Source organism: Pseudophryne corroboree, chromosome 7, assembly GCF_028390025.1.
Source record: "Pseudophryne corroboree isolate aPseCor3 chromosome 7, aPseCor3.hap2, whole genome shotgun sequence".
Classification (NCBI taxonomy): Eukaryota; Metazoa; Chordata; class Amphibia; order Anura; family Myobatrachidae; genus Pseudophryne; species Pseudophryne corroboree.
This window is the reverse complement of record NC_086450.1, coordinates 172,152,959-173,128,124: the sequence shown is the minus strand read 5'-3', so window position 1 is coordinate 173,128,124 and position 975,166 is coordinate 172,152,959. Positions and strand designations below refer to the sequence as shown.

Below are 975,166 nucleotides of genomic sequence, written 5' to 3'. Positions count from 1 at the left end.
GGACAAGGGATCACATGGTGCTTGGCCAGGAATATGATAGATCCGCCGCTCTTGGATGGGGGGGGGGGGCAGCCTCGGGCTTCACCCCTGGCCCTTGGGTGGCTGGAGGGGGACCCCTTGATTGAAGGGGTCCCCACTCCTCCAGGGTACCCCGGCCAGGTGTGACTAGTTGGGGTTTTAATGGCACGGCCGCAGGGACCGATATCAAAGTGTCCCCCGGCTGTGGCATTATCTCCCCAGCTAGTGGAGCCCGGTGCTGGTTTCAAAAATACGGGGGACCCCTACGCTTTTTGTCCCCCGTATTTTTGGAACCAGGACCAGGCGCAGAGCCCGGTGCTGGTTGATTAAATATGGGGGAACCCCTGTCATTTTTCCCCCCATATTTTTTCTACCAGGACCGGCTCAAAGAGCCCGAGGCTGGTTGTGCTTAGGAGGGGGGAACCCCACGCAATTTTTTTCAGAATTTTTTAGACTTTAAACAACTTTTTAAGGTACACAATTAAGCCCTGCACGGATCTTACAGATCCAGCCGGGATTCCTTGTGTTTTGTCAGGCAGTGTTTTACTCATCACTCCCGTAAAACACTGCCTGATATTACGATTCACACCGACATCGGAAAAAACGATTGTGCAAAACTCGGCAGCTTAGTGAATGATCGTATCAGGATTCAAAAAGTTGCAGTAAAATGCACCCGATACCATTCGAGTTCAAACACCCTTCAAAACGGCCAAAACACGAATCTTTGTAAATATACCCCAAGGTTTTTATTCCAACCTGTTTCTAGTCCAGAAGCCAAATGGGTCGTTCCAGCCCATACTCAGTCTCAAAGTGCTAAACAAGTTCATTTGGGTGCCACGGTTTCATATGGCGACTTTACGTTCCATTATTTTGGCCATGGAGCCGGAGGATTTTATGGTATCCCTGGATAACCAGGACTTTTACCTTCATGTTCCTATAGTACTGTCCCATCAGCGCTATCTCAGGTTTACTATCCTCCAGCAACATTTACAGTTTCAGGCCCTACCATTTGGACTGGCCACAGCTCCCAGAGTGTTCACCAAAAATATGGTGGTATTGGCATCTTATCTCCATCATCAGGGGCTAAGGATTTTTCCATACCTCGACGATTTATTAATCCTTGCACAATCTCAGGAATTGCTTCAATGTCATCTGCGACAGACAATAGCCTGTTTACAGAGACACAGTTGGCTCATAAATTGGGCAAAGTCGTCCCTGGTTCCGTCACAACGGATGACTCACTTGGGGACTGTGTTGGATTTGAGTCGTCAGAGAGTAATTCTACCTCTGAACAAAATACCCCAAATTCAGTTAAGGATTCAGGAGCTGCTACACAGTCAAAAGGTATCCATTCACGTAGCAATGCGTATGATGGGGTTGATGGTGTCGACATTCGACATGGAGTATGCTCAATTCCACTCAAGGCCTCTACAATGTCTGATCCTTTCCAAATGGAATTGTTTTCATCAGACAATAAAAACGCAGACTATGGTCCTTCCTCTGGAAGTGAGGAGGTCATTAGCCTGGTGGCCACAGACATCCCATCTGGACAAGGGGAGGCCCTTTTAGATATCAGATTGAGAAATTCTGACAACAGATGGCAACCTTCAGGGCTGAGGAGTAGTGTCAGGAAGGAGTTGCTTCCAGGGGCACTGGACCAATGAAGAAAGTTGCCTGCCAATAAATATATTGGAACTTTGGGCCATTTATATGGCACTTATTCAGGCAAAGGACATCCTTCAGGGGAAACCAGTCCAAATCCACTCGGACAATGCAACGGCAGTAGCGTACCTCAACCATCAGGGAGGAACTCACAGTTAAAACGCAATGAAGGAGGTAAGTCACACGTTAAAGTGGGCAGAACTTCATCATCCAGCCTTGTCCGCAGTGTTCATTCCGGGAGTCCTAAACTGGGAAGCAGATTTTCTCAGTCGACACGCCATTCATGCAAACGAATGGGCTTTACACCCCGAGGTTCTCCACATTCTGGTAGACAAGTGGGGGTTACCGGAGATAGATCTCATGGCATCCCGTCAGAACAACAAAGTTCCCACATACGGGTCAAGAACAAAGGATCCCAAAGCGATCTTTGTGGATGCCCTGTCATTGAGATGGGACTTTCGTTTGGGCTATGTGTTTCCACCAATTGCACTGTTGCCCAGGGTGATGTGAAAGGCAAAACAAGGAAGGGGCGCTGTGACACTAATAGATTTGGCTTGGCCCAGAAGACATTGGTACACAGATCTGCAGAGGATGTCGATGGATGTTTCATTCTACTCCCTCAACGTCCAGATCTACTGTCTCAGGGTCCTTGCTATCACAAGCACCTGGATAGACTGTCTTTGACGGTGTGGCTCTTGAGACTTACATCCTGAAAGCAACAGTATTCTCACAACAGGTAATTCAAACAATGCTCAGAGCAAGGAAACCTTCCTCAGCTCGCATTTATCACCGAATATGGCAAGCCTATATTCAACAGTGCAGTGACCGGAAATTTGATCCTAGGTCTTTCAGAGTTTCCAGAGTCCTAGCATTCCATCAGGCAGGAATGGACAAAGGTCTAAGGGTGGCTTCCTTGAGAGTGCAAGTGTCAGCATTGACTGTATGGTTCCAGAAGAAAATTGCTAACCTACAGGATGTGCGCACTTTCTTTCCCAGGGAATGCTGCACATTCAACCTCCTTTTGTTCCTCCTACAGTGCCTTGGAACTTAAGTTTAGTTCTAAAGGCCCTTCAAGTTGCCCCATTTGAACCACTAAAACGAGTGGATCTTAAATGGTTGATAGCTAAAGTTCCCTTTCTACTGGCTATTGCTTCAGCTAGAAAAGTTTCAGATTTAGGGGCATTGTTATGTCTCCCACCTTTCCTGATTTTTTATTCAGATAGAGTGGTTCTCAGGACCAAATCTGGGTATCTTCCTAAGGTGGTGTCTAAATTCCACCTTAACGAAGAAATTGTAGTCCCAGCCTTCCAAGGGCCAGACCTTTCTGCGGGAGATTCATCGTTGGACGATTTCAGAAGCATATTCTCGAGCTGATCTCCCTGTTCTGGCTAATGTCTCTCCTCACTCTACTCGTAAGGTAGGTCCGTCATGGGCAGCACAACTTGGTGCTTCAGCAGAACAGATATGTAAGGCAGCCACATGGTCTTCCATTAACGCATTCATTAGACATTATGCCTTTGATACCTTTCCCTCTCAGGACACTGAATTCAGGTGAAGTATTCTCCTGTCCAATCAGGAGCGTCCCCACCACTAAATTGTTTTAGGACATCCCAGTGTTATCCCGTGGATAACCTGTGGACCCTGCAGGAGAAATAATCGTTATGGTAGACTTACCGTTGATAACTCTCTTTCTCCTAAGTCCACAGGATCCACCCTGACGGACCTGATTTGAGGATCCTTTCACTCACTAACCTCTTCCTTCTTGTACGGAAGGGTGTGCATGTGTGTTCTTCTCACCTGATTAGGACTCTCTGTGATGCTCCTGCCTTGAGCTTTGGAAAACAACTGAATTGCCTGAGCCAGGAGACGGGGATACAGGGACGGGCCCGTTGCATTCTGGGAGGCCGAAAGCTTTGATCATTTGGTGCCAATCCGCTGTCGCTACCTCATATCCCAATGTTATCCTGTGGACTTCAGAGAACTAGAGTTATCAACGGTAAGTCTACCATAACGATTATTTTCTCCCTCCTGCTAAAGAACTGTGCCCTGACTAACTGTGCACCCGTCATATGCCGCACCATAAATAATTGCCACGGCCGCTGTCACAGTAGTAGTTGTGATAAGTAAATGACTAGCAAAGCATGTAGACCGGCCTAGATTTGACTGCAGGATAAAATATGTGCAGTTACTGTATCAATATTTTGAATGTCGACATTTTGACATGGTCAAAATATCAGCATAGAAAACATAGATATCTAAGTGCAATATGTTTAGATGGTTCTCACTGGCACTTCCTAACTTCAATAGTATCTTGACATAAACAAAATGGGTTGCACATGAGGCGACATTCACAATGTCAGCATCAGAATTGCCAACATTCTGAGAATGTGTACATTAGGGTTTGGCCCTAGGTGGGGGGTATACAGGAATGCTGGTGAATCAGATGACTCCACCGGGAACTGGAAGATGCAGTTGGAGACCCTGCCTCCACAGGGACCAGCTAAGTTACTGCTGGGCCCCTAGGGACGGTTTGTCGACATTCCATCATGTCAATATGCTGCATGTTGACATTCTAAATATCCACCTACTATACCACACCCTAACTTAATATAGGTCTATTCAGAATGCTTTTGTTTAACATTTTCAGGTAATAATGAAGTCATTGTATGTTTTGGGGGTTTTTTTGTTGTGAAAAAATGCGTATTATTCTGTGACTAAAATGTAATAATCAGTATAGTCCCAGCATGCCCTTCAACACTTTTGCTATTAGGAAATGCTAATACTGTGGCAGAGCATGCTAGGATATGTAGTTTTACAACAGCTGAAGTGCCACATGTTGGCCTTGCTTAGTATAGGACTTATGCCATATTTAAAATGCTATTGTTATCTTACATACACTATATGGACAAAAGTGTTTGTACGCCTGACCATTACACCAATGGGGACTGTAATAACATTGTATTTAAATACATATATTTTAATATGGAGTTGGTCCTCCTTTTGCAGCTATAACACCTTCCATTCTTCTTGGAAGGCTTTCCACAAGAGTGTTTCTGTGGGAATTCACGCCCATTCATTCTGTAGAGCATTTATGGGGTCAGGCACTGATGTTGGACGAGTAGGCCTGGCTCACAATCTCTGTTCTGGTTCATCCCGAAGGTGCTCAATGGGGTTGAAGTCAGGGCTCTGTGCGGGCAAGTTAAGTGCCTCCACACTGAAGTCATCAAACAGTTATACTCCTTGCTTTCTGCACTGGGGCAGTCATGTTGAAATAGAAAAGGTCCTTCCCCAAATTGTTGCCACAAAGTTGGAATCATAGCATTGTCCAGAATGCCTTGGCATTAAGATTCACTGGAGATAAGAGGCCTAACCTAAACCCTGAAAAACAGCCCCATACCATTATTCCTCCTCCACCAAACTTCACAGTTGGCATAATGCAGTCAGGTAGGTACTGTTCTCCCAACATCCACCAAACCCAGACTCACCCATCTGACTGCCAAACAGAGAAGCATGATTCGCCACTCAATAGTCCAGTGTCGGTGTGCTTTACACCACTCCATCCGACGATTGGCATTGGACTTGGTGATGTGAGGCTTTTTTTGCAGCTGCTTGGCTATGGAAACCCATTCCATTAAGCTCCCACTGCATCTGTACTTGCATTAATGCTAGTGGAAGTTCGGAACTCTTCAGCTATAGAATAAGCAGAGCGTTGGCGACTATTATGCACCATGCACCTTAGCAGTTGTTGATCCCGCTCTGTGATTTTACGTGGTCTTCCGCTTCATGGCTGAGTTGCTGTTGTTCTTAAACGCTTCCACTTTCTAATATTACTTACAGCTGACCATAGAATATCCAGCAGGGATGAGATTTCACAAACCATCTTATTGAAAGTGTGGGATCCTCTCACAGTACCACATTTGTATCACAAATGTTTGCAAATGCAGACTGCATGGCTAGGTGCTTGATTTTATACACCTGTGGCAACGGGTCTGATAGAAACACATTGATTCAATACGGTTATCCATATAGTGTAATTGAATTAATAACATATATATATATATATATATATATATATAAAATAAGATTTTACTCACCGGTAAATCTATTTCTCGTAGTCCGTAGTGGATGCTGGGTACTCCGTAAGGACCATGGGGAACAGCGGCTCCGTAGGAGACTGGGCACAACTAAAGAAAGCTTTAGGACTACCTGGTGTGCACTGGCTCCTCCCTCTATGACCCTCCTCCAGACCTCAGTTAGGATACTGTGCCCGGAAGAGCTGACACAATAAGGAAGGATTTTGAATCCCGGGTAAGACTCATACCAGCCACACCAATCACACCGTATAACTCGTGATACTATACCCAGTTAACAGTATGAAATATAACTGAGCCTCTCAACAGATGGCTCAACAATAACCCTTTAGTTAAACAATAACTATATACAAGTATTGCAGACAATCCGCACTTGGGATGGGCGCCCAGCATCCACTACGGACTACGAGAAATAGATTTACCGGTGAGTAAAATCTTATTTTCTCTGACGTCCTAAGTGGATGCTGGGACTCCGTAAGGACCATGGGGATTATACCAAAGCTCCCAAACGGGCGGGAGAGTGCGGATGACTCTGCAGCACCGAATGAGCAAACTCTAGGTCCTCCTCAGCCAGGGTATCAAACTTGTAGACTCTTGCAAAAGTGTTTGAACCCGACCAAGTAACAGCTCGGCAAAGATGTAAAGTCGAGACCCCTCGGGCAGCCGCCCAAGAAGAGCCCCTTTCCTCGTGGAATGGGCTTTTACAGATTTAGGGTGCGGCAGTCCAGCCGCAGAATGTGCAAGTTGAATCGTGCTACAGATCCAGCGAGCAAAAGTCTGCTTAGAAGCAGGAGCACCCAGCTTGTTGGGTGCATACAGGATAAATAGCGAGTCAGTTTTCCTGACTCCAGCCGTCCTGGAAACATATATTTTCACGGCCCTGACTACGTCCAGTAACTTGGAGTCCTCCAAGTCCCAAGTAGCTGCAGGCACCACAATAGGTTGGTTCACATGAAAAGCTGATACCACCTTAGGAAGGAATTGGGAACGAGTCCTCAATTCCGCCCTATCCATATAAAAAAATTAGATAAGGGCTTTTGCATGACAAAGCCGCCAATTCTGACACACGCCTGGCCGACGCCAAGGCCAACAGCATGACCACTTTCCACGTGAGGTATTTTAGCTCCACGGATTTAAGTGGCTCAACCCAATGCGACTTCAGGAAATCCAACACCACGTTGAGATCCCACGGTGCCCTTTGAGGCACAAACGGGGGCTGACTATGCAGCACTCCCTTAACAAAAGTCTGAACTTCAGGCAGTGAAGCCAGTTCTACTTTGGAAGAAAATCGATACAGCCGAAATCTGGACCTTAATGGAACCCAATTTTAGGCCCATAGTCACCCCTGACTGTAGGAAGTGCAGAAATCGACCTAGCTGAAATTCCTCCGTTGGGGCCTTCCTGGCCTCGCACCACGCAACATATTTCCGCCATATGCGGTGATAATGGTTTGCGGTCACTTCTTTCCTAGCTTTAATTAGCGTAGGGATAACTTCCTCCGGAATGCCCTTTTCCTTCAGGATCCGGCGTTCAACCGCCATGCCGTCAAACGCAGCCGCGGTACGTCTTGGAACAGACAGGCCCCCTGCTGCAGCAGGTCCTGTCTGAGCGGCAGAGGCCATGGGTCCTCTGAGATCATTTCTTGAAGTTCTGGGTACCAAGCTCATCTTGGCCAATCCGGAACAATGAGTATAGTTCTTACTCCTCTCCTTCTTATTATCCTCATTACCCTGGGTATGAGAGGCAGAGGAGGGAACACATACACCGACTGGTACACCCACGGTGTTACCAGAGCGTCCACAGCTATCGCCTGAGGGTCCCTTGACCTGGCGCAATATCTTTTTAGCTTTTTGTTGAGGCGGGATGCCATCATGTCCACCTGTGGCCTTTCCCAACGGTGTACAATCATTTGGAAGACTTCTGGATGAAGTCCCCACTCTCCCGGGTGGAGGTCGTGTCTGCTGAGAAAGTCTGCTTCCCAGTTGTCCACTCCGGGAATGAACACTGCTGACAGTGCTAACACATGATTTTCCGCCCATCGGAGAATCCTTGTGGCTTCTGCCATCGCCATCCTGCTTCTTGTTCCGCCCTGTTGGTTTACATGAGCGACCGCCGTGATGTTGTCTGACTGGATCAGCACCGGCCGGTGTTGAAGCAGGGGTCTAGCCTGACTTAGGGCATTGTAAATGGCCCTTAGTTCCAGAATATTTATGTGTAGGGAAGTCTCCTGACTTGTCCATAGTCCTTGGAAGTTTCTTCCCTGTGTGACTGCCCCCCAGCCTCGAAGGCTGGCATCCGTGGTCACCAGGACTCAGTCCTGTATGCCGAATCTGCGGCCCTCTAGAAGATGAGCACTCTGCAGCCACCACAACAGCGACACCCTGGCCCTTGGAGACAGGGTTATCCGCCGATGCATCTGAAGATGCGACCCGGACCACTTGTCCAACAGATCCCACTGGAAGATCCTTGCATGGAACCTGCCGAATGGAATTTCTTCGTAAGAAGCTACCATCTTTCCCAGGGCTCGCGTGCATTGATGCACCGACACCTGTATTTGTATTAGGAGGTCTCTGTCTAGAGACGACAACTCCTTGGACTTCTCCTCCGGGAGAAACCCTTTTTTCTTGTTCTGTGTCCAGAACCATACCCAGGAACAGTAGACGCGTCGTAGGAACCAGCTGCGACTTTGGAATATTCAGAATCCAGCCGTGCTGTTGTAGCACTTCCCGAGATAGTGCTACTCCGACGAACAACTGCTCCCTGGACCTCGTCTTTATAAGGAGATCGTCCAAGTACGGGATAATTATTTCGGCCATTACCTTGGTAAATACCCTCGGTGCCGGGGACAGACCAACGGCAACGTCTGGAATTGGTAATGACAATCCTGTACCACAATTTTGAGGTACTCCTGGTGAGGAGGGTAAATAGGGACATGCAGGTAAGCATCCTTGATGTCCAGTGATACCATGTAATTCCCTTCGTCCAGGCTTGCAATAATCGCCCTGAGCGATTCCATTTTGAACTTGAACCTTCGTATATAAGTGTTCAAGGATTTCAATTTTAGAATGGGTCTCACCGAACCGTCTGGTTTCGGTACCACAAACATTGCGGAATAGTAACCCCGGCCTTGTTGAAGGAGGGGTACCTTGATTTCACCTGCTGGAAGTACAGCTTGTGAATTGCCGCCAGTACTACCTCCCTTTCTCCGAGGGCAGCAGGCAAGGCTGATGTGAGGTAACGGCGAGGGGGAGTCGCCTCGAACTCCAGCTTGTATCCCTGTGATACTACTTGCAGAACCTAGGGATCCACTGGTCCCTGAGGTTCCCGAGACGCGCCCCCACCGCACCTGTCTCCACCTGTGGAGTCCCAGCGTCATGCGGTGGACTCAGAGGAAGCGGGGGAAGATTTTTGATCCTGGGAACTGGCTGTCTGGTGCAGCTTTTTCCTTCTTCCCTTGTCTCTGTGCAGAAAGGAAGCGCCTTTGACCTGCTTGCTTTTCTGAAGCCGAAAGGACTGTACCTGAAAATACGGTGCTTTCTTAGGCTGTGAGGAAACCTGAGGTAAGATTTTTTCTTCCAAGCTGTTGCTGTGGATACGAGGTCCCAGAGACCATCCCCAAACAATTCCTCACCCTTATAAGGCAGAATCTCCATGTGCCTTTTAAAGTCAGCATCACCTGTCCACTGCCGGGTCTCTAATACCCTCCTGGCAGAATGGACATTGCATTAATTCTGGATGCCAGCCGGCAAATATCCCTCTGTGCATCCCTCATATATAAGACGACGTCTTTAATATGCTCTATGTTAGCAAAATATTATCCCTGTCTAGGGTATTAATATTATCTGACAGGGTATCAGACCACGCTGCAGCAGCACTATTCATGCTGAGGCAATTGCAGGTCTCAGTATAGTACCTGAGTGTGTATATACAGACTTCAGGATAGCCTCCTGCTTTTTATCAGCAGGCTCCTTCAAAGTGGCCGTATCCTAAGACGGCAGTGCCACCTTTTTTGACAAACGTGTGAGCGCCTTATCCACCCTAGGGGATATCTCCCAACGTGACCTATCCTCTGGCGGGAAAGGGTACGCCATCAGTAACTTTTTAGAAATTACCAGTTTCTTATCGGGGGAACCCACGCTTCTTTACACACTTCATTCACTCATCTGATGGGGGAACAAAACACTGGCTGCTTTCTCTAACGTCCTAAGTGGATGCTGGGGACTCCGTAAGGACCATGGGGAATAGCGGCTCCGCAGGAGACTGGGCACATCTAAAGAAAGCTTTAGGGCTATCTGGTGTGCACTGGCTCCTCCCCCTATGACCCTCCTCCAAGCCTCAGTTAGATCTCTGTGCCCGAACGAGAAGGGTGCACACTAGGGGCTCTCCTGAGCTTCTTAGTGAAAGTTTTAGTTTAGGTTTTTTATTTTCAGTGAGACCTGCTGGCAACAGGCTCACTGCATCGAGGGACTAAGGGGAGAAGAAGCGAACTCACCTGCGTGCAGAGTGGATTGGGCTTCTTAGGCTACTGGACATTAGCTCCAGAGGGACGATCACAGGCCCAGCTTGGATGGGTCCCAGAGCCGCGCCGCCGGCCCCCTTACAGAGCCAGAAGGCAGAAGAGGTCCGGAAAATCGGCGGCAGAAGACGTCCTGTCTTCAACAAGGTAGCGCACAGCACTGCAGCTGTGCGCCATTGCTCTCAGCACACTTCACACTTCGGTCACTGAGGGTGCAGGGCGCTGGGGGGGCGCGCCCTGAGACGCAATAAAAACACCTTGGATGGCAAAAAATGCATCACATATAGCTCCTGGGCTATATGGATGCATTTAACCCCTGCCAGAATACATAGAAAAACGGGAGATAAGGCCGCCGATAAGGGGGCGGAGCCTATCTCCTCAGCACACTGGCGCTATTTTCCCTCACAGCTCCGTTGGAGGGAAGCTCCCTGGCTCTCCCCTGCAGTCACTACACTACAGAAAGGGTTAAAAAAGAGAGGGGGGCACTAATTAGGCGCAGTATTAACTATACAGCAGCTATAAAGGGAAAAACACTTATATAAGGTTATCCCTGTATATATATAGCGCTCTGGTGTGTGCTGGCAAACTCTCCCTCTGTCTCCCCAAAGGGCTAGTGGGGTCCTGTCCTCTATCAGAGCATTCCCTGTGTGTGTGTGCTGTATGTCGGTACTTTTGTGTCGACATGTATGAGGATAAAAATGATGTGGAGACGGCGCAGATTGCCTGTAATAGTGATGTCACCCCCTAGGGGGTCGACACCTGAGTGGATGAACTGTTGGAAGGAATTACGTGACAGTGTCAGCTCTGTATAAAAGACAGTGGTTGACATGAGACAGCCGGCTACTCAGCTTGTGCCTGTCCAGACGTCTCATAGGCCGTCAGGGGCTCTAAAGCGCCCGTTACCTCAGATGGCAGATATAGACGCCGACACGGATACTGACTCTAGTGTCGACGGTGAAGAGACGAATGTGACTTCCAGTAGGGCCACACGTTACATGATTGAGGCAATGAAAAATGTTTTACACATTTCTGATAATACGAGTACCACCAAAAAGGGGTATTATGTTCGGTGAGGAAAAACTACCTGTAGTTTTCCTGAACATGAGAAATTAAATGAGGTGTGTGATGATGCGTGGGTTTCCCCCGATAACAACTGATAATTTCTAAAATGTTATTGGCATTATATCCTTTCCCGCCAGAGGTTAGGGTGCGTTGGGAAACACCCCCTAGGGTGGATAAAGCGCTCACACGCTTGTAAGGGCTCTACCTTCGCCTGAGATGGCCGCCCTTAAGGATCCTGCTGATAGAAAGCAGGAGGGTATCCTAAAAGGTATTTACACACATACTGGTGTTATACTGCGACCAGCAATCGCCTCAGCCTGGATGTGCAGTGCTGGGTTGGCGTGGTCGGATTCCCTGACTGAAAATATTGATACCCTAGATAGGGACAGTATATTTTTGCCTATAGAGCATTTAAAAGATGCATTTCTATATATGCGTGATGCACAGCGGAATATTGCCGACTGGCATCAAGTCTAAGCGCGTTGTCCATTTCTACCAGTAGAGGGTTATGGACACGTCAGTGGTCAGGTGATGCGTATTCCAAACGGCATTTGGAAGTATTGCTTTATTAAGGGGAGGAGTTATTTGGGGTCGGTCTTTCAGACCTGGTGGCCACGGCAACAGCTGGGAATTCCACGTTTGTACCCCAGGTCGCCTCTCAACATGAGAAGACGCCGTATTATCAGGCGCAGTCTTTTCGTGGACAAGCGGGCAAAAGGTTCCTCATTTCTGCCCCGTGACAGAGGGAGAGGAAAAAGGCTGCAGAAATCAGCCAGTTCCCAGGAACAGAAACCCTCTCCCGCCTCTGCCAAGCCCTCAGTATACGCTGGGGCTTTACAAGCAGAATCAGGCACGGTGGGGGGCCCATCTCAATGAATTTCAGCGCGCAGTGGGCTCACTCGCAAGTAGACCCCTGGATCCTTCAGGTGATATCTCAGGGGTACAAATTAGAATTCGAGACGTCTCCCCCTCGCCGTTTCCTAAAGTCGGCTTTACCGATGTCTCCTTCTGACAGGGAGACAGTTTTGGAAGCCATTCACAAGCTGTATTCCCAGCAGGTGATAATCAAGATACCCCTCCTGCAACAGGGAACGGGGTATTACTCCACACTGTTGTGGTACCGAAGCCGGACGGCTCGGTGAGACCGATTCTAAATCTAAAATCTTTGAACACTTACATACAGAGGTTCAAATTCAAGATTGAGTCACTCAGAGCAGTGATTGCGAACCTGGAAGAAGGGGACTACATGATGTCTCGGGACATCAAGGATGCTTACCTTCATGTCAAAATTTACCCTTCTCACCAAGGGTACCTCAGGTTTATGGTACAGAACTGTCACTATCAGTTCAGACGCTGCCGTATGGATGGTCCACGGCACCCCGGGTCTTTACCAAGGTAATGGCCGAAATGATGATATTCCTTCGAAGGAAGTGAATTTTAGTTATCCCTTACTTGGACAATTCCCTGATAAGGGTAAGATCCAGGGAACAGTTGGAGGTCGGTGTAGCACTATCTCAGGTAGTGTTGCAGCAGCACGATTGGATTCTCAATATTCCAAAATCGCACCTGGTTCCGACGACGTGTCTTCTGTTCCTAGGGATGATCCTGGACACAGTCCAGAAAAAGGTGTTTCTCCCAGAGGAGAAAGCCAGGGAGTTATCCGAGCTAGTCAGGAACCTCCTAAAACCGAGCCAAGTCTCAGTGCATCAATGCACAAGGGTTCTGGGTAAAATGGTGGCTTCCTACGAAGCAATCCCATTCGGCAGATTCCACGCAAGAACTTTCCAGTGGGACCTGCTGGACAAATGGTCCGGGTCGCATCTTCAGATGCATCAGCGGATAACCCTGTCACCAAGGACAAGGGTGTCCCTCCTGTGGTGGTTGCAGAGTGCTCATCTTCTAGAGGGCCGCAGATTAGGCATTCAGGACTGGGTCCTGGTTACCACGGATGCCAGCCTGCGAGGCTGGGGAGCAGTCACACAGGGAAGGAATATCCAGGGCTTATGGTCAAGCCTGGAGACATCACTTCACATAAATATCCTGAAGCTAAGGGACATTTACAATGCTCTAAGCTTAGCAAGACCTCTGCTTCAAGGTCAGCCGGTGTTGATCCAGTCGGACAACATCACGGCAGTCACCCACGTAAACAGACAGGGTGGCACAAGAAGCAGGAGGGCAATGGCAGAAGCTGCAAGGATTCTTCGCTGGGCGGAAAATCATGTGATAGCACTGTCAGCAGTATTCATTCCGGGAGTGGACAGCTGGGAAGCAGACTTCCTCAGCACGACCTCCACCCGGGAGAGTGGGGACTTCACCCAGAAGTCTTCCACATGATTAAAAACTCGACAGGTATTGCGCCAGGTCCAGGGACCCTCAGGCAATAAGCTGTAGACGCTCTGGTAACACCGTGGGTGTACCAGTCAGGGTATGTGTTCCCTCCTCTGCCTCTCATACCCAAGGTACTGAGATTGATAAGATGGAGAGGAGTAAGCACTATATTCGTGGTTCCGGATTGGCCAAGAAGGACTTGGTAACCGGAACTTCAAGAGATGCTCACGGAGGATCCGTGGCCTCTACCTCTAAGATGGGACCTGCTCCAGCAAGGACCCTGTCTGTTCCAAGACTTACCGCGGCTGCGTTTGACGGCATGGCGGTTGAACGCCGGATCCTGAAGGAAAAAAGGCATTCCGGATGAAGTCATCCCTATCCTGATCAAAGCCAGGAAGGATGTAACCGCAAAAACATTATCACCGCAATTGGCGAAAATATGTTGCGTGGTGCGAGGCCAGTAAGGCCCGACGGAGGAAATTCAACTGGGTCGATTCCTACATTTCCTGTAAACAGGAGTGTCTATGGGCCTGAAATTGGGGTCCATTAAGGTTCAAATTTCGGCCCTGTCAATTTTCTTCCAAAAAGAACTAGCTTCAGTCCCTGAAGTTCAGACGTTTGTAAAAGGGGTACTGCATATACAGCCTCCTTTTGTGCCTCCAGTGGCACTTTGGGATCTCAATGTAGTTTTGGGTTCCAAAAAGTCACATTGGTTTGAACCACTTAAATCTGTGGAGTTAAAATATCTCACATGAAAAGTGGTCATGCTGTTGGCCCTGGCCTGGGCCAGGCGCGTGTCAGAATTGGCGGCTTTATCCTGAAAAAGCCCTTATCTGATTTTCCATTCGGACAGGGCGGAATTGAGGACTCGTCCTCAGTTTCTCCCCAAGGTGGTTTCAGCGTTTCACCTGAACTAACCTTTTGGTGGTGCCTGCGGCTACTAGGGACTTGGAGGCCTCCAAGTTGCTAGACGTGGTCAGTGCCCTGAAAATATATGTTTCCAGGACGGCTGGAGTCAGGAAATCTGACTCGCTGTTTATCCTGTATGCACCCAACAAGCTGGGTGCTCCTGCTTCTAAGCAGACTTTTGCTCGTTGGATTTGTAGTACAATTCAGCTTGCACATTCTGTGGCAGGCCTGCCACAGCCAAAAATCTGTAAATGCCCACTCCACAAGGAAGGTGGGCTCATCTTGGGCGGCTGCCCGAGGGGTCTCGGCTTTACAACTTTGCCGAGCAGCTACTTGGTCAGGAGCAAATACGTTTGTAAAATTCTACAAAATTGATATCCTGGCTGAGGAGGACCTGGAGTTCTCTCATTTGGTGCTGCAGAGTCATCCGCACTCTCCCGCCCGTTTGGGAGCTTTGGTATAATCCCCATGGTCCTTACGGAGTCCCCAGCATCCACTTAGGACGTTAGAGAAAATAAGAATTTACTTACCGATAATTCTATTTCTCATAGTCCGTAGTGGATGCTGGGCGCCCATCCCAAGTGCGGATTGTCTGCAATACTTGTACATAGTTATTGTTACAAAAATCGGGTTATTATTGTTGTGAGCCATCTTTCAGAGGCTCCTCTGTTATCATGCTGTTAACTGGGTTCAGATCACAAGTTGTACGGTGTGATTGGTGTGGCTGGTATGAGTCTTACCCGGGATTCAAAATCCTTCCTTATTGTGTACGCTCGTCCGGGCACAGTATCCTAACTGAGGCTTGGAGGAGGGTCATAGGGGGAGGAGCCAGTGCACACCAGATAGCCCTAAAGCTTTCTTTAGATGTGCCCAGTCTCCTGCGGAGCCGCTATTCCCCATGGTCCTTACGGAGTCCCCAGCATCCACTACGGACTATGAGAAATAGAATTATCGGTAAGTAAATTCTTATTTTTTCTCCCCAAACATAAAACCCCTTTTATGTGGTACTTGGGTTAATGTCAGAAATGTGTAACACATTTTTCATTGCCGAGATCATGCAACGGATGTGCCTAGTGGATTGTGTATATGTCTCAACCTCGTCGACACTGGAGTCAGACTCCGTGTCGACATCTGTGTCTGCCATCTGAGGTAACGGGCGTTTTTTGAGCCCCTGATGGCCTTTGAGACGCCTGGGCAGGCGCGGGCTGAGAAGCCGGCTGTCCCACAGCTGTTACGTCATCCAGCCTTTTATGTAAGGAGTTGACATGGTCGGTTAATACCTTCCACCTATCCATCAACTCTGGTGTCAGCCCCACAGGGGGCGACATCACATTTATCGGCCTCTGCTCCGCCTCCACGTAACCTTCCTCATCCAACATGTCGACACAGCCGTACCAACACACCGCACACACACAGGGAATGCTCTGACTGAGGACAGGACCCCACAAAGTCCTTTGGGGAGACAGAGAGAGAGTATGCCAGCACACACCAGAGCGCTATATAATGCAGGGATTAACACTATAACTGAGTGATTTTTCCCCCAATAGCTGCTTGTATACACATATTGCGCCTAAATTTAGTGCCCCCCCTCTCTTTTTAACCCTTTGAGCCTGAAAACTACAGGGCAGAGCCTGGGGAGCTGTCTTCCAGCTGCACTGTGAAGAAAAAATGGCGCCAGTGTGCTGAGGGAGATAGCCCCGCCCCTTTTTCGGCTGACTTTTCTCCCGCTTTTTTTTAATGGATTCTGGCAGGGGTATTTATCACATATATAGCCTCTGGGACTATATATTGTGATTTTTTGCCAGCCAAGGTATTCATATTGCTGCTCAGGGTGCCCCCCCCCCCAGCGCCCTGCACCCATCAGTGACCGGAGTGTGAGGTGTGCATGAGGAGCAATGGCGCACAGCTGCAGTGCTGTGCGCTACCTTGTTGAAGACCGAAGTCTTCTGCCGCCGATTTCCAGGACCATCTTCATGCTTCTGGCTCTGTAAGGGGGACGGCGGCGCGGCTCCGGGACCGAACGATCGAGGTCGGGTCCTGTGTTCGATCCCTCTGGAGCTAATGGTGTCCAGTAGCCTAAGAAGCCCAAACTATCTCCAGTCAGGTAGGTTCGCTTCTTCTCCCCTTAGTCCCTCGTAGCAGTGAGTCTGTTGCCAGCAGATCTCACTGAAAATAAAAAACCTAAAATATACTTTATTTTCTAGGAGCTCAGGAGAGCCCCTAGTGTGCATCCAGCTCAGCCGGGCACAAGATTCTAACTGAGGTCTAGAGGAGGGTCATAGAGGGAGGAGCCAGTGCACACCAGGTAGTCCTAAAGCTTTCTTTAGTTGTGCCCAGTCTCCTGCGGAGCCGCTATTCCCCATGGTCCTTACGGAGTCCCAGCATCCACTTAGGACGTCAGAGAAATATATATATATATATATATTCACACACATATATATATATATATGTTACCTTGCTGCTAAACTACCTGTGCTGCATATTTGCATTTGAAATTTTGCACTTTATTAAAACACAGAAAGATATTCATCTGTTCAAACAGTGTGCTGGTTTATCCTGAGCTGGGCTTCCTAGTGTATGGACAAATGCTATGCTATTTATCTGACCTGGCACCTATCTATTGACCTGGAAGTGTGTTGCGACTCCATTTGTGGAAATTTACACACACACACACACACACACACACACACACACACACACACACACACACACACACACACACACACACACACACACACACACAAATTAACCATTCATTTATTTTTATTACCAACATGATACATAACAGTGCATTTCTCCAAAGTTCACCCTCTCCATTACAACTGGAAATATACACCATCAGGACAACTTTTACTATGTGTCTGCCAGTAACATATACATCTTTACATGAGTATGACATCTTGATGACATGCATTGATAGTGATACTTATTACTATTAATAATAGATATTCTTTCAAATTAATTACTGTAGGACAATCAAGTATCATATGAATTGCTTACATAATGTTAGAAAGTTGCGGTGCAACATGAAATACATTCTCACTTTATTTGATAAGAATACAATAAATGGACAACAGCATTACACATATGGCATAAATCCTATTATTACATTTTAGTTACAAAATAATGGTTAATGTCTTTTCCCGCAACTCATTATGTGTGTAAACACAAAAAATGCCATTGAAAGATATGTTATTAAGTTAACGTCGTTAGTATTGAAGCTTGAAGGTGCCAATAAGAACCATGTTGACATATTGCACCTAGAAGTCTATGTCGGCATTCTGACATATACTGCACAGACAGATGAGACACTGTTCATCTTTGCTGCTAGCCACGGCAAACATGACCTGTGTGCAGCGACTAGCGTACCAGGGGTCTGCACGTGCACTGCAGGATCGCATGGGTGCGTATGCTCCCATGAATGGGTTGTATGTGGGCAAGTCGCAATGCAATGCGGCTGTACGTGCGGCCCGTTTGCGGCAATGACCAGCGCGGACGCAGTTAAAATATCGGCACGTCTACATTTTGACTGTTGACATTCTGGCCATACCAAAATGATGACATGGTAACATTCAAAATATAAACCTGACTATGTATTGTCTATGGAGGGAATTCAATTAGATGCAATAAAGCAGAGGTTCTCACACGCTGTCCTCAAGGCACCCAACGGTCCAAGTTTCAGGTGTATCCATGGCTCAGCACAGATGGTTAAATCAAATTGACTGAGGTGCTAATTAAGTTACCTGTGGCCAAGCATGGATAAACTTAAAACCCGGACCGTTGGGGTGCCATAAGGACCGCATTTGAGAACCTCTGTAATAAAGTGTTAAGCTTCAAGTATTACCAGACCTAGCGCCCAATAAATTCACTCATTGCCTGTTAGTGGGTGTTAACTTAGCGTGTAATCCAATTAGAAAATGGGTTTTAAGTGTTTTACTCGATAATTCATGCTGCTTTTTCAAGTATTAAGTATAGGTGAAAATGGGGAAATGTGTCTGTACCCCCCAAAATGACAAACTAATATTGGACAACAGTATAGAAGTCTATTAGTGGCCATCATAAAAGTATTTGGGGTTCTTAAATTGTGTCAAATGGCTGTTATATGCATTTTTCTAAAACAGTATAACAAATAATACAAAGCAAGTGTTTTTCTGCAAAATAAAGGCTCTACTTAAATTAGGGGTGCATATAAATGTCTATAAGTATGTATTTGTGTCATTTTAAAGACACTTTACTTTTTTTTTTTTTTTCCAAAAAACACCTCTAACAGCCAATCTTACAAACACCTGTCCCATTCATACAGTTCCCCATATACCTGTCCCATATCAACTAACCCATATTCCTGCATTTTCACCCCAACAACGATATTTCATTGGCAAATTAAGATACAGGTTGAGTATCCCTTATCCAAAATGCTTGGGACCAGAGGTATTTTGGATATCGGATTTTTCCGTATTTTGGAATAATTGCATACCATAATGAGATATCATGGTGATGGGACCTAAATCTAAGCACAGAATGCATTGGTGTTTCATATACACCTTATAAACACAGCCTGAAGTCAATTTTAGCCAATACTTTTTATAACTTTGTGCATTAAACAAAGTGTGTCTACATTAACACAATTTATTTATGTTTCATATACACCTTATACACACAGCCTGAAGGTCATTTAATACAATATTTTTAATAACTTTGTGTATGAAACAAAGTTTGTGTACATTGAGCCATCAAAAAACAAAGGTTTCACTATTTCACTCTCACTCAAAAAAGTCCGTATTGCGGAATATTCCGTATTTCGGAATATTTGGATATGGGATACTCAACCTGTAATAACAAAATTCTAAGTGGATAATTATTCATTAGGAATGGTGGTTCTGAACCAAGTCCTGACATTTTTACCTTAAAATAAGGATTTTCTCCAACTTTTCACATGCTCAGGTGGTGTTTTTTTTTTTTTTTTATGGTAAATCATACGGAGAATTATCGCGTTAACTTCACCTGCAGTTCAATTGGGGCGATAACCACTTTTCACAAAATGTTAAACATTTCCCCCTATACTTTCCCGTATTATGTCCCTGTCGATATTTTGACTGTCTACCTATTAATGGTTGACATATAGTTCATGTAAACATTTTGTTTAATTTAAATAAAGCACCTGTCGGCAGTATGGTGTCCATATGGTCTATGTTCTCAGTGTTGACATAATATACCCCCAGGAAGTTGTCCTGCTCCATGCTGTTGAAGGTATATCTCAGCAAATCCATGTTGAACTTGTTTACTGTAACTTCAGCATTTAAGGATCATTAAAAATGGGCTGAAATTGACTAAATAAAAATATTTAGTCAATTTGAACATCAACAATGACACCTGAAATTGCCAGGAAAGATGTCCAAGTACAACTGAAATGATGGTTTCATGTTAATGAATGTAATCTTATTATGGGGAAATGACACCACATGGTGGCAGATGATAGACCAGCCTTTTTCAACTGGTGTGCTGTGGCATAGACCAGTTGCTAGGTGTGCCGCCGTTCGCCGCACATACCCGCTGCCGCCAGCCAGCAAGACATGCCACCGCCGCCCGCCCGACAACTCCGCAGCATCTGCCCAGCAGGCTGTTCACATCCAGCGCTGCATTTTCGTTCCTACAGCCGGCCCATGACCTATGGCGAGTCATAGGTCACGCACCGCATGTCGCCCGCCCACACGCCCAGTGCTGTGCTGCCTGGTGAGGTGAGGTCCCTGCGCTCCTCACTGATATTTAGTTATTATAGCATGACAACTTATTATGGGTGCTGGGGGCAGGTGTGTGGAATTACTAAGGGAGGAGCTGGTGTGTGGAATTACTAGGGGGGGAGCTGGTGTGTGGAATTACTAAAGGGGGAGCTGGTGTGTGGAATTACTAAGGGGGGGGAGCTGGTGTGTGGAATTAATAAGGGGGGGGGGCTGGTGTGGAATTACTAAAGGGGGAGCTGGTGTGTGGAATTACTAAGGGGGGGAGCTGGTGTGTGGAATTACTAAGGGGGGGAGCTGGTGTGTGGAATTACTAAGGGGGGAGCTGGTGTGGGGAATTACTAAGGGGGGGGGAGCTGGTATGTGGAATTACTAAGGGGGGGGGAGCTGGTGTGTGGAATTACTAAGGGGGGAGCTGGTGTGTGGAATTACTAGGGGGGGAGCTGGTGTGTGGTATTACTAAAGGGGGAGCTGGTGTTTGGAATTACTAAGGGGGGGGGGGAAGCTGGTGTGTGGAATTAATAAGGGGGGGAGCTGCTGTGTGGAATTACTAAAGGGGGAGCTGGTGTGTGGAATTACTAAGGGGGGGAGCTGGTGTGGAATTACTAAAGGGGGGGGGGCTGGTATGTGGAATTACTAAAGGGGGAGGAGCTGGTGTGTGGAATTACTAAGGGGGGGGGAGCTGGTGTGTGGAATTACTAAAGGGGGAGCTGGTGTGTGGAATTACTAAAGGGGGAGCTGGTGTGTGGAATTACTAAGGGGGGGAGCTGGTGTGGAATTACTAAAGGGGGGGGGGGGCTGGTATGTGGAATTACTAAAGGGGGAGGAGCTGGTGTGTGGAATTACTAAGGGGGGGGGAGCTGGTGTGTGGAATTACTAAAGGGGGAGCTGGTGTGTGGAATTACTAAGGGGGGGGAGCTGGTGTGTGGAATTACTAAGGGGGGAGCTGGTGTGTGGAATTACTAAGGGGGGGAGCTGGTGTGTGGAATTACTAAGGGGGGGAGCTGGTGTGTGGAATTACTAAGGGGGGGGGAGCTGCTGTGTGGAATTACTAAAGGGGGAGCTGGTGTGTGGAATTACTAAGGGGGGGAGCTGGTGTGGAATTACTAAGGGGGGGGGAGCTGGTATGTGGAATTACTAAAGGGGGAGGAGCTGGTGTGTGGAATTACTAAGGGGGGGGGAGCTGGTGTGTGGAATTACTAAAGGGGGAGCTGGTGTGTGGAATTACTAAGGGGGGGGAGCTGGTGTGGAATTACTAAGGGGGGGGGGGAGCTGGTATGTGGAATTACTAAAGGGGGAGGAGCTGGTGTGTGGAATTACTAAGGGGGGGGGGGGAAGCTGGTGTGTGGAATTCCTAAAGGGGGAGCTGGTGTGTGGAATTACTAAGGGGGGGGGGAGCTGGTGTGTGGAATTACTAAGGGGGGGAGCTGGTGTGTGGAATTACTAAGGGGGGGGGGGGGAGCTGGTGTGTGGAATTACTAAGGGGGGAGCTGGTGTGTGGAATTAATAAGGGGGGGAGCTGGTGTGTGGAATTACTAAGGGGGGGAGCTGGTGTGTGGAATTACTAAGGGGGGGGGAGCTGGTGTGTGGAATTACTAAAGGGGGAGCTGGTGTGTGGAATTACTAGGGGGGGAGCTGGTGTGTGGTATTACTAAAGGGGGAGCTGGTGTTTGGAATTACTAAGGGGGGGGGGGAAGCTGGTGTGTGGAATTAATAAGGGGGGGAGCTGCTGTGTGGAATTACTAAAGGGGGAGCTGGTGTGTGGAATTACTAAGGGGGGGAGCTGGTGTGGAATTACTAAAGGGGGGGGGGGCTGGTATGTGGAATTACTAAAGGGGGAGGAGCTGGTGTGTGGAATTACTAAGGGGGGGGGAGCTGGTGTGTGGAATTACTAAAGGGGGAGCTGGTGTGTGGAATTACTAAAGGGGGAGCTGGTGTGTGGAATTACTAAGGGGGGGAGCTGGTGTGGAATTACTAAAGGGGGGGGGGGGCTGGTATGTGGAATTACTAAAGGGGGAGGAGCTGGTGTGTGGAATTACTAAGGGGGGGGGAGCTGGTGTGTGGAATTACTAAAGGGGGAGCTGGTGTGTGGAATTACTAAGGGGGGGGAGCTGGTGTGTGGAATTACTAAGGGGGGAGCTGGTGTGTGGAATTACTAAGGGGGGGAGCTGGTGTGTGGAATTACTAAGGGGGGGAGCTGGTGTGTGGAATTACTAAGGGGGGGGGAGCTGCTGTGTGGAATTACTAAAGGGGGAGCTGGTGTGTGGAATTACTAAGGGGGGGAGCTGGTGTGGAATTACTAAGGGGGGGGGAGCTGGTATGTGGAATTACTAAAGGGGGAGGAGCTGGTGTGTGGAATTACTAAGGGGGGGGGGAGCTGGTGTGTGGAATTACTAAAGGGGGAGCTGGTGTGTGGAATTACTAAGGGGGGGGAGCTGGTGTGGAATTACTAAGGGGGGGGGGGAGCTGGTATGTGGAATTACTAAAGGGGGAGGAGCTGGTGTGTGGAATTACTAAGGGGGGGGGGGGGAGCTGGTGTGTGGAATTCCTAAAGGGGGAGCTGGTGTGTGGAATTACTAAGGGGGGGGGGAGCTGGTGTGTGGAATTAATAAGGGGGGGAGCTGGTGTGTGGAATTACTAAAGGGGGAGCTGGTGTGTGGAATTACTAAGGGGGGAGCTGGTGTGGAATTACTAAGGGGGGGGGAGCTGGTGTGTGGAATTACTAAGGGGGGGAGCTGGTGTGTGGAATTACTAAGGGGGGGGGGGGAGCTGGTGTGTGGAATTACTAAGGGGGGAGCTGGTGTGTGGAATTAATAAGGGGGGGAGCTGGTGTGTGGAATTACTAAGGGGGGGAGCTGGTGTGTGGAATTACTAAGGGGGGGGGAGCTGGTGTGTGGAATTACTAAAGGGGGAGCTGGTGTGTGGAATTACTAAGGGGGGGGGAGCCGGTGTGTGGAATTACTAAGGGGGGGGAGCTGGTGTGTGGAATTACTAAGGGGGGAGCTGGTGTGTGGAATTACTAGGGGGGGAGCTGGTGTGTGGAATTACTAAGAGGGGGAGCTGGTGTGTGGAATTACTAAGGGGGGAGCTGATGTGGAATTACTAAGGGGGGGGGAGCTGGTATGTGGAATTACTAAGGGGGGGGAGCTGGTGTGTGGAATTACTAAGGGGGGGGAGCTGGTGTGTGGAATTACTAAGGGGGGAGCTGGTGTGTGGAATTACTAGGGGGGGGAGCTGGTGTGTGGAATTACTAAAGGGGGAGCTGGTGTGTGGAATTACTAAGGGGGGGGGGAGCTGGTGTGTGGAATTAATAAGGGGGGGAGCTGGTGTGTGGAATTACTAAAGGGGGAGCTGGTGTGTGGAATTACTAAGGGGGGAGCTGGTGTGGAATTACTAAGGGGGGGGGAGCTGGTATGTGGAATTACTAAAGGGGGAGGAGCTGGTGTGTGGAATTACTAAGGGGGGGGGGAGCTGGTGTGTGGAATTACTAAAGGGGGAGCTGGTGTGTGGAATTACTAAGGGGGGGAGCTGGTGTGGAATTACTAAGGGGGGGGGGAGCTGGTATGTGGAATTACTAAAGGGGGAGGAGCTGGTGTGTGGAATTACTAAGGGGGGGGGGGAGCTGGTGTGTGGAATTACTAAGGGGGGGAGCTGGTGTGTGGAATTACTAAGGGGGGAGCTGGTGTGTGGAATTAATAAGGGGGGGAGCTGGTGTGTGGAATTACTAAGGGGGGGAGCTGGTGTGTGGAATTACTAAGGGGGGGGAGCTGGTGTGTGGAATTACTAAAGGGGGAGCTGGTGTGTGGAATTACTAAGGGGGGGGAGCCGGTGTGTGGAATTACTAAGGGGGGGGAGCTGGTGTGTGGAATTACTAAGGGGGGAGCTGGTGTGTGGAATTACTAGGGGGGGAGCTGGTGTGTGGAATTACTAAGGGGGGGGGGAGCTGGTGTGTGGAATTACTAAAGGGGGAGCTGGTGTGTGGAATTACTAAGGGGGGGAGCTGGTGTGGAATTACTAAGGGGGGGGGGGGAGCTGGTATGTGGAATTACTAAGGGGGGGAGCTGGTGTGTGGAATTACTAAGGGGGGGGGGAGCTGGTGTGTGGAATTACTAAAGGGGGAGCTGGTGTGTGGAATTACTAAGGGGGGGGGGGAGCTGGTGTGTGGAATTAATAAGGGGGGAGCTGGTGTGTGGAATTACTAAAGGGGGAGCTGGTGTGTGGAATTACTAAGGGGGGAGCTGGTGTGGAATTACTAAGGGGGGGGGGGGAGCTGGTGTGTGGAATTACTAAGGGGGGGGGGAGCTGGTGTGTGGAATTACTAAGGGGGGGAGCTGGTGTGTGGAATTACTAAGGGGGGGGGAGCTGGTGTGTGGAATTACTAAGGGGGGAGCTGGTGTGTGGAATTAATAAGGGGGGGAGCTGGTGTGTGGAATTACTAAGGGGGGGAGCTGGTGTGTGGAATTACTAAGGGGGGGGAGCTGGTGTGTGGAATTACTAAAGGGGGAGCTGGTGTGTGGAATTACTAAGGGGGGGGAGCCGGTGTGTGGAATTACTAAGGGGGGGGAGCTGGTGTGTGGAATTACTAAGGGGGGAGCTGGTGTGTGGAATTACTAGGGGGGGAGCTGGTGTGTGGAATTACTAAGAGGGGGAGCTGGTGTGTGGAATTACTAAGGGGGGAGCTGGTGTGGAATTACTAAGGGGGGGGAGCTGGTATGTGGAATTACTAAGGGGGGGGAGCTGGTGTGTGGAATTACTAAGGGGGGAGCTGGTGTGTGGAATTACTAGGGGGGGAGCTGGTGTGTGGAATTACTAAAGGGGGAGCTGGTGTGTGGAATTACTAAGGGGGGGGAGCTGGTGTGTGGAATTACTAAGGGGGGAGCTGGTGTGTGGAATTAATAAGGGGGGGAGCTGGTGTGTGGAATTACTAAGGGGGGAGCTGGTGTGGAATTACTAAGGGGGGGGGGAGCTGGTATGTGGAATTACTAAAGGGGGAGGAGCTGGTGTGTGGAATTACTAAGGGGGGGGGGGAGCTGGTGTGTGGAATTACTAAAGGGGGAGCTGGTGTGTGGAATTACTAAGGGGGGGAGCTGGTGTGGAATTACTAAGGGGGGGGGGAGCTGGTATGTGGAATTACTAAGGGGGGGAGCTGGTGTGTGGAATTACTAAGGGGGGGGGAGCTGGTGTGTGGAATTACTAAAGGGGGAGCTGGTGTGTGGAATTACTAAGGGGGGGGGAGCTGGTGTGTGGAATTACTAAAGGGGGGAGCTGGTGTGTGGAATTACTAAGGGGGGAGCTGGTGTGGAATTACTAAGGGGGGGGGGGAGCTGGTGTGTGGAATTACTAAGGGGGGGGAGCTGGTGTGTGGAATTACTAAGGGGGGGAGCTGGTGTTTGGAATTACTAAGGGGGGGAGCTGGTGTGTGGAATTACTAAGGGGGGAGCTGGTGTGTGGAATTAATAAGGGGGGGAGCTGGTGTGTGGAATTACTAAGGGGGGGAGCTGGTGTGTGGAATTACTAAGGGGGGGGGAGCTGGTGTGTGGAATTACTAAGGGGGGAGCTGGTGTGTGGAATTAATAAGGGGGGGAGCTGGTGTGTGGAATTACTAAGGGGGGGAGCTGGTGTGTGGAATTACTAAGGGGGGGGAGCTGGTGTGTGGAATTACTAAAGGGGGAGCTGGTGTGTGGAATTACTAAGGGGGGGGAGCCGGTGTGTGGAATTACTAAGGGGGGGGAGCTGGTGTGTGGAATTACTAAGGGGGGAGCTGGTGTGTGGAATTACTAGGGGGGGAGCTGGTGTGTGGAATTACTAAGGGGGGGGGGAGCTGGTGTGTGGAATTACTAAAGGGGGAGCTGGTGTGTGGAATTACTAAGGGGGGGAGCTGGTGTGGAATTACTAAGGGGGGGGGGGAGCTGGTATGTGGAATTACTAAGGGGGGGAGCTGGTGTGTGGAATTACTAAGGGGGGGGGAGCTGGTGTGTGGAATTACTAAAGGGGGAGCTGGTGTGTGGAATTACTAAGGGGGGGGGGAGCTGGTGTGTGGAATTAATAAGGGGGGGAGCTGGTGTGTGGAATTACTAAGGGGGGGAGCTGGTGTGTGGAATTACTAAAGGGGGAGCTGGTGTGTGGAATTACTAAGGGGGGGGAGCCGGTGTGTGGAATTACTAAGGGGGGGGAGCTGGTGTGTGGAATTACTAAGGGGGGAGCTGGTGTGTGGAATTACTAGGGGGGGAGCTGGTGTGTGGAATTACTAAGAGGGGGAGCTGGTGTGTGGAATTACTAAGGGGGGAGCTGGTGTGGAATTACTAAGGGGGGGGAGCTGGTATGTGGAATTACTAAGGGGGGGGAGCTGGTGTGTGGAATTACTAAGGGGGGAGCTGGTGTGTGGAATTACTAGGGGGGGAGCTGGTGTGTGGAATTACTAAAGGGGGAGCTGGTGTGTGGAATTACTAAGGGGGGGGAGCTGGTGTGTGGAATTAATAAGGGGGGGGGCTGGTGTGGAATTACTAAAGGGGGAGCTGGTGTGTGGAATTACTAAGGGGGGAGCTGGTGTGGAATTACTAAGGGGGGGGGGAGCTGGTGTGTGGAATTACTAGGGGGGGAGCTGGTGTGTGGAATTAATAAGGGGGGGAGCTGGTGTGTGGAATTACTAAAGGGGGAGCTGGTGTGTGGAATTACTAAGGGGGGGAGCTGGTGTGTGGAATTACTAAGGGGGGGGGAGCTGGTGTGTGGAATTACTAAGGGGGGAGCTGGTGTGTGGAATTAATAAGGGGGGGAGCTGGTGTGTGGAATTACTAAGGGGGGAGCTGGTGTGGAATTACTAAGGGGGGGGGGAGCTGGTATGTGGAATTACTAAAGGGGGAGGAGCTGGTGTGTGGAATTACTAAGGGGGGGGGGAGCTGGTGTGTGGAATTACTAAAGGGGGAGCTGGTGTGTGGAATTACTAAGGGGGGGAGCTGGTGTGGAATTACTAAGGGGGGGGGGAGCTGGTATGTGGAATTACTAAGGGGGGGAGCTGGTGTGTGGAATTACTAAGGGGGGGGGAGCTGGTGTGTGGAATTACTAAAGGGGGAGCTGGTGTGTGGAATTACTAAGGGGGGGGGAGCTGGTGTGTGGAATTACTAAAGGGGGAGCTGGTGTGTGGAATTACTAAGGGGGGAGCTGGTGTGGAATTACTAAGGGGGGGGGGGAGCTGGTGTGTGGAATTACTAAGGGGGGGGAGCTGGTGTGTGGAATTACTAAGGGGGGGAGCTGGTGTGTGGAATTACTAAGGGGGGGAGCTGGTGTGTGGAATTACTAAGGGGGGAGCTGGTGTGTGGAATTAATAAGGGGGGGAGCTGGTGTGTGGAATTACTAAGGGGGGGAGCTGGTGTGTGGAATTACTAAGGGGGGGGAGCTGGTGTGTGGAATTACTAAAGGGGGAGCTGGTGTGTGGAATTACTAAGGGGGGGGAGCCGGTGTGTGGAATTACTAAGGGGGGGGAGCTGGTGTGTGGAATTACTAAGGGGGGAGCTGGTGTGTGGAATTACTAGGGGGGAGCTGGTGTGTGGAATTACTAAGAGGGGGAGCTGGTGTGTGGAATTACTAAGGGGGGAGCTGGTGTGGAATTACTAAGGGGGGGGAGCTGGTGTGTGGAATTACTAAGGGGGGAGCTGGTGTGTGGAATTACTAGGGGGGGAGCTGGTGTGTGGAATTACTAAAGGGGGAGCTGGTGTGTGGAATTACTAAGGGGGGGGGGAGCTGGTGTGTGGAATTAATAAGGGGGGGAGCTGGTGTGTGGAATTACTAAAGGGGGAGCTGGTGTGTGGAATTACTAAGGGGGGAGCTGGTGTGGAATTACTAAGGGGGGGGGGGGAGCTGGTATGTGGAATTACTAAAGGGGGAGGAGCTGGTGTGTGGAATTACTAAGGGGGGGGGGAACTGGTGTGTGGAATTACTAAGGGGGGGAGCTGGTGTGTGGAATTACTAAGGGGGGGGGAGCTGGTGTGTGGAATTACTAAGGGGGGAGCTGGTGTGTGGAATTAATAAGGGGGGGAGCTGGTGTGTGGAATTACTAAGGGGGGGAGCTGGTGTGTGGAATTACTAAGGGGGGGGGGGAGCTGGTGTGTGGAATTACTAAAGGGGGAGCTGGTGTGTGGAATTACTAAGGGGGGGGGGGAGCTGGTGTGTGGAATTAATAAGGGGGGGGGGGCTGGTGTGGAATTACTAAAGGGGGAGCTGGTGTGTGGAATTACTAAGGGGGGAGCTGGTGTGGAATTACTAAGGGGGGGGGGGGAGCTGGTATGTGGAATTACTAAAGGGTGAGGAGCTAGTGTGTGGAATTACTAAGGGGGGGGAGCTGGTGTGTGGAATTACTAAGGGGGGGGAGCTGGTGTGTGGAATTACTAAGGGGGGGAGCTGGTGTGTGGAATTACTAAGGGGGGGGGAGCTGGTGTGTGGAATTACTAAGGGGGGAGCTGGTGTGTGGAATTAATAAGGGGGGGAGCTGGTGTGTGGAATTACTAAGGGGGGGAGCTGGTGTGTGGAATTACTAAGGGGGGGGAGCTGGTGTGTGGAATTACTAAGGGGGGAGCTGGTGTGTGGAATTACTAGGGGGGGAGCTGGTGTGTGGAATTAATAAGGGGGGGAGCTGGTGTGTGGAATTACTAAAGGGGGAGCTGGTGTGTGGAATTACTAAGGGGGGGGGGAGCTGGTGTGTGGAATTACTAAGGGGGGGAGCTGGTGTGTGGAATTACTAAGGGGGGAGCTGGTGTGTGGAATTAATAAGGGGGGGAGCTGGTGTGTGGAATTACTAAAGGGGGAGCTGGTGTGTGGAACTACTAAGGGGGGAGCTGGTGTGTGGAATTACTAAGGGGGGGAGCTGGTGTGTGGAATTACTAAGGGGGGAGCTGGTGTGTGGAATTACTAGGGGGGAGCTGGTGTGTGGAATTAATAAGGGGGGGAGCTGGTGTGTGGAATTACTAAAGGGGGAGCTGGTGTGTGGAATTACTAAGGGGGTGGGGAGCTGGTGTGTGGAATTACTAAGGGGGGGGGGAGCTGGTGTGTGGAATTACTAAGGGGGGAGCAGGTGTGTGGAATTAATAAGGGGGGGGGAGCAGGTGTGTGGAATTAATAAGGGGGGGAGCTGGTGTGTGGAATTACTAAGGGGGGGAGCTGGTGTGTGGAATTACTAAGGGGGGGAGCTGGTGTGTGGAATTACTAAGGGGGGGAGCTGGTGTGTGGAATTACTAAGGGGGGGAGCTGGTGTGTGGAATTACTAAGGGGGGAGCTGGTGTGTGGAATTACTAGGGGGGGAGCTGGTGTGTGGAATTACTAAGGGGGGGGGGAGCTGGTGTGTGGAATTACTAAGGGGGGGGAGCTGGTGTGTGGAATTACTAAGGGGGGAGCTGGTGTGTGGAATTAATAAGGGGGGGAGCTGGTGTGTGGAATTACTAAAGGGGGAGCTGGTGTGTGGAATTACTAGAGGGGGAGCTGGTGTGTGGAATTACTAGGGGGGGAGCTGGTGTGTGGAATTACTAAGGGGGGGAGCTGGTGTGTGGAATTACTAAGGGGGGGAGCTGGTGTGTGGAATTACTAAGGGGGGAGCTGGTGTGTGGAATTACTAGGGGGGGAGCTGGTGTGTGGAATTACTAAGGGGGGGGGAGCTGGTGTGTGGAATTACTAAGGGGGGGGAGCTGGTGTGTGGAATTAATAAGGGGGGGAGCTGGTGTGTGGAATTACTAAGGGGGGGGGGGAGCTGGTGTGTGGAATTACTAAGGGGGGGGAGCTGGTGTGTGGAATTAATAAGGGGGGGAGCTGGTGTGTGGAATTACTAAAGGGGGAGCTGGTGTGTGGAATTACTAGAGGGGGAGCTGGTGTGTGGAATTACTAGGGGGGGAGCTGGTGTGTGGAATTAATAAGGGGGGGAGCTGGTGTGTGGAATTACTAAGGGGGGAGCTGGTGTGTGGAATTACTAAGGGGGGAGCTGGTGTGTGGAATTAATAAGGGGGGGAGCTGGTGTGTGGAATTACTAAGGGGGGGGGGAGCTGGTGTGTGGAATTACTAAGGGGGGAGCTGGTGTGTGGAATTAATAAGGGGGGAGCTGGTGTGTGGAATTACTAAAGGGGGAGCTGGTGTGTGGAATTACTAAGGGGGGGGGAGCTGGTGTGTGGAATTACTAAGGGGTGGGAGCTGGTGTGTGGAATTACTAAGGGGGGAGCTGGTGTGTGGAATTACTAAGGGGGGGGGGAGCAGCTGGTGTGTGGAATTACTAGGGGGGGGGGAGCTGGTGTGTGGAATTACTAAGGGGGGGGGAGCTGGTGTGTGGAATTACTAGGGAGGGGGGCAGGTGTGTGGAAATATGAGGGGCAGAAATTTGATTAAAAAAACTGGTGGTGTGCCTTGGCAATTTTAAAATCTTGTTTAGTGTGCCACAAGTTTAAAAAGGTTGAAAGTCTCTGCTGCAGACCTTAATATCAGCAACTTCATTCCTGAATAGTTGTAAAATACACTATATAAAAGATAATTTCATTAAATCAAATTGAGTTACACGCATGTTATCGGACCTGAGGGCATTAGAGAAGAGGACGTTTAGCAATGCTGAGTAACAAATCTAACTTCTAATTAGTTCTCTTAGGGGCTGATACAGAGATTGAACTAAAATGAGTGTACAACTGAAAGAAGTGTACAAAAAATGGAACTGTCACATTGCAGAGCTGTACACATCTCCAGATGCTCATGCCTCTTCATCAGCAGTACTGTATATGGATCTGGTATACTACTAATCACCAGCACCATCAGATAAAAATCTACACCTCCTAACAGGCACACATACACTTGTGCACTGGTTTGCATTTATGTGAGCATGTCTTTACTGAAGACTCCCAACATGAGAACGTCTCTTAGATGGCGTGTTCCACCTTTCTGGCCATTATAAGTGCCGAACGCTTTTGACTCTGCATTCTCTCATTTGCATGTGTTCATTGTCTCAGCATACGCAGTGTGAAATCATGCAAGCTCTGCCACACAAATGGGTGTAGGCTCAACACTGTGTCAGCTCCGTAGTGAGCTGTTAATAGCAATGAGGTAGAATTAGGTCCAGGGTTCCCGTTTGAACCAGCATTCAAGACAATAAAGAGCCAGTTTCCAGGCGATGTCCGTAGTTCTTGCAAACTTGCGCCACAACTTAACCACCGTTTTCCCTGTATTGATAAGATATAGTATAGGGAATATCGGAAACACATTACGAATTACGAATTCTGCATTATGGGGACTAGTGGTATTTTTATGCTTTGCGATTAACTTTTTTTTTGGTCTTTTTCCCTTTCTTTTTCCCCCGACTGGTGATATTTTCCCGGCTCCGCTTATGGCTATTGATAGATTTAACTGTACAGTGTATGCTGCCATGGAAACTAGTGGAAATATCTATTTTAAGGCTAGAATTGGTACCGAGAATCACGCAGCTGAAATAATTTACTCTTTAACCCCTTATCTTCCAGATGGACCAGCAATCTTGCCATCTGCTTCATGATGCCTAGAAAATTTTTTTTGTATAACACAAAAGAATATATATAAGTATCAGCATGAAGGTGCTAATAAACTTTTAAATGCTGTTGGTAAAAGTGGTAAATATATCAAGATAAGCTGATAAAATGGTGTTGAATTCCGGTTCAGGAACCTTTAGCACCCTGTACATGGAATTTGAAATCCTGAGAAGGAGAAAAAGAAGCCAGAAATAGACCATTGCTTTCCAGGGGTGCTAAGTGTTGCGTGCAATTTATAGAGAGTTGTCAGCTCTAATTGGGAGTTCTAATTTATCTTGGCAAGGAAACGTGCCCCATTTCATTCAATTAATTATTCTACAAGCACCAAACTCAAACTTTGGGGCATTTCTGTTGATGTATTATGAGATTAATTCCAGTTAGGTACCACTTGTAATATTCATGTTTCACCTACAAAGGTATCACTGGGAATTATTATTTTTTCATTTTTTATAAAGGACATGATACTGCAGACTTAGGTACCCTGTGCATCACGCCATCTGTTGTAGAACCAGAAGACTCAGCACGTCCAGCACAACCGATTGCCTTGTTTGTGATAAAATGTATAGGGAACCACACTCAACAAAGTGGGCTAACAATTAGTTGTTTACAGTCAAGAACAAAAAATGTGTCGTCTAAATGTCGTATATTCTATAAAGCAATAGAGACATAATGAAAGGCCATTCGCATCTCTGGTCTAGCATTTTAATTACCTGACCTTTAATCCCTGTTCCACACAAAGATCGTACTTTAATACTAATAATTTAAAGAATGAAAGTTTTTTTCTTCTTCTTTAAATTGTGTAGGTTACTTACCCCATTGTACAGAATGTGACCCCTCATTGTCAGTACCCACCAATGGAACAGAAGGCAGGAAATGTGTTGCAGGTACATGTCTAGGGCAGCACTCCATACATACAAACCCGCTACTGCAGTGCTATTTAAAGATAAGTGATCGGAAATTGAAGGCAAATATGCAGAATACATTTCCAATGCTACTGCCACAAAAAACAAACAAACAACCAAACAGTTCAATGCTATATAAATGTACATTTTTTGCATTTTCTTTCGCTATGGACAGTGCCACACTTTGCTGCTGCTGTGAAAGCTGGAATGCATGATACAGCATAGGGCTTGATGATTCCCAGCCTGCTGTGTTACACAAGGCAATACAGATGGTGTAATGGGTAACATTACTGCCCCACAACGCTGAGGTCATGGGTAAAATTCCCACCATAGTCCTAAACGTATGGAGTTTATATATTCTCTCCGTGCCTGCGTGGGTTTCCTTCCACAATCCAGGTTAGTTGGCTCCCAAAAAAAAAAAAAAACCAATAACCATATATTGTGTGTGTGTGTGTGTGTGTGTGTGTGTGTTTAGGACAGACTAGCGGGCCAAGTGGTTCTTATCTGCCATCAAATTTGATGTTTTTAGACTGCATTATACCCAGCATTCAATGTGTGTGTTGCATAAACTGGGTGAATGAGCCCTGGCTCTCTTTGTCAGTCATCTCTCCCTTCTGCTCTTTCCTAGGGAGGTTTTCAAGAAACGTCAGGATAAAATAGTGTAGATTAAACCTGGAAACCAGTGGTAAAAATTACTTTATTTTAAAAACAAATGTAAAAATCATTTAGAAATACTTTCATATTTACAAATCGTTTTACAATAGGTTTTTACTGTAACTCTGAATTCTAATAACACACTACAGATGCCTACTTCTCCTTATTATGTGTGCCACTGATATTGCTCTTCAATGAAAACTGACTTTAATTAAGTAATCATTTTTTATAATGATAATTGCAGAACATTTAGCCTAACTCCACATTTGCTGAATTAGACTATGTTATACAACTAAATCACAGTGACATTGTTTTTCAGTTTTTTCCCCCTAAACTACCAAATTGAGGACATGTGAATCAAGTTAATACTTTATTAAGCAGCAGAGGTACCGTTCTGGGACCCCAATGCAGACAGTTACCTATATGTATGGAATAGCTGACAACTGCGACCCCACTATCAGATTCAGAATTCTCCAGTCCTTTGTTAATGGGGTTCTTACCACACAGCCCAACCTCCACATTAACACACAGACACACACACATATATTATCCTTATTCAGAGATGCATGCAGTGGCCAGGTTCTTAAGCTGCGCAATCCTTCCCGGTTGCGATCGCACATGGTGATTGACGACAGGCGTCCATGGGTGGCGACACGGCATTGGGGGGAAGGGGGGAGAGATCGGGCCGTTTTTGGGGCTGGTCGATGACATTTGCGGCGAGATCCCGGGGAAGGGGGGGGGGGGGGGAATAGGGTGTCAACCTCACAAAATCTGTGACCAACTCTGAATAGCCCCCATAATACAGTTTAAAGCCTACGCCCTGGGGCAGTGCTGCCTTTTCAACATACACAATAGGACCACTGGTTGACTCAACCGGCAAACATGAGAGAGGATGGAGAATGCATTCCCCCTGTCAAGGTGCTGTATGTGTCAGTCCAGCAGATGTATTGCAGGCTTTTGTGGTCCCATCTTATATTAAGGATTGTGGAAATGACAATGTATATACAGGCACACATGTATGTGTGGCAGCTTATATTTATGTGGACAATTTTATTTGAAGGGGGCCTGTAAGTGCTCATCTAGTAGGAAATATGTGATACTGCACATAACATCAGAAAAATTATGTCTTGGATGGGGATTGTCCTAAATCATCATTGCATACCTAGTAGAAATATGTATTACAGCTTTACTGTGCACTTGACAACACAACATGTCTTCTCTAACAGACACTTGTGCTTATTAAGCGTTCAGAGCGGAGATGCATGATATCTTATATTCCATATTACACTCTTCTCCAGACCTATCACTGATTAGTGTTTGGACTAATAAGGCGCCTGTAGGCAGATGGTACTCGCAAAACTAAATTCTTTATTTTTTTCACAAATTAGAGTGTGCTAAAACATCAATACTCACAGACATTACACAGTAACTGGTATGGCAATGCGATGAAACATTAGACCTTGGAAAAGAACTTGGTGATATCCGAACCGTACTTGGAGGCCACAGAGAGTTTCTTTGTCCGACTCCTCTCTTTCGCCTGCTGAGCTGTTCTCTGGAAAGTGCGAAAAAAAACACAGATTGTTAATTGTAACCCCTCACTCACGTAGTGTGGAGGCGGCCATTTTGTAGGCTGAATCGATATTTGGGAGAATTAAGACTCCCTAGGAACTAGTGATGCCAGTGAAGAAGCTTTGCGCCTCAATGATGTTTCTATCTCCTAGCAATGTGACAAGCTAAATTGTGGCTCCGCACACAGAATAGCTGCCCCCACAGTCCTAGCGAAGTGACCAGCTGAAAATTGGCTCTGGCCACATAATAGCTGCCCCCGAACATTGACTCTGCCCACAGAATAGCTGCCCCCACAGTCCTAGCGAAGTGACCAGCTGAATATTGGCTCTGGCCACATAATAGCTGCCTCCGAACATTGGCTCTGCTCACAGAATAGCTGCCCCCACAGTCCTAGCGAAGTGACCAGCTGAATATTGGCTCTGGCCACATAATAGCTGCCTCCGAACATTGGCTCTGCCCACAGAATAGCTGCCCCCATAGTGAACAGGTCCTAATACAAGGAAAACAATGACCTGAGTTACAAGATAGCATTCAGTGTTACAATCAGCTGCAGGTAACAAGCTATAGGTACCAGTAAAGGCCCCCTTCCACTAGTCCGACTTTATCCAGGCTTGATGTCGCATACGATTTCCCTTGAAATGTCCGGCAGCTTCCCGGGAGTCCTGCACGTAAAATTTTGTGCTTGAGTGTCCAGTGAAATGCCAGTCAAGTGACCAACACATTGCATGCTATATATTGCAGGTAGTAAAAACACTCCAATGTGCATTGTTTCGCCTGCGATTCCGATAAATCCTTGTGGCAGCCGTGACGATCTCCGGGTCCAATCCAATGCTCCCGGGACCGCACATTGAATCGTAAGGAAAACACATACGATGTGACACTTTTCATGCAATTTCTTGGTCCGATGCGTCTAAATTGAGTGAAAAGGGCCCAAATCGCACTAGTGGATGGGCACCTTAAGAGTTTGCCGTTTACATCCAACCTTATATTATAGTGTTATAGGAAAGTCTAGCACAAACAAAGTAAAATATACGTGTTTATAAAGGAACTTCTTTCAACAATCAAGTTAAAGGGAAGGTCATTAACCACTAAGGAAAAACCTGTTCCTACACACTTGGTAAAGTGCTAAATTATGCTATATTCTTGGTGTCAAGTGACCTATGTCACTAAAGTTATATACTTTGATATTATTAGCACTAATAGAAAACAAGTATAGTCTGCATTAAAATCACTAATTAATAGGCACAATAAAAATCAATATAATGTAAAATAAAAATAGAAAAGAATGCCAAAACACAAAGAAGGCAGAATCCAGTAATTGCTTTTACTAAAAATAAGGATGAGCCAATAGCTTTTGGCACAACACCCGTTGAGTGTCTCATCTCCAGCCACTTGGAGCTGTAGATGAGAGCTGAAGTTGTCACCAGGCAGTTATCTTATCGGACAGTCTGCTCCCGCTCAGTCAAACCACCTCATTAGTGGCAGAGAATTTCCAGAAATTAGAAAATGCAGATAACGAGGCAGTTCCATTTTATCTCGTCTGCACTTTAGAAACACAGGCCATAAAAATTGCCCCAATTAATGAGCAGAGACTCCACTCCAGCACAGATCTGGGCGAGAAAGTCACCTTCCACTTCTCAGGAATAAATCAAAACAATGAATATATGAAATAGCTAGTTGTAATATGACTGAAAAAAGCACGTTGTTGTTTATGTCCTGATTGAAGCTTTTTCTTCCTTTCTAGGCTTGGCAATAATTATCACTAATTGCTGTGTAGCTGATCATTTTCTGTGTGCTTGGTTTTGCCTCATGATTAGAAAAGATATGTGCAACTTTATGCCGTAAAATGAGTCTTGTTTTCTTTCTTAAAGTAATGGTAATTTAGTGGCAGACATACAGTCAGATCATTTTCTACTGCAACATTTAACATTAAGGAAGGAAATTGATCTGCTACTGTAGCAAGTCGGCTACACATGTAAGGCCTGAGTTACATGCAAAAGCAAATGCAGCAACGTCTATTGGCATTCGCCTGTCCGCAAGCTAATGCAAATGGCCTACTAACTCCTGCAGCCGAATGTGCAAGGACTGAGACAGCCGGGTGTACTATGTTTAGTCGGTGCTTGGCATCCTGGAGCCGGGATCCCGACCGCCGGAATGCCGGCAAGGGGGTGAGCGCAAAAGAGCCCCTTACGGGTACAGTGGCGCAGTATGCTATTTGTTCTCCCTCCAGGGGTGTCGTGGACACCCCACGAGGGAGAACAGTTGTCAGTATACTGGTTGTCGGGATCTCGACAGCCGGTATATCGAGTGCCTCCCGAGACAGCCGCTTTCAGCGCCTATACCGTTTGGTATGTTCTTACACTCTATGCCACCATCGGTTGCTCCATCGAAACTTGCACCAGCCCTATGGTAATTGATGTTTCTCAATCTAACCATGGAATCCTATGCTTGCATCTGTGCGTATGTGAACGCAGACGCTTGCATTGACACGCCTGTGGCACTCCCATAATACACCCACTGAATGGAACATCTTTACATGCGCTAGTAACCACTTCCCAGGAACGGGCATCAATTTTCTGCCACCTTTCTGATACTGTCTGGATCGATCACAACTGCACCTTCGTGTGTGCACTCAGGGTAACGCATGCAGCTGCAAATAATCACACAACATGGGCTCGGAATCAGGCCTATAGTGTGCAGTGCATACCACATTAACAAATGTTTAAACCCTTTTATTTGTGCAATGCTACATAACAAGCAGGAGCAGCTACAGTAGGGTGACCATCATTACATGCTGTTTCGCCTTATCTGGGGACTGAAATGGTTTTCCTGAAGCAAATACCTGTACTCCTACATTTATGAGATATTAGAGACCATGATTTAAAGAAGAATTTACCAAGATAAGTGGACACACAGTTTTCCTAAACTTTGGTTCTACGTTCCCGGATATGACAGGCTGGAATGGATGGGTCCTATGTTTTTTTTTTTTGCTGCTGTAGTACCTTGTGGTGGAGCGGTACAGACAACACAACAGTGTGATAACGGCTCATTCTGTCAGGAGAGAGCAGGGCCGGATTTAGGGGGGGCGAAGGGGGCGTCCGCCCCCCCCTAACACAGTCATAGCCACGCCCACTTTTGAGCAGAAAGCTCTTCAGGGAGAGCCTGAGGCAGAACGCTGTGCTGCAGCCTATACCACAGCAGCACAGAGGAGCCAGGAGAGCAAGGGTTACAGAGCATTTGCCCCTCCTTTGTAGGTGTGCGGGTACTAGGGCTAAAAAATACAGTTACCCCACAGCACAGTCACATGTACAGAGAACAATCACTAAGCACTATCTCAGTCTCACTCAAAAAGTTCAGTTTTTCAGGTATTGAGAGAGGAGCAGTTAGGATTGCAGATGGGAGGAGTTGGGACTGGAGAGAGGAGGAGTCAAGATTAAACAGTAAACCGCCCCCCCATAAAAGAAAAGTCTAGATCCGTCCCTGGGAGAGAGTGCCACAGTCTTTAGGGAGACCTGTTTGCCAGCCTGAAGTTAAGTGAAACCTGCATTTTTACTGTGTGGGGATAAGGTAAAAAAACCCACTATAAACTATTGCTCTAAGTTACTGGTAATTTAATAGCTGAAACTATATGTAATGTATTTTGCATACACAAATGGTGCAAAACAGCAATAAATTCACCTCTGCAAGCAACAGTGAAGATACACTTCTAGCAACCATACCTCTCTATGACACACAGTACACAGGGTCTGAAGATTATCCAACAAGCATTGGCCTCCCCCACCATACACTGGGCGGATGTGGTCCACTTGCCAGAACAGGCCTTCTGTGGGGTTCCGTATGAGCTCATTTAGCTGCGAGAAAGAATAACACATGCTTGGTTGATCTGTCTAGTTACACAGCTGAAGACATGGCACATAAGAGGGAAAGAAGTATCCCACATTCCCCTTATTGTCCTCATTCTAGATGAATAGCTGTCAGACTCTGGTTTATTGGTGCCCACACAGCAACATGAGACTATAGCAGAGTGGACACCATTAAAACCAGTGCTGACAGCGATTGTCATGAGAATACATGTTATCACACAGGAACATTGCATGCACTGCAAGTACTACTTCTTTCAATTACCAGCATAATAAGTAACAAAACAGCAACACATCCAGGGGGGAACACACAGCATGCGTATATCAAATAGCGTACCGCGGTGATAAATAAATATGTCAAATGTCTGTATTTTAAGCATGCACTTTTTGGATGATATGCTATAACAAAGGGAAAAATATACTGCAATTTCTTCTGGTTATCAGAAATGGGTTTTTTTTAGGGTTTTTTATAACATTTAGGCAGCACTCGCTAACTCCGCTGAGTGCTGCCATAAAGGGTATGGGTCATTAGGTCGACAGTCATTTGGTTGACCAGTATTGGTCGACATGCACTAGGTCGACTTGGTCATTAGGTCGACATAAGTTTTTGCCTTTTTTGGGTGCACCGTGTCCCCTCGCATGGCTCGCAAGCTTCGGGCAAGGTGCCTTGCTCTACTACCGCTGCGCTCAGCACAGGTTACCATTCCCAACTGTAGTCCATGTGGATCCTAAAGTATGAAAGTTAGAAAAAATAAGATTTTACTCACCGGTAAATCTATTTCTCGTAGTTCGTAGTGGATGCTGGGAACTCCGAAAGGACCATGGGGAATAGCGGCTCCGCAGGAGACTGGGCACAACTAAAGAAAGCTTTTAGGTCACCTGGTGTGCACTGGCTCCTCCCACTATGACCCTCCTCCAAGCCTCAGTTAGGACACTGTGCCCGGACGAGCTGACATAATAAGGAAGGATTTTGAATCCCGGGTAAGACTCCTACCAGCCACACCAATCACACCGTATAACTCGTGATACTATACCCAGTTTAACAGTATGAAAACAACTGAGCCTCTCAACAGATGGCTCAACAATAACCCTTTAGTTAGGCAATAACTATGTACAAGTATTGCAGACAATCCGCACTTGGGATGGGCGCCCAGCATCCACTACGGACTACGAGAAATAGATTTACCGGTGAGTAAAATCTTATTTTCTCTGACGTCCTAGTGGATGCTGGGAACTCCGAAAGGACCATGGGGATTATACCAAAGCTTCCAAACGGGCGGGAGAGTGCGGATGACTGCAGCACCGAATGAGAGAACTCAAGGTCCTCCTCAGTCAGGGTATCAAATTTGTAGAATTTTGCAAACGTGTTTGCCCCTGACCAAGTAGCAGCTCGGCAAAGTTGTAAAGCCGAGACCCCTCGGGCAGCCGCCCAAGATGAGCCCACCTTCCTTGTGGAATGGGCTTTTACTGATTTAGGATGCGGCAGTCCAGCCGCAGAATGCGCCAGCTGAATTGTGCTACAAATCCAGCGAGCAACAGTCTGCTTAGAAGCAGGAGCACCCAGTATGTTAGGTGCATACAGGATAAATAGCGAGTCAGTTTTCCCGACTCTAGCCGTCCTGGAAACATAAAGTTTCAAGGCCCTGACTACGTCCAGTAACTTGGAATCCTCCAAGTCCCTAGTAGCCGCAGGCACCACAATAGGTTGGTTCAAGTGAAAAGCTGATACCACCTTAGGGAGAAACTGGGGATGAGTCCTCAATTCCGCCCTATCCATATGGAAAATCAGATAAGGGCTTTTACATGACAAAGCTGCCAATTCTGACACACGCCTGGCTGAAGCCAAGGCCAATAACATGACCACTTTCCACGTGAGATATTTTAGATCCACGGTTTTAAGTGGCTCAAACCAATGTGATTTTAAGAAACTCAACACCATGTTGAGGTCCCAAGGTGCCACTGGAGGCACAAACAGGGGCTGAATATGCAGCACTCCTTTCACAAACGTCTGAACTTCAGGTAGTGAAGCTAGTTCTTTCTGGAAGAAAATCAACAGAGCCGAGATCTGTGCCTTAATGGAGCCTAATTTCAGGCCCATAGTCACTCCTGCTTGTAGGAAATGCAGAAATCGACCTAGTTGAAATTCCTCTGTTGGGGCCTTTTTGGCCTCACACCAAGCAACATATTTCCGCCATATGCGGTGATAATGCTTTGCAGTTACATCTTTCCTGGCTTTAATCAGCGTAGGAATGACTTCCTCCGGAATGCCCTTTTCCTTCAGGATCCGGCGTTCAACCGCCATGCCGTCAAACGCAGCCGCGGTAAGTCTTGGAACAGACAGGGTCCCTGCTGCAGCAGGTCCTGTCTGAGCGGCAGAGGCCATGGGTCCTCTGAGATCATCTCTTGAAGTTCCGGGTACCACGCTCGTCTTGGCCAATCCGGAACCACGAGTATTGTTCTTACTCCTCGTTTTCTTATTATTCTCAGTACCCTTGGTATGAGAGGCAGAGGAGGGAACACATAAACTGACTGGTACACCCACGGTGTCACTAGAGCGTCCACAGCTATCGCCTGAGGGTCCCTTGACCTGGCGCAATATCTCTCTAGTTTTTTGTTTAGGCGGGACGCCATCATGTCCACCTGTGGCCGTTCCCATCGATTTACAATCAGCGTGAAGACTTCTGGATGAAGTCCCCACTCTCCCGGGTGGAGGTCGTGCCTGCTGAGAAAGTCTGCTTCCCAGTTGTCCACTCCCGGAATGAACACTGCTGACAGTGCTAGTACGTGATTTTCCGCCCATCGGAGAATCCTTGTGGCTTCTGCCATTGCCATCCTGCTTCTTGTGCCGCCCTGTCGATTTACATGGGCGACTGCCGTGATGTTGTCTGACTGGATCAGTACCGGCTGGTGTAGAAGCAGGGATTTTGCCTGACTTAGGGCATTGTAAATGGCCCTTAGTTCCAGAATATTTATGTGTAGGGAAGTCTCCTGACTCGACCATAGTCCTTGAAAGTTTCTTCCCTGTGTGACTGCCCCCCAGCCTCGAAGGCTGGCATCCGTGGTCACCAGGACCCAGTCCTGTATGCCGAATCTGCGGCCCTCTAGAAGATGAGCACTCTGCAGCCACCACAGCAGAGACACCCTGGTTCTTGGAGACAGGTTTATTAGGCGATGCATCTGAAGATGCGATCCGGACCATTGGTCCAACAGGTCCCACTGAAAGATTCTGGCATGGAACCTGCCGAAAGGAATTGCTTCGTAAGAAGCCACCATCTTTCTCAGGACCCGCGTGCAGTGATGCACCGATACCTGTTTTGGTTTCAGGAGGTCTCTGACTAGAGATGACAGCTCCTTGGCTTTCTCCTCCGGGAGAAACACTTTTTTCTGGACTGTATCCAGAATCATACCCAGGAACAGTAGACGTGTCGTCGGAACCAGCTGTGATTTTGGAATATTCAGAATCCAACCGTGCTGGTGTAGCACCTCCTGAGATAGTGCTACTCCCACCAACAACTGCTCCTTGGACCTCGCCTTTATTAGGAGATCGTCCAAGTACGGGATAATTAAAACTCCCTTTCTTCGAAGGAGTATCATCATTTCCGCCATTACCTTGGTAAACACCCTCGGTGCCGTGGAGAGTCCAAACGGCAGCGTCTGGAATTGGTAATGGCAATCCTGTACCACAAATCTGAGGTACTCCTGGTGAGGATAGTAAATGGGGACATGCAGGTAAGCATCCTTGATGTCCAGGGATACCATGTAATCCCCCTCGTCCAGGCTTGCAATAACCGCCCTGAGCGATTCCATCTTGAACTTGAATTTTTTTATGTATGTGTTCAAGGATTTCAAATTTAAAATGGGTCTCACCGAACCGTCCGGTTTCGGTACCACAAACAGTGTGGAATAGTAACCCCGTCCTTGTTGAAGTAGGGGCACCTTGATTATCACCTGCTGGGAATACAGCTTGTGAATTGCCGCTAGCACAGCCTCCCTGTCTGAAGGAGTAATCGGCAAGGCAGATTTTAGGAACCGGTGGGGTGGAGACGCCTCGAATTCCAGTTTGTACCCTTGAGATACTATTTGCAGGATCCAGGGATCCACCTGTGAGCGAGCCCACTGATCGCTGAAATTTTTGAGGCGGCCCCCCACCGTACCTGGCTCCGCCTGTGGAGCCCCACCGTCATGCGGCGGACTTGGAAGAAGCGGGGGAGGACTTTTGCTCCTGGGAACCTGCTGTTTGTTGCAGCCTTTTTCCCCTACCTCTGCCTCTGGACAGAAAGGACCCGCCTTTTCCACGCCTGTTTTTCTGAGTCCGAAAGGACTGTACCTGATAAAACGGCACCTTTTTAGGCTGTGAGGGAACATGGGGTAAAAATGCTGACTTCCCAGCAGTTGCTGTGGAAACTAGGTCCGAGAGACCATCCCCAAATAACTCCTCACCCTTATAAGGCAAAACTTCCATGTGCCTTTTTGAATCTGCACCCCCTGTCCACTGGCGAGTCCATAAGCCTCTCCTAGCAGAAATGGACAATGCACTTATTTTAGATGCCAGCCGGCAGATCTCCCTCTGTGCATCTCTCATGTATAAGACTGAGTCCTTTATATGCTCTATGGTTAGCAGAATAGTGTCCCTGTCTAGGGTGTCAATATTTTCTGACAGGGAATCTGACCACGCAGCGGCAGCACTGCACATCCATGCTGACGCAATAGCTGGTCTAAGTATAATGCCTGAGTGTGTATATACAGACTTCAGGATCGCCTCCTGCTTTCTATCAGCAGGTTCCTTGAGGGCGGCCGTATCCGGAGACGGTAGTGCCACCTTTTTAGACAAACGTGTGAGCGCTTTATCCACCCTAGGGGGTGTCTCCCAACGTGACCTATCCTCTGGCGGGAAAGGGAACGCCATTAGTAACTTCTTAGAGATTACCAATCTTTTATCAGGGAAAGCCCACGCTTCTTCACACACTTCATTTAATTCTTCTGATGGGGGAAAAACTACGGGTAGTTTTTTCTCCCCAAACATAATACCCTTTTTAGTGGTACCTGGGTTTATATCAGAAATTTGTAACACCTCAATCATGCAACGAATGGCCTTAGTGGACATTAGACTAGACTCATCGTCGTCGACACTGGTGTCAGTATCCGTGTCGACATCCGCGTCTGCCATCTGAGGTAGCGGGCGTTTTAGAGCCCCCGATGGCCTTTGAGACGCCTGGACAGGCACGAGCTGAGAAGCCGGCTGTCCCGCATTTGGCATGTCGTCACATTTTTTGTGTAAGGAGTCGACACGTGCACGCAATTCCTTCCATAAGTCCATCCACTCAGGTGTCTGCCCCGCAGGGGGTGACATCCCTTCTATAGGCATCTGCTCCGCCTCCACATCATTATCCTCATCAAACATGTCGACACAGCCGTACCGACACACCGCACACACACAGGGAATGCTCTAACAGAGGACAGGACCCACAAAAGCCCTTTGGGGAGACAGAGTGAGAGTATGCCAGCACACACCAGAGCGCTATATAATGCAGGGACTAACTGAATTATGTCCCCTATAGCTGCTGTTATATATACTGCGCCTAAATTTAGTGCCCCCCCTCTCTTTTTTACCCTTTTCTGTAGTGTAGACTGCAGGGGAGAGCCAGGGAGCTTCCTTCCAGCGGAGCTGTGAGGGAGAAATGGCGCCAGTGTGCTGAAGGAGATAGCTCCGCCCCTTTTCGCGGACTTTTCTCCCGCTTTTTTATGGATTCTGGCAGGGGTAATTATCACATATATAGCCTCTGGGGCTATATATTGTGGTATTTTTGCCAGCCAAGGTGTTTTTATTGCTGCTCAGGGCGCCCCCCCCTAGCGCCCTGCACCCTCAGTGACCGGAGTGTGAAGTGTGTATGAGGAGCAATGGCGCACAGCTGCAGTGCTGTGCGCTACCTTGGTGAAGACTGATGTCTTCTGCCGCCGATTTTCCGGACCTCTTCTTGCTTCTGGCTCTGTAAGGGGGACGGCGGCGCGGCTCCGGGACCGAACACCAAGGCCAGTTCCATGCAGTCGATCCCTCTGGAGCTAATGGTGTCCAGTAGCCTAAGAAGCCCAAGCTAGCTGCAAGCAGGTAGGTTCGCTTCTTCTCCCCTTAGTCCCTCGCTGCAGTGAGCCTGTTGCCAGCAGGTCTCACTGTAAAATAAAAAACCTAATTATATACTTTCTTTTTAGAAGCTCAGGAGAGCCCCTAGTGTGCATCCAACCTCGGCCGGGCACAAAATCTAACTGAGGCTTGGAGGAGGGTCATAGTGGGAGGAGCCAGTGCACACCAGGTGACCTAAAAGCTTTCTTTAGTTGTGCCCAGTCTCCTGCGGAGCCGCTATTCCCCATGGTCCTTTCGGAGTTCCCAGCATCCACTAGGACGTCAGAGAAATTAAAAGAAAAAAAAGTGAAAAACCCATGTCGACCTTTTTCCATGTCGACCTAATGACTGTCGACCTACGTCTTGTCGACCTAATGACCATAAGCCGCCATAAACGTCTCTTATACTGTAACTGCCCAGGACACTTTCTGACCAAGAACCTGGTTCAGTATCAATTGCAGTTTTGCTAAATTAGCAAAACTGCAACTGGCTAGAATGGCATGCTGGGGGCTGCCCAACACAGGGGAATGTCGCCAACATGCTAACTGCTGCCAGTGAAGCGTGTGCAATTCAATTGTGACTGCATTGATGACCCCACAAAATAAGTGTAGCCCCTTTGCCTGTGCAGCTTAGTGCGTGAAGGCAGGCGCACCACCGCCATGTTTTGCTTCACAGTGGCCGCATATGGGGGGTAATTCCAAGTTGATCGCAGCAGGATTTTTGATAGCAATTGGGCAAAACCATGCTGCACTGCAGGGGGGGCAGATATAACATATGCAGAAAGTTAGATTTGGGTGGGGTATATTGTTTCTGTGCAGGGTAAATACTGGCTGCTTTATTTTTACACTGCAAATTAGATTGCAGATTGAACACACCACACCCAAATCTATCTTTCTCTGCACATGTTATATCTGCCTCCCCTGCAGTGCACATGGTTTTGCCCAGTTGCTATCAGAAATCCTGCTGCGATCAACTTGGAATTACCCCCATGATGTCATGCCCTGAAAATGGCCCGGACCTGCCCCCGTATTTTACCAATATGCCCCCACAACGCTGCATCGCCACTCCGCGATCGCCTATGCCTGTCAATCAGGCAGAGGCATTCGTATTACTGGGATGCAATTGCATCTCCCTGCGTGCGTACTGGGTCAATATTTGGGAGTTTGCAATCACATTTATACCCCTCTTCCACCACTAAGCACGGGTCGCAGCCGGGAGCCTGACACGGGTGCTACCCGGCTGCGACCCGTGCTCAGCCCCCTTTCCCACTGCGCTCACCAAACCGGGATATTGCCGCGGCAGGGGCGGCGCTGGGAGATCACATGATCTCCCAGCACCGCCCTTCCATAGACTGTGAACGGGATGCGACGTGGCTTCCGTTTACACTACACAGCTTACCGGGTTGAACTCGTGTTCAACCCGGTAAGCTACCCGGGTAGTATTCTCGGATCACTTGATCCGGCTTTACCCTTTTCCACTAGCAAAAAACACGGGTAAATGCGCGCCCCCGTGCATTGACCAGTGTTTTTTGAGCTAGTGGAAAAGGGGTATAAGATGCGACTCATACTGAATAAGACCCCAAATACCCAGCACAAGAACCTCAGCAAACTCAGCTACTCTATCCTATACTGAAATATATGTTCAACTAAAGTTCCGCTGACGTGGATGTGGCAGCTGCCGTATAAACCAGACCACAGTGCACAGATTCTCATGGCAGACAACACTCAGCGCAAAACGATCATGGAAGAAGCTTTCATTTCAAGGCATGAAGTCTTGCAGCTAGTTATCCCAAAAGTACTTGGGTATATTCCTTTAAATACTTTACATCCATTAAATTATTGCGTCAGAGCAGAAGGTAATTGGTGCAAGAAAAATGACTTCCTTTCCATAGCACATGCACAGGATGAATGATACAAACCTATATACACTACAACCTTCATATTATATTTAAGGGTCGGGTACGGGATCTATGGGTGTCGTGGACCCCCAGGAGTGGGAATAGCTGTGGCAACACTGCCGGCATTCTGGTGGTCAGGATTCCGGAATCGGTATTCTGACCGCCCGGATCCTGAATACATTCCATATATAGCTATAGATTATTCTGTGGGGTCGTTTACAAACTGTAAAAAACATAAGTGGCCACATAGTATTTCTTTAACAAGTAATTTTATGTGCTGTACCTACACAGATGGGGTTCAGTATTATGTCAGCTGACGGGATGCCGGCGGCCAGAATATCAACACCGGCATCCTGACAGTGCAAATGCTGAAAGGTGGGTTGGTAAGAGTGTCCCCCCCCTCTCCCATACCCCCTAACCCTCCCTTTACGCAGCCTAATACTAACCACCCCTGAACACACAATCTCCCCCACACGCTCACCTTAGCCTAACACTAACCCCCTCAGGTGGTGCCAGAACCCGCCACCTCTACTTGTGGTTGGAATGCCGGCTGTCGGTATTCCGAAGTCGGTCCCCTTACCCTGTCTGAATTATGGCGTTGGCATTATGACAGCTGTTGGGATTCCAGCATCGGCATTCCGAGTGCCGGGATCCCGTCAGTCGGCATCTTGACCGCATCCCGACAGATGCATGCCTCATTTGCATTATCATGGTGTTCCATTAACAGTCCAGGAATTCTGAAGACTGTGTAATATCCGCAAAGTTACAAAATATCTGTAGCTATCTGATGAATCAAGAACCCAAATATGCTAAATTTCCATCACTTGAAGTTCTTTAAAATGTAGGGGAGATGTACAAAGTCGTGAAGCGAGAAAGTGGAGAAGTTGCTCGTAGGAACTGTTCAGCTTCTGCCATTTTTCTAGCACAGCCAGTAATTGGTAGTTAGGAGCTGATTGGATGGTACTTTATCTCTCTCCACTTATCTCGCTCCAAGATTTGATAAGTCTTACCCTTAGTGCCCTTAAAATAAACTTGTGTGTTTTCTGTTATGTGTATTATTGTAGCTTGTATGGAAAGCCCTCTCTAGCCACGTCTACCCGTTATACTGCTGATTTACATAATGTGGTTGCGCATCCCACACAAATACAGGCACAGGAAAAAGAGTGCATAAAGACTAAAAGCAAATTCTCACACTGTGTAAAGCTTTTAGAACATGGATGTTACTGCCTTACCTGGTCTAGTGGAAGCTGTGCCATCCATGTACTCTCCAGCAGAGTCTTCCTCTGACCTTTGGGGGCATCCCGCACACTCAGGTACAGTTCGTGTGCATTTAAACAGCACTGCTGGCAAACACCAAGCTCCGCTTCAAACACTTTTGCCCTCATGTAGCTTTGATTAGAGCGAATCAAGAAGTCATCTTGGCATTTCCGGGAGCAGAAGCGGGTATCCCAGGCCGCTGTAGGGCACTGTGCTATAGGTTGGGAACATGGCTCCTGACAGTAGACACACAGTGGGTTCCCTGCACTATCCATTGCTTGTAAATACCCTTTACATGCAGAACCTTCTGCCTCCGGTTCAGATGGGGTTCCAGCAGATCTCTGAACATTCCCATTTTCAAATCTAATAATGGAAACATTATGGGAGTAAAATGAGTGATCACAGGAATGATGTAAACGCTGTGGCTCAAAACAGCCTGCATAATAATCACTGTCTTATTACGGCGCCACACTGTGAAACTAATAAGAGGCATAAAGTCATCCAGGAAGTGAGATTAGAAATGAACTGTTAATTTTCTGATATTGTGCATATCACCCATTGTGCTCCTTACATTAAAGTTGCCATCTATTTTGTCTTAAACACAGTCTCACTGGGAGCCCCCCGCTCCTCTGCTTAATGGGCAGATATTGCATAGTTTGTAAGCTATATTTACACTCGTAAAACAAGAATGCTGCTGAATTATTTATTCTCACTTTGTAAACCATAACACAAGACGGACAGACATGAATTTTTCAGGTGTTACCCGTATCTTTCCTTTACTGGCAAAACAACAACAAATGGATACTGGCCGAACTTTTACAGCAAAATGCAGAGAATTTGCATGTTCTATGCAAATCTCTATTTGTACATACCTGCATGTATTAATTAAGGGTCAAGCACAGGGCAAAATGGTGCATAGTTTAGGCACAGTAAGAGACACAATGGAGGCATTTTCTGGATTGAATCAATATTATTTAGCCTGCAGCCTATCCATTCCGTAGATGCTAATAGCATCACTGAGACCTAAAGCACACTTAGAGGAGTGGGAATTGTATTATCGGAAGATTTTTTTTTTTTTTTACTTGGAAAAGTTAGTCATTGCATGGTGCTGTGTCTTTGCGAAAGTCTACTCCATATACCAAGTCACTATTAGCTTAATCAGTTAATAAAGTACAAAAGAGGTTACTGCGCATTTTTGTTCTAGCTCTCTCTATGTTTATACTCTGTATCACTCTTAAAATGAGACAATGGGAATATTTAAGACTAAGCACAGGAAATCATTTCTTCAGTCATGTTATCTTACAGAAGATAGAATAAAATCCATTTTGTTTTCAACTATTCAGTCAGGTTACATACCGACCGATGCTTCCTACACAGCCATTCCCAGCATTAGTCTGCAGTCTTTTGCGACCAGCAGCTGATTCCAGATTTCTTTTGACATTACCTTGTCCAGTTGTCCTGGATATTACACCTAAATTTCAGGGCTCTTTCAGGTCAGTCCTCTGCCTGGCCAATTGTTAATAATATGAAGAGCAAACTTCATTACACGGAGGACTGAACAATTAAAACAATACCTGTATAATCACAGCTTGTTCCCACAACACACCACAGCAACTCGAAATAGATCAGTTTTCTCCAGAGACACGAACATAACAAGTTCACACTTTGGTTCTTCCTGGCTCTGGGATCATTCTCACTAATGTATGCTAATTCATTCACTCCTTCTGAAGGAGCTGAGAGCTTATCTATCCTACATCCAGTGTGAGAGTTTTCACACATCTCCTCACAGTAACACCCACCATACACACTGCACACACATACACTCCAATATATACCAAACTAGAAAAAAAATACATATAATTTACACACACACACACACACACACACACACACACACACACACACACACACACACACGCACGCACGCACATATCTAATATATAAAAATGAAAATCTCTCCTTCCTTCTGTCTTTCTATACAAATCCACAGTTTACAAGCAAAGATCGTGAAATTTCACATACAAGCGTATTAAAACATGGCGGAGGCAACTAAATCAATCAGAAATCCCTAGCACCCCTAGGGGGGCAGACAGCAGCACAGATTATATCAGGAGACAGCATAACTCCGGAATTGCTGAAGCAATGTACTCAAAAATTGGTACACATATGCCTTACAATCTGGCAACAAACACTGTGGGGGGAAGACACCCCTAGCACCCATAGGGGTGAGGCCACAGCACAGAGTTTTTCAGCAGACAGCATAACTCTGGAATACCTGCAGCAATTTACAACAAACTGGGTACACATATGACTTACACTCTGGAAACAATCACTATGGGGGTCAGACACCCCGAGCACCCCTAGGGGTGGGACAGCAGCACAGAGTATGTCAGCAGCCAGCAAAACTGTGGCAGGCATGGAGCAATTTACACCAAACTTGGTACACATCTGACTTAAAATCTTGGAACTAACTCTGTTGGGGTTGCACACCCCTAGCACCCCGAGGGGTGGGACAGCAGCACAGAGTATTTCAGGAGACAGCAAAACTATGGAAGGCCTGGAGCTATTTACATCATGATTGGTACACATCTCACTTACAATCTGGGAACAAACTCTGTGGGGGTGGGACAGCGGCACAGAGTATTTCAGGAGACAGCATAAATCCCGAATGGCTAGACCAATTTACAACAAACTGGGTACACATATGACTTACACTGGGGAAACAATGTGGGGGTCAGACACCCCTAGGGGTGGGACAGCAGCACAGAGTATGTCAGCCGACAGCAGAACTGTGGAAGGTCTGGAGCAATTTTACACCCTAACTTGGTACACATCCGATTTACAATCTCGAAAACACCCCTAGGGGTGGGACAGTGGCACAGAGTATTTCAGGAAACAGCATAACTCCCGAATGGTCAGACCAATTTACAACCAACTGGGTGCACATATGACTTACAATCTGGGTACAAACTCTGTGGGGGTTAGACACCCCTAGCATCCCTATGTGTGTGACATGAGCACAGAGTATTTCAGGAGACAACATAACTCCAGAATGCCTAGACAAAATTACAACAAACTTAGTACACATATGACTTACAAGCTGGGAACAAACACTGTGGGGGTAAGACACCCCTACGGTTGAGGCAGCAGCACAGAGTATTTCAGCAGACAGCATAACTCTGGAATGCCTGGAGCAATTTACACCAAACTTGCTACACATATTACTTACACTCTGGGAACAAACTGTGGGGGTAACACACCACTAGCACCCCTAGGGGTGGGCCAGCAGCACAGACTATATCAGGACATGCATGATATGTCAGTGATGACAGGGCTGCATGTGACAGGGGCAGTGACATGATATGAGGAGGGGAATGGAGGTAGCACAAACCCACACACTGAGAGTTATATAGTGGAAGTAGCATGGTCCGCCAGCAGCACATTGGGTTTTAATTTTATTGATGTGTATAACATTTTACATGCTTTTTTTATACTATGTTATTTATACTGTGTGTGTAATATTTAAATACATTTTTGTAAACAAACATTCTTAAAATCCCGGGCAACGCCAGGTACTTCAGCTAGTATATATATATATATATATATATATATATATACCCATCAAAAAAATCAGAGGCGGCACTCAGAGACTTGGAAAACAGTGAAAAGCTGTATTAGTGACCTCACTAATACAGCTTTTCACTGTTTTCCAAGTCTCTGAGTGCCGCCTCTGATTTTTTTGATGGGTACATGTCAGGGATAGGATCCCTGAGGAAGGCACCGGAGCGAGGTACACCCTGAGGGGGAGGACTGGAGTGCCGGAGTTTCTTGTGTAGCTGTGGAGTGAATCTTGAGGCATTACTAAGGTCATTGTCACAGCATTTATACTTTTTATTGCATATTGGTGAACTATATGTGATGTGCACGAATATTGTAATATTCTACCTTTGAGAATATTGTTCATGCCCACGGCATTGGCAGGATGGGATTTTGAAATTTTCAAATATTGACTTGTTGATCACGACCCCTGATGAAGTCCTATATGGACGAAACGCGTTGGGTTTTTACGTGTTTGTGAATTTGAATATACATCTAAACTCTCTGGTGGAAAAATTGATATCTTATAAGTGCGGATACCATCAAACCAAATTCGCCAGATGATTACAAATCAGTATTGTTCACTTAATGCATATGATTTTTTCATTTGTTTTATTGATGTTTTTATGTAATATTGCAGTATTTACTGTTATATTTTATGAATAAATATATTTGTATGTGATATCTGAGGTGGTTCAGCTCCCATGAGAATTCTTTTTTTCCATAATTCCCTTTCTGTGCCTTATCTGACAGGAGGCATTTCTTAGTGGTGTGAGCTATATTGTACATTAGCGCAAAAAAAGGGTTCTTTATTCTTTGTATATATATATATATATATATATATATATATATATTTATGTGTGTGTGTGTGTATAAAATCTCGCATACTACCAAATTGTAGCAAGTACATCGCTCGGTCACAGTAACAGATTTAGGGGTATATTCAATTGAAGTCGAAAGGTGCCGTCTGTCGAAAAGACAGCAGTTTTCGACTTTTTTTTTAGGTCGGAAGGGGTTTCGACCTATTAAATATAACCCAAAATTATCCGACAAGTCGAGGAATTCGACTTGTCGGAAAGCACGTGGATCGGTGAAATAGCTGCCGTTCCGTGTGCATCTGTCGGATTTGGCCCCCTTTCTGATCATCTCAATCAGACTTTAAAAACAGCCGGATTGAGATGAGGGAGCCGAGAGGAGGAGGAGGGGGGGGGGGGGGACCAGCGAGGAGACGGGGGAGAGCAGCATAGCAGGAGGTTGTGTCACAGCCGCCACTCACAGCAGCGTCCACCCGGCCCCAGCAAGCGAAACCTCGCTTGCTGGAGCCGGGAGGACGCTGCCGTGAGCGGCGGCTGTGACACATCTTTCTGCTACGCTGCTGTAGCTGCTGTTGTAGCGCTGCTCTCCCCCGTCTGCCCGCGGTTAGCCCCTGTCTCAGCTCCCGCATCTCAATTCAACTTTTTTTAAAGTCATATTGAGATGGCATTGAACAGCCCTTGTTGGATCCATTCCGACAAATGAATGTCGGAATGGATCAGACTTCAATTGAATATACCCCTTAGTGGCCTCTTCAACTTTGCCAGGGACTCATGAAAATAGACCAACACACCATGAATAGCCAAACATGTATTCATGCATTTAATAAATATGTAAATAATATCCATCCTCTTAACAGTAAGCCAGTATACTTATCATGATGGTCAAAAAAACAGGAGGGATGGCAAAAAGTAAAAGTCCCAGCCCGAACGGTAGATATATTACCCAATGTGTACCCAGCTTTAGGCTTAATAAATTGGGGAGGTTGTCCACCCAGATCAGACTGGCTTTAGACAGGTAAGCCCAGCACTGAAACTCTTAGGAGATTGTATACTGTCCTGCAACTGGCTGAGTGTGGATGCTGTCAGGGCCTTTGATTCAGTGGAGTGGCCGTACCTCAGGAAGGTTTTCTTTAAATTTGGGATGGGCTGTAAGATAATAGCCCGGGCTAAATTGTTGTATCAGTCCTCTGGGACGGGTCTGCATTAATAGCTTTCTCACCTCCTTTTGCATCTCTCGGGGGTACAAGACAGGACTGCCCTCTTTCTCTGAGCTTATTTGCTCTTCCTACTGAGCTTCTGGGTTGTATTACTCGGAAGCATCCAGGGAATATGGGGAAGGGGGTTGTCCAGATTCTGCAGCCAGTTGACAGGATTACTCATCACGCAGAAGATATGGTTATATTTTTATCTGATGTGTTAAAGTGTTTGGAATTGGTCAATCGGGGTTTTCAACATGCTAAATTTCAGAAATCAATTGGGGCTGTAGCTTGCATGTGTATGGTAACAATCAGCAGATTTGCAGACCATTACTGGTAAAAGGATGTATTGACAGATCTGTATTTGCTGAAAATGATCTGCAAATCACTGAAAAATATCTATTGTACAGGCAATTATAGCAGTTCAGTTATTTGCTTCCCGGTTATTGTTCTGTGTTCAAATCCACTAATCTGCACAGAATATTACGTTACCTAGAAGACTGCGAACACTGTCACTGAAAGATTCTGCACTATCAAAAAAAGCACAACCCATCTAAAAAAACGTTTCTGTTTTTTTTAAGATGTGAGCAAAGAGATTGTACAGATAACTAAAGCAGATATTTCACACATTATTTTGCTTAATAATAATAAGAATTTACTTACCGATAATTCTATTTCTCGGAGTCCGTAGTGGATGCTGGGGTTCCTGAAAGGACCATGGGGAATAGCGGCTCCGCAGGAGACAGGGCACAAAAAGTAAAGCTTTAGGATCAGGTGGTGTGCACTGGCTCCTCCCCCTATGACCCTCCTCCAAGCCTCAGTTAGGATACTGTGCCCGGACGAGCGTACACAATAAGGAAGGATTTTGAATCCCGGGTAAGACTCATACCAGCCACACCAATCACACTGTACAACCTGTGATCTGAACCCAGTTAACAGTATGATAACAGCGGAGCCTCTGAAAAGATGGCTCACAACAATAATAACCCGATTTTTGTAACTATGTACAAGTATTGCAGATAATCCGCACTTGGGATGGGCGCCCAGCATCCACTACGGACTCCGAGAAATAGAATTATCGGTAAGTAAATTCTTATTTTCTCTATCGTCCTAGTGGATGCTGGGGTTCCTGAAAGGACCATGGGGATTATACCAAAGCTCCCAAACGGGCGGGAGAGTGCGGATGACTCTGCAGCACCGAATGAGAGAACTCCAGGTCCTCCTTAGCCAGGGTATCAAATTTGTAGAATTTAGCAAACGTGTTTGCCCCTGACCAAGTAGCTGCTCGGCAAAGTTGTAAAGCCGAGACCCCTCGGGCAGCCGCCCAAGATGAGCCCACCTTCCTTGTGGAATGGGCATTTACAGATTTTGGCTGTGGCAGGCCTGCCACAGAATGTGCAAGCTGAATTGTACTACAAATCCAACGAGCAATAGTCTGCTTAGAAGCAGGAGCACCCAGCTTTTTGGGTGCCTACAATATAAACAGCAAGTCAGACTTTCTGACTCCAGCCGTCCTGGAATTATATATATATATATATATATATTTTCAGGGCCCTGACAACGTCTAGCAACTTGGAGTCCTCCAAGTCCCTAGTAGCCGCAGGCACCACAATAGGTTGTTTCAGGTGAAACGCTGACACCACCTTAGGAAGAAACTGGGGACGAGTCCGCAGTTCTGCCCTGTCCGAATGGAAAATCAAATATGGGCTTTTGTAAGACAAAACCGCCAATTTTGACAATCGCCTGGCCGAGGCCAGGGCCAACAGCATGGTCACTTTCCATGTGAGATATTTCAAATCCACAGATTTGAGTGGTTCAAACCAATATGATTTGAGGAATCCCAACACTACGTTGAGATCCCACGGTGCCACTGGAGGCACGCAAGGGCTGTATATGCAATACTCCCTTGACAAACGTCTGGACTTCAGGAACTGAAGTCAATTCTTTCTGGAAGAAAATCTATAGGGCCGAAACTTGAACCTTAATGGACCCCAATTTGAGGCTCATAGACACTCCTGTTTGCAGGAAGTGCAGAAATCGACCTAGTTGAAATTTTTTCGTGGGGCCCTCCTGGCCTCACCCACGCAACATATTTTTACCACATGTGGTGATAACGTTGTGCGGTCACCTCCTTCCTGGCTTTGACCAGGGTAGGTATGACCTCTTCCGGAATGCCTTTTCCCTTAGGATCCGGCGTTCAAACCGCCATGCCGTCAAACGCAGTCGCGGTAAGTCTTGGAACAGACAAGGTCCCTGCTGGAGCAGGTCCTTTCTTAAAGGCCGATGCCACGGTTCCTCTTGGAACAGACATGGTACTTGCTGAAAGCAAATCCCTTCTTAGCTCCCGAGGCCATTAGTCCTCTGTGAGCATCTCTTGAAGTTCCGGTTACCAAGTCCCTCTTGGCCAATCCGGAGCCACGAGTATAGTTCTTACTCCTCTATGTCTTATAATTCTCAATACCTTGGTTATGAGAAGCAGAGAAGGGAACACATACACCGACTGTTACACCCACGGTGTTACCAGGACGTCCACAGCTATCGCTTGAAGGTCTCGTGACCTGGCGCAATACCTGTCCCATTTTTTTGTTCGGGCGGGACGCCATCATGTCCACCTTTGGTCTTTCCCAACGGTTCACAATCATGCGGAAAACTTCCCGATGAAGTTCCCACTCTCCCGGGTGGAGGTCGTGCCTGCTGAGGAAGTCTGCTTCCCAGTCGTCCACTCCCGGAATGAACACTGCTGACAGTGCTATCACATGATTTTCCGCCTAGCGAAAAATCCTTGCAGTTTTGTCACTGCCCTCCTGCTTCTTGTGCCGCCCTTTCTGTTTACGTGGGCGACTGCCGTGATGTTATCCCACTGGATCAATACCGGCTGACCTTGAAGCAGAGGTCTTGCTAAGCTTAGAGCATTATAAATTTGTTCTTAGCTCCAGTATATTTATGTGGAGAGAATTCTCCAGACTTGATCACACTCCTTGTGTGACTGCTCCCCAGCCTCTCAGGCTGGCCTCCGTGGTCACGAGCATCCAATCCTGAATGCCGAATCTGCGGCCCTCTAGAAGATGAGCACTCTGTAATCACCACAGGAGAGACACCCTTGTCCTTGGATATAGGGTTATCCGCTGATGCATCTGAAGATGCGATCCGGACCATTTGTCCAGCAGATCCCACTGAAGAGTTCTTGCGTGAAATCTGCCGAATGGAAGCGCTTCGTAATAAGCCACCATTTTTACCAGGACTCTTGTGCAATGATGCACTGACACTTTTCCTGGTTTTAGGAGGATCCCGATTAGCTCGGATAACTCCCTGGCTTTCTCCTCTGGGAGAAACACCTTTTCCTGGACTGTGTCCAGAATCATCCCTAGGACCAGCAGACGTGTCGTCGGAACAACTGCGGTTTTGGAATATTTAGAATCCACCCGTGCTGTCGTAGAACTACTTGAGATAGTGCTACTCCGACCTCCAACTGTTCTCTGGACCTTGTTCTTATCAGGAGGTCGTCCATTTTCTTTGAAGACGAATCCTCCTTTCGGTCATTACCTTGGTAAGGACCCGGGGTGCCTTGGACAATCCAACGGCATCGTTTCTGTACCACGAACCTGAGGTACCCTTGGTGAGAAAAGGCAAATTTTGGGACATGGAGGTAAGCATCCCTGATGTCCCGGGACACCATATAGTCCCCTTGTTCTTTGCTATCACTGCTCTGAGTGACTCCATCTGGATTTGAACCCTTGTAAGTGTTCAAATTTTTCAGATTTAGAATAGGTCTCACCTAGCCTTCAGTACCACCATATAGTGTGGAGTAATACCCCTTTCCTTGTTGTCGGAGGGGTAAATTTATTATCACCTGCTGGGAATACAGCTTGTGAATTGTTTTCAATACTGCCTCCCTGTCGGAGGGAGACATTTGTACAGCAGACGACAGGAACCTGCGAGGGGGGAAACCACTCGACATTCCAATCTGTACCCCTTGGATACTACTTGTAGGATCCAGGGGTCCTGTACGGTCCCAGCGTCATGCTGAGAACTTGGTAGAAGCGGTGGAGGGCTTCTGTTCCTGGGAATGGGCTGCCTGCTGCAGTCTTCTTCCCTTTCCTCTATCCCTGGGCAGATATGACTCTTATAGGGACGAAAGGACTGAGGCTGAAAAGACGGTGTCTTTTTCTGCAGAGATGTGACTTAGGGTAAAAAACGGTGGATTTTCCAGCAGTTGCCCTGGCCACCAGGTCCCATGGACCGACCCCAAATAACTCCTCCCCTTTATACGGCAATACATCTTTGTGCCGTTTGGAATCTGCATCACCTGACCACTGTCGTGTCCATAAACATCTTCTTGCAGATATGGACATCGCATTTACTCTTGATGCCAGAGTGCAAATATCCCTCTGCGCATCTCGCATATATAGAAATGCATCCTTTAAATGCTCTATAGTCAATAAAATACTGTCCCTGTCAAAGGTATCAATATTTTTAGTCAGGGAATCCGACCAAGCCACCTCAGCTCTGCACATCCAGGCTGAGGCGATCGCTGGTCGCAGTATAACACCAGCATGTGTGTGTATACTTTTTAGGATATTTTTCAGCCTCCTATCAGCTGGCTCCTTAAGTACGGCCCTATCCGTAGATGGTACCGCCACTTGTTCTGATAAGCGTGTGAGCGCCTTATCCACCCTGAGGGGTGTTTCCCACCGCGCCTTAACTTCTGGCGGGAAAGGGTATACCGCCAATAATTTTCTATCGGGGGAAACCCACGCATCATCACACACTTCATTTAATTTATCTGATTCAGGAAAAACTACAGGTAGTTTTTTCACCTCACACATAATACCCTTTTTTGTGGTACTTGGAGTATCAGAAATATGTAACACCTCCTTCATTGCCCTTAACGTGTGTGTGTCTGGGTCTGTGTCGACCGACTGAGGTAAATGGGCATTTTACAGCCCCTGACGGTGTTTGAGACGCCTGGACAGATACTAATTTGTTCGCCGGCCCTCTCATGTCGTCAACCGGCTTGCAGCGTGTTGACATTGTCACGTAATTTCCATAAATAAGCCATCCATTCCGGTGTCGACTCCCTAGAGAGTGACATCACCATTACAGGCAATTTGCTCCGCCTCCTCACCAACATCGTCCTCATACATGTCGACACACACGTACCAACATATAGCACACACACACAGGGAATGCTCTGATAGAGGACAGGACCCCACTAGCCCCTTGGGGAGACAGAGGGACAGAGGGAGAGTTTGCCAGCACACACCAAAGCGCTATATTTTACAGGGATAGCCTTATAATAAGTGCTCCCTTATAGCTGCTTTTATAAAATCACAATTTCGCCAAATTTTGCCCCCCCTCTCTTGATTTAACCCTGTTTCTGTAGTGCAGTGCAGGGGAGAGCCTGGGAGCCTTCCTGACCAGCGGAACTGTGTGAGGAAATGGTGCTGTGTGCTGAGGAGATAGGCCCCGCCCCCTTTTCGGCGGGCTCGTCTCCCGCTTAAAAATGGATTCTGGCAGGGGTTAAATATCTCCATATAGCCCCGGAGGCTATATGTGAGGTATTTTTTGCCAAAAAAAGGATTTTCATTGCTGCCCAGGGCGCCCCCCCCCAGCGCCCTGCACCCTCAGTGACTGCCGTGTGAAGTGTGCTGAGAGCAATGGCGCACAGCTGCAGTGCTGTGCGCTACCTTAAGAAGACTGAGGAGTCTTCTGCCGCCGATTCTGGACCTTCTTCTCTTTTCAGCATCTGCAAGGGGGCCGGCGGCGAGGCTCCGGTGACCATCCAGGCTGTACCTGTGATCGTCCCTCTGGAGCTAATGTCCAGTAGCCAAAGAAGCCAATCCATCCTGCACGCAGGTGAGTTCACTTCTTCTCCCCTAAGTCCCTCGATGCAGTGATCCTGTTGCCAGCAGGACTCACTGTAAAATAAAAAACCTAAGCTAAACTTTTCTAAGCAGCTCTTTAGGAGAGCCACCTAGATTGCACCCTTCTCGGCCGGGCACAAAAACCTAACTGAGGCTTGGAGGAGGGTCATAGGGGGAGGAGCCAGTGCACACCACCTGATCCTAAAGCTTTACTTTTTGTGCCCTGTCTCCTGCGGAGCCGCTATTCCCCATGGTCCTTTCAGGAACCCCAGCATCCACTAGGACGATAGAGAAATACTGTATAAAGGTTGCTAGAAATTATTAAATATCCAAGAAGATTTTACTACTACATATTGGGCTGCTTTTACGTCTAATATTCTGACTTTGAATTAACAAGGAACTAGTGATATCAATGAGGCATAAGGGAGGGGTGTATGTCTTCATATCACTAATGCCTAGTGAGTTGACAGGCTACCTGAATAGGAGCCGAGTACATACTCTGTGAGTAGGTGACAGGTACACTATAAATTTGGAGCATTACTATGAACATACATAAACAAAAATATGATTCCAGAAATACATTTAAAACAATAAGACAGATAAACACCTCCACTGAAAACCTAACAATTAAAATAGATCAGTTGTGCTGAAAAAAAAACCAATGTGAGGTTTGGTGCTTCTTTTCCTGGGAAAAACTTGCTTTCAACCTTTACAAAGTTTCAGCAACTGAAAAAGAAAAGTCAGAGTAATAATATAACATACTTTCAGTTTTTAAAGCAGCTGTCAACGTATACAGCACTTACGGTGTGGGGGGTCCTGCGGCTGAACCTATGGACACTTTTGCTTTGACTGACGATGTGCATTCCCTGCTGACAAGCCTCACTCTCCCCCCGCTGTTCTGAACTCTGCTTAATGAGGCAGCTGCAACGTCTTCTTTGGTCAGGTACCTAAGAAGCAAACACGATCAAACAAAAAAATACGTGTGTCTGACACACCATTAAACTGAGTAATGTTTTGTGTGCGATACCATACTTGCACTTTATCATTGTTGCATTATAGAGCCTGTGTGTGTGTGTGTGTAGAGGTATTTCTATATTTAAATATTACTTTTGCCTTTTAGAATTGTGTCTATACTTGGTTTGTAAAATATCAGCTTACATTTTTAATTAGGTAGAGAAAAGGGATATTAGAGATTCTTCCAAACTGGGACCTACACATTTCCATTGTGCTTAATGTTTTGTAGTAGTGGAGAATTGTGCGTCATTCAAAGTACATCTGAAATGTCACACCCTCACCAACTGTGTCACACAACTAATGTAAACATTCACAAGGTGAATTGTCCACCTTCCAAAGTGTTGTCAAAGTCAGAAAAATATCCCCATGCACGTTGCCATATTTGCACCGCACACTGGTCCGTGCTGCGCATGCGTACGCTCTCCCGTGAAGGCGCATACCCGCAATAGCGTGCACTCGCAGGCGCGGTATGCGTATTTACGGTAGAGTTTATGTAGTCGTAGCGTGCGACTCATTCGTTACATATTTTCACAATTAATGTAGTTTATAGATCATGATCCCTTTGATAGTTTCTGAAAGTTTGGTTAATACAGAAGGTCCCTGTTTAAAGTAATCCCTCTTTGTATTGTACGAAGGGTCTAACAGGAATCATACAGCAGTGTTTGGTACCCATCGGAAGAGTATTTAATTAGCAATATTCCGGTGTTGGTTTGGAGCGTATTAATCGCTCGTGCGAATAGTTATGGACATAAGAAGTTTATGTCCATTTCTATTATTTACTCATACTCAGGTATGCGGCGGGAAACCTAGTTTCCCACCCACCTGAGCTGTTGGAAATCGTCACAGCCCACCTGTATGAATCAACCTATGACCTTTTGTTGTGATACAGGGTCGAATTCCTTCATCCAATGGACAATGGGATTGTAGGGACTATGAGATTGCATTGTGTGTGGGGCATAAATAGGCAGGCCGACCACATCCAGCTCTCACTCTTCAACGGTTCTCATTGCTGAAAATCGGGTGCTGGATGTCCAGGCGCATGCGATCGTTTACCCTGTGCGTAAGTTTCTCTCCGTAATCATTGTCTTTCTGTGAGCCAATTTCTCTCATCTCTCTCCGTCTCTCTCTCTCTTTCCCTTCTCTTTCTCTCGTATCTCCCCTAGACTAGTATTGTATTGTATTAGATAGTATTGTATTTTGGTTAGGAAGTCTCTGTTATATTGTAGTGTATCATTTGTACTGTTATCCCCTTTTACAAATACATTAGATATAATACAGTTAATAGGCTTTGGACCCTAAACCAGTATCTGTGTATTTCCTATAGTGTTAAGTGTTCACTTGAGCGTCGGTGACGCTCAAGCAGCTTTGTAGTTAGTCAGGTTACACAAGGTTGCACTTACACCCTGTACTCACATTAAGGTATTCTGTGAATTTTATTGGTATAAGGTTTAGACATAAAGGTATAGCGTTGTGAGCGTCTGCACCGCTGGTGATCTCCTCGTGGTCTCGAGCGTCCGCTACGCCATAGCGAATCATTACTCTAGTCGTAGCCAATAACGTGTCCTGTGATCGCTGGGCCGTGAGCGAACGTGACGCTTGAGCGTCTCGCCTACGGCTGAGCGATCGTTACGCAACTAGCGTACCATTACGGTACTTCTTAAGTAAACAGCGTACAGTGTTCTTAGACTTCATAAAGGGTTGTTTATACGACAAGGGAATTTAGCATTGTCAATTGGGGACTCGTCCTATCCTTCTCATATCTGCACTAGGTAGATCAGCAGACATTATCCCCCCAGCAAAGGGTGGGAGGTTGTCTCGCTGTGCTGACGGGATAAGCGCCTGCTTCGCTTAGATAAAGAGTGCTGAAGGAATCCGGGAACCGGAAGTAAGAACAAAACGCTTGTGTCTTTTAAAAAAACTGTTTTATTTCTCTTCTGTCTTGCGTATACACGCACGCATACATTTATCTGCATTTCTTTTTCAAATTTCGTATATCACTATTCCTGTTTGCCAAGTTTTATAGTTGATAGAAAGTGCTAAAAGAGATTTGCTGTTATTTCATAGTAGAGGTAATAGTTAAAGTATAGACCAACACACGGCTTGTCTGGGAGATAAGGCAGTCAGTGTGGTGTGCGGTAGATGATCAGGGATCATCTACATTGATAAAGGTAGAAATTGTGTTACGGTGGATCTTTGTTTTGCGTACACGTGTCCCTAACAAAAGACTTGCGTACGCAATCCAAACGGCAGACGCACGCAGCGTACATTACGCAACGTAGCGTCTGGTTACGCAACGTAGCTCAAGTCACGAAAAGTTGAATTAGCGCAAAGCGATAATTAGCGCAAAGGCGATAAGTAACGCACAGCGGTAAATAACGCGACGCGGTAAATAACGCAAATCTATTTTTGGAAAAATCTGAAATTTAGTTTAACAGATCCTGCTCCTAATTGGTAACACAGTTGGACTGAAGACAATTTCTGCGCAGAAATAGATATAGAAACAAAGTGTACATGTGTTGAGTGAGTGTGTTTTTATCACATAAGTTTATATAACTTAGAGGTTGAACCAAAAGGAAAGTCGGGTACTCGTCAAGGGACACACGTGTAAGTGACATATACGGTGGCTAGGGAGGCATCCTTGGTTAAATAATATTTGAGCATTAGAGTATAGCGGACCATAAGGTAACAGACCAGGAGGTCATTAACAGACGGTAACAGACCAGGAGGTCATAAGGTAACAGGTAAAATAGACAAAGAGGTCCGCTATAAAGGTACAAGAGGCACAACGCCTGGGGTGTTGGTGCAGAACCCATATAGGCCATAAGCTCTTGCTGAAGGAATCGCGGCCGGAAACATCGATTCCATTGATCTTTCAGTACATGACAAGTAGTGCTTATGTACTGAACGATTGGACCGCACGTAATTGTGTGCAGTAGTTAGTAATCTGACCTAATACCATTAGAGTAAAGTGGTCACAAACGCTATCTGTACATTCTGACGTGATTTGTGTAATTTTTTATTTTTAAAGGGAAGTTCGCTGGTCACTCAGGAACTATCTAACAACCCCACCTTTACTGGAAAGAGTAAGTGTCCTGCGGGTAACCCTCATATGTTCCAGTAAACCGAAGGTTCTTTTGGTAGGGCCCTGTATCGAGTACGCCAGCACCACGTCGGTGTGATCAGGTCGTATTGGTCGAGGTGGGCGAGTGAGTGGGGTACTCGGTAAACCGCCACCGCCGGCCTATTTTTGAATAATTTGGTTTGCTGTAAGGGTTCGCTGAAAACCTTGATATAAAGATCCAAGGAGGAATAAGCAACACCTGCAGAATTATGGGGGCCAGTTGTTCAGGTAGGGGGCGATCAACCTCGGTTCGGGTTGATTCAGAGAACCGACCCGTTGGGTCGGCAAGGTACATCATGTGTGAAAAATACGGAAGTCACACAGAATCTTTATGTGATGAATGGGAGAGAATGACTGTACAAGACAGGGACAAATTCCCAAGAATAGGTAGCTTCAGTCCAGAAGTGTTACAAAATTTAAGGAGGAGGATATGTCTCGTAAAATCAACAAAGAGACGAATTCAACATCATGATTATTTACAGTTATGGCACCAGGAAGGTGAGATACAGAGAGGTTTGGCTCTGGCGGCAGGATCTGGGGCAGTCAGGAAGCTGATAGCCACAGCTCCTCCTCCACCATACATTGCAGGAGGGAGGTTGATTGCGGAGAGAAACGCACTGGGTTGTAAAACACAAACACTTAGTAACCCTGTAAATGTAAATGATGTTAACCAAGTAACTCATGCTATTATTAACCCGTGCAAGTTGTACCCTGTTTTGAACCTTCCTCAGGAGTGTGATCAAGAAGAAGATTCGGCAACAATTTCAGCTCTCTCTCTTGCGGCCACCATAGCAGAGACCACAGTAGGCACAGCGACACCCACGAGATTAGTGAAAGCCCCTAGCGGAGGGATAGGTGAGGTCGTGTCAACGGGTAAGTACGGCACCATGCACTACACTGAAACAATTGTACCACAAGTTGTAGAATCTACGCAGAATGAGGCTGTTAGAATTGCTCCTGTAAGGGTAATAGCAGTTCCCAATGGAAAAACAGATGTGTCTGGAGCCACTCCCATAAGGAACATTGCCATGTACACTCCATTTTCCCGAATGGAATTAAGAACAATAGTGTCCGAATTTCCTGACCCCAGGAAAGACTTAGTTGCTAGCCAAAAATACATCAGGGATCTAGGTAACACTGTAGAACCCAACAACAAGGATTGGCAGATACTGCTAAGAGCTTGTTTACCTTCCAATGTCGACGCAACTCAATTCTTAGTTGACTGCGCCTTGGATAAAGATGTACCGCTTACAGACGTGTACAACAAGGATAATGTAAAAAGGATAAATTTACAGCTAAAGGAGTATTTCCCAGCCGTTGTTAAATGGAACAAGATATTCTCCATTAAGCAAAAGGAGTCCGAAACGGCAACAGAATATTTTCACCGGGCACTATTAGAAATGGCAAAGTACACTGGTATAGAAGACATTAAGACCAACCCAAACCATCGAGAAGTAGCAGTATCTGTACTGATGGATGGTTTGAAAGAAACATTAAAAGCTAGGGTACAGACCACACAACCATGTTGGCGAGGTCTGTCAGTGTCCACATTGAGAGAGGCTGCTATTGATCACGACAGAAACATCACTAGGCACAGGGAGTCGCAAAGTGATAAGTTGATGTCCGTAAGTATACAGGCGCTGACCACAAGGCAGCCTGCGTATGTACCACCGAATCCTGTGGGTAAGGCAAGTGTAATGACATGTTTTTCTTGTAACAGACCGGGACACTATGCACGAGACTGTAGAACAAAGAGTGTACAAAGATCTTTTCAACCCCCTAGACAACGACACGACACACGACATTGGGAGCAGGGTCCACAGAGGCGGAGTTTTGAGCCACATACAGGGGAAACAAAAAGATATCCCCCGAACAGAGATTGGCATGCCTCTGGTAGTTCCCAGCTAACCCCCTCACATGTAGTCGCTGCCAGCGGGATTCAGGGAGGTCAGCATACCCACTAGGGGTGTGGCCATACCTGTAATCTGCAGCCAGTTAAGTTGATTGCCAGTCTTGGAAGTGAACCAGAGATTGCAATCAATGTAGCTGGTAAAACTTTAAACTTTCTTGTAGACACAGGGGCGGCCAAGTCAGTGATAAATTCGACAGTGGGCATGAGAACCACTGGTAGGACAATTCCAGCCATGGGAGTAACAGGAGTAGTCCAGCACTACCCTGTTAGCAAACCAGCCGAGATTACAATAGGGCCTTTGCATACCAAGCATTCCTTTTTGCTGGCTGCATCAGCACCAACTAATCTCCTGGGTAGAGACTTACTATGTAAAATGGGTTGCGTCATTTATTGTACTCCTGAAGGTGTATTCTTGGACATTCCTGAGAATCACGCTCAGGAGGTACGAGACATGTTAGACTCCCCATCAAAATTAATGTCACATTCCATTATGACAAATAGGAATCCATCCCAAGTAGAAGAGATGATATCTCAGATACCAGAGTCACTTTGGACAAAAGATGGACAGGACACTGGATTAATGGCAAACGTAGCTCCAGTAATTGTACAAGTAAAAGATGGTAGGATAGCTCCAAAAATCCCACAGTATCCTCTGAAGCCAGAGGTGGAGTTAGGAGTTTTTCCCGTAATAGAGCGCTTGCTACAACAGGGCATTCTAGTAAGAACGTCCAGCACAGCAAATAGTCCCATCTTCCCTGTTAAAAAGAGTGGGGGGAGGGGTTACAGGCTAGTGCAGGATCTAAGGGGGATTAACAAAATAGTTGAAAGTCAGTTCCCCGTAGTGCCTAATCCAGCTGTCATCCTAATGCAAATTCCTCCCACTGCCAAATTTTTCACTGTTATTGACCTCTGCTCCGCTTTCTTTTCGGTACCTCTGCACCCTGACAGCCAATATTTGTTTGCATTCACATACAGAGGAGTCCAATACACGTGGACTCGGTTACCCCAAGGTTTCATAGATAGTCCAAGTATATTTTCTCAGGCTTTGCATGATTGTTTACAGTCTTTCCAACCAGACAGTGGATCAGTATTGATACAGTATGTGGACGATTTATTACTGTGTTCAGATTCACTGGAAGCATCTCTGAAGGATACGAAACAGCTCCTGTTTCATCTTTCAGACACAGGTCACAAGGTTTCCAAAGACAAGTTACAATTATGCCAAACTAAGGTAAAATATTTGGGACACTGTCTAACACAAGGACTGAGACACCTGACCGCTGATAGAATCCAAGCCATTAGAGACATGACACTGCCACAAACCCAGCAACAGATCAGGACGTTTTTAGGAATGTGTGGGTATTGCCGTAATTGGATCCCAGGGTTTTCCATATTGGCGTTACCTTTGCAGGAAATGGTCTCTTCAAACAAACCTGATCGGATTTCGCATACAGACGAATCCGAAACAGCATTTGAGAGACTCAAACAGTGCCTAACGCAGGCACCAGCACTAGGTATGCCAGACTATGGGAAACCCTTTGAACTATACGGAACAGAAAGTGCTGGGTGCGCAGCAGGTGTACTAACCCAAAAACACGGTGACGCCAGCAGGCCAGTCGCATACTACAGCGCCCAGCTAGACACGGTAGCGCGATCCCTCCCCACATGCTTGCGTAGCGTTGCGGCGATAGCATTGCTAGTGACAAAAAGCGAAGATGTCGTGCTAGGCCACAACCTCACAATCCATACACCACATGCGGTATCTGCCTTATTGAATTCTGCCCAAACCAGACACGTCTCATCTGCAAGGTTTACAAGATGGGAATTGGCATTAATGGCCCCAGTAAACATCACCATAAGGAGATGCAGCGCATTAAATCCTGCAACTTTTCTCCCAGGTGTGCCTGGTCAGGCACAAAGGGTGGAAGGTGAGAGTGATGGGGAAGGAGGATTTAATGCAAAGGAAGATACACATGATTGTATGGAATATTTGACCCAAAATTTCACCGCAAGGCCTGACATCAGTGACAATCCACTGGAAGATGCAGAACTCACGTTCTACACTGACGGTAGTTGTCATAGACAGTCAGACTCGGGAGACTTGTGTACTGGATACGCAGTCGTAGATGACCAAGACACCATAGAAGCGGAACCGCTAGGCCCACCTCACTCAGCCCAGGTTGCTGAACTGGTCGCCCTAACCAGAGCATGTGAATTGGCTAAGGGTAAGTCAGCCAATATCTACACCGACTCTAGATACGCCTTCGGGGTAGTACATGATTTCGGAGCCCTATGGCGCCTCAGAAATTTCATGACGGCAGCTGGTACACCGATAGCGCATGCAGCATATATAAAAAGGCTTCTAACAGCGATACAGGAACCCGACAGAGTGGCTGTTATCAAATGTAAAGCACATACATATAGCCAAGACCCAGTATCCCTTGGTAACAGCCGAGCAGACGAAGCCGCAAAGCTTGCAGCTGCTACCCCCATACAGACAGACACCACACAACTGATGGTATTTAATACCATCAACACACAAAAGTTGTGTGAGATGCAGAATTTGTGTTCCACACAGGAAAGAGCAGTCTGGAAGGCAAAGGGATATGGCCAGGAGTCCTCAGGGCTCTGGACGGATGGACATGGTAAACCAGTGGCCCCCAGGGCATACCTTCCATGTCTGGCTGAAGCAGCTCACGGGCTGACTCATCTAGGCAAGGAGGGGATGTGCAAATTGGTAAGAGCATACTGGTGCGCCCCAGGATTCTCCTCTCATGCGAGTAAAAGAGCAATGTCATGCCTTACCTGTCTGAGAAAGAATATTGGAAAGGCAATACCTACAGAACCATCCCATATCCCACCTGCCGGCGGCCCTTTCCAGGTAATACAAATCGACTTCATTCAATTACCCCCATGTCGAAATTTGAAATATGTACTTGTTTGTATAGATGTTTTCTCGAATTGGGTCGAAGCTTTCCCAGCAGCTACAAATACCGCTATGTTTACAGCTAAGAAAATTGTGCAGGAATTTGTATGTAGATATGGTATCCCTAGAATCATTGAAAGTGATAGGGGTACCCATTTTACAGGTGATGTCTTTCAAGGAATGTGTAAGTTGATGGGAATTGATAGCAAGCTGCACACTCCGTACCGTCCACAGGCGAGCGCGAAGGTCGAAAGAGTGAACAGCACTATTAAAAATAAATTGAGTAAAGTAATGGCAGAGACAGGATTGACGTGGCCAGAAGCTTTACCCATTGTTTTGTATAGCATCAGAACCACTCCCAGGTCCCCTCTTAATCTGTCTCCTTTTGAAATCTTGTTTGGTCGACAACCGCATGTCATGATTAACCCTCAGGATGATTTGAAATGTAACAATGAAGTAACTGTAAAGTACTTGATTAACATGAGTAAGCAGTTGAGGAATCAAAATGATAATCTGAAGTTGGTGATTCCTGATTTACCAGATAGTAATTGTCATGACATTGAACCTGGGGATTATGTAATGATACGAAATTTTCTACGCTCAGGTTGTCTTATTGATAGATGGGAAGGACCATACCAGGTCTTATTGACTAGCACCACAGCATTGAAGGTGGCTGAGAGAGAGACTTGGGTCCATTCATCCCACTGCAAAAAGGTTGCTGATCCAGAGAAGTCCCGTGATAAGGAACAGACGGTAGAGGTTGTATCACTGGAGTGTCTGTTCCAGGAGGACTGAGGCGGCACCTGAGCCTTGAAGACCGAAAGCAGTTGTCGACTCCCCTCTCCCTTTTATTGTTTTTCTCCACTTCCCATCCCCTCTTCCTTGAAATTTCTTTTTTCCCCCTTCTCATTCTTCTCTATTTCCTCCTCAAAGATGGACTTGCCCCAAGAGACTGTGATCCGGATTTTGATGTTAACCGTGATGTTGACCAGAGCAGTCTGTTCCGGCGAGAGTACCATAGAGGTCGAGAGAGGATCTGGAATGGGTTCCGATTATGATGATGGAGGCGTAGTTTTCCAAGATCAACCAAACCAACAAGCAAAGGCGAGTATCAGAAAACGATCCGATAGAAGAAATTGTGATGGATTGTTAGCTGAAGAAAATTGTATCTGTAGGCTCTGTGATAATCTGGTTGAAGATGGATGCATAAAGAAATGCCAATCCAGTTTTAATATCCATATGGACCGGCATCCATTGAGTGACTATCACTCTTTAGTGGGTAATGTGTTAAACAAAACAGATTGTTGGGTATGCTCTCAAGTACCTCAGGGTCATAGCAAATCAGGGCTAGTACCATTTCCTTTAACGTTAGGGGAGGTACTTGAGCTAAGTGGTGGGAGACCGGTGGACCGGAGATTTAACATCTCCAGCCCTCCTAGTTTGAAGCTCCACCAATACCATGTGGATAGGTCCCTCTTATGTTTTAATATCTCCAACCCCCGTAAGCCGGGAAATTGGGAAGTGTCATGGAGCAACCTTACCATGACCTTTTCACACAGAGCAGATAGAATGCCTACAGATACAGAGCTTGTACGCCACATAGCCAGTAGAGGAAAATCTCTCCGGTATCGATATACCTTAGGAAATAGGATTACTAGAGTTGGAGAGGTATCACCAGGATACTGTGCACATATCGTACAAACTGATACGTGCATTAAGCAGATGGAAGAATTAGGGTCAGGAGATTTCACCTGGAAGGTTTGTAACATGGTCATGTCCTTCTCCGTCCCATATGTTCTCCCCGATGACGCATATTTCATATGCGGGAGAAAGGCGTACAAGTGGCTTGCCCCAAACTCTGAAGGATTGTGTTATATTGGAAAAGTATTGCCTGAAGTGATGACTGTTACACATGACAAAATGAAGGACATACACCGTGGTGCCCAAGCTCCTTATACTCACACTCATTACGAGCACCGAGTTAAAAGACAACTGTCAGAAAGGTTAGAGCATCCGGCCTCTGATCTTATCCATGAATCCACCGGGATTCAGGTCCTGGTAGCGTTAGATTTCACTCGCACCGCTCGAGGAGTGATGAATTATAGATACATTTCCGCACTCGCCAATTTGTTAGATAATATCACTGAAATGTATGATGACACGTTTAGATACACTGGAAGAGAACTTCAAGCTTACAAAACGGAACTAGTTCAGCATAGGATGGTTCTTAATTATCTTACAGCAGTAACAGGCGGATATTGTGTTACATTGGCAACACAGTACGGCATAAAGTGTTGCACTTATATCACGAATAGCACCGAGGATCCGGTAGAGGTCATAGACCAAAAGATGGACGATATTCTGCAATTAAAGTGGGAATTTCGTCGAAAACACAATCTCACCCTTGCTGCTGTAGGTAATGAGCTGACTGGTTGGGTGTCATGGTTGAACCCGCGAAATTGGTTCTCCGGTTTAGGAGACTGGGCTCAAGGAGTCATAATGGATGTTGGAAAGTTTCTACTATGTATCTTGGGTGTCGTTATATCGATTGGATTGATATTTAGATGCGGGCAGGCTTTAATGAGGTGCAAACAAAGTACAAAAGTGATGAGCGTGAGGAGTGAGGAAACTGTAATTAACCTGGATTTGATTTATGACCCAATAATAGAAACCAGAATGTGATGAAAATGCGATTATACGGTCCGTTTCTTTCACCTGTTTTTCTGCTTTTCTCCAAGATACAAAGACCCCCTTGGACGAGGAAGTTGACGAGACGCTATACAGACAACAGACAAGCACCAAAGATGAAGTTTTGACCACTTGAGAAATGGACATTTGATGAACTTTGCCATGGATCCCCAGTTTCCCTAGTACTTTTAAACTCACGCTAGCCCAACATTTTTTTGTAAATCCGATGGCTCTGACAAAGCTATTTGCTCATGCCCAAGGAGCAATACAGCGCAAAGAAGACGACTCTCAACAGATACCGAACACAACTTCGACGACAGATGTACATTTCCCTGACATAGAATATCATTGCATTTTCCATAAGTGTTCTTTATCTTCATCTCTACAACCCTCAGGTAATGACACACATAGACGATAGGGAATACAGGCACAGATATCAGCAACCACATACCTCCCCCATTCATGTATCATCAACTAAAATGTGCTCCCCATTTTGTTCAAAATCCGAAAAGAGCTCGGTAAAGTTTGACAGCCCATCCACAGACCTGTACCACAGGATAAGAAGGAATTCAAATGTATACTTCGCAATACCTCGAAGCTTGATTTACAACACGTACGGCACGATGATACATGACCCTCCAAACATGGACTCATACACACATGCTTCTGCTATCACACTAGGTCATACCCTCTTCACACCTACTCCTCTCTCCTCCCTCACCCAACCATGGAAATGAATTAACCCCTGACATATATTTTTCTCCTTTTGAAATGTTTTAGAAGGTGGCAGTTATTATTGACTGCCAAAGGGTGGACTGTCAAAGTCAGAAAAATATCCCCATGCACGTTGCCATATTTGCACCGCACACTGGTCCGTGCTGCGCATGCGTACGCTCTCCCGTGAAGGCGCATACCCGCAATAGCGTGCACTCGCAGGCGCAGTATGCGTATTTACGGTAGAGTTTATGTAGTCGTAGCGTGCGACTCATTCGTTACATATTTTCACAATTAATGTAGTTTATAGATCATGATCCCTTTGATAGTTTCTGAAAGTTTGGTTAATACAGAAGGTCCCTGTTTAAAGTAATCCCTCTTTGTATTGTACGAAGGGTCTAACAGGAATCATACAGCAGTGTTTGGTACCCATCGGAAGAGTATTTAATTAGCAATATTCCGGTGTTGGTTTGGAGCGTATTAATCGCTCGTGCGAATAGTTATGGACATAAGAAGTTTATGTCCATTTCTATTATTTACTCATACTCAGGTATGCGGCGGGAAACCTAGTTTCCCACCCACCTGAGCTGTTGGAAATCGTCACAGCCCACCTGTATGAATCAACCTATGACCTTTTGTTGTGATACAGGGTCGAATTCCTTCATCCAATGGACAATGGGATTGTAGGGACTATGAGATTGCATTGTGTGTGGGGCATAAATAGGCAGGCCGACCACATCCAGCTCTCACTCTTCAACGGTTCTCATTGCTGAAAATCGGGTGCTGGATGTCCAGGCGCATGCGATCGTTTACCCTGTGCGTAAGTTTCTCTCCGTAATCATTGTCTTTCTGTGAGCCAATTTCTCTCATCTCTCTCCGTCTCTCTCTCTCTTTCCCTTCTCTTTCTCTCGTATCTCCCCTAGACTAGTATTGTATTGTATTAGATAGTATTGTATTTTGGTTAGGAAGTCTCTGTTATATTGTAGTGTATCATTTGTACTGTTATCCCCTTTTACAAATACATTAGATAGAATACAGTTAATAGGCTTTGGACCCTAAACCAGTATCTGTGTATTTCCTATAGTGTTAAGTGTTCACTTGAGCGTCGGTGACGCTCAAGCAGCTTTGTAGTTAGTCAGGTTACACAAGGTTGCACTTACACCCTGTACTCACATTAAGGTATTCTGTGAATTTTATTGGTATAAGGTTTAGACATAAAGGTATAGTGTTGTGAGCGTCTGCACCGCTGGTGATCTCCTCGTGGTCTCGAGCGTCCGCTACGCCATAGCGAATCATTACTCTAGTCGTAGCCAATAACGTGTCCTGTGATCGCTGGGCCGTGAGCGAACGTGACGCTTGAGCGTCTCGCCTACGGCTGAGCGATCGTTACGCAACTAGCGTACCATTACGGTACTTCTTAAGTAAACAGCGTACAGTGTTCTTAGACTTCATAAAGGGTTGTTTATACGACAAGGGAATTTAGCATTGTCAGTGTTGTGTACTGATCAGCCTGACAGTCCTGCATTAAGATACATTAGCTGAACATGGCATTGTGTCAGATGGGAGTAGTGGTCACGTGGTTGAGGTCATTGCTATAGAATTTTATTCGACTTACAGTACATACAAATAAAACCCTAAATTCTCATTCCCAGTCCCTCTTTTCCCATTCAGATTACATATGAAATGCCTACATAAAAACAAGAACAACTGCAGCATTTTGGTGCACATACAATGCAGATTTATCCAGAGAAAATAAATGAAATCTGCATTTTCAATACATAATGCATCACTCATTTGAACAAGCCGGAGGGATTAAGTTGTGTTGAATCTATAAATTGTAAATTGTTTATCATATTACAGCATCCAACTAACTTTTAAAGGAGATATGCTTTCAAAATAAATATTTAATATTAAATCCAGTCCCTGCTTTCCCACAGCCAGCATCATGCACAGAACCCATAAAGCTCAGAGACTACCTCTGTAGTGATCATTTCCTGTCCCGGGATATTGGAAGCCACATCTTATGCTGAGATACTGACTGTACCCATGGACCTCATAACAGCATTACAGGCCCTGGGCAAAGCAATGCACTGGCCACTACCTGCCCATTCACAGGAAGAAATGTAAAAAATCCTTCTGCGTCCTGCGCGGTCTCTCCACATGCCTCCATACAATGAATGGATGTCAGTACTATGACTGGTGGATATACCAGCTATCTCCCAATCATCAATACGACAGCCATTTACTGTCTGGCAGCAGGCTGGGCGGCAGGTGGCTGCTCTCTGACTGTGTAGAATTTAATATCAGAGCTCATTCTCTATCATTCTCTACCTGCCTCACAAGAAGCTCCGGAGGCACCAGCCCAGGGAAGGGCGGAAGTCTCCTGGCCCAAGCTGCCCCTGCTCAAAGGCCCCTAGAAGCATGGGGCCCTGGGCGGCTGCCCAGTGTGCATATATAGTTAATGTGGCCCGCACATACCTTCCTGTCACAACTCATTTTAGTTAAAGCCCCATCCACCCAGGAATTGGAAATGGGTCCTTCCCAGGTGGGACCCGGCATTGGAGCCTCAGCGCTGGCTTCGGTTGCCATAGCAGAGGTGGGCGGAGCCGGCAGCGGAGGTGGAGGCAGCGCTGGGAGATAAGCTCATCTCCGCGCCGCCTCTCCCTATGTAGTAAACGGGTCCCGGGTCGCATCGACCAGGGATCCCGTTTACACTGCCACTGACCCGGTATTCAACCCAGGAATAACCCTTCTTATAACCCAGGTTGAATTACCAGGTCAGGCGACCCGGGAATTCTCCAAGGCCCCTTTCACATCGCACACTGAGCCGCGTGGCAGTGTTATATAACCCGGGTTATTTTTGCGATGTGAAAGGGGTATTACTGGCAGAGCTGCGTGCCTGTATAGGAACCTCCAAACCTGACATATTGTACAAAGTATAAAGCTGTTTAATGGGCAATTTGGAGCACGTATATCCCTGCCTTGTGTGTATCATAGCACTGAAGGCCTCTCACACTAAAGGCCAGACTACAGAGGGAAGATATGCAAAGTACAGCTGTATTTAGAGAATGAGAGTAGACTGTTCCTAATGTGAAGGCAGATGAGTGCTGGGCATCTGGATCAACCTCACATTTGTGGCTCAACCTCAGATGGCGTCTGGTATACGTGGGGGCTGTTAGCATGATCAGAACCTGAGCAATCACATAAGCAGATAGCAGTCATCCTCCAACAGGATATGATTGAGTTTGGTCAGATGATCACTGAACGCAGCAATTGTTTTGAGGCTAACAGCTCAATAGCACAGTGGTCATTGAAGTTTTCGTGATCATCATAATCCTAGCAAGACCATCTGCAGACATCCAGCACACCAGTAGGTGGATATACTGTATGTGAAGGTATAGTAGTTATTATTCTTATTAATGCTGCATCATAGCACTGGAGCCAACAGTTCTGTTCTGACCGGTGCGCTGTGTGTAGTTTGTATGTTTTCTTTGTGATGAGGAAACTAGAGCACAGTCTTAAGAAATACTGATAGGTAATTAGCTTGTGACCAAATAGCCCTGGTGTGTGAATGTGTGTAAGCCCGTCGCCTCGCCAGTAAGGCCACATACAGTACATGCGGTGACTTACACAGGTTACATCTGTGGCAGAGGAGGTGTGACATGTCACGGCGACAGTTCTCATGTCTACACAGATGACATGTCGACATGATAGAATGTCAACCTAATGTTCCAGGTGGCAAAGTGGTCACTTACCTGGCATCTCCAACAGGATCTTACAGGTCCTGTTGGTCATACGAGCAGGAGTTTTAGCACGGTGGCATTCTGGCGAGTATTTCCCCCCTAACTCTATTCCCTACCCATATACCCTCCCCTAGTGTCTCCCATAACCCTCCCGACGGTGCCTAACCCTAACCTTTGTCATTCTGAAAATGCTGACATTTCAGATGTTGACATTGTGAAGATGTCAAACCATGTCCACATTCTAGTGTCGACATTATCAAAGGCGATATGTTAACTGTCGACCATCTGACTGGCAGTGTTATATAACTTTATATTCCAAAGCATTACAAATACACAAATGCAATATTAAAGGGAGTTGTGTACAATTCCCAGTTAAACTATAGGCATGCAGTGGGTTGGGATGTAACCATGTGGGGTTTTTAGTATTTTTCTTACTAATATTCTTAGTATTTTTCCCTCCATCACAAGTCTCTTGTTGCTTGGCAACATGTAGATTTAATAAAAGTGTAAAGAGTGAGACACACAGCCAGACTGAAAAGCAACATTTGTATCCTCCACAATTCTCGCTCCATACAACAAAACTACGTTTCTTTGTTAAACAGCGGAAATGCCTCTTACTTCTCTTCCCTAGAAGAAGCCACAGTAGTTTACCTGACTTTATTTTCTAGAGATCCTCAGTAATAGGGCCTACGTCAGACTGCACAGCAGAATTCTTTGCGCTGTTGCTGATAAGTGTTTGATGAGTGTTTCTCCAGCCATCAGAAAGGAGAACTTCAACTACGGTACTCCAATGGAAGAGTTCCCCCCAGTGGTTAAATGTTTGTGAAAAATACCTTATTGCTTTTATTGCATCTGTGAGACGTGCTAGTACTTGCTAATATCAATAAAAGAGCTTTATGTAATTATAGTTTTTTTTTTATATGTTATGCAATTCTAGTCTGCAGGACTCAGCGCTAAGCCTACAGCTGAATTATGACTGGAAAACCACATATAACCTTTTATACTTGGATAAAATGACCTGTCTTTGCCTAGGTAATTAGTTCTACACCAACTGACTTGTACTGCCCAAACAACAGGGGGTAGTTTTTACCTCTGAGTGTCTTACAAAGCGCATACTCCCATCTACTGGCCAACTGGCACTAGGTAACCATGTTCGTACCTCTTGGTGCTACTGTGCGTTGACTGTTGTTTCGAGAGGTTTACCATAGCCTGTACTGGGCTTCTGAAGACCAGACCACTCTTCCGGATTATCCTCTGCTTCATGGCTGTCAAGCTGTCCCATTCTCTGATAAATCTCACAATCTGTAGAAGAGAAGTGAGAAGAGACAGTGTGGGCATTTTATACACAGCACCATATACTGTACATCAAAGGCTCAAGGTCAGGCTGGCAACTATGAAGACCATAGGCACACAACCTATGGCACCATAAACTCTGGCCAAACCTTTTTTTTACCTCTTTAGCCTTATCAGTCATGTTGGAGATCAAAATGTAATGAAGCTACTATCTACATTCATCTAAAGGTAAGTCATCTGCCAAACTTGTTTTTCTCATTTCTTCAATTAATATTTCTTCTGAATGGACACAAAATATAATTGATATATGTGCAGTGCAAGTACTAAGAGCCGCCTTTCCCCTCTGCGGCCCCTGGGCACGGGTTTTATGTCAATAAAGATAAATCTGACCCTGTATAGACTGCTGCATTTTAAGGACAGTAAAGGGGAAAAGGCTGATGTGTGGACACAAAGTTGTGTTGAGCAAACCAGTCTATAATCCCATCCCTGTTTGTGGAGTTGAAAATACAGTACATACACACTGTATAGCAAATCAATGAATTACTGTGGTGCAGTGGCTGCTATGCAGGAAATACTGTACAGAAACCAGGGGGGAAATCTGTGAGGAGCCTGAACCCTCAATGTGGGCTTCACACTCAAAAGACATACAGGTACATTAATAATCTTCTAACTATATGGTCCGCGTGGGGCATGTGTGTGTGTGTGTCTCTGTGGTAGAAAAAAATAGAGTATAAGCTCCAATGTGGCAGACTGATGTGTCTGAATATCGTTCTCCGCATAAAGCTGTGAAGTTTAGATATAAAGCACCACTGTGTGCACTGCACTTTACAAACCTTCACAGCACAAGCAACAATATATTTATAGGGGCATAAAAAAGTGCATTGACCGCCTAATCCAAAGAGCTTGCAGTTTAATTAGGTTTATAGCAAAACAAACAAAAGCTGCAGTTGACAACTTAGTGCATACTATATATTGATCTAGAGCATGAGGGTCACAGATCAGAAATCGTAGACTCTTGATTGCTTCGCTCAGCAAGTGGGGCTTGAGGAGGTCTTTGAATGGAAAATGGGTGGTGGTTATTGATGTGCAAAGACCCAGTTACAACCCAGAAAAGTGGTTGCAAAGTAACAAGGGCATAACCTTGTGAGCTCATTAACGGTGATCCACACTTCACCCGTCAGTGATGGATCATTACTGGGCATGCCCATCATGTAGGATAGCACATGCGATGTTAAGCAAGTGTCTCAGTACTGTCAAGGCTTTAACATTTGAGAGCGTGCAATAGGCAAAGTTTATATACTGCTCATTGTAAGTGAATAATATCATGGTTCTAGCCATATGATCCTTAGACATAGTGCAATTGCTGCAAGACTGCTGACTATGCTTTCAACCTGCTTAGAATGCTACCATCAGGGGAATACAGGGACATTTATATCCTTCTATATAATAGAATAGTGGAACCAGAGAACAGTGGCATATACAATTTTAAAAAGTCATTATTGTAAGATGATCGTTTTCGTTTCAAAATCTGAGCCTCAGGCAGAAATTGAGGAGTCTACGATATTAACTCTTTCTTTGAGATGAAAAAAAAAAAAGCGCAGGGCAGCAAAGTGTTAGCCATTACCTGCTCCACTAGACAGGTAAATCATTACAATACTATCTAGTAGTACATGGGGTAGTTAGCTGGAACACTCAAAGCAGTTTCCTACATTGCTTTATAGGGAGGGGGCACTGGAGTAAAACTTTCATAACTGTGTCTGTCTATCCGGAAGCAAAAGTGTTAAAGCACAAGGACATGAATATTGATGAATTATCACAGTTGGTAATTCTGCAAATGAGAAGGAAAAAAACTGAGTTTCCTTGGCGTTTGCATCCACAGAAACATGTAGGTGTTAGAATTTGCTAAAGGAGCAGAACACAAGTTTATTTTCAGCATCAGCAGACGTTAACACCACTTGTCTGAATCTGCTGCAAAAACACACACACACACGCACACACACACACACACACACACACACGTGTGTGTGTGTGTATGACTAATAGAGGTGGATATTATTTGTTTTTAGCAAAGTGAAACTCCCCCCCCCCCCAAAAAAAAAAAAAAAAAAAAGAGGGTCAGCCTGCAATATATTTTGTTTTGTTCGCCATTCAATAAAATCAGCAATTAGATGTCTCCGGCACAAATGCTGGATCTCTGAACCATTGTCCATGGCGAGGTCCGTCGGGACAGGCTTCATTTATAAAGGAATTGTGTGAGACGCTACCTTTGCATAGAAGTCTGGTCTGGCTCCTGCTCACTGCCATTTACTACTTCAAAAATATCACAGTTTGATTTGACCAAACAAGGAGAGAAAAAATTGCTGTGGATAAATACATTATTAAAGTAGCAATCCTGTGCAAAGATTAAATTATAATAAAGTATTTTGCTAAACATTTTTAAATGGCAACCCGGCGGCGGGGGCAAGGTGACGGGGAAAGTGAAGTTTCTTCACTCCCCCCGCCGCCATAGCACTGCATGCTAATATGGACGAGATTGTCCATATTGGCTTGCATGCATAAGAGACCTGGCACCAACGATGAACGAGCGCGGGGCAGCGCATCGTTCATCGTTGGTGCCTACACACTGAACAATATGAACGAGAACGTTCATATCGTTCACTGAAATCTTTACGTGCGTAGGGGCTCATAAGAGTCTTGCAATGTAAGTCACAATAAAGAAATGTCTAACTACTGTTTAACGTATTTTGTTATATTTCCGAGTGTATTAATTATACGTAAATGGGGGAAGGGATGGGAGGGTTGGTTGCAGGCAACATTGCATTTCGAATAACAGATGAAAAAAGGGGGAATGTAACACGAGCCTCAGTCTGCAGAAATAACGCAAAGTAAAATTCCATGGGAGAACTCATCCTGTACCTGGTAAAGGTTGATTGTATTAAACTAGGTACCTCATGATACCTAGCGACTTTATAGGGGGAGGTGCTCTAGACTGCACATCCTATCTGCTTGTAATGAGAGGCGCTGCCTTGCAGACATTTATAGTACTAAACATAGAAAAAAAGGATGCAGGTGCACTGTGCAAACATTACTGCTTAAAATGGAAATAAATATTGCAATATAATATCATATAAGGGATTTATTAGCATAAATTTGGCCAAAGTTATGGGCCTGCCCACCATCGTCCAGGTCACCTCAGCGGGCAAGTCCCTAACATTCTAGGGGTTCACATTTGGAGTGCAGGGCACCGACAAACCAGCCCAGACAAAGCCATCCTCTTTATATTTATATAGTCATGTTTTGTGGTGAGCAAAGGGGTGTGGGACCGCCTGGGCTGCTCTGGGCCACTTCAGGGCATCACCACTTAGCACTTATATTAACATTTTCTATCACTTTCTTTGGTTTTTTTTATCTATGTATATTTTTTCTGAACAATGGTGGTCAGGTCCATTACATTTGCCATATTTATGCTAACAAACCTCTTATATGATATTTAATTGTAATATATATTCACATTTTGAGCAGTGATGTTTGCATAGCGCACCTGCATCCTTTTTTTCTATGTGTAGAACTTAATGACTTAGGGCCTAATTCAGACCTGATCGCAGCAGCACATTTGTCAGAAGTTCGGCAAAACCATGTGCACTGCAGGGGAGGGCAGATATAACATGTGCAGAGAGAGTTAGATTTGGGTGGGTTATTTTGTTTCTGTTCAGGGTAAATACTGGCTGCTTTATTTTTACACTGCAATTTAGATTTCAATTTGAACACACCCCACCCAAATCTAACTCTCTCTGCACGTTATATCTACCCCCGCTGCAGTGCACATGGTTTTGCCGATTAGCTAACAAATTTGCTGCTGCGACAGGTCTGAATTGGGCTCTTTGTCTTGAAGGAAGGCGCATTGGCGTATCTATAATGGGTGTAGTGTGTTCAGGGGTGCCCATTTTCCATTCTTTCTTTCTGCTGCTGAGTCCTCTCCCTATGCAACCAAGCATCTGACTAGACTTCTTGGTTGCTTTGTTGCATTGCTTATCTGCCTTTAAGTCACCTGAAATAGTGACTCCTAGATCCCTTCTATCCTCAGTAGTTTCCAGTATAGTGCCATTAATACTATATTTAGCCTCTGGAGTTTTGAGACTCAAGTGTATGATTTCGCGTTTATTGGCATTAAACTGTAATTGCCACACTCTTGACCATTCCTCTAGTCTACCTAGATCCTTAGTCATTTGTTTTACTCCTTGACTGCAAGCACATATAGGTAGGGACCTCATGGTATCATGAAGCAGTAAAAAAACCTCTGATAACATGTGGTACAGATGTGGCCTCAATATGCCATGCAGTGCAAGATGCCTGCCATGAGTGTGCCCACAGGTCCCATGCAAATCTCTTAGCGTTGTTTTTTGTTTGTTTTTTTGCTGAAAATGCGACGCACCAGGAGACTGTGCTGATAAATCTAATATGCGGCACTTGTATATCTGTGTGCGACTGAGTCTGTATGCAAAGCACAACGGACCTTGGCATTGAAAAAAGCCGCTGTATCATAGCACTCTATATGCAGATTCAGAGACTCAGTCGTACACAGATATACAAGTGTCGCACAACAAAGCATTCAACAGTCTCTTGGTGCATCATAGTCGCACTGCATTGTGACAGAGACGCATTTTCTGCAAAAAAAGACGTAATAAAGGCATCTGATTCTAGCGGAGTCTCACAGGACATGGCACACTGACAGGGCTGTTTGGTAATGATGTATGAGGACACATCTGTAGCAATAGTCCCTAATAGAGACATAGTAGTACTGTACATAACATGCTTTACTTTATATATTTACATTAGAAACTGGAGAAATGTTGACGATCTCAATTAGAAGTCATTATACACAGTGTAATGAAAAGTGTTACTAAAACCAATAAGAAAAAAACTGTAATGCTATTCACATACTGCCGTGAGGTTTCAGCATAGTCTAAAAACAATCCCACGATTCACATTTATACGATGGGATCATAATCAGACATGTTGGTAAATGTGGTCAGGAGAAGCAAGCAGATTTCAGCCTGTGTGTGTGTGTGTTTGGCCTTAGTGACTATGAAAAGGATCTGGCTCCTCACATCAAGACATGAACACCTGGACTCAGCCAAATAAGCGCAGGTTATTAAGTGAAAGGTAGAGCGTGTGGGCAGTTTATCATCAGCTATGAATACACATACTAGTGATTTATTAAGCATGTTCTGAGCTTTCATATACAGGTTCCATGGAAACAGAATATTGATCCATCTAGTCTGCATATTTCACTTATTATTTTTCAGCTATGTCTGATGCACATTTATTACAAGTACCTACTGTTCTTTCAGTAAAAGCAGTATTGTACTAACCATTAATCCATTTTAATTGTGTAGTTCATTGGGGAACACAAAAATGGTGGATACAGACCCTGCTGTTTCTATGAGGTTGGACCCCAGGGGTTTGATTCAATTAGTAGTGAGCCCTGTGATGTGCCATTACAACGGCATGGAAACGTAAGCACTGGCATATCAACTTGCCCCCGTTACACCATGAAAATGCAGATTTTTGAACGCAGACCCTATCTGTGATCTCAGGGCTAGCATTAGAGAGGCACTCAGGCTAACTGAATCAACCCATAAGTCAGAACAAGATGACTACTTTTTATGCAGACCAAACTCCCAATGCAGACTCTGGAGAAGATTAATAACCACACGCAAAAGGTAGCATCTTAAACATCCAAACAACAAAGTAGTTAGAAAAGGAAATGAAATACTGTACACAGAGTCAAAATTCAGTAAATAAAAAAAATAAAATAACAAAAAAAAGCTATTACAAATATGTCCTTATACACCTACGTAAGTATTCGTTATATGTGTGGCGCAAGTGAGCTACGTAGGGCAGTGTAACATCTTTTTCCTTTAATGTGTATCTTAAAGCGACAAATCTGCTTCACAAGACTGCGCTCGTTAATGTGACATGCAACACTTGTATATCTGTGTGCGTCTGACTCTGCATCTATATACGAAGCGCAACTCAACCTGGCATGAAAAAAAAGCAGTGGCAGATGCGATGAGTTAAGACTCTGTGACCTGTAGCACTTATACTTGTTGACAATTGTTGTCTTGCACAGATGTATTAAAGAAACTTGATTTAGAAAAACTCAGATCAAAACCTGGGATCTACCCACCGTTTGGGCAAAATTAATCTCAATAAAAAGCTGCTAGCCATTTTATTGCCTGCCGTACTGCCATAAGGTCCTGGGGAAATGGGAATACATAAGGCAGTGTTTGAAGAAGTTGCTGAAGGTACTTCCTGAGGGTGTGACAGAAGGACTATGTCCTGATTCAGGTGGCAAGACATTTGGTAATCAGCCATAGTACAGTCAAGTCTGGGTGGAAACATAATAAACAATATGCAAGGGAAGGCCACAAGCAGGGGTTACATCTTGGCTGAGGTGATGGTCATGAGGAGGGTTACCCATTATGTCAGTGGCTCTAGGGTAATATTTGAGGAGTGTAAATAGCCTATCCTGTAACTATACGAAGTCAAGGTTCTGGTGCCTGGGTTACTGGAAAACATAAGGGTAAAGCAACATAAACTTCACCCTGACTACTGTAAATGAGAAATGCAAGCAACAGCAGTGTTGGACCGGGGCATGAAAGGTCCAGCAGGAGAATGCAGTGACGTGAGGCCTGCCCCCACAGAGGCTTGGGCAGACCATGTAACTGACCCTCTAATAGAGTAACAATTTATAATTTGAGTGCCGTCTGGAACCTGACATTAGAAAAACGGTTGGGGCTCTCAGGCAGTGGCGTCCACCAGTGATTACCTCTGTAACTTTATTGGCCAGTACGACCCTGAGTAGTAGGGTGATGTGCAAAGACCTGAATTTAAGGCTCAGTACCAAATCACGTTCTAACTGCAAGAATACCAAAAGGCTCTGGGTGGGGGTATGGGTCATTAGGTCAATAGTCATTAGGTCGACCTAATGAAAACCCAATTAGTGCACCGTATCCCCTTGGATGGCGAGCAAAGGCAAGGTGCCTTCCTCTGCTACCGCTGCGCTCGGCACAGGTTACCGTTCCCAATCGTAGTCCACGTGGATCGTAAAGTATGAAAAAGTAAAAAAAAAAATAAGAATTTACTTACCGATAATTCTATTTCTCGTAGTCCGTAGTGGATGCTGGGGACTCCGTCAGGACCATGGGGAATAGCGGCTCCGCAGGAGACAGGGCACAAAAATAAAGCTTTAGGATTAGGTGGTGTGTACTGGCTCCTCCCCCTATGACCCTCCTCCAAGCCTCAGTTAGGATACTGTGCCCGGACGAGCGTACACAATAAGGAAGGATATTGAATCCCGGGTAAGACTCATACCAGCCACACCAATCACACCGTATAACTTGTGATCTGAACCCAGTTAACAGTATGACAAACGTAGGAGCCTCTGAACAGACGGCTCACAACAATAACAACCCGAATTTGTTTGTAACAATAACTATGTACAAGTATTGCAGACAATCCGCACTTGGGATGGGCGCCCAGCATCCACTACGGACTACGAGAAATAGAATTATCGGTAAGTAAATTCTTATTTTCTCTGACGTCCTAGTGGATGCTGGGAACTCCGTAAGGACCATGGGGATTATACCAAAGCTCCCAAACGGGCGGGAGAGTGCGGATGACTCTGCAGCACCGAATGAGAGAACTCAAGGTCCTCCTCAGCCAGGGTATCAAATTTGTAGAATTTTGCAAACGTGTTTGCCCCTGACCAAGTAGCAGCTCGGCAGAGTTGTAATGCCGAGACCCCCCGGGCAGCCGCCCAGGATGAGCCCACTTTCCTTGTGGAATGGGCCTTGACAGATTTAGGTTGTGGCAAGCCTGCCACAGAATGTGCAAGTTGAATTGTGCTACAAATCCAACGAGCAATGGTCTGCTTAGAAGCAGGAGCACCCATCTTGTTGGGTGCATACAATATAAACAGTGAGTCAGACTTTCTGACTCCCGCCGTTCTTGAAATATATATTTTCAATGCCCGGACCACGTCCAACAACTTGGAATCCTCCAAATCGTTAGTAGCCGCAGGCACCACAATAGGCTGGTTCAGGTGAAACGCTGACACCACCTTAGGCAGAAAATGAGGACGCGTCCGCAGTTCTGCCCTGTCCGTATGGAAAATCAGATATGGGCTCTTATATGATAAAGCCGCCAATTCTGATACTCTCCTGGCTGAAGCCAGGGCCAGTAGCATGGTTACTTTCCATGTAAGATACTTCAACTCCACCGATTTGAGCGGCTCAAACCAATGGGATTTGAGAAAATCCAAGACTACATTAAGATCCCACGGTGCCACTGGGGGCACAACCGGGGGCTGTATATGTAGTACTCCTGTTACAAAAGTCTGGACTTCAGGAACTGAAGCCAATTCTTTCTGGAAGAAAATCGACAGGGCCGAAATTTGAACCTTAATGGACCCCAATTTGAGGCCCATAGACAATCCTGTTTGCAGGAAATGTAGGAATCGACCCAGTTGAAATTCCTCCGTGGGGGCCTTCCTGGCCTCACACCACGCAACATATTTCCTCCAAATGCGGTGATAATGTTGTGCAGTCACCTCCTTCCTGGCTTTTACCAGTGTAGGAATGACCTCTTCCGGAATGCCTTTTTCCCTTAGAATTCGGCGTTCAACCGCCATGCCGTCAAACGCAGCCGCGGTAAGTCTTGGAATAGACACGGTCCCTGCTGAAGCAGGTCCCGTCTTAGAGGTAGAGGCCACGGATCCTCCGTGAGCATCTCTTGAAGTTCCGGGTACCAAGTTCTTCTTGGCCAATCCGGAGCCACTAGTATCGTTCTTACTCCCTTTTGCCGTATAATTCTCAGTACTTTTGGTATGAGAGGCAGAGGAGGGAACACATACACTGACTGGAACACCCACGGTGTTACCAGAGCGTCCACAGCTATTGCCTGAGGGTCTCTTGACCTGGCGCAATACCTGTCCAGTTTTTTGTTGAGGCGGGACGCCATCATATCCACCATTGGTTTTTCCCAACGGTTCACAATCATGTGGAAGACTTCTGGATGAAGTCCCCACTCTCCCGGGTGTAGATCGTGTCTGCTGAGGAAGTCTGCTTCCCAGTTGTCCACTCCCGGAATGAATACTGCTGACAGTGCTATCACATGATCTTCCGCCCAGCGAAGAATCCTTGCAGCTTCTGCCATTGCTGTCCTGCTTCTTGTGCCGCCCTGTCTGTTTACGTGGGCGACTGCCGTGATGTTGTCCGACTGGATCAACACCGGCTGACCCTGAAGCAGGGGTTTTGCCAGACTTAGAGCATTGTAAATCGCTCTTAGCTCCAGTATATTTATGTGAAGAGACATCTCCAGGCTTGACCATACTCCCTGGAAGTTTCTTCCCTGTGTGACCGCTCCCCAGCCTCTCAGACTGGCATCCGTGGTCACCAGGACCCAGTCCTGTATGCCGAATCTGCGGCCCTCTAACAGATGAGCACTCTGCAACCACCACAGAAGAGACACCCTTGTCCGTGGCGATAAGGTTATCCGCTGATGCATCTGCAGATGTGATCCGGACCATTTGTCCAGCAGATCCCACTGAAAAGTTTGTGCGTGGAATCTGCCGAATGGAATCGCTTCGTAAGAAGCCACCATCTTTCCCAGGACTCTTGTGCATTGATGCACAGACACTTTCCCTGCTTTTAGGAGGTTCCTGACAAGTTCGGATAACTCCCTGGCTTTCTCCTCCGGAAGAAACACCTTTTTCTGAACCGTGTCCAGAATTATTCCCAGGAACAGCAGACGTGTCGTCGGGGTCAACTGAGATTTTGGAAAATTCTGAATCCACCCGTGTTGTTGCAGCACTAGTCGGGTTAGTGCTACTCCGTCCTCCAGCTGTTCTCTGGACCTTGCCCTTATCAGGAGATCGTCCAAGTAAGGGATAATTAATACGCCTCTTCTTCGCAGAAGAATCATCATTTCGGCCATTACCTTGGTAAAGACCCGAGGTGCCGTGGACAATCCAAACGGCAGCGTCTGAAACTGATAATGACAGTTTTGCACCACGAACCTGAGGTACCCTTGATGTGAAGGGCAAATTGGGACATGCAGGTAAGCATCCTTTATGTCCAGGGACACCATAAAGTCCCCTTCTTCCAGATTCGCTATCACTGCTCTGAGTGACTCCATCTTGAACTTGAATTTTTGTATGTACAGGTTCAAAGATTTCAGATTTAGAATAGGTCTTACCGAGCCGTCCGGCTTCGGTACCACAAATAGCGTGGAGTAATACCCCTTTCCCTGTTGTAGGAGGGGTACCTTGACTATCACCTGACCACTGTCGCGTCCATAAGCTCCTTCTGGCAGATATGGACATCGCATTTACTCTCGATGCCAGAGTGCAAATATCTCTCTGAGCATCTCGCATATAAAGGAAAGCATCCTTTAATTGCTCTATAGTCAATAAAATACTGTCCCTATCCAGGGTATCAATATTTTCAGTCAGGGAATCCAACCAGACGACCCCAGCACTGCACATCCAGGCTGAGGCGATGGCTGGTCGCAGTATAACACCAGTATGTGTGTATATACTTTTTAGGGTAGTTTCCAGTCTCCTATCAGCTGGATCCCTGAGGGCGGCCGTATCAGGAGACGGTAACGCCACTTGTTTTGATAAGCGTGTGAGCGCCTTATCCACCCTAGGGGGTGTTTCCCAGCGCGCCCTAACCTCTGGCGGGAAAGGGTATAATGCTAATAACTTTTTTGAAATTAGCACTTTTCTATCTGGGTTAACCCACGCTTCATCACATACATCATTTAATTCCTCTGATTCAGGAAAAACTACAGGTAGTTTTTTAACCCCCCACATAATACCCCTTTTTGTGGTACTTGCAGTATCAGAGATATGCAAAGCCTCCTTCATTGCCGTGATCATATAACGTGTGGCCCTACTTGAAAATACGTTTGTTTCATCACCGTCGACACTAGATTCAGTGTCTGTGTCTGGGTCTGTGTCGACCGACTGAGGTAAAGGGCGCTTTACAGCCCCTGACGGTGTCTGAGACGCCTGGGCAGGTACTAACTGGTTTGCCGGCCGTCTCATGTCGTCAACTGATTTTTGTAATGTGCTGACATTATCACGTAATTCCATAAACAAAGCCATCCATTCCGGTGTCGACTCCCTGGGGGGTGACATCACCATTATCGGCAATTGCTCTGCCTCCACACCAACATCGTCCTCATACATGTCGACACACACGTACCGACACACAGCAGACACACAGGGAATGCTCTTATCGAAGACAGGACCCCACTAGCCCTTTGGGGAGACAGAGGGAGAGTTTGCCAGCACACAACCAAGCGCTATAATATATATGGGAACAACCTTATATAAGTGTTGTTCCTTATAGCAGCTTAAATATATCAAAATATCGCCAAAAAATGCCCCCCCTCTCTGTTTTACCCTGTTTCTGTAGTGCAGTGCAGGGGAGAGTCCTGGGAGCCTTCCTCACAGCGGAGCTGAGCAGGAAAATGGCGCTGTGTGCTGAGGAGAATAAGCCCCGCCCCCTATTTCGGCTGGCTTTTCTCCCGGAGATTTAGATATCTGGCATGGGTTAAATACATACATATAGCCTCAATGGCTATATGTGATGTATTCTTTTGCCATAAAGGTATTAAATATTGCTGCCCAGGGCGCCCCCAGCAGCGCCCTGCACCCTCCGTGACCGCTTGGTGTGAAGTGTGTGACAACAATGGCGCACAGCTGCAGTGCTGTGCGCTACCTTCATGAAGACTGAAGAGCCTTCTGCCGCCTGTTTCCGGACCTTCAATCTTCAGCATCTGTAAGGGGGGTCGGCGGCGCGGCTCCGGGACGAACCCCAGGGTGAGACCTGTGTTCCGACTCCCTCTGGAGCTAATGGTGTCCAGTAGCCTAAGAATCCAATCCATCCTGCACGCAAGTGAGTTGAAATTCTCTCCCCTAAGTCCCTTGATGCAGTGAGCCTGTTGCCAGCAGGACTCACTGAAAATAAAAAACCTAAAAACTTTTTCTAAGCAGCTCTTTAGGAGAGCCACCTAGATTGCACCCTGCTCGGACGGGCACAAAAACCTAACTGAGGCTTGGAGGAGGGTCATAGGGGGAGGAGCCAGTACACACCACCTAATCCTAAAGCTTTATTTTTGTGCCCTGTCTCCTGCGGAGCCGCTATTCCCCATGGTCCTGACGGAGTCCCCAGCATCCACTTAGGACGTTAGAGAAAAAAGGAATGTGAAAAACTCATGTCGACCTAATGACCATGTCGCCCTAGTGCATGTCGACCAATAGTGGTCCACTTAATGACTGTCAACCTAAGTCTTGTTGACCTAATGACTGTAAGCCCTGGGTGGGTAGGAATCTTGGGGGTAATTCCAAGTTGATCGCAGCAGGAATTCTGTTAGCAATTGGGCAAAACCATGTGCACTGCAGGGGAGGCAGATATAACATGTGCAGAAAGAGTTAGATTTGGGTGTGGTGTGTTCAATCTGCAATCTAATTTGCAGTGTAAAAATAAAGCAGCCAGTATTTACCCTGCACAGAAATAAAATAACCTACCCAAATCTAACTCTCTCTGCACATGTTATATCTGCCTCCCCTGCAGTGCACATGGTTTTGCCCAACTGCTAAAAAATTTCCTGCTGCGATCAACTTGGAATTACCCCCCTTGTTGGTACTGTGGAAAGTAAAAATCCAGGATAGAGCTATTAAGCAATGTAAGGGTCCAAGTGGGGAGCAACAACACATTTCCTAAAGAGTTTAACCCTTAGTTGACACATAGACGCAGGAGGTTTGATCATGATCATACTGTGAATTTACATCATTAAGCCCCACACCTTTCAACTAAAACACTGTATAACTTTTTACAAACCAGGATAATCAGGGAGAAAGCATGAAAAGGGCTTAATTTTCTCCATCTTGGCAACCGCAAACTCAGGGTTATCCTTCTTAGAAACAGGGTTGAGACACATGAAATGCTTTTGTCTGGTGATCATGTGTGACCACCAGGGAAAACCCCTGCAGAAATAATTATGTCGTCCAGGGATGAGGGAATATTACTGGTTAATGCCTGGTGATCACCTTCAATATCAATGTGATGAAATAAGGATCCTAAAGTCTGTTATTAACTCTGTATCTCATCTCGTCCCAGGGTAGTATTTTGCAACCTTCAACTACCTCTGTGATCTTCCCTTTCTGTCCGCTATTAAAAAGTAAAACTGAAATCCTCTGCAACACCTGATTCCATTTGCTTGTCTACAAAATGTGTACATGATCATTGAGAGTTATAGCCTCACCCCATGCGACCACCAGCTACAGCAAGTTGGTCTACTCTTGGCTCTGTCCTAAGCCCTCCATGTCCATGGTATTATTGTAATGTTTTGTTTTCTTGCTATGAATTTATGCTATGTAACTGGGTTTAATGTCTATTGTGTATAGAGCACTGTGTACACTTTGTGGTGCCAATAACTATGTAATAATAATGACATTAAAAATAGTATCTTTAACTGTATAGTTTGAGCTTTCATAGGTTTTGATCAGAGTCAGAACCCAGATATGTAGGGAGTCCCTCAGAGTCAAATTCTAAGCCTGAAAGGAAAAGGGGCATTATCAGCCCACTGACAAGAGAGAGCTCCTGCTGACAAGTGATCCGACACTATTGAATCAATAGGACAGCTTGAAAAGACTGCCCAGGCACTTTGCAAAGGCTTTTGCCATTTGTGGTTCAGCCAATCTAGCAGAAATAAAATCAGAGCTAGCAGAAGGCAACATAGAGTGGCCCCTTCTATCTTAGGGTAACTAAAGAAGACTAGCCTCCATGACAGCAGGTTGAGCATTGTTCCAGGGCAGATCTTCCCTGGGACAGTTATGATGCCAAATCTAGAAAATCAGAATAGGGCATACAATAAATCCTGCCCCAGACAAAGTGATCAAGATCTACAACACACTTATACATGGTACTAGATGAGTAACTGGAGAAAAGTGTCAAATAGAGGCTGAATAAGGAGGCAAACTGTCCTGGATTAGAATGCCAAGACCCATATCTGTGTCAGCAACAGTGACCATCTGTGCCAACACAGGGAGGCAGCAGGGGCACTGCATAATGGCCCTCATTCCGAGTTGTTCGCTCGCAAGCTGCTTTTAGCAGCATTGCACACGCTAAGCCGCCGCCTACTGGGAATGAATCTTAGCTAATCAAAATTGCGAACGAAAGGTTCTCAAAATTGCGAATAGAAATTTCTTTGCAGTTTCTGAGTAGCTCGAGACTTACTCTTCCAGTGCGATCAGTTCAGTGCTTGTCGTTCCTGGTTTGACGTCACAAACACACCCAGCGTTCGCCCAGACACTCCTCCGTTTCTCCAGCCACTCCCGCGTTTTTCCCAGAAACGGTAGCGTTTTTTCACACACTCCCATAAAACGGCCAGTTTCCGCCCAGAAACACCCACTTCCTGTCAATCACACTCCGATCTCCAGAACGAAGAAAAAACCTTGTAATCCCGTGAGTAAAATACCTAACTGCATAGCAAATTTACTTGGCGCAGTCGCAGTGCGAACATTGCGCATGCGCAGTTAGCGGAAAATCGCTGCGATGCAAAGAAAATTACCGAGCGAACAACTCGGAATGACCACCAATGATCAGGTTGTATTAGAAATGCAAGAAGAAAATGTTAGTTTTTAGTTACAATGAATTAAGAAAGAAAACTTTGGAATTTTTTATTTCACCGTACAAAATATCAGGGGTAAATACATTATTTTTTGGCAGGTTATTTGTTTCATATAATTATGGGTCAGCACTTCAACTGTCAGAACTGTAGTCTAGTCTAGGGTTTGTCTTGTCTGGTCTTTTGTCTCCCATTTCATCTTACAACTACACAATAACAGAGCAAGTGTAAAGGGGCAGACACACCGTGCAATGTAACCTTACGATTTGGACTATATAGTCAAAATCGTAAAGGAAAATTAGTGCAAATCGCACCATGTGTACACAGCTTGCGATACCGATACGCAGCCACGCGGGATCGGTATCACAAGAAAAAATAGACTGCACATGCATGTCAATCTTGACTATCTAGTTCAAAGTATGCCATAGTCAAAATCGCACATAGCCAATATCGCACCGTGTGTATAGACAATATCGATGCTTCTGGGCTCTGTGGGAGTTCAAGGGAAATTGCATAGTCAAAATCGGGCATAGACCATATCTCACCGTGTGTATGCACCTTAAGAGTACAACTAAACAAGCACCCAATGCCTAATGAATATTAAGACACTAGTGCATAGGATTTGAAGAAAGGTTACAAGAAAAAGACATGTAGTTGAGCTTGGCAGGAATCCCCCCCTTGAGTGGGCCTCTCTAAGTCATATTCTATAGCACTGGAAAAGGAGATCTATGGTAGACTTACCTTTGTTAAATCTCTTTCTGCGAGGTACACTGGGTTCCACAGGGAAACATTGGGGAGTAGAGATGGATCTTGATCCGAGGCACCAACAGGCTAAAGTTTTCGGACTGTCCCAGGATACATTGCGGGGCCTGATCTATATAACCCTGCCTCTAGGCACTGGAGCTCAGTTTTAGTTAACCAGTCCAATGCAACAGCAGGTATCTAGACATTGCACGTTAGCCACACAGAACCACATTCTCACGACACGTGTAGTGACTGGCAGTTAATGCTATACCAACCCAAAGAAGCTAAGTGCATCAGGGTGGGCGACCAGTGTACCTCGCAGAAAGAGATTTAACAATGGTAAGTCTACCATAAATCTGCTTTTCTGCAGTGGGGAACACTGTGTTCCACAGGGAAACATCGGGGATGTCCTAAAGCAGTTCCACAAGGGAGGGGACGCATCTTAGCGGGTATAAGAACCCGGCGTCCAAAGGAAGCATCCTGAGAGGCGGAAGTATCAAAGGCATAAAACCTGATGAACGTTTTCACTGAGGACCACGTAGCCGCCTTGCACAATTGTTCTGCGGACGCGCCACGGCGGGCCGCCCAAGAAGGTCCAACCGACAGAGTAGAATGGGCTTTCATAGCAGCAGGAGCTGGGAGACCAGCCTGCGCATAGGCTTGTGCAATCACCATTCTAATCCATCTGGCCAAGGTTTGCTTATTCACAGGCCAGTCATGTTTGTGAAAACAAAACAGTACAAACAGGGTATCTGACCTCCTGATAGCGGCAGTTCTATCTACATAGATACGGAGAGCCCGTACCACATCAAAAGACTTTTCTTTGGAGGACAAACCAGAAGAGTTTGAAGGCCGGTACCACAATCTCTTGGTTAAGGTGGAAAGATGACACCACCTTAGGTAAATAACCAGGGTGAGTTCGAAGAACAGCCCTGTCAGGATGAAAAATCAGAAAAGGTGGACGACAGGACAAAGCGCCTAAGTCCGATACCCTTCTAGCAGATAGCCAGCAGAAATAGGACCTTGGCTGTGAGCCACTTAAGGTCCACTGACTCAAGAGGTTAAAATGGGGACTCTTGCAGGGCATTCAGGACAACAGACAAATCCCATGGAGCCACAGGAGGGACATAGGGAGGCTGAATCCTCAACACACCATCAGTGAATGTATGAACGTCAGATATAGACGCGATTTTCTTCTGAAACCACACCGACAAGGCAGATATAGGAACCTTGATGGAGGCCAAGTCTAGGCTTTGTTGCAAAAACTGAAGAAGCTTCGCAGTACTGAATTTGCAAGCATCATACTTCTTAGCAGCACACCATGTGAAGTAAGAATTCCAAGCTCTATAATAAATCCGCGCAGAAGCCGGTTTATGGGCCTTTATCATGGTTTGGATGACCGCCTCAGAGAACCCCTTGGCTCTCAGGAGCAAAGCTTCAAGAGCCATGCTGTCAAAGCCAGTCTGGCCAGTTCTGGGTAGACATAGGGGCCCTGAACGAGAAGGTCTTGTCGTTGAGGAAGTAGAAGAGGACGCTCTGTCGAGAGACCCTGCAGGTCTGAGAACCAGTGCCGTCTGGGCCAATCTGGAGCGACTAGAATTAGCATTCCTCCTTCTTGCTTGAACTTCCGAAGTACCCTGGGAAGGAGTGACACTTGAGGGAACATGTAGGTCAGCCGAAAGTTCCATGGAATTGCCAGTGCGTCCACAAACACTACTTGAGGGTCCCTTGTTCTTGATCCGAAGACCGGAACCTTGTGATTGTGTCGAGATGCCATCAGGTCTACATCTGGTAGACACCACTTGTCCACTAGGAGTTGAAAGACTTCCTGATGAAGGCTCCACTCTCCGGCATGCACGTCCTGACGACTGAGGAAGTCAACTTCCCAGTTGAGGACTCCCAGAATGAACACTGCCGATATTGTTGGCAGGTGGCGTTCCGCCCATCAAAGTATTTTTGACACTTCAAACATTGCCATGCAGCTTCGAGTGCCGCATTGATGGTTTATGTATGCCACCGTGGTGGTGTTGTCTGATCACACTTGAACAGGCCTGTTCTGTATCAGAGGCAGGGCATGAGTCAAAGTGACCATCTGAGACCTGATCCAATGAAGCAGGCCGTCCCACTTGTGAAAAATCAACTTCTGTAAGGGGTGGCAATGAAATTGAGCGTACTCTACCATGTCAAAAGCCGACAACATGAGGCCTAGTACTTGCATCGCCGAGTGTATCGACACCCTTGGGCGAGAGAGGACGTATCTGATCCTGTCCTGAAGTTTCAAGAATGTCTCTGGGGACAGAAACAACCTTTGACGGTGTATGTCCAGTAGTGCCCCTAGATGCACCATGCTCTGAGTGTGCTTGTAGGAAGGTTTTTGTCAATTGAAGATGACTGAGGAGGACATCGTGGGAATTTGCCAGAATCAGCAAACCGACCAGATACGGTAAGATCCTGACTCCCTGACAGCGTAGATGTCATTATGGCCATAACTTTGGTGAAAATCCGTGGAGCTGTGGCCAGTCCAAATGGTAGGGCCTGGAATTGATAGTGAAGGTTGCCAATAGCAAATCGCAGATATTGCTTATGTGATAAAGCAATAAGGATATGCAGATAAGCATCCTGTATATCCAGGGATACCATGAAGTCTCCGGGATCCATGGCCAGTACAATGGAGCGCAGTGTTTCCATCATGAACTTGGACACTCTCACAAATTTGTTCAGTGACTTGAGGTTGAGTATTGGCCGAAAGGACCCATTCAGTTTCGGAACAAGAAACAGGGTCGAATAGTAATCTCCGCCCCGTTGGGATTGAGGTACTGGCACTATCACTCCTGTCTCTGGGAGTGAGCGTACAACCAGGTGTAGAGCCTGCACTTTTAACGGGTCTGAAGGAATTACCGTTGTGCAGAACTGGTGAGGAGGACGTCTCTTGAACGAGACTGCATACCCATGAGAGACAACTTTTCGTACCCAGGCATTTGAAGTGGTCTGTAACCACACTTGGGTGAACTGAAGAAGTCGGCCAACCACCCTGAGGTCCCCCAGGGGGAGGCCCGTCCCGTCATGCAGCAGGTTTGTCTTGCTTGGAAGCAGGTTGACAGGCAGCGCAGGATAGTTTTGGTTTGGGCTTGGTGGTTTTGGAGGTTCGAGAATGTCTCGAGAATACCTGACCCGTTGCCTTTCCTTGAGGACGAAAGTAACGAAAAGTGGTACCTTTTGCCTTCTGTGTACAAGGAGCAGTGGCAGGGAGAAATGCAGTCTTAGCAGTGGCTAATTCAGTCAATATGGCATTAAGACCATCTACAAATAGAATGTCTCCCTTAAAAGGAAGTACCTCCAAAGTCTTTTTGGAGTACAGGTCCACTTTCCAGGACCTCAACCACAGAATACGGCGTGCCAGAATGGATGTAATCGATGCTTTGGCCACCATTATACCTGCCTCTGTGGACGCTTCCAGAATATACTGAGAAGCTGCAGTAATATGAGACAGATATTGTCTGACTGTGTCAAAAATATCACTCTAATGCCTGAACCCATTGCTCAATTCCTTTGGCAGCCCAGGAGGCTGCAATAGTGGGTCTATGTATAGCACCAATGAGTTGATAAATAGACTTCAGGCATCCCTCCACACGCTTATCCATCGGTTCCTTCAGAGAGGTGACAGTGGTGACAGGAAGAGTAGATGACACCACTAGACGTGTGACATGGGAATCCACCAGAGGAGAAGTTTCCCATTTGATACACAGCTCGGTAGGGATAGGGAAGCAAGCTAACATTTTTCTGGATAGAGAGAATTTCTTTCCAGGGGATGACCAGGGTTCCTGACGTACGTCTACCAAAAAGCCAGAATGCGGAAAAGCTACTTTAGCTACCTTCTGTCTTTTAAACGTATCAGGTTTCTTAGATGCAGCAGTGGGTTCTTCTGCATCATCTAGCTGTAGAATCAGCTTAATTGCGTCTACTAGTTCAGCAACATAAACTTGCGGTGTAGATTCCTCGTCAGAAGCGACTGTATCAGTGTCTGACGGGTCAGTATACTCCCAAACCTCATCAGAGGTATCCTCTGAGACGTTAGTGGATTGGGAGGAGGAAGTGGCCCGTTTAAAAAAAAAAACTTGACACCAGATGGACGTGGGGTAGATTTTTGACTAACCAAAGACTGGTTTAATTGTTGTATCTGGGTAGACAGAGCATCCGCCCAGGGAGGATTAACCACCGGGACGATCTGTGGCTGAAAAGCCACCGGAGGACCAATAGGGGGAGGGAGACGTGTCATAAGCGAATTAAGCATCTATGAGAACGTCGCCCAGAGAAACTCTTGATTGCCCCAAAGGGCTGCGGGCTGGTTAGGAGCTGCCTGTGATGTATTAGGCATGAGCACATGTGAAGCTTCTCCCTAAGGTAAATCCGCGGCGCATGCGCTGCCTTGTGCAGGAGCGTCCGCGGATTTCCTGCCCTGAATGTCAGACATTATAAATAATGTAAACTCAGAGCTTAGCAGTACGACAGAGCCAGACACCAAAAATTACATGCAAATAAATTCCCTATTTATAGGACAGTAAAATCAATAACTTAAACAGAGAATAAATGCAGTATGAGGTGACTGAACAACACAGTACAGTACTCGAGCTGTAAATACTGTGTACTTATATATATGGTACCCTGACTCACCAAGTCCCTAGGGTATGTGTTAGATGGAGCCCAAAGTCTCAGTCAGGGAGTGAAGGGGAGTGTGAGGCAGCTCCAGGGTGGGAATACTTGTAGTAGATGGCGCCTGGAGCTGGGGGAGGGGCTACAGGTCAGCGCCTTATCCCCTATGCTGGTCCTCACCACCGGGTACTATGGAGCCTGTTAAACTGGATATACTAATATCCTGACCTGTGCTCCGCTGCCCTAGTGGATATAGTGGGGTCCCTGCATGGCCACAGTGTCCACGCCAGCGTCGCAGTCCATCTCCTGAGACCACGACCAGAACGCGAATTAATGGTGGGTTACCTTTTCCCTGTGTTGCTCCAACACTGAGCGGCCTTGCAATCCAGGAGAGCGCTGCGGTGGTGTGCCTGTGAACCGGAGCACCTCCGCCGCAAGTACCCAGGAACCAGGCCAGCGGGAATATGCAACGCCGCTGGGGAGGTGATGGAGCCACAGCACAGTTTGTCAGAATGACATATGAAGTGCTGCGGCCCTTGAAGTCTTCTAATTAGCCTTTTTTCACAGCACCCGTGTTCAGTGACCTGCCTGATGCAGGCACCAACTCTAGAACTGAGCTCCAGTGCCTGGAGGCCATAGATGAGGCCCCGCAATGCATCCTGGGACAGTCTGAAAGCTTTAACCTGTTGGTGCCTCAGATCAAGATCCATCTCTACACCCCAATGTTTCCCTGTGGAACACAGTGTACCCCGCGGCAGAAATAATTTCTATTACATCTTATTTGAATTCTGCTCTAGAACTTGTAAAATGTATTTTGGTATGGTATTTATATAGCTCGGAGATCCGGTACAACAGTCAAAGGCTTATAAAAACTATTAAAACAGAGTTGGAGCACACAACTTCTGAGCAATTCTAACCCCATTGAAATAACCTCCCTGTCTTCTTGCATAGAATTTAAGAATCATTCCAACACAGTACATGAAAGTATCACTAATTAACCCACTTTACAAATGAGTTATCTTACCAAAGATTTGTTTGGTCTTTGCTGCATTGCTTCGGGTAAATCATCCCAGTTTTCCAATTTAATATCCAAAGGAATGAAATTATAGTTCAATGGTTCTCCATCCTAATGAGATAAACACAGGTTTACGAGTTTAATAAAGCAGTACAGAGATGTGATTTCTTGATAATTAAGATGCGTGTGAGTGCTTCTCAGATGCTACAGCAGTGAACAATGTGACGAATACTGTATATCTAGAAATCTTTGTCCTATTCACACAAATCAGAATATAATCTAAATTTATGAAAACTATTTAAAAAAAGAAAATTCTGATTAGGGATGTCCTGATTCTGTATACAGGATTCTTCTGAAGACTAAGTTTTAATATTAGGAACATTCTGTTTTTGCTGGCGGTGTTGGTGAGTAGAATGAAGAGTAATCACTTCCAGAAGCCATATTCACCTATATAATAGCCCAGATCTGTGACTCTGTGTCTGTGTGTCTAACGCTGGGCGTGGCTAGGAGCTCTCATTGAATTAGTGGCAGGTCTATCACAACCAGTCCACAGCTTATTGGGTGAGAAACGCCCTCCCACACAGGTTACATCCAATGGGAGGCTCTGCCGTTTGGATGCTGCGTGTTCCCAGAGCAGGGTTAACAATGGGGCTTATGGAGCAGCACCTCCAGGCCCACACCCCAAAATAGGCCCACTGCATCTGCAGCAACATAGCCTCCAACAATTTACACATAAAATCGCTACAAAATCGAAAAGGGGACGTGGCCACGCCCATTTCCTATACTTTCAATGGAGGTTTGGAGAGCCATAAATCGGTACAGACCATAAAAAAAAAGGTATTGTACCTGCCAAAAAGGTACAGTTGGAGGGTATGCCACTGCATTTGCAGCAAGTCTCTGCGCTGTAGATAGGGGGGAAAAAATAAGATTTTAAACCTACCGGTAAATCTTTTTCTCCTAGTCCGTAGAGGATGCTGGGGACTCCGTAAGGACCATGGGGTATAGACGGGCTCAGCAGGAGACATGGGCACTATAAAGAACTTTAGAATGGGTGTGCACTGGCTCCTCCCTCTATGCCCCTCCTCCAGACCTCAGTTAGAGAAACTGTGCCCAGAGGAGATGGACAATACGAGGAAAGAATTTTGTTAATCTAAGGGCAAGATTCATACCGGCCCACACCATCCACACCGTATAACCTGGAATATACGCAACCAGTTAACAGTATGAACAAAAACAGTATCAGCTAAAGACTGATCTCAACTGTAACATAACCCTTATGTAAGCAACAACTATAAACAAGCCTTGCAGATTTTGTCCGCACTGGGACGGGCGTCCAGCATCCTCTACGGACTAGGAGAAAAAGATTTACCGGTAGGTTTAAAATCTTATTTTCTCTTACGTCCTAGAGGATGCTGGGGACTCTGTAAGGACCATGGGGTTTATACCAAAGCTCCAGACCGGGCGGGAGAGTGCGGACAACTCTGCAGCACCGACTGAGCAAACGCAAGATCCTCATCAGCCAGGGTATCAAACTTATAAAACTTGCAAAAGTGTTTGAACCTGACCAGGTACTGTAGCTGCTCGGCAAAGCTGTAAAGCCGAGACAAATCGGGCAGCCGCCCAAGAAGAGGCCACCTTCCTAGTGGAATGGGCCTTTACCGAATTTGTTAACGGCAATCATGCCGTAGAATGAGCCTGCTGAATCGTGTTACAGATCCAGCGAGCAATAGTCTGCTTCGAAGCAGGAGCGCCAACTTTGTTGGCTGCATACAGGACAAACAGTGCTTCTGTTTTCCTAACCCGAGCCGTCCTGGCTACATAGATCTTTAAGGCCCTGACTACATCCAGGGACTTGGAATCCTCCAAGTCACCCGTAGCCACAGGCACCACAATAGGTTGGTTCATATGAAATGAAGAATCCACCTTAGGCAAAAATTGAGGACGAGTCCTCAACTCTGCTCTATCCACATGGAAGGTCAAATATGGGCTCTTGTGAGACAAGGCAGATGCCAAGGCCAACAACATGACCACCTTCCAAGTGAGAAACTTCAATTCAACCGTTTGAAGAGGTTCAAACCAGTGAGACTTCAGGAACCGTAACACCACGTTAAGGTCCCAAGGTGCCACTGGGGGCACAAAAGGAGGCTGGATGTGCAGCACTCCCTTTACAAAAGTCTGGACTTCTGGGAGAGAAGCCAATTCCTTCTGAAAGAAAATAGACAGGGACGAAATCTGTACCTTAATGGAGCCTAATTTTAGGCCCATATCCACTCCTGTCTGTAGAAAGTGGAGAAAACGGCCCAGATGGAAATCTTCCGTAGGAGCATTCTTGGCTTCACACCAAGAAACATATTTCTTCCAGATACAGTGATAATGTTTTGCCGTCACCTCCTTCCTAGCCTTTATCAGAGTAGGGATGACTTCCTCCGGAATACCTTTCCCAGCTAGGATTCGGTGTTCAACCGCCATGCCGTCAAACGTAACCGCGGTAAGTCTTGGAACACACAGGGCCCCTGTTGTAACAGGTCCTCCCTGAGAGGAAGAGGCCATGGATCTTCTGTGAGCATCTCCTGAAGATCTGAATACCAGGCCCTTCGAGGCCAATCTGGAACAATGAGGATTGTTTTCACTCTTTTTCGTCTTATGATTCTCAATATTTTTGATATGAGAGGAAGAGGGGGGAACACATACACCGACTGAAACACCCAAGGTGTCACCAGGGCGTCCACCGCTACTGCCTGAGGGTCCCTTGACCTGGCACAATACATCCGAAGCTTCTTGTTAAGGCGTGACGCCATCATGTCTATGTGAGGAATTCCCCAAAGACTTGTTATCTCTGTAAAACGTCTTGATGAAGTCCCCACTCTCCTGGATGGAGATCGTGTCTGCTGAGGAAGTCTGCTTCCCAGTTGTCCACTCCCGGAATGAAGACCGCTGACAGAGCGCTTACGTGATTTTCCGCCCAGCGAAGAATCCTGGTGGCTTCCGCCATTGCCACTCTGCTCCTTGTCCCGCCTTGGCGGTTTACATGAGCCACGGCTGTGACGTTGTCTGATTGAATCAGTACCGGTAGGTCGCAAAGAAGATTTTCCGCTTGTCGTAGGCCGTTGTATATGGCCCTCAATTCCAGTACGTTGATGTGAAGACAAGCCTCCTGGCTTGACCGTAGCCCCTGAAAATTTCTTCATTGTGTGACTGCTCCCCATCCTCGGAGGCTCGCGTCCGTGGTCACCAGAACCCAGTCTTGAATGCCGAACCTGCGACCCTCTAGAAGGTGAGCACTTTGCAGCCACCACAGAAGAGACACCCTGGTCTGGGGGGACAGGCTTATCTTCTGATGTATTAGTAGATGGAACCCGGACCACTTGTCCAGGAGGTCCCACTGAAACGTCCTTGCATGAAACCTGCAGAAGGGGATGGCCTCGTAGGCTGCCACCATTTTCCCCAGAACTCGAGTGCATTGATGAACAGACACTCTTTTTGGTTTCAGCAAGTCTCTGACCATGTTCTGGAGGTCCTGGGCTTTTTCCATCGGGGGAAAAACCCTCTTCTGTTCCGTGTCCAGAATCATGCCTAGGAATGATAATCGAGTCGTTGGAATCAATTGTGACTTTGGCAGAATGAGAATCCAACCGTGTTGTTGTAGCACTCTCAGGGAGAGCGACACGCTCTTCTGCAATTGATCTCTCGATCTCGCTTTTATCAGATCATCGTCCAAGTATAGGATAATTGTGACTCCCTGCCTGCGCAGGAGCACCATCATCTCCGCCATCACCTTGGTGAAAATCCTCGGGGCCGTGGAAAGCCCAAACGGTAACGTCTGAAACTGGTAATGACAGTCCTGTACAGCGAATCTCAGGTACGCCTGATGAGGAGGATATATGGGGACATGAAGGTATGCATCCTTTATGTCGAGTGACACTATAAAATCCCCCCCTTCCAGACTGGAGATCACAGCCCAGAGCGATTCCATCTTGAATTTGAACTTTTTCAAGTAGAGGTTTAGGGATTTTAGATTTAAAATGGGTCTGACCGAACCATCCGGCTTCGGGACCACGAACAGGGTCGAATAGTACCCTTTCCCCTGTTGGACTAGGGGAACCTTGACAATTACTTGCTGTTGACACAGCTTTTGAATTGCAGCTAACACTACTTCCCTCTCTGGGGAAGAAGCTGGCAAGGCCGACTCGAAAAATCGGCGAGGGGGCACATCTTCGAATTCCAGTTTGTAGCCTTGGGATACAATATCCATCGCCCAAGGATCCACGTTTGACAGAACCCAGACCTGGCTGAAGAGTCGAAGACGTGCCCCCACCGGTGCGGACTTCCTCAGTAGAGCCCCAGCGTCATGCGGTGGATTTAGTAGAAGCCGGGGAGGAATTCTGCTCCTGGGAACCAGCCGGAGAAGGTGCTCTCTTCCCTCTACCCTTACCTCTGGCGAGGAAAGATGAGCCCCGACCTCTTCTGGACTTATGCGACCGAAAGGACTGCATCTGATATTGTGGAGTTTTCTTTTGCTGTGGGGGAACAAAAGGCAAAAAGGTAGATTTACCCGCGGTAGCTGTGGCAACCAGGTCCGCGAGACCTTTCCTAAATAAAACTTCACCTTTGTATGGCAAAACCTCCATATGCTTCTTTGAGTCGGCATCACCCGTCCATTGGCGGGTCCACAGGGCTCGCCTAGCAGAAATCGCCATGGCGTTGGCTCTCGAACCTAGTAGCCCAACGTCTCTTTGAGCGTCCCTCATATACAAGACTGCGTCTTTAATGTGACCTAAGGTCAATAAAACGGTATCCCTGTCTAGGGTATCAAGCTTGGGTGTAACCTCGCATGATCGTAGTCGACACTGGAGTCAGAATCCGTGTCGGTATCAGTGTCTGCTATTTGGCATAGGGGACGTTTTTGAGACCCAGAAGGGCCCAGTGACCCAGTCGAAGCCGTGGATTGACTCCCTGCTTTTTCCCTGGACTCTGCTTTGTCCAGTCTCTTATGTAATAAGGTCACTTTTGCATTCAAAACATTCCCCATGTCCATCCAATCATGAGTCGGCATTGCAGACGGAGACACCACAATCATCTGCTCCACATCCTCCTTAGCTGAGCCATCCGCATCAGACATGCCGACACACTCGTACCGACACCCCCACACACACAGGGATATAGTTATAAGGGGACAGTTCCCCAATAAGTCCCTTTGGAGAGACAGAGAGAGAGAGTATGCCAAGCACACACCCAGCGCCAACTGACACTGGAAAATAATGTCCCAGATAATAGCGCTTTTATATTAAATTACTGTGTAATACACTCACTGCGCCTTACAAGTGCCCCCCCTCCTCTTTTCAGCCCTGTGTCACCGTGTTCAGCAGGGGAGAGACCGGGGAGCCAGCTTCTCTGCAGATCTCTGTGGAGAAAGTGGCGCTGGTTAGTGCTGAGGGACCAAGCTCCGCCCCCTCCAGCGGCGGGCTTCGGTCCCGCTCAAAGTATCACTAAACTGGCGGGGGATTTATAGAATTACTGCCTCCGCAGCCTCTAATCTCATAAATGCCAGATTTAGAGGTGGTTATTGCTGGCCAGGGTGCCCCCCCTGCGCCCTGCACCCATCAGTGCTCGCTAGTGTGTGTAGTGTGTGGGAGCAATGGCGCGCAGCGTTACCACTGCGCGCTTACCTCAGGGAAGATCTGATGTCTTCTGCCGCCTATGAAGTCTTCTTTTCTTCTTATACTCACCCGGCTTCTATCTTCCGGCTCTGCGAGGAGGACGGCGTCGCGGCTCTGGGACGAACAGCGAGGGGAGACCTGCGTTCCGACTCCCTCTGGAGCTAATGGTGTCCAGTAGCCTAAGAAGCAGAGCCTATTTCTTAAGTAGGTCTGCTTCTCTCTCCTCAGTCCCACGATGCAGGGAGCCTGTGGCCAGCAGTGCTCCCTGAAAATAAAAAACCTAACAAAATTATTTTTCAGAGAAACTCAGGAGAGCTCCCCTGTAATGCACCCAATCTCCTCTGGGCACAGGATCAAACTGAGGTCTGGAGGAGGGGCATAGAGGGAGGAGCCAGTGCACACCCATACCTAAAGTTCATTTTTAGTGCCCATGTCTCCTGCGGAGCCCGTCTATCCCATGGTCCTTACGGAGTCCCCAGCATCCTCTAGGACGTAAGAGAAAAATGGCGCTGAAAGTGTTGTGAGGGCTAAGCTTCAGCTCGGCGCGCTTCAGCCCGCTAGTAATAGCGTTTTTTTATTTCTGCGGGGGTCCCTATACAGTGTCCACACACTGTATATAGCGTAGCCACCCTTAAGAAAAGCTATATACTGCTGCCCAGGGCGCAGCAACCCTGTAAGCCGTCGGCGCGGGAGCAATGGCGCGCTGCTTTATACTGGCGCGGGTATGGGACACGGTGCCCAGGCACTGAATATGCTCTTTATGCCAGTCCTTTTTTAGAAGACCAGTAACTTGCTGCCCAGGGCGCTCCCCCCAGCGCCCTGCACCCAGTGAGTGCCGTTGGTGTGTGGGAGCATGGAGCAAAGCGCTACCGCTGCGCTTACCTCCATTACCGAAGTCTTCTGCCGTCACTGAAGTCTTCTGTTCTTCACATACTCACCCGGCTTCTTTCTTCTGGCTTCTGTGAGGGGGGTGACGGCGCGGCTCCGGGAACAAGCAGCTAGGCGAACCAAGTGATCGAACCCTCTGGAGCTAATGGTGTCCAGTAGCCTAAGAAGCAGAGCCCTTGAACTAAGAAGAAGTAGTTCTGACTTCTCTCCCCTCAGTCCCTCGATGCAGGGAGCCTGTAGCCAGCAGGTCTCCCTGAAAATAAAAAACCTAACATAAAGTCTTTCAGAGAAACTCAGTAGAGCTCCCCTAGTGTGTGTCCAGTCACTCCTGGGCACAAAGTCTAACTGAGGTCTGGAGGAGGGGCATAGAGGGAGGAGCCAGTTCACACCAAGTCAAAGTCTTTTTAGTGTGCCCATGTCTCCTGCGGATCCAGTCTATACCCCATGGTCCTTACGGAGTCCCCAGCATCCTCTAGGACGTATGAGAAATAAGGCCTTACCTTTATATAGTAGAGACTCCATACTTTTCTTGGAATCAGCATCAGCATTCCATTGGTGAATCCACAACGCTCATCTAGCTGAGACAGCCATGGCATTGGCCTTTGATCCCAAAAGGCCAATATCCCTCACAGCTTCTTTCAGGTAAACTGCTGCGTCCTTGATATAACCCAGCGTCAAGAGGATGTTATCACTATCCAGGGTATCTATGTCAGATGACAAGTTATCTGCCCACTTTTCAATAGCACTACTCACCCACACCGAGGCAATGACCGGTCTGAGTAGTGTCCCTGTGGTCGTATAAATGGATTTTAACGTAGCTTCCTGCTTACGATCTGCAGGGTCTTTCAGGGCTGCCGTGTCAGGTGACAGAAGAGCCACCTTTTTAGACAACCGCGATAGGGCCTCATCCACAATGGGTGGTGACTCCCACTTTTCCCTATCCCCCGTGGGAAACGGATAAGCTACCGGAATCCTTTTGGGAATCTGAAATCTTCTGTCAGGAAATCTTCCCAAATAAAGTATTCAGTTCATGAGAGGGAGGAAACGTTAAATAAGGTTTCTTTTCCTTAAACATACAGACCCTTTTATCCGGAACAGCAGGGTCCTCAGTAATATGCAATACCTCTTTAATAGCCACAATCATGTACTAAATGCTCTTTGCCAATTTTGGATCTAATCTGGAATCAATATAGTCGACACTGGAATCAGTGTCCGTGTCGGAATCAGTGTCTGCCAACTGGGTAAACGTACGTTTCTGTGACCCCGAGGGGACCTGAAATTGTAACAACATCTCTTCCACGGATTTCTTCCAAGCTTAGGTCTGAGACTCAGACTTGTCCAATCTTTTACTAATACGAGCTACATTAGCATTCAATACATTTACCCAATCAGGAGTCGGCGGTGCCGACACGGTCACCCCCACCGCCTTTTGCGTCTCTAATACAGTCTCCTCTTGTGAAGAGCACTCAGTTTCAGACATGCCGACACACGTGTAATAAACACTCACAGACACACTGGGCATATAGGGGACAGACCCACAGAGAAGCCTGTCAGATAAAGAGGTCATTTGCCAGCTCACACCCAGCGCCAAATCAATGGGTCACCAGCGTTAACTGAAATGCCCCAGACCTGTAGTGCTTTTATATTATATAATATTGCACCAAATAACCTGTTCAGCCCTTTGTCCGGCTTTTTGCCATCCAGGAGAAACCGGCAGAGTCGCTCACACAGGACGGCTTTGAGCCGTGTGTGATGCTGTGCGCATGTGCAGCATCAGACACGGCTTCAGAAAAAAACGTTGTGTGTGAAAGCTCCCCTTCACACACATGGTTTACTGGCTCCAAAGACGGCCCGGCGGCCGCCCGGCCGCCGGACCTTCCAGTGGTGAGACCCGGCTGCAACCCGGCAGCCGGGCCGGGGCCGTGCAGTGTGAAGGGACCCTAGCCCTCACACTGTTAACTACAATGCCGGCACGGGAAAAAGCCGTCCGGCTTTTTCCCGGCCGGCAAAAGCCGGGTAGTGTGTTTCAGCACTGATACTTGTTCAGCAGTGTGAGGGACCAGCGTCTCTGCAGCCAGCGGAGAGGAAATGGCGCCGAGTGAGCTGTGGGGACGAAGCTCTGCCCCCTTAATGGCGTGCTTCCGTCCCGCTCTTTTATAATACAGAATATACTGGCGGGGGTTAAGACAGTATCTAGCACTAATGTTCCCTTGCCAGACTTTTGCTGAGGTATCTTAAGCTGCCCGCGCCGTGGCGCGGCCCCCCCCCCCCTCGCGCCCTGCACCCAGTAGTGCTGTGCATGTGAGCGGGAGCTTAGCATCCATACACTGCGCGGTACCTCAGGGAAATGCCATCACTGAAGTCTTCTTTCTTCTTTTACTCACCTGACTTCTGGCTCTGTAAGGGGGGTGACGGCCGGTTGTGGGAGCGAGCATCTGAGTGTACCCAGTGATCAAACCCTCAGGAGCTAATGGTGCCCTGTAGCCAGAAGCAGAGCCCTTGAACTCACTAGAAGAGGGTCATACTTCCCTCCCCTTAATCCCACGAAGCAGGGAGGTTGTTGCCAGCAGCCTTCCTGAACATAAAAAACCTAACAAAAAAGTATTTTCAGAGAAACTCAGTAGAGCTCCCTGTAGGGCGTCCAGTCTCACTGGGCACAATTCTAAAACTGGAGTCTGGAGGAGGGGCATAGAGGGAGGAGCCAGTGCACATCCCTTTTTCAAAGTCTTAAAGTGCCCATGTCTCCTGCGGATCCCGTCTATACCCCCCATGGTTCTTTTGGTGTCCCCAGCATCCTCTAGGACGTATGAGAAACAAACTTTACATGCTTTGCAGACACCATAATCAATGGGGCTATGGCTAGAATGAGGCCACATCGCAGTCCTCTCCATGCTGACACGTGAATGGGAAGATCACAGAAGAGAAGTATTAACACTCTGTTATGGTAAGCATAGAGTGGAGTGTGGCATGGGGCCGTTATAGTCAATGAATCTGGCAGACTTTAAGAACATATATATATTTTAACATTTTAATCTTCAACCAGAACCTTGTTGTGTTAATTATCTCTGTTTTAGTAGGGTGTGGTTCATCAAATCGACAGTGTCTAGGTCGACAATGTTTAGGTCGACCACTATAGGTCGACAGTCACTAGGTCGACATGGATGGAAGGTCGACAGGGTTTCTAGGTCGACATGTGCTAGGTCGACAGGTCTAAAGGTCGACATGAGGATTTTTTATTTTTTTTTGGTGTCGTTTTCTTCGTAGAGTGACCGGGATCCCAAATTAGTGCACCGCGTCCCCTCGCATGGCTCCCGAGCTTCGGGCATGGTGCCTTCGCTCCGCTACCGGTTCGCTCGGCACACTTTACCGTTCCAATCGTAGTTTACGTGGATCGTTAAGTATGAAAAAATTCAAAAAAAGAAAAAAAAATAAGATTTTACTTACCGATAAATCTATTTCTCGTAGTCCGTAGTGGATGCTGGGACTCCGTCAGGACCATGGGGATTAGCGGCTCCGCAGGAGACAGGGCACAAAAATAAAAGCTTTAGGACTAGGTGGTGTGCACTGGCTCCTCCCCCTATGACCCTCCTCCAAGCCTCAGTTAGGATACTGTGCCCGGACGAGCGTACACAATAAGGAAGGATTTTGAATCCCGGGTAAGACTCATACCAGCCACACCAATCACACCGTACAACTTGTGATCTGAACCCAGTTAACAGTATGACAAACGTAGGAGCCTCTGAACAGACGGCTCACAACAATAACAACCCGATTTTTTTGTAACAATAACTATGTACAAGTATTGCAGACAATCCGCACTTGGGATGGGCGCCCAGCATCCACTACGGACTACGAGAAATAGATTTATCGGTAAGTAAAATCTTATTTTCTCTGACGTCCTAGTGGATGCTGGGACTCCGTCAGGACCATGGGGATTATACCAAAGCTCCCAAACGGGCGGGAGAGTGCGGATGACTCTGCAGCACCGAATGAGAGAACTCCAGGTCCTCTTTAGCCAGGGTATCAAATTTGTAGAATTTTACAAACGTGTTCTCCCCCGACCACGTAGCTGCTCGGCAGAGTTGTGATGCCGAGACCCCTCGGGCAGCCGCCCAAGATGAGCCCACCTTCCTTGTGGAATGGGCCTTGATAGATTTAGGCTGTGGCAGGCCTGCCACAGAATGTGCAAGTTGAATTGTGCTACAAATCCAACGAGCAATCGTCTGCTTAGAAGCAGGAGCACCCAGCTTGTTGGGTGCATACAGTATAAACAGCGAGTCAGATTTTCTGACTCCAGCCGTCCTTGAAATATATATTTTCAATGCCCTGACAACGTCCAGCAACTTGGAATCCTCCAAATCGCTAGTAGCCGCAGGCACCACAATAGGCTGGTTCAGGTGAAACGCTGAAACCACCTTAGGCAGAAACTGAGGACGCGTCCGCAGTTCTGCCCTGTCCGAATGGAAAATCAGATATGGGCTTTTATACGATAAAGCCGCCAATTCTGACACTCTCCTGGCTGAAGCCAGGGCCAGTAGCATGGTTACTTTCCATGTAAGATATTTCAAATCCACCGATTTGAGTGGCTCAAACCAATGGGATTTGAGAAAATCCAAAACTACATTAAGATCCCACGGAGCCACTGGGGGCACAACCGGGGGCTGTATATGTAGTACTCCTTTTACAAAAGTCTGGACTTCAGGAACTGAAGCCAATTCTTTCTGGAAGAAAATCGACAGGGCCGAAATTTGAACCTTAATGGACCCTAATTTGAGGCCCATAGACAATCCTGTTTGCAGGAAATGTAGGAATCGACCCAGTTGAAATTCCTCCGTCGGGGCCTTCCTGGCCTCACACCACGCAACATATTTTCTCCAAATGCGGTGATAATGTTGTGCAGTCACCTCCTTCCTGGCTTTTACCAGGGTAGGGATGACCTCTTCCGGAATGCCTTTTTCCCTTAGAATTCGACGTTCAACCGCCATGCCGTCAAACGCAGCCGCGGTAAGTCTTGGAATAGACACGGTCCCTGCTGAAGCAGGTCCCGTCTTAGAGGTAGAGGCCACGGATCTTCCGTGAGCATCTCCTGAAGTTCCGGGTACCAAGTTCTTCTTGGCCAATCCGGAGCCACGAGTATCGTTCTTACTCCCCTTTGCCGTATAATTCTCAGTACTTTTGGTATGAGAGGCAGAGGAGGAAACACATACACTGACTGGAACACCCACGGTGTTACCAGAGCGTCCACAGCTATTGCCTGAGGGTCTCTTGACCTGGCGCAATACCTGTCCAGTTTTTTGTTGAGGCGGGACGCCATCATATCCACCTTTGGTTTTTCCCAACGGTTCACAATCATGTGGAAGACTTCTGGATGAAGTCCCCACTCTCCCGGGTGTAGATCGTGTCTGCTGAGGAAGTCCGCTTCCCAGTTGTCCACTCCCGGAATGAACACTGCTGACAGTGCTATCACATGATCTTCCGCCCAGCGAAGAATCCTTGCAGCTTCTGCCATTGCCCTCCTGCTTCTTGTGCCGCCCTGTCTGTTTACGTGGGCGACTGCCGTGATGTTGTCCGACTGGATCAACACCGGCTGACCCTGAAGCAGGGGTTTTGCCAGGCTTAGAGCATTGTAAATCGCTCTTAGCTCCAGTATATTTATGTGAAGAGACATCTCCAGGCTTGACCACACTCCCTGGAAGTTTCTTCCCTGTGTGACCGCTCCCCAGCCTCTCAGACTGGCATCCGTGGTCACCAGGACCCAGTCCTGTATGCCGAATCTGCGGCCCTCTAACAGATGAGCACTCTGCAACCACCACAGAAGAGACACCCTTGTCCGTGGAGACAAAGTTATCCGCTGATGCATCTGCAGATGCGATCCGGACCATTTGTCCAGCAGATCCCACTGAAAAGTTCGTGCGTGGAATCTGCCGAATGGAATCGCTTCGTAAGAAGCCACCATTTTTCCCAGGACTCTTGTGCATTGATGCACAGACACTTTTCCTGGTTTTAGGAGGTTCCTGACAAGTTCGGATAACTCCCGGGCTTTCTCCTCCGGAAGAAACACCTTTTTCTGAACCGTGTCCAGAATCATTCCCAGGAACAGCAGACGTGTCGTCGGGGTCAATTGAGATTTTGGAAAATTCAGAATCCACCCGTGCTGTTGCAGCACTACTTGGGTTAGTGCTACTACGTCCCCCAGCTGTTCTCTGGACCTTGCCCTTATCAGGAGATCGTCCAAGTAAGGGATAATTAATACGCCTTTTCTTCGCAGAAGAAACATCATTTCGGCCATTACCTTGGTAAAGACCCGAGGTGCCGTGGACAATCCAAACGGCAGCGTCTGAAACTGATAATGACAGTTTTGCACCACGAACCTGAGGTACCCTTGATGTGAAGGGCAAATTGGGACATGCAGGTAAGCATCCTTGATGTCCAGGGACACCATAAAGTCCCCTTCTTCCAGATTCGCTATCACTGCTCTGAGTGACTCCATCTTGAACTTGAATTTTTGTATGTACAGGTTCAAAGATTTCAGATTTAGAATAGGTCTTACCGAGCCGTCCGGCTTCGGTACCACAATAGTGTGGAATAATACCCCTTTCCCTGTTGTAGGAGGGGTACCTTGACTATCACCTGCTGAGAATACAGCTTGTGAATGGCTTCCAATACCGTCGCCCTGTCTGAGGGAGACGTTGGCAGAGCAGACTTTAGGAACCGGCGAGGGGGAGACTTCTCGAATTCCAACCTGTAACCCTGAGATACTACCTGCAGGATCCAGGGGTCCACCTGTGAGTGAGCCCACTGTGTGCTGAAATTCTTGAGTCGACCCCCCACCGCCCCTGAGTCCGCTTGTAAAGCCCCAACGTCATGCTGAGGGCTTTGTAGAAGCCGGGGAGGGCGTCTGCTCCTGGGAGGGAGCTGCTTGGTGCACTCTCTTACCCTTTTCCTTTGCCTCGGGGCAGATATGAGTGTCCTTTTGCCCGCTTGTTCTTATAGGAACGAAAGGACTGCGGCTGAAAAGATGGTGTCTTTTTCTGTTGGGAGGGGACCTGAGGTAAAAAGGTGGATTTCCCGGCTGTTGCCGTGGCCACCAAATCCGATAGACCGACCCCAAATAATTCCTCCCCTTTATACGGCAATACTTCCATATGCCGTTTGGAATCCGCATCACCTGACCACTGTCGCGTCCATAAACTTCTTCTGGCAGATATGGACATCGCACTTACTCTCGATGCCAGAATGCAAATATCCCTCTGAGCATCTCGCATATAAAGAAAAGCATCCTTTAATTGCTCTATAGTCAATAAAATACTGTCCCTATCCAGGGTATCAATATTTTCAGTCAGGGAATCCGACCAAACCACCCCAGCACTGCACATCCATGCAGAGGCGATGGCTGGTCGCAGTATAACACCAGTATGAGTGTATATACTTTTCAGGGTAGTTTCCAGCCTCCTATCAGCTGGATCCTTGAGGGCGGCCGTTTCAGGAGACGGTAACGCCACTTGTTTTGATAAGCGTGTGAGTGCCTTATCCACCCTAGGGGGTGTTTCCCAGCGCGCCCTAACCTCTGGCGGGAAAGGATATAATGCCAATAACTTCTTTGAAATTAGCAGTTTTCTATCGGGGTTAACCCACGCTTCATCACACACTTCATTCAATTCCTCTGATTCAGGAAAAACTACAGGAAGTTTTTTCAGACCCCACATAATACCCCTTTTTGTGGTACTTGCAGTATCAGAGATATGCAAAGCCTCCTTCATTGCCGTGATCATATAACGTGTGGCCCTACTGGAAAATACGTTTGTTTCTTCACCGTCGACACTAGATTCGGTGTCCGTGTCTGGGTCTGTGTCGACCGACTGAGGTAAAGGGCGTTTTACAGCCCCTGACGGTGTCTGAGACGCCTGGACAGGTACTAACTGGTTTGCCGGCCGTCTCATGTCGTCAACTGATTTTTGTAACGTGCTGACATTATCACGTACTTCCATAAACAAAGCCATCCATTCCGGTGTCGACTCCCTAGTGGGTGACATCACCATTGCCGGCAATTGCTCCGCCTTCACACCAACATCGTCCTCATACATGTCGACACACACGTACCGACACACAGCAGACACACAGGGAATGCTCTTATCGAAGACAGGACCCCACTAGCCCTTTGGGGAGACAGAGGGAGAGTTTGCCAGCACACACCCAAGCGCTATAAATATATAGGAACAACCCTACAGAAGTGTTGTTTCCTTTATAGCAGCTTAATATATCAATATCGCCAAAAAAGTGCCCCCCCTCTCTGTTTTTTTACCCTGTTTCTGTAGTGCAGTGCAGGGGAGAGTCCTGGGAGCCTTCCTCGCAGCGGAGCTGTGCAGGAAAATGGCGCTGTGTGCTGAGGAGATAGGCCCCGCCCCCTATTTCGGCGGGCTCTTCTCCCGGTGTTTGTGAGACCTGGCAGGGGTTAAATACATCCATATAGCCCCAGGGGCTATATGTGATGTATTTTTAGCCAGAACAAGGTATTATCATTGCTGCCCAGGGCGCCCCCCCCCAGCGCCCTGCACCCTCAGTGACCGCTGGTGTGAAGTGTGCTGACAACAATGGCGCACAGCTGCAGTGCTGTGCGCTACCTCATGAAGACTGAAAAGTCTTCTGCCGCCGGTTTCTGGACCTCTTCACTTTTCGGCATCTGCAAGGGGGTCGGCGGCGCGGCTCCGGGACCGGACTCCATGGCTGGGCCTGTGTTCGATCCCTCTGGAGCTAATGGTGTCCAGTAGCCTAAGAAGCCAATCCATCCTGCACGCAGGTGAGTTCACTTCTTCTCCCCTAAGTCCCTCGTTGCAGTGAGCCTGTTGCCAGCAGGACTCACTGAAAATAAAAAACCTAATAACTTTTTCTAAGCAGCTCTTTAGGAGAGCCACCTAGATTGCACCCTGCTCGGACGGGCACAAAAACCTAACTGAGGCTTGGAGGAGGGTCATAGGGGGAGGAGCCAGTGCACACCACCTAGTCCTAAAGCTTTTATTTTTGTGCCCTGTCTCCTGCGGAGCCGCTAATCCCCATGGTCCTGACGGAGTCCCAGCATCCACTAGGACGTCAGAGAAATGTGAAAAACTCATGTCGACCTTTAGACCTGTCGACCTAGCACATGTCGACCTAGAAACCCTGTCGACCTTCCATCCATGTCGACCTAGTGACTGTCGACCTATAGTGGTCGACCTAAACATTGTCGACCTAGACACTGTCGATCTTCAGACCGGATCCCGTTTTAGTAAGCTGTAATGAATTGTGAGTTGTATAGTCTAATTTTCCTTGGTTTTCAGTACAGTTCAGTCCATGTATTGACTAATGAGATGAAGTACCAACTAACTGCCATGTTACAGGTTGTGTCTGACAAAATGTCAGTTATAGCCCTTTCACACAAAGCAGATAACTCGGGTTGTTGCCGGGGAAAGCCGGCCCGACTTGGGTTCAGGCTCGGTGTGAAAGGGCCATGTGAACGTGAGTAAGTATATCTGTGAAGCCCCGAATCCAACCCATATTCAGTATCAGTAATGGTGTAAAAGGGGTAAGTATATCTGAATCCCCAGATACAAACGCTATTCAGTATCCCTGGTCGGACACGGGGCTTCAGGAGCTGATTGGCTAGTGCTTTTTCTCTCTCCAAGCTTTGATACGTACAGTATGCCCCTAAGTATTTTTCAGCAGTCTTAATTCAGAATAATGTACTTTAAAGTTAAGAGTGGTCCCTTATGGGACCCACACACGGTGCTATTTGTGCTAGGTGCGATTTGAGCCTATACAATGTGTGCTATGCGATTTGAACTAAGTGGAGTGTGCTATCTGAACTACTGTACATGCTATTTGAAATACATCCGATTTTGAATACACTACAATGTACTATTAGAACTCTCAATATATTGTTCAGAGTTAAATTAAGAAGCAGTGAGCAATTGTTTTCAGTGTCAAAGTGCATTTAATAGACCCTAAGAATGCACTGTCAATCAACTGATCTATGTCCATATGTACAAACTTCATCCTTGTCATTTTCAGTCATGAGTAGCTTTCTATTAGCCATCCCAACGTTGAAGGGGCAGCTTCATTTCTTGATTATTTTTGGAGCTGCCATGCAGTTTCTGTTATATTAAATGCTATCAATAGAACAGTGCCCCTAGTGGGCAAGCACTTGCTTTGTAAAGAGAAATATTTCATTAGAATGTCTCTATAAGAAATTGCGGTGATTTATATGAGAAAAAGAGCAAGCTTTCATTTAAAAATACTTTGCTATAATGAGAGACTTTCAATGACTGCCTGAGAATAAATGGTATGCAGAGACCCAGATGCGCTTGTGAGATCTTTGTGGAATTGTGAACTTGGTTTTAAAGTGCTGTGGAAAGATGGCTGAGAGATTCTCACAGCTCGCCCATTAATCTCCTCTCTGGCAGAGGAGACAATACGGCTTTTTAATTCAATAAACTGCAATCCCAGCTGGCACTGGAGATGTTCAAATATCAGCGAGATAATAAGCAGCTCTCCTCTCAATGTCTTATTTCCTTATAATCTGCTAGTCTTTTACACCCAGGCTGTGTACATACCTTGCTATATAAATAGATGCGATCCGTATGCCTGCTGGCACAGAACATTAATCCATCATACACTGGAAAACAAGTGGAATTGTGACAAAGCTCTGCAATGAAGCACAATATGTAGGGCAGTGAGTATGGATGCAGGATGCTGTATACAGAGTGAGTTTCCACAAGGGAAAAGAGTTTACTGGGGGGGATACAAGAGGTGGGGAGATAGATGAGAATGTGGGGGAGGTGGAGAGAGAGCTCATAAAAATATGAGGGTGTGAAGAGAGGAAGATGAAATTATGAGTGGGGGGTGAAGTGAGATGAGGGAAGAGGGCAAATGAAGTGAGGAGAGAGAATGTGAGGAGGAAAAGCAATCCAAGAACAAACGCAGAAGGAAAATGAGAAATGAGGTGAGAGAGCAGCAACGGAGGACAGCGTGAGAGCGTGGGAAAAAAGAGCAAGACAGCAAAAAAAGAGTGTGATATAAGAGAACACTGAAAAGAGGAGTAATAGCATAAGGCGGGGAAAAGAGATTGGAACTAAAAGAGAGAGGGGAAAGGTAGAAAGAAGAGCAATGTGAATAAGAGAGGATAAACATGAGAGTGCAGAGGAAAGACTCATAACTGCAGGAATGACATTGGGGAATAAATATGTGCCATGGAGTGAGACACAAGAGTGAATGATGATTAGCAGCAGAGGAAACACAGAGTGCAGGCCAGGGAGAGGAAAGAGCAGCATGGGCTGATTATTTATTTTTATTTATTTATTACCAGTTATTTATATAGCGCACACTTTTTTAAAAGAGACGTTAGGAGAGACAAGCGCAAAGGGGATAGGAGAGGCGACAGCGTGGGGTCTGGTAGGAGAGGCGATAGCACAGGGTCTGGTATGAGAGGCTAGAGCGCAAGGTGTTGTAGGAAAGGCGAGAGTGCAGGGTCTAAGAGGAGAGGCGAGAGCACAGGGTATGGGAAGAAAGGCGAGTGTGGGGTGTCTGGTAGGAGAGGTGAGAGTGCAGTGTCTGGTAGGAGAGGTGAGAGTGCAGTGTCGGTAGGAGAGGTGAGAGTGCAGTGTCGGTAGGAGAGGTGAGAGTGCAGTGTCGGTAGGAGAGGTGAGAGTGCAGTGTCGGTAGGAGGTGAGAGTGCAGTATCGGTAGGAGAGGTGAGAGTGCAATGTCTGGTAGGAGAGGTGAAAGCGAGGAGAGGTGGTAGGAGAGTCAAGAGTGTGATTCTCGTAAGAAAGGTAAAAGTGAGGTATCTTGAAAGAGAAGCAAAAGCACAGTGACTGACCGAAGAGACTACAGCACAGGGGCTGGAAGGGGGAATGAGCGAGTGCGGTATGGTAGGAGAGATGAGAGTGCAGGATTTGGTAGGAGAGATGAAATTGTGGGGACTGGTAGGAGAGACAAGAGAGTGGGGTGTGCTAGGGGAGACAAGAGCGTAGGATCTGGTTGGAGAGACAAGAGTGTGGGTCTGGTAGGAGAGACTACAGTGCAAATTTTGGTTGGAAAGAAAAGAGTCTGGGTCTGGTAGGAGAGACTAGAGTGCAGGATCTGACTGGAGAGACTAGAGCGGAGGATCTGGTTTGAGAGACAAGAGTGTGGGGCCTGGTATGAAAGATTAGAGTGTCGGGGCTAGCAGAGACGAGCACAAGGGTAAAAGTGAGAACAGGTACAAACAAGGTCACATGGCAAAGTAAGAAATTCACTGTTTTCCTGCTCAGACCCAAAGACAGATTAATACAAAGTGTCATTCTGGAATCAATTATCTGATGGGAAGGAAAGCCATGGCCTCATGTGGAGACAAAAACATGTTATAAAAAGGTTCATTAAACTGACAGAAGAAAACTGCAACACAATTCCCCACCCTGAGAGAAATCCATCGCTATCCAATAGTAAGTTGCTGTATAGATTAAACAGTCACATTGGCCATGGAGACAGTGCTCATTGCACATTACCTGGTTCAGTGGCTGCTGATGTCTCCCTGGGGTGGGCTTCTGAGTTGTTGTTTTGGATGCTTAGTATATGATCCCCCTGTAAGTCACTCTGAGGAGCAGGGGGCACCGCCTGCTGAGTGCAGTCGACAAGCTCATTATCCCCATCACTCTGACTTTGATTTTCTTTCTCTTCCTGAATGCAGGATACGCTCGCTGCTGGGGTCTGTTTCACAGAACCTGTACTCAGAACAATATGCTGTCAGTCTGATATAAAGTAATACAGAAAGCCAAAATATGAACCGTGACGATGCCACTGTTCATTCACACATCTGTTTTATTAATACTTTTCACATATTAATAAATGAATTGAAAGAGCACATTAAACTGGACAAAGGTCAATGTCACTGTTTCGATCATTGCGTTCTGATATCTTAACAGTACGTTTAAAATGTCAGACGCGTCAAATGCTGTATCTGAGGCATTAATACGCAGATGATACTGGTAAAATCACATCACATGTACCACTAAAATATGCCTGATGATTTGTCTGAGGATTTGTTTTAGTGTACATGTAAGAAAAAGCACTAATCTAGAGTACTGTACAAATCAGTATTACATTTTAAATACTTTACTACAAAATGTCAAAATGTACATAAGAAGAATCTTTGGAACACATATCAAGCATAACACCACTGTGCCCACCATATCCAAACTCATGCTCAGTCTGCATCAGTCACTTCCCAATATACAGGCTAATCTTTGAAACTGACGATTGCTGGGATGAAATTAGCCGGTCTTGTTATTATCTTACCAAGAATCGCAAAAGACAACTTTTTATCTGGATTCAGCCAATTAATCTGTACTTATGACAGATATTAAATGCTTGATAAATCTGGAAGGTGCCATTCTAGATACTAAGGCCTTTTATTTTTGTAAAGCAAAATGAAGCGTATCATGTGAATAGAGACTGAACTACACGCACTTAATGTTACGATGCAGATGGCTGTAAAATCCCCTAGAAACTGTGTCAGCACTAAGTGAATTGCAGAACACAGGGGCAATCTTTGGAACCTGTAGTGGGTGGCGAGTTCAGGGCTAGTATTAAAAAATATTATTTGATCAAAAGAGTAGTAGTATCACTAAAAAAAGTCCCCATAAATGTAACAAGGTAAAAGAATAATGGATTAAATTCTCATAGAATACATTATATATCTGACATCAACATGATGACCTTTTAACTTCCACAAATGAATGGCATCAAACAACTCTATCCAACATCTAAAGTATATTTAAATAGGACTTTAGACAGCTGGACACTTGTAAAGAATGGTAATCTCAAAGACAAGTTAAGGCACCAGTTCAATACCTCCTCCTAGTAGATTACTCCATTAGAACTATAGGAAGACAGATGGGGACATTTAGGAGGGTAGCAGGACCAACAGACAGATAATTGAGTAAATAAGTCAGACTACCCAACCAACATACAGTAGTAGTGAGATGCCTCATTTCCTTCAGCAAGACATCCTTATAGAAATAGTGTGCGGTCCTATAGAAATAATAAAAGATATCTAACTGATTGCAGGTAAAACGCAATAAATGGAGTAGACTGATATTCTAAGATTATGTACATGAGAAAATCAAACACTATTCTTCTCTCCTGCCTTTTATCCTTATTAGTTTCTGTAGGGGTTCTAATCCCTTATAATTCATGAACTGTTAGTGTGTTATTAATATCAGATACTAATCATAACTACTGTTCTGGTTGTCACTAATCATTTTCTATTCACTACCATCAGCACTCATCCTTTGTAACTGGTGACATCACCACTCACTGTTACCTGGTATATAAATGACTGCAGATAATCTCATAATCTATAGAACTAATCACTGCTCGTTTACTTCAGTTTGGTATACTCATTTTGGAAGCATAAAAATGACATGTTAATCTATATCACACAGCTCAGAGGGGAACTAGAATAGTTCCGGTTTTATGAAATCCCAATATTTGGTGAATATGCCAGCCATTTATGATATTGCTACATTTTTAAGGGCAAAGGTTTCCTGGTGTTTTTAAACAATCCATAAAATAAAATATATGAAATAATATTTTTTTTTGCATGCACTCAGTGCCAGACTACCAGCTGGGCAGTAACCCTGTGGCCCCTACCCACTCGGGGCGAGGTGTCTGTAGGGGAGTCCCCATAAACTTTAATGCATTCATGCTCTGTATCTCTCTCTCTCTCTGGGGTATATTTATTAAAGTGCCAAATTTTAGAAGTGTAGATGTCGCCGATAGCAACTAATCAGATTCTAGCTATTATGTTCTAGAAGGGGTATTCGTTTGGATGGTCGACAGTCATTAGGGTCGACCACTATTGGTTGACATTTGACATGGACGACATGAACACATGGTCGACACATGAAAACACATGACATTTTATTTTTAAATATTTCATACTTTACCAGTCACGTGGACTACGATTGGGAATAGTAACCTGTGCCGGGCGCAGCAGTAGCGGAGGCACCTTGCCCGCAGCACACTAATTGGAGTTCCTGGTCATGTTATGGAAAAAGATGAAACCAACAACAGTTCAAAAATCCATGTCGACCTTTTCATGTGTCCATGTCAATGTCGAACAACACTGGTCGACCATTCATACCGGAACCCTAGAAGGTGCTAGATAATAAGATTTTAAACCTACCGGTAAATCTTTTTCTCCTAGTCCGTAGAGGATGCTGGGGACTCCGTAAGGACCATGGGGTATAGACGGGCTCCGCAGGACACATGGGCACTCTAAAGACTTTAGATGGGTGTGCACTGGCTCCTCCCTCTATGCCCCTTATCCAGACCTCAGTTAGAGAACTGTGCCCAGAGGAGACGGACAGTACGAGGAAAGGATTTTTGTTAATCTAAGGGCAAGATACATACCAGCCACACCATCCACACCGTACAACTTGGAACAAACGAACCAGTCAACAGTATGAAACAAAACAGCATCAGCCAGAGAATGATTAAACTGTAACATAACCCTTATGCAAGCAATAACTATACACAAGTCTTGCAGAATTTAGTCCGCACTGGGACGGGTGCCAAGCATCCTCTACGGACTAGGAGAAAAAGATTTACCGGTAGGTTTAAAATCTTATTTTTTCTTACGTCCTAGAGGATGCTGGGGACTCCGTAAGGACAATGGGGATTATACCAAAGCTCCAGACCGGGCGGGAGAGTGCGGATGACTCTGCAGCAATGATTGAGCAAACATGAGGTCCTCCTCAGCCAAGGTATCAAACTTGTAGAATTTAGCAAAAGTGTTTGAACCCGACCAAGTAGCCGCTCGGCAAAGTTGCAATGTCGAGACAACTCAGGCAGCCGCCCAAGAAGAGCCCACCTTCCTAGTGTAATGGGCCTTTACTGAATTTGGTACCGGCAATCCAGCCGTAGAATGAGCCTGCTGGATCGTGTTACAGATCCAGCAAGCAATAGTCTGCTTCGAAGCAGGAGCGCCAACTTTGTTGGCCGCATACAGAACAAATAGTGCCTCTGTTTTCCGAACTCGAGCCGTCCTGGCTACATACATTTTTAAGGCCCTGACTACATCAAGGGACTTGGAATCTTCTAAGTCCCCCGTAGCCACAGGCACCACAATAGGTTGGTTCATATGAAATTATGAAACCACCTTAGGCAGAAATTGAAGACGAGTTCTCAACTCTGCTCGATCCACATGGAAAATCAGATAGGGGCTCTTGTGAGATAAAGCCGCCAATTCGGACACCCGCCTTGCAGATGCCAAGGCCAGCAACATGACCACTTTCCAAGTGAGAAATTTTAATTCAACCGTTTGAAGAGGTTCAAACCAGTGTGATTTTAGGAACTGTAACACCACGTTAAGGTCCCATGGTGCCACTCGGGGCACAAAAGGAGGCTGGATGTGCAGTACTCCCTTTACAAAAGTTTGGACTTCCGGGAGAGAAGCCAATTCCTTCTGAAAGAATATTGATAGGGCCGAAATCTTTAGGCCCATATCCACTCCTGTTTGTAGAAAGTGGAGAAAACGGCCCAGGTGGAAATCTTCCGTAGGAACATTCTTGGCTTCACACCAAGATACATACTTCCTCCAGATACGGTGATAGTGTTTCGCCGTCACCTCCTTCCTAGCCTTTATCAGAGTAGGGATGACTTCCTCTGGAATACCTTTCCCAGCTAGGATTCGGTGTTCAACCGCCATGCCGTCAAACGTAACCGCGGTAAGTCTTGGAACACTCAGGGCCCCTGCTGCACCAGGTCCTCCCTGAGAGGAAGAGGCCATGGATCTTCTGTGAGCATGTCCTGAAGATATGAATACCAAGCCCTTCGAGGCCAATCTGGAACAATGAGTATTGTCTGCACTCTTTTTCGTCTTATGATTCTCAATATTTTTGAGATGAGTGGAAGAGGAGGGAACACATAGACCGACTGGAACACCCATGGTGTCACCAGGGCGTCTACCGCTACTGCCTGAGGGTCCCTTGACCTGGCACAATATCTCCGAAGCTTCTTGTTAAGGCGTGACGCCATCATGTCTATTTGAGGAAGTCCCCAACGACTTGTTATCTCTGCAAAAACTTCTTGATGAAGTCACCACTCTCCTGGATGGAGATCGTGTCTGCTGAGGAAGTCTGCTTCCCAGTTGTCCACTCCCGGAATTAAGACTGCTGACAGAGCGCTTACGTGATTTTCCGCCCAGTGAAGAATCCTGGTGGCTTCCGCCATTGCCACTCTGCTCCTTGTCCCGCCTTGGCGGTTTACATGAGCCACGGCTGTGACGTTGTCTGATTGAAAAAGCACCGGTAGGCCGCGAAGTAGATTCACCGCTTGTCGTAGGCCGTTGTATATGGCCCTTAATTCCAGTACGTTGATGTGTAGACAAGCCTCCAGGCTTGACCATAGTCCCTGAAAATTTCTTCCTTGTGTGGCTGCTCCCCATCCTCGGAGGCTCGCGTCCGTGGTCACCAGAACCCAGTTTTGAATGCCGAACCTGCGACCCTCGAGAAGGTGAGTTTCCGATGTATTTGTAGATGGGACCCCGACCACTTATCCAGAATGTCCCACTGAAACTTCCTCGCATGGAACCTGCCGAAGGGGATGGCCTCGTAGGTCGCCACCATTTTTCCCAGTACTCGAGTGCATTGATGGACTGACACTCTTTTTGGTTTTAGCAGGTCCCTGACCATGTTCTGGAGTTCCTGGGCTTTTTCCATTGGGAGAAAAACCCTCTTCTGTTCCGTGTCCAGAATCATGCCTAAGAAAGATAGCCGAGTCATTGGAATCAACTGCGACTTTGGTAGATTTAGAATCCAGCCATGCTGCTGCAGCACTCTCAGGGAGAGCGACACGCTTTTCAGCATTTGATCCCTCGATTTCGCTTTTATCAGGAGATTGTCCAAGTACGGGATAATTGTGACTCCCTGCCTGTGCAGGAGCACCATCATTTCCGCCATTACCTTGGGGCCGTGGAAAGCCCTAACGGCAACGTCTGAAACTGGTAATGACAGTCCTGTACAGCGAATCTCAGGTACGCCTGATGAGGGGGATATATGGGGACATGAAGGTATGCATCCTTTATGTCTAGAGACACCATAAAATCCCCCCTTCCAGGCTGGATATAACTGCCCGGAGCGATTCCATCATGAATTTGAACTTTTTCAAGTACAGGTTTAGGGATTTTAGATTCAGAATGGGTCTGACCGAGCCATCCGGTTTCGGGACCACAAACAGAGTTGAATAGTACCCCTTCCCCTGTTGGACTAGGGGAACCTTGATAATCACTTGCTGTTGACACAGTTTTTGAATTGCAGCTAAAACTATTTCCCTCTCTGGGGGAGAAGTTGGTAAAGACAATTTGAAAAATCGTCGAGGAGGCACCACTTCGAATTCCAGCTTGTAGCCTTGGGATACAATATCCATCGCCCAAGGATCCACGTCTGACTGAACCCAGACCTGGCTGAAGAGTCGAAGACGTGCCCCCACCGGCGCGGACTCCCGCAGCGGAGCCCCAGCGTCATGCGGTGGATTTAGTAGAAGCCGGGGAGGACTTGTGCTCCTGGGAACTAGCCGTAGCAGGCATTCTTTTCCCTCTACATTTACCTCTGGCGAGGAAGGAAGAGCCCCGACCTCTTCTGGACTTATGCGACCGAAAGGACTGCATCTGATATTGTGGTGTTTTCTTTTGCTGTGGGGGAACATAAGGTAAAAAAGTAGATTTACCCGCGGTAGCTGTGGAAACCAGGTCCGCGACACCCTCCCCAAATAAAACCTCACCCTTGTAAGGCAAAACTTCCATATGTCTCCTTGAGTCGGCATCACCCGTCCATTGGCGGGTCCACAGGGCTCGCCTAGCAGAAATTGCTATGGCGTTGGCTCTTGAACCTAACAGCCCAACGTCTCTCGCAGCATCTCTCATATATAAGGCTGCGTCTTTAATGTGACCCAAGTCACCTTTTTGGACAAGCGCGTCAAAGCCTTGTCCACCCTGGGCGAGGATTCCCACCGTAACCTGTCCTGTGCGGGGAAAGGATACGCCATAAGAATTCTCTTTGGAATCTGCAGTTTTTTGCATGGAGTTTCCCAAGCCTTTTCAAATAACGCGTTCAGCTCATGAGATGGGGGAAACGTTACCTCAGGTTTCTTTTCCTTAAACATGCATACCCCCGTGTCAGGGATAGAGGGGTCATCTGTGATATGCAAAACATCTTTTATTGCAATAATCATATAATGAATACTTTTGGCCACCCTTGGGTGTAACCTCGCATCATCGTAGTCGACACTGGAGTCTGAATCCGTGTCGGTATCAGTGTCTGCTACTTGGGACAGGGGACGTTTCTGAGACCCTGGAGGGCCCTGTGATACAGCCAAAGCCATGGATTGACTCCCTGTTTTTTCTCTGGACTCTGCTTTGTCCATTCTCTTATATAATAAAGACACATTGCATTTAAGACATTCCACATATCCAACCAATCAGGTGTCGGCGTTGCCGACGGAGACACCACAATCATCTGCTCTACCTCCTCCTTAGATGAGCCTTCCGCTTCAGACATGCCGACACACACGTACCGACACCCCCACACACTCAGGGATAGAGATATATATATATATATATATATATGGAGACAGTCCCCCAATAAGGCCCTTTGGAGAGACAGAGAGAGAGTATGCCAGCACAGACCCAGCGCCACCGGACACTGGAATAAAATCTTAGTCAGTACAGCGCTTTTATATAAATATACTCACTGCGCCAAATAAATGTGCCCCCCCCCCCCCCCTCTTTTTACCCTCTGTACATGTGTTCAGCAGGGGAGAGTCCGGGGAGCCAGCTTCTCTGCAGCGTGCTGTGGAGAAAGTGGCGCTGGTTAGTGCTGAGGGATCAAGCTCCGCCCCCTCAACGGCGGGCTTTGGTCCCGCTCAAATCCTTATACTGGCAATATACAGCCTCCGCAGTATATATCTATACCAGTGTCCCCAGAGGTTTCAGAATTGCTGCCCAGGGCGCCCGCCCTGCACCCATACAGTGCCACCAGTGTGTGTGTAAATGCGTGAGCAATGGGATGCGCGGTACCTCATTGAAGATCTGAAGTCTTCTGCCGCCTTTGAAGTCTTCTTTCTTCTCATACTCACCCGGCTTCTATCTTCCGGCTCTGTGAGGAGGACGGCGGCGCGGCTCCGGGACGAACGGCGAGGGTGAAACCTGCGTTCCGACCCTCTGGAGCTAATGGTGTCCAGTAGCCTAAGAAGCAGAGCCTATCATTTAAGTAGGTCTGCTTCTCTCTCCTCAGTCCCACGATGCAGGGAGCCTGTTGCCAGCAGTGCTCCCTGAAAATAAAAAACCTAACAAAAGTCTTTTACAGAGAAACTCAGTAGAGCTCCCCTGCAGTGCACCCAGTCTCCTCTGGGCACAGGATCTAACTGAGGTCTGGAGGAGGGGCATAGAGGGAGGAGCCAGTGCACACCCATCTAAAGTCTTTAGAGTGCCCATGTCTCCTGCGGAGCCCGTCTATACCCCAAGGTCCTTACGGAGTCCCCAGCATCCTCTAGGACGTAAGAGAAAAATAAGAATTTACTTACCGATAATTCTATTTCTCGTAGTCCGTAGTGGATGCTGGGACTTCCGTAAGGACCATGGGGAATAGCGGCTCCGCAGGAGACTGGGCACAAAAGTAAAAGCTTTAGACTAGCTGGTGTGCACTGGCTCCTCCCCCTATGAGCCTCCTCCAAGCCTCAGTTAGGATACTGTGCCCGGACGAGCGTACATAATAAGGAAGGATTTTGAATCCCGGGTAAGACTCATACCAGCCACACCAATCACACCGTACAACCTGTGATCTGAACCCAGTTAACAGTATGATAAACACAGGAGCCTCTGAAAAGATGGCTCACAACAATAAACAACCCGATTTTTTTGTAACAATAACTATATACAAGTATTGCAGACAATCCGCACTTGGGATGGGCGCCCAGCATCCACTACGGACTACGAGAAATAGAATTATCGGTAAGTAAATTCTTATTTTCTCTGACGTCCTAGTGGATGCTGGGACTTCCGTAAGGACCATGGGGATTATACCAAAGCTCCCAAACGGGCGGGAGAGTGCGGATGACTCTGCAGCACCGAATGAGAAAACTCCAGGTCCTCCTCAGCCAGGGTATCGAATTTGTAAAATTTAGCAAACGTGTTTGCCCCTGACCAAGTAGCTGCTCGGCAAAGTTGTAAAGCCGAGACCCCTCGGGCAGCCGCCCAAGATGAGCCCACTTTCCTTGTGGAATGGGCTTTTACAGATTTTGGCTGTGGCAGGCCTGCCACAGAATGTGCAAGCTGAATTGTACTACAAATCCAACGAGCAATCGTCTGCTTAGAAGCAGGAGCACCCAGCTTGTTGGGTGCATACAGGATAAACAGCGAGTCAGATTTTCTGACTCCAGCCGTCCTGGAAACATATATTTTCAGGGCCCTGACTACGTCCAGCAACTTGGAGTCCTCCAAGTCCCTAGTCACCGCAGGTACCACAATAGGCTGGTTCATGTGAAACGCTGAAACCACCTTAGGGAGAAATTGAGGGCGAGTCCTCAATTCTGCCCTGTCTGAATGAAAAATTAGGTAAGGGCTTTTATATGATAAAGCCGCCAATTCAGAGACACGCCTGGCTGAAGCCAGGGCTAACAGCATGACCACTTTCCATGTGAGATATTTCAATTCCACAGTGGTGAGTGGTTCAAACCAATGTGATTTTAGGAGACTCAACACTACATTGAGATCCCAAGGTGCCACTGGAGGCACAAAAGGAGGCTGTATATGCAGTACCCCTTTGACAAACATCTGAACTTCAGGCACTGAAGCCAGTTCTTTTTGGAAGAAGATTGACAGGGCCGAAATTTGAACCTTAATGGACCCTAATTTTAGGCCCATAGATAGTCCTGTTTGCAGGAAATGCAGGAAACGACCCAGTGGAAATTCCTCTGTAGGGGCCTTCTTGGCCTCACACCACGCAACATATTTCCGCCAAATGCGGTGATAATGTTTTGCGGTTACATCCTTTCTGGCCTTGACCAGGGTAGGGATGACTTCATCTGGAATGCCTTTTTCCTTCAGGATCCGGCGTTCAACCTCCATGCCGTCAAACGCAGCCGCGGTAAGTCTTGAAACAGACAAGGTCCCTGCTGGAGCAGGTCCTTTCTGAGAGGTAGAGGCCACGGGTCCTCCGTGAGCATCTCTTGCAGTCCCGGGTACCAAGTTCTTCTTGGCCAATCCGGAGCCACGAGTATAGTTCTTACTCCTCTCCTTCTTATGATTCTCAGTACTTTGGGTATGAGAGGCAGAGGAGGGAACACATACACCGACTGGTACACCCACGGTGTTACCAGAGCGTCCACCGCTATTGCCTGAGGGTCCCTTGACCTGGCGCAATATCTGTCCAGTTTTTTGTTGAGACGGGACGCCATCATGTCCACCTTTGGTTTTTCCCAACGGTTTACAATCACTTGGAAGACTTCTGGGTGAAGTCCCCACTCCCCCGGGTGGAGGTCGTGTCTGCTGAGGAAGTCTGCTTCCCAGTTGTCCACTCCCGGAATGAACACTGCTGACAGTGCTACCACATGATTTTCCGCCCAGCGGAGAATCCTTGCAGCTTCTGCCATTGCCCTCCTGCTTCTTGTGCCGCCCTGTCTGTTGACGTGGGCGACTGCCGTGATGTTGTCCGATTGGATCAATACCGACTGACCCTGAAGCAGAGGCCTTGCTTGACTTAGGGCATTGCAAATGGCCCTTAGTTCCAGGATATTTATGTGAAGAGACGTTTCCATGCTTGACCACAAGCCCTGGAAATTTCTTCCCTGTGTGACTGCTCCCCAGCCTCTCAGACTGGCATCCGTGGTCACCAGCATCCAATCCTGAATGCCGAATCTGCGGCCCTCTAGAAGATGAGCACTCTGTAACCACCACAGGAGAGACACCCTTGTCCTTGGAGATATGGTTATCCGCTGATGCATCTGAAGATGCGATCCGGACCATTTGTCCAGCAGATCCCACTGAAAAGTTCTTGCATGGAATCTTCCGAATGGAATTGCTTCGTAAGAAGCCACCATTTTTCCCAGGACTCTCGAGCATTGATGCACTGACACTACCTGAGACAGTGCTACTCCGAACTCTAACTGTTCCCTGGATCTTGCCCTTATCAGGAGATCGTCCAAGTAAGGGATAATTAAGACGCCTTCTCTTCGAAGAAGAATCATCATTTCGGCCATTACCTTGGTAAAGACCCGGGGTGCCGTGGACAATCCAAACGGCAGCGTCTGAAACTGATAATGACAGTTTTGAACCACAAACCTGAGGTACCCCTGGTGAGAAGGGAAGATTGGGACATGGAGATAAGCATCTTTGATGTCCAGAGATACCATATAGTCCCCTTCTTCCAGGTTCGCTATCACTGCTCTGAGTGATTCCATCTTGAATTTGAACCTTTTTATGTAAGTGTTCAAGGATTTCAGATTTAAAATTGGCTTCGGTACCGGCTTCGGTACCACAAACAGCGTGGAATAATACCCCTTTCCCTGTTGTAGGAGGGGTACCTTGATTATCACCTGCTGGGAATACAGCTTGTGAATAGCTTCCAATACTGCCTCCCTGTCGGAGGGAGACGTTGGAAGAGCAGACTTCAGGAATCGGCGAGGGGGAGACGTCTCGAATTCCAATTTGTACCCCTGTGATACTACCTGCAGGATCCAGGGGTCCACTTGCGAGTGAGCCCACTGCGCGTTGAAATTTTTGAGACGGGCCCCCACCGTGCCTGTCGTTTGGAATCTGCATCACCTGACCACTGTCGCGTCCATAACGCCCTTCTGGCAGAAATGGACATCGCACTCACTCTTGATGCCAGGGTGCAAATATCCCTCTGTGCATCACGCCTATATAGTAATGCATCCTTTAAATGCTCTATAGTTAATAAAATACTGTCCCTATCCAGGGTATCAATATTTTCAGTCAGGGAATCCGACCAAGCCACTCCAGCGCTGCACATCCAGGCTGAGGCGATTGCTGGTCGCAGTATAACACCAGTATGTGTGTATATACCTTTTAGGATATTTTCCAGCCTTCTATCAGCTGGTTCCTTGAGGGCGGCCGTATCAGGAGACGGTAACGCCACTTGTTTTGATAAGCGTGTGAGCGCCTTATCTACCCTAGCGGGTGTTTCCCAACGTGCCCTAACCTCTGGCGGGAAAGGGTATAGTGCCAATAATTTGTTAGAAATCAGCAGTTTTTTATCGGGGGAAACCCACGCTTTATCACACACCTCATTTAATTCCTCTGATTCAGGAAAAACTACTGGTAGTTTTTTCACACCCCACATAATACCCTTTTTTGTGGTACTTGTAGTGTCAGAAATGTTCAATGCCTCCTTCATTGCCGTGATCATGTAACGTGTGGCCCTACTGGACATTACGTTTGTCTCCTCACCGTCGACACTGGATTCAGTATCCGTGTCTGGGTCTGTGTCGACCATCTGAGGTAACGGGCGTTTTAGCGCCCCTGACGGTGTCTGAGACGCCTGAACAGGCACTAACTGATTTGCCGGCTGTCTCATGTCGTCAACAGTTTTTTGCAAAGTGCTGACATTGTCACGTAATTCTTTAAATACGACCATCCAGTCAGGTGTCGACTCCCTAGGGGGTGACATCACTAACACAGGCAATTGCTCTGCTTCCACATCATTTTCCTCCTCATACATGTCGACACAATCGTACCGACACCCAGCACACACACAGGGAATACTCTGATAGAGGACAGGACCCCACTAGCCCTTTGGGGAGACAGAGGGAGAGTTTGCCAGCACACACCAGAGCGCTATATGTATGCAGGGATAACCTTATATAAGTGTTACTCCCTGTTATAGCTGCTGTATTATATATTAGCTGCCAATAGTGCTCCCCCTCTCTTGTTTTACCCTGATTCTTGTAGCAGGACTGCAGGGGAGAGTCAGGGAGCAGTCCTTCCAGCGGAGCTGTGAGGGAAAATGGCGCTTGTGTGCTGAGGAGATAGGCTCCGCCCCCTTCTCGGCGGCCTTTTCTCCCGCTTTTTTCAGGAAAACTGGCAGGGGTTAAATGCATCCATATAGCCTAGGAGCTATATGTGATGCATTTCTTTAGCCATATAAGGTTTTTATAGTGTTTTATTGCATCTCAGGGCGCTCCCCCCCAGCGCCCTGCACCCTCAGTGACCGGAGTGTGAAGTGTGCTGAGAGCAATGGCGCACAGCTGCAGTGCTGTGCGCTACCTTATTTGAAGACAGGAACGTCTTCTGCCGCCGCTTTCTCCGGACCTCTTCGCTCTTCTGGCTCTGTAAGGGGGCCGGCGGCGCGGCTCCGGGACCCATCCAGGCTGAACCTGTGATCGTCCCTCTGGAGCTAATGTCCAGTAGCCAAGAAGCCCAATCCACTCTGCACGCAGGTGAGTTCGCTTCTTCTCCCCTTAGTCCCACGATGCAGTGAGCCTGTTGCCAGCAGTACTCACTGAAAATAAAAAACCTATTTAAACTTTTACTTCTAAGCAGCTCAGGAGAGCCACCTAGCATGCACCCTTCTCGTTCGGGCACAAAAATCTAACTGAGGCTTGGAGGAGGGTCATAGGGGGAGGAGCCAGTGCACACCAGCTAGTCTAAAGCTTTTACTTTTGTGCCCAGTCTCCTGCGGAGCCGCTATTCCCCATGGTCCTTACGGAAGTCCCAGCATCCACTAGGACGTCAGAGAAAATAGAATCGGATTGGTTGCTATGGGTAACAACTCCACTTCTAAAAACCAGCACCTTAGTAAATATACCCGTCTATGTACAGTAATAGTGCCCTGGTCAGAATCTCCAGTATATTATATAACACTGTCCCTTAGACATATCGTGCCCAAACCCACTGATCTGGGCCATCTTTGCTACTACTGAAAGAATATTCTGTTGGTTTGGGTACATTATAATTTAGCTATTTGGAGTCTTAAAGGTCATGTACACTTATCACTCATCTGGCCTCTGCAGCAGGAGCAGAACTGTTTAGTAGTTGAAAGTACAGTAGTTAGTCTAAAACCTATTCCAGTAAGTGGGGGACTAATTCCAAAAGGATGGAGAATCAGATATGATCCCATAAAAGAACATTTTTTATTTTAAATAATAAAATACTTTCTTTTACTACACTAAAAGCATTTTGTCCTATTTTCTGCTTTTCAAAGATGCACTTAGATTTAACAGGCATTTACTGTACATATTACATCAGTCAAAGGGACAACACTATGAACTCACAGCTACAGTAAGAACACTATACAGTAAGCAGGACTATCATCGCTGAGGTGCTATCACCACTTAGCCTCAACTGTGTGCATTATCACTGTTTGTGGTCCCTTTGGGGGTCATTCCGAGTTGATCGCTCGCTGCCTTTTTTCGCAGCGCAACGAACAGGTTACTACCGCGCATGCACCGCAATGCACACGTGCGTTGTACGGGTACAAAGCGGATCGTTACTGGGCGATGGATTTAACGAAGAATCCATTCGCATAGCATATCGCAAGAGATTGACAGGAAGAAGGCGTTTATGGGTGTCAACTGACTGTTTTCTGGGAGTGTTTGAAAAAACGCAGGCGCGTCCAAGCGTTTGCAGGGCGGGTGTCTGACGTCAATTCCGGGACCAGACAGGCTGAAGTGATCGCAAGGGCTGAGTACTGTAAGTCCAGAGATACTCAGAAACTGAAAAAAACTTTTTCGTACCGCTCGGCTGCACACGCGTTCACACACTTGCAAAGCAAAAATACACTCCCCCATGCGTGGCGACTATGCGTTTGCACGGCTGCTAAAAGTAGCTAGCGAGCGATCAACTCGGAATGACCCCCTATGTTAGGTTTGTGGGCCTAATTCAGACCTGATCGCAGCAGCAAAATTTTTACCTCTAATGGGCAAAACCATGTGCACTGCAGGAGGGGGGGGCAGATATAACATGTGCAGAGAGAGTTCGATTTGGGTGGGGTGAGTTCAAACAAATATAAATTGCAGTGTACAAATAAAGCAGCCAGTATTTACCCTGCACAGAAACAATATAACCTACCCAAATCTAACTCTCTCTGCACATGTTATATCTGAACACCCCCCCCCCCCCCCCCCCCCCCTCCTTGCAGGGCACATTGTTTTGCCCATTAGCTAACAAACTTGCTGCTGGGATCAGATCTGAATTAGGCCCTAGGCTCTATATACAGTGTTCACTAGGGTGATTCTGTTTTGCTTCCTGGCCATATTGCACCTGGTTGCTCGGACCCTGCCAGCTGTGGCCATCACTGGGGGGAAAAGGTTTAGCCAGTTCTAGTTGCCTACTTTATTGCAACTTCTTGTATGGAAATATAGTTTGTACTATGTATATTTGATTTGTATGAACTTTGTATGGTCCTGTGGAGCCCTATAAAGGAAAGATAATAAGAATTTACTTACCGATAATTCTATTTCTCGGAGTCCGTAGTGGATGCTGGGGTTCCTGAAAGGACCATGGGGAATAGCGGCTCCGCAGGAGACAGGGCACAAAAAGTAAAGCTTTAGGATCAGGTGGTGTGCACTGGCTCCTCCCCCTATGACCCTCCTCCAAGCCTCAGTTAGGATACTGTGCCCGGACGAGCGTACACAATAAGGAAGGATTTTGAATCCCGGGTAAGACTCATACCAGCCACACCAATCACACTGTACAACCTGTGATCTGAACCCAGTTAACAGTATGATAACAGCGGAGCCTCTGAAAAGATGGCTCACAACAATAATAACCCGATTTTTGTAACTATGTACAAGTATTGCAGATAATCCGCACTTGGGATGGGCGCCCAGCATCCACTACGGACTCCGAGAAATAGAATTATCGGTAAGTAAATTCTTATTTTCTCTATCGTCCTAGTGGATGCTGGGGTTCCTGAAAGGACCATGGGGATTATACCAAAGCTCCCAAACGGGCGGGAGAGTGCGGATGACTCTGCAGCACCGAATGAGAGAACTCCAGGTCCTCCTTAGCCAGGGTATCAAATTTGTAGGATTTTACAAACGTGTTTGCCCCTGACTAAGTAGCCGCTCGGCAAAGTTGTAAAGCCGAGACCCCTCGGGCAGCCGCCCAAGATGAGCCCACCTTCCTTGTGGAATGGGCATTTATATATTTTGGCTGTGGCAGGCCTGCCACAGAATGTGCAAGCTGAATTGTATTACACATCCAACTAGCAATAGTCTGCTTAGAAGCAAGAGCACCCAGTTTGTTGGGTGCATACAGGATAACAGCAAGTCAGTTTTCCTGACTCCAGCCGTCCTGGAACCTATATTTTCAGGGCCCTGACAACATCTAGCAACTTGGAGTCCTCCAAGTCCTTAGTAGGCGCAAGGCACCACAATAAGCTGGTTCAGGTGAAACACTGACACCACCTTAGGGAGAGAACTGGGGACGAGTCCGCAGCTCTGCCCTGTCCGAATGGACAAACAGATATGGGCTTTTTTGATAAAAAAACCACCAATTTGACACTCGCCTGGCCCAGGCCAGGGCCAAGAGCATGGTCACTTTTCATGTGAGATGCTTCAAATCCACAGATTTGACTGGTTTTAAACCAATGTGATTTTAGGAATCCCAGAACTACGTTGAGATCCCACAGTGCCACTGGAGGCACAAAAGGGGGTTGTATATGCAATACTCCCTTGACAAACTTCAGGACTTCAGGAACTGAAGCCAATTCTTTCTGGAAGAAAATCGACAGGGCCGAAATTTGAACCTTAATGGACCCCAATTTGAGGCCCATAGACACTCCTGTTTGCAGGAAATGCAGGAATCGACCGAGTTGAAATTTCTTCGTGGGGCCTTCCTGGCCTCACACCACGCAACATATTTTCGCCCCATGTGGTGATAATGTTGTGCGGTCACCTCCTTCCTGGCTTTGACCAGGGTAGGAATGACCTCTTCCGGAATGCCTTTTTCCCTTAGGATCCGGCGTTCCACCGCCATGCCGTCAAACGCAGCTGCGGTAAATCTTGGAACAGACATGGTACTTGCTGAAGCAAGTCCCTTCTTAGCGGCAGAAGCCATAAGTCCTCTGTGAGCATCTCTTGAAGTTCCGGGTACCAAGTCCTTCTTGGCCAATCCGGAGCCATGAGTATAGTTCTTACTCCTCTACGTCTTATAATTCTCAGTACCTTAGGTATGAGAAGCAGAGGAGGGAACACATACACCGACTGGTACACCCACGGTGTTACCAGAACGTCCACAGCTATTGCCTGAGGGTCTCTTGACCTGGCGCAATACCTGTCCCGTTTTTTGTTCAGACGGGACGCCATCATGTCCACCTTTGGTATTTCCCAACGGTTCACAATCATGTGGAAAACTTCCCGATGAAGTTTCCACTCTCCCGGGTGGAGGTCGTGCCTGCTGAGGAAGTCTGCTTCCCAGTTTCCATTCCCGGAATGAAACACTGCTGACAGTGCTATCACATGATTTTCCGCCCAGCGAAAAGTCCTTGCAGTTTTTGCCATTGCCCTCCTGCTTCTTGTGCCGCCCTGTCTGTTTACGTGGGCGACTGCCGTGATGTTTTTCCCACTGGATCAATACCGGCTGACCTTGAAGCAGAGGTCTTGCTAAGCTTAGAGCATTATAAAATTACCCTTAGCTCCAGTATATTTATGTGGAGAAAAATCTCCAGACTTGATCACATTCCCTGGAAATTTTTTCCTTGTGTGACAGCTCCCCAGCCTCTCGGGCTGGCCTCCGTGGTCACCAGCATCCAATCCTGAATGCCGAATCTGCGGCCCTCTAGAAGATGAGCACTCTGTAACCACCACAGGAGAGACACCCTTGTCCTTGGATATAGGGTTATCCGCTGATGCATCTGAAGATGCGATCCGGACCATTTGTCCAGCAGATCCCACTGAAAAGTTCTTGCGTGAAATCTGCCGAATGGAATTGCTTCGTAGGAAGCCTCTTTTCCTGGTTTTAGGAGGTTCCTGACTAGCTCGGATAACTCCCTGGCTTTCTCTTCCGGGAGAAACACCTTTTTCTGGACTGTGTCCAGAATCATCCCTAGGCACAGCAGACGTGTCGTCGGGAACAGCTGCGATTTTGGAATATTTAGAATCCACCCGTGCTGTTGTAGCAGTATCCGAGATAGTGCTACTCCGACCTCCAACTGTTCCCTGGACTTTGCCCTTATCAGGAGATCGTCCAAGTAAGGGATAATTAAGACGCCTTTTCTTTGAAGAAGAATCATCATTTCGGCCATTACCTTGGTAAAGACCCGGGGTGCCGTGGACAATCCAAATGGCAGCGTCTGAAACTGATAGTGACAGTTCTGTACCACGAACCTGAAGTACCCTTAGTGAGAAGGGCAAATTTGGGACATGGAGGTAAGCATCCCTGATGTCCCGGGACACTATATAGTCCCCTTCTTCCTGGTTCGTTATCACTGCTCTGAGTGACTCCATCTTGATTTGAACCTTTGTAAGTGTTCAAATTTTTTTAGATTTAGAATAGGTCTCACCTAGCCTTCTGTCTTCAGTACCACAATATAGTGTGGAATAATACCCCTTTCCTTGTTGTAGGAGGGGTAATTTGATTATCACCTGCTGGGAATACAGCTTGTGAATTGTTTCCCATACTTCCTCCTTGTCGGAGGGAGACCTTGGTAAAGCAGACTTCAGGAGCCTGCGAGGGGGAAACGTCTCGACATTCCAATCTGTACCCCTGGGATACTACTTGTAGGATCCAGGGGTCCTGTACGGTCCCAGCGTCATGCTGAGAGCTTGGCAGAAGCGGTGGAAGGCTTCTGTTCCTGGGAATGGGCTGCCTGCTGCAGTCTTCTTCCCTTTCCTCTATCCCTGGGCAGATATGACTCTTATAGGGACGAAAGGACTGAGGCTGAAAAGACGGTGTCTTTTTCTGCAGAGATGTGACTTAGGGTAAAAACGGTGGATTTTCCAGCAGTTGCCGTGGCCACCAGGTCCGATGGACCGACCCCAAATAACTCCTCTTCCTTTATACGGCAATACACCTTTGTGCCGTTTGGAATCTGCATCACCTGACCACTGTCGTGTCCATAAACATCTTGTGGCAGATATGGACATCGCACTTACTCTTGATGCCAGAGTGCAAATATCCCTCTGTGCATCTCGTATATATAGAAATGCATCCTTTAAATGCTCTATAGTCAATAAAATACTGTCCCTGTCAAGGGTATCAATATTTTTAGTCAGGGAATCCGACCAAGCCACCCCAGCTCTGCACATCCAGGCTGAGGCGATCGCTGGTCGCAGTATAACACCAGTATGTGTGTATATACTTTTTATGATATTTTCCAGCCTCCTGTCAGCTGGCTCCTTGAGGACGGCCCTATCTATAGACGGTACCGCCACTTGTTTTGATAAGCGTGTGAGCGCCTTATCCACCCTAAGGGGTGTTTCCCAACGCGCCCTAACTTCTGGCGGGAAAGGGTATACCGCCAATAATTTTCTATCGGGGGGAACCCACGCATCATCACACACTTCCTTTAATTTATCTGATTCAGGAAAAACTACAGGTAGTTTTTTCACATCCCACATAATACCCTCTTTTGTGGTACTTGTAGTATCAGAAATATGTAACACCTCCTTCATTGCCCTTAACATGTAACGTGTGGCCCTAAAGGGAAATACGTTTGTTTCTTCACCGTCGACACTGAAATCAGTGTCCGTGTCTGTGTCTGTCGACCGACTGAGGTAAAAGGACGTTTTAACTAGTGATGAGCGGATTCGGTTTTACTCGGTTTTACTCGGTTCTCAAAACGGCATCTTATTGGCTCAGGGATGTCACGTGTTTTGGATAGCCAATAAGATGCCGTTTTGAGAACCGAGTAAAACCGAGTAAAACCGAACCTCGCTCATCACTAGTTTTAACGCCCCTGACGGTGTTTGAGACGCCTGGACAGTTACTAATTTGTTTGCCAGCCGTCTCATGTCGCCAACCGACCTTGCAGCGTGTTGACATTATCACGTAATTCCATAAATAAGCCATCCATTCCGGTGTCGACTCCCTAGAGAGTGACATCACCATTACAGGCAATTTGCTCCGCCTCCTCACCAACATCGTCCTCATACATGTCGACACACACGTACCGACATATAGCACACACACACAGGGAATGCTCTGATAGAGGACAGGACCCCACTAGCCCCTTGGGGAGACAGAGGGAGAGTTTGCTAGCACACACCAAAGCGCTATATTTTACAGGGATAGCCTTATAATAAGTGCTCCCTTATAGCTGCTTTTATAAAATCACAATTTCGCCAAATTTTGCCCCCCCTCTCTTGATTTAACCCTGTTTCTGTAGTGCAGTGCAGGGGAGAGCCTGGGAGCCTTCCTGACCAGCGGAACTGTGTGAGGAAATGGCGCTGTGTGCTGAGGAGATAGGCCCCGCCCCTTTTTCGGCGGGCTCGTCTCCCGCTCTTTAACGGATTCTGGCAGGGGTTAAATATCTCCATATAGCCCCCGGAGGCTATATGTGAGGTATTTTATGCCAAAAAATAGGTTTACATTGCTTCCCAGGGCGCCCCCCCCCAGCGCCCTGCACCCTCAGTGACTGCCGTGTGAAGTGTGCTGAGAGCAATGGCGCACAGCTGCAGTGCTGTGCGCTACCTTAAGAAGACTGAGGAGTCTTCTGCCGCCGATTCTGGACCTTCTTCTCTTTTCAGCATCTGCAAGGGGGCCGGCGGCGAGGCTCCGGTGACCATCCAGGCTGTACCTGTGATCGTCCCTCTGGAGCTAATGTCCAGTAGCCAAAGAAGCCAATCCATCCTGCACGCAGGTGAGTTCACTTCTTCTCCCCTAAGTCCCTCGATGCAGTGATCCTGTTGCCAGCAGGACTCACTGTAAAATAAAAAACCTAAGCTAAACTTTTCTAAGCAGCTCTTTAGGAGAGCCACCTAGATTGCACCCTTCTCGGCCGGGCACAAAAACCTAACTGAGGCTTGGAGGAGGGTCATAGGGGGAGGAGCCAGTGCACACCACCTGATCCTAAAGCTTTACTTTTTGTGCCCTGTCTCCTGCGGAGCCGCTATTCCCCATGGTCCTTTCAGGAACCCCAGCATCCACTAGGACGATAGAGAAAATAATAATATTAGAAAAAAATGGTAATCTTTAAAAAGATAATTGGTGTGACTCCTGCCTGCAAAGAAACCACTGGTGTAAATCATTGTCCAAAACAATATTGTCACCAATGATAGATGAGCACTATTCATTATTTGCCAACTACCATACATACAGTGGGCATTACTGGTATTCTCTGTTTTACAGTTATACACAGATATGTAACGGAACTTCGCAACGTCACCTTATATGTGACTGAAACATGTGTCGGAATAAGATACCACTGAATGCATTCCTGCATCCCAGCTGCAAGAAACGTTGAAACTTTTGGTGGAATTCAGAAAACTTTATCTCATGGTCTCTGGCACATTGCAGAGTGTTACAATGTAATGCAAACGCAGCATCATTAGTCTGTGAAAGAACTAAAAATCTATAATTTCATTGCCCTTTTGATCATAAATCTCCAGACGGGGAAAGAAAACAGCAGGGCGATGAATGTTAGGCTTATTTGCTGCCATGGAAACGGGACCTCCGCTCCTGCCCATTGAATTCACATCCCGCTGACATTAATCAGAAATGTCCATTTGTGCCAGCTTAATGCCATGCCATAGCAGCTCTCAACATACGTTCTTGACAGAAATTGGCACCTTTCACTTTGTGAGGAGACACATTCACAGATTGATGCTCAGGTGGGAATTTTGTCCCCTGTGCAGACATCTGAAATATGCATAACCTCATTTGCCTCCTTGATTTATCTTGGTTCTAAAGATGAAATCGTCATTAAGCACATTATATTATAACAGCTATAATATTATATACAAGCTGCTGATCACTGTACAGTGGAAATTGTATTGCCCACTGAGTCTGTTTTATTAGTGGACTTAATGCACACAAAGTAAGACCAAGCAAAACTGAAAGCTCCAGAAAATGAACCTGTCGCCCACACATCCACATCGCAGAGGAAGACGTTTTCTTTTTTTATTGGGACGCATCAGAATTCATGGGAATGTAGCCTATGCACTCATTATAAATTAGTGACATCACTCAGGCATATTCAAGTCAAGTGGTTTCCAGCTGTGCAGTACAATAAATATATTATGCAAGAATCTATCATTTACATATACCAGGCATGTCCAAACTGCGGCCCTTCAGCTGTTTAGTAACTACACATCCCAGCATGCCCTGACACAGCTTTAGCATTCTCTGACAGCAAAACTGTGTCAGGGCATGCTGGGATATGTAGTTTCACAACAGCTGGAGGGCCGCAGTTTGGACATGCCTGACATATACCCTTGTAACCTGCGAACTGTGATTCATGCAGAAACTAGTTGCATTCTGCCTGTATAACGCAGTATATCAAACACCTCTGGATCCTGTTTCTAACGTGTCGCAAACCCTACATAAACTAGTTACTTGTATACAAAGTATCTTTTCCTTGATGGTGTTAACATCTGCGTAAGTAGTTACGATAGTTATTCCAATCACTTTTTGGCATACAGTCAAAATGTCATCACTTTACAATTGCTGACAAAGCAAAGTACCAGTTTTTTGTTTGTTTGTTTTTAGACAAGTAGAACTGTCAACTTTGTAAAGATGACAGAACAGCACTTTTTAGAAAAAAATGCCCATTAGATGCCCATGACATTATCAGTCAGGTTTAAGGTGAAAATAGTGATTACGAAGTGTCCAGGCAACTTCCTACTAGAAAATCATGGCTGACTGAGAATGACTACTACAGACGGGATCCAGACTATAGGTCGACAGTACCAGACCACGGGTCAACAGTCATTAGGTCGACCCCATATGGTAAACAGGCACAAGGTCGACATGGACAAACTGTCACCATATAAAAGGTTGACACTAAAAATGTTGACATGTTCTACTGTATGTAGATCTTTTGTATCACACTCACTGCAGACAGAAGTTATATTTGAAAACTTATAGGCGCAGGTTCTATTAGCCATCTGCTCTGAACTAATCAATCAATGCCACTGCCCTGCCCGTCAAGACCAGAGGGTGCTTCCCTACGGCTGTGCAATATTTTACAAATCAGAATCAGTACAAATAAAAATACAAATGCAGCAAGAGGCGCTTGTAGGAGATCAGGTGCCTCCTGAATGCATCTGAGGACGCAGCATCCGATCACCATGGGCACGACTCGCAGTGGTAGCAGCTCTCAGTCAGTCTGTGTAAGCCGAGGCTTACTCAGACTAACAGATGGATCTGGTCAGGAAGTCAGCGCATGATGAGGCAGACCATGGGCACAACACAACTTCAAAACGGGGAGCGGCACCGCCATTTTGTAAAACAGACCTTCATGCCGCCACTCCACCCCCAAACGCTGCAGCAGGTCAAGTATGCTGCGACTAAGGAAGGGCTGCGAGCTACATCGCAGGCACCATTTTGTACATGCGCAGACCCCCAAACATTGGATTTATACGTAAAACATCGGGTTTGCGTACAAATCCGAATTAGGCCCTTAATGCAGATTTTTCCTATCAGCCTCAGGAGCTGCAAGGAAAAATCTGTGTTTAACGCACCCTCTTGGGTTTACTGCACAGGGTAATCCATAGGTTCTGGGCATTTATGATCTTCTTCAGCTTCAAGCACAAAATTGCTAAAACGCAGACTGACTGCGCATGTGTTGCGACCGCATAGAGCATGCGTGGACTTTCACAATGAGATCACATCCCAGCATGATGCGATCGCATAGTGATTGATAGCCAGCGGGCGTTCGGGGGCGGTGACGTGGCGTTGGTGGGGAGTGGTGCAGGAAACCAGGAGTGTCATAGCCGTCTTTGGGGCAGGCAGGTGACGTCAGCTGCAAGTCCTGCGATTGAAAACATGGCGCAAGCTGCAACTGCATTCTCATTATTCTGAGTAGCCCTGGGTCATCCACAACTGTCGATTGTACTCAATTATGTGTATGCATCGCAGTTATGCGAAAACATAAGCAATTTTGCGATTGCATCGGCCGGACTCTTTTACCTTTCTAGGCGGCTTTTCACATGCCATTTTTAGCAGAAGCAGGATTGAGAAAATCGCTATTTCTGTCTCAATAGCAATCCAAGCTGAATAAGGGGGGTCATTCCGAGTTGATTGCTTGCTAGATGTTTTTAGCAGCCGTGCAAACGCATAGTTGCCGTCCACAGGGGAGTGTATTTCTGCTTTGCAAGTGTGCGAACGCCTGTGCAGCCGAGCTCTGCAAAAACATTTTGTGCTGTAGATCTGAACTTACTCAGCGCTTGCGATCACTTCAGCCTATCGGGTCCCGGAATTGACGTCAGACATCCACCCTGCAAACGCTTGGACACACCTGCATTTTTCCAAACACTCCCAGAAAACGGTCAGTTGACATCCATAAATGCCTTCTTCCTGTCAATCTCCTTGCGATCAGCTGTGCGAATGGATTCTTCATTAAATCCATCGTCCAGCAACGATCGCTTTGTACCCATACGACGCACCTGCACATTGCGGTGCATATGCATGCGCAGTAGTGACCTGATTGCTGCGCTGCGAAAAACGGCAGCGTGCGATCAGTTCGGAATGACCCCTATGGTCCTTAACCCAGAATCTATGGTTTAACATACATTAGCCGCGATTTACCGTTAGGGAACATTGGCTAATGATTCAATAGTTTCGGGCATTAAACATGGAGCTTTAGTATTGCAGCTACTTGAATCTGACCCATAGTGGTTAAGTTTCCTCATACTGTACTTACTTTTTCTGTTCCTTGGACTCTCACAGATTTCGCAGTAAGGCAACAAAGAATTATTGCTGTAAGTACAAGCCGGGCAGTTCCAGCACTTCTCAGACAGTGGAGGCCTTGGAGGTGTAAGCAGGGTGCCTTCGGAGAAACCACGAGTATTTGGCGAGGAGGTTAAGGAAGAGGATTTGCCACTCCAAGACTTTCTTTTACTGCTGGTGCTTTTGGGGGAAGATTTAGGGGTCTGGGTGCCTGAAAGGCAAAATCGTTTGGCTTGTTGTTCAAAGTCATCATCTGGAAAAAGTGCATCAACATCTACAACGTCACTGCTGTCCACTGATACTTTGGTTTCTGTAGCGAACACCTCCTGTGCAGAGTCATCTTCCTGTCCCCCGCTTAGATACGCAGGCTCTGGTTCTCCATCCATTCTTTTGCGCTTTTTCTCTGCATCAGGTTTGGCTAAGAAGAAGGACCGGATGTCATGCTGCTTGTCCTTCTCAAACTAGGGGAGAAAAAGATTAACAAATTTATACAGTCCAGCAGTTATTATACATTATGAAAAGTTCAGATGTGTGTACTGCTTTGTACAATGCATTGGTTTTTTTTTTTTTAAATCAATTACTGCTTATTTTTATTATTTTCATTTTTTTTTTACAGTTGCCTTGCTTATCAATGTTTTACTAATATTATTATTATTATTATTATTATTATTAAAATGTATTTGTAGACATTTACTATGTATTAGGAACAGTATATTTTTGATCATTGATAGCAAGTAATATAGGGACGCAATGTTAAAATTGTGCAAAATGTCTAAGTCTAAAGACAGATTTTAAAGGGATATCGGCTTAAAGACATACTGGGGCATTCAATTAGCTCTTTTAGTGAAAAGGCATTGGCGAAAAATGCATCAAAATCGTCAAAAAAGGCCTGCATTTTTGCCGGCGCAAGTGCGAAAACAATTCACGTACTGTACATCGCACTAACAAACCTCCTAGGTATTGTCAAAGTCGAAAAATATTGTTATACATATCCATTGTACTAACCCCTCATGCACATGCACGCTGCTCGTGTACCCGGTCCCCCGTGCGTACACATACCCGCAAGTTGCGTAAGAGACGCTCTGGCGACTCGTGCGCATGATATGTGTATTTACGGCGGAGTTTGTGAGCGTGTAGCGTGCGACTCGAACGTAGCATATTTAACCCAAATAGTGCATTTTGTAGATATAGTTCCCTTAGATCATGTCAGCGAGTAATGTTAGTTTAAACAGTTCCTGGACAGAGAGATTAGTCTTTGCATGATAGGAAGGGTCAGATAAAGGTTGGTAGGTGATGTCTAGTATCCAGCTGTAGGGTATTTTAAGGGTAACATTCCGGTGTGTTAGGAAAAGATCGCTTGCTCCTGCGAATAGTTATGTACAGAAGTAGGTTATGAACATTAACTGTATTTGCTGTAAATTACACATGCGGCGGGAATCCAGAGGATACCTCCCACCAGAGCAGTTGGGAAAGGACATCGCCTACCTGTTCAAATCCACCTATGACCTTTGCTGTAATGTAGAGACACATCCCTGTGTCCAATGAACAATGAGATTACAGTGACCATTGTATTGTGAATGTATGTTGTGTATAAAAAGACCACTGTTGCCTGGCCGGACACAAGACTCTGAAGGCTTTCTCCCTGATAGCTGAGGACTGGTCCAGGACGCGCTTGCAAACGATTCCCCACGTATGTATATTCTCTGTAGCCATTATTCTCTATTATTCTGTTTAGATTTCTTTGTTAGCCTGTAGTGTATAACTTGTATCTGTTTACCCCTTTTCTCTGAATAATCCGCTGCGGTGTTAAAGCCCAGTGGTTTACCACAAACCGGTGTTGTGTTTTCACTTTCCTGCAAAGGGCTTTCTTAGCGTCTCAATCGCTATAAGGTGTATAAACATTGTTAAGGTTTTAAGGTATCACATCGTTGCAGTACTAGGCTGCTAAGGTTTAAAGTATAAGCACACCCTTACACTGTTTCATTACTTAAGGTTTACTGTATATCACTCTGTGTGCGTCCGCGCCGCGTGTACGTTGTACCCACGGCACGGCGTCTGATATGCTAATAGCGTATCAGTACGGTGCTCAGTACGCTAACAGCGTGCTTAGTACGAAGCGTGAATCCGTGTGCGTACGTGCCGCTCGTGCGTCGCGCCCACGGCATAGCGTCGGATACGCTAAGTGCGTATCCATACGGTACTCAGTACGCACATAGCGTACTTAGTCCGTAGTGTGTGCAATAAGTCTAACGGCCATAGCGGCTCTACGGTAATAGTGTATAGCTTTATGTTTTAAGGTAATATTTGACATTATCAATTGGGGGCATCGTCCGGTCCTCCTCATATCCGCAGCCTAGCAGGACAAGGCAGACGTTATCTATCAGCAAAGGGCGGGAAGGTAGTATCCCCTGTTAGCCTTTTCTTGATCGGGGATCCACTGGTGCTGATTAGATAAGCGTCTGCTCCGCATGGTTTGTAGGGATGCTGGTGGGATCCGAAAGGTAAGAACGTAAAGCTATTATTGTTTTTTTTAAATCTGTTAAATTTCTGTTTGGTGCCAACTGCGCACGCAACACACGTAACACACGCACACACCTGTATTTTATTTGTGTATTCTGCATATCTACTCGCTTGTTGCCATTAGCATTGATTATTTGATACATTTTGACCCGTGCTGAGAAATTTGTTGCTATTTAGTTAAAAATATAGAGTAATATTTAAGGGAGTACATGTAAAACACACACGCAGCCTGGCCTAGTTATAAAGGTTTATACAGGAGATACTGTGTGGTGTTTGGTAAGCGATTATAGTTAAATATCGTTTACATTTATAGAAGTCTGGTATTTGCATTACTGCGGATGTGTACGGCCATTGTACACGTGTCTCGGACAGCGTGCGAGACTGCGTACGCAACGCAAAGGCCTACACACGTGGCGTATTTTATGCAACGTGCGTACAGATACGCCCACTTAATACAAATAGCGCGACAGCATTGTTTTAGTTTAGGCGAGACGGCAGCCACGCGATAATAGCACAAATTGATCAGTGTCCAATATTTAGTTTAAAATTTTTATTTTTTCTGTATTACCTCTGGGGAAAGCTATCAGTTAACAGGAAAGGATTTTTCTGATCAGAAAACTATAGAATGTTAGTGTGGGCTGAATAGGGTGTGAATATATTGAACCCCGCTTGGTGGTCTTGGTGAAGCACGGTCTAGGTGAAAACGTGGTGAGCACGGTCCAGGTGTACACGTGCAACGGAGTGTGATAGAGTTTTCGTGGTATTACGCTCCGGCTGTTTTGGAGCACAGTAGGGAGACTCCAGTGATCCTACCACTTAGAGATAGCAAGTGTCTATAAGTGGTACGATTGGACCGCACGGTTGTATGGGCAACAAGTGACGCAACGTGATACGAGGTTTTGCATATTTGTGCGTAAATCTTGTCATCATACGCGTTGTAGGAAGCACATGCAAGCGTGATTTGTGTAAAGTAAAGGTTTAGGGAATTTTCGCTGGTCTCTCAGGAAAATCTCTAGAGGTAGGGCCTGCAACGGCTACACGTGTCTGCTAAAGAAGGCGGATCCGTGGTACTCGGAGCAGAAGAAGTTCAGTGGAAGAGCTTTAAGGATTTCCACCGTAGACTACTGTGTTTGGTGCATTTTAGGAAGTTTTCCCGTGTTAAAAAGGTCCACAATGGAAGCCAAGTGCATAACACAGGGACGTTCAGCAGTCAGGGTTCAGACTGCAGATTTCAGACCCCGGGGGTCAGCTCGGTTAGTAATGTGGGGGAAGTATGGTCCCCACACTGAGACCTTTTGTGATTAATGGACACGAATGACTGTGGGGGATAAAGCACCATTTCCTGGGATAGGTAGTTTTGACTCAGAGGTATTGCATAATCTAAGGCTTAGGATCTGTCTGATAAAATCCCAAAAACAGAGGATCAGACACACAAACTGTTTACATTTATGGCAACGAGAGAGTGATATGCAGAGGGAACTAGCTTACAGAGCTGGTTCTAACCCTAGCAGGAAACTGATAGCAACCGCACCACCACCGTACATTACAGGAGAGATAATGGCTACAGAGAATGGAATACTGATATATGATAAGAGTGCACTTAATAAATGACGATAAGAGTAAACGTAATAAATGTATTGACGATAAGAGTAAAACTGATAAATGTATAAATTCTAACCCGTGCAAGTTGCACCCCATTTTAAACTCCCCTCAGGATTACAATCAAGAAAGTGAGCCCAGCACGATGTCGGCACTTTCTCTAGCAGCCACCATACAGGACACCCAGGTGGGCACGGCCCAATCGGTAAGAGCAGTAGTAAAACCCCCTAGCGGAGGGTCAGGTGAGGTCGTGTCCACAGGTAAGTACGGTATTGTACATTATGCACAGACAATTGCACCTCACATTGTAGAGTCAGCACAAGATGGTGAAATTGAACTAAATCCTGTCAGGGTGATCGCAGTCCCCAATGGGAGGACTGACGCTCAGGGAGTCACTCCCGTCAAGGACATTGCTATGCATTGTCCCTGGTCCCGGGCAGAATTGAGGACAATTATGTCTGAATTTCCTGATCCCAGAAAAGATCTAGTCGGATGCCAGAGGTTTATTAAAGAATTAGGTAATGCCAACGAAACCCACAAACAAAGATTGGCGAACAGTGCTACGAGTATGTCTACCCTCCAATATTGACCCTGCAAAATTTATTAATGATTGTAAATTAGACGCAGAAGTACCTCTCACTGAGGAGTACAATCAGGAGAACGTAAAACAGATCAATCTGCAGTTAGGAGTATATTTCCCTGTTGTCAAGTGGAATTACATTTTCTCCATTAGACAAAAAGAAGGTGAAACTGCTTCTGACTATTTCCATCGAGCACTGCAGGTGATGGCTAGATTTACTGGGATAAAAGACATTAAGGATAATGTGCATCATAGAGAGGTAGCTGTGTCCGTGTTAATGGACGGGTTAAAGGAAGCGTTGAGAACCAGGGTACAAACCACTCAACCTAACTGGAGAGGTACCTCGGTGGCTGCCTTAAGAGAGTCCGCTGTTAAGCACGATCGGAACATCAGTAAACACAGGGAGTCACAGGGGGATAAGCTGATGACAGTAAGTATAAAAGTCCTGACAACGAAGCCACATCAGCCTAAACCCCAGACCCCTGATGGTAAGTCGTATGTGGTAAAATGTTATAACTGCCAGAGGGAAGGACATTACGCACGGAACTGTAATTTTAGAGACCCACATAAGGTATATCGACCTCCTAGACCAGAACATGACACACTGTATGACGCACGAAATTGGAATCAGGGATCATATAGAAAAACTTTTGGGCCGCACCTTTAGTCTGCAGCCAGTGAAATTGATTGATAGCCTTGGAAGTGAACCTGAGGTTAGAGTGAATATAGTTGGTAGATCATACCTTGTAGATACAGGGGCGGCCAGGTAAACTCTGTGATTTATCTTTAAATGTTTCCTCTTCATCTCTGACGTTCACCGACAGAACTACAGCTCAAACGTCACATGTCTACTCGGTCTTTTCAGAGGTCTGCCCAACCCCAGTATATCTCACCAGCATCATTGTGCATGGCCATGCACAGAGGGTGGAGAGTGGAAATACTGGTGGGGGAAGACTGTGCAGAGATACTGATGGACATGGTGGTGTGACAGCCTGATGGTGAACGGAAATCTGACAATTTTTTCTTTTTATTATTCTCTCTTTTTGTTTTTTCATGTTCTACGGATTGTATGTCACACAACAGTTAAACAAATGGTAATGCAAGATTTATGCTCCCTACAGAAAAGTCGCTGACTCGGAAAGAATATCGTATCACTGGAGTGTCCGTTTCGGGAAGACTGAGAGGCAGCACTGTTGAGACGGCACCTGAGCACAGAGAACTACAAGACCAGAGGCGGTTGTCGCACCAGTTTCTTTCCCTTCTATTATTTTCTTTACCTCCCATTACCACTCTTTCTTTCTCCTCCTGCAAGATGGACTTACCCCAAGAGACTGCGTTCCGGGTTTTCCTGTTGACCCTGTTGTTGACCAGAACAGTCTATTTCGGTGAGAGTACCAGAGAGGTCGAGAAAGGATCTGGAATAGGTTCTGATGACAAGGACGGATTAGTAGAATTCCAAGAGCAACACAGTCACCGAGCAAAGGCGAGTATCAGAAAACGATCTAGTAGTCATGACACTAGGAGACATTGTGAAGGATTGTTAGCTGAGGAGAATTGTATCTGTAGAAATTGTGAAAACATAGTTGAGGACGGGTGCATCCAGAGATGTCAGTCCAGCCTTAATATCAACATGGACCGTCATCCATTGAGTAATTATCACTCATTAGTGGGTAAGGTTTTAAACCAAACGGAATGCTGGGTGTGCTCACAAGTACCTCAAGGTCAGAGCAAGTCAGGATTAGTACCGTACCCTTTAAAACTAGATGAGGTACTTGAATTAAGGGGTGGGAGACCGGTGGACAAGAAATTTAATATTTCTAGGCCTCCTAGTCTGAAGCTCCACCAATATCATGTGGATAGGTCCTTAATATGTTTCAACATTTCCAATCCCCGAAAGCCGGGAAATTGGGAAGTGACATGGAATAACCAAACCATGGCATTTTCACACAGAGCCGATAGAATGCCCGTAGACCCAGAACTTATACGCCAAATAGACGACGGTGGGAGATATTTTCGGTACAGGTATACTCTAGGAAGTAGGACCATGCGGGTTGGAGAAGTATCACCAGGATACTGTGCGCATATCATACAGCCTGATACGTGTACTGAACAAATGAGAGAGTTAGGGATAGGATTTTTCACCTGGAAGGTTTGCAATATGGTTATGTCATATTCTGTCCCATATGTTCTCCCCGATGATGCATATTTCATATGCGGGAGGAAGGCGTATAAGTGGCTTGCCCCAAATTCTGAGGGATTGTGTTACATTGGAAGAGTGTTGCCAGAAGTAATGACCATTACCCATAATAAGATGAAAGACGTTCACCGCAATGCTCAAGCTCCTTACACTCACACTCATTACGAACACATTGTTAAGAGACACCTTATAGATAGGACAGAGCACGCAGCCTCTGATTTGATCCACGAATCCACCGGGATTCAATTCCTACTCGCGCTAGATATCACCCGTACCGCCAGAGGAATTATACATTTTAGGTATATTCATGCACTAGCGAACCTGATAGACAATATCACCGAGATGTATGATGACACCTTCAGGTATACTGGGAGGGAATTGCAAGCTTACAAAACGGAACTGATCCAGCACAGGATGGTTCTCAATTACATCACAGCGGTGACAGGCGGGTATTGTGTCACCCTAGCAAATCAGTATGGTGTGAAGTGCTGCACGTACACTACAAACAACACTGATGACCCCACCGAGGTCATAGATCAAAAGATGGACGATATCTTGCAGTTGAAATGGGAGTTCCGAAGGAGACACAACCTTACCCTTGCTGCTGTGAGTAATGAACTTGACCGGCTGGGTTTCATGGTTGAACCCACGCAATTGGTTCTCAGGTTTAGGAGAATGGGCTCAAAATGTTATCGTGAATGTAGGAAAGTTTCTCTTTTGTATCCTGGGAGTTGTCATAATGATTGGTTTGATATTTAGATGTGTTCGGATTTTAATGCGGTGCAAGCGCAGTACCAAAGTGATGAGTTTGAGGAGCGAGGGCATTGTTACAACAACTGGTTTAATTTATGACCCATCAATTGAGACAATGTTGTGATAAGACGTGATTCCACGGTCCGTTTCTTTCACCCGTTTCTCCTTTGTTTTTCTCCCAAGCGAAAAGACATCCATTCGGAAGAAGACTAAAGACTTTGATGGAGAAGACTACAGACATTTGATGGACATTTCTACCGACTTTGAGAGACACTTAGAGACTTTAAAGACTTTTTATGGACACTTGAAAGACTTTGATTATCACCCACAGCAAAGATACACCTATCCGGACAAGACTTCAACAGACACCCAAGGACAATTGCACACATTATCATATGAATGTATTTGTGACATGTTTCTTATCTTCATTTCTACAATCTTCAGGTAGTGACACACATAGTCGACAAGTGATATAGATACATATACTAGCACTCACATGTTTTTCCCCCCTCCATGTATCATCAACTAAATGTGCACCCCATTTGTTGGAACAAGAAGCCGAAAAGAGCTCGGTAGTGTTTGTTGGCCCACTTACAGACCCTTAATACGGGATAAGAAGGATTTAATGTATACTTCGCAATACCTCGAAGCTTATCTAGAACATGTACGGCACGATGATACATGCCCCCCAGACATGAAGTTCATACATACATGCTTTTACTATCTCACTAGGCCATACATTTCCCGCCTACTCCTCTCCTCCCTCCACCCAATCATATATAGGTATTTCATATGTATTGTATATTTTTCTGCTTAAATGTTTAGATTGTGGCAGTTATTGTTGACTGCCAAAGGGTCGTCTGTCAAAGTCGAAAATATTGTTATACATATCCATTGTACTAACCCCTCATGCACATGCTCGCTGCTCGTGCACCCGGTCCCCCGTGCGTACACATACCCACAAGTTGCGTAAGAGACGCTCTGGCGACTCGTGCGCATGATATGTGTATTTACGGCGGAGTTTGTGAGCGTGTAGCGTGCGACTCGAACGTAGCATATTTAACCCAAATAGTGCATTTTGTAGATATAGTTCCCTTAGATCATGTCAGCGAGTAATGTTAGTTTAAACAGTTCCTGGACAGAGAGATTCGTCTTTGCATGATAGGAAGGGTCAGATAAAGGTTGGTAGGTGATGTCTAGCTGTAGGGTATTTTAAAGGTAACATTCCGGTGTTAGTTAGGAAAAGATCGCTTGCTCCTGCGTATAGTTATGTACAGAAGTAGGTTATGAACATTAACTGTATTTGCTGTAAATTACACATGCGGCGGGAATCCAGAGGATACCTCCCACCAGAGCAGTTGGGAAAGGACATCGCCTACCTGTTCAAATCCACCTATGACCTTTGCTGTAATGTAGAGACACATCCCTGTGTCCAATGAACAATGAGATTACAGTGACCATTGTATTGTGAATGTATGTTGTGTATAAAAAGACCACTGTTGCCTGGCCGGACACAAGACTCTGAAGGCTTTCTCCCTGATAGCTGAGGACTGGTCCAGGACGCGCTTGCAAACGATTCCCCACGTATGTATATTCTCTGTAGCCATTATTCTCTATTATTCTGTTTAGATTTCTTTGTTAGCCTGTAGTGTATAACTTGTATCTGTTTACCTTACCCCTTTTCTCTGAATAATCCGCTGCGGTGTTAGAGCCCAGTGGTTTACCACAAACCGGTGTTGTGTTTTCACTTTCCTGCAAAGGGCTTTCTTAGCGTCTCAATCGCTATAAGGTGTATAAACATTGTTAAGGTTTTAAGGTATCACATCGTTGCAGTACTAGGCTGCTAAGGTTTAAAGTATAAGCACACCCTTACACTGTTTCATTACTTAAGGTCTACTGTATATCACTCTGTGTGCGTCCGCGCCGCGTGTACGTTGTACCCACGGCACGGCGTCTGATACGCTAATAGCGTATCAGTACGGTACTCAGTACGCTAACAGCGTGCTTAGTACGAAGCATGAATCCGTGTGCGTACGTGCCGCTCGTGCGTCGCGCCCACGGCATAGCGTCGGATACGCTAAGTGCGTATCCATACGGTACTCAGTACGCAAATAGCGTACTTAGTCCGTAGTGTGTGCAATAAGTCTAACGGCCATAGCGGCTCCACAGTAATAGTGTATAGCTTTATGTTTTAAGGTAATATTTGACATTATCAGTATACAGAATACTGAAGATTTAGATACACAATTACACGGGTGTGGTGTGAAAGGTCGACAGTGTCTAGGTCGTTACAGTAACTAGGTCGACAGTGTTTCTAGGTCGACCAGTCGACATAAGGTTTTTTTGGTGTCGTTTTCTCCGTACAGTAATCGGGAACCCTAATTAGTGCACCGTGTCTGCTCGCCATGCTTCAGGCAAGGTGCCTCGCTCCGCTAACACTGCGCTCGGCACAGGTTACTATTCCCAATCGTAGTCCACGTGGATTGTTAAGTATGAAAAAGTAAAAAAAAAAGAAAAAAAAGTGAAAAACAAATGTCGACCTTTTGACCTAGAACATGTCACCCTAGAGACCCTGTCGACCTAGTTACTGTCGACTTAGAGACCGGATACCCAATTACACTCTCCCCTACTGAACCATGTAAAAATACATGGTTCAGTAGGGAAGATCGTAATTGGGTACCATTGGATGTCAAGGTGTACAAGCCACCACTCACAATTACCAAACCTGCTACAAGTACAATGTTGCACTAACAGCATTCCTAACCTTAATCACTTAACATGTTGATCACAAAAGTATGGATAGTAGTCATAAGCATTCTTAGATTAATAAAACCGTATGATAACCTAACTTAATTTCTTAGGACAGCGTGCACTATAATATTGCAATTAACAAATGCAAAATAAAGAGAAAATACAATTTATTCATTATACACACAGGCTCCGTGTCACAAGAGACACATTTATGAAGTTGCTAGAATGCACTGTACTACACGCATTGCTATGTTCTGCCTTACCCAGTTATAATTAATAAGGGAAATGGGACTGCTACCTCTAGTGTTCTAGATTATAGTAGGGATACACTGCCTAGCGGTCAGTGTCATTCTATCTCAGATCTGACTGCAAAGTGCAAACAGAAGGTTACATAGTCCACGGTTAAGGGGAAAAAAACACAAAAAAACATTATTGTTTAAACCGTTTTTTTGTTTTTGTTTAAACCATTTTTTATTGCATGAATGTTTTAATGACAAAAAAAAAAAGATTTTAAACCTACCGGTAAATCTTTTTCTCGTAGTCCGTAGAGGATGCTGGGGACTCCGTAAGGACCATGTGATAGACGGGCTCTGCAGGAGACATGGGCACTTTAAGAAAGACTTTAGATCTGGTGTGCACTGGCTCCTCCCTCTATGCCCCTCCTCCAGACCTCAGTTAGAGAAACTGTGCCCAGAGGAGACGGACAGTACGAGGAAAGGATTTTTGTTAATCCAAGGGCAAGATTCATACTAGCCACACCAATCACACCGTATAACATGTGATATACTATCCAGTTAACAGTATGAAACCAACATAGCATCAGTCCAAGACCGATGAAAACTATAACATAACCCTTATGTAAGCAAAACTATATACAAGTCTTGCAGAAGTAGTCCGCACTTAGGACGGGCGCCCAGCATCCTCTATGGACTACGAGAAAAAGATTTACCGGTAGGTATAAAATCTTATTTTCTCTTACGTCCTAGAGGATGCTGCGGACTCCGTAAGGACCATGGGGATTATACCAAAGCTCCCAAACGGGCAGGAGAGTGCGGATGACTCTGCAGCACCAATTGAGCAAACAGGAGGTCCTCCTCAGCCAGGGTATCAAACTTATAGAACTTTGCAAAGGAGTTTGAACCCGACCAAGTAGTAGCTCGGCACAGCTGTAGCGCCGAGACCCCTCTGGCAGCCGCCCAAGAAGAGCCCACCTTCCTAGTGGAATGGGCCTTGACCGATTTAGGTAACGGCAATCCCGCCGTAGAATGCGCCTGCTGAATCGTGTTACAGATCCAGCGAGCAATAGTCTACTTTGAAGCAGGGGCACCAATCTTGTTGGTTGCATACATGACAAACAGTGCTTCTGTTTTTCTGACTGTAGCCGATCTGGCCACGTTAATTTTCAAAGCCCTGACCACATCAAGGGACTCGGGATCCTCCAAGTCACGCGTAGCCACAGGCACCACAATAGTTCATATAAAAGGATGAAACCACTTTTGGCAGGAATTGAGGACGGGTCCGGAATTCCGCTCTATCCATATGGAAAACCAGATAGGGGCTTTTATGTGATAAAGCTGCTAATTCCAACACTCGCCTAGCCGAAGTCAAGGCTAATAACATGACCACCTTCCAAGTGAGATTTTTCAACTCCACCGTTTTAAGTGGTTCAAACCAGTGTGACTTAATGAAACTTAACACCACGTTAAGGTCCCAAGGCATCACCGGAGGTACAAAAGGAGGCTGAATATGCAGTACTCCCTTCAAAAAAGTTTGTACTTCAGGGAGAGAGGCCAATTCCTTTTGAAAGAAAATGGATTAGGCCGAAATCTGAACCTTAATAGATCCTAATTTTAGGCCGAAATTCACTCCAGTTTGCAGGAAGTGAAGGAAACGGCCCAGATGCAATTCTTCCGTAGGAGCATTCCTGGCCTCACACCAAGAAACATATTTTCGCCATATACGGTGATAATGTTTAGATGTCATGTCCTTCCTAGCCTTTATTAGCGTAGGAATGACCTCATCCGGAATACCCTTATCCGCTAGGATCCGGCGTTCAACCGCCATGCCGTCCAATGCAGCCGCGGTAAGTCTTGGAATAAACATGGCCCCTGTTACAACCGGTCCTGTCTTAGAGGAAGAGGCCACGGATCTTCTGTGAGCATTTCCTGCAGATCCGGATACCAGGTCCTCCGTGGCCAATCTGGAACAATGAGGATTGTTCTCATTCCTCTCCCTCCTACCATTCTCAACACCTAGGGTATGAGAGGAAGAGGGGGAAATACATAGACCGACTGGAACACCACGGTGTCACTAGGGCATCTACAGCTACTGCCTGAGGGTCTCTTGACCTGGTGCAATACCTCTGTAGCTTCTTGTTGAGGCGGGACGCCATCATGTCTATCTGTGGCAGTTCCCACTGACTTGCAATCTGTGCGAAGGCTTCCTAAAGAAGCCCTCTCTTGGATGCAGGTCGTGTTTGCTGAGGAAGTCTGCTTCTCAGTTGTCCACTCCCGGAATGAACTGCTGAAAATGCGCTTACATGATTTTCCGCCCAGCAGAGAATCCTGGTGGCTTCTGCCATTTCCACTCTACTCTTTGTGCCGCCTTGGCGGTTTACATGAGCCACTGCGGTGATGTTGTCGGATCAGAACCGGTAGGTCGCGAAGCAATATTTCCGCTTGCTGAAGGGCGTTGTATATAGCCCTCAGCTCCAGGATGTTGATTTGAATACAAGTTTTTTGACTTGACCCAAAGACCGTTTCTTCCCTGTGTAACTGCTCCCCCACCTCGGAGGCTCGCGTCCGTGGCTACCAGAATCCAGTCCTGGATGGCGAACCTGCGACCCTGCAGAAGGTGAGCACTCTGCAGCCACCATAGGAGAGACACCCTGGCCCTAGGGGACAGGGTGAATAACTGATGCATCTGTAGATGTGATCCGGACCACTTGTTCCGTAGATCCCATTGGAAAGTCCTCGCATGGAACCTGCCGAAGGGAATGGCCCCGTAAGATGCCACCATCTTTCCCAGGACCTGAGTGCAGTGATGCACTGACACCTGTTTTGGCTTTAATAGGTTTTTTACCAGAGTCATTAGTTCCTGGGCCTTCTCTATCGGAAGATAAACCCATTTTTGGTCCGTATTCAGAATCATACCCAAGAAGGGTAGACGAGTCATAGGAACCAACTGTGACTTCGGGATATTGAAAATCTAGCCGAGTTGCTATGACACCTTCAGCGAAAGTGACACGCTGTTCAACAACTGCTCTTTTGATCTCGCCCTTATTAGGAGATCGTCCAAGTATGGGATAATTGTGACTCCTTGCTTGCGTAGGAGCACCATCATTTCCGCCAATTAGCCTGAAATTGGTAATGACAATACTGTACCGTAATTCTCAGGTACGCCTGATGGGGTGGATAAATGGGAACATGAAGGTATGCAGGCTTTATGTCTAGATACACCATAAAATCCCCCCCTTCCAGGCTGGCGATGATCGCTCTGAGCGATTCCACCTTGAATTTGAACCTTTTCAAGTATAGGTTCAGAGATTTTAATTTTAAAATAGGTCTGACCGAACCGTCCGGTTTCGGGACTACAGCCCAGGTTGAGTAATATCCCCTTCCTTGTTGAAGGAGGGGAACCTTGAGCACCACCTGTTGGAGATACAATGTGTGAATTGTATTTAATATTATCTCCCTTTCTGGGGGAGAAGCCGGTAGGGCCGATAAGGAAAACCGGCGAGGAGGCACCTCTTCGAATTCCAGCTTGTAACCCTGAGAAACAATTTCTATTGCCCAGGGATCCACCTGTGAGTGAACTCAGATGTGGCAGAAGAGTCGAAGACGTGCTCCCACTGGGGTGGACTCCCTTAGCGGAGCCCCAGCGTCATGCGGTGGATTTAGTAGAGGCCGGGGAGGACTTCTGTTCCTGGGAACTAGCTGTGCCCTGCGCCCTTACCTCTGGTAAGAAAGGACGCTCCTCGTACTTTCTTGTTTTTCTGCGACCGAAAGGACTGCATTTGATAATGTCGTGCATTCTTAGGCTGTGAGGGAATATAAGGCAAAAGATCAGATTTACCAGCTATAGCTGTGGAGACCAGGTCCGAGAGCCCTTCTCCACACAATTCCTCACCCTTGTAAGGTAAAACCTCCATATGCCTCTTTTAGTCGGCATCACCTGTCCATTGCATGTTCCACAGGACACGTCTAACAGAAATCGACATAGCGTTGACTCTAGAACCCAGTAGACCAATGTCTCTTTGAGCATGTCTTATATATAAGACAGCATCTTTTATATATCCTAGGGTCAATAACATGGTATCCTTATCTAGGAATTCAATCTCCGCTAAGGTATCTGTCCACGCTGCTACAGCACTATAAACCCCTGCCGACACAATCGCCGGTCTGAGTAGTGTACCAGAATGTGTGTAAATGGACTTCAAAGTACTTTTCTGCATGCTATCTGCAGGATCCCTGAGGGTAGCTGTATCTTGGTATGTCAGCGCTACCTTTTGGGTAAACGTGTCAACGCCTTGTCCACCCTAGGGGAGGATTCCCATCGTATCCTGGCCCTAGCAGGGAAAGGATACGCCATGAGAATTCTTTTGGGAAACTGCAGTTTCTTGTCTGGAGATTCCCGCTCTTTTTCACACAATTCATTTGGTTCATGAGAGGGGGGAAATGTTATCTCAGCTTTCTTCACCTTAAACATGTGTACCCTCGTGTCAGGGACAGATGGGTCATCAGTGATATGCAAAACATCTTTTATTACAATAATCATATATTGAATACTTTTCTACCAGTTTTGGCTGTAACTTTGCATCATCGTAGTCGACACTGGAGTCAGACTCCGTGTCGGTATCAGTGTCTATTATTTTGTATAGTGGGTGTTTTGAGACTCTGAAGGTCCCTGCGACATAGGGACAGACAAGGGTAGATTCCCTGTCTGTTCTCTCATCTTTTGTGCAATAAATTTACCTCAGCACTTAATTCCACATATCCAGTCAGGTGTCGGCGTTGTCGACGGAGACACCACACACACATTTGCTCCATCTCCTCCTTAGAAGAGCTTTTTACCTCAGACATATCGACACACACGTACCGACACACCACACACTTAGGGAATCCTCTTATCTGAAGACAGTTCCCCCACAAGGCCCTTTGGAGAGACAGAGAGAGAGTATGCCAGCACACACCCAGCGCTAATACCCCAGGAAAAACACACAATGTGTTTACCCAGTAGCGCTGTAATACTATTATTTGCTGCCAATTATGTGTCCCCCCCTCTTCTCTGAAACCCCCTTTCACCGTGGATAAGCAGGGGAGAGTCCGGGGAACTTCCTCTCAGCTGTGCTGTGGAGAAAATGGCGCTGGTGAGTGCTGAGGGAGAAGCCCCGCCCCCTCGGCGGCGGGCTTCGGTCCCGCTTAAATATAATAAAAACTGTCGGGGGCTCTTTATATATACAGTGCCTAGCTGTATATATATATATCTCTCTTTTGCCAGAAATTAGGTTTATATTGCTGCCCAGGGCGCCCCCCCCTGCGCCCTGCACCCTTACAGTGACTGCCGTGTGTGAGGTGTGTGGGAGCAATGGCGCACAGCTGCACTGCTGTGCGTTACCTCAGTGAAGATCATGAAGTCTTCTGCCGCCTCTGAAGTCTTCTTTTCTTCTCATACTCACCTGGCTTCTATCTTCCGGCTCTGTGAGGAGGACGGCGGCGCGGCTCCGGGACGAACTCCAGGGTGAGACCTGTGTTCCGACTCCCTCTGGAGCTAATGGTGTCCAGTAGCCTAAGAAGCAGAGCCTTGAAACTCACAGAGTAGGTCTGCTTCTCTCCCCTCAGTCCCTCGATGCAGGGAGCCTGTTGCCAGCAGGCTCCCTGAAAATAAAAAACCTAACAAATATACTTTCTGTCAGAAAGCTCAGGAGAGCTCTCTGAAAAGCACCCAGTCTCCACTGGGCATAGTATCAAAATGAGGTCTGGAGGAGGGGCATAGAGGGAGGAGCCATTGCACACCAGATCTAAAGTCTTTCTTAAAGTGCCCATGTCTCCTGCGGAGCCCGTCTAACCCATGGTCCTTACGGAGTCCCCAGCATCCTCTAGGATGTAAGAGAAATGAATCCTGCTTATTATATTAATGCTGTGAAACACTGCTGTGTATTAAAAACCTTCTTTTAATGCTTTCTAACATTAACAACCCAAAGTTATTAGTCTTTGATATGAATGATTTTACATCTTTCAATAACATTTTTTTTACTGTTCATCATTCCTATTACATTTGAATATGCCCCAGCAACAACAAAGAGAAAGGAGGACTCTGGTGCTGGGGCATATTCAGATGTAATAGGAATGATGAGCAGTAAAATATTGGCCTCATTAAAAGATGTAAAATAAATGAATACATGTTTGACAAGCAGAGGCGCTCGCTGGGAGGGACAGGGATGGCCGGGCTTGGGGAAAATGGGGGCGTGTTGCCCCTCTTTTTCAGGATTGGTGAGTCCAAGGACTGTAATGCCGTTGTGCCCCCCCCCCCCCCCTTCTGCATTTGCAGTGCTAAGGATCGTAATGCAAAACTGCTGAGAGCAGCTTTGCAATTATGATTCAACCTGAATAAAGCCCAAGGTCTCACCAGGCTGTGCTGATTAATTTGATATGCCACATTTGTACAAATATTTATGTGCGACTGAGTCTCTGAACTACAGTACATATGAAGTGCTACAATGCAGCAGCCGTGGCTTTTTTCATGCCAAGTTCCGTTGTGCTTTATATACAGACTCAATCACACAAAATATACAAGTGCCATTAATCAACTTAATCAGCAGAGTCTCCTGATGCATCCTAGTTGCATTGTGTTGCGTCTAGGACGCATTTTGGCAAAAAAAGCCCAAAGTTAGTGGAGTTGCATGGACTTGTCAACTCACTCGCACAAGGCATCTCCTGCTACATGGCGTATTGAAGCTACTGTAGATGTATAACGACATATCTGTAGCACCCTAAACTGTAAATAAAGGTGACTGCAGAATCTATAATTGCCTCCTAGAGGTCAAGTTCTGGATGTCATCTGTTCACAGAAGAAAGGTCTTCAGAAGTACACAAATGGAGAACCCATCTGTACGGTCAATGTAAACTAATCTGGGGATATACTAGAGGATACACCCTAACCCTCGGGTTCTTTCTGCATCCAATAGTATCCTAATGTTTCAGGTGTTTGTACTTCAATAAGATGTTGCATTTATGACCAAGATGCCTTTTGTTGATCTGTTAATGAGTCTGTGTGTATCTGAAGGAATTTTTCCAGATCTGTCAGTACCCACAAAGCTGCCACTATATCCATTAACGTATTTTATATGTGCCACCTATTTACATATCTCTTTTCTGGTCAAAAGTTGATACATTTGAATGATGCTAGGTCTTCTGGGGTGATAATTAGAGACCAACTCCTTAACTTGCATCTACGTAGAGATGCTTCTCTAGAAGGAATTTAGATGGAATCTCAGGAGGCCTCAATGTAAGCGAAACGATGTTGGGAGAAAACGTAATTCAGTATTATAGATACACATGATGTTTAGGGTTTTGATTGGGACCGCTTTAGCTTGACTTCGATCAGTGATACATGGCTGCAAAATTTTTGAAGGTCAGTTGAGAAGCTCAGTACTCAACATGTCATTTAGCACAAACCCAAGCCCCAAACCACACAAAGAACTTCAACTGGTGCTTAAAGCAGTTTAGTTTGTATCAGTATGTTCTGATTTCACAATAGATAAAACCTATCTATTTACCAGGCAAAGTCATTTTATGGAAGAATTAATTTTTTCTTTTATTTATGTATCATTCAGCCCTAAATCCATTACTGGCAGCCCCTATTCTAGTGTTAATGGAATATATTTTCAAATAGGGAGACAAATTCATATGTCTTTTCAGAGGTTGTTTTTAATAAAATATAATTTTATTAAAAAAGTATGTTTTGAAAAGAAAAAGTATGTTTTGAAAAGAAAAAGTATGTTTTGAAAAGAAAAAGTATGTTTTGAGTGGAATTAAGATACAATGCAAAATCGTATTTACTTGCTGATGAGTAGCTACATTAACAACATAATTGACTGATTTAAGCAAGACGTAGCAGTAGAGAGGATGACCTGAGCTGGACAGTTACAGAGATGTGGAGATAGTAAATGAACAAATACAAATACAAAATTGTTTAGTTATAGATATAACAACCAATTAATAACTAATATGACAGATGAAGCATGACCATTCTCACCCACTTTAGACTCATTAACAGTTAGCCACACATACAGCAAGATGGGTGACTGCCCTCTAAAGCAGCAAAGGTCAGCCCCAGTTCTACTAGCGCCCTGTGTAAGAAATTTTGGAGGCCCCCCATCTACAGATATATCCAGGAAGAAAACAAACACAGTGGCTCTCATAGAATAAAAAAACAAAACACACGGACCCCACAGGAAAAAATACAAAAACATTGGCCCTCACAAGGAAATAAACACACACACACATTGTTCCTAATAGGAAACAAATAAAACACATTGGGGTAGATGTATTAAGCCTGGAGAAGTGAAAAAACAGTGATAAGTGAAAAGGTTATAACGCACCAGCCAATCATTACGGATTTGAAAAATTACCAGAGCTAATTGGCTGGTGCGTTATCACCTTCCACTTATCACTGCTTTATCACTTCTCCAGGCTTAATACATTTGCCCCAGTGTCCCCCATGGGAAAAAAACACACACACGTGCCCCACAGGAAAAAATAATAATCCGCAATGACCTCTGACAGGAAAAACAAACACATTGGCCCCTACAGGAAAATAAATAAAACAGTGCTCACAGGGAGAAAATACACACAAACATACACACACTGATCAGCCACAGGCCAAAAAGAACAGCAAAACACTGGCACTGACGGGAAAAAAACAGACTGACCTAACAGTAGCAAAGAGGAATAAGAGAGAGGAGCTCCCAGTTTCTCTTTTGCCCTCAGCCAAGGGAGCTCCAGCACCCGCTGGAGCGCGAGTGACTAAGGGGTCTATTTATTAACATTATTTTGACAAAAACAATGTAAAAAAGTGTGTTCTCACACCCTTTTCACATTATTTTAATATCACTTAAATGTATTAAAGGGCTTTTGGAGCAGTTTTCATAAAAAACTGCTCCAAACCCTTTAATTCACTTTTTTTTATGTAATCTAGGCAGAATTTACTTTAAAAAAAAAAAAAGGATGTAAACCCCCCCCCCCCCCCCCCCACCCACAATGAGCTATGTGATAATTACGCCAGCTTCAGCTTCTAGCCTACAGATAGATCATGTGGTCTATTCATAAAGAAAATGAAAAACGAATGGTTACTGATCACTAAACATCACATCGGTTTGATGCGATGTATATCTGGGATAAATAGCAATTCACGTATACTAATCTCACCGGCAAAGCGCTGCGGTGTCCAGGACTCCAGCGACGCTGTCCCATCCTGCAATGTCCAGAGTCAGCCGGGGTGTCTCTCTGCGCATGGGCCGTCTCTTAACCACTGTGCATGGGACAGCTCTTGACCAAGCTTTCCGCTCCTTCATGAATCGCACTCATGAAACTAAAGTATGGTGATGTGATTCAGGCACGGAGCGGGGGTGCTGCTAGAGAAGTCAGGGACTTCGACATGGTAACCCGCTCTGTGAATTGCGGTAAGCAGAGAAAAGCACTGTTTAACGCAAAACAGGGCTTTTCTCTGCTTGATGAATAAACCACCATATGTTGATAATGTTGACATATTGGTAGATGTGTGACTACTTCTGTGGTTTAGTCCTGCCCACACCCAAAAGGATAAAAAATAGGATTTTGGTTACCTACCGGTAAATCATTTTCTCGTAATCCATAGAGGATGCTGGGGTCCACATTAGTACCATGGGGTATAGACGGGTCCACCAGGAGCCACTGGCACTTTAAAAGTTTGAGAGTGTGGGCTGGCTCCTCCCTCTATGCCCCTCCTACCAGACTCAGTCTAGAAACTGTGCCCCATGAGACGGACATCTTCGAGAGAAGGATTTACCACAGATAGTGGCGAGATTCATTCCAGCTCACACATACAAGGCACATCAAGCTAACTTAGCTTGTAAACTCAGCAACCGCTGAAAACATTACTTACCAAGTAACAATGTAGTACTTTACTAAAACAAAGTTGTACTGTACCAGAAAAACCCAGCATCCTCTACGGATTACGAGAAAAGGATTTACCGGTTGGTAACCAAAATCCTATTTTCTCTTACGTCCTAGAGGATGCTGGGGTCCACATTAGTACCATGGCGATGTACCAAAGTTCCCAGAATGGGAGGGAGAGTGCGGAGACTTCTGCAGAACAGATTGACTGAACTTCAGATCATCAGAGGCCAAAGTATCGAACTTGTAGAACTTAGCAAACGTGTTCGACCCAGACCAAGTTGCAGCTCGGCAAAGTTGTAACGCCGATACAACCCGGGCAGCCGCCCAGGAAGAGCCCACCTGACGAGTAGAGTGGGCCTTGATAGACGTAGGACATGGCAAGCCTGCCGTAGAATACGCATGCTGTATAGTGAACCTGATCCAGCGAGATACACCCAATTTTCTCGGGATCATACAGGACAAACAGAGTCCGATTTTCTGTGACGAGCAGTCCTCTTCACATATATTTTCAGAGCCCTTACAACATCCAAGGACTTTGATGAAATTGAGGAGTCAAGTAGCCACTGGCACCACAATAGGTTGTTGATATGAAATGCCGACACAACCTTCAGAAGAAACTGCTGACGTGTCCTGAGCGCAGCTCTATCTTCATGGAAGATCAAGTATGGGCTTTTACAGGACAAAGCCCCCAACTCCGACACACGTCTAGCAGAAGCTAAAGCCAAGTGACAGCTTTCCACGTAAGAAACTTGACCTCAACATCCTGTAGAGGCTCAAACCAGTCCGACTGTAGGAACTGCAACACCACGTTAAGGTCCCAAGGCGCCGTAGGCAGTACAAAGGGAGGTTGGATGTGCAGAACTCCCTTCAAAAAGGTCTGAACCTCAGGGAGGGCAGCCAATTATTCTTGGAAGAAAATGGATAGGGCTGAAATCTGGACTCACACCAAGAAACATACTTTTTCCAAATACGATGGTAGTGTTTAGACGTTTCTCCTTTCCTAGCCTGTATCAGGGTAGGAATAACCTTGTTCGGAATGCCCTTCCGAGCTAGTATCAGACGTTCAACCTCCATGCCATAAAACGTAGCCGCAGTAAGTCTTGATAGGCGAACAGCCCCTGCTGCAGCAGGTCCTCCCGAAGAGGAAGAGGCTTCGGCTCTTCTTGCAGTAGATCCAGAAGATCTGCATACCAAGCCCTTCTTGGCCAGTCTGGAGCAATGAGGATCGCTTGAACCTTTGTACTCCTTATGAGTTTTAGGACTCTTGGGATGAGTGGAAGTGGAGGAACCACGTACACCGACTGGAACACCCACGGAGTGACTAGGGCGTCTACCGCCACTGCTTGCGGGTCCCTCGACCTGGAACAATACCGCTGAAGCTTCTTGTTGAGACAAAAGGCCATCATGTCGATCTGGGGTACGCCCCAAAGATTTGTCACCTCCGTGAACACCTCCGGATGGAGACCCCACTCCCCTGGATGGAGATCGTGTCTGCTGAGGAAGTCCGCTTCCCAGTTGTCTACTCCTGGAATGAAGATTACTGACAGCGCCAACGCGTGCTTTTCTGCCCAGAGGATGATTCTTGTTACCTCTGCCATTGCAGCTCTGCTCTTCGTTCCGCCCTTTTGGTTTATGTAAGCCACTGTTGTCCCATTGTCCGACTGCACTTGAATTGCCCGATTCCTCAGAAGATGGGCCGCTTGGAGAAGACCGTTGTAGACGGCTCTTAGTTCCAGAATGTTTATCGGCAGGCCGGCTTCCATACTTGACCACCTTCCTTGGAAGGTTTCCCCTTGAGTGACTGCGCCCCAGCACCGGAGACTTGCATCCGTGGTTAGAAGGATCCAGTCCTGAATCCCGAACCTGCGGCCTTCCAGAAGGTGAGGTAATTGCAGCCACCAGAGGAGAGAAATCCTGGACTTTGGCGACAGACGTATTCTCTAGTGCATGTGTAGATGGGATCCCGACCACTTGTCCAGGAGATCCAGTTGGAAGGACCGAGCGTGAAACCTCCCGTACTGTATGTCACGATCCGGGTATCTGGACGCCATTTCTTACCCATCAGATGCCTCCTAAGGCTGGCTCAGCGCTCCAGGACCGGATCCCATCTGTTATCCTAATGTTCACATTCCTGCATCCTCTCCTGTCTCTCTGAGACGCTGTCACAGTAACGCCTTATTACATCTGGCATGGCGTCTCCCGCGGCCTCCGCCGCCGTCCCTGAGCTTCTGCATGCAGAGTGTCAGAGTGGCGATTACGTCAGCCGCGGCCTCCGCTGTGTCCGCGTGGTTGGATGTGCACTTGTCAGCCTGGCGTCTCCTGTCTCCAGTGGCCGGCGCCGCCATTACTGTTTTCATTACCACATGGATTACAAACCAAACTTCCCTCCAAGTGTCTGCATGGGCGCAGCCATCTTGGATTCTGTCAGCTGATCATTTCCTCCAATCTGTTGTCAGTATTGTTAATCTGCATAATTGCCTAGCCAATCCCTTCCTTGCTGCAGGTATAAATACACTGTGCCTGAGCAAGGAAGGCGTCAGTGCTTTGGTTGTCAAACCTAGTTCCTGTTTGTCTCTCTCCTGTGATTGTCTTCCAGGTTCCAGCTCCTGTCTCAAGACTTCCACCATAGAGACCCGCACCAGCATTCCACCTGCGGTGTAGCCTGACTCTCCAATCCATTGTGGATTCATCTGTTTCCAGCTACAACATTACCTGCTTCCAGCTCAGCTTCCAGCAGAGTACAGCTTCCCTTAAAGGGCCGGTGTCCTTTCTACACTTTACCACTCTCCACCGGTATTATTATTTCTCCGCTCTCAAGTTCTACATTTCAGTTCATATTTCATCGCTCCCAAGTTCATTTATTATTTAACTGGTTCCAGCCAGTATCCACTCCGTGCTAACAACAGTCTGGTTCCAGCCAGTATCCACAGCAGCTGTTTTATCTTCAGCAACCCAGCTTTTCCTGGAACACCAGCTGGCACAATCCTGGGTTATCTCCATTGCTACAGTCGGGCCTGGTAAGGACTTTCCATCTAGAAGATCATAAGAACTATCTCACACTACCAGCGCCCTGTGGCTCCTGCCATCCTGTAGTACCCAGGAACTGTATTTATTCTTTGCTGACTTTTACGTTTTCTTTTACTGCTGCTGTGTTGCGGAGTTGTCATAATAAACATCATTGACTTTTATCCAAGTTGTCGTGGTCACGCCTTCGGGCAGTTATTATTCATGTTACTTACATGTCCAGGGGTCTGATACAACCTCCCAGGTTCCGGTACATCTCAGCCCCTACAACTGAGGCTGCCTCCCGTCAGCTCAGGCCCTCAGTTGTGACAGTAAGCACTGACCTAATGAATCCAGCCGGAGACCAGGATCAAGCGGCCAGGCCGATGCAAGAACTGGCAGCCCGACTAGAACATCAGGAGGCTGCACAGGGCCACATCATCCGCTGTCTCCAGGATCTCTCTACTCGGCTGGATGGGATTCAGACAACTCTCCGTGGATCAGGCGCGTCTGGTGCGTCAACCACAGTGACTCCAGCTATAACCCCACCCACCTTACCCATTTCTGCTCCACGTCTTCATCTTCCAACGCCAGCAAAATTTGACGGATCTCCAAGATTCTGCAGGGGATTTCTCAACCAGTGTGAGATTCAGTTTGAGCTACAACCTGGCAATTTTCCCAGTGACCGTACAAAAATTGCCTACATTATTTCTCTTCTCAGTGGCTCAGCCCTTGATTGGGCATCACCGTTATGGGAGAGGTCCGACACCCTGCTATCTTCCTACACTGCCTTCGTGTCAACATTCAGGCGCATCTTCGACGAGCCAGGCCGGGTAACCTCAGCTTCATCCGAGATTCTCCGTTTACGCCAGGGGTCACGTACTGTAGGACAATATCTGATACAGTTCCAGATCCTGGCATCCGAACTGGCATGGAACGACGAGGCCCTGTATGCTGCATTCTGGCATGGCTTATCTGAGCGTATTAAAGATGAGTTAGCTACCAGAGACTTACCTTCTAAGTTAGATGAGCTAATCTCACTCTGCACGAAAGTTGATTTACGTTTCAGAGAGAGAGCAACTGAGCGTGGAAGATCATCTGCTCCAAAATCTTCTGCTCCTCCTCCTCGTCAACTGTCACCATCTAAAGATGAGCCCATGCAACTTGGCCGTTCCCGTTTAACTCCTGCTGAGCGCCGAAGACGTCTCTCCGAGTTTCTCTGTCTCTATTGTGCAGCTCCGTCTCACACCATTAATGCCTGTCCCAAACGTCCGGGAAACTCCAAATCCTAGCTCGCCAAGGAGAGGGCCGGCTAGGAGTAATGATCTCCTCTCCATCTCCTCAAGATTGTAATCTCCCAGTCTCGCTTCAAGTTGCTCAACGTTATCGGAACGTCATTGCCCTCCTTGATTCCGGAGCAGCTGGGAACTTTATTACCGAAGCCTATGTTAAACGGTGGTCCCTACCCACCGAGAGACTTCCTTCGTCCATTTCTTTAACTGCCGTGGATGGCAGCAAAATTTTTGATGCAGTCATTTCTTTAAGGACTCTACCAGTTCGTCTGAGAGTGGGAGTTCTTCATTCCGAACTTATTTCTTTTTTAGTGATTCCAAGAGCCACACATCCTGTGGTCCTGGGCCTTCCATGGCTCCGTCTTCACAATCCTACAATTGATTGGACGACTACGCAAATCCTGGCATGGGGTTCCTCCTGTGCTGAGACATGTTTGTTTAAAGTATTGCCTGTCTGTTCTTCCTCCCCCAGGTCGTCTGATGTTCCACCTCCTCCATATCAAGATTTCACGGATGTGTTCAGTAAAGCTTCTGCTGATATCCTTCCTCCTCATAGAGAATGGGACTGTCCGATTGATCTCGTTCCAGGGAAGGTTCCACCTCGAGGCCGAACTTATCCGTTGTCTCTGCCTGAGACGCATTCTATGGAGGAATATATTAAAGAGAACCTAGCAAAGGGGTTCATTCGACCTTCTTCTTCTCCAGCCGGCGCAGGCTTCTTTTTTGTAAAAAAGAAAGATGGTGGTCTGCGGCCGTGCATCGACTACAGAGGTTTGAACGACATTACCATCAAGAACCGTTATCCTTTACCCCTGATTACTGAGCTCTTTGACAGAGTTAGCGGAGCTACCATCTTTACAAAGCTGGACTTGCGAGGTGCATACAATCTCATCCGGATCCGTGAGGGTGACGAGTGGAAGACCGCCTTTAACACCCGTGACGGACATTATGAGTACCTCGTCATGCCCTTCGGATTGAGCAATGCTCCAGCTGTCTTCCAGCATTTTGTCAATGAGATCTTCAGAGACATTCTATACCGTCATGTCGTGGTCTATCTAGACCAGTGGTTCTCAAACTCGGTCCTCAGGACCCCACACAGTGCATGTTTTGCAGGTAACCCAGCAGGTGCACAGGTGTATTAATTACTCACTGACACATTTTAAAAGGTCCACAGGTGGAGCTAATTATGTCACTTGTGATTCTGTGAGAAGACCTGCAAAACATGCACTGTGTGGGGTCCTGAGGACCGAGTTTGAGAACCTGTGATCTAGACGATATCCTCATTTTTGCCAACGATTTAGAGGAACATCGTTTTTGGGTTAAAGAGGTTCTGTCCCGTCTCCGTGTCAATCATCTCTATTGCAAATTAGAAAAATGCGTCTTTGAAGTCAAGTCCATTCCGTTTCTAGGGTACATTGTGTCCGGTTCCGGACTAGAGATGGATCCTGAGAAACTACAAGCAATCCAAAATTGGCCGGTACCCTTAACCCTCAAAGGGGTCCAGAGGTTCTTAGGGTTCGCCAACTATTACCGAAAGTTTATACGAGACTTTTCCACCATTGTGGCGCCTATTACTGCTTTCACTAAGAAGGGTGCTAACCCGTCCAAGTGGTCTGAAGAAGCCATGCAAGCATTTCATCTTTTAAAACAAAGGTTCATCTCTGCGCCTGTTCTGAAACAGCCTGACATCGACTCTCCTTTCATCTTAGAGGTGGATGCCTCCTCCGTTGGAGTAGGAGCGGTGTTATCTCAGAGGGCTAAAGATGGCCATTTACACCCTTGCAGTTTCTTCTCCCGGAAGTTCTCCCCAGCTGAGCGCAACTATGCCATTGGCGACCAGGAGTTGCTAGCCATCAAGCTCGCTCTAGAAGAGTGGAGGTATCTGTTGGAGGGAGCTTCTCATTCAATCACCATACTTACAGACCACAAGAACCTTTTATACCTGAAGGGCGCACAATGTCTCAACCCTCGTCAGGCCAGATGGGCACTTTTCTTTTCCAGGTTCGACTTTAAACTCCAGTTCTGTCCGGGCTCTCAGAATCGCAAGGCCGATGCCCTTTCCCGCTCATGGGAGCAAGAAAATGAGTCAGAGTCTTCAGACAAGCATCCTATTATAAATCCGTTGGCATTCTCCACGGTAGGGATGGACTCTACGCCCCCATCAGGGAAAAGTTTTGTGAAGCCGATGCTAAGGAAGAAGCTCATGCATTGGGCCCATGCTTCCCGTTTTGCCGGACATACAGGTATCCAAAAAACCCTGGAGTTTATCTCTAGGTCCTATTGGTGGCCAACTCTGAAAAAGGACGTCTTGGAGTTTATTGCATCTTGCCCAAAGTGTGCCCAACATAAAGTATCCCGCCAGTCGCCTGCGGGGCAACTGGTTCCACTATCCGTTCCCCGTCGACCATGGACCCACTTGTCGATGGATTTCATTACAGACTTACCCATGTGCAACAAGTTCAATACCATCTGGGTGGTAGTTGACCGGTTCACCAAGATGGCACACTTCATTCCTCTCACCGGTCTTCCGTCAGCTTCCAAGTTGGCTCAAGTATTCATACAAGAGATCTTCCGACTCCACGGTCTTCCTGAAGAAATTATCTCAGATCGAGGAGTTCAATTCACAGCCAAATTCTGGCGAAGTTTATGTCAAGTCCTCCAAGTCAAGCTAAAGTTTTCCACGGCTTACCATCCTCAGACCAATGGTCAAACCGAGAGGGTGAATCAGGACTTGGAGGCCTTCCTCCGCATCTATGTGTCCTCCTCTCAAGATGACTGGGTTCAATTACTTCCCTGGGCCGAGTTCTGTCATAACAACCAGTATCATTCTTCATCTGCTTCAACACCATTCTTCACTAACTTTGGATTCCACCCTAAAGTTCCTGAGTTCCAACCGCTTCCAGCAACTTCTGTTCCCGCAGTGGATATCACCTTGCATCAGTTTGCCAATATCTGGAAGAGCGTACGATCAGCTCTGCTCAAGGCATCGTTCAGGTACAAGAAGTTTGCGGATAAGAAGCGTCGAGCAGTTCCTGCTCTCAAGGTGGGTGATCGGGTATGGTTATCCACGAAGAATTTGAGGTTAAGAGTTCCCAGTATGAAGTTTGCACCTCGCTATATCGGTCCTTTCAAGATTGAGCAAGTCATCAATCCTGTTGCTTACAGACTCCAGTTGCCTCCCTTCTTAAAAATACCCAGGACATTCCATGTTTCCCTGTTGAAACCGCTGATCTTGAATCGGTTTCATTCCTCACTTCCTCCAACTCCGAAAGTCCAAACTCAACGAGGCGTTGAGTATGAAGTGGCCAAGATCCTGGACTCACGTCACCGTTACGGTCAACTACAGTATCTTATTGACTGGAAGGGTTACGGCCCTGAGGAACGTTCATGGACCAATGCTTCTGATGTCCATGCTCCTGCCTTGGTCCGGAGATTCCATTCCAAGTTTCCTCAAAAGCCAAAGAAGTGTCCTGGGGCCACTCCTAAAGGGGGGGGGTGCTGTCACGATCCGGGTATCTGGACGCCATTTCTTACCCATCAGATGCCTCCTAAGGCTGGCTCAGCGCTCCAGGACCGGATCCCATCTGTTATCCTAATGTTCACATTCCTGCATCCTCTCCTGTCTCTCTGAGACGCTGTCACAGTAACGCCTTATTACATCTGGCATGGCGTCTCCCGCGGCCTCCGCCGCCGTCCCTGAGCTTCTGCATGCAGAGTGTCAGAGTGGCGATTACGTCAGCCGCGGCCTCCGCTGTGTCCGCGTGGTTGGATGTGCACTTGTCAGCCTGGCGTCTCCTGTCTCCAGTGGCCGGCGCCGCCATTACTGTTTTCATTACCACATGGATTACAAACCAAACTTCCCTCCAAGTGTCTGCATGGGCGCAGCCATCTTGGATTCTGTCAGCTGATCATTTCCTCCAATCTGTTGTCAGTATTGTTAATCTGCATAATTGCCTAGCCAATCCCTTCCTTGCTGCAGGTATAAATACACTGTGCCTGAGCAAGGAAGGCGTCAGTGCTTTGGTTGTCAAACCTAGTTCCTGTTTGTCTCTCTCCTGTGATTGTCTTCCAGGTTCCAGCTCCTGTCTCAAGACTTCCACCATAGAGACCCGCACCAGCATTCCACCTGCGGTGTAGCCTGACTCTCCAATCCATTGTGGATTCATCTGTTTCCAGCTACAACATTACCTGCTTCCAGCTCAGCTTCCAGCAGAGTACAGCTTCCCTTAAAGGGCCGGTGTCCTTTCTACACTTTACCACTCTCCACCGGTATTATTATTTCTCCGCTCTCAAGTTCTACATTTCAGTTCATATTTCATCGCTCCCAAGTTCATTTATTATTTAACTGGTTCCAGCCAGTATCCACTCCGTGCTAACAACAGTCTGGTTCCAGCCAGTATCCACAGCAGCTGTTTTATCTTCAACAACCCAGCTTTTCCTGGAACACCAGCTGGCACAATCCTGGGTTATCTCCATTGCTACAGTCGGGCCTGGTAAGGACTTTCCATCTAGAAGATCATAAGAACTATCTCACACTACCAGCGCCCTGTGGCTCCTGCCATCCTGTAGTACCCAGGAACTGTATTTATTCTTTGCTGACTTTTACGTTTTCTTTTACTGCTGCTGTGTTGCGGAGTTGTCATAATAAACATCATTGACTTTTATCCAAGTTGTCGTGGTCACGCCTTCGGGCAGCTATTATTCATGTTACTTACATGTCCAGGGGTCTGATACAACCTCCCAGGTTCCGGTACATCTCAGCCCCTACAACTGAGGCTGCCTCCCGTCAGCTCAGGCCCTCAGTTGTGACACTGTAGAGCCTCGTAAGAGGCCACCATCTTCCCTAGAAGGCGAATGCACTGATGAACTGACACCCGAGGTGGCTTCAGGACATCCTGGACCATCGTTTGAATCACCAACGCTTTTTCTCTGGGAGAAACACCCTCTGCACCTCCGTGTTGAGGATCATTCCCAGAAAAGACAACCTCCTGGTTGGTTCCAATTGTGATTTTGGAAGATTCAGGATCCAACCATGTTCCCTGAGAAGCTGGGTCGTGAGTGTTATGGACCGTAACAGCTTCTCCTTGGACGATGCCTTCATCAGCAGATCGGCCAGATACGGAATTATGTTCACCCCCTGTCTGCGGAGGAGAATCATCATTTCCGCCATCACCTTGGTGAATACCAATGGTGCTGTGGAGAGCCCGAAAGGGAGGGCCTGGAACTGAAAGTGACAGACCAACAATGTAAATCGAAGATAAGCTTGATGCGACAGCCAAATCGGAATGTGGAGGTACGCATCCTTGATATCCAGAGATACTAGGAATTCCCCCTCCTCCAGACCTGATATCACTGCCTTTAGAGGCTTCATTTTGAACTTGTACTCCCTCAGAAAGGGGTTTAGAGATTTTAAGTTCAGAATGGGCCTGAATGAACCATCCAGTTTCAGTACCATGAAAATGTTCGAATAATAACCTTTGTTTTGCATATGGGCCCTCATTCCGAGTTGTTCGCTCGCTAGCTGCTTTTAGCAGCATTGCAAACGCTAGGCCGCCGCCCTCTGGGAGTGTATCTTAGTTTAGCAGAATAGCGAACGAAAGATTAGCAAAACTGCTACTAAATAATTTTTGCAGTTTCAAAGTAGCTCCAGACCTACTCCTAGATTGCGATCACCTCGGTCCGTTTAGTTCCTGGTTTAACATTACAAACACGCCCTGCGTTCGGCCAGCCACTCCCCCGTTTCTCCAGCCACTCCTGCGTTTTTACCTGGCACACCTGCGTTTTTTAGCACACTCCCTGAAAACGCCATGTTGCCGCCCAGAAACACCCACTTCCTGTCAATCACACTACGATAACTCGAGCGTAGAAAAAACGTCGCTTGAGTTTGTGTAAATCTACTAAGTTTTGTGTTAAATAACTAAGAGCATGCGCGCTGCGTACCATGCGCATTTTCTACCTAATCGCTCCGTTGCGAAAAACAGCAACGAGCGAACAACTCGGAATGACCACCAAGAGGTGGTACTGGCACAATAACTTGTGCCTCCACCAACTTCTGGATGGCTTCTTGCAGGACAGTCCTGTCTGCCAGCAGAGCTGGCAAGCCTGATCTGAAAAATCGGTGAGGAGGGAGATTTTGAAATTTCAGCCTGTACCCCTGGGATATCTTGCACCCAGGGGTCCAGGCCGGAGGACACCCAGACATGACTGAAATGTCTGAGTCTCGCACCCACCGACCGCACCTCCGGGGCGTGCAGTCCACCGTCATGCGGAGGACTTTGGTGTACATGAAGCAGGTTTCTGTTCCTGGGAACCTGCAGCCGCAGGTTTCTTGAATTTGGGCCGACCTCCCCGAAAGAAGGTGTTGGATGGCTTGACTTTTCTGGGCTTGTTAGACCGAAAGGGCTGTGATGTCACTGAAGAAAAAGGTTTCTTCGGAGCAGGTGTAGCTGAGGGAAGAAAGGGTGACTAACCAGCCGTAGCCGTGGAGATCCACGCATCTAACGCTTCCCCAAAGAGAGCCTGACCTATGTAGGGTAGGGTCGGCACACTTCTCCTGGATTCCGCGTCGGCAGATCACTGGCGCAACCACAGTCCCCGACGAGCTGATACTGACATGGAGGAAATCCCCGCAGTCATGGAACCCAGGTCTTTCATGGATTCTACCAGAAATCCTGCCGAATCCTGAATGTTATGTAAAAACAATTCGACATCACATTTTTCCACAGTATCCAAGTCCTCAAGTAACGTGCCTGACCACTTTACTATAGCTTTGGCAATCCAAGCCCTGGCAATAGAAGCCGTGTACATGGATTTAAGCGTATTATCAATTTTACGATCAGCCGGCTCTTTCAAGGCGGTAGATCCTGGAACAGGTAAAACCACCTTTTTTGAGAGTCTGGATACTGACGCGTCAACAATAGGCGGGTTTTCCCATTTTTTCCTATCCTCTACCGGGAAAGGAAACGCTACCAGAAACCTTTTAGTTATCTGGAATTTTTTATCCAGGTTTTCCCAAGCCTTTTCAAATATAGCATTTAATTCCTTTGACTCAGGGAAGGTTAGCGAGGCTTACTTATTTTCAGTAAAGTAAGCCTCCTCAACCTGCTCGGATGTTTTATTAGCAATATTCAACACATCCCTAATAGCCTCTATTATCAACTGCACCCCTTTTGCAAGAGATGCAGCCCCCCGCAACACATCCCATCACCGGCTGCAGTATCAGAATCGGTATCATCCTGCATGATCTGAGCAAGAGCACGTTTATGTGAACATACAGCGGGGAGCCCCAATGTACCAGAACTGGGCCAGACTGCCAGAGAGATCTGTAAAGCCTGAGTTGCAGATTAATTTTGTGCAACCCTAGTAGAAATCTGAGAAATCATAGATTTGATAGAGGATAACCACTCAGGCTCCCTTGCTGGAATCTGTGCTAAACCAGTGCAATCCTGATTACATGGAATGGGATCATCCTGAGAGGACATATCCTCTGCAGCATATGACAGAGTCCCTGGACATTGATTAATGGAGACCACAGACACTCCACACACACACAGGGGAGGACAGACAGAGTTTCACCCCCAAGAATGGCAAGAGAGACACAGAGATTGGAGCCGACCCACACACATTGCTTTAAATATAAAGGGAGACCCCCTATCAGCGCTGACTGTGCACCTTAATAGGTTACAGTCATTTTGAAGCCCCCCCCCCCCCCCTTCTACAACCCCCTGGTACCGTGATAGATAGCTGGAGGTGATGTGGAGGGACTTGCTCTTCACTGACAGCATTGTGCAGGCAGGAAAATGGCGCTGAACGCTGCTGGGTCCGCTCTGAGGAGAAGCTCTGCCCCCAAAATGGCGCGGTCTTCCCACTCTTCATAGTGTATACTGGCCTGAGGATTGATGCTGGCTGAGATCAGAGGACCTCGACAGGCTGTGTGACCAGTGTAGGGTGTAGGCGCTGGCTCGGGGCGCCCCTCACAGCGCCGCACTATGTACCGATGAGCCTCCGGAGTGCAGTTAATACTGCGCTCCTACCCTGATGCCGCCATCTTCATACCGGCCCCCCGCTTGCTAGGGGGGTCGGTGACTCACTCGCCACAAATCTTCAGCTCTGTAAGGGGTGGTAGCATGCTGCTCGGGTGAGCGATCCCCTGTGGCGGGGAACGATCTATCCCCTCAGGAGCTCAGTGTCCTGTCAGCGGAGATAGTGGCTCAGACCCCGCAGGGCGGACACTATTCCCCCCCTTAGTCCCACAAAGCAGTCCCTGTAAAATAATAAACTCTACCAGAGAAACTCTGTAGAGCTCCCCTAGAGGGAGTAGCCAGCCCACACTCTCAAACTCTTAAAGTGTTAATGGCTCTTGGTGGACCCGTCTATACCCCATGGTACTAATGTGGGCCCCAGCATCCTCTAGGACGTAAGATAAATATCACACACACACACACACACAATATAATACAGACCCTGGACCAATGGGAGAAGATCTTACATTCCCCATTGTACTGTTTTTGGAACATTGTATAAAATGACACGCACCTGGCCCAGGTTTCAGTCACCTTTCTCAGAGGTCATCTTGCTAGATGACTGAGGCCTGGATCCAGGAGCAATTGTGTATGTATATATTGGCTGTAGCTTTCATTGTATTGTTTTACCTTTGCTTGAATTAGTATACAAACTGTTGAAGCGTTGGACCACAACATTAATAACTACAATTGGTGTCGCATTCACTTTCTATTGGGTTTTAGCGTACTGAACCACACGTGGCGTCCTCTGTGCGTCCATTGTGCTGGCTAAGACGTAGCATGCGGCCGAAGCGGCCATTGTTTCACTTTTCATCCGTAGCGGACATCTTGTTTTAGCGCAACTAGGAATATGAACTTAACATAGGTTATCAGGCAAATGTGCCTAATGACCTAATTAATATTAAGGTAGAAATTAATAGATAGTGCATCTGTGGCATACGGTAGTAAAGATGAAGTTTTTGTTAAGCAAGATAGTGGTAGCCATGCTCGTCATCACGTCCTGTTTGCAGAACAATAGACCACACATACTGTACCCCCATACTATAAATATGGCCTGAGACGGTGTTCATTCTAGCATACTGCACCGAATAACTGCTTTATATGTGATGCCATACTATATATAGCTACTGTAGCAATACATTACGTCTGAAGTTTTGCCCCTCAAAATTAAAATATGCCCTTCTCACTGATTAGATGCAGGATGCTAGAATGAATACTATGAGGCACACACTCAATACTCATACAATGGGACACAAACACATTGCACAATAAGCAATAGTGTGAACAAAGAACTCACATACTGGACCGCACATACAAATAACCAGTTAAAACAGGGATCCAGCCAGCTTACCAGCGTTCGTGATGCTGACAGTCGGTATACCAACACCAGAATCCTGACACTGGTCAGAACACCAACACCGGGATCCTGACATGGATCAGAATGCCGCGCCGGAATCCCGACTGCCGGCATCCTGGCCATATGTATGACGGGGAGGGTAAGAGTTATGCTGCGGGTGGGGGTTGTGTTTAGGCTGCGGGGGGACGGTCAGGCTTAGGCTGCGGCAAAGAAGGGTTAGGTTGCAAGGAGGGAGAGTTAGGGGGGTAGATGGGAAAGGCTAGACTACTTATCTAGCAGGTGTCGGGATTATTTGCTTCGGGATGCCGTTGTCGGCACTCTGCCCGCCGGTATCCCAAGCGCAAGGATCCCGATACCATCCCCTATTACGTATAACACCCACCCAGTAGGATATTACTATTTATATTTCAAGTTACTGTTGTATATATTATATGTTAGTGACTGGTATCCCTGTTAATGAGAATCCAAACATAAGGAACTAAATTTCATGTTATTTGTATTGCAAGTCTCTAATTATATGAATATTATGACTGGAGTTGGAAAAAAATATTACTTGGGTTAAAGTGCATTTTACATTTGTGAGTAGTCAAGTACAAATGTTTATACATGATGAAATTGTCATTAGTAGATTTATACCCTTTTCAGACATAAAAGTCGTAAAGTCCCTGCAATTACCTGGCATTTCAGAGCCGTGTCGTTTTGCCGGGACCTGCCTGACCCGCTCTTTCACACAGACATGCAAATTACCGGGTCGAGAATTCAAACACGGGTATTTTGTCTGCGTGAAAGGGTCAACCCGTGTCATAATTCCTGTCTCTCCAACCCTGGTAAATTCCAGGGTCAAAGTCCCTGGAATTACAACACGGGTTGACCCTTTCACACAGAAAAAGGACCCGTGTGTTTCATGAAATTACCGGGTGGAACTGCTTCACCTGGTAATTTAATTTTCTGTCTGCAAGGGGTATTAGGGGTTTATTCAGAGTTGTTAGCAAACCAAAAAAGTTAGCAATTGGGCAAAACCATGTGCACTTCAGGTGTAGCAGATGTAACATGTGCAGAGAGATTTAGATTTGAGTGGGTTATTTGGTTTCTGTGCAGGGTAAATACTGGCTGCTTAATGTTTACACTGCAATTTAGATTTCAGTTTGAATACACCTCACCCAAATCTCTCTCTGCACATGTTATATCTGCCCCACCTGCAGTGCACATGGTTTTGCCAAATTGCTAACAACTCTGAATAACCCCCTTACTTCATTATTACATACCGTAGTGATAAATCAGAAATAAATAGCATGCTCTTACAATAATCAAAATATCTTTAGCTTTTGGTAAAAGGATGACAAACAAAATCAAGTAATATCTTGATTTTAAATCACAGTCAGTAGGATCTCTCAAACTAAGTTAAGTTTGCTCCTGAGAGTACCTCAGTCTGTTAAACTGAGCCCAAAAATATGTTATGCATTATTAAAAGTAAGCAAAAATATGAGAGAGGGTATTTAACATTTGCAGACATGACAATTGCTTTATTTGCAGCATAAGGAAGCCAATACAGTTTTATGTATGGATGACAGGTTCATTTTAATGGAGTCATATCGGTTGTAGATCACATGAATGACTAGTTGACAGAACATGAAATATTTACAGCTATCCCAGATTGATATCAGCTGTTTGACGTGGGATTTTTCCATTACAGTCTATTCACTACTAGATAAGCATTTCTAGTCTTTGTGCTATTCTGTAGCCATAGAGGATGCCTCTAGCAGGAACCGCAGGAGGATATACATTTATACATTAAGCCTTTGTACACAATGTGGCATAGTGTGTATCTGCAGCACTTATTTTATTGCTGTAACACTTGGCACATACAGACGCTGTGTTTGTGGTTTCAGTCAATTAACATCACCCTGAATAAAATATGTAGCATAGATTTTCTTAATCACCAGTGAGCTGGCTATTAAAGGACTCTACAGGAGCGCGCTGGTGGCAGTTGCTGGCATTGCTTTTTCTTTCTTTGCTACAAGCGACAATGCTGCTGTGTGTCTTGGCTACAGAACCATGGACAGCAAATCACACTCAACAGTGGCAGTCTCATACTGCGCTGTGCTCTCAGGGGGTAATTCCAAGTTGATCGCAGAAGGATTTTTTTTTAGCAGTTGGGCAAAACCATGTGCACTGCAGGGGAGGCAAATATAACATGTGCAGAGAGAGTTAGATTTGGGTGGGTTATTTTATTTCTGTGCAGGGTAAATACTGGCTGCTTTATTTTAACACTGCAAATTAGATTGCAGATTGAACACACCCCACCCAAATCTAACTCTCTCTGCACATGTTATATCTGCCCCCCCCCCCCCCCTGCAGTGCACATGGTTTTGCCCAACTGCTAAAAAAAATCCCTGCTGCGATCAACTTGGAATTGCCCCCTCAGTTCCTGCAGAGAACAGCAGACTTTTGTTTTTTTATATATAGGGGTACAGAAGAGGAGCCCAGCCTCTAAATGTGTCACAACTTAAATGTGCTTCAACTAGAGTCATTCTGTACACAAAGCATTGCTCTGTTGTAGGGCTAAACTGCGCTCTTTAAATAATACAGTTCCCGGGAACAGAAATAGCTACCATTTTAATTGGGTCTTCTACGAAAGTCATTCACACCCAGAGTACTGTAGCCTGGGGCATTTCAGCTGAGCTGCTAATTATAGCCAGCTATCATACAATGTCCTGCTAGCACCGATGGGTGGGAAGAGGGGAAGGGGGGGGGGGTCAGTGACTACTGCAAGCACCGAGCGGGGTGGTAGGTACAGTAAATGGCTGCATATAGTTTAGTGTTGTCGACATGCACTTTATCCCTTATGATAACAGATGTGAAACTTGCAAACTCAGTTTACAGACTGAAATTTGAAATAGGTTCTAAAATTTTATGCGATTGATGAACAAAAAAAATACTGCAGCGTATTAAAACACATCTGTACCCATGGTTAAACAGGTCTTAGTGAAGAGAAATTTTTGCTTTATTTTTTAAGCATTTTTCTTAGCCATTCTGATGCTATCTGAGAACTGGAATTATTATTTAATATGCTAGCGGTCACACTGGGTTATTTATTAACAATTCATAAAAGTGCAGCAGTGCAATTAGGAGATTGCAAACAATTACCTTTGATTGGCCTAATGCAAATGAGCGATTTGTGGTTGCTATGGGTTATATTACATCTACACTTTCTTAGTGATCACCACCACTAATTATCTCCAAATAATATATTGTCAAGCGGCTAAAATTGTGAGAGAGATTACTGTTAAAATTTTTCTGCACTGAATTGTTTAAGATATTACAGCGAACAGGTATAAAATCTAAGTAAATAGCGTATTGCACAACAGCACAAATATGAAATAACATCTTTTTTAAAACAACTAGAAATAGATAACACAGTAAATGACTACACAGTAGAGTTTTACTATAACAGATAGATAACATTACAAATATAGGGTTTGATATGCTATTTATTTCAAAAACAAGTTTAATTTTTAAAAATTTTCTTATGTGGATATACGGTACAATGAAAGGCCATAACCCGGTAATTTTAAAGAATGAAATATTAATTTGTGTTCTCATAATAATGGAGGTTACAAGTCAAATGCTAACAACAATACATAAAGGACAATTGCCAGTCTTAGTATAAGCATTGCAGCTTTGAGTCCTGCCTAGCATGAGGAGCTGGGCTGGTACCGTATTGGCAACTATGGGAGAAGAGCCTTACTTATCTTTAAAGTCTGTTGGTGATCTGCATTATATAAATGTAAGCATTGTTTATTTTGATATTTCACACCATGTGACACTATGGGGGTGATTCAGACCTGATCATAGATGTACTAAATTTAGCACATCTACGACCAGTTTCTCTGACATGCGGAGGGATGCCCAGCACAGGGGTAGTCTGCCCTTACTGGGTGCGCACGCGCAGTACGCCCGCTGTGCGTGTGCACTCCCCAAAGGGCTTCAGACTGCAATCTCTGCAGTTGCAGCGATCGGGTCTGATTTAGGCCCTATGTTCAGACATTCATGGCACTGGAGATGGGCGATATGCTGCAAGGTAACCCTGTAGAACACTGACTTGATGAGAGAGTATTTACCAATTAACTCCGGACATACATTCGGCCTTTTGGTGCGGGTAAATAGCTTGTGGGTTCTCTGATATCGTGACACAGTATATTTAGGTAGGAAAAGCTGAAACCCAGCTTCTAACCCCAAGCGACTAGTTCATACATTTATTTCACTTCTTACCCCTCTCTCAAACACAACCCACCAGCTACTATCAGTGCACAAGATCTTGCCTCCTATTTCAAGGACAAGATTGATAACATCCGAAATGAAATGGTATGCTCTTCCTCTGCCAGTGACCTGCTCAATTCCTTTCCTCAATCCTCTGGCTCCTTCTCTTCCTTTGAGCCCACAAACTTAATAACCCGGGAGCTCACAGACTTACAGAATTGTATATTAAGCACTCTCAGCCAGTCTGCAGTGAACTGGCAGGGCTCCAGCTACGCTGTGTGACAACGGCCAGTAAGTCAGACCCACAACATTCAGTCATCTGCAGCATGCAGAATCAGCATTCACCAATGGGTCCCAGCTCACAGTCCAGCAGCGGAATGTGCACCATCGCTTGCTGCAGAGCAGGCTGAGCTGTACAAGGCGGAAACTGTGCTGTCCGCTATTGCAGGTGATATCAGGGCTCTTAGCACAGAGCCGATTAACTCTGCAGCGGGTGCGCTGCGGAGATCCGTTGGAAGAGCAGCGGTCACACTTGGATCCCGCTATGAAGCACACAAGTGCAGCTGTACGTGCAGGTGTCACTTCAGAGCTTGAAGCTCGGAGGCAGGTGTCTCCATCGCCTCTGGGAGTTCCAACCCTGCTTCGCATCTTGTTACTCTACCACCTCTCCTTTTGATTCTATAACCTCACAAATCAGTAGAGCTGTCTCCCGTGCTCATCCCAACCTTACCTAAAATCTCTCTCTCTCTACTGTTATCTTTCCATCACTATCCAAGCATGCAGTGATTACTCTTACTTAAAAACAAAAAAACAGATTATACAATTCTGACTAACTTTTTCTCAAATTACCGTCCCATCTCTCAGTTCCCATGAAACTCCAAGATACTTGAGAGACTTACACACACACACCTCACACACTGCGATCAAATTATGGTAATTTAGATTTCTTCAGAGGATTGCCTCAAAACCTTGCAGATGTATGGGGTTTACCAATTGGCAACTTTTTCTACATGTTTAATTTCAGTGATTAATCGGCGCTTAAGATTTGTAATGTATGGTGCTGACTGGCTGACCGTTTTGCATAGAACAATTGAGAGACTGCTGTCAATTGTTATGGGCGGGGCTTACTGAGCATCTCCTGTGGTGGCGGGGATGGATATGGATGGATCCCAATAGAGTCAGCTGATGTGGGAGGACCCAGTGGTTATTGCTTGTATGGTGATGGGCCTGGATACTGGAGGACCACTTTCCATTAGCCAATACTACGGAGTTTGGCAGCAATGGTGGGTTTCCAACCCTCTACTACATGTACAACGGCAACGCAGTCCATTTAAAGAATGGCAAGGTGGCCCATTTTAAAAAAACTGGTGCCATGAGCCATGAATGGGTTGCTGCACCATTTTTAAAATGCAAGATGGTCACTGCATCATTTTTCCTGGCCGCGTGGGCTGGCTTATATGTGCCAGTGCAATGTAGTGAATAGCAGTCTGACGGCAGGGATGGAGCAGCCAAGAGCTTATGAAGAAAGAAGATGCCGGAAGTCCAGGGCAGTGGCAGCCATAAAAAAGAGCTTAAAGGTCTGTAGGCCTCCAGGTGCAAATGCAGAAGTCCTGGGGGGCAGCGGCCATTCAAAAGAACTGTGTGTCCCCCTGCTATAACATTTTCCTACCAGCTGGTACAGCCTGGTGCTGGTTAAAGGATAATACGTGAAACCTCACACCACTATTTCCAAAACCAGAACAGGCTCAGAGGTCCAGAACTGGTTATGTATTTGAAAAGACCCCCACGCTTTTTTTTTTTTAATTAATTTTTTCTTTAGCCCCCACAGCTCATACTATGCAGTGTGGCTCTGACCATTATTATGGGGGTCATTTTGACCCGATCGCTCGCTGCAGTTTATCGCAGTGCAGCGATCGGGTCGGAATTGCGCATGCCGGACGGCCTAAGGCCTTCGTTCAGTAGCGAGAGGGCCGGAACCACAAGTGGTTGATTGATGTGAAAATCGGACACCACCTTCGGTAGAAAAGACATGCAAGTACGGAGCTCGGCCCTACCAGCATGATACACCAGATAAGGAGGTCGACAAGAGAGAGACCCAAGTTCCGACACCCGTCTGGCCGAAGCCAGGACCACCTTCCAGGTGAGATATTTAATCTCCACCGACTCCAGAGGCTCAAACAACGAAAGCAAAAAAGAGAGGACCAGATTGAAGTCCCATGGTGCCGTCGGAGGGCGAAAGGGAGGCTGTATCCGTAGAACCCCCTGAAAGAAAGTCTGAACCTCCGGCAGCAAGGCTAATTTCTTCTGGAAGAAAACCGAAAGAGCAGAGACCTGCACCTTTAGTGAACCCAGTCGTAGCCCTGCCGAGAAACCCGCCTGCAAAAAACTGAGAAGGCGGGCCAAGCGAAAAACTGAAGGAGAAAACTCTCGACGATCACACCAGGCTACATAAGCCTTCCAAATGCGGTAGTAGTGAGACGATGTGACTGACTTTCTAGCCTGGAGCATAGTTGGTATAACCATACGAGGAATCCCCTTCCTCTTCAAGATGGCCTTCTCAACAGCCATGCCGTCAAACGTAGCCTGCATAAGTCTGGGTAAGGAAAAGGACCCTGTTGTAGCAGATCGTCCCGTAGTGGCAGGGGCCAAGGCTCCTCTGCTGACAAAAGGTGTAGGGCAGAGTACCAAGCCCTGCGCGGCCAATCTGGAGCCACCAGAAGGGCCAGCGCGTCTTCTCTCCTGATGCATTGCAGAACCCGAGGCAACAACGGGAAAGGAGGAAAGAGGTAAACGAACCGGAAATTCCAAGGAGCCGTGAGGGCACCCACGCCTGTCGCCACCGGGTCCCTCGTCCGAGAGTAATACAGCGGCAGCTGATGGTTCAGGCGGGATGCCATTAGGTCGATCTGTGGTTTTCCCCACCGGCAGACCAGCTGACAAAACACCTGGGGGTGGAGTGACCACTCTCCCGGGTTAATGTCCTGTCGCTGAGATAATCGGCTTCCCAATTGTCCACTCCTGGAATAAATATTGCCAACAAGGACAGAGCATACTCCTCCGCCCAGAGGAGGATGTTGGTGACCTCCCTCATTGCCGCACGGCTGAGAGTGCCACCCTGGCGGTTTATGTACGCTACCGTCGTGGCATTGTCAGACTGAACTCTGACTGCTCGACCGTGCAGCACGTGATGTGCCTGAAGTAGGGCGTTGTATACTGCCCGTAGTTCAAGAATGTTTATGGGGAGAGCGGACTCGTGAATCGACCAGCGCCCATGAAACCAATGTTCGAGGGTCACTGCCCCCCAGCCTCGTAGACTTGCGTCCGTGGTGAGGAGAGTTCAATCCCAAATGCCGAACCGCCTTCCTTCCAACAGATGCGTCGACTGGAGCCACCAGAGAAGCGACGACCGTGCTTTTGGAGATGAATGCACAGATACACTGATACCCGACGGTGTCAAAGTAGCGACCTAACCAGCGACTGCAGAGAGAGGATCTTGTCCTGAGGAAGGAAAACCTTCTGACAGACCGTGTCGAGAATCATCCCCAAAAATAGCAACTGTTGTGAGGGGCATAAGTGAGACTTCGGGAAGTTCAGGATCCACCCGTGCCGAATCAGAAGGTCCTGTGTTATCCGGATATTCTGAAGTAACAGGTCTGCAGAGTGCGCCTTTATTAGCAGATCATCCAGATAGAGGACAATCGTCACACCCTGCTTTCGAAGTAGGGTAATCATGACTGCCATGACATATGTTAACACTCTGGGAGCAGAAGGGAAACCGAACGGAAGGGCCTGGAACTGGAAATGAGCGTCCTGTATCGCGAACCGGAGAAAAGCCTGATGAGGAGGCAAAATGCATCCTTGATGTCTAAGGATGTCAGAAACTCGTTTTGCTCCAACCCCGCAATAACAGACTGAAGGGACTCCATTTTGAACTTGAATACCCTCAAAAACGGATTGAGATCCTTCAAGATCAGGATTGGCCTGACCAAGCCGTCCGGCTTTGGTACGAGAAACAGGCTTGAGTAATAGCCCTGTTTCCGATGATGAGAGGGAACAGGGATCAATACCTTTGCGGATAGAAGCTTCTGGACAGCTGCCTGTAAGGCAACTCTTCTGTCGTCGGAAACTGGTAAACCCGTGGTGAAGAAACGCTAAGGCGGTCGGGTTTGAAAATCGAGCTTGTAACCGCAAATTATGAGATCCCTGACCCAAGTATCTGGACAGGATTGTACCCAGGCCTCCCTGAAATCCCACAGGCGAGCTCCCACCCTGTGGTCTCCCAGGTGGGAGGGAAGCCCGTCATGCGGTGGTAGCGGTGGAGGACTTAACCTCTGACTGGGTTGAGGTTGTGGAACCTCTGCCTCTATGGCCAAGGGAGACGGAAGCTCCTCCCCTGGCCTGGCCTCAAAACCTGGAAGGGGCACGAAAGGATCGAAAGGAGGGACCCCGATAGGGCCTGCGAGAGGCCGGAGCAGCAGAAGGAAGATAAGTCGACTTACCTCCAGTGGCCTGAGAAATCCAGGCATCCAGATCCTTTCCAAACAGGACCTCTCCCGTAAAGGGCAACGCATCTGCTGCCCTTTTGGACTCCGTAGTCGCCTGCCACTGCCGTAGCCAGAGAGCTCTGCAAGCCGAAATTGCTAAAATCCTAGCTACGAGGATACAGATGTCCTTGGAAGCCTTGCAAAGATAGATGGCTGATTCGCGGATGTGTTCTGCCAACTGTATCAGTTGATCTGCAGGCAAATCATCTAGAATTCCAGAGGACAACCTACCTGCGCCGGGCGATGTAACACCCTCGCCGCCGAGTAAATAGTCTTCAAGGTAGTTTCCAACTTCCTATCCGACGCTTCCTTCAGCGAAGTCACTCCAGGAACCGGCAGAACAGTCTTCTTGGACAGATGAGACACCGAAGGTTCCACAATCGGAGAGGTCTCATAACGCTTCCTGTTATCTGCGGGAAAAGGATAGGAAGACAAAATTTTCTTTGATACCTGAAATTTTGCATCCGGATGTTTCCAAGTCGCCGTTATGAGGGCATCCAGCTCCTCCGAAACTGGAAAGGTCACCGGCAGGCCTTGGTTGGTGTCAAACCTTGAAGGGCGTAAGGTGTCCTGCTCCGTCTCTTCCACCTGTAATACTGAGCGAATAGCTGTAATAAGTGCCTCAATACCATGAGCTACTGGTTCAGGGTCCTCATACACCTGATCGTCATCAGTATCCTGTATATCTACCACCGCCTAATCTAATAGAGGCATATCGTCAGATTCATGTAATACAGAGGCTAGCAATCTCTTTTTTGAAGCCTGTGGAGGAGGACTAAAGGACGGGGCTTGGGAAGGGATTACAGCCCTAGAGAGCCCTTCAACTGATTTTGCCAGGGAACGAGCCCATGCTGGTTCAGGCTCCGGTATCGGGACAAGCTGTCGGAACTGTGCCGCCTCTCTATCTTCCCGAGAAGCCTTCAGTTCCCCAGTCAACAGAGACATAACCTCTGTGAGCTGTGTTGTCCAAACAGGGGTGCTCTAGGGTTCTGATGAGGGTTGAGCAGAAGGCTCTGACCCACAATCCTCATATAAAAGGGAATTATCAGACTGGCCCTGGGTGAATTTTGCAGAACACTTCTGACATTGAAAAATCTTCTGTGCTGCCTTTGAGCCCTTTCCAGCCATGGCAGCACCTGTCACACTCCCCCACACAACCACAGCAATAGGCAGAAGGGGGGGAGCAGGGAGAAGTGCAGCCACAGCAGCCCTCTGAAACTTGCACGCAACTGTGCTGAGTCAGGCCTACTAATAAAGTTTAGGTGCTTCACCGATCCCTAGTGCCCACTGTCCCAACTGAAACTGCACACTATGCTGGGAAGAAGCCTCTGAGTCTCCCCTCTCCGCGGTGCAGCGTTGAGAAATGGCCGCCCGCGCTGAGCCCGGCTGTGTAGAACGGGACGGGATTAAGCTCCCCCCTCCCCATCAAGGTGCCAGATTCAAAACTGCAAAGACGCCTCTGAAGTATCTCCGTGCCGGCTCTGTGAGCCGCTGTGAGCGGGAAGACTGTGAGCGGCGGCGGGTAGCAGAGCGGAGAGCGGGAGGAGGGAGATTTGTACTCACCGCTGCTGCTGCTGTTCTGATGGATTGGCCCCGACACGCGCCGCACGCAGCGGCGTCCGGCCACTATACTTATAGCTGCCAAGCTGACCGGATCTTCTGCTGACGGAGCGGCCCCGACACTTACCGCTGCCAAGCTGACCGGGATCTTCTGCTGACGGAGCGGCCCCGACACGCGCCGCACGCAGCGGAGTCCGGCCGGTCTCCGGAGAGCTCAGTGTCCCCTTCAGCCGGGGACCATCCCAAGCCGCACGCAGCTGCGATGGAACCCCGCCGGCAGCTCTCGCGGTGCAGACTGGCAGTGGCAGAACTGCCAGTTTGTGAAGAAAGAAGAAAAAATTTTTTTTAAAGCGAAAACCCAAGAGTGAACAGCTCCCTTAGGCACTAAAAAAGACTGCCTTGGAGGGGGGACATAGTAGGGGAGGAGCTAGCCACAGTGTTAGAGTTTTAAAGTGCCAGCTCCCAGTTACTGCCTACTATTTCCCCATTGTAACTGCTCTCCAGTGTCCCCTAGTGGATGAAGGCGAAAATAATAGTAGTGTCAGACCAAAGCATGTATGTAAAAATCTATCATATATGGATATTCCAGTAGAGGTGTATGGTGAAAACCAACTGAGAATCTATAATCAGCAGAAAGATCATAGTGAGATGCCTAACCGAGAGCTGGGCACTCAGGACTCTCAAGTGAGGTCATTTTCCGTGTGCTGCCTGCCCATTAGGATTTGAGCCACAGAACAAGACACGTTCTTGATTCCTGTTCCTTATTTAATTTGTGACAGGTTCACTTTAATACTGATGCATATATGGGGGCGAGTTATACTAAGCCAACCCACACAGTGCAATGATGTTAGGTCTTGCAGGAAGCCTAAGGGGACATCTATAGAAGTAAAGGTATTATATTATAAACATACTGTAGAGCCTCACTAAAATCGAGCAGGAAATAATACTGCTTTTATACTGTAACAAGCACTGTACAATTTGTGTGTCTAATGGAAAGATGTAGGGTGAATTATTACTTTCTGTAAGAGAAATAACAGTACAATTATATGGCACTCCATGGGAGGTTGAGCAAATACATTATAATTCATCTTAATAGAATGTTCTTGCCAGCCTTAAGTCTTTATGAACATGTGCTTATTGTATCATTGTACGATAGAGGCCCTCTTCTACTTGCACCTGAATACTATTTAACGCTTTCTATAGGTAGCACATTTTTTACATTTAATGAAGCCAATTAGTAGTTTTTGAAACAATATTTTCCTGTAAAAAGGAGATTTATGGTAAGACTTACCATTGTTAAATCTCCTTCTGCGAGGCACACTGGATTCCACAGGGAATAACATCGGGGGTGTAGAGTTGGATCTTGATCCGAGGCACCAACAGGCTAAAGCTTTGACTGTTCCCAGGATGCACTGCACCGCCTCCTCTATAGCCCCGCCTCCAGGCACTGGAGCTCAGTTTTGTTAACCAGTCCACTACAGTAGCAGGTAAGAGAGGCAGAAGATGTTAGTCACATAGAACCACATTCTCACGACAGGAGAAGGTACTAGCGGCTAATGCCATACAAACCCAAAGAAGCTAAGTGTGTCAGGGTCGGCGCCCTGCGGAATCCAGTGTACCTCGCAGAAAGAGATTTAACAATGGTAAGTCTACCATAAATCTCTTTTTCTACAGCGGGGTACACTGGTATTCCACAGGGAATAACATCGGGGATGTCCTAAAGCAGTTCCTCATGGGATGGGACGCACTGTAGCGGGCACAAGAACCCGACGTCCAAAGGAAGCATCCTGGGAGGTGGAAGTATAAAAGGCATAGAACCTGATGAACATGTTCACTGAGGACCACGTAGCCGCCTTGCACAATTGTTCTAGGGATGCGCCACGGTGGGCCGCCCAAGAAGGTCCAACAGACCGAGTAGAATGGGCCTTGATAGTAGCAGGAGCTGGAAGTCCAGCGCGTACATAAGCTAGTGTAATCACCATTCTAATCCATCTGGCCAATGTCTGCTTATTTGCAGGCCAGCCACGTTTGTGAAAACCAAAAAGGACAAAGAGAGAATCAGGTCTCCTAAGACAGGCGGTTCTCTTCACATATATACAGAGAGCCCGTACCACATCCAAAGACCGTTCTTTGGAGGACAAACCAGGAGAGATAAAGGGCGGAACCACAATCTCTTGGTTAAGGTGGAAAGACGACACCACCTTAGGCAGATAACCAGGGCGAGTTCTAAGAACCGCACGGTCACAGTGAAAAATCGTCAAGGGTGACCGACAGGAAAAAGGCACCCAAGTCTGAAACCCTTCTAGCAGAGGCAATAGCCAGCAAAAATTAAACCTTAAGTGTAAGCCATTTAAGGTCCACATACTCAAGAGGTACAAACGGAGACTCTTGTAGGGCATCCAGAACAACTGACAAATCCCAAGGAGCCACAGGAGGAACATAGGGAGGTTGAATCCGTAAAACACCGTGAGTGATAGTATGAACGTCAGGCAAAGTCGTAATTTTTCTCTGAAACCATACCGACAAGGCTGAAATATGAACCTTGAGGGAGGCCAGACGAAGGCCCAAGTCCAGGCCCTGTTGAAGAAAAGCCAAGAGTTTGGCAGTACTGAACTTGTATGCATCATAATTCTTAGCCACACAGCAGGGGAAGTAATTAATTCCAGACCATATAATAAATCCAAACCGAAGGCGGTTTACGGAGTTTCAACAAAGTTTGAATGACCGCCTCAGAAAATCCTTTGGCTCTCAGAACTGAAGCTTCAAGAGCCACGCCGTCAAAGCCAGTCGGGCCAGATCCTGGTAGACACAAGGGCCTTGAACGAGGAGGTCTGGGCATTGTGGAAGTAGAAGAGGATGCTCTATTGAGAAACCCTGCAGGAACCAATGCCGTCTGGGTCACGCTGAAGCGATTAGAAGTAGTAATCCTCCTTCTTGCTTGAACTTCCTTATTACCCTGGGCAGGACGAATGCTGCTTGAGGATCCCTTCTCCTTGCTCCGAAGACCGTACTTGAACAGGCCTGTTCTGTACCAAAAGCAGGGCCAATGTCAGAGCATTGAACACTGCCCGCAACTCCAGAATGTTTATCGGAAGGAGATATTCCTCCCTGGTCCACCAACCCTGAAGAGAGTGTTGCACCAACATCGTGCCCTCGTTAGGAGGACCCAGTTGGAGATCCAGAAGGGACGTCCCCTGCTCAATCGTTGGTCCTGGAGCCACCAGCTCAGAGACAGATAAACTTCCGGAGTCAACAAAATCATGCAAGACCTGATCCGGTGAGGCAGGCCGTCTCACTTGGAAAGGATTAACCTCTGCAGAGGGCGAGAATGAAATTGAGCATACTCTACCATGTCGAAAGCTGACACCATGAGGCCTAGTACTTGCACTGCCAAGTGTATCGATACACAAGGATGAGAGAGGAAGCATTGTATCCTGTCTTGAAGTTTCAGGACCTTCTCTGGAGACAAGAACAACCGTTGGTTGTGTGTGTCCAGTAATGGCCAAAGGTGTACCATGCTCTGAGCAGGAACCAGCGAGGATTTCTTCCAGTTGATGAGCCACCCGTGGGCTTGCAGGAATTGGACATAAGCTCCAGATGACGGAGGAGAACCTCTGGGGAGTTCGCCAGGATCAACAAGTCGTCCAGATACGGCAGGATCCTGATACCCTGACGGTGTAGAAGGGCCGCTATGACAGCCATGACCTTGGTGAAGATTCGCGGAGCCGTGGTCAGTCCAAAAGGCAAGGCCTGGAATTGATAATGTAGGTTGCCAATAGCAAACCGCAGATATTGCTGATGCGACATGGCAATAGGTATATGTAGGTAAGCATCCTGAATGTCCAGGGATACCATAGAGTGCCTGGGCTCCAAGGCCAGAACAATAGAGCGAAGATTTTCCATACAGAATTTGGAAACCCTTCACAAATTTGTTCAAAGACTTGAGGTTGAGAATGGGCCGTGAGGTTCCATTCGGTTTCGGAACTAGGAACAGCGTTGAATAGTACACCCTGCCTCTCTGAGCCACAGGCACCGGCACTATCACTCCTGTTTCCAGGAGGGATTGTACCACCAAATGTAGAGTTTTTGCTTTTAACGGATCTGAAGTGATATCTGTCAAGCAAAACTGGCGAGGGGGACGTTTCATGAAAGATTCCCTTACCCAGGCATCTGAAGTGGTCTGTAACCATACCTGGGCTAACCGCAGAAGTTGGCCTCCCACCCTGGAGTCCCCCAGGGGGAGGCCTGCCCCGTTATGCAGCAGGCTTGTCAGGTTTGGAAGCAGACTGACAGGCAGCCCAGGAAAGTTTAGGTTTGGGCTTAGAGGTTTTGGAAGTGCGAGCCTGTTTCGGGTATGCCTGATCCTTTGCTTTACTTGGAGGTCGAAAGGAACGAAAGGTGGTACTTTTAGCCTTCGGAGCCGAAGGATTACTACTCGGCAGACATGCAGCCTTAGCAGACGCTAAGTCAGCAACAATCTTGTTCAGATCTTCCCCAAAAAGGATGTTTTCCTTAAAAGGGATCACCTCCAAGGTCTTTTTAGAGTCCAGATCCACAGACCAGGACCGCAACCATAGAATCCGACGAGCCAGAATGAACGTAGTAGACGCTTTGGCTGCCAGCACACCGGCATCAGAGGCCGCCTCCTGTATGTAATGAGAGGCTGTGGTAATATATGAAAGACACTGTCTGGAATTATCAGAAAAATTAGAAGGTAGCTCCGCTTCAACTTCTTGAACCCAGGCTTCAATAGCTTTTGCAGCCCAAGAAGCCGCTATAGTAGGTATATGCCCAGCATCCGCAAGAGTGTAAATAGACTTCAAGCAACCCTCCAAATGCTTATCCGTCGGTTCCTTCAGAGAGGTGACGGTAGTGACAGGCAGAGTAGAAGACACCACCAGACGTGCAACATGTGAGTCCACCGGAGGTGGGGTTTCCCAATTTTTACTGAACTCTGCAGCGAGGGGATAATGAGCTAGCATCTTTTTAAACAGGGAGAATTTCTTTTCTGGAGACTCCCAGGATTCCTGATGTATGTCAACTAAATGGTCAGAATGTGTCAAAACTAATTTAGTAATCTTCTGTTGTTTGAACTTATCAGGTTTCTTAGACTTATCTGGAGGTTCAGTTTCATCATCGATCTGAAGAATCAGTTTGATAGCCTCCAAGAGGTCAGGAACATCCACCAGTGTTGTAGATTCCCCATCAAAAGCATCTGCATCAGTGTCTGATGGGTCAGTATATACGCCATCTTCATCGGATGAAGTATCCGAAACATGCGTTGATTGTGATGAACAAATGGCCCGCTTAGATGACCCTTTGATCCTAGGGGAAACAAAGACTGATTTAACTGCTGTAACTGAGTCGACAGAGAATCCACCCATGGTGGATTTACAACAGGGACAATATGTGATTGTGCAGGCACAGGAGGTCCCACAGGGGGCGCAAGTCTTGTTACTAGCGTAGTCAGTAAATTAGAAAAAGCAGACCAAGGTGGGTCTTGGTGTGCCACCGATGCTGCTGGCTGACAGAGGGGTACAGAACTCCCAATACCTGGACCCTCAGCTGGAATATTCTCCTCAGATAAATCCGCGGCGTCAGCACTGCATGATGCAGTATCAGTCACGGATCTCCCGCCCTGTGATGCAGACATTATTGGAGAATGTAGCTCTAGGGCGCAACGGTACAATATAGTCAGACACAGTACCTGACTAAAAACACCTGTGGAGTGTGATTGCAATGCAGATCACAGAGGATTTAAGTGGTATATGGTGACTGAAATACACAGAGAAAAATACCAAACTGTATATCCTGTGAAACACTTTATATATATATATATATATATATATATATATAAAGACCCTGATGCACTTAGCCCTCATCAGGGTACAGAATATAGGGATAGCACTATGTGTGAGATACATGGAAAAGGACCCACACAGCAGCTATTGGCACACACAGTCACATAAACAATGCAGAAATTATTACAAACAACAATAAAACTGCACTGGACTAGCAATACTAAGTAAAGCTATGTATGTATACAGATATAGCAATGCACAGTAAATACTGGATGTATATCACAGGATACTTGTACTAAATATCCTTATAGTTATGCACTTGTTTTTAACTAACGCTGTCTAAACGACATGTAGAATACTTAAGTGTCCTGTAAATGCACAGCGCTGATGAGGCAGGCGGCTTTACAGAGGACAGTGCCCAGCAGTCCCAGAATCAGCGCAGCTCTGTGTAAAGGCGCCAAAACGCTGACAGAGAGTGAGGGAGAAAGAGAGATGCATCTCCAGGGCGGGAACATCTGCTTATCCCCTCTGCTGGACTTCACCACCGGGTACTATGGAGCCTATACTAAATGGATTTTAGTAAATCCGACCTGTGCTCCTTGCCTTGGTGGATATAGTGGGGTCCCTGCACGGCCACAGTGTCCACACCAGCGGCGCGGTCCATCTCCGGAGACCGCGACAGGATCGCAATATTGGCGGGTCCCGTCCGGGGGACCCTCTTATCTCCTCACTATCGTGCGGCCACGTGAACCTGGATAGCAGCGGTGGTATGTGTGCCTGATGAGACCGGAGCACCTCCGCTGTACTGTAAGTACCCGGCAACCAGGGCGAGGGAGTACACAGCGCCGCTGGGGGATGCGTGTGATCCACAGCACTTTATGTCAGTATGACATATAGCACCAAGTGCCTATGATGCGGCCCTTAAAGTCTACCCCGCTGCAGAAATAAAAATTTTCCTTTATTTTATTATTCTTCAGTGAGCTTCGCATGGCGATCCCCTCTCCTTTGACGATCCTCAGGGAGTCTGGATTTCTTACAAATTTTACGAAAACTGAAGCTCTCGCGGTTCACATTGACGCCAAGACTGGGAGGGGTGATAACTGTACATTCAGATGAGCCCAGGGATATCGATCCTAGCTCGGTTTAAAAATTCCACCATCTGCCTCTGACCTATACGCTTCCAATTTTCCATACTTTATTGACCAAATGTTGACAGATTTTATGAGGTGGAAACACCTTCCAGTTTCTTATCTAGGGAGCTATCAATTATTTAAAATTATTTCCTTTCCATTATTATTATTAAATTTATTATGCTTCCATATGTACTCGCCAAACGTGATTATAAAACTATTGATGCTGCACTCGGCAAGTTTATATGGGCTGACAAGCACTCTTACATATCGTTATTTAAATTACAACAGACGTTGACTCTTGGTGGAGTTAATTTTCCTTGTATTCAGGATTACGCTTTAGTAGCTAATTATAGGTATGCTTTGGACTGGATGGTACTAGGCAACAATTATGATTATATGGCATTCGATCAAGCTTTTGGTTCCCGATTGGATATAGTTAGTACATGTAATACGTCCCCAATCATCTCCCTTCAGATTTACTTAGTAACCCCCTTTATATTTAATGCCTTGCTATACCTGGCGTACACTCTGGAAACGACTTGGTCTGCTTTCATCTCTTTCGTTGTTTTTGCCTTTAATATTTCATTCAGACTTCCAGACCTGTGAGGCTAATGTGAATGTTCGGTCATGGCATCTCTGGGGACTATGGTTGAAATCTCCATATTTAAAAAATGATATTCTGAAATTTATGACCTTGGTATAGCTAGTATGCTCTACTGTGCCTTTTCTTTTTTTTTTTGCATATGACTCTAATTCCTGCTTCTACTGCATACTGACGTACAATACGAACCTCAATAAAATATATATTGAAAAAATATATATATATATTTCTCCTTTGTTCTCACCCTGTCACAACTTAAAGATAAGTATCCTACTCTGGATTTCCCCTTCTTACTTTCAGATCCGTAGTTATATAAAACATTTGTTATCTTGTTTAAAGCCTTTAGAGCAGTGATTTTCAACCTTTTTTTACTCGCGGCACACCGAACAATGTTTTAAAATTGCCAAGGCACACCATCCGTTCCCCACAGAAAACCCCCCAAAAACACACACATTGGCCCTCACAGTAATAAAAAATCCACACATACATATATGTTGCTCACACATAAATCAATCACATTTCTCCCCACATAAATCCTATTGCTCCCCACATGAATTATTCACATTGTTCCCCCCATAAATACATAAATCCTATTGCTCCCCACAGGAGAAATAACATAACAAATATTAGCCCCTACCGGTCAGCTGTCCTCCTCCCTGTCCCTCAGTGGCAGGGGTTGTTCATAGTGGATTACTGCGAATACTGAGCAGCGGGCGGTGTGGATGTGGGTGGGCAAGGAAAGCTGTGAATGTAGGTGTAAATTGGAAGATGTGTATGCAGGTGGGTTGGCTGGCTGGGTGGTGAGATGCGGCGTCCGTGACCTATGATATCACACCGCCACCTAATCAAGGCACAGGTCACAGCCAGAGCAGGAATGATCCTCTAAGAAGAGCCCGGGCCAACAGTTCACTTTGAAGGTGCAGGAAGCTGCTCTGGCTCTGCGGCACACCTTGCAACTGGTCGCGGCACACTAGTGTGCCACGGCACACTGGTTGAAAAAGCCTGCTTTAGAGTGACTGAGACCTTGAAGCCCTTATCCTACTATACTTTGTTCATTTATATCCATAGTAGATGGAAGCTGGGCCTCACCAAATTAACCACGGGGATGGCTAAATGGGAGAACACTTTAACAGGGACTGATTTGAAAACTGTAATTGGGCTATGTGTTAAATTAAAAAAGCAACTGCCTTACTCCTCTTATGCAGAAATGCATTATAAACTACTTCATGGGTCATATTAAAAACCGAAACTGTGGCTTCTGAAAGGAGCTTCCAATAACTCGGATTGTTTTAAATGTTCCACTACTAATGCAGATCTCCTACATTGCATGTAAGCATATCTGATGGTACAAGCTTTCTGGACAGATGTTCAAACTTCTATAAAACAATGATCTTGGTACAGCCATTTAAGGTCCATATATTCTGGGCCTTTTGGGATCTTTATTCCCCTGCAGCTCCATGTATTCATTCGAAGGGTGTTCAACTACTTTTGCCTTCAAAAGAAAACCATTTTGGCCCAATGTATACATAAAGAACCTCTCTCTCTTTCCTTTATGTTGCTCCATTTTGGCATACCTATACCGAATGTATTGGGTGGAATGCTCATTTGATGTAGAATCTCTGTTTCATTTTTTTCCACAATTTGGCTCTTATATTTTGCTACATTGCCGCTGTCTGCCAATGATTATATAAAGAAAGTGGTCAGAATGACAACCTGGTACAACATGGAGGAGGTAGTCAGAGAGTCTCCCTCATTCTACGTTTGCACACTTATGTCTGAACATGCTGATTTATATATTTTAATCTTTGTGATGAATCCCATACGTACCCCCTCTTCAGGGTTCTCTTCGCAGACCTAAACATTTTCATTAGATGGGCTCTATGTCCCTCTTCACTTTGGCATTGCTCCTTTTTGAATGGGGTCTATTTTGTCTACTTACATATTACACCCTGATTGGAGTATACATTTTGCTTCCTAATTTCTGTACTTATTTTCTGCCATGTTATGTCATTGTGTAATGTTGTGTGTATCCGTTCAATAAAAACCATTAAAAAAAATCCCTTAAAAATAAATATATAATAAGGATTATTTGTCAGGAGAAGGAATAGTCCTTTATCCATTCAGCTACATATTGATGCTAACTTTTCAGCTGCTAGATGAGCACTGAAGTTGTTTCCAGACAGATTTCAGGTATCACAAATCAATACATTTGAAAATATAAAAATAGGATTTTAATTACCTAATCCTTTTCTCGTAGTCCGTAGAGGATGCTGGGGTCCACATTAGTACCATGGGGTATAGACGGGTCCACTGGGAGCCTATGGTACTTTAAGAGTTGGAGTGTGGGGGCTGGCGGCTCTCTCTATAGCCCTCCTACCAGACTCAGTTTAGAAAATGTGTCCGAGGAGACAGACAACTTCGAGAGAAGGATATTACACAGATAGTGGCGAGATTAACACCAGCTCACACATACAAGGCAAACCAAGCTAACCAGCTTGAAAACTCAGCAACGACTGAACAAGATTACTTAACCAAGTAACAAAACCGTACTTAACCAAGAACTAAGCAGTACTGAACTGAGTAACCACTGCATGATCACGAGGCGCTGGGCGGGCGCCCAGCATCCTCTACGGACTACAAGAAAAAGATTTACCGGTAGGTAATTAAAATCCAGTTTTCTCTTACGTCCTAGAGCAGGGGTGGGCAATTATTTCAGCTGGGGGGCCGCTTAACACTTCCAGCGAATATTCGAGGGCCACATACAAAATATCTTGTATATACAATATCTATCACAAAAATGCTGTTAGATTTTGATTACAAAATATTTTATTATACGAAGTAAACAGAATAAGAAAATGAACACTGATACAATATAGAACACAGTAAATGTCTAGGTAGGAGTAAAAGGAACAGAAATGGAGGAAGAGGAGGAGAAGACAGAAAGAAGATAGAAAACAAGAGAGAGAAAAAATAACAAACACTCAAGCCTTCGTACAAGCAAGTGGAGTGTTCGTTTAAAAAAAAAAAAAAACTAACAATCAAAGGTGGAATTAACAATTACATAAAAGAGTCAGTGAGATGATTGAAACCTCTGATGCGCATTAACCAGAGAAGCGAAGTCAGGCATCATCTCTGTTGTCGCAATCCGAAGCACAGATGCAAGGTGCTCATCATTCATGGAAGATCTGTGTTTTGACTTGTTAAATTTCATCACAGAAAATGCCTGCTCGCATATGTAGGTTGAACCAAATAGCACAAGCATCTTCCGCGCATGAGCCTTAATCTTTGGAAAGTTTTGACCATTGAGAGAGGCATAAAACCGTGGAAGAGGTTCTGATTTGAATTGCTCTTTAAGCAAAGCATCACACTGCAGGTCAATAAGCTCAAGTTGAAGATCACAAGGAGCATTGTCGACATCAAATGTGAAAGGTGAGGAGACCAAAGATAAATCTTTTTCTATTGTTTTGAAATCATTGAATCTCCGTGAAAACTCCCCATGTAAATCGAGTACTGATGATGCATATTTTTCCAGATTTTCATCTGAAACAGCAACTTGATGCAAAGTGCAGAAATGAGTGAACTGCTTGTTCCTTAAATGACGGGAGAAAAGCAGCAATTTGGTCATAAATGACTTCACGCTGAAATGCAGATCATGAGCAAAAAGCCCCTTCCCTTGCAATCTTAGATTTAATTCATTCATGTGGCCCATAACATCAACAGCAAATGCGAAATCAGATAGCCAATCCTTATTTTTCAGCTGGGGAAAATCGGGTTCTTTTCCTTTCATGTTTAGAAACACCCCAATCTGCTCTCTCAGCTCCCACACTCTTTTCAAAACATTCCCCAAGCTAAGCCATCTCACATTGGTATGATACAGGATATCTGTGTGCTCAGCTTCAGTCTCCTCTAGCAGAGCTACAAATTGTCTGTGATTTAATCCTCTTGCGCGAATGTAGTTGACCACTTTTGTAACTGTGTCCACAACGTTGCTTAATTTTAAAACACTTTTACAAAGGACCTCTTGATGTATGATGCAATGTAGAAAGACAATTTTGAGTTCTGGATTCTTTTCACTGACTTGGTCTTGAATTCTTTTTAGCAATCCAATATTTTTTCCTGTTAGATTGGGGCTTCCGTCAGTTGTCACACCAGCCAATTTTTCCCACTCCACTCCAAGTTTGGATACACACTGATTTACAGCCTCCAATAAATCCTTTCCAGTTGTTGTATCTTTCATGGACTGCATTGATGCCAGTTCTTCTGTAATATCAAAATTTTCATTGATACCTCGAATGAAAATCATCAACTGGGCTGTGTCTTTGACATCACAACTTTCATCCAGTGCTAACGCAAAATATGACATATTGTTGACTTTCTTTTTTAATTGCAGTTCCATATTCTTGGATATGTCCTCGATGCGCCTCACAACAGTTCGCCGTGACAAGCTAATATTTTCAAACATTTTTTTCTTGTCTGGGCACAATATTGCAGCAGAGTCAACCATACATTCCTTTATAAATTCTCCTTCGGTGAACGGCTTACTGTTCTTGGCGATTTTGTGTGCTATTAAATAGCTCACCTTTGTAATTCCATCCTGTGCAGATGACAATTTTGTGAAAAATGTTTGCTCTTTTTGGATTCGAGCAACCATCTCATTGGCTTTCTCCAATTTGTCTTCAGCAGATAAATTTTTATACTTCAAAGCATGCTTTGTCTCGAAATGGCGATTTAAATTATATTCTTTGAATACTGCCACGGATTCCTTACAAACTAAGCACACTGCTTTTTCACCAACAAGGAAAAAAAAATATTTAGGAGTCCATTCTTTGTTGAATTTTCTGCATTCACCGTCTATCTTTCTTTTCTTTGTGAAACTCATTTCTTAGTCTGTTGATTTTAAATCAAAATCAAAATTTAGGCAATAAATATAAACAAGACTCACACAGTGGTGCGCATTACTGACATCTGTATGATGTTTTTATGTTCTCCGATGTTTGTATGGCTTTCCTCCCACACCACAAAAATATACTGGGAGGTGTTGCGGAATTCATACTGTAAGCGTCAAAAGGGAGGGGACTGATATGAATGACAAATATTTGTAGGAGTAAGTCCTGGGCTGCGCAGAGACTGCACAAAGTAGATTTTTGTAGCTCTTCGTACACATACGATCGCACACTTACATAGGCGAATTTACACTCCCCCTGGGGGCGGCGACTACACGAACGCAGGACAGCAAAATTAGCAGCACAGTGATCAGGTCTGAATCAGCCCCTTAGTCAGCAGTTGCAGCAAAATACATATGCAACCAACTCAAAATAAGACCCGTTATAGGGCCCAAGTCAGACACAATCACTGCTGTGCATTTTTGCACAGCAGATGATCGGCTTTGAACTGTGCATACACTGCAATGTGCAGGCACGTCAGTCTGCAGCGCCGAGATGGTGCGAACAAAGCGATCGCACAGGCGATCGCAAACCGATTGACAGGAAGAGGACGTTTGTGGATGGCAATTGACTGTTTTAGAGGAGTGTCCGGAAAAACGAAGGCGTTTGGAGGGAGGGTTTCTGACGTCAGCTCCGGCCCCGATCATCGCAGCGGCTGAGTAAGTCCTGGGCTGCGCAGAGACCGCACAAAGTAGATTTTTGTAGCTCTTCGTACACATACGATCGCACACTTACATAGGCGAATTTACACTCCCCCTGGGGGCGGCGACTACCCGAACGCAGGACAGCAAAATTAGCAGCACAGTGATCAGGTCTGAATCAGCCCCTTAGTCAGCAGTTGCAGCAAAATACATATGCAACCAACTCAAAATAAGACCCGTTATAGGGCCCAAGTCAGACACAATCACTGCTGTGCATTTTTGCACAGCAGATGATCGGCTTTGAACTGTGCATACACTGCAATGTGCAGGCACGTCAGTCTGCAGCGCCGAGATGGTGCGAACAAAGCGATCGCACAGGCGATCGCAAACCGATTGACAGGAAGAGGACGTTTGTGGATGGCAATTGACTGTTTTAGAGGAGTGTCCGGAAAAACGAAGGCGTTTGGAGGGAGGGTTTCTGACGTCAGCTCCAGCCCCGATCATCGCAGCGGCTGAGTAAGTCCTGGGCTGCGCAGAGACTGCACAAATTTCTGTTTGTGCAGCTCTCTTGCACATGCGATCGCAACCCCGGCACAGCGATTACCCCCTCCCCCTGTAGGCGGCGACTACCTGATCGCAGCAGTGCAAAAATCGCCTGCTAGCGATCAGGTCTGAATAAGGCCCATAGTTATGTATATAACTATAAAAACATAGTACACATAACTATAAAAACACACACACCACAATACAATATACAATACATACATAGTACATACATACATAGTAGAATACATCGTTTTTTTTTACAGGCACAATAAGTCCAATAAACACCGTAATCCAGTAATAAAAAAAAAACAAAGCACGGGGCTGAAAACAAACAGCACCCTGTGTAATGCTGCAGCCTCAAACCCCCCCCCCCTGGACCCATATAGCAGTCTATCTTCCCCTCTCTCCTAAACCTATATGGCAGTCCCTACCCCCCTTTCCCCACCCTCCCCTAAACCTATATAGCAGTACTTACCCTCCCCCCCCCACTCCCCTAAACCCATACAACCATTTTTAACTCCCCTCCCCATAACTTATAGGGCAGCTTTATCCAGGGGGTTTACCTATTTGTCAGTGACTGTCAGTGATGATCCGCGCTGCTGATCGTACTTCCCCGCTGGCCGCCGCCGCCGTTTCTTCTCCCCACTGGCCGCTTCGTTCAGCTCTGCAGTGCCTGCCCAGCGTCGCCCCCCGTGACGCCCAGCGCATGAGATAGAGGAAATCCCGGTCAGCTGACCATGTGACGTGACCGGGATTTCCTCAGCGGCGCCGCGTCTGCGAGCAGTGCAATGACAAGTGGCCTGTCGGGCCGCTTGTCATTGCACTCTGGTGGGGCACAGCGGGCCAGGCAGGATCGGTCCGCGGGCCGCATCCGGCCCGCGGGCCGCATGTTGCCCACCCCTATCCTAGAGGATGCTGGGGTCCACATTAGTACCATGGGGATGTACTAAAGCTCCCAGAACCGGAGGGAGAGCGCGGAGGCTCCTGCAGAACTGACTGACCAAACCTCAGGTCCTCAGAGGCCAAAGTATCGAACTTGTAGAACTTAGCAAATGTGTTCGACCCAGACCAAGCAGCCGCTCGGCAAAGCTGTAAAGCCGAGACACCCCGGGCAGCCGCCCAGGAAGAACCCACCTTACGAGTAGAGTGGGCCTTAACAGATGTAGAACACAGCAATCCTGCTGTAGAATACGCATACTGAATAGTGAACCTGATCCAGTGAGAGATTGTCTGCTTAGAAGCAGGACACCCAATTTTCTTGGAATCATACAGGACAGAGTTCGATTTCCTGTGACGAGCAGTTCTCTTCACATAGATTTTCAGAGCCCTTACAACATCCAAGGACTTTGATGAAATTGAGGAGTCAGTAGCAACTGGCACCACAATAGGTTGGTTGATATGAAATGCCGACACAACCTTTGGAAAGAACTGCTGACGTGTCCGGAGCTCAGCTCTATCTTCATGGAAGACCAAGTAGGGGCTCTTACAAGACAAAGCTCCCAACTCCGACACACGTCTAGCAGAAGCCAAGGCCAACAAAGTGACAGCCTTCCACGTGAGAAACTTGACCTCAACCTCCGGTAGAGGTTCGAACCAATCCGACTGGAGGAACTGCAACTCCACGTTAAGATCCCAGGGCGCTGTAGGCGGCACAAAGGGAGGCTGGATGTGCAGAACCCCTTTCAAAAAAGTCTGAACCTCAGGGAGGGCAGCCAATTGTTTCTGGAAGAAAATGGATAGGGATGAAATCTGGACCTTTACGGATCCCAACCGCAGGCCCATATCCACACCTGCTTGCAGGAAGAGGAGAAAACGTCCGAGTTGAAACTCTACCGTAGGAAACTTCTTGGACTCACACCAAGATACATACTTTTTCCAAATGCGATGGTAATGTTTAGACGTTACTCCTTTCCTAGCCCTTATCAGGGTAGGAATAACCTTGTTCGGAATGCCCTTCTGAGCTAAGATCTGGCGTTCAACCTCCATGCCGTCAAACGTAGCCGCGGTAAGTCTTGATAAGTGAACGGCCCCTGTCGCAGCAGGTCCTCCTGAAGAGGAAGAGGCCTCGGCTTTTCCAGCAGTAGATCCAGAAGATCCGCGTACCAAGCCCTTCTTGGCCAGTCCGGGGCAATAAGGATTGCCTGAACTCTTGTTCTCCTTATCAGCTTTAGAATCCTTGGAATTAGTGGAAGTGGAGGAAACACGTACACCGACTGGAACACCCACGGAGTTACCAGGGCGTCCACCGCCGCTGCTTGTGGGTCTCTTGACCTTCAGCAATACCTCCAAAGTTTTTTTGTTGAGGCGGGAGGCCATTATGTTGATATTGTCACCTCTGTGAACACCTCTGGATGGAGGCCCCACTCTCCTGGATGGAGATCGTGTCTGCTGAGGAAGTCTGCTTCCCAGTTGTCCACTCCAGGAATGAAAATTGCTGACAGTGCTAACGCGTGCTTTTCCGCCCAGAGGATGATTCTTGTCACCTCTGACATTGCAGCTCTGCTCTTCGTTCCGCCTTGTCGGTTTAAGTAGGCCACTGTCGTTACATTGTCCGACTGCACTTGAATGGGTCGATCTCGCATGAAGGTGAGTCGCTTGGGGAAGACAGTTTTACGGCTCTTAGTTCCAGAATGTTTATTGGAAGACTGGATTCCACACTTGACCACCTTCCACGGAAGGTTTCCCCTTGAGTGACTGCGCCCCAGCCTTGGAGACTTGCATCCATGGTTAGAAGGATCCAGTCCTGAATCCCGTACCTGCAGCACTCCAGAAGGTGAGGCATTTGTAGCCACCAGAGGAGTGAAATCCTTGCTTTCGGCGACAGACGTATCCTCAGGTGCATATGTAGATGAGAACTCAACCACTTGTCTAGGAGATCCAATTAGAAGGATCGAGCATGAAATCTTCCATATTATAGATCCTCGTAGGAGGCAACCATCTTCCCCAGAAGGTGAATGCACTGATGAACCGAAACCCGGGCTGGCTTCAGGACATCCAGGACCATTGTTTGTGTCACCAACGCTTTCTCCTCCGGTAGAAACACCCTCTGCACTTCCGAGTCGAGGATCATCCCCAGGAAAGACAATCTCCTTGTCGGCTATAAATGTGACTTTGGATGGTTCAGTATCCGACCATGGACCCTGAGCAGATGAGTCGTGAGAGTAATGGACTGCAACAGCTTCTCTCTGGACGACGCCTTTATCAGCAGATCGTCCAGGTATGAATTACTGTATGTATACTCCCCGTCTGTGGAGAAGAACGATCATCTCTGCAATCACCTTGGTGAACACCCTCGCTGCCGTGGAGAGACCGAATGGAAGTGCCTGAAACAGATAGTGACCATCTAACAGTGCAAATCTGAGATAAGCCTGGTGCGGAGGCCAAATCGGAATGTGGGGATACGCATCCTTGATATCTAGGGATACTAGAAACTCCCCCTCCTCCAGACCTGAGATCACCGCTATCAGAGACTCCATTTTTAATTTGAACTCCCTTAGATAAGGGTTTAATGATTTCAAGTTCAAAATTGGTCTGACCGAACCATCCGGTTTCGGTACAACAAAAAGGTTTGAATAGTAACCCACGTTGTGCATATGAAGTAGAACTGGCACACTGACCTCCGACTTTTCCAATTTCCGGATAGCTTCCTGTAGGACAGTTCTGTCTGTCAGTAAAGCTGGCAAGCCTGATTTGAAGAATTGGTGGTGGGGTTTCTTTAAACTCCAGTCTGTACCCCTGGGACACAATATCCAGTACCCAGGGATCCAGGCCGGACGACACCCAGACGTGGCTGAAACGTCTGAGTCTCGCCCTCACCAGCCCGTCCTCCAGGCTGTGTGGTCCACCGTCATGCTGAGGATTTTGAGGTATCAGAAGCAGGTTTCTGGTCCTGGGAGCCTGCAGGAGCAGGCTTCTTGGATTTTGCTCGACCACCTCTAAAGAAGGTGGTAGGAGGCTTGGACTTTTTCGTCTTAGCGGTCCGAAAGGACTGTGATGCAGATGAAGAAAAGGGTTTCTTCGTAGAGGGCATAGCTGAGGGAAGAAAAGATGACTTACCCGCGGTTGCCGTGGAAATCCACGCATCCAATACTTCCCCAAATAGAGCCTGACCTGTGTAGGGTAGGTTCTCCACGCTTCTCCTGGATTCCGCATCTGCAAACCATTGGCGTAGCTAGAGTCCCCTGCGAGCTGAGACAGACATGGAAGATATCCTTGCAGTCAGCGTACCCAAGTCCTTCATGGATTCCACCATGAACCCCGCAGAATCCTGTATGTTACGTAGAAATAATTCAATGTCACTTCTATCCATTAAATCCAAATCCTCTAGTAACGTGCCTGACCACGTTACTATAGCTTTAGAGATCCATGCACAGGCAATAGTAGGCCTAAGCGCCACCCGTGAAGCAGTGTATATGGATTTGAGCGTAGTGTCAATCTTACGGTCAAACGGTTCTTTTAACGCGGTAGATCCAAGGACAGGTAAAACCACCTTTTTCGACAGTCTGGAAACAGATGCGGCAACTATGGGTGGATTTTCCCATTTTTTCCTATCTTCCTCAGGGAAGGGAAAAGCAAAAAAGCAATCAGAATTCTTTTTGGAATCTGGAATTTTTTCTCCGGGTTTCCCAGGATTTTTCAAATAAAGCGTTTAATTCTTTAGACGCAGGGAAGGTTAGCGAGGCTTTCTTATTGTCTGTGAAGTAAGCCTCCTCAACCTACTCAGGTGTTGTGTCAGTAATATTTAACACATCTCTAATGGCCTCAATCATTAGCTGCACCACTTTTGCAATGGAAGCTGCCCCCCTCAGCACATCCCCATCACCGTCTGCCGTGTCAGAATCGGTATCCGTGTCATCTTGCATAATCTGGGCAAGTGCACGTTTCTGTGGGTATATGCCAGGGGTTTTTGAAGGAATAGGAACAGAACCTGACCAAGCTGCCATAGACTTCTTTAAAACCGGAGTTTCAGTCTCAGTATGCACTACCCTAGTAGAGATTTGAGAGATCATACCCTTAATAGAGGTTAACCACTCAGGCTCACTAATAGGGATCTGAGATAAGACATTACATTCAAGTGTACATGGAATGGATTCCTCCTGAGAGGAAATGTCCTCTGCAGCATAAGACACAGACTCCCTAGACATGGCTATGTGAGACAACAAACACCCACACACACAGGAAAATGTCAGACACAGTCCCCCCCCCCCCCCCCCCAAGTATGCCACAGAGAAACACAGAGATTGGAGCCAACCCACACACAGCGCTTCCCTAGGTAGATATAACACAACTACCTGGTGCTTTGCCTGGTGCTTACTGTGTACCTTAATAGACTACACAGTGTTTACACAGCCCCTCCTTCCTTTCTACAACCCCCTGGTACCGCACAGGATAGCTGGAGTTGCTTGGAGTGACAGCTCTCCTTGTCAGCATCTCTGTACAGGATCTGTAGGCAGGAAAATGGCGCTGAACGCTGCTGGATCCGCTCTGAGAAGCTCCGCCCCCTGAACATGGTGCTTCTTCCCGCTCTCCAGTTATTTATACTGGCCTGAGCAATTTGTACTGGCAGCATTACCTAGGTCCCTGACAGCCTTGGTACCAGTGTAGGGTATAGGCGCTGGCTCGGGGCGCCCCTCACAGCGCCGCACTATGTACCGCTGAGCCTCCGGAGCGCAGTTAATACTGCGCTCCCACCCTGTTGCTGCCATCTTCACACCGGCTCCCCGCTTGCTATGGGGGCCGGTGACTCACTCGCCACCAGAATCTTCTGGCTCTGTTAGCGGGTGGCGGCAGTGCTGCAGGAGAGAGCGGTCGCCTAGAGCAGCTAACGATCATCACCCTCGGGAGCTCAGTGTACTGTCAGCGGAGATAGTGGCTCGAACCCCACAGGGCGGACACTACTCCCCCCCTAAGTTCCACGAAGCAGGGAGGCTGTAGCCAGCAGCCTCCCTGTGCCTAATCTACTCTTAGAAAAAAATAAAACTAAAGAAGCTCTAGGAGGCTCCCATAGCTGTGACCGGCTCCTCCGGGCACATTTTCTAAGCTGAGTCTAGTAGGAGGGGCATAGAGGGAGGAGCCAGCCCACACTCTCAAACTCTTAACGTGCCAATGGCTCCTGGTGGACCCGTCTATATTCCATGGTACTAATGTGGACCCCAGCATCCTCTAGGACGTTAGAGAAAGTCTGTTCTCTTGTATTCCCCCAACCTCCTTTATTCATTACAATATAGTTTGGCCAATAAACCAAACCCTATTGCCCTTTTGCCTATGCCATTTCTTTTGGAAGAATCACAGTACCAACAGATATTGTGCTGGGATGTTCCAAATCAATGAACGTATGAAACATTGTTGCAAGCTCTGCAACTGGGCCTCATATTTGGAGTTTTTGTTCTCTAGTCTTTCCAGTATAACAAGAGGAACCCTTAAATGGAAGTGCAGGGCATACATGCCCAGATCACATGACCTCTAAATGTTGATTTTTATTTAAGAAAAAAGTTCAAAAGATTAGAAATATTTACAGGGAAATATTTAATTTAAAACAAGCAAATTTGAGTGGACATCACCTTTAATGTTTCATAGTAGTTCCTTACAGAAATGTTCCTCTGGCACTTGAAGAACTTCACATGCGGAAATAAAAGATTTCCCTAAGTAAGCGATGCCTTCATTAGTTATAACTTAAAGATCATCTACTGCAGGCCTGGTCATTTTATCACATAGGGGTATATTCAATTAGGGTCAAAAACTGCCGTCTGTCGAAAAGATGTCAGTTTTCGACTTTTTAAGGTCGAATAGTGATTCGACCTATTCAGTCCCATCAGTTTTTATTCGACAAGTCGTGGAATTCGACTTGTCGAATAGTACGTGAATCGGCGGTATAGCTGCCGATTCATGTACTTTTGAGTAAACGAAGCCAAATTCGACAGGATTTGGCCCCGTTTCCGACCATCTCAGTCTGACATAAAAAAATGTCGGACTGAGATGTGGGACCCAGAGGAGGAAAGGGGGAGGAGCCGCGGGGGTACGGGGGACAGCCGCAGGGCATACAGGGGAGAGCAGCGCTACATCACAGCGCTGCAGCAGGATGTTTCACAGCCGCGCCACTCACGGCAGCGTACACCCAGCTCCAGCAAGTGAGGTCACGCTTGCTGGAGCCGGGTGGATACTGCCGTGAGGTCGGGCGCCTGTGAGACGTCCTTATGCAGCGCTACTGTAATGCTGCTCTCCTCCGTCTGCCCGCGGCTGTCCCCGCTGTTCTCCCCGCGGCTCTACCCCCTCTCCTCCTCTGGGTCCCTCATCTCAATTCGACTTTTTAAAAGTCGAATGGAGATGGGATTGAATCGGGTTGTTGGGTCCATTCCGACAAATCCATGTCGGAATGGATCCGACCCTAATTGAATATACCCCATAATCTACAGCAGCTTTGCCTTTCTATTCCCATCTTGAGAAGGACATTAAAAAATCCAGTCTTCCTTTTCTAGTAACGGCAAATTTTAGGTTTACCTTTTAGTGTTGATTTTATAAACCCCTTTGTCTAGTAATTTGGCATCTGTAAGTTATATGCACTGCATGCTACTGGCCATGTAAATGTCGTGTGTGACCTTTTTATGTATAATGTGAAAATCTGGCTTCAAATTGTCAAACCCAAATATGTAGGGATGTCCAATTAAGAAAAAAGAAATACAAAGTAAAGAGAAATGAATCTTGAAGGGTTATGACCTGGTCTCATCTTTCTATGTCAAAACTGATGCATCTGCTAGACGTCTGGTTATCACCCTGTATCAGCAAACCGTCAGTTCTAAATAAATTCATTTCAAATACGTTACATAAACAGTTGTGTTGCATACCAAAGCGGATCCACAGAAAACTATCCAGCCTGTGCTAACATGAGAGAAAAGAATGAATGAATCAATGCTGGATGTCTGGAAAGAAAAGAAAAATGACCTTCAAAAACAAAGGCATTTTCTCTATTTGAAAAAGTGAGGTCTAGCATGAGCCAGAGTCAAACGATTATAAAATATTCAGTTTTTAAAATAGTCTATTTCCACACTCCAAGAAATGTGCTTTGCCATGGCAGTTACAATGCACAACAATGCATACAGTACATCCTGTGTTATAAATGTGTTGCCCAAACAAAGGATTATTATAGCTCAATGTGTGAAATACCAATCTATAAATTTATTTGTTTGAAATTAATAACTGAACACTGAGCTCGGCATCAGCGGCGGTTGCTGGGAAATCTAATATATGCCGCAAAGTGTGACTCGTAAGTCAGACACATTCTTCGGAAAGCTTGCACTGACTAAGACAGCACTAATCGTTTTTTTCGCACCGAAATAAAGATAAGAATTCTAGTGGCTCTCCAGATAACACCCATTGGATGTTATCAGTACAAAACTCCAACTGCAACCTCAAAAGACATGTAAAGGGGTGTACACATTGTCGAAGTCAGAAAAATGTCTCAATGCACACTGCCATATTTGCACCGCACACTGGTCCGTGCTGCGCGTGCGTACGCTCTCCCGTGGAGGCGCATACCCGCAATAGCGTGCACACGCAGGCGCGGTATGCGCATTTACGGTAGAGTTTATGTGATCGTAGCGTGCGACTCATTCGTTACAAATGTTCACAATTAATGTAGTTTATAGATTATGGTCCCTTTGATAGATTCTGAAAGTTTGGTTAATATAGAATGTCCCTGAACGGAGGAATCCCTCTTTGTATTGTGCGAAGGGTCTAACAGGAGTCAGACAGTGGTGTTTGGTACCTATCGGAAGAGTATTTAAATAGCAATATTCCGGTGTTGGTTTGGAGCAGATTAATTGCTCGTGCGAATAGTTATGGACATAAGAAGTTATGTCCATTTATTTATTTGTCCTTACTTAGTCATGCATCTGAACAGTTGGAGACAGGCATCAGTAGGTCTCAAATGTCTCTTTGACCTCAGAGATCCCCCAAACAATAGTTTGCATGTTAAGAGGGCCTCATACCTACACATGCATAAGGTAAACACAGGAATAGTAATTGAAGATCAATTGTACTCCAAATCAGTATCTTTCCCGCAGACGGAGTACAATAGTCTTTAATTACACTGAGCTTTTGAGACTCAATGAGGAAGGCCAACACCTGTGTTTACAAATGGGGCTGGATTTGTATACAGGAGAATGAGGGCTGAGATGTCATTGTCTCAACTGAAAGTGGACATCATGAATATAGAACAAAACCCAGACAGGATTCTGTTTTGTATTCGCCAAACAATACCCCCTCCAGAAGACAGGAATGTGTTAGTTATCACCCATTGTTTTGCATAACCAGGGCCACTGATATGAATCAACTTGTGACCTTTGTTATAATGCGAAGCCGAGTTCCTGAGTCCAATGGACAGTGAGACTGTAGGGACCAATAGATTGCATTGTGTGAGTAGCATAAAAGACGGGTCTGTGACATCCAGCCTTCACTTCTCTTCAAACTGTTATCATTGCTGATAATCGGGAAGCTGGCTGTCCAGAGGCGCTTGCGATCGTTACCCTTTGTGCGTAAGTTTCTCTCCGTAATCATTGTCTTTCTGTGAGCCAATTTCTCTCATCTCTCTCCGTCTCTCTCTCTCTCTCTCTCTCTCCCTCTCTCTCTCTTCTTTTCTCTTATATCTCTCATAGTATTATAGTATTGTATTGTATTGCATTTAGGTCAGTGTAGTATTGTCTTTTTGTATTTATTGTTTAGTTCTGTGGTTAGGAAGTCTTTGTTATATTGTAGTGTATCATATGTACTGTTATCCCCTTTTACAAGTATATTAGATATAATACAGTTAATAGGCCTTGGAACCTAAACCAGTATCTGTGTATTTTCTATAGTGTTAAGTGTTCACTTGAGCGTCGGTGACGCACAAGCAGCTTTGTAGATAGTCAGGTTACACAAGGTTGCACTTACACCCTGTACTCACATTAAGGTATTCAGTGTATTTCATTGGTATAAGGTTTTATCATAAAGGTATAGTGTTGTGAGCGTCTGCATCGCTGGTGACCTCCTCGTGGTCTCGAGCGTAAGCTACGCCATAGCGAATCATTACCCTAGACATAACCAATAACGTGTCCTGTGATCACTGGGCCGTGAGCGAACGTGACGCTTGAGCGTCTCGCCTACGGCTGAGCGATCGCTACGCCAATAGCGTACCATTACGGTACTTCTTGAGCAAACAGCGTACAGTGTTCTTAGCTTCATAAAGGGTTGTTTATACGACAAAGGAATTTAGCATTGTCAACATGGACAGGGCCGGATTAAGCCTTGGGGGTGCCCAGGGCACTTAAGACAGGGGGGCCCTGATGGAAGGTGGGGGGTGTATATTAAATTGTGCATACCGGGGGCGTGGCCTGGCTAGCAGAGTGAGAAGAAGCAACTCTGTGCTGCTCCAGTGGGCACTATTTAACATTTAATCCCACGGATTCTCATCCCTTCCCTGAGAGCCCAGGAACCCCTCTATCACTCCTTTATACCCCACTGCAACCACTGAGGGGGACCCGCGGAATCGGGGAGCGCTTTTTAGCCCTCCTGCGGGTTGCGGCCTTCCCCTTGGTGTGGTGCCGGGACCTCAATTTTGAACCGTGGCCGGGCGGGACATCCAGACCCACGCGCACCTGTCTTCCCGAGGCCCCCCCTGGACCCCTGAAGGAATCCGGACGGCTACCCTGTCCGCCCCTACAGTACTCCACCTGACGACCCGGGTCCTCGAGCTGCGGAACACGGAGCGGGTGAAGCGGCCTGCCGAGACGAGGACGGGGCGGCGGCCGTCTTGCCTCTGATCACGGAGTTCGGGAGGGGACGGGAGCCCGGCCGGGTAAGCAAATACCACCCTCCTCTCTACCGCTACTCCCGTTGCCGCTGTGAGGACCAGGTCCCGCCGCTACTAGGCTGCTCACCATCACCGCCGCCGCCGATCAGTGATCCTGACGCCAGCCGCTGCCTGCCGCCTCCGGCCTGATGAGATGTGAAAACGGAGGAAGCCCTCCTACCGCCTGACCTTCACCAGGTTGCTGGGACACATACCATATTCCCCACTGTAACTAGGCCGCCCCTGCTTAAGGGCCCTGCACCCGGCGCGGTGCCACCGAGACGGCCCGTTACGCCTTGCGTCCCGCTGTAACCGGCCCGGTGACACTAACTCGCCCTGGGTCCCCTGATTTTACTTCCGAGGCCTGCTAACCTCTCCTCCTCACCAAGGTCCACGGGGTACACGCTGGGCATCTAAGCCGCGTTCAGCTGGGCCCCCGCACATGCTGGTCTATCGTCTCTCTCCTCTATATTGGCAGTGCACCTCTACATATCAGCCCTCCATGATACTGGTGGCCGAGGGAATGGCTTGCTGAGTGCCTGGGGGTACGACCCTGGGGGTCTTACTATGTTTATTCTCTATACTCAATTCATAATGGATCACTAACTACTTACATTATGGCTCTGCTCTGACCTATGACCTTCTCTATCTTCGGGACTGTCGCACACCATGCCTAAATCTAAATCCAAGTCTAAGAAAGCCACAGCAGCATCGGCGGAAATATCGTCCTTTATCTCCAAAATGAAGTCTAGTACAGCCAAACTACCTGCCGCCCCGCCTCCTGACTTGGTTTCGGAGTCGGAGGAAGACTCGGCGGTCCCAGACCCCTCCATGAAAGATTGCTTTTCCTCAATTCTAACGGAAATGAAGTCGCTAAAACAGGCCTTCCATTCCGAGATCCACAAAGCCATTTCCGGTCTCAAGGCGGAGATATCTGATCTCGGGGCCCGCACTAATGATGTTGAACAGAAAATCGATGAAGTCATCACTTTCCAGCAGGAGCTAGAACATTCTGTTCAAGTCATGCAAGAGGATATATACTTACTCCAGGACCAACAGGAGGACGCTGATAACCGCGCACGACGTAATAACCTGCGCATTAAATATATCCCGGAATCGGTGGAACCACCACAACTGGAGGATTTCCTTCTCCGGTTCTTTCAACACCTCCTGCCGGACATCCCACGTGAACAGTTCCTCCTGGATAGGGCTCACCGTTCCCTTCGCCAAAAACCCTCAACCTCGTCCCCTCCTCGCGACGTAGTTTTACGCTGCCATTACTTCAAAACTAAAGATAAAATCCTAATAGCTGCCCGGAACAAGGACGTCTGTCTGTTCGAATCTCACAAGCTCTTGGTGTTCCAGGACTTATCCCCTACTACTCTTAAGAAGCGCTTCGACCTGAAGGAATATACCCAAATCCTCAGGGATAATCACATCCGCTATAGATGGGGTTTTCCCTTCGCCCTAATTGTACAGCTTGATGGGAAGAGAATGCTGGCACGGTCCAAGGAGGAGGCACACAGGCTTCTATTAAGACTGAACTTACCCCCTCCGGAGCCCAATAAATCATCCTCCCCGCGAGATGCACCAGAGCTCCGACATTCACCGAACTCTCCCCTCCCACAACGAGCACCTCGACGCCTTTGGTCGACAGTCCCGGAGAAAATCTCTACAACTCAGGACCCTCCATGAAAGCTCCTTTCACAGATGCTCTGTTGGGTTATTATATGATCATTGATAATGTTATGCAATCTGATTTGGAGGTTTAATAGTTCCTCCCTGAGCTGAGCTTATATAATTTAGCTTATGTTTATTTTGTTTATTGGTTCTTAACGGTGGTTCATTATGGTTAGATGTTATTCCGACCCCCTTGGCCGCCCTCCCCAGATTTAGTTGGTGGGCCCCTCGGTGGTCGGAGCTGCGTCCCCCCGCCGAGCTACTATAGTCAAGTTTGAGCATAGGGGAGATGGAATCTCCCTTAGATTCCCCATACGGGTGCTCAAACATTCGGACCCGTACGTCGTGTACAATGGGTCGTTGGCTCGGTCAAATTTACATGTTTATTTTACAGTCTTCTAGTTGTTTCTTTTTTTCTCTCCTGTCTCTTTCCCCTCTTTTTTCACCTCCTACTCTTCCTCTCCCCCTTGTCCCCCTTGTCTCCCCGGGAGATCATCCTTGGGCCATCAGGTTTAATTATGATAAGCTCACACTGGTAATAACATGTCTATTAATGTAATATCCTATAATGTAAAGGGTCTCAATAGTCCCCAAAAGAGGACCAAATTATTTCTTTTTCTGAAGCAGGTGAGGGGAGATCTGGTATTCCTTCAGGAGACGCATTTTAGAGGTGTCTCCCATCCTGAACTGCGCTCTAGACGCCATCCTGTCGCCATCCACGCCTGCGACCACACCCAAAAGAAAAGGGGGGTCGCCATTCTGATCCCCGCTCATTTACATTTGGAAACAGACCGAATCATTAAAGACAAACGCGGTAGGTTCCTTATTATAGTAGGCAAACTCAATAATGCTCCCATTACTATGGTCAATATTTACGCTCCCAACGTTAATCAGGCCTCGTTCTTTGCTTCCTTAGACTCTAAAATTGCCCAATGTAGGAAAGGTGACCTCTTAATGGCAGGAGACTTTAACACTATACTACACCATAATCTTGATCGTTCCCACCCCCTCCCACCATCCCAGTCACACTTAAGCGCCCGTAACTCCAAAGCCTTGCACTCGCTACTTAAGAACCATCTACTGTTTGACTCCTGGAGGGTTGCCGACCCCTTAGTTAAAGATTATACGTTTTTCTCCCCAGTCCACAACCTATATACTAGAATTGACATGATAATGGTCGGAAGAGACCTGACCTCTAAAATTCAGAATTGCTGTATTTATCCAATAACGTGGTCCGACCACGCCCCTATATCTTTGACTCTGTCTGGGTTAGCTCGTACTCCCTCCCCCCCCTCTTGGTCCCTTAACGATGCCCTCCTTCAACAGCCTGAAGTGCTACAACAAACCACTCAGGCATTGACCGATTATTTCACCGAAAACCAAACACCCGGCATATCTGACATGACTCTGTGGGAGGCACATAAAGCGGTCCTCCGGGGCCACTTCATCCAGACCGCGGCCAGACTCCATAAACAGCGTTCTCAAAAAATTTTAGAGCTATCCAATCAACTCCATCAGTTGGAGGAAGTCCATAAGGCCTCTCTAAACTCTGCTGATTTAGAAAAGGTACTTAAAGTCAGGGGCGAACTCAATATGCTTTTATCGCACAAAACTGAACAGTGCCTTAGACGTCTTAATCAGATATATTATGAAAAAGGAGATAAAGCTGACAAACTCCTAGCCAGAAAGCTGAGGGCTCAGATTTCTTCCAAAAATATTTTATCCATTCGTACCAAACAAGGAGCTCTGACTCATGATCCTTACCGCATTTTGGATGAATTCGAAGGGTTCTATAAATCACTGTATAACTCGGAAGTGACCCCCTCCTCGTCACAGAGATTTGATGAGGGGATCGACTCCCTCCTAGATAAATGTAATCTACCATCCTTGAGTAACTCGACAATTTCCCAGTTAAGCTCAGAGATTACTGTCGAGGAATTAGAGAATGCTCTTAAAACTCAGAAACCAGGTAAGGCCCCTGGACCTGATGGGATCTCAATTATGTACTATAAGAAATTTAAGGGGACTTTATTGCCCCACCTTTGTAGGCTTTTCAATGGTTTTCTAAACGGTAACCCCCTCTCTCCCCGTGCATTGGAAGCACGAATAGTTTTGATCCATAAGCCTGGGAAAGATCCTAACTCCTGTGCTAGCTACCGCCCCATTTCCTTATTAAATAACGATATTAAACTATTTGCTAAAATTCTAGCCCTAAGATTAAACCCAATTCTCCCGCACTTAATACACGCTGACCAGGTGGGCTTCATCCCAGGCCGACAAGCTAGAGACAATACACGGAGAACTATTAATCTGGTCCATCTTATTAACAAAACCAGACTGCCCTCCATCCTTCTCTCGCTTGACGCAGAGAAGGCTTTTGATAAAATACTATGGCCTTTCATGTTCGCCACCCTACGCAGGTTCGGCCTGGGAGGAAACCTACTTCAGGGTATTCAGGCACTCTACTCCAACCCCTCTGCTAGAGTCCGGGTTAATGGCAAAGACTCTCACCTTTTTCACATCAGCAACGGTACACGCCAGGGGTGCCCCCTGTCACCGCTAATTTTTGCTATGACGATCGAACCCCTGGCGTGTATGGTTAGGTCCAACCCCGACATCAGAGGAATCTCTGTTGGTGGGGAGGAATTCAAATTGTCATTATTCGCTGACGACGTTCTTTTAACCCTCTCCTCTCCTAATATCTCTATCCCTAATCTATTTAAAACCCTATCATTATATTCTCACTATTCGGGATATCGCATTAATTACTCTAAATCGGAAGCCCTCCCTCTGCATCTTGACGGGAATACCAGATCTCTCCTAGCTGCTAACTTTAATTTCTCCTGGCGCACCAAGAAAATTAAGTATCTAGGCGTGTATATCACTAATTCATACGACTCTCTATACTCGGAGAACTTCCCAGCTCTTTTTAAGTGTATAGAGTCAGACCTTCGAGCTTGGGATAAACAGATCATAGCCTGGTTCGGACGGATAGTCTCAGTAAAGATGAACATCCTCCCCAGGATTCTGTATCTGATGCAAACAATTCCCGTAAATATCCCCGCGGAGGCCTTACGTCGAATGCAGAAACTCTTCGTAAAATTTATATGGTCTAATAAGCCCCCTAGAATCAGGACCTCCATCCTAGTACGCGACCCATTAACGGGAGGTAGGGGATTGCCGGATATCCGTAAATACTATCATGCAACCCACCTGAGTCAGGCCTTAGCATGGTTCTCCCCAACCCCCCACCTACCCTGGATCCAAATTGAACTTCTTGCGGCCGGGGTCTCCACTTTGGTTTCCCTCCTTACGCCTACTAAGCCACTACGGTCTATGCAAACTTGTATCCCTTCAACAAAACTCACATGCTCCCTGTGGCTTTTCTGCATTCGACATTACGGCCTGTCCACTTTCCCTTCACCCATCACGTCCATTTGGGATAACCGGGATTTCCCCCCAGGCTCTACATTGCGGTCCCACTCGTGGCTCCGTTTGGACCCGCGCCCGTGTCTGGTGTTTGATTTTATAGATGGGTCCTCATGGCGTTCTCTTCAATCGCTAAGTGACAGATATAATATTTCCCAACCTGTAGTATATGAATACTTACAACTCCGCTCCTTTTTAAGCTCCCTTCCCAAATCCCAGGTTATCCGCCAGCCTACCCCCTTGGAGCGTGTTTGCATTTACTCTCCCATGCGGCAGGGTATTATCTCCATACTCTACGGTTTGTTACGTTCCCTGAAGGCAGTAAATCTACTTCCCCATGAAAGTAAGTGGGAACAGGACCTAGGCCCACCCCCCGACGAAGACTCCTGGGAAACCATTAGACAAAAAGTAGCCCAGTCTTCAATTTCCTCCTTGGTAAAGGAAAATTCTTATAAAGTTTATACGAGATGGTATCGGGTCCCTGCGACCTTGCATAGGATTTTTCCAGGGTCCTCTCCACTATGTTGGCGTGGATGCGGCCAAACCGGAGATTTCAAACACATATGGTGGTCGTGCCCAAAAATACACATGTTCTGGACTCAGGTGGAAGCCCTTATTAATTCTATCTTCTGTTCACAAATAACCCTGGGCCCATGGTCTGCCCTGCTGGGCCTTCCCTTACCCAATCTGGATAGTCATGCAAACAGCCTAGTACTCCAAATCTTACATGCAGCCCGCTGTGTTATAGCTAAGAATTGGAAAAAAACCAATACCCCCCCTAGGAGCATGCTAATAGCTAAAATTTGGTATATCTCCACAATGGAGAAAATCACAGCATCCTTACATGACAGATCGGACAAATTTAGGAGGATATGGGAACCATGGTTCACCTTTACTACACCCTCCACCTCAGGGGTGTGATGTTATGTGATGCGGTATGTTGTATTAACCTATACCAAAAAATAAGAATTTACTTACCGATAATTCTATTTCTCGGAGTCCGTAGTGGATGCTGGGGTTCCTGAAAGGACCATGGGGAATAGCGGCTCCGCAGGAGACAGGGCACAAAAAGTAAAGCTTTAGGATCAGGTGGTGTGCACTGGCTCCTCCCCCTATGACCCTCCTCCAAGCCAGTTAGATACTGTGCCCGGACGAGCGTACATAATAAGGAAGGATTTTGAATCCCGGGTAAGACTCATACCAGCCACACCAATCACACTGTACAACCTGTGATCTGAACCCAGTTAACAGTATGATAACAGCGGAGCCTCTGAAAAGATGGCTCACAACAATAATAACCCGATTTTTGTAACTATGTACAAGTATTGCAGATAATCCGCACTTGGGATGGGCGCCCAGCATCCACTACGGACTCCGAGAAATAGAATTATCGGTAAGTAAATTCTTATTTTCTCTATCGTCCTAGTGGATGCTGGGGTTCCTGAAAGGACCATGGGGATAATACCAAAGCTCCCAAACGGGCGGGAGAGTGCGGATGACTCTGCAGCACCGAATGAGAGAACTCCAGGTCCTCCTTAGTCAGGGTATCAAATTTGTAGGATTTTACAAACGTGTTTGCCCCTGACTAAATAACCGCTCGGCAAAGTTGTAAAAGCCGAGACCCCTCGGGCAGCCGCCCAAGATGAGCCCACCTTCCTTGTGGAATGGGCATTTACATATTTTGGCTGTGGCAGGCCTGCCACAGAATGTGCAAGCTGAATTGTATTACACATCCAACTAGCAATAGTCTGCTTAGAAGCAAAAAACACCCAGTTTGTTGGGTGCATACAGGATAACAGCAAGTCAGTTTTCCTGACTCCAGCCGTCCTGGAACATATTTTCAGGGCCCTGACAACATCTAGCAACTTGGAGTCCTCCAAGTCCCTAGTAGGTGCAAGGCACCACAATAAGCTGGTTCAGGTGAAACACTGACACCACCTTAGGGAGAGAACTGGGGACGAGTCCGCAGCTCTGCCCTGTCCGAATGGACAAACAGATATGGGCTTTTTTGAGAAAAAACCACTAATTTGACACTCGCCTGGTCCAGGCCAGGGCCAAGATCATGGTCACTTTTCATGTGAGATGCTTCAAATCCATAGATTTGACTGGTTTTAAACCAATGTGATTTGAGGAATCCCAGAACTACGTTGAGATCCCACAGTGCCACTGGAGGCACAAAAGGGGGTTGTATATGCAATACTCCCTTGACAAACTTCTGGACTTCAGGAACTGAAGCCAATTCTTTCTGGAAGAAAATCGACAGGGCCGAAATTTGAACCTTAATGGACCCCAATTTGAGGCCCATAGACACTCCTGTTTGCAGGAAATGCAGGAAACGACCGAGTTGAAATTTCTTTGTGGGGCCTTCCTGGCCTCACACCACGCAACATATTTTCGCCACATGTGGTGATAATGTTGTGCGGTCACCTCCTTTCTGGCTTTGACCAGGGTAGGAATGACCTCTTCCGGAATGCCTTTTTCCCTTAGGATCCGGCGTTCCACCGCCATGCCGACAAACGCAGCTGCGGTAAGTCTTGGAACAGACATGGTACTTGCTGAAGCAAGTCCCTTCTTAGCGGCAGAGGCCATAAAACCTCTGTAAGCATCTCTTGAAGTTCCGGGTACCAAGTCCTTCTTGGCCAATCCGGAGCCATGAGTATAGTTCTTACTCCTCTACGTCTTATAATTCTCAGCACCTTAGGTATGAGAAGCAGAGGAGGGAACACATACACCGACTGGTACACCCACGGTGTTACCAGAACGTCCACAGCTATTGCCTGAGGGTCTCTTGACCTGGCGCAATACCTGTCCCGTTTTTTGTTCAGACGGGACGCCATCATGTCCACCTTTGGTATTTCCCAACGGTTTACAATCATGTGGAAAAAAACTTCCCGATGAAGTTTCCACTCTCCCGGGTGGAGGTCGTGCCTGCTGAGGAAGTCTGCTTCCCAGTTTCCATTCCCGGGATGAAACACTGCTGACAGTGCTATCACATGATTTTCCGCCCAGCGAAAAGTCCTTGCAGTTTTTGCCATTGCCCTCCTGCTTCTTGTGTCGCCCTGTCTGTTTACGTGGGCGACTGCCGTGATGTTTTTCCCACTGGATCAATACCGGCTGACCTTGAAGCAGAGGTCTTGCTAAGCTTAGAGCATTATAAATTTACCCTTAGCTCCAGTATATTTATGTGGAGAAAAGTCTCCAGACTTGATCACACTCCCTGGAAATTTTTTCCTTGTGTGACTGCTCCCCAGCCTCTCGGGCTGGGCTCCGTGGTCACCAGCATCCAATCCTGAATGCCAAATCTGCGGCCCTCTAGAAGATGAGCACTCTATAACCACCACAGGAGAGACACCCTTGTCCTTGGATATAGGGTTATCCGCTGATGCATCTGAAGATGCGATCCGGACCATTTGTCCAGCAGATCCCACTGAAAAGTTCTTGCGTGAAATCTGCCGAATGGAATTGCTTCGTAGGAAGCCACCATTTTTACCAGGACCCTTGTGCAATGATGCACTGTTTTTAGGAGGTTCCTGACTAGCTCGGATAACTCCCTGGCTTTCTCTTCCGGGAGAAACACCTTTTTCTGGACTGTGTCCAGAATCATCCCTAGGCACAGCAGACGTGTCGTCGGGATCAGCTGTGATTTTGGAATATTTAGAATCCACCCGTGCTGTTGTAGCAGTATCCGAGATAGTGCTACTCCGACCTCCAACTGTTCCCTGGACTATGCCCTTATCAGGAGATCGTCCAAGTAAGGGATAATTTAGACGCCTTTTCTTCGAAGAAGAATCATCATTTCGGCCATTACCTTGGTAAAGACCCGGGGTGCCGTGGACAATCCAAACGGCAGCGTCTAAAACTGATAGTGACAGTTCTGCACCACGAACCTGAGGTACCCTTAGTGAGAAGGGCAAATTTGGGACATAGAGGTAAGCATCCCTGATGTCCCCGGACACTATATAGTCCCCTTCTTCCTGGTTCGTTATCACTGCTCTGAGTGACTTCACCTAGCCTTCTGGCTTCAGTACCACAATATAGTGTGGAATAATACCCCTTTTCTTGTAGTAGGAGGGGTAATTTAATTATCACCTGCTGGGAATACAGCTTGTGAATTTTTTCCCATACTGCCTCCTTGTCGGAGGGAGACCTTGGTAAAGCAGACTTCAGGAGCCTGCGAAGAGGAAACGTCTCTACATTCCAATCTGTACCCCTGGGATACTACTTGTAGGATCCAGGGGTCCTGTACGGTCTCAGCGCCATGCTGAGAACTTGTCAGAAGCGGTGGAACGCTTCTGTTCCTGGGAATGGGCTGCCTGCTGCAGTCTTCTTCCCTTTCCTCTATCCCTGGGCAGATATGATCTTATAGGGACGAAAGGACTGAGGCTGAAAAGACGGTGTCTTTTTCTGCAGAGATGTGACTTAGGGTAAAAACGGTGGATTTTCCAGCAGTTGCCGTGGCCACCAGGTCCGATGGACCGACCCCAAAAAACTCCTCTTCCTTTATACGGCAATACACCTTTTTGCCGTTTGGAATCTGCATCACCTGACCACTGTCGTGTCCATAACATCTTCTGGCAGATATGGACATCGCATTTACTCTTGATGCCAGAGTGCAAATATCCCTCTGTGCATCTCGCATATATAGAAATGCATCCTTTAAATGCTCTATAGTCAATAAAATACTGTCCCTGTCAAGGGTATCAATATTTTTAGTCAGGGAATCCGACCAAGCCACCCCAGCTCTGCACATCCAGGCTGAGGCGATCGCTGGTCGCAGTATAACACCAGTATGTGTGTATATACTTTTTATGATATTTTCCAGCCTCCTGTCAGCTGGTCCTTGAGGACGGCCCTATCTATAGACGGTACCGCCACTTGTTTTGATAAGCGTGTGAGCGCCTTATCCACCCTAAGGGGTGTTTCCCAACGCTCCCTAACTTCTGGCGGGAAAGGGTATACCGCCCATAATTTTCTATCGGGGGGAACCCACGCATCATCACACACTTTATTTAATTTATCTGATTCAGGAAAAACTACTGTAGTTTTTTCACATCCCACATAATACCCTCTTTTGTGGTACTTGTAGTATCAGAAATATGTAACACCTCCTTCATTGCCTTTAACGTGTGGCCCTAATAAGGAATACGTTTGTTTATTCACCGTCGACACTGGATTCAGTGTCCCTGTCTGTGTCGACCGACTAAAGTAAACGGGCGTTTTAAAACCCCTGACGGTGTTTTTGAGACGTCTGGACCGGTACTAATTGTTTGTCGGCCGTCTCATGTCGTCAACCGACCTTGCAGCGTGTTGACATTATCACGTAATTCCCTAAATAAGCCATCCATTCCGGTGTCGACTCCCTAGAGAGTGACATCACCATTACAGGCAATTTGCTCCGCCTCCTCACCAACATCGTCCTCATACATGTCGACACACACGTACCGACACACAGCACACACACAGGGAATGCTCTGATAGAGGACAGGACCCACTAGCCCTTTGGAGAGACAGAGGGAGAGTTTGCCAGCACACACCAAAAACGCTATAATTATATAGGGACAACCTTATATAAGTGTTTTCCCTTATAGCATCTTTTTTATATATTTCTAACGCCAAATTAGTGCCCCCCCTCTCTGTTTTAACCCTGTTTCTGTAGTGCAGTGCAGGGGAGAGCCTGGGAGCCTTCCCTCCAGCCTTTCTGTGAGGGAAAATGGCGCTGTGTGCTGAGGAGATAGGCCCCGCCCCTTTTTCGGCGGCCTCGTCTCCCGCTTTTAACGGATTCTGGCAGGGGTTAAATATCTCCATATAGCCTCCGGAGGCTATATGTGAGGTATTTTTAGCCAAAATAGGTTTTCATTTGCCTCCCAGGGCGCCCCCCTCCCAGCGCCCTGCACCCTCAGTGACTGCCGTGTGAAGTGTGCTGAGAGGAAAATGGCGCACAGCTGCAGTGCTGTGCGCTACCTTTAGAAGACTGAGGAGTCTTCTGCCGCCGATTCTGGACCTCTTCTAACTTCAGCATCTGCAAGGGGGCCGGCGGCAAGGCTCCGGTGACCATCCAGGCTGTACCTGTGATCGTCCCTCTGTAGCTGATGTCCAGTAGCCAAGAAGCCAATCCATCCTGCACGCAGGTGAGTTCACTTCTTCTCCCCTAAGTCCCTCGTTGCAGTGATCCTGTTGCCAGCAGGACTCACTGTAAAATAAAAAACCTAAGCTAAACTTTTCTAAGCAGCTCTTTAGGAGAGCCACCTAGATTGCACCCTTCTCGGCCGGGCACAAAAATCTAACTTGCTTGGAGGAGGGTCATAGGGGGAGGAGCCAGTGCACACCACCTGATCCTAAAGCTTTACTTTTTGTGCCCTGTCTCCTGCGGAGCCGCTATTCCCCATGGTCCTTTCAGGAACCCCAGCATCCACTAGGACGATAGAGAAAGGTCATAATAGATATAAGAGATGCTTTGCCGTCCTTGGCTGGACAGCTGACATGGTTTGCACCAGGGAGGTAATGCCCTTCCAGGCACATCCCCACCCTGCTAGCTCCTCTGACGACCCACCACTCTCCCATTCCCTTGCCCTTTCCCTCTCTTTCTCCCACTCTATCTGTCCCCTCCTCAGATTCTTCTCTCTTTTTACTACTTTTCCTCTTTATGTTTATCATTGTTTAAACACAGAAAAATTGTAGTCGATACATACATCTGGCATTATTGACGTACTCCCTTGTTCTTGTTATATTGGGTTACCCCTCCACGGGATAACATGTATGTGATTCAATATTTACTCGGAGTTGTCATCTCCTATCTGTATTGTAACAATTCACTCGACTTAATAAAAATATTAAATAAAAAAATAAATAAAAAAAATTGTGCATACCTCCCAACATGTCCCATTCCAGGAGAGACAAAACGCTCTCTACCTGGACTTCCAACTTAATATATGATTGGTGTCACCTGTGTTGAACTATTTAATTGATAAGAAAGGTTCTTCACCACAGGTGATTGCAATCATAAATTAAGAGGGAAGACCAGGTAGAGAGCAATTTGTCCCTTCTGGAATGGGTCATGGTGGGAGGTATATAGTGTGTGTATATTAAATTAATCCAATGGTGTATATTAGTTTTAACTAACAGTTTACTCATGCCTGGGTACTGTTTACAGCTCCACCTAACTGAAAGACAACTATTTTATAAACTTTTCTTGTGGAAAAAAAGACAATGTAACCTTAAAATACACATAGAAAAATAAAATAATTTATCTTGTCACATGCAAGAATAGCAGCAGCCTCTGTACTACATACACACTGGGATAGGACTCAGGAGGACTCTGCGTGTCTCTATCTCTAGACCCAAATGGTTTAGTTGCATAACAGTTTACAGAGGACCCAGGCACCCAGGCAGGGAGGAGGATAAGCTGGGATCCCTGTGTCACTTACAGTTCTCTCCACCCTCCTATCTCTCCTCTGGTCAGAAAGCTCTATCGGTAACTCATGAAACATGATACTCCTGTGTCTCTGCCTTCACTGAATACTGTCCTGCTCACATTCTGGCTGCTGGTTCTGCTGCTGCTTAAGAGGGAAAGCTAGTGATGTCAGTGTGCTCTGGCCGGGGGACCCCCTGACAAAGGGGGACCCGGGGTACAGTATGCCTTGGATCCCCCCCTTAAGATGGCTATGCACATGGAGAGTTCTGTGCTTAAATGCTAAGCAATCTGACTAGACCCATTCACACAGCATTAACACGGATTCAGCCTATACAATAGTAAAAGTGCTTGTTCTGGTCTTTGATTGAGCTTTCTGGATCTGTCACTCCTGTAGGTGTATGCTTACACTTTCTCAAGAAATCCAAATGTCAATGCTAGCAATACTTAAAATCCTCATGTATGCATGTTCAGATATTGCCACTTCCTGGACAATAGGACAAGAGTGGACAAACCGTTACTCTCTGTATGCAACCTGCATTAAGGTGGGCTACCAATGGCTTACTCTTGCTAAGAGTGGGCTTGAGGGTACTTCTAGTTTTACACTCTTTTTAATTAATAATCAGCAACTCATTAGATACTGCTCACCTCCAGTGATATCAACCAGCTTAGCAATGAAAACAGACTTATACCACCTTCATGGTGTAGTTGACAACGAGAACGGGGACATTGTTAGATAGAACCCGACATACCGACATGCTAATAATCTGTGGCTTCAAGCATTTTAAAAGTATCGGCTTTACAACTTGAAACATGGGACCTGATTCAGATGTGGTTGGAGGTGGTAACATATAAGTGCGATGGCACTAATATATGTTAATGCAGCAGGAAGCATCTGATGTAAGTAAACGCTTGCATTAGTGATCTGTGCTGTGTCTGATGATGAAGCATCGGATTACCTGCGACACCATCAGCTGGCTGCGTAACCCATGGGGCCAGCCACTGCAGATCCAACTAAGAGTAGATAAGTATCCTGGATTCGTCACTCCCCAAAAATGGAGGTGATCTATTTTAGAAAAATGGCGGCTGTCGCCTCCCCTCCCCTCCCCGCACAGCAGATCTGCTTCCATCCTCAAAGACCCGTAACTGCACATGTGCAGTATGGGGCTGGAGTATATGCAAAGTACCAGACATCTGTACGACAGTTGGGACCTGAATCAGACCCATGATGCGTTACCCTCATGCTGGAAGTTGTAAAGCTGTCACTATTAAAATGCTTAAAATTGCATGATTAGCATGCCAGGTTTGGCATAAAATCGGCATGCCAGGTCCACCAAGAATGAAGTGAGACACCCTCCCCACCCCGGCTGCCTCACAGGTTACAGCAATTACGCAGTGGTGGTCGCAGATCCTTCAATAATCAGCTCTATGAGTGACCCTATGGTTTCGGGAACTGAGACGCTGGCGACATGTTTCTGCATATGGGATTGCAATTGCAGGCTGAGACAAACACCATAATGATCGTGGCACACCTGCATTTTTACCGCCAGTCCCTGTTGCCTCCCCCAACGGACACTCACTTTGCGCATATATAGTCACTGTGAGCGACGTCACTGGGGTACATTGGCGCGTGCGCAGGGCGACCATGATGCATGTGCTGATAATCACTCATTTCTGTTACTATGGGCACTGTGTACACCTCTGAGTCAGGCAGACTGTCCACAACGTTCAGAACTAGTCTCCTATATACTTTCACTCTAATGACAAGGTCTCCGTCTATCAGAATAAAGTATAATCATCTCTACTTATCTGAATTGTCTCTATTATTATACCTGCTAGACAGGACAAGTGGAGGTGTTGCCCACAGCAACCATGCCTTTTTTAGCTCTTTTTTTAAAGAATGTGCTAGATAAATGATAGCTAGAATCTGATTACTTGCCATGGGCAAAACATCTACTTGTCCTATTTCAAAGGTTTGATAAATCTCATGTTTCCTTCCAGTTGATGCTGCAGATGCTACCCACTCCACATGGCAACCTCAGATTCAATATTCTCCACCACTGATGGAGGCAATGTGATGGTGATGCTGGCAGGGGCGTAGCCAGAACTTTGTGGGCCCCATAGCAACATTTTGAAGGAACCCCTGTCCCAATGCTTCTAGAGACACCTCTTTGCAGCAATTGTTAATTGTGTGCCCCATAATAGTGCCCTAGTTAATTTTCTAAATCATAGTAGTGGCTACGTTAATGTTATACCCCATAGTAATGCCCTAGTTTATTTTATGAACCATAGTAGGGCCCTAGGTCATGTTATGTCACATTGTACACATTATGCTACACGGTACCCCCAATTCAAATTATGACATTGTGTCCCCAGTTCATATTATGCCACATTACAGTGCCCCCAGTTCATAATATGCTAAACTATAAGTGAATCCACTTTATATTGTACCAAATTACATTGTCACTGTTCATATTAAGTAACATTATAATCCCTTCCAGTTCATTTTACACCACATTACAATGAGAAGGTCAAGGGGCACCTCTAGATATTTTGCAGGCCCTAAGGCAAACGTTTGTAAGGGCCCCTATGTACCACCCATTGGTGAAAAATGTATATAACACGTCACTTTGGTTAGTAAGGTGGGCCCCTCTCACTCAGGTCCCCATAGCAGCTGCACTCCCTGCACCTATGGTAGATACGCCCTTGGATGTTGGTCAATGTGAGCAAACAATCCCCACTAACCAATCCCATTCACTCTGAGAGACATGACACAATCTATTTCTAGCTCTAATTCCAGAATGCTGTGTCAGGAACCCCCTGGGTGCAGCTGCACAAGTGGCCACAGAGAATGGCAATATATTCACATGAGGATATTTATTATGGGAACTACTGTAGTATACACACAAGGGCATCCAGAATAAACACAAAATGGAGAGAAAACTGCTGCAAATAAAGACCTAGATAAATAATAAGCAAGCAGTAGCTCACAGTGAAAACAGTGGCAGAAAGTAATAAAGTCCTGGATAATAAATGATACAAAGAATGGAAACCAGGTAGGTAGTCAGAGGTTTCTTTGCTTGCAGACACACAAGGTGATATTCAATTAGCCGCTGGGTTTAACCCGCAGCTAACTGCTGACTAAAATCCCCTGTGGCGTGCCTCTTTCTTGCGCCTAAAATAGGAATTTCAGGTGCAGAAACCCATTCATACCATGTAAACTGCGGAATCAGTGGGTTTTCCCTGCACGCGAATCCCGATTTTGCAGTTTTCTCGTGAACTTCACATTGCAATTCAATTGCTACAGCACGGCAATTAAATTGAATTTCTTCCTAGTGTATCCATGCTGGTGATAAAGGCAGTACCTAACATTTATACAAAATAATTTGATTTTCAACTGATGGAGGCTCATGAGAATAGACAGATAATATTGTACAAAACAGGAGCAAAATGGGGGGAAATAAACAAGAAGAAATGAGAATAAGTCATAGTGCAAACACTAAAACAATTACGCTCTCTGACATGGATATGTATTCATTCTCATGTCTTCCTGTTTAGAGTAGAATGAGCAGGGACTGTATCTGGGACAAGGAGGTCAGCCAGCGTGTAAGCTGTGAGATAGTCATGATGCCATCTGGCCAGAGTCTGTTAATCAGCTGCTCAGTCCCTTTCAGAGAATCAGTAGAGGACAAAGAGGGAATCCGTTTTCCGAATGGAAGTGGTATGATCAACGTAGATCCTCAGGGCACGGACAACACCCAAGGAGGCCTACCCACCGAGAGCTTAAGAGAGTGGAAGGCAGGTACAACAAGTTCTTCTTTAAGGTGGAAATGTGAAACCACCTTTGGAAGGAATCCAGGATGAGTTAGAAGAAAAACATCAAAAAAGGGGGAGCGATAGGAGAGCGCCCAAAAATCTGACACCCTTCATGTCAATGCAATAGCCAAAAAAAAGATAGTCTTTGCCATTAGCCATTTGAGGTCCACTGATTACAGGGGTCAAACATACGCTCCTGAAGTGCTTGGAGAACCACTGACAAATCCTATGGAGCCACTGGAGGGACAAAGGGAGGTTGAATACGGAGGACACCCTGCAGAAAGGTGCGAACATCCGACAGTGGAGCGGTCCTGAGCTGGAACCAGATGGACAGAGCAGAAACATGCACTTTCAGAGAGGCCAGGTGCAGTCTGAGCTCCAATCCAGCTTGAAGAAAAGCCAGGATGTATGCCACACTCCGTAATAGATATGGGCTGAAGCAGTCTTCCGCGCTCTGAGCATGGTCCAGACCACTGAGCGAGAGAAACCTTTGGACCTTAGGAGTCTGAGGGGCAAATCCTGTTAAACAGGACTTGCATGAGACCAGCACAGCACAGAAACAGCCTCCTTGTGAGCCTTGCCTTTGCTAGACATAGCCGCAAGAATGGTATAACACACAATATGGCACTAGGCAGTGTGCAACAATGACAGTACTGTGACAACCTTCACAAACAGTTAGCCGTGAAGTATGAAAAACCCTTAAACACCTGCTCTTAGGGTTTTACAGAAGCAGAAAAGGAAAGGTATAAACAGACAGAAGAAATATATCAGACAGCAGTACTAGTACAAGTCACAGACAATGTAGAATACATTAGAAATAACTGCAATGGGCACTAAATAAACTAAATATACCAAAGTGGCTGGTAGGATAATGGCGCTGTATAACCTGGCTCCTAGGAGAGGTACATGTCCGAAAAAATAAGAATTTACTTACCGATAATTCTATTTCTCATAGTCCGTAGTGGATGCTGGGACTCCGTCAGGACCATGGGGATTAGCGGGCTCCGCAGGAGACAGGGCACATCTAAAAAAGCTTTTAGGTCACATGGTGCGTACTGGCTCCTCCCCCTATGACCCTCCTCCAAGCCTCAGTTAGGTACTGTGCCCGGACGAGCGTACACAATAAGGAAGGATCTTGAATCCCGGGTAAGACTCATACCAGCCACACCAATCACACCGTACAACTTGTGATCTGAACCCAGTTAACAGTATGATAACACAAACGAAGTAGCCTCTGAACAGATGGCTCACAACAGTAATAACCCGATTTTTGTAACAATGACTATGTACAAGCATTGCAGACAATCCGCACTTGGGATGGGCGCCCAGCATCCACTACGGACTATGAGAAATAGAATTATCGGTAAGTAAATTCTTATTTTCTCTAACGTCCTAGTGGATGCTGGGACTCCGTCAGGACCATGGGGATTATACCAAAGCTCCCAAACGGGCGGGAGAGTGCGGATGACTCTGCAGCACCGAATGAGAGAACTCCAGGTCCTCTTTAGCCAGAGTATCAAATTTGTAAAATTTTACAAACGTGTTCTCCCCTGACCACGTAGCTGCTCGGCAAAGTTGTAATGCCGAGACTCCTCGGGCAGCCGCCCAGGATGAGCCCACTTTCCTTGTGGAATGGGCCTTTACAGATTTAGGCTGTGGCAGGCCTGCCACAGAATGTGCAAGTTGGATTGTACTACATATCCAACGTGCAATCGTCTGTTTAGACGCAGGAGCACCCAACTTGTTGGGTGCATACAATGTAAACAACGAGTCAGATTTTCTGACTCCAGCTGTCCTTGAAATATATATTTTTAATGCTCTGACAACGTCCAGTAACTTGGAGTCCTCCAAGTCGCTAGTAGCCGCAGGCACCACAATAGGCTGGTTCAAGTGAAATGCCGAAACCACCTTAGGGAGAAATTGAGGACGTGTCCTCAATTCTGCCCTGTCCGAATGGAATATCAGATATGGGCTTTTGTATGACAAAGCTGCCAACTCCGAAACTCTCCTGGCTGAAGCCAGGGCCAACAGCATGGTTACCTTCCATGTAAGGTATTTTAAATCTACCGATTTTAAAGGCTCAAACCAATGAGATTTGAGAAAATTTAGAACCACGTTCAAATCCCACGGTGCCACTGGAGGCACTATTGGGGGTTGTATATGTAGTACACCTTTGACAAAAGTTTGTACTTCAGGCACTGACGCCAATTCCTTCTGGAAGAAAATTGATAAGGCCGAAATTTGAACTTTAATGGACCCCAATTTGAGGCCCATAGACAATCCTGCTTGCAGGAAATGTAAGAATCGACCCAATTGAAATTCTTCCGTTGGAGCCTTCTTGGCCTCACACCACGCAACATATTTTCTCCAAATGCGGTGATAATGTTGTGCGGTCACTTCTTTCCTGGCTTTAATTAAAGTAGGAATAACTTCCTCAGGAATGCCCTTCTCTTTTAGAATCCGGCGTTCAACCGCCATGCCGTCAAACGCAGCCACGGTAAGTCTTGGAACATACAAGGTCCCTGCTGAAGCAGATCCCTTCTGAGAGGTAGAGGCCACGGATCCTCCGTGAGCATCTCTTGAAGTTCCGGATACCAAGTTCTTCTTGGCCAGTCCGGAGCTACCAGTATTGTTCTTACTCCTCTTTTCCGTATAATTCTCAGTACCTTTGGTATGAGAGGCAGAGGAGGGAACACATACACTGACTGGTACACCCACGGTGTTACCAGAGCGTCCACAGCTATTGCCTGAGGGTCTCTTGACCTGGCGCAATACCTGTCCAATTTTTTGTTGAGGCGAGACGCCATCATGTCCACCTTTGGTTTTTCCCAACGGTTCACAATCATGTGGAAAACTTCTGGATGAAGTCCCCACTCTCCCGAGTGAAGGTCGTGTCTGCTGAGGAAATCTGCTTCCCAGTTGTCCACTCCCGGGATGAACACTGCTGACAGTGCTACGACATGATTCTCCGCCCAGCGCAGAATCCTTGCAGCTTCTGCCATTGCACTCCTGCTTCTCGTGCCGCCTTGTCGGTTTACGTGGGCGACTGCCGTGATGTTGTCGGACTGGATCAACACCGGCTGACCCTGAAGCAGCGATTTTGCCAGGCTTAGAGCATTGTAGATCGCTCTTAGCTCCAGTATATTTATGTGAAGAGACGTCTCCAGGTTTGACCACACGCCCTGGAAGTTTCTTCCCTTTGTGACTGCTCCCCAACCTCGTAGGCTGGCATCCGTAGTCACCAGGACCCAGTCCTGTATGCCGAATCTGCGGCCCACTAACAGATGGGCAGTCTGCAACCACCACAGGAGAGACAACCTTGTTCTCGGTGACAGTGTTATCCGCTGATGCATGTGCAGATGCGATCCGGACCATTTGTCCAGCAGATCCCACTGAAATGTTCGTGCATGGAATCTGCCGAATGGAATCGCTTCGTACGAAGCCACCATCTTTCCCAGGACTCTTGTGTATTGATGTACTGACACAGTTCCTGGTTTTAGGAGGTTCTTGACAAGTTCGGATAACTCCCTTGCTTTCTCTTCCGGGAGAAATACCTTTTTCTGAACCGTGTCCAGAATCATGCCCAGGAACAGCAGATGTGTTGTCGGGGTCAATTGAGATTTTGGAAGATTTAGAATCCACCCGTGTTGCTGAAGCACTACTTGTGTTAGCGCTACACCGACTTCCAGCTGTTCTCTGGACTTTGCCCTTATCAGGAGATCGTCCAAGTAAGGGATAATTAATACGCCTTTTCTTCGTAGAAGAACCATCATTTCGGTCATTACCTTGGTAAAGACCCGAGGGGCCGTGGACAACCCAAACGGCAGCGTTTGAAACTGATAATGACAGTCTTGTATCACGAACCTGAGATACCCTTGGTGTGAGGGGTAAATCGGGACATGTAGATAAGCATCTTTTATGTCCAAGGACACCATGAAGTCTCCTTCTTCCAGATTCGCTATCACTGCTCTGAGTGACTCCATCTTGAACTTGAATTTCTTTATGTACAGGTTCAAGGATTTCAGATTTAGAATAGGCCTTACCGAACCGTCCGGTTTCGGTACCACAAATAGTGTGGAATAATACCCCTTTCCCTGTTGTAGGAGGGGTACCTTGACTATCACCTGCTGAGAATACAGCTTGTGAATGGCTTCCAAAACCGACGTCCTTTCTGAGGGAGACGTTGGTAAAGCAGACTTTAGGAACCGGCGAGGGGGAGACCTTTCGAACTCCAGCATGTAACCCTGAGATACTATCTGCAGGACCCACGGGTCCAATTGTGAGTGAACCCATTGATTGCTGAAAATCTTGAGTCGACCCCCCACCGTTCCTGAGTCCGCTTGTAAAGCCCCAGCGTCATGCTGATGGCTTTGTAGAAGCCGGGGCGGGCTTCTGTTCCTGGGCAGGGGCTGCTTGCTGCCCTTTCTTACCCTTTCCTCTGCCTCGCGGCAGATAAGACTGTCCTTTTGGTCGCTTTTTATAGGAGCGAAAGGACTGCGGCTGAAAAGACGGTGTCTTTTTCTGTTGGGAGGGGGTCTGAGGTAAAAAAGTGGATTTGCCGGCAGTTGCCGTGGCCACCAGGTCCGAAAGACCGACCCCAAACAATTCCTCTCCTTTATATGGCAATACTTCCATATGCCTCTTGGAATCCGCATCACCTGACCACTGTCGCGTCCATAAACTTCTTCTGGCAGATATGGACATCGCGCTTACTCTTGATGCTAGAGTACAAACATCCCTCTGAGCATCTCGCATATAAAGGAAAGCATCCTTTAATTGCTCTAGAGTCAATAAAATACTGTCCCTATCCAGGGTATCAATATTTTCAGTCAGAGAATCCAACCACACTACCCCAGCACTGCACATCCAGGCTGAGGCTATTGCCGGTCGCAGTATAACACCAGTATGTGTGTATATACTCTTCAGTGTAGTTTCCAGCCTCCTATCTGCTGGATCCTTGAGGGCGGCCGTATCAGGAGACGGCAACGCCACTTGCTTTGATAAACGTGTGAGCGCCTTATCCACCCTAGGGGGTGATTCCCAGCGCGCCCTAACCTCTGGTGGGAAAGGGTATAATGCCAATAACTTCTTGGAAATTAGCAGTTTTCTATCGGGGTTAACCCACGCTTCATCACACACGTCATTCAATTCCTCTGATTCTGGAAAAAATACAGGTAGTTTTTTCACCCCCCACATAATACCCCTTTTTGAGGTACCAGCAGTATCAGAGATCTGCAAAGCCTCCTTCATTGCCGTGATCATATAACGTGTGGCCATATTGGAAAATACGTTTGTTTCTTCACCGTCGACACTAGATTCATCTGTGTCGGTACCCGTGTCGACTGACTGAGGTAAAGGACGTTTTACAGCCCCTGACGGTGTCTGAGACGCCTGAACCGGTACTAACTGGTTTGCCGGGCGTCTTATTTCGTCAACTGACTTTTGTAATGTGCTGACATTATCACGTAATTCCATAACTAAAGCCATCCATTCCGGTGTCGACTCCCTAGGGGGTGACATTACCATCATCGGCAATTGCTCTGCCTCCACACCAACATCGTCCTCATACATGTCGACACACACGTACCGACACACAGCAGCCACACAGGGAATGCTCTAATCGAAGACAGGACCCCCTAGCCCTTTGGGGAGACAGAGGGAGAGTTTGCCAGCACACACCAAAAGCGCTATAAATGTATATAAACAACCCTAGAAGGTGTTGTTTACTATATATGCGCTCTTAATATATAAATATCGCCAATTTATGCCCCCCTTCTCTTTGTTACCCTGTTTCTGTAGTGCAGTGCAGGGGAGAGACCTGGGAGCCTTCCTCACCAGCGGAGCTGAGCAGGAAAATGGCGCTGAGTGCTGAGGAGAATAAGCTCCGCCCCTTTTTCGGCGGGCTTTTCCCCGGTTTTTAAGAAACTGGCCTGGGTTAAAATACATACATATAGCCTTAATGGCTATATGTGATGTATTTATTTTGCCACTAAAGGTAATTATATTGCTGCCCAGGGCGCCCCCAGCAGCGCCCTGCACCCTCCGTGACTGCGTCAGTGAGCCGTGTGACAACAATGGCGCACAGCTGCCGTGCTGTGCGCTACCTTCAAGAAGACTGAGGAGTCTTCTGCCGCCTGCTTTCCGGACCTCCGTTCTGCCGTCTCTTCAGCGTCTGTAAGGGGGATCGGCGGCGCGGCTCCGGGACGAACCCCAGGCTGACCTGTGTTCCGACTCCCTCTGGAGCTAAGTGTCCAGTAGCCTAAGACTCCAATCCATCCTGCACGCAGGTGAGTTGGAAATCTCTCCCCTAAGTCCCTCGATGCAGTGATCCTGTTGCCAGCAGGAATCACTGAGATTGAAACCTAAAAAAAAAAACTTTTCTAAACAGCTCTTTAGGAGAGCCACCTAGATTGCACCCTCTCGGACGGGCACAAAAACCTAACTGAGGCTTGGAGGAGGGTCATAGGGGGAGGAGCCAGTACGCACCATGTGACCTAAAAGCTTTTTTAGATGTGCCCTGTCTCCTGCGGAGCCCGCTAATCCCCATGGTCCTGACGGAGTCCCAGCATCCACTAGGACGTTAGAGAAATGTGATGATTAGTGGGCTGCATCTAGCAGTGAACGCACCTCCACGGCCAATTGCCCGACATTTATCCAGTTCTTTCACAGGGGAGTAATGGGAAAAAAGTTTCCTCCTCTGTGAAGTAACGCAGATATCACGGTCATACACTGTGAAATATCATACAGGGTATGGCCACGATATTTGATGGTTTCAGCTTGTCCCATAAAATGTTTGTTGGTCTGACAGTGTATTCCCAGCATTACACAATATATTGTCTTACGTGAGAGATGAGAGACAACAGTGACAAAACTCTCAGCGTACTGATTTAGGACCAACATTTAAGTCGCAGACATCATCAACTCTTGGAAATTTTGGACCAAAGTGATTATTCCTTGACCTTCAGAAAGAGAAGCAGGCTGTTCTGTACTTTCAAATATTAGACCAGATCATGCACGTCATATAGTAGTAGGTCTCGAACTTCATAGCACTAACATACTTTACATTGGCATCCTATATGTTGCGGTTTGTAGTTACCAGCAGTTACTGAGAATGTATCTCTTCTCCGGACATAACCATCAAGAACTATCTTTATGCAGACCTTCAGTTTTGAACTGAAATATTTCTATAACAGATGGAATTTCACACATTAAAAGTAACTCAGCACTATTCTCAAAAGCTTTCAGTCTAATTCTAGAGCAAACAGCCAAAGAGGAGGCTAGTAATTAGCCCATATTTATGTCATAGGTAGAAAAAAAAACTTTTGGATTAACAGATGATAATATGGAATTTCGGCTTCTTACATGAGTGAATAGCAGTTGGTCTTTCATGTCATCGAGATCTTCATTAGGGGTCCAAGATTCAGCAAAGCTCAAGAAATCCCATTTTTCCTTATCATCTTCTTCAGCCTGGATTTTTTCCTTCTTGCCGTTGAGCGTGCTACCTGTTACATTAGCCTGATGGCAGAGGAACATACATTAGAAAGACACCGAGTTTTATCGACCCTTGGCAACTTTTATTAAATATATCGTTTTTTTTTAATTTCTAAATTCACTTTGTGCAATGCTTCACCAAGCATTAAAACCATCAACTACACAGTCATTTTCAGCTGTTGTCCAAAACAGTCCTGATTCCAAATAACATCTTTGCACTGTATCCAGAGCTGAAATAAAGGAGGGGCACAGTGGGCAGGCCCCCCTCTCTTAAGGCCCCCCATACTTTAGTCAAAGCTGCTCTGCAAGCTGGAGAAGAGAGAGGTGGATTCCAAGCAGGAGGTGAAACTACATGGCACTGTGCTAGGAGAAGCATAGGGGGGTGGAAGTTGCTGCAGAAGCAGGTCCCCGAGTGATGAGCGCTGTCCAGAAGCCAGCCTACAGGGTAAGAGGGACTCATGGAGTTGGCGCTGTCCATATGTATATATGTGCATATATGTGTAACTATGTATTTGTGTGTATCTGCATGTAAGTATGTATAGTGCATAAATGTGTGACTATGTATGTGTATACATGTGTGACTGCTTATATATGTATGTGTATACCTTAGTGACTTTATGTGGGTGGGTGAGTGTGTGTGTGTGTGTGTGTGTGTGTGTGTGTGTGTATCACTGTATATATGTATGTGTATGACTGTGTGTGTGAAACTGTATGTATGTATGCATGCATGTGTATAAGTATGTAACTGTATATGGGGTATATTCAATTGCAGTCAAAAGTTACCGTCTGTCGGAAAGACGGCAGTTTTCTACTTCTTTAGGTCGGAAGGAGTTCCGACCTATTCAATATACCCCAAAATTATCCGATAAGTCGGGAATTCCGACTTGACGGAAAGTACGTGGATCGGCGGGATAGTCGCCGATCCACGTGCTTCTGTCGGAAATGGGGCCAAATCTGACAGGTTTTGGCCCCCTTTCCGACCATATCAATCTGACTTTAAAAAAAGTCAGATTGAGATAAGGGAGCTGAGAGGAGGAGACAGGGACAGCAGCGGCTACAGCAGCGTTAGCAGGAGGATCGGGCACCGCCGCCACTCACGGCAGTGTCCAATTGGCTCCAGCAGGCGAGGTCCCACTTGCTGGAGATGGGTGGACGTTGCCACATCCTCCTGCTACAGCGTCACACTGCTGTAGCCGCTGCTCTCCCCGTCTCCTCCTCCTCAGCTCCCTCATCTCAATACGACTTTTTTAAAGTCGGATTGAGATGGTCAGGAACGGCCTAATCTGGCCTGTCATTAAATAGCCTTTGTCGGATCCATTCCGACAAATGCATGAATGAATATACCCCCATATGTGTATATGTGTGGGTTGCAGTGTCCTGCAAGGAGGAATGTTATGGGAGGGACCCTCTTACTTGCTATGGCGCGATGCAGGGAGCAGCTCAGCAGCTGTGGAAGTGACGTACACACACCCTGCTTGACATGAAATGGAAGGGAAGGGGGGGGGGAGAGATGTGTGACCATGCCCCTTTTATGTACACATCAAAGGACTGCCCACAACAACCCAAACTCAGTGTCCCAAAAGTTACTTTTAAGGACCCTCTAGTCTTAACAGCCCCAGCCACCCTCCAAGCCTTAATCCAGCGTAGATAGATAGATAGAGCAAAAGTAAAGGGATTATGTATAAAAAGGAGAATTATGGTAAGAACTTACCTTTGTAAAATCTTTTTCTGCGAGGTACACTAGGTTCCACAGTGATAACATCAGGGGGGGTAGAGTTGGATCTTGATCCAAGGCACCAACAGGCTAAAAGCTTTGACTGTTCCCAAGATGCACAGTGCCGCCTCCTCTATAACCCCGCCTCCGTGCACAGGAGCTCCGTTTTGTTAACCAGTCCAATGCAGTAGCAGGTAAAAGAAACGACAACTGTTAGTAGCCACTTACACCACATTCTCACGACAGGAGAAGGTATCAGCGGCTAATGCCATACAAACCCAAAGACGCTAAGTGCGTCAGAGTGGGCGCCCTGTGGAACCAAGTGTACCTCACAGAAAGAGATTTAACAATGGTAAGTTCTTACTATAAATCTCCTTTTCTGCAGCGGGGTACACTGGGGTTCCACAGGGATAACATCAGGGATGTCCTAAAGCAGTTCCTCATGGGAGGGGACGCACTGTAGCGGGCACAAAAACCCGGCGTCCAAAGGAGGCATCCTGGGAGGCAGAAGTATCGAAGGCATAGAACCTTATGAACGTGTTCACTGAGGACCACGTAGCCGCCTTGCATAATTGTTCAAGGGTTGCACCACGGCGGGCCGCTCAAGAAGGTCCAACAGACCGAGTAGAATGGGCATTGATGGCAGCAGGAGCTGTAAGGCCAGCTTGTACATAAGCATGTGCAATCACCATTCTAATCCATCTGGCCAAGGTCTGCTTGGTAGCAGGCCAGCCACGTTTGTAAAAACCAAAAAGGACAAAGAGAGAATCAGATCTCCGAAGAGAAGCTGTCCTCTTAACATAAATACGGAGAACACGTACCACATCCAAAGAACACTCTTTGGAGGATGAACCTGGAGAGGTAAAGGCCGGAACCATAATCTCTTGGTTAAGGTGGAAAGATAACACCACCTTAGGGAGATAACCAGGGTGAGTTCTAAGAACCGCACAGTCACGGTGAAATCAGAAAGGGTGACTGACAGGACAAGGCACCCAAGTCTGAAACCCGTCTAGCAGATGCAATAGCCAGCAGAAACAAGACCTTAAGAGTAAGCCATTTAAGGTCTACAGACTGAAGAGGCTCAAACGGAGACTCTTGTAAGGCATCCAGAACAACCGACAAATCCCAAGGAGCCACAGACGGGACATAGGGAGGTTGAATCCGTAAAACACCCTGAGTGAAGGTATGAACATCAGGCAGAGTCGCAATTTTTCTCTGAAACCATATCGACAAGGCAGAAATATGAACCTCGAGGGAGGCCAGACGAAGGCCTAAGTCCAGGACCTGTTGCAGAAAAGCCAAGAGTTTGGCTGTACTGAACTTGTATGCATCATAATTATTAGTTGCACACCAAGCAAAATAAGAATCCTGGTAGACACAAGGGCCCTGAACGAGTAGGTCTGGGCGCTGCGGAAGCAGAAGAGGACGCTCTATTGATAGACCGTGCATGTCTGAGAACCAATGCCGTCTGGGCCACGCTGGAGCGATTAGAAGTAGTATTCCTCCTTCTTGCTTGAATTTCCTTATCACCCTGCGCAGAAGTGACACCGGAGGGAACACGTACGGCAGCCGAAAGTTCCATGGAATTGTCGCGTCGAGATGCCATCAGGTCTACATCTGGTAGACCCCACTGTTCCACGAGGAGCTGAAAGACCTCCCGATGAAGGCTTCACTCTCCGGCGTGTACGTCCTGACGACTGAGGAAGTCCGCTTCCCAGTTTAGGACCCCCGGAATGAACGCTGCCGATATGGCAGGCAGATGGCGTTCCGCCCATTGAAGAAGCTTTGACACTTCCATCAGTGCTTTGCGGCTTCGGATGCCGCCTTGTTGATTTATATACGCCACCGTGGTGGTGTTGTCTGACTGTACCTGAACAGGCATGTTATGTACTAGAAGCAGGGCTAGTGTCAACGCATTGAACACTGCCCGCAATTCCAGAATGTTTATCGGAAGGAGAGATACCTACCTGGTCCACCGACCTTGAAGAGAGTGTTGCTGCAACCCCGCAGACTGGCATCCGTTGTCAGAAGGACCCAGTTGGAGATCCAGAATGGACACCCCTGCTCAGTTGATGGTCCTGCAGCCACCAAGTCAGTGACAGACGGACCTCCGGAGTCAAGGATATCATGTGAGACATGATCCGGTGAGGCAGGCCGTCCCACTCGGGGAGAATTTACCTCTGCAGAGGGTGGGAATGAAATTGAGCGTACTCCACCATGTCGAAAGCTGACACCATGAGGCCTAGTATTTGCATCGCCGAATGAATTGACACACGTGGGCGAGAGAGGAAGCATCTTATCTCATCCTGAAGATTCAAGACCTTCTCCTGTGACAAAAACAACCGCTGGTTGTGGGTGTTCAATAGTGCTCCCAGGTGCACCATGCTCTGAGCAGGAACCAGGGAAGACTGCTTCCAGTTGATGAGCCACCCGTGGGCTTGTAGGAATTGGACCATCAGTTCCAGGTGACGAAGGAGAACCTCTGGGGAGATAGCCAGGATCAACAAGTCGTCCAGATACGGCAGGATCCTGATACCCCGACAGCGGAGAAGGGCCGTCATGACCTTGGTGAAAACTCGAGCCGAGATCCGACCAAAAGGCAAGGCCTGGAATTGAAAATGTTGATTGCCAACAGCAAACCGCAGGTGTTGCTGATGCGACACTGCAATAGGTATATGCAGGTAAGCATCCTGTATATCCAGGGATACCATGTAGTACTTGGGCTCCAGGGCAAGAACAATAAAGCGAAGAGTTTCCATACGAAATTTTAAAACTTTCACAAATTTGTTCAGAGATTTGAGGTTGAGAATGGGCCGAGAAGATCCATTCGGTTTCGGAAATGGGAATAGCGTTGAATAGTACCCCCTGCCTCTCTGAGCCAGAAGCACCGGCACTACCGCTCCCGTATCCAGGAGGGATTGTACCACAAGATGGAGAGTTTTTGCTTTTACCGGATACGAAGGGATGTTTGTTGAGCAAAACTGGCGAGGTGGACGTTTCTTGAAAGAGATGGCGTATCCGTGAATGATGACTTCCCTTACCCAGGCGTCCGAAGTGGTCTGTAACCATATCTGAGAAAACTGTAGAAGTCGGCCTCCCACCCTGGGATCCCCCAGAGGGAGGCCCGCCCCATCATGCAGCAGGCTTGTCTGTTTTGGCAGCAGGCTGACAGGCAGCCCAGGCACATTTAGGTTTGGGCTTAGTGGATTTAGAAGTGCGAGTCTGTTTTGGGTACGCCTGACCCTTTGCTTTACCGGTAGGTCAAAAGGAATGAAAGAAAGTACTCTTAGCCTTTGGGCCCGAAGGAGAAGTACTGGGCAGACATGCAGTCTTAGCAGACGCTAAGTCAGCGACAATCTTGTTGAGATCTTCCCCAAAAAGAATGTTTCCATTAAAAGGGATGACCTCCAAGGTCTTTTTCGAGTCCAGATCTACCGACCAGGACCGCAACCAGAGGATCCGGCGAGCCAGAATAGACGTGGTAGGCGCTTTGACCGCTAGGATACCTGCATCCGATGTCGCCTCTTGAATATAATGAGAGGCTGTAACAATGTATGAAAGACACTGTTTTGCATTATCAGGAAAAATAGACGGTAGTTCCGCTTCTACTTCCTGAACCCAGGCCTCTATAGCTTTAGCAGCCCAAGAGGCCGCAATAGTAGGCCTATGCACAGCTCCAGCCAGAGTGTAAATGGACTTCAAGCAACCCTCCACACGCTTATCCGTCGGTTCCTTCAGAGAGGTGACGGTAGTGACAGGCAGAGCAGATGATAAAACCAGACGTGCGACCTGCGAGTCCACCGGCAGCGGTGTTTCCCAATTTTTACTTAACCCTGCAGCGAGGGGATAACGAGCCAGCATCTTCTTAGACAGAGAGAATGTCTTACCTGGATATTCCCAGGATTCCTGACATATGTCAACTAAATGGTCAGAATGTGGTAAAACTAACTTAGTAACCTTCTGACGTTTAAACTTATCTGGTTTCTTAGAGGGAGCCGGTGGTTCTTCGTCATCATCAATTTGAAGAATCAGCCTTATAGCTTCTAAGAGGTCAGGAACATCCACTTGGGTCACGGATTCCCCATCAGAATCATCTGCATCAGTGTCTGAGGGATCAGTATATGCGCCATCTTCATCAGATGAAGTATCTGTAACATGAGTGGATTGTGAGGACGTAAGGGCCCGCTTAGATGACCCTTTTGTCCTAGGCGGGCGAGGGTTAGGATTTTGCTTGGCCATAGACTGATTTAATTGCTGTAACTGAGAGGACAGAGTATCTGCCCATGGCAGATTAACAGCAGGGACGATATGTGGCTGAAATGGCACAAGAAGTCACATAGGGGGCGCAAGTCTAGTTACCATTGTAGTCAGTAAATTAGTAAACGTAGCCCACGGTGGGTCAGTAGTTGCCCTCGTTGTAGTAGACTGACTGAGGGGTACAAAGCCCCCAGGCACCTGAACCCTCAAGCTGCAATATTTTCCTCAGAGACATCCGTGGCAAGAGCACTGCAGGACGCAGGGTCAGCAACAGAACCCTCACCCTGATGAGCTGACATTGGGGGTCATTCAGAGTTGATCGCTCGCTGCAAATTTTCGAGCGATCAGGTAAAAAAGGGTAAAACTGCGCATGCGTATGCACCGCAATGCGCAGGCACGTCGTACGGATACAAAGAGGATTGGTGCTGGGTGATGGATTTAGCGAAGATTCCATTCACACAGCCGAACGCAAGATGATTGACAGAAATAGGGCGTTTATGGGTGTCAACTGACCGTTTTCTGGGAGTGTTTGGGAAAACTCAGGCGTGTCCAGGCGTTTGCAGGACGGGTGTCTGACGTCAATTTCGGCACCAAAAAGACTGAAGAGATCGCAATGGCTGAGAATGTCCAGAGCTACTCTGAAACTGCACAAAATGTTTTTGCTGCGCTCGGCTGCAAAGGCGTTCGCACATATGAAAAGCGAAAATACACTCCCCCGTTGGCGGCGACTATGCGTTTACATGGTTGCTAAAAGTAGCTAGCAAGCGATCAACTCGGAATGACCCCCATTATAGGAAAGCTTTACCTTAGGATGGAATAGTACAGTATAAGCAGACGGAATACCTAACAAAAAGCCCCACGGATCGTGAGACTACAGGCAGAGCGCACACAGAGGATTTAAGAGGTATATGGTGACTGTAATACACAGAGAAAATACCAACAGAGTATATCCTGTGATAAACACTATATTATATGAACACCCTGACGCACTTAGACTTCCCCCTCAGGGTACAGAATATAGGGATAGCAGTATATGTGAGATACACGGAATGGAAATTACACAGCAGCTATTGGCACACACACAGTCACATGAACAATGCAGAAATGATCACAAATAACAATAAAACTGCACTGCACTAGCAACAATTTAGTAAACACACTACTAAGTAAAGCTAATTAGGTATATAGATATATCAATGCACAGTAAAGACTGGATTATATCACAGAGTACTTGTACTAAATATCCCTATAGTTATGCACTTGTTCTTAACTAACACTGTCTAAAGGGGTGGTCTTCTGTATGCCGGCGGTCGGGCTCCCGGCGCTCAGTATACCGGCGCCGGGAGCCCGATAGCCGGCATACCGACACTTATTTTCCCTCGTGGGGGTCCACGACCCCCATAGAGGGAGAATAAAATAGTGTGGCGTGCTTAGCGCGCCACCGTGCCCGTAGCGTGGCGAGCCCGCAAGGGGCTCATTTGCGCTCGCCACGCTGACTGTAAGCCGGCGGTCGGGCTCCCGGCGCCGGGAGCCCGACCGCCGGCCAGCCGTAGTGAACCCGTCTAAAGATATGTAGAATACTTAAGTGTCCTGTAAATGCACAACACTGATGATGCAGGTGGCTTTACAGAGGAGGCATTGCCCAGCAGTCCCAGATCAGCGCAGCTGTGCGTAATGGCGCCCAAACGCTGACAGGGAAAGAGAGAGAGATGCAGCCCAAGGGCGGGAACATTAGCAGTAAATGGTGCCCTGGGGCTGGGGGAGGGGCTACAGGTCAGAGCCAGATCCCCTTGCTGGACTTCACCACCAGGTACTGCAGGCCTTATGGAAACGGATTAATGCTACAATCCGACCTGTACCCTTGCCCTGGTGGTCTAGTGGGGTCCCTGCACGGCCACAGTGTCCACGCCAGCGCGCGATCTGCCTCTCATAGACCGCGCCGGATCGCGGTTTGCAGCAGGTCCCGCCGGAGGACCCTCTTACCTCCTCCTTGCAGCGGCCATGCGATCCAGGAGAGCAGCGGCTGTGTGTGTGTGCGCCCTATATAAGAACCGGAGCCCTCCGCTGTAATTACCTGGCAACCAGGGCGCGGGAGTGTACAGCGCCGCTGGGAGGTGAGGGAGCTGCAGCATGATGTGTCAGAATGACAGATAGCACTTTTAAGTGCCTATGTTGCGACTCTTGAAGTCTTCTTTCTTCAAATGAAAGCTCTTTTCAGGGCTGTCCATCACAGCCCTCCCTGTTGTCAGCTTGCACTGCAGGCACTGACTTACAAACTGAGCTCCTGTGCATGGCGGCGGGGTTATAGAGGAGGCGGTGCTGTGCATCTTGGGAACAGTGAAAGCTTTTAGCCTGTTGGTGCCTCGGATCAAGATCCAACTCTACACCCCCTGATGTTATCCCTGTGGAACCCCAGTGTACCCCGCTGCAGAAGCACAATTATAGTAACCAGAATGTAGAACGTTTCCCTGCCTTCACTCTTTCACTTGGCAAAGGAAGCATAACAGAAACTACCAGTGACATTATTTAATAAAAACATAGAAAAATTTGAGATCGACTGAAGAATGAGTTTTGTCTTAATGTTCTCCCTGTAACATTGAAATAAACTTTACATACCAAGAGTACTTGCCATGACTACTTAAAGCGTGATACGCAAATCGCTAAAAGCTGTGCCATTGCATATGTTGCTGCTATCAGGGCAGTTCATTTATTTATTGATCATAGTCAGTGACATGGGATGGGAAATGGGCTTTCACACAAAGAAAAAAATAATTATATATATATATATATTTGTTTTTGTTTTTATTTTGTAGAACCAGATTTCTCTGATATTCAAGGAAAGATAAAACAGAAAAGCTTGAACCCCTATAAAAAGCAGAGCACAGACCAGTACAGAAATGTGTGCTATATAAGAATGTAATGTATTGGAAATGAGCTGAGAGAATAGAAAGATTTTCCGTTTGTACAGAGAGCAAACCCAGTTATTGCTACATTCATGTCATCAATGTTAGATAACACGTTGTGGGAAATTTCTAGCTTCCTGAGTAAAAAAAATAAAACACCTGACACCTGTTAGAGTGTTTTGCTTTTTTTTTTTTTTTTTTTAACATGTGCAGGAATGTAACTCTGGTATATTGGGCCTCCCTTCTGCAAGTGCGCCCCTCCGCCCCATTGTCTTGCTTTTGTTGAATGACAGAGCCACCAAATTAATTGAAGCAGCCAGAGGAGCCGGAGTGGGTGTGAAGCTAGGAGAAGATGACAACTTGTGTGTGACTCAGTCTTCATTAAAACTGAGGGATTTTCAGAATGTTATTTTCTTTTTATTTTTAAGATTAATCAATCTAAGGGGAGTGTGCAAGATGAAAACCATGATATTTTTTTTTAGATTTTGACCTTGCAACACAGATAGAAAGAAAAGCTGAGCTTAAGCAGTTTTATTCTGTGGGAAGGTAATGAAAATACACACAATTGTACACGTCTCCTACCTTTCTGTTCAGCATCCCCCACATCAGCGTATCCAGGGTGCCTTTGGCGATCAGGTAATGAATGTGCACAGAACTGCTTTGTCCAATACGATGGGCTCGATCCTCTGCTTGCTTTATATGTCCGGGGTCCCAGTACAGCTCAGCAAACACAACATGTGTGGCAGCTGTGAGTGTCAGCCCCTAAACCAAGGAAATAAACAAACAAATAAATAATTAGGGTAATCTCAGATAGACTACACAGGGCTGATAAGTAAAACTTTGAGGCTAGATATATGCATTAATTAAAAAAATAAGCAATGCCACTATGTGACATTAATGTACATCAAATGTTATCTATAACTAAGAAAACTAATATAAATGAAATAATCGAACAGCTTATGCTCAATATTTCATCATGCTTTCTTGCAACCCTCTACAGCAAGCGGTCATGTCAGGAGGGAGGTACTTCTCAGAGCAGACACAGAATGACTGACAGCTTGACTGACTTGCTTTGCAAAAAAATAAGATTTTAAACCTACCGGTAAATCTTTTTATCTTAGTCCGTAGAGGATGCTGGGACTCCGTAAGGACCATGGGGATAGACGGGCTCCGCAGGAGACATGGGCACTTTAAGAAAGACTTTGGATCTGGGTGTGCACTGGCTCCTCCCTCTATGCCCCTCCTCCAGACCTCAGGTAGAGAAACTGTGCCCAGAGGAGACGGACAGTACGAGGAAAGGATTTTTGTTAATCCAAGGGCAAGATTCATACCAGCCACACCAATCACACCATATAACTTGTGATATACTAACCAGTTAATAGTATGAAAACAACATAGCATCAGTCCAAGACCGATGAAACTATAACATAACCCTTATGTAAGCAAAACTATATACAAGTCTTGCAGAAGAAGTCCGCACTTGGGACGGGCGCCCAGCATCCTCTACGGACTACGAGAAAAAGATTTACCGGTAGGTTTAAAATCTTATTTTCTCTAACGTCCTAGAGGATGCTGGGACTCCGTAAGGACCATGGGGTTTATACCAAAGCTCCCAAACGGGCGAGAGAGTGTGGATGACTCTGCAGCACCGATTGAGTAAACAGGAGGTCCTCCTCAGCCAGGGTATCACACTTATAGAACTTTGCAAAGGCGTTTGACCCCGACCAAGTAGCAGCTCGGCACAGCTGTAGTGCTGAGACCCATCAGGCAGCCGCCCAAGATGAGCCCACCTTCCTAGTGGAATGGGCCTTAATCGATTTTGGTAACGGCAATCCTGCCGTAGAATGCGCCTGCTGAATCGTGTTACAGATCCAGCGAGCAATAGTCTGCTTTGAAGCAGGGCCGCCAACGTTGTTGGCTGCATACAGGACAAACATTGCTTCTGTTTTTCTGATCCTAGCCGTTCTGGCCACGTCAATTTTCAAAGCCCTGACCACATCAAGGGACTCGGAATCCTCCAAGTCACGTGTAGCCACAGGTACGACAATAGGTTGGTTCATATGAAAGGATGAGACCACCTTAGGTAGGAATTGAGGACGGGTCCGCAATTCCGCTCTATCCATATGGAAAACCAGATAGGGGCTTTTATGTGACAAAGCCGCTATTTCCGAAACTCACCTAGCCGAAGCCAAGGCTAACAACATGACCACCTTCCAAGTGAGATATTTCAACTCCACTGTTCTAAGTGGTTCAAACCAATGTGACTTAAGGAAACTTAACACCACTTTAAGGTCCCAAGGCGCCACCGGAGGTACAAAAGGAGGCTGAATATGCAGTACTCCCTTCACAAAAGTCTGTACTTCTGCTCCCCCACCTCAGAGGTTCGCGTCCGTGGTCACTAGGATCCGATCCTGAATGCCGAAACTGCGGCCCTCTAGCAGGTGAGCACTCTGCAGCCACCACAGGAGAGATACCCTGGCCCTGGGGGACAGGGTGATCCGCTGATGCATTTGCAGATGTGACCCGGACCATTTGTCCAATAGGTCCCATTGGAAAGTCCTTGCATGGAACCTGCCGAAGGGAATGGCTTCGTACGTCGCCACCATTTTTTCCAGGACTTGAGTGCAATGATGCACTGACACTTGTTTTGGCTTCAACAGGTTCTTGACTAGAGTCATGAGTTCCTGAGCTTTTTCTATCGGAAGAAAAACCCTTTTCTGGTCTGTATCCAGAATCATGCCCAAGAAGGTCAGACGAGTCGTAGGAACCAACTGTGACATCGGGATATTGAGAATCCAGCCGTGTTTCTGTAACACCTTCAGTGAAAGTGACACGCTGTTCAACAACTGCTCTTTTGATCTCGCCCTTATTAGGAGATCGTCCAAGTATGGGATAATTGTGACTCCTTGCTTGCGTAGGAGCACCATCATTTCCGCCAATTACCCTGAAATTGGTAATGACAATACTGTACCGTAATTCTCAGGTACGCCTGATGGGGTGGATAAATGGGAACATGAAGGTATGCAGCCTTTATGTCTAGATACACCATAAAATCCCCCCGTTCCAGGCTGGCGATGATCGCTCTGAGCGATTTCACCTTGAATTTGAACCTTTTCAAGTATAGGTTCAGAGATTTTAATTTTAAAATAGGTCTGACCGAACCGTCCGGTTTCGGGACTACAGCCAAGGTTGAGTAATATCCCCTTCCTTGTTGAAGGAGGGGAACCTTGAGCACCACCTGTTGGAGATACAATGTGTGAATTGTATTTAATATTATCTCCCTTTCTGGGGGAGAAGCCGGTAGGGCCGATAAGGAAAACCGGAGAGGAGGCACCTTGTCGAATTCCAGCTTGTAACCCTGAGAAACAATTTCTATTGCCCAGGGATCCACCTGTGAGTGAACTCAGATGTGGCTGAAGAGTCGAAGACGTGCTCCCACTGGGGCGGACTCCCTTAGCGGAGCCCCAGCGTCATGCGGTGGATTTAGTAGAGGCCGGGGAGGTCTTCTGTTCCTGGGAACTAGCTGTGCCCTGTGCCCTTACCTCTGGTAAGAAAGGACGCTCCTCGGACTTTCTTGTTTTTCTGCGAACCGAAAGGACTGCATTTGATAATGTCGTGCTTTCTTAGGCTGTGAGGGAATATAAGGTAAAAGTTCAGATTTACCAGTTATAGCTGTGGAGACCAGGTCCGAGAGCCTTCTCCACCCAATTCCTCACCCTTGTAAGGTAAAACCTCCATATGCCTCTTTTAGTCGGCATCACCTGTCCATTGCATGTTCCACAGGACATGTCTAGCAGAAATCGACATAGCGTTGACTCTTGAACCCAGTAGACCAATGTCTCTTTGATCATGTCTTATATATAAGACAGCATCTTTTATATATCCTAGGGTCAATAACATGGTATCCTTATCTAGGGTTTCAATCTCCGCTGATAAGGTATCTGTCCACGCTGCTACAGCGCTATAAACCCCTGCCGACACAATCGCCGGTCTAAGTAGTGTACCAGAATGTGTGTAAATGGACTTCAAAGTACTTTTCTGCATGCTATCTGCAGGATCCCTGAGGGTAGCTGTATCTTGGTATGTCAGCGCTACCTTTTGGGTAAACGTGTCAACGCCTTGTCCACCTTAGGGGAGGATTCCCATCGTATCCTGGCCCTAGCAGGGAAAGGATACGCCATGAGAATTCTTTTGGGAAACTGCAGTTTCTTGTCTGGAGATTCCCGCTCTTTTTCACACAATTCATTTGGTTCATGAGAGGGGGGAAATGTTATGTCATCTTTCTTCCCCTTAAACATGTGTACCCTCGTGTCAGGGACAGATGGGTCATCAATGATATGCAAAACATCTTTTATTACAATAATCATATATTGAATACTTTTCTGCCAGTTTTGGCTGTAACTTTGCATCATCGTAGTCGACACTGGAGTCAGACTCCGTGTCGGTATCAGTGTCTATTATTTTGGATAGTGGGCGTTTTGAGACTCTGAAGGTCCCTGCGACATAGGGACAGGCATGGGTAGATTCCCTGTCTATTCTCTAATCTTTTGTGCAATAAATTTACCTCAGCACTTAATTCCACATACCCAGTCAGGTGTCGGCGTTGTCGACGGAGACACCACACACACACACATTTGCTCCATCTCCTCCTTAGAAGAGCCTTTTACCTCAGACATGTCGACACACACGTACCGACACACCACACACTCAGGGAAAACTCTTATCTGAAGACAGTTCCCCCACAAGGCCCTTTGGAGAGACAGAGAGAGAGAGTATGCCAGCACACACCCAGCGCTAATACCCCAGGAAAAACACACAATGTGTTTACCCAGTAGCGCTGTAATACTATTATTTGCTGCCAATTATGTGCCCCCCCTCCTCTCTGAAACCCCCTTTCACTGTGGATAAGCAGGGGAGAGTCCGGGGAGCTTCCTCTCAGCTGTGCTGTGGAGAAAATGGCGCTGGTGAGTGCTGAGGGAGAAGCCCTGCCCCCTCGGCGGCGGGCTTCTGTCCCGCTTAAATATAATAAAAACTGGCGGGGGCTCTTTATATATACAGTGCCTAGCTGTATATATATATCTTTTGCCAGAAATTAGGTTTATATTGCTGCCCAGGGCGCCCCCCCTGCGCCCTGCACCCTTACAGTGACTGCCGTGTGTGAGGTGTGTGGGAGCAATGGCGCACAGCTGCACTGCTGTGCGTTACCTCAGTGAAGATCATGAAGTCTTCTGCCGCCTCTGAAGTCTTCTTTTTCTTCTCATACTCACCCGGCTTCTATCTTCCGGCTCTGTGAGGAGGACGGCGGCGTGGCTCCGGGACGAACTCCAGGGTGAGACCTGTGTTCTGACTCCCTCTGAAGCTAATGGTGTCCAGTAGCCTAAGAAGCAGAGCCTTGAAACTCACAGAAGTAGGTCTGCTTCTCTCCCCTCAGTCCCTCGATGCAGGGAGTCTGTTTTAGTTATTTATATAAAAACTTAGCAGATTTGCTGTGGATCCTGCAGCGCTTTTCAGTCGCTCTGCTGATCGACAAGAAAGGGGCGTATCTGGGTGTTAACGGAGCGTTTTCCGGGAGTGTGCTAAAAAACGCAGGCGTGTCAGGGAAAAACGCAGTAGTGTCTGGAGAAACGGGGGAGCGGCTGGCTGAACGCAGGGCGTGTTTGTGACATCAAACCAGGAACTAAATGGACTGAGCTGATCGCAATCTGTGAGTAGGTCTGGAGCTACTCAGAAACTGCAAAGAATTATTTAGTAGCAGCTCTGCTAATCCTTCGTTCGCTATTCTGCTAAACTAAGATACTCTCCCAGAGGGCGGCGGCCTAGCGTGTGCAATGCTGCTAAAAGCAGCTAGCGAGCGAACAACTCGGAATGAGGGCCATTGTCCTAAAGATGTGGGAGGCATGGAATGGAATGGCGTGAACCATGTACGTATATTACCTTCATGGTTCATGCTTGTATGACCAACAAATTACTTTTTTTTAAGTCACTTACAATTGCAGCCTACAATATTTTGAAAATGGTGAATCAAAGGCATAATCTCCTATCAAAGAATGCAAATGCTGAAAAGTCAAAAACTAGATTTATTTATTTTTTTTGTTGCATTTTTGCTTACCTGGCCAGCAGCCTGGATGCTAAGAACAGCCACACGGGTGTCAGGGTCACTCTGAAACTGATGGACAAGGTGAATTCGCTCTGCAGATGGAACGCTACCGTCTATCCGGATGTAACGGGCCTGTAATCAGATTGTGATCAGCATCAGATTATGCAAATCTTTTCATATAGCATACTCTGTTTAAATAATCTGCATATGGAGTGATTTAGCTACAGATAAAAACATATAGGTAACTTAAAAGTTACAGAAATTGTGCTGTGCCGTTATCTGTATGAATTATACTGGTAGCATGCAGTGTGCACAACTTTTCGCAGAGGAAGCAGATCAATACATATAATAAGGTTAAACACAAAGAAGTTACACACTGAAGATACGTTAGAAGACACGTTAAAGAAAAAGCTACCTGTCATGCAGAGCTTACAATTTAAGGTGGTTATTAATTAAACTGTCACTAGTATTTTATTGACTGCCGCTCTCTGACACGGTGCAGCACTGAGCTATTAATGGGCTAAAATCACCTCCAATTAAGGATTCAGCATCTCCCCTGAGGACATCTCTCACAGTTTTTAGTACATATAAATGCAGAGAAAGCTGCCCTGCATAATTAAAGTGCCCCTGCAGACATTAGCATCAGCCATCTTGTGTGCTGAACAAGTATTCATAAGAATGCAGCCATTTTAATAGCAAGGATTAAAATACAAAAAGAGAAAGCATTCTACAGCTCTGAAACCTTCATGAAGGACTTTCCAGATGTATGTTATATTTTATAAATAAATAAAATATAATTTATATATATATATCTCCTATATAATAGCCCAGATATATGACTCTGTGTCTGTGTGCCTAACGCTGGGCGTGGCTAGGAGCTCTCATTGGGTTAGCAGCAGGTCTTTCACAACCAGTCCACAGCTGATTGGGTGAGAAACGCCCTCCCACACAGGTTACATCCAATGGAAGGATCTGCTCTTTGGCTGCTGTGTGTTCCCAGACCAGGATTAACACACCCAAAAATAGCCCCACTGCATCTGCAGCAGCATACCCGCCAACAATTTACACCAAAAAATCAGTACAAATTCGAAAAGGGTGCGTGGCAACGGGTAAAGTGCTGTGGCCAAGCCCCTTTTCCAGTACTTTCAATGGGAGTTTGGAGAGCCAAAAATCGGTACAGACCATAAAAAAAAAGGCACTGTACCTGGCAAAAAGGTACAGCTGGAGGGTATGCAACTGCATCTGCAGCAAGTCTCTGTGCTGTAGATAGGGAACAACAAAAATACTTATACTGGAGCGTCCTATGTGGGTCATTCCGACCAGTTTGCACGCTGCACTTTTTCGCAGCCGTGCAAACGGGTCAGAACTGCGCTTGAGCGGTAATGCGCAGGTGCGTCGCTGCCAAGTGACGAGAATAACAAATAATAACAAATAAAGCGTTTGCAGTGGCAAACGCAAGAAGATTGACAGGAAGAGGCCGGCCGGAGGCGTCAACTGACCGTTTTCAGGGAGTGTCCTTCCGAACGCAAGCGTGCCCAGCCGTTTCCAGGGAGGAATCCTGACGTCAGCTCCCTCCTGGATGATCGCAGTAGGTAACTCCTGAGCTGTGCAGAGACTGCAAAAACTTTTGTTTGTGCAGCTCTCTGCACAAGCATTTGCAGCCCTGCACAGCGATTAGCCCCTCCCCTGTAGGCGGCGGCTACCTGATCACAGCAGTGCTAAAAGTAGCCTGCTAGCGATCAGGTCGGAATGACCCCCTATGTCCTGCTGCCAGTCCACCTGCCCCCTCCGGCATCAATAATCCCCACTACCTAGCTGCGGCGCAGGTGGAACAAAAGCTGCTGCGGACACCGGCACAGATGTGTACGAAAGCGGCGCAGCGGAAGGCTTTCAGAGCCCTTCCTGCACCACATACTCTCTGAGCCCCGGAGCCTCCTCTGTGCATGATGTCACAAAAGTGCCTCCCAGCCACAGCCGCGCCCAAATCCCCAGAGGCTCTGACTCCGCAACACAGCACCTGGGTTGTCGACCTGGAAGCCCTGAGATGGCTAATGTAATAGATAGAGTGGGTGATATCGCGGAGGGTAATGTCTGGACGCTGAATCAATGTAAAATGAGACAGTGCTGTGCAGTGCAGTGTCACTGACACTGCACAGCACTCACCTTTTACATTGATTCGGCGAGTCAGTCAGTTCTGCCAGCCAGTCACTATTGTTAGCACCAGTGTCCCAACGCGCTGCATTACCGGGAAGTAGAAGCACTAAATAAACTACAGCTCCCAGCAGCCCTTAGCGCCGAAGCATTCCGGCGCCAAGGGCTGCTGGGAGCTGTAGTTTATTGAGTGCATCTTCTTCCCTGTAATGCGGCGCGTTGGAACACCAGTGCTAACTATAGTGACTGGCTGCTTGGCTGCTGTGCGAGTCTCCGGGAGAGCCACTGCCAAAGGGAGGATAGCAGCTTAGCTGCTTCCAGGAGAAGCAGGAGAAGCTTACCCGCCCCTCCTGCACTTGTAGTACCTCCAGGCCCCATCCACGGCACCCCTGCACACACCCCTCCACCAACCGCGGTGGCTCCGGACCGCCTCCCCCACTGGCAGCACCCCTGCATCCGCCCCTCCCCCACCCGTGACACCCCCGCAACCGCTCCTTCCCCACCAGCGTTGGCTCCGGACCCCCTCCACCACCCACCTGCGTCACCACCACACCAGCCCCACCCGCGGCACCACCGCAACCGCCCCTCCCCCATCTGCGCCTCCCCTGCACCCAACACTCCCCCAACCACAGCACCAACTAGGTGATTCATCAGGCCCTGCGTGCGCTGTTCACACCGTTGCAAGGGGCTACGACCCCTTAACCATCGCAAGCCCTTTGTCCATGCAATATTTAACCACACAATTATGATAGGAGGTAAAACTCCATATAATACAAATATTGCATGCCACAAGGGCGTGCAGGGGTTAAGGGGGCGCAGCCCCTTACGACGATATGAAGAGCACCCATAGGGCACGATGATTCACCTAGTATATGTATATACAGTCCGTTCAGGTCGGGCACCGGAGCAAAGTGCTATTTACAGTTTATGGGAGTGCCGAACACGTTCCTTTCTCTCTCTCTCTCTCTATATATATATATATATATATATATATATATATATATATATATATATATATATATATATATATATATATATATATAGTTATTTACACAAAGAGGACATATTTTAGTAAAAATATCACATCAAAATCCTGTGCTTGCCTCTGTGTGGGTTGAACCAGTATTCCTAAAAACAGAGACCACCTGTACATTACTCACCAGTTGCACTGAACTGAGTGGTGTCAGCCTTTTCCTAGACTGAACCATTTTGCCATCATGGGTTCGGCCCACAAAAGGCTACCCCACCCTGCCCCTATACACAGCCGAGTCATCCACTTTGTGGGCTGAACCCACAGAAGACCAAATGGTTCAACCAACAAAATGGATACCCCCTTTGTGATACATAGGAACGGTACAATAACCAAATAATTATCAGCAATAGAATAATAAGATTTTACTTACCGATAAATCTATTTCTCGTAGTCCGTAGTGGATGCTGGGACTCCGTAAGGACCATGGGGAACAGCGGCTCCGCAGGAGACAGGGCACAAAATAAAAGCTTAAGGATCAGGTGGTGTGCACTGGCTCCTCCCCCTATGACCCTCCTCCAAGCCTCAGTTAGGATACTGTGCCCGGACGAGCGTACATAATAAGGAAGGATATTGAATCCCGGGTAAGACTCATACCAGCCACACCAATCACACCGTACAACTTGTGATCTGAACCCAGTTAACAGTATGATAAACGCAAAGGAGCCTCTGAAAAGATGGCTCACAACAATAATAACCCGAATTTTTGTAACAATAACTATATACAAGTATTGCAGACAATCCGCACTAGGGATGGGCGCCCAGCATCCACTACGGACTACGAGAAATAGATTTATCGGTAAGTAAAATCTTATTTTCTCTGACGTCCTAGTGGATGCTGGGACTCCGTAAGGACCATGGGGATTATACCAAAGCTCCCAAACGGGCGGGAGAGTGCGGATGACTCTGCAGCACCGAATGAGAGAACTCCAGGTCCTCCTCAGCCAGGGTATCAAATTTGTAGAATTTAGCAAACGTGTTTGCCCCTGACCAAGTAGCTGCTCGGCAAAGTTGTAAAGCCGAGACCCCTCGGGCAGCCGCCCAAGATGAGCCCACTTTCCTTGTGGAATGGGCTTTTACTGATTTTGGCTGTGGCAATCCTGCCACAGAATGTGCAAGCTGAATTGTACTACAAATCCAACGAGCAATCGTCTGCTTAGAAGCAGGAGCACCCAGCTTGTTGGGTGCATACAGGATAAACAGCGAGTCAGATTTTCTGACTCCAGCCGTCCTGGAAACATATATTTTCAAGGCCCTGACAACGTCAAGCAACTTAGAGTCCTCTAAGTCCCTGGTAGCCGCAGGTACCACAATAGGTTGGTTCATGTGAAATGCAGAAACCACCTTAGGTAGAAATTGAGGACGAGTCCTCAATTCCGCCCTGTCAGAATGAAAAATTAAGTAAGGGCTTTTATATGATAAAGCCGCTAATTCTGACACACGCCTGGCTGAAGCCAAGGCTAACAGCATCGATACCTTCCATGTGAGATATTTTAAGTCCACAGTGGAAAGTGGTTCAAACCAATGTGACTTTAGAAAACTCAACACCACATTGAGATCCCAAGGTGCCACTGGAGGCACAAAAGGAGGCTGTATGTGCAGCACCCCTTTTACAAATGTCTGAACTTCAGGTACTGAAGCCAGTTCTTTCTGGAAGAAAATCGACAGGGCCGAAATTTAAACCTTAATGGACCCTAATTTTAGGCCCATAGACAGTCCTGTTTGCAGGAAATGAAGGAAACGACCCAGTTGAAATTCCTCTGTAGGGGCCTTCTTGGCCTCACACCACGCAACATATTTACGCCAAATGCGGTGATAATGTTTTGCGGTTACGTCCTTCCTGGCTTTGACCAGAGTAGGGATGACTTCTTCTGGAATGCCTTTTTCCCTCAGGATCCGGCGTTCAACCGCCATGCCGTCAAACGCAGCCGCGGTAAGTCTTGGAACAGACAAGGCCCCTGCAGTAGCAGGTCCTTTCTTAGAGGTAGAGGCCACGGTTCGTCCGTGAGCATCTCTTGAAGTTCCGGGTACCAAGTCCTTCTTGGCCAATCCGGAACCACGAGTATAGTTCTTACTCCTCTCCTTCTTATGATTCTCAGTACTTTTGGTATGAGAGGCAGAGGAGGGAACACATACACTGACTGGTACACCCACGGCGTTACCAGAGCGTCCACTGCTATTGCCTGAGGGTCCCTTGACCTGGCGCAATATCTGTCCAGTTTTTTGTTTAGACGTGACGCCATCATGTCCACCTTTGGTTTTTCCCAACGGTTTACAATCAGGTGGAAGACTTCTGGGTGAAGTCCCCACTCTCCCGGGTGAAGGTCGTGTCTGCTGAGGAAGTCTGCTTCCCAGTTGTCCACTCCCGGAATGAACACTGCTGACAGTGCTATCACATGATTTTCCGCCCAGCGAAGAATCCTTGCAGCTTCTGCCATTGCCCTCCTGCTTCTCGTGCCGCCCTGTCTGTTTACGTGGGCGACTGACGTGATGTTGTCCGATTGGATCAACACCGCCTGACCCTGAAGCAGAGGTTTTGTTTGACTTAGGGCATTGTAAATGGCCCTTAGTTCCAGAATGTTTATATGAAGAGATGTTTCCATGCTTGACCACAAGCCCTGGAAATTCCTTCCCTGTGTGACCGCTCCCCAGCCTCTCAGGCTGGCATCCGTGGTTACCAGGATCCAATCCTGAATGCCAAATCTGCGGCCCTCTAGTAGATGAGCACTCTGCAGCCACCACAGGAGAGACACCCTTGTCCTTGGCGACAGGGTTATCCGCTGATGCATCTGCAGATGCGATCCGGACCATTTGTCCAGTAGATCCCACTGAAACGTTCTTGCATGGAATCTTCCGAATGGAATCGCTTCGTAAGAAGCCACCATTTTTCCCAGGACCCTCGTGCACTGATGCACTGAGACCTGGCCTGGTTTTAGGAGGTTCCTGACTAGCTCGGATAACTCCCTGGCCTTCTCCTCCGGGAGAAACACCTTCTTCTGGACTGTGTCCAGAATCATTCCTAGGAACAGTAGACGTGTCGTTGGAATCAGCTGCGATTTTGGAATATTTAGAATCCACCCGTGCTGACGTAACACTACTTGAGATAGTGCTACTCCGACTTCTAACTGTTCCCTGGATCTTGCCCTTATCAGGAGATAGTCCAAGTAAGGGATAATTAAAATGCCTTTTCTTCGTAGAAGAATCATCATTTCGGCCATTACCTTGGTAAAGACCCGAGGTGCCGTGGACAATCCAAACGGCAGCGTCTGAAACTGATAATGACAGTTTTGTACTACAAACCTGAGGTACCCTTGGTGAGAAGGGTATATTGGGACGTGGAGATAAGCATCTTTGATGTCCAGAGACACCATATAGTCCCCTTCTTCCAGGTTCGCTATCACTGCTCTGAGTGACTCCATCTTGAATTTGAACCTTTTTATGTAAGTGTTCAAGGATTTCAGATTTAAAATTGGTCTCACCGAGCCGTCCGGCTTCGGTACCACAAACAGCGTGGAATAATACCCCTTTCCTTGTTGCAGGAGGGGTACCTTGATTATCACCTGCTGGGAATACAGCTTGTGAATGGCTTCCAAAACTGCCTCCCTGTCGGAGGGAGACTTTGGTAAAGCAGACTTCAGGAACCGACGAGGGGGAAACGCCTCGAATTCCAGTTTGTACCCCTGCGATACTACCTGTAGAATCCAGGGATCCACTTGCGAGTGAGCCCACTGCGCGTTGAAATTCTTGAGACGGGCCCCCACCATATCTGAGACTGCTTGTAAAGCCCCAGCGTCATGCTGAAGACTTGGCAGAAGCAGGGGAGGGCTTCTGCTCCTGGGAAGCGGCTGCATGGTGCAGTCTTTTTCCTCTTCCTCTGCCCCGGGGCAGAAAGGAGTGGCCTTTTGCTCGCTTGTACTTATGGGAACGAAAGGACTGAGTTTGAAAAGACGGTGTCTTTTTCTGCTGATGTGAAGTGACCTGGGGTAAAAAGGTGGATTTTCCAGCCGTTGCCGTGGCCACCAGGTCCGATAGACCAGCCCCAAATAACTCCTCCCCTTTATACGGCAATACTTCCATGTGCCGTTTGGAATCCGCATCCCCTGACCACTGTCGCGTCCATAACGCTCTTCTGGCAGAGATGGACATAGCACTTACTCTTGATGCCAGGGTGCAAATATCCCTCTGTGCATCACGCATATATAGTAATGCATCCTTTAAATGTTCTATAGTTAACAAAATATTGTCCCTATCCAGGGTATCAATATTCTCAGTCAGGGAATCCGACCATGCGACTCCAGCACTGCACATCCAGGCTGAGGCGATTGCTGGTCGCAGTATAACACCAGTATGTGTGTATATACTTTTTAGGATATTTTCCAGCCTTCTATCAGCTGGTTCTTTGAGGGTGGCCGTATCAGGAGACGGTAACGCTACTTGTTTAGATAAACGTGTGAGCGCCTTATCTACCCTAGGAGGTGTTTCCCAACGCGCCCTAACCTCTGGCGGGAAGGGATATAATGCTAATAATTTTTTAGAAATTAGCTGTTTTTTATCGGGGGAAACCCACGCTTTATCACACACCTCATTTATTTCCTCTGACTCAGGAAAAACTATTGGTAGTTTTTTCACACCCCACATAATACCCTTCTTTGTGGTACTTGTAGTGTCAGAAAGGTTCAATGCCTCTTTCATTGCCGTGATCATGTAACGTGTGGCCCTACTGGACATTACGTTTGTCTCGTCACCGTCGACACTAGACTCAGTATCTGTGTCAGGGTCTGTGTCGACCCACTGAGGTAACGGGCGTTTTAGCGCCCCTGACGGTGTCTGAGACGCCTGGACAGGCACTAATTGATTTGCCGGCTGTCTCATGTCGTCAACAGTTTTTTGCAAATTGCTGACATTATCACTTAATTGTTTAAATACAATCATCCAGTCAGGTGTCGACTCCCTAGGGGGTGACATCACCAACACAGGCAACTGCTCCGCCTCCACATCATTTTCCTCCTCATACATGTCGACACACGCGTACCGACACACAGCACACACACCGGGAATGCTCTGATAGAGGACAGGACCCCACTTAGCCCTTTGGAGAGACAGAGGGAGAGTCTGCCAGCACACACCCAGCGCTATATATATATATACAGGGATAACCTTATATAAGTGTTATTCCCTTATAGCTGCTGTTATTATCGTTATTTGCTGCCAAAAATGCCCCCCCTTCTCTTTTTTACCCTGATTCTGAAGCAGGACTGCAGGGGAGAGTCAGGGAGCCGTCCTTCCAGCGGAGCTGTGAGGGAAAATGGCGCTTGTGTGCTGAGGAGATAGGCTCCGCCCCTTCACGACGTCCTTATCTCCCGCTTTTTTGTGTAAAAATGGCAGGGGTTAAAATACATCCATATAGCCCAGGAGCTATATGTGATGTATTCTTTTTGCCACCTAAGGTATATACTGTTATATTGCGTCTCAGGGCGCTCCCCCCCAGCGCCCTGCACCCTCAGTGACCGGAGTGTGAAGTGTGCTGAGAGCAATGGCGCACAGCTGCGGTGCTGTGCGCTACCTTAGTCTGAAGACAGGATGTCTTCTGCCGCCGATTTCACCGGACCTCTTCGTCTCTTCTGGCTCTGTAAGGGGGACGGCGGCGCGGCACCGGTGACCCATCCAGGCTGAACCTGTGATCGTCCCTCTGGAGCTAATGTCCAGTAGCCTAAGAAACCCGATCCACTCTGCACTCAGGTGAGTCCGTTTCTTCTCCCCTTAGTCCCACGATGCAGTGAGCCTGTTGCCAGCAGGACTCACTGAAAATAAAAAAAAACCTAAACTAAACTTTTATTCTAAGCAGCTCAGGAGAGCCACCTAGATTGCACCCTTCTCGGCCGGGCACAAAAATCTAACTGAGGCTTGGAGGAGGGTCATAGGGGGAGGAGCCAGTGCACACCACATGATCCTTAAGCTTTTATTTTGTGCCCTGTCTCCTGCGGAGCCGCTGTTCCCCATGGTCCTTACGGAGTCCCAGCATCCACTAGGACGTCAGAGAAAAACTCTTTTTTGTTTTTATAACCTTTAACCCCTTTCCGGCTTGAATCTGCAAGGGACCTCCAAATCTGCTTTGCAGCTTGATAAATAGTGTTGACCAGTGGTGGGATTCAGCCAGTTCGCACTGTTTTCGCAGAAGCGAAGTGGGTGCGGACGTCATGACGCTATGCGCACGCAGTGCACGGACCTCACCCTGCCACCTCCCACAACGCCGCCTGCCCCTCCGGTCATTGCCGCCTGCCACCAGCCTTGTACAGCTGCTTATAGCGGACCCGCGCGACGCTAATACATGCTGTTGCAGGCCGCGCCACCGCCGGCACTGCACTGTCTGTGACTCTCCCTGTTGTCCAGTAAGTACAATCATCATCCTCCTCGCAGCGCGCGCCCGCCCCTGGCTGTTCTGTTATGTGCTGCGCCAGAGAGGAGGAGCAGTGCTGCTCTTCATAGTTCCTGTGTGACTGACTGATGACTGTCTGTGACATACTTACCTACTCTCCCAGAAGCTGCGGGAGGCTCCCGTTTTTTGGGTTAGCCCCCCGCACCCCCGGAAGAGTGGGCAGGTCTCCCGCATCCTGCTCGCACCCTAGTGAAGCGAGCAGGATGGAGAGATAACCTCCCGCATTCGCGGGTCCGTCGGGTGGAGAAGGGGTTAAAATGACGTAAATCGTGTCATTTTAGCAACACCCCTTCCCGCGGACCCGCGAATCGCGGCATTTCCTGATGCGGGGCTTAGTAATGTCACAGTCCGGCCCCGCCCCCCGAAGACACCTGCAGCGTCTCCTTTCCGAGCTTCTCCCGGAGAGGAGAAATACAATGTAGGTAAGTATGGTCTGTGACCACCTAGACCTAGTCATAAATTATGCTGTAATATGAGTAAAAACACACTTACTAAACAGCAGCAGCCTCGGCCATGTAATATTCTGGGCCTGAGCTGAGGGCAACAAGCAAACAATATTGTATAAAGTGCAGCAGCAGCTGCAGGACCCTCATGTTGCAGACTTAAGTTAAGGGTGTAGTTTGGAATTGTAATGTGTCAGGTGTTATTTAATATTTTAAAACTCTTTCTTATAACATAATCTAGTTTTGTGTATCTCTTTTATTCTTCTTATTTGAGTATTAAATTCATGAATTATTAAACTATCCTTTCGGTTTATCTTTTAGTATACTTAAAATGGCCGTTAGGACACAGGGGGTAATTCCAAGTTGATCGCAGCAGGAATTTTGTTAGCAGTTGGGCAAAACCATGTGCACTGGAGGGGGGGCAGATATAACATGTGCAGAAAGAGTTAGATTTGGGTGGGTTATTTTATTTCTGTACAGGGTAAATACTGGCTGCTTTATTTTTACACTGCAAATTAGATTGCAGATTGAACACACCACAACCAAATCTAAAGGGCCCTACACACTGGCCGATCCGCCGCCGAGCTGCCCGACGGCGGATACGGTCGCCGAGCGACCCGGCGGCGGGGGGGGCAGTGACGGGGGGAGTGAAGTTTCTTCACTGCCCCCGTCACCCGGCTGCATTGAAGGGCAGGCAAATATGGACAAGATCGTCCATATTGGCCTGCATGTACAGCCGACGGGGAACCAGCGATGAACGAGCGCGGGGCCGCGCATCGTTCATCGCTGGAGCCTCCACACTGAAAGATATGAACGAGTTCTCGTTCATTTATGAACGAGATCGTTCATATCTTTCAAACAAATCGGCATGTGTGTAGGGCCTATAACTCTCTCTGCACATGTTAAATCTGCCTCCCCTGCAGTGCACATGGTTTTGCCCAACTGCTAACATAATTCCTGCTGCGATCAACTTGGAATTACCTCCACAGAACCAGTTGTTAATTTATTTGAATCTCACCACTGGTGTTGACACTGAAACACTGTTACACTTTTATGTAGGACAGACTCATCTTCAACTTATATACACATGCCCACCTGTATGGAGCTATCGCTTAACTTACTGTACTGTACCTTGCTTTCAATGGCAGCCTCTGTACATGCCTGTAGCATAGAAAGGTGGTGTGCGAACACCAAGAACTTCAGCTTGTCATTTTCTAACATCATTTTAATGTAGTCTTTCACAGCTCCAGCCTGAGAAAAACAAGTATTTATCATTCTGACACTTTACAATAAAACTGAGAGAAGCTGACTGCTCAAGAAAAAACTTGGACCAGAAATTACAATCAGGTGCTAAAACTTGAGTGCTGCAGTTTCTTACAAGTTTGACTAGTTTCTGTAATTAAAACACAAACTTGATATATATATATATATATATATATATATATATATATATATATTCAGACGCCATCCTACACATCAAACGGGTGCAAGAAAAAAAACGGGTGTTGTATATCATGGTATGATATCCTCTGATATTTTCAAAGTTTGGTTTAGTTCTTAGTAACCAGCTAAAATACAGACACTAAGATAATCTAACTAGTTGATGTATAAGTTAATAAACCATCTCACTCTCTGCCTGCGTCTCCCTTGCAGGTACTGTACGTAACTAATACACAGCAGCGCATGATTTGTGTGGGGAAGCAACACAGCAAGGCAGGAAGCGTCCGACTGCACAGCAGGAGACGAGCAGTCACATTGCCGTACATAAACAAAAACATGCTACTTAAAAACAACAACTTTGTGTCCACAAGTAAATAATTCAAATACTGTGTTTAGCTGTGATGCATACAAAACACAAGCAAATAATAAAATAGTACAACCTAGTGAAGCCTAAATAAAAAAGGATGGTCTTTTTCTTCATTTGATTGCATTGGTAAAGGAAAATTAATATAATTCTATTTTGTTCAGTCTGTTTTTAGGTATATATGTCCTCATATACGCCAGTGTAATACAGGTATCAATGGTGTCATGGATTTTAATTAGTAATGAATAATTTACTGCTTACCACTGTAACCCACACAACCCTGGAGACGGCCTAAGCTGTAAATTGATGGGATAAGCTATTATTGTGCATTAACCCCTTTTCTGCTTGTTAACAGGCATGTGCAGCAATGTACAGCAAAAGCACTGCATTCCCCTGCGGCTGCTAAGAGGTTAAGGCTGCAGTCTATGAGAATCTCCATGAAGGAGATAGGATGAACAAATGCATTAATAAAATATTCAGTATAATGCGCTCATTAAACCGCGTACTTGAAATATACCATACTTCAGCCGCTGTCCCTTCTCTAACTCTTCAGACTATTTATGAATTCTGCCTGTTCCTAATGATAATTTTATCTGGCAATAACAATGTGCCACTTATAAATAATACAGAACAGTAAAAAAAAAAAAGTACACAAAAAAAAATTGGTGTTTTCATCAATTATTCATGTTGTTAAAGTCTATAAGATGAGCATTTGAAACAATCAAATAACAGTTTAGGGAGAATTTCACATGAACTGGGTCACGTCGGCCAATTGGGATTCATGCTCAACACGGCTCTTATAAGAGAAATGTTTATATAACGTTCTCATTTACATATCTTTTTTAAGAATGATTTCATTGATGGTAAAAGGCTTTAATATGATAACACAGTGTCACGCTCTTAGAGTCTCACCGCTCTGCCCTTTAAAGAGGTGACATTTGTCTGATCCTATATTCATTAATTCATTGTGATATGTAATCTTAAAAATATCAACTTCCTGCAAATCAGCTACACATCTGAATTTTGTATGGCCGCACAAACTATGTGCCGCAGAAAATCTTTTTCTTTTAAATGTATAGTTATTATTGTTACATATTAGCCATAGAGTGTAAGTGTATATTATTTTGAATGGGGGTACTCTGAAGTAAAGCTATTTCTATATGAACTTCTGTAGTCTAATGCATGAAGAAGTGAGCCAGTGGAGAAGTTGCCCATGACAACCAATCAGTGTTGAGGTAACATTTATAAAGTGTATTGTATTAAATTATACGTAGCTGCTCATTGGTTGCCATGGGCAACTTCTCCACAGGCTCCCTTCTCCGCACTTTTCCCTGCTTTATGAATAAGCCCCAAGGTAATGTATGTTATAGAAACCTCATGACTTAACTTTGTGAACATTTTATGTATCCTTTTAGTAAATCTGATTCTGGTATAGTTTGAAAGCTTCTACAATACTTCTACCAACAGATGTTCACATTATAAAAATAATTCCACTGTTCAACTGACACTTTTACGTTTAACAAAATCCAAATACAGACTTTGCCTAGTCCCTCAGTGATGTTATTCGTTCCTAGTATTATGCCAAGCTAAATGATTACTGATAAAATGCTTTCCTGCACTAGAGGTTATTTCTGAAGCACAAACCAAGCGAAGTACTACACAAAAGAAAAAGATTTTGCCTCGCAGTGTGCCTAGATTTACAGAGCGACCAGATTGCCACCAGAGCATGGGAATTGCTGAGCAATATGTGGAGGAGCCATAGTTGGCATAGGCAGGGTAAGGGCAATTCTTGTGCAGTAGCTGCATGCCTAGTTTGGCAGAGCAGTACTGAAAATAGATTTCAATTTGCAGAGCAAATGACTGAAATGAATTACTGTGTATATGGGTATATCCAAGGCAGAAACACTTTATAGATCTTGTACCAGGTATGGATCACCGGATCTACATAACAAAGGTCTACAGTCATTAGGTCAATAGGGTCAAAAAGTCAACAAATGAAATAGTTGACATAACAAAAAATAGGATTTTGGTACTTACCGATAAATCCTTTTCTCCTAGTCCGTAGAGGATGCTGGGGACTCCAAAAGGACCATGGGGTATAGACGGGATCCGCAGGAGCTTGGGCACACTGAAAAGACTTAAACTGGGTGTGAACTGGCTCCTCCCTCTATGCCCCTCCTCCAGACCTCAGTTATAGGAACTGTGCCCAGGAGAGACGGACATTTCGAGGAAAGGATCTTTGTGTAAACTGAGGGCTACAAACATACCAGCCCACACCACAAACATACCGTACAACCGGAGGAACAGTAAACCAGATAACAGTATGAATTAACAACAGCAACAAGCTGAAAACCAGAAATACACAACCCGTGTATAAACCAAGTTAACCATCAAGAATACATTGCCAGTAACAGTCCGCACTGGGATGGGCGCCCAGCATCCTCTACGGACTAGGAGAAAAGGATTTATCGGTAAGTACCAAAATCCTATTTTCTCTTACGTCCTAGAGGATGCTGGGGACTCCAAAAGGACCATGGGGTTTATACCAAAGCACCAGATCGGGCGGGAGAGTGCGGACGACTCTGCAGCACCGACTGAGCAAACGCAAGGTCCTCATCAGCCAGGGTATCAAACTTATAGAACTTATCAAAAGTGTTTGCACCTGACCAGGTGGCCGCTCGGCAAAGCTGTAAAGCCGGGAAGCCTCGGGCAGCCGCCCAAGACGAGCCCACTTTTCTGGTAGCATGGGCTTTTACTGACTTCGGCACGGGTAGCCCGGCCGAAGAATGAGCCTGCTGAATCGTACTACAAATCCAGCGTGCAATAGTCTGTTTTGAAGCTGGATGACCAATCTTGTTAGAAGCATACAGGACAAACAGCGCCTCAGTTTTCCTGGCAACAGCCGTTCTGGTGACGTAGATCTTCAAAGCTCTCACTACATCCAGAGACTTTGGAACCGCCACAGCATCCGTAGCCACCGGCACCACAATAGGTTGATTAATGTGAAACGAAGACACCACCTTCGGCAAAAATTGTTGACGAGTCCGCAATTCTGCCCTATCTGAATGAAAAATCAAGTACGGGCTCTTATGAGATAAGGCCGCCAACTCAGACACCCGCCTGGCAGACGCCAGCGCCAACAGCATAACCACCTTTCAAGTGAGAAACTTCAACTCAACCTTACGCAAAGGTTCAAACCAGGAAGACATGAGAAACTGTAAGACCACCTCAAGATCCCATGGAGCCACAAACGGAGGATTGATATGCATTACTCCTTTCACAAAAGTCTGAACCTCTGGGAGGACAGCTAATTCCTTTTGAAAGAAAATAGACAAAGCCGAAATCTGCACTTTGATGGAGCCTAATTTCAGGCCTGCATCTACACCTGACTGCAAAAAGCGGAGAAAACGACCCAAGTGAAAATCTTCCGCAGGAGCAATTTTAGTCTCACACCACGAAACATACTTTCTCCAAATACGGTGATAATGTTTTGCCGTAACCTCCTTCCTAGCCTTAATGAGAGTGGGAATGACCTCCCCGGGAATACCCTTATGAGCTAAGATCTGGCGCTCAACTTCCATACCGTCAAACGCAGCCGCGGTAAGTCTGGAAACACGCATGGACCCTGCAACAACAGGTCCTCTCTTAGAGGAAGCGGCCAAGGATCTTCCACCAGTAACTGCTGAAGATCCGGGTACCAGGCCCTTCATGGCCAATCTGGGACGACGAGAATCGCCTGAACCCTTGCTCGTCGAATGATCCCCAGTACCTTTGGAATGAGAGGAATTGGAGGGAACACATACACCGACTGGAACACCCACGGAGACACCAGGGCGTCCACTGCACTGGCTTGGGGGTTCCTTGACCTGGAACAATACCTCGGGAGCTTCTTGTTGAGACGAGACGCCATCATGTAGATCAACGGAATTCCCCAACGCTTTGTCACCTCTGCAAATACCTCTTGGTGAAGAGCCCACTCTCCCGGATGGAGATCGTGTCTGCTGAGGAAATCTGCTTCCCAGTTGTCCACTCCCGGTAGGAAGACTGCTGACAGGGCGCTCACGTGTTGTTCCGCCCAGCGAAGGATTCTTGTGGCCTCCGCCATTGCCGCTCTGCTCCTTGTTCCGCCTTGACAGTTTATATGTGCCACCGCTGTGATGTTGTCTGACTGTACCAGGACAGGTCGACCCTGAAGAAGGCTTCTTGCTTGTAGCAGGCCGTTGTAAATGGCTCTTAACTCGAGAACATTTATGTGGAGACACGCTTCCTGGAGCGACCATCTTCCCTGGAAGTTTCTTCCTTGGGTGACTGCACCCCAACCCCGGAGACTTGCATCTGTTGTCAGAAGTACCCAGTCCAGGATACCGAACCGGCGACCTTCTAGGAGGTGAGAACTTTGCAGCCACCACAGGAGAGAAATTCTGGCTCTGGGAGATAGACTTATATTCCGGAGCATGTGCAGGTGAGACCCGGACCATTTGCTCAGCAAATCCCACTGAAACACCCGGGCATGAAACCTGCCAAACGGAATGGCTTCGTACGCCGCTACCATTTTCCCCAGAACCCGAGTACAGTGATGGATGGACACACTCTTCGGCCGCAGAAGTTCCCTGACCATCGACTGCAGTTCTAGAGCTTTTTATTCTGGAAGAAATACTCTTCGTAACTCCGTGTTCAGAATCATGCCCAGAAAAGACAGCCGAGTGGCCGGAATCAACTGAGATTTCGGCAAATTTAGCACCCAACCGTGCTGCCGGAGCACCAACAATACCAAATTCACACTCCTCAGCAAGCGTTCCTTGGACCTCGCCTTTATCAGGAGATCGTCCAAGTACGGGATAATTGTAACCCCTTGCCTGCGAAGGAGAACCATCATTTCTGCCATGACCTTGGTGAAAATCCTCGGGGCCGTGGAAAGCCCAAACGGCAACGTCTGAAACTGGTAATGAGAATTCTGTACCGCAAACCTTAGGAAAGCTTGATGCGGAGGATATATCGGGACGTGTAAGTAGGCATCCTTTATGTCGACTGACGCTATAAAGTCCCCCCCTTCTAGGCTGGCAATCACCGCTCGAAGAAATTCCATCTTGAACTTGAAAACCTTCAGGTGTGGATTGAGGGACTTTAGGTTCAGAATCAGTCTGACCGAACCGTCCGGTTTCGGCACCACAAAAAGGCTCGAGTAGAACCCCTCCCCCCGTTGAGACGGGGGAACGGGAACAATGACCCTCTGGATACACAACTTTTGAATTGCTGCCAGCACGACCTCCCTGTCCGGAAGAGACACTGGCAGGGTCGACATGAAAAACCGGTGAGGGGGCGTCTCCTGAAACTCCAGCCTGTAGCCCTGAGATACAATCTCTAGAACCCACGGATCTTAGTCCGATTGGAACCAGACCCGACTGAAGAACTGCAGACGGCCCCCCACCGGTACGGACTCCCCCAGGGAAGCCCCAGCGTCATGCGGTGGACTTGGTAGCGGCAGGGGCGGACTTCTGGTCCTGGGCGCCTGACACTGCAGGCGGCTTCTATCCCCTTCATCTACCTTTTGAAGCGAGAAAGGACGAACCTTTTCCTCGCCTGTATTTATTTGGACGAAAGGACTGCATCTGCTGATGTGGTGGCTTTTTGTGTTGTGTGGGAACATAGGGAAGAAAAGACGACTTACCCGCCGTCGCGGTAGAAACCATGTCCGCCAAGCCTTCCCCAAACAGGACATTACCTTTGAAGGGTAACGCTTCCATAGCTCTCTTTGAATCGGCATCAGCATTCCATTGATGGATCCACAGCGCCCTCCTGGCCGAAATCGACATGGCATTGGCTCTTGACCCCAAGAGACCAACATCCCTCGCCGCATCCTTCAGGTAATCTGCAGCGTCCTTGATATAACCAAGAGTCAAAAGAACAGTATCTTTATCAAGGGTATCCATATCAGCAGCTAAATTCTCAGCCCATTTAGCAATAGCACTACTCACCCATACCAACGCCACAGCAGGTCTGAGCAATGCACCCGTATTAGTGAAAATGGACTTCAGAGACATCTCCAGCTTGCGATCCGCCGGATCCTTGAGAGCTGCTGTGTCAGGAGACGGAAGCGCCATCTTCTTAGACAAACGAGATAAAGCTTTATCAACATTAGGAGACGCCTCCCATTTTCCCCTATCAATAGATGGAAAAGGATACGCCATGTAAATCCTCTTGGGAATCTGCCACCTCTTGTCCGGCGACTCCCAAGCCTTTTCACAAAGAGTATTCATCTCATGAGAGGGGGGAAACTGCACCTCAGGTTTTTTCTCTTTAAACAAGCAAATCCTTGTTTCCTGTACGGCAGGTTCCTCAGAAATGCGTAACACATCTTTTATAGCCACAATCATGTACTGAATACTCTTAACTAATCTTGGATGTAAAGGAGCCTCAGTGAAGTCGACATCGGACTCAGAATCCGTGTCGGTATCAGTAACTACCACGTGAGTAAACGGCCGCTTTATCGACCCCGAAGGGGTCTGTACCTGCGACAAAGCATTCTCCATGGATTTTTTTCCACACCTGTGTCTGTGATTCAGATTTATCTAATCTCTTTGATAAAGAAGTCACATTAGAATTAATCGTATTCAACAGTGCAAGTAAGTCAGGTGTCGGCTGCGTCGACAGAGCCAACTCCAGACCCGCATCTGCCCCCCCAATAACCTCCTCCGGTGAATAACATTCAGCCTCAGACATGTCGACACCTAGTATCGACCCACCGAACACACATACAATGCCTCAGCCAGGGGACAGGCCCACAAGGAAGCCTGGATAGAGAAACACAGAGGGAGTATGCCAGCTCACACCCCAGCGCCCATATATCGCACCAACGAAAATATATGTACCAGCGCTGCCCAATAATACCAATTATGCACCAGCTACTGTGTCCCCCCCCCCCCCCCCCCCCCCCGATAAGCTCCCCGTTACTTTAATGGAGCTTGTGGAGGTCCCGGACCAGCGTCTCCTGCATGCATGTGAGGAGAAAATGGCGCCCCCCCCCCCCCCCCCCCCCAGCACCCTGTGAGTGCTGGAGGAAGTGTGTGTGTGGGAGCATGGAGCTGATCACTGAAGTCTTCAGCCGTCACTGAAGTCTTCTGTTCTTCTCATACTCACCCGACTTCTGTCTTCTGGCTTCTGTGAGGGGGGTGACGGTGTGGCTCCGGGAACGAGCAGCTAGGCGCACCAAGTGATCAAACCCTCTGGAGCTAATGGTGTCCAGTAGCCGAGAAGCAGAGCCCTTAAACTAAGAAGAAGTAGGTCTGCTTCTCTCCCCTCAGTCCCACGATGCAGGGAGCCTGTAGCCAGCAGGTCTCCCTGAAAATAAAAAACCTAACAAAGTATTTTCCAGAGAAACTCAGGAGAGCTCCCCTAGTGAGTGTCCAGTCAGTCCTGGGCACAAAGTCTAACTGAGGTCTGGAGGAGGGGCATAGAGGGAGGAGCCAGTTCACCCCCAGTTTAAGTCTTTTCAGTGTGCCCAAGCTCCTGCGGATCCCGTCTATACCCCATGGTCCTTTTGGAGTCCCCAGCATCCTCTAGGACGTAAGAGAAAGGTAAAACACAAAAAAGTTGACACAACATTCGTACTTTTTTGTGTGTGACTTTTTTGTCGTCAAAGCATGTGGAACACCAATTAGTGTAGCGATTCACTCGCCATGCTTCGGGCGAGGTTACTATTGCCAATCGTAGTACACGTGGATGGTAAAGTATAAAAAAGCTGTGTTGACCATGTGTGTGTCTACCATTTGCACCTGCTGACCATAAGAAGGGTCAACCATTTATATGTCGGCCTATTGTCCATGTCGATCTACTGCAGGTGGACCATAAGTGGTCGACCTAATGACTGTCAACCTTTACATGGTCGACCTAGAGCCCGGATACCCTTGTACCATACTTTTAATAAGCCACATTTTGTTCCTTCCAGTTGCACATCGGCACCACTCCATTGTAGTGAAGGCAATCCCTAATGTCGCCTCACTCGAAATTAAAATAACAGAAATGAGGCTAAAGAAAGTGGCATTTTAGCAGATAGGACACCAAGTTAGAAAAAATGTCACTAACTTAGGGGACAATTAAATTCTGAATACTGTGTGCCTGCGCACATCACTTGGAATTACAGTAGAGCAAGATCACTAACTTCACTGCGCTTCACTATGGGATAGATCTCTAGCTTCATTCTAAACTGAATGACACCCTTACATTTTAGAAAACTGCACCTCTGCAGGTTCTAAGAAAGGCACCTGTAGGTGTACTTCTAGTTTGCAGAGGCTTCTCCAGACAGCAGAAAAGATGCATAAAGCTTGCTGTGTGTTGGATCTCATACACAACTCTCTGCAGTAAGTAGCAGCACAGCACCAACTTCTCTTATTCTGTGCTCCACGTCGGCAGCTATACTTATTCTGCATAGTATATTTTGTTGATGGTTAGGATGTCAGCATGATCTATGTCTACATAATCAGCATGTCTGTCTCCTAAAAACAGACATTAGTACAGTGAATGATTTTTTTTAAAAAGTATATTTTCATTGACACGCCAATTTGTATACAAGCATACTTATCATTAACATTAGCCACACGTAAAGTCTGAGGTAACCTGATAAAAGCAATAGCACAAAACCGAGTGTGGAAACTCCAACAGGTTACTTCTATGCCCTTACAGTGCCCTCCTCCCTACATGATACAGCAGTCACCAGTGCCTTGGCGGAAATCAGCGTGCAGAGGAAACATAGCTGGCTTTGCACTGCAGAAGGGATATTTTGTACTTTGGAAATGTCATCTATCATGTGTAAGTGAAGAGTCTACATAAAGCTAAAGAAAAAAAAAAAAAACAACCCAAAGAAACAAGGCCCTAACACCAATTTTAATTTCACCGCAGCAGCTACACAAACATTGCTGGATCTTACAAATAAGAGAACTGCATTGACGTTATATATTTTCTAATTTGCTCAGTTTTAATACTCTGTTTGTATGAAGTCGCATTAAAGTAGGCTGCCAATAATATCTAGCTAAAGATACTGATATAATCAATTTACACTTATGTTCTACAGTGCTAAGTGTATTAATAGTAAATGTGATCGTTAAGAATGATTTGTCTGCAGGTAATGTGGAGAGGTAACTCCCTATGGTGCCAGTGCGGTGACATCTTTTCATATAGATACATTGTTGTCTGCTAATCTAAAACTCGCTGTTATTAGAAGCAGCACAGTTTCCATGGCAACAGTGAGTCATAAACCTTTGGTGGGTGTTTGGGTCTTTTTGCCTCAAGAAACAGCATCTGGCTTGGCAAAAAGCTGTTGTTTTGAGTAAAAAAAAAAAACACCACACAGGAGCAAGTGTAGAACACATGCAATACACTTTATATTTTTTCTCAGTATGTTAACAAAATATATATTTTAACGTTTATTGTATTTATAAGTTAATGTTTTTTTAAAAGTGTTACCGTTAAAGTAAACGGAACTTATAGAGCTGTGGTATGGATCACAATTTTATTCCTTCATTATGTTAATTAGAGTACACAGTATTCAGCAAAAGCATTTCAGTAGGCTCATATTAAAGGAAAAAATAAAGGTCCTTACAAACTTTACTCTATTCCACACCACTTAGCGCCTCTTAATGGATTCTCCTCGACATGCGTAACTACATTATTGTTCCTCCTCATTATGTCAACCTCATCTTTTTCCCTCATAACCATGTAATTGCCTTCGTTAACCATGATCTTCATTACTATGTGGATTCCCAACCACTATACACTTCTTTCTCCACCATTTTACACATCTGTCCTATCCTTATCTCCTCCATTGTAAATCACTGTCTTATCCTTATCTCCTCCACTATAAATCAGTGTCCTATCTCCCCACTATGCACACTGTCCTATCCTTATCTCTTCCACTGTACACCACTGTCCTATCTCCCCACTATGCACACTGTCCTATCCTTCTCTTCCACTGTACACCACTGTTCTATCTCACCACTATGTACACTGTCCTATCCTTATCTCTTCCACTGTACACCACTGTTCTATCTCACCACTATGCACACTGTCCTATCCTTATCTCTTCCACTGTACACCACTGTCCTATCTCCCCACTATGCACACTGTCCTATCCTTATCTCTTCCACTGTACACCACTGTCCTATCTCCCCACTATGTACACTGTCCTATCCTTATCTCTTCCACTGTACACCACTGTCCTATCTCCCCACTATGCACACTGTCCTATCCTTCTCTTCCACTGTACACCACTGTTCTATCTCACCACTATGTACACTGTCCTATCCTTCTCTTCCACTGTACACCACTGTCCTATCTCACCACTATGCACACTGTCCTATCCTTATCTCTCTTCCACTGTACACCACTGTTCTATCTCACCACTATCCACACTGTCCTATCCTTCTCTTCCACTGTACACCACTGTCCTATCTCACCACTATGCACACTGTCCTATCCTTATCTCTTCCACTGTACACCACTGTTCTATCTCAGCACTATGCACACTGTCCTATCCTCATCTCCTCAGCTGTAAATCACTGTCCTATGCTTATTTCCTCCACTGTAAATCACTGTATTATCCTTTTCTTCTCCACTGTCCTATCACCTCAATATGCACTGTTTTATCCTTATCTCCTCCACTGTAAATCACTGTCCTATCTCCCCACTATGCACACTGTCCTATCCTTATCTCCTCCACTGTAAATCACTGTCCTATCTCCCCACTATGCACACTGTCCTATCCTTATCTCTTCCACTGTACACCACTGTTCTATCTCACCACTATGCACACTGTCCTATCCTTATCTCTTCCACTGTACACCACTGTTCTATCTCAGCACTATGCACACTGTCCTATCCTCATCTCCTCAGCTGTAAATCACTGTCCTATGCTTATTTCCTCCACTGTAAATCACTGTCCTATCCTTTTCTTCTCCACTGTCCTATCTCCTCAATATGCACTGTATTATCCTCATCTCCTCCACTGTAAATCACTGTCCTATCTTCCCACTATGTACACTGTCCAATCCTTATCTCCTCCACTGTAAATCACTGTCCTATCTCCCCACTATGTACACTGTCCAATCCTTATCTCCTCCACTGTAAATCACTGTCCTATCTCCCCACTATGCACTGTCCTATCCTTATCTCTTCCACTGTACACCACTGTTCTATCTCAGCACTATGCACACTGTCCTATCCTTATCTCTTCCACTGTACACCACTGTTCTATCTCAGCACTATGCACACTGTCCTATCCTCATCTCCTCAGCTGTAAATCACTGTCCTATGCTTATTTCCTCCACTGTAAATCACTGTCCTATCCTTTTCTTCTCCACTGTCCTATCTCCTCAATATGCACTGTATTATCCTTATCTCCTCCACTGTAAATCACTGTCCTATCTTCCCACTATGTACACTGTCCAATCCTTATCTCCTCCACTGTAAATCACTGTCCTATCTCCCCGCTATGCACACTGTCCTATCCTTATCTCTTCCATTGTACACCACTGTTCTATCTCACCACTATGCACACTGTCCTATCCTTATCTCTTCCACTGTACACCACTGTTCTATCTCAGCACTATGCACACTGTCCTATCCTCATCTCCTCAGCTGTAAATCACTGTCCTATGCTTATTTCCTCCACTGTAAATCACTGTATTATCCTTTTCTTCTCCACTGTCCTATCACCTCAATATGCACTGTATTATCCTTATCTCCTCCACTGTAAATCACTGTCCTATCTCCCCACTATGCACACTGTCCTATCCTTATCTCCTCCACTATAAATCAGTGTCCTATCTCCCCACTATGCACACTGTCCTATCCTTATCTCTTCCACTGTATACCACTGTTCTATCTCACCACTATGCACACTGTCCTATCCTCATCTCCTCAGCTGTAAATCACTGTCCTATGCTTATTTCCTCCACTTTAAATCACTGTCCTATCCTTTTCTTCTCCACTGTCCTATCTCCTCAATATGCACTGTATTATCCTTATCTTCTCCACTGTAAATCGCTGTCCCATCCTCATCTCCTCCACTGTAAATCACTGTCATAGCTCCCCACTATGTACACTGTCCAATCCTTATCTCCTCCACTGTAAATCACTGTCCTATCTCCCCACTATGCACACTGTCCTATCCTTATCTCCTCCACTGTAAATCACTGTCCTATCTTCTCACTAAGCATACTGTCTTATCTTTATCTCCTCCACTGTAAATTACTGTCCTATCCTTATCTCTCCACTATGCACACTGTCATATCCTTAACTTCTCCACTGTAAACCACTGTCCTATATCCCCACTGTCCTAGCCTTATCTCCTCCACTGTAAATCACTGTCCTATCCTTTTCTTCTCCACTGTCCTATCTCCTCAATATGCACACTGTCATATCCTTATCTCCTCTACTGTAAATCACTGTACTATCCTTTTCTTCTCCACTGTCCTATCCTTATCTCCTCCACTATAAATTACTGTTCTATCTCCTCACTATGCATAATGTGCTATCCTTATCTCCTCCACTGTAAACTACTGTCCTATATCCCCACTGTCCTATCCTTATCTCCTCCACTGTGAATCACTGTCCTAGCCTTTTCTTCTCTACTCTCCTATCTCCTCAATATGCACACTGTCATATCCTTATCTCCTCTACTATAAATCACTGTCCTATCCTTATCTCCTCTACTGTAAATCACTGTACTATCCTTTTCTTCTCCACTGTCCTATCCTGATCTCCTCCACTATAAATCACTGTTCTATCTCCTCACTATGCATAATGTCCTATCCTTATCTCCTCCACTGTAAACTGCTGTCCTATATCCCCACTGTCCTATCCTTATCTCCTCCACTGTGAATCACTGTCCTAGCCTTTTCTTCTCTACTCTCCTATCTCCTCAATATGCACACTGTCATATCTTTATCTCCTCTACTATAAATCACTGTCCTATCCTTATCTCCTCTACTGTAAATCACTGTCCTATCCTTTTCTTCTCCACTGTCCTAACGCCGCAATATGCACACTGCCATATCCTTATCTCCTCTACTGTAAATCACTGTCCTATCCTTTTCTTCTCCACTGTCCTGACGCCGCAATATGCACACTGCCATATCCTTATCTTCTCCACTGTAAACCACTGTCCTATCTCCACCCTAAACATGCTGTCCTATCCTTATCTCCTACACTGTAAATCACTGTCCTATCACCCCACTATGCACACTGTCCTATCCTTATCTTCTCCACTGTAAACCACTGTCCTATCTCCCCACTATGTACACTGGGCCTAATTCAGCCCTGATAGCTCGCTAGGTTTTTTTTGGACTGCAGCGAGCAGATAGTCGCCGCCCATAGGGGAGTGTATTTTTGCTTTGCAAGTGTGTGATCGCATGTGCAGTCAAGCGGTACAAAAAAGTTTTGTGCAATTTCTGAGTTGCCCAGTACTTACTCAGCCGCTGCGATCACTTCAGCCTGTCCGGGCCCGGAATTGACGTCAGACACCCGCCCTACAAATGCTTGGACATGCCTGTGTTTTTCCAACCACTCCCAGAAAACGGTCAGTTGACACCCACAAACGCCTTCTTCCTGTCAATCTCCTTGCGAGGGCTGTGAGAATGGATTCTTCGTACAATCCATCGCACAGCAACAATCCGCTTTGTACCTGTGTGACGCGCCTGCGCACTGCGGTGCATACACATGCGTAGTTGTGACCTGATCGCAGCGAAAAAATCTAGCATGCGATCAGGTCTGAATGACCCCCACTGTCCTGTTTGCTCAGTCATGCTCACAGTCACTAATCTTCATTATTCTCTCTCCTCCACTGTAAACCACTGTCCTCTGTCATCTCTCAACTGTATCACTCATACGTTCTATTTCCAATTGTAAATCAATGTTATACTTTATGTCCTTTCTCTGCCACTGACCTATATTCTCTCCTCTGCTCACCTTTGTCCCTTCTTGCAAACTAACAAACCAGCGTCCTGTTGTTTCTCATCCACTAGACAGCACATATCTTCTAATTATTATCTCTCCTCAACTGTGTAAACAATTACCATATTTTCCCTCTAATATGCTCTAATCACTGTCCTATGCCCTCTCTCCTCCATTGTAAACCACTGTCATCTCTCTTACACGGACAATGGGGGTCATTCCGAGTTGTTCGCTCGCTAGCAGATTTTAGCAGCATTGCACACGCTAGGCCGCCGCCCTCTGGGAGTGTATCTTAGCTTAGCAGAATTGTGGACGAATGAGTAGCAGAATTGCGAATAGAAAATTCTTAGCAGTTTCTGAGTAGCTCGAGACTTACTCCTACACTGCGATTAGCTCAGCCCGTTTCGTTCCTGGTTTGACGTCACAAACACGCCCTGCGTTCGGCCAGCCACTCCCCCGTTTTATCCTGGCACGCCTGCGTTTTTCCGCACACTCCCAGAAAACAGTCAGTTTACACCCAGAAACACCCACTTCCTGTCAATAACACTCCGATCACTTCAACGATGAAAATTCTTCGTTCGGACGTGAGTAAATCTACTAAGTTTTGTGCTAAAATACTTAGCGCATGCGCACTGCGTACCATGCGCATTTTTTCCTTAATCGCTCCGTTGCGAAAATCGGCAACGAGCGAACAACTCGGAATGACCACCAATATGCAAGAAAGTAAAAATCGGATAACTCAAAAACTGCACAAAAACACTCAGACAGCCCTTTGGTATATATACCATATATACTTTTTTTGTCATTCCACTGCTGCAACCATGAGTTGTTTCTCTGGTTTCAACAACAGAAATAATAGAAGGCAATCTTACTTATCTAATTGGGATAAACCACAAGAAAATGCACCTGAATCAGATTTTACTGATATGTATAAAGATTTGCACAAACTTGAGGTTTTACTAAAGTCGGAGTCCAGACACTGGTTAGATAGCACCAACCTTCAACATTATATGGATAAGAAATTGATACCAAGAGGCCTCCGCCTTTTTAAACCCTCAATATTCCAGAACGAGGATGAATATCAGAAAGAACGGGAACAAATTTTAGACAACTGTTCGCTCACTCTTATGTGTTTGATTGTGAAATACAGAACATCTAAAGTCTATTCTTTAGAGAAGGAAGTGGAAACATTGAAAAAAATCAATGGAGAAATATAGTTTTAGACCAGATTACAAGGCGAAAAATAGAATGATCACTGAAAGAGTGGTTAGGTTTGAAAAGTCTATGATAGAATCAAACAGAAAAAGATGCAGAGATTTATTTCATTATTAAAATAGTGTTAAAATAGAGATCCTACAAACAAAAAGATAGGTCCACTCATCGGGAGGGAAAAAAATAAGAATTTACTTACCGATAATTCTATTTCTCGTAGTCCGTAGTGGATGCTGGGGACTCCGTCAGGACCATGGGGAATAGCGGCTCCGCAGGAGACAGGGCACAAAAGTAAAAGCTTTAGGATCAGGTGGTGTGCACTGGCTCCTCCCCCTATGACCCTCCTCCAAGCCTCAGTTAGGATACTGTGCCCGGACGAGCGTACACAATAAGGAAGGATTTTGAATCCCGGGTAAGACTCATACCAGCCACACCAATCACACTGTACAACCTGTGATCTGAACCCAGTTAACAGCATGATAACAGCGGAGCCTCTGAAAAGATGGCTCACAACAATAATAACCCGATTTTTGTAACAATAACTATGTACAAGTATTGCAGACAATCCGCACTTGGGATGGGCGCCCAGCATCCACTACGGACTACGAGAAATAGAATTATCGGTAAGTAAATTCTTATTTTCTCTGACGTCCTAAGTGGATGCTGGGGACTCCGTCAGGACCATGGGGATTATACCAAAGCTCCCAAACGGGCGGGAGAGTGCGGATGACTCTGCAGCACCGAGTGAGAGAACTCCAGGTCCTCCTCAGCCAGGGTGTGCCCCTGACCAAGTAGCAGCTCGGCAAAGTTGTAAAGCCGAGACCCCTCGGGCAGCCGCCCAAGATGAGCCCACCTTCCTTGTGGAATGGGCATTTACATATTTTGGCTGTGGCAGGCCTGCCACAGAATGTGCAAGCTGAATTGTACTACACATCCAACTAGCAATCGTCTGCTTAGAAGCAAGAGCACCCAGTTTTTTGGGTGCATACAGGATAACAGCAAGTCAGTTTTCCTGACTCCAGCCGTCCTGGAAACCTATATTTTCAGGGCCCTGACAACATCTAGCAACTTGGAGTCCTCCAAGTCCCTAGTAGCCGCAGGTACCACAATAAGCTGGTTCAGGTGAAACGCTGACACCACCTTAGGGAGAAACTGGGGACGAGTCCGCAGCTCTGCCCTGTCCGAATGGACAATCAGATATGGGCTTTTGTGAGACAAAGCCGCCAATTCTGACACTCGCCTGGCCGAGGCCAGGGCCAACATCATGGTCACTTTCCATGTGAGATATTTCAAATCCACAGATTTGAGCGGTTTAAACCAATGTGATTTGAGGAATCCCAGAACTACGTTGAGATCCCACAGTGCCACTGGAGGCACAAAAGGGGGTTGTATATGCAGTACTCCCTTGACAAACTTCTGGACTTCAGGAACTGAAGCCAATTCTTTCTGGAAGAAAATCGACAGGGCCGAAATTTGAACCTTAATGGACCCCAATTTGAGGCCCATAGACAGTCCTGTTTGCAGGAAATGCAGGAATCGACCGAGTTGAAATTTCTTCGTGGGGCCTTCCTGGCCTCACACCACGCAACATATTTTCGCCACCTGTGGTGATAATGTTGTGCGGTCACCTCCTTCCTGGCTTTGACCAGGGTAGGAATGACCTCTTCCGGAATGCCTTTTTCCCTTAGGATCCGGCGTTCAACCGCCATGCCGTCAAACGCAGCCGCGGTAAGTCTTGGAACAGACATGGTACTTGCTGAAGCAAGTCCCTTCTTAGCGGCAGAGGCCATGAGTCCTCTGTGAGCATCTCTTGAAGTTCCGGGTACCAAGTCCTTCTTGGCCAATCCGGAGCCACGAGTATAGTTCTTACTCCTCTACGTCTTATAATTCTCAGTACCTTAGGTATGAGAAGCAGAGGAGGGAACACATACACCGACTGGTACACCCACGGTGTTACCAGAATGTCCACAGCTATTGCCTGAGGGTCTCTTGACCTGGCGCAATACCTGTCCAGTTTTTTGTTCAGGCGGGACGCCATCATGTCCACCTTTGGTCTTTCCCAACGGTTAACAATCATGTGGAAGACTTCCCGATGAAGTCCCCACTCTCCCGGGTGGAGGTCGTGCTGAGGAAGTCTGCTTCCCAGTTGTCCACTCCCGGAATGAACACTGCTGACAGTGCTATCACATGATTTTCCGCCCAGCGAAGAATCCTTGCAGTTTCTGCCATTGTCCTCCTGCTTCTTGTGCCGCCCTGTCTGTTTACGTGGGCGACTGCCGTGATGTTGTCCCACTGGATCAATACCGGCTGACCTTGAAGCAGAGGTCTTGCTAAGCTTAGAGCATTGTAAATTGCTCTTAGCTCCAGTATATTTATGTGGAGAGAAGTCTCCAGACTTGATCACACTCCCTGGAAATTTTTTCCTTGTGCGACTGCTCCCCAGCCTTTCAGGCTGGCATCCGTGGTCACCAGGACCCAGTCCTGAATGCCGAATCTGTGGCCCTTTAGTAGATGAGCACTCTGCAGCCACCACAGAAGAGACACCCTTGTCCTTGGAGACAGGGTTATCCGCTGATGCATCTGAAGATGCGATCCGGACCATTTTTCCAGCAGATCCCACTGAAAAGTTCTTGCGTGAAATCTGTCGAATGGAATCGCTTCGTAAGAAGCCACCATTTTTCCCAGGACCCTTGTGCAATGATGCACTGACACTTTTCCTGGTTTTAGGAGGTTCCTGACTAGCTCGGATAACTCCCTGGCTTTCTCCTCCGGGAGAAACACCTTTTTCTGGACTGTGTCCAGAATCATCCCTAGGAACAGCAGACGTGTCGTCGGAGACAGCTGCGATTTTGGAATATTTAGAATCCACCCGTGCTGTCGTAGAACTACTTGAGATAGTGCTACTCCGACCTCCAACTGTTCTCTGGACCTTGCCCTTATCAGGAGATCGTCCAAGTAAGGGATAATTAAGACGCCTTTTCTTTGAAGAAGAATCATCATTTCGGCCATTACCTTGGTAAAGACCCGGGGTGCCGTGGACAATCCAAACGGCAGCGTCTGAAACTGATAGTGACAGTTTTGTACCACGAACCTGAGGTACCCTTGGTGAGAAGGGCAAATTGGGACATGGAGGTAAGCATCCTTGATGTCCAGGGACACCATATAGTCCCCTTCTTCCTGGTTCGCTATCACTGCTCTGAGTGACTCCATCTTGATTTGAACCTTTGTATGTAAGTGTTCAAATATTTCAGATTTAGAATAGGTCTCACCGAGCCGTCTGGCTTCAGTACCACAATATAGTGTAGAATAATACCCCTTTCCTTGTTGTAGGAGGGGTACTTTGATTATCACCTGCTGGGAATACAGCTTGTGAATTGTTTCCAATACTGCCTCCCTGTCGGAGGGAGACGTTGGTAAAGCAAACTTCAGGAACCTGCGAGGGGGAGACGTCTCGAATTTCCAATCTGTACCCCTGGGATACTACTTGTAGGATCCAGGGGTCCACTTGCGAGTGAGCCCACTGCGTGCTGAAACTCTTGAGACGACCCCCCACCGCACCTGTTTGTACGGCCCCAGCGTCATGCTGAGGACTTGGCAGAAGCGATGGAAGGCTTCTGTTCCTGGGAATGGGCTGCCTGCTGCAGTCTTCTTCCCTTACCTCTATCCCTGGGCAGATATGACTGGCCTTTTGCCCGCTTGCCCTTATGGGGACGAAAGGACTGAGGCTGAAAAGACGATGTCTTTTTCTGCTGAGATGTGACTTGGGGTAAAAAAGGTGGATTTTCCAGCTGTTGCCGTGGCCACCAGGTCCGATGGACCGACCCCAAATAACTCCTCCCCTTTATACGGCAATACTTCCATGTGCCGTTTGGAATCTGCATCACCTGACCACTGTCGTGTCCATAAACATCTTCTGGCAGATATGGACATCGCACTTACTCTTGATGCCAGAGTGCAAATATCCCTCTGTGCATCTCGCAAATATAGAAATGCATCCTTTAAATGCTCTATAGTCAATAAAATACTGTCCCTGTCAAGGGTATCAATATTTCCAGTCAGGGAATCCGACCAAGCCACCCCAGCGCTACCCATCCAGGCTGAGGCGATCGCTGGTCGCAGTATAACACCAGTATGTGTGTATATACTTTTTAGGATATTTTCCAGCCTCCTATCAGTTGGCTCCTTGAGGGCGGCCGTATCTGGAGACGGTAACGCCACTTGTTTTGATAAGCGTGTGAGCGCCTTATCCACCCTAAGGGGTGTTTCCCAACGCGCCATAACTTCTGGCGGGAAAGGGTATACCGCCAATAATTTTCTATCGGGGGAAACCCACGCATCATCACACACTTCATTTAATTTATCTGATTCAGGAAAAACCACATGTAGTTTTTTCACACTCCACATAATACCCTTTTTTGTGGTACTTGTAGTATCAGAAATATGTAACATCTCCTTCATTGCCCTTAACAAGTAACATGTGGCCCTAAAGGAAAATACGTTTGTTTCTTCACCGTCGACACTGGAGTCAGTGTCCGTGTCTGTGTCGACCGACTGAGGTAAAAGGACGTTTTAACGCCCCTGACGGTGTTTGAAACGCCTGGACAGGTACTAATTGGTTTGCCGGCCGTCTCATGTCGTCAACCGACCTTGCAGCGCGTTGACATTATCACGTAATTCCTTAAATAAGCCATCCATTCCGGTGTCGACTCCCTAGAGAGTGACATCACCATTACAGGCAATTGCTCCGCCTCCTCACCAACATCGTCCTCATACATGTCGACACACACGTACCGACACACAGCACACACACAGGGAATGCTCTGATAGAGGACAGGACCCCACTAGCCCTTTGGGGAGACAGAGGGAGAGTTTGCCAGCACACACCAAAAACGCTATAATTATACAGGGACAACCTTTATATAAGTGTTTTTCCCTTATAGCATTTTAATATATATATATATATATACATATCGCCAAATAAGTGCCCCCCCCCTCTCTGTTTTAACCCTGTTTCTGTAGTGCAGTGCAGGGGAGAGCCTGGGAGCCTTCCCACCAGCATTTCTGTGAGGGAAAATGGCGCTGTGTGCTGAGGAGAATAGGCCCCGCCCCCTTTTCGGCGGGCTTCTTCTCCCGTTTTTCTGAGACCTGGCAGGGGTTAAATACATCCATATAGCCCCCAGGGGCTATATGTGATGTATTTTTAGCCAGAATAAGGTACTATCATTGCTGCCCAGGGCGCCCCCCCCCAGCGCCCTGCACCCTCAGTGACCGCTGCTATGAAGTGTGCTGACAACAATGGCGCACAGCTGCAGTGCTGTGCGCTACCTTATGAAGACTGAAAAGTCTTCTGCCGCCGGTTTCTGGACCTCTTCACTTTTCGGCATCTGCAAGGGTGTCGGCGGCGCGGCTCCGGGACGAACCCCAGGGTGAGACCTGTGTTCCGACTCCCTCTGGAGCTAATGGTGTCCAGTAGCCTAAGAAGCCAATCCATCCTGCACGCAAGTGAGTTCACTTCTCTCCCCTAAGTCCCTCGATGCAGTGAGCCTGTTTTACTCTAAGCAGCTCTTTAGGAGAGCCACCTAGATTGCACCCTTCTCGGCCGGGCACAAAAATCTAACTGAGGCTTGGAGGAGGGTCATAGGGGGAGGAGCCAGTGCACACCACCTGATCCTAAAGCTTTTACTTTTGTGCCCTGTCTCCTGCGGAGCCGCTATTCCCCATGGTCCTGACGGAGTCCCCAGCATCCACTTAGGACGTCAGAGAAATAAAAAATATACACAATTGTTTAGCAAAGGAGGAAGGTATAATAAACATAGTTCAAATTATTTTAGACACCAGGGAAATTATTTTTCCCACCCTAACAGATACGCACCTCTAGGGGAAAATCACACTCCACATTTGGATAGATTTGCCCAAAAGAAAAGTAGTAGGAGAAAGCTCTTCTTATGGAATCCCCAAAGAACAGTTAGATAGAGAATTTAACAGGGAGCGTACATCTAGGAGCAATATTTTAGGGGCTCGCATAAGACAACAGCTGGGGAAATCCAAATCAACCAAACGGGGACCACATCAAAAAGACAAAGAGACACAAGCGTTAGAGGAGGGAGAAAGGAAAAACCCAAGAAGAGTCTGAAAACTAAGATATGTTAGAAACCATTGGATACATTCAATCTATCGAGTAAAACATTGGATGAGAGCCAACTTTCTTTGCTCAGTTTTGCCTAAAGTTTTCTCCAACTAGCGAGCCTAACAGCTTTGATTTGTACGTTTATCTAAATAGGTACATACAGTACGTACTATGTGCCGTAAGCAATATTTTGCTAAAAAAACGCTTCACAGAACAAAATGATGACTCTATTCCAATAGTATTAGATAGTACTTACCACACTCTTTTGTTAACATTGGAGCAACTCTGGTAGGAAAACCATGTTAATATGGATAATATATCCCCCCCCCAAGAAAGTCTATAATGTTAATAATCAAGGACAGTTTAAACTAAAATCAGACTTTTTTCCAATATGTGCCAAAAGCAGCAGTATTGAGACTTTTTACAGAGTGACTCTTGAAGATTTCAAATATCTTTGTACACAGGATAAAAAAATGAAGTACAATTCTATCTAAAAAAGAAAAAAGAGCACTTCATATGTTGACAAAAGATATGTCAATAATAATCAAAGAGGCTGACAAAGGCAGTGGGTTGGTCATATTAAATCGTGTTGACTATATAAATGAATCTTCCAGACCACTTAAATACTAATATCTATCAAATACTACCTTCAGACCCCACTGGGGACTTCTTATTAGAACTACACACACTTTTAAACTCAGCGGAAATCTCGGGGGTCATATCCAGGGAAGAACTACGTTTTTTTTACTTCTTTCTTTTCCCACTACCCCCATATTTTATTATTTGCCCAAAATTCACAAATCTCCCATCACTCCCCCTCGGCGCCCTATTATTTCTGGTATTAATTCACTTACTTCTAATTTGTCCTTTTATATTGATTCATTTCCTCGTTCAGGTCTCATCTAAAGGATACTACTAATTTTCTAAATCAAATTAAAAACATCCAGTGGAAGGATAGCTATGCTTTCTTGACACTAGACGTTAATTCATTATACACGAACATACCACATTCTGTAGGTCATGAAGTCATTTCAAGGAGACGATTATTTGATAGGGACCTCAGCGGGGAACACTGCTCTTTTCTTTTGGATTGTATTGGCTTTATGCTGTCTCACAATTATTTTTTATTTCAAGACACTTGAGGTAATGGGAACGGCCATGGGGACCAAATTCGCACCCAGTTATGCAAACCTATACATGGGGGAGCTCAAGCAAACCCATGTATGGGAGAGCCCCTGGGTGCAGAATCTGGTCTTCTATGGCCGTTACATTGATGATCTGTTTATCATTTGGGATGGAGATCTTTCACTAGCTAATTCTTTTGTTTCTCATCTTAATTCTAATTCTTATAATTTATCTTTCACCTCACAGTTTAACACTTCTTGGGTCGATTTCCTGGATGTGACCCTCGAGATTATTAATAATCAGATCATTACTTCTAATTTTACTAAAAGTGTCAACACAAATGCATATCTAAATTTTCAGAGTGCCCACTACAAACCTTGGAAAGATAACATTCCTAAAGGCCAACTCACGCGTCTAAGACGAAATTGCACACATTTAGAAACTTTCAAAGAACAATCATCGGTTATGCTAGATTCATTCAGGATTTGTGGGTATCCAGAGGATCTATTACAAAAAGCACTTACAGAGGTATTAATTATAGATAGACAGAAGAAAAACACCCATACAAGACAAACAAATCCGGATATAAAAGAGGAGAATAGACATTTGGCTTTCACTTGTAAATTTAATAATAGGTCAGTGGACATTAGGAACATAATTTCTCACAACTACGGAATACTTAGGCAGGACAACATACTGGGGGACATCCTACCCGAAAAACCACAGCTAAATTTTAGGAAAAATAAATCACTTAAAAATATCTTGGCACCTAGTCATCTACAGAAAATAAAAAACCCAAGCGATTCACATCAGTCAGAATGGTTGATACAGAGACCACATTTTTTTAAATGTGGAAAAGTGAGATGTAACATGTGCACACATATGAATAGAAGGACTTTATTTGTCAACATACCACGTCAAAAAGATCCATAGTATTTGAAACCTTTTATAAATTGTGATACCATTTATGTAATATATGTACTTCCCTGTGGCTGTGGCCTACATTATGTAGGTAGGACAACAAGGTCTTTGAGAACAAGATTTATGTAACACAGACGCAATTTCTCTGACGTCCTAAGTGGATGCTGGGACTCCGTAAGGACCATGGGGAATAGCGGCTCCGCAGGAGACTGGGCACAGCGAAGAAAGATTTAGGACTACCTGGTGTGCACTGGCTCCTCCCACCATGACCCTCCTCCAGACCTCAGTTAGAATCCTGTGACCGGCTGAGCTGGATGCACACTAGGGGCTCTCCTGAGCTCCTAGAGAGAAAGTATATTTTAGGTTTTTTATTTTCAGTGAGATCTGCTGGCAACAGACTCACTGCAGCGAGGGACTAAGGGGAGAAGAAGCGAACCTACCTAACTGGTGGTAGCTTGGGCTTCTTAGGCTACTGGACACCATTAGCTCCAGAGGGATCGACCGCATGGAACCGGCCATTGATGTTCGGTCCCAGAGCCGCGCCGCCGGCCCCCTTACAGAGCCAGAAGCAAGAAGAGTCCGGAAAATCGGCGGCAGAAGACATCAGTCTTCACCAAGGTAGCGCACAGCACTGCAGCTGTGCGCCATTGCTCCTCATACACACTTCACACTCCGGTCACTGAGGGTGCAGGGCGCTGGGGGGGGGGGCGCCCTGAGCAGCAATAAAAACACCTTGGCTGGCAAATATATCACAATATATAGCCCCAGAGGCTATATATGTGATAAATACCCCTGCCAGAATCCATAAAAAAGCGGGAGAAAAGTCCGCGAAAAAGGGGCGGAGCTATCTCCCTCAGCACACTGGCGCCATTTTCTCTTCACAGTGCAGCTGGAAGACAGCTCCCCAGGCTCTCCCCTGTAGTTTTCAGGCTCATAGGGTTAAAAAGAGAGGGGGGCACTAAATTTAGGCGCAATATTGTTTATACAAGCAGCTATTGGGGGGAAAATCACTCAGTTATAGTGTTAATCCCTGCATTATATAGCGCTCTGGTGTGTGCTGGCATACTCTCTCTCTGTCTCCCCAAAGGACTTTGTTGGGTCCTGTCCTCAGTCAGAGCATTCCGTGTGTGTGTGCTGTGTGTCGGTACGGCTGTGTCGACATGTGGGATGAGGAAGGTTACGTGGGGATGGAGCAGAGGCCGATAAATGGGATGTCGACCCCTGTGGGGCCGACACCAGAGTGGATGGATAGGTGGAAGGTATTAATCAACAATGTCAACTCCTTACATAGAAGGCTGGATGACGTAAAACAGCTGTGGGACAGCCGGCTTCTCAGCCCGCGCCTGCCCAGGCGTCTCAAAGGCCATCAGGGGCTCAAAAAAGCGCCCGTTACCTCAGATGGCAGACACAGATGTCGACACGGAGTCTGACTCCAGTGTCGACGAGGTTGAGACATATACACAATCCACTAGGAACATCCGTTACATGATCTCGGCAATGAAAAATGTGTTACGCATTTCTGACATGAACCCAAGTACCACATAAAAGGGGTTTTATTTTTGGGGAGAAAAAGCAGCCAGTGTTTTGTTCCCCCATCAGATGAATGAATGAAGTGTGTAAAGTAGCGTGGGTTCCACCTATAAGAACTGGTAATTTCTAAAAAGTTACTGATGGCGTACCCTTTCCCGCCAGAGGATAGGTCACGTTGGGAGATATCCCTTAGGGTGGATAAGGCGCTCACACGTTTGTCAAAAAAGGTGGCACTGCCGTCTTAGGATACGGCCACCTTGAAGGAGCCTGCTGATAAAAAGCAGGAGGCTATCCTGAAGTCTGTATATACACACTCAGGTTATATACTGAGACCTGCAATTGCCTCAGCATAAATAGTGCTGCTGCAGCGTGGTCTGATACCCTGTTAGATAATATTAATAAAGACAGGGATAATAGTTTGCTAACATAGAGCATATTAAAGACGTCGTCTTATATATAAAGGATGCACAGAGGGATATTTGCCGGCTGGCATCCAGAATTAATGCAATGTCCATTCTGCCAGGAGGGTATTAGAAACCCGGCAGTGGACCGGTGATGCTGCCTATAAAAGGCACATGGAGATTCTGCCTTATAAGGGTGAGGAATTGTTTGGGGATGGTCTCTGGGACCTCGTATCCACAGCAACAGCTGGGAAGAAAAATTTTTACCTCAGGTTTCCTCACAGCCTAAGAAAGAACCGTATTTTCAGGTACAGTCCTTTCGGCTTCAGAAAAGCAAGCGGGTCAAAGGCGCTTCCTTCCTGTACAGAGACAAGGGAAGAAGGAAAAAGCTGCACCAGCAGCCAGTTCCCAGGATCAAAAATCTTCCCCCGCTTCCTCTGAGTCCGCCGCATGACGTTGGTGCTCCACAGGTGGAGACAGGTGCGGTAGGGGCGCGTCTCGGGAACTTCAGGGACCAGTGGGTTTGCCCACAGGTGGATCCCTAGGCTCTGCAAATAGTATCACAGGGATACAGGCTGGAGTTCGAGGCGACTCCCCCTCGCCGTTACCTCACATCAGCCTTGCCTGCTGCCCTCGGAGAAAGGTAGTACTGGCGGCAATTCACAAGCTGTACTTCCAGCAGGTGAAATCAAGGTACCCCTCCTTCAACAAGGCCGGGGTTACTATTCCAAAATGTTGTGGTACCGAAACCAGACGGTTCGGTGAGACCCATTCTAAAATTAAAAGCCTTGAACACTTATATACGAAGGTTCAAGTTCAAAATGGAATCGCTCAGGGCGATTATTGCAAGCCTGGAGAATTTCATGGTATCACTGTACATCAAGGATGCTTACCTGCATGTCCCTATTTACCCTCTTCACCAGGAGTACCTCAAAATTGTGGCACAGGATTGTCATTACCAATTCCAGACGTTGCCGTTGGTCTGTCCCCGGCACCGAGGTATTTACCAAGGTAATGGCCGAAATAATTATCCCGTACTTGGACGATCTCCTTATAAAGGCGAGGTCCAGGGAGCAGTTGTTGGTCGGAATAGCACTATCTCGGGAAGTGCTACTACAGCACGGCTGGATTCTGAATATCCAAAGTCGCAGCTGGTTCCTACGACGCGTCTACTGTTCCTGAGTATGGTTCTGGACACAGAACAGGAAAAAAAGAGTTTCTCCCGGAGGAGAAGTCCAAGGAGTTGTCGTCTCTAGACCGAGACCTCCTAATACGTATACAGGTGTCGGTGCATCAATGCACGCGAGCCCTGGGAAAGATGGTAGCTTCTTACGAAGAAATTCCATTCGCCAGGTCCCATGCAAGGATTTTCCAGTGGGATCTGTTGGACATGTGGTCCGGGTCGCATCTTCAGATGCATCGGCGGATAACCCTGTCTCCAAGGGCCAGGGTGTCGCTGTTGTGGTGGCTGCAGAGTGCTCATCTTCTAGGGGGCCGCAGATTCGGCATACAGGACTGGGTCCTGGTGACCACGGATGCCAGCCTTCGAGGCTGGGGGGCAGTCACACAGGGAAGAAACTTCCAAGGCTATGGAAAAGTCAGGAGACTTCCCTACACTTAAATATTTTGGAACTAAGGGCCATTTACAATGCCCTAAGTCAGGCTAGACCCCTGCTTCAACACCGGCCGGTGCTGATCCAGTCAGACAACATCACGGCGGTCGCTCATGTAAACGACAGGGCGGCACAAGAAGCAGGATAGCGATGGCAGAAGCCACAAGGATTCTCCGATGGGCGGAAAATCATGTGTTAGCACTGTCAGCAGTGTTCATTCCCGGAGTGGACAACTGAGAAACAGACTTTCTCAGAAGACACGACCTCCACCCGGGAGAGTGGGGACTTCATCCAGAAGTCTTCCAAATAATTGTACACCGTTGTGAAAGGCCACAGGTGGACATGATGGCGTCTCGCCTCAACTAATAGTTACAAAGATATTGCGCCAGGTCAAGGACCCTCAGGCGATAGCTGTGGACGCTCTGGTAACACCGTGGGTGATACCAGTCGGTGTATGTGTTCCCTTCTCTGCCTCTCTTACCCAGGGTAATGAGAATAATAAGACGAAGAGGAGTAAGAACTATACTCATTGTTCCGGGTTGGCCAAGAAGAGCTTGGTAACCAGAACTCCAAGAAATTATCTCAGAGGACCCATGGCCTCTGCCACTCAGACAGGACCTGCTGCAGCAGGGGGCCTGTCTGTTCCAAGACGTACCGCGGCTGCGTTGGACGGCATGGCGGTTGAACGCCGGATCCTGAAGGAAAAGGGAATTCCGGAGGAAGTTATCCCTACGCTATTTAAAGCTAGGAAAGAAGTGAACGCTAACCATTATCACCGCATATGGCGGAAATATGTTGCGTACTGTGAGGCCAGGAAGGCCCCAAAGGAGAATTTTCAGCTAGGTCGATTTCTGCACTTCCGACAGTCAGAGGTGACTATGGGCCTAAAATTGGGTTCCATTAAGGTCCAGATTTCGGCTTTATCGATTTTCTTCCAAAATGGAACTGGCTTCACTGCCTGAAGTTCAGACTTTTGTTAAGGGAGTGCTGCATAGTCAGCCCCCGTTTGTGCCTCCAGTGGCACCGTGGGATCTCAACGTGGTGTTGGATTTCCTGAAGTCGCATTGGGTTGAGCCACTTAAATCCGTGAAGCTATAATACCTCACGTGGAAAGTGGTCATTCTGTGGGCCTTGGCGTCGGCCAGGCGTGTATCAGAATTGGCGGTTTTGTCATACAAAAGCCCTTATCTGTATTTTATATGGGAAAGGCGGAATTGAGGACTCGTTCCCAATTCCTTCCTAAGGTGGTATCAGTTTTTCATGTGAACCAACCTATTGTGGTGCCTGCGGCTACTTGCGACTTGGAGGATTCCAAGTTACTGGAGGTAGTCAGGGCCCTGAAAAATATATGTTTCCAGGACGGCTGGAGTCAGGAAAACTGACTCGCTATTTATCCTGTATGCACCCAACAAGCTGGGTGCTCCTGCTTCTAAGCAGACTATTGCTCGCTGGATCTGTAGCACGATTCAACTTGCACATGCTGCGGCTGGACTGCCGCACCCTAAATCTGTAAAAGCCCATTCCACGAGGAAAGTGGGCTCTTCTTGGGCGGCTGCCCGAGGGGTCTCGGCTTTACAACTTTGCCGAGCTGTTACTTGGTCGGGTTCAAACATTTTTGCAACAGTCTACAAGTTTGATACCCTGGCTGAGGAGGACCTAAAGTTGCTCATTCGGTGCTGCAGAGTCATCCGCACTCTCCCGCCCGTTTGGGAGCTTTGGTATAATCCCCATGGTCCTTACGGAGTCCCAGCATCCACTTAGGACGTCAGAGAAAATAAGATTTTACTCACCGGTAAATCTATTTCTCGTAGTCCGTAGTGGATGCTGGGCGCCCATCCCAAGTGCGGATTGTCTGCAATACTTGTTATAGTTATTGCCTAACTAAAGGGTTATTGTTGAGCCATCTGTTGAGAGGCTCAGTTATATTTCATACTGTTAACTGGGTATAGTATCACGAGTTATACGGTGTGATTGGTGTGGCTGGTATGAGTCTTACCCGAGATTCAAAATCCTTCCTTATTGTGTCAGCTCTTCCGGGCACAGTATCCTAACTGAGGTCTGGAGGAGGGTCATGGTGGGAGGAGCCAGTGCACACCAGGTAGTCCTAAATCTTTCTTAGCTGTGCCCAGTCTCCTGCGGAGCCGCTATTCCCCATGGTCCTTACGGAGTCCCAGCATCCACTACGGACTACGAGAAATAGATTTACCGGTGAGTAAAATCTTATTATAATCAATTGGAATACTAAACAGAGTGTCCCTCATTATTTCAATGTGTTCCATAATGGTAACCCCACAAATGTATCTATCATTGGCCTAGAATCAATACCTCGGACCAATAGAGGAGGCGATAGATACAATACTCTATGTTGCAGAGAAGTCTACTGGACGCTACAATTTAAAAGTCTATACCCTGTGGGACTGATTTAAACTACTGAGTTAAATTCAGTACTATAGGTGTTTAATTTGCATTACACCAAATCGCTTGGGAGAAATCTTTCTCTTCTCTATCTGTAGAACCTCCTAGGTCAGGTATATCCAAACTGCGGCCCCACAGCTGTTGAGGAACTACACATCCCAGCATACCCTGACACAGCTTTAGCATTCTCTGACAGCAAAACTGTGTCAGGGCATGCTGGGATTTGTAGTTTCACAACAGCTGGGGGGCTGCAGTTTGGACATGCCTGTCCTAGGTTGAATCAGAATTTTCTGATCTGCATCTTTATATTTTATTAATACTATTTGATGTACATTTATTTATTTTTTTGTCTTTCTAATGCATATTATAATGTGAATTTTCCTATGAGAACTATGTAATTCAATAGAAGGTGGGGGAGAGGGGGTGGAACCTCCCCATTTATATAACTTTGTAATCCTCTGTGTCCATTATCTATAAGCCAGAAGCAGCAGAAAAAAATCTCTCTCTATAGCTATGGTGATGATTTCTAAAGAACCGAATATATGTAACCGAAAACTCTATGTAACTTTTTTTTTATTTTAAATTTGGTTACCATGACAATACTTTTTGTTTTGACTAAACAGTAATTTACTGTATTATTAAGCCTATGCTGCTATGAGCTTATAGTGCTCATAAGTTTGCTATTTTGGTTAAAAAACATCTAAAAAAAGGTTTAATAATAAATTCCGACTCACAGTTGTAATGACAACCACCTTTACTAACTCTATTCATGTGACCAAGGAGACCAATCGGGGCCGCAGATATACAGAACATATTTCCCGAAGGTGGAGCACAAGTCTATGGCGTGGTCATGTGACTATGTGCGGTCAGGTGACCGAGAATTGTGATTTCTATGTATTCACTACAAAGACTGCAGTGTTTTGGTCCGGTCACGTTACCGGGACCATGATCGCAATTCTGGGTCTGCAATTCGCTCCTTAGGGACACTTGATCGGATAGTAATCATGTGACCAACAAATGGCTTCCTGATTCTGATAAAGTTTTATAACGATAAATGTTATAATACTCGTTTTTTTAATATCTCAAGATGTTCATTTGGTGAGTAAGACTGCCTTCTTAACTTTGTACTTATATAACTGACAACGGAAGGGATAATTATTATACACACACATGCAAGTGTGTCTCAATCAAAGGGGTATTTCTCTCTGCCCGGAGAAACGTGTCAAGCTGCTCCACATTGTCTCCAGTCACCACCTACAGCGATTTCTTTGGACTTATTGGATCCATTTGGACTGAGCTCAATTCCCTCTGAAAATAGGATTTTGGTACTTACCAGGTAAATCCTTTTCTTTGAATCCATAGGGGGCACTGGAGTACTCTAGGGATATGGACGGTTCCACAGGAACTAGGCACTGAATAATTAAAATTTGAGACTACATCCCCCCTCCATATCCCAGAGAACCTCAGTGTTTTTTTACTGAGCCGAACAGGAGCTATAGAGGTTAATGGAGAATTACATATAACAAACGGACAACAATAAAGTTGACACATAACGTTACTGACAACTATCAGTTGACACCAACCCTATAAACTTGCTAATTTGAACCAGTCGGTGAGAGTGTGTTACCATAAGATCCCCTGAACTTACCACAAACCAGGTAAAACTGCTCTGGGTGGGCGTCCAGTGCCCTATATGGATTCAAAGAAAAGGATTTACCTGATAAGTACCAAAATCCTATTTTCTTTTTCATCCAATAGGGGTCACTGGAGTACTCTAGGGACGTACCAAAGTTTCCCCCCGTGGGCGGGAGAGCTGTTTGGCACCTGTAACACTAGACGGCCAAAGCTAGATGCTGATGCCGCAAAAGTATCAAACTTATAAAAGCGCACAAACATGTGCACTGAAGACCATGTAGCCGCACTGCAAAGCTGTGTCGTAGAACTCCACGACCAGCTGCCCATGACATTCCCGGAGAACGTGTGGAATGAGCTGTTACTGATGTAGGCGGCTGTAACCTAGCATGAAGGTAAGCCTGACGTATGGTTCGTTTTATCCATCTGGATACGGTCTGCTTAGAAGGTGGCCAACCCATCCTGGCCGCATCATAGAGGATAACAACGTATCCGTCTTAGGAACTGTAGACGTTCGGAATACATAAACGCATAATGCGCGTACCACAACCAAAATTCCAGAATCTCCTGTTAACACAGGAACTACTATTGGATGATTGATGTGAAAAGAGGACCCTACTTTTGATAGGAAAGCGGGATTCGTCCAAAGTTCCGCTCTGTCATTATGAAAAACTAAATACGGTGGCTTGCATGACAAGGCACCCAAATCTGAAACCCGCCCTGCCGAAGCTAAGGCTAGGACAGAAATGGTTTCCCAAGTGAGAAACTTAATATCCACTTTTGTAAGGGTCCGAAATAAAAAGACTATAAGAAATCTAAACCAGATTCATGTCCCATGGCGCAGTAAGTGGAGTGAAATGGAGGCTGTACTTTGAGGACACCCTGCATAAAGGTGTGCACCGACGGCAATAGAGCCAATCTTTTTTTTAAATAAATTGACAACACAGATATCTGCACCTTTAGTGTGGATAAACGCCGACCTCCATCTAACCCCATCTGTAGACATAACAAAAGACGGGATAACTTGAAAGATGATGTCGGAAACTTCCGAACTTCACACCAACCTATATAGGCACACCAAATTCTGTAATAATGAGCTGCCGTAACCGGCTTCCTAGCTCGTAACATGGTTGGTATAACCTATTCTGGAATGCCATCTCTTTTTAAGAGGGCTGTCTCAACAGCCACTCCGTCAAACGCAGCCGCACTAAATCGGAGAAAAAGAACGGACCCTGTTGTAACAGGTCCTGACGCAGTGGGAGCGGCCAAGGAACGTCCGCGAGTAGACCGCGGAGATCCGAAAACCAAGCTCTCCGAGGCCAATGAGGCGCCACTAGTATGACTGTGACGGATTCTCTTTTGATCCGTTTTAGCAACAGAGGGAGCAGCGGAAAACGGTGGAACAGATACACGAGACTGTATGGCCACGTGATTGTGAGAGCATCCACCGCCACTGCCTTTGGATCTCTCGTTCTGGACACGAACTGGGGCGTTTGATAATTGTGGCGAGATGCCATCAGGTCCACTTGCGGGTAACCCTACTTCTGGACCAGCGTGTGAAACACTTCTGGATTTAATGCACATCCTGGATAAAAATCCCAACAGCTGAGATAATCCGCCTCCCAGTTGTCCACTCCCGGAATGAATACTACCGACAAAATCACCTCGGCCCAATTGAGGACTCGAGCTATTTCCCGCATTGCCATGCGGCTTTTCGTTCCTCCTTGTTTGTTGATGTATGCGACCACCGTCGCATTGTCTGACTGCACCTTAACAGCCTGAGCCTGCAGCATGTGCACTGCTTGTCGTAGCGCATTGTAAATTGCCCGGAGTTCCAGGACATGTATAGACAGCAATCTTTCGTGATCCGCCCAGAGACCCTGGAGCTGAAAATTTTGAACTACAGCTCCCCAACCTCTGAGACTCGCGTCCGCCATAAGAATTAACCAATTCCAGGCGCCGAACCGATCCCCTGCGGTTAGATTCTATACTTTGAGCCACCAGAGTAGAGACACCCTGGCCCTTGGAGACCACCTCACCCTGCGGTGAATCTGCAGAAGCGAGCCCGACCATTGTGCGAGCACATCCAGTTAAAAAGGACGTGAGTGAAGTCTTCCGAACTGAAGCGCTTCGAAAGCCGCCACCTTTGTGTCTAATAGGCGAATGCACAAATGAACCGAGACTGTGCGTGGCTTGAGCACTAATTGTACCAGATGACAAATGACCTGTACTTCTGTTCGGGTAGGTAAATTCTATGATTTACCGTATCGAGAATCATACCTAGGAATTGAAGTCGTTGAGACGGAATCATTCAGGAAATCGCGCAGACAATGGTAGGAAATCAGATCCCCCCCCCCCCACTTGGTCTGCGATCTATTCTCGTTTGGAACGTAGCCAAAGTGGACGTTGTGCGCCACTAGCGAAGCTGAAACGCAAGAACCAATCTGCCAACGTCACAGAAGCTGTAGGCAACAAGAAGTGTAAGGTGGTCTTTATTTAGGGCAAACCTGAACTGGAGTGCCCTGGCACTACAGCCTTGTTACCTCAAACCCTTACCAAAGCAGGGCGAAGCAACAGCCCTACTGCTGTGTAGGGTACACTCCGATAGGTAGTTAAAATAAGATTTTACTCACCGGTAAATCTATTTCTCGTAGTCCGTAGTGGATGCTGGGAACTCCGAAAGGACCATGGGGAATAGCGGGCTCCGAAGGAGGCTGGGCACTCTAGAAAGATTTATGACTACCTGGTGTGCACTGGCTCCTCCCACCATGACCCTCCTCCAAGCCTCAGTTAGGACACTGTGCCCGGACGAGCTGACATAATAAGGAAGGATTTTGAATCCCGGGTAAGACTCATACCAGCCACACCAATCACACCGTACAACTCGTGATACTATATCCAGTTTGACAGTATGAAAACAACTGAGCCTCTCAACAGATGGCTCAACAATAACCCTTTAGTTAGCAATAACTATTTACAAGTATTGCAGACAATCCGCACTTGGGATGGGCGCCCAGCATCCACTACGGACTACGAGAAATAGATTTACCGGTGAGTAAAATCTTATTTTCTCTGACGTCCTAGTGGATGCTGGGAACTCCGAAAGGACCATGGGGATTATACCAAAGTTCCCAAACGGGCGGGAGAGTGCGGATGACTCTGCAGCACCGAATGAGAGAACTCAAGGTCCTCCTCAGCCAGGGTATCAAATTTGTAGAATTTTGCAAACGTGTTTGCCCCTGACCAAGTAACAGCTCGGCAAAGTTGTAAAGCCGAGACCCCTCGGGCATCCGCCCAAGATGAGCCCACCTTCCCTGTGGAATGGGCTTTCACTGATTTAGGATGCGGCAATCCAGCCGCAGAATGCGCCTGCTGAATCGTGTCACAGATCCAGCGAGCGATAGTCTGCTTAGAAGCAGGAGCACCCAGCCTGTTGGGTGCATACAGGATAAATAGCGAGTCAATTTTCCTGACTCTAGCCGTCCTGGAAACATCATTTTTCAAGGCCCTGACTACGTCCAGTAACTTGGAATCCTCCAAGTCCCTAGTAGCCGCAGGCACCACAATAGGTTGGTTTAAGTGAAAAGCTGATACCACCTTAGGGAGAAACTGGGGACGAGTCCTCAATTCTGCCCTATCCATATGGAAAATCAGATAAGGACTTTTATATGACAAAGCCGCCAATTCTGATACACGCCTGGCCGAAACCAAGGCCAATAACATGACCACTTTCAACGTGAGATATTTTAGATCCACGGTTTTTAGTGGTTCAAACCAATGTGATTTTAAGAAACTCAACACCACGTTGAGATCCCAAGGTGCCACTGGAGGCACAACCGGGGGCTGAATATGCAGCACTCCTTTTACAATGTCTGAACTTCAGGTACTGAAGCTAATTCTTTCTGGAAGAAAATCGACAGAGCCGAGATCTGTATCTCAATGGAGCCTAATTTTAGGCCCATAGACACTCCTGCTTGTAGGAAATGCAGAAATCGACCTAGTTGAAATTCCTCTGTTGGGCCTTTTTTGGCCTCACACCAAGCAACATATTTCCGCCATATGCGGTGATAATGTTTTGCAGTTACATCTTTCCTGGCTTGAATCAGCGTAGGAATGACTTCCTCCGGAATGCCCTTTTCCTTTAGGATCCGGCGTTCAACCGCCATGCCATCAAAACGGTAAGCCGCGGTAAGTCTTGGAACAGACAGGGCCCCTGCTGCAGCAGGTCCTGTCTGAGCGGCAGAGGCCATGGGTCCTCGGATATATTTTCTTGAAGTTCTGGGTACCAGGCTCTTCTTGGCCAATCCGGAACCACGAGTATCGTTCTTACTCCTCGCCTTCTTATTATTCTCAGTACCTTTGCTATGAGAGGCAGAGGGGGAAACACATAAAACGACTGGTACACCCACGGTGTTACCAGAGCGTCCACAGCTATCGCCTGAAGGTCCCTTGAACTGGCGCAATATCTTTTATAGCTTTTTGTTGAGGCGGGACGCCTTCATGTCCACCTGTGGCCTTTCCCAATGGTGTACAATCCTTTGGAAGACTTCTGGATGAAGTCCCCACACTCTCGGGTGGAAGTCGTGTCTGCTGAGAAGATCTGCTTCCCAGTTGTCCACTCCGGGAATGAACACTGCTGACAGTGCTAACACATGATTTTCCGCCCATCGGAGAATCCTTGTGGCTTCTGCCATCGCCATCCTGCTTCTTGTGCCGCCCTGTTGGTTTACATGGGCGACTGCCGTGATGTTGCCTGATTGGATCAGGACCGGCTGGTTTTGAAGCAGAGGCCTTGCCTGACTCAGGGCATTGTAAATGGCCCTCAGTTCCAGAATATTTATGTAGGGAAGTCACCTGACTTGACCAAAGTCCCTGGAAGTTTCTTCCCTGTGTGACTGCCCCCCAGCCTCAAAGGCTGGCATCCATGGTCACTAGGACCTAGTCCTGTATGTCGAACCTGCGGCCCTCTTGAAGATGGGCACTCTGCAGCCACTACAGTAGAGATACCCTGGTCCTTGGAGACAGGGTTATCAGCCTAATGCATCTGAAGATGCGACCCGGACCACTTGTCTAACAGGTCCCCCTGAAAAGTTCTTGCATGGAACCTGCCGAATGGGATTGCTTCGTAGGAAGCTATCATTTTTCCCAGGATTCGCGTGCAATGATGCACCGATAACTGTTTTGGCTTCAGGAGGTCTCTGACTAGAGATGACAGCTCCTTGGCTTTCTCCTCCGGGAGAAACACTTATTTCTGGTCTGTGTCCAGAACCATCCCCAGGAACAGTAGACGTGTCGTAGGAACCAGCTGTGACTCTGGACTGTTTAGAATCCAACCGTGCTGTTGTAGCACTTTCCAAAATAGTGCTACCCCGACTAGCAACTGCTCCTTGGACCTCGCCCTTATAAGGAGATTGTCCAAGTACGGGATAATTAAAACTCCCCTTTTTCGAAGGAGTATCATCATTACGGCCATTACCTTGGTAACACCCTCGGTGCCATGTACAGTCCAAACGGCAGAGTCTGGACTTGGTAATGGTAATCCTGTACCACAAATCTGAGGTACTCCTGGCGAGGATAGTAAATAGGGACATGCAGGTAAGCATCCTTGATGTCCCGGGATACCATGTAATCCCCCTCGTCCAGGCTTGCAATAACCGCCCTGAGCGATTCCATCTTGAACTTGAATTTTTTATGCATGTGTTCAAGGATTTTAAATATAAAGAAGGGTCACACCTAACCATGCGGTTTCGGTACCCCAAACCGTGTGGAATAGTAACCCCGTCCTTGTTGAAGTAGGGGCACCTTAAGTATTACCTGCTGGGAATACAGCTTATTAATTGCCTCTAGCACAGCCTCCCTGCCTGAGGGAGTTGTCGGCAAGGCATATTTGAGGAAACGGCGGGGGGAAGACATCTCGAATTCCAGCTTGTACCCCTGAAATACTACTTGAATGAAACAGGGATCCACCTGTGAGCGAGCCCACTGATCGCTGAAATTTTTGAGACGGCCCCCCACCGTACCTGGCTACACCTGTGGAGCCTCCGCGTCATGCTGTGGACTCAGAGGAAGCGAGAGAAGAATTATGATTCTGGGAACAGGCTGACTGGTGCAGCTTTTTCCCTCTTCCCTTGTCTCTGTACAGAAAGGAAGCGCCTTTGACCCGCTTGCTTTTCTGAAGCCGAAAGGACTGTACCTGATAATACAGTGCTTTCTTAGTCTGTGAGGAAAACCGAGGTAAAAATATTTCTTCCCAGCTGTTGCTGCGGATACGAGGTCCCAGAGACCATCCCCAAATAATTCCTCACCCTTATAAGGCAGAATCTCTATGCGCCTTTTAAGGTCAGCATCACCTGTCCAGTGACAGGTCTCTAATACCCTCCTGACAGAATGGACATTACATTCATTTTGGATGCCAGCCGGCAAAATATCCTTCTGTGCATCCCTCATATATAAGACGACGTCTTTAATATGTTCTCATGTTAGCAAACTAGTATGTTTGACAGGGTCACCGACCACGCTGCAGCAGCACTATCTGCAGGTTTCAGTCTAGTACCTGAGTGTGTAAATACAGACTTCAGGATAGCCTCCTGCTTTTTATCAACAGGTACCTTCAAAGTGGCCGTTCCTAAAACGGCAGTGCCACCTATTTTGACAACCGTGTGAGCGCCTTATCCACCCTAGGGGATATCTCCCAGCGTAACTTATCCTCTGGCGGGAAAAGGTACGCCATCAGTAACTTTTTAGAAATTACCAGTTTCTTATCAGGGGGAACCCACGCTTTTCACACACTTCATTCATTCATCTGATGGGGGAACAAAACACTGCCTGCTTTTTCTCCCCAAACATAAAAACCCATTTTTAGAGGTTAATGTCAGAAATGTGTAACACATTTTTTATTGCCGGGATCAAGTCACGGATGTTCCTAGTGGATTGTGTATATGTCTCAACCTTGTCGACACTGGAGTCAGACTCCGTGTCGACATCTGTGTCTGCCATCTGAATGAGCGGGCGTTTTTGAGCCCCTGATGGCCTTTGAGACGCCTGGGCAGGCACGGGCTGAGAAGCCGGCTGTCCCACAGCTGTTACGTCATCCACCCTTTTATGTAAGGAGTTGACACTGTCGGTTAATACCTTTTACCTAACCATCCACTCTGGTGTCGGCCCCACAGGGGGCGACATCACATTTATCGGCATCTGCTCCGTCACTATATAAGCCTCCTCCTCAAACATGTCGACACAGCTGTACCGACACACCGCACACACACAGGGAATGCTCTGACTGAGGACAGGACCCACAAAGCCCTTTGGGGAGACAGAGAGAGAGTATGCCAGCACACACCAGAGCGCTATATAATGTGGGGATTAACACTATAACTGAGTGAATTTTCCCCCATAGCTGCTTGTATATACAATATTGCGCCTAAATTTAGTGCCCCCCCTCTCTTTTTAACCCTTTGAGCCTGAAAACTACAGGGGAGAGCCTGGGGAGCTGTCTTCCAGCTGCACTGTGAAGAGAAAATGGCGCCAGTGTGTCTGAGGGAGATAGCTCCGCCCCTTTTTTTCCACGGCCAATTCTCCCGCTTTTTTCTGGATTCTGGCAGGGGTATTGACCACATATATAGACTCTGGGGCTATATATTGTGGTATTTTTGCCAGCCAAGGTGTTTTTATTGCTGCTCAGGGCGCCCCCCCCAAGCGCCCTGCACCCTCAGTGACCGGAGTGTGAAGTGTGTATGAGGAGCAATGGCGCACAGCTGCAGTGCTGTGCGCTACCTTGGTGAAGACTGATGTCTTCTGCCGCCGTTTTTCCGGACCTCTTCTTGCTTCTGGCTCTGTAAGGGGGACGGCGGCGCGGCTCCGGGACCGAACACCAAGGACTGGGCCTGCGGTCGATCCCTCTGGAGCTAATGGTGTCCAGTAGCCTAAGAAGCCCAATCCGGCTGCAAGCAGGCGAGTTCGCTTCTTCTCCCCTTAGTCCCTCGCTGCAGTGAGCCTGTTGCCAGCAGGTCTCACTGAAAATAAAAAACCTAAATCTATACTTTCTTTCTAAGGGCTCAGGAGAGCCCCTAGTGTGCATCCAACCTCGGCCGGGCACAAGATCTAACTGAGGCTTGGAGGAGGGTCATGGTGGGAGGAGCCAGTGCACACCAGGTAGTCATAAATCTTTCTAGAGTGCCCAGCCTCCTTCGGAGCCCGCTATTCCCCATGGTCCTTTCGGAGTTCCCAGCATCCACTAGGACGTCAGAGAAACGCCCAATAATTGCAATTGTCTCTCATTGGAAATTGTTCAGCCTTTGCTGAGAAACTGACGTACTGGCCTGGTGCTATGAGGGCTGGCGGAGAATCGACCGCAACAATCTAGCTGAAACAGTAAAAAAAAAAATTATTATTATTTTTTTTTCTTCCCCAGGCAGTACATGCGCCCGCATTCCCCCCAAAGAGGACCGGTAAGGGTCTGTCTGTGCAGTCGTATTTGTCCGACACGCTGTGTGACCGACTCTGCAGCGAAGCTGCTTGTTTGATTATGCATTAGACTTAGTGATCATGTACCCCGACCAGTAAGTACACCACGGAAGTAATCTGTGAACCTGTGTATAAACCTGCATTACCGTGCATGTGGTTACCAGCAATAGTGAATCTTCCTTTAGAGACACACTGTCAAAAACAATTAATAAATTAAATTCCTAACAACCCTCTCGCTCCCCCAGAGGCTGAGTGTTGTAGGGCAGCAACCTCTGGCAAAGAACCAGAAAATAACGTTAAAAATGGTGTCCTACCATGTTTTTATTTATTTATTTATTTTTTATATTACACCTGTTAAACCAGGATCTGAACCAGTGTCCATGCAATCACAATGTTCACTGTGGGCGGGAAGCCTAACCACTTGGCTACAGAGCCACCTGTAAAAATAATAAGCAAAGCTGCTGTTTAAACATCAACTCTGGTGATGAAATGGTTGCTGTAGTGACTTGCAATCCAGATGGTACCTGAACCCACAATCCCTGGTTTAGGAGGGCAGTGTCCTATCCATTAGGCCACTGGGGATCTGGGGAGGTGAGGCCTGAACTCACAATGTTTGCAGTGCTCAACATATACTGTTTAATAAGCACTGTGTGCCGACCAACTGCACCACTGTAGTCTTGCTTATTGCAAAATAGATTTTTAATGTCAGTATATATATATATATATATATATATATATATATATACATACATACATATACAACAATGTATATTCACACATACTCAGACCTTATAAATATATATATATTTCATATATGCATACATACACATATATATTATATACCCATATACATATATCCAGATATATCCTGATTCAGAGGTATAATAATTCTTAGTCTGAAACTAAATGTGACCACTCACAGGCTTAAAAACCTGAGATGTCTGCTGCTTAACCGCAGCTTAGTTAATGGGTCTCGTATCCAGTGTGGTGTGGCTGTAGATTTAAAAATACCTACAGCACCTTGTATTCCCAGGTGGCTAACCAGGCCCAACACTGCTTAGCTTCCAAAATCAGATGGGATCGGGCGTATCCAATTGTGGTGTGGCTAAGTGAATTAAGCAAAGCTGCTGCAGGTGAGCCGGAACTCACAATGCTTGCAGAGCTCCACAGATACTGTTTTATAATCACCATGTGCTGACCAATTGTATAACACATCTTACTTTACAACAGTGAACAAAGCCAGTATTTGGCTGACCACAGCCATGATTCAGATTTGCAGTCTTTGGGATAATATCATTATAAACAGTTATGATAAAAATAATAGTAAGAGAAGTGAGTGTAGATCCATGAATACACTGTTACAGACATGGTAGAGAAACTGCTTTTTTAGTCTTTGCTGGTGTCTTACTCATTATGCAGACAGACAATACAAAAAATACAACTTGCGCGACCCAGTAAATAGCACTAAGGTGTCTCTATAAATATATATCTGGCCAAGTGCAGTGCACGCCAGCAATATGCCTGATCCCAAAATCCCCTTAACACCCCTGTGCCTTCAATGGAGGAGAGATGTAATACAGGGAATTCTGGAAATACAACAGGAAAAACAACAGGAAGCATGGTTAAATATGGCCTCATGCTCACAGTATAACACAAAGTGCAGACTTATAATTATGTAAGCAGATTTAATAAACATACTATGTTGCATTCAAACCTGCACATATAACATGTATCCTGTTTAACAAAGACTTAATAGCCTATAGTAATACATAAGCAGCGTTGCTGTATTCTAGTAAACATACTTTCTTCTATCAACAAGAGTTGAACATGAGATTTTATCCAGTGACCCTGACATTTCTGTGTGCAGGGAACATCACTGTGGCAGCAAAGTTACTCACTAGGCTATGGAGCCTGTGTCGCCCCCCCCCCCCCCGTGCTCCGTGTACCGTTCTCTATACACGGAGCCGGGCTATGGTGGAGAGGGAGCCGGAAGCGGCATCGAGGGCCGGGGAGCGCGCTGCAAAGAGCCGTGGAGCGGCCTATGCATAAATCCACGTGGCCGGCGCGGCTAAGAGCGGCGGGGGACACAGCATAAACAGCGGCGCTGGAAGCGGCGGCGGGCGGCTGAAGGCAGCGGCTGGCGGCCACACACACACAGTATCCCACACAGCGGGGCGGCAGCGTGAGCTGACCGCCCCGTTCAACATACCTGGACCCTGTGGTGAGGGCTATGACGGGGCTTCTCTATAAGTTCCGTCCAGCCTTTACTGCAGGTTTTAGTCCTGCACGTGGTAGTGAGGGAGCTCTTTCAGAGAGGACCGACACCCACAGCTGCTTCAGCAGCTTACACTATCCCGGACCCTCGCCTTTCTGGAAGGGGGGAAGGGATGTGGAACATTGAAAAAAATAAAAAATAAATCCAATAATTGTGGACAAACTCCACAGGCCTAGTTGCTCGGTGAGCACCGAAAAAACGCTGAGGTACTCTGGGATATGGAGGGGGGATGTAGTCTCAAATTTTAATTATTCAGTGCCTAGTTCCTGTGGAACCGTCCATATCCCTAGAGTACTCCAGTGACCCCTAGTGGATGAAAAAGAAACACCATTACATGGACACCTACAGGATTTAAAAGTGTTACCCCTACAATCTGGCAAATTGCAATATCTGCCATGGGATCGCCATGAATTATCCTTGTGTTGGTAATATCGCATTGAATCAATTGGTGTAAAAACTGTTGGGGAATACAAGAAGTCCTATTGCATGTTACATCATTACCGATGTGTTGATTTCTTCTCTATTAAAATGTCTTCAATTGGAACTGATATTTATTAATGGAAGAAGTTTTAATATAAAAGATTTTATTACGTGCAATGTTAAGAATGTTGTTTATTTTATTGAATGCATTTGTAATCTCTTTTATATAGGTAGGACAACCAGGGCCCTTAAAATTCGTATATGTGAGCACTGCCGTAATATTAAAAAAGGTTTGGAGACATACGCACTTTCAAATAATTTTAAAATACATCATGGGTGCTCCACCATTGCTATTAAACGGTTTGCAGGGATTAAATTAGTCAAGTGTAATAATCGTCAGAGAGATATTACCACTGCATTAGCCAAAAGTGAGATGCAGTGTATTTATGATTTTAAAACATTGCATCCACACGGTTTAAACAATGATTTTGAACTTAAGTGGTTTTTATAAAAATATTTTAATCTGTATCTGCTTGGTTTTATGCGATTGCTATCTACCTTGTTCTTATATTTTTCTATATAAGATCTTATTATTTTAGGTGTAACTATTTCTTATGCTTATAATCACAGACATTACGACAATTGAGGACCTTGTACTTGGAATTTGTACTATATACTGTCCCTGTCACTGCAAGACTTGTTTGAGTGGAAGGATGCAGGAGCGGAGGTGTCTGGTTGTCATGGCGACCGTTTGAGAATGTGAACATGAGCCGCTTATACAGAGAGAGTGACGTTACGTGTCCCAGTCTATGGTGTAGCACCATCGCCATGGCTACCAAAGGAGGGGCCATGGCGCCAGTGTGCTACGAGCTGCACAGAGATCGGACATCCGGAACCTGGAAGGACTGCTTTATGGAGACGGACCTGGAAGAAGTGACGTCAGGTACCCTGACCTATACAGCATTGCGGTTGCCATGACTACCGGGGGGAGTATTATGTTTATAACAAGCTGCAGATAAGTATGGAATGATCTAGTTGGATGGAGGGGATATTTAAACCTCCCTGAGGACTCTGATCATTATATTGCCTTGATAAAGACCTAAAGAACAGGGCTTAAATGCGTTGGTATAAATTGGACCCCCACAGTACTTGTGGACTGATCCTGCTGACCTCTTGCCAGTGAAAGAGATCCGAGATTGCCTGTCTGGGAGAACTGGTGATATAAAAACTTGATTAAGAACTGACCGCTGCCAGTTATTAGTCCCTCTGGTAATTGTTTTGTACTTCAGTATTTACAGGATTGAGGGGGAACATCACTCTCTTACTTTTATGTGTCGTCACAATTTTTAACCATTTTTTTTTACCATTTGTGACATGTATATATTGTGCTATTAAAATGATGTTTCTACACATGAAATGTTTTTTTTGTCCTTCCCCTCATGTGCCGATTTTTTTGTCCTTCCCCTCATGTGCTGATTTATGTGCATTGATGAATCATCATCTGAGGAAGAATCGACCTTAAAGGACGTATTGTATACTCTTTCTATATATTATCATGATATTGTGGTGATTTGGCGCCCAGCCGTACATATACCCCATACCTTCTATTTCATTGTCTCTTTCACGGACAACTGTCCTATGTCCTCTCCCATCGTATGTAACCATTGTCCTGTATCCTCCCCCATCAACTTTAAACTGCTGTCCTATTACCTTCTTACTCCATCATATATTTAGGTCCTCTCTCCTCATTATTCTCTCAACGGCAAACTGCTGTCCAATTTCCTCTCTTTTTCACAGTAAACCATTGTTAATCTTAATCCTATCACCTCATTCTTCTCCCTTCTCCACTGTAAACTGATCCCATTTGCTGCCTATCTGGTATCACCATTCTCCCTTGCAGTGCAGGAATAGCGGGTGGTCCTGTTCTGATGTCATCTAGCTGAGGAAGCTTTAATACAAACACACAGAAAAGTATACTGTACGTGTGGGACCTTCACTTCCAGTCTATTCTGACTACTCCCCATTTCCAAACTAAATGACCAATCCAATTTCTTCTCCAAAACATTGTGATCCAATATCATGTCACCCTGCCTCCTTTTGTTTCTCACATTCTTTCCCCAATCAGAAGACTTTGCCGACTCACACTTACAGCTAGCTGAGGCCCTTTGAACTCACATAGCTAGCCTAGTTATGTTAAAGGAGAAGACAAAACAAGAACATGTATTTTGAAAAATAATCCCAACACAAAGCCAATTTCGATACAAACAATGATATGTAATTTGTACTCATATTATACTAGTGCAATGTATTATACTGGTACTGTAGGTCACATCATGGTTAAGGTGTAACTGTCATGTGGTACGCATGATGTTTAATTTAAAGTTGTTGACGGTGGATGACATTTATAAAGCCTGGACGAAGAACAGAATACTGCCTTCCTATTCCACTGTTTTCATGAATGCTCTCTGTCCCCTTAAGGGAATGGCCGTACCATATTTACAATACTGTTCATACGAGAACACCATCTTTCTTACCGCGACCATATAGTGCCCATTCTTTGCTGGTTGTTTAATATAGGTCCATTACACAGATAGAAAAATGCAGAGGTATTTATCCCTAAAAGTGAACTGTTCTACTTAAATACCTAAAAATGAACTGTTCTGATTCCAGTCTTCTTACAATGAACAGTGGCAGCTCCCTCTACTCACTATCCTACAGCATCTAATTTCCTTTGCATATAGAAGTCAAGGCATCCATATACCTCTCAACTAGTGTTAGTACTGCTAAGACTTGCCAGCTCAAGACAGGCACAAAACTCCAATTCCAGGCTATCAAGGAAACCATGCTGCTCCAGCACTGCTTACTTTAGTAAGAAAATGTATTTGATTTCAGGTTTAGGGTCCAATTTCAATAAATGTAGCTAGTTTGATGGAAACATCTAACCAATGTCTACTGGACTTGAAGATCAGATTTAATTTCAACATTTTAAATTAACCTAAAGAGGATCGAAGCTGAGAGCCAATACAAGCCTCAAGAGCACTTCTCCATTCCAATTTTAGGTCTGATTTACTTACCGGTAAATCTATTTCTCGTAGTCCGTAGTGGATGCTGGGGACTCCGTAAGGACCATGGGGATAGACGGGCTCCGCAGGAGACATGGGCACTTTAAGAAAGAATTTAGGTTCTGGTGTGCTCTGGCTCCTCCCTCTATGCCCCTCCTCCAGACCTCAGTTAGAGAAACTGTGCCCAGATGAGCTGACAGTACAAGGAAAGGATTTTGGTAATCCAGGGCAAGATTCATACCAGCCACACCAATCACACCGTATAACATGAGTTTATAACAACCAGTCAACAGTATGACAACAACAGAGCATCAGGTCCAACCCTGATGCAACCATAACATAACCCTTATTGAAGCAATAACTATATACAGGTTGAGTATCCCATATCCAAATATTCCGAAATACGGAATATTCCGAAATACGGACTTTTTTGAGTGAGAGTGAGATAGTGAAACCTTTGTTTTTTGATGGCTCAATGTACACAAACTTTGTTTAATACACAGAATTATTAAACATATTGTATTAAATGACCTTCAGGCTGTGTGTATAAGGTGTATATGAAACATAAATGAATTGTGTGAATGTAGACACACTTTGTTTAATGCACAAAGTTATAAAAAATGTTGGTTGAAATGACCTTCAGGCTGTGTGTATAAGGTGTATATGTAACATAAATGCATTCTGTGCTTAGATTTAGGTCCCATCGCCATGATATCTCATTATGGTATACAGTTATTCCAAAATACGAAAAAATCCCATATCCAAAATACCTCTGGTCCCAAGCATTTTGGATAAGGGAGACTCAACCTGTACAAGCATTGCAGAAGAAGTCCGCACTTGGGACGGGCGCCCAGCATCCACTACGGACTACGAGAAATAGATTTACCGGTAAGTAAAATCTTATTTTCTCTAACGTCCTAGTGGATGCTGGGGACTCCGTAAGCACCATGGGGATTATACCAAAGCTCCCAAACGGGCGGGAAAGTGCGGATGACTCTGCAGCACCGATTGAGCAAACACAAGGTCCTCCTCAGCCAGGGTATCAAACTTGTAGAACTTTGCAAAAGTGTTTGAACCTGACCAAGTAGCCGCTCGGCAAAGCTGTAATGCCGAGACCCCTCGGGCAGCCGCCCAAGAACAGCCCACCTTCCTAGTGGAATGGGCCTTAACTGATTTTGGCAGCGGCAATCCAGCCGCAGAATGAGCCTGCTGAATCGTGTTACAGATCCAGCGAGCAATAGTTTGCTTTGAAGCAGGAGCCCCAAGCTTGTTGGAAGCATACAGGAGAAACAAAGACTCTGTTTTCCTGACCCTAGCCGTTCTGGCTACATAAACCTTCAAAGCCCTGATCACATCAAGCAACTCGGAATCCTCCAAGTCAGTAGTAGCCACAGGCACCACAATAGGTTGGTTAATATGAAAACATGAAACCACTTTCGGCAGAAATTATGGACGGGTCCGCAATTCTGCTCTATCCGCATGGAAAAACCAGATAGGGGCTTTTATGCCGCCAACTCTGACACACGCCTAGCCGAAGCCAAGGCTAATAGCATGACCACCTTCCACGTGAGATATTTAAACTCCACTGTTTCGAGTGGTCCAAACCAGGGGGATTTCAGGAAACTCAACACCACGTTAAGATCCCAAGGTGCCACTGGAGGCACAAAAGGGGGCTAAATATGCAGCACTCCCTTTACAAACGTCTGAACTTCAGGTAGAGAAGTCAACTCTTTTTGAAAGAAAATGGATAGGGCCGAAAACTGGACCTTAATGGAACCCAATTTTAGGCCCAAATTCACTCCTGACTGTAGGAAGTGAAGGAACGGCCCAGCTGGAATTCCTCCGTAGGGGCATTCCTGGCCTCACACCAAGCAACATATTTTCGCCATATACGGTGATAATGTTGAGCTGTTACGTCCTTCCTAGCCTTTATCAGCGTAGGAATGACCTCATCCGGAATGCCTTTCTCTGCTAGGATCCGGCGTTCAACCACCATGCCGTCAAACGCAGCCGCGGCAAGTCTTGGAACAGACAGGGCCCCTGTTGCAACAAGTCCTGTCTTAGAGGAAGAGGCCAAGGGTCCTCTGTGAGCATTTCTTGCAGATCTGGATACCAAGTCCTTCGTGGCCAATCTGTAACAATGAGTATTGTTCTCACTACTCTTTTCCTTATTATCCTCAGCACCTTGGGTATGAGAGGAAGAGGAGGGAATACATAGACCGACTGGAACACCCACGGTGTCACCAGGGCGTCTACAGCTATCGCCTGAGGGTCTCTTGACCTGGCGCAATACCTCTGTAGCTTTTTGTTGAAGCGGTATGCCATCATGTCCACCTGTGGCAGTCCCCACCGACTTGTAATCTGTGCGAAGACTTCCTGATGAAGTCCCCACTCTCCCGGGTGGAGGTCGTGTCTGCTGAGGAAGTATGCTTCCCAGTTGTCCACTCCCGGGATGAACACTGCTGACAGTGCGCTTACGTGATTCTCTGCCCAGCGAAGAATTCTAGTGGCTTCCGCCATCGCCACTCTGCTCCTTGTGCCACCTTGTCGGTTTACATGAGCCACTGCGGTGATGTTGTCTGACTGAATCAGAACCGGTTGGTCGCGAAGCAAGTTCTCCGCTTGACGCAGGGCGTTGTATACGGCCCTTAGATCCAGGATGTTGATGTGAAGGCAAGTCTCTTGACTTGACCACAGACCTTTGAAATCTCTTCCCTGTGTGACTGCAGACTACACCTGCCAGTCCTTAGGACACACCAGTGCACCTCACCTGGCAGTACTAACAGACCCCTGTGTGCAGACATAAAACACAGTACAGCAGCATAAGGTGCTGTTCCATGACTGTGTTCTTGCGGCGGAAGTAATTGTTAGACAGAGCCGTGGAGAAGGAGAGGAAGCAGAGAACGAGCGAGGGGACAGCATACCGAGAGAGCCGCTGCTGTGGTCACGTGACCGGACCGACCTAGAAAGGAAGAGAGGTTACCAAGGAGAAGCGAGACGCTGCGGGCAAGAAGAGGAAAGACGGAGCTGAGGGAACGAGGTAAGGGACCCCGTAGGAGAGGAGAAGGCAAGGCGGACAGCCGAACAGGGCTGGAAGCATTTCCCTTCTCTCTCTCTCCAAGACGGTGACTGCATCCCAGCTGCCCTGAGAACCACGGTGCGCTTTTCAGAGCGACACCGCGGCTGATCGGGGCGCAAGGGATAACGGTGCGTCCGGAGTCCTAATTACCACAGTACCAGCCCCAATCTTATCCTAGATTGCCAGCAGGTCACCAGGTGTACCCCATATTCTGCAACCTCAAAAGGACACTTGTACACACTACCTCATCGGCACTGAGCTCACAAGACATCCAGAAGGACATTAGTACTACAGAGGTGGGACGCCACTGATCTGAGTGCATCACAGACTGATCACTGCAGTGTTTATAATTTTCCCAAACAAATCATAACATCTAGATTTTTCTCCCCCTGAACACTGCAGCAATTGTTTTCATCCTCTCATTTATTCTTTTCCCGTGTTAGTCTCCCTCCTCCATTCCCCCCCCCCTTTCCTCTCTCTTATACTTTGCATCATACCTCTATATGTATGCATTAACCAAAAAGATTTTAATACATAATTTTTCTGATTTAAATCCCCAAAAAGAACACATTGTGTAAGATATCATTTTCATTGACAATTGGGCTATATACTAACTATTCGGAATTGACAATATATTTATGACAAGTATTTGGGTATGCATCTCGTAACTTAATCAGGCGCGGTTGTTTATTCCTATTATGTATACCCTTAGAGGTGTGGGTTTACCTCTATCACAACCTTGCTGCCATAAAAGATATCCAGACAGGCAGGGCGCTAGATACAAACTTCACTGATATTCTGTCCCGCTTAAATATACATTTTCTTGGCGGGGGCTCATACATATATACAGTGCCCAACTGTATATATGTTTACTTTTGCCAAAAAGAGGTCCAAATGCTGCCCAGGGCGCGCCCCCCCCCTCCCCTGCGCAGTGACCGGAGTATGTGAGGTGTGTGGGAGCAATGGCGCACAGCTGCAGTGCTGTGCGTTACCTCAGTGAAGATTGGAGTCTTCTGCCGCCAATTTCGAAGTCTTCTTGCTTCTCATACTCACCCGGCTTCTGTCTTCCGGCTCTGCGAGGGGGACGGCGGCGCGGCTCTGGGATCGGACGGCGAGGGTGAGATCCTGCGTACGATCCCTCTGGAGCTAATGGTGTCCAGTAGCCTAAGAAGCAGGACCTAGCTTCAGAGAGTAGGGCTGCTTCTCTCCCCTCAGTCCCACGATGCAGGGAGTCTGTTGCCAGCAGAGCTCCCTGAAAATAAAAAACCTAACAAAATACTTTCTCTCAGCAAACTCAGGAGAGCTCACTGAAAAGCACCCAGCTCGCTCTGGGCACAGTATCAAACTGAGGTCTGAAGGAGGGGCATAGAGGGAGGAGCCAGAGCACACCAGAACCTAAATTCTTTCTTAAAGTGCCCATGTCTCCTGCGGAGCCCGTCTATCCCCATGGTCCTTACGGAGTCCCCAGCATCCACTAGGACGTTAGAGAAAAAAAATTATATCTCATCCTGTATTTCACAGAAAAGTCCTCATTCTCCTTCACCGACACAGTCAGACCTGATGGCCGCCAGGGTGGAGGCGTGGGCATCCTTCTCTCCCCTAACTGCACCTTTCGTGTCATACCACCTGAGCCTTCCCTCACCTTCTCCACCTTCAAGGTCCACACTATCCGCCTATTCTACCCCATTCACCTCCTTGTGGCAGTGATCTACCGCCCCCTGGCCACTGTTTACCTTTCCTTGACAACTTTGCTGCCTGACTTCCCCACTTTCTCTCCTCCGACCTCCCCTCTGTCATCCTCGGTGACTTTAACATCCCTATTGACATCACTAATGCTGCTTCCACTAATCTTCTCGCCCTTTCCACCTCCTTTGGACTTTCTCAATGGACCTCCACCCGTACTCACAATCTCGGCCACTCCCTCGACCTTGTCTTCACCCACCGATGTGATCTCTCCGATTTCTCAAACTCTTCCTTCCCTCTCTCTGACCACCATCTGCTTTCTTTCACCCTCTCATCCTCCTTCCTCCTCTCCACGCCCAGACCCACCACCACCAGACGCAATCTCGGGTCTCTCAACCCCACTTTCATGTCCTCCCTCGAAACTTTCCTCTCTCCTCTTTCCACTATGACTTGTCCCAACCAGGCAGCCTACTTCTATAACTCTTCCCTAACCGCTGCTCTCGACTCTGTGGCCCCCCTCTCCTCTGTCCCCCTCCGCCGCTCCAAACCCCAACCCTGGCACACCAAACTAACACGTTTCTTGCAAAAATGCTCACGCTCCGCTGAACGCTCCTGGAGGAAATCTCACTCTCTTCCTCCATTTCAAGTTTATTCTCTCCTCCTACAGCTCTGCTCTTTCCCTCGCCAATCTATCCTTTTTTCAAGCACTCATCTCTTCTCAGTCCTCCATTCCACACCAGCTCTTTGAAACTTTCAACACTCTCCATCGCCCCCCTCCTCCTCCCCTCCCATCTTCCCTCACTGCCACTGACTTTGCCTCCTTCTTCATCTCCAAAATTGAGGACATCCAACAGGACATCTCCCGCCGTCACCACTCCGCTACCCCCCTGCCCCCTTTATCCCTCCCCTCCATCTATCCCACCCTGTTCTCCTTCCGTCCCACTTCAGAAAAGGAAGTCCACTCCCTCATCTTATCCCCCCCCCCTTCACCTGCCCCCTGGACTCCTTTCCCTCCCGTCTTCTCTGCTCCCTCTCCCCCACTGCCTGCTCCCATCTTGCTCACCTCTTTAACCTGTCCCTCTCTACCGGCATCTTCCCCTCACCATTCAAACATGCTCTGGTCTCACCTATTCTCAAAAAACCCAACCTCGACCCCTCATCACCCACTAACTACCGCTCCATCTCTCTTCTCCCTTTCGCCTCCAAATGACTTGATCGACTGGTCTACAGCCGTCTCACAAGCTACCTCTCTGACAACTCCATCCTCGATCCACTACAATCTGGCTTTCGCCTACTCCACTCAAATGAGACTGCCCTGGTGAAAGTCACCAATGACCTGCTTTCGGCCAAATCCAGGGGCCACTTCTCTCTGCTCATCCTTCTGCACCTCTCTGGTGCCTTTGACACCGTAGATCATCCTCTCCTCCTCCGCACACTCCAAAACGCTGGCATCTCTAGCACTGTCCTTGACTGGTTTTCTTCTTACCTCACTAACCGCTCCTTCTGCGTGTCTGCCTCCAGCACCACCTCACACCCTTCCAGTTGGTGTCTCTCAGGGTTCTGTCCTTGGACCATTTCTGTTCTCCCTGTACGCTCATTAACTCCTTTGGCCTTCAATGCCACCTCTATGCTGATGACACACAACTCTACCTTTCCTCTCCTGATCTGTCCCCCTCTGTCTTCTCTCAGGTTTCCAGCTGCCTCTCCGCAATCTCCTCCTGGATGTCTGAGTGCTCTCTGACGCTCAACATGGACAAAACTAAACTCATCATCTTCCCCCCATCCAGAGCAACACCCCCGACCAATATCGCTATCATTGTTGACAACACCACCATCTCCCCCGTTCCCCAACTCCGCTGCTTGGGCGTCAGTCTTGACTCCTCCCTCTCCTTTGCACCCCATATCCAAGCTCTGGCACAATCCTGTCGTTTCCAACTATGCAACATTGCTCGTATCAGGCCATATCTCTCCCAGAGTGCAACTAAACTCATCATCCACTCACTGGTCATCTCACGCCTTGACTACTACAATGTTCTCCTCACTGGCCTCGCTTGCTCCCATCTTGCTCCCCTCCAATCTGTCCTGAACTCCGCAGCTAGGATTATCTTCCTCTCCCGCCGCACCACATCTGCCACTCTCCTTCGACAAAATCTACACTGGCTCCCATTCCCCTATAGAATCCTCTTCAAACTCCTCACCCTCACATACAAGGCTCTCTCTAATTCCACTGCTCCCTACATCTCCAACCTCCTCTCCCTTCATACTCCCTCCCGCCCCCTACGGTCGACCAATGACAGTCACCTCTCCACCGCCCTGGTCACTGCTTCCCATGCTCGTGTTCAAGACTATGCCCGTGCTGCACCCCTTCAGTGGAACGCTCCATTAGACTCTCCCCGACCTTGCAAATCTTCGAACAGGCACTAAAAACCCACCTATTCATCAAAGCATACCCTCTCGATGCATAACCCGTCCTGAAGCCGCGCCTCCACCCCCCTGCCTCATGCCGTGAACATCTCAGCTTTGCTTGCATACTGCCATCAGGCTACCTCCCGCTTGCCTGCACCTCTTGTCATCTGTCTGTCGCCCCTCCCCACTAGATTGTTAGCTCTTCAGGGCAGGGCCCTCTTTCCTCTTGTGATCTAAGCCCTCGTCTCAACACATTTCACCCGCAGCTCTCCCCTACTCAACGACCATCTTTACCCTGCTAGTAAAGGCTCATCTCCATCTATGGCCACCAGCCTCCAGTAGTACGATGATCACTCCCTCAATACTTACATCTTAGCTGTATTATGTCTTGAGAACGTGTGGTGCTCTATGTTACCTGTACTCTATTTCTGTTATTTATTTACTGTAATGCTATGCTTTGTCTCCCTGTACTGTCCTTTGTACGGTGCTGCGAAACACATGTGGCGCCTTATAAATAAAATTAGGCCTGAAGTATGATGCCGTTGGAAAGTAGGAATGTAATCCAATCATGAAAGGGAGAAAACATCTATATGAGACCTAGCCATAACCAAAATAGTATTTGGAACCAACAGTAAATATGAAATAGTCATACTTCCCAACAAGTCCCATTTTTAGTGGTACAATCCCTGGACCAGAAAAGAGGCCACATTTTGCCCAAAAATGGGTATTTCAGGGCAAATAAATTTAGAACGGAACAGGGCAGTTATTCACACACAATACAGAATGAGTAAACCTTACTTGATTGCGTAAGCTGTACCTGTACTTGATAGTTTTGTAAGGTAATTTGTTAACCCCCCCCCCCACACACACACACAAAAAAGATAAAACGTTAGAGCAGAGTTCGGGTCAATGCAAATAAATAAATAAATAAATAAATAAATAAATGTATTAAATATACCTTAGCCAGGGCAGTTTGCTTATACATGCGAGTGATCTGTCCCATGACCTGAATAAATGGACTGCTGGAATCCGAAGTCAAGGAATCTGGATATCTCATCAATTTTTCCCACTCTTCAAAGCTGGCATTCATTTCCTATATGACCGGAAAGACCTCCGTTTAGAGTAATATAGAAAAGATAATGGATGCAGAGTGCCCATATACACTCTTCAGTACTGTCAAACAGCAATAGCACAGGCAGAGAAAATTCCCCAGGCTCATGTGACTGCACGCGGGACGCTGAGGTGGGTCAGTCACATGATCTCACCAAATATAGATGACTGACAACAGGGAATAAAGGAAGAAATAGGATGCTTTCTTGCCAACCTAATAAATCAATAGGGAGAAAATGAGTCTCAGAGCAAATCTTATTACTTAAAAGGGATTATACAGCATAGAGTAAATTTAAAACAGGCTCATTTTTAAACGTCTGCACAGGGTTTTCTGGGAATTTTAATTTAATCTAAATAGGGATACAAGCTGTGATTCTCTATTTAACTTGCTCTGTACCCAAGGGGCAAAGGAGCTAGTAAAAACACACCCATGTATCATTCTGACAGCCCTTTTTATCATTTCTACAGTAATTCATTTTTCTATATTATGACAATATGAAGATCTCCACTTAAACCATATTTTGCAAAGCAAAGTAGAACAATTTCTGGTACTTTTGTACAGACAAACTGAGACCCCTTTAATTTGAGATATTCTTTTTATCAATAACATTGCGGGGCTGGAAGTATTGCCAAATGCTTAGGTCCCTATTTGGTGAGAGATAGGTCAACGTGACTCTGATGAACCTGCAATCTGGCTATAATTTCTGAATTAAAAAAAATAAAAAAAAAATAGCAACCTGCAACAAAACATTATTGCTGCAGAGAACATCCATCTTGGAATGAAAATGCGTGTTTACATTCTGTAGGTAGGTATTATGGGGGTCATTCCGAGTTGTTCGCTCGGTAAATTTCTTTGCATCGCAGCGATTTTCCGCTTAGTGCGCATGCGCAATGTCCGCACTGCGACTGCGCCAAGTAAATTTGCTATGCAGTTAGGAATTTTACTCACGTTTTTTTCCTCGTTCTGGTGATCGTAATGTGATTGACAGGAAGTGGGTGTTTCTGGGCGGAAACTGGCCGTTTTATGGGTGTGTGTGAAAAAACGCTACCGTTTCTGGGAAAAACGCGGGAGTGGCTGGAGAAACGGAGGAGTGTCTGGGCGAACGCTGGGTGTGTTTGTGACGTCAAACCAGGAACGACAAGCACTGAACTGATTGCAGAAGCCGAGTAAGTCTCGAGCTACTCAGAAACTGCAGAGATGTCTTTTCGCTATATTGCGAATCTTTCGTTCGCAATTTTAAGAAGCTAAGATTCACTCCCAGTAGGCGGCGGCTTAGCGTGTGCAAAGCTGCTAAAAGCAGCTTGCGAGCGAACAACTCGGAATGACCCCCTATATCTTATGGCTAGTATTCTGCAGAGTTAATGGAGCATAAGCGGTGTTTAAATACCGTGCTAAATGCATAACCTATCAATAAAGATTTAGAGAGACTGAGCATGAATGCTGCGTGTAATATAGCCATGTTTTCTGCTCTCCCTCGTCCTTGTTCATGCACTCCACTGTCTGAGGACGGAAAGGAGCAGAGTTTACCCCTGAGAAATAACAGCCACCAGCATTAGCAGTGCAAAGGATCAATTTGTTCTTGCAATGCTATAGGACTGTACTCTGCTCAACAACACTGCAGAATGCAAATCTAGCAGATGCAGATACTTACTGTACACTACCATCAGACACACATCTGTACAGTACTGGTGAGCTAGACACAGTCACACACAATACTGTATTAATGAAGTGGATACTTTCATTGTCCCAGCAGTGAGACTCAAATACTGTACAGACATACTCATCAGACACAGTCCAAATACACACACTGATGGGGGAAAAATCCCTCAATAGCAGTGGTATAACAGATAAACTGACAGACACATTATTGATGTTTCAGATACAGGTACACATTAAACAATGTGTACCCAGCACGATCTCGTTAGCGACGGGACATGGCAGCGGGGTTGGCATCAGCAAATTGCAGATGCCGGCAGCGATGAACTACAGTAAGGCGGGGAGCCATGCTGCATTTGCCATGGAGGATGCCACTGATGACGCGCGGGAGTGTGCATGGTCAGCGACATAGTGCATATACACTAGACAATATCGTGAACAATGTATCAGATTCAGACACTTCGTCCACGATATAGTCTAGTGTGTACCCGGCTTTAGTGTGCATTGTCAGCGACATAGTTCATACACACTAGACAATATCGTGAACAATGTATCGGATTCAGACACATCGTCCACGATATAGCCTAGTGTGTACCCGGCATTATTACAGTCAACCATACACCAATGCAGTGATATAACAGATACACTACAGTATGGTACAGAAAACTCCAATACAGGTTGAGTATCCCTTATCCAAAATGCTTGGGACCAGAGGTATTTTGGATATCGGATTTTTTCGTATTTTGGAATAATTGCATACCATAATGAGATATCATGGCAATGGGACCTAAAGCTAAGCACAGAATGCATTTATGTTACATATACACCTTATACACACAGCCTGAAGGTAATTTTAGCCAATATTTTTTATAACTTTGTGCATTAAACAAAGTGTGTGTAGATTCACACAATTCATTTATGTTTCATATACACCTTATATACACAGTCTGAAGGTCATTTAATACAATATTTTTAATAACTGTGTGTATTAAACAAAGTTTGTGTACATTGAGCCATCAAAAAACAAAAGTTTCACTATCTCACTCTCGCTCAAAAAAGTCCGTATTTCGGAATATTCCGTATTTCAGATATTTGGATATGGGATACTCAACCTGTATTGTTGTAACATATACACAGGCAGTCACACACATAGCAGCTACACTCAAATACAAACTCCAGTATTGATGTAATCAGACATGCACTCCAGTACTGATGTAAAAATAGAGAGTCAGATAACCCTCCAATATTGATGTGACATATACACTCACAGTCAGACAAGTCACACACGGGCAGTGTTGATGTAACCAACACACAGACAAACACACACACCAGCACTGATGTAACAAATACATTCAATATCTAGAAACACTTAAAGTCACTAAATCTCACAGAACAGCATATTCAATACACATAGGAGTAAAAAAACAAGTTTGACTATAAGCCAGGAATAGATAATCATGGAAATGATGGACCTGTACGCTATATTTGAACTCAATCGACCACTAGTACATATTTTATATAAAGCACACTGCATTGCAGCCTTTGTGGTTCAGTGGCTTATTACCTTGATTTCATACTGTATACAGTATGTAATGTGAGGGTTCAACAAAAAAGATGACTGGCATAGACCGCCTACCTTAGCCACATCTTTCGGCAGATCAAATGGGATACGCTGTCTGATTTTAGGTGGAAGTTCAGTTAAAACCTCATTCTTTAATCGTCTGATCATGATGCTGCTTAATCGCTGGTGTAAATCATCTAAATTAGAGGCTCCTCTGTAATCCCACTGAGTTCTTTTGCCAAAGTACCTTGGAGAAAAGTTTAAAACACTTGAAAACAGTGTTACTCTCAAAACAAGATGAAAACTCCAGCTGCTGTAGGCCCTGATATGTATTACAGTGGGATTGATCCAGCTCTCATTGTCATCAGAGGACTTAGCATTAGTGATCTTAGAAAGTCAGGACACCTGTTATAGTACATTGCATAAACACCATCCATATTTGTGTTGTTCACCATAAGATTAACTTCACATAGGCCACTTTGATCTCTTGCTGCAAAGCTCAGTACAGACCACTATCACCAGCAGTCGGTGGAATTCAATTACATTTTTGTAGCGCTTTTAGAAAAGTTAGAGCAAGTGTATTGAATACTCCACACAATGCATTTCTATCTAACGCAGAGACCCAGTTACATACATTAATAGGAGCTGCAGAGACATGTCCTTAGGCAGCTTTTTCATTGTTCTAAATATGTGCAGGGGAAAGATCCATAAATCTAAACAAAATAGAAGCAGAAACTCTGAAACTTAATAACTATAGTTTTTTTTTCCTTAACGATAAACACCTGGGACTGAAAATATGTTATTAAAAGTCTGAAATTATTTTGGGAACTGAGAGAGTTAAGAAAATAAAGATGCATGCTTATTAATATAGATACAACATAATACAGGGAGCTCAGATGATTAATTTACGAAACAGACCTTTCTACATTTTCCTATATTCAATAATAACCTGCATAGATGATAAGTAGAAGTTAGAAAATGAAGGAATACCTGACATGTGCATTACAGTATTTCTTGGCATATTCTGTCCAAGTTCCAAATCGCCTGGGGAACAGAGCATCGATCTGCATGTAAAGCTGGAAAGGGGGGAAGAGGGGGGGGGGGGGGGGGGGGGCAACAGCTATTTAAAAACAGTTATTTTGCTTAATAGTGCAGTAAAAGAATTGTGTCAATTTGTGTTGCACACACTGCTACAAATTCAATTACCTCCTCGGGTCTTCCAAGAGCCGGTGTCCCGGTGAGTAGAAGGGCTCTTGTCGCTTTCTGAACGATTGGCAGCAGAAGTTGGCTCCGGGAAGCGTTTCTAGATTTCATGTAGTGAGACTCGTCTACTAAAACCACTCTGAAGTGCTGTTTGTACAGAGCATTCATCAGCGTCTTGGCATCCGAAGTTAACAGGCCATACCCCAAAACTGTCACTTTACAAGCTGAAATTCTCCTGAAGACAGAACAGAGAGGATGTTTCACTTTCCAGACTTTTATTATTACGGTCACTGCTGTGAGGTGGATGGGGATCACAGCAGAGTAGCTAAAATAGCAGTCCAAGTGATAAGAGACATAGAAGTTTCCAAAATAAAATACCCTTTCTATGAGCGTCATTCATTCTCAAACAAAGCAAGGCATTAGGAAAAAAGTGATAATGCACAGGGAGCTTAATTTCTGTCCATATGTGTGTCCATTATGATAAATAGTAGCCATGTGTTTTAGGGGAAGAAATCTACGCAAACACACACGACGTGAGATGCCTGGCGCAAGTGAGATTCCAGATCCCGTGCAACTCTGCTAGCTCCGGGCATCATTTTCGGCCAAAAATGTGTCTTCGTCACAATAGGACACAACAGGAGACTGTGCTAATTAATTTGATATGAGACACTTTTATATGTGTGTGTGTGTGACGGAGTCTTTATACGAAGCACAACAAAACTTGGCATTGAAGAAGTTGCAGATGCTGCATCATAGTGCTTCATATACAGATTCAGATTCAGACACACACAGATGTACAAGTGTCAGATATTAAATTAATCAGCAGTCTCCTGTTGTTCCCTAGTTACACTGGGGTATATTCAATTAGGGTCGGATCCATTCCGACATGCATTTGTCGGAATGGATCCGACAACCCCTATTCAATCTCATCTCAATTCGACTTTTAAAAAGTCGAATTGAGATGAGGGATCCAGAGGAGGAGAGGGGGGATCTGCGGGGAGACCAGCGGGGACAGCCACGGACAGACAGAGGAGAGCAGCGCTACAGTAGCGCTGCAGGAAGTTGTCTCACAGCCACCCGACCTCACGGCAGTGTCCACCCGGCTCCAGCAAGCGTGACCTCACTTGCTGGAGCCGGGTGGACGCTGCCGTGAGCGGCGCGGCTGTGAGACATCCTGCTGCAGCGCTGTGCTGTAGCGCTGCTCTCCCCTGTATGCCTGCGGCTGTCCCCCGTCTCCCTGCGGCTCCCCTCCCCCTCTGGGTCCCACATCTCAGTCCGTCAATTTTTTTATGTCGGGCTGAGATGGTCGGAAACGGGGCCAAATCCGGTCGAATTTGGCCCCGTTTCACTCAAAAGTACGTGAATCTGCAGCTATACCGCCAATTCACGTACTATTCGACAAGTCGAATTCCACGACTTGTCGAATAAAAACTGCTGGGACTGAATAGGTCAAATCACAATTCGACCTTAAAAAGTTGAAAGCTGCCGTCTTTTCGACAGATAGCAGTTTTCGGCACCAATTGAATATACCCCACTGTATTGTGATGATGTATTTTGAGGTAAAAAGCAAATACAGCACTAGACTTGGTGCACTGATTAGAGAGTCATACTAATGTACTATTATTATTAATTTTATTTATAGGGTGCCACAAGCATTTCGCAACGCCGTACATACGGCAGACATTAGAACAATACAGGTTACACAGAATTTAAGAGTACAGTAACAGAAAAACAAAAACAGAGCACAATTAACGACACAGTTCTCAGTACACACTACAGCCAAGATGAAAGGAGTAGTCGTCATACTACTGGGGGCAGGCAGCCAATGGAAGAGATAAACAGTAATGAGCGAGAGGAGATGCAGGTACATATATTTGCTACATAGGCTGTAATTGAAGTGTGAGAGAAAAGGGTTGTGAGAACAGGAGGGAAGGGGCCCTGCTCCAAGGAGCTCACAATCTAGGGGTTGGGGGGGGGGAGACAGACAAGTGACATGAGCTGAGAGCAAGCAAAAGGCGGCCAGATGGTATAAAGTAAGCGGGGCAAAGATGGCCAATGCATTAGGTAGTGGCTTGGGAGTGGTCTTGAAACTAAGTTATGCGGAAGGGTACGTTTTGATGAACAAGTGGGTTTCGGTGCCGTTTGAAGCTTTGCAAGGTCGGGGAGAGACTAATAGAGCGAGGGAGCTCATTCCAGTGAAGGTGGTGGGGGGGTGGGGGTAGCACAGGTAAAATCTTGGATTCGCGCATGGGATGCACTGACCAGGGTAGAGTAGAGGCAACAGTCATTTGACAACCAGAAAGGGCGGGAGGGAGTATGTGGGGAGGTTGGAGATGTAGGGAGCACTGGAGTTAGAAAGGGCCTTGTACGTAAGGGTGAGGAGTTTGAAGGGGATTAAGTAGGGAAATGGGAACCAGTGCAATTTTTGGCGAAGAGGATTGGCAGATGTAGAGCAGCGGGAGAGGAAGCTGAGAACAGATCAGAGTGGAGCGAGATGGGAGTATGGAAGGCCAGTGAGGAGAATGTTGCAATGATGGAGCCGTGAGATTACCAGTGACTAGATAATAAGTTTAGTCGCACTCTGGGAGAGTAACGGCCTGATACGATGTTGCATAGCTGGAACCGCCAGGATTGAGATAGAAACTGAAAGTGAGGGATGAAGGAGAAGGAGAAGTCACGAGTGACGCCCAAGCAGCGAAGTTGGGTAACAAGGAGGATGATGGTGTTGTCAATGGTGACACAGATATTAGGGAGAGTGGAAAGACGATTAGTTCGGTTTTGTCCACGTTGAGCTTCAGGGAGCGCTCAGACTTCCAGGAGGAGATGGCGGAGAGGCAGCTGGAAACCTGAGAGAGTACAGAATGGGAGAGGTCAGGAAAGGATAGACATAGTTGCGTATCGTCGACAGGAATTAAAAGCCAAAGGAGATTATGAGCGCACTCAGGGAAGAGGTGTACAGGGAGAAGAGAAGGGGGCCCAGGACAGAGCACTGTGGGACACCGACAGGGAAGATGGAAGGGGGCGAGTTGGTGCCGGAGGAAAACACAGAGAAGGAGCGGTTAGTGAGGTAAAAGGTGAACCATGCAAGGACAGTGCTATACATGCAAATGGTCTGGAGGGTGTGGAGGAGGAGAGGATGATCTACAGTGTCAAAGGCAGCAGAGAAGTCCAGGAGGATGAGCAGAGAGAAAATACCCCTGGATTTTGCCAAATGCAGGTCTTTGGTGACTGACAAGGGCTGTTTCAGTAAAATGTAGGGGGCGAAATCCAGATTGAAAAAGATAAAGTATGGCGATGTCAGAGAGGTAGCTGTTGATTCGGCTGTAAACCAGCCTCTCAAGTAATTTGGAGGCAAATTGGAGAAAAGAGATGGTGAGGTAGCTAGCAGGTGAGGAAGGGTCAAAGTTGGGTTTTTTATTTTAAGAATAAGTGAGACAACAGCATGTTTGAATGGCGAAGGAAAAATGCCGGTAGAGAGTGATATGTTGAACAGATGAGCAAGGTGGGAGCAGGCGGTGGGGGGAAGGGAGTGGAGGAGGCGGGAAGGGAGGAGGTCCAGGGGACAGGTGGAGATGATAAAATGTCGGAGTGGCCTTCCTTGTCTGCAGTAGAGCAGAAGAAAACAAGATTTATGGTAAGTACTTACGGTTGTTAAATCTCTTTCTGCGAGGTACACTGGGCTCCACAAGGATAAAAATCGGGGTGTAGAGAAGGATCTTGATCCGAGGCACCAACAGGCTCAAACCTTTGACCTTCTTCCCAAGATGCATGGCGCCGCCTCCTATAGCACCCCTCCTCCCTGCACAGGAGCTCAGTTTGTAGTTGGTGCCTGCAGTAGCAGGTCACTTAACAGCGGGCTGCCTCAGGCAGCCTATACTTAGCTTTAAATTTGACAGAAAAGAAGATTTTTTTACAAGAATCTACAATGGCTGCAGCAGGCTATGTCTAACAGGCATCGCTGCAGCTCCAACACCCCAGCGGCACTGCATACTCCCGTGCCCTGGTTGCAGGGTTACTGCAGCAGAGGCTCCGGTTTTCTTCTAAAGGATCACGAGGTCGCTGACAAGGGGGAGGTAAGGGGCTTCTGTGCCCGCACTTTTCCGCGAACCAGCGCGGCCGTAGGAGGCGGGCCGCGCGTGCGCTGGCGTGGACACTGATTACTAGGCAGCCGCTCCACTAGCTACCAGGGACAGATAAGGGGCACAGGTCTGGGGGGTTTTCTACTACATTAACCCCACTTTTTACTGCCTGCAGCGCCCGGTGGGGATGCCAGCAGTGGGAGCAGGTCGGACCTGAGGCCCCTCCCCCCAGTCCCAGGGCGCCATTTCAGCAATGTTCCCGCCCTGGAGTTGCATATCTCATTCACTCCTGACCAGCGGCCATCATAGATTGAGCTGTGCTGTTTCTAGGACTGCTGGGGCAAATCCTCCTCTCAAGACCTGGCACAACATCCATCTAAGTTGTCTGCTCTGTGTACGTACGTCTGAGTAACAAAAAGTAAATTTTCACAAATACTAAATGAATTCGCAAAAAGGCTGCAATCACAAAGTTTTATTCACTACACAATGTACTAGTTAATTTGGCTATTCAGTGTTTCTAAGCAATTTATTTCACTGTTTTAGACTTTAAGAAACAACCAATAAATTGTAATAGAGGTCCACATAGACCAAATTTGTTGTATTTTATTCAGTTGTCTTTGGTGTTTCATTGGGAAAACTTTTCATCCTGGCAGACAAAAAGACTGGCCCTAAAAATTCTGATATAAATCCAGGATTATTCACACCAATATCCGATTGTTTAGGGTCTTCTCAAGTTTATAACAGCCTACACAAAGTGCATAATTGATGTAACCAGTTCTTAATTAATGAATAGACTTGTAGCCTCGTGACTGTTGGCTCGGCTCACAAAACAGCTTCATTCGTGAAGTTAAGCAATATCGTTAAATGTTGAAATTATAGTTTACATTCTCAGAAACATTTGCTGATCTGACTAAACAACTGCCTCCATTGTGTGTAGACAACAGGTGTATGTTAAAAATAGGATTTTAATTAACTACCGGTAAATCCTTTTCTCGTAGTCCGTAGAGGATACTGGGGTCCATTTAGTACCATGGGAGTATAGACGGGTCCACTAGGAGCCATGGGCACTTTAAGAATTTGATAGTGTGGGCTGGCTCCTCCCTCTATGACCCTCCTACCAGACTCAGTTTAGGAAACTGTGCCCGAGGAGACGGACATACTTTGAGAGAAAAAAAAAAAGAGGAAAGTCAAGCTAACCAAACTTGAAACAGGAACAGCAACGGCTGAACCAACATTACTTAACAAAGTATGAGTGCAGGAAGACCGAAGCACTGGGCGGGCGCCCAGTATCCTCTACGGACTACGAGAAAAGGATTTACCGGTAGGTAATTAAAAACCTATTTTCTCTTACGTCCTAGAGGATACTGGTGTCCATTTAGTACCATGGGGATGTACCAAAGCTCCCAAACCAGAGAGTGTTGAGGTTCCTGCAGAACTGATTGACCAAACTGAAGGTCCTCAGAGGCCAAAGTATCAAACTTGTAGAACTTAGCAAACCTGTTCGAACTTGACTAAGTAGCTGCTCGGCAGAGCTGTAAAGCCGATATACCCCAGGCAGCCGCCCAGGAAGAACCCACCGACCTAGTAGAGTGGGCCTGTACAAATTTTGGACACGGCAAACTTGTTGTGGAATAAGCATGTTGGATAGTAAGTCTAATCCAGCGTGCAATTGTCTGCTTTGAAGTAGGACACCGAATCTATTTGGGATCATGAAGAACAAACAGCGAGTCCTCATTTCTGTGACGAGCTGTTCTTTTCACATATACCTTTAAAGCCCTCACAACATCCAAAGACTTTGAAGTAGCAGAGGTCTCGGTGACAACTGGAATAGGTTGGTTGATGTGAAATGCAGACACCACTTTAGGAAGAAATTGCTGACGAGTTCTGAGATCAGCTATGTCCTCATGGAAAATTAAATAGGGACTTTGTGAGACAAAAACCCCAGCTCCGACACAAGTCTTGCTGAAGCCAAGGCTAACACTGTGACGGTCTTCCACGTAAGATATTTTATGCCCACCTCCTGTAACGGTACAAACCAGTCCAATTGGAGGAACTGCAGCACCACATTGAGATCCCAAGGTGCCGTGGGAGGCACAAAGGGAGGTTGGATGTGCATAACACCTTTCAAGGACGTCTAGACCTCAGGGAGAAAAGCCAATTGTTTCTGAAAGAAACAAGGCCGAAATCTAGAATTTTATGGAGCTCAGAAGCAGGCCCACATCCACGCCTGCCTGCAGAAAAAGCAGGAAACGTCCCAGATGAAATTCCACCACAGAATAATTTCTGCTCTCACACCAAGAAACATATTTCTTCCAAACACGATGGTAATGCTTAGACGTTACCCCCTTTATGGCTTGGATCATAGTCAGGATAACCTTCTTAGGGATCCCTCTCCTAGCTAGAATCAACCGTTCAACTTCCATGCAGTCAAACGTAGCCGCGGTAAGTCCTGAAAGACGAATGGGCCCTGTTGCATAAGATCCTCGAAAAGAGGTAGAGGCCACGTAACGAGGAGCATCTCCAGAAGGTCCGCGTACCAGGCCTTTCTTGGACAGTCTGGAGCAAAGAGTATTGCTTGAACCTTTTTCCTTTTTATTTGTTTTAGAATTCTTGGGATCAGAGGAAGTGGAGGAAACACGTACACCATCTGATAGACCCATGGAGTTGTCAGGGTGTCTATCGCCACCGCCTGTGGGTCTCTTGACCTGGAACAATACCACATGAGCTTCTTGTTGAGACGAGAGGCCATCATGTCGATCTGTGGATATCTCCATCGACTTGGCAAGCACCTGAACACTTCCGGGTGAAGGCCCTACTCCCTCGGGTGCAGGTCATGTCTACAGAGGAAGTCTTCTCCCCAGTTGTCTACTCCCGGAATGAAGACCGCTGAAAACGCCACAGCGTTTCTTTCTGCCCAGAGGAGAATTCTTGACACCTCTGACATTGGTGCTCTGCTTTTCGTTCCGCCCTGTGTGTTTATGTACGTTACTGCCGTCACATTGTCCGACTGGACTTGAATTGCCCAATCTTGAAGATATGAGGCTAGCAGAAGGGCGTTGTATATGGCCCTGAGGTCCAGAATGTTGATTGGAAAGATGAGTTCCTGACTTGACCATCTTCCCTGAAACTGCACTCCCTGAGTGACTGCTCCCCAACCTCTGAGGCTTGCGTCTGTGGTTAACAGAATCCAGTTCTGAATTCCGAACCTCCGTCCTGCGACGCGGTGAAAAGTCTGTAGCCACCACAGAAGGGAGATCCTGGCCTTTGGCGACAGACGGATCCTCTGGTGCATGTGAAGATGCGATCCGGACCATTTGTCCAACAGATCGAGCTGGAAGGGTCTTGCGTGAAACCTTCCATATTGAAGTGCCTCGTAAGAGGCCACTGTTTTCCCCAGAAGGCGAATGCACAGATGCACCGACACCCGAGTTGGCTTCAGGACATCCCAAACCATCAACTGGATTACCAATGTCTTATCCAATGGAAGGAACACCTTTTGTGTTGATCTCGGAAGGTTCAGAATCCATCTGTGATCCTGGAGGAGTTTGGTTGCCAGAGCAATGCTGTCCAGCAACCTTTCCCTGTACGGCGCTTTTATCAGGAGATCGTCCAGGTACGGAATTATGCTCACTCCCGGCTTGCGGAGTAGAAACATCATCACTGCCACCACCTTGGTGAACACCCTCGGTGCCGTGGAGAGACCAAATGGCAGGTTCTGGAACTGGCAGTGACAGTCCTCCAGTGCAAATCGGAGATAGGCCTGATGAGGCGGCCAGATCAGAATATGAAGATACGCATCCTTGATATTCAGAGACACTAGGAATTCCCCCTCCTCCAGATATGATATCACCGCTCTCAGAGACTCCATCTTGAATTTGAACACTCGTAAGTACGGGTTCAAAGGCTTGAGGTTCAGAACTGGTCTTACCGAACCGTTCGACTTCGGTACTACGAACAAGTTGGAATAGTACCCCTTGTTGAGTAGATGAGGTGGAACTGGAACAATGACCTGAGTCTGTACCAGTTTTTGGATGGCATGCTGTAAAGTTATACTTGCCTCTTGTGAAACTGGCAAGCCTGATTTTAAGAATCTGTGAGGTGGGAGCTTTTGGAAATCCAGTCTGTAGCCCTAGGAAATAAGATTGAAAAAGGAGCAGGAGAGCTCCGAAACGCGTCTTTGTGTGCCGTTCACCTGCCAGCAGACCAGACGTCCACTTGGGATCTTGGAGAGGAAGTTGAAAGTGGGGCCATCACCGCTGCAGAGGTTTTCCTCGACATTTACCTTCCTGATAGAACCTGCTTTTTGTGAGACTCTGAATTCACATACTGGTGTATGCATGTTTTTTAAAATTGTTCCCTGTAATACTGTTGGAGGTATCAGGGTTTTTTAAATAAAACTTTTTTTAATTACCATCGTATTCAAACGGATGTCCTTTACCTAAAAGGAGGAGAATGAAACCTTTGTGTGCACGCGAGAGTGAAATATAATGTAAGTGTACCTTTGACTTTTAAAAGAAACCATTACGTGAACGCGGGACAGAACTGATATGTAAGTTCGTCTCCATAGTTTGCTGTGTACCAAATCCACACTTACTAAATTGGTGTGTGATATTACTAAGAAATTTCCCAGGAGCGCAAAAGGCTGGTCACCATTTTTTTATTTTATACTGCTTGTTGGGAGACAGGTGCTCCATCTGTGATTTAGCCACCTGCTTGAACCTGGGGAGAGCAATTTACATTTTCTTTTTGAACTCTCAGCGGTGTTTTAAGAGAGTAGGGTACCCGGGTGCAGCCTCCGTTGTGGGCCCTCTCCTCTCCAACAGCTAGGTCTCCAGGAACATGGCGCCTGTGGTGGTGGAGGCGGCTATTCTCTAAGTAATTATTGCCCGCAATGCAGGACCGCCGCCGTGGGACTCCAGATGGGTAAGTATACTATATGGGTGCAGTGTGTGAGGTGTGGGCCAGCCTGGGTCTAGGTGCCCGTGTGCACCCATATTAGGAATATTGCTAAATGCTCTAACAGCCTTCATAAATGCAAAAAGTATTTAGGCTGCACAGCACCACAAAATACACGACTGAATCTCGCCCAATTTTGGGTTCTTTGTGCAATTACCGTATCTTAAGAATAATGTCATAGAATCCAGGGACCTTGAACCGGGGTGCAGTCAATTTACCGACGGTCGAAATCCCGACAGCAATTGACCAACGGTCAAAATCCCGACAAGGTCAAAATCCCGACATTTAAAATACAGGCAAGGTCAAAATACAGACATGTAAAATGCTGACAGGTCAAAATGCCAACATGAGTTTTTCATGATTTTTTAATTAAAACAGACTTGATCATACTTTACCATCCCAGTGGACCTGGAGGGGGAATATAATAGTGTGCAAAGCGCAGTAAGGCACCGTGCCCGAAGTGCGCTCACCATGCGAGGGGAAGCACTACACGTATATGGTGTCCATGTCGACATACACACAAAAAACAATGAAAACCGCATATTGGTATTTTGACCTGTCTGCATTTTACAAGTCGGTATTTTGACCTTGTCGGTATTTTAAATGTCGGTATTTTGTCCACGTCGGGATTTCGACCGTCAGGATTTTGATTGGAGGTATTTCATAGCGATCCCCTTGAACCAACCTGTAAAGAACAGAATAAGAAATACATCCTTCAAAAAATCTTAGACCCATGTAGTTCCACAGAAACTTAGCTCTCCTGATGTTAACTGTCACATGCCCAAAGTGCACATCCTGGAGAAGAGCGAATATTACATTCCATGCAATGTGGCAATAAAGCTTTATAGGTAAATTGCATTGAGTAGTTTATTCACTGAAACATCTCCAGTGCGTCTACAATGAATGAGTGACATTTGTCCGTGAACATTTGTTGAGAAAAATGGAAGCAAGCTGTAAAATTACATATTTGGCCGGGCATCTTCTTCAAAATATAGATTCGTAATTTAAACAATGTATACCACAGACCCTACTTACCCAACGTCTGTCTTGTTCTCAATGACTGTTATGTCCTCAGGTCCTAGTCCTGGAATCCACTTCTCCATTTCCTCAATCCATGGGTACTTCAGTGAGGAGGGAACAACAATCAAAAGAGGCCACTCATCACGGTAGAAATAAGCCACTGCAATCGCTTGTATCGTTTTCCCGAGGCCCATCTGTAGAAAAAGATTCAGAATCACAGTAGAAAATGTTAAAGGCAGAAAACTATTCAGGAAAGATTATAAAGAGAAGGTAATGAGTGTTTGGGATCTGAGGTAATCTTTTCCATTCGTGTATTTAACAAACTTCTTGGAATGTCATAAATCAAAATGTGACACAAATGAAAGCAGCCAGCTTCAGGAATCTATACTGATTGTGAGCGTCATTATTATGCTGATATATGCTGTAATGCTGACCCTGCTGACTGGACTATACATTCCTTGACAAAGGTCCCGCTGAGGACCGAAACGTTGGATATCGTTTTTGAAACCACTTTGGAACTGTGAGATTACCCTTACATTAAAAATTATTATTTTGATTGATTGGATGCTAAGTCTGGAAAGTGCTATCTTTTTCCACTAGTGTGGGATAACCTGTATTATATATAAAATAAGAATTTACTTACCGATAATTCTATTTCTCATAGTCCGTAGTGGATGCTGGGGACTCCGAAAGGACCATGGGGAATAGCGGCTCCGCAGGAGACTGGGCACAAAAGTAAAAGCTTTAGGACTAGCTGGTGTGCACTGGCTCCTCCCCCTATGACCCTCCTCCAAGCCTCAGTTAGGATACTGTGCCCGGACGAGCGTACACAATAAGGAAGGATTTTGAATCCCGGGTAAGACTCATACCAGCCACACCAATCACACCGTACAACTTGTGATTTGAACCCAGTTAACAGCATGATAACAGAGGAGCCTCTGAAAAGATGGCTCACAACAATAATAACCCGATTTTTGTAACAATAACTATGTACAAGTATTGCAGACAATCCGCACTTGGGATGGGCGCCCAGCATCCACTACGGACTATGAGAAATAGAATTATCGGTAAGTAAATTCTTATTTTCTCTGACGTCCTAGTGGATGCTGGGGACTCCGAAAGGACCATGGGGATTATACCAAAGCTCCCAAACGGGCGGGAGAGTGCGGATGACTCTGCAGCACCGAATGAGAGAACTCCAGGTCCTCCTCAGCCAGGGTATCAAATTTGTAGAATTTAGCAAACGTGTTTGCCCCTGACCAAGTAGCTGCTCGGCAAAGTTGTAAAGCCGAGACCCCTCGGGCAGCCGCCCAAGATGAGCCCACTTTCCGTGTGGAATGGGCTTTTACAGATTTTGGCTGTGGCAGGCCTGCCACAGAATGTGCAAGCTGAATTGTACTACAAATCCAACGAGCAATCGTCTGCTTAGAAGCAGGAGCACCCAGCTTGTTGGGTGCATACAGGATAAACAGCGAGTCAGATTTTCTGACTCCAGCCGTCCTGGAAACATATATTTTCAGGGCCCTGACTACGTCCAGCAACTTGGAATCCTCCAAGTCCCTAGTAGCCGCAGGCACCACAATAGGCTGGTTTAAGTGAAATGCTGAAACCACCTTAGGGAGAAATTGAGGACGAGTCCTCAATTCTGCCCTATCCGTATGAAAAATTAGGTAAGGGCTTTTATAGGATAAAGCCGCCAATTCTGATACACGCCTGGCTGAAGCCAGGGCTAACAGCATTACCACTTTCCATGTGAGATATTTTAAGTCCACAGTGGTGAGTGGTTCAAACCAATGTGATTTTAGAAACCCCAAAACTACATTGAGATCCCAAGGTGCCACTGGAGGCACAAAAGGAGGCTGTATATGCAGTACTCCCTTGACAAACGTCTGAACTTCAGGAACTGAAGCTAGTTCTTTCTGGAAGAATATTGACAGGGCCGAAATTTGAACCTTAATGGACCCTAATTTTAGGCCCATAGACAGTCCTGTTTGCAGGAAATGCAGGAAACGACCCAGTTGAAATTCCTCTGTAGGGACCTTCCTGGCCTCACACCACGCAACATATTTACGCCAAATACGGTGATAATGTTGCACAGTTACATCCTTCCTGGCTTTGATCAGGGTAGGGATGACTTCATCCGGAATGCCTTTTTCCTTCAGGATCCGGCGTTCAACCGCCATGCCGTCAAACGCAGCCGCGGTAAGTCTTGGAACAGACATGGTCCCTGCTGGAGCAGGTCCTTTCTTAGAGGTAGAGGCCACGGGTCTTCCGTGAGCATCTCTTGAAGTTCCGGGTACCAAGTCCTTCTTGGCCAATCCGGAGCCACGAGTATAGTCTTTACTCCTCTCCTTCTTATGATTCTCAGTACCTTGGGTATGAGAGGCAGAGGAGGGAACACATACACTGACTGGTACACCCACGGTGTTACCAGAGCGTCCACAGCTATTGCCTGAGGGTCCCTTGACCTGGCGCAATATCTGTCCAGTTTTTTGTTGAGGCGGGATGCCATCATGTCCACCTTTGGTTTTTCCCAACGGTTCACAATCATGTGGAAGACTTCTGGGTGAAGTCCCCACTCCCCCGGGTGGAGATCGTGTCTGCTGAGGAAGTCTGCTTCCCAGTTGTCCACTCCCGGAATGAACACTGCTGACAGTGCTATCACATGATTTTCCGCCCAGCGAAGAATCCTTGCAACTTCCGTCATTGCCCTCCTGCTTCTTGTGCCGCCCTGTCTGTTTACGTGGGCGACTGCCGTGATGTTGTCCGACTGGATCAACACCGGCTGACCCTGAAGCAGAGGCCTTGCCTGACTTAGGGCATTGTAAATGGCCCTTAGTTTCAGGATATTTATGTGAAGTGACGTTTCCATGCTTGACCACAAGCCCTGGAAATTTTTTCCCTGTGTGACTGCTCCCCAGCCTCTCAGGCTGGCATCCGTGGTCACCAGGACCCAATCCTGAATGCCGAATCTGCGGCCCTCTAGGAGATGAGCACTCTGTAACCACCACAGGAGAGACACCCTTGTCCTTGGAGACAGGGTTATCCGTTGATGCATTTGAAGATGCGATCCGGACCATTTGTCCAGCAGATCCCACTGAAAAGTTCTTGCGTGGAATCTGCCGAATGGAATCGCTTCGTAAGAAGCCACCATCTTTCCCAGGACCCTTGTGCATTGATGCACTGACACTTGGCCTGGTCTCAGGAGGTTCCTGACTAGGTCGGATAACTCCCTGGCTTTCTCCTCCGGGAGAAACACCTTTTTCTGTACTGTGTCCAGAATCATCCCTAGGAACAGCAGATGTGTCGTCGGAATCAGCTGCGATTTTGGAATATTTAGAATCCATCCGTGCTGTCGTAGTACTACTTGAGATAGTGCTACTCCGACCTCTAACTGTTCTCTGGACCTTGCCCTTATCAGGAGATCGTCCAAGTAAGGGATAATTAAGACGCCTTTTCATCGAAGAAGAATCATCATTTCGGCCATTACCTTGGTGAAGACCCGAGGTGCCGTGGACAATCCAAACGGCAGCGTCTGAAACTGATAGTGACAGTTCTGTACCACAAACCTGAGGTACCCTTGGTGAGAAGGGCAAATTGGGACATGGAGGTAAGCATCCTTGATGTCCAGAGACACCATATAGTCCCCTTCTTCCAGGTTCGCTATCACTGCTCTGAGTGACTCCATCTTAAACTTGAACCTTTTTATGTAAGTGTTCAAGGATTTCAGATTTAAAATAGGTCTCACCGAGCCGTCCGGCTTCGGTACCACAAACAGCGTGGAATAATACCCCTTTCCCTGTTGTAGGAGGGGTACCTTGATTATCACCTGCTGGGAATACAGCTTGTGAATGGCTTCCAATACCGCCTCCCTGTCGGGGGGAGACGTTGGTAAAGCAGACTTCAGGAACCGGCGAGGGGGAGACGTCTCGAATTCCAATTTGTACCCCTGAGATACTACCTGCAGGATCCAGGGGTCCACTTGCGAGTGAGTCCACTGCGCGCTGAAATTCTTGAGACGGGCCCCCACCGTGCCTGAGTCCGCTTGTAAGGCCCCAGCGTCATGCTGAGGACTTGGCAGAAGCGGGGGAGGGCTTCTGTTCGTGGGAAGAGGCTGTCTGCTGCAGTCTTTTTCCCCTTCCTCTGCCCCGGGGCAGATATGAGTGGCCTTTTGCCCGCTTGCCCTTATGGGGACGAAAGGACTGAGCCTGAAAAGACGGTATCTTTTTCTGCTGAGAGGTGACCTGGGGTAAAAAGGTGGATTTCCCAGCCGTTGCCGTGGCCACCAGGTCCGATAGACCGACCCCAAATAACTCCTCCCCTTTATACGGCAATACTTCCATATGCCGTTTGGAATCCGCATCACCTGACCACTGTCGCGTCCATAACCCTCTTCTGACAGAAATGGACATCGCACTTACTCTTGATGCCAGAGTGCAAATATCCCTCTGTGCATCTCGCATATATAGAAATGCATCCTTTAAATGCTCTATAGTCAATAATATATTGTCCCTGTCCAGGGTATCAATATTTTCAGTCAGGGAATCCGACCAAGCCACCCCAGCACTGCACATCCAGGCTGAGGCGATTGCTGGTCGCAGTATAATACCAGTATGTGTGTATATACTTTTTAGGATATTTTCCAGCTTCCTATCAGCTGGTTCCTTGAGGGCGGCCGTATCAGGAGACGGTAACGCCACTTGTTTTGATAAGCGTGTGAGCGCCTTATCTACCCTAGGGGGTGTTTCCCAACGCGCCCTAACCTCTGGCGGGAAAGGGTATAATGCCAATAATTTTTTAGAAATTAGCAGTTTTTTTATCGGGGGAAACCCACGCTTCATCACACACCTCATTTAATTCATCTGATTCAGGAAAAACTACTGGTAGTTTTTTCACACCCCACATAATACCCTTTTTTGTGGTACTTGTAGTATCAGAAATGTTCAAAACCTCCTTCATTGCCGTGATCATGTAACGTGTGGCCCTACTGGAAAATACGTTTGTTTCCTCACCGTCTACACTGGAGTCAGTGTCCGTGTCTGTGTCGACCAGAGGTAACGGGCGCTTTAGAGCCCCTGACGGTGTTTGAGACGCCTGTACAGGTATTAACTGATTTGCCGGCTGTCTCATGTCGTCAACAGTCTTTTGTAAAGTGCTGACATTATCACGTAATTCTTTCCATAAGACCATCCAGTCAGGTGTCGACTCCCTAGGGGGTGACATCACTAACACAGGCAATTGCTCCGCCTCCACACCATTTTCCTCCTCATACATGTCGACACAACGTACCGACACACAGCACACACACAGGGAATGCTCTGATAGAGGACAGGACCCCACTAGCCCTTTGGGGAGACAGAGGGAGAGTTTGCCAGCACACACCAGAGCGCTATATATATATAGGGATAACCTTATATAAGTGTTTTTCCCTGATATAGCTGCTGTATATATTTATCTGCCAAATTAGTGCCCCCCCTCTCTTGTTTTACCCTGTTTCTGTAGTGCAGGACTGCAGGGGAGAGTCAGGGAGCTTTCCTCCAACGGAGCTGTGAGGAAAAAATGGCGCCAGTGTGCTGAGGAGATAGGCTCCGCCCCCTTCTCGGCGGCCTTTCTCCCGCTTTTTTAAGGAAAAATTGGCAGGGGTTAAATGCATCCATATAGCCCAGGAGCTATATGTTCTGTATTTTTTGCCAAATAAGGTGTTTCTATTGCGTCTCAGGGCGCCCCCCCCAGCGCCCTGCACCCTCAGTGACCGGAGTGTGAAGTGTGCTGAGAGCAATGGCGCACAGCAGCGGTGCTGTGCGCTACCTTATTGAAGACAGGACGTCTTCTGCCGCCGATTTTCCGGACCTCTTCAGTCTTCTGGCTCTGTAAGGGGGCCGGCGGCGCGGCTCCGGGACCCATCCATGGCTGGGCCTGTGATCGTCCCTCTGGAGCTAATGTCCAGTAGCCTAAGAAGCCCAATCCACTCTGCACGCAGGTGAGTTCGCTTCTTCTCCCCCCCTTAGTCCCTCGGTGCAGTGAGCCTGTTGCCAGCAGGTCTCACTGAAAATAAAAAACCTACTTTAAACTTTTACTCTAAGCAGCTCAGGAGAGCCCCTTAGTATGCACCCTTCTCGTTCGGGCACAAAAATCTAACTGAGGCTTGGAGGAGGGTCATAGGGGGAGGAGCCAGTGCACACCAGCTAGTCCTAAAGCTTTTACTTTTGTGCCCAGTCTCCTGCGGAGCCGCTATTCCCCATGGTCCTTTCGGAGTCCCCAGCATCCACTAGGACGTCAGAGAAAAAGATTTTACTTACCGGTAAATCTATTTCTTGTAGTCCGTAGTGGATGCTGCGGACTCCGTAAGGACCATGGGGAATAGACGGGCTCCGCAGGAGACATGGGCACTTTAAGAAAGAATTTACATTCTGGTGTGCTCTGGCTCCTCCCTCTATGTCCGTCCTCCAGACCTCAGTTAGAGAAACTGTGCCCGGAAGAGCTGACAGTACAAGGAAAGGATTTTGATAATCCAGGGCAAGATACATACCAGCCACACCAATCACACCGTATAACTTGTGATAACCTTACCTAGTTAACAGTATGAACAACAACAGAGCATCAGTCCAACCCTGATGTAACTATAATATAACCCTTATTTAAGCAATAACTATATACAAGCATTGCAGAAGAAGTCCGCACTTGGGACGGGCGCCCAGCATCCACTACGGACTACGAGAAATAGATTTACCGGTAAGTAAAATCTTATTTTCTCTAACGTCCTAGTGGATGCTGGGGACTCCGTATGGACCATGGGGATTATACCAAAGCTCCCAACCGGGCGGGAGAGTGCGGATGACTCTGCAGCACCGACTGAGCAAACACAAGGTCCTCCTCAGCCAGGGTATCAAACTTGTAGAACTTTGCAAAAGTGTTTGAACCTGACCAAGTAGCCGCTCGGCAAAGCTGTAATGCCGAGACCCCTCGGGCAGCCGCCCAAGAAGAGCCTACCTTCCTTGTGGAATGGGCCTTAACCGATTTAGGCAGCGGCAATCCAGCCGCAGAATGAGCCTGCTGAATCGTGTTACAGATCCAGCGAGCAATAGTTTGCTTTGAAGCAGGCGCCCCAAGCTTGTTGGAAGCATACAGGATAAACAAAGATTCTGTTTTCCTGACCCTAGCCGTTCTGGCTACATAAACCTTCAAAGCCCTGACCACATCCAGTGACTCGGAATCCTCCAAGTCAGTAGTAGCCACAGGCACCACAATAGGTTGGTTTATATGAAAGGATGAAACCACTTTCGGCAGAAATTGTGGGCGGGTCCGCAATTCTGCTCTATCTGCATGGAAAACCAGATAGGGGCTTTTATGTGACAAAGCCGCCAATTCTGACACACGCCTAGCCGAAGCCAAGGCTAGTAACATGACCACCTTCCACGTGAGATATTTCAATTCCACCATTTTGAGTGGTTCAAACCAGTGTGACTTAAGGAAACTCAAGACCACGTTAAGATCCCAAGGTGCCACTGGAAGCACAAAAGGGGGCTGAATATGCAGCACTCCCTTTACAAACGTCTGAACTTCAGGTAGAGAAGCCAGTTCTTTTTAAAAGAAAATGGATAGGGCCAAAATCTGGACCTTAATGGACCCCAATTTTAGGCCCAAAGTCACTCCCGACTGTAGGAAGTGAAGGAAACGGCCCAGCTGGAATTCCTCCGTAGGAGCATTCCTGGCCTCACACCAAGCAAGATATTTTCGCCATATACGGTGATAATGTTGAACCGTCACGTCCTTCCTAGCCTTTATCAGCGTAGGAATGACCTCATCCGGAATGCCTTTTTCTGCTAGGATCCGGCGTTCAACCGCCATGCCGTCAAACGCAGCCGCGGTAAGTCTTGGAACAGACAGGGCCCCTTAGGCAACAAGTCCTGCCTTAGAGGCAGAGGCCACGGGTCCTCTGTGAGCATTTCTTGCAGATCTGGATACCAAGTCCTTCTTGGCCAATCCGGAACAATGAGTATTGTTCTCACTCCTCTTTTTGTTATGATTCTCAGTACCTTGGGTATGAGAGGAAGAGGAGGAAATACATAGACCGACTGGAACACCCACGGTGTCACCAGTGCGTCCACAGCTATCGCCTGAGGGTCTCTTGACCTGGCGCAATACTTCTGTAGCTTTTTGTTGAGGCGGGATGCCATCATGTCCACCTGTGGCAGTTCCCACCGACTTGCAATCTGCGTGAAGACTTCTTGATGAAGTCCCCACTCTCCCGGGTGGAGGTCGTGCCTGCTGAGGAAGTCTGCTTCCCAGTTGTCCACTCCCGGAATGAACACTGCTGACAGTGCGCTTACGTGATTCTCTGCCCAGCGAAGAATTCTGGTGGACTCCACCATCGCCACCCTGCTCCTTGTGCCGCCTTGGCGGTTCACATGAGCCACTGCGGTAATGTTGTCTGACTGAATCAGAACCGGTTGGTCGCGAAGCAGAGACTCCGCTTGACGTAGGGCGTTGTATATGGCCCTTAGTTCCAGGACGTTGATGTGAAGGCAAGTCTCCTGACTTGACCACAGACCCTGGAAATTTTTTCCCTGTGTGACTGCCCCCCACCCTCGGAGGCTTGCATCCGTGGTCACCAGGACCCAGTCCTGAATGCCGAATCTGCGGCCCTCGAGAAGGTGAGCACTCTGCAGCCACCACAGGAGAGACACCCTGGTCCTGGGGGATAGGGTGATTAACCGATGCATCTGAAGATGTGATCCGGACCACTTGTCCAGTAAATCCCATTGAAAGGTCCTCGCATGGAACCTGCCGAAGGGAATGGCCTCGTATGATGCCACCATCTTTCCCAGGACTCGCGTGCAGTGATGCCCCGACACCTGTTTTGGTTTTAATAGGTTTCTGACCAGTGTCATGAGTTCCTGAGCCTTCTCTATCAGGAGATAAACCCTTTTCTGGTCTGTGTCCAGAATCATGCCCAGGAAAGGCAGACGAGTCGTAGGAATCAACTGCGACTTTGGAATATTTAGAATCCAGCCGTGTTGGCGTAACACTTCCAGAGAGCGTGCTACACTGATCAGCAACTGCTCTCTTGACCTCGCTTTTATGAGGAGATCGTCCAAGTATGGAATAATTGTGACCCCTTGCTTCCGCAGGAGTACCATCATTTCCGCCATTACCTTGGTAAATATTCTCGGTGCCGTGGAGAGACCAAACGGCAACGTCTGAAATTGGTAATGACAATCCTGTACCACAAATCTGAGGTACGCCTGATGAGGTGGATAAATGGGGACATGAAGGTAAGCATCCTTTATGTCCAGAGACACCATAAAATCCCCCCCTTCCAGGCTTGCGATGACCGCTCTGAGCGATTCCATCTTGAACTTGAACCTTTTCAGGTATATGTTCAGGGATTTTAAATTCAATATGGGTCTGACCGAACCGTCCGGTTTCGGTACTACAAACATGGTCGAATAATAACCCCTTCCTTGTTGAAGGAGGGGAACCTTGACCACAACCTGTTGAAGATACAATTTGTGAATTGCAGCTAACACAATTTCCCTCTCGAGGGGGGAAGCTGGCAGGGCCGATTTGAGGTATCGGTGAGGGGGCATCTCTTCGAATTCCAGCTTGTATCCCTGAGACACAATATCTATTGCCCAGGGATCCAACTGGGAGTGAACCCACTTGTGGCTGAAATTTCGGAGACGCGCCCCCACCGGGCCTAGCTCCGCCTGTGGAGCCCCAGCGTCATGCGGTGGATTTAGTGGAAGCCGGGGAGGACTTCTGTTCCTGGGAACTAGCTGCGTTGTGCAGCTTCCTTCCTCTGCCCCTGGCAAGAAAGGACGCACCTCGGACTTTCTTGCCTTTTTGTGATCGAAAGGACTGCATTTGGTAATACGGTGCTTTCTTAGGTTGTGAGGAAACATATGGCAAAAAATTTGACTTTCCAGCAGTAGCTGTGGAGACCAGGTCCGAGAGACCCTCCCCAAACAATTCCTCACCCTTGTAAGGTAAAACCTCCATGTGCCTTTTTGAGTCGGCATCACCTGTCCATTGCCGAGTCCACAGGACCCTTCTGGCAGAAATCGACATAGCATTTATTCTAGAACCCAGTAGACTAATGTCTCTTTGAGCATCTCTCATATATAGGACAGCGCCTTTTATATGCCCCAGGGTCATTAATATAGTATCCTTGTCTAAGGTATCAAGTTCCTCAGACAGGGTGTCCGTCCATGCTGCTACAGCACTACACACCCAGGCCGACGCGATCGCTGGCCTCAGTAAGGTACCTGAATGTGTATAAATGGACTTCAGGGTACCCTCTTACTTTCTATCCGCAGCATCTTTGAGGGTGGCCGTATCCTGTGACGGCAGGGCTACCCTCTTGGATAAGCGTGTTAAAGCTTTCTCCACCCTAGGGGAGGATTCCCAGCGTTACCTGTCCGTTGGCGGTTAAGGATACGCCATAAGCATCCGTTTGGAAATCTGCAGTTTTTTATCCGGAGATTCCCAAGCCTTTTCACATAACTCATTTAGCTCGTGTGAAGGGGGAAAGGTCACCACCTGCCTTTTTTCCCCATACATATGAATCCTCTTGTCAGGGACTGGGGTTTCCTCTGTGATGTGCAACACATCCTTAATTGCTATAATCATATAACGGATGGATTTAGCCAATTTTGGCTGTAACTTTGCATCATCGTAATCGACACTGGAGTCAGAATCCACGTCGGTATCTGTGTCAACAATTTGGGATAGTGGGCGCTTCTGAGACCCTGACAGCCTCTGCGACATAGGATCAGGCACGGGCTGAGAACCTGACTGTCCTAAGGCTTCAGCTTTATCTAACCTTTCATGCAAGGAATTAACATTATCATTTAAAACCTTCCACATATCCATCCAATCAGGTGTCGGCGCCGTCGGCGGAGACACCACATTCATTTGCTCCCGCTCTGTTTCCACATAGCCTTCCTCGACAAACATGTCGACACAAGCGTACCGACACACCACACACACAGGGAATGCTCTTTTTGAAGACAGTTCCCCCACAAGGCCCTTTGGAGAGACAGAGAGAGAGTATGCCAGCACACACCCCAGCGCTATATAACCCAGGAATAACACAGTAACTTAATGTTAACCCAGTAGCCGCTGTTTGTATTGATTTTTGCGCCTAATTATGTGACCCCCCCTCTCTTTTTCACCCTTGTCTACCGTGTATCTGCAGGGGAGAGCCTTGGGAGCTTCCTCTCAGCGGAGCTGTGGAGAAAAAATGGTGCTGGTGAGTGCTGAGGAAGAAGCCCCGCCCCATCAGCGGCGGGCTTCTGTCCCACTTCAATGTACAATTTTTGGCGGGGGCTCATACATATATACAGTGCCCAACTGTATATATGCTAAGTTTTGCCAAAGAGGTCCAAATTGCTGCCCAGGGCGCCCCCGCCGCCCCCCCCCCCCCCTTCGCCCTGCACCCTTACAGTGACCGGAGTATGTGAGGTGTGTGTGGGAGCAATGGCGCACAGCTGCAGTGCTGTGCACTACTTCAGTGAAGACTGGAGTCTTCTGCTGCCGATTTCGAAGTCTTCTTGCTTCTTATGCTCACCCGGCTTCTGTCTTCCGGCTCTGCGAGGGGGACGGCGGCGCAGCTCTGGGATCGGACGACGAGGGTGAGATCCTGTGTACGATCCCTCTAGAGCTAATGGTGTCCAGTAGCCTAAGAAGCAGGACCTATCTTCAAAGAGTAGGGCTGCTTCTCTCCCCTCTGTCCCACGATGCAGGGAGTCTGTTGTCAGCAGAGCTCCCTGAAAATAAAAAAAACTAACAAAATACTTTTACAGCAAGCTCAGGAGAGCTCAATGAACAGCACCCAGCTCGTCCGGGCACAGATTCAAACTGAGGTCTGGAGGAGGGACATAGAGGGAGGAGCCAGAGCACACCAGAATGTAAATTCTTTCTTAAAGTGCCCATGTCTCCTGCGGAGCCCGTCTATTCCCCATGGTCCTTACGGAGTCCCCAGCATCCACTGGGACGTTAGAGAATATATATATATATATATATATATATATATATATATATATACACACACACACACACACCAACAAATAGAAAACCACAGCACTCGCCACCCCAGAAGCGGGGTGCAGTATCCGCACTCGCCACTAATAGGGTGGGGTGCATGTAGCCCATGGCCACCTACTCAAAAATATAGAAACAAAGTTCAGCACTCACCAAAATAAGCTCACTTATCCTCACAACATCAATAAATAAATGATGGGGGTTTAGTTAGTGAATTGGCCAATGCACGGAAGCCTGCAAACCGCTCGCCAAGGTACCCCACCTTCATGCAGGTCCTACACTATCACAAAATCATAAAAATTAAAACCTGGCAACTGTATCACATAATATAACTGCAAATATGCCCACTTGGTGTAAGGTGTACCTGCCATGAACTGCATGGCTTTTAAAAGGTACACTAGTCACCTGACACTGGCTGATAAATTACTGAAGGGCAGCCGACACAGGTTTAAGATAATAGGGGTGCATGAACAAAGCTTGTGGCCACAGCTTGGCGAGCGGTTTGCAGGCTTCCGTGCATTGGCCAATTCACTAACTAAACCCCCATAATTTATTCATTGATGTTGTGAGGATAAGCGAGTTTATTTTGGTGAGTGCTGAACTTTCTGTTTCTATATATATATATATATATATACATACACATATATATATATATATATATATATATACATACACATATATATATATTATATATATATACATACACACACACACACGTATGTGTGTATATATATATATATATATATATATATATATATATATATAAACAGAAAACCCAGCACTCACCATAGCAAGCTCACTTATTCTCAACACATCAATAAATAAATTATGTGGGTTTAGTTAGTGAATTGGCCAATGCTCGCCAAGGTACCCCACCTTCATGCAGGTCCTACACTATCACAGAGTCTTAAAACCTGGCAACTGTTTCACACATAATATAACTGCAAATATGCCTACTTGGTTTAACAAAAAATAATAACAATGGTGGTGTTACAGAGAGGGACCAATATAAAGGGAGGCATTTTCTGCCGTAGGCTGATCCTACGGATTCAGTATGATTTACCAGCGGCCGGGATGCCGGCTATCGATATACTGACAGCAGCATACCGGTTGCCAGTATGCTGGTAGCGGGGCGAGCGCATAGAGTCCCCTTGTAGGCTCGCAATGCTCGCCACGCTGCGGGCTAGGTGGCTCGCTGTGCTTGCCACAGGATCTATTCCCACGCTATGGATGTCATGGACACCAACAAGTGGGAATAGTCATGTAGCGCCGGTATTTTCGTCTGGGGTCATTCCGGCATCTGTATTCTGACCGCTGGGATCATGACAGCCGGCAAATTAAACGAATCCCGATTCTACAACTCAGGTAGAGTAAGTACTAACTTGTATGGGATAAATGGGCACCTGTTATGGCAGTCAAAGGTTTCCTGGGGCTCCCTAGGCCCCGATTTCTAAACAATTTGTTAATTACAGCAACAGCTAAATTCTGTAATAAGACACATCAAAGAGCCTCTCAGATCACAATATCAATAGTATCATGGCCTTTTACATATCTGGAACGCCAAATAATTTTTCAATTAATCTTTATAAACTAAAAATAAATAAATGATAAATAAGGCAGGATCAATACAGTTTGCACAAACATTTACAGTAGTTAACATATGAAATATATATAAACCACATTAACAAGAGTAGAATATGTGAGCTTTATAAGTTCAATGTCCTCAGACTTAGCAAAACCTGAAAGATGTACTATGATCAATGCTAAACAGAAATATCACAAAATTGATCATTTAAAGGACTTATACAAACATGGATCTACACCTGGATATAATAAGTAGTCTAAGCCCCAAATTAATGCTGTAAAACAGGTAGGCAGCAGATTCAGCTTCCTGTACCATACACAAAATAACACGCTTTCAGGTGTCATTCTTTTTAGTACCATAAACACATTTTATGTTGTAAGTGTGTTCGCACTAGAACAGATGTTACCAGGCGACAATGCTAGGATATAAATAACACAAATACAGGTACAGTATGAACAATGTCAGACACCTTTGCAGTTGCACCTGCCATGGTAGGAAAACATTTACATTTAGAATTGTGTATGTTACAAGATGCTTTTTGTTGTTGCACCAGTTTATATCATTTAAGCTCAGCGGCTCTTTAGCGCTACTGCATTGAGGAATAACGGAAAATAAAATAAAAAATAGCTAATAAGTGTGCAGAACATAGAACTGACATTGCTTTCCCTCCTACACAAACTATAAATATATTAAGTAATTAATAATTCATGCAGTAAATGCTGCAATATGTCTAACAGTAATAGAGTGAAGAGATTAGACCCCTCCACCGATCTCCACAGTGATCGATAAAATATTATGCGGCTCAATGGATAAAGTAATTAGCTATTAAACAAAATAAAACAATGTATACTGTAGATGCAGTCTAGATTAACTTTAGGCTGCATTGTATTTCCAAGTTAGAGAAATACAAAACAGTGCACATATTCTGCACTACAATTATTGCAGTACTAGAAACTTCAGGGCTCTGAACCTACTTGTGATTAAGCCCTCTGTGTATAAAATCACAATGTCTGCTCCATCCCCATCAGTATTCAATAGAGCAGAGTGCCTGGATACGGGACGCAGTTAGCATCCCGGCAGTCGGGATGAAGGCTGTCATGTGACCAATGCCAGAATCCCGACACCACTCGGAATCCCGGCGTCGAAACATCGAACGGCGATATCCCACAGGCAGGGCTATTTTTCGTCTGGAATGACGTTCCTGAAGGTGTTCTTCAAAATGAAGTCACATGGAACAGCGTTCCAGAATGTCCTGGCCACTGCCCCCATTAAAGTTTGGGAGGGTGGGTGTGGGCATCAGTATATTGCTAGTCCCCCTGCAGCCCCCAGAGTGGATTGAGACATTCTTAGGGCTGCGGAAGCGCTTCAGTCTATATCAGCGTAAAAAAAAATCCCACCAAAAATGGCCACTGCCAAGGAGGAGACAGACGCTAGAGGTCACATTTGACCTCTAGCACCTGTCTCCTCGGCTGCGAGCATTTTAAGAGTTTTTTTTTTTTTTTACAGTGCTACAGATGGAAGCTCTTCCGCAGCCCCCAGCACATCTCAATCCACTGTGGGGGCTATGGGGAACTAGCAATATACTTACTGATGCCCGCACCCACCCTCCCAAACTTTAATGGGGCAGCGGCCAGGGCTACAATCACAGCCCACACCCGCCCTCACCCCTGACAACGAGCACGAAACCCCTTGCAATGCACATAAAACCCCTGGCAATGCGCAAGAAACCACTGGCAAGGCACAAGAAACACCTGACTGGCAACGAGCATGGAACCCAGAGCATGAAATCCCTGACAACGTGCATGAAACCCTTGGCATCGAGCATGAGACCCCTGACAACATGCAGGTAATTTAAAAGTAATTAAAAAACTTACTGTGTGGCATAATTTGTAAAGTGCATTATTGTGTGTTGGGCATAAAATGGTGTCAGGGACATAAATGTGTGGCATAACGCATAATGGGTGATACAGTGTGCAGCATAACGTGTAAAAGCCATTACGGTGTGTGGCATATTGTGTAATAGACATTACAGTGTGTGGCATAACATGTAATAGGCATTACACTGTGTGGCATATTGTGTAATAGACATTACAGTGTGTGGCATAATGTGTAATAGACATTACGGTGTGTGGCATAATGTGTAACCATCATTACGGTGTGTGGCATATCATATAATGGCCATTATGGTGTGTGGAATAATGTGTAATGGGCATTACGGCATGTGGCATATTGTGTAATAGACATTACGGTGTGTGGCATATTGTGTAATGGACATTACGGTGTGTGGCATATTGTGTAATGGACATTCCGGTGTCTGGCAAAATGTGTAATGGGCATTATGGTGTGTGGCATATTGTGTAATGGGCATTCCGGTGTCTGGCATAATGTGTAATGGGCATTATGGTGTGTGGCATGTGTACTGGGCATTACAGTGTGTGGCATAATGTGTACTGGGCATTACGGTGTGTGGCATATTATGTAATGGGCATAACGGTGTGTGGCATATTGTGTAATAGGCATTACGGTGTGTGGCATAATGTATAATGGGCATTACGGTGTGTGGCATAAAGTGTAATGGGCATTACGGTGTGTGGTATATTGTGTAATTGGCATTACGGTGTGTGGCATATTGTGTAATAGGCATTATGGTGTGTGGCATATTGTGTAATGGGCATTATGGTGAGTGGCATATTATGTAATGGGCATTATGGTGTGTGGCATATTGTGTAATGGGCATTACGGTGTGTGGCATAATGTGTAACGGGCATTACGGTGTGTGGCATATTGTGTAATGGGCATTACGGTGTGTGGCATTTTGTGTAATAGGCATTACGGTGAGTGGCATATTGTGTAATAGCCATTACGGTGAGTGTCATATTGTGTAATAAGCATTACAGTATGCAGCATAATGGGCATTACTATAAAGAGGAAAAATGACAAATAATGAAAGGGGCATGAATCAGGATTTTTTTTTCCTGTGGTAGGCAATGTCTGGGCGTGTGGGTTGCAAAACTGGGGTATAAGATAGTCTTTTCCTGCAAGGCCATGTCCCTTGCAGCAAGGCCACACCCCTTTTTGCGGCAGTGTGCAAATTCTTTATTCTTGCCGCTCACCCCACTGTAGTTCCTCTCACATTACCCACACCTCCGCCCACTACTGCCAGCCCACGGGAGGTCCTGAACCTATTTTTCTACAAAAATAGCACTGCCCACAGGTAAGTATTGGGGTCACTGTTAGGGTTAGGGCCCAGGAATGCACTGGAAGGGGGAACCCACCACCCATGAGTTTAGCCCTAGTCACTCCCCTACACACACATAGCCGTAGTCTTAGAACTAGTCGCCACCCCTCGAATCTTAGCCCTAACCACCACCCCAGGCAGGTTAGTGTTAGGGGTAAAGGGATCCAGTCAGGATCCCGGCTGTTAAGGAATCTCCCAGGGAGGGATAGGCTGTGGGGGGAGGGGGGAGGGGTAGGTTTAATCTACGGAAAGGGGGCAGAGTTAGTAGGTGCCACCGGGGAGGGATAGTGTTAGTCTGCAGGAAGGGAGGGTTAGGTTTAGGCGGCCAGGTGGGGGAAGGTAAGTATACTTACCTTGCCCTGTCAGGATTCTAATCATAGGGCTGCCGCGGTCAGTATTCTGACTGCCGTCATATTATGCCCAACACCAAATAATTATCCCATCTCCTGTCGGCATCCTCATTGTCGAGATGCCGGTGATGGTGATGCGACCGCCGGCATTCCGACAGCCGGGATCACATACCCAACCCCTGGAGCTATTTATGATGACACAATAAGTTTGAACTTTTTTTAAGAGCTTGATAATTTGATTTAATTAAGTGTTGTTATTATGGATGTTAGGGACCCATCTGATGGGGTTCACCTTAACTTGGTGGATATGCCCACAACTGTAGACAAACATGTGCTAAGAACCACATTTTTACTGCATGTTATTTTGCAGACTTACTACAATTATTATGACTATAGGTATTCTTAGTGCTTATGGTGTGCACCTGCATTTTCTTTTTCCTGCAAGGCTGATTATTCACCTTCATTATTTTACTTGTCCCTGAAAGTATTAACACTATTTTTGTTCCATTTTTCTGTATTTGAGGAATATTTGGAGGATGATGCTACATTAGAAAACCCTTGAATTCATCTGTGAACTTATTTGGTTCATGTTTCAAAATAATTATTTCATATATCTTGACCAGCTTTTTTGCTTTTTGACAAGTGTGCGGGAAATTGATGGAAACAGCTTTTGCACCAAGTTTTGCAAATTTGGTTATGGGAGATTGGGAGGAGCAATATATATCAAAACGTAACATATGGAGAATGTATTGTGATATATAAGGACTACATTGAGAATATTATTGTGGTATGGAAGGGATCAAAACTAAAACAGCATTTTTGTAGAAAGTCTGAATAAATAAACAATTTCAATTAAAATATTCAAGAAAGAAATACTGAATTTTTAGATGTAAACAGTTATACAGTACCTCTTTTACAATGTCCAAATAACCCAGGTCGCACCTCAGTGTAAAAGGGTCACCAATAAAAAAAAAAACAACAACAACAAAAAAACAGGTTGACTGACCCGGCAACCCAACCCCAGCAGCGAGCAGAGTAGGACACGGATAACGGGGCAATGTAAATTAGTTATCTGGGTCATCCAACCCGGGTCCAATTAAAAGCCGGCTCAGTGGCGTTTGAAGCTGATGTCATCTTCAAACGACAGCAGAGAGAAGTTCTGACAATAACCAAGATCCAGCCTGCGGTGTAATGACACGGCTTGAACCCCATGTTCAGTAACCGTGAGTACACCTGGGTTGGCAGTGCAAATGGGGTAATGTTTAAATTGGTGTTTCTAAAACTTTTTAAAATCATGGCGCCCTAGAGTATCAGAATTTTCTTCACAGCACCCCTAGGCCAAAAGTTTCTTATTGAGAAATTTAGAAAGAAATATTAAATTAAGTAAATTGTGTTTATATGTCATCCTTAGGTTTAATTGTGAGGTGAGGAACAGGATTTGCTTGTTTGCTCACATATTTTATGTTTGACAGCCACCAACACTGGTTTTGCTTATTACATTGACCATAAATAATTTGAATTGGTCCTGTTCCACCAAACCAGGGCACCACTGCTAGTGTCCCGAGGCACCCCAGGGTGCCATGGCACACAGTTTGAGAACCACTGGTTTAAACTATGATAGTTACATAGATGCATATTCTCAGCTTGTCCACACAAAAATAAACTGTACTAGTGAAAAAGACTGTAAAGAACAAACAGGTATATTTAAATAAAGATTCCAGTTGAGAAACTATCCAGAATCACTGAAAAATCAAGTAAATGAAAAATTGGAGAAGGTTAAAAGAAAACAACTTATAAAATAGAAAGAACAAAGATTGGATAAAGAGTTTGTTTAATTTATAACTCAATATAATGCCAACAATAAATTGATACACAAAACAAAGAATGTATTATTATTAGATCCTGTATTAGTGAAGCTAGAAGCATAAAAGATAACTTGGTACCCAGTTTATTAAAAACGGAAATAGATTTAAATAATTATCAGGCGCAAACATAAATGTTTTTTTTTTCAGTTGCAATCACATTTCTATGCACAAACAAATACATAACCATACAAAACACTCTGATGGAGCTAAAGAATTAAAAATTAGAACCACTATAAACGGGAGCCGGTCTTTAAGTCGACAGTAAGTAGGTCGACACTATCTAGGTCGACCACTATTGGTCGACAGTAAATAGGTTGACATGGTTTCTAGGTCGACAGGGACTCTAGGTTGACATGTTCTGGGTCGACATGACAAAAGGTCGACATGAGATTTTCACTTTTTAATTTTTTTTTCCACACTTTACGATCCAAGTGGACAACTGTACAATTGGGAACGGTAATCTGTGCTGAGCGCAGCGAGGCAGCTTGTCCGAGGGGACACAGTCCACTAATTGGCGTTCCCGGTCACTGTACGGAGAATAAGACACCAAAAAAAGTAAAACAAAACTTATGTCGACCTAGTACATGTCGACCTAGAGTCCCTGTTGACCTGCAAAACATGTCGACCTACTTACCTACTTACTGTCGACCAATAGTGGTCGACCTAAGTCTAATCTACCTAATAAACCACACCACTATAAACTGTCGGGTGTGGTTCATTAGGTCGACATACATTGGGTCGACCACTGAAGGTTAACATGCATTAGGTCGACATGAACAAGGTCGACATGAGTTTTTTGACTGTTTTTGGTGTCGTTTTCTTCGTAAAGTGACGGGGAACCCCAATTAGTGCACTGCATCCCCTCACATGGCTCGCTTAGCTCATCATGCTTCGTGGAAGGTGCCTCGCTCAGCTACCGCTGCACTCGGCACAGGTTACCGTTCCCCACTGTAGTCCACGTGGATCGTTAAGTATGAAAAAGGTAAAAAAAATTATTAAAAAATGTGAAAAACTCATGTCAACCTTTCTGCATGTTGACCTAGTACATATTGACCTAGTGACCATGTTTACCTATTGCATGTCAACCTTCAGTGGTCAACCCAATGTATGTCAACCTAACGACCGCCTCCCAAACTGTCACACTGGCAAATGTTATATACTTAATAAAATGCCCATGTAGGCTTTTATATTAAAATACCACTTAAGTTGAGAAGTCTAGTACACATATGCTATTAAAAATTATTAGATAATGACAGGGGTGTATTCAATTATAGTCGGGAACTGCCATCATGTCAGAAAGACTGCAGTTTCCGACTGGAATAGGTCGGAAGGAGTTCCGACCTATTCAATCTGGGCACAGTTTTTTCAGACAAGTCGGGAAATCCATTGGCACTTTAAGAGTGTGGGCTGGCTCCTCCCTCTATGCCCCTCCTACCAGATTCAGTCTGGAAACTGTGCCCGAGGAGACAGACATCTTTGAGAGAAGGATTTAACACAGATAGTGGCGAGATTCATACCAGCTCACACATACAAGGCACATCAAGCTTACTAGCTTGAAAAACTCAGCAACTGCTGAAACATTACTTACCAAGTAACAATGCAGTAAATAACTAAACAAAGTTGTACTGAACCAGATAACGGTTGCAGGAAAACGAAGCGCTGGGCTGGCGCCCAGCATCCTCTACGGACTACGAGAAAAGGATTTACCGGTAGGTAACCAAAATCCTATTTTCTCTTACGTCCTAGAGGATTCTGGTGTCCACATTAGTACCATGGGGATGTACCAAAGCTCCCAGAACGGGAGGGAGAGTGCAGAGGCTCCTGCAGAACTGATTGACTGAAATTCAGATCATCAGAGACCAAAGTATCGAACTTGTAGAACTTAGCAAATGTGTTCGACCCAGACCAAGTTGCCGCTCAGCAAAGTTATAACGCCGAGAAACCCTGGGCAGCCGCCCAGGAAGATCCCACCTTACGAGTAGAGTGGGCTTGAACAGATTTTGGACACCGCAATCCTGCCATAGAATAAGCATGCTGGATAGTGAACCTAATCCAGTGAGATATAGTCTGCTTTGAAGCAGGACACCCAATTTTCTTGGGATCATACAGGACAAACAAAGAGTCCGATTTCCTGTGACGAGCAGTCCTCTTCACATAGATTTTCAAAGCCCTCACAACATCCAAGGACTTTGACAAAATTGAGGAGTCAGTAGCCACTGGCACCACAATAGGTTGGTTGATATGAAATGCCGACACAACCTTTGAAAGAAACTGCTGATGTGCCACCTGAAGAAGACCGTTGTAGACGGCTCTTAGTTCCAGGATGTTGATCGGCATTCCAGACTTGACCATCTTCCTTGGAAGGTTTCCCCTTGAGTGACTGCGCCCCAGCTCCGGAGGCTCGCATCCTTGGTTAGAAGGAACCAGTCCTGAATCCCGAACCTGCGGCCCTCCAGACGGTGAGGCAATTGGAGCCACCAGAGGAGTGAAATCCTGGCCTTTGGCGACAGACGAATTCTCTGGTGCATGTGTAGATGAGATCCTGACCATTTGTCCAGGAGATCCAGTTGGAAGGCCCGAGCATGGAACCTCCCCGTACTGGAGAGCCTCGTAAGAGGCCACCATCTTCCCCAAAAGGCGAATGCGCTGATGAACCGACACCCGGGCTGGCTTCAGGACATCCCGGATCATTGTTTGTATCACCAACGCCTTTTCCTTCGGAAGAAACACTCTCTGCACTTCCATGTCGAGGATCATCCAAAGAAAAGACAACCTCCGGGTTGGTTCCAAATGAGATTTTGGAAGGTACAGAATCCAACTTTGGACTCTGAGTAGGCAGGTTGTGAGAACAATGGACTGCAACAGCACAGCCTTGGACGATGCCTTTATCAGTAGATCGTCCAGATATGGAATGATGTTCACCCCCTGTTTTCAGAGTAGAACCATCATCTCCGCCATCACCTTGGTTAACACCCTTGGTGCTGTAGAGAGGCCGAATGGCAGGGCCTGGAACTAGAAATGACAGTCCAGTAATGCAAAACGGAGATAAGCCTGATGCGGTAGCCAAATCGGAATGCGGAGGTACACATCCTTGATATCCAGGGATACTAGGAATTCCCCCTCTTCCAGACCTGATATCACCGCCCTGAGAGACTCCATTTTGAACTTTGAACTCTATCAGAAAAGGGTTCAGTGATTTTAGGTTCAGAATTGTCCTGACCGAACCATCCGGTTTCAGTACCACGAAAAGGTTTGAATAGTAACCCGTGGCTTGCAAATGAGGAGGTACTGGCACAATGACCTGTGCCTCCACCAACTTCTGTACCGCTGCTTGTAGGACAGTCCTGTCCGCAAGCAGAACTGGCAAGCCTGATTTGAAAAATCGGTGAGGAGGGAGATTTTGAAATTCCAACCTGTATCCCTGAGACACTATATCTGTAACCCAGGGATCCAAGCCAGACGATACCCAAACGTGACTGAAGTGTCTGAGCCTCGCTCCCACTGGCCCCACCTCCAGGCCGCGCGGTCCACCGTCATGCGGAGGACTTCGGCGTACTGGAAGCAGGCTTAGTTTCCTGGAAACCCGCCGCAGCAGGTTTCTTGGATTTAGCTCGACCACCCCTAAAGAAGGTATTCGACGGTTTGGCCTTTCTACGCCTGTTAGATCGAAAGGACTGTGATGCTGATGAAGAGAAGAATTTCTTCGGAGCAGGTGCAGCTGTGGGAAGGAATGGAGACTTACACGCTGTAGCCGTGGATATCCACGCAACCAAAGCTTCCCCAAAGAGAGCCTGACCTGTGTAGGGTAGGAACTCCACACTTATTCCTGGATTCCGCGTCGGTCGACCACTAGTGCAGCCACAGTCCCCGACGAGCTGAAACAGACATGGAAGAGATCCCCGCAGCCATGGAACCAAGGTCTTTCATGGATTCTACCATAAAACCTGTTGAATCGTGAATGTTCCGCAAAAACAATTCAACATCACCCTTATCCATTGTATCCAAATCCTCAAGTAAGGTGCGTGACCATTTTACTATAGCTTTTGAAATCCATGCACTAGCAATAGTGGGACGTAATATGGCCCCCGAAGCGGTGTACATTGATTTAAGTGTATTAACAATTTTTCGATCAGCCGGCTCCGTTAAGGAAGTAGATCCCGGAACAGGTAAAACCACCTTTTTGGAGAGTCTGGACACGCCACCTGTACCCTTTTAGGGATCTGGAATTTTTTCTCAGGGTTTTCCCAAGCTTTCTCAAATATAGCATTTAATTCCTTTGACGCAGGAAAGGTTAGCGAGGCTTTCTTATTTTCAGTGAAAAAAGCCTCCTCAACCTGCTCAGGTGTTGTATCATTAATATTCAATACAACCCCGATAGCCTCTATCATCAATTGCACCCCCTTTGCAAGAGAGGCAGACCACCGCAACACATCCCCAATACTGTCTGTGATATCAGAATCGGTATCCGTGTCATCTTGCATGACATGAACAAGCGCACGTTTGTGGGGGTATATAGCGGGGCGTCCTGAGGTACCAGAATCGGGCCATACTGCCATAAAGTTCGGTAATACCTGTGTTGCGGATTCATTACTTGCAACCCTATCTGAAATCTGAGAAATCCAAGATTTGATAGAGGAAAACCACTCAGGTTCCCTTGCTGGAATCTGTGCTAAACCAGTGCTATCCTGATTACATGGAATGGGATCATCCTGGGAGGACATATCCTCCGCAGCATATGACACAGTGTCCCTCGACATAGCTAAAGGAGACCACAAAACACCCCACACACACACAGGGGAGGGCAGACAGAGTTTCACCCCCAAGAATGGCAAGAGAGACACAGAGATTGGAGCCAACCCAAACACAGCGCTTTTAACCAAAGGGAGACCCCTTGTTAGCGCTGACTGTGCACCTTAATAGGATACACAGTCGTATAGCAGCCTCCCCCCCTCCCCTTCTACAACCCCCAGGTACCATGAGAGATAGCTGGAGTTGCTGTGGAGGGACCTTCTTTCTCCTAAACAGCGCTGTGCAGGCAGGAAAAATAAGAATTTACTTACCGATAATTCTATTTCTCGGAGTCCGTAGTGGATGCTGGGGTTCCTGAAAGGACCATGGGGAATAGCGGCTCCGCAGGAGACAGGGCACAAAAGTAAAGCTTTCCGATCAGGTGGTGTGCACTGGCTCCTCCCCCTATGACCCTCCTCCAAGCCAGTTAGGTACTGTGCCCGGACGAGCGTACACAATAAGGGAGGAATTTTGAATCCCGGGTAAGACTCATACCAGCCACACCAATCACACCGTACAACTTGTGATCTAAACCCAGTTAACAGTATGATAACAGCGGAGCCTCTGAAAAGATGGCTCACAACAATAATAACCCGATTTTTGTAACTATGTACAAGTATTGCAGATAATCCGCACTTGGGATGGGCGCCCAGCATCCACTACGGACTCCGAGAAATAGAATTATCGGTAAGTAAATTCTTATTTTCTCTATCGTCCTAGTGGATGCTGGGGTTCCTGAAAGGACCATGGGGATTATACCAAAGCTCCCAAACGGGCGGGAGAGTGCGGATGACTCTGCAGCACCGAATGAGAGAACTCCAGGTCCTCCTTAGCCAGGGTATCAAATTTGTAGAATTTAGCAAACGTGTTTGCCCCTGACCAAGTAGCTGCTCGGCAAAGTTGTAAAGCCGAGACCCCTCGGGCAGCCGCCCAAGATGAGCCCACCTTCCTTGTGGAATGGGCATTTACATATTTTGGCTGTGGCAGGCCTGCCACAGAATGTGCAAGCTGAATTGTATTACACAACCAACTAGCAATAGTCTGCTTAGAAGCAAGAGCACCCAGTTTGTTGGGTGCATACAGGATAACAGCAAGTCAGTTTTCCTGACTCCAGCCGTCCTGGAACATATTTTCAGGGCCCTGACAACATCTAGCAACTTGGAGTCCTCCAAGTCCCTAGTAGGTGCAAGGCACCACAATAAGCTGGTTCAGGTGAAACACTGACACCACCTTAGGGAGAGAACTGGGGACGAGTCCGCAGCTCTGCCCTGTCCGAATGGACAAACAGATATGGGCTTTTTTGAGAAAAAACCACCAATTTGACACTCGCCTGGTCCAGGCCAGGGCCAAGAGCATGGTCACTTTTCATGTGAGATGCTTCAAATCCACAGATTTGACTGGTTTTAAACCAATGTGATTTGAGGAATCCCAGAACTACGTTGAGATCCCACAGTGCCACTGGAGGCACAAAAGGGGGTTGTATATGCAATACTCCCTTGACAAACTTCTGGACTTCAGGAACTGAAGCCAATTCTTTCTGGAAGAAAATCGACAGGGCCGAAATTTGAACCTTAATGGACCCCAATTTGAGGCCCATAGACACTCCTGTTTGCAGGAAATGCAGGAAACGACCGAGTTGAAATTTCTTTGTGGGGCCTTCCTGGCCTCACACCACGCAACATATTTTCGCCACATGTGGTGATAATGTTGTGCGGTCACCTCCTTTCTGGCTTTGACCAGGGTAGGAATGACCTCTTCCGGAATGCCTTTTTCCCTTAGGATCCGGCTTTCCACCGCCATGCCGACAAACGCAGCTGCGGTAAGTCTTGGAACAGACATGGTACTTGCTGAAGCAAGTCCCTTCTTAGCGGCAGAGGCCATAAGACCTCTGTAAGCATCTCTTGAAGTTCCGGGTACCAAGTCCTTCTTGGCCAATCCGGAGCCATGAGTATAGTTCTTACTCCTCTACGTCTTATAATTCTCAGCACCTTAGGTATGAGAAGCAGAGGAGGGAACACATACACCGACTGGTACACCCACGGTGTTACCAGAACGTCCACAGCTATTGCCTGAGGGTCTCTTGACCTGGCGCAATACCTGTCCCGTTTTTTGTTCAGACGGGACGCCATCATGTCCACCTTTGGTATTTCCCAACGGTTTACAATCATGTGGAAAAAACTTCCCGATGAAGTTTCCACTCTCCCGGGTGGAGGTCGTGCCTGCTGAGGAAGTCTGCTTCCCAGTTTCCATTCCCGGGATGAAACACTGCTGACAGTGCTATCACATGATTTTCCGCCCAGCGAAAAGTCCTTGCAGTTTTTGCCATTGCCCTCCTGCTTCTTGTGTCGCCCTGTCTGTTTACGTGGGCGACTGCCGTGATGTTTTTCCCACTGGATCAATACCGGCTGACCTTGAAGCAGAGGTCTTGCTAAGCTTAGAGCATTATAAATTTACCCTTAGCTCCAGTATATTTATGTGGAGAAAAGTCTCCAGACTTGATCACACTCCCTGGAAATTTTTTCCTTGTGTGACTGCTCCCCAGCCTCTCGGGCTGGGCTCCGTGGTCACCAGCATCCAATCCTGAATGCCGAATCTGCGGCCCTCTAGAAGATGAGCACTCTATAACCACCACAGGAGAGACACCCTTGTCCTTGGATATAGGGTTATCCGCTGATGCATCTGAAGATGCGATCCGGACCATTTGTCCAGCAGATCCCACTGAAAAGTTCTTGCGTGAAATCTGCCGAATGGAATTGCTTCGTAGGAAGCCACCATTTTTACCAGGACCCTTGTGCAATGATGCACTGTTTTTAGGAGGTTCCTGACTAGCTCGGATAACTCCCTGGCTTTCTCTTCCGGGAGAAACACCTTTTTCTGGACTGTGTCCAGAATCATCCCTAGGCACAGCAGACGTGTCGTCGGGATCAGCTGCGATTTTGGAATATTTAGAATCCACCCGTGCTGTTGTAGCAGTATCCGAGATAGTGCTACTCCGACCTCCAACTGTTCCCTGGACTATGCCCTTATCAGGAGATCGTCCAAGTAAGGGATAATTAAGACGCCTTTTCTTCGAAGAAGAATCATCATTTCGGCCATTACCTTGGTAAAGACCCGGGGTGCCGTGGACAATCCAAACGGCAGCGTCTGAAACTGATAGTGACAGTTCTGCACCACGAACCTGAGGTACCCTTAGTGAGAAGGGCAAATTTGGGACATAGAGGTAAGCATCCCTGATGTCCCGGGACACTATATAGTCCCCTTCTTCCTGGTTCGTTATCACTGCTCTGAGTGACTCCATCTTGATTTGAACCTTTGTAAGTGTTCAAAAATTTTTTTAGAATAAGTCTCACCTAGCCTTCTGGCTTCAGTACCACAATATAGTGTGGAATAATACCCCTTTTCTTGTAGTAGGAGGGGTAATTTAATTATCACCTGCTGGGAATACAGCTTGTGAATTTTTTCCCATACTGCCTCCTTGTCGGAGGGAGACCTTGGTAAAGCAGACTTCAGGAGCCTGCGAAGGGGAAACGTCTCGACATTCCAATCTGTACCCCTGGGATACTACTTGTAGGATCCAGGGGTCCTGTACGGTCTCAGCGCCATGCTGAGAACTTGTCAGAAGCGGTGGAACGCTTCTGTTCCTGGGAATGGGCTGCCTGCTGCAGTCTTCTTCCCTTTCCTCTATCCCTGGGCAGATATGATCTTATAGGGACGAAAGGACTGAGGCTGAAAAGACGGTGTCTTTTTCTGCAGAGATGTGACTTAGGGTAAAAACGGCGGATTTTCCAGCAGTTGCCGTGGCCACCAGGTCCGATGGACCGACCCCAAATAACTCCTCTTCCTTTATACGGCAATACACCTTTGTGCCGTTTGGAATCTGCATCACCTGACCACTGTCGTGTCCATAACATCTTCTGGCAGATATGGACATCGCATTTACTCTTGATGCCAGAGTGCAAATATCCCTCTGTGCATCTCGCATATATAGAAATGCATCCTTTAAATGCTCTATAGTCAATAAAATACTGTCCCTGTCAAGGGTATCAATATTTTTAGTCAGGGAATCCGACCAAGCCACCCCAGCTCTGCACATCCAGGCTGAGGCGATCGCTGGTCGCAGTATAACACCAGTATGTGTGTATATACTTTTTATGATATTTTCCAGCCTCCTGTCAGCTGGTCCTTGAGGACGGCCCTATCTATAGACGGTACCGCCACTTGTTTTGATAAGCGTGTGAGCGCCTTATCCACCCTAAGGGGTGTTTCCCAACGCGCCCTAACTTCTGGCGGGAAAGGGTATACCGCCCATAATTTTCTATCGGGGGGAACCCACGCATCATCACACACTTTATTTAATTTATCTGATTCAGGAAAAACTACGGTAGTTTTTTCACATCCCACATAATACCCTCTTTTGTGGTACTTGTAGTATCAGAAATATGAAAAACCTCCTTCATTGCCTTTAACGTGTGGCCCTAATAAGGAATACGTTTGTTTATTCACCGTCGACACTGGATTCAGTGTCCCTGTCTGTGTCTGTGTCGACCGACTAAAGTAAACGGGCGTTTTAAAAACCCCTGACGGTGTTTTTGAGACGTCTGGACCGGTACTAATTGTTTGTCGGCCGTCTCATGTCGTCAACCGACCTTGCAGCGTGTTGACATTATCACGTAATTCCCTAAATAAGCCATCCATTCCGGTGTCGACTCCCTAGAGAGTGACATCACCATTACAGGCAATTGCTCCGCCTCCTCACCAACATCGTCCTCATACATGTCGACACACACGTACCGACACACAGCACACACACAGGGAATGCTCTGATAGAGGACAGGACCCACTAGCCCTTTGGAGAGACAGAGGGAGAGTTTACCAGCACACACCAAAAACGCTATAATTATATAGGGACAACCTTATATAAGTGTTTTCCCTTATAGCATCTTTTTTATATATTTCTAACGCCAAATTAGTGCCCCCCCTCTCTGTTTTAACCCTGTTTCTGTAGTGCAGTGCAGGGGAGAGCCTGGGAGCCTTCCCTCCAGCCTTTCTGTGAGGGAAAATGGCGCTGTGTGCTGAGGAGATAGGCCCCGCCCCTTTTTCGGCGGCCTCGTCTCCCGCTCTTAACGGATTCTGGCAGGGGTTAAATATCTCCATATAGCCTCCGGAGGCTATATGTGAGGTATTTTTAGCCAAAATAGGTATTCATTTGCCTCCCAGGGCGCCCCCCTCCCAGCGCCCTGCACCCTCAGTGACTGCCGTGTGAAGTGTGCTGAGAGGAAAATGGCGCACAGCTGCAGTGCTGTGCGCTACCTTTAGAAGACTGAGGAGTCTTCTGCCGCCGATTCTGGACCTCTTCTTACTTCAGCATCTGCAAGGGGGCCGGCGGCAAGGCTCCGGTGACCATCCAGGCTGTACCTGTGATCGTCCCTCTGGAGCTGATGTCCAGTAGCCAAGAAGCCAATCCATCCTGCACGCAGGTGAGTTCACTTCTTCTCCCCTAAGTCCCTCGTTGCAGTGATCCTGTTGCCAGCAGGACTCACTGTAAAATAAAAAACCTAAGCTAAACTTTTCTAAGCAGCTCTTTAGGAGAGCCACCTAGATTGCACCCTTCTCGGCCGGGCACAAAAATCTAACTGGCTTGGAGGAGGGTCATAGGGGGAGGAGCCAGTGCACACCACCTGATCGGAAAGCTTTACTTTTGTGCCCTGTCTCCTGCGGAGCCGCTATTCCCCATGGTCCTTTCCGGAACCCCAGCATCCACTAGGACGATAGAGAAATGGCGCTGAACGCTGCTGGGTCTGCTCTGAGGTGAAGCTCCGCCCCCAAAATGGCGCTGTCTTCCCGCTCTTCATCTGATTATACTGGCCGGAGGATTGATGGTGGCTGAGATCCTGGAACCCCGACAGGCTTTGTGACCAGTGTAGGGTGTAAGCGCTGGCCCAGGGCGCCCCTCAATGTGCCATACTATGTAGCGCTGAGCCATCCCAGAGCGCAGCTAATACTGCGCTCCTACCCTGCTGCCGCCATCTTCACACTGGACCCCCGCTTGCAAGGGTCGTGTCTTACTCGCCACAATCTTCAGCTCTGTAAGTAGGTGGCGGCATGCTGCTGGGGTGAGCGATCCTCTGTGGCGGGGAGTGATCTATCCCCTCAGGAGCTCAGTGTCCTGTCAGTGGAGATAGTGGCTCCGACTCCACAGGGCGGACACTACTCCCCCCTTTAGTCCCACGCTGCAGAGATGCTGTTGCCAGCAGCCTCCCTGTAAAATAAAAAACTCTAAAATAAAATTTTTCTAGAAAAGCTCTGAAGAGCTCCCCTAGCTGTGACCGGCTCCTCCGGGCACATTTTCTAAACTGAATCTGGTAGGAGGGGCATAGAGGGAGGAGCCAGTCCACACTCTCAAACTCTTAAAGTGCCAATGGCTCGTGGTGGACCCGCCTACACCCCATGGTACTAATGTGGACCCCAGCATCCTCTAGGACGTAAGAGAAACTGGACTGTTGGAGTGACTTGAGGAACGGGTTGGAAACCACTGCATTAGACCCATTTGGATTTTACAAAACCAATTTATATACGAGGGTGGTTCAATAAGTAAGGTAACAAGACCTCTCATGTGTTTAATGTTCTCTATTTCATTCTAATCTCCAACCAGGCCAAAGAAGGTAGACCACTGCTTCCCTCAAAGCTAACAAACTGACCAATATCAATCATACTGTCCCAACATCAGTTGTACGATGGCTGAAAAATGGCGAAACTGTGTGATCAGATTTCCTTGTCTAAAGGGCACATCAGCAGCTGAAATTCATCGCCAACCTGTCGTGGTGTACAGTGATAACGTCATGTCACAGTAACAGACATTCAATATGATCAGCAGATACCATTGGAAGGTACTGGACCATCCTCCCTACAGCCTGGCACAGAGTGATATCAGTCTCTTTGACCATCAAAGAAGTACCTGGGTGGAAGTTTATTTTGTGGTGAAGTTCAGCAAGACGTCATGTCCTGGCTTCAGGCGCTTCACACTGATTTCTTCTATGCCGATATAGATGTGTTGGTGTGCCGTTGGAACAAATGCTTAGACAAATATGAGGACTATGTGAAAAAAAAAATTTGTACCAAGGCCATACTATTGATTATATGAGTTTAATTAATTTACGCAGAGAGGTCTCGTTACCTTATTTATTGACCCTCCCTCCTAGAAGGACTCCAAAATAAGGAGACTAAATCCTTCTTGTAGTATTAATTATATTTACTTTTTTAGTTACAATTTTAGTATATATTTTTACACATGTATGAATTTATTATATCATTTATTTTTATTGATATATGTTTTAATGTCCGCTTATTTATATTATTTATGTATTTTTGTCACCTACAGTACTGTATATGGAAGACGCCATTTTCTTGGTGATATAGTGGCTTTAAATTGAGACACTGAGCATCAGAAGTACACTATAAAATGGCACCTTATAGAACATGGATGAAAATAGTTCTAAGGACATAAATAAATAAAAAAAAATTATCTTTATTTTAGCAGACGTTTACAGATGCCTTTATATGTTTATATCTTGGTTTAATGTTGGAGAATTGTATTTTATTACAAATATATATATGTATTGAAGCCTGTTATCTGTTTATTGAAAAATATATATTGCATCAAAACGCATGTAAATGTTAACGTGACCTTCCGATGTGAACCATCAGAAGTTTTATCTTCAGAGTAGAGTGACAGAACACGGCAGTGAAGCCCAGGCTGAACCAAGCTTGCATTTGTTTTTGTTCTATAATGTGATATTTCTGAAAGACGACCAAGGGGCAGCTGTACTAAGCCTTGGAGAAAGATAACGTGGAGAGAGGTAAGCTACCAAACAATCATTTCCTGTCATTTTTTAAACACAGCCAGTACCAAGGTAGTTAGCAGCTGATTAGTTAGTACTTTCTCTCTCTCCACGGCTTAGTACATTTCCCCAAAAACCACCACCTTTCATTGTGATATGCTGTTTTCATATTCTATACTGTATATGTTTATAAGCGCAAAACATTAAAAACACAGTTTCTTTTTTATATACAATGTTGCACTAGCTGTTTTTTAGGCTTCCTTTTATTACCTAACCTAATTATGTATACTGGACCAATTTGTCTGGGAGAAAGAACATCCATTTATATTCTACATAAACGCTTCTTGACGTATTAAATCCCCACTGCGTCCTGCATCCTAGTATATGTCTTGTACTGACATACAGATCTGCGTCAGATCTGATGTATATGACTTTCATTTTAATATACTGTAGCCTTTCATGAGGTACCCCACACAGACATACGAGGAATATTTAGACTTAAATAATCCTTTTAAAAAAATGTAAACAATGTACATGCTTTACATTTTCCTTTTCTTCTCATTGTTTTCCATTGCTTACTGCAACTTCTTTTGTAAAACTTATATGGTGCAACAGAGATGATATTAAGGTTTTAATTATCCAGCAGTGAGCACAACGAATTAAGTTACATCGGTATCTGTGTGTATAGTTATCCTATGCAGCTTTAAGGTAGTGTTACATGTTACAGATATCCTTTGTGTGGTGTTAAATTACAGGAGAATCCAAGTTGTTGCAGAGTAATACCTGAAGCCAGGCTGCCAGCAACATGATGAGTCACAGTGCTGTCACCACAGTGTAACGTTCCAGTATGGAGCTCATTCTGCTATTAAACATTGCACACACACACACACACATATAATAAGAATTTACTTACCGATAATTCTATTTCTCGTAGTCCGTAGTGGATGCTGGGGACTCCGTAAAGACCATGGGGAATAGCGGCTCCGCAGGAGACTGGGCACAAAAGTAAAGCTTTAGAACTACCTGGTGTGCACTGGCTCCTCCCCCTATGACCCTCCTCCAAGCCTCAGTTAGGATACTGTGCCCGGACGAGCGTACACAATAAGGAAGGATTTTGAATCCCGGGTAAGACTCATACCAGCCACACCAATCACACCATATAACTTGTGATCTAAACCCAGTTAACAGCATGATAACAGAGGAGCCTCTAGAAAAGATGGCTCACTACAGCAATAACCCGATTTTTTTGGTAACAATAACTATGTACCAGTATTGCAGACAATCCGCACTTGGGATGGGCGCCCAGCATCCACTACGGACTACGAGAAATAGAATTATCGGTAAGTAAATTCTTATTTTCTCTGACGTCCTAGTGGATGCTGGGGACTCCGTAAGGACCATGGGGATTATACCAAAGCTCCCAAACGGGCGGGAGAGTGCGGATGACTCTGCAGCACCGAATGAAAGAACTCCAGGTCCTCCTCAGCCAGGGTATCAAATTTGTAGAATTTTACAAACGTATTTGCTCCTGACCAAGTAGCTGCTCGGCAAAGTTGTAAAGCCGAGACCTCTCGGGCAGCCGCCCAAGATGAGCCCACCTTCCTTGTGGAATGAGCTTTTACAGATTTTGTCTGTGGCAGGCCTGCCACAGAATGTGCAAGCTGAATTGTACTACAAATCCAACGAGCAATAGTCTGCTTAGAAGCAGGAGCACCCAGCTTGTTGGGTGCATACAGAATAAACAACGAGTCAGATTTTCTGACTCCAGCCGTCCTGGAAACCTATATTTCCAGGGCCCTGACAACGTCTAGCAACTTGGAGTCCTCCAAGTCCCTAGTAGCCGCAGGCACCACAATAGGTTGATTCAGGTGAAACGCTGAAAACCACCTTAGGGAGAAACTGAGGACAAGTCCTCAATTCCGCCCTGTCCGAATGGAAAATCAGATGAGGGCTTTTACAGGATAAAGCCGCCAATTCTGACACGCACCTGGCCCCAGCCAGGGCCAACAGCATGACCACTTTCCATGTGAGATATTTTAACTCCACATATTTAAGTGGTTCAAACCAATGTGACTTTTGGAACCCAAAAACTACATTTAGATCCCAAGGTGCCACTGGAGGCACAAAAGGAGGCTGTATATACAGTACCCTTTTCACAAACGTCTGAACTTCAGGGACTGAAGCTAGTTCTTTTTGGAAGAAAATTGACAGGGCCGAAATTTGAACCTTAATGGACCCCCATTTCAGGCCCATAGACACTCCTGTTTGCAGGAAATGTAGGAATCGACCCAGTTGAAAATTCCTCCGTCGGGGCCTTACTGGCCTCGCACCACGCAACATATTTTCGCCAAATGCGGTGATAATGTTTTGCGGTTATATCTTTCCTGGCTTTGATCAGGATAGGAATGACTTCATCCGGAATGCCTTTCTCCTTCAGGATCCGGCGTTCAACCGCCATGCCGTCAAACGCAGTCGCGGTAAGTCTTGGAACAGACAGGGTCCTTGCTGGAGCAGGTCCCTTCTTAGAGGTAGAGGCCACGGATCCTCAGTGAGCATCTCTTGAAGTTCCGGTTACCAAGTCCTTCTTGGCCAATCCGGAGCCCGAATATAGTGCTTACTCCTCTCCATCTTATAATTCTCAGTACCTTGGGTATGAGAGGCAGAGGAGGGAACACATACACTGACTGGTACACCCACTGTGTTACCAGAGCGTCTACAGCTATTGCCGGAGGGTCCCTTGACCCGGCGCAATACTTGTCGAGTTTTATAAACATGTGGAAGACTTCTGGGTGAAGTCCCCACTTGCTGACAGTGCTATCACATGATTTTCCGCCCAGCGAAGAATCCTTGCAGCTTCTGCCATTGCCCTCCTGCTTCTTGTGTCACCCTGTCTGTTTACGTGGGTGACTGCAGTGATGTTGTCCGAATGGATCAACTCCGGGTGACCTTGAAGCAGAGGTCTTGCTGAGCTTAGAGCATTGTAAATGGCCCTTAGCTTCAGGATATTTATGTGAAGTGATGTCTCCAGGCTTGACCATAAGCTCTGGAAATTCCTTCCCTGTGTGTCTGCTCCCCAGCCTCGCAGGCTGGCATCCGTGGTCACCAGGACCCAGTCCTGAATGTCGAATCTGCGACCCTCTAGAAGATGAGCACTCTGCAACCACCACAGGAGAGACACCCTTGTGCTTGGTGACAGGGTTATCCGCTGATGCATCTGAAGATGCGACCCGGACCATTTGTCCAGCAGGTCCCACTGGAAAGTTCTTGCGTGGAATCTGCCGAATGGGATTGCTTCGTAGGAAGCCACCATTTTTCCCAGAACCCTTTCATTGATGTACTCAGACTTGGCTCGGTTATAGGAGGTTCCCGACTAGCTCGGATAACTCCCTGACTTTCTCCTCCGGGAGAAAAACCTTTTTCTGGACTGTGTCCAGGATCATCCCTAGGAACAGACGACGAGTCGTCGGAATCAGCTGCGATTTTGGAATATTGAGAATCCAATCGTGCTGCCGCAACACTACCTGAGATAGTGCTACACCGACCTCCAACTGTTCCCTGGATCTTACCCTTATCAGGGAATCGTCCAAGTAAGGGATAACTAAAATTCCCTTCCTTCGAAGGAGTATCATCATTTCGGCCATTACCTTGGTAAAGACCTGGGGTGCCGTGGACCATCCATACGGCAGCGTCTGAAACTGATAGTGACAGTTCTGTACCATAAACCTGAGGTACCCTTGGTGAGAAGGGTAAATTGGGACATGAAGGTAAGCATCCTTGATGTCCCGAGACATCATGTAGTCCCCTTCTTCCAGGTTCGCAATCACTGCTCTGAGTGACTCAATCTTGAATTTGAACCTCCGTATGTAAGTGTTCAAGATTTTAGATTTAGAATCGGTCTCACCGAGCCGTCCGGCTTCGGTACCACAACAGTGTGGAATAATACCCCGTTCCCTGTTGCAGGAGGGGTACCTTGATTATCACCTGCTGGGAATACAGCTTGTGAATGGCTTCCAAAACTGCCTCCCTGTCAGAAGAAGACATCGGTAAAGCCGACTTTAGGAAACGGCGAGGGGGAGACGTCTCGAATTCCAATTTGTACCCCTGAGATATCACCTGAAGGATCCAGGGGTCTACTTGCGAGTGAGCCCACTGCGCGCTGAAATTCATTGAGACGGGCCCCCACCGTGCCTGATTCTGCTTGTAAAGCCCCAGCGTCATACTGAGGGCTTGGCAGAGGCGGGAGAGGGCTTCTGTTCCTGGGAACTGGCTGATTTCTGCAGCCTTTTTCCTCTCCCTCTGTCACGGGGCAGAAATGAGGAACCTTTTGCCCGCTTGCCCACGAAAAGACTGCGCCTGATAATACGGCGTCTTCTTATGTTGAGAGGCGACCTGGGGTACAAACGTGGATTTCCCAGCTGTTGCCGTGGCCACCAGGTCTGAAAGACCGACCCCAAATAACTCCTCCCCTTAATAAGGCAATACTTCCAAATGCCGTTTGGAATCCGCATCACCTGACCACTGTCGTGTCCATAACCTTCTACTGGCAGAAATGGACAACGCACTTAGACTTGATGCCAGTCTGCAAATATTCCGCTGTGCATCACGCATATATAGAAATGCATCTTTTAAATGCTCTATAGGCAATAATATACTGTCCCTATCTAGGGTATCAATATTTTCAGTCAGGGAATCCGACCACGCCAACCCAGCACTGCACATCCAGGCTGAGGCGATTGCTGGTCGCAGTATAACACCAGTATGTGTGTAAATACATTTTAGGATACCCTCCTGCTTTCTATCAGCAGGATCCTTAAGGGTGGCCATCTCAGGAGAGGGTAGAGCCCTTGTTCTTACAAGCGTGTGAGCGCTTTATCCACCCTAGGGGGTGTTTCCCAACGCACCCTAACCTCTGGCGGGAAAGGATATAATGCCAATAACATTTTAGAAATTATCAGTTGTTATCGGGGGAAACCCACGCATCATCACACACCTCATTTAATTTCTCAGATTCAGGAAAACTACAGGTAGTTTTTCCTCACCGAACATAATACCCCTTTTTGGTGGTACTCGTATTATCAGAAATGTGTAAAACATTTTTCATTGCCTCAATCATGTAACGTGTGGCCCTACTGGAAGTCACATTTTTCTCTTCACCGTCGACACTGGAGTCAGTATCCGTGTCGGCGTCTATATCTGCCATCTGAGGTAACGGGCGCTTTAGAGCCCCTGACGGCCTATGAGACGTCTGGACAGGCACAAGCTGAGTAGCCGGCTGTCTCATGTCAACCACTGTCTTTTATACAGAGCTGACACTGTCACGTAATTCCTTCCAACAGTTCATCCACTCAGGTGTCGACCCCCTAGGGGGTGACATCACTATTACAGGCAATCTGCTCCGTCTCCACATCATTTTTCTCCTCATACATGTCGACACAAACGTACCGACACACAGCACACACACAGGGAATGCTCTGATAGAGGACAGGACCCCACTAGCCCTTTGGGGAGACAGAGGGAGAGTTTGCCAGCACACACCAGAGCGCTATATATATACAGGGATAACCTTATATAAGTGTTTTTCCCCTTATAGCTGCTGTATTTTTAATACTGCGCGTAATTAGTGCCCCCCTCTCTTTTTTAACCCTTTCTGTAGTGTAGTGACTGCAGGGGAGAGCCAGGGAGCTTCCCTCCAACGGAGCTGTGAGGGAAAATGGCGCCAGTGTGCTGAGGAGATAGGCTCCGCCCCCTTCTCGGCGGCCTTATCTCCCGTTTTTCTGTGTATTCTGGCAGGGGTTAAATTCATCCATATAGCCCAGGAGCTATATGTGATGCATTTTTTTTGCCATCCAAGGTGTTTTTATTGCGTCTCAGGGCGCCCCCCCCCCCCCAGCGCCCTGCACCCTCAGTGACCGGAGTGTGAAGTGTGCTGAGAGCAATGGCGCACAGCTGCAGTGCTGTGCGCTACCTTGTTGAAGATAGGACGTCTTCTGCCGCCGATTTTCCGGACCTCTTCTGTCTTCTGGCTCTGTAAGGGGGCCGGCGGCGCGGCTCTGGGACCTATCCATGGCTGGGCCTGTGATCGGTCCCTCTGGAGCTAATGTCCAGTAGCCTAAGAAGCCCAATCCACTCTGCACGCAGGTGAGTTCGCTTCTTCTCCCCTTAGTCCCTCGATGCAGTGAGCCTGTTGCCAGCAGGTCTCACTGAACATAAAAAACCTAAAACTAAACTTTTCACTAAGCAGCTCAGGAGAGCCACCTAGTGTGCACCCTTCTCGTTCGGGCACAAAAATCTAACTGAGGCTAGGAGGAGGGTCATAGGGGGAGGAGCCAGTGCACACCAGGTAGTTCTAAAGCTTTACTTTTGTGCCCAGTCTCCTGCGGAGCCGCTATTCCCCATGGTCCTTACGGAGTCCCCAGCATCCACTAGGACGTCAGAGAAATATATTTAAATAATACACACACCATAACATTAAAACCACCTGCCTAATATTTTGTAGGTGCCCACCCATAAAGGCATGGACTACACAAGACCTCTTTAGGTGTTCTGTGGTATCTGGGACCAGGACGTTGCAGCAGACTGGTTAAGACCTGTAATGCTGTATATACATTATAGCAGAAAGCTAGGCGCTTTAGTACAAAAGTGTAGTGATGGGGTAATATTAAATAACACTCTGTAACCCCCTTTAAGGGTAGCAGCTCATAATACAAAATATTGTGTATGGTGTACACATAGACAAAAAATAGTAGTAGAGAAAATAAGCGCTTCTGAGTGTGATAATAAATTATACAGAAAATGGCCAGGTGGGTGAAATTATAACCAAGAACACTTATCTGGTTGTAACAGAACTTCCAACGAGTGTTCCTCAATTTCGGATTAGCATGTAGAGAGAAAAACACGATAGAACATAGTGTGTATCGTTCTCACAATCAAATAAGATCATTTGCATATGAAGGGCAGTAAATTAGGGAACATGCTTATTCCCAATTAAACCTCATTAGTAGCCCGGACATTAAAAATAGTAACAATTTAATATACAAGGACATACAATGGCTAGACAACACACGTACAAGATCAAAAGTTTAAAGAAGCTTATCTGTCCATCTAAAAAGGGACACCGCGGCAGACAGTCCCAATGGATATAAAATAGCCAAAAGACATGCGTACAGGAAATTAAAAGTTCAAACGCTTATCTGTCCATTAGAGGAGTTCAGCAGCAAAACAGTCCCTGCTTTCTCATCCCATGACTATCAGTGGCATTCTGCAATGCTTATGGGAACAGAACACTACCCCATTTAGGGACAGTAGAAGTACCCAGCTATTCTTTATTTCTGAGCCATTGTCTGTTTCTGATCACTCTCTCATTCTGTCATTCGATGTTGAGACAGATGATCGAACAGCAGAAGTGTTAGGAAATTTAGACCTGGCTGTTAGGCGCCGGGGTCCGCTCGTCGGTGCGGCCCGGCGCCTAGCAACCAGGGACGCCGTGCGCGTACAGCCGCCGGCTCTCTGGCAACGCTAGACGCCGGGCGCACGGAGCCGCACGGACCCTAGCAACGGGGACGCCACTGACGGACCGCGTTCCCCGTTGCTGGGTCCATTTTAATTAATAGGACACCTGTTTCCTGGCCATGCAGCTAGGCAGCTGTATGGCATCTAATCCAATCAGCCTCTAAACAGCTGATTGGAGGACTCCCTGTTAAATACACTTCCTGGGCTTCTCACAGACGCCGGTAATAGCTTCTTGCATGCTGTATCTGTTTGCTGAGAGTGTTTCCAGTCCTGCTGTATCCGGTCGTTCCTGTTCTCAGTTGTCCTGTACTCGGAAGTCGTCATCTGTTCCTGGAGTCCTGACTGAGCACCTTTGAACATCCAGTGGTGTTCGTGAGTCACGGCGTAGCCGTGTGTTGCGGCTTGGCCGCTTTATCATTTATTATTTATTATTTGTGTTTCGGAGCTTTTGCGGAGGATTCCGCTCCCACAGATCCACTCTGGTATCCAGCGGTGCTGGGTAGGAGTAACGGACTAGTGGATTTTGGTTGTCCTTTTCCCTGGCGGGTTTCCGCACATACCTCAGCTTTTGTCAGTTAGCTTGTAGCCCCTGGCCTGGTTGTTTAGTCAGAGGGCCCCTTGTTATCACCCTGTCTCGGATTTCCCTTTGTCTCCCATTAAGACCTGAGGGGGCATCGGAGTTGGGCAGACATAATCCGCCCTTCAAACGCGGCTGCCATGGGCTCAAGCAACCATAGTCTCGCAGGGGATTTCTGACAGCACGGGCGAGACAACGGAGTTAGGGCGCCAGGGGCTACTTTCTATTCCCGCTTCCTTCCCCAGCATTACGTTCCAGTGCTCCGGTCCTTGCAATAGGACCTCCTCAGACCAGAGTGCTGGAATCATAACATTATTACCGGCCACACCCAAACTTAAAATTAAACAGGGTTTGATTTTTTCCTTATTCAGTTTTGTAAGATTTATCGGCCTCATGAATCCCACTGGTTTAGGGCCAAATCCTGGCCAGCTCCTAGTTAGCCAGATTCAAGAACTTACTCAGATGGTTCAGGATCTTTCCCTTCGGGTGAAGTCGCAGGAAGATCTTTTATGAACTTCCCCGAGGGTAGTCCCTGAACCAAAAATGCACTTGCCTGACCGCTTTTCTGGTGATAGGAAGGAGTTTTTTAATTTTAAAGAGTCCTGTAAACTTTATTTTCGTTTAAGACCAATCTCCTCAGGTACTGAATCTCAGCGGGTCGGAATTATTATTTCTTTGCTCCAGGGGGATCCTCAGACCTGGGCTTTTGGTTTAAAAGCAGAGGATCCGGCATTGTTGTCAGTAGACGCCTTTCTGGGGTCTTTAGGGCTTTTGTATGATGACCCTGATAGAGAGGCATCCGCTGAGAGTCAGTTACGCGCTCTCAGACAGGGTAGAAATCCTGCAGAGGTTTATTCTACGGAGTTTCGCCGTTGGTCGAACGACTGTGGCTGGAATGACCCAGCCCTGCGCAGTCAGTTTCGCCTCGGCTTATCCGAGTCTATAAAAGACAGTCTCCTTCAGTATCCCGCTCCTGAGACTCTCGATAAACTCATGGAGCTTTCTATTAAGATTGATCGTCGTCTCAGAGAACGGAGGGCTGAAAAAGGAGCACCTGTCAGGTCTACTCCATGTGTATTTTCCATTCCTGAGGACATAGAGGAGCCCATGCAGATGGGTCTCTCCCGGCTGTCTCCAGAAGAAAGAGCCAGAAGGCAAAACTCTGGTCTTTGTATGTACTGTGGGGGTAAGGGACATTTTGCCCGTAATTGTCCGAATAAGTCGGGAAACACCTCGACCAAGTGAATTGTGAGGGGGTTCACTTTGGTCTGCAGCTTATCTCCTCGAATAACTCCCTTTTAGTCCCAGCTAAAGTTTCCTTTGGCAGCCTCAGTTCTTCCGTGTCGGCTTTTGTTGACAGTGGAGCTGCAGGGAACTTTATGGACTTAACGTGGGCCAAGGCCTTGGGTATTCCTCAGTTAGCTTTGGGTAGGTGTATCACCATGCATGGTTTAGATGGGAGTCCCTTGTCCAATGGGGTTATTTCCCTCTGTACACCCCCTGTACTACTTACGGTAGGAGCTCTTCATTCCGAAAAAATTGAGTTTTTCCTTACCCATTGCCCAGCAGTTCCAGTGGTTCTGGGTCACCCTTGGCTGGCCTTTCATAATCCCATCATTGATTGGCAGTCGGGGGAGATCTCACAATGGGGTACCATCTGTAATAAGGAATGTATTACATTTCCCGTCAGAATAGCTGCTGCCATTCCCGAACCCATTCCCGTGGAATACCAGGACTTTGTTGATGTATTTTCCAAGGGCAATGCGGACATTCTGCCTCCCCATCGGCCTTATGATTGTGCTATTGAGCTAATTCCTGGTGCCACATTGCCAAAGGGAAGGTTATATGCATTGTCCGGGCCAGAAACTGCGGCCATGAATGAGTATGTTAAGGAGAGCCTAGGGAAAGGATTTATCAGGCCATCTAAATCCCCTTTAAGTGCAGGCTTCTTCTTTGTGGAGAAGAAAGATGGATCACTCAGACCTTGCATTGACTTTAGAGCCCTGAATAAGATCTCAGTTAAAAATACTTACCCTCTGCCGCTGATTTCTGTCCTCTTTGATCAGCTGCGTTCGGCTGTGATTTTTTTCTAAAATTGACCTGAGGGGAGCGTATAACCTCATCCGAATCAAGTCGGGAGATGAATGGAAGACGGCGTTCAGTACTCAGTCGGGTCACTACGAGTATCTGGTGATGCCGTTCGGCTTGTCTAACGCTCCGGCAGTTTTCCAGGATCTCATTAACGATGTGCTCCGTGATTTTCTAGGAAGATTCGTGGTCGTTTACTTAGACGACATCCTGATCTATTCTGACTCTATTGAACAACATGTTACCCAGGTGCGTCAGGTTCTTCAAAAATTACGTGAAAATCACCTATATGCCAAGCTGGAGAAGTGTGAGTTTCAGGTCACGGAGGTATCCTTTTTAGGGTACATTATTTCCCCTCTGGGATTCTGTATGGAACCTAAGAAGCTCCAAGCCATCCTTAGTTGGGCGCAACCCACCAACTTAAAAGCAATTCAGCGCTTTTTAGGGTTTGCGAATTATTATAGAAGATTTATTCATGCTTTTTCCGACCTGGTTGCTCCCATTGTGGCACTGACTAAGAAGGGAGCGGATCCTACCAACTGGTCACGTGAAGCTGAGTTATCCTTTCAGGCCTTGAAACAAGCTTTTGTCTCAGCCCCAGTCCTCAGACATCCCAACCCTGAATTGCCCTTCATTGTTGAGGTTGATGCCTCGGAGGTTGGAGTGGGGGCTATCCTATCTCAGAAGGATCCGGACTCTCTAGAACTACATCCTTGTGCCTTTATGTCCAGGAAATTCTCATCCGCTGAATCCAACTACGATGTTGGTAACCGGGAGTTACTGGCTATTAAATGGGCTTTCGAGGAGTGGAGGCATTGGCTTGAGGGAGCAACACATACCATTTCAGTATTGACTGACCACAAAAATCTTCAGTACATCGAATCAGCTAAGCGGCTGAATGCCCGGCAGGCTCGTTGGGCTTTATTTTTTACTCGTTTCAAGTTTATTATCACCTTTAGGCCAGGTTCCAAGAATACCAAGGCGGATGCCCTGTCACGCAGTTTTCTTCCAGTTCATAATAACAGTCCTGTTACTCCCATACTTCCGTCTTCAGTCATTTGGGCAGGCCTCACACAAGATTTATTTACCCAGTTAAAGCAGCTTCAACATCAAGCTCCTGGAAATACTCCTGCTGGTCGTCTTTACGTCCCTGAGTTTTTGAGAGCTACTGTTTTGACTGAGTTTCATGATAGCAAAGTTGCCGGGCATCCGGGGATCTCTAAGACTTTGGAATTAGTCTCCCGCTCAGTATGGTGGCCTGGTCTTTCTAAAGACATTAAGGAGTTTGTTTTTTCTTGTCAGGTCTGTGCACAGCATAAGGTTCCCCGTTCCTTGCCTATTGGGCAACTTATGCCCTTAAATGTTCCTCTCAGGCCATGGTCTCATATTTCCATGGATTTTGTGGTAGACCTCCCTCTGTCAGCCGGATTCCGAGTCATATGGGTGGTAGTGGACCGTTTTAGCAAGATGGCCCATTTCATTGCTCTTTCCCGACTGCCATCTGCCCAGGGATTGGCAGTTTTGTTTCTCCGCCATGTTTTCAGACTTCATGGGTTGCCCACTGATATTGTTTCTGATCGGGGTCCACAATTCATTGCACAATTCTGGAAGTCTTTTTGTGCCTCATTAAAGATGAAATTGTCTTTAACATCCGGCTACCATCCCCAATCCAACGGGCAGACCGAGCGAGTTAATCAATCATTAAAACAGTATTTGCGTTTGTACTCAGCCAAACTCCAGAATGATTGGTCCGAGTTTCTTCCTTTGGCGGAGTTTGCTTACAATAATTCTTGTCATTCCTCCACTAATGTGTCTCCATTCTTTTCAGTTTTTGGTTTTCACCCCAGAGCTAATTCTTTTTTTCAACATTCCTCTGTTTCCTCGCTAACCTTAACCTCTCATCTCAGAGTCATTTGGAAAAAAGTGCACCTTGCTCTCAGAAAAGCGGCATTTCGAGAGAAAAAATTTTCTGACAGGCTCCGGCGTCCTTGCACTTTTAAGGTGGGAGATAGGGTATGGTTGTCGACTCGTAACATTAAACTTCGACAAACCTCAGCTAGATTGGGCCCCAAATTTATTGGACCATTTCATATTATTAAAAAAATCAATCCCGTTGCTTTCCGGTTACGTTTACCAAGAGCTCTCCGGATCGGAAATACGTTCCATTGCTCCCTGTTGAAACCATACGTTTCTTCCAGTAGATTTCCTCGGAAGATCTCTCAGGGGAAATCACCAGGAGATGTACAGGGTCATCAGGAGTTCTTGGTGGAGAAGGTTCTCGATTCCAAATTGTCCCGGGGTCGGCTTTATTTTCTGGTGCACTGGAGAGGCTATGGTCCAGAGGAAAGGTCTTGGGTCCTGGATAAGGATCTCCATGCCCCGAGGCTCAAGAGGGCATTTTTTCAGGAGTTTCCTCGGAAACCTGGCTTTAGGGGTTCCTTGACCCCTCCTCAAGGGGGGGGTACTGTTAGGCGCCGGGGTCCGCTCGTCGGTGCGGCCCGGCGCCTAGCAACCAGGGACGCCGTGCGCGTACAGCCGCCGGCTCCCTGGCAACGCTAGACGCCGGGCGCATGGAGCCGCACGGACCCTAGCAACGGGGACGCCACTGACGGACCGCGTTCCCCGTTGCTGGGTCCATTTTAATTAATAGGACACCTGTTTCCTGGCCATGCAGCTAGGCAGCTGTATGGCATCTAATCCAATCAGCCTCTAAACAGCTGATTGGAGGACTCCCTGTTAAATACACTTCCTGGGCTTCTCACAGACGCCGGTAATAGCTTCTTGCATGCTGTATCTGTTTGCTGAGAGTGTTTCCAGTCCTGCTGTATCCGGTCGTTCCTGTTCTCAGTTGTCCTGTACTCGGAAGTCGTCATCTGTTCCTGGAGTCCTGACTGAGCACCTTTGAACATCCAGTGGTGTTCGTGAGTCACGGCGTAGCCGTGTGTTGCGGCTTGGCCGCTTTATCATTTATTATTTATTATTTGTGTTTCGGAGCTTTTGCGGAGGATTCCGCTCCCACAGATCCACTCTGGTATCCAGCGGTGCTGGGTAGGAGTAACGGACTAGTGGATTTTGGTTGTCCTTTTCCCTGGCGGGTTTCCGCACATACCTCAGCTTTTGTCAGTTAGCTTGTAGCCCCTGGCCTGGTTGTTTAGTCAGAGGGCCCCTTGTTATCACCCTGTCTCGGATTTCCCTTTGTCTCCCATTAAGACCTGAGGGGGCATCGGAGTTGGGCAGACATAATCCGCCCTTCAAACGCGGCTGCCATGGGCTCAAGCAACCATAGTCTCGCAGGGGATTTCTGACAGCACGGGCGAGACAACGGAGTTAGGGCGTCAGGGGCTACTTTCTATTCCCGCTTCCTTCCCCAGCATTACGTTCCAGTGCTCCGGTCCTTGCAATAGGACCTCCTCAGACCAGAGTGCTGGAATCATAACACTGGCTCTTGTTTTCACAACTTTTGTACACCCCTATCAAAAAACACGCTCCAAGACATATGCCATCTTGCAACATCTTTTATTACATTTGTCATCTAATTGGATTACATTACAGCACATGAGAAAAAAATAGGATTTTAATTACCTACCAATAAATCCTTTTCTCGTAGTCCGTAGAGGATGCTGGGGTCCACAATAGTACCACGGGGTATTGACAGGTCCTGTCACACGCCAGAGGCGGCGTTCGCCGCGCTTACCCCTGCGTGTCTGCTGGTCTGTGTTGCGGCCTCTGCCCTCGGTGGGCCACGGGCTCCGGCGTCTGGCTGGAGCGGCTCCCGGCGGTTCTCCAGGGCATAGGCGCTGCCATGACACACGGCATCACGTGGACGGGGGGCAGGTGACGTCATCAGACTGCTCCGCCAATCCAGCGGTGGCGGGGAATTCAAAGTCAGACACCGGACAGAGCATCAGCGCCTGAGTATCGTCTTTCCCTGACGTGGATGCCAGCGCTCTTGTTCCCGGCAAGGATCTCTGAAGTTGTACTCCAGTGTCTCCGGCATTTCCAGGTGCCAGTTCGCTGCACCGGTTCCGGTGTATTCAACGGCCGGTATATCTCTCTGCGGTCCAGTCACCAGTGCTCCTAGGAATCAGCGTGGACTGCGGGCCTAAATCACCGTTCTCAAGTTCTACAAATCAATAGCGTCTTAAACCCCTGCACTTCAGTTCTTCTCATCATCAGCGTCTCAGTCACCGTTCTCAAGTTCTATGAATCACCAGCGTCTTAAACCACTGCACTTCAGTTCTTCACATCATCAGCGTCTCAGTCACCGTTCTCAAATTCTACAAATCAATAGCGTCTTAAACCACTGCACTTCAGTTCTTCACTTCATCAGCTTCACAGTCACCGTTCTTACTTCTACAAATCATCAGCGTCCTAAACCTCTGCACTTTAGTTCACCATTTGTGAGTTCTTCAAGTTATCAGTGACTTTTAACATCACCCACAGTTTCTTCAGTTATCAGCATCTCTAATATAGCTCACAAAACCCTTAATGGGTCTGGACATTCCTACATAAATCCCTTTTAACATTTGACTTTAAGTTGTTCTTTTCCTGCAATAAAGCTCTTCAATATTTCACCAAACTTCACTGTTCAGTTGTGGTTCCTCTTCCCAACCATCGGAAGACTCCCCGAGTTCACAACACCCTCAGTCTAGGCCAGTGACAGGTCCCTTGGGAGCCATGGGTACTTTAAGAGTTTAATAGTGTGGGCTGGCTCCTCCCTCTATGTCCCTCCTACCAGACTCAGTCTAGAAACTGTGCCCGAGTAGACCGACATACTACGAGAAGGAAATACACAGATAGTGGTGAGATTCACACCAGCTCACACATAACAAGGCAAACCAAGCTAATTAGCTTAAACAATTCAGCAACAGCTGAACAACAGTACTTAACCAAGTAACAATGCAGTACTTAAACCAAATAACAAGGTAGTACCGAACCAAGTAACAACTGCAGGAGAGAGGATGCTGGGTTCCACATTAGTACCATGGGGATGTACCAAAGCTCCCAGTACGGGAGGGAGAGCGCGGAGGCTCCTGCCGAACAGATTGACCAAACTTTAGGTTCTCAGAGGCCAAAGTATCGAACTTGTAAAACTTAGCACATGTTCGACCCTGACCAAGTAGCCGCTCAGCAAAGCTGTAGAGCCGAGACCCCCCGGGCAGCTGCCTAGGAAGAACCCACCTTACGAGTAGAACAGATTTTGGACACGGCAATCCTGACGTAGAATAAGCATGCTGGATAGTGAACCTGATTCAACGAGAAGTCGTCTGCTTAGAAGCAGGACACCCAATCTTGTTGGGATCATAAAGGACTAACAGAGAGTCTGACTTCCTGTGACGTGAAGTCCTCTTCACATAGATCTTCAAAGCCCTCACAACATCCAAGGACTTTGAGGTAATTGAGGAGTCAGTCGTCACTGGCACTACAACAGGTTGGTTGATATGAAAAGCCGACACTACCTTTGGAAGAAACTGCTGACGCGTCCTGAGCTCAGCTCTATCTTCATGGAAAATCATGGAGGGGCTCTTGCAGGACAATGCCCCCAATTTTGCCACATGCCTAGCCGAAGCTAATGCCAACAGTGTGACCGCCTTCCAAGTGAGAAACTTGACCTCAACCTCCTGTAGAGGCTCGAACCAATCCGATAGCAGGAACTGGAACACCTCGTTAAGATCCCAAGGTGCTGTAGGAGGCACAAAGGGAGGCTGGGTGTGCAACACCCCTTTCAAGAAAGTCTGAACCTCAGGGAGGGAAGCCAATTGTTTCTGGAAGAAAATGGACAAGGCTGAAATTTGGACTTTTATGGAGCCCAAACGTAGGCCCACATCCACACCTGCCTGCAGGAAGAGGAGAAACCGCCCAAGGTGAAACTCCACTGTAGGAAACTTCTTGGATTCACACCAAGACACATACTTTTTCCAAATGTGATGGTAATGTTTAGACGTTACTCCTTTCCTAGCCTGTATCAGGGTAGGAATAAATTTGGTCGGAATGCCTTTCCGAGCTAAGATCTAGCATTCAACCTCCATGCCGTCAAACGTAGCCATGATAAGTCTTGATAAGAGAATGGCCCCTGTTGCAGAAGGTCCTCTCGAAGAGGAAGAGGCCTCAGATCTTCCAGCAGTAACTCTATAAGATCTGCATACCAAGCTCGTCTTGGCCAGTCTGGAGCAATGAGGATTTCCTGAACTCTTGTTCTTTTTTATAAGTTTTAGAATCCCTGGGATGAGTGGAAGAGGAGGAAACACATACACCGATTGGAAGATCCACGGAGTTACCAGTGCGTCCACCGCCACTGCTTGTGGGTCTCTCGACCTGGAACAGTACCTGCGAAGCTTCTTGTTGAGGTGGGAGGCTATCATGTCTATTTGAGGTACGCCCCAAAGACTTGTCACCTCTGTGAACACCTCGGTGTGGAGTCCCTACTCTCCTGGATGGAGGTCGTGTCTCCTGAGAAAGTCCGCTTCCCAGTTGTCACACCCGGAATGAAGATTGCTGATAACGCCATTGCGTGCTTTTCTGCCCGGAGGAGAATCTTTGTTACCTCTGCCATTGCAGCTCTGCTTTTCGTTCCGCCCTGTCGGTTTATGTATGCCATAGTCGTTACATTGTCCGACTGCACCTGAATGGCCTGATCTTTTAGAAGATGTGCTGCTTGTAGAAGACTGTTGTACATGGCTCTTAGTTCCAGAATGTTTATTGGAAGGATGGATTCCAGACTTGACCACCTTCCTTGGAAATTTTCCCCCTGGGTGACTGCATCCCAACCTCTGAGACTTACATCCGTGGTAAGAAGGATCCAATTCTGAATCCTGAACCTGCGGCCCGCCAGAAGGTGAGGCATTTGTAGCCACTATAGGAGCGAAATCCTGACTTTCGGCGACAGACGTATCCTCTGGTGCATGTGCAGGTGAGATCCGGACCACTTGTCCAGGAGATCCAGTTGGAAGGACCGTGCATGAAATCTTCCGTACTGTAGAGCCTCGTAGGAGTCAACCATCTTCCCCAGAAGGCGAATGCAATGATAAACCGATATCCAGGTAGGCTTCAAGACATTTCGAACTATTGTTTGTATCACCAACGCTTTCTCCACCGGTAGAAATACCCTCTGCACTTCGGTGTCGAGGATCATCCCTAGGAAAGACAAGCTCCTTGTCAACTCCAAATGTGACTTCAGGAGATTTAGGATCCATCCACGGTCACTGAGCAGTCGAGTTGTGAGAACAATGGACTGCAACAACTTCTCCCTGGACGATGCTTTTATCAGCAGGTCGTCCAGATATGGAATTATATTCACTCCCTGTTTGCGGAGCAGGAGCATCATCGCTGCTATTACCTTGGTGAACACCCTCGGTGCCGTGGATAGGCCGAATGGCAGCGCCAGGAACTGATAGTGACAGTCCAACAGTGCAAATCTGAGATAAGCCTGGTGCGGCGGCCAAATTGGAATGTGAGGGAATTCCCCCTCCTCCAGACCTGAGATCACCGCTCTCAGAGATTCCATATTGAACTTGAATTCCCTCAAATATGGATTTAACGATTTGAGGTTCAATATTGGTCTGACCGAACCGTCCAGTTTTGGCACCACAAATAGGTTTGAGTAGTAACTCTTGTTTACCACATAAGGCGGAACTGGAACAATGACATTTGCCTTTTCCAATTTTTGAATGGCTTCCTGCAGGATAGCCATTTCTGTCACCAAAGCTGGTAAGCCTAATTTGAAGAATCTGTGAGGTGAAAGTTCTTAAAACTCCAGTCTGTACCCCTAGGATACAATTTCTTGCACAAAGGAGTCCAGGCCTGAGGACACCCAGACCTGGCTGAAATTCTGTAGACGAGCTCCCACCTGCCCAATCTCCAGGCTGGGAGGTCCACCGTCATGCTGAGGATTTTGAGGAAACAGAACCCGGCTTCTGTTCCTGGGAACCTGTCGGTGCAGGTTTTCTGGATTTTCCCCGACCACCTCTGAAGAAGGTGGAAGAGGCTTTGGACTTCTTAACCTTTGCGGTCCGAAAGGACTGCATTGTAGACGTAGAAAAAGACTTCTTCTGCGTCTGGGTGGCTGAGGGAAGAAAAGTTGACTTACCCGCAGATGCCGTGGAAATCCACGCATCCAAAGCTTCCCCAAATAGAGTCTGACCTGTGAAGGGTAGGTTCTCCACACTCTTCTTGGATTCCACGTCCACAGACCACTGGCGCAGCCAGAGTCCCCTGTGTGCCGCAACAGCCATGTAAGACGTCCGTGCACTCAGATGACCAAGGTCCTTCGTGGCCTCCACCATGAAACCTGCAGAATCCTGTATGTGACGTAAAAACATTTCAATGTCACTTCTATCCATAGTATCTAAATCCTCTAGTAATGTGCCTGACCACTTTACTATGGCTTTAGAAATCCATGCACAAGCGATAGTGGGCCTTAGCGCCATGCCTGAAGCAGTGTATATGGATTTGAATGTAGTCTCAATCTTGCGGTCTACTGGCACTTTCAAAGCGGTAGACCCAGGGACAGGTAACACCACCTTTTTAGACAATCTAGATACAGAAGTGTCTACAATAGGGGGGTTTTCCCACTTTTTACTATCCTTTTCTGGAAATGGAAAAGCAACAAGAACTCTCTCTGGGATCTGGAATTTTTTCTCCGGGTTTTCCCAGGACTTTTCAAATAATGAGTTTAATTCCTTAGACGCTGGGAAGGTAAGGGAGGCTTTCTTATTGTCTGTAAAGTAAGCCTCCTCTTCCTGCTCAGGTACTTTCTCAGTAATGTGTAAAAACGTCCCGAATGGCCTCAATCATGAGCTGCACCCCCTTTGCAAGGGATGCCTCCCCCCTCAGTATATCTCCATCACCGTCTCCTGTGTCAGAGTCGGTATCAGTGTCCCCCTGCATTATCTGGGCAAGAGCAGGCTTTTGTGGGCATATACTAGGGGATTTTGATGAGGTAGTGGGAGCAGAACACAACACCTCTACAGATTTTTTCAAAACCTGTATTTCAGTCTCATAATGAGCTATCCTAGATGAAATCTGGGTTATGTTTCCCTTAATAGAAGCCACGCACTGGGCTTCGGATTCAGAAGGCTGAGACAGTATATTGCATTCCTGAGTACATGGAATAGACTCCTCTGGGGAAGATACTAGATATGGTAATGTGAGATATATGACATACACACACACGCAGGAATATGTCAGACAAAGTTTCCCCCAAGAACCTTCAGAGAGACACAGAGTTCAGGAGCCAGCACACACAGCGTCCCAGTAGGCAGTTATATAATAAAAGCCTGGCGCTGACTGATTAACCTTAATAGACTACCCAGTTTATAATGTGATTAAAAACACTCTCCCCACCTTCTCAAACCCCCTGGTACTGCACAGGATAGCTGGAGTTATGTGGAGGGTCAGCGCTCCCTGTCAGCATCTCTGTGTGTCATCTGCAGGGAGAAAATGGCGCTGGGGAGTGCTGGATCCGCTCTGAGGAGAAGCTCCGCCCCCTGTAATGGCGAGTCTTTCCGCTCTGTTGAGATTATACTGGCCTGAGGTAAAATACTTGCTAGCAGCAGTACACAGTCCCTGATAGCTAAATTGACCCGATTTTAGTGTATTTCGCTGGCCAGGGCACCACCCTCACAGCGCCGCACATCTGTACCTCTGTGCCCTTCGGAGCGCAGCTTCAGCGCTGAGCTCCCACCCTTACACCACCATTCTCGCCTGCTCCCCCTTATCAGGGCGCCGGCGTCATACTCACCACCGCGATCTTCTGGCTCTGTTAGGGGGTGGTGGCATGCTGCAGGAGTGAGCGGTTGCCTCGGAGGCTTGCGATCATCACCCTCAGCAGCTCAGTGTCCTGTCAGCAGAGATAGTGACCATTAACCTCAAGGGTTGGATACTACTCCCCCCTTAAGTCCCTAAAAGCAGGAAGGTTGTTGCCAGCAGCCTCCCTGTGCCTAACATCTTAAAATAAAATAATAAAACTAGAAAAGCTCTAGGAGCTCCCCTAGCTGTGACCAGCTCCACCAGGCACATTTTCTAAACTGAGTCTGGTAGGAGTAGCATAGAGGGAGGAGACAGCCCACACTATTAAACTGTTAAAGTGCCCATGGCTCCCAAGGGACCCGTCTATACCCAATGGTACTAATGTGGACCCCAGCATCCTCTAGGACGTAAGAGAAATTATTATTTTTACATACAAGTCGTGCAGGTGCCAGTGTGCTTGGATTGATTGTGCGTGTTGGAGACTCATTTACTTACGGTCAGACCACCCTGGGTATGCCCACCCTCGCCTGATCTTGGAAGCTACTGTAAGCACTGCAGGGCCTGGTCAGTACCTGGATGGGAGACCAGCAGGGAATACTAGGTATGTAGGTATTTTACTCTCTCACACCAATTGAAATTTGCGACTCATGGACAAAGCATAGACCTTAGACATTGTACCAAATTCCACACAAAACAAACAGTGCACTTTATGTACATTAGCACAATTGAAATCCACACGTAAACTTTGTATGTGGCAGCGGTTTCAGATTACTGGTGTGTATTAGAACCCATTTAGCTACGGTCAGACCGCACTGTGTATGCCCAGCCACACCTGATCTTCGAAATTATGCACTGCAGGGCCTGGTCAGTACCTGGATGGGTAACCACCAGGAAATACTAGGTACCGTAGGTATTTTGTTCTCTCACACAAAATGGTATTCTGCGACCCTCAGACATGGTATAGATTACAGACCAAATTGGATTATTAGATTACACTGAGCCCATTGGAGTGACTTTCTCCCTGCAATGGGAAATATTCATGGGAATAAATAGGCATTTTTGCTAAAGAAGGGAATACATATTTTCGCCCACCTATGCAATTTTTTCGCCTACAATTATAGCATTAGTGCATTTATTAACACATAAGCAACACCTGCTCCCCCCTTTCTTAAGTATATCCTAATAACAGCTAAATTTTAATATACTGACCAACAGAATAACAGGTGGCGCTTGACAGTCAGATGAATTTAAAAAACATTTATTTATATACAATAATTAAAGTTACAACACACTCCCGGGAGAAATGAAATAATAAGACAATTTCACAATAATAAAAACTTCACAATAGTAAAAAACTGTGCACTGTAAAGAAGCTTCTTGTTCAATTCCTCAGGGAGCTATTTATGATCTATGAACTTAAATGCATGTGTTTATAAAAATATATAACTGTACCTGAAGGATTAACACTATGTTTGATACACTGTAATACAAAACACATTTAAAGTATGGAATATATCTGTGAATGATATGTGTATTAATATGGTATCATATCATAAGTCACTCACGTCTTGGTGTGCCATAAGGTGCTGAATACGTCACAGATCCATAAAAAATGGATAATTTCTTATGAAGGTGAATAGGTATGTTTCCTCCGCTGGGCAGGAGCCTGTGATTTCCTTGCTCCCTGGTGTCGTCCCGCTGTACTGACAGAGACCCACACCAGTGCCACAGCGTGTGAGGTGATGCTGCGCCGTTGAGTGTGCCTGGACAGGCCGTGCAGGTAGATCTGTAAACCTCCGGTACCTCCGCCCTTGCAGACAGGAGGCTGTGGTTCTGGTTTTTCCGGAGTGCACCGGTCTGCACTGGGCAGGAGCCTGTGTTGACCTTGTTCCCTGGTGTCGTCTCGCTGTTCTATTAGAGACGCGTGCCAGAGCCTAAGCAGGTGTGATGATGCTGCACCGTGGTGTGTGCCTGAAATGGCCGTGCAGGTGGATTGTACTGCCTCCGATACCTCCGCACTTGCAGATAGGAGGCTGTGTAAGCTGGTTTTCCGGAGGTCACCGGTCTGCGCCGGACTGCAAGGGAACAACACCCGTCAATACTTCTTCCCCAGATGGCGTGGTCAGCCGTGGCAACGGGGATTTGAGAAGGGGTGCAGATGCAAATGCTCCCGATAATGGCACTGTGAATGTGAGCTTCTCTGCACAAGTGTTGCGTGGGTGCAGCAGCTGATGAAGATGTGGGTCCTTGTAAGAACAACCTGTATCCTAGGATACAGGTTGTTCTTACAAGGACCCACATCTTCATCAGCTGCTGCACCCACGCAACACTTGTGCAGAGAAGCTCACATTCACAGTGCCATTATCGGGAGCATTTGCATCTGCACCCCTTCTCAAATCCCCGTTGCCACGGCTGACCACGCCATCTGGGGAAGAAGTATTGACGGGTGTTGTTCCCTTGCAGTCCGGCGCAGACCGGTGACCTCCGGAAAACCAGCTTACACAGCCTCCTATCTGCAAGTGCGGAGGTATCGGAGGCAGTACAATCCACCTGCACGGCCATTTCAGGCACACACCACGGTGCAGCATCATCACACCTGCTTAGGCTCTGGCACGCGTCTCTAATAGAACAGCGAGACGACACCAGGGAACAAGGTCAACACAGGCTCCTGCCCAGTGCAGACCGGTGCACTCCGGAAAAACCAGAACCACAGCCTCCTGTCTGCAAGGGCGGAGGTACCGGAGGTTTACAGATCTACCTGCACGGCCTGTCCAGGCACACTCAACGGCGCAGCATCACCTCACACGCTGTGGCACTGGTGTGGGTCTCTGTCAGTACAGCGGGACGACACCAGGGAGCAAGGAAATCACAGGCTCCTGCCCAGCGGAGGAAACATACCTATTCACCTTCATAAGAAATTATCCATTTTTTATGGATCTGTGACGTATTCAGCACCTTATGGCACACCAAGACGTGAGTGACTTATGATATGATACCATATTAATACACATATCATTCACAGATATATTCCATACTTTAAATGTGTTTTGTATTACAGTGTATCAAACATAGTGTTAATCCTTCAGGTACAGTTATATATTTTTATAAACACATGCATTTAAGTTCATAGATCATAAATAGCTCCCTGAGGAATTGAACAAGAAGCTTCTTTACAGTGCACAGTTTTTTACTATTGTGAAGTTTTTATTATTGTGAAATTGTCTTATTATTTCATTTCTCCCGGGAGTGTGTTGTAACTTTAATTATTGTATATAAATAAATGTTTTTTAAATTCATCTGACTGTCAAGCGCCACCTGTTATTCTGTTGGTCAGTGGTTAATGCAAGGGATTGGCAATTCCCTTTATCAGGAGGCTGCTGACAATCTCAGTGCAGTGTTTTTCACCCAAGCGCTTAGGTTTTTTTCTTAAATTTTAATATACTCACAATTTAATTTTTCATAAGCGTGCCCTGGAAAAGACACATAGTTTCTCTTGTCTTTTGTCCTCTCAAAAGACCCCACTTCTTTTTTTGTTGTTTGCACATAGTCTAATGTGTACCCAGCACAAGTTGTGAGGTGGGGCCTCCATGGCTCAAATTTATTTTTCAAGCACATCCCACAAATGTTCGATTGAGATCTGGGGAACTTTTAGGCAAAGTCAACATTCTGAACTGTTTATGATGTTCCTCAATCCATTTCTCAAAAATGTTTGTAATGTAGCAGGGCATATTATCCTGCGGCAAGAGGCTACCGCTATTGGGGTATAATGTTGCCATGAAGGTGCGTACTTGGTCTGCAACAATGTTTATGTAGGTGGTAAGTGTCAAAGTAACATCCACATGAATGGCAGGACCCAAGGATTCCCAGCAGGACACTGCCCAGTCTATCACACTGCCTCCTTCATCTTGCCTGGCTGGTCTAGGACTAGACAGACTACCCTTCGCTCCCCATGCGTATCCAAGAGCCTTGGGCACTCATGACATGGTCACCGGTTGTGCTACCTTGGGTCAATTTTGATAGGTACTAACCACTGCATACTGGGAACACCACACGAGACCTGTCATTTTAGAGATGCTCTGACCAAGTAGTCTAGCCATCACAATTTGGCCCTTGTCAAAGTCACTCAGATCCTTCAGTTTACCCATTTTTCCTGCTTTGAACACATCCTAAGTTAAAGACAGAAACACCTGCCAAGAACAATTTCTCCTATTCCGGCCCCTGCATGTGGACATATTTTTTTTTCTACAGGTGCCCTAGTTAAGCTGATGAGGACTACTTAGAGACAAGACCACATAAGTATGAAAGAAGGCTGAAAACAAATTGTCAACAGACCATATATTTACTAAGTAAAAAACAATGTTAGGGCTACTATGAAAAGAGTGCTCAATAGATCATAGTATATACTGTGAAGGAGTACTGTGAGCCCCTATAAAATTCTCCAACTGGCACTACGGAGTGCTCGCTGGTACATTTCCGTCCAGCATTCGGCCATGACCAGAACTTCTGGTTTGCATTCCACCGCGACCGGACTGCTAGTGGTGCATTCCACCCATATGCCAGCCATATACTTAATATACAGGGGGATGGGGGGGGGGGGGGGAAATCATACCTTGGCTCATGTATTAACCTGTCAAACCTGTATGTTGCTATAATATTAATATTCAACAGCCCTGCACTGCTTGTACCATATGAAAAAATCACCAGAGCATCAGTGGAACACAAACAGGAAATGTCCTGTGATTACTAATCAATGGAGATTGAAAATAGATCATTGCTCACAACAAAAAGTTAAGGGTCACACTAAATTAAACAAAAATTGTATACCACACTTAGGGGTATATTCAACTGAAGTCGAAAACTGCCATCTGTCGAAAAACCGGCAGTTTTCGACTTTTTAAGGTTGAATCGTGATTCGACCTACTAAATATTTTCGACAAGTCGATGAATTCGACTTGTTGAAAAGCACGTGGATCGGCGGAATAGCTGCCGATCCACGTGCTTGTGTCGAAAAAGGGGCCAAAACCGGCAGGTTTTGGCCCCCTTTTCGACCATCTCAGTCCGACATCAAAAGATGTCGGACTGAGATGCGGACCCAAAGGAGGAGAGGGGGGAGAGCAGCAGGGAGATGGGGGACTGCCGCGGGCAGCCAGAGGAGATCAGCGCTACAGCACAGCGCTGCAGCAGGATATTACACAGCCGCGCCGCTCACGCTTGCTGGAGCCGGGTGGACACTGACGTGAGGTCGGGCTGCTGTGTGACATCCTTCTGCAGTGCTACTGTAGCGCTGATCTCCTCTGGCTGCCGGTAGCTGTCCCGCGCTGGTCTCCCCGTGGCTCCCCCTCCCCCTCCTCTGGGTCACTCATCTCAATTCGACTTGAAAAAGTCGAATTGAGATGAGATTTGAATAGGAGTTGTCGGATCCATTCCGACAAATGCATGTCGGAATGGATCCGACTTCAATTGAATATACCCCTTAATGTGCAATCAGATGTAGAGAGACAGCAGCGATTTTTGTCTCACGTTTGATATGAAATTAACTTCTACACTTCAGAAGGCACCAAGTACTGTGTCTTTGAAAAAGACATATCACCAACAGAAGATACAGTGCAAAACAGTTAGAAAGATAACGGTGCATCAAAAATTTATAGAAATCCATATCAATAAAAAACAAATCCATGAAAAAACTAAATAAAAACCAAGGCACCACTGGGCAAAAAAATAGAATAATGTACAACTGTCAGAAAATATGAATCTGTAATAAAAATTAAAAAAAAATGTTGAAAAATAAAAAATAGTGAAAATATTTGAACAAAGTTTTTCATTTCATTGGAAAAACAGACTTGTCCAGTTCCAACTGTAATTAGTAATTTGGTAACCTCCAATATAATCTCCAAACTCTCTCATGCACACATACCACAGGAATATGTTAAAATGATTGTATTCGTTGAGGCCACTAGGGGTCACTATCCAATCTATGAATGCATCTGGCTCCCCTTTTGAGGAGCAAAAGACCCCAAACTCCTCCGCTCCTTAGGGGCGGAGGGGTATCCAATCAATCATCACATATTTCAAACCTGACATATGGTGGCCCAACTGTAAGAGCTGTGCTGACACCGGTTTGTTTATATTGCCCCTCTCGAATGCTAACCATATGTCAGAGAACTGTTGCTTCATCCTTTCACAGAAGGTTCTTGTGGCTTTACGTCAAGGAGACTGAAGTTAGTAAACATACTCCATTTGTCAGGTTATTAGGTAAAGTACACTGTGTGGATGTGAAAAGGATTGTTCAACTATCAATGCTTGACATGTGGCATTATTCAAGCAACGATAGCAGCCATTACGAGTAGAAAGCCAATTGGTGGTTCGAGAATATGCATGGCTCTAATGAGGTCTATACAGCAGATCCTTCAAATTGGGTGCTAGACGAATACTGAACATAGGCGGTTTTGTCTCCATCTTGTGTCCAATCTCATTATTCTGTCTTTGATGACATTTCTACTGATTGGTAACGCAGAAATTCGCTTAATAATAGTATGTTTATTTTGCATATCATGAAATAAAACTGGTGCACATCTTAGAAGAGTGTCTTTAATAAATTCTCCATCACTGAGGGCTTTTCCATGCTGAGCTATGGAGTGAGCAATGCATAAACTTGCTGATGTTAAATGTGTAGAGCCTTTTACAAATTTAAGGAGGGATTTTGATTGGCTCTTATAGAGGTGTAACTGCCTAGAAATGTATTCCTTCCTTTCATCCAGACTTTTTTCTAAGAGCTGGCGATGATTAGTTTCAAAATGTCTATTTATGTTCCACGTTCTGCTTACTACTGTCTCATTACATAGTATGCACAATGATCTGTTTTTCCTGTCTATAATGCCATACATCTCTGTCCATGTGTCTTGAAAGGGTCTGCTACTGCCACTCCCTTTATCATTCAATCTTGCTTTTTTATGTTTTGGATTATCCATCTCAGGGCTGCAAAAATACATAAATAAAAATCATGGCATCATAAGGTAAATTCAGAAATTAACTTATATTACTTTGTACCAGGAGTCAGTCCAACAATACTGTTACAGAGGTAATTAAAAACCTATTAAATTAAATGCTTTATTACCTCTGTAACGGTGTTGTTGGACAGACTCCTGGTACAAAATAATTTAAAGCACTACACTACGTAATGATTGCACTTACAGGAGAGCCACGCAATGCTGCTTATCACAAGTCCTCCTGCGCTGCTTATGACGTACTGGGCTGGGGTGATCACACAGGGCTGTGAAACTCGTCTCCCGGGTCTCAGGCCTGCAGGTGCAGGATGTGGGGATCGGAAGGCCACCTTACTTGGCTGTCTACAGGGCTGTGAACCTCGCCGATCTCCTTTCCTCCTGTAGCGTTCTTCCGACCAGTTCTCTGCAGAGCGCTCGCGCCAGCGTCAGCGGTGACACCATGCCTCCATGCAACAAGCACGCAACAAGCAGGGATTGGAGCAGAACGGCACATGGCGCAACAAGCAGGGATTGGAGCAGAGCGGCACATGTAACCAAAGGGCAGCACCAACAGGCGTGTCAGTCAAAGTGCCTCTGCGTGTCACGAGTGACACACGTGTCATAGGTTAGCCATCACGGGCCTAGGACCTACAGGGCCTCTCTTGGCTGTGCATCTACTGACAGTTATTTATGAGACTTTATTGATTTTACTGTCTTGGAAGAATATCTTTATAATTGCAAAAAATATCCAACACTAAATATGCAGTTACTGTTTTTAGTGTTAGCTTTTTTTTTTTTTTTTTTTTCTTTTCTTCAAAAAAAACACTAAAATAAAATAAAAATGCTGGGAAAGAGGCACCCTGGCCAACTGAATTGTTTTATTGTGTTTTTTTAACTTTTTGTTTCCTGATTGTTTTTTTTTTTTTACCCCATGCGTTATGACTTGGTTCTCCTCCTCTTATGATATCCACACAGTGTTTTCTTAGTGAGACCCTCCGTACTGAGGCAGAAAACGCTCAAATTAGTCTAACGGATGATGACGCAGAATGGGTGCTGTTTGAACAGATTGAATTTGGTTCTCTACCAATCAGACTCTCTCGAATTTATACAGCAAGTTGAGTAGACTTAAACATAGTGAGATTGATTTGGTACTCCACGGCAAATTCTTTTTGGAATATTATAGGACAAAACACATTCCACAGGATTTCTGTATAGAAACTATAGGTAGAAGAAACCCTAGTTTTTGCAGTCTTTGGTGTGGAAATACTGAATAAGTGTTCCCTAGACCTGAGGAAATTACAGACTTCAACAGGGATTTTACACCATCCTTGGCTGTTGATAAGACAGAATCCTGGTTGGGTAAACTCCAGACACAGGTGGACAAATATAGATCTTAGATTATCACCTTCAAAATGAAGAAGTTTGAATCAGTTGAGCAGGACTATAAAAATAATTCTGTTTATCGCTGGCTATCAGGTGATGGTAGCACACAACACACTATATCTGGTGCACGATTTAGAAGACAACAGAGAGTACCTTTATATGATAAATACACCTCCCAGTCTACTTCTGAATCCAAAAATATGTATACTTGACCACATACAGGTGCTTTTTAAGGGTGACCACACGCTCAAGAGCTAGATATTCCCCTAGAGATACAGGTTGCCACAAGAGGTCACTCAAGAATTAGGAGAGTGAAGAATGAATCTTTAACCGCTCAAAACATCGATTGACACTGGCAGAAAGTTACCGTATATACTCGAGTATAAGTCGACCCGAATATAAGCCGAGGCACCTAATTCTACCACAAAAACCTGGGAAAACTTATTGACTCGAGTATAAGCCTAGGGTGGGAAATGCAGCTCTAGCCGTACACAGCCCTCAGTGCCAGATATGCCCCCACAGTGCTGCCAGATATGCCCCCACAGTGCTGCCAGATATGCCCCCACAGTGCTGCCAGATATGCCCCCACAGTGCTGCCAGATATGCCCCCACAGTGCTGCCAGATATGCCCCCACAGTGCTGCCAGATATGCCCCCACAGTGCTGCCAGATATGCCCCCACAGTGCTGCCAGTTATGCCCCCACAGTGCTGCCAGATATGCCCCCACAGTGCTGCCAGATATGCCCCCACAGTGCTGCCAGTTATGCCCCCACAGTGCTGCCAGTTATGCCCCCACAGTGCTGCCAGATATGCCCCCACAGTGCTGCCAGATATGCCCCCACAGTGCTGCCAGATATGCCCCCACAGTGCTGCCAGATATGCCCCCACAGTGCTGCCAGATATGCCCCCACAGTGCTGCCAGATATGCCCCCACAGTGCTGCCAGATATGCCCCCACAGTGCTGCCAGATATGCCCCCACAGTGCTGCCAGTTATGCCCCCACAGTGCTGCCAGTTATGCCCCCACAGTGCTGCCAGATATGCCCCCACAGTGCTGCCAGATATGCCCCCACAGTGCTGCCAGTTATGCCCCCACAGTGCTGCCAGTTATGCCCCCACAGTGCTGCCAGATATGCCCCCACAGTGCTGCCAGATATGCCCCCACAGTGCTGCCAGATACGTTCCCTCCCCAAGTGCCAGGTATGCCCCACAGTGCTGTTACTTACCCCTCCGTCGATCCCGCGCTGTCTTCTGGAGGGACACGAAGCGCACAGCGCGCGGCGCTCCTGTGTCCCTCCTGCATCTTCGGCGGCCGCGGCGGGTCTATTATAGGAAGTGCCGGTTCGTGATCAGAGGTCACGAACGGGTATTTCCTGTAATAGAACCGCCGCTGCTGCCGCCGGAGATGCAGGAGGGACACAGGAGCGCCGCGCGCTGTGCGCTCCATGTCCCTCCTTCACACTGCTCTGCCTCTGCCTGCACTGACTCGAGTATAAGCCGAGGTGGCTTTTTCAGCACAAAAAAAAGTGCTGAAAAAGTCGGCTTATACTCGAGTATATACGGTATTTATTATCATTGGGTTTGAGTTGCCAATTTAATACTTTTGATAAGTCTGTTGACCACTTCAAGATGGGGAGAAAACTCAGAATCCGTGAATTTTTCAAGGACAAGGATAATTATGCAAGTCAAGCTGATGAGATTTTTTTTTTAAAACAGGTCATTTGGGCCCCCATCGATTAATCCATGCCTTAAAACTTAGGGTCATAGATGAGGAGGTGAAATTGCGGCTGCTAATCAAAAGTGCAAGTTTGATAATCTTAGTGTGGAGGAGAGAAAAGCCCTTAAGTAACTACGTAAGGACAGTTCTATTGTGTTTAGAATGGCAGAAAAAGGGGGTGCTGTTGTCCTTCAGGACTTAGTGGTCTGTTTTCTAAGCCTTGGATAGTGGTAAAGTGGTCAGAGATAAAGTACCAGCCAGTTGGGGTGTCCTGAGGAAGAGGCGTCAGCCTCGAAACATGTTGACTGTTTGAAATACTGCCATTAAAATTTTGGTGTAACGAGTCCCTGCGAGTGCCGTGCGGTTTTGGAGGTATATATATATATATATATATATATATATATATATATATATATATATAGTGCTTAATATATGAATCCATAGTGCACTAAAACACTGTGCCCCCCTCTGTTTCACACTGGTAGTTGTTCCACGGTGTTTTGGCAGGGTCAGCGTCTCTGTGAGGAGAAAATGGCGCTGCATAGGGTTGTGAGGGCTAAGCCACGCCCCCTTCTCGGCGCGCTTCAGTCCCGCTAATTTTTTACTTTTGTATACTGGTCGGGGGTCAGTATACAGTGTCTTTGCTCTGTATACCTCTTTGCCAGGCATGTATATGAGGTATTTTTGCTGCCAGGGGCGCGCCCCCCTCCCCCTGCGCCCTTATGGTGCCGCTTGTGTGTGGGAGCAATGGCGCGCAGTGCGGCACCTCAGAGACCCTGAAGTCTTCTGCCGTCACTGAAGTCTTCTGTTCTTCCTTTAAATCACCCGGCTTCTTTCTTCTGGCTCTGTGAGGGGGGTGACGGCGCAGCTCCGGGAACGAGCAGCTAGGCGAACCAAATGATCAGACCCTCTGGAGCTAATGGTGTCCAGTAGCCTAAGAAGCAGAGCCCTTGAACTCAGAAGAAGTAGCCTGTAGCCAACAGGTCTCCCTGAAAATAATAAACCTAACAAAGTCTTTTCAGAGAAACTCAGGAGAGCTCCCCTAGTGTGTGTCCAGTCTCTCTGGGCACAGAGTCTAACTGGAGTCTGGCGGAGGGGCAAAGAGGGAGGAGCCAGTTCACACTCATTCAAAGTCTTATAGTGTGCCCATGTCTCCTGCGGATCCCGTCTATACCCCATGGTCCTTTTGGAGTCCCCAGCATCCTCTAGGACGTATGAGAAAAAGATACGGAACCTGCGTACGGTGTTCCTCAAAGAACACAAAAAAAATAAGAATTTACTTACCGATAATTCTATTTCTCGTAGTCCGTAGTGGATGCTGGGAACTCCGTAAGGACCATGGGGAACAGCGGCTCCGCAGGAGACTGGGCACAAAAGAAAAGCTTTAGGACTACCTGGTGTGCACTGGCTCCTCCCCCTATGACCCTCCTCCAAGCCTCAGTTAGGATACTGTGCCCGGACGAGCGTACACAATAAGGAAGGATTTTGAATCCTGGGTAAGACTCATACCAGCCACACCAATCACACCGTACAACTTGTGATATGAACCCAGTTAACAGCATGATAACAGAGGAGCCTCTGGATAGATGGCTCACAACAACAATAACCCGATTTGTTAACCATAACTATGTACAAGTATTGCAGATAATCCGCACTTGGGATGGGCGCCCAGCATCCACTACGGACTACGAGAAATAGAATTATCGGTAAGTAAATTCTTATTTTCTCTGACGTCCTAGTGGATGCTGGGAACTCCGTAAGGACCATGGGGATTATACCAAAGCTCCCAAACGGGCGGGAGAGTGCGGATGACTCTGCAGCACCGAGTGAGAAAACTCCAGGTCCTCCTCAGCCAGAGTGTCAAATTTGTAAAATTTCACAAAAGTATTTGACCCTGACCAAGTAGCAGCTCGGCAAAGTTGTAAAGCCGAGACCCCTCGGGCAGCCGCCCAAGATGAGCCCACCTTCCTTGTGGAGTGGGCTTTTACAGATTTTGGCTGTGGCAGGCCTGCCACAGAATGCGCAAGCTGAATTGTACTACAAATCCAGCGAGCAATAGTCTGCTTAGAAGCAGGAGCACCCAGCTTGTTGGGTGCGTACAGGATAAATAGCGAGTCAGATTTTCTGACTCCAGCCGTCCTGGAAACATATTTTCAGGGCCCTGACAACGTCCAGCAACTTGGAGTCCTCCAAGTCCTTAGTAGCCGCAGGTACCACAATAGGCTGGTTCAGATGAAACGCTGAAACCACCTTTGGGAGAAATTGAGGACGAGTCCTCAATTCTGCCCTGTCCGTATGAAAAATCAGGTAAGGGCTTTTACAGGATAAAGCCGCCAATTCTGACACACGCCTGGCTGAAGCCAGGGCCAACAGCATGACCACTTTCCATGTGAGATATTTTAAGTCCACAGTGTTGAGTGGTTCAAACCAATGTGATTTTAGGAAACCCAAAACAACATTCAGATCCCAGGGTGCCACTGGAGGCACAAAAGGAGGCTGTATATGTAGCACTCCCTTAACAAACGTCTGGACTTCAGGCACTGAAGCCAGTTCTCTCTGAAAGAAAATCGACAGGGCCGAAATCTGGACCTTAATGGATCCTAATTTTAGGCCCATAGACACTCCTGCTTGCAGGAAATGCAGGAATCGACCCAGTTGAAATTCCTCCGTCTGGGCCTTTTTGGCCTCGCACCACGCAACATATTTCCGCCAGATGCGGTGATAATGCTTTGCGGTTACATCCTTTCTGGCTTTTATCAAGTAGGGATGACTTCGTCTGGAATGCCTTTTTCCTTTAGGATCCGGCCTTCAACCGCCATGCCGTCAAACGCAGCCGCGGTAAGTCTTGGAACAGACAGGGTCCCTGCTGGAGCAGGTCCCTTCTCAGAGGTAGAGGCCACGGGTCCTCTGTGAGCATTTCTTGAAGTTCCGGGTACCAAGTCCTTCTTGGCCAATCCGGAGCCACGAGAATAGTTCTTACTCCTCCCCGCCGTATAATCCTCAGCACCTTGGGTATGAGAGGCAGAGGAGGGAACACATACACTGACTGGTACACCCACGGTGTTACCAGAGCGTCCACAGCTATTGCTTGAGGGTCCCTTGACCTGGCGCAATACCTGTCCAGTTTTTTGTTGAGGCGGGACGCCATCATGTCCACCTTTGGTTTTTCCCAACGGTTTACAATCATGTGGAAGACTTCTGGGTGAAGTCCCCACTCTCCCGGGTGGAGGTCGTGCCTGCTGAGGAAGTCTGCTTCCCAGTTGTCCACTCCCGGAATGAACACTGCTGACAGTGCTATCACATGATTTTCCGCCCAGCGAAGAATCCTTGCAGCTTCTGCCATTGCCCTTCTGCTTCTTGTGCCGCCCTGTCTGTTTACGTGGGCGACTGCCGTGATGTTGCCCGACTGGATCAGCACCGGCTGACCTTGAAGCAGAGGTCTTGCTTGGCTCAGAGCATTGTAAATGGCTCTTAACTCCAGGATATTTATGTGAAGTGATGTCTCCAGGCTTGACCACAAGCCCTGGAAGTTTCTTCCCTGTGTGACTGCTCCCCAGCCTCGCAGGCTGGCATCTGTGGTCACCAGGACAAAGTCCTGAATGCCGAATCTGCGGCCCTCTAGAAGATGAGCACTCTGCAACCACCACAGGAGAGACACCCTTGTCCTTGGGGACAGGGTTATCCGCCGATGCATCTGAAGATGCGATCCGGACCATTTGTCCAGCAGGTCCCACTGGAATGTTCTTGCGTGGAATCTGCCGAATGGGATTGCTTCGTAGGAAGCCACCATTTTTCCCAGGACCCCTTGTGCATTGATGCACTGATACTTGGCCTGGTTTTAGGAGGTTTCTGACTAGCTCGGATAACTCTCTGGCTTTCTCTTCCGGGAGAAACACCTTTTTCTGGACTGTGTCCAGGATCATCCCTAGGAATAGAAGACGTGTCGTCGGGATCAGCTGCGATTTTGGGATATTGAGAATCCGACCGTGCTGCCGCAGCACTACTTGAGATAGTGCTACTCCGACTACCAACTGTTCCTCGGATCTTGCCCTTATCAGGAGATCGTCCAAGTAAGGGATAATTAAAACTCCTTTCCTTCGAAGGAGTATCATAATTTCGGCCATTACTTTGGTAAAGACCCGGGGCGCCGTGGACAATCCAAACGGCAGCGTCTGAAACTGATAGTGGCAGTTCTGTACCACAAACCTGAGGTACCCTTGGTGAGAAGGGTAAATTGGGACATGGAGGTAAGCATCCTTGATGTCCAGAGACACCATATAATCCCCTTCTTCCAGGTTCGCGATCACCGCTCTGAGTGACTCCATCTTGAATTTGAACCTCTGTATGTAAGTGTTCAAAGATTTTAGATTTAAAATAGGTCTCACCGAGCCATCCGGCTTCGGTACCACAAACAGCGTGGAATAATACCCCTTTCCCTGTTGCAGGAGGGGTACCTTGATTATCACCTGCTGAGAATACAGCTTGTGAATGGCTTCCAATACCGCCTCCCTGTCGGAGGGAGACGTCGGTAAGGCAGACTTTAGGAAACGGCGGGGGGGGGGGACGGGGACGTCTCGAATTCCAATTTGTACCCCTGAGATACCACCTGAAGGATCCAGGGGTCCACTTGTGAGTGAGCCCACTGCGCGCTGAAATTCTTGAGACGGGCCCCCACCGTGCCTGAGTCCGCTTGTAGAGCCCCAGCGTCATGCTGAGGACTTGGCAGAAGCGGGAGAGGGCTTCTGTTCCTGGGAACTGGCTGTTTGCTGCAGCCTTTTTCCTCTCCCTCTGCCACGGGGCAGAAATGAGGAGCCTTTTGCCCGCTTGCCCTTATGGGGCCGAAAGGACTGCGCCTGATAATACGGCGTCTTCTTATGTTGAGAGGCTACCTGGGGTAAAAATGTGGATTTCCCAGCAGTTGCCGTGGACACTAGGTCCGATAGACCTACCCCAAATAACTCCTCCCCTTTATAAGGCAATACTTCCATATGCCTTTTGGAATCAGCATCACCTGACCACTGCCGCGTCCATAACCCTCTTCTGGCAGATATGGACAGCGCACTTACTCTTGAAGCCAGTCGGCAAATATCCCTCTGTGCATCACGCATATATAAAAATGCATCTTTTAAATGCTCTATAGTCAGTAATATACTGTCCCTATCCAGGGTATCAATATTTTCAGTCAGGGAATCCGACCAAGCCACCCCAGCACTGCACATCCAGGCTGAGGCGATTGCTGGTCGCAGTATAACACCCGTGTGAGTGTATATACATTTTAGGATATTCTCCTGCTTTCTGTCAGCAGGTTCCTTAAGGGCGGCCGTATCAGGAGACGGTAGTGCCACCTGTTTAGACAAGCGTGTGAGCGCTTTATCCACCCTAGGGGGTGTTTCCCAACGTGCCCTATCCTCTGGCGGGAAGGGGTATGATGCCAATGACCTTTTAGGAATTATCAGTTTTTTATCGGGAGAAACCCACGCTTCATCACACACTTCATTTAATTCCTCAGATGCAGGAAAAACTACAGGTAGTTTTTTCTCACCAAACATAATACCCTTTTTAGTGGTACTTGTACTATCAGAAATGTGTAAAACATTTTTCATTGCCTCAATCATGTAACGTGTGGCCCTACTGGAAGTCACATTCGTCTCTTCGTCGTCGACACTGGAGTCAGTATCCGTGTCGGCGTCTGTATCTGCCATCTGAGGTAGCGGGCGTTTTAGAGCCCCTGATGGTCTTTGAGACGCCTGGACAGGCACAAGCTGAGTAGCCGGCTGTCTCATGTCATCAACCGTCTTTTGTAAAGAGCTGACACTTTCACGTAATTCCTTCCATAAGCCCATCCACTCAGGTGTCGACTCCCTAGGGGGTGACATCTCCATTATAGGCAATTGCTCCGCCTCCACATCATTTTCCTCCTCATACATGTCGACACAGTCGTACCGACACACAGCACACACACAGGGAATGCTCTGATAGAGGACAGGACCCCACTAGCCCTTTGGGGAGACAGAGGGAGAGTATGCCAGCACACACCAGAGCGCTATATATATGTTGGGATAACACTATACAGAGTGTTTTTCCCCTTATAGCTGCTGTTTATATTATACTGCGCCTAATTAGTGCCCCCCCCTCTTGTTTTACCCTTTTCTGTAGTGCAGGACTGCAGGGGAGAGTCAGGGAGACGTCCTTCCAGCGGAGCTGTGAGGGAAAATGGCGCCAGTGTGCTGAGGAGATAGGCTCCGCCCCCTTCTCGGCAGACTTTTCTCCCGCTTTTTTCAGGAATCTGGCAGGGGTTAATATACATCCATATAGCCCTGGGGGTTATATGTGATGTATTCTAGCCAGCCAAGGTGTTCATATTGCTGCTCAGGGCGCCCCCCCCCCCAGCGCCCTGCACCCATCAGTGACCGGAGCGTGTGGTGTGCATGAGGAGCAATGGCGCACAGCTGCAGTGCTGTGCGCTACCTTGGTGAAGACTGATGTCTTCTGCCGCCGATTTTCCGGACCTCTTCTTGCTTCTGGCTCTGTAAAGGGGCCGGCGGAGCGGCTCTGGGACCGGACTCCGAGGCTGGGCCTGTGTTCGGTCCCTCTGGAGCTAATGGTGTCCAGTAGCCTAAGAAGCCCAAGCTGGCTGCAAGCAGGCAGGTTCGCTTCTTCTCCCCTTAGTCCCTCGATGCAGTGAGCCTGTTGCCAGCAGGTCTCACTGAAAATAAAAAACCTAAAACTAACTTTTTCTAAGAAGCTCAGGAGAGCCCCCTAGATTGCACCCAGCTCGGTCGGGCACAAAAATCTAACTGAGGCTTGGAGGAGGGTCATAGGGGGAGGAGCCAGTGCACACCAGGTAGTCCTAAAGCTTTTCTTTTGTGCCCAGTCTCCTGCGGAGCCGCTATTCCCCATGGTCCTTACGGAGTTCCCAGCATCCACTAGGACGTCAGAGAAAAAAAGGAACAGTCCAAAAGATCTGGAGCAGGTTCCTCCCAGGTTTACAAGGCCTCGCTCCGGTACTACCACATGCTGGAGTTTGTCCTGGACCAGGAGGCTACCCGGACAAGTTTCACCTCCCTCCCTTGGACTGCCACACCAGAGCCTGAAGAGGGTGAACTATCTTTGTCTGTATCTGTAAGTGTGTGTGTGTGTGTACATATATATATATATAATTTTTTTTTTTTAAGTTTTTACATTTTTTGCAAGTTCCATCATCATTTCAACACAGTACACTTAAATGTGGTCCTCCTGCCAATCGACTGCACCCACCCCGTTAAAATAGGCCAGGTACTCGTCCCTGACCTGTTTTGCGTAGACTCGCCCTAGAAAGGAGTGGAGGTGGATCCACAGAGGGAAATGGTGAAGTCTCCTCTGGGTGCTCTGGGTCTGGGTCTCCTGGCGCTGCTCTGGGCAGTGTCCTATGCTGGGTGGTTTTTCTGCACAAATAATTATGCAGGACACAGAACGCAGTCACCACCCAATCTATCTTCTCCACCTGCAAATTGATAGCCGTTAGTAATATCCGGAAGTGGCTAGACAGGATGCCAAAAGTGTTCTCTACAATTCGTTGGGCCCGGGATAGCCTATAATTGTAGATGCGCTTCTCCCTTGTGAGGTGCCTTTGGGGGTACGGCATCATAATGTTCTCGTGGAGTGTGAATGCCTCATCAGCCATGAAAACAAAATTGAGCCCGTGTTTGGTTTGCTCCCTAGATGGCAAGTTCAGGGTCTTTGTGGTGAGCTGCTCATAGAAGGTGGTATTCTTCAGCGAGTGACCGTCTGATGCACGTCCATTTTTGCCAACACCAATGAAAATGAATTCATAGCTGGCATTCACCACTGCCATCAACAAGATGCTGAAATACCCTTTATAATTAAAATAAAGGGATCCATTGTTTGCAGGAGGGTTGATGCGGACATGTTTGCAGACTTATCGCTCTCCCACAGTTAGGGAATTGCCAGGTGGTGGCAAACTCCTCTGCCACCGCTTGTCATTCAGATGTACTTGCAGTAGCCATAAAAAAAATAGAAATAAATATGAAAACATGTATTTAAACAAGAAATAGAAAAAGTGGGCGCTATTTAGTAAAAACCTCTAACTTAATAGAGTTAGGTTTCAATAAATACCTTTCTAACAGCCCACAAATGGAGGATCTGGGCATCCACCAATAATAACTGCACAGCAATAAAAAAGAAAGTATTGTATTGTGGGCGCTCTGAAAAATAATTAATCTCAGCTGCTGGTTTTGTAAACACAATAATTTATTTATACAATGTAAAAAAATTATTATAGCTGTAAATTTTTCACAACACAACATAAAAACAATTAGAGTAATACTATGGACACGTGTCCTATAACTCGAGACCTGCTACTTAGTAGCACAAGTTGCTGGTTAGTAATATAAATGTTTGCATGCATATATTAAGGATTAGTAGCCACTGATTAGTAGTAGTCCATTAAACTCAATGGGATATTAGATGGTAGCAGAAGCAGTTCTTAGCTTTAGAAAACTTGTCAATACTTCATCAGTATATAGCAGTTTTAAGCATGTCCAGCTGTGTTTTGCACAACTAGAATCTTATAAACGGATGTTTCCACGTCAGATTTACCTTCCCATGAGCATGGGGATAGTTCACTAACTGGCCAGTGTTGAATAGCGGCCGCTCTGCCGCGGCTTCTTGATGCGGAGGTCCTGGGACTCGTCGGCTAAGCCGTTGGGTCATGTCCGCCTCGTCTGGCCGCAAAAACACCCGGACTGAGTGGCAGGCCTGGAGCTGCAGGGGACGCTCACACGCCGCGATACGCGGCTTCCGGGTTCGGTGCTCTGGCGAGCACATGGAGGACTGTGCGGCTCCCCGAAGAAATGCCACCCCACACCATTACTGACCCACTGCCAAACCGGTCATGCTGGAGGATGTTGCAGGCAGCAGAACGTTCTCCTTGGCGTCTCCAGACTCTGTCACGTCTGTCACATGTGCTCAGTGAGAACCTGCTTTCATCTGTGAAGAGCACAGGGCGCCGGCGGCGAAGTTGTCAATCTTGGTGTTCTCTGGCAAATGCCAAACGTCCTGCACGGTGTTGGGCTGTAAGCACAACCCCCACCTGTGGACGTCGGGCCCTCATACCACCCTCATGGAGTCTGTTTCTGATCGTTTGAGTAGACACATGCACATTTGTGGCTTGCTGGAGGTCATTTTGCAGGGCTCTGGCAGTGCTCCTCCTGTTCCTCCTTGCACAAAGGCGGAGGTAGTGGTCCTGCTGCTGGGTTGTTGCCCTCCTACGGCCTCCTCCACGTCTCCTGATGTACTGGCCTGTCTCCTGGTAGCGCCTCCATGCTCTGGACACTATGCTGACAGACACAGCAAACCTTCTTGTCACAGCTTGCATTGATGTGCCATCCTAGATGAGCTGCACTACCTGAGCCACTTGTGTGGGTTGTAGACTCCGTCTCATGCTACCACTAGAGTGAAAGCACCGCCAGCTTTCAAAAGTGACCAAAACATCAGCCAGAAAGCATAGGAGCTGAGAAGTGGTCTGTGGTCACCACCTGCAGAACAACTCCTTTACTCCATTGCTAATTGCCTATAATTTCCACCTGTTGTCTATTCCATTTGCACAACATGTGAAATTGATTGTCAATCAGTGTTGCTTCCTAAGTGGACAGTTTGATTTCACAGAAGTGTGATTGACTTGGAGTTGCATTAAGTTGTTTAAGTGTTTGCTTTATTTTTTTGAGCAGTATATATATATACACACACACACACACACACACACACACACACACACACACAGTTGTGCTCATAAGTTTACATACCCTAACAGAATTTGTGATTTTCTGCCCATTTGTCAGAGAATATGAATGATAACTCACAAACTTTTCTTTCACTCATGGTTAGTGGTTGGGTGAAGCCATTTATTGTCAAACAACTGTGTTTACTCTTTTTAAATCATAATGACAACAGAAACTACCTAAATGACCCTGATCAAAAGTTTACATACCCCAGTTCCTAATACCGTGTATTGCCCCCTTTAACATCAATGACAGCTTGAAGTCTTTTGTGGTAGTTGTGGATGAGGCTCTTTATTTTCTCAGATGGTAAAGCTGCCCATTCTTCTTGGCAAAAAGCCTCTAGTTCCTGTAAATTCTTGGGCTGTCTTGCGTGAACTGAACGTTTGAGATCTCCCCAGAGTGGCTCAATGATATTGAGGTCAGGAGACTGAGATGGCCACTCCAGAACCTTCACTTTATTCTGCTGTAGCCAATGACAGGTCGACTTGGACTTGTGTTTTGGATCATTGTCATGTTGGAACGTCCAAGTACGTCCCATGCGCAGCTTCCGGGCTGATGAGTGCAAATTTTCCTCCAGTATTGTCATCCATTCGCAGGTAGTTGCGATAATCTTCAGGGTTATTATCCTTAATCTTGGTCAGGAGCGGCATGTGAGAGAGAGTCCCCCTCTTCAGCAGCCACTCCTTGCTCCAAACAGATCTCACACTCTTCTGTTTCAGATCCCTGTCATGTTTCAGCTTCACATAGCCATAGGCTAACAGAAGTTGATACCTGTAGGAATCCATCACAGAATAGGGTATAGCACTTTGCTGAAACAAGCCAAACAAAGCAGGTAGCACGGTAGCAATGTGGAACGCTCAGAAGGTATAAACCAGCCTCATTAATCATAGAGCAGCAGTGTGCACATGGCTAAAATGGCTGCTGCTATTTATATGCCCATTTGGCCCAGCCCCCCTAGCACCCTAATCCAGCCCATCAGATATATCTTATGGTTTATGTAAATGCAGTGTGATAAATCGCATGCGATATGTCGCCGCATGACATATCGCATGTGATAGATCGCATGCAAAAAAAAAGTCACATGTACCAAATCGTATGGAATCGTATGGAACCACTCCCGGGAAGCTCCTGGGAGAGTTCAAGAGAAATCGCTTTACAGTGTATGTTCTGTTCTTCTTAAAATCTATCCTCTACATTACAGTTCCCAAAAGCTAATGTTTCTACACACACACCCTCCCCACCCAAAAAATCAAGGACAACTAAATCTAAAAGTGGTCCTTACATCAGACTTTTCCTCTACAATCATTTTTTCCCTGTGAATCCCTGTATTTATTCACAAAGTGATTGGTTGCTATGGGTGCTATTTCCCCCCATAATGTAATAAGTCTTTTCATAGCTTCTTTTATGTGTAAATTAACATATATAGCGTGGTGCAGAGCAATAAGTTCGCTGAAAGCATGGAGACAGTCTGTGAATAAGCTATCATGCATGTCTATAGTTTTCTTAACTGCTGGGAAATAAAAAATCAAAAGAAATGAAAAGTCTCTTCTCAGACTAAATATACTATTGTACAGCTTAGGTCACCCCCCTGACATTTGTTTAGATAATACCACTCTAGAATATAGTGTATGAGAAAGGTCCATTCCTGCATATATTTTTAATATGTCAATATCATTGAATGTTTGGTAGGAACCTTATTATGGAACGAAGGCCATATCAAAATGTATGAATCGTATAAAGTGCTTCAAATATATTCCGCTGTTTAGCATAATTCAGCTAAATTATACTTCTGCAATCTACATGCATGTATTTTTCCTCTGAGAATCTGCACAGAAAACCTCCTTATGTCACTCAAATACCTACATTTAGCACCTAAACCTGGCGGAAACTGTGTCAGCAACAACTGGATTCCAATAATTATCTTTCCATCTGAAGTGACAGGATGAGTCCAAATATAGCTAACGCAGCACAAAATATTCCTGCAAAACGGCCAATCAGACACTTCTCAGTTATTTCATATTCATGTCTTGCGGCTTAACAGTCACCTCTCTACTAGCAGCAAAGAGGGGAGGATGGAAAACGAAAATAAGTTGTAAAGACTTAAAACCGATCACCTTTTTCATGAAAAATTATGTATTATTATTTATTTATATATTTATTACCAGTTATTTATATAGTGCACACATATTCCGCAGTGCTTTACAGAGAATATTTGCCCATATACATCAGTCCCTGCACAGAGGAGCTTACAATCTATATTCCCTATCACATGTACACGCAGACACATTCACGTTAGGGTTAATTTTGTTGGGAGCCAATTAACCAACCAGTATATTTTTGGATTGTGGGAGGAAACCCACGCAAGTACGGGGAGAATATACAAACTGCACACAGTTAGGGCATGGTGGGAATCGAACCCATGACCTCAGTGCTGTGAGGCAGTAATGCTAACCATTACTCCATCCGTACTACCTGAGATTGTACTTAAAGTACACCAGTTTGCCTACAAACATGCCCCATGCTCCTGTGAAATTATAGGTTGCATTACCAGTGATATCACTGATTCCTAGTGAATGGTTAGGCTGCATTTTCAATTATGTCACTTGCTCATAGTTAATGGATAAGCTTTTGGGACACAAGTCTTTTTTTTTTTTTTTTTTTTTTATTTAATCAGGGCCAAGATACGGTCCAATAATTGCTTTTTGGACACAGATTTAGAATGCAGCACAGCCATTCACTAGGGACTAGTGCCATCACAGAGAAAGCATTTTAACCACCTACTAGGAACCAGTGACATCACTAAGAATGCATTTACAAGGAAGCAGTGACGTCACTGAAAATTCAGCTTATCCATTTACTAGGAATCAGTAACATCACTGAAAATGTAGCCTATTCATTCACAAGGAACCAGTGACATCACTGAAAATGCAACTTATCCATTTACTAGGAATTAGTGACATCACTGAGAATATATTCACAATGAACCTGGGGCATCACTGAGAATACATTCACAAGGAACCAGTGACATCACTGAGAATGCATTTTAACCATTTACTAGGAACCAGTGACATCACTGAGAATGCATTTTAACCATTTACTAGGAACCAGTGACATCACTAAGAATACATTCACAAGGAAGCAGTGGCATCACTGAGAATGCAGCCTATTCATTCACAAGGCATCAGTGACATCACTGGGAATGCAGCCTATTTATTCACTAGGAACCAGTTACATCACTGAGAATACATTTACAAGGAACCAGTGACCTCACTGAAAATGCACACTATTTATTAACTAGGCACCAGTGACGTTACTGAGAATGCATCCTAACCATTCGCTAGGAACCTGTGAAATCACTGAGAATGTGGACTATCCATTCACTAGTAAACTGACATAATTTAGACTGCAGCCAAGCCATTCACTAGGGATTAGTGCCATTACTGAGAATGCATTTTAATCATTCACTAGAACCAGTGACAATCCCTGAGATTGTATTTAAAGTGCACCTGTTTGACTACACACATGCCCCATCCCCCTGTGAATTTATAAATTGGATTACCAGTGATGTCACTGGTTCCTAGTGAACGGTTAAGGCTGCATTCTCAATTATGTTACTTACAGTTAATGAATAAGCTACATTCACAGTAGAGTCATTCATTTATGAATGGTTAGGTTGCATTGTTCTCCAAAGAAAATGTTTTTCTTCTTAGATGCCCAGTGGTTTGCAGCTTTTTCATAATCAATGACTATAGGATCTGGTCTTTCTAGTGAACTCATCATCAGATTATTTAAAGTGCTCTGCTTCATGAGATTCCTTAGACAGGTTTTAATTTGTTTTAGAGTAGAAAATCCTCTTTCACATTCAACTGTGTTTACAGTCGGTCCAGTAGTAGCCAGTTTTGCTAAATTTTTCTTTGAGCTCAGTTGTTGAAAATGTATGGATTATTTGTTCGGAAAATATAGATTTTTGTAGGATGCTAGTCCAAACTAATACTGATGCAAATGCCCATTCTAGTTTAGCATTTTGATAGTTTAAGACTGCAGTATTTCCATTCTCTTCCTCATTATGGATAATAGATGGTTGAACATATATATCATTTTTTAAGAGTAGCCCTGATATTGTACACAATATGGGACATAAGAACTTTTTTTTTTTTTAAACAGGGCCAAGATACTGTCCAATAATTGCTTTTTGGACACAAATAATTTAGAATACAGCACACCCATTCACTAGGGACTAATGCCATCACAGGAATGCATTTTAACCATTTACTAAGATCAAGTGATATCACTAAGAATGCCTTCACAATGAATCAGTGACATCACTGAGAATGTAGCAGATTCATTCACTAGAAGTCAGTGTGATTACAGGGTATGAAGCCTGTCCATTTACTAGGAACCAGTGACATCAATGAGAATGTAGCCTAGTCATTCACTAGATGCCTTTAGGAACCATGGACATCACTTAGAATGCATACTGACCATTCACTAGGGATCAGTGACATCTCTGAGAATGCAGCCTACCCATTCAATGAGACAATGTTACCTCTGATATTCCAACCCAGTGCTATCCCTACACTTTGTCATGTGCCTAGGTCCTACCCACGGGTATTTCTAGATTTATTTACTTTTAACAGCACCCAGATACAGCCCCACTTGCTGGCTAAACAAGACCCCAGTAAAACAGATGTGGCCCTTAAACACAAAGAGTGAACACAGAGAACCACTTACAGTACCTCTCCTGTTCACTCTGGAGGAGGCGACTGTTTCCACTGGCAACCTCACCCTTCCTTTTATACACTCTGGCACCGACATCAGTGCAGCGTGAGTTTTGGTAGTGTCACATTGCCATACAACAAGGGTTAGTGCAGCTCGACTTTTGGCTGTGTCAAAGTCCTGGGAACATGCTTAGCAGGTACCAGTCAGCAGGGAATTTTTTCTGAGCGGAACACCCATAACATAAGTCATGGGGAGAACACTTCTTGAAAAAGCCACACTGCTAGCAGAGAAACGCATCGAAGATATGGAGCCATTGTTCATCTTTCAGCTGCACTGTGTAAAGTGCTAGTGCTGGTACAATCCCAGTAATTGCTACATTACTATATTGAGGTCTCACGGGAGATTGCTGCACATAGTGGTGGGACATTTAGCACGGAACATGCAGCTGCATTTGGATCTTTGCCCACCTGTCATTCTATACACTGCCTGGGAAATGGAACACTGTTCTTGGTGTCTGCAGTGGCTTTGTCCTGACTGCACTGCTAGCTCTGGTGGGCAAATCCTGGGCATACCACAGGACACTTACCACTGGTAATATTGTGGTAAGGGCCATCGCTACCACATTTGTTCCTCTGGTGCTATTCTTTATATTTCCCAGCTGGATTTCCCTTGACCCATGCTAATTGCGTAGAGACTGACTGAATAGGATCAAAAGTTTCCGCAACCTGGTTTGTATGTGGGTATCCAAATTATGTTGTGACACTTAATTAACCCACTCCTTGGAGTTACATTTGTTACTTGTGTTTCAATTGACATATTAAGCAATGATTAATCCCATTCTGAAAAAAAAAAAAAGCCTGACCCAAACTCTCTAACTACCATTCCATCTCTCAACTCCCATGCCCCTCCAAGCTACTTAAGAGACTTGCCTACACTTGTCTCACAGACTTTCTTAACTCCCACAACTTATTGGACCCACCTCAGTCAGGCTTTCGTTCCCAACACTCCACCACTGACTAAAGTAGTGACTGGTGTGGTCACTGCTAGATCAATAGGCCATTAATCACTTCTTATTCTTCTAGATCTCTCTGCTGCTTCTGACACTGTTGACCACTCTTTGCTCATACAAACACTACAAATCCTAGGACTTCAGGACACAGCCCATTCTTGGTTCTCATCCTACCTATCTATCCGCTCTTTCAATGGTCGCTTCTCTGATTCCACCTCTTCTTCGCTACCTCTATCAGTTGGAGTACTGCAAGGCTCAGTCTTAGGTCCTCTGCTTTTGTCAAACTATACGTGATCTGTTGGTAAACTGATCAGCTTCTTCGGATTTCAGTATCATTTGTACGCTGATGATACTCAAATCTTCCTATCTTCCCCAGATTTGTCACCATTTGTATTGGTCCGTGTCACTGAATGCCTTTCTGCCATTTCATCTTGGAAGTCACATCGCCACTTCAAACTCAACATTTCTAAAATAGAATTAAATTCCCTAGCCAAGAACAGTTACCAGCCTGATATCTCCATAACTTTGACAACTCAACAATCTACCCTACACCACAAACTCACTACCTAGGTGTCATCCTTGACTCTGAACTGTCATTTGTGCCACACATTCAATCAGTTTCTAAATCATGTTACAAGCATCTAAAAACCATACCCAAAATATGACCATATCATACACAAGACACTGCAAAAACTCTAATCCGTGCTCTCACTATCTCCCACATTGATTATTGCAATAATCTCCTTACTGGTATTCCCAAGAAACGGCTCTCACCACTACAATCCATTTTGAATGCAGCTGCAAGGCTAATCTTCCTAGCAAGACATTCATCATCTGCGGATCCACTCTGTCAGTCCCTCCCATTGGTTGCCCATATTCAATTTAAAATACTTCTACTCACATATAAAGCTATTAACCAAACTACAACAACATATATCTCTTTGCTTATCTCAAAATACCTCCCAACTCAACTCTCCGTTCTGCATCTCTCATCTGCATGGATCACTCGCTCCCATTCACAATTGCAGGACTTTCTTTGGGCAGCACCCACCCTATCGAATGCCCACCCACGCACAATAATACTCTCTTCTAGCCTCCAAATTTTCAAGCGTTCCCTGAAAACTCACCTCTTCAGGCAAGTCCACCAAATTCCTGAACCGCAAACATGACCTTTAGAAGCATTCATATCTAATTACATCCCATCAGGATTGTCTTTGCAAACTGGTGGGACTGCTAAGCTACAGATAGTGCCTATCCTTATGTATCCTTCCTAATTCCCTATAGATTGTAAGCTTGCGAGCAGGGCCTTCCTACACCTATGTCTGTCTGTTAACTTATCACTGTTGCTTCCAATTGTAAAGGGGAACGAAATATGATGCACTATATAAGAAACTGTAAATAAATAAATTAAATGAATAACATTTAACATTGTGTATCAGTGTGTGATTGAGCACTGCCTAGATCTCTGTTTTCAGTCGGGAAGAACACTGGGTTGGAATATACGTAGTTATGGTAGACTTACCATCGATAACTCTATTTCTCCTAAGTCCACAATATCCACAGGATAAACATTGGAATATGAGCTACCTCATATCAGCCTCCACGAATGCAACGGGCCAGTCCCCTATAGCCCCACCTCCTGGCTCAGGCAATTCAGGTGTTTTCCAAAGCTCAAGGCAGAAGCATCAGAGAGCCCTAATCAGGTGAGAAGAACACACATGCACACAATTCCGTACAAAAAGGAAGAGGTTAGTAGGTGTAAGGATCCTCAAATCAGGTGCATCATGGTGGGATCACTGTGGATTTAGAGAAATACAGTTATCGACGGTAAGTCTACCATAACAACGTATTTCTCCAGCAGGGTCCACAGATTATCCACAGGATAAACATTGGTATGTCCCAAAGCAATTTTAGTGGAGGGGATGCTCCTGATTGGACAGGAGAATCCTTTGCCCGAATTCAGCGTCCTGAGAGGCAAAAGGTATCAAAGGCATAATGTCTAATGAATGTGTTAATGGAAGACCATGTGGCTGCCTTACATGTCTGATCAGCTGAAGCACCACGTTGTGCTGCCCATGAGGGACCTACCTTACGAGTAGAGTGAGCAGAGACATTAGCCGGAACAGGGAGATCAGCCCTAGAATATGCATCTGAAATAGTCATCTGAAGCTATCTCACCAGTGTCTGCTTGTCAACGGGCCATCCTCTCCTGTGAAATCCGTAGAGAATGAAGAGAGTTCCTGTCTTTCTGATGGCACTGGCACGATCCACGTAGATCCTTAAAGCATGGACTACTTCCAAAGATGCATCTCCCGCAGAAAGATCAGGCCCTTGAAAAGCCGGTACTACAATATCATTGTTAAGGTGGAATTTATGTCATCCTCCTTTTCTGGATGAAAAATCTGAGAATGAAGATGACATAATAATGCCCCTAAGTCTGAAACTCTTCTAGCTGAAGCCATAGCCAGTAGAAAGATAACTTTAGCTGTCAACCATTTAAGATCCACTTGCTTCAGTGGATCAAATGGGGCAACTTGAAGCACCTTTAGGACTAAGCTTAGATCCCAAGGAGCTGTAGAGGGAACAAAAGGAGGTTGGATGTGAAGCATTCTTTGGATAAAAGTGCGAACATCCTGTAGGTTAGTAATTTTCTTTTGAAACCATACAGTCAATGCTAACACCTGAACTCTCAAGGAAGCCACCTGTAGACCTTTGTCCATTTCTGCCTGAAGGAATACTAGGAATTTGGAAACTCTGAAAGACCTAGGGTCAAATCTCCTGTCACTGAACCATTGAATATAGGCTTGCCATAATTGGTAATTAATGCGAGCTGAGGATGGTTTCCTTGCTCTGAGCACAGTTTTAATTACCGGTTGTGAGAATCCACTTGCTTTAAGGATGGAAGTCTCAAGAGCCACACCGTCAAAGAGCACCAATCCAGGTACACGTAATAGCAAGGACCCTGAGCCAGTAGATCTGGACGTTGAGGGAGTAGGAACGGAGTATCCATCGACAGCCTCTGCAGATCTGTGTACAAATGTCTTCTGGGCCAAGCCGGGGCAATTAGTATCACGACGCCCTTTCCCTGTTTTACCTCTCGCATCACCCTGGGTAACAGTGCGATTGGTGGAAAGACATAAGCAAGACGAAATTCACATCTTACTGACAGGGCATCCACAAAGAACACTTTGGGATCCTTTGTCCTTGACCCGTATGTGGGAAATTTGTTGTTGCGACAGGAAGCCATGAGATCGACCTCCGGTATCCCCTCACTTTTTTACCAGAGTCTGAAAGACCTCAGGGTGTAAAGCTCATTCGTTTGCATGAATGGCGTGTCGGCTGAGAATATCTGCTTCCCAGTTTAGGACTCCCGGAATGAAATCTGCGGACAAGGCTGGATGATGAAGTTCTGAACTCCTTAATGTGCAGCTTACCTCCTTCATCGCTTTTTGGTTTGCGAGTTCCTCCCTGATGATTGAGGTATGCTACTGCCTATGCTACTGTCGTTGCATTGTCAGAGCAAATTTGAAATGGTTTACCCTGAAGAATGTCCTTTGCCTGAATAAGTGCCATATATATGGCCCGAAGTTCCAATAAATGTATTGGCAGGCAACTTTCTTCCTTGGTCCACTGCCCTTGGAAGCAACTTCTTTCTGACACTGCTCCCCAGCACTTAAGACTCGAATCCACTGTCAGAACCTCCCAATCTGAGATTCAAAAGGGTCTCCCTTTGTCCATATGGAATGTCTGTAGCCACCAGGCTAATGACCTCCTTACTTCCAGAGGAAGGACCATAGTCATGTCGAATGTTGACACCATAGATCCCAGCACACGCATCACTGCGTGAAAAGACACCTTTTGACTGTGTAGCAGCTCCTGAATCACCGACTGTATTGTGGATACTCTGTTCAGAGGTAAAATTACTCTAGGAAGGCCAGAATTCAATACAGCCCCCACGTGCGTCATCCTTTGTGATAGAAACATGGACAACTTTGCCCAATGTATGAGTCAACCGTGTCTCTGCAAACAAACTGTCTGTTGCAGATGACACTGAAGCAATTTCTGAGACTGCGCCAGGATTAATAATTTGTCGAGGTATGGAAAAATCCCTATCCCCTGTCGATGGAGATAAGCCGCCATTACCACCATAATTTTGGTGAACACTCTTGGAGCTGTGGTCAGTCCAAATGGTAGAGCCTGAAATTGGAAGTGTTGCTGGAGGATACCAAACCTGAGGTAGCATTGATGGGACTGTGCTATAGGAACATGCAGGTAAGCATCCTGGATATCCAGGGATACCATAAAATGCTCCGGCTCCATGGCCAAAATAATGGAACGTAAAGTCTCCATATGAAAACAAGGTACCCAAATGTACCTGTTCAGCACTTTGAGATTGAGTATGGGCCGAAACGACCCAATTGGCTTTTGAACTAGAAACAGGTTGGAATAGAAAAATTGTCCTCGTTGTGCAGGAGGAACTGGAATTATCACTACTGATTGAATCAACTTCTGAACTGCCTCTTGCAAGGCCCTGGCCTTCGTTTCCACTGCAGATGGGCTGGTACAAAAGAACCTTTGTGGAGACTGTTTCTTGAAGGCAAACGCATAACCGTGAGATACCGCTTCTTGCACCCAGGCACCTGTGGTGGACTGCTGCCAGATTTGTACAAAATGAAGAAGTTGGTCTCCCACCCTGGGATTCCCCAGGTGGAGGCCTGCATCATCAGGCTGATGTCTTATCTTCTCGCTTGGAAGCAGGCCACCTGGTAGCACAATGCTTTTTAGTCTTACCAGACTAGTCAGATTGAGACTGTTTGCCATAACCCTTTCCTTTTGCTTTTCCCTGGGTCCGAAAAGCTGTAAATATAGGTTTGGATTTGTGTGTTGAAGGAAACTTCACTTTCTTGGAGTCTGCTTCTGACTCCAATATACTGTTTAATTGTTTACCAAAAAGAATATCTGCGGTAAAAGGCAAAGACTCTAGAACCTTCTTGGACTCTGAGTCAGCCTTCCTTGAATGTAGCCAAACAGCTCTGCGAGCTGCTACTGCTGAGGCTGATGCTTGAGAGACAATAGTACCCACATCCAAGGCTGATTCCTCCATAAAAATAGTCGCCTGTTTAATGTGTGCAATATGGGATTTTTGATTTCTAGAAGCCAATGAAAGATCATCCTCCAATGCATCAGCCTAGGCTGCCACTGCTTTTGCCATTCAGGCTGAAGCCGTGGCTGGTCTTACAATTGCCCCAGACAAGGAGAAAATGGCCTCTTGCATAATCTCTGTAAGCTGTTCTGACCCAGGAAATTCAGTCCTGCCTGTTTTGGGACATTTAAACACAGACGCCTTGGATTTTATCAAAGGCTTTGCTGCCTCATCTACGGATAGAATGGCTTTCATAGCACTAATTATCTCAGGTATAACCACTGAGCTGAGACTTTCATTCTCATCTCTGTATGCAGACCCAGAACGCAATGAATCCTCATCCTTAGAAGAGTCCCCATATGAAACATGTGTAGACTGTGAAGATGTTTCATGTCTGTGTGATTTACTTTTCACATGCGTTTCAGCCTGTTTTTGTTGAAAGGCTGCAGATTCCTGGACTGGATGTAATAAACCCCAGGGGGAATGTTGCATGTAAGGGTTAACAGGATAACCTATCCCTGGTATAGGAGCTGGCATTATCTGCTCAGCTATACTGGATAATGTCTGTGCAAAAGAAGCCCATGGGGGTTCAACTTGAACTTGTGCTTCCCTTGGATTATTCATGAGGCTTTGGTGAAAACTAAAACAATTTGCACATAATCCATTTTGAACCAGATCCTGAGAGGTAAACCCAGATTTGCAAGACAAACATGAAATCAGTGTTGATGCTGCTGTGGAGAGTGTATCCTCCTCACCCTTGCCTCTCTTAGACATGATAAACAAATCACACACCTCTACAGTGTTAACTACACAATTTGTAACTGAAATCACTTTAAAACTTGTTAAAGTGATATACAATACAATTCGTCTCTGCTTTGCACCAGCATTGAGGATCGGTATATACACAGAAACTGACAGAAATAGTAAAGTCAGCAATCACACTAGTAATCAGTCACAGATTATACATTAGTATAAGCAATATGAGCACATAATCAACTACAGATACATTTCAAGTATGTAGGAGAAACATTACTGCATTACCTTATATAGAACTTTAAACGTAATCAGTTGCACAACGAAAGAATCCGCAGCTATAGTTTACAGACTCATATGCATCAGGCACTTCTCGTACTTAATGGTAGGTAGAGACTTGGAGACTAATTCAGAGTTGATCACAGCAGAAAATTTGTTAGCAGTTGGGCAAAACCATGTGCACTGCAGGCAGACATAACATGTGCAGAGAGAGTTAGATTTGGGTGGGGGGGTGTTCAAACTGAAATCTAAATTGCAGTGTAAAAATAAAGCCGTCAGTATTTACCCTGCACAGAAACAAAATAACCCACCCATATCTAACTCTCTGTACAAATGTTATATCTGCAACACCTGCAGAGCACATGGTTTTGCCCAAATGCTAACAAATTTTATGCTGCGATCAACTCTGAATTACCCCCTTAGTGCTGTATCACCCGGCTCAGGAGAGTGGGATACAGGGAGACGTCACCCCGCTTCCAGGATCGATCAATACGTTAGAAAATGCTGAGTGGATCCAGACGCCCAAGTGAACATCGACGCACCAGTCACACAGCCGCCTATGCTGCAACTGGATCTTTTAGATACACAGCGTCTCAGACGGAAGCAGGAAATCAGTTCATGGCGGGAAACTCGGAGGAAACTGGTCATGACAAGGGGGGAGGGGCGACCAGGGGAGTATCTTACTCCCCACTGCTGACATCAACCCTAGGGATCGCTGACTCACACTAATCCCTGGAGCCTATGATCCCTGGGGCCTAGCGCTGATGTACCCGAAGTGGCAGACGCATCAGCGGCTGTTCGGTAGTCTCCTTCCCAAAACAGTGCTGCTGTGTCCTGCTTCTCCACCGCTAGGCGGAACGGACGCCTCCCCGTGCTCCGGCCACAGCCTGGTAACATCAGCTGGACTTGCTAGTACATCCTACACAAACGCCCGCCGATCTGGCAGCAGTCCACCACAGCACTGTACATGTGGGTAAGCGCTGTCGCGACATGGCGGGAGAGTTGTTGGAGCGACTCTTTCTAAACTGTAAGACACTTTTTTTAAAAACTCGCTAAAAAAACGTAAGACTATAAAAATCAATTAAAAAAACAAGCTTATGGCAGCCAAAATCAGCAGCCTAAAGATCGTAGTCCGGCTCCTGCCCACCAAAAAAAAGTAAAATATGATTTTAATACCTACCGGTAAATCCTTTTCTCTTAGTCCGTAGAGGATGCTGGGGAAGCTTCAAGAACCATGGGGTATAGATGGGATCCGCAGGAGACATGGGCACTCTATAAGATTTTAAATGGGTGTGAACTGGCTCCTCCCTCTATGACCCTCCCCCAGACTCCAGTTATAGGAACTGTGCCCAGGGAGACGGACATTAGGAGGAAAAGGATTTATTTAATTATTTTAAACTAAGGTGAAATACATACCAGTTCACACCACTAACACGCCGTACAACATGGCATTCAACAACAACAACGCATGCAACGGCATGACCAACAACAGTCACAGAATGACTGAACTCAACGTAACCTGAGCGTAACTATGACCAAACTGCAGGTACAGCCCACACTAGGACGGGCGCCCAGCATCCTCTATGGACTAAGAGAAAAGGATTTACCGGTAGGTATTAAAATCCTATTTTCTCATACGTCCTAGAGGATGCTGGGGAAGCTTCAAGAACTATGGGGTTTATACCAAAGCTCTAGAACCGGTAAGTAAAATCTTATTTTCTCTAACGTCCTAGTGGATGCTGGGGACTCCGTAAGGACCATGGGGATTATACCAAAGCTCCCAAACGGGCGGGAGAGTGCGGATGACTCTGCAGCACCGATTGACCAAACAAGAGGTCCTCCTCAGCCAGGGTATCAAACTTGTAAAACTTCGCAAAGGTGTTTGAACCCGGCCAAGTAGCGGCTCGGCAAAGTTGTAACGCCGAGACACCCCGGGCAGCCGCCCATGATGAGCCCACCTTTCTGGTAGAATGGGCTTTTACCGATTTCGGAATGAGCCTGCTGAATCGTACTACAAATCCAGTGCGCAATAGTCTGCTTAGAAGCAGGAGCCCCAATCTTGTTGGGAGCCCACAGGACAAACAGAGCCTCTGTTTTTCTAATCTGCACCGTTCTGGCGACATAGATCTTCAAAGCTCTGACCACATCAAGAGATTTTGACTCCGCCAATGCGTCAGTAGCCACTGGCACCACAATCGGCTGGTTAACATGAAATGAAGAAACCACTTTTGGCAGAAATTGCTGACGAGTTCTCAACTCTGCTCTATCAGCATGGAAAATCAAATAGGGGCTTTTGGGGGTCATTCCGAGTTGTTCGCTCACAAGCTGCTTTTAGCAGCTTTGCACACGCTAAGCCGCCGCCTACTGGGAGTGAATCTTAGCTTATCAAAATTGCGAACGAAAGATTCGCAATATTGCGATAAGACATCTCTGTGCAGTTTCTGAGTAACTCGAGACTTACTCGGCATCTGCGATCAGTTCAGTGCTTGTCGTTCCTGGTTTGACGTCACAAACACACCCAGCGTTCGCCCAGACACTCCTCCGTTTCTCCAGCCACTCCCGCGTTTTTCCCAGAAACGGTAGCGTTTTTTCACACACACCCATAAAACGGCCAGTTTCCGCCCAGAAACACCCACTTCCTGTCAATCACATTACGATCACCAGAACGAGGAAAAAACCGTGAGTAAAATTCCTAACTGCATAGCAAATTTACTTGGCGCAGTCGCAGTGCGGACATTGCGCATGCGCACTAAGCGGAAAATCGCTGCGATGCGAAGAAATTTACAGAGCGAACAACTCGGAATGACCACCTTTGTGAGACAAACCCGCCAACTCAGACACTCACCTTGCAGACGCCAAGGCGAACAACATGACCACTTTCCAAGTAAGGAATTTTAACTCAATCTTGCGTAAAGGTTCAAACCAATGTGATTGCAAGAATTGCAACACCCCATTAATATCCCACGGTGCCACTGGGGGCACAAAGGGAGGTTGGATGTGCGGTACGCCTTTTACGAAGGTCTGAACTTCTGGAAAAGAGGCCAATTCTATTTGAAAAAAGATCGACAAGGCTGAAATCTGTACTTTAATAGAGCCTAACTTTAGGCCCGCATCCAGACCTGCTTGTAGGAAATGGAGCAAACGCCCCAGGTGGAATTCTTCCGTGCCTTCACATCAAGACACATATTTCCTCCAAATACGGTGGTAATGCTTTGCCGTTAATTCTTTTCTAGCCTGAAGAAGTGTAGGAATGACTTCACTGGGAATACCCTTTCGGGCTAGGATTGTGCGTTCAACCGCCACGCCGTCAAACGCAGCCGCGGTAAGTCCTGATACACGCACGGCCCCTGTTGTAACAGGTCTTCCCAAAGAGGAAGAGGTCCAGGGAACTTCTATGAGCAACTCCCGAAGATCTGGAAACCAGGCCCCTTTTGGCCAATCCGGAACAATGAGGATCGCCTGAACTCTTGTTCTCCGTATAATTTTTATCACCTTCGGAATGAGTGGAAGTGGAGGGAACACATAGACTGACTAAAACACCCACGGTTTCACTAGGGCGTCCACCGCTATCGCTTGAGGGTCTCTTGACATGGAACAATGGAGATCGTGTCTGCTGAGGAAGTCTGCTTCCCAGTTGTCCCCTCCTGGAATGAAGACCGCTGACAGAGCGCTGGCATGTTTTTCCACCCAGCGAAGAATCTTCGTGGCCTCGGCCATCGCCGCTCTGCTTTTTGTTCCGCCTTGGCGGTTTATGTACGCCACTGCTGTCACATTGTCTGACTGAATCAAGACCGGCAGACCTCGGAGAAGATGTTCTGCTTGCAGTATGCCATTGTAGATGGCTCTTAATTCCAGAATGTTTATGTGTAGACAAGCTTCCTGGCTTGACCACTTTCCCTGAAAGTTTCTTCCCTGTGTGACTGCACCCCAGCCTCGAAGGCTTGCATCCGTGGTCACCAGGATCCAATCCTGAATCCCGAACCTGCGTCCCTCCAGAAGGTGAGAACTGTGCAGCCACCACAGAAGGGAAATCCTGATCCTGGGAGATAGAATAATTTCCCGGTGCATGTCCAGGTGGACCCGGACCACTGGTCCAGCAGGTTCCACTGAAACACCCTGGCACGGAACCTGCCATACGGAATGGCCTCGTAGGCCGCCACCATCTACCCCAGCAACCGCGTGCAGTGAAGAACTGACACCCTTGCCGGTTTCAGAATCTGTTTTACCATGTTCTGTAATTCCAAAGCTTTTTCCACTGGAAGAAAAACTCTTTGTAATTCTGTATCCAGAATCATACCCAGAAGCGACAGCCGTGTCGTTGGATTGTGATTGTGATTTTGGCAAATTTAGGAGCCAACCTTGTTGTTGCAGAATAGTCAGTGAAAGGGCAACATTTTTCAACAATTGCTCCTTGGACCTCGCCTTTATGAGGAGATCGTCCAAGTACGGGATAATTGTGATTCCCTGCTTGTGCAGGAGAACCATCATCTCTGCCAATACTTTGGTGAAAATCCTCGGAGCCGTGGACAGACCAAATGGCAACGTCTGAAATTGGTAATGACAATCCTGCACAGCAAATCTCAGGTAAGCCTGATACGGAGGATATATGGGGACATGTAAGTAGGCATCTTTTATGTCGACCGACACCATAAAATCCCCCTCCTTCAGACTGGAGATCACTGCTCGTAAGACATTGAGGGATTTCAGGTTTAGAATCGGTCTGACTGAGCCATCCGGCTTCGGGACCAAGAACAGGCTCGAATAAAACCCTTCCCCCTGTTGAGACGGGGGCACCGTGACAATCACTTGATTTTGACACAACTTTAGTATCGCAGCGCTTACTATCTCCCTTTCTGGAAGAGAAGCTGGCAAGGCAGATTTGAAAAATCGGTGAGGGGGCACGTCTTGAAACTCTAACTTGTGCCCCTGGGTTACTAAGTCTACTATCCAAGGATCCAGGTCCGAGTGCACCCAGACCTGACTGAAGAGTTTGAGACGAGCCTCCACTGGTGCCGACTCCCGCAACGGAGCCCCAGCGTCATGCAGTGGATTTGGTAGAAGCCGGAGAGGACTTCTGCTCTTGGGAACTTGCCACCGCCTGCGACCTCTTTTCCCCTTCCTCTCGCAGTAAGGAAGGAGGACCCTCGTCCTTTTTTGAATTTATTGGGCCGAAAGGACTGCATCCGATAGTGGGGCGTTTTCTTCTGATGTGCTGGAACAGAAGGTAAAAATGACGACTTACCCGCGGTAGCCATAGACACCAGGTCAGTGAGGCCGTCGACAAACAATACCCTACCGTTAAACGGTAGAGACTCCATCGCCTTCTTAGAGTCAGCGTCAGCATTCCATTGATGAATCCACAACGCTCTTCTGGCCGAGACCGCCATGGCATTGGCCCTTGATCCCAAAAGGCCAATATCCCTTACAGCTTCTTTTAAAAATGCTGCAGCGTCCCTGATGTGACCCAGAGTCAAAAGCACGCTATCTCTGTCTAGGGAATCTACCTCAGATGATAACTTATCTGCCCACCGTTCAATAGCGCTACTCACCCATGGTGCAGCAACGGCAGGCCTGAGTAGTGACATAACTAGATTTCAGTGTATTTTCCTGCTTACAATCCGCAGGATCCTTAAGGGCTGCCGTGTCAGGGGACGGGACCGCCACTTTTTTGGATAGACGCGACAAAACCTTGTCTACCGTGGGGATTGACTCCCACCTTTCCCTGTCACCAGAAGGGAACGGATATGCCACTGGAATTCTTTTGGGAACATGTATCCTTTTGTCAGGATTTTCCCAAGATTTTTCAAAAAGTGCGTTCAGTCCATGAGAGGGAGGAAACGTTACCTCAGGTTTCTTTCCTTTATACATACAGACCCTAGTATCAGGAACAGCGGGGTCCTCAGTGATATGCAAACATCTTTTATTGCCACAATCATGTACTGAATACTCTTAGCCAGTTTTGGATGTAATCTGGCATCACTATAGTCGACACTGGAATCAGAGTCCGTGTCGGTATCTGTATCTGCTATCTGGGTAAATGGCCGTTTCTGTGACCCCGAAGGAGCCTGGGCCTGTGACAAAGCATCTTCCATGGATTTCCTCCATGTCTGGTTCTTAGACTCAGATTTATCAAATTTCTTAGCTAACAGTCACATTTGCGTTTAAAACACTTAACATATTCACCCAATCATCTGTCGGCGTTGCCGACAATGCCACTCTCACAGAATTGTCTGTCCCAACTCCAGCCTCCTCCTGGGAAGAGCATTCAGCCTGAGACATGTCGACACACACACGTACCGACACAACCACACTGGGGCTATAGGAGACACAGAGAGAGTTCTGCCAGCTCACACCCAGCGCCTATCCCGGTACTGAGGCCAGTAATAAGACTGCCCAGACCTGCTAGCGCTTTTTTCATATAAAATAAATCACCAAATTTCCAGCGCCCCCCCATATCCCCCCCCCCACTCCCGTTTTGCACCCTGTTACTTGCACAGTGTGGAGGTCAGGGCCAGCATCTCTGCAGCCTTCTGAGAAGAGAAAAAATGGCGCTGGTCATAGCTGTGCGGGCTAAGCCCCGCCCACTCCATGGCGCGCTTCCGTCCTGCTCAAAATCTTTATACTGGCGGGGGTCCCTTAACTAGTGCCTGGGCACTGTTAACTTCTATGCCAGTGCTGTCTGAGGTCCCCCCATGCTGCCCAGGGCGCCCCCCCTGCGCCCTGCAGTGCCGTGATCTGTGTGGGAGCACGCCCGCTGCGCGGTACCTCAGACGCGTCTTCTACCGTCACTGAAGTCTTCTGTTCTATCCTACACTATTGAAAGGGTCCTGGCTGAGATTAAAGTCACTAATAGAGGCAGCTTGTTTACAGAGCTCTTAGTACTGTTGCAGTTCCGGCTCTCAGTCCTGTCCTAAAGTCTTGCCTCAGTCTCTGCTGCCCTGGCGTAAGCCTCTGCTAAAACACCTGTCAGATAAGAGTGTTTCTCGTGTCCTCCGTAGGGGATTGGCGTCTGGGTCCACCAACCGGTCCGCTTCCGTTCCAGAGTCAGTGCACCTGTTACTCTAGGCGTCTGCTATACATCCCAGCAAATCCTACGTAGCCGGTACTGCTTTGAAAACTGGCAATCCCGCAAAGCTGGATCTGCCCCATATCCCAGTAGATCCTAAGTAGCAATTACTGCTCCGCAGCCTTACTCCCATGAGAAGGAACTAGATCCATCCTCCTCGTTTAGCGCCTCCTGTAGCATCAGTCTCTTCTACACCTGAAACCTTGTCAGACCTAACCTCTGAGCCAGTCATGACAATAAGCTTCATTCTCAGTAATCTCACTGCTCCTAGCAAATTAATAGGCTACATTTGCAGTGATGTCACTGGTTCCTTGTAAATAAATAGGCTACTTTCTGTCACGATCCGGGTATCTGGACGCCATTTCTTACCCATCAGATGCCTCCTAAGGCTGGCTCAGCGCTCCAGGACCGGATCCCATCTGTTATCCTGATATGTACATTCCTGTATCCTCTCCTGTCACTCTGGGACGCTGTCACAGTAAACGCCATATTACACCTGGCATGGCGTCTCCCGCGGCCTCCGCCGCCGTCCCTGAACTTCTGCATGCAGAGTGTCTGAGTGGCGATTACGTCAGCCGCGGCCTCCGCTGTGTCCGCGTGGTTGGATGTGCATCTGTCAGCCTGGCGCCTCCTGTCTTCGGTGGCCGGCGCCGCCATTACTGTTTTCATTACCACATGGATTACAAACCAAACTTCCCTCCAAGTGTCTGCATGGGCGCAGCCATCTTGGATTCTGTCAGCTGATCATTTCCACCAATCTGTTCTCAGTATTGATAATCTGCATAATTGCCTAGCCAATCCCTTCCTTGCTGCAGGTATAAATAAATACACTGTGCCTGAGCAAGGAAGGCGTCAGTGCTTTGGTTGTCAAACCTAGTTCCTGTTTGTCTCTCTCCTGTGATTGTCTTCCAGGTTCCAGATCCTGTCTCAAGACTTCCACCATAGAGACCCGCACCAGCATTCCACCTGCGGTGTAGCCTGACTCTCCAATCCATTGTGGATTCATCTGATTCCAGCTACATTACCTGCTTCCAGCTCAGCTTCCAGCAGGGTACAGCTTCCCTTAAAGGGCCGGTGTCCTTTCTACACTTTACCACTCTCCACCGGTATTATTGTTTCTCCGCTCTCAAGTTCTACATTTCAGTTCATATTTCATCGCTCCCAAGTTCATTTATTATTTAACTGGTTCCAGCCAGTATCCACTCCGTGCTAACAACAGTCTGGTTCCAGCCAGTATCCACAGCAGCTGTTTTATCTTCAGCAACCCAGCTTTTCCTGGAACACCAGCTGGCACAATCCTGGGTTATCTCCATTGCTACAGTCGGGCCTGGTAAGGACTTTCCATCTAGAAGATCATAAGAACTATCTCACACTACCAGTGCCCTGTGGCTCCTGCCATCCTGTAGTACCCAGGAACTGTATTTATTCTTTGCTGACTTTTATGTTTTCTTTTACTGCTGCTGTGTTGCGGAGTTGTCATAATAAACATCATTGACTTTTATCCAAGTTGTCGTGGTCACGCCTTCGGGCAGTTATTATTCATGTTACTTACATGTCCAGGGGTCTGATACAACCTCCCAGGTTCCGGTACATCTCAGCCCCTACAACTGAGGCTGCCTCCCGTCAGCTCAGGCCCTCAGTTGTGACAGTAAGCACTGACCTAATGAATCCAGCCGTAGACCAGGATCAAGTGGCCAGGCCGATGCAAGAACTGGCAGCCCGACTAGAACATCAGGAGGCTGCACAGGGCCACATCATCCGCTGTCTCCAGGATCTCTCTACTCGGCTGGATGGGATTCAGACAACTCTCCGTGGATCAGGCGCGTCTGGTGCGTCAACCACAGTGACTCCAGCTATAACCCCACCCACCTTACCCATTTCTGCTCCACGTCTTCATCTTCCAACGCCAGCAAAATTTGACGGATCTCCAAGATTCTGCAGGGGATTTCTCAACCAGTGTGAGATTCAGTTTGAGCTACAACCTGGCAATTTTCCCAGTGACCGTACAAAAATTGCCTACATTATTTCTCTTCTCAGTGGCTCAGCCCTTGATTGGGCATCACCGTTATGGGAGAGGTCCGACACCCTGCTATCTTCCTACACTGCCTTCGTGTCAACATTCAGGCGCATCTTCGACGAGCCAGGCCGGGTAACCTCAGCTTCATCCGAGATTCTCCGTTTACGCCAGGGGTCACGTACTGTAGGACAATATCCGATACAGTTCCAGATCCTGGCATCCGAACTGGCATGGAACGACAAGGCCCTGTATGCTGCATTCTGGCATGGCTTATCTGAGCGTATTAAAGATGAGTTAGCTACCAGAGACTTACCTTCTAAGTTAGATGAGCTAATCTCACTCTGCACGAAAGTTGATTTACGTTTCAGAGAGAGAGCAACTGAGCGTGGAAGATCATCTGCTCCAAAATCTTCTGCTCCTCCTCCTCGTCAACTGTCACCATCTAAAGATGAGCCCATGCAACTTGGCCGTTCCCGTTTAACTCCTGCTGAGCGCCGAAGACGTCTCTCCGAGTTTCTCTGTCTCTATTGTGCAGCTCCGTCTCACACCATTAATGCCTGTCCCAAACGTCCGGGAAACTCCAAATCCTAGCTCGCCAAGGAGAGGGCCGGCTAGGAGTAATGATCTCCTCTCCATCTCCTCAAGATTGTAATCTCCCAGTCTCGCTTCAAGTTGCTCAACGTTATCGGAACGTCATTGCCCTCCTTGATTCCGGAGCAGCTGGGAACTTTATTACCGAAGCCTATGTTAAACGGTGGTCCCTACCCACCGAGAGACTTCCTTCGTCCATTTCTTTAACTGCCGTGGATGGCAGCAAAGTTTTTGATGCAGTTATTTCTTTAAGGACTCTACCAGTTCGTCTGAGAGTGGGAGTTCTTCATTCCGAACTTATTTCTTTTTTAGTGATTCCAAGAGCCACACATCCTGTGGTCCTGGGCCTTCCATGGCTCCGTCTTCACAATCCTACAATTGATTGGACGACTACGCAAATCCTGGCATGGGGTTCCTCCTGTGCTGAGACATGTTTGTTTAAAGTATTGCCTGTCTGTTCTTCCTCCCCCAGGTCGTCTGATGTTCCACCTCCTCCATATCAAGATTTCACGGATGTGTTCAGTAAAGCTTCTGCTGATATCCTTCCTCCTCATAGAGAATGGGACTGTCCGATTGATCTCGTTCCAGGGAAGGTTCCACCTCGAGGCCGAACTTATCCGTTGTCTCTGCCTGAGACGCATTCTATGGAGGAATATATTAAAGAGAACCTAGCAAAGGGGTTCATTCGACCTTCTTCTTCTCCAGCCGGCGCAGGCTTCTTTTTTGTAAAAAAGAAAGATGGTGGTCTGCGGCCGTGCATCGACTACAGAGGTTTGAACGACATTACCATCAAGAACCGTTATCCTTTACCCCTGATTACTGAGCTCTTTGACAGAGTTAGCGGAGCTACCATCTTTACAAAGCTGGACTTGCGAGGTGCATACAATCTCATCCGGATCCGTGAGGGTGACGAGTGGAAGACCGCCTTTAACACCCGTGACGGACATTATGAGTACCTCGTCATGCCCTTCGGATTGAGCAATGCTCCAGCTGTCTTCCAGCATTTTGTCAATGAGATCTTCAGAGACATTCTATACCGTCATGTCGTGGTCTATCTAGACGATATCCTCATTTTTGCCAACGATTTAGAGGAACATCATTTTTGGGTTAAAGAGGTTCTGTCCCGTCTCCGTGTCAATCATCTCTATTGCAAATTAGAAAAATGCGTCTTTGAAGTCAAGTCCATTCCGTTTCTAGGGTACATTGTGTCCGGTTCCGGACTAGAGATGGATCCTGAGAAACTACAAGCAATCCAAAATTGGCCGGTACCCTTAACCCTCAAAGGGGTCCAGAGGTTCTTAGGGTTTGCCAACTATTACCGAAAGTTTATACGAGACTTTTCCACCATTGTGGCGCCTATTACTGCTTTCACTAAGAAGGGTGCTAACCCGTCCAAATGGTCTGAAGAAGCCATGCAAGCATTTCATCTTTTAAAACAAAGGTTCATCTCTGCGCCTGTTCTGAAACAGCCTGACATCGACTCTCCTTTCATCTTAGAGGTGGATGCCTCCTCCGTTGGAGTAGGAGCGGTGTTATCTCAGAGGGCTAAAGATGGCCATTTACACCCTTGCAGTTTCTTCTCCCGGAAGTTCTCCCCAGCTGAGCGCAACTATGCCATTGGCGACCAGGAGTTGCTAGCCATCAAGCTCGCTCTAGAAGAGTGGAGGTATCTGTTGGAGGGAGCTTCTCATTCAATCACCATACTTACAGACCACAAGAACCTTTTATACCTGAAGGGCGCACAATGTCTCAACCCTCGTCAGGCCAGATGGGCACTTTTCTTTTCCAGGTTCGACTTTAAACTCCAGTTCTGTCCGGGCTCTCAGAATCGCAAGGCCGATGCCCTTTCCCGCTCATGGGAGCAAGAAAATGAGTCAGAGTCTTCAGACAAGCATCCTATTATAAATCCGTTGGCATTCTCCACGGTAGGGATGGACTCTACGCCCCCATCAGGGAAAAGTTTTGTGAAGCCGATGCTAAGGAAGAAGCTCATGCATTGGGCCCATGCTTCCCGTTTTGCCGGACATACAGGTATCCAAAAAACCCTGGAGTTTATCTCTAGGTCCTATTGGTGGCCAACTCTGAAAAAGGACGTCTTGGAGTTTATTGCATCTTGCCCAAAGTGTGCCCAACATAAAGTATCCCGCCAGTCGCCTGCGGGGCAACTGGTTCCACTATCCGTTCCCCGTCGACCATGGACCCACTTGTCGATGGATTTCATTACAGACTTACCCATGTGTAACAAGTTCAATACCATCTGGGTGGTAGTTGACCGGTTCACCAAGATGGCACACTTCATTCCTCTCACCGGTCTTCCGTCAGCTTCTAAGTTGGCTCAAGTATTCATACAAGAGATCTTCCGACTCCACGGTCTTCCTGAAGAAATTATCTCAGATCGAGGAGTTCAATTCACAGCCAAATTCTGGCGAAGTTTATGTCAAGTCCTCCAAGTCAAGCTAAAGTTTTCCACGGCTTACCATCCTCAGACCAATGGTCAAACCGAGAGGGTGAATCAGGACTTGGAGGCCTTCCTCCGCATCTATGTGTCCTCCTCTCAAGATGACTGGGTTCAATTACTTCCCTGGGCCGAGTTCTGTCATAACAACCAGTATCATTCTTCATCTGCTTCAACACCATTCTTCACTAACTTTGGATTCCACCCTAAAGTCCCTGAGTTCCAACCGCTTCCAGCAACTTCTGTTCCCGCAGTGGATATCACCTTGCATCAGTTTGCCAATATCTGGAAGAGCGTACGATCAGCTCTGCTCAAGGCATCGTTCAGGTACAAGAAGTTTGCGGATAAGAAGCGTCGAGCAGTTCCTGCTCTCAAGGTGGGTGATCGGGTATGGTTATCCACGAAGAATTTGAGGTTAAGAGTTCCCAGTATGAAGTTTGCACCTCGCTATATCGGTCCTTTCAAGATTGAACAAGTTATCAATCCTGTTGCTTACAGACTCCAGTTGCCTCCCTTCTTAAAAATACCCAGGACATTCCATGTTTCCCTGTTGAAACCGCTGATCTTGAATCGGTTTCATTCCTCACTTCCTCCAACTCCGAAAGTCCAAACTCAACGAGGCGTTGAGTATGAAGTGGCCAAGATCCTGGACTCACGTCACCGTTACGGTCAACTACAATATCTTATTGACTGGAAGGGTTATGGTCCTGAGGAACGTTCATGGACCAATGCTTCTGATGTCCATGCTCCTGCCTTGGTCCGGAGATTCCATTCCAAGTTTCCTCAAAAGCCAAAGAAGTGTCCTGGGGCCACTCCTAAAGGGGGGGGTGCTGTCACGATCCGGGTATCTGGACGCCATTTCTTACCCATCAGATGCCTCCTAAGGCTGGCTCAGCGCTCCAGGACCGGATCCCATCTGTTATCCTGATGTGTACATTCCTGTATCCTCTCCTGTCACTCTGGGACGCTGTCACAGTAAACGCCATATTACACCTGGCATGGCGTCTCCCGCGGCCTCCGCCGCCGTCCCTGAACTTCTGCATGCAGAGTGTCTGAGTGGCGATTACGTCAGCCGCGGCCTCCGCTGTGTCCGCGTGGTTGGATGTGCATCTGTCAGCCTGGCGCCTCCTGTCTTCGGTGGCCGGCGCCGCCATTACTGTTTTCATTACCACATGGATTACAAACCAAACTTCCCTCCAAGTGTCTGCATGGGCGCAGCCATCTTGGATTCTGTCAGCTGATCATTTCCACCAATCTGTTCTCAGTATTGATAATCTGCATAATTGCCTAGCCAATCCCTTCCTTGCTGCAGGTATAAATACACTGTGCCTGAGCAAGGAAGGCGTCAGTGCTTTGGTTGTCAAACCTAGTTCCTGTTTGTCTCTCTCCTGTGATTGTCTTCCAGGTTCCAGATCCTGTCTCAAGACTTCCACCATAGAGACCCGCACCAGCATTCCACCTGCGGTGTAGCCTGACTCTCCAATCCATTGTGGATTCATCTGTTTCCAGCTACAACATTACCTGCTTCCAGCTCAGCTTCCAGCAGAGTACAGCTTCCCTTAAAGGGCCGGTGTCCTTTCTACACTTTACCACTCTCCACCGGTATTATTGTTTCTCCGCTCTCAAGTTCTACATTTCAGTTCATATTTCATCGCTCCCAAGTTCATTTATTATTTAACTGGTTCCAGCCAGTATCCACTCCGTGCTAACAACAGTCTGGTTCCAGCCAGTATCCACAGCAGCTGTTTTATCTTCAGCAACCCAGCTTTTCCTGGAACACCAGCTGGCACAATCCTGGGTTATCTCCATTGCTACAGTCGGGCCTGGTAAGGACTTTCCATCTAGAAGATCATAAGAACTATCTCACACTACCAGTGCCCTGTGGCTCCTGCCATCCTGTAGTACCCAGGAACTGTATTTATTCTTTGCTGACTTTTATGTTTTCTTTTACTGCTGCTGTGTTGCGGAGTTGTCATAATAAACATCATTGACTTTTATCCAAGTTGTCGTGGTCACGCCTTCGGGCAGTTATTATTCATGTTACTTACATGTCCAGGGGTCTGATACAACCTCCCAGGTTCCGGTACATCTCAGCCCCTACAACTGAGGCTGCCTCCCGTCAGCTCAGGCCCTCAGTTGTGACACTTTCTCAGTGATGTCACCAGTTCCTAGTAAATTGACAATCTTCCTTCTCAGTGATATCACTGGTCTCTTGTGAATAAATAAGTAACACTCACAGTGATCTTGATGGTTCTAAATGAAATGATACACTGCTTTTTCCATGATGTCACTGGTTCCTAAAGAATTGATAGGTTGCATTTTCAGTGATGTCACTGGTTTCATAGCAGAATCTGCACAGAAATTAAATCAGTCCACAAAATAGATGACTTCAATGTACAATAATACTATATGAAATACATGTCACAATATTTTAATGTTACAAATGAAGTTTCATAGGAGTATGTCAATTTGGCATGATGGCATTTCTAGTGGAGAAGACAGTAAAAGAATATTTAATTCACACAAGACTGTGAAATCTAAAAATGGGAGATGCACTCAGTTCTCACCAATAAGCTATACAAAATGATGTATTAGCTTTCTGTAGCAGCGCTGGCAAAAAATAAAATAAAATGTCAATTTACGTTTGCATTTGGCATTTGCGTTCCCTTTTTATTTCTAGCAAAACATAAAAGTGGGCTGTCTTTGGTAAAGTCACTGCTTAATGGGGCAATTAGCGCTATGCTTTATGTCATTTTCCAAGTATAAATCTATTTTCCTAGGTACTGTGCTACAGGCCCAGCTGTTATTTTTTGACCTTACAACAACTCTGGAAAAAGGGCACCAAATGTGCTGGAGACCTCAACTAACACATAACTTACAACCCCGGCATCTTGTGCAAAATGAGGATCCAATTAGTTATTTAACCCCTTAAACAAGCAAGAACAGTCATCCATGCTGGATAAATTATTTGTTTTGAATATACACATGACCTCAATGTTATATTTTGCCATTGCCATGGCCCAGGGTAAAGCTCCCAAGAACCAGTCTCCTTTCTCACCTACTCGGGCCCTGGTCAGACGCTGGCGTGCTGTAACAGCGAGAAGGTGCAGAATTTGTGTGGAGGTGACCAGGGCCGCCATCAAGAGGGTGCCCTGTGTACAGTTGTCCCGGGCCCGGCCACTCTGACAGAGTGGAGGGCCCGGGCTGCACACACCGCCAGCCGTGGCTATTCCCGGGCGCCGGTGACACTGACCGCGGCTGGCCGGCTGCCCCTTCATATCCCATAGCCCACCGCCGATCACAGCAAGGGTTCTTTTTAATAAAGTTTATTTTATTCGGATGCGACGCAGCGTGACGTCATGACGTCACACCGCGTCGGGTGAAGAGGAGTCGCGGAGCTAGGGACAGGAGTAGGCCGGCAGCAGCAGACAGCGTGGGAGAGAGAGCAGAGAGGACGGATTTGTAAAGGTAAGTATGTTGTATGTCTGTCTGTCTGTGACTGTGTGTTTTGTGAGAAGGGCTGTGAGGACGTGTGTACCTGGCACTGGGGGCATATCTGGCAGGCACTGAGGGGGCATTTCTGTATCTGGAAATGGGGGCATATCTGGCACTGGGGGGCATATCTGGCAGGCACTGTGCGGGCATATCTGGCACTGGGGACATATCTGTATCTGGCACTGGGGGCATATCTGAAAGGCACTGTGGGGGCATTTCTGTATCTGGTACTGGGGGCATATCTGGCAGGCACTGTAGAGGCATTTCTTTATCTAGCACTGGGGGCATATCTGGCACTGGGATCTGGGGGCGTATCTGGCATGCACTGTGGAGGCATTTCTGTATCTGGCAATGGGGGCATATCTGGCAGGCACTGTGGGGGCATTTCTGTATGTGGGGCACTGGGGGCATATCTGGCAGGCACTTTGGGGGCATGTCTAGAACTGAGGGCATATCTGGCAGGCACGTGGGGATATATGTATCTGGCACTGGGGGCATATCTGGCAGGCACTTTGGGGGCACTTCTGTATCTGACACTGGGTCATATCTGGCAGGCACTGTGGGGGCATTTCTGTATGTGGCACTGGAGGCATATCTGGTAGGCACTGTGGGAGCATGTCTGGCACTGGGGGCATATATGTATCTGGCACTGGGGGCATATCTGACACTGGGGGCATATCTGGCAGGCACTGTGGGGGCATTTCTGTATGTGGCACAGGGGGCATATCTGGCACTAGGGTTTAATCAATGAGGGTGGTTAGGTACCTGCCCAAAGAGTCTACCTTGACCTGGTGGCAGGCCTGATAATTTTTGGCCAAAATATCTGCCTAAAATATTTTTTGTAAAGAGGGGGGGGGGGGGGGGGGGGCTGCCTATTTTGTCAGTCCCAGGCCCCACAATTTCTGGTGGCAGCCCTGGCGGTGACCACTTCTGCGACCAAGTCTGGGAGTGCTGTGGATGACACACTGGAGTGCATAGCGGAGGATTCCAGGATTGCCTTGCATGGCGCAAATGTGTGTGTGGAATGGGGTTCTGTGTGTTACATGATCTAATTTAAGCCAGACCAGCAGCATGGACGTTGCCATCTTGCTCAGGTGATAAGTCTCTGACCAATACTGTCCAGTCTGTCATCCAGCTGACGCTTTCAGCCAATACTGAACAACCTTTGGGTATATAACTTCCTTCGTTGCGGGACCAAGGTTGTCAGTGCCATAAGTCACACAGCTCTGAATGTGAGTAATGTCTTTGTACTCCCCAGCTAACTAAGTATCTTCAGTGTATTGTGCATAGTGGCGAAGTCCACTACCATCGGTGCAAGCCCTATATTCTAAACCATCGGTGCAAGCCCTATATTCTAAACCATCGGTGCAAGCCCGATATTCTCAACCATCGGTGCAAGCCCGATATTCTCAACCATCGGTGCAAGCCCGATATTCTCAACCATCGGTGCAAGCCCGATACTCACAACCATCGGTGCAAGCCCGATACTCACAACCATCGGTGCAAGCCCGATATTCACAACCATCGGTGCAAGCCCGATATTCACAACTATCGGTGCAAGCCCAATATTCTCAACCATCGGTGCAAGCCAGATATTCTCAACCATCAGTGCAAGCCAGATATTCTCAACCATCGGTGCAAGCCAGATATTCTCAACCATCAGTGCAAGCCAGATATTCTCAACCACCGATACAAGCCCGATATTCTCAACCACCGGTGTAAGTCCGATATTCTCAACCATCAGTGCAAGTCAGATATTCTCAACCATCGGTGCAAGCCCAATATTCACAACCATCGGTGCAAGGCCGATATTATCAACTATCGGTGCAAATCAAATATTCTCAACCATCAGTGCAAGTTCAATATTCTCTACCATCTGAGCAAGACCATTATTCCTATACCATTCTTCTATAGTGCTAACCCAGGTGACCCAGACAGGGGGTCGCGACCAGTCCGTTGGGCTCAGCTAAGCCCAAATTCCCTTGTGGGAGTCCCTGGTGAATACCACCGATGGGGTAAGATTCCGCTACCCTGTTCTGGGTCTTAGTCAACTACCTGGTGCTAGTTTATGTCCTCCGTCTACTACTACAGTCTCTCATATGAAGGAACTATGTTAAGTCTCCTAACTTCACTCCACACTCAAACCCAACATCACACGGCCCGACCACAAGGTAATATACAACATCCACCCTTGGCAAATCCTGACAGCTATATGGCAAGAAAGTGATTGCCAGTGTATCTCGTTGTACAATTCACGCAGCCATCACTTAGTACACCAGGAGGATTTTTTAGATCAGAGGTACAGTATGCAACCTGTGGTTCTACATATCCCAGTATGCCACTGTCGGCCAAAGATGGCCAGGATGTGATGGAACTTGAAGTTCCACAGACACTGAGCATCACATCAGGACTGCCCAAAAATCATATAATGGTTCAAGTTCAGAACATGAGATCCCCTGGGTTAGCATTACTAAATAGCTTCCGAACATCCTTAAACTTGTTAAGAACGTTAAAATATGTACCCTTGCAGGCTCACTTTGCCTGCCACGATTCAGGTACGGTGGCTCACTTCGCTCACAACAGGTTCCTATTCCCAATAGATGCCCACGTGGATAGTGTTCTGAGGCAGTTTAATTATGCTATCCCAGGAAGTCCCATGTTCTGAATTTGAGCCACACATAGCGGGATAAATACGATATCCCGGCATCCCGAAGAAGAGAATCCCGACAGGAGTCTGGTATGTATGTATACCCTCCCCCCTACCCCTAAGCCACCCTTCCCGCAGCCTAACCTCCCCTCCACCTCGAAGCCTAACCCTAACCCAACCCGCAGCCTAAAACCTCATCTCCCAAACCCCCGGCCTTACCAATTAGGAGTCCCAGAAAACCTTGGCTGGGATCCTGGCGCCAGCATTACGATCCATGTTGGGATGCCTACGCCGGTCAGTGTCAGGATTCCGCCATCGGCATTACGACGGAACAGCAGAACAGAGATTAAGTGTAATCCAAAAATAGGCAAATTGGAAAAATAATACATGTATCATTTATTTTCCTATTCGTCAATCAATTTGTTTTAATAACAGCATTCTTTTCTAGGGTAGCAGGGCCAATCACAATGTGCATTTCAAATTGCGAGGGGACCCCCCCTGGGGAAGCAACACAGCTGCAGAGAGTCTCTCACAACTGATCTTATATAAGTAACAAGTCAAATGGGGCTATTCAATTAGTGCCGTTGTTTTCGGCTAGATGAAAAAACGGCACTAATTTGACCATGTATATTCAATAGTGGGTTTTCCATTTTTTTATAAATTTTTTAAAACACATGGATCGACAGCGAATTTGCCAATCCACGTGGTTTTCACCTGTGCCAGTCAAAAAAAGGCATGGGCATTGAATAGGTTGAATGTAAATTCGACCTTAAAACGGGCGAAAAGTGCACTTTTTTCGACTGGTCAAAAAAACTGCACTAATTGAATATCCCCCATAATCTTTAAAAATCCTTAATGTTAACCCAAATTGTCAGTGCGCACATTATTCAATCTTATAACTTCCTGCAAACAACCTAACCCATAGAGCTGAATCAAACATGTAAAAGAAGGCACTATAGTATTTAAAAGTAAAACATTTTATTTTTGGGAATATTCAAAATCTATGTTAAACGTACAACTTGCAATTAAACAGACCAAGACTGGCATACTCCTCAACAAAAAAATGGCAAATTAGCAATTAACATTTTTAGATATTAGATATTAATTAATAAGAGTGACAATTAGGGCTCATACTTTATGCTCACAACTAACAGAAACTAGAGATGTGCGTGTTCAGATTTATCGGTTCTTAACAAAAAATTAGTGCAAGTTCGGATTTATGTGCATTTTTCTTATTGGCTATCCAAAACACTTGACAGCTAAATAGCCAATAAGATGCCGTTTTGAAATCTGAGTAAATCTGGGTAAATTCAAACCCAAACAAATCTAACAGGAACAAAAAAACAATAGTGTTCTCAAATCTTCCTGGCAGCACACTGTACTACAGTACAATAAATAATGAGAGCTCCCACTGACCTTGTATTCTAGCATGCATTAACTCTTCTAAGATGTTGCAGGTAATATTGTAAGAAAGTGTGGCCCTCATTCCGAGTTGATCGCTCGTTATTTTTTTTTCGCAATGGAGCGATTAGTCGCTAATGCGCATGCGCAATGTCCGAAGTGCGACTGCGCCAAGTAAATTTGCTATGCAGTTAGGTATTTTACTCACGGCATTACAAGGTTTTTTCTTCGTTCTGGTGATTGTAATGTGATTGACAGGAAGTGGGTGTTTCTGGGCAGAAACTGGCCGTTTTATGGGTGTGTGTGAAAAAACGCTGCCGTTTCTGGGAAAAACGCGGGTGTGTCTGAAGAAACGGGGGAGTGTCTGGGCGAACGCTGGGAGTGTTTGTGACGTCAAACCAGGAACGAAACTGACTGAACTGATCGCAGTTGCCAAGTCTGGAGCTACTCAGAAACTGCTAAGTAGTGTCTATTCGCAATTCTGCTAATCTTTCGTTCGCAATTTTACTATGCTAAGATTCACTCCCAGTAGGCGGCGGCTTAGCGTGTGCAAAGCTGCTAAAAGCAGCTTGCGAGCGAACAACTCGGAATGACCACCTGTGTGTGGCCATTTGAGGTATTACCATAAACCAAACTCCTTACAACAGGGCTCGACAAATCCCGGGGGCAAGGTCACATGGCCCCTAGGTTTTGCCACCTTGCTACCAGATTATGCAGGGAGGGAGGAAGAAAGTATATCCTTGTCAGCCCAAGTGGAGATTTGTGGGCGCGCCTGTTTTGCGGTGGCCATTTCATGCACAGTTGTGCATGTTCTGAATGTCCGTCCCGGCCTGCGCTGTCTACTCCTGTCCATCCTAGCCTGTGCTGTGTGCTGTCTCCAAACTCCGGCTGCATAGGGGATACCTCCTCAGTTGTGTGGCTGTGGGGGATTGATTGGCCATGGGGGTGTTAGGCGATAGTTGTTTGGCCAGGGAATAGCTGCCCAGCAATGTGGCTGCGGAGGGCTGGTTTGCCTGGAGGTATCCCCTCAGATATTTGTCCGTGGGGATTGATGATTCCGGGTTTCTTTGTGTTTTTTTTGGGGGGGTTGGGGTTGGGACGGTGATGTGGCTCCTACACTTTCATCCTGGCTCCTACAGATGACGCTCCGTTATCTTTGCTGGCTGAGGCGTTAGTTGCAATCAGGCATACGCAGCATGCCTGGGCGCAAGGAGGCTTGCCTAGTCATAGTGAGGCGCACAGAGCATTTGGCGTTACCTTTGAGTGTAATACCTGCGATCATCCACTAGATGTCGCTTTTTTAAAACACCACTGCGCATGCGTGTGGTCTCCATTAAAATACAATACTGAACTACAGCGTAGGAACGACTTTACTGGTGCGTCTCATTACGCTACAATATGCTACAGTATGTCATACAGTATATACAGTACAGATACAAATAGCACAGCACACACAGATGCAAACGAACGTGGTACAGGCACATTATGGTCTATTCATGTTAGGGATATGTGAGCGTCCAAATCCTGTAGTATTAAGTATAATGGGGAGAGATAAAAGCTCCTCCCTAAGTTCCTGGATGCCAAATCACCGTGCTTAGCATCTCTGTACAGTATTTTGCATTTGAGTACTAAATAGCACAAACAGCTTGTAACGTACTCTGCACTAAAGGCTACAGCGGCAAGTGTTATCTTTCTAAGTATAATGGAGAGAGATAAAACCTCCTCCCTAAGATCCTGGATGTCAAATCACGGTCCTTAGTATCTCTGTACAGTATTTTCTTTTTGAGTACTAAATAGCATGAACAGCTTGTAATGTACTCTGCTGTAATGGCTAGAAGTGTGCACACTTCTATTGAATGTGAAGGTATATTACAATAGATTTTAAAAAATAATAATTCATAAAGGGAGTGTCAGGGAAAAAAAATACACTCGCACTTTGGGAATCAAACCCAGGACTCTCAGCATGGGAGGTTGAAGACTCCACCGCTTGCCCACACCGCTTCATGGAAGATACACAAGCTCATGTATAAAAGTACTGTAAGCAGCGATTCTTCCCATTGGTGTTTGTTTATGCCGTTAAGGGTCTTGGACGCTCATATTGTACAAAACATACAGTATACTGTACATACTTAAACGTCAATGAACTACATTATTGCTTTCACACATCAGTTGCGTCTGCATACACTATATTAATTTTTACTCTATTGCTTTGTCTACGGGACTTGGACGCTCACATGCAGTAACACGGCAACTGAGAAGTGTTTTAATACATTCATTTGCGTCTGTATAAACTATATATATATTTTTTTTTAATTGACCCTCTCCGTCTGACCATTGGTCTGTGTGTATATTAACATTACAGTCATCACTGACCATTTGCCAGCGATTGTACTGTAGATGATTCCGCAGCTATTCGCTCTAAAGTACTGGATTAGTGGAGCATTAGCCACCCAGTGGTGGAGATCTGTATTGCATGCTGATTATGCAGTCGTGCCTCAACGCGCCTATTGCTAAACTCAGCAACCTAAGCTATTGCCTAGGTGCAACTACACCTCATGTGGCAGGAGAGGTACTTTGCTACCTGTAAGCTACACACAGGGTCCTGGGGGTAGATGGGAAGTGTGTATGGACCGGGTTCCCATCCATTGGGCCCAGACCGGGTCTTATAGTCTTCTTAGCCCAAGAAGCTGCTTCATCAGCCAGCACCTGGCTGCTGGGTTTAAAGCAGAATATCTCCCATGAGTCAGGGCTCCTGACGGCAGTTAGTGCCCAGGTGATAGGTCTGCTAGGGACAGAGGGATCCGGAAGACTGGGGCACTAGTGTCCGGATGCCGGGGCCTGAAGGGTTCCTTATTAAGTAAAAGGGAGTGAGCAGGGCCTATCCTCCCTGGTTGTTTATACTAGATACAGTGATCTTTGTTTTATGTGTATCTTTGGTTTTGAGCAACCTGAATAAAAGGAATTTGTTGTTTTTGCACAAGCTTGGAGTCGGTCGCTGGTGGAATTTTTGTAGCAGAGCACATTTTAGCAAGACTCCTGTTACACTCAGTTTAGGCGGAGAAACAGGCAAGATAATGGAGGCTCCATCTGTAGACTTTAGAAAAATTTGTCAAGCCCTGCCTTACAAAATAACGTGATCCCAGACCATGTTCTCCTAACCACTCACCTCTCTCACTGCGCTTTGCCTGATTTCAGTTTTATATCTGATTACAAAGTGAACAAAAGATCAGTCATTTCCCTTCAACAACATATGAAAAAACTTCAACTTAAAATGTTTACTGGAAAGTGGATTCCATACATTTTCTTTGTGATAACATTATTAAATCCTATGATTAATTACAAAAAGCCAATTGCCCACCCTTACACAATAAGATCTTATTAGGATTGTGCACACTGGAGAAAACACTACATATAATGGACAGATTTAATCAATGTAATACAAATGGATGTGCACCTTTATATGTTCCAGAACATAAAATTTAGGGTGCTAAGTGAAATATTAATAACTTGCAGGGAATGCAATAAATGTATCTGGAACCATTAAAAAATAAAAAACTCTCATCCTAGACTAAAGTTTACCAGGGTGCCTACTGTGTTGGTTCTGCAGTTGTTTTCATTCCACAGATACTATGAATTCATTTTGTGCTTTGTTTGTACAATCACCTGGCCTGACACAGTAGACAACTGGTCAAACGCTGAGTGGACATAGAAAATTATTTGGTCAAGTATCAAAATTATTTCATGCCTTGATAAAGCTGAGATCATACCAGACTTTATCAGACAGCCTGTCCTCATCTATCACATCCATTTTACAAACTCTGAGTTCCTTCTACTTAGTATCGGAAGATGAGGTCATGGCCTAATACAGACCTTGTCCCCATCCATCTCCCCCATTGAACCTATCATCCCCTCCCGCATCCTGCACTCTCTCCCATGCCTGTTCTGTTACCTACTTGCCCATCTTTTCAGTCTTCCCACTTATGCTGTTGACACTCAGATCTACCTCCCCTCCCCACTTTTTTCCCTTTCTCTCCACACTTGTAATCGCCAGCTGACTCTGCAATTTCATACTGGATGTGCCAGTGCTTTCTTAAACTTAACATGTCTAAGAATTAGCTAATAGTCTTCCTACCCTCCTGCATAACATCAGCTCCCACTTTCTGTATCTAGCGAAAGCACCAGCCATCTATTCTAGCATGCAAGTGCATTTTCTTGGAGATATCCTCGACTCCACCATCTGCTTCAAGCCAAATAATAAGTAACTTTCCTAGTACTGCCAATTCCATTTCAGAAACATCACAATGACTCTATTGTCAACTCTAGAATGGATCACTGTAACCTATTTTTAGTTGGCCTCCCAGTCTCCTAGCTTTCTCTAATACAATCTGCCCTCAACGCTGCAGTCCAGTTCATCTTTCTCTCCAAATATATTGCCTCTGACCTGACTCACTTGTCCTACAGGCCCTAGACTTGCTCCTCCTCTTCTACATTAACCAGTTCAAACTTTTCACACTCGCATATAAATTCCTCACCCAATCCTCTCCTATTTTCATCTCCCTTCACACTCTAGCAAACGCACTTCGCACCATCATCAAATGTCACCTCTCCTCCTGATTACTTCCTACTACTCCAGCTCTAAGATTTTGCCTGTGATGTTCCCCACTACTGGAACATTCTCCCTATCAGTCTCTACACCTCTCTTCAAAGCTTCACATGGTCTCTAAATACTCACTTCTCTGTTAAAGCCTTCCAGCTCTCATCCTAACCCACTCCTCTAAACCCCTCACACCCCTTTATGTCACCCCTTTTTGTCTGCCACTCCCCATTAGATTGCACTCTCATGAGCAAGGCCTCCTTCCATCGTGTGCTTTTCCTTCCCTCACTTACACCATTCTCTCCTCCCCACTGCCAACAATGGCACCAAACCTTGGTTCATGCCGCTGATTTGGCTATTACTGCTGATGCAGCAATGTTTAGTACGATAAGTGTTTTTTTTTCTTGTTTTGTTTATACTGTTTCTGTATGCTGTGAGGCGTTGCAGACAATTTGTGGCACAATATAAATAATGGGTAATAATACTATAACTACAGCATAAGTGAGACTGCCAACCTGCAGCAGAATTATTTTCCACTGTCAACTGCTTTAAATTTTGTCATACTTGTATACATTTTTTTTTGTGTTTTATTTGCACATAACAGCCACTAGCTAAAGAACGCCAAACTTGAAGCTTTTGAATGTGAAGGATTTAAGACGACAATGTTAGTGCACAATTAATAAAACAAAGGAAATACCCCACTAGAACACACCCACTTGAGTCAGCATTAGGCATGAGATCATTTGCATTACATGTGTAAAGCATCAGTCTGAACTGTTAAGGTTGCTCTAGGGATCAGAGAAATGTAAACCCTTCTGTAAAGACCTAAATAATTTTTTTAATGCGTTAACCCTTCGTAAGTGTACAGGCCTAACATAAGATAAAAGGGAGAGTGCAGAATTTGTAATACAAAGAGTTAGATTTCACCCTGGTATCTTTAGCCCAGGCCAGGAGTAACAGAGGTGTTGTCAGGTCGGGGAAGACGGGGACAGCTGTGTGCGCTGAATACCATATACCTGGACAGAAAACGATAAACATCTGCATACATTAGGAATGTATACTGTGGTGGCTGCAAGCCTGGATGCCAGCAGTCAGCCATTTTTCCCTGACTTTAATAAATGCTCAGTCAGAGAATCCCTTTGTCACGTTTTCTTGTAAAGCATTTTATCACCCAGGATATGATATTCGTGGAAGAGCTATGATTTATTTAAGCCTTCCTTTATTGCTTCTTATCCGGCCTTGACCTTCATTTTGGATGCACACCAAGAGCTTGTGTTTCAGTGATTGTCTGCAGTGTAAGGAGAGACTACAGAGGTGCCATCTTCTGCTTGTGTTATGACTTGAAAGAGACCCCAAGGGGGGTTAAATGGGTCACTGCAGAAGCACGGTACGCTAGTCTGGGATAGAAACACATTTAAAATCAGCATGAGAGGAATGCGACGCAGGGAGGGAGTGATAAAAGAAAAGGCGGCAAGCCACACAGCGGCACTTCATCTCTCCGCAATCTGCCACCTCATTGATTTCCCTTAAAGAGAGAAAGAACCTTGGCTTACATATGGGTAACCTACATTATATTTTGTTTTCCCCAGCAATTTGGCATAGCGGTGTACAAAGATACCTAATATAACTGGAATTTTAATTAAAACATACAGAAATAGATACTTGAATGTTAAAGTCATTGTATCACTGTGGCATTTAATGCTTTTTTTCTGTAATTCTAATTAAAAAAACAAAAATCGGAAAACATATCATGGCATTCAGGAGGGGTTTATTGAGAGCGGAAAGAGGATGCACCTGTGCCTGCCACTAAAACGTGCCGTTTTCTCAAACCACAAACGCTGCAGTTCTGTTTTATGTGCAGCAACGGACAACAAATCAACCAAAGGACAATTCTCACAGAGACGCAAATCTGGAAAAAAAAATTATAATAATTAGCAAATTGGCACATTATCATAAAAACCTGGGGGAAAGTGTAGCCTCCTTTTCTAACAAAACCCAGAGTACTCTGTACTATAAATAACTAACTAGGGCCAGTCACACTTCACAGACTAAAAGATTAACAGCTTTATAAGCACCCTCTACAATTTTCACATTACACAAGTGAGAAACAGCTTAATAGCCCATGACAATTAGGGCGAGTGTTATATGGAAGCTATACAATACACTCTATGGGATTTACATCTATTGGGGGAGTGTTGTATAGAAGATCTCCTGTAATTAGACAGGTAGTAATTAGGTCGACAGGGTCAAAAGGTAGTCAGTAGAAAAGGTTGACAGGTATAAAAGGTCGACATGGAAATAGTCGACACAAGTAAGGTTAAGGTCTTTATGTTTTTGGGGTGTAAATTTCTGTTTCATCATGTGACCATAATTATTGTAAACGTATGCTCGCCATGCTTTGAGCAAGGATATTATTCCCAATCGTAGTCCACAAGAATGGTGAATCAGACATAAGTTGAAATATATGTGAAAACCACAAAAAAACTTGTGTCGACCATATGTGTGTCAACTCCTTCAACCCGTCAACCGTTTGTACCTGTCAACATTACGCACTGTCTACCTTTTACCTGTCAACCTTAAGCGCTGTCTACCTTTTACCTGTCAACCTTAAGCGCTGTCTACCTTTTACCTGTCTACCTTAAGCACTGTCTACCTTTTACCTGTCTACCTTAAGCACTGTCTACCTTTTACCTTTTGACCCTATTGATTTAATGCATGTAGACCATATAGTGTCAACCTACTGACTGTCACTATGGTACTTTCTTTCTATACATTGATCCCCATTTGGGGTGACCCGACTACCCAGCTAAAACAGCGTTGACCACCACTGACCTAGGATATCAGCTTGACAAGCTGACTCATGTCTTTCGTTTACATGGAAAATCTCATATGCTTCATGTACAGTACAGTATGTGTCACAGAGAATAGCTGTAAGCACATGGTCAAATGTGCTGAGGACACCAGCACATCAGTCACTGAATAAATGACTCATTCAAATTAATGCAGCATGGAATTATTATTATTATCCTTTATTTATATGGCGCCACAAGGGTTCCGCAGCGCCCAACTACAAAGTACATAAACAAATAATCAAACAGGAAAACAGCAACTTACAGTTGACGACAATATAGGACAAGTACAGGGTAAATAAACATAGCTACATCAGCAGATGACACTGGTATAAGTATGAGGTGGCAGAAGACTGCTGGATTTGGTGCAGTTGAAGATTATTAAAGTAAGAAAAGGATAAGCACATGAGGGAAGAGGGCCCTACTCATGAGAGCTTAGAATCCAAAACGGGAGGGGTAGACAGACAGGGGTGACACAGATGGGGTACATAGAGAACGTGGAACAGAAGGTTAGGATGAGATTTGGTTGGGTTTGGTAAAGAAATGGGTCTTGAGAGCCCGTATGAAGTTTTGTAGAGAGGTGGAGAGTCTGAGGGAGAGAGGTAGGGAATTCCAGAGAAGTGGTGCAGCACGTGAAAAATCTTGGAGATAGGAGTGGGAGGAAGTAATCCGTAGGCAGGAGAGTCGGCGTGCATTAGCAAAGAAAAGAGGACGGGTGGGAGTGTAAAGGGATATAAGGTAGCCTGGATTGTCAAGGCATTGTCCATGGGCAGGAACAACTTCTGAGATACCGTGTCCAGTATCATTCCCAGGAACTGAATTCTCTGAGACGGTTCCAGGTGAGACTTTTGGAAATTCAGGATCCAACCATGATCTGTAAGGAGAGTAGCCAAGTAGATGCTCTGAAGCAGACATTCCCTGGACACCGCCTTTATCAGGAGATCGTCCAAGTAGGGAACTATGGTGACTCCCAGTTTGCATAATTGCTGCATCATCTCCGCCATTACCTTCGTGAATACCCTTGGAGCTGTGGAGAGACCAAAGGGTAACGCCTGAAATTGGAAGTAGCGGTCCAGTATAGCGAACCGTAGGTAAGCCTGTTGAGGAGGCATGCAGTAGAGACATTATCTCTGCCTGGGGTAGTGTTTCAAATCCCTCTATTATATTATCAGACCATTTTACCATGGCCCTTGTAATCCAACAGCAAGCAATAGTGGGCCTTTGAGCTGCGCCCACCACCATAAAAATTGATTTGAGTGTAGTCTCAATTTTGCGGTCAGCTGGGTCTTTGAGGGAGATAACCCCAGGTATAGGCAGCATAATTTTACTTGACAGCTTGGACACTGAAGTATCCACGCACAGGTGATTTTCCCATACTTTTCTGGGAAGGGAAAAGAGTTTAGTAATCGTTTGGGAGTTTGGAATTTTTTGTCAGGATTGACCCACTCCTCGCTAAAGAGGGAGTTTAATTCCTTGGAGACGGAAGGTTGCAGAGGATTTTGGTTTCACATTAAAAAACAATTCCTCTTCGGGATCTGTCTCCTTATCCGCTATGTTGAGGACTTCTTTAATAGAATAAATCAGAGCCTCAACACCCTGAGACAGAGTATTGTCACCTTCCACATCCACCTCCCCTTCATCCAGATCTGGCAAATCAGTATCAGTCAGATGTAAGCACCTGTGGTAGCGTGAGTTTGTGAGAGACCAACAGGGGGGGCTGCGGAGCCTGTCTGTGGTTAGCAGCCTTGAACAAAAAAAATCATCCACAGACTTTTTAAGGGTCTGCCTTTCCTGCTAGCAGTAGCCAACTCTGTATTTATATTAGTAATCATGCCTTCGAATGATTCTAACCACTCTGGTTCCTGAACACTGCTACCCTGTGAGGGTAGAGAACACTGGGTACATAGAAGGGAATCCGCCAGTGAAGGTGAGAACTTTGTGTTCAATGAGGGACACCGCCTTTTTCCCAGACATTCTGTATTACAGAAACACACACATGGGAGTTCAGTGAAATAACACAGTGCAGTGCTAAACACAGAAAGAGAAATCACACAATATCCCCACACACTCTATGGAGTGACACTGAGAGAATTGGGACCAGCACACAATACCTCAGGCAAAGCAGTACTCTGAGCCTTATTAAGGCAGCTTGTTTAATACAGCCTATATGCTCCCCCACCCCCATCTGTATAAAACCCACTGGTACCAGTACAAGTGGTGATACAGTGGAGTTTGTGGAGGAGCAGCTCTTGCATGCGCACTGGCAGTCAGCAGCAGTAAATGGCACCTTTCAGCCTCTGGTCCCGCTCTCCAGGAAGCCCCGGCCCCCTCAATGGCATGTGGTCTCTCTGATTATATACTGGCTTTATAGCAGGTTTTTGTGAAAAAAGGCGCTTAAAAAACCCTTTACATTAGCGCCAGTGTGCGTATCCGCAGCAGGCACCGCAGCCCGCATCCAGGTGACCGCCGCACCCCTATGCCGCCATTGTCACCGGGGACCCACTAACCGGGACCCCGGTGTCTATACTCACCGCACTGCATCTTCTGCATCTGTTAGGGGAGGCGGCATGCTGCCGGTGTGCACAAATCCTGGGGGTAGTTGAAACAGCGCCTCAGGAGCTTAATGTCCTGTCAGCGGGGATATGAACCATTCATTCGTATCCCCGCTGACAGGACATTAATTGCTTCATTAACTCTATAGGAAGTTGGTTCTGACCCCCCCCCCCCCCACCACCACCAAGTCCCACGATGCAGGCACACTGGTTGCCAACTAGTGCTGCATGAAAATAATAAACTAACACATTTCTGAAGAAAACTCTCTGAGCTCCACAGAATGAATCTGGTGGAGGGGCATAGAGGGGAGGAGCCAGCACACACTAATGATTTCTTAAAGTGCCAGGCTCCAATGGACCCGAACTATACCCCATGGTACTAATGACACCCAATTATCCACTAGGACCTTAAAGAAATGTATATTTTAAAAAATACGGAGAGTGCCTTTCTTCCACAAATAGTAGACTGAAACATATATCTATGGGACAGCCCACCCCCTGGTAATCCCTAAAGAAGCACTCCAGTGATTCACCCATTACATGATGTGAGTGCCGGACTTAGTATATTTTATTTTTATATATATATATATATATATATATATATATACTGAACAAAGAAAACTGCGGCACTCGAGGACTGATGAAAAGTCACTGTATTAAATGCAATACATCATTCATCGACGTTTCGGGGAATTTAACCCTTTCTCAAGATGTGAAAGAGACGAGAAGATAAAGAAAAACCCACTCCCCTTTATAGAAGGAAGAAGAACCCGCCACAGCACCCGTGCGTGCAGACCCGGAACTCCGTGTCCGGCATGTGGGAGGCGCCTGGAGATGACGTGCCATGACTTCCGTGTTGAGCGCGGACGTCCGTTGCCTAGCAGCAGCAGACGCTAAACCCGCAGGCCGGAGGCTGGAGAACGGGGGGAGAGAAGGGACATAAAGTAAAGCGCAATGCACAAAAAGCATAGTGTCTACATACAAACACCAAGCTACAACAGAGTGAATCTATTTGTTATGAATAAGGACGGGCTTTAGGCTAAACAAGACTAAGGGGTGTGTTGACACCCTTGGACTGGACCTCTTTTATTGTATCACCACTACTACTAACCATAGTGACTTTAATATCATTGAAGAGGGGATTATGGGGACCCTCTCTTTGTTATCACAATACCTAGGCGTTATTATCGTGGGTCTATTCATATATGCATCTGGTCTATTTATGCTTTCTCTGCAAACTTTGCATGCTGGGCACTCTATTTTAAGCATTTGTCTGGGATGCTTCAGCGGACTTGGATGCATAGATGGTGCTGGGTTGGTATCTCTATTTCACTCTGTTGTAACTTGGTGTTTGTATGTAGACACTATGCTTTTTGTGCATTGTGCTTTGCTTTATGTCCCTTCTCTCTCCCCGTTCTCCAGCCTCCGGCCTGCGGGTATAGCGTCTGCTGCTGCTAGGCAACGGACGTCCGCGCTCAACACGGACGTCATGGCACGTCATCTCCAGGAGCCTCCCACACGCCGGACACGGAGTTCCGGGTCTGCACGCACGGGTGCTGTGGTGGGTTCTTCTTCCTTCTATAAAGGTGAATGGGGTTTTCTTTTTCTTCTGGTCTCTTTCACATCTTGAGAAAGGGGTTAAATTCCCCAAAACGTCGATGAATGATGTATTGCATTTAATACAGTGACTTTTCAGCAGTCCTCGAGTGCCGCAGTTTTCTTTGTTCAGTGTTACATTTACTCTGAGGGCACCGGGGCATTTTATTATTCAAGAGAGTGCCGGGCTGTTGATACAACTATATATATATATATATATATATATATATACAAAACAATGTATCAGATGGCGCTAATAATCACTTCTTTGCTTAACCAGCCAAACAATTGACCACATCAATGAATAAATAATAACAATTTATTAAAAGCACATATTGCTAAAAGAGATGACCCTTTCACAAACACGTAACATTGATGAGTGTCAGATGATAAAGTGATGGGGATATATATTCTCGCTTCCACCCTGACGCGTTTTGTCCTTAGCAGACTTCTTCAGAGGGGTGATCAATACAGCCATATACTCCAAAATGACAATCACATAAATCTTCAGGTCCTTAGACCATTTACCAGTACAGGTTTGTATGACAATTTTAAAAGTTTGAAAGACTTCTGTCTTAATTCGTGAGGGTCAATTTATTGAAATCTGAAAAATAGCCCCACTCAGGGAGAAGCTCAAAAAATAATTTGCATATATCCCCAAAAGGACCACAGATTCCAGTGTGCTCCTGTGTGCTCTCCCAAAGTGCATATATATATATATATATATATATATATGTACATACACACACACGGTGATTGAAAAGTCGCAGGACACCCTTTTGTTTCCAAAACTGTGAAGAAAATGATGGGTAAACTGAATACTCTGGTACGGCATGGGTGAGGTGGGCTATCTTTTAGGGTGTGTACCGAACATGGGTGCCATCTTGAAATCGGCCATCTTGAATCTAAGGCCGTTTTTTGTTTTTTTCAAATGGAAAGGGGGTCATGTAACATGTCAAACAACATTACAATTTGTTGAAATGTTTATTGCTGCAAAGAGATTTGAAATAGCAGTTATGTTTCAAACGTTACAACACTTTTTGTTGCAGGTAACTGAAGATGGCTTTGACAAAAGAGGAGAGAATTGAGAACCCCTTTCCATTTGAAAAAACTGACTTAGATTCAAGATGGCCGATTTCAAGATGGCACCCATGTTCAGTACATAGCCCACCTCAACCATACCTTAAAGGAGTATTCAGTTTTCCCATTTCCTGCACAGTTTTTGAAACAAAAGGGTGTACTGCGACTTTTGAATCACCCTGTATATATACGTATATAAGCATTTTCTTTATTTTCCCTAAACTATACCAAGTTACATCTAAACATTATCCCAGTGGTTCTCAAACTTTTCTGAATCACGGCACCTTATCAGAATATCAGAGTATCAGAATATTTTTCACGGCACCCTAGGCCAAAAGTTTCTTATTTAGAAATCTAAAAATAAATATTATATTAAGTACATTGTTTTTATATATCATCATTAGGTTCAGTTGTGTGCTGAGGGTCAAGATTTGCTTTTATTTATCCACATATTTTATGATTGACAGCCACAAGCGCTGGTTTTTCCCGTTACATTGACCATAAAAAATTTGAATTGGTCCTGGACCACCAATCCAAGGCACCCTTGCTAGTGTCCAGAGGCACCACAGGGTACCACGGTACACAGTTTGAGAACCACTTCTATTTATCACCATTTTCACTGCATTATTTTACTGCTATATTTCATCCAACACCATTATGTTGGTTTATTCTGTGTGAATATTACAAATCCAAGCAATTGTGGCATTTTTCTTTTCATAACTCATGGTGTAGTCCTAGAGAGATTATGTTCATAGTACTGTACATTAGTTGAAGACATTTAAAACTAGATTTTTCAAGATATTGGTTATTGCCATGACACAACATCATAATGAAAACATTTTGGAAGTCCAGTTCATGGAACCAAAAACGAATAACAAGCTAACAATGGAACAGAGTTCTGGCATCTTTATAGCACTGTGAATCTGAGTTACTTTGAAAGCTTTATTAAAACTCCCAGTAAAAGTGATGCCGACATTGACTTCAAACAAGACACAAGAAGAGTAGGTTTTTTCAAAAGAGAAATTGAGCGTTTCATTTTTACAAAAACAGTCCATTAGAACAAGCTAATAAGGCCCAGATTTATCAAGCCTTGGAGAGTGATAAATTGCGTGGAGATAAAAGTACCAACTAACCAGCTCCTAACTGCCATGTTTCAGGCTGTGATTGAAAAAATAGGATTTTAATTACCTACCGGTAAATCCTTTTCTCGTAGTCTGTAGAGGATGCTGGGGTCCACATTAGTACCATGGGGTATAAACGAGTCCACTAGGAGCCATTGGCACTTTAAGAGTTTGAGAGTGTGGGCTGGCTCCTCCCTCTATGCCCCTCCAACCAGACCCAGTCTAAAACTGTGCCCGTGGAGACGGACATCTTTGAGAGAAGGATTACACAGATAGTGGCACCAGCTCACACACAAGGCAATCCAAGTTAACTAGCTTGAAACATCAGTAACGGCTGAACAAGATTACTTACCAAGTAACAAGACAGTATTTACCCAGAACTAAGCAGTACTGAACTAAATAACCACTGCAGGATAACGAAGCGCTGGGCGGGCACCCAGCATCCTCTACGGACTACGAGAAAAGGATTTACCGGTAGGTAACCAAAATCCTATTTTCTCTGACGTCCTAGAGGATGCTGGGGTCTACATTAGTACTATGGGGATGTACCAAAGCTCCCAGAACGGGAGGTAGAGTGCGGAGGCTCCTGCAGAACCATTTGACCAAACTTAAGGTCCTCAGAGGCCAAAGTATCGAACTTGTAGAACTTTGCGAACGTGTTCGACCCAGACCAAGTAGCTGCTCGGCTGAGTTGCAACGCCGAGACACCCCGGGCAGCCGCCCAGGAAAGAATCCAACTTACGAGTAGAGTGGGCCTTAACAGACGTAGGAAACGGCAAGCCTGCCGTAGAATACGCATGCAGGATAGTGAACCTGATCCAGCGAGAGATCGTCTGCTTAGAAGCAGGACACCCAATTTTCTTGGGCTCATACAGGACAAACAGAGAGTCTGATTTTCTGTGACGAGCAGTCATCCTCACATAGATTTTTAGAGCCCTTACAACATCTAAGGACTTTGATGAAATTGAGGAGTCCGTCGCAACTGGCAACACAATAGGTTGGTTGATATGAAATGCCGACACAACCTTCGGTAGAAACTGCTGACGTGTCCGCAGCTCAGCTCTATCTTCATGGAAAATCAAGTATGGGCTTTAACATGACAAAGCCCCCAACTCCGACACACGTCTAGCAAAAGCTAAGGCCAACAAAGTGACATCCTTCCAAGTGAGAAACTTGACCTCAACCTCCTGTAGAGGTTCAAACCAGTCCGACTGGAGGAACTGCAACACCACGTTAAGATCCCAGGGTGCCGTAGGTGGTACAAAGGGAGGTTGGATGTGCAGAACTCCCTTCAAAAAAGTCTGAACCTCAGGGAGGGCAGCCAACTGTTTCTGGAAGAAAATGGATAGAGCCGAAATCTGGACCTTTATGGATCCTAACCTCAGGCCCATATCCACACCTGCTTGCAGGAAGAGGAGAAAACGTCCCAGATGAAACTCCACCGTAGGAAACTTCTTGGACTCACACCAAGACACATTTTTTCCAAATACGATGGTAATGTTTAGACGTTACTCCTTTCCTAGCCTGTATCAGGGTAGGAATAGCCTTGTTCGGAATGCCATACCGAGCTAGTATCTGGCGTTCAACCTCCATGCCATCAAACGTAGCAGTGGTAAGTCTTTATAGGCAAATGGCCCCTGCTGCAGCAGGTCCTCCCAAAGAGGAAGAGGCCTCGGCTCTTCTAGCCATAGATCCAGAAGATCCGCGTACCAAGCCCTTCTTGGCCAGTCCGGAGCAATGAGGATTGCCTGAACTCCTGTTCTCTTTATGGATTTAAGAACCCTTGGAATGAGTGTAAGTGGAGGAAACGCGTACACCGACTGGACTACCCACGAAGTCACTAGGGTGTCCACCGCCACTGCTTGCGGGTCCCTCGATCTGGAACAATACCGCCAAAGCTTCTTGTTGAGACAAGAGGCCATCATGTCGATTTGGGGTACGGCCCAAAAATCGGTTACCTTCTTGAACACCTCCGGATAGAGACCCCACTCCCCTGGATGGAGATCATGTCTGCTGATGAAGTCCGCTTCCCAGTTGTCTACTCCCGGAATGAAGATTGCGGACAGCGCCAACGCATGTTTTTCTGCCCAGAGGATGATTCTTGTTACCACTGACATTGCAGCTCTGCTCTTCGTTCCGCCTTGTCGGTTTATGTAAGCCACTGTCGTTACGTTGTCCGACTGTACTTGAACGGCCCGTATTTCCCAAAAGATGGGCCACTTGGAGAAGACCGTTGTATACGGCTCTTAGTTCCAGAATGTTGATCGGCAGGCCGGCTTCCAGACTTGACCGCCTTCCTTGGAAGCTTTCCCCTTGAGTCACTGCGCCCCAGCCCGGGAGACTTGCATCCGTGTTTAGAAGGATCCAGTCCTGAATCCCGAACCTGCGGCCCTCCAGAACGTGAGGTAATTGCAGCCACCAGATAAGTGAAATCCTTGCCTTTGGCGACAGACGTATTCTCTGGTGCATGTGTAGATGGGATCCCAACCACTTGTCCAGGAGATCCAGTTGGAAGGACCAAGCGTGAAACCTCCCATACTGCAGAGCGTTGTAAGAGGCGACCATCTTTTCCAGAAGGCGAATGCACTGATGAACAGACACCCGGGCTGGCTTCAGGACATCCCGGACCATTGTTTGTATCACCAACTCCTTTTCCTTCGAAGAAACACTCTCTGCAATTCCATGTCGAGGATCATCCCCAGAAAAGACAACCTCCGGGTTGGTACCAAATGAGATTTTGGAAGGTTCAGAATCCAACTTTGGACTCTGAGTAGGCAGGTTGTGAGAACAATGGACTGCAACAGCACAGCCTTGGACGATGCCTTTATCAGTAGATCGTCCAGATATGGAATGATGTTCACCCCCTGTTTTCAGAGTAGAACCATCATCTCCGCCATCACCTTGGTTAACACCCTTGGTGCTGTAGAGAGGCCGAATGGCAGGGCCTGGAACTAGAAATGACAGTCCAGTAATGCAAAACGGAGATAAGCCTGATGCGGTAGCCAAATCGGAATGCGGAGGTACACATCCTTGATATCCAGGGATACTAGGAATTCCCCCTCTTCCAGACCTGATATCACCGCCCTGAGAGACTCCATTTTGAACTTTGAACTCCATCAGAAAAGGATTCAGTGATTTTAGGTTCAGAATGGGCCTGACCGAACCATCCGGTTTCGGTACCACGAAAAGGTTTGAATAGTAACCCGTGGCTTGCAAATGAGGAGGTACTGGCACAATAACCTGTGCCTCCACCAACTTCTGTACCGCTGCTTGCAGGACAGTCCTGTCCGCAAGCAGAACTGGCAGGCCTGATTTGAAAAATCGGTGAGGAGGGAGATTTTGAAATTCCAACCTGTAGCCCTGGGACACAATATCTGTAACCCAGGGATCCAAGCAAGACGATACCCAAACGTGACTGAAGTGTCTGAGCCTCGCTCCCACTGGCCCCACCATCACCATCACCAACGCTTTTTTCTCTGGAATTAACACCCTCTGCACCTCCGTGTCGAGGATCATTCCCAGAAAGGATAACCTCCTGGTTGGTTCCAAATGTGATTTTGTTATATTCAGGATCCAACCATGTTCCTTGAGAAGCAGGGTCGTGAGAGCTATTGAATGAAACAGCTTCTCCTTGGACGATCCCTTTATCAGCAGATCGTCCAGATACGGAATTATGTTCACCCCCTGTCTGCGGAGGAGAACAATCATTTCTGCCATCACCTTGGTGAAAACCCTTGGTGCTGTGGAGAGGCCGAATGGCAGGGCCTGGAATTAAAGAGGACAGTCCAACAGAGCGAATCGAAGATAAGCTTGATGCGGCAGCCAAAACGGAATGTGGAGGTACGCATCCTTGATATCCAGGGATACCAGGAATTCCCCCTCTTTCAAACCTGATATCACTGCCCTTAGAGATCCTTTTTGAACTTGGACTCCCTCAGAAAGGGGTTTAGTGATTTTAATTTCAGAATGGGCCTGACCAAACCATCCGGTATTGGTACCACGAAAAGGTTCGAATAATAACCTGTGTTCTGCATTTGAGGAGGGACTGGTACAATGACCTGTGCCTCCCCCAACTTCTGGACGGCTCCCTGTAGGGTAGCCCTGTCTGCCGGCAAAGCTGGCAAGCCTGATGTGAAGAACCGATGAGGAGGGAGATCTTGAAATTCCAGCCGGTACCCAAGGGACACAATATCTAATACCCAGGGGTCCAGGCCGGACGACACCCACACCTGACTGAAATGTCTGAGTTTCACCCCCACCGGCCCTACCTCCAGGCTGCGCTGTCCACCGTCATGCGAAGGACTTTGGCGCACCTGTGTTATGATTCCAGCACTCCTGACCGGAGGAGATTTTATGACAAGGACCAGAGCGCTGGAATGGAATGCAGGTAACGGGAGCAGGGAAGACTAGTTGCCCCTGGCGCCCTAACTCTATTGTCTCACCCGTGCTATCGGAAATCCCCTGCGAGACTATGGTTTCTTGAGCCCCTGGCAGCCACGTTTGAAGGGCGGATTATGTCTGCCCAACTCCGGTGCCCCCCGGTCTTAGTGAGAGACAAAGGGAAATCCGAGGCAGGATGATAACAAGAGGACCTCTGACTGACAACAGGCCAGGGGCAACAAGCTAACTAACAAAAACAGAAGTATGTGCGGAAACCCGCCAGGTAAAAGGACAACCAAAATCCACTTGTCCAATACTCCTAGCCAGCACCGCCGGATACCAGAGTGGACCAGTGGAAGCGGAACCCTCCGCAGAATGCTCCAAAACACAAATAATAAATAATAAAGCGGACAAGCCGCAACACACGGCAAGGCCGCGACTCACGAACACCACTGGATGTTATATGGTGATTAGTCAGGACTCCAGGAATAAGATGACAAACTTCCGAGTTCAGGACTTCCGAATACTGGAATGACCGGATACAGCAAGACTGGAACAGACTCTCAGCAAACAGAAACAGCATGCAAGAAGCTATTACCGGCGTCTGTGAGAAGCCCTGGGAGTGTATTTAACAAGGAGTCCTCCAATCAGCTGCCAAAAGGCCGATTAGAATAAATGCCGTGCAGCTGCCTTGCTGCATGGCCAGAGAGCAGGAGAATACATTAACTCTTAAAACCTAGCAACGGGGAACACGGTCCGCCAGTGGCGTCCCCGTTGCTAGGGTCCGTGCGGCTCAGCGCGCCCGGCGTCCAGCGTTGCCAGGGAGCCGGCGGCTGTCCGCGTACGGCGTCCCTGGTTGCTAGGCGCCGGGCCGCACCGACGAGCGGACCCCGGCGCCTAACAGTACCCCCCCCTTGAGGAGGGGTCAAGGAACCCCTAAAGCCAGGCTTCCAAGGAAACTCCCGAAAAAATGCCCTCTTGAGCCTTGGGGCATGAAGATCCTTATCCAGGACCTAGGACCTTTCCTCTGGACCATAACCTTTCCAGTGAACCAAAAAATAAAGCCGGCCCCTGGACAACTTGGAATCGAGAACCTTCTCCACCAGGAACTCCTGTTGTCCCTGTACATCCACTGGAGATCTTCCCTGAGAGATCTTCCGAGGAAATTTATTGGAAGAAATGTATGGCTTCAACAGGGAGCAATGAAACGTATTACCAATCCGAAGAGATTTTGGTAAACGTAACCGGAAAGCAACTGGGTTAACTTTTTTAATAATATGAAATGGTCCAATAAATTTGGGTCCCAACCTAGCTGAAGATTGTCGAAGTCTAATGTTACGAGTCGACAACCATACCCTATCTCCCACCTTAAAATTGCAAGGACGTCGGAGCCGGTCAGAAAAATTTTTCTCACGAAAGGCCGCTTTTCTGAGAGCAAGGTGCACTTTTTTCCAAATGGCTCTGAGATGGGAGGTTAAGGTTAGCGAGGAAACTGAGGAATGTTGAAAAAAAGAATTAGCTCTGGGGTGAAAACCAAAAACTGAAAAGAATGGAGACACGTTGGTGGAGGAATGACAAGAATTATTGTAAGCAAACTAGTGATGAGCGGATTCGGTTTTACTCGGTTTTACTCGGTTCTCAAAACCGAATCTTATTGGCTATCCAAAACACGTGACATCAGTGAGCCAATAAGATTCGGTTTTGAGAACCGAGTAAAACAGAGTAAAACCGAATCCGCTCATCACTAAAGCAAACTCCGCTAATGGAAGAAACTCGGACCAATCATTCTGGAGTTTGGCTGAGTACAAACGCAAATACTGTTTCAATGATTGGTTAACTCGCTCGGTTTGCCCGTTGGACTGTGGGTGGTAACCAGATGTTAATGACAATCTCATCTTTAATGAAGCACAAAAACACTTCCAGAATTGTGCAACGAATTGTGGACCCCGATCAGAAACAATATCAGTGGGCAACCCATGAAGTCTGAAAATATGGCGGAGAAACAACACTGCCAATCCTTGGGCAGATGGCAGTCGGGGAAGGGCAATGAAATGAGCCATCTTGCTAAAACGGTCTACTACCACCCAAATGACTCTGCATCCAGCTGAAAGGGGAAGGTCCACCACAAAATCCATGGAAATATGAGACCATGGCCTGAGAGGGACATTCAAGGGCATAAGTTGCCCGATAGGCAAGGAACGGGGAACCTTATGCTGTGCACAAACCTGACATGAAGAAACAAACTCCTTAACGTCTTTAGAAAGACCAGGCCACCATACTGAGCGGGAGACTAACTCCAATGTCTTAGAGATCCCTGGATGCCCGGAAACTTTGTTATCATGGAACTCAGTCAAAACATTAGCTCTCAGGAACTCAGGGACGTAAAGACGACCAGCAGGAGAATTTCCAGGAGCTTGGTGTTGAAGCTGTTTTAACTGGGTAAATAAATCTTGTGTGAGGCCTGCCCAAATGACTGAAGATGGAAGTATGGGAGTAACAGGACTGTTATCATGAACCGGAAGAAAACTGCGTGACAGAGCATCTGCCTTGGTATTCTTGGAACCTGGCCTGAAAGTTATAATAAACTTGAAACGAGTAAAGAACAAAGCCCAACGAGCCTGCCGGGCATTCAGCCGCTTAGCTGATTCGATGTATTGCAGATTCTTATGGTCAGTCAATACTGAAATGGTATGTGTTGCTCCCTCCAGCCAATGCCTCCACTCCTCGAAAGCCCATTTTATTGCCAGTAGTTCCCGGTTACCAACGTCATAGTTGGATTCAGCGGAGGAGAATTTCCTAGACATAAAGGCACAAGGATGTAGTTCCTGAGACTCTGGATCCTTTTGAGATAGTATAGCCCCTACTCCAACCTCCGAAGCATCAACCTCCACCACGACGGGCAATCCTGGATTGGGATGTCTAAGGACTGGAGCCGAGACAAAAGCTTGTTTCAAGGCCCGAAAGGACAACTCCGCTTCACGCGACCAGTTGGTAGGATCCGCTCCTTTCTTTGTCAGGGCCACAATGGGAGCAACCAGGTCGGAGAAGGAATGAATGAACCTCCTGTAATAATTCGCAAACCCTAAAAAGCGCTGAATTGCTTTTAAATTGGTGGGTTGCGCCCAACTAAGGATGGCCTGAAGCTTCTTTGGTTCCATGAAAAATCCCCGAGGGGAAATAATGTATCCTAAAAAAGATACCTCCGTGACATGAAACTCGCATTTCTCCAGTTTGGCATATAGATGATTCTCACGTAACTTTTGAAGAACCTGACGCACCTGGGTAACATGTTGTTCAATAGAGTCAGAATAAATCAGGATGTCGTCTAAGTAAACGACCACGAATTTCCCTAGGAAGTCACGGAGCACATCGTTAATGAGGTCCTGGAAAACTGCTGGAGCGTTAGACAAGCCGAACGGCATCACTAGGTACTCGTAGTGACCCGACTGAGTACTGAAGGCTGTCTTCCACTCATCTCCGGACCTGATTCGGATGAGGTTATACGCTCCTCTTAGATCGATTTTGGAGAAAATCACAGCCGAACGCAGCTGATCAAAGAGGACAGAAATCAGCGGCAGAGGATAAGTATTTTTAACTGAGATTTTATTTAAGGCTCTATAGTCAATGCAAGGTCTGAGTGAGCCATCCTTTTTCTCCACAAAGAAGAAGCCTGCACTTAAAGGAGATTTAGATGACCTAATAAATCCTTTCCCTAGGCTCTCTTTAACATAGTCATTCATGGCCGCAGTTTCTGGCCCGGATAAAGCATATAACCTTCCCTTTGGCAATGCGGCACCAGGAATTAGCTCAATGGCGCAATCATAAGGCCGATGGGGAGGCAGAAGGTCTGCATTGCCCTTGGAGAACACATCAGCAAACTCCTGGTACTCCACGGGAATGAGTTCAGGAATTGCAGCAGCTATTCTGACTGGAAACGAAATACATTCCTTATCACAGAAGGCACCCCATTGAGAAATCTCCCCTGACCGCCAATCAATGGTGGGATTGTGAAAGGCCAGCCAAGGGTGACCCAGAACCACTGGAACTGCTGGGCAATGGGTAAGGAAGAACTCGATCTTTTCAGAATGAAGAGCTCCTACCGTAAGTAGTACAGGGGGTGTACAGAGGGAAATAACCCCATTGGACAGTGGACTCCCATCTAAACCATGCATGGTGACACTCCTACCCAAAGATAACTGAGGAATGCCTAAGGCCTTGGCCCAAGTAAAATCCATAAAGTTTCCTGCGGCTCCACTGTCGACAAAAGCCGACACCGAGGAACTGAGGCTGCCAAAGGAAACCTTAGCTGGGACTAAAAGGGAGTTATGCGAGGAGATAAGTTGCAGACCTAGGTGAACCCCCTCACAATTCACCTGGTCAAGGCGTTTCCCGACTTATTCGGACAATTACGAGCAAAATGTCCCTTACCCCCACAGTACAAACAAAGACCAGAGTTTTGCCTTCTGGCTCTCTCTTCAGGAGACAACCGGGAGAGACCCATCTGCATGGGCTCCTCTATGTCCTCAGGGATGGAATATACACACGGAGATGACCTGACCGATGCTCCTTTTTCAGCCTTCCGCTCTCTGAGACGACGATCAATCTTAATAGAAAGCTCCATGAGTTTATCGAGAGTCTCAGGAGCGGGATACTGGAGGAGACTGTCTTTAATTGATTCTGATAAGCCGAGGCGAAACTGACTGCGCAGGGCTGGGTCATTCCAGCCACAGTCGTTCGACCACCGGCGAAACTCCGTACAATAAACCTCTGCGGGATTCCTACCCTGTCTGAGAGCGCGCAACTGACCTTCAGCGGATGCCTCTCTATCAGGGTCGTCATATAACAGTCCTAAAGACCCAAAAAAAGCGTCTACTGACAGCAACACCGGATCATCTGCTTTTAAACCAAATGCCCAAGTCTGGGGATCCCCCTGGAGCAAAGAAATAATAATCCCGACCCGCTGAGATTCAGTACCCGAGGAGATCGGTCTTAAACGAAAATAAAGTTTACAGGATTCTTTAAAATTAAAAAACTCTTTTCTATCCCCAGAAAAACGGTCAGGCAAATGCATTTTTGGTTCAGGAACTACCCTCGGGGAAGTTCGTAAAAGATCTTCCTGCGACTTCACCCGAAGGGAAAGATCCTGAACCATCTGAGTAAGTTCTTGAATCTGACTGACTAAGAGCTGACCAGGATTTGGTCCTAACCCTGTTGGATTCATGAGGCCGACAATTTCTTACAAAAAACTGAATAAAAATTAAACTCCGTTTTAATTTTAAGTTTTGGTATGGCCGGTAATAATGTTATGATTCCAGCACTCCTGACCGGAGGAGATTTTATGACAAGGACCAGAGCGCTGGAATGGAATGCAGGTAACGGGAGCAGGGAAGACTAGTTGCCCCTGGCGCCCTAACTCTATTGTCTCACCCGTGCTATCGGAAATCCCCTGCGAGACTATGGTTTCTTGAGCCCCTGGCAGCCACGTTTGAAGGGCGGATTATGTCTGCCCAACTCCGGTGCCCCCCGGTCTTAGTGAGAGACAAAGGGAAATCCGAGGCAGGATGATAACAAGAGGACCTCTGACTGACAACAGGCCAGGGGCAACAAGCTAACTAACAAAAACAGAAGTATGTGCGGAAACCCGCCAGGGAAAAGGACAACCAAAATCCACTTGTCCAATACTCCTACCCAGCACCGCCGGATACCAGAGTGGACCTGTGGAAGCGGAACCCTCCGCAGAATGCTCCAAAACACAAATAATAAATAATAAAGCGGACAAGCCGCAACACACGGCAAGGCCGCGACTCACGAACACCACTGGATGTTATATGGTGATTAGTCAGGACTCCAGGAATAAGATGACAAACTTCCGAGTTCAGGACTTCCGAATACTGGAATGACCGGATACAGCAAGACTGGAACAGACTCTCAGCAAACAGAAACAGCATGCAAGAAGCTATTACCGGCGTCTGTGAGAAGCCCTGGGAGTGTATTTAACAAGGAGTCCTCCAATCAGCTGCCAAAAGGCTGATTAGAATAAATGCCGTGCAGCTGCCTTGCTGCATGGCCAGAGAGCAGGAGAATACATTAACTCTTAAAACCTAGCAACGGGGAACACGGTCCGCCAGTGGCGTCCCCGTTGCTAGGGTCCGTGCGGCTCAGCGCGCCCGGCGTCCAGCGTTGCCAGGGAGCCGGCGGCTGACCGCGTACGGCGTCCCTGGTTGCTAGGCGCCGGGCCGCACCGACGAGCGGACCCCGGCGCCTAACAACCTGAAGCAGGCTTCTGTTCTTGGATTTTGGCCAGACCCCTCTAAAGAAGGTGTTGGCCGGTTTGGTCTTTCTTGGTTTAGAAACCTGAAAGGACTGAGATGCAGGTGAAGAAAAAGGTTTCTTCGTAGCAGGAGCTGCTGAGGGAAGAAAAGGGGACTTACCCGCTGTAGGCGTGGAGATCCACGCATCCAATGCTTCCCCAAAGAGAGCCTGAACTGTGTAGGGTAGGGTCTCCACAACTCTCCTGGATTCCGCGTCGGCAGACCACTGGCGCAGTCACAGTCCTCGACAAGCTGAGACAGACATGGAAGAAATTCCTGCAACCATTGAACCCAGGTCTTTCATGGATTCCCCCATAAAACCTGCAGAATCCTGTATGTTACAGAGAAACAATTCAATGTCACTCGTATTTAACGTATCCAAATCCTCAAGTAACGTGCTTGACCACTTTACTATAGCTTTGGAAATCCATGCACAGGCAATAGTAGGATGGAGTAACGCCCCTGAAGCCGTATATATGGAATTAAGCGTAGTATCAATCTTGCGATCAGCCGGCTCCTTTAAGGCGGTTGATCCTGGGACAGGTAAAACCACTTTTTTCAGAGTCTGGATACAGACGCGTCCACTATGGGTGGGTTTTCACTATTTTTTTCTATCCTCCTCAGGGAAGGGGAAAGCAAACAGAACTATCCTAGGGATCTGGATTTTTTTTCTCTGGATTTTCCCATGCTTTTTAAAATATAGCATTTAATTCTTTGGACGCAGGGAAGGTTAGCGAGGCTTTCTTATGGTCAGTGAAGTAAGCCTCCTCAGCCTGTTCAGGTGTTGTGTCAGTAATATTCAACACATCTCTAATAGCCTCTATCATCAACTGCACCCCTTTTGCAAGAGATGCAGCCCCCCTGAGCACGTCCCCATCACCGTCTGCCGTGTCAGAGTCGGTATCCGTGTCGTCTTGCATGATCTGAGCAAGAGCACGTTTGTGGGAACCCACAGAGGGGGGGCCTAAGGTTACAGAACCAGACCACACAGCCATAGAATTCTGTAAAACCGAAGTTGCAGATTCATTCTGAGCAACCCTAGCAGAAATCTGAGAAATAATAGTTTTGATAGAGGATAACCACTCAGGCTTCCTTGCTGGTATCTGCGCTACAACAGTGCAATCCTGATTACATGAAATGAGATCATCCTGAGAGGACATGTCCTCAGCTGCATATGACACATAGTCCCTGGACATAGCTGACTGGAGACCCCAAACACTCCACACCCACACAGGGTAGGTTAGACAGCGTTTTCCCCCTGAGAATGGCAAGAGAAACCCAGAGATCAGAGCCAACCCACTCACAGCGCTATTATATATAAAGGGCACACATTATCAGCACCCACTGTGTACTGTAATAGTTGCACAGATCTAATTCACCGCCTCCCCCCCCCCCTTCTACAACTCCCTGGCACCGCACAGGATAGCTGGAGGGACAGCTATCCTTGGAGAGACAGCTCTGTCAGCGTCTGTGTACAGGAACTGCAGGCAGGAAAATGGCGCTGAACGCTGCTGAGTCCGCTCTGAGGAGAAGCTCCGCCCCTTAAAGATGGCACGTCTTCCAGCACAAATTCTTTATACTGGCCTGAGGACTCCATCGCAAGGCAGGGGATTCCATTCCCTGTTGAGCGTCTGAGTACAGAGGATTGTGACGCTAGCCTGGGGATTCAGTCTCCGGTTAGCGTCTGTGACCAGTGTAGGGTATTAAGTCGCTGGCTTAGGACGCCCCTCAAAGCGCTAACACTGTGTGCCGCTAAGCCTTCCCGGAGCGCAGCCGCTCAGAGCTGCGCTCCTACCCTTGTGCTGCCATATCTCGCCTCTTCAGATCTTATGGCTCTGTAAGGGGGTGGCGGCATGCTGCCGGGGTGAGCAATCCCCTGTGGCGGGGAACGTTCGATCCCCTCAGGAGCTCAGTGTCCTGTCAGCGGAGATAGTGGCTCAGACCCCGCAGGGCGGACACTACTCCCCCCCCCCCCCACTAGTCCCTCAAAGCAGGGAGGCTGTTGCCAGCATCCTCCCTGTAAAATAATAAACTCTAAAATAAACTTTTACTAAAGAAGCTATGTAGAGCTCCCCTAGCTGTGACCAGCGCCTCCAGGCACATTTTCTAAACTGGGTCTGGTAGGAAGGGCATAGAGGGAGGAGCCAGCGCACACTCTCAAACTCTTAACGTGCAAATGGCTCCTATTGTCCCGTCTATACCCCATGGTACTAATGTGGACCCCAGCATCCTCTAGGACGTAAGAGAAATGACAGTTAGGAGCTGGTTGGCGGGTACTTTATCATCATGCAAGTTATCACTCTCCAAGGCTTGATAAATCTGCGCCTTAATATTTTACTGGTCAAGTATGGGTACTCAAGTTAGACCAGCTCCTCTTACATCACTATGTTGGAATGTACAAGTTTTGAATGAGCCAAATACACACTGTGTTTCTGTTAATATTTTAAAACTGATAGGCATTTTTAATGTAGCTAAACACACATAAAAATTATTCATTTACCAATGTCACAACAACCCAGTTTACGTTCCATATGTGAAAGTAAAGGAGTTTGCTGCAGGCATGTATCTGTGCAGTACTGTGCAAAAGAAAATATACCATTCAATATAGCTGACATTGAAGATTACATTAATGCCCAATCACAAATTCACTAAAGTAATGATGGTTCATTAAACACAACCACACATGATAACGCATCCAAATTGGTGCACTAAGATACCCTCCACCCCGTGGCATATTGGTGCAATGCAAACCATTTGGAATAAGGAGAGGAGCCGGCAGTGGGGTAGTGCATTCCATCTCAAAATTATATTTTCGCTTAGCTATAATTTTATGAGTAAGTGGTCAGTATTTACCCTAGCAGCTATCACAATATGACACAAAACATAAAAGTGATCTTTGCAAACACGAGAGGAGTATAAATGTAGAAGGGCACAGTCTGATTCAGGGATGAAAGGTTGATAACTTTAGAGTTCAAGTTTAAGACTTTTTGCCACAGTAGCTGGTAATGTAATGGAGCAGTCCCTGAATACGGAATGCGTCCAGCATCCCAGCGTCATGTGACAATGCTGGAATCCCGACACCACTCAGGAGACAGGTGCTGGAACGCAGACAGCTGAAGTCCCGAAGGCGAGTATCGGGAAGGGGGGGGGGGGGGGGTGGTTAGGGCACTAGAGGGGGGTTAGGCACTAAGGAGCGGGTTAGCCATAGCCGACAACCCCCAGAGGAGTAAGATAGGGTAGAGGGGTAAAATGCTTACCCCCGTCCTGTGTCGGGATTTCACTGTTGGGATGCCGCAGTCGGTCATGTAACCGCCGGCATTTTTTATACCCAACCCCCTGAATACATGTATAATATTTTCCTCCTGATGACAATATTATGCCATGAAGAATTCAAACGCACAGACCACATTTTACGGAGTTTATTAGGGGTGAGATACATTCTATGAATTAACTTTGTATGCATTTCAGTATCAATCAAGCATTTAAACAGCAGACATTTAGTCAGGGGCTTCAAAGAGTGCAGTGCCCTATATCAGAAAGTAATTGGAACTTTGGCTGTACCTTTTGCAAGGCTATTTAAAATCTATAGCAGGGAAGGTAGAGGAAATTATTAAACCTGACTATATTGCGTATTGAGTGTTGCATTTTGAAATATTTATAAAGATCAGAGGGAGCTAACCCAATTTGCTCTTTAAAAAAAAAAGTCATGCAAGTACATATTCAGTAGTGAGTTAATACCCTTAGAGAGCCATCTGGACAAACATAATGTTGGTTTCTTACCCTAAAACCCCATTTAAGTAACACTTGATGCCTAAAATGCCAATGTAGCTTGTCAAACCTTTTTTCAGAATTATGGGAACGCAGAAGGAATTACTTTTGGATTTTTCGATACTATCTCCACTACAGTATATCATAGACCCTACAGGTATTGTCTGTGGTTTATCTGTCCAGGACAAACTATACTGCCCATATTTAAATGATTAGTGGTGAGAAATTAAAAATTAATAACCATGTACTTTTAGATTCACTTCTGGTTTTCCAAACTTTCTAGATAATCGGCTTCAGGATAAGATATCTCACACCTATACGTGAAACTTTGATATAAAGTTGTAATTGGGGAGAAAATGTTTCGCTTAAGCATCCTAATCGTCCTGTGTTTTTATGTACACAGACAGGCTTAAGGTGCCAACACACGGCATGATCATTTAAACGATGTCGGCGTTTTTACGACCGAAACGACCCGTTGTTTAAAAAGTGCCGTGTGTACAAACAAGAAAGACAGAGGTTAGTGAGGACAGTGCTTCATATGACAGAAGCAGTGTCATGATGTGAGTAGGGTGGTGTAGACAGCAGGAATCCACAGACTCAAAATAATAGAATGGAAGGAGCAGGGTCTCTCCAGCAGCACAGAGTTTATCAGGAGAGAAGAGATGTGCTAGTGAGTGACAAGGCTGCATGTGACAGGAGTACCATTAAGATGTGAAAATGGGAATGGCGGCAATAAGGAATACAGACTCTTGGCGTCACTGTGTACACATATGCACAGTTGTCACAAGGAGAAGTCAACATGGATATAAAAAATTAACAAAACAAAAAAAAACAATAAAAAAAACACGTCTAAAAGCAGTAAGGATGTTTGTTTCTTATTTCCTAAACCTTAAGGACACATTATTATAATATATTTTTATGTCTAAATGTTAAGTAGACACATGAGATCATTTCTGTTTCATGGAAACAATACCAAGGAAGACATTGACTAAGTAATGCAAAGCACGTTCAGTCATTATTATATCTCATATAAAGGAAAATAATGTAGAATGGTAATTTACAAAAATCCATCAAAACTTTCGGCAGCTAATAGTTACAGAATGGAAAACTGCAGTTAGCACTGGTAAATGTATAATGATAGTGAATCTCGTCACGTAACACTGGGCCTAATTCAGAGGTGTACATAAACCTGATGGTCTACGGACAGTACATTTTCGATGGTGGGGCACCTACACAGGACCCATTCTGCGCAATCACATGCAGTCAGCGGATCAAACATGCATGCAGGAGTCATCTATTTCCTCAAGACGCTTCCTGCTGCTTTTGCATATTTTCCTACAGCAGCTGTGTCCATCTATAAAGAGGCCCATTCTCCTTATTTGTTGCCAGGCTTTGCCAACAATTCATTTTTATGGATGCGATCAGGCTAATTCCATGTTAGTTGTTTGCAGGGAATGTCCTGAGGTGTTGGATCTATTCTATAACATAAGCCATAGAGTGTTTGAGGTAAGGCAGATCAGAATCCCTACGACAAGCTCTGACAGTTCTTCACAATTAGAAATCAAAGCCCAGGGCAATAGTTACTACTTTGCTATTTTGAATGGTGAATGGGCACAATGGTATAGCAGGACACATGCCTCGTACAGTGCTCTGCTGTGATTATGTAGGGTCGGACATGCCCACAGGGGAAGCCCGCAGTGGGCCCCATTGCCTGAGGGTCCACTCCCTCATTTAGGGATTAGGGTCCAGACTGTGCACTTGAAATATACATTATACATATGTTACACTATACTGTATGCACGACTATGGAGTATTTACTACAGTGCATTGCTGTTTTCATACATGGATGATTTTTATCAAGGGACAATGCACTATCGAATGGTTAGCCAAACTTCTGTGTTGGCTGAACACACAGCTAAGCATGTGCCCCTACAACTGAATTCCCCGGTGGGCTCTTCATGCCCCAATCCAACACTTAATTTATGCGTCACTTCCAGATGCAACAGAGAAAATATGTATTTTTTTGTATTTAACCTGTTAGCAGATGTGATGGTGCCTAAATAGTGCCATAGTTATAAAAAGGTGAGTATTCCTTTCAACCGGCGCTAGGAATGCAAAACCATAAGCAATTTGTCACTTACTGAACTGATGCTCAGGGACATATTGCTTATAGTTCTTCATGTCTAGCGCCAAGTAAAAGGAATACTCACCTTTTTATTTCCATGTACTTGGGGTGTGGGGAACATTCGAGTTTTCCCATTACTGGCAGCTTGGGGTTGCACAATATTGAATACGCATATCTTTTCAATATTTATAAATGTGACTCATTTATTTTATTTATTAATAGTTTCTCAGAGCACACCAAATTTCGTTGCGCTTTACAATTGGACTCATATACAATGGATAATGGCAGCTCAATATGGAATGGGATGTCGAAGTCAAAAAATATTGCAGTACACACATCACGTACAAACTACACACAGATGGCCTCCGTGCGCTTACTTATTCTGCTGTGCGTGCACATATTCGCAATTTGCGTATGGTAGCTCCCGCGGTCCTGCGCATTAGCGCGTGGTATGAGTATTTACGGTGGTGTTTGTAGTCGCATGGAAAAGCCATAAAAACACATTACATATTTAATCCAAATAGTGCACAATGTACACATAGTCTCCCTGCATCACACCAGTAAGTTACAACAGTTTAAATGGTATCAGAACAAAGGGATTCACCTTTACAGGATAGGAGGGGACAGAACAAGGTTATAAGGTGGTGTTTAGTATCCAGCTGTAGGGTATTTTAAGGGAAATATTCCGGTGTTGGTTTGCAGAAGATCGCACGCTCATGCGAATAGTTATGCGCAGGAGCAGAATATAAATATAAACTGTATTTACTGTACATTTGTTATGCGGCGGGAACCCAGAGGAGACCACCTACAAGTGCACCTGGAACAGACATCGCCCACCTATTCAAACCAACCTATGACCTCTCCTGTACTGTAAATGACCATCCCTGTGTCCAATGGACAAAGAGATTACAGTATCCATTGTGTTAGGTTTTGGAAGATTGTATAAAAGAGCCAGCTGCATGCCTGGTCACACACAGACTCTAAAGGTCATCTACCTAGATGACTGAGGACCAGACTGGGAAGCGCAGGCGAAACCAAACAAGTATGTACCATTGATTGTAGCCATTATTCTATTGTATTGTTTATATTGTTACCCCCTGCAAGTAAAGAACCGTTGGTGGGTTAGACCCCAACCTAGTTTTGATTTACAATTGGTGTCGTGTTCCATTTCCTTGCTAAGGTTTAAAGTGTATTTACAGCCACTCGGGCTGCTGCATTGTGCTAACAGCGTATAGGCCTGTGTACGCAAACTGTGTAGTCCCTACGCCCTTTCGGGTTTGTAAATAATATAAAGGTGAAAGGTTAATTACTGCGGCCGCAGCGGCTCAATATTAAAGTGTATCAAGTGTGTTTACGGTATATGCTTTTTAGTCCTGTAAGTAAACCAGCGTTTACAGTAGTCCTGTAAGTAAACCAGCGTTTACAGGGAAGGCCCACATTTCAGTAGACAGCTCAGGCAGCAGACAGCTAAGAACATACACGGTTCTGTCAGCCATCCTTCAATGTGTGTCGTCTTACCGTTTTCATGTGTTGAAAAAATAATCTAACAAACAGCAGGTTTATACATTGGTGATCAATACCAAGTGTACAGTGCTCATAGTGATAGAGCCAAGAAAAGACGGCTCTGATCAAAGTCTGTGTAAATTTGGCTTTAAAACTGAGAAACAACCATCTTCTTTAATGTCACTAAATTACATCACATTTTTAATAAATGAAATCAATGAGAACTCCTAAGAAACAAAATTATTACCTCGGTGCTTTGATATTTAACTCTCTGCAGAAACAAGACAACCATCTCTTTCTTTAATCAATCTTAAGAAAGGTCTTCAGCTGTCACAGAGACATTTTACCTTTTATGTGTAATTTATAAGACACCTACTGTGCTCTGCTAATCCATTCGTATGTACGCAGTTAGCAGGTGTGGAAAACCTATACAACCCAGCAATAGAGAGACGATCGGAATGGTGAGACTTGGGTGAAGTCTAGGAGTCTGTCATTGTTCAATCAATCTCCATGATTAGCGAAATCCCAATAAAGTAATTATGTTGTTTACGTCAAAGAATAGCTTTATAACAGTTCTAAAGATATTTAATTTGTAACAAATTAAATAATCCTTTTTCGTTGAACAGTGGGGAAATCGGGAGAGGCATTCTCAGCTCCACTGTGATAGCAAGAAAAAAATGCAAAAAATAGTAGGACAAAATGGGCCAAAATCTCTTTGGTAATGTAACAACTAATTTTCTACCAATATACATTGGTTTTGTAAAGCAAGATGGCTGTGATTTGAAGGTATTCAGACATCTGTATAGATCCATGGAAAGAGTTGAGAAGAATGAGTGTTATCAAGTATGAAATAAACACATAGGTTTGAAGATTTGCAAACAGTTCCATAATGTAATTTCATTATTCAAAGCACGCCTATCAAATGAGGATAAAGTAACATTTTTAGGCATTCTTTGCCTTGGAGATGGATGTTCACTATGCAAAAACACTTGAATTTTTTGGTTCAGGTTTTGCACTACGTTTAATGAGAAGCATTCTGCACGATCCAGTGTCACTGCAGCAGCAAAAGTTAATTTGCTTAATTAAAAAAAAAAAAAAAAAAGTAATCAAAGCTGCTACAAAAACAGTGATGATATCCCCTTACTCTTATCATTAATTTAAGCCATAGGTTAGGATTACCAAACAGATTTGTAGGAGAAAACCTGTAACGTTTTATTTAATAATGTACATGGTTCTCAAGCAAGGGTTGACATGGATGACAATTTTACATTTTTGCACTGTGTTTTTTCAGAGTTTCCGGCCTCCATGCGTACATGTGCTCACCTCTAGTGTGGACTGTGGATGCAGCTGTAAATTATATCAACGTCTTACAATTTGCTTGTCTGCTCATCTACTGTAGGCTTACTGGTGAAAAACACAACTTGATTTGCCACGTGTATCTGGTATGTGGGGACTACTGTATTACAACAGAGGTATACAGATCACTGACAAGTCATACTAGCGCTATAGAGCGTGAGTTAAAATGACTAATACCATTCTTCGCTAATTGCCCATGCCTATAGTCATACAAGATTCAATTCCCACTTGACCACACTACTGCTATGGCAGCACTATTAATCTCCTCACTGCACTTTTGGAATTGCTGGAATGTGATACAGGTTGAGTCTCCCTTATCCAAAATGCTTGGGACCAGAGGTATTTTGGATATGGGATTTTTCCGTATTTTGGAATAATTGCATAACATAATGAGATATCATGGTGATGGGACCTAAGTCTAAGCACAGAATGCATTTATGTTTCATATACACATTATACACACAGCCTGAAGGTCATTTTAGACAATATTTTTTAGAACTTTGTGTATTAAACAAAGTGTGTGTACATTCACACAATTCATTTATGTTTCATATACACCTTATACACACAGCCTGAAGGTCATTTAATACAATATTTTTAATAACTTTGTGTATTAAAGAAAGTTTGTGTACATTGAGCCATCAAAAAACAAAGGTTTCACTATCTCACTCTCACACAAAATAGTCCGTATTTCGGAATATTTGGATATGGGATACTCAACCTGTACCAGTCTATAATGGCACTCTGCTAGACTCTTTGGGGGCCAATTCAGATGTCCACACAAGTCGACTGCATTTGCACTCACACTTCATGCATGTAACTAAATGTAGATACTCATCACTTATGCAGCATCTATGCAACCGCACATCCCTATTCCATACACTTGATGAAATATACATCATTATCAGAGCGCATTTGCACCAGTCTCATATCAAGTATAAGATATCAAATTTCTGGGATTTTGTGAACTTGCATCAGGAACCAGAGGGCTGACGTGGGTAATTGAAGAAATTAAGAAGCTTAGAGGCCTTACGAGGCTCTAAGAAGAGAAGACTGAGTGCCAAGGGTAGCGATGTAAAGACTTCTATACAGTGAGGCAGGACTATAAGCCCGTACACAGTCCTGGCTGGATCCAGAACTGGTATAGAGAGAAGTAGACACTTGCAAGTGAAGAGCTCTACACACTGTAGCAGAGAGTATGTGATGAATGCACAGTATGAATAGATACTGATAATTGCAGACTGAAGTGCACCACGAGGAATGGATAATGGGGGTCATTCCGAGTTGATCGCTTGCTAGCAGTTCTTAGCAGCCGTGCAAACGCATTGTCGCTGTCCACTAGGGAGTGTATTTTAGCTTTGCATAAGTGCGAACGCTTGTGCAGCAGAGCGCCTGCAAAATCTTTTTGTGCAAAACAAGACCAGCCATGTAGTTACTCTTTGTGTGTGTTGATTCTAACGAAGGAGGGACGGCTTTTGACATCACACACCCGCCCCGCGAATGCCCAGCCAAGCCTGCGTTTTTCTAAGCACTCCCTGAAAACGGTCAGTTGACACCCAGAAATGCCCAACTTCATGTCAATCTTCCTGCGTTCGGCCGTGCGACAGGAATGTTCGTTAGACTCTGTGCAAACCCACGATGCTCATTGTACCTGTATGACGCGCCTGCGCATTGTGGTGCATACGCAGGCGCAGAAATGCCGATTTTTAGCCTGATTGCTGCACTGCGAACAACGGCAGCTGGCGATCAACTCTGAATGACCCCCACTGTTGCTAGCAGGCCGAAGAACACTGCTTGAAATCAATGCTGGAGTTTGCAGAGTGAAGTACACTATGTAGCAAGAATTCTAGTAATTAATGACTGAAGTGCATAGCGTAAAATGAATGTTGAGGCTTGTATTCTGGAGTGCACCATATATAATGAATGCTGAGGCTTACAGACTGAAGTACATGGTGTAGAATGAATACTGGTGTTTGCAATCTGGAGTGCACAGAGTAGATGACTGCCGTCTGAAGATGGCAGTGCTCAAGATGGCAGTGCTCATACACCGCTGACCTGGGAGAACAACCAGGAAACATGCCAACAACCCGGCTAAATGGCAGCACACTAGACTCAGGGATGTCTTCGGCAGGCAAAGGGAGCCCCTAACACCAGGAAGTGACAGCGCTGGTTGCACACTGTATGAAATCAGACAGATCTCTGCATACATACAACTCTGAATAGCCTTCAATTTTAATCTTACAACCTGATTTAAGCCACGTGCAAAATCCCCATTAAAGCCCATGAGCGCAAGTTGAGTTGTGAATAAGAAGTATATGACTCTCAATCACCCATAGATCCATACTCTTGGCTACGGAATATGTACAGTGGGAAAAATCACTAGATCAGTGTGCAACTCTGTGTGGGCCACTTGCAGAGCTATCTAAGGATCTGACCCAGAGGTGGGCACACGCTTCCAATGTATTATTTATGCGCATGCGTCCGGATGATTACCACTCTGGGACACAGATTGGAACTGCATGTACAGATGTAGCCATGTTGCTCTTTGCTGCATCGCGGCACGCTAGGCTGTGACTATTCGCAGCTGGTGATTGTTTCATTAAGTCCATTAGGAATTACTGAAGCGATCGCCAGCTGCAAATAGTTGCCGCCCGACACGCCATGCAGAAAGCTGCATCACAGCAAGATGCACATGGCTACATCTGTAGATCCATGTAGTTCGGATAAGCATTCCTGGGCGGTGATAGGAGGGGGGTGCCTTGACTCAGCAGATGAAGATGAAGTTCCACTGACATCAGCCGCCAAATACAGTCGGACATTCTGAGCAACCACAGGGTTTGCTCAGAAGTCAGATGGTGCAGCTGATGTCTCCACGATAGTGCGCCTCTGTGCGCTCCAGAGCGAATTAGAGCAGAAGCCGTAGGGTGTCTCAATAGATAGTCCATTAACTGCAGCATTAGCACAATTTCACTGTAGTGTCCTCCTCTGAATCAGGCCCTGATTTACATTTATGTTCTTCAATTAATGTTTTTAGACATAACTTTTTGAAGTCTGAAGTAAAATACATGTCTCATAGCTGAAGTCACGTCTTTTTCTGCCTCTTACATATAAAAATGTATATAATTAATAATATTAATAATTCCAGTAATAAATAACAATAGGCTCCCAAGAGACATTGGCCCAGCAAACATCTAGAAGTTTTGAAGAACCTGATTGATATGCTGGATTGTCTGTACTAATCAATTTGATGATGCGTATAATAAGATTTTACTTACCGGTAAATCTATTTCTCGTAGTCCGTAGTGGATGCTGGGGACTCCGTAAGGACCAAGGGGAATAGACGGGCTCCGCAGGAGACATGGGCACTTTAAGAAAGAATTTGGATTCTGGTGTGCTCTGGCTCCTCCCTCTATGTCCCTCCTCCAGACCTCAGTTAAAGAAACTGTGCCCGGAAGAGCTGACAGTACAAGGAAAGGATTTTGCAATCCAGGGTAAGACTCATACCAGCCACACCAATCACACCGTATAACTTGTTATAACTTTACCCAGTTAACAGTATGAACAATAACAGAGCATCAGATAAACCCTGATGCAACTATAACATAACCCTTATTTAAGCAATAACTATATACAAGCATTGCAGAAGAAATACGCACTTGGGACGGGCGCCCAGCATCCACTACGGACTACGAGAAATAGATTTACCGGTAAGTAAAATCTTATTTTCTCTAACGTCCTAGTGGATGCTGGGGACTCCGTAAGGACCATGGGGATTATACCAAAGCTCCCAAACGGGGGCGGGAGAGTGCGGATGACTCTGCAGCACCGATTGAGCAAACGATAGGTCCTCCTCAGCCAGGGTATCAAACTTGTAGAACTTTGCAAACGTGTTTCAACCTGACCAAGTAGCAGCTCGGCATAGTTGTAATGCCGAGACCCCTCGGGCAGCCGCACAAGAAGAGCCCACCTTCCTAGTGGAATGGGCTTTCACTGATTTTGGTTGCGGCAATCCAGCCACAGAATGAGCTTGCTGAATCGTGTTACAGATCCAGCGAGCAATAGTCTGCTTTGAAGCAGGAGCACCAAGCTTGTTGGATGCATACAGGATAAACAGTGACTCCGTTTTCCTGACTCTAGCCGTTATGGCTACATAAACTTTCAAAGCCCTGACTACATCTAGTAACTCGGAATCCTCCAAGTCACGAGTAGCCACAGGCACCACAATAGGTTGGTTCATATGAAAGGATGAGACCACTTTAGGCAGAAATTGTGGACGTGTCCTCAATTCCGCTCTATCCATATGGAAAACCAGATATGGGCTTTTATGAGACAAAGCCGCTAATTCTGATACGCGCTTAGCCGAAGCCAAGGCTAATAGCATGACCACCTTCCACGTGAGATATTTCAACTCCACTGTTTTAAGTGGTTCAAACCAGTGTGATTTCAGGAAACTCAACACCACGTTAAGATCCCAAGGTGCCACTGGAGGCACAAAAGGAGGCTGAATATGCAGCACTCCTTTCACAAACGTCTGAACTTCTGGCAGAGAAGCCAACTCCTTTTGAAAGAACATGGAAAGGGCCGAAAAACTGGACCTTAATTGAGCCTAACTTCAGGCCCAAATCCACTCCTGACTGAAGGAAGTGAAGGAAACGGCCCAGCTGAAACTCCTCTGTAGGAGCATTGCTAGCCTCACACCAAGAAACATATTTTCGCCATATCCGGTGATAATGTTTAGCTGTTACGTCCTTCCTAGCCTTTATCAGCGTAGGAATAACCTCCTCCGGAATACCCTTTTCTGCTAGGATCCGGCGTTCAACCGCCATGCCGTCAAACGCAGCCGCGGTAAGTCTTGGAAGAGACAGGGTCCCTGTTGCAACAGGTCCTGTCTTAGAGGAAGAGGCCACTGATCCTCTGTGAGCAATTCTTGCAGATCTGGATACCAAGTCCTTCGTGGCCAATCTGGAACAATGAGAATTGTTCTTACTCCTCTTTTTCTTATTATCCTCAGTACCTTGGGTATGAGAGGAAGAGGAGGAAATACATAGACCGACTGGAACACCCACGGTGTCACCAGGGCATCTACAGCTACCGCCTGAGGGTCCCTTGACCTGGCGCAATAGCTCTGTAGCTTTTTGTTGAAGCGTGACGCCATCATGTCTATCTGTGGTAGTTCCCACCGACTTGTAATCTGTGTGAAGACTTCTTGATAAAGTCCCCACTCTCCCGGGTGTAGGTCGTGTCTGCTGAGGAAGTCTGCTTCCCAGTTGTCCACTCCCGAGATGAGCACTGCTGACAGTGCGCTTACGTGATTCTCCGCCCAGCGAAGAATCCTGGTGGCTTCCGCCATCGCCACTCTGCTCCTTGTGCCGCCTTGGCGGTTTACATGAGCCACTGCGGTTATGTTGTCTGACTGAATCAGAACCGGTTGGTCGCGAAGTAGGGACTCCGCTTGACGTAGGGCGTTGTATATGGCCCTTAATTCCAGGATGTTGATGTGAAGGCATGTCTCCTGATTTGATCACAGACCTTGGAAATTTCTTCCCTGTGTGACTGCTCCCCACCCTCGGAGGCTTGCATCCGTGGTCACCAGGACCCAGTCCTGAATGCCGAATCTGCGGCCCTCTAGAAGGTGAGCACTCTGCAGCCACCACAGGAGAGACACCCTGGCCCTGGGGGATAGGGTGATTAACCGATGCATCTGAAGATGTGATCCGGACCATTTGTCCAGGAGATCCCATTGAAAGGTCCTCGCATGGAACCTGCCGAAGGGTATGGCCTCGTATGATGCCACCATCTTACCCAGGACTCGTGTGCAGTGATGCACCGACACCTTTTTTGGTTTTAATAGGTCTCTGACCAGTGTCACGAGTTCCTGAGCCTTCTCCATCGGGAGATAAACCCTCTTCTGGTCTGTGTCCAGAATCATGCCCAGGAAAGGCAGACGAGTCGTAGGAATCAACTGCAACTTTGGAATATTTAGAATCCAGCCGTGCTGTCCTAACAATTCCAGAGAGCGTGCTACGCTGATCATTAACTGCTCTCTTGACCTCGCTTTTATGAGGAGGTCGTCCAAGTATGGGATAATTGTGACCCCATGCTTCCGCAGGAGTACCATCATTTCTGCCATCACCTTGGTAAATATTCTCGGTGCCGTGGAGAGACCAAACGGCAACGTCTGAAATTGGTAATGACAATCCTGTACCACAAATCTGAGGTACGCCTGATGAGGTGGATAAATGGGGACATGAAGGTATGCATCCTTTATGTCCAGAGACACCATAAAATCCCCCTCTTCCAGGCTTGCAATGACCGCTCTGAGCGATTCCATCTTGAACTTGAACCTTTTCAGGTATATGTTCAGGGATTTTAAATTCAATATGGGTCTGACCGAACCGTCCGGTTTCGATACTACAAACATGGTCGAATAATAACCCCTTCCTTGTTGAAGGAGGGGAACATTGACCACCACCTGTTGAAGATAAAATTTGTGAATTGCAGTTAACACTATCTCCCTCTCTAAGGGGGAAGCTGGTAGGGCCGATTTGAGGTATCGGTGAGGGGGCATCTCTTTGAATTCCAGCTTGTATCCCTGAGACACAATTTCTATTGCCCAGGGATCCAACTGGGAGTGAACCCACTTGTGGCTGAAATTTCGGAGACGCGCCCCCACCGGGCCTAGCTCCGCCTGTGGAGCCCCAGCGTCATGCGGTGGATTTAGTGGAAGCCGGGGAGGACTTCTGTTCTTGGGAACTAGCTGCGTTGTGCAGTTTTCTTCCTCTGCCCCTGCCCCTGGCAAGAAAGGACGCACCTCGGACTTTCATGCCTCTTTGTGATCGAAAGGACTGCATTTGGTAATACGGTGCTTTCTTAGGTTGTGAGGAAACAATTTGACTTTCCAGCAGTAGCTGTGGAGACCAGGTCCGAGAGACCCTCCCCAAACAATTCCTCACCCTTGTAAGGTAAAACCTCCATGTGCCTTTTTGAGTCGGCATCACCTGTCCATTGCCGAGTCCACAGGACCCTTCTGGCAGAAATCGACATAGCATTTATTCTAGAACCCAAGAGACTAATGTCCCTTTGAGCATCTCTCATATATAGGACAGCGTCTTTTATATGCCCCAGGGTCATTAATATAGTATCCTTGTCCAAGGTATCAATTTCCTCAGACAAGGTGTCAGTCCATGCTGCTATGGCACTACATACCCAGGCCGACGCTATCGCTGGCCTCAGTAAGGTACCTGAATGTGAATAAATGGACTTCAGGGTACCCTCCTGCTTTCTATCAGCAGCATCTTTGAGGCTGGCCGTATCCTGTGACGGCAGGGCTACCCTCTTGGATAAGCGTGTTAAAGCTTTGTCCACCCTAGGGACGGATTCCCAGCGTAACCTGTCCGTTGGCGGGAAAGGATACGCCATAAGCATCCGTTTGGAAATCTGCAGTTTTTTATCTGGAGATTCCCAAGCCTTTTCACATAACTCATTTAGCTCATGTGAAGGGGGAAAGGTCACCACCTGCCTTTTTTCCCCATACATATGAACCCTCTTGTCAGGGACTGGGGTTTCCTCTGTGATGTGCAACACATCCTTAATTGCTATAATCATATAACGGATGGCTTTAGCCAATTTAGGCTGTAACTTTGAATCATCGTAATCGACACTGGAGTCAGAATCCATGTCGGTATCTGTGTCAACAATTTGGGATAGTGGGCGCTTTTGAAACCCTGACGGCCTCTGCGACATAGGATCAGGCACGGGTTGAGACCCTGACTGTCCTGAGGCTTCGTCTTTGTCTAACCTTTTATGCAAGGAATTAACATTATCATTTAAAACCTTCCACATATCCATCCAATCAGGTGTCGGCGCCGTCGGCGGAGACACCACATTCATTTGCTCCCGCTCTGTTTCCACATAGCCTTCCTCGTCAAACATGTCGACACAAGCGTACCGACACAACACACACACAGGGGATGCTCTTTTTGAAGACCGTTCCCCCACAAGGCCCTTCGGAGAGACAGAGAGAGAGTATGCCAGCACACACCCCAGCGCTATATAACCCAGGAATCACACAGTAACTTAGTGTTAACCCAGTAGCCGCCGTAATAATGATTATTGCGCCTAATTATGTACCACCACCCCCCCCCCCCCCCCTCTCTTTTTCACCCTCTTCTACCGTGTATCTGCAGGGGAGAGCCTGGGGAGCTTCCTCTCAGCGGAGCTGTGGAGAAAAAATGGTGCTGGTGAGTGCTGAGGAAGAAGCCCCGCCCCCTCGACGGCAGGCTTCTGTCCCGCGTTTCTGTACAATATTATGGTGGGGGCTCATACATATATACAGTGCCCAACTGTATATATGTCCAACTTTTGCCAATAGGTCCTAATTGCTGCCCAGGGCGCCCCCCCCTGCGCCCTGCACGCTTACGGTGACCGGAGTATGTGGGTGTAGTGTGGGAGCAATGGCGCACAGCTGCAGTGCTGTGTGCTACTTCAGTGAAGACTGGAGTCTTCTGCCGCCGATTTCGAAGTCTTCTTGCTTCTTTCACCCGGCTTCTGTCTTCCGGCTCTGCGAGGGGGACGGCGGCGCGGCTCCGGGATCGGACGACAAAGGGTGAGATCCTGTGTATGATCCCTCTGGAGCTAATGGTGTCCAGTAGCCTAAGAAGCAGGACCTATCTGCAGAGAGTAGGGCTGCTTCTCTCCCCTCAGTCCCACGACGCAGGGAGTCTGTTGCCAGCAGAGCTCCCTGAAAATAAAAAACCTAACAAAATACTTTCTTATAGCAAGCTCAGGAGAGCTCACAAAACAGCACCCAGCTCGTCCGGGCACAGATTCAAAACTGAGGTCTGGAGGAGGGACATAGAGGGAGGAGCCAGAGCACACCAGAATCCAAATTCTTTCTTAAAGTGCCCATGTCTCCTGCGGAGCCCGTCTATTCCCCATGGTCTTTACGGAGTCCCCAGCATCCACTAGGACGTAAGAGAAAAATGTAATATTATGGGTATACTGCATTCCTGCGTTATGGGAACAGGTATGTGTCGTTGGGTCGACCCAACTTAGGACGACAGTCATTAGGTCGACCACTAAATGTCGACATGGGCATTAGGTTGACATGCACTGGGGCGACATGGGAATTAGGTCGTCAGCTGAAAAGGTCGACATGAGGTTTTGGACTGTTTTTGGTGTTGTTTTCTTCATACAGTGACGGGGAACCGTGTCCCCTTGCACGGCTCGCGGCTTCGGGAAGGTGCATCGATTCACTTGGCACAGATTACCGTTCCAATCGTAGTCCATGTGGATCGTCGTGTGCAAAAATCCAAAAAAATGAAAAGAAAAAAAGTGAAAAACTCATGTCGACCTTTTGACCTAATGACCATGTCAACCTATTGACCATGTCGACCTTCAGTGGTCGACCTAACGACTGTATCCCATGGGAACAGTTGTTCCAACACCTTAATGGTAACAGATGAAGTTGTCTGTATATATCACTAGCACTACACACTAAAGTAACATACACACTGGGCGTTTTTGCCCAGCGTGAGCGCTTTTCCCCCCTGCCTAGAGATGTCAGCGGGGGTGAGCGGCATTCCAAAGCAGAACACTATGGAAAGCCGCTCACCCCGCCAGCCAGCGATGAAACGGGAGCTCATCGCTGGGGCATACACACTGGGCGGCTCTGAGCTGAAAGCAGCTCAACACACCAAAAGTGACCTGCTTTCAGCTCAAAATCGCCCAGTGTGTATGGGCCTTTAGCACTTAAGGGGGGTACACACGGAGCGATATTCTAAGCAATCTGACTAGATTGCTTAGAATTTCAGCATGATCGCTCCGTGTGTAGCCCCCTCAGCGATAGCAATGCGCGGCCCCGCTATCGCTGCTGGTCGCTCACTTCACCCGCTGGGTGAAGTGAGCGGCCCCCCGTCTCCCCCAGTACGCTCAGCACAGATCGCGCTGTGCTGAGCGGCGGGAGAGATGTGTGCTGAGCGGTCCGCTCAGCACACATCTCTCCTGCATCGGCCCGTCTATATGGGCCTTTACATTGCATTCACTGATATACAGTATATTGTTTTTGCATTCTATACATGACATATTATTAATGTCAACATTTAGATAATTTTGCCTTTAATTACTAAGCCAGTATATTTTCCATTATTAGTTCTCGTTCTTAAATAAACAGTACTATGACATTCACTACTTCCCATTATGTGCAACCCCACCAAAAGGAATATATTTTATTCACTGACAGTAACCTAACTATTAGACAAGGACAACAGTTGAAAGATAATAAATGGAGTCAGAGATATCTAAATTGTAAAACGTCAGTCAATAAATAGCTCTGGAAGGCAGTATTTATGTTCATTAGGCATGGCCAGAATCTTTGATACATGCATCGATTTCAACTTAAATTATTTTGCAAGGAAAAATTTTAATTCAAAGCAGGGAACAGAGAAATCTGCAGTAGCTAAAATATCTGTACTGTTTAATACACTGAAAATGTAGTCTTTAAGTAGCCTTATAGTCACAGCTAGGCCAATTAAATGAATGTATTACAATCGGCAATCTTGTAAAAAAGGAGGTGTGTTATTTTCTTAAACATAAATCACCGTGGCAATCTATAAAAAGCAGCTCATTAATTACCATTTTTCCACGGTTTGTTTCTTCAGGTTGCTATTAATGATTTATTATTTCTGTGGAGTTATGACAGTGTCATGCAATCACAGTCACATGCCACATAATGTAGCCAGGGTTGGATTTGTTAACATGTAGATAAATGGATAAAATGCTACAAGCCGACTCTAAGCAGAGTCTTTTTATGCATAATTCATCAGCCACAATAATATCAGATGTCTGAGTCACCAAACTTAAAGGTCAGGCTGATTAGACTGCAGGTGCATGTTGTTTACTTGGCTCTATAAAAAAAGATCTACACATGCCCAAAGCCTGTCACTTATTGGAGCATCACAGTGATGTACAGCTGTACAGTACTTAACCCATGAGAGATTGATACCTTATCATACTGATTTATACTTATCATACTGCTGTTTATATTCTATCATTTGTATCCTGTTATCTTCAATAACATTTAGTCTGGTTTGGAGTCAACGTGTGGACAAACTTTCTTGCTCACATTCATTACGCTCCTCTCAACTTGTAGGAATCTGCAAATAGGATTAAATATGGAACGGGTGGAACTGCAGCTCCAGGCCCAAATGAAAATTAGCCCACAGAGACTGACAGCGTTGGCAGAAAGAAAAATGCTGTTCTCCTGAGCCGATCTCAATAAAAGCCTGCAGGGCCAGCAACCCCATTCCTCTCCTCCCTGCCCGCCCAGGAGAACATCATCGTTCTAAGGAGATTATGCAAAGTATGTAAATCAATTGCGATGACATCAAATACAGCTTGACCCCACCTATGCAGCCTGGCTGCATAAGCAGGGGCCCCAACACCATGTTTTCACACGCAGAAAACACAGACAACGTCATTAGATGGCCATGAAAACGGCTATGACTTTACTGCGTCACAGTTTCTGGACGCCTGTCACCTATCAATCATGATGCGATCGCATCCTTTCCGGGATGCGATCACTTCATGAAAGCCTGTGCACGTGCACTACGGACAATGTGCGTGCACAGATAGCAAATTCGCAAGCTTCATAACGATCGCAAGGATTACTATCAGCTCTGAATAAGGCCTTAAGTAGGGTCCTGGGCATCGCAAATGGTGGCACAGTGAAAAGCTTCACAAGCCCACCCTATGCAGAATGACATCCCATAGGTACCACCCCAGACCCCACCAGTGGCTAAGTACCACAGTCTGCGCCCTCCTCCCTGCACCAAGCTTACCTTGCACTGCTGCTGCACACGCATAGTGTGCCATCCACATGGGGATGCTGCTCTACCCAGCCTACACATTACTAAGAGGCACTCTCCCTGGTGATGCCAGATTTGCTGAGGCTACCTTATAACACGTGCCAATTATTCCTGCAGGATGGCGCTTGGAGTCTGGCACTCCACTCTCTGCTAACTCACCACTTAAAATCTCTTGATGTCACTTGGCCTTTCGAACAGCGGTGGAAATTTTAAACAAAATGTGATACTAAAAGCTATATTACACTTTTTATTTCCCTATGGGTGCCAGTCTGTGTTTTCTCCTTTTGCGGACAATATGTTTATTTTTTCTTGTGCAATGTTTTTAATCTGTGCTTGCATCTGAGTTGCACTGTGCATGCACCGCGATGGTGTTCGTACAGACGCACACACCAAGAAGTGTATTAGAAATCTGTCAGGTAAGGCGTGAAGTAGGTCTCCAAAGAGCTTAGAAAGTGAGGCTTCTGGAGGGAGGAAGCGCATAGGCCAAATGTAGTTCTTTCTTATGACCGCAGTAATTTCCTTAGGCTTGCAGATAACTGAGGCTTAATTTCAGAGGTAGAAAACTGAAGGAAATCTGGTTGCAGGAATTAATGACACCTAAATGACTAAGGCTGAAAAGAACAAGACTGTAATGAGACTGTGATTCACTCGAATGAGGCCAGAAAAGACTGGATAACTGTGACTTGAGCAAAAACTCAATTCTGGAGTGTCTGTGACTAAAATGGAAGGTGAAAAAAAATAGAGTTTTGTGATGTCTGACTTGGATGAAAGAGACTGTTGAAGAAATGGATTCTGGAATGGCCGGGATTTGAATGAAAGGAACTGAAGAAAACTGGATTCTAGAATGCCTGTGACTTGAATGAACTGGATACTGGAAAGACTGACGTGATTGAGAGAAAGTTATTCTTGGAATGGCTGGACGAGATACTGCTGGAGCAAACAGCAACACCAAAAGTACCAGGTATACCTGCCCAGGGCACAGGCAGCCTGCAGGGTGAGCCGATGAACTTTTTACTCGGTTTGGAGTGCAGCGTAGAACTCAACGAGGCACTGGAAAGCAAAGCAAAACTACGGCAGAGATAGCACACAACTAGCAATTACTGTAGAAACTACAGGAGCACAGAGCTGAGACACTTGCAGTAACCTAAAGCACTGTCAGCACACCAAAGCAAACTGGCACCTTTTAATATGGAGTGGGAGACAGGGATTGGCTAAGAAGCCCTTGCTATGCTACCACTAGCCAGTACTACTGTGTCTTAGTCTCCAAATGGAGAAACACTGTAAAGTAGATATACAAGGGAAGCCCGACCCACAGCCATCAGCTCCGTTCCTGCAGACCTGGCGCCAAATGCGAGTCTCCGGGACCTGATATGGGCATTCCTGTGTGGTGAGAGGGGGTTTGCTAATCAGAGGCAGATGTAGCGTAGTGTGGATGTGGTACTGATAGTGGGTGAATATAGAGATGTTGAATTGCTCTAGCCTAGGGCTGGTGAAAATTTCAATGGTGCAGCCGATGGTGGCATCTAAAGACATACAAAGAATGACTGCTATAGACATTGAAAGTGGGCATATCAGTGATTGCATATTTGGATGCACAGATGTACACTAGGGAACTGCACTGTATCGTCATTAGTAAAAAGTAACCGACAACTGCAGCAAAAAACGCAAGGAAGGTCGCAACTGCATCCAACTCAGAATCAGACCTTATGGGGTTGAATCCCGCCCTCTCAATGGACCCCGCCCCCATTAGGGCTGCTTCCATAAATTCCCGGGCTGGCTTTCCATCCCAATCTGCCCCTGAATGTGACCACTGAAGACTATTGTATGTCCTATTAACCTCAATATTAGTGTAATTTATTATTTTTATATTAACTATTTATTTTCCTACCATGTGAAAAAGGAGATTTATGGTAGACTTATTGTTAAATTTCTTTCTGCGAGGTACACTGGATTCCACAGGGATTAACATAGGGGCACCAACAGGCTAAAGCTTTGACTGTTCCCAGGATGCACTGCACCGCCACCTCTATAGCCCGGCCACCAGGCACTGGAGCTCAGTTTTGTTAACCAGTCCAATACAGTAGCTGGTAAGAGAGACGGTAGATATTAGTCACATAGAACCACATTCTCACGACAGGAGAAGGTATCAGCGGCTAATGCCATATAAACTCACAGAAGCTAAGTGCATCAGGGAGGGCGCCCTGTGGAATCCAGTGTACCTCGCAGAAAGAGATTTAACAAAGGTAAGTTCTTACCATAAATCTCCTTTTCTGCAGCGGGTACACTGGGATTTCACAGGGAATAACATCAGGGATGTCCTAAAGCAGTTCCTCAAGGGAGGGGACGCACTGTAGCGGGCACAAGAACCCGGCGTCCAAAGGAAGCATCCTGGGAGGCGGCAGAATCAAAGGCATAGAACCTGATGAACGTGTTCACAGAGGACCACATAGCCGCCTTGCACAATTGTTCTGCGGGGCCGCCCACGAAGGTCTAACCGACCGAGTAGAATGTGCCTTGATAGCAGCAGGAGCTGGGAGCCCAGCCTGCACATAAGCTTGTGCAATCACCATTCTAATCCATCTGGACAAAGTCTGCTTATTCGCAGGCCAGCCACGTTCGTGAAAACCAAAAGTAAAAATAGGGAATCTAACCTCCTGATGGAAGCAGTCCTCTCCACATAAACACGGAGAGCCCGTATCACAACCAAAGATTTTTCTTTGGAAGATAGACCAGAAGAGATGAAGGCCGGAACCACAATTTCCTGGTTAAGGTGAAAAGATGATACCACCTTAGGCAAATAACCAGGGCGAGTTCGAAGAACAGCCCAGTCACGGTGAAAAATCAGAAAGAGTGGATGACAGGACAAAGCACCTAAGTCCGACACCCTTCTAGCAGAGGCAATAGCCAACAGAAATACGACCTTAAGCGTAAGGCATTTAATGTCCACAGACTCAAGAGGTTCAAATGGAGACTCTTACAGGGCATTCAACACTACAGACAGATCCCATGGAGTCACAGGAGGAACATAGGGAGGCTGAATCAGTAGGACACCCTGAGTGAAAGTGTGAATGTCAGGAAGAGATGCAATTTTTCTCTGAAACCACACCGACAAGGCAGATATATGTTATATGAACCTTGAGGGAGGCCAGATGAAGGCCCAAGTCTAGGCCTTGCTGTAGAAAAGCCAACAGTTTGGAAGTTTTGAAAGAATATTCATAATTCTTAGTAGCACACCAGGTGAAGTAAGAATTCAAGACCCTGTAATAAATCCGAACCGAAGCTGGTTTACGGGCTTTTCAGCATAGTGTGAATAACCCCCTCAGTGAATCATTTTGCTCTCAGGAGTAATGCTTCAAGAGACACGCCGTCAAAGCCAGTCAGGCCAGATCCGGGTAGACAAAAGTGCCCTGAACGAGGAGGTCTGGGCGTTGAGGAAGTAGAAGAGGACGCTCTATCGAGAGACCCTGCAGGTCTGAGAACCAATGCAGTCTGGGCCACGCTGGGGCGACTAGAATTAGTATTGCTCCTTCTTGCTTGAACTTCCGTATTACCCTGGGCAGGAGTGACACTGGAAGGAACACGTATGGCAGCTGAAAATTCCATGGAATTGCCAGTGCGTCCATGAACGCTGCTTGAGGATGCCTTGTCCTTGCTCGGAAGACCGGAACCTTGTGATTGTGTCGCGACGCCATCAGGTCTACATCTGGTAGGCCCCACTTGTCCACTAGGAGTTGAAAGACTTCGGGATGAAGACTCCACTCTCCGGCGTGCACGTCCTGATGACTGAGGAAGTCCGCTTCCCAATTGAAGACTCCCGGAATGAACACTGCCGATATGTCTGGCAGATGGCGTTCCACCCATTGGTGGATTTTTGACACTTCATCATTGCCATGCGGCTTCGAGTGCCACCTTCATGAATTAAGTATGCCACCATGGTGGCGTTGTCCGACTGTACTTGAACAGGCCTGTTCTGTACCAGAAGAGGAAACATCTGATTTTTTCCTGAAGTTTCAGGACCTTCTCCGGAGACAAAAACAGTCTTTGGCTGTATTTTCAGCAGCGCTCCCAGGTGCACCATGCTCCGAGCAAGGACTTCTTCCAATTGATGAGCCACCCATCTCTATTGACTGAGGAGGACATCTTGGGAGTTCGCCAGAATCAGCAATAATGTTCACTCTAAGCTTCTTTCGCAGGGCGCTGCGCCCTGTCCCTTTTCTGAGTGACAAAAAGCACCCTGCCCGTTTGTGCCCGCCCTGCTAATCACCAAAGGACTGCCTTCTCCCCGCGCCAGCGCTGTCACTTCTCCCCGCGCCAGCACTGTCACTTCTCCCCCTGCCGCGCTGATAGCTCTCAGTTGAAGGTGAAGACAGGGTCAGCGTGCAGCGGGGAGGAGCAGCCAATCGGGATCCGGTCTGAAGATCGACACTGTCTAGGTCGACAATGTTTAGGTCGACCACTATAGGTCGACAGGGATGGAAGGTCGACAGGGTTTCTAGGTCGACATGTGCTAGGTCGACAGGTCAAAAGGTCGACATGAGTTTTTTTTAATTAAAAAAAATCTTTTTTTTTACTTTTTCATACTTAACGATCCACGTGGACTACGATTGGAACGGTAATCTGTGCCGAGCGAAGGTACCATGCCCGAAGAAAACGACACACCAAAAAAATCTCATGTCGACCTTTTGACCTGTCGACCTAGAAACCCTGTCGACCTTCCATCCCTGTGGAGTGACTGTCGACCTATAGTGGTCAACCTAAACATTGTCGAACTAGATACTGTCGATTTAATGAACCACACCCCAGCCAATCAGAGCCTGCGGTGTCTCCCGCCCGCCAGTCCTCCGGCATGGTTTGAAATTCCCCCTCACCACGGCGCTGCTACCTGGTGCAATGTGTATTAGGTGCACTACTGTGTGGTGTAATGTGAATTGCCACTATTATGTGGCCACGCTTCTTCCCCACGAAACAACGCCCCCAAATTTTTGCTGTACGCCTTCGGCGTGCACTGTCCATGCTTTAACCTGTTGGAATGAGAGCACCAAGCATTATAGTATGTACCTAATTTTGCCCTTCTAACTTAAAAATGTGCCCTCCCGAATGAAAAATGTGCCCTCCCCGTGATCAGCACCCTGCCCTAAAAAAATCCTAGAGTGAACACTAACCTGCAAGTCGTCCAGATACGGCAGTATCCTGATTCCCTGACGACAGAGGAAAGCAGTCATCACGGCCATTACCTTGGTGAAAATCCGAGGTGCCTTGGCCAGTCCAAATGGCAGAGCCTGAAACTGAAAATGAAGGTTGCCAATAGCAAACCGCAGATATTGCGGATGCGAAATGGCAATAGGTATGTGCAGGTAAGCATCCTGTATGTCCAGGGATACCATATTGTCCTCGGGTTCCATGGCCAACACAATAGAGCACAGACTCAGAAAGACAAATGTAACTAATACTGCTTAAGTCAGCCTGTCATGATAAGGGTAGATCTTGCAGGACAGACATCCGTCATAGAAATGCAGCGCCATTTCATACTAGTAAGCGTGATGTGTTCAGTGCCGATATGCCACCAGCCGAATGCTAGTTTGTAGCTATGTTCTGTGCTATTGCATGAACAATGGTGTGTTGATTTTATCTTCAACTCGTTAATCAATTAAATGTCACAAAGTATTTTACTTAACAAAAGATTCCTACAAATTTGTTTATACTCCTCTTCAGCCTAATTTACTCAGAGCATCTCCAGCTTTCCGTTATTTAGCAGCTTGCTTGCCACATGTGTACACATTGCGGGTGCGATTTGCGCCTGTGTGCGACTTATCTGCACCATGCGATCCTATGGATTGTGAGTGCATACACACTACACAGTAACCACTCACATTCGCAGACTCGCGATAGCTGCGGCTAGTGGCAGAGATGAGCAGGGAATCATCTTCACAAAAAAGATTCCTGGGCATAAAGAAAGCTAGAGATACAAAGATGTTCAGAAAAGATTGGCCCAAAAAGAAATGCAGTGGATTTATGCACTGGACACTTTAATACCAAGAGCTTCAATTCGGTTTTTAAATTAAAATGGTTTCTAGAATAATTATTTCTTCTATGAAATCATATATTGTGTTTATTTTTATTTATCAATTGTACTATTTTTACTCTATTGATTACATGCCGTCCGGGATTTGGAAGGAGCAGCAGCACATTATGGGAGGGTGTCGCACGGTATGCCGGCGCTCGGGCTCCCGGCGACCAGCATACCGGCGTCGGGAGCCCGACCACCGGCATACCGACAGCGTGGCGAGCGCAAAGGAGCCCCTTGCGGGCTCGCTACGCACGCCACACTATTTTATTCTCCCTCCAGGGGGGTCATGGACCCCCACGAGGGAGAATAGTTGTCGGTATGCCGGGTGTCGGGATTCCGGCGCCGGTATACTGTGCGCCGGGATCCTGACATTCGGCATACAGAAGACCACCCTTATGGGACCATTCACCTCTAAACAGGCAGGGTTGGATTGTGCTGGAATACAAAGTACGGCACTAGTTTAAGAGGACGGTGAAGATCATAAGTTTGCATCTACTGGATAACTTATTCAAATGGATAAATAGCATTAGAATTTGGTGGAAAGCTGAAAATAATATTCATTTGATATACGTAGAACGTTCATTACATCTCTGGGTTTAATTTTCCGGTATTTGCAACACAACATGTGGAAAGCAACGCATGACTTCCAGTTTCCAGACTTCCTGGATACTGATGGAAAGCAATAACCGGAATAGGCGTCTACGATTTATGTAAGACATCCAGCCGGGGGGAGGAGTTTAAAACATTGGCTCTTCACATACATCTGCTCTTGAAAAGGATCTTATTATCTGAAACATGTTATGCGGACACCATGTCACACTGCTATAAGAGAGACCAAATCCAATCTACAGTTCTCAGACTAGACGTAAAACTCTGTGGTGTGTTGCTAAGCTTGCTAAATTCTGAAATTCAGCAATTCCAATCTATTTGCACACACCACCAGCTAAACTTGGTATGAGATTAATATATATTAATCTTTTTAAAGATCATTTCATGTGAAAATGTCAATAAATTGCCTATCCTTTTTAAGTCTAATCACACTTTTCCCAATTTCATTGGGTAAATTAAAGGGTAGTATAAGCATTTGTTGAAATCGTTTGTCTAAATAAAATACTTTGTGACAATTAACTGGTTAACCAGTTTATGAAAAATCAACACACCATCCTTCACAAAATAGCGCCGAACAAACCCACAACCTAGCATTCCGTTTATTGTGTTTTTCAAGTAATGGTGTTTCAATTACTATTGTACGAACATGGGGGGTAATTCAGAGTTGATCGTAGCAGCAGGATTTTTTTTTAGCAGTTGGGCAAAACCATGTGCACTGCAGGAGAGGCAGATATAACATGTGCAGAAAGAGTTAGATTTGGGTGGGTTATTTTGTTTCTGTGCAGGGTATATACTGGCTGCTTTATTTTTACACTGCAAATTAGATTGCAGATTGAACACACCCCACCCAAATCTAACACTCTCTGCACATGTTATATCTGCCTCTCCTGCAGTGCACATGGTTTTGCCCAACTGCTAAACAAAATCCTGCTACGATCAACTTGGAATTACCCCCCATGTGCACTGCAGGGTGGTTGGGGGGGGCAGATAAAAGGATTTTGGTTACCTACCGGTAAATCCTTTTCTCGCAGTTCATAGAGGATGCTGGGGTCCACATTAGTACCATGGGGTATAGACGGGTCCACCAGGAGCCATTGGCACTTTAAGAGTTTGAGTGTGTGAGCTGGCTCCTCAGTCTAGAAACTGTGCCCGAGGAGATGGACATCTTCGAGAGAAGGATTTAACACAGAGAGTTGTGGGATTCATACCAGATCACACATACAAGGCACAACAAGCTAACTTGCTTGAAACTCTCAGCAACTGCTGAAACAGTACTTACCAAGTAACAATGCAGTACCTAACTAAAACGAAGAGGTAGGTAACCAAAATCATATATTTTCTTATGTCCTAGAGGATGCTGGGGTCCACATTAGTACCATGGGGATGTACCAAAGCTCCCAGAACGGGAGGGAGAGCGCGTAGGCTCCCGCAGAACTGATTGACTGAACTTCAGATCATCAGCGGCCAAAGTATCGAACATTTAAAACTTTGCAAACGTGTTGCAGCTCGGCAAAGTTGCAATGCCGAGACACCCCGGGTAGCAGCCCAGGAAGACCCCACCTTACATGTAGAGTGGGCCTTAACAGATTTTGGACACAGCAATCCTGCCGTAGAATAAGCGTGCTGGATAGTGAACCTAATCCAGCGAGAATTAGTCTGCTTAGAAGCAGGACACCCAATTTTCTTGGGATCATATAGGACAAACAGAGAGTCCGACTTTCTGTGACGAGAAGTTCTCTTACATATATATTCAAAGCCCTTACAACATCCAAGGACTTTGATGTAATTGAGGAGTCAGTAGCCACTGGCACCACAATAGGTTGGTTGATATAAAATGCCGACACAACCTTCGAAAGAACTGCTGACGTGTCCGGCACACAGCTCTATCTTCATGGAAGATGAAGTAAGGGCTTTTACAGGATAAAGCCCCCAATTCGGACACACGTCTAGCAGTAGCCAAGGCCAACAACGTTACCGCCTTCCATGTAAGAAATTTGACCTCTACCTCCTGTAGAGGCTCAAACCAATCCGACTGGAGGAACTGTAACACCACGTTTTGGTCCCAAGGCGCCGTAGGCGGTACAAAGGGAGGTTGGATATGCAGAACTCCCTTCAAAAAGGTCTGAACCTCAGGGAAGGCAGTCAATTGTTTCTAAAAGAAAATGGATAGGGCCGAAATCTGGACCTTCACAGATCCTAACCTCAGGCCCATATTCACTCCTGCTTGCAGGAAGAGGAGAAAACGTCCGAGTTGAAACTCCACCATAGGAAACTTCTTGGATTCACATCAAGAGACATATTGCTTCCATATACAACGGTAATGTTACTCCTTTCCTAGCCTGTATCAGGGTAGGCATAACCTTGTTCGGAATACCCTTCCGAGCTAGAATCAGGCGTTCAACCTCCATGCCGTCAAACGAAGCCATTTTAAGTCTTGATAGGCGAACGGCCCCTGCTGCAGCAGGTCCGCCCGAAGAGGAAGGAGCCTCGGTTCTTTTTGCAGAAGACCCAGAAGATCCGCGTACCAAGCTATTATTGGCCAGTCTGAAGCAATGAGGATTGCTTGAACCTTTGTCCTCCTTATGAGATTAAGAACTCTTGGGATAAGTGGAAGAGGTGGAAAAACGTACACCGACTGGAACACCCACGGAGACACTAGGGCGTCCACTGCCACTGCTTGTGGGTCCCTCGACCTGGTACAATAACGTCGAAGCTTCTTGTTGAGACGAGAGGCCATCATGTCTATTTGGGTTACCTCCCAAAGGTCTGTTATTTCTTTGAACACCTCCAGATGGAGGCCCCACTCCCCTGGATGGAGGTCGTGTCTGCTGAGGAAGTTTGCTTCCCAGTTGTCCACTCCCGGAATGAAGATTGCTGACAGAGCCAACGTGTGTTTTTCTGCCCAGAGGATGATTCCTGTCACCTCTAGCATTGCAGCTCTGCTCTTTGTTCCGCCCTGTCAGTTTATGTAAGACACTGTCGTTACATTGTCCGACTGCACTAGAATGGCCCGATTGCTTAGAAGATGGGCCGCCTGAAGAAGACCGCTGTATACAGCTCTCAGTTCAAGAATGTTGATCGATAGGCCGGCTTCCAGATTTGACCACCTTCCTTGGAAGGTTTCCCCTTGAGTGACTGAGCCCCAGCCCCGGAGGCTTGAATCTGTGGTAAGAAGTATACAGTCCCGAATCCCGAACCTGCGGCCCTCCAGAAGGTAAGGTAATTGGAGCCACCAGAGGAGTGAAATCCTGGCCTTTGGTGACATACGTATTCTCTGGTGCATGTGTAGAAGAGAATCCGACCACAGAAGGTGAATGCATTGATGAACCGACACCCGGGCTGGCTTCAGGACATCCCGTACCATTGTTTGCATCACCAACGCTTTTTCCTGTGGAAGAAACACTCACTGCACTTCCGTGTAGAGGATCATTCCCAGAAAGGACAACCTCCTGGTTGGTTCCAAATGTGGTTTTGGAAGATTCAGAATCCAACCGTGGACTCTGAGTAGGTGGGTCGTGAGAACAATGGACTGTAAAAGCTTCTCCTTGGACGATGTCTTTATCAGCAGATTGTCCAGATATGGAATGATGTTCACCCCCTGCTTGCGGAGGAGAACCATCATCTCCGCCATCACCTTGGTGAATACCCTCGGTACTGTGGAGAGGACAAATGGAAGGGCCTGGAACTGGAAATGACAGTCCAACAATGCGAAGCGGAGATAAGCCTGATGCGGCAGCCAAATCGGAATGTGGAGGTACGCATCCTTGATATCCAGGGATACCAGGAATTCCCCCTCTTCCAGACCTGATATCACCGCCCTTAGAGACTCCATTTTGAACTTGAGCTCGTTCAGAAAATAAGAATTTACTCACCGGTAATTCTATTTCTCGTAGTCCGTAGTGGATGCTGAGTACTCCGTAAGGACCATAGGGAATAGACGGGCTCCGCAGGAGACTGGGCACTCTAAAAGAAAGATTAGGTACTATCTGGTGTGCACTGGCTCCTCCCTCTATGCCCCTCCTCCAGACCTCAGTTAGGGAAACTGTGCCCGGAAAAGCTGACATTACAAGGAAAGGATTTGGAATCCAGGGTAAGACTCATACCAGCCACACCAATCACACCGTACAACTCGTGATAACTATACCCAGTTAACAGTATGAATAACAACTGAGCCTCACTAAACAGATGGCTCATAACAATAACCCTTTAGTTAAGCAATAACTATATACAAGTATTGCAGAAAATCCGCACTTGGGACGGGCTCCCAGCATCCACTACGGACTACGAGAAATAGAATTACCGGTGAGTAAATTCTTATTTTCTCTGACGTCCTAGTGGATGCTGGGTACTCCGTAAGGACCATGGGGATTATACCAAAGCTCCCAAACGGGCGGGAGAGTGCGGATGACTCTGCAGCACCGCATGAGCAAACTCAAGGTCCTCCTCAGCCAGGGTATCAAACTTGTAGAATTTTGCAAACGTGTTTGATCCCGACCAGGTAGCAGCTCGGCAAAGTTGTAAAGCCGAGACCCCTCGGGCAGCCGCCCAAGAAGAGCCCACCTTCCTCGTGAAATGGGCTTTGACTGATTTAGGATGCGGTAGTCCAGCTGCAGAATGTGCAAGTTGAATCATGCAACAGATCCAGCGAGCAATAGTCTGCTTTGAAGCAGGAGCACCCAGCTTGTTGGGTGCATGCAGGATAAAGAGCGAGTCAGTTTTTCTGACTCTAGCCGTACTGGAAACATAGATTTTCAGGGCCCGGACTACATCCAGCAACTTGGAAGCCTCCAAGTCCCGAGTAGCCGCAGGCACCACAATAGGTTGGTTCAAATGGAACGCTGATACCACCTTAGGGAGAAATTGGGGACGAGTCCTCAATTCTGCCCTGTCCATATGGAAGATCAGATATGGGCTTTTGCATGACAAAGCCGCCAATGCTGACACACGCCTAGCCGAAGCCAAGGCCAATAACATGACCACTTTCCACGTGAGATATTTCAACTCCACGGTCTGAAGTGGCTCAAACCAATGTGATTTTAGGAAATCCAACACAACGTTGAGATCCCAAGGTGCCACTGGGGGCACAAAAGGGGGCTGAACATGCAGCACTCCCTTAACAAACGTCTGAACTTCAGGCAGTGAAGCCAGTTCTTTTTGAAAGAAAATAGACAGGGCCGAAATCTGGACTTTAATGGATCCCAATTTTAGGCCCATAGTCACTCCTGACTGTAGGAAGTGCAGAGATCGACCCAGCTGAAATTCTTCTGTTGGGGCCTTCATAGCCTCACACCAAGCAACATATTTTCGCCATATGCGGTGATAATGTTTTGCTGTCACATCCTTCCTAGCTTTTATCAGCGTAGGAATGACTTCAACCAGAATTCCCTTTTCCATCACGATCCGGCGTTCAACCGCCATGCCGTCAAACGCAGCCGCAGTAAGTCTTGGAACAGACAGGGCCCCTGCAGTAGCAGGTCCCGTCTGAGAGGCAGAGGCCAAGGGTCCTTTGAGATCATTTCTTGTAGTTCCGGGTACCAAGTCCTTCTTGGCCAATCCGGAACGATGAGTATAGTTCTTACTCCTCTCTTTCTTATTATCCTCAGTACCTTTGGTATGAGAGGAATTAGGAGGGAGCACATAAACCGACTGGTACACCCACGGTGTCACTAGAGCGTCCACAGCTATCGCCTGAGGGTCCCTTGACCTGGCGCAATATCTTTTTAGCTTTTTGTTGAGGCGGGACGCCATCATGTCCACCTGTGACCTTTCCCAACGATTTACAATCAGCTGGAAGACTTCTGGATGAAGTCCCCACTCTCCCGGGTGGAGGTCGTGCCTGCTGAGGAAGTCTGCTTCCCAGTTGTCCACTCCCGGAATGAACACTGCTGACAGTGCTATCAAGTGATTTTCCGCCCATCGGAGAATCCTTGTGGCTTCTGCCATCGCCATCCTGCTTCTTGTGCCGCCATGTCGGTTTACATGGGCGACCGCCGTGATGTTGTCTGACTGAATCAGCACCGGCTGGTTTTGAAGCAGGGGTCTTGCCTGACTTAGGGCATTGTAAATGGCCCTTAGTTCCAGAATATTTATGTGTAGGGAAGCTTCCTGACTCGAACATTGTCCTTGGAAGTTTCTTCCCTGAGTGACAGCCCCCCAACCTCGGAGGCTTGCATCCGTTGTCACCAGGATCCAATCCTGTATGCCGAATCTGCGGCCTTCGAGAAGATGAGCACTCTGCAGCCACCACAGCAGAGACACCCTGGCCCTCGGGGACAGGGTGATCAGCCGATGCATCTGAAGATGCGATCCGGACCACTAGTCTAACAGATCCCACAGAAAGATCCGTGCATGGAACCTGCCGAATGGAATTGCCTCGTAAGAAGCTACCATCTTTCCCAGGACTCGCGTGCAGTGATGCACCGACACCTGTTTTGGTTTTAGGAGGTCTCTGACCAGAGATGACAACTCCTTGGCCTTCTCCTCCGGGAGAAACACTTTCTTCTGTTCTGTGTCCAGAATCATAACCAGGAATAGCAGACGCGTCGTAGGAACCAGCTGCGACTTCGGGATATTCAGAATCCAGCCGTGCTGTTGTAGCACTTCCTGAGAAAGTGCTACTCCGACCAACAACTGCTCCCTGGACCTCGCCTTTATAAGGAGATCGTCCAAGTACGGGATAATTATAACTCCCTTCTTTCGAAGGAGTATCATCATTTCGGCCATTACTTTGGTAAATACCCTCGGTGCCGTGGACAGACCAAACGGCAACATCTGGAATTGGTAATGGCAGTCCTGTACCACAAAACGGAGGTACACCTGGTGAGGTGGGTAAATGGGGACATGTAGGTAAGCATCCTTGATGTCCAGTGATACCATGTAATCCCCCTCTTCCAGGCTTGCAATAACCGCCCTGAGCGATTCCATTTTGAACTTGAACTTCCTTATATAAGTGTTCAAGGATTTCAAATTTAGAATGGGTCTCACCGAACCGTCTGGTTTCGGTACCACAAACATTGTGGAACAGTAACCCCGTCCCTGTTGAAGGAGGGGAACTTTGTTTATCACCTGCTGGAGGTACAGCTTGTGAATTGCCGCCAGTACTACCTCCCTGTCCTGGGGAGTAGCTGGCAAGGCTGATTTGAGGTAACGGCGAGGGGGAGACGTCTCGAATTCCAGCTTGTATCCCTGAGATACCACTTGTAGAACCCAGAGATCCACCTGTGAGCGAACCCACTGGTCGCTGAAGTTCCGGAGACGGGCCCCCACCGCACCTGGCTCCACATGTGGAGCCCCAGCGTCATGCGGTGGACTTAGTGGAAGCAGGGGATGATTTTTGTTCTTGGGAACTGGCTGTATGGTGCAGCTTTTTCCCTCTACCCCTGCCTCTGGGCAGAAAGGACGCGCCTCTAACCCACTTGCCTTTCTGAGGCTGAAAGGACTGTACTTGATAATAGGGTGCTTTCTTAGGCTGTGAGGGAACCTGAGGTAAAAAATTCGAAATCCCAGCTGTTGCTGTGGATACGAGGTCTGAAAGACCATCCCCAAACAATTCCTCACCCTTATAAGGCAAAATTTCCATGTGCCTTTTAGAATCAGCATCACCTGTCCACTGCCGAGTCCATAATACTCTCCTGTCAGAAATGGACATTGCATTCATTCTAGATGCCAGCCGGCAAATGTCCCTCTGTGCATCTCTCATATATAAGACTACGTCTTTAATATGCTCTATGGTTAGCAATATAGTGTCCCTGTCCCGGGAATCAATGTTATCAGACAGGGAATCAGACCACGCTGCAGCAGCACTACACATCCATGCTGAAGCAATAGCAGGTCTCAGTATAGTACCTGAGTGTGTATACACAGACTTCAGGATAGCCTCCTGCTTTCTATCTGCAGGCTCCTTTAAGGCGGCCGTATCCTGAGAAGGCAGTGCCACCTTTTTTGATAAGCGTGTGAGCGCCTTGTCCACCTTAGGGGATGTCTCCCAGCGTAACCTATCCGTTGGCGGGAAAGGGTACGCCATTAGTAACCGCTTAGAAATTACTAGTTTCTTATCTGGGGAACACCACGCTTCTTCACACAGTTCATTCAACTCATCAGATGGGGGAAAAGTCACTGGCTGCTTTTTCTCCCCAAACATAATACCCTTTTTTGTGGTAACCGGGTTTATGTCAGCAATGTGTAAAACATCTTTCATAGCCGTAATCATACATCGGATGGCCCTTGTGGACTGTACATTTATCTCATCCTCGTCGACACTGGAGTCAGACTCCGTGTCGACATCTGTGTCTGCCATCTGAGTCAGCGGGCGTTTTTGAGCCCCTGATGGCCTCTGAGACGCCTGGGCAGGTGCGGGCTGAGATGCCGACTGTCCCATGGCTGTCACGTCGTCAAACCTTTTATGTAAGGAGTTGACACTGTCGGTTAAAACCTTCCACATATCCATCCACTCCGGTGTCGGCCCCGCAGGGGGCGACATCACACTTATCGGCTCCTGCTCCGCCTACACGTAACCCTCCTCATCAAATATGTCGACACAGCCGTACCGACACACCGCACACACACAGGGAATGCTCTGACTGAGGACAGGACCCCACAAAGTCCTTTGGGGAGACAGAGAGAGAGTATGCCAGCACACATCACAGCGCTATATAATCAGGGATTTACACTAACAAAAGCGATTTTCCCTATAGCTGCTTTTATATATAGTTTGAGCCTAAATTTAGTGCCCCCCCCCTCTCTTTTTTACCCTTGATGCCTGGAAACTGCAGGGGAGAGCCTGGGGAGCTGACTTCCAGCGGAGCTGTGAAGAGAAAATGGCGCCGGTGTGCTGAGGAAGATAGCCCCGCCCCCTTCTCGGCGGACTTCTCCCACTTTTTTATCTGTATAATGGCGGGGGATTATGCACATATACAGCTTAAAAGCTGTATTATGTGTCAATTAGCCATGTAAGGTACTCTAATTGCTGCCCAGGGCGCCCCCCCCCCCCCCCCAGCGCCCTGCACCCATCAGTGACCGGAGTGTGTGGTGTGCATAGGGAGCAATGGCGCACAGCTGCAGTGCTGTGCGCTACCTTAATGAAGACCAAAGTCTTCAGCCGCCGATAATCAGGATTCTCTTCTGTCTTTTGGCTCTGCAATGGGGACGGCGGCGCGGCTCCGGGACCGGACGATCGAGGTCGGGCCCTGTGTTCGATCCCTCTGGAGCTAATGGTGTCCAGTAGCCTTAGAAGCCCAAGCTAGCTGCAAGCAGGTAGGTTCGCTTCTCTCCCCTCAGTCCCTCGTAGCAGTGAGTCTGTTGCCAGCAGATCTCACTGAAAATAAAAAACCTAACAAATACTTTCTTTTAGAAGCTCAGGAGAGCCCCTAGTGTGCAACCAGCTCGGGTCGGGCACAGATTCTAACTGAGGTCTGGAGGAGGGGCATAGAGGGAGGAGCCAGTGCACACCAGATAGTACCTACTGTAATCTTTCTTTTAGAGTGCCCAGTCTCCTGCGGAGCCCGTCTATTCCCCATGGTTCTTACGGAGTACCTAGCATCCACTAGGACGTCAGAGAAAGCTTTTTCAGGGCTGCCCAGTTCAGCCCACCTGTTAAGTGACCTGCTGCTGCAGACACCAACTGAAACCCGAGCTCACAGTGCCTGGAGATGAGGAGGCCCCAATGCATCCTGGAACAAGCTAAAGCTTTAGCCTGTTGGTGCCTCTGGATTAAGATCCACTCTACATCCCGATGATTCCCTGTGGAAACCAATTAAACCTGCTGCAGAAATTTTCGGTATTGGAAAGTGAGGTATATTTAACATGCTGTTTTTGCCTATCCCTGTCGATCATCGATGATCAACCATCGGCGGACTGGATTGGTAGAATGGGGTACAGGCCGTAGATGTATGGCCTGCATTACTTGGTGACGGAATCACCAGGATTCTGATTAGCATATTCAAGTTTCCAAGTCACTATCCAAGTACTGTCTTTGCAAAAACAAAAATGTCATCTTTTTTAAAAGGTTGGTAATTTTTAAAAGAAAATAGGGAAGCAAACAAAATATTTTTTTTCTATTTTACTCTGCTTTTTCTATCTGACTTGTTGGACAGTTGTCAGAGGAGTAAAAGCTCAGAGCTTTGATTGTCTTCAAAATGTTGATCCCAAGGATAAGACATGTGGTTTACTTGGTAATGAAAACTTTAAAATAAGTGTTGCTATTACGACGAGTAAGTACTGAACCATCATGTAACTCTCCCGCTTGTAAGAGAGAGATTTACTGTAATATAGAATAAAAAAGGCAGAACTCGAAGAGACTGATACTATCTATGTAATAGTTTTGCTCTGTACAAATTGCACAATTATAGCAGCAATTACTACAAATTCCATGTAACAAAACTCATTTCAAATTATATGGTAATTATTGTCTTCAATTTAAAAAAAAAAAGAAAGAAATGGATTCCTGCCATCATATCACAGAGGCCCGAATGTGGCAAGCATCACATTCAGGCTTATACACACTGAGACTGCTATTCATCCTAAGGGGCGATACATGGTGACTGAACACTGGATAACTGCTGCATGAAGCTGCAGTGTTGATACGACACAAGCAAACAGTTAATACGTTGCAATAATTTATCAGGAAAATAACAAACCCGTCATGTCTATATATAGGTTTTTAGATTTGTTTTTGAATGGTGTACATGAAAAGTATACTTAATTACTCGAGTGTTTAACTGTGTTTTTACGTTAAAACTTTCTTTCCAGTAACACACAGTCCAGCTAAAAATTATTAAAAAGACAGGTTGATTTTTGGAGGTTATCAAACAAAGTCTATTGGCCATGTAATAATAGCCAGAAGGTACCTTTTTGGTGAAAAGACACCTGGGTGTTATGCGGCTTAGGGAGCAAAGATAGCAACCTTCAGAGTGGACTCAGAGGTGTGCCAGACCATGCTTTGCTCGTTTGCATTAACAGTGAGCTTATTGGTGCACATTTTCATGATTATTATCTTTAATAAGCACCTGTGTTCCCCAGAAAGCTGTCTCTGCTAGAAAGGAAGAAAATGTTTAGGTGGCAGTATCAGAAAACCCACACATCAGCAAAACTGGCTTTATTCAAAATTAACTTTTAATTAATTTATTTAATATGTTTACATAAATACATTATGTTCCATAAGTGAACACTCAGAACAATTTTTATTGTTTCATTTTTCCCCATTGATATTACAAAGATTTGCAAATCATCACTACTGATGGTCAACTTATGACTGAAATGTAGCACTTGCAGACACTATAGCCATAATCAGAGCAGCCCTGCACTCAGAGGCAGAACTCTGGGAGGCAACGGAGTCATCTGCCGCCGGGCTCCTACTCTGAAGGGGGCACCTCTCCTCCCATTCTGTGACACCATTGAATTAAGTTAATTGATAGATTCCACTGTCTTTTCAGTGGCCGACTTCCTCACTGGTCCCTGCACCTTACATATCACACCCTCTTTATTATACTGAATATACACATTTTACAAGTATCACACCCAGGATTAGAAACCACAACCTATTACACTGGAAGCAGACACCTTACTGATGAAGCTGTTTGCTCCTGTATAGAAAATATGAGAATATTAACTATATGAAGATACTTCTCTGACAATTATACGTAACTTCCTATAGTTAGAATTCTCATGCTTCCTCTACAGGAGCAAATAACACCATCAGTAAAGTGTCTGCTGTTAATGTAACAGGTCATGGGTTCTAATCCTGGGTACGACTGCTAAGAAATGTGTGATTTAAAATAAAAGACAATTAAATGTATAAATACAGTATAATAATTTTTTTCAGAACACACACACACACATCTTTATGTTAATATAGGAAATAGGGGTGCACCAATATTTATCTTGCCTCCGGGCAACTGGGACGAACTTACGCCACTGCCTGCACTATAGACTATATTAGACAAACTTTAACATGTACAGTACCTCAGCGATTATACATTGCATGTAGAGTGCATCTTTGCCAGGCTACAAGCTTGACCAGACTTGGCATGTGCAGCTTGTTGGACACACTGGGCCTGATGGAGAGCTGAACCCCAAAACACAGTTGTAAAATGCATTGCTTAAAACAGCCGATTGTGTGAGTATGCAAAACTGGCATCATTACCAGTTGTGTACAGGTCGGTTTAGGTCTCAGCAACAAAGAAAGTATCATACAGCATTAGAGGTGCATTCACAAGCAGCCAATAACTAGCGATTCACTAGTGCACCACCGTCCTCATAATGTGTATTGCACCAGCCATTGACCATCCGCAAATGATAATTCACAGGTGTAAATGCTTCTGACTGCCGGTCTGCATGCATTCACGATTCGGCAAGCACATCCTTACTGCACACTGTCTACATTAGTCTGCCCATTCCCTTACACCTCTACAGTTGGAAATGGGCATAAGTGCCAGAATTCCATAAACCTGCAAATTCACCTATGCGTGCAGCTGCTTTTGTGGGCAAGCACAAAGCAATTATACATAAGTCACTCTGCTTAATCCTCACTGTGTCAGAACATACTGATTACAGTAGCACCGCATGATTACACACAAAGGAAGCTGAAAATTTACTATGAACCAGTGACATCACTGATGCACTACATGACAAAGATTCACTAAGCATTGCCAGTGTTACTGAGGCAGTGGTTTCAAGTGTGTTGAGAGGATGCATTATACTGAATATCTGTCAAAATGCCTCCAAGTAAACAAAAAAAAGAAAACAAATTAAAATTGGGACTTTCATGGCATTTTGAGAAGAAAAGGTTAGAAGGCATTTGACTACTTTCAGTCTACTGGGAAAAACACATACTGTATGATGGTTTTCACGTTCTGGTTTTAAACACTAGGTGAATCAAATTAAGTAAGGTTCAAGTAAAGTTCCACTGTAACTACTGAAATGTGTAGTTAAGTACTGAGTCAGAAGTTGCTCTGTTATATTCTAGTAAAAAGAACAAAATGAGATGAGATCCAGTCATTCAAACTAATCTGTGTAAATTGAACACAAACGTGGTTGGCCAAACTGCATACATATGATTATTCAAGGTTTAACTACTGGATTAAGCAAGATTGGCCAATGATTGAATGAGACTACTACCTGATCCATTTTTCTAGTCGGAAACATGGAAGACCAATTAGATTTTTATCAATGGCTAATCAACAGTGGTCAATAAAAACAACCAGAAATGGGCAAATATAAGCCAACTTAAATATTGTCTTGTTTATAGACATCTTAATTCTTAGTAAATTGTTAGCAGAATTTTAATGAGAGCATAGACATGAATTATTTCTTTATCTGGAGATGGACTGAGGTCATAATAGCCAAATATATGTCTATCACTAAAGGAAACAACCAATCAAACACCTCAAAACCTAGAAGCTTTTTGTTTTGAAAACTTTCCCTTTAATTATTACAGGTCGGTCAAGTATCCCATATCAGGAATGCTCAGGATCAGGAGCATTCCAAATATGGTATTTTTCTGGATAAGAGAATACCAGTTATCCAGACGGTTCTCGGGAGTCCGCGGTGGGTCCGGAGTGTCGGTGGAGGTCCAGTGCATCGCCGTGAGGGTCAGGAGCATTGGTTGGGGTGGGGTGTGTATGGAGGGGGGGTCTGGGAGTACTGATAGTGAGGGAATGGCTGCAAAGCCAGTCACCCACCTGTCTCTGATTGGTTGCGGACTCCAGTGACATCAGGACGCGAACCTCGTCATGACGTCACTACAGAGCCAAAATATTCCAGATTTCTGAATATTTCGGTTAACCGATACCCGACCTGTATAAAGCCATGGTCCGACTTTCCTTGCGTTTTCCTTAGTTTTTTCACAACCTTAATAACAAGGGATGCATTCAAAATGACCTTCATCCTATTAGGGAGATCTCCACTGCCGTGTAAACGTCTTGAAAAGGTTTACATTGCCTAAAACTGCTTTAATTACAACATAAATTGATGCACACTAGAAGCTAGACGTGCAAATGCCTAAGTTTGCAGGCTATAGAGGAGCCGAGCGTAAAGTCTGTTATACCACTTTCACACCAAATGTATAACCAGAGTTATTGCCGATGCAACCAGAACCCTGGCTTGGTGTGAAAGGGTCTACCCAGCTTGTGTTACTCAGGAATCTGACCATGGTTGCTAAAAGTATACAGAGAACCGTATCACCAGCGCTTGGAGATGATGCCATCTCCAAGCGTCGGTAAACGGATGACCCATCAATAACCGTTGTCCAGCCTACATGGTGAACGCAGTTTCAAGCAGTTGTGACACAGCTTGAAAACATGGGGCTAATTCAGACCTGATCGCTGCTGTGCGTTTTTGCACAGCGGGCGATCAGGTCTGAAATGCGCATGCCAGACAGCAGACGGCTGTCTTAGCCCTGCGACCGCCTCTGCCTGATTGACAGGCAGAGGTGGTCGCCGGGAGGGAGGGGGTGGGCCGGCGGCGTTTGGCCGCAGGCGTGCCTGGACCGTGCGGGGGACGAGTAGCTCCCTGCCAGTGACGAGTAGCTCCCTGCCAGTGACGAGTAGCTCCCTGCCAGCGCGCAGGAGCTGAGCTGGTGGTAGAGCTACTCTTCAAGTACAAAAGCATCAACGCTGTGCGATGCTTTTGTACTTGAGCGGCGGGGTAGGGCCTGACATGCGGAGCGGACTAGACCTGTGCTGGGAGTCCCCCTGCATGTCAGGGAAGCTGATTGTAGATGTGCTAAATTTAGCACGTCTACGATCAGGTCTGAATCACCCCCCATGTTCAATAACCCAGGTTTTCAGTGTGAGGGGCTCAGAAAATTGTCAATTTGGCCCGAGGCAAAGTAGTGACTGTTAAGGGAAGAGGCAGGCTGTTTTACAGAGCAAAGCATTCATATTAAAGCATATATTGTATATTACATACACTCAATCAGAATGAAAACTATACACAGGAAAGTTATAAACAATTAACTAAGCTTTAACAAGAATTTCACTTAGGAGTTCAACAAGCAAATGAAATAATAAATAACAAAATAAAAAAGAGCTCATTAATATGCACAAAAACTAATATATAGTTTACAGAGGAAAAGAAATAAAGGGTGAATTACTTGCCTCATCAGCAATCATACACCTACAGAGGGAGAGACAAAAATTATATGTTAATATCAGTCGTGCATCTTCTATTCCCACAAGAAAAACAATATGTTAATTAGCAGATCTGCTCTAACACATGTTCGCTGGAGAAAAAGAAAATCTATATATAATAAAGCAATTGAGGTCTTGAGTGCAAACCAATGAATTCAATTTGTGCAATTACTGTATTTGATTTTAGTTAATGGAAATAATTTAGAGACAACTGAGAAGAGACCAAATTATCTGGGAAAAATGTTTTATGTTACCAGCAAAATTCACCTAGATATCTTGTAAATACAGTACATGTAAGGATTAGGCACGAATCACTGAGAAAGGATGGGGTTTCATTAGGGAATATTACATGGGCTTTAAATAGATTTACATTGCAGTGCATATCACACATGTTTAGTAGTTTCTGGTTCCAGTACAAATGTGTCACTTTATAATACTGTATATTCAGTTTTAAAGCTGTCCTATCCGTTAAGCCAGTGTGCCCAAATAATCCACACACCTTCTCCATCTTGTAGCAGCTCCATCCATTGCCACAGTCCATTTTAGATTATTTTCTGTGCCATTGGAATGAAATAAATCCTTATACCCACCCCATACTCATATTTTATATATACTGTTTAACAGTTTCACCTACCCCCAAACTGGCTGATGTCACTGGCTTCTAATGATTCTCTTACTGCTTCAGAACACAAAATGGCTGCCTCCAGTGGCGGAATGTGACTAAGTAGATTACAGCAATGGAGCATATATTATCCCGTGCAAATAATTATTACTCAGTTTATTTTAGAGATGAGCGGGTTCGGTTTTACTCGGTTCTCAAAACGGCATCTTATTGGCTCACGGATGTCTCTTGTTTTGGATAGCCAATAAGAAGCCGTTTTGAGAACCGATTAAATCCGATTAAAACCCGAACCCGCTCATCTCTAGTTTATTTATAAACTTTAACAATGATTTATGCCACTGGTTCTCAAACTCTGTCCACAGTACCCCAAACAGTTCACGTTTTGCAGGTCACCCAGCAGATGAACAGGTGTGTTCATTACTCACTGACACACTTTAAAAAAAGATCCATAGGTGGAGGTAATTATTTCACTTGCGGCTCAGTGAGGAGACCTGGAAAACATGCACTGTGTGGGGTCCTGAAGATCTATGGCTTATGCTGTTCAAACAATGTTTCCCAACCTTGGTTCTCAAGGCACACTAACACTCCAGGATTTAAGGATATCCATGCTTGAGCACAGATGCTTAGATCAAAATAACTAAGGTATTAAGCCACATGTGCTCAAGTATGGCTATTCCTAAAACCTGGATAAAACCCTGAGGACCGTGGTTGGGAAACAGTGTTTTATAACATAAAATTGTTTTCTAACTGAACAATGCCATTAGTGAGTAAATCTTTTTGATAATGCGAGAATGCTTTCAACAGTCAGGAAATGTTCCTCACTGCATATTTATTTCAGTCTTATGCTTCTATAGGTATTTAAACTGGGTGGGAGGAGAGTAATAACAAAACAACAACCGTGAGTAAACACATTTTGAACATGTTGACATTAAAAACTAAAACACACACATAAAACAAAACTGCTTATACAGCGAATACTGTTCTCTCAATCTCTATAGTGCACTGCCATTAACCTTTTGGCTGCAGTAGGGCCATTTTTCTCAACAATCCATTTTCCTTGTCAAAATCTGCACTTAAAAATGATGTGGTACAAAATTCAAGAGATTTAAAGAATCACATTTAATCGTATCCAGAGAAGAAGAAAAAAACTAATCTTGATTATGGTCAAATTTTCCTGTAAATGGGAAAAAACCTGCAAGTGGAAACACTGCTGAGCATGGGTTTAGTATGAAATAGTATGAAATACCTACAATCAAAATCCCGACATTCAAAACAACTGACCAACGGTCAAAATACCAACATTTAAATTACAGACAAGGTCAAAATACCGACATTTAATATGTCGACAGGTCAAAAGGTCAACAAGTTTTCCCTTTTGTTGTGTATGTCGACATAGGTCGACATGAGCACCGTATAAGTGTACAGCATCCCCTTGCATGGCTCGCTGCACTCACCATGCTTCAGGCACACTATTATATTCCCCCTCCAGGTCCACTGGGATGGTGAAGTATGAACAAGTCGGTTTCAATAAAAAACTCACGTCGACTTTTTGACCTGATGACCTTTTTAAATGTCGTATTTTGACCTTGCCAGTATTTTACATGTCGGTATTTTGACCTTTTCAGTATTTTGACCGTCGGTCAATGGTTGTCGGGATTTTGATTGTAGGTCCCGCTCAGCATACCCAGCCGAGGGTGTAAGCTTGGTACATTAGGTGACAATGACACCACCATACAGTATCTGTTCAGTATACTACAATTATTAGGCTTTTTGGGGTTTTCATAATAGTAATAAGACACAAACTAGGCCCTACCTCTTCTTGAGGATTTATAAGGCGACATAGACACAGGAGGCATCTGTAGACCTACACTGTGATCGTCTGCTGCATTGAGAACCATCTGCTGTACCTCAGCGTATGTAAAGAAATGTGGAATGGGTTAACTCTAAAATCATGCTAATAAATGCACACGTCTGACTTGAGGTTCTGTGCAACCAATACCTCTGTATTATGACTAAAGAATAAGATGCCAAGGGTGTGCAGCGGCTGGTTGAGAGGTTGTGATTCCAAACAAACCATTACCTTCCCAACCATTGATTTTATGTATACTGAAATCTTATCCCACCCATTTCAAGATTTCTGCAGAGCATCTGATGGAAGTGGAGGAAAGTGTGGTGACAGGCGGTGGTCCAGCCCTAGTTATTCCCGGAGTCATCCTGGTTTATGTTACACATTTCTTTCAATGCTCTCAAGGAAATAACTGTTGAGGACACAAATAATAACAGGCTTGTTGTATAAACTTTGCTTCATTATACGGTATCCGGACTCCAGGTCGACACCAATAAGGTCGACACCAAATGGTCAACAGACCTTAGGTCGACATGCAGAAAGGTCTAAACGAGTTTTTCACCTTTTTTCTTTCTTTAATTTTTTGACCTTTTTTATACTTTACGATCCACGTGGGCTACAACTGGAAACGGTAACATGTGCCGAGCGCAGCGGTAGCAGAGTGAGGCACCTTGCCCAAAGCTTGTGAGCCATGCGAGGGAACACAGTGCATTAATTGGGGTTGCTGGTCACATTACGGAGAAAACTACACCAAAAAAACATTAAAAACTCATGTCGACCTTTTGTCTACGTCAACATATTTCAGGTATCGACCTAAGGTGTCAACCAATTGATGTCGACCTTGAGTCCCATACCCTCATTTCACATAGAGGTACATTTCACAGTGCAAGCATCCCTATCATTGAAATGATGATGATAATAATACAAAAAATAAATGAATAAAATAAATAAATGTTGTTCTAATCTCTCCCATTGTAAAATCGGGAACATACAGGAGATGAAATCGATAACGTAAAAAGTCCTTAAAAACAGAATTTACTATCAGTTCTATCATTCAGAGAATTACAATGAATCTTCCCATTACACCATTTGCACTAGCAGCATTACATAGGTTCACAAGCATCTAATATTTAACTGGCTTGTACAGAACTCTTCACTGTAATTGTTTACCAGATGGCTTTACATTATTAAAGGACAATATCAATCAAAGCTTAACATTTCACTAGAGGGAAAGTTGACTAAGTTAGGATAAAATAAATGATAACTAATTTTCTCTTAACTCCAGAATAATAAAATACAAACATTTTAATACTATGGTAAAGCTGGTCTTTAAATAATGAATTTAGAGTGTAGAAGGCCTGTAAACATCCTATCTGCATTAGCAAAAGCACCAGAGAATACACAAAAATGATCCTTTGCCATAAATAAAACATATGGGAAGCAGAACACTGTCCCCTCAGCTGCCAGAGTGACGGCAATTAGCATTAATAGAGGTAAATGAGAAATCCTGGAATACAGAGTGTACATGTGATCACTATGGGGCAGACATCTGAGACAGAACAATGTCCTGAGAAGCATTCCGCAGTCACATTCCAGGGCTGTGTGCGATACAGGACACCAGTCTACAAGTATCATGCCATGGATTACTGGCTGTCATGCGGCTTATGGAATAAGCAGCATCTAAATCCGTATGAAAGGAACGTGTATAGCAGACACTATGGATTGCTACCATGAGTCATCTCTGTCTGATCAACTCATTCTACTCTACAAATGCAGTACATTACTTATAGCGATGAAGATTTAGTCCCACCATGTACCCTGATTAAAAGGCATAGTACACTTTTGTTACGCACTATGGAGGTCATTCCGAGTTGATCGCTCGCTAGCAGTTTTTAGCAGCCGTGCAAACGCTATGCCGCCGCTCTGATAAAAACAGTTTGTGCAGTTTCTGAGTAGCTCTGAACCTACTCAGCGCTTGCGATCACTTCAGCCTATCCGTGTCCGGATTTGACATCATAATCCCGCCCAGCGAACGCCCAGCCACACCTGCGTTTTTTCAGACACGCCTGCATGTTTGCAAACACTCCCTGAAAATGGTCAGTTGACACCCAGAAACGCCCCCTTCCTGTCAATCTTCTTGCGGCCGTCAGTGCGACTGAAAACTTCGCTAAAACCTGAGCACAACCACAAAGAGCTTTGTACCCGTACGTCGCGCGTGCGCATTGTTGGCCATACGCATTCGCATAAATGCCGTTTTGTCACCTGATCGCTGCGCTACGAAAATCGGCAGCGAGCGATAAACTCGGAATGACCGCCCATGCCTGTCCTTAGTGAACTTACCTTTAGCATTAATGGGAAGATAATGGAAAACCTGCATCCATAACACGGTTTCAAACAAGCAAGTAGCAGCGGTATCCGGACTCCAGGTCGACAGCACAAAGGTCGACGCCAATTGGTCGATACACCTTAGGTCGACATGGACAAAAGGTCAACAGGAACAAGGTCGACATGAGTTTTTCCCGATTTTTTTTTTTTTTAACCTTTTCATACTTAACGATCCACGTGGACTACGATTTGGAATGGTAAAGTGTGCCAAGCGAAGCGGTAGCGGAGCGAAGGCACCATGCCCTAAGCATGGCGAGCGAAGCGAGCCATGCGAGGGGACGCGGTGCACTAATTAGGGTTCCCGGTCACTCTACGAAGAAACCGACACCAAAAAAACATAAAAAACTCATGTCGACCTTTTTCCATGTCGACCTTGTTCCGGTCGACCTTTTGTCCACGTCGACCTTTTGGCCACGTCGACCTTTTGTCCATGTCGACCTAAGGTGTGTCGACCTAAGGTGTGTCGACCTTTGTGCTGTCGACCCTCAGTCCCAGACCCAGACCCGTAGCAGCATAGAGGACCAAAGCAGTGGACGGTTGGTACCAACCATAGGACCAGACAGATCAGAAATAAGCACAAGTAGATCTCTTTATTTTATCATAATTCAGACAACTCTACCTAAAATTAAAAGTTAAGCTTTCGTTGACGTTGTCCTTTAACAATGCAAAACATTAGGTAAACAATTACAGTAAGGGAGTAGAAAAGGGAAAAAATATATCTCCATATTCTTTCAGTTTATTATGCAAAGCTAATGACCAGTAAGCTAACATTGTGTATACTACAGTACTGAAGATGATAAGCAGCACGTTAAAAGAAACAGACTTCTCAGTGACGGGGTGGATTCAAAGTAACATGCAAGCTGGTATTTCATGCTGCACACATCTTTGCGGTCACACCACCCCTATCCATCCACTTGTATAAATATACATAATTAATTTCAGCACACATCTGCATTAGTCCTAACCGGCGCAAGAGATCCTTTTGAAATCAGATGGATCCCTATGTACACTCCACTCACCTATGAATAGCTGCCAATTCTGTCTACATGCCCATAGGACACGTATCCTATACATGAACGTCCTAGTTGACAACCAGTTAAACACGCACAGCCACAAGAGGAGATGCGGCTGAGATGCATCCGACTCTGGCGTCTGAATGTGCTCCAAGTTGTGTATGCTCATATACGGAGCAAGCGCAGTGTAAAAAAAATACCACAAACAGATTTGGGTGTCACTTTATTAGGCACACCAGCTCACTAAAGCAAATATCTAAATCAGCGGGATCAGTACTAAATGCCGCCGGCCGCAATCCCGGCGGTCGAAATACCGACGCCGGAATCCCGACCACACAATCCCGACAGGGGTGGCGAGCGGAACGCAGCCCCTTGCGGGCTCGCTTAGCTCGCCACGCTCGGCACACTATTATATTCTCCCTCTATGGGTGTCGTGGACACCCACGGAGGGAGAATATGTCGGGATTGTGGCGGTCGGGATTCCGGCGTCGGTATTTCGACCGCCGGGATTCCGGCCGGCGGCATCTTGACCGCATCCCAAATCAGCAAATCAAGTGGCAGTAACTTAAAAGCATGCAGGACATGATCAAGAGGTTCGGCTGAATTGTCAAAAATGTGATCCAACGAGACTTTGACAGTGAAATTATAGTTTGCGCTAGATTGAGGTGGGGAGGAAAGGGTGCTTTCAGTTAGTAAATCCCATTAACTGCTCTGTCTAGAATTTACAGAGAATGGTGCTCATTTCAGTGGCTGTTTTGTGGGAAAAACACTTTGTTAATGAAAGATTAGAAGAGAATGGCCAGACAGGTTCAAGCTGACAGGAAAGTGATAGTAAGTCAAATAACCATACACAACAACGGTGGTATACAGAAGAGCACTTCTGAACACTCAAGATATGAAACCTTGAAGTGGATGGGATACAACAACAGAGCAGCACACCTGTCAACTAAGAACAAGAAACTGAAGCTACAGTGGGGGCACAGGATCACCAAAACTGCAAAAGATTGGAAAAATAACACCTGGTCTATTGAATCTGTATTTCTGCTACAACACGCACACGGTAAGGTCATAATCTTGCGTAAACTTGACCTGATCCATCTTTGGTTGTGTCAACAGTTCAGGCTGATGGTGGTGAAAATTAGTCCCCTTAATACCAGGCATTTCTTTTACTCGGCCAGCAAGAGTACTGTTGCTGACCATGGGCATGATTTAAATGTGGTTGGAGTTCCTATCACTGCTGATTACATGGAAGTAACAGTGATAATACTAATATATTAAGGCAGCAATAGGCGTCATGGATAGGGGAGTTGGCAACACTACAATGTGACACAGAGCTGTACCGAACCAATTTGGCACCCTAGGTAATATTTTGGCTGGTGCCCCCACCAGCTCCCCTATCCTTTCACAGCACAGCACATCTCAGACCCCCTCAACCATCACAGTATAGGCACTAGAAAACTGACTGTATATGGCCTGGTGTAGGACTCAGTCTGACTCTCACTCTGACAAAGTATAGACTCACTACTGTGTTGTGCTACCTGAAGTGTGTAACTTGTGTGAGACACACCACATGTACCTAACTTCCTGAAGAGTTGCAGCCACCCCTGCTTTTGCCGGCTCCTGTGTTGCGCAGTGAACTTCTTGGCTGCAGGAGGCAGAGCCATGAGATATGATTCATGAGCTGCGAAAAAACCCATGGGAGGAGCTGCTACTGCTGCTAGGCATGCTCAGCAGCCCTCCCATGGCCATTTTATTTCTAGAACAGAATGAGCTTCGATCGTGGTAGCTGTGTCCAGTCCATCAAACAGCGTGAGCCTGGCTGGTGCGAGCAATGGGTCGGCCCAGTGGCTGCCCCTAGGCTTTTTCTGATGCCCCTATGCATTTGCCTATACTATCTATGCCTAGGGACGGCTCTGACGTGACCTAATGTAAACTAGGGAACTACAATAGGCAGTGCTAATGGGAAATCATAGGGTTTGCTCTCAGGTAAGCTAGCCCTGTCTGGATGCAGTTTTGTATGAGCCTTTACCATGAGGCCTTACTGTAGACAAATCGCATGACCCTATGTGGGCACTGCTATTATGTAGTGTTAGGACTGCTGATATCGGAGAAGCCTTGATGCGGCTCAGCAGCTAAACATGTCTTTGCAAACGCATGTAACCAATTCTCTGAAATTCTATTACCAGATAGGATCAAGTATTGTTACAGATATCAGTCAGTGTGCAGGGGAGATACCGGGGGGGGGGGAGCACCGCCCCTCTTTGTCTGCTGTTTGTTACCCCTCCCCTTTTCTAGCACCTGATTTCATTATCTCCAGGAATGATTGAGCAGCTACCACTATTATCTGCATGTGTGAGAAAGCATTGAATGGGAGCAGCATTTGGAAGGCATGCTGGTCCTTGCAGTGATAATGGGAGATCTTAGAGGTGGCTCGCAGGTAAGCTAGCCCTCGGTCTGGCTGATAGCCATAATTGGACGGTGTGCAAATTCAGCCCACGGAAGACATTCTAGCCAGTTATCTTGGGAATAAAAAATATGCAGACAAATAAAAGTCTAATTCCTGGTTGACCCTTTCTACTTGGCCATTGGATTGCAGATGATAGGCCGTTGAAAAATGTAACTTGACTTGCATAGCTGCACATAAGGCCCGCCAGAATCTAGGAACGTAATGAACACCGCAATCCGACAATCTCTAATGGAAGTCCATGCAGTCTAAAGATCTCACGGAAAAAGATTTGGGCGAGTTTAGCAGCAGAAAGTAGTCCGGTGAGTGCAATAAAGTGGACCATTTTTGTAAATCTGTCAACTACCCTTTTTCTTCCAGTAGATCTGTAATGAAATCCATAGCTATGTGAGTCCATGAACGAACTGGAATAGGAAGAGGTTGAAGAAGACCAGCCACTGGAGAACGAGAAGACTTGTATTGAACACATGTAGAACAAAATTTTATAAACTCAGTAATATCTTGCTTCATTGTAGGCCACCAATAATTTGATTGCAGAAACTTGAAAGTTTTAAAAACCCCAGTGTGCCCAGCAAAATGTGAGAAATGAGCCTACGGTGAGAAGACGCTTCCTTAAATGTTGAGGAACGTGAGACTTCCCGGGAGGTGCTGCCAGTTTTGTAGCAGCAAAAGCAAGAGGATTGATGATGGGTCTCTCATGGATATAATCTCCTTCTTCAGATGAAAAGGATCTAGACGATGCATCAGCCTTGCCATTTTGGGACCCCAGACGATACTTGATACAAAAATTGAAACAAGCAAAGAGCCCAACGAGCCAGTCTTGGATTCAAACAGTTGGCAGAAGATAAATAAAGCAGGTTTGTGTGATCGGTGAAGATGGTGACTGGATGAGGAGCTCCTTCAAGTAGATACCTCCACTCCCCAAAGCTAGCTTAATCGCAAGGAGCTCATGATCACCGATGGAATAATTTAGTTCAGCCTTAGAAAAGACCTTTTTAAATAAGCCGCAAGTACAGATGGAGCTACACTAGTCGTGGCTCTATCTGTGGCTAGGCGCGCCTGGACACTGGGATATTCTCCGTCTGGTCGGGCGCACGCGCCAATGACCGAGACGCGCCCCATTCACTTGAATGGGGAAAGTCTCCACCCGGGCGGGCGAGCCCAGACAGACGTTCAGAATGGGAAGGTTCTCTGTGCACTCCCGGCGTGACTAGGCGTACAGATCACCTAGTCACGTCGGGAGTGCACGTTTTCGATGGATAACAGCGGCTCCATCTGTATGTAACTTCTTATCCTCTGCATACTGAGTTAAAACGGCCCCAGACACAACACTAGACACAACAATGTCCATAAAGAATGGTTTTTCCAACACTGACTGCGATAGAATAGGAGCGGAAAAAAATTCTTGCTTGAATTGACAGAAAGCAGTGAGATCCTCCTAAGACCATTTTGTGGGATAGAGAAGTTCTTAATAAATTTCCATTAATAATTGGCGAAGCCAAGAAAACGTTGTATAGCCTTTAGTGTAGTAGGAACAATCCACTCTTGAATGGTAAATAGCTTTTCTGGATCCATGTGAGGTTCAGAGCCAGAGATTATGTACTCCAGGAAAGGTATGCTAGTGACTTCAAAAGTGCATTTAGACAACATACACAGTGTTACCTGTTTCAGGTGATAACTGGTGTCCAGCGGCTGTGACTCTGGGCTGGAACCGAGGAGGCTGTATATAGCTCTTTCTCATGGGACTTTGGTAGCAGTGAGACCTGACGTTGATATATATTTCAGGTAATAAACCACCAAGTGACTCTATTCTGTACTGGCTAACGGCTGAGGAATTATAGCTGAATTGAACTGGCTAACGCCTGGAGAATGTAGCTGGACTGGACTGGCTACTGGCTACTGGCTTAAGAGACGCTGTTGGACCGGACTGGCTGAGGAATACCGATGTATCGGACTTGCTACCAGTTGAAAAGATGCTACTGGACTGGACTGGCTACCAGCTGTAGAGATGACACTGGACCTTGTAACTGTACAGAAGACAAAATGCAGGTTCACTTGTCACACATACAATGTAACTAGTTGAACAGGCCCAGAATGCTGCAGCTGGACTTCCTTTAAACCCGTTGATGGGCTGTGATTGGCTGCAGGGTAACCGGCAAGCTGAACTGAGACTTAGGTTGGTGAAGTGGAGATCAGCAAGAAAAATAGGATTTTAATGCCTACCGGTAAATCCTTTTCTCCTAGTCCGTAGAGGATGCTGGGGACTCCAAAAGGACCATGGGGTATAGACAAGATCGCAAGGAGACATGGGCACTTTAAGACTTTAAATGGGTGTGAATTGGCTACTCCCTCTATGCCCCTCCTCCAGACCTCAGTTATAGGAACTGTGCCCAGGGAGACGGACATTTCGAGGAAAAGGAATTTTGTTAACTAAAAGTGAGATACATACCAGCTCACACCATAACACACCGTACAACATGGCTTACAAGAAATACCAGTTAACAACATGAACCAAAACAGCAACAGGCTGAATATAATCTAAATACAACCTCTGTGTAACAGAAGCAATAACTATCAACACTACTGCAAATACAGTCCGCACAGGGACGGGCGCCCAGCATCCTCTACGGACTACGAGAAAAGGATTTACCGGTAGGTATTAAAATCCTATTTTCTCTTACGTCCAAGAGGATCCTGGGGACTCCAAAAGGACCATGGGGTTTATACCAAAGCTCCAGACCGGACGGGAGAGTGCGGACGACTCTGCAGCACCGATTGAGGAAACATGAGGTCCTCATCAGCCAGGGTATCAAACTTGTAGAACTTAACAAAAGTGTTTGAACCCGACCAAGTAGCTGCTCGGCAAGGTTGAAGCGCCGAGACTCCTCGGGCAGCCGCCCAAGATGAGCCCACCTTCCTGGTAGAATGGGCCTTCACCGACTTCGGTAACGGCAATCCAGCCGTAGAATGAGCATGCCGAATCGTATTACAGATCCAGCGTGCAATAGTCTGCTTGGAAGCAGGAGCCCCAAGTTTGTTGGGTGCATATAGGACAAACAGAGACTCTGATTTTCTAATCTGAGCCGTTCTGGCGACAAACTTTTAAAGCTTTGACTACATCAAGAGACTTTGAATCAGCTAAGGCTTCCGTAGCCACAGGCACCACAATAGGTTGGTTTATGTGAAACGAAGAAACTACCTTTGGCAGAAATTGTTGACGATTTCTCAATTCCGCTCTATCCACATGATATATCAAATAGGGGCTCTTGTGAGACAAAGCAGCTAATTCCGACACCCGCCTTGCGGCCGCCAAGGCCAAAAGCATGACCACTTTCCAAGTGAGAAATTTCAACTCAACCTTTCGCAAAGGTTCAAACCAGTGTGACATAAGAAATTGCAACACCATGTCAAGATCCCATGGTGCCACAGGTGGCACAAACGGAGGTCGGATGTGCAGCACTCCCTTCACGAAAGTCTGAACCTCTGGAAGGGCGGCCAATTATTTTTGAAAGAAAATAGATAAGGCCGAAATCTGCACTTTAATGGAGCCTAATTTTAGGCCCGCCTCCACACCTACCTGCAATAAATGGAGGAAACGACCCAGCTGAAATACATCCGTAGGAGCCTTCTTGGATTCACACCAAGATGCATACATTCTCCAAATACGGTGATAATGCTTCGCCGTAACCTCCTTTCTAGCCTTAAGCAAAGTGGGGATGACTTCCCCGGGAATACCCTTTGCGAGCTAGGATTTGGCGTTCAACCTCCACGCCGTCAAACGCAACCGCGGTAAGTCCTGGAACACGCACGGCCCTTGCAATAACAGATTCTCTCTCAGAGGAAGAGGCCAGGGATCTCCTATGAATAATTCCTGAAGATCCGGATACCAGGCCCTCCGTGGCCAATCTGGAACAATGAGTATCGCCTGAACCCTTGTTCTTCTTATGATACTTATCACTTTTGGAATGAGTGGAAGTGGAGGGAAGACATATACTGACTGAAACACCCACGGAGTTACCAGGGCGTCCACTGCACTGGCTTGAGGGTCCCTCGACCTGGAACAATATCTCTGAAGCTTCTTGTTGAGGCGAGATGCCATCATGTCTATTTGAGGAATTCCCCAACGACTTGTCACTTCTGCAAAGACCTCTTGATGAAGACCCCACTCTCCTGGATAGAGATCATGTCTGCTGAGGAAATCTGATTCCCAGTTGTCCACACCCGGAAGGAAGACCGCTGACAGAGCGCTTACATGTTTTTCCACCCAGTGGAGAACTTTTGCGGCTTCCGCCATCGCCGCTCTTTGTTCCGCCCTGGGTGGTTTATGTACGCCACTGCTGTTACGTTGTCCGACTAAATCAGGACAGTTAGACCTCAAAGAAAGTGTTCCGCTTGTAGAAGGCCGTTGTAGATGGCTCTTAATTCCAGAACGTTTATGTGCAGACAAGCTTCCTGTATTGACCATTTTCCCTGGAAATTGTTTCCCTGTGTGACTGCTCCCCAACCCCGGAGGCTTGCATCTGTGGTCACCAGGACCCAATCCTGGATCCCGAACCTGCGTCCCTCTTGGAGGTGAGAACTTTGAAGCCACCACAGGAGAGATATTCTGGTCCTGGAAGATAGGCTTATTTTCCGGTGCATGTGCAGGTGAGACCCGGACTACTTGTCCAACAGTTCCCACTGAAACACACGGGCATGAAACCTGCCAAATGGAATGGCTTCGTAGGCTGCAACCATCTTCCCCAACACTCGAGTGCATTGATGAATCGACACTTTTGCCGGTTTCAGTATCTCCTTGACCATGTTCTGGATTTCCAGAGCTTTTTCCGCTGGGAGAAACACTCTCTGCAGTTCCGTGTCCAGGATCATGCCCAAGAAAGACAGCCGTGTCGTCGGCACCAACTGTGACTTTGGCAAATTTAGGATCCAACCATGTTGTTGCAGAACCGTCAGGGAGAACGCAACGTTTCTTAGCAACTGCTCCTTTAATCTCGCCTTTATCAGGAGGTCGTCCAAGTACGGGATAATTGTGACACCCTGCTTGCGTAGAAGCACTATCATTTCCGCCATTACTTTGGTGAAGATCCTCAGAGCCGTGGAAAGACCAAACGGCAACGTCTGAAATTGGTAATGACAATCCTGACCAGCAAACCTCAGGAAAGCTTGATGTGGAGGATATATTGGGACATGTAAGTAGGCATCTTTGATGTCGACTGATGCCATAAAATCCCCGCCTTCCAGACTGGAGATCACCGCTCGAAGAGATTCCATCTTGAACTTTAAACATTTCAAATATAGATTGAGGGATTTTAGGTTCAGGATCGGTCTGACCGAGCCATCCGCCTTTGGTACGACAAACAGGCTCGAATAAAACCCTTCTTCCCGTTGAGACGGGGGTACCGTGACAATGACACGCTGTTGACACAGCTTTTGTATCGCAGCGCACACGACTTCCCTTTCTGGGAGAGAAACTGGCAAGGCTGATTTTAAAAATCGGTGAGGAGGCACGTCTTGAAACTCCAGTTTGTACCCTTGGGACACTATTTCTAACACCCAAGGATCCAGGCCCAAGTGAAACCAGACCTGACTGAAGAGTAGGAGACGTGCCCTCACTGGTACGGACTCCCGTAGAGGAGCCCCAGCGTCATGCGGTGGACTTGGCAGAAGCCGGGGAGGACTTCTGCTCCTGGGAGCCTGGCACAGCAGGTGATCAATTTCCCCTTCCTCTACCTTTAAAGGCAAGGAAGGACCACCCTCTTCCTTTTTTGTATTTATTGGGTCGAAAGGACTGCATCTGATAATGAGGCGTCTTTTTCTGTTGTGCAGGGACATAAGGAAGGAATGATGACTTACCCGCAGTAGCCGTAGACACCAGATCAGTGAGGCAGTCACCAAATAAGACACCACCTTTATACGGGAGAGCCTCCATAGCTTTATTAGAGTCAGCATCAGCATTCCATTGATGAATCCACAGTGCTCTCCTGGCAGACTCGGATCTTGATCCCAAGAGGCCAATATTCCGCGCCGCATCCTTTAGGTAAGCTGCAGTGTCCCTGATATAACCGAGAGTCAAAAGAATGCTATCCCTATCCAGGGTATCCATGTCAGATGTCAAGTTATCTGCCCACTTACCAATAGCGCTACTCACCCATGCCGACGCCACGGCAAGTCTGAGCAGCGCACCCGTAGTGACATAAATGGATTTTAAGGTAGTTTCCTGCTTACGATCCGCAGGGTCCTTTAGGGCAGCCGTGTCAGGAGACGGAAGCGCCACCTTTTTGGACAGTCGTGATAGAGCCTTGTCCACATTGGGAGATGACTCCCACTTTACTCTGTCCTCAGAGGGGAAAGGATATGCCAATAGAATTCTCTTGGGAATATGCCACCTTTTGTCAGGAGATTCCCAAGCTTTTTCACAAAGAGTGTTCAGCTCGTGAGAGGGGGGAAACGTCACCTCAGGCTTTTTACCTTTATATAAACAAACCCTAGTATCAGGAACAGTAAGTACTTCTGTAATGTGTAAAACGTCTTTAATTGCCACAATCATGTACTGAATACTCTTAACCAGTTTCGGATTTAAACTGGCTTCACTATAGTCGACACTGGAATCAGAGTCCGTGTCAGTATCACTATACGCCATCTGGGTAAATGAACGCTTTGTGACCCTGAGGGGGTCTGGACCTGAGACAAGGCGTCCTCCATGGATTTTCTCCATGTTTGGGTCTGAGAATCAGATTTATCCAGCCTTTTAGTCAATAACGCCACGTTTGCATTCAACGTACTCAACATATCCACCCAATCAGCAGTCGGCGGTGCCGACAGAGTCACTCCCAGCGCCTTCTCTGCCCCCACTGTAACCTCCTCCGGAGAGGAGCACTCAGCCTCAGACATGTCGACACACACTTGCCGACACACACCAACACACTGGCTATTGGGGACAGACCCACGGGAAGCCTGTTAGAGACACACAGAGGGAGGTTACCAGCTCAGACCCCAGCGCCTATCCCGGTACTGAGACCAAATACACACTGTCTCAGACCTGTTTGCGCTGTATTTATCAAGTGATAATAGCACCAATTCACTGTGGGCCCCCCCATTTTACACCCTGTTACGTGTGCAGGAGTGTGGAGGTCAGGGCCAGCGTCTCTGCATCCTGTGAAGAGAAAATGGCGCTGGTAAGCTGTGAGTACTAAGCCACGCCCCATCACCGGCGCGTTGTAGTCCCGCTCAAATTCAAAATATTTATACTGGCGGGGGCTATATCTAGTGCCTAGGCACTTCCCATATATATTTTTTTGCCAGTTTTATTTTAAAACTCCAGTAATGATGCTGCCCAGGGCGCCCCCCCTGCGCCCTGCAAGCGCCGTGTGTGTGTGTGGGAGCGTGGCGCGCAGCGCGACCGCTGCGCAGTACCTCAATACTGAAGTCTTCTGCCGTCACTGAAGTCTTCTTGTCTTCTTAATACTCACCCGGCTTCTATATGCTGGCTCTGTGAGGGGGGTTACGGCGCGGCTCCGGGAACAAGCAGCTAGGCGCACCAAGTGATCGGACCCTCTGGAGCTAATGGTGTCCAGTAGCCTAAGAAGCAGAGCCTTTGAACTCACAGAAGTAGGTCTACTTCTCTCCCCTCAGTCCCACGCTGCAGGGAGTCTGTTGCCAGCAGTGCTCCCTGAACATAAAAAACCTAACAAAAAGTATTTTTTACAGAGAAACTCAGGAGAGCTCCCCTGTGAGTGTCCAGTCTCTCTGGGCACAGAATCTAACTGAGGTCTGGAGGAGGGGCATAGAGGTAGGAGCCAGTTCACACCCATTTAAAGTCTTAAAGTGCCCATGTCTCCTGCGGATCCCATCTATACCCCATGGTCCTTTTGGAATCCCCAGCATCCTCTAGGACGTAAGAGAAACATGGAATGCAGCACTGTCAGAAAATATCATAGACTGCACACAGGAGCTTGCATAAACCTCAAGCACACAAATGGTTAACAACTGGTCTGAGAACATTACTGCAATCAGGATTCTGTGCACCTGAGTAATCAGACGGGAAGGCACTGCAGTTTAGAAACTAGTATGCTCAGCAAACACAGGAGCTCCCAGGAACCTTGCAGAAGATCAACATAGCTTGCCGGACACCGGAGCCCTCCTGTCAGAGGACCCGACGGACCCTACGCCTGAAGTGACACTGGTGAGTGTTTAGGATGCCGATGCAGGTCGCGCGTCCTGACAAATTGCAGCTAACAGGCGAGGTTAATAATATATAAGTTTTAAAATTGTAGTTTAACGTATACATTCAGACAAAGATTACAATATAATTATATATAAAAACTTCTATTACCTTTTTATTAACTTTGACTATGGGTGTGCACTGGCTCCTCCCTCTATGCCCCTCCTCCAGACCTCAGTTAGAGAACTGTGCCCAGAGGAAATGGACAATACAAGGCAGGATTTAGCAATCCAAGGGCAAGATTCATACCATGTTTAAAATCTTATTTTCTCTTACGTCCTAAAGGATGCTGGGGACTCCGTAAGGACCATAGGGTTTATACCAAAGCATCCAATCGCCGGGAGAGAGCGGACGACTCTGCAGCACCGACTGAGCAAACGCTAGGTCCTCATCAGCCAGGGTATCAAACTTGTAGAACTTAGCAAAAGTGTTTGACCCCGACCAAGTCGCCGCTCGGCAAAGCCGCCCAAGAAGAGCCCACCTTCCTAGTGGAATGGGCCTTAACCGAATTTGGTACCGGCAATCCAGCCGTAGAGTGAGCCTGCTGAATCGTATTAAAGATCCAGCGAGCAATAGTCTGCTTTGAAGCAGGAGCGCCAATCTTATTGGCCGCATACAGGACAAACAGAGCCTCTGTTTTCCTAATTCTAGCCGTTCTGGCTACGTAAATCTTTAAGGCCCTGACTACGTCTAGAAATCTTGAATCCTCCAGATCACCGGTAGCCACAGGCACCACAATAGGTTGATTCATATGGAACGACGAAACCACTTTAGGCAAAAATTGCGGACGTGTCCTCAATTCAGCTCGATCCACATGAAAAATCAAGTAGGGGCTCTTGTGTGAGAGAGCCGCCAATTCCGACACTCGCCTTGCTGATGCTAAGGCCAACAACATGACCACCTTCCAGGTAAGAAATTTCAACTCAACCTTGTTAAGCGGTTCAAACCAGTGTGATTTTAGGAACTGCAACACCACGTTCGGGTCCCATGGTGCCACTGGAGGCACAAAAGGGGGCTGGATGTGCAGCACTCCCTTTACAAACGTCTGGACTTCTGGAAGAGAAGCCAATTCCTTCTGAAAGAAAATCGAGAGGGTCGAAATCTGTACCTTAACCGAGCCTAATTTCAGGCCCATATCCACTCCTGTCTGTAGGAAGTGGAGAAAAAGACCCAGATGAAAATCTTCCGTAGGTGCATTCTTGGTCTCACACCAAGACACATACTTTCGCCAGATACGGTGATAATGTTTTATCGTCACCTCCTTCCTACCCTTTATTAAAGTAGGGATGACCTCTTCCGGAATCCCCTTTTTTGCTAGGACTCGGCGTTCAACCACCCTGCCGTCAAACGTAACCGCGGTAAGTCTTGAAATACACAGGGCCCCTGCTGCAACAGGTCTTCCCTCAGAGGAAGAGGTCAGGGGTCTCCTGTGAGCATCTTTTGTAGATCCGAGTACCAGGCCCATCGAGGCCAGTCTGGGACAACGAGTATCGTCTGTACTCTTCTTCGTCTTATGATCCTCAACACTTTCGTGATGAGAGGAAGAGGAGGAAACACGTAGACCGGTTCGAACACCCACGGTGTTACCAGTGCGTCTACTGCTCTTGCCTGAGGGTCCCGAGACCTTGCGCAATACCTCCGAAGTTTTTTGTTGAGGCGTGACGCCATCATGTCTATTTGAGGAGTTCCCCAAAGACGTGTTACGTCTGCAAAGACTTCTTGATGAAGTCCCCACTCTCCTGGATGGAGATCGTGTCTGCTGAGGAAGTCTGCTTCCCAGTTGTCCACTCTCAGAATGAAGACAGCCGACAGAGCGCTTACATAATTTTCCGCCCAGCGAAGTATCCTTGTGGCTTCCGCCATCGCGACTCTGCTTCTTGTCCCGCCTTGGCGGTTCACATGAGCCACTGCTGTGACATTGTCTGATTGAATCAGAACCGGTAGGTTTCGAAGAAAACTCTCCGCTTGTCGAAGGCCGTTGTAAATGGCCCTGAGTTCCAACACATTGATGTGTAGACAGGACTCCTGGTCTGACCAAACACCCTGAAAAGTCTTTCCCTGTGTGACCGCTCCCCATCCTCGGAGGCTCGCGTCCGTGGTAACCAGAATCCAGTCCTGAATCCCGAACCGGCGACCCTCCAGCAGGTGAGCACTTTGCAACCACCACAGGAGAGACACTCTGGTTCCTGGGGACAGAGTTATTTTCCGATGTAAGTGCAGATAGGACCCTGACCACTTGTCCAGAAGGTCCCATTGAAAAGTCCTTGCATGGAACCTTCCGAAGGGAATGGCCTCGTAGGCCGCCACCATTTTCCCCAGAACTTGAGTGCATTGGTGAACTGACACCCTTTTCGGTTTTAGTTGGTCTCTGACCATGTTCTGGATGTCTTGGGCTTTCTCTAATGGGAGATAGACCTTCATTTGTTCCGTATCCAGTATCATACCTAGGAACGGTAGTCGAGTTGTCGGAATCAACTGTGACTTTGGTAGATTTAGAGTCCAACCGTGTTGCTGGAGCACTCTCAGAGAGAGCGCCACACTGCTCAGCAATTTCTCCCTTGATCTCGCTTTTATCAGGAGATCATCCAAGTATGGGATAATTGTGACTCCATGCTTGCGCAGGACCACCATCATTTCCGCCATTATTTTGGTGAAAATCCTCGGGCCCGTGGAAAGTCCAAACGGCAACATCTGAAATTGGTAATGACAATCCTGTACAGCGAATCTCAGGTATTCCTGATGGGGGGCATATATGGGGACATGAAGGTACGCATCCCTTATGTCCAGAGACACCATAAACTCCCCCTCCTCCATGTTGGCTATTATCGCTCTGAGAGATTCCATTTTGAATTTGAATCTTTTTATGTACAGGTTTAGGGATTTCAGATTTAAAATCGGTCTGACCGTACCGTCCGGTTTCGGGACCACAAATAGGGTTGAATAGTAACCTCTTCCCTGCTGGTGCAGGGGAACCTTGATTATCACTTGCTGTATACACAGCGTTTGAATTGCAGCTAACACTACATCCCTTTCCGAAGTGGAAGCTGGTAGGGCCGATTTGAAAAATCGGCTCGGGGGCACATCCTCGAATTCCAATTTGTAACCCTGGGAAACTATTTCCAACACCCAGGGATTCAGGTCCGAACTGACCCAGGCCTGACTGAAAAGTCGAAGACGTGCCCCCACAGGTGCGGACTCCCCCAGGGGAGTCCTAGCGTCATGCTGTGGTTTTTGGAGCAGCCGGGGAGGACTTTTGTTCCTGGGCACCTGCCGAAGCAGGTGCTCTCTTGCCTCTGCCCTTACCTCTGGCGAGGAAAGAGGATCCCCGACCTCTTTTGGACTTGTGCGACCAAAAGGACTGCATCTGATAGGGTGTTGCTTCCTTTTGCTGTTGGGGAATATATGGTAAAAAATTAGATTTACCTGCTGTAGCTGTGGAAACCAGGTCCGTCAGCCCATCCCCAAACAATACATCACCCTTATAGGGTAGTACTTCCATATGTTTTTTGGAATCCGCATCACCCGTCCATTGGCGAGTCCATAAGGATCTTCTCGCTGAGATAGACATGGCATTGGCCCTGGAAGCTAGCAATCCAATGTCCCTTTGAGCATCCCTCATAAATAAGACTGCGTCTTTTATATGGGCTAGAGTTAGGAATATAGTATCCTTATCCAAAGTATCAAATTGATCTGTCAGCTCATCTGTCCAAGCTGCAATTGCACTACACACCCATGCCGACGCAATCGTCGGTCTTAACACAGCACCCGTATGAGAATAAATACCCTTTAATGTAGTTTCTTGCCTGCGATCTGCAGGGTTCTTAAGGGCCGCTGTGTCAGGAGACGGTAGCGCCACTTTCTTGGACAAGCGCGTCAGGGCCTTGTCCACAGTGGGGGGTGATTCCCAATCTCCCTGTCCTGCTTAGGGAAAGGGTATGCCATAAAAATTCTTTTGGGGATCTGCGGTCTCTTATCCGGAGTCTCCCAAGCTTTTCCAAAGAATTAATTTAATTCATGAGATGTGGGAAAATTAATAATCTGTTTCTTTTCCTTAAACATGTGTACCCTTGTGTCGGGGACCGAGGGTTCATCCACAATATGCAACACATCCCTTATTGCCACAATCATGCACTGAATGGTTTTAGTCACCCTAGGGTGCAATTTTATGTCATAGTCGACACTGGAATCAGAATCCGTGTCTGTAGTAGTGTCTTGTGTTAAGGGACGCTTCTGAGACCCCGACGGGCCCTGTGAGTCATTCCAATCTGAGGATTGACCGCCTGATGTCCCCCCTAAACCAGCCTTATCAAGGCTTTTTATGTAAAGATGTCACACTTGCATGCAACGTATGCCACATGTCCATCCAATCTGGAGTCGGCACAACCGACGGGGACACACCACTCATTTGCTCCATCTCCTCCTTGGAGAAGCCTTCCGCCTCAGACATGTCGACACACACGTACCGACACCCCACACACACACACGGAGTTACCTATAAGGGGACAAAACCCCAACCAGGCCCTTAGGAGAGACAGAGAGATAGAGTATGCCAGCACACACCCAGCGCTTAAAAACACTGGAATATATGACCAGATAGCGCTGTTATATGTATATAATTGTAATCTCCACTCACTGAGTCGCCAAAGTGCCCCCCTCCTCTTTTTTCCAGCCTGTGAAGCTCAGCAGGGGAGAGAACAGGGAACCAGCGTTTCCTCGTGCAGTCTCTGTGGAGAAAATGGCGCTGGTTAGTGCTGAGGATCAAGCCCCGCCCACCCTACGGCGGGCTTCGGTCCCATCAACTTTCTATATAAAAATGGCGGGGGTTACCGGATTTACTGTGCCGCAGCCTAATCCATGCTTATCCATGCCAAATAATAAGATTTTACTTACCGATAAATCTATTTCTCGTAGTCCGTAGTGGATGCTGGGACTCCGTAAGGACCATGGGGAATAGCGGCTCCGCAGGAGACAGGGCACAAGAATAAAAGCTTTAGGATCAGGTGGTGTGCACTGGCTCCTCCCCCTATGACCCTCCTCCAAGCCTCAGTTAGGATACTGTGCCCGGACGAGCGTACATAATAAGGAAGGATATTGAATCCCGGGTAAGACTCATACCAGCCACACCAATCACACCGTACAACTTGTGATCTGAACCCAGTTAACAGTATGATAACAACGAAGGAGCCTCTGAAAAGATGGCTCACAACAACAATAACCCGATTTTGTTAACAATAACTATGTACAAGTATTGCAGACAATCCGCACTTGGGATGGGCGCCCAGCATCCACTACGGACTACGAGAAATAGATTTATCGGTAAGTAAAATCTTATTTTCTCTGACGTCCTAGTGGATGCTGGGACTCCGTAAGGACCATGGGGATTATACCAAAGCTCCCAAACGGGCGGGAGAGTGCGGATGACTCTGCAGCACCGAATGAGAGAACTCCAGGTCCTCCTCAGCCAGGGTATCAAATTTGTAGAATTTAGCAAACGTGTTTGCCCCTGACCAAGTAGCTGCTCGGCAAAGTTGTAAAGCCGAGACCCCTCGGGCAGCCGCCCAAGATGAGCCCACTTTCCTTGTGGAATGGGCTTTCACAGATTTTGGCTGTGGCAGGCCTGCCACAGAATGTGCAAGCTGAATTGTACTACAAATCCAACGAGCAATAGTCTGCTTAGAAGCAGGAGCACCCAGCTTGTTGGGTGCATACAGGATAAACAGCGAGTCAGACTTTCTGACTCCCGCCGTCCTGGAAACATATATTTTCAGGGCCCTGACAACGTCAAGTAACTTGGAGTCCTCCAAGTCCCTAGTAGCCGCAGGCACCACAATAGGTTGGTTCATGTGAAAGGCAGAAACCACCTTAGGGAGAAATTGAGGACGAGTCCTCAATTCTGCCCTGTCAGAATGAAAAATTAAGTAAGGGCTTTTATATGATAAAGCCGCCAATTCTGACACACGCCTGGCTGAAGCCAGGGCTAACAGCATCGTCACCTTCCATGTGAGATATTTTAAGTCCACAGTGGTGAGTGGTTCAAACCAATGTGACTTAAGGAACCTCAAAACAACATTGAGATCCCAAGGTGCCACTGGAGGCACAAAAGGAGGTTGTATATGCAGTACCCCTTTTACAAATGTCTGAACTTCAGGTACTGAAGCTAGTTCTTTCTGGAAGAAAATCGACAGGGCCGAAATTTGAACCTTAATGGACCCTAATTTTAGGCCCATCGACAGTCCTGTTTGCAGGAAATGGAGGAAACGACCCAGTTGAAATTCCTGTGTAGGGGCCTTCTTGGCTTCACACCACGCAACATATTTTCGCCAAATGCGGTGATAATGTTTTGCGGTTACATCCTTCCTGGCTTTGACCAGGGTAGGGATGACTTCATCTGGAATGCCTTTTTCCTTCAGGATCCGGCGTTCAACCGCCATGCCGTCAAACGCAGCCGCGGTAAGTCTTGGAACAGACAAGGCCCCTGTTGGAGCAGGTCCTTTCTTAGAGGTAGAGGCCACGGGTCTTCCGTGAGCATCTCTTGAAGTTCCGGGTACCAAGTCCTTCTTGGCCAATCCGGAACCACGAGTATCGTTCTTACTCCTCTCCTTCTTATGATTCTCAGTACTTTTGGTATGAGAGGCAGAGGAGGGAACACATACACTGACTGGTACACCCACGGTGTCACCAGAGCGTCCACCGCTATTGCCTGAGGGTCCCTTGACCTGGCGCAATATCTGTCTAGTTTTTTGTTTAGACGTGACGCCATCATGTCCACCTTTGGTTTTTCCCAACGGTTTACAATCAGGTGGAAGACTTCTGGGTGAAGTCCCCACTCTCCCGGGTGAAGGTCGTGTCTGCTGAGGAAGTCTGCTTCCCAGTTGTCCACTCCCGGAATGAACACTGCTGACAGAGCTATCACATGATTTTCCGCCCAGCGAAGAATCCTTGCAGCTTCTGCCATTGCCCTCCTGCTTCTCGTGCCGCCCTGTCTGTTTACGTGGGCGACTGACGTGATGTTGTCCGATTGGATCAATACCGCCTGACCCTGAAGCAGGGGTTTCGCTTGACTTAGGGCATTGTAAATGGCCCTTAGTTCCAGAATGTTTATATGAAGAGATGTTTCCATGCTTGACCACAAGCCCTGGAAATTTTTTCCCTGTGTGACTGCCCCCTAGCCTCTCAGGCTGGCGTCCGTGGTCACCAGGACCCAATCCTGAATGCCAAATATGCGGCCCTCTAGTAGATGAGCACTCTGCAGCCACCACAGAAGAGACACCCTTGTCCTTGTCGACAGGGTTATCCGCTGATGCATCTGAAGATGCGATCCGGACCATTTGTCCATTAGATCCCACTGAAACGTTCTTGCATGGAATCTTCCGAATGGAATCGCTTCGTAAGAAGCCACCATTTTTCCCAGGACCCTCGTGCACTGATGCACTGACACCTGGTCTGGTTTTAGGAGGTTCCTGACTAGCTCGGATAACTCCCTGGCCTTCTCCTCCGGGAGAAACACCTTTTTCTGGACTGTGTCCAGAATCATTCCTAGGAACAGTAGACGTGTCGTTGGAATCAGCTGCGATTTTGGAATATTTAGGATCCACCCGTGCTGACGTAACACTACCTGAGATAGTGCTACTCCGACTTCTAACTGTTCCCTGGACCTTGCCCTTATCAGGAGATCGTCCAAGTAAGGGATAATTAAGATGCCTTTTCTTCGAAGAAGAATCATCATTTCGGCCATTACCTTGGTAAAGACCCGAGGTGCCGTGGACAACCCAAACGGCAGCGTCTGAAACTGATAATGACAGTTTTGTACTACAAACCTGAGGTACCCTTGGTGAGACGGGTAGATTGGGACGTGGAGATAAGCATCCTTGATGTCCAGAGACACCATATAGTCCCCTTCTTCCAGGTTTGCTATCACCGCTCTGAGTGATTCCATCTTGAATTTGAACCTCTTTATGTAAGTGTTCAGGGATTTTAGATTTAAAATTGGTCTCACTGAGCCGTCCGGCTTCGGTACCACAAACAGCGTGGAATAATACCCCTTTCCCTGTTGTAGGAGGGGTACCTTGATTATCACCTGCTGGGAATACAGCTTGTGAATGGCTTCCAAAACTGCCTCCCTTTCGGAGGGAGACTTTGGTAGAGCAGACTTCAGGAACCGGCGAGGGGGAAACGCCTCGAATTCCAGTTTGTACCCCTGCGATACCACCTGTAGAATCCAGGGGTCCACTTGCGAGTGAGCCCACTGCGCGTTGAAATTCTTGAGACGGGCCCCCACCATGTCTGATTCTGCTTGTAAAGCCCCAGCGTCATGCTGAAGACTTGGCAGAAGCAGGGGATGGCTTCTGCTCCTGGGAAGCGGCTGCATGGTGCAGTCTTTTTCCCCTTCCTCTGCCCCGGGGCAGGAAGGAATGGCCTTTAGCTCGCTTGTACTTATGGGAACGAAAGGACTGAGTTTGAAAAGACGGTGTCTTTTTCTGCTGATGTGAAGTGACCTGGGGTAAAAAGGTGGATTTTCCAGCCGTTGCCGTGGCCACCAGGTCCGATAGACCAGCCCCAAATAACTCCTCCCCTTTATACGGCAATACTTCCATATGTCGTTTGGAATCCGCATCGCCTGACCACTGTCGCGTCCATAACGCTCTTCTGGCAGAAATGGACATAGCACTTACTCTTGATGCCAGGGTGCAAATATCCCTCTGTGCATCACGCATATATAGTAATGCATCCTTCAAATGCTCTATAGTTAACAGTATATTGTCCCTATCCAGGGTATCAATATTTTCAGTCAGGGAATCCGACCACGCGACGCCAGCACTGCACATCCAGGCTGAAGCGATTGCTGGTCGCAGTATAACACCAGTATGTGTGTATATACTTTTAAGAATATTTTCCAGCCTTCTATCTGCTGGTTCTTTGAGGGTGGCCGTATCAGGAGACGGTAACGCTACTTGTTTAGATAAACGTGTGAGCGCCTTATCTACCCTAGGGGGTGTTTCCCAACGTGTCCTAACCTCTAACGGGAAAGGATATAGTGCCAATAATTTTTTAGAAATTAGCAGTTTTTTGTCGGGGGAAACCCACACTTTATCACACACCTCATTTAACTCATCTGACTCAGGGAAAACTATTGGTAGTTTTTTCACACCCCACATAATACCCTTCTTTGTGGTACTTGTAGTGTCAGAAATGTTCAATGCTTCCTTCATTGCCGTGATCATGTAACGTGTGGCCCTACTGGACATTACGTTTGTCTCCTCACCGTCGACACTAGACTCAGTATCTGTGTCTGGATCTGTGTCGACCCACTGAGGTAACGGGCGTTTTAGGGCCCCTGACGGTGTCTGAGACGCCTGGACAGGCACTAATTGATTTGCCGGCTGTCTCATGTCATCAACCGTTCTTTGCAAAGTGCTGACATTATCACTTAATTCTTTAAATACGATCATCCAGTCAGGTGTCGACTCCCTAGGGGGTGACATCACTAACCCAGGCAATTGCTCCGCCTCCACATCATTTTCCTCCTCATACATGTCGACACACACGTACCGACACACAGCACACACACCGGGAATGCTCTGATAGAGGACAGGACCCCACAAGCCCTTTGGAGAGACAGAGGGAGAGTCTGCCAGCATACACCAAGCGCTATATATATATATATACAGGGATAACCTTATATAAGTGTTAATCCCTTATAGCTGCTGTTTATATAGTTTTTAGCTGCCAATAGTGCCCCCCCTTCTCTTTTTTACCCTGATTCAGTAGCAAGTCTGCAGGGGAGAGTCAGGGAGCCGTCCTTCCAGCGGAGCTGTGAGGGAAAATGGCGCTCGTGTGCTGAGGAGATAGGCTCCGCCCCTTCACGACGTCCTTATCTCCCGCTTTTTCTGTAAAAAATGGCAGGGGTTAAAATCCATCCATATAGCCCCAGAGCTATATGTGATGTATTCTTTAGCCAATCTAAGGTATATCATGTTATATTGCGTCTCAGGGCGCTCCCCCCCAGCGCCCTGCACCCTCAGTGACCGGAGTGTGAAGTGTGCTGAGAGCAATGGCGCACAGCTGCGGTGCTGTGCGCTACCTTAGTCTGAAGACAGGATCGTCTTCTGCCGCCGATTTCACCGGACCTCTTCGCTCTTCTGGCTCTGTAAGGGGGCCGGCGGCGCGGCTCCGGGACCCATCCAGGCTGAACCTGTGATCGTCCCTCTGGAGCGAATGTCCAGTAGCCTAAGAAACCCGATCCACTCTGCACGCAGGTGAGTCCGTTTCTTCTCCCCTTAGTCCCACGATGCAGTGAGCCTGTTGCCAGCAGGACTCACTGAAAATAAAAAACCTAAAATATACTTTTATTCTAAGCAGCTCAGGAGAGCCACCTAGCCTGCACCCTTCTCGTTCGGGCACAAAAATCTAACTGAGGCTTGGAGGAGGGTCATAGGGGGAGGAGCCAGTGCACACCACCTGATCCTAAAGCTTTTATTCTTGTGCCCTGTCTCCTGCGGAGCCGCTATTCCCCATGGTCCTTACGGAGTCCCAGCATCCACTAGGACGTCAGAGAAATGAGGAATATTGCTGCCCAGGGCGCCCCCCCCTGCACCCTGCACCCTTCAGTGCCTGCTTGTGTGTGTGTGACTGGGAGCAATGGCGCACAGCTTACCTCATGAAGATCTGATGTCTTCTGCCGCCTGAAGTCTTCTTTGCCTTCTCATACTCACCCGGCTTCTATCTTCAGCATCTGTGAGGAGGACGGCGGCGCGGCTCCGGGACGAACCCCAGGTGAGACCTTTGTTCCGACTCCCTCTGGAGCTAATGGTGTCCAGTAGCCTTAGAAGCAGTGCCCAACTTAACAAGCCAGCTCTGCTTCTCTCTCCTCGGTCCCACGATGCAGGGAGCCTGTTGCCAACAGGACTCCCTGAAAATAAAAAACCTAACAAAATTCTTTTTCCACAGAAAACTCTGGAGAGCTCTCTGCAGTGCACCCATTCTCCTCTGGGCACAAGATCTAGCTGAGGTCTGGAGGAGGGGCATAGAAGGAGGAGCCAGTGCACACCCATAGTCAAAGTTCTTTTTAGGTGCCCTATCTCCTGCGGAGCCAGTCTATACCCCATGGCCCTTACGGGAGTCCCCAGCATCCTCTAGGACGTAAGAGAAAGGTAGCTTAGCTTTGTACAGGAGGTCAGTGAGGCACACTCCACGCATTTTATCAATGAGACTTCATCAAGAGGACTCTTCTCTGATGCAATGAGTTATTGTGTCTTATAGGAACATCGCAGGTGTGTGTAGCTGGAAGAAATTGCGTACAAACATGTTTAACCGCTCACAGAGGAGGCCACAGGGCAGATGCAAATTTCGATGGTGTGACATGGGGCATATTTGTCTATAGATGCTGCATTTGGGCATCTCAGTCCTTGCACATTAAGACAAATGGCTTTACACGGGAACGGCTTTGTAGCGGTATTAGCATAAAGACGCAGCCATGGACAAATCTAAATCAAGCCCAAAGTGCTTTAGTGTTGCATTCTGATCGTACTGGTTTAGCCTACAGAATATGTCTGTCCCCTTTACCATAGGCCTTCATTCACTTTAGTTCACTCAGATCCTTTTCCGCATGCGGTAAATTACCCGCTAACGCGTGTTATCCAGGATAAGTACCCAGAGCTATGGGTTAACGCATTCGCAGCACCCGCACTGAGGACACTTAACACAGATTTTTATTCAAGCCTTTCTTAGACTCAAACAGAAATCTGTGTTAAGTGCAGCTTGCTCTAATTGAATAGCCCACGGTAATTAACCGCGGCTAATAGAATTGGCTTCATAGACCAAAGTATCAGTACATTCGTTTTCCAATTTGCCCTTGGTCCTAATGACATTCTACATCTAAGATACCACAGCTACCGAAACATATTAAGTAAAATAGTGATTTGTAAAGAGAAAAAAAAAAATCATTTTTTTGTATTGGATGTAAGGACATGAAAAATTAAAGCTACCTTGCCAAATATCAAACTAAATGTCCTCATTGGTGCATCCATGTGTTCCCCCAGGCACATTACATAAAGGCTATAAGCTTGTAGAACACTGGAGGGCTACAATAATTCTGCTGCCTGAGGCAGCATCTGGAATACTTCACTTTTGTTACACAAACTATAATAAAGATTCTTTTAGGATGCTGTGCATTGTATATGACAGTTACTGCCACTTATGCCATTATTGTATCAATCACACAGGTGGGCATCATTAATTTACAGCAGCAAGGACATCTTTACACTGTATACTTATATGCAGTATTATGCTGTCCCCTATATTTTACTGCCTGAGACAGCAGCCTAATCATATGAGAACCAATGGATGTCTATTAGAGATGTTTAACTTTCTGAAAATTACAGCTTAAACTATATCCCAGGATGGAATGACTGCATTTATTCAGGTAAAATCCTTTTGTTAATCTTTGGCTATAAAATCATATTTATATTTCTTATTTCTACTTTGATGTACACATGTAACCTACCACAGAGATCTCATTATCGTTCCTGGGTAGATCATTACGATATTATTAAACAGATATGTAAAGGATCTTGGGATAACAGTAATTTGCCAAGTTGCAGTCTCTGCTCCCATAAATTCGGCCTTACAAGGTGGACTCATGCACTTGCTTACGGAGGGTCTATAAATGTTTAATTTCTGCAAATTGTTACATAACTTTATTCAGCTGTAATTTTGTGCTTCTATTACTTTTGTTAGCACAACAATTAATATGAAGCTACAAAATCTTTATTCGTTTGATTTCATTCATATCATTATGACAGTTGCCAGACGGTGTCTCCTGCTCACCCGGATTCGCAGTTTGGCCCCTTCTGGTGACAATGTTGAAATTGCCTTATGCCATCTAATTTTCTACATAAAACTGGAAGCAACGTGCCTCCAAGAAAAACACATTTTTTGTCTTTCAATTATTCTTACTGCGCTTTGAAACACGTTTTATAAGGGTCTTAAAATAGGTTTTCCTCCATGATATGAATTGAATGCATTACAAATACACTGTTATAGTATATCTTTATTTAACTTCATTCTGTCTCTTTTAGCCAGGTAATACTATCATAAGGAGTAGTTGTTTATATTTACTGCAAAAGGAATATCACTTAAACAAAGCCAGGGACGGATCTAGACTTATTTTAGGGGGGGGTGGTTTACTGTTTAATCTTGACTCCTCCACTCTCCAGTCCCAACTCCTCCCATCTGTAATCCTAACTCCTCCTCTCTCAATTCCTGAAAAACTGAACTTTTTGAGTGAGACTGTAATTGTTCTATGTACATCGTTCTGCCTCAGGCTCTCCCCGGAGAGCTCTCTTCTGCTCAAAAGTGGGCGTGGCTATGACTGTTAGGGGGGGGTCGCCCCCTTCGCCCCCCATCCCTCCCCCCTAAATCTGGCCCTGAAGAAAGCTTGATTAAGTACTTATTGGGCCCTAGGCAGGAGCTTGGGTTGCCTAATGAATAACTTGGCTCTGGACAGAAACCTCATCTTTTTATCCAAAAGACTATATATAGCACAACTGCGATGTAGTCTGAGACACAAATGTGCATGATAATTTGGGGGGGGGGGGGTAAGTAGGTAGGTGACTCTTGTGGCACACTAGTCTCCTAAGGGGAGATCCAAAAGTTTTTGTAACCCTGTCACGGCATATAGCTTGTAATTTTACATGAGGCGATATGCAGATATTTGCTCCAGTGCCAGGTGTTCATTGTTTTTAACGTTTGTCGCGCTTAAAAGCACCGGCTTTAGCCACGTCTAAAGTATTGTGCAAGACTATTCACACATTTCTACTCGCCTTCTCAGGAGGGGGCAAGCAGAAATAATGGGCACCCGTGGCACGTGCGTAAGACCAGGGCCAAAATTAGGATTTTCAACTCCCGGGGCAAGGCAGTAATTTGGCGCGCTCACACACACACACACAAAACACACACACACACGAACAACAATAATAAAACAAACCATGTTAGACTAAAATAATTAGATTATCAAAATTTGGGGGGGGGGGGGGGGGGAGGAAATAAGATTTTAAGCCTACCGGTAATTCTTTTTCTCGTAGTCCGTAGAGGATGCTGGGGACTCCGTAAGGACCATGGGGATAGACGGGCTCCGCAGGAGACATGGGCACTTCAAGAAAGACTTTAGGATTTAGGTGTGCACTGGCTCCTCCCTCTATGCCCCTCCTCCAGACCTCAGTTAGAGAAACTGTGCCCAGAGGAGACGGACAGTACAAGGAAAGGATTTTTGTTAAACCAAGGGCAAGATTCATACCAGCCACACCAATCACACCGTATAACTTGTGATAAACTAACCAGTTAACAGTATGAAATTCAACGTAGCTTCAGTCGGAAACTGAAAGCAACCATAACATAACCCTTATGTAAGCAAAACTATATACAAGTCTTGCAGAAGTAGTCCGCACTTGGGACGGGCGCCCAGCATCCTCTACGGACTACGAGAAAAAGATTTACCAGTAGGTTTAAAATCTTATTTTCTCTTACGTCCTAGAGGATGCTGGGGACTCCGTAAGGACCATGGGGATTATACCAAAGCTCCCAAACGGGCGGGAGAGTGCGGATGACTATGCAGCACCGATTGAGCAAACAGGAGGTCCTCCTCAGCCAGGGTATCAAATTTGTAGAATTTCGGAAACATGTTTGCCCCTGACCAAGTAGCCGCTCGGCACAGCTGTAGTGCCGAGACCCCTCGGGCAGCCGCCCAAGAAGAGCCCACTTTCCTAGTGGAATAGGCCTTGACTGATTTAGGTAATGGCAATCTAGCCGTCGTATGCGCCTGCTGAATCGTGGTACAGATCCAGCTAGCAATAGTCTGCTTTGAAGCAGGAGCGCCAACCTTGTTGGCTGCATACAGGATAAACAGCGCTTCAGTTTTTCTGACTTTGGCCGTCCTGGCCAGTAAATTTTCAAAGCCCTGACTACATCCAGATACTCGGAATCCTCCAAGTCTCGTGTAGCCACCGGCACCACAATAGGTTGGTTCATATGAAAGGATGACACCACCTTAGGCAAGAATTGAGGACGGGTCCGCAATTCCGCCCTATCCATATGGAAAACTAGATCGGGGCTTTTGTGAGACAAAGCCGCCAATTCTGACACTCGCCTAACCGAAGCTAAGGCCAACAACATGACCACTTTCCAAGTGAGATATTTTAACTCTACTGTATGAAGTGGGTCAAACCAGTGCGACTTAAGGAAACTCAAAACCACGTTAAGGTCCCAAGGCGCCACCGGAGGTACAAAAGGAGCACTCCCTGAACAAAAGTTTGTATTTCTGGAAGTGAAGCCAATTCTTTTTGAAAGAAAATGGATAATGCCGAAATCTGAACCTTAATGGAGCCAAATTTTAGGTCCAAATTCACTCCAGATTGTAGAAAGTGAAGGAAACGGCCCAGATGGAATTCTTCCGTAGGAGCATTCCTGGCCTCACACCAAGCAACATATTTACGCCATATACGGTGATAATGTTTAGCTGTCACATCCTTCCTAGCCTTTATCAGAGTAGGAATGACCTCATCCGGAATGCCCTTTTCCGCTAGGATCCGGCGTTCAACCGCCATGCCGTCAAACGCAGCCACGGTAAGTCTTGGAACAGACAGGGCCCCTGTTGCAACAGGTCCTGTCTTAGAGGAAGAGGCCACGGATCTTCTGTGAGCATCTCCTGCAATTCCGGGTACCAGGCCCTTCGTGGCCAATCTGGAACAATGAGAATTGTCGGAACACCTCCTTTTCTTATTATTCTCAACACCTTTGGGAGGAGAGGAAGAGGAGGAAAAACATATACTGAGTGGAACACCCACGGTGTCACTAGTGCGTCCACCGCTACCGCCTGAGGGTCTCTTGACCTGACGCAATACCTTTGCAGTTTTTTGTTTAGGTGGGACGCCATCATATCTATCTGGGGCAGGCCCCACTGGCTTGCAATCTGTGTGAAGACTTCCTGATGAAGTCCCCACTCTCCCGGATGCAGGTAGTGCCAGCTGAGGAAGTCTGCTTCCCAGTTGTCCACTCCCGGAATGAACACTGCTGATAGGGCGCTTACATGGTTTTACACCCAGCGAAGAATCTTTGTGGCTTCCGCCATTGCCACTCTGCTCTTTGTGCCGCTCTGGCAGTTTACATGAGCTACTGCGGTGATGTTGTCTGACTGGATCAGAATTGGTAAGTCGCGAAGCAAAGTCTCCGCTTGACGAAGGACGTTGAATATGGCCCTTAGCTCCAGGACGTTGATGTGAAGACAAGTCTCCTGACTTGACCAATGACCCTGGAAGTTCCTTCCTTGTGTGACTGCACCCCAACCTCGGAGGCTCGCGTCCGTGGTCACCAGGACCCAATCCTGAATGCCGAATCTGCGGCCTTCTAGAAGGTGAGCACTCTGCAGCCACCACAGGAGAGACACCCTGGCCCTGGGGGACTGGGTGATCAACCGATGCATTTGTAGATACGACCCGGACCATTTGTCCAGTAGGTCCCATTGGAAGGTCCGTGCATGGAACCTGCCGAATGGAATGGCCACGTAAGATACCACCATCTTTCCCAGGACTCGCGTGCAGTGATGCACTGACACCTGTTTTGGTTTCAATAGGTTCCTGACCAAAATCACGAGTTCTTGAGCCTTTTCTATCGGCAGAAACACCCTTTTCTGGTCCGTATCCAGAATCATGCCCAAGAAGGGTAGACGAGTCGTAGGAACCAGCTGCGACTTCGGGATATTGAGAATCCAGCCGTGTTGCTGTAACACCTTCAGTGAAAGTGACACGCTGTTCAGTAATTGTTCTCTTGATCTCGCTTTTATGAAGAGATCGTCCAAGTACGGGATAATTGTGACACCTTGCTTGCGCAAGAGCACCATCATTTTCGCCATTACCTTGGTGAAAATTCTCGGGGCCATGGAAAGCCCAAACGGCAACGTCTGAAATTGGTAATGACAATCCTGTACCGCAAATCTCAGGTACGCCTGATGAGGTGGATATATGGGAACATGAAGGTATGCATCCTTTATGCCCAGAGATACCATAAAATCTCCCCCTTCCAGGCTGGCGATGACCGCCCTGAGCGATTCCATCTTGAATTTGAACCTTTTCAAGTATAGGTTCAGGGATTTTAAATTTAAAATAGGTCTGACCGAACCGTCCGGTTTCGGGATCACAAACAGGGTTGAGTAATATACCCTGCCCTGTTGAAGCGGGGGAACCTTGACCACCACCTGTTGAAGATACAATTTGTCGATTGCATTTAACACTATCTCCCGTTCTTGAGGAGACAATGGCAGAGCCGATTTGAAAAACCGGCGAGGAGACACCTCTTCGAATTCCAGTTTGTAACCTAGGGAAACTATTTCTATTGCCCAGGGATCCACCTGTGAGTGGGCCCAGATGTGGCTGAAAATTCGAAGACGTGCCCCCACTGGGGCGAACTCCCTTTTTGGAGCCCCAGCGTCATATGGTGGATTTTGCAGAGTCGGGGAGGACTTCTGTTCCTGGGAACTAGCTGTGTTGTGCAGCTTTTTCCCTCTGCCCTTACCTCTGGCAAGAAAGGACGATACACGGCCTTTCTTGTTTCTATTTGATCGAAAGGACTGCATTTGATAATGCTGTGCTTTTTTTAGGTTGTGAGGGAATATAAGGTAAAAATTAAGAATTTACTTACCGGTAATTCTGTTTCTCGTAGTCCGTAGTGGATGCTGGGAACTCCGTAAGGACCATGGGGAATAGCGGGCTCCGAAGGAGGCTGGGCACTCTAGAAAGATCTTAGACTACCTGGTGTGCACTGGCTCCTCCCACTATGACCCTCCTCCAAGCCTCAGTTAGGTACTGTGCCCGGACGAGCGTACACAATAAGGAAGGATTCTGAATCCCGGGTAAGACTCATACCAGCCACACCAATCACACCGAACAACTCGTGATATGAAACACAGTTAACAGTATGAAACGATAGAGCCTCTCAACAGATGGCTCAACAATAACCCGATTTAGTTAACAATAACTATGTACAAGTATTGCAGATAGACCGCACTTGGGATGGGCGCCCAGCATCCACTACGGACTACGAGAAACAGAATTACCGGTAAGTAAATTCTTAATTTCTCTAACGTCCTAGTGGATGCTGGGAACTCCGTAAGGACCATGGGGATTATACCAAAGCTCCCAAACGGGCGGGAGAGTGCGGATGACTCTGCAGCACCGAATGAGAGAACTCCAGGTCCTCCTCAGCCAGGGTATCAAATTTATAGAATTTTGCAAACGTGTTTGCCCCTGACCAAGTAGCTGCTCGGCAAAGTTGTAAAGCCGAGACCCCTCGGGCAGCCGCCCAAGATGAGCCCACCTTCCTTGTGGAATGGGCATTGACAGATTTAGGCTGTGGCAGGCCTGCCACAGTATGTGCAAGCTGAATTGTACTACAAATCCAACGAGCAATAGTCTGCTTAGAAGCAGGAGCACCCAGCTTGTTGGGTGCATATAGGATAAACAGCGAGTCAGATTTTCTGACTCCAGCCGTCCTGGAAACATATATTTTCAGGGCCCTGACAACGTCTAGCAACTTGGAGTCCTCCAAATCCTTAGTAGCCGCAGGCACCACAATAGGCTGGTGCAGGTGAAACGCTGACACCACCTTAGGGAGAAACTGGGGACGAGTCCTCAATTCTGCCCTATCCATATGAAAAATCAGATAAGGGCTTTTACATGATAAAGCCGCCAATTCTGACACTCGCCTGGCTGATGCCAGGGCCAATAACATGACCACTTTCCACGTGAGATATTTCAGATCCACGGTTTTTAGTGGCTCAAACCAATGTGATTTTAAGAAATTCAACATCACGTTGAGATCCCACGGTGCCACAGGAGGCACAAATGGGGGCTGAATATGCAGCACTCCTTTCACAAATGTCTGAACTTCAGGTACTGAAGCTAGTTCCTTTTGAAAGAAAATCGACAGAGCCGAGATCTGTACTTTAATGGAGCCTAGTTTTAGGCCCATATTCACTCCTGCTTGCAGGAAATGCAGAAATCGACCCAGTTGAAATTCCTCTGTTGGGGCCTTTTTGGCCTCGCACCATGCAACATATTTCCGCCATATGCGGTGATAATGTTTTGCCGTAACATCTTTCCTGGCTTTAATAAGCGTAGGAATGACTTCCTCCGGAATGCCCTTTTCCTTCAGGATCCGGCGTTCAACCGCCATGCCGTCAAACGCAGCCGCGGTAAGTCTTGGAACAGACAGGGGCCCTGCTGTAGCAGGTCCTGTCTGAGCGGCAGGGACTAAGGGTCCTCTGAGATCATCTCTTGAAGTTCCGGGTACCACGCTCTTCTTGGCCAATCCGGAACCACGAGAATTGTGTTTACTCCTCGCTTTCTTATTATTCTCAGTACCTTTGGTATGAGAGGTAGAGGAGGGAACACATACACTGACCGGTACACCCACGGTGTCACTAGGGCGTCCACCGCTATCGCCTGAGGGTCTCTTGACCTGGCGCAACACTTCTCTAGTTTTTTGTTTATGCGGGACGCCATCATGTCCACCTGTGGACGACCCCATTGATTTACAATCATTTGGAAGACTTCTGGATGAAGTCCCCACTCTCCCGGGTGGAGGTCGTGCCTGCTGAGAAAGTCTGCTTCCCAGTTGTCCACTCCCGGGATGAACACTGCTGACAGTGCTAGTACATGATTCTCCGCCCCTCGGAGAATTTTTGTGGCTTCTGCCATCGCCGTCCTGCTTCTTGTGCCGCCCTGTCGATTCACATGGGCGACTGCCGTGATGTTGTCTGACTGGATCAGCACCGGCTGGTGTAGGAGCAGGGATTTTGCTTGACTTAGGGCATTGTAAATGGCCCTTAGTTCCAGAATATTTATGTGAAGGGCAGTCTCCTGACTTGACCATAGTCCCTGGAAATTTCTTCCCTTTGTGACTGCCCCCCAGCCTCGTAGGCTGGCATCCGTGGTCACCAGGACCCAGTCCTGTATGCCGAATCTGCGGCCCTCCAGAAGATGAGCACTGTTCAGCCACCACAGAAGAGACACCCTGGTTCGTGGAGACAGGGTTATTAAACGATGCATCTGAAGATGCGATCCGGACCACTTGTCCAACAGGTTCCACTGAAAGATTCTGGCATGGAACCTGCCGAATGGAATTGCTTCGTAAGAAGCTACCATCTTTCCCAGGACTCGCGTGCAGTGATGCACCGATACCTGTTTTGGTTTTAGGAGGTCTCTGACTAGAGAAGACAACTCCCTGGCTTTCTCCTCCGGGAGAAACACTTTTTTCTGGGCCGTGTCCAGAATCATTCCCAGGAACATTAGACGTGTCGTGGGGACCAGCTGTGACTTTGGGATATTCAGAATCCAACCGTGCTGGCTCAGCACTTCCTGAGATAGTGCTACTCCCACTAACAACTGTTCCTTGGAACGTGCCTTTATTAGGAGATCGTCCAAGTATGGGATAATTAAAACTCCCTTTTTTCGAAGGAGTATCATCATTTCCGCCATAACCTTGGTAAATACCCTCGGTGCCGTGGAGAGTCCAAACGGCAGCGTCTGGAATTGGTAATGGCAATCCTGTACCACAAATCTGAGGTACTCCTGGTGAGAATTGTAAATGGGGACATGTAGGTAAGCATCCTTGATGTCCAGGGATACCATGTAATCCCTCCGCGTCCAGGCTTGCAATAACCGCCCTGAGCGATTCCATCTTGAACTTGAATTTTTTTATGTATGTGTTCAAGGACTTCAAATTTAGAATGGGTCTCACCGAACCGTCCGGTTTCGGTACCACAAATAGTGTGGAATAGTAACCCCGGCCTTGTTGAAGTAGGGGTACCTTGATTATCACCTGCTGGGAATACAGCTTGTGAATTGCCGCTAGCACTGCCTCCCTGTCTGAGGGAGCAATCGGCAAGGCGGATTTTAGGAAACGGCGGGGTGGAATCGCCTCGAATTCCAGCCTGTATCCCTGAGATACTATTTGAAGGATCCAGGGATCCACCTGTGAGCGAACCCACTGATCGCTGAAATTCCTGAGGCGGGCCCCCACCGTACCCGGCTCCGCTTGTGAAGCCCCACCGTCATGCGGCGGACTTGGAAGAGGAAGCGGGGGAGGACTTTTGTTCCTGGGAACCTGCTGTTTGCTGCAGCCTTTTTCCCCTGCCTCTGCCTCTTGACAGAAAAGACCCTCCTTTTCCCCGCTTATTTTTCTGGGATCGAAAGGACTGAACCTGATAAAATGGCGCCTTCTTAGGCTGCGAGGGGACATGGGGTAAAAATGCTGACTTCCCAGACGTTGCTGTGGAAACTAGGTCGGAGAGACCATCCCCAAATAATTCCTCCCCTTTATAAGGCAAAACTTCCATGTGCCTTTTGGAATCTGCATCTCCAGTCCACTGGCGAGTCCATAAGCATCTCCTAGCAGAGATAGATAGTGCACTTACTTTAGATGCCAGCCGGCAGATTTCCCTCTGTGCATCTCTCATGTATAAGACTGAGTCTTTTATATGGTCAATTGTTAACAGGATCGTGTCTCTGTCTAGTGTGTCAATATTTTCTGACAGGTTATCTGACCATGCAGCGGCAGCACTGCACATCCAAGCTGACGCAATAGCTGGTCTGAGTATAATGCCTGAGTGTGTATATACAGACTTCAGGATCGCCTCCTGCCTTCTATCAGCAGGTTCCTTAAGGGCGGCCGTATCCTGGGACGGTAGTGCCACCTTTTTTGACAAACGTGTGAGCGCTTTATCCACCCTCGGGGGTGTTTCCCAACGTAACCTATCCTCTGGCGGGAAAGGGAACGCCATTAGTAATTTCTTAGGAATCACCAATTTCTTATCAGGGGAAGCCCACGCTTCTTCACATACTTCATTTAATTCATCTGACGGGGGAAAAACTACAGGTAGTTTTTTCTCCCCAAACATAATACCCTTTTTTGTGGTACCTGGATGTAAATCAGAAATATTTAACACCTCTTTCATTGCCTCAATCATGCAGCGAATGGCCTTAACGGGCATTAAATTTGACTCATCGTCGTCGACACTGGCGTCAGTATCCGTGTCGACATCTACTTGTGCCACCTGAGATAACGGGCGTTTTAAAGCCCCTGATGACTTTTGAGACCCTTGGACAGGCACGAGCTGAAGACTCGGCTGTCCCACAGTCGGCATGTCGTCAAATTTTTTATGTAAGGAGTCTATACGTGCACTCATTTCTTGCCATAATACCATCCAATCAGGTGTCTGCCCCGCAGGGGGTGACATCTCTGCTAAAGGCATCTGCTCCCCCTCCACATCATTATCCTCCTCAAACATGTCGACACAGCCGTACCGACACACTCCACACACACAGGGAATGCTCAAATAGAGGACAGGACCCACAAAAGCCCTTTGAGGGGACAGAGTAAGAGTATGCCAGCACACACCAGAGCGCTATATATATACAGGGACTAACTGAGTTATGTCCCTAATAGCTGCTTATACTGTATACAGTGCCAATTTAGTGCCCCCCTCTCTTTTCCCTCTTACTGTACTGTAGAAATGCAGGGAAGAGCCAGGGAGCTTCCTTCCAGCCGAGCTGTGAGGGAAAAATGGCGCCAGTGTGCTGAGGAGATAGGCTCCGCCCCTTTTTCGCGGCCTATTCTCCCGCTTTTTTGGGGATTCTGGCAGGGGTATTTACCTCATATATAGCCCCAGGGGCTATATATTGAGGTATTTTAGCCAGCCAAGGTGTTTTTATTGCTGCCTCAGGGCGCCCCCCCCCAGCGCCCTGCACCCTCAGTGACCGGAGTGTGAAGTGTGTATGAGGAGCAATGGCGCACAGCTGCAGTGCTGTGCGCTACCTTGGTGAAGACAGGATGTCTTCATGCCGCCGATTTTCCGGACCATCTTCCTGCTTCTGGCTCTGTAAGGGGGATGGCGGCGCGGCTCCGGGACCGAACATCAAGGCTGGGCCTGCGGTCGATCCCTCTGGAGCTAATGGTGTCCAGTAGCCTAAGAAGCCCAATCCGGCTGCAAGCAGGCGAGTTCGCTTCTTCTCCCCTTAGTCCCTCGCTGCAGTGAGCCTGTTGCCAGCAGGTCTCACTGAAAAAAACAAATACTAAGACTATAACTTTCTAAGAGCTCAGGAGAGCCCCTAGTGTGCATCCAACCTCGGCCGGGCACGAAATCTAACTGAGGCTTGGAGGAGGGTCATAGTGGGAGGAGCCAGTGCACACCAGGTAGTCTAAGATCTTTCTAGAGTGCCCAGCCTCCTTCGGAGCCCGCTATTCCCCATGGTCCTTACGGAGTTCCCAGCATCCACTAGGACGTTAGAGAAAAATAGATTTGCCTGCCGTAGCAGTGGAGACCAGGTCCGAGAGACCTTCCCCAAACAATTCCTCACCCTTGTAAGGTAAAACCTTTATATGCCTTTTTGAGTCGGCATCACCTGTCCATTGTCGGGTCCAAAGGACTCTTCTAGCCGAGATCGACATGGCGTTGATTCTCGAACCCAATAGACCAATGTCTCTTTGCGCATCTCTCATATATAAGACAGCATATTTTATATGTCCTAGGGTCAATAGGATGGTATCCTTATCCAGGGTATCAATTTCCGCTGATAAGGTATCTGTCCATGCTGCTACAGCACTACACACCCATGCCGACGCAATAGCCGGTCTGAGTAAGGTTACTGAATGTGTATAAATGGACTTCAGGGTAACCTCCTGCTTGCGATCAGCAAGATCCCTGAGGGTAGCCGTATCTTGGGAATCCAGCGCTACCTTTTTGGATAAGCGTGTCAAAGTTTTGTCCACCCTAGTGGATGATTACCACCGTATCCTGTCCGTTGGCGGGAAAGTATACACCATAAGAATCCTTTTGGGAACCTGCAGTTTCTTGTCTGGAGATTCCCAAGCTTTTTCACATAACTCGTTCAGCTCATGTGAGGGGGAAAATTTATCTCAGTTTTCTTTCCCTTATACATGTGTACCCGCGTGTCAGGGACAGGGGGTTCCTCTGTGATATGCAAAACATCTTTGATTGCAATAATCATACATCGAATACATTTAGCCACCTTTGGCTGTAATTTTGCATCATCATATTCGACACTGGAGTCAGAATCCGTGTCGGTATCCGTGTCAACTATTTGGGATAGTGGGCGCTTTTGGGACCCCGAAGGTCCCTGCGACATAGGTACAGGCATGGGTTGACTCCCTGACTGTTCCCTAGCTTCAGCTTTATCCAATCTTTTGTGCAATAAATTTACATTGGCACTTAAAACATTCCACATATCCATCCAGTCAGGTGTCGGCGCCGTCGATGGCGACACCACATTCATTTGCTCCTCCTCCTCCTCCCTCGAAAAGCCTTCTACCTCAGACATGTCGACACACACGTACCGACACACCACACACTCAGGGAACCCTCTTATCTGAGGACAGTTCCCCCACAAGGCCCTTAGGAGAGACAGAGAGAGAGTATGCCAGCACACACCCAGCGCTATAATAACCTAGGACAAAAACACAATATTTATGTTTACCCAGATAGCGCTCTTATACTCAATTCGCCAATTATGTGCCCCCCCTCTACTTTAAAACCCTCTTGTCACCGTGATCTAAGCAGGGGAAAGTCCGGGGAGCTTCCTCTCAGCGGTGCTGTGGAGAAAAAATGGCGCTGGTGAGTGCTGAGGGAGAAGCCCCAACCCCTCGGCGGCGGGCTTCTGTCCCGCTCTAAAATACAAAACTTTGGCGGGGGCTCGTAGGTATATACAGTGGCCGGCAGTATATACCCATCTTTTGCCAGGAGAGGTTTATTTGCTGCCCAGGGCGCCCCCCCTGCGCCCTGTACCCTTACATTGACACAGTATGTGAGGTGAATGGGAGCAATGGCGCACAGCTGCAGTGCTGTGCGTTACCTCAGTGAAGAGCAGTGAAGTCTTCTGCCGCCTCTGATGTCTTCTAACTTCTCATACTCACGTGGCTTCTACCTTCGGGCTCTGTGAGGAGGACGGCGGCGCGGCTCCGGGACGGACGGCGAGGATGAGACCTGCGTACCGATCCCTCTGGAGCTAATGGTGTCCAGTAGCCTAAGAAGCAGAGCCTTTCAACTCACAGAAGTAGGTCTGCTTCTCTCCCTTTAGTCCCACGATGCAGGGAGTCTGTTGCCAGCAGGCTTCCTGAAAATAAAAAACCTAACAAAATACTTTCTGTCAGAAACTCAGGAGAGCCTCTGAAAAGCACCCAGTCTCCTCTGGGCACAGTAATCAACTGAGGTCTGGAGGAGGGGCATAGAGGGAGGAGCCAGTGCACACCCAAATCCTAAAGTCTTTCTTGAAGTGCCCATGTCTCCTACGGAGCCCGTCTATCCCCATGGTCCTTACGGAGTCCCCAGCATCCTCTAGGACGTAAGAGAAATAAGATTTTAAACCTACTAGTAAATCATTTTCTCCTAGTCCGTAGAGGATGCTGGGGACTCCGTAAGGACCATGGGGTATAGACGGGCTCCGCAGGAGACATGGGCACTATAAAGAATTTTAGAATGGGTGTCCACTGGCTCCTCCCTCTATGCCCCTCCTCCAGACCTCAGTTAGAGAAACTGTGCCCAGAGGAGATGGACAATACGTGGAAAGGATTTGGTTAATCTAAGGGCAAGATTCATACCAGGCCACACCATCCACACCGTATAACCTGGAATATATGCAACCAGTTAACAGTATGAACAAAACCGTATCAGCTAAAGACTGATCTCAACTGTAACATAACCCTTATGTAAGCAACAACTATATACAAGTCTTGCAGATTTTGTCCGCACTGGGACGGGGGCCCAGCATTATCTACGGACTAGGAGAAAAAGATTTACCGGTAGGTTTAAAATCTTATTTTCTCTTACGTCCTAGAGAATGCTGGGGACTCCGTAAGGACCATGGGGTTTATACCAAAGCTCCAGACCGGGCGGGAGAGTGCGGACGACTCTGCAGCACCGACTGAGCAAACGCAAGGTCCTCATCAGCCAGGGTATCAAACTTATAGAACTTCACAAAAGTGTTTGAACCCGACCAGGTAGCTGCTCGGCAAAGCTGTAAATCCGAGACGCTTCGGGCAGCCGCCCAAGAAGAGCCCACCTTCCTAGTGGAATGAGCCTTTAACCGAATTTGGTAACGGCAATCTTGCCGTAGAATGAGCCTGCTGAATCGTGTTACAGATCCAGCGAGCAATAGTCTGCTTCGAAGCAGCAGCGCCAACTTTGTTGGCTGCATACAGGACAAACAGTGCTTCTGTTTTCCTAACCCGAACCGTCCTGGCTACATAGATTTTTAAGGCCCTGACCACATCCAGGGACTTGGAATCCTCCAAGTCACCTGTAGCCACAGGCACCACAATAGGTTGGTTCATATGAAATGAAGAAACCACCTTAGGCAAAAATTGAGGACGAGTCCTCAACTCTCCTCTATCCACATGGAAAATCAAATAGGGGCTCTTGTGAGACAAGGCCGCCAATTCGGACACCCGCCTTGCAGATGCCAAGGCCAACAACATGACCACCTTCCAAATGAGAAATTTTAATTCAACCGTTTGAAGAGGTTCAAACCAGTGAGACTTCAGGAACCGTAACACCACGTTAAGGTCCCATGGTGCCACTGGGGGTACAAAAGGAGGCTTGATGTGCAGCACTCCCTTTACAAAAGTCTGGACTTTTGGGAGAGAAGCCAATTCCTTCTGAAAGAAAATAGACAGGGCCGAAATCTGTACCTTAATGGAGCCTAATTTTAGGCCCATATCCACTCCTGTCTGTAAAAAGTGGAGAAAACGGCCCAGATGGAAATCTTCCGTAGGAGCATTCTTGGCTTCACACCAAGATACATACTTCCTCCAGATACGGTGATAATGTTTCGCCGTCACCTCCTTCCTAGCCTTTATCAGAGTAGAGATGACTACCTCCGGAATACCTTTCCCAGCTAGGATTCGGTGTTCAACAGCCATGCCGTCAAACGTAACCGCGGTAAGTCTTGGAACACGCAGGGCCCCTGTTGCAACAGGTCCTCCCTGAGAGGAAGAGGCCACGGATCTTCTGTGAGCATCTCCTGAAGATCTGAATACCAGGCCCTTCGAGGCCAATCTGGAACAATGAGTATTGTTTTCACTCTTTTTTGTCTTATGATTCTCAATATTTTTGAGATGAGGAAGAGGGGGGAATACATAGACCGACTGAAACACCATGGTGTCACCTGGGCGTCAACCGCTACTGCCTGAGGGTCCCTTGACCTGGCACAATACCTCCGAAGCTTCTTGTTGAGGCGGGACGCCATCATGTCTATGTGAGGAATTCCCCAAAGACTTGTTATCTCTGTAAAAACTTCTTGATGAAGTCCCCACTCTCCTGGATGGAGATCGTGCCTGCTGAGTAAGTCTGCTTCCCAGTTGTCCACTCCCGGAATGAAAACCGCTGACAGAGCGCTTACGTGATTTTCCGCCCAGCGAAGAATCCTGGTGGCTTCCGCCATTGCCACTCTGCTCCTTGTCTCGCCTTGGCGGTTTACATGAGCCACGGCTGTGACGTCTGATTGAATCAGAACCGGTAGGTCGCGAAGAAGATTCTCCGCTTGTCGTAGGCCGTTGTATATGGCCCTCAATTCCAGTATGTTGATGTGTAGACAAGCCTCCTGGCTTGACCATAGCCCCTGAAAATTTCTTCCTTGTGTGACTGCTCCCCATCCTCGGAGGCTCGCGTCCGTGGTTACCAGAACCCAGTCTTGAATGCCGAACCTGCGACCCTCTAGAAGGTGAGCACTTTGCAGCCACCACAGGAGAGACACCCTGGCCCTGGGGGACAGGCTTATCTTCTGATGTATTTGTAGATGGGACACCGACCACTTGTCCAGGAGGTCCCACTGAAATGTCCTTGCATGAAACCTGTCGAAGGGGATGGCCTCGTAGGCTGCCACCATTTTCCCCAGAACTCGAGTGCATTGATGAACAGACACTCTTTTTGGTTTTAGCAGGTCTCTGACCATGTTCTGGAGGTCCCGGGCTTTTTCCATCGGGAGAAAAACCCTCTTCAGTTCCGTGTCCAGAATCATGCCTAGGAATGATAATCGAGTCGTTGGAATCAATTGTGACTTTGGCAGATTGAGAATCCAACCGGATTCAATCTCTCAGGGAGAGCGACACGCTCTTCTGCAATTGATCTCTCGATCTCGCTTTTATCAGGAGATCATCCAAGTATGGGATAATTGTGACTCCCTGCCTGCGCAGGAGCACTATCATCTCCACCATCAATTTGGTGAAGATCCTCGGGGCCGTGGAAAGCCCAAACGGCAACGTTTGAAACTGGTAACGACAGTCCTGTACAGCGAATCTTAGGTACGCCTGATGAGGAGGATATATGGCGACATGAAGGTATGCATCCTTTATGTCGAGTGACACCATAAAATCCCCCCCTTCCAGACTGGAGATCACAGCCCGGAGCGATTCCATCTTGAATTTGAACTTTTTAAAGTACAGGTTTAGGGATTTTAGATTTAAAATGGGTCTGGCCGAACCATCCGGCTTCGGGACCACGAACAGGGTTGAATAGTACCCTTTCCCCTGTTGGACTAGGGGAATCTTGACAATCACTTGCTGTTGACACAGCTTTTGAATTGCAGCTAACACTACTTCCCTCTCTGGGGGAGAAGCTGGCAAGGCCGACTTGAAAAATCGGCGAGGGGGCACCTCTTCGAATTCCAGTTTGTAGCCTTGGGATACAATATACATTGCCCAAGGATCCACGTCTGACAGAACCCAGACCTGGCTGAAGAGTCGAAGACGTGCCCCCACCGGTGCGGACTCCCTCAGTGGAGCCCCAGCGTCATGCGGTGGATTTAGTAGAAGCCGGGGAGGACTTCTGCTCCTGGGAACTAGCCGAAGCAGGTGTTCTCCTCCCTCTACCCTTACCTCTGGCGAGGAAGGATGAGCCCCGACCTCTTCTGGACTTATGCGTCCGAAAGGACTGCATCTGATATTGTGGAGTTTTCTTTTGCTGTGGGGGAACAAAAGGCAAAAAAGTAGATTTACCCGCGGTAGCTGTGGAAACCAGGTCCGCGAGACCTTCCCCAAATAAAACTTCACCTTTGTATGGTAAAACCTCCATATGCTTCTTTGAGTCGGCATCACCCGTCCATTGGCGGGTCCACAGGGCTCACCTAGCAGAAATCGCCATGGCGTTGGCTCTCGAACCTAGCAGCCCAACGTCTCTTTGAGCGTCTCTCATATATAAGACTGCGTCTTTAATGTGACCTAAGGTCAATAAAATGGTATCCCTGTCTAGGGTATCAAAGTCAGCTGACAAGGTATCTGTCCAAGCTGCAACTGCGCTACATACCCATGCCGATGCTATTGCCGGTCTGAGTAAAGCACCCGTATGCGTATAAATAGATTTTAAGGTAGTTTCCTGTCTGCGATCAGCAGGATCCTTGAGGGCTGCCGTGTCTGGAGACGGTAGCGCCACCTTCTTGGACAGGCGCATTAAAGCCTTGTACACCCTGGGTGAGGATTCCCAGCGTACCCTGTCCTGTGCAGGTAAAGGATATGCCATAAGAATCCTCTTGGGAATCTGCAGCTTTTTGTCTGGAGTTTCCCAAGCTTTTTCAAATAACTCGTTCAGCTTATGAGATGGGGGAAAGGTTACCTCAGGTTTCTTTTCCTTATACATGCGCACCCTCGTCAGGGACAGAGGGGTCATCTGTGATATGCAAAACATCTTTTATTGCAATAATCATATAATGAATACTTTTGGCCACCCTTGGGTGTAACCTCGCATCATCGTAGTCGACACTGGAGTCAGAATCTGTGTCGGTATCAGTGTCTGCTATTTGGGATAGGGGACGTTTTTGCGACCCTGAAGGGCCCTGTGACCCAGTCGAAGCCATGGATTGACTCCCTGCTTTTTCTCTGGACTCTGCTTTGTCCATTCTCTTATGTAATAAGGTCACATTTGCATTTAACACATTCCACATGTCCAACCAATCATGAGTCGGCGTTGCCAACGGAGACACCACAATCATCTGCTCCACCTCCTCCTTAAATGAGCCTTCCGCTTCAGACATGCCGACACACTCGTACCCAATAAGGCCCTTTGGAGAGACAGAGAGAGAGTATGCCAGCACACACCCAGCGCCAACTGACACTGGAAACATTTCCCAGATAATATAGCGCTTTTTATATATAATTAACTGTGTAATACACTCACTGCGCCTTACAAGTGCCCCCCCCCCCCCTCTTTTCAGCCCTGTGTCACCGTGTTCAGCAGGGGAGAGACCGGGGGGGGCCAGTTTCTCTGCAGTGCTCTGTGGAGAAAATGACGCTGGTTAGTGCTGAGGGACCAAGCTCCACCCCCTCCAGCGGCGGGCTTCGGTCCCACTCAAATGTATAAAACTGGCGGGGGATTTTTATAATTACTGCCTACGCAGCCTATATACATATAAATGCTAGACTTAGAGGTTTATATTGCTGCCCAGGGCGCCCCCCCCCCCCCCCCTGCACCCATCAGTGCCTGCTAGTGTGTGTTGTGTGTGGGAGCAATGGCGCGCAGCTTTACCGCTGCGCGCTTACCTCAGGGAAGATCTGAAGTCTTCTGCCACCTTAGAAGTCTTCTTTTCTTCTCATACTCACCCGGCTTCTATCTTCCGGCTCTGTGAGGAGGACGGCGGCGCGGCTCTGGGACGAACAGCGAGGGGAGACCTGCGTTCCGACTCCCTCTGGAGCTAATGGTGTCCAGTAGCCTAAGAAGCAGAGCCTATCACTTAAGTAGGTCTGCTTCTCTCTCCTCCGTCCCACGATGCAGGGAGCCTGTTGCCAGCAGTGCTCCCTGAAAATAAAAAAAACCTAACAAAATTCTTTTTCAGAGAAACTCAGGAGAGCTCCCCTGTAATGCACCCAATCTCCTCTGGGCACAGGATCTAACTGAGGTCTGGAGGAGGGGCATAGAGGGAGGAGCCAGTGCACACCCATTCAAAAGTTCTTTATAGTGCCCATGTCTCCTGCGGAGCCCGTCTAAACCCCACGGTCCTTACGGAGTCCCCAGCATCCTCTAGGACGTAAGAGAAAAGGGTATACTGTTGGACAATTTCCCCTATGTGCCTCAAATGCCTTATGCGTCACATGCTGCTCCAGCAGCGTGTTCAACTACATGCTCCTCTGTGTGTCCCCATACATTGCACTATATGACTGCACTATATCATAACACTTCATCACTGCACTATATTCCCCTACCCACTGCACTACATCACTATACTACATCCCCTACACGCTGAACTACATCACTATACTACATGCCCCGATTCACTGCACTACATACCCAATATGCTTCACTACATCACTACACTACATCCCCTTATATGCTACACCACATCAGTGCACTACCTGCCCATATATACTGCAATACATTACTACACTACATACCCCTATAAGCTACACCAAATCCCTCCATCTGGGAGGCAAAGTGGAGGTTGATACTGCTAACTGGGAGCACAGTGCCGATAATAAAGTCTGTCTTTAAACTCACCAGAAAGCTGCTGTAGTGATACTCCGTGAGATCTGGAGGTTGTCCAGGCTCTTAGGAGGGCATTCATATCTGACCGCTGGGCTTCGTTTTTAACTTTCCTGCGTTCAGATAGTCGCCGCCTACAGGGGGTGTGTATTTTTGCCGTGCAAGTGTGCGATCAAATGTGTAGCAGAGCTGCTAAAAATCAGTTTGTGCAGTCTCTGCGCAGCCCAGGACTTACACCTACAGTGCAATTGATTCCTGCTGATCGGGGCCAGAACTAACGTCAGACACCCTCCCTGAAAACACTTGAGTCCGCGTGCGTTTTTCCGGGCACTCCCTGTAAATGGTCAGTTGCCCCTACAAACTGCCTCTTCCCGTCAATCACCTTGCGAACACTTGTGCGATCGACTTTTTCGCACCATCCCGTCGCTGGACGGCGACGCCTGCTGCTGTTGTCCGGTGCGCATTGCAGTACATACACATGCGCAGTAAGGATCTGATCGGCCGCTCTGCAAAAACGCACTGCAGCGATCAAATCTGAATGGCCCCCTCAGTTTCAACTGTCAAGTGGATAGCTAGCAAAGTGAACCTTTGATTTCTGTAATATCGGTGACTGCACCTGTTAATAAGCAAAAGCCTGGGGCAGCGTGTCCTCTCAGTGGTGTGTAGCCAGCAGCTTGATATCGGTGGTGCTGGGCAGGCAGCCCTGATCATAGCTTGGTGAAAAACAAAGCACCAACAGCTCGCTTCCATAGCTTGCATGGTGCACCGCACACTAGTCACAGCACTGCATAGCAAAGAAAACAGTTTAATACAGTAGCCAGAATCAGGGCCGGCAACAGAAATCTTGGGGCCCGGTACAGTGATATCTCTGGGGCCCCCTCAGATATAGACAATGGAATTTGCTGCGCTATAGAATAAACTGTTAATAAATAAATATGTACTGTGTATATACAAATATATTTATCTATACACATATATAAATATGTATCTCTCTCCTTCCTCCCCCATACACCCCACAGTCTGTCTCTCCCCAATGACTCCATGCTTCATTCCCAGCTCCCCCAACCCATCCCAAAGCCCTGTATCCCCTCATCAATACACTCTTACCCCGGGGAGAGACTCACCTGCACTAGACTTCCCAGTATCCAGGCCATAACACCACACAGAAAGTACCATGCGCCCCCACACACCACCAGAAGATGTTGACACAGGGCACGGGAATCCTGGCCAGTGGAGCTGCTGCCATATCCCATAACTGCCTGCAACAGAGCTGGACCCAGACAAGCAGGCGCACACTCACGTCACACAGCCACTGTATGTGAGAGGTTTCTGTCTCCCTGAGGCTGCGCCCCCACTGCCTACAGCTCGCTGCCCTATTTGGACAAGACCACTGACATCCCTACTAGGTACTAAGTGGTTCATCCTTTGGGCACCTCTGAACTTTGGGGCCCTGTACAGGTGTCCCGTATGAAACCCAAACCCCCCCCCCCCCCCCCCTCCCTCCCGTCACCGGCCCTGGCCAGCATAGGAGAGATCCCAGGTACTGGAGCTCACCTGCACAGCGTCGGAGCCAGCTGCGGGCATACAGGTGGGTCAGAGACACTGCCCCGGGAGCTGTCTGCTGTCCCACTAGAGCAGTTAGCAAAAAAAAAAACCCTGCTCCTCTGTAACTCCTCGGCGCCCCCTCAAAACCCCCCCCAGTTGCGGCCCTGGACCAGAGTAACAATTGAATTTGCTCCGAATTTCTCTCAGAGTTTTAAAGTGCCCATCCATGCAATGAGAACTAGTGACTTCAGTGAGGCAATTTTAGAAGCAGAACCGATGCTTGCCAGAATGCAGCCTTTTAATTTGCAGGAAATATGGTTTTGTTTTTTTTGTGAATGGACAGGTTGCATTATACTTCTGACTATGGATTCAGCCAAATAAGAATGGCTGCCTCTACTACGTTTAGGTGATATGTGTGCTTTATAATTATCCAGCACACAGTCCGTAACACTAATGTATTCACTGAATCGCAGCTCTAGTCAGGACCAATAAAGAGAAACAATTGGTTCTAGGGGACACATTACATTACTTGCAAAGCACATTTTGAAGATACTGTTGCAATGCCGACATGCCCTGCTCAGCACATCAAGCACCATTTTTACACAGCATAGAATGCAAGAATAAAGATAATTCTGGAACCGCTTAGTTAAAAATATCTTGTTTCACCCTGGCAAGAGAGGTTTGGTAGGTCCTAGGTATAAGGTACTGTATTTGTACAGTGAGTATGTGAGAAACATAGGACATAAGTAGGCAATCTGTGCTCTCCAAATGCAGGTGCTACTGAACTATTAAGTCCATTATTGCTGCAAGTCAGAGATGGCTGGCTTAAACCAAATGGGTTTAAAAAAAAAAAAAATTAAAAAAAAGAATTTATATGCTGTGACAACAGGCACAACACCGTGACTTCTTAAAAAAGCCTACTGTAAAGGAATCCCTGCTATTTTTCTGCATTCTTGTTGCTTGTGGTCTTCATCTAAGTAAGCTGAACCAATGCAGTAAATCACACAACAAAGATATAGGGGTATATGCAATTGCCGGCGAATCGCGGCAATTTTTCGCCCGTTTTTTAATTCGACACAATTCGACCATCGAATTCCGGCAGGTGGGTGCCGGAATTCAACATATTCAATAAAAAACAGATTCGACAGTCCCGCTGTCGAAAAACGGCCGATTTGACGGATTTTGATTAGATTTTAAAAAATGTAAAAAAAACGGGGGGAAACGGTAAAAAAAACGAAATAAAATTGCGTGGGGTCCCACCTCCTAAGCATAACCAGCCTCGGGCTCTTCGAGCCAGTCCTGGTTCTAAAAATCCGGGGGAAAAACTGACAAGGGATCCCCCGTATTTTTAAAACCAGCACCGGGCTCTGCGCCTGGTGCTGATGCAAAAAATACGGGGGACAAAAAGAGTAGGGGTTGTCAAAGTCAGAAAAATATCACGCTACACACTGCCATATATGCACCTCATGCGAGTGCCTGCTGCGAGTGCATGAGCTCTCCCGTGCGTGCGCATACTCGCTGTTGCGTGCACCCGCAGGCGCACGGTATGCGCATTTACGGTAAAGTTTATGTGCGTCTAGCGGGCGACTCAATCGTTACATATTTTAACCATATAATGTATTTTGTAGATAATGGTCCCTTTGATAGAATCTGAAAGTTTAGTTAATGTAGCATGTTCATAGACAAAGAGATCCCTCTTTGTTTGATACGAAGTTTCAGACAGGGGTTATACAGTGGTGTTTAGTATCCATCGGAAGAGTATTTAATTAGCAATATTCCAGTGTTGGTTTGAAGCAGATTAATCGCTCGTGCGAATAGTTATGGACATAAGAAGTTTATGAACATTTACTGTATTTTGCACTTTATTACCCATGCGGCGGGAAACCCAGTTTCCCTCCCACCTGAGCAGTTTGAAATAGTCACAGCCCACCTGTATGAATCAACCTATGACCTTTTGTTATAATGCGAAGACGAATTCCTGTGTCCAATGAACAATAAGAATATAGGGACCATTGTACTGTATTGTGTGTAGTGTATAAAAGGACAAGCCGATCTGGGCCAGCTCTCTATTCTCTTCAACGGTTCTCATTGCTGATAATCGGGAGCTGGATATCCAGAAGGCGCATGCGATTGTTTCCCTTTGTGCGTAAGTTTCTCTGCAATCATATTGTCTTTATTGTTATAAGCCACTCTCTCTCGTTCTCTCTCACTTTCTCTCTCCTTCCCCCTTTAGAAGTAATTGTATCTTTATTGTATTTTATGTGTAGTTACTTGGTTAGATATTCTATGTTATTTTGGTAGTGTATAACTTGTATTGTATTATTCTTTTTGAACGTTCATTCATTTCCTAAAAAGGCGTTAGACCCTTAGACCGGTATTTGACTGTTTATTATATTGCTAAGGGGTTCTCTGAGCGTCACATACGCTCATACAGCTTTTAAACTAACAAGGTTACACTGTGTTGCATTTACATCTTATCACTGCATAAGGGTTTAAAGTATATGTACATTGTTTATGGTATAGTTAAAAAGGTTTAACATTGTGAGCGTCAGCGCCGCTGGTGATCTCCTCGTGGTCCCGAGCATCCGCTATGCTGATAGCGTATCATTACGTTAGTCGGCAGCCTATAGCGTGCTTGCCTGTACGCTCTAAGCCGTGAGCGAACGTGCCGCTCGTGCGTCTCGACCACGGCTAAGCGTTAGATACGCAACGTGCGTACCCTTACGGTATTCCATACGCCAATAGCGTACTGTGTTCTTTAACCTTTTAGAGGGTTTTCAATAAGATAAATATTAGGCTTTATCAGGGTCCCCCGTATTTTTTACACCAGCATCGGGCTCCACTAGCTGGGTAGATAATGCCACAGCCGGGGGTCACTTTTATACAGCGCCCTGCGGCCGTGGCATTAAATACGCAACTAGTCACCCCTGGCCGAGGTACCCTGGAGGAGTGGGGATCCCTTCAATCAAGGGGTCCCCCCCCTCCAGCCACCCAAGGGCTAGGGGTGAAGCCCGAGGCTGTCCCCCCCATCCAAGGGCTGCGGATGGGGGGCTGATAGCCTTTGGAAAAATGAAAGAATATTGTTTTTTCCAGTAATACAAGTCCCAGCAAGCCTCCCCCGCAAGCTGGTACTTGGAGAACCACAAGTACCAGCATGCGGGAGAAAAACGGGTCCGCTGGTACCTGTAGTTCTACTGGGGAAAAAATACCCAAATAAAAACAGTCGTGCGACAGGTTTATCAGAGGTTCCACTGTTTAAAGCGGTATGTATAGAAGACCGGTGGTTGGCCATCCAGTCTCTAAAATTCCGCATAGTCAACCCAACATAAAGGAACCCACATGGACATTTCAGTATGTATAGGACATGATCCATTCTGCAATGTAGATGAAATCTGATCTTGATGGTGGGCCCAGTGTGGGGATGATTGAAAGTCGGTCCAACCATCAATGACCTGCACGTCGTGCAGTTGCCGCACGAGAAACATCCGGGATTCTGTGTATACAATTGTGCACGGGAAGGCCTAGCATCAGGATACATGGTGGGTCTCATCAACATTTGTTTCAGGTTCGGACCTCGCCTATACGCCAACATTGGTGGTTTTATACGGGTGAATGTTAACGTGGGATCAGAACTGACAATAGCCCAATGTTTCTTCAAAACTTTATTGACATGTCCAGATTGGTTATCAAAGTGGGTGGTAAACACCATCCTATCTTTAGATTTATTGCGCTCACTATCACATGTCCCTGAGAAGATCGCTTTTGCTTTTTCAAGAGGCTAAGCACCAAGTAGCAAGTCTAAAGTGTCCAATGCACCCCTCGATTGGTGTCAGTATATAATGTATAGATACCGATATGCTTGCTGTATAGGTTTGTTCACTATATAGCCAGATTGTCTTTTTAATTGTAACTGTTTTATGTATGTTTTTTTGTTTATGTTTTTGTATTGTTATTGCTGCTGCCTCCTCCTGGGTCCCCTATAACAATTTTTGACCCTTTTTCATATGTTGTTCAACAGTTGATTCTTTGAGGAACCATATACATATATATATATTTCTTGAGGGATGATCTCATCTTTTGATATAAAACATCACTTTGTCTCTAAATATATTAGATCGTTTTTCCATCCCCTTTTTATGTTAGCAGCGTGCGTTCCACCGGCTTCGGCCGCTGGAACGCACGGGACTTACTGTTTCTGGCCCCCGGCGTGTGTGGATCAGTTCGGTCCCTCCGGCCCGTGGGGTTGATGCGGATGTGTCTGTTTGGTGGCGGGGGGACTGTGCTCGTGGTGCGGGGACTTTGTCCCCGTGCGGATGTCGTGCGCTGTGTGTTCGCTGGGGTGTTTGCAGCGTGCGTTCCACCAGGCTTGGCGGTTGGAGCGCATGACACTTCCTGTTTCCGGTCCCCCGGTGCATGCAGCGCTATTTTGTGTATTCCCTCTGTTGTCCTGTGAATATTAATGCATACAGAGGCATACTGATTGCCTATTTGGCCTTTTGTGCTGGTGGTAAACGGTTAATCAAGTGGAATAAAGGTTTGGATAATTATTCAGGTGACTTTTTGAGTTGACCCCTCACACCCTTGATACTTCCGGGTCAAGGGGTATTTAAATCCCCTGCTTAGATCCAGTTGGTGCATGCAGCCCTGGTTTGTACAGTGTTCCACATGATTCTGTGAGTAACTATGTTGGGTTTGTCCCACTGATTAAGTTTGATGTTTGTATAATCCTATAATCTTTTGATTTGGGTTTATTTATTGTTTGTAGCTATGGATTTGATGTGGGAGAACGCTTAACCCAGGGGCTGCCCTGTGTGTATCCTCTTGGACCTATAGGTATTTATTGATCGTTGATTATGGCTTTTTTGATATATATTTCTATGCCTCAGATGCACATTGTTTAAACCGAGTATATGTGTAATCGCAGTGTGTCAAAGTCGAAAAATATCGTAATGCATATGCCTTGTACTAACCCCATGCACATGCCCGCTGCGCGAGCGCTCAGTCTGCCGTGCGTGCACATATCCGCAATTTGCGTAAAGTAGCTCCCCACGGTCATGCGCCTTAGCGCGTGGTATGCGCATTTACGGTAGAGTTTGTGAGTGCGTAGAGGGTTATTAGAACATTACATATTTAACCCAAATAGTGCATTTTGTACCCATAGTTCCCTTTCACAACATCAGCGAGTATTAATAGTTTAAACAGTTCCAGGACTAAGGGACTCGCCTTTGCATGATAGGAAGGGTCAGATAAAGGTTGGAAGGTGATGTCTAGTATCCAGCTGTAAGGTATTTTGAGGGTAACGTTCCGGTGTTGGTTAGAGAAAGATCGCATGTTCCAGCGTATAGTTATGTGCAGAAGCAGAATATGAACATTAACTGTATATTATGTATGCGGCGGGAATCCAGAGGATACTATCCACAAGAGCAGTTGAGGAAAGACATCGCCCATCTATTCAAATCCACCTATGACCTCTTCTGTAATGTAAAGACACATCCCTGTGTCCAATGGACAATGAGATTACAGTGACCATTGTATTGTGTATGCATGTTGTGTATAAAAAGCCCATTGTTGCCTGGCCGGTCAGAAGACTCTGAACGCTATCTGTATGACCAGCGGAGGACCAGCCGGGTTGCGCTTGCGAACATTCTCACGTATGTACATTGACTGTAGCCATTATTCTGTTTAGATTTATCTTGTTAGCCTGTAGTGTATGATTTGTACTGGTTTACCTTTTGGAATTAATCCACTGTGGCCTTAGAACCCTGTGGTTTCAACTACAAATCAGTGTTGTGTCTTCACTTTCCTGCAAGGGTTTTAAAGTGTATTTATCTGTATAAGGTGTATAAGTATTGATAAAGTGTACGCACTGCGGGTACTTTATACCGTCAGCGCTACTTAAGGTTTAAAGATATAACATCATTGCAGTACTTTGCTGCTAAGGGTTGAAGTGTAAACATATATTTGCATTGTAACACTAACAAGGTTTAAAGGTTATCAATTGTGTGTGCGCATGCTGTGTGTACTCTGTACACTCAGCGCGGCGTGTGTACGCCAAGTACGTACCACGTGCAGGACTCTGTACACAAATAGCGTAGCACGTGTAGTCAGTCTAGCGGCCATAGCGGCTCCACGGTAATAGTGTATCTAGTGGTATAGCTTTTCGGTCTAAGATAATATCGACATTATCAAGTGGCTGAATGTCCTTTTTGAGATCCTGCAGCTGTTGACCCTGAGTGGGAGAATGCCTTATCCAGGTGTAGTCTTGTGCACACCTTTCCAGACCCATAGGTATTTATGTGGTAACAAGGTTTGATATATACATTTGATTCTGATACACGTTTATAATAGAGATATCCTTTGATTACAGCAGTGGTTTGGTTGCAGAGCTGTGATTACATGGACATTCTCCACACTTGGTATACAGCAGTTCAGACATGCAGCCCCATTGGAATGTGCTGATAGAGGTGAGGAGGGGTAGGCCTTGCATGCATTTTAAGACCAGTGGTGAACACAGGGTGTTATTTTATTCCTCCTTGTAGTCTCACTACTCTGCCACCTGTTCTTGGTATACGAGTTCCTTTTTTCTAAATCTGGTATTATGTAGTAGTTTATGTTGATACAAGCATTGTCGCTAATATTGTTATATATTGGGACCTGGGAGGCTCAGTCATGTTTATGTTCTATTTTTTCTAGATATACTTTTAATTATTCGGCTTCATTATATTATGATTGGATTTGATGATTCATTTATGGCCCTTCTTGAAAAAGATCCTGGTTTTTGGATCGAAACCTTTGAGGCTACAATAAAAATTTTCTATTGAAGAAACGTGTGGACTTTATACACAGTGAGAGTGCACCCTCCACCACGTGGAATTCTCGTCTATATATATATATATATATATATATATATGTATATATACATACACATACACACATATATATATATATATATATATATATATATACACACACACATATACATACATATATATATATATATATATATATATATATATACACACACACATATACTGTATATATATTTATATATTATATTCCACGGGACGCTGCTCACAGGTCCTAAGGAAGAGGGAGCTTCACAAGCAACCTGACATGTATCAACTGAACTCAACAGTTGGTAGGGTGAGGTTTATGCACGTCTGGCTGGCTTCTTTCTTTTTCTTTTTTTATAGATTTTGTTGCTGATTTTTTATTCTATTCCAGCCTCATAGCTAAAAAAAATTAATTCATTGCTCCCCACATCCCTGCAGTGTCTTCTCTATCTAGATCAATGGAGTGAAAACATGGCTATTTGGAGTGTGTGTGGGTTGGACATGGCGTTAAACTACCAACCAAGACCACAAGATTATGTTATGACTCATGGTGTGCAACACATATTGGTGAATGTATGCTCAACCTGGGAGCAGGGGCACATTAGGGTCATGGGAAAATGCCCTGGAGGAAGATTCTACGGAGATGGCGGACTTCTGTAAGCAAAATGGAATGGGCCGCCGGTTTTCTAAAAAAAAAAAAGATGGAGGAATTCCTCATTAGGCTTATTCCACCGACACAGGTGCAAATAGCCTGTAAATTTGGAAAAGAAACCTTTTTCTATCCGGCAAGTGCAGAAGGAGGAGGAGAATGGTCTACTGGTATATGAGGAGTAGAGTCCCTGTGGCTTAGACGTCTAATAACAGAGGACCAAGAATAAGCAGACTGTGGTTTGAATACCACTTTTGAAAAGGGTTAGAAACCTTTTTTTTTTTAGGAGGTCAAACAGGTACTTCATTTCAAATAGGAGGAAATTAAGGAACCTGAAGTATTGATCTGTTTAAATCACAGAAACCGCTAGCGGCAGTATTTCTAATTCCTCAGGTCAGATGGGAGAGGCATGGAAGCAGCCGGATAGTCGTTTCCAATTGCCTATAAAGGTTACTGTTAAGGGGAGTGACGTCCAAATGTGAAGCACCAGATTGTGGAGACTTCGTTAGCTAGATAAATAAAATAAAAAAAGACAACATTATTACCTATTTCAAAGGTGCATTACGGCCCTTAATTCTAGTTCAATGTCCTACCATGTTAGGTGCATGGGTCAATTAGGTTATGGTCGCATGACCCCTACAGTGTCAAGATGCCAATAGGATAGCGTCATGCATTTCAGCTTCAGCAATATCTACCCATTTTTTTCTCTGGCTCAGAAGGACAAATAGTTCAGACGGTTGCGGAAGACATTAGTCCGAAATAAAAAGTTAGGCTAGCGGAACATACAGAGTGTCCGTCAGAAAACGATCCCCTTTGGAGGGTATCTAATTTTAGTCCAGATTTGGACAAGTGGGTTTCTAAGGCCACAGGGGTAAAATCCAAGTTTCTTCCAACTACGTATCCTACAACCACACAACCGGTAAGATAAACTTTGGTTCTGTGTTTACTTATTCTAGGTCTCAGTCCCTTCGAGCTAGATTAAGAGGTTTTGCTGGACAAGCTCATGGAAATAGAGGTAGAGACCGTTCCCAGTCCACAGCAAACCGTCTCCCAGTTTACCTTGGGTCTCCTATGAGGGGCACTAGGTTGGAAAGAATTCAGGACGCCTGGACTGAAATCTCCCCAGAAGTCTGTATTTCCAATTTATTTACCCAGGGATTCAAAATAGAATTTCTGATACGACCTCACAATCAGTTCTTTCTGACAGGCCCTTCTAGGTGTCCTCAAAAGGCCACACTACACTTAGCTAGTCAAAAGTTACTTCAAAGGGTAGTACTTATGCTTGCCCAGTCTTCTCAAACAGGAACGGGATTTTATTCAAATCCTTTGTAGTGCTGAAACCGGCTGGGTCAGTCTGACCATTCCTCAATTTAAAGGCAGTTGTATCAATTCCTGACGGTTTAAACTCAAGATGGAATCATAAAGGGTGTTTAGGGATCCACAGACATAAAGGACGCCTACCTCCATGTCAAAATTTGGACCACACAACACGCCTATTTACGGTTGGCAGTGGGCAACTCTTATTATCAGTTCAGAGCTCTATCGGTTAGCTTATCGTCAGACCCGAGAGTCTTCAAGGATCATGGCAGTCATGGTAGCGAAACTGATAATATTAGGGGTAAGGATACTACAGTATCTGGATGATCTTCTTATCAAGATTCCCTCTCAGGACCCCTTGATTTGGGATGCTTAGATCTTATTCCACAAGCTCCAATCTGCAACCGATGCAGATGATTCAACTTCTAGGCTCCTTTTAGAATTGGATCATCAAGGAAATGGTTTGTCAGCTTCTGAAAAACCAGACGGTCTTTCTGCATATTGTGAATGGCTTCTAGGAAGGATGGTAGCATACTTCGAAGCGATCCAATACGGCAGACTACATTCCAGTCCCTTTCAGCTGAATCTGATTGTTACAGGGGCAGGAATACATTTGCTTCTTCACCAAAAGGATTTGCGTGTTGCCCCACGCCGGGACCTCGTTAAATTGGTGGTCGGGCTGCAGAAAAGGGGTTGTAATTTGCATTTTTTTAAAAACCAAAACATTTTAACAACAGATGTCAGCCTTAGAGGAGCAGTATTAGACAGTCATCAGTTTCAGGGAAAATGGTCACCGTAGGAGAACAGTCTCCCAATAAATGTACTGGGCTAAGAGCCATTGACAATATACTTCTTCTGACAGAAGACATAGTATGGGCTCAATGCGTGAGAGTGGAGTCGGACGAGGCGACGCCGACAGCATAGATAAACCGTCAGAGAGGAATAAGCAGCTACATGGCCTGAAAAGAGGCCATCTAGATCCTGTCTTGGAAAGAAAGGCTCAACATAATTCTGTTGGCAGTCTTCATTCCAAGAGTGGAAAATTGGGAAGCAGACTACTTCAGTCGTCAGGATATGCATCCAGGAGAGTGGTTTTTACATCTATGCTAGTGTTCACACTAGGCTCCTTTAACAGGGCGCCGAGCCCTGCCCGATTTTTTAAAGAAAAAATCCGCCCTGCCCTTTCTCCTGCGCCCTGCTAAAACAGCCGGCCGCTTCCTGCCCTCTCAGCATGTAAAGATGCCGTGTGCAAGCGCACAGCATCCATTCACGCTGTGAGACAGCCTGGGGGAAGCCCAGCACCTCCTTAGGTGCTGGGCACGCCCCCAACAGTGATGCCGCCGGCCGCCCACGACCCCTGTAGTAACATCTGTCGGGGGCCGCACCGTCCATTCAATGACGTTACATAGCCACGACCCCTATTTTGCATGACCACGCCCCCTTTTCGCCCATGCACACACACACACGTGCCCCCGCAGTCTGGCGCCCTGCCCTCTAAAATTTCTAGAGGGAACACTACATGTAGTGGTAAGAAGTAGGCGTCTGCCACAGATAGACCTATTGGCCTCCCAAAACAACCATCAGCTACCATGATATGTGGCCGGAATGTGTTGTGGAGGTTTCTCCAAAATGGTTTGGATAGTGTTTTGAGATTGGGAACCTTGTAGGTACAGGTCTAGGCCCTCACAATCCTTTTACAACAACGTCCGGCATCCTTGCAGGAAGTCCAGACAATTTTACAGGGTGTGTTGAGAATACAACCACCGTTTCGTCCGCCAATGGTCCCATTGGATCTAAATTTGGTCCTAAAATTTTTGAAAATGGATGTTTTCGAACCTTTGGAAAGGGCGGATCTAAAATACTTGAGTTGAAAGGCGGTCCCTGCTCCTTGCTTTAGCATCAAGGAGAGTCTCAGGGTTAGGGGCCCTGTCATGCAAAAGTCCTTTCTTAGCTCTTCATGAAGACAGAGCGGAACTCTGTACCAAAGTGGAGTTTTTACCTAAGGTGGGCTCGGGTTTCCACAAATCAGCCATTTGTGGTTCCATCCTTCCAAGGATTGCCTGAGGGGAACATGGCCTTGGATGTAGTCAGGGCCTTACAGTTGCATGCTCAGGCTACTGGTTCTATTAGGTAGTCAGATGTTTTGTTTGTATTGTATGATGGCCCCAGCAGAGATTGGCCAGCCTCTAGACAAACCCTGGCAAGATGGATACGAATAACCATCAAACAAGCATTGTCGTGGTAAGACAGTCCCTTTCCGGGTAGGTGCTCATACCACCAGATCAGTGGGAGCTATGTGGGCTGCAGCGAGAGGACCTTCCACTACCAAATTTTGCAGAGCTGCAACGTGGTTGTCAGCACACACATTCACTAGTTTCTACAGGTTTGATACCTTTGCATCTAGAGATGCAAACTTTGGTTCTTCAGGCTGCGGACAGCACTCCCGCCCATGGGAATATCTTTGGGACGTCCCCAGTTGTCTTATGATGTTCCAGTGTCCTCTAGTGGATGAAAGGGAAAAGAGGATTTTGGTACTTACTGATAAATACATTTCTCTGAATCCACTCGTGGACACTGGACGCCCTCCTCGGTGCTGTCAGCCTGCGTGTTCTTGTACATTTTAGTTCAAACAGTTTGGTTAATGTATTATTAGTTCTTGGATGCTGTTTGACGCGTTGGTACGGTTGGTTCATTCCCTTATGACTAATTTTTTCATGTTCTCTCTTCTCTCCGTCAATTTTCCAAACTGGAGGGATAGGGGGCGTGAAGGGGAGGAGCCGGCCTTGCAGAATTTTTACATTGTGACACCTCAGATCTGCAACCTTCATACCCCAACTGTCTTATGATGTTCCAGGGTCCCCGAGTGGATTCAGAGAAATGGATTTATTGGTAAAAACCCAAATCCTCTTTTTTGTGTTTGTGCGTTTCTCTGAAAAGTACCTTTGCATGTTTAATTATATTTAGTCTAAAATTGGCTTTATTGAAAGAGTTCAAATAAATCATATCAAAGCCTAATAACTTTGGATTGTTAATGTTAGAAAGCATTAAAACATGGTTTTTTTCATTAAAACGTTAATACAAAATAAAAAATTGGTTTAAACAAAAAAAAAACGGTTTAAACAAAAAAACAGATTTTTTTGTATTTTTAAAAACCTGTTTTTTTTCCAACACTGCTGCAAGATGAGATAATGATTCAGAACCAGAACTCAAGAACTAAAAAAATTGCTTAGAAATAAGATTACCAATACCCACATTGCTAAGCTTTCAGTCTCCCCCAGAGTACAATGCAAGGCATTAAGAGTTAAATCTCCCTGCGCTGCCTAACAACGGGAAACCTAATATCCACAGAAACAAGCAACATTCAGAAGATCTTCAAGAGACTGTTACACATTCTGAAAATATAGATTTCATTTACTATTATATCTCACCTCTGTCAGACACTTAACGCAGCCAATGTGGAAAAACTGATTTCTCACTGTCCAAAATTAACAAAATAAGCAGCTTGTTCTGTCTTTTTTGTATATATTTTACATATATAGATATCATCTTTAATATATATATATATATATATATATATATATATATATACACACACACATATATATATATACACAGGTTGAGTATCCCATATCCAAATATTCCGAAATACGGAATATTCCGAAATACGGACTTTTTTGAGTGAGAGTGAGATAGTGAAACCTTTGTTTTTTGATGGTTCAATGTACACAAACTTTGTTTAATACACAAAGTTATTAAAAATATTGTATTAAATGACCTTCAGGCTGTGTGTATAAGGTGTATATGAAACATAAATGAATTGTGTGAATGTAGACACACTTTGTTTAATGCACAAAGTTATAAAAAATATTGGCTAAAATTACCTTCAGGCTGTGTGTATAAGGTGTATATGTAACATAAATGCATTATGTGCTTAGATTTAGGTCCCATCACCATGATATCTCATTATGGTATGCAATTATTCCAAAATACGGAAAAATCCCATATCCAAAATACCTCTGGTCCCAAGCATTTTGGATAAGAGAGACTCAACCTGTATATACACACACAACACACATAACAATGTTCTAGCAGCTCACTAAAAAGAACAGGTGTGAGATAAAAAGAGTGATATACAGAGAGCAATCTTACAGATGTCTGGGTCACTTTGTATTACACTAAGAGCAGTTATGTAATTATGCAAATAAACCATAATTACACTTTGAATGAGCATGCTTTTTTAAATTGACATGGTAATGGGCTGGAAAAAAAAAAAAAAAACGAACACCAAAATAACTATACTATATATAAATGAATGTTAATTCTCAATAACAAACTACAGATAATGTGTTGCAAGCAACTACAGTCTTGTTGGCCCCGTTATGGCTTTGGATTTAGCACATAAATTTACCGTTATGGTAAGAACTTACCGTTGACAACGGGATTTCTCTTATATCCACAGGATAACACTGGGATATGTCGGAGCGACAGCGGAATTGGCACCAATCAGTCACGAGCTTTCTGGCCTCGGGGCTTCTCCATATAATCCCGCCCACTGACTCAGTCAAATCCGTTCTTTCCACAGCAATTTAGGCAGGAGCATCAGGCAGAAACCTATTTAGGTGATAAGAACACACATACACAGTCTTCCATGCAAGAGGGAAGAGGTTTAGAGATTGTCAAGATCCTCAAATCAGGTGCGTCAGGGTGGGACCCCTGTGGATACCTGTGGACATAAGAGAAATCACGTTATCAACGGTAAGTTCTTACCATAACGGTAAATTTCTCTGGCTGGGTCCACAGGTTATTCACAGGATAACATTGGGATTCCCAAAGCCAGTTTAGTGGTGGGGACGCTCCTGATTAGACAGGAGAATCTTTCGCCCGAATTCAGCATCATGAGAGGCAAAAGTATCCATGGCATAATGTCTAATGAAAGTGTTAATGGAAGACCTATGTGGCTGCCTTACCAATCTGTTCTGCTGAAGCACCGTATTGTGCTGCCCATGAAGGACCTACCTTACGTGTAAAAGACATTAGCCGGAGTAGGGAGATGAGCACGAGAATAAGCAGCTGAAATTACCATTCGGAGCCCTCTTGCCAGCGTCTGTTTACTAGCAGGCCATCCTCTTCTAAATCCGTAGAGGATGAAAAGAGAACCTGTTTTTCTGATGGCACTAGTACAATCTATGAAGATTCTTAACCGGACCACGTCCAGCGACGCTTCTCCCGCAGAAAGTCCCGTTACCTGAAAAAGCTGGGACTACAATCTCCTCGTTAAGGTGAAACTTTAAAACCACTTTCGGAAGATAACCAGATTTAGTTCTAAGAACTACCTTATCTGGAAATAATATTAGAAAAGGAGACTTACACTACCGTGCTCCTAAATCTGACACTCTTCTAACTGGCACCCTTGCCAGTAGAAAGAGCACTTTAGCCGTTAACCCTTCAAAATCTGCTCTCTTAAGTGGTTTAAACAGAGGTCCCTGAAAGATTTTAAGAACTAGATTCAAATCCCAGGGAACTGCAGGAGGAATGAATGGAGGCTGAATGAGTACAATTCCCCGAAAGAAAGTACACACAACCTGTAAGTCAGCATCTTTTCTCTGAAACTACATAGTTAATGCTGATACTTGAACTCTCAAGGAAGGTACTTCCAACTCCTTATCCAATCCTGCTTGAAGAAAAACCAAAATCCTGGATACTTTAAAAAGATCTTGGATTCAAACTTCTTTCACTATACTAATGAATACATACGAGCTTAAGAAGGTTTTTCTTGCTCTAAGCATAGTTTGAATTACTTGTTTTGAAGATTCTCTAGCTTCTTAAGATAGAGCTTTCAACTGCCACGCCGTCAAAAACAGACAATCCAGATGGCTGTGACAACAAGGACCCTGCATTAGCAGATCTGGACGTTGAGGGAGCAGTATTGGTGCTTCCATGGACATCCTTAGAAGATCTGTGGACAAATGCCTTCTGGGCCAAGCTGGAGCTATTAGAATTATAGCTCCTGTTGCTTGCTTTATTTTTCTCACTACCCTGGATAACAGGGATGTTGGAGGGAACAGAAATGCCAGATGAAATTTCCAATTCCATGCGTCTGCAAGGAATGCTCCTGGATCCTTTGTTCTTGATCCGTACCTTGGGACCTTGTTGTTTAGACGCGACGCCATGAGATCTATCTCTGGCAGACCCCATCTGTTTACTAGAGTCTGAAACACTTCTGGGTGTAATGCCCATTTGGTTTCCTGAATGGAGTGTCGACTGAGAAAATCCGCTTCCCAGTTCAGTACTCCTGGAACTAACACTGCTGACAATGCTGGATGATGGAGCTCTGCCCACTTCAGTATGTGAGTCACTTCCTCCATCAGTCTCTTGCTGTAAGTTCCTCCCTGATGATTGAGGTACGCTACCGCTGTTGCATTGTCTGAGCGAATCTGGACTGGTCTTCCTTGCAGACTGTCCTTTGCCTGCACTAGAGCCATATATATGGCCCTTATTTCTAACAGATTTATTGGCAGGCGACTTTCCCTTCTGGTCCATTTTCCCTGGAACCAAAGGTTTTCGAACACCGCTCCCCAGCCTTGAAGACTGGCATCTGTTGTCAGGATTTGCCTTTCTTTTATCCAAAAGGGTCTCCCCTTGTTTAAATGGTCTGTCTGTAGCCACCACGCTAGAGACTTTCTTACGTTTACCGGAAACTTTATCATCTGTTTTTTTATTGTCTGGTGATTTCAGTTCCATTTGGTCAGAATAAGGTGCTGTAAAGGTCTGGAGTGGAATTGTGCATATTCCACCATGTCGAAGGTTGACACCATCAGACCCAACAGTCGCATTGCTGCATGGACTGACACTGTCTGAGTGTGCAACGCCTCCTGAGTCATGACCTGCACCTTGGCTATCTTTTTCTCTGGCAAGAAAATTCTCTGTAGACCAATATGCCCCCAAATGAACCATCCGTTGTGACGGAATCAGAGACGACTTTTCCCAGTTTATGAGCCACCCGTGTCTTTGTAGACAAACTACTGTCTGTTGAAGCCGGGTCAAAAACCATTCCTGCGAATGTGCTAGGATTAACAAGTCGTCGAGGTATGGAAATATTCTTATCCCCTGCTTGCGGAGATAAGCTGCCATAACCACCATAACTTTGGTAAACACCCTGGGTGCTGTTGCTAGCCCGAAGGGCAAAGCTTGGAATAAACTATCATTTTTTTTTTGGGATTGTGGGAGGAAACCGGAGTAACCGGAGGAAACCCACGCAAGTACAGGGAGATTATACAAACTCCACACAGTTAGGGCAGTGGTGGGAATCAAACCCATGACCTCAGTTCTGTGAACTAGTAATGCTAACCATTACACCGTCTGTACTGCCTGGAGGATGGCAAACCTGAGGTAACATTGATGAGACCGTGCTATAGGCACATGTAGGTAAGCATCCTGTATCCAGAGAACTTTAGAATCTAAAAGTATTTGCTTAACCTTTAGAGATTGAGGATTGGTCGGAACGACCCATTCGGCTTATGAATCAAGAAAAGATTGGAGTAAAAACCCTGTCCCCAATGCAACAGGGGTACTGGGATAATTACACCAGACTGAAGCAATTTCTGAACTGCTTCTTGCAAGGCCATGGCTTTCGATTCTATTCGAAACGGGCTGGTGCAAAAAAATCTTTGAGGAGGCTGCTTCCTGAATGGGAAACCATAACCGAGAGACACCACCTTCTGCACCCAAGCATCTGTCGACGACTGTTGCCATATGTGTGCAAACTGAAGGAGTCGGCCCCCCACCCTGGAATCCTCTAGGCGGAGGCCCGTATCTTCAGACTGAAGGCTTCTCTTCAGGCTTGGAAGCTGGCTTTCTACTAGCCCATTGCTTCCTACCCCTGGCTGATCTATTGAACCGGGGTTGGTCTCCTCTTTAGCTTTTGCTTTGCCTTGCCATCGAAATGGCCGAAATTTTGATCCCCTAGTCTTAGGATTATAACTAGCCGGAAATCTGACCTTTTTGGATTCAGCTTCCGATTCTAGAATACAAGAAAAGAAATTAGAGTAAATTACTTAGCCGGCGCTGTCAGAATGTAGTACTCGTCGTGATATAACCGTCAAACTTCCATTTGCATGACATTCAGTTTCACCATAGGGAAAATGAAACAAAGTGGCAATAGTGAAGTTTGTTTAATGCAATAATGAACAATACACCAGGATACCTTGAAAAAGACTCCAGTTTAGGAGTGGAAACGCGTTGGGAGCTTCTTGGGACTACAGGGAGCGTGAGGCTCATTGACGGTGACCGGCGTGGGTATTGATTGGATCTATTCCAGCTGCTTTCACCTATTCATGCTCAGTTTGGAACTGTTTGGCCACGGTTCCATTGTTTTCCGGTAATTAGGTATACAGGGGAGGGGTCCTGGGGTGCACACCGGTAATGAGAGGTGCGACCCTGCTGAGACCTTTCAGTAGAACTGCATACAAAAAAAAAGGTTGCAGGTGCACAATTCAAACATTACCAATTTATTAATAATAATAATTGCAATAAAATTTTGCATTTTAAGCGAGGTTCTTCGCATAGTTATGGCCATAAGTAACGGCTTGCCCACCGCGTCCAGGTGACCTCATTAGTCGGGCAAGTCCCTAACATTTTGGGGGGTACAAATCTAGGGTGCGGGACCCCCCAAAATGAAGCAGCTGAGTGACCCCAGGGCAACACAAAAGTGAAAAAGTGAAAATAGGTTAGTGAGAGGCTGCTGAAAACAGCAGGGGTAAATTAGTGAGAGGTAATGAAGGGGGAGATAAAGTAGTGAGAGGTAAAGTAGTGAAAAGTGAAGGTAGGAAATGAATTACATTGAAACAAAACACACGATAGGGATGAAAGTAAATATGATAATAAGTGTTAATATGTGTTGCTCCTGAGGCAAAACAGCCACAACAGTCCAGGGGGACCCACACCCCGGAAATGCACCCCCATCAGATAATCCAATATACATTTGTGCAGGACTCACCTTGCTCTGCATGCAGTCTAAGAAATGTCAGGAACCTAATTAAAACCAATATATAGGACAGGTGGGCGTGGGTGCTACCACCAGGCAGAAGGGGTCTCTGGCCTTCTATTGTGTATGTGAATACACAGCATTAGGTATACAGGGGAGGGGTCCTGGGGTGCACACCGGTAATGAGAGGTGCGACCCTGCAGAGACCTTTCAGTAGAACTGCATACAAAAAAAAAGGTTGCAGGTGCACAATTCAAACATTACCAATTTATTAATAATAATAATTGCAATAAAATTTGCACCCCTCCCCTGTATACCTAATGCTGTGTATTCACATACACAATAGAAGGCCAGAGACCCCTTCTGCCTGGTGGTAGCACCCACGCCCACCTGTCCTATATATTGGTTTTAATTTGGTTCCTGACATTTCTTAGACTGCATGCAGAGCAAGGTGAGTCCTGCACAAATGTATATTGGATTATCTGATGGGGGTGCATTTCCGGGGTGTGGGTCCCCCTGGACTGTTGTGGCTGTTTTGCCTCAGGAGCAACACATATTAACACTTATTTTCATATTTACTTTCATCCCTATCGTGTGTTTTGTTTCAATGTAATTCATTTCCTACCTTCACTTTTCACTACTTTACCTCTCACTACTTTATCTCCCCCTTCATTACCTCTCACTAATTTACCCCTGCTGTTTTCAGCAGCCTCTCACTAACCTATTTTCACTTTTTCACTATATATTTTTTCACTTTTGTGTTGCCCTGGGGTCACTCAGCTGCTTCATTTTGGGGGGTCCCGCACCCTAGATTTGTACCCCCCAAAATGTTAGGGACTTGCCCGACTAATGAGGTCACCTGGACGCGGTGGGCAAGCCGTTACTTATGGCCATAACTATGCGAAGAACCTCGCTTAAAATGCAAAATTTTATTGCAATTATTATTATTAATAAATTGGTAATGTTTGAATTGTGCACCTGCAACCTTTTTTTTTTTTTTTTTTTTTTTTTGTATGCTTTTCCGGTAATTAGCCTGCATTTCTTGAGTTACCAGAAGCTAATGGTGGAATTATTGACAGAATTCATACACTTGATTTTAATTCTCTGTTTTTGTATTGTTCATTATTGCATTAAACAAACTTCACTATTGTCACTTTGTTTCATTTTCCCTATGGTGAAACTGAATGTCATGCAAATGGAAGTTTGACGGTTATATCACGACGAGAACTACATTCTGACAGCGCCGGCTAAGTCATTTACTCTAATTTCTTTTCTTGTATTATGTCACGTTGGTGAGGGGTGAAGGATACCTCATAAGAGTTCATGTAAGCTGGCAGCAGTGCATTGCACATAGAGCCTTTGTTTATACATTACTTTTTGCATATATCCGATTCTAGAATATCTGACAATTGTTTTCCAAACTATATATTACCAGTAAAAAGCAACGCTTCCAACTCTTTCTTGGATTCTGCCTCTGCTTTCCAAGTGCGTAGCCAAACTGCTCTACGAGCGGCTACTGTCAAGGCTGATGCTTTAGAAGCAATCGTACCCATATCAAATGCTGCTTCTTCCAAATATTGGGCAGCTTGTCTTATACGACCTAGATGAGACTCCTGCTCCCTGGTAGGAGGGGAGAGGCCATTCTCTAGTTCCTCCCCCATTCTACCATTGCCCTTGCAATCCAGGCCGAGGCCATAGTAGGCCTTACCACTGCTCCTGATAGAGAAAAATAAGATTTTACTCACCGGTAAATCTATTTCTCGTAGTCCGTAGTGGATGATGGGAACTCCGAAAGGACCATGGGGAATAGCGGCTCCGCAGGAGACTGGGCACAACTAAAGAAAGCTTTTAGGTCACCTGGTGTGCACTGGCTCCTCCCACTATGACCCTCCTCCAAGCCTCAGTTAGGACACTGTGCCCGGACGAGCTGACATAATAAGGAAGGATTTTGAATCCCGGGTAAGACTCTTACCAGCCACACCAATCACACTGTATAACTCGTGATACAATACCCAGTTTAACAGTATGAAAACAACTGAGCCTCTCAACAGATGGCTCAACAATAACCCTGTAGTTAACAGTAACTATGTACAAGTATTGCAGACAATCCGCACTTGGGACGGGCGCCCAGCATCCACTACGGACTACGAGAAATAGATTTACCGGTGAGTAAAATCTTATTTTCTCTGACGTCCTAGTGGATGCTGGGAACTCCAAAAGGACCATGGGGATTATACCAAAGCTCCCAAACGGGCGGGAGAGTGCGGATGACTCTGCAGCACCGAATGAGAGAACTCAAGGTCGTCCTCAGCCAGGGTATCAAATCTGTAGAATTTTGCAAACGTGTTTGCCCCTGACCAAGTAGCAGCTCGGCAAAGTTGTAAAGCCGAGACCCCTCGGGCAGCCGCCCAAGATGAGCCCACCTTCCTTGTGGAATGGGCTTTTACTGATTTAGGATGCGGAAGTCCAGCCGCAGAATGCGCCTGCTGAATTGTGCTACAAATCCAGCGAGCAATAGTCTGCTTAGAAGCAGGAGCACCCAGCTTGTTGGGTGCATACAGGATAAATAGCGAGTCAGTTTTCCTGACTCCAGCCGTCCTGGAAACATACATTTTCAGGGCCCTGACTACGTCCAGCAACTTGGAATCCTCCAAGTCCCTAGTAGCCGCAGGCACCACAATAGGTTGGTTCAAGTGAAAAGCTGATACCACCTTAGGGAGAAACTGAGGACGAGTCCTCAATTCTGCCCTATCCATATGGAAAATCAGATAAGGGCTTTTACATGACAAAGCCGCCAATTCTGACACACGCCTGGCCGAAGCCAAGGCCAATAACATGACCACTTTCCACGTGAGATATTTTAGATCCACGGTTTTAAGTGGCTCAAACCAATGTGATTTTAAGAAACTCAACACCACGTTGAGATCCCAAGGTGCCACTGGAGGCACAAACGGGGGCTGAATATGCAGCACTCCCTTCACAAACGTCTGAACTTCAGGCAATGAAGCCAGTTCTTTCTGGAAGAAAATCGACAGAGCCGAGATCTGTACCTTAATGGAGCCTAATTTCAGGCCCATAGTCACTCCTGCTTGTAGGAAATGCAGAAATCGACCTAGTTGAAATTCCTCTGTTGGAGCCTTTTTGGCCTCACACCAAGCAACATATTTCCGCCATATGCGGTGATAATGCTTTGCAGTTACATCTTTCCTGGCTTTAATCAGCGTAGGAATGACTTCCTCCGGAATGCCCTTTTCCTTCAGGATCCGGCGTTCAACCGCCATGCCGTCAAACGCAGCCGCGGTAAGTCTTGGAACAGACAGGGCCCCTGCTGCAGCAGGTCCTGTCTGAGCGGCAGAGGCCATGGGTCCTCTGAGATCATCTCTTGAAGTTCCGGGTACCACGCTCGTCTTGGCCAATCCGGAACCACGAGTATTGTTCTTACTCCTCGTTTTCTTATTATTCTCAGTACCCTTGGTATGAGAGGCAGAGGAGGGAACACATAAACTGACTGGTACACCCACGGTGTCACCAGAGCGTCCACAGCTATCGCCTGAGGGTCCCTTGACCTGGCGCAATATCTCTCTAGTTTTTTGTTTAGGCGGGACGCCATCATGTCCACTTGTGGACGTTCCCATCGATTTACAATCGGCGTGAAAACTTCTGGATGAAGTCCCCACTCTCCCGGGTGGAGGTCGTGCCTGCTGAGAAAGTCTGCTTCCCAGTTGTCCACTCCCGGAATGAACACTGCTGACAGTGCTAGTACGTGATTTTCCGCCCATCGGAGAATCCTTGTGGCTTCTGCCATTGCCATCCTGCTTCTTGTGCCGCCCTGTCAATTTACATGGGCGACTGCCGTGATGTTGCCTGACTGGATCAGTACCGGCTGGTTTTGAAGCAGAGGTCTTGCCTGACTTAGGGCGTTGTAAATGGCCCTTAGTTCCAGAATATTTATGTGTAGGGAAGTCTCCTGACTCGACCATAGTCCTTGGAAGTTTCTTCCCTGTGTGACTGCCCCCCAGCCCCGAAGGCTGGCATCCGTGGTCACCAGGACCCAGTCCTGTATGCCGAATCTGCGGCCCTCTAGAAGATGGGCACTTTGCAGCCACCACAGCAGAGACACCCTGGTTCTTGGAGACAGGGTTATCAGGCGATGCATCTGAAGATGCGATCCGGACCACTGGTCCAACAGGTCCCACTGAAAGATTCTGGCATGGAACCTGCCGAAAGGAATTGCTTCGTAAGAAGCCACCATCTTTCCCAGGACCCGCGTGCAGTGATGCACCGATACCTGTTTCGGTTTCAGGAGGTCTCTGACTAGAGATGACAGCTCCTTGGCTTTCTCCTCCGGGAGAAACACTTTTTTCTGGACTGTGTCCAGGATCATACCCAGGAACAGTAGACGTGTCGTCGGAACCAGCTGTGATTTTGGAATATTCAGAATCCAACCGTGCTGGTGTAGCACCTCCTGAGATAGTGCTACTCCCACCAACAACTGCTCCTTGGACCTCGCCTTTATTAGGAGATCGTCCAAGTACGGGATAATTAAAACTCCCTTTCTTCGAAGGAGTATCATCATTTCCGCCATTACTTTGGTAAACACCCTCGGTGCCGTGGAGAGTCCAAACGGCAGCGTCTGGAATTGGTAATGGCAATCCTGTACCACAAATCTGAGGTACTCCTGGTGAGGATAGTAAATGGGGACATGCAGGTAAGCATCCTTGATGTCCAGGGATACCATGTAATCCCCCTCGTCCAGGCTTGCAATAACCGCCCTGAGCGATTCCATCTTGAACTTGAATTTTTTTATGTATGTGTTCAAGGATTTCAAATTTAAAATGTGTCTCACCGAACTGTCCAGTTTCGGTACCACAAACAGTGTGGAATAGTAACCCCGTCCTTGTTGAAGTAGGGGCAACTTGACTATCACCTGCTGGGAATACAGTTTGTGAATTGCCTCTATCACAGCCTCCCTGCTTGAGGGAGTTGTCGGCAAGGCAGATTTTAGGAACCGGTGGGGTGGAGACGCCTCGAATTCCAGTTTGTACCCTTGAGATACTATTTGCAGGATCCAGGGATCCACCTGTGAGCGAGCCCACTGATCGCTGAAATTTTTGAGGCGGCACCCCACCGTACCTGGCTCCGCCTGTGGAGCCCCACCGTCATGCGGCGGACTTGGAAGAAGCGGGGGAGGACTTTTGCTCCTGGGAACCTGCTGTTTGTTGCAGCCTTTTTCCCCTACCTCTGCCTCTGGACAGAAAGGACCCGCCTTTTCCACGCCTGTTTTTCTGAGTCCGAAAGGACTGTACCTGATAAAACGGCGCCTTTTTAGGCTGTGAGGGAACATGGGGTAAAAATGCTGACTTCCCAGCAGTTGCTGTGGAAACTAGGTCCGAGAGACCATCCCCGAATAACTCCTCACCCTTATAAGGCAAAACTTCCATGTGCCTTTTTGAATCTGCATCCCCTGTCCACTGGCGAGTCCATAAGCCTCTCCTAGCAGAAATGGACAGTGCACTTATTTTAGATGCCAGCCGGCAGATCTCCCTCTGTGCATCTCTCATGTATAAGACTGAGTCTTTTATATGCTCTATGGTTAGCAGAATAGTGTCCCTGTCTAGGGTGTCAATATTTTCTGACAGGGAATCTGACCACGCAGCGGCAGCACTGCACATCCATGCTGACGCAATAGCAGGTCTAAGTATAATGCCTGAGTGTGTATATACAGACTTCAGGATAGCTTCCTGCTTTCTATCAGCAGGTTCCTTGAGGGCGGCCGTATCCGGAGTCGGTAGTGCCACCTTTTTAGACAAACGTGTGAGCGCTTTATCCACCCTAGGTGGTGTCTCCCAACGTGACCTATCCTCTGGCGGGAAAGGGAACGCCATTAGTAACTTCTTAGAGATTACCAATCTTTTATCAGGGAAAGCCCACGCTTCTTCACACACTTCATTTAATTCTTCTGATGGGGGAAAGACTACGGGTAGTTTTTTCTCCCCAAACAGAATACCCTTTTTAGTGGTACCTGGGTTTATATCAGAAATTTGTAACACCTCTTTCATTGCTTCAATCATGCAACGAATGGCCTTAGTGGACATAAGACTAGACTCATCGTCGTCGACACTGGTGTCAGTATCCGTGTCGACATCCGCGTCTGCCATCTGAGGTAGCAGGCGTTTTACAGCCCCCGAAGGCCTTTGAGACACCTGGACAGGCACGAGCTGAGAAGCCGGCTGTCCCGCATTTGGCATGTCGTCAAATTTTTTGTGTAAGGAGTCGACGCGTGCACGCAATTCCTTCCATAAGTCCATCCACTCAGGTGTCTGCCCCGCAGGGGGTGACATCCCTTCTATATGCATCTGCTCCGCCTCCACATCATTATCCTCATCAAACATGTCGACACAGCCGTACCGACACACCGCACACACACACACAGGGAATGCTCAAACAGAGGACAGGACCCACAAAAGCCCTTTGGGGAGACAGAGTGAGAGTATGCCAGCACACACCAGAGCGCTATATAATGCAGGGACTAACTGAATTATGTCCCCTATAGCTGCTGTTATATATACTGCGCCTAAATTTAGTGCCCCCCCTCTCTTTTTTACCCTTTTCTGTAGTGTAGACTGCAGGGGAGAGCCAGGGAGCTTCCTTCCAGCGGAGCTGTGAGGGAGAAATGGCGCCAGTGTGCTGAAGGAGATAGCTCCGCCCCTTTTTCGCGGACTATTCTCCCGCTTTTTTCTGGATTCTGGCAGGGGTAATTATCACATATATAGCCTCTGGGGCTATATATTGTGGTATTTTTGCCAGCCAAGGTCTTTTTATTGCTGCTCAGGGCGCCCCCCCCTAGCGCCCTGCACCCTCAGTGACCGGAGTGTGAAGTGTGTATGAGGAGCAATGGCGCACAGCTGCAGTGCTGTGCGCTACCTTGGTGAAGACTGATGTCTTCTGCCGCCGATTTTCCGGACCTCTTCTTACTTCAGGCTCTGTAAGGGGGACGGCGGCGCGGCTCCGGGACCGAACACCAAGGCCAGTTCCATGCGGTCGGTCCCTCTGGAGCTAATGGTGTCCAGTAGCCTAAGAAGCCCAAGCTAGCTGCAAGCAGGTAGGTTCGCTTCTTCTCCCCTTAGTCCCTCGCTGCAGTGAGCCTGTTGCCAGCAGGTCTCACTGTAAAATAAAAAACCTAAATATATACTTTCTTTCTAGAAGCTCAGGAGAGCCCCTAGTGTGCATCCAACCTCGGCCGGGCACAAAATCTAACTGAGGCTTGGAGGAGGGTCATAGTGGGAGGAGCCAGTGCACACCAGGTGACCTAAAAGCTTTCTTTAGTTGTGCCCAGTCTCCTGCGGAGCCGCTATTCCCCATGGTCCTTTCGGAGTTCCCAGCATCCACTAGGACGTCAGAGAAATATTTTTTTCAAGAAGCTATCTACCCTTCTGTCTGAGACATCATTTAGTGAGGTAGATGACAATGGCAAAGCAGATTTATGCACAAGTCGCAGTACATGTGCATCTACTCTAGGAGGAACTTCTCTCTTTTTGAACAGTCCGCAGCTGGAAAGGGATAGTAAGAATCCCTAAAACAGTTAACAAAACTGCTCCAGGCCAGGCTTGAACTTACACCCTTTAGCATTGCTGGAGCACTGTTTAAATACAGGTGCCATAGATTTTGACACTGCTTTGGCATCAATAAGGTCAGCTATATCTGATCATCATATGGGGTATTGGAATTCATCTTGTGTAGTCTGTAACATGGATGTATCTACCCTGGTTACCCATCAGTTCTGCTGTTTAATAGCCTGGCTATTTGTAAAAGCTGCCTGCATGGGTTAATAGTGTAACCTATTCCCCTACTTTGGGTAGAACTGAGGTGCTAATGTTTGCCAGCAATTGCAGACAAGGTCTGTGCGACCACACCCCTCTAGCAGGGCGTTGCCCCTCATAAGTAAGATACTGAACTATTCCATGCAAAATCACCATACCAGATAAGCATGTTAAGGGTGTAGGAGTCCCTGATAAAGTATCTTGTCACTTTTGCCGCTCACAGACAAGGTAAATAATCCATTTTACAAATACTACACTCTTTTGTGACTGAAAATCACTTATATAGATATAGAAGTGATATTAATCTGACCACAATCCATGTACCTGATTTGAGGTTCAGAACAGAACTGACAACATTTATAAAAGTCAGCACACATACTAGCAGTCAGTCACATGTTAAAGTATTAGACATTGTCATATGAGAATACAATCACCATCATAATAACTTACAAGTAAGTGGGATAATTGCATTTCTGTTTTAAACTGGTATTTTTTCAAACATAACATGCAAAACACCGTAATATACAGGTCTCATGCAATATGTACCAAAATTAACAATTCATACTAACAAGTGTAGAGAATTTTTAGTACTTTATACCCTTCCTCCATAGAGCGGGATACAGGGAGACTAACCACTTTTCCGTATCCACAAATACGCTCGCAAGACGCTGAGTGATTTCAGACGCTGCTGATGTACACTACCGCTCCTGATAACTGATGAGAGACACGGACGCTCACTAACGGACACTGATGCTCAGTGAATGCCACGTGTATGCAGACGCTAAGGTCTGCGACTCGGTATAGGCGGGATCTCTAGTGTACACAACCGCAGCGTCTAAGCTGCGACCGAGTACCCTCGTGGTAGCGTCTGAGACAGAAGTGAGGTCATTCAGTTCATGGACGGGAGACGCGCAGAAACTGGTCATGAACTTGGGGGAGGGGCGACCAGGAGAGCGTCTAATTCCCCCGTTGACTTAAACTTTAAGGATCGCGGCCTCAACTTAGTCCTGGCGCCTATGATCCCAAAAGCATAGCGCTGTCGCACCTAGGATTGTTCGGCGCATCAACACACTGTTTGTAGTCTCCACCAAATGCAGTGTAGCTATGTCCGGACCCCCTAGTAAGAGGAAACCAATGCCCTACCTTCTCCCCATGCTCCAGCCACAGCCTGGTAACGTCTGCTGGACCTGCTAGAATCATCCGACACAGACGCCCGTCGAGACAGCACTGTACCGCGAAGGTAAGCGGTGTTGCGACATGGTGGGGAGTTGTTGGAGCGACTCTTTCTAGTATGCGTTTAAAACACTATTAAGAAAAGTCACTCAAGAAAAAATAAAACCATAGTAAGACTATAAAAATAAAATAATAAAAAGCTACAGGCTGCTATAACAGCAGCCCTGTGACCATGGCCGGCTCCTTGCCGCACCAAACAAAAAACTGATTTGACTGAGTCAGTGGGCGGGATTATATGGAGAAGCCCCGATGCATCCTGGGAGGCCAGAAAGCTTGTGACCGATTGGTGCCAATTCCGCTGTCGCTCCAGCATATCCCAATGTTATCCTGTGGATAACCTGTGGACCCAGCCAGAGAAAATGCCATGTTACCAGTATCTTGCTTATTACTATACAAAGTATAACAATCTCAGTTTCTATCACAATAAGAATAAGAAATATCTCCAAATAAAGACAGCGCTCTTTACAAGATGACCCATTAGCAGCCACCAGGGGCACAATGCCCAATGCTTGATGCCAGGAGAGAAGGGTGCATGCTTCTGAGTAAGCAAACGGACTGTCTGGATAAGATAATATACCAATAAAATATATAAACATAAAAACAATATAATAATCGGTGCAGAAGACATAATGACATGATCAATTTCATAACATAAAGAAGACAAAAAAGCATTTATGTTACAAGGTGTCTGCTGTCTGGGTTTGCATGGACAACTATATAATTCCAAAAGCATTATGCAATGAGTCTCCATGGGATATTGTTGGTACAAAACACTGCTTATTTTATATATTTATATATATATATATATATATATATATATATATATATATATATATAGAGATAGATAGATAGATAGATAGATAGATAGATAGTCTAGCACCATTGTTCTCCTGATATGTAGTGTTCAAGAGATCAAGTGGAGTCAATTACTTACCCGAAATGGATGCTCTCTGAATGGAAGACAAACGTTTTCCCCAGTACACCAGTAAGTATCACCAATAAGACTTGAACATTATGATTGATTGATTGATTGATTTATATATATATATATATATATATATAGAGAGATATAGATATAGATATATATATATATATATATATAGTGAAGAATTTAAGTCCGGCACTCACAGATACTGAAAAAGCAACGTGTCGGGTGCCCCATTAACACCTATGGCTAGGTGTAATATGCAGAAACAAGAAATTGGCACTCTGGACAATGTCAAATAAAACACACACAATCGGGTATAATTGCACTATATATATATATATATATATATATATATATATATATATATAGGCGTAGCTAGAACTTTGTGGGCCCCATAGTAACATTTTGAAGGGGCCCCTGTCCCAATGCTTCTAGAGAGATGCCTCTCTGCAGCTGTTTTTAATTGTATGCCCCATAATAGTGCCCTAGTTCAGTTTTTATACCATAGTAGTATTCTATTTAATGTGGTGCCCCATAGTACTGCCCTAGTTCATGTTATACCCATAGTAGTGCCTTAGTTAATATTATACCCCATAGTAGTGACCTAGTACACATTATGTCACATTGTAGGACTGCCAGTACACATTATGCCACACAGTAACCCAATCACATAATGACATAGTGTCCCCAGTTCATATTATGCCACACCACAGTGGCTCAACTTGATATTGTGTCACATTACAGTGCCCCAGTTCATATTATGTAATACTATAATGCCCTCCAGTTCATACTATGCCACACTATAGTACCTCAACTTCATATTATGTCACACTAGTGTCTCCACTTCATATTGTTCCACATTACATTGCCCCCAGTTCATATTACTGAATGTAACATTATAATGTACTCCAGTTAATTTTATACCACATTACAATGAACAGGTCCAGTGGCATACCTAGCTATATTGCAGGCCCAAAGGCAAGTCTGTAAAGGCCCCTGCTGTACTGTATGTACCACCCAAGTGGGCCCCTCTCAGCTCTGGGCCCCATAGAAGCTGCACTCTCTGCACCTATGGTAGCTACGTGTGTGTGTGTGTGTGTGTGTGTGTGTGTGTGTGTGTGTGTGTGTGTGTGTGTGTGTGTGTGTGTGTGTATATATGTATGTATATATATATATATATATACAAATAGAGAATTCAGCACTCACCATAGCAAGCTCACTTGTCCTCACAACATCAATAAATAAATGATGGGGGTTTAGTTAGTGAATTGGCCAATGCACGGAAGCCAGCATACCGCTCCACGGTACCCCACCTACATGCAGGTCCTACACTATCACAAAGACTTAAGAATTAAAACCTGGCAACTGTATCACCTAATATAACTGCAAATATGCCCACTAAGTTTAATGTATGCCTGCCACATATCTAGTGGCTTTTAAAGGCATACTAGTCACCTGACACAGCCGGTAAATTACTAAGGAGCAGCTGACAGGTTTAGAACAATTGAGATTACACAGGGGTGCATGAAAAGGCCTGTGACCATGGTTAATAAGAGTTAACCAAAGATTAACCCCATAATATACAAACAAATATAGAAAACCACAGCACTCGCCACCCCAGAAGCAGGGTGTAGTGTCTGCACTCACCACTCATAGTGTGTATATTTGCAGTTATATTATGTGATACAGTTGCCAGGTTTTAATTCTTAAGGCTTTGTGATAGTGTAGGACCTGCATGTAGGTGGGGTACCGTGGAGCGGTATGCAGGCTTCCGTGCATTGGCCAATTCACTAACTAAACCCCCATCATTTATTTATTGATGTTGTGAGGACAAGTGAGCTTGCTATGGTGAGTGCTGAATTCTCTATTTGTATGTATTTGGGTAGGTGGCCATGGGCTGCATGCACCCCACCCTATGAGTGGTGAGTGCAGACACTGCACCCCGCTTCTGGGGTGGCGAGTGCTGTGGTTTTCTATATTTGTTTGTATGTATATATATATATATATATCTATCTCACATACACACACATACTGTATATAGAGTAGGCAGTCATTATAAACCTGTGATACAGAGGGAAACTGATAAGAACTTGTCTGTGCGGTTCAAACAAAGGAGTTTATTCATGAAGCAGTGAAAACAGTGGAGGAACAGACCAGTGGAGAAGTTGCCCATGGCAACCAATCAGCATCACCCTTACATTTAATAGAATGTCCTTCAAAGCTGATTGGTTGCCATCGGCAACTTCTCTTATGGTCCTTTTCTCCACTCTTTTCACTGCTTCATGAATAGACACCACAGTCTTTGTGACAGCCATAATTCTACAAGGACATTTGATATACTTTAGGGAGACTGCACCTGTGATTTGTGTTTCTTATGTGTGCCAACGATTATGGTACCCACCCACAGAACAAGGTTAAAATAGCAAGTAACTGAACTGCTAATTATTGTGCTGATTACATACTTCCCAACTGTCCTGATTCCAGCAGGACAGTCTTGCTATTAGGAAACTATCCCGCTGTCCCATCGTGGGTCGCAGTGTCTGGCGGGCGAGGGAAACTGGGGACAGTTGGGGTATCCTATCCTCACCCGCTGCTCTGCAAAGCAGGGACTGATCTCTGAGTACAAGTCGGCTTGTATTCAGTGCTGGGAGGGGAGCAGGGGGCTGTCCAGCTGGGAGGGGAGCGCTGGCCACGCCTTTTTCAGGACACAAGAGGGTCCCGCCTCCATTAATTAATTTCTATAGAGAGGGAGATTGTGCATAAACTGACGGGGGTTATACCGTTGTCATAATTACTCTGGTGGGTCAAAAACACTTGAACAGCAACCAGCAAGAATTCAGTAAAAAGGAGCAGCATTCAATCCCCAAATAGCAGACACAATCAACACTACAAGCACAGTATAAATACAGTACAAGAAAATGTAAATATAATCTGGTTGCACAACTGGTATAGATATTTACTTGTAAGGAATATTAGAACAAACATGTAGCCAGCAAGATGTGCAAAAAATACTAGAGGACATTGATGAACAGTTGCATTCTAGTGCACACCTAAACATAAATGGTTATCACTAGAGTGGGTTTGAAAATCCATTAGTATAGTGATTGTGAGGGGACTTCTTACCACAGGCAACAAAACTAGAAGTGTTTTTTTTATTTATTGTTTATTTAGAGAAGCAGATATTTATTTATTAATAGTTTCTCAAATTCCGTTGCGCTTTACAACTGGACAAAATTAGAAGACAAAACCGGGTAAAAACAAACCAGTCATAGAGGTAGGAGGGCCCTGCTCGCAATGCTTACAGATATCTTTCTCCAAATCGCAATACTTTATTATGCATTTACTTCAAGGAGGGAGGGATCTGGGTAGAGAGTTCATCTGAGAAGTTATTAAGGCCTTCAACTGGGAGGCCTCAAAAAAAAGTAGGATTTTAATACCTACCGGTAAATCCTTTTCTCTTAGTCCGTAGAGGATGCTGGGGTCACCATTAGAAACATGGGATATAGACTGGATCTGCAGGAGACATGGGCACTTTAACACTTTGAAAGGGTGTGAACTGGCTCCTCCCTCTATGCCCCTCCTCCAGACTCCAGTTATAGGAACTGTGCCCAGGGAGACGGACAATTCGAGGAAAAGATTTATTGTTAAACTAAGGTGAGATACATACCAGCTCATACCTCAAACACGTCGTACAACGTGGCATTTAACTGAACTCAAGTCAACGACATGAACAATGTCAGCAACAGGCTGACTATAAACGTAACACAACCTGTGTGTAACCATAACTAATAACTGCAGATACAGTACGCACTGGGACGGGCGCCCAGCATCCTCTACGGAATAAGAGAAAAGGATTTACCGGTAGGTATTAAAATCCTATTTTCTCATACGTTCTAGAGGATGCTGGGGTCACCATTAGAACAAGGGGTTTATACCAAAGCTCTAGGACGGGTGGGAGAGTGTGGATGACTCTGCAGCACCGATTGACCAAACATGAGGTCCTCCTCGGCCAGGGTATCAAACTTGTAAATCTTTGCAAAAGTGTTTGAACCCGACCAAGTAGCTGCTCGGCAAAGTTGTAATGCCGAGACCCCCCGGGCAGCCGCCCAGGTCGTGCCCACCTTTCTGGTAGAATGGGCCTTCACCGACTTCGGTAACGGCAATCCAGCCGTAGAATGAGCATGCTGAATCGTATGACAGATCCAGCGTGCAATAGTCTGCTTAGAAGCAGGAGCCCCAATCTTGTTGGGATCATACAGGACAAACAGAGCCTCAGTTTTCCTAATCTGAGCCATTCTGGCGACATAAACTCTTAAAGCTCTGACCACATCGAGAGACTTCGACTCCACTAAGGCGTCAGTAGCCACTGGCACCACAATAGGTTGGTTCATGTGGAACGATGAAACCACCTTCGGCAGAAATTGCTGACGAGTCCTCAACTCTGCTCTATCTTCATGGAAGATCAAATAAGTGCACTTGTGAGTCAAAGCCGCTAACTCCGATACCCGCCTTGCGGATGCCAATGCCAACAGCATGACCACTTTCCAAGTGACGAATTTCAACTCTACCTTCTGTAAAGGTTCAAACCAATGTGATTGAAGAAACTACAACACCACGTTAAGATCCCATGGTGCCAATGGGGGCACAAATGGAGGTTGGATGTGCAACACGCCTTTCACGAAAGTCTGAACTTCTGGAAGGGACGCCAATTGTTTTTGAAAGAAAACCGATAAGGCTGAAATTTGTACTTTAATTGAGCCCAAGTTTAAGCCTGCATCCATACCAGCTTGTAAAAAATTGAGAAAACGTCCTAACTGAAATTCTTCCGTAGGAGCCTTCTTGGATTCACACCAAGACACATTTTCTCCAAATACGGTGGTAATGTTTAGATATTACTCCTTTCTTAGCCTGAAGAAGTGTGGGAATTACTTCACTGGGAATACCCTTTCGGGCTAGGATCTGGCGTTCAACCGCCAAACCGTCAAACGCAGCCGCGGTAAGTCTTGATACACGCACGGCCCCTGCTGTAACAGATCCTCTCGTAGAGGAAGAGGCCAGGGATCTCCTATGAGTAACTCCTGAAGATCTGGATACCAAGCCCTCCTTGGCCAGTCTGGAACAATGAGGATCGCCTGAACCTTTGTTCTTCTTATGATCTTTAGCACCTTTGGAATGAGAGGAAGCGGAGGGAATACATACACCAACTGAAACACCCATGGTGTCACTAGGGCGTCCACTGCTTGAGGGTCCCTCGACCTGGAACAATATCTCTGAAGTTTCTTGTTGAGACGAGGCGCTATCATGTGTATTTGAGGAATTCCCCAAAGACCTGTCACTTCTGTGAAGACCTCTTGATGAAGACCCCACTCTCCTGGATGGAGATCGTGGCTGCTGAGGAAGTCTGCTTCCCAGTTGTCCACTCCTGGAATGAAGATCGCTGACAGAGCGCTTGTATGCCTTTCCGCCCAGCGGAGAACCTACGTGGCCTCCGCCATTGCCGCTCTGCTTTTTGTTCCGCCCTTGCGGTTTATGTACTCTACTGCTGTTATATTGTCCGACTGGATCAAGACGGACAGATTGCGAAGCAGATGTTCCGCTTGAAGAAGGCCGTTGTAAATGGCCCTTAACTCCAGAACGTTTATGTGTAGACAAGTCTCCTGGCTTGACCATCTTCCTTGGAAGTTTTCCCCCTGTGTGACTGCCCCCCAGCCTCGGAGACTCGCATCCGTGGTTAATAGGATCCAGTCCTGGATCCCGAACCTGCGCCCCTCTAGGAGGTGAGAGCTGTGCAGCCACCACAGGAGTGAGATTCTGCTCTTGGAAGACAGAATTATTCTTCAGTGAATGTGCAGGTGGGATCCGGACCACTTGTCCAACAGGTCCCACTGGAACACTCTGGCATGGAACCTGCCAAACTGAATGGCCTTGTAGGCCGCCACCATCTTTCCCAGCAACAAGTGCATTGATGGATTGACACTCTTGCTGGTTTCAGAATTTGTTTGACCAGGCTCTGAATTTCCAGAGCCTTTTCCACTGGAAGAAAAAATAGGATTTTAGTACCTACCGGTAAATCCTTTTCTCTTAGTCCGTACAGGATGCTGGGGACTCCAAAAGGACCATGGGGTATAGACGGATCCGCAGGAGCTTGGGCACACTATAAAGACTTAAACTGGGTGTGAACTGGCTCCTCCCTCTATGCCCCTCCTCCAGACCTCAGTTAGAAAACTGTGCCCAGGAGAGATGAACATTTCGAGGAAAGAATTTATTGTGATAAACACAGTGAGTGTCCTACCAGCTCACACCTCAAACACACCGTATAACGTGGCATTCAGTAGAACACCAGCCAACGGCATGAACAAAAGACAGCCACATGCTGAGAAAATATGTAACACAAACCGTGTCCACATAAGCTAAAAATAAGACCCCGCATGCCATGGCATGAACAACGGTAGCAACTGCCTGACAGAGAAGACACACCACCAGGGTGTAACCAAAAGCAATAACTGCAGACACCGTACGCACTGGGACGGGCGCCCAGCATCCTCTACGGACTAAGAGAAAGTGATTTTCCGGTAGGTACTAAAATCCTATTTTCTCATACGTCCTAGAGGATGCTGGGGACTCCAAAAGGACCATGGGGTTTATACCAAAGCTCCAAAACGGGCGGGAGAGTGCGGATTACTCTGCAGCACCGAATGAGCAAACAAAAGGTCCACAAAAATCAGGGTATCAAACTTGTAGAGCATAGCAAAACCGTTTGATCCCGACCAATAATCCGCTCGGCAAAGTTGAACCGCCGAGACTCCTCGGGCATCCGCCCAAGAAAAGCCCATCTTCCCAAAGAATGGACCTCCACCGACTTCGGTGACGGCAATCCAGCCGTATAACGAACATGCCAAACCTCAGCACTGATTCAGCGTGCAACAGACTGTATAACGCAGTCTTCCCAAACCACGCTGGCAACATACCAGACAAACAGAGCCTCTGTTTCTCCAAACTGAGCCAAATTGGCGACCTACATACTCAAACCCCTGGCTAGACCGAGGGAATTTTGAATCAGCTAATGCCCAAGTAACCACCGGCATCAAAAAAGGCCGATTTCTGCGAAACCCAGAAAACACTCTTAGTAGACCTACCAACCGAGTACTCAATTCCTCTCTATCCACCTGAAAGATCAAACAAGGCTCTTGTGAGACAAAAACACCACTTCCGACACCCGCCCTGCGGACGTCAAAGCCTATAGCATGACCACTTTCCAAGAGAGAAATGTTGTAAAGAAACTTATTAGGCTTGCATCCACACCGGCTTATAAAGTATGGATAAGCACGACCTAGCTGAAAGTCTTCCATAGGAGCCTTCCTGGATACACACCGAGACACATAGATACGCCAGCTACGGTGGTAACGCTTTGCCGTTAGTTCTTTCCTAGCCTGAAGAATTGAGGAAACGATATCACTGGGAACACCCGGTCGGCTTAGGATATAGCATTCAACCGCCCCGCCGTCAGACGAGCCGCGGTAAGACTTGATACACGCCCTGATCTTGTTGTAAGAGTTCCTCACGTAGAGGAAGAGGGCAGAAATCTTCTATGAGTAACCCATGAAAAAATTGGATAGCCAACCCTCCTTGGCTAGCCCGGATCCAAGAGGATCACCGGAACCTTTGTTCATCTTACGCTTAGCACTTTCAGAAACGTGAAAACGGAGAGGCCACATAGACCGACTAAAAACACCCACGGTGTCACGAGGGTGTACACTGCTATAGCTTGAGAGTTCCTTGACCTGGAACAATATCCCTGAGGCCTCTCGTTGAGGCGAGACGTCCACTTGACCAATTGCGACATTCCTCAAAAACTTGTCACTTCTGTGAAAACTTCTTGACGCTGACTGAATTTCTCCCAGATGGAGAACGCGCCAGCAGAGGAAATCTATTTTTCAGTCGTTCACCTCTGGAACGAAGACCGCTAAGTTAGCGATTACCAGACTATCCACCCAACGGCAAAACTGTGCATCTTCTGCCATTGCCGCTTTTCTCCTTGGTCCGCCATAGCGGCTTACTTACGCCACTGCCGACAAGTCGTCTGGCAGAACGAACACGGGCAGACCACTAAGAATACGTTCTTCGGAAGTAACCCTTAATTCAAGAAAGGCTATTGCAGACAAGCTTTCCAACTTGACCTCATCCTCTGGAAATACGTCCCTTACAAGGACTGCTCCCCAGCCTCAGAGATCCGTATGGAGGAGGGGCATAGAGGGAGGAGCCAGTTCAAACCCAGTTTAAGTCTTTATAGTGTGCCCAAACTCCTGCGGATCCGTCTATACCCCATGGTCCTTTTGGAGTCCCCAGCATCCTCTAGGACGTATGAGAAACCCTCTGTAATTCTGTGTCCAGAATCATTCCCAAAAATGACAGCCGTGTCGTCGGAATCAACTGTGATTTTGGCAAGTTTAGAGCCAACCATGTTGTTGCAGAACTGCCAGGGAGAGTGTAACATTCTGCACCAGTTGGTCCCTGGTCTCGCTTTTATCAGGAGATCATCCAAGTACGGGATAATTGTGACTCCTTGCTTGCGAAGGAGAACCATCATTTCCGCCATCACTTTGGTGAAAATCCTCGGAGCCGTGGACAGACCAAACGGCAACGTCTGAAATTGGTAACGACAATCCTGAATTGCAAACCTCAGGTAAGCCTGATGCGGAGGATACATGGGAACATGTAAGTAGGCATCCTTTATGTCCACCGACACCATAAAATCCCCTTCCTCCAGACTGGAGATCACTGCTCGGAGAGACTCCATCTTGAATTTTCTTAGGTAGAAATTGAGGGATTTTAGGTTCAGGATTGGTCTGTCCGAGCCGTCCGGCTTCAGAACCACAAACAGGCTCGAATAAAAGCCTTCTCCCTGTTGTGACGGGGGAACCCTGATGATAAATGACCTGATTTTGACACAACTATTGTATTGCATCGCATACTACCTCCCTGTCCGGAAAAGAGAAGCTGGTAAGGCCGATTTGAAAAATCGGCGAGGGGGGACGTCCTAAAACTCTAGTTTGTACCCCTGGGACACTATTTCTAAAACCCATGGGTCCAGGTCCGATCGAACCCAGAACTGACTGAAGAGTTTGAGACGTGCCCCCACCGGTGCGGACTCCCGCAGAGGAGCCCCAGCATCATGCGCTGGATTTGGCAGAACCCGGGGATGACTTCTGCTCCTGGGAACCTGCCAAGGTCGGTGATCTTTTACCTCTTCCCCTTCCTCTAGTAGTAAGGAAGGAAGAACCTCGGCCTTTCCTGTATTTATTGGGCCGAAAGGACTGCATCTGATAGTGGTGTGTTTTCTTTTGTTGTGAAGGAACCTAAAGGCAAAAATGACGACTTACCCGCGGTAGCCGTAGATACCAAATCAGCGAGACCGTTACCAAACAAGACACCACCTTTATATGGCAGAGATTCCATATTTTTCCTGGAGTAAGCATCAGCATTCCATTGATGGATCCACAATGCTCGCCTAGCTGAGACTGCCATAGCATTGGCCTTTGATCCTAAAAGGCCAATATCTCTCGCCGTTTCCTTTAGGTAGGCCACAGCGTCTCTGATATAACCCAGTGTCAAAAGGACGCTATCCCTATCTAGTGTATCTATATCAGATGACAAGTAATCTGCCCACTTTTCGATAGCACTACTCACCCACGCAGATGTCGTGGTGGCATAAATGTATTTTAATGTATTTTCCTGCTTACGATCCGCAGGGTCCTTAAGGGATGCCGTGTCAGGAGACGGGAGAGCCACCTTTTTAGACAACTGCGATAGGGCCTTGTCCACAACGGGGGGGGGGGGGGGTGCGACTCTCCCACTTTTCCCTATCCCCAGAGGGAAACGGATACGCCACCTGAATCCTTTTGGGAATCTGAAACTTTTTGTCAGGGCTTTTCCAAACCTTTTCAAAAAGAGTGTTCAGTTCATGAGAGGGAGGAAACGTTACCACAGGTTTCTTTTCCTTATACATACAGACCCTTTTATCAGAAACAGCAGGGTCCTCTGAGATATGTAATACGTCTTTTATCGCCACAATCATGAACCGAATGCTCTTTGCTAATTTTGGATCCAATCTGGCATCACTATAGTCGACACTGGAGTCAGTGTCCGTGTCGGTATCCGTGTCTGCCAACTGGGCAAACAAACGTTTTTGTGACCCCGAGGGGGTCTGGACTTGTAATAACACATCCTCCACAGATTTCTTCCATGCCTGGTTCTGAGATTCAGGTTTATCTAATAAGAGCCACATTAGCATTCAAAGCATTAAAAATATTTACAATATCAGGAGTCGGCGGTGCCGACAGGTTCACGCCCACAGCCGTTTGTGTCCCTAATACAGTCTCCTCCTGGGAAGAGCACTCAGCCTCAGACATGCCGACACACGTGTACCAAACACCCACAGACACACCGGGCATATAGGGGACAGACCCACAGTAAAGTCTGTCAGAGAGACACAGAGAGAGTTTGCCAGCGCCTAATCACCAGTTCTGAAACACTAAAGAATGTCCCAGACTTACAGTGCTTTTATATTAAATATATATTGCACCAATATTTCTGTGCCCCCCCACCCCCCGTTTTGCACCCTGATACTTATTCAGAAGTGTGAGGAAGGACCAGCGTCTCTGCAGCCTGTCTACACAGGAAAATGGCACGGAGCTGTGTGAGGACGAAGCTCCGCCCCCCTAATGGCGCGCTTCAGTCCCGCTTTTTTGAAATATCTATTTATACTGGCGGGGCTTAGGACAGTGCTTAGGCACTTATGTCCCCTCTTGCCAGTTTATTTTGAGGTTTTTCTGCTGCTCAGGGCGCCCCCTCCCCCCTCCCGCACCCTGTAGTGCTGCTGTGTGTGTGGGAACATGGCGCGCAGCGTGCGATCGCTGTGTGGTACCTCAGAATGCCATCACTGAAGTCTTCTTGATCTTCTTCTACTCACCTGTCTTCTGACGTCTGGCTCTGTAAGGGGGGTGACGGCTGGCTCTGGGAACGAGCACCTAGGAGTACCTAGCGATCAAACCCTCAGGAGCTAATGGTGTCCTGTAGCCAGAAGCAAAGCCTTTGAATGCACTGGAAGTAGGTCATACTTCTCTCCCCTTAGTCCCACGAAGCAGGGAAACTGTTGCCAGCAGTCTCCCTGAAAATAAAAAACCTAACAAAAGTATTTTTCAGAGAAACTCAGTAGAGCTCCTCAGAGTGCATCCAGTCTGCCTGGGCACAATTCTAAAACTGGAGTATGGAGGAAGGGCATAGAGGAAGGAGCCAGTTCACACCCTTTCAAAGTCTTAAAGTGCCCATGTCTCCTGCGGACCCCCCATGGTTCTAATGGTGACCCCAGCATCCTCTAGGAAGTATGAGAAAAAATAAGAATTTACTTACCGATAATTCTATTTCTCATAGTCCGTAGTGGATGCTGGGAACTCCGTAAGGACCATGGGGAATAGCGGCTCCGCAGGAGACTGGGCACAAAAAGTAAAAGCTTTAGACTAGCTGGTGTGCACTGGCTCCTCCCCCCATGACCCTCCTCCAAGCCTCAGTTAAGATACTGTGCCCGGACGAGCGTACATAATAAGAAAGGATCTTGAATCCCGGGTAAGACTCATACCAGCCACACCAATCACACCGTACAACTCGTGATCTGAACCCAGTTAACAGTATGATAACCGTAGGAGCCTCTGAAAAGATGGCTTCCAACAATAAACAACCCGATTTGTTTGTAACTATATACAAGTATTGCAGACAATCCGCACTTGGGATGGGCGCCCAGCATCCACTACGGACTATGAGAAATAGAATTATCGGTAAGTAAATTCTTATTTTCTCTGACGTCCTAGTGGATGCTGGGAACTCCGTAAGGACCATGGGGATTATACCAAAGCTCCCAAACGGGCGGGAGAGTGCGGATGACTCTGCAGCACCGAATGAGAGAACTCCAGGTCCTCCTCAGCCAGGGTATCAAATTTGTAGAATTTAGCAAACGTGTTTGCCCCTGACCAAGTAGCTGCTCGGCAAAGTTGTAAAGCCGAGACCCCTCGGGCAGCCGCCCAAGATGAGCCCACCTTCCTTGTGGAATGGGCTTTTACAGATTTTGGCTGTGGCAGGCCTGCCACAGAATGTGCAAGTTGAATTGTACTACAAATCCAACGAGCAATCGTCTGCTTAGAAGCAGGAGCACCCAGCTTGTTGGGTGCATACAGTATATACAGCGAGTCAGATTTTCTGACTCCAGCCGTCCTGGAAACATATATTTTCAGGGCCCTGACTACGTCCAGCAACTTGGAGTCCTCCAAGTCCCTAGTAGCCACAGGTACCACAATAGGTTGATTCATGTGAAACGCTGAAACCACCTTAGGGAGAAATTGAGGACGAGTCCTCAATTCCGCCCTATCCGGATGAAATATCAGGTAAGGGCTTTTATAGGATAAAGCCGCCAATTCTGATACGCGCCTGGCTGAAGCCAGAGCCAACAGCATTACCACTTTCCATGTGAGATATTTCAAATCCACTGTGGCAAGTGGTTAAAACCAATGTGATTTTAGGAACCCTAAAACTACATTGAGATCCCAAGGTGCCACTGGGGGCACAAAAGGAGGCTGTATATGCAGTACCCCTTTGACAAACGTCTGAACTTCAGGCAGTGAAGCCAGTTCTTTCTGGAAGAAGATCGACAGGGCCGAAATTTGAACCTTAATGGATCCTAATTTTAGACCCATAGACAATCCTGCTTGCAGGAAATGTAGGAAACGACCCAGTTGAAATTCCTCCGTAGGGGCCTTCTTGGCCTCACACCACGCAACATATTTTCGCCAAATGCGATGATAATGTTTTGCAGTTACATCCTTCCTGGCCTTGATCAGGGTAGGGATGACTTCATCTGGAATGCCTTTTTCCTTCAGGATCCGGCGTTCAACCGCCATGCCGTCAAACGCAGCCGCGGTAAGTCTTGGAACAGACAAGGTCCCTGCTGGAGCAGGTCCTTCCTGAGAGGTAGAGGCCACGGGTCCTCCGTGAGCATCTCTTGCAGTTCCGGGTACCAAGTTCTTCTTGGCCAATCCGGAGCCCCGAGTATCGTTCTTACTCCTCTCCTTCTTATGATTCTCAGTACTTTTGGTATGAGAGGAAGAGGAGGGAACACATATACCTCTGCTGAGGAAGTCTGCTTCCCAGTTGTCCACCCCCGGAATGAACACTGCTGACAGTGCTATCACATGATTTTCCGCCCAGCGGAGAATCCTTGCAGCTTCTGCCATTGCCCTCCTGCTTCTTGTGCCGCCCTGTCTGTTTACGTGGGCGACAGCCGTGATGTTGTCCGACTGGATCAATACCGGTTGACCCTGAAGCAGAGGCCTTGCTTGACTTAGGGCATTGTAAATGGCCCTTAGCTCTAGGATATTTATGTGAAGAGACGTTTCCATGCTTGACCACAAGCCCTGGAAATTTCTTCCCGGTGTGACTGCTCCCCAGCCTCTCAGGCTGGCATCCGTGGTTACCAGCATCCAATCCTGAATGCCGAATCTGCGGCCCTCAAAAAGATGAGCCTTCTGTAACCACCACAGGAGAGATACCCTTGTCCTTGGAGATAGGGTTATCCGCTGATGCATCTGAAGATGCGATCCGGACCATTTGTCCAGCAGATCCCACTGAAAAGTTCTTGCATGGAATCTTCCGAATGGAATCGCTTCGTAAGAAGACACCATTTTTCCCAGGACTCTCGTGCACTGATGCACTGACACTTGTCCTGGTTTTAGGAGGTTCCTGACTAACTCGGATAACTCCCTGGCCTTCTCCTCCGGGAGAAACACCTTTTTCTGGACTGTGTCCAGAATCATCCCTAGGAACAGTAGACGTGTTGTTGGAATCAGCTGTGATTTTGGGATATTTAGAATCCACCCGTGCTGACGTAGCACTACCTGAGATAGTGCTACTCCGACCTCTAACTGTTCCCTGGACCTTGCCCTTATCAGGAGATCGTCCAAGTAAGGGATAATTAATACGCCTTTTCTTCGAAGAAGAATCATCATTTCGGCCATTACCTTGGTAAAGACCCGTGGTGCCGTGGACAATCCAAACGGCAGCGTCTGAAACTGATAATGACAGTTTTGTATCACAAACCTGAGGTACCCTTGGTGAGAAGGGTAAATTGGGACATGGAGATAAGCATCCTTGATGTCTAGAGATACCATATAGTCCCCTTCTTCCAGGTTCGCTATCACTGCTCTGAGTGACTCCATCTTGAATTTGAACCTTTTTATGTAAGTGTTCAAAGATTTTAGATTTAAAATTGGTCTCACCAAGCCGTCCGGCTTCGGTACCACAAACAGCGTGGAATAATACCCCTGTCCCTGTTGTAGGAGGGGTACCTTGATTATCACCTGCTGGGAATACAGCTTGTGAATAGCTTCCAATACTGCCTCCCTGTCGGAGGGAGACGTTGGTAGAGCAGACTTCAGGAACCGGCGAGGGGGAGATGTCTCGAATTCCAATTTGTACCCCTGTGATACTACCTGCAGGATCCAGGGGTCCACTTGCGAGTGAGCCCACTGCGCGCTGAAATTCTTGAGACGGCCCCCCACCGTGCTCGAGTCTGCTTGCAGAGCCCCAGCGTCATGCTGAGGACTTGGCAGAAGCGGGGGAGGGCTTCTGCTCTTGGGAAGAGGCTGCATGGTGCAGTCTTTTTCCCCTTCCTCTGCCCCGAGGCAGGAATGAGCGGCCTTTTTCCCTCTTGCCCTTATAGGGACGAAAGGACTGGGTTTGAAAAGACGGTGTCTTTTTCTGCTGAGAGGTGACCTGGGGTAAAAAGGTGGATTTTCCAGCCGTTGCCGTGGCCACCAGGTCCGATAGACCGACCCCAAATAACTCCTCCCCTTTATACGGCAATACTTCCATATGCCGTTTGGAATCCGCATCACCTGACCACTGTCGCGTCCATAACGTTCTTCTGGCAGAAATGGACATCGCACTTACTCTAGATGCCAGGGTGCAAATATCCCTCTGTGCATCTCGCATATATAGTAATGCATCCTTTAAATGCTCTATAGTTAATAATATACTGTCCCTATCCAGGGTATCAATATTTTCAGTCAGGGAATCCGACCAAGCCACTCCAGCGCTGCACATCCAGGCTGAGGCGATCGCTGGTCGCAGTATAACACCGGTATGTGTGTATATACCTTTTAAGATATTTTCCAGCCTTCTATCAGCTGGTTCCTTGAGAGCGGCCGTATCAGGAGACGGTAACGCCACTTGTTTTGATAAGCGTGTGAGCGCCTTATCTACCCTAGGGGGTGTTTCCCAACGTGCCCTAACCTCTGGCGGGAAAGGGTATAGTGCCAATAATTTATTAGAAATCAGCAGTTTTTTATCGGGGGAAACCCACGCTTTATCACACACCTCATTTAATTCATCTGACTCAGGAAAAACCACTGGTAGTTTTTTCACACCCCACATAATACCCTTTTTGTGGTACTTGTAGTGTCAGAAATGTTCAATGCCTCTTTCATTGCCGTGATCATGTAACGTGTGGCCCTACTGGACATTACGTTTGTCTCGTCACCGTCGACACTGGATTCAGTATCCGTGTCAGGGTCTGTGTCGACCATCTGAGGTAACGGGCGTTTTAGCGCCCCTGACGGTGTCTGAGACGCCTGAACAGGCACTAATTGATTTGTCGGCTGTCTCATGTCGTCAACAGTTTTTTGCAAAGTGCTGACATTGTCACGTAATTCTTTAATTACTACCATCCAGTCAGGTGTCGACTCCCTAGGGGGTGACATCACTAACACAGGCAATTGCTCTGCTTCCACATCATTTTCCTCCTCATACATGTCGACACAATCGTACCGACACCCAGCACACACACAGGGAATGCTCTGATAGAGGACAGGACCCCACTAGCCCTTTGGGGAGACAGAGGGAGAGTTTGCCAGCACACACCAGAGCGCTATATACACACAGGGATAACCTTATATAAGTGTTACTCCCTGTTATAGCTGCTGTATTTATATATTAGCTGCCAATAGTGCCCCCCTCTCTGTTTTACCCTGTTTCTGTAGTGCAGGACTGCAGAGGAGAGTCAGGGAGCCGTCCTTCCAGCGGAGCTGTGAAAGAAAATGGCGCTTGTGTGCTGAGGAGAAAGGCTCCGCCCCCTTCACGGCGGCCTTTTCTCCCGCTTTTTTCAGGAAACTGGCAGGGGATAAATGCATCCATATAGCCCAGGAGCTATATGTGATGCATTTTTTTTTAGCCATAAAAGGTTTTTATATCGATTTTATTGCGTCTCAGGGCGCTCTCCCCCAGCGCCCTGCACCCTCAGTGACCGGAGTGTGAAGTGTGCTGAGAGCAATGGCGCACAGCTGCAGTGCTGTGCGCTACCTTATTTGAAGACAGGAACGTCTTCTGCCGCCGCTTTCTCCGGACCTCTTCGCTCTTCTGGCTCTGTAAGGGGGCCGGCGGCGCGGCTCCGGGACCCATCCAGGCTGAACCTGTGATCGTCCCTCTGGAGCTAATGTCCAGTAGCCAAGAAGCCCAATCCACTCTGCAGTCAGGTGAGTTCGCTTCTTCTCCCCTTAGTCCCACGATGCAGTGAGCCTGTTGCCAGCAGGACTCACTGAAAATAAAAAACCTATTTAAACTTTTACTTCTAAGCAGCTCAGGAGAGCCACCTAGCTTGCACCCTTCTCGTTCGGGCACAAAAATCTAACTGAGGCTTGGAGGAGGGTCATGGGGGGAGGAGCCAGTGCACACCAGCTAGTCTAAAGCTTTTACTTTTTGTGCCCAGTCTCCTGCGGAGCCGCTATTCCCCATGGTCCTTACGGAGTTCCCAGCATCCACTAGGACGTCAGAGAAAATACCTTTAGGGATGCGTGACAGTAAGCATTTGGAACTGGTTCTAACACTGAAGAGAAGTTGTACCAAACATCCTTTGCAGCCTAGTTGGCACTACATACCACCTAGAATACATTTTGGAAGGATCTTCCTTGACATGAGTTGTAATTGAGGACTTTTACAACATCTCCTTTATTGTGGATCATGGGCATCTGGTGACTTGCCCAGATTGGATTCCCAATAGATTTCAGACTTAAGAGTCGAAGGTATCTTTGCCATTACTAATATGTTATTAAGAAATTAGGGCCTAATTCAGATCTGATCACAGCAGCAAAATTGTTCTCTAATGGGCAGAACCATGTGCACTGCAGGTGGGGCAGGTATAACATGGGCAGGGAGAGTTAGATTTCGGTGGTTTTGCCCAATAGAGAACAATTTTGCTGTTGCGATCAGGTCTGAATTAGGCCCTAAATCGCACCATTAGAAATAAGGCCCTGGTGGCAAATGGACTCAAATTGTGTAAAGTGTCTAGCAATATGTGATTCAAAAGACTGGATGGAACTTAAACCTTTGTTGCAACAGTTCCAAAGGAGCACACTTTCCATCGTCCAAAATCTCCACCCCCATTGGACTAATCTCTAGCAAACCAAAGCGAAAACCAGAAGCTGAACTGACATTTGTTCTAAAGTGGGATGAGAAGAGTGGGGGAAGAAGTAAATTCAGAATGAATCTATCCCATATCTGGCAGCTAAAATCAAAAACTGAATACAATATTGCCAATTAGGTCTTTGCCTGGCCAGAACACATGCAATTATATGGATATGAAATGGATTACCCATCTACGTAGTTGAGTTAAGATATATTTGAGCACCTCGGTTTTGCAAATGTGGAAGAGAGTAATCTTGGGAGCAGATTCATCTTCTAGGCCCATACACACTGGGCGATTTTGAGCTGAAAGCAGCTAACTTCTGGTGTTTTGAGCTGCTTTTAGCTCAAAACCGCCCAGTGTGTATGCCCCGGCGATGAGCGCCGAGCGCTGATGTGCGCCCCCGCTTCATTGCCGGTGGCTGCCGTTCATCTGCTGGTATTACCAGTAGATGAACGGCAGGTGGACGGCTTTCCATAGCGTCCTGCTATGGAAAGCCGTTCACCCTCGCTGACATCGCTGGATAGGGGGGGAAATCGCTCAGTCATCCCAGCGATGTCAGCGATCATAGCTGTGCATACACGCTGGGCAAAAACGCCCAGTGTGTATGCACCTTAAGAACTACAATTCTACCAAACAAGGATATAAACAGCTTATGCCATTGTGATGTAATATGAGGATAAATACAGTAACTGCTTGGGGATTCATACTTATGAGTAATGTACATAACTGAATAGGCTAATTTATTTAGTTTTGTTTCAAGGAGAAATTAATTACTTTGTAAAGATCTATGCAAAAATCTTAGCAGAACGTCACAGCAGATTTACCCCACCTCTTTGAATAACACCAGACAGGCTCCACTCCAGACAGGCAAACCCACAATAACACCAGGAAAACAGATAACTTCATAAGTATAATCAGCTAATTTAAAACATCAGCCCTTGTGTGTTTTGAATCACAAAAAGAATGTATTCTTAATCGAAAACACGCAAGAGCCAAGATTTCAGAAAGATGACATGCGACCTCTGAAAGGTGGCGAGCAAAGTTGCACATCTCTATTTTATGCGCCCATCTAAAGGGTATAATATCAATCTATGTAAAACACAGGCTTTTTCGTTGCACATTCATTCATTGCTTATTTTTATTTGCAGTAAGTAATGTTTTCTATCCCATAATACTTGGAAGTACTTGCAGCAGGATCTCAACCTTAATTGAATCTGCCCTATGCAAGTATAACAACATGCAGTAGTGCCCTGTCAGTTGTTTTAAATCTGTATGTATGTGCATAAACAAACACCGTTGCATAGTAATAGCTAAGCTATTCTGTAACGACTTTAATTTGTTGATGTCTGGTGGTCAAGTCATGAGGGAGCTGTAATATCCTATCCGTCTTAAGTGCCCCAAACAGATCAGCCAATTGACCAATGGTAAAGAATTCCTGGAAACTATATTCAGATGATGCCAAATGGTTACACTAAAAATGAACCATACTAAAATGAATGATAAAATGTAGTCAAGAGGAGCTTGAACAGAACTGTTCTCTCTTTACAATGTGTACAGATACAGTAAGTATCCGACAAGCCTGTTTCACTGTATATCTGAACTGCCTACCTCTGTTAGAGTATATCCTCAGCATGGGGTGAACTAAATACTACAGACTCTCGTTACCCCTGGCTCTACCTATTAACTGCAGCGCCCCTTTAAAACAATGCCATGAGACGTCAATTTGCAGAAACGCTTTATTTTAATTACAATTTGTTGAGACTTTTCTACACTGTAGCAGAAGCCGTTATGGGCTCCACTCAGTGATGACTCCAAGACAGATCGCTGAAGGCCAATTCCTTATGGAATTAATTATAAACAGCCAACTAGAATGAGAAAGGTAAGACAGTGCAACCTCACTGCTATTTTAATAGAGGACAGCGCAGTGTATTTCTGACTGAATATAGTCAACCTATCCTGTTTTAGGGCATTGGATAATGACTGCTAAACACCATTGATTGTCATTTTGCAACAAAACATATGCATTACATCTATGTACACACAAATTATATATAAACACACATATTTACATATACATGCACACACACATAGTGAACTGTGCAAATTAAACAAGCAAAGTTCACTTTGCACTGTATAAGCCACATGTCCTGATGAAAAGGCCTTGTGCCTCGAATAGTTGACTGCATATGGCATTTTTGTGCTGCTTTAATAAACACATTTTTGTCACTGAAGTCTGTGGAGTGCCTCCTCTCTTCATTGCCAGGAAAAGCTGTGAGGCAGGACAAAGAGGAGCGAGAACATCCACTAGTAGTAGGGCATATCATATTAAGAAAGCTGTAAGGCTATTACCAAGGTGTATGTATGTGTCCATGTGAATTACAGGAAGGAACCACGGCATCCTTATCTCAACATATCTGCACTCTCAGCTTTGAGACATAGCATGGGAGTGCTCCACTTAATCACTTGCCTGGCATGGTCGCTTCAGACCAGTCAGATACACAGCATATGCAGGTGCAGGCAAGAGAAACTTCCGGTCCCTCTGCCTCCCTGCACCCTCCCCCAGTGTTTGCCGTTCTGCAGGTCTCTGCTGATTGGTCAGCACGGTAGGACCCCTTACCCGGCAGCTGCAGACAATAAGTGTAAATTAACCCTCCCAGACCCCCCGTGTGGACCTGGTGGATGCGGCGGCTGTTAAAATGAAGGTTGTGATGGTCACGATGTTACAATGGTGCCGATCAATGTTACAATGTTTGGGAGGGTTAATTTTTTTAAATTAAATAATTTTGGATAAGTTTAAATACATGTTCTTCACCTAATTCACTCCTTAAAAAAACTACAATTTCTGAGCGTCAGGCCCAATCTCAATCAAAAGTGGAAGTGGATACAAAACTATATAAGCACTACAGAAGAGAGAGCCTAACTAACCATCACGACTCAAATGATACCTTCTATTTCATGTCATTGTATGTCATTTATTGTAACATATAAGTAAAGGATAATAATATACACACACACACACACACACACACACACACACACACATGGGGAAAGAAGGCTGAGTTACAAATACCCTTTATTATAAATTGCAAAATAAGTGATTTTATATTTTTAAGTCTAAGTTGTATTACAGTGGATGAAAAGCACTACATAAATAACCTGCAGAGAGGTCTACAAAAAACCATAGAGGTTATTTAATCACAATCAACACAAAATAACAGAGTATAGGGCGATGTATGTCAATGGGGAAAAAAGAACATCAGAGGGGCCTATTTACTAAGCCTTGGAAAGAGATAAAGAACCAACCAACTAGCTCCTAATGATGCTAGATTCATCCAATTATATTTTAAATGTGAAAGGAGAGTAAGAACTGAAGAAAGTAGATGAGAAAAGCAAGATGAAGACACCAAGTGGCCATCAGTATGGAAGAAGCAGCAGGTGTAACGGAAAAAGGGGGGATGACCCAGCTGATCCTATCCCAGATGTTTGCTAAGTGTACTTCAAGCCTAGAGTACAAAATTCAGCTAAACCCTGGGGGGGACCTGAAAGTGTGAAGTCCAAAGTTTCCACATTTTGGTAAAATTCCTGGAGGAGTTGCGCAGTATGCTGGACACGTATTCCATGGAATATATATGCCAAATTTGGTCTATGATCTCACTGACAGTGGAAATCACTGATGTTTTCCCAAGCAGCAGGCAGGTGACTGCGAGAATCCTATGTATGAAACAGTTTGTGTTGATGGTGTGAGGCCAACTGAAATAAGAGTAAAAGCTGAGAATGTTGATTTATATACAGGGATGAAAGCTATACCTTAAACACACTTTAAATACACTTTACCATGGAGCCGCTGCGGCCGCTATACTTAATACACACTCTATGTACTCTTTACGCTATTAGCGTAAAGAGTCCCGTACTGTGTACGGACTTTGCGCACAAACGCCGCGCTGACGGTACAAAGTACACACAGCGCGTACACACCCAGAGATACACCGCAAACCCTTAACAGCTATGCAATGCGATAATAATACACTTTAAACCTTAGCAGGGAAAGGAAGACACGACACCAGATTGTAATTAAACTGCTGGGTTCCGACACCACAGCATATTATTACTGAAAGGGGGTTACAATACATACAATACAATATAATACAATACAACAGAATAATGGCTACAGTCAATGTTACATACTTGTTTGGTTTTCTCCGCGCTATCCAGTCTGGTCCTCTGTCATATAGATAGATAACTTTGTGAGTCTTGTGTCTGACCAGGCCTGCAGCAGGCTCTCTTTATACAATTCTTCCAAAAGGGATGGTCATGTGCAGTACAGGAGAGGTCATAGGTCGGTTTGAATAGGTGGGCGATGTCTGTTCCAACTGCTCTTGTGGGTGGTCTCCTCTGGATTCCCGCCGCATACATAATGTACAGTAAATACAGTTTATATCTATATTCTGCTCCTGCACTTAACTATCCGCAGGAACATGCGATCTGCTGCAGACCAACACCGGAATGTTACCCTTAAAATACCCTACAGCTGGATACCAAATACCACCTTATAACCTTGTTCTGTCCCCTCCTATCCTGTAAAGGTGAATCCCTTTGTTCTGTTACCATTTAAACTGCTGTAACTTACTGATGTGGTGCAGGGAGACTATGTGTACATTGTGCACTATTTGGATTTAAATATGTAATGTGTTTTGATAGCTTTCCATGCGTTCACAAACTCTACCGTAAATACCCATACAATGCGCAAATGCGCAGGACCGCGGGAGCGACCATACGCAAATTGTGGATATGTGCACGCACGGCAGAATAAGTACGCGCACGGAGGCCATCTGTGTGTAGCTTGTACTTGATGTGTGTACTGCAATATATTTCGACTTTGACAGTCCACCCTTTGGCAGTCACCAATAACTGCCACTATCTAATCAATAAACAGAAAAATATCTACACAATATCTACAGAAGTTTGGATGGTCGGGGAAGAGTTGTAGGTGGGAAATATATGACCTAATGGGATAGTAAAAAGCATGTATGTATGAATCCATGTCTGAGGGGCATGTATCATCGTGCCGTATATGTAATAAGCTTCGAGGTATTGCGAAGTATACATAAAATCCTTCTCATCCCGTATTAAGGATCTGTAAATGGGCCAACAAACACTACCGAGCTCTTTTCGGCTTCTTGTTCCAACAAATGGGATGCACATTCAGTGATCGCGCTGAGCCTAAAAAAAAGTGGGTCCCAGGGACCCCTCACTTTTAAAAATTGGGGTCCTACCTGTCCTATTCTGGGTCCCATCGGAATGAAGGTTATTATTAATCTTATTAATGATTCAAATATGAAACCCCACAACTTGATTTGGACACTACAAAAGTGTTGCAAGGGGAAGAAGGGGGTGACAGTGCTGCTGGGCTGTGTAGTATACAGAACACTGCTCCAGAGCTGTACCAAGACATTTTGGTGCCCTTTGGCAGAAAGTGAATTGGTGGTCCCCCTCCCATATTGGAAAGTATGGACAGTGCGCGCCGAAGGCACGCATAAAAAATGTAAGGGTCTGGCTTTGTGGGGAAGGGGCTTGGCCACATAATAGTACCAATTCACATTACACCACAGAGTAGCGCCGCTTATACACATTACACCATGTAGAACCACCTATACACACTGCGCCAGGTAGAGCACATTAATACACATTGCACCAGTTAGAGCACATTATACACATTGCACCAGGTAGAACCGCCTATACACACTGAGCCAGGCAGAGCACATTATACACATTGCACCAGGTAGAGTACATTATACACTTTGCGCCAGGCAGAGCACATTATATATACACATTGCACCAGGTAGAAGCACCTATATACACACTGAGCCAGGTAGAGCACATTATACTCATTGCATCAGGTAGAACCACCTATATACATTGCGCCAGGCAGAGCACGTTATACACATTGCGCCAGGCAGAGCACGTTATACACATTGCGCCAGGCAGAGCACGTTATACACATTGCGCCAGGCAGAGCATGTTATACACATTGCGCTAGGCAGAGTACATTATACACTTTGCGCCAGGCAGAGCATGTTATACACATTGCGACAGGTAGAGAACGTTACACACATTGCGACATGTAAAGAACGTTATATACATTACGCCAGGTAGAGCACGTTATACACATTGCGCCAAGTAGAGCAGTATATAATGGCCACTGTGGGTGTGCATGTGATGGTCACTCTGTGGGTATGTGTGGGGGGTGTATGTTGCCCACAGTGGAAGAATTTGGTGTGTTTATAATGGACACTGAGGAGGTATGGGCAGAGTGTATGATGGGCACTGCCCCATCCTCCATATCTGCATCATTAGCTGCCGACACTCTCTTCCCTCCCACACACATACGCTCCCTATGTTAGTTGATTATAAGTATAACTTACTTAATCCCCCAGGAAGTGCAGCCGTATGCAGCCAGAGAGACACAGGCTTCCTCGATGATTGCGCTGCGCTGGCTAGTGAGCAGCCACTGTGTGTCATAACACAGCCCGCCCCGGCGCCTGCTCGCAGCTGCTTCTTACTGTAGTTTGGAGCAGAACGGCGAGTACGCTGGCGGACAGGGAGGATGGACGTCACGTCTCAGCCGCACTTGAATGGGGAGACATTGCCGGCAGCGCGATTGGATGGGGAGAAGCTGCGGGCAGCGTGGTTGGACAGGGAGAAGCTGCGGACAGCGCGATTGGACAGGGAGAAACTGCCGGCGGCGATTTAATGGCGAGAGAGGCACTGAAGAACGGTATTGGCAGAGACGCACTGGTCAGTTAGAGACAGCGCGTCCTACAGGACCCGCTCATTTAAAAAAAAACAGTCCCCCTCTGCTTGTAGCACGTAAAAACGCGCCATAGCACGTATTTTGCAATCACTGCATTATACACATTCCACCAGGCAGAGCACAGGGGAAGGGGGGAAGTTATTACACACACAGGGGAAGGGGGTTGGGGGGGGGGGCAGTTATACACACAGGGGAAGGGGGGAAGTTATTACACACACACAGGGGAAGGGGGGAAGTTATTACACACACAGGGGAAGGGGGGTGGGGGGGAGGCAGTTATACTCACACAGGGGAAGGGGGGAAGTTATTACACACACAGGGGAAGGGGGGAAGTTAATACACACACAGGGGAAGGGGGGTGGGGGGAGGCAGTTATACTCACACAGGGGAAGGGGGGGAAGTTATTACACACAGGGGAAGGGGGGGAAGTTATTACACACACAGGGGAAGGGGGGAAGTTATTACACACACAGGGGAAGGGGGTGGGGGGGAGGCAGTTATACTCACACAGGGGAAGGGGGGAAGTTATTACACACACAGGGGAAGGGGGTGGGGGGGGGAGGCAGTTATACACACAGGGGAAGGGAGGAGGAGGCAGTTATTATACACACTGGGGAAAAGGGGAGGGGGGCAGTTCTTATATCCCTCCAGTATTACCCTGCTCCTGTGCCCTGTGGAGCTTCAACAGAGTATCGTGGAAGAGGGGAGCGGGTGACAGGGTTTAGATTACAATACAGAGCGGCAGGTTAAAGGGAATGAATGGGGCGGGTCTGGTCCTGCAGGAGCTTCCCCCTACTCCTCTCCAGCCCATATGACCCTCATGCTGTAGCACCCGCAGCCGCCTCTTGTCCCGCCACTTACCGCTGGCATCTTCCTGCTTCCTCCGCCGTCTGACTCCTGTAGCTCGCTGGAGGGGCACCGTGGATTTCCTCAGCCCGCCCGCGGAGGTCACAGCCCTAGCTACGGCCCACACACACAGCAGGATGATTCCTGTCATGTGCGGCGCGCGCGGAGCAGACGGTGAGGGGAGGCGGGGCGGGAGAACACACACACACTCTCACAGGGTCTCCTCCCCTTCCAAGTTCCTCCCTCTGCTGCCGTGGAGACGGAATCTGACTGACAGCGCAGGACAGCGCTGCTGGTCGGAGCGCGTCCTGAGGGACCCTGGGTGTTTTTATTTTTGAGTCCCCACAATCAATTATTGGGTAAAATACGCGCCATAGCGCGTTTTTGCGATCACTGACATTTAGTTAATGATACATGGAGGGGGAAACATATGTGAGTGCTAGTATATGTGGATATCACCTGTCGACTATGTGTGCCGTTAACTGGAGGTTGCAGAGATGAAGATAAGACACATATATAAAATACATTCACATAAACATTTTGGGTAGGGCTGACGTCTTTTCCGGATGGGTGTATCTGGGCAGAGGGGGAAACAAAAGAAAAACGGGTGAAAGAAACAGGCCATGGAATTCATTTGCAATCCTTATCATAACACTGTCTCTATGGATGGGTCATAAATTAAATCTGCTGCTATAACAGCGCCCTCGCTCCTTAGACTCATCAGAGTTGTGCCGTGCTTGCACCGCATTAGAATTCGAACACACCTAAATATCAAACCAATAATTATGATGACTCCCAGTATACAAAGGAGAAACTTCCCCACACTCAAAGTAACATTCTGAGCCCACTCTCCTAAACCTGAGAACCATTTGCGTGGGTTCAACCATGAGACCCAGCCGGTCAGTTCAATACTCACAGTCGCTAAGGTAAGGTTGTGCTTCCTCCTGAACTCCCACTTCAACTGCAAGATATCTTCCATCTTCTGATCGATGATCTCCGTGGGGTCGTCAGTGCTGTTCGTAATATACGTACAGCACTTCACACCATATTGAGTTGCCAGAGTAACACAGTACCCACCTGTCACGGCTGTAACATAATTAAGGACCATCCTGTGCTGAATCAGTTTCTTCTTGTAAGCTTGTAACTCCCTTCCCGAATACCTGAAGGTGTCGACATACATCTCAGTGATATTATCTATCAAGTTCGCTAGCGCATGGATATACCTATAATTTATAATTCCTCTGGCAGTACGGGTGATGTCTAATGCGAGAAGGAATTGAATCCCGGTGGATTCGTGGATCAAATCAGAGTCTGGGGGCTCTGCCCTATCTATGAGGTGTCTCTTGATGATGTGTTCATAGCGAGTATGAGTATAAGGAGCCTGAGCACTGCGGTGAACGTTTTTCATCTTATCATGGGTTATGGTCATGACCTCTGGCAGTACTCTCCCAATATAACACAATCCCTCTGAGCTCGGGGCAAGCCACTTGTACGCCTTCCTCCCACATATGAAATAGGCATCATCTGGGAGAACATAGGGGACAAAATATAACATCACCATATTACAAATTTTCCAAGAAAAGAAACCAGACCCTAGTTCTCCCATCGGCTCAGTACAAGTATCGGGCTGAATGATATGAGCACAATACCCTGGCGATACTTTTCCAACCCACATGGTCTTGCTTCCACGAGTATACCTATACCGAAAATACCTCCCACTGTTGGCTATTTGGCGTAGAAGGTCAGAGTCTATGGGTATCCTATCAGCTCTGTGTGAAAAGGTCATTGTCTGGTTATTCCACGTCACTTCCCAATTTCCTGGTTTTCGGTAATTGGAAATATTAAAGCACAGTAAGGACCTGTCTACATGATACTGGTGGAGCTTCAAGCTAGGGGGCCTAGAGATATTGAATTTCTTGTCCACCTGTCTCCCACCCCGTAATTCGAGTACCTCATCTATTGCTAAAGGGTACGGTACTAATCCTGACTTGCTCTGACCTTGAGGTACCTGTGAGCACACCCAGAATTCTGTCTGGTTTAAGACCTTACCCACTAGTGAGTGGTAAAAACTCAACGGATGACGGTCCATGTCGATATTAAAGTTGGACTGACATCTCTGGATGCACCCATCCTCAACTATATTCTCACAATTCCTACAAATACAATATTCCTCAGACAATAACACCTCACAGTGCCTCCGAGCTCCCTGACTACCAGAGCGCTTACTGATGCCAGCCTTTACTAAAGTGATGCGCTGATCCTGAGATCCTACAAATGCATACTTGCCATCAGAACCCATTCCAGATCCCTGCTCGACCTTTCTGGGACCCTCACCAAAACAAACTGTCCTTATCAAAACCAGAATTACTAACAGAACCCGAAACGCAGTCTCTTGTGATCGATCCATTTCGTTAGGGGAAAGGAGGAAAATAAGAAGGAGAAAAGAAAGGAAAAATGCAGGGGGAGGTGAAAAAAGAAAGTGGTTCGACAACCGTTCTAGCTCTTGTTACTCTCTGTGCTCAGATGCCCTTCAACAGTCCTGCCTCTCAACTTTCCCGGAACAGATACTCCAGTGATACGAGATTCTCTACACTCTGCTCTTTGTCACGAGTTCTCTCCGGGTCAGCGACCTTCTTGCAGTGGGACGAGTGGACCCAAGTCTCTCTTTCGGCGACATTCAATGCTGTTGTGCTGGTTAACAAGACTTGATATGGTCCTTCCCATCTGTCTATGAGGCAACCTGAGCGTAAGAAATTTCGAATCATCACATAATCCCCAGGCTCAATGTCATGACAATTACTGTTCGGCAGGTCAGGAATCACCAGCTTTAAATTTCTTTGTTGATTTCTCAGCTGCTGGCTCATCCCAACCAAATATTTCACAGTCACTTCATTATTACATTTCAAATCATCCTGGGGGGTCTATCATTACATGAGGTTGTTGACCAAAAAGAATTTCAAAGGGTGATGGGCTAAGGGGAGACCTGGGAGTGGTTCTGATGCTGTACAACACTAGTGGCAAAGCTTCTGGCCACGACAATCCAGTTTCAGCCATTAATTTGCTCAGCTTGTTCTTAATGTGGTGTTCACTCTCTCCACCTTTGCACTCGCCTGTGGACGGTACGGAGTATGCAGCTTACTATTAATTCCCATCAGTTTGCACATGACCTGAAAGACTTCACCTGTAAAATGGGTACCCCTGTCACTTTCAATTATTCTAGGGATACCATATCTACACACAAATTCCTGCACAATTTTCTTTGCAGTGAACGTAGCAGTATTTGTGGCAGCAGGGAACGCTTCTATCCAGTTGGAAAATACATCAATGCAAACTAACACATATTTTAAATTCCTACAGGGTGGTAACTGTATGAAATCGATTTGTATTACCTGATAAGGTCCGTCTGTCGGAGGGATATGGGATGGCTCTGTTGGTATTGACTTTCCAATATTCTTCCTCAAGCAAGTAAAACATGTCATTGCTCTCTTACCTGCATGAGAAGAGAATCCTGGCGTACACCAGTAGGCTCTTACCAGCTTGCACATACCCTCTTTGCCCAGATGAGTCAGACCGTGTGACGCCTCATCTAAGCTTGGAAGATATGCTCTGGGGGCCACCGGCTTACCTTGTCCGCCTGTCCACAGTACTGAGGATTCCTGGCCATACCCCTTTGACCTCCAGACTGCCTTTTCCTGTAAAGAACACAAATCTTGCATTTCAATTAATTGTTGTGTGTTGATCGTGTTAAATGTCATCAGTGATGTGATGTTCGTTTGTATGGGGGTGCTGGCTGCTGATTTAGCAGCTTCGTCTGCCCGGCTGTTACCAAGTGAAATTGGGTCTTGGTTGTAAGTATGTGCTTTGCACTTGATAACAGCCACTCTGTCTGGTTCCTGTATCTCTGTTAGAAGTCTTTTTATGTGGGACGCATGCGCTACAGGTGTGCCAGCTGCCGTCATGAAATGTCTGAAGCGCCATAGGGCCCCGAAATCATGCACTACTCCAAAGGCGTACCTAGAATCTGTGTATATATTAGCTGACTTACCCTTGGCCAATTCACACGCTCTGGTTAGGGCGACCAACTCAGCAACTTGTGCTGAGTGCGGTGGGCCAAGGGGTTCAGCTTCTATGACACCTCTGTTGTCTACAACTGCATATCCAGTACACAAGTCTCCCGATTCTGTCTGTCTGTGGCAACTACCGTCAGTGTAGAAGGTAAAGTCTACTCCTTCCAGTGGGTTGTCACTGATGTCAGGTCTCGCTGTGAAAGTCTGATTCAGGTATTCCATACAATCATGCGTATCAGTATCTGCACTAAATCCTCCTTCACCATTATTCTCATCCTCCACCCTTTGTGCCTGTCCAGGCACACTTGGCAAGTAAGTTGCAGGATGTAGTGAGCTGCATCTCTTAATGGTGATGTTTACCGGGGCCATCAGTGATAATTCCCACTTTGTAAACAGAGCAGATGAGACATGTCTGGTTTGGGCTGAGTTCAGTAAGGCTGATACTGCATGAGGTGTATGAATGGTCAGGTCATGTCCTAACACTACGTCCTCGCTTTTACTTACCAGCAAAGCTATTGCTGCAACACTTCGCAAGCAAGTGGGGAGAGACCGTGCTACCGTGTCCAACTGTGCACTGTAGTATGCTACCGGTCTGCTGGCATCACCATGTCTCTGAGTTAAAACGCCTGCCGCACACCCTGCACTTTCTGTACCGTACAATTCAAAGGGCTTCTCATAATCTGGCATACCTAATGCAGGTGCCTGTGATAGGCACTGTTTGAGTCTCTCAAATGCCAGTTCGGACTCATCTGTGTGCGAGACTCGTTCTGGTTTGTTTGAAGAGACCATTTCTTGCAAAGGTAAAGCCAGTATAGAGAACCCTGGAATCCAGTTTCGACAGTACCCACACATTCCAAGGAAAGTGCGGATCTGTTGTTGCGTGTTTGTGGCAGAGTCATGTCGCGAATCGCCTGTATTCTATCAGCGGTGAGGTGTCTAAGTCCTTGGGTCAAGCAATGTCCCAAATATGTTACCCTGGTCTGGCACAACTGCAGCTTATCCTTTGAAACCTTGTGTCCCGTTTGGGAAAGATGAAACAGAAGCTGTTTCGTGTCTTTCAAGGACGATTCGAGTGAGTCAGAACACAACAATAAGTCATCGACATACTGTATTAGCACTGATCCACTCTCAGGTTGAAAGGATTGTAAACAGTCCTGCAAGGCCTGAGAGAAAATACTCAGGCTGTCAATGAAACCTTGGGGGAGACGAGTCCAGGTGTACTGTACTCCCCTGTATGTAAAAGCAAAAAGGTATTGGCTGTCCCCCCACTCTTTTTCACAGGGAAGATGGGACTATTGGCGGTGCTGGACGTCCGTCCTGACTAGGATGCCCTGCTGTAGCAGCCACTCTATGACAGGGTACACTCCTAATTCTACCTCTGGCTTCAGAGGATACTGAGGGATTTTTGGAGCTATCCTACCATCTTTTACTTGTACTACTACTGGAGCTACATTTGCCATCAATCCAGTGTCTTGTCCATCTTTGGTCCAAAGGGAACCCGGTATTTATGAGATCATTTCCTCTACCTTTGATGGACACTTGTCTATAACAGTAGAATGCGACATTAGCCTATGACGGGTTTTAATATATCTTGTACTTCCTGAGCGTGGTTCCCAGGTATATCCAAAAAGACACCCTCAGGAGTACAATATATGACACACCGCATTTTACACAATAGGCCTCTGCCGAGTAGATTAGTCGGAGCCGATGCAGCCAGCAGAAAAGAATGTTTGGTTTGCAAAGGCCCTATCGTAATCTCTGCCGGTCTACTCAAAGGGTATTGTTGCACAGTTCCTTGTTACTCCCACTGCCGAAATTGTTTTACCTGTGGTTTTTATACCTATCGTTGAATTTAACACTGACCTGGCCGCCCCTGTATATACGAGAAAAGGTAATGGTACACAAGCTACATCAACCGTTACCTCAGGTTCACTACCAAGGCTAGCAATCAACTTCACTGGCTGCAGACTACAGGTGTGGCCCAACCCCTATTGTGTGTTGAGACCCTCCCGCAGCGCATTGGCAGCTACAATATGTGAGGGGGGTAGCTGAGAATTTTCGGAGGCCTGCCAGTCTCTCCTTGGTGGGTACCTCGTTGTTTCCCCTGCATGTGGCTCGTAATTTCTCCTAAGTGGTCCCTGATCCCAATTATGTGCATTGTACATTATGTGTACCTTTATTCTTACATTCCCTCGAGTAATGTCCTACCTGGTGACAAGCATAGCATGTTACTATACGTGACTTTCCATCAGGGGTCTGGGGTTTCGGCTGATATGGCTTTTTGGTAAGTGCGTCTATACTCACTGTCATCAGCTTTTCCCCCTGAGAATCCCTGTGCTTACTGATGTTCCTGTCGTGCTCGATAGCGGACTCTCTCAATGCAGCCACCGAGATACCTCTCCAGTTTGGTACCCTTGCTCTTAATGCCTCTTTTAACCCGTCCATTAATACAGTAACAGCTACCTCCCTGTGATGCGCAGTATCTTTTATGTCCGCGATACCAGTGTATCTAGACATTTCCTGCAGTGCTCGATGGAAATATTCGGATGCCATTTCACCTTCCTTTTGTCTTATGGAAAAGATTTTATTCCACTTGACAACAGTAGGGAAATATACTCCTAATTGCAGATTGATTTGCCGTACATTCTCCTGATTGTATTCATCAGTGAGAGGTACTTCCGTGTCTAACTTACAATCAGTTATGAATTTTGCGGGGTCAATATTTGAGGGTAAACATACCCGTAGCACTGTTCGCCAATCTTTGTTCGTGGGTTCGTTGGCGTTGCCTAACTCTTTAATGAACCTCTGGCATGCGACTAGATCTTTTCTGGGATCGGGAAATTCTGACATAATTGACCTTAACTCTGCTCGGGACCAGGGACAGTGCATGGCAATGTTCCTGATGGGAGTGACTCCCTGAGCATCAGTCTTCCTATTGGGGACTGCAATCACCCTGACAGGATTTAATTCAATTACATCATTCTGGTTTGATTCTACAATGTGGGGAGCTATTGTCTCTGAATAATGTATGGTACCGTACTTACCTGTGGACACGACCTCACTTATCCCTCCGCTAGGGGGCCTGACTACTGCTCTTGTTGGTTGGGCCGTGCGCACCTGAGTGTCCTGTATGGTGGCTGCTAGAGAGAGTGCCGATATCGTGCTGGGCTCATCTTCCTGCTCGCAGTCCTGGGAAAAATTTTAAATGGGATACAACTGGCAAGGGTTAGCGTTAGTACATTTATCAATTACTCTCCTATCCTGTATCAATGTACCATTGTCTGTAGCCACTTTCTCCCCCGCAATATATGGTGGTGGTGGTGGTGCGGTCGCCATTGTTTTCCCGCTAGGTTTGGAACCTGCTGCGCGAGCTAATTCCCTTTGCACATCCCCCTCCTGTTGCCATAAATTTAAACAATCTGTATGTCTAATCCTTTGTTTCTTGGATTTTATCAGACATATCCTTATCCTTAAGTTCTGTAATACCTCTGGTTCAAAGCTGCCCACCCTAGGGAATGGTACCCTATCTTTGTCAGTCATACGTACCCATTCAGAGAAAAAGTCTTCCGTGTGTGATCCATATTTACCACACATAACAAACCTCGCTGACCCATTGGGCCGTGGCTCTTCAACCTGAACCCTGGCAACAAAACGTCCACCGCTTGAGCAATTGGATTCCATCGCGGACTTTTTCCTTTTTACGCAATCCCCAATGCACAATACGAATAGACGGTGAAAGTTCTTAGAGCGCTTTCACCCACTCCTCCGCCGAGTACCACGACTCACTCCAATAGTGACCACCGCGAACCCAGTGAGGCCCCTATCTGGTTTCTATTCACTGGAAGTGTTTAGGAGTGACTTACCTATTCCAGTGAATATACACCGCTGGAGATTTTCCTGAGAGAGACCAGCGAAAACTCCCTATACACTTATACACAAATCACGCTTGCGTATACTCTACACAGCGCTCATGATACCGCGATTTTAAGCAAAAGTTCGTAAAGGGGTATCAAGGTGCGCTGTATATATCGCACCCACAAACGCGCGGTCCAATTGCACAGAGTATAGGTACTTGTTACCTATCTGCCGTACAACCACGGGTCAATGTACAAACTGTGACCCTCAGCCCGGAGCGTAATACAAAAACCTTTTTACTTCAATACTTCGCAATACTTATGCACTATCACGCTCCTTTGCAAAGCACCACACGATTTGCGTATTAAACCTTATACTAACGTGAGTCAGCCACTTCACGCCACCAAGCCTCCTCTTACTTAATGTACCACACGACGGGAACCCGATTTCCCGGGGTTCAAATATCCACTCACTCCTACGTTCGCTCACTCAAATACACTTTGTTTTTCTGTACATAACATGTGGATTCATTCAGGTTGGCAGCTTTACCCCAGAGGCAATTTAAAAAAATGTTTTTATACTAAAAAAAAAATTTATATTTATCTGCTTTAGAAACCGGGCAGTTTTGTGCTATTGTAGCGTGGCTACTGTCCCACCTTTAAACTAAACAAACTATTGTGTAGTTTTATTATGCGCACACAACCCTACGCAAGCTTGCGTAATTACGCAACCGTGCGGCCTTGCGCCACGTGCACTTTTTTTTGTACGCTGTCCTCACATTCCGTACCACGTGTACCAATGTGCGTACGCAATAAAACAAATCACACAACTTCTATAAATGTGAGCAATAAAAACTACTATTGCCCACTAAACACAACACACACTTGTTCCGTTTAACCCTATTACGACTGGGCCAGAACTGCGTTTGTGCTTTACACTTACTTTCTTAAACATTTATTTTAGTTTTAACTATATAGCAACAAAATGTAACCAGTTTCACACAGATCTAAATGAATCTAACAATTTGAGTCTTATGGCAACAATGTGAGAGGGTATACAAAGGGTATGGGTGCCTTTTGTTGTGTACGCTTTTGGCGCCCAAAAAAATTCACAGATTTTTAAATAGCTTTTTTCCTGTTTACTTTACGGGTTCTACCAGCATCTCTACAAACCATACAGAGCAGACGTCATCTAATCAGCACACAAGTAGGGTTTTTAGTGTATCCACCGACCAAGAAAAGGTTACGTAGGATACTTTCTGTCCACCCTTTTGCTGATAGATTAAGTCTGCTGTGACCTGTTAGGCTGTATGTGGAATCCCTGACGGAGCCCCCAATTGAGAATGTTGATTTATATACAGGGATGAAAGCTATACCTTAAACACACTTTAAATACACTTTACCATGGAGCCGCTGCGGCCGCTATACTTAATACACACTCTACGTACTCTTTACGCTATTAGCGTAAAGAGTCCCGTACTGTGTACGGACTTTGCGCACAAACGGTACAAAGTACACACAGCGCGTACACACCCAGAGATACACCGCAAACCCTTAACAGCTATGCAATGTGATAATAATACACTTTAAACCTTAGCAGGGAAAGGAAGACACAACACCAGATTGTAATTAAACTGCTGGGTTCCGACACCACAGCATATTATTACTGAAAGGGGGTTACAATATATACAATACAATATAATACAATACAACAGAATAATGGCTACAGTCAATGTTACATACTTGTTTGGATTTTGCCGTGCTACCCAGTCTAGATAGATAACTTTGTGAGTCTTGTGTCTGACCAGGCCTGCAGCAGGCTCTCTTTATACAATTCTTCCAAAACCTAACACAATGGATACTGAAATCTCTTTGTCCATTGGACACAGGGATGGTCATTTGCAGTACAGGAGAGGTCATAGGTCGGTTTGAATAGGTGGGCGATGTCTGTTCCAACTGCTCTTGTGGGTGGTCTCCTCTGGATTCCCGCCACATACATAATGTAGTAAATACAGTTTATATCTATATTCTGCTCCTGCACATAACTATCCGCAGGAACATGCGATCTGCTACAGACCAACACCGGAATGTTACCCTTAAAATACCCTACAACTGGATACCAAACACCACCTTATAACCTTGTTCTGTCCCCTCCTATCCTGTAAAGGTGAATCCCTTTGTTCTGTTACCATTTAAACTGCTGTAACTTACTGATGTGGTGCAGGGAGACTGTGTGTACATTGTGCACTATTTGGATTTAAGTATGTAATGTGTTTTGATAGCTTTCCATGCGTTCACAAATTCTACCGTAAATACCCATACAACGCGCTAATGCGCAGGACCGCGGGAGCGACCATACGCAAATTGCGGATATGTGCACGCACGGCAGAATAAGTACGCGCATGGAGGCCATCTGTGTGTAGTTTGTACTTGATGTGTGTACTGCAATATTTTTCGACTTTGACAAAGCCTACCCATAAAAAGTCAGAAGGATTACTTATAATAACTCTCAAAAGCATAAAATATAATTGACACCCAAAAATAATAATAATAATTCCCTTCAAAAACTTTGAGTGTTTATACATTTTGGTTTAGAATTTATTCAGAAGTGAATAGATAAGTATAATAAAATAAAAATATTATACAGGTAAAGCAAATTCTAACCTCTGGTTAGTTTTAGAGAATTTTGTTTGTCAAAATAAATATAATGTAGTTATATTAATGGTCTGGTATAATTAATTGAATTGCTTTTAAACATTATCAATATTTAACTTTTGTACTGTAATGTGCATTTATGCACTTCTAAATATGGATACTCTCATTAATACCCCTTTCACACCGCAGCTTTCACCCGGTAAATTGACGATTTTTAAGCCTTCCAAAACGGTTCTAGCTGCGGTGTGACAGGGCTACCTTGAATTTAAAGTTTTCAAAATACCGGTATTTTGAAACGGTTAAAAAGCAGGGTCCTACACGGTTCAGACCCGTTTCATCGTGCAGTGTGAAAAGCTCAGAAACAGTATTTGCAAGCCACAGAAGGTGATAGATAGGCTGTCTCCATGTGTGATTTCACCAGGCAGAAGCAGGAAGCTGGTGGAAAAATACATGAGGCACATGAGAGTGAGATTAGAAGCATTTTATTACACAAAATATATTATACAATGGAAAATTGGAGTGATGAGGAGGTGAGGGAGCTGCTTAGGATCAGAGGAGATGAAGAAATATGTAGACAAATCACTGGGACAGTGAAGGATGCAGTAATCTACAAAAACATGGAAAAGATGCTTGAAGCTGCTGGGTTCCATCGTACGACTAGCCAAATTATTAATAATTATTAATTAATGTGTGGGCCAGAAAAGTCCATTTATAATGACAACCACTGTTTTCTATGGGTGAAACGGGTTCAGTGTGAAAGGTACCAAAACGGTAATATACTGGTTACAACATACGATGTGAAGGGGGTTTAACTGCTCAGACCTGTTTTAAGAACAGTTTAAAGAACTGTTTCAAAAGCAGGGTTTGCGATGTGAAAGCAGCATAATGCTGCTTTCACATCGCAAAACCTGCTTTTGAAATGGTATTTGAAACGGTTCTTAAAACGGGTCTGATCAGTTAAACCCCTTTCACATCTCATGTTGTAACCAGTAAATTACCATTTCATTCCCGTTTTGGTACCTTTCACACTGAACCCGTTTCACCCATAGAAAACAGTGGTTGTCATTATAAATGGACTTTTCTGGCCCACACATTATTATTAATCACTAATTAATTCATTATTAATAATTTGGATAGTCGTACGATGGAACCCAGCAACTTGAAGCATATCTATTTTTATTAGATGGGATTAGGTACTTGGTTTGTCTTTTTTGGAGGCACAAGTATTATTTATATATTTTTTTAAATTATTATTATTTTTTTTAGATGGAATGGTTAAATACAGGAAAAAAATGGCGTGGGGTCCCCCCTCCAAAGCATAACCAGCCTCGGGCTCTTCGAGCTGGTCCTGGTTCTAAAAATGCGGGGGAAAAATTGACAGGGGATCCCCCGTATTTTTAAAACCAGCACCGGGCTCTGCGCCTGGTGCTGGTGCAAAAAATACGGGGGACAAAACGAGTAGGGGTCCCCCGTATTTTTCACACCAGCATCGGGCTCCACTAGCTGGACAGATAATGCCACAGCCGGGGGTCACTTTTATGCCGTGCCCTGCGGCCGTGGCATTAAATATCCAACTAGTCACCCCTGGCCGGGGTACCCTGGGGGAGTGGGGACCCCTTCAATCAAGGGGTCCCCCCCCCAGCCACCCAAGGGCCAGGGGTGAAGCCCGAGGCTGTCCCCCCCCATCCAATGGGCTGCGGATGGGGGGGGCTGATAGCCTTTGTTGTAAATGAAAAGATATTGTTTTTTCCAGTAGTACTACAAGTCCCAGCAAGCCTCCCCGCAAGCTGGTACTTGGAGAACCACAAGTACCAGCATGCGGGAGAAAAACGGGCCCGCTGGTACCTGTAGTTCTAATGGAAAAAAAATACCCAAATAAAAACAGGACACAGACACCGTCGACAGTAAAACTTTATTACACACTGCCGACACACACATACTTACCTATGTTCACACGCCGACATCGGTCCTCTTCTCCATGTAGAATCCAGGGGTACCTGAAAATAAAAGATCAATATACTCACCTCAACCAGGCTCCAGAGATAAATCCACGTACTTGGAGAAAAAAACAAACCGGACAACCGACCACACGGACTGAAAGGGGTCCCATGCTGACACATCAGACCCCTCTCCCCGAATGCCGGGACATCACGTGACTCCTGTCACTGAAGTCCCTTCAGCCAATCAGGAAGCGCTACTTCCGTGGCGCTCACCTGATTGGCTGTGCACTGTCTGAGCTGTCAGACAGCGCATCGCAAAGCCGCTCCATTACTTTCAATGGTGGGAACTTAGCGGCTAGCGGTGAGGTCACCCGCCGGTCAGCGGCTGACCGCGGGTGACCCCACCGCTAGCCGCAAAGTTCCCACCATTGAAAGTAATGGAGCGGCTTTGCGATGCGCTGTCTGACAGCTCAGACAGTGCACAGCCAATCAGGTGAGCGCCACGGAAGTAGCGCTTCCTGATTGGCTGAAGGGACTTCAGTGACAGGAGTCACGTGATGTCCCGGCATTCGGGGAGAGGGGTCTCATGTGTCAGCATGGGACCCCTTTCGGTCCGCAGGTCCGGGTGTTCGTTTTCTTTTTTTGCCAAGTCCGTGGATTTATCTCTGGACCATGGCTGAGGTGAGTATATTGAACTTTTATTTTCAGGTACCCCTGGATTCTACATGGAGAAGAGGACCGATGTCGGCGTGTGAACATAGGTAAGTATGTGTGTGTCGGCAGTGTGTAATAAAGTTTTACTGTCGACGGTGTCTGTGTCCTGTTTTTATTTGGGTATTTTTTTTCCATTAGAACTACAGGTACCAGCGGGCCCGTTTTTCTCCCGCATGCTGGTACTTGTGGTTCTCCAAGTACCAGCTTGCGGGGGAGGCTTGCTGGGACTTGTAGTACTACTGGAAAAAACAATATCTTTTCATTTACAACAAAGGCTATCAGCCCCCCCATCCGCAGCCCATTGGATGGGGGGGGACAGCCTCGGGCTTCACCCCTGGCCCTTGGGTGGCTGGGGGGGGGGGGGACCCCTTGATTGAAGGGGTCCCCACTCCCCCAGGGTACCCCGGCCAGGGGTGACTAGTTGGATATTTAATGCCACGGCCGCAGGGCACGGCATAAAAGTGACCCCCGGCTGTGGCATTATCTGTCCAGCTAGTGGAGCCTGATGCTGGTGTGAAAAATACGGGGGACCCCTACTCTTTTTGTCCCCCGTATTTTTTGCACCAGCACCAGGCGCAGAGCCTGGTGCTGGTTTTAAAAATACGGGGGATCCCCTGTCAATTTTTTCCCCGCATTTTTAGAACCAGGACCAGCTCGAAGAGCCCGAGGCTGGTTATGCTTTGGAGGGGGGACCCCACGCCATTTTTTCCCCGTGTTTTTCACATTTAAACGTGTATAAAGCCACTCTCTCATGTGTCTCCTATGTTTTCCAAGCTGTTTCCTGGTTGTGGCTGGTGACATCACACATGGAGACAGCCTATCATCTTCTGGGGCTTGCAAATACCGTTTCAGACCCTTTCACACTGCACAGTGAAATGGGACTGAAACGGGTAGGACCCTGCTTTTTTACCGTTTCAAAATACCGGTATTTTGAAAACGGTAAATTGAAGGGGACCCTTTCACATCGCAGCTTGACCCGTTTAGGAAGCCAGTTAAAACGGCAAAATACCGGGTATAAGCTGCGGTGTGAAAGGGGTATAAGAGAGTATTTCCAAAGCAAATAAACTACAGTAGATGGGGCTAGATACGTTCTCTTATTTTTTTAATACAAGACTTTGATAAATGTTTTGGAGTTGGAAGAGAGCATACGTTTATCTTGTTTTAATTTGAGGTGTTTTGGAGACATTTTTTGGAATAGATCGGTGATATAGGAGATTATATAGATGGGAATGAAATATCTCCTTGGCAGGAAAAGGATAAAGTTGTGGTGGAGAATGTATACACAGAATATATTCAGACTGTAAACATGTCAAAATGCCAATGTCGACATTAAGTTTTTCATGTTTTTTTTTTTATGGGTAAATTTTACCTTCTAACATGTGGAACCCCAATTAGTGTACCGCTTCACTTGCCATGCTGCGGACAAGGTTACCATTCCCAATAGCAGTCTACATGGATGGTAAAATAGGAAAAAGTTGAAAAAATTCCAAAACCATATGCTGTGTCGACCACTCTCAAGTCAACCTTTTGACCATAAGCATGTCGACGTATCATCTGGACACCATTCAATTGTTGCTCTGATCAAATGCCCATTAGCCACATCACAGTTCGCACCTCCCAGAAGTGGCAAGCTGAAAAATGTAAAAAAATTGGGCTTCCAAACAGCACCTGTACCTATTGCACCCAGTAGCTTAGTCGTGTTTAGCCGCTTTTAAGCGGCTAAACACTGACTAATTGGGCGCACAAAATAACTGAATTGCAACAACGGATGCCCATTAAAAATCATGCTTTTTCAAAAAATTTAATCGCCCCCATTGTGTCTGACAGTATGTGAATTTCACTGCTCTTAAAGCAGGCATGTCCAAACTGCGGCCCTCCAGCTGTTGTGAAACTACACATCCCAGCATGCCCTGACACAGCTTTAGCATTCTCTGACAGCAAAACTGTGTCAGGGTATACTGGGATATGTGGTTTCACAACAGCTGGAGGGCCGCAGTTTGGACATGACTGTCTTAAAGGGAGATGAAATAAAGTTACCCATAGCAACCAATTTATAGAATATGCTTGGTTCAACTGGTACATTTGATTTATTTATTTTTAAATGAAGGTTGAATTTTTTTAATAAAAGATGATTGGACTATGAAATGGCCTTTAACATTCTCTTATATTGGGATTTTTATACTTTCCTTAAATCCTTAACTTGTGGCTACCACTAGGGGGGCACACCATGGAGCAATTCAATTGGTCCTCCGTTTAGACGTCTATTAGCCGCGGCATAACATTTATAATTTTAAACAGCAGGATCTGCTCTTACGTCCTATTGTGTTAATTTGCCACCAAGACGCAATTTTGCAAGAAAACCCCCCCCCCCAAAAAAAAGTTGCTCGGCGTTACGGAATCCTGCTACGGCATGGCGCGACTCGAAGGGCTGTTTAGCGTGACTGCAGCAAGGATGTAAGAAGACACATCTGTACCTTCAAAACAAGCTTATTTAAATACAAAAAAAGTTTGTATTTGAGAACATGTGTAATGGCCCATACACATGGTGAGATTCGGGCTATGCCCGATTCTCACTATGCGACAGGGGCTAGGTCGGCACATAGTCAGTATCACAAGCACACTCAGTATGTGCTTGCGATATGTGCGATTTTGGCTACGTGTCAATTTTGACTATCTCTTCTATAGAGATAGACTGTGCAGGCAAGTCAATTTTGACTATCTATTCTTGTGAATCGGCATCGAATCGGGGGTCGCAAGGTGACTTTCCCCTTGCGATCTGCACTAACTTTTCTTACGATTTTGACTATATAGTCAAAATCGTAAGAAAAAAATCTCACCGTGTGTACAAAGACCAGGTGTCCATCTGACAAAGTTGCCCAGTCAAGACCCCATTCGATGCCAACCATAACACAACCAAAGATACGGCATTTTGGAGTGAAACCTACTGCCCAGTGTCAGAAAGCTCCGTCTCGGTCGCAGTTCATGGGTCCTCCAACAGGGTGTAGTATAAGTGGCCCGTGGCTGGGATCCCGGGAGCCAGAATACCGGCGCCGGGATCCCATCCGCCGGCATACCGACAGCTGGGCGAGCGCTAATGAGCCCCTTGCGGGCTCGCTGCGGGCACGGTGGCACGCTATTTATTCTCCCTCAAGGGGGGTCGAGGACCCCCAAGAGGGAAAATGTGTCGGCATGTCGGCGCCGGTATGCTGGTCGCCGGGATCCCGGCCGGCGGCATACTGAAGACCACCCCTCCAACAGGATAATGACCCAAAACACACAGCTAAAAAGGATCAAACAGAATAATGGACTGTTCTGAAGTGGCCTTCCATAAGCCCTGAGCTGAAACCTATTGAACATCCATGGAATGAGCTGAAACATGCAGTTTGGAGAAGGCACACAGTAAACCTGAGACAGCTAGAGCAGTCTTTTCCCTCTCTTACTTAAACCTTCTTTTATTCCATACTCCGTTTGACGGCACCATCCCTCGGTTTTCTGCTACCCTGATAATTATTTCAGTGTCATCTGCTGATGCAGCTATGTTTATATACTCTGTACAGTACTTCTCCTATATTGTCTTCAACTGTAAGTCACTGTTTTATTGTTTTGCTTATTTGTTTATGTAATCTGTAATTGGGCGCTGCGGATCCCTTGTGTCTCCATATAAATAAAGCATAATAATAATTATAATGTCGTTCACAGAGATATTACGTCTGCTCTGTAACACAGCCAATGGCCAATATATCTACAAATCTATTGGCGCATCTGGCTATCTGTACATACAGTGGGCAGCTGCAGGGACCACCGTTGACTGACCACTCAACTAGGTGGCTATAATTAAATGCAAGTCCAGTTGTGACTTCAGGCACGACACATCGAGTGGATGATTGGTAAGTGCACTTATCAATCATCAGATAGGTCGGTGGATCAGTCAGCCAGGTGTGTAACCAGCTTTAGTCTCATGCTGAATTAACTACTCCCTGCTTCCTATTTGAATCCTCATAAAGGTATGAGGAAATATCAAGGTCAGACACAATTCAGTTTAATCCCTTCCATGACTAGAGAACCAATTCCATGATGGCTTCCAAGGAGGTTGAAAGCTTTACCAAACTATAAACTATTTCACTAAGCACTGCGCAAGCCACTACCCAAGGCTGATATTGGAGGGGAGGTAGAGGGGAGAAACCCAGCCCAGTTCCCTCTGAAACACAAGCAGCTACTTAAGTTCTGCAACAGCACTAGTCTGAGAGTCAATTGTTAAACGCATCAAAACTATTGGACATGCTGCCAAAAATGGAGTTTGGGTGCCTAATATTTGTGCGTACAGAAATAATGGGGGTTCGCGGCACTCATGCCTGATCAGCACATTTGATTTGCTTTGTAGGGCACTCAAAAAAACAACTGAATTCTCCCCTAAAGGGCCGATTCAATTGTTTTGGGTGTCTACAATTCCCATCCAAACGGGACTGTTTAGACGCCCAAACAATTGTCACAATTCAATTGATGTGTGGGCGCCCATGTACATCACGCACGTTGCACCCAAACAGACAGGGTTTATCCACGTAAAACAGCTAACCCCATCTAAAGTCCTGCTTTGGGCGTCCGACTTTGCGCACATTTCTTCTCGCACCTCAGGAGGCTGCAAGAAGAGATGTCATCCCCACGGCTACTGGGCGTCTGTAAGGAGCAACAACTGAATTACTCCGTTTTGTGACCCCTAGTGGTAGCTGATGGGAAAAACAATTGAATCGGCCCCTATGAAATTTTTTTAAAACCCGTAGCGGCACTGCATACCGTTGAGTAATACAAAACAAATGTGTGTATGTAACTCTTCCTTTTGAGCACCTGATGCTACTATAATTTGACTGAGCAACTTGCTTTCTGTATAAAATATATACTCACACGCATAAATAAAATGGAAGACTTTAAAAACAAAAAGAAAGCTGTGGACCTCCAGCCATTGTGAAGAAATCTGATACGAACGTAAAAATACATGAACTACTTATCTGACTGCTGCAATTACAAATGTTTTGCGTAATTTCCACATATTACGGGGGTCCAACAAAATGGGATTCAGGTTTCATAAATTATTTTCGGAAAACAGGGCAACACTCCCATGGGACAGCAGATGATTAATGTACTCTGTGTCACTTCAGCTGGTAATTATTCGAATGGGATGTAGCCATTTTGGCTGCAAACTCCAGAAAGGCTTGGCTTCATTACAGAAAATCTTTTCATACATTAATCATCTTTTTATATACTGGCACCAGCTGATTTGCAGACTGCACTAAGCTTTTGTTGGTGAATTACTCAGTCTTTGTAAAGCAATTGTGTAGTGGACAATATTTATTTCTGTTTCAAGTCTACAGACAGCTCAAACAAACGCGATATGTGGAGCAGAGGAAATTAGCGTTGTCACAGCCCATTACTATACTCTGCAATGTTGGCATTTCAACATCTCTGCAGCAGGAGAGAGAGAGAGAATATGGTGTCGATTGCTGGCAAGACAAAGAATTTCTTGCTGTTTGAAAAGATTTGAACCATGATTACATCTTGCCGAATCCTTATGAATGTATATGTTGAGATACGTTTTAACTCCAGACCATGGCTTACTAGTGAGTGGCTACAAGATTAAGAATATTACAATTCTGGGTTACAGTGCCGACTTATTTCAGCAACACTGAAAAAAACAATAAGGAGACTCTACAAATTTGTCAGTTTTATATGTAAATCAATTAATTAGTAGGAGCTAATGCAGTAGAAGTGACATTTTGCAACGGTTTTCAGTACTCATCCTGGGGGAGCCTTAATGAGCTTGGATTGAAAAATGTCCCCTGATTTAACACATCTGGGGCAGTCAAAACGAATGAGTCGTCTCTCAGTAAGTCACCTGCTCTCATGGTGACATGTCCTGTTACATGGCAGAGTGATGTTGGGGCCTTCACTACATAAGTCACTGGGGGAACACAGCCTTCTGCTGACCCTTCAGCTAAGAAAGTCATTTGTCCCTCGTCACAGGATGAGGTCTAGAATCATGATGGCACATTACATAAAGTGCTTAAATAAATAAACAACATAAACCTCCTTCACTGGTCATTTACTTTTTAAAGTGTGACAAACCCTTTGGGGAAAAAAGAAGCTTTATGTGCTATAAAAAAGAGGTGAAATATGCTGTCCTAACATGCCTTGGATGCCCATAAAGCTCCAATTATTCAAAAAGCAATTAGTTTCTTATCGTACACTGCCATATTTATGATAAAGTGATACAGTGCACTGTATATCCTAAACCAATGACACAAAGACAATAAAAATTAAGGTGGTTCAGTGATCATGCCAAGTTCATAATTATGTGGGATCCATGAACCCATCTATAAAAATACTGGGGTCCTAACTCACTTTTTCCAAATCCCATCATAATTTACCTCTCTACATGCCCCTCAGACCTCCCACATTCACTTTTATATATTAACATCTGTCAGCCAATCACATTACACATAAGACCATAGATTGAAAGCATTGCTGTACATGGTACAGCAACAACATGAGGCCCATACTGCACCTCCTTAATAGACTTATGTGCTAAGCGGGAGTGCACATACAGTAAGCGCAGTAAACCCAGCTTGACTTAATGCTAATACCGCGCTGTAGTTTTGCATTCCGTACGTATGCACACTTCCGCTTAATACGCAATTCAATAGAAAAAGGCGGTCGCGCAGTAATACTTTAAGTGTGGGCGAAAACTGGAAGATTAGCATGTACCCCATAATTGTGCAAATTAACATTGGAACACAGTATAGAAGTCTATTAATAGCCGAAGTATGTGTAACTTTTAAAAGTTGCCAAATGGCTGAATTTTGCATATATGCACATTATATATATATATATATATATATATATATATATATATATATATATATATATACATACATACACACACACACACACACAAATAGGATTACCCCGGGTGCGCTAAAGGTACTTTTGATATATAATATAGGAATAATCCCCACGTAGTTAATATACGCTTTTACCAGAATGGTCACTCCAAGTGTTCACGCTAGGCTGTTTTAGCAGGGCGCCGCGCCCTGCCCGATTATTAAAGGGCAAAATCCGCCCTGCCCTTTCTGCGGCGCCCTGTTAAAACAGCCGTCTGCTTCCTGCCCTCCCAGCGTGTAAAGATGTGTGGAAGAGAGCTGGGGGGAAGCCCAGCAGCTGCGTAGGTGCTGGGCACGCCCCCAACAGTGACTCCGCCAGCCACCCACGCACCCTGTAATAACGTCTGTGGGCCGCAGCACCCACTTCAATGGCGTAGAATGGCCACGCCCCATATTTCGCATTTGTCTCCCTTTCTTATTGCGACTTCAAGTTCCCCAGTGAGTGCCGCCATTGGTCGAGATAGATAGATAGATAGATATATATATATATATATATATATATATACACATACACACACATACACACACATACACACACATTTTTGGGGAGTAATATACTTCTAGGCACTGTTTATGAACTAAGAAGACGAAAACAAAAATGTTTCAGAAGACATCCATGTGAGCGAGGCTGCGGCTAAACGCTAGATTTTTAATAAAAAGTGTTTTTCAGCAAATGAAATGCTCTAGATTAGTGGTTCTCAACCGAAGTCCTCAAGTACCCCCAACAGTTCATATTTTCCAGGTCTCCTCACAGGATTGCAAGTGAAATAATTTGCTCCACCTGTGGGTCTTTTAAAATGTGTCAGTGAGATGAATACACCTGTTCAACTGCTAGGTGACCTGGAAAACAGGAACTGTTGGGGGTACTTGAGGACAGAGGTTGAGAACCACTGCTCTAGATGAAGCTGACATGTAATGCCTGTAAGTTGCTTTTTGTGCCTTTTGATCCACTTATCTGGCTAATACTTTATCCAAAAACAGCTCACAAACTATGAGGTTGTTGTTGTTTTAAAGATTGAATTAGGGTAAGACCATCTATTTAAAACTAATCCAACTTGATTTTTTTTTTTTCTATTTAATGATTTTCTTTTTGAAACACAAAATACAAAAAAAGCTATTTTTATGTTATACTGAGCATTAACATGAACTTTTAAACTATTTAGGATAATTGGCCATCTGTAATCAGATCTCCTGTATCAATATACTTGTATCACCATAGTCAAAATCATCCATAAAATCAGTTCTCAGTTTCATATTGATATTTAAATACATTAACATTTTCAATAAATCGCCAAATTAGTTTCTGATTATCGGACAGCTATATGCTTGGAGGACAGCCGCCCAGTAAGTATACTGGTGACATCGCTAGATTTACAAATGGTTGCTCCTCTCTGCAGCTGCCGGTAGTAACAATGGGGGCATCTGTGGATTTTCCAGCGGCTGCTTCTCTGCATCCACCAGGCAGGCTGGATTTACTAGCAGCTCCTCCTCTCTGCAGCCGCCAAGTGGGTGGTGCTGCCAGACTGCCTGATCACTGCTGGCCACAGTCATCAGTACACACATGAGGAGGATCCAAGTAAGCAGAGGGGCCTGGAGGTGCCTCTCAGATTGTCTGCTGATGGAAGACGACAATCCAGCAGCCGCCTAGTTGGCATTTCAGTAAGTTCTATTTTTTGTTCTAATTAACCCTTGGCCAGTAAGCAAAACTGGATTTATAGTAGATTGCTGCAGGTGAAAGGGCAGAGCCTCCCATTGGATGTAACCTGTGTGGGAGGGCTTTTCTCGACCAATCAGCTATGGACTGGTTGTGATAGACCTGCTGCTAACCCAATGAGAGCTCCTAGCCACGCCCAGCGTTATCCACACAGTCACAGAGTGACAGATCTGGGCTATTATATAGGAGATTAAAGTAGTAACAGGACCTGCATGAAGACTTTATATGATTATAGAGATCCACAGTAAGTCTTAGTATAAATCACGGGTGGTCTTCAGTATGCCGACTGACGGTATCCCGGCGCACAGTATACCGGCGCCGGGATCCCGACAGCCGGCATACCGACACTTATTCTCCCTCGTGGGGGTCCACGACCCCCCTGGAGGGAGAATAAAATAGCATGGCGAGCGTATCGCGCCACCGTGCCCGTAGCGTGGCGAGCGCAGCGAGCCCGCAAGGGGCTCATTTGCGCTCACCACACTGTCGGTAAGCCGGCGGTCGGGCTCCAGGCGCCGGTATGCTGGTCGCCGGGAGCCCGAACGCCGGCATATCGTAGTGAACCCATAAATCACACCTAGGAGGGAATGTAATAGCCTGCGAGAAGCAGGAAACACGAGACTCTGTGCAAGTTCTCCTGTATTTTTAAAGCTGCAATCATTTACATGGGAAAACCAAACTGGTTCTGCCATGTAATCGATAGCAGCTTTAAAAATACGGGAAAAGTCTTGCACTTCCTGCTTCTCGCGGGCAATTACATTACCCCCCTTATATTATTTTTATATAATGGTAAGTATAACTATTATAAAGAAGTACAAAAAAACTGTGTAAGATATAGGTTTATAAGATACATGGGGCAATTGTTTTGAGCCCTCAATCTCCCATCTAAAGTGACGGGAGATGGCAGTGCACAATTCAGTTATCTTATTTTCGCACTTATCACGCCCATAAGCTACATACGACCAAAGTGCTGGGCGCGATCTAGAAAAGTGCCATTTGGGCGCACAAACTGGTCACGTTTCATGCATTTTATCTCGCCACCCCAGGGAGGTGAGAGCAGAAATGCAGATGCCAGAAGCCATCGCGTCCGAATGGAGCTACAATTCAATATCTCCGTTTGGGAACCATATAGTCGCTGCCAGCAGACAAACAATTGAATTCTGTCCATAGAAGATAATCTCTGAAGGTTTCTTTTCATATAACTTAAAAAACTAAAAATGTCCTAATTCTCAAAACATTACCGTAGTGTCCACGTGGCAGCACCCTGTAAGCACAGAATAATGCTGTGCTACGGATTAAAAAAAAAAAAAAAATGTTCACACTAAAATAATAATTCATAAAATGTATTAAAACCCTTAACAAAGACTTTTACAATATGTTTGCATTTTTTAACAAGCATTTCTTTTTTTTAATGATCAAATGATTGTATTCAACGTACAACGCTGGGTCATTTGTGATGCCTTCAGTATCGAAGTGAAGAGAGATAAAACCTGCACCCAATTCAAGGAAAGGAACAATCACCTGCCAGGAGAACCCAGCTTTAGATATATCCTGGAAGGCATCCGATCCCTACCATTCCCACATCGCCGGGGAGGGGGCTTAACCAATAAAATACTATTATGGGTGGACTTTACCTTTAAAGTCCAGTCACACTGAAGCAGGCAGCATTTAAATGTTGGGTACAGTCAGTTACATAAAGCATTCCAAAAAAACAAAAACAACCCACAACAAACAAGAGCAGACACATGGTCCAGATCAGTTAAATAAACATTACAGTCCTATACCTGACCTTTTTTTTTTTTTTGTTAAATTTAGCAACTTTAAATTCTTGGCTGAACACTGATACTAAATTACCGGCCTATGGTGGTTAGCTTACTTTCTTTATCACATTGCAACAATATAAGTGAACAACGACTTTTCATCTAACACACGTTTCTTTGTCGCTAATCTATAGAAAACCGCTCCCTCTGTCTGAGATGAACCTTTTACAACAAAAAACCTTATGATAAACAGTAAAAAATAAAAAGAATGCATAAATTATGTTCTTCCGCTTGATATTATTAATTATAATGAGGATATTTCACAAGAAGGCACAGCTATAATTAATAAGCTACATCATGAATGCTCTACAAAAAGACAATAATATTAGCGCACTAAAGCTTAGAACATAGAAGGAATAGTCGTAAACACGTATCTAGTCAGAAAGAATGAATATTTCTGAAGATAAAAATGAAAACAAGAGATATAGGAATTTAACTAAAGGAAATTGTCTTGAACAGAGATCCCAAATAACAGGAGCAGAGATATGCATGTATTTACCATGATAAGGAAGAATGAAAAATGACAAACAAAGGGATGTTCTTAGAGTGTTGGTGAATGAATAAAGATGAAACAAATGGGCAGTGGAGAGGAACCAGACTTTTTTCAGACCCATTACAGAGGGGCGGGTGTCAGCCTGGCAACCTGGTTTTAAGAGATGCTAAGAAACTTTCACTCCTACATAACAATCAGGGAGGAACTGAGGCGAACAGCACAGAAAATCTATTTTATGTGAAATAAAACCACACGTTCACACAAACTGCTATGATTGTCAGACAGTTTAACATCCGCAATGCCAGAAAAAGCTACAATCCTAATAGCATACTTTATCCAGTGCCCCTTAGCAACACAAGTACAAGATCATTTGCATGACATTGACCTACTTTCAGGACCAAAGGAGAGCAAGGTCTACTTACCTTCCATCTCTCTGCAGCGCAAACATAACTCCGTCCCTCTGAAAGGGCAACAGCCTCTGCCTCAGTTTTTCAGGAAGGTACGATAGTTCATGGGGCACGTCTGGTGGGGAGTCCATTTTTAAGTTTGAATTAGCCATGTAGTTCTCCTACAAGAGAGAAAAAACATTATCGAGACTTCAATAGTCTCAAAGCTTAAAATGTTCACAAAAAACAATTGTACATGAAACTGTAGGGTATGTGTGTATATTTTTCTTCATCGATTGTCCCTTTCACCTCCCTAATGACACCGCCTGACTTTGTTTCTCCAAATGGAGGCGTATCGCCAGGAGGTAATTTCCTGGCCTGTAGGTCAGCTGCAGCAGACGGATGACAATAGGGTCACGCAGTCAGTCGATGGTGCCAAGGAACCATGCGATACTGCGTCCTAGGATGCAGTGTGGATCTGTAATGCAGCAAGAGGCATGACTGCGGTACCATATTAGAGCTATAGCTGCCACTTCCATGTAAGCAGTAGCGATAGCTACTCCAACCACATCTGAATGAGGGCCCTAGTGTCTTTTTAAATAAATCTGCTGTATACACACAGAAATATGGTCCTGTACTTAGAAATCACTGACATACTATATAAGTACACACACTGAGGCGATTAAAACACAAATGACATACAATGACGTGAAGTTAAAGATGGCACTGCCCAAATGAGCTTACAGTCTAAGAAGACACAAATGTGTTCTTACAGTTTTAGAGGGCATTCAATTAGTTACACAATTAATTGATTTGCCTGGGGCTATTCAATTAACCCCGAAACCCGGCATTTATCAGGGATTATGCTTCAGGTGCTTCCAGCACCCCATGTTATCACCTGTTTGACATGATTAATTAATCATACACCTGAATATAATTCTACAAAATCCCTGACTTTGTGCAAGTGTACCTAGAAGTATTGATGCTCTTATGAAGGCAAAGAGTGGGCACACCAAATATAGATTTGGTTTAGATTTCTATTCACTTTGCACTTAACAAAAATAAGCTATTAAAACTTTTTGATAGCATTCTAACTTTGCAGCATTTTTTCCTGCCTAAAACTTTTTCAGAATTGTATATTATATATATATATTTATTTTCTGGAATTGGTTAACCCTATATTTTTTGGATCATGTCTCTACTGGAAGTAAAATCACTGCAACAAATACAGCAAAAACACAAAGCAATTATAAGGCATGAATAAATGTATGAAATAGAAGTATGGCACGCCTATACAGATTTCGACATGGTCTCTTAAACTGCCTGCTTGGAAATGCCCCCGCACCCCCCTCGTCCTGAACTCAAGGACTTTTGTAGGCAGCCCAATGAGTGCCGTAAGTGTGGTGCTTACTCGTAAATACAAGCCGCATCTAATTAAATCAACCGCATAGTTACCATCTGAGTCAGGAAATATCTCCCCAATTAAAACACCCAGTTGTTTCACAGTGTTAACTAAAAATTGCTGGCTGGAAAAAGTGTCAGACTATGGATATACAGTACCTTGAAAAGTATTCAGCCCGCAAGACATTTTGTTGCTGCATATATTCTGAATTTGAAATGTACTGAAATAGCATTGTGTCACTGATCCAAAGTAATGAGTACCACATCAAATTAAAACCTTGCAACAAATAATGACAAATTAAAATGATTACCCTTTTCTTTTTGCAAGCTTAGGTGCAGTGCATTAGAGTCAAACAATGTGTTAATTGACTCCACTTGTTTAAGAAATTAGTACATCATGTTATATTAAACACTCCACTCCCTGTGAGGTCTTAAAGCATTGTAGATGTTCCAAAAAATAGAGATGATGCGTATAAAAGGCACAAATCTGAGTACGGATAAAAGTCAACTGCAAAGGCACAAAGCCACCTGGAGCTCAGTGGCACCCATTGCTAATGTAATAAAGTTTAAGTAAAGGCTACGCAAGTCTGGCAAACCATCTCACTAGTATGAGTTACTGCATCCTTACATGTTTGGTTGTAATTTTTCAACAATATTTTTGAACCCATAAGGGACCTAAAGTTATTGAGGCAGGTCACCAAGGCCAGGTTCACATTAGAATGACGGTCAATCTGCCCGATGGGCAGGACTAATTAATTTCGTCCCGGACCATCTTATATTGCCTGTACAAGGTCATGAGCAGTGGAACGACATTTTTCTTTCCATCTTTCATGACACTGCACAGCAACACATGATATCTTCTGATTGCCTGTGCAGCACGGTTAACCACAAGATATCGTGTATAATCAAATACTCACTTAGCACACAAGCAACATCACTGTAGTAAGCAATGCATAAAAAAAGCAAAGCCGGAGAAACAAGTGAAGAAGTGGTCCAATATTCCCAGCAGTATTGGGAGGTCATAAGAGCCATTATTGGTTAGCTACTGTAACAGTCTTTGCTAGTTAGCAAGAGGTAAAAGGTCCTGCACATAGTAATATGACAGTGTCAAACTACAGCCACAATGCCAACAAAAGGACCCAGTTGCCAGAAAAGAAGGGAACGTATAAGATACAGAGCTGGGGGGGAGGGGGGATATGTCAACAAGACAATGGGTGTAAAAAATAAAATGTTTGGAGGTCTGCACTGGCCCGTCAGCTGCGTTTGGGGGGAGGCTGCACCGTTCTTCAAAGTTGGGGCATGTCGGCACTTCCTTGCATCAGTGCAATGCCTTACAAAGATGACTCGGGCCCAATGATAAGCAGTACTGCAAGGACATTACTAGAAAGTTAATTACAGAGATGTCAATGAGTGGCCAACAGACCTTGATCCTATTAAAAATCTGCAGTAAGATCTAAAATATGTTATCCATAACCACCCCCCATCTGACCTTGGCAAGCTAAGTATCCGGCAAATGTTGCTCTATATACATGTGCAAACTTAATATGGACTTCTGCTGACTGTAACAGCTGCTGGAGATGGTTTAACAAAGTATTGATCAAAGGAGAAAGACACATTTCAAAAATGTAAATATTTTTGTTTTCAAACTTCCATTAGTTGAAGCACTCTCATCCTTCGGAGGCCAATATGAAGATGAAGGCTACAAGTACTATTTTCATTCTACAACATAAAAATTTCCAGCTGTAAGGTTCTTAAATGTAAAAAAAAATAATCGGGATTGGGTGGAGATGGGCTGGGAGGGAGAGAAATACACACACTAAAGCACATAATCAATTTTTTTCATATGTAAAACTTACTCAAGCTATTAAAAAGCAAAAAGACGACTATTTTTAGCTTTAATCTGGAAGATGTTGTTGCATAAAATCTACTTTTTACTTATTTTTTTTAAACATATGTATATCCCAAGTATTAAAATCGTAATTGTGAATAATTTACTTCTAGAAACGATATGAATATTCTTCTCTAGTTTCCTTTCTATTTAATTCCATATGACCCTTTCATCTGACCTGACTCCTTACTGCAGGCGGACAAGAGGCAGATTATTATACACAAGGAGAGATGTGAAATTATCAATTTTTTTCCTTCAATCTCAATTTGTCAGTGGATTGCTACAGGGCATTGGGGCTGACTATATAACATTTGAACAGTGAAATAGGTAAATCATAATTTAGATTAACAGCTGATCAATGGATTTAACCATGATTTGGGTAAGATCATGTCCAGGCATACTATAGCACAAAGTGAAAATAAATATCAACAGTGATGAATTATGAAAAGTAAAAGGCAAATAATCCAGAGCGTTGAGAAATATGAAACAAGATTTAAACACTTATATTATATTGTTTAAGACCCTTGTATGAGATATCCATGTTACAGACTAAAAAAAAACTAGACATGACAGGACAAGTATGCCCAATGTACCAATTCCACACACAGATTCGTACAAACAATGCCCATAGGACAGTGTTTTTCAACCACTGTGCCGTGGCACACTAGTGTGCCCTGAGCAGTCTCCTGGTGTGCTGCCATAGAAGCAGAGCCAGCCCGTCAGTGTTTTGCCGCTACGGAGACCCTGGAATGATCAATACTGTTGGGTTTAGTGTTTGCAGAGTCAGTTCTAATTTTGGGCCCAGGCAGTGTTGGGATCCTGTGGCTTTCTCAGATGTGGCTCAGGCGCTACCTATGGAGAAGCTGCGACATGACATCCTAGTACACGCAACTGCACCATGCATCACCATTATATTTAAGTGTGCCTTGGCAATATTTAAATCTTGTTCACTGTGCCGCGGGTTGTAAAAGGTTGCAAATCTCTGCCATAGAACCTTATTCAGTAAGGATTGCATTCTCTGCTAAAAATAAGATTTTACTTACCGGTAAATCTATTTCTCGTAGTCCGTAGAGGATGCTGGGGACTCCGTAAGGACCATGGGGATAGACGGGCTCCGCAGGAGATATGGGCACTTTAAGAAAGAATTTAGTTCCTGGTGTGCACTGGCTCCTCCCTCTATGTCCCTCCTCCAGACCTCAGTTAGAGAAACTGTGCCCAGAGGAGATGGACAGTACGAGGAAAGAATTTTGTTAATCCAAGGGAAAGATTCATACCAGCCACACCAATCACACCGTATAACTAGTGATATCTACCCAGTTAACAGTATGAAAACAACATATTATCAGTTCAAGACCGATGCAACTATAACGTAACCCTTATTGAAGCAATAACTATATACAAACTATATACAAGTATTGCAGAAGAAGTCCGCACTTGGGACGGGCGCCCAGCATCCTCTACGGACTACAAGAAATAGATTTACCGGTAAGTAAAATCTTATTTTCTCTAACGTCCTAGAGGATGCTGGGGACTCCGTAAGGACCATGGGGATTATACCAAAGCTCCCAAACGGGCGGGAGAGTGCGGATGACTCTGCAGCACCGATTGAGCAAACAAGAAGTCCTCCTCAGCCAGGGTATCAAACTTGTAGAACTTAGCAAAAGTGTTTGAACCTGACCAAGCAGCAGCTCGGCACAACTGTAATGCCGAGACCCCTCGGGCAGCCGCCCAAGAAGAGCCCACCTTCCTAGTGGAATGGGCCCTAACCGATTTAGGCAACGGCAATCCAGCCGTAGAATGAGCCTGCTGAATGGTTACAAATCCAGCGAGCAATAGTCTGCTTTGAAGCAGGAGCGCCAAGCTTGTTGGCAGCATACAGGACAAACAGTGATTCTGTTTTTCTGACTCTAGCCGTTCTGGCTACGTAAATTTTCAAAGCCATGACCACCTCCAGGGACTTGGAGTCCTCCAAGTCACGCATAGCCACAGGCACCACAATAGGCTGGTTCATATGAAAAGATGATACCACCTTAGGCAGGAATTGAGGACGTGTCCTCAACTCCGCTCTATCGACATGGAAAACCAAATAGGGGCTTTTATGAAACAAAGCCGCAATTCCGACACTTGCCTAGCCGAAGCCAAGGCTAATAACATGACCACCTTCCAAGCGAGATATTTTAACTCTACCGTTTTAGGTGGTTCAAACCAGTGTGACTTAAGGAAACTTAACACCACGTTAAGGTCCCAGGGCTCCACCAGAGGTACAAAAGGAGGCTGAAAATGCAGCACTTCCTTCACAAAAGTCTGAATTCAATTCTTTTTGAAAGAAAATGGATAGGGCCGAAATCTGAACCTTAATGGAGCCTAAGTTTTAGGCCCAAATTCACTCCAGTTTGTAGGAAGTGAGGGAAACGGCCCAGATGGAATTCTTCCGTAGGAGCATTCCTGGCCTCACACCAAGAAACATATTTTCGCCATATACGGTGATAATGTTTAGATGCCCCGTCCATCCTAGCCTTTATCAGCGTAGGAATGACCTCATCCGGAATGCCTTTTTCCGCTAGGATCCGGCGTTCAACCGCCATGCCGTCAAACGCAGCCGCGGTAAGTCTTGGAACAGACATGGGCCCTGTTGCAACAGGTCCTGCCTTAGAGGAAGAGGCCACGGATCTTCTGCAAGCATTTCCTGCAGATCCGGATACCAGATCCTTCGTGGCCAAACTGGAACAATGAGGATTGTTCTCACTCCTCCTTTTTCTTATTATTCTCAACCCTTGGGTATGAGAGGAAGAGGAGGAAATACATAGGGGTATATGCAATTCCGGGCGAATTGCGGCACTTTTTGCCCGTTTTTAAATTCGACACAATTCGACCGTCGAAATCTGGCAGGTGGGTGCCGGAATTCGACATATTCAATAAAAAACGAATTCGACAGTCCCGTTGTCGAAAAACGGACGATTTGACGGATTTTGATTAGATTTTTAAAAATGTTTAAAAACGGTAAAAACCCGAAAAAAAATTTGCGTGGGGTCCCCCCTCCTAAGCATAACCAGCCACGGCTCTTTGAGCCGGTCCTGGTTGCCAAAATACGGGGGGAAAAATGACAGGGGATCCCCCGTATTTTAACAACCAGCACCGGGCTCTGCGCCTTGTCCTGGTGCAAAAAATACGGGGGACAAAAAGAGTAGGGGTCCCCCGTATTTTTTGTACCAGCACCGGGCTCCACTAGCTGGACAGATAATGTCACTTTTATACAGCGCCCTGCGGCCGTGGCATTAAATACCCAACTAGTCACCCCTGGCCGGGGTACCCTGGAGGAGTGGGGACCCCTTCAATCAAGGGGTCACCCCCCCAGCCACCCAAGGGCCAGGGGTGAAGCCCGAGGCTGTCCCCCCCCCATCCAAGGGCTGCGGATGGGAGGCTGATAGCCTTGTTGAAAATGTAAGAATATTGTTTTTTGCAGAAGAACTACAAGTCCCAGCAAGCCTCCCCCGCAAGCCGGTACTTGGAGAACCACATGTACCAGCATGCGGGGGGGAAACGGGCACAGATACAATGTAGCGCCTATGCGCTCCATTGTAGCCAATGGTGGGAACTTTGCGGTCAGCGGTTGACCGAAAGTAACCTCACCGCTGACCGCAAAGTTCCCACCATTGGCTACAATGGAGCGCATAGGCGCTACATTGTATCTGTGCCGTGTGCTGCCTGACAGACACTACAGGAGCACACAGCCAATCAGGAGAGTGCCACGACGTGGCGCTCCCTAATTGGCTGAAGGGACCCTCTTTGACACGAGTCAGGGGGGGTCCTGGCAGTCGGGGAAAGGGGTCCCATGTGTAAACATGGGGCCCCTTTCAATGCGTGGTCGGGTTTCCGTTTTATTATTTTGCCAAGTACGTGGATTATACAAAGGTCTCATTCTACACTGGATTCTGTGAGTATAATTATTTTCACAGGTACCCCAAGGATTCTACAGGGACAAGAGGACCGAGCCTCGTGTGAACATAGGTAAGTATGTATGTTTGGAGGTGTGCATGTATGTAATAAAATTATACTTTCACGGTGTGTGTGTCCTGTTTTTTTGGGGGTATTTTTTTAGTAGTAGTACTACAGGTACCAGCGGGCCTGGTTTTCCACCGCATGCTGGTACTTGTAGTTCTCCAAGTACCAGCTTGCGGGGGAGGCTTGCTGGGACTTGTAGTACTGCTACTAAAAACAATATTCACATTTTGTAAACAAGGCTATCAGCCCCCCATCCGCCGCCCTTAGATGGGGGGGGGGGACAGCCTCGGGCTTCACCCCTGGCCCTTAGGTGACTGGAGAGGGGGATCCCTTGATTTAAGGGGTTCCCACTCCTCCAGGGTACCCCGGCCAGGGGTGACTAGTTGGGTATGTAATGCCAGGGCCGCAGGGACCACTATAAAAGTGTCCCCCGGCTGTGGCATTATGTACCTTGCTAGTGGAGCCTGGTGCTGGTTTTAAAAATACGGGGGACCCCTACGCTTTTTGTCCCCCGTATTTTTGGAACCAGGACCTGGCGCAGAGCCCGGTGCTGGTTGATGAAATATGGGGGAACCCCTGTCATTTTTTTCCCCATATTTCGTCAACCAGGACCGGCTCAAAGAGCCCGAGGCTGGTTATGCTTAGGAGGGGGGACCCCACGCAATTTTTTCTAACTTTTTTAAGACTTTAATTAACTTTTTAAGGTACACAATGAAGCCCTGCACGGATCTCACAGATCCGGACGGGATTCCTTGTGTTTTGTCAGGCAGTGTTTTACTCATCACTCCCGTAAAACACTGCCTGATATTACGAATCACATCGACATCGGAAAAAACGAATGTGCAAAACTCGGCAGCTTAGTGAATGACCGTATCAGGATTCAAAAAGTTGCAGTAAAATGCACCCGATACCATTCGAGATCAAACACCCTTCAAAACGGCAAAAACACGATTATTAGTAAATAAACCCCCTGGTCTGTATCCAGAATCAAACCCAAGAAGGGCAGACGAGTTATAGGAACCAACTGTGACCTCGGGAAATTGAGAATCCAACCGTGTTGCTGTGACACCTTCAGCGAAAGTGACACGCTGTTGAACAACTGCTCTTTTGATCTCGCCCTTATTAGGAGATGGTCCATGTATGGGATAACTGTGACTCCTTGCTTGCGTAGGAGTACCATATTTCCGCCAATTACCCTGAAATTGGTAATGCCAATCCTGCACCGCAAGTGTCAGGTACGCCTGATGGGGTGGATAAATGGGAACATGAAGGTATGCAGCCTTTATGTCTAGATACACCATCAAATCCCCCCCTTCCAGGCTGGCGATGATCGCTCTGGGCGATTCCACTTTAAATTTGAACCTTTTCCCGTATAGGTTCAGAGATTTTAATTTTAAAATAGGTCTGACCGAACCGTACGGTTTCGGGACTACAGTCAAGTTGAGTCATATCGCCTTCCTTGTTGCAGGAGGGGAACCTTGAGCACCACCTGTTGGAGATACAATGTGTGAATTGTATTTAATATTATCTCCCTTTCTGGGGGAGAAGCCGGTAGGTCCGATAAGGAAAAACCGGCGAGGAGGCACCTTTCGAATTCCAGCTTGTAACCCTGAGAAACAATTTTTATTGCCCCGGGATCCACCTGTGAGTGAAATAAGATGTGGCTGAAGAGTCGAAAACGTGCTCCCACTGGGACGGACTCCCTTAGCGGAGCTCCAGCGTCATGCGGTGGATGTAGTAGAGGCCGGGGAGGACTTCTGTTCCTGGGAACTAGCTGTACCCTGTGCCCTTACCTCTGGTAAGAAAGGACGCTCCTCGTACTTTCTTGTTATTCTGCGACCGAAAGGACTGCATTTGATAATGTCGTGCTTTCTTAGGCTGTGAGGGAATATAAGGCAAAAGATCAGAATCACCAGCTATAGCTGTGGAGACCAGGTCCGAGAGCCCTTCTCCACACAATTCCTCAGCCTTGTAAGGTAAACCTTCCATATGCCTCTTTTAGTCGGCATCACCGGTCCATTGTATGTTCCACAGGACACGTCTAGCAGAAATCGACATAGCGTTGACTCTAGAACACAGTAGACTAATGTCTCTTTGGGCATCTATATATATATATATATATATATATATATATATATATATATATATATATACACACACATATACTAGGGTCAATAACATGGTATCCTTACCTACGGTTTCAATCTCCGCTGATAAGGTACCTGTCCACGCTGCTACAGCGCTATAAACCCATGCTGACAAAATCGCCGGTCTGAGCAGTGTACCAGAATGTGTGTAAATGGACTTCAAAGTACTTTTACTGCATGCTATCTGCAGGATCCCTAAGGATAGCTGTTAAGTCAGCGCTACCTTTTGGGTAAACGTGACAAAGCTTTGTCCACCCTAGGGGAAGATTCCCATCGTATCCTGGCCCTAGTAGGGAAAGGATACTCCCTGAGAATTCTTTGTGGGAATCTGCAGTCTCTTGTCTGGAGATTCCCGCTCTTTTTCTTCATGAGAGGAGGGAAATTTACCTCAGCTTTCTTTCTTCCCCTTAAACATCTGTACCCTTGTGTCAGGGACAGATGAGTCATCAGTGATATGCAAAACATCTTTTATTACAATAATCATATATTGAATACTTTTCTGCCAGTTTTGGCTGTAACTTTGCATTATCGTAGTCGACACTGGAGTCAGGCTCCGTGTCGATATTGGTGTCTATTATTTTGGATAGTGAGCGTTGTAAAACTCTGAAGGTCTCTGCGACATAGGGACAGACATGGGTAGATTCACTGTCTGTTCTTAATCTTTTGTGCAATAAATTTACCTTAGCACTTAATTTCACATATCCAATGAGGTGTCGGCGTTGTCGACGGAGACACCACTCACACACACATTTGCTCCATCTCCTCCTTAGGAGAGCCTTTTACCTCAGACATGTCGACACACACGTACCGACACACCACACACTCAGGGAATGCTCATCTGAAGATAATTCCCCCACAAGGCCCTTTGGAGAGACAGAGAGAGAGTATGCCAGCACACATCCCAGCGCTATATGACCCAGGAAAAAACACAGCAATTTAATGTTTACCCAGTAGCGCTGTTATTATCTGCGCCGAATTATGTGCCCCCCTCTTCTTTTAAACCCTCTCTTCTACCGTGGTATAAGCAGGGGAGAGTCCGGGGAGCTTCCTCTCAGCAGTGCTGTGGGGAAAAACATGGCGCTGGTGAGTGCTGAGGGAGAAGCCCCGCCCCCTCGACGGCGGGCTTCTGTCCCGCTAAAAGTGTAAAATTGGCGGGGGCCCCTGCATATATACAGTGTCCAGCTGTATATATGCTCTTTTTGCCAAATAAGAGGTTTATATTGCTGCCCAGACGCCCCCCTGCGCCATGCACCCTTAGAGTGACCGGAGTATGTGAGGTGTATGGGAGCAATGGCGCACAGCTGCAGTGCTGTGCGTTACCTCAGTGAAGATCATGAAGTCTTCTGCCGCCTGTGAAGTCTTCTTTTCTTCTCATACTCGCCCGGCTTCTATCTTCCGGCTCTGCGAGGGGGACGGCGGCGCGGCTCTGGGACGGACGGCGAGGGTGAGATCCTGCGTACCAATCCCTCTGGAGCTAATGGTGTCCAGTAGCCTAAGAAGCAGGACCTAGCTTCAGAGAGTAGGGCTGCTTCTCTCCCCTCAGTCCCTCGATGCAGGGAGTTTGTTGCCAGCAGAGCTCCCTGAAAATAAAAAACCTAACAAAATACTTTCTATCAGTAAACTCAGGAGAGCTCACTGAAAAGCACCCAGCTCCTCTGGGCACAGTATCAAACTGAGGTCTGGAGGAGGGGCATAGAGGGAGGAGCCAGTGCACACCAGGAACTAAATTCTTTCTTAAAGTGCCCATGTCTCCTGCGGAGCCCGTCTATCCCCATGGTCCTTACGGAGTCCCCAGCATCCTCTAGGACGTTAGAGAAAAGCTATTTCCGCGATCAAATAGTTGCCACCCCGAAATAGAGAAAATTGTAGAAATTGCAAATGCATCGCAATATGCGGGCTGATTGCAAAACCATACGCATTTAACTGAACATCCTGCTTTAAAATGCCTGCGTTTTTTCAGACACATCCAGAAAACGTCAAGTTTCGTTCCAGAAACGCCGGCTTCCTGTCAGTCAAACTGCATTTGCGATCATGATGTCTACACAATTTCTGTCGCTATTTTTACTCACGTGTGCGCAATGCAAACGCTGCGCATGTGCAGTAATTCGATAATCGACCAGATTGCGATTCACAAATTTAGCAATCCTTACTGAATAAGGTCCATTGTGTTTTAATGCCTGCATGTTTGACAGAAGGGTTTAAATGGAGATTTGTGGTAGACTTACCATTGTTAAATCTCTTTCTGCGAGGTACACTGGGTTCCACAGGGAATACATTGGGGTGTAGAGATGGATCTTGATCCAGGCACCAACAGGTTAACGCTTTAGCTGTCCCAGGATACACTGGGTCCTCCTCTTTAACCCCGCCTCCAGGAACTGTGAGCTCAGTTTCGTTAACCAGCCCAATGCAGGAGCAGGTAAAAGAGAAGGCAGATGTTAGTCACATAGAACCACATTCTCACGATAGGAGAAGGGACCAGCGGCTAATGCCATACAAACCCATAGACGCTAAGTTTATCAGGGCGGGCGCCCAGTGGAACCCAGTGGCGCCCTGAGTAGTATCCTCTGCCTCTCTGGGACAGAGGTACCGGCACTACCACTTCTGTATCCAGGAGGGAACGCACAACCATCTGTAGAGCTTGCGCCTTTAACGGATCAGAAGGGATAACCATTGTGCAGAACTGGCAAGGGGGATGTCTCTTGAAAGAGACTACGTACCCGTGAGAGACAACTTCTCGCACCCATGCATCTGAAGAGGTCATTAACCAGACCTGGATGAATCGTAGAAGTCGGACCCTCACCCTGGGATACACTATGGGGAGGCCTGTTTAGTCATGCAGCAGGCTTGTCATGAGAAGCAGGCTGACGAGCAGCCCAGGAACGTTAGGCCTTGGGCTTAGTGGTTGTTGGGAGCACTAGACAATCTCGGGTATGCCTGACCTTCGCTTTAACCTTAAGGCCGAAAGCAGAGAAAAGTGGTACCTTTTGCCTTCTGTGCAGAAGGAGTAGCATTTGGGAGAATGGCAGTCTCAGTAACCGCCGATTCAGACCCAATTTTTAATTAGGTCTTCCCCAAATAATATGTCCCCAGTAAAGGGGAATACCTCCAAGGACTTTGAGTCCAGATCCACCTTCCATGACCTCAAAAACAGAATACGGCGAGCCAGGACAGACGTATTCGACGCCTTGGCAGCCAACACACCCGCCTCAGGGGACGCCTCCTGGTGTAGAAAAAGGTGGCGGTGGTATTGTGAGACAGGGAATGTCTGGCATTGTCAGATATATCCTCGGGCAGCTTTCCTCTAATGCCTGATCCAGTCATCAATCTATTTTGCAGCCCCAAGAGGACGCAATCGTGATCTATATACAAAACCCGTAAGGGAGAAATAGACTTCCCTCCAAACGCTTATCTGTTGGTTCCTACAGTGAAGGGACAGTGGTGAGAGTGGATGACACCCGATGAGTGACACGAGTTCACTAGCAGTGAATTACCTACTTGTTATATAACTCTGCAGAGGAGGGGAGGATATTGAGCTAATGCCCGTTGTAGACAGGGGGAATGTCTTCCCTTGATTAGACCAGGGGTCTTGTCTGATCTACACTTAATGGTCAGATTGTGGTAACAGAGTTTTATCTACCCTCTGATGTGTGAACATATCAGTTTGCTTAACCACAGTAGGGAAATCCTTTTAACATCAGTGATTTGTAGGATTTGCTTGCCAGTAACCACAAGGGCATCAGTGACTGTAAGGTTACAGGTGATCCCATAGGGGACATAAAGCGTTCAAATAGAGAACCCAGTAGGTTTGAGACTGCAGCCCAGGTTGGTTCCTAAATGATTTCAGGAGCTGCGGACTGACTGGGAGATGTATGAGACATAGTACACAGACCATCAAACAAAACTTCCCCCTCAGGTAAATCCGTTGCGCATGCTCTGCAAGATGCAGGAGCGTTCCCAGATTTACTGCCCTATATGTTAAACATTATACACAAATGCAACAGAGAGCGGTTTAGTACGATGAAGCAAGACAAAGTACAATACCTGCGAATAAATCCGTTAGCATGTGACTGAGTACCCAGCAGAATACACGTAATAGGTAAATACTGTGACGCAGTATATACTGACCCAGACGCACCCAGTCCCCTAGGGTACAGTATACAGTGATAGATTTATCTGGAATACACTGCAGTGAAATCACATAGTAGATACAGGCACACACAGTCACGTTTGCAATGCAGATAATTATTTTCATGACAATAAAATTGCATTGGATTATTATATGAACATATGATTTTATATATATATATATATATATATATATATATATATAAAAAACAATGCGCGGTCTGAGACCGGATGTATATATCAGAATACTAGTACAATATATTCTGGCACAGGTACACTTGTTCTTAACGAACGCTGTCTTAATATCGACATGTAGAATACCTACCTAAGTGTTTGTAAAACCATGGCGCTGATATACAGGCGGGTTTACAAAGTAGAATTTGCCCTGCAGTCCTGGAGACCAGTCGCATCTATTTTAGAAAATGGCGCCCTGCGTCTCAGTCAGGGAGTGAGGGAGAGTGTGAGGCAGCTCCAGGGCAGGAACACCAACAGTAGATGGCGCCCTGGATCGGGGGAGAGGCTATAGGTCAAGCGTCGGCTCCCCTATGCTGGACTTCGCCACCTGGTACTATGGAGTCTTATTAAAATGGATATTAGTATATCCGACCTCTAGTCCTATGCCCTGGTGGATATAGTGGGGTCCCTGCTCAGTTACAGTGTCCACACCAGCGTCGCAGTCAGTCTCCCTAGACTGCGATCGGAATGCGATTTAATGGCGGGTCCTGCCTGGGGGACCCTCTTACCTCCTCCCCTCTGTAGCAGCCACGCAAACCAGGAGAGCATCTGCGACCGTGTGCCTAGAGCCAGAGCGTCTCCGCCGCAAGTACCCGGGAACAGAGCCAGCGGGAGTATGCGACGCCGCTGGGGAGGTGACGGAGTCGCAGCAGAGAATGTCACCCTGACATGTAAGTGCTGCAGCCCTTTAAGTCTTCTAAAAGTTTTTTCAGGACTGCTCAGTGCACCCCTGTTAAGTGACCTGCTTCTGCAGGCAACAACTGGAAACTGAGCTCACAGTGCCTGGAGGCGGGATTATAGAGGAGGCCCAAATGCATTCTGGGACAACTAAAGCTTTAACTTGTTGGTTCCTGGATCAAGATCCACCTCTACACCCCGATGTATTCCCTGTGGAACACAGTGTACCCCGCTGCAGATAATATCACAGTGCATTGGTAAACATTTCTGCTGGGGGTTGAAGACAAGTATGCAGAATAGTGGTATGCATTGCTGCTGAGTGTTAAAGACTAGTTTGCAGTGTAGTGGCATGCATTATTGTTGGGGGTAAAGAGGAGGAAGAATGCAGTGGAGTGGTATACGTTGTGCTGGCGATTAAGGACAAGTCTGCAGCACAGCGGTAGATGTTGCTGGGGGAGTTAAAGACTACAGTGCAGTGGTATATGTTGTTGCTGGTGGTTAAGTACAAGGATGCAGTGCAGTGGTATTGATGCTATGGGTTATACATAAAGCCTAGTACACAAGGGGAGATGTGGGGGGAGATGTGTGCTGAGCGATCTTGCACAGACCGCTCAGTACACATCTCTTTCCCCGCTCAGCACATCGCGATGTGTGCTGAGCGAGGGGGGGTAGACGGGTGGGGAGCGCTCATTTCACCCAGCGGTGAAATGAGCGATGTGCGCTCTGATCGGTCTCTACACTTTGAAGGGGCAATAACCATGAGAGGATCTTGATCCTATGCACCAACAAGCTCAAAGCTTTGACTGTTCCCAGAATGCACAGCGCCGCCTCCTCTATAACCCCGCCTCCCTGCACAAGAACTCAGTTTTTAGTTAATAAGCCCAATGCAGTAGCAGGAAAAGAGACGACAACGATTAGTAGTTAAATACACCACACTCTCACGAAAGGAGAAGTGTCAGCGGCTAATGCCATACCAACCCAAAGAAGCTAAGTGCGTCAGGGTGGGTGCCTTGTGGAGCCCAGTGTACCTCGCAGAAAGATTTAACAAAGGTAAGTTCTTACCATAAATCTCGTTTTCTGCTGCGGGGTACACTGGGCGCCACAAGGATAGACATAGGGGATGTCCTAAAGCAGTTACTTATGGGAGGGGACGCACTGTAGCGGGCACAAGAACCCGGCGTCCAAAGGAAGCATCCTGGGAAGCGGCAGTATCGAAGGCATAGAACCATATGAACGTGTTCACAGAGGACCACGTAGCCGCCTTGCACAATTGTTCAAGGGTCGCACCCCGGCGGGCCGCCCAAGAAGATCCAACAGACCGAGTAGAATGGGCTGTAATGTGAGCAGCAGCCGACCGACCTGCCCTCACATAAGCATGTGCAATCACCATTCTAATCCATCTGGCCAAAGTCTGCTTGTGAGCATTGTCTAGCATGGTCAGAAGAGATTTCAGCTTCTAACTCCAAGGCCCATGATTCAATAGCCTCTGCAGCCCATGTTGCTGCAATAGTGGGCCTTTGTGCAGCACCCGTGAGGGTGTAAATCGCTTTCAGACAACCCTCCACACGTTTATCCGTAGGCTACTTTAAAGACGTGACGGTAGTGACAGGTAGAGCTGAGGAAACCACCACCCTAGCCACATGTGAGTCTACTGGAGGAGGCGTTTCCCAATTTTTAGACCGCTCTTCTTTTGAGGCACAAACTTCGTACCCGGGTTTTCCCAGGTTTCCTGACGTATATCCACTAGGTGGTCAGAGTGAGGTAAAACTTGTTTAACCACATTCTGACGCTTGAACCTATCTGGTTTCTCTGGAGGGACGGATGGCTCGGGATCATCCGTAATCTGTAGAGTCAGAACCTGTGGGGTCAGTGTAAGTGCCGTCTTCGTCAGACGAGGTGTCAGTGACAGCAGTGGATTGTGAGGAGACAAGCGCTCGCTTAGAAGACCCCTTGGACTTAGGCGAGCGATGGTCAGACTTTTTAGTAGTCAGGGACTGGTTCAACTTCTTTAATTGGGCAGATAAATCGTCCCCCCACGGCGGGTTAGCTGCAGGGACCACATACGGTTGAACCGGCATAGGGGGTCCAAGTTAGTTTTAGTGTTAGTTTATTAACTAGCGTATGTAGAAGCGCGGAAAAAGCGGCCCACGGTGGGTTATTATGTACCTCCGTTGCCACAGTCCCACAGGGCGGCAAGGAGCCCCCAGAACCAGAGCCCACAGCTGCTATATTCTCCTCATAGGGATCTGTGGCTTCAGCAACACCGGCAGTGTGGTCAGCCCCAGAACCATTACCCTTAGAAGCAGACATGATATAACTTGCAGTATCAGGTAACACAGTACAATTGGCAGCAGCACAATACCTCTTACCCAAACCCCTGCGCAATGTAGTCAGCACTAGCAGAGATAAAGGAGAGATATGGTGACTAAAATCACAGAAAAATACATATTAAAGTATATCTTTGTGAAAATCCTATATCAATATAAAACCTGACGCACCAAGGTTATAGAATATAGGGATAGCAAGTTGAGTGAAAGACACGAAATGGACACCACTCAGCTATCTAATGCACACACAGATAGTCACAGTTTGTACAATGCAAAGGTTATTACGAACAATAATACTGCACTGGACTAGCTTCTATATATATATATATATATATATATATATATATATAGTCAATAGATATAACACTACACAGTATGAACTGGATGTATATCACAGGGTAATTGTACTAGAAAACCCTGACTAAATGCACTCTTTCTTAACTAGCACTGTCTAAAAAGGCAGATAGAATACTTAAGTGTCATGTAAAATCACAGCACTGACAACCAGGCGGCTTTACACAGGAGGATTTGCCCAAGCAGTCCCAGGAACAGTGAAGCTGAGAGATAATGGCGCCCAGACACTGACAGGGTGTGAGGGAGAGACAGATATGCAGCTCCAGGGCGGGAACATTTGCGGGAAATGGCGCCCTGGGGCTGGGGGAGGGGCTTCAGGTCTAAGCCTTATCCCCCTGCTGGCAAAACCACCGGGTACTGTGGGCTACTGAAAATGGTTTAGTGAGAAAACCTGACCTGCACCCATGCCCTGGTGATCTAGTGGGATCGCCTGTACTGCCACAGTGTCCACTGCCAGCGTGCGCGGCCCGCCTCCCACTGACCGTGCCGGATCGCGATAAAGACCGGGTCCCGCAAGCGGGGCCCACTTACCACCTCCCGAAGCGGTGGAACACAAAGAGGTCGCAGGGGCCAGGGCTGGACTGTGCTGTGAAAGACCATGCTCCTGGATGCGTTCATGGGCCATAAGATCCACCACTTTCCTAAGCTTGTGGGCAGGTGCATTGTCGTGATGAAAAAGGGCACCACGAGCGTGGGTTCTTGGGCAACGCCTGGAAATGGGTTCCAGCACTTGCGGAAGGCATTGTTTGAGTACCTAAAAGGGGATGCAATCAATTTGCCGGCTATGCCTAGCCGTTCTAAGGGTGCCCGTTTAGTGCAGATGTAGCCACGATGGGCACGGTCTACATCTGTAGTTTACAACTAGACAGGCAGATCGAGTCTACCTATGCACTGCACATCCGGAAACGTATTGCACACCCCTCGTATTTATACCGGTAGTGATACACACAGCCAGCCTTGTGTACATGATGCCCTATACAAAGTTTTTCAGGCCCGCACTCACCTTCATTGGGCTCTGTATGAAGGAAGCCATGTTTAACAATATACTGTACAATTGTTTAACACATAGATCACAAGATCTCTGTATAACTGCAGGAATAAATAGGATTTTAATTACCTACCGGTAAATCCTTTTCTCGTAGTCCATAGAGGATGCTGGGGTCCACATTAGTACCATGGGGTATGGACAGGTCCACTAGGAGCCACTGGCACTTTAAGAGTTTGAGACTGTGGGCTGGCTCCTCCCTCTATGCCCCTCCTACCAGACTCAGTCTAGAAACTGTGCCCGAGGAGACGGACAACTTCGAGAGAAGGATTTTACACAGATAGTGGCGAGATTCACACCAGCTCACACACAAGGCAAACCAAGCTAAGCAGCTTGAAACAACAGCAATGGTTGAACAAGATTACTTACCAAGTAACAAAACAGTACTTAACCAAGAACTAAGCAGTACTGAACTAAGTAATCACTGCAGGATCACGAAGCGCTGGGCGGGCGCCCAGCATCCTCTACGGACTACGAGAAAAGGATTTACCAGTAGGTAATTAAAATCCTATTTTCTCTTACGTCCTAGAGGATGCTGGGGTCCACATTAGTACCATGGGGATGTTGAAAGTTTGTGGGGGGGTACCCCTGGCGCTTGGTCTCTTATGGATGATTCTGAGTGTCCTACTCAGAAGCAATAAACATCTATCGCATGCCAAATACTTCTAAATGGCCTGATCAAAAGCAATACATATCTGACATGTGACTCAATCAATGAAGAGGGAACAATGTTTAATATTTGATATACAGACAAAACATGTAAACATGACATAAACAATAGGAGGATAAAGTGACTCGTGAATCCAATGATGAACCAAATCTTTCACCATAGGAAAGCAGCTGATATATTCAACCCTACTAGAGGGCTACTACCCAATGCGCTTTACCTGGTGAATACCACAACTAGTCACCACAGACCTTGTTAAAATGCAATGATTGTATAGGGTATTGGGTATAGGGTATTGCTTTTGATCAGGCCATTTAGAAGTATTTGGCATGCGATAGATGTTTATTGCTTCTGAGTAGGACACTCAGAATCATCCATAAGAGACCAAGCGCCAGGGGAACCCCCCACAAACTTTCAGTATTCACTTGTAGAGAATTAGTGTTTTTTCTCCCCTTAGAGGTGTACCTAGGAAGCTGGTCCTTTTTACTGCGCAATCACTGGTTCGTTATATATATATTTTGGTACCATGGGGATGTACCAAAGCTCCCAGAACAGGAGGGAGAGTGCGGAGGCTTCTGCAGAACTGATTGACCAAACCTCAGGTCCTCAGAAGCCAAAGTATCAAACTTGTAGAACTTTGCAAACGTGTTTGACCCAGACCAAGTAGCCCCTCAGCAAAGCGGTAAAGCAGAGACACCCCGGGCAGGCGCCCAGGAAGTACCCACCTTATGAGTTGAGTGGGACTTAACAGACGTAGGACACGGCAATCCTGCCGTAGAATACGCATGCTGGATAGTGAAGCTGATCCAGCGAGAGATCGTCTGCTTAGAAGCAGGACACCTAACTTTCTTGGGATCATACAGGACAAACAGAGAGTCCGATTTTCTGTGACGAACAGTCCCCTCACATAAATTTTCAGAGCCTTTACAACATCCAAGGACTCTGATGAAATTAAGGAGTCAGTAGAAACTGGCACCACAATAGGTTGGTTGATATGCAATGCAGACACAACCTTTGTAAGGAACTGCTTACGTGTCCGGAGCTCAGCTCTATCTTCATGGAAGATCAAGTAGGGCAGGGCTGGCCAAACCAGTCCTCAAGATCTACCAACAGTTCACATTTTCCAGACCACCGAGCTAGTGCACAGGTGTAGTCATTACTAATTAAGATGTGCTGCATTCATTCCTGACTGACAATTCTACAGATCTCCAGGAGGCCTGGAAAACATGAACTGTTGGTAGACCTCGAGGACCGGTTTGGCCAGCCCTGAAGTAGGGGCTCTTACAAGACAAAGCACCCAACTCCGACACACGTGTAGCAGAAGCTAAGGCCAACAAAGTGACAGCCTTCCACGTGAGAAATTTGACCTCAATCTCCGGTAAAGGATCGAACCAGTCCGATTGGAGGAACTGTAACACCACGTTAAGATCACAGGGCGCCGTAGGCGGCACAAAGAGTCTGGATTTGCAGAACCCCTTTCAGAAAAGTATGAACCTCAGGGAGGGAAGCCAACTGTTTCTGGAAGAAAACGGATAGGGCCGAAATATGGACCTTTACGGATCCCAAACACAGGCCCATATCCACACCTGCTTGCAGGAAGAGGAGAAACCGTCCCAGTTGAAACTCCACCGTAGGAAACTTCTTGGACTCACACCAAGATACATATTTTTTTCCAAATACAATGGTAATGTTTAGACGTTACTCCTTTCCTAGCCTGTATCAGGGTAAGAATAACCTTGTTCGGAATGCCCTTCGTAGCTAATATCTGGCGTTCAAACTCCATGCCGTCTAACGTAGCCGCGGTAAGTCTTGATAAGCGAACGGCCCCTGCTGCAGCAGGTCCTCCTGAAGAGGAAGAGGCCTCGGCTCTTCTAGCAGTAGATTCAGAAGATCCGCGTACCTTAGCCCTTCTTGGCCAGTCCGGAGCAATGAGGATTGCCTGAACTCTTGTTCTCCTTATGGGTTTTAGAACTCTTGGAATGAGTGGATGTGGAGGAATCACGTATACCGACTAGAACACCCACGGACTCACTAGGGCGTCCACGGCCTGTGGGTCTCTCGACCTGGAACAATACCGCCGATGCTTCTTGTTAAGAAGAGAGGCCATCATGTCTATTTGAGGTAAACCCCAAAGATCTGTTACCTCCGCAAACACCTCCGGATGGAGGCCCCATTCTCCTGGATGGAGATCGTGTCTGCTGAGGAAGTCCGCTTCCCAGGTGTCTACTCCCGGAATGAAGATTGCTGACAGAGCCAACGCGTGTTTTTCTGCCCAGAGGATAATTCTTGTAACCACTGACATTGCAGCTCTGCTTTTCGTTCCACCCTATCAGTTTATGTAAGCCACAGTCGTTACATTGTCTGACTGCTCTTGAATGGACCGATTTCTCAGAAGATGGGCTGCTTGGAGAAGACCGTTGTAGACCGCTCTCAGTTCCAGAATGTTTATTGGAAGGCTGGATTCCAGGCCTAACCAACGTCCTTGGAAAGTTTCCCCCTGAGTGACTGCGACCCAGCCCCGCAGACTTACATCCGTGGTCAGAAGGACCCAGTCCTGAATACCGAACCTGCGGCCCTCCAGAAGGTGAGTCAGTTGCAGCCACCAGAGGAGTGAAATCCTAGCTTTCACCGACAGACGTATTCTCTGGTGCATGTGTAGATGAGATCCCGACCACTTGTCTAGGAGATCCAGTTGGAAGGGCCGAACATGAAACCTTCCGTACTAGAGAGCCTCGTAAGAGGCCACCATCTTCCCCAGAAGGCGAATGCACTGATGAACCGAAACCCGGGCTGGCTTTAGGACATACTGGACCACTGTTTGTATCACCAACGCTTTCTCTTCCGGGAGAAACACCCTCTGCACTTCCGTGTGGAGGACCATTCCCAGAAAAGACAACCTCCTGGTTGGCACCAAATGTGATTTTGGAAGATTCAGGATCCAACAGTGTTCCCTGAGCAGATGAGTCGTGAGAACAATGAACTGCAACAACTTCTCCCTGGACGAAGCCTTTATCAGCACATCGTCCAGATATGTGATTATGTTCACCACCTGTCTGTGGAAGAGAACCATTATCTCTGCCATCACCTTGGTGAACACCCTCGGTGCTGTGGAAAGGCCGAATGGCAGTTCCTGGAATTGATAGTTACTGTCTAACAGTGCAAATCTGAGATAAGCCTGGTGAGGCAGCCAAATCGGAATGTGGAGGTACGCATCCTTGATATCTAGGGATACCAGAATCTCTCCCTCCTCCAGACCTGAAATCACTGCTCTGAGAGACTCCATTTTGAATTTGAACACCCTCAGGTAAGGGTTCACGATTTCAAGTTCAAAATTGGTCTGACCGAACCATCCGGTTTCGGTACCACGAAAAGGTTTGAATGATAACCCTTGTTTTGCATATGAGGTGGAACTGGGACAATGGCCTGTGACTTTTCCAATTTTAGGATGGCTTCCTGTAGGATAGCCCTGTCTGTCAGCAAAGCTGGCAAGCCTGATTTGAAGAATCGGTTAGGCGGGAGTTTTTAAACTCCAGTCTGCACCCCTGAGCACAATATCCTATACCCAGGGATCCAGGCTGGACGACACCCAGACGTGTCTGAAACGTCTGAGTCTCGCACCCACAAGCCCGTCCTCCAGGCTTTGAGGTCCACCGTCATGCTGAGGATTTTGAGGACCCAGAAGCAGGTCTCTGGTCCTGGGAGCCTGCAGGTGCAGGCTTTTTGGATTTTGCCAGGCCACCACTAAAGAAAGTGGTAGGAGGCTTGGACTTTTTTTCCTTAGCGGTCCGAAAGGTCTGCGGCACAGCCGAAGAAAACGTTTTCTTCGTAGAAGGTGTAGCAGAGGGAAGGAAAGGTGACTTACCCGCAGTTGCCATGGAAATCCACGCATTCAACGCTTCCCCAAATAGAGCCTGACCTGTGTAGGGTAGGTTCTCCACACTTCTCCTGGATTCCGCATCTGCAGACCAAGTCCCCAGCAGGCTGAGACCGACATGGAAGATATCCGTGCAGTCAGCTTACCCAGGTCCTTCATGGATTCCACCATGAACCCCGCAGAATCCTGTGTTACCTAAAAACAATTCAATGTCACTTCTATCCATTGTATCCAAATCCTCTAGTAATGTGCCTGACCACTTTACTATGGCTTTAGAAATCCATGCACAGGCAATAGTGGGCCTTAACGCCACTCCTGAAGCAGTGTAAATGGATTTAAGCGTAGTGTCAATCTTACAATCAGCCGGTTCTTTTAACGCGGTACAGGTAAAACCACCTTTTTAGACAGTCTGGAGACAGATCCGTCAACAATGGGTGGGTTTTCCCATTTTTTTCCTATCTTCCTCAGGGAAGGGAAAAGCAACCAGAACCCTTTTTGGGATCTGGAATTTTTTCTCCGGGTTTTCCCAAGATTTTTCAAATATAGCGTTTAATTCTTTAGATGCAGGGAAGGTTAGCGAGGCTCTCAAATTGTCAGTGAAGTAAGCCTCCTCAAACTGCTCAGGTGTGGTGTTATTAATGTTTAACACATCTCTAATGGCCTCAGTCATGAGCTACACCCCCTTAGCAAGGGATGCCGGCCCCCTCAGCACATCCCCATCACCGTCTGCAGTATCATAATTGATATCCGTGTCATCTTGAATAATTTGGGCAAGTGCACGTTTCTGTGGGAACAGGCTGGGGGATTTTGCAGGAATAGGGACAGAGCCTGACCAAACTGCCATAGACTTTTTCAACACTTGGGTTTCAGTCTCAGTATTAGCTACCCTAGTAGAGATCTAAGAGATCATTCCATTGATAGAAGTTAACCACTCAGGTTCAACAATAGGGATCCGAGACAAAGCATTACAATATTGTGTACATGGAATGGATCCCTCCTGAGAGGAAACATCTTCCGCAGCATAAGAGACAGAGTCCCTAGACATGGCTAGGTATGTGAGATATTAAATACCACACACACACACACACACACACACACACACACACACACACACACACACACACACACACACACACACACAGGAAATGTCAGACACCGTTTCCCCCCAAGTATGCCACAGAGACACAGAGATTGGAGCCAACCCACACACAGCGCTTTTTGAGGTAGAAGTAATTAAACTACCAGCGCTGTCTGTGTACCTTAATAGACTACACAGTCTTTACACAGCCTACCCCCCCCCCCTTCTACAACCCCCTGGTACCGCACAGGATAGCTGGAGTTGCTTGGAGCAACTTGCTTGGAGTCTCCCTGTCAGCATCTGTTGTACAGGAACTGCAGGAAGGAAAATGGCGCTGAACGCTGCTGAGTCCGCTCTGAGGAGAAGCTCCGCACCCTGAACATGGTGCTGCTTCCTGCTATTCATTATAATATACTGGCCTGAGGATTTCTGCTGGCAGCGATCCGGGAACCCTGACAGGCTTGCTGACCAGTGTAGGGTATAGGCGCTGGCTCAGGGCGCCCTTCACAGCGCCACACTATGTACCGCTGAGCCCCGGAGCGCAGTTAGTACTACGCTCCCTACCTTGTTGCTACCATCTTCACACCGGCTCCCCGCTTGCCGGGGGGCCGGTGACTCACTCGCCACAGAATTCTTCTGGCTCTGTAAGGGGGTGGCTGCATGCTGCGGGAGTGAGTGGTCGCCTGGAGCGGCTAATGATCAGCACCCCCAGGAGCTCAGTGTCCTGTCAGCGGAGATAGTGACTCAAACCCTGCAGGGCGGACATTACTCTCCTCCTTAGTCCCTCGAAGCAGGGAGGCTGTTGCCAGCAGCCTCCCTGTAAAATAATAAACTAAAAAAACTTTTACTAGAGAAATTCTGTTGACCTCCCCTAGCTGTGACCGGCTCCTCCGGGCACATTTTCTAAACTGAGTCTGGTAGGAGGGGCATAGAGGGAGGAGCCAGCCCACACTCTCAAACTCTTAAAGTGCCATTGGCTCCTGGTGGACACGTCTATACCCCATGGTACTAATGTGGACCCCAGCATCCTCTAGGACGTAAGAGAAAATAGGATTTTACTTACCGGTAAATCTATTTCTCGTAGTCCGTAGAGGATGCTGGGACTCCGTAAGGACCATGGGGAATAGATGGGCTCCGCAGGAGATAGGGCACTTTAAAAAAGCTTTGGATTCTGGGTGTGCACTGGCTCCTCCCTCTATGCCCCTCCTCCAGACCTCAGTTAGGGAAACTGTGCACAGAGGAGATGGACAGTACGAGGAAGGATTTTTGTAAATCTAAGGGCGAGATTCATACCAGCCACACCAATCACACCGTATAACTTGTGATAAACTACCCAGTTAACAGTATGAACAACAACATAGCCTCGGTCCAACCGATAAAACTACAACATAACCCTTATGTAAGCCATAGCTATATACAAGTCATGCAGAAGAAGTCCGAATTGGGACGGGCGCCCAGCATCCTCTACGGACTACAAGAAATAGATTTACCGGTAAGTAAAATCCTTTTTTCTCTAACGACCTAGAGGATGCTGGGACTCCGTAAGGACCATGGGGATTATACCAAAACTCCCAAACGGGCGCGAGAGTGCGGATGACTCTGCAGCACCGATTGAGCAAACACAAGGTCCTCCTCAGCCAGGGTATCAAACTTATAGAACTTCGCAAAGGTGTTTGACCCCGACCAAGTAGCTGCTCGGCACAACTGTAATGCCGAGACCCCTCGGGCAGCCGCCCAAGAAGAGCCCACATTCCTAGTGGAATGGGCCTTAACCGATTTAGGCAATGGCAATCCTGCCGTAGAATGCGCCTGCTGAATCGTGTTACAGATCCAGCGAGCAATAGTCTGCTTTGAAGCAGGAACGCCAACCTTGTTGGCCGCATACAGTACAAACAGAGCCTCAGTCTTCCTGATCCTAGCTGTTCTCGTCACATAAATCTTCAAAGCCCTGACCACATCCAGGTACTCGGAATCCTCCAAGTCCAGTGAAGCCACAGGCACGACAATAGGTTGGTTCATATGAAAAGATGAGACTACTTTTGGCAGAAATTGAGGACGAGTCCTCAACTCCGCCCTATCCACGTGAAAAACCAGGTATGGGCTTTTATGTGATAAAGCCGCCAATTCTGAAACACGCCTTGCCGAAGCTAATGTCAACAACATGACCACTTTCTAAGTGAGGTATTTCAACTCCACTGTTTTGAGTGGTTCAAACCAAGGGGACTTGAGGAAACGTAATACCACGTTAAGATCCCAAGGCGCCACCGGAGGTACAAAAGGAGGCTGAATATGCAGCACCCCCTTAACAAAAGTCTGTACTTCAGGAAGAGAGGCCAATTCTCTTTGAAAGAAAATGGATAAGGCCGAAATTTGGACCTTTATGGACCCTAGTTTAAGGCCCAAATTCACTCCTGTTTGAAGGAAGTGAAGTAGACGGCCCAAATGGAACTCCTCCGTAGGAGCAGCTCTGGCCTCACACCAAGAAACATATTTTCGCCATATACGGTGATAATGTTTCGATGTCACATCCTTCCTAGCCTTGATCAGGGTAGGAATGACCTCTTCCGGAATCCCTTTTTCCGCTAGGATCCGGCGTTCAACCGCCATGCCGTCAAACGCAGCAAGTCTTGGAACAGACAGGGCCCCTGCTGCAGCAGGTCCTGCCTTAGAGGAAGAGGCCACGGATCTTCTGTGAACAACTCTTGCAGCTCCGGATACTAAGTCCTCCGTGGCCAATCTGGAACAATGAGGATTGTTCTGACCCTGCTTATTCTTATTATTCTCAACACCTTGGGTATGAGAGGTAGAGGAGGAAACACATAGACCGAACTGAACACCCAAGGTGTCACCAGAGCGTCTACCGCTACCGCCTGAGGGTCTCTTGACCTGGCGCAATACCACTTCAGCTTTTTGTTGAGACGGGATGTCATCATGTCTATCTGAGGCAGTCCCCACCAACCCGTGATCTGTGCGAAGACTCCTGATGAAGTCCCCACTCTCCCGGATGCAGGTCATGCCTGCTGAGGAAGTCCGCCTCCCAGTTGTCCACCCCCGGGATGAACACTGCTGATAGTGCGCTGACATGGCCTTCCGCCCAGCGTAGAATTCTGGTCGCTTCTGCCATGGCCACTCTGCTCCTTGTTCCGCCTTGGCGGTTTACATGAGCCACTGCCGTGACATTGTCCGACTGAATCAGAACCGGTTTGTCCCGAAGAAATTTCTCCGCCTGACGTAGGGCGTTGTATATGGCCCTCAACTCCAGGACGTTGATGTGGAGACAAGTCTCTAGATTTGACCAGAGACCTTGGAAATTTCTTCCTAGCGTGACCGCTCCCCAGCCTCGGAGGCTTGCGTCCGTGGTCACCAGGACCCAGTCCTAAATGCCGAACCTGCGACCCTCTAGTAGGTGAGCACTGTGCAGCCACCACAGGAGAGATACCCTGGTCCTGGGAGACAGGGTTATCCTTTGATGCATTTGTAAATGGAACCTGGACCATTTGTCCAATAGGTCCCATTGAAAGGTCCTTGCATGGAACCTGCCGAAGGGGATGGCCTCGTATGAAGCCACCATCTTCCCCAGAACCCGTGTGCAATGATGCACTGAAACCTTTTTTGGCTTCAATAGGTTCCTGACCAGGGCTATGAGCTCCTGAACCTTTTCCATCGGAAGAAAAACCCTCTTCTGGTCTGTGTCTAGAATCAGGCCCAAAAAGGTCAGACGCATTGCAGGGACTAGCTGGAACTTCGGTATATTGAGAAACCAGCCGTGCATTTGCAACGTCTTCATGGACAGAGACACGCTGTCCAGCAACTTCTCCCGAGATCTCGCCTTTATGAGGAGATCGTCCAAGTATGGTATAATTGTGACACCCTGCTTGCGCAGGAGCACCATCATTTCCGCCATTACCTTGGTGAAAATTCTCGGGCCGTGGAAAGCCCAAACGGCAACGTCTCAAATTGGTAGTGACAGTCCTGTACTGCAAATCTCAGGAACGCCTGGTGAGGGGGGGAAATTGGAACATGAAGGTATGCATCCTATATGTTCAGGGACACCATCCAATCCCCCCCCCCCCCCCTCCAGGCTGACTATAACCGCCCTGAGTGATTCCATTTTGAACTTGAATCTCTTCAAGTACAGGTTCAGGGATTTTAGATTTAAAATGGGTCTGACCGAACCGTCCGGTTTCGGGACCACAAACAGGGTTGAGTAATATCCCTCTCCTTGTTGGAGATGAGGAACTTTGACTATCACCTGTTGAATATACAATTTTTGGATTGCAGCTAACACTAGCTCCCTCTCTGACGGGGAAGTCGGAAGAGCCGATTTGAAAAACAGGCGAGGAGGCATGTCTTCGAATTCCAGTCTGTATCCCTGAGAAACAATCTCTAATGCCCAGGGATCCACCTGCGAGTGAACCCAGACGTGGCTGAAAAATCGAAGACGTGCCCCCACTTGATCTGCCTCCCCCCGGGAGCCCCAGCGTCCTGCGGTGGACTTTACAGATGCAGGGGAGGACTTCTGCTCCTGGGGACTAGCTGCGTGCAGCTTTTTTCCCTTGCCTTTACCTCTGGCAAAAAAGGACGATCCCCGTACCTTCTTGCTCTTATTGGAACGAAAGTACTGCATCTGATAATGGGGTACCTTCTTAGCATGCTGCGGGGGTACATAAGGTAAAAAATTCGATTTACCGGCCGTAGCAGTAGAGACAAGGTCCGAGAGGCCGTCTCCAAACAACTCTTCCCCCTTGTAAGGCAATGACTCCATATGCCGCTTTGAGTCGGCGTCTCCAGTCCACTGTCGGGTCCACAAGAGTCGCCTAGCAGAAAATAAGATTTTACTCACCGGTAAATCTATTTCTCGTAGTCCGTAGTGGATGCTGGGACTCCGTAAGGACCATGGGGAATAGCGGCTCCGCAGGAGACTGGGCACAACTAAAGAAAGCTTTAGGACTACCTGGTGTGCACTGGCTCCTCCCACTATGACCCTCCTCCAGACCTCAGTTAGGATACTGTGCCCGGAAGAGCTGACACAATAAAGAAGGATTTTGAATCCCGGGTAAGACTCATACCAGCCACACCAATCACACCGTATAACTTGTGATACTATACCCAGTTAACAGTACGAAATATAACTGAGCCTCTCAACAGATGGCTCAACAATAACCCTTTAGTTAGGCAATAACTATAAACAAGTATTGCAGACAATCCGCACTTGGGATGGGCGCCCAGCATCCACTACGGACTACGAGAAATAGATTTACCGGTGAGTAAAATCTTATTTTCTCTGACGTCCTAAGTGGATGCTGGGACTCCGTAAGGACCATGGGGATTACACCAAAGCTCCCAAACGGGCGGGAGAGTGCGGATGACTCTGCAGCACCGAATGGGCAAACTCTAGGTCCTCCTCAGCCAGTGTGTCAAACTTGTAGAATTTAGCAAATGTGTTTGACCCCGACCAAGTAGCTGCTCGGCAAAGTTGTAGAGCAGAGACCCCTCGGGCAGCCGCCCAAGAAGAGCCCACTTTCCTCGTGGAATGAGCTTTCACTGATTTAGGATGCGGCAGTCCAGCCGCAGAATGTGCAAGCTGAATCGTGCTACAGATCCAGCGAGCAATAGTCTGCTTAGAAGCAGGAGCACCCAGCTTGTTGGGTGCATACAGGATAAATAGCGAGTCAGTTTTCCTGACTCCAGCCGTCCTGGAAACATATACTTTTCAGGGCCCTGACTACGTCCAGTAACTTGGAATCCTCCAAGTCCCAAGTAGCCACAGGCACCACAATAGGTTGGTTCACATGAAAAACTGATACCACCTTAGGAAAGAATTGGGAACGAGTCCTCAATTCCGCCTTATCCATATAAAAAATCAGATAAGGGCTTTTGCATGACAAAGCCGCCAATTCTGATACACGCCTGGCCGACGCCAAGGCCAACAGCATGACCACTTTCCACGTGAGGTATTGTAGCTCCACGGATTTAAGTGGCTCAACCCAATGCGACTTCAGGAAATCCAACACCACGTTGAGATCCCACGGTGCCACTGGAGGCACAAACGGGGCTGACTATGCTGCACTCCCTTAACAAAAGTCTGAACTTCAGGCAGTAAAGCCAGTTCTATTTTGGAAGAAAATCGATAGAGCCGAAATCTGGACCTTAATGGAACCCAATTTTAGGCCCATAGTCACCCTGACTGTAGGAAGTGCAGAAATCGACCTAGCTGAAATTCCTCCTTTGGGGCCTTCCTGGCCTCACAGCACGCAACATATTTCCGCCATATGCGGTGATAATGGTTTGCGTTCACTTCTTTCCTAGCTTTAATTAGCGTAGGGATAACTTCCTCCGGAATGCCCTTTTCCTTCAGGATCCGGCGTTCAACCGCCATGCCGTCAAACGCAGCCGCGGTACGTCTTGGAACAGACAGGCCCCCTGCTGCAGCAGGTCCTGTCTGAGCGGCAGAGGCCATGGGTCCTCTGAGATCATTTCTTGGAGTTCTGGGTATCAAGCTCTTCTTGGCCAATCCGGAACAATGAGTATAGTTCTTACTCCACTCCTTCTTATTATTCTCATTACCCTGGGTAAGAGAGGCAGAGAAGGGAACACATACACTGACTGGTACACCCACGGTGTTACCAGAGCGTCCACAGCTATCGCCTGAGGGTCCCTTGACCTGGCGCAATATCTTTGTAGCTTTTTGATGAGGCGGGACGCCATCATGTCCACCTGTGGCCTTTCCCAACGGTGTACAATCATTTGGAAGACTTCTGGATGAAGTTCCCACTCTCCCGGGTGGAGGTCGTGTCTGCTGAGAAAGTCTGCTTCCCAGTTGTCCACTCCGGGAATGAACACTGCTGACAGTGCTAACACATGATTTTCCGCCCATCGGAGATTCCTTGTGGCTTCTGCCATCGCCATCCTGCTTCTTGTGCCGCCCTGTCGGTTTACAGGAGCGACCGCCGTGATGTTGTCTGACTAGATCAGCACCGGCCGGTGTTGAAGCAGGGGTCTAGCCTGACTTAGGACATTGTAAATGGCCCTTAGTTCCAGAATATTTATGTGTAGGGAAGTCTCCTGACTTTTCCATAGTCCTTGGAAGTTTCTTCCCTGTGTGACTGCCCCCCAGCCTCGAAGGCTGGCATCCGTGGTCACCAGGACCCAGTCCTGTATGCCGAATCTGCGGCCCCCTAGAAGATGAGCACCCTGCAGCCACCACAACAGCGACACCCTGGCCCTTGGAGACACGGTTATCCGCCGATGCATCTGAAGATGCGACCCGGACCACTTGTCCAACAGATCCCACTGGAAGATCCTTGCATGGGACCTGGCGAATGGAATTTCTTCGTAAGAAGCTACCATCTTTCCCAGGGCTCGCGTGCATTGATGCACCGACACCTGTATTTGAATTAGGAGGTCTCTGTCTAGAGACGACAACTCCTAGGACTTCTCCTCCGGGAGAAACCCTTTTTATCCTGTTCTGTGTCCAGAACCATACCCAGGAACAGTAGACGCGTCGTAGGAACCAGCTGCGACTTTGGAATATTCAGAATCCAGCCGTGCTGTTGTAGCACTTCCCGAGATAGTGCTACTCCGACGAACAACTGCTCCCTGGACCTCGCCTTTATAAGGAGATCGTCCAAGCACGGGATAATTATTTCGGCCATTACCTTGGTAAATACCCTCGGTGCCGGGGACAGACCAACGGCAACGTCTGGAATTGGTAATGACCATCCTGTACCACAATTTTGAGGTACTCCTGGTGAAGAGGGTAAATAGGGACATGCAGGTAAGCATCCTTGATGTCCAGTGATACCATGAAATTCTCCAGTTTTGCAATAATCGCCCTGAGCGATTCCACTTTGAACTTGAACCTTCGTATATAAGTGTTCAAGGATTTCAATTTTAGAATGGGTCTCACCGAACCGTCTGGTTTCGGTACCACAACATTTTGGAATAGTAACCCCGGCCTTGTTGAAGGAGGGGTACCTTGATTTCACCTGCTGGAAGTACAGCTTGTGAATTGCCGCCAGTACTACCTCCCTTTCTCCGAGGGCAGCAGGTAAGGCTGATGTGAGGTAACGGCGAGGGGGAGTCGCCTCGAACTCCAGCCTGTATCCCTGTGATACTACTTGCAGAACCTAGGGATCCACCTGTGGGCAAGCCCACTGGTCCCTGAAGTTCCCGAGACGCGCCCCCACCGCACCTGTCTCCACCTGTGGAGCCCCAGCGTCATGCGGTGGACTCAGAGGAAGCGGGGGAAGATTTTTGATCCTGGGAACTGGCTGTCTGGTGCAGCTTTTTCCTTCTTCCCTTGTCTCTGTGCAGAAAGGAAGCGCCTTTGACCCGCTTGCTTTTCTGAAGCCGAAAGGACTGTACCTGAAAATACGGTGCTTTCTTAGGCTGTGAGGAAACCTGAGGTAAAAAAAATTCTTCCCAGCTGTTGCTGTGGATACGAGGTCCCAGAGACCATCCCCAAACAATTCCTCACCCTTATAAGGCAGAATCTCCATGTGCCTTTTAAAGGCAGCATCACCTGTCCACTGCTGGGTCTCTAATACCCTCCTGGCAGAATAGACATTGCATTAATTCTGGATGCCAGCCGGCAAATATCCCGCTGTGCATCCTTCATATATAAGACGACGTATTTAATATGCTCTATGTTAGCAAATATTATCTGACAGGGTATCAGACCACGCTGCAGCAGCACTATTTATGCTGAGGCAAATGCAGGTCTCAGTATAGTACCTGAGTGTGTATATACAGACTTCAGGATAGTCTCCTGCTTTTTATCAGCAGGCTCCTTCAAAGTGGCCGTATCCCAAGACGGCAGTGCCACCTTTTTTGACAAACGTGTGAGCGCCTTATCCACCCTAGGGGATATCTCCCAACGTGACCTATCCTCTGGCAGGAAAGGGTACGCCAGCAGTAACTTTTTAGAAATTACCATTTTGTATCGGGGGAACCCACGCTCTTTACACACTTCATTCACTCATCTGATGGGGGAACAAAACACTGGCTGCTTTTTCTCCCCAAACATAAAACCCCTTTTATGTGGTACTTGGGTTCATGTCAGAAATGTGTAACACATTTTTCATTGCCGAGATCATGCAACGGATGTTCCTAGTGGATTGTGTATATGTCTCAACCTCGTCGACACTGGAGTCAGACTCCGTGCCGACATCTGTGTCTGCCATCTGAGGTAACGGGCGTTTTTTGAGCCCCTGATGGCCTTTGAGACGCCTGGGCAGGCGCGGGCTGAGAAGCCGGCTGTCCCACAGCTGTTACGTCATCCAGCCTTTTATGTAAGGAGTTGACATTGTCGGTTAATACCTTCCACCTATCCATCCACTCTGGTGTCGGCCCCACAGGGGGCGACATCCCATTTATCGGCCTCTGCTCCGCCTCCACGTAACCTTCCTCATCCAACATGTCGACACAGCCGTACCGACACACCGCACACACACAGGGAATGCTCTGACTGAGGACAGGACCCCACAAAGTCCTTTGGGGAGACCAGAGCGCTATATAATGCAGGGATTAACACTATAACTGAGTGATTTTTCCCCCAATAGCTGCTTGTATACACATATTGCGCATAAATTTAGTGCCCCCCCTCTCTTTTTAACCCTTTGAGCCTGAAAACTACAGGGGAGAGCCTGGGGAGCTGTCTTCCAGCTGCACTGTGAAGAAAAAATGGCGCCAGTGTGCTGAGGGAGATGGCCCCGCCCCTTTTCCGGCTGACTTCTCCCGCTTTTTCTGGAATTCTGGCAGGGGTATTTTTACACCTATATAGCCTTCCTGACTATATATGGTGTAGATTTGCCAACCAAGGTGTCTTATATTGCCCTCAGGGCGCCCCCCCCCCCAGCACCCTGCACCCATCAGTGACCGGAGTGTGAGGTGTGCATGAGGAGCAATGGCGCACAGCTGCAGTGCTGTGCGCTACCTTGTTGAAGACAGAAGTCTTCTGCCGCCGATTTTCCGGAACACTTCTTGCTTCTGGCTCTGTAAGGGGGCCGGCGGCGCGGCTCCGGGAACGAACACCAAGGTCGGGTCCTGCGGTCGATCCCTCTGGAGCTAATGGTGTCCAGTAGCCTAAGAAGCCCAAACTACCACCAGTTAGGTAGGTTCGCTTCTTCTCCCCTTAGTCCCTCGCTGCAGTGAGTCTGTTGCCAGCAGATCTCACTGTAAAATAAAAAACCTAAAATATACTTTCTTTCTAGGAGCTCAGGAGAGCCCCTAGTGTGCATCCAGCTCAGCCGGGCACAAGATTCTAACAGAGGTCTGGAGGAGGGTCATAGTGGGAGGAGCCAGTGCACACCAGGTAGTCCTAAAGCTTTCTTTAGTTGTGCCCAGTCTCCTGCGGAGCCGCTATTCCCCATGGTCCTTACGGAGTCCCAGCATCCACTTAGGACGTCAGAGAAATAGACATAGCGTTTATACTGGAGCTTAGTAAACAAATGTCTCTTTGAGCATCTCTCATATACAAGGCAGCATCTCTGATATGCTCTATGGTCATTAAATTTCATTGCCGTTTGTACCACTGTATCCGGAGATCTCGCTAGCCAGCTACAACGCTCCACGTATTCTTCACCTATATTTATGATCTCCCAGAGATGACTGCATGATAAAGGTTAAAGCATCAGCAGCCGGGGAGGACACTCTTGGTGAAAGAGTCCACAAAGAGGAGCGGTCTAATTGTTTAATTGTCTGGCCTGACACGCTTTTATAGGAAGCACAGCTTCACTTTATCAACGGATTTCTGGCTATCCAAATGGGACAGCTAAACAGCTCCTAAGTTCTCATTTATTGTGAAGAAAAAAGTCCTTCTTTTTCCCAAAATTGACTGCTCTATAGTTATACAAGGGAGAACTCTGTGTGCTATTAAGCTTCAGTAAACATCAGAAAAGTTACATTTTAACTATCACAGCATGTGTTGCTAAAAATTATAAGTGGACACAGAGAATTATGTCATGTTACATGTTGTATCTAGTCTGTTTATAAATACAGTATTGAATCAGTACGTTGGCCGGCCGGTGGTACAAATTTTATATTATATACATGTTTTATGTGTTTTAATACATTTTTCTTAAGTTCTAATCTTTATGCGCTGTAACACCAAGTTCTTTGTTCCTATCTGGAGATTCCCAAGCCTTTTCGCACAATTCGCTTAGCTCAAATGAAGACGGAAAAGTGACCTCAGGCTTTTTCCCTTTACACATGTGTACCCTCGTGTCCGGGACAGGGGGTTCCTCGGTGATATGCAAAACCTCTTTAATGGCAATAATCATGTAACGAATACCCTTTGCCACCTTCGGCTGTAATTTTGCATCTTCATAGTCGACACTAGAGTCAGTATCTGTGTCATCGACCTGGGATATGGTGCGCTTTTGAGACCCCGAAGGTCCTGGCGCCACAGGGACAGGCATGGTCTGGCTACCTGACTGATCCCTAGCCTCAGCCTTGTCTAACCTTTTATGCAGTAAATTTACATTTGCATTTAAGACATTCAGCATATCCACCCAGTCCGGTGTCGGCATTGCTGACGGCGACCTGACATTCAAGCACTACCCCTCCACATTAAGCGAGCCTTCCTCGTCAAACATGTCAACACACGCGTACCGACACACTTCACCCACACAGGGAAACTCTTTTTCTGAAGACAGTATCCCCTTTAAGGCCGTTTGGAGAGACAGAGAGAGAGTATGCCAGCACACACCCCAGCGCTATACCCCTGGAAAGAAACACAGAATGCTTTTCCCCAGTAGCGCTGTGTAGTAATAAAACGCCAATTATGTGCCCCCCCCCCTCTAGTTCAAAACCCCCCTTTCACCGTGTGTAAAGCAGGGGAGAGTCCGGGGAGCTTCCTCTCAGTGGTGCTGTGGAGAGAAAATGGCGCTGGTGAGTGCTGAGGGAGAAGCCCCGCCCCCTCGGCAGCGGGCTTCTGTCCTGCTCAAAGTTATTAAAAAATGGCGGGGGCTCTTTTATATACATGTACAGTTCCCACCTGTACATGTATATAGTCTTTTGCCATCAGAGAGGTGTTTATATTGCTGCCCAGGGCGCCCCCCCTGCGCCCTGCACCCTTACAGTGACCGGAGTGTGTGTGGTGGGGTGTAGTACGGCAGCATACCGACAGCAGATCCTGGCAGCATACCGACGCCGGGATCCCGGCGGGGAGGGGCGAGTGCAGCAAGCCCCTTGTGGGCTCGCTGCGCTCGCCATGCTGCGAGCTCGGTGGCGACCTGCGGTCGCCACGGGTTCTATTCCCACTCTATGGGTGTCGTGGACACCCACGAGTGGAAATAGTCCCTGTTGGTCGTCATGCCGACCATCGGGACAGTGACCCGTCGGGCTGGTGGAGAAGGTCATGTGACTGTCGGTCAGCTGACCGGCGGTTACATGAATACCACCCGTGTGGTGTGTGGAGCAATGCCGCACAGCTGCAATGCTGTGCGTTACCTCAGTGAAGCTCTGAAGGCTTCTGCCGCCTGAGACGTCTTCTGACTTCTTTTCTTCTGGCTCTGTGAGGAGAATGGCGGCGCAGCTCTGGGAGTGAACGCCCAGGACGTACCTGTGTTCACCCCCTCTGGAGCTAATGGTGTCTAGTAGCCGAGGAAGCAGAGCCTATCATTTAAGTAGGTCTGCCCCTCTCTCCTCAGTCCCTCGATGCAGGAAGCCTGTTACCAGTAGTGCTCCCTGTAAAAAATAGAGAAAAAATCCAAACAAAAATGCTTTCTAGGCAGAGAACTCAGGGGAGCTCCCTGCAGTGCACCCATTTCCCTCTGGGCACAGTGTAAAACTGAGGTCTGGAGGAGGGGCATAGAGGGAGGAGCCAGTGCACACCCAGAATCCAAAGCTTTCTTAAAGTGCCCTATCTCCTGCGGAGCCCGTCTATTCCCCATGGTCCTTACGGAGTCCCAGCATCCTCTAGGACGTTAGAGAAATACGTATATAATATAAATATAAATGAGCACATAAAGGTGTTTATAATAACTACAGCAGTGGAAAGTATTATCCGTAATCCGTGGACACAATATAAAAAGGTTTAGTCAGTGTAGGACACAAATAGTTGCTATGGTGATGTAAATAGCAGCTGGTGCCAAGTACTGAGGAAGAAATTAGTATAGCAACAGTGATGCCACATAAGGGGAAAAATGTGACAGATAGGGGATCGGAAGACAAGAGCTAACAAGGGAGGGCTGAGGAGCGCAAGGACAGAGAAAATGGAGCTGTACTTACTAAGATTCCTTAGGTTAATGGGGCCTATAAAGGAGGAGATAATGGGTAAGGAGTTAGATTGTAACAATATGTTGTACAAATAACATTAACATTTTTTCAGGTAATCAGACAATAAACTTTATGAAACCCAAACAATAAAAATTCTGGAAAAGCTACCAATAAAAAAACTTATATAATGATAAAGACCAAAGTCTAATTTATTTGTAATGTTATACTTTATTTAAAATAAATGTAGGAGCAGTCAAACTATTTTACTTACAGGATCACATAAACTACTCATTGTAGATTGTCATCTATGCAGTGGTAACACATTGGGGGTAATTCTGAGTTGATCGCAGCAGCAAGTTTGTTAGCAATTGGGCAAAACCATGTGCACTGCAGGTGGGGCAGATATAACATGTGCAGAGAGTTAGATTTGGGTGGGTTATTTTGTTTCTGTGTAGGATGAATAATGGCTGGTTTATTTTTACACTGCAATTTAGATTTCACTCTGAATACACCCCACCCAAATCTAACTCTCTCTGCACATGTTACATTTGCCCCTCCTGCAGTGCACATGGGGGGGTAATTCCAAGTTGATCGCAGCAGGAATTTTGTTAGCAGTTGGGCAAAACCATATGCACTGCAGGGGAGGCAGATTTAACATGTGCAGAGAGAGTTAGATTTGGGTGTGGTGTGTTCAATCTGCAATCTAATTTGCAGCCAGTATTTACCCTGCACAGAAATAAAATAACCCACCCAAATCTAACTCTTTATGCACATGTTATATCTGCCTCCCCTGCAGTGCACATGGTTTTGCCCAATTGCTAACAAACTTGTTGCTGCGATCAACTCAGAATTAGGCCCATTATACAGGGTTTACAGAGAATGTATCATTCTCTGCCTTAATGTGGCTGACATTCTAAAGGCCAGTACACACTAGCCGATCCCTGATGACGCCGATATTGCCGGCGGGGAAGGCAGTGACGGCATTGGTAACGATGAGGATCTCCCTTGTCTGTACATGTTCAGACGAGGGAGGGGGTCGTTAACGATGCGCGGGAGCGTGCATAGTTAACGACACTGAGTGTACACACTGGACGAGATTGTGAAAGTTCTCGCTCAGATCGTCCCTTCTGAGCAAGATCTTTCACTTTCTCGTCTAGTGTGTATGGGGATTACTCCTCTACCACACAAACATACATAGGCAGATAATTAGCTGTGGACAACTGCAGATCACAGATTTAATGCACAAAACTATCCATTTATTTTACAACTTCCACGCTTGGTAACTCAGTACCAGTGGTCAAATGTTCCGAGCTATAAGAGTCCAAGGGTGCACCTAATACGGAGCTCCTGAGGCGCTCCCATGAGTGAGGGCCATGTTGCCAAATGCAGTGGTAACATGAGCGTTTGGGCCCAGTTGCGGGGCAGGCATCATTCACTTTATCGTAGTGTGCATCCAGCTTAAGTTATGTGGCTAATTGAATCTGCCTCATGCACTGAATTACCAGTATGTTTTTGGTGCGTTGAAGGAAACTGCAACAGCCTGTGGAAACCCATGCGCACGCAGGAGAACATATAAACTCCACAACCTCATGCCTGGAATGGAACTCATGCTACCTTACCAAAATAAAAATACTGAATTGTCTGGCAGATGCGAACTTCCTATAAAAAGATTAAGAATTATTATGGAATTTACTGGTTTGCAATTAATGTACTTCAAAATCAGATTAATAATATGAACGGAAAGAAGCAGCAAATACAGTATCAGTATAAATTTAGGAACAAAAGTAATTTATTTCAGTAGCTGAAACTTTCCGTATTCTAAGAAGGGTCATTCTCAGCTGCAATCCGCAGTGTTCATAATTGCTACTAATTAATTTAACTTTCAATTTCAACAGTGAGTATGTGATTCAAGTGGAAGATTCATATAACTCCGGCTTCTAAGAATATGAAGTAAAGGTCAGTCAGTCACTGATTAAAAAAGGGACAATACAATTGGAATTACTTATTTTTCTTGTACCCGCTGCACTTTAAAAAAAACAACAACAACAAAAAAAAACTATTTTCTATGTATGGTAAAGGGGTGAATCGTGTACTATGTACACCACACACATCCCTATGCCTAGTATGTACAAAACCAACATCCCTGTATTCTGTGCCCTATGATCAGTAGTAGCCTCATGCCCAACAAATTCCCATGCCCACCATAACCTTGTGCCCAATAATCTCATACCCAACAGTTCCATTACCAAAATACAAGGTCCCATGTCCATCATAACACCTTTGTATCTACAGCAAAACAGCCTCATGATTGACACTGACCAAAACTGGTATATCTGCACCATCCTGACCATACACAGAACTGTGGCCAGTATTACACATTCATGCTTACTAAACACTAGCCTGTGGCCAGTATTATACATTCATGCTTGCCAAACACTAGCCTGTGGCCAGTATTACACATTCATGCTTGCCAAACACTAGCCTGTGGCCAGTATTACACATTCATGCTTGCCAAACACTAGCCTGTGGCCAGTATTACACATTCATGTCAAACACTAGCCTGTGGCCAGTATTACACATTCATGTCAAACACTAGCCTGTGGCCAGTATTACACATTCATGCTTACCAAACACTAGCCTGTGGCCAGTATTACACATTCATGCTTACTAAACACTAGCCTGTGGCCAGTATTATACATTCATGCTTGCCAAACACTAGCCTGTGGCCAGTATTACACATTCATGCTTGCCAAACACTAGCCTGTGGCCAGTATTACACATTTAGGCTTACTAAACACTAGCCTGTGGCCAGTATTACACATTCATGCTTGCCAAACACTAGCCTGTGGCCAGTATTACACATTCATGCTTGCCAAACACTAGCCTGTGGCCAGTATTACACATTCAGGCTTACTAAACACTAGTCTGTGGCCAGTATTACACATTCATGCTTGCCAAACACTAGCCTGTGGTCAGTATTATACATTCATGCTTGCCAAACACTAGCCTGTGGCCAGTATTACACATTCATGCTTGCCAATCACTAGCCTGTGGCCAGTATTACACATTCATGCTTACTAAACACTAGCCTGTGGCCAGTATTATACATTCATGCTTGCCAAACACTAGCCTGTGGCCAGTATTACACATTCATGCTTGCCAAACACTAGCCTGTGGCCAGTATTACAAATTCACGCTTGCCAAACACTAGCCTGTGTCCAGTATTACAGTTTTGTGCCCACCATATACTGAAACTTTAAGCGTACACCAACCTAATCTCCACTGGTACTATTTAAGACAAGCCCCAGGGCAAATCATAGCCGCATGCAACTGTCCATTAGCCACAGTGATGTCTGACACAGTGCCAGCATTACTGACCTCCAATATAGCCTACAGAGTCTGCTGTTACAGTACAATAATATCAGCTCCCTCTCTATCCACATTGACAATCTGTTTTTATCTTCTTTGAGGGTTACGCAGACGACTGAGGCTCACGCAGTGATCCAATGCTGGGTCTTCGGACGCAGCAGCGGATCACAGAAGCCAGCACAGTTTCCCTACAAACTCAGGGCCTAATTCAGCATGGGTCGTAGATCTACAACCCATTACACTTAAATGCGGTGGGACGCCCAGCACAGGGCAAGTCCGCCCCGCATGCTGGGTCCTGCCTCCCCCCACAAACATGCAAACGCATCGCACAATGGGGATGCTTTTGCATGTTTAGGGTTCCCCTCTGCTTACGCAGCCTAGCTGCTAAAGTAGACGTGTGACGTCACGCAGCCGCCGCGGGACGCCCCGCAAACGGTCCGGACACGTAACTGCTGTCCGGACCATGCCTGCCGCAATGCCGCAGACGCAACTCACCCTCCTGCCCCGCGAACGCCTCTGCCCGTCAATCAGGCAAAGGTGTTCGAATATGTGAGATGCCTTCACAACTCACAGGCCCCAGCATGCGGACGTAAATAGTATTTTGATTACCTACTGGTAAATCCTTTTCTCGTAGTCCGTAGAGGATGCTGGGGTCCAAATTAGTACCATGGGGTATAGACGGGTCCACCAGGAGCCATTGGCACTTTAAGAGTTTGAAAGTGTGGGCTGGCTCCTCCCTCTATGCCCCTCCTACCAGACTCAGTTTAGAAACTGTGCCCGAGGAGACGGACATCTTCGAGAGAAGGATTTAACAGAGATAGTGGCGAGATTCATACCAGCTCACACATACAAGGCACATCAAGCTAACTTAGCTTGAAAACTCAGCAACCGCTGTAACATTACTTACCAAGTAAACAACGCAGTACTCAACTAAAACGAAGTTGTACTAAACCAGATAACAAGTGCAGGAAAACGAAGCGCTGGGCGGGCGCCCAGCATCCTCTACGGACTACGAGAAAAGGCCAGATCCACAAATGACCCCACAGGAGCCATTGGCACTTTAAGAGTTTGAGAGTGTGGGCTGGCTCCTCCCTCTATGCCCCTCCTAACAGACTCCGTTTAGAAAATGTGCCCGGAGGAGCCGGTCACAGCTAGGGGAGCTCTCCAGAGTTTCCTTAGTAAAGTTTAGTTTTAGAGTTTATTATTTTACAGGGAGGCTGCTGGCAACAGCCTCCATGCATCGAGGGACTGAGGGGGGGAGCAGTGTACGCCCTGCGGGGTCTGAGCCACTGTCTCCGCTGACTGGACACTGAGCTCCAGAGGGGATAAATCGTTCCCCGCCGCAGGGGATATTAGGAATTCGCCCATATCAGGGAGGTGACCAAGAACCCAATGGTCACTCTATCAGAGCTACAGCATTCCTCTGTGGAGAGAGGAGAACCTTCCAGAAGAACAACCATCTCTGCAGCAATCCACCAATCAGGCCTGTATGGAAGAGTGGCCAGACGGAAGCCACTCCTTAGTAAAAAGCACATGGCAGCCCGCCTGGAGTTTGCCAAAATGCACCTGAAAGACTCTCATACCATGAGAAACAAAATTCTCTGGTCTGATGAGACAAAGACTGAACTCTTTAGCGTGAGTGCCAGGCGTCATATTTGGAGGAAACCAGGCACCGCTCATCACCATACCAATACCATCCCTACAGCGAAGCATGGTGGTTACTGCATCATGATGTGGGGATGTTTTTTTGCAGCAGGAACTGGGAGACTAGTCAGGATAGAGGGAACGATGAATGCAGCAATGTACAAAGACATCCTGGATAAAAACCTGCTCCAGAGCGCTCTTGACCTCAGACTGGGCAATGGTTCATCTTTCAGCAGGACAACAACCCTAAGCACACAGCCAAGATATCAAAGGAGTGGCTTCAGGACAACTCTGTGAATGTCCTTGAGTGGCCCAGCCAGAGCCCAGACTTGAATCCGATTGAGCAACTCTGGAGAGATCTGAAAATGGCTGTCAACCAACACTCCAGATCCAACCTGATGGAGCTTGAGAGGTGCTGCAAAGAGGATTGGGCGAAACTGCCCAAAAGATAGGTGTGTCAAGCTTGTGGCATCATATTAAAAAAGACTTGAGGCTGTAGTTGCTGCCAAAGGTGCATCAACAAAGTATTGAGCAAAGACTGTGAATACTTATGTATATGTGATAACTTAGTTTTTTATATTTAATAAATTTGCAAAAATCTAAAAAACACTTTTTTCACATTGTCATTATGGGGTATTGGGGCTAATTCAGACCTGAACGCTGCTGTGTATTTTCGCACAGCAGCGATCAGATCTGAACTGCGCATGCGCCGGCGCATGTTATACAGCTGACAGCTGTCTCAGCCCTGCGATTGCCTCTGCCTGACTGACAGGCAGAGACGTTCAGTGGGCAGGAAGGGGCGGGCCAGCAGCATTTGGCCACCGTTTTAGGGGCGGGGTCCGGGCAACGCAGGTGTGCCCGGACCGTGCAGGCCGTGGCAGCTGCGTAACGTCACACGCAGCCGCTGCGACCCTCACAGCGACGGGTAGCTCCCTGCCAGCGCGCAGGAGCTGCACTGGTAGGGAGCTACTCTTTAAGTACAAAAGCATCACCGCCTGACATGCGGGGCAGACTAGCCCTGTGTTGGGCGTCCCCCCGCATGTCAGTGTGACTGATTGTAGATGTGCTAAATTTAGCACATCTACGATCAGGTCTGAATTAGGCCCATTGTGTGTAGAATTTTGAGGAAAAAAAAGTAATTTAATCCATTTTGGAATAAGGCTGTAACATAACAAAATTTGGAAAAAGTGAAGCATTGTGAATGCACGGTCCCGCGGGGTCGGCATCACAAGAAAAAATAAGATTTTAAACCTACCGGTAAATCTTTTTCTCCTAGTCCGTAGAGGATGCTGGGGACTCCATAAGGACCATGGGGTATAGACGGGCTCCGCAGGAGACATGGGCACTCTAAAGTATTTTAGAATGGGTGTACACTGGCTTCTCCCTCTATGCTCCTCCTCCAGACCTCAGTTATGAGAAATGTGCCCAGAGACGGACAGTACGAGGAAAGGATTTTTGTTAATCCAAGGGCAAGATATAGACCAGCCCACACCATCCACACCGTATAACTTGGAACATACGAACCAGTTAACAGTATGAAACAAAACAGCATCAGCCAGAGACTGATCAAAACTGTAACATAACCCTTATGTAAGCAATAACTATATACAAGTCTTGCAGAACTTCGTCCGCACTGGGACGGGCGCCCAGCATCCTCTACGTACTAGGAGAAAAAGATTTACTGGTAGGTTTAAAATCTTATTTTCTCTTACGTCCTAGAGGATGCTGGGGACTCCGTAAGGACCATGGGGATTATACCAAAGCTCCAGACCGGGCGGGAGAGTGCGGATGACTCTGTAGCACTGATTGAGCAAACATGAGGTCCTCCTCAGACAAGGTATCAAACTTGTAGAATTTATCAAAAAAGTGTTTGACCCCGACCAAGTCGCCACTCGGCAAAGCTGCAATGCCGAGATGCCTCGGGCAGCCGCCCAAGAAGAGCCCACCTTCCTAGTGGAATGGGCCTTCACCAAATCTGGTAACGGCAATCCAGCCGTAGAATGAGCCTGCTGAATCGTATTACAGATCCAGCGAGCAATAGTCTGTTTAGAAGCAGGAGCGCAGACCTTGTTGGCTACATACAGGACAAACAGTGCCTCTGTTTTCCTAACCCGAGCCGTCCTGGCTACATAAATTTTTAAGGCCCTGACTACATCAAGGGACCTGGAATCCTCCAAGTCACCCGTAGCCACCGGCACCACAATAGGTTGGTTCATATGAAAAGATGAAACCACCTTTGGCAAAAATTGAGGACGAGTCCTCAATTCTGCTCTATCCACATGGAAAATCAGATAGGGGCTCTTGTGAGACAAAGCCGCCAATTCGGACACCCGCCTTGCAGATGCCAAGGCCAACAACATGACCACCTTCCAAGTGAGAAATTTTAATTCAACTGTTTGAAGAGGCTCAAACCAGTGAGATTTTAGGAACTGTAACACCACGTTAAGGTCCCATGGTGCCACTGGGGGCACAAAAGGAGGCTGGATATGCAGCACTCCCTTTACAAAAGTCTGGACTTCTGGGAGAGAAGCCAATTCCTTCTGAAAGAAAATTGATAGGGCCGAAATCTGTACCTTAATGGAGCCTAACTTTAGGCCCATATCCACTCCTGTCTGTAGAAAGTGGAGAAAACTGCCCAGATGGAAATCCTCAGTAGGAACATTCTTGGCTTCACACCAAGATACATACTTCCTCCAGATGCGGTGATAATGTTTCGCCGTTACCTCCTTCCTAGCCTTAATCAGAGTAGGGATTCCTCCGGAATACCCTTCCCCGCTAGGATTTGATGTTCAACCGCCATGCCGTCAAACGTAACCGCGGTAAGTCTTGGAACACGCAGGGCCCCTGCTGCAACAGGTCTTCCCTGAGAGGAAGAGGCCACGGATCTTCTGTGAGCATTTCCTGAAGATCTGAATACCAGGCCCTTCGAGGCCAATCTGGAACAATGAGTATTGTCTGCACTCTTTTTCATCTTATGATTCTCAGTATTTTTGAGATAAGCGGAAGAGGAGGGAACACATAGACCGACTGAAACACCCATGGTGTCACCAGGGCGTCAACCGCTACTGCCTGAGGGTTCCTTGACCTGGCACAATACCTCCGAAGCTTCTTGTTGAGGCGTGACGCCATCATGTCTATCTGTGGAAGTCCCCACTGACTTGTTATCTCTGCAAAAACTTCCTGATGAATTCCCCACTCTCCTGGATGGAGATCGTGTCTGCTGAGGAAGTCTGCTTCCCAGTTGTCCACTCCTGGAATGAAGACAGCCGACAGAGCGCTTACGTGATTTTCCGCCCAGCGAAGAATCCTGGTGGCTTCCGCCATTGCCACTCTGCTCCTTGTTCCGCCTTGGCGGTTTACATGAGCCACAGCTGTGACTTTGTCTGATTGAATCAGAACCGGTAGGTCGCGAAGAATATTCTCCGCTTGTCGTAGGCCGTTGTATATGGCCCTCAATTCCAGTACGTTGATGTGTAGACAAGCCTCCTGGCTTGACCATAGTTTCTGAAAATTTCTTCCTTGTGTGACTGCTTCCCATCCTCGGAGGCTCGCGTCCGTGGTCACCAGAACCCAGTCTTGAATGCCGAACCAGCGACCGACCCTCGAGAAGGTGAGCACTCTGCAGCCACCACAGTAGAGACACCCTGGCCCTGGGGGACAGGCTTATTTTCCGATGTATTTGTAGATGGGGCCCTGACCACTTGTCCAGAAGGTCCCACTGAAACGTCCTCGCATGGAACCTGCCGAAGGGGATGGCCTCGTAGGTCGCCACCATTTTTCCCAGTACCCGAGTGCATTGATGGACTGACACTCTTTTCCGTTTTGAACAGGTCTCTGACCATGTTCTGGAGTTCCTGGGCTTTTTCCATTGGGAGAAAAACCCTCTTTAGTTCCGTGTCCAGAATCATGCCTAAGAAAGATAGCCGAGTCGTTGGAATCAACTGTGACTTTGGTAGATTTAGAATCCAGCCATGCTGCTGCAGCACTCTCAGGGAGAGCGACACGCTTTTCTGCAATTGATCTCTCGATCTCGCTTTTATCAGGAGATCGTCCAAGTACGGGATAATTGTGACTCCCTGTCTGCGCAGGAGCACCATCATTTCCGCCATTACTTTGGTAAAAATCCTCGGGGCCGTGGAAAGCCCAAACAGCAACGTCTGAAACTGGTAATGACAGTCCTGTACAGCGAATCTCAGGTACGCCTGATGAGGGGGATATATGGGGACATGAAGGTATGCATCCTTTATGTCTAGTGACACCATAAAATCCCCCCCTTCCAGGCTGGAAATAACTGCCCGAAGCGATTCCATCTTGAATTTGAACTTTTTCAAGTACAGGTTTAGGGATTTTAAATTAAAAATGGGTCTGACCGAGCCATCCGGTTTCGGGACCACAAATAGGGTTGAATAGTACCCCTTCCCCTGTTGAACTAGGGGAACCTCGACAACCACTTGTTGACACAGTTTTTGGATTGCAGCCAAAACTATCTCCCTTTCTGGGGAAGAAGCTGGTAAAGCCAATTTGAAAAACCAGCGAGGAGGCACGTCTTCGAATTCCAGCTTGTAGCCTTGGGATACAATTTCCATTGCCCAAGGATCCACGTCTGACTGAACCCAGACGTGGCTGAATAGTCGAAGACGTGCCCCCACCGGTGCGGACTCCCTCAGTGGAGCCCCAGCGTCATGCGGTGGATTTAGTAGAAGCTGGGGAGGACTTCTGCTCCTGGGAACTAGCCGTAGCAGGCATTCTTTTCCCTCTACCCTTACATCTGGCGAGGAAGGAAGAGCCCCGACCTCTTCTAGACTTATGCGACCGAAAGGACTGCATCTGATATTGTGGTGTTTTCTTTTGCTGTGGGGGAACATAAGGCAAAAAAGTAGATTTACCGGCGGTAGCTGTGGAAACCAGGTCCGCGAGACCTTCCCCAAATAAAACCTCACCCTTGTAAGGCAAAACTTCCATATGCTTCTTTGAGTCTGCATCACCCGTCCATTGGCGGGTCCACAGGGCTCGTCTATCAGAAATCGCCATGGCGTTGGCTCTCGAACCTAGCAGCCCAACGTCTCTCTGAGCGTCTCTCATATATAAGACTGCGTCTTTAATGTGACCTAAGGTCAATAAAATGGTTTCCCTATCTAGGGTATCAATGTCAGCTGACAAGGTATCTGCCCAAGCTGCTACAGCGCTACAAACCCAAGCCGACGCTATTGCTGGTCTGAGCAAGGCACCCGTATGTGTATAAATTGATTTTAAGGTAGTCTCCTGTCTGCGATCAGCAGGATCCTTGAGGGCTGCCGTGTCTGGGGATGGTAGCGCCACCTATTTGGACACGCGCGTTAAAGCCTTGTCCACCTTGGGTGAGGATTCCCACCGTAACCTGTCCTGTGCCGGAAAGGATACGCCATAAGAATTCTCTTGGGAATCTGCAGTTTCTTGTCTGGAGTTTCCCAAGCTTTTTCAAATAACTCATTCAGCTCATGAGATAGGGGATAGGTCACCTCAGGTTTCTTTTCCTTAAACATGCATACCCTCGGTGTCAGGGACAGAGGGGTCATCTGTGATATGCAAAACATCCTTTATTGCAATAATCATATAATGAATACTTTTGGCCACCCTTGGGTGTAACCTCGCATCATCGTAGTCGACACTGGAGTCAGAATCCGTGTCGTTATCAGTGTCTGCTACTTGGGACAGTGGACGTTTCTGAGACCCAGAAGGGCCCTGTGACACAGTCAAAGCCATGGATTGACTCCCTGTTTTATCCCTGGACTCTGCTTTGTCCAATCTCTTATGTAATAAAGACACATTTGCATTTAAAACATTCCACATATCCGACCAATCAGGTGTCGGCGTTGCCGACGGAGACACCACGATCATCTGCTCCACCTCCTCCTTAGATGAGCCTTCCGCTTCAGACATGCCGACACACTCGTACCGACACCCCCACACACTCAGGGATATATCTATATGGAGACAGTCCCCCAATAAGGCCCTTTGGAGAGACAGAGAGAGAGTATGCCAGCACACACCCAGCGCCACCGGACACTGGAATACAATCCCAGTCAGTACAGCGCTTTTATAGAAATATATATAATTACACTCACTGTGCCAATTAAATGTGCCCCCCTACACCCCTCTTTTTTGCCCTCTGTAACAGTGTTCAGCAGGGGAGAGTCCGGGGAGCCAGCTTCTCTGCAGTGTGCTGTGGAGAAAATGGCGCTGGTTAGTGCTGGAGGATCAAGCTCCGGCCCTTCAGCGGCGGGCTTCGGTCCCGCTCAAATTATTTATACTGGCGGGGGGGTTTTAATATACTGCCTCCGCAGTATCTAATCTATATGCCAGTGCCCCTTGAAGTTAATATTGCTGCCCAGGGCACCCTTACAGTGCCCACTGTGTGTGTGTGTGTGTGTGTGTGTGTGTGTGTTTGTGTTTATGTGTGGGAGCAATGGCGCGCAGCGTTACCTCAGTGAAGATCTGAAGTCTTCTGCCGCCTTTGAAGAAGTCTTCTTTCTTCTTAATACTCACCCGGCTTCTATCTTCCGGCTCTGTGAGGAGGACGGCGGCGCGGCTCCGGGACGAACGGCGAGGGTGAGACCTGCGTTCCGACCCTCTGGAGCTAATGGTGTCCAGTAGCCTAAGAAGCAGAGCCTATCATTTAAGTAGGTCTGCTTCTCTCCCCTCAGTCCCACGATGCAGGGAGCCTGTTGCCAGCAGCGCTCCCTGAAAATAAAAAACCTAACAAAAGTCTTTTTCAGAGAAACTCAGGAGAGATCCCCTGTAATGCACCCAGTCTCCTCTGGGCGCAGGATCTGAGGTCTGGAGGAGGGGCATAAAGGGAGGAGCCAGTGCACACCTATTCTAAAGTCTTTAGAGAGCCCATGTCTTCTGCGGAGCCAGTCTATACCCCATGGTCCTTACGGAGTCCCCAGCATCCTCTAGGACTTAAGAGAAAATAGACTGTGCAGGCAGCCCAACATTGACTAAATCGGTGGTACCGGGCTCCGGCCACACCGCATAGTCAGTGTCGGGTGCTATGCACATCGCACCGTGTGTACGCACCTTAAATATACAGCTGGCATTTTAGGAGCATTTAACTTTTTGCATATGGTATGTGCACAAAAAGACATAACCAATTGCAGAGGTCCATTTTGTAAGTCTCAAATTGTTGAGCTTGTACAAATGCGCTATTAAGAAGACAGAACGTAAGTATTCCGCAATGAAATGCAGTGTATTTGCAATGAATCATTTTACACACTACATATGGGGTCTGATTCATGTTTGTAAATAAAGCAAATTATCAAGCAACTGGTCAAACCATGTTGCACTGAAGGTGGGGCAGATGTAATGTGCAGAGATTTAGATTTGGGTGGGTTATAGGTTTTCTGTGCAGGGTAAATACTGGCTGCTTCTGCATGTAAACCACAAATGTTAGACCGTTTTATTTTTACACTGCAATTTAGATTTCAGTTTGAACACACCCCTCCCAAATCTAAATCTCGCTGCACGTTATATCTGCCCCCCCTGCAGTGCAGCATAGTTTTGCCCAGTTGCTTGATAATTTACTTTACTTCGACCATGAATCAGGCCCTTGGTTTGGTGGCTTGCCGCCTCTTCACCAAGCTCCTACACATAAGCAATAAAACTTTATGAAAATACAGATGTTTTCACTGACTTTAAATGTGAAGATCTGGTTGGACAATTTTTTTCCACCAAATTGGCCATATTCCACTATGTAAAAATGCCACATTTCATCTGTCATGAAGAAAACCACCGTTTGATGATTATCTTCATCTGAGAAGTATTGAGAACATCCACATAGATAGATTCAGAGTGCAATCTGGTTGTTTGGCTAGCACATATATGAATACCAAGATCTGTATGCATTTCACCAAATGGAAGTTTCCTTACTATTCTACATTTATTTGACAGAATACTATGGGGTAGTACGTATATATTATTGTGAGAACAAAAAGAGATCTTGGGTATTGATAGTGTAGGAGCTTCCGCAGTATAGCAAATATATATTGATTCACGTTTTTTCGCATTTATTAAGATATTTACTGTTAATCACAAAATGAGTTGATATGTCCTTAAGAAAAATGTGCAGAGCTGGTCAGAATACTATATTTGCTGAATAATCTTGTTTTAAGGCATGACTTGTACAAGACAAATGCAACATTAAATGTACTGGAAATGTATCCAAAACGGACAAAGCAACACCAGATATATCCAAGGCTAATTGAGAAGAATAAAGAAAGAAATCTTTTGAGTTTATGTCCGAAAGACTGATAAATGAAACAATAACCATTTTCAAGGCTGTCCTAGTTGCCACTTCTAACATTGTATGACAATCGATGTATTTTCAAGACATACATGGCGTATTCTGATTGGCTAAATGTATTGGCAAGCATAAACCCTTTGTGTTCAAGCTATAAATAATAAAGCCATGACGGCCCCCGAGCGGGTCACTTATGATTTGCTTCGGTTACACATGAATTTGTGTCATCTTATCATTCATTGACCTCCAACCGGTTGCTAAGGGAACAGAATTCTGACTGATGACTGCAGAGAGTTTATAGACCAGATCTGAATAGGTTAACATACCCTAACATTTTGGGACCTCGTCCGGAGATCTTCCAGCATCTCCCCCACTGGCAACAAATCCTCTGATCTTTCAGGAACCGCTGATAACAAAAACCGGTAAGTGAGATTTAATGTGTAGATTTCTACCTGCTAACTTGAACTCAGCGTTTCTTGAAATCTGGGGAAGTCCAGTCGGGAAGGTCAGAGAATATCTTAAAGAACCCAGTGTCAGTCAGAAGAAATTTTTTTAAAGGTACCATACATGTATGTTATATTGTTGAATTGTGGGTAAATATCTTCAGCTAATTTGCCACAAGTGCACAGGGGGAATTAATCAAATATGCAGAAAACTTTTAAATTGTGAAAGTACTAATACATGTTTATTAAGAAAATAGAGCCGTTTTATAAAGGTGGCGCATGGCCAAGATATGTTCTAATGCTGATAACCAGTTTGAATTGATAAATAACCAAAGAGGTGTATGCAAATCTTGTACCTGTGTTGTTGTGAAAGAGAAAATACAACGGGTCCGTAGCACCAAGATTGCTGGCAATTACAAGCACTGAAGTCTCATTTGGTTATGTGGAAAATTATGATGAATTTTATTGTACAAAAGGTTGTCATTTTAAAAAGGGAATTGTTGGAACATTACATTGAGAATGATTGATCTAACATCATAACCTATTGGCCTAGGAACCACATAATCCCAGGTCTAAGACCCATGTGCCCGTGCAGCCTCAAACAGCTGCCGTGCACACAGATAACAGATATAGCATTTACTGTCATCCTTGTTTTTGTATCCTTGCACTGTTGTATGTACTCTGTCAATATGCTTTTGAAAAGGTGGGGGGGGAGTCGGGTGTCTGCTGAATAATGAAACCAGTGTAACTAGATTCTCCTGCACACATTGTACTGTATATATTGTATGTCCCTATGCAAGACAGTTAAGGGGTAGAATTGGGTCAGTAATAAAGAACAGCTACTGTCTGAAAGAGACACAAGGTGAACGTATTCCAAGAATAGTGGGGAGTTTACCAAGAACACAAGGTACAAACAGGAGTCTATATAGGCAGAGGGATAGACCCTTGGAGTGACTTAACAATAATATTAGGGACGCATCTCAGTGATCCAGAAGAAATAATCTATTATGCAGGTCTCACTTGGGGAGCAGTACTAACAGATTTTCCACCAACACAGGGAGGAAGGGGCAACACTACAACCCATGTCATTTGTCCACAGACGGATTTAAGGAGCTTTTTAGGTACAAGGATAGAAGAGATTCTTCAGAGTCAGCGTCTCACAAGGAGATTTTAATTCCCTCAAAAGGAGTTACTAAAATACCACATCAGGATGGGTTCAAACCCGTGGATATTGTTAGTAACAGGGAGGGTAAGAAAAGCTTTAAAAGGAGACTTTAAGTCCCTCAAAAGGAGTTACTAAAATACCACATCAGGAGGGGTTCCGCGCACGTTCACCCAGGCATGGGAGCGCGGTCTGTAAAGATGTCAGGGCCCGACAAACCCGTGGATATTGTTAGTAACAGGGAGGGCAGGAAACTCTGAAAGGAATAAGTAAAATTTTCAAAAGAGCAGGTTTTCCGTCAGAAGGGACACTAGACTTAGAGAAATGGGAAAAATTTGCCTCCTGTAACAAGAGTTGGATAATTAAGCATAATTATAGAGATCAAGTATCCATCTGGATCACTGTAGCACAAGAATTAGGAGCAGAGAATAGAAGAAGAGATGAGGAGAATGATTTCCCCATTGTACCAGAGTACCCAATAGCACCACAACAAGCGTTAAACTCACTGCCTGTAATTTCAGCAACAGCACCTCCACACTATACCCCACCCCTATACCCAGACATGCATGCACACCCAGGTACCCCTAGTATGAACAGAATTGAATCATCTGCAAGCTCACTAACAGTGAAATTGAAAAGAGAAGAACAGGAAAATAGAACAACGTTTGAAAGTGGAAAGATGTACATGACAAAACTTAAGAGATGGTGTCATGCACAGACACTCAGGGCACCAGCAGCCCCAGACTTGAAACAGGAGAAGACTGAGTCCATCAGAACTTACTATGATAAAGTCACTATACGACACACAAGATGATAGAATATGAGGGTGTGCAACTCCCGTGTCGGCAACAGTGTACTCAGTCACCACTGGCAGTTCGATAAAAGTGACTTTACCCACAGGAGACACAAGGGTTTCAAGAGCTGTTTTTATGCACAACCAGATTCCTCTACATTTACTTACAGATCAGGCCATTGCAACGACTGGATTGGGAGGTTAAGCCCTACCCCCGCAAGAAAGCAAAGATGTAACCTGAAATACAAGCTGCTATACAAGTCTATCTCTCACAGTAAAAGTAAGACAAAGAGGAACAACAACTCCCAGCATGAACATCATTATGTTGAACAGCAGCCTGGGTGGACTTGGACTAAGAAGATGACATGCCAGCAGCAGTGAGAAAGAATATGCAAGTGAAGAAAGGACAAAGTATGAAGAATAATGAATGAATCATAAAGAGAGGTGATTGGAAAAAGAAAAGTTGAGAAACAATATGAAGGTCGCATGAAAGTTTGGAGACTAAAGGAAGTCTGCTTTAAGAAGGACAAAGAAAGACATCTGACAAGTGGTCAGTACTACATGGCAAGATTACAGAGATAATGCCATGATTTAAAGCAACAGAAGCTCCGGGGTTTAAAGCAAATAATAAGGAACAAGACAGGAAAAGTTCCAGAAGACAAATGAATGATGCTTCTTCTGCCAATATGAAGTACAAGCTTCTTCAGGTACTCCCCAGTGAACATAATGTCTCCAGAAGAAACAGCAGAAGGTATGATTACAGTCACCTTGCCCACTGGAGAAATACGTTTGTGCCTAATGAATACTGGAGCCAGCACACGCAGAAGACAGCAGAGGGAGATACCACAAGAACTGATGATATCAGAAATTCTTAAAAAGGACAGGAGATGAAAGAAATACAGTCACCAATACCAGCCCAGTTCTTGACCTTGGAGTACATGTCCAGTGACTTTGCTGAAGCACAATGTACTAAAGCTTATCCAAGGAGAATACAAGAAGAAGTTTAACTTTCCAGCAACTTATCAAAGGAAAGAACAAAAAGCCATTTAGAAGCAAGTTAAAAACAGAAGTTCAGTATTGGCTCATTCCCGCAGTACCAGGTGTAGAAGAAAGGAAGCAATACTACTGGACCAGGATAGCTTTGTGGAGGGGCTATATCACCAAGTGATTTATCCACAAAACACACAGCTAAATACAGGATGTGAATGAACTGCTGATTGCCACCACTACTAAAAGAAGCACCAAGAAGGGGCAGTGTCCTTAGTGAAGTTTCTGGAAGAACAAGACTGCAGAGCCTCAGAAGGAGAAATTGCAGCTAGTCAAGCAGGAGTTAATCTTCCTAGGACACCCAAGGTACCCGACATCTAACAAAAGTGAGAAGAAAAAGATTTATGCTGCAAGCTAAGATGCCAACTAGTGTCAAGCAAGTCAGATGATCATTCCTTGGGCCTAGTAGGACACTACAGAACATGGATACCTCTAACACCAGTCTACATGCAAGCATTGTATGACAACACTGAAAGGGAGGAGGGTCCGCATCCTACATACAGCAACAGATGAATGAAGCAATTAAACAATTGGAAACAGCAGTTGCCTCATCTCAAGCCCTAGAACTACCTGACTATTAAAGAAAGAGGCCATACATAGAAGTCCTTATGCAAAATCATGGACTGAGGTGAAGACCAGTGGCCTACAACTCAAGCAAGCTTGACAGCAGTAATCAAAGAGCACCTACCGGCAGTGATAGCAGCAACAGTCCTAGAAGAGTATAAGAGCACAGACACAGTGATGAATCAGTAGTCCTAGAAGAGGACAAGAGCACAGGCATAGTGCTGAATCATGAACTTATCATCCAGGGTCCACATGCAGGTACAGAGAAGCTTCAACAAGCAAGAACCAAACACCTGTCAGTGGCAAGGCTGACCATGTATGAAGTAGCACTGCTAAAGTGCGACAAGTAACCATCAGACGATGTATTACCCTCAACTCAGCAACCCTTTTCTAGCATTAATCAATAAAGGTGTTGAATCTCAAGATTCAAAAGGAGGGAAAAACAGATTATCTACTGATGAATGGGAAAGCCAGAAGTTTCTAACATTCACTCATGAAGGTAAACAGTATTGTTGGACACGATTACCCCAAGGGGGAGCAACCAGTCTATCAGATTTCTCAAGAGGCAAAGGCAATGGCATTAATCCTGCAGAAATGGAGACCGCACTTTACAGACACCCAGTTAGTTCAATATGTCAATGATCTGCTTATTGCTGCACAGACAGAAGAGAAGTGAAAATAAGGAAACAGCATCACTACTCATCTTTTTGGCAGAAGAAGATTGCAGAGTGTCAAAAGCCAAACTATAGCTAGTACAGAAAAGAGTTATCTTTTTAGGACACTGCATATCCCAAGGAACAAGGCATCTTACTGATGAAAGAACAAAAGCAATAACTCAAGCAAAAACCCCAAGAACATTAAATGAAATCAGAGCTTTTCTGGGCCTTATTGGTTATTGCAGAGAATGGATACCCTCAGCCTCACTGATGCATCCCCTATATGAATTAACAAAAAAGGAGGCGTCCATCAGAAAACAGGGACACCATTGAAGAAGCAGTAAGAAAACTAAAGCAAGCCATAATAACAGCCCCAGCATTGGGATTGCCTGATTACAAAAAGCCTTTTAACCTATTCTGCCATGAAAACAGAGGGCATTCTTTAGGGGTGCTCACCCAGAAATACAGACCAAAACAAAGACCAGTGGCATACTGTTCAGCCCAGCTGGATCCGATTATCAGAGGAGCAGCATCCTGTGTCCGAGCAGTGGCAGCAGCAGCAAAACTGAAGGAAAAGGTGACAGACATTGTGCTTGATCATCCACTGTGTACACAAGTACCGCACGCTGTAACAGAAATACTAAGTCAAGAAAAAAGCAAGCATCTTTCTGCAGCCAGACTTGCCAAATATGAAGTAGCACTATTAAGCGCCTCCCATGTCACCATCACAAGATGCACCGTACTAAACCCAGCTACACACTGGACAATCCAGACATGAACCTGTTCGTCGATGGATCAAGATATTATGATAATGGATCCCAAAGGACAGGATATGCAGTAACAACTGAAACTGAAGTCATAGACTCTGGACCATTGCTACCAAGAATGACAGCACAAGAAGCAGAACTCATAGCAATGACCAGAGCCTGCATACATGCTGAAAACATGACAGCTAATATCTAGTCCCAGGATTACGCTGTTATTTGGAAAAGTAGGGACTTCAAAGGTGCAAATGGAAAACCTATCAAACATGCCAGTTTGATTATGGAACTCTTCAGAGCATTGGAACTACCTAAAAGAATTGGAATAATCAAGGTACAAGCACATACTAAGAGCCAAACCATGGGAGCTAAAGGAAATGCATTTGCAGATGCAGAAGCCAAGAGAATTGCCTTACAATTAAAAGAACTTGAGCAAGTCTTAGTAGCTCAAGATGTGAAGAGGAGCTGATCAAAATTCAACAACAAGCATCACAAGGAGAAAATGAGAAATGGAGACGATTGGGGGCAGAAGAAGATGAACATGGACTTTGGAAGTCAAGAGAATTAAAGTACTGTCTACCAGCAGCTCTATTTCCACCTATGTTACAAGTAGCTCATGGACAAGTACATCATTCAAAAGAAGCCATGGTGAATAGAGTACAAGAGCATTGGATAGCTCCTGGCTTCAATAAAGCTGCAACACTTTGTAGCAGGAGGCTGGATCTGTGGAATCAGCAATCCAGGACAAAGAACCAAGACACCTCTAGGAACTATACCCAAAGCCTCTTACCCATTTCAAAGACTACAAAATCAACTATATACAGTTGCCACGAAGCGGTCCATATGAATATGTACTAGTAACAACGGACATGTTTAGTCACTGGGCCGAAGCCTGGCCAGTAAGCAAAGCCACAGCAAAAACCACTGCAAAGAAACTGATAGCAGAAGTAGTATGTAGATTTGGGATACCTGAGGTTATAGAATCAGATAGAGGTACACATCTCACAGGAGAAGTCATGCAGCATATAATGAAAGATTTGGGGGTACAGCAGGCCTTCCCCGTGCCTTACCGTCCCCAGGCGAGTGGGGAGGGGGAACATCTGAACTTTGACCTTAAGCTAAAACTACAGAAAATGACAGAAACCAAAAGAACTTGGCCAGACTTCCTACCTATAGTCTTGTTTAATGTACAGGAGGTCTGTAAAACATTGACTAACCTCCATTGCCGAGTGTTTTCTTCTATTCCAGACCCAGAAGGATCAGCTACGCATAAACTAAATCCAGGAGATTGGGTCTATTTAAAAGAGACATGTGAGAAAGACCTTTGAACCAAAATATGATGGTCCATATCAAGTGCTGCTAACCATGTCTACCTTAAATTAAGGTGAAAGGTCGTGATACCTGATTACATGCATCCCACTCGAAGAAGTTGACAGTGACTCTCCAACCAGAAGAATGAAGTTGCTTATCCTTTGTTTGTTGTTAGGGGTAATCCCCAAGGTTTGGACTATAAATCCAGGCAACTGGTTTACTGAAAGGGAATAGTTCAGGCCTAGTATACATAGAATAGGGAGAAAAAGTGGAATCAAAAAGAGGGGAAATGATAGTGTAGGAGCTTCCGCAGTATAGCAAATATATATTGATTCACGTTTTTTCGCATTTATTAAGATATTTACTGTTAATCACAAAATGAGTTGATATGTCCTTAAGAAAAATGTGCAGAGCTGGTCAGAATACTATATTTGCTGAATAATCTTGTTTTAAGGCATGACTTGTACAAGACAAATGCAACATTAAATGTACTGGAAATGTATCCAAAACGGACAAAGCAACACCAGATATATCCAAGGCTAATTGAGAAGAATAAAGAAAGAAATCTTTTGAGTTTATGTCCGAAAGACTGATAAATGAAACAATAACCATTTTCAAGGCTGTCCTAGTTGCCACTTCTAACATTGTATGACAATCGATGTATTTTCAAGACATACATGGTGTATTCTGATTGTCTAAATGTATTGGCAAGCATAAACCCTTTGTGTTCAAGCTATAAATAATAAAGCCATTACGGCCCCCGAGCGGGTCACTTATGATTTGCTTCGGTTACACATGAATTTGTGTCATCTTATCATTCATTGACCTCCAACCGGTTGCTAAGGGAACAGAATTCTGACTGATGACTGCAGAGAGTTTATAGACCAGATCTGAATAGGTTAACATACCCTAACAGTATGTTACACCAATTTATCACCTACCACATTCCTAGTGTCAATATTAAATACAGGGGTGCTTGAAAGTTTGTGAACCCTTCAGAATTTTCTAGATTTCTGATAAAATTTGGCCTAAAACTACCTCAGATTTTCAGTCCTAAAAGTAGATAAAGCGAACCAAATGAGACAAAGAAATTATACGTGCAAATCTTTTCATTGCGGAAAATGATCCAATATAACATATCTGTGAGTAGCAAAAGTACAGTATGTGAACCTTTGCTTTCAGTATATGGTATGACACCCTTGTGTAGCAATAACTGCATGTACAATTTTCCAGCAATTGTTGATTAGTCCTGAACATCGGCTTGGAGGAATTTTGCCCCATTCCTCCATACAAAACAGCTTCAACTCTGTTATGTTGGTGGGTTTCCTCCCATGAACTGCTCACTTCAGGTCCTTCCACAACATTTCGATTGGATTAAGGTCAGGACTTTGACTTGGCCATTTCAAAACTTTCAATTTATTCTTCTTTAGCCCTTCTTTGGTCGAATGACTTGTGTGCTTTGGGTCATTTTCTTGGTGCATGACCAACGTTCTCTTGAGATGCAGCTCATGGACAGATGTCCTGACATTTTCCTTTAGAATATTCTGGTATAATTCAGAATTAATTGTCCCCATCGAATATGTCAAACTGTCCTGGGCCAAATGCAGCAAAACAGACTCAAACCATGATCCCACCACCACTGTGTTTTACAGATGGTATGAGGTTTTTATGCTGAAATGCAGTGATCTCCTTTCTCTAAACATAACGCTTCTCATTTAAACCAAAAAGCTCTTTTTTGGACTCGTCTGTCCACAAAACATTGTTGCAATAGCCTTCTGGCTTGTCAAGGTGATCTTTAGCAAACTGCAGGCAGGTATCAATGTTCTTTTTGTAGAGCAGCGGCTTCTCCTTGCAATCCTGTAATGCACACATTGTTGTTCAGTGTCCTCCTGATGGTGGACTTCTGAACATTAACATTAGCTAATGTAAAAAAGGCCTTCAGTTGCTTAGAGGTTACCTTGGGATCTTTTGTGACCTTGCAAACTATTAGACGGCTTGCTCTTGGCGTGATCTTTGCCCCGGGGAGGGTAAAAATGGTCTGAAATTTCCTTGATTTGTACACAATCCATCTGACTGTTGAATGGTGGAGTCCAAACTCTTTAGATATGGTTTGTAACCTTTTCCAGCCTGATGAGCATCAACAACTCTTCTTCTGAGGTCCTCAGTAATCTCCTTTGTTTGTGGAATGAAACACTTCCACGAACGTGTTGTGAACATCAAACTTTGATAGATCCCTGTTCTTTTAAAAAGACAGGTTGTCCGCTCACACCTGATTGTCATCCCATAGATTGAAAATACCTGACTCTATTTTCACCTTCAAAATATCTGTAAAGCCTAGAGGTTCCCATACTTTTGACAATCAAAGATAGGGGATAATGGATCATTACTCTCAATACAAAAAAGAGCAAGTCTATTTTTTTGTCTCATTTCTTTGATTTTGTTCCCTTTATCTACTTTTAGGACTTGTGTGAAAATCTGAGGTAATTTTAGGCCTAATTTTACCAGAAATATAGAAATTTTTAAGGGTTCACAAACTTTCAAGCACCACTGTATATTTGGTCAAAAGGTCAGTGAAGTGCAATATGCAGCCCTCCGAGCCTTTATTTGCAGCCCTAATTCCTATCTGCTTTGTTTGTTTAAAGCGTAGAATGCTTGTCTAAAATGGCTGCTGAGATGTTATTTAATTGATTAAATGTATGGCTCTCATTAACTATTGAGATTTGTGCATGACTTTTGACAGCTATAGGGTCACCCAATGCAACCCATAGGGTTTATCAGGTCCCTGTCACTGGTACTGCACATACAAGTGTGCCCACAAACAAAACATAAAAAAAAAGAATGTAAGGTTTCCTTCAAGTTATTTTATTGCTGGAATTTATGAAAGGCTAAAAACAGCATGTGTTATGTGTGAAGGTACAAGAACAATATCCCCATTTGTGTGACATAACTGATTTTGACAATATCCTGTGACAAAATAAGTTTCACTGATGGCAGAAAACGCCTAGAAATGATTATAAAGTAAACTTGCTTACAATATGACTTTAATTGGAAAAGCAACGGTTGCGACTATGACAAATGTCTTCAAAACAAGTATAACATGTGAAATACTGCGTTTTATTAGCTACTGACAGAAGCTGGATAATTATGAAACAAAGATAGACATCAGCCAAAATGGTAAGTGGGCCACACAAAGAGCGAATCCTCCAAAATGATCTGTGCAATCTCTCAACACGCCATATTTAGCCTGAAGATATGTTCTCCAATAAGTCTCTTCTACTTCAGCCAGTCTATTCAACAGATGTTACAATCTGTCACTGCACAACAATTTCACTCTGAATGATAATCTTGTGAAGTGTATTCTGGATACAGACTACTTAACAAATTACTAAAGTCATATGTTGCGAAAACAACTTTATTACAGGGAAATAATCAGCGCTGACGCATTAAGCTGATTTGTTGTCTACGGCGGAGGTAATACTGAATAGGTCAGATCTTCTACACAGAGACTACCAACTACATGAGCAGCAACAACAGAACAATCAGTAAAGTCAGGGGCTGACTCACATTAACAAATTCAATTGGCTTTCTCTCCTTTGTAAATCCATTCAAAAATAGCTCTGCCAAAACGCAGCGTTCACACCACTTTTTATTCACAACATTACAAGTGAATACATTTCCGCTTGAGGAAAATAAAATTGGCCTCTTGAGGGATTGTTTTCTGAAAGATGAATCTATCTTTCTACTCTTCTCTCCCCAAACGAAATTCAAGGAGGAATTGGAAGATGAATTCTATAATGGACATTATAATCAACTGCGCCTCATTATCATAGGAGAAGACACATTTAATAGCGCACAAACCCCGGTGGAATTTAATGGGGACCTGTCCTCCTGCATTGAGTGCTAAAAATACTTCATTAAACCTCACCATTGAACCTGAGTGAATTTATTCCATTTACATCATGTTGAAAGATGATGGCAACTATAAAATGTCTTAAGTTAGTGATTGCATTAACCTTTCCTATTCCGCAGCAACCCGCCATGGCACATAAAATGGTGCATGCGACAGTTAAGGACTAAAAGCAACAGTAGTACAAGAAATTATGGCGTACACTAGGATCCCTACTAGAGCCGTTATATTCACCATATTTTGTCCTGTTCTCTAACATATTAAAGACCTGAATTCGGACAACATTGGAGTTGTGACATTTCTTTATTGTACATAGCAAAAAGGGGTGTGGTATGGAGGGTCGACAGTAACTAGGTCGACAGTGTTTAGGTCGACCACTACTGGTCGACAGTAACTAGGTCAACAGGGGTTCTATGTCGACAGGGTCTTTAGGTCGACAGGTCAAAAGGTTGACATGGTTTTTTATGTGGTTTTTTTTTTGGGGGGGGGGGGGGTGTTTTCTCTGTACAGTGACCGGGAACCCCAATTAGTGCACCGTGTACCCTCGCATGGCATGCTTCGCTTGCCATGCTTCGGGCAAGGTGCCTCGCTGCACTCGGCACAGGTTACTATTCCCAATCGTAGTTCGTGTTAAATATGGAAAAAAAAAAAATGAAAAAAAATGAAAAAAACTCATGTCGAGCTTTTGACTTGACTAGAATATGCTGACCTATTAAAGGCCCATACACACTGGGCGATTTTGAGCTGAAAGCAGCTCACTTTTGGTGTTTTGAGCTGCTTTCAGCTCAAAATCGCCCAGTGTATATGCCCCGGCGATGAGCGCTGATGCGCGCTCCCGCTTCATCGCCGGCGGCCGCCGTTCATCTGCTGGTATTACCAGTAGATGAACGGCGGGGTGAAGGGCTTTCCATAGCATCCTGCTATGGAAAGCCATTCACCCCCGCTGACATCACTGGGCAGGGGGGAAAGCGCTCAGTGCGTATGCGCTGAGCGATTTTCAGCCCAGCGATGTCAGTCATCATCACTATGCATACACGCTGGGCAAAAACGCCCAGTGTGTATGCACCTTAACCCTGTCGACCTAGTAACTGTGGACCAATTGTGGTCAACCTAGTTACTGTCGACCTAGAGACCGGATACCAGCAAAAAGACTAGTTTCCAAAAGTATGTAATAGTTGATTTACAAGAGAGGATGTTAAACAATTCCTCATCATATAAAAGAAGAATTAGCAAGACAAATCGTAGGTGTTGCTCTCGCACTTCCGCTTTGCTTTTCATTTTTTATAACAAATCCAATCACAAGACCCAAGGCGTGCAGGGGTGACCATGTATTAAAACTAGAAAACTGCCACTGCAGAGACAGCAACACTACCACCTACTGCCATAATTGAGTAGGCGGATGAAATGCAAACTACTGATCAGCTGAACAGAGATACAACCTAATAATATGCAAACTATTACAGCTTTTGTATTTGACAACTTACACAAAATGTATCTATAGAATACAAAAACTATAAAAGACAGGTACAAACCTGAAAGAAACGAGGAACAATCTACCATATTTTTCTGACAGCTGGATCGATCTATAGAATGTACAAGTTCCTGTATATACACTACACAATTATTGGTTCTATGTGAACAATAAGCTCTCCCTAAAGATCATTGAGGATGTTTTTGCATGCAGTTTGTCAGACAGTGGGCCTGATTCAGACCTGATCGCTGTTGTGCGAAATTGTACAGCGGACAATTATCGAATAACTACGCATGCACCACAATGCACATGCGTGTCACCAAACAGCGACAGGATGGTCCGAAAAATTCGGTTGCACGGCCGTTCGCAAGGTGATTGACAGGAAGCAGAAGTTTGTGGGTGGTAACCGACCGTTTTCTGGGAGTGTCAGGAAAAATGCAGGCGTGCCCAAGTGTTTTCAGGGCGGGTGGGTGACGTCTTCTCCAGCTCCGATCAGCCTGATTTCTTTGCACTGGAGGAGTAAGTATTGAGCTACACACAGAATGGTAGAAAAATAGGAATTTGATACCTACCAGTAATTCCTTTCCTCGTAGTCCATAGTGGATACTGGGGTTCTGTACTTTAATACCATTGAGTACAGATCGGGTCCACTGGAGCCTGGCAATTTAAAACGTTTAGTTTGTGTATGTGTGTGCTGGCTCCTCCCCTCTATGCCCCTCCTACCAGACTCAGTCTAGGAAAACTGTGCCCGAAGAGACGGACATAATATGAGAGAAGGAATAAAGACAACAGCGGTGAGGCAACAAGCCAACACACAACCATAACCAAAAGAAGGGCGCTAACCAGAACAGAGGATAGCAGCACCAACCCAACCAGGATAGCACAGCTATCGCAACAACATAACGGGACCAACCAACTACTTACTCAAGTAAGCAGGAATCAAAGCACTGAGGCGGGTGCCCAGTATCCACTACGGACGAGAAAAGGAATTACCAGTAGATATTAAATTCCTATTTTCTCTAACGTCCTAGTGGATACTGGGGATCTGTACTTTAGTACCATAGGAAGTCCCAAAGCTCCCAAACGGGTGGGAGAGTGCTGAGACCCCTGTAACACCGCCTGACCAAACTGAAGGCCATCCTTGGCCAATGTGTCGAACCGACAGAATTTCACAAAAGTGTTCGAACCAGACCAAGTAGCAGCTCGGCACAACTGCAAGGCCGAGACACCCCGGGCAGCCGCCCAGGAAGAGCCCACAGACCTCGTTGAGTGGGCCTGAATAGACCCTGGCAAAGGCAGAGCCGCCGAAGTATAGGCCTGTTGAATTGTCAACCTGAGCCAATGAGCAATGGATTGCTTGGAAGCCAGACAACCAATTCTGGTGGAATCCTAAAAAACAAACAACGAATCAGATTTCTGATGACGAGCCGTCCTCTTGACGTAAATCTTCAGAGCCCCAGAGCACTTCCGGCTCCGGCGCCCATGTGAGGAGAAGCTGATTGCTGCAGCTCTCCTGCACCCTCGGTAACCGGAGCACACAGCGCCTCCCGCTCGCGGCTCTTCTCCGCGCCTGGCGCACACTACCTGTGGGAAAGTGCTGTGGAGTGGATGGAAACGTTTCTGTCCTCCCCCATGCCCCCTAAAGCCCAGAGATCGAGGTCTGAAAAACGTCCGGGGGAATCCAAGATGGCCGCCGCACCTAGCTCACAAACGAGTCTACAGGCTGCTGGCAGCATTAAACAGGCTTCTGCAAAACACATTTCTCCCTCAGGTGAGCCTGACTGTTCCCTTGCCTCTCCAGTGACTTATGCTAATGTAGTGAGAGCTGTTAGGGATGCCATGGAGCCTATCATGGATGCACATGATGCTAAAATGCAGCAGGCAGTAAAAGATCTAAAATCCCAAATCAAGCAGCTATCTAAGACTGTTCTTACAAATGAACAAAGGCTGGGGGAGACTTTTCAGGATGTTGGGGATCTTAAGCACAGATATGATGAGCTCCAGAAATCTCACTTCCAGCTGCTGAACAAGGTTGACGATCTTGAAAATAGATCGAATCTTTGGGTGCTGGGGCTCCCTGAGTCACTGAAAGGTCCCGATTTGACTCTTTTTTTACAAACGTCCCTCCTTGATTTGTTGCATATCCAAGATGAATGCACTGGCTTAGTTATCGAGAGAGCCCATAGACTGGGTCCCCCACGTTCTTCACCTAATAGCAGACCACGTTTGGTTATATTTAAATGTCTGAACTTTCTCCATAAGGAGGCAATATGGACGGCATCCAGGAAGCATAGGAATTTACAATGGGAGGGAGCTCGTTTGGCCATTTTCCAGTACTACTCCGCGGAGGTTTCCCGGGCACGTCGGGAATTTACCCCCCTTTGGTAAAGGCGAATAAAAAATTTGCTCTGCTCTTCCCTGCAAGACTACGCCTGTTTGATGGAAATTCTTTCCGGGACTTTACAAATCTTGCAGATGCAGAGGCTTATGTTTCTGAGGCATCCAAGGCAGATGACGACTCCTCTCAGGCGGAAGACATCCTGGATCGAGATGGCTGAGTATTGCTCCTGGACTTCTCTGTTTCCGGTAATGTCTGCCAATTTAACTATTGCTGTAGAATCTGCTGCAGGTGTTTTTTCTCCCAAGAGAGACTTTGGTCTTATACAGCGGGCTGAACCTTTTTGCCTTGTTTTATGTTTTAGATTTTTCTTATTCATCTGTTGTCTTTTTGTGGCTATGTAATCTTTCTAGAATGCTTATATATGCTTAGCGGAGATATCTCCCCCTTCTTATGTGACAGGCTGCGTTTTTCTTTTTCTGTAACATGCTCTGTGTGCTCTGATATTTTCTTGGTATTTTTCCTATGTATATTTTCATATATTATGTTGCCGAGGGTGGGTAAGGGCGCCCCCTCACTCATTTTCTCCTCAGGTTTTCATAATTCTGGCTGGCTCATTGGCGGTCTATGACGGCCTCTGTGCTTGCTTGAACCGGTTGTTCTCTTTTTCTGAAGTTATGATTGTCCTTAGCAGGACTTTCACAATGTTAATGTTATATTTTGTGTGTTTTCTATGTTTCTATCCCTCTTTTCTTCTCCCCCTCCCCTTCTTCTCCTTATGTGTCCACCCCGGTATGTTTTGTATCCGTGTTTCGGCGGCTGTAGATATTATGGTTACTGCGCAGGTTTTCAGGTTTTCCCAGTTCATTTGATGCATGGCTAGTTTGAGTGTCGGTACGTGGAATGTGGGAGGGATCAACTCCCCAGCTAAACGCAGAAAGATTTTGCTCTATCTTCGGAAGGTGGGGATGGATGTTGTTTTCATTCAGGAATCTCACCTTATGCCAAATGAGGTGGTAAAACTGAACACTATGGGTTGGTCTGTGGTAGCCTCTTCCTCCTTCTCTTCTAAGGCTAGGGGAGTGATTATTTTAGCACGGCACACGGTCCCTATCTCTGTCCATGCGATTTTAGATGACACTCAGGGTCGGTATGTACTGGCAGATGTCACATTGTATGCATCCAGGTTCCTACTTTGTAATATTTATGCTCCCAATCAGTACTCTAAGCAATTTTATACGAACATGGTCACTAAGCTACTCTGAAATTCCTATAATCCTGGGTGGAGATTTTAATTTATGTTCTTCTCCAACCTTGGATAAATCCCCCCCCCCCCCTCGCGCTCCCCCCTCGTTACCACGTATTGGTATCCCCTATATTTGCTCGCAGTTGTCCTTAGTGGATGTGTGGCGCGCATGCTACCCATTAGAAAGGGAATTTACATGCCTCTCAGCTGCGCACCACACGTTCTCGAGGATTGACTATCTGCTGTTATCCGACTCCCTTTTTTCAAAAGTGGCTGACTCTAAAATTGAGGATATCTGTATTTCGGACCATGCTTTATGCTGGATGAAATTGATGCTCCTCTCAGAAAAATCCCCTCTTCGCTCCTGGCACTTCCCCTCTCATTTAAGTGGCTCTCTGAAATTCCGCTCCTCATTAGATGCAGCGTGGCTGGATTATCATACGCATAATGGAGAAACTTTAAGCGATGATCCTGCTCTTTTCTGGCAGGCGTCAAAATCAGTTATTCGGGGGCACATTATGTCCTATAGTAAAAAGAGGGATTTAGATTTAAACACACAATATTTGGAAGCCCAGGCGGCTCTTACTCACTCTTTTCAGGAATTTAAATCCTCCCCCTCCCCTTCTACTAGGGAACGGTACCTTACACAAAAAACACTGTTTGATACCCTCCTTTCTCAAATGGAAGCTAAATATTCATTTTCAAGAGACTGTGGCATTTACAGATATGGCAATAAGTCTGGCAAACTGTTATCCCGTTTGCTAAAAGGCAGACACCCTAAAGTGGTCATTCACTCTCTGCTCACCCAAGGTGGGGACAGAGTACGGACCTCGGCCGAGATTGCTGAGGTGCTACAGTCTTTTTATACCACTCTTTATGCACGTCCTGTTATTAACCAGACCCACAAGTCTAGCTTTTGGTCTTCTACTGATCTGCCTCAAGTGTCAGAGTCGCTGTACCTCTGTACCTCTCTTCTTGCACCTATCACCACTGAGGAAGTTTCTTTAGCAATAGCTGGACTGAAGACTGGGAAGACTCCGGGCCCTGACGGTTTTGCCAATGACTACTATAAAATTCTATCTACTAGACTGTGCGAACCTCTTTCTGTCTTATTTAATTCTTTTATGCAGGGTGCTTCCTTGCCCCAATATTTTAATTCCGCAGTCATAAAGGTTATCCCGAAGCCTGGCCGGGATCCTGAGTCTCCCAGTTCTTATCGTCCGATCTCCCTTCTAAACACGGATTATAAATTGTTCACTAAAATCCTCTCGAATAGACTCAAATTAATAGTCCCTGATATAGTTCATACAGATCAGACTGGATTTGTCTGGGGTCGGCAATCAGTGAGCAATATCCGAAAGGTCTTGACTGTTATGCAGGCCTTTCAGCTTTCCAAACCCACTGACACTAATGTATTACTGTCACTTGATGCCGAAAAGGCGTTCGACCTGGTCACCTGGGACCATCTGTATGAAACGCTCCACCGCTTTGGTGCACCTGAGGACTTTGTCTCTCTTATTTCCCGATTATATGAATCTCCCTCCACTCAAGTTTTGGGGAATGGTATCCTCTCATCCCCTTTTCTTATCCAGAGTGGCACACGTCAGGGCTGCCCCTTGTCACCTTTATTATTTGCCTTAGCTTTAGAACCCCTAGCTGTTTCCCTGAGAAATTCTCCCAGATTTACAGGCATAAAAATAATGGACACCATGGTAAAATTATCACTGTATGCTGACGACATGCTTCTATTTATTTCTCATCCCGATACGTCCATCCCTGCGATTGTCTCCCTGATTGAACAATTTGGTTCCTTTGCGGGATACAAAATTAATATATCTAAATCCGAGCTTCTCCTCCTTTCAGGAGACTCTTCCCTCTTTCCATTACACCCGGTCCTGTCCCGATTTCCAGTGGCTCGAGATAGTCTTAGATATTTAGGGGTTCAGATCCCTTCTTCCCTCCCTGATCTATATGCGGTTAATTTTGGTCCTACTTTGTCCAAGGTGTCTAAAATCCTTACAGACTGGGCGTCTCTGCCCTCGTCTCTTATGGGTCGCGCAGAAGTTATTAAATCTGTTGTTTTTCCCAAGATTGCTTTTTTTCTTCTTATGCTCCCTATTGCCCTTGTTGAGAAAGATGTCCTTTTTCTTAAACAGTGTTTCACTAGATATCTATGGGCAGGTAAACGACCAAGGGTCCCCTACGCTAGGTTGCAGCTATTACGTGAAGAGGTAGGTATGGGAATCCCAGATCCTGTTCTATTTAGTAGAGCAGCGATGTACCGGTATATCACAGACTGGCTTTGGGGCAGATCAGCATTTACGAACTTGCCACTTGAACTGGCCGTATTCCATCCTTTCTCCCCTGCTGCACTCTTACACACCCCAAACTCCCGTCTCCCATCTGAGATAAAACATATTTTATTTTGGTATACATATCGAGCATGGCAGGCCACTCACACTAAAGCCCAGAGAAAACCTGACACCTCTCTTCACACTACGTTTTGGGGTAACCCATGTTTCCTTCCTGGCCTTGATAACGCACATTTTTTGAGTTACAGAGAAAAGGGGATCGCAGCTATTAGAGACATATACGACCCAGGAGGCAACGCAGTGCTTTCTTTCTCCGATATCCAGATAAAATTTGGTATTTCCCACCGGGAATTTTTTATGTACTTGCAGGCTAGACACTTTGCTCAATCCCAGTCTCACCCAATGATTTCTGAGGCTACCACAGACCCGCTGCGCACCTTAATGGTGCTTACTAAAGATTGTCCTTACCATCTTAGTTACTTCAGAAACACCTTTAGGGTCTCATATAGAGACCGGCTCTGGGATTCTGCGTTGTCTTTATGGTCCAGAGATATCCCCAATATGGGATCGTGCGCTGAATTGTTAGATAACATTTTACCCACTTTTAGGTTCTTATACTCTGCCTCTTTGCAAGAGGTTCACTTGAAGACGCTCCAAAGGGCATATATAGCGCCTAATCAGAGGGCACACATGGTCCCAGACGACACTGGCTGTTGCATCAAATGTACCGCGCAGAGTGCCACCTTGTACCACAATATGTGGACTTGCCGGAAAATATCTAAGTTTTGGTACAAGGTGGTCGCTTATCTCAACACAGTATTTAACTAACGGTTAATCAAACGCCCGAAGGCTTGTTTGCTACTTGATTTTAGGGAGTGGTCTCTTGGGCCTGAAGACAGAGATATTATTCCGATACTCTCTGTTATCCTGACAATTGCCAAGAAACTAATTCTTAATAATTGGATCAAACCGTCTACCCCTTCTTGGATGGCTGTGAAACACATGACCCTCCGGATTATTTATTTTGAGAGGCGTGCTACTCTTCCTGATATTGAATTGGGGGTCAGGCGGTTTGCCAAGAAGTGGGAGAAGTATATTGATTCTCTAGACCCGGATGTACAGTCGTTCATCTATAAACTTTGAGACCACAACGTGGTATCTATATAGACAAATCGATAGGGCCTCTTGACAACCTAGGCCCATGTACTGTTCCTTTGGGACCTCCTGCTGTTTTCTTAGGAAATGCAATTATATTAATTTTAATACCCCATGCTGTATGTTTAGTCTGATGCTATATGGGTACTGAACCTTCTCTTTGGTTAGAATGGCTAACCATGCCTGAATTACTTCTTTAATATTTTTTACTTAGGACTTCTTTGGCCGCTACTCATTCATGATATGATTATACTTGTATTGTTTTCCCCATTTGTTTCTCCCCCCTCCTGTCTGTCTTCTTTACTGACCTCTCGGGTATACTGATGTCCTGTAAATCCTCAGGTAGATTTGTATGCTTAGCCTTAGGTATATGGTGATTTCTTATGCTGAGACGCACGTCGGTAATGTCTTCATCATTTCCTAGACCTCATGTAGGTTAAGATTGTTTATCCTTTACCTCTTACTCAAGCCTACAATTACCGACTATGTATCTGTGGTTTCACTGATGTGGCTTAAAAGCACCTTACGATGGATTATTGTAACTATACCGGTTTCTCTCCGGTTTTTGGTATGTTTGTATCATGAAGGTCTTCCCTGTTCTTGTATTTCTATAAAAATCTAATAAAAAAAAATCTTCAGAGCCCTCACCACATCTAAGGACTCTGGCACAATGGATGAGTCAGACAAAACCGGAATCACAATGGGTTGGTTGACATGAAAAGCTGAAAGCACTTTTGGTAAAAACGGAGGACGGGTCCTGAATTCCACCCTGTCTTCATGAAAAATCAAATTAGGGCTCTTACAGGACAATGACCCCAATTTAGAGACACGTCTGGCAGACGCCAATGCCAGTAACATCACCATTTTCCAGGTGAGAAATTTTAACTCCGCCCTATGCAAGGGTTCAAACCAGTCCAATTGAAGAAAGGACAAAACCACATTGAGATCCCACGGAGCCGTGGGAGGTACAAATGGGCGGTTGCATTATGAAGAACTCCTTTTAGAAAAGTTTGTACTTCCGGCAACATGGCAAGTTGTTTCTGGAAGGAAATAGAGAGCGCCGAAATCTAGGCCCATATCCACTCGTAGTCCCATATCCACTCCCACTTGCAGGAAAAGTAGAAAACGACCAGTTCTAAATTCCATGGGAGACACCTTTCTACTTTCACACCAGGAAACATTCTTTTTCCAGATACGATGATAATGTTTTGATGCCACCAACTTCCTGGCTTGGACCATGGTGGAAATAACCTGACAGGGAAGACCTTTCCTTGCTAGAATCTCCCTCTCAACTTCCAAGCCCATCAAATGTAGCTGCTGTAAGTCTGGATAGACAAACGGACCTTGTTGAAGAAGATCCTTTTGGATCGTTAGAGGCCAGGGATCCTCCAGAGCCATGGTTAGGAGGTCTGAGTACCACGCCCGTCGAAGCCAATCCAGGGCAATTAGAATTGCTTGAACGCTTTCCCTTCTTAGTATTTTTAGAACACTTGGGATCAACAGAAGAGGAGGGAACAGGTACACAAACTGGTACGTCTATGGTGTCATCAGCACGTCCACTGCTACAGCCTGCGGGTCCCTTGTTCTGGAACAGTAACGGCATAGCCTGGATAGCTAAGGCCTTATCCATAGGAAGAAACACCTTCTGAGATACTGTATCCAATATCATTCCCAGGAACTGAAGACGTTGGGTCGGTTCCAGGTGAGATTTTTGGAAATTCAGGACCCACCCATGATCCATAAGCAGGCGAGTCGTCAGATCGATGCTGTACAAAAGACTCTCCCTGGACATAACCTTTATCACGAGATCGTCCAAGTAGGGGACTATGTTGACTCCCATCCTGCGCAGTTGCAGCTTCATCTCCGCCATGACCTTGGTGAAGATCCTCGGAGCTGTGGACAGGCCAAAGGGCAAGGCCCGAAACTGGAAATGGCTGTCCAAGATGGCGAACCTGAGGTAAGCCTGATGAGGGGGCCACATGGGAATGTGTAGGTAAGCATCCTTAACATCGAGGGATACCAAGAATCCCCCTCTACCAGACCGGACACCACTGCCCGCAGGTTTCCATCTGGAATTTGAACACCCGCAGATATACGGGTTTAGAGACTTCAGGTTTAAGATAGGTCGCACTGAAGCGTCCGGAAGTGGAACGACAAAAAGACTGGAGTAAAAACCTCTATTGTGTAATTAAGGGGGTACCGAAACCACCACCACTACCCGCAGAAGTTTGTGAATGGTCTCTTGCAAGGTAACTTTTGCTGCGGGCAAAACTGGTGAGCCCGACTTGAAAAATCTGTGAGAAGGAAGTGCTTGAATTTCCTGCCGGTATCCCTTGGAAATGAGGTCCCTCGCCCAAGGATCCTGGCAGGACTTCGCCCACACGCAGGCAAAGTGTTGAAGGCGAGCACCTACCTGAAAATCGCCTTGCTGCTGGGGACAACAGTCACACGGAAGGCTTAGTGGCAGGGAATACGGTGGTCTGGTCCAGGGAGGCAGCAGCTGCAGGTTTTTGGGACTTAACACGAGATCCTCTCGAAGTGGTGATGACGCCCCAGCCCCTGCCTCTGAACCTCGCCAAATTAAAGGACTGCAAGTAGGGTCCTGTGTAAGAACGTCTAGCAGGTGGCACAGTCGACTGCAGATAGGTAGACTTACCCGCCGTCGCCTGGGTGACCCATTTATTTAATTCGTCCCCAAACAAGGCATCACCTGTAAAGGGAAGCATTTCTACACCCTTTTTGGAATCAGCGTCCACTGACCATTGACGTAACCATAAAGCTGTGCGTGACAAAACAGCCATAGCAGTAGTGCGGCCATTTATCTTACACAATTCCTTTATAGTCTCGCTCATAAAAGTAGCAGCATCCTGTATGTGTTGTAGCAGAGTAATGACCATGTCCCGGGGCAGAGGGTCTAAATCATCAATAACAGAATCAGACCACTTTACCATTGCTTTGGAAATCCACCCACAAACTATTGTGGGGCGCTGTGCTACACCCGCTGCCTTGAGAGTGATCTCAATTTTACGGTCAGCTAGTTCTTTTGGGGATATAGCCCCTGGTACCGGCAGTACCAATTTCCTAGACAGTCTGGACACAGACATATCGACCGACGTGGGTTTTTCCCAGACGTTCCCATCCTCAGCGGGGAGAGGGAAGGTAGTTAAAAACCTTGGGGAATCTTACATTTCTTATCAGGGTTTAACCATGCTTCCCTGGCCAGGGAGTTTAACTCTTTAGACACAGGAAAAGTTGCGGAGGTCTTTGGTCTAACATTAAAGTACAACTCCTCATCCGATTCGGACTACTGATCTGGGATGTGAAGAACCTCTCTAACAGCAAAAATGAGGGCCTCCACCCCTGGGGACAGAGAGCTGTCCTCATCCATATCATCATCATCCACATCAGGCTGATCAGAATCAGACTGGAGCACCTGTGGCAGTGAGCGTTTATGTGAAACCAACAGAGGGGACTGAGAAGCCTTTCTGGTATCTGCTGCTTTGGCCATACAATCAATAGACTGCTTCAACACCTGTGTCTCCTTTTTAGCTGCAGCTAATTCTGAATTGACATTCTGAATCATGCTTTTAAATTTGCCTGGGAACTGTGTCCCTGTGTCCCTGTGGAGATAAGGAGCATTGTTCACACATGAGGGACCCCACTGATGAAGGGGTAGAGTTACAAGCGCACACATAGCTATGTCCACAGACATAATGACACAACTGAAAATACAGTGCAGCTCACTGAAAACACTTCCACAGAGACCCTAGAGAGCCTCTGGAGTGACACTGAGGAAACAGAGACCAGCACACAAACACAGCAGCCCAATGTGTGACTGTTAGTTTATATCTGATATTATGTGAGAGCTACCCCCCTGCTAGGGCCCTCTGGTACCAGGACAGAAGTCTGAAACAGCATGGGTCCCCGGAGCAGCATACATGCTGCCTTGATCTGCAGCAGCAGGAAATGGCGCCTTCCCGCCTCTGGTCCCGCTCCAGGAAGCCCCGCCCCTTACAATGGCACACGGTCCCTGTGGTTTGATTTATTTATACTGGCTGTTATACACAGTAAAAAAAACATGACAGTACACACAAAGCCTGGTCTGACAGTGAGCACTGCTGAGGAGAGCCAGTTCTGTCCGCGGCGGGCACCGCAGCTCGTGGCCACTGCGCGACATGCCGTTAAACTGCACTAAAAGTTTTGCCTGCAAGTGCTTTATCTGACCTGGTCGCACAGGATGCGAACAGTCAGATAAACTGTGTAAGCAGCGGCAGGGGAGGGAAACTTCCCTCCGCTACTGCTGTCAGAGGAACTGGAAGGTCCCGCTGCCTCCCCGCACTCTCCCCCACCGATTGCCGTGCTGCCGATCACTGCTGATCGTTCAGCACGGCAGGATGCCCCCCTCCAGCGGCTGCAGACAATAGTAGCCGCTGGGGGAGTGTAAATTAACCACCCCAAGCCACCCCCAGACCCCCCCGTATACCTGGAGGCTATCCCGGCTGTCAAAATGAAAGCCGCGATGGTCGCGATGTTTCCGATGGTCAAGATGTCCCCGATCAATGTTTCAATGTTTGGGGGGGGGGGGGGGGGGGGGGGATAATAAAATTATATATATTTTTATTAATTAATTTATTTTTTTTAACTAAAATAATTTTGGATAGGGTTAAATTAATGGTCTTCACCTAATTCACTCATAAAAAAAAACACGACAATTTCGGAGCAGTTTTTTGGAGGGAAAAAATCATCAGTTAAGTGGTTGAAGTGTCGGGCTCAAGTGGACCCGATCTGTACGCCATGGTTCTAAAATACAGAACCCCAGTATCCACTAGGATGTTAGAGAAACATTCGATGGAGAGTGTGATGCAAATTTTGCAGCTGTCCACTGACAGAGGGGAATTTTCGCACAGTGTACACATACATTCGCAGTCTTGCACGGATCAAATTTTCACTCCCTCTGGGCGGCGAATATCTGATCGCAGGACAGTGTAATTTGCAGCATAGCGATTAGGTCTGAATCAGCACAATGTTTGTACACACAGCATTTGATGCATTAAATCGGCTCAATGAATATCATGCAGCATTCCTGATGTTGGGAGCCAATCTGACGGGTTTGTATATGACAGTTGGCTCCGGATGCTGTGTACACACTGCGCAATAATCAGACCAACCAGCTGAGAATTGGCAGATTTTAGACCTTCAGTAATAAAATTAATAGGATCAAAATAGTATGCCAGTACTGTAGACAGAATTCATGAGATTGCTTGGGAATGTGTTTCAGTTTAAATGAATTACAAAAATGAACATTAAGAAAATGGTAATAAATGTTTATGTCAGCCTTCCACTCCTGTTTGTCTGTAGCTGGAGCATGCAAATTAGATGCTTACAAATAGAGATTAAACAACCAGTGAAACAAAACAAAAAACATCTGTTATAAGGAAAATCTGATGAAAATGTCTCACTCTACTCTCTTCCCCAAGTATAATGTCCTGGGGACTCCCTTGACTCTGCCTTTGCCTTCTTCGCCCATATCCAGTTCCTTAAACAATCCTGCCATTTTCAGTTCTGCAATATTTCTTGAATCAGGCCCTTCTTCATTCCGGAAGCCATAAAAACACTCATGCATGCCCTCATCATTTCCCACCTTGGTTACTGAAACCTGCCCCTCTCCAGCCTATCCTCAACTCTGCTGCCTGCCTCATTTTCCTCTCTCATCACTCTACCTCTGCTGACCCTCTCTGGTCAGTAACTCACTGATTTCCTAACCATTCAAATTAAATCCAAACTCCTCTCTCCCACCTCACCGCTTCTTACTATATCTCCAACCTCATTTCATCACACATTACTGCCCACTCTCTTTTCTCTACTAATGATTGCCACCTTACCTACACCTTGGTCACCACTTCCTAGTCTCACATTCAGGACTTCTCCTGGGCAGTACCTACCTCTGGAAATCCCTTCCCTGCTCCATTACACTTTCATACAGTCTTCCAATCATCAAGAGTGTTCTTGAAACTATTTTATCGTTCTAGCTTTTCAACCTACTTTACTCTGTCTCTGCACTCTTCTACCATTTCGTCCACTCACCGCTTTTCTAAACAATTATGCTAACTTCTCACTGTAATTATAGCATGTAGCTATGTGAATTATATGTCTGTAGTTACGTTTCCTGTTGTCAGTTTTATCCCTTGTACACATAATGGAACCCTTGGTGTGGCATATAAAGAAAATAATTATAATAAAAACTCACTAAATTACTACAAAAGTTCTGACCCAAAAAGTTATATATTAAAGTCACATCCGTGCAGATCTCTAATCTCCCAAAAAAAAGTACTAAATCAGACAGCATTTCTTAGCAGAAAACATCATTATAATGTGCTGTTACCACTTTTCGCATCTAATCTGACATTTTAGGATTAGGTTTGGATTAGGGTATAAGGGTTGAGGTAGTAGGATTAGGGGTTAGGGTACAGGTGAAGGGTTACAGAGATACAGAATCTGATTACAGATAAGAATCTCACTTCACCACTACCTTTTGCTAAAACTTCAATACTAAATGTTTCATTAGGAAAGTACATTTCATGTAAATCATACAACATAAATGTATATAATTGAATTCGTCATACAACCACCAGGGCCAAAGCCAGGACATTATGGACCACATAGCAAAATTTTAAATGGGCCCCTGACCCAATGCTTCTAGGAGAAACCTTTCTCTGCAATTTAAACATGCCTGTGATAGACAAAGATATCCTTACAAAGACCAAAGGATCAAATAGGGTTTGAGGTTACCATAAGGTTAAGAAAAGTGGAAAAAGAAGTGGGTCAAGAGGTTCTTATATGCTGTCAAATCTATGTTTCTATATAGGGATTAATTTATCCAGTAGTCAGTGTTACATAATGAAGGAGGATCAGGAGTAGAAGAAGAAGGATGAGCATGATGAGGAGGAGGACAAGGAGGATGAGGAGGAGGAATCGATGGCTGGTGAATTTCACAGAAAGTGGAAATATTCACAAATATCAAACTAGAAACTAATGACAGCAACCACTTGTATCTTCAAGGAAGTGTATTACATATTATAACCTGATCTTCAGAGGATACACTTCATGAGTCAACATTTATTTAGAATCTTGGTAACAGCCTTCATGTTTGTCAATATATAATAATCTAATAATTTTATTTATTGCATTGTTGATGTTAATGAGTTTAAATATACATATCAATGATATTCTTATGGAGTATCTATAGTAATACTGCTGTTTTACTAATGTGGACCAGTACTATTAAAAGCTTATTATCGGCTTAACTGGCTAACAGGGAGCATGCCGTTTCACAGAGCTCCTGCTATAATAGCCTTTATCCCCGCTATAAGCTAGTGGCACGTACTACTACACAATCCCTGACGCGGGGTGACACACTGGAGGCTTGGTTGCGGAGCCGGGGGTCGCTCTGTGCGGCCTTGCGGGTTGCGGCCTCCCTCCTTTTGTGAAGCCGGGGACTCAGGTTGCTCGCGGTCCCGGACCGGAAGTCCGCCAGAAGCTGGTGCTGGAGCTGTCCTGCCCGTCTGGAGACCTCTGCCTGCCAGAGAATACCCGCCGCTGCTCCCCCCTGGTCCTCCCACTGACAGCGCGAGGCGGCTGGCCGTCTCCCTCCACTGAGCACTGCGGTGCTCATCCTGTCAGCTGATTCCCGGAGCTCTCCGTGGCGGCCCCCAGCGCGGTTGCAGATCTCTCCCCTGCTGCCTGTGTGATTACCCCTTTGCTGCTAGTTCCCGATCCTGGAGAATCGGTGTGGGCTTAATTTTCATCCAAGCTGCTGATTGCTGGAGCTCCCAGGGATCCCCTCCTATGCTGTGAGTAGCTCCCCCTGCCCTGTGTCAGTTGTGGCTGATCTTTGTTTCTGTGGTGCAGGCTCCACACAGTTCAGCTATATGCATACCTCAGCACACATACATCTGGGTGCTTTTACGGGATATTTTATGTGCTGTGACTTTTGCTATGTTCTGCTCCTCCTTTTGCAATAGCGGTGCATTTTATTAATACCACTCTCTGGAATTTTGCTCACTTCCATTATCTCAGATGTCTGCCCCATGATCGCTGATATGATGTTAGTGTGAATGCTAGCAGGGGAATGTGTCCCCCGTCATCCTTCTAGACAATGGTGTGGTCCCTTAAAATGGTCCTTTCGTTCATCCTTTTCTGATGGGCAGAGGCAAGAAAAAACAACAGGGAAAGTCCGCCCGGTCGACACGTAGTAATACTTCCCAATCGAATCTCCGGTCCTACTTATCTATACCGCCTGTTGCTGATCCTTCTCCTACTACGTCTGATAATAGTATTGGTCCGCCCACAATGACCAATTCCCCCCCATCTGGAGATCTACAAGCTCAAATGTCCCAGCTACGGGGTGAGATTGGGGAAATTTTGACGCACGTCCGTTCCCTTCCTTCTAAACAAGACATGCAAGCTCTTGAATGCCGCCTACAGGACTCTCTCCAGACCCAGATCTCGTCGGTACAATCTGATATAAAGCATCTGGGAGCTAGAATTGTCTCTCTGGAGGAAGAGAAAGATTCAGTGGAGGATCAACTACTTCATCTCCGTGACTTTGTTCTTCAATACTGTTACCATGTTATAGCCGCTTACTGCTAGTATATCTTCAGACCTAGAGACTTGTTCTTACATGTTTATCTATCATATTTAAGGTCCATATTTTAACTTCATTTCTTTTCTTCCTCTGTGTTTCACTTTTTTCAGTTCCTGCCCTGTCATATTGTTATTGTTTCAGGCTTATACCGACAACACGGGTTGTCTTAGTTAATTACGTGTTACTTAAAATGATTGTCCTCTAGGATGGCGGGGCCTTGGCCCCCTAGTGTACCCCTTACCTCCATGGTTTTCCCGAGACAGAGGCACCCCTATGGCCCCTTTCCTGTCCAGATGCGGAATTCTACTGTTCAACTTACTTTGTTGTGCTGCTTTCTTTCTCTTATGTTTTCAGATGTTCTTATATCTTCTCTTCTCTTAATCTTATTGCCTTCTTTCTCTCTTCACCTGATCCGAAGTGTACATTTATTGGTGTCTTTCACTACTTCTACATATGGCTATTACACTTAGGATACTCTCCATAAACGCCATGGGTCTGTATATCCCTGAGAAGAGGGCGGGAACTCTTCGTTCATTTCATGCAGAGAGGGCGGATATTGTCCTTGTTCAGGAGACCCATTTCCGACACTCCCCCACTGCACCACAAAATAAGAATTTACTTACCGATAATTCTATTTCTCGGAGTCCGTAGTGGATGCTGGGGTTCCTGAAAGGACCATGGGGAATAGCGGCTCCGCAGGAGACAGGGCACAAAAAAGTAAAGCTTTACTAGGTCAGGTGGTGTGCACTGGCTCCTCCCCCTATGACCCTCCTCCAGACTCCAGTTAGGTACTGTGCCCGGACGAGCATACACAATAAGGGAGGCATTTTGAATCCCGGGTAAGACTCATACCAGCCACACCAATCACACCGTACAACTTGTGATCTAAACCCAGTTAACAGTATGACAACAGAAAGGGCCTCTTAAAGATGGCTCCTTAACAATAACCCGAATTAGTTAACAATAACTATGTACAAGTATTGCAGATAATCCGCACTTGGGATGGGCGCCCAGCATCCACTACGGACTCCGAGAAATAGAATTATCGGTAAGTAAATTCTTATTTTCTCTATCGTCCTAAGTGGATGCTGGGGTTCCTGAAAGGACCATGGGGATTATACCAAAGCTCCCAAACGGGCGGGAGAGTGCGGATGACTCTGCAGCACCGAATGAGAGAACTCCAGGTCCTCCTTTGCCAGGGTATCAAATTTGTAAAATTTTACAAACGTGTTCTCCCCCGACCACGTAGCTGCTCGGCAGAGTTGTAATGCCGAGACCCCTCGGGCAGCCGCCCAAGATGAGCCCACCTTCCTTGTGGAGTGGGCTTTTACAGTTTTAGGCTGTGGCAGGCCTGCCACAGAATGTGCAAGTTGAATTGTGTTACAAATCCAACGAGCAATCGACTGCTTAGAAGCAGGTGCGCCCAACTTGTTGGGTGCATACAATATAAACAGCGAGTCAGATTTTCTGACTCCAGCCGTCCTTGCAATGTATATTTTTAAGGCTCTGACAACGTCCAACAACTTGGAGTCCTCCAAGTCGCTAGTGGCCGCAGGCACCACAATAGGTTGGTTCAGATGAAATGCTGATACCACTTTAGGGAGAAAATACGGACGAGTCCGCAGTTCTGCCCTATCCGAATGGAAGATTAGATAAGGACTTTTATAAGATAAAGCCGCCAATTCAGATACTCTCCTGGCAGAGGCCAGGGCTAGTAACATAGTCACTTTCAATGTGAGATATTTCAAATCCACCTTTTTCAATGGTTCAAACCAATGGGATTTGAGGAAATCTAAAACTACATTTAGATCCCACGGTGCCACCGGAGGCACCACAGGAGGCTGTATATGCAGTACTCCCTTGACAAAAGTCTGGACCTCAGGGACAGAGGCCAATTCTTTTTGGAAGAATATTGACAGGGCCGAAATTTGAACCTTAATGGATCCCAATTTGAGACCCATAGATAATCCTGATTGCAGGAAATGTAGGAAACGACCCAGTTGGAATTCCTCCGTCGGAACCCTCCGATCCTCGCACCACGCTACATATTTTCGCCAAATGCGGTGATAATGTTTCACGGTGACTTCCTTCCGTGCCTTAATCAAGGTAGGAATGACTTCTTCTGGAATGCCTTTCCCTTTTAGGATCTGGCGTTCAACCGCCATGCCGTCAAACGCAGCCGCGGTAAGTCTTGAAAAAGACAGGGACCCTGCTGTAGCAGGTCCCTTCTCAGAGGTAGAGGCCACGGTTCGTCCGTGAGCATCTCTTGAAGTTCCGGATACCAAGTCCTTCTCGGCCAATCCGGAACCACTAGTATTGTTCTTACTCTTCTTTGCCGTATGATCTTCAATACCTTTGGTATGAGCGGCAGAGGAGGAAACACATACACTGACTGGTACACCCAAGGAGTTACCAGTGCGTCCACAGCTATTGCCTGTGGATCTCTTGACCTGGCGCAATATTTGTCCAGTTTCTTGTTGAGGCGAGACGCCATCATGTCTACAATTGGTCTTTCCCAACGGTCTATTAACATGTTGAAGACTTCTGGATGTAGACCCCACTCTCCCGGATGAAGATCGTGTCTGCTGAGGAAGTCTGCTTCCCAGTTGTCCACGCCCGGGATGAACACTGCTGACAGTGCTATCACGTGATTCTCCGCCCAGCGAAGAATCTTGGCAGCTTCTGCCATTGCACTCCTGCTTCTTGTGCCGCCCTTCCTGTTTACATGGGCGACCGCCGTGATGTTGTCCGACTGAATCAACACCGGCTTTCCTTGCAGGAGAAGTTCCGCCTGGCTTAGAGCATTGTAGATTGCTCTTAGTTCCAGAATGTTTATGTGAAGAGACTTTTCCAGACTCGTCCATACTCCCTGGAAGTTTCTTCCTTGTGTGACTGCTCCCCAGCCTCTCAGGCTGGCGTCCGTGGTCACCAGGATCCAATCCTGAATGCCGAATCTGCGGCCTTCTAATAGGTGAGCCTTCTGCAACCACCACAGAAGTGACACCCTTGTCTTTGGTGACAGGGTTATTCGCAGGTGCATCTGCAGATGCGACCCTGACCATTTGTCCAACAGATCCCTTTGGAATATTCTTGCATGGAATCTGCCGAATGGAATTGCTTCGTAAGAAGCCACCATTTTTCCCAGGACTCTTGTGCATTGATGTACTGACACTTTTCCTGGTTTTAGGAGGTTCCTGACCAGATCGGATAACTCCTTGGCTTTTTCCTCTGGAAGGAAAACCTTTTTCTGAACCGTGTCCAGAATCATTCCTAGGAACAGCAGACGAGTTGTCGGGATTAAATGGGATTTTGGAATATTCAGAATCCACCCGTGTTGTCTTAGCACCTCTTGAGATAGTGCTAAAGCTGTCTCCAGCTGTTCTCTGGACCTTGCCCTTATTAGGAGATCGTCCAAGTATGGGATAACTAATACGCCTTTTCTTCGAAGAAGAATCATCATCTCGGCCATTACCTTGGTAAAGACCCGAGGCGCCGTGGACAATCCGAACGGCAGCGTCTGAAACTGATAGTGACAGTTTTGAACAATGAACCTGAGGTACCCCTGGTGTGCGGGGTAAATCGGAACGTGTAGATACGCATCCTTGATGTCCAAGGATACCATAAAGTCCCCTTCTTCCAGGTTCGCTATCACTGCTCTGAGTGACTCCATCTTGAACTTGAACTTTTTTATGTAGAGGTTCAAGGACTTCAGATTTAGAATAGGCCTTACCGAGCCATCCGGCTTCGGTACCACAAATAGAGTGGAATAATACCCCTTTCCTTGTTGTAATAGGGGTACTTTGACTATCACCTGCTGAGCGTACAGCTTGTGAATGGCTTCCAACACCCTCTCCCTTTCGGAAGAGACGGTTGGTAAGGCAGACTTCAGGAAACGATGAGGAGGATCCGTCTCTAATTCCAACCTGTACCCCTGAGATATTATCTGCAGGATCCAGGGGTCTACCTGCGAGTGAGCCCACTGCGCGCTGTAATTTTTGAGACGGCCCCCCACTGTCCCCGAGTCCGCTTGAGAGGCCCCAGCGTCATGCTGAGGTTTTTGCAGGAGCCGGGGAGGGCTTCTGTTCCTGGGAAGGAGCTGCCTGTTGGTGTCTCTTCCCTCTTCCTCTGCCTCGTGGCAGGTACGACAAGCCCTTTGCTCTCTTATTTTTGTAGGAGCGAAAAGGCTGCGGTTGAAAGGTCGGTGCCTTTCTCTGTTGGGGAGTGACTTGAGGTAAAAAAGTGGATTTCCCGGCAGTAGCCGTGGCCACCAAGTCTGATAGACCAACTCCAAATAACTCCTCCCCTTTATACGGCAAAACCTCCATGTGACGTTTTGAATCCGCATCGCCTGTCCACTGTCGTGTCCATAAGGCTCTTCTGGCTGAAATGGACATAGCACTCACCCGAGATGCCAGTGTGCAAATATCCCTCTGTGCATCACGCATATAGATAAATGCATCCTTTATTTGTTCTAACGACAGTAAAACATTGTCCCTATCTAGGGTATCAATATTTTCAATCAGGGATTCTGACCAAACTACTCCAGCACTGCACATCCAGGCAGTTGCTATAGCTGGTCGTAGTATAACACCTGCATGTGTGTATATATTCTTTTGAATAACTTCCATCTTTCTATCTGATGGATCCTTAAGTGCGGCCGTCTCAGGAGAGGGTAACGCCACTTGTTTGGATAAGCGTGTGAGCGCCTTGTCCACCTTAGGGGGTGTTTCCCAGCGCGCCCTAACCTCTGGCGGGAAAGGGTATAATGCCAATAACTTTTTTGAAATTATCAACTTTTTATCAGGAGCAACCCACGCTTCATCACACACGTCATTTAATTCTTCTGATTCAGGAAAAACTGTTTGTAGTTTTTTCACACCATACATAATACCCTGTTTTACGGTATCTGTAGTATCAGCTAAATGTAACGTCTCCTTCATTGCCAAAATCATATAACGTGTGGCCCTACTGGAAAATACGTTTGAATTTCTACCGTCGTCACTGGAATCAGTGCCCGTGTCTGGGTCTGTGTCGACCGACTGAGGCAAAGGGCGTTTTACAGCCCCTGACGGTGTTTGAGGCGCCTGGACAGGCATTAATTGATTGTCCGGCCGCCTCATGTCCTCAACTGACTGTTTAAGGGAAGATAAACCATCACGTAATTCCACAAATAAAGGCATCCATTCTGGTGTCGACCCCCTGGGGGGTGACATCTGCATATTTGGCAATTGCTCCGCCTCCACACCAATATCGTCCTCATACATGTCGACACCACGTACCGACACACACCGCAAACTCACAGGGAATGCTCTAATGAAGACAGGACCCACTAGCCCTTTTGGGGAGACAGAGGGAGAGTCTGCCAGCACACACCACAAAGCGCTATATATACAAGGGATATCCTTATATTAAGTGCTCCCTTATAGCTGCTTTAATATATATATATATAGCCATTAATGTGCCCCCCCTCTCTGTTTTACCCTGTTTCTGTAGTGCAGTGCAGGGGAGAGACCTGGGAGCCGTTCTGACCAGCGGAGCTGTGACAGAAAATGGCGCCGTGTGCTGAGGAGATAGGCCCCGCCCCTTTTTCGGCGGGTTCTTCTCCCGCTATTTTTCCAGTCAGGCAGGGGTTAAATATCTCCATATAGCCCCTATGGGCTATATGTGAGGTATTTTTAGCCTTGTATAAGGTTTATATTTGCCTCTCAGAGCGCCCCCCCCCAGCGCTCTGCACCCTCAGTGACTGCCCAGTGAAGTGTGCTGAGAGGAAAATGGCGCACAGCTGCAGTGCTGTGCGCTACCTTATGAAGACTGAGGAGTCTTCAGCCGCCGGTTTCCGGACCTCTTCACGCTTCAGCATCTGCAAGGGGGTCGGCGGCGCGGCTCCGGGACCGGACTCCACGGCTGGGCCTGTGTTCGATCCCTCTGGAGCTAATGGTGTCCAGTAGCCAAGCAGCAAATCCACTCTGCATGCAGGTGAGTTTACTACTTTCCCCCTAAGTCCCACGTTGCAGTGATCCTGTTGCCAGCAGGACTCACTGTAAAGAAAAAAACCTAAACTAAACTTTCTCTAAGCAGCTCTTTAGGAGAGCCACCTAGATTGCACCCTTCTCGTTCGGGCACAAAATCTAACTGGAGTCTGGAGGAGGGTCATAGGGGGAGGAGCCAGTGCACACCACCTGACCTAGTAAAGCTTTACTTTTTTGTGCCCTGTCTCCTGCGGAGCCGCTATTCCCCATGGTCCTTTCAGGAACCCCAGCATCCACTTAGGACGATAGAGAAATTAGGAATAGGTTCTTCCCCATCTCATATTATTGTAATTATTCCCAATCAAAATCTAAACGAGTGGCCATCCTTTTTGCTAAACACATATCCCTTACCAATGTTGTGGTACACAGGTTGGAGAAGGGGAGATGCCTTTTACTTATATGCTCTATTTTTAACATGACTTTTACGATTGTTAATATCTACGCTTCCAACCAAGGCCAACCAGCCTTTCTCGAAAATATTCTGGACAGGGTTGACTCGCTCAAACAGGGGATCCTGATAGTGGGTGGGGATTTCAATTGGACTCTCGATCACAACCTGGGCACTTCCTCTAAGCCCCCGATGGTCCATCACAGTTTATCTAGGGGGGTGAGACGCTTACTCCACATTCACCAGCTGTCCGACGTCTGGCGCATACTTCACCCATCGGACCGGGATTTTACATATTACTCGATTCCTCACAATTCCTATTTTAGGCTAGATTATATCCTGCTTGACCATAGACACCTTCCCCTGGTTTGCGCTGCTTCCATAGGCCAGATGACATGGTCCGACAACGCCCCGGTTAGACTTGACCTTTCCATTGGACCCCCCTCTCTCCCAGCGTCGTCCTTGGCGTTTTAACGAATCACTACTACATGACCCGTATTGTAAAGCTCAACTTGAGGATGCCATTGATATGTATATTGAGTGTAATGTCTCCCATGATGTCTCTGACTTGACAATTTGGGAGGCTCATAAATGTGTGCTACGGGGAAATGCATCCAACTGGGCTCCTATTTAAAGAAACAACGATTAGGCCAAATTGAGGGACTTTTACGGCAAATTTAATCACTAGAAACTACCCATAAGGCCTCTCTCTCTCTTGACACCTATGTCGATCTGGTCGAGGCCCGTTCATCCCTAAATAAATTACTTTTGGATAAGGTAAAATTTTCCTTTCGGAAGTGTCGCAATAGGTATTACCGCTGGGGCAAAAAACCGGGCAAAATGCTTGTCAGGGCTTTACGTACCCAAAGAGCGCTCTCGTTTATCCCCTCCATAAAAGACACGCAAGGCCGTCTTTTCCACGATACGGATAAAACTGCAGAGACGTTCTGTTCGTATTACTCCTCCCTATACAATCTCCCCTCTCCCAAATCTTATCCTGTTGCTAGTGACTGGTCCCATGTTGTAGACACTTATCTTATGAGGATTGGTTTCCCTAAACTAATGGGGGATGCCAGTGAGGAACTGGAAAAGCCCTTTACTTTCCAGGAGCTCGATGATGCCATTAAATACACCCCCTCTAGAAAGAGTCCTGGCCCTGATGCTTCACCATCACTTATTATAAAGCGTTTAAAGATAAATGAACTCCTCTTCTTTTGGAAGCGTGCAACACTGTCTCAGATACTAACCCTTTTTCTAGGCAATCTCTCAAGGCCCACATCACGGTCATCCCTAAGGGTGGTAAGGACCCCCTCCCTGTGTCCCAGCTACCGGCCTATATCCCTTCTCAATGTCGACGTTAAACTCTTCGCCAAACTCCTCACAAATAGGCTTAAATTCCTTCTACCCTCCCTTATACACAATGACCAAGTGGGGTTTGTCCCAGGTCGAGAAACGGTGGATAATACTTCTAAGATCATAGCTCTTATTCATCACGTTTCCTTGATGGGCTCTCCGGCAATTCTACTATCCACTGACGCTGAAAAAGCGTACAACAGAATTGACTGGGGTTTTATTGCTGGGATACTGAGACACATGGGACTGGGTCTGACCTGCCTACATCGCGTCCTAGCCCTTTACGCCTCTCCCTCGGCCAGAATCGTGATTAACGGTTCCTTGTCAGGTTCGTTCAATATTAACAATGGGACTAGGCAGGGCTGCTTCTTGTCCCCCCTGATTTTTGTCCTCTGTATGGAGGCCCTAGCTAGGGCGATTAGGCTTAATCCGAATATCTCTGGGATCAGACTCCAGGCCAATGAATATAAACTTGTCCTCTTTGCTGACGATTTACTGGCCATGATCACAAACCCTACAGTCTCCTTGCCTAATTTAGTGGACGAGTTTAAAATAAATTATTCCAAATCAGTAGCCTTGAACCTTCCGACCCCGCCCACTATGGTTTCAGAACTTAAAGCTGCATTTCCCTTTACCTGGCACAACTCCCAATTGAAATATTTAGGGATTACTATTACCAAGGATCTTTCAGGTCTTTTCGATTCTAATTTTACCCCCATATTAATTAGATTACGTGCAGACCTTCAGTCCTGGAATTCCAGATCATTCTCTTGGCTAGGCAGACTAGGTATCCTTAAGATGAATTCTCTCCCTAAAATCATGTATCTACTACAGACTTTACTGATTAAAATCCCTTCAACATTGTTCCGTGACATCCAACTGTTATTTAGAGAGTTCATCTGGGGCGGTAAGAGACCCCGCCTGAGATTTTCAATGATGGTCAGGCAGAAGGATAGGGGTGGCCTACGCCTGCCTGACATTCAAGGTTACTACTGAGCCTGCCATCTCCAAAGGATCCTGTTGTGGTCCAGAGCTGAACCATCGAAACAATGGGTACAGATAGAGGGCCATGTACTCTCGTCGCCTACTGCCGTCGCTCCGTGGTTACATACAATACCTACCACTTCCCATCCCACTGTAGGCCCCACTTTAGCCTGATGGAAAGCGATTAGAAAATCCCCCTCTGTTTCCTCACTGGCCTCCTCATACTTGTCCTTTTTATTTAATGAACGATTTCCCCCTGGTATTAACACGCGGGCCTTCCAAACTTGGTATAATTCGGGACTTTGGAGGGTTGGACAGCTGGTGAGTGGGGGTGGGATCATCTCCTTCTCGGATTTACAAGAGAAATGGCATTTACCACCAAGAGACTTTTGGTGCTACTTACAAGTTTGTCACTTTTTGGTATCTCAGGGTTTTCCTGGGAGGAGATTCCTAACCCTCACACCGTTCGAACGTCTCTGCGATAGCCCATCACTTCCACCCCATTCTATTTCCTTGATATACAACCTTCTATTGGCGGACTCTAGCCCAACTCTCCCACCTTTCACTAGGACATGGGATAGGGATCTTGGCCAGGAGGTGGGCGAAGACATTTGGGAGAAAATATTTAAATTGGCCCATGCGTGTACACTAGTGGTGGAGACTCAATATAAATTGATTTCTGTGTGGTATAGATGGCTGATACACTTTCTAAGATGGGTTTTGGAGTCCCTAATACCTGTTGGCGCTGCTCTAATGGCCCAGGGAACCCGCTCCATATCTGGTGGTTGTGCCCCTTACTCCAACCCTACTGGAAGGAGGTACTTTCGCTCTCTGCTGAAATTACGGGAGAGGAGGTGCCTACAGATCCCCTGTTTTGGTTGTTTCATTACTCGTCTACACCCATCTCGAGTTATAAACATTTCTTATTAAGTCATCTCAATAATGCTGTTAAATCAGTGATTCCTGTTCGTTGGCGATCCCCCTTTCCCCCAACAGTTAGGGATTGGTTGAACAGAGTAGATCTTTATATGGACTTGGATTATATAATGACATCTGATGATGGGGTTATTCATCCTTCAGAGACACATGGGTAAGATGGATACATTTTAAAGATTCCCCAACCTTCAGGAACATCCTCACCTCCAGTTCTTCTACATCCTCTTAGACATTTCTCCACCTAAATGTATTGCTTCCCATTGTGTCATAGGCAATGGACTCTCGCTGTGGACCAGGTGATTCTTATTCTTTCCTCTCTCTTTTCCTCCTCTACTTTTTTCCATATCTCTTCTTCTCCTTTCTTTTTTTGATTTGTGTGTTAACAGTGTTAACAAGATATGTATGGCTATTGAATTACTCCGTTCCACATACTTGGGCTTTAATAAAATGTTGTTTGAATGCTCTCCTGTTATTATTTATAGGAGCTGTTCAGGCCCACAGTTATATTAAGATAAAACTATTTATTACATTTGTTTGCATGTTAACCGTTTTAATATTGTTATTGTCTCTCAATAAATATATTTTGCATTGAAAGCTTATAATCACTGGCAGTACACGTTAGTACTGTTAAATCAACTGAGATTTTGGAAAATTCAGAATCCACCCGTGTTGTTGCAGCACTACTTGGGTTAGTGCTACTCCGTCCTCCAGCTGTTCTCTGGACCTTGCCCTTATCAGGAGATCGTCCAAGTAAGGGATAATTAATACGCCTCTTCTTCGCAGAAGAATCATCATTTCGGCCATTACCTTGGTAAAGACCCGAGGTGCCGTGGACAATCCAAACGGCAGCGTCTGAAACTGATAATGACAGTTTTGCACCACGAACCTGAGGTACCCTTGATGTGAAGGGCAAATTGGGACATGCAGGTAAGCATCCTTGATGTCCAGGGACACCATAAAGTCCCCTTCTTCCAGATTCGCTATCACTGCTCTGAGTGATTCCATCTTGAACTTGAATTTTTGTATGTACAGGTTCAAAGATTTCAGATTTAGAATAGGTCTTACCGAGCCGTCCGGCTTCGGTACCACAAATAGCGTGGAGTAATACCCCTTTCTCTGTTGTAGGAGGGGTACCTTGACTATCACCTGCTGAGAAAACAGCTTGTGAATGGCTTCCAATACCGTCGCCCTGTCTGAGGGAGACGTTGGCAAAGCAGACTTTAGGAACCGGCGAGGGGGAGACTTCTCGAATTCCAACCTGTAACCCTGAGATACTACCTGCAGGATCCAAGGGTCCACCTGTGAGCAAGCCCACTGTGCGCTGAAATTCCTGAGTCGACCCCCCACCGCTCCTGAGTCCGCTTGTACAGCCCCAGCGTCATGCTGAGGGCTTTGCAGAACCCTGGGAGGGCTTCTGTTCCTGGGCAGGGGCTGCTTGCTGCCCTCTCTTACCCCTTCCTCTGCCCCGGGGCAGATATGACTGTCCTTTTGCCCTCTTGTTCTTATAGGACCGAAAGGACTGCGGCTGAAAAGACGGTGTCTTTTTCTGTTGGGAGGGGGTCTGAGGTAAAAAGGTGGATTTTCCGGCAGTTGCCGTGGCCACCAGATCCGATAGACCTACGCCAAATAATTTGTCGTTTGGAATCCGCATCACCTGACCACTGTCGCGTCCATAAACTTCTTCTGGCAGATATGGACATCGCACTTACTCTCGATGCCAGAGTGCAAATATCCCTCTGAGCATCTCGCATATAAAGAAAAGCATCCTTTAATTGCTCTATAGTCAAGAAAATACTGTCCCTATCCAGGGTATCAATATTTTCAGTCAGGGAATCCGACCAGACCACCCCAGCACTGCACATCCAGGCTGAGGTGATGGCTGGTCGCAGTATAACACCAGTATGTGTGTATATACTCTTTAGGGTAGTTTCCAGCCTCCTATCAGCTGGATCCTTGAGGGCGGCCGTATCAGGAGACGGTAACGCCACTTGTTTTGATAAGCGTGTGAGCGCCTTATCCACCCTAGGGGGTGTTTCCCAGCGCGCCCTAACCTCTGGCGGGAAAGGGTATAATGCCAATAACTTTTTTGAAATTAGCACTTTTCTATCTGGGTTAACCCACGCTTCATCACATACATCATTCAATTCCTCTGATTCAGGAAAAACTACAGGTAGTTTTTTCACCCCCCACATAATACCCCTTTTTGTGGTACTTGCAGTATCAGAGATATGCAAAGCCTCCTTCATTGCCGTGATCATATAACGTGTGGCTCTACTTGAAAATACGTTTGTTTCTTCACCGTCGACACTAGATTCAGTGTCCGTGTCTGGGTCTGTGTCGACCGACTGAGGTAAAGGGCGTTTTACAGCCCCTGACGGTGTCTGAGACGCCTGGGCAGGTACCAACTGGTTTTCCGGCCGTCTCATGTCGTCAACTGATTTTTGTAATGTGCTGACATTATCACGTAATTCCATAAACAAAGCCATCCATTCCGGTGTCGACTCCCTGGGGGGTGACATCACCATTACCGGCAATTGCTCTGCCTCCACACCAACATCGTCCTCATACATGTCGACACACACGTACCGACACACAGCAGACACACAGGGAATGCTCTTATCGAAGACAGGACCCCACTAGCCCTTTGGGGAGACAGAGGGAGAGTTTGCCAGCACACACCCAAGCGCTATAATATATATGGGAACAACCTTATATAAGTGTTGTATCCTTATAGCAGCTTAAATATATAAAATATCGCCATAAAAAGTGCCCCCCCTCTCTGTTTTACCCTGTTTCTGTAGTGCAGTGCAGGGGAGAGTCCTGGGAGCCTTCCTCACAGCGGAGCTGAGCAGGAAAATGGCGCTGTGTGCTGAGGAGAATAAGCCCCGCCCCCTATTCCGGCGGGCTTTTCTCCCGTAGTTTGTAATATCTGGCAGGGGTTAAATACATCCATATAGCCTCAAGGGCTATATGTGATGTATTTTTTAGCCATAAAAGGTATTTACATTGCTGCCCAGGGCGCCCCCAGCAGCGCCCTGCACCCTCCGTGACCGTTGGTGAGAAGTGTGTGACAAACAATGGCGCACAGCTGCAGTGCTGTGCGCTACCTTCAAGAAGACTGAAGAGCCTTCTGCCGCCGGTTTCTGGACCTTCAATCTTCAGCATCTGCAAGGGGGGTCGGCGGCGCGGCTCCGGGACGAACCCCAGGGCGAGACCTGTGTTCCGACTCCCTCTGGAGCTAATGGTGTCCAGTAGCCTAAGAAGCCAATCCATCCTGCACGCAGGTGAGTTGAACTTCTTTCCCCTAAGTCCCTCGATGCAGTGAGCCTGTTGCCAGCAGGACTCACTGAAAATAATAAACCTAAAAACTTTTTCTAAGCAGCTCCTTAAGAGAGCCACCTAGATTGCACCCTGCTCGGACGGGCACAAAAACCTAACTGAGGCTTGGAGGAGGGTCATTGGGGGAGGAGCCAGTACACACCACCTGATCCTAAAGCTTTAGTTTTGTGCCCTGTCTCCTGCGGAGCCGCTAATCCCCATGGTCCTGACGGAGTCCCCAGCATCCACTTAGGACGTCAGAGAAAATAAGTAACTGATGAGGGAACACATTTTTTACCCCTATTAGGATACCAGAATCCATACCCATGACAAACATGTGATAAAATGCTTCGGACAGTGGACCTCAAACTGTGTGCCTACGCACCCTGGGGTGCCTTGGATTGGGGGTCCAGGACCAATTCAAATTATTTATGGTCATAGGCAAAACCAGTGCTGATGGATGCCAGTCATAAAATATGTGGACAAACAGAAGCAAATCTTGTTTAAATTAACCTAAGGATGACATATAAACACAATTTACTTCATTTAATACTTCTTTATAATTTTCTCAATAAGAAACTTTTGGCCTAGGGGTGCCATGAAAGAAATTCTGATACTCTAGGGCGCCGTGATTCAAAAAAGTTTGGGAACCACTGACTAATGCTAGCTACACACTAATAGATTTATCTGCAGATCAACTGATCTGCAGATATATCTATGGATGGACCAGGCGATGTGTTGAGCATACACACTGCCCGATCCGTCGGGACTGACGTCAGGAACAGTTCAGCCGTTAATCACCACTGGCTGCTGCAGCTATGTCCAGGCAACTACAAAGTCTGATTGGTTTGGGAGATGTCCTGTGAAGTACCTTTGTTCACTCTCCTACCTGTCATGCTAGCTTCACCTCCCACTAACTATATAGCATGCCACTGGGGGGATATTCAATTAAGTGCCGTTTTTTCGACCAGGGTATTCAATTGTGATATTTTCGCCAGTTTTTAATCCATTTTCGCCCATGCCATTTCACTTTTTTTTTTTGTTGAATCAGCATGGCAAAAATGGTGCCAAAAACATGCGAAAATTCACTCGTGAATTAGCCAAAACATGTGTGTCAGCTGCGAATTTGCTGATACATGTGCTTTTCACCAGTGCTGGATTTTTCGACCAGTCGAAAAACAGCACAGTCACTGAATAGGTCAAATGTAAATTCAACCTAAAAACGGGCGCAAAGGGACGTTTTATCGACTGGTCGAAAAAACGGAGCTAATCGAATAACCCCTTAGTCTGTTACTTTATCTGCTTTCCTGCAGTCTGTAATCTATGGGTATATATATATATATATATATATATATATATATATATATATATATATATATATATATATATATATATCTTGGAGACAGATAAAGTACCAATCATTCAGCTACTTACTATTATCGCACAGGCTGTTTGAAGAATGACCATTAGGAGCTGATTGGTCAGTACTTTATCTCTCTCCACTTTGTTTGAAATTCATATCTCCTTAACAGACTCTTGATTGTTTTGCTGCACAAGTATTTGTTTGGGATACTTAGGGTGGAATTCAATTGATTGAAAAGTCAGTTGGTTGTCTGTTTTTTCCTGTCTATTAGATAGGAAAAAAAACAGACGGCCAACTAACTTTTCAAACAATTGAATACCCCCCTTAGTATCATCCTAAGATATTCAAAAGGTCTTATCAATATTCTCCATATCTGTAAACCTCTACAGAACTCCCCAGTATTCTGATTTCACAGATTTTTTTGCAAATAATAACCGAGGTGTTGTCGCTCTAATGTGATTGGGTGTGTGTGATTTCTCTTTTACCAGGCAGAACTCCTCCTCTTGGATGGGTATATCCATTGATCTTACTGGAGACAAAAAAAAAAGTGTTCAAATAAATTCCAGTAAACTTGGGAGTAAGGTTACATTCCTATATTTAGTTCTCCAGCTAGCACAATGGGGATGTGTCACACTGCAGGTTCTCAGACCCTCTAAATCAGTGATTTTCAACCTTTTTTAACTCGTGGCACACCGAACAATATTTTTAAATTGCCAAGGCACACCATCAGTCCCCCACGGGAAAAAAAACAAAGACGTTGGCCGCCCACAGTAAAACAAAAAGCCTTCCCCCACACACACACACAAACACACACACAAACACACACACACACACACACACACACACACACATTGGCCTCCACAGAAGAAAACGATTACATTATTCCCCATAGAAAAAACAATCACATTGCACCCTACATAAACCATTTTGCTCCCCACATAAATTACATTGCTCCCTACATACAATATATTCCTCCCCAAATAAGTTACAGTGCCCCCCACATAAGTTACATTGGTCCCCCATACTTTATTCCCCACAAATATTAGCCCCTACCGTCATCTGTCCTCCTCCTTGTCTGTCCCTCAATGGCGGGGGTTGCATACAGTGCTGTGAGCACTGAGCAGCAGGCGGACAGCTGTGGGTGCCTGCATGCGGGCGGCAGGTGCGGATGCGGGAGGGTGGCGGGCAGGAGGCAGGGCATGTGTGGATGCGGGAGCGTGGCGGGCAGGAGGGAGGGTAGGTGTGGATGCGGGCGGGCTGCCTGGCTTGTGGAATGACCGATGATGCGGCGGGCGTGACCTATGACGTCACTGCTGCATCTCCATGGCATAGGTCACGGCCAATGCGCGCTTGAGTCTGTGCCTTCCAGAGGATCCCAGTGCTGCTGCTGCCTGGGCTCACAGTTTGTTTTGAAGGTACGGCAGCGGTTCTAGCTCCGCGGCACACCTTACAACCAGTCACGGCACACTAGTGTGCCGCGGCACACCGGTTGAAAATGCCTGCTCTAAATGCACCCTACACTGCTGATTCACTGACTGGCATGTCTCCATAGGCCAGTCATCTGAGGATGTTCCTATGATTAAACTTCAAAATAATGTGCCTGCTGCATGGGTGCAGCCATGTAGCCTGTCAGCGAATATCATTGTAGCCAATCACAGACACTTTCTTCTCCTATGACTCCAGTATCCAATCCCTGTGCAGTGAGCCCTATAAAACCATTCCTATAACACCTGTGCTTTGTCAGTTCAACTTGTCTTCAACTCCTCCCCTAGTTCCTGTATCAAGGAACACTGTTTCTAAATACATGCATCTGTTCTATTAGACTACATTCAGACCGCAAATGTCGGATCCTACCCGGTAAGACAAACGTGTACTTACCGGGTGGGATCCGGCATTTGCGCTCCGCTGCTGGCTTTCCGACACCGCAATATACCGGGTCAATTGCCATAGCAGCGGAGGGAGCAGCAGCAGCAGGGGCGGGGGTGGAGGCGGCGCCGGGAGATGAGCTCATCTCCTGCGCCGCCTCTCCCTATGCTGTGAATGGGAACCGTGTCGCATCGACACGGCTCCCATTCACACCGCACCTGACCCGGTAATCAACCCGGGTAAAACCCTTCTTTTTTACCGGGTTCAATTACCGGGTCAGGCGACCCGCTAAATCGTTAAAGGACCTTTCACATCGCACACTGACCCGGTTCGACACGGCAATATGCCGTGTCGATACCGGGTTATTTGTGCGATGTGAAAGGGGTATTACTGTCCAGTGTATTCAGAGTGCTCCTATTTCTGCTACTAAAGAATCTGTTTAGATTCAGCATTTTCTTCTGTTTATCACCATTACTCCAGCACTGATCCTATTCACCAGTTTGCAGTTCTACCAGTCTCCAGCTACAGTCTGCTTTGTCAGTTTCCTGCATGCGGTCTTACACATGCTACAATACCAGTGAATTGAACTGCCACCACTGAATGCCTCCAGACACTTTACTACCACAGCAGACACATTATCTCTTTCTATTTATTATGTATTCAAGGCTTAACTATACAGCTACCACTGTCAGGTAGCATACTTTAGCTCTGCCTAGGTTTACTCTATTCTCGAATGCTAATGCAGTGTCTTATCAGCATCCTGCAGCAAAATTTGTGTATTACTACAGTCAGCTATACCTAGACTCTTGCATATACAGTAGCTTTCTTCACCACATGGCATCTGGATTAAGACCTGCTACTGACTATTCAAGTTCTACAGCTGTCACTGCAGACACACATATCTCAAGTGTATACTAAAGCTGGGCCGACATCACACCCAACAGTAACGGTCATGCAGGATCCAATGGGGAAAGGGGGGTGGAAACCACGTGACCGTAATCTCTAGTGAAATCCCCATCGGCCCTGCTGCTGGACTGACGGGACATATTGCTAACGACCTGTCGGAGCGTGCATATCAAGGGTACACACTAGATGATGTTCCCGATATTTCCTTCCAATCTGCGGAATAGGGTGACATATCGTCAGTGTGTACCCAGCTTTAGACTGTCTATACTGTGTTTAGAAACACTCACATATCCAAGTCTCCAATTTGTACCAGTCCTGCCCGTGGCCCTAGCCCTGTGCCCAGACAAATAAAGAATTTGACAGGATGATTTTTTGTGGTCCTCTACCAATTACAAAGGTCTGAATGTTATCACTGAAGAGAAAAAAAAAACACAAAATCCCTTTCCTCAAATCCCTGAGGTTTTGGATCGCATTAAAGAACTATTTATCGTTACCAAGTTAGATCTATGAAGTGTCTATATTCTCTCTTACTTGAGAATATGTTGAATGGAAAACTGGAATCAAAAGGACAGACTTAAAGAATGAATCAACACCTGGGCTGGAAGGTAACAGAGTGTGAGTAGCGGCAACATTCCAGTAGTTGTGGCTCATAGTTGGAGTCTTGCATCAGGTTAAAAATTCCCACATTTCCAACATTCGAGCGTATTTTCTATGCTAAAAATTAACTAATGATAAAAAAAAAAAAAAAAAAAGAGTATTGCCCCTATCTAAGGTAAAGCCAGAACTAGCGGTTAAGCCTAATCTGGTCCCATCAAAACTTCCATTACCAGCACTAGGTGTTACCAGCTAGGGCGAGTACAAATCTAGCAGGGGTTACACACAGAGTGGTGTCCTCCTATCATAGTGTCAACCAGCATGGAACTGTGTTTCCTAGGTGGATTGGGACGACACAAAAAAAAATAGGATTTTGGTACTTACTGATAAAACCTTTTCTCCTAGTCCGTAGAGGATGCTGGGGACTCCAAAAGGACCATGGGGTATAGACGGGATCCGCAGGAGCTTGGGCACACTGAAAACACTTAATCTGGGTGTGAACTGGCTCCTCCCTCTATGCCCCTCCTCCAGAGCTCCGTTATAGGAACTGTGCCCAGGAGAGACGGACATTTCGAGGAAAGATTTTTGTTTAAACTAAGGGCTACCAGGGGGCGTGGCCACGGCGGCTGAGGAGTAGGCAGCAAGTCTCGGGAGCTCCCCGGCTACCTAAACTCCTGAATATATCCTGACTCCCCCTGGTGCTCTGCCCGGCTGAAGTACTCACCCTGTGCTGCTGAGCACCGACGGGTGTGTCTGTCCGTGGTCTCCGGGTCCCGTAGAGGCGCCAATCACCGCCGCCTGGCCCTGCGGCCTACAACTCCTCCGGATCCCCGGCCTCGATTTTGGCGGCCTCGGCCGCGGGACGCCCGGAGCTCGTGCGGCGGGCTGCTGCTGACGCCAGACGCCGCCGAAAGACTGTGGGGGAGAGACAGCCTCTCCTCTAGTCTGCCTCGTGAGCTGGGACCAGGGACCCTGAAGTTAGGACGTTTGGCAGGTACTCCTGGGGAAGGGGAAGAGACAATGCGGCCATTTTAGGAGGGGATCACAGAGGCTGCTGCCCATGCCTACACATATCAGGGGCTGCCTGATGAGACTCTCCAGGGACTTGCACTCTGTTTTATGAACTCTGAGACCCTATTGTCTGCTGATCTCACCCAATATCAGCCTCACACTATCTATATCATCTATATTACCTCAGCATAGTGTTGGAGGCACCGTCAGGTGTTCACACTGCGCAGCTCTCCCATTCTACCACAGAGAGGCTGCATATAGATAAGATCTGGCTACGCTGCTGTACTGCACTAATATTCAACAGTGTGTTACACACCAATATCCTACCCCTGCCTCCTGGGACTACTCCCTCTACAATACTTCTGTCCATATTATTGCTGCTGCTGCTACACAAGTCTGCATTTTCTACCCATTGATATTCGGACATAAGGACCAGGCACGGGTGCTTCCCGCCACTGATTGTGTACGTCCTTGCTGCTGCCGCCATCTACCTACACTCTATCCTAAAAACCCTGCCCTGGGGTAGGTGTGACTGCTCCTGCACGATATGGTTAAGGGCGGCCAGAGTGCGGCCGCGGCCAAACTAGAAAGATATGCCAGGCAATCCAATCCAAGGGTGTCATTGGCTCCTTCCCAGGGAGCCTCTCCAACCCACTCGGACCCCCCCTCTGTGTCCGCGGCCGGTACCCCAGAGATGGCAGAGGCGCCGTCTATTCAGCAGGTGCTGGAGGCTATAGCTGGCAGTGAACAGCGTCTCTCCGATAAGATGGAAAAGGTGCAGTGCGACCTCTCCTTACTCAGACAAGATGTTCAGCGTATTCGTGAGAGAGTGGGTGAGGCGGAGACACGGGTCTCCAACCTGGAAGATATGTGTGGCCCCCTGAAACAATCCGTATCTACGGTGACCCAGCAGGTTTCCTCCCTTCAGACCAAGCTCTTAGATATGGAAGGACGGCTGCGCAGGAACAATGTACGTTTTGTAGGCCTGCCTGAAAGAGAAGAGGGCTCGCAGCCGGAGGACTTTCTCGAATCTTGGCTTAAGGAGATGTATGGGGCTGAGTCCTTTACTGCCCAATTTACGGTGGAGCGTGCACATAGAATACCATCTCGGCCGCTACCTCCTGGTGCCCCTCCTCGCACCTTCATCGCCAAATTCCTACATTACAAAGACCGGGACTCAGTTCTCCGCCTAGGGCGTACGAAGGGCCCGTTGGTCCGTAATGGAGTTAAGGTGTCGGCCTTCCCGGATTTTGCCGCAGACGTCCAGAAGGACCGAGCCCAGTTTATGCCCATAAAACGGCGTCTGCGAGACCTTAACATCTCCTATTCCATGCTGTTTCCTTCAAGGCTCAGAGTTGTGGCGGATGGGGAGACCAAGTTTTTTTTTAATACCCCCAGAGAAGCGGCACAATGGCTGGACAGATTTGCACCGGGTGCTCGGCAGCTAGCTCCGGACTGACCTCCTGAGATGCGGAAGCTGAGGCCTGATCTACCGGAGGGAACGATCATGGATCGGGGAGCCCCCCTCCTTTGCATTGGTGGCTCAAGACTTTTACGTCCAAGTGGTGTTGACTAGAGAAGGGTTAGAGGTTTAGTTGGGAATCTAGGCCTCTCTTAGCACTTGGAAGTGTAGGTTGCTGGTTTGGGGGGAAAAAAGTATGCCGAAGTTGGGGGAGGTGTACGGGGAGGGGAGGGATAATTGGGAGGCTGCCGGTTGCGGCTCCCTTCGCTGTTGGTTTTGGTTTTCTTTCTTTAGTTTGTTATTTTTCTTACCTAAGTTTTTTTTGACACAAGGATGTTTAATGATTCAGACGCTGTGGCTTATTACGCAGGGCTTACATACGTCAAGTGATGTTGGTGTTGCTAATGTTGATTCTCAGTTATATTTTAGGGACATGTCTATCCGGGAGACACAGAGTCTGTATGGGGTCATGATTAACCTGAAATTTTTGGCATGGAATGTCCGGGGTCTGAATAACAAAATCAAACGCTCTTTGGTTTTAAATATGATTAAAAAAAATAAGAATTTACTTACCGATAATTCTATTTCTCGGAGTCCGTAGTGGATGCTGGGGTTCCTGAAAGGACCATGGGGAATAGCGGCTCCGCAGGAGACAGGGCACAAAAAGTAAAGCTTTTCCAGATCAGGTGGTGTGCACTGGCTCCTCCCCCCATGACCCTCCTCCAGACTCCAGTTAGGTACTGTGCCCGGACGAGCGTACACAATAAGGGAGGATTTTGAATCCCGGGTAAGACTCATACCAGCCACACCAATCACACCGTACAACTTGTGATCTAAACCCAGTTAACAGTATGATAACAGAGGAGCCTCTGAAAGATGGCTCCCTAAACAATAACCCGAATTAGTTAACAATAACTATGTACAAGTATTGCAGATAATCCGCACTTGGGATGGGCGCCCAGCATCCACTACGGACTCCGAGAAATAGAATTATCGGTAAGTAAATTCTTATTTTCCCTATCGTCCTAGTGGATGCTGGGGTTCCTGAAAGGACCATGGGGATTATACCAAAGCTCCCAAACGGGCGGGAGAGTGCGGATGACTCTGCAGCACCGAATGAGAGAACTCCAGGTCCTCCTTTGCCAGGGTATCAAATTTGTAGAATTTTACAAACGTGTTCTCCCCTGACCACGTAGCTGCTCGGCAGAGTTGTAATGCCGAGACCCCTCGGGCAGCCGCCCAAGATGAGCCCACCTTCCTTGTGGAATGGGCCTTAACAGATTTAGGCTGTGGCAGGCCTGCCACAGAATGTGCAAGTTGAATTGTGTTACAAATCCAACGAGCAATCGACTGCTTAGAAGCAGGCGCACCCAACTTGTTGGGTGCATACAGTATAAACAGCGAGTCAGATTTTCTGACTCCAGCCGTCCTTGAAATGTATATTTTTAAAGCTCTGACAACGTCCAACAACTTGGAGTCCTCCAAGTCGCTTGTAGCCGCAGGCACTACAATAGGCTGGTTCAGGTGAAACGCTGATACCACCTTAGGGAGAAAATGCGGACGGGTCCGCAGCTCTGCCCTATCCGAATGGAAAATTAAATAAGGGCTTTTATAAGAAAGCCGCCAGTTTAGATACTCTCCTGGCGGACGCCAGGGCCAGTAACATAGTCACTTTCCATGTGAGATATTTCAAATCCACATTTTTTAGTGGTTCAAACCAATGGGATTTGAGGAAATCTAAAACTACATTTAGATCCCACGGTGCCACCGGAGGCACCACAGGAGGCTGTATATGCAGTACTCCTTTGACAAAAGTCTGGACCTCAGGAACTGAGGCCAATTCTTTTTGGAAGAATATTGACAGGGCCGAAATTTGAACCTTAATAGATCCCAATTTGAGACCCATAGACAATCCTGATTGCAGGAAATGTAGGAAACGACCCAGTTGAAATTCCTCCGTCGGAGCACTCCGATCCTCGCACCACGCAACATATTTCCGCCAAATGCGGTGATAATGCTTCGCGGTGACGTCCTTTCTTGCCTTAATCAAGGTAGGAATGACTTCTTCTGGAATGCCTTTTCCTTTTAGGATCTGGCGTTCAACCGCCATGCCGTCAAACGCAGCCGCGGTAAGTCTTGGAATAGACACGGTCCCTGCTGAAGCAGGTCCTGTCTTAGAGGTAGAGGCCACGGATCGTCCGTGACCATCTCTTGAAGTTCCGGGTACCAAGACCTTCTTGGCCAATCCGGAGCCACTAGTATCGTTCTTACTCCGCTTTGCCGTATGATTCTCAATACCTTTGGTATGAGAGGCAGAGGAGGAAACACATACACCGACTGGTACACCCAAGGTGTTACCAGCGCGTCCACAGCTATTGCCTGCGGATCTCTTGACCTGGCGCAATACCTGTCCAGTTTTTTGTTGAGGCGAGACGCCATCATGTCCACCATTGGTCTTTCCCAACGGTTTATTAGCATGTGGAAAACTTCTGGATGAAGTCCCCACTCTCCCGGGTGAAGATCGTGTCTGCTGAGGAAGTCTGCTTCCCAGTTGTCCACTCCCGGGATGAACACTGCTGACAGTGCTATCACGTGATTCTCCGCCCAGCGAAGGATCCTGGCAGCTTCTGCCATTGCACTCCTGCTTCTTGTGCCGCCCTGTCTGTTTACATGGGCGACTGCCGTGATGTTGTCCGACTGGATCAACACCGGTCTTCCTTGAAGCAGAGGTTCCGCCTGGCTTAGAGCATTGTAGATTGCTCTTAGTTCCAGAATGTTTATGTGAAGAGACTTTTCCAGGCTCGACCACACTCCCTGGAAGTTTCTTCCTTGTGTGACTGCTCCCCAGCCTCTCAGGCTGGCGTCCGTGGTCACCAGGATCCAATCCTGTATGCCGAATCTGCGGCCCTCCAATAGATGAGCCCTCTGCAACCACCACAGAAGAGATACCCTTGTCCTTGGAGACAGGGTTATCCGCAGGTGCATCTGAAGATGCGTGCATTGATGTACAGACACCTTTCCTGGTTTTAGGAGATTCCTGACCAGGTCGGATAACTCCTTGGCTTTTTCCTCGGGAAGAAAAACCTTTTTCTGAACCGTGTCCAGAATCATCCCTAGGAACAGCAGACGAGTTGTCGGCATTAATTGGGATTTTGGAATATTCAGAATCCATCCGTGCTGCTTTAGCACCTCTTGAGATATTGCTAATCCCATCTCTAGCTGTTCTCTGGACCTTGCCCTTATTAGGAGATCGTCCAAGTATGGGATAATTAATACGCCTTTTCTTCGAAGAAGAATCATCATCTCGGCCATTACCTTTGTAAAGACCCGAGGTGCCGTGGACAAACCAAACGGCAGCGTCTGAAACTGATAGTGACAGTTTTGTACAACGAACCTGAGGTACCCCTGGTGTGAGGGGTAAATTGGAACGTGGAGATACGCATCCTTGATGTCCAAGGATACCATAAAGTCCCCTTCTTCCAGGTTCGCTATCACTGCTCTGAGTGACTCCATCTTGAACTTGAACTTCTTTATGTACAGGTTCAAGGACTTCAGATTTAGAATAGGCCTTACCGAGCCATCCGGCTTCGGTACCACAAATAGAGTGGAATAATACCCCTTCCCTTGTTGTAGAAGAGGTACCTTGACTATCACCTGCTGAGAGTACAGCTTGTGAATGGCTTCCAAAACCGTCTCCCTTTCGGAAGGGGACGTTGGTAAAGCAGACTTCAGGAAACGGCGAGGTGGATCTGTCTCTAATTCCAACCTGTACCCCTGAGATATTATCTGCAGGATCCAGGGATCTACCTGCGAGTGAGCCCACTGCGCGCTGTAATTTTTGAGACGACCTCCCACCGTCCCCGAGTCCGCTTGAGAAGCCCCAGCGTCATGCTGAGGCTTTTGTAGAAGCCGGGGAGGGCTTCTGTTCCTGGGAAGGAGCTGCCTGTTGCTGTTTCTTCCCTCGACCTCTGCCTCGTGGCAGATATGAATAGCCCTTTGCTCTCTTATTTTTAAAGGAACGAAAGGACTGCGGTTGAAAAGTCGGTGCCTTTTTCTGTTGGGGAGTGACTTGAGGTAGAAAGGTGGATTTCCCGGCTGTAGCCGTGGCCACCAAATCTGATAGACCGACTCCAAATAACTCCTCCCCTTTATACGGCAAAACTTCCATATGCCGTTTTGAATCCGCATCGCCTGTCCACTGTCGCGTCCATAAAGCTCTTCTGGCCGAAATGGACATAGCACTTACCCGTGATGCCAGTGTGCAGATATCCCTCTGTGCATCACGCATATAAAGAAATGCATCCTTTATTTGTTCTAACGACAGTAAAATATTGTCCCTGTCCAGGGTATCAATATTTTCAATCAGGGACTCTGACCAAACTACCCCAGCACTGCACATCCAGGCAGTCGCTATAGCTGGTCGTAGTATAACACCTGCATGTGTGTATATACTTTTTTGGATATTTTCCATCCTCCTATCTGATGGATCTTTAAGTGCGGCCGTCTCAGGAGAAGGTAACGCCACTTGTTTTGATAAGCGTGTTAGCGCCTTGTCCACCCTAGGAGGTGTTTCCCAGCGCTCCCTAACCTCTGGCGGGAAAGGGTATAATGCCAATAATTTCTTTGAAATTATCAGCTTTTTATCAGGGGCAACCCACGCTTCATCACACACGTCATTTAATTCTTCTGATTCAGGAAAAACTATAGGTAGTTTTTTCACACCCCACATAATACCCTGTTTAGTGGTACCTGTAGTATCAGCTAAATGTAACGCCTCCTTCATTGCCAAAATCATATAACGTGTGGCCCTACTGGAAAATACGGTTGATTCGTCACCGTCACCACTGGAATCAGTGCCTGTGTCTGGGTCTGTGTCGACCGACTGAGGCAAAGGGCGTTTTACAGCCCCTGACGGTGTTTGAGGCGCCTGGACAGGCACTAATTGATTGTCCGGCCGCCTCATGTCGTCAAACGACTGCTTTAGCGTGTTGACACTATCCCGTAATTCCATAAATAAAGGCATCCATTCTGGTGTCGACCCCCTAGGAGGTGACATCCCCATATTTGGCAATTGCTCCGCCTCCACACCAATATCGTCCTCATACATGTCGACACACACGTACCGACACACAGCAGACACACAGGGAATGCTCTAAACGAAGACAGGACCCACTAGCCCTTTGGGGAGACAGAGGGAGAGTCTGCCAGCACACACCAAAAAGCGCTATATATGACAGGGATAGCCTTATAATAAGTGCTCCCTTATAGCTGCTTTATATATATCAAGATATTGCCATTAAATTTGCCCCCCCTCTCTGTTTTACCCTGTTTCTGTAGTGCAGTGCAGGGGAGAGACCTGGGAGCCGTCCTGACCAGCGGAGCTGTGAGAGGAAATGGCGCCGTGTGCTGAGGAGATAGGCCCCGCCCCTTTTTCGGCGGGCTCGTCTCCCGCTATTTTGTGAATACAGGCAGGGGTTAAATATCTCCATATAGCCCCCGGAGGCTATATGTGAGGTATTTTTAGCCTTTATATAGGTTTACATTTGCCTCCCAGGGCGCCCCCCCCCAGCGCCCTGCACCCTCAGTGACTGCGTGTGAAGTGTGCTGAGAGGAAAATGGCGCACAGCTGCAGTGCTGTGCGCTACCTTTAGAAGACTGCAGGAGTCTTCAGCCGCCGATTCTGGACCTCTTCTTACTTCAGCATCTGCAAGGGGGCCGGCGGCGCGGCTCCGGTGACCATCCAGGCTGTACCTGTGATCGTCCCTCTGGAGCTGATGTCCAGTAGCCAAGAAGCCAATCCATCCTGCACGCAGGTGAGTTCACTTCTTCTCCCCTCTGTCCCTCGTTGCAGTGATCCTGTTGCCAGCAGGAATCACTGTAAAATAAAAAACCTAAGCTAAACTTTCTCTAAGCAGCTCTTTATGAGAGCCACCTAGAATTGCACCCTTCTCGGCCGGGCACAAAAATCTAACTGGAGTCTGGAGGAGGGTCATGGGGGGAGGAGCCAGTGCACACCACCTGATCTGGAAAAGCTTTACTTTTTGTGCCCTGTCTCCTGCGGAGCCGCTATTCCCCATGGTCCTTTCAGGAACCCCAGCATCCACTAGGACGATAGAGAAATATGACCCGGACGTTGCATGCCTCAGTGAGACCCACTTGGAGGGGAATAGGTTATTATCATTACGACGGGCCTGGGTGGGATGGGCTTACCATGCCTCTCATTCTTCCTTCTCTAGGGGTGTCTCGATTCTGATTAAAAAATCAGTGCAATTTGAATTGTTATCGATCAAAACTGACCCGTATGGAAGATTTGTATTTATGGAATGTAAACTGAGTTCTCAGCCCTATTATATTCTAGCGGTGTATGTTCCCCCTCCTTTTTCATATGCCGTACTGCAGCAGGCTGCCTCTTTTGTTGCTCCATCTCCTACCACCCCTGTGATATGCTTGGGCGATTTCAATAATGTCCTAGATTTATCCTTGGACCGATGGCACTGTTGCGCTGGCGGGTGGTGGCCCTACCAAATTTGCTGACTTCTTGGATAGTTTGCAGTGGGTGGATCCGTGGAGACTCCGTCACCCTGCGGCCCGTCAGTTCTCCTGTTTTTCCAGTGCTCATGGCTCCTTCTCCAGGATTGACCTGATTTTGGTGTCCCCTGCCCTTGTCCCTGGGATCATTGACATCCACTATGAGGCTCGAGGGGTCTCTGATCACTCCCCTATGTTGATGACCATTGCTGTGGGGGGTCAGAGGGGGCACTCTTACTGGAAGCTGCACCCCTCTTGGTTGTCCCAACTGGGTGACTGTAGTGACCTGGAGACTCAGTGGGGGGGATATTTTAATGATAACGTAGGGTCAGCCCCGGGTACGATAGTTTGGGATTCATTTAAGGCGTTTTTGAGAGGTACCTATATTAGACGCATAGCGGCTCATAAAATGTCCTCAAGGGAGAGAGAACGGGTCCTTGAGGGAGATGCCAGGGAACTAGAGTCCCAATATTTGCTAGATGGTGCCCCAGCGACGAAGGTACGCTGGTTGGCGGCTCAGTCGGCTTGGATGGCTCACCTATCCGATAAAAACTCACGCTCCCACCTTTTTAAAGCCACTAATATTTATATGCAGGCTGATAGGACGGGGGGGGCTCCTGGCTCGCCTGATACACTATGATCGTCCTGGGTCTACGATTGCCCGGATGTATGGTGGGGATGGCTCCATTGTTGACACCACGCCAGACATTGCGCAATTATTCAGATCCTATTACTCTGAGATATATAGCTCACAATTGACGTGCTCTACTCTAGATCTATCATATTACCTGGGGGGTATTGAGCTGCCCGCACTTTCCTCTGGGGCCTGTGAACAGCTGGAGGCGCCCTTGACGCTCGAGGAGGTGACTGCGGCCATTGGCATGTCCCCTAGTGGCAAGGCTCCGGGGTCTGATGGGATTCCCTCTGAGGTCTACAAGAATCATATTGATTTTTTTGGGCCCAGACTTCATGCCCTATACTTGGATATATTTGCCAGTAACGAGCTCCCCCTCTCTATGTCAGAGGCAATTATAATAGTGATTCCAAAACCCGATAAGGACCCTAGGTCTCCAGACTCCTATAGGCCGATCTCCCTGATTCCCAATGACGCTAAGATCCTGGCAAAGATATTGGCAATACGGCTTAACACAGTAATCACCTCCCTCGTTCACTCGGACCAGACTGGCTTCATGCCAGGGAAGTCCACATCTATTAACCTGCGTAAACTAAATACCATTTTGCAACTCCCACATGACTCCCCTTCTGACTCGGCTGTGGTCTCGTTAGACGCAGCCAAGGCTTTCGACAGCATTGAATGGGCTTATCTATGGGAGGTGATGGCACGTATGGGCTTCGGGCCCAACTTTATTAGATGGACTAAATTACTGTACCAACATCCGAGTACCAGGATCTTGGTGAATGGCTATGTATCCCAGCCCTTTCAGCTTTCCCGAGGTACTAGACAGGGCTGCCCCCTCTCCCCCACGCTGTTCGCCTTGGCCATCGAGCCCTTGGCATGTTTGGTAAGATCGCATCCAGATATTACAGGAATATGTACAGGCTCACGGGAAGATAGAATAGCTCTTTATGCAGACGACATGTTGCTGTTCTTGCAAGACTACACAAAGTCAATGCCCATTTTGCTGCGGGTGATAGAGAGCTTTGGAGCCCATTCGGGCCTTAGAATTAACTGGTCCAAATCATACATTATGCCAGTCATGGGCTCCCCTCCTACTGTTCCCAAAGTCTCCCTGCCACTATGTTGGACAACACAATTTAAATACCTTGGAATCCAAATAACTAATGACCCCTCTGATTATATCCCTTTGAATCTGGACCCAACCCTGCAGTGGGTCATCAGCAAATCCAAGACTTGGTGTAGGCTTCCACTGACGGTCTCTGGCAGGGTCAATCTCATAAAAATGATTATACTACCTAAACTTTTATACATTATTCTCCAGTCCCCGGTCTATATCTTCCCAATATTTTTTAGGAAATTGAATAGCGTTTTATCCTCACTGATATGGGCCAACAGGAGACCCAGAATACAGTTGAATACCCTCACCAGGCAGCGTTCTGACGGCGGCCTGGCTCTGCCTAATTTTCAGATATATTACTACGCTGCTCAGCTGACTCATATTAGTATATGGGCGCAAGATTCTAACGCTGAATCTTTACACTGTGAATTTATTTGCTGCTACTTCCCTCACCTATCTCCTTTGCAGGTGCTGCTAAGTGGGAACATGGCTCGATTTCTCCCCCCTATTATTTTCCAGGCCTTAAAGATATGGCGGGCCCTGAGAGTTCTCTTGGGGTACGACGACCTGGACCCAGATACCCCCCTCTGGTACTCTGACTGGCTTCCTGAACTACACGCACTTGAGGGACGGGAGGTTTGGGCCCTAGATCGGTGGTTTCTATATCCCAGCTCTACCTAGATAGTGTATTCAAATCCTTTCAGCAGCTGAAAGATGAGTTTGATTTACCCAACTCCTACTTTTTCAGATATCTTCAGCTCCGTCATGCCCTCCAGTCCCAATTTGCCGAGTCCCCCCCACGAATCCTCCCATTTCCCATAAAGACCTTTGTGGCTACACTGGGTCGGGCTAAAATGGTCTCCCTTGCGTATGGATATCTCCTAACTAAACTCCATGCGGACCCTCTGACACGTCTCCGTGGAAGGTGGGAGGATGATTTGGGTCCAATAACTGAGGAGGACTGGACCCTTGCGTTGGAATATCCTGCTACAGTTACCAAGTCTCTCAGATATCAGCAAATTCAACTTTTCATTCTATATAGAACTTATATAACTCCAACTAGGTTGGCTACTTTTGGGGCTGGTGGGACCGGCATGTGCCCTAAGTGCGGGGTGGAGGAGGGTACATTCTGGCATCTGGTGTGGGACTGCCCGAGGTTGCGGATGTTCTGGTCGGGAGTTAGGTCAATCCTGGAGAATACGGGAGTGACTGGCGGACTGCTTACCCCGCAATTTTGTATCTTGGGGATGGAGGGCTCTACTTCTGTGCCCGTTTCGGTGGGTCTTTATGCTCGCAATGTATGTGCCTTGGCTAAGGTTTGCATTGCGAGACTCTGGATGGCCCCAGGTGGCCCTTTACTATCTACGCTTAAGACCCTGGTTAACGATACAATAGTCAAAGAAAGATATGTATATATGAAGCAAAATGCTTCAGCCAAATTTGAAAGAGTCTGGTCTCCATGGCTGAACTCTCCCCATTCCCAAATGGTCCCTTAACTAATTACAATGCGAACCGAAGCGATACCACATGACTAACTTACTGCTTAAGATATTCGTTTAAAATGGTTTACATTGGAGCCCTGCGTGCTCGTATAGCATACATGGGAATATTGTGCAGCTGAATCAGATGATCGATCCTTCATACGCTTCTAGCTAGGCGTTTACTATTTTTATTTTTTTTATTTATTTTTTGTTCTCTTTTAGGTATGTTTGTTCTGTTTATTAGTTACTGTTTTTTGGTTAGCTTATGGGCAAAAATTAATAAAAAATTAATAGAGAAGTACATAACGGCTGCAGAGCTTGCGGACCATAAAAGACAGAAAAATCAAAATGTATGATCATCTCCTTATAGACATGGCAATTAATCCGCTGATGTTGAATTGTATTATTAATGAAGTTCCGATATGACTGATATATGTGATGTGACGTGCTATGCTACTGGTCTGCAATGTCTGTACCTGTCTCCTCATTTTACTGAATAAAAACACTTTATTAAAAAAAAAAAACTAAGGGCTACCAACATACCAGCCCACACCACAAACAACCAGAGTAACATTAAACCAGATAACAGTATGAATTAACAACAGCAACAAGCTGAAAACCAGAAATACACAACCCGTGTATAAACTAATTTAAGTAGCAAGAAAACACTGCAAGTAACAGTTCGCACTGGGATGGGTGCCCAGCATCCTCTACGGACTAGGAGAAAAGGATTTATCGGTAAGTACCAAAATCCTATTTTCTCTTACGTCCTAGAGGATGCTGGGGACTCCAAAAGGACCATGGGGTTTATACCAAAGCTCCAGAACGGGCGGGAGAGTGCGGACGACTCTGCAGCATCGACTGAGCAAACGCAAGGTCCTCATCAGCCAGGGTATCAAACTTATAGAACTTAGCAAAAGTGTTTGAACCTGACCAAGTAGCTGCTCGGCAAAGCTGTAACGCCGAGACGCCTCGGGCAGCCGCCCAAGATGAGACCACTTTTCTGGTAGAATGGGCTTTTACTGACTTCGGCACCGGTAGTCCGGCCGAAGAATGAGCCTGCTGAATCGTACTACAAATCCAGCGTGCAATAGTCTGTTTTGAAGCAGGATGACCAATTTTGTTGGAATACAAGACAAAAAGCGCCTCCGTTTTTCTGGCAACAGCTGTCCTAGTGACGTAGATCTTCAACGCTCTTACAACATCCAGAGATTTTGGAATCGCCACAGCCTCCGTAGCCACCGGGACCACAATAGGTTGGTTAATATGAAATGAAGAAACCACCTTCGGCAGAAATTGTTGACGAGTCCTCAATTCCGCCCTATCCGAATGAAAAATCAAGTATGGGCTCTTATGAGATAAGGCCGCCAACTCTGACACCCGCGTGGCAGACGCCAGCGCCAACAGCATAACTACCTTCCAAGTGAGAAATTTCAATTTAACCTTACGCAAAGGTTCAAACCAGGAAGACATGAGAAACCGTAAGACCACATCAAGCTCCCATGGAGCTACAGGAGGCACAAACGGAGGATTGATATGCATTACTCCTTTCACAAAAGTCTGAACCTCTGGGAGGACAGCTAATTCTTTTTGAAAGAAAATAGACAAAGCCGAAATCTGCACTTTGATGGAACCTAATTTCAGGCCTGCGTCTACTCCCGCCTGTAAAAAGTGGAGAAAGCGCCCCAAGTGAAAATCTTCCGCAGGAGCCATTTTAGACTCACACCAGGAAACATACTTTCTCCAAATACGGTGATAATGTTTCGCCGTAACCTCCTTCCTAGCCTTAATGAGAGTTGGACTGACCTCCCTGGGGATACCCTTACGAGCCAAGATCTGGTGCTCAACCTCCATGCCGTCAAACGCAGCCGCGGTAAGTCTGGAAACACGCATGGACCCTGCAACAACAGGTCCTCTCTTAGAGGAAGCGGCCAAGGATCTTCCACCAGTAACTCCTGAAGATCCGGGTACCAGGCCCTTCTTGGCCAATCTGGAACGACGAGAATCGCCTGAACCCTTGCTCGTCGAATGATCCCCAGTACCCTTGGAATGAGAGGAAGTGGAGGGAACACATACACCAACTGGAACACCCACGGAGACACCAGGGCGTCCACTGCACTGGCTTGGGGGTCCCTTGACCTGGAACAATACCTCAGGAGCTTCTTGTTGAGACGAGACGCCATCATGTCGATCAACGGAATTCCCCAACGTTTTGTCACCTCTGCAAATACCTCTCGGTGAAGAGCCCACTCTCCCGGATGGAGATCGTGTCTGCTGAGGAAATCTGCTTCCCAGTTGTCCACTCCCGGTAGGAAGACTGCTGACAGGGCGCTCACGTGTTGTTCCGCCCAGCGAAGGATTCTTGTGGCCTCCGCCATTGCCGCTCTGCTCCTTGTTCCACCTTGACGGTTTATATGTGCCACCGCTGTGATGTTGTCTGACTGTACCAGGACAGGTCGACCCTGAAGAAGGCTTCTTGCTTGCAGCAGGCCGTTGTAAATGGCTCTTAACTCGAGAACATTTATGTGGAGACAAGCTTCCTGGAGCGACAATTTTCCCTGGAAGTTCCTTCCTTGGGTGACTGCGCCCCAGCCCCAGAGACTTGCATCTGTTGTCAGAAGTACCCAATCCTGGATACCGAACCGGCGTCCCCCTAGGAGGTGAGGACTTTGTAGCCACCACAGGAGACATATTCCGGCTCTGGGAGAAAGACTGATCTTCCGGTGCATGTGCAGGTGAGACCTGGACCATTTGCTCAGCAAGTCCCACTGAAACACCCGGGCATGAAACCTGCCAAATGGAATGGCTTCGTACGCCGCAACCATTTTCCCCAGATGTGATGGATCGACACACTCGTCGGCCTCAGAAGTTCCCTGACCATCGTCTGCAGTTCCAGAGCTTTTTCTTCTGGAAGAAATACTTTCTGTAAATCCGTGTCCAGAATCATGCTCAGAAAAGGCAGCCGAGTGGTCGGAATCAACTGAGATTTTGGCAAATTGAGTACCCAACCGTGCTGTTGCAGAACCGACAGTGACAAATTTACACTTCTCAGCAACCGTTCCTTGGACCTCGCCTTTATCAGGAGATCGTCCTAGTACGAGATAATTGTAACCCCTTGTTTGCGAAGGAGAACCATCATTTCCGCCATAAATTTGGTGAAAATCCTCTGAGCCGTGGAAAGCCCAAACGGCAACGTCTGAAATTGGTAATGAGAATCCTGTATCGCAAACCTGAGGAAGGCCTGATGTGAAGGACATATCGGGACATGTAAGTAGGCATCCTTTATGTCGACTGACGCCATAAAATCCCCCCCTTACAGGCTGGCAATTACCGCTCGAAGAGATTCCATCTTGAACTTGAAAACTTTCAAGTATGGATTGAGGGATTTTAGATTTAGAATTGGTCTGACCGAACCGTCCGGTTTCGGCACAACAAAGAGGCTCGAGTAGAACCCCTCCCCCCGTTGGGACGAGGGAACGGGAACAATGACCCTCTGTAGACACAATTTTTGTATCGCTGCCAGCAACACCTCCCTGTCCGGAAGAGCTACTGGTAACGCCGAAATGAAGAACCGGTGAGGGGGTGTCTCCCGAAACTCCAGCTTGTATCCCTGAGACAAAATCTCTAGGACCCAAGGATCCAGGTCTGATTGAATCCAGACCTGACTGAATATTTGTAGACGGCCCCCCACCGGTCCGGACTCCCCCAGGGAAGCCCCAGCGTCATGCGGTGGACTTGGCAGAAGCAAGGGGGGACTTTTGGACCTGGGCGCCTGACACTGCAGGTGGTTTCCTTCCCCTTCCTCTACCCTTTGAAGCGAGGAAGGACGAACCTTTTCCACACCTGTATTTATTGTGACGAAAGGACTGCATCTGCTGATGTGGTGCCTTTTTCTGTTGTGTGGGAACATAAGGAAGAAAATAAGATTTTACTCACCGGTAAATCTATTTCTCGTAGTCCGTAGTGGATGCTGGGAACTCCGTAAGGACCATGGGGAATAGCTTTAGGACTACCTGGTGTGCACTGGCTCCTCCCTCTATGACCCTCCTCCAGACCTCAGTTAGGATACTGTGCCCGGAAGAGCTGACACAATAAGGAAAGGATTTGGAATCCCGGGTAAGACTCATACCAGCCACACCAATCACACCGTATAACTCGTGATATTATACCCAGTTAACAGTATGAAATATATCTGAGCCTCACTAACAGATGGCTCATAACAATAACCCTTTAGTTAGGCAATAACTATATACAAGTATTGCAGACAATCCGCACTTGGGACGGGCGCCCAGCATCCACTACGGACTACGAGAAATAGATTTACCGGTGAGTAAAATCTTATTTTCTCTGACGTCCTAGTGGATGCTGGGAACTCCGTAAGGACCATGGGGATTATACCAAAGCTCCCAAACGGGCGGGAGAGTGCGGATGACTCTGCAGCACCGAATGAGCAAACTCAAGATCCTCCTCAGCCAGGGTATCAAACTTGTAGACTTTTGCAAAAATGTTTGAACCCGACCAAGTAACAGCTCGGCAAAGTTGTAAAGCCGAGACCCCTCGGGCAGCCGCCCAAGAAGAGCCCACTTTCCTCGTGGAATGGGCTTTTACAGATTTAGGGTGCGGCAGTCCAGCCGCAGAATGTGCAAGTTGAATCGTGCTACAGATCCAGCGAGCAATAGTCTGCTTAGAAGCAGGAGCACCCAGCTTGTTGGGTGCATACAGGATAAATAGCGAGTCAGTTTTCCTGACTCCAGCTGTCCTGGAAACATATTTTCAGGGCCCTGACTACGTCCAGTAACTTGGAGTCCTCCAAGTCCCACGTAGCCGCAGGCACCATAATAGGTTGGTTCACATGAAAAGCTGATACCACCTTAGGAAGGAATTGGGAACGAGTCCTCAATTCCGCCCTATTCATATGAAAATCAGATAAGGGCTTTTGCATGACAAAACCGCCAATTCTGATACACGCCTGGCCGACGCCAAGGCCAACCGCATGACCACTTTCCACGTGAGGTATTTTAGCTCTACGGATTTAAGTGGCTCAACCCAATGCGACATCAGGAAATCCAACACCACGTTGAGATCCCACGGTGCCACTAGAGGCACAAACGGGGGCTGAATATGCAGCACTCCCTTAACAAAAGTCTGAACTTCAGGCAGTGAAGCCAGTTCTTTTTGGAAGAAAATGTACAGAGCCGAAATCTGGACCTTAACGTAACCCAATTTTAGGCCCGTAGTCACTCCTGACTGTAGGAAGTGCAGAAATCGACCCAGTTGAAATTCCTCCGTTGGGGCCTTCCTGGCCTCACACCAAGCAACATATTTTTGCCATATGCGGTGATAATATTTTGCGATCACATCTTTCCTAGCCTTAATCAGCGTAGGAATGACTTCCTCCGGAATGCCTTTTTCCTTTAGGATCCGGTGTTCAACCGCCATGCCGTCAAACACAGCCGTGGTAAGTCTTGGAACAGGCAGGGCCCCTGCTGCAGCAGGTCCTGTCTGAGCGGCAGAGGCCATGGGTCCTCTGAGATCATTTCTTGAAGTTCTGGGTACCAAGCTCTTCTTGGCCAATCCGGAACCACGAGTATAGTTCTTACTCCTCTCCTTCTTAGTATTCTCAATACCTTGGGTATGAGAGGCAAAGGAAGGAACACATACCAGAGCGTCCACAGCTATCGCCTGAGGGTCCCTTGACCTGGCGCAATATCTTTTTAACTTTTTGTTAAGGCGGGACGCCATCATGTCCACCTGTGGCCTTTCCCAATGGTGTACAATCATTTTGAAGACTTCTGGATGAAGTCCCCACTCTCCCGGGTGGAGGTCGTGCCTGCTGAGAAAGTCTGCTTCCCAGTTGTCCACTCCGGGAATGAACACTGCTGACAGTGCTAACACATGATTTTCCGCCCATCGGTAAAATCCTTGTGGCTTCTGCCATCACCATCCTGCTTCTTGTGCCGCCCTGCTGGTTTACATGGGCGACCGCCGTGATGTTGTCTGACTGGATCAGCACCGGCTGGTGTTGAAGCAGGGGTCTAGCCTGACTTAGGGCATTGTGAATGGACCTTCGTCCCAGAATATTTATGTGTAGGGAAGTCTCCTGACTTGACCATAGTCCTTGGAAGTTTCTTCCCTGTGTGACTGCCCCCCAGCCTCGAAGGCTGGCATCTGTGGTCACCAGGACCCAGTCCTGTATGCCGAATCTGCGACCCTCTAGAAGATGAGCACTCTGCAGCCACCACAACAGCGACACCCTGGCCCTTGGAGACAGGGTTATCAGCCGATGCATCTGAAGATGCGACCCGGACCACTTGTCCAACAGATCCCACTGGAAGATCCTTGCATGGAACCTACCGAATGGAATTTCTTCGTAAGAAGCTACCATCTTTCCCAGGACTCGCGTGCATTGATGCACCGACACCTGTATTTGTATTAGGAGGTCTCTGTCTAGAGACGACAACTCCTTGGCCTTCTCCTCCGGGAGAAACCCTTTTTCCTGTTCTGTGTCCAGAACCATACCCAGGAACAGTAGACGTGTCGTAGGAACCAGCTGCGACTTTGGACTATTCAGAATCCAGCCGTGCTGTTGTAGCACTTCCCGAGATAGTGCTACTCCGACGAACAACTGCTCCCTGGACCTCGCCTTTATAAGGAGATCGTCCAAGTACGGGATAATTATAACTCCCTTTTTTTCGAAGGAGTATCATCATTTCGGCCATTACCTTGGTAAATACCCTCGGTGCCGGGGACAGACCAACGGCAACGTCTGGAATTGGTAATGACAATCCTGTACCACAATTTTGAGGTACTCCTGGTGAGGAAGGTAAATGGGGACATGCAGGTAAGCATCCTTGATGTCCAGTGATACCATGTAATCCCCTTCGTCCAGGCTTGCAATAACCGCCCTGAGCGATTCCATTTTGAACTTGAACCTTCGTATATAAGTGTTCAAGGATTTCAATTTTAGAATGGGTCTCACCGAACCGTCTGGTTTCGGTACCACAAACATTGTGGAATAGTAACCCCGGCCTTGTTGAAGGAGGGGTACCGTGATTATCACCTGCTGGAAGTACAGCTTGTGAATTGCCGCCAGTACTACCTCTCCTCGAGGGCAGCAGGCAAGGCTGATTTGAGGTAACGGCGAGGGGGAGTCGCCCCGAAACTCCAGCTTGTATCCCTGTGATACTACTTGCAGAACCCAGGGATCCACCTGTGAGCGAGCCCACTGGTCGCTGAAGTTCCCGAGACGCGCCCCCACCGCACCTGGCTCCACCTGTGGAGCCCCAGCGTCATGCGGTGGACTCAGAGGAAGCGGGGGGAAATTTTTGATCCTGGGAACTGGCTGTCTGGTGCAGCTTTTTCCCTCTTCCCTTGTCTCTGTGCAGAAAGGAAGCGCCTTTAACCCGCTTGCTTTTCTGAAGCCGAAAGGACTGTACCTTATAATACGGTGCTTTCTTAGGCTGTGAGGAAACTTGAGGTAAATTTTTTCCTTCCCAGCTGTTGCTGTGGATACGAGGTCCCAGAGACCATCCCCAAACAATTCCTCACCCTTATAAGGCAGAATCTTCATGTGCCTTCTAAAGTCAGCATCGCCTGTCCACTGCCGGGTCCCTAATACCCTCCTGGCAGTATGGACATTGCATTAATTCTGGATGCCAGCCGGCAAATATCCCTCTGTGCATCCCTCATATATAAGATGACATCTTTAATATGCTCTATGGTTAGCAAATAGTATCCCTGTCCTGACAGGGTAATAGACCACGCTGCAGCAGCACTATCCATGCTGAGGCAATTGCAGGTCTCAGTATAGTACCTGAGTGTGTATATACAGACTTCAGGATAGCCTCCTGCTTTTTATCAGCAGGCTCCTTCAAAGTGGCCGTATTCTAAGACGGCAGTGCCACCTTTTTTGACAAACGTGTGAGCGCCTTATCCACCCTAGGGGATATCTCCCAACGTGACCTATCCTCTGGCGGGAAAGGGTACGCCATCAGTAACTTTATAGAAATTACCAGTTTCTTATCGGGGGAACCCACGCTTTTTCACACACTTCATTCACTCATCTGATGGGGGAACAAAACACTGTCTGCTTTTTCCCCCCAAACATAAAACCCCTTTTTTGTGGTACCTGGGTTAATGTCAGAAATGTGCAACACATTTTTCATTGCCGAGATCATGCAACGGATGTTTCTAGTGGATTGTGTACATGTCTCAACCTCGTCGACACTGGAGTCAGACTCCGTGTCGACATCTGTGTCTGCCATCTGAGGTAGCGGGCGTTTTTGAGCCCCTGATGGCCTTTGAGACGCCTGGGCAGGCGCGGGCTGAGAAGCCGGCTGTCCCACAGCTGTTACGTCATCCAGCCTTTTATGTAAGGAGTTGACACTGTCGGTTAATACCTTCCACCTATCCATCCACTCTGGTGTCGGCCCCACAGGGGACGACATCACGTTTATCGGCATCTGCTCCGCCTCCACATAAGCCTCCTCATCAACCATGTCGACACAGCCGTACCGACACACCGCACACACACAGGGAATGCTCTGACTGAGGACAGGACCCCACAAAGTCCTTTGGGGAGACAGAGAGAGAGTATGCCAGCACACACCAGAGCGCTATATAATGCAGGGATTCACACTTCCCACAGTGATTTTTCCCTTATAGCTGCTATAATACACAGATTTACGCCTAAATTTAGTGCCCCCCCTCTCTTTTTAACCCTTTGAGCTTGAAAACTACAGGGGAGAGCCTGGGGAGCTGTCTTCCAGCTGCACTGTGAAGAGAAAACGGCGCCAGTGTGCTGAGGGAGATAGCCCCGCCCCTTTTTCGTCTGACTTTCTCCCGCTTTTTTATGGATCCTGGCAGGGGTATTTTTCACATATATAGCCTCTGGGACTATATATTGTGATTATTTTGCCAACCAAGGTGTTAATATTGCTGCTCAGGGCGCGCCCCCCCCCCCCCCCCCCCCCCCCCCCAGCGCCCTGCACCCATCAGTGACCGGAGTGTGAGGTGTGCATGAGGAGCAATGGCGCACAGCTGCAGTGCTGTGCGCTACCTTGTTGAAGACCGAAGTCTTCTGCCGCCGATTTTCAGGACCATCTTCATGCTTCTGGCTCTGTAAGGGGGACGGCGGCGCGGCTCCGGGACCGGACGATCGAGGTCGGGCCCGGTGTTCGATCCCTCTGGAGCTAATGGTGTCCAGTAGCCTAAGAAGCCCAAGCTAGCTGCAAGCAGGTAGGTTCGCTTCTTCTCCCCTTAGTCCCTCGTAGCAGTGAGTCTGTTGCCAGCAGATCTCACTGAAAATAAAAAAACCTAAATATACTTTCTTTCTAGGAGCTCAGGAGAGCCCCTAGTGTGCATCCAGCTCAGCCGGCACAAGATTCTAACTGAGGTCTGGAGGAGGGTCATAGAGGGAGGAGCCAGTGCATACCAGGTAGTCCTAAAACTTTCTTTAGTTGTGCCCAGTCTCCTGCGGAGCCGCTATTCCCCATGGTCCTTACGGAGTTCCCAGCATCCACTAGGACGTCAGAGAAAAGAGGACTTACCCGCAGTCGCAGTCGAGACCAGGTCAGCCAAGGCGTCCCTAAACAAGACAGTACCTTTGAAGGGTAACGCTTCCATAGCCCTCTTGGGAGTCGGCATCAGCATTCCATTGATGGATCCACAACGGCCTCCTGGCTGATATCGACATGGCATTGGCTCTTGATCCCAAGAGACAGACATCCCTCGCCGCATCCTTCAGGTAATCTGCAGCGTTCTTGATATAACCAAGAGTCAAAAGAACATTATCTTTTTCAAGGGTATCCATATCATTAGCTAAATTCTCAGCCCATTTAGCAATAGCACTACTCACCCATACCGACGCCACAGCAGGTCTGAGCAATGCACCCGAATTAGCGAAAATGGACTTCAGAGACGTCTCCAGCTTGCGATCCGCCGGATCTTTGAGAGCTGCCGTGTCAGGAGACGGAAGCGCCACTTTCTTAGGCAAGCGAGATAGAGCTTTGTCAACATTTGGAGACGCCTCCCATTTTTCCCTGTCATCAGAGGGGAACAGATATGCCATGTAAATCCTCTTGGGAATCTTCCACCTCTTATCCGGCAACTCCCAAGCCTTTTCACAAAGAGTATTCATTTCATGAGAGTGGGGAAACTTCACCTCAGGTTTTTTTCCCTTAAACAAGCAAATCCTTGTTTCCTGTACCGCAGGTTCATCAGAAATGTGTAAAACATCTTTTATAGCCACAATCATGTACTGAATACTCTTAACTAATCTTGGATGTAAAGCAGCCTCAGTGAAATCGACATCGGAATCAGAGTCCGTGTCGGTATCCGTATCTACCACTTGAGTAAATGGCCGCTTTTGCGACCCAGATGGGGTCTGTACCTGAGACAAAGCCTCTTCCATGGACTTTTTCCACACCTGTGTCTGTGACTCAGACTTATCCAACCTCTTTGATAAAGAAGCTACATTCGAATTTATCGTACTGAGCTATGCGAGTAAATCAGGTGTCGGCTGCGTCGACAGTCCCAAATCTAGCCCCGCATCCGCTCCCCCAATATCCTCCTCTGGTGAATAACATTCAGCCTCAGACATGCCGACACGTAGTACCGACACACAGAACGTCCCAGCTAGGTGACAGGCCCACAATGAAGCCCAGATAGAGGACACAGAGGGAGTATGCCAGCTCACACCCCAGCGCCCATATATCCCGACAAAAGATATATGTACCCAGCGCTGCTTAATTTATAATGATAAGAAGCACCACACTGCGCCCCCCCCCCCCCTTCTGAATATCTCCCCGTTACTTGTGAGAGGAATGTGGAGGTCCCGGCAGCGTCTCCTTCAGCCGCGTGTTGAAGGAGAAGATGGCGCCTGTGAGCCGCGGGATGAAGCTCCGCCCCCTTCCCGGCGTGCTTCGGCGCGCCCAATTTGAAAATGAAAAAGATGCCGGCGGGGGTTTAAGAAACGGTGCCGAGGCACCGAAAGCCTTCTGCCGGTCCCCGACCTCAGTAACATGCTGCCCAGGGCGCCCCCCCAGCGCCCTGCACCCTGTAACTACCGTTGGTGATGTGTGTGGGAGCATGGAGCACAGCGTTACTGCTGTGCTGTACCTTCCGTTACTGAAGTCTTCTGCTGTCATGAAGTCTTCTGATCTTCTCATACTCACCCGACTTCTTTCTTCTGGCTTCTGTGAGGGGGTGACGGCGTGGCTCCGGGAACAAGCAGCTAGGCGCACCAAGTGATCGAACCCTCTGGAGCTAATGGTGTCCAGTAGCCGAGAAGCAGAGCCCTTAACTAAGAAGAAGTAGGTCTGCTTCTCTCCCCTGACTCCCACGCTGCAGGGAGCCTGTAGCCAGCAGGTCTCCCTGAAAATAAAAAACCTAACAAAAAGTCTTTTCCAGAGAAACTCAGGAGAGCTCCCCTGTGAGTGTCCAGTCAGTCCTGGCCACAAAGTCTAACTGAGGTCTGGAGGAGGGGCATAGAGGGAGGAGCCAGTTCACACCCAGATTAAGTCTTTTCAGTGTGCCCAAGCTCCTGCGGATCCCGTCTATACCCCATGGTCCTTTTGGAGTCCCCAGCATCCTCTAGGACGTAAGAGAAATAAATATTTCAACACAGATAGGTATGTTTTTGTTTTCACTGGTGCACTACTTATGCCAGCAAACCCAGTCATGTCCAATTTTAGTGGCATTTGGACAACCACAATTTCAAGCTTTTAAGATCTGTTGACTCAAAATTAAACAAATGTTTGCCATCCCAATTGGGAAACCTGGCATCTCAAAATCGACAAATATTGTCAGGAAATATAAACAGGTTTCTAAAGCATAAATCAAAATGCATTGACTCCTTGTTTGCCTACACTAAATGATTTGCTGAAAACTATACTGTCCAGAGCAATATAAGATTTTAGGATCACGGTGTCCTCCCCATGCTTTATTTTTTGGGCGTGCCGCTGGTAAAAGGAACCTGCCCCCCAGCACTTTCGGCTGCTGCGGCCGCTAACTGTAAGAGCCAGGAAAGGAACCTGCCCCCCAGCACTTTCGGCTGCTGCGGCCGCTAACTGTAAGAGCCAAGCTGCGGGCAGTACCCGTTTTAAATCTGACGCTGTTCGTGAGCCAATCACAGCTCACAAAACAGGCAGCTAATCACAAGCAGCCGCAAAAAGGCAATCACGGCATGCTGCATCATAGTTCCATCATACGGAAACTTAATTTTGGTGGTGGCAGTGATCGGGAGTGGACATCTCCTTTAGAGCACTGGTCATAGCTGAAGTGGTGAATAGACAGGACAGGTCAGCAGCAGAAGAAAGAAGATGAGGGCACGAGAGTGATAGAGCTGGTGGGAAGCACAGAGCTGAATGAAGCTCCCTACTGCAGTCTCTCCCAACGTACCGGTAGGCTGCCTTGGCCACCGGTACCATACCATCCCCCTTTTTAGAACACCAGGTAGCGGGCATTAGGACGTGGGTGCAATAAGGCCTCAGTCTTGCGAGGAATGTCAGTCGGCCTGTGCCAGGAATAAAGTGAACAGGGCACTAGTTCATTTTATGTGCCATAATGTGGGCAGACAATAGCCTGAGCCCCTGTTGAGTCGCTGGGCATTAGGACCAATCCACTCTTTAGCATCAGATAGGCAAGGGAGGAAGGGAAGGGGCTACTCTATTGGATAATGGGTATAAGGGATCCCACGCTGTGTGGGCATAATGTGCAATGGGGGACCACACTGTGTGGGCATAATGTGAATTCGTACTATTGTGCGGCCATGCCTTTTCACTGTGAAGCCACATCCCTTTTTTGCAAGAAGGCCCCCATCCAGCTACATCTTATGCCACTCGGCTTGCAAAATTTTCTGAGGAGAACGGTGGATCATAACCACAATGCTATATTACATGGGTGGTTCAATAAGTAAGGTAACAAGACCTCCCACGTGTGTAATGGTCTCTATTTAGTTCTAATTTCCCATAATGCCACAGCAGGTAGACCACTGCTTCCCCTCAGAGCCATTAGACTGCACCTCATATCAGTCATACTGTCCCAACATCAGCTGTAAGATGGCGGGGCTGACAGAAACATGGTCAAACACTGAGGTGTGATCAGACTTCTGTGTCTAAATGGCACGTCAGCAGCTGAAATTTATTACCAATTTGTTGAGGTGTACGGTGATAACATCATGTTATGGAAACAGGTTTGGGTTAGGTGCACTGAATGCAGATGCGGATGCTGCAAACATAGTGCCCATTGATTGTTATGTTGATTAGATACTGTATCTTTAAAAACACAGGCATAGAATCTGAGATGCCAGTTGGAGGCATCTTTTTCCATTTTACATAAAAGCAGTAAGGAAATGGGGTTTGACTTCTGCACAAGTGGGTATCCGATTACCCTTGCATAATTCCCCAATTACTTATGTTGATAGACAATTAAATCCACAAGAAAGGGGGTGCTGCCCAAGACAATAGTACTAGTAATCTACAAAGCTAAAGAAAAATGATAGTCTTTTTGGTTGGCGCACTTAGAGAAAATGAAGAAATGTATATTTCAGTGTTGTTCTAATTATTCTTAAAATGTAACTTTTATTTCATATTAAAAATATCCTGTTGTGTGAAATATCAACGTACATACAATTATAAAGAATAAAAAATGTGATAATTAAAAATTTTCCTCTGACTTACTGTGTATTTCTTATATAGGTCTTGTTATTATTATTACTTATTATTAATAATTGTTTTGTAATGAATGTATGGTTCATAGATGTCGTATTAATCACCCAAATGATTCATAGGAGGGGTTGAAATTTATTGTATAGTGTTCCTGAGGTATATGGGTTACTTGTTTATGTCACAACTTACCATACAGAGTATTTACAGTAGGTGTATATTGATAGGTATGCAGACAATGGTAATATCTATGGTAAGTATATTGTTTGTTGGTGCGTTATCACTCTATAGCTTCCAGTATTGCTTTACACCATGTCTAGTACACAGACCATTTAATAACGCCATTCAGCGCAATACAATACTCCTCACTATTTGTCTGTTAAATGTGAACGTATATTGTTATGTTAAACAGACAGCGTATTTAAGTGTATGTTGATAGGTCTGCTGACAACGGTAATATCTATGGTGAATATATTGTCTGTTGGTAAGTTATCACCTGTTATAATGTACCAACAAACAATATAATCACCATAGATATTACCATTGCCAGCAGACCTATCAATATACAGTACACCTAAATACTCTGTCTGTATGATAAAGACGTGACATAAACAAGCAAGCAATATACCTCAGGAATGCACAACATACTATACATTAAATTTCAACCCACTCCTATGAATCATTTGAGTGATTAATATGCCATCTATAAACCCTACATTCATACTAAACAAGTCTTAATAAATACAAGACCTATGTAAGAAATACAGTGATTCAGATGAAAATTATTTTTAATTATCACATTTATTATTCTTTATAATTGTATGTTCGTTTATATTTCACACAACAGGATATTTTTAATAAATATGAAATAAGTACAATTTTAAGAATAATTAGAACACAGAAAATAGGATTTTATATACCTACCCGTAAAACCTTTTCTCGTAGTCCGTAGAAGATACTGGGGTCCAATTTAGTACCATGGGGTATAGATGGGTCCACTAGGACCCACTGGCACTTTAAGAGTTTAATAGTGTGAGCTGGCTTCTCCCTCTATGCCCCTCCTACCAGACTCAGTCTAGAAACTGTGCCCGAGGAGACAGACATACTTCGAGAGAAGGAATACACAGACAGTGGTGAGATTCACACCAGCTCACACAGAACAAAAGGAAAGCCAAGCTAACCAACGTGAAACGATTCAGCAATGGCTGAACAAACAATACTTAACCAAGTAACTGTGCAGGAAACACAAAGCACTGGGCGGGTGCCCAGCACCCTCTACGGACTACGAGAAAAGGATTTACCTATTTTCTCTTACGTCCTACAGGATGCTGGGGTCCAATTTAGTACCATGGGGATGTACCAAAGCTCACAGTACGGGAGGGAGAGTGCTGAGGTTCCTGCAGAACAGATTTACCAAACTTTAGGTCCTCAGAGGCCCATGTATCAAACTTGTAGAACTTAGCAAACGTGTTCAACCCTGACCAAGTAGCTGCTCGGCAAAGCTGAAGAGCCGAGACACCCTGGGCAGCCGCCCAGGAAGAACCCACTTTATGGGTAGAGTGGGCCTGAACAGATTTTGGAATCGTAAAACCCGCCGTAGAATAAGCATGCTGGAGAGTAAGTCTGATCCAGCGCGAAATTGTCTGCTTAGAAGCAGGACACCCAATCCTGTTGGGATCATAAAGGACAAATAGTGCTTCCGACTTCCTGTGACGAGCAGTTCTCTTCACATATATTTTCAAAGCCCGCACACAACATCTAAGGACTTTGAGGTAATCGAGGTGTCAGTAGCCACTGGCACCACAATAGGTTGGTTAGTATGAAAAGCTGATACAACCATTGGAAGAAATTGCTGACGCGTTCTGAGCTCAGCTCTATTCTCATGGAAAATCAAGTAGGGGCTCTTGTGCGAAAATGCTCCCAATTCTGACACACGTCGAGCAGATGCCAATGCCAACAGTGTAACCGCCTTCCAAGTAAGAAACTTCAAGTCTACCTCCTGTAAAGGCTCAAACCAATCCGATTGCAAAAACTGCAGTACCACATTAAGGGGGTAATTCCAAGTTGATCGCAGCAGGAAATTTTTTAGCAGTTAGGCAAAACCATGTGCACTACAGGGGGGGCAGATATAACATGTACAGAGAGAGAAAGATTTGGGTGTGGTGAGTTCAATCAGCAATCTAAATTGCAGTGTAAAAATAAAGCAGCCAGTATTTACCCTGCACAGAAACAAAATAACCCACCCAAATCTAACTCTCTCTGCAAATGTTATATCTGCCCCCCCCCCTGCAGTGCACATGGTTTTGCCCAACTGCTAAAAAATTTCCTGCTGCAATCAACTTGGAATTACCCCCTAAGATCCGAAGGTGCTGTGGGAGGCACAAACGGTGGTTGGATGTGCAGAACCCCTTTCAAGAATGTCTGAACCTCAGGAAGAGCAGCCAATTGTTTCTGGAAGAAAATGGAGAAGGCCAAAATCTGGACTTTGATTGAGACTAAGTGTAGGCCCACATCCACATCTGCTTGCAGAAAGAGGAGAAAACGTCCCAGTTGAAACGCCACCGTAGGAAACTTCTTGGATTCACACCAAGAGACATACTTTTTCAAATCCGATCGTAATGTTTAGACATTACCCCCTTCCTAGCTTGGATCAGAGTAGGAATAACTTTGTTCGGAATGCCCTTCCGAGCTAAGATCTGCTGTTACCTCTATGCCGTCAAACGTAGCCGCGGTAAGTCTTGATAGGCGAACGTCCCCTGTTGTAGAATATCCTCGCGAAGAGGAAGAGGCCTTGGATCCTCCAGCAGTAATGCCAGAAGATCCGCGTACCAAGCCCTTCTTGTCCAGTCCGGAGCAATGGGGATCGCCGGAATTCCTGGTCTTTTTATTAGTTTGAGAACCCTTGGGATGAGTGGAAGTGGAGGGAACACATACACTGACTGGAAAACCCACAGATTCACCAGGGCGTCCACCGCCACTGCTTGTGGGTCTCGTGACCTGGAACAGTACCTCTGTTGAGGCGAGAGGCCATCATGTCTATTTGAGGTACACCCCATCGGCTTGTTAACTCTGTGAACACCTCCAGGTGGAAGCCCCATTCTCCTGGATGGAGATCGTGTCTGCTGAGGAAGTCCGCTTCCCAGTAGTCCACTCCCGGAATGAAGATCGCCGCCAGCGCGTGACTCTCTGCCCATAGGAGGATTTTTGTTACCTCTGACATTGCAGCCCTGCTCTTCGTTCCGCCCTGCCTGTTTATGTAGGACACTGCGGTGACATTGTCCGACTGAACCTGAATGGCTCGGTCTTGCAGAAGATGTGCCGCTTGAAGAAGTTGTAGATGGCCCTTAGTTCCAGAATGTTTATTGGAAGGACAGCTTCCTAACTTGACCACCTTCCTTGGAAGTTTTCCCCCTGGGTGACTGCTCCCCAACCTCTGAGGCTTGCATCCGTGGTTAGAAGAATACAATTCTGATTTCCGAACCTGCGGCCCTCGAGTAGGTGAGAAGTCTGCAGCCACCAGAGAAGTGAAATTCTGGCTTTTGGCAACAGGCGTATCCGCTGGTGCATGTGAAGATGTGATCCCGACCACTTGTCCAGGAGATCCAGCTCGAAGAACCTTGCATGGAATCTTCCGTACTGCAGAGCCTCGTAGGAGGCTACCATCTTCCCCAGAAGGCGAATGCACTGATGAACCGATACCCGGGCTGGTCACAAGACATCCCGGACCATTGATTGGATCACCAACACTTTCTCCAGTGGTAGATACACCCTCTGCACTTCCGTGTCGAGTATCCCTGTAGGATAGCACTTTCTGTCAGCGAAACTGGTAAGCCTGATTTGAAGAATCTGTGAGGTGGCAGTTCCTGAAACTCCAGTCTGTACCCCTGGGCAACAATATCTGTCACCCAGGGATCCAGGCATGATGACGCCCAGACGTGACTGAAATCTTTTAGTCTAGCGCCCACCTGTTCAATCTCCAGGCTGGGAGGTCCACCGTCATGCTGAAGATTTTGAGAAAGCAGTAGCTGGTTTCTCTTCCTGGGAACCTGTTGGAGCAGGTTTTCTGGACTTTCCCCAGCCTCCTCTAAAGAAGGTGGGTGGGTGGGGGATGGTTTGGATTTTTTACATTTAGCGGTCCGAAAGGACTGCAGTGTAGGCATAGGATAAGACTTCTGAGCCGATGCAGCTGCGGAGGGAAGAAATGCCGACTTACCCGCGGTTGCTGTAGATGTCCAAGCATCCAGAGCTTCCCCAAACAGGGCCTGACCTGTGAAGGGTAGGTTATCCACACTTTTCTTGGATTCCGCATCCGCAGTTCATTGGCGTAGCCAGAGTCCTTTGCATGCCAAGACTGCCATGGAAGTAGCCCTTGCATTAATCAGGCCAATGTCCTTCATGGCCTCCACCATGAAACCTGCAGAATCCTGTATGTGACATAAAAACAAGTAAATGTCACTCCTATCCATAGTATCTAAATCCTCAAGTAATGTGCCTGACCACTTTACTATAGCTTTAGAAATCCACGCACAAGCAATAGTGGGCCTTAATGCCACGCCTGTAGCCGTGTATAGTGATTTGAGCGTAGTCTCAATCTTGCGGTCAGCCGGCTCCTTTAAGGCGGTTGAACCGGGGACAGGTAAAACCACCTTTTTTGACAACCTAGATACAGAAGCGTCAACTATAGGTGGGTTTCCCCACTTTTTTCTGTCCTCTTCAGGGAAAGGAAAAGCTATGAGAATTGTTTTAGGAATCTGGAATTTTTTCTCTGGATTTTCCCAGGACTTTTCAAACAAGGAGTTTAACTCCTTAGAAGCAGGGAAGGTAAGCGAGGATTTCTTATTTACTGTAAAATAAGATAATTCTTCTTGCTCAGGCACTTTCTCAGAAATATGCAACACATCCCTAATTGCTTCAATCATCAATTGCACCCTAGCACGGGATGCATCTCCCCCCTGCATAACCCCATCACCGTCCCCAGTATCCGAGTCGGTATCAGTGTCAACTTGACCATTATCTGGGCAAGTGTACGTTTCTGAGGGTATGTAGGTGGGTCCATAGTAGTAGGGGCTGAATACTTTAAGCCCTCCACAGATTTTTTAAAAACCTGTGTCTCCCTTTCAGTATGAGACATCCTAGTAGAAATCTGGTATATCATTCCCCTTAAAGAAACCACCCATGGAGGTTCGGATTCAGAAGGCTGAGACAGTATATTACATTCCTGAGTACATGGAATAGACTCCTCAGGAATTTTTTCTCTGTGTTTTCCCAGGATTTTTCAAACAAGGAGTTTAACTCCTTAGAAGCAGGGAAGGTAAGCAAGGATTTCTTATTTACGGTAAAATAGGACTCCTCCTGTTCAGGTACCTTCTCAGTAATGTGCAAACCATCCCTAATGGCTTCAATCATCAGTTGCACCCCTTTAGCAAGGGATGCATCCCCCCCTTCCTGCATATCCCCCTCACCGTCCCCTGTATCAGAGTCGGTATCCGTGTCAGCTTGCATTATCTGAGCAAGTGTATGTTTCTGTGGGTATGTAGGTGGGTTTTTAGACAAAGCAGTGGGAGCTGAATACATCATATCTTCCACAGATTTTCTCAGTATGTGATATCCTTGTTGAAATCTGGTATATCATTCCCCTTAAAGAATCCACCCATGGAGGTTCGGATTCAGAAGGCTGAAACAGTATATTACATTCCTGAGTACATGGAATAGACTCCTCAGGAGAAGATAAACACTCTGCAGCACAGGACACAGAGTCCTTAGACATAGTAATGTAGGATATACACACTTACACACAAGAAAATGTCCGAGACAGTTTCCCCCAGAGTACCCTCAGAGAGACACTGAGTATAAGGAACCAGCCACACAGCGCCCCTGTAGGCAATTATTATGATAAAAGCCCGGTGCTGACTAACTACCCTTAATAGAGTAGTTAGTATTGATATCACACTCCCCCCCCCCCACACACACACTATAACACTCTGGTACCGTGAGGCAATGGAGTTATGTGGAAGGCAGCACTCCCGGTCAGCGGCCTTTGCTGGGAGAAAATGGCGCTGGTGAGTGCTGGATCCACTCTGAGAGGAAGCACCGCCCCCCGACATGGCGCGCGGCATCCTGCACTAAATGTTTAAACTGGCCTGAGGTTTCCTAGAGCTAGGATCAGCCGCTGTTAGCAGCGTGACTAGTGTAGGGTGTTCAACGCTGGCTCAGGACGCCCCTCACAGCGCCTACACAGAGTGTTGCTGAGCCTTCCTGGAGTGCAGCCTGTCAGTGCTGCATTCTAACCCTTGTGCCGCTATACCCGCCGGCGACCCGCTAACCAGGACGCCGGCGCTGTACTCACCACTCTTCTTTCTTCTGGCTCTGTTAGGGGGTGGCGGCCGTGCTGCGGGAGTGAGCGGTCGCCTCGTGGGCTTGCAATCAGCACCCTCAGGAGCTCAGTGTCCTGTCAGCGGAGTAGAGAACCATTAACTCTTTAGGAAATTGGTTCTTACTCCCCCCCGTAAATCCCACAAAGCAGGGAGGCTGTTGCCAGCAGCCTCTCTGTAACCTAACTCACTCTAAAAAATAAAAAACTAAGAAAACTCTTAGGATCTCCCCTAGCTATGACCAGCTCCTCCGGGCACATTTTCTAAACTGAGTCTGGTAGAAGGGGCATAGAGGGAGGGGCCAACCCACACTAATAAACTCTTAAAGTGCCAGTGGCTCCCAAAGGACCTGTCTATACCCCATTGTACTAAATTGGACTCCAGCATCCTCTAAGACGTAAGAGAAATATAAAAAATTTTAGAAATGGTCAAGCAACCAGGGCTAGACCATTCCACATGGATTGACCCAATAGGGTTAGAGTTGCCGGAGGTGCGGGACTTCGGACGAGAATGCCCTATTTTTAAGGAAGCAATCATTTACAAGGCAAAAAATTTTTACCCCTAAGAGTTCCATGAACCAGAAAGTTTGGGAACCACTGGTGTAGACCATATTCAGCTGTAAAGCAGGACAATCATATTAGTAATAAATAAAAAATAAGAATTTACTCACCGGTAATTCTATTTCTCGTAGTCCGTAGTGGATGCTGGGAACACCGTAAGGACCATGGGGAATAGCGGGCTCCGAAGGAGGCTGGGCACTCTAGAAAGATTTATGACTACCTGGTGTGCACTGGCTCCTCCCACTATGACCCTCCTCCAAGCCTCAGTTAGGACACCGTGCCCGGGCGAGCAGACATAATAAGGAAGGATTTAGAATCCCGGGTAAGACTCTTACCAGCCACACCAATCACACCGTACAACTCGTGATACTATATCCAGTTTGACAGTATGAAAACAACTGAGCCTCTCAACAGATGGCTCAACAATAACCCTTTAGTTAACAATAACTATTTACAAGTATTGCAGACAATCCGCACTTGGGATGGGCGCCCAGCATCCACTACGGACTACGAGAAATAGAATTACCGGTGAGTAAATTCTTATTTTCTCTGACGTCCTAGTGGATGCTGGGAACTCCGTAAGGACCATGGGGATTATACCAAAGCTCCCAAACGGGCGGGAGAGTGCGGATGACTCTGCAGCACCGAATGAGAGAACTCCAGGTCCTCCTCAGCCAGGGTATCAAATTTGTAGAATTTAGCAAACGTGTTTGCCCCTGACCAAGTAGCTGCTCGGCAAAGTTGTAAAGCCGAGACCCCTCGGGCAGCCGCCCAAGATGAGCCCACCTTCCTTGTGGAATGGGCATTCACAGATTTTGGCTGTGGCAGGCCTGCCACAGAATGTGCAAGCTGAATTGTACTACAAATCCAGCAAGCAATAGACTGCTTAGAAGCAGGAGCACCCAGCTTGTTGGGTGCATACAGGATAAACAGCGAGTCAGATTTTCTGACTCCAGCCGTCCTGGAAACATATATTTTCAGGGCCCTGACAACGTCTAGCAACTTGGAGTCCTCCAATTCACTAGTAGCCGCCGGCACCACAATAGGCTGGTTCAGGTGAAACGCTGACACCACCTTAGGGAGAAATTGGGGACGAGTCCTCAACTCTGCCCTATCCATATGGAAAATCAGATAAGGGCTTTTACATGATAAAGCCGCCAATTCTGACACTCACCTGGCTGAAGCCAAGGCCAATAACATGACCACTTTCCACGTGAGATATTTCAGATCCACGGTTTTTAGTGGCTCAAACCAATGTGATTTTAAGAAGCTCAACATCACGTTGAGATCCCAAGGTGCCACAGGAGGCACAAATGGGGGCTGAATATGCAGCACTCCTTTCACAAATGTCTGAACTTCAGGTACTGAAGCTAGTTCTTTTTGAAAGAAAATCGACAGAGCCGAGATCTGTACTTTAATGGAGCCTAGTTTTAGGCCCCTATTCACTCCTGCTTGCAGGAAATGCAGAAATCGACCTAGTTGAAATTCCTCTGTTGGGGCCTTTTTGGCCTCGCACCATGCAACATATTTCCGCCATATGCGGTGATAATGCTTTGCCGTAACATCTTTCCTGGCCTTAATAAGCGTAGGAATGACTTCTTCCGGAATACCCTTTTCCTTTAGGATCCGGTGTTCAACCGCCATGCCGCCAAACGCAGCCGCGGTAAGTCTTGGAACAGACAGGGCCCCTGCTGTAGCAGGTCCTGTCTGAGCGGTAGAGGCCACGGGTCCTCTGAGAGCATCTCTTGAAGTTCCGGGTACCACGCTCGTCTTGGCCAATCCGGAACCACGAGAATGGTGTTTACTCCTCTCTTCCTTATTATTCTCAATACCTTTGGTATGAGAGGCAGAGGAGGGAACACATAAACCGACTGGTACACCCACGGTGTCACTAGAGCGTCCACAGCTACCGCCTGAGGGTCCCTTGACCTGGCGCAATATCTTTTTAACTTTTTGTTGAGGCGGGACGCCATCATGTCCACCTGTGGTTTTTCCCAACGGTTTACCAGCATCTGGAAGACTTCTGGATGAAGTCCCCACTCTCCCGGGTGGAGGTCGTGTCTGCTGAGGAAGTCTGCTTCCCAGTTGTCCACTCCCGGAATGAACACTGCGGACAGTGCTAGTACATGATTCTCCGCCCATCGGAGAATTCTTGTGGCTTCTGCCATTGCCATCCTGCTTCTTGTGCCGCCCTGTCGATTTACATGGGCGACTGCCATGATGTTGTCTGACTGGATCAGCACCGGCTGGTGTAGAAGCAGGGATTTTGCTTGACTTAGGGCATTGTAGATGGCCCTTAGTTCCAGAATATTTATGTGAAGGGAAGTCTCCTGACTCGACCATAGTCCTTGGAAGTTTCTTCCCTGTGTGACTGCCCCCCAGCCTCGAAGGCTGGCATCCGTGGTCACCAGGACCCAGTCCTGTATGCCGAACCTGCGGCCCTCTAGAAGATGGGCACTCTGCAGCCACCACAGTAGAGACACCCTGGTTCTTGGAGACAGGGTTATCAAGCGATGCATCTGAAGATGCGATCCGGACCACTGGTCCAACAGGTCCCACTGAAAGATTCTGGCATGGAACCTGCCGAAGGGAATTGCTTCGTAAGAAGCCACCATCTTTCCCAGGACCCGCGTGCAGCGATGCACTGATACCTGTTTTGGTTTCAGGAGGTCTCTGACTAGAGATGACAACTCCCTGGCTTTCTCCTCCGGGAGAAACACTTTCTTCTGGACTGTATCCAGAATCATACCCAGGAACAGTAGCCGTGTCGTCGGAACCAGCTGTGACTTTGGGATATTCAGAATCCAGCTGTGCTGGTGCAGCACCTCCTGAGATAGTGCTACTCCCACCAACAACTGTTCCTTGGACCTCACTTTTATTAGGAGATCGTCCAAGTACGGGATAATTAAAACACCCTTTCTTCGAAGAAGGAGTATCATCATTTCCGCCATAACCTTGGTAAATACCCTCGGTGCCGTGGACAGTCCAAACGGCAGCGTCTGGAATTGGTAATGGCAATCCTGTACCACAAATCTGAGGTACTCCTGGTGAGGATGGTAAATGGGGACATGCAAGTAAGCATCCTTGATGTCCAGGGATACCATGTAATCCCCCTCGTACAGGCTTGCAATAACCGCCCTGAGCGATTCCATCTTGAACTTGAATTTCTTTATGTACGTGTTCAAGGATTTCAAATTTAGAATGGGTCTCACCGAACTGTCCGGTTTCGGTACCACAAATAGTGTGGAATAATAACCCCGGCCTTGTTGAAGTAGGGGTACCTTGATTATCACCTGCTGGGAATACAGCTTGTGAATTGCCGCTAGCACCGCCTCCCTGTCTAAGGGAGCAATCGGCAAGGCAGATTTTAGGTACCGGTGGGGTGGGGACACCTCGAATTCCAGCTTGTACCCCTGAGATACTATTTGCAGGATCCAGGGATCCACCTGTGAGCGAACCCACTGATCGCTGAAATTTTTGAGGCGACCCCCCACCGTACCAGGCTCCGCCTGTGGAGCCCCACCGTCATGCGGCGGACTTGGAAGAAGAAGCGAGGGAGGACTTTTGCTCCTGGGAACCTGCTGTTTGTTGCAGCCTTTTTCCCCTACCTCTGCCTCTGGACAGAAAGGACCCGCCTTTTCCACACCTGTTTTTCTGGGTCCGAAAGGACTGAACCTGATAAAACGGCGCCTTCTTAGGCTGTGAGGGGACATGGGGTAAAAATGCTGACTTCCCAGACGTTGCTGTGGAAACTAGGTCCGAGAGACCATCCCCAAATAATTCCTCACCCTTATATGGTAACACTTCCATGTGCTTTTTTGAATCTGCATCTCCTGTCCACTGGCGAGTCCATAAGCCTCTCCTAGCAGAAATGGACAATGCACTTACTTTAGATGCCAGTCGGCAGATTTCCCTTTGTGCATCTCTCATATATAAGACTGAGTCTTTTATATGGTCTATGGTTAACAGGATCGTGTCTCTGTCTAATGTGTCAATATTTTCTGACAGTTTATCTGACCACGCAGCGGCAGCACTGCACATCCAAGCTGACGCAATAGCTGGGCTAAGTATGATGCCTGTGTGTGTATATACAGACTTCAGGATCGCCTCCTGCTTTCTATCAGCAGGTTCCTTGAGGGCGGCCGTATCCGGAGACGGTAGTGCCACCTTTTTAGACAAACGTGTGAGCGCTTTATCCACCCTAGGAGGTGTTTCCCAACGTGACCTATCCTCTGGCGGGAAAGGGAACGCCATTAGTACCTTCTTAGGAATTACCAATTTTTTATCAGGGAAAGCCCACGCTTCTTCACACACTTCATTTAATTCATCTGATGGGGGAAAAACTACGGGTAGTTTTTTCTCCCCAAACATAATACCCTTTTTTGTGGTACCTGTATTTATATCAGAAATGTGTAACACCTCTTTCATTGCCTCAATCATGCAGTGAATGGCCTTAGTGGGCACCAGGTTAGACTCATCGTCGTCGACACTGGTGTCAGTATCAGTGTCGACATCTGGGTCTGCTTGAGGTAGCGGGCGTTTTAGAGCCCCTGACGACCCATGCGACGCCTGGGCAGGCACGAGCTGAGAAGTCGGCTGTCCCACATTTGGCATGTCGTCGATTTTCTTATATAAGGAGTCTATACGTGCACTCATTACTTTCCATAAGCCCATCCACTCAGGTGTCTGCCCCGCAGGGGGTGACATCCCTTCTAAAGGCATCTGCTCCGCCTCCACATCATTATCCTCATCAAACATGTCGACACAGCCGTACCGACACACCGCACACACACAAGGAATGCTCCGAATGAGGACAGGACCCACAAAAGCCCTTTGGGGGGACAGAGTGAGAGTATGCCAGCACACACCAGAGCGCTATATAATGCAGGGACTAACTGAGTTATGTCCCCTATAGCTGCTTTTTATATTATATATATATTGCGCCTAAATTTAGTGCCCCCCCTCTCTGTTTTTACCCTGTTCTGAAGTGTAGACTGCAGGGGAGAGCCAGGGAGCTTCCTTCCAGCGGATCTGTGAAGGAGAAATGGCGCCAGTATGTCTGAGGGAGATAGCTCCGCCCCTTTTCCGCGGCCTATTCTCCCGCTTTTTCCTGGATTCTGGCAGGGGTATTTACCACATATATAGCCTCTGGGGCTATATATTGTGGTATTTTTGCCAGCCAAGGTGTTTTTTATTGCTGCTCAGGGCGCCCCCCCCAAGCGCCCTGCACCCTCAGTGACCGGAGTGTGAAGTGTGCATGAGGAGCAATGGCGCACAGCTGCAGTGCTGTGCGCTACCTTGGTGAAGACTGATGTCTTCTGCCGCCGTTTTTCCGGACCTCTTCTTGCTTCTGGCTCTGTAAGGGGGACGGCGGCGCGGCTCCGGGACCGAACACCAAGGACTGGTCCTGCGGTCGATCCCTCTGGAGCTAATGGTGTCCAGTAGCCTAAGAAGCCCAATCCGGCTGCAAGCTTCTTCTCCCCTTAGTCCCTCGCTGCAGTGAGCCTGTTGCCAGCAGGTCTCACTGAAAATAAAAAAACCTAAACTATACTTTCTTTCTAAGGGCTCAGGAGAGCCCCTAGTGTGCATCCAACCTCGGCCGGGCACGAAATCTAACTGAGGCTTGGAGGAGGGTCATAGTGGGAGGAGCCAGTGCACACCAGGTAGTCATAAATCTTTCTAGAATGCCCAGCCTCCTTCGGAGCCCGCTATTCCCCATGGTCCTTACGGAGTTCCCAGCATCCACTAGGACGTCAGAGAAATAAAAAAAATACAAATTTCTGGTACCTGATGGAAAAATAGAACATCAAGTTCTATGTAAATAAAACTCATTTGGGAAATAATATGTGACACTAGTAATACTGGAATGACATATATTTAAATGACAGCGTTCCTTGACTCCTCATCCAACTGAAGACCTGTCATTTACCCAGCATGCCAAGGTTACATGAAATATATTTTATGTAGTATCTTCTACAAACAAAAGACAACAAATCAACCAAAACGAGACAGGCTTATAAAATCTCACAGTTGGGATGGTATTCGTGAACAAAAAAAATTGGTAACAACATTACTAAATATGTTTACATATATATATTCCTATTTAGCCACGCAGAAAGCCTCAAGACTGAGGGCCTAATTATGAGCAGCCGCATCCATGTCCGAGTCTTTTGCCGATCACACGTCTGTGGCTTTATGCAAATCCTACTATAATGCCCTTCCCTAGTGTATAGCCATGCATTCAAATGTGCAAGGAGTGAGACGTCCACTTTTAGACTCCTTCAACGCTAAAATTTAAAACTGCAGCAGCCTAACGGCAGGTGCAGATTATCCAGCTGAATGTGGCCTTGTATGTGAACGGTGTTATGGTCTGAGGAAAGTACCTGAGCATACTGGTGTGGAGACCTAGGTGGCTGAAGAAGATGAGTAGCATGAACTTGGAATGATGACAATCTTCTGGACAATAACCCCGGACACCTGACAGTATGACTCGTAGAGTGCACCAGCAGGTCTTCTTGCCCATAAGAGCCGCTTTTCCCATAAGGCTAGACGCGCCTACCGGTACTGGGATGCCTACCAGGACTTACACCACTGACAACAGTACAAGCTTACCACCAAGATGACCAGAGTTATCTGTCAGTAGAAAAGACATGGACAGAAAGAGAACTACTGAGACCAGGAATTGGTCCGAGGACTGACTGGTAGAGCGGTGAGAATGTAACTTTTAAAAAGAGGCAAGTAAGAGAGACTGTAGTGGAATGGGACTGTGGTGATAGAGGCTAATGTGGTAATGTGTGAAACAGCTGTAAGGAAATAACAATGATAATGGATAGCAAGCAGATAGACCGAAGATAAAGACAAGATAGAAAAACAAATATTGTGTAGAAGAATCCACACTACATCTGATGCTAAGGCAGACAGGACTGGGTCTTGCAAAGATTCTTTAGCACGAGAGCTCACAGGACTGGTAGTTTTCATAAGAAGCAGGAACTATACCCAGCGTTTGAGGAGTGCACAGAAAAGGTATATATCAGGTGCCTACACCGATCCAAACTAAGATATCTTAATGAAAAAACCCTGTGTAGCTGCCCTGCTGCACGTACACATACAATTAATTAGCAACAGGGAACGATGTCTGCCTCCGGCGTCCCTGTTACCAGGCGACTGGCGGCTCCCAGGCACCCCTGTGGCAGCGTTGGGAGGCGCCGAGCAGAACCTGGAAGCCAGAGGGGGCACAGCGTCCTGGCCGCCTGGCAATGGTCAGGACCTGCGTCCTCCCTGAGCCGCGTCGCGGCTGCTAACAAGCGGATCTGTGTCTCTGTACGCAAACACTTCAGCAACACACCTGTGATACTCCCAAAATACACCCCTAAGACAGACAATATCTGTACTTCGGAACAGGCACCACCAAGGAAAACCCAATACTTTTTCAATGTACTTCTCTGTGAGCACGTCTGAAATCCCAACTGTGACTCTATACGAACACAACTGGGACTCATGTTTGGTGCAACTTACTATAGATGCATTAGCAGCAAAAAGAAATAGATAACTACTACTTAAAGAGATAGGAAGAAAAGCACAGGCACGGATAGGCAAGCTTAGTAAAGGCAAGTTCATATAATTGTGGTATAATCAGAGAAGGCTACAGCCATGTATCTGTTGCCTGTGCTTGATAAAATGTCTTAGTGGTGGTTAGAAAGCATGTGGGATCCAGTCGAAAATAACCAATCAGATTAGGTTAGATAATTAAACTAGACTCCTTGCATTTGTCATGTGTGTTTTTGACCAATTCTTACTCATTAACATCTAGATGAGGCTTCCCATGAATTTATGTGATTAATAAATGAATGAGTGTTGGGGAGGTCTTCATGGTAAGTGTGCGGGGTTTTTTTCTCCAGTATTTTTTTTTGTGGCACAAGAAGCTCCAGTTCAACAGGTGTGAGTAAAAGTCAGAAATCCTAGTCAATGTATTGATAACGCCAGGATATCATAGTAAAATCCACACAAAGGTCAGATCCAAGCAGAAATCCAGAAACCGTATTAAATGAAATAAACTGTATCATGCACATTTAATATTGGGCGAAATTGTGAAAATATTTTTTTCCTATTTAATTGCCGTCTAGAAAAGCAGTCGCAGTAATTTCTATATCAATAACCCAGGCTTTTTTCCAGCAGCTTCAGAGCAGGTCCAAAAAAATTTAAAATCTCAATTTTAAGGTAAAAATGTCAGGGACCACTTTAGAACCCCTTGGACGACCCCCAATCATCATAACTAATTAGGCAATTGGAAGTTCTCTATTAACCTATACAGTTTTACATGTCAATATTGGGGCGAAAAAAAAGTCTTACATTTGGAACCCAATTTTTTTTTCAATTGAACACCACGGGCATCAGGAGCATTCGGTATACCCACGGTTATTCAAAATTGGGCATGAGGTCCATAGGAGTTTTTTCAATCATAATTATACAACCAATTGGATATGCTATAAATGTGTATAAAGATGTATATTTTATCCTGCACTACGATGGTGCATGCTTTGCTTTAAGACAGTTATGCCAAATATTGGCCCATCTAGAGCAAAATTTTTAGACCATGACACCTACATCTTAGAACAAGTATATTCCAGTATTATTTTATTTGAGTGCAATAATTAATATTTTCGTACATATACAGATATCTGCTGCGGTCACTCCTTCATACCCATGGGAGTATTATACTTTACATGATTTCCAGCTTTTTTAACACATTTTACATTTTGTATCAATTTAGAAGATATCTGGCTTTTCTGGGGGTTGTGTGCATGTGTGTGAATATAATGTGGATCCAGCTTTTTCTATATAGTTTGTATAGATCCAGTAGCTTCTCTGTTTTACCCTCTTCCTGCCAGGCCATAGTATGTACTAGTTGCTCATTTCGCTAGGATACTGAAAACGGTTTGTTCGATCGCAACTGCCGCAATCAACCAATGAGAACTTGTGCTTATATCACTTGTACCTCTCTCACACCGCAAAAATAAGCAGGTATCGACCCGGCAGACACGGGACGGCGTGCGGTGTGAAAGCGCCATAGTCGAAATCCCGGGTCGTCTGACCCGGTAATTCAACCCGGGAATTAAGCAGTGTTATTCCCGGGTTGAATGCCGGGTCAGTGGCAGCGTAAACGGGCTCCCGGGTCGATGCGACCTGGGACCCATGCAGTACACCAGGGAGAGGCAGCGCGGAGATGATCTCATCTCCCAGTGCCGCCTCCACCTCCGCTGCCGGCTCTGCCCCCCCCGCCACTATGGCAACCCGCCCGGCATATTGCCAGGTCGGGGAAGCCAGCAGTAGCGTTCAATGCCGTCTCCCACTCGGGAAGGGCCCATTTCCAATTCCCGTGTAGGATCCGGCATTGGCGGTGTGAAAGGGGTATTAGAGGAAGGAGGTGGGTCACCATTTATTTTTTCAAACTAAGGGGTCTATTTACTAAGCCTTGGATGGAGATAAAGTGAATGGAGATGAGGTACCAGCCAATCATCCTGTCATTTTTCAAACACAGCCTGTGGCATGGCAGTTAGGAGCTGATTGGCTGGTACTTTGGGGTCTATTCATGAAGCAGAGAAAAGCCCTGTTTTGCGGTAAACAGGGCTTTTCTCTGCTTACCGCAATTCACAGAGCCGGTTACCGTGGAGAAGTCTCTGACTTCTCCAGCGGTACCCCCGCTCTGTGCCTGAATCGCATCACCATACCTTTGTATGGTGAGTGCGATTCATGAAGGTGCGGAAAGCTCTGCTTTCCGCTTCTCCATGGAGTTCAGGTTACGCCGTCCTCAGATGGCGAACCTGAACTGCGGTGCGGAGACGTCAGGGAAGCTCAATGCTTCCCTGATCGCTGCTCTGCACCTCGCGCTGGCTCCGCCCCCCGACCTCCCAGCAACCACTGCGGCCTGCCGGGAGATCATCAAGCTGCGCATGCGCAAAGGGACCCGTCGCTGGACCCCGCGCATCGCAGAGAGGGACCGCCGGAGAAGACGTCACCGTGGGAGCCCCAGACACCGCAGCGCATCGTCGGAAGGGTAAGTATACATGAATTGCTACTTATCACGGCTATACATCGCATCGAAGCGATGCGATGTATAGTGATAAGTAGCAATTATGATTTCGTTTTGTACATGAATAGACCCCTTTATCTCTGTTGACTTTATCGCCATTCAAAGCTTAGTAAATAGACCCTTTAATTACAGCCCCCAATAATCATTCTTATCTCCTTGGTCCACGTGCACTTTATTCCTCACTCCCACTGCATCCAGTCCTCAGACATCCCTTTCCCAAACACTGCACTCCCATGTGCAACCCCCAGACACCTCCCTCCCCCTGTGTGCACTGTGCAGTCCCCAGACACCCCCCTTTCACCCATATCCAGTCCCTAGGCATCCCTCTCTTACGTGCAGTCCCCAGACGCCCCCTTCCCCGTGTGCAGTCCCCAAATGCCCCCTTCCCCGTGTGCAGTCCCCAGACACCCCCCCCCCCCCCCCTGTGCGGTCCCCAGACGCCCCCTTCCCCGTGTGCAGTCCCCAAATGCCCCCTTCCCCGTGTGCAGTCCCCAGACACCCCCTCCCCCCCTGTGCGGTCCCCAGACGCCCCCTCCCCCCTGTGTGCGGTCCCCAGACGCCCCCTCCCCCCTGTGTGCGGTCCCCAGACGGCCCCTCCCCCCGTGTGAGGTCCCCAGACGCCCCCTCCCTCCTGTGTGAGGTTCCCAGACGCCCCCCTTCCCCCTGTCTGCGGTCTCCAGACGCCCCCTTCCCCTGTGTGCGGTCCCCAGACGCCCCCTTCCCCTGTGTGCGGTCCCCAGACGCCCCCTTCCCCCTGTGTGCGGTCCCCAGATGCCCCCTCCCCCCTGTGTGCGGTCCCCAGACGCCCCCTCCCCCCTGTGTGCGGTCCCCAGACGCCCCCTCCCCCCTGTGTGCGGTCCCCAGACGCCCCCTCCCCCCTGTGCGAGGTCCCCAGACGCCCCCTCCCCCCTGTGCGAGGTCCCCAGACGCCCCCTCCCCCCTGTGCGAGGTCCCCAGACGCCCCCTCCCCCCTGTGCGAGGTCCCCAGACGCCCCCTTCCCCCTGTGTGCGGTCCCCAGACGCCCTCTTTCCCCTGTGTGCGGTCCCCAGACGCCCTCTTTCCTCTGTGTGAGGTCCCCAGACGCCCCCTGTGTGAGGTCCCCAGACGCCCCCTTCCCCGTGTGCGGTCCCCAGACGCCCCCTTCCCCCTGTGTGCGGTCCCCAGACGCCCCCTTCCCCGAGTGAGGTCCCCAGACGCCCCCTTCCCCCTGAGTGAGGTCCCCAGACGCCCCCTTCCCCGAGTGAGGTCCCCAGACGCCCCCTTCCCCCTGAGTGAGGTCCCCAGACGCCCCCTTCCCCCTGAGTGAGGTCCCCAGACGCCCCCTTCCCCCTGTGTGAGGTCCCCAGACGCCCCCTTTCCCCTGTGTGAGGTCCCCAGACGCCCCCTTTCCCCTGCGTGAGGTCCCCAGACGCCCCCTTTCCCCTGCGTGCGGTCCCCAGACGCCCCCTTTCCCCTGCGTGAGGTCCCCAGACGCCCCCTTTCCCCTGCGTGCAGTCCCCAGACGCCCTCTTTCCCCTGTGTGCAATCCCTATATGCCCCCCTTCCGCTGTGTGTGTGTGTGTGTGTGTGTGTGTGTGTGTGTAGTCCCCAGATGCCACTTTGCCCTGTGTGCAGTTCCCAGATGCCCCTTTGCCCTGTGTGCAGTCCCCAGATGCCCCTTTGACCTGTGTCCAGTCCCAAGACGCCCTCTTCCCCGTGTCCAGTCCCCAGATGCCCCTTCGCCCTGTGTGCAGTCCCCAGATGCCCCTTCCCCGTGTGCAGTCCCCAGATGCCCCTTCGCCCTGTGTGAAGTCTCCAGATGCCCCTTCGCCCTGTGTCCAGTCCCCAGACGCTCCCTCCCCCGTGTGCAGTCCCCAGACGCCCTTTCCCCCTGTGTGCAGTCCCCAGATGCTCCTTCGCCCTGTGTGCAGTCCCCAGACATCCCATTTAGCAGATTCCCTCGGGCTTTGACATTGCTCTCTCATTTCTCTCTTCATCCCCAGCTTACTACCAACCTGTCCACTCTCCAGCGCTGTTATCCCGACATTCGTACAATGTGATGTCACTCACGCAGTATCTTCGCTGTTGTCACTAAGTGCTGAGTGACAGCAGCTGCTCCTCAGCCCTACGTCAGAAACCCGGCAACGTGACGTCATTCAAACTTCGCGCTCAGGCAGGAGGAAGTGACGTGGACGAGTCAGTGAAGGTCCGCTGCTGCACGCCCTGTCTCCGGTTAGTGTAGCAGCGGAATCTGTTGCTGCATTACTACACAGACAGACACGCACTCAATCTCAGACACACACACACCTGCCTTACTCACAAGGGACATCTCCGTGTATTCAGAATGTTCCCCTGTCCATATCCCTATTCTCCAGTGCAGCCAGGCAGTCTGCAGTCACAGTGCACTCTAGATTTCTCTTATTCAGTGAACTAAGGGGGTAATTCCAAGTTGATCGCAGCAGCAAGTTTGTTAGCAATTGGGCAAAACCATGTGCACTGCAGGTGTGGCAGATATAACGTGCAGAGAGAGTTATAGGCCCTACACACATGCCGATATTCTGAAAGATATGAACGATCTCGTTCATAAATGAACGAGAACTCGTTCATATCTTTCAGTGTGGAGACTCCTGCGATGAACGATGCGCGGCCCCGCGCTCGTTCATCGCTGATCTCCCGTCGGCTGTGCATGCAGGCCAATATGGACGATCTCGTCCATATTTGCCTGCACTTCAATGCAGCCGGGTGACGGGGGGAGTGAAGAAACTTCACTCCCCCCGTCACTGCCCCCCCGCCGCCGGGTTGCTCGTCGGCCGTCGGGCACCTCGGCGGCGCATCGCCGAGTGTGTAGGGCCCCTTAGATTTGGGTGGGTTAAGTTGTTTCTGTACAGGGTAAATAGTGGCTGCTTGATTTTTACACTGTAAGTTAGATTTCAGTTTGAACACACCACACCCAAATCTAACTCTCTCTGCAAATGTTATATCTGCCCCACCTGCAGTGAACATGGTTTTGCCCATTTGCTAACATATTTGCTGCTGCGATCAACTCAGAATTACCTCCTAAGGGGGTAATTCTGATTTGATCGCAGCAGCAAGTCTGTTAGCAAATGGGCAAAACCATGTGCACAGCAGGGGGGACAGGTGTAACATGTGCAGAGAGAGTTAGATTTGGGTGGGGTATATTGTTTCTGTGCAGGGTAAATACTGGCTGCTTTATTTTTACACTGCAACTTACGGTGTGTGCACACGGTGAGATCCTTGCTATGCCCGATTTTGACTATGCGATTTCCCTTGAACTCCCCCAGAGCACAGATAGTCAAAATCTGTGCTATCTGTGCATTAGATTTTGTCTAAGTACGATTTTGACTAAGTGCCAATCTTGACGATACTTTGTACTAGATTGTACACTAGATAGTCAAGATTGACTTGCCTGCACAGTCTATCTAGCCTTACGATACCGACCCCACAGGAGCGCGCATCGGGATCGAATCTGTATCGCAAGCTGCCTAATAACTTGAGATATTCACTAACTTTTCATAAGATTTTGACTATATAGTCAAAATCGTACAGATTTATCTCACCGTGTGTACACACCCTTAGATTTCAGTTTGAATACACCCCACCGAAATATAACTCGCTCTGCACATGTTACATCTGTCCCCCCTGCAGTGCATATGGTTTTGCCCAATTGCTAACAAACTTGCTGCTGCGATCAACTCAGAATTAGGCAAACCTCAGTACTTTATTCTGTAGTCTTGTTTTACACGTTATTGTATGAAGAGGATTATTTCCAATGCAATACAGTTGTAATATAGCAAGGCTTAGTGAACATCATGCCAGGGTGCTTTGTATTACCGTAGATACTGTAGTATACCATGTGTGACACATGTATCTGCCCCGCTCAGAGACAATGGGGTCTATTTACTAAAGGGGGGTACACATGGACAATGGGGTCTATTTACTAAAGGGGGGTACACATGGAGAGATCCGTGTTTAAAATCTAAGCAATCTGACTAGATTGCTTAGATTTCAAGCACGGATCTGCCGTGTGTATGCCCTCCAGCGATAGCGATGCGTGGCCTAATGCATCGCTATCGCCGGTGCAGGATTGAGCCTGCATGCAGGCTCAATCTAGCGGGTCGCTCACTTCAGCGCTGTGAGAAGTGAGCGGCCCCCCGTCGTCGCCCCCCCCCCCCCCCCCTCGCTCAGCACATTGTACTGTGCTGAGCTGGGGGAGAGATGTGTGCTGAGCGGTCTATGTTAAGATCGCTCAGCACACATCTCTCCCGTCAGTACCCCCCTTAAGCCTTGGACGGAGATAAAGTGGTCAGAGATTAAGTACCAGCCAATCAGCACCTAATTACCATGTTACAGGCTTTATTTGAAAAATGACATTAGTAAGTGAGTGACTGGTGACCATATTATCCCATTTACCTGGAACGCTCATGGATTACACAGGTTCTGGGGCTGATTAAAACCAGCTGAAATATAGGCTTGAAGTCAGACAGCCACAGAATCTGTGTAATCCATGAGTGTCCCATGTGAAAGGGATAATATGGTCACCCTACATTAGCTCAGAGGTTCCCAAACACTGTCCCTCAAGGCCCCCCAACCATCCTGGTTTTAAATGTATCCATGCTTGGCCACAGGTGACTTAATTAGCACCTAAGTCAATTTGATTTAGCCATCTGTGCTGAGCCATGGATATACCTAAATCTTGGACTGTTGGGGTGCCTGAGGACCGCGTTTGGGAACCTCTGCATTAGCTAGTTGGCTGGTACTTATATCCATCCACTCTATCTCCGTCCAAGGCTTAGTAAAGTTTCCCCTTAAGTCCCTGACTATTATTTTATAATGATGGAACTATGTAGGAGGGCACTTCTGTGAATGCAGGTTTCTCTTACGTCCTAGAGGATACTGGGTTTCCATTTAGTACCATGGGGTATAGACGGGTACACCAGGAGCCATGGGCACTTTAAGAGTTTAATAGTGTGGGCTGGCTCCTCCCTCTGTGCCCCTCCTACCAGACTCAGTTTAGAAAATATGCCCGGAGGAGCCGGTCACAGCTAGGGGAGCTCCTGAGGAGTTTTCTTAGTTTCTCTGACGTCCTAGTGGATGCTGGGAACTCCATAAGGACCATGGGTAATAGACGGGCTCCGCAGGAGACTGGGCACTCCTAAAAGAAAGATTAGGTACTATATCTGGTGTGCACTGGCTCCTCCCTCTATGCCCCTCCTCCAGACCTCAGCCAGTTAGAATCTGTGCCCGGCCAGAGCTGGATGCACTTAGTGGGCTCTCCTGAGCTCACTAGAAAAGAAAGTTTCTCTGACGTCCTAGTGGATGCTGGGAACTCCGTAAGGACCATGGGGGGGGTAGCGGGCTCCGAAGGAGGCTGGGCACTCTAGAAAGATCTGCTGGCAACAGACTCACTGCTACGAGGGACTGAGGGGAGAGAAGCAAACCTACCTGCTTGCAGCTAGCTTGTGCTTCTAAGGCTACTGGACACCATTAGCTCCAGAGGGATCGAACACAGGGCCCGACCTCGATCGTCCGTTCCCGGAGCCGCGCCGCCGTCCCCCTTGCAGAGCCAGAAGACGGAAGATAAAGATGAAAAACGGCGGCTGAAGACTCCTGTCTTCATTAAGGTAGCGCACAGCACTGCAGCTGTGCGCCATTGCTCCCATAGCACACCACACACTCCGGTGACTGTTGGGTGCAGGGCGCTGGGGGGGGGGGGGGGGGACCTGGGCTGCAATTAGTTTACCTTTTGGCACAAATAGCCGACACCGGAGTGGATGGATATGTGGAAGGTATTAACCGACAGTGTCAACTCTTTGCATAAAGGGTTTGATGACGTAACAGCCTTGAGACAGCCGGCATCTCAGCCCGCGCCTGCCCAGGCGTCTCAGAGGCCATCAGGGGCTCAAAAACGCCCGCTACCTCAGATGGCAGACACAGATGTCAACACGGAGTCTGACTCCAGTGTAGACGAGGATGAGACAAATGTACAGTCCACAAGGGCCATCCGATGCATGATTACGGCAATGAAAAATGTGTTGCACATTTCTGACATTAACCCGGTTACCACTAAAAAGGGTATTATGTTTGGGGAGAAAAAGCAGCCAGTGACTTTTCCCCCATCTGATGAATTAAATGAATTGTGTGAAGAAGCGTGGTGTTCCCCTGATAAGAAACTAGTGATTTCTAAGAGGTTACTGATGGCGTACCCTTTCCCGCCAACGGATAGGTTACGCTGGGAGACATCCCCTAGGGTGGACAAGGCGCTCACACGATTATCTAAAAGGGTGGCACTGCCGTCTCAGGATACGGCCGCCCTAAAGGAGCCTGCAGATAGAAAGCAGGAGGCTATCCTGAAGTCTGTATATACACACTCAGGTACTATACTGAGACCTGCTATTGCTTCAGCATGGATGTGTAGTGCTGCAGCAGCATGGTCTGATACCCTGTCAGACAACATTGATACCCTCGACAGGGATGCTATTTTGTTAACCATAGAGCATATAAAGGACGTTGTCTTGTATATGAGGGATGCACAGAGGGACATTTGCCGGCAGGCATCTAGAATTAATGCAATGTCCATTTCTGCCAGGAGAGTATTATGGACTCGGCAGTGGACAGGTGATGCTGATTCTAAAAGGCACATGGAGGTTTTGCCTTATAAGGGTGAGGAATTGTTTGGGGACGGTCTCTCGGACCTCGTATCCACAGCAACAGCTGGGAAGTCGACTTTTTTACCTCAGGTTTCCTCACAGCCTAAGAAAGCACCGTATTATCAAGTACAGTCCTTTCGGCCTCAGAAAGGCAAGCGGGTCAGAGGCGCATCCTTTCTGCCCAGAGGCAGGGGTAGAGGGAAAAAGCTGCACCAGACAGCCAGTTCCCAGGAACAAAAATCCTCCCCTGCTTCCACTAAGTCCACCGCATGACGCTGGGGCTCCACAGGTGGAGCCAGGTGCGGTCGGGGCGCATCTCCGGAACTTCAGGGACCAGTGGGTTCGCTCACAGGTGGATCTCTGGGTTCTACAAGTGGTATCTCAGGGATACACGCTGGAGTTCGAGGCGACTCCCCCTCGCCGTTACCTCAAATCAGCCTTGCCAGCGGCTCCCAGGGAAAGGGAGGTAGTGCTGGCGGCTATTCACAAGCTGTACCTTCAGCAGGTGATAATCAAGGTTCCCCTCCTTCAACAGGGACGGGGTTACTATTCCACAATGTTTGTGGTACCAAAACCAGACGGTTCGGTGAGACCCATTCTAAATTTGAAATCCTTGAACACTTATGTAAGGAAGTTCAAGTTCAAAATGGAATCGCTCAGGGCGGTTATTGCAAGCCTAGAAGAGGGGGAATTTATGGTGTCGCTGGACATCAAGGACGCTTATCTGCATGTCCCCATTTACCGACCTCACCAGGAGTACCTCAGGTTTGTGGTACAGGACTGTCATTACCAATTCCAGACATTGCCATTTGGTCTGTCCACGGCACCGAGGGTATTTACCAAGGTAATGGCCGAAATGATGATACTCCTTCAGAAGAAGGGAGTTATAATTATCCCGTACTTGGACGATCTCCTTATAAAGGCGAGGTCCAAGGAGCAGTTGTTAGTCAACGTAGCACTATCTCGGGAAGTGCTGCAACAGCACGGCTGGATTCTGAATATCCCAAAGTCGCAGCTGATTCCTGCAATGCGTCTGCTGTTCTTGGGTATGATTCTGGACACAGAACAGAAGAAGGTGTTTCTCCCGGTGGAGAAGGCCCAGGAATTGTCATCTCTGGTCAGGGACCTCCTGAAACCAAAACAGGTGTCGGTGCATCACTGCACGCGAGTCCTGGGAAAGATGGTAGCTTCTTACGAAGCAATTCCCTTCGGCAGGTTCCATGCAAGGATCTTTCAGTGGGATCTGTTAGACAAGTGGTCCGAATCGCATCTTCAGATGCATCGGCTGATCACCCTGTCCCCGAGGGCCAGGATGTCTCTGCTGTGGTGGCTAAAGAAGGCTCATCTTCTCGAGGGCCGCAGATTCGGCATACAGGACTGGGTCCTGGTGACCACGGATGCAAGCCTCCGAGGTTGGGGGGCAGTCACTCAGGGAAGGAACTTCCAAGGACTGTGGTCAAGTCAGGAGACTTCCCTTCACATAAATATTCTGGAACTAAGGGCCATTTACAACGCCCTGAGTCAAGCAGAACCCCTGCTTCAAAACCAACCGGTGCTGATTCAGTCAGACAACATCACGGCGGTCGCCCATGTAAACCGACAGGGCGGCACAAGAAGCAGGATGGCGATGACAGAAGCCACAAGGATTCTCCGATGGGCGGAGAATCACGTGCTAGCACTGTCAGCAGTGTTCATTCCGGGAGTGGACAACTGGGAAGCAGACTTCCTCAGCAGGCACGACCTCCACCCGGGAGAGTGGGGACTTCATCCAGAAGTCTTCACGCTGATTGTAAATCGTTGGGAACGGCCACAGGTAGACATGATGGCGTCCCGTCTCAACAAAAAGCTAAAAAAATATTGCGCCAGGTCAAGGGACCCTCAGGCGATAGCTGTGGACGCACTAGTGACACCGTGGGTGTAACAGTCGGTTTATGTGTTCCCTCCTCTTCCTCTCATACCCAAGGTACTGAGGATTGTAAGAAAGAGAAGAGTAAGAACTATACTCATCGTTCCGGATTGGCCAAGAAGAACTTGGTACCCAGAACTACAAGAAATGATCTCAGAGGACCCATGGCCTCTGCCTCTCAGACAGGACCTGTTACAACAGGGGCCCTGTCTGTTCCAAGACTTACCGCGGCTGCGTTTGACGGCATGGCGGTTGAACGCCGGATCCTAATGGAAAAGGGCATTCCAGATGAAGTGATTCCTACGCTGATAAAGGCTAGGAAAGACGTGACAGCACAACATTATCACCGTATATGGCGAAAATATGTTGCTTGGTGTGAGGCCAGGAAGGCCCCTACGGAAGAATTCCAGCTGGGTCGATTCCTGCACTTCCTACAGTCAGGAGTGACTATGGGCCTAAAATTAGGATCCATAAAGGTCCAGATTTCGGCCCTATCTATTTTCTTTCAAAAAGAACTGGCTTCACTGCCTGAAGTTCAGACGTTTGTTAAGGGAGTGCTGCATATTCAGCCCCCTTTTGTGCCTCCAGTGGCAACTTGGGATCTTAACGTTGTGTTGGATTTCCTGAAATCCCACTGGTTTGAGCCACTTAAGACCGTGGAGCTAAAATATCTCACGTGGAAAGTGGTCATGCTATTGGCCTTAGCTTCGGCTAGGCGTGTGTCAGAATTGGCGGCTTTGTCATGTAAAAGCCCTTATCTGATCTTCCATATGGACAGGGCAGAATTGAGGACTCGTCCCCAATTTCTCCCTAAGGTGGTATCAGCGTTTCATTTGAACCAACCTATTGTGGTGCCTGCGGCTACTAGGGACTTGGAGGACTCCAAGTTACTAGATGTAGTAAGGGCTTTGAAAATATATATAGCCAGGACGGCTGGAGTCAGGAAAACTGACTCGCTGTTTATCCTGCATGCGCCCAACAAGCTGGGTGCTCCTGCTTCAAAGCAAACTATTGCGCGCTGGATCTGTAGCACGATTCAGCAAGCTCATTCTGCGGCAGGATTGCCGCATCCTAAATCAGTAAAAGCCCATTCCACAAGGAAGGTGGGCTCTTCTTGGGCGGCTGCCCGAGGGGTCTCGGCTTTACAGCTTTGCCGAGCTGCTACTTGGTCGGGTTCAAACACATTTGCTAAGTTCTACAAGTTTGATACCCTGGCTGAGGAGGACCTTGCCTTTGCTCATTCGGTACTGCAGAGTCATCCGCACTCTCCCGCCCGTTTGGGAGCTTTGGTATAATCCCCATGGTCCTTACGGAGTTCCCAGCATCCACTAGGACGTCAGAGAAAATAAGAATTTACTCACCGGTAATTCTATTTCTCGTAGTCCGTAGTGGATGCTGGGCGCCCGTCCCAAGTGCGGACTCTCTGCAATACATGTATATAGTTATTGCTTAACTAAAGGGTTATTGTTATGAGCTATCTGTTACTGAGGCTCAGTTGTTGTTCATACTGTTAACTGGGTATGGTTATCATGAGTTGTACAGTGTGATTGGTGTGGCTGGTATGAGTCTTACCCTGGATTCCAAATCCTTTCCTGGTAATGTCAGCTCTTCCGGGCACAGTTTCCCTGGCTGAGGTCTGGAGGAGGGGCATAGAGGAAGGAGCCAGTGCACACCAGATATAGTACCTAATCTTTCTTTTAGGAGTGCCCAGTCTCCTGCGGAGCCCGTCTATTCCCCATGGTCCTTACGGAGTTCCCAGCATCCACTACGGACTACGAGAAATAGAATTACCGGTGAGTAAATTCTTATTTTTTCTTTTTTTTTTTTAGTTTGTTATTTTACAGGAGGCTGTTTGGCAACAGTCTGCCTGCTTCGTGGGACTTAGGGGCGAGAACAGCCCAACTTCCTAAAGGGTTAATGGTCCCGTTGCTCCACTGACAGGACACTGAGCTCCTGAGGGAGTCTTTCGCAAGCCCCACCACGGAGAGCGTACCCTCTCACAGCATGCCGCCACCCCTAACAGAGCCAGAAAATATGAAGAGTGATGAGTACAGCGCCGGCGTCCCGTTTAGTGGGTCGCCGGCGGGACAAGGGTAGAAGCGCAGCTCTGGATGCAGGCTGCGCTCCAGGAGGCTCAGACAGCATATGTATGTGTATGTGCTGCTGAGGGGCACGCTGAGCCACCGCTGAACCCTACACTGGAATACAAGGTCTGACAGGGGTTCTAACCCGCTGTCAGACATAAATCACCTCAGGCCAGTATAAAGAAAGTGCGGGAAGCTGCGCGCCATTACGGGGGGGGGGGGGCTTCACTCAAAGCGGACCCACTGGCTCACCAGCGCCATTTTCTCCCTGCAGATCTCTACTACAGGACGCTGACAGGGAAGCGCTGCCCCTCCAGACAACTCCAGCACACCCCTGCGGTACCAGGGAGTTATAGAGGGGGGGGGGGGGGGATAGTACTGACTACCCTATTTAGGGTAGTTAGTCTGCGTCTGGCTTTTATTACTATATTAGCTATATAAGGCGCTGTGTGGCTGATTTCCTCATACTCTGTGGCTCTCTGAAGGACTCTGTGGGAAATTGTGTCTGACATTTTCCTGTGTGTGTATGTGTGCATATATCTCACATTACCATGTCAAAGGACTGTGTGTCGTGTACAGCGGTGTGTTTCTCTTCACCTGGAGAGTCTATACAATGTACTCAGAACAGTAAACATTCTCAGGCTTCTGGGTCCGAGCCCCATTGGGTAGACTCCATAAGGGGGATGATTTCAAATACTTCTACCAAATTATCCAATACTGAGAAGGAGACGCGGTTTTTAAGATTCAGCCCTCACAACTGCCTCTCACCCCACCCACGTATCCACAAAAGCATACACTGGCCCAGATATTGCAGGCTGACAATGATGACGATGCCTCAGATACAGGGGACAGTGAGGTGGATCTGGGTACGGGGTGACGCAGCTCTCGCCCAAGGGGTGCAAGCTATGATTGAGGCCATTAGGGACGTATTTAAATCACAGAGAAGGTACCTGTTGAAGACGAGGAGTCTTATTTTAATGTAAAAAAGAAATCATCGGTTACTTTCCCTGCATCAAAGGAGTTAAACTCCTTATTTGAAGTGTCGAAGTCAAAAATATTACATAGAGAGAACATACAGACTACACACTTTTTAAGTCGCTATGCTTGCAAATACGCGCAGCGAGCACAGCAATATATGGTAACACACGCATTTACACGGACATGCCACAGAGATGGATTCGACACTTATTTCATACAGCACATAATTATTAGTGATGAGCACCGGAAATTTTTCGGGTTTTGGTTTTGGGTTCGGTTCCGCGGCCGTGTTTTGGGTTCGAACGCGTTTTGGCAAAACCTCACTAAATTTTTTTTGTCGGATTCGGGTGTGTTTTGGATTCGGGTGTTTTTTTCAAAAAACCCTAAAAAACAGCTTAAATCATAGAATTTGGGAGTCATTTTGATCCCAAAGTATTATTAACCTCAATAACCATAATTTCCACTCATTTTCAGTCTATTCTGAACACCTCACACCTCACAATATTATTTTTTGTCCTAAAATTTGCACCAAGGTCGCTGGATGACTAAGCTCAGCGACCCAAGTGGCCGACACAAACACCTGGCCCATCCAGGAGTGGCACTGCAGTCTCACGCAGGATGGCCCTTCAAAAAACTACTCCCCAAACAGCACATGACGCAAAGAAGAAAAAAAAGAGGCGCAATGAGGTAGCTGTGTGACTAAGATAAGCGACCCTAGTGGCCGACACAAACACCTGGCCCATCTAGGAGTGGCACTGCAGTGTCACGCAGGATGGCCCTTCCAAAAAACACCCCCCAAACAGCACATGACGCAAAGAAAAAAAGAGGCGCAATGAGGTAGCTGTGTGACTAAGATAAGCGACCCAAGTGGCCGACACAAACACCTGGCCCATCTAGGAGTGGCACTGCAGTGTCACGCAGGATGGCCCTTCCAAAAAACACCCCCCAAACAGCACATGACGGAAAGAAAAAAAGAGGCGCAATGAGGTAGCTGTGTGACTAAGATAAGCGACCCAAGTGGCCGACACAAACACCTGGCCCATCTAGGAGTGGCACTGCAGTGTCACGCAGGATGGCCCTTCCAAAAACTACTCCCCAAACAGCACATGACGCAAAGAAAAATGAAAGAAAAAAGAGGTGCAAGATGGAATTGTCCTTGGGCCCTCCCACCCACCCTTATGTTGTATAAACAGGACATGCACACTTTAACCAACCCATCATTTCAGTGACAGGGTCTGCCACACGACTGTGACTGAAATGACGGGTTGGTTTGGACCCCCACCAAAAAAGAAGCAATTAATCTCTCCTTGCACAAACTGGCTCTACAGAGGCAAGATGTCCACCTCATCATCATCCTCCGATATATCACCGTGTACATCCCCCTCCTCACAGATTATCAATTCGTCCCCACTGGAATCCACCATCTCAGCGCCCTGTGTACTTTGTGGAGGCAATTGCTGCTGGTCAATGTCTCCACGGAGGAATTGATTATAATTCATTTTAATGAACATCATCTTCTCCACATTTTCTGGATGTAACCTCGTACGCCGATTGCTGACAAGGTGAGCGGCGGCACTAAACACTCTTTCGGAGTACACACTTGTGGGAGGGCAACTTAGGTAGAATAAAGCCAGTTTGTGCAAGGGCCTCCAAATTGCCTCTTTTTCCTGCCAGTATAAGTACGGACTGTCTGACGTGCCTACTTGGATGCGGTCACTCATATAATCCTCCACCATTCTTTCAATGGGGAGAGAATCATATGCAGTGACAGTAGACGACATGTCCGTAATCGTTGTCAGGTCCTTCAGTCCGGACCAGATGTCAGCATCAGCAGTCGCTCCAGACTGCCCTGCATCACCGCCAGCGGGTGGGCTCGGAATTCTGAGCCTTTTCCTCGCACCCCCAGTTGCGGGAGAATGTGAAGGAGGAGATGTTGACAGGTCGCGTTCCGCTTGACTTGACAATTTTGTCACCAGCAGTTCTTTGAACCCCAGCAGACTTGTGTCTGCCGGAAAGAGAGATCCAAGGTAGGTTTTAAATCTAGGATCGAGCACGGTGGACAAAATGTAGTGCTCTGATTTCAACAGATTGACCACCCGTGAATCCTTGTTAAGCGAATTAAGGGCTCCATCCACAAGTCCCACATGCCTAGCGGAATCGCTCTGTGTTAGCTCCTCCTTCAATGTCTCCAGCTTCTTCTGCAAAAGCCTGATGAGGGGAATGACCTGACTCAGGCTGGCAGTGTCTGAACTGACTTCACGTGTGGCAAGTTCAAAAGGTTGCAGAACCTTGCACAACGTTGAAATCATTCTCCACTGCGCTTGAGACAGGTGCATTCCACCTCCTATATCCTGCTCAGTTGTATAGGCTTGAATGGCCTTTTGCTGCTCCTCCAACCTCTGAAGCATATAGAGGGTTGAATTCCACCTCGTTACCACTTCTTGCTTCAGATGATGGCAGGGCAGGTTCAGGCGTTTTTGGTGGTGCTCCAGTCTTCTGTACGTGGTGCCTGTACGCCGAAAGTGTCCCGCAATTCTTCTGGCCACCGACAGCATCTCTTGCACGCCCCTCTCGTTTTTTAAATAATTCTGCACCACCAAATTCAAGGTATGTGCAAAACATGGGACGTGCTGGAATTTGCCCAGATTTAATGCACACACAATATTGCTGGCATTGTCCGATGCCACAAATCCACAGGAGAGTCCAATTGGGGTAAGCCATTCTGCGATGATCTTCCTCAGTTGCCGTAAGAGGTTTTTAGCTGTGTGCGTATTCTGGAAAGCGGTGATACAAAGCGTAGCCTGCCTAGGAAAGAGTTGGCGTTTGCGAGATGCTGCTACTGGTGCCGCCGCTGCTGTTCTTGCGGCGGGAGTCCATACATCTACCCAGTGGGCTGTCACAGTCATATAGTCCTGAGCCTGCCCTGCTCCACTTGTCCACATGTCCGTGGTTAAGTGGACATTGGGTACAACTGCATTTTTTAGGACACTGGTGAGTCTTTTTCTGAGGTCTGTGTACATTTTCGGTATCGCCTGCCTAGAGAAATGGAACCTAGATGGTATTTGGTACCGGGGACACAGTACCTCCAACAAGTCTCTAGTTGGCTCTGCAGTAATGATGGATACCGGAACCACGTTTCTCACCGCCCAGGATGCCAAGGCCTCAGTTATCCGCTTTGCAGCAGGATGACTGCTGTGATATTTCATCTTCCTCGCAAAGGACTGTTGGACAGTCAATTGCTTGGTGGAAGTAGTAAAAGTGGTCTTACGAGTACGACTTCCCCTCTGGGATGACCATCGACTCCCAGCAGCAACAACAGCAGCGCCAGCAGCAGTAGGCGTTACATGCAAGGATGCATCGGAGGAATCCCAGGCAGGAGAGGACTCGTCAGAATTGCCAGTGACATGGCCTGCAGGACTATTGGCATTCCTGGGGAAGGAGGAAATTGACACTGAGGGAGTTGGTGGGGTGGTTTACGTGAGCTTGGTTACAAGAGGAAGGGATTTACTGGTCAGTGGACTGCTTCCGCTGTCGCCCAAAGTTTTTGAACTTGTCACTGACTTATGATGAATGCGCTGCAGGTGACGTATAAGGGAGGATGTTCCGAGGTGGTTAACGTCCTTACCCCTACTTATTACAGCTTGACAAAGGCAACACACGGCTTGACAAATGTTGTCCGCATTTCTGTTAAAATACTTCCACACCGAAGAGCTGATTTTTTTGGTATTTTCACCAGGCATGTCAATGGCCCTATTCCTCCCACGGACAACAGGTGTCTCCCCGGGTGCCTGACGTAAACAAACCACCTCACCATCAGAATCCTCCTGGTCAATTTCCTCCCCAGCGCCAGCAACACCCATATCCTCCTCATCCTGGTGTACTTCAACACTGACATCTTCAATCTGACTATCAGGAACTGGACTGCGGGTGCTCCTTCCAGCACTTGCAGGGGGCGTGCAAATGGTGGAAGGCGCATGCTCTTCACGTCCAGTGTTGGGAAGGTCAGGCATCGCAAACGACACAATTGGACTCTCCTTGTGGATTTGTGATTTCGAAAAACGCACAGTTCTTTGCTGTGCTTTTGCCAGCTTGAGTCTTTTCATTTTTCTAGCGAGAGGCTGAGTGCTTCCATCCTCATGTGAAGCTGAACCACTAGCCATGAACATAGGCCAGGGCCTCAGCCGTTCCTTGCCACTCCGTGTGGTAAATGGCATATTGGCAAGTTTACGCTTCTCCTCCGACAATTTTATTTTAGATTTTTGAGTCCTTTTTTTACTGATATTTGGTGTTTTGGATTTTACATGCTCTGTACTATGACATTGGACATCGGCCTTGGCAGACGACTTTGATGGCATTTCATCGTCTCGGCCATGACTAGTGGCAGCAGCTTCAGCACGAGGTGGAAGTCGATCTTGATCTTTCCCTATTTTTGGAACCTCAAAATTTTTGTTCTCCATATTTTAATAGGCACAACTAAAAGGCACCTCAGGTAAACAATGGAGATGGATGGATACTAGTATACTTATGGATGGACGAGCGACTGCCGACACAGAGGTAGCTACAGCCGTGGACTACCGTACTGCGTCTGCTGCTAATATAGACTGGATGATAATGATATAAAAAATATATATATATCACTACTGCAGCCGGACAGGTATATATTATATAATGACGGACCTGCTGGACACTGTCAGCACTGCAGACTCCTAAAGTAAGCTACTAGTATCAAGAAGATAGAAAAAAAAAAACACCACAGGTAGGTGGTATACAATTATGGATGGACGAGCGACTGCCGACACAGAGGTAGCTACAGCCGTGGACTACCGTACTGCGTCTGCTGCTAATATAGACTGGATGATAATGATATAAAAAATATATATATATCACTACTGCAGCCGGACAGGTATATATTATATAATGACGGACCTGCTGGACACTGTCAGCACTGCAGACTCCTAAAGTAAGCTACTAGTATCAAGAAGATAGAAAAAAAAAACACCACAGGTAGGTGGTATACAATTATGGATGGACGAGCGACTGCCGACACAGAGGTAGCTACAGCCGTGGACTACCGTACTGCGTCTGCTGCTAATATAGACTGGATGATAATGATATAAAAAATATATATATATCACTACTGCAGCCGGACAGGTATATATTATATAATGACGGACCTGCTGGACACTGTCAGCACTGCAGACTCCTAAAGTAAGCTACTAGTATCAAGAAGATAGAAAAAAAAAAACACCACAGGTAGGTGGTATACAATTATGGATGGACGAGCGACTGCCGACACAGAGGTAGCTACAGCCGTGGACTACCGTACTGCGTCTGCTGCTAATATAGACTGGATGATAATGATATAAAAAATATATATATATCACTACTGCAGCCGGACAGGTATATATTATATAATGACGGACCTGCTGGACACTGTCAGCACTGCAGACTCCTAAAGTAAGCTACTAGTATCAAGAAGATAGAAAAAAAAAAACACCACAGGTAGGTGGTATACAATTATGGATGGACGAGCGACTGCCGACACAGAGGTAGCTACAGCCGTGGACTACCGTACTGCGTCTGCTGCTAATATAGACTGGATGATAATGATATAAAATATATATATATATATATATCACTACTGCAGCCGGACAGGTATATATTATATAATGACGGACCTGCTGGACACTGTCTGCACTGCAGACTCCTAAAGTAAGCTACTAGTATCAAGAAGATAGAAAAAAAAAACACACAACAGGTAGGTGGTATACAATTATGGATGGACGAGCGACTGCCGACACAGAGGTATCTACAGCCGTGGACTACCGTACTGCGTCTGCTGCTAATATAGACTGGATGATAATGATATAAAAAATATATATATATCACTACTGCAGCCGGACAGGTATATATTATATAATGACGGACCTGCTGGACACTGTCAGCACTGCAGACTCCTAAAGTAAGATACTAGTATCAAGAAGATAGAAAAAAAAAACACAACAGGTAGGTGGTATACAATTATGGATGGATGAGCGACTGCCGACACAGAGGTAGCTACAGCCGTGGACTACCGTACTGCGTCTGCTGCTAGTATAGACTGGATGATGATATAAAAAATATATATATATCACTACTGCAGGACAGGTATATATTATATAATGACGGACCTGCTGGACACTGTCAGCAGAATGCGTTTATAGAATAAAAACACCACACGACGAGTGTTTAACTTTTTCAGGCAGACAATCACAATATACTGGTGGTCACTGGTCAGTCACACTGGCAGTGGCACTCTGGCAGCAAAAGTGTGCACTGTTAAATATATGTACTCCTGCTATAACTGCTCCCCAGTCTCCCCCACAATTAAGCTGTGTGAGCAGTGAGCACTCAGCACAGTCAGATATACATAGATGATGCAGCACACTGAGGCTGTGCACAGATATGGTATACTGTGTCACTGTGTATCGGTTTTTTTCAGGCAGAGAACGGATTATATTAAATAATAATAAAACTGCACTGGTGGTCACTGGTCAGTCACTAGTAAACTCTGCACTCTCTGAGTACTCCTAAGCTCCAGTAAATCAAGTGTCTCACTCTCACTATCTATTTCTATTCTAAACAGAGAGGATGCCAGCCACGTCCTCTCCCTATCAATCTCAATGCACGTGTGAAAATGGCGGCGACGCGCGGCTCCTTATATAGAATCCGAGTCTCGCGATAGAATCCGACAGCGGGATGATGACGTTCGGGCGCGCTTGGGTTAGCCGAGCAAGGCGGGAAGATCCGAGTCTGCCTCGGACCCGTGTAAAAAGCGTGAAGTTCGGGGGGGTTCGGTTTCCGAGAAACCGAACCCGCTCATCACTAATAATTATAACATATCAAGCGCCAGACATCATAATGATTTCTCTGACGTCCTAAGTGGATGCTGGGACTCCGTAAGGACCATGGGGGATTAGCGGTTCCGCAGGAGACTGGGCACAACTAAAGAAAGCTTTAGGACTACCTGGTGTGCACTGGCTCCTCCCACTATGACCCTCCTCCAGACCTCAGTTAGATTCTTGTGCCCGGCTGAGCTGGATGCGCACTAGGGGCTCTCCTGAGCTCCTAGAAAGAAAGTATATTTAGGTTTTTTTATTTTACAGTGAGATCTGCTGGCAACAGACTCACTGCAGCGAGGGACTAAGGGGAGAAGAAGCGAACCTACCTAACAGGTGGTAGTTTGGGCTTCTTAGGCTACTGGACACCATTAGCTCCAGAGGGATCGACCGCAGGACCCGACCTTGGTGTTCGTTCCCGGAGCCGCGCCGCCGGCCCCTTTACAGAGCCAGAAGCAAGAAGTGTTCCGGAAAATCGGCGGCAGAAGACTTCTGTCTTCAACAAGGTAGCGCACAGCACTGCAGCTGTGCGCCATTGCTCCTCATGCACACCTCACACTCCGGTCACTGATGGGTGCAGGGCGCTGGGGGGGGCGCCCTGAGGGCAATATAAGACACCTTGGCTTGCAAATCATCACAATATATAGTCCCAGGGCTATATATGTGATAAATTACCCCTGCCAGAATCCATAAAAAAGCGGGAGAAAAGTCCGCCGAAAAAGGGGCGGGGCTATCTCCCTCAGCACCCTGGCGCCATTTTTTCTTCACAGTGTAGCTGGAAGACAGCTCCCCAGGCTCTCCCCTGTAGTTTTCAGGCTCAAAGGGTTAAAAAGAGAGGGGGGGCACTAAATTTAGGCGCAATATATGTATACAAGCAGCTATTGGGGAAAAATCACTCAGTTATAGTGTTAATCCCTGCATTATATAGCGCTCTGGTGTGTGCTGGCATACTCTCTCTCTGTCTCCCCAAAGGACTTTGTGGGGTCCTGTCCTCAGTCAGAGCATTCCCTGTGTGTGTGCGGTGTGTCGGTACGGCTGTGTCTACATGTTGGATGAGGAAGGTTACGTGGAGGCGGAGCAGAGGCCGATAAATGGGATGTCGCCCCCTGTGGGGCCGACACCAGAGTGGATGGATAGGTGGAAGGTATTAACCGACAATGTCAACTCCTTACATAAAAGCCTGAATGACGTAACAGCTGTGGGACAGCCGGCTGCTCAGCCCGCGCCTGCCCAGGCGTCTCAAAGGCCATCAGGGGCTCAAAAAAAACGCCCGTTACCTCAGATGGCAGACACAGATGTCGACACGGAGTCTGACTCCAGTGTCGACGAGGTTGAGATATATACACAATCCACTAGGAACATCCGTTACATGATCTCGGCAATGAAAAATGTGTTACACATTTCTGACATGAACCCAAGTACCACATAAAAGGGGTTTTATTTTTGGGGAGAAAAAGCAGCCAGTGTTTTGTTCCCCCATCAGATGAGTGAATGAAGTGTGTAAAGAAGCGTGGGTTCCCACGATAAGAAACTGGTAATTTCTAAAAAGTTACTGATGGCGTACCCTTTCCCGCCAGAGGATAGGTCACGTTGGGAGATATCCCCTAGGGTGGATAAGGCGCTCACACGTTTGTCAAAAAAGGTGGCACTGCCGTCTTAGGATACGGCCACCTTGAAGGAGCCTGCTGATAAAAAGCAGGAGGCTATCCTGAAGTCTGTATATACACACTCAGGTTCTATACTGAGACCTGCAATTGCCTCAGCATAAATAGTGCTGCTGCAGCGTGGTCTGATACCCTGTCAGATAATATTAATACCCTAGACAGGGATAATATTTTGCTAACATAGAGCATATTAAAGACGTCGTCTTATATATGAAGGATGCACAGAGGGATATTTGCCGGCTGGCATCCAGAATTAATGCTATGACCTTCTGCCAGGAGGGTATTAGAAACCCGGCAGTGGACAGGTGATGCTGCCTGTAAAAGGCACATGGAGATTCTGCCTTATAAGGGTGAGGAATTGTTTGGGGATGGTCTCTGGGACCTCGTATCCACAGCAACAGCTGGGATGAAAAATTTTTACCTCAGGTTTCCTCACAGCCTACGAAAGCACCGTATTTTCAGGTACAGTCCTTTCGGCTTCAGAAAAGCAAGCGGGTCAAAGGCGCTTCCTTTCTGCACAGAGACAAGGGAAGAAGGAAAAAGCTGCACCAGCAGCCAGTTCCCAGGATCAAAAATCTTCCCCCGCTTCCTCTGAGTCCACCGCATGACGCTGGGGCTCCACAGGTGGAGACAGGTGCGGTAGGGGCGCGTCTCGGGAACTTCAGGGACCAGTGGGCTTGCCCACAGGTGGATCCCTAGGTTCTGCAAATAGTATCACAGGGATACAGGCTGGAGTTCGAGGCGACTCCCCCTCGCCGTTACCTCACATCAGCCTTGCCTGCTGCCCTCGGAGAAAGGTAGTACTGGCGGCAATTCACAAGCTGTACTTCCAGCAGGTGAAATCAAGGTACCCCTCCTTCAACAAGGCCGGGGTTACTATTCCAAAATGTTGTGGTACCGAAACCAGACGGTTCGGTGAGACCCATTCTAAAATTGAAAGCCTTGAACACTTATATACGAAGGTTCAAGTTCAAAATGGAATCGCTCAGGGCGATTATTGCAAGCCTGGAGAATTTCATGGTATCACTGGACATCAAGGATGCTTACCTGCATGTCCCTATTTACCCTCTTCACCAGGAGTACCTCAAAATTGTGGTACAGGATTGTCATTACCAATTCCAGACGTTGCCGTTGGTCTGTCCCCGGCACAGAGGGTATTTACCAAGGTAATGACCGAAATAATTATCCCGTGCTTGGACGATCTCCTTATAAAGGCGAGGTCCAGGGAGCAGTTGTTCGTCGGAGTGGCACTATCTCGGGAAGTGCTACAACAGCACGGCTGGATTCTGAATATTCCAAAGTCGCAGCTGGTTCCTACGACGCGTCTACTGTTCCTGGGTATGGTTCTGGACACAGAACAGGATAAAAAGGGTTTCTCCCGGAGGAGAAGTCCTAGGAGTTGTCGTCTCTAGACAGAGACCTCCTAATACAAATACAGGACTGGGTCCTGGTGACCACGGATGCCAGCCTTCGAGGCTGGGGGGCAGTCACACAGGGAAGAAACTTCCAAGGCTATGGAGAAGTCAGGAGACTTCCCTACACATAAATATTCTGGAACTAAGGGCCATTTACAATGCCCTAAGTCAGGCAAGACCCCTGCTTCAACACCGGTCGGTGCTGATCCAGTCAGACAACATCACGGCGGTCGCTCATGTAAACCGACAGGGCGGCACAAGAAGCAGGATGGCGATGGCAGAAGCCACAAGGATTCTCCGATGGGCGGAAAATCATGTGTTAGCACTGTCAGCAGTGTTCATTCCCGGAGTGGACAACTGAGAAGCAGACTTTCTCAGAAGACACGACTTCCACCCGGGAGAGTGGGGACTTCATCCAGAAGTCTTCCAAATGATTGTTCACCGTTGGGAAAGGCCACAGGTGGACATGATGGCGTCCCGCCTCAACAAAAAGCTACAAAGATATTGCGCCAGGTCAAGGGACCCTCAGGCGATAGCTGTGGACGCTCTGGTAACTCCGTGGGTGTACCAGTCGGTGTATGTGTTCCCTTCTCTGCCTCTCTTACCCAGGGTAAGGAGAATAAAAAGAAGGAGAGGAGTAAAAACTATACTCATTGTTCCGGGTTGGCCAAGAAGAGCTTGGTAACCAGAACTATAAAAAAATGATCTCAGAGGACCCATGGCCTCTGCCGCTCAGACAGGACCTGCTGCATCAGGGGGCCTGTCTGTTCCAAGACGTACCGCGGCTGCGTTTGACGGCATGGCGGTTAAACGCCGGATCCTGAAGGAAAAGGGCATTCCGGAGGAAGTTATCCCTACGCTATTTAAAGCTAGGAAAGAAGTGAACGCAAACCATTATCACCGCATATGGCGGAAATATGTTGCGTGCTGTGAGGCCAGGAAGGCCCCAAAGGAGAAATTTCAGCTAGGTCGATTTCTGCACTTCCTACAGTCAGAGGTGACTATGGGCCTAAACTTGGGTTCCATTAAGGTCCAGATTTCGGCTCTATCGATTTTCTTCCAAAATAGAACTGGCTTCACTGCCTGAAGTTCGGATTTTTGTTAAGGGAGTGCTGCATAGTCAGCCCCCGTTTGTGCCTCCAGTGGCACCGTGGGATCTCAACGTGGTGTTGGATTTCCTGAAGTCGCATTGGGTTGAGCCACTTAAATCCGTGGAGCTATAATACCTCACGTGGCGTCGGCCAGGCGTGTATCAGAATTGGCGGCTTTGTCATACAACAGCCCTTATCTGTATTTTATATGGATAAGGCGGAATTGAGGACTCGTTCCCAATTCCTTCCTAAGGTGGTATCAGCTTTTCATGTGAACCAACCTATTCTGGTGCCTGCGGCTACTTGGGACTTGGAGGATTCCAAGTTTCTGGACGTAGTCAGGGCCCTGAAAAGTATATGTTTCCAGGACAGCTGGAGTCAGGAAAACTGACTCGCTATTTCTCCTGTATGCACCCAACAAGCTGGGTGCTCCTGCTTCTAAGCAGACTATTGCTCGCTGGATCTGTAGCACGATTCAACTTGCACATTCTGCGGCTGGACTGCCGCACCCTAAATCTGTAAAAGCCCATTCCACGAGGAAAGTGGGCTCTTCTTGGGCGGCTGCCCTAGGGGTCTCGGCTTTACAACTTTGCCGAGCTGTTACTTGGTCGAGTTAAAACATTTTTGTAAGAGTCTACAAGTTTGATACCCTGGCTGAGGAGGACCTAGAGTTTGCTCATTCGGTGCTGCAGAGTCATCCGCACTCTCCCGCCCGTTTGGGAGCTTTGGTATAATCCCCATGGTCCTTACGGAGTCCCAGCATCCACTTAGGACGTCAGAGAAAATAAGATTTTACTCACCGGTAAATCTATTTCTCGTAGTCCGTAGTGGATGCTGGGCGCCCATCCCAAGTGCGGATTGTCTGCAATACTTGTTTATAGTTATTGCCTAACTAAAGGGTTATTGTTGAGCCATCTGTTGAGAGGCTCCGTTATATTTCATACTGTTAACTGGGTATAGTATTACGAGTTGTACGGTGTGATTGGTGTGGCTGGTATGAGTCTTACCCGGGATTCAAAATCCTTCCTTATTGTGTCAGCTCTTCCGGGCACAGTATCCTAACTGAGGTCTGGAGGAGGGTCATAGTGGGAGCAGCCAGTGCACACCAGGTAGTCCTAAAGCTTTCTTTAGTTGTGCCCAGTCTTCTGCGGAGCCGCTAATCCCCCATGGTCCTTACGGAGTCCCAGCATCCACTACGGACTACGAGAAATAGATTTACCGGTGAGTAAAATCTTATTTTAAAAATTATATAATGGAGTAATGTCATGTATGTGTATTATTGGAACGAAGCAAGATAGACCTGTCATATTTGGTATTAAAGCAACCAGATTAATGTGTACATCAAGGTGATACTTGTTATTAAGTTGTAGGACATTGCAACAAGTAGTTATGATTAAATGTATGAAAGCTAAAATCACTCTTATTAGAACAATAGACATTTCCAAACAGTTGGACAGGAAACTCAGGCCAGCCCTTTGGATGTCTTCAAGGCTGAACCTGGTTAGCATACGAACAGACTAGTGACTCATCATGAATGAGAAAGTTCCCTCCCTTAGACTAGATGGGTGCACGCCCCCAAACTAGATAACACATTACAGAGACACACAGGAGGGAGTTGCTGTTTTTGTCCCAGACGATGGTGGAGATGTTGCCAGTCCAGTTCCTGTATTTATTTGCTGAGAGAGAGAGATATATTAAAAGGAAGATGCATTGAGGGAATGGTATGGTATGCTGGCCTGTAACTGTATGTATTTTGTATTACCTGATTACTGTATAAATTGAAACCATGTAACTATATGTATACTGTACATTGTGATATATTGAATACATATACTTTTAATAACAAATAGATACATCAATGAGCTTTGGAACTCAGATAATGTGTGGGTGTATTGTTTTCTCTTATGGGATGCAGTGTTTTGCGATGTATAGCGCACATTCATGGCACATGGTAATAAGATGTGCAGGCGTCTACAATATATATTAGAACGGGCATTTTAAATATTTGTTAGAATGCAATTTGGTATATACAGAAGGAACCTGGGAAAATCCAGAGAAAAAATTCCAGATCCCTAAAAGGTTACTCATTTTCTTCCCTTTCCCTCAGGAGGATAGGAAGAAGTGAGAAAACCCACCTGTTGTGGATGCCTCTGTGTCTAGATTATCAAAAAAGATTGTTCTACCTGTCCCTGGCGCAGCCTCCTTAAAGGATATGGCTGACCGCAAAATTGAGACTACGCTCAAATCACTGTACACAGCTGCAAGCGTGGCCCAGAGACCCACTATTGCTTGTGCGAGGGCCCTTGTAAATTGGTCTGGCACCTTAATTGATTATTTAGATTCCATGAATGGGAGTGAAATTGACTTGTAGTTACGTTACTGGCGGTCAGTATCCCGCTTGAAATGCCAACACACAGGGACTATTCTCACTTGTGGGTGTCCCCGACAACCATAGAGTGGGAATAGAACCTGTGGAGAGCGCAGCAAACCACCGAGCCCGCAGTGTGGTGAGCACAGCGAGCCCACAAGGGGTATTGTTGTGCTCACCCCCCTGCCGGCATTCTAGCAGCTGGGATCCCGGCGTCAGGATGCTGACTGTCGGGATCCCAGCTGCCGGTCACACGATCCCAACCTGAAACAACTAGTAAAGTGATTATAATGAATTTTTCTGCAGCGCGGTACACTGGGATTCCACAGGGAATACATTGGGGTGTAGAGTTGGATCTTGATCCAAGGCACCAACAGGCTAAAGCTTTGACTGTTCCCAGGATGCACTGCACAGCCTCCTCTATAACCCCGCCTCCAGGCACTGGAGCTCAGTTTGTAAGTTGTTGCCTGCAGAGCAGGTCACTAACAGGGGGTGCTGCGCTAGGCAGCCCTGAAAAGAGCTTTGTAAGAAGACTTCAAGGGCCACAGCACTGTTTCTGATATTCTGTGCTGCGCTCCATCACCTCCCCAGCAGCGCTGTATATTCCCGCGGCCGGGTTCCCGGGTACTTGCTGCGAAGGGGCACCGGTCTTCAGGCACACCACCGCTGACGCTCTCCTGGATCGCGTGTCAGCACATCAGGGAGGAGATAAGAGGGTCCCCCAAGTGGGACCCGCCAGTAATTTGCGGTCCGGTCGCAGCCCCGGAAGACAGACCGCGCCGCTGGCATGGACACTGTACTGCGCAGGGGCCCCACTATATCCACCAGGGCAGGGAGCACAGGTCGAATTTACTAAAATCCATTTTACATAGGCTCCACAGTTCCCGGTGGTGAGGCCCAGCATAGGGGATAAGGCGCTGACCTGTAGCCCCTCCCCTAGCTCCGGGTGCCATCTGCTGGTGTTCCCGCCCTGGAGCTGCATTTCACTCTCCCTCACCCCGCGACAGAGATTTTGGCGCCATCTTCACACAAGTAGCTGAGCTGATCTCCGGGACTGCAGAGCACTGTCTCCTCTGTAATGCCGCCTGTCTCATCATCGCTATGCATTTACAGGCACTTAAGTATTATACATGTCAATTTAGACAGTGTTAGTTAAGAACAAGTGTACTGCTATCTGAATATTTAGTACAAGTATTCTGTGATATACATCCAGTATCTACTGTGCATTGTTATAGCTATATTCATACATATTTATATGTAGTTTTTCTAGTCCAGTGCAGTTTTATTGTTTATCTGTAATAACTTCTGCATTGTACCTGTGACTGAGTGTGCCTGCAGCTGCTGTGTGGACTCCATTCTCCTGTATCACACTACTTGCTATCACTATATTCTGTACCCTGGGGAGCTAAGTGCGTCAGGGTCTCATATATATATATATATATATATATATATATATAAAACAGGATTTTAATACCTACCAGTAAATCCTTTTCTCCTAATCCGTAGAGGATGCTGGGGTCCACTTCAGTACCATGGGGTATAGATGGTTCCGCAGGAGCCATGGACATTTTAAGACTTTTCAAGGGTGTGAATGGCTCCTCCCTCTATGCCCCTCCTCCAGACCTCAGTATAGGAACTGTGCCCAGGGAGACGGACATTTCGAGGAAAGGATTTACTTTTAATTTAACGGTGAGATTCATACCAGCTCACACCTCAACCATGCCGCACAACATGGCATTCAACATAACACATGCCAACGGGCATGAACAATTTGCAGCAACATTCTGAAAAATAACTGTAACACAACACTTGTGTAACTACAAACTAACAACTGCAGGTAAAGTACGCACTGGGTCGGGCGCCCAGCATCCTCTACAGACTAGGAGAAAAGGATTTACCGGTAGGTATTAAAATCCTGTTTTCCCATACGTCCTAGAGGATGCTGGGGTCCACTTCAGTACCATGGGGACTATACCAAAGCTCCAGTACGGGCGGGAGAGTGCGGATGACCCTGCAGCACCGATTGACCAAACTTGAGGTTTTCATTGGCCAAGGTATCAAACTTGTAAAACTTTGCAAACGTGTTTGCCCCTGACCAAGTAGCTGCTCGGCAAAGTTGTAATGCCGAGACCTCCCGAGCAGCCGCCCAGGATGAGCCCACCTTTCTTGTAGAATGGGCATTTACTGACTTCGGTATCGGCAATCCTGCGATTGCCGAGCGTGCTGAATCGTCCCTCTGATCCAGCGTGCAATGGTCTGCTTAGAAGCAGGACACCCAATCTTGTTGGGAGCATACAGGACAAACAGAGCCTCTGTTTTCCGTATCAGAGCTGTTCTTGCGACATAAATTTCCAAAGCACTAACCACATCAAGAAACTGATGCAGTGAAGGTGTCAGTAGCCACTGGCACCACAATAGGTTGGTTTATATGGAACGACGAAACCACCTTTGGAAGAAATTGTTGGCGAGTTCTCAACTCTGCCCTATCTTCATGGAAGACCAGATAAGGGCTCTTGTGAGACAAGGCCCCCAATTCAGACACCCGCCTTGCGGATGCCAAAGCCAAGAGCATCACCACTTTCCAAGTGAGGAACTTCAATTCTATCTCTTGCAGAGGTTCAAACCAATCTGAAGGAACTGCAACACCACATTAAGGTCCCAAGGTGCCAGCGGAGGCACAAATGGAGGTTGGATGTGCAGCACCCCTTTCACGAACATCTGAACCTCTAGAAGGGAGCCCAATTGTTTTTGAAAGAAAACTGACAAGGCCGAAATCTGGACCTTGATTGAACCCAATCTTAGGCCCGCATCCACACCTGCCTGCAGAAAATGGAGAAAACGTCCTAACTGAAACTCTTCCGTAGGAGCCTTCTTGGATTCACACCAAGACACATATTTTCTCCAAATACGGTGGTAATGTTTAGACGTTATTCCTTTCCTGGCCTGAATAAGAGTGGGAATTACTTCCTTGGGAATACCCTTTCGGGTTAGGATCCGGCGCTCAACAGCCATGTCGTCAAACGCAGCCGCGGTAAGTCTTGATACACGCACGGCCCCTGCTGCAGCAGGTCCTCGCGAGGAGGAAGAAGCCGAGGATCTTCCATGAGCAACTCCTGAAGATCCATGAGCTGTGTTTAAAAGTGCTGCTCCTGTATGCCATTTTTCTTATGGATTTAAATATTTCAGACTATTTTGAAGGGTCAAAAAAAAAAAGTTTTGTTCAAAAAGCTGACCAAAAGTAAACTTCACCTCACTTTTAATAAATAAGACTACCATGTATTCACCACCAAATTACCCAAATAAAACAGTAATAACTAAATGTGACACAAGATATGCACCTCAAGAATATTATTTTTGTTTTGTTTTTTGACTTTCATTTGTTTTTTTTGTGTAAAAAAGTAAAATTCTGTTTAGCAGATAACGTAGACTTTGGTTTATTTATCTGTCATTAATCCATGCACCTTTTTGGCTGGGTAGAAGTGTTTTTTTTTTTAACTTTTAAATACAATATTCAATACTTCAGACTTGTCTTTGTATTAAGGAGATTTATATTTATGCATAACACTCCCTTTAATACAGATCCCAGTGAAACACATCGACCAAGACAAGTTCAGGTATCTGGTAGCGGGAGTAGACACGCCACAACTTCAACATCTTCAAAAGGCCAAGGTAATTACACAATTACCAGATAATATCAAGCAATATTCATATTAGCAATAAAGTGGTCTATATTGTATTCTTTTTCTTTAAAAAAATTTGTACACCTGTATTGCCCTAATTTCCAAAATTAGGAGAATCACAGCTTTTAAGAAATATTGCTGAAAAATTGGCATCACCAGCTGGAACATCTTCATAAAAGACAAGTAAAACTCATGGTAAATCTATTAGATAAATAATTGAGTTCAACTTAAGTTTGTAGTAATTTCGGAAACTAAACTGTTTTGAAAATTATTCTAAGTAAACTTTCTTATTAAAAAATCAATCAAGAAACAAAGAAACTGGTGTTACAGCGCATAAAGATTAGAACTTAAGAAAAATTTATTAAAACACATAAAACATGTATATAATATACAATTTGTACCACCGGCCGGCCGGCCAACGTACTGATTCAATACTGTATTTATAAACAGACTAGATACAACATGTAACATGACATAATACTCTGTGTCCACTTGTAATTTTTAGCAACACATGCTGTGATAGTTAACTTTTCTAATGTTTACTGAAGCTTAATAGCACACAGAGTTCTCCCTTGTATAACTATAGAGCAGTCACTTTTGGGGGAAAAAAAGGACTTTTTTCTTCACAATAAATGAGAACTTAGGAGCTGTTTAGCTGTCCCATTTGGATAGCCAGAAATCCGTTGATAAAGTAAAACTGTGCTTCCTATAAAAGCGTGTCTGGCCAGACAATTAAACAATAACGATCTCACCGCTTCTGTTTGTGGACTCTTTCACCAAGAGTGTCCTCCCCGGCTGCTGGTGAAGAATACGTGGAGCGTTATAGCTGGCTAGCGAGATCTCCGGATAGCCAGCTACAACGCTCCACGTATTCTTCACCTATATTTATGATCTCCCAGAGATGACTGCATGATAAAGGTTAAAGCACCAGCAGCCGGGGAGGACACTCTTGGTGAAAGAGTCCACAAACAGGAGCGGTGAGATCGTTATTGTTTAATTGTCTGACCAGACACGCTTTTATAGGAAGCACAGTTTCACTTTATCAACGGATTTCTGGCTATCCAAATGGGACAGCTAAACAGCTCCTAAGTTCTCATTTATTGTGAAGAAAAAAGTCCTTTTTTTTTCCCAAAAGTGACTGCTCTATAGTTATACAAGGGAGAACTCTGTGTGCTATTAAGCTTCAGTAAACATTAGAAAAGTTACATTTTAACTATCACAGCATGTGTTGCTAAAAATTACAAGTGGACACAGAGTATTATGTCATGTTACATGTTGTATCTAGTCTGTTTATAAATACAGTATTGAATCAGTACGTTGGCCGGCCGGTAGTACAAATTGTATATTATATACATGTTTTATGTGTTTTAATAAATTTTTCTTAAGTTCTAATCTTTATGCGCTGTAACACCAGTTTCTTTGTTTCTTGATTGATTTTTTAATCTAATAGGGGTGAGTAGCCCTATGTTACTGGCAGCATACTGATTAGAGTGACAGAGCGCTTGATTTTAGTTTTTTTTTTTACTTTCTTATTAAGCAGGTAGATTGTCCATGAGTCAACTGACGAGTGAGGATGTAGGAAAAAGACATGACAAAGCCGTAAAAACCTTCCAAGCTGATCCGACTCCAGGAAAATGTATTCATCAAAAAGTGACTGAAAAATTGACACCATCACATATTCTGGAAAGCTGCACCGCTGCCATATTGACGATAACCCAGGACCCACAGCCCACTGCAGAAGGTAAAAGAATATTCAAGATTGGTCCATATCCTGCAATTGTGATGCAACCAGCAATACTATTTAATTTGCAAATGCAAGATGAGGCCCCCAATTTCACAATGATTATTGGAAATAATCATGTGCCAATATTCAAAGTACATTACAAAGTTCATACAAAATTATATTATATGCTTCGTGGCAACCATGGTTAAAAAAAAATGTGAAGGTGTATGACCATTGTGTAACATTACACACCATTCTGCCTGAAGTAGGTTGAGATCAGCTCTTATATTTCTCTGCATGACAAGCAGCATCACGATTATACTGGCAAAAACTGCTCTTGCCTCGCAAAATGTAAAGGAACATCACAAGTTATGTTGCACACTTGAGTGACTGAGAACAACGTATATTGTCAGCAGCAGATTGAACCTCCACATTTGGAACGTATTCATGCACTCGCTCAAAACACATATTTACTGTAAACTAATATGTTTCATATTTTTTACTTTTTCTTCAACTGTAGATTTAATTTCCACTTCTCCTTCAAGCCCAATAAATGAGCCATTTCAGGAACCAGAACAAGAGAGTACGCGATTATCTGACGTACATACCAACACATCGGAGGAGCTGATTGAATCTGCCACAGCAATTACTGCAGCTTTATCCCCTGAGGAAGATGTAGAACCTTTAAATGAGCCTGATATGACACAAGTATCATCTCCTATAGGTACAGTAATGTGTAACTAGTGTATTCCAACTTTTTTTTTTCTAAAATGTAAACTATAGGCAAGTATGATTGAATAATATTTAACTAACATTTTTATTAAATCTATTTTTTTTTAGAAAGTCAATTTCATGTGTTGAAGGATATACGGACAGGCCTATCGACAGGGACTACTGAACGGGTGAATGACATAGCGAAACAAATGGAGAACAGACAAGAAAGCTTTCGTGTAACCGTAGACCACCGTCTGCTAAAGATGGACGAAACACTGGGACGTTTCTTTGAATATTTAAGAGACGTGACAACCTCCACTTCTACCGTGTTACAGGGCATAGAGTCCAAACTAGGTACCATGATTGTTGCCTTAAATAAACTTGTGGACAACACTTCGTGCCAGGGAAACACCCTACAAATCATGCAGACCAGCCATAGCCAAACTGCAGCAAATACATCTCTAATAGCTACACAACTCCAAACTATGAATACTATCATGTTGAAGATGTTGTCTGTTTTGAGTCAGGGACAACACCATCCAGCCATTCAAGAATCAACTCAACCATTTCCAGGTTTGGGTCCAGAGGGACAATTACATGGAATGGACTCTGGTCATGTCCATCCGCAAATGCCAACAGCTCCTAGTCCTGCACCTCCTGATAGTGCAACCACACCAGGACCATACACACAACACCAAAAACCAGATGAATCACATTGGCCATAATCGAACAAATTTATGTATTTCTTACCTTAGAATATTTTTCTAAACTACAGTATTTGTAATTTTTTTACGTTAAAGACAGTTTGCACATATTTATTTCCTCTAATTATAGAAGAGAGATGTTAATTGGTACTTGTCCTCTCAAATTGGACCAATGTCTATATGTACTACTCCTTGTGGTTTGCACCATCATTCATCTTAATGTTATACCTTTTACATTTGCTTTTCACGGTAAGCATAACTGTTTGATTGTTTGGCTTGTTTGGAGTCCTACCTACATGATTTGGTTGTTTCTGTGCTTTGGGATGCTTATGTGTGTGCACTGTTAAATGGAGGGATATACACTATATATATATATATATATATATATATAGGTATACTATACTAATTATATTGTCATTTATGAAAAAAAATACTGACCAAATTACTTTTCTCTATCGTCCTAAGTGGATGCTGGGGTTCCTGAAAGGACCATGGGGAATAGCGGCTCCGCAGGAGACAGGGCACAAAAGTAAAGCTTTTACAGGTCAGGTGGTGTGTACTGGCTCCTCCCCCTATGACCCTCCTCCAGACTCCAGTTAGATTTTTGTGCCCGGCCGAGAAGGGTGCAATTCTAGGTGGCTCTCATAAAGAGCTGCTTAGAGAGTTTAGCTTAGGTTTTTTATTTTACAGTGATTCCTGCTGGCAACAGGATCACTGCAACGAGGGACAGAGGGGAGAAGAAGTGAACTCACCTGCGTGCAGGATGGATTGGCTTCTTGGCTACTGGACATGAAGCTCCAGAGGGACGATCACAGGTACAGCCTGGATGGTCACCGGAGCCACGCCGCCGGCCCCCTCACAGATGCTGAAGCAAGAAGAGGCCCAGAATCGGCGGCTGAAGACTCCTGCAGTCTTCTTAAGGTAGCGCACAGCACTGCAGCTGTGCGCCATTTTCCTCTCAGCACACTTCACACGGCAGTCACTGAGGGTGCAGGGCGCTGGGGGGGGGGGCGCCCTGGGAGGCAAATGAAAACCTTTAAAAAGGCTAAAAATACCTCACATATAGCCCCAGAGGCTATATGGAGATATTTACCCCTGCCTAAATGTACTAAATAGCGGGAGACGAGCCCGCCGGAAAAGGGGCGGGGCCTATCTCCTCAGCACACGGCGCCATTTTCTGTCACAGCTCCGCTGGTCAGGAAGGCTCCCAAGTCTCTCCCCTGCACTGCACTACAGAAACAGGGTATAACAGAGAGGGGGGGCAAAATAAATGGCAATATATTAATATAAAAGCAGCTATAAGGGAGCACTTAATCATAAGGCTATCCCTGTCATATATAGCGCTTTTTGGTGTGTGCTGGCAGACTCTCCCTCTGTCTCCCCAAAGGGCTAGTGGGTCCTGTCTTCGTATAGAGCATTCCCTGTGTGTCTGCTGTGTGTCGGTACGTGTGTGTCGACATGTATGAGGACGTTATTGGTGTGGAGGCGGAGCAATTGCCAAATATGAGGATGTCACCTTCTAGGGGGTCGACACCAGAATGGATGCCTTTATTTGTGGAATTACGGGATAGCGTCAACTCGCTTAAGCAGTCGTTTGCCGACATGAGGCGGCCGGACACTCAATTAGTGCCTGTCCAGGCGCCTCAAACACCGTCAGGGGCTGTAAAACGCCCCTTGCCTCAGTCGGTCGACACAGACCCAGACACAGGCACTGATTCCGGTGGTGAAGGTGACGAATCAACCGTATTTTCCAGTAGGGCCACACGTTATATGATTTTGGCAATAAAGGAGATGTTACATTTAGCTGATACTACAGGTACCACTAAACAGGGTATTATGTGGGGTGTAAAAAAACTACCAGTAGTTTTTACCGAATCAGAAGAATTAAATGACGTGTGTGATGAAGCGTGGGGTGCCCCGATAAAAAACTGCTAATTTCAAAGAAGTTATTGGCTTTATACCCTTTCCCGCCAGAGGTTAGGGAGCGCTGGGAAACACCTCCTAGGGTGGACAAAGCGCTAACACGCTCATCAAAACAAGTGGCGTTACCCTCTCCTGAGACGGCCGCACTTAAAGATCCATCAGATAGGAGGATGGAAAATATCCAAAAAGGTATATACACACATGCAGGTGTTATACTACGACCAGCTATTGCGACTGCCTGGATGTGCAGTGCTGGGGTAGTTTGGTCAGAGTCCCTGATCGAAAATATTGATACCCTGGACAGGGACAATATTTTACTGTCGTTAGAACAAATAAAGGATGCATTTCTTTATATGCGTGATGCACAGAGAGATATCTGCACACTGGCATCACGGGTAAGTGCTATGTCCATTTCGGCCAGAAGAGCTTTATGGACACGACAGTGGACAGGCGATGCGTAGAGGAGTTATTTGGGGTCGGTCTATCGGATTTGGTGGCCACGGCTACGGCCGGGAAATCCACCTTTCTACCTCAAGTCACTCCCCAACTGAAAAAGGCACCGACCTTTCAACCGCAGCCCTTTCGTTCCTTTAAAAATAAGAGAGCAAAGGGCTATTCATATCTGCCACGAGGCAGAGGACGAGGGAAGAGACAGCAACAGGCAGCTCCTTCCCAGGAACAGAAGCCCTCCCCGGCTTCTACAAAAGCCTCAGCATGACGCTGGGGCTTCGCAAGCGGACTCGGGGGCGGTAGGCGGTCGTCTCAAGAATTACAGCGCGCAGTGGGCTCACTCGCAGGTAAATCCCTGGATCCTGCAGATAATATCTCAGGGGTACAGGTTGAAATTAGAGACAGAGCCACCTCGCCGTTTCCTGAAGTCTGCTTTACCAACGTCCCCCTCAGAAAGGGAGACGGTTTTGGAAGCCATTCACAAGCTGTATTCTCAGCAGGTGATAGTCAAGGTACCTCTTCTACAACAAGGGAAGGGGTATTATTCCACTCTTTTTGTGGTACCGAAGCCGGATGGCTCGGTAAGGCCTATTCTAAATCTGAAGTCCTTGAACCTGTACATAAAGAAGTTCAAGTTCAAGATGGAGTCACTCAGAGCAGTGATAGCGAACCTGGAAGAAGGGGACTTTATGGTATCCTTGGACATCAAGGATGCGTATCTCCACGTTCCAATTACCCCTCACACCAGGGGTACCTCAGGTTCGTTGTACAAAACTGTCACTATCAGTTTCAGACGCTGCCGTTTGGTTTGTCCACGGCACCTCGGGTCTTTACAAAGGTAATGGCCGAGATAATATTTCTTCTTCGAAGAAAAGGCGTATTAATTATCCCATACTTGGACGATCTCCTAATAAGGGCAAGGTCCAGAGAACAGCTAGAGATGGGTTTAGCACTATCTCAAGAGGTGCTAAAGCAGCACGGATGGATTCTGAATATTCCAAAATCCCAATTAATGCCGACAACTCGTCTGCTGTTCCTGGGGATGATTCTGGACACAGTTCAGAAAAAGGTTTTTCTTCCCGAAGAAAAAGCCAAGGAGTTATCTGACCTGGTCAGGAACCTCCTAAAACCAGGAAAGGTGTCTGTACATCAATGCACAAGAGTCCTGGGAAAAAATGGTAGCTTCTTACGAAGCAATCCCTTTCGGCAGATTCCATGCAAAGGGATCTGTTGGACAAATGGTCAGGGTCGCATCTTCAGATGCACCTGCGGATAACCCTGTCGCCGAGGACAAGGGTATCCCTTCTGTGGTGGTTGCAGGAGGCTCATCTATTGGAGGGCCGCAGATTCGGCATGCAGGATTGGATCCTGGTGACCATGGAGGCCAGCCTGAGTGGCTGGGGAGCAGTCACACAGGGAAGAAATTTCCAGAGAGTGTGGTCGAGCCTGAAAAAGTCTCTTCACATAAGCATTCTGGAACTAAGAGCAATCTACAATGCTCTAAGCCAGGCGGAACCTCTGCTTCAAGGAAGACCGGTGTTGATCCAGTCGGACAACATCACGGCAGTCGCCCATGTAAACAGACAGGGCGGCACAAGAAGCAGGAGGGCAATGGCAGAAGCTGCCAGGATCCTTCGCTGGGCGGAGAATCACGTGATAGCACTGTCAGCAGTATTCATCCCGGGCGTGGACAACTGGGAAGCAGACTTCCTCAGCAGACACGACCTTCACCCGGGAGAGTGGGGACTTCATCCAGAAGTTTTCCACATGCTATTAAACCGTTGGGTAAAACCAATGGTGGACATGATGGCGTCTCGCCTCAACAAAACACTGGACAGGTATTGCGCCAGGTCAAGAGATCCGCAGGCAATAGCTGTGGACGCGCTGGTAACACCTTGGGTGTACCAGTCGGTATATGTGTTTCCTCCTCTGCCTCTCATACCAAAGGTATTGAGGATTATACGGCAAAGAGGAGTAAGACTAGTGGCTCCGGATTGGCCAAGAAGGACTTGGTACCCGGAACTTCAAGAGATGGTCACGGACGATCCGTGGCCTCTACTTCTGAGAAGGGACCTGCTTCAGCAGGGTACTTGTCTTTTTCAAGACTTACCGCGGCTGCGTTTGACGGCATGGCGTTTGAATGCCAGATCCTAAAAGGAAAAGGCATTCCAGAAGAAGTCATTCCTACCTTGATAAAGGCAAGGAAGGAAGTCACCGCGAAGCATTATCGCCGTATTTGGCGAAAATATGTTGCGTGGTGCGAGCAGCGGAGTGCTCCGATGGAGGAATTTCAACTGGGTCGTTTTCCTACATTTCCTGCAATCAGGATTGTCTATGGGTCTCAAATTGGGATCTATTAAGGTTCAAATTTCGGCCCTATCAATATTCTTCCAAAAAGAATTGGCCTCAGTCCCTGAGGTCCAGATTTTTATCAAAGGAGTACTGCATATACAGCCTCCTGTGGTGCCTAAGGTGGCACCGTGGGATCTAAATGTAGTTTTAGATTTCCTCAAATCCAATTGGTTTGAACCACTAAAGAATGTGGATTTGAAATATCTCACATGGAAAGTGACTATGTTACTGGCCCTGGCTTCGGCCGGGAGAGTATCTGAACTGGCGGCTTTGTTTTATAAAAGCCCTTATTTAATTTTCCATTCGACATAGGGCAGAGCTGCGGACGCGTCCGCATTTTCTCCCTAAGGTGGTATCAGCGTTTCACCTGAACCAGCCTATTGTAGTGCCTGCGGCTACAGACGACTTGAAGGACTCCAAGTTGTTGGACGTTGTCAGAGCCTTAAAAATATACATTTAAAGGACGGCTGGAGTCAGAAAATCTGACTCGCTGTTTATACTGTATGCACCCAACAAGTTGGGTGCACCTGCTTCTAAGCAGTCGATTGCTCGTTGGATTTGTAACAAAATTCAACTTGTACATTCTGTGGCAGGCCTGCCACAGCCTAAATCTGTTAAGGCCCATTCCGCAAGGAAGGTGGGCTCATCTTGGGCGGCTGCCCGAGGGGTCTCGGCATTACAACTCTGCCGAGCAGCTACGTGGTCAGGGGAGAACACGTTTGTAAATTTTTACAAATTTGATACCCTGGCAAAGGAGGACCTGGAGTTCTCTCATTCGGTGCTGCAGAGTCATCCGCACTCTCCCGCCCGTTTGGGAGCTTTGGTATAATCCCCATGGTCCTTTCAGGAACCCCAGCATCCACTTAGGACGATAGAGAAAATAAGAATTTACTTACCGATAATTCTATTTCTCGGAGTCCGTAGTGGATGCTGGGCGCCCATCCCAAGTGCGGATTATCTGCAATACTTGTACATAGTTATTGTTAACTAATTCGGGTTATTGTTTAGGAAGCCATCTTTCAGAGGCTCCTCTGTTATCATACTGTTAACTGGGTTTAGATCACAAGTTGTACGGTGTGATTGGTGTGGCTGGTATGAGTCTTACCCGGGATTCAAAATCCTCCCTTATTGTGTACGCTCGTCCGGGCACAGTACCTAACTGGAGTCTGGAGGAGGGTCATAGGGGGAGGAGCCAGTACACACCACCTGACCTGTAAAAGCTTTACTTTTGTGCCCTGTCTCCTGCGGAGCCGCTATTCCCCATGGTCCTTTCAGGAACCCCAGCATCCACTACGGACTCCGAGAAATAGAATTATCGGTAAGTAAATTCTTATTTTAATATGTAAGTTTATTAAAAAACTTGAATAAAAATGCAAACACAAGTAAATATTGTTTACAGTTCATTGATATTTACAAAATAAATTAAATTCATCACTTTAATAAACTCATAAAAACATCCTTGAATATTCTTTTACATTGTAACCTTTAAGAAGTTTAAAACTTTGCTACCTTCTGTTCCGTTTGATAAGAAAGTTGATTTGGTTGTGTTGAAAGGATCAAAGAAAAGTCCAAATCAGTGTTCCTAGGAAAAACATAAAGAGGACTGGGCTTAGTACACACTTACAACATAAAAGCTAGCGTGGACACAGAGGAGGCAGGGAGGGGATTTGGGGGATACTCACCGGAAAGGAGACTGAAGGGATCCCTCAGCATCAACCTCCTTCTGCCAGGAAAGAAGTGGAAAGGCCATCTCGCTGCAGGGAAGGATGGATCACAGGAGCCAGGGACAGGTAAGTGTGGGCACAAAGGAGATGCCTCTCATGGAGTCAAAGTAGCTGCAAAAACAGAAAGGCTGTTTATTTTTTTATAAAAATGACACAAACTTAACACATTTGAAATAGCAAACTCATTCACATCATAACTAATAAACAAATTTCATACCTGATAGAATGTAAATTTTTTTAAAAACCCTCCAACAAGTAAATTGAAAAATAAACAACAGCGCTTCAAAAAGCAAACAAGAAAAACCAAATGGCCATATTTTAAACAACAGGGGCCAAACTCGGAAGAAAATCTCAAGTACATTCTTCTGCAAATAAAAAAAAAAACATTAGTATGATCAGTATCTAACAAGCACAAACAAATAGGCAATAAAAAAACTCACCAGTGAAGAATCCATCAATTAGTGTTCGACGAGTATCACCTCCTTCATTCATACCCTCAAGTGATGCTGAGCAAATGTCCGAATCCCGCCAAACACCTGGATCTTTATTCTCCGGATATCGGTTTGCAACACAGATGTTATGTAAAATGCAACAAGCATGCACTTGCTATATCTAATTGCGTTGTTGGTGTTAAGTATTGAGGTCTGCCCCACATTTTGCACTATGCAATGTATATTATATATTATATTTCCTTTATGTTACTTTCCACAATGCTCTTGTGAATGTTGTTACTTTTTCTATTGAACTGCTTCAATAAAGAAAGAAATGTAAAAAAAAAAAAAATGCAACAAGCATTAACTACAGTATATTGCAAACTTTATCTGGAGAATATAACAGCGTACCCCCTGACCTGTCTAAACAGCGAAACCGGGATTTAAGCACACCGAAGGTCCTTTCAATTACACCCCTCGATGTAATGTGCGCTTTTTGGTACATATGCTCAGCATCACTATCGGGATTGGACAATGGGGTAAGAAGCCAACTCTTGTTAGAATATTCCCCATCACCTTAAATAAATAAATGTTTGGAAAAAAAACACAAATAATAAACCACAATTAAAAAATTTATTAAAAATCAGAAAACAAAAAAAAACCTCACCCAACAGCCACCCATCCGGCATGTTGCAATCTTCAAAATCACGGAACACGGATGACTGGCTCAAAATAAAGGAGTCGTGGGCCGACCCAGGGAAGCCCACAAAAAGATTGGGGATTTTCAATTTGGCATCACACACCATCTGTACATTCAAGGAATGGAAAGATTTTCGATTACGAAAACACTCTTCCATTTGCCTTGGTGGTGCAATTGCCACATGAGTGCAATCTATCGCGCCCAGAACATTGGGAAAGCGTGATTTCTCAAAAAAATCCAATTTGACCTCCCTCCATTCGCTGACAGTGCTTGGAAAATAAATAAACTGGGTCGTTAATTTACGGAACGCCGTACAGACTTGAGTTAAAATACGCGAAAATGTGGGCTGGGAAAAGCCGACTGTTTGGGACAAAACTGGCTGGAAAGTGCCTGACGCAAAAAAATGTAACACAGCCAGCAGTTTAGACATACCACTGACTGCATGATTAGTGGACACCCGAGGTTCAAGGTCCGGCTCCATCAAGTCATACAGCATATGGATTGAACGAGAGGATAAGCGAAAGTTCTTAATCACATCCACCTCGGAGAAGTCTGCCAGCACACGCCTACTACGATAGTTACGTGGGCGTGGAATTGAAACTCGCTCTACCTCACCACATGGAGCAATTAACTGATCACCTTCCTCATCTGTCCTGTCCTCCTGTGTCACAACAGCAGCCTGGATCATGAACATCCAAACAGTATCAGTGAATGGCTCCATGATTGTAGATAGAGCTAAAAAGTTGTCAAGTAATAAATCCGCAAACTAACTGCAAAAAACATATCCAACAGCAGACTGCACAATTGCTGTGTTTCTCCTTGAAGTCCCAAGAGAGGAGTGACAGATTCCTGTCAAAACAGGAGCAATGCATCCTGGGTACTTTTGCATTGCATCATGGGAATTAATATTACAGTAACCAAAAAAATGATTTGAAAATGGTTTTAAAATGATAAAAAAAGACAAATTACAAAAAAAATACATGGGGTATACTTTAAAAAACAAAACAAATAAACTATTGACTTTTTACTGAAAAAAAATAACATTCAAATATATTTCACCTACTCGGCAGTAGGTGAAGTAATACGGCGATAAGTACCCGTCAAAATGACCGAAAAATATCGGTTTGGACAAAATGAATACCATTCCGCGATAACCCTATCTTTAACCATTGAAAATCGTTTACGGGTGAAAGCAAAAACGAAAATACACATATCACCCGATAAACACGTAAATGAATATACCGATAATATTTCACCCGGAAAACTGATCACGTGACCGCGTGTTAACGGGTCTTAAGATGTTATCGATCCAAATTGAATACCCTAGTTAGCCTCCAATCTTCCTGTCACTGGCGTCTCAGTGCAGGGTGATTTCTACTGTGATTTTTACCCGATCAAGCGGGATTTTGTGTTGTGTTTAATAGTTACCCCCTCTGAGTGTATATTTCCACCGCCGGCACTTTAGCACTAGTGCAGGGATCTTAATCCTGACGGGTACCGTTGTGTGTTTCCAGCTGGCGGGCGGTACGGCAGTAAGAGCGGCCAGAGACCACAGTAGACAGTTCGACAACAGGAGCGACAGGAGACCACGTTGAGCGGCACACCAGCAGAGATGGCAAGAGCGTTTAAGCTGAGATGTTTGAATTGGGCGGTACTCCAACAAGAGGTGACGTCAATGCATTTCGTCCCGTCAATTCTCTGTACTTTCTCAAGACTGAGTAACTGTCGGAGTGCAGCCTTTTTATCTGTCCCACAGTGAGGTCATCAACACAAGTGAAATCACCTGTGTATCACTGGTGGCATAATAAACACCTTGAATAAATGTACCGAGTTCACTTTTATATAAAGCATATATCTATAGATAAATACATACTAATTAATTATCGGTATTCCTATTTTAACATATTTATTATATTTATTATATCAATTCTATTCATTATATCTTACTATATGAACAGCAACAACAAAACATACAAACCAACAAGTCTCTTGGTCATACTGATTAATATATGTATATACCTATACCAAGATATGTATTGATTTCCGTTTTCACATATCATTGAAAGACACGGCTGATCGTAAAATTCAGATTACACTCAAATCATTGTACACAGCTGCTGGGGTGGCCCAAAGACCCACTATTGCATGTTCGTGGATCACTAAAGCCATTGCTAAATGGTCAGGTAACCTAATTGAGGGGTTGGATTCCGTATCTAGAGGGGATGTTGTCTTACTCCTGCAGCATATACAGGACTCTTCGAACTTTATGGTGGAAGCCATAATGAAAATAGGAGTGCTTAACGCACGCACCACCGCTATGGCAGTGTCGGCACGTAGGGACTTATGGCTACGCCAGTGGACTGCTGACACAGATTCCAGGAAAAACGTGGAAGGCCTACCATTCACAGGAGAGGCCTTGTTCTACGTATCTTCCTTCCGCAGCCCCCCCAACCAAGAAGACTTATTCAGCTTCTAAGTTACAGTCCTTTCGGATGGCCAAGTTCAAGGGCAGTTCCAGAGGTGCTTCTACGTCCTCCAGCGGTGCAAGAGGTAAACCACGCAAACCAGCAACAGCAGATGCTTAGGAACAGAGCTCAGGCTCTGCTTCCTCAAAGACTTCAGAATGACGGTGGACCGCAATGCCTGGAAGGCTGTCAGGTGGGAACACAAATACAATTCTTCAGTCAGATCTGGTCAAATTCGTGCCAGGATCCCTGGGTCATAAATCTTGTTTCCCAGGGCTACAGACTGGAGTTCCAAGAGCTCCCACTTCATAGATTCTTCAAATCAGGCTTGCCAGTTTCACAAGAGGCAAGTATAACTTTACAACGTGTCATCCAAAAACTGGTACAGACTCACGTCATTGTTCCAGTTCCAACTCATCAGTTAAACAAGGGGTACTATTCCAACTTGTTTGTAGTGCCAAAACCAGATGGTTCGGTAAGACCGATTTTGAACCTCAAGTCATTGAACCCGTACTTATGAGTGTTCAAATTCAAGATGGAGTCTCTAAGAGCAGTGATCTCAGGTCTGAAGGAGGGGGGATTCCTAGTGTCTCTGAATATCAAGGATGCGTGCCTTCATATTCCGATCTCATCAGGCTTATCTACGGTTTGCACTGCAGGACTGTCACTACCAGTTCCAGGCCCTGCCATTTGGTATCTCCACGGCACCGAGGGTGTTCACCAAGGTGATGGCAGAGATAATGTTTCTACTCCGAAAACAGGGCGTGAACATAATTCCGTACCTGGACGATCTCCTGATAAAAGCACCATCCAGGGAAAGGTTGCTGGACAGCATTGCTCTCTCAATTAAACTTCTCCGGGATCACGACTGGATTCTGAACCTTCCGAAATCTTACCTAGAGCCAACACGGAGGGTTCCATTCCTGGGAATTATACTGGATACGGAGTCGCAAAAGGTGTTCCTTCCATTGGAAAAGGCATTACTAATCCAGTTGATGGTTCGGGATGTCCTGAAGCCAACCCGGATATCAGTGCATCTCTGCATTCGCCTTCTGGGGAAGATGGTGGCCTCTTACGAGGCTCTTCAATACGGAAGGTTTCACACAAGACCCTTCCAGCTCGATCTGTTGGACAAATGGTCCGGATCGCATCTTCACATGCACCATAAGATCAGTCTGTCGCCAAAAGCCAGGACATCCTTTATGTGGTGGCTACAGACTTCTCACCTCGTCAAGGGTCAGAGGTTCAGAATTCAGAACTGGATTCTGCTAACCACAGATGCAAGCCTCAGGGGTTGGGGAGCAGTCACTCAGGAGGTGCAGTTTCAAGGAAGATGGTCAAGTCAGGAAGTCATCCTTCCAGTCAACATTCTGGAACTCAGTGCCGTAAACAACGCCCTTCTGCAGACCTCACATCTTCTTCAAGATTGAGTCATTTAGGTCCAGTTGGACAATGTGATGGCAGAGACGTACATAAACCAACAGGGCGGAACAAAAAGCAGAGCAGCAATGTCAGAGGTGTCAAGAATACTTCTCTGGGCAGAGACAAATGCTGTGGCATTGTCAGCGATCTTCATTCTGGAAGTAGACAACTGGGAAGCAGACGTCCTCAGCAGACACAACCTGCTCACTGGGGAGTGGGGCCTTCACCCGGAAGTGTTCAGGTGCTTGACAAGTCGATGGGGATATCCACAGATCGACATGATGGCCACTCGTCTCAACAAGAAGCTTATGCGGTATTGTTCCAGGTCGAGAGACCAGCAGGCGGTGGCAGTAGATGCCCTGACGACCCCATGGGTCATTCAGATGGTGTACGTGTTTCCTCCACTTCCTCTGATCCCAAGAATTTTACAAGAATAAAAAGGGAAAAGGTTCAAGCAATTCTAATTGCTCTGGACTGGCCAAGAAGATGGAGATGCTCCTCGAAGATCCGTGGCCTCTACCTCTTCGTGAGTATCTTCTGCAACAGGGACCGTTCGTCTATCAGGACTTACCGTTGCTACGTTTGACGGCATGGAAGTTGAACGGCTGATTCTAGCCAGGAATGGGATCCCTAACAAGGTTATTCTAACTATGATCCAAGCCAGGAAAAGGGAAACGTCTAAGCATTACCATCGTATTTGGAAGAAATATGTCTCTTGGTGTGAGAGCAGAAAATTTTCTGCAGTGGAATTCCATCTGGGACATTTCCTGCTTTTTCTACAAGCTGGAGTGGATGTGGGCCTACATCTGGACTCCATAAAAGTCCAGATTTCGGCCTTGTTAATTTTCTTTCAGAAACAGTTGGCTTCTCTCCCTGAGGTCCAGACGTTCTTGATAGGTGTTCTACACATCCAACCTCCCTTCATGCCTCCCAAGGCACCTTGGGATATCGATGTGGTGCTGCATTTCCTCCAGTCGGACTGGTTGGAGCCATTACAGGAGGTCGACATAAAATATATTACATGGAAGACCGTCACACTGTTGGCCTTGGCTTCAGCAAGACGTATGTCAGAACTGGGAGCTTTGTCTCACAAAAGTCCCTATTTGATTTTCCATGATGACAGAGCTGAACTCAGAACTCGTCAGCAATTTCTTCCTAAGGTGGTGTCTGCATTTCATATCAACCAAACTATTGTGGTTCCAGTTGTCACCGACACCTCTGCTACTTCAAAGTCTTTGGATGTTGTGAGGGTGTCACAACTGTGGGCTGGGGCTGACGAGAGGAAGCCTCAGTTGCAGGGGCAGAGGTGTAGTGAAACCTGGGCGGTAGTATGGGATTCTTGGACATGCAGAATCCCAGCCCGAAGGCGTGACCACGACAACAGGAGTAAAGTTTAAAAACTTTATTTCAAGCACTGTTCAGGTGGTACATCAACAGCAACATGAGATATGGTAAAAGGATATGCAATACACCAGTTCCTGTGAATACAACAGAGATGCAGATGGTACTGGGTGTGGTAATAATAGGTAATTGTCTAGATAGACTTAGGAGATGGAATGTCCTTAACCTACACCCAGTTGCTGAGTGGTGCAATGAAGACAGGAACTGACCAGCAGATGGTTCTCTGGAAGCTGGTTGTATTGTCGGAGAGGTGAGTTAGTTGCTGGGTAGGCCGGATGGAACCGGACTGAATGATGATATGAACAGAGTGTTTGATGATCCAATGTAGCTGGAGGCTAGCTAGATGCACAGGTGATGCTAGAGATCTTGGAATATAGAAGACAGTGACAGAGCACCGATGATGGCTGGTATTCGATGACGGGGCACCGATGATTACTGGTATTCGATGGCGGAGCACCGATGAGGTTTGAAGACAGAACACCGCTGGAAGCACACTGCTGGAATCCGGTGTTTGGGCACTGTCAATTGCAGCGGACAGTGTAAGGACACTGCAAAGTCAGGCTGCACCGCTTGATGTTGAACTGGTGCGGGTCTCTAGTGGAGTTGGAAGCAGGAGCTGGAATACCTGGAATAGCAAACAACCACAAGCAAGGAGACTGGTAACACTGGGTTGACAACCAAAGCACTGACAACTTCCTGGTTCAGGACCAGGACCTTTATACCTGCAGCAGTGCAGGGATTGGATGGTCAATCAGGCAGAGTTCAGCGGTGCTGTGGATTGGTGGAGATAGCGTCATGTGACTAGAACCAACATGGCTGCGCCCATACTAGCATTTGGAGGAAAATCTAGCTCGTTGCACCATGTGAGGAAGGACAGTGGACGACAACTTGCACACTTGATTCACAGAGCTGGCGGCAGGGGCCGCAGCGGGCGAGAGACGCCATGCAGACTTGTTTGCATATTTGAATTTATAAGGATGGCGGCAGAGGCCGCAGAGGCCAGGAGACGCCATGCAGACCTATCTGAGTACTGGAAGTGCAGCAATGGCGGCGGAGGCCACGGAGTGCTAGAAACGCCATTCTAACTACATGAGTTCATTGTGACAGCGTCTGCGGACTGGCAGAGAGGAGATGTGAAGTGAGGATGTCAGCAGCATGACTGAGACCCTGCCCTGGAACTCTGAGCCAGCCTCAGGAGACACCTGAAAGGTAGATAATGGCGTCCAGTAACCCAGATCGTGACAGAGAGCTTTGAAAGTGTATGTGAAAAGAACAACACGTCACAGAAATACGGACTCGCTGTTTGTCCTATATGATCCCAATAAGATTGGGTGTCCTGCTTCTAAGCAGACTATTGCACGCTGGATCACACTTACAATCCAGCATGCTTATTCAAGATGGCTGGATTTGCCATCTCCAAAATCTGTACAGGCCCACTCTACTCGGTCGGTGGGTTCTTCCTGGGCAGCTACCCGGGGTGTCTCGGCTTTACAGCTCTGCCGAGCAGTTACTTGGTCAGGTTTGATCACGTTTGCTAAGTTCTACAAGTTCCATACTTTGGCCTCTGAGGAAGTTTGGTCAATCAGTTCTGCAGGAACCTCAGCAGTCTCCCATCCGGTTTGGGAGCTTTGGTACATCCCCATGGTACTAATATGAACCCCAGTATCCTCTAGGACGTAAGAGAAAAAAGGATTTTAATTACCTACCGGTAAATCCTTTTCTCGTAGTCCATAGAGGATACTGGGCGCCCGCCCAGTGCTTCATTCTTCCTGCACTGTTACTTGGTTAAGTAATGTTGGTTCAGCCATTGCTGTTACTGTTTCAAGTTTGGTTAGCTTGGCTTTCCTCTTGTTGTGTGTGCTGGTTCGGAATCTTACCACTGTCCTTTATATCCTTCTCTCAAAGTACAGATGTGTCCACAGACATCTTTGCTATATCCCGCCATGTATGGCACAGTTTAGCATGCCTTAGACTTAGAGATTAGCCATGCCTTGTTAATTTTCTTAATTTGCCTCTTTAATATGTTACTTTATACATATTCTATTATGGCAAACAAAAATTTAAAAATTCATCCACTCGCTACTCATGATAAACAGCTTAGCCGTGTTTTGCATGTTGTGCCAAATTTGTAAAAAAGCAAAGATGTAAGTGGACACATCTGTATGTCCGTCTCCTACGGCACAGTTTCCTAGACTAAGTCTGGTAGGAGTGGCATAGAGGAAGGAGCCAGCCCACACTATCAAATTCTTAAAAGTGCCCATGGCTCCTAGTGGACCCGTCTATACCCCATGGTACTAAATGGACCCCAGTATCCTCTATGGACTACGAGAAAAGGATTTACCGGTAGGTAATTAAAATCCTATTTCTCTAACGTCCTAGTGGTTGCTGGGGACTCCGTAAGGACCATGGGGAATAGACGGGCTCCGCAGGAGACAGGGCACTTTAAGAAAGAATTTGGATACTGGTGTGCTCTGGCTCCTCCCTCTATGTCCCTCCTCCAGACCTCAGTTTGAATCTGTGCCCGGACGAGCTGGGTGCTACTTAGTGAGCTCTCCTGAGCTTGCTAGAAAGAAAGTATTTTGTTAGGTTTTTTTATTTTCAGAGAGATCTGCTGGCAACAGACTCTCTGCTACGTGGGACTGAGGGGAGAGAAGCAGCCCTACTCACAGAAGATAGGTCCTGCTTCTTAGGCTACTGGACACCATTAGCTCCAGAGGTATCGTACACAGGATCGCACCCTTGGTCGTCCGATCCCGGAGCCGCGCCGCCGCCCCCCCTCGCAGAGCCAGAAGTCAGAAACCGGTGTCTGAAGCAAGAAGACGTCAAAATTGGCGGCAGAAGACCCCAGTCTTCATATGAGGTAGCGCACAGCACTGCTGCTGTGCGCCATTGCTCCCACACTAACCCACACACTCCGGTCACTGTAGGGTGCAAGGCGCGGGGGGGGCGCCCTGGGCAGCAATTAAGAACCTCTTGGCAAAAAAGCAGCATATATACAGTTGGGCACTGTATATATGCATGGGCCCCCGCCATATTTTTACACATAAACGCGGGACAGAAGCTCGCCGCTGAGGGGGGGGGGGGGGGGCTTCTTCCTCAGCACTCACCAGCGCCATTTTCTCTCCACAGCTCCGCTGAGAGGAAGCTCCCCAGGCTCTCCCCTGCAGAATCACGGTAGAAGAGGGTAAAAAGAGAGGGGGGGGCACATAAATTTGGCGCAAAAACAATATATACAGCAGCTACTGGGTTAACACTAAGATACTGTGTGACTCCTGGGACATATAGCGCTGGGGTGTGTGCTGGCATACTCTCTCTCTCTGTCTCTCCAAAGGGCCTTGTGGGGGAACTGTCTTCAAAAAGAGCATCCCCTGTGTGTGTGTGGTGTGTCGGTACGCTTGTGTCGGCATGTTTGACGAGGAAGGCTACGTGGAAGCAGAGCGGGAGCTAATGAATGTGGGGTCGCCGCCGACGGCGCCGACACCCGATTGGATGGATATGTGGAAGGTTTTAAATGATAATGTTACTTCCTTGCATAAAAGGTTGGATAAAGCAGAAGCCTTGAGACAACCGGGGTCTCAGCCCATGCCTGATCCTATGTCGCAGAGGCCGTCAGGGTCTCAGAAGCGCCCACTATCCCAAATTGTTGACACAGATGTCGACACGGATTCTGACTCCAGTGTCGATGGCGATGATGCAAAGTTACAGCCTAAAATGGCTAAAGCCATCCGTTACATGATTATAGCAATGAAGGATGTGTTGCACATCACAGAGGAACCCCCAGTCCCTGACAAGAGGGTTTATATGTATGGGGAAAAAAGGCAAGAGGTGACCTTTCCCCCTTCACATGAGTTAAATGAGTTATGTGAAAAGGCTTGGGAATCTCCAGATAGAAAACTGCAGATTTCCAAACGGATGCTTATGGCGTATCCTTTCCCGCCAACGGACAGGTTACGCTGGGAATCCTCCCCTAGGGTAGACAAAGCTTTAACACGCTTATCCAAGAGGGTAGCCCTGCCGTCACAGGATACGGCCACCCTAAAAGATGCTGCGGATAGAAAGCAGGAGGGTATCCTGAAGTCTATTTATACACATTCAGGTACCCTACTAAGGCCGGCGATTGCATCGGCCTGGATGTGTAGTGCGGTAGCAGCATGGACAGATACCTTATCTGAGGAACTTGATACCTTGGACAAGGATACTATAGTACTGACCCTGGGGCATATAAAAGACGCTGTCCTATATATGAGAGATGCCCAAAGAGACATTAGCCTACTGGGCTCTAGAATAAATGCAATGTCGATTTCTGCCAGAAGGGTCCTGGGGACTCGGCAATGGACAGGCGATACCGACTCAAAAAGGTACATGGAGGTTTTACCTTACAAGGGTGAGGAATTGTTTGGGGACGGTCTCTCAGACCTGGTCTCCACAGCTACGGCTGGAAAGTCAAATTTTTTGCCATATATTCCCTCACAACCTAAGAAAGCACCGTATTACCAAATGCAGTCCTTTCGATCATAAAGAGGCAAGAAAGTACGAGGTGCGTCCTTTCTTGGCAGGGGTAGAGGAAAGAAGCTGCACAATACAGCTAGTTCCCAGGAACAGAAGTCCTCCCCGGCTTCCACTAAATCCACCGCATGACGCTGGGGCTCCACAGGCGGAGCTAGGCCCGGTGGGGGCGCGTCTCCGAATTTTCAGCCACAAGTGGGTTCACTCCCAGGTGGGAGATTGTGTCTCAGGGATACAAGCTGGAATTCGAAGAGATGCCCCCTCACCGTTACCTCAAATCGGCCCTGCCAGCTTCCCCCTTAGAGAGGGAAATAGTGTTAGCTGCAATTCACAAATTGTATCTTCAGCAGGTGGTGGTAAAGGTTCCGCTCCTTCAACAGGGAAGGGGTTACTATTCAACCATGTTTGTGGTACCGAAACCGGACGGTTCGGTCAGACCCATATTGAATTTAAAATCCCTGAACATATACCTGAAAAGGTTCAAGTTCAAGATGGAATCGCTCAGAGCGGTCATCGCAAGCCTGGAAGGGGGGGATTTTATGGTGTCTCTGGACATAAAGGATGCTTACCTTCATGTCCCCATTTATCCACCTCATCAGGCGTACCTCAGATTTGTGGTACAGGATTGTCATTACCAATTCCAGATGTTGCCGTTTGGTCTCTCCACGGCACCGAGAATATTTACCAAGGTAATGGCGGAGATGATGGTGCTCCTGCGGAAACAAGGGGTCACAATTATCCCATACTTGGACGATCTCCTCATAAAGGCGAGGTCCAGAGAGCAGTTGCTGATCAGCGTAGCACGCTCTCGGGAAGTGTTACAGCAGCACGGCTGGATTCTAAATATTCCAAAGTCGCAGTTGATTCCTACGACTCGTCTGCCATTCCTGGGCATGATTCTGGACACAGACCAGAAGAGGGTTTATCTCCCGATGGAGAAGGCTCAGGAGCTCATGACACTGGTCAGAGACCTATTAAAACCAAAACAGGTGTCGGTGCATCACTGCACGCGAGTCCTGGGAAAGATGGTGGCATCAAACGAGGCCATTCCCTTCGGCAGGTTCCATGCGAGGACCTTTCAGTGGGATCTGTTGGACAAGTGGTCCGGATCACATCTACTGATGCATCGGCTGATCACCCTGTCCCCCAGGGCCAGGGTGTCTCTCCTGTGGTGGCTGCAGAGTGCTCACCTTCTCGAGGGCCGCAGATTCGGCATTCAGGACTGGAAATTTCCAAGGTCTGTGGTCAAGTCAGGAGACTTGTCTTCACATAAACATCCTGGAACTGAGGGCAATATACAACGCCCTACGACAAGCGGAGACCCTGCTTCGCGCCCGACCGGTGCTGATTCAGTCAGACAACATCACCGCAGTGGCTCATGTAAACCGCCAAGGCGGCACAAGGAGCAGGGTGGCGATGGCGGAAGCCACCAGAATTCTTTGCTGGGCGGAGAATCACGTAAGAGCACTGTCAGCAGTGCTCATTCCGGGAGTGGACAACTGGGAAGCAGACTTCCTCAGCAGGCACGACCTCCACCCGGGAGAGTGGGGACTTCATCAAGAAGTCTTCACGCAGATTGCAAGTCGGTGGGAACTGCCACAAGTAGACATGATGGCATCCCGCCTCAACAAAAAGCTACAGAGGTATTGTGCCAGGTCAAGAGACCCTCAGGCGATAGCTGTAGACGCTCTAGTGACACCGTGGGTGTTCCAGTCGGTCTATGTATTTCCTCCTCTTCCTCTCATACCCAAGGTGCTGAGAATCATAAGAAGAAGAGGAGTGAGAACAAAACTCATTGTTCCGGATTGGCCAAGAAGGACTTGGTATCCAGAGCTGCAAGAAATGCTCACAGAGGACCCATGGCCTCTGCCTCTAAGACAGGACTTGTTGCAACAGGGGCCCTGTCTGTTCCAAGACTTACCGCGGCTGCGTTTGACGGCATGGCGGTTGAACGCCGGATCCTAGCAGAAAAAGGCATTCCGGAGGAGGTTATTCCTACGCTGATAAAGGCTAGGAAGGACGTGACGGCTAAACATTATCACCGTATATGGCGAAAATATGTTTCTTGGTGTGAGGCCAGGAATGCCCCTACGGAGGAATTCCAGCTGGGCCGTTTCCTTCACTTCCTACAGTCGGGAGTGACTTTTGGCCTAAAATTGGGTTTCATTAAGGTCCAGATTTCGGCCCTATCCATTTTCTTTCAAAAAGAACTGGCTTCTCTTCCTGAAGTTCAGACGTTTGTGAAGGGAGTGCTGCATATTCAGCCCCCTTTTGTGCCTCCAGTGGCACCTTGGGATCTTAACGTGGTGTTGAGTTTCCTGAAGTCACACTGGTTTTAGCCACTTAAAACCGTGGAGTTAAAATTTCTCACGTGGAAGGTGGTCATGCTATTAGCCTTGGCTTCGGCTAGGCGTGTGTCAGAATTAGCGGCTTTGTCACATAAAAGCCCCTATCTGGTTTTCCATATGGACAGGGCGGAATTGCGGACCCGTCCGCAATTTCTGCCAAAAGTGGTGTCATCTTTTCATATGAACCAACCTATTGTGGTGCCTGTGGCTACTTGTGACTTGGAGGATTCCGAGTTACTAGATGTGGTCAGGGCTTTGAAGGTTTATGTAGCCAGAACGGCTAGAGTCAGGAAAACTGAGTCACTGTTTATCCTGTATGCACCCAACAAGTGTTAGGATCTCCTGCTCTGTGCTGCCACGTCGCCATGGCAACCGGGAGGCAAGTGTTAGCAAAGTAACCTGAGCGCAGCTGATACTCCGGTCCGGGTTTTTACTGTGTAGTGGTTACAGGCTCTGTGCACGGCAGGGAATCCGGCGCTGGTTTTGTGCTCACAGTCTGTGAGGTTTGAGTGGGGCGTGGACAGCACCTGCTATATAAACCATCCTCTCAGGCTAGGCAAATGCTGCTGAATCTTTGTTTGTTAGTCAGTTCCAGAGAGTTAGCTAGTACTGTGTGACTTTGTATTTACTTGTTGCTTACTGCGAATAGGCCTTGGGATTCGGTACTTCATTCTGCCAATCCGGACCTAGCAGTAAGACTGGAGTCAGTTGTTTGACCTGCTGGGGTTCTTTTGCTATTCTGTGAACCCAGCAGGTTTGCGGCTGTACTCTCAGACCTGCTTGCTTAATCCTCCCTCACTGTGCAGGGCGTCCAGGTGTCAGTTTAGTGGCAGTAAGCTGAACCTGTGCCCTGCAAGTGGGGGTTAGGATTGTGGATACTCTCCTTGTGTCTATATTTCTATCTCTGACCAAGGAGTTTATTCCCACACCCGTTGGTAACCCTTTGGGGTTTTTTCTGTTGCTCTTAGCAACATCATTTCAGGTGCTCCACATGTTAAATCACTACACATCGCTTCATTGTCCGCTCTATTCCATCTGAGCATTCCTGACACTAGGGAGACACCCAATTCCTGAGCCTTTGGGCTTCTCCGTTCACTTTGTGTTTATTAGTTATTCCATCACCTCCTGTGTATGTTATGTTATACTGTCTGTGAGTTCGTTTGCTTCGCTTCCCCTTCTGTTCATACACCGGTATACTCCTGTTAGCACTGGTGTGCGTAACAACAAGCTGGGTGCTCCTGCTTCAAAGCAAACTATTGCTCGCTGGATCTGTAACACGATTCAGCAGGCTCATTCTGCGGCGGGATTGCCGCTGCCGAAATCAGTAAAAGCCCATTCCAAGGTGGGCTCTTCTTGGGCGGCTGCCCGAGAGGTCTCGGCATTACAGCTTTGCCGAGCAGCTACTTGGTCGGGTTCAAACACTTTTGCAAAGTACTACAAGTTTGATACCCTGGCTGAGGAGGACCTTGTGTTTGCTCATTCGGTGCTGCAGAGTCATCCACACTCTCCCGCCCGTTTGGGAGCTTTGGTATAATCCCCATGGTCCTTACGGAGTCCCCAGCATCCACTAAGATGTTAGAGAAAATAAGATTTTACTTACCGGTAAATCTATTTCTCGTAGTCCGTAGTGGATGCTGGGCGCCGTCCCAAGTGCGGACTTTTTTCTGCAATGCTTGTATATAGTTATTGCTTAAATAAGGGTTATGTTGGTTGCATCAGGGTTGATCTGATGCTCCATTGTTGTTCATACTGTTAACTGGGTAAGTTTATCACAAGTTATACGGTGTGATTGGTGTGACTGGTATGAGTCTTGCCCTGGATTCCAAAATCCTTTCCTTGTACTGTCAGCTCTTCCGGGCACAGTTTCTTTAACTGAGGTCTGGAGGAGGGACATAGAGGGAGGAGCCAGAGCACACCAGTATCCAAATTCTGTCTTAAAGTGCCCTGTCTCCTGCGGAGCCCGTCTATTCCCCATGGTCCTTACGGAGTCCCCAGCATCCACTACGGACTACGAGAAATAGATTTACCGGTAAGTAAAATCTTATTTTTTTACTGTGTATTTCAGTTACCTCATACCGCTTAAATTCTCTGTTTGTGCCAAGTATTTACTGTCACATAACACAGGGGGTTATTTGCAGGTATTGTGTTTTTCTGGCTATATTGTACTGTTATGCTCTAAGGCAGTGATGGCTAACCTTGACACTCCAGCTGTTGTTGAACTACACATTCCAGCATACCCTGCATCAGTTTTAGCATGGCCAAATAACAAAACTGCCACACAGGGCAGGAAATCCGCGGACGCCTCTGCATCATGCAGTGCTGGCACCAAGGATTTACCTGAGGGGGAAGTTTTAGCTGATGGTTTAGGCACTGAGTGCCATACATCTCCCAGTCAGCCCGCAGCACCTGTGGCCAATCAGGAACCACCTTGGGCAGCGTTCTCAAGTATGCTGAATACGCTTGTGACACTTCTTACGCCCCCTGTGGGACCTCCTGTGCCATTGCAGCCACATACTGTCCCTGTAGTTAATCCGCCCTGGGCGGACACTCTGTCTACCCAGTTATAACAATTAAATCAATCTTTGGTTAGACAAAAGTCTACCCCACGCCCCTCTGGGGCCAAGGGGTCATCTAAGTGGGCCATTTCTTCCTCACAATCCACTAATATTTCGGATAATTCTTCTGATGAGGATGGGGAATATACTGATCCATCAGACACTGATACAGTCGCTTCTGATGAGAACTCTACAACCCAGATTGATGTTGCTGACCTAGCGGAGGCTATTAAGCTGATTCTCCAAATAGATGATGAGATCGAGCCCACTACTGCATCTAAGAAACCTGATAAGTTCAAAAGTCAGAATGTTACTAAAGTAGTCTTACCACATTCTGACCATTTAATTGACATACGTCAGAAATCCTGGCCATCTCCAGGAAATAAATTTTCCCTGTCTAAAAAGATGCTACCTCGTTATCCTATCCCTGCTGAGTTGAGTAACAAGTGGGAAACTCCGCCGCCGGTGGACTCTCATGTTGCCCGTTTTGTGATGTCATCTACTCTACCTGTCACCACTGTCACCTCACTGAAGAACCGAAGGAGAAGCTTGTGGAGGGATGCCTGAAGTCTATTTACTCTCTTCCCAGTGCTGTACATATTTATCCACTATGTCGGCCTCCTGGGCCGTGAAAGGAATTGAAGCATGGGTTCAGGCAATTGAGGATGAGCTGCCTCAGAATTTTTCTGACACTGCCAGACAATATCTGTCCTATATTACCACAGCCTTCCACTATATTCAGGAGGCGGCCTCTGAGGCAGGTGTAGTGGCGGCCAAGGCATCTACTACGTCTATTCTGGCTCGCCGAATACTGTGGTTTAGGTCCTGGCAGGTGGACCTGGACTCCAAAAAGACTTTGGAGGTGCTCCCTTTTAAGGTAGACATCCCATTTGGGAAGGATCTGAACAAGATTGTGACTGACTTGGCGACTGCTAAGACTGCATTTCTCCCAAGTACTAATCCTTCTGCTCAGAAGGCTAAGAGTACCACTTTTCGTTCCTTTTGACCTCCAGGGAAAGCAAAAGGTCAGGCGTACCCGAGACAGGCTCATGCTTTGTCAAAGTCAGAAAAATATCACGATGCACACTGCCATATTTGCACCTCATATGTGTCCCTGCTGCGCATGCGTGCGCTCTCCCGTGCGTGCGCATACTCGCTGTTGCGTGCACCCGCAGGCGCACGGTATGCGCATTTACGGTAGAGATTGTATGCGTCTAGCGGGCGACTCTTTCGTTACATATTTTCACCATATAATGTATTTTGTAGATTATGGTCCCTTTGATAGAATCTGAAAGTTTGGTTAATGTAGAATGTTCATGGACAGATAAATCCCTCTTTGTTTGATACGAAGGGTCAGACAGGAGTAATACAGTGGTGTTTAGTATCCATCGGAAGAGTATTTAATTAGCAATATTCCGGTGTTGGTTTGAAGCGAATTAATCGCTCGTGCGAATAGTTATGGACATAAGAAGTTTATGTCCATTTACTATTATTTGCACTTACTTATCCATGCGGCGGGAAACCTAGTTTCCCACCCACCTGAGCAGTTGGAAATTGTCACAGCCCACCTGTATGAATCAACCTATGACCTTTTGTTGTAATGCGAGGAGGAATTCCTGTGTCCAATGAACAATGAGATTGTAGGGACCATTGAATTGTATTGTGTGTGGGGCATAAATAGACAAGCCGGTCACATCCAGCTCTCACTCTTCAACGGTTCTCATTGCTGATAATCGGGAGCTGGATGTCCAGAGGCGCATGCGATCGTTCCCCTTTGTGCGTAAGTTTTCTCCGCAATCATATTGTATTTCTTGTTATTGTGGGCCATTTCTCTCTCTCTCTCTTCTCCCCTTTCTCTCTTAATTTTCCTGCAAACGTAATTGTATTATATTGTATTTCCTGTGTAGTTATCTTATTGTGTACGCTCGTCCGGGCACAGTACCTAACTGGAGTCTGGAGGAGGGTCATAGGGGGAGGAGCCAGTGCACACCACCTGATCTGGAAAAGCTTTACTTTTTGTGCCCTGTCTCCTGCGGAGCCGCTATTCCCCATGGTCCTTTCAGGAACCCCAGCATCCACTACGGACTCCGAGAAATAGATTTATCGGTAAGTAAAATCTTATTTTCTTGTTATTGTGGGCCATTTCTCTCTCTCTCTCTCTTCTCCCCTTTCTCTCTTAATTTTCCTGCAAACGTAATTGTATTATATTGTATTTCCTGTGTAGTTATCTGGTTAGTTAGTCTATGTTATATTGTAGTGTGTGACTTGTATTGTATTATTCTTTTTGCAAGTAATAACATTCATATAAGGCGTTAGACCCTAAGCACGGTATCTGTGTATTTCTTATAGTGTTAAGTATTCTCAGAGCGTCGGTGACGCTCGAACAGCTTTTAAGTTAATAAGGTTACACTGTGTTGCATCTACACCCTATCTCTACACTAAGGTTTTACTGCATATTACATTGTTTATGGTTTAGATATAAAGGTTTAACATTGTGAGCGTCTGCGCCGCTGGTGATCTCCTCGTGGTCCCGAGCGGCCGCTACGCTATAGCGAACCATTACGTTAGTCAGCAGCCAATAGCGTGCCTGCCTGTGATCTCTTGGCCGTGAGCGAACGTGACGCTTGAGCGTCTCGACCACGGCTAACCGATTGTTACGCAACGTGCGTACCCTTACGGTACTCCATACGTGAATAGCGTACAGTGTTCTTAGACCTCATAAAGGGTGTTATATAAGATAAATATTTAGCTTTATCAATTGGCGGCTCGTCCTGTCCTTCACATATCTCTGCTAGGTAATTTCAGCAGACATTATCCATCAGCAAAGGGTGGGAGATCATATTCTTCGCAGTGCTGACGGGATAAGCGTCTGCTTCGCTTAGTAAAGGGTGCTGAGGGAATCCGGAACCGGAGGTAAGAACAACACGCTAGTGTCTTTTAAAACTGTTTTTTTTCTATCTTGCGTACGCACACACGCATATCTGCATTTCTTTTTCGTGTATTTTCATATATCACTCTCCTGTTTGCCATTTGCCATTTTAAATTGATAAAACGTGCTAAGAGAGATTTGTCGCTATTTCATAGTTAAAGTGTAAAAGTAATATTAAGGGATAAAGTGTAAAGCACACACGCAGCTCTACCTAAAGGTACAAGGAGAGATTGGTGTGGGGTTCAGTAGAGGATCGAGGATCATCTACATTGATAAACGTGTACATTGTGTTACGGTGGACATTGGTTTTGTGTACACGTGTCTCTAACAAAGGGCTGAGACTCGCGTACGCAAAGGCCGACGCACGCAGCGTAAATTACGCAACGGAGCGTCTGGGTACGCCCACGTAACTCAAGTCACACGATAGTGTTGATTTTTAACAAGCGAAAAGGTGGCAAGGCGATAAATAGCGCAACAGGCAATAAATAGTGCAACAGGCGATAAATAGCGCAACAGGCGATAAGTAGCGCAACAGGCGATAAATAGCGCAAGTTTATTTTAGTATTCGAAATTTAAATTAACAGATCCTTCTCCAAATTTACAACACATCTGGTCTAAAGAAAATTTCTGCGCAGAAATAGAAACAAAAGTGTATATGTGGTGAGTGAGTGTTTGTTTTTACAATTTTGGGGATTGAACCACAGAAATCATCGAGTTCTCGTGAAGGTACATACGTGTAAGTGACATACGTGGTGGCTAGGGAGGCATCTCTGGTTAAACATAAAATTTGAGCATTAGAGTGTAGCGGACCAGGAGGTATAGCAGACCAGGAGGTCAGACCAGGAGGTCGTATAACAGACCAGGAGGTCTAGGTACAAAGAAGTCCGCTATAGAGACAAGGCACAACACCAAGAAGGGTTGGTGCAACACCCATATAGGCCATAAAGCTCAGGCTGAAGGAATTCGCAGCTGCTGAATGTCGATTCCACTGGTCGCTCCGTACATAAGATTAGTTGCTTATGTACTGAACGATTGTACCGCACGTAATTGTGTGCATTAGTTAGTAACCTGACCAGTACCATTTGTGTACGAACCCGGTCATAAACGCTATTTGTACATTCTAACGTGATTTGTGTAATTTTTTATTTTATCAAAAAGGGAAGTTCGCTGGTCACTCAGGAATTATCCGACAACCCCACCTTTACTGGAAAGGGTTAATGCTCTTCGGATCACACTCACATGTTCCAGTAAACGAAGGTTAATAGGGGCCCTGGGTCGAGTACGCCAGCACTATATCAGTGTGTGGGCATATTGGTCGGCGTGGGCGAGTGAGTGAGGTGCTCGGTAAACTTCACCGTCAACCTATCTTTGAATATTTTGGTTTTTTGTAAGGGTTCGCTGAAGACCCTGATATAAAGGTCAGAGGTAGAGCAAGCAACACCTGCAAATTATGGGGGCCAGTTGTTCAGGAAGGGGGCGATCAACCTCGGTTCGGGTTGATTCTGTAAACCGACCAGTCGGGTCGGCAAGGTATGTAATGTGTGAAAAATACGGAAGACACACAGAAATTTTATGTGATGAATGGGAGAAAATGACTGTACATGACGGGGAGAAATTCCCAAGAGTAGGCAGCTTCAGCCCAGAAGTGTTGCAAAATTTAAGGAGAAGGATATGTCTCATTAAATCAGCAAAGAGACGAATCAAACATTATGATTATTTGCAGTTATGGCAACAGGAGGGTGAAATACAGAGAGGATTGGCTCAGGCGGCGGGATCTGGCCCTATCAGGAAACTGATAGCCACGGCCCCGCCGCCACCATACATATCAGGAGAGAAATTGGTTGCGGAGAATGACGCATCAGGGGGTAACAAACAGGCACTTAGCAACTGTATAAATGTTAAGGATAATGTTAATAAGTTAACCCATGCAAGTATTAACCCGTGCAAGTTGTACCCTGTTTTGAACTTTCCCCAGGAGTGTGATCAAGAGGACGAATCGGCAACAATATCGGCGCTCTCTCTAGCAGCCACTATATCAGAAACGACAGTAGGCACGGCCCAACCCATAAGATTAGTAACAAAGCCCCCTAGCGGAGGGACAGGTGAGGTCGTATCAATGGGTAAGTACGGCACCATACACTATGCTGAAACCATTTCACCACAGACTGTAGAATCTACACAGAATGATGTTGTTAAACTTGCTCCCGTGAGGGTAATAGCAGTCCCAAATGGGAAAACGGACACTACAGGAGTCACTCCTATCAGGAACATTGCCATGTACAGCCCGTTTTCCCGAATGGAATTAAGGACCATAGTGTCTGAATTCCCTGACCCCAGAAAAGATTTAGTTGCTAGCCAAAAATACATCAGAGACCTAGGAAACACTTTAGAGCCCAATAACAAAGATTGGCAGATATTGCTGAGGGCTTGTTTACCCTCCAATGTCGACGCAGCTCAATTTTTAGCTGACTGTGGACTGGATCAGGATGTACCTCTTACAGATGTGTACAACAAAGACAATGTAAAAAGAATAAATTTACAGTTAAAGGAGTATTTCCCAGCTGTAGCCAAATGGAATAGAATTTTTTCCATTAAACAAAAAGAGTCAGAAACAGCTGCTGATTATTTTCACCGGGCATTGTTAGAAATGGCAAAGTACACTGGCATAGAGGACATTAGGACCAATGCAAACCATCAAGAAGTAGCAGTATCTGTGGTAATGGATGGTTTAAAAGAGGCATTAAAGACCAGGGTACAGACCACACAACCATGTTGGCGAGGTCTGTCGGTGGCTACTTTGAGAGAGGCTGCTATTGATCACGACCGGAATATCACCAGACACAGGGAGTCACAAGGTGATAAGTTAATGTCAGTAAGTATACAGGCCCTGACCACAAAACAGCCTGTGTTTATATCACCAAACCCTGTGGGTAAGTCAAATGTGGTAACATGTTATTTTTGTCATAAACAGGGACACATAGCACGAGACTGTAGAGCGAAAAATTCGCAAAGATCATACCAACCCCCTAGACAACGACACGACACACGACATTGGGATCAGGGTCCGCAGATACGGAGTTATGAGCCACATACAGGGGAAACAAAAAGATACCCCCCGAACAGAGACTGGCACGCCTCTGGTAGTTCCCAGCTAACTCCCTCACAAGTAGTTGCTGCCAGCGGGATTCAGGGAGGTCACCATACCCAATAGGGGTGTGGCCATACCTGTCATCTCCAGCCAGTAAAATTGATTGCAAATCTTGGAAGTGAACCCGAGATTGCAATAAATGTAGCTGGTAAAACATTAAACTTTCTTGTAGATACGGGGGCGGCCAAATCAGTGATGAATTCGACAGTGGGCATGAGAACCACTGGTAAGACAATTCCAGCCATAGGAGTAACGGGAGTAGTCCAGCACTACCCTGTTAGCAAACCAGCCGAGATTACAATAGGGCCTTTACATACCAAGCATTCCTTTTTGCTGGCTGCATCGGCACCGACTAATCTCCTGGGAAGAGACTTAGGGGTAAATTTACTAAGATTCGTATTTTCCAGATTCAGGTCAAAGTTCAATCACGAATGACATCGAAAGTGTAAAACTGCAACTTTTTGAATTGATTACGACTAATTTACTAAGCTGTCGTATTCGGGTTTTTCTTTTGTTCCGATGTCGATGTCATTCGTGGTTTTTTTTCTATTTTTACGGCAGTGATTAGCAAAACACTGCCGACTTTTTTTACAATCAATCTCGGCCGGATCTGTGTGATCCGTGCTGGGGTTTATTTTTTTTTATTTTTTAATTAAACACTGTAAAATAATAAAAAAAAATGCGTGGGGTCCCCCCTCCTAAGCATAACCAGCCTCGGGCTCTTTGAGCCGATCCTGGTTGCAAAAATATGTGGAAAAAAATGACAGGGGTTCCCCCATATTTAAGCAACCAGCATCGGGCTCTGCGCCTGGTCCTGGTCCCAAAAATACGGGGGACAAAAAGAGTAGGGGTCCCCCGTATTTTTAAAACCAGCACCGGGCTCCACTAGCTGGACAGATAATGCCACAGCCGGGGGTCACTTTTATATAGTGCCCTGCGGCCGTGGCATCAAAAATCCAACTAGTCACTCCTGGCGGGGGTACCCTGGGGGAGTGGGGACCCCTTTAATCAAGGGGTCCCCCCCCCCCAGCCACCCAAGGGCCAGGGGTGAAGCCCGAGGCTGTCCCCCCCCATCCAATGGGCTGCGGATGGGGAGGCTGATAGCCTTTGTTGTAAAAGAAAAGATATTGTTTTTAGTAGCAGTACTACAAGGCCCAGCAAGCCTCCCCCGCATGCTGGTACTTGGAGAACCACAAGTACCAGCATGCGACGGAAAAACGGGCCCGCTGGTACCTGTAGTACTACTACTAAAAAAATACCCCAAAAAAGACAAGACACACACACCGTGAAAGTATAATTTTATTACATACATACACACATACATACATACTTACCTTAAGTTCCCACGCAGGTCGGTCCTCTTCTCCAGTAGAATCCAAGGGGTACCTGTTGAAGAAATTATACTCACGAGATCCAGGGGTCCAGGCTCCTCGGGAAATCCAAGGGTAATCCACGTACTTGCATAAAATAAGAAAACGGAAAGCCGAGCCACGAACTGAAAGGGGCCCCATGTTTTCACATGGGACTCCTTTCCACGAATGCCAGAAACCCACTCTGACTGATGTCTAAGTGGGTTTCTTCAGCCAATCAGGGAGTGCCACGTTGTAGCACTCTCCTGATCGGCTGTGTGCTCCTGTCCTCACTGACAGGCGGCACACGGCAGTGTTACAATGTAGCGCCTATGCGCTACATTGTAACCAATGATGGGAACTTTCTGCCCTGCGGTTGACCTAAAGTGATGTCACCGCTGAGCAGAAAGTTCCCAGCATTGGTTACAATGTAGCGCATAGGCGCTACATTGTAACACTGCCGTGTGCCGCCTGTCACTCAGTACAGGAGCACACAGCCGATCAGGAGAGTGCTACAACGTGGCACTCCCTGATTGGCTGAAGAAACCCACTTAGACATCAGTCAGAGTGGGTTTCTGGCATTCGTGGAAAGGAGTCCCATGTGAAAACATGGGTCCCCTTTCAGTTCGTGGTCGGGACACCGTTTTGTTATTTTTTTCAAGTACGTGGATTACCCCTGGATTTCCCGAGGAGCCTGGACCACTGGATCTCGTGAGTATAATTTCTTCAACAGGTACCCCTTGGATTCTACTGGAGAAGAGGACCGACCTGCGTGGGAACTTAAGGTAAGTATGTATGTATGTGTGTATGTATGTAATAAAATTATACTTTCACGGTGTGTGTGTCTTGTCTTTTTTTGGGTATTTTTTTAGTAGTAGTACTACAGGTACCAGCGGGCCCGTTTTTCCGTCGCATGCTGGTACTTGTGGTTCTCCAAGTACCAGCATGCGGGGGAGGCTTGCTGGGCCTTGTAGTACTGCTACTAAAAACAATATATTTTCTTTTACAACAAAGGCTATCAGCCTCCCCATCCGCAGCCCATTGCATGGGGGGGGGGACAGCCTCGGGCTTCACCCCTGGCCCTTGGGTGGCTGGGGGGGGGGACCCCTTGATTGAAGGGGTCCCCACTCCCCCAGGGTACCCCGGCCAGGAGTGACTAGTTGGATTTTTGATGCCACGGCCGCAGGGCACTATATAAAAGTGACCCCCGGCTGTGGCATTATCTGTCCAGCTAGTGGAGCCCGGTGCTGGTTTTAAAAATACGGGGGACCCCTACTCTTTTTGTCCCCCGTATTTTTGGGACCAGGACCAGGCGCAGAGCCCGATGCTGGTTGCTTAAATATGGGGGAACCCCTGTCATTTTTTCCCCCATATTTCTGCAACCAGGATCGGCTCAAAGAGCCCGAGGCTGGTTATGCTTAGGAGGGGGGACCCCACGCAATTTTTTTTAATAAAATAACAACTTTCCCACCCCTTCCCACTGATATACATGCACGGATCTCATGGATCCCTGCATGCCTATCCAATCACGGAAAAAAAAAGTAGGTCTGTTTTTTTTTAGCACTTTTTTACGAGTTGTAATTTTTCACGGCAGTGTTTGTTTGTTTTTTGCTTTGCACTTCTTAGTAAATGACCGAGATTCATACTTAAACAGCCGCGTTTTGACCGATGGTGTATTCATTCGTAATTTTTTACTTGGACTTGCAAAAAATTACGAATGCCCTCATCTCTGCCGTGATTAGTGTTTAGTAAATTACCGAGATGACACTTTGATGAAAAACGGCATCTCGGTCAAAATCGGGAGCTTAGTAAATTTCCCCCTTATTGTGTAAAATGGGGTGCGTCATTTATTGTACTCCTGAAGGTGTATTCTTGGACATACCTGAGAATCACGCTCAGGAAGTGCGAGACATGTTAGACTCCCCATCAAAATTAATGTCACATACCATTATGACAAGTAGGACTCCATCCCAAGTAGAAGAAATGACATCCCAGATACCAGAGTCACTTTGGACTAAAGATGGACAGGACACTGGATTAATGGCGAACGTAGCTCCGGTAGTTGTACAAGTAAAAGATGGTAGGATAGCTCCAAAAAATCCCACAATACCCTCTGAAGCCAGAGGTGGAGTTAGGAGTGTATCCCGTAATAGAGCGCTTGCTACAACAGGGCATTCTGGTAAGAACGTCCAGCACTGCCAATAGTCCCATCTTCCCTGTGAAAAAGAGTGGGGGGAGGGGTTACCGGCTAGTGCAGGATCTAAGGGGGATTAACAAAATAGTTGAGAGTCAGTTCCCCGTAGTGCCAAATCCAGCTGTCATCCTTATGCAAATCCCTCCCACTGCGAAATTTTTCACTGTTATTGACCTCTGCTCCGCTTTCTTTTCGGTACCTCTGCACCCTGACAGCCAATACTTGTTTGCATTCACATACAGAGGAGTCCAATATACATGGACTCGATTACCACAAGGTTTCATAGACAGTCCAAGTATATTTTCCTAGGCTTTGCATGATTGTTTACAGTCTTTCTAACCAGAGAGTGGATCAGTATTAATACAGTACGTGGATGATCTACTACTGTGTTCTGATTCAGTGGAAGCATCCCTGAAGGATACGAAACAGCTCCTGTTTCATCTTTCAGACACAGGACACAAGGTTTCCAAAGACAAGTTGCAATTATGCCAAACTAAAGTAAAATATTTGGGACACTGTCTAACACAAGGACTGAGACACCTGACCGCTGATAGAATTCAAGCAATTAGAGACATGACTCTGCCACAAACCCAGCAACAGATCAGAACATTTTTAGGAATGTGTGGGTATTGCCGTAACTGGATCCCAGGGTTTTCCATTCTAGCGTTACCTTTGCAGGAGATGGTCTCCTCAAACAAACCTGATCGGATTTCGCATACAGACGAGTCCGAGATGGCATTTGAGAGACTTAAACAGTGCCTAACGCAGGCACCAGCATTAGGTATGCCAGACTATGGGAAACCCTTTGAGCTGTACGGAACAGAAAGTGCTGGTTGCGCGGCAGGCGTCCTAACCCAAAAGCACGGTGATGCCAGCAGGCCAGTAGCATACTACAGCGCTCAGCTAGATACGGTAGCGCGATCCCTCCCCACATGCTTGCGAAGCGTTGCTGCGATAGCATTGCTAGTAACGAAAAGCGAAGATGTAGTGCTAGGTCACAACCTCACAATTCATACACCACATGCAGTGTCAGCCTTGCTAAATTCTGCCCAAACCAGGCACGTCTCATCAGCACGGTTTACAAGATGGGAATTGGCACTAATGGCCCCCGTAAACATCACCATAAGGAGATGCAGTGCATTAAATCCTGCAACATATCTCCCAGGTGTGCCTGGACAGGCACAAAGGGTGGAGGATGAGAGTGGTGGGGAAGGAGAATTTAATACAAAGGAGGACACACATGATTGTATGGAATATTTGACCCAAAATTTTACCGCAAGGCCTGACATCAGTGACAACCCACTGGAAGATGTAGATCTAACTTTCTACACGGACGGTAGTTGTCACAGACAGTCAGACTCGGGAGACTTGTGTACTGGATACGCAGTCGTAGATGACCAAGGCACCATAGAAGCAGAACCGCTAGGCCCACCTCACTCAGCCCAGGTTGCTGAACTGGTCGCCCTAACCAGAGCATGTGAATTGGCTAAGGGCAAATCAGCCAATATCTACACCGACTCTAGATACGCATTCGGGGTAGTCCATGATTTCGGAGCCCTATGGCGCCTCAGAAATTTCATGACGGCAGCTGGTACACCGGTAGCGCATGCAGCTCACATCAAAAGGCTTCTAACAGCGATACAGGAACCCGACAGAGTGGCTGTTATCAAGTGTAAAGCACACACATATAGCCAAGACCCAGTATCACTTGGTAACAGCCGAGCAGACGAAGCAGCTAAGTTAGCAGCTGGTACCCCCAGACAGACAGACACCACACAACTGATGGTATTTAATACCATCAACACACAGAAGTTGTGTGAAATGCAAAATTTGTGTTCCACACAGGAAAAGGCAGTCTGGAAGGCAAAGGGATATGGCCAGGAGTCCTCAGGACTCTGGACGGATGGACATGGTAAACCGGTGGCCCCCAGAGCATATCTTCCATGTTTAGCTGAGGCAGCTCACGGGCTGACTCATCTGGGCAAGGAAGGAATGTGCAAGTTGGTAAGAGCATATTGGTGCGCCCCAGGATTCTCATCTCATGCAGGTAAGAGAGCAATGTCATGCCTTACATGCTTGAGAAAGAATATCGGAAAGGCAATACCAACAGAACCATCTCATATCCCACCTGCAGGCGGCCCTTTCCAGGTAATACAGATTGACTTCATTCAATTACCCCCTTGTCGAAATTTGAAATATGTACTTGTTTGTATAGATGTTTTCTCAAATTGGGTTGAAGCATTTCCTGCGGCCACAAATACCGCTATGTTTACTGCTAAGAAAATTGTGCAGGAATTTGTATGTAGATATGGTATCCCTAGAATTATCGAAAGTGATAGGGGTACCCATTTTACAGGTGATATCTTTCAAGGAATGTGTAAGTTGATGGGAATTGATAGCAAGCTGCACACTCCATACCGTCCACAGGCGAGTGCGAAGGTGGAAAGAGTGAACAGCACTATTAAAAATAAACTGAGCAAAGTTATGGCAGAGACAGGATTGACATGGCCAGAAGCTTTACCCATTGTACTGTACAGCATCAGAACCACTCCCAGGTCCCCTCTTAATCTGTCTCCCTTTGAAATCTTGTTTGGTCGACAACCGCATGTTATGATTAACCCTCAGGATGATTTGAAGTGTAACAATGAAGTGACTGTAAAATACTTGATTAACATGAGTAAACAGCTAAGGAATCAAAATGATAATTTGAAGTTGGTGATTCCTGATTTACCAGATAGTAATTGTCATGACATTGAACCTGGGGATTATGTAATGATACGGAATTTTCTACGCTCAGGTTGCCTTATTGACAGATGGGAAGAACCATACCAAGTCTTATTGACTAGCACTACAGCATTGAAAGTTGCCGAGAGAGAGACTTGGGTTCATTCGTCCCATTGTAAGAAGGTTGCTGATCCAGAGAGGTCCCGTGATAAGGAACAGACGGTAGAGGAAGTTGTATCACTGGAGTGTCTGTTCCAGGAGGACTGAGGCGGCACCTGAGCATTGAAAATCACAAGATCAAAAGCAGTTGTCGATTCCCTGTTCCCTTTTATTGTTTTTCTCCACTTCCCATCCCCTCTCCCTCAAATAATTTTCTCCCCCTTCTCATTCTTCTTCGTTTCCTCCTATAAGATGGACTTGCCCCAAGAGACTGTGATCCGGATTTTCCTGTTGACCATGATGTTGACCAGAGCAGTCTGTTCCGGCGAGAGTACCATGGAGGTCGAGAGAGGTTCTGGAATGGGTTCTGATGACAGAGATGGAGGCGTAGTTTTCCGAGAACAACATAATCAACAAGCAAAGGCGAGTATCAGAAAACGATCCGATAACATAGGCCATAGAAGGAATTGTGAAGGATTGTTAGCTGAAGAAAACTGTATCTGTAGGCTCTGTGACAATGTGGTTGAGGATGGGTGCATCAAGAAATGCCAATCCAGTCTTAATATCCACATGGACCGGCACCCCTTGAGTGACTATCACTCCTTAGTGGGTAGTGTGTTAAATCAAACAGATTGTTGGGTATGCTCTGAAGTACCTCAAGGTCATTGCAAATCAGGACTAGTACCATTTCCTTTAACGATAGGGGAGGTACTTGAGCTAAAGGGTGGGAGACCGGTGGACAGGAGGTTTAATATCTCCAGTCCTCCTAGTTTGAAGCTCCACCAATATCATGTGGATAGGTCCCTAATATGTTTTAACATTACCAATCCCCGAAAGCCGGGAAATTGGGAAGTGTCATGGAGTAACCAAACCATGACCTTTTCATATAGAGCAGATAGAATGCCTACAGATACAGAGCTTATACGCCACATAGCCAGTAGAGAAAAATCTTTTCGATATAGGTATACCCTAGGAAGTAGGATTACGAGAGTTGGAGAGGTATCACCAGGATACTGCGCACATATCGTACAAACTGATACGTGTACTAAACAGATGGGAGCATTAGGGTTAGGAGATTTCACATGGAAGATGTGTAATATGGTTATGTCCTACTCCGTCCCATATGTTCTCCCCGATGATGCATATTTCATATGCGGGAGGAAGCCGTATAAGTGGCTTGCCCCAAACTCTGAAGGATTGTGTTATATTGGAAAAGTACTGCCTGAGGTAATGACTGTATCACATGCCAAAATGAAAGATATTCACCGTGTTGCCCAAGCTCCTTATACTCACACCCACTACGAGCACGTAGTTACACGGCACCGGATAGAAAGAACAGAGCATCCGGCCTCTGACATGATCCATGAATCCACCGGGATTCAGTTTCTAATCGCGTTAGACATCACTCGCACCGCCAGAGGAGTGTTGAATTATAAATACATATCTGCGCTTGCAAATTTGTTAGACAATATCACAGAAATGTATGATGACACGTTTAGGTATACTGGAAGAGAACTTCAAGCTTATAAAACAGAACTGGTCCAGCATAGAATGGTTCTTAATTATCTCACAGCAGTGACAGGCGGATATTGTGTCACACTGGCAACACAATACGGCGTGAAATGTTGCACATATATTACGAATAGCACCGAGGACCCGGTCGAGGTCATAGACCAAAAGATGGACGATATTCTCCAATTGAAGTGGGAATTTCGCAGGAGACACAATCTCACTCTTGCTGCTGTAGGTAATAAGCTGACTGGTTGGGTGTCATGGTTGAACCCGCGAAATTGGTTCTCTGGTTTAGGAGAATGGGCTCAAGGAGTCATAATGGATGTTGGGAAGTTTCTTCTATGTATCTTAGGTGTTGTCATATCCATTGGCTTGATATTTAGATGCGGTCAGGCTTTAATGAAGTGCAAACGAAGTACCAGGGTAATGAGTTTAAGGAGTGAAGAAATTGTAATTCCAATGGATTTGATTTATGACCCAAATGTAGAAACAAGGGCCCTCATTCCGAGTTGTTCGCTCGTTCTTTTTCATCGCATCGCAGTGAAAATCCGCTTAGTACGCATGCGCAAAGTTCGCACTGCGACTGCGCCAAGTAACTTTACTATGAAGAAAGTATTTTTACTCACGGCTTTTTCTTCGCTCCGGCGATCGTAATGTGATTGACAGGAAATGGGTGTTACTGGGCGGAAACACAGCGTTTTAGGGGCGTGTGGCTGAAAACGCTACCGTTTCCGGAAAAAACGCAGGAGTGGCTGGAGAAACGGTGGGAGTGCCTGGGCGAACGCTGGGTGTGTTTGTGACGTCAACCAGGAACGACAAGCACTGAACTGATCGCACAGGCAGAGTAAGTCTGGAGCTACTCTGAAACTGCGAAGTAGTTTGTAATAGCAATATTGCGAATACATCGGTCGCAATTTTAAGAAGCTAAGATTCACTCCCAGTAGGCGGCGGCTTAGCGTGAGCAACTCTGCTAAATTCGCCTTGCGACCGACCAACTCGGAATGAGGGCCAATGATGTGATGAAAATGCGATTTCTACGGTCCGTTTCTTTCACCTGTTTTTCTGGTTTTTCCAAGGTAAAAAGACCCACTTTTGACGAGGAATTTGATGATCCTGTATACAGACAACTGATGGATTAAAGAAGAAGTTTTGACAACCTTATACACAGATATTTGATGAACTATGCCATAGACCCCCAGTTTCCCTAGAAATTTTTTAAATTACGCTAGCCCAACACTTTTGTAAGCCTATGGACATTGACAAAGCTTTTTGCCCACACGCCTTTTGGCAAAAGCACAAAGAAGACTGCATTCAACAGACACCGAACAAGACTTCAACCGACAAATGTTCATTAACCTGACATAGAATACCACTGCATTTACCGTAATTATGTCTTTTCTTCATCTCTACAACCTTCAGGTAATTACACACATAGTCGATAGGGAATACAGGCACAGATATCAGCAATCACATATTCCCCCATTCATGTATCATCAACTAAAATGTGCTCCCCATTTTGTTGCAACCAAAATCCGAAAAGAGCTCGGTAAAGTTTGACAGCCCATCCACAGACCCGTACCACGGGATAAGAAGGAATTCAAATGTATACTTCGCAATACCTCGAAGCTTGATTTAAAACACGTACGGCACGATGATACATGACCCCCAAACACGGATTCATACACACATGCTTCTGCTATCTCACTAGGTCATACCCTCTTCACACCTTCTCCTCTCTCCTCCCTTACCCAACCATGGAAATGTATTAACCCCTGACATATATTTTTCTCCCACCTGAGCAGTTGGAAATTGTCAAAGCCCACCTGTATGAATCAACCTATGACCTTTTGTTGTAATGCGAGGAGGAATTCCTGTGTCCAATGAACAATGAGATTGTAGGGACCATTGAATTGTATTGTGTGTGGGGCATAAATAGACAAGCCGATCACATCCAGCTCTCACTCTTCAACGGTTCTCATTGCTGATAATCGGGAGCTGGATGTCCAGAGGCGCATGCGATCGTTCCCCTTTGTGCGTAAGTTTTCTCCGCAATCATATTGTATTTCTCTATCGTCCTAGTGGATGCTGGGGTTCCTGAAAGGACCATGGGGAATAGCGGCTCCGCAGGAGACAGGGCACAAAAAGTAAAGCTTTTCCAGATCAGGTGGTGTGCACTGGCTCCTCCCCCTATGACCCTCCTCCAGACTCCAGTTAGATTTTTGTGCCCGGCCGAGAAGGGTGCAATCTAGGTGGCTCTCCTAAAGAGCTGCTTAGAAAAAGTTTAGCTTAGGTTTTTTATTTTACAGTGAGTCCTGCTGGCAACAGGATCACTGCAACGAGGGACTGAGGGGAGAAGAAGTGAACTCACCTGCGTGCAGGATGGATTGGCTTCTTGGCTACTGGACATCAGCTCCAGAGGGACGATCACAGGTACAGCCTGGATGGTCACCGGAGCCGCGCCGCCGGCCCCCTTGCAGATGCTGAAGTCAGAAGAGGTCCAGAATCGGCGGCTGAAGACTCCTGCAGTCTTCTAAAGGTAGCGCACAGCACTGCAGCTGTGCGCCATTTTCCTCTCAGCACACTTCACACGCAGTCACTGAGGGTGCAGGGCGCTGGGGGGGGGCGCCCTGGGAGGCAAATGTAACCTATATAAAGGCTAAAAATACCTCACATATAGCCCCCAGAGGCTATATGGAGATATTTAACCCCTGCCTGGATTCACTAAATAGCGGGAGACGAGCCCGCCGGAAAAGGGGCGGGGCCTATCTCCTCAGCACACGGCGCCATTTCCTCTCACAGCTCCGCTGGTCAGGACGGCTCCCAGGTCTCTCCCCTGCACTGCACTACAGAAACAGGGTAAAACAGAGAGGGGGGGCAAATTTATGGCGATATTTTGATATATATAAAGCAGCTATAAGGGAGCACTTATTATAAGGCTATCCCTGTTATATATAGCGCTTTTGGTGTGTGCTGGCAAACTCTCCCTCTGTCTCCCCAAAGGGCTAGTGGGTCCTGTCTTCGTTAGGAGCATTCCCTGTGTGTCTGCTGTGTGTCGGTACGTGTGTGTCGACATGTATGAGGACGATATTGGTGTGGAGGCGGAGCAATTGCCAAATATGAGGATGTCACCCCCTAGGGAGTCGACACCAGAATGGATGCCTTTATTTATGGAACTACGGGATAGTGTCAACACGCTTAAGCAGTCGTTTGACGACATGAGACGGCCGGACAATCAATTAGTGCCTGTCCAGGCGACTCAAACACCGTCAGGGGCTGTGAAACGCCCTTTGCCTCAGTCGGTCGACACAGACCCAGACACAGGCACTGACTCCAGTGGTGACGGTGACGAATCAACCGTATTTTCCAGTAGGGCCACACGTTATATGATTTTGGCAATGAAGGAGGCGTTACATTTAGCTGATACTACAGGTACCACTAAACAGGGTATTATGTGGGGTGTGAAAAAACTACCTATAGTTTTTCCTGAATCAGAAGAATTAAATGACGTGTGTAATGAAGCGTGGGTTGCCCCTGATAAAAAGCTGATAATTTCAAAGAAATTATTGGCATTATACCCTTTCCCGCCAGAGGTTAGGGAGCGCTGGGAAACACCTCCTAGGGTGGACAAGGCGCTAACACGCTTATCTAAACAAGTGGCGTTACCCTCTCCTGAGACGGCCGCACTTAAAGATCCATCAGATAGGAGGATGGAAAATATCCAAAAAAGTATATACACACATGCAGGTGTTATACTACGACCAGCTATAGCGACTGCCTGGATGTGCAGTGCTGGGGTAGTTTGGTCAGAGTCCCTGATTGAAAATATTGATACCCTGGACAGGGACAATATTTTACTGTCGTTAGAACAAATAAAGGATGCATTTCTTTATATGCGTGATGCACAGAGGGATATCTGCACACTGGCATCACGGGTAAGTGCTATGTCCATTTCGGCCAGAAGAGCTTTATGGACGCGACAGTGGACAGGCGATGCGGATTCAAAACGACATATGGAAGTTTTGCCGTATAAAGGGGAGGAGTTATTTGGAGTCGGTCTATCAGATTTGGTGGCCACGGCTACAGCCGGGAAATCCACCTTTCTACCTCAAGTCACTCCCCAACAGAAAAAGGCACCGACTTTTCAACCGCAGCCCTTTCGTTCCTTTAAAAATAAGAGAGCAAAGGGCTATTCATATCTGCCACGAGGCAGAGGTCGAGGGAAGAGACAGCAACAGGCAGCTCCTTCCCAGGAACAGAAGCCTTCCCCGGCTTCTACAAAAGCCTCAGCATGACGCTGGGGCTTCTCAAGCGGACTCGGGGACGGTGGGTGGTCGTCTCAAAAATTACAGCGCGCAGTGGGCTCACTCGCAGGTAGATCCCTGGATCCTGCAGATAATATCTCAGGGGTACAGGTTGGAATTAGAGACAGATCCACCTCGCCGTTTCCTGAAGTCTGCTTTACCAACGTCCCCCTCCGAAAGGGAGACGGTTTTGGAAGCCATTCACAAGCTGTACTCTCAGCAGGTGATAGTCAAGGTACCTCTTCTACAACAAGGGAAGGGGTATTATTCCACTCTTTTTGTGGTACCGAAGCCGGATGGCTCGGTAAGGCCTATTCTAAATCTGAAGTCCTTGAACCTGTACATAAAGAAGTTCAAGTTCAAGATGGAGTCACTCAGAGCAGTGATAGCGAACCTGGAAGAGGGGGACTTTATGGTATCCTTGGACATCAAGGATGCGTATCTCCACGTTCCAATTTACCCCTCACACCAGGGGTACCTCAGGTTCGTTGTACAAAATTGTCACTATCAGTTTCAGACGCTGCCGTTCGGATTGTCCACGGCACCTCGGGTCTTTACAAAGGTAATGGCCGAGATGATGATTCTTCTTCGAAGAAAAGGCATATTAATTATCCCATACTTGGACGATCTCCTAATAAGGGCAAGGTCCAGAGAACAGCTAGAGATGGGATTAGCACTGTCGCAAGAAGTGCTAAAACAGCACGGGTGGATTCTGAATATTCCAAAATCCCAGTTAATGCCGACAACTCGTCTGCTGTTCCTAGGGATGATTCTGGACACGGTTCAGAAAAAGGTTTTTCTCCCGGAGGAAAAAGCCAAGGAGTTATCCGAGCTTGTCAGGAACCTCCTAAAACCAGGAAAGGTGTCTGTACATCAATGCACAAGAGTCCTGGGAAAAATGGTGGCTTCTTACGAAGCAATTCCATTCGGCAGATTCCACGCAAGAATTTTCCAAAGGGATCTGTTGGACAAATGGTCAGGGTCGCATCTTCAGATGCACCTGCGGATAACCCTGTCTCCAAGGACAAGGGTGTCTCTTCTGTGGTGGTTGCAGAGTGCTCATCTATTGGCGGGCCGCAGATTCGGCATACAGGATTGGATCCTGGTGACCACGGACGCCAGCCTGAGAGGCTGGGGAGCAGTCACACAAGGAAGAAACTTCCAGGGAGTATGGACGAGCCTGGAAACGTCTCTTCACATAAACATTCTGGAACTAAGAGCAATATACAATGCTCTAAGCCAGGCAGAACCTCTGCTTCAGGGAAAACCGGTGTTGATCCAGTCGGACAACATCACGGCAGTCGCCCATGTGAACAGACAGGGCGGCACAAGAAGCAGGAGTGCAATGGCAGAAGCTGCAAGGATTCTTCGCTGGGCAGAGAATCATGTGATAGCACTGTCAGCAGTGTTCATCCCGGGAGTGGACAACTGGGAAGCAGACTTCCTCAGCAGACACGATCTTCACCCGGGAGAGTGGGGACTTCATCCAGAAGTCTTCCACTTGCTGGTAACCCGTTGGGAAAGACCAATGGTGGACATGATGGCGTCTCGCCTCAACAAAAAACTGGACAGGTATTGCGCCAGGTCAAGAGATCCGCAGGCAATAGCTGTGGACGCGCTGGTAACGCCTTGGGTGTACCAGTCGGTGTATGTGTTTACTCCTCTGCCTCTCATACCAAAAGTATTGAGAATTATACGGCAAAGAGGCGTAAGGACGATACTAGTGGTTCCGGATTGGCCAAGAAGGACTTGGTACCCGGAACTTCAAGAGATGATCACGGAAGATCCGTGGCCTCTACCTCTAAGGAGGGACTTGCTTCAGCAGGGTCCCTGTCTGTTTCAAGACTTACCGCGGCTGCGTTTGACGGCATGGCGGTTGAACGCCGGATCCTAAAGGAAAAAGGCATGCCGGAAGAAGTCATTCCTACTTTGATTAAAGCAAGGAAGGAAGTAACCGTGCAACATTATCACCGAATTTGGCGAAAATATGTTGCGTGGTGCGAAGATCGGAGTGCTCCGACGGAGGAATTTCAACTGGGTCGATTCCTACATTTCCTGCAATCAGGATTGTCTATGGGTCTCAAATTGGGATCTATTAAGGTTCAAATTTCGGCCCTGTCGATTTTCTTTCAAAAAGAATTGGCTTCAGTCCCTGAAGTCCAGACCTTTGTTAAGGGAGTGCTACATATACAGCCTCCTGTGGTGCCTCCAGTGGCACCGTGGGATCTCAATGTGGTTTTGGACTTTCTAAAATCTCATTGGTGTGAACCACTAAAGAAGGTGGATTTGAAATATCTCACATGGAAAGTGACCATGCTTCTAGCCCTGGCTTCGGCCAGGAGAGTGTCAGAACTGGCAGCTTTATCTTACAAAAGCCCATATCTGATTTTCCATTCGGACAGGGCAGAACTGCGGACTCGTCCGCATTTTCTCCCTAAGGTGGTGTCAGCATTTCATCTGAACCAGCCTATTGTAGTGCCTGCGGCTACAAGTGACTTGGAGGACTCCAAGTTACTGGACGTTGTCAGAGCATTAAAAATATATATTGCAAGGACAGCTGGAGTCAGAAAATCTGACTCGTTGTTTATATTGTATGCACCCAACAAGATGGGTGCTCCTGCGTCTAAGCAGACGATTGCTCGTTGGATCTGTAGCACAATCCAACTTGCACATTCTGTGGCAGGCCTGCCACAGCCTAAATCTGTAAAGGCCCACTCCACAAGGAAGGTGGGCTCATCTTGGGCGGCTGCCCGAGGGGTCTCGGCATTACAACTTTGCCGAGCAGCTACGTGGTCAGGGGAGAACACGTTTGTAAAATTTTACAAATTTGATACTCTGGCTAAGGAGGACCTGGAGTTCTCTCATTCGGTGCTGCAGAGTCATCCGCACTCTCCCGCCCGTTTGGGAGCTTTGGTATAATCCCCATGGTCCTTTCAGGAACCCCAGCATCCACTAGGACGATAGAGAAAATAAGATTTTACTTACCGATAAATCTATTTCTCGGAGTCCGTAGTGGATGCTGGGCGCCCATCCCAAGTGCGGATTATCTGCAATAATTGTACATAGTTATTGTTAACTAATTCGGGTTATTGTTGAAGGAAGCCATCTTTCAGAGGCTCCGCTGTTATCATACTGTTAACTGGGTTTAGATCACAAGTTGTACGGTGTGATTGGTGTGGCTGGTATGAGTCTTACCCGGGATTCAAAATCCTCCCTTATTGTGTACGCTCGTCCGGGCACAGTACCTAACTGGAGTCTGGAGGAGGGTCATAGGGGGAGGAGCCAGTGCACACCACCTGATCTGGAAAAGCTTTACTTTTTGTGCCCTGTCTCCTGCGGAGCCGCTATTCCCCATGGTCCTTTCAGGAACCCCAGCATCCACTACGGACTCCGAGAAATAGATTTATCGGTAAGTAAAATCTTATTTTCTTGTTATTGTGGGCCATTTCTCTCTCTCTCTCTCTTCTCCCCTTTCTCTCTTAATTTTCCTGCAAACGTAATTGTATTATATTGTATTTCCTGTGTAGTTATCTGGTTAGTTAGTCTATGTTATATTGTAGTGTGTGACTTGTATTGTATTATTCTTTTTGCAAGTAATAACATTCATATAAGGCGTTAGACCCTAAGCACGGTATCTGTGTATTTCTTATAGTGTTAAGTATTCTCAGAGCGTCGGTGACGCTCGAACAGCTTTTAAGTTAATAAGGTTACACTGTGTTGCATCTACACCCTATCTCTACACTAAGGTTTTACTGCATATTACATTGTTTATGGTTTAGATATAAAGGTTTAACATTGTGAGCGTCTGCGTCGCTGGTGATCTCCTCGTGGTCCCGAGCGGCCGCTACGCTATAGCGAACCATTACGTTAGTCAGCAGCCAATAGCGTGCCTGCCTGTGATCTCTTGGCCGTGAGCGAACGTGACGCTTGAGCGTCTCGACCACGGCTAAGCGATTGTTACGCAACGTGCGTACCCTTACGGTACTCCATACGCGAATAGCGTACAGTGTTCTTAGACCTCATAAAGGGTGTTATATAAGATAAATATTTAGCTTTATCAGCTTCCAAAACCACTAAACCCAAACCTAAACAATTTTGGTCCGCCCGTCGGCCTGCTTCCAAACAAGACAAGTCTGCTGCATGACGGGACGGGCCTCCCCTGTGGGACCCCAGGGTGGGAGGCCGTCTTCTGCAGTTCGTCCAGGCCTGGTTAAAGACCACTTCGGACACCTGGGTGTGGGAAGTTGTCTCTCACGGGTACGCAATCTCTTTCAAGAGACGTCCCCCTCGCCAGTTCTGTACAACGGTTATCCCTTCGGATCCATTGAAAGCACAAGATCTACACTTGCTTGTACAATCCCTCCTGGACACAGGAGTGGTGGTGCCAGTACCTCTGACCCAGAGATGCAGGGGATACTATTCAACCCTGTTTCTAGTTCCAAATCATTGAAAGAAATTTGTGAGAGTGTCCAAATTCCATATAAAACTCTGCGCTCTATTGTACTGGCCATGGAACCCGAGGACTATATGGTATCCCTGGACATACAGGATGCTTACCTGCACATATCTATTGCCATATCGCATCAACAATATCTGCGGTTTGCTATTGGAAACCTACATTATCAATTCCAGGCCCTGCCATTTGGACTGGCCACGGCCCCTCAGATCTTCACCAAGGTCATGGCCGTGATGACGGCCCTTCTCCGCCATCAGGGAATCAGGATCCTGCCATAACTGGACGACTTGCTGATCCTGGCGAACTCCCAAGATGTTCTCCTCAGTCATCTGGAACTGACGGTCCAATTCCTACAAGCCCACGGGTGGCTCAGCAACTGGAAAAAGTACTCGCTGGTCCCTACTCGGAGCATGGCGCACCTAGGGGCATGGCTGGACACACATAGCCAGCGATTGTTTCTGTCTCCAGAGAAAGTCCTGAAAATTCAGGACAGGATGAGATACTTCCTCTCTCATCCAAGAGTGTCGATACACTCGGCGATGCAAGTACTAGGCCTCATGGTGTCGGCTTTCAACATGGTAGAGTACACTCAAATTAATTCCCGCCCTCTACAGAGGTTAATCCTTTCCAAGTGGGATGGCTTGCCTCATCGGATCAGGTCTCAAATGATCTCCTTGACTCCGTAGGTTTGTCTGTCACTGAGCTGGTGGCTACAGGACCAACAGTTGAGCAGGGGCCGTCCCTTCTGGATCTCCAACTGGGTCCTCCTCACAATGTACGCCAGTCTGCGAGGTTGGGGTGTGGTGTTAGAGCAACACTCTCTCCAGGGTCGGTGGACCAGGGAGGGATCTCTCCTCCCGATAAATATTCTGGAATGTGGTCAGTGTTCAATACATTGACGCTGGCCCTACCTCTGGTACAGAACAGGCCTGTTTAAGTACAATCAGACAACGCCACCACGGTGGCGTACATAAATCATCAAGGCGGCACTTGAAGCCGCATGGCAATGCTGGAAGTATCAAAAATCCTCAGTTGGGCGGAACACCAACTGCCAGCAATATCGGCAGTGTTCATTACCGGAGTTCTAAACCGGGAAGTGGATTTCCTCTGTCGTCAGGATGTTCACGCCGGAGAGTGGAGTCTTCATCCGGAAGTCTTTCAACTCCTAGTGAACAAGTAGGGCCTACCAGATGTAGACCTGATGGCGTCTCGACACAATCACAAGGTTCCAGTCTTCGGATCAAGGACAAGGGATCCTCCAGCAGCGTTCATGGACGCACTGGCAATTGCATGGAACTTTCGGCTGCCATACTTGTTCCCTCCAGTGTCACTCCTGCCCAGGGTATTACGGAAGTTCAAGCAAGAAAAAGGAGTACTACCTCTACTCGCTGCAGCATGGCCCAGACAGCATTGGTTAGAGCGTCCTCTTCTACTTCCTCAATGCCCAGACCTCCTCATTCAGGGCCCTTGTGTCTATCCGAACCTGGCCAGACTGGCTTTGATGGTGTGGCTCTTGAAGCTTCACTCCTGAGGGCCAAGGGATTCTCCGAGGCAGTTATTCAAACTATGTTGAAGATCCGCAAACCGGCTTCGGTACGGATTTATTACAGGGACGGGAACTCTTACTTCACATGGTGTGCTACTAAGAATTATGATGCCCATTCGTTCAGAACTTTCAGGCATTTGGCTTTTCTGCAACAAGGCCTAGATTTAAGCCTTCGTTGAACTCCCTCATGGTTCATATATCTGCCTTGTCGGTGTGGTTTCAGAGAAAAATTGTGTCTATTCCTGACGTTCATACTTTCACTTAGGGTGTTTTATGGATTCAGCCTCCCTATGTCCCTCCTGTGGCTCCATGGGATATGTATGTAGTCTTAAATGCCCTACAAGAGTCTACATTTGAACCTCTTGAGTCTGTGGACCTTAAATGCTTTACATTTAAGGTTGTGTTTCTGCTGGTTATTGCCTCTGCCAGGAGGGTGTCGGACTTAGGTACTTTGTCCTGTCGTCCACCCTTTTTTGATTTTTCACCGTGACCGGGCAGTTCTTAGAACTCGCCCCAGTTATCTACCTAAGGTGGTGTCATCTTTCCATCTTAACCAAGAGATTCTGGTTCCGACTTTTATCTCTTCTGGTTTGTCCTCCAAAGAACGGTCTTTGGATGTGGTACGAGCTCTCCGTATTTACGTGAGAGGACTGCCTCTATCAGGAGGTTATATACCCTTTTTGTACTTTTTAGTTTTCACAAACATGGCTGGCCTGCGAATAAGTAAACCTTGGCCAGATGGATTAGAATGGTGATTGCACAAGCCTATGCACAGGCTGGAGTCCCATCTCCTGCTGCTATCAAAGCCCATTCTACCTGGTCTGTTGGACCTTCTTGGGCGACCCACCGTGGCGCGTCCTCTGAACAGTTGTGCAAGGCTGCTACATGGTCCTCCGTGAACACGTTCATTAGGTTCTGTGCCTTTGATACTTCCGATCCCAGGATGCTTCCTTTGAATGCCAGGTTCTTGTGCCCGCTATGGTGCGTCCCCACCTATGAGCAACAGCTTTAGGACATCCCCGATGTATTCCCTGTGGAATCCCAGTATACCCTGCCGCAGAAAAGGAGATTTATGGTAGAATTACCATAGTTAAATCTCTTTCTGCAAGGTACACTGGATTCCACAGGGCGCCCACCCTGACGCACTTAGCTTCTTTGGGTTTGTATGGCATTAGCCGCTGGTCCCTTCTCCTGTCGTGAGAATGTGGTTCTATGTGACTATCATCTGCCGTCTCTTTTACCTGCTTCTGCATTGGACTGGTTAACAAAACTGAGCTCCAGTGCCTGGAGGCGGGGTTATAGTGCATCCTGGGAACAGTGAAAGCTTTAGCCTGTTGGTGCCTCGGATCAAAATCCAACTCTACACCCCAATGTATTCCATGTGGAATCCAGTGTACCTCGCAGAAAGAGATTTAACTATGGTAAGTCTACAACAAATCTCCTTATACACCAGATACACGTTTTTGGGAGTCAGTTGAGAAGTATACAAGTACTCAATTCCCGTGGCATCTCTATATGCAGCTGGAGGGGTATAAGTAGGTGGTAATGGAGTATTCTCACATACGCAAAGTAAGAACGTGTTGCAAATTTGCCAGCTATTCAGAGTTTTGGGACGTGCATAGGTACACCATTTTTCAGGCAGATTTTCTGCACCAGAGTTATATCTGTGTAAGTACTGTATGCACTTATGACAACTATAAAACCAAATGTATGGATAGGCCGCAGAAATGCATGCGACTGGAATGTGGGTGGTCTCCGCATTTTGGCCCTCATTCCGAGTCGTTCGCTCGGTAATTTTCTTCGCATCGCAGCGTTTTTCTGCTTAGTACGCATGCGCAATGTTTGCACTGCGACTGCGCCAAGTAATTTTGCTATGAAGATAGTTTTTTTACTCACGGCTTTTTCTTCGCTCCGGCGATCGTAATGTGATTGACAGGAAATGGGTGTTACTGGGCGGAAACACGGCGTTTTATGGGCGTGTGGATAAAAACGCTACCGTTTCCGGAAAAAACGCGGGAGTGGCTGGAGAAACGGGGGAGTGTCTGGGCGAACGCTGGGTGTGTTTGTGACGTCAAACCAGGAACGACAAGCAATGAACTGATCGCAGATGCCGAGTAAGTCTGAAGCTACTCTGAAACTGCTAAGTAGTTTGTAATCGCAATATTGCGAATACATCGTTCGCAATTTTAAGAAGCTAAGATTCACTCCCAGTAGGCGGAGGCTTAGCGTGTGTAACTCTGCTAAAATCGCCTTGCGAGCGAACAACTCGGAATGAGGGCCTTTGTTCTTTGCAAGCTATGAGCTATGTCGTCCAATTTAAAGTGGACCGCTCATCCCCCACAAATGACCATAATCGTGTTTTGTATATAGTAAACTTAGTATATCCTTTTACATATATATAGATTATTGCTGCACTTGGCTACCAAAATAAATTCTTGAATCATGTATCAAAGTAAAACACTGGGCCTCCTATTGGTGGAACAAATGGCCAGTGTACCATACTTCTAGTTTGTGTTGTATCATTTACAGTTGTGCTCATAAGTTTACATACCCTAGCAGAATTTGTGATTTTCTGGCCATTTGTCAGAGAATATGAATGATAACTCACAAATTTTTCTTTCACTCATGGGGGTATATTTTCTAAGCTCCCGATTTTGACCGATTGGGTGTTTTTTCATCAAAGTGTCATCTCGGAATTTACTAAACTCAAATCTCGGCAGTGATGAGGGCATTCGTATTTTTTTTGAAGTTAAAGAAAAAAAATACGAATGAATACACCATCGGTCAATCACGTCTGTTATTTTATACAACTCGGTAATTTACTAAAAATTTGAAATCACAATCACTGCCGGCAATGGAGGTAATTCCAAGTTGATCGCAGCAGGATTTTTGATAGCAATTGGGCAAAACCATGTGCACTCCAGGGGAGGCAGATATAACATGTGCAGAAAGAGTTAGATTTGGGTGGGTTATTTTATTTCTGTGCAGGGTAAATACTGGCTGCTTTATTTTTACACTGCAAATTAGATTGCAGATTGAACACACCCCACCCAAATCTAACTCTCTCTGCACATGTTATATCTGCCTCCCCTGCAGTGCACATGGTTTTGCCCAATTGCTAACAAAAATCCTGCTGCGATCAACTTGGAATTCCCGCCAATAGCCAAACACTGCCATGAAAAAATACAAATCGTAAAAAAAAGCAGTTTTCAAATAGACCTGCTTTTTTTTTACCGTGTTCTGATAGGCATGCACGGATCCGTGAGATCCGTGCATGTTTATCAGTGGGAAGGGGGTGTGAAAGAGTTAAAAATCAGGAAAAAAAATTGTGTGGGGTCCCCCTCCTAAGCATAACCAGCCTCGGGCTCTTTGAGCCGGTCCTGGTTGTAAAAATACGGGGGGGAAATTGACAGGGGTTCCCCATTATTTTAACAACCAGCACCGGGCTCTGCGCCTGGTCCAAAAAATACGGGGGACAAAAGACGTAGGGGTCCCCCGTATTTTTTACACCAGCAGCGGGCTCCACTAGTCAGAGAGATAATGTCACATCCGGGGGACACTTTTATATTGGTTCCTGCGGCCCTGGCATTAAATCACCAACTAGTCACCCCTGGCTGGGGTACCCTGGAGGAGTGGGGACCCCTTAAATCAAGGTGTCCCCCCCCCCCCCCCTCCAGCCACCCAAGTACCAGGGGTGAAGCCCGAGGCTGTCCTTCCCATCCAAGGGCGGCGGATGGGAGGCAGATAGCCTTTTGTGTAAAAAAAAGAATATTGTTTTTTGTAGCAGAACTACAAGTCCCAGCAAGCCTACCCGCAAGCTGGTACTTGGAGAACCACAAGTACCAGCATGTGGGGGGAAACAGGCCCGCTGGTACCTGTAGTTCTACTACAAAAAAAATACCCAAATAAAAACAAAACACACTCCGTGATAGTAAAATTTTATTAAACATACATGCACACTTACATACATACATATTTACCTATGTTGGCACGAAGCAGTCGGTCCCCTTGTCCAGTAGAATTCAGGGGTACCTGTAAATAAAATTATACTTACAAAGAATCCGGGGTAGATCGGTTCCCTTCTTATAAGTTATAATCCAGGGACTTGGTAAAATAAAAAAATGGAATTCCCGATCCACGCACTGAAAGGGGATCCATGTTTACACATGGATCCCCTTTCCCCCGACTGGCGGGACCCCCCGTGACTGCTGTCAAAGAGGGTCCCTTCAGCAAATCAGGGAGCGCCACGTCATAGCACTCTCCTGATTGGCTGTGCGCTCCTGCACTGTCAGTCAGGCAGCGCACTGTAGATACAATGTAGCGCAGAGGCGCTACATTATATCCAATGGTGGGAACTTTGCGGTCTGCGGTAGACCGCGAGGTTAAGTGGGGTCACTCTTGTGGTTGGCCCCACTTAACCTCGCGGTCTACCGCAGACCGCAAAGTTCCCACCATTGGATATAATGTAGCGCCTCTGCACTACATTGTATCTACAGTGCGCAACCTGACTGACAATTCAGGAGCACACAGCCAATCAGGAGAGTGCCATGACGTGGCGCTCCCTGATTGGCTGAAGGGACACTGGGCGCCGGGAGTTACTCCTGAAATTCAAAAGCATCGCCGCTGTGCGATGCTTTTGCATTAGCGCGGGGGGGGGGATGGGGGCGGCACTGACATGCGGGGCGGACTAGCCCTGTGCTGGGCGTCCACCCGCATGTCTGAGTGCCTGATCGTAGCTGTGCTAAATGTAGCACAGTTACAATCAACTCGGAATGACCCCCTTTATCACCGTGGAATTTATCCAAGGCTTGATAAATATAATACTCCTTAAGCAGGCCTGACCAACCTGTGGCTCTCCAGATGATGTAAAACTACACATCCCATCATGCCCTGCCATAGTTTTAGCATTCCCTAATAGCAAAACTGTGGCAAGGCATGATGGGACTTGTAGTTTTACAACAGCTGGAGAGCCACAGGTTGGCCAGGCCTGCTCTTAAGAGTAGAGCCAGGGCCGGATTAAGGCTGGCGTGGGCCCCGGGCAACAAAGATGTGGGGGCACCCACCAATAAAATTATCTGCACCCTGCCGCTGTCTCTACTATGACCCTTAGCAGAGTAGAAGATATAGTGAGGGGAGTGAGAGACAAAGAGGGTGTCAGGGAGAGAGAGAAAGGGGGAGCGAGGGAGACCGGTGGAAGAACAAGAAAGGGAGGATGTCAGGGAAAGAGAGAGGGTGTGAGAGAGAGAGAGGGCAAGAGAGAGCACGTGTCAGGGAGAGAGAGACAGAGAAATGAGAGAGAGGGAGGAAAGAGGGTGTCAGAGAGAGAGAGAGATGGTGTCAGGGAGGGAGAGAGACAGAGCAAGAGAGGGGAACAAGAGAAAAAAAGAGTGTCAGGTAGTCAGAAAGATTGAGAGACAGGGGAGCAAGAGGGATAGAAAGAGGGTGCCAAGGTGGGAGAGAGGGGGACCAAGCGGGAGACAGAGAGGAATAGAGCAGGAGAAACGCTACCTGTTGAGTTGCAGTAGAGTTAGGTCACTGATGGAGGTGGGCACTTCACAGCGTTAGGCCCCGCCTCCTTCCCCATACACCCGGGAATTGCTGCATTATGTCCGCGAGGTGATGGGGATCGCTGTGTGGGGGCCCCGTCCGCCTCCTCTATAATCCAGCACTGGGTACAGCATACCTCAAATCTCCATTTAATAGAGACAATTTGTTAGACATCCATCTGAGATATGACTGTAATACCCCTTTTACACCAAGCTTTTGACCCAAGTTATTGCCGGGTGAATCCGGTTCATGGCTCGGTGTAAAAGGGTTTACCCGGATCCAGTGACCTGGGAATCCAACCCGGCTAGCTTGCAGGGTTGGACCTAGGATTGTCCCGTTTACAGCATAGGAAAGTCGGCGCTATGAGATGATCACATCTCATAGCGCAGGTACTGCACATGTGACCACTGATGTCACCGACCTGGCAATAAGACAGATCCTGGCTCCAGTCTGATCAGGGTCACAGTCAGGTCGCATCTGGGTTGGAGCCGGCTACAAAATTCTGGGTGTAAAAGCGATATTATTAAGCTGTGTTCCTGAGCCAGATGCAGTTGCCTGTAATCTATATATTGTATTTTCTGCAGCAGGTTACATTGGTTTCCACAGGGAAACATCGGGGTGTAGAGTGGATCTTGATGCAGAGGCACCAACAGGCTAAAGCTTTAAGCTGTCCCAGGATGCATTGGGGCCTCCTCTATATCCCCGCCTCCAGGAACTGAGAGCTCAGTTTCTAGTTGGTGATGGCAGCAGCTCACCTAACAGGAGGGCTGCACTGGGCAGCCCTGAAAAAGCTTTCTGAAAGAAGGTTTCTTCTACGGCCTCGCATACTCCCGCTGCTCAATTCTCGTCTTAGGCACAGAGTTGCAGACTGCTCTCCTAGTTCGTGTGGCTGCTACGGGGAGGAGGTAAGAAGGTCCCCCAGGTGGGACCCACCATTAAACCGCGTTCCGACCGTGACCTAGGGAGACGGGTCGCAGTGCTGGCGTGGACACTGTCACCAAGCAGGAACCACAATAGACCACAGGGCTTCTGAGTACATATCTGGTGTACTAACACCCCATTTAATAAGGCTCGCTAGTACCTGGGGTGGAAGTCCAGCATAGGGGAGCCGGCGCTTGACCTGTAGCCCCGGCCCAGGGCGCCATCTCCTCACAGATTTCCCACCCTGGAGCTGCCTCACACTCTCCCTCATTCCCTCACAGAGACACTGGGCGCCATCTTATAGCATAGCTGCAGCAGCTGGTCTCTGGGATTGCAGGGCAAAGTCTCACTTGTAAAGCCGCCTGTATTCAGAGCTGTGACTTTACATTCACTTGAGTATCCTACATGTCTTGACACAGACAGCGTTAGTTCAGAAAAAGTGTACTGTTTACAGAATATAATGTACGAGGATTGTGATATATCCTGCGGTCACGGACCGCGCTGTGATATATATACTATATGTATAATATATACAGTGCAGCTTTATTGTAACTGTCACTATATTCCTTACCCTAAGGGGTAGGTGCGTCTGGGTCCGCTAATATAGTCTGACACAGTAATTAGCCAATACGTATAGTCTACTGTGTACTTGTGTACTCAGGGGGTAATTCAGACCTGATCACTGCATTTTCGCACAGCGGGCGATCAGGTCCAAATTGCGCATGCGTATGTACCGCAATGCGCGGGCGCGTCGTATGGGAACAAAGCGGATTGCCGCTCAGTGATGGGTTTGTGCGACGGATCCGTTCGCACGGGCGATCGCAAGGAGATTGACAGGAAGAAGGCGTTTGTGGGTGTCAACTGACAGTTTTCAGGGAGTGTCTGGAAAAACGCAGGCGTGTCCATGCGTTTGTAGGGAGGGTTCCTGACGTCAATTCCGGTCCCGGACAGGCTGATGTGATCGCAGCGGCTAAGTCCTGGGCTGCGCAGAGACTGAACAAAATCTGTTTGTACAGCTCTGCTACACATGCGTTCGCACACCTGCACAGCTAAAATACCATCCCCTGTAGGCGGCGACTATCTGATCGCAGCAGTGCAAAAATCGCTTGCTAGCGATCAGGTCTGAATTAGGCCCTAAGTGACATAATACCGGATTTATTCGCAGGTATTGTACTTTGTCTAGCTTTATCGTACTAAAGGGCTAATTCAGACCTGATCGCTGTTGTGCGTTTTCGCACAGCAGGTGATCAGGTCTGAGCCGCGCATGCATATGCACCGCAATGCGCAGGCGCAGCGGTCCGGTGCATCGGGATGGTGCAAAAAATCTGATCGCACCGGCAATCGCAAGAAGATTGACAGGAAGAGGGCATTTGTGGGTGGCAACTGACCGTTTTCAGGGAGTGTCCGGAAAAACACAGAAGGAACTCTGTGTTTTGTGGGAGGATTCGTGACGTCAGCTCCGGCACTGATCATCGCAGCGGCTGAGTAAGTCCTGGGCTGTGCACAGACTACACAAACTTCTGTTTGTGCAGCTCTCCTTCACATGCGATCGCACCCCTGCACAGCGAATTCCCCCTCCCCCTGTAGGCGACGACTACCTGATCGCAGGGATGCAAAGAACGCACTGTAGCGATCAGGTCTGAATTACCCAATAAGTCGCTCTGTTGTTGCATTCTAACATAATGTCTAACAGAAAGGGCAGTAAATCAGTGGAAGCTCCTGCATCATGCAGTGCCTGCTCCAAAGTTTTACCAGAGAGGGAAGTGTTGTTTAATGGTCTGTGTACTATTTGTCATACATCTCCCAGTCAGTCTGCAGCTCCTGTATCTACACTGGAGCCTACCTGGGCAGCGTTCACCTACCTACTGGGTACTCTGGTGGAACGCCTAGCACCCCCTATGGGACCACATGTGTAACTACAGTCCCAAATTGTCCCCATGGTTAATCCGCTTTCGCCGGAAAATCTGTCTAACCAGCTGCAGAAACATCAGTCATTGGTAAGACAAAAGATCGGCCCCAGGTCACTCCTGTGTCTCTGGGTCCTCCTCACCATCCTCAATCCTCTCTGATTTTCATCAGAAAAGTGGGTGGGGAGCATATGGTCCTGTCAGACACTGAATCTTGTGTTACTGACAAGGATTCTCCCTTGCAGATTGATGTCCTTAGTAGGTGCTCTTAAGCATATCTTACAAATCACTTGTGATGTGGATTCCACTACTGTGGCAGCGAAACCTGATAAGTTTAAACAACAGAAGGTGGTTAAAAATAAGAATTTACTCACCGGTAATTCTATTTCTCGTAGTCCGTAGTGGATGCTGGGAACTCCGTAAGGACCATGGGGAATAGACGGGCTCCGCAGGAGACTGGGCACTCTTAAAAGAAAGATTAGGTACTATATCTGGTGTGCACTGGCTCCTCCCTCTATGCCCCTCCTCCAGACCTCAGTTAGGGAAACTGTGCCCGGAAGAGCTGACATTACTAGGAAAGGATTTGGAATCCAGGGTAAGACTCATACCAGCCACACCAATCACACTGTACAACTCATGATAACCATACCCAGTTAACAGTATGAACAACAACTGAGCATCAGTAACAGATGGCTCATAACAATAACCCTTTAGTTAAGCAATAACTATATACATGTATTGCAGAGAGTCCGCACTTGGGACGGGCGCCCAGCATCCACTACGGACTACGAGAAATAGAATTACCGGTGAGTAAATTCTTATTTTCTCTGACGTCCTAGTGGATGCTGGGAACTCCGTAAGGACCATGGGGATTATACCAAAGCTCCCAAACGGGCGGGAGAGTGCGGATGACTCTGCAGCACCGAATGAGCAAAGGCAAGGTCCTCCTCAGCCAGGGTATCAAACTTGTAGAACTTAGCAAATGTGTTTGAACCCGACCAAGTAGCAGCTCGGCAAAGCTGTAAAGCCGAGACCCCTCGGGCAGCCGCCCAAGAAGAGCCCACCTTCCTTGTGGAATGGGCTTTTACTGATTTAGGATGCGGCAATCCTGCCGCAGAATGAGCTTGCTGAATCGTGTTACAGATCCAGCGCGCAATAGTTTGCTTTGAAGCAGGAGCACCCAGCTTGTTGGGCGCATGCAGGATAAACAGCGAGTCAGTTTTCCTGACTCCAGCCGTTCTGGCTACATAGATTTTCAAAGCCCTGACTACATCTAGTAACTTGGAGTCCTCCAAGTCCCTAGTAGCCGCAGCCACCACAATAGGTTGGTTCAAATGAAACGCTGATACCACCTTAGGGAGAAATTGGGGACGTGTCCTCAATTCTGCCCTGTCCATATGGAAGATCAGATAAGGGCTTTTACACGACAAAGCCGCCAATTCTGACACACGCCTAGCCGAAGCTAAGGCCAATAGCATGACCACTTTCCACGTGAGATATTTTAGCTCCACGGTCTTAAGTGTCTCAATCCAGTGGGATTTCAGGAAATCCAACACAACGTTAAGATCCCAAGGTGCCACTGGAGGCACAAAAGGGGGCTGAATATGCAGCACTCCCTTAACAAACGTCTGAACTTCAGGCAGTGAAGCCAGTTCTTTTTGAAAGAAAATAGATAGGGCCGAAATCTGGACCTTTATGGATCCTAATTTTAGGCCCATAGTCACTCCTGACTGTAGGAAGTGCAGGAATCGACCCAGCTGGAATTCCTCTGTAGGGGCCTTCCTGGCCTCACACCAAGCAACATATTTTCGCCATATACGGTGATGATGTTGTGCTGTCACATCTTTCCTAGCCTTTATCAGCGTAGGAATCACTTCATCTGGAATGCCCTTTTCCGTTAGGATCCGGCGTTCAACCGCCATGCCGTCAAACGCAGCCGCGGTAAGTCTTGGAACAGACAGGGCCCCTGCTGTAACAGGTCCTGTCTGAGAGGCAGAGGCCATGGGTCCTCTGAGATAATTTCTTGTAGTTCTGGGTACCAAGTTCTTCTTGGCCAATCCAGAACGATGAGTATAGTTCTTACTCCTCTCTTTCTTACAATCCTCAGTACCTTGGGTATGAGAGGAAGAGGAGGGAACACATAAACCGACTGTTACACCCACGGTGTCACTAGTGCGTCCACAGCTATCGCCTGAGGGTCTTTTGACCTGGCGCAATATTTTTTTAGCTTTTTGTTGAGACGGGACGCCATCATGTCTACCTGTGGCCGTTCCCAACGATTTACAATCAGCGTGAAGACTTCTGGATGAAGTCCCCACTCTCCCGGGTGGAGGTCGTGCCTGCTGAGGAAGTCTGCTTCCCAGTTGTCCACTCCCGGAATGAACACTGCTGACAGTGCTAGCACGTGATTCTCCGCCCATCGAAGAATCCTTGTGGCTTCTGCCGTCGCCATCCTGCTTCTTGTGCCGCCCTGTCGGTTTACATGGGCGACCGCCGTGATGTTGTCTGACTGAATCAGCACCGGTTGGTTTTGAAGCAGGGGTTCTGCTTGACTCAGGGCGTTGTAAATGGCCCTTAGTTCCAGAATATTTATGTGAAGGGAAGTCTCCTGACTTGACCACTGTCCTTGGAAGTTCCTTCCCTGAGTGACTGCCCCCCAACCTCGGAGGCTTGCTTCTGTGGTCACCAGGACCCAGTCCTGTATGCCGAATCTGCGGCCCTCGAGAAGATGAGCACTCTGCAGCCACCACAGCAGAAACACCCTGGCCCTCGGGGACAGGGTGATCAGCCGATGCATCTGAAGATGCGATCCGGACCACTTGTCTAACAGATCCCACTGAAAGATCCTTGCATGGAACCTGCCGAAGGGAATTGCTTCGTAAGAAGCTACCATCTTTCCCAGGATTCGCGTGCAGTGATGCACCGACACCTGTTTTGGTTTCAGGAGGTCCCTGACCAGAGATGACAATTCCTGGGCCTTCTCCACCGGGAGAAACACCTTCTTCTGTTCTGTGTCCAGAATCATGCCCAAGAACAGCAGACGCGTCGCAGGAATCAGCTGCGACTTTGGGATATTCAGAATCCAGCCGTGCTGTTGCAGCACTTCCCGAGATAGTGCTACGTTGACTAACAACTGCTCCTTGGACCTCACCTTTATAAGGAGATCGTCCAAGTACGGGATAATTATAACTCCCTTCTTCCGAAGGAGTATCATCATTTCGGCCATTACCTTGGTAAATACCCTCAGTGCCATGGACAGACCAAACGGCAACGTCTGGAATTGGTAATGACAGTCCTGTACCACAAACCTGAGGTACTCCTGGTGAGGTGGGTAAATGGGGACATGCAGATAAGCGTCCTTGATGTCCAGCGACACCATAAAATCCCCCTCTTCCAGGCTTGCAATAACCGCCCTGAGCGATTCCATTTTGAACTTGAGCTTCCTTACATAAGTGTTCAAGGATTTTAAATTTAGAATGGGTCTCACCGAACCGTCTGGTTTCGGTACCACAAACATTGTGGAATAGTAACCCCGTCCCTGTTGAAGGAGGTGAACCTTGATTATCACCTGCTGAAGGTACAGCTTGTGAATAGCCGCCAGCACTACCTCCCTTTCCCTGGGAGCCGCTGGCAAGGCTGATTTGAGGTAACGGCGAGGGGGAGTCGCCTCGAACTCCAGCATGTATCCCTGAGATACCACTTGTAGAACCCAGAGATCCACCTGTGAGCGAACACACTGGTCGCTGAAGTTCCGGAGACGCGCCCCCACCGCACCTGGCTCCACCTGTGGAGCCCCAGCGTCATGCGGTGGACTTAGTGGAAGCAGGGGAGGATTTTTGTTCCTGGGAACTGGCTGTCTGGTGCATCTTTTTTCCTCTACCCTTGCCTCTGGGCAGAAAGGATGCGCTTCTGACCCGCTTGCCTTTCTGAGGCCGAAAGGACTGTACTTGATAATACGGTGCTTTCTTATGCTGTGAGGGAACCTGATGTTGTCTGACAGGGTATCAGACCATGCTGCTGCAGCACTACACATCCATGCTGAAGCAATAGCAGGTCTCAGTATAGTACCTGAGTGTGTATATACAGACTTCAGGATAGCCTCCTGCTTTCTATCTGCAGGCTCCTTTAGGGCGGCCGTATCCTGAAACGGCAGTGCCACCCTTTTAGATAATCGTGTGAGCGCCTTATCCACCCTAGGGGATGTCTCCCAGCGTAACCTATCCGTTGGCGGGAAAGGGTACGCCATCAGTAACCTCTTAGAAATCACTAGTTTCTTATCAGGGGAACACCACGCTTCTTCACACAATTTATTTAATTCATCAGATGGGGGAAAAGTCACTGGCTGCTTTTTCTCCCCAAACATAATACCCTTTTTAGTGGTAACCGGGTTAATGTCAGAAATGTGCAACACATTTTTCATTGCCGTAATCATGCATCGGATGGCCCTTGTGGACTGTACATTTGTCTCATCCTCGTCTACACTGGAGTCAGACTCTGTGTCGACATCTGTGTCTGCCATCTGAGATAGCGGGCGTTTTTGAGCCCCTGATGGCCTCTGAGACGCCTGGGCAGGCGCGGGATGAGATGCCGGCTGTCCCAAGGCTGTTACGTCATCAAACCTTTTATGTAAAGAGTTGACACTGTCGGTTAATACCTTCCACATATCCATCCACTCCGGTGTCGGCCCCGTAGGGGGCGACATCACACTTATCGGCTCCTGCTCCGCCTCCACGTAGCCCTCCTCATCAAACATGTCGACACAGCCGTACCGACACACCGCACACACACACAGGGAATGCTCTGACTGAGGACAGGACCCCACAAAGTCCTTTGGGGAGACAGAGAGAGAGTATGCCAGCACACACCACAGCGCTATATAACATAGGGATTTTCACTATACTGAGTGATTTTTCCCAATAGCTGCTTATTAACACAAATTGCGCCTAAATTTATGTGCCCCCCCTCTCTTTTTTACCCTTGTTGTACTGGATACTGCAGGGGAGAGCCTGGGGAGCGTCCTTCCAGCGGAGCTGTGAAGAGAAAATGGCGCTGGCTGTGCTGAGGAAGATAGCCCCGCCCCCTCAGCGGCGGGCTTCTCCCGCTTTTTATAATGTTAATGGCGGGGTTTTTTGCACATATACAGTGTTATACACTGTATTATGTGCTATTTGTGCCAAAAAGGTAAACTAATTGCTGCCCAGGGCGCCCCCAGCGCCCTGCACCCAACAGTGACCGGAGTGTGTGGTGTGCTATGGGAGCAATGGCGCACAGCTGCAGTGCTGTGCGCTACCTTACTGAAGACAGGAGTCTTCAGCCGCCGTTTTTCATCTTTATCTTCCGTCTTCTGGCTCTTCAAGGGGGACGGCGGCGCGGCTCCGGGAACGGACGATCGAGGTCGGGCCCTGTGTTCGATCCCTCTGGAGCTAATGGTGTCCAGTAGCCTTAGAAGCACAAGCTAGCTGCAAGCAGGTAGGTTTGCTTCTCTCCCCTCAGTCCCTCGTAGCAGTGAGTCTGTTGCCAGCAGATCTCACTGAAAATAAAAAACCTAACAAATACTTTCTTTTCTAGTGAGCTCAGGAGAGCCCACTAGGTGCATCCAGCTCTGGCCGGGCACAGATTCTAACTGAGGTCTGGAGGAGGGGCATAGAGGGAGGAGCCAGTGCACACCAGATATAGTACCTAATCTTTCTTTTAAGAGTGCCCAGTCTCCTGCGGAGCCCGTCTATTCCCCATGGTCCTTACGGAGTTCCCAGCATCCACTAGGACGTCAGAGAAACTGTAATACCCAATTCTGACCACGGACATCAGGCGGGAACACTGGTCTTATCCAGGATAGAAATTTCCTCTACATAAATGGGCCTTGGCTCGCTATCCTCTCTCTGCAGAATTGTGTAATAAATGGGAGATTCCACCGCCGGTGGATTCTTACGTCACCCGCCTCAGGTTGTCGTCCACCCTTCTCGGCACCACTGTCACGTCACTGAAAGAACCGACTGATCAGTGTGTGAAGGGGTGCCTGAAATATATATATATATATATATATATATATATATATATATGAAGTATAAACAGCGGCACTCAAAGCTTGTAGAAACGGGTAAATAAACAGCCACAATCCGTATAGAAAATCAACGTTTCAATACATTAAAGATTGTCGTCAGGATTACAAACTATACAATGAAATTCTCACCTTATATCCCCCACCACTAGTGAATGATTCGTCCGCCCGCCAGGGCGCCAAACCGGACGGGCGGACGAATCATTCACTAGTGGTGGGGGATATAAGGTGAGAATTTCATTGTATAGTTTGTAATCCTGACGACAATCTTTCATGTATTGAAACGTTGATTTTCTATACGGATTGTGGCTGTTTATTTACCCGTTTCTACAAGCTGTGAGTGCCGCTGTTTATACTTCATATTTATCCATTTGTGGCTATGAGGGCACCGGGCGCAGTTATTTAAATTTGTTGGAGTGCCGGACATATTTCCAATATATATTTGTGACGACCTAATTCTGGTTTTCATTATTGTCAAGGCAACCAAATGATTCTTAAGGACTGTTTTGTTATTTGTCATCTTTCTTCAGGAACTACTGGATGGTTGTTTTTATATATATATTTTTTGGCACTAGTTCACTTGGGTGTTTATATGGACATCTTAACCGCTGATTTTGAATTCTTGGATCAACCTGTGAGTTTACTGTAGCTCCACTAATTGGGACGATAGCCTATTATATACTTACTTTTGCGGTTATATAATCACAGCAGTATTAGTTATGGCGGAGCATAGTGCCGTAGATAAAGAAATTTTCAATCCATTGTCTATTCCACTCCAGGAACATTTTAGCTATTCTGAGTCAGAGACTGACATTATTTTACACAAAGAACAGCTATTTGATCAAATAGAGGCACTCCCTACGGATATAATTTTCCGTGACCTCCTCCATTTAAAGAAAAAAGAAATTGACTTTACATATCATGCGATTACATTGAGCGATTATTTTCGCTCTAAGAAGATACCCAGAGGGTTCAGGGTGCGTAATTGCCCCACGATATGTAGATGGGATCCTGCCGCAAATGGGTCTCCATCTTAAATAAGTGTTCTGCAGATCTAATGTTACTCGTGATAGAGTTCTCTAACAAAGAGGTTGAAGTAACTAAAACTAAAATGTCCACTTTGGAAGTGTCACATATACCATTATTAGAGGCTGATAAGGATAATGAATGGCTGAACAAACTCAGCAATCAGATCGCTATTTATAAGCGTGATCTGATTAAATATAAATGAGAAACATTTCTCAAAGTGGAGAAGGACTATGAAAATCACCAGGTTTACAGATGGCTTTCTGGTAATAAAGAAGGTGATGGTAAACGTCCGTTCTTCCGTCGACGACAATATCCGAGAACAGCCCTTGATACTGACACTTCCGCTGAGAATACCAGCACTGCGAGCGATTCTGAAAGACCACGTAATCGCCAGAGAGGTCCTAATGCCCCTTTAGGGGTTACAACGCGCACCGGTGCCCGCAAAGACTCCCTACCCGACGAGGGGGACAGCACAGACGCATCCAAACGTGGAAAAAAGCCACCCGTATCCAACAAGAGAAAATAATCTTCAATCTTTCTAGTGTGGAATTAACACAAAGTGAGAAAAGTGTGTTAACAAAAGGTTTTTCCTTTGTACCATCAAAAGATTTTGACCACTTGAGGTGGAATATAGAAAAGAATCAACTTCAACGCAAACTTAAATTGAAAGAATTTTTCACGAATAAACAATCTGAATCTAACCATGAAAGTACGATTCCATCAAGTTTACAGAAATTTAGGAAGCCATCAACTTTTGATCCTCTTTCCAATAATCCGAGTATAAAGACTTTCATACGATTAATAGATCAGGTAGTAGTTGGCACACTAACAAATCCTGGTAATGGAAGACCTTACTCAAATTTGAACCCTCAAAAACTGAGAGCAGACAAGGGGGGGTGCGGTGGTATTGCAAGATTTGAAAGATAATAGAAGTGAACTTCAACGACAGCTTGCCGAACCTGGGGTCTACTTTAAATTACAGGGAGATCCCACCTCTATTTTCGCTAAGGGTTTAAAAGAGAACTTATTGATTGCATTAGAGGCCTCACTTATTTCTGAGGAGTGCTTTGAGGTCCTTATTCCAGATTTTCCCATCGTTCCGTTACTTTACAGTTTGCCGAAAATCCACAAGGGTTTAAACCCGCCGCCAGGTAGACCTATCATAGCGGCGCGTGGATCATTATTTCAACCGACATCTATATTGTTAGATACTATTTTGCAACCGTTTGTACAGACACACCCTAACTATTTATTGGACACCACAGCACTCCTCAATAAACTGATTGCTTTAGGTACGGTTTCAGAAGATGTTTGGCTTATTACAGCAGACGTATGCAGCTTGTATACTGTTATCCCCCATGTTGAGGGTCTGCATGCGGTTAAAAACTTTTTGACCACTTTCAGCCCTCTCAGTGGGACACATATTGGGATTGAGCGGCAACTGCTGGAACTCACCCTCACCCAAAATTATTTTCTTTTTTATAGTGATTTTTATTTACAGACTAAAGGGTGTGCGATGGGTTCCGCAGTTGCTCCGACATATGCTAATATCTTTGTGTTTTCTGTAGAACATGAGATTTTCTTTAAGGACCCTGAGATTGCGTCAGATATCTTATTTTACACAAGGTTTATTGATGATCTGTTATTTTTTTGGAGGGGTACTGAGGAGAAATTTAAATCAATTATGGAAGCACATAATAGCTCAAGTAGTCCCGTTAAATTTACTTACAAAATGGATAGACAGACTATGGATTTTCTGGATGTTAGAATTTCTAATGATGAGATTAGCACAACTGTGTTTACCAAACCTACTGATCGCAACACATTCCTTCATTGGAATAGTTGCCATTCCAAGAGTCTGAGGTATGGCTTGCCATACTCTCAGATGATTAGAATCATGAGAATTAATAATGACATTTCGACGGCTTCGACCCAGATTGATGAGCTGATTGTTAAATTTGTAGCCAGGGGCTACAAATTACAAAATCTACTCCGTGATAAAGAGAAAGTACTATCTATGGATAGAAAGGAACTACTAACAAAAAAAGCTAGAATTGTACAGAATACTAAATTAATCAGTATCACTCACAATCGGAGACGGTTAGTAAAATCACAAAAAAACATTGGCACCATATTAAATCAGATGAACATCTGAAATTAAATAATGTGGATTTGATGCCTTGTTATACAAGACCAAGTAATCTTAGGGATATCCTGGTTAAATCAGATATCTCAGGTAAGGGGTGTCACACTCCAGGGGCAGCGGCTGCCGTGCTTACCCCTGCGTGTCTGCTGGTCCGTTTGGCGGTCCCCACCTCCGGCGGTCCTCGGGTCCCGGCGTCTGGCTGGCGCGGCTCCCAGCGGTTCCCCGGAGCGTGGGCGCCACCATGACAGCCGGCGTCACGTGGGCGGGGAGCGGGTGACGTCACTAACCCGCTTCACCAATCCAGTAGAGGCGGGAGATTCAAAACCAGACGCCGGGCAGAGCCTCGGCGCCTGAGTATCGTCTCTTTTCTGAAGTGGATGCCAGAGCTCCCGTACGCAGTGTGTTCCCCAGCAGCTATACTCCAGTGCTTCCAGCACTCAGGGTGCCTTCCTGCGGCACAGTCTCCAGTGTTCCTAGCAACTAGTGTGTTCCTCTGCAGTGCAGTCGCCAGCGCTCCCTGGATTCAGCATGACCTGCGGGCTGAACCAACTTTAGTGTTTCCAGCGCTCACAAGTTCTTCATTCATCAGTGTCTTTAAACATCGCTCACAAATTCTTCAGTGTCTTTCACCATCGCTCACAAGTTCTTCATTCATCAGTGTCTTTAAACATTGCTCACAAATTCTTCAGTGTCTTTCACCATCGCTCACTAGTTCTTCATTCATCAGTGTCTTTAACCATCGCTCACAAGTTCTTCATTCATCAGTGTCTTTAAACATCGCTCACAAATTCTTCAGTGTCTTTCACCATCGCTCACATGTTCTTCATTCATCAGTGTCTTTAACCATCGCTCACAAGTTCTTCATTCATCAGTGTCTTTAAACATCGCTCACAAATTCTTCAGTGTCTTTCACCATCGCTCACAAGTTCTTCATTCATCAGTGTCTTTAAACATCGCTCACAAATTCCTCAGTGTCTTTCACCATCGCTCACAAGTTCTTCATTCATCAGTGTCTTTAAACATCGCTCACAAATTCTTCAGTGTCTTTCACCATCGCTCACAAGTTCTTCATTCATCAGTGTCTTTAACCATCGCTCACAAGTTCTTCATTCATCAGTGTCTTTAAACATAGCTCACAAATTCTCCAGTAGCCTTTTACATTGCCCACAAGTACTCTTTCTTTCATGTGTCGCTGTATTGCTCCCTTCCCATAATAAAGTTCCTAGCATTTTTCACCAATCCTAAACTGTCAGAGTCTTGTATGAGGAAAACCTATCTCCGACCATCTTTGCTCCGACCCAGCTGTGGTTCCTCTTCCTGACCATCGGAAGAACCCCTGAGTTCACAACATCCCCAACTCAGGTCAGTGACAGTATACTCAGGCCCCATGGGCCCGGGGGATCGGAACCCAGAGGCAAGCGCCATTCAGGACCTGGTTTCCTGAGTTCAAAGTCAGGAGGCGGCACAAAGCCAGGTGATGCAGTATCTCCAGGAGTTATCCGGCCGGCTGGATCAAATTCAGCCTTCTTTGGCTTCAGTAGTTCCGGCTCCAGCTCCAGTACCCGCTCCTGTGGTTGTCCCTAGTAATGTTCAATCCTTGTCTGGAACCAGGTCACGCCTTCAGCTTCCCACTCCTTCTCGCTATAATGGGAATCCAAAGAATTGCCGTGGTTTTCTCAACCAATGCGAGGTACATTTTGAACTTCTCTCACACAACTTCCCCACAGATCAGTCCAAGGTGGCGTACATTATTTCCTTGTTTGAAGGTTCAGCGTTGGACTGGGTGTCTCCGTTATGGGAGCGGTCTGACCCTTTGGTTTCCAGTTACACCAATTTCATCACGTCATTCCGAAGGATCTTCGATGAGCCCGGCAGAACGACCGCTGCTTCTTTGGACTTGCTCCGAGTCCGACAAGGCTCCCGTTCAGTGGGACAGTATGTGATTAATTTCCAAACCATAGCCTCAGAACTGTGCTGGAATAATGATGCTCTCCGGGCCGCTTTTTGGAATTGGCTCTCCGACCGTCTAAAGGACGAACTGATCACTAGGGATCTGCCAGATTCCTTAAACGAGGTGGCGAACGTAGTCGGTCAGAACGATCCAGATTCCGGTCTCTCCCATCTAAGCAAACGGTTACCCCAAGTCCAGACGAACCTATGCAAATTAATCGATCTCGGCTGTCCCCGGAAGAACGACAGCGCCGTCGTGAGGGTAGACTCTGCCTCTACTGTGGAGCTGCGGATCATTTTCTGAAGTTTTGTAAGTCCCGTCCGGGAAACGGGCAGTCCTAGCTTGTTCCGGAGGAGTCGAGTTAGGGGTTACATCTAAACCTTCTCCGACAGTGGACTGTTTACTCTCCGTGTCTCTGTTTTCTGGGTCTATAGCCAAACCTGTTAAGGCTCTGCTGGACTCTGGGGCTGCAGGGAATTTTGTTTCTCTTTCTTGTGTCCAAAATCTGGGTTTACAGTTACAGTCCGTCGAACGACCTATTACGTTGACTGCTATCAATGGTACCCAAATTTCTAATGGTCTTATTTCAAGTCGCACAGTGCCAATCAAGCTGCAGGTTGGAGCTCTGCATCAAGAACATCTGGAGTTCCTAGTGATTCAGGAGATGCCTCACGATCTGGTTCTTGGTTTTCCTTGGCTTAAAATACACAACCCTCACGTCGACTGGAAGTCGTCACAAATAGTATCCTGGAGTTCATTTTGTCATTCTAATTGTCTCACTCCTGTCTACCCGCTCCGTGTATCTTCCAAGTCGAATGAGAAGCTCATTCCGGAGGCCTATCGGGAGTTCACAGACGTGTTTTCGGAACAGGCGGCCGATCAGTTACCACCTCACAGACCCTGGGACTGTCCCATTGAGCTCATCCCAGGGAAAATGCCACCCCGGGGACTCACTTATCCCTTATCATTACCCGAGACCCAAGCCATGTCGGCCTATATTAAGTCTAATCTGCAGAAAGGATTCATTCGCCCCTCTACCTCCCCGGCGGGAGCAGGCTTCTTTTTTGTGAAGAAGGACGGAGGGTTGAGACCATGTATTGACTATCGTGGCCTAAATGATATCACCATTAAGAACAAATATCCTTTGCCGCTCATCACGGAGCTATTTGATAGGGTTCGCGGAGCCCATGTCTTCACCAAGCTTGACTTAAGGGGAGCTTATAATTTGATACGTATCTGACAGGGGGACGAATGGAAGACGGCCTTCAATACCAGGGACGGGCATTATGAATATCTGGTAATGCCGTTTGGCCTCAGCAATGCCCCTGCCGTCTTCCAAGGATTTGTGAATGAAATCTTCCGAGATATGTTATACCTAAGTGTAGTGGTATACTTGGATGACATTCTGATATTTTCTAAGAATCTCACTGAGCACAGAGTACAGGTCAAGGAGGTACTTCTTCGTCTACGAAGGAATCATCTCTACGGCAAGATCTCCAAATGTACCTTTGAGGTTCCTTCAATTCCATTTCTTGGTTACGTCATCTCGGGTACGGAGCTTCGCATGGACCCGGAAAAACTTACTGCCATTCGGGACTGGACTCAGCCTCTTTCCTTGAAAGCGGTACAAAGATTTCTGGGTTTTGCGAATTACTACCGGAAATTCATAAAGGGATTCTCTACCACTGTGGCATCTATTACTGCCCTAACCAAAAAGGGGTCTGACCCTAAGTCACTGGTCTTCTGAAGCCGTAGCAGCGTTCGCCCGGTTGAAAGCAGCCTTTATGTCCGCTCCGGTACTCCAGCAACCAAATTTTTCAAAACCATTCTTCTTGGAGGTCGATGCTTCCTCAGTAGGCATCGGCGCCGTGCTTTCACAGTACTCCTCTGACGGGAAGTTACATCCATGTGGTTTCCATTCTCGCAAGTTCTCCCCTGCTGAACGAAACTATACCATCGGAGACCAGGAACTCTTGGCAATAAAATCTGCCCTGGAAGAATGGAGATACCTATTGGAAGGTGCTAAACACGTAATTACGATTTACACAGATCACAAGAACTTGCTGTATCTCAAGACGGCCCAGTGCTTGAATCCCCGTCAAGCTAGATGGGCGCTCTTCTTCACTCGATTCTCGTTCGTCATTAAGTACCGGGCCGGGACTTTTAACACTAAGGCTGATGCTCTATCTCGTTCCTTAACGGCTTCGGATGAGGAGAATTCCATTGAAAAGGCTTTGATTCTCAGTCCAGTTTCTATTTCGGCAGCTCCCACCGCTCTGGGTCCTCCTCCTGGGAGAATGTCTGTACCAGCTAAATTTCGACCGAAGTTGCTGCAGTGGGCTCATATCTCCAAGTTTTCGGTCATCCTGGAGTTCAAAAAATGTGGGAGTTTCTACGAAGGTCATACTGGTGGGACACTATGAAGAAGGACATACAAGATTATGTCAACTCATTTCCTCAATGTGCTCAGCACAAAATTCTTCGTCTGCCTCCTGCGGGGTTGCTTCATCCACTGTCCATTCCTAAGAGGCCTTGGACCCATATTTCTATGGACTTTGTCACCGAATTGCCCCTCTCCAAGGGTCACAATACCGTCTGGGTGATTATTGACCGCTTTTCTAAGATGGCACATTTTGTTCCTTTGACAGGGTTACCGTCAGCTCCCAAATTGGCTTTATTATTTATCCGTGAACACTTCCGCCTGCATGGATTACCTCAGGAAATAGTCTCTGATCGGGGGGGTGCAGTTTACTGCAAGATTCTGGAGGGCCCTCTGTTCAGCCTTACAAATAAAACTCAAGTTTTCATCTGCCTACCATCCTCAGACCAATGGGCAAACTGAACGCGTCAATCAGGATTTAGAGACTTTTCTCCGCGTTTATCTCTCTCCTTCGCAAGATGATTGGGTGGAACTGTTGCCCTGGGCCGAGTTTGCCCATAATCATCTGTACCACTCTTCCACTGGTGAGTCCCCATTCTTCATTAATTATGGATTCCATCCTCAAGTTCCAGAATTACCCGTCTGTCCTCCGGGAGATGTTCCTGCTGCAGCCTCTACTCTTCGGCACTTCAGTCAAATCTGGAGTAGGGTTCACGTTAACCTCAAGAAAATCTCCGGCCGCTACAAATTCTTTGCGAATAGGAAGCGACGGGCAGCTCCCCAATACAAAGTTGGTGATAGGGTATGGCTCTCTACCCGCAATCTCCGTTTAAGAGTGCCCGCTATGAAGTTTGCTCCGAGGTTCATTGGTCCTTACCCCGTGTTGCAAGTTCTGAACCCGGTTGTCTGCAAATTGTGTTTGTCTTCCCACTTTCGGGTACCAAATTCCTTCCATGTTTCTCTCCTTCGTCCCCTTATTTTAAATCGGTTCCATTCAGAGTCCCCTAGGCCAACTTCTGTAGAGACTGAAGCCAGAACGGAATTTGAAATCAAAGCTATTCTTGACTCCCGTTATCTTCACAAGAATCTGCAGTACTTGGTAGAATGGAAAGGTTATGGCACTGAGGAGAGGAGCTGGGTCAAAGCTACTGAAGTTACGGCTCCCCGACTGGTGCGGATCTTCCATTCCAGACATCCAACAAAGCCCGGGAAGTGTCCAGGGGGAGGGGGTACTGTCACACGCCAGGGGCAGCGGCCGCCGCGCTTACCCCTGCATGCCTGCTCGTCCGTTTGGCGGTCCCCACCTCCGGCGGTTCTCGGTCCCGGCGTCTGGCTGGCACGGCTCCCGGCGGTTCCCCGGAGCGTGGGTGCCACCATGACAGCCGGCGTCACGTGGGCGGGGAGCGGGTGACATCACTAACCCGCTTCACCAATCCAGTAGAGGCGGGAGATTCAAAACCAGACGCCGGGCAGAGCCTCGGCGCCTGAGTATCGTCTCTTTTCTGAAGTGGATGCCAGAGCTCCCGTACGCAGTGTGTTCCCCAGCAGCTATACTCCAGTGCTTCCAGCACTCAGGGTGCCTTCCTGTAGCACAGTCTCCAGTGTTCCTAGCAACTAGTGTGTTCCTCTGCAGTGCAGTCGCCAGCGCTCCCTGGATTCAGCATGACCTGCGGGCTGAACCAACTTTAGTGTTTCCAGCGCTCACAAGTTCTTCATTCATCAGTGTCTTTAAACATCGCTCACAAATTCTTCAGTGTCTTTCACCATCGCTCACAAGTTCTTCATTCATCAGTGTCTTTAAACATCGCTCACAAATTCTTCATTCATCAGTGTCTTTAACCATCGCTCACAAATTCTTCAGTCTTTCACCATCGCTCACAAGTTCTTCATTCATCAGTGTCTTTAAACATCGCTCACAAATTCTTCAGTGTCTTTCACCATTGCTCACAAGTTCTTCATTCATCAGTGTCTTTAAACATCGTTCACAAATTCCTCAGTGTCTTTCACCATCGCTCACAAGTTCTTCATTCATCAGTGTCTTTAAACATCGCTCACAAATTCTTCAGTGTCTTTCACCATCGCTCACAAGTTCTTCATTCATCAGTGTCTTTAACCATCGCTCACAAGTTCTTCATTCATCAGTGTCTTTAAACATTGCTCACAAATTCTCCAGTAGCCTTTGACATTGCCCACAAGTTCTCTTTCTTTCATGTCTCGCTGTATTGCTCCCTTCCCATAATAAAGTTCTTCAGCATTTTTCACCAATCCTAAACTGTCAGAGTCTTGTATGAGGAAAACCTATATCCGACCATCTTTGCTCCGACCCAGCTGTGGTTCCTCTTCCCGACCATCGGAAGAACCCCCGAGTTCACAACATCCCCAACCCAGGTCAGTGACAAGGGGAAACCACCGTCAAAAATTTTTCTGGCACAAGGTAGAGTTGGTTGTTATAAGTGTCTGTGCACCACATGTAAATATTTAATTAGTGGTGACACATTTTGCCATCCTCACTTAGGTACTAAGATCAAAATCCGACATCGTCTCACCTGTGAGAGTACCTATATAATATATCAGATCATATACCCCATGTGGGCTTGTTTATATTGGGAAAACCATTAGAAAATTTAAAGAAAGGATGACGGCACACCGTTCGGCCATTAGACAAGCTTTGGCCACTGGGACAAGTGATCAACCAGTCGCCAGACATTGGGCTAAATTGAAACATTATATAGCCAGCATTAAATACCGCATGATAGACCACATTCCTCTATCACTTAGGGGAGGTGATAGAGGCGCAGCGCTTCTGAGATGTGAGGCTAGGTGGATCCACAGGTTAGATGTCCTGGCCCCTCGTGGACTGATTGAGATGCTTCCCCTGTCTGGTTTCTAATGTTAATTTTTATTATACGGCTAATCTAGAAAGGTTTATTGATTTACCTATTCGGGAGCATGCAGTATGGCTTATTTTAGCTTTAGATTCATAAATTAATTTATATGTTTTCTAGGCTGATAAAATTAGTAAGTAAGCTATTTTAATCCTTGTGAGTACTGATAACTTTCTTGTATATGCTGCTTATTTTGACTACTACTATCTGGTAGGAGTTTAGTATATGTATCTATTTTTGGTAAATGTAACTCACAGTTTATCAAATTGCCAAAAACAAAAATGTTTGCTATGGTGATGGGTGTTGTTTGGACGTGACGGCGGAGAGCCGCCACGTCATCAGACGGCGTCACGTGTTGACGTCCCGTTTGGCGCCCTGGCGGGCGGACGAATCATTCACTAGTGGTGGGGGATATAAGGTGAGAATTTCATTGTATAGTTTGTAATCCTGACGACAATCTTTAATGTATTGAAACGTTGATTTTCTATACGGATTGTGGCTGTTTATTTACCCGTTTCTACAAGCTGTGAGTGCCGCTGTTTATACTACATATTTATCAATTTGTGGCTATGAGGGCACCGGGCGCAGTTATTTAAATTTGTTGGAGTGCCGGACATATTTCCAATATATATATATATATATATATGTGTGTGTGTGTGTATATATATATATATATATATATATATATATATGTATATATGTATATATATATATATATATATGTATATGTGTGTGTGTGTATATATATATATATATATATATACACATATATACATATATATATAGGCCCTCATTCCGAGTTGTTCGCTCGCAGTGCAAACGCTAGGCCGCTGCCCTTTGGGAGTGTATCTTAGCTTAGCAGAAGTGCGAACGAAAGATTAGCAGATCTGCACAGGAAGAATTTCATGCTGTTTCTGAGTAGCTCCAGACCTACTCCTATCTTACGATGACTGCAGTCTGTTTAGTTCCTGGTTTGACGTCACAAACACGCCCTGCGTTCGGCCAGCCACTCCCCCATTTCTTTAGCCACTCCTGCGTTTTTACCTGGCACGCCTGCGTTTTTTAACACGCTCCTTGAAAACGCTGAGTTGCTGCCCAGAAACACCCACTTCCTGTCAATCATACTACGAACACTCGAGCGACTGAAAAACGTCGCTCGAGCTTCTGTAAAACTGCAAACTTTTGTGTGAAAGTACTTAGCGCATGTGCGTTGCGTACCATGCGCATAAATGCCTTTTTTCACCTGATCGCTGCGCAGCGAAAATCGGCAGCGAGCGAACAACTCGGAATGACCACCGTATATATCAATTTATTTATTTCTGCAGCGGGGTACACTGGGTTCCACAGGGATAACATCGGGGTGTAGAGTAGTATCTTGATCCGAGGCACCAACAGGCTAAAAGCGTTGACTGTTCCCAAGATGCTCAGCGCTGCCTCCTCTATAACCCCGCCTCCGTGCACAGTATGTAAGTTGGTGCCTGCAGTGCAGGACACTAACAGGCAGGGCTGCTCCAGCAGCCCTGAAAAGAGCTTTTTTAAAGAAGATAGAAGACTTCAAGGGCTGCAGCATAGGCACTCCTAGTGCTAGATGTCATTCTGACATCTCATGCTGCAGCTCCATCACCTCCCCAGGCGGCGCTGTATACTCCCGCGCCCTGGTTGCCGGGTACTTACAGCGGAGGGCTCCGGTCTTTCTCATCAGGCACACACACTCACCGCAGCTCTCTGGGATCGCGTGGTCACATCTAGGGAGGAGGTAAGAGGGACCCCCGGGCAGGACCCGCTGTAAATCGCGATCCGGCTCGGCCATTAGGAGGCGGGCCACGCACGCTGGCTTGGACACTATGTTGGTACAGGGACCCCACTAGACCACCAGGGCAGGGGCACAGGTCGGTTTTCTGTATAAACCGTTTTATTATGGCCCACAGTACCCGGTGGTGAAGTCCAGCAAGGGGATAAGGCTCTGACCTGTAGCCCCCCTCCCCCAGCCCCAGGGTGCCATTTAGAGTAAATGTTCCCGCCCTGGAGCTGCAGCTCTCTCTCCCTCACTCCCTGTCAGTGTTTGGGTGCCATCACTACTTGCTGAGCTGATTCTGGGACTCTATGGGCAAAGCCTCCTCTGTAAAGCCGTCTACATTATCAGCGCTGTGCATTTTACAGGACACTTAAGTATTCTACATGTCTTTTGACAGTGTTAGTTAAGAAACAGTGCATTACTTCAGAGTTATGTAGTACAAGTACCCTGTGATATACATCCAGTTTTTACTGTGCATTGATATATCTATAAGTCTATTTAGCTTTACTTAGTATTACTTAGTATTGCTTGTCCAGAGCAGTTTTTTTGTTTGTCATAATTTCTGCATTGTACATGTGACTGTGTGTATGTGCATATAGCTGCTGTGTGATTTCTGCTTCGTGTATCTCACTCAGATTGCTATCCCTATATTCTGTACCCTGAGGGGGGCTAAGTGCGTCAAGGTTATTGTATGATATAGGTATTTCACAGGATATACTTATGTATTTTTCTCTGTGATTTTCAGTCACTGTATACCTCCTGAATCCTCTGTTGTGCTCTCACGCTGCACAGGGGGTTCTTGGTTAGGTATTATACTGCTGAAATTGTACTGTGTTGCCCGTGGTTCACGTTTTCATATTATGTCAGCTTCAAGGGGCGACGGTTCTGTGGCTGATGCTGCAATACGCGGTGGTGATGTCATAGACACATTGGAGGAAAACATAGCAGCGGAGGGTTCAGGTTCTGGGGGTTCTCTACCCCCCAGTAGGTCTGTAGCAATGGTGTACAAAATGACCCGCCTTGGGTTACTTTCTCTACTTTACTATATATGCTAGTAACTAGACTTACGCCCCCAATGGGACCTCACGTGCCTGTACAGCCACATATTGTCCCTGCGGTTAACCCGCCATGGGCAGACCTCCTGTCCACTCAGTTACAGCAATTGAATCACTCATTGAACAAACAGAAACCTAACCCTCGCCCGCCTAAGACCAAGAGGTCCTCTAAGCGGGCCATTACTTTCTCGCAATCCACCCATGTTTCAGACACTTCGTCTGATGAGGATGACGTGTATACTGACCCCTCAGACACTGACCCAGATGCTTCTGATGGGAAATCTGTTTCACAGGTGGATGTCCCTGACCTATTAGAGGCTATCAGGCTGATTCTTCAAATTGATGATGACCCAGAACCTGCTGTTACCTCTAAGAAACCTGATAGATTCAAACGTCAGAAGGTTACTAAATTAGTTTTACCTGGGCGGCAAGCGGGTAGGGAGCAGGATACAGGAGCTCCCCGGATTATTAATCCTGACTCACTCCTTGGGCTCCCCTAAAACTGCTTCCCGGCTCCTAACCCTCCTAATCTCTCTGGGGAGGCGGCGGGCATCGCGGAGAGATTTCTGCCTGTGTCTCCGGCTAGCGCCGGCTGCCGCCCGGTTCTCAGGCCTAGGCCGCCAGCACATCCCCGGCCTCGATTTGCGAAACAGAGCCGCGCTGCTGCGGGCGCGCGTGGACGTGGACCCGCGGTGAAGACTGCCGCTATCAGCGGCGTGGGGTGAGCGGCGCCCTCCCCTTGCACCACCTGGATCCCATACCTGGCTGCTCCTGTCCCCTGGCGCCCGAGATCCGTGTGCCTGAGTGAGGGAGGTGAGGCTGTGGGCCCGGCGGCCATTTTGGAAGTACCTCCCTGCACTGATCCTACTGCACTGCTCTGGGACTCTAAAGGGGCTGCAGGGCTGGATAAGGTGACCCAGGGCACGCTGCCCTGTTTTTCATTGCCCAGCCTACATTATATTATACCATTTCTTCTTGGGTCCCCCTGGCCCCCCTCTGTTTCATCACAGGATGCCTGGGTCCCTGGAGCATTGCTGACACTGCATTTATTGTCCATTGCTGAACCCCCTGACACTGAGTACCTGGGCTTTGAGTGCTGCTTGAACATTGATATTATGGTGAGGGGTGGTCAAAGTGCGGCGGCGGTGAAATTGGAGAAGTTCGCCCGCCAGCCTCCCACCCAGCCGACGCAGTCCTCTCCTAAAACCTCCCCTTCTACCCGACCCGTTCCCCCGGGCCGGGGCCGATACGGGTGTGGACATGCAGCCGTCTGCTCCTTCCATTCAACAAGTCTTGGAGGCCATAGCGGCTAGCGAACAACATCTGTCGGACAAAATGGAGAAGGTGCAGTGCGATTTATCACTGTTACGCCAGGATGTCCAGCGCGTCCGAGAGAGAGTGGGCGAAACCGAGATGCGGGTCTCCAACCTAGAGGACCTCACTGGCCCCATGCAGCGGTCTGTATCTGCTGTCTCCCAGCAAGTTTCGGCTATGCAAACTAAACTCCTGGATATGGAGGGACGCCTTCGCAGAAACAATGTGAGATTCGTGGGCCTGCCTGAAAAGGAGGAGGGGGCACATCACGAGGATTTCCTGGAGTCCTGGCTGAAAGAGGCGTATGGCGCTGAATCCTTTACGCCCCAGTTTGCGGTGGAGCGGGCGCACCGAGTGCCATTCCGGCCTCTGCCCCCGGGTGCACCTCCACGAACATTTATAGCCAAGTTTCTGCTCTATAAAGACCGGGACTCCGTCCTGCGCCTGGGCCGCGTGAAGGGCCCCCTGCTTCGAAATGGTGTTCGGGTGTCAGCATTTCCAGATTTTGCAGCGGATGTCCAAAAGGATCGGGCCCAGTTTCTGCCCATTAAGCGGCGTCTTCGTGACCTGAATTTTCCCTATTCGATGCTGTCTCCATCCAGGCTGCGTGTGGTGGCGGACAGGGAAACTAAGTTCTTCAGTTCTCCGAGGGAGGCGGCGGCCTGGCTAGACAGATACGCTCCGGGTGCCCGCCAGATGGCTCCGGACTGACATCCAGTGTCCTTTCTACATGGGCCCACAATAAGCAAGTATAAGTCCGGGGAGCTTCCTTTTGTATTAGTTGTTCTGGACTTTGCTGGGTAGTGACTTTTACGCATCGGGTTTTGTATTGGGGTTTTTTGTTTGAATCTGTATACTACGCATAGCACTGCCGTAGGCTTTCGGATCACCAAGGTTAGAGCTCTGAAAGGGATATGTGTATGCCACAGTTCGGGGAGGTATACGGGGAGGGGGGATGTTGTTGTGATGATGTTTGTTTTTCTGTTGTTTTTCTATTTCTCTTTTTCTCAGTTATTTGTTTTTCATATGACCATTTACCAAATTGTGAGGTGATGTTGTGCTATTTAGAGGGGTTTGGCTCGGGGCCCAGGGCCTGCGGACGATATGGTTCCAGGGATGGTACTGAGTACGGGCAGATAGATACTTGGATAATGGTGATGGGGGGGCTCCTTTCTCACCTTGTAGGGTCTCTGCATGCTGTGTCTCAGATGGTACAAAGGACGACATGTCTGCCTTAAAGATTCTGGCATGGAATGTCCGGACATTAACAATAAAGTAAAGCGATCCTTAGTATTTCAAATGATTAAGAAATATGGCCCGGATATTATCTGTCAGAGTGAAACTCATCTGGAGAGAAATAGACTATTGTCGCTCCGCAGGCCTTGGATAGGCTGGGCGTATCATTCCTCTCACTCCTCCTCTTCCAGGGGGGTGTCAGTCATGATAAAGAGAACTGTACAGTTTGAATTAATTACGGTAAACACGGATTCAAATGGTAGGTTTGTGTTTCTGGAGTGCAAGCTCAACTCCCGTAATTTTTTTATTTTGTCTGTTTATGTTCCTCCCCCATTCTCGTATGATGTCCTGCAGAAGGCGGTCTCATTTATTGCTTCCTCTCCACATACTCCTGTCATTTGTGTAGGGGATTTTAACAACGTGTTGGATGCCTCTCTGGATAGATGGAGGTCTTCTCAGGATTCGGGGGCGGGGGGGTGGCCAATCTATATCTCAATCTAAGTTTGCTGATTTTATAGATAGCATTCAGTGGGTGGATGTCTGGAGGGCTCGCTACCCTACGCTTAGGCAGTTTTCATGTATTTCCAGTTCGCACGGCTCCTTCTCCAGAATCGACCTGGCCCTGGTCTCGCCCATGCTCCTATCTAGCATAACGGATGTTCATTATGAGGCACGGGGGGTGTCCGACCATTCGCCCCTGTTGCTGTCTCTCAAAATGGAGTGCCGGAGGGGACAGTCATATTGGAAGCTGCACCCCCTGGCTGATTCAGCTGGGAGAGTGCCCGGATTTGCCGCCTAGGTGGGAAGGTTTCTTTGCAGATAACGTGGGCTCTGCCCCGACACCGGTTATATGGGATGCATTCAAAGCTTATTTACGCGGTACGCTGATAGGCAAAATAGCTGCCCGCAAGATAGAGTACAGAGCGACGGAGAGACGGCTTGAATCTGAATATAGGGATCTAGAGACACGCTATTTGGCTCAGGGAACCTCTGCGCTAAAGGCAAGCTGGCTGTTAGCTCAGGAGGCCTGGCTAGCTCACCTCTCGGATAAAAATGCGCGCTCCCTTTTGTTCAGGGCCACCAATATATATATGCAGGCGGACAGGCCAGGTAGTTTATTGGCCCATTTGGTGCATTACGACCGTCCTGGGTCCACGATAATGCAGATGTCTGACCCTGATGGCTCCATAGTAGATAATACCACTGACATAGCGCAGATGTTCCTTTCATACTTTAAAGAGGTCTATGACTTTCAGTTGACGTGCTCCGTGGAAGACTTAGACCTGTACCTGTCCAATATACCCCTTTCTAAGCTTTCCCCCGAGGCTAGGGATATTCTAGACGCGCCCTTAACTTTGGAAGAGGTGACTGCGGCGGTGGGAATGTCTCCCAGTGGCAAGTCTCCGGGTAGCGATGGCATCCCCACTGAGCTGTATAAACAATACATACAGTTCTTTGGTTCCAAGCTGCATGAGATGTATACAGACATATTTGCCACTAATCAACTCCCTCCCTCGATGTCCGAGGCCGTAATTGTAGTACAGCCAAAGCCCGGTAAGGACCCCAAACTAGTAGAGTCCTATAGGCCGATCTCCCTCATCCCTACCGATGCCAAGATTCTGGCAAAAATCCTTGCGGTCAGGCTCAACTTGGTCATTACATCTATAATACACCAGGATCAATCTGGCTTCATGCCAGGGAAATCCACGTCCATTAATTTGCGCAGGCTATACACTATTTTGCAGGCTCCCCATGACTTCCCCTCGGACGCGGTTGTGGTTTCATTGGATGCGGCTAAGGCATTCGACAGTGTCGAATGGCCATATCTGTGGGGGGTCATGACATGTATGGGCTTCGGCCCTAATTTTATACGATGGATTAAATTGCTATATCAAAGCCCACGCGCCAGGATCTTGGTTAATGGCTATGTTTCCTCCTCCTTTACTCTGACAGGGATGCCCCTCTCCCCAGCCTTATTTGCCATAGCCATTGAACCCTTGGCTTGCTTGGTCAGATCACACCCGGACATTGGGGGAGTTGACACGGGCCCATGTACTGACAAAATAGCCCTTTATGCAGACGACCTATTACTCTTCTTACACGACTACAGTGTGGATATGCCTGTAGTGTTGCAGGTAATAGAGACCTTTGGCGGCTTCTCTGGTCTCCGCATCAACTGGTCCAAATCATTTATAATGCCCATTATGGGCTCTCCTCCCCGGGTCCCAAGGATCTCCCTACCACTGAGCTGGACAGGCCAGTTTAAATATCTTGGGATCCAGGTTACTAATGACCCTTCGGATTTTATACCCTTGAACCTTGACCCACTTGTACAGCTGATTGTGCGAAAGTCGAGGGCTTGGTGTAAACTCCCGCTGACAATGACAGGTAGGGTTAGCCTTATTAAGATGATAGTTTTGCCCAAACTACTGTACGTTCTTTCGCAATCCCCTGTATACATATTCCCGGCCTTCTTTCAGAAATTAAACAGTATACTAATATCTCTGATATGGGCCAATAAAAGGCCTAGAATAAAGTTAAATACCCTCACTAGACAAAAAGTTGATGGCGGCTTGGCCTTGGCTCACTTCCAACTATACTACTATGCAGCCCAGCTGGCACACATCGGTATCTGGTTGCGGGGAGTAGAGGAGGCTGGTCTGTGCTGGGCGTTTCTCCGTTGTTACTACCCGGACCTTTCTCCGACGCAGATTTTAGTGGGGGGGAGCGCTTCTCGGATGTCCCCTCCTATTGTTTTTCAGGCCATGAAGATCTGGTTGGCTTTGATGCGTATGCTTGGGTACGATAGTATGGACCCGGATACTCCCCTTTGGCACTCCGCATCACTCCATGAACTGGGGTCTCTAGAGGGAAGGGTGGTGTGGGCCCCGTACTCAGTAACCTCCATATTCCAGTTGTACAACAATGGTACAATGAAGTCCTTTCAGCAACTAAAGGAAGAGTTTGGTCTCCCAAACTCTTACTTTTATAGATTTTTACAGCTCAGGCACGCTTTACAATCACAGTTCGGGGATTCCCCCCCGGTGCTTCTCCCCTTCCCCATAAAGACCTTTCTATGCTCATTGGGTCGGGTCAAGATGATCTCCTTCACTTACTCGTACCTTATAAAAACAATTCATGCAGACTGGCTCTCGAATTTTCCGGAACGCTGGGAGCGTGATCTGGGCCCCATAGATGTGGAAGATTGGGAGGTGGCGCTGGGGAACTCGAGCCAGGTGACCAAATCACTACGGTTCCAACAAATCCAACTCTTTATATTGCATAGATCATATATAACTCCGAACAGGCTGGCCAGATTTGGGGCTGGTGGCGCTGTCGCTTGTCCTAAGTGCGGGGCCGCTGGCGGATCATTCTGGCACCCGGTGTGGGAGTGTCCATCCTTGCAGGCGTTCTGGGCTGGGGTCGGGTCGATTCTGGAACATACGGGGATACCGAGAGGCATGCTGACTCCAGGATTTTGCATTCTGGGAGTAGGAGGAACTGACTCTGGGCCTAAATGGGAGGACTTGTATGCTCGTAGTATATGCGCCCTCGCCAAGGTGTGCATTGCGCGGACATGGATGGCTCCACACTCCCCTACGATGTCTGCATTTAAAGCCCTTGTGAATGACACAGTATTGAAGGATCGGTACATTTATATGAGAAATAATGCCCTTTCTAAACACGAGAAGATATGGTCCTCTTGGATTAACTCTACATATTCCTCCCCTGCCCTTAGAATTTAAAGATTTACAATTTAACTTAAATTGTCGTACGCCTTTTACGGCGGCCCGGCTACTTGGGACTTGTGGAACGAGCCAGGCTCCTCTCCCGTATTCTACACTATAGGGATAATGCACCTCATATCGCACAACTGTAGGAATCTAGGCTGGATGGAGATGTTTTGGTCTGGTCTGTTTATGGTTTATGCTATCTCTTTTTTCTTTTTTTTTCTTTTTTCTTTTTTTTTCTCGGGTGTCTTGTAGGCTTTATTAGGCCTCATAGTTGGGGGGGGGGGGGGGGGGTGTTGCCGAAATATTTTGGGGAGAAAATAAGAAATGTTAGTATGTGTTTTGACCTTGTTTGCAGACTTCAGAGAATCTGGTATCTGTGGGTTGACACTATACGGACCTGTGACCACTTGATACACCACGCATATATACATTGTTTGAGAAGGATATGTGCATGAATATATTGTATAACAACAATTGCAGCTCTCAATATATACTGAAATGTCTGTAACGATTTCATTCTTGTTGAATAAAAATACTCTATTCAAAAAAAAAAATTAGTTTTACCTCATTCTGACCACTTAGTTGACATACGTTAGGAATCCTGGGAAAATCCAGGAAAGAAATTCACACCTCACAAAAAAAATGCTGGCTCGCTATCCCCTCGCTGCGGAGTTAAGTAAAAATTGGGAAATGCCACCGCCGGTGGATTCGCAAAAAGCTCGGCTGGTGGTGTCCTCTGCTCTGCCTGTAACTACCGTCACCTCTCTGAAGGAAATGATGGATAAGCGTGTGGAGGGTTGCTTAAAGGCTATTTATACCCTTGCGGGAGCTGTGCATCGGCCCACTATTGCAGCTACTTGGGCTGCAGAAGCTATTGAGGCGTGGGCCCAGGAGGTGGAAGCAGAGCTGCCGTCCAATTTTTCTGATAATGCTAGACAATGTCTTTCGTATATTGTCACAGCCTCTCATTACATTAAGGAGGCAGCTTCTGATGCTAAGGCCTCTACTACATCCTACTACATCCATTTTGGCTCGCCGGATTCTCTGGTTATGGTCTTGGTCTGTGGATCTGGACTCCCTTGAGGTGCTCCCTTTTAAGGGGAACATCCTTATTGAAGAGGACATCAACAAGATTGTTGCTGACTTAGCTTCAGCTAAGACGGCATGTCTACCTAGTACTGCTCCTTCGGCCCCGAAGGTTAAGAGTACTTCCTTTCATTCCTTTTGACCTCCAGGTAAAGCAAAGGGTCAGGCATACCCGAAACAGGCCCGCACTTCCAAAACCACCAAACCAACACTAAATGTGCCTGGGCTGCCTGTCAGTCGGCTTCCAAATCAAACAAGCCTACTGCATCATGGTGCGGGCCTCCCCCTAAAGGATCCCAGGGTGGGAGGCCGACTTCTAAGGTTTACCCAGGTATGGTTGAAGACTACTTCCGACGCCTGGGTAAGGGATGTCGTCGCTCACGGATACGCCATATCCTTCAAGAATCATCCCCCTCATCAATTTTGCCTGACAAACATCCCTTCGGATCAGGTGAAGGCAAAAACTCTTAATTTGGTGGTACAGTCCCTCCTGGACACAGGAGTGGTAGTGTCGTTGCCTCTGGATCAGAGCGGCAGGGGATACTATTCATTGCTGTTCTAGTTCCAAAACCGAATGGTTCCTCTCGGCCCATTCTCAACCTCAACTCTTTGAACAAATTTGTGAGTGTCTCCAGGTTTCGTATGGAAACTCTTCGCTCTATTGTTCTGGCTTTGGACCCTGGGGACTATATGGTATCCCTGGATATACAGAATGCTTACCTCCATATTCCTATTGCCATGTAGCATCAGCAATACCTGCGGTTTCCTATTGACAACCTCCATTATCAATTCCGGGCCTTACCTTTTGGATTGACCACGGCTACACGAGTCTTCACCAAGGTCATGGCGGTGATAACGGCCCTGCTCCGCCGTCAGGATGTCACAATTCTACCATATCTGGACGACTTGTTGATCCTGGAGAATTCCCCAGATGTTCTCCTCTGTCATTTGGATCTGACGGTCCAGTTTCTGCAAGCCCACGGGTGGCTCATCAACTGGAAGAAATCTTCCCTGGTCCCTGCTCAGAGCATGGTGCACCTGGGGGCATTGTTGGACACTCACAACCAGTGGTTGTTCTTGTCACAGGAGAAGGTCCTGAACCTTCAGGACAGGGTTCGATGCTTCCTCTCTCGCCTGCGAGTGTCGATACACTTGACTATGCAAGTACTAGGCCTCATGGTGTCGGCTTTCGACATGGTAAAGTATGCTCAATTTCATTCCCGCCCTCTGCAGAAGGTGATTCTTGCCAAGTGGGACGGCCTGCTTCACCAGATCTGGTCTCAAATTATCTCCTTGTCTCCGGAGGTTCGTCTGTCACTGAGCTGGTGGCTACAGGACCAATGATTGAGCACGGGTCGTCCCTTCTGGATCTCCAACTGGGTCCTCCTGACTACGGATGCCAGTCTGAGGGGGTGGGGCGTGGTGTTGGAGCAACACTCTCTTCAAGGTCGGTGGACCAGGGAGGAGTCTCTCCTCCCGATAAACATTCTGGAATTGCGGGCGGTGTTCAGTGCTCTGAACCTGGCCCAACATCTGATACAGAACAGGCCTGTTCAAGTACAGTCAGACAACGTCACCACGGTGGCATACATAAATCCTCAAGGTGGCAATTGAAGCCGCATGGCAATGATGAAAGTATCCAGGATTCTTCTGTGGGCGAAACGCCATCTGCCAGACATTCATTCCATGGGTCCTCAACTGGAAAGCGGACTTCCTCAGTCGTCAGGACATTCACACCGGAGAGTGGAGCCTCCATCCAGAAGTATTTCAACTCCTAGTGGACAAGCGAGGCCTACCAGACGTAGACCTGATGGCGTCTCAACACAATCACAAGGTTCCGGTCTTCGGAGCAAGATCAAGGGATCCTCAAGCAGCGTTCATGGATGCACTGTCAGTTCCATGGAACTTTCGACTGCCGTACGTGTTCCCTCCAGTGTCACTCCTGCCCAGAGTAATAAGGAAGTTCAAGCAAGAAGGAGGAATCCTACTTCTGATCACTCCAACGTGGCCCAGACGGCATTGGTTCTCAGATCTACAGGGTCTCTCGTTAGAGCGCCCTTTTCTACTTCCGCAACGTCCCGACCTCCTCGTTCAGGGCCCTTGTGTATACCAGGATTTGACCTGGCTGGCTTTGACGGCATGCTCTTGAAGCTTCAGTTCTGAGGGACAAAGGATTTTCTGAGGCGGTCATTCAAACTATGTTGAAGGCCCATAAACCGGCTTCTGCTCGAATTTATCATAGGGTCTGGAATACTTACTTTACTTGGTGCACATCTAACAATCATGACGCTTACAAGTTTAATACGTCCAAACTTTTGGCTTTCCTGCAACAGGGCCTGAACTTAGGCCTTTGTCTGGCCTCCGTCAAGATTCATATTTCGGCCTTGTCGGTATGGTTTCAGAGAAAAATTGCGACTCTGCCTTATACATTCACTCAGGGTGTTTTATGGATTCAGCCTCCCTATGTCCCACCTGTGGCTCCTTGGGATTTGTTGGTGGTTCTGGAGGCCTTGCAAGAGTCTCTGTTTGAACCTCTTGAATCTGTGGACCTTAAATGGCTTACTCTTAAGGTCTTGTTTCTGCTGGCTATTGCCTCTGCTAGACGGATTTCAGACTTGGGTGCCTTATCCTGTTGGTCACCTTTTCTGATTTTTCACCGTGACTGGGCGGATATTAGGACGCGCCCTGGTTATCTACTTAAGGTGATGTCTTCTTTCCACCTTAACCAAGAGTTTGTGGTTCCAGGCTTTATTTCTACTGACTTGTCCTCCAAAGAGCGGTCTTTGGGTGTGGTACGGGCTCTCCGTATCTATGTGAAGAGGACAGCCTCTGTTAGGAAGTCTGATTCTCTTTTTGTACTTTTTGGTTTTCACAAACGTGGCTGGCCTGCGACTAAGCAGACCCTGGAGAGATGGATTAGAATGGTGATTGCACAAGCTTATGTACAGGCTGGTCTTCCAGCTACTGCTACCATCAAAGCCCATTCTACTCGGTCGGTTGGACCTACTTGGGCGGCCCGCCATGGTGCAACCCTTGAACAATTGTGCAAGGCGGCTACATGGTCCTCAGTGAACACGTTTATAAGGTTCTATGCCTTTGATACTTCCGTCTCCCAAGATGCTTACTTTGGACGCTGGGTTCTTGTGACCGCTACAGTGCATCTCCTCCCATGAGGAACTGCTTTAGGATATCCCCGATGTTATCCCTGTGGAACCCAGTGTACCCCGCTGCAGAAAAGGAGATTTATGGTAAGAACTTACCGTTGTTAAATCTCTTTCTGTGAGGTACACTGGGTTCCACAGGGCATCCACTCTGACGCACTTAGCTTCTTTTGGGTTTGTATGGCATTAGCCGCTGATACCTTCTCCTGTCGTGAGAATGTGATGTAAGTGGCTACTAACGGTTGTCGTCTCTTTTACCTGCTACTGCATTGGACTGGTTAACAAAACTGAGCTCCTGTGCATGGAGACGGGGTTATAGAGGAGGCGGCGCTGAGCATCTTGGGAACAGTCAAAGCTTTTAACCTGTTGGTGCCTTGGATCAAGATCCTACTCTACACCCCAATGTTATCCCTGTGGAACCCAGTGTACCTCGTTAACAACAGTAAGTTCTTACCATAAATCTCCTTTTATATATATATATATATATATATATATTTATTTATTTATTCCCATACAGGGGGCTAATCATAGACCCATTATAACTGCCTCCTGGGCTGTGAAAATAGCATGGGTTCAGTCACAAGAGGAAGAGCTGCCCGAGGATATGTCTGTCATTGTCAGACAATGCCTGTCTCACCTTACCACCGCCACCTAATACGTTTGAAAGGCATCCCCTGAGGCGGGTGTATTGGCAGCCAAGGCGTTGACCATGTCTGTACTGGCTTTCCGCATACTGTGGTTGAGGTCGTGGACAGTGGACCTGGACTCCAATAAGACCTTTGGGGTACTTCCGTTTACTGGAGACAGTTTGTTTGTGGAAGACCTACATAAAATAGTGTCTGAAATAGCACGGCTCTTCTCCCCACTACTATTCCTTCTGCACAGAAGGCAAAAGATACCACTTTTGGTTCCTTTCGGCCTCAAGGGAAAGCAAAAGGTCAGGCATACCCGAGACAATCTCGTGCTCTCAAAAACCACAAAGCCCAAGGCAAAACAATACTGGGCAGCCCATCAGCCTGCTTCAAGATGGGGCGGGCCTCCCTCTTGGGAATCCCAGGGTGGGAGGCTGACATCTACAGTAGCCCAGGTCTGGTTAAAGACCACTTCAGGCGCATGGTTACTGGAAGTTGTCTCTCACGGTTACCCTGTCTCGTTCAAGAGATGTTCCCCTCGCCAGTTCTGCACTACAGCTCTCCCTTCGGATCTGTTGAAGGTGCAAGCTCTACAAACTGTGGTGAGTTCTCTCCTGAGTACAGGAGTGGTTGTGCCTGTACCTCAGTCCCAGAAAGGCAGAGGTTATTACTTGACCCTGTTTCTGGTCCCGAAACCCAATGGGTCCTTCCGGCCTATACTAAATCTGAAATCACTGAACAAGTTTGTGAGAGTGCCCAGGTTTCGTGTGGAAACACTGCGCTCCATTGTGCTGGCTATGGAACTTGGAGACTATATGGTATCCCTGGATATACAGGATGCATATCTGCATATTCCTATTGCCATGTCGCATCAGCAGTTCCTGCGGTTTGCTATTGGCAATCTTCACTACCAATTCCAGCTCTGCCATTTGGACTGGCTACGGCTCCTCAGATCTTTACCAAGATCATGGCAGTGATGACGGCCCATCTCCGTTGCAGGGAGTTAGAATCCTGCCGTAATTGGATGACCTGTGATTCTGGCAAATTCCCACAAAGTCCTCCTGAGTCATCTGCAACTAACGGTAACCTTCCTGAAAGCCCACGGGTGCTTATCAATTGGAAGAAGTCCTCGCTGGTCCCAGCTCAGAGCATGGTGCACCTGCGGGCACTCCTAGACATGCACAGTCAGAGACTGTTTCTGTCTAAAGAATAAGTCCTAAAGCTTCAGGACAGGATAAGACACTTCATTCGTCGCCCCACAGTGTCAATACACTCGGCGATGCAAGTATTTGGCCTGATGGTGTCAAAGTCGAAAATATTATAGGCACACTCATCACGTACATACACCACACAGATGGCCTTCGTGCGCGTGCTTTTTCTGCCGTGCGTGCACATACACGCAAGCTACGTATAACCGCTCACGCGGTCTTGCGTGTTAGCACGTGGTATGAGTAAATACAGTAACATACGCATTTGCACGGAAAAGCCATCAAAAGCCATATTCAATATTTTACCCATATAATGCATAAATCACACACAGTCTGTACATCCTTCTAATAGCAAGTTACTGTTCACACATAAATTATTCTCTTAGAAACTCAAGCACAATGTACCAGACTGACTTGTTTACGCAAAGCTTTGTAATCCTATGAAGAAGGAAAATACCTTTGGTTACCCCCATTGTTCTAGAGTTGTCCAGTATCTGTCGAAGACAGTAAATACTGGACTGTCATTGTCTTACTTGAAGCTAGGACAAACAAGAAGACAATATCCAGAAACCTTGTTTAACTGGAAAGAACTCGATTAGCAACAGCTGACAAACTACATACCAGACATTTAGATATCTGAGGTAATAACATTCATAGTGTAAACTCTTGGAAATATCTAAATATATATATATATATATATATATATCCTAACAAATTGTAATAGCAGGAATATATGTATATATATATATATATATATATCTCTTGAGGATGGAAATGGATAATAATATCATGTGTGGGATCATATTGTTCAGGGTCACATAAGCAGTAATCTGGTGGGTATGAGAATATTGTCACATATTGCAACAATAAGTTATTAATAATACCAGATTTATGTATGATTAATGTGATGGGTTTAACTGGTCATGGGGCGGGAACTCAGATGCAAACAACAGAAATCACATCTCAAGACTTAGCCATCGCCCACAGCTAGAGCTGACCAATGATCCCCAGTGCACAGGATATGTCCCACCCCCGAACCAATGGAAGAAGAGCATACAGTGTCTATTGTATCATGAACTGAACAAATTTATAAAAAGCCAAGCTGCGTGGCCGGCCACACATTCTCTGAAAGTCATCTATCTTGATTGACCGAGGGCCGGGACCAGGTGGCGCTTGCGAAACAAACGTATGTATCATTGATTGTAGCCTGTATCTCTTATTGTGATTGTATTATTATTGTAACCCCCTGTTAGTAAATAACTGTTGGTGGGTCGGACCCCAACATATTTAAATGCAATTGGTGTCGTGTTCCTTTCCTGCTAGGGGTTATAAAGTGTATTCCGCCTCACATGTAGCTACTCCGTGCTAACAGCGTGACGGCGTGCTTACGCAACGTGTACTCATCTGTTAGGGGTTACACACACACGCTTAGCGGTCGCAGCGGCCTGCACAAATATAAGTTAAAGGTATTGCTTTTTCTGTCCTGTATGTTAATCTACATTATCAATTGGGGGCTCGATCCGTTTTTTCACATACTCATAGACGGCAGACCATAGCAGACTTTGATGTATCAGCAAAGGGTGGAAATGCATCTTTAAGTAAAACCTTTTCCTGGTTGCTTGGATGTTTTAATACCCTCCTTTGTGTGCTGTTAGATCGCGTCTGCTCTGTCTAGTCTACAGAGGTGGTGAGAGAACCTGGGGGAAACAGGTAAAAAGCTATTTAAAAATCTGTGTAAAATTTTTTGGTGCCAAAAGCGTACACAAAGCGTACCGATACTTTGGATACCCTCTCACATACTGCTGCCATACGTCCATAGGTTATTACAGTCATTTTAGACCTGTGTGAAATCGGATACATTTGTTTGCTATATAGATAAATTTGAAATAAGTGTATTAAGGGTGTAATTATAAAACACAATGCAGTTCTTGCCTAGTCGTTAAAGGTTTATACAGAAAAACTGTGTTGTGTTTGTGAGCGATAGTAGCTTTTATGGCTCACATTTATAGAGACTGTGTGATTTGTTCAATTGCGGATGCACATTTGTACACGTGGTATGGACAAAGTATAGGAAAGGCACGCATGGTCACGTGTTTACGCAAGGTTGCACAGGATTGCGGGCGCAAAGTACAAATCACACGCTAGTTGTTCAATGAAAGGCGGGATAGTATACGTTTAATACAATAGCACATAACTATCCGATTTCAGAAGCAGATTACCTTGATATTTTGTTTAAACTGTATTACCTCTGGGGTAAAGTAGCTGGTCACAGGGAGTGGTATTTTCTGTACAGAAAAGAAAAACAAGGTGTATCTGAGTGAGTGAAAGTAAGAGTGAGTGGAGCTGAACCCCGGAAAATCGGGATCCCGTGGAAACACTGGGTTAGTAGAGGCTTAGTGGCGTAAGGGTTTGCAACCCTACATATTATCTAGGTGGTCTGAAGTGGTCTAGGTGATCTAGGTGACCCAAATCTAGGTGGTCTAGAGTGGTCTAGGTGTTTAACAGCGATCGTAGGGCGGATAGATAACAAGTATCTATATGCTGTGCGATTTAACCGCACGCCCATGTGTTTTACACAGCACAACGTGATACTATTGTGTCATAGGCGCTGTGGAAAGCATACGCAGGCGTGATTGTGTAAACAAGGGGTTTTTCTTTGATAACTTTTGGAAATCACCCTGGTGGGTTTCCACTGGAAAGGGTGAGCAATAGTTATTAGGAAACAGTTTTTTCACCCTACAAAAATTCCAGTGGAAAGATACCGAAAAGGAATTTTTTCGCTGCCTCTCTCAGGAAAATATTCCAACAGAGCCTCCACCGAAAGAAATTGCGGTGCTGTAAGGTCTTATAGGAGCCCTAGGTTGGGTACATTGCGATCCACTATCGACAGTGTATCGTTGTACTGGCCAACAAGGGTGAGAGTGGGTGAAGAGCGCTCAGAGAACTTTCACCGTCTGCTTGCATTGAGTATTTTGGTGTTTGTGGGAAAAGGCCCACAAATATGGGAGCCAGTTGCTCAAGTGAGAGACGTTCAGCAGCGAGGGTTCAGGCTGAAGAAGTGCGGCCCAGGGGGTCACCAAGGTTTATAATGTGTGGGAAATATGGTCCACATGCAGAGGCTTATTGCAATGAATGGGTATGTATGACTGCTAATGATAGGGCATCATTCACTGGGATGGGTAGCTTTGAACCAGAGGTACTGCAGAACGTAAAGATTAGAATATGTCTTATCAAATCTAGAAAACAAAGGATCAGACATAACGACTGTTTAAACCTGTGGCAGCAGGAGGGGAGGTGCAAAGGGAACTGACTTGCACAGCAGGTTCCAAACCTGGCAAGAATGTGAGTATGAACACACCATTACCGACACAGGTCGAAGGGGAGAAAATGGCTACAATCAATGGTGCATTGGAAAACGATAGAGACATTCATGAAAACATGTACTAACCCTAACCCATGCATATTGTACCCTGTCTTAAGTTCTCTCCAAGGTCATAGGTCAGAGGAAAATGATGCATCCATCTCACTCTCAGCCCTCATCCAGGCAGTCGCCTTACAGGAAACTCAGGTGGGCCCTGCCCAACCAGTAAGAGCAGTGACGGTGTCCCCTACTGAAAGGACTGGTGAGATCACAGGCACCTGTAAGTGTGAGACTGTTCATTACACAGAGACAATAACACCTCACAGTGAGCAAATTAGGTATAAAATGGTTGGGTTACATCCTGTCTTGGAAATAGTAACTCCCAATAGGAGGACCGATAGACAGGGAGTAACCCTCACCAGGAATAATGCAATGTATTGCCCGTGGACCAGAGCAGAACTGGGGTCAATCATTTCAGAATTCCCCGATCCCCGGAAGCATTTAGCCAGATGTCAGAAGTTTATCAAAGATCTGGGTAATGCCCATGAACCTGCAAACAAAGATTGGCGGATACTTTTGAAAGCGTGCCTACCCCCTAATATTGACACCCAAAAATGTATTACGGATTGTAAATTAGAGTCGGACAGTCCTATGACTGACGAACACAATCAGGAGAACGTGGAACGAATTAACATACAACTAGGATTGTGTTTCCCCACTGCTGTTAAGTGGAGCAAAATTTTCTCCATAAAACAGAGAGAAAATGAAATGACATCTGAATATTGCCATAGGGCCTTACAAATAATGGCTAGATACACTGGGGTATCGGATATAGGGAACAATGCGAATTACAGGGAGGTGGCTGTCTCTGTGCTAATGGACGGGCTTAATAAGGCATTGAGGGTCAGGGTGCAGACTTCTTTACCTAATTGGAGAGGGGTCACAGTAGCAAATCTTAGAGAGTGCGCTATTGAACATCACAAGAATATTGCCAGGCACAGAGAACAACAGGAGGAGAGGTTGAGGACGGTAAGAATACAGGCACATACAGGAAAGACCCATCAGCCCAAACCCCAGATCCCTAATGGTAAGCCAAGGTCAATAATATGTTACACTTGTAGAAAGAAAGGGCATTTTTCCAGGGATTGTAGGAGTAATGGGACACATAGTAAATATAGACCCCCTAGACAAAGAACACAAGCCACAGTATTAAACACATAGATGGGACCAAGGGACATATAGTAAGGATTCAAAAGCCATATAGAAAACACAGATTCGGCTAATGGGAAGAACAAAATAAATGCAACATTACCCTTTGACAAAACTTGCTAAGGTTAAGATGGGGCCCCTACGATGCTAAACGTTTTCATCTCCTTCTTTTTCTTAACAAAAATGGCCCCTGATTAACGTAACAGAAACTTTGTTAAATATGAAATACATATATTGTACTCCCGCTCAGGAAGTACAAGGTATGTTAGATACCCTCAAAGACTAATGTTGCAGTACACTGTTCTAGTTTCATGTCCTTCACAGGTAGAGGAAATTATCTCACAGATACCGGGTTCCATATGAACCTAGGATGGACAGGACACTGGATTGATGGCTGGGATAGTCCCAGTAGAGATACAACACACATAGAATTCTTTTTTGTAAGGGGACTAGACCAAGTAGAGAATCACTTCCCCGTAGTGCCCAATCCAGTTGTCATTTTTTTTAAATAAAAATATCTCTACAAACTTCTCTGTCACCAACTTCTATTCTGTTTCTCCACAATTTCCTCTTCATCTTTTGCATTCACACAGGGTGGTCCAATACATGGACCCGATTACAGTTCAAACACCACATGCCTACTCGGTCCTTCAGAGTTCTGCCCAAACCCAGTATATCTCACCAGCAGGATGACACCAGTATTACTACAGTGTGCCTGCTCATGCACAAAGGGTGGAGAATGGGAATACTGGTGAAGGGAGATTGTGTACAGACACTGATATGCATGATGTTGTGACGGCCTGTTGGTGAATGGCAAACCTGACATTTTCTTTTTCATTTTCCCTCTCTTCTCTCATCTAGAGATTTTTATTATTTTTTTTACTTCACACAACTGATAACATGAAATAATTAAACTGAAATTCAAAATTTGTGTTCCCTACAGGAAAAGGCAGTCTGGAAGGCGAAGGGATATGGTCAGGAGTCCTCAGGACTTTGGACAGATGGACACGGTAAGCCAGTGGCCCCCAGAGCATACCTCCCAAGCCTAGCTGAGGCGGCACACGGTCTGACTTATCTAGGTAAAGAAGGTATGTGCAAGTTGGTAAGAGCCTACTGGAGTGCACCAGGGTTCTCTTCTCATGCAGGTAGGAAAGCAATGACATGTCTTACTTGTTTGAGGTAGAATATTGGTAAGACAATACCAACAGAGCTATCCCATATCTCTCCTACAGACGGACCCTTTCAGGTAATACAAATCGACTTCATACAGTTACCACCCTGTAGGAATTTAAAATATGTGTTAGTATGTACTGATGTGTTTTCAAACTGGGAAGAAGCATTCCCCGCTGCCACAAATACTGCTGTGTTCACTGCAAAGAAAATCGTGCAGGAATTTGTGTGCAGATATGGTATCCCTAGAATGATTGAAATTGATAGGGTGAAGTCTTTCAGGTCGTGTGCAAACTGATGGGTATTAATAGCAAGCTGCATACTCCGTGCCGGCCACAGGCGAGTGCAAAGGTGGAGAGAATGAACAGCACTATTAAGAATAAATTGAGCAAAGTAGTGACTGAGACTGGATTGTTGTGGCCAGAAGCTTTGCCACTAGTGTTGTACAGCATCAGAACCACTCCCAGGTCACCGCTTAACTTATCACCCTTCAAAGTTCTTTTTGGTCAACAACCCCATGTAATGATAGGCCCCCAGGATGATTTGAAGTGCAATAACGAAATAACTGTGCAATATTTGGTTAGGATGAGCCAGCAGCTGAGAAATCAACAAAGAAATCTAAAGCTGGTGATCCCTGACCTACTGAACAGTAATTGTCATGACATTGAGCCTGGGGATTATGTGATGTTTTGAAATTTTTTACGCTCAGGTTGCCTCATAGACAGGTGGGAAGGACCATATCAAGTCTTGTTAACCAGCACGACAGCACTAAAGGTCGCCGAAAGAGAGACTTGGGTCCACTCGTCCCACTGCAAGAAGGTCGCTGACCCGGAGAAAACTAGCGACAAAGAGCAAGGTGAATAGAACCTCGTATCACTAGAGAATTTGTTCCGGGAAAGCTGAGAGGCACGACTGTTGAGACGGCACCTGAGCGCGGAGAACAACAAGATCAAGGACGGTTGTCGTACCATTTTTCTTTTTTCACCCCCCCCCACTGCATTTTTTTTTAAATTTCCCCTCTTATTTCTTTCTTCTTGCTCCGTAACGAAATGGATCTACCTCAAGAGACTGCGTTTCAGGTTTTTCTGGTAACTCTGTTTTTGATCAGGACAATATGTTTTTGTGAGAGACGTTGAGCAAGGATCTGGAATGGGTTCTGATGGCGAGTACGGATTTGTAGGATCTCAGGAGCAGCACATCAATCTAGTAAAGGCTGGTATCAGTAAGTGCTCTGGTAGTCATGGAGCTCGGAGGCACTGTGAAGGGTTATTGTCTGACGAATATTGTATATGTAGAAATTGTGAGAACCTAGTCAAAGATGGGTGCATCCAAAGATGTAAATGCCATAAATGCCGACATGGGCCGACATCCGTTGAGTGATTACCACTCATTAGTGGGTAAGGTCTTAAACCAAACAGAATGTAGGGTGTGCTCACAGGTACCTCAAGGACAGAGCAAGTCCGGATTAGTACCATACCCTTTAACGATAGATGAGGTACTCGAATTACGGGGTGGGAGACCGGTGGACAAGAAATTCAATATATCTAGGCCCCCTAGCTTGAAGCTCCACCAGTACAAAGTAGATAGGTTCCTGTTGTGTTTTAATGTTTCCAATTTCCGAAAACCAGGAAATTGGGAAGTGACTTGGAATAACCAGATAATGACCTTTTCACACAGAGCTGATAGGATTCCTATTGACTCTGAACTTGTATGCAAGATAGGCAACAGTGGAAAGTATTTTCGGTACCGGTATACACGTGGGAGCAAGACCATGTGGGTTGGAAACGTATCGCCAGGGTATTGTGCTCATATCATCCAGCCCGATACTTGTACTGAGCAGATGGGAGAACTAGGGATTGGATTCTTTACTTGGAAAATTTGTAATATGGTGATGTTATATTTTGTCCTCTATGTTCTCCCAGGTGATGCCTATTTCATATGTGGGAGGAAAGTGTACAAGTGGCTTACTCCGAGCTCTGAAGGGTTGTGTTATATTGGGAGAGTACTACCAGAGGTCATGACCATAGCGCACGACAAAATGAAAGACATTCACCGCAACGCTCAGACTCCTTATACTCATACCCATTATGAACACATCATCAAGAGCCACCTCATAGATAGGACAGAGCACACAGCCTCTGATTTGATCCATGAATCCACCGGGATTCAGTTCCTTCTCGCATTAAATATCACCCGTACTGCCAGAGGAACTATAAATTGTAGGTACATCCATGCGCTGGCGAACTTGATAGATAATATCACTGAGATGTATGATGACACCTTCAGGTATACAGGAAGGGAGTTACAAGACTACCAGAAAGGAACTGATCCAGCACAGGATGGTCCTTAATTACGTTACAGCTGTGACAGGTGGGTACTGTGTTACCCTGGCAACTCAATATGGTGTGAAGTGCTGTACGTATATTACGAATAGCACTGACGACCCCACGGAGATCATCGATCAAAAGATGGACGAGATCTTGCAGTTGAAGTGGGAATTCAGGAGGAAACACAACCTTACCTTGATGGTTGTGGGTAATGAACTGACCGGCTGGGTCTCAAGGTTGAACCCACGCAAGTGGTTCTCAGGGTTAGGAGAGTGGGCACAGAATGTTATTGTGAATGTGGGAAAGTTTCTCATTTGTATCCTGGGTGCCATCATAATTATTGGTCTGATATTTAGGTGTGTTCGAATTCTCACGCAAATTCTTCACAAGCACAGCACAAATTTGATTAGTCTAAGGAGCGAGGACGTTGTTACAGCTGCAGATTTATGACCCATCTGTTGAAACAGTGTTATGATAAGGATTGCAAATTAATTTCATGGCCTGTTTCTTTCACCATTTTTCTCTGTTTCCCCCTTTACCCTGAAACATCCAACCGAAGAAAAATAAACCGTCAACCATACCCAATGTTATGTGAATGTATTTTTATATAAGTGTCTTACCTTCATCACTGCAACCCTCAGTTAATGGCACACATAGTCGACAGGTGTTATCCACATATAGTAGCACTCACATATGTTTCCCCCTCCATGTATCATTAGATAAATGTGCTCCCCATTTGTTGGTATTAGAAGCCAAAAAGGTTAGGGTCAAAAGCCCTTGCCCGAAAGTAGCTCGGTAGTGTTTGTTTGCCCATGTACAGACCCTTAATACGGGATAAGAAGGATTTAATGTATACTTCGCAATACCTCGAAGCTTACTTAGAACATATACGGCACAATGATACATGCCCCTCAGACATTGATTCATACATACATGCTTTTTCCTACCCCACTAGGCTACACGTTTCCTACCTACAACTCTCTCCCGGTCATCCAAACTTAGTATATAATGTCTAGATAATATTTTCAGTTTATTAGTTATGTGTGGCAGTTATTATTGACTGCCAAAGGGTGAACTGTCAAAGTCGAAAATATTATATGCACACTCATCACGTACATACACCACACAGATGGCCTCTGTGCGGGTGCTTGTTCTGCCATGCGTGCACATACACGCAAGCTACGTATAACCGCTCACGCGGTCTTGCATGTTAGCACGTGGTATGAGTAAATGTGGTAACATACGCATTCGCACGGAAAAGCCATCAAAAGCCATATTCAATATTTTACCCATATAATGCATAAATCACACACAGTCTGTACATCCTTCTAATAGCAAGTTACTGTTCACACATAAATTATTCTCTTAGAAACTCAAGCACAATGTACCAGACTGACTTATTTACGCAAAGCTTTGTAATCCTATGAAGAAGGCAAATACCTTTGGTTACTCCCATTGTTCTAGAGATGTCCAGTATCTGTTGAAGACAGTAAATACTGGACTGTCATTGTCTTACTTGAAGCTAGGACAAACAAGAAGACAATATCCAGAAACCTTGTTTAACTGGGAAGAACTCGATTAGCAACAGCTGACAAACTACATACCAGACATTTAGATATCTGAGGTAATAACATTCATAGTCTATTTCCTAACAAATTGTAATAGCAGGAGTATATGTATATATATGTATGTGTGTACCTTTAAAAGCCATAAGATGTTTGGCAGATACACGTTAAACCTAGTGGGCATGTGTGCAGTTATATTATGTGTGATAGTTGCCAGGTTTTAATTTTTGAGACTTTGTGATTGTGTAGGACCTGCAAGAAGGTGGGGTACCTTGTCGAGCGGTTTGCAGGCTTCCGTGCATTGGCCAATTCACTAACTAAACCCCCATCATTTATTTATTGATGTTGTGAGGATAAGTGAGCTTGCTATGGTGAGTGCTGAACTTTCTGTCTGTGTATATATATATATATATATATATATATATATCTATCTTGAGAATGGAAATGGATAATCATATCATGTGTGGGATCATATTGTTCAGGGTCACATAAGCAGTAATCTGGTGGGTATGAGAATATTGTCACATATTGCAACAATAAGTTATTAATAATACCAGATTTATGTATGATTAATGTGATGGGTTTAACTGGTCATGGGGCGGGAACTCAGATGCAAACAACAGAAATCACATCTCAAGACTTAGCCATCGCCCACCGCTAGAGCTGACCAATGATCCCCAGTGCACAGGATATGTCCCACTCCCGAACCAATGGAAGAAGAGCATACAGTGTCTATTGTATCATGAACTGAACAAATTTATAAAAAGCCAAGCTGCCTGGCCGGCCACACATTCTCTGAAAGTCATCTATCTTGATTGACCGAGGACCGGGACCGGGTGGCGCTTGCGAAACAAACGTATGTATCATTGATTGAAGCCTGTATCTCTTATTGTGATTGTATTATTATTGTAACCCCCTGTTAGTAAATAACTGTTGGTGGGTCGGACCCCAACATATTTAAATGCAATTGGTGTCGTTTTCCTTTCCTGCTTAGGGTTATAAAGTGTATTCCGCCTCACATGTAGCTACTCCGTCCTAACAGCGTGACGGCGTGCTTATGCAATGTGTACGCATCTGTTAGGGGTTACACACACACGCTTAGCGGTCGCAGCGGCCTGCACAAATATAAGTTAAAGGTATTGCTTTTTCTGTCCTGTATGTTAATCAACATTATCAATGGTGTCTACCTTTGATATGGTAGAGTACGCTCAATTTCATTCCCGCTCACTACAGAGGTTAATCCTTTCTAAATGAAACGGCCTGCCTCATCGGATCAGATCTCAAATGATTTCTTTGACTCCGGAAGTTCGTCTGTCGCTGACCTGGTTGCTCCAGGACCAGCAATTAAGCAGGGGTCATCCTTTTTGGATCCCCAAACTGGGTCCTGCTGACAACGAACACCAGTCTGAGGGGATGGAGAGTGGTGTTAGAGCAACACTATTTGCAGGGTCGCTGGACCAAGGAGGAATCATTCCTCCCGATAAACATCATAGAGCTGAGGGCAGTGTTCAATGCACCGCCTTTAGTACAGAACAGGCCTGTTCAAGTTCGATCAGACAATGCCACTACGGTGACATACATAAACCATCAAGGCGGCACTCAAAGCCGCATGGCAACAAAGGAAGTGTCAAAAATCCTTTGTTGGGCAGAACACCATCTGCCAGCCATATCGGCAGTGTTCATTCCGAATGTCCTGAACTGGGAAGCGGATTTCCTCAGTCGCCATGACGTGCATGCCGGAGAGTGGAGTCTTAATCCACAAATCTTTCAACTCCTAGGCCCTCATTCCGACCCGATCGCAGCCTGCACTTCCTTGCAGTGGTGCGATCAGGTCTGGAATGCGAGTGTGCGTGGTTGCACGACGCCGGGCAACGACGCTGACAGCGGATAAAATGGTTGCAGCAGCGACCGCAAGAAGATTGACTGCAGGAAGGCGTTCCAGGGCTTCAACTGACCGTTGGAGGCCGTTTTCGGGGAGTGGTAATAAAAACACAGGCGTGTCCAGGCAAACGGAGGGCGGATGTCTGACGTCAAAGCTGAGCCCATCATCGCTGGATCTGTCACACAGGGTAAGTATGTCCAGAGCTGGTCTTGATTTGTGAGAGACTTTTTTAGCATAGCAGGGCTGCACAAGTGATGGCAGCCCTGCTATGCTAAAATACACTCCCCCATAGGCAGAGATTAATTGATCGCACCAGCAGCAAAAAGTTGCTTGGTGCGATCAACTCGGAATGAGGGCCCTAGTGGCAGATGGGGCCTACCGGACATAGACCTCATGGCATCTCGACACAATCACAAGGTCCTCAAGCAGCGTTCGTGGACGCACTGGCGGATCTATGGAACTTTCAGCTGCCCTACGTGTTCCCTCCAGTGTCACTCCTGCCCAGGGTACTACAGAAGTTCAAACAAGAAGGAGGAATACTACTTCTAGTTGCTCCAGCATGGCCTTGACGGCATTGGTTCTCAAACCTGCAGGGTCTGTCGAAAGAGCATCCCGTTCTACTTCCTCAGCGCCCAGACCTCCTCATACAGGGCCCTTGTCTCTACCCAGACCTGGCAAGACTGTCTTTGACATCGTGGCTTTTGAAGCATCACTCCTGAGGGCCAAAGGATTCTCCGAGGTGGTTATCCAAACTATGTTGAAGGCCCACAAACTGGCATCTGCCCAGATTTATTACAGGGTCTGGAATTCATCACCTGGTGTGCTGATATGAATTATGATTCATATAGATTCAGAACTTCCAGAATTTTGGCTTATCTGCAAAGTGGCCTAGACTTGAGCCTTTGGCCTCCCACAAGGTTCACATATCTGCCTTGACGGTATGGTTTCAGAGAATAATTGTATCTATACCTGACATTCATACATTCACTCAGAGTGTCCTTCGGATTCAGCGTCCCTATGTTCCTCTTGTTGATCCATGGGATCTAGCTATTGTACTAAATGCCCTGCAAGAGTCTCTATTTGAACCTCTTGAATCGGTAGACCGTAAATGGCTCACGGCCAAGGTCCTGTTCTTGCTGGCTATTGCATCTGCAAGACAGGTGTAGACCCTTTTCGATATTTCACCATGACCGGGCAGTTCTACGAACTCGTCCCGGTTATTTACATGAGGTGGTGTCATCATTTCACCTTAATCAAGAGATTGTGGTCCCGGCCTTAATCTCTTTGGATTTGTCTTCCAAATAACGTTCTTTAGAATGTAGTTAGGGCTCTACGAATGTATGTGGAGAGAACTGCCTCTATCAGGAGGTCAGATGCCCTTTTTGGGGGTAATTCAGACCTGATCACTGCTGTGTGTTTTTTCACAGCAGGCGATAAGGTCCAAACTGCGCATGCGCACGCACCACAATGCGCAGGCGCATTGCACGGGTACAAGGCGGATCGCCGCTCAGTGATGGGTTTGTGCGGCGGATCCGTTCGCACGGGCAATCGCAAGGAGATCGACAGGAAGAAGGCGTTTGTGGGTGTCAACTGACCGTTTTCAGGGAGTGTCTGGAAAAACGCAGGCGTGTCCATGCGTTTGCAGGGAGGGTTCCTGACATCAATTCCGGTCCTGGAAAGTCTGATGTGGTCGCAGTGGCTGAGTAAGTCCTAGGCTGTGCAGAGACTGCACAAAATCTGTTTGTACAGCTCTGCTACACATGCGTTCGCACACTTGCACAGCTAAAATTCCCTCCCCCTGTAGGCGGTGACTATCTTATCGCAGCAGTGCAAAAAATCGATTGGTAGCGATCAGGTCTGAATTAGGCCGTTTGTCCTGTTTGGTTTTGACAAACGTGGCTGGCCTGCGTATTAACAAACCTTGGCCAGATGGATTTGAATGGTGATTGCACAAGCTTATGTGCAGGCTGGATTCCCAGCTCCTGCTGCTATTAAAGCCCATTCTACCCGGTCTGTTGGACCTTCTTGGGTGGCCCGCTGTGGCGCGTCCGCAGAACAATTGTGCAAGGCGGCTACATGGTCCTCAGAGAACATGTTTCTTAGGTTCTATGCCTTTGATACCTTCGTCTCTCAGGATGCTTCCTTTAGACACCGGATTCCCACATCCGCTAAGGTGCGTCCTCACCCTTGAGGACCCCAATGTATTCCCTGTGGAAACCAATGTAACCTGCTGCAGAAAAGGAGAGTTATGGTAGACTTACCATTGTTAACTCTTTCTGTGAGGTACATTGGGTTCCACAGAGCGCCCACCCTGACTTACCTAGCTTCTTTGGGTTGTATGGCATTAGGCGCTGGTACCTTCATTGGACTGGTTAACGAAACTGAGCTCTCAGTGCCTGGAGGCGGGGTTATAGAGGAGACCCCAATGCATCCTGGGACAGCCTAAAGCTTTAGCCTGTTGGTGCCTCTGGATTAAGATCCACTCTACAACCCGATGTTTCCCAGAGGAACCCAATGTACCTCGCAGAAAGAGAGTTAACAATGGTAAGTCTACAATAACTCTCCTTATTGCAAACAACTTGATGATTCTTATGGTTTAGATTTTTTTTAAAACATTTTTTGCAGGCCCTATTCCTGTAGGAAATTCTTCATATGTGACCATTATGGGGCTGTAAAACATCTTGTGGCCTCATACTGTTATCGTTTTACATTAAAATTATTACTCTGTGCCACTTTTGCAGGGAGACCACCCTCTCTGCATTAACTCGTTATAATCACTCTCTCCACACAGAAGTGCAGGTCATTATTATTAGCATTTATGCAGAGACCTACAGGACATTGGTACAACCAAGGTACATAAAGCAGCAAAATTACATGGTGACCAGCATAGTACTGTATAATTACATGTGTATACTTATCAGCCTAGTTAGGTGAGTTTAAAAGGAAGGGATGAAGCATACTTGCCTGCTTTTGAAAACTAGAATTGGGGAGATTACAGTTTGATAAGCCGCGCAAAGCGTGTCATACTCTGCCCAAAGGGAGTGTCTAGTTTTACAAATGGACGTATCTGTGCTTAAACACTTGTTGTTGTGAGATATTTCTATATAACATAAGTATATTTTGGGAAGTTTTTGTACTAACATTGCTGTCTGCAATACTGGGTTTCTTGTTTGCAACTTTATTTTCGCTGTGATATTTCTTTTCTTCTCATTAAGCACAATCTATATATATAAAAATGGATCTATGGGGGTGATTCAGACCTGATCGCACGTAGGCACTTTTTTGCAGTGCAGCGATCAGGTAGTTGCTGCCTACAGGGGGAGGGGGTAATCACTGTGCAGCAGTGTGATTGCTTGTGCAGAGAGCTGCACAAACAAAAGTTTGTGTAGTCTCTGCACAGCTCAGGACTTACTCAGCCGCTGCGATGATCCAGCCAGGAGCTGACATCAGGAATCCTCCCTCCAAACGGCTAGACATGCCTGCGTTTTTCCGGACACTCCCTAGAAACGGTCAGTTGACACCCACAAACGGCCTCTTCCTGTCAATTTTCTTGAGGTGCAGCCCTGTCCCCACACCCAATCCGATTGCAGGCCACGCCCACGCTTCCCTGGATTACGCAGAGAACACCAGAGGAGCAGCACCCATAAGTTTTTAGACATTTTTAGACATTACGCAAGCAGAGTCCCTTTTTTACACAGTACAGCAGCAGAGGCCCCCTTTTTACACATTACGCAGGCAGAGTCCCCCTTTTTACACATTACTCATTGGGTTTGCTCCCTGATGGCCTGCATGTACTCCCGGGTTGTCACAAAACGGAGGTTATCTGCGCTCCCTAGCCGCACTTTAGCTCACCTCCACCACAGACCTGGGCATGATTCTTCATCCAGGTGCTCCCTTGTGATTGTGTACCTGCATCTCCCAGTCTAGCGGCCATAGTGGCTGGCACTGGCCGCAGCACGCCAAAGTTCCTGCCGCTATCTTCCATGGACAGCGTCATGACAGTCTCCAGTCAGCTGATCTCCAAGGAGCCAATCCGGATTCACTTCCACATCATGTGAGCCGCTCATCCATTCAGCTGTAAGCACTGGGTATAAGTTCCAGGTCTCAGCACTAGCAAGCTGTCAGTGCTTTGGTGTCTCTCAGCCTGGAGTGAGCTCCAGAATCTCCTGCTGGTAATAGACTCAGTGCAGTTGTCATCTCACACACTCCCTGACTCCCTGGATGATTTAAAGGGCCATCGCTGCCACTACATCCCAGCATCTCCAGATTCACTGGAAGTCCGCCAGTGATCCAGAGGGACTGTCCTACATTCTTAGTGGCATTAGAGACTCTGCTGCTTCCTACCAGCTTCCAGTTTAACTGCTGCACAAAGTAGCGCACCTAAGTATCCGGAAAACCTGCTACTGCTGTCTACCACTTTACTACATTAACTTATTCATTGTGCAGAATCACTACATTACAGCACTGGGAAACCAGCAGTGCTGACACTGCATTACACAGCGTTTGGAACCCCACTGTGCTGCCACAGTTTGTCCAGCATCTGGAAACATTGCTGATGTTCTCAGCTTCCTCTACTGTTCTTGTTGATGCCCTCAGCTTCCTCTACAGTCATTGCTGATGTCTTTAGCTTCATCTACAGTTATTGCTGATGCCCTCAGCTTCCTATACAGTTATTGCTGATGCCCTCAGCTTCATCTACAGTTATTGCTGATGCTCTCAGCTTCCTCTACAGTCATTGCTGATGCCCTCAGCTTCATCTACAGTTATTGCTGATGCTCTCAGCTTCATCTACAATTATTGCTGATGCCCTCAGCTTCGTCTACTGTTCTTGTTGATGCCCTCAGCTTCGTCTACAGTTATTGCTGATGCTCTCAGCTTCCTCTACAGTTATTGCTGATGCCTTCAGCTTCCTCTACAGTCATTGCTGACGTCCTCAGCCTCCTCAACAATGATTACACTGGTCACAACCAGTGGTCAGTGTAACTCCTGCATTGCTGGTACCCCCAGCATTCTGTCATCTTACCAGTCCTCACGTGACTCTCTAATAGGTGACAAACCAGCTACTCATTGCACTGGTGGACCTCGCCACCAGTGTTCCAGTACCCATAGCTGATCACCTTTTCTCATCGTGCATATTGCCTGACTGCCACGTCTGGATGAGCAGATCATTCATAAAGCCAGCCCAATTCTGTCCACAGTGCTCAAGACCAAACCCAGTGTCCAGTACTAGTACAGGTTCACAATCAAACTCAGCCATGACACGGGTTGCCTGCAGTTGATCCCGGGCCACCTCTGACCGCTCCTGTGTGGCCTTGGTCAATTCCAATAGGCAAGTATTGATCTTCAAGGCCATCCGGGTGCCTGTGCCACTGCCGCAGTTCTATTCATCTGCTGCATTTGCCACCTAATGTAATCCAGCTGGCTGGCCTGGTGCTCCATAAATGCCTTGCGGTGTTCACGCAATTGGTGGAGGTAGATGGGGATCTCCTCCACATTGGGATTGTTGGGCTGTGGCCTGGGCGGTGGTGGTTGCGCCTACTGTGGCGGTGGCACATGGGGCCCATGCTCTGTAGGAGTGAGGATGATGCTGGTGTTACCATCTTCCTCCTTGTCTCCCCCGTTAAATAAGCCACCAGCCCTGGAAGTGGTAGGCCAAGAGAAGCTGGTGATGGGGGGAGCAGCGGTGCTGGGAACACATGAGAAGGTCCTGTAAAGGAATCAAAAATATAAAATAAATACACTTGTAATGGGGACTAAAGACAACCTACCCTAATCTGAAACACCTACCAATGCACTTGTTGAAAAACCATGCTTGCTGACTGAATTACATTAACTTTACAATGTATACATGGACTGTGAAATCTCTTTTCAGGGGCCCTTTTTTAACAAAAATGCTACGTCACTTATCAATTTAAGGTAGGACGCAGTCTCTTAAACCCTGATGTGGTTGTGTCCACCTTGATTAATGTTATGGTTGCAGGCCTTAATATGCCACAATTGTATTTTAAAGAAGGGTATGTAGGTATTTACATATGGTCACAGGACCATGTAATGTGTGTATGTGTTTTTTTAAAAACACACCAGCCTCCTCTGTGTACGTCTCATACCACCGTCTTTTTGGTGGAGCTCTACCCTGGCGTACAGCAGCTGTGTAGGAAAAAAAAATCAAGTGTGAAAGGTATTCCTATGATAAACAGTTTCCGTTAACTTACCAGGATGAGGTGGGGATGATGGGCAGTCCGTGTCCACTATATGCACTCCTGTGAAGGCCGTGTAGTGGACTGGTGCAGCTTGTCCTCCTCCTATCCTGAGACTCTGTCGGTGCTTCTCAGCCATCTTGGCCTTCAGGAGCCTCCTGATGCCACCATATCTCTTCTTCACATTCTTCAGGTCCCAATGGCAGGAGCTAACCGCATTGACTGCATCCTGGATCGACTTCCAAATGGCCTTCTTTTGGGACGGAGTCCTGTATGCCTGTGCACCCAGCAGGCATGGATGGACTAGAGCGCAGTTCTTCTCAAATGAATACCTCGCACTGCAGACAGCCCTGGTCCTGCCATGTGCTGATGTCCCAGCCTCTTCATCCTCCTCCTCCTCAGTGTCCTCCACAGCAGTCTCCTGCACCTCCTCCTCTCCTGCCTCTATGTCAGACACAGGCTGCTACTGGGACATGGCCTCCTCCTCCTCCGCCTTTTCCTCCTCTACCAGCCTCCTTCTCCTCTCTCTACCCACTAGCCTGGATACCTTGTCTACTCAGAAAACGCCAACCATAGCTACCTCCTCACTGTTAAACCACCTGTCTTCTCCAAAATGCCTACAACCTTTCAAAAGACAAAAATTGAGGGTGTGTGGCTATTATAGGGTGTGTGATGCTTCAATCATGCGACTTTTGGAGGCCAATGAGTGACTTTCCCTCACACTGTGGACCTCCTACAATAAAAAAACGCATTCTGGTAGGTCAGAAAATGACGCATATACATTTAAGACGCATTCGGGTTGGTCCGTAAATATCAAAGTTTTCCAGTCTAAATACCGCAACACCTCGGATCTGATATACATAAACTTAGAAATAGAAGCACACATTACATTGTCCGAGTTCCGGAAAATAGACGCACATTTGTAATATCTGATGTGGTGCGTCTATTTCCCAGGCAGCATTATCGGCTCCCATTACATCCCGGCCTTTGTCTTTTATATGTACCCAGCCCTAGTATAAAGCCAGCTTTACTAAATTTCATACACTCTGGTTTCTGCAGCTCATGCAAAACAAAAATCGCTGAAAACAAAAGATGTTAAAGAAACACAATAAAATCTGTTGCATAATTGAAATACGCTGTAATTAAATTTTATGCAAAAAGAGATTATTTCTAAATGTCCCTTAATTAATATTTAAGTGTTTGTTCTGCAAAAATACAGGGCAAACATAACTGCGACACCAATGTAACCTGAGATTTACTCAGACCAAAGATCACTGATGTCAAATTAAATATAACTGTTGATAAAAATTATATTGCTATCGTTAATGAACCGATCTCCCCTCCTATTTGGTGGGAGAATAAGCCTGATTCAGAAGCGCACGCAATACCCATGTAGTTGAGCGATTATTTGAAACTGTGCATGTGCCTTAAATTCAGAAAACTCGGGCACACGCGTTACCCTAGTCTACGCAAAAAGGTGCCATTGTAAAAGGGACAGATAGTATAAAAAATGGGGTTTCAGAGTGATGGGTATTCCTGGGTAGTGACTGGAAAGTGGCAAGAAGTGAACACAAATAAAGTCTGTCTCATGGGAGTGTTAGTGAAAGCAGCTTTTTTCCCAGACGTGCATCCACTGCCACTGAGGTCATAAACGGGGAAACTGCTTCTACCATATCGGTGGTGCATGTGTCCATGGTGCATCAATCACTGCGTGTCAAGAATCATAGGTGGTGCTATAGCACGCAGAGATGCTGGAAGTGGGCGTCTCAGTGCTTGCAAATTCAGACGCAGTCATCTACACCAGGGGAAGGCTAAAATGAGCATTTGCATATTATCACAGCTCTACTCCGGCTACAAAAAAAGCGGATGCTGCGTCCTTCTCTGAATCAGAACTTAGGAGTTAATACCATTTTTTATAAAGTACAGTGGGGCAGATGTATTAAGCCTGGAGACAGCATAAGGAAGTGATAAACCAGCGATAAGTGCAAGGTGATAAACACACCAACCAATCAGCTCCTAACTGTTAATTTACATATTGGAGCTGATTGGCTGGTGCATTTATCACCTTGCACTTATCACTGGTTTATCACTTCCTTATGCCTTCTCCAGGTTAATACATCTGCCCCATAATTCGTTAAAAATACTTAAGCTGGGGGGCGTGGTCTGGAGGCTGAACTGAGTGGCAGCACGAGCAGGGAGCTCCACTCTACCTGAGGAGAATAACCTCCGTTCTCTCTCCCCCTGCCCTTTATAACCCCTCTGCCTTTGGCCCCTGCGTCTGTGGGGACCCCTCGCCGTGGTGGACTAGTGCTGCGGCTCCCGCGGATTGCGGCCTGTCCACCTCACAGAAGCCGGGGCCTTGATTTGGGACCGACGCTGCCCGCCGCCCGCGGCACACTTGTGGAGCGCCGGACGGCGGACCCTCACTCTACACCCCTGCGGCTGGATTGCCTCACCTGGGCTGTGGGTGCTGGCAGCGCTGCGGGAGGGCTGCGGACCCGGCCGGACACGGGAGCTCCGGAGTCCCGGCGGCGGCGGCCATCTTGGATCTCGGGAGCCGTGGATGAACGCAGGGGTACGCTAGGCTCCAGTACCACTTCCTCCTGCCGAGGTGAGCTGCTCCCCTGGCCCGGCGGTGATCCCCCTGCCCCCTCCTCTCACTGCAGCCTTGTACTTGCTGCCTGCGGGCTGCAACCGCTGGGGATCCTGAGTGGGGCACCAGACTGAAAGCAGGCCCATTACCCCTGACTGCTTATCCTGGGGCTGGCTTTTAACTTCCCCTGGCCCTGCATTATACGGCCTGACCCTCCTGGGTCATCTCTCCGGCCCCCCCGTGCTCATATTCTCTGGAGGCTGAGTGGGAGCCCGTCGGCTGCGGGCTATTGCCGCTGCACCCCTGCTGCCTGGGACCCCGCACTGGAGGTCCCCCTGCTGCGGCCCTCCGGAGGCCCTATTCCAAGCTGCCTGAGGGCCCGGCCCTCTCTTGGGCCCTGCACGCTCCTGCCCCCCCCTGCAGGCTACTCCCTCTCCCAATACCCGTGGGGTCCCTTGCTGCTACTGGGGCCGGACACCCCTCCCCTGCCGCCTGATTCTTGTACTGCCCCGGTCACTGGCTGGTCCGTGTCCGGGCTTCATCCCTGCGGAGCCTGGACGGGGGTGGGTTTCGGGAGTCCACCGGTTCATCTCCTGCAACCTTTGTCTGTCTGGCTCTCCCCTGGACCCACGTGGACCCTTCTTTCTACCGCAGCTCCGTGGCCCTCTCCCACCTACGCTGCTTTGCTGGCCACGTCATGATACTCCTCTAGAACCCCCGCCTTCCCCCCCCTGGTCCTGAGCCATACTGTTGGAGCACCTTCTCTACCTCCCATTCTGCCGACTACCCCCTTTCTCATCTGTTCAAGATGCCCAGAGGTGGCAAAAAATCGCAGGGATCTGACCTTACGCCATTCCTTACTAAAAAAAGCACTCCGGCCAAGAACAGGTCCGATGCTCCTGAACACCCTCATGGTCCCTCCGACTCCGATCCCGAAGATGACGATCTCACGCCCCTTACCCGTAGGGACTTTCTCTCCCTCCTTAAGGAGATGCGGGATGTTAAGACCTCTGTCCAGGCTCTCCACTCCCTGAAGTCCGATATTGCCGAAATTGGCTCCAGAACTGATCAACCTGAACGGAGAGTGGAGGAGGTGGTGACGTTCCAACAATCGGTCGAGACCGACTTCCACCAACTCCGCCAAGATGTTGCCCAATTGCGGGAGGAGCATGAAGACCAAGACAATAGGGCGAGGAGAAATAATTTGAGGATTCGGGGTATTCCTGAAGAGGTTGAAGCGGCCCACCTTGATCTTTACCTTAAGCGCCTCTTTGCCCACCTATCCCCTGACACCCCTGAAGACCATCTTCTACTGGACCGAGCACATCGAGCCCTTCGACCTCGTTCCCAGGACTCTTCTCGGCCCAGGGATGTCATTCTCCGAATGCACTACTTCGCTGCGAAAGAGGCCGTTATGAGAGAAGCCCGACGACTGGGGTCTGTGTCCTTCCAGAATGTCTCCCTGCAGATCTTTCAGGACTTGTCCCCGCTCACTCTGGCTAAACGTAGGGACTTTAAGCCCATCACCTCCCTACTCACCCAACACAATGTTAAGTACCGCTGGGGTTTCCCCTTCCGTATCCTGGTTTGGCATCAAGGGAAGCTGTTCACGGCTAGAAACGTGACCGAAGCCCAATCGCTGCTCCCCAAGCTGAGTATCCCCACCGCTGAACAGGACCTTTCTGATCCACGTCTACCTCTGCGGACACAGCGGAACTCACCCCCGCCTCCCCGTTCGGAGTGGTTCACGGTTCCAGCTTCTACATCCTCTCCGGCTCCGCCTCCATTTCCCTGATGGACTTCAAGTTTTCTGATTTGACGACCTGTATCTATATTTGTGTCGACCCTCCTTGGTCGTACTCCCTGGCCGGGGAGCTGTTTGACTTTAGTTTCTTCATGCCCTGATTCCCTGATCCCTTAGTCGGTTCTTGAATGTTATGTTGTTACCCCTTGTTACAACGTGTTGGTCTGTTTTTTCCATGCTCTTTTTTTTTTTTTTTCTTCTTCTTCCTCCATTTCTCTCTGGAGCCGGCGCTCCTTCTGTTTCTCGTTCCTGTTTTCTCTCTAGCTTTTCCCCTCAGGTCTTTCCAGGGGTCTGCTTCCTACCCTTTGCTACGTGGTTTGTGATGCATCGTCTGGATGCCAAGCCACGCCCCCTTAGGGCTTTTAGCCCTCTTGCTGACCTAGGTGCCTTCCCGACACCTAGTACCCCTTCCCCCTGTCAGCACCACTGGTCCTGGCCCCTACCGCCGGATGACCAACTACCCTCCCCTCCCTTCCGCTTTCCTTCCTCCTTCCCTTCTGACCATGCTGTCTTATGCCTATTATCCCTCTCTTCTATTTCTCTTCCTCCCTCCCCTACTTTCAGCGCTCTACACTTTTTCTATTCTGCCTACCTCTTTGCTGTTTGCCCATGGGTCTCTGGGTACTCTCTTTTAATGTGATGGGCCTGAATAGCTCTTAAAAAAAGAGGTAAGCTCTTCACCTCCCTTAAACTCCATAAGGGCGACCTGGTCTTCCTCCAGGAGACACATTTCCTACATAACTCCCACCCTACGCAACAATGTAAACCATACCCTGATTCTTACCATGCCTGTGATCATTCGGCCAAAAAACGGGGGGTCGCGATCTTATTTGCCCGTCACCTCACCTTTGAGCTTCTAGATTCCCACGCCGATAAGGATGGCCGGTTTCTGGTCTTGGTGGGGAAACTTAACAACAAACTGTGCACCTTAGCTAACATCTATGCCCCTAACCAACGACAGGAACTATTTTTTGCAAAACTAGATACCTTCCTCACTCAAGTCTGACAAGGCGACCTCATACTTGCGGGGGACTTTAACTCTGTTTTAAATCCAAATATAGACCGCCCTCCCTCCCCACCCTCTGCTTCCCTGTCGGACTCTCTCCACTCTAGGTCCCTCCTCCGTCTCATGCGATCCCAGCTTCTCTACGACTCCAGGAGGATAAAAGATCCCTCTGCGCGTGACTATACCTTCTATTCTGCTCCTCATAATTCCTACTCCCGCATCGATATGGTCCTGCTCAGCCACGACCTTGCCCTGAATCTCCACGCTGCCCATATACACCCATTAATTTAGTCTGACCATAACCCTATCTCCTGCGACCTCTCGGGCCTCCTCTCTCGCCCCCGCCCCATGACATGGCGTCTTAACGACTCCCTCCTTCACAACCCGGAGACGCGCTCCCATCTTCGGGACAAGCTTTCTGAATATTTTACTCTGAACGACTCCCCTGACATTTCTAGGTCCACTCTCTGGATGGCTCACAAGGCAGTCCTTCGTGGGCACCTCATCAGCCTGGCCTCGACAGCCAAAAAACAATCACTCACCCAGTTTAACAAACTCTCTATTAAACTCCACACCCTTGAGACCCAGCACAAGGCGTCCTCCGACCAGGCTATCTTGTCTGAACTCCGTACTGTCAAAGCAGAACTCGACCTCCTTCTCTCCAGACGAGTGGCTAAACGTCTCAAATGGCTTCGCCAGTCTTTTTATGAGAAGGAAGATAAGGCAGACAAGATCCTGGCGGCAGAACTCCGCTCCACGAGAGCCAAAACTAACATTATCTCTATTAGGGACCCTCTCAACCAGTTAGTTCATGACCCTGCCGCCATTAGGGCTGCCTTCCAATCCTACTACGCCGACTTGTACAACCTCCCACCCCCCTCACCAAGTTCTTCCTCTCCGTCACACTCTGATCTAATCTTCAACTTTCTCTCAGCCTCTAATTTACCTAGATTACCTCAAGACGCCATGGATCATCTTAACAGTGAGATTTCGGTGGAGGAAATTGCCCAAACTATACTCATGCAAAAGACTGGTAAATCTCTTGGCCCGGATGGGTTCACAGCTCTTTATTACAAAAAAATTTCCGATCTTCTCTGCCCCCACCTTCAGTCCCTGTTTAATGGGATTATCCATGGTGACTCTATTCCTCCGGAGATGTTAGAGGCCAGAATTGTGGTGATCCCTAAGGAAGGCAAAGACACCCTTATCTGCGCTAGCTACCGACCTATATCCCTCCTGAACCTGGACTTAAAATTTTTTGCTAAAATCCTAGCCAATCGCCTTAACCCATATCTCCCTTCCCTTGTCCACTACGACCAAGTGGGTTTTATCTCGGGACGCCAGGCGAGGGATAACACCAGGTGTGCTATCGATCTTATACACATCTCGAACTCCAGGGGATCCCCCGCTATCATGCTCTCCTTGGATGCTGAAAAAGCTTTCGACCGGATCTCCTGGAGTTTTTTGAGAGCCGCCCTCGAGGCCTATGGCTTGTCTGGTGTCTTTCTCATTGGTGTTCTGGCACTATACTCCACCCCCTCTGCCACAGTCTTAATCAATGATGTCCCGTCTGCTCCGCCCCGCATATCAAATGGTACACGTCAGGGATGCCCTCTATCGCCGCTAATATTTGCCCTTATTATTGAGCCGCTCGCCTCTCAAATTAGAGCCCATCAAGGTATACATGGTATACAAGTAGGCCGCACCGATCCTAAAATCTCCCTCTTCGCTGACGACATTCTACTTTCCCTGACCCAGCCCCTTATCTCGCTCCCAAATTTATTTTCAGTTTTGCAGTCTTATAGCCTTGTATCAGGCTACAAGATCAATTATTCCAAGTCTGAGGCTATGCTGCTACATGTCCCCCAGCGAGAAGCTGAATCCCTTCGCGCCAAGTTCAATTTTAAATGGCAGCCTAGGAAGATCAAATACCTGGGGATTTATCTGACCTCCCGCTACGACACTCTCTTCCGTGAAAACTTCCCACCCCTTCTCACCAAAACACACGCTGACCTGATGTCCTGGAACAGTCTCTTCATATCGTGGCTGGGTAGGATCATAGCAGTTAAAATGAGCATAGTTCCCAAATGGCTCTATATCTTTCAGACCCTGCCTGTGGCTGTCCCAGCCTCCTTCCTTCGTACTATCCAGCATGCCCTCGTGTGCTTTATCTGGAATCACAGACCCCCCCCCCCCCCCCCGCATCGCTGCCAACACTCTGAAAAGACCTACCTCCACCGGCGGTAGGGGTCTTCCTGATATCAAACTCTATTACCTTGCCTCTCATCTCTCCCATATTATCACCTCTTACGCTCCTCCGGGGTCCGTATCCTGGTTGGATATCGAAGCAGCCTACGTCAACCTTCCGGACCTGACCCCCTTATGGGGTTTGCCCCCCACCTCCTGACCTCCAAACTCCTCCCCACTATTAAATTTAATCTTAGAATTTGGGATTCCCACTCTCTGAAGATGGGTCTTACCACTACCCCCTCACCCTTGACCCCTGTCTGGCAGAACCCTACATTTCCTCCTGGATTCTCGATTACGAGGTTACGTACATGGATACAGCTGGGCTTCAAATTCCTGTTTGATTTTGCCGACCGGGGTCAATGGCTCTCCCTATCTGGTCTCCAACAGAAGACCCCCTCACACTTACTTAATCCCTTTCAATTCTTACAAATCCGTCACTTCTTAGGTTCCCTGCCCTCTTCCGCTTTGCTCCGTGATCTCACTCCCTTTGAACGTTTATGCATAAACTCCCACCTCTCCAAAGGCTTAATTTCCCAACTTTACTCCCTTCTACTGGATTCTTCCCTTCCCTCCTCCTGGTCCCACGAACTCGCATGGGAGCGCGATCTTGGGCCTCCCCCGGAGTGCAAGGACTGGGAGGACATGAGACTGGGGATTGCTAAGTGTTCAATTGCCACCGCTTTCAAAGAGACGGCTTACAAGATTTACTACCGTTGGTACTACACCCCTGATAGACTTAATAAATTCTTTCCGTTTTCCTCCCCTAACTGCTGGAGGAACTGCGGCTCTAGAGGCACTATGCTTCATATATGGTGGACCTGCCCTGTCATTATTTCCTTTTGGAATCTAGTCCACTCCCTCCTTTACTCCCTTCTGGACTCCCCCGTGCTGAAAGACCCCTGGGTCTTTTTGCTGTGTTACCCTCCCCCGATGCTTGATAAATTCTTCCAAAAACTGACTACACACATCCTAACTGCGGCAAAATCGCTGATAGCTCTTAACTGGAAAAACCCCTCTCCCCCCTCTCTCCCGTCCCTCAAAGCCTAGATTTGGCATAGTGCTTCAATGGAGAGGATTACATATTATCTCCGCGATCGGGGTCATGTTTTTGAGCAGGTTTGGGCCCCCTGGCTCGTTGCTGAACGTAGATCGCCGCATCTCCCCTCTTCTTCCTAGCTCCATCCGCAGACCCATGGACATCGACTACCGCTCTTCCTCCATTTCTACTCTCCTTTTCTTTTTCTTTTTTTTCTTACTCTCTCTTGTCTCTCCCTTGCTCTCCTTCTCTTTCCCCTTTTCTTTTATGACTTTTCTCAGGATATGTACCGTGCCTTGAATACACCGTGGTTTTCCCCTCCCCTTATCCCCCTCTTCCTTCTCCCCCTTTCCCCCCATATTTGATACTTTGTTTCCATTGTTTTACCTGTGATTGTTTTTTTTTTTTTTTTTCACTTTAAAAATGTGGTTATTGTTGGGCGTTGGTCCTCTTGACCGCGTGTCCCTTTTCTTATTGTATTGTCTGCCCAATCTGTTCAACCACGCAAAAATAAAGAATTTAAATAAAAGACTTAAGCTGGGTACACACTGACATGATATTTAACCAGTTGATATGTCAGCCCAACGGGTCGACATATCGGACCATGGGTACACATTTGCCCTTGTTTAGCTTAATTTGCAGTTTAACAAAATTGCAAATTGGGCAATTATCGGATGACTGCACATGCTCTGAGAACGTATTGCGCTTGCTTGACCCGCAATTTGCAATTCTTCTGCGATCGCATCTTGCTGGGATGCAATCACAGCCTGATTGACAGGTGGCAGGCGTACACGTGGCATTTGTGGAGAGTGGCTAAGAAAATGCAAGCGTGTCATGGGTTGTTTTTGCGGCTTGCATCTGTCGTCGGCTGCACCCAGTGCGACTGCATTCTCATTATTCTGAGTAGCCAATAGTCATCTGCAACTGTCGATGGTGCTAGATTTTTGGGATGCATTCGCAATTCTGCGACTGTATTCACGGAATTGCAAACGCATTGGTGGGCGGCTTATTCTATGCTGGGTGGACTTTTAACATGCTGGGCGTCTCTTGTTGTGCGATTCTCAGCAGTTGCAGTTCTGCAGAACTGCAACTGCAGCTGAATAAGGCCCATTGGGCCTAATTCAGAAAGGATTGCAAATTTTGCTAATTAGCAGAATTTGCAATCCTTTTGTTCGCATGCTGGGGGCCGCCCATCGCAGGGCAAGGCCACCCAGCATGCTGACCGCCGGCTCCCCCGCTTCATCAAGCAAAAATTGTGATCACCACGCAGCCGCCACGATCATGCCCATGCCACGCCCTCCATTTAAATGACGCCGCCCTCGTTTGGCCTCCTCCGCCCCCGCAACACTCTGTCTCCACCTAGGCTGATTGACAAGCAGAGACGATTACATTTTCTGAGGCACCCCTGCAGGAAATGCGGGCGCATGTGCAGGACGGGTGATGTGCATGTACCCGCATCTTTTTAGCAATTGGATCGCGTTTTGTGATCCAACCTGAATTAGACCCATTGAGTGATGTTAATGAAGGATGGAACGATTACTGTTCCACCCTTCATTAGACTACATGATGTTGCTAGGGATATCGTCAGGTTTGATGTGCAGCAGCACATCAAACCTGACGATGTCAATAACAATCGTGGGCACACATATATTGGGCATACACAATACCCGATATGCCCCACATTGAGCGTTATGTCGGTCCAATCTGACAGATTGCTCAGTGTATACCCAACTTAATTAACAGGACATGAGGCTCTGGCCCCTATTGACTGTGAGTGGTGGATCTATAGTACTCTACTCCTACCAGAGGTGCTGCTTAAATGGATTTTCCTTCAACTGTGTACTCCTGGACCATGCTCTTTGGATTGTTTCTTGGGATAAATTCATTATAAAGAAGGGTGGTTTCAAACATCATTTAGTTCATCCCAGGTGGCTGCAATTGGAAGATAACTGAAAAGGTCAGGAGAAGAGTATTTTCTACTGGAAACAATAGAACAAGGATGAGCTCTGCCAATTCTCATGCCAAATCCCACATCATTTGGGGTAAAGTGCAAGGAACAAAAATGCACTATCCTATTATATTGCTCTACTGAGAACCATTTTTGGGAATAATTTAATTCCCAAAATAAGTTTATAAATAAGCCTCAATAATCTCCCATTTAAATATCACATACCACATGTCTGTCCCAGGAGCTCTTTGTTCCATAACAGAAATGTACTGATGTAAAGCAAAAGCTTTATGGTAGATGCCTGAAATGTGTTTTCACACAAAGCCGCCGTTTTGCTATTGTCATCAAATACACATTTCTTTTGCAATCATAATTGGTAAAATTGAGGTGTCTAAGTAGAAATAAATGTGCAAACGTGACAAGTTACAATTTAAAAATAGATGTAAAAAATAGTGTTCAGTACAAATGTGATAACAAGCTTTCCAAAATATTGTACAAAAAAAAAGACAGGAAATGTCAAAGAATCTACAGATAACAAAATGTTATGTTAGCGTATAGCTTGTCTTCAGCTCACAAACACAAATTCCTCATTACCAAGTGATGCGCTTACCCAATGCCCAGCTTACTTCAAGCTGTAAAAATGTTCTGTTGACATAGTAATAAGCATGAAAGACTAAAATATAGAAACTAGCAAGTGTCATGAAGTGTTAAAAACATAACACACCGGTACTTAGTAACACAGACTTTAGATATAATGTAATATATAGAATTATATAGAAAGCATACCTCCCAACTGTCTTGATTTCAGAGGGACAGACCCACTTTTCCTACACTCCCTCTGTACCACCCCCAGGACACGGTGTGCGGCGGGCAGGGGGGAAGGTTGGGGGAGCGTTACATCACGGCTGCTCTGCAGCAGGTGAATCCTAAATAGATGTGAGCCTGGGGGCAGCCCAGCTGATCGGGGGAACGCTGGGCACTCCTATACAGTGATAAAAATGGGGGACATGCCACAAGGCCACACCCCCAATCACACAATGCCATGCCCCCCTTTTAGATAGGGCTTCCAATTTGCACTCTATAGCTATCAGGAAGTATAAGCAAGTGAAGTATGCATGTTTTTTTAGCCACAGGCAGTATTAACCCATAGCCGGCCCCTAGGCTTTCAGGTATTTTGGGCCCCTTTGACACTTCAGTCTTTCACCCCACTGCAGCTGACATTCGGGAAGCAGAAATTATGTCATCATTTACATACGGTGTCACGATCTGGACTACTGGACATTATTTTTTACCCTTCAGTTGTCTTCTGAGGCTGGCTCAGTGTTCCAGGGCCGGGTCTCAGTCATCTCATTAATGTCCTTACTTCATATTTTACCCTTATTAGTATGTAGGTGCCGTTACAGGGAACTCTTATATGGAATGGAGTCTCTGGCTCATCGTGGCCTCCGGACTCTCAGCATTGGGACAGCTCTGCATAGCAGTCACTGACAGTTGTGGCCTCTGCCGCCTTTGCTGCACTCCCAGCGTGAGGATGGATCTCCTGGGGTCTCCTGTCAGCCGCGCCGCTTGCTGCGATCACTGTGTTAAAGTGCTACGGCTCTGTGCGGCGCTTCTCACCTGCTGTAGCTTTTGCCGCTGGTGCCGGGAGCATACTATGCAGATGTGACATTCTCTGGGTTCTGCGGCCGCTGCCGCCGTTACTGTGAAAGTTCCATATAGAACTACAAGCCGGCTTTCCCTCCAAGAATCGGTATGGGCGCAGCCATGTTGGTTCTGATCATGTGATACTGTTTCTACCAATCCATAGTCCTGCTAAACTCAGCCTGATTGCTGATCCAATCCCTGCACTGCTGAGGGTATAAAGAGACTGATCTCAGATCAGGAAATCGTCAGTGCTTTGGTTGTCATCATCAAGTGTATCCTGTCTCTGCTCTCTGAGTTTCTAACTGTGTTCCAGGTATTCCAGCTCCTGAAGTCTCCAGTTTTATAGAGACCTGCACCAATCACCACCCTGCAGTGCCAGCCTGACTTCATAGCATTCCCAGTGTATTCTGCAGTGGGCAGTGCCTCATAAAACACCAGCTTCCAGCATTGGGCTTCCAGTGGTGTTCAGCTACCTATTATCATCGGTGCTCCGCCATCGGTGTTCTGGATATTTACAGTATCAAGTCATCTATTTCTCAAGTCTTCGATCTCTAGCATCTACAGTACTATTCAACCTCATTATCCATTACATCCGGATCTGCATTTCTTTTACAGTTCTTCAAACATCCGTTTCATCCGGCAAAACCGGCAGTTTACAAACACCATTCATTCTGCAGTACGTTCAGCCTCTGTATTCCATCTGCTGACCAGTTCCAGCTCTCATCTATTCTACAGCACCCAGGTGTTGGTAAGGACTGACCATCTCCTTATTTCCCAAGCTAGTCTTGTGCGGATACCACACCTAGGGGAAAGTTACAACTGCTACTGTTGTGAAACTATGTACTGTTTTTAATAATTTCTCATACCATACTGTGCAACTGCCAGTGTACCATCAGAACTGTGTTTGAATAAACAAGTCTTCATTTTATCTTTGTTGTCGTGGTCACATCTTCGGGCATTGGTGGTAGAAGTCCTCTATGTCTAGGAGTCCTATTCAGCCACCCAGATTCACATTTACACCAGCCCCTACAACTGAGGTAGCCTCACACCAACACCAGCCCTCAGTTGTGACACACGGAACCGATACCCAGTTCAAATAAAGTCTGCTGACCTCTTTTCTCACAGCACAATCATTCTTTCTTCTCTTTTCTCTTTTGAAATAGCGCTACTGCACTATTGGTCCACTGTCGCTCCCCCCCATTGTCTTAAAACAAACCTCAGCTGACTACAAGTGTGCCTTGTTACAGTTCAGAGTACAAAGTGCCTTTGACCATTGAAGTCCTAGGGAACAGATAACCGTGCCTCAGCAAAAATAATTTATGGGCCTCAAGTCCCTGTGGGCCCCAAGGCTTCAGACTAGCCAGTCCAGTGTCGGACTGGGGCATATAGGGCCCACCGGGGGGATACAGTGGTAGGGGCCCATATTAGGGGTGTGGCCAGTCAAACCTCATTGGTTTGACTAACCATTAGTGAGTGCAATGTATAGGCCCCTTCATAAATATATACAGTAAATTCAGCTGCTGCATGCATGATAATGTACCAGATTAACAGCAATGCACTGTAGAAAATACTAGAGATGAGCGGGTTCGGTTTCTCTGAATCCGAACCCGCCAGAACTTCATGTTTTTTTTCACGAGTCCGAGCGACTCGGATCTTCCCGCCTTGCTCGGTTAACCCGAGCGCGCCCGAACGTCATCATGACGCTGTCGGATTCTCGCGAGGCTCGGATTCTATCGCGAGACTCGGATTCTATATAAGGAGCCGCGCGTCGCCGCCATTTTCACACGTGCATTGAGATTGATAGGGAGAGGACGTGGCTGGCGTCCTCTCCGTTTAGACACTTGATTTACTAATTTTGGGGAGCATTAGGAGTACTCAGTAGTGTACAGTGCAGAGTTTTGCTGATAGTGACCAGTGACCACCACTTTTATTTATAATCCGTTCTCTGCCTGAAAAAAGCGATACACAGCACACAGTGACTCAGTCACATACATACCATATCTGTGTGCACTGCTCAGGCTCAGGCCAGTGTGCTGCATCATCTATATATATTATATATCTGTCTGACTGCTCAGCTCACACAGCTTATAATTGTGGGGGAGACTGGGGAGCACTACTGCAGTGCCAGTTATAGGTTATAGCAGGAGCCAGGAGTACATAATATTATATTAAAATTAAACAGTGCACACTTTTGCTGCAGGAGTGCCACTGCCAGTGTGACTAGTGACCAGTGACCTGACCACCAGTATATAATATTAGTAGTATACTATCTCTTTATCAACCAGTCTATATTAGCAGCAGACACAGTACAGTGCGGTAGTTCACGGCTGTGGCTACCTCTGTGTCGGCACTCGGCAGCCCGTCCATAATTGTATATACCAGTGACCTAACCGTGGTTTTTTTTTCTTTCTTTATACATACATACTAGTTACGAGTATACTATCTCTTTATCAACCAGTCTATATATTAGCAGCAGACACAGTACAGTGCGGTAGTTCACGGCTGTGGCTACCTCTGTGTCGGCACTCGGCAGCCCGTCCATAATTGTATATACCAGTGACCTAACCGTGGTTTTTTTTTCTTTCTTTATACATACATACTAGTTACGAGTATACTATCTCTTTATCAACCAGTCTATATATTAGCAGCAGACACAGTACAGTGCGGTAGTTCACGGCTGTGGCTACCTCTGTGTCGGCACTCGGCAGCCCGTCCATAATTGTATATACCAGTGACCTAACCGTGGTTTTTTTTTCTTTCTTTATACATACATACTAGTTACGAGTATACTATCTCTTTATCAACCAGTCTATATATTAGCAGCAGACACAGTACAGTGCGGTAGTTCACGGCTGTGGCTACCTCTGTGTCGGCACTCGGCAGCCCGTCCATAATTGTATATACTACCTAACCGTGGTTTTTTTTTCTTTCTTTATACATACATACTAGTTACGAGTATACTATCTCTTTATCAACCAGTCTATATATTAGCAGCAGACACAGTACAGTGCGGTAGTTCACGGCTATGGCTACCTCTGTGTCGGCACTCCGCAGCCCGTCCATAATTGTATATACCAGTGACCTAACCGTGGTTTTTTTTTCTTTCTTTATACATACATACTAGTTACGAGTATACTATCTCTTTATCAACCAGTCTATATATTAGCAGCAGACACAGTACAGTGCGGTAGTTCACGGCTGTGGCTACCTCTGTGTCGGCACTCGGCAGCCCGTCCATAATTGTATATACCAGTGACCTAACCGTGGTTTTTTTTTCTTTCTTTATACATACATACTAGTTACGAGTATACTATCTCTTTATCAACCAGTCTATATATTAGCAGCAGACACAGTACAGTGCGGTAGTTCACGGCTGTGGCTACCTCTGTGTCGGCACTCGGCAGCCCGTCCATAATTGTATATACCAGTGACCTAACCGTGGTTTTTTTTTTCTTTCTTTATACATACATACTAGTTACGAGTATACTATCTCTTTATCAACCAGTCTATATATTAGCAGCAGACACAGTACAGTGCGGTAGTTCACGGCTGTGGCTACCTCTGTGTCGGCACTCGGCAGCCCGTCCATAATTGTATATACCAGTGACCTAACCGTGGTTTTTTTTTCTTTCTTTATACATACATACTAGTTACGAGTATACTATCTCTTTATCAACCAGTCTATATATTAGCAGCAGACACAGTACAGTGCGGTAGTTCACGGCTGTGGCTACCTCTGTGTCGGCACTCGGCAGCCCATCCATAATTGTATATACCAGTGACCTAACCGTGGTTTTTTTTTCTTTCTTTATACATACATACTAGTTACGAGTATACTATCTCTTTATCAACCAGTCTATATATTAGCAGCAGACACAGTACAGTGCGGTAGTTCACGGCTGTGGCTACCTCTGTGTCGGCACTCGGCAGCCCGTCCATAATTGTATATACCACCTAACCGTGGGTTTTTTTTCTTTCTTTATACATACATACTAGTTACGAGTATACTATCTCTTTATCAACCAGTCTATATATTAGCAGCAGACACAGTACAGTGCGGTAGTTCACGGCTGTGGCTACCTCTGTGTCGGCACTCGGCAGCCCGTCCATAATTGTATATACCACCTAACCGTGGTTTTTTTTTTCTTTCTTTATACATACATACTAGTTACGAGTATACTATCTCTTTATCAACCAGTCTATATATTAGCAGCAGACACAGTACAGTGCGGTAGTTCACGGCTGTGGCTACCTCTGTGTCGGCACTCGGCAGCCCGTCCATAATTGTATATACCACCTAACCGTGGTTTTTTTTTCTTTCTTTATACATACATACTAGTTACGAGTATACTATCTCTTTATCAACCAGTCTATATATTAGCAGCAGACACAGTACAGTGCGGTAGTTCACGGCTGTGGCTACCTCTGTGTCGGCACTCGGCAGCCCGTCCATAATTGTATACTAGTATCCAATCCATCCATCTCCATTGTTTACCTGAGGTGCCTTTTAGTTGTGCCTATTAAAATATGGAGAACAAAAATGTTGAGGTTCCAAAATTAGGGAAAGATCAAGATCCACTTCCACCTCGTGCTGAAGCTGCTGCCACTAGTCATGGCCGAGACGATGAAATGCCAGCAACGTCGTCTGCCAAGGCCGATGCCCAATGGCATAGTACAGAGCATGTCAAAACCAAAACACCAAATATCAGTAAAAAAAGGACTCCAAAACCTAAAATAAAATTGTCGGAGGAGAAGCGTAAACTTGCCAATATGCCATTTACCACACGGAGTGGCAAGGAACGGCTGAGGCCCTGGCCTATGTTCATGGCTAGTGGTTCAGCTTCACATGAGGATGGAAGCACTCAGCCTCTCGCTAGAAAACTGAAAAGACTCAAGCTGGCAAAAGGCAAAGCACCGCAAAGAACTGTGCGTTCTTTGAAATCCCAAATCCACAAGGAGAGTCCAATTGTGTCGGTTGCGATGCCTGACCTTCCCAACACTGGACGTGAAGAGCATGCGCCTTCCACCATTTGCACGCCCCCTGCAAGTGCTGGAAGGAGCACCCGCAGTCCAGTTCCTGATAGTCAGATTGAAGATGTCAGTGTTGAAGTACACCAGGATGAGGAGGATATGGGTGTTGCTGGCGCTGGGGAGGAAATTGACCAGGAGGATTCTGATGGTGAGGTGGTTTGTTTAAGTCAGGCACCCGGGGAGACACCTGTTGTCCGTGGGAGGAATATGGCCGTTGACATGCCAGGTGAAAATACCAAAAAAATCAGCTCTTCGGTGTGGAGGTATTTCACCAGAAATGCGGACAACAGGTGTCAAGCCGTGTGTTCCCTTTGTCAAGCTGTAATAAGTAGGGGTAAGGACGTTAACCACCTCGGAACATCCTCCCTTATACGTCACCTGCAGCGCATTCATAATAAGTCAGTGACAAGTTCAAAAACTTTGGGTGACAGCGGAAGCAGTCCACTGACCAGTAAATCCCTTCCTCTTGTAACCAAGCTCACGCAAACCACCCCACCAACTCCCTCAGTGTCAATTTCCTCCTTCCCCAGGAATGCCAATAGTCCTGCAGGCCATGTCACTGGCAAGTCTGACGAGTCCTCTCCTGCCTGGGATTCCTCCGATGCATCCTTGCGTGTAACGCCTACTGCTGCTGGCGCTGCTGTTGTTGCCGCTGGGAGTCGATGGTCATCCCAGAGGGGAAGTCGTAAGCCCACTTGTACTACTTCCAGTAAGCAATTGACTGTTCAACAGTCCTTTGCGAGGAAGATGAAATATCACAGCAGTCATCCTACTGCAAAGCGGATAACTGAGTCCTTGACAACTATGTTGGTGTTAGACGTGCGTCCGGTATCCGCCGTTAGTTCACAGGGAACTAGACAATTTATTGAGGCAGTGTGCCCCCGTTACCAAATACCATCTAGGTTCCACTTCTCTAGGCAGGCGATACCGAGAATGTACACGGACGTCAGAAAAAGACTCACCAGTCTCCTAAAAAATGCAGTTGTACCCAATGTCCACTTAACCACGGACATGTGGACAAGTGGAGCAGGGCAGGGTCAGGACTATATGACTGTGACAGCCCACTGGGTAGATGTATGGACTCCCGCCGCAAGAACAGCAGCGGCGGCACCAGTAGCAGCATCTCGCAAACGCCAACTCTTTCCTAGGCAGGCTACGCTTTGTATCACCGCTTTCCAGAATACGCACACAGCTGAAAACCTCTTACGGCAACTGAGGAAGATCATCGCGGAATGGCTTACCCCAATTGGACTCTCCTGTGGATTTGTGGCATCGGACAACGCCAGCAATATTGTGTGTGCATTAAATATGGGCAAATTCCAGCACGTCCCATGTTTTGCACATACCTTGAATTTGGTGGTGCAGAATTTTTTAAAAAACGACAGGGGCGTGCAAGAGATGCTGTCGGTGGCCAGAAAAATTGCGGGACACTTTCGGCGTACAGGCACCACGTACAGAAGACTGGAGCACCACCAAAAACTACTGAACCTGCCCTGCCATCATCTGAAGCAAGAAGTGGTAACGAGGTGGAATTCAACCCTCTATATGCTTCAGAGGTTGGAGGAGCAGCAAAAGGCCATTCAAGCCTATACAATTGAGCACGATATAGGAGATGGAATGCACCTGTCTCAAGTGCAGTGGAGAATGATTTCAACGTTGTGCAAGGTTCTGATGCCCTTTGAACTTGCCACACGTGAAGTCAGTTCAGACACTGCCAGCCTGAGTCAGGTCATTCCCCTCATCAGGCTTTTGCAGAAGAAGCTGGAGGCATTGAAGAAGGAGCTAAAAGGGAGCGATTCCGCTAGGCATGTGGGACTTGTGGATGCAGCCCTTAATTCGCTTAACAAGGATTCACGGGTGGTCAATCTGTTGAAATCAGAGCACTACATTTTGGCCACCGTGCTCGATCCTAGATTTAAAGCCTACCTTGGATCTCTCTTTCCGGCAGACACAGGTCTGCTGGGGTTGAAAGACCTGCTGGTGACAAAATTGTCAAGTCAAGCGGAACGCGACCTGTCAACATCTCCTCCTTCACATTCTCCCGCAACTGGGGGTGCGAGGAAAAGGCTCAGAATTCCGAGCCCACCCGCAGGGCAGTCTGGAGCGACTGCTGATGCTGACATCTGGTCCGGACTGAAGGACCTGACAACGATTACGGACATGTCGTCTACTGTCACTGCATATGATTCTCTCAACATTGATAGAATGGTGGAGGATTATATGAGTGACCGCATCCAAGTAGGCACGTCACACAGTCCGTACTTATACTGGCAGGAAAAAGAGGCAATTTGGAGGCCCTTGCACAAACTGGCTTTATTCTACCTAAGTTGCCCTCCCACAAGTGTGTACTCCGAAAGAGTGTTTAGTGCCGCCGCTCACCTTGTCAGCAATCGGCGTACGAGGTTACATCCAGAAAATGTGGAGAAGATGATGTTCATTAAAATGAATTATAATCAATTCCTCCGCGGAGACATTGACCAGCAGCAATTGCCTCCACAAAGTACACAGGGAGCTGAGATGGTGGATTCCAGTGGGGACGAATTGATAATCTGTGAGGAGGGGGATGTACACGGTGATATATCGGAGGGTGAAGATGAGGTGGACATCTTGCCTCTGTAGAGCCAGTTTGTGCAAGGAGAGATTAATTGCTTCTTTTTTGGGGGGGGTCCAAACCAACCCGTCATATCAGTCACAGTCGTGTGGCAGACCCTGTCACTGAAATGATGGGTTGGTTAAAGTGTGCATGTCCTGTTTTGTTTATACAACATAAGGGTGGGTGGGAGGGCCCAAGGATAATTCCATCTTGCACCTCTTTTTTCTTTTCTTTTTCTTTGCATCATGTGCTGATTGGGGAGGGTTTTTTGGAAGGGACATCCTGCGTGACACTGCAGTGCCACTCCTAGATGGGCCCGGTGTTTGTGTCGGCCACTAGGGTCGCTAATCTTACTCACACAGCTACCTCATTGCGCCTCTTTTTTTCTTTGCGTCATGTGCTGTTTGGGGAGGGTTTTTTGGAAGGGACATCCTGCGTGACACTGCAGTGCCACTCCTAGATGTGCCCGGTGTTTGTGTCGGCCACTAGGGTCGCTAATCTTACTCACACAGCTACCTCATTGCGCCTCTTTTTTTCTTTGCGTCATGTGCTGTTTGGGGAGGGTTTTTTGGAAGGGACATCCTGCGTGACACTGCAGTGCCACTCCTAGATGGGCCCGGTGTTTGTGTCGGCCACTAGGGTCGCTAATCTTACTCACACAGTCAGCTACCTCATTGCGCCTCTTTTTTTCTTTGCGTCATGTGCTGTTTGGGGAGGGTTTTTTGGAAGGGCCATCCTGCGTGACACTGCAGTGCCACTCCTAGATGGGCCCGGTGTTTGTGTCGGCCACTAGGGTCGCTAATCTTACTCACACAGCTACCTCATTGCGCCTCTTTTTTTCTTTGCGTCATGTGTTGTTTGGGGAGGGTTTTTTGGAAGGGCCATCCTGCGTGACACTGCAGTGCCACTCCTAGATGGGCCCGGTGTTTGTGTCGGCCACTAGGGTCGCTAATCTTACTCACACAGCTACCTCATTGCGCCTCTTTTTTTCTTTGCGTCATGTGCTGTTTGGGGAGGGTTTTTTGGAAGGGACATCCTGCGTGACACTGCAGTGCCACTCCTAGATGGGCCCGGTGTTTGTGTCGGCCACTAGGGTCGCTTATCTTACTCACACAGCGACCTCGGTGCAAATTTTAGGACTAAAAATAATATTGTGAGGTGTGAGGTATTCAGAATAGACTGAAAATGAGTGTAAATTATGGTTTTTGAGGTTAATAATACTTTGGGATCAAAATGACCCCCAAATTCTATGATTTAAGCTGTTTTTTAGTGTTTTTGGAAAAAAACACCCGAATCCAAAACACACCCGAATCCGACAAAAATAATTCGGTGAGGTTTTGCCAAAACGCGTTCGAACCCAAAACACGGCCGCGGAACCGAACCCAAAACCAAAACACAAAACCCGAAAAATTTCAGGCGCTCATCTCTAGAAAATACACCATAGTCCAGTATAAGGTAATGTATGTATAATGTATAATTCAAGTGCATAGTCTGGAACCTGATCCTTAGAGCAGGAGGTGGGCCCCCAGGCAGTGGGGCCCACCGGTGGTTTCCCCTGTACCCCTGTGGACCAGTCCAAGCCTGAGCCAGTCATGGATAATAAGGCCTTGCTTAGCTACCCGTATACAAATGATCATATTTTGAAAATGACTATGCAGGTTACAACATACAGATGTAGCCATGCTCATCTTACTGCTACATCTGCATGGCTGCCAGGCTGTCAGTATGTCATGTGATGAAAGAGTAGGGTGAAGGAGGATTGTAATAGTACACAGTAATATAGTAAGTGCAGATAGAGCTCAGAGGGACGTTCCAAAGCTTCCCAGCTAACTATAGCATGTGACTGTGGTGGTCATGTCAGGCCACATATTTTTAAATCACCAATAGAAGCCTGAAGAAACAAACTACAATTGGTAAATAGCTTCTTCCTTTTTTAATGACTGCCACAGTTATTTATGTTACATATTTCATGTGATTGCTGCTTTACAGGGTAAGGGCCGAATTATTTATTTTTTCCTTGGATACTAGAACAGATGCAATCTGGCCTGTGCATTGGATACATTTTATCTACGGGATCAGTATGAAATACCGACGGTCGAGATGTCAGCCGCCAGTATACAGACAACGGCATCCCGGCTATATATGAGCCTACCTGTGTGTTCTACTGATTGGTCAGTTTATCCCTTAAATATACTGGGAATGGAATAACCAACAGCCCCTTCTGAGGAAACCGTTGCCACGGAGAAACGCGTCAAGGGGTCTCCTGTACCACCTGTAGCCTTTATACCACCGGTATAGCACCTTACTGCTCACTTGTCTACCTGCACCTATATTGGACTCCGCTTCACGCTTGCCGGACCAGGAGCCGCGCCCTCCCTCCCTCCCCGGTCAACAACTTCATACCGCTGCTCCCATATAGCGCACCAGTGACCATGCCTGGAAGTGGAAAATTGCACATCGAGCTGGTGAGCTTTCTGCGGTAGCAGGGAGGTGGTAGCATAGCGTGGCATTCGCATGGCTTTACATGTAAGAGTCCAGGCGACATTTCAATATTGTAGTGCAAGCTGCACTTAAAGCAATTATAATACCGGTTGGAAAACGTTCTCATGTGAGCATATTCATTGTTGCTATTTCAGCTCCTACAGGAACTGTGCTCTAATGACATTCTAATCTATGCTACATAGTAGCTGTGTCAACAACTAATTCTTTATTGCGGTTACGGAGACATTGTATTTTATTACTGATTTTAAAATTGTATTTTAACCATTATTAATAAATGTATAGCATCCAGTTATAACAGACTGTTGTTGCGCTCCCTTAATTCACAAGTTGAATAATTTGTTGCAGTTTTGGTAATTTATATTACGCGTGGAAGCTGCACATTACCATTTATAACTGACCAATAGTTTAACACTACTTACTAGAGCGCCTGATTTTATTATATCTAGTATATAATTCAATTAAGTGTTTCGACATTTTGACACTGTTGACCTAATGCATGTTGACCATATTGGATCGATCTATTGACTATCTGTTTACTATAGATCTGTTGATCCACACCCGGCTGAAACACACATTTACTAACAGATGATTTTTTTAATATTCATTATTAAAAGTTAGTAAATATGTATTTTAGCCCTGGAAGTACAACATCGATTTAGATAGATCTCCATCTATTTGAAATTGATACAAAATCGATTGAAATGAACTTTAGTAAATATACACCGCATTGTGTTTGGGAAGAGATGGTTTATTACTAATGGCGTCTCCAGAGGAGGGGCTGCAGCGCAGTCCAAAGTTCAAATAGGGGAGCCACACCAACTGCCAGTTATTCAGCTTGGAATAACAGTTGGTGTGGCACCCCTATTTGAATTTTTGACTGTGCTGCACCCCAGTGGCGGAACTAGCGAGCGGTGGGCCCAGGTGCGACAAAATGCTTTGGGCCCCCCCACCCCCACATCCCATCCAAGTCCACCCCCTCACCCCTGGAGAGGATCTGGTGAGGGGGACCTGCTCAGGGCCAGAGAAATGGATACCTAGCAACAGTGCCGTAACTAGACATTATAGCACTGTGTGCAAGAAACGGCATCGGAGCCCCACCCCTGCATGCAAAACAGGGGCAGTGCGCCCCGTAGGTGCGCGCAAAAATACATAGTGGCGTGGCTTCGTGGGGAAGGGGTGTGGGCACAAAATAATACCAATGCATAAAACGGTGCATAGTAGTCTCCAATACTCAAATTACGCTGCACAGTAGCACCACTACACCAGGTAGAGACCCTTTTACACCTTACAGCGGACAGATTCCTCTTTTTACACATTACGGCTGACAGCGTCCCCTTTTTACACATTACGGCAGACAGCGTGCACTTTTTACACATAACGGCAGACAGCGTCCCCTTTTTACACATAACGGCAGACAGCGTGCCCTTGTTACACATAGCGGCAGACAGCGTACACTTTTTACACATAACGGCAGACAGCGTGCCCTTGTTAAACATAGCGGCAGACAGCGTATACTTTTTACACATAACGGCAGACAGCGTCCCCCTTTTTACACATTACGGCAGACAGCATCCCCTTTTTACACATTACGGCAGACAGCGTACACTTTTTTCACAACGGCAGACAGCGTCCCCTTTTTACACATTACGGCAGACAGCGTGCCCTTGTTACACATTACGGCAGACAGCATCCCCCTTTTTACACATTACGGCAGGCAGATTCCCCCTTTTTACACATAGCGGCAGGCAGTCCCCCCTTTTTACACATAGCGGCAAGCAGATTCCCCCTTTTTACACATTGCGGCAGGCAGATTCCCCCTTTTTACACATAGCGGCAGGCAGTCCCCCATTTTTACACATAGCGGCAAGCAGATTCCCCCTTTTTACACATTGCGGCAGGCAGATTCCCCCTTTTTACACATTGCGGCAGGCAGATTCCCCGTTAACACATAGCGGCAGGCAGTCCCCCATTTTTACACATAGCGGCAAGCAGATTCCCCCTTTTTACACATTGCGGCAGGCAGTCCCCCATTTTTACACATTGCGGCAGGCAGAAAGAAAGAAAGAAAGAAAGAAAGAAAGAAAGAAAGAAAGAAAGAAAGAAGAATTATACTTACCCTCTCCGCAGGCTCAGGCTCCTCGGTGCAGCTTGACGATTCCCGGGCAGGAGAGAAGGAGGAGGAGGGAGGTGGAGGAGGGAGCCGCAGCAGCGCTGTGTTATTGGTGGAGGCGCTGCTGCTGCTGTCCCTCTGCTTCACTATAGGCTGTTCTCGGAAGACAGCCTATAGTGAAGCAGAGGAGCAGCAGCAGCAGCAGCGCCTCCACCAGTAACAAAGCGCTGCTGCGGCTCCCTCCTTCACCTCCCTCCTCCTCCTTCCCCCGTACCGCTGCTCCTCTCCTCTCTCCGGGCGGCTGTGCGCTGCGGGCAGCGGTTGCCCGCAGCGCACAGCGGCATGTAATGAGTCAGTTTGACTCATTACATGCTTTGGGCCCCTGGACAGAGGCGGGCCCCAGTGCAACGCACTGGTTGCACTGGCGGTAGTTCCGCCTCTGCTGCACCCCCACCTCTGGAGCCGCCACTGTTGGCTACAGTTGCTGCTGTGACTGATTAGTTCCTTCTATATACTAAGGCACCTGGGTGGTCATTCCGAGTTGATCACACGTAGCAACTTTTTGCTGCTTGTGCGATCATCTTGATGCCGCCTATGGGGGAGTGTATTTTAGCATAGCAGGGCTGCGATCGCTTGTGCAGCCCTGCTATGCTACAAAAGATTCCTGCAAAACAAGACCAGGGTCAGACCTACTTACCTGTGCGATGGATCCAGCGACGAAGTTCCCGGGATTGACATCATACATCCGCCCTCCAAACGCCTGGACACACTTGCGTTCGGATCTCCACGCCCAGAAAACGGTGAGTAGACGCCCCGGAACACCTCCTCCCTGTCAATCTTCTTGCGATTGTGCTAGCGATCACTTTCTTATTTGTTCTGGCCACTGCCCGCAACAACACGCGTGCGCAATGCGGCCACCGCGCATGCGCTGTTCCGACCCATCCGCACCGCAGCGAAGAACCGCTGCATGCGAATTGGTCGGAATGACTTCCCTTATACAAAGAACATTTTTTATATATATTTTTTGTGAGGCTCCACATTTTGATTATATATATGAATTTGTTACAGGCTCAATCATAAGATCTAATCATAAGATCATTGTGTATCTGCAGCAGGTGTGTATAACATGATATAGGTATTTTCTATTCTTGAAGTTTGCATGCATTTGTACGATGCATATGTGCATTTGATTAGTGTAGTTATTATTTGTGTATAACTTTCATTATTAAATACACATTTTTATTCTTATTTTTAATATATAGCATGTCCTATCTTTATTATACTGTATCTGCCATAATAGATGTGGCATTTTGAGTTGTAAAAGCACACTTCTGCTTTAGGTATTATGCAGTCAAAGTGTCAACAATAGACATTGTAGTGTTAGGGTTAAAATTGGGTTTTGTTATTATGTACCTGTCTATGGGGTCTATTTATTAAGCCTTGGATGGAGATAAAGTCGCTGGAGATAAAGTACCAGCCAATCAGCTCCTAACTGCCATGCCACAGGCTGTGTTTGAAAAATGACAGGTAGGAGCCGATTGGCTGGGACTTTATCTCCAGTGATTTTATCTCCATCCAAGGCTTACTAAATAATAGACCCCTATATTTTGTCAGACTGGACTTTTTGTAAGATGACATTGTGGTTGTCGGCATTCTGATGATGTCAACATATTGTCTATCGACATTGGGGTGTCTTTATAAAGTTCAATAAGCTCTTAGCTGCCATGTTACAGGCCTTGTCTAAAAAATTACAGTTAGGAGCTGGTTGGTCGGTAAGTTCTCTACAGTGTCGGAGTGGGGCATGTAGGGCCCACCAGGGGAATGCAGTGGTAGGGGCCCATGTTTAGTGGTGTGGCCAGTCTGCAGAGAGTGCAACATCTGGGCCCCTTCATTAAATTCAGTAAATTCAGCTGCTGTATGCATGATAATGTACCAGATTAATAACAGCAATGCACTGTAGAAAATACACTATAGTCCAGTATAAGGTAACATATGTATAATGTATAATTCAAGTGCACAGTCTGGAACCTGATCCTTAGAGCAGGAGGTGCCCACCGGTGGTTTCCCCTGTACCCCTGTGGGCCAGTCCAAGCCTGGTTCTCTATCTTTCCAAGGTTTAGTAAATAGACCCCCCTCCTTTCTCCAATTTGTTATTTATTACATACCTCCATAAAGGGGAATACTTATTTCATCCATACTTGTCACAGTTATGGTGTGTACACATGGTGAGATTTTTACTTACGATTTTCACTATATAGTCAAAATCGTAAGAAAAGTTAGTGCAGATCGCAAGGTGAAAGTCACCTTGCGATCTCGATTCAAGGCCGATGCGCGGTCGGCATCGCAAGAAAAGATAGACTGTGCAGGTAAGTCAATTTTGACTATCCCTATAGAAGAGATAGTCAAAATTGACAATTAGCCAAAATCGCACATAGTCAGTATCGCAAGACATAATGAGTGTGCTTGCGATACTGACTATGTGCCGACCTAGCCCATGTTGCATAGTGAGAATCGGGCATAGCTGCGCTGGTCGGGAGCTACTCTTGAAGTACAAAGGCTTCGCCACTGTGCGATGCCTTTGCACTTCTGCGGGGGAGGTGGGGGCAGCACTGACATGTGGGGCGGACTAGCCCTGTACTGGGCGTCCCCCCGCATGTCAGTGTGAATGATCGTTCAGTGTGAATGATCGTAGCTGTGCTAAATTTAGCACAGTTGCAATCAACTCGAAAAGACCCCCCTTGTCTTCAGCTTATTCAGGACACAGGTGTAGAATGTTGAGTGAGGCATGAGTTACTGCATTGCTATGGCTACAATTATCTGACAGGCAAAACCTGCAGTGCAGATGCAGACTACCATATCTCCATTGTTTTAATATATTGCAAAAAGTTAAGGCGCCTGCTTGGACTGACCTTGGTGGCTGAACAGCAAATGCCCCATGGAATATTTTTAATTATTTTGCTTGCTTGTCTGTCATGAAATTGAGTGAAATAAAACATCACTGGTGCAAAATCTCTTGGGAAGCAATCCTGTTAATCATTTTTCAGATTCCTAAAGCTGCAGAATGACTTCCAGAAGCACATTGGTTAGTGGATGATCCGCTTTAAAACACTCCTGTTTATTTGTTATATGGAAAGATATGAACAAATGGGTATAAAAACAAAACCACACAATGCAGTTATCTGTAGACAATACCTCACCTTCTTTCTAAAAATATATTTTGTAAATTATATAATTCAGTATTAATTGCCCACTATGTTGACAAAACATAACATGGGCAGAATGTAATGGAGTCCAAGTTCCCTGGTGGTGCGGGATACTGGTCGATCTCGGCCTTTTTATAAAGGGGCAATCACACAAGGCATGGTTTTGCCTTGTCAGCGATTGCCCCTTTAAAAAAACGTCTGAGATCGTCCGGCATCCCAACCAGCAGCGATCTCGGACTCCATTACATCCCACCGAATATTTTCAATATATTTTGACTTTATTTTAAACAAAGTAAAATAATTATTCTGCTGTTTGTTTTGCAATCCGGGAATCAAATTTTCACTGTACCTTTAATTTCCTTCAAAGTCTAATAACCTTTTCTTTCAAAGTCCATGTAACTGCTGGAGACTTTAAGAGGGGAACTCAATTGCCTGCAAAGGGGGCAAATTGCTGTTGCCGCTGTGTGTAAATGCCAACAACAAAAGCCCAATTCGCTCCCTTCACCCGGCCAATTTGCATCCCCTGTTCACCCAAAAGTGCTCACTACCCCAGGGCCGGAGACAGGGGGGTCAAAGGGGACACCTGTACGTCTCCTCAGCAGCATCTCTGCTCTCCACAGCATGTCTCCACACAGCGGTCTCCTCAGCAGCAGCTCCGCTCTCCACAGCGTCTGTCATAACAGCGGTCTCCTCAGTGGCAGCTCCACTCTCCACAGCGTGTCTCCTCTCACACATAATGGTGTGAACCCCGCCTCCTATTTTTCCCGCTCTGTCACAGCCAATCAATACTCCATCAGCCTTCTCACTCCCTCCTCCATTATAAGTAAGTCCAAGGGTCCTAGTGCCTGTCTGCTCACTGGTCCTGCTGGCGTCTCCCAGGCAACAGCAGAATGGAGTGTTAACCCCTTCAGCATTAACAGGATGGGTAGTAATCGAAGCTCAGCAAGGGGAAAATTAGGGGACTTTACTCATGTTTTGCCCATGTTAAGTATACAACTAGGCCGATGAAATGGAGTCCGATATTGCAAGTTGGACACAAAACAGCTCTAAAATTCTCAAAGAATTTAGAGGTGGTTGTTTTGGCCAAGTTGGTAATGAAAATGTTAGAAGTAAATTATAAGTACACTTTTCAAGCACATTTGCAATAAATAAACACTTTTTAATACATTTTGACACAATTTTTTTTTTTACACTTTGACCTGTAAAAATAGTGTGTAGTGTACAGGTCATTTTTGCACATTTTGCACACGAAAATATGTCTGATACGCAAATGGATGTATTAGGATGCAGCACATACTGATTTAAGTGTTATGCGGCATGGCTATATTCAGTCTGTAATTGTGACTGTACCTAATTATGTATTACACACAGAATATAGGCAGCATGTCATTTTAAACAGCAGGAGCTGCTTGTGCATCCTATTCGCATCGTTTTGCTGTGAATATGCAGCATGCCTGTATTCTGCATGTAATAGCAACTGTATTTGCATACAAATTGTTATACTACAGTGGATACCAGCCAAACACTGTAACATAATTTGGTATGCTGATACAGTCGCAATTCGGCACGGAATATAGCCATGCCGCATATCATTTAAATCAGCATAAGCTGCTAGTGCATCCTGGAGGACCAGGGTTTATTTAGGATGTGTAATGCTCAGGGCCGTCAACACCATTAGGCAGCTTTAGGCAGCAGCCTATGGGTGGCAGCACTTGAAGGATGGCGCTGAGTGCAACTAAAATAAAAAAATGTAGAGAGTGACTGCTGTGTGCACGCCATGAGGGATGTGAGTCACCCGATCCCTGCTCACACTGTGTCGAATCAGAGTCTTATGTCCAAGGCTGTTCCCACCTCTCCCTCCTCCATCGCTCTGCCCACCCGACAGGTGTGTAGAAGATCTGCTCCCTCTGCTGGGACCACAAACTGTGTGAGGAGGCCACGGAACTGCTGCAGCATGAGGAGGAGGCCGGGAATGTCACCATCAACCAGGACGGAAAGGGCTTTCCCAACCCTTGGCTGATCCATCCCCCCCACTGTCGGCCCGTCCGCCCCTGTCATTTCTGAATTCTTTTTTTAAAAACAAACAGTATAGGGACAGGCCGTGAAATTTATGCCCCAAATTCGTGTTCGCCTGCGCTGTTATCCCGCCTATTCTCCCGCCCCCACTCTCCCCCGTACGTGTCTCTGCCACACAACTCACTACCCTCATCCTACTCAGCATGGAGTAGAAGATGTGAAGAGGTGAGTAGCACAGTGCCATACATGGTTTCCGATTAACGGCCAGAGTCTGCTCTCCCTGTCCCTGTGTACTCTGTGCAGCTGGAAGTGAGCCGCATCCTCCCACACTGACCGATGTGTGGGACTGTTATCCAGACAGTCTGCCCCTACCACCGGTGCTGTGGTCACACAGGGGGGCTTCTATGTGGTTCGGGTTGAGGTTTGGAACAGTGTAACACTACAGAAGTGTAAATACAGCCCCAATGTCAAACAGCATCATCCTATAACCAGGTGACATGCAAATTAGATAGAACTGAAATACTTTCAGTTTCTATACAATTTGCAGTGTGTTAAAAATATATATTTACACATTCATGTAGTCTCTTGTGACTTGTCTAGTGACTCTCAATAAGAGGCAGCACTCGGTGACTTTTCAAATGTCAAAAACGTGTATTAGTGGTGGTACATCAACGTTTCGGGGACCCCCGTCCCCTTCATCAGGATAACCAAACATAACAAGTGACAGTGTTTAAATAGATCACACTCACCCACCTTCACGCTGTCCCTCTGCAGACGCCGCTGGCCACGCTGCTCCGGCTTCCTGTCTGGCGTCCCGGCGCACTTCCTGTGACGCGGAACTGCCGTCTTGGTTGCCAGGCGGGTGGTCGTGACGACGCTGTAAACAATCAGACTGCGGATTAGCTTGAGACAAAACCCATGTCATGTGCAAAACAAACCGTGTAATCGACATAGCAGATCCAATCTCTAACACACTTATTTCAAGTGAACAACCTACAACATATTCAATATGTGACTATCAAATAAACAACTTATACATAAAAATGAACAATCTTAAAATATTTGCTTACTCCTTTACTATAAAACCAGAATCTGTACAAGAATTCCGAAGTGTGTTATTAGTATTATTTTTGTGACCCTAAGCTCTTAGCTGCTTCTACCTAGTGATCTCCCCGTGCTCTCCCATGTTATATCGGGGCCCGTTGGTGGAATCTGGTCCTGCCACCTCCAAAAGATTATACAACTATGACCTGACTCAGTGCTCACTCATCACTTTTTATTGGTTCTGTCACTTTGAGCATGATCTCTTTATTTAGTCGTGCTTTGCGATTGGGTACTTATACCCACCCTTTACGTTCTGCACTTGCCCAGCCACCTATTAACTCTATAACTTAATTATCAATACAGGGTTTGAACAATTGCTCCCTTACACCTGGCGATATTTCCGGGCCATTTCCTTACCATCCTCTGTCTGTAGAGTGTCATTATAGGAAGTTTATCAGCCACAAGTTATCATTGAACCCACCTGGTCTAAGGGTGTTCAGTTTGTGAATCCATCTGGACTCCAGCTGTAACAGTTGTTTTCCCCTGTTGCCCCCCCTCGCTGATTCTGGGACATGGTCTATGATTCGATGTTTTAAAGTGGCCATGGTGTGTTTGGCTTCCAGGAAATGGCGGGCCACCGGCTGGTCGCCCCTTCCCGTCAGAAGTGCACTTCTGATGGCCTGCCTATGTTGGGCCATCCTGGTTTTAAATTGGCACTCTGTCTTTCCCACATAGAGCCTGCCACAGGGGCAAATTATCACATAGACCACAAATTTTGTAGTGCACGTGAGGGGCCATCTGATGGGGAATTTCTTGCCCGAATAGGGATGTGAGATGAAATCAGCGGGTGACATGTGTGAACACGTTGTGCACCCGGTGCACTTAAAGCAACCGTTCTTTCTTGTCATGAAATTTTTGGGGTTGTCTTTGAACTTGGCCATGTCAGTTTTTACTAAAATGCTCTTAAGGCTTCTCCCCCTCGCATATCTTGGTAAAATGCGTTTGTGTTTAAACATTTGTAACTCAGGGTCTGTGGAGACAATCGGCCACAAAGATCTCATGCTTTTTTTCGTGGATTCGCTTTTCACGTCAAACTCGCTGACCCATGGGATTACGCTAGTCATGTCCTTGCCAGCGCGGGACCTCAGCAAATCCTCCCGTTTGTGACCTAATGCTTTTTTCCTAGCTGTCCGTAACAATTGCCGTGGGTAACCTCTCTCACTTAATCTCAGTTCCATTTCGTCTAATTGTTGAATCAGTACCTGTTCTTCATCACAGGTCCTACATACTCTCAAGAATTGCGAGTATGGTAGTCCTGTGATGGTGGCTGCGGGATGAAAGCTGTCGTATCTGAGTACCGTATTTTGATCTGTGGGCTTTTTGTAAAGACTGGTGTGCACTGATCCCTCCCTTAGTCTAATGCAGATATCCAAGAAACAGATCTCATCTTTGTTGTGATTCATAGTGAACTTAACGGGACTGTTAGATGAATTATGTTCATCTATTAATTCCTCCAAATCCTGTATTGCCCCATGCCAGAATATCAGTAGGTCATCTATGTATCTATAGTACAGGAACGACCTTTGAGCTATCTCTGGCCTCTCAAAAAACAATGTACGCTCGATCTCCCACATGACTGCATTAGCGAACGAGGGTGCCACTGAGGAACCCATGGCACAACCCGTTCGCTGTCTGTAGAACTTGTTGTCAAACATGAAAAAATTATGCGTGAGAGTGTACTCTAACAATTCTAAAAAGAAATCTATGTCCGGTCCCACATAGGCCGCATTGCCCGTGACGAGCTGTCTCACCGCCTGCAACCCCATTTTGTGGGGTATGCATGTGTAGAGGCTCGTCACGTCAATCGTGGCCAATGTGGTGTCAGGCGGAACAACCCCCAAAGACAAGAACTTGTGTAAAAAAGTGTTACGCACACCAGTGCTAACAGGAGTATACCGGTGTATGAACAGAGAGGGAAGCGAAGCAAACGAACTCACAGACAGTATAACATAACATACACAGGAGGTGATGGAATAACTAATAAACACAAAGTGAACGGAGAAGCCCAAAGGCTCAGGAATTGGGTGTCTCCCTAGTGTCAGGAATGCTCAGATGGAATAGAGCGGACAATGAAGCGAGGTGTAGTGATTTAACATGTGGAGCACCTGAAATTATGTTGCTAAGAGCAACAGAAAAAACCCCAAAGGGTTACCAACGGGTGTGGGAATAAACTCCTTGGTCAGAGATAGAAATATAGACACAAGGAGAGTATCCACAATCCTAACCCCCACTTGCAGGGCACAGGTTCAGCTTACTGCCACTAAACTGACACCTGGACGCCCTGCACAGTGAGGGAGGATTAAGCAAGCAGGTCTGAGAGTACAGCCGCAAACCTGCTGGGTTCACAGAATAGCAAAAGAACCCCAGCAGGTCAAACAACTGACTCCAGTCTTACTGCTAGGTCCGGATTGGCAGAATGAAGTACCGAATCCCAAGGCCTATTCGCAGTAAGCAACAAGTAAATACAAAGTCACACAGTACTAGCTAACTCTCTGGAACTGACTAACAAACAAAGATTCAGCAGCATTTGCCTAGCCTGAGAGGATGGTTTATATGGCAGGTGCTGTCCACGCCCCACTCAGACCTCACAGACTGTGAGCACAAAACCAGCGCCGGATTCCCTGCCGTGCACAGAGCCTGTAACCACTACACAGTAAAAACCCGGACCGGAGTATCAGCTGCGCTCAGGTAACTTCGCTAACACTTGCCTCCCGGTTGCCATGGCGACGTGGCAGCACAGAGCAGGAGATCCTAACACAAAGTGCTTGAGTCTTTAAGATGGGTGAATGTGTCCTGTATACACGGTTGTAAATATGTGTCCAGATAAATCGCCACTGGTTCACACAGAGACCCCCGGGCTGAGATGATGGGTCTACCCGCGGGTCTCTGTGTGTCCTTGTGTATTTTGGGGATCGTGTAAAATATGGGCACGATGGGGTGGTCAGAGGTTAATTTTTCTGACACTTCCGCGGTGATAATCTCCTCCTCCCTGGCCCGCTGTAGAATTAATTTAAGCTCTTTTTCATACTCAGGTGTGGGATCTTTAGTCAATATGCTGTAAGTGTCCTTATCGTTAAGTAATCGATGACATTCATCAACGTATTCAGTGATCCCCTGGACAACACTCTACAGACAGAGGATGGTAAGGAAATGGCCCGGAAATATCGCCAGGTGTAAGGGAGAAATTGTTCAAACCCTGTATTGATAATTAAGTTATAGAGTTAATAGGTGGCTGGGCAAGTGCAGAACGTAAAGGGTGGGTATAAGTACCCAATCGCAAAGCACAACTAAATAAAGAGATCATGCTCAAAGTGACAGAACCAATAAAAAGTGATGAGTGAGCACTGAGTCAGGTCATAGTTGTATAATCTTTTGGAGGTGGCAGGACCAGATTCCACCAACGGGCCCCGGTATAACATGGGAGAGCACGGGGAGATCACTAGGTAGAAGCAGCTAAGAGCTTAGGGTCACAAAAATAATACTAATAACACACTTCGGAATTCTTGTACAGATTCTGGTTTTATAGTAAAGGAGTAAGCAAATATTTTAAGATTGTTCATTTTTATGTATAAGTTGTTTATTTGATAGTCACATATTAAATATGTTGTAGGTTGTTCACTTGAAATAAGTGTGTTAGAGATTGGATCTGCTATGTCGATTACACTGTTTGTTTTGCACATGACATGGGTTTTGTCTCAAGCTAATCCGCAGTCTGATTGTTTACAGCGTCGTCATGACCACCCGCCTGGCAACCAAGACGGCAGTTCTGCGTCACAGGAAGTGCGCCGGGACGCCAGACAGGAAGCCGGAGCAGCGTGGCCAGCGGCGTCTGCAGAGGGACAGCGCGAAGGGGGGTGAGTGTGATCTATTTAAACACTGTCACTTGTTATGTTTGGTTATCCTGATGAAGGGGACGGGTGTCCCCGAAACGTTGATGTACCACCACTAATACACGTTTTTGACATTTGAAAAGTCACCGAGTGCCGCCTCTTATTGAGCTATATATGTGAGGCCAGCTGGCCTGTGGAGGGCACCGGCGCAAGATTATCCTGCAACGGATTGTGTGAGTGCCAGGGTTTTGGAATTTATATATATATATATATATATATATATATATAGAGAGAGAGAGAGAGAGAGAAATATACACTGTATATATATATAACTGTGTTCACAGCGCTTAGATACTCACATACAGGGATAGAAGGGATGGTAGTAGGGAAAGAGAATAAAGGTGCATACACACTGGCCATTTTTGCCCAGCGTGTATGCACAGCGATGTTGTGAACATCGCTGGGAAGAAAAAAATCCCAGTGCATACACACTGAGAGATTTTCCCTGTGCCCAGCGATGTTCACGGGGGGGTGTAGCACTTTCCACAGTAGAAGACTGTGGAAAGTGCTTCACTCGGCTGTTCAAACAGCCCGACAGACGGCGGCGGCCAGTGATTATGTGGGAGCGTGCATCACCGCTCATCGGCCAGCCATACACATTGGCCATGTTTGAGCTCAAAGTAGCTGAAAACTCCAAAGGTGAGCTACTTTGAGCTCAAAATTGGCTTTCGTGTATGGGTCTTGAGAGATTACCTTAGAAATGTGAACGCTAAAAATACAAAATATATTGACAACATATAATGCAATATATACTTATATAGTCAGGTACCTGGAATCAGATAAATTATAAAATCAGTATAAAATGATGCAAATACACCCAAATAGCCTGCCTGACCGGCTATGGAATAAAATAGGTATATGACGGTGCAGTTACATTCAAATATCCTGCCTGACCAGCATGTGAGATAATGTCCAGGTACCTGTAATCCTTTATAATGAAGCACATGAAACAGACAACGTTGAGGACCGTAGACACAATGGTTGGCCAAGAAAGTTTAGTACATCAGATGAAAGATACTTCATGCTTACTTCCCTTCGAAATTGGAAGATGTCCAGCAGTGCTATCAGCACAGATCTGGCAAAGCAAGTTGGACCCAGGTACACCCATCTACTGTTGAAGTCTGGACAACAGTGGTCTTCATGGAAGAATTGCAGGCAAAAAGTCATACCTTTGATGTGGAAAGAAGGCCAAGTGACTCAGCGATTCATGAAAACATAAAAACTGGGGTGCAGAAAAATTGCAGTAGGTGCTCTGGTCGGTTTGGCTATGGGTAACTGGCGATTGGGATACTGCCGTTCACCATACCGACGCCGTGATCTCGGTGTTTAAATTTGCCGGGGGGTGAGCGCAATGAAGCCCCTTGCAGGCTCGGTGGCTCGCTGCGCTCGCCACAGATTCTGTTCCCGCTCTTTGGAGTGGGAATAGAGACAGTCGGGCTTTACAAGTGGCGGGATTCCGGCGTTGGTATAGTGGCTGGCAGTATCCCGACTGCCGGTCAAATAACTGCATCCCCTTTGGACTGATGAGTCAAAAGTTTAAATATTTGGCTGTTAGAGAAGAAGGCAGTTTGTTTTCCGAATGGCTGGAGAGCGGTACAATACTGAGGGGCAGATTTATTAAGCTCGGTGAAGTGATAAAGTGGAAGGTGATAAAGGACCAACCAGTCAGCTCCTTACTGTCATTTTTCAAACCCAGCATGTGACATGGTAGTTAAGATCTGATTGGCTGGTCCTTTATCACCTTCCACTTTATCACTTCACCGAGCTTAATAAATCTGCCCCTCAATATCTGTAGGCAACAGTGAAGCATGGTGGAGGTTCCTTGCAAGTTTGTGGCTGCATTTCAGCAAATGGAGTTGGGGATTTGGTCAGGATTAATGGTGTCCCCAATGCTGGGAAATACAGGAAGGTACTTATCCATCATTCAATACCATCAGGGAGTCGTCTGATTGGATCCAAATTTATTCTGCAGCATTACAATGACCCCAAACATTCACCCAATGTTATTAAGAACTACCTTCAGAGTAAAGAAGAACAAAGGGTTCAGGAAGTGATGGTATGGCTCCCACAGAGCCCTCGTCTCAACATCATTGAGTTCGTCTGGAATTACATGAAGAGACAGAAGGATTTGGGTAAGCCTACATTCACAGAAGAGCTGTGGTTAGTTCTCCAACTGGTTGGAACAACCTCCCTGCCGAATTCCTTCAAAAACTGTGTGCAAATGTGCATAGAAAAATTGATGCTGTTTTGAAAGCAAAGGGTGGTTACACCAAAATATTGATTTTCATTTAGATTTCTCTTCTGTTCATTCACTTTACAATTTGTTAATTCATAAAAATAAAATAAAATATTAACACTTCTATTTTTGGGGATGTAGTCATGTGACCGATGGTCAGGAAACCGACGGTCACATAACCTCCCCCTACATCCCGCTCGCTCACAATCCCGACTGTTGGCATGCCGAACAACAGGGACTATTCCCAGTCTTGGGTGTCCACTAGACCCATACAGTGGTAACAGAACCCGTTGCGAGCGCAGGTCTCCACCGAGCCCGCAGTGTGGCGAGCCCACAGCTCCACTGGCCCCCGCAAGGTTTTACGCTGCCAGGATCCCGGCATCAGTATGCTGACCGCCGGTCTCCTGACCGCCGGGCAAGCATACCACACCCCTATTTTTGAAGCAATCCTACTGTGCAACATTTTTTCCACACCTGCCTAAAACTTTTGCACAGTACTGTATATACATTTTATTTATATCATTTGTTTAACTAATCCTAATCCAAGCATATTATATACTCTCCTAACGCTGAGATTAATAAACTTCCAGTAAGCAATTACTGGTAAGCTTTAAGTGGTTGGTTGTTTCCTAAACAGGCAAAGGAAAGGAGTCACTCTATGACATGAATAATAATAAACAGTAGTAACAAAAAACAAGAGAGATTAATAAATCTGAAAAGTAATGTATAACATTACTGGTATAATGGCAGATCATTAAGAAAAAGATAATACGAAAGTAGCAGAAAAGAAAAAGAAAAGGAAAGTAAGGAGAAAAGGAATATGTTGAGGAAGGAATCACCTCCTGAAAATAAATTACCTATAGACGAAGGCCTAGGTACAATAAGGAAAGAGTACACTACAATGGCCTAGTTGCTCAGATCACAAATTTGGTGGAGTTGCGGACATACAGGTTTTATAAGCATCCAATGATTTATACTCTAGCCAAGGGAACCACGTGCCAGTGAAATTAGAAGATATGTCTCTTATGGATAGTGAAATCATTTTTAACCAATCTTTACGTGTGGGAGAGTTGGGAGAGTTCCAAAATTTCACGCTCTGCGTAAGTTGGGGTTCCGACAACCGAGTTTTGGCTGAAGGGACAGCTGCCTGTGAGGAGAGTAAACGAGGTGACTGAATGCAATTCCTCCTCATGGGGTGGAGGCCAAACTAAATGTTAACGTTGGCCGGAGGGAGTAAAGGAAAAGGAGGACTCCGTAGGAAGGTAACTGTAGTTTTAATGAATAACAGGCTGTACACGAATATTGGAGAAATTGATGAAACTGAAAGAATTAGAGTCTATGGTTAAATGACTTGAAGAGTGAAGCTGAAAAACTTCGGTAAAGAACAACTGAAGACTGTGATTAAAAGACGAGACTGAAGAACTTGGACTTTGAAGAAATGAAGACTTGTGATTTGTGATTGAAAGACGAGGCTGAAGAACATGGACTTTGAAGAAATGAAGACTTGTGATTTGAAGACGAGGCTGAAGAACTTGGACTTTGAAGAAATGAAGACTTCAGATTTGTGATTGAAAGACGAGGCTGAAGAACTTGGACTTTGAAGAAATGAAGATGTCTGTGAGAACTGCCATTAGCACCTGGAGCTCCTCTACAACCTGGGACCCCGTGAGCGCTTCCACGAGTGGTGACGGACTTAGACAGCAGGACTGCAGCAGCGTTTAGGTAACCGATAGATTAGAGCAACCAGGACCAGGGCACCAGAAGTAACCTGGCAGCACAGAGCTGGAGAACCTTTCACAAGGAGGTAACTTGAAGCATTGGCACTCTCCCTCTGGGCCAGCCCCCTTTTGTAAGGGGAGAACACGCAGGATTGGCTGGACACAGAATGGGAACTTAATTGGTGATACTGTGGTCTCTAACATGGCTGCCTCCAGCACAGGAGACATACTCAGCTGTTAGCACACAGCTTTAGCCAGCTTCTGACTCTAACACACTATGCTGTGTCACACTAGAGGACCTTACCACAGCGATCCCCGCTGCAGTGCCCGGATCTCCAGAACCCCAGCCCTTGGCAGCCGCACATCCGTCCAGGAGGACCCGCCGCCAGCAGCTCCCTGCCGCCACAGCCGCGCTAACCAGCGGGACTGCAACCCCCAGGGAGCACCCGCCGGAGGTAAGGCTTCGGAGCCTGACACAAAATACAGGTATAACTGAGGATGCAGTGTTCCTCAGGTGATGAAGCAGCATTTTTTTAAATGTTATTTGGTAACTAGTATCGGAGAATGACAAAACAGCCAGAAGACAGTGTCTCTGGATATTGTTACACTTAAAATTTGCTGGACAATGGTGATAACTTCTGTCCAGAAGTTATACAGCCTCAGTGTCACAACTGAGGGCCTGAGCTGACGGGAGGCAGCCTCAGTTGTAGGGGCTGAGATGTACCGGAACCTGGGAGGTTGTATCAGACCCCTGGACATGTAAGTAACATGAATAATAACTGCCCGAAGGCGTGACCACGACAACTTGGATAAAAGTCAATGATGTTTATTATGACAACTCCGCAACACAGCAGCAGTAAAAGAAAACGTAAAAGTCAGCAAAGAATAAATACAGTTCCTGGGTACTACAGGATGGCAGGAGCCACAGGGCACTGGTAGTGTGAGATAGTTCTTATGATCTTCTAGATGGAAAGTCCTTACCAGGCCGACTGTAGCAATGGAGATAACCCAGGATTGTGCCAGCTGGTGTTCCAGGAAAAGCTGGGTTGCTGAAGATAAAACAGCTGCTGTGGATACTGGCTGGAACCAGACTGTTGTTAGCACGGAGTGGATACTGGCTGGAACCAGTTAAATAATAAATGAACTTGGGAGCGATGAAATATGAACTGAAATGTAGAACTTGAGAGCGGAGAAATAATAATACCGGTGGAGAGTGGTAAAGTGTAGAAAGGACACCGGCCCTTTAAGGGAAGCTGTACTCTGCTGGAAGCTGAGCTGGAAGCAGGTAATGTTGTAGCTGGAAACAGATGAATCCACAATGGATTGGAGAGTCAGGCTACACCGCAGGTGGAATGCTGGTGCGGGTCTCTATGGTGGAAGTCTTGAGACAGGAGCTGGAACCTGGAAGACAATCACAGGAAAGAGACAAACAGGAACTAGGTTTGACAACCAAAGCACTGACGCCTTCCTTGCTCAGGCACAGTGTATTTATACCTGCAGCAAGGAAGGGATTGGCTAGGCAATTATGCAGATTACAGATTGGTGGAAATGATCAGCTGACAGAATCCAAGATGGCTGCGCCCATGCAGACACTTGGAGGGAAGTTTGGTTTGTAATCCATGTGGTAATGAAAACAGTAATGGCGGCGCCGGCCACCGGAGACAGGAGGCGCCAGGCTGACAGATGCACATCCAACCACGCGGACACAGCGGAGGCCGCGGCTGACGTAATCGCCACTCAGACACTCTGCATGCAGAAGTTCAGGGACGGCGGCGGAGGCCGCGGGAGACGCCATGCCAGGTGTAATGTGGCGTTTACTGTGACAGCGTACCAGAGTGACAGGAGAGGATACAGGAATGTACACATCAGGATAACAGATGGGACCCGGTCCTGGAGCGCTTAGCCAGCCTTAGGAGGCATCTGATGGGTAAGAAATGGCGTCCAGATACCCGGATCGTGACACTCAGATATGAAGTAAAGTGTCTAAAGCTGGGTTCACACTACACGATGTGTGTACCGAGCAACATTGCGTACTTCTGGACCCGAGGGGAGGCCAGCATCGGCAAGCACATACACACTTGCCGATGCCATCAGCACCGACGCAATGGCAGTGGCTATGCTATATGCAGGGCTGACGGAGGATGTCGATGACAACACTCGAGAGCACACATCAGAGAGCACACATCATCAGCGACATAGCAGAAACACACTAGACGATGTACCCGATATGTCGAACTGATCCGCTGGATGGGACGACATATCGTCTAACATGTACCCAGCTTAAGGCACATAAGTAAAGAGGGACGAAATCATGGCATGGAGCAGGAAAGGATGCCTGTACCAGCGCATTAAAATCTTATATTGTGTCTCTTTCACAGTCACAAAAATAGAGCTAGAGTACTCCTTTAGGTAAACATTTTCCCAATCCAGACTAGCTAGAGATAGGCATAGATCTTTTTACCAAGCCTGAGCATAAGAAGGAGTGGGAGTGAACTGGTTTCCTAGTAGCAGCTTGTAAAGAGTAGAAATGATGTGGGAAGAGGTACATTTACTAAAGGTTCTAAAAATGAAAAGTGGTGATGTTGCCTATAGCAACCAATCAGATTCTGTCTATCATTTCTCTATTGCATCCTAGAAAAAGATAGACAGAATCTGATTTTTGCTATGGATAACATCACCACTTTTTATATTTAGAACTTTAGTAAATTTACCCCAAAGTGCTTCATAAGGAGTAAGATCCCTACCAGCGAGGTTTATTCTATTGAACGTTGTCAAAAATGTCCACCTTGCAAATATATCCAAAAGTCTGAATGGGGAATATCCCATCTGTCTTGGATCTCAGAAAACTGTTTGCTACCTAAAGCAGTCACCAGGCTGACTCTAAAGAGACCCACAGATGTCCATCTAGGGAAGTGAGTGGGATGTAGGCCTGGAGTATAACTAGGGTTTGCCAGGAAAGAGGTACTGTAAGACGGTCAAAGATAGAGCAAATAAAAGGGAGATGGCACAGGGCCTTCCAAGTAGAAAGTGTGGGAGAGATCGTTGGGTGAGGAGAGATCCTAGAGAAGGCAGTCATGGAACTATTTCAGGATGCTGCTTCATGTAGATACCCTCCTAAACAACCCATTGCTTTATGTACCTGTTTCTGGTCCTTTCGAGAACTATACTGTGAGTATAGCTTAATAATCCAGTTGAATATATGGTAATTGAAGACCACATATTTGTTTTGGACAGGAAAGTACTTCACACCTAACTCTGGGTCTTTTTGGGGCCAAATAAACTACCAAATCAGGAGGTGTAATGAACGCAACCAAGAACTAGGCACATGAATTGGCAGAGCCTGGAGAACATAAAGCAATTTGGTGAGTGTGTTAATTGTATCCACATTCATTTTGCCTAACCAGGAAAGCTGTTTGTGTGCAATAATTATGATAAACTTCTAGTTAGCTTAATTCCTAGATATGTAATATGAGTATGGTGCCAGGTAAACGGAGAAGCATGTTGGAGTCCTCATATAATAGTTGTAGAAGAAAAAATGTTGAGAGCACTAGATTTCAAAAAGATAATTTTAAAATTGGACAATGGGGGTAATTCTAAGTTGATCGCAGCAGGAACTTTGTTAGCAGTTGGGCAAAACCATGTGCACTGCAGGGGAGGCAGATATAACGTGCAGAGAGAGAGAGATTTGGGCGTGGTGTGTTCAATCTGCAATCTAAATTGCAGTGTAAAAATAAAGCAGCCAGTATTTACCCTGCACAGAAACAAAATAACCCACCCATATCTAACTCTCTCTGCACATGTTATATCTGCTTCCCCTGCCGTGCACATGGTTTTGCCCAACTGCTAACAAAGTTACTGCTGCGATCAACTCAGAATTACCCCCAATATCTCTCAAATTCTAGCATTAAGTGGGGGCAGAGCAGTGATGGGCTGTGAAATAGTAGTTAACAAATTGTCAGCAAATGATGCTAGAATTGCTAGAAATGCTAGTTTGTGTTCACCTGCCGCTTGAATGCCAGAAATATGCGGGTTGGCTCTAATAGCTCTTGCCAAGGTTTCCAAAGAAAGAACAAATATCACTGCTGACAATGGGCAACCTTGACGTGTGCCATTGCTGATAAGAAAATAAATCTGACAAGGCACTACAAGCCAGAATTTCACTGACATGGTATCATGGACCTGTCAACAATTTTCACATGCTGTTTCTGGAAGAGTATTTGGGCTTACAATCAGAGGTAAAGCAAGGCCTTTTGTCAACCAGAGCAAAGACTCCACTTGGCACCCCCAGTCGCACTTGACTTCATCTAATACAGTCATCAACATTGTAAAGACTGAAATGTACCGATGTAGGATGAGGTCATACCCATTTTTTAGTTCCCTTACATTAAGGTGCCATTGTCTGCTGCATATATTCTGTGGTACTGGGGTACCTTCACTTTGAAAAAGGATTATAATAGGTTAAACTGCCTCAAGAATCAAATGTAAGCTGACATATAAGAGATAATTAGAGTCTACCATACAATACAGAGTATTTTGATTCCCTTACAATATAATTCCCTCATCAAATCATTCCCACTACTTCAGAATCTTTGTAACACCCCCTTTCAATATAATTAACCCCTTTAAAATCATTATCTTCAAAATTCTCATTATTAATAAGGCCCTAACATCATCAAATAATTCCATGTATGTAAATGAACCCCTTCTTTAGTCTCATAGCAAACATTCAGCCCTGTATTTAACTTCATATTTATTAAACCCCTTATTCTTAATATTAACTTCCATAATCAATACCTAATAATCATACCCTAACTTACCTGTCGGTGATCTCCTCGGTTCCTCTTGTTACAGCATCTGCAACATAAAGAAGCAAGCAGCCAAGAAGGAGCCCAGGGTTGCCGCTCTGGCTCTCAATCCTGGCCTCCCTCCCTCTGTCACCCATGCACCTGCTCACAGTGCACAGTATACTTCCCCTGTGGTGGCACCAGGGTCGTGCGCACCCAGAAAGATGGCCTGGTCTCACAGGAAGGGGCGTGGCCTTGCGGGAAATTCCTCTCTGATATCACTACAGAGGCGTGATCTCACGGAAAGTCACCCATTTACTGTACATCACTCTGGTAATGCTGGGCTAACTAGGGAGACTCTGTCTGCACTGCTATCTCCTTCTCAGTGACAGAATAATGCAGGATAATGTCACACTGTAGCACCCAACTCACGATCACTGCGAAGAAGCCAGCATTTTGGTGTTACCCCCTGGAAGGGTGACATCAGGTTGTGGTTTGCACCCTCCTTGTGATGCCTCTCTGCTTCCCTGCAGCCCCTCCGATGCCCCCTGTTCCACAGCGATCAGTGATCGCCCAGCAGTACCCGGGGGAGCTCACATTTGTAACTGTGCTTCCCACACAGTCCCTCATCTTCTCTCAGCAACATAGATGGGAGATCCTCATAGGAATATCCACCCCCTACTGTTGCTGTCTTAGGGCCAGGGGTGTATCTAGGGGTCTGAGCGCCCCTGGCAAAGTAAGGAACTGGCGCCCCCCACCTCCCCCACCCAGTGACACAGAGGGGGGAGTTACAGATAGGCTGAGGTCAGGGACACTGAGGGGCAATTACAGGGAGGGTGTGGGCAGGGACACTGAGGGGGAATTACAGGAGTGTACGGGCAGGGACACTGAGGGGGGAGTCACATGGAGGCCGTGGTCAGGAACACTAAGGGGGAATTACAGGGAGGGTTCGGGTAGGGAAAATGAGAGGGAGGGGCTACAAAGAGGCTGAGGTCAAGGACACTGAGGGGAAATTACAGGGAGGGTGCGGGAAGGGACACTGAGAGGGAATTACTGGAGTGTGCGGGCAGGGACACTGAGGGGAAGTCACAGGGAGGCTGAGGTCAGGAACACTGAGGGAGAATTACAGGGAGGGTGCAGGCAGGGACACTGAGGAGGAAATACGGGGAGGGTGTGGGCAGGGACACTGAGGAGGAATTACGGGGAGGGTGTGGGCAGGGAGGCTGAGGGGGAATTATGGTTAGGGTGCGGGTAGGGACACAGAGAGGGAATTACGGGGAGGTTGCAGGCGGGCATACTGTGAGGGAATTACAGTTAGGGTGCGGGTAGGGACACTGAGAGGGAATTACCGGGAGGGTGCGGGCAGGGACACTGAGAGGGAATTACAGGAGTGTATGGGCAGGGTCACTGAGGGGGAATTATAAGGAGGGTGAGGACAGGGACACCGAGGGGATATATGCACACATACATACAGTTAAAAACCCCTCTCTAGGTGTGATGGCACTACATGTCCCAGCAAATCCAATTGAAGGTGTGCTGGGACTTGTAGTCTCAACACAGCTGGACAGGCAGTCACTGGTCTAGATACCTCTCCATACAGAGCTCTTTGTAAGCTGTGATCCAGACTGCCAGGATAGACCATGCAGTGCAGCTACGGGTACCGCAGAAAATGTACAGGTATGCTCATGCTGCACTGCTGACTGGTGCTGATTGTAGTGGCTGGTGTTTGGTGACAGACCGTGTGGGAACAATGAGAAGGGGAGCGGATGAGGAAGAGGAGGTGCCTTGCCCCTCCCCATACCTGGAAGAAGTGCCCTTTCCCCGGCTATATTCACCATCATTGTAACTGTAGTCACAGAGAGTTCGGCAGTGGATGAGCACTGCTAAGGGATGTACTCAGTGAGAACTACTATGTCATTCTACCCCCTGGCACGGGTGGCACTGCCGGGCGGCGCCCCCTTCCTTGGCCGGCGCCTCTGGCAAGTGCCATCCTGGCCAATAGGAAGATACACCCCTGCTTAGGGCGTTAGTCATATTGAGACATAAATGTGGTTTGTTTTTATTTGTTGCAAGTTGCCTTTTTTTCCAATTCACGTTAATTTTTGCCATTCATGTCTTTTTTCCATGCACATGCCTGACCTGTTCTGTTAGGATCCCGGATGACTGCAATGGGAATGAAGATATGCGTAGTGGGCTTGCAGACTAAAGGATCCTACACACTTGTGATCCGCCGCCGAGCTGCCCGATGGCGGATACGGCCGAAGGGTGACCCGGTGACGGGGGGGGGGGGGGGGGGGGCAGTGACGGGGGGGAGTGAAGTTTCTTCACTCCCCCCGTTACCCGGCTCCATAGCAGTGCAGGCAAATATGGATGAGATCGTCCATAATGACCTGCATGCACAAGCGACGGGGCACCAGCGATGAACGAGTGCGGGGCCGCGCATCGTTCATCGTTGCTGCCTCCACACTGAAAGATATGAACGGTATCTCGTTCATATCTTTCAGTTTTATCGCCCTGTGTGTACGGCGCATAAGGGGTAGATGTACGAAGCAGTGAAAAGAGCGGAGAAGTGAGCGGGTCAGCTGCTCTGTATAATTTTAAAGTATACAAATTATAAATGTTACTTCAATGCTGATTGATTGCCATCGCCAACTTCTTTCCGGGCTCACTTCTTCACTCTTTTCACTGCTTAGTACATCTACCCCTATGGGGAAAATGTACTAAACAGTTATAAGAATGGAGAAAGGAGCCAGCGGAGAAGTGTCCATGGCAACCAATCAACTGCTCCAAACAATTGTATAGTATGCAAATTATAAATGTTACGTCAATGCTGATTGGTTGCCATGGGCAACTTCTCCACTGGCTCACTTTTCCACACTTTTCACTGCATCATGCATAGACCCCTTTATCTTGTTGGGGTCTTTCTTGCTGGTGACTGAAGGCACAAAATTCAAGTCAAAAGTCAACATGTAGATAATCTGTGTCTAGTGCCCTGTTATGTGAGGAAAAGAAAACACAGCTGTATCCACTCAGCAGTGAAATGTATATGATTAATCAGGTGTTGTTTTCAGGGCTGCAGAGAATGGGTGCAGAGGGGGCATGGCCACATCGGGAGACATATGGTCACGTCCCCACCCAAACAAAAGTCAAAATTATTTTACAGGGAGCACTGGCGGCCGCACAGGGGAACATTCCCCTCAGCAGCACTGAAAGGGGGACAATGCCCCCCTCCAACAACCCTGGTAATAAGCACCCCCCCCCCCCCTCCCCATCACGGTGCCTCTCTGTTGTTCCACATATTGCCTAAAATTCTGCCAATGGACAGTCCCACATACAGTTAAAAATATCAGCCTCTGGTCAATTGAGGTCTGGTGTATTAAACTAGATGACTGTCTAATATTTTTTTCTCCACAGCTCCTCCAGCTTGGGAGAAGCCTACTTTACTTGATCCACATGGGCAAGCCCTGGGATGTATCTGCTTTTGAGGCATATGTTTGGTCAAACAATTTTATATCCCTATTAATTAGGGAGATTGGTCTGTGATTTGTGTAACTTTTCAGGTTACTGTCTTTTTTATGTATTACTGCAAATACTCTTGCAGCAATATCTAATGGAATGCTATCACTTTCCAGAAGGCCATTAAATAACTTTACAAGGATGGTATCTAGTACCCATGTCATTTCCTTGTAGTACCTATTTAGTTGTTAATTTGTAGTATTTATAGATATAGTGCAAGTATACTTCACAGTGTTTTATTATTGGGTATGAACACAGCACTAAAAACAAGAAGGAATATTAAGAGAAAGTCAATGAGGTAAGAGGGTCATGCTAACAAACATATAATCTATGAAACCGCTTTTACTCCCGTTTAAAACCCAGGTTATTGCCGTGATAACTCAGGAGCGGCTCAGTGTAAAAGGGTTTACTCTGGTCCAGTGACCCAGAAATCCAACCCACCTAGCTTGCAGGGTTGGTCTCGAGAAGGACCAGGGCCACGGAGCAGTGTAAACGAGTAAGCCGGGTTGATGCGTCCCGACACCCGTTTACTGTATAGAAAGAGGTGGCGCTTGGAGATCATCTGATCTCCAAACACCGTCTCCACACGCATCGGCGGTGGCGTCACCAACCTGGCATATTGCTGGGTCAGGCCGTCCTCTGAAAGGGGTCTCGCGAAGTCGCACCCGGGAAGGAGCCGTATACAAATCCCGGGTGGGACTTGGCATTTAGGTAGAAAAGCAGTATTAGTTAGCTTTCGTTAAACTGTATATTTATTGTTCTTGATCATCCAAATAGATTCTAGTACCTCTTCCACTGTGATATTTGTATTTTTAAGAGGACTGTAGGTGACCTAGTTGTTTGTAAGTGTTTTGGCTTGTTAGCTTCTGTATTCATAAATCACTTGCATGGTTGTTATATTAAATAACTAGATTAATTTCACCCCTTGTGTGAACAATGATTACCCATAAAATTTAGATTTCTTTTTACCCTTTCAGTGCATTGAAAACATACCAGGATATTTCAAAAAGTGGATTGACCTGTATGAATAGCGTATAGCCACTCAGCCAGTTGCAAGTGGTTTCCATTTCATACTGCAGGTCCTACTCTATTGCTCAAAATAATTATCATGAAAATAGTTATCACATTAGTGTTAAACTTTAGGTATGCTATCTGGTCTAAAGCTCACAGCAACTTTACTTATATAGGTGAGACAGTTACCAACACACTTGTTGTAAAGCACCTAGGAGAACAGCTGACACAAGCTATAATTAAGTTAAAACAGCGTGCATGAGATAATGTGATCACAAAAATAATTATTTTGAGCAATAGAGTAGGAACTGCAGTATAGTGGGGTCCCTTTCCGGAGGCTGCAGGCTTAAATGCAATGATCAATACATCAACTAATACTCCACTGTTTATTATTGTTAGTTAATATAGCGAGTGCAGAGCCCCTGTGATATATATATATATATAGACTAGCTGATGTGCCCGGTTTCACTCGGGCAAAGGTTTGCTGGGTGGAACACTTTACCCCCTTTTTTTTCCGCCTAAGGAGTCAAATTTTTTTTTAAAAACTGCTTAGTGGGTGGCTGCAAATAACTGTCACAGTTCCCAGACAACCCAGCAGGTCACATAGCAGGTGAACAGGGAAAACGGCATCAAAGGTGTATCTATTCATCTCCGCGACCCAGAACACTATGGATTTTTACATGTCAACCCCGTCCCACCCCAACCCCTAGGGGTGCTAGTGGTGTCTTACCCCCACAGTATTTTTCCTTCTCAGCCCCCATGCTGATGGGGGCTGAACTTGGACTTAAACGGCATTGGGAGTGTCACTATTCATCTCCGCAACCACTATGGATTTTTACATGTCACCCCTTCCCATCCCTAGGGGTGACACACACACACACACACACACACACACACACACACACACACACACACACACACACACACACACACACACACACACACACACACACACACACACACACACACACACACACACACACACACACACACACACACACACACACACACACACACACACACACACACACACACACACACACACACACACACACACACACACACACACACACACACACACACACACACACACACACACACACACACACACACACACACACACACACTTTTCTATCCTCATCGGGACATATGTCTGGAACCTTCCTCATGGGGACCTATTCAGGTTCTTTCTCATTTCAGCAGTAATTCGGTTCTTAATGTAAAACTTAACCGAGAGCCAGTTCCGAGCCTTCAGCGCTTGTCATTCTGCCCTTAGGCACGCATCACAGTCATTCTTGCCCGGCACCTTGAATGAGCGAATGAACCGAATCATGTGACGTTCAACAGCTTTCACTTCTGCTGGGGTCCACGGATTGCGCTTGGCACCCCTTTTGTCACCTGTGCGGGAGAAGAAAGGTCAGTCACCACGCAACGCCACCACCAGTCATGGACGCATCTCAAATGGAATGGACAGTCACACCCACCTTTAGCTGCACCTCCATCCGCCGCCACCACGCTGCCGGCTTCTTTTCCCATGTGCCCCATGGGAACCTCAGTATCTTGACTCTCTGACTCATCCCCAGAGTCATCGCTCACCACCTGGATCGGCTCTGTGGATAGAGGACAGGGAAACCGATCACACCAGCCCACTTAGACAGTCAGTCCCTGGAGCCACACTGTCAAGTGATACCTACCGTTTGGATCAATGGAGATCTCTTCCAGATTGTGGCCCCGGAATTCAGCCATTCTCCCTTGCTCGAGAGCCAGAAAGAGCTTGCTCAACTTGGCCAGTTGAAGGGTACCCTCCGGGAGGCGGTAATAATGCCGATGCACCCGGATATCATGTCCAAGGAAATCAGCATGCTGATCCATCTCTGTATCGCTCAGGTTGAGGACCCTGGAAAGTGTAGCCACATGCTTCCGTAGGCGGGTGGAAGATAATGCTTTGGGGTGCTTGGCCCCACACTCCCGGGCGTAGAGACGTATGCAGTCGGATCCCCTAGAATGGGACATGGCTGTTGGCCTAGCAAACATGTATATATTGTGTGGGGTCACATCACATTCTGTCCGCTTCTCTGTGAGGAGCTCCATCGCTTTCTGCATGCTTGGGGATAACAGGACAGGGACTTTCCTGCCTCTTTTCCCAGGAATCTCAATACAGGAGAAGTGACGACAGAGTGCCTTCTCCAGCTCTGACAGGGCCTGGGCCACATCACCCTGCAAATCGGCTGTGTGCCGTAAATCGAAGGAGGAGAGCAACATCTTGGAAACCTCACCTTCTCTCCTGCGGTTGAAGAGAATCAACTGTGTGAGGGTAACTTTGGCCAACATGGACCACTGCTGTTTGGAAGGGTGGGCGGACAACTCATCAATGTACTCTCGCTGACGGTCAAGGAGGTACAGGTTCAAGCGCTTAACATCATCAGTGAAGGGCAGAAGCAACGGTGTATTCCATTTTATCTCTCGAAGTGTCTTCAGGGCAGCAGTGGAGATGAGCTCGCTCCACCTCGCCTCATAAATTTTCCGAAACTTTCGGGCACGCTCCACTGTCAGGGCACTGCCCTCCATCAGTGCCTGACACTCCACCATAGCAGAAATCTTCTGCAAGCTGTGTCCCACCTTCAGAGCCAACAAGGCTATTTTATATGTATTGGTGCGATCATCGTAACCGGCCAGGCTCCTCACAGCATGCACCACTTGCAGGAAATTCGGTGGGCAAATTAAATCTTCCATACACCGCAACGGTGTGACCTTCATCGCCTTCAGCAGAAGCCGCCCCACCTCTCTGAGCTTCTGACGGATGTAATCATACTTTCTGACATCAGACCCCAGACGGTTATAGAGGTGCTGACCGAACTGCATAATACAGCGGTCCCCTTTGATTACCGGTACCACATCATCATAATTCATTTCACTCAGCAACTTCCAGAGGCGTGGCGTAAGTGAAGAGACCCTGCACCCTGGTTCTTCCAGGTTTGGGGCTGTCACTTTTGCGGAGCAGGCACCTCTTCACATGGCGCCACAGGTGCTTCCTGGAGAATAGCCCTTTACATTTTACACAGTGCATGAAATCTTGGGGAGCCGTTGCTTCTTCCGGCTGCTTGCACGGTAGGAGGACTCCGCTGCCCTCACGGAGAACCCCGACATTATGGGCAAAGTTTCCCCGGGTGCGAATCAGGTCTAGCTGCACCGTCCTTTCCCTGGAGCGCTTCGGAAAGCTGAGTGCCCTTGCTACCTCATGCTCATTGTGGTGGACAGCTTGCACATGTCTCGCAATTTTTGAGAATGGCCTCTCGCACCACAGGCAGAAATTTTTCTTGTTACATGCAATCGAACCATCTGCTTTTCGGGTAAGTACCTGGACCGACACTGCGCGGGCCGGATGGAGACTTGGTTCAGCCTCCGCGGAGCAAGCCCCGGACACTTCCAGAACCTGCCTGCCGTGAAAAGACGTCTCCTCCCCTCCACTATCATCCGAGCTGCTCAACTCTGACGAGTCGGGGAGATAGTCTTCGTCACTGCCGTCGGTTCCGTCCATTGCCTCAATGTGACCAGCAGACCCAGGACTTCCGGGGTTTGTGGCGCACACACCGTACCAAGCCCGCGCTTTCTGTCTAACCACGCCCACCGTGAATCAAGGTCCCAGGCCCCAGCACGTGCTTTCTAGTACACATCCGGAGAGGTGGTTCTAACTAGAGTCACGTGTCGGGTGGCCCTGCCTGGGCAAAATCGGATGCAAGAAGGCCCTGCCCATGCCGATCTCTGAGCTGTTATCCGAGCTCCACGGCTATCCTGTCACGCGCCCATTCACCAGAGCTCCAAATGATTTTGCTTTTTGGGACACGGTTCCTGTAGCCCTGCCTGGGCAAAATCGGATGCAAGAAGGCCCTGCCCATGCCGATCTCTGAGCTGTTATCCGAGCTCCGCGGCTATCCTGTCACGCGCCCATTCACCAGAGCTCCAAATGATTTTGCTTTTTGGGACCCGGTTCCTGGAGCCCTGCCTGGGCAAAATCGGATGCAAGAAGGCCCTGCCCATGCTGATCTCTGAGCTGTTATCCGAGCTCCACGGCTATCCTGTCACGCGCCCATTCACCAGAGCTCCAAATGATTTTGCTTTTTGGGACCCGGTTCCTGGAGCCCTGCCTGGGCAAAATTGGATGCAAGAAGGCCCTGCCCATGCCGATCTCTGAGCTGTTATCCGAGCTCCGCGGCTATCCTGTCAAGCGCCCATTCACCAGAGCTCCAAATGATTTTGCTTTTTGGGACACGGTTCCTGGGCAAAATCGGATGCAAGAAGGCCCTGCCCATGCCGATCTCTGAGCTGTTATCCGAGCTCCACGGCTATCCTGTCACGCGCCCATTCACCAGAGCTCCAAATGATTTTGCTTTTTGGGACACGGTTCCTGGGCAAAATCGGATGCAAGAAGGCCCTGCCCATGCTGATCTCTGAGCCGTTATCCGAGCTCCACGGCTATCCTGTCACGCGCCCATTCACCAGAGCTCCAAATGATTTTGCTTTTTGGGACCCGGTTCCTGAAGCCCTGCCTGGGCAAAATCGGATGCAAGAAGGCCCTGCCCATGCCGATCTCTGAGCCGTTACCCGAGCTCCACGGCTATCCCTGTCACGCGCCCATTCACCAGAGCTCCAAATGATTTTGCTTTTTGGGACATGATTCCTGGAGCCCTGCCTGGGCAAAATCGGATGCAAGAAGGCCCTGCCCATGCCGATCTCTGAGCTGTTATCCGAGCTCCACGGCTATCCTGTCACGCGCCCATTCACCAGAGCTCCAAATGATTTTGCTTTTTGGGACCCGGTTCCTGGAGCCCTGCCTGGGCAAAATCGGATGCAAGAAGGCCCTGCCCATGCCGATCTCTGAGCTGTTATCCGAGCTCCACGGCTATCCTGTCACGCGCCCATTCACCAGAGCTCTAAATGATTTTGCTTTTTGGGACACGGTTCCTGGAGCCCTGCCTGGGCAAAATCGGATGCAAGAAGGCCCTGCCCATGCCGATCTCTGAGCTGTTATCCGAGCTCCGCGGCTATCCTGTCACGCGCCCATTCACCAGAGCTCCAAATGATTTTGCTTTTTGGGACCCGGTTCCTGGAGCCCTGCCTGGGCAAAATCGGATGCAAGAAGGCCCTGCCCATGCCGATCTCTGAGCTGTTATCCGAGCTCCGCGGCTATCCTGTCACGCGCCCATTCACCAGAGCTCCAAATGATTTTGCTTTTTGGGACACGGTTCCTGGAGCCCTGCCTGGGCAAAATCGGATGCAAGAAGGCCCTGCCCATGCCGATCTCTGAGCTGTTATCCGAGCTCCATTCTGTCTAACCACGCCCACCGTGAATCAAGGTCCCAGGCCCCAGCACGTGCTTTCTATTACACATCCGGAGAGGTGGTTCTTACTAGAATCACGTGTCGGGTGGCGCGCGCGACACTTTTGCATCACATGCTCCGATTTTCCCCAGGCTCCCGGAAGCCTGTCCCGGCCCGAGGGGTGCCAGTCCGCACTCATCGGCCAGACTTCCACAAATTGCAGTACCCGATTTGGCACGCCGGGGGGCGCTGCCTGCGGGGGAAAAGGAGACGTGCCCGGGCCGTACGTCGGGCTCCAACGGATGCCCGTCGCGGACTGTTAATAGGAACCATAGGGGAGATGGTCCTGCCCACGCTGTTATCCGAGCTCCACGGCTATCCTGTCACGCGCCCATTCACCAGAGCTCTAAATGATTTTGCTTTTTGGGACACGGTTCCTGGAGCCCTGCCTGGGCAAAATCGGATGCAAGAAGGCCCTGCCCATGCCGATCTCTGAGCTGTTATCCGAGCTCCACGGCTATCCTGTCACGCGCCCATTCACCAGAGCTCCAAATGATTTTGCTTTTTGGGACCCGGTTCCTGGAGCCCTGCCTGGGCAAAATCGGATGCAAGAAGGCCCTGCCCATGCCGATCTCTGAGCTGTTATCCGAGCTCCACGGCTATCCTGTCACGCGCCCATTCACCAGAGCTCCAAATGATTTTGCTTTTTGGGACACGGTTCCTGGAGCCCTGCCTGGGCAAAATCGGATGCAAGAAGGCCCTGCCCATGCCGATCTCTGAGCTGTTATCCGAGCTCCGCGGCTATCCTGTCACGCGCCCATTCACCAGAGCTCCAAATGATTTTGCTTTTTGGGACTTGGTTCCTGGAGCCCTGCCTGGGCAAAATCGGATGCAAGAAGGCCCTGCCCATGCCGATCTCTGAGCTGTTATCCGAGCTCCACGGCTATCCTGTCACGCGCCCATTCACCAGAGCTCCAAATGATTTTGCTTTTTGGGACCCGGTTCCTGGAGCCCTGCCTGGGCAAAATCGGATGCAAGAAGGCCCTGCCCATGCCGATCTCTGAGCTGTTATCCGAGCTCCACGGCTATCCTGTCACGCGCCCATTCACCAGAGCTCCAAATGATTTTGCTTTTTGGGACACGGTTCCTGGAGCCCTGCCTGGGCAAAATCGGATGCAAGAAGGCCCTGCCCATGCTGATCTCTGAGCCGTTATCCGAGCTCCACGGCTATCCTGTCACGCGCCCATTCACCAGAGCTCCAAATGATTTTGCTTTTTGGGACCCGGTTCCTGAAGCCCTGCCTGGGCAAAATCGGATGCAAGAAGGCCCTGCCCATGCCGATCTCTGAGCCGTTATCCGAGCTCCACGGCTATCCTGTCACGCGCCCATTCACCAGAGCTCCAAATGATTTTGCTTTTTGGGACCCGGTTCCTGGAGCCCTGCCTGGGCAAAATCGGATGCAAGAAGGCCCTGCCCATGCCGATCTCTGAGCCGTTATCCGAGCTCCACTGCTATCCTGTCACGCGCCCATTCACCAGAGCTCCAAATGATTTTGCTTTTTTGGATCCGGTTCCTGGAGCCCTGCCTGGGCAAAATCGGATGCAAGAAGGCCCTGCCCATGCCGATCTCTGAGCCGTTACCCGAGCTCCACGGCTATCCCTGTCACGCGCCCATTCACCAGAGCTCCAAATGATTTTGCTTTTTGGGACATGATTCCTGGAGCCCTGCCTGGGCAAAATCGGATGCAAGAAGGCCCTGCCCATGCCGATCTCTGAGCTGTTATCCGAGCTCCACGGCTATCCTGTCACGCGCCCATTCACCAGAGCTCCAAATGATTTTGCTTTTTGGGACCCGGTTCCTGGAGCCCTGCCTGGGCAAAATCGGATGCAAGAAGGCCCTGCCCATGCCGATCTCTGAGCTGTTATCCGAGCTCCACGGCTATCCTGTCACGCGCCCATTCACCAGAGCTCTAAATGATTTTGCTTTTTTGGATCCGGTTCCTGGAGCCCTGCCTGGGCAAAATCGGATGCAAGAAGGCCCTGCCCATGCCGATCTCTGAGCCGTTACCCGAGCTCCACGGCTATCCCTGTCACGCGCCCATTCACCAGAGCTCCAAATGATTTTGCTTTTTGGGACATGATTCCTGGAGCCCTGCCTGGGCAAAATCGGATGCAAGAAGGCCCTGCCCATGCCGATCTCTGAGCTGTTATCCGAGCTCCACGGCTATCCTGTCACGCGCCCATTCACCAGAGCTCCAAATGATTTTGCTTTTTGGGACCCGGTTCCTGGAGCCCTGCCTGGGCAAAATCGGATGCAAGAAGGCCCTGCCCATGCCGATCTCTGAGCTGTTATCCGAGCTCCACGGCTATCCTGTCACGCGCCCATTCACCAGAGCTCTAAATGATTTTGCTTTTTGGGACACGGTTCCTGGAGCCCTGCCTGGGCAAAATCGGATGCAAGAAGGCCCTGCCCATGCCGATCTCTGAGCTGTTATCCGAGCTCCGCGGCTATCCTGTCACGCGCCCATTCACCAGAGCTCCAAATGATTTTGCTTTTTGGGACCCGGTTCCTGGAGCCCTGCCTGGGCAAAATCGGATGCAAGAAGGCCCTGCCCATGCCGATCTCTGAGCTGTTATCCGAGCTCCGCGGCTATCCTGTCACGCGCCCATTCACCAGAGCTCCAAATGATTTTGCTTTTTGGGACACGGTTCCTGGAGCCCTGCCTGGGCAAAATCGGATGCAAGAAGGCCCTGCCCATGCCGATCTCTGAGCTGTTATCCGAGCTCCATTCTGTCTAACCACGCCCACCGTGAATCAAGGTCCCAGGCCCCAGCACGTGCTTTCTATTACACATCCGGAGAGGTGGTTCTTACTAGAATCACGTGTCGGGTGGCGCGCGCGACACTTTTGCATCACATGCTCCGATTTTCCCCAGGCTCCCGGAAGCCTGTCCCGGCCCGAGGGGTGCCAGTCCGCACTCATCGGCCAGACTTCCACAAATTGCAGTACCCGATTTGGCACGCCGGGGGGCGCTGCCTGCGGGGGAAAAGGAGACGTGCCCGGGCCGTACGTCGGGCTCCAACGGATGCCCGTCGTGGACTGTTAATAGGAACCATAGGGGAGATGGTCCTGCCCACGCTGTTATCCGAGCTCCACGGCTATCCTGTCACGCGCCCATTCACCAGAGCTCCAAATGATTTTGCTTTTTGGGACTTGGTTCCTGGAGCCCTGCCTGGGCAAAATCGGATGCAAGAAGGCCCTGCCCATGCCGATCTCTGAGCTGTTATCCGAGCTCCACGGCTATCCTGTCACGCGCCCATTCACCAGAGCTCCAAATGATTTTGCTTTTTGGGACCCGGTTCCTGGAGCCCTGCCTGGTCAAAATCGGATGCAAGAAGGCCCTGCCCATGCCGATCTCTGAGCTGTTATCCGAGCTCCACGGCTATCCTGTCACGCGCCCATTCACCAGAGCTTCAAATGATTTTGCTTTTTGGGACCCGGTTCCTGGAGCCCTGCCTGGGCAAAATCGGATGCAAGAAGGCCCTGCCCATGCCGATCTCTAAGCTGTTATCCGAGCTCCACGGCTATCCTGTCACGCGCCCATTCACCAGAGCTGCAAATGATTTTGCTTTTTGGGACCCGGTTCCTGGAGCTTTGCCTGGGCAAAATCGGATGCAAGAAGGCCCTGCCCATGCCGATCTCTGAGCTGTTATCCGAGCTCCACGGCTATCCTGTCACGCGCCCATTCACCAGAGCTCCAAATGATTTTGCTTTTTAGGACCCGGTTCCTGGAGCCCTGCCTGGGCAAAATCGGATGCAAGAAGGCCCTGCCCATGCCGATCTCTGAGCTGTTATCCGAGCTCCACGGCTATCCTGTCACGCGCCCATTCACCAGAGCTCCAAATGATTTTGCTTTTTGGGACCCGGTTCCTGGAGCCCTGCCTGGGCAAAATCGGATGCAAGAAGGCCCTGCCCATGCCGATCTCTGAGCTGTTATCCGAGCTCCACGGCTATCCTGTCACGCGCCCATTCACCAGAGCTCCAAATGATTTTGCTTTTTGGGACCCGGTTCCTGGAGCCCTGCCTGGGCAAAATCGGATGCAAGAAGGCTCTGCCCATGCCGATCTCTGAGCTGTTATCCGAGCTCCACGGCTATCCTGTCAAGCGCCCCTTCACCAGAGCTCCAAATGATTTTGCTTTTTGGGACACGGTTCCTGGAGCCCTGCCTGGGCAAAATCGGATGCAAGAAGGCCCTGCCCATGCCGATCTCTGAGCTGTTATCCGAGCTCCACGGCTATCCTGTCACGCGCCCATTCACCAGAGCTCCAAATGATTTTGCTTTTTGGGACCCGGTTCCTGGAGCCCTGCCTGGGCAAAATCGGATGCAAGAAGGCCCTGCCCATGCCGATCTCTGAGCTGTTATCCGAGCTCCACGGCTATCCTGTCACGCGCCCATTCACCAGAGCTCCAAATGATTTTGCTTTTTGGGACCCGGTTCCTGGAGCTTTGCCTGGGCAAAATCGGATGCAAGAAGGCCCTGCCCATGCCGATCTCTGAGCTGTTATCCGAGCTCCACGGCTATCCTGTCACGCGCCCATTCACCAGAGCTCCAAATTATTTTGCTTTTTGGGACCCGGTTCCTGGAGCCCTGCCTGGGTAAAATCGGATGCAAGAAGGCTCTGCCCATGCCGATCTCTGAGCTGTTATCCGAGCTCCACGGCTATCCTGTCAAGCGCCCATTCACCAGAGCTGCAAATGATTTTGCTTTTTGGGACACGGTTCCTGGAGCCCTGCCTGGGCAAAATCGGATACAAGAAGGCCCTGCCCATGCCGATCTCTGAGCTGTTATCCGAGCTCCACGGCTATCCTGTCACGCGCCCATTCACCAGAGCTCCAAATGATTTTGCTTTTTGGGACACGGTTCCTGGAGCCCTGCCTGGGCAAAATCGGATGCAAGAAGGCCCTGCCCATGCCGATCTCTGAGCTGTTATCCGAGTTCCACGGCTATCCTGTCACGCGCCCATTCACCAGAGCTCCAAATGATTTTGCTTTTTGGGACACGGTTCCTGGAGCCCTGCCTGGGCAAAATCGGATGCAAGAAGGCCCTGCCCATGCCGATCTCTGAGCTGTTATCCGAGCTCCGCGGCTATCCTGTCACGCGCCCATTCACCAGAGCTCCAAATGATTTTGCTTTTTGGGACACGGTTCCTGGAGCCCTGCCTGGGCAAAATCGGATGCAAGAAGGCCCTGCCCATGCCGATCTCTGAGCCGTTATCCGAGCTCCACGGCTATCCTGTCACGCGCCCATTCACCAGAGCTCCAAATGATTTTGCTTTTTTGGATCCGGTTCCTGGAGCCCTGCCTGGGCAAAATCGGATGCAAGAAGGCCCTGCCCATGCCGATCTCTGAGCCGTTACCCGAGCTCCACGGCTATCCCTGTCACGCGCCCATTCACCAGAGCTCCAAATGATTTTGCTTTTTGGGACATGATTCCTGGAGCCCTGCCTGGGCAAAATCGGATGCAAGAAGGCCCTGCCCATGCCGATCTCTGAGCTGTTATCCGAGCTCCACGGCTATCCTGTCACGCGCCCATTCACCAGAGCTCCAAATGATTTTGCTTTTTGGGACCCGGTTCCTGGAGCCCTGCCTGGGCAAAATCGGATGCAAGAAGGCCCTGCCCATGCCGATCTCTGAGCTGTTATCCGAGCTCCACGGCTATCCTGTCACGCGCCCATTCACCAGAGCTCTAAATGATTTTGCTTTTTGGGACACGGTTCCTGGAGCCCTGCCTGGGCAAAATCGGATGCAAGAAGGCCCTGCCCATGCCGATCTCTGAGCTGTTATCCGAGCTCCGCGGCTATCCCTGTCACGCGCCCATTCACCAGAGCTCCAAATGATTTTGCTTTTTGGGACATGATCCCTGGAGCCCTGCCTGGGCAAAATCGGATGCAAGAAGGCCCTGCCCATGCCGATCTCTGAGCTGTTATCCGAGCTCCGCGGCTATCCTGTCACGCGCCCATTCACCAGAGCTCCAAATGATTTTGCTTTTTGGGACACGGTTCCTGGAGCCCTGCCTGGGCAAAATCGGATGCAAGAAGGCCCTGCCCATGCCGATCTCTGAGCTGTTATCCGAGCTCCATTCTGTCTAACCACGCCCACCGTGAATCAAGGTCCCAGGCCCCAGCACGTGCTTTCTATTACACATCCGGAGAGGTGGTTCTTACTAGAATCACGTGTCGGGTGGCGCGCGCGACACTTTTGCATCACATGCTCCGATTTTCCCCAGGCTCCCGGAAGCCTGTCCCGGCCCGAGGGGTGCCAGTCCGCACTCATCGGCCAGACTTCCACAAATTGCAGTACCCGATTTGGCACGCCGGGGGGCGCTGCCTGCGGGGGAAAAGGAGACGTGCCCGGGCCGTACGTCGGGCTCCAACGGATGCCCGTCGCGGACTGTTAATAGGAACCATAGGGGAGATGGTCCTGCCCACGCTGTTATCCGAGCTCCACGGCTATCCTGTCACGCGCCCATTCACCAGAGCTCTAAATGATTTTGCTTTTTGGGACTTGGTTCCTGGAGCCCTGCCTGGGCAAAATCGGATGCAAGAAGGCCCTGCCCATGCCGATCTCTGAGCTGTTATCCGAGCTCCACGGCTATCCTGTCACGCGCCCATTCACCAGAGCTCCAAATGATTTTGCTTTTTGGGACCCGGTTCCTGGAGCCCTGCCTGGGCAAAATCGGATGCAAGAAGGCCCTGCCCATGCCGATCTCTGAGCTGTTATCCGAGCTCCACGGCTATCCTGTCACGCGCCCATTCACCAGAGCTCCAAATGATTTTGCTTTTTGGGACCCGGTTCCTGGAGCCCTGCCTGGTCAAAATCGGATGCAAGAAGGCCATGCCCATGCCGATCTCTGAGCTGTTATCCGAGCTCCACGGCTATCCTGTCACGCGCCCATTCACCAGAGCTCCAAATGATTTTGCTTTTTGGGACCCGGTTCCTGGAGCCCTGCCTGGGCAAAATCGGATGCAAGAAGGCCCTGCCCATGCCGATCTCTAAGCTGTTATCCGAGCTCCACGGCTATCCTGTCACGCGCCCATTCACCAGAGCTGCAAATGATTTTGCTTTTTGGGACCCGGTTCCTGGAGCACTGCCTGGGCAAAATCGGATGCAAGAAGGCCCTGCCCATGCCGATCTCTGAGCTGTTATCCGAGCTCCACGGCTATCCTGTCACGCGCCCATTCACCAGAGCTCCAAATGATTTTGCTTTTTAGGACCCGGTTCCTGGAGCCCTGCCTGGGCAAAATCGGATGCAAGAAGGCCCTGCCCATGCCGATCTCTGAGCTGTTATCCGAGCTCCACGGCTATCCTGTCACGCGCCCATTCACCAGAGCTCCAAATGATTTTGCTTTTTGGGACTCGGTTCCTGGAGCCCTGCCTGGGCAAAATCGGATGCAAGAAGGCCCTGCCCATGCCGATCTCTGAGCTGTTATCCGAGCTCCACGGCTATCCTGTCACGCGCCCATTCACCAGAGCTCCAAATGATTTTGCTTTTTGGGACCCGGTTCCTGGAGCCCTGCCTGGGCAAAATCGGATGCAAGAAGGCTCTGCCCATGCCGATCTCTGAGCTGTTATCCGAGCTCCACGGCTATCCTGTCAAGCGCCCATTCACCAGAGCTCCAAATGATTTTGCTTTTTGGGACACGGTTCCTGGAGCCCTGCCTGGGCAAAATCGGATGCAAGAAGGCCCTGCCCATGCCGATCTCTGAGCTGTTATCCGAGCTCCACGGCTATCCTGTCACGCGCCCATTCACCAGAGCTCCAAATGATTTTGCTTTTTGGGACCCGGTTCCTGGAGCCCTGCCTGGGCAAAATCGGATGCAAGAAGGCCCTGCCCATGCCGATCTCTGAGCTGTTATCCGAGCTCCACGGCTATCCTGTCACGCGCCCATTCACCAGAGCTCCAAATGATTTTGCTTTTTGGGACCCGGTTCCTGGAGCCCTGCCTGGGCAAAATCGGATGCAAGAAGGCCCTGCCCATGCTGATCTCTGAGCTGTTATCCGAGCTCCACGGCTATCCTGTCACGCGCCCATTCACCAGAGCTCCAAATGATTTTGCTTTTTGGGACCCGGTTCCTGGAGCCCTGCCTGGGCAAAATCGGATGCAAGAAGGCTCTGCCCATGCCGATCTCTGAGCTGTTATCCGAGCTCCACGGCTATCCTGTCACGCGCCCATTCACCAGAGCTCCAAATGATTTTGCTTTTTGGGACACGGTTACAGGAGCCCTGCCTGGGCAAAATCGGATGCAAGAAGGCCCTGCCCATGCCGATCTCTGAGCTGTTATCCGAGCTCCACGGCTATCCTGTCATGCGCCCATTCACCAGAGCTCCAAATGATTTTGCTTTTTGGGACCCGGTTCCTGGAGCCCTGCCTGGGTAAAATCGGATGCAAGAAGGCCCTGCCCATGCCGATCTCTGAGCTGTTATCCGAGCTCCACGGCTATCCTGTCACGCGCCCATTCACCAGAGCTCCAAATGATTTTGCTTTTTGGGACACGGTTCCTGGAGCCCTGCCTGGGCAAAATCGGATGCAAGAAGGCCCTGCCCATGCCGATCTCTGAGCTGTTATCCGAGCTCCACGGCTATCCTGTCACGCGCCCATTCACCAGAGCTCAAAATGATTTTGCTTTATAGGACACGGTTCCTGGAGCCCTGCCTGGGCAAAATCGGATGCAAGAAGGCCCTGCCCATGCCGATCTCTGAGCTGTTATCCGAGCTCCACGGCTATCCTGTCACGCGCCCATTCACCAGAGCTCCAAATGATTTTGCTTTTTGGGACCCGGTTCCTGGAGCCCTGCCTGGGCAAAATCGGATGCAAGAAGGCCCTGCCCATGCCGATCTCTTAGCTGTTATCCGAGCTCCACGGCTATCCTGTCACGCGCCCATTCACCAGAGCTCCAAATGATTTTGCTTTTTGGGACACGGTTCCTGGAGCCCTGCCTGGGCAAAATCGGATGCAATAAGGCCCTGCCCATGCCGATCTCTGAGCTGTTATCCGAGCTCCACGGCTATCCTGTCACGCGCCCATTCACCAGAGCTCCAAATGATTTTGCTTTTTGGGACCCGGTTCCTGGAGCCCTGCCTGGGCAAAATCGGATGCAAGAAGGCTCTGCCCATGCCGATCTCTGAGCTGTTATCCGAGCTCCACGGCTATCCTGTCACGCGCCCATTCACCAGAGCTCCAAATGATTTTGCTTTTCGGGACCCGGTTCCTGGAGCCCTGCCTGGGCAAAATCGGATGCAAGAAGGCCCTGCCCATGCCGATCTCTGAGCTGTTATCCGAGCTCCACGGCTATCCTGTCACGCGCCCATTCACCAGAGCTCCAAATGATTTTGCTTTTTGGGACTTGGTTCCTGGAGCCCTGCCTGGGCAAAATCGGATGCAAGAAGGCCCTGCCCATGCCGATCTCTGAGCTGTTATCCGAGCTCCACGGCTATCCTGTCACGCGCCCATTCACCAGAGCTCCAAATGATTTTGCTTTTTGGGACCCGGTTCCTGGAGCCCTGCCTGGGCAAAATCGGATGCAAGAAGGCCCTGCCCATGCCGATCTCTGAGCTGTTATCCGAGCTCCGCGGCTATCCTGTCACGCGCCCATTCACCAGAGCTCCAAATGATTTTGCTTTTTGGGACCCGGTTCCTGGAGCCCTGCCTGGGCAAAATCGGATGCAAGAAGGCCCTGCCCATGCCGATCTCTGAGCTGTTATCCGAGCTCCACGGCTATCCTGTCACGCGCCCATTCACCAGAGCTCCAAATGATTTTGCTTTTTGGGACACGGTTCCTGTAGCCCTGCCTGGGCAAAATCGGATGCAAGAAGGCCCTGCCCATGCCGATCTCTGAGCTGTTATCCGAGCTCCACGGCTATCCTGTCACGCGCCCATTCACCAGAGCTCCTGGGCAAAATCGGATGCAAGAAGGCCCTGCCTGGGCAAAATCGGATGCAATAAGGCCCTGCCCATGCCGATCTCTGAGCAGTTATCCGAGCTCCACGGCTATCCTGTCACGCGCCCATTCACCAGAGCTCCAAATGATTTTGCTTTTTGGGACCCGGTTCCTGGAGCCCTGCCTGGGCAAAATCGGATGCAAGAAGGCCCTGCCCATGCCGATCTCTGAGCTGTTATCCGAGCTCCACGGCTATCCTGTCACGCGCCCATTCACCAGAGCTCCAAATGATTTTGCTTTTTGGGACACGGTTCCTGGAGCCCTGCCTGGGCAAAATCGGATGCAAGAAGGCCCTGCCCATGCCGATCTCTGAGCTGTTATCCGAGCTCCGCGGCTATCCTGTCACGCGCCCATTCACCAGAGCTCCAAATGATTTTGCTTTTTGGGACCCGGTTCCTGGAGCCCTGCCTGGGTAAAATCGGATGCAAGAAGGCCCTGCCCATGCCGATCTCTGAGCTGTTATCCGAGCTCCACGGCTATCCTGTCACGCGCCCATTCACCAGAGCTCCAAATGATTTTGCTTTTTGGGACACGGTTCCTGTAGCCCTGCCTGGGCAAAATCGGATGCAATAAGGCCCTGCCCATGCCGATCTCTGAGCTGTTATCCGAGCTCCACGGCTATCCTGTCACGCGCCCATTCACCAGAGCTCCAAATGATTTTGCTTTTTGGGACCCGGTTCCTGGAGCCCTGCCTGGGCAAAATCGGATGCAAGAAGGCTCTGCCCATGCCGATCTCTGAGCTGTTTTCCGAGCTCCACGGCTATCCTGTCACGCGCCCATTCACCAGAGCTCCAAATGATTTTGCTTTTTGGGACCCGGTTCCTGGAGCCCTGCCTGGGCAAAATCGGATGCAAGAAGGCCCTGCCCATGCCGATCTCTGAGCTGTTATCCGAGCTCCACGGCTATCCTGTCACGCGCCCATTCACCAGAGCTCCAAATGATTTTGCTTTTTGGGACCCGGTTCCTGGAGCCCTGCCTGGGCAAAATCGGATGCAAGAAGGCTCTGCCCATGCCGATCTCTGAGCTGTTATCCGAGCTCCACGGCTATCCTGTCAAGCGCCCATTCACCAGAGCTCCAAATGATTTTGCTTTTTGGGACACGGTTCCTGGAGCCCTGCCTGGGCAAAATCGGATGCAAGAAGGCCCTGCTTATGCCGATCTCTGAGCTGTTATCCGAGCTCCACGGCTATCCTGTCTCGCGCCCATTCACCAGAGCTCCAAATGATTTTGCTTTTTGGGACCCGGTTCCTGGAGCCCTGCCTGGGCAAAATCGGATGCAAGAAGGCCCTGCCCATGCCGATCTCTGAGCTGTTATCCGAGCTCCACGGCTATCCTGTCACGCGCCCATTCACCAGAGCTGCAAATGATTTTGCTTTTTGGGACCCGGTTCCTGGAGCCCTGCCTGGGCAAAATCGGATGCAAGAAAGCCCTGCCCATGCCGATCTCTGAGCTGTTATCCGAGCTCCACGGCTATCCTGTCATGCGCCCATTCACCAGAGCTCCAAATGATTTTGCTTTTTGGGACACGGTTCCTGGAGCCCTGCCTGGGCAAAATCGGATGCAAGAAGGCCCTGCCCATGCCGATCTCTGAGCTGTTATCCGAGCTCCGCGGCTATCCTGTCACGCGCCCATTCACCAGAGCTCCAAATGATTTTGCTTTTTGGGACCCGGTTCCTGGAGCCCTGCCTGGGCAAAATCGGATAGAAGAAGGCCCTGCCCATGCCGATCTCTGAGCTGTTATCCGAGCTCCGCGGCTATCCTGTCACGCGCCCATTCACCAGAGCTCCAAATGATTTTGATTTTTGGGACACGGTTCCTGGAGCCCTGCCTGGGCAAAATCGGATGCAAGAAGGCCCTGCCCATGCCGATCTCTGAGCTGTTATCCGAGCTCCATTCTGTCTAACCACGCCCACCATGAATCAAGGTCCCAGGCCCCAGCACGTGCTTTCTATTACACATCCGGAGAGGTGGTTCTTACTAGAATCACGTGTCGGGTGGCGCGCGCGACACTTTTGCATCACATGCTCCGATTTTCCCCAGGCTCCCGGAAGCCTGTCCCGGCCCGAGGGGTGCCAGTCCGCACTCATCGGCCAGACTTCCACAAATTGCAGTACCCGATTTGGCACGCCGGGGGGCGCTGCCTGCGGGGGAAAAGGAGACGTGCCCGGGCCGTATGTCGGGCTCCAACGGATGCCCGTCGCGGACTGTTAATAGGAACCATAGGGGAGATGGTCCTGCCCACGCTGTTATCCGAGCTCCACGGCTATCCTGTCACGCGCCCATTCACCAGAGCTCCAAATGATTTTGCTTTTTGGGACTTGGTTCCTGGAGCCCTGCCTGGGCAAAATCGGATGCAAGAAGGCCCTGCCCATGCCGATCTCTGAGCTGTTATCCGAGCTCCACGGCTATCCTGTCATGCGCCCATTCACCAGAGCTCCAAATGATTTTGCTTTTTGGGACCCGGTTCCTGGAGCCCTGCCTGGGCAAAATCGAGTGCAAGAAGGCCCTGCCCATGCCGATCTCTGAGCTGTTATCCGAGCTCCGCGGCTATCCTGTCACACGCCCATTCAACAGAGCTCCAAATGATTTTGCTTTTTGGGACCCGGTTCCTGGAGCCCTGCCTGTGCAAAATCGGATGCAAGAAGGCCCTGCCCATGCCGATCTCTGAGCTGTTATCCGAGCTCCACGGCTATCCTGTCACGCGCCCATTCACCAGAGCTCCAAATGATTTTGCTTTTTGGGACACGGTTCCTGGAGCCCTGCCTGGGCAAAATCGGATGCAAGAAGGCCCTGCCCATGCCGATCTCTGAGCTGTTATCCGAGCTCCACGGCTATCCTGTCAAGCGCCCATTCACCAGAGCTCCAAATGATTTTGCTTTTTGGGACACGGTTCCTGGAGCCCTGCCTGGGCAAAATCGGATGCAAGAAGGCCCTGCCCATGCCGATCTCTGAGCTGTTATCCGAGCTCCACGGCTATCCTGTCTCGCGCCCATTCACCAGAGCTCCAAATGATTTTGCTTTTTGGGACCCGGTTCCTGGAGCCCTGCCTGGGCAAAATCGGATGCAAGAAGGCCCTGCCCATGCCGATCTCTGAGCTGTTATCCGAGCTCCACGGCTATCCTGTCACGCGCCCATTCACCAGAGCTGCAAATTATTTTGCTTTTTGGGACCCGGTTCCTGGAGCCCTGCATGGGCAAAATCGGATGCAAGAAAGCCCTGCCCATGCCGATCTCTGAGCTGTTATCCGAGCTCCACGGCTATCCTGTCACGCGCCCATTCACCAGAGCTCCAAATGATTTTGCTTTTTGGGACCCGGTTCCTGGAGCCCTGCCTGGGCAAAATCGGATGCAAGAAGGCCCTGCCCATGCCGATCTCTGAGCTGTTATCCGAGCTCCACGGCTATCCTGTCACGCGCCCATTCACCAGAGCTCCAAATGATTTTGCTTTTTGGGACCCGGTTCCTGGAGCCCTGCCTGGGCAAAATCAAATGCAAGAAGGCCCTGCCCATGCCGATCTCTGAGCTGTTATCCGAGCTCCACGGCTATCCTGTCACGCGCCCATTCACCAGAGCTCCAAATGATTTTGCTTTTTGGGACACGGTTCCTGGAGCCCTGCCTGGGCAAAATCGGATAGAAGAATGCCCTGCCCATGCCGATCTCTGAGCTGTTATCCGAGCTCCGCGGCTATCCTGTCACGCGCCCATTCACCAGAGCTCCAAATGATTTTGCTTTTTGGGACACGGTTCCTGGAGCCCTGCCTGGGCAAAATCGGATGCAAGAAGGCCCTGCCCATGCCGATCTCTGAGCTGTTATCCGAGCTCCATTCTGTCTAACCACGCCCACCATGAATCAAGGTCCCAGGCCCCAGCACGTGCTTTCTATTACACATCCGGAGAGGTGGTTCTTACTAGAATCACGTGTCGGGTGGCGCGCGCGACACTTTTGCATCACATGCTCCGATTTTCCCCAGGCTCCCGGAAGCCTGTCCCGGCCCGAGGGGTGCCAGTCCGCACTCATCGGCCAGACTTCCACAAATTGCAGTACCCGATTTGGCACGCCGGGGGGCGCTGCCTGCGGGGGAAAAGGAGACGTGCCCGGGCCGTATGTCGGGCTCCAACGGATGCCCGTCGCGGACTGTTAATAGGAACCATAGGGTAGATGGTCCTGCCCACGCTGTTATCCAAGCTCCACGGCTATCCTGTCATGCGCCCATTCACCAGAGCTCCAAATGATTTTGCTTTTTGGGACTTGGTTCCTGGAGCCCTGCCTGGGCAAAATCGGATGCAAGAAGGCCCTGCCCATGCCGATCTCTGAGCTGTTATCCGAGCTCCACGGCTATCCTGTCACGCGCCCATTCACCAGAGCTCCAAATGATTTTGCTTTTTGGGACCCGGTTCCTGGAGCCCTGCCTGGGCAAAATCGGATGCAAGAAGGCCCTGCCCATGCCGATCTCTGAGCTGTTATCCGAGCTCCGCGGCTATACTGTCACGCGCCCATTCACCAGAGCTCCAAATGATTTTGCTTTTTGGGACCCGGTTCCTGGAGCCCTGCCTGGGCAAAATCGGATGCAAGAAGGCCCTGCCCATGCCGATCTCTGAGCTGTTATCCGAGCTCCACGGCTATCCTGTCACGCGCCCATTCACCAGAGCTCCAAATGATTTTGCTTTTTGGGACCCGGTTCCTGGAGCCCTGCCTGGGCAAAATCGGATGCAAGAAGGCCCTGCCCATGCCGATCTCTGAGCTGTTATCCAAGGTCCACGGCTATCCTGTCACGCGCCCATTCACCAGAGCTCCAAATGATTTTGCTTTTTGGGACCCGGTTCCTGGAGCCCTGCCTGGGCAAAATCGGATGCAAGAAGGCTCTGCCCATGCCGATCTCTGAGCTGTTATCCGAGCTCCACGGCTATCCTGTCAAGCGCCCATTCACCAGAGCTCCAAATGATTTTGCTTTTTGGGACACGGTTTCTGGAGCCCTGCCTGGGCAAAATCGGATGCAAGAAGGCCCTGCCCATGCCGATCTCTGAGCTGTTATCCGAGCTCCACGGCTATCCTGTCAAGCGCCCATTCACCAGAGCTCCAAATGATTTTGCTTTTTGGGACACGGTTCCTGGAGCCCTGCCTGGGCAAAATCGGATGCAAGAAGGCCCTGCCCATGCCGATCTCTGAGCTGTTATCCGAGCTCCACGACTATCCTGTCTCGCGCCCATTCACCAGAGCTCCAAATGATTTTGCTTTTTGGGACCCGGTTCCTGGAGCCCTGCCTGGGCAAAATCGGATGCAAGAAGGCCCTGCCCATGCCGATCTCTGAGCTGTTATCCGAGCTCCACGGCTATCCTGTCACGCGCCCATTCACCAGAGCTCCAAATGATTTTGCTTTTTGGGACACGGTTCCTGGAGCCCTGCCTGGGCAAAATCGGATGCAAGATGGCCCTGCCCATGCCGATCTCTGAGCTGTTATCCGAGCTCCACGGCTATCCTGTCACGCGCCCATTCACCAGAGCTCCAAATGATTTTGCTTTTTGGGACACGGTTCCTGGAGCCCTGCCTGGGCAAAATCGGATGCAAGAAGGCCCTGCCCATGCCGATCTCTGAGCTGTTATCCGAGCTCCACGGCTATCCTGTCACGCGCCCATTCACCAGAGCTCCAAATGATTTTGCTTTTTGGGACCCGGTTCCTGGAGCCCTGCCTGTGCAAAATCGGATGCAAGAAGGCCCTGCCCATGCCGATCTTTAAGCTGTTATCCGAGCTTCACGGCTATCCTGTCACGCGCCCATTCACCAGAGCTCCAAATGATTTTGCTTTTTGGGACACGGTTCCTGGAGCCCTGCCTGGGCAAAATCGGATGCAATAAGGCCCTGCCCATGCCGATCTCTGAGCTGTTATCCGAGCTCCACGGCTATCCTGTCACGCGCCCATTCACCAGAGCTCCAAATTATTTTGCTTTTTGGGACCCGGTTCCTGGAGCCCTGCCTGGGCAAAATCGGATGCAAGAAGGCCCTGCCCATGCCGATCTCTGAGCTGTTATCCGAGCTCCACGGCTATCCTGTCACGCGCCCATTCACCAGAGCTCCAAATGATTTTGCTTTTTGGGACCCGGTTCCTGGAGCCCTGCCTGGGCAAAATCGGATGCAAGAAGGCCCTGCCCATGCCGATCTCTGAGCTGTTATCCGAGCTCCACGGCTATCCTGTCACGCGCCCATTCACCAGAGTTCCAAATGATTTTGCTTTTTGGGACACGGTTCCTGGAGCCCTGCCTGGGCAAAATCGGATGCAATAAGGCCCTGCCCATGCCGATCTCTGAGCTGTTATCCGAGCTCCACGGCTATCCTGTCACGCGCCCATTCACCAGAGCTCCAAATTATTTTGCTTTTTGGGACCCGGTTCCTGGAGCCCTGCCTGGGCAAAATCGGATGCAAGAAGGCCCTGCCCATGCCGATCTCTGAGCTGTTATCCGAGCTCCACGGCTATCCTGTCACGCGCCCATTCACCAGAGCTCCAAATGATTTTGCTTTTTGGGACCCGGTTCCTGGAGCCCTGCCTGGGCAAAATCGGATGCAAGAAGGCCCTGCCCATGCCGATCTCTGAGCTGTTATCCGAGCTCCACGGCTATCCTGTCACGCGCCCATTCACCAGAGCTCCAAATGATTTTGCTTTTTGGGATACGGTACCTGGAGCCCTGCCTGGGCAAAATCGGATGCAAGAAGGCCCTGCCCATGCCGATCTCTGAGCTGTTATCCGATCTCCGCGGCTATCCTGTCACGCGCCCATTCACCAGAGCTCCAAATGATTTTGCTTTTTGGGACCCGGTTCCTGGAGCCCTGCCTGGGCAAAATCGGATGCAAGAAGGCCCTGCCCATGCCGATCTCTGAGCTGTTATCCGAGCTCCGCGGCTATCCTGTCACGCGCCCATTCACCAGAGCTCCAAATTATTTTGCTTTTTGGGACCCGGTTCCTGGAGCCCTGCCTGGTCAAAATCGGATGCAAGAAGGCCCTGCCCATGCCGATCTCTGAGCTGTTATCCGAGCTCCACGGCTATCCTGTCACGCGCCCATTCACCAGAGCTCCAAATGATTTTGCTTTTTGGGACCCGGTTCCTGGAGCCCTGCCTGGGCAAAATCGGATGCAAGAAGGCCCTGCCCATGCCGATCTCTGAGCTGTTATCCGAGCTCCACGGCTATCCTGTCACGCGCCCATTCACCAGAGCTCCTGGGCAAAATCGGATGCAAGAAGGCCCTGCCTGGGCAAAATCGGATGCAATAAGGCCCTGCCCATGCCGATCTCTGAGCAGTTATCCGAGCTCCACGGCTATCTTGTCACGCGCCTATTCACCAGAGCTCCAAATGATTTTGCTTTTTGGGACCCGGTTCCTGGAGCCCTGCCTGGGCAAAATCGGATGCAAGAAGGCCCTGCCCATGCCGATCTCTGAGCTGTTATCCGAGCTCCGCGGCTATCCTGTCACGCGCCCATTCACCAGAGCTCCAAATGATTTTGCTTTTTGGGACCCGGTTCCTGGAGCCCTGCCTGGGCAAAATCGGATGCAAGAAGGCCCTGCCCATGCCGATCTCTGAGCTGTTATCCGAGCTCCACGGCTATCCTGTCACGCGCCCATTCACCAGAGCTCCAAATGATTTTGCTTTTTGGGACACGGTTCCTGGAGCCCTGCCTGGGCAAAATCGGATGCAAGAAGGCCCTGCCCATGCCGATCTCTGAGCTGTTATCCGAGCTCCGCGGCTATCCTGTCACGCGCCCATTCACCAGAGCTCCAAAGGATTTTGCTTTTTGGGACCCGGTTCCTGGAGCCCTGCCTGGGCAAAATCGGATGCAAGAAGACCCTGCCCATGCCGATCTCTGAGCTGTTATCCGAGCTCCACGGCTATCCTGTCACGCGCCCATTCACCAGAGCTCCAAATGATTTTGCTTTTTGGGACCCGGTTCCTGGAGCCCTGCCTGGGCAAAATCGGATGCAAGAAGGCCCTGCCCATGCCGATCTCTGAGCTGTTATCCGAGCTCCACGGCTATCCTGTCAAGCGCCCATTCACCAGAGCTCCAAATGATTTTGCTTTTTGGGACACGGTTCCTGGAGCCCTGCCTGGGCAAAATCGGATGCAAGAAGGCCCTGCCCATGCCGATCTCTGAGCTGTTGTCCGAGCTCCACGGCTATCCTGTCACGCGCCCATTCACCAGAGCTCCAAATGATTTTGCTTTTTGGGACACGGTTCCTGGAGCCCTGCCTGGGCAAAATCGGATGCAAGATGGCCCTGCCCATGCCGATCTCTGAGCTGTTATCCGAGCTCCACGGCTATCCTGTCACGCGCCCATTCACCAGAGCTCCAAATGATTTTGCTTTTTGGGACACGGTTCCTGGAGCCCTGCCTGGGCAAAATCGGATGCAAGAAGGCCCTGCCCATGCCGATCTCTGAGCTGTTATCCGAGCTCCACGGCTATCCTGTCACGCGCCCATTCACCAGAGCTCCAAATGATTTTGCTTTTTGGGACCCGGTTCCTGGAGCCCTGCCTGTGCAAAATCGGATGCAAGAAGGCCCTGCCCATGCCGATCTTTAAGCTGTTATCCGAGCTTCACGGCTATCCTGTCACGCGCCCATTCACCAGAGCTCCAAATGATTTTGCTTTTTGGGACACGGTTCCTGGAGCCCTGCCTGGGCAAAATCGGATGCAATAAGGCCCTGCCCATGCCGATCTCTGAGCTGTTATCCGAGCTCCACGGCTATCCTGTCACGCGCCCATTCACCAGAGCTCCAAATTATTTTGCTTTTTGGGACCCGGTTCCTGGAGCCCTGCCTGGGCAAAATCGGATGCAAGAAGGCCCTGCCCATGCCGATCTCTGAGCTGTTATCCGAGCTCCACGGCTATCCTGTCACGCGCCCATTCACCAGAGCTCCAAATGATTTTGCTTTTTGGGACCCGGTTCCTGGAGCCCTGCCTGGGCAAAATCGGATGCAAGAAGGCCCTGCCCATGCCGATCTCTGAGCTGTTATCCGAGCTCCACGGCTATCCTGTCACGCGCCCATTCACCAGAGTTCCAAATGATTTTGCTTTTTGGGACACGGTTCCTGGAGCCCTGCCTGGGCAAAATCGGATGCAATAAGGCCCTGCCCATGCCGATCTCTGAGCTGTTATCCGAGCTCCACGGCTATCCTGTCACGCGCCCATTCACCAGAGCTCCAAATTATTTTGCTTTTTGGGACCCGGTTCCTGGAGCCCTGCCTGGGCAAAATCGGATGCAAGAAGGCCCTGCCCATGCCGATCTCTGAGCTGTTATCCGAGCTCCACGGCTATCCTGTCACGCGCCCATTCACCAGAGCTCCAAATGATTTTGCTTTTTGGGACCCGGTTCCTGGAGCCCTGCCTGGGCAAAATCGGATGCAAGAAGGCCCTGCCCATGCCGATCTCTGAGCTGTTATCCGAGCTCCACGGCTATCCTGTCACGCGCCCATTCACCAGAGCTCCAAAGGATTTTGCTTTTTGGGATACGGTACCTGGAGCCCTGCCTGGGCAAAATCGGATGCAAGAAGGCCCTGCCCATGCCGATCTCTGAGCTGTTATCCGATCTCCGCGGCTATCCTGTCACGCGCCCATTCACCAGAGCTCCAAATGATTTTGCTTTTTGGGACCCGGTTCCTGGAGCCCTGCCTGGGCAAAATCGGATGCAAGAAGGCCCTGCCCATGCCGATCTCTGAGCTGTTATCCGAGCTCCGCGGCTATCCTGTCACGCGCGCCCATTCACCAGAGCTCCAAATTATTTTGCTTTTTGGGACCCGGTTCCTGGAGCCCTGCCTGGTCAAAATCGGATGCAAGAAGGCCCTGCCCATGCCGATCTCTGAGCTGTTATCCGAGCTCCACGGCTATCCTGTCACGCGCCCATTCACCAGAGCTCCAAATGATTTTGCTTTTTGGGACACGGTTCCTGGAGCCCTGCCTGGGCAAAATCGGATGCAAGAAGGCCCTGCCCATGCCGATCTCTGAGCTGTTATCCGAGCTCCATTCTGTCTAACCACTCCCACCGTGAATCAGGGTCCCAGGCCCCAGCACGTGCTTTCTATTACACATCCGGAGAGGTGGTTCTTACTAGAATCACGTGTCGGGTGGCGCGCGCAACACTTTTGCATCACATGCTCCGATTTTCCCCAGGCTTCCGGAAGCCTGTCCCGGCCCGAGGGGTGCCAGTCCGCACTCATCGGCCAGACTTCCACAAATTGCAGTACCCGATTTGGCACGCCGGGGGGCGCTGCCTGCGGGGGAAAAGGAGACGTGCCCGGGCCGTACGTCGGGCTCCAACGGATGCCCGTCGCGGACTGTTAATAGGAACCATAGGGGAGATGGTCCTGCCCACGCTGTTATCCGAGCTCCACGGCTATCCTGTCACGCACCCATTCACCAGAGCTCCAAATGATTTTGCTTTTTGGGACTTGGTTCCTGGAGCCCTGCCTGGGCAAAATCGGATGCAAGAAGGCCCTGCCCATGCCGATCTCTGAGCTGTTATCCGAGCTCCACGGCTATCCTGTCACGCGTCCATTCACCAGAGCTCCAAATGATTTTGCTTTTTGGGACCCGGTTCCTGGAGCCCTGCCTGGGCAAAATCGGATGCAAGAAGGCCCTGCCCATGCCAATCTCT

The 975,166-nt window shown here is 47.0% G+C and overlaps 2 protein-coding genes and 1 long non-coding RNA gene across 14 annotated transcripts; 2 read left to right on the top strand and 1 right to left on the bottom strand.

Moving 5' to 3' along the window:
* Nucleotides 1–34,743: 34,743 nt before the first annotated feature.
* ZRANB3 (zinc finger RANBP2-type containing 3) lies at nucleotides 34,744–929,679 on the bottom strand. 10 transcript variants are annotated; one of them, XM_063933768.1, is made up of 24 exons: nucleotides 929,292–929,679; nucleotides 803,538–803,685; nucleotides 803,279–803,431; nucleotides 803,106–803,178; nucleotides 626,252–626,397; nucleotides 499,064–499,082; nucleotides 329,146–329,324; nucleotides 319,079–319,310; nucleotides 318,863–318,948; nucleotides 317,948–318,119; nucleotides 314,503–314,637; nucleotides 260,564–260,683; nucleotides 249,385–249,504; nucleotides 243,858–244,037; nucleotides 234,273–234,425; nucleotides 141,471–141,957; nucleotides 117,156–117,371; nucleotides 115,224–115,315; nucleotides 98,102–98,203; nucleotides 76,847–76,989; nucleotides 60,373–60,516; nucleotides 48,073–48,460; nucleotides 38,685–38,816; nucleotides 34,744–34,948 (listed from the first exon to the last, which is right to left on the bottom strand). In XM_063933768.1, the coding sequence occupies exons 3-24, from the start codon at nucleotides 803,344–803,346 to the stop codon at nucleotides 34,850–34,852; spliced, it is 3,486 nt and encodes a 1,161-aa protein (XP_063789838.1). In that variant the 5' UTR covers nucleotides 803,347–803,431; nucleotides 803,538–803,685; nucleotides 929,292–929,679; the 3' UTR covers nucleotides 34,744–34,849. The 10 variants fall into 10 exon arrangements, with proteins under 10 accessions (XP_063789838.1, XP_063789839.1, XP_063789845.1 ...); XM_063933769.1 differs by lacking the exon at nucleotides 803,538–803,685; XM_063933775.1 differs by lacking the exons at nucleotides 803,279–803,431; nucleotides 803,538–803,685; nucleotides 929,292–929,679 and adding an exon at nucleotides 663,269–663,292 and having other exon boundaries at nucleotides 803,106–803,150.
* LOC134943485 (uncharacterized) lies at nucleotides 553,530–555,459 on the top strand. Its single transcript, XR_010181565.1, has 4 exons — nucleotides 553,530–553,553; nucleotides 554,911–555,008; nucleotides 555,088–555,184; nucleotides 555,414–555,459. It is a non-coding gene; the product is annotated as an uncharacterized LOC134943485 (long non-coding RNA).
* On the top strand, nucleotides 767,094–797,326 carry LOC134944868 (uncharacterized). Of its 3 annotated transcripts, XM_063933778.1 has the most exons (5): nucleotides 767,094–767,230; nucleotides 793,630–793,719; nucleotides 795,268–795,471; nucleotides 795,974–796,177; nucleotides 796,294–797,326. In XM_063933778.1, exons 3-5 carry the CDS (start codon nucleotides 795,282–795,284, stop codon nucleotides 796,890–796,892), a joined length of 993 nt encoding a protein of 330 aa, XP_063789848.1. In that variant the 5' UTR covers nucleotides 767,094–767,230; nucleotides 793,630–793,719; nucleotides 795,268–795,281; the 3' UTR covers nucleotides 796,893–797,326. The 3 variants fall into 3 exon arrangements, with proteins under 3 accessions (XP_063789848.1, XP_063789850.1, XP_063789849.1); XM_063933780.1 differs by lacking the exons at nucleotides 767,094–767,230; nucleotides 793,630–793,719 and adding an exon at nucleotides 794,617–794,707; XM_063933779.1 differs by lacking the exons at nucleotides 767,094–767,230; nucleotides 793,630–793,719 and adding an exon at nucleotides 794,620–794,707 and having other exon boundaries at nucleotides 795,271–795,471.
* Nucleotides 929,680–975,166: the final 45,487 nt, after the last annotated feature.

Coding starts and splice junctions, on each gene's coding strand:
- LOC134944868 (XM_063933778.1), top strand. CDS start 795,282: ATGAGTCAACTGACGAGTGAGGATGTAGGAAAAAGACATGACAAAGCC. Junction 795,472..795,973: donor CCCACAGCCCACTGCAGAAG/GTAAAAGAATAT, acceptor CTTCAACTGTAG/ATTTAATTTCCACTTCTCCT. Junction 796,178..796,293: donor ACAAGTATCATCTCCTATAG/GTACAGTAATGT, acceptor ATTTTTTTTTAG/AAAGTCAATTTCATGTGTTG.
- ZRANB3 (XM_063933768.1), bottom strand. CDS start 803,346: ATGGCCTTTCCACTTCTTTCCTGGCAGAAGGAGGTTGATGCTGAGGGA. Junction 318,949..319,078: donor CTCTTGGAAGACCCGAGGAG/GTAATTGAATTT, acceptor CCCCCTTTCCAG/CTTTACATGCAGATCGATGC. Junction 115,316..117,155: donor ATCAGCAGCCACTGAACCAG/GTAATGTGCAAT, acceptor GCTTCATTGCAG/AGCTTTGTCACAATTCCACT.